General features: G+C 43.4%; 9 protein-coding genes and 1 pseudogene across 13 annotated transcripts; 4 read left to right on the forward strand and 6 right to left on the reverse strand.

The window, feature by feature from the left end:
• Positions 1 to 116,846: 116,846 nt before the first annotated feature.
• On the reverse strand, positions 116,847 to 189,886 carry LOC134566151 (proton channel OTOP3-like). The gene is made up of 7 exons (XM_063425857.1): positions 189,870 to 189,886; positions 168,217 to 168,574; positions 159,685 to 159,818; positions 158,381 to 158,439; positions 127,110 to 127,219; positions 121,162 to 122,324; positions 116,847 to 117,400 (listed from the first exon to the last, which is right to left on the reverse strand). The coding sequence occupies exons 2-7, from the start codon at positions 168,569 to 168,571 to the stop codon at positions 117,230 to 117,232; spliced, it is 1,992 nt and encodes a 663-aa protein (XP_063281927.1). The 5' UTR covers positions 168,572 to 168,574; positions 189,870 to 189,886; the 3' UTR covers positions 116,847 to 117,229.
• Positions 125,713 to 909,978, forward strand: USH1G (USH1 protein network component sans). Of its 4 annotated transcripts, none has more exons than XM_063459055.1 (4): positions 125,713 to 125,747; positions 894,597 to 894,980; positions 903,605 to 904,447; positions 909,668 to 909,978. In XM_063459055.1, exons 2-4 carry the CDS (start codon positions 894,742 to 894,744, stop codon positions 909,669 to 909,671), a joined length of 1,086 nt encoding a protein of 361 aa, XP_063315125.1. In that variant the 5' UTR covers positions 125,713 to 125,747; positions 894,597 to 894,741; the 3' UTR covers positions 909,672 to 909,978. The 4 variants fall into 4 exon arrangements, with proteins under 4 accessions (XP_063315125.1, XP_063315122.1, XP_063315124.1 ...); XM_063459052.1 differs by lacking the exon at positions 125,713 to 125,747 and adding an exon at positions 854,252 to 854,622 and having other exon boundaries at positions 903,605 to 904,464; XM_063459054.1 differs by lacking the exon at positions 125,713 to 125,747 and adding an exon at positions 854,252 to 854,622 and having other exon boundaries at positions 903,605 to 904,459.
• On the reverse strand, positions 214,882 to 232,415 carry LOC134565777 (proton channel OTOP2-like). The gene is made up of 7 exons (XM_063425425.1): positions 232,363 to 232,415; positions 222,548 to 222,920; positions 220,984 to 221,120; positions 219,700 to 219,758; positions 217,495 to 217,622; positions 215,949 to 216,817; positions 214,882 to 215,336 (listed from the first exon to the last, which is right to left on the reverse strand). Exons 1-7 carry the CDS (start codon positions 232,393 to 232,395, stop codon positions 215,166 to 215,168), a joined length of 1,770 nt encoding a protein of 589 aa, XP_063281495.1. The 5' UTR covers positions 232,396 to 232,415; the 3' UTR covers positions 214,882 to 215,165.
• LOC134614835 (proton channel OTOP2-like) lies at positions 265,350 to 303,165 on the reverse strand. The gene is made up of 6 exons (XM_063459056.1): positions 302,775 to 303,165; positions 301,358 to 301,494; positions 297,320 to 297,378; positions 272,872 to 273,011; positions 267,239 to 268,080; positions 265,350 to 265,568 (listed from the first exon to the last, which is right to left on the reverse strand). Exons 1-6 carry the CDS (start codon positions 303,097 to 303,099, stop codon positions 265,398 to 265,400), a joined length of 1,674 nt encoding a protein of 557 aa, XP_063315126.1. The 5' UTR covers positions 303,100 to 303,165; the 3' UTR covers positions 265,350 to 265,397.
• LOC134614833 (proton channel OTOP2-like) lies at positions 411,334 to 474,524 on the reverse strand. Its single transcript, XM_063459050.1, has 6 exons — positions 473,918 to 474,524; positions 472,715 to 472,851; positions 464,669 to 464,727; positions 454,406 to 454,545; positions 424,116 to 424,945; positions 411,334 to 411,765 (listed from the first exon to the last, which is right to left on the reverse strand). Exons 1-6 carry the CDS (start codon positions 474,237 to 474,239, stop codon positions 411,595 to 411,597), a joined length of 1,659 nt encoding a protein of 552 aa, XP_063315120.1. The 5' UTR covers positions 474,240 to 474,524; the 3' UTR covers positions 411,334 to 411,594.
• On the reverse strand, positions 623,928 to 656,807 carry LOC134565778 (proton channel OTOP2-like). Its single transcript, XM_063425426.1, has 6 exons — positions 656,394 to 656,807; positions 643,747 to 643,883; positions 642,674 to 642,732; positions 641,978 to 642,117; positions 641,035 to 641,885; positions 623,928 to 624,633 (listed from the first exon to the last, which is right to left on the reverse strand). Exons 1-6 carry the CDS (start codon positions 656,803 to 656,805, stop codon positions 624,463 to 624,465), a joined length of 1,770 nt encoding a protein of 589 aa, XP_063281496.1. The 5' UTR covers positions 656,806 to 656,807; the 3' UTR covers positions 623,928 to 624,462.
• Positions 800,630 to 804,310, forward strand: LOC134565779 (uncharacterized protein K02A2.6-like; annotated as a pseudogene).
• LOC134566153 (eukaryotic translation initiation factor 4 gamma 3-like) lies at positions 834,820 to 835,473 on the reverse strand. The gene has a single exon (XM_063425858.1). The coding sequence runs from the start codon at positions 835,471 to 835,473 to the stop codon at positions 834,820 to 834,822; it is 654 nt and encodes a 217-aa protein (XP_063281928.1).
• A 97,357-nt stretch (positions 909,979 to 1,007,335) lies between the features above and the next one.
• Positions 1,007,336 to 1,031,863, forward strand: FADS6 (fatty acid desaturase 6). Of its 2 annotated transcripts, none has more exons than XM_063425428.1 (6): positions 1,007,336 to 1,007,752; positions 1,015,324 to 1,015,490; positions 1,018,969 to 1,019,149; positions 1,019,946 to 1,020,130; positions 1,024,483 to 1,024,662; positions 1,031,443 to 1,031,863. In XM_063425428.1, the coding sequence occupies exons 1-6, from the start codon at positions 1,007,377 to 1,007,379 to the stop codon at positions 1,031,590 to 1,031,592; spliced, it is 1,239 nt and encodes a 412-aa protein (XP_063281498.1). In that variant the 5' UTR covers positions 1,007,336 to 1,007,376; the 3' UTR covers positions 1,031,593 to 1,031,863. The 2 variants fall into 2 exon arrangements, with proteins under 2 accessions (XP_063281498.1, XP_063281499.1); XM_063425429.1 differs by having other exon boundaries at positions 1,018,969 to 1,019,089.
• Positions 1,031,864 to 1,057,640: 25,777 nt separating this feature from the next.
• FDXR (ferredoxin reductase) lies at positions 1,057,641 to 1,081,494 on the forward strand. The gene is made up of 12 exons (XM_063425430.1): positions 1,057,641 to 1,057,895; positions 1,064,743 to 1,064,840; positions 1,065,193 to 1,065,288; positions 1,070,810 to 1,070,932; positions 1,071,008 to 1,071,121; positions 1,071,731 to 1,071,832; positions 1,071,913 to 1,072,020; positions 1,077,774 to 1,077,858; positions 1,079,339 to 1,079,538; positions 1,079,643 to 1,079,814; positions 1,079,943 to 1,080,116; positions 1,080,208 to 1,081,494. The coding sequence occupies exons 1-12, from the start codon at positions 1,057,808 to 1,057,810 to the stop codon at positions 1,080,336 to 1,080,338; spliced, it is 1,491 nt and encodes a 496-aa protein (XP_063281500.1). The 5' UTR covers positions 1,057,641 to 1,057,807; the 3' UTR covers positions 1,080,339 to 1,081,494.
• The last annotated feature ends 71,939 nt before the right edge of the window (positions 1,081,495 to 1,153,433 follow it).

Raw genomic sequence — 1,153,433 nt, forward strand, 5'->3', positions numbered from 1 at the left:
TTATTAGTGGTGGTTTCCAGTGAGATCAGTGAACATTCTGATACCTGCGGGCTTCGTGGCTGTAAGTCCGGGAGAGATTCTGTCTCCGCCATTTTGAGAGTCGCGGCCGCGGCCTCCTCCTCGCAGTCCGGATTTTCTTTAAAGTATCTGGCCAGCGAGCTCGATTTAGAGGTGGGTGTTTTCCCGGATTGCCCCTGGGACTTATTTTGTCGTTTAGGGTTGCCCATGGTAGGTAAATACCTCCGATCGCTGTGGATTGTGCCCGGGTCCGGAGGAGCAAGATTAGAAAGCGTCCATTAGGCTCCACGGCTAGCCATGCCCCCCCCCCCCCCCAAATTTAGCACCTAAAGAATTTGAATTTTTAAAACTGCTATGTCACAGCAGTATTTGACGGTTCTATTTGACTCTCAGATATGAAGTGCAGGCCCCAAATTTACTATTTAGTACCTAAAAATTTGAATTTTTAAAACTGCTATGTCACAGCGGTATTTGATGGTTCTATTTGACTCTCAGATATAAAGTGCAGGCCCCACATTTACTACTTAGCACCTAAAGAATTTGAATTTTTAAAACTGCAATGTCACAGCAGTATTTGTCGGTCCTATTTGACTCTCTGATATGAAGTGCAGGCCCCAAATGTACTATTTAGCACCTAAAAAATTTGCATTTTTAAAACTGCGCTTTAAGTACAGTATTTTACAGTTCTATTTGACTCTCAGATATGAAGTGCACATCCCAAATTTACTTTTTAGCACCAAAGAAATGTGAATTTTTGAAAGTGCGATGTAACCACAGTATTTGACGGTTCTATTTGACTCTCAGATATGAAGTGGACCGCAGGCCGCAAATGTACTATTTAGCACAAAAAAGTGATTTTTTTAAACCAACAATGTAACAGTAGTATTCAAAGGTTTTATTGGACTGCAAGAAATGCACCGCAGGCTGCAAATGTTCTATTTAGCACAAAAAAGTTTGATTTTTTTAATCCAACAATGTAACAATAGTATTTAAGGGTTTTATTAGACTGCAAGAAATGCAGTACACAAATGTACTATTTAGCACCAAAAAAATTGCAGTATTTAAAAATGCCTAGATGTTGCCCACTGAGCTACCCAAACAGGATTAAAGTAATGTGCCTGGCACACATGCAGTTGCAAGTGCACTGCACTCTCTGTGGCACTGGGCTCAGGGCAGGGTACAAAAATTTAGTATAGCACCCACAAAAATAATCGCTGTAGTTTGCAGATTCAACACCAGAATTCTTTCCTAATCTGTCCCTCACAGATGCAGCATCCTCTCCCTACACTAATAAGACCTTGTGGCGTAACCCGCCTCGCCACTGGGCATTGGAGAGGCCTGGCTGCCCGCCTCCTACCTGCTGACTATGGCCCCTGGTAAATTTGTACGTTTAAATGCAATATTTGGGCATGTGGTATTTTATATTGCTGCTACTGGCCCTTTAACCCCTTAAGGACACATGGCATGTGTGACATGTCATGATTCCCTTTTATTCCAGAAGTTTGGTCCTTAAGGGGTTAAGGGCCATCTGTGGACATATTATGACTTTTAGGAACAATGCCCCTTTAAGACTGTGTAGCAGATTGCATTCAGGCTGTCTTAAATATTATGTATGTTATTATGTGTTCGGTTAAATTGTATATGTGTATGCAGCATTCATCAGATTGTTCGGTAGAATCACTCCATTCATTATATTGAGTGAAACTACCGAACAACCAGACCACCCAGGGATAAGTGTGCCTCCAAATACCGTTTGCAACAATGTTGCAAACGGGTAATTGGCAATCTATGTAATGTGTTCTTTGTCTTCTGGGTGGCCACCATTCGGGAAACAAACACGTGGCGGCGGCCATCTTAAACTCCCGACCAGCGGTGTTTTGCCATCGAGTGTCTGGAACTAAAATCGGACACTCGACTAGGCAAACACCGCTGAGACCTCCAGACTTCCAGCAATTCGTGCAGAAACTACCGAACGGCACGCCGTTCGGTAGAAAGAACTCCACGAACAAGGGGATTCATTTGAATCCTCCCCAGGCTCCATAACCCAGGCAATTCGTGTGTTTTCATTCCTTTTTCTGTGACCGACTGCAGGGACAAAACACATGGAACTATTTTCGGATACTTTTGCCATGCGGTCGGTCAAAACTTTAACCCTCCATAATTCCCGAACCCCTGGTCTGATCTGGGTGATTTTGAGATATGTGTCTCACCCAGATCAGTGCTACCAGGGGATGTAACATTTAAAGGGGTACACATATCTAAAAATCACCCAGATCGGACCAGGGGTTCGGGAATTATGGAGGGTTAAAGTTTTGACCGACCGCATGGCAAAACTATGTTTAGGGGTTCATCAAGAAACCCAGAGAATTTGTGTCTGGAATAATGGGATTATGTGTCACACTAAGAGGAGGAGATGTGTGGGAGGTATCTGGTACATTATTGGCTGTGGTACTAATTGTTGTGGATCCCTCCCTTGCATGGGAGAATGTCTTAAAAGGAGGTTGTGTGAATAAATCTGCAGTTCCTGCTTAACCCTCAAAGTGAAGTGTCGTCTCATTATTGGGGAAGGATTTATTGTATGCTGTTCCAGTTTGACTGCTAGGAGTCTAAACCTATTCGTATGGTTTTGCCTATTCAGCTGTTTATAGCATTCAATGCTTGAGAGGATTTATATGCTTCTCCGGTTCGGTGATTGTGGTGTCTGCCAGAGTGCTTGGCGTCCTCAGGAAACACTAGGAGCATCCTTTAACGGAGGTACCCAGTCGCGGTGCCCATTGATCCGTTACAGAGCTCATGTGACATGCAGCGCTACGTGACTCCAGCTTATATATTGAGACTGGGTCACATGCTGCACTGGCCAATCACAGCCATGCCATTAGTAGGCATGGCTGTGATGGCTTCTAAGGGCACACGAGTCAAACGCTTGTTGATTGGCTGCCCTGCAGCCTTTCAAAACGCGCCATTAAATCGCCGAACACCGAACTCCAACCCGAACATACAGTGAAATGTCCGTGTTGGGGACCGGGGTCCAAAAACCGTAATGTTCGGTTCGCTCAACTCTAGTATTGAGATTATAGAACCCTGAGCCTCCAATGCACACTTAAATTGTATTCAGTCACGTTTCTAGTTCACAGTTCATTCTCACTAATTTTCTTTAGTTCCTATATTCCAAATGTAAAACATTCAGGTCTTCTGATCCTCAAGCAAGTCACTCACTCATCCTTTGCATCCTCCCTCATTAGCACAGCCGACACATTAATGTAGGCAGCCCAGTAGCGCTAACAGGACAACATGCTAAGTTTGTTTTGGCTATTATCACCCATACCCCGAATATTACACAGCTTGCAGATGCAATCGGCCATAATAGAAAGTCAGGTGTTCCAGCTGCAATGCAAGTACACTTCTCTCGATATCTATTGCCTGATGGATGACATGCTAGGCCACACTGGTGGATATGGGAGGCAGACACAGAGCAGCCAACATGGCACCTTCCCCATCCTCCTTAGGGTCATCAACAGTGGACCCTGACTTGATCCGAGCTACACTTGTTTCCTTATGAAGCTATTGAGGCAGAGCTAAATAGGATCTGTGGCCTGTAGAGTAGCCATTCCCTGGTGGGAATGGAGATGAGGCTTCATGTAGTGGTGATGGAGAGCTAGCAACTGCACCAGCAACAGCACACAACATATACTACAATACACCGTCAAGGTACCTTGCTGTTAGATATGAGATGGCAATTCCCGAGATGGGTGCTCAAGGCCCAGAGCAAAAATCTGCCATCTACTCTGCAAAGCCTGTTCGGTCTCATACTGGGGGAATCAGAACATCATATAATCCACCTCGGGATGTGGTGTGCTGCCTGCACTATTTTACAGACAAGGAGGCCATAATGAACCACGCCAGATTACAGCCCATTTGGATTTTTTGAGAGGTGGAGATCTCTATGTGCCAGGACTTGTCCTCCTTGACTCTATAGGTTTGCAGGGTGTGACAAAAGCAACTTCACCACTGTTTCTTGGAGGGGAATACTTGCCAGCATCCTACCCTGTGACTATGGCCCCTGTGATAAAACTTGGTGTAAATCAGTGTTCATTGTTCATGCCTTTTTGGATTTTTATGGCCACAGTTTGAACTTTCGACTCCCAAACAGTTGAAGTGGCCGACATTCGACATTCGCACACGTGGTGGCGGCCATCTTGTTCGCATGGACCAAAACCGCAAATAAACTTCAGGGGGACTTAGCCGCGAATGCCCTGAAACTATTTTTGTCATGAAAACCTTGTGGTTCCCGGTCGGTCCTCCAGCGGCACTTAGCCGCGATTCTATGGAACTGTTTTGGGCATGGGACCATGCCTGCACCTGGGCAAAACTATGACTTCAATACAATTTCTGAACCCCTGCTCTGATCTGGGCGATTTTTGGAGGTACTTATGACTTTGTAAAAATGTTTGTTTTTCTACCTGGAGATAATTGGGTTAATACAGTTTCTGACTCAATTATCTCACAGGCAGAGGGGAGAGATTGTATGCTTGTTATGGGAGTGTCGTACATTTAATTACTGTTTTTATTGGTTTGTTAACTTGTGTCCCTGTGCCCAACAAAGTCCACGTGGGTGTCACCCTTGTTGGGAATCTTGCATAAAAGGCCAGTGTGGCTCCATTAATATTGAGTTCCTCTTCACCCTCAACTTGAGTCTTGTCTCTTGTGTGGATGGGACAGCTATATCACTACAAGGGAGTTCTATAATCATTATACTCCCTTGGATTCTCTGAGTTCTTGTAAGAGCTGTTCCTGCTATGCTCTCTGGATGAAGAGAGGTTCACCCACTGCAACCTGGAGCCTTGTCGTCAAGCTGTTGTGGTTGTGGGGTCTGGGTGCTTATGGTGTCTGGAGGAGTGTTCAGAACCCTCGGTGAGCACTAGGAGCATCTGTTGCTCAGGCTGAGTATCTCTGCCAAGTAGGACAATTGGGACAGAGTAGCTAAAGGGATTATAGATTGTCCCAAACATCAACTGAGGCTTGGCGAAGGGTAAAACAGGTATTAGTTTATTGTAAAACACACAATCCCAACAGGGATTCTGAAAACAATAGATATTGGGACATAGCTGATATAGGCTAATATAATTAAATTATCTACCAGACACCAAGGCTCCTAACAATAAAAAAAATCATAAAAATGACATGTTCCACTATAGTTATCCACAAGTTTATTACATCCCTGTATAGCTCTAATCAATGTTCCACTATAGTTATCCACAAGTTTATTAGATCCCCGTATAGCTCTAATCAAGGGGTACAAACAGTGTAAGAAGTGCTTGGATCAGAGGTGTCTTTGTCTAGTAATCATGGGTTAAATTTTAACTGGGCTGGCACCATCCACTGTTCCAAATCAGTGTTTAGTAATTTCCGGCTAAGTTCTGGTTGTTGATAAATGCTTCTTGGAGCCACGAGAAAGGGAGCGCCTACAAATTCTCACTGGATGCCTCATCACCTCTCGATCTCGCTTCAAATAGCACCCTGTTTTGTGGTCCTGGGGCTGAGAGCTAACTAATTGAAGTTTGACCACACCGCATCACTCCCTCAATCCGGGTCAGTTGGTTCTATTTTGTAGGCTGGGTATGTTTCTATTATGTTTTTTTAAATTATGTTTTGACTTATCTAACTTTGACAAGCATTGGTTTCTCATGAGGAATGGTTCATGGAACAGGTTGCCCTGCAATTTCCTCACTGGCTAGGATATTTAGGTCAAACTGCATTAATACATTCATATACTGAGGAGTAGTGCTGGAATGAGGGTGAGGGCATGGGGGATGGCATGGGGGTTAGGTCAGTCCAAAGGGGATACCCTGCATGAATGTTGCACTACTTATGTGTACTCCTCTGACTCCTTCACCTCTGCACTTCTCAGTCATCTAGCCTTGATCCACTAGCAGCTGTAAATAATTTGCAGTCTTCTAGCAGGTTTGAAGGACTCTGAACATTTTGGTTTTCATCTCTCTGATCTCTACACCAGTTTTCCCTGGAGCCATTTGACCCCAATGGAAGTGTACCTGGGTAATTACTCACCGTTGGTCACAGACTTTTTTTTTTGTCCGATTGGTTGGGTGGGTATACATCTTTTAGTTTTTACATTTATTGAGACCATTTGTTTGTACAGAAAAGTTGCTGTTTTCTCTTTTTCTTCTACTGCCTCTCAATTTTTACTAAATCTCTTAATTTACACTTGTTCTTCATCTCATTCTCTATCTCTTTACCCTACATCTATTCTTCTTCTTTAGATTGCTTATGTCCTCCCCCTTTTTCCCCATTACCTCCTACATCTCCCTTTTCCCACAACACTCCTGAGATGACATTACTTACTTTCACACCCACCTTGATGTGTGTGTCATATAATATCCAGGGACTTATTAAGGCTGAGAAATTATTCCAACTATTAAGAGATTTATATGAAAGATGCATCTCAGTAGCATTTATACATGAGACTCACTTTAAGGAGGGTGCAGCGCCCTATTTGGTGACCGACACTTTCCTCACTCCTTTGTAGATAATCACCCTGACTCGATTAAAGCTGGAGTAGTCATTATGGTGGCCAGGACTGTGCTGTTCATCCTATAGGAGCAGTAAGCTGATCCTTTTGGCTGCTTTATTTTTGTGAATGGCACTGTCTTGGACCACACCTTTGCAACTATCTATGCACCCAACAAGCTTCAACATATCTTCCTTAAACGTACTATGAGCTCCTTAGAGGTATTCCACTCGAGGTATCTATTGTGGGTGGTGATTTAAATCTCCCATTGGATCAAAATCCTTCCTTATTCTGTCTTTTCAAAGCAAAATTATATGTTTATTAACGAAAAGTGGAGAACTTGGATGTATAGCCTAACGTATTTAAAGATACAGTACAAATCTCACAATGATCCCACATGAAGGAATACGAGTAGGGAGAGAGATTCAACGAAGCATTAAGTAGTTAGAAACAAATACAGAAAGAGAAGTCCTGCGCCCACTCCCATCACTACTGGGCCGTCAGCAATGACTACAGTACACATCAGCCCCAATATAAAGTAAAAAACAAAGAAAAGAAAAAGTTACCTGCGCTCTCTCCTTAATCCCTATGTATATTTAGACAAATGGAGGTCATTTCGTTGCTCCAATGGCCATTGGATGGAATGCCCGCCTGCCAACGTCAAGGCAGAACCCCCTAAGCGGGTCCTAACACTGACCCTTCAGCCTGCTTCCTAGAGCTTCTGGCAAAGATATCTCTAATGAGACAGAGAGGGGTATTTTTATATACACCCCTATATACTTATTAACCCTTAATAGGGAACACATGGGATGGGTGGCAGCATTGTAACCAGGCTGTGTGATACAAAGTAAATACAAATACAAAAAGAGAAGTCCTGCGCTCACTCCCATCACTACTGGGCTGGCAGCAATGACTAAGTAGTTAGCCCCAAAGACAGAAAATAATAAAAACTATATTTACAAAACATTACCACCACTACATGCCCTTATATGTGCCATGGAGGGCACCTAGTCTTAGACTGTACTCGAGGCAGATAGAGCAGCAGGAAATGCTAGCAGAATGCTTGGTTGTATAGGGAGAGGTATTAGCAGTAGAAAGAGGGAAGTGCTCATGCCTTTGTACAGAACACTGGTGAGACCTCACTTGGAGTACTGTACACAGTACTGGAGACCATATCTTCAGAAGGATATTGATACCTTAGAGAGAGTTCAAAGAAGGGCTACTAAACTGGTTCATGAATTGCAGGATAAAACTTACCAGGAAAGGTTAAAGGATCTTAACATGTATAGCTTGGTGGAAAGACGAGACAGGGGGGATATGATAGAAACATTTAAATACATAAAGGGAATCAACACAGTAAAGGAGGAGACTATGGTTAAAAGAAGAAAAACTACCACAACAAGAGGACATAGTCTAAAATTAGAGGGACAAAGGTTTAAAAATAATATCAGGAAATATTACTTTACTGAGAGGGTAGTGGATGCATGGAATAGCCTTCCAGCTGAAGTGGTAGAGGTTAACACAGTAAAGGAGTTTAAGCATGCATGGGATAGGCATAAGGCTATCCTAACTATAAGATAATGCCAGGGACTAATGAAAGTATTTAGAAAACTGGGCAGACTAGATGGGCCGAATGGTTCTTATCTGCCGTCACATTCTATGTTTCTATGTTTCTATGTTTCTAGATATTTGCTCTATGCTAAATGCACTTACCCTAAGCTGTGGAAATGCATTGATGTCAAAGAAAAAAGACAAAGAACAAGAAGGCAAAATTAAGTGTTGGTTAAGAAGCATATGCTTGTTAGCTACCTATAAAAAAAAAAGACAAAATGCCACAGTCAACAATTGTTCAGGCAGGCCTATGTTTGATCATATATTGTAACTAAATCCCCATAATTTTTTGCTAACAGGGATTCTATTGTGTTAGGAATACAGATTAATCATTTAAAAGATTAAAAATCCCTTTAGTCACCCGATTCCAGCCACGATCTCCCTCGGCACGTGGTTGGCGTCCGCCTCCTCTGACGTCATCTGACCGGGGGAGGGGGGACTTATGCACTGCGGACGCCGCAAGCACATTAGGCCCTCCACATAGGAAAGCAATGATTTCCTATGAGAATTTCACTGACACTGGATGTCCTCATGCAGAGCAAGAGGATGTCCAGCGTCATTTTGGCAACTTGGAGTATAATAAAGGGACACTATAGTCACCTGAACAACTTCAGCTTAATGAGGTTGTTCAGGTGAGAACTATAGCTCCCTGCAGCCTTTCTCATGTAAACACTGTATTTTCTGAGAAAATACAGTCTTTACATTGAAAGCTAGGATCACCTCCAGTTGCAGTCACTTAGAGTGAACCAGAGGGACTTCGGAGTTGATGGAGGAATAATATGCCTCCATCCACTCAGATCTGCTGTCAGCAGAGCACAGGGCAGCACTGTGCACAGCAAAAACATATGTGAGGAAGGCAAGTCTCTTTTCAGCTATGTAACTATGCAACTATGTATATCCTGTGATTCAGTATCTCCTCCCTCTGCATGCAGACACTGAACTTTCCTCATAGAGATTCATTGATTCAATTCATGAGGAGATGCTGATTGGCCAGGGCTGTGTTTCAATCATGCTGGCTCTGCCCCTGATCTGCCTCTTTGTCAGTCTCGGCCAATCCCATGGGGAAGCACTGTGATTGGATCAGGCTAGCACATGTCAGCAGACTGCTTGTTTTTCTGAGTCTAACAGCATGCAGATTTACAGCTTCAGGCTTGAATACAGTAAGATATTTACTATATTTATGGAGGCATGAGGGGCCCAGGGGGGCTAGATGGTTGTGTTAACACTACAGGGTCAGGAATACAGGTTTGTGTTCCTGACCCTATAGTGATCCTTTAAGATCAAAGAAGTGCCTCTAGTGGCTGTCTTAGTCCTGCAAGGTAATTATTGTAGTTTCTCTAAAACTGCAATGATTTACATTGCAGGACTAAATGCACCCAGACCACTTCAATTAGCTGAATTAGTCTGAGTGACTATAGTGTCACTGTCAGTCAGGTTTTTTTTTTTTTTTTTTAAACTTAAACTTTCTGAGCTTCGAAGCTGATGTTTAATGAATGAGTGCACAGAATTCTGTATGTTGCATTAATTGTCCTTATAATGTATGCATGTTTAGGTGAGTGTACCCTTAGGCACCTGTCAGCGCCTTACAGTGGAGTCTACAGACTAAAATGTATTACTACGTAATACTGTGTGCTAACAGTCAAATTTTGACTTCCTCTACTGGATATACAAAATGACTACTCAGTATTGGTAATTTCATTTTTTTATGGGGGTATGTTTAAGTTGTATACTGTTATTCATATATATGTGTATAAAAAATAAAAAAGTCTGACGCTTCACTATTCACTTTCAGAGACTTCACCATCACAGATGATACGCATTTACAGGTTTACTACCCACATCTCACAATCATTCTATGGGTATTGGGATTATAGAACCCTGGGCCTCCAATGCACACTTAAATTGTATTCAGTCACACTCTCTGTTGATTCCCGTGCCTTCTTGTTCCCTCACTTAAAGCATCAAGTTACTTCTATCACAGACATTACTAGTTGAATTAGACTCATTTCTTTGGTTCCTATATCACAAATATATAACACATTCATGTCTTCTGCCCATCAAGCAAGTGACTCACTCATCCTTTCCTCCTCCTTCCCTAGCACAGCCCACCCTTAGTTAGCGTTCTGTAGTGTCTCATGCACATGGTTGCGGCCCCATGAGCCAACTCCCTTTCTCAATTCCTGAGGTATTCGCCCCAAATCATAGTTAATGCTATCACGGCCAATCTTTCTTGAACCTCAAAATGTCTCCAGGAGGCAAACTATCTACCACAGCGTCTGGTGGTATACTTCCCTAACAGCTCAACTCAGATGTAGCGCCTCTCATTGCAACTTGGCAACTAGAAGGGCCTCCCCAGTTACCAATCGTACCTAAATTGCTTCACTACCAGGCATATGAAAGGTCAACCATTACTCGGATGAAGTTTATTTGACTCATTAAACCCACAGTGGACACTCAACTAATTTATAAATATAAATGATAACCACTTTGCTATGGAAAAAAAAACCTTATTTTTTAAGGTAGCTAATATCTTTTCTGACTTGTTTGTCAAAACTGCAGAATTATTAATCTCTAACAATAGATGAACTATCCTTATTGAATTATTGTCCAATGTTTTTGATTGGCAATCCAAAATGGTAGATAATCTTGCAGTATCATCAGGTATTTTGTTAAGTAATGTTTGAAAAACATTTTTTTCTCTTTGTATAAACTTTTATTTTGACAAAGTACATTATGCTTTTAAAAAGCTAGACTGTAGGTGGCAGCAAATGCATATCTGCGGTTTTAGTGAGAACAATGAGGAAGTGCAGTTCACAGAACACAAAATGGTTTATTTACTAAGGTGAGAATTAAGGCCAGAGTAGCCAAAGTGAAAGCATAGCCAAATTAGAGAATTTTTCCAGTCATGACATTGCATTTGAAATTCACTTTAAATATTCACTTTTGAAACTAAACCTGGATGAATAACAAACAAGATAGACCATAACTATAGGAACAAAATCAATGTATCTTACTTACACAGACTAATTTAAGGACACTATGGAGGTATGTTATGTAGTAATATAATTTTACCTTAAACGGATACTATAGGCATCAAAACAAATTTAGCTTAATGAGGCAGTTTGGGTGCATATATTATGCCCCTACCGTCTCTCTGCTCAATTCTTTGCATTTTAGGAGTTAAATCCCTTTTGTTTTTGTTTGTTACCTAGCCATACCTCCTGTCACAGCCTGCATGAAAAAAAGCTTTAATTTTCAGATGTTAACTTGCTTTAGCTATTGCTGCCCAGTGGCTAGTGCAATAAGGGGGAACCTGGCACAGGTCCCCCCATTCCGCCATGGTGGGGAACCCAAATATTAAAAATGGGGGGGCATAGTGCCCCCGTGACCTTCAAGGTTTAAACGAGGGGACCTAATGTTCCCCCCAGGTCCCCACCCATGACCGGCGGGTGGGGACCTTAAATAAATAATGGTGGGAACCTAATGTTCCCCCCCAGGTCCCCACCCATAAACGGCAGGTGCGAACCACAAATAATAAAGTGACTAGGGGCCCCCAAACCTCTAGTCACCCCCCTCCAATAAAAATACTCTACCTATCCCCTCACCCTAATAATAGTGAGGGGGGACAATAAACTAATACCCTGTAAAATGAAATTTCATACTTGCCATTAGATGTCTTCTTTCTTCTTTTCTTTCTTCACCCCCCAAAAAGGCTAAATAAAAACCCATAATACCGTCGAACTTATAAAATGTAAAAAAAACAGAGCGCAAAAAAACGAAACAAAAACAAAGCGATGCTAAAAAAATAATCCACATTCACCCAGCGAGGGCACCATGCAGAATGAGCTCCTCAGGGTGGGGAAAGGCTTATAAAGCCTTCCCACACCCTGCAATTTGACTTAAAGCACTCTGATTGGTTGATTCCAAGCCAACCAATCAGAGTGATCTGACAAGTAAAGGAAGAGACTGACGGGTAAGTCTCTACATTTACCTATCACAGCACTCTGATTGGTTGGCTTGGAATCCAATCAATCAGAATGCTCTGAGTGTTTTTACACAGCGTGGGAAAGTTCTTTGGAATATTCTCATGCTGTGTAATTTTACTTATAACACTCTGATTGGTTGCTTTCACTCAACCAGAGTGTCAAATTACACAGCATGGGGAAATTCCAAAGTACTTTCCCACACTGTGTAAAATTCTGATTGGTTGGATTCCAAGCCAACCAATCAGAGTGCTGTGACAAGTAAATGTAGAGACGAATGGTAAGTATGACATTTTATTTTATAGGGTGTTAGTTTATTGCCCCCCTCACTATTATTAGGGTGAGGGGTGTAGGTAGAGTATTTATATTGGGGGGTGACTTGGGGCTCGGTTTGCTGGTCCTGGGGGGGACATTCGGACCTCCTTTTTATTTATTTAATTAGGGTCCCCACCCACCGACATGGGTGGGGACCTGGGGGGGACATTAGGTTCCCCTCATTATTTATTTATTTAGTGTCCCCACCCACCGCTCATGGGTGGGGACCTGGGGGTGACATTAGGTTCCCCCCATTATTTATTTAATTAGGGTCCCCACCTGCCGCTCATGGGTGGGGACCTGGCGGGGACATTAGGTCCCCCCCGTTTTTTATTTAATTAAGGTCCCCATCCAACGGTCATGAGTGAAGACCTGGGGGGGACACTAGGTCCCCTGTTTATATTAATAGGTCACGGCTGGGGGTGTGGGGGGGCACTATGTCCCCCCATTTTTGTTATTTGGGTTCCCCACCATGGGGGAACGGAGGGGGGGGCTGGGCAGCAATCCGGCACCCCCGGTCTCCTGAGACACATGACACCACATGTTTTTCAAAGGCATTTGCATGCTGGCAGATTATGTTTTTGTCTCGACAGGTGGAGAGACATCTCTTCGGACGCATGGATCCTCCAAATGGTCCGAGGTTATGTTATAGATTTCCATTCACCACCTGTTCAGGAGTTCCACCTCGGACTCCAGTATCGTCAAGGGAATCAAAGGCCCTGGTGGATGCTGAGATACAGGCCCTCTTCGACAAAGGGGCAGTGCAGTGGGCACTGGACTAAGGAGGTTTCTTCAGCTCCATTTTTCTAGTCAAGAAAAAGACGGGAGAATTCCGCCCGGTTATAAACCTGAGAGGTCTGAACGCCTTCATTTCTTATCATCACTTCAAGATGGAAGGCATCCATCTCCTACGGGACCTCTTACATCAAGGGGATTGGTTCACTCGAATAGACCTAAAGGACGCATACCTGTCCGTTCCGGTGGCGCCCGACTATTGTCGATTTCTACGCTTCGTTTGGAAAGGGAGGCCATGTCAATTCACCTGCCTTCCCTTCGGCCTCAGCTCGGCTCCGTGGTGTTTCACCAAGCTATTGAAACCGGTGACTGCATGCATGCGCTCCAGAGGCATTCGATGCCTGATATACCTGGACGATTTGCTTCTTTTCTGCGAGGACGCCTCCAGGCTGAAATCTCAGACGGCCTTCACGGTCTCCTTGTTCGAATCCCTGGGATTTGTGGTCAACCAGGAGAAGTCGGCCCTGACGCCAACGCAAGTGGTTCAATTTTTGGATTTCGAAATAGATGCGGTTCAGTGCATCCTACGCCTCCCCCAGACGAAGATCACGGCCATTCGGAAAGAGATTCGGCGGATTCAATGCCAGGATATGATCCCTCTCAGGGTCTTGGCATGGGTAGTGGGCCTCCTGTCCGCTTCTATCCAGGCCATCTATCCGGGTCCCCTTCACTACAGGGCCATGCAGCGCCTGAAAGCACGCTTCCTACACCGGACACCCTCATACGACCAGCGAATTCCTCTCACACAGGAAGTCAAGACCGAACTCCGCTGGTGGCTGTTACACATGTCGGCCTGGAACGTCAAGGCGATTTTCGGGCCGACCCCGGACTTTGTCCTAGAATCGGATGCAAGCCTATGGGGCTGGGGTGCGACTTGCACGATCGCCTCCACGGGAGGCCCCTGGTCGAACATGAAGGCAGGATATCACATCAACTACCTGGAAATTATTGTGGGGTCGTTCGCTATACGCAGCCTTGTGGGTCACCTGTCGGATTGCTGCATCCTGCTAAGGATGGACAATATCTCGGTGGTGTACATCAACCGCCGGGAAGGGGGGGCGTTCTCGAGCACTGACGGAAGTCACAAAGGAGATTTACAACTTTTGCCTTCAGCGCAATATCACTCTCCAGGCGGAGTATCTCCCAGGAGTATTGAACCTGACGGCAGACTGGTTCTCCAGACACTGGAGGGATGCCAGCGATTGGCGACTACATTGACAAGTCTTACTCGAAGTGGCACGACAATGGGCCCATTCATGGTGGACCTGTTCGCGTCCAGAACGAACTTCCAGATCCCGAATTACTTCAGCTGGCTCCCAGACCCGACGTGCACAGCAGTGGATGCTTTCCTTCAGGACTGGCCGTCACAGCCTATGCTTTTCCACTGTTCACTATGACCTCCAGGGTCCTACTCCAGTTACGGCGTCAACAAGTATCGTTGGTGTTGCTGGCGCCTCTTTGGCAGGGCCAGGCCTCGTTTCCAGAATTACTGGAACTGTCTTGTCGGGATCCACTCCTTCTCTCGTCCCTGCCGGCGCATACACACGAGGCAACCATCACCCCCTCGTACTAGAGGGCCATCTCCACTTGGTGGCTTGGACTCTTTCCGGGGTACCTGGAAGGTCGATGAACTATCGGAATCGGCTAGAGACCTCCTATGGGACTTGTGGGCCCCAGGCACGAGAACATGTTATCTATCCGCCTGGAACGTTTGGTGTCGTTGGTGCTTGGAACGGTGTGTCAATCCCTTTACAGCACCTGTATCCAACGTACTGAATTTCCTTTCGCATCTATTTGACCAAGGTAAATCGTATCATTCGGTGAACGTGGCCAGGTCGGCCATTTCGGCGCCTCATGTCGCTCTTCAAGGGACACCGATTGGACAGGATCCCTTGGTTTGTAGATTGTTGAGAGGGATCAGACTGTCGCGTCCTCCGGCTCCTAAATATACGTCGCTCTGGGACGTACACCGGGTATTGGATTTCGTTCAGTCTTGGCCGGAGAATCAGGATCTCTCTCTACATCAACTGTCGGCCAAATTTGCACTTCTTTTGTGCCTGGTGTCGTTTCGTCGGGTCTCCGACGTTAGGGCTTTTGACGTTAACGCCTTCACCTTTTCCCCAGACAGGGTGACTTTTTCGGTATCGAGACGTACCTGTCAGGATCGGGACAGGGATCCAACACGCAAAGTACAAACAGGAGGTAGGTACGTATACCGGACCTTAGAATGGCCGGACTAACGTAAGGAGTAAGCAAAGAATGGTCTAGAGGGGGCGGAGCCAGCACTCAGCCCGATCAGTCGCATCCTTGCAGCTCTCCGAACATCGGACGACAAAACACCCCCAAAACCGACTAAAATAGCGGCATACGACCTGAAACCAAGCCCACTGGAAAGCTGCAGCGTTTGTGCACCCGGCGACACCCAAATTGGGACCCGGCATGCCTGAAAACCGCAGTGGCCGGCTTGGGCCTACCGGAGGAGGTGAGGGGGAAGGACGGCCGCCTTTCCGCCCGACTCAGCGACCCACAAGCGTATGGCAAAGGCTTCCCCCCCCCTGTGGACCGGTGGGGGATATCCCGGTCCCCGCCAGGAGGGAGATCTCGCACGTCACACCAAGCGAGGGCCCCTGCTAGCCCCTCATGTACAGTGGCGGCGACGGCCTCCAAGATGGCGGCGCGGAAAGACCCAGCAGCACGAAAGATGGCCCCCCAGCAAGGGAGAAAGACAAAGAATACAGACAGCTACAAGCCCCACCGCTCCCTGGAAATCGTAGACCGGCTGTGCCTGAGCCTCTGCATGACACTGCGGAGCAAGGGGGTACCCTATCGGCAAGCAGCTCAACTAGTGGGCACATGGCTTCGACCTATAACCCGTCGCCGCCACTACGATCTCCCTTCCCGGGCTTTCCAGGCGGCAACCCGACCACGCAGAAACCGAAAGCCGGCATTGAGAGCAACAAAGCCACATGACCTGGGCCCACACACTCGCTATTATCCTCAGAAGTGCGAGACAGCCGGGCAGGCCCCAAGTACTCCATCCAAACACACAACACTAGAAACGGGCAACCCATCTGACCTGTACACTCGAGCCCTACGCAGCGCGGCACCACGCTCCCTAACAGCAGCGACGAACCAAGAAATCACACGGGAGAAGGTACCGCGACACCCCGCAGGCCTAAACGATATACCCATGGGCCTCAACCCATCACCAAACGGCCGACTCTCACCTCGGCAGGAGGAACCGGGCCAAAGAATGGACTACCTGTTCAAGCACACTAACGGCATCGGGTGAAGGTCTGCAGCAGAAAGGACTCTTAACTGCAGCTGAACTCAGTTTGCATTCATTATATTCATTTTTCGTTTACTGACTTGCTTTTCTCTATTCATGTCTCAACACTGCAGTCTTTTACAGTATATGCAGGGCCAGCCTGTAATGGGTTCACTGATCATTTGTCTTATTATTGCATTGCTCGTTATTTGCTATTGGTATTTTCCCACCTTAGCTTGAGCTAACAGTTATCCTACTCTGATTTTGATTTTTATTTATTTTTTTTTTTCTCTTTTTTATAGCATGGTTATAGCATCGGTCTAACTCACTTATAATTAATTATATATGTCTAAAGCTAAGTGTTTGCTAACTTACTTACATATGTCTAAAGTTAAGCTTATGCTAACTTACTTATAGCTACTTATATATGTCTAAAGCTAAGTGTATGCTAACTCACTTATAATTAATTATATATGTCTATAGCTAAGTGTTTGCTAACTTACTTACATATGTCTAAAGTTAAGCGTATGCTAACTTACTTATAGCTACTTATATATGTCTAAAGCTAAGTGTATGCTAACTTACTTATAACTACTTATATATGTCTAAAGCTAAGTGTATGCTAACTTACTTCTAACTACTTATATATGTCTAAAGCTAAGTGTATGCTAACTTACTTATAACTACTTATATATGTCTAAAGCTAAGTGTATGCTAACTTACTTATAACTACTTATATGTGTCTAAAGCTAAGTGTTTAAGTCTGTTTTAAAAAAAAATTGTGCCTGTCATTCTTGTGCCCCACATGTCAAGCGTAGGAAAGGACAGAGGATTGCTTTTGGGGCACCTCTCGCCACTCTGTACAATTTGCGTGCACAGCAAAAAAAAAAAAAAAAAAAAAAAAAGAATGGTCTAGAGACAAGCCGAGGTCGAGGGAACGAGAGAGCAGATAAGCGAGAGACAAGCCGAGTCAAAGGGTAATAGAGGTAAGCAGGGTAGAACAAACAAGCCGGGTCAAAACCAAAGAGACAAATAGATAACAAGAGCACTGAGTGACTAAACAAGCTAGAACCACGACAGGGCAATGAACAAATGCAGAAAGCCCTACTTTATACCCTGGTTTTAGATAGGTAATCACGCCCCCGACGAGTCCTGATTAGTGCTCGGGACTTGATTGACAGGTCGGAACGGATTGTCGTCATGACGTCGGCTACTGAGCGACGCGTCATAAAAGGAAGCGGGTCCCTCGCGGCCGGCGTGTAAACGACCGAGAGAACTGCGAGAAACGAGTGAGTCAGCCCCTCTGAGAGGATGAACGTCTAAGTGTCTCACCTCCTCTGAGGTAGAGACAACAGGTACCCTGACAGTACCCCCCCTCTCAGAAATGCCCACCGGGCGGAAGGAACCGGGGCGAGATGGAAAACGAGAGTGAAAAGCCCTGCGGAGCATGCACATCCTCCTGAGGTACCCAAGTCCTCTCCTCAGGACCATATCCCTTCCAGTCAACAAGATATTGTAACCTCCCCCGAGAGATTCGAGAATCGAGGATGGAGTTGATCTCATACTCCTCCTGACCCTCAACCTGAACAGCGCAAGGAGAGGATACAGTGGAGGAAAACTTGTTACATACTAGAGGCTTGTCAGGGTACCTGTGGTCTCTACCTCCGAAAGAGGTAGAGACTTAGCTGTTCCTCCATGCAGACGGTCTGATGGCTCCCTTCCCCGCGGTCTATCCGGTCATGCTAGGCCGGCCGCGAGGGAGTGACTGCCTTTTACAGCATCTAGGCAGGAAGTAGTCATCAGGACACTCCCCCGGAACGACCTGTCAGTCAATTGCTGCAGGACCAATCAGGACGCCTCGGAGGCGTGGTTACTGCTCTGAACAGGGTATTTAACAGAGCTTCTTTCATTAGCTCATTGCCCTGTCGTGGTTCTAGCTTGTTCTAGTCACTCAGTGCTTGTGTATTCTATTATCCCTTTTGGTTTTGACCCGGCTTGTTTACCTTACTCTGCTTATCTCTGTTACCCTTGATTCGGCTTGTCTCTCGCTTACCTGTCTTCTGTTACCCTCGACCTCGGCTTGTCTTTGACCATTCTATACTGTACTACTTACGTTAGTCCGGCCATTCTAAGGTCCGGTATACGTATCTGGCTACTGTTTGTACTCTGCGTGTTGGATCCCTGTCCCGATCCTGACATTACGACAGGGCCAATGGATCCTGCAAGTACAAACAGTCAGCTGGCTGCTCCTGATCCTAGGTTTGAAGCCATGGATCACAGAATGGATCAGATGGCGCTTGCGCTACAGGCTCTATTAGCTTGTGCCAATAACCCACCAGAAGAGATACGTAATACCCCTGTTTCTCCTGTCGGTTCAGGTCTAGAGGTAGCCACAGTGGGTGCTTCTTCTCACATTACCCCCCCAGTACGCTATGGTGGGGCTCCTGAGAAGTGTCGTGGTTTTTTAAACCAAATTAGTATCCACTTTGAATTGCAACCTCGCTCTTATCCTACAGATAGGGCAAAAGTAGGATTTATTATCACCCTACTCATTGAGAAAGCTCTGAGATGGGCCAACCCACTATGGGAGAACGATAATCCATTAGTTTATAACTATAACGCATTTGTAGCTGCTTTTAGAAGAACATTTGACCCTCCAGGTAGAAAGGTTAATGCAGCCAGATTACTGTTGCGCCTGAGACAGGAGAACCAAACACTGGTGGATTATGCACTAGAGTTCAGGTCTCTGGCGGCAGAAATCAGGTGGAATGAGCAGGCGTATATGGATGTATTTTTGAATGGCCTATCTGATGTAATCCTTGATGAGGTTGCTACCAGAGAACTCCCTGAGAATTTAGAGGATTTAATTTCGTTCATCTCTCGTATAGATGAACGTCTAAGAGAGAGACAGAACACTCGAGAGAGGAACCAGAGACCTTCTTTTAGGTTAGCTCCCGCTGTTCCAAGTCCTGACTCCACGATATCTTTGCTTACTGAACCTATGCAGATAGGGTATACCCACCTCTCTGAGGAGGAAAGACAGCACAGGAGAAGAGAGGGTTTGTGTATGTATTGTGGAGCCAAGGGTCATTTACTCTCGAACTGTTCTAACCGCCCGGGAAACGCTCGCACCTAAGTCTCTCTAGAGGACAGGCCTTGGGTGTTTCTATTTTGTCCTCTACTCCTGATTATAAAGATCACAGGCTTCTGCTACCAGTTTCCTTAACTTGGGGGAAGGAAGTAGTAAGGGCTATGGCATTGATAGATTCCGGTGCTGCTGAGAATTTTATCAACCAAGCCTTTGCTAGTAAGAACAATTTCCCATCCCAGCTAAGGGAGACACCTTTGGCCGTTGAGGCCATAGATGGTAGACCACTACTAGACCCTGTTATCTTTCGTGAGACCATACCCATTAATTTAAATGTTGGTATCCTACACGTGGAGAATTTATCTCTTCTGCTCATTTCGTCTCCTTCCGTTCCCATAGTTCTGGGGTACCCATGGTTGAAAAAACATAACCCTATTATCGATTGGGAGTTAGGAGAGATACTCTCGTGGGGCCAGGGCTGCCAGGATCGGTGTTTGTGCAAGGTTTCTCCATTAGCTAATATTAACATACAGGAGAATCCTACTCAGTCCACAGAAAGACAAATACCAGACCTTTACCTAGACTTAAGGGCAGTGTTTGACAAGAAGAATGCCGATTCTTTGCCTCCACACAGGTCATTTGACTGTAAGATTAAGCTGCTACCCGGCACTATGCCTCCGAGGGGCCATGTATATCCTTTGTCTGTTCAGGAAAACTCGGTTCTAGAGGAGTATATTCGGGAGAATTTAGAAAAGGGATTCATCAGGAGGTCTTCTTCTCCGGCCGGGGCTGGGTTCTTTTTCATTAAGAAGAAGGATGGCACGCTGAGACCTTGTATCGATTACCGAGGCTTGAATAAAATAACTGTCAGAAATGCCTATCCTATCCCACTGATTACCGAGTTATTTGATCGTCTTAAGGGCTCCAAAATCTTCACCAAGTTAGATCTCAGAGGGGCTTACAATTTGGTGAGAATCCAGCAAGGTCACGAGTGGATGACGGCATTCAATACCCGGTATGGCCATTACGAATACACTGTTATGCCATTTGGACTATGCAATGCTCCTGCAGTATTTCAAGATTTGATTAATGAGGTACTTAGGGAGTTTCAGCATGATTGTGTTATCGTTTACCTGGACGACATACTAATACACTCTAAGGAGATTGAGACTCACCATAGACAGGTCAGAAAGGTATTACACAAGCTGCTGCAACATGGTCTATATTGCAAATTGGAGAAGTGCAGTTTTGATCAGTCTCAGGTAGACTTTCTTGGATACGTGATTTCTGTTTTAAAATGGATCCTGTAAAACTTCAATCTATTTTAGACTGGCCCTTGCCCAAAGGACTCAAGGCTATCCAAAGGTTTATTGGTTTTTCCAACTACTATAGGCGCTTCATTAAAGGATACTCCTCTATCATTGCGCCTATTACCAATATGACCAAACAAGGGGCTGATACTAAGTTCTGGTCTAAGGAGGCTCTGGGTGCTTTCAAGACTCTCAAGGAACTTTTTGCCTCGGCTCCCATTCTAGTCCATCCTGATACGACTCTGCCTTTCTTGCTCGAGGTCGATGCCTCTGAGACAGCAGTTGGGGCTGTTCTGTCTCAAAGGTTAGGGGTGGATAAACCGTTACACCCTTGTGGTTTCTTCTCTAAGAAATTTTCTGGGCCTGAGAGCAGATATGACATCGGGGAAAGGGAACTGTTAGCAGTCATTAAAGCCTTAAAGGAGTGGAGACATTTGTTGGAGGGGACCCTACACCCTATTACGATTTTGACGGACCACAAAAACTTGTCCTATATTGGGGAGGCTAAGCGCTTATCCTCTAGACAAGCTCGTTGGTCCTTATTCCTGACTCACTTCAATTATGTACTGACTTACAGACCTGGTTCTAAAAACTCTAAAGCCGATGCATTATCTCGCCAATATGAACCTTCTACTGTACCTGAACCAGTTCTTTCTTCTATAGTTCCGAAATGCAATATCATTGCTAATACGAATCTCAGGATTCATTCTCCATTATTGGCCGAGATCATTAAGTTGCAACATCTAGCACCTAAACAGACTCCTGCGGGCCGTCATTTCGTTCCTCCTGCTCTTCAACTGGAACTTTTACAGTGTTTACATAATAGCAAGATGGCGGGACATCCTGGTATTCGCAAAACTTACGCGTTGATCTCTAAGGACTTCTGGTGGCCTGCTTTACGGAGGGATATTGAGGAGTTCATCGCTGCATGTGAAGTTTGTACTAAAACCAAACAACCCCATACGCTTCCATGTGGATTCCTGCAACCCTTGGAGATTCCAGAAAGACCATGGTCCTGTTTGGCCATGGACTTTATTGTCGATCTACCTATCTCTAAAAGACAGACTGTTATCCTCACCGTGGTTGACAGGTTTACTAAGATGGCACACTTCATTCCCCTGCCTAAACTCCCGTCTTCTCCCGAATTGGCAGAGATATTCGCTAAGGAGATTTTTCGCCTACATGGGATACCCTCTCAAATTGTATCGGACAGAGGCTCCCAATTTGTTTCCCGCTTTTGGAGGTCCTTCTGCTCTCAACTTGGTATTAAATTAAACTTTTCTTCTGCCTATCATCCTCAGTCTAACGGAGCTGCTGAACGTACCAACCAGAAAATTGAACAATATTTACGATGCTTTGTTTCTGAACACCAGGATGATTGGGTCGGTTTGATTCCTTGGGCGGAGTTTGCACACAACAATCTCGTTTGCGATTCTACTCATTCAAGCCCCTTCTTCATGAATTATGGTTTTCATCCGTCTATTCTTCCTTCGGATTCTCCTTCCCAGGGGGGTACCGTCGGTTGATGTTCATGTTGCCAGTTTGAGGAAGTTGTGGGATCAAACTCGACAAATCCTTGTGCACAACTCTATGTTGGTCAAGAAACACGCTGATAAACGTAGAAGGGCGGCTCCGGTCTTTGTTCCTGGTGATAGGGTATGGCTGAGCACGAGGAACATCCGTTTAAAAGTGCCCTCCATGAAGTTCGCTCCTCGTTATATTGGACCCTACAGGGTGCTGACCCGTATCAATCCAGTTGCGTATCGTTTAGCTCTTCCTAATACCTTACGCACCCCGAACTCGTTTCACGTTTCATTGCTGAAACCACTCATATGTAACAGATTTTCCTCCACAATAGCCCCTCCTCGCTCCGTTCAGGTGGAGGGTCAGGAGGAGTATGAGGTTAACTCTATTATTGATTCTCGAATCTCCCGGGGGAGAGTACAATATCTGGTTGATTGGAAGGGATATGGTCCTGAGGAGAGGAGTTGGGTACCTCAGGAGGATGTTCATGCTCCCCGTCTCCGCAGGGCGTATCACTCTCGCTTCCCATCTCGTCCCGGTTCATTCCGCCCGGTGGGCTTATCTGAGAGGGGGGGTACTGTCAGGGTACCTGTGGTCTCTACCTCCGAAAGAGGTAGAGACTTAGCTGTTCCTCCATGCAGACGGTCTGATGGCTCCCTTCCCCGCGGTCTATCCGGTCATGCTAGGCCGGCCGCGAGGGAGTGACTGCCTTTTACAGCATCTAGGCAGGAAGTAGTCATCAGGACACTCCCCCGGAACGACCTGTCAGTCAATTGCTGCAGGACCAATCAGGACGCCTCGGAGGCGTGGTTACTGCTCTGAACAGGGTATTTAACAGAGCTTCTTTCATTAGCTCATTGCCCTGTCGTGGTTCTAGCTTGTTCTAGTCACTCAGTGCTTGTGTATTCTATTATCCCTTTTGGTTTTGACCCGGCTTGTTTACCTTACTCTGCTTATCTCTGTTACCCTTGATTCGGCTTGTCTCTCGCTTACCTGTCTTCTGTTACCCTCGACCTCGGCTTGTCTTTGACCATTCTATACTGTACTACTTACGTTAGTCCGGCCATTCTAAGGTCCGGTATACGTATCTGGCTACTGTTTGTACTCTGCGTGTTGGATCCCTGTCCCGATCCTGACAAGGCTTCAACAAGGAAACATGAAAGGAGTTAGGAATGCGTAAGGCAGATGGAAGGACCAGACGATACGCAACTGGGTTAATTCGAGTCAGAACCCTGTAAGGACCAATGTAACGAGGGGCAAATTTCATAGAAGGAACCTTCAAGCTAATGTTTCTGGTACTCAGCCATACCCTATCACCTTGAACAAAAACCGGAGCCGCCCTTCTACGCTTATCAGCGTGTTTCTTGAACAACGCGGAATTATGCAGGAGAATTAGTCGAGTTTGATCCCACAACTTCCTCAAATTGGCAACATGAACATCAACCGACGGTACCCCTTGGGAAGGAGAAACCGAGGGAAGAATGGAAGGATGAAAGCCATAATTCATGAAAAAGGGGCTAGAACGAGTAGAATCACAAATGAGATTGTTGTGTGCAAACTCCGCCCAAGGAATCAGACCGACCCAATCGTCCTGGTGTTCGGAAACAAAACAACGCAAATATTGTTCAATCTTTTGGTTGGTGCGTTCAGCAGCTCCGTTAGACTGGGGATGATAGGCAGAAGAGAAATTCAATTTGATGCCCAGTTGAGAACAGAAGGATTTCCAAAAACGGGAAACAAATTGGGAACCTCTATCAGAAACAATTTCGGAGGGTATCCCATGTAAACGAAAAATCTCTCTCGCGAATATCTCAGCCAATTCGGGAGAAGATGGAAGTTTAGGTAAGGGCACGAAATGAGCCATCTTAGTAAACCTGTCAACCACCGTGAGAATAACAGTCTGTTTTTTAGAAACAGGCAAATCGACAATGAAGTCCATAGCCAGACAGGACCACGGTCTCTCGGGAATTTCCAAGGGATGCAAAAACCCACATGGAAGCGTATGAGGTTGTTTAGTCTTCATACAGACCTCACATGCTCCGACGAAATCCCTAATATCCTTACGTAGTGAAGGCCACCAGAAATCTTTAGAAATCAAGGCACACGTCTTGCGAATGCCAGGATGCCCAGCCACCTTACTGTTGTGAAAGCACTGTTCCAGTTGGAGTTCAGGAGGAACGAAATACCGTGCCCCAGGACCCTGTCTAGGAGCCAGATGCTGTAACTTCATGATCTCGGCAAGCAACGGAGAATGAATCCTGAGACTCGTGTTGGCAATAATATTGCACTTGGGAACTATAGAAGACAAAACCGCCTCAGATATAGTAGAAGGTTCATGTTGGCGAGACAAAGCATCGGCTTTAGAGTTCTTAGAACCAGGTCTATAAGTGAGCACGTAATTGAAATGAGTGAGGAACAAGGACCAACGAGCTTGTCTGGCGGACAAGCGCTTGGCCTCCCCAATACAGGACAAGTTCTTGTGATCCGTCAAAATAGTAACAGGATGCAAGGTCCCTTCCAATAAATGTCTCCACTCCTTTAAAGCCATGATAACCGCTAGTAGTTCCCTGTCACCAATGTCATATCTGCTTTCAGGCCCAGATAATTTCTTGGAAAAAAAAACACATGGATGTAACGGTTTATCCACACCTAACCTTTGAGACAAGATAGCGCCTATACCTATCTCTGAGGCGTCTACCTCGAGTAGAAAAGGCAAAGTCGTATCAGGGTGAACTAAAATCGGTGCAGAAGCAAAAAGTTCCTTGAGTGTCTTGAAAGCAACGAGAGCTTCAGTAGACCAAGTCTTAGTGTCAGCCCCCTGTCTGGTCATATTGGTAATAGGAGCAATAATAGAAGAGTATCCTTTAATGAAACGCCTATAATAATTGGAGAATCCAATAAACCTCTGAATGGCCTTGAGACCCCTGGGTAATGGCCAATCTAAAATAGACTGGAGTTTATCCGGATCCATTTTAAACCCGTCCCCAGAAATCACGTAACCAAGAAAGTTTATCTGAGATTGGTCAAAACTACATTTCTCCAATTTGCAGTACAACCCATGTTGTAGAAGTTTGCGCAATACCCTTCTGACTTGTCTGTGGTGGGTCTCAATTTCTCTAGAGTGTATTAGTATATCATCCAAATATACAATAACGCAATCATGTTGAAATTCCCTAAGAACTTCATTGATCAGGTCCTGAAATACTGCCGGTGCATTACAGAGCCCAAAAGGCATTACCGTGTACTCATAGTGCCCATAACGGGTATTGAACGCTGTTTTCCACTCGTATCCCTGCTGAATTCTCACCAAGTTATACGCCCCTCTGAGATCTAACTTGGTGAAAATCTTGGAGCCTTTTAGACGATCAAAGAGCTCAGTAATCAAAGGAATCGGGTAGGCATTTCTAATAGTTATTTTATTCAAGCCTCGATAATCAATGCAAGGCCTTAACGTACCATCCTTCTTATTCACAAAAAAAAAACCGGCCCCGGCAGGAGAGGAGGATCTCCTAATGAATCCTTTGTCTAGGTTCTCACGAATATACTCCTCTAAGACTAAGTTCTCCTTAGTGGATAAAGGGTATACCGTACCCCTCGGAGGCATGGTCCCAGGCAGGAGTCTGATCTTGCAGTCAAAGGGCCTGTGTGAAGGTAAAGTGTCAGCATTCTTTTTGTCAAAGACTGCCTTTAAATCCAGGTACAGAGGCGGTATTTGTACGTCTGTAGACTGGGTAGAATTAGCCGGTGCGTTAACTACGCAAACCGGTGAGACTTTCTGTAAGCACCTGCTCTGGCAACCCTGGCCCCATGAGACTATCTCCCCTAGTTCCCAATCAATAATAGGGTTATGTTTCTTTAACCACGGATACCCCAGGACTATAGGAACAGAAGGAGACGAAATAAGCATAAGAGATATACCTTCCACGTGTAGGATACCAACAGTTAAGTTAACAAGTATGGTCTCACGAAAAATAACAGGTTCAGATAATGGTCTACCATCTATGGCCTCAACGGCCAAAGGTGTATCCCTTAGCTGGGATGGAATAGAGTGTTTAGTAACAAAAACTTGGTCAATAAAGCTCTCAGCAGCTCCGGAATCTACCAACGCCATAGTTTTTAGTACTCCCTTCTCCCAAGCTAAAGAAACAGGTAGCAGAAGCCTGTGATCTTTATAATTGTGTATAGAGGACAAAATAGAAACACCCAAGGCCTGTCCTCTAGAGAAACTTAGGTGCGAGCGTTTCCCGGGCGATTAGGACAATTTAGGCGTAGGTGCCCTCTTACTCCACAATACATACACAACCCCTCCCTTCTCCTGTACTGTCTCTCTTCTTCTGAGAGGCGAGTATTGCCTATCTGCATAGGTTCTGGAAAAGCTGAGGTTGTGGATTCAGGACTTTGAAATGAAGGAGCTAGTTCAAAGGAAGGTCTACGGGTTCTATCTCGAGTGTTCTGCCTCTCTCTTAAACATTCATCAATACGAGAAATAAAATAAATTAAATCCTCCAAATTTTCAGGAAGCTCTCTTGTAGCAACCTCGTCTAGAATTTCATCTGATAATCCGCTTAAAAATACGTCTATATAAGCCTGTTCATTCCACTTAACTTCTGCCGCCAAGGACCTGAACTCTAGTGCATAATCCACAAGGGTTCGGTTATCTTGTCTAAGGCGCAACAGTAATCTAGCTGCATTGACCTTTCTACCTGGAGGGTCAAAAGTTCTTCTAAAAGCAGCGACAAAGGCATTATAATTATAGACTAACGGGTTATCATTCTCCCACAATGGATTGGCCCATCTCAGAGCTTTATCAATGAGTAGTGTGATAATGAATCCAACCTTCGCCCTATCTGTAGGGTAGGAGCGGGGTTGTAATTCGAAATGAATACCTATCTGGTTTAAAAAACCATGACACTTATCCGGAGAGCCACCATAACGTACAGGGGGAGTAATACGGGAAGAAGCACCTACTGTGGCTACCTCTAGACCTGAACTTACAGGGGAGATGGATGTAGTACGCATCTCTTCTGGTTGATTACTAGAACGAGATAATAAAGCCTGCAGCGCTAGAGCCATCTGATCCATTCTATGATCCATGGCCTCAAATCTAGAGTCGGAAGAACCAACCTGAGTTGTACCTGCAGGATCCATTGGCCCTGTCGTAATGTCAGGATCGGGACAGGGATCCAACACGCAAAGTACAAACAGGAGGTAGGTACGTATACCGGACCTTAGAATGGCCGGACTAACGTAAGGAGTAAGCAAAGAATGGTCTAGAGACAAGCCGAGGTCGAGGGAACGAGAGAGCAGATAAGCGAGAGACAAGCCGAGTCAAAGGGTAATAGAGGTAAGCAGGGTAGAACAAACAAGCCGGGTCAAAACCAAAGAGACAAATAGATAACAAGAGCACTGAGTGACTAGACAAGCTAGAACCACGACAGGGCAATGAACAAATGCAGAAAGCCCTACTTTATACCCTGGTTCTAGATAGGTAATCACGCCCCTGACGAGTCCTGATTAGTGCTCGGGACTTGATTGACAGGTCGGAACGGATTGTCGTCATGACGTCGGCTACTGAGCGCTGCGTCATAAAAGGAAGCGGGTCCCTCGCGGCCGGCATGTAAACGACCGAGAGAACTGCGAGAAACGAGTGAGTCAGCCCCTCTGAGAGGATGAACGTCTAAGTGTCTCACCTCCTCTGAGGTAGAGACAACAGGTACCCTGACAGTACCAAATCCAACTCTTCTGCAGTCGTCTACCCTTTTTTTCGAGAGGCCCCTAGACTCTGTTTAGTTTCTACCCTGTCTCTTTATGTGGCAATTACCAAACCGCTTCGACACTCACAATCGGGACAACTGTTGATTTCCTACGTACGCCCACACAAACCGGTTTCGACCGTTACCCTGGCTCGCTGGATCCGATGGCTACTATCGTTGGCTGGCGTGGAGTCCTCATTCGGTGCTCACTCGGTTAGGGGTGCGGCAGCATCAGGTGCACTGATAGCGGGTGCTTCCCTATCTGATATTCTACGTTCAGCAGACTGGTCTCGAGAGGACACCTTCCGGAAATGTTATTTCAGACCGGCGGAACATGCATCGTTGGCTCCACTGAATGAGCGTTGAAACAGCAAATATGAAGCCTCCTGTCATGTTATAAAATTGTAGATTTTGCTAGCTTTAGTGTACCTATAATCTTAATATTATTAATGACAGGAGGCGAATATTTCCCACCCTTTTGTTTCCCGACCCTTGTTTTTCTTTTTGTTCTTGTATGTTGAATTTCAATAAAAATTTATACATCTGGTCAGTTTCTCTAGTGATTATTTATTTCGGTGTTTTCAGTTCCTGGGGCGGGGGCCGATAGACTTGGTGTTTTTTTTCCTACAAAATTATGCTGGGTGGCTACATGACTTTATGCATACATTTCATTGGCTAATCACAATTTTCGACTGTTTCTCTCGTTTCAGTGTAAAGTTCTCAAGATGAGGTCAAGTTCAGGTATTCGATTCGGTTGAAAAATTTCTACGTGAACCGCTATTTCTGTCGAGATGGACCGTTATTGTTATATTGTGTTATGTTTTTTTCCTGACTGTGCTTGTTATCGCAGCTCGAAAGAGGAAATGGAATGTTGGGAAGGGAGTTATATGGTCTCCTTACTATTTTCTGATTGGTTGTTTAACTCTCTGTGTTTTTTGCTGCTGTGGAGTTCTAGTAAAGAGAGACTTAAGCAAATATTCGCCTCCTGTCATTAATAAAATTAAGATTATAGGTACACTAAAGCTAGCATTATCTACAATTATTTAGAGGTTTCTTTAGACATATACACCTCTTTTATATCACATTTATTGTGAGGTTGTTATGTTTAATAACTTCACCTTATTTAGTAGACCTACCCTTCCTATCCTATATTACCTTTATTTAGAGTAATTTAGGTAGGCCCTTTCCACATTTAGTAGATCCTCCTTTTGTGGTCCATCATTTATTATTGTGTGTGCTTTCTCCTATTATTGGGCACTTTTATGCTGTGTTTATACCACTTTTTATACTAGTACTGATTAAAAGCAAAGTTTTATCAAATTTGTGCTCAGTCAGTCTTTGACTAAATTAGGTATCTTTCTACACCTTATACCACTATAGAAACATAGAAACATAGAATGTGACGGCAGATAAGAACCATTCAGCCCATCTAGTCTGGCCAATTTTTTAAATACTTTCATTAGTCCCTGGCCTTATCTTATAGTTAGGATAGCTTTATGCATATGCCACGCATGCTTAAACTTCTTTACTATGTTAACCTCTACCACTTCAGCTGGAAGGCTATTCCATGCATTCTCTACCCTCTCAGTAAAGTAATACTTTCTGATATTAATTTAAACCTTTGCCCCTATGAGAGACTATGTACTCTTGTTGTGGTAGATTTTCTTCTTTTAAATATAGTCTCTTCCTTTACTGTGTTCATTCCCTTTATGTATTTAAATGTTTCTATCATATCCCTCCTGTCTCGTCTTTCCTCCGAGCTATACATGTTAAGTTCCTTTAACCTTTCCTTGTAAGTTTTATCCTGCAATCCATGAACCAGTTTAGTAGCCCTTCTCTGAACTCTCTCTAAAGTATCAATATCCTTCTGGAGATACGGTCTCCAGTACTCCAAGCAGTGGCGTACTAAGGGGGGGCGGAGGGGGCGGTCCGCCCCGGGTGCCACTGGGTGGGGGGTGCCATGACCCTGGTGTGGGGGCTGTGTGAGCTGTGGCCGCACAGTGCCCCATGGTAGTTAGGGTGCCGTGCGGCCAGAACAGCTCTCACACGCAAAGAGCAGCAGAACTGGCCGCACGGAGGTAAAGTGGGGGCTGAGCTAAGCAGAATCGGGTGCGGAGCCAAATCGTCAGCGGGGGCGGGGCTTAATACGGCCCTTACCCGCTGCTGTTACTGCTGCACATGGAGGTGCAGGCTGCAGCAAGAAGGAATCCCTGCCTCTCCACCTAACAGGTTTCAGGAGGACTCCAGTGAATCCACTCCTCCTCCAGCTCCTGTCTGTAAGTAATAGTGTGTGTGTGACTGTACTGTAAAAGTGTCTTCCTGTAACTGTGTTTGTGTGTGTGTGTCTGCATGCCTGTAAATGTGTGTTTGTGTGTTTTTGCATGCCTGTAACTGTATGTGTGTGTCTGTATGCCTGTAACTGTGTGTGGGGTTGTGTCTGCATGCCTGTAACTGTGTGTGTGTGTCTGCATGCATGTAACTGTGTGTGTGTGTGTGTGTGTGTGTGTCTGCATGCCTGTAGCTGTGTTTGTGTGTGTGTGTCTGCATGCCTGTAACTGTATGTGTGTGTCTGTTTGTCTGCCTGTAACTGTGTATGTGTGTGTCTGTGTGTGTGTGACTGCATGCCTGTAACTGTGTATGTGTGTGTGTGACTGTGTCTGTAAAACTGTCTTCCTGTAACTGTGTTTGTGTGTGTGTGTGTGTGTGTGTCTGCATGCCTGTAACTGTGTCTGTGTGTGTGTCTGCATGCCTGTAATTGTGTTTGTGTGTGCATGTCTGCATGCCTGTAACTGTGTGTGTGTGTCTGTCTGCCTTTAACTGTGTATGTGTGTGTTTCTGTGTGTGTGACTGCATGCCTGTAACTGTGTGTGTGTGTGTGTGTGTGTGTGTGTGTGTGTGAGACTGCATGCCTGTAACTGTGTGTGTGTGTCTGTCTGTCTGCCTGTAATGGTGTTTGTGTGTGTGTCTGCCTGTGACTGTGTGATGTTGCCTGTAACTGTGTGTGTGACTGTAACTGTGTATGTGTGTGTGACTCTCTGCCTGTGACTGTGTGTGTGTGTGTGTGACTGTATATGTGACTGTCTGCCAATAACTGTGTGTGTGACTGCCTGGCTATGACTCTGTGTGACTACCTGTAACTGACTGTGTGTAACTGTCTGCCTATAACTGTGTGTGTGTGACTGTGTGACTGTCTGCATGTGACTATGTATGTGTGACTGTCTGCCTGTGACTGTTTGATGTTGCCTGTAACCGTGTGAGACTGTCTGTGACTGTGTGCATGTGACTGTCTGCTGCTGCCTTTTACTGTGTGTGTGTGACTGTCTGCCTGTGAGCATGGGTGTGTGTGTGTGTGTGAATTGTCTGCCTGTAACTGTGTGCATGACTGTCTCTGACTGTATGTGTGACTGTCTGCCTGTAACTGTGTGTGTGTGACTGTCTGCCTGTAAATGTGTGTGTGGGGCTGCAGGGATTTTGTATTGGGACAGGAGTCTTTATAAGGGGATTTGTAGATGGGGGTTGCAGTGGTTTTGTAGACAGTGGGCAGTACAGGATTTATTAGACGGGGCAGGACAGGGGTTTTGTAGGAGGGGGTGGGGCACACAAGGGTTTTGTAAAAGGGGGCTTGTTACGGACCGTTTCAGCAAAAAAAGGGGAAAAATCCGTTTAGGCGATAATCCCCTTTTCACAAAAAGGCACAGCTACTGTAAAAGCACCAAAACTCACAAATTGGCTATAGGTGAATGCATCAAACTCCCGAACTGCATACAAGGGAATAAGGTAGCACTCCAAACTCCCGAACTGGAACCTCACAAATTGCTGCTAGCAGACGAACAGGAAAAGCTACCAAGCGGCTTACACTCCTGGCAGTCAGTCCCTATCAGCATACAATGAATCCCCCCAAGAACGAGACAAGGCTCCGTGTTGAAGGTCAAGCAGTGGTCTGTTTATTCAGGGCTACCTGCCCCTGTATTTATGCAGGTCTCCCACCTGGTGGACACTCCCCTAGGGGACCAGATGGAAGACTGAAACAGCAGACAGACATGTATCATTTTCGTACACACAGCCACAATACTGTCCCATAATGCATCTTGGTTTCCTCCTCTCTGTCCTGGAGATAATTAATGAAGTAATTCAATTATCTCCTAGGACAAAGGCCAGACTCCATTATGCACATGGTGACACAGAAACAGACTATCACTTTAAAATGCATACAGACATATTTTATACATAAAACACAGATATGTAACATATCCCCAGATAGCTCAGGTCTGGGTGCACATTATTAGGTGAATGGCACCCAGACCACACAAATACATTTTAATTGCCATGGAGCCAAAGTCTTTAATTATACGAACAGGCTCCATGGCAGGCTATCTGGGTTACTACAGTTCACATAACACATAAACTACCGAATTTCCGTGCATTCACCAAATCCATACGAATTAGAACCAGGGGCTGGAGGTTCAGCGGTGCCTGCACGGAAAAGTGTCCGATTTTGGTGCATGAAAGCCGGGCAGACAAGCGCTGGCTGCCCGGGGAGCTCCAGAACACCGCCACCTAGCTGCCACAAAGTGTAACAGCAGGCACAAAGTTAACAAGCAATTAAGCTGTGGTTAACCGCAGCTTCAAGGAGGTAAATTGGCAGCACACTCCGGCTTCTGGGTGGCCAATTAACAACGCCGGCCGGCTTCCCACGGCTCTGGGGAGGTTGGTGAACGGCTGTTTGTTCGGTAGATGGAATCTACCGAACTGCTGTGCAGAAAGGGAGAAATAAATGCTTCTGCACAGCAAAATTAACCCTTTAGCTGCCGGTCCATAATCCAAAGGCAGCAGGCGGGCAACCAGGCTCCTCCAATACAATTTGGTGAGATTGGTTTCGTCACAGGGCTGACAGCGGTTTTGCAAAGTTTCCAAATGTGTTCAATACATAAAAAAAAGGAAAACATTTAAAAACTGTTACAGGTTTTTTTTGTGTGGGGGAAGGGGGACAGGGGTTCCAGGCCCAGGATCCGCCCCGGGTGCCAAATGCTGTAGTTACGCCCTTGACTCCAAGTTAGGTCTCACCAGTGTTCTGTACAATGGCATGAACACTTCCCTCTTTCTATTGCTAATACCTCTCCCTATACAACCAAGCATTCTGCTAGCATTTCCTGCTGCTCTATTACATTGTCTGCCTACCTTTAAGTCATCAGAAATAATCACCCCGAAATCCCTTTCCTCAGATGTTGAGGTTAGGACTCTATCAAATATTCTATACTCTGCGGTTGGGTTTTTACATCCAAGATGCATTATCTTGCACTTATCCACATTAAATGTCAGTCGCCACAACTCTGACCATTTTTCTAGTTTACCCAAATCATTTGCCATCTGGCTTATCCCTCCTGGAACATCAACCCTGTTACATGTCTTAGTATAATCAGAAAAAAGACATACCTTACCATCAAGACCTTTTGCAATAGCACTAATAAATATATTAAAGAGAATGGGTCCAAGAACAGATCCCTGAGGTACCCCACTGGTGACGAGCCCATGCTTCGAATATACTCCTTTGACTACAACCCTCTGTTGCCTGTTACTCAGCCACTGCCTTACCCATTCAACAATATTGGAATCCAAACTTAAAGATTGCAGTTTATTGATAAGCCTTCTATGTGCAACAGTGTCAAGAGCCTTACTGAAATCTAGGTAAGCAATGTCTACTGCACCACACTGATCTATTATTTTGTTACCCAATCAAAAAAAATTATATACCATACTTTTATTATTTGTTTCATTCATTTTTTTGATACTCAAAATTCCTCCTATTTTTTCTTTTTGTCCCAGTCACTAATAGTTTTACATGACAGCTAGCAGCGAGCAGCCACTGGCGAGTATGGGCATGCAGGAGGATTTAACCTCCCTTTTGATAGTGACCCCCATAGGTTTTAACGTGGGGGGGGGGTTGGAGTTAATCTTTATTACGCTGCAGGCTCCCTCCTTGTTTGTTTTTCTTTTTGCACATGCACAGCGCTATTTTCGTCCTAATGGACGAATGGTTTACGGATTAAATTTGTAATGGCTGAATTACATTTTTATTTAGTATGAAATCATTCGTACCAAAAGTTAATTTCAATGGTGCACATGTCTAGTGAAAACCCACCAGCTGACCACAGGTAAAGGCTTGGAGTTAGACTATTTTTCTCTGCTTTATCATTGGGGGTTAGGGGACACTAAATCACATCAGTTCATCTTAATTAGAGCCCCCACCTGCTAGCATGGGGGACACAAGGTCTCCTCACATTATAATTTAAATTAGTAAACCCACCCACCCACCCTTTCTAAGTTGAAGCCCCGTCTCCATGCCTGCAGGTGAGAGGATTGGAGGGACCTGTACCAGGTTCTAGTGACTGGGCAGCTAGTCGTTTATTACAGCGCTGTTTAGTGGACATGCCAACCCTCATCAAAATGCCAACCCTCAAGCCTTTCCATTCAGATGGTGCCCAGAGGTACTCAAGTACTTGGGATTATGGATTCATAAGGATTCGGCTCAACTTTATGTTAGACACATTCTCCCACTTCTTCATATGGTTCAAATAGACCAGAGTTCCTGGCACCAACAGCATGTTTCTTGTTTCAACCGCTTAAACGTGGTTAAGATGAACCTATTCCCACGTATCCTGTATCTCATACAGACCATGCCGATTAAATTACCGGTGGCATTTTTTCCTCGCTGGACTTGGCTTTTTGGACATTTATCAGGAGAGATCGTGGCCATAGATTGAAATTACAGTTCCTGTGACTCCCCAAGCACCTGGGTGGTGTCAGACTCCCATCCTTGAGTTATATCACTACACTAGCCATCTACTTCACATAACTGACTGACAAGACCGACTACATAATCCCCACAGGATTGTCCTAGAATTGACAGAGTCAAGGGGGAGGTCCCCTGCCTTAGTATGGCTGGAGCCATACGCCTCCTAATTTACTCAAACACCCTTGCATTGGACACATGATTTTTGAATAGGACACATGAGTTGACTACACTCCCAATCCCATCGTTACCCCTCACATACAATATAGATTTTCCCCGGGTCCTCACTTTTCTTAATTGACATGCCTGGGTAGGAACCAAATTGTGCATTTATCCACAGATAGCTCTCCCACAGTGATACTTCCCATATAAATAATATTTGAAGGCAGGCCCACAACACTGGATTGTATCCTGTACTTCAAGATCACAAATTTCTGTAACTCTATGTCAGACAAAAGAATGCTAAAAAGGCACTTCACTCGCTTTGAAACCTTTTGTACAGATGACTGCCATTTGCTGAGGGGGTTATCCAGCTTCAGCAGCTGTTGCTCTCCCTGACTCTGGTTGCCACACCGAAATGTATGGAAAAATGTGAGGATAAATTGTGAGCAGCATTGCTGGGTTGAGAAATAAATTTGGCCTGGGGAATTTTCTAATCATAGTGAGAAGGTGGTGGGGCCAGAGAGTTTTTTTTTGTCATCAGTAATGACAAGCACGCCCGCTCTCGAAGCATGTTGGTTTAATGCTCTTCCAGGGCAGACATGCACAGAGCCCTGCTGAAGAGCTCTCATATTAGATAAAGGCCCTGTATTTATTCTTGTCAGCACAAGCAAATTTAATGACATGATATAGCAGCAAGTGAGATTTCTGGCGCTTGTTTCTTATGTGTACAGCAGCTAAAGCTTTCCCAAACCAGAGTCTCTTCTTTCTGGTGGTTGATGCAAGTAAAACGGGGGATGTAGGGAAGCAGCGCTTAACAGTTAAAATCCTCTGGTATCGTTTTATTGTTTTATTAATACAGAGAACACTATTCCTGTTCTTTTATATCCCATATACATCACTGGAGCATCATCTGGAATACACCACGTCGATTATTGGCAAATGGATATGATATCAGAAGACTTTAACTGTTAAGCGCTGCTTCCCTACATCCCTCGTTTTAAATTTAATGACTTGCTGGCAATGTGTGTGCTTGTGAGTTGTCTCTGGTGTCTCCATAAGTGAGATACCAAAGGACAAAAGAGCCAGGAAAGCTTATTGCGCGTTTGTTTGGAGGCTGGTTGTGTCATTGTGTGTGTAAAGTGAGTTGATTTGGGTGTGGTGTTTTGTGTAAATAAGTTGGTTTCGTTTGTGTTTTTTGTGTAATATATGTGGCATGGGGCTATAGTGTTTGTGCACAGAGGATCTAGTGTGTGCATAGGTGTGCATGTCAGGAATGTACAGAGTGTGTAAGTGGTGCATTGTGTGTGTAGGGGATCTAGTGTGTGTGTAGAAAATCCAGAGTGTGTGTATGGGATCTAGTGTGGATCTATTGAGTGTTTAGGGGATTGAGAGTGTGTATAAGGTATCTAGTGTGTGAGAGTGCAGTGTGTGTGAAGGATCCAATTTGTGCAAGGGGTGCAGTGTGTGTGAGGTGTATAGTGTGAGGGGTGCAATGTATATGTGAGGGGTGCAGTGTGTGAATATGTTGGGAGGTATAGTCCTATAATGTGTGTGAGTGGGGCAGATGGGGGTAAATTGACTTTATATCCCCTCTCTCTTCTTTTACTAGGAAGAGACATTACAAGCCCTAATGGCCTGGTAGCACTGAGTGAACTCTTGCCTGTAGCTCCTCCAGCTAGATATCACTCTACATACAGAACCCGGAAGAACTGCAGGTCAGAGTCCTTCTTCCCTCTCCTGGATTTATGTGCTTTTGGGCCGGTAAGGAAGATCTTTGATCTCCCCACTGGCCCATCATGGCTCATCGCAAGCACTATTCAAACGCTAGCCCTTCATGGGCCGGTAGGAGGGATACTCTGTGTAACGGATCCACTGGCACCCCGACTTGGTACCTCCGTTAATGGATGCTCCTAGTGCTTCCTGAGGACTCCAAGCACTCTGGCAGACACCACAATCACTGAATCCGAGAAACCTTTAAATTCTCCCAAGCATATGAATGCTGTAGACCATTGAATAGGAACCATACGAATAGGCTTGTACTCCTAGCAGTCAACTGGAACAGCATGCAATAAATCCTTCCCCCAATAATGAGACGACACTTCACTTTGAGGGTAAAACAGGAACTCTGGACTGGCTCCTCCAGCCTGGCTTTTATTTCCAACTCACACATACAGGCCACACCCAGGGGGAGGCATAAAAGAACCAATGACATAGATGTTACCTCCCACACATCCCCTCAATGCACCCTGGTTTCCTCCCTTCTGCCCTGGAGTTAATTGGAGAAGTAATCCAATTACCCAGGACTAAAGGCAGACTCCATTAACCACATGGTTGCAAAACGACATAAAACACTTTAAAATACATAAAGTCACATTTACACATAACACACAGACATTTCACCTATCCCCAGATAGCTGGGATCTGCACGCACAAAACTACCGAATAGCGCGCAGATCCTACTCACACAGTACAATTGCCATGGAGCTAAAGTCTTTCCCATAGTCTTTCATTATATGGATAGGCTCCATGGTATGGCTATCTGGGGTATCACATTCCCATAAAGTCTGGTCCATAGTCCAAAGGCAAGAGGCGGGCAATCAGCCCCCTCCAAGGACACGTGGCGAGGTCGGTTTCGCCACACTTCTCCCCTTTACCCCCCAGACTAACAGGGTACTTGACCTCCTGCCGGTCAGTGCCCTTGTTAGTCCAGCAGCCCACCCACAAGACAGAAACAGCAGAGCAGCCCACCCACAATAAACAAATACTACACCTGGGTGAGGGAGAATCTTGTCCAGGTTCAGGTGCCTCACCACGGCTGTGTGGGGGACTGGTAGGCTGCCTTGGTAGGTTGCTGAGGGGGCAGAGACCAGCGGTACTCTGTCCTGTTGCCAGCACTACCACGGGAGTAGTCTGGTTGGAGCCTGGTTGCTGGAGACCGACTGTCTCCCCTTTAAATACACCGCTCTGCTGCTGGAGACCGACTGTCTCCCCTTGAGTTACACCGCTCTGCTGCTGGAGACCGACTGTCTCCCCTTTAGTTACACAGCTCTGCTGCTGGAGACAGACTGTCTCCCCTTTAAATACACCGCTCTGCTGCTGGAGACCGACTGTCCCCCCTTTAAATACACCGCTCTGCTGCTGGAGACCGACTGTCTCCCCTTTCCAAAAAGACTAAAAGGGCACCTGACCTCCTGCCGGTCAGTGCCCTTGTTAGTCCAGCAACCCACCCACAAAGCAGAAAAATCAGTACAGCCCACCCACAATAAATGGTTACTACACCTGGGTAGAGGAGAAGTTTGTCCATGTCCAGGTGCCTCACCACGGCTGTGTAGGGGACTGGTAGGCTGCCTTGGTGGGTTAGGCTGCCGCTGGAGAGAGGGTGTAACACGCTCCTCTCTCTGAACTGTAACCTGCCGCTGGGGATCTGGGCCGACTGCCCAGCATCCCAGTAGGGCCGGTAGAGAGACCTCGATCCCATCTCCACCTGCCATCTGTGGGTCTCTCCAGGACCAGTCTATGAGGTCCCCTACTTCTGCAACTGGTAGTGAAGCAGGGGGTACCTCTGCCGCGTTTTCCCAGCTATAGGCTAGCAGGTCTGGGTCTGCCACCCAGTTTTCCCGGTCTGCGTCCCTGCTCTGCGGCTGGCAGGAATTTAATAGTTCTACATAGTCCATCTCCAGCTCTCGTTCCATGGCAGCGAAACGGCGGAGGTCTTCTCCCAGTCCAATAGATCTCGGGCCCTGTATCATCTCACCTCGGTAATGAAAGATAGCCCAGTACCGTGACTCTGCTGGACTGCCGAAGTCGACATCCTCCACTAAGGCTTTCCACAACAGGCCAGGGTTTGTGTAGTTCTCCCCCTCTGGCTGGATGCCCTCTGCCCTCCACGTCTCTGGCTGGACAGTGCACCACCACAGTGCCCGGTATGAGGCGTCCAGGCTCAGTTCCCTTTCCACGAGGTACTCGAGTTGTCTTACCCGCTGCCCTCCAGGTTGGTCTCCCAGAAGTGGCATCCGCCAGGCCATTTGTTCCTCCAACTGGTATGCGACACCAGGAAGGCGCTGCTGCCGTTGATACTGGACTTCCTCCAGGGCATCGTACCATAATTCTTTCCGGGCATTATCTCTCCATTCTAATTCACTCTCTTCCTCAGGTGTGTGTGTTGCCCAGGGGTCTACGAACCCCATTTTCCCAAATCTTTGTGTAGACAGGGACGCTGTAGGCACACTAGCGTCGCCCTCAATTTGTAAATCCAAACGTACTGTGTCTCCGAGCTGCTTTACCTCGCACTAGGATGCCATCCCACCGCTGCCACCAATGTAACGGATCCACTGGCACCCCGACTTGGTACCTCCGTTAATGGATGCTCCTAGTGCTTCCTGAGGACTCCAAGCACTCTGGCAGACACCACAATCACTGAATCCGAGAAACCTTTAAATTCTCCCAAGCATATGAATGCCGTAGACCATTGAATAGGAACCATACGAATAGGCTTGTACTCCTAGCAGTCAACTGGAACAGCATGCAATAAATCCTTCCCCCAATAATGAGACGACACTTCACTTTGAGGGTAAAACAGGAACTCTGGACTGGCTCATCCAGCCTGGCTTTTATTTCCAACTCACACATACAGGCCACACCCAGGGGGAGGCATAAAAGAACCAATGACATAGATGTTACCTCCCACACATCCCCTCAATGCACCCTGGTTTCCTCCCTTCTGCCCTGGAGTTAATTGGAGAAGTAATCCAATTACCCAGGACTAAAGGCAGACTCCATTAACCACATGGTTGCAAAACGACATAAAACACTTTAAAATACATAAAGTCACATTTACACATAACACACAGACATTTCACCTATCCCCAGATAGCTGGGATCTGCACGCACAAAACTACCGAATAGCGCGCAGATCCTACTCACACAGTACAATTGCCATGGAGCTAAAGTCTTTCCCATAGTCTTTCATTATATGGATAGGCTCCATGGTATGGCTATCTGGGGTATCACATTCCCATAAAGTCTGGTCCATAGTCCAAAGGCAAGAGGCGGGCAATCAGCCCCCTCCAAGGACACGTGGCGAGGTCGGTTTCGCCACACTCTGCTTTTCCCTGTTGGCCTTGGCACATGGCCGTTGTGGCCACCAGGCATTTGCCTGGTTTGCCCGATGTCCGGGCCTGGTGGGCAGTCTTTTTTGGGAACCAATAGTCCAAGATGCTTATTCTTCTCCACCACTCCTCATCTTGCTCTATAGACAAAAACTGCTTAATTAAGCTAAATATGTCACCAAAAGTCACCTTCACTTACTCATACACAGTCATACACAGTCACTTTTTCTCCTTACCTGGGAGCAAGAGATACGGCTTAAATCCATATGGTCCCTGGTGTCTATAGGTGGGTATATACTCTGCTGAATGTATCAGAGAAGTAGTACCCTCCCTGTGAGACCCAGGTCGAGGAAAATGAAATCGTCAGTTCAGGTCCCGTACGGCCATGCTACAAAGAGTGGCAGGCATGATGAGAGTGCTAAACGTACCACTCTCTACTGTCTTCCTGTTTCATTTTGGATTTGATCCAAACTTATCGTTCTTATCTACAAAGCTCCATAACTGAGCCCATGCCTATATCTTCTCGTTCATTAGCAGATATGTTCCAGGCTGGCAACTTCGCTCTGCCAACAACCTGAAAATCTGCGATTTTTATGTTTCTTCAATAAACTTTGGACTTTTACAAAACCGTGAGTGCAGCCATCTACTTGGATTTTTTGGATACATTAGCTATGTATGGCTGGCACCCGGTCACTAAGGGATGCATTAGCGTGAGTGCAGGAATTATTTTGTTTATATATATATATATATATATATATATATTTTTTTTTTATACACATACACACACACACACATTGGGTGCTGTGTGTGTGTGAGGGCGCTGTGTGTGTGTGTGTAAGGGTGCTGTGTGTGTGTATAAGGGTACTGTGAGGGTGCTGTTAGTGTGTGTAAGGGTGCTGTGTGTGTGTGTGAGGGCACGGTGTGCGTGTGAGGGTGCTGTTAGTGTGTGTGTGTGTATGTGTCATGGTGCTGTGTGTGTAGGGGTGCTGTGTGTGTGTGAGGGTGCTGTTAGTGTGTGCTGTGTGTGTCTATGTGTAAGGGTGCTGTGTGTGTGAGGGTGCTGTTAGTGTCAGTGTGCTGTTAGTGTGTGTGTGTGTAAGGGTGCTGTGTGTGTAAGGGTGATATATGTGTGAGGGTGCTGTTAGTGTGTGCTGTGTGTTAGTGCTGTTTGTGTGTACTGTGTAGGGGTGGGGGGACCGTTTAGGTAATAGCTCCCCCTCACTTCTTACCTTTTATACAGAGGGGGGACCGTGCTACTGCCATCCCTGGTGGTCCAGTGGTGAGTGAACTCTAGCCTGCGGGGCTAGAGTTCACTCTCGTGAGATCTGAGCATTGCCTCGGCAACGCTCCGACCTCTTGAGAGGAACCCGGCGGAGCTGCTGGCTAGAGCTCCTTGGGTCCTCTCCTGCCCCCCTCCCTGCCAGTGGGTCGGTGAGGGAGCTCTTTGATCTCCCTCACAGGCTCATGGAGGCCCATAGCGCGGGCCGGGGGAATTAGGGTGTGCCCAGGCACACCCGGCACACCCCATGCACACGCCTATGTGGGGGTATATCTACTAAGCAGTGATTTTTTCTAGCACTGTGGAGAGTTCCTTTAAAAAGACCCTTCTTTAGAGGTGCATATCAACTTGCCCCTTAGTTCCTCATTCTTCACAACCGTCCTCTGCAATCTTCTTTCTACTGCGCTCCCTCCTCCCAAACACTGAAATTTGTGTATCTGTCCCTCATCCTTTTAGATTGTAAGCTTGTTTGGGCAGGGCCCTCTTCACCTACTGTTCCCGTATTTCAAACATGTTTTGTTAGCTAAAACAAGACAAACCAGTCTATCGCACAGCACTGCAGAATACGTTGGCACTATATAAATACCTGTAATACCTGTACCTGTAATTGTAATTGAAATTATGAGCCAGCTCTACAAGGCTTAGCTCAGGAGAGCTAATAGAAACTCATAAGCAGGAGCCTCTGACTCTCCTGTAGCTGTAGTGGAGACTGGAATGGGGAATCAATGCACTGATACATGGTTTGACTACTGACAAAGTAGTGACAAAACTACTGATGAAATGTAGTGGTTATAGTTATCACCTTCATAATCAGTTTGCTGATTGAAAGCTGCTGGGTCACAAACCTACAATAGTCCAACACATTTTATTAATGAAAGTCAAGGCAAAGGCCTCTTGTTCCTTCACATGGCTTTAAGTTCACTATTGTGTAATATTCTAAACATAGCTGATTTGTTTTCAGAGTTTTAGTTCATGAGAAAAATCTATGAGCTTTATTAGCTCATTATTGCATCATATGTTTATGCAGTCCGTTATGTCCTTGTAGCTGTTTAACTAAATGCACGTACTCATATAACGATATGACATTTTAATATTCTAATGACATAATATATTCATATATAGCTCCAGGTATTGTATTTAATAATTCACAACATGTTACTAGCTTGTCTGCTGAATACATCACTTTTTAACCCCTTAAGGACTGAGCCAAATGTACACGTTGTGATCAAAACAAAACGTAAACAAAAACTTGAATTTGCGCTATATGTCTGTTCAGGCGTAATTCGCCTCTTTCATATTATGTGCACCCACACTTATTATATATCATTTTATTCAGGGGAAACAGGGCTTTCATTTAATATCAAATATTTAGGTATCAAACATAATTTAATATGAATAAAATATTTTTTAAAATGGGAGAAAATAAGAATTTAAAACATTTTTTAGTTCTACGTGACATTCTAACTGTGGATGTCATAATACTGTTTGCTTTTACTGCAATAATATACACATATTTGTATTCAGCGATGTCTCACGTGTAAAACAGTACCCCCTATGTACAGGTTTTATGGTGTTTTGGGAAGTTACAGGGTCAAATAAAGCATGTTACATTTCTCAGTTTTTTTCACATTGAAATTCGCCTGATTGGTTACGTTGCCTTTGAGACCGTATGGTAGCCCAGGAATGAGAATTCCCCCCATGATGGCATACCATTTGCAATAGTAGACAATCCAGGGTATTGCAAATGGGGTATGTCCAGTCTTTTTTAGTAGCCACTTAGTCAGAAACACTGGCCAAAGTTAGCGTTAATATTTGTTTGTGGTGATTCAGCCAATCAACATACTCATGACTGGGTTCGGCAGGATGCGGACGCGGACGTAGGACATAGGCGTGCGTCAAGAGGAGGGGAATGTGATGGCGGTCTGAAGGCTGTGAAACGCCGACATGCTGATACAACGATAGACTGATATGCCGTCAAACGCTTTTCTGACTTATTAAGTCTCTCCTATGCTGAATCCACTGAATCCACTACCTAAACAGGTCTGGGGTAAAATTGGTGCCTCTCTGGTCCGGGCTCCGGAACAGCGCATAATACCCCCTGAGATTAGTACTCCGGTGGTTCTGGCGTTTTATCTGAAAACTCCAAACTCTGCAACGCAGTCTACAAGTCAGCAACAGATAACCACAAGATTATACAAGCCTTGGAATCTTTGAGTAGGTCGATAGACGCATGCTGGAAATTACAACTCCCAACACTGAAGTATGAAATCTCATCTAAAAGATAAGAAAGTTTATTTTTTAAGCTCTTTTCCTTTCTCATCTCTGTTATTACTTGACCTGGTCAATTTCTGACCCATAGAACTGTGGTTACTCTACTAAACATCACACTTGTTAAAAAGAAAAGGATTTTAAAAAAAAAAGAAGAAAAAATATATAAATAAAAAACGAAAAAAAGAAAACTATATATATATATATATATATATATATATATATATTTATATAAAAGGGGAAAAAAGGAAGAAAGAGGGGGCGTCGCTAGCTGAGCAAGTAACCAGACTGATGTGGAGCTCCTGCAGGCCCCATCGATAAAAACAATATTTAGCCAAGAAGATCTATTACAAAAGACCTCACAACGAATACCTGTGCATAGCAGAACCCCCACAGAGAGATATGGGACGGAGAAACCGCAAGCTGACCCACTCACGGAGCTCTAAACAGCCAGACATCCGCACGTCCTTCGACAGGCCGCAACAAGCTCCAGCCGAGACTCCAGCTACTCAGATGAATCCCCGGAGAAAGAGGACAACAGGCCCACAGGGATCCCAAACCGGGTGTACGCGAGTGAAGACTCACACTCCGACACCTCACCCTCCACCAAAGGGGACATTAAAAGACTGTTGGTCGACCTGCGGTCCTAAGTTGATGGCATAGCCGCGCGGATCGGTGCGGTGGAAACAAGGGAGGGGAAGAGAGATCAGGAGCTGGCAGAAGCGAAGACCCAAATGGGGGCCATGTCCCAGCAACTTAACAGGCTCACACGCACGGCCACCTCACTGGAAGCGAGGCCCCGTAGGAAAAACATTCGGATTCGTGGTGTCCCGGAAAGTGTGGGTGTGGAGGCTATACTAAGCTTTGCCAACACAGTCGCAGAAACACTGGGAGTGCGACCCACAGCAGGAGCCTTACCCATTCCAAATTAGAAAGGCCCCGACGGCACCGGCAGACGCCTCAAGAGATGACATAGCAGTAACGCGGGATATATCCACGAAAAGTGCAATCCTGGCCCGCTCCAGAAACACCCCTACCACTATGGTGAAAGGCAACCCCGTCCGGATCTATGATGACCTACCTTTCAATGTGCTCCTGGAGAGACGGAGGTTTATGCCCGTGACAAGGGAACTCCGCGACAATGGGGTAAGATACAGATGGGGCGCATCGGGCACCCTGGTAGTGCAACAGGGAGAATCAGTGCTCACTTTGTCAGCACAAGAAGATCCGACGGGATTCCTAAGGGCACTACATTTACCGATACAAACCTCCTCTGCAGGGAGAGAAAACACAAACCTCACGCCCGAGGGATCCAGCCGGGCACGAAAGCAGACCACTGAGGCAGACCACGCACAGAATAAGACAAGAGTTCTGAACCCACCATAGATCAGGGCAACGGGCGGTAAGCTGGAACTATTACTACCCCAGCGGACCCACAATAACCCCCTGCCCAGGACCTGACCTGAATCAAACACCATGGCTACACCAAGACTCTCCCTATAGCTTTGAACCGTCCACATTATTATACTCTTATATTTTTCTTACACAATTTACCTTTTTATAGTGTAATATATTTTTCTTTTTGATAATCTGGTGCATACCGGACGATACAAACACAGAGGCGGACACACGAGGGTAATGGCAAAATGAGCGATGTAAAGTTTTACTTTGTTGTGGGCTGTGGTGCAAAGCAGATAAGACCTCAAAAGAGACATCTCCCTTACACTGACTTGGAGCACGAAACTAAGTCCCTCCCTGGCTGCCAACCGGGACCCAAACTGTTGTATACTTCAGTATTTAATATATGTTAGAATGTTCACTTAATATTGACCCTGGCCCCGTCTCTCAGGCCCCTAACATTACCTACCCACGTAATGCAGCTTTGAGGTAATGCGGAATACTATTCCTTGTTATCATTGCGGGGCACTGTCCAGAGTCAGCTGTGAGATAGGGACGAAATAGAGATTATGGTAACAGCAACTTTACTAAGTACAGCCTGACTGGCGTGCCACCCTGCAATCTATTGTGTCTCTATGCTTCCTGCAGCTGGACCCAACACGCATTATATATCTGCCAGTCTCCCGGTTAACTCGAGGGGAAGACAACTATTCTAAGTATTCTCGGGCGTAGCGGGTCTCACACTAATAGCAGATATTACGACGAGGGTGGTTGGCACAGTAACATGCGGCTATGTCCTGGTCTGACATATACCCCCACACTGAATACAAATGAGATCCCAACTAGAGAACCAGACTACTGCTAATGCCTCTCCCTGTTTTTATGAAGCCCACGAGGTCACCTTATCCACACATATCTAACGGAGGGTGTTAAACTCACAGCGGGCTGCACTGCTGACTAACAGCCAAAGACACATACTGTCCCAGCCCACTATGAGTGTAAGTTTAAGGGCTCAGCCCTGTTCGGTAGCGCACTAAATGAACAAGCTAACTGTTCTTTAATTGTTTATACCTTGAATCGTTACCTGTCTTTTTTGTTATTATAAAAATATATGCAAACTCAACATGCCACACTACTGATATGTTGCACATATGAAAATCGAGCCTGCTAATGCTATTGTGGCAATACAGGCAATGTTGTACCTACCTGCATATCAAAAATAAAGAATAAAAAAAAAAAAGACACATAGTAATATCAGCCTACCTGTGTATAAATCATCTGTAACAGCCAGGGACAGACAGACGGATGGTCAGGAGACAGCGAGAAAGAATGGAGAAAGGATTAAAGGAGGTGAAACAAGTAAAGGTGTGTTCAACGATAAAAGAGGAGAATGCTAACCGAATTTACACCATATTATCATCTGCCGCTGGGATCATTAAAGGACAACTGTCCTTTATTATAAAAATCCCTTTATCAAGTTTTGAAAATATGTATATCTTTTTTAATGAAGTATATGTGAAAAAAAAACCAAAAGAAACAAAAACAAAACCCTCATCCCTATCTTTGGTTTGTGCCAGGATCCTGCAGCCGTGTGCCATGGGTTGCACAGTGTTCGATGGCCGGCAGTTGGTCTCTGTGATCCTCCCGGTTTCTGTGCAGGGAGTGAAGCCGGGAGGACCGTGGAGCGTAGATGTCGGTTTTCGGGCACTGACCCAGCGTGTGTGTGTGGCTGGGGGATCCTGTCGTGTAATAAATGTAGGGATAAGATTATTTTTTTCTTCATTTTTTACATATACTTCAAATATTCTATTTCCTTTCAAAATTTTATGAAAAGTTTAGAATATTAAAAATAGTTTTGAGGCCGCACACCCTTATCAACACAAATAACTGTTATCCTCTTCCATGCTTTGTTTGTAGGAAAGCTCAGGATTGAGAGACATGTAGTGAACGTAATGTTTAAAGGAGTTAAATGATGCTCTGGTGGAAAACACTATCCTCATCCCTCTGGTAGCCAAGGGAGGCCTCACTGTCTGTTCTATCAACCCACAATTACGTCACTAGCCCACTGCTGCCCTTACATAGCTAATTCACCCTCTTTCTCTCTAATGTTTGATGTAAACTTAAAATCATAATTTTATTTATTTTAATTGATGTATATGTAATCACTACTGCATAAGTATAATTTATGTTGTAATATTGTGTGAAATGTGATCTCCATGCAATCCATTCTCAATAAAAAGCATCAGATAAAAAAAAAGAAGAAGAAAGAAGGAGAAAAGATATATATATATATATTTTTTTTTAACAAGAATAAAAGGAAGAAAGGGGGTAAAGAGAAGGGGTGAAATAGAGAAGGGAACTGATGGCTCCCAAAAATCCAGCCCAAGACCCTAAACTCGTATCCAATCGAGAAAAAGGAGAAACACATCAAGAAAAAAACCTGGACGTATTCTTTTCTCCCCAATTTAAAGATTCTAAAGGAATAAACCCCAACTATCATTAACAAACCAAAAGTTATCTACTATGGATATAAACAAAGACAACACAGACAACAAAGATAAGGAAGAAGTTACCACTAAAGTTTTGAATGAAAGTCTACAATCTATCTTAGAAGAAATAAAGAAAGACATTTAAAAAAATTCCACAGAAATGCGATACGAAATAAAAAGTGAAATAGCTAAACTAACTGAAAAATTCCCAAGTTATGGAAGATCGACTGAGGAATGCAGATTTTCAGATAGTATCATTGAATGAAGAAGTAACTACACTGACATCAAAGATTCATAATCTTGAAAATAAAATAGAAGACCTTGAAGATAGATCTTGCAGGAAAAACCTCAGGTTTCGTAATTTTAAAGATACTAACAAGCAAGAAAATCTGCAACATATGCCATATGACTACTTTAAAGCTTTATGTTTAAAACTGGACGGTCACAATGAGAAAATCGACAGATGTCATAGATTGTATAAACCATCAAACATAGCATCTGAAACTCCAAAAGATATAATTACCTGTTTTCACTCATATGAATTCAAAGAGCAAGTATTAAAAGCTAACAGAGAAAAAGTCGTAAAGGACGGTCCGTATACAAACATCATAGCACTCCCAGATCTATCCTACAATACTAGAAATAAGAGAAGAGTGTTTACGCCTGAAATCAATATTTTGAAGAAACACAGCATCAGATTCAGATGGAGCTTCCCTACGAGGATGATTATTCAGATGGATGGTAAAACAGAGACTTTTGATCAATCAGACAAGCTTAAGACATGGCTGCAGAATAAATCACTAAACTAATCTCCAATAGGGACTTTTAAAGGTTTTAGGTGGTTTATTGTATTATTGTATTTCAACGTTAGTTGAGCACTTTGTCCACATAAAAAACACAATGTATATATTTACATTATTTTTTTATTTTTTTCACAAGATGAATATTCTGAAATAGGCACGCCTTATGGCATAAATGAAATGCTAAAGTATGGTTGTGGGCATTTATTAACATAAATTTAGTATGATGTAAAAGGCGATAATTCCACATGCATAATTCCCCAATTATTATACTTGTTCACTAACCTTTTGTTCACCTATATACCTATTTAAAGGAAATACAAGTTTTGTAAGAATAAGTAAAGAAAATAAAAATGAAAGAATAGGGAGAAAAGGGGATACATTTAGATACCCTTATGTTAATACACTTGATCAATTAAGAAATTTAAACAAACCAAAAAGATACAAACTTTTTGCCAAACACTATATAAGGTGTGTTTTTTGGGGGGGGTTTCAGCACAAGATGAACACTTAGAGGTAGGCACGCCTTATGGCATAAATTAAATTCTAAAATATGGTTGTGGATACTCACTAACCTAAATTTAATATGACGTAAAAGGTGATAACTTCACATGCATAATTTCTCAATTATTATAGTTGCACACAAATCTTTTGCTCACTTTTATATCTATTTAAAGAAAATAATACAAGGTGGGTAAGAATAAGTAAAGGAAAGAAAAAGGAAAAGTAGGGAGAAAAGGGGATAAACTTAGATACCCCTATATCAATATACTTGACTTAAATAAGAAATTTAATTAGATGAATCAAAAAGACATAAACTATTTGTTAAACACCACATAAGGGTGTTATTATTTTTTTCTCCCCCCCCCCCCTCACCTCCCATACACACACAACATATATATATATATAGTCCCACCTAAGCCTTCAGATGCTTGACCTTAATCCCCCCTTTCTGTGATGTATTCACAGATATCCCTTAATCTTCTAAAGTTGGAAGACTTAGGGAACCCATGGCTATTAGCCCTTGGGACTTAAAATGTTAAATGTTGTTGAAACGTTGTTGTTTCATCATATGTTTTTACGTTGTGGTTTGTGTTGTTATCTGTATTTTCATATTAACTGGGTCATGGTCAGCCCGAATAATATTATTTTTGTGTTCCCAACTATCTGGTACTATCGAGCTAGTGCTCACCAAACCCTAAAAAGCTAATGTTGAAAATTATGTCTATAAAGGTACAAGGTCTAAATACAAGGTGGAAAAAGCAAATGGTTTACGATTCCTTGGTGACTAACCAGATACAAATAGCCTTCCTCCAAGAAACGCATTGGTTGCGTTCTGAACCACAAAAAGGGGGGGGGGGGGGATAAATATAAACATATATATCACGCATCCCTCCCCAAATAAAAAAAAACTGGAGTAGCAATCATTTTTGATTCTAACCTAAAACACGAGGTAAAATTAATAGATAATGATCCCTGTGGAAGATTTCTTATAATCATCTGCAAAATCAAAACCATAGTTTACACATTGGTTAACATATATCTGCCGAATATTAATCCAACCGCCTTGTTTTCAAAAATTATGAATAGACTGGAAAATAAAACTACAGGCATCCTGCTGATAGCAGGTGATTTCAATTGTGTTCCCAACCCAAAAATGGACAAAAAAAACAACTACATATTCAGCTAAGTTCTGACAGCCAGTTAAATAAACAATCTAAAATATTGTCTAATTTATGTGACATGCATGGCTTATATGATGCCTAGCGAGTAACACATCCAGATTCACAGGATTTTACGCATTTGTCTAAAGTCCATAACGCATATTCACGAATAGATTTATGCTTAGTTAAAGCCAACACACTGAAAGAAATTGATACAATTCAATTTAAAGACAATACTTGGTCTGACCATAGTTTCGTAATACTAGAAATAGGTAAAGTCTTACATAGATGCGTGAACTCCTGGAGAATGGACGACTCTCTCTTTAAATCTAAAATAAATCAAGATTCCATAATTAAACTCTCAAGGTTTTTTTGGCTCGAAAACTCCACCCCTGATATTTTAGACTCCACTTTATGGGCTACATATAAAGCGGTCATTAGAGGCTACCTTATTAAAATAGAAAAACAAACCAAAGCTATGATAAACAGAGACCGAACTGATTTAAATATCCAATACTTTAATGTGTCTAAATTGTATAAAAAACAACCATCTAATCAACTAAGATCAACACTTTTAGAACTACAAAAACAAATAAATTTAAAAACAGAAGAAAAGATCATAAGAACAATTAATAAATTGAGACTAAATACTTACCATCAAAGTAATAAATCAAATAAGAACTTAACCAAGAGATTAAAAAACATAACTCAAACAATAGGGTTAATAAACTGGTTGAGGATCAAATCACATATTCCTCACCGGAAAAAATTGGACAATTATTCAATGAATTTTATAGCAAATTATATAATCTGGACACCCTTTTAGATAGCCAAGATATAAAAAAATACCTGGATAATACTGACATTCCAAAAATCACTAAACAAGATCTAGACCAACTCAATTATGAGTTTACAGTAAACGAGGTGCAAAGAGAGATTAATAGACTTGAATTAATTAAGACCCCCGGTCTGGATGGATTTAGCAATTTCTTTTATAAAGTAATGAAAAAAGAAATAACTGCTCCTTTAACGGCTCTTTTTAATGAAATGGCCAAAAAAGCTAAAAACGCCAAAGGAGCTGCTACAAGCCAACATACTTCCAATACTAAAACCAAACAAAGAACCAACAGATGTCAAGAACTATAGACCAGTCTCTTTAATCAACACAGATATGAAACTATACGCAGCAATTTTAACATGCAGATTAAAATCATTTGTGGAGAGAGTCGTTCATTCGGATCAGGTCGGTTTCATGCCAGGCAGATCCTCCGAGACCTGCACTAGAAGAATAGTGGATATTTTGGACAGTGCACTCTGTCGGGGGATTCCACTCCTGACCCGGTCATTAGATGCTGAAAAGGCCTTTAGCAGGGTCAGCTGGGGTTTCCGTGGCGAAGTGCTGACTTCCTTTGGATTCACGGGCTGGATTTACGATGCCATTATGGCACTTTACTCTGAACCAATAGCAAGAACTGAAGGTGTAAATATTCAATCTAGCTGGTTTCATCTCCACAATGGCACACAGCAGGGATGTCCCTTATCCCCTCTCCTCTATATCTTAACTTTGGAACCATTAGCAATTAATATTAGGGCTAATTTTAATATCAAGGGTTTATTAACTAACTCAGAGGAAAAAATATCACTCTATGCCGACGATATATTATATTAACATTCACTTCTCCAGAATCCTCCCTCTCCCAAGTCTTATCTGCGATAAAAAGTTACTTTAATGTATCTAGTTACAAACTTAATATATCCAAATCAATCGCTGCAACCACAAAGGTTGACAACCATAGCCTAAAAGATTTACGACATAAGTACGATTTTGTATGGTCTAAAAATGTTTTTAACTATCTGGGCGTCATAATTTCAACCCAAGTTAATGATATTATGGAAATAAATGTATTGAATCTCCTGAAATATACAAATATAAAATTAAAAGAATGGCGCTCGATAGAATCCTCCTGGTCTGGCAGGATCAACATAATTAATGCTTATATTATGCCCAAATGGTTGTATCTATTCAGGATGATTCCTTTACAAATCCCAGACAGCTGGTTAACTATGATACAATCCAGCTTTCAGAACTTCATCTGGAAATCGAAAAGACCTAGAATAAGTTCCAGAGTTCTGTCCAGGAAATTCCAACATGGAGGTTTAAACTATCCACATATCAGAAACTGTTATCATGCTAATATCATTGGTCACATATACAAACTTCAGGTTGAATCTTTAAAACAGATACATGGTATAATATTGAATCTGAGGCGGTTGGAAAAGATAGACTAGAAGTGTATTTATGGCTTAAAAGCAACAAAAAAGTGACAGAGGATTTATGCAGTTAATCACTAATCCTGTCACAAACTATTAGTGCATGGGAGATGTTAAAAAAACAAAATTTCCAACAAAATAATTAGGACATTTCATCTGATTGTCTTGGAGGATAATATTGAGGATATTTGTTTAAAAAATTGGTCCAAACTTCAATGGACGATTGGGGATATCCTCCAAGATGACCAAATTTTACCCTTTGCTGATATTTAAGCCAAATTACATATCCCCAACAAAGAACTCTTCTCCTATATAAGAATCAAAACATTTTTGAACAAGACCTTACTGAAAATTTCGCCAATAATTGTCATCCTTATCCAAGCCATTTTTAGATATACCAACGTTAACAAAATCCTCTCAAAAGCTACTAACCTGTTATCTACCCTTGAACAACAACCCTTAAAGATACTAGATAAATGGAAAAAAGACTTAAATATTGACATAACTGAGAATGAATGGTGTTCGTCTCTTAAAGACACCCGTAAATATATCCATTGCCAGAACTTAGCTGAATGCCAATATAAGATTATGTACAAATGGTATTTGACTCCACATAAATTAAGCAAGATGTACCCAGGTCAAATTCCTCATTGCTGGCGCTGTGGTTATTTAGATGGAACACTTGTTCATATATGGTGGCATTGTAACTCAGTCAAAAGTATTTGGTAGTGGTCCTTTGAAATACTTAAATGCTTATTCAATATTACAGTTAAAAAAGGCCCTGATACAGCATTGTTACATTTAAATTGGAAACTTCTTTCCATTTCATCCAAGTGCCTTGCAAACCACTGCTTTTTGGCGGTTAAGATATTAATAGCAAGGCAATGAAAGTCGAATCTTTCTTTTTAGAGGAGTCAGCTAACCAACCAAATGTTATTCCAACTCCGAATGGGAAAAAAGATTTACCGGTCTCCTCTATACATCTTATAATAAACAAGATCAATACATTAATTGGATTTGAATTTTCGAAGACAAATTAACTATTTTTAGTTTCTGATAGATAATTACATTCTCAACAATGTTTTTATGATATTTCAGACTGACCACTGCCCATTTTTATTCCTACAGCAGTTCTAAATGATAACATTTATCTTTTTATAAAGATATTCTCAGCTGTCTAGTTGGGGAATCAATCTTATACTTTAGACTAGAACTGCTGTAATAAATGCAATATTATATGTTGTTATTGTCACACTTGTTTTTGTCTTGTATGTAAATTTGCACTAGTGCTGTTATATGTACGATAAAATGAGAAAATTCTTCAATAAAGATTATTATAAAAATAAATAAATATTTGTTTGTGTGTGAAAAATACAAAAAACTAATTTGAACGCCAATTTTGGCCAGTGTTTATGACTAAGCTACTAAAAATGACTGAACATACCCCATTTGCAATACCTTGGGTTGTCTATTATTGCAAATGGTATGCCATCATGGGGGTAATTTTCATTTCACGGCTACCATACGGTCTCAAAGGCAATGTAACCAATCTGGCGAATTTCAATGTGAAAAAACTGAAATGCAAGCCTTATATTTGACTCTGTAACTTTTGAAAACACCCTAAAACCTGTACATGAGGGGTACTGTTATACTCAGGAGACTTCGCTGAACATAAATATTTGTGTTTCAAAACAGTAAAAAGTATCACAGCAATAATATTGTCAGTGTAAGTGCCGTTTGTGTGTGAAAAATGCAAAAAAAACATAACTTTCACTAACGATATCATTGTTGTAATACATTTTACTTTATTGAAACACTAATATTTGTGTTCAGTGAAGTCTCCTGAGTAAAACAGTACCCCCCATGTACAGGTTTTATGGTGTCTTGGAAATTTGTAGGGTTAACTATAGTGCTAGCAAATTAAATTCCCTTTACTTTAGGCCTGGGTTGTCAGGCAGGTCCCGCAAATTGTAATTAATAAAATGACGTAATTATGTAAAATGATTACATAAATATATACATAGATTTATATATATATATATATATATATATATATACATATTTTGTAAAATTGTTTTTATTTATGTATAGGTATATACCATATATACTCGAGTATAAGTCGACCCGAATATAAGTCGAGGCCCCTAATTTTACCCCAAAAAACTGGGAAAATTTATTGACTCGAGTATAAGACTAGGGTGGGAAATGCAGCAGATACTGGTAAATTTCTAAATAAAATTAGATCCCCCCAAAATTATATTAATTGAATATTTATTTACAGTGTGTGTATATAATGAATGCAGAGTGTGTGTGTGTTTGTGTAGTGTGTGTATATAATGAATGCAGTGTGTGTATGAATGCAGTGTGTGTATGAATGCAGTGTGTGTGTATGTGATGCAGTGTGTGAATGAATGCAGTGTGTGTGTGTGTATGAATGCAGTGTGTGTGTATGAATGCAGTGTGTGTATGAATGCAGTGTGTGTGTGTATGTGATGCAGAGTGTGTAACCTTGGTGGGGGTGGGCATTTTTATTATTTATTTTTTATTATTATTTTAATATATTTTTTTTAATATCATCACACTTTAATTTTATTTTAATATTATTAATATTTTTATTTTAATAGTATTAACATTTTTATTTATATTTTTTTCATCCCCCCTCCCTCCTTGATACATGGCCAGGGAGGGGGGCTCTCATTCCATGGTGGTCCAGTGGCATGGGCTGTGTAGGAGGGGGGCTGGCAGGAAGCTGTAACTTACCTTTCCTGCAGCTCCTGTCAGCTCCCTTCTCCTCCGTGCCGGTCAGCTCCCCTGTCAGCTCCCACTGTAAGTCTCGCGGTCTGAGTGCCGTGCAGGGCGTTACCACGGTAACCCGTGGCAATGCTCAGACGCCGCGGCTCTCGCGAGACTTACAGTGGAGCTGACAGGGGAGCTGACCGGCACGGAGGAGAAGGGAGCTGACAGGAGCTGCAGGAAAGGTAAGTTACAGCCCCCAACAAGACCGCCGGGCTTGTAATGAGCCCGGCGGTCCTGGTCTGTATTATGGCAATGTAAGTTGCCATAATACAGACATTGACTCGAGTATAAGTCGAGTGGGGGTTTTTCAGCACAAAAAATGTGCCGAAAAACTCGACTTATACTCGAGTATATACGGTATATAGTGATATATACGCATATACTTATGTATATAGATATATATATTATTTTGTTCTACGTGTATTTTGATATCAATATATATATATATATTAATTTTAAAATACAGTTAGAACGAAATTACACATATATATATTTATTTATTTATTTTTAATTTTTTAATTTTATATTTTAACGTATTTACATATATATTTATTTTATATTATATATAAATATATGTATATAATTATATATATATATATATTTAATCAATATCATTCTACGTGTGCTTTGATATTAATATATATATATATATATATATATATTAATATTTAAATACACTTAGACTATGTATGTGTATTTATGTGTGTATTTATGTATATGTGTATATTTATACTTAGATCATATATATAATAAGTATATATATGATCTAAGTATATATATTTGGTTTTGAACTGTGTCTTAACTTTTATTTTATTTATTTCAGGCAGCAGGGGCACTGCTGGCACTGCCTTGGACAGCTATGCCGTCCATGTGATCGTGAGGTCCTCGCAAGGACCTCGCTAACACATGGCCCAGGGGGGCCAGAGTGGAAGGAGGGGGACTCCCTGGACTGCCAGGTGAGTCCCCAGATCGCGATTGCCGGCGTGGGATCGCCGGCGACCGGGTAAGTAGAAAGGAAAGCGGGGACGTGCTAGACGCCCCCTCGGCGTTTAGAGCCGGGTCCCCAAGGACAGCATAGCACGCCCACCGTCCTTAAGGGGTTGAAAAACTAAATTTGGCAATGAGAACACCATCTGTACGTGTAATGCTTACACTAAGCTCATAAATATTGTTTGTTTAAATTTTTTAACCATTCATAATTTGATAACAATGGTCTTGATTTAATTTGTTTGGATAAGCTTTTAAATGATCACAATCTGTTAGAAAACTATTCAAAAGAGTTTCCTCCCAAAGTCCTCATTAAGTGAACACCAAACCGTATCCCTAATGCTTTAGTATCCCTGTTCCTATGTAAATACAGGTGTATCCCGCTGTGGCGGATCGAAAGTATATCGTCACCACGGACTCCCTCTCCCTATGTGAAGTAGCTCTATCAAACAGTGAAAGTGAATTTCGCTGGTATAGCTTTCCCCCCCATACATTGGTTGAGACTGAATGCTGGGAGGAGATCTGTTTATTTCAGGCAAGCACTCTCAATTTATACACACAGTAAACTCCTCCCTATGACTCAGAGATAATTGAGTCAGGAAACGTATAACTCAATGAACATGTTAATGGCTCAAAAAAAAAACCATACTAAGTCTTCATTGAATACTATTCTACCATTATACTTCCCTAATACTTCCCTTACCTTTTGTGTCACTTTACCTCACTCCCTCTAGCATGGAAGTTCATTGAGTAGGGCGCTTAACTTCTCTGTTTCTGTGTGTCAAACTTGTTTGGTTATAATTACATGTTTGTTTGTTTGTTTGTTTATATAGCGCCAATAAATGCCATAGCGCTTTACAATGGGTGGACTACCTATTGTAAAGCGCTATATAAATATAATATTAATAACAACACAATTATCTCCCGGGTACAGAAAACTATTAAAAAAATTACAACACACAGCAAGTACCCCGAAAATACATGAAAACCCCTCGAGAGTCACATTCCCAGATAGCCCTGATCTGAGCACCTAACATATCTAAAAAGCGCTCAGATCGGTTTGGTGGTTTGGAATTCGCCACTGGGGTAAAGTTTTGACCGTCCTGCAACGAGGTAGAATCCCAAAATAATTCCAGAGAAATAGTGGCAATGGCCTCAATGGTTCGTATAGGTGGTCCGGAACTTGAACGAGCAGCAGTTTCATCTTCACCAGTGTTTGCGGGAGGGCCAAGCCAAAATAAGTTCCAGGCACTTGGCTGCCTGCATTCGGGAGACAAAATGGCCGCCATCCATTCTGTCGACCATGTGCATTCGGTTGCACGAAATGGTGGCCTCCCAGGGGAGCATTTTATTAATAGTTTCCTTTGTGGTTTCGCACTTGATACTTGGTATTCCACGTTCTAATGGGGTGCTGGAGTGGTCCTCGTTCAGGAACCGAACTAGGTGAGCTCGAACGAGCAAAAGAACAGGGAACAAGAGAATAGTACCGATCCAAGTGATAGGGCATTCCTTTACACTGCTCCCCCTTTGCCTATGGCTCCGGTAGATATGGTTTGACCCTTTTCGGGTCATATTGGGGATGCCTGGAAAATAGAACCAATCTTTTTAGTTGACTAGCTTGGTCTGGCGAGATAGCCCATCTACATTTCCCTTCTGTTTACAAGGTTTATAGTGTATAGTAAAATTGTATGGCTGCAGGGCTAGACTCCACCTCAGGAGTTGGGCATTGTCTCCAGTGACCTGGTTAAGCCATACTAGTGGGATGTGGTCGGTGATGAGGGTGAAATATCGTCCATAAAGATACAGTGTTAAGTTTTTCAGTGCCAACACTACAGCCAGACACTCTTTTTCAATACCTCTCTTGCTAATAACTTCTGACTCAAGTAGGCCACTGGATGCGCTCCCCTGTCTTCGTTGACCTGGCTTAAAACTGCCCCCAGTCCAAACATGGAAGCGTCTGTATGGACAATAAAACGTCTGTTAGGATCTGGGGCAGCTAGGACAGGGGCATTGACGAGAGCTTGTTTAAAGACATAACATGCTGTCTATAGAAGAACCAAAAATAACTTACCTAGGCAGGTCCAGTGGTCCCCAGAATTATTTTTGGTTAAGTCAGGGGCTTGGCTATAGCACTATAGTCTGGGACAAAACTTCTATAGTAGCCTGCTGTCCCCAGGAAAGCCATGACTTTTGTCTTGGCACTGGGAGTGGGCCAGTTAGCAATGGCCTCAATCTTAGCTGGTTTGGGCCATTGTTTTCCACATCCTACACAGTGGCCCAGATATTGTACCTCTGCCATAGCAATGTGACACTGTCTGGTTTCAAGGTTAGGCCGGCTCCCCTAATCTTGTCTAGTACAGTCTCTATGTGCTCTAGTAGAGCCTCCTAGGTGTCACTGTAAATCGCTATGTCATCCAGGTATGCACACGCATAATCTTGGAGATCATCTAGGTGGCGATCTACCATCCTTTGGAAGGTAGCTGGGCATTTTTCATTCCGAATGGCAAAACCCTGAACTGGCATAATCCGAATTGGGTGAGGAATGCCGACTTGGGGATAGCCTCCTCCGCTAGGGGAATCTGCCAATACCCCTTGCATAGGTCAATGGTGGTAAGGTAGCGTCCCCTAGCCATGCTGTCTAGCAGTTCGTCTACACTGGGCATTGGGTAGGTGTTGGTGACTGTCTTATTATTCAGTTGCCTGTAATCTACACAGAAATGGGTTGTGCCGTCCCTTTTCGGGACTAATACGACAGGTGAGGCCAAGGGGCTCTCTGAGGGTTCGATGACTACTAAGCGCATCATCTAATTAATTTCTCGGGGATCTGGTATGGGGGTTGACGTAATGAGGTCTGGCCCGGGGTGACTACCCTATGGGTAGATAGGGTAGTGAATCAGGGTTCTTGGGAGAATGTGGCCTGTTTGGTTTCCAGCAGGCGGATAGCTTTGGCCCATTCCTGGGTCTCTAGCCGGTCCCCCAGCTTTACCAGCTCTATGGCTCCTTCTCTAGGGTCACCTCATAACAGGTCAGGTAGGGGTAGGGTCTCGAGGTATTCTAAGTCTGCCGCTCAGACTGCAGCTACTTCTTTCTCTTTGCCCTTATATTCTTTGAGTATATTAATGTGAAAAGTGTAAGTAGTGTTGCACACTTGTCAAATCACCTTGTAAGGTCCCTGCCAGGCTGCCAGTAGTTTATCATGCTGGACCGGTTTAAGTACCATAACTTTTTGTCTGACCTGAAAACTACGGTGCCTGGCACTCCGATCGTACCATACTTGCTGGCACTGCTCGGCTGCCTGAAGGCAATATCTGAGTTAATGACTCCATCCGGTCCCTCAGTTCCAGCTCGTATGGTACAATCGAGGTCCCTGCTATCTCAGGTCTCCCCTTCCCAATGCTCCCTAAAAGGTCTAGGGGTCCCCGTACCTGCCTCCCGTATAACAGCTCAATGGGGAAAACCCAGTGGATTCCTGTGGCACCTCCCGGTAAGTGAATAGAAGGTGCGCAGGAACTGTTCCCAGTCTCTGCAAGTGCTAGTAAACGTCTTTAGCAATTGTTTAAGAGTTGCATTAAACCATTCACAGAGACCGTTAGTCTGAGAGTGATAGGGGGAACTCATAAAGGGCTTTATCCCACAGACTTTCCACAGCTGATGTTTCATTTCAGCAGTGAACTAAGTACCCTGGTCAGAAAGAATCTACCCAGCCTCTGCAGTATGTGAGTTGGCGCCCATAGCTAGCGCCTGTGCTCTGGTAGTCACCGCTTGAACTTCAGGGTTTGTCATGGAATCAAAAACAGTTAGCGGTCCAGGTAATTTCCTAACAGGACCTACGTTGGTATATCTTTCATCACCCCGACATCCACCGTACCGGCTCCTGCACCCCAAACCTGGGAAGTAGGTAGTCTGTAAATAGCTCCCCCGGCTACCCGGACCGCAACAGATTTCTTAGGACATTCTGTGCTGCCAACTAAGTATCGCTGGATGAGGGTGATACATACTGCCTGTGGTGCTGTCGGTTGTCGGTGGTGGCTGCCTGTACCAGGTTGGCTTCATGAAGCACCCCTAGTGGTTCTTCTTGGTTGAGCTCGGTAGCTTCCCACGCTCAGGAAATGGTGGTGTCCATACAGTGTGCAGTGGGGTTCTTGGGATTCCTGGCCGATTCCAGTTGGGCTGAGGAGGCTTGAGGGGACAATTGCTGCGAAGGTGACCTACTTGTTGAGGCACATAAACATCAGCATCGATTGGCTGAGGCACATAAACATCAGGTGTGGGTTGTGGGGGAGGGCGATAGTTCCCCCCTTGTGTTGGTAGTGATGGTTCAATCCTGGGAGGTTGGACCCAGGGTTGAGGCCGGTCAAGTGTGCAGGAATCAGTTGTGACGGACCGCCTGGCACGCCGACCGGGTGCCTCCGCCAATCGATGCTCCTAGTGCTTACCAAGGACTCCAAGCACTTCACCAGACACCATAAGCACCGTAGACTCCCAAATACCGCCGCAGCTTGGTTTGGGATCTCGCCGCCCTCCACCCACCCTGGACCCAAATCCAGGATCCAGCTTCCAGTGGGTGAACCTCTCCTACTCCAAAGAGTATAGCAGGAACAGCTCTTATAAGAGCTGTATATATATATATAGTATTGTGATATAGCAATCCTCAGAGTGAATATAGCTGTTTCCTCTACACATGAGACGAGGCTCTTTGTTGAGGGTGAAGAGGAACTGATTTTAATGGTGCCACACTTGGCCTTTCAGGACAATCCCCATGCAAGGGGCACTCCCATATGGACCTTGTGGGGAACTCCATTACAAAGTCACAGACCAATAATAACAGTGTTACAATGCATGACGCTCCCATATACAATACAATAAGCCTTCCCCTTTACTTAGGAGATAATTGAGTCAAGCACTATACTAAATTCAATTATCTCCAAACACAAAAAACTATTTTTTTTACAAAACCCCCAAATACCTTAAAACACATAAACCCCCACAAACGTTACATCCCCTGATAGACCTGATCTGGGTGACCAACATATCCAAAAATCACCCAGATCAGTTCAGTGGTGAATTTCCTGGAAATCATCGTTTTTACCAACCGTACATTCGGTTCTATGGAAAGTGCCGAACCAGGGGAACCAGGGGGAAAAAATATGGGTCTTTACAGTCATTGACTTGGCCCATAGTCTTTTGGCAAGAGGCTGGAAAGCAGGCCCCTCCAAGCACTTGTGATGAGGTTCAGTTCGTCACATCAGTGTTCTCGTCTGCAAACCTGGCTGCTTCGGGAAGAGTAAGGGGTCATTGGCTTCTTACCCGGTCTTTGAGCCTGTACCAAATTAATCTGGGGCCACTACAGAAAGCTATAGTGCCATGAAAAAACTTAGTTTCCCTTTAGGCTACATTATAGCAGATTCAGATGATTATGTTTATGATTCTGTATGCCAGTGATGGTGAATCTTTTTGAGTGCCCAAACCGCAATACATGCCAACTTTTTTTCCTCAAAGTGCAAACACAGCAATTAAACCTGAATACTGAGGTTAAGTTTAGAAAAAAAACAACTCATACCGTTGTCCAAACTAATTATCCTCTTCTCTCCCCCATCATCTTCCTTTCTCTACCCACAGCATATCCACCTCTCCTCTCAGCATCTCTTCCTCCCCCTCTCCCCTTCTCACCCTGCATCTCTTCCTCTGCATTTCTCCACCCAGCATCTCTTCCTCCTCCTCTCCCCTTATCCCCCTAGCATCTCTTCGTCTTCCTCCTCCTCTCCCCGTCTCCCCTGGCATCTCTTCCTCCTCCTCTCCCCTTATCCCCTAGCGTCTCTTCCTCCTCCTCTCCCCTTCACCCCAGCATCTCTTCCTCCTCCTCTCCCCCCCAGCATCTCCTCCTCCTCTCCCCCAGATTCTACTCTTCCTCTCAGCGGCGGCGCCTGATTGACGTAATATTATGTCTCCCAGCGGCATCAGTGGAGGGAGCAGTGCTGGAACAGCAAGTAAGTCAGTGCTCCCTCGCAACCCTCCATCCCACCCACCCACCAGTGCCATCTTAACAACATTATGGGCCCCAGGGCAAAACAGTGCACTGGGGCCCTGCCTACACACAACTCACAGGAATAAAAATTTAAATTAGAGATAACTTTAGGCTTATATTTATTAGTATCTCCAACAAATGCAATACATACATAAAATTCATACACACAGACTGCTGAACAAATTCACACACCAACTGCTGAATAAATACGCACACCGACACACACGCAGACTGCTGAATACACACAGTCCGCTGCATACATGCACACAGTCTGCTGCATACATTCACACAGTCTGCTGAATACACACAAAAACACACAGTCCGCTGAATACACACACACAAACCCACACAGTTCGCTGAATACACACACACACACACATACTGCTGAATACACATACAGACTGCTGAACACACACACACACACAGAATGCTGAGTAAACAGATACTTCTGAATACATACACACAAACACACACACACATACTGCATTAAAGAGTGCAGTGTATATGTTTGTGTTTGTGGAGTGCTATTTGTGTGTGGAGTGCTATGTGTGGGGGGAGTGCTGTGTGTGTGTGAGATGGGTGCAGTGTGTGTGGGGGGGTGCAGTGTGTGTGTGGGGGGTGGTGCTGTGTGTGAGATGGTAAGAGGGGTGCTGTGTGTTTTAGAGGGTGAGAGGGGTGCTGTGTGTGGTGGGTGTGCTGTGTGAGTGTGGGGGGATGCTGTGTGTGTGGGGTGGTGCTGCTGGTAGAAAATGTATTATTAAAATCTTTATCCCCCCTCCTTCTTCTTACCTTTGGTGAAGAAGGGGGGAGGGGGGCAGAGCCAGCCCTGGTGGTCCGGTGGTAAGTACGTAGGACAGATTCTGACTGCAGCTCTCCTGTCCTCCCGTGCGCAGAATTCTGTGTGGAGCATTGCCATGGTAACGCGCGGCAACGCTCCACACAGCCTGCTCGCGGGAGAACAGGAGAGTTTCTTCCCAGATCCATCACTTTGCTTGTGGGTCCTCCCGATACGAAATCAGAGTAGGCACCTGCCGTTTTGGGCAGGCAAGTGCCTACTCTGCATTGCTGTCAACTGGCGCCAGCGGCCCCCTCCCCCTGCCCACAGATATAGGTGCGCCATCACTGCTGTATGCTTTTGTTGAGAACCATAGCTGGTTTTGAATAGAACTGCGATTGTTTTTTGTTTTCTTTTAAATAAAAAGTGTGTTTAGTCAAGTATACTGTGAATCAGTTTTATTTGTAACAGAGAAATGCATACGAATACATTAATAATACATTGCTGAGTAATACATTATACATACCAAAGCTGATATAAAAAAAATGCATAATTTATATATTACAAAAAGAAGTAATCAATACCATTTTGTAAACAATGTATAATATGCAATATACATTAAATTAATATTTATGTAATAAGGTTATGACATGTTTCTATGACAGGCGAATCAATGGATCCTCATTTTATAGTGACTAATGTAAAGCATACTGTTTACTCATCAGATATGGTGACGAGGGGAAATGTAAGAATAGTATTAGTACATAGCTTGTTGAATTAACTTAACAAATGTGGGTGAGGAGTGCTTGGGTGTAATAAAAAGGTATATAAATGAGTTCAATCAAATGTGACAATTACCAAAATACCAAATAGCTCTCTATAACATTGGTTATTAACGAGCGTATCATGGCACACTTAAATGCCTCAAGTCACCTCAAACACATTGATCTCAAGGCTGTAATACATAGTTAGTAAGTTACATAGCTGAAAAGAGACGCATGACCTCTTGTCCAATGTAAAGTCTGATTTGTGAATAGGTTTCCACACAATGGTGTGTATTGGCCCCGAATATATTTCTATAATGTTACCATATCCCCTCTCAGGCGATGTTTTTCTAAACTAAATAGGTTTAAATTTGTTAACCTTTCTTCATAGCTGATATGTTCCATTCCTTTTATTAATTTTGTAGCCCGCCTCCGCACTTTTTCTAGTGCCATAATATCCTTCTTTAGAACAGGTGCCCAAAATTGCACAGCATATTCAATATGTGGTCTTACCAGTGATTTATAAAGAGGCAAATTGATATTCATATCCAGAGAATGAATGCCCTTTTTCATGCATGAAAATACCTTACTGGCCTTAGCCAGTGCTGATTGACAAGGCACATTGTTGCATAGTTTGTTGTCTATAACAATTCCCAAGTCCTTTTCGTGTGTTGTTATCCCTAATTCGCTTCCATTTGTGTATTCTTTACGCCGAAGTGCATAACTTTGCATTTTTCAACATTAAATTTCATCTGCCATTTGAGTGCCCAGTCCCCCAGTCTATCTAAATCCCTCTGCAGCAAAGTAATATCTTGCTCACATTGTATTATTTTACAGAGTTTTGTGTCATCTGCAAACACTGAAACATGACTTTCAATGCTGTCTTCAAGATCATTTATAAACATGTTAAATAGAAGGGGTCCCAGAACAGACCCCTGAGGGACACCACTTGCCACCTCTGTCCAGCTTGAAAATTTACCATTAATGACAACTCTTTGTACTCTGTTTTTAAGCCAATGTTCTACCCAAGAACAAGCATTTTCATCTAGACCGATTTCCTTGAGTTTGAACACTAATCTATTGTGTGGAACTGTATCAAATGCCTTTTTAAAATCCAAATAGATCACATCCACTGCAACGCCATGATCTATACTTCTACTTACTTCTTCGTAGAACGCAATCAAGTTAGTTTGACATGACCTGTGCTTCATAAAACCGTGCTGATTTTTGCTGATAACCATGTTCTTCTCAAGGAATTCTTGAATATTATCCCTTAATAACCTTTAAAAAATGTTCCCAGCCACAGAAGTTAAGCTCACAGGTCTATAATGTTAAGGCAAGGATTTTGAACCCTTTTTGAATATAGGAACCACATCTACCTTCCTCCAATCCTCCGGAAACCCTTCCTGAAAGAAAAGAATCTTATTTCTACACTTAGTTCCTTAAGTACTCATGGATGGATACCGTCAGGCCCTGGAGCTTTGTTTATATTAACTTTCTTTAGTTGCTGCAGCACCTTGTCTTGAGTTAACAATTTCCAATTATTCTGCAAGTTTTTAGTTGCAATCATTTGCACATCTATTGCCATGGGAGGAGAAATAATTATTTACAATTCCTGCCTTTTCCTGGTCTTCATTAACTAACACCCCCATTTCTGTTTTTAGTGTACCTACACTTTTTTTTTTAATGTACCTAAAAAATGCTATGGGGTTGGTTTTGCTTTCTTTAGCTATCATTTTTTTCATTTTGAAGTTTAGCAAATCTAATTGCCTTTTTGCACGCATTATTTGCTTCCTTATATATTTTATAAGAGGCATCTGATTTGTCTCATTTAAATGCTTTAAATGCCCTTTTCCTATTATTAATCTCTTGTTTTACTTCTCTACTAAGCCACATGGATGATCCATTTATCCTCAGTGTTCTTTTCTAGTGATGTCCCGAACGGTTCGCTGGCGAATAGTTCCCGGCTGACATCACTTGTTCGCGTTCGCCACGGATGGTGAACACATGCGCTGTTCGGTCCGCCCCCTATTCGTCATCATTGAGTAAACTTTGACCCTGGCCTGTACCTCACAGTCAGCAGACACATTCCAGCCATTCAGCAGCAGACCCTCCCTCCCAGACCCTCCCACCTCCTGGACAGCATCCATTTTACATTCATTGTGAAGCTGCATTCTTAGTGAGAGTAGGGACAGTGTAGCTGCTGCTGATTTGATAGGGAAATTGATAGCTAGGCTAGTGTATTCAGTGTCCACTACAGTCCTGAAGGACTAATCTGATCTCTGCTGTAAGGACAGCACCCCAAAAAGCCCTTTTTAGGGCTAGAACATCAGTCTGCTTTTTTTTTTCTGTGTAATGTAATTGCAGTTGCCTGCCTGCCAGCCAGCCTGTGTGTCAGGCTCACAGCATATACTGTGCCCACTTGCCCAGTGCCACCACTCACTCACTGGTGTCACAATAGCTTGCATTTAAATAAAAAAAACTAAACTTTTTGGACTGTAATATAATAGCAGTCAGTTTCCTTCACTAGTGTGCGTTTCAGGATCTGCCAGAGCACAGTGTCACACCAGTGCAACTCATATCTGGTGTAACAGTAGTGTACATTTAAAAAAATAAATAAAATTTTGACTGTAATAGATTGAATAGCAGTTAGTTGTCTGCCAGTGTGTGTGTCAGGCTCGCACCGTATACTGTGCCCACTTGCCCAGTGCCACCACTCATATCTGGTGTCACAATAGCTTGCATTTAACAAAAAAAAATATTTGGACTGTAATATAATAGCAGTCAGTTTCCTTCACTAGTGTGCGTTTCAGGGCCTGCCAGGGGACAGTGTCACACCAGTGCAACTCATATCTGGTGTAACAGTAGTGTGCATTTAAAAAAAAAAAAAATTTGACTGTAATAGATTGAATAACAGTTAGTTGTCTGCCAGCGTGTGTGTCAGGCTCACAGCGTATACTGTGCCCACTTGCCCAGTGCCACCACTCACTCACTGGTGTCCCAATAGCTTGCATTTAACAAAAACAAAACTTTTTTGACTGTAATATAATAGCAGTCAGTTTCCTTCACTAGTGTGCGTTTCAGGGCCTGCCCAGTGCCACCACTCACTCACTGGTGTCACAATAGCTTGCATTTAAAAAAATCTAAACTTTTTGAACTGTAATATAATAGCAGTCAGTTTCCTTCCCGAGTGTGTGTTTCAGGGCCTGCCAGGGCACAGTGTCACGCCAGTGCAACTCATATCTGGTGTAACAGTAGTGTACATTTAAAAAAAAAATTAGAATTTTGACTGTAATAGATTGAATAGCAGTTAGTTCTCTGCCAGCGTGTGTGTCAGGTTCACAGCGTATACTGTGCCCACTTGCCCAGTGCCACCACTCACTCACTGGTGTCCCAATAGCTTGCATTTAACAAAAAACACCTTTTTGGACTGTAATATAATAGCAGTCAGTTTCCTTCACGAGTGTGCGTTTCAAGGCCTGCCAGGGCACAGTGTCACACCAGTGCAACTCATATCTGGTGTAACAATAGTGTACATTTAAAAAAAAAAAAATAATAATTTTGACTGTAATAGATTGAATAGCAGTTAGTTGTCTGCCAGCGCGTGTGTCAGGCTCGCAGCGTATACTGTGCCCACTTGCCCAGTGCCACCACTCATATCTGGTGTCACAATAGCTTGCATTTAACAAAAAAAAACTTTTTGGACTGTAATATAATAGCAGTCAGTTTCCTTCACGAGTGTGCGTTTCAGGGCCTGCCAGGGCACAGTGTCACACCAGTGCCACTCATATCTGTTGTCACAGTAGCTTGCACGCATAGTACCACTAATCGAAAAAAAAATGACAGGCAGAGGCAGGCCACCCCGCAGGGGCCGTCGTGGTTCTGTGATTCCCTTTGGCCGTAGAATAATGCCCAGTGTTCAGAGGCCACGTACCCTGAACTTGAAAAGTTCTGAGGACATAGTTGACTGGCTAACACAGGACACCCAATCTTCTCAAGCTTCCGCTTGGAACCTTCCTCCTCCAGCTTAGCTTCGGGCACCTCTCAAGTTACCACTCGCCCGCCTGCCACCACCACCAACACTAGCACCACAGCCGCTTCACTTGGTATGTCAGAGGAGTTATTTACACATCAGTTGGAAGAAATGAGTGATGCGCAACCATTATTGCCAGAGGATGTAGATAACAGGGATATGTCTCAGTCAGGCAGCATTACACACGTACGGTGTTATGATGATGATGTTGTACCCACTGCTGCTTCCTTTGCTGAGTTGTCAGATACAAGTGAAGCGGTTGATGATGATGATGCATCTGTGGATGTCACGTGGGTGCCCGCTAGAAGAGAAGAAGAACAGGGGGAAAGTTCAGATTGGGAGACAGAGAGGAGGAGGAGGAGACAAGTTGGAAGGAGGGGGAGGTTGTCGCAAGGAGCTAGTGGCACAGTCAGACAGCATGCAACGGCACCCGGGGTCAGCCAGACAGCACGCCAATCAATGCATACTGTTGCCACCACCAGAATGCCGTCATTGCAGAGCTCAGCAGTGTGGCATTTTTTTTTGTGTCGTGGGAAGTCCAACACCCACCTAGGTACAACTGCTTTGCGAAGGCACATGATCGCACATCACAAACGCCTATGGGATCAACTCATGAGTACAAGCAGCACACAAACTCAAACCCACCATCCTCCTCCTGGTCCAGCATCTTCAGCCACGTTAACCACTGCTGTCCTCCTTGCCCCCTCTCAACCATCTGCCCCTCTGTCTCTCGCCTTGAGCAGTTCCTGCTCATCTGCCCACAGTCAGGTGTCGGTCAAGGACATGTTTGAGCGTAAGAAACCAATGTCACAAAGTCACCCCCTTGCCCGGCGTCTGACAGCTGGCTTGACTGAACTCTTAGCCCACCAGCTTTTACCATACAAGGCGTTCAAATTTGTAGCTATTGGGACACCGCAGTGGAAGGTACCCGGCCGAAATGTCTTTGCCAAAAGGCAATCCCCAACCTGTACTCGATTGTGCAAAAGGAAGTAATGGCATGTCTGGCACACAGTGTTGGGGCAAGGGTCCATCTGACCACTGATACCTGGTCTGCAAAGCATGGTCAGGGCAGGTATATCACCTACACTGCGCATTGGGTAAACCTGCTGACGGCTGCCAAGCATGGAATGCGTGGCTCTGCAGAGGAGTTGGTGACACCGCCACGACTTGAAGGCAGGCCTGCTGCCACCTCCTCTACTCCTCCTACTCCATCCTCTTCCATAACCTCCTCGGCTGAGTCCTCTTCTGCTGCTTCGTCTTGCTCCATATCAACGGCACCCCCCCAGCTCCCCAGGTACTGTTCCACATCCTGGATACCGCTGTGTCACGCCGTCTTGGGATTGACTTGCCTGAAAGCAGAGAGTCACACCGGACCAGCACTCCTGTCTGCCCTGAACGCACAGGTGGATCAGTGGCTGACTCCGCACCAACTGGAGATCGGCAAAGTGGTTTGTGAAAACGGAAGAAATTTGTTGGCGGCATTGCATTTGGGCAAGTTGACACATCTGCCGTGCATGGCACATGTGTGTAATCTGATCGTACAACGCTTTGTGCATAAGTACCCAGGCTTACAGGACGTCCTTAAGCAGGCCAGGAAGGTGTGTGGCCATTTCAGGCGTTCCTACACCGCAATGGCACACTTTTCCAATATCCAGCGGCGAAACAACATGCCAGTGAGGCGCTTGATTTGCGACAGCCCGACACGCTGGAATTCAACACTCCTAATGTTCGACCGCCTGCTCCAACAAGAAAAAGCCGTTAACGAGTATTTGTATGACCGGGGTGCTAGGACAGCCTCTGCAGAGCTGGGGATTTTTTTGCCACGTTACTGGACACTCATGCGCAATGCCTGTAGGCTCATGCGTCCTTTTGAGGAGGTGACGAACCTAGTCAGTCGCACCGAAGGCACCATCAGCGACATCATACCATTTGCTTTCTTCCTGGAGCGTGCCCTGCAAAGAGTGCTGGATCAGGCCATAGATGAGCGTGAAGAGGAAGAGTTGTGGTCACCATCACCACCAGAAACAGCCTTATCAGCATCGCTTGCTGGACCTGCGGTAACACTGGAAGAGGATTGTGAGGAAGAGGAGTCAGAGGAGGAACGTGGCTTTGAGGAGGAGGAGGAAGACCAACCACAACAGGCATCCCAGGGTGTCGTTGTCACCTATCTGGTACCCGTGGTGTTGAACGTGGCTGGGGGGAAGAACATATCTTCAGAGAGATCACTGAGGACGAGGAACAGGACATAAGTAGCTCGGCATCCAACCTTGTGCAAATGGGGTCTTTCATGCTGTCGTGCCTGTTGAGGGACCCTCGTATAAAAAGGCTGAAGGAGAACGACCTGTACTGGGTGTCCACGCTACTAGACCCTCGGTATAAGCAGAAAGTGCCTGAAATGTTACCGAATTATGGCAAGTCGGAAAGGATGCAGCAGTTCCAAAATCAATTAAAAAGTATGCTTTACACAGCGTATAAGGGTGATGTCACAGCACAACGGGAATCTAACAGGGGAAGAGGTGAAAGTAATCCTCCTCCTCCCACGACCACGCCGGCAAGGACAGGACGCTTTACAGACGTGTTGTTGATGGAGGACATGCAGAGCTTTTTAAGTCCTATGCATTGCCACAGCCCTTCGGGGTCCACCCTTAGAGAATGACTCAACCGACTTGTAGCAGACTACCTCGCCTTAACTGCAGATATCGACACTCTGAGGAGCGATGAACCCCTTGACTACTGGGTGTGCAGGCTTGACCTGTGGCCTGAGCTATCCCAATTTGCGATAGAACTTCTGGCCTGCCCCGCTTCAAGTGTCCTGTCAGAAAGGACCTTCAGTGCAGCAGGAGGTATTGTCACTGAGAAGAGAAGTTGCCTAGGTCAAAAAAGTCTAGATTACCTCAGCTTTTTTAAGATAAATGAGGGATGGATCCCAAAGGGACTGACAGTGGGCGATACATTAGACTAAAAAAGGCCTGATGAGGGGGACTACTTAACACACCACTCCTATCTGGTGGCACATTAGATTGCACACGCAGTGCCCCAAATTTGAAGTAGGAAGACCGACATAAGTAGAAGCAGCACACAAACTCAAAGCCGCCATCCTCCTCCTGGTCCAGCATCTTCAGTCACGTTAACCACTGCTGTCCTCCTTGCCCCCTCTCAACCATCCGCCCCTCCGTATCTCGCCTTGAGCAGTTCCTGCTCATCTGCCCACAGTCAGGTGTCTGTCCTACAGTACTATTCCTATCAGTTTAATCCCTGTTACGTCCCCTATCAGGGGATGTGTATACAAGGCATCGATTTTAGGAAACAGGAAAAGTTGTGCCGAGCAGCAACCTAATCCACAGAAGGGTTAATGCTGAGCAGCAATTATACAAATGAAACCTGGTGTCACGTATTCATCCGCTTATAGAAATATGGTTAATGACATTTTCTGTCCACACATGAAAAGTTGTGCCGAGCAGCAACCTAATCCATAGAAGGGTTAATGCTGAGCAGCAATTATGCAAATGAAACCTGCTAACTGACTTTGGGGTCAAAGGCCAGTTACAGCCTATCAGAACTAAAGGAGGGGTATTTAGGCCCAGTTCTCATCCTGCTCAGCGCCCTGTCGTGGTTTCCCTTGTGGTTGTCCGAGAGCGCGTTCTTGTTATTAGTTTTCAACCTGGTTTTTGACTTTGGCTTTGTTTATTTGACTTCTCTATATTCTGGTATCCTGACTCCTGGCTTTCCTCATCGCTGCGTCCCTTTCTGTGTTCCCTGACCTCGGCTAGTATTTTTGACTATTCTATGTACGTTAAATCCGGCCATTCTAAGGACTGGTAATACGTTACTTATTTGTCATCCGTGCTATACAGTTCTACGTGCTGGATCAAACAGTAATCCTGACACAGCCCAATCGGGGTTAAGTGTGACCCCATCCTTATGCATCACGTTCGAATTATCCCCTTCCAACTCAAAGTGCCGTACAACTATTCTGCCCAGACTACGCACAAAGCGCGAAATAGCCACATTAATCTTTCACCTGCAGCGTTCAAGTGCCTTCCCATAGCCTCCTTCCTTCCACATTGGGCGGGGCACTATCTCTGACCATATCAGTGTCAAGTCACTAAAGAGCGCAAAACAGCATATGTAACTGTGTAGTGTCATTGTGCCAGTGTCTAGAGTGTCTGCGCAATGTTTCTCTGTGCAATGTAGAGTGTCTGTGTAGATTGTTGCAGATTGGTTCAATAAAGTGACATTTTGTGCTGTTCCGATTTTTGTAGCTTGCTGTTTCTTCCCCTACCCACTATTGTACTACTCCCACCATCGAGTTACAGGACAGGCTTAAGGCCAGAGTAGCTGAATGGAAACCATAACTTAGAGAATATTTCGGGTTTGGCTATTTTGGCCCTAGATTAAAATTTACTTTGAATTCTCACCTTAGTGAATAACCTTTTTATTGTAAACCAATATCGAATATATGTTGGCATAATAATAATTACAAACAACTGATACTTATTGACTAGTAGCCACGGTTGCATATTTTATCCCCACAGAGCAGAGATGAAAAAATAGCTGCCTGCCGCTATTATGTTATTAATAGCTTAACCAAATGCTAGATTCGTTATTAATTGGTGACATCTGGCATGACGGTTTTTCCATCCCAGATATAACAAGTCTCCCTTCATTTTCACACACACCTACAGTAACGTCTACTTAGAATGGAGTAACAAAAACATCCAGGGAAAAACACATTTTATTTTATAGTCCGTGTGCAAATACAGATTTGTTCAACATGACAGAAAGACGACAAATACGAAAATAACAGGAATAACAAAATAACTTTACAACAATGGTAAACATCCCTCCTTTTATTCCCGGAGGGGAACGGGACTCCTTAACCTAAATATGACCGTGCTTACATATCGTTGCTTGTTTAATGATATTGATACTGTTTATGCTATTTTACCTTTTTCCTTTAAGTTTACAATTGCACTTAAGATTGCTCCAAAGGCAATCTTGTTCTATGCACTGAATAACTCTTAAATATTATAATGCTCCTGACGCTATTGTTTGAACGACATCAGAGAGTCACCAACATATTTAGATAACGTACACTCTTACTACACTCTTACTACACCACGAAGGGCCTACCTGATTTAGACACGCTTTAATCCCCCTACCCCGCCCCGCTACTCAGGGGACAAGGGTACAATTAATGAACCTGGGACATAGCTCCATGAGCGCGTAATTATAGGATGATCTCCTAATCCTGTTACTTCTGCTAGCCTAGCTATCATGCTACTCTGCGCCATGTTTATCTTGCTCATGTTATATGCATCTACAATCTGAGGGTATCAGAGATATTATTTCCCAGTTACTCTACATCTGATACACCACAGCTTGCTCTTCACTTTTTACCCACACCAGCTATGCTAGCACACTCTTAATTAATCAGCCATGAGTAGTACAGCTGGAACATACTTAGGATCACTCGATAGAAAAGCTCGATATAGATCAGCCACTTTTGTACTCCTGCAATCTCTCATTTATCTTCCCTTTATTACAAAAATGTGCAAATATGCTCTATAGTATGCATAGCAATGTGAACATATGTTAATAGTGGCACTGCACGCTTCTATGTAATCGCTTGCACTTGAAAAATAAAGATTGACAAAAAAAGAAAAGTATACATTGAGGGCTCAGTAGGTAATTTTGACAGATGCAGGAGAGGAGTCATTGGGGACAGGGTATGAAAACCTGCTAACAGTTTAATTGATATGCTTTACTGAAGAAGTTAGTTTTCAATTATTTTTTTGAAGGAGTGGAGACTGGGTTAAAGTCTAACTATAAGGGTGAACAGCGTGCGTTACGTCAAGGTAGGAAGGGGGGAGTAGCGTTTATATAGGAACGGTAACTCCTCCCACAAATACAGACCTCATTAATGATAGATTCCAGAAGTGGCACTTTTAAACTTTTGATCTTAGGTGATACCCCCTAAGATCAAGTCCGCAAATAATTACATAGATATACAGTAATAGAAGTGAATAAACAATGTAACAAATTCTGCCGAAAGGAACCTGTGACTACAGGTCTCATGCGTTCGTGTGTTGGTCGTATGCAAGTGCTGGTGAATTGAAACCTCAAACGGAATAGCCTGAACGCGGCCACTCACGCCGATTACCTGGTGTTCGTCAGTTTAAAATTTGTGTGTCTGTGTGAACAGAGGTGCCGGCTGATGTATAGCTTATCGCCTCTTGTCAGTGGCAGAATGTTTCCCTCGTTTATTAGCATTATAATAGGGCACAGCCAAGCTTGTACACTGTTATCATTCATTATGCACCATGAACATCAGCTGCCCTGATATCTGTAACGCAGTCAAAAATCTGGAAATTCCAAGTTATTCAAAACAGAGTGTAATATAGGGTTGCAGGTTGTATATGCAGATAAATTACAGGGTTATGGAGTGAAGGAGTATGCATAGGAAATTAAATATAAGTGATGTTATGGGAATATGACATGCAGACAAATAGAGGGAGTCATAGGGGACTGTACTGTGGAGGAAGACTTTGATGTGGCAGAATTGGGAAGCAACAGCACTAATCGATATAGTGGTCGATAAAGAATGGACCTGGTATGACAGGTCTGACAGATATTCGTTCCGGATCAACATTGAAACGTAAGTAAATCATATATGTGAATGGCGGTAATAGCCCGAACGTGGCTATTCCCGTTGGTTACCTGGGTGTTCGTGTGGTTTGCGTTCCGTCGCTGGAAGTGTTCGGTTAGGTTTCCCCAAATGGCTCTCTGAACTTGGCGGGACGTGCGGCCGGTGGCCGGAAACCAGAAGTGCGAGTTGAGGAGGCGCGATGACCAGTGTGAACAGCGTGCGTTACGGCAAGGTAGGAAGGGGGGAGTAGCGTTTATATAGGAACGCTAACTCCTCCCACAAATATATATATATATGTGTATATGTGTATTTTATGCCCTATATACACTTGGATGTTATGTCAGTATCCATATAAAAATAATATAAACATTTCTTTTTCCTGTATCAATAAGTCTTTCAAAGCTTGTTTTTTTTGGCAATTAAATATTAGACTCTCTTTCTAATTAATGTAATTAATTAAGTATTGCTGATATACTGTCAGGATCCCGCGGGCGGATGCGAGGGGAGGCTGCACTCCGCTCGCGGTACTCAACCTCCAGCTGTCCGCGGTCCCCTCCTCCTTGTGGGCTCGGCGAGCGGCATCCTTCCAGCCCCGGATGCCACCCGCGTCTTCCTCTACGTCCCCCAGTGACAGCATGCATGACGCTGCATGCTGGGAGACTGCCCAATATATTACACGCCAGGGTCAGCCACCTGACCCGGCGTTAAAGGCACAGTGCCTCAATCACAGTGGGAGGTTTAGATATCTCCCATGTGTGATTGTTAATTCTGATTGGAAATTATCCAATCAGAATTAACCTTATTATTTAAATACTTACCTTTCCTGTCCCTCCCTGCCCTGTTGTGGTCTTTGCTTGCTAGTATTGCTACTGAAACTTGTGCTTCTGGTTACGTACTCTCTGGCTTGTTTATCTGACTTTGTGACTTTCTCCTACCCTTTGACCTCGGCTTGTTTCTCGTTATTCTGTCTTGTGGTTCCCCTTACTCGGTTTGTCTCCTGACTATTCTTTGTGTGCTTAGCCCGGCCACTCTAAGGTCCGGTACAGCGCCTTTTCTGTGTGTGTGTGTTAGCGTGTTTGGTTCCCCGAATCATGACATATACTACTTTCAGCGGTTAAACTATTTGCTTAGGATACTGATTCACAAGTGTATTTCATAATTGTGATTGTTTAAAGTTTGTTATATATATTGTAAAATTGATGTATGTAAGACCTTTTGGGGTCAAAACATTGCTGTTGTGGTTCCTAATAAAGTACCTGTCTTGAACCAAGGAGTGCCTGGACCTCTATTACTTTATTAATTTTTGGAAATCTGGTGTTTGATTCCGGTTCAGCAAGCACTCTGGCTCAGAATTATGGGAGTGAGTGCAGTTCCACACGCACTACTACTGCTCTTAGGTTCAGTGTAGGAACCGCTTAGTTATCCTGCTATGGATAGAAATTATTGTTAGTAAAATGTCTGTAATGGACCGTTTCAGCAGACAAGGGGTTAAAATCCGTTTAGGCGATAATCCCCTTTTCACAGACAGGCACAGCTACTGTAAAATCACCAAAACTCACGAATTGGATATAAGTGAATGCACCAAACTCCTGAACTGCATACAAGGGAATAAGGTAGCACTTCAAACTCACGAACTGGAACCTCACGAATAGCTGCTAGCAGACGAAAAAGACAGGAAAAGCTCCCAAGCGGCTTACACTCCTGGCAGCCAGTCCCTATCAGCATACAGTAAATCCCCCCAAAAACGAGACAAGGCTCCATGTTGAGGGTCAATCAGTGGTCTGTTTATTGAGGGCTACCTGCCCCTGTATTTATGCAGGTCTCCCACCTGGTGGACACTCCCCTAGGGCACCAGATGGAAGACTGTAACAACGGACAGACAAGTACCAATTACAGACATACAGAAGTAAAACATCCCCACAATGCATCAGGCTTCCTCCCCTCTGCCCTGTAGAAGTCATTCAATTATCTCCCAGGACAAAGGCAAAACTCCATTACACACGTGGGGACACAAAGACAGACTATCACTTTAAAATACATAAAGACACATTTTATACATAAAACACAGACATGTAACATATCCCCAGATAGCTCAGGTCTGAGTGCACATTATTAGGTGAATGGCACTCAGACCACACGAATACAGTTTAATTGCCATGGAGCTAAAGTCTTTAATTACACTAATATGCTCCATGGCATGGCTATCTGGGTTAAAACATTCACATAAAATAAACTACCGAATGTCCATGCATTCGTTAAATCCGTACGAATTAGAACCAGGGGCTGGAGGTTCAGCGGTGCCTGCACGTAAAAGTGTCCGGGTTTGGTGCATGAAAGCCGGGCAGAAAAGCGCTGGCTGCCCGGGGAGCTCCAGAACACCGCCATCTAGCGACCGCTAAGTATAACCGCGGCCACCCAGTAACAATCAATTAAGCTGCGGTTAACCGGAGCTACAGGGAGGTAAATGGAAGGCACACTCCAGCTTCTGGGTGTCCAATTAACAGCGCCGGCCGGCTTCCCACGGCTCTGGGGAGGCTGAAAATGGCTGTTTGTTCAGTAGATAGAATCTACCGAATGGCTGTGCAGAAAGGGAGAAATAAATCCTTCTGCACAGTAAAATTAACCCTTTAGCTGCCGGTCCATAATCCAAAGGCAGCAGGCGGGCAACCAGGCTCCTCCAATGCAATGTGGCGAGATTGGTCTCATCACAATGTCTATTTACTGTATGTGTGTGTGTTCATTATTTGCTCAAAATGGCTTCTAGAGCACCCCCTCCCATAGACCAAAGAATGTAAAGAATGTCACGTATTAAGATAGCATTCGGAGGTGCACCCAGGATGATGGTGACATCACACTTTGGAGGAAGTCCATTAGATAAGACACTTAACACTTGACCAATTAAAGATGTATTCTCTCTGTTATCTTGCTTTCTGCATATGATGTATTTCTGCCTTTATAAAGGGCTTGCCGCCCCCCTGATTAAACAATCCAAAGTTTTTCATTAACCTTAAACCTGTGTCTCAGTGTGATTTACTTCAGCATGCATGCATTCTATTTTAAGCTGGACAGGGGCAGATACTCGAGCAAACACTTGGTTTGATCTAAAACAATCCTATGCTTTTGTCTGTAAGCATATTCACATGCAGACACAGACAATCTCACTGACACACACAAGCTCATTGATACACAGCCTCATAGACAAACAAGCTCACTGATATACATAAGCTTTTTGCCATAAAAAACACAAGCTCACATATGCACACACATAGGCTTACTGACAGACAATCTCACTGACACACACAGACAAGCTTATTGGTATACAAAGAAACGTAGTACAGACAAACTTTGACATGCACAAACTTATTACAGACAAGCTCACTTTCACAAACACACACACACACACACACACACACACACACACTACAGAAAATCTCACTGATACACACATGCTTCCAATAGACAAACTCACTGACACACACAAGCTCACTACAGACAAACTCACTGTCCCTAAAATGCTCACTGCAGAAAAGCTTGTTGACACACACATGCTCCCTACAGAAAAAAACTCACTGACACAAACATACTCACTAAAGCTCATTGACACACACATGTTCCCTACAGAAAAGTTTACTGACACACACATGCTCACCATAGTCAAGCTTACAGACACACACATGCTCCCCACAAAAAAGCTCACTGACACACACATGCGCACCACATACAAGCTCACTGACACACACATGATCCTTACAGAAAAGCTCATTGACACACACACATGCTTCCAACAGACAAGCTCACTGAAACACACCCACATAAGCTCACTCACTAGCAGGCACAGACACACAAGCTCACTCACTAGCAGGCACACACACACGATATGGCACCCTCTTATGCAAATCTCTTCATGACAGACTTTTAAGAAAATTTCATATATAAACACGAGCTGTTTCTGAGACATGCTTACGCTTAATAGATGATTGCTTTATGCTATAGCAGGGCTCTAAGTCTGATCTGAAGGGTTTCTGCTGTATCTAAATGAGTGTCATAGAGACATTAAATTTACCACAATTGTAAGTACTGACTCTGTCAATTTTTTTAGATGTGCAGGTCAGTAAAAAAGACGGTACCCTGGACACTGATCTGTACACTAAACCGACTGACTCAAACAGTTTGTTACATGTAAAGAGTTTCCATTAACCTAATCAAATCTCTTCAATTCCATACAGCCAGTTCCTGCAAGTCCACCTCATTGTCAGCAATGACAGCGTAGTTGACACCTGTGGCGAAACCAGCTTTGCCACTGTCCACTGGAGGAGCCTGGTTGCTCGCCTGCTCCCTTTAGACTATGGCCCGGCAGTTAAAACCTTTTATTTTCTCTGCAGAAAAGCGTATTCGTGCCTTTCTGATGACTGTTAAAGCCATGCTACCCCATATAACTATGCCATGGAGCCCAGCCGTATACTGAAAGACTGTATGAAAGACTTTGGCTCCATGGCGATTGAACTCTATGTATGTGATCTGAGCAGCATCCGTTAATAATGTGCGCTCAGATCTAAGCTATCTTGGGATCGGTAGAATGTGTATGTTCTATGTGATAAATGTAACAGTATGTCATTTTATGTATTTTATTGTCCTTTGTCTGCCATGTGGCTAATGGAGTTTGGCCTCTGTCCTTGGAGATAATTGGATTACTTACCAATTATCACCAGGACAGATAGGAGGGATTGTGATGCATTGTGGGAGTGTTTAAAGGTGTGTGTCTGTGATTGGTCAATGTCCAATATGTTTCCCAGTTTCCCATCTGGTCCCCTAGGGGAGTGTCAACCAGGTGGGAGACCTGCATAAAAGCAGGGCAGGTAGCCGCAGTAAATCAGTTCTGCTTGATCCTCAAACAAAGTGTCGTCTCGTTCTTGGGGGGAATTGGATTGTATGCTGTTACAGTGCGACTGCCAGGAGTGTAAACTGTTCGTATGGTTTTTCCTGTTCGGCTGTTTACAGCATTCATGTGTTTCCATTTCGGGAGTTTGGAGCATTCCCCTGGTTCCAGTTTGGGAGATTGGTGAATTCATGTGTTTGCAGTTCGGGAGATTAGTGAATTCATGTGTTTGCAGTTCGGGAGATTGGTGATTGCAGTAGCTGTCTGTGCATCTGAAAAGGGGAATATCGCCTAAACGGTTTTTAACCACTTGTGTGCAAAACGGTCCGTTACAATTGGTGGCAAGCGGCGGGATCATTCCCACAGCCAAGAAGGACAGCTACAAGGTGTGGTGACATTCTGTCATCAAACTAACATGGTGACCAGGGGTCATGTGATCAAGTTCATGTAGATCTTTCTTACAGGGGGATAAGCTTTACCCTTTGATATGGTAAGTAGGTAATTCAATACCTTTACAAGTCAGGAGAGAGAGAGCCACTCCCCCCTATCCTCATTCATCTCTGTTCCTTCTTGGCTCTGCTGCAGAGCAGATGTGCAGACGCCATGTGCTATCTTGGTTGCTTCCTTTTCTTCCTTGGTGGATGTGATGTTGGACTTGCAGCAGTGAGCCATTACTAGATGTGAAGGCCTAACCGTGGGTGAGATCAAACGTGTGGGGAAGGGGATTACTATATAGATAGATAGATTTAAAAATGGTTGTTGCTCCGGGGGTCTGGGCTGTGTGTTTGTGATACATTTATAGTATTGTGTTGTTGCCTTCTAAATAAATACCTTTTAATGTAGACGAACCTTGTGTAATATATATATTAAATTCGTGATACGCCACATTTTGGCGACCACGAAATTTAGACTTCTACAAAGGTTATTTATGAGGTAATAACACATTAATAGATAGTCAGATTTTCAAATATCCAAGATGAGTTTTGTTGTGTTTGACTATCAGAGTACAGGCCTAGCCCTGCATTATAATAGGCTTCCATGCTGCTTCTTTTTGTATTTGAATGCTGAATTGATTACCATAGTTCAGGCCTAGTAGTTTTTTTCAGGCCTTCATTTTTTTAATACACTACCAGCATAGGCCCTTATTTTTGAATATATTAGATTGTACTAGCTTATTTTGCTGCATTAAACAAAGGTATGATACAGGTTGTTTTTGTGTGTTTCAAATATCTGAGTTGAGGTATCAGAGTACAGGCCTAGCCCTGCATTTTAATACACTATAGTAGACTTCCATGCGGCTTCTTTTTGCATTTGAATGCTGATTTGATTCTTTAAACAAGCTTGGGCATCAGGCCTCAATTTTAAATATATTATTAGGTTTTTTTTCAAATATCTGAGTTGAGTTATCAGAGTACAGGCCTAGCCCTGCATTTTAACACACTATAGTAGGCTTCCATGCGGCTTCTTTTTGTATTCGAATGCTGATTTGATTATTTTGTATTCTAGTGCAGACCTCCATTTTAATATACAAGCTTGGGCATCAGGCCTCAATTTTGAATATATTATTTTTTTTTGTGTGTGTTTCAAATACCTGAGTTTGTTGTGTTTTGATTACCATAGTTCAGGCCTAGTAGTTTCTCAGGCCTTCATTTTATTTTATTTTAATACACTACCAGCATAGGCCTCAATTTTGAACATACTATTGTTTTTGTGTGTTTCAAATATTTGAGTTGAGTTTTGTTGTGTTTTGGCTATCATAGTACAGGCCTAGAGAAAAAAAAATGTATAATTTTTTTTTCAGGCCTGCATTTTAATACACTATAGGCTTCCATACTTTATACATTTTTTTGTGTGTCTTGAATATCCTAGTTTAGGTATAACTCCTTCCCTCCAGGCCTTGCTATTATATTTTAATATGCTAATTTAGGCTAATTTACTGGTTTTTAAGTTAATTAGCAAGTATTACCTTCACCATACTAAGGTAAATATAATTTGCATTGTGTTTACATGATAAAGGTATTGGGGCTAATACAGTGTGGTGGCTATTGTTTAGCCAGGTTAACATTTCCATTTTTACACTGGAGTGTGTTTAATAGAAAATGAACAGTTTGTATTTGCGGTAAATATTATGAAGTAAAGGTGCCTATGTTAGATTGTTATATGGTTGGGAATTATCATTGTGCTGAAGTTACAGTCAGGTATTTTCCAGTTCCCATATCTTCCTTTAAATCATTATGTTTATTTGTAACTCCCTCCTACCCCCTACTGCACTTAAACAAAGGCAAAAGGGTGGTTTTGTGTTTTGCTATCTGTGGGCATTTGTTGTATTGAAACTGTGAAGTTTTTTCTTAAAAGACAAGAGTTTTTAAACGGACAACGCTCCTCGTGACCCCCCCTTCCCCCCCTCCCTCTCCCCTCTCTTTCTCTCGACTTTTTCTCCACCTTCTCTATTTATATCTGTATATAGGCAATTGTAGCCTCCTAGAGGGGGCTGTGAGTGGTACACCCCGAACACGACTTAAAGCACGGGAGGGCCTAATGACGCTCCCACACGAAGCAGCCCGAGATATGCGGGCATTGACAGCCCAGCGGCGACCCGGTAGATAGGGAGCACACTGCTACAGGGGGCACGTACTCGTACAAGAGACAGATCACACAGGTTACCATGGATAGAAGGTTCTGCTTTTCTCTTTATCTCTATATATCCTTTCAGTTATTCTCAAAGATAAAAACTGACAGCCTATGGCTCACTATGTCAGGGGACATTTATGCGCTTTAAATATGCTGTACAGGGGACAAGGTGGAGGCACTCCGTTAGGCAGCCACTGCCCATTGATGCTTTGGTAGAATAGATGTACCCTGTTTATTATGTATGCTGCAAATGTCGTGAAGTACATAGTGCTCTTGTGATATGTATGTTATATCTGTCAAAATAAATAAAGAATTAAAAAAAAAAAAAGACAATAGTTTGTTTGAATAGGTTAATGTAATTAAGTTTCCTCAAATGGTCCAATCTCTTTGGAGCCAGTTTCAGCTTTTTTTTTAAAATTAATCCCATTGTTAAAAGCTTGTTGTTGTTTTACTTAGTCTGCTGGTCTATTTCGATTAAAGACTCAGGGAGAGCTCGGTTTTAAAATGTCATTTCTGGGTACTAAGTATTTTCTGCAGAAGTACTAGAGTACTTCAAGAATGACATTGACAAACATGATGGATCATATGAGCTTCCAGAACCAGCAGGCCCCAATTGTGGAAAATATAAAGGTTTTATGGATGTTTTGACACAGATTGTTACTAATAAAAAGTGCAATATTAAGAAAAGGAAAAGCTTGGTGACACAAGCGGTTGTTGCTGCAATAGGGGGTTTGGCAAGCATGGTACTCGAATTGCAGCAAGCTAATTTAGTAACCACTAATAAAATGGAAGATGCTCTTGATGAAAGAGATTGTTTTAAAATAGCTGCCCTAAGAACAAACAAAATGATTGAGGGGTTGGAAAAGGAGTTAAAAGAAATAGAACAACAGAGAGATGCATATAATGCTAAGATCACTGAACTCCAAGACCTAGTCATGGAATATAAAATGAAAATTAAAGAAAACACAAATAAATGGGATAAGGAGATTCCTAGAGTATGCCCAGGCCAGTCTTATTTTAAAGAATCAGTGCTGGGAACAAAGCACAAGGGACATGTGTCAATTCTTAACTGTGTCCCACAAGCCCCTTTAATTATAACTGAACACTTTAATGCAAGAGAAATGCCTACTAGCTTCTCTAGGCAGACAAGGACTATGTCAATCACAGATAAAGATAATTTCCAGAAATGGTGGGGAAGTATGCCAAATAACGACTTTAATACTTTTACACATTGGTTTATGAGGGGAGCAAATAGAGCTAAAAAAGGAGGTCTTAACTTAAAATAATGGACAGGACTTTTAGAATATGCTATGGGGCCTTTGGCTAGTAGACTATTCAAATTTAAAAACAGTGTGTCTGATCAGGCAGGAAGAATTGCTGCAACTAATTTCAATCTACTTAGCATAGAGAAAGAAATCGCTAATATTACGATGAGGCCAGCAGATGGTCCTAGAGAGGTAGCTCAAAGGATATTGTTCTGGTATACGCTACGCCAACCTCAACAGCCTCTGGTCTTGGGCTCACCAGAACACATTGCTAAAGTAATGGAAGCCCTTCCCTGGGAGTGTCAAGAATTTGTGAGGCTTTTTGATCCAACATTAGCAGACTTAGAAATGGTACTAACTAGAGCTGACAATTGGTGGATCAAGCATCCTTCCTCAGAACAGGCCTTCTCTGTTTCAGCCATAAGAACATTCAAGGTTGACTCTGGTAAATATATAGATGGTAAATGGAGAAGCCAGAGGTGGGATGTACCCCAGAACAAGAGGGATAATGAGAACTGGAGACCAAAACAGGACTTTGACAAAAGATGGAGAGATCCACAGAGGGACCGTAGAAATAGGGACAGTGCAAAAGGAAGCAATATAATTGGAGATAGTTGGAGAAATAGATTAGAGGAGCCTCAGGCAATCAACAATAATTTTAACAATAATAAGTGGGATAGGCTAAAAAGAAGAGATAATAACTGGGAAAATCACAGTTGGGGAGAAAAACATAGAAATAACAGGAACAGTTATTGGGAGAATAATTGGAGAAGGAACCATAGATGGGATGAGCATCAGACCAATAGACGGGACTGGGATAATTGGAGGAATAAAGAAGGGAATAGAGACTACTGGGACCTAAAGAGACAGACTGAAAGATTGGAGGCAGATGTGAAAGCACTGAGGGAACAGATGAGAGAGGAGGAAAAGATTGATCAATTGGGGGGTCCCAGCAATCAATAACTCATAATTTTTGTATCTCTCTACATCTGTATGTATGTTTGTTTTTCTTTTGTTTTGATTCTTTCTCTGAGTTTTCCAGTCTCCCATATAGCTATACATTTCTAATGATGAGATCTAGTGTTCCCACAGAGCAAGGCAAAGCTGCATTAGGATGATGATGTATGTCAACAGAAGATTGTGGTGGATCCTTGTTACAGGATGGATAAGTATAAGCTGTATCACAGTAAGGATGGGAGACAGGCAATGCGGGCAGAAGATACTCCAAATAAGGGAGTCAGTTTAAAAAGCTACATTTTAATAATCCTTCTATTCCTCCAAGGTGTCCGGAACAACGGCGGCAGTGGTTTAGACAAAATAGGAAGTCAGGAAAAACTGGACATATTTGCAGCCCTTCTGGGAGGAGTCGGAACTGGATTAAGAATATGAAATTCCGCAAATATCACATCCAGTCCTACACACTCTACAAACTCTGCCACTAGTACTCATTCTCATAATTACACTATACTTTTGTGTGGTAATGATATAGATGAGGAAGAAACTTGAAAAGGGGGATATATTTGAATTTTTTTTTGTTTTGTTTTTGTTTCTCTCTCTCTCATACATTCTTCAAGAAAAGTTTTACATTGCACATACATACATATTTAACACACACACACACACACACACATTCATCTAAATTTCATTTTTTTTTTTGTTTTTTTTTGTTTTGTTTTTGTGACAAATTTGTATAAAATGCGAATTGACAGCCATAGGAAAGTACAGGAGAACTTATGTCGCTGAGGGAACTATTCCAGAGGGACGGTGGGTTGAATTTCTCCTGTATATCAGGTTTTTGCTCCCACTAGGTTCTCTTGTACTAGAGGGATAACTAGATAACGGAGCAACATAGATGAAGAAAAAGTGGGGGAATGTGAGGTGATGCAACCCCTATTTGACTGTTTTATTTTACCTTACTCATCTCACTCACAATAATTCCTGTGCTCCCCTTTCCTACTTCAGATCTCATAGTTTAGATAGATAAGAGGGATATATTATTATTTTTAAATGTGCTCAATAGTGTTGTCGCGAACCCGAAATTTTCGGTTCGCGAACGGCGAACGCGAACTTCCTCAAATGTTCGCGAACCGGCGAACCGCGCGAACCGCCATTGACTTCAATGGGCAGGCGAATTTTAAAACCAACAGGGACTCTTTCTGGCCACAAAAGTGATGGAAAAGTTGTTTCAAGGGGACTATCACCTGGACTGTGGCATGCTGGAGGGGGATCCATGGCAAAACTCCCATAGAAAATGACACAGTTGATGCAGAGTCTGCTTTTAATCCATAAAGGGCAGAAATCACCTAACATTCCTAAATCACAATGGATATGGATTGACACCTGACATATGACATATTGACACCTTGACATATGGATTGACACCTGTCCTCAAAACCCCTGATACACACTGACACAGAGCAGAATAGAGACTGTTCCCCGTCCACAGAGACCATGATACACACTGACACAGAGCAGAATAGAGACTGTTACCCCTACATAGGGTCACTTGTCAGGTATGGATTGACACCTGTCCTCAAAGCCCCTGATACACACTGACACAGAGCAGAATAGGGACTGTTCCTCCTACATAGGGTCACTTGGCAGATATGGATTGACTTCTGTCCTCAAAATCCCTGATACACACTGACACAGAGCAGAATAGAGACTGTTCCCCGTCCACAGAGACCATTATACACACTGACACAGAGCAGAATAGAGACTGTTACCCCTACATAGGGTCACTTGGCAGGTATGGATTGACACCTGTCCTCAAAGCCCATGATACACACTGACACAGAGCAGCATAGAGACTGTTACCCCTACATAGGGTCACTTGGCAGGTATGGATTGACACCTGTCCTCAAAGCCCCTGATACACACTGACACAGAGCAGAATAGGGACTGTTCCTCCTACATAGGGTCACTTGGCAGATATGGATTGACTTCTGTCCTCAAAACCCCTGATACACACTGACACAGAGCAGAATAGAGACTTTTCCCCGTCCACAGAGACCATGATACACACTGACACAGAGCAGAATAGAGACTGTTACCCCTACATAGGGTCACTTGGCAGGTATGGATTGACACCTGTCCTCAAAGCCCATGATACACACTGACACAGAGCAGCATAGAGACTGTTCCCCCTACATAGGGTCACTTGGCAGGTATGGATTGACACCTGTCCTCAAAGCCCCTGATACACACTGACACAGAGCAGAATAGAGACTGTTCCCCGTCCACAGAGACCATGATACACACTGACACAGAGCAGAATAGAGACTGTTCCCCCTACATAGGGTCACTTGGCAGGTATGGATTAACACCTGTCCTCAGGGACCCTGATACACACTGGGGGGAGCTACTGTCCTCCCCAACCCCTGCGCGGTGGGTGGGGGCCATAAATCACAATGGGGGGGACCTACTTTCCTCCCCCCCGGCCCCCATCCCTGCGCGGTGGGTGTGGGGCATAAATCACAATGGGGGGGACCTACTGATAGGAGTGGAGTATTGTTCATATCAGTTTAATACCTTCCGCGTCTCCTATCAGTGGACGTGTATATGGCAGCCATTTTAGGAACCGCACACCTGGGACCCGAGCAAGGTCACCTCGTTCAAGCTGCTCTGGTTCCTTGATGAGCCAGCTGCCCGTGAGTTAACATGTCCCGTGGAGAAGCACTCTGTCCTGTAAAGCCTCACCACAAAAAATTTAAATAATTAACAGCACTCGGAGTGGTGAGTTTAGTAAATGTTCATATCAGTTTAATACCTTCCGCGTCTCCTATCAGTGGACATGTATATGGCAGCCATTTTAGGAACCGCACACCTGGGACCCGAGCAAGGTCACCTCTTTCAACAGGCGACATGATTTGGCCCTGTAAAACTATCCTGGATATTCTCTACAATTTCTATGGATATGGCAGTGATTTCTGTAACAGGGAGATGGAAGAAGATGCTTGGTCGGTCCTCTTACTTGAAATTTGGGGCACTGCGCGGGCAAGCTAATGTGCCACCAGATAGGAGTGGTGAGTTTAGTATTGTTCTGATCAGTTTAATACCTTCCGCGTCTCCTATCAGTGGACGTGTATATGGCAGCGATTTTTAATTGTGGAATCACCTCCCCTTTTTAGGCCAAGGTGGGAAGATGCTTAGACCACTGGTATATTGGTGCCATCTTGGAGGATTTTTTTTTGGTTTGGTTTTTGAAGCCACAGTGCTGCACCAGTGGGCCTAAAAATTAGGCATGTACACATGCCTGAAAAATGTGGTATTGTTGCAGCCGCTGCTGTAGCAGCGGCCAGAAAAATTGATGTTTGTTTCACAGGCAGAAAGTGCCCTAAAACATGGCGGCTTGAACCCTAGTTGGTGGCGGATAAGTCACGCAAGTCAAACGTCATTCAGAGCTAAAATACAGCAGCGTGTGGACCATTTTTAACCCAAGGCAGCTCATCTCATCAGGCCTTTTTTAAGCGAATGTATCGCCCAGTGTCAGTCCCTTCGGGATCCATCCCTCATTCATCTTAATAAAGGTGAGGTAATCTAGACTTTTTTGACCTAGGCGACTTCTCTTCTCAGTGACAATACCTCCTGCTGCACTGAAGGTCCTTTCTGACAGGACACTTGAAGCGGGGCAGGCCAGAAGTTCTATCGCAAATTGGGATAGCTCAGGCCACAGGTCAAGCCTGCACACCCAGTAGTCAAGGGGTTCATCGCTCCTCAGAGTGTCGATATCTGCAGTTAAGGCGAGGTAGTCTGCTACCTGTCGGTCGAGTCGCTCTCTGACGGTGGATCCCGAAGGGCTGTGGCAATGCATAGGACTTAAAAAGGTCTGCATGTCCTCCATCAACAACACGTCTTTAAAGCGTCCTGTCCTTGCCGGTGTGGTCGTGGGAGGAGGAGGAGGAGGATGACTTCCACCTCTCCCCCTGTTAGATTCCCGTTGTGCTGTGACATCACCCTTATACGCTGTGTAAAGCATACTTTTTAATTTATTTAGCAAATGCTGCATCCTTTCCGACTTGTTGTAATTCGGTAACATTTCCGCCACTTTCTGCTTATACCGGGGGTCTAGTAGCGTGGACACCCAGTACAGGTCGTTCTCCTTCAGCCTTTTTATACGAGGGTCCCTCAACAGGCAGGACAGCATGAAAGACCCCATTTGCACAAGGTTGGATGCCGAGCTACTCATTTCCCGTTCCTCCTCCTCACTGATGTCATTGAAGGTATGTTCTTCCCCCCAGCCACGTACAACACCACGGGTACCAGATAGGTGACAACGAGCACCCTGGGATGCCTGTTGTGTTTGGTCTTGCTCCTCCTCCTCCTCCTCCTCAAAGCTACAATCCTCCTCTGACTCCTCTTCCTCACAATCCAATTCCAGCGTTGCCGCAGGTCCAGCAAGCGATGCTGATAAGGCTGTTTCTGGTGGTGATGGTGACCACAACTCTTCCTCTTCCTCTTCACGCTCATCTACAGCCTGATCCAGCACTCTTCGCAGGGCACGCTCCAGGAAGAAAACCAATGGTATGATGTCGCTGATGGTGCCTTCGTTGCGACTGACTAGGTTTGTCACCTCCTCAAAAGGACGCATGAGCCTACAGGCATTGCTCATGAGCGTCCAGTAACGTGGCAAAAAAATTCCCAGCTCCCCAGAGGCTGTCCTAGTCATACAAATATTCATTAACAGCTTTTTCTTGTTGGAGCAGGCGGTCGAACATTAGGAGTGTTGAATTCCAACGTGTAGGGCTGTCGCAAATCAAGCGCCTCACTGGCATGTTGTTTCGCCGCTGGATATCGGCAAAGTGAGCCATGGCCGTGTAGGAACGCCTGAAATGGCCACACAACTTCCTGGCCTGCTTCAGGACGTCCTGTAAGCCTGTGTACTTATGCACAAAGCGTTGTACGATCAGATTACACACATGTGCCATGCACGGCACATGTGTCAACTTGCCCAACTTCAATGCCGCTATCAAATTTTTTCCGTTGTCACACACCACTTTGCCGATATCCAGTTGCTGCGGAGTCAGCCACTTTTCCACCTGTGCGTTCAGGGCGGACAGGAGTGCTTGTCCGGTGTGACTCTCTGCTTTCAAGCAAGTCAAACCCAAGACGGCGTGACACTGCCGTATCCGGGATGTGGAATAGTACCTGGGGAGCTGGGGGGGTGCCGTTGATGTGGAGCAAGAAGCAGCGGCACAAGAGGACTCAGCCGAGGAGGTTATGGAAGAGGATGGAGTAGGAGGAGTAGAGGAGGTGGCAGCAGGACTGCCTGCAATTCGTGGCGGTGTCACCAACTCCTCTGCAATGCCACGCATTCCTTGCTTGTCAGCCGTCAGCAGGTTTACCCAATGCGCAGTGTAGGTGATATACCTGCCCTGACCATGCTTTGCAGACCAGGTATCAGTGGTCAGATGGACCCTTGCCCCAACACTGTGTGCCAGACATGCCATGACTACCTTTTGCACAATCGAGTACAAGTTGGGGATTGCCTTTTGTGAAAAGAAATTCCGGACGGGTACCTTCCACTGCGGTGTCCCAATAGCTACAAATTTTTTGAACGCCTCAGACTCAACCAGATTGTATGGTAAAAGCTAGCGGGCTAATAGTTCGGACAAGTCAGCTGTCAGACGCTGGGCAAGGGGGTGACTTGGTGACATTGGCTTCTTACGCTCAAACATGTCCTTGACAGACACATGACTGTGGGCAGATGAGCGGGAACTGCTCAAGGCGGGAGACGGAGTGGCGGATGGTTGAGAGGGGGCAAGAAGGACAGCAGTGGTTGACGTGGCTGAAGATGCTGGACCAGGAGGAGGATGGCGGCTTTGAGTAGGCGTGCTGCTTGTACTCATGTGTTGATCCCATAGGCGTTTGTGATGTGAGATCATGTGCCTACGCAAAGCAGTTGTACCTAGGTGGGTGTTGGACCTCCCACGACTCAGTTTCCTTTGGCACAGGTTGCAAATGGCATCGCTGTTGTCAGAGGCAGACACACAAAAAAAATGCCACACTGCTGAGCTCTGCAATGACGGCATTCTGGTGGTGGACACAGCATGCGTTGATTGGCGTGCTGTCGGGCTGACCCCGGGTGCCGATGCATGCTGTCTGACTGTGCCACTAGCTCCTTGCGACGACCCCCCCCCTGCTCGTCTCCTCCTCCTCTCTGTCTCCCCATCTGAACTTTCGCCCTGTTCTTCTTCTTGCCGAGCGGGCACCCACGTGACATCCATGGACGCATCGTCATCATCAACCGCTATGCCATGGAGCCTATTCATATAATGAAAGACTATGGGAAAGACTTTGGCTCCATGGCAATTAAACTGTATTTGTGTGGTCTGCGTGCCATTCACCTAATAATGTGCACGCAGACCTGAGCTATCTGGGGATATGTTAAATGTCTGTGTTTAATGTATAAAATGTGACTTTATGTATTTTAAAGAGTTTTATGTTGTTTTGCAACCATGTGGTTAATGGAGTCTGCCTCTAGTCCTGGATAATTAGATTTCTTCTCCAATTATCTCCAGGGCAGAAGGGAGGAAGCCAGGATGCATTGTGGGGATGTTTTACTTTTACTGTTTGAGCCAGGGGGAATAAAAGATAGTTTTACTAACTTTTGAACCCCTGGTCTGATTCATGCCATTTTTTAATATGTTGTTCCCCTGAATGGATTGATTGTGGATATGTATTTTTATGTGAATGTGATGTATGGTTTTAAAGTTATGAAAGTTGTGTAAAATTATATTTTGAACTGTATGCATAATGGGATTAAGTGTCACACTAAGGGGAGGGGATGTGTGGGAGGTAACATCTATGTTATTGGTTATTTTATGCCTCCCCCTGGGTGTGGCCTGTATGTGTACTCATGTAATAAAAACCAGGCTGGGTGCCCAGCACCTCAGACCACTGCTTGACCTTCAACACGGAGCCTTGTCTCGTTCTTGGGGGGATTCACTGTATGCTGTTGGAGATTTGACTGCTAGGAGTGTAAGCCGATGTCTGCTTTTCCTATTCATCTGCTAGCAGCTATTTGTGAGGTTCCAGCTGGAGTGCTACCTTATTCACCTATATCCAGTTCGTGAGTTCTGATGTTCTGCAGTAGCTGTGCCTTTCTGAGAAAAGGGGATTATCGCCTAAACGGATTTTAACCCCTCATATGCTGAAACGGTCCGTTACAATTGGTGGCAAGCGGCGGGATCGTTCCTACAGCCAGAAGGACAGCTACAGAACACCATTTCTTTGGATTTACAATTTGAGGGCAACGCATGTCTGAGTACAGCGACCCTGACAGCACCAGGATGGAACCAGCAGTGGAGTACAATAAGGGTGACATGGATGACCGGGATGCAATAAGGAAAGGCATCTGGTACCAGGCCCTGGATAATGTACAATACCAGCGGGGTGAGAGTCTCCCCAGTGAAGAGCAGCGGTTGCAGAAGCAAGTGGCCCTGCGGATGCCCTTCCTGGGAGAGCAGCCCCTGGAGGAATGGGTGAAGGAACTAGAGCACCGGGTATGGCAGGAGCTATGGCTGGAGGATGCCTACCAGGCGCTCTGGTGGTATATGGCACAGTATATACCCTGGACAGCCGAACATGACAAGCCAGAGGGAGAGGAGTTTGATGGTCCTGGCTTGTTATGGGAGTCCTTTGCAGAGCCTGGCTTCGGGAGGCCTGCGCAAACCAGACTGCAGGACATTTTCTATGAGAGGGAGGCTAGGCATGAGTGGGATGACCCCCATGAGGTAGAGCAAGACCTGGCTCACCTAGCAGCCCTGGAGTGGGAACTGGAGCAAAACTACCAAGATCTCTTCCGCTTCATTGGGAAGGCTCAGCAGGACAGTAAGGTGACAGACCCAGATCCAGACCCCTTCCGCTGGGAAGATATTGTAGAGATTTACTGGGAAGAACCCCAGGTGGCCTGTAGAGATGGGACCGAGGTCTCTCCACCGGTCCTGCAGGGAATTGGGAGCCCAGTCTCCATTCCCCAGCGGCAGGCTGAGTTACAGGGGGCAGAGGTAGTTGGTCCCACCCCCCAGCAGAAGAGTGATATGCCGGGAAGGCAGTGTGAAGTGCAGGGAGAGGAGAGCAGCGTCCTCCCTCCCCAGCGGCAGGCTGAGTTACAGGGGGCAGAGGTAGTTGGTCCCACCCCCCAGCAGAAGAGTGATATGCCGGGAAGGCAGTGTAAAGTGCAGGGAGAGGAGAGCAGTGTCCTCCCTCCCCAGCGGCCGGCTGAGTTACAGGGGGCAGAGGTAGTTGGTCCTACCCCCCAGCAGCAGAGTGATATGCCGGGAAGGCAATGTGAAGTGCAGGGAGAGGAGAGCAGCGTCCTCCCTCCCCAGCGGCAGGCTGAGTTACAGGGGGCAGAGGTAGTTGATCCTACCCCCCAACAGCAGCGTGATGTTTTGGGAATAGAGAGCCCAGTCTCCTTTCCCAAAAGGCAGAATGTCCAGCAGGGAATAGAGAGCCCAGTCTCCTTTCCCCAGCAGCAGGACACTGGATTGGGAGGAGAGACAGTCGGTCTCCCTCCACAGATGATGGAAGTATGTATGGGAGAGGAGCTTGCTACCACCTCTCCCCAGCGGCGGATCATTGATGTGCAGGGAATAGAGAGCCCAGTCTCCTTTCCCCAGCAGCAGGACACTGTATTGGGAGGAGAGACAGTCGGTCTCCCTCCACAAAGGTGGAAAGTATGTATGGGAGAGGAGCTTGCTACCACCTCTCCCCAGCGGCGGATCCGTAATGGGCAGGGAATAGAGAGCCCAGTCTCCTTTCCCCAGCGGCAGAGTGTTCTAGTGGGAGAGGAGCCTGTTACCCCCTCTCCCCAGCGGCAGCTTAATATACCAGGGGGAGACTGTAAACCCCCCACCGGTGCAGATGGGACCGTGGTCTCTGCACTCACCACACAGGGGGTAGGGACGGTCGGTCCTACCCCCCCACGACAGAGCTGTGTATCCAAGGGGGAGACAACCGGTCTCCCCACTCAGCAGCAGAGCTATGCAACTAAGGGGGAGACAGTCCGTCTCCAGCAACCAGGCTCCAACCAGACTACTCCGGTGGTAGTGCTGGCACCAGGACAGAGTACCGCTGGTCTCTGCCCACTCAGCAACCCACCAAGGCAGCCTACCAGTCCCCTACACAGCCGTGGTGAGGCACCTGGACATGGACAAACTTCTCCTCTACCCAGGTGTAGTAACTATTTATTGTGGGTGGGCTGTACTGTTTTTTTTGCTTTATGGGTGGGTTGCTGGACTAACAAGGGCACTGACCGGCAGGAGGTCAGGTACCCTGTTAGTCTTTTTGGAAAGGGGGAGAGATGTGACGAAACCAATCTCGCCACATTGTATTGGAGGAGCCTGGTTGCCCGCCTGCTGCCTTTGGACTATGGCCCTGGGAGATTGGGCCCTTTACAAACAGTATTCGGCCCTAACAGAGTGCATGTCACTCATTCTGGCCCTTTAAATACAGTGGGGCCATTCGGTACTTGCCCTGTGTGAGCAGTGATACCCCCCAGATAGCTATGCCATGGAGCCTATTCATATAATGAAAGACTATGGGAAAGACTTTGGCTCCATGGCAATTAAACTGTATTTGTGTGGTCTGCGTGCCATTCACCTAATAATGTGCACGCAGACCTGAGCTATCTGGGGATATGTTAAATGTCTGTGTTTAATGTATAAAATGTGACTTTATGTATTTTAAAGAGTTTTATGTTGTTTTGCAACCATGTGGTTAATGGAGTCTGCCTCTAGTCCTGGATAATTAGATTTCTTCTCCAATTATCTCCAGGGCAGAAGGGAGGAAGCCAGGATGCATTGTGGGGATGTTTTACTTTTACTGTTTGAGCCAGGGGGAATAAAAGATAGTTTTACTAACTTTTGAACCCCTGGTCTGATTCATGCCATTTTTTAATATGTTGTTCCCCTGAATGGATTGATTGTGGATATGTATTTTTATGTGAATGTGATGTATGGTTTTAAAGTTATGAAAGTTGTGTAAAATTATATTTTGAACTGTATGCATAATGGGATTAAGTGTCACACTAAGGGGAGGGGATGTGTGGGAGGTAACATCTATGTTATTGGTTATTTTATGCCTCCCCCTGGGCAGGGCCGGCGCTACCTGTAAGGCGGACTAGGCAGCCGCCTAGGGCGCCCCTTGGGAAGGGGCGCCGCCAGGAGCGCCGGCCCCCCTAATGCTGCAGCCGCCCGAGCGCTCTGTAGAGAGCCTCAGGCGGCTGCAGCTTTGCCCGGGCTGGTGCGTCCATGAGGGCGCACCGCCCGGGCACAGCATGAGGAGAGGGAGGGGGCTGACAGGAGGGAAGCGCTCAGCGCTCCCTCCTGTCACTCCCTCTCTGTAGCGTGACCGAGCGCAGTATAGTCCGCCGGTACAGGGAGCATCTGTCTCCTGTACTCGGACGGACTAACAGGAAGTGAACACTGGTGTTCACTTCCTGTCAGTCCGCCGGGTACAGGAAACAAAAGCTCCCTGTACCCGCGGACCATGATACAGAGCTCGGCCACGCTACTATAGAGGTAGGGGAGGGTGGGGGGAATAAATAGAGAGGGGGGGGGAGATAAATAAATGGAGAGGGAGGGGAGGAGGAGAAATCAATGAAGAGGGAGGGGGGGAGAAATAAATGGAGAGGGGGGGGAGGAGAAATAAATGGAGAGGGAGGGGAGGAGGAGAAATCAATGAAGAAGGGGGGGGAGAAATAAATGGACAGGGAGGGGAGGAGGAGAAATCAATGAAGAGGGAGGGGGGGGAGAAATAAATGGACAGGGAGGGGGGGAAATAAATGGACAGGGAGGGGGGGAAATAAATGGACAGGGGGGGGGATAAATGGACAGGGAGGGGGGGAGGACAGGGAGGGGGGAATAAATGGACAGGCAGGGTGGGGGGAATAAATGGACAGACAGGGAGGGGGGAATAAATGGACAGACAGGGAAGGGGGAATAAATGGACAGGGGGGGGGGATAAAGGGACAGGGGGGGGAATAAATGGACAGGGAGGGGGGGAAATAAATGGACAGGGAGGGGGTAAATAAATGGACAGGGAGGGGGAGGGAATAAATGGACAGGAGGGGGAGGGAATAAATGGACAGGGAGGGGGGGATAAATGGACAGGGAGGGGGGGGGAATGGACAGGCAGGGTGGGGGAATAAATGGACAGGGAGGGTGGGGGGAATAAATTGAAAGGGGGGGATAAATTGACAGGGAGGGGAATTGACGGGATTAGGAGGGGGAATGAGAGTGGGGAGGGGAGAAGAGAGTGACAACGGGGGAGACGAGAGTGACAAGGGAGGGGGAGAAGAGAGGGACACGCAGGGGAGAAGAGAGTGACAAGGGAGGAGGGGGGAGAAGAGAGGGACAAGAGGGGGGAGAAGAGAGGGACATGGGGGGAGAAGAGAGGGACAAGGGGGGTTGAGAAGAGAGTGACGAGGGAGGGAGAGGGGGAGAAGAGAGTGACAAGGGAGGGGGGAGAGATTGACATCCATCACACACACACAATGCACCCCTTGCACACAGAAAAACACACAATGCCTTACACACAGACACACACACACAAGCAATTCAACCCTTACACACAATGCATCCCTTACACACACAGAAACACACAATGCATTCCTTACACACACTCAATGCACCCCTTACAGACGCACACACTGCATCCCGTACATACACAGAAACACTCATTGCAGCCCTTACACATACAAACACAGATTCACACAATGCATTCCTTACACACATATCAGGACATCCCCTACTCCTGTGAACAAACTAATTGGTGGAACATGAAGGTGGACCCTGGGGCCCAGACCTTGAGCTGTGCAAAGGGCCTTAAAAAAAATGGAGCCTTCTTCCTGTTCTCCCAGGACACAAACAGCCTCCAGAGAGCCTGTTCTACACCAGACCAGTGGAGCCAGACTGCAGGTAGAGCCTATCACCATCCTCATCTGATTGTAAGTAGGCAATCTAGTATATTATTTGTGGAACTAATCTCTAATTTACCTCACATTAAAGGGACACTTTAGTCCACAGAACCACTGCAGCTTAATGTAGTGGTTCTGGTGTCTAAAGCCTGTCCCTGCAGGCCTTTTAATGTAAACACGGTGGCACTGCAGCACTTGCGTTAGTTAACATGGGGCATTGTGATGTCATATCGGGGGGGGGATGGGGGGCGGCAAACTTTACTTTTGCCTAGGGCGGCAAAAATCCTTGCACCGGCCCTGCCCCTGGGTGTGGCCTGTATGTGTACTCATGTAATAAAAACCAGGCTGGGTGCCCAGCACCTCAGACCACTGCTTGACCTTCAACACGGAGCCTTGTCTCGTTCTTGGGGGGATTCACTGTATGCTGTTGGAGATTTGACTGCTAGGAGTGTAAGCTGATGTCTGCTTTTCCTATTCATCTGCTAGCAGCTATTTGTGAGGTTCCAGCTGGAGTGCTACCTTATTCACCTATATCCAGTTCGTGAGTTCTGATGTTCTGCAGTAGCTGTGCCTTTCTGAGAAAAGGGGATTATCGCCTAAACGGATTTTAACCCCTCATATGCTGAAACGGTCCGTTACAATTGGTGGCAAGCGGCGGGATCGTTCCTACAGCCAGAAGGACAGCTACAGAACACCATTTCTTTGGATTTACAATTTGAGGGCAACGCATGTCTGAGTACAGCGACCCTGACAGCACCAGGATGGAACCAGCAGTGGAGTACAATAAGGGTGACATGGATGACCGGGATGCAATAAGGAAAGGCATCTGGTACCAGGCCCTGGATAATGTACAATACCAGCGGGGTGAGAGTCTCCCCAGTGAAGAGCAGCGGTTGCAGAAGCAAGTGGCCCTGCGGATGCCCTTCCTGGGAGAGCAGCCCCTGGAGGAATGGGTGAAGGAACTAGAGCACTGGGTATGGCAGGAGCTATGGCTGGAGGATGCCTACCAGGCGCTCTGGTGGTATATGGCACAGTATATACCCTGGACAGCCGAACATGACAAGCCAGAGGGAGAGGAGTTTGATGGTCCTGGCTTGTTATGGGAGTCCTTTGCAGAGCCTGGCTTCGGGAGCCCTGCGCAAACCAGACTGCAGGACATTTTCTATGAGAGGGAGGCTAGGCATGAGTGGGATGACCCCCATGAGGTAGAGCAAGACCTGGCTCACCTAGCAGCCCTGGAGTGGGAACTGGAGCAAAACTACCAAGATCTCTTCCGCTTCATTGGGAAGGCTCAGCAGGACAGTAAGGTGACAGACCCAGATCCAGACCCCTTCCGCTGGGAAGATATTGTAGAGATTTACTGGGAAGAACCCCAGGTGGCCTGTAGAGATGGGACCGAGGTCTCTCCACCGGTCCTGCAGGGAATTGGGAGCCCAGTCTCCATTCCCCAGCGGCAGGCTGAGTTACAGGGGGCAGAGGTAGTTGGTCCCACCCCCCAGCAGAAGAGTGATATGCCGGGAAGGCAGTGTGAAGTGCAGGGAGAGGAGAGCAGCGTCCTCCCTCCCCAGCGGCAGGCTGAGTTACAGGGGGCAGAGGTAGTTGGTCCTACCCCCCAGCAGCAGCGTGATTTATTGGGAATTGGGAGCCCAGTCTCCATTCCCCAGCGGCAGTGTAAAGTGCAGGGAGAGGAGAGCAGTGTCCTCCCTCCCCAGCGGCCGGCTGAGTTACAGGGGGCAGAGGTAGTTGGTCCTACCCCCCAGCAGCAGAGTGATATGCCGGGAAGGCAATGTGAAGTGCAGGGAGAGGAGAGCAGCGTCCTCCCTCACCAGCGGCAGGCTGAGTTACAGGGGGCAGAGGTAGTTGATCCTACCCCCCAACAGCAGCGTGATGTTTTGGGAATAGAGCGCCCAGTCTCCTTTCCCAAAAGGCAGAATGTCCAGCAGGGAATAGAGAGCCCAGTCTCCTTTCCCCAGCAGCAGGACACTGTATTGGGAGGAGAGACAGTCGGTCTCCCTTCACAGATGATGGAAGTATGTATGGGAGAGGAGCTTGCTACCACCTCTCCCCAGCGGCGGATCATTGATGTGCAGGGAATAGAGAGCCCAGTCTCCTTTCCCCAGCAGCAGGACACTGTATTGGGAGGAGAGACAGTCGGTCTCCCTCTACAAAGGTGGAAAGTATGTATGGGAGAGGAGCTTGCTACCACCTCTCCCCAGCGGCGGATCCGTAATGGGCAGGGAATAGAGAGCCCAGTCTCCTTTCCCCAGCGGCAGAGTGTTCTAGTGGGAGAGGAGCCTGTTACCCCCTCTCCCCAGCGGCAGCTTAATATACCAGGGGGAGACTGTAAACCCCCCACCGGTGCAGATGGGACCGTGGTCTCTGCACTCACCACACAGGGGGTAGGGACGGTCGGTCCTACCCCCCCACGACAGAGCTGTGTATCCAAGGGGGAGACAACCGGTCTCCCCACTCAGCAGCAGAGCTATGCAACTAAGGGGGAGACAGTCCGTCTCCAGCAACCAGGCTCCAACCAGACTACTCCGGTGGTAGTGCTGGCACCAGGACAGAGTACCGCTGGTCTCTGCCCACTCAGCAACCCACCAAGGCAGCCTACCAGTCCCCTACACAGCCGTGGTGAGGCACCTGGACATGGACAAACTTCTCCTCTACCCAGGTGTAGTAACTATTTATTGTGGGTGGGCTGTACTGTTTTTTTTGCTTTATGGGTGGGTTGCTGGACTAACAAGGGCACTGACCGGCAGGAGGTCAGGTACCCTGTTAGTCTTTTTGGAAAGGGGGAGAGATGTGACGAAACCAATCTCGCCACATTGTATTGGAGGAGCCTGGTTGCCCGCCTGCTGCCTTTGGACTATGGCCCTGGGAGATTGGGCCCTTTACAAACAGTATTCGGCCCTAACAGAGTGCATGTCACTCATTCTGGCCCTTTAAATACAGTGGGGCCATTCGGTACTTGCCCTGTGTGAGCAGTGATACCCCCCAGATAGCTATGCCATGGAGCCTATTCATATAATGAAAGACTATGGGAAAGACTTTGGCTCCATGGCAATTAAACTGTATTTGTGTGGTCTGCGTGCCATTCACCTAATAATGTGCACGCAGACCTGAGCTATCTGGGGATATGTTAAATGTCTGTGTTTAATGTATAAAATGTGACTTTATGTATTTTAAAGAGTTTTATGTTGTTTTGCAACCATGTGGTTAATGGAGTCTGCCTCTAGTCCTGGATAATTAGATTTCTTCTCCAATTATCTCCAGGGCAGAAGGGAGGAAGCCAGGATGCATTGTGGGGATGTTTTACTTTTACTGTTTGAGCCAGGGGGAATAAAAGATAGTTTTACTAACTTTTGAACCCCTGGTCTGATTCATGCCATTTTTTAATATGTTGTTCCCCTGAATGGATTGATTGTGGATATGTATTTTTATGTGAATGTGATGTATGGTTTTAAAGTTATGAAAGTTGTGTAAAATTATATTTTGAACTGTATGCATAATGGGATTAAGTGTCACACTAAGGGGAGGGGATGTGTGGGAGGTAACATCTATGTTATTGGTTATTTTATGCCTCCCCCTGGGTGTGGCATGTATGTGTACTCATGTAATAAAAACCAGGCTGGGTGCCCAGCACCTCAGACCACTGCTTGACCTTCAACACAGAGCCTTGTCTCGTTCTTGGGGGGATTCACTGTATGCTGTTGGAGATTTGACTGCTAGGAGTGTAAGCTGATGTCTGCTTTTCCTATTCATCTGCTAGCAGCTATTTGTGAGGTTCCAGCTGGAGTGCTACCTTATTCACCTATATCCAGTTCGTGAGTTCTGATGTTCTGCAGTAGCTGTGCCTTTCTGAGAAAAGGGGATTATCACCTAAACTGGGTTTTATCCTCTTGTAAGTGAAACGGTCCGTTACATATGGTGAAGAATTTTACAAAGGGATTCAAAACATGTGATTTTGGGGTTAAAATGTCTCCTGTACGTTTGGTCACTTTGTGTACTAGAGAGTGGCCTACTTTGGTTGCGGCATGGCCACCACGTGGCAGTTTGGATCCAACTCTGGTACAGCGCGTACACATGGCTGTATCGGGTAGGCCTGAACTTTACGGGCAGTTTCCTTATATTGATTGTTGGAGACAGGCCGTAAATGACTTGCCAAAATGGATTCAGACATGCCACGAGGAGCAATGTCGCCTCATGGTGGCTAGGACTTGTTTGTCCACTAGGACTGGTGTTAGGCCCATTTTGGACACGCCCCCTGAGTCCGAGATCCCTTTGCCGCCCCCTTACTTTCCTTTAAGAGGAAGTGACGCGAATGCAGGAAGTCCTGCACCCCTTCCCCCATTGCCCCCATCCACTTCCGCTTCCTCCTCCAGTACAGAATCCACCCCCTCTCGTACTAAATCTCCCCTTCCGGAACCAGAACCAACCCCCATTAGATCTGAATATCCTGATTTGGCGCCACTTCAGACTTCCGGTCAAGCTTCTTCTAGCTCGGCTCGAAGTGTTCTATTTACTAACTTTTCCCAAAACCAAGCTCCCACATCCTCATGCTTTATTACCCCCCGACCGGAACCTCTAACTGACGCCCCTCTACGTAGCCCCATACTAACCCGACAACTGACCGGTACCCAACAATTAAAACATTATCAGATGCCTCTTCGTCTGAATCCCGGGTCAGCCTATATCGATGCCGCAGGTCAAATGGCACATGCTGGGGCGTGGTCTGGACGCTGACCAAGATGGCCGCGTGAAAGAAGAGCTCCGCTCCAGCAGCCCTCTTAAAATCTAATTACAGCGCTTGCCTGAGCCAAATGGGTCGTACAAAACGCCCGGAACATCCCCAGACCCCGAGGAATACGCAACAAAGGCATCTGGACGATTACCTGCAGCCGCAATCCGGTACGAGCGGGGAACCGGGAAGCCCCAAAATGGCGCCGGTGCCGCCAGGGGAGTCCAGCAACCCGACCCTCGAACGCATAGAGGGTGAGCTACGAAACCTAGCAGCCTCAGTGGTCACAAAAGCCGACCTGCACATACTCATAACCTCCATCCAGGATACGATGAAAGCTGAGTTGGCGGGAATCCGCTCTGAGGTCGCCTCGCACGCAGGCCGCATCACCGCCCTGGAGGAGGCAAATACGGCCCTCACCGCGCGCCTTACATCAGCGGACACCGCGGTGGCACGCCAGGGCGGAATCATACTGGCCATGAGACGGCACCTTGAAGATGTCGACAATAGGGGCAGGAGGTGCAATATCCGCATCCGCGGAATACCGGAGGCGGAGAATGCGGAAAACGTGGAGGAGACTCTGACAGAGCTCTTCCAATCCATACTTCAGTCACCTACCCCAAGGCCCATTTAATTTGAGAGGGCCCACCGAACGCTGCGACCCCGAGCTCTGGAAGACGGACCTAGGGACCTTGTCTGTTGTCTACATTCTTTTCCTGTGAAGGATGCCATAATGAGAAAAGCACGCGACAGGCCGACCTGGCCCTTCAGGGGAGCACAGGTCGCCTTATATAATGACCTATCCCCTATAACGTTGGAAGCTCGTCGAGCACTCCGCCCAGTGACTGCCGCTTTGAGAGACCGAAATATCGCCTACAAATGGGGGTTCCCATTCGCCCTCATGGCTCGACATAACAATAGCTGGCTGCCACTCAGATGGCCCGAAGAAATACCGGGTTTCTTGGCCGCACTGAACCTTCCGCCACTGACGGTGCCCAACTGGGTTTTGGGACCACCAAACATACCTCCGAGATCGCAGAGAGGGGCCAGCCGCAGGGGAGCAGGACCCCCGCCGGCCCAGGAGGCCGGGAGGCGCAGAGACCCGACCTTGCCGGAGGAATAGAGGCCCCTGCATACCCACGACGACGACCAACACCACACAAATAGCGGAGATACCTGATCCACCTGAGGGACCCCTCTGCTCCAACTACTACGCTGGCACTTTTGGTGACTATCCGCCCCTGGTTCCCACCGGGGCACCCTGACCACCCCTGTTCGGGACAATGTATAACAGAAGCACACGGAACTCCGCCAGGTACGATGTCTAAACCCGATAGGGGGATTTGGGTGGGGGGCCCACGGGTCTGGGGGCAAACACCTGGGTTCCTTACACAGGATTATTTCTCCAAATAACACGAGACTCTTCCTTCCCCCCCGCGGTGCACAATCTGTCTTTCCCCGAGGGGGGCCATACCCGTTTTTGTTGGGCGGGGGATGATGGGGGTCTGTGGGGACAGATATCTGGGTTCTCGCTGCCTGACTCCTCCTTGACGTTTGGGCCTTGAACCTGAACGCTGCACTGTGAACCTGTGAAGGCGGCCTCTAACAAATGGCTATTAATATTTAAATGCTCTCAGTTTAAGTATAGACACGAGTCCACAATGGATTTCTCCGCAGTAAAATAAGCCCATGGGAAATAGTGGAGTGGTTCCGGGCATAGAGGTAGAGGGGGACCTGACGATGCAGAGTAGCGCAAGTGTCGGCCGACCCCTGTACTCTTCTCCATAGTATCTAACATGGCCGGACAACCGGCAATCAGCACCAACCGTTCTTGGACATTGTGTTACTTACCCGTAATTCCTATATGACTTAAAAGCAAATAGACATTAAAGTATGGGGGGGACGGGGTGGGAGGGAATGATAAGGGGAGGGGGGGAACGGGGAACTATACTATAATTGATTAATTAATAACAGAGAGAGGAGGGGAATGAGGGGTAAATAATGATACTAATAATTTAATAAAGGAAAACAGAAGGGAGGGGGGAAAAGGGGGGGGGGAAATAAAAATATTAAATAAATAAAAAATAAAATAAAAAAATAAAATAAATAAATAAATAAATAAACACAGAGAAAAGAAAGAAAAACAGCTGGGTATATCCACCGCTGTATAAATATTGGTCATGGAACACTAAGCTCGGGAACACATTTTGTCTGGTCGGCTAACAGCGGGGGCGTAGTTCATACACCACTACACCCGGGGGGTGCTGTGCACCATAGATACGAATGGCCCACGTACAATCACCTAGGAGCCTGGGCCCAATAGAGTACACTGACTTAGACCGGTGACCCACTGTAGGGACTGGCGGAGGGGCCGGGGGGTGGGGGTTGTGCACTATCATAGGGAGATTCTAACTTCCAAGGCCTACTGGGTAGTGGGGAGGAGGTGTATCGGGGTGGGGAGTATGTCTTGATGCAAGCAAAAGATGGTCTGTCGTCTAGGGACTAGGCAGGGACAATAGGGATGATACCGGAGTTAGCAATGTTAAATGGTTTATTTACTGACAATGTTGTAATATTCAAAGTTCAAATATATATGTAAATGCTATAAGAACATGTGTTATGCACACGACCAACCGCACACGAAGCTGCTGCAAGCTTGGTAACTAGAACAGAGGGCCTGGGAAGAGCGGATTATTCTACTCTTCTTATTATACTTCTCATTTACTATCTCTCTTGGGCAGCGCCTGTACCGTGCTACCCACATTTTACACTCGTGCTCGGATTGCACGACCAGGCTGTGGGTCCCCTCGATCTCTGGGCAGGTCCCGGGTTGAATACCTACTGGTGCTGGTTGTGGCACGAGAATCCCCCCCCTCTCAGGACGGGGGGCTTAGATTCTGGACACACCCGATATCTACGAGGATCTCCACCTCTCTGAGGGACTCCTCTTTTTACACAACATAGCCCTCTTTTGACTCCTTCTGATAAGGCCTCCAACCCTGGTGGAACCCCGCTCCGGCACTCCAATCACTACTCCTCCCTCCCTCCCCCTCTCTTTTTTCTTTTCCTTCTCTCTACCTCTTGCTCCACACCCCCACTCTCCCTGTACTGATCTGTGCTGGGGATCCGAGAACCACACGACACAGGGTTAACAGATTTCCACGACTTGGGACGTCTTGTTGTGCCCATAGACGCTATGGCCTATCGCGACACGCCCCTGCGAGTGCTCACCCAAAATTGCAGAGGCCTGAACACCCCTGAACGCAGGACACATCTTCTTAGAGAATTGAAGAAAAAGCACATCACGGTGGCCATGCTCCAGGAAACCCACTTTAGAGAGGGTTCGGCACCGAGGATGCGAAATAAACACTACCCGGACGCATACTTCTCCAACCACCCCTTAGCCCACAAAGCTGGAGTGGCCATTGTCCTGGCTGCCGAGCTATCATTCAGGGAACTAGAACGCAAACAGGACTCACTGGGGCGGTACCTCTTCCTAAAAGGCATCATAGCAGATAAAGTCTATACGTTAGCGACAGTGTATGCTCCCAACAGGAATCAAGCTTCCTTTCTAAGGAACGCACCACATGCCCTAGACGAATTTACAGATGGGATACTCCTGGTAGGGGGTTATTTTAATGCTCCATTGGACCCAACGCTAGACTCATCCACGGGACATAGTTGTCTCTCACAACGCACCATCAGAACTATACGTCGAGCGCTGGAATCTTTGAGGTTAGTCGATTGCTGGAGAACACTTAATCCCTCCACTAAAGACTACACATATTACTCGCCACTCCACGACCGCTATTCTCGCATTGACTACCTCTTTGTTACACAAGAAGGACTCTCTCACCTTCAAAAAGCAGACATCGACCCAGCCACATGGTCAGATCATAGCTCGGTGAGGGTCGAACTGGCGTCTCCCCTATTCCGGCCTTCAATGTGGACCTGGCGTCTCAACGAGACACTCCTGATGGACCTGGATAACAAGACGCAAATAAACAACGAGCTGGAACAGTACTTCCGGGAAAATGACACTCCAGATATATCCCCAGTATCCATTTGGGAAGCCCACAAGAGTGTCATTTGCGGCACAATTATACGCATCGCCACGCAAAAGAGGAAAGCAGCAATACAGGAAATGACTGACCTATATCGCTCTATAGCACTCTTAGAACGCCAACACAAGAGATCCCAACTAGACACAATCTATGGCGAATTAATGGAACAAAGGCTGAAACATCTTCTCCCGGACCTAATCCACGCAGACCAAACGGGCTTCATCCCCGGAAGAGAAGCTAGAGACAGTACCCTCCGACTCTTCTCAATCCAGCACCATGCAAGACGGACGAACACACGCCTGATGTTACTCTCCACGGACGCAGAAAAGGCGTTCGACCGTGTCAACTGGACATTTATGATGGCAACACTGAGACAAATGGGCTGCGGACAGAAACTCCTCACGTGGATCTCCGCACTATACGATAAACCACGCGCCACACTTAGGGTCAACGGAGCCACGACTACTGACTTCATGATCAATAACGGCACCCGACAGGGATGCCCGCTTTCGCCCCTGCTGTTCGCAATATCCCTCGAACCACTCCTGCAGGCGATCCGACTGAACCCGGATATTCAGGGATACAACTGGCGAGGTACGGACCACAAAGTAGCCGCATACGCGGATGATTTACTCTTCTTTATACGCAACCCCAGAATCACTATACCTTGTCTCCTATCAGAATTTGATCAATATGGGAAGATCTCCGGATTTAAACTGAACCTTTCGAAATGCGAAGCCTTGAATATCACACTAACCGCATCAGAATACTCATCCCTGAGCTCGCAATTCGCATTTCATTGGTGTATTGACAAGATGAAGTACCTTGGCATCTGGATGCCCACAGACCCGGCCGATATATATAAATATAACCACCAGCCGTTACTTAAGAAGGCTCTGGACGACCTGACTAAATGGTCATACCCACACGTCACCTGGCACGGGAGGATAGCAGTTCTAAAAATGAATATTCTCCCGAGACTCTTATACCTCATGCAGACCATACCCATCACTCTACCAGCAAGCTTCTTCTCACCTTTAAAGTCGGCAGTTATCAAATATGTCTGGCGTGGCGAACGTTCGAGACTTCGCTTTGACATCTTATGCCGGCCGAGGGGCCATGGGGGCTTGGCGCTGCCAGATTTCAAAAAGTACTACCAAGCTACGGTACTACAGCGCATCCTGGACTGGCACTTGGAGCCTCCACGGAAACAATGTGTGGAGCTCGATAGAGGCCTTATTGGCCCTACACTAGAAGCGAAGATATGGGGCGGTGATGGAACTTGCGTCTCACAATACCAGAAGGAGGGGACGATCCTACAGACGATACACAGTTGGATTTCAATGAGGGATCAGAACCATATATCACCTACGCCGAGTCCAATGATCCCCCTTTCACATAACAAAGCTATGGGTGGCGGAATTCCCACTAACACATGGCCCACCACTGGTCCCGGGACCTTTGTCCCCATGCATAAGGTACTGAGAGATGGTAGGTTGCGTACTCTGGATTCGCTCCTGGAAGGTGAGCCCAGAACTCCCCTCGCCGTCTTGCGTTACCTGCAATTGAAACACTACTATGACTCAATACCCCACAAAGACCGCATGCACAGAAACCTTACGTGGTTTGAGGACCTCTGCGACCGAAACAGCATCCTTGAACATGCAATCTCAATACTCTATCAACACCTCATAACATCTGGCGCAAACACTGCCAATACGTTTAAACGACAATGGGAGGAGCAACTGGGGACGACTTTCACCACCTCGCAATGGGATAAAGCCCTGATCTGGCAACAAAAGAGCTCTATGAGCTCGTACTATCAAGAGATGAATTATAAAGTGCTCTCTTTTTGGTACAGAACGCCGACACTGTTACACAGGATATTCCCATCAGTACCACCCACATGCTGGAGATGCCAAGCAGACAGAGGTACCCTGGTACATATATGGTGGTCGTGCAACGCCATAACCACATTTTGGAACATGATCAGGGACGTGTTGACGATCATCCTAGGGGACATCCCGGACTGGAGCGCTGAATTGGCCCTACTCCACGTTTCACCGCAACCAATCTCACTGTACAAGAAATCGATACTTCGTCATCTCTTAAATGCAGCCAAAGCTACTATACCGGTACACTGGAAGACAACGACAACTCCAACAAAGACGGAATGGATCCGTAGGGTAGAGGATATACAAGAGGCCGAAGCGACATACGCTTCCCTGACAGACCGGAGTAACAAACATGCGGAGATGTGGCTACCATGGTTTTTATACATATCCCAATATCGGCGAAATGGGGATGCCGCTGGGAGTGCTGGGGGAGTGCTGGTGGGGACAGGATCCACATAGCACAGATCGCTACACAAATTTCAACCCTACCCTCCCATACTATCCTGCCCATTCTTGTTGCACATTGTTGGTTGGGGCCCGGAGTGCAGGAGCGGGGGGATGCGGGGAGAGCCCGAGGAGACCACTTCAACACACATAGTACATCGTGATCATACTGAATTTAACGCAAACACCAACGCCATAACCTGACGCCCGCACTCTACCTCCTGTGAGTAGTGATATCAACCGTAGATCACCAGGATTACCGGGAATACACAAATAGAACTGACACGCGATACCCATAAAGCTTCATGATCCCCAACACACTGCCCTTCCACACGAATCACCCTCCATATGGATTCTACGACGCCCGCAGTTAGACATAGGGGAGATGCGAGCCCAACTCATCCCTGACCCTCAGAACCAGGAAACAGATAACATGTAAATTAGTCGTTAGAAAGACACCATCAGTCACTACAATCCCATATACACAACAGCCCACAGATATGCGAAAGAAGACGAGCCGAACCCAAGACACAATACCTTACTGTGACTCTCGGGTCCGACAAGTTTAATTGAAAACGTATCCTCTGACTTACCAAGCTTGCACCCTTATTGGATCACTCCAGTAGCACAGACGACACATACGGACACTTCACACACCACTACTCTGGGCCCGCAAGCCTAGAGGCTCACACTTAAGATCTGACACTGCTCCTCGAACACACTAGTTGAGGACTTGTATAATTTGACCTTGTTATTCTTCGCTCACTCACAGTGTTATATGTGTACTGCTCCTGACTTCCTTAACTTGTTAACTTGATCAAAAACCACACAGAGGACTGGAAGATGTCCCCTACACCAGGTGTTAGTTGGGAACTAAGATATATATCCCTGTGAAGTTTCAAGTTTAAAAGCAATGCCATCGATTCTAAGGCATACTCACCTGCTGGGTAATTTCTTACGTTATACATTTTTCATTATGTCTGAGTATCTGAGCTATGCTATGCTTCATACTGTTACATACTGCGCTAAACTATCATTAAAATGTTTGACATGTTAAATGTAACACACTATTGCAAAAGCTATGCATGGAGGCCTGCGCGCCTTCCGTTATTGTTTTTTCACTTCCACCCTCAATAAAAAGAGATTTACAGAAAAAAAATGGCACATGCTGACCCAGTCTTCGTATATGTCCCATTCACGACTACCGATCTCTTGAATTGGAAGACCCACAATTCCTCGTACACTGAGAAACCACAAGCTATGACCGATCTGTTCACCTCGATAGTTCAGACACATAATCCGACATGGGCTGATTGCCAGAAGTTATTAATGACTTTGTTCAATAATGAGGAAAGGACAAGGATTAATCAAGCGGCCATTAAAGCGCTAGAGGATAGAGCCCGTGCTTTGAATCAAGCCAATCCAGCAGCATGGGCCGCAACACATTATCCTAACACCGATCCCGACTGGAATGTAAATGGTGCAGATATGGTTCAACTCAGAGCCTATAGAGACGCTATAATTGCTGGCATGAAAGCCGGAGGAAAGAAAGCTATTAACATGTCGAAGACAGTTGAGGTGATTCAGAAAAGTGATGAAGCGCCCAGTGTCTTTTATGACCGATTATTGGAGGCATACCGCTTGTATACCCCCTTTAATCCGGAAGACGCAGATAATTCCCGAATGGTGAACTCCGCCTTTGTCAGCCAAGCTTACGGAGATATTAAGCGCAAGCTACAGAAGTTAGAAGGGTTTGCAGGTATGTCTATCACCCAACTAATGGAGGTAGCGAATAAAGTGTATATGAATAGGGAAACAGAAAGTAAGAAAGAGGAAGAGCGCAAGATGCGTAGAAAGGCAGATATGCTAGCGGTAGCGATCGCAGGCGTAGACAGACGGGGCCCAGATAGAGGCGATAGTAAGTGGAATGAGGAACCTCTGAGTAGAAATCAGTGCGCATACTGTAGAGAAGAAGGGCATTGGAGAAATGAGTGTCCACGAAGAGAACAGTATGAGAGAGACAGACCTAGGACAGGTTATGGAAACTTTAGAGGCAGAGCGAGAGGTAGAGGTAGGCCCCGGAGGGAGTAATGGTAATAGAGGGAGCAATGGGAACAGAGGAAGTGTTAGGGAAGATAGGTATTTTCCAGCAGTGCAAAGGTCCCGCGATAGAGAAGGTAGGGACTTTGTAGGATTGGCTGACACGGTCATGGAGGACTATTGATACCGACCGGGCTCCATCCCCCTTGGTCGAGCGGAGCCTATGGTCGATGTATCAATAGGGGGAAAAAGGAGTGCGTTCATGATCGACACTGGTGCTGAACATTCGGTGGTGACTAATCTAGTTGCTCCTCCATCTGGAAGAACTATTACTGTAATAGGAGCAACTGGAAGAAGTGCTGAAAAACCGGTTCTTAAAAGTCGACTCTGTACATTGGGAGGCCACGTAGTAAAACATCAATTCCTTTATATGCCTGAATGTCCAGTCCAATTGCTGGGACGTGATATGCTATCTAAATTACAAGCACAGATTACGTTCCTACCAAATGGAACAACATCCTTAAAGTTTAATGGACCTTCAGGTATTATGACATTATCCGTACCAAAGGAAGAAGAGTGGCGACTTTATACAGCGTTGACTAGCCAAAACCCTAGGAGTGATGAGTCCTTATTCAACATACCAGGAGTTTGGGCAGAGAACAACCCACCAGGACTGGCACGCAATATTCCACCTATTAAAATCGAACTAAAACTTGGGGTTTATCCAGTAAGCCTAAGACAATATCACATCCCGCAGAAGGCTAAGAAGAACATCCAATCTTATCTGGATAAGTTCATACGGTATGGTATCCTAAAATTCTGTACTTCCCCCTGGAACACCCCATTGCTGCTGTTCAAAAGCCCGGTACAGATGAGTATCGACCCGTGCAGGACTTGAGAGCAGTCAATGATGCGGTTGTTAGTATACATCCAGTTGTACCCAATCCATATAACCTGCTTGCTTTAATTCCGGGCGGGGCTACTTACTTTACAGTCTTAGACCTCAAAGATGCCTTCTTTTGCCTCCGAATTGCCGCAGAAAGTCAATGTATCTTCGCTTTCCAATGGGAAAACGCTGTAACGGGCTCAAAACGCCAAATGGCCTGGACAAGACTGCCCCAAGGGTTTAAAAATTCACCTACCCTATTTGGTTCAGCTCTAAGTCAAGATCTACTGGATTTCGAGTCCATCCCAGGAGAGTGTGTATTGTTACAGTATGTAGATGACTTGTTGATAGCAGCAGTTACAAAGGAAATATGTCAGCAAGCAACGCACGATCTACTACACATTCTCTGGAAGGCAGGATACAAGGTGTCTAGAAAGAAGGCTCAGTTGTGTTTGCCAACTGTCAAATATCTGGGATTCCATATCTCTGAAGGTCAAAGAATTATGGGGCCAGAGAGAAAAGAAGCTGTGTGCCAAATACCGATACCCAAGAATAGAAGACAAGTACGAGAATTCTTGGGGGCAGCAGGCTTCTGTAGGATATGGATTCCCAGCTACACGATACTGGCAAAACCTCTGTATGCAGCTATCAAAGGTACAGAGCACGACCCCTTCTTATGGACTCAAGAACAGCAAACGGCATTTGAAGATGTGAAGAGGGCTTTGATGAGTGCCCCAGCATTAGGTCTACCTGATCACACACGACCATTCTACCTGTATGTACACGAGCAAAGAAAAATGGCTGTGGGAGTATTGACACAGTACTTGGGATCATGGCAAAGACCTGTTGCCTACATGTCTAAGCAACTGGATGCAGTGGCCAGCGGACTTCCACCTTGTCTAAGAGCCGTAGCTGCAGCCGCCCTGCTAGTAGCTGAAGCCGATAAACTCACTCTGGGTCAAGAACTTTATGTACGAGTCCCACATGCAGTACAGACGTTGTTGGATTACAAAGGAAATCATTGGTTCAGTAATAGCCGTATGACCAAGTATCAAGCAATGTTGTGTGAAAACCCAAGAGTGCATTTAGAGACTGTAAACACCTTAAATCCAGCTACCCTTTTGCCACAACCTACTGAAAGTCAACATGATTGTTTGGAAGTAATGGATGAAGTATTTTCAAGTAGACCAGATCTTCGTGATTTTCCCATCCAGAACCCCGATGTTCAATATTATACCGACGGCAGTAGTTATGTGAAAGAAGGGATCCGCTATGCAGGATATGCAGTAACAACAATAGACAAGGTGATAGAAGCTCGGCCACTGGCGAAAGGAACATCAGCACAAAAGGCAGAATTGATAGCACTGACACGAGCGTTACAATTGGCTGAAGGTTTAAGAGTGAACATCTACACGGACTCCAAGTATGCGTTTTTAACCACTCATGCCCACGGAGCTTTGTATAAAGAAAGAGGACTATTGAATTCAGAAGGCAAAGAAATTAAGTACGCAGCTGAAATCCTACAACTATTGGAAGCAGTGTGGGAGCCGAAAGAAGTCGGTATCATACATTGTCGAGCGCATCTGAGAGGAGATGGTGATGTAACCAAAGGAAATCGGATGGCAGATAGTGCAGCTAAGCGTGCCGCTGAATCGGGAAGACAGGAGTATGTGGGGCATATAGCTGCTCTTATACCAACTCCACTGTCTCAATGGACTACAGTTTATACAGCTCAAGAAGAGGAGTGGTTAAAGACTGAACCTGGAAAGTATTTGGAGAACAAATGGTATCAGTTAGAAGATGGAAGAATAGTCATTCCAGCATCACTAGCGGTAGAAATTGTCCAAAACTATCACAACGGGACACATTCTGGGAGAGACAGCACAGAAGAATCTCTCAGAAAACATTTCTACATACCAAGATTGTCCAACTTGACTCAGGCCATTGTACGAAGATGTGTAACGTGTGCTAAAAATAATGCAAGGCAAGGACCAGTAAAGCCACCAGGAGTCCAGTTTATGGGGGGACTCCCCATGTCCGATTTACAAATTGACTATACAGTGATGCCTAAATCGGGTGGACATCGTTACCTGCTGGTAATTGTGTGCACCTATTCAGGCTGGGTAGAAGCATGTCCTACTCGTACAGAGAAAGCAGGAGAAGTTGTGAGATTCCTGCTACGAGAAATAATACCCCGATATGGACTACCCTGCTCTATAGGATCGGACAATGGTCCAGCTTTTGTTCATCAGTGCCTACAACAACTGACTCATATGCTTGGTATAAAGTGGAGGCTTCATACGGCATATAGACCCCAGAGTTCTGGTAAGGTAGAGAGAATGAATAGAACTATTAAGAATCAGTTGGCTAAAATGTGTCAGGAAACCCAACTTAAGTGGAACGTTCTCTTGCCCATAGCTCTATTGCGAATCCGCAGTACACCTACCAGAAGGATGGGCCTCTCTCCTTTTGAAATCATGTATGGGCGACCACCTCCCGTACTTGGTAACTTAAGGGGGGATTTGAGTCAGTTGGGAGAAGGAATTACCCGGCAGCAGGTTGTAGAGTTGGGTAAGACTATGGAGGAGGTACAGAAATGGGTACAAGATAGATTACCTGTGAATATTTATCCCCCAGTTCATAGTTACCACCCAGGAGACCAAGTGTGGATTAAAGAGTGGAATAATGTACCGTTAGGGCCCAAGTGGAGAGGTCCTTATGTTGTTCTTTTGTCTACCCCTACAGCGATAAAAGTAGCCGAAGTGACTCCGTGGATACATCACTCCAGGGTTAAACCAGCAGCAGTCGATTCTTGGCAAGTTACAGCAGATCCAGAGAATCCCTGCAAGATCCGGTTAAAACGCACGACTCAGTCGGAGTGACGAGGAACTTTGTGGATTACAAAATTTTATTGTTTCAGAGATTTGGTAAGTGAGTGAGAGGGCCATAATAAAGCCTGTCCGCTCACCGACGTATAGTATATAAGCCAGGAAAAGTCTCGAAGGGACTCCTGTGAAGACGAGCAGAACTCCATTCCCTGCAGCCCTTACATCCTGGAAGCTGAGGTGCCTTCGCACGGACGAAGACTGAGGATGACGACGAAAGATGTGTTTATAATAATGTTTATTTATGTGTATTTTTATATTCAGGAAGGTAGAGGTACCGAAACTCCTAGCTGTGAGGTATGCATTAAGACTACAAGAACAGGTAACCATATTTCCTAAACCCTAATTTGGCATTCACAATACGAGTGTAAAGGAGATGTATCGAGATGTAGATACCTAAATATAGAATATAGTGTGTGCCATTTAGGAGTAGGAGAACCTAAGTGCTTCAGTCCGGAGTATCAACCTCGTACAATTTGGTTGACTCTCAGGAATGGAGATCCTCAGGGGACCCTAATTAATAAGACGGTGTTAGAATCCGTACATTCTTTGGGTGTTCTGCTATTTGATGCGTGTAAGGCGATATCAAGTGGTAGAAAGCCGTGGAATGTATGTGGGGATCTTAGATGGGAGAGGACGTATGGGTCTAACGATAAATATATTTGTCCCAGTAGTAAAAATAAATATGTGAGTCCTAGATGCCCAAATAGAGATTATAACTTTTGCCCATATTGGTCTTGTGTGGGGTGGGCAACTTGGGGACAGACAGTAGACAAGGACATGATTGTGACTAAGTTGCCTACCAGCCCATATTGTAAGTCTATGGAATGCAATCCAGTCCATATACTTATAAATAACCCCGACAAGTTCTTAGATACATATGGTAATTTATTTGGGTTTCAAATATATGGGACGGGTTTAGATCCTGGGACAATATTGTTTATAGGGATAGAGACTGATACGGTATCCTCCCAAACTCATCAAGTATACCATTCCTTTTATGAAGAGATGAGTATAGATAATAAGATCCCCCATAATGCTAAAAACCTGTTTATCGATTTAGCCGAAAGTATTGCCGGTAGTCTTAATGTTACCAACTGCTATGTGTGTGGAGGTACTAACATGGGAGACCAATGGCCTTGGGAAGCAAAGGAGGTAATGTCCGGTTCTGAGGCAGTTGACCAATTAATATCTACACAAGCCGATTATCATATGAGTGTTAGAGGTAAATCTGAGTGGAGATTAAAGACCTCCATCATAGGTTATGTTTGCATAGCAAGGAAAGGAATGATGTATAATACTTCTGTAGGAGAATTAACTTGTCTAGGGCAAAAAGCTTATGATGATGATACAAAGAATACAACTTGGTGGTCGGCTTCAAATGTCTCAGAACCATCTAACCCGTTTGCTAGATACGCCAATTTAAAGGATGTGTGGTTTGACCTATCTATCACATCTAACTGGAGAGCCCCAGCAAATTTGTACTGGATCTGTGGTAAGAAAGCCTATTCGGAGTTGCCACAGGACTGGGAAGGGGCATGTGTGTTGGGTATGCTCAAACCATCCTTCTTCTTGTTACCTATTGAAACAGGTGAGACTTTAGGTGTTAAAGTGTATGATGTGAATCATAGGAAGAAAAGGGGACCCATAGAGATAGGCGCCTGGGAAGATAATGAATGGCCTCCCCAGCGTATTATAGATTATTATGGGCCAGCCACGTGGGCAGAGGATGGTACTTTTGGTTATAGAACCCCTATTTATATGCTCAACCGTATTATACGATTACAGGCGGTGGTTGAGATTATTACTAACGAGACATCACAAGCGCTCAATCTTGTAGCGAAGCATAATACCAGGATGAGGACAGCAGTATACCAAAATAGATTAGCCTTGGATTACCTTTTGGCAGTAGAGGGAGGTGTATGTGGGAAGTTTAACCTGAGCAATTGCTGTCTTCAAATAGATGACGAAGGGCAAGCAATAGCTGAGCTTACTAGCCATATGGTTAAACTAGCGCATGTGCCTACTCAGGTATGGAAAGGGTATAATCCAAGCAGTTGGTTTGGTAGCTGGTATGAGTGGTTTGGAGGGCTTAAGGCAGTGGTAGGTGGAGTCCTACTGATTTTAATGTTGTGTCTACTCCTGCCGTGTCTTATACCCTTAGTAGTTAGGTCAGTGCAAAGCCTGATAGAAAATATAGCAGAGAGGAAGGCTGCTGCACAGATAATGGCAATTTATAAATATAAGGCTCTAGATCAGGGAGAACCAATGCAGGAAGATGAGTGTTGAAGATTCACATCATAAGATAAGTCTGGTCTGGTTCAAGGTAACTTGCGATGTATGCAAACTAAGGTTAAGTGATGCCTCAAGTAATTGTGAAATATCAAGAGGCATCAAAGGGGGGAATGTGGTGGAATCTCGGTAAAAATAAATTTAGTAGGCCGAGATTACCACGTGGCATGTGTACGTGCATATGCTGACGTATCGATCAGTTGGTTGCACGAGGCAAGATACGATCAGTAGTGTACGGAGCATGTGCAAGAATACAGGATGTAGTATTCCCCTCCTCCATTGTGCTGGACAGGCCAGCACTTTCCCTGATGAAGTCCAATATTTCACGGACGAAACGCGTTGGATACTTGTTCTTGTGAACTTTTTATTTGATATTGTTTTATATTGTGTTATATTTTATAACTGCCTTGGACTCCCAGTACTACTACTCTGGAACACTACAAAAGGTCCATATTATCTGGAGACATGCTGTTTTTTACTTCTTAAAGTGTAAGTGCGACCAATAAATGTATTATACCTTTTTTACAACGTACTTTCACTATATTTGATTCCTTTTTTTATACATATCTGGTTGGAAGAAAATTACATCTTGCATCCCATACTCATCATAGTACCCCTGAGTGGGTGAAAGGCTTGATTTCCTCGTCTGTTTGTGAGTGCACTCATATCACATTTATTTATATTTCCTATTTAAACTTTTTTACGCTATGTTAGCCATTTCATTTATTTATACAGAACACATTTTTGGAGGACCCGCTTTTATACAGGTCATTCTATTTTTATATATATTCTGACGTACTCTGGGTGGTTTCCACTTCTTGGCAAATGCTAGTATGTCTGCAAACCTAGGTGTTGAACTTTGAATTCTTCTGTTTGCAATCGCTCCTGTCTGTTGCTTTACATGGCAGGTATTCAGTTTTTACCAAGGCCCTGATTCAACTATTAAATAAAAAATGTTTGGTTGTAGTATGTTTGCTGAAAAAAAATTACCACTAACTTTATTATTGTTTATCCAGACTGATCTTAGAATCATTACATATACTGTATACGGTTATATTAAGCTAGAAAGAAAGATATATGCACAAATGTAGCCTCAAAATAAAGGAGAGTAGGAGAGGAAGGGAAAGAGGAAGGTAGAGGTTAAATTTTAAGGGCTTGTCAAATGCAGAAAAAACAGCGATAAGGCCAAGTTGTTTTTTATGGTGTAAGGGGGATGGTTAAGGGGGATGGTTTTGTGTGCAAGAACTATAAGTATTTACAAACCCCCACCCCTCCAAAAAAAAAAACACACAACTAAAACAGCATATTAATGAGGCCAAATAGTTTCATGTGCATTAAAGTTGTATTAGTGGAGCGTCCCTTTACATTAACGATCTTAAAAAAAATTGCACGAATCTGGTAATAAGTTTATTTAATTAAAAACATTACAAACATAAACACCAATGTACATGTTTAAAGCAAAGGAAATAAGAGTGGGAATAACGGATTTAAGATGAACACATTTTGTGTATGATGATGACAGCCCTGAGTTTACAAATAAGCCTGGTATCTTACTTTTAATTCCTATGTTTGGTGCATATGAGCCTTTCGAGACTGTAAACTTAATTTTACGGTAATAATTTTCCTAATTAACAGTGAATCTATACAAACTGATCATGAGCTTAAAGCACTTAACAGTGTTCTAAATAAGCCATTCTCGTTGCCTTGTAATATTTATATAGGAACCATTGGATGTGGTCTGAAATACATATTTGTGTATAAAGTTTATTCAAAGTGTACATTACAGTATAGCCTGGTTCTCCAGTTATTGAGGAAAAAAGTCTAGGGAAGTGATGGCTCTCAGGTGTTCATGTAGATACCCAGAAATGCCCCAACACTGTGCATCCTGTAGAAAACCGTTAAAGGCAGGCCAAAATTTAGGATTGAAAACCAGGCAGAAAATCCATAGAACTCCCTTTCCAATCCATTGGTATATTGTGGTTGATTTCCAAATGCTGACATAATCCAGAACTGTAAAGGAAAATGACAAAACAAAACAAAAAAAGTATTTATAAAGTCTCCAAAGCATCTATGAAAGGTAAAATGCTACACACAATCATATATTGCAAATGAGTCTCTGTGAACTATGTCCAAAAGTGTGTGCAAGGGGTGTTCAGACGCACTCTAATGTTGGTACAGTTTGCATACCCTCTTCCCTATTTAGGACTCTACCTGCTTTTTGTATAGTTTGAGATAGCTCATTATCTAACCAAAGCTAAAAATAAGGAAACTTAACTATAAGTGTATAAAGCCGATTATCAGTAGAGCAAAACGTTCATTTTATAAGTTTATATTTTTAGGTTAATTTAAAATAAATTTAGTTTTAGCTTGTTTGACTGAAATTATATTTTATATTCATCAGAATTAAAGGGAATCTCCAGTGCCAGGAAAACAATCAGTTTTCCTGGCACTGCAGGTCCCCTCTCCCTCCCACCCCCCAATCCCCAGTTGCTGAAGGGGTGAAAACCCCTTCAGTAACTTACCTGAGGCAGCGACGATGTCCCTCTAGTAGACAGCCACTCAGGGCCGGCGCTAGCTGTTAGGCGGACTAGGCAGCCGCCTAGGGCGCCCCTTGGGAAGGGGCGCCACCAGGAGCGCCGGCCCCCCTCATGCTGCAGCCGCCCGAGCGCTCTGCAGAGAGCCTCAGGCGGCTGCAGCTTTGCCCGGGCTGGTGCGTCCATGAGGGCGCACCACCCGGGCGCAGCCAGAGGAGAGAGGCTGGCAGGAGGGAAGCGCTCAGCGCTCGCTACTGTCACTCCCTCACTGTAGCGTGGCCGAGCCCTGTATGGTCCGCTGGTACAGGGAGCATCTGTCTCCTGTACCCGGCCGGACTAAACGGAAGTGAACACTGAGTGTGCACTTCCTGTTAGTCCGGCCGGGTACAGGAAACAAAAGCTCCCTGTACCCGGCCGGACTATACAGAGCTCGGCCACGCTACAACAGAGGTAGGGGAGGGAGGGAGGGGAAAGAAAGAAACAGGGAGGGAGGAAGGGAGGGGGAAGAAAGAAACAGGGAGGGAGGGTGGGAGGGCGAAGAAAGAAACAGGGAGGGACGGAGGGAGGGCGAAGAAAGAAACAGGGAGGGACGGAGGGAGGGGGAAGAAAGAAACAGGGAGGGAGGGAGGGAGGGGGAAGAAAGAAACAGTGAGGGAGGGAGGGAGGGGAAGAAAGAAACAGTGAGGGAGGGAGGGAGGGAGGGAGGGGAAGAAAGAAACAGTGAGGGAGGGAGGGAGGGGAAGAAAGAAACAGGGAGGGAGGGGAGGGGAGGGAGGGAGGGGGAAGAAAGAAACTGACAGGGGGGGAGAAATAAACTGACAGGGGGAGAAAGAAACTGACAGGGGGAGAAAGAAACTGACGGGGGAGAAAGAAACTGACAGGGGGGAGAAAGAAACTGACAGGGGGGAGAAAGAAACTAACAGGGAGGTGGGAGAAAAAAACTAACAGGGAGGAGGGGAAGAAACTAACGGGGGGAGAAACTGACAGGGAGGTGGGGGGAAAGAAACTATCAGGGAGGGGGGAAAGAAACTAACAGGGAGGTGGGGAAAGAAACTAACAGGGAGGTGGGGGGAAGAAACTAACAGGGGGGGGAACTAACGGGGGGGGAGAAAGAAATTGACAGGGAGGGGGGGAAAGACTTTGACAGGGAGGGGAATTGACGGGGAGAGAGAAATTGACAGGGAGGGGGGAGTGACGAGGGAGGGGGGAGTGACAGGGGAGGGAGGGGGAATGAGAGTAACAAGGGAGGGGGGGGAGAAGAGAGTGACTAGGAAGGGGGGAGAGATTGACATCCATCACATACACACACACACACACAATCACACACAATGCACCCCTTACACACAAAGACAATGAACCCCTTGCACACAGAAAAACACACAATGCATTACACACACAATGCAACCCTTACACACAATGCATCCCTTACACACAGAGAAACACGCAATGCATTACTTACACACACTCAATGCACCCCTTACACACACTCAAAGCACCCCTTACAGACTCACACACTTCATCCCTTACATACACAGAAACACAGCCCTTACACAGACAAACACAGATTCACACAATGCATTCCTTACACACAAATCAGGACATCCCCTACACACTCCACCCCCTGTGAACAAACTCATTGGTGGAACATGAAGGTGGACCCTGGGACCCAGACCTTGAGCTGTGTAAAGGGCCCCCAAAAAATGGAGCTGCTTCCAGTTCTCCCAGAACATTGATTTTTGTGACCACAGTTAGAAACAGCCTCCAGAGATCCTGTTCTACACCAGACCAGTGGAGCCAGACTGCAGCTAGAGCCCATCATCATCCTCATCTGGTTAGTAAGTAAGTAGGCAATCTAGTATATTATTTGTGGCACTAATCTCTAATTTACCTCACATTAAAGAAACACTATAGTCCCCAGAACCACTGCAGCTTAATGTAGTGGTTCTGGTGTCTATAGCCTGTCCCTGCAGGCCTTTTAATGTAAACACGGCGGCACTGCAGCACTGCAGCACTAGCGTTAGTTAACATGGCAGGTCATATGGGTGGGGCATTGTGATGTCACGGGGGGGGGGGGGGGGTGGCAAACTTTATTTTTGCCTAGGGCGGCAAAAATACTTGCACCGGCCCTGCAGCCACTAGAGGTGGAGTTAACCCTGCAAGGTAATTATTGCAGTTTATAAAAAACTGCAATAATTACACTTGCAGGGTTAAGAGTAGTGGGAGTTGGCACCCAGACCACTCTAATGGGCAGAAGTGGTCTGGGTGCCTGGAGTGTCCCTTTAACCCTTTTCCTACATTAGGGCGTGCTCTGCTACCTACAAAATGAGGGCTTTAACGCTGTTAGGGCGGCATAGCATATTCAAACAATTGCCCACCCTCCCAAAGCCAGAATGCTCACCCTCCTCACCAGGTCCAATCGGGGGACTGCCTTACAGCCGAGGCCGTACCCTTGCAGCCAATCCCACCAATTTGAGTCGTGATGAGAATGTGATCACATGACTTGGATCAGTGTGATTGACAGATTGCCTGCAGGGAGACTGCCTGGGTTATAGTCTGAAACATATAACTAGTAAAATAATTAAATTATGTATAAATCATATATAAATAAATCAAGAACAAAATTCAATAATTAAGAGATTAAATATGGTTTTGGTCTTTTTCCACGTTAAACTACCATTTATTTAAATACTTTTCTTTTCTAAACCATTTTCCACATTTACTCATACTGTTTGAATCCTGGAAATCTGCATTCCCCAAAATACCAGCATATTATTTACAAGTACACAGCACTGTGGTATCTGATGATTCATTATCTGTTGTATAGTGTTAAATTGGCATTTGTAATTTGTTGGGCTTTTTTCTGAACCTGTTGGAAATATTGAAGCAAACTATAGAATTGCTGGCTGGGTTGTCAGACAGATCTTATACCCTCCAAATATATATGGAAGTTATTAACAAATACATGAAAACAAATTGCAGACATTTGAATTGTTCAACAATATTCCAGCTTGTTGCTCTTTTTTCCCCCTCTCTTTCCCCAAATACCTCCCTAGTGTAGAACTTACTGTTATAATTTGACAGAATCCTCGATATGTGATAAAAGAAAAAAACACACAAGATTATTTTTCTAAAATTATAACAGAATACATTGTTGACACCATCAGTACTGAATTACATTACAATTTTGTATACGAGATTGTGTCATCAAAGTGATTACTTAGCTAATAGCTGACTCACCACGATATTTCCAAAAACCAAGAAAAGTGAAATCTCTTTAACAGCTCTGCGACTGGTGCTTAAACGCCCAACACTTTCTAGATAGGCCAGAGACACTTTTCGCATTTCCACCAAAGACATTCGTCGTAGGGGATCTATCATTTCTTCTGCGTTTTCATTAACTATGATTATACTGGTAGTTTCTTTATGTTCACTTCTCATGCACTCAATGATGAAAATATTTTGCAATATGTGTTGTAGGATCATAAGGAACGAGTATGCGACGCTGAGACTGTTTACCATATTCCAGGAATTAACTGCCAATGTGGCGACAATGGAATAGTATGAAATGGAGAACCGGCCTAGAGTAGCTCCCAACAGTAAGATAATCTCAATGCTCCGAGTGTAGTTCTTACTTGATCCCGGTCTGATATGGCAGTTTTCCTCTGGCTTTCCATCTCCCACTTTGTGTCTATGTTCTGTTGTCCTCCCTCTATGCCTGGTGTGCTTCTCAGTGTAATTCTCTCTGTGTTCTGTATGCTCTTCGTGATGTTCAATGTGTTCATCTCTTTTTCCCTCTTGCCACTGTAGATCCAGTTCCAGCTCCAGCTGTTCTTTTGTTAGTTCCTTTCTTCCAGCATTATCGAGATTATCTTCCATAACCACCTTCATTTCCCCGTTCTCTTTGTTCTCCGGTTTTCCATTCTCACTGGTCTCCTTTGCTGTGCTTTTCTTTTCATCTTGACGTGTGTATTTTTCTTTTTGACCACCGCTGTCCTTTTTTTTGCACTCTCCTTGGCCAAAACTGTGTGCAAGCATGCCAATAACACAGCAAATTATCATGGCAGTAAGCAAAATTATGTTGTATACATAATAAAGTCGGTAAGATGTCAGTGATGCAGTCTCAACTGAAACCTGGATGCGGTACTGGATGAAGACATATATTCCTATTAACAAAGTCACAAGTCCCAGAAGAGGACCATATACCACTCCGCGCAAACGGAAACTAGATTGTTCTAAACCACTTGTAAGATTCTCTATGCTGCCAACATTTTTCCACATCACGAAGAGCATAGATGCGCAGATTAGACTGTATTCCAAGTTAAAGGGGTAGAGTGTCACATACCCCTGCTGGAAAGTCCAACACAGGGAATAAACTGGGCAAGAGCAAAGGGTGTTCTCCTCTGTAGAAATGGAAGAAAAAAAAAGATAGCAAAAGTGGTATTTAAAAAAAAAATGCATCTAAATATTGTATATAATCAATAGAAGAGATGAAAATAAAGTTGGAGGAGAGAAGACAAAAAAAAGGTGTCTCTGAATAGAGGTGGATGAGAATAGAAAAACAAACAAAAAAACTAGTGGCACTGCAATATAAACAGATGACCACTAGGGGCAGCAGTCCTATATGTCTTAAAACTACTAAATAAACAGATGAGAAAAATACCGCGCTCTAACTAGACACAAATTACTTTACTCTGTGAATAGAAAACGGTTCCTGGTAATCTTATCTTAAAATACCATATATGTTGTGTTGTATTGCCTCTGGCAGACACACTAATTCCAGGTTCCTCTACTGTTCCCCAGATTCAGTACCTCTAGTATTTCTCTCATCTAAATATTGTTTACAGTTAGAGATGGGCGCTATATCTTTGTGATACCAGCAAAGTTTATTGTGTGTGTAGAAGCCCTATAAAGGGTTACATGTTAAAGGGTTTTTAAAATACCCCTTCCTGTCTCACTGGAGATTCTTGGCTGATATCAGCATATCTAATGGCTAGTGTAGGACTCACCTATTGAGGCTTGCCTTGACGTGGCTGGTGAGCTTATATATTCAAATGGCCATTGGAATACAACTAAAGAGCCTCCATTTTGTTTAAACGCACATGGGGATTTAGGCCAGAGCGCAGGTAACGTTCTCTTTGTTTTTACTATGTATTTTAAGCTGTTGGATACTAAGCTACTGCTGCTGTAAGCGCGGTGCTTTATCTTTGTGTTTTGTATATGAATTTTGTATCACTCAGCTATGTTACATTGCTGCCAGCCTCCCCACGTTGTCTTATTAAGACTTTATAAGTATGTAGGGGCAGCACCCCTTCCTGTCTCATCAGAGAAATTTGCCTTTTAGCTGATACCAGCAAGGTGATTTGTATATGTTATAGCCCTATTCAGGGTAAAGTATGTAGGGGTTTATAAAACACCCCTTCATGTCTCATTAGAGACGTTTAAACTTTGTCTGATACCAGCAGAGTTTATTGAATGTGTAGAAGCCCTATAAAGGGTTAAATGTTAATGGGTTTATAAAACACCCCTTTCTGTCTCACTTTGTCTGATACCAGCAAAGTTTATTGTGTGTGTAGAAGCCCTATAAAGGGTTACATGTTAAAGGGTTTTTAAAATACCCCTTCCTGTCTCACTGGAGATTCTTGGCTGATATCAGCATATCTAATGGCTAGTGTAGGACTCACCTATTGAGGCTTGCCTTGACGTGGCTGGTGAGCTTATATATTCAAATGGCCATTGGAATACAACTAAAGAGCCTCCATTTTGTTTAAACGCACATGGGGATTTAGGCCAGAGCGCAGGTAACGTTCTCTTTGTTTTTACTATGTATTTTAAGCTGTTGGATACTAAGCTACTGCTGCTGTAAGCGCGGTGCTTTATCTTTGTGTTTTGTATATGAATTTTGTATCACTCAGCTATGTTACATTGCTGCCAGCCTCCCCACGTTGTCTTATTAAGACTTTATAAGTATGTAGGGGCAGCACCCCTTCCTGTCTCATCAGAGAAATTTGCCTTTTAGCTGATACCAGCAAGGTGATTTGTATATGTTATAGCCCTATTCAGGGTAAAGTATGTAGGGGTTTATAAAACACCCCTTCATGTCTCATTAGAGACGTTTAAACTTTGTCTGATACCAGCAGAGTTTATTGAATGTGTAGAAGCCCTATAAAGGGTTAAATGTTAATGGGTTTATAAAACACCCCTTTCTGTCTCACTTTGTCTGATACCAGCAAAGTTTATTGTGTGTGTAGAAGCCCTATAAAGGGTTACATGTTAAAGGGTTTTTAAAATACCCCTTCCTGTCTCACTGGAGATTCTTGGCTGATATCAGCATATCTAATGGCTAGTGTAGGACTCACCTATTGAGGCTTGCCTTGACGTGGCTGGTGAGCTTATATATTCAAATGGCCATTGGAATACAACTAAAGAGCCTCCATTTTGTTTAAACGCACATGGGGATTTAGGCCAGAGCGCAGGTAACGTTCTCTTTGTTTTTACTATGTATTTTAAGCTGTTGGATACTAAGCTACTGCTGCTGTAAGCGCGGTGCTTTATCTTTGTGTTTTGTATATGAATTTTGTATCACTCAGCTATGTTACATTGCTGCCAGCCTCCCCACGTTGTCTTATTAAGACTTTATAAGTATGTAGGGGCAGCACCCCTTCCTGTCTCATCAGAGAAATTTGCCTTTTAGCTGATACCAGCAAGGTGATTTGTATATGTTATAGCCCTATTCAGGGTAAAGTATGTAGGGGTTTATAAAACACCCCTTCATGTCTCATTAGAGACGTTTAAACTTTGTCTGATACCAGCAGAGTTTATTGAATGTGTAGAAGCCCTATAAAGGGTTAAATGTTAATGGGTTTATAAAACACCCCTTTCTGTCTCACTTTGTCTGATACCAGCAAAGTTTATTGTGTGTGTAGAAGCCCTATAAAGGGTTACATGTTAAAGGGTTTTTAAAATACCCCTTCCTGTCTCACTGGAGATTCTTGGCTGATATCAGCATATCTAATGGCTAGTGTAGGACTCACCTATTGAGGCTTGCCTTGACGTGGCTGGTGAGCTTATATATTCAAATGGCCATTGGAATACAACTAAAGAGCCTCCATTTTGTTTAAACGCACATGGGGATTTAGGCCAGAGCGCAGGTAACGTTCTCTTTGTTTTTACTATGTATTTTAAGCTGTTGGATACTAAGCTACTGCTGCTGTAAGCGCGGTGCTTTATCTTTGTGTTTTGTATATGAATTTTGTATCACTCAGCTATGTTACATTGCTGCCAGCCTCCCCACGTTGTCTTATTAAGACTTTATAAGTATGTAGGGGCAGCACCCCTTCCTGTCTCATCAGAGAAATTTGCCTTTTAGCTGATACCAGCAAGGTGATTTGTATATGTTATAGCCCTATTCAGGGTAAAGTATGTAGGGGTTTATAAAACACCCCTTCATGTCTCATTAGAGACGTTTAAACTTTGTCTGATACCAGCAGAGTTTATTGAATGTGTAGAAGCCCTATAAAGGGTTAAATGTTAATGGGTTTATAAAACACCCCTTTCTGTCTCACTTTGTCTGATACCAGCAAAGTTTATTGTGTGTGTAGAAGCCCTATAAAGGGTTACATGTTAAAGGGTTTTTAAAATACCCCTTCCTGTCTCACTGGAGATTCTTGGCTGATATCAGCATATCTAATGGCTAGTGTAGGACTCACCTATTGAGGCTTGCCTTGACGTGGCTGGTGAGCTTATATATTCAAATGGCCATTGGAATACAACTAAAGAGCCTCCATTTTGTTTAAACGCACATGGGGATTTAGGCCAGAGCGCAGGTAACGTTCTCTTTGTTTTTGCTATATCTTTGTAACATGTTTTAAGTATGTAGCTCTAATAAGGACACTCTAAATCAGGAAATAAGATAGATGGACAGATAGACGGACAGACAGATATGCAAAAAAACAATGAAAAAAATACATAGCTATGTAGTGATCATATTGTCATTATGGTTTTATGGTGGTTAATGAAAGATTGAACAGGTACAAAAGCTATTTTGTTTTCCGTGGTATACTGATGGTATAGTCTCCATATCCTGAGATATTTTGTATTACTGGACTCTACAAGGACGAAGAGATACCCAGTCTTATAGGCTATATATTAAAATATATGGCTCACTTAAAGGGAGCCTATAGTCCCAAAAATAAAAATGTTTTAAGGACTGTATGTTCCCTTCTATTGATCTGACCTGTGTACACTCCTCTCTGCTGCTAAAAAGTTTAGTTAAATAATGTTTACTCATCTTGTTTCCAGTGCAGAGACAACTCTGCTGCAGCCACGTGCTCCACCTACATTTGCATGCCTGCTGACATCTTCCACGATCTCATCCAATCTAATCCTTGCCAAAGAAATGCACTGGGGATAAGATATGCATTAGGGATGTGCATGGGCAAAAAAATGTGATTCGGTTCGGCACTTCCGAAATTCGGGACTTTGGCAATTCGGGACTTCAGCACTTCAGCACTTTGGTTCGGCACTTTGGTTCGGAACTTCCAAAATTCGGGACTTTGGCAATTCGGAACTTCGGCAATTCCCCTACCCTAATCCCTACAACTACCCCTAACCCTATCCCCAACCCTAACCCTAAGCCTAACCCTAACTCTACCCCTAAACCTACCCCCAAACTAAACCCTACCCCTGACTCTACCCCAACCCTAACCCTAACACTACCCCTAACCCTACCCCAACCCCACCCCTACTCCTAACCCCAACCCTCCCCCTAACCCTAACCCTAACCATACACCCAACCCTAATCCTACCCCTAACCCTACCCCCAAGCCCCAAGCATTTTATTGAAGAGCCAAATATGACTTGGTTCTGGAGGTAGAAGAGTCTTTAGTGGTTGTCAGCCACTAGAAGTGTATTTAACCCTTCAGTGTAGACATTTCTACAAAAATTGCAGTGTTTTACATTAAAAGGATTAAAGTACAGGGCCACTGCACTCAGACCCCTTCATTGAGATTAAGTGGTCTGGGTGCCTTTTGTGGTCCTTTAAATAGACTAAGATCAGACCTTACTTTTATGAGCAGTTAATGAAGTTAAACTCATACTATTTGTATGCTCTAATATTTTTTTACTTGAGTACAAAGATTTGAAGTACATAATAATAGGGAGGGTATACAGTTTTTATGCACACTTACCTGTTGTTGTGTTCATTACTGAGCTCTCACGTTCCCGATACACAGACTCATTGATTACGGCTAGAAACCAAAGCAGCAGGTTGGTGGCCAATGTCAGCATTATGCCACATCTAAGAGTATGAAATAGAATATGTGTTACCAAATTAAAGTGATACTTCAGCAGCATGATTATTTTATCAGTTACCACACCCTTTCTATACAACTTCTAGGTTAAATTTTATTTTAGTTATAATAAAATCTTCTTTCTAACCTTACGCCTTAATCTTATCTTATTTATACTTTTTTTTTCTAACATCAGAGCTAGGTATGATTATCTCCATCTTTCACTATTAGCTTTTATTTTCATACCATGTTCATCATTTGTTATTTTCAATCTTTATTTATTTCTACCTTTACTTTACTTTATTATATTAATATTCAATTCTATCTCTAACCCTACTTATCATTCACTCATGCACCCAGAGAAACACAAAAAAAAGGTATTCCTCTCCTTTCTCCTTTTCTTTTGTTGTTCCCCGACCACATTTTCTTTCCCTTTTCTTGTCCTTTTCTTCCTGTTTCATTTCATATCCCTTGTTCCATGCGGTGTGGGATAAAGACTACATATACTCTTTTTCTCTTTGTCTTTTCCATTTTCTGTACCTCTTTACTTCCTCCTTTCTCTATCCCTTTATCCCCCCCTTCTCTTTTCTTTCTGATTTTTCCTCTTGCTCTTTATTGCCCTCTTAGAAATGTTAATACTTATTTAGCCAAGGACACCATAGAGTATTATATTCATCCAAAGTTTGATAATTCAAATAAAAACCCCTTTCCATCTCTCCTTGAGATTTTACCTGGTTTCTAACCATATTCCAGCATATTTTGACTTTTGATTTCCAATTTCGTACTATGGATATTTTCATAGCTAAGAAAATGTGTATGATCATATATCTATCCTTAAATTCCAATTCTCCCAAGTCCATATGTAACAATGCCCTTTTTGCAGTTGGAGCTATCTTTATTTTCAATATCTCAGAGATATTATTAAAGATAGTTTTCCAGACATCAATTATCTGACTACATTCCCACCATATATGCATATAACTACCATTTTTATCCCCACATCTCCAACATAATATATTCTCTGTACTCTTACATTTTGCTATTAAGGTAGGTAAGTACCATCTGTAATTAAATTTTACATGTGTTTCTTGTAATGTTAAACAATGCGTGATTGTCCTAGTAGACATTATACTATTTACCCATTCTTTACTATCGAACGTTGTTTGCAATTTACTTTGCCATGCTAACAATGCTCTTGATATTGCCCCTTCTTTTAGGGTATGCATTAATCTGTGGATCGTCTTAATTATGCCTTGTTGGGGTTTATTATTAAAAATTCTGTTTAGCTGCTCAGGTACTCCATTTCCATCCTCTCTATATAGGTGCACTCTAATATAATTATTAATTCTCATCCAGGAAAAGTGTTGAGGATTCGAGAGGTCCAGTTCTTTACATAATATGTTAATAGTCTTAAGTTTGTCCCCTATTAATAAGTCTCTGATTTTGATTTTAGATTTATCATGTGGAGTCTATACTGCTATAGTTTGAATTTTGTTTTCTACACTTAGAAGAGAGGTATTTTTAATAACTTTATCTTTTATTAGAAGTTTTTTCTTAAACCTCATCCATCCATTCATAATATTGTCAAGGATAATGTAAGTATTGTATCTAACTATTTTTTTTTTTATCTCATTATGATGAGCCCACAAAATAACTTCGAAATTCTTGAGTTTTAGTATTTTAGATTCTATCAAATACCAATCTTCTTGTTTGGAATTGTCTATTTGAAATTTATGAGCTTGAGTAACCATCACTACATTAGCATAGTTTTCCAATTTGGGTAGACTGAACCCTCCTTGATTAATTGTTGTATATAATATGTTTCTACAGATTCTAGTTTTTTTTTCCCTGCCATATAAACTTTTCTGTAATTTTTTGAATATAATCAGAATATTTTATGGGGATTTTAATGGGAATCATACGTAAGCGATATAACCACTTGGGGAATGCGTATGCTTTTATTATATTCATCCTGCCCATCCATGACACAAAAAGATGTTTCCATTATGCCAAATTTTTTCATATTCCTTAAATAAAGCAAGATAATTAATTCTCCAAATGTTTTCAACATTGTCTGTTAAGATTATCCCCAAGTATGTAATCCCTGATTTATTCAGCACAAGCCCATATTGGCTTTGGATTTTATGTATGATTTCTTCTTCTATTGCTATTGACATAATTTCATATTTGTTTTTATTTACTTTATAATTAAATAGGGAAATATATATATATATATATATATATATATATATATATATATATATATATATATATATATATATATATATCTTCAAACAAATAAATAATGATGTTTCTGGGGAACCAACATGTTGTCTGCATACAGGGTTAGTTTACACTCTATTGTGCCTAATTTTATACCCTTAATATTTTTATTATTACGTATAATATCAGCAAGTGGTTCCAGAGACATAATGTAAAGCATTGGAGCTAACGGACATCCTTGCCTCGTACCGTTCTTAATAGTCAATTTGAGCAGAATCCTTGACCTACCACTCTAGCAGATGGTGATGCATACAAGGCCATGACAGAGTCAATTAAGCTGTCCCCCAGATTAAATGCTCTCATAGTTTCTTTGAAGAACAGCCAATTAACCCTGTCAAAAGCCTTTTCTTCCTCAATAGACAACATTAGCATTGGTTGTTGTTTTTGATTTGTATAGTCAATTAAATGCAATATCTTCCTTATATTACTGTTTGAGTGACGAGATCTCACAAATCCGGTTTGATCTGTTACAATTATCAAGGGCAAAATAGTATTAATTCTCTCGGCCAATATAGCCGAGTATATCTTGGTGTCCGAATGTATTAATAATATTGGTCTGTAATTTGTTACCCTTGCGGGGTCCTTATCTTGCTTCGGAATAGGCAGTATGTAGGCTTGAAGCATCTCTTCTGGAAATCTTTTAATCTGTTTTATTTCATTAAAAAGGTTTGTCATATGAGGGGACAATGTTTTGGATAGTTTCTTATATAGTATATTAGACATTCCATCTGGTCCAGGGGATTTAATTGTTTTTGATTTTTTTATAGCCTTTTTGACTTCTGTTATTTGAAAGGGACTTTCTAAAACTTCTCTTTGCTCTTGAGTTATTGTCGGTAACTTAGTTGTAGTTAAATACTCTTTAATTATCTGTCTATTTTGTTCTTGCTGGGGGATATTATATAATCCTTTGTAATAATTCTTAAATGCAACTCCAATTTTACCTGGGGAATTATGGATTTCATTATCTACTATTTAAAAAAATAAATTCTGGGGGCGGAGCCAAGCAACCAAGCAGCCCAGACGTGTTGGGCAAGAGCTCCCACGCCTGGGAACAAAAAACGGGGCATCTCGCCCAGCCATCGAGACCCACGAGCCGCAGACCACGAGAATCGGAACCGGGTTGGGCTACCGCATCAAACGGTGCCTCTCTCGGGCTTCAAATCAGCCTGACGGATAAGCCGAGGTTTGCGGCCTACCAGACTTTGAGCCGCGGAGAGACGGCCGCTCTCCGGGCACGAAAGCAACAAGTGGGACCCCAGTAAATCACCTTCCCCCCAGGACCGGTGGGGGTTATCCCGGTCCGTAAAAAAACAGACTGAGACCAACCAGCTACAAGGTACCCCAGGGAGCACAGCAGGCAAGCGGAGACCACAAGGCCTACTCAAAATGGCCGACGGTGGCTTTACTCACCCAGGCCGGCGGAATCCTAGTGACTGGGAAGCAGACTTCAACGCCAGGTTCGAGGCCGTCTGCAGACAGTTCTGGACACGCCTGGAAAAGAGACACAGTCCCACACTACCAATAAGGGTATGTGTGGAACCCAGGCCGCACAAGGAACGACGCCTTAACGGAGGGGAGGGCTCCAAACAGCGCAAATCCGAAGTGCTGCATACGGGGACCCACTCAGGTACAACTCCCGAAATGGGCCCACCCAATATCAGAGCTGCAAGGGGTGCACCATACCCACGCCGACAGGGACATCAACGACAGCGGAGGTGCCCGCGGAGGGCCGGGAATGCGACCAGACGCAACTACAAGCCAAGATACCAGCCACAGACACGACAAGCCAGGGGCAAGCAGGAGAGCCGGTGTAGCAACAGCCCAGACACGTCACTGGTGAGTCCCATGGGAACGGAGCTCCACTCCAAACGCGCAGTCCCGGCCTCCAGAGTAGGCTGTGTGGCCCTCAGTACTGTGTGGGTTAAAGATCGTAGTAATGCCCGGCGGCGCAGACCGCAACAGCATAACACTGGAGCAGCTGCACAAGGGCCTACGCTGACATATACCGCAGTGAGACCCGAATTTCATGACCAAGAAGCTGAGAGACAGGATGAACATGGACTTCTGCATCGACCTATGGGCCTCATACAAGGCTACACCGCCATGGGGAACAACAACGTGCCAGCTGCAGGCGTGGGCTAAGTGACTTTTGACATCCCTACTAGGCACCCAGCTTGCTGGAATAGTTAAAAGACTAACTGTTGAACGTTTTTGGCTTAACTCAGCGAACACCACACACCCACACATGTCCTGACACCTTGTCACCTGCGAACTCTGTGCCGCCATACATGTTTGCCTAGCATTGTATGTATGTGTATGTATTCCCACATATACCTTACCCTCCCACTCGAGCACCTAGCACACTTGTCTCAAGCTTTTAATCTCATGTAGCTACTCGCATGTCCAAAAAAAAAATAATAATATATATATATATACATACCGACCACATAGTTTACACTACTTCATATAAGGACATGTATGATACACTTAAAACAGGCTTAGGCTCTTACACATGTTTGAGTTTATTGTATGCTAGATTGAACGTACAAGGCATTACAAACAAGCACAAAGTATGTAAAACATACAAATTAGCATGTTACACAACACGACTATAACTACTTCTTTATCTTGCAATTCTTCTTGTTTCATTCATGTTCCTACTCGACAAAAAAAAAGAAAAGTGCAGCACCTCTTGACTATATATACCAATTGTTTGCAATAATATTGTATACTAAACATGTCACCGATTAAGCTTGTATTCATCTCTGCACTCAAAAATAAAGAATTAAAAAAAAAAAAAAAAAAAAATTAAATTCTGTTTCTTAACTTGATTAGTCAGCAGTCTTTTAGGTCTATTACCCATATAATACCAATTTTGTTTCATTCTTAATAAGATTTTATATGCTTTCTCTAATAGCTGTTTTCTAATCTCCTCTTTGATCTGGTCTATTTTAGATTTAACTAAATCAGATAAACTTATTTTGAATTCCCTTTTCAATTTTTCCAATTGAATATACAAGTTCGGTAACAATTTGTAATTATTTTTTCTCTGATATGCATCTATATTTATTATTTGCCCTCTAATTACTGATTTATAAGTACACCATACAGTTGTGAGGGTTGTATCCCCAGTTAAGTTCTCTTTGAAAAAGCCTTCAGTTTCTTTAACTAATGTTTCAATATTTTCTTCCCTTCTTAATAGACATTTCTTAAGCCTCCAGGAGGGTAATATTTTCAAATTTCTTTACTATCTCCATAACTACTAAATCCTGATCCAACCATGTTACTGTTTGAATATTAAAAATTTTACACTCCCGTATATTTATGTCTTTAATAAGTATTTTATCCAGTCTTGGCGGAAGGGTCATGACGTAAGACACCGAGTGGGCGGAGCGTCCTAGAAAACCGGCGGGTGCAGGAGCTCCTTGAGCAGCAGCAGCAGCAAGTGGGTATCCTGAGGCGACTCACCGCCGAACGCTACGAGCAAAGCAGAAAGTCACTGACAGGCATGCAGCAGAGTTTACCCGACAAGGCACACTAATCCAGCAAAACTTTTTTTTTTTCTCTCTCCTCATACGGAGACCGGGTGACCATGAGTACAGCCCAGAAAAGGGCTTAAGGGGGAGGGGCTGCTCGGTGTATAGGGCAGAAGGGAACAACCAAAGGGAAAGAAAAAAAAGTAAACAAAACAAAAAAAAGCAGTGGGTAAATAGATTTATAAAGGGAAAAAGGGAGAAAGTAGAAAAAAGTGAGAGAGGGAAGAAAGAGAAGCCGAAAGAGTTAAACAAAAGTAAAGGGGAAAAGAAACGAATCCCTGAATAAAGGCTAAACAGAGAGTAGCAGAGTTTAGAAACTGCTTTTATTTTGCTATTTTTCCATCATCACTTGTTTTTTCCTCATTATAAACATAGAATATGGTTCCCAATCGAAACTGTGAATAAAAGGCTGCAAAGTATAAATAAAGAAGCAAACTAGTAAGAAGTAAAGACAGAGAAAACATGGCTATAAAAAAAGAAACAAGAGAATAGGCCCTGGGGAGTAAGCACAGCTAAATGGACAAGGGCACATGCATGGCCGGCGCTTTCTATAAGGCGAACTAGACAGCCGCCTAGGGCGCCATATAGGAGGGGGCGCCCATCGCCGGCCCTTTAAATGCCACAGCCGTCTGAGCGCTCTGTAGAGAGTGCTCAGATGGCTGCCGCACTGCCTCACCTCCCCTGTAGCATGGCCGAGCTCCTCTCCGGTCCGCGACCCGGCCGGACTGACAGGAAGTGCACACAGTCAGTGTGCACTTCCTGTCAGTCCGGCCGGGTCGCGGACTAGAGAGGAGCTTGGCCATGCTACAGGGGAGGTGAGGAGAAGATTGGAGGGGAGGAGGGAGAATATTACAGGGAGGGATGGGGAAGAGTATTACATGGAGGGAGGGGGAAGAGTATTACATGGAGGGAGGGGGGAGAGTATTACATGGAGGGAGGGGGGAGAGTATTACATGGAGGGAGGGAAGAGGAAAGAATATTACAGGGAGGGAGGGGGGAGAGTATTACATGGAGGGAGAGAGGGGGAAATAATATTACAGGGAGGGAGGGGGAGAGTATTACATGGAGGGAGGGAGGGGGAAAGAATATTACAGGGAGGGAGGGAGGGGGAGAATATTACAGGGAGGGAGGGGGGGATAGTATTACAGGGAGGGAGGGGGGAAGAATATTACAGGGAGGGAAGGAGGGGGGAGAATATTACAGGGAGGGAGGGGGGAGAAGATTACAGGGAAGGAGGGGGAGTGAAGAAAATTACAGGGAGGGGGGAGAAGATTACAGGGAGGGAGGGGGAGTGGAGAAGATTGGAGGGAGGGGGCAGAGAAGAGAAGATTACAGGGAATGAGGGGGGAGTGGAGAAGATTGGAGGGGGGGGGGAAGAAGAGAAGATTACAGGGAGGGAGGGGGGAGAAGAAGAGAAGATTACAGGGAATGAGGGGGGAGTGGAGAAGATTGGAGGGAGGGGGGAGAAGAAGAGAAGATTACAGGGGGGGGGAAAGAAGAGAAGATTACTGGGAAGGCGGGATAAGAAGAAAAAATTACCGGGAGGGGGGGGGGATAAGAAGAGAAGATTAGGGGGGAGGAGAAGAGATTACAGGGAGGGAAGGGGGGAGAAGAAAAGAAAATTACAGGGGGGAGGGGAGAAGATTACAGGGGGGGGAGAAGAAGAGATTACAGGGACAGGGGGACAAGTAGAGGAGAACACAGGGGGGGAAGAAGGGGAGATCACAGGGAGGGGGAGGAGAACATGGGGGAGAAGAAGAGGAGAACACAGGGGAGATGAGAACACAGGGAGGGGGGTTGAGGAGAACGTGTCGGAGGGAGAGACCACTAAAGGAGGGAGGGGTGGTGGAGAGACCACTAGGGGAGGGGGGGGGGAGAGAAACCGCTAAGGGAGGGGGGTGGATAGACCACTAGGGGAGGGTGGAGGGAGAGGAGAGACCACTAACGGAAAGGGGGGGGGGCAGAGGAGAGCAGAGACCACTAAGGGAGACGAGAGATCACTAATGGAAAGTCGGGGAGAAAAGGAGACCACTAAGGGAGGTGGGGGGGGAGAAGAGAGTCCACTAAGAGGCAGGGGAGATCTCTAAGGGATGGAAGGGAGAGCTCTATAGGACAGGGGGCAGGACAGGGAGCTCTTTCACACTACGCACACACACACACACACACACACACACAATGCATCCCTATACACACAGAAATACAACATGCTTCCCTTACACACAGAGAAACACACAATGCATCCATTACACACAAACACACACACACACAATGCAACCCTTACACATAAAGACAATGCATCCTTTGCACATGTACACAGAAACACACAATGCATCCCTTACACACACATGCAAACACACACTGCTTCTCTTACACAGACACAGAAACACAATGCATCTCTTACACACACTCAACGAACCCCTTACAGACACACACACTGCATCCCTTACATACACAGAAACACACTTTGCATCCCTTATGCATACAAACACAGATTCACACAATGCATCCCTTACACACAACAAGAAACACACAATACATCCCTTATACACAAACACACGCTGCTTTCTATCCCTTACACAAAAACACACTGCTTCCACTACACACAAACACACTGCATCACCTACACAAACTGGTATCCCTATACACTACATTCCATAAGCACACACATTAGATTCTCTACAGTAACACATAACACATCCCTTACACACTCCACTCCCTGTGAGCGAACTCATGGGTGGAACATGTAGGTGGACTTATGGGTGGGCCTTATGGGCATACTCACCGTCAGGCCCTGGGGCCCAGACCTTGAGCTGTGTTAGGGGCCCCAAAAAATGGAGCTGCTTGCCTTTCTCCCAGAACATTGAATTTTGGGACCACAGTTACAAACAGCCTCCAGAGATCCTGTTCTACACCAGACCAGTGGAGCCAGACTGCAGCCAGAGCCCATCACCATCCTCATCTGATTGTAAGTAGGCAATCTAGTATATTATTAGTGACACTAATCTATAATTTACCTCACATTAAAGGGACACTATAGTCCCCAGAACAGTGGCGGATCCAGAGCCTGATCTCGGGAGGGGCACTTGTAGATTATTTAAAAAAAATAATCCTAGCACAATAACCACTACAGCTCAGTGTAGTAGTTATGGTGCCAGTAGTGCCAGGATCCTGTCAGGGTACCTGAGGCCTCTACCTCTAAGGGAGGTAGAGACTTGGTGGTGTATCCGTCCAGGCGAGCTGTTTCCTCCGTTCCTCGCGGTTCATCCAGTCACTTAAACACCGGCCGCGAGGAATCCACGTCCTTTTCTAGCAGGACGCTCAATACGTGACGTCATGATGCTAGCACGAGCAATCTGTCATTCAAGTGTCCGATATCCAATCGGTACTTGTCAGAGGCGTGATTTCCATCCAGAGCCAGGGTATTTAAGCTTACTCCTTACTTCAGCTCATTGCCCTGTCGTGGTTCTAGCTTGTCTAGTCACTCAGTGCTCTGGTATTCTAGTTTGCTCTTTTGGTTTTGACTCGGCTCGTTGTACTACCCTGCTTCTCTGTTATCCCTTGACCCGGCTTGTCTCTCGCTTATCTGTCTTCTCGTTCCCTCGACCTCGGCTTGTCTCTGACTATTCTTTACTCTCGGTACGTTAGTCCGGCCATTCTAAGGCCCGGTATACGTACCTTTCCACTCTTTGTACTCTGCGTGTTGGATCCCTGTCCCGATCCTGACATTACGACAGGGCCAATGGATCCTGCAGGTACAAACAGTCAGCTTGGTTCTTCGGATCCCAGGTTTGACGCCATGGAACATAGGATGGATCAGATGGCTTTGGCACTACAGGCACTTTTGTCTCGTGCTAGTAATCCACCTGAGGAGACACGTACTCCTTCTATCTCTCCTGCAGTCTCAGGTCTAGAGGTAGCCACTGTAGGTGCTTCTTCCCGTATTACCCCACCAGTACGTTATGGCGGGTCACCGGAGAGGTGTCGTGGCTTTCTAAACCAGATTAGCATCCATTTCGAATTACAACCCCGCTCTTATCCTACAGATAGAGCAAAGGTTGGATTTATTATTACTCTGCTCATTGAAAAAGCTTTGAGATGGGCCAATCCTTTATGGGAGAATGATAATCCACTAGTCTATAATTATAATGCCTTTGTAGCTGCGTTTAGAAGAACTTTTGACCCTCCTGGCAGAAAGGTCAATGCAGCTAGATTAATGTTGCGCCTTAAACAGGAGAATCGAACACTTGTGGATTATGCACTAGAGTTCAGATCCTTGGCGGCAGAAGTTAAGTGGAACGAACAGGCTTATATAGATGTGTTTCTGAATGGGTTATCAGATGTAATTCTTGACGAGGTCGCTACTAGAGAACTCCCTGAAAATTTGGAGGATTTAATTTCTTTTATATCTCGTATTGATGAACGCTTAAGAGAGAGGCAGAACACTCGAGATAGGACCCGTAGACCCTCCTTTAAACTAGCGCCTACCTTTCAAATCTCTGAGTTCGAAGACTTACGTATTCCTGAACCTATGCAGATAGGCAGTACTCATCTCACTGAAAGGGAGAGACAGTACAGGAGAAGGGAGGGTTTATGTATGTATTGTGGAGTCAGGGGTCATTTACGCCTAAATTGTCCCAATCGTTCGGGAAACGCTCGCACCTAAGTTCCTCTAGAGGACAGGCCTTGGGTGTTTCTACTTTGTCCTCTATTCACAACTACAAGGAGCTCAGGCTTGTGTTACCCGTTTCTTTAAAGTGGGAGAAGGGAGTAGTTAAGACTATGGCACTAATCGATTCTGGAGCTGCTGAGAGCTTTATAGATCAGGGTTTTGCTGCCAAGCATGCTATTCCATCCCAGTTAAAAGAGACACCTCTGGCTGTCGAGGCCATCGATGGTAGACCGTTACTTGAGCCTGTTATTTTCCATGAGACCATACCGATTAACTTGACTGTTGGCATCCTGCATAAAGAGGATATATCCTTAATGCTCATTTCTTCTCCGTCTATTCCCATAGTTCTGGGGTACTCCTGGCTGAGGAGACACAACCCTATTATTAATTGGGAATCAGGGGAGATAGTTTCGTGGGGAGAGAATTGTCAAGAAAAATGCTTGCGGAAGGTCTTACCTCTTGGATTAACTAATACATCGAATACCTCTGACAATCCTACAGAGACACAAATTCCGCCTCAGTATCTTGATTTAAAGGCAGTATTTGACAAAAAGAAAGCCGATACCTTACCCCCACACAGGTCCTTTGATTGCAAAATTAACCTACTCCCTGGTACCATGCCTCCCAGAGGTCATGTATACCCATTATCTATAAAGGAGAACTCAGTCCTAGAGGAATATATTCACGAGAATTTAGACAAGGGATTCATCAGGAGGTCCTCCTCCCCTGCCGGGGCTGGATTTTTTTTTGTTAAAAAGAAAGATGGTTCTTTGAGACCTTGTATTGATTATCGAGGCTTGAATAAGATAACCATTAAAAATGCCTACCCGATTCCCTTGATCACCGAACTCTTCGATCGTTTGAAGGGCTCTACAATTTTCACCAAGTTAGACCTCAGAGGGGCATATAACTTGGTGAGAATCCAGCAGGGACATGAGTGGATGACGGCATTCAATACTCGATATGGTCATTATGAATATACTGTTATGCCTTTTGGGTTATGCAATGCGCCAGCGGTATTCCAAGATCTGATAAATGAGGTTCTTAGGGAATTTCAGCAAGAGTGCGTCATTGTATACCTAGATGATATACTCATTCATTCTAGTGACATTGAGATTCATCACAAGCAAGTCAGGAGGGTTTTGCACAAGCTTCTCCAGCATGGCTTGTACTGCAAGTTGGAGAAATGTAGCTTTGATCAAACCCAGGTAACCTTTCTCGGCTATGTGATCTCTGGGGAGGGATTTAAGATGGATCCGGATAAGCTCCAATCCATTCTAGAGTGGCCTTTACCCACAGGTCTTAAAGCCATACAGAGATTTATTGGTTTTTCCAATTATTATAGGCGCTTTATTAAGGGCTATTCTTCCATTATTGCACCTATCACTAACATGACCAAACAGGGGGCTGACACTAAGAATTGGACTACTGAAGCTCTCCTTGCGTTCAAGACTCTCAAGGAGCTTTTCGCTTCCGCTCCAATTTTAGTTCACCCTGACACTTCTCTGCCTTTTTTGCTCGAGGTAGACGCATCAGAGACTGGTTTAGGTGCTGTTCTATCTCAAAGGTTGGGTGTTGATAAACCATTACATCCATGTGGATTTTTCTCTAAAAAATTGACCGGTACTGAAAGCAGGTATGACATTGGTGACAGAGAATTACTAGCGGTTATCAAGGCTTTGAAAGAATGGAGACATTTATTGGAAGGTACATTACATCCTGTTACCATCCTGACAGACCACAAAAACTTGTCCTATATCGGAGAGGCCAAGCGTCTGTCCTCCAGGCAGGCTCGTTGGTCGTTGTTTCTTACCCATTTCAATTACGTTCTGACTTACAGACCTGGGTCAAAGAATTCTAAAGCCGATGCGCTATCTCGCCAACATGAACCCTCTGCTTCAGTTGAACCACTTTTGTCTTCCATTGTACCCAAATGCAATATTATTGCTAATACCAGTCTCAAAATTCATTCTCCGCTACTTGACCAGATCTTGAAGTCACAACATCTAGCTCCCGAAAACACTCCTGAGGGAAGAAACTTTGTTCCTCCTGAACTTCAACTGGAGCTCTTACAATGTTTTCATGAAAGTAAAATAGCTGGTCATCCTGGTATTCGCAAGACATACTCTCTGATATCCAAGGATTTCTGGTGGCCTTCACTTCGAAAAGATATTGAGGAGTTCGTCGCAGCTTGTGAAACTTGTGCCAAGACTAAACTACCTCATGCATCCCCATGTGGCCTGTTACACCCCTTGGACATTCCTGAGAAACCTTGGTCCTGTTTGTCCATAGACTTTATCGTTGATTTGCCTGCTTCCAAAAGACAGACTGTTATTCTCACGGTGGTGGATAGATTTACTAAGATGGCCCATTTCGTGCCATTACCTAAACTTCCGACTTCTCCTGAATTGGCGGAGATTTTTGCGAGAGAAATTTTTCGCCTACATGGGATTCCTTCAGAGATTGTTTCTGATAGAGGTTCTCAATTTGTCTCACGTTTCTGGAGATCCTTTTGTTCTCAAATGGGCATCAAATTGAACTTTTCCTCTGCCTATCACCCTCAGTCTAACGGAGCTGCTGAACGTACTAATCAAAAGATCGAACAGTATCTGCGTTGCTTTGTTTCCGAACACCAGGACGATTGGGTCGGTCTGATTCCTTGGGCGGAGTTCGCACACAATAACCTTGTTTGCGATTCAACTCGCTCTAGCCCTTTCTTCATGAACTATGGCTTTCATCCTTCGATTTTTCCTTCGGTTTCCTCTTCTCAGGGGATACCGTCGGTTGATGATCATGTCGCCAACCTGAAGAAATTATGGGATCAGACTCGACAAATTCTATTACATAGTTCCTCGCTGTTCAAGAAACACGCTGACAAACATAGAAGAGCGGCTCCTGTTTTTGTTCCTGGGGATAGGGTATGGTTGAGTACTAAGAATATTCGCCTAAAAGTTCCGTCCATGAAATTTGCTCCTCGCTACATAGGCCCTTACAGGGTTCTCACTCGTATCAATCCGGTTGCGTATCGCCTTGCTCTGCCACCTGCCTTACGCATTCCTAACTCTTTTCATGTCTCCTTGTTGAAACCCCTCATTTGCAACAAATTCTCCTCTAAGGTCCCCTCGCCTCGCCCTGTTCAGGTGGAGGGTCGGGAGGAGTACGAGGTCAGCTCCATCATTGACTCCAGAATTTCAAGGGGAAAATTGCAATATCTGGTCAACTGGAGGGGATATGGTCCTGAGGAGAGGAGTTGGGTACCTCAGGAGGACGTCCATGCTTCTCGCCTTCGCAGAGCATTTCACCTCCGCTTCCCATCTCGCCCCGGTTCATTCCGCCCGGTGGGCGTATCTGAGAGGGGGGGTACTGTCAGGGTACCTGAGGCCTCTACCTCTAAGGGAGGTAGAGACTTGGTGGTGTATCCGTCCAGGCGAGCTGTTTCCTCCGTTCCTCGCGGTTCATCCAGTCACTTAAACACCGGCCGCGAGGAATCCACGTCCTTTTCTAGCAGGACGCTCAATACGTGACGTCATGACGCTAGCACGAGCAATCTGTCATTCAAGTGTCCGATATCCAATCGGTACTTGTCAGAGGCGTGATTTCCATCCAGAGCCAGGGTATTTAAGCTTACTCCTTACTTCAGCTCATTGCCCTGTCGTGGTTCTAGCTTGTCTAGTCACTCAGTGCTCTGGTATTCTAGTTTGCTCTTTTGGTTTTGACTCGGCTCGTTGTACTACCCTGCTTCTCTGTTATCCCTTGACCCGGCTTGTCTCTCGCTTATCTGTCTTCTCGTTCCCTCGACCTCGGCTTGTCTCTGACTATTCTTTACTCTCGGTACGTTAGTCCGGCCATTCTAAGGCCCGGTATACGTACCTTTCCACTCTTTGTACTCTGCGTGTTGGATCCCTGTCCCGATCCTGACAGATCCCACCCCGGAGTAAGTAGTCATACCGTTTAAGAACAGTTTGACAACTTACCTGGGGTCTGCTGGGATATAGGGCATAGGAGAAGTGGTGTGTGTTAGGGGTGAAGTGTGTGTGAAAGGTGCAGTGTGTGTGTGAGCGGTGAAGTGAGTGTGAGTGCGTAAGGGTGGCAGTGTGTGTGTTAGGGGGCAGTGTGTGTATGGGGGCACTGTATGTCTGTGTGGGGCAGTGTGTGTATGGGGGGCACTGTATGTCTGTGTGGGGCAGTGTGTGTATGGGGGGCACTGTGTGTATGGGGGGGTCGTGTGTGTGTGTTTGGGGCAATGTGTGTATGGGGGGGCAGCAGGGTGTGTAGGGCACTGTGTGTGTATAGGTGTGCAGTGTGTGCGGGGCAGTATGTGAATGGGGCAGTGTTTGTGGGGCAGTGTGTATGGGGACAGTGTTTGTGGGACAGTGTTGTATGGGGACAGTGTTTGTGGGGCAGTGTGTTTATGGAGGCAGTGTTTGTGGGGGCAGTGTGTGTATGGGGTCAGTGTGTGTAGTGTTTGTATGTGGGGCAGTGTTTGTGGGTCAGTGTGTGTATGGGGTCAGTGTGTGTAAGGGGGAAGTGTGTGTATGGGGCAGTGTTTGTGGGGCAGTGTTTGTGTGTATGGGGGCAGTGTTTGTGTGTATGGGGGCAGTGTTTGTGTGTATGGGGGCAGTGTTTGTGTGTATGGGGGCAGTGTGTGTGTATGGGGGCAGTGTGTGTGGGGTCAGTGTGTGTAGTGTGTGTATGGGGTCAGTGTGTGTATGGGGTCAGTGTGTGTATGGGGTCAGTGTGTGTAGTGTGTGTATGGGGTCAGTGTGTGTAGTGTGTATGGGGACAGTGTGTATATGGGGACAGTGTGTATATAGGGACAGTGTGTGTATGGGGACAGTGTGTGTATGGGGGCAGTGTTTGTGTGTATGGGGCAGTGTTTGTGTGTATGGGGGCAGTGTGTGTGTGTATGGGGTCAGTGTGTGTATGGGGTCAGTGTGTGTATGGGGGCAGTGTTTGTGTGTATGGGGGCAGTGTGTGTGTGTATGGGGTCAGTGTGTGTATGGGGTCAGTGTGTGTATGGGGTCAGTGTGTGTATGGGGTCAGTGTGTGTAGTGTGTGTATGGTGTGTGTATGGGGTCAGTGTGTGTATGGGGTCACCCAGGTCAGTGTGTGTAGTGTGTGTATGGGGTCAGTGTGTGTAGTGTGTGTATGGGGTCAGTGTGTGTAGTGTGTGTATGGGGTCAGTGTGTGTAGTGTGTGTATGGGGTCAGTGTTTATATGGGGACAGTGTGTGTATGGGGACAGTGTGTATATGGGGACAGTGTGTGTATGGGGACAGTGTGTGTATGGGGACAGTGTGTGTATGGGGACAGTGTGTGTATGGGGACAGTGTGTGTAGTGTGTATGGGGTCAGTGTGTGTATGGGGTCAGTGTGTGTATGGGGTCAGTGTGTGTAGTGTGTGTATGGGGTCAGTGTGTGTATGGGGTCAGTGTGTGTAGTGTGTGTATGGGGTCAGCGTGTGCATGGGGTCAGTGTGTGTATGGGGTCAGTGTGTGTATGGGGTCAGTGTGTGTAGTGTGTGTATGGGGTCAGTGTGTGTATGGGGTCAGTGTGTGTATGGGGTCAGTGTGTGTATGGGGTCAGTGTGTGTATGGGGTCAGTGTGTGTATGGGGTCAGTGTGTGTATGGGGGCAGTGTGTATGGGGGAGGGGAGGAGGGAAGGGAGGCTTTTTAATAAAAAAAAAAAAAAGTATTTAATAAAATATATTATATCCCCCCTCCCTTCTTACCTTTATTGAGGAGGAGGGGGGACATTTCTGGATCCCTGGTGGTCCCAGTGGGGAATCCCTGGTGGTCCAGTGGTTCCAGTGAACTCTAGCCCGCGCTCCAGGGCTAGAGTTCACTCTCGCGAGATTTGGAGCGTTGCCGTGGTAACCGCGGCAACGCTCCAAATCTCGCGAGAGGAGGACCCGGAGGAGCTGCAGGTAACAGCTCCCGGGTCCTCTCTCCCTCCCCTGCCGGCCGGCTGTCAGTAATGTGCCTGCGGACCGGGGAGGGAGATCACTGATCTCCCTCCCGGTCTGCAGGCACAATGCAGGGCTGGCACTTGGGCAATGTCAGCCCTGCACTAGCCGGCAGGGGAGAATCTCGGGGGGGGCAATTGCCCCGTTGCCCCCCCCTGGATCCGCCAATGCCCCAGAACCACTGCAGCTTAATAAAGTGATTCAGGTGTCTATAGTTTGTCCCTGCAGGGTTTTTAATGTAAACACACACTATGTGCAGCACTGGCGTTAGTTCATAGGGATGGGGCATTGCGATGTCACTGGGGGGGTGGGTGCGGGGGGGGGGGGAATCTTTATTTTGTTTAGGGGAGTGGTTATGGGTTTGTAGTGGGGCAGGGATCATCTTACCTCAGAGCCTTTTGGGATTCTGGCAAGCAAACATCTTCCCACCCACCCTAATTTTCTGTATATATATATATATATATATATATATATATATATATATATATATATATATATATATATATATATATATATATATATATTTATGTGTTTATATTTGAATTAAAGAAAAAGAATAACGTTCGGATGAGTCCTACAGTTGTAAGTTTAATAAATGCTGTGGCCTGTTTCATCCAATATTCGTTGCTTGTCATTATTGTCATTATTGGGGTAGTCCCCTTACTCTTAGTCGCACCACATTCCTCGCTACGTACATACATGAAGCTAAACACAAAAAAAAGAGAAAAAAGAAAAAGCAGAACAAAAACTAAAATTTCTATGTTCTCCCCACATACCTCTAAAAAAAGAAATAATGATGAAGAATCTCATGAAGACTCAGTAATTTTAGCAGGAGGAAATGAGGAAATAATGAGAAGAACCTCTCTAAGTACCTCAATACTGGAAACACAATATATTTCTCAAGCTAAATAACAAACTTGCTTAGATAATCATATTGAGCAAATAAAAAAAGAATTGAAATCTCAGTACTCAGATTTTAAGGAAAAAATTATAAAATTGGGTACAAAGATTCATATCAAGGAAGAAAAGATTGAAGGATTAAATTTTGACCTTCAACAAGCTAACACTAAAATAAGCTACAAAAGAAGATAAGTTAAATAGAAGATAAAATACCTGATAATGAAGATCGTAGCCGTAGAAAGAATTTGAGGCTTAGAGGGGTCACAGAAAAAATAGAAAATCAGCAGCTTAATAAATTCCTCCTGGAGCTATTTAAAGAGATGGGGTTTGAAGAAGTTAATATGGACTTAATTATAGAGAGAGCACATAGAATCTCCAAACCGAGGGGCGGAGCCTGACAGGCAAGAGGAGCAGACATGTGGGTCCTGAGCTCCTGCTAAACAAGCAACAAAAGCGGATTTAACCCTGAAAAAAATAGAGATCAAACCCACTGACGGGCTGTGCACAGCCCAGAGGGAACACAGAGATAAACCCCAATATCTTAATCTGCGGGAGACCGGAGAAACGCCACTGCGGCCTACTAAACTGGAGCGGGGGAGAGGCGACCGACCTCCCTGCTTCCTGGTAACAAACGAGACCATGCAAGCTTCTACCCCCCCCCCCTTGGACCGGTGGGGGTTATCCCGTTCCCTACTCGACTGCCCTACGCAAACAACTCTACATGCGGACCTTGCGCGGGGCCCAAACAAGCGAAGAGACCCGACCCAAAATGCCGACTACCACATGGCCAGCAGAGTCGGCAAACGAACAGCGTGAACCAGGCCTGTGCTCTGTGGACTGCATGTTGCAGAGACTAAGCGAGCACTTCCACCAGCTATGGGTCAAACTGGAGACCCGCATAATCTCTATAGCGCCCGATCCCCAAGATGGAGGACGGGGAGGCAAGAAACAGAGGGTGAGGAGGACCCCCCGGGCCTAACGCACCCAGACAAACCTGCACCTCACATTGCTGGCCCACCTGGGCCGAGGGCCACCAAGGGCATGACCCGAAGGCATCACCCACATGGACGGAGGGGCGGCCACCACAGAAGGCGGCAGACCATCAGCTCCCCCCGTTACTCCCACCATGGGATGGACCCAGCCCAAAGAAGTGCCTGGGTCCATGGAGTAAGGATGTTGGCCTTCATCCCGGCCCGGGGCTGGAGAGAGGATGCACCTCGCCCCCGTCAAACAGCCGCCTATGTACCCACCCCTGCAGCAAGAGCGGCCAGTCGGGCACAAGGTCCAGAGCGATCCGAACAGAACAAGCACCCGCCTCCCAACGAACGACGGACAAGTAGCTATGACACAGTCTTCCCGGAGCATAATGGAGAAGGGGGCTATGTGGTATACCACATCAGTACAGACGCAGACCCTCATGGTCCGAGCATATGGAGGTACAATGCCCCTGCACAATCTACCCACAGAGACAAACCAGAGGCATCGGCTGAGATCAGCGGCCATTCCGGCCCCAACATTCAGTCTGTCTTCCATACAGGACTTAATTAGCTGGACACTCAGAGACACAACCGCACCTACCCATGTAACTAGCCCTAACCCACTTTAATACCTATGCAGCCTTAGGTTTAGCGTTATATTCTCTATTTTGCCTGACCTACATAACTTTGTTTTATATTTGCCAATGCTAAAGTCTGGCTAAGCTAGTCTGAATGCAGATTATACAAATGCGCAAATATCAATGTACTCCTGAACGTTGAAAATGAGGCATTCACTTGTTTTTTGCTGCCCTGGCTAAGCTCCTCTCTGCTTCTCAAAACACACCTCTCACAAAACTGCTCCCAGCAGGTTCAGATAGTATCTTTATGTCTTACTTGCATGCACAGTGCTATATATGTCTGCTTAAACCTTGGTAGATGCAGACAACATAACAAAGAGCCAATAGATACTACCATGAAAAACGTATAATGCAGGTTGAGTGTGTTGCAATATCATCCTACAGACATAGCTACACTGACATAATAGTCTGCTAAGCTACTTAAGACCATAACGTTAGATTCATAGCAATAGCCAGTCTACCTAACTAACAATGTATACCTATAGATGTATGCCTGTATTAATCGTAAGAAACTAATCTAACTCATGCTCTGACCAAGCATGTATGTAGTTTAGGTGTCTACGTACAGTCAAAACTACAATGCTGAAACTGCTTATACTCCTAGACCATATTTACAATCTACTATGGTATTCGTGTGCTTAAACCTGTTTTCAACCATGATTTAAAGCCAAATCTTAAGCAAATTGAATGCGATGAGGAAAATGTGGAAGCTTTATGGGTAAATATCTGCTTGGGGGAAAAGAAGGGAAACCAACTATTGGTTGGGATATGTTATAAACCACCTAATGTTAATATTGACGAGGAACAACAGCTGTTTGAGCAAATTGAGAAAGCTGCAAATCTTGGTAACACTTTAATTATTGGAGATTTTAATTACCCAGACATAAATTGGGACATAGGGACTAGTAGCTCAGCAAAGGGAATTAGGTTTTTAAACTTGTTAAATGACAACTTCGTGTCACAACTTGTACAAGCACCAACTAGAATGGACGCTTGTCTGGACCTGGTTTTAACAAACAACGTTGATCTTTTGACCAACATTCAAGTAGGTGAGCACTTGGGAAATAGTGATCACAATATAGTGTCCTTTGAAATAAACTCAAAAAAACAAAAGCACATGGGGTATACTAAAACATATAATTTTAAAAAGGCCAATTTCAATAAGATAAGGGAAGCTTTACAATATATTGACTGGCATAAACTCTTTAGTGAAAAGAACACTGAGGATAAATGGATCATCTTCCAACAAATATTAGAAAGGTACATTTCTCAGTATGTACCATTGGGAAATAAGTATAAAAGAAACAAATTAAAACCAATGTGGCTTAGTAGAGAAGTAAAACAAGAGATTAAAAATAAGAAAAGGGCATTTAAAGCATTTAAATCAGACAAATCAGATGCATCTTATAAAAGATATAAGAAAGCAAATAATGCGTGCAAAAAGGCAATTAAACTTGCTAAACTTCAAAATGAAAAAATGATAGCTAAAGAGAGCAAAACAAACCCCAAAGCATTTTTTAAGTACATAAATTCCAAAAAAAAAAAAAAAATGAAAGTATAGGTACACTTAAAACTGAAACGGGGGTGTTAGTTAATGAAGACCAAGAAAAGGCAGGAATTCTAAATAACTATTTCTCCTCCGTATATATTAAAGAAGAACCCATGGCAATAGATGTGCAAATGATTGCTACTAAAAACTTGCAGAATAATTGTAATTGGTTAACTCAAGACAATGTGCTGCAGCAACTAAAGAAAGTTAATATAAACAAAGCTCCAGGGCCTGACGGTATCCATCCACGTGTACTTAAGGAACTAAGTGTAGAAATAAGTGAACCTCTGTTTTTAATCTTTCAAGATTCTTTTCTTTCAGGAAGTGTTCCGGAGGATTGGAGGAAGGCAGATGTGGTTCCTATATTCAAAAAGGGTTCAAAATCCTTGCCTGGAAATTATAGACCTGTGAGCTTAACTTCTGTGGCTGGTAAAATATTTGAAAGGTTATTAAGGGATAATATTCAAGAATTCCTTGAGAAGAATATGGTTATCAGCAAAAATCAGCATGGTTTTATGAAGCACAGGTCATGTCAAACTAACTTGATTGCGTTCTACGAAGAAGTAAGTAGAAGTATAGATCAGGGTGTTGCAGTGGATGTGATCTATTTGGATTTTGCCAAGGCATTTGATACAGTTCCACACAAAAGATTAGTGTTCAAACTCAGTGTTCAAACTCAAGGAACATTGGCTTAAAAACAGAATACAAAGAATTGTCGTTAATGGTAAATTTTCAAGCTGGACAGAGGTGGCAAGTGGTGTCCCTCAGGGGTCTGTTCTGGGACCCCTTCTATTTAACATTTTTATAAATGATCTTGAAGACAGCATTGAAAGTCATGTTTCAGTGTTTGCAGATGACACAAAACTTTGTAAAATAATACAATGTGAGCAAGATATTACTTTGCTGCAGAAGGATTTAGATAGACTGGAGGACTGGGCACTCAAATGGCAGATGAAATTTAATGTTGAAAAATGCAAAGTTATGCACTTCGGCGTAAAGAATACACAAGCAACGTATACCCTTAATGGAAGTGAATTAGGGATAACAACACACGAAAAGGACTTGGGAATTGTTATAGACAACAAACTATGCAACAATGTGCAATGTCAATCAGCAGTGGCCAAGGCCAGTAAGGTATTGTCATGCATGAAAAAGGGCATTCATTCTCGGGACGAGAATATCATTTTGCCTCTCTATAAATCACTGGTAAGACCACACATTGAATATGCTGTGCAATTTTGGGCACAGAATATTCAAGGATATAATCTTTCAATGTAGGGTAATAACTGCTTGATTCAAGGATAAATCTGACTGCCATTCTGGGGTCAAGAAGGAATTTTTTGTCCTAGCTTGTTGCAAAATTGTGCTTCAAACTGGGTTTTTTTTTGTTTTTTGTTTTTTTTTGCCTTTTGGATCAACAGCAAAAAACAGGTGTGAGGAAGGCTGAACTTGATGGACGCAAGTCTCTTTTCAGCTATCTAACTATGTAAATGTAAAATTGTGCATGTTACTCTTGTGCCCGCATGTTCCGCGTGGGAAAAGCTGGAGTACTGCCATTAAATATGTATGGGGTTTCCCGGTGAAACTGATAATTTGGGATAACAACAAATCTTTCATATGTGATAATGTGGCCAAAGCCAAGGAATGGGTAGACAAACTAGCAGTATGAATATTTATAAGTGAGTAAATCTCAGGGTAGTTTAAGTAAACAACAGGCTCAAGGGAGAATAAGAGAAGGGGATAAATAAAGCTTTAAGAAAGTATTTATATATATATATATATATATATTATTATTATTTTTTGTGGTTTGTGGTTAAGAGTGTTAGGGGGAAGTAAGATAAGTGTAAGATAACACATTCAGATTTAATAATTAAAGAGAAAGTGAAGAAAAGAGAAAGGGAGTAAAGAGAAAAAGGAAAAGGAGCACGATATAAATTAATAAAGTTATCACATAAGAATATAATGAAGAACTTGGTGGAGGATGAAGGAGCAGTTATACATACACAAAATGTTTTTGTTTGTTTGTTTTTTTATCTCCCAGGATAGACAGATTTCCATTAAAGTATGCTGCATCTGCTAAAGTTTCTCTTTGGGTCGATGACTCAATCCATTCTTACAAATTTGTGGACACATATGGGGAATGTGGGCTTCCTCATGTGCATCTTTTTCTGGTTGGAGAGTCAACAATAAAAGTGAGACTCCTAATCAGAAGTTGAGAAGAATTAAGTATTCTAAACTAGGAAATGTAAGTTTGCATGATGGTTTGTGTGTGTGTTTTTTGGTATTTCTTTTTTTTCTTCTTTCTCTAACCTTGTTGTTCCATGCGGTGAGGGAAACGAATGGGCAAACATTCAAAATACAAAGAAAGACAAACGATGAATAATTTAAAGGTGATTACTCTTAACGTAAAAGGCTTAAATGTACCCCAAAAAAGAAGTATGCTATATGATATGTTGAAAAAAGATAAAATGATGTATGCTGTCTTCAAGAGACCCATTTAGAGGTTCAGGATAACAAACGCTTACTTAGCAAGGGATATCCAAATGTAGAATACGCAGCATTACAGAAAGGCAAAAAGAGGGGGTGGCAATAATGATATCAAGTAACATAAAATATGAGCTCATTTTCAAACAGGCATATAAACAGGGCAGCGATACTGTGTATCAGATATTATTCTAGATAAAAGTATTCCAAAGGGGAAAACTATAGATCCCTCCCAAAAAGAGTTGGCTCAAGCATTCCAGGAAACATTGGGAAAATATAAACTGTACAATCTATGGAGAATATTCAATCCAACAGAAAAACAATATACTTTCTACTCATCAAGACATAGTTCATCTTAATTATACTTTTAAGAAATGTTTTTTTAAACTGTTGTTATCTACCAACAGAATATGTTATTCTCAAATGGACAAATTTGTCCCTTTTTCATTTATATTTTTCTCTTTTTTTTCTCTTGCTGTTTATATTCCCCTCCTTGTGGGTGCTGCTACTGAGCTAATTAGGGGAAGTGCCCCATAAGTTCCACCTGTTTGGGATTTGTATTGTCAATATAAACCCACTACTGACTCACAGAGCTTGCTCACTGGAGTTTGCTTGAAAGTAGGCTATTTATAGTGGAGTTAAAACAAAGGGAGTTTAAACCAAGAGGGTAAATATTGTTTTGCTCACTTGTGTTTTTGGTAACTGGGGATGAGTGCTAGCAAGATTGCGAGTTTTACTCAGTGCACATTGTGCTGCATGTCTGTATGCCTGGATGGATCTGTCCAGGGTCCATACATATGTGGCGGATGTGAGCGAGTGGCTTTTCTGGAAGCTCAGATTGGAGATCTGGAGAGGCAAATTGCAACACTGAGGGAGATTGACAATCTTGAGAGGAGTCTGAATTTAATGGGGGCAGGTAGTTGAGTGGAGGAGATGAGCAGTTTATGAGCAGGCACATAGCTGGGTAACAGTGGGGCAATGGAGCAGGGGGAGGGTAGATGAAAGGTTTAGCTAGTCCTGATTTTGTGCAGCCTAACAGATTTGCCCATTTGAGTGAAGATGTTGGGAGCATGAGCTCAGGAGTAGCTGTACTGCAGGAAGCTGTTCCTTCTAACAGCCGTGGGAACAGCCCCTCTAGTACGGTGGGGTTGAGAGTGTAAGGAAGGCTTGACAGGTTGTGTTGGTGGGGACTCTATTATTAAGAGAGTAGATAGGGTAATCTGCCACTCTGATTGTCTCAACCGGACAGTTTGCTGTCTCCCGAGTGCTCGGGTCTGGCATGTTGCCGGCAGAGTGGAAGAATTATTGGGAGGGGCTGGGGATGACCCAGCTGTCATGGTCCATATTGGTACCAATGACAAGATCAGTGGAAAATGGAAGGTCCTAAAGAATGAGTTCAGGGAACTAGGAAGTAAGCTAAAGAAAAAGACCTCCAAGGTAATATTTTCAGAAATATTACCTGTGCCACGCGCTACAGCAGAAAGGCAGCGAGAGATTAGAGAGGTCAATGCGTGGCTCAAGACTTGGTGCAGGAAAGACGGTTTTTAGTTTTTGGAGCACTGGGGCGATTTTGCACTTGGGTACAACCTATATAGCCGTGATGAATTGCACCTAAACCGAAGAGGGTCTGCTGTGCTGGGGGATAGGATGGCTAGAAGGTTGGAGGAGATTTTAAACTAGTAGTAGGGGGGAGGGTCAAAGCAACCTAAAAAATCGAGAAAGGATAGAAAGGAGATGGGCTTAAGCTCAGTATAAGGAGGGTGGAGAAGGCGAGAGGGGAAAGCTCAGAACAGAGAAGGTATGTAATATTGATAAAAAATTCACAAAAAGTGCAAATGATAATATTAAATGTATGCTTACTAATGCAAGCAGCCTATATAACAAAATGAGGGAACTAGAGGCAATGGCATACACTAAACAATATGATATACTATTCATAACAGAAACATGGTGGGATGAGACACATGACTGGGCAGTTAACTTAAATGGGTATAGTTATTTAGGAAGGATAGGAAAAACAAGAAGGGTAATGGGGTATGTTTGTATGTCAACCATGAGTTAAAGTTTAATCTTAGGCATGTGGAGTGTGACACGGACAAAGTGGAAGCTTTATGGGTAGATAACTGCTTGGGGCACACAAAGGGAAATCAATTATTGGTTGGGATATGTTATTATCCACCTAATGTAAATATTAATGAGGAAGAACAGCTGTTAGAGCAAATTGGGAAAGCTGCAAATCGGGGTAAAATGTTAATTATTGGAGATTTTAATTACCCAGACATAAATTGGGATAGAATGACTAGTACTTCAGCAAGGGGAATCAGGTTTCTGAATGTGTTAAATGACACCTTCATGTCACAAGATGCTTGTCTGGATCTCGTTATAACAAACAATGTTGATCTTTTGACCAACATTCAAGTATGTTGGGAAATAAGGAAATAGCATTTGGGAAATAGTGATCACAATATGGTAATTGTTTAAATAAAATCTAAAAAGCAAAAGCACGTGGGGTATACTAAAACGTATAATTTTGAAAAAGCCAATTTCAATAAGATTAGGGCAGCTCTACAACACATCGACTGGCACAAACACTGAGGATAAATGGAAACTATTCAAACAAATATTAGAAAGGTAAATTTCTCAGTATGTACCACTGGGTAATAAATATAAAAGAAGCAAATTGAAACCAATGTGGCTTAGTAGAGAAGTAAAAGAAGAGATTAAAAAAAGGAAAAGGGCATTTAAAGCATTTAAATCGGACAAGTCATGTCAAATGAACCTAATTGCTTTCTACGAAGAAGTAAGTAGAAGTATAGATCAGGTTGTTCCAGTGGATGTGATCTGCTTGGATTTTGCTAAGGTATTTAATACGGTTCCTCACAGTAGGTTAGTCTTCAAACTAAAAGAAATTGATGAAGATGAATATTCTTGTTCTTGGGTAGAACATTGGCTTAAGGATAGAGTACAACGAGTTGTCATTAATGGTAAATTTTGACAAAAGTGGTAAGTGGTGTCCCTCAGAGTACTGTTTTGGGACCACTTCTATTTAACATATTTATAAATGATCTCAAAATAGGCATTGAAAGCCATGTATCAGTGTTTGCAGATGACAAAGCTTTGTAAAGTAATACAATGTGAGCAGGATATTGCTTTGCTGCAGAGGGATTGATTGGAGGACTGGGCACTTAAATGGCAGATGAAATTTAATGTAGAGAAATGCAAAGTTATGCACTTCGGGGTCAAAAATGCTCAAGCAACTTACAGTAGTGAATTAGGGATAACCACACATGAGAAGGATTGGGGAATTGTTATAGACAACAAATTAAGCAGCAATATGCAATGTCAATCTGCAGTTGCTAAGGCCAGTAAGGCTTTGTCATGTATAAATAGGGGCATAAATTCTTGGGATGAGAATATAATTTTGCCTGTTTATAAATCACTGGTGTCTTACACCTTGAATATACTGTGCAATTTTGGGCACCTGTTCTAAAGAAGGATATCATGGCACTAGAAAAAGTGCAGAGACGAGCTACCAAATTGATAAAAGGAATGGACCATTTTAGTTACGAAGAAAGTTAAAAAATGTAAATCTCTTTAGTTTGGAAAAATGGTATCTCAGAGGTCATATGATAATATTATACAAATATATTTGGGGACAGTACAAGCCATTATCTGGAGATCTATTCATAAAGAGGGCTCTACATAGGACACAAGGTCACGCATTTAGGCTGGAAGAAAGGAGATTTCATCTAAGGAGATTTTCATCTAAGAAAATGTATTTTTTACAGTAAGAGCAATAAGGATATGGAATTCCCTGCCTGAAGAGGTGGTTTTATCAGAGTCCATACAGATGTTTAACCCCTTAAGGACCAAACTTCTGGAATAAAAGGGAATCATGACATGTCACACATGTCATGTGTCCTTAAGGGGTTAAACAGCAATTGGATAAGTACTTGCAAAAAATAACATACAAGGATATAATTTCTTATTAGTGGGGTAATAACTGCTTGATCCAAGGAGATATGACTGCTATTTTGGGGTCAGGAAGGAATTTTTTCCCAGTTTGTTGCAAAATTGGAAGCGCTTCAGACTGGGTTTTTTTTGCCTTCTTTTGGATCAACAGCAAGAACATATGTGAGGAAGGCTGAACTTGATGGACGCAAGTCTCTTTTCAACTATGTAATATGTAACTCCATGCATTATAACCACTGTGCGCTGTAGTGGATATGGTGCCCTGAGTACCAGGGCACTATCCACTGGTAATCTGTCAAACCACTAAAATGATGTGGTGTTGGGCACCTGGCCTTGCAGTCTTAGGTGGTCTTATAAAGTGGAATTAATTTGCTGGCATTGCATTACAAGGTTTAGACAGTTTCCTTTGGCTGTTGTAGCTAACAACTCTCACTGCAAGGCATCTAAACACACAAATATGACGTGAATGGGTTACAACTTCAGAAAATCACATTGGGTTCATTTGATGTTACAGTGCTCACTAAACCTGATTTGATTGAACAACATTTGCATTCCTTTATGTGCACAATATATGCATTTTAAATAAATTCTTCTTTTAGGAAAATGTAAAATGTCATTAGGAACTCATAATTTCCCGTTTCTACAATTATAACCATGATTTCATTTTGATTCAGTAGTGCCGTAAAAAAGCAGGCCTGGCCCTACCATAAGACAGCACAGGCGGCCGCATAAAGGTGCACTGGTGGGCGCCTAAAGGTGCACCGGCCCGGGGGGAGCACACAGCGTTCAGTCATTGTAGTGTGATCGAGCCACGGACCACGGTAGAGGAGCGTCTGTATCCTCTAACCAGTCTCACAGAGAGTGCCAAACTACTTCCTGCCAGACCAGGGAGAAGAAAACAGAAGTTCCTCTACCACAGTCCACAGCTCAGCCATGCTACATGAGGAGGGGCTGGGAGGAAGAGACAAGGTACTGGAGGGAGGAGAGAAAGAAATGGGGCTGTGGAGAGGAAGAGGCACACAGAAGGGCTGGGAGAAAGAGACACAGAGTAGCTGGGGAGGGGAAAAATAAACAGACAGGGGTTTGGGGAAGAGGGGCAGGGAAAGATGCAATAAAGACAGGCAGGAGCTTGGGAAGGAGGAAAAGAGACAGACATGGGTTGGGTTGGAGACACCCAGAGGGGCTGGGACACTCACAGAGGGGCTGAGAAATACAGAGAGGGGCTGTGGGGGGAAAGAGATACACAAAGGGAGGCTTTGTAAGAGACAAACAAAGGGAAAAATGTGGGGATAAGATATAGTTAAGAGGAGTGTAAGACAAAAGGGAGATACGATACTTTATTGGGGGTAAGACATTCAACAGGGAGGATAAGAAACACAAAAGGGGTAAGAATTGCAAGAGGAGGATTAAGTGACACACAGATAAAAAATTATTTTTGGGGAGAATGGATGGGGGATGGCAAAATGTATCTTTGTCCATGTAGCCACAAATCCTTGTACTGGCCCTGCTTACATTTTCTATATCTCAACTCAATGGAGTGCACTTGAGAAGACACGGAACTTGAGAATAGTAAGGCAAATGTTTGCTTTAACCCCTTAAGGACCAAGCTTCTGGAATAAAATGGAATCATGACATGTCACACACGTCATGTGTCCTTAAGGGGTTAAAAACTAAAAAAACTGTGTGGCTGAGAATTCCTATAAAATATTTGTTAAATGCATGCTACATAATATTCAACTGTAGGTTATAACAGAATGGCACGATCATAAAATAAACCATGTCAACAAAGAAAAAAATGAAATGACCCATCTTCAAAAGTCTGCATACCCTTAGTTCTTAATACTGTGTATGCCCCTTGAGCATCAATGACAGCGTGAAGTCTTTTGTTATAGTTGCCCATGATGCGCTAATTCTTCCAGGTGGTATAGCTGCCCATTCGTCTTGGCAAAATGCCTCCAGGTCATGCAAAGTCTTTGGTCGTCTTGCATGAAACGCACTTTTGAGATCTCCCCAAAGTGGCTTGATGATATTAAGGTCAGGAGGCTGTGATGGCCACTCCAGAACCTTCACCTTTTTCTGCTGTAACCACTAGAGGGTTGTAATGGAGGTGCAATCCTAAGACACAAAATCTCCACTGAAATCCTCTGGAGCTGGAAGAAAGCACTGGTCAGTGATTATAGCCCATTCCCCCAGTAATTTGACGACACACAGTTCTGGGAGTCATCTGACTTTTATTTGGCCACTCACGGCTTTTTATGCATGGCCACTTAGCATAGGGTCTCCACAACAACATTACAGGTTTTTTTTCCTCAAGAGTCTCAGGGACTGAGAGATAATCTGCATAATTCAATTATCTCTCAGTTACAGGAAATACATACAATATTGTAAATCACCCCAAAAACATAAGAAAATAGTACAGGAACCCCACAAGTCCGATATCCCCGAATTTGCCCTGGTCTGAGCACTCAATATATCCAAAAAGTACTCAGATCGGTTTGGTAAAACGAAATTGCCATTCAGGAGAAGTTTTGACTGGCTGGCCATGTGGTGATGCCCCAAAAGGGTTCCAGAGAATTCAGGACAGCTGCCGGTCTCTGTTCGGGGGTTCCTGCAACAACACTGACGAACGCTCCCTCTGGCTCCTAAGTAGCAAATGCTCCCCTCAGTAGGTAGTTCCTATCTCATGAACGTGGTTCATGTAGATGGTCGGGAAAGTGACATATACGCTCTCCTTGCAGGGGTTCGCGAGCGCGTATAGCCGAAAAGAGTTCCACGCGCTCGACAAACAAGTACCGCTGCCTGTGTTTGGGAGACAAAATGCCCGCCATGCACTGGATTACATGCGTTCGGTTATACGAACGGCAGCCACCCATGTAAAGCACTCGAGTTAATCCTTTAATTGCGGTTAACAGCCAGGGGCGGTCGGTGTTCTGAGCCAATAAAGAAGGGGAACACACAAGTTTTGCTCGGTTAACAAACAGGATGCCAGGTCCGCCACAAGGGTCTACTTGGCCTTGTACTTAGGGTCATTATAATGTTGGAAAGTCCAAGAGTGTGCTATGCTCAGCCTTCATGCAGAAGAATGCAAATTGCCATTATTTTCTGATAATATGCTGCATTCATCTTGCCATTAATTTTAACAAGATTCCCAGTGCCTTTAGAGGCCCCCCCCCCTTCTTCCCCCTTAAAACATCAGTGAGCCACCACCATGCTTCACAGTGGGGATGGTATTTTTTTCACTACAGGCCTTGTTGAACCCTCTCAAAACACAGCACTTATGGTTGTGACCATAAAGCTCTATTTTGGTCTTGTCACTTCAAATTACAGTGTGCCAAAAGCTGTGAGGTGTGTCAAGGTGTTGTTGGGTATATTGTAACCAGGCTTCTTTGTGGCCTTGGTGCAGTAAAGGCTTCTTTCTGGCAACTCGACCATGCAGCTAATTTTTTGCTCAAGTATCATCATATTGTGCTCCTTGAAACAACCACACCATCTTTTTCAAGAGCAGCCTGTATTTTTCCTGAGATTACCTGAGGGTTTTTCTTTATATGCCGAACAATTCTTCTGGCACTCGTGGGTGAAATTTTTCTTCGTCTACTTGACTATGGCTTGGTATGAAGAGATCCTCAAATTTTCCACTTCTTAATAAGTGATTGAACATTACTGACTGGCATTTTCCAGGCTCTGGATATCTTTTTATATCCTTTTTCATCTTCATAGTTCCATTACCGTGTTATGCAGGTCTTTTGATAGTTCTTTTGTTCTTTTGTGCTTACCATGGCTCAATATGTAGCCTGCCCAGTGCATCCATGTGAGAGCTAACAAACTCATTAACTATTTATACACAGACACCAATTGCAATTTAAAAAGCCACAGGTGTGGGAAATTAACCTCTAATTGCCATTTTAACCTGTGTGTGTCACCTTGTGTGTCTGTAACAAGGCCAAACATTCAAGGGTATGTAAACTTTTGATCAGGGCCATATGGGTGATTTCTGTTATCATTATGAATTAAAAGGAGCTAAACAACTATGTGATAATAGATGGCTTCATATGATCACTATCATTCAATAAAATACATTTTTTTGCATGATCAGTCATATTTTCTAAATCAATGCCAAAATGTCACAATTTCTGTGAGGGTATGCAAACTTTTGAGCACAACTCTAATCCCTGTACATCCTTTAAAGTTTCCTCTTACCTGGTTACATTGTGCTGAACTTGAATACAGTCCTTGGAGGATATCCAGAGGAGACAAGTCTGTGGGAGAGTAACAGATGGAAATATATTCTGTCAGTACAAAATCCAGTTGTTGTGTATGCTTTAATAAGCTGCATAACTAAAAAATATTACAGGATCAACATATCAGAAACTTTTTACATTGCAGACAGTTGGTACTAGAGTTCTCCATTTGTCCTGGTGTAAAATATATTTTGGCTTTTCTAAAACCCCCATCCATTGGGGGTCTCAAAGTACCATCCCATGGGTCATTTCCAGGCACCTTCCCAGAATAGAGAAATATGTCTGCATTGCATGGTGGCCAACATGATCATCGTGCTGTGGCTGACTATAATAAAATATGTCTCCATCGTCCCATTCTTGGGAGCTTTGCTCATGGCAGACATGTGAACATTCGGTGACCACAGCTTTAAGCCAGGGAGGCACCAAGGGTGAGCCTGAGAGCCTGAGGCCATGGTGTTACAAGGGAAGGGAAGAACCTTGACAATAGCAAGGGAAATACCTAGGATATGAGAATACACTGGAAGGTGAAAGAAATACTTTGGGGCATTAAGATACAATGAAGTGTGAGGGAGGCACCTAAGGGGAAAAAGGATTCAGCTGGGGTGAGGGATATAGCCAGGGTGAAGTATATGCATTTGGACAAGAGAGATAGTTTTCAACATGGAAGTATGGTAGGGGTGAGGAAATATATCTATGTTAAGGAGTGTGTAGTTGTGTGAGTGTGTGTAGGGGGACTGTGTAGTTGTGTGAGTGCGTATAGCTATTCGTCTGTATTGCTGTGTTTAGTTGTGTCTATTTGTTTATGGGTATGTGCAGTCGTATGTTGTACATGTGTACATATGTATGCATCTGGCAATATGGACCTCCCATGGGATAAGGCAACTTGGCTAGTGCCCCCATGTTATATTTGACTTTGAGACTACTGCACTATCCCCTCCATGTTCCTGGGCTACTTCCTTTTTTTTTTTTTTTTTTTTTAACAAAACTAGTTTCCAATCTCTTTTATACATTTTCTTTTGGATGGCCATCTGAAGATTCTGGCTGTACCCATATGTTTTGATCATATACCCTGTTTGCACTAATTGCATATATCCAAAGTGTCCCTATTTAGGAGGAACAGTCCTTATTTCGGGCCAAAATCACTCTGTCCCTCTTTTATATCCTAATATCCCTTTTTTCTAAGAGCTCCATATTGTTGATGTGTCTGAGTATATAATAGAGCATTGTCATGTTAACATATTATCTGTATCATTTGCATGTTACCTGTATGCAGATGAAGAGTATTTGCGTGCAAGAAAAAAATATTTCCAGTGGTAACGTGCAAGGCAAAACCGCATCATAACCAGTCTTAAAGACGAACAGAAGAACACTGCTTACTCCAAAAAAGACCAATGAGGCTGCATTAAAAGGATAAGAAGTTGTTAGAGTAAGATAAAGAGCTGCTAGATAGAAAGATATTTACATTAGATGATCCGCCTACAGACTAAGAGTATAATGAATTACAAATACATCTTTCAGAGCATGCGCAGTCACTTGATATGGTGATTTGTGATGAGCTCTTTAGAGCTTTGCCTTGAACCACGCTTGCCAACTGCGCTGAATCTAGTAGCATTTACCATTTAGGACCATTGTATACACAATGGTGGCACCAGCGAGGGGAGGAACTAACCATAAGTAAATGCTGTTATGTTTGATCAGGAATTTTGTTTTAATAACTAGGAACAAATCTCTTCACACTAATGACAAAGTGTATCAATCCGGCATTCTATTTAGTGTGGACTGCTCTAACTTACCTCTCTCATAAAAATAGGATGCACTCGCAGGTCTTAGTAAAAACAAAGAGAACGTTACCTGCGCTCTGGCCTAAATCCCTATGTACATTTAAACAAAATGGAGGATCTTTAGTTTTATTCCAGTGGCCATTTGAATATAAGCTCACCTGCCACGTCAAGGCAAGCCCCAAAAGGTGAGTCCTACTCTAGCCATTAGATTTGCTGATATCAGCCAATAATGTCCAATGAGACAGGAAGGGGTATTTTCTAAACTCTTTCACATTTAACCCTTTATAAGGTTTCTACACATACAATAAACTTTGCTGGTATCAGACAAAGTGTAAACATCTCTAATGAGACAGGAAGGGGTATTATATAAACCCTTTCACATTTAACCCTTTATAGGGCTTCTACACACACAATAAACTTTGCTGGTATCAGACAAAGTGTAAACATCTCTAATGAGACAGGAAGGGGTGTTTTATAAACCCCTACATACTTATTAACCCTAAATAGGGCTATAAAACATACAAATCACCTTGCCGGTATCAGCTAAAAGGCAAATTTCTCTGTTGAGACAGGAAGGGGTGCTGCCCCTACATACTTATAAACTCTTAATAAGACAAACATAGGGCTCTTGCAGGTCTTAGGTGACTGGTGTATTTATTGAAAAAAATCAATGAATAATTCATCATTTCTGTGTACAAAATAATCAACGTTTTGGCCCTTTTGGGGTCTTTTTCAAGATCATGGATCTTTTATTTTATATTAAGGGTCAGAGAAGAAACAAATTCCATACACAGATGTAATACTGGCATTTTACAATGTAAAAGTAAAACAAATTTAAGGTAACAAAGTCAAATGCTAAAATGAAAACAATTACAAGTTAGCATTGACAAGTGGTTAAGTTTTAAAAACTCAAAAATGATTACCTTTAGATTAAAAGATTATATGTGTGCATTGGTTAAAAAAACAAAGGGAACTGATCATGTCAGAAGCCTCCTGGTTGATTAACTGAGTTGGATACACAATTATATAGCATTTATTTTAATAATGTGCAGATATCTCACCTTCTGTATGATGTTCATCTGATACTTGCTGTACCATTTATATCTGAGTATGTACTACCGCACTACAAAAAAACTAAAAATAAAGCGAACTGGACAACAGAATTCAAATTGTATATCTTAGTGGCAAAGGTACTGAATATAGGACCTCGTAAAAGAAAAAGTAAAAGATAGATCAAGGACAGTTGGTTAATATGTGTAAAAAAAAAACTTGCGGATAAGTTGTTTAGAGCACAGCGGCCAACATCAATCCAGCTTAATCGATCGCATACAATTTTGTGGTATCATTTAAGACTGGTATTTAGATGGGAGTTTTCTGGATTTGACTCAGCTCTGGATCACTCTGATTTCTGGAATCATAGAACTGGTCTCTTTTTACTCACTTTCACATATTTCTGTATCCCTCGACCTGTACCTATTTACTCTTTGTCTGTTTGTACACTATATTCCATACTTTCTCATGTTAAGTCACTCTAATATACTTTCTTCCTAAATATAGGATATATACTCTTTGCCATTGAGTTTGTGTGTTTGGAAAGGCCTACCTTGACATTTATGCCCTGTAAGACATGGAAAACTAAATAAGGTTTTCTGCATAGCAAACTGTTTATTATTTATTCTAGAGCAGGGTTTCCCAATTAATTTTTCCCTTGGAACCCTTTGACATGGTATAGCAAAACTTTGGAATCCCCACCCTCCCCCCCCCAAAAAAAATGTGTGCTGTAGAGTAGCGCAGGGCAGCGCACACCTTTCAATGAGCAGAGTGTAATGTTCTCTTTTTCTGGCAAATTCCTTTTATATCTGGTTAAATTGTTGACAATTGTATTTGCATGTCTGCAGTTGCATCAAGTCAATTTCAATACTTTGTTTTTGTTGCAGAGTAAAGTGAGAATCCAGTTTCACAAAAGTACGTGCTGACAATTCTGGGTATTCTTTGCGTAAATCATGCCAAAAAGCAATAAGAGAAACTTCTTTAAATTTTTGGCTTAGTTGACTGGCAGAAGTTATATCTATCAGATTCTCAAAACCTACATCAGAAAAATTGGCTGGCTTATCTTTTATGAATGGATTTTGAACCCACTCATTATTGTTTTCATTCAAGAATGGAAAATACTGATTAATAGATGTGATTAAATGGCGAAGATATAATTTTATTGCGAATTTCATGTTCAATTTCTGATTCTTCAAGAAAATCCTTAAGTGAATGGGCAAAAAATTCGGTTCGGCACTTCCAAAATTCGGGACTTCAGCCATTCGGAACTTCGGCAATTCAGCACTTCGGTTCGGCACTTCCAAAATTCTGGACTGCGGCAATTCGGGACTTTGGCAATTCCCTAACCCTAGCCCTACCCCTAACCCTACACCCTACCCAAAACCCTAACCCCTAACCACCACAACCACTTACAAATCTAGGGGTAGAGTTAGGGGTAGGATTAGGGGTAAGGCTAGGGGTAGAGATGGGTTAGGGATAGGGTTAGATTCCTGTCATCATAATTTTCCCTCCCTCTCTTGTTTTGCCACTTTTCAGAATCAGAAGCACTTTGGCACTTTTGAAATTCAGCACTTCAGCAATTCGGTTCGGCACTTCGGTAATTCGGCACTTCGGCAATTCGGACATTTGGATGCATACGAATGTCCGAATTGACGAAATTCGTCCGAATTCACATTCGGAAGGAAACGAATTGCACATGTCTAGCAAAGAGTTAAAATTATTTTGCTCAACAGTGTTTTTTGTGTTTTTTCCTTGGAGTAATAGACATATATAATTTAATTATGTAAATATGTCTGCAAGATATGCTACTGTGGATAACCACAAAGTGTTTGTTAATCGATCAGATAATCCAAATTTATGATCCTGGAAATATGCAAACAACTCTTGATTCATTTCAAACATTCTAACAAGGACTTTACCTCATGATAGCCAATGGACTTCTGAATGCAAAAGCTGAGCAGAGTGATGACTACCCATATCTTCATATATCATTTTATATAGTCGTGACTGTAATGGTCGACTTTTTATAAAATGTATAATCTGGACCGATTCGTCTAGCATAGTTTAAGTGAGATTTAAATATTTTTAGCTACCAGTGCATGTCTGTGAAGAACACAGTGAGAACTGTTTTTTGCTGCAATTCTTATTCGTGTCACAGTGCCTGCCACTTTCCCAACCGTTGCTTTTGCACCATCACTGCACACATCTACACATTTGTCCCAATTTATACTGTGTGTGCTCATAAACATCTGGATACAGTTAAAGATGTTCTCACCAGTGGTATGAGTTTCCAAAGTTTCACACAGAAGCAAGTCTTCTTCAATCTGTTTGTCAAAATTTTATCTAACAAAAACCAACAAAATTGAAAGTCCTGGAACATCTGTGGAATCGTCTAATTGCAGCGAGTACCCATCACATTGATGCAGTCGAGAAATTAGTTCAGTATGGATGTCATCAGCAAGATCATGAATACAGCACAAAACTGTGTTGTTGGGCGGTGGCACAGCTTAAATTTTTTTACTCAACTTCTCACTTAAAATACATGACACTGGGGGCGGGGCCCGACCGCCATGTTGACCGGTCGCGGGCTGGAGAGGCTTCTGCAGGAATCGGCCTAATTTGGGAGAAAATACCAAGCTTAAAGCCTGACTCAGAGCCAAGAGGCCACCTCTCATGTCCGGGTGGTTGCCGGTGCCAATGCAGTCCCCGAGATTGGGAGCTTTGCAGCCCCAGGGGAGATGTGAGGCTTCGGGGTCTGCGGCCTATGCAGGTGGAGAGCGGGGCGGACGGCCGCCGTCCTGCTTTGGAACCTGGCTGCCGTGCAACAGGGGGACTGGGGGGGTTATCCCGGTCCTCACTGGAGGGAACCACCGCCTAATTCTGACCCTCTGAGCCCGCCTGGCAAGCCCGCCTGGGCACCAAAATGGCGGAGACGCGACTGAAGCCGGGAATTGCATCTGCAGCTACCTGCAAGCAGCTCTGCCCACAGGACCACAAGCAGAATACACCATGAGCCTACAGACAAGCACCGGACCCTCTGAAAAGCCCCTGCTTACCCACCTACAGATCAAGCCCGGCTCCCGACTGCCTTCCCAGACGGGATGCCCCCGGGGTGGAAGCCTGCCGGCGGCGTGATAATCGTTATACCACCCGAACAGAAGCAGACACCAAACACCAGGAGGATGAAGGAGCAGACCACAGCCAGCAAACGCCGCAGATCTACCAATAAATACACCCCAGAGGCTGCAAGATCGGACGAAATGGGCGACACACAGCTGCATCGACTAACACTTGGGGCACACACTCAGCCATGAAAAGGCATCGGCTGACTTGGACTTATTACCAGGCATAGTAACCACTGTCACTCAGCCTCCTATGCCCCAAACGAACTCTCATGAACCTCAACCACTGTTAATCTGCCTAACATGCTCTATAATCAGTGAACTAGATAAGTCTGCTCATAGATATGGATGTTAAACTCCTAGCATGTAGTATAACATAGGGACCATGCAGGCTCCTTCCCCGGGCAGTGCACCTCTGAGGGCATACCAGTCTATTTAACTGACACCCTCCCTGCTGCTGCAGATGTATCCCAGCTGAGATGGGCATCACAGTGCAACCATTAGTTTATACCCTGTTAGCCTCTTATGCGCCCACACCGAACATAAGGCCCAGCGGCTACCCTGCCGAACTAGTAATCACAGTTTAGTGTGTCACTTTATTTTGTATCATTTCAGTACACTTAGCACAGTAGGTTTCATCGCTAACCACACTTAGTGGAATCGCCTCCATAACTTATCAGGCATGGGCCACAGGGCTCAAGCCAACCTTTAGTTTGATCCAGCCCGGGTTAAAAATACCTGATTGGATTCATAATAGTTATTTGTTTTAATTGCACCCACGTACTATGTATTACTAAATTGTAGCATCGCTGGTTACACTATCTCATCATGTTAAGCTTCGTTAAACCTCTTGAGAGTCAAGAAGTATTTTCAGTTTCCTTATAAGCAACTACCTAGCAAGATACACTCACCTTTAAAAAAAAAATGTGTGCATGTCATATTAACGCCATATTACTGTTATAAACTGTTTGAATATGCATAGATTCGCTCTGCTATTGTGGCAAGGCAAACCCGTTATATGTATTATCTGCGCATCAAAAATAAAGAATTACAAAAAAATTAAATACATGACACTATTTCTTTTTCACATTTTTTTTTAGTGATTCCCCAATTGTGTGTGCTTCTCCTGCAAGTGCTATGCGGTAACTCACTCTGTAAAAAGCCTCTGTGACTTTTTCATTAGCATTTTGAAATTTTTTGCTAATAAATTGTTTACTCTTCTGATACTTCTTTAGCTTTCGCTTAAAAAAAGTAAACGTCTTTATCTTTGTACTCTGCGTGGTGTTGGTGAAAATAACAACGTCATTTAGCAGGTGCTAATGAACTGTTTGGCAATATTTTATTGCAAAGTATGCATTGTGCTTCAGGACAATCTTCATTTCTGACACTTGAGAGTCCAAATGACAAGTAGCTATCATCATATTTTCTTTTCTTTCTTTGAGAAGAAGATTGGCTAGCATTGTGCGATTTTCTTTGACTTGTCACTTGTCTCTGCTATTTGAGGAACAGTAGGTACAACAATTTTGGGCATGTTTTCTGGATTTTTTTGTTGTTTCTGCGTTCTCAGTTTCTAGTGCCGAACAGGTAGAAGCATTAATATTGTTTCCTGCTTCAACCAGCTTTCCAAATTCATGGTTGTTTATTGGTTAAAAAAAACAACAAAAAAAACTGTTTACAAAAATACAGATCTCACAATCTGACTGAAAAGGATGCTGATTTTGATAACGCTCTTAGAAAGAACTGAAATTAAGCAGGATTTTTGAGTTAGACTTGCAGCAAAAAGATTTGAAAACTTTGAAAAATACAGCTAACCGTTTTTTGCCCCTCACACAGTCTTTTAATGCCTCTGACAGAGTCTTTCAATGCCCATAACAGAGCCTTTTAATGTCCCTTATAAATCATTTTAATGTTCCTAACAGAGAATTTCAATGCCCCTGACAAAGTTTTTCAATGCCCCTGACAGAGCCTTTTAATGTCCCTTATAAATCATTTTAATGTCCCTAACAGAGAATTTCAATGCCCCTAACAGATAATTTCAATGCCCCTGACAAAGTCTTTCAATGCCCCTGACAGAGCCTTTTAATGTCCCCGACAGAGCCTTTTAATGTCCCTAACAGAGAATTTCAATGTCATTGACAGAGTCTTTCAATGCCCCTGACAGAGCCTTTGAATGTCTCTTACAGAGCCTTTAATGTCCCTAACAGAGAATTTCAATGCCCCTGACAGAGCCTTTTAATGTCCCAGACAGAGTCTTTTAATGTCCCTAACAGAGAATTTCAATGTCCCTGACAGAGTCTTTCAATACCCCTGACAGAACCTTTTAATGTCCCTAACAGAGAATGTCAATGCCCCTGACAGAGCCTTTTAATGTCCCTAACAGAGTCTTTCAATGCCACTGACAGAGCCTTTTAATGTCCGTTGCAGAGCCTTTTAATGTCCCTAACAGAGAATTTCAATGCCCCTAACAGAGCCTTTTAATGTCCCTTACAGAGCCGTTTAATGTTCCTAACAGAGAATTTCAATGCCCCTGACAGAGCCTTTCAATGCCCCTGACAAAGCCTTTTAATGTCCCTTACAGAGCATTTTAATGTTTTTAGCAGATAATTTCAATGCCCCTGACATAGCCTTTTAATGTCCCTAGCAGAGAATTTCAATGCCCCTCACAGAGTCTTTCAATGCCCCTGGCAGAGCCTTTTAATGTCCCTTACAGAGCCTTTTAATGTCCCTAACAGAGAATTTCAATGACCCTGACAGAGCCTTTCAATGCCCCTGACATAGCCTTTTAATGTTCCTTTCAGAGCCTTTTAATGTCCCTAGCAGATCATTTCAATGCCCCTGACAGAGTCTTTCAATGCCCCTGACATAGCCTTTTAACCCCTTAAGGACACATGGCGTGTGTGACACGTCATGATTCCATTTTATTCCAGAAGTTTGGTCCTTAAGGGGTTAATGTCCCTAGAAGAGAATTTCAATGCCCCTCACAGAGTCTTTCAATGCCCCTGGCAGAGCCTTTTAATGTCCCCTACAGAGCCTTTTAATGACCCTAACAGAGAATTTCAATGCCCCTGACAGTCTTTCAATGCCCCTCACAGAGTCTTTTAATGCCCTTACAGAGCCTTTTAATGTCCCTAACAGAGTCTTTCAATGCCCCTGACAGTCTTTCAATGCCTCTTGCAGAGTCTTTCAATGCCCCTCACAGATTTATTCAATGCCCCTAACAGAGCCTTTCAATGTTCCTTACAGAGCCTTTTAATGTCCCTAGCAGAGTCTTTCAATGCCCCTCATAGAGTCTTTCAATGACCCTGACAGAGCATAATAGAGAATTTCAATGTCCCTACCTAACAGAGCTTTCTAATTCTCTACCTAACAGAGCTTTCTATGGCAATAACAGAGCTTTAACTATCAGCTCCACTCTCTATCACTGCTCTACCACGAGTGATAGAAAATGGCTGCTGGCAGGGCTGGCTGGCTGACTGCTGGCGGTCTGGCTGACGGCTGGGATGGCTGACTGACGGCTGGGCAGGCTGGCTGATGGCTGGGCGGGTGGCAGGGTGGGCCCTGACGGCACGGCGTGCTGACGACAAGGCGGAACACCAATTGGGAAACGCTGCTCTAGAGATTAAATAATACATAATATAATCTTAATATGCCTATATGGAACTGATCACATATTTTATTGAGCAAAATGGAAAATAGTTTTAAGAACAGCTATAACAAGGAAGAATCTGGGAAGAAACAATTTTGTACTTGTAAGTGTATGTGACAGTACCATAACCACTAAAACCACTAAAATAAGTTGAAGTAATTATAGTGCTATAACCACTATAGTGCTTAAAACCTACCTCGCAGCGCTAGAGCTCCTGCATGGTGGTCCTTAAGTAGAACTGCATGTGTTTTTTTGCGGGTGTACAGCAGGTGGTAGAGCGACCATGCTGAGCTAACAAGCATGAGTACTGACAAGTAGATCTGGTAGCTTTCGGCGGCCATAGAACTTTTACTTAAGATCACACTACTTATTAGAGCAGCTCCTACAAACACCACATTCACAGTTAAGAGCCCAGAGAAGAGTCGCCCAGAGCCTTGTGCTCGCCGATGGTGAGTCTCGGCAGAGGTACAATTGCGGTGAAGCCATGAATACTCATACTGTATTGGTAGACCCTCCGAGGTCAAACAGATGCCTTCCCGATTGATTGTCATTGCCTGTATGTGAAGAAGAAAAAAATCATCATATACCATCATTTGAAGATCTAAACGTTCCTAAAAAAAAGTATTAGGAGAACACTCAATCAATATTTCTTTAGAACATGTCAGGGCTATTTACTAAAGTGAAAATTCAAAGTAAATTAAAATAGAATTTCAATTTTAAAGCCAAAATAGCCAAACTATTAAAATTATCTAAGGTAGCTATGCTTCCATTTCAGCTACTTTGGTTTAAATTTAAAATTCATTTTTAATTCCACTTTGAATTCTCAGTTTAGTGAATAACCCTATGTGGCTTTATAAGATGCGCACAGTACATCTTTATGAAATAATTTAGCACCCTTCTTTTTTTCTTTTCAAATTATTTTTACTACATATTTTTCAAAACAAATTTTGTGGCCATAAAGCTTTATTTTGGTCTCATCACTCCAAATTACAGTGTGCCAGAAACTGTGAAGCATGTGAAGGTGTTGTCAGGCATATTGTAACCAGGCTTTTTTGTGGCATTGTCGCAGTAAAGGCTTCTTTCTGGAAACTCGACTATGCAGGGCATTTTTGTTCAAGTATCGTTGTATTGTGCTCATTGAAACAACCACACCGTCTTTGTGGGAAACTAACCTTTAATTGCCATTTTAACCTGTGTGTGTCACCTTGTGTGTCTATAACAAGGCCAAACATTTAAATCTATATAAACTTTTGATCAAGGCCATTTGGGTAATTTCTGTTATCATTATGATTTAAAAAAAAAAGCAAAACAACTATGTGATAATAAATGGCTTGATCACTATCCTTCAATAAAATATTTTTTTTTGCACAACAGTCATATTTTCAAAATAAATGCTCACATTTCACAATCTAGGGTATGCAAACGTTTGAGCACAACTGTATCTGCTGATGACAGGATTGTACAAAAACAAAAGAACATGTTTTGAGGGTTGAGAAAAAGAGATTTTACCAACAGTAGAAATGTTTCTTTACAAAAAAAACCAAACATATAAAATATATTATACTGCCTAATTGTCTAAATACATTTTGCTGTCAAAATCAACAGATTTTTTTTTTACTTGTACTAAATGCATTTTCAGCAAAACAATATATTTATTGTGATTAAAGGAACACTATAGTCACCTAAACAACTTTAGCTTAATTAAGCTGTTTTAGTGTATAGATCATGCCTCTCAGGTTTTACTGCTCAATTCACTGCCATTTAGGAGTTAAGTCACTTTGTTTCTGTTTATGCAGCCCTGGCCACACCTCCCCTGGCTCTGACTGACACAGCCTGCATGAACAAAAAACTGGTTTCACTTTCAATCACATGTAATTTACCTTAAACAATTTTATATCTTGCTCTGTAAATTGAACTTTAATCACATACAGGAGGATCTTGCAGGGTCTATCAAGCTATTAACATAGCAGGGGATAAGACAATCTAAATTAAACAGAACTTGCAATAAAGGAAGGATAAACTTTAGATGACTCTTTACAAGAAGTGTTTAGGAAGGCTGTGCAAGTCACATGCAGAAAGGTGTTGCTAGGGTTCATAAACAAAGTGATTTAAATCCTAAATGGCAGAGAATTTAACACTGAGACGGCATGGGCATGGTCTATCCACCAAAACTGCTTCATTAAGCTAAAGTTGTTTTGTTGACTATAGTTTCCCTTTAACCCCTTAAGGACGGTGGGCATTCTATGCCGTCCTTGGGGACCCGGATCTAAATGCTGGTGGGCGGCATAGAATGCCCAATCTGTCCTTTGTACCGGGTCGCGGTGTGGGAACTCATCTGGGAGCCCAGGGAGTCCCCCTCCTTCCTCTCCGGCCTCTCTGGGCCATGTGATGGCAAGGTCCTTGTGAGGACCTCATGATCACATGGACGGCATAGCCGTCCATAGCAATGCCAGCAGGGGTAGTGCCTGTAATGACAGGTACTCCCCCTGCTGCCTGAAAAAGATAAAATAAAAGTAAAAGATACAGTTTAAAATAAAATATATACTTAGATCATATATATATATATATATATTTATTACATATATGATCATCTAAGTATATATATAGAAGGCTTGGCCTGTAATTGTGGGAGGCACTTAATTTCCCTATTTAAACCCAGTGAGCCCCTGCTTACCTGTCTTCGACGATCTCGGAAGTGCTTCAGTGTACTTCCGGTTTACAGATCCGTGACGTCAGTTTCCCGCCCGCCGGCAGCCCGGTTCAAACGCCCTGCGGCTGTATTCGTGAGTATAACGCTTTTGCCTTACACGGACGGCATCGAAATCGTAAGTTTAGCCCTGTCGCTCACGGGCTCGGATTCACTCCGCTCCTGCATTTTCTCGGTCAGTGTAACACGTTCAGTTACACTTACACCTCGTAGTCTCGTTTAGCCGCACCGGGTTGCCATACGTTTTTCGTTCAGTTGGTGCAATACCTTCATTCTGTTCCGTTTTCTGGATATTGTTCACATTTTAAGCTTTAATTAGTAGTTACGTTTTACAAAAGGGGTTTAGGCGGTTTGTAGTATTGCCCAGTATTCTAAACTTCTGTATTTAAAGTAGTTTATATGGTCCCCTTAAAGTCATAAATAGCTAAGTAGGATAAATAGGGGGTATGTTGTTCCATTGTTTTAAATGGCTGTTCATGTCCTATTTTTTGTTGTAGTCCTTACTAGTACTGACACTTCTCGCAAGTGGCCCTTCGCGGGTATACGTGTTCGCAGCTTTGTTAAAGAGTTCCGTTGGTTCCCTTCAGGATAATACTCCTTTATTAGGTCAAGTAAAGTTTTCCTTCCTCTGCAGGTATGTTATTGGTGTGTCCTGGGGGGGGGGGGGGGTTCGAGGACTAGTTGTAATTCTCCCGCCAACTTAGGTATATTCCCATAGGCCTCTTTGCCTATAAGTTTAGAGGTCCCGCAAGGCATAGGTCAGCCCTTACGTTCGGAGGTTCAGGCCAATCGTCCCAACGCATAGCTATAGCCTTGCTTCAAAACTTAGTTAGGGCCTCACCAGTCACGGCCAGACGTTTTACTTCTTTTTCATGTCACCGAGAGGCCAACACCCCGCCACCCACCTCAGTGGCACCAAGGCCCCACGAGCCAAATCATAGTTAGTGCCTCTCATAGCCACTTGGCAAGTAGTTAGGGCCTCATCTGCCACCAACGAAAGCTAAGCTAATACAATTTCGCCTATGGGCACTAGCCCCCCTTAGAATGTCCAACGCTTCGCTGTTAGAAGACAATCTGTCGGTTACCAGCACCCCTCTCAGGTCGGGCACGCAGAGAAGGCAACCAACCCCTCCAAGTCCAGCTTCCAGCTATCGCTCCTGGACTATCCCTAAGATTACCGCTGAACTTAAAAAGAGGAATATCCCTTATCCGGCTTCAGCTAGGAAGAACGAACTTTTCGTTTATTAAACTCTACTGAGGATAACGAAAGGCCTGGCCCTAGTTCACAGGTTAATGTACTTAATAGCCTGGCTGAATTACACGCCATGATGGCCTCCCTAGTGTCCTCAGTTGCCACCATCAATAACAGATTGGATAACCTGGAAGCTAATAATGTTCCTACAGTCCCCGAGATTCCCGGGCCGGTTGTCCAACCCACACCCGCCCTAGGAGGTAACAGTAACCCTCCACCGGCTAGGAAAGTTACTAACGTTATTAATCCTATTCACCTAATACCGCAGTCTCTCAGACGTGACATCATAGAGGGAAAGGATGTTAACTTGGCCTCGCTACTGATAGCGGCTCAAGACGTGGTAGAAAACAGGGCGTACACGTTTGAGGATCTATCAGTAGTAATGAGGGCCAGAGACCCTAGGTTGAATAGGAAACTTAACATTCCTGAGTTTGTCTTGGCATTTGGCCTATACAGAGACGTTATCTGTACTGCTTTTCCCCTCCGCAGAGAGGAGCTAGATTTGTACCTACACAAGGTCATAGAGCTAGCTTATAAGTACGGGGGCTTTGCCTTTTACGACTATCACAAGTCATTCTCCTCTAGGTCAGCCGCTTCATTGTCTCAATATAATGCAGTCACGGACTGGGGTCAGCTAGACACAGAGTTGTTTCTTATGCATTTTGCAGGTCTCAAAACCCCTTCCTGTGCCATATGCTCGTCTGCAGCTCACTCCATTAATTTCTGTCCTGAAAATGTAGCTATCCCCTCTACCAGTAACGCCAACTCCGATTTTCAGTCAACTTCCAACCAGAAGGAGATTAGAGACAAATTAGGCAGGCCAATAGTGTTCTTGGGCAAAGCTCAGGTCTGCAATAATTTTAATGCTGGGGGTTGTAGTTACAGTGCTTGTAGACTGCTGCATGTGTGCTCGCTTTGTTTCAGGGCACATGCCAAGACAATGTGCCCTAACAAATTGTACCCTAAAAAGGCATCCACTCCAATAAACATACCGAGTTTGCAACGTTACCTGGCTAATCATCCTTCTTTACATCTGGTGGAATTTCTCACGTCAGGGTTCACTCACGGGTTTCACACAGGCTTTGTCTCTCTCCCCTCAGGCATCTTGGAGTGCCCCAACCTTCAGTCAGCTCTCACAGACCCCGACACCCTACAAGTACTCTTACAGAAAGAAGTAGATAACGGCTTCATGATAGGCCCTTTCACTACTCCTCCTTTCTCCTCATGGAGAACTAACCCTCTAGGTATCGCCACTGGGAAGTTTAACAACAAAAAGAGACTTATTATTGACTTTTCTGCACCACACGCCTCTCCCACACCTAGCCTGAATGCACTAATCCCGTCAGAAGATTTTTCTCTTCAGTACGCTAGAATCGATGATGCCATTCAAGCGATTATTAACTCCGGGAAGGCAGCCTGGTTAAGTAAGTCAGATATTACTAACGCCTTTAAGTTACTTCCCATTCATCAATCACTCTGGCATCTGCACGGAGTTAAGTGGCAAGACAACTACTATTTCGCTACCAGGCTTACTTTCGGCTCCAAAAGTAGCCCCAAGTTATTCGACCTGTTCGCCGAAACCTTAACATGGCTTCTCCTGAACTTCTGCAGATGCCCAGTTGTCATTCATTATTTAGATGACTTCCTCACCATTGAACCTCACCACTGCACTCCACGCAGCCTTAATCACTTGCTCACGCTCTTCAAAGATTTAGGTGTCCCCGTAGCCCAGGACAAAACTGAAGGTCCCAAAACCGAAATTACTTTTCTGGGGATTACACTCAATTCTGTCACCATGCACGCCAGCCTGCCCCAGGAGAAAGTAGACCGAATTCTGTCTTACATTAGCACCTGCATGTCACTAGGCACTTGCACCAGGAAACAGCTACAGTCACTTTTAGGCTCACTTAATTTCGCCATGAGAATAATTCCACAGGGTAGGTCTTTCATTTCCAGGATCCTTTCACTTTTGCACGGTCTCCCTGACGATGACTCCACTACACCCTTAGACGAGTCAGCTACAGCTGACCTGAGAATGTGGCAGCTGTTCCTTTCCTCGTGGAATGGCAGGTCACTGTTTGTTCCCCCAGTTTCCGACGATTCCCCAGTACTCTGGACTGACGCTTCAGGTACCTTAGGCTATGCGGCCATATTTGGAGACGAGTGGCTGTACGACTCCTGGCCGGTTGAAACCACGTCACTCGAGAGTTTCAGTACCACCTCCTCTCTTTTTGAGATCTACCCTATCGTAGCAGCAGCTTACACGTGGGGGGTAGAGTGGAGGGGGCAGTCAGTCAGGTGTTTTTGTGACAACTTAGCTACCTGTAACATCATCAACAAGGGCCGCTCTCAGTCCCTCACGATCATGAACCTAGTCAGGAGACTCACTTGGCTAGCAGCTAATCTCCAGTTCTGCATATCCTGTGTTCACGTCCCAGGTATACAAAATACTGCCGCTGATGCTCTGTCACGCTTCAATTTGCAGGAGTTCTTCAGACTACATCCTACAGCTTCCCAGCAACCCAGGGTACCTCCAAAATTCGAAGACCTGGTAATGCGTTAAGCTCTCTCTTACAACTAAGCGGCACGCTTGCTCAGGCGGGTCTATCCCTTAACACGAGGAAAGCCTATTACAGAGCATATGAACTGTTTATGTGTTTCGTTCGTAATTACTGTGTAATAAATGTTTTTTCTGTCGAAACCATGGTTGCTTTCACAACTTTTTGCCACTTTTCTCTTAATCTAGCTTACAACACAATTAAACTCTACTTAACAGGAATCCAACACTACATGTTAACCTCCTTTCCCAACAAGTCTCCTTTCCTATCTTCCTACCCTCTTAAAAGTGTCCTCAAAGGCATTCATAACTTGTCAGTACACATACCCACTAAACGCCTTCCCATAGATAGTAAGCTGTTTAAGAATTTGTCCGATGTACTCGACACGTCCCCTTTCGAACATATCACAAACCTCGTTATCAAATCAGCGGCTTATCTAGCCTTTTATGGTTTCTTGAGACCCAAAGAGTTCACTGTAGAGAGAGCTTCTGATTTCAGCTCGTGCCTCCAAAAGAAACACTTAATTAAAAATCTAGATCACTACACTTTGTCCGTTACCCGTACCAAAACAAGCCAAACAGGCCCACCAGTGGTAATTAACTTTTATCCCACTTCTACCAAATGGTGTCCCGTCCGTGTATTGGATAAGCTAGTAGCAGCCCAAGCTAATTCCGCTCCTGATAGCCCACTTCTAGCTATACTAGGGAAACCCCTGACCACAAAAATTTTCATGCTTTACATACGCACCCTTTTACTCCGCTTGGGACAAAACCCACGTTCATTCTCGGGCCATTCTTTTCGCATTGGAGCAGCCACAGCTGCCTCAAGTAATCATGTACCGACACACATAATTAAAAACATGGGGAGGTGGAAATCGTCCGCATACAACAGATACATTCCCAATCCAGAGAAAGAGATAAGGCTGGCTTTCTGTGATATGACTAAATGATGTACCGCTTAATAAACGCATTTTGTTTTTAATGGTTATTATTTTTGCCCTCTTTTACAGGCCTAACCTTACGTCAGTTTCGGCACACCTCAACTGACTTGCTATTAAGGAACTACTTTTTTAAACCCTGTTTTCCTTACGTCCTCGGAATGTGCCGTACACAAATAGAAGGCTTGGCCTGTAATTGTGGGAGGCACTTAATTTCCCTATTTAAACCCAGTGAGCCCCTGCTTACCTGTCTTCGACGATCTCGGAAGTGCCCCTCCCACCGCACCCTCAATTTTATCATTTTCCTAGGTGGGCCCTCTTTTACAGGCCTAACCTTACGTCAGTTTCGGCACACCTCAACTGACTTGCTATTAAGGAACTACTTTTTTAAACCCTGTTTTCCTTACGTCCTCGGAATGTGCCGTACACAAATATACACATATACATACATACACATACGCTGTCTAAGTGTATTTTTTTTTTTTTTTTTAAATTCTTTATTTTGGTTGTGCGTGGTATAACAAAAAGCTTGTTCAGCCACAACAGCGGACACAAGCAGTAATACATCAAACAGAGGAAACATAACGTGGCATGTAATTATACCGCACATTTTAGTTTTATGAGAGAGTCTAATAGGGTCCGCCGTTTCAACAGTGTGCTAAAGATTTATAAGACATTCGACAGTGTCACGTCGCCATATAAAAACTCAGGTATATCACATTTTGACACAAATATGGTATGAAGTTAACAGCACGTTATTAAATGCGTGATGATCAGGCTAGGCAGACGTGTCTAGGCGTTGTTCTCAGCAGTTTAAATTGTTAACGAATCAATGCAAAACATAACGACAGGTAAGAGTTAAACATTTTCACCCCCCTACATAACACCGCTTTGCTATCTATACATAAAGGTCTATATCTATACATAAAAGTCTAATGCTGCGTCAAGGGTTAGTGTGTGAATACAGGTTACATTTAAGTGTAAGGAGGAGTTTACAACGTTTATGGGTACACATATGAGTTGTGTTGAACAATTGCGTAAAAGAATTTGTATAGTCAGTTGCATAGTGCTGTTGCTCAATTAAGTTGCAGAAAATGAAGATAATAAAAATACAATCAAAAGAAAAATTGCATTGGCTCCGTTTACATATCTGTGATATAGAGCGATTAGGTGGAAAGCTTGCATGAGCCAGTGGTCTAAAGCAGTTGCCTAGTGTGTCTCATAGAGCGGTAACATTGGCCCACAACTGAGTACTATGGTTTAGGACCAGTCAAGTAGACTTAGGGCAATTAAATACTAGCATTTGTTTTTTTTGTAAATTGAGAGGTAAACAGTCAATACATAAACGTTGAATGGTTATAAACTGAAGTTAAAGAAAAGCATATATACAACTCGTAATGGGTGAGAAAATTAGTAAAATAATAGTAGAATAATAGTAGTAAGGGCAGCTATCACAATGCTCAAATACAGTGTGGGTGGATGGGAACATCTGAACCCGGGTAGTGAGTTGTGCTGTTAACGCTAGTGTTGTTGTGCCCTGTCTGGGAGAGTGAGGAAGAGGGTAGATGGCATGTCAAGCACGTTAGTAAGGCAGGTGTGAGTGTTGCCGGATGGTCTTTGGCAGTGGAGCAATTGCATGAGAAGCTTTGTGTGTTTATATGACATAAGCAAGCTGACGTTAACTAGGCTGTGACGTCCGGGGATCGGTCAGCTACGCTAGTAATGCAGTGAGAGATATTTACAGTAAGCCCGTGAGAGGCGTTAGCATAGGGCGGGCTAAGCAATAGCCAGGTTGTGGCGTGTAAGGATTGGGCCTGCAGTGCTAAGTGCATGCGGTACCTCTAGCTTTCCAAGCAAGGGGGTAGTGTGAGATGTGTGATGGCAGGCTGTTCTACAGCTAGGACTAAGATAAGGGAGCATAGCCATCGCAAGTTATATAGCGTATAAAAAAAAAAAAAACAACAACATATGCACTTAATAAGTCCCGCTCTCTCACCCGGACGGGCGCTGGTATAATAATAAAAATAAGAGTAAAAATAAAAATAAAAGGAGTTGCAAGCCGATTCCTGATGTCATCCGCTCGCTTAGTTAGATAGGTCCATCCGTGGCTCAACGTGATGGGTGTCGTGTTTGGGAGCACCGGGTGCCAATAGCCGACTGTCCTGAGGAGCTAAGTATATGATAGGGCGGTAATTGCCCTGGTAGTGGCCGTCCATAGGCAGTCACTTGAACCATCGGGACCGGGAACATAAGAGTCTCGGAAATGCAGGTAGTCGTTCGGGTTAGAGTTCCCGTGTGTACGGGCCAGAGCCCTGGGTTATGGCACCTTCAGACTTCTTTGAAGTGCAGGTTGTGGCCGCGTCTGCCGGTAGGTCCGATGGCCGCCTGGGGACAAATTCCGGAGCAGTAGCAGTTGCCCAGCGTGAAGGGTGTTGGAGACTCGTCGGAGGCTTAGACAAGTTAGGTATGTCCAGGGGTAAGCCTAGATGTCTCAGGGCCGACTTTGCTTCCTGCAGGGACCTAATGGTGTGCGTGGATTCGCCTTTGTTAACCTGCAGGGTGTGCGCAGGGCCCCAGCGGTACTTCACATGGTGTGTGCGCAAGTGAGCAGTAAATGGTCGTAGGGCTCTCCTCCAAGCCAGGGTGGCCCCAGAGAGATCCGCATAGAACTCAAGGTTCATGTCCTCAAAAAGGTAAGTTGGGTGTTCTCTGGCAGCTGTCTGGACTGCGGTCCTGTCCCTCTGGGTTTGGAATTGAAGGATCACATCTTTAGTAGCTGTGGCCGGGGCTGTTGCAGGCTTTGGGATGCGGAATAGGCCTTCCAGCGTCACTGCCTTAGCAGACTTCGGGGTCAGCAGTGCTGAGAGGAGCCTGCGTGCGAAGTGGGGCAGTTCAGCATCAGGTATATCATCTTTGACGCCTCTGATCTTCAAATGTTTCAGGCGGCGGTTATTTTCCATCATGGCGAGTTTCAACTCAGTTTTTTCGTTTTGCTGTTTAAGCTCTGCAACAGCCTGCTGCAGATCCTTAATTAGGCCTCCGTGGGATTCTAAGGTTGTGTCCACCACCCTTAGCCTGCCGTCTAGGCCCTGCAAGGCCTCCTTGAGCGATGCCACATCGGCCGAGATTTTTTGATGGTGTTCCGCCATCAGGTCTCTGATTGCCTCCATGCTTACCGGTGTAGGTTTTACCGCGGTTGGCTGGGGCTGTCTCCGATCCGGTGTCTGATGTGGCCGGGCCGGAGGGGTCATCTCCTCCGCTTCATCGGAAGTTTCCTCGTAGAAATCCGAGCATCCTCCATGCATGGACGCCATTCTGGAGCTAGTTGCGCCCTGGGCCTTCCGCCAGATTTCGTCGATCTGTAAGTCCAGTCTGGGTTTGTCTGGTTTAAGTTTTTTTGTTTTTCGCCCCATTTAGGTGCCGGTATGCTATGGGGTCCCCACGGGGGTAGGTTAACCCGATAATAAGGGTTAAAAACGCCGTTTTTAGTTGTAGTGGCCTGGAGCTCTTCAGCCATGCGACCAGTCGCTTCAGTAGTCAAGCGCCGCCCCCCCTGTCTAAGTGTATTTTAATATTAATATATATATAGATATATAATTATAAATATAAATTAACATCAAAATATACATACAATGATATTGATTAAATATATATAAATATATAATTTTCATTTTTTATATATATATATATATATATATTTATATATAATATAAAATAAATAAATATGTAAATACGTAAAAAAATAATTTATATATATATATATAAATATATATGTATAAATTCGTTCTAACTGTATTTTAAAATTAATATATATATATATTGATATCAAAATACATGTAGAACGAAATAATATATATATATATATATATATATATATATATATATATATATCGATATACATAAGTATATACTTATGTATGTAACTATGTAACTATGTAATATATCACTATATATATACCTATACATAACTAAAAATAATAAAAAGTATATATTATATTTATGTTATATAAATATATATATATATATATATATACACACGTGTATATATATATATATATATATTTATATATATATATATATATAATTCTACGTATATATTTATGTAATATTTTACATAATTAGGTAATTTTATTAATTACAATTTGCGGGACCTGCCTGACAACCCAGGCCAAAAGTCCAGGGAATTTAATTTGCTAGCACTATATTTAACCCTGTAACTTTCCAAGACACCAGAAAACCTGTACATGGGGGTAATGTTTTAGTTGACAGACTTTGCTGAACACAAATGTGTTTCAAAACAGTAAAATGTATTACAACAAAGGTATTGTCAGTGAAGTGACATTTTTTGCATTTTTCACACACAAATGGCACTTACAAGGATGATATAATTGTTGTTATATGTTTTACTGTTTTAAAAACACTAATATTTGTGTTCAGCGAAGTCTCCTGAGTATAACAGTACCCCTCATGTACAGCTTTTATGGTGTTTTCAAAAGTTACAGAGTCAAATATAAGGCTTGCGTTTCAGTTTTTTGCACATTGAGATTCTCCAGGTTGGTTATGTTGCCTTTGAGACTGTACGGTAGCCCAAGAATGAAAATTAACCCTGTGATGGCATACCATTTGCAATAGTAGACAACCCAAGGTATTGCAAATGGGGTATTTCCAGTCTTTTTTAGTAGCCACTTGGTCGCAAACACTGGCCAAAATTGACGTTCAAATTCGTTTTTTGCATTTTTCACACACAAACAAATATTAACACTAACTTTGGCCAGTGTTTGTGACCAGGTGGCCTGTTTTACACGTGAGACATCGATGAATACAAATATGTGTATTTTATTGTAGTAAAAGCAAACAGTATTATGACATTCACAGTTTGAATGTCATGTAGAACTAAAAAAAAATAAAGCATTCTTATTTTCCCCCCATTTTTTTTTATATTTTATTCATATTTAATTATGTTTCATACCTAAATATTTGAGTCGAATTATGCCTGAACAGACATATAGTCAAATTCAAGTTTTTGTTTACGTTTTGTTTGGTTCACAACGTGTTCATTTGGCTCAGTCCTTAAGGGGTTAACTATATACTAGGGATATTTTATTAATATCATGTTGATCAAGGGGAAAATATCATACATTTTTTGAGTAGTACAAAAAAAGGCTTTCCCCTTTCTGGTGTACAATTGGTGTAAAGATGCATTTGTTCTCCTTTCTGAGGTGCAATTTGAAATCACTTCAAACGGTGTTTTACATGTGTTTTTTGCATTTTGACAACGACAAAAAAGGGAACTAGGAAGGAAAACGTTAACAAAACACAAATAGGTTTGGTAGGTGTTGGGCTTTTAAACAAAAGTCTAAAATACAAAGTAATGATATGCTTAATTCATGAATAATATTTCATATGGAACAAACTGAATGGACCTATCATGTTGTCTTATAATTAATGATAAAATGGTGTATCACAAAAAAACCAAGATAAACATTTCTAAAAAGAGAAATATCACACTACTAATTAGGATCTGATTATCAACACGGCAGATATATGTGGAAATAAAAAAATAAAGTCTACACACAAAAAGATTAAATAAACACAGGTGTGTAACAAAACCTAATACGGATGTATGCCTAACACAAAAAATAAACACATTTTATGTGCTCAGCAAAAAATAAACAGACATAAAAATCTGTGATACAAAAAACACTACCTGTATAGTGCTGCCATCAGAGCTCATAAAACATCATATAAAGTACTAACTGACACACCGATACACACTGTGAGACCTTGATACACAGACACTGCAACGCATACACACATATATACTGCTACATATACACAGATATACATTGTCACAACACAAAGATGCACACTCTCACACATATACTCTGACAGAGGCACACACATACATAAATAGAGACGATTCCACATGCACATTGCCAAATACATATACATCATACGTACATACTCACATACCCACACACAGATACACACTATGAGGCACACACAACTACATGTTGTGAGAAACTCAAAAACACACACTGTGAGACACACACAAATACACACTGACACACACTGATATACTCTGCCAGAGGCACACACATATACATTGACAGACACGATTCAGCATGCACACTTCCAAGTACATATACATCACACACACAGATACTACTCACATACACACACACACAGATATGCACACACACATACATGTTGTGAGAATCTAAAAAAACACATACTGTGAGACACACACAAATACACACTGACACACACAGATGTACATTTCTACCACACATAGATACACATTTTGTCACACACTTAAACTCTGCCAAATGTGCACACACAGATACACACTGCCAGATACATACTCTAACACACATATACACACTGCTACCAGCCAGATGCACATACATAGATCATAGGCATGCGCACGGGGTGTGCCGGGTGTGCCTGGGCACACCCTAATCCCTGCGGCACGCCTATATATTGAGACCGGCAGGGGAGATCTCAGGATCCCCCCTGCCGGCTCATGCAGAGCCGGCGCTATCCGAGCGCCGGCTCTGCTCTCAGCCTCCCCTCCCCGGCTCACATGCAGGGAGGGAGGCAGGAGAGGACCGGCGGAGCTATTGCCAGCAGCTCCGCCGGGTTCCTCTCGCGAGATCTGAGCGTTGCCGCGGCAACGCTCAGATCTCGCGTGAGTGAACTCTAGCCCTGCGGGGCTAGAGTTCACTCTCCTCTGGACCACCAGGGAAGGATGGCGGCAGCAGCAGCAGGATCCCCCCTCCCAGGCATAAGGTAAGAAGGGAGGGGGGATAACTGATCTGCCTCCACCTCCACTGGACCACCAGGGACAAGGAACAAGAATCCCCCCTCCCCACATAAAGTAAGAAGGGAGGGGGGATATTAAATAATGTACCCCCACCTCCACCCCCCACAATCACTCACACACATACACAGCACACACACACACATACACAGCACACACACACACACATACACAGCACACACACACACATACACAGCACCCACAGACATACACAGCACCAACACAGCTACACAGCACCCACAGACATACACAGCACCCACACACAGCACCCACAGACATACACAGCACCCACACACATACACAGCACCCACAGACATACACAGCACACCCACAGACATACACAGCACACCCACACACATACACAGCACACCCACAGACATACACAGCACCCACAGACATACACAGCACCCACAGACATACACAGCACCCACAGACATACAAAGCACCCACGCACATACAGCACCTACACACATACAGCACCCACAGACACACAGCACCGACAGACACACAGCACCCACAGACACACAGCACCCACAGACACACAGCACCCACAGACACACAGCACCCACACACACAGCACCCACACACATACAGCACCCACACACATACAGCACCCACACACACATACAGCACCCACACACACATACAGCACCCACACACACAGCACCCTCACAAACACAAACAGGACCCTAACACACACACACAAAACACTACCAGTACCCTCACACACAAACAGCACCCTGACACACAGTACATTTACAGCACCCTCACAAGTGCACACACTCACACACAAACACCCTCACCCACATAGTACACTACCAGCACACACACATCACACTAACAGCACCCTCACACAGCACACACACAGCTTTGTGTGTGTGTGTATATATGTGTATATATATACATACATATACATATAAATATATATATATATATATATACACGCCGCGTGTGCTTGTGCTTGAGGGTGCACACCCTAATGCAATAGGCTGCGCACGCCTATGACATAGATACACACTGCCATGTACATACTCTTTCACACTTATACTTACTGCTATGGGCCAGACACTTGCATACATATAAAAAAGAACTGACAGATACACACACTCACATACAGACACACACTGCGAGGCAAACCCAGATATAAATTTCCAATTGCACACAGAGAGACCCTCTGCAAGAGACAGACAGATGCACTGCTTGTTGATATACACAAACACACATGGGTACATTGTCAGAAGCACAGACATACACAGATACCCCTACATATAAAACATCAAAACATATGTTTTAGCCACCCTCCTGCTTGCCTGCTTTTTTTTGTAGGAGGGTCATTTCTTGGGGGTCATGCCTCTTAACATATTACCAGCATTACCCTGCATGTAGTTTATAGGTGTTTAAACTGCATTTAATTGTAACAAGGAGGAGTCGTTTTTATACAGCAAATATAAATCTAAACAACTGAATTGTTTTGCATACAGAGTAACATTCAAGAAGATATACAACATCATATCATATGTATACTTCAAAACAGTAAATACTTGATAAATATCATATGTAAGTTTGTTTGAGAAGGCCCACTTCAAGCCCTGTTTCTGTTCACATAAACGCGTTCACTGTAGTCCACAGTAGAAAAGGAAGCCACAGTCAAATAAACAGTAGTAGGGATAAACTGGAACAAGGGCTGGCAAACCTTCAATGCCATCAATTCAAGCAGCTTTATTTGACATTAACAGACTTTGATAAAGGCGCTTTTGCAGTTCATAGTATAAACCTCCTGCCTTGCATATTCTGTCTTCCTTACTGGTTTGAAGTGAGTTATTTTTGTGACAAGTGTACATTACATAGTGTCTGTTCAACATTTTGATACAGAATATGTTATTTGTAACTCTGATACAGTATCTAGTTGACCCGAGGAGACATTATTAAGGGGTTTGTTGTGCATCTCAAATCCTTCTTATGTTTTTTTGAGACCCACCCTCTACTTCATCATATATATATATTTTTTCTCAGCCTATATATTCATTAGGACTATTGAAGCTTATTGAGCTCCCCCCTAGGAAGTTATCCTCTTTTTTCTTTGTGTTTTAGAGTGATTTTTTCCTTTTCTATATTCTGTCAAAATGTTGGAACCTAATAATGTATGTTTTTAATTTAATCTAGACTCTGAGGTATCCACCTTGTGCTCCACGGACACCTGGGTCCACGGGTTACCCCCTGTTAGGATACTCTTAGGACACATGTCATGTCCAATAAAGCGCTTGGATTCATGGAGTGCCTGGACCACCTTTTTCTTCTGACTATATCTAAACTTGTTTGTCACTTATATTCTGTTTTGTATCGCTACTGTAAATTTGTTAGGCATTTCAGAATATGACTTTGTTATATAAATGAAAAATACAAATTGAGTCTAACAAATTTTAGCTAAATAAATTCCAATTGCAAAATGTAGACAAAAATAGCTGCTCTACAAAAAAATCTCAGATTTTGTCTACCTAGGCTATTTTAGCCTTATGTTTGCAATTCAGATAGCGACAGTTTGACTACAGCTGAGTTGTAGTCTTTTTCCAGAACACCTATTTTCTTTTGTCTACATACAGTATTTACCAGTGGGATTTAATTTGCTAAAAGTTGGAGTTCAATGAATAACCCCGTGTGACTCTATTTACACATCCCTGGTGTCTGCAGTTTAAAGGGTCACTCCTGGCATGTGGAAAGTTATGCATATTGAAGTTTAAGATAAACACAGATATATCACAAACATGCCCATGACATCATACACTTGCATGTTTGCAGGTCACAAATTTGCATCTCAATTTCAAGAACGAGTCATGTTAACTGCAAATAGAACATAGCATATCTGTAAACTGCAAAAGATTTACCCAATGTAAGATCCAATGTAAGATCCAGATGTGTAACCTGTGGGTATTCCTGTATAATAAATTAAGCAAAGACTTTGAAAGTGATATTTTTTTTTTTATAAACGTCAACATGAATCGCAATCAAGCACTTCTCTTTAAGATAGTCAACAATCTTTTACTGATGTCATCGCTAACATTTGCTCAATTAAAGCCTTAGAGATCTTAAAGGGTCAATGTAGGCACTATAACAACTTCATGTCATTGAAATCATTATAGTGTCTGGAGTCTCCTGGCACTTTCCCCGCCGTTATTAAACAATTTTCTAGCAGTTTAACACTAAATTAGAGACTATGGCCAACAACAGCCCAGGTCCTATGGGAAGTGTGGCTAAGCCCGAGTTGTGATAGGCTGAAAGAAGGTCAGTTCATACTCTTAGCCAGGTACATTGCCAATCCATTGCTGCCCAGGCTACTACTTCCTCGTGATGGGCTGCTACCAATTAATGTTTATTATTAAAACATTAACCCCTTAACGACGCAGGACGGTTCAGGACCGTCATCGGCATTTTTCCCTTGACGACCGACGACGGCCCTGAACCGTCCTAAATTTAAGAGGTACTTACCCGATCGCCGTCGTTCCCCCGGCGGCGATCGGCGGTGCTCCCGGTGTGGGGAGACTGCCTGCAGCCCAGACAGTCTCCCCATGGCGGATTAGGACCCCTGTGGCTATGTGATCGCCCAACAGGGCGACCACATGGTCACAATAGGTGTCCATGTGTCTGCCTGCAGGGGGACTGTCTGTGCTGACAGGCAGTCTCCCTGCAAGTGTAAAATAAAAAAAAAAAATTAAAGTTATAGTTAATAAAAAAATGATTATTATATATGTGTATATATATATATGATATATAGACATATATTATACCTATATAATATATGTCTATATATCATATATATAATGTCATACTAAGTGTATTTTTATATTAATATGTACATATATTAATATAAAAATACACTTATAATTAAATTACACACGTATATATATAATATATATAATAACTATATATATTGTATATATATATATATATATATATATATATATATTATAAAATACAAATAAAAAGTCATTTAAATTAAATTAAACATGTAAAAATAATAATAAAAATTAAAAAAAATTATATATCTATACGAAATTTTATTCTAACTGTATTTTGATATTAATATATATATATATATTTATATCAAAATACACTTAGAATGAAATTGTATATATATCTATGTATATATAAATAAATAAAAAGAATATGAACTATTCATATGTCCATATACAAAATTACATAAATAATTATATAAATATACACGTAGACTTCAAATATATAAATATGCATATATATTTAAATTCTACGTGCGTATTTATGTAATATTTTTACATAATTAAGTTATTTTATTGATTGCAATTTAAGGGACCTGCCTGCCAACCCAAGCCGAAAGTCCAGAGAATTTAATTTGCTGTCACTGTATTTTACCCTGTAACGTTCTACGACACCCTAAATTCTGTACATGGGGGGTACTGTTTTACTCGGGAGACTTTGCTAAACACAAATATTAGTGATTCAAAACAGTAAAACATAACACAGCGATGATATTGTCAGTGAAAGTGACTTTTTTTGCATTTTTCACACACAAACAGCACTTTTACTGATGATATAATTGTTGTGATACATTTTCCAGTTTTGAAACACTAATATTTGTGTTCAGCAAAGTCTCCTGAGTATAAAAGTACCCCCCATGTACAGGTTTTATAGCGTTTTTGAAAGTTACAGGGTCAAATATATGGGTCAAATATTTTTACATTGAAAATGGCCAGGTTGGTTACGTTGCCTTTGAGAGCGTATGGTAGCCCAGGAATGAGAATTACCCCCATGATGGCATACCATTTGCAAAAGAAGACAACCCAAGGTATTGCAAATACCCCAATATGGGGTATGTCCAGTCTTTTTTAGTAACCACTTAGTCGCAAACACTGGCCAAAATTAGCGTTCAATTTAGTTTTTTACTTTTTTCACACACAAACAAATATGAACGCTAACTTTGGCCAGTGTTTGCGACTAAGTGGCTACTAAAAAAGTCTGGACATACCCCATATTGAATACCCTGGGTTGTCTACTTTTAAAAAAATATGTATATGTGGGGTGTTATTCAGCGATTTATGACAGATAATAGTGTTACAATGTCACTATTGATACATTTTAAAAATGTATGTTTTGAAACCGCAATATCCTACTTGTACTTATAGCCCTATAACATGCAAAAAAGTAGCAAAAAGCATGTAAACACTGGGTATTTTTAAACTCAGGACAACATTTTGAATCTATTTAGCAGTTTTTTTCATTCGCTTTTGTAGATTAGTAAAACATTTTTCACATAAAAGTCAAAAAACATGTATTTTTTTCAATTTTTCATCATATTTTTTCATTTTTTAAAAATTAAATTACATGAGATTATATAAATAATGGTGTGTAAAGAAAGCCCCTTTTGTCCTGAAAAAAACAATATATAATTTGTATGGGAACAGTAAATGATAGAGCGGAAAATTACAGCTAAACACAAACACCACAAAAGTGTAAAAAGATGCCTGGTCGCAAATGTACAACATCGCAAAAACAGTCCGGTCCTTAAGGGGTTAAAATAGATTTTTTTTTCTGATTGAAAAGACAGTGCCAGACGACTCCAGACAACTTCAATAATATGAAGCAGTTAAGTGCCAACAGTGTCCCTTTAAACTCTCCCGTCCAGATGTTATGGCCTCCCAGAATTCTTTGAATGTAAAAGATAACCAGAGAATCATGGGAGTTATAGTTCAGCAACATCTTGTATACAGCAACGTTTCGAACCTATAATGGGTCTTTGTCAAGCTGACACCCAAACTGAAATACATCCTATTTATAGGCAGTGCAATTATAGTGAAGTACCATACATCATAACAAACCAATTATCCAAATCTGAATTATAGAGTTATATACTCACTTTCATATAAGATCCACCATGTGTGCTTTTAAAATGGAAATAGACAACAGTATAGGTTGCTCAACCAACGACTAAGTGGGAACCCAAAATGTAACAGCACCGCAAAATCCTGGTAGACGAGCGCCATAGAAAAATTAAAAAAGTAAATTGCCCGATCACGTAAATGACGTTAGGCGTCCGCATGCTAGACATGGAGGCATCATATCAAATGTAGAAGATAATCACGTATGGATGCAAAAAAAAAAGGATGTTCATGTCAAGTGTGAGAGGCACAATGGCATCATACGTTTGATTATTAAATGAGGAGGTGGGAAGTGGCAGCCCAAATGCCAACCAAACTGAGATGCCAACCAAGGGCCTAAAAAGAGTGCAACCAAGAACACACTAAACAAAAAAATAACACAAATATGAAGCGAAGCACACATGATGTGTTAAAAAAGGGAGCATATGTTACAATATAATTAAATAAGTGTTAAGAATAAAAAACACTAGTATAAGCCAGATAAGTAAAATGGCTAGGTAATAAAATATATAAAATACCTAATTATATAATTCTGGGTCATAGAAAATGAATATAAAACACCATTTGGCTGCACCAAAATAAATTCAAAAATGTATATATTTACACTATATATCTATATACATATAATTTATATACATAGAAATTAACATATATAAAAACTCTAATGTGCAAATATAAAGACACATAAATTATAGCATATATATTTATATATAGGGAGAGAGACACAAACATTTTATTACAAAAAATATATTTTTCACCAGAATTAAAAATTACAAAACTCTAAAGTGCTATGAATGAAGGTGACCATGTCTCATTTGATGTTAAAAAAGTGCATAGTTAAAATACAAAACATAATTCATCATAATACAATGTTATAATTTATTTAAAGTGGCAATGTATTAAATATATCAAAAACGTTTATTAAACTGGTTTCAATACTATGTGGGGATTACGCTTGCCCCTGATTTGTTCTTTTGAATGAGTGCAGTTACTCAAATCTTGTTGGTATATCAGATCAGCAATATGTCTAGCACATGGCTTGATTCAATTCATCCATATTCAGCACACACTTATTATGCTATCACTCTAGTCTTTCCATCTCACAATTTACTATATATTATTTACCTACCTCTAATCCAGGTGATGATATTTCTATATAGGGGGCACAGTTTGCACACAAGACACAAAATGTGGTATTTTTATATGCCATACAATGTCACTACCAGGAATATATTTCAGAGGGATCAGTCACTAAACATAATATTGTAGTGAATTGAAAACCTATTTGTAAAATGTAGGTAAAATAGCCAAGCTGTTACTACTGCAGGATTGGAGATTTCTTTCCCAATCAGCTAATTTTAGCCTACCTTTCACAATATGATTTTTAATTTAGCTCAATGTTTAGTGCTTAAGCCTCCATACACTTTACCTTTAAAACATTAGGACATAGACGTTCACCTCTAACAAAACACAATACGTAAAACTATTTTTTTTTTTTAAATCCATAATGTAAACCTTATTCTACAAACATGTGTATCAAACATATATCCTAACATATTGATCACATGTGATATAAACACTTAAGTTAACATTTAAGTCACTGACTGCCCCCTCTCCCAATAAAGCCTGATCCCCCATAATTTTCCTAAAAGCACTTTCTACTTACAGGATGTATGAGGCTGCTCCTTGTCCTAAGCAATGCGGAGCAGACTCTGACTTTCATTGATATTTATTTTGTTTGCTTTCTGAATTACCCTCCCATTTTATTAATTGCTTTAAAAATTGGCTCATTAATTCTATAGCATGAAAGAGCCGATAGCTGTCAGTTACATGGCATGCTGCCTTTGTTCCAAGAGCAGGAAACAGGGACACTTGTAAACAGTCACTGAAGACGTAACTACAGTCTTTGCAGCCACACTTATCTAGATACTGAATTCGATAATTAAAAGGTTACTGATCATACAGTGGCTACCTTCCCACCTGTGGCCCACATGTTGTATGTGGCTGCGAGTGCAACTTGCACATGCTCAAGTGGAGGTTTTGAATCTTAGCATTATCAGGGCTATTTACGAAAGTGAGAGTTCAAAGTGAATCAAATTTAAGACCAGATTTGCCAAATTGAAAGCATAGCTGACTTAGAGAATTTTTCTTTCCAGTTGGCTTTTTTTTTACCTTACTTTGAATTCACCTTGAATCCTCACTGTGGCAGACCACCGTATTTTCACCGCCAAGTATTTCCCTACCCGTAGTGTAATAGCTCTTTCCAGACAAAGTAGTGATTATAGCTAGTATATCATTCCCCCCCATAAATTAGTTAAGACTTAATGCTGGGAGTAGATCTAGTTTATTCAGGCAAAACACACATAATTTATACAGAGACCCCCAGAATGGGGTCTCCATTCATGGACACATAAACTCTCCCAGGTGTCTCTGTGTCTGGGAAATAATTGAGTTGATAACCAGAAAACTAATTATCTCCCGAATACAGAGGGTTCAACATACAAAAACCCAGAAAAAACACACAATACAATACCGAACTCCCACATGCCCTATACCCCCAGATAGCTTGTTTCCAAGCACCCAATCTGTCCAAACAGCGCCTGGATCCACATTGGTAAAGGGATACTTACACTGGGTAAATATGACTGGGAGCCGCGACAACACATAGCCGATTTGAGTTAAATAGCGGTCTTGGCTAAGTCCCACTAAAGCCTGTTTCCAAGGTCTTACGCGTGAACGACTGCCAGGGAGCGAGTGTTAGGATGAATTTGGGAGAGGGAAGTAACTGAACCAGGGGAATCGTAGATAGGACTCATGGGGCGGCCGGGCAAGTTAACTCTTGAGATGTATCCTTGTCTTTAAATGACATTGGGGAAACAAAGTCTACAACATGGGGACGCTTTGTCAATCACTTTAGTGAATAACCCTGCATATTTATTTATTTATTCACAATACATATGACATAAACCAAGTTATATGTGTATTTGAGCACTATCCGTGGATACAAGTAAAGGTGGAACTGCAGTCTTGCCAGCAATCCCAGCTTCATGGCGCATACAATATACAGTCTTTGTTGAGATTAGGTCACATACATGATGATTCAATTCATGGTTACTTTTAGCCTGTATGTTCATGGCATTTAGCAACTATTCTGTGAAGTGCCTTTAACTTGCAATCATTGTTCCTTTTAAAAAAAAAAAAAACACTTTATTTAAGATACAGTCAGCGGTATTGTATCTTAAATAAATGTCAAGGCATTATCTCAATCAAAGTACAATTATACACATCGCACCCCAACCTGAATAAGAGAAGTAAGGAGACGAAGATGAGAAGGTCACCGGGGAGAGCCCAACAAACGCTCCCTGGTTTTCTTGATAAGATTCCAATGGCCAAGTTTTATGGCCAAGTTGTAGGCAAGTTAATCACAACATGTAATTTTATAATTTGCTTCACTAAATGATTAGCAGAACATCTAAAGTGTACGTGCTGCTCTAAATAACAAGTGTCTCACTCAACCAAAAAAAGGACAAACAAAAAAAAGGACATATAAAGTGCATTCAGTGCAGTAAACACCAACCATACTAGCATAGAGTATAAGATAAAATGTACTAGAGTAGAAAATACTAACAAAAAGTACTAAAAGTAGTAGCAAATATTTTCCCTCTAAATCTTCTTGTGTAAACATAAATCATACAAATATTCCACAATCTTCTGATAAACAGGATGTTTGTTTACACAAGAATATTTAGAGGGGCGGCATTTTCCTTTTTACTATATGTTGTATATGTTTGTTGGGTGTTTATAGCACTGTGCTCACTTTATATGTAAGTTTTATGGAAGGCTGGTAATGTATTGTGCCTTTAGTTTGTCCATTAACTACGTATCCTTAATCTTCGCAAAGACTGATGTTAACAGTGGCTTTAGTTTGTCCATTAGATATGTGTCTTAATTTTCGGGATGACTGTTAACAGTGGCATATCTACCTGCAACGATGTTTAAGCTAATGCTCTCCTTGCTGCTATTGAAATTTTGTTTTGTTGTAGATTCTGTTCTCTAGAGATCAACGACTCCAAGGGCCTAGACAGGAGAAGAGCCCCAGGTTTGAGACTCAGTTGTCTATGAGAAGTTCCAGTGATAAGTTTGCACACCTACCTCCAGAATCTGGTCACCTTAGGGACACTCCATCAAATATGTAAAAAATGTGCCACATTCACTGCACTCAAACAATCGTCTGTGGTGGGTCTGCCTATGCTCTGCACCATGTTGTTATACCATTGAAATAACATTTTATTTGACTGCCCCTGGAGTATTATACAGACTGACACCTTTGAGCAAGCTTCCCAAATATTCTCCCATCCTCCCTCTTTCTGTTCCAGATCAACCTTGCATTAATCAATGTATCTCAAAGTACCCCATTCTTTCAATGCCGAGCAGAGGTGTTGGTATAATATAACAATCAAACCTCAAGGAAAACTAAAATCTTACTCACAGTAAGTTTTCTTTTCCATATGATTAGCGGCAATATAGCTTCCACCCTTCATAATAAATTTTGTACTTTTGCATATATTTTGTGTCTTGCTTTTATTTTGGGCAGTTTAGAGTCTATGTCCGCCTTATAGTAGTTGTAGTTTGTTTTTCAAAAATGGTTAGGGGTTTACCAGCCTCCTGATTCACCTGGGTAAAATTCCTAATTTGAAGATAAGAAAATGGTCAGAGGGAGTTAAGTGGGTCGAATCTGAAGATTGGTAAAGCTAAGCATTGATTGGTTTAGGTAGAGATGCATGTATCGCATGTACCCTCCAAGCCTCTAAAATCCTGGGCCCTTATATCTGGTGAGAATGTTCTATTTCACAAGATGGGGATCAGAGGGAAGGAGAGGAAGCCAGTGAGTACATCTTGTAAGTTGCCTCCCAAATTCTAATGGAGTTTGTTATTGCCAAATAGTTTGTTTATAGCAACGCCTTTGGGACCTAGGCACCCATATTTAGAATTGTGGTAAGTCAGCACCTATCAGGAGGTATTCTAAATCCACATACCTACATCTGTCTGGCGGGAGGGGCACTCCAGGAGATTATCTGACCTAACTAACTGATAATTAAAATAATTCACACCCACTTAGGAAAATATACAGAGTAAAAAGGATATACCACCTATTGCAGATATAGATATGGTGGTTACATCTGTAAAACAAATGAGACATACATAGTGTTTTCCATATAGGTAAAAACAAACAATTGTATCATATGAGGATTGAACTCACAAGGATGGAGCCTCTTACCTATATGGAAAACACTATGTATGTCTCATTTGTTTTACAGATGTAACCACCATATCTATATCTGCAATAGGTGGTATATCCTTTTTACTCTGTATATTTTCCTAAGTGGGTGTGAATTATTTAATTGTTTCACTTTACCGTTAGGTGTTAAGGGATTACACCTTTCTGTCACACTTACTTTTATTGTCTATTTTAAGTTGGAAGCGCCTACACAACTATACACCTTGTGTATATTTTGTTTGCTAACTAACTGATAAGTAGTAAAAGTATAGATTAGGTAGACTAAGACGATGTAGGTCGATACAAAAGGTTTCTTGCCACCCTGTGCATTTATGTTGCCACACAAAATCACCACTCGCTATTTGTAGGCTAGTGAGAGTTCATCTAGAGACCAATGTTGGGTGGGTTGGAAGAGGACACGAATCCTAGGTAATCCTAGATTAATTACTATAGAGTGAATGCATCTGATCCATGAGATCTGCGTATTTTTATTTTATTTTATTTATTACAGGCATTTATAAAGCGCCAACAAATTCCGCAGTGCTGTACAATTGGGAAAAGACAAACACAATAAGAACAGACCAATACAACAGGTAGAGGACCCTGCCTGTGAGCTTTCAATCTAAAGGTGAAACTGGGGTGATGAGACAAGAGGTAGCAGAGGGATTTTTACATGATGGCAGATAGAGTTAATAGTATAACTGCAGCAGCTGATAGCATGTGAAGGGAATAAAGAGGTGATTGGATATGGTTCCAAACAGCTGGAAGAGCATGCTATATAGTTAGAAGGAACCAGGGTGGGCAGGAGGATGGGAGGGTGGTTGGGTAGAGCTGAGTAAAATTAAAAGGCCTTCATGCAGGGATGTATGATGACTTGGGGGCTAGGGAAGAAAGATACAACAGTTACTTAAAAGGCATTTATGGCTGGGAATGGCAAGCAGGGTGAGTGGGGGGGATCAGGGGGAATGGAGCAGGCTAGCCATTTGCTATGAACAAGTAAGTATGGCAACCACATTTCTAACAGACAGATTATTAATAAATACATGTAACGTCAAGAACAAAATATTTCAGTAGTAAACAATGGTAGTAATATTATTATAGTAGAGTAATAATCTAGTAATAAAATGAAAGAAATCTGGTTGAGTATCTTCACCATCTCAGTCCGTAACTTACAGCTGAAGTGATCAAAATTAAAAGGCCTTCAAGCAGGGATGTTTGATGACCACCCATGTGTGTAAAATCTTTTATTAGGTCATGGTTCCTTTTTCAAATTTTGTTTGTGTATGTGCACCACTTGCTGTCATTACGTTGAGGCGTCTTCCTTCACACATTAAATCATTTTGTAGTTTTCTTGACTGATTCCGTTGTTATTCGGACATCAACTACTTGGCCTATTATAAAACTCTTTGTATTGTATTGTATTTTTTGTTTGGGGCTTTATTTAGAAAAGATTGTTAATATTCCAGATCACATGACAATCAAGATAATAGAATTGTATAACTACTATGTTTAGGTGAAACATATTCGTTTGATAAAAAAAACTAAATTTCCACAATGAAGTGCATATAAATAAATCTAAGTGAAGGTTTTATATAGTGGTGAGCAGCAAGGAAAAGGAAAAAAGGAATGAGAGAGTGGTCACCTCCTCGTTATTTTATTAGCACAGCTGGTATTTGAGGCTGTCTGGCCGGTGCTGGTTTTGTTACAAACCGGCATTGCAAAGGCCGGTATTATCATTTGAATGGACACTAAGCTCTGCCCTAGCTATAATACTTGTAGTTTACTTCTGCTTTTTCTACCATTCCAGCTTATTCTATTGGCTGATCACAGACTTCAAGATACATAACCCTTAGCCACTGTACAGATATGACTCCATTTCCTTGCAGAAAACCATGGGATGTATAATTCTAGAGCCTCTTCATTTAGTTTACAAGAAACAATACCTTGTAGACCATACAACTACATTTCCCAACATGGCCCACAGCCCTCTGCTGTTTGAAATATCTGCTGGGCAGGGAGAACTGCCCATAAAAAGAGACAGGACTGGCAAAGCCTGAAAGATGGAGCACCCCAAACCTCCAGCTAGGTAGGAAGACCACCAGCCACCCAAATAATCCTGTTCCCCCAGCTAAGTAGGTAGACCCCAAGCTTACCAAATCATCTCCCCCTCCCCCCACTGATTTGGTAGGAAGACCGCCAGCCTCCAAATTATCCTGTTCCCCCAGCTAAGTAGGTAGACCCCAAGCTTACCAAATCATCTCCCCCCACTGATTTGGTAGGAAGACCGCCAGCCTCCAAATTATCCTGTCCCCAGGTAGGTATGGAGACACCCTGCCCACCAAATTCTCCTGCCCTACACATATACAATCAGGCATAGTACACACACATCGTTTTTTTAGTGATTTAGGGAATTTTAAATGTCACACATAAAATTTGTAATGCAAATTAGCATTGCCAGTAATTATTTTTTTTCAAGAAAGGTGGCAATCCTAGAGAGGGGTAGGCACAGTAATTGGCATTTTAAATGGGCATATCATGGATACACAACAAAACTGTACAGTTTGTACTTGTCGCTGTACTTGTAGCTGTACATAAAGAAAATGTGTTTATTTTTATGCAGGATTAACCTTGTAAATTACAAGACTTCTGTGTATTTTAAGGTGAGGTTAGTAAGTGTGCCAAATGTTTTGACACTTAAGATCCAATCTCCATTTGATTAGTAAATAAATACTATGGTTAAAAGTAAAAAAAGTTGTAAATATTTGTTAATGTCAAAGTTGCATGTCTCATGACGATCGCAATTTTTATTCTCACATTACGCTTTCTACTGCATAGGTCTTATGATTTTCTGATGCTTGCAATGTACCTCTATATTATTGCTTTTCTTTTAGCATCTATGCTTCTGAGAATACACCAGCTCATGAATTATTGGCAAATAATAAGTAGATGAGTTATTATCAGTATATAACTAGTGTATATAATTCCCAAAGGAGTAGCAAACTTATTCTAGGGTTGTATTTGCCTGGGAACCAACTCTTTGCGTTTCTTTCACCTGAATGAAAATAGATACTCTTGACAAATAAATTGCTGTCAGCTACCTCCCATAGACAATGGTAGACACTTTTGAGATAACAGATGTTTTTACAGGCATCAGTATGTTTAAGTTCATATCTTTAGGGCCTAATTGGATAATTACATGCAGATTTATGAACATACTAGATTTACAGCTTTTTATTTTCAGGTTTACTAGTGTTTCCTTCTTCCTTCTTTAGAACATTTCAGAAATATTTACACCCTCAATAAACTGCTACAATTCATTTGTAATCGAGTGTGAGAGTGTGCACTTTGAACCTTATGACAAATAAGGTTTAGCTGTAAATAGATCGGTATAATTTAGGATGGGATTACTTGCCATGTGAAAGTTGTATAATGTTAAATGAATCAAGGCATTTTAGAATTTAGAATGATAAACATATATTTTATTTAAGTTCATTGTCTGCAATATATAATATAAAATGTGCTGTCAGCTCTGCATGTCATACCGTATCATATACCGAACGTTAATTTAGAATTGGTCAGTGGTAAACTGGCATTGTATGTTAAAGCTTTATTCTTCGCACAAAAAAATAAAGAATTAAAAAATATATATATAAATATAGTTTAACACTATTACACTGACAGGGTTATTTACTAAATTGAGAATTCAAAGTAAATTTCAAGTTTAAAGTCAAAATAGCTAAACTAGAAAACATTCTCCATGCAAGCTATACTTCCATTTTGGAGTCTTTGCAGTGTTAATTTTGGCAGCAAATTTCAATGTAGTTTTAGTTATAGTCTTATTTTAGTCATATTAATTGTTTTAGTTTTAGTCGTATTTTAGTCGTCAAATTTCAATGTAGTTTTAGTTATAGTCTTTTGACTAAAATGCCATTTTAGTTTTAGTCGTATTTTAGTCATCTGAATTGTTTTAGCATTAGTCTAGTTTTAGTCGACTAAATCTGCATCAGATTTTAGTCAACACGACAAAAATCTAATGGATTTAGTTAAAGCCTTTTTGACCCTTCCACAGCCCCTCCGTGCAGTGTTCATTTTGGCACCAAATTTCAATTTAGTTTTAGTCAAAGTCTTTTGACTAAAATGCCATTTTAGTTTTAGTCTTATTTTAGTCATATTAATTGTTTTAGTTTTAGTCGTATTTTATTCGTCAAATTTCAATTTAGTTTTAGTCATAGTCTTTTGACTAAAATGCCATTTTAGTTTTAGTCATATTTTAGTCATCTGAATTGTTTTAGTATTAGTCTAGTTTTAGTCAACTAAATCTCAAAAATTTTAGTCGACTAAAATTTGACTGAAATTGTTAGTTGACAAAATTAACACTGCTTCTTTGGCCTTGTATTTGAAATTCACTTTAATTCCCAAGATTTCCCACTTTAGAGAATAACCCTGTCAGTGTAATAGTGATTATTTAGATTATATGTTTATAACCTTCATTTTTCAGCTATCTAGAAAGTATTATTATCAAAGTGTCCCCCCTGAGCTGGTAAAAGCAAAAAAGTCAATAATAGGTACTTACTTTTGGGTTCCAATTCAAACCACTGATTTAGGCTATAGGGTGTAGAATTCCATCAGGACTCCAGATGTTGTAGACTACGTCTACCATAATGCTCATGCAGCCATAATGCTGGCAAAGCATCAAGGGTGATGTAGTCCATAACATCTGGAGTGCTAAGGGTTTACTATCCCTGCATTATTATTTAGAATCTGGTTTTACAATGACTGCCAAATTCAAGAACTGAATGTACTATTCCGAAAAGCCACGCTACATTAGCAATGTTTGAAGTGCAGACCTCTCTCCCTGCCATGTTTGAGGAGAGATTTTGTACATAATGCAGCTTTCGATCCTTATTGATGATCTGTAAATAGAATGCTTGGAGAACACAACAAGCTAGCTTATTTAAGAGGCCTCTTGATATTTATATAATCAGTAATGTTTGCATACAGATTCACGCCCTTCCTTGTACCCCATGTTTGTCTTGTCTGGTGACGGACTAGAGCTTGTTGGTTTTATCGCATTTATGGTAAACTTATTTCCCTCAAAAAGACAGAGTGATTAATCCTTTTAATCATAATTAATCCTTTTTATAATGAGGGAAGAGTACATTAGGACACTAGCACATTTTATGAAGACATTTCTGCATACAACGTATTATGAGTAGTACAGTTCAGAAGTTACACAGAAAAAAATATTTGATTTGATTTGACTTGTTTGATGAATAGTGTAAAATAAATCTATGGTGATATACATTCAACATATTCCGGTTACATTAAAAATAGCTTTTAAAAGTTTTGCATTCTAGGAATAAATCAAATGTAAATAAGGCCTTCATTTGACATGTTTAATCATGGTTTCACAACAAAATATAATTTTTCTCTGTTTTGAGCATCTCGTATCCTCATAATACCCACATCACACAGAGCAGCCATTAGTCAAACCCAGGGTACACAAATGTCCAGTGACAAGTAGGAAGTCCTGCTAAAATGGAAGTCATAATGCTTTTTTTTGCTCCTACTCTAGTGACATCTAGTGGCGTAACTATGATCTGGCTATATTCTCCCGCAATATTCAACTTCCCTCAACCACCTTGAAGTTTGGTTTGGGTTACCCGAATTTACATGCTAACATATTGGGCCTCTTTTGAGGTAACAATGTCCATTTAAGTTGCTGTTAAGCTGGACTTTTGGAATCTACACATCTAATTAGACCTGGAACGTATGGTATCTCTATAAAAAACCTCTAATGTTTTACAGTTTAAAGGGTTACTAGAAGAAACATGACCACTTCAAGGATTTTAAGTGGTTATGGTGTTTGTGCGTTTCACTATGAAACGCTGCACGTACAGATTAAGTGAGCTTTCCTGACGGGGGGTGCAACTCCATCTCCAGCAGCGTCATTAAAGTGTAATAAACTGATCTCTTGTTTTGGGGTAGTTATTGTTAATAATGTACATAGTTGATGTCAGACAGCAAATTGCACCCCCTTCCTCCCCCCCACACACACACACATACACACACTTTGTGACACCTAAGTCCTCCAGAAGAATACCTTTAAAAGAATATGTTACAAATATTATTAATGAAGAGGAAACTGAAAGCACAAACTGAAAAGGCTGCACATCTGGGCAAGTCTTTAATGACTTGAGACTTTAATTCGATTGGGATAGAATGACAAGTAATTCTACTACGGAAAACACATTTTTTAACCTGTTAAATGACATCTTGATATTTCAGTTAGTAGAAGCACCAACTAGAACGTATGCTTTTCTGAATTCTGTAAAAATGAATAATGCAGACATTTTGTAAAACACTGAAATAAGGGATCAGAAATGTAAACAGTATATGATGTCATTTGTAATCAATTAGAAATGAGTCAACTTGTGTGTTTTTCTCTAAAACGTATTCATCTAGTAATAGGAAGCTTATTTTCAATAGGATAAGGGCATCGTTACAACTGTCACTAACCTTGTGGGTTAAATGGAATATCTTTAAACAAATATTAGAAAAGTACATTTCTCAGTATATGCTATTAGGTAATAAATGTAAAAGAAAGAGAGTGTATGCTTTCTCAGTCTATAATGGGCCCCATTAAAAGGAAATAGTACATGCTTGTACATATATTCATGACTAATTATTTGTATTGAATGGGTTAATGATACATGGTAGTGTTGAAAGTGACCCTTCCCCGTTTTAGGGCACTATCTAGATAAAAGGGAAAAATACTTACCTTTAAAGAGACCCAACCCCATTTTACAGCACTATCTACTGTAGATAAAAGAGGAAAATACTTATCTTTAAAGTTACTAAAACTGCATGACTTGATCAGTCAAGTGCAGCAAACAGAACCTTTCTAGACAGAAAGATTTTGCTGCGGGGATAGTGTAGCTAAATGTTACCCACTAAGGAGCAGCATTCACTGAAGTGAGCCAATCAAGGCCACATAAAGTTCCAATTATGGTTTTGTTTTTAATATAGAGATACACATGATTAATTACTGAATTGAGAATCCACCGTGAGTTTCAAATTTAAGGTTATTATAATCAAGCTATGCTGTCAGTTTGGTTACACTGGCCTTGAATTTGAAATTTACTTTAAATTCTGTTTAAATGCTCATCTAAGTGAATAACCATTAGGCATATACCTGCTGATAATACTGTATTCAATCTCAGTTTTCCTGCCCTGTGATCACTCAGTTTATGACACCAATTTACTTAGTTAATTTACTTAAAGGGATACTACTTGATCAATGCGTGTGTCATGATTCCTTGTAGTGATGGTACAATATTGTGCAATAATCTAGCAGTAAATTATGTCACTTTATCATATTTGGCACAGACGATGACACTTGAGCCAATACACAAAGGAATTAACTTGGTAACAATAATAATGAAAGAACATAACAGGTAGATATTTAAAATATGTATACAATAAGCATAACCTCCTTGGTTATTTGGATATTGGAGAGGTAGGATCTCCTTAATAATTCGTATTGACTTGTACAGTTCAGTCATTGCAGTATGTTCAAATTCTTTTCTTTAGATGAATATTGTAAATCTTGGCATAATAAGTCACATATAAGCCCTTAGTAGATGGCTTTTGTTTTCCTACTCATTTCTGTTATCTCAACAATATTTGTAAATCTGGGTTTACATTTTGAGTTTAGTAAATAATCTTCTAGGTTTCGGCAAATTGATATTTTGACTCAATGTTGATACAACCCCGGTACAAATGGATCACTGTGTGTTTGTCAATCCAGAGTTACACTATATTGATTTTTCCATTACTCTAATAATAACCTTTAGACAAAGTGTTAACTGCCAATTGTTTTCAGATCAGTTCTAATACAATGTCTCATACATTATAAGTTTTTGACAATTGTGTATTCTTTACAAATTGTTTGTGTTCAAGTCTCACATTTCACCGCATTACGATAAAAAGGATTAAAGAGGAAATGTCACTTCTCTGGAATTTATACCACTGTATAAAAAAAAAGATGCCACAGGCATTAAGCACTGTAGCATATATGTATGGTGACAATAAAGGATTAAGTTGTCCTGTTGGTTCAGTGAGGGAAAGTTAGTGAAAGTTCATGACTCCATGGTTAGATTGTTGGGCAGAGTAGGACAAGTCGCTGGGCAGATTTGATGACACAGCTGTTGCTGGGGACAAGAGCTGACCGGGGATTGGTTGCTGGCCGTGAGTGAGAAAAAGTGCGGGAAACCAGGTAAGCATAAAAGTGGCAGCGCGAGCGCAATCCCTGTCAGAGGTCTTTAAAGACAGGAGAAGCACGGACGGACCCCCTCCCTGCCTCCCCTACATTCTAACTTTCTTTATAATTATTGTCGTGGTGTTGGAAAGCATTGGGGCAAAGTCATTCTCAGGTTCAAGTTCTGAGGAAGGATATGTGTTAAATGGTTGTATATAAAAGGCGGTCAGGTTAGCAATGACTGATTGACAATTAAGTGATGGTGAAAGTTAAAAGTTTCGGAAGTAAAGTGAAACATTTATGTGAATATGTTACCGTTATCAAGTTATGGTGGTATGCCGCTTTTAAGCTTTAAATAAACACCACGGCCAAGCCCATTGGAACAATAAACTGTGTCTGTGTTTATTGTGTGGTCTAAGTTATTTATGCGACATATTGCCTACCATACACATACCATACATATATAACTAGTGTAAAAAAAAAAAAACATTACCCAGTGGGAAAAAGAGGTACGGATTTCTATATATAATTTTGGTTTTCACACATCACAAATACATATATGTTCAGCGTAGAATGTAGGTAAATAAATTATTAAAACTCCTGGGAAGTGACCATTCCTCTTTACATATATATATATAGTATGAAGAAATGCTACCAAATATTTGGATCTTTCCACTTAATTTTATGTTGTAAATTTCTGACACGCAATAGCTCACACAAATAAAAACCCACTGTGCTATGTATCATGTTTACTTTTTTTTTTTTTATTTAATAATTTTTTATTGTTTTATAGTTTGAAAATAAGCATACATTGTTAAAGCGAATATACAACAAAGTAAAATATAGCTTATACATAGTCAGGATTAAACAAGTTGACAAAAGGTTACATTAAAGGTGAATCTCGTAACAATCACTGTAATTTTCTTTTAGATTAGTGCTAAAATGGTTATAAAGTCTCTGGATATTTAGTTCGATGTTTCTTCGTTTATCTTTGTATTACTTATAGTTAAGTAGTGGTTCCATAGTTACACACACATTGTATATCAATAGAATGCAATATGAGTTGATGAAGAGCAAAATAAGGTAATTAAAAATTTATTTGTAAAAGTATGTAATGTTTAGTAAAGGTAAATTAAGATAAATTAAAGTAGACATAGGTAAGCATAAGTGGGTGAAAATAGAACAACGTAAATTAAAGTAAAGTAAGGTAGGTAAAGGTATAGAAGGGGCTGTAAGACCAAGTTTTTACTTAAGGGGGTAATTGATGAGGGTTGTTAAGGATACAGGATAGTCTATTTGTTTATATGTTTAATTGCCTATGGTGTGCGGTTATTGTATTCATTCCAAGGGTTCCAGATCTCTCTGAATTTGTTTAGTTTTCCTAATTTGGCCGATGTAATCTCTTCCATTAGTTTGATCTCTTCAACCTTCTGGATCCATTCTCGTATCGTTGGAGGTTGGGGTTGTTTCCAGTATTTAGGGATGAGTTGGGTGGCTGCCATAGCTAAGTAGCAGAATAGGGTGTATTCTAACTTTGAGAGTTCTTGTGGTCTGAGAAGAAAGATGTAACATTCCTGTGAGCAGGTAAAGGTGTTTAGGTAAATTAGTTGGACAATTTTGTGAATTCTCTTCCAGAATTTCTGAATAATTGGACATTGCCACCAAATGTGGGCATGGTGTGCATTTGTGTTTTGACATCTCCAACATAAATCTGGTGAATTGGAGTAGAATTTGTGGAGTTTAGCCGGAGTGTTGTGCCAGCGGGTTATTCTCTTGTAGTTACATTCTTGTGCATGAGTGGATATTGATGCCTTATGAATTGAGTTAAAGGCCTTTTTCCATTGGATACTTGTTAGAGTAGTTTGAAATTCATTTGACCATTTCAGGGTGAAGTTGAGAGGTTGTTGTGGAAGAGTTTCTCTGAGTATAGAGTGGATAGTTGATAGGGTTTTAAGTCTTGGTGGGTGTTTAGAGCACAGAAGTTTGAAATCTGTTAGAGGCCTATTTCCATTTGGTAAAAGAGATTTAGTATTAATGAAGTGTTTCATTTGGTCATAGGAAAATAGTTGGATTCCCGAGTGTTTATCTGAACCCGTAAGTTCTCGTAGGGTTTTTAGTTCGTTTTTATTAATTACGTCATGGAGTTGTAGAAATGGGCCCTTGGAATGTAGGCCTAATTGTACCTCTGCGTTGCCTTCTAGTAAGTAAGGGTTGCGAGATATGGGGTATATTGGTGGAGGATACGGTGCTATCTCTGTTTGTTTTCTTAGTTTGAGCCAAGTATGTAGGGTAGGGGAGATTGTTGGGTGTCTATTTAGTTTTCCCATTCTTTGGTTATCTATGAGGATCCAGGGGAGGATATAGAGCGGAATATCTGTGAAGCTATTTTCGAGTTCCACCCATTGTAGAGTGTTGGAGTTGTTTGTCCATTCGTATATCCTTTGTAGGTGGGTGGCTATGTAGTAATTTTCAAGGTCTGGAAGGTTTAGGCCTCCTTGTTCGCGTTTCTTTATTAGAGTTTGGTATGCCAGACGGGGGGAATTGTGAGCCCATATAAATTTCAGGAGTAATGATTTAAGAGTGGAAAAGAATTTATATGGTATGTGTAGTGGAATTGTTTGTAGCAGATATAGGATACGGGGGAGGATATTCATTTTGAAAATGTTAACTCTGGCTAGCAGTCCAAAGCATGGCTTGTGCCATCTAGATAAGTCTTTAGTGATGGAGTCAATTAAAGGCGGGAAATTTAGGGAGTAAGTGGAATCTAATTTTTTAGGTATGAGTACGCCTAGATATTTAATGGAGGTAAGAGACCATTGAAAGGCAAATTTGGATTTGATCTCTTTGCTCAATGTATCTGGTAGAAAGATTGTCATCAGATCGCATTTGTTGAGATTGGCTTGAAAAAATGAAATCTTCCCATAGAGTTGCATCTCATTGATGATGATGGGAATGGTTTTTTGTGGATCGGCCATTGTAAAGAGAAGGTCGTCTGCGAAGGCTGTGACTTTATAGGTGTGATTTTTGATCTGTATTCCCTTTATTAGGTTATTGTCACGGATGCCCTGTAGGAAGGGTTCAAGTACTAAAATAAATAAGAGAGGTGATAGGGGGCATCCTTGTCTCGTGCCATTTGAGATCTTTACTGAATTTGAAAGCTGGCCGTTGATTCTCAGTTTCGCAGTGGGTTTTGAGTAGATAGCGTCTATCCATTCTGACCATCTAGGGCCAAAGTTTAGAGCATTTAGTGTGTGTTTTAGTAACGACCAGTTGACTCTGTCAAAAGCCTTTTCTGCATCAATGGCTAATAGTGCGCTGTTTATGTTATGAGTTTGTGCCCAGTGGATAATATTTATGATTTTCGTGGTATTATTTTTGGCCTCTCTACCAAGTATAAAGCCTGCTTGATCTGGGTGTATTATTGTCGGCATAATTGGTTTGAGTCTTGTGGCCATGATTTTGGTCAGTATCTTCAGGTCTATGTTGATAAGTGAAATAGGTCTGTAGTTTCCACAGAGAGTTTTATCTTTCCCAGGTTTGGGAATAATAGCGATGGTTGCTTCAAGTGTCGAGTTTGGGATAGAAGATGATAGTTGAGACATGTTGTAAGCTTTAGCAAATGGTTGTGCTAATATGGACGATAATTCTTTGTAGTATTTCCCGGTATATCCATCTGGGCCAGGGCTCTTGCCCAATGGTAGGGATTTGACTGTCGTTCTGAATTCTTCTTCAGTTATTGGGCTATCTAGAAAGGCAATTTCGTTTAAGGGAATTGTGCGTGTAATCCTAGTTTTAAGAAATTCTATGATTTCTTCAGAAGATGGCTTGACATTATTGAGATTATAAAGTTGAGTATAGAAATCGTGAAAAGCTGAAAGGATATCTGGCATGTGGCATGTTTTGGTTCCGTCTTTTTTCTTAATTTCAGAAATGAATGTCGATTGTCTTTCTAGTTGGATAGATTTGGATAAAAGTTTGCCTGCTTTGCCACTTTGGGAGTAATAGGTGCTTTTTGTTAAGGATAGTTTCCTTTTCGCTTGAAGCTGTAGGATAGATGCTAGTTCCGATCTTTTGCCTAAGAGCTTTTTATATTCATCTAGGGAAAGGTTGGATTTATGTTTGCTTTCTAGATTAGTGATGTCTCTTGTAAGATTTTCTATCTGTTTCTCCTTGCTTTTCTTGAGTGCAGATGCTGATTTTATAAGTTCTCCCCGAAGAACTGCCTTGTGGGCTTCCCAAGTCATGATAGGAGTGGTGTCGTTTGTGTTATTTTCTGAGAAATAATTTTATGCCGCTTCTCGTAACTTGTTTAGAGTTGTTTTGTCATTAAGGAGTGCATCATTAAGTTTCCATTGGAAGAATGGAGTTGAATTGGTAGGTAGGTTGAGAGTAAGTGTCATGGGAGCATGATCTGACCAAGTAATTGGTCCATATTTGGCTTCTTTAATTAGTGGGAGATATCTATGTTGTACAAAGATAGTGTCAATTCGTGAGTATGTGCCTGCAGGGGTAGAGTAGAAGGAGTAGTCTTTGTCTGTGGGGTGTATGGATCTCCAACTGTCGTATAATTGTGCCTCGTATAAGGATTTTTTAATGAGAGAACGTGGTTGGGATTGGTAATCTCTAGAGCTTGAGGTGGAGTCTAGTGATTCATCTAATACTATATTCATGTCTCCTCCCATAATGAGGATTCCTTCCCTAAAGATTGAGAGTTTATGTAAGATTTTTTGGAGGGTGTAATTTTGTTTTTTATTGGGCAAGTAGATGTTGGCCAATGTGATTTGTGTGATACCTATCTTGCCTTTGACGAATAAAAATCTTCCGGAATCGTCAACTAGTTGTTCTTGAAAGGAGAATTGTACGTGTTGACTTATGAGAATTGCCACTCCTTTAGATTTGGCTTCTGAAAAATGACTATAATATCCTAGAGGGAAATCCTTATTTCGTAGTTTGGGAGCAGAGTCTTTTCTGAAATGGGTTTCTTGTATAAAGACTACTTGTGCCTTATATCTTTTGAAATCAGCAAGAGCGAGAGATCTTTTTTCGGGGGAGTTCAAACCTCTAGCGTTTTGAGTGTGGATTGTGATAGTAGTCATTTTTGCCTTGGATGCTGAGATAATGATAAACCTATTCGGTATTTTGATTGATATGGATAGTTGCGTGAGTGTGTGGGATATGTAAGTAGGTCTGTATGATGTAGTATAATTTGGTTTGATGGGAGATAGAGGGAGTTTAAAATGTAAATGGTTTGTGGAGGTTATGAGAGGGAGGTATTACTTGGCCCTACAGCACCTGTGGAAAGATCTGAAGAGTCAGATATTTACATAAAATTTTTCAATTACAATAATTAACTGGAATGGTTAAGTGGTATAACCAATTATCAATAGCAATGTAAACAACAATATCAAACAATGTATATACACAGTAATAAAACTTTTAACAGTGGTTTGAGATATTGTGACCCTCTGTAGAAACAGAGGTTGGGTATGCCTGTCAAATCCTGGGAGAATTGAAAATACTCGCTAGGTGTGATTGTCCTGAAGCTAAAGGTTCAGGGAGAAAGTGAAACTAGGGGGGAGTTTCTGAGAATAGGAAGAGGGGAGATAAAGATATGTAGTGGTGGGGGGGGAGAGGGGGAGGGTGTATAGTGAGAGGAGAAGCAGGAGGGAGAAGAAAAAGTACGATAGAAAGAGGGTTTAGAATTTTTTTCCCCTGGGGGAAATTCAGTTCTATCTCGACGCTAAAGATAGAACCAGGTTTTTATGGGGTTGTGGACTGGATCTGAGGCTGGGGACTCAGGTTACAATCTCATAGCTTAGTAAGTTGTAATGGAGAAATTTGAGGGAGTCTAAGTTGCCAGCATTATAGAAGTGGGCAAATACGTTGAGGTGTCAGTTTAAGAGTGGCTCTTTTTACGTTCAGTAAATTTTAACGAAATCTCTAGCTGGAGATTGAGGGGTTGGAGGTCGTATGTCTTTACTGGTGTTTAGAGGTATTATTAAATAGGGAGAGTTGTCATGTTATGGTTTGTAAGTAGCTGGTGTAATAGTTTCGGTACCTTCGGGTGATATAGTACATATTTCGAAAAGTTATTTGTAAAATATGCATGTCACTTTTGTTGGCATTGGATTATATTTGTTACACACTATTAATACAAGGTATGCGTGTTTAAACAAGACTAACATTACTATTAAACAGTAAACAAGAGTTAATTATGTAAAGAACGCAAGTTCAACAAAACCGGTATACGACCTGTTTCAATGGAGCTTTATCGGAAGTTCAGCATGGAATAATAGAACAAAGGGTGGATGGATGCTTGATTCCAATGAGATGGTGAATTGTGAAAGCGGCAGGAGAAGGGCAGATTACACCAACTCAAGAGTTCGTAACAGTCTCGTGTGTAGTTATCAACAGATCATCATGGGATGTTGTCTGTGGTGTTTTGCCTCTGCGGTGTGCTTTCGTTGAATTTTTGTTGCCTTTGGTTGGGAGACTGGAATCTTCGGTCTGTGCGTCTTTTCCTCGCTGGAGTGGCCCATCTTTGTCTCTGGGAGAGCGGCATCATGGATTCTTGGTTAGGCGGTGGGTTATTCCAATTTACTACTGGTGTACTCGGTAAATCTAATGCTTGAAGGAATGTAGGTATATCGAAGAATGTTGAAATAGAGTGGATAGTACCTTTGTTAGATACTATCAGGGCAAAAGGGAATCCCCAGCGATATCTTATATTTCTCTTCTGTAATAGCTCTGTGATAGGTTTGAGGGCCCTACGCGCCTGGAGTGTGTACCACGAAAGGTCTGGATATATTTGGATCGTGCATCCGTGAAATAAAAGAGGTTGATTTGTGTCTCTTAGAGCTTTGATAATATTATCTTTGATGTTAAAGTAGTGTAGCCTACATATGATATCTCTCGGGCTGTCTTGTGACAAGCTTCTAGGTCGCAGAGATCTATGGGCTCTATCAAATAGGATCGGATTGTCCGAAGGATTACCCAGTATTAGATTAAAGAGCTCTGTGAGGAGTTCCATAATATTTTCCCCTTGCGTTTCTGGCATACCTCTAATCCGGAGGTTGTTTCTCCGACTTCTATTATCGAGATCATCGATGTGGCGTTGAGTAGAGGTCCAGTTCATTATTTGTGAGTCAAGTGTTGTCGCAATATTTGTAATTTGCGTTTGCATCATGTCCCTTTCTTCTTCCAGGTCCGATACTCTAAGGTTTAGTTGTTGGACGTCGGTGCCTATCGCTTCCATTTTGGTTTGGAAGGACGCCTCCATCTTGTTGAACATGCGTTGAATATCAGCTATCGATGGTAAGTTCTTAACTACTCGTTTTAAATCTATGTTGTCTTGATCGTCGTGGGTGTCTGCTTGTTGAGAGTTCTCAGAGTAACTGGGGCTGCGTGGTGGCATAGAGTCTGAGCTCAGTTCCGTTTCTAGAGTACTCGAGGCCGCGGCTGAGGCCTCCGCTGGACGGTCAGAGTTTTCCTTAAAATATCTGGTTAAGGAGCCCGATTTGGCTATCGGTGTTTTCCCTGATTGACCTTGACCATTCTGATTTTTCCTTTGGTTACCCATCTTCTTCTATTTTCTCCGATTGCGGTAGATTGTAAGTGAGTCCTGAGCAGGAGGATTAATGTGCGTCCATTAGGTTCGGCAGTCGGCCACGCCCCCTCATGTATCATGTTTACATGGCATTGCATGGCTGCTTACCTACATTGTTGGGTTTGCTCCAAGTAATAATGCAATGGCTCATGGTTGCAAATCACGGTTCACAGCTGCCATGATTGACATATGTGAGTAAAGCATCAGTAAGCCACATTGAAATGATGCAAGAACATTTGGCATCTTCCAGTGACACCTGGTTTGCTTCACCTGTGGAATTGCCATGAGTAGCTTTTTGGATTGCAATATAGCCATCAAGCTTGGAATCCCAGATCAGAAGAAGATCCAAAATCTTTAGGTCCTATAGGCCTTCTCCTTACTAACCCTATCCATATGAAGACCTGTATACCCCATTTCTGGCACTGTACACTTTAATATAGTATATTGAGGAGTACTGGACAACATCATTGAAGCCTTCACCTTTGCCACAAGTGACCTCTGTTGGCTTACATTTTAGTACCTGGAGGGGAACAACCAGTAGACTGTATTTAGAGCATGACACAGGCCAATTATGATGCCCTTTATTTTTTGCTTTACAGGAAAAACAAACACCTACTGACAGGTCAGTGTAGGACCCACCTACAGGGTTTGCCTTCACGTGGCACGCGGGCATTCCCTCCAATGGCCATTGGAGTAACTAAATAGCCTCCATTTGTTTAAACATACATAGGGATTTAGTAGAGAGCGCAGGTAACTTTTTTCTTTGGTTTTTACTATATGTATTGAGGCTGATGTGTACTATGGTTGTTGCTGCCGCCCAGGAGTGATGGGAGTTTGAGCACAGGACTTGTTTTTTTGTATTTGTATTCACTTTTATCACACAGCTAAGTTACAATGCTGTCGCCCATCCCATGTGTTCCCTATTAAGGATTAATAAGTATGAAGGGGTGTATATAAAAAAAAATCCCCTCTCTGTCTCATTAGAGATATCTTTGCCAGAAGCTCAAGGAAGCAAGGTTACTAGTCAGTGTAGGACCCACCTACGGGGTTTGCCTTGACGTGGCAGACGTCAAGCACGCACACACATTAACACATTTTTTTTTTAATTTATTTTTAACACATTTTTTTTATTTTTTTTTAACACTTTTGTTTTATTTATTTTTAACACATTTTTTTTTATTTTTTTTTTTACACATTTTTTTTTTAAATTTATTTTTAACACATTTTTTGTATATTTATTTTTAACACGTTTTTTTTTTTTATTAACCCCCCCCCCCCCCCCCAGCCTCCTTACCTTTGGGAATGCTGGGGAGGGGGGGGTGTCTCTTCGTCCCTGGTGGTCCAGTGGCTGCTGGGCGATCGGGCGGCACTGCATGGCGGGCGGCCGGCCGGCGAGGGAGCACTTCCCCTGAGCTGTCTGCTCAGCTCCCTCGCGCGCCTCAGAGTGAGGCTGGGAGCCGGAATATGACGTCATATTCCGGCTCCGCCTCCCAGCCTCACTCTGCGGCTGGCGAGGGAGCTGAGCAGACAGCTCAGGGGAAGTGCTCCCTCGCCGGCCGCCCGCCCGCCCGCCCGCCAGCCAGCCAGCCAGCGCCGCCCGACCGCCGGCATGTCTGTTAGCCGCAAGGCTAACAAGACATTTGCCTTGGGCATTTGGGGGCGGCTTTTTTTGCCGCCCCCTGGAAAATGCCGCCCAAGGCAAATGCCTTGTTTGCCTCGCGGCTAATACGCCCCTGGGTATAGGTTATAGTAGTAGCTTGCGTACAGATAGGCTTTCTAGACAGAGCATTAGTTGCCAGGAGGGTCAGAGGAGTAGTACAACTATAGGCAATGCATCTCAAGAATGAGTAAAATAATAAGTAGCTGACTAATAAGTAAACCAGAAGAAAATTAAAACAAAAAAAAAACTTTTTAGCTGACATCAAACTAGTGTGCTAAAGCTGCACATAATAGGCTTCAGGAAAGTCAATGTCCTTATCTCAGCCAATTCCACAAGCATGCTTCAACTGGGGTCCGGCTCGGCTTCCAGTTACAGATTGCTGCACGGTTCTCTCCGTACCTCCCTACCTCACCCGGTCAGATCGTCATAGGTGATACGGCCATATTCCAACTTCTCCGCTCTCCAAGCCCAAGAAAGCACATGAGCCGATGCCTTTTCACCACATAGCCCCCATCTTCAGAGGACGGCCTGATGTCCTGCGAGCCCTCCCTTCCCCCCCCCCCCCCCCTCCACAAGCAGTCACACAGGGTCCACTACGCTGGCTCAGTCCTATACAGCTTAGGTAGTATCTTTCCTACCAAGGAAAGTGAAGTGTGAATTCACCAATAAGAATCTTCAAAGATAATCAGGAAGGTCCAAATTTGATAAAAAATAGTTTTATTTGAAAACAAAATAATAAAACCAATAGTGTTTCAAACCACTAACGTGTTTCGTTCACAAAGGGACCAACAAAAAAGGATTCCATCGCACAGATTATGAATCACAACATAGTGGCAAGACAGAAATAGGAAGGTGTATTACTGTTGTCTAGTTTTGATGGAAATTATATATATATATATATATATATATATATATATATATATATATAGATATATAAAAAAAAAAACACCAGCCAAGGTTTTATCAGTATGTGAGTGAGTTGTAGGAACACAGAGAGTTGAGGATGAGAAAAACTTGCCACAACCACAAAGAAAAAAATCACATAGAAAATCAGAAAGAAATCACAATAATTGTCAAAAGGAGTTAAAGTGACACTATAGGCACCTGTGGCAAAAGTGACCTCGCCACTGGTTTTTGGAGGGGCCTGTTTGCCCACCTCCTTCCCTGTGACTGTGGCCCTGTGGTTAACTGGGGGTTAAAGATACTATTTCTGCCTCTTGGACTTCTAACTGGAACAGATTCGAACTTTCGAAGTGGCACTTCGACTACAGTTGAAGTAGTTGAAGTGGCCGCCATTCGACATTCAAACACTTTGCGGCGGCCATCTTATTTGGTCGAACGTGTTCAGCGGTGTTTTGTCGTCGAGTTCATGGAACTCAAATATGACACGCGACGGCACAAACACCGCTGAAAAGTTACCTTCCAGGGAACTTCGACAATGGAGCTCATGGAACTCAAATATGACACGCAACGGCACAAACACCGCTGAAAAGTTACAATTCGAACGGGAGTTGAACGACATTCGGTGAGTAAAAGCCCACGTATAAGGGACAGACATTGACTATGCCCATTCACCATTCTGTTTGGTAATTCGAACGGTACTTCGATGGTTTGAAATAGACTGGCCGCACAGCCTAATTCTCTGGAACTGTTTTGGTCATGAAACCATGCGTGCGGTCGGTCAAAAAGAGACTTCCAGGAATTTCCTGAACCCCAGCTCTGATGTGGGTGATTTTTAGATATGTTGTTCACCCAGATCCCAGATCAGGGCTATCAGCGGATATGTTGTATTTCAGGGTACTTATGAGACTTTGTAAAATATGTGTTTTTTATGCTTGGGGATAATTACGTTAATCCATTATCTGCCTTAATTATATCACAGGCAGAGGGGAGGGGAGGGTTTTGTACTGTATGTGGGAGTGTCATTCATTGTCACATTGTTTATTGGCTTGTACACTTTGTGTCCCTGTTCCCAACAAGGTCCACCTGGGCGTCACCTTTGCTGTAAAACCTTCATGAAGGCCAGTGTGCCTCCATTAAAATTGAGTTCCTGTTTTTCCCTCAACATAGAGCCTTGTCTCATGTGTGGGGGTAAAAGGCTACCCTGGGTATTGCAATATACCCTTGGATTATAATCACCAGCTCTTTTAAGAGCTGTTCCTGCTACTCTATCTGGAGTAGGAGAGGTTCACCCACTGGAAGCTAGATCCTGGTCTTGGGTCCAGGGTGGGTGGAGGATGGCAAGTTCACAGCCAAGCTGTAACGCTGGACGTGGGGACTGCAGTGCTGATGGTGTCTGGTGGAGTGCTTGGAGTCCTCAGTGAGCACTAGGAGCATCCGTCGGCGGAGGTACCAAACCGGGGTACAGGAACCTCCTATACATTACAATTCTCAAAAGGTGTTAAAGTGACACTATAGGCACCCAAACCACTTCACCTCATGTCCCTGCCACACATAATTCTGCAATGGAAATCATTGCAGTTTTTGGAAAACTGCATTGATTATCTTGCATAACTAAGATTGCTTTCCTATGAGGAGGGTCTAATAAGATTGCGCCGTTTGTCAGGTAATCGCCACGAGGGAGGGGGTGGTCAGAGGGATCTATATGGTAAGGAATAGAGCTTTGTATCCCTAGCCCTATAGTATCCCTTTAAGATGGTGAGAGTACCAAGGCACTACTGCTGACTGTAGTTTGAGTTACACAACCCCTACCCCTCCTCAATATCTTCTTCAGCTTAGGATGTACCTTTGATGATTGGTTTATTTTTATTATTAAAATTAATTGGGATATTAATGTGTATTGTGTAAAGTAACGAAAACGTATGAAGTCAAGATTTGGTGGATTTACTACTACTGTATAGTTATTAGGTTTGACTTTAAGAAATACTACACAGCACACAGTGCACTGCACAGTGCTTGCATAATTGCAAAGCACTCAATGGAATGAACACACAAAAAATGTACAAAAAAGATGTTAGTGCATCATTCCTTTTTGCAGTAAGCTGACACAAACTGTATTACAATTTACGAAGCACAATTACTGGCACTGAAGCAAACTGCAGATCAAAAAAATAAAAAATAAATTGTAAGTGGCACTAGCAGTGGCGAGGCATAGCAGTAACAGTACCATACCTACCTCAATGACTCAGACTATGTCCCACTATCAACAGCCGGATCTGCTGGTCTATCTCCCTCAACAGTTGAAGGCAAAGTGTCTCGATGAATCCAGCTTTCAAAAACAGATTGATTTTAATGCTTCTCCTTTTTGTTCCTCTATTGGTCACTTCTCACTTGTGAATAAAATGTATATTTAGTCGCTGCCTCAAAGCCATTAAACTTTTCTTTCCACTTCTTGACAGGAGATATAGCCCAAACAATTTGGTCAAATTGCAATCTGGACAAAACTGAATACACAAGTCTACTGTTCAGTACCCTCCTCTCAGGTCCAGAATCCTAGTCTTTCCGAAGCAATCCTGGCTACCACATGCTTTCTGTTGGTCTATTTCCACCCCTGACCTTCTCCAGAAATGGTGGGCTCATTATCCACATCTAGGTTGTTGCAGTACCTGACACTATGCAGCATCTAACAAACAATAATAATAATGATAATAATATATTGGAAAAAAATATCTCCTGAAAATGTTTCCTTATTATGCGTCATAATGCTTGCTGTGTTCATTCCATGCAGTACTATATTGTGGATACATACTGAAATAAAGCGGTTATGCAGTGGCCTAACAAAAATGGCATTAGATGTATGTACTAATATGGAGATTTCTAACTAAAAATTATTTTAGTTTTTCCATCAAAGGATTCCAAACATAAGTAAAATGTATTATATCAATAAGATATCATTTTTATTCAGATTCTCTTATATATTACTACATCATTAAGATTAAATAAAACATCTTGCAAGACAATGCTATATACATGAAGGTATGTACAGAAAGAGCAATGTTCCAATTTACAGGGTATGTATTTGTCTGGAATTAAAGACACTCTTATTTTTTCAAAAAGTTTAGATGAGACAGACTGACAGTTGGTCTTCGAGTTACAATGTCTTTCCAAGCGGAAATGGACACAATTTAGAACATTAATCTTCCATAGCTTGAAACAGTTTAATAGATGGTGATGTTCAAATCTTTTGTATCAACCTTTTTAGGACATGACACAGACTTCTAGAAGGCTAGCAACTGAATGCATCCTATAGAAGATGCCAAAAGGAAGTCCAATGTTGACAATGGCGACCCACATCGGGTAGCCATAAAAATTCAACTCCAGGCCATTATCAAACTGAGGTCGAGCACCGAAGGCTGGCATGATCCAGAACTAGGAGAGGAAGAAGAAAAAACACTGAGAATCTTATAACACTCAAAATCTTATGTTGAGACAAACGGTGATAGAAAGAATCAAATATATACATATGTATTTATATATATATATATATATATATATCTTTGCATTTAAAGTCATTTTATAGATGTCTGTTTCTTACATTGCTTTAGTAAATAACTCTTCTTCCTATCATTGCCACATCTATGAGTAGCTGGACAGGATAAAACCTGACCAGCTGCATCTTTGTTGCCGATAGGACCGGCCAATTCTTTTAGTTCTACCTTTTACATTATGTTTTTGTTTATTTGCATAGCACCTACTAAAACTTACTATGTATAAAGACAAGCTGCTGGTACTGATAAATAGAAAAGGTAATCTATTTTTGTAACAGAAAAGGTCAAATATGTTACAACTAAATTGTGAATAGCAGAATGACCATTGTTGCCAAGAGAGAGCACTAATCTAGCTACACGCTAAAGGAGATAATGCATACCATTCTAAGATCCGTGAAGGTCTAAAACACACACGTACTGAGACCTAAATTAGTAATGACAGAGTGCTAATAGGACAAATGCACCCCTTTCCATATGGATGTTAACAACTCACAATTATGTTAGAAAGAAGCAGGAACAAAGAGATCTCCCTCAGGAATTTACTTTTCCAACCATTATGTACATCTCGTAGAGTGGAGTGGTGGTTCGACTCATGATGATTGGCATCTAGCTCATTCACATGACCAGGCCCAGAATGATTGTCTATGGAATGAATAGCCATCGGGTTACTGTAGACTTCCCTGTGGGGATTCTTGTCGTGGATAGCCTCAGAAGCATGATGCATATGAAAGTTATCATCTATAGGCTTTCTGTGTAAACCCTCTATAATGAAAACATTTTGCAGGGTGAGCTGTACAATCATAAGAAGAGCGTACACCAGATTCATGCTTTCAAGTTCATTCCCAGGAGAAGTGGCAATAATGGCTATTATAGAGTAATATGATATACAAATTTGTCCAAGAGCAGCCCCAATGAGCAAGGTAACGTCCAGGGCTCGAGTGGGGTTTTTGTGGCCATCCATGTCTCTTTTATCAAGCCTGTAGATAATTAAAGCCACAAGGGAACTTGCTGACATTAGGCTGAGTGCTACTATGTTGAATATGTAGAACATAATGAGTGCTTGTGATTTAGTTTCCTCTGAATTTACTTCAATCTCATAGACAATGAAGACACCTAGACCAGTTACAAGCAGCACAATCCCAAAGACAAGTCCCATAATGTGTTTTTTTACGTTAAAGGAATGTTGTGTTTGGTGTGAATGATGATTCATCAAAACACGTCCTACATTCTTCCACATCACATATGCCATGGCTGATGCAAAAAGGCTGTATTCAATATTAAATGGGTATAGATAATAATACCCAGTCTCGAAAGATTTACATATTTCCGTTACGCAGTCACAGCCAGATGATCCTCCACCAGCTGCAACAGAAAAAAAAAGTCAGATGAACATGTAAGCTACTAGTACTGAACTTCTAATAACAGGTCTAAAACATGTCAAAATGGTTTCTCAGTGTTCATAAAATACATATATTTTGGAGCTGCTGATATCTTGCGGTACACAAATACAGCTTGGTACATGGAGACAGCTTATACACATAGTTTGTGGACTAAGACTAATAAATATTTATATACTATAGTATGACTTGCCTGTTATATGCCAGATAGACAGACATACATATAGACAGAAAGATGGGTATATAGACAGAAAGACAGACGGTATATGGACAGACTGATAGATGGACAGACATACATACGTAGGCTCTAATACAATGTTCTTGTTATGAGGAACATATTTTTACTATCGCTATTTTAATATCACTATTGTATTCAGGTAACATTGATAGTTATCAGCGACAACATTATATCTTCTTTGTACACCTCTTCACCCATGATGGATTATTTTGCATTCTTTTTCGAATGACATATCACTCAAGTTTCTACTGTCTTACATTCCATCAACTACTTCTATTTAACTACTTCTATTTAGTTGACAATAATCAATGTTGTTTTCTTCCTGGCCAGTTAGATTTAATTTGATCTCTGGTGTTTGGCTGAAATATTATCTTTTAGCAATAGATGTGCAGAGGTTGTCTTACCTCTGTGACCACCCTGTGTATCATTGACCACTGGGGACTCTTCATGGACTGATTGATGCATGGATTCATCTGTCACAGCGGCCATCCATATAATCAGGTTAGTACTGAGTGTCAACATGAGACCACATCTAGACATAAACATGTTCATAATGAATGTAATTTGTCTGATGATCATACAGAGTGTGGACAATGATATAATTACTAATTGTAAAAGGAAAGTAACTTCTGAGAGTAGTTGTTTATGATGATTATGATTTTCTTTCATCACTATTTTATTTCTGCTTAGAGAACTTTAATCTACATAGCCAGTTAAGACAGATACCAGTGAGGCAGTGGCGTACCGACGGTGGGCCATTTGGGGGTACAACTACTTCACTTGTAAGGGGTCATCTATGGGGCCTGTGAACCCGGGCCCCTTACATGCACACAGACATGCACACAGTCAGGGAGATCTCTGCTGACCGAATCCTGGCTTCCCAGCATTGACGTGGTAACCACGGCAATGCTTGATTCAACGTGATGCCAGGACTAGCGGGAAGAGCCTTCACCCGGCAAAGGTAAAGGCAGAGAGCCTCTGCAGTCCCACTGGACCATCAGAGAATATGTTGGTAGGAAACAGGGAGGGGGAGGGGGACGGATATACTATTTAGAAAAATGACATAAAAAAAATAGATTAAAAATAGTTTCTCTCATCTCAACCTCCATTGCCCCTATTTTACCCAGCAAACATGCTCTCACACACACAATGCATCCCTACACACGCACAGACACACTGCATCCCTACACATACACTACACCCCCAAACCTCCCCACACAAACAATGCATCCTTACACACATACACACACATACAATGCATGCCTACACACACACAATGCATCCCTACACATACACTACACCCCCCAAACCTCCCCACACAAACAATGCATCCTTACACATACACACACACATACAATGCATGCCCACACACACACTGCATCCCTACACACACACACACACACACACACAACATCCCTACAAACACACACACACTGCATCCCTACACGCACAATGCATCCCTACATACACTCACACAATGCATCCCTACACACTCACAATGCACACACTGCGCACACACATACACAATATGCATCCCTTACGCACAATGCATCCCTTACACACACAGAAACACACAATGCGTCCTTTACACACACACAAACAAACAATGCATCCCATGTGCACACACACAGAAACTGACACTAGTTACTTTACAGTAGTGGGGAGAGAATGACACAACTGAAGGGGCTGCGATGGAGGGAATGACACACATGGAGGGGCTGGGACAGAGGGAATGACACATGTGGGGGGCTGGGATGGAGGGAATAAAACACATGGAGGGGCTGGGACAGAGGGAATGACAGACATGGAGGAGTTGGAACGGAGGGGATAACACACATAGGGGGACTGGGATGGAGGCAATGACACATGGAGGGGTTGTGGTGGGGGGAGCCATTTTCACACCAGAACCTTGTGATTTCTAGTTACGCCTCTGCAATTAGGTTTTTAATTGGACTTTTTAAATTTGAATTGGACTTTTTGTTATCTAAGATTCTCATAATGGATTTCGCAAACTCCTTCAACAAAAGATTTCTGGGGGAAAACAATCTGCACTATTCTTCTTGTAGGTGCTCCCTGTCACCATCACCCTATCATTTGTTGTTTAAATCTGTAATTATTTACTATAAATGAGAAATAGTTTAATTAATTAAAAAACACTAATAAAGCTGTGCCTCATTTATTAGTTTGCCAAACAGTTTGTTCATGCCTTTTCATGTGAATACTAAAGTACACATCATATAAACCCTTAATCAGGTGCTTATAATGTAAGCATTTTGTCCCACTGCAAAATTTATAAAATATGGTTTATGTAGGAGAGTTTGATATTCATTATGATGCAGACTTTTTGATTATTTGCTGTACTATAACACTGATTACCCCAATGCTTGCCGGATAGATGGGATTTTAGTCTAATTATATAATGGGGTTACAAGAATGCTATCAGGTTTAGCTTAGGAATGCAAAAGCTTATATAAGTTATCCATTGTGTAGCAGTAATGAAGCTGTTCATTTTTGGTAAAAAAAAAAAAAAAGAAAGATAATGCAAAGCATGCTAGATTAACTTTTACATACATATACACAGTATCACAGTATATTCAGTATATTCCTACCTGGTCAAATTCATGTGAATCTGTATGCAGTCTTGACTCGATACCCACAGAAAGTATGTCTGTGATAAGAACAAGGAATTTTAAACACTTCATTGAGACATAATCCACAGTGGGTGTGAGAGAACTGGTGGAAGGCAGGAGTGAAAAATAGAGATATCAAAAAGAAAAATGGAAAAGGGATGAATGTGTAGAATTCAAATAACAGAGGAAAAGGACAAAAAGATCAGAAGGCAGACTTACAGGGACACTATAATAACCTTAAGAACCTACAGCCATTTTATATGTTATGGTAAAAGGTGGTCCCTGTTACTGTGTCCCTGTACAGAGAGATTGCTTATAATCTCGTTGCTACTTTTAAAAAAAAACAAAAAAACAAAAAAAAAAAAACAGTTGCTGCTTGTTAACCCCTTAACCCCTTAAGGACACATGACATGTGCGACATGTCATGATTCCCTTTTATTCCAGAATTTTGGTCCTTAAGGGGTTAATGTGCCTGTCACCACTACTAGTAAATACTGCCTAGTTTCCAATGGCAAAATGTCACAAGTAGCAACAGAGACTAATGGCTCCAATCATTGTCTATGGGAGACACTAACCACTACTTTGTGACTAGCTTCTGGTTTCTAACCCTACTTGGCTGTCACAAGCTCAAAAAAGTTTCCTTCCAACTGAGTAACATTTTACCAGTCAGCCACTGGAGTACTTCACACAAGGTGAAGTGTGCATGCTCAGATGTCTGTTTCTGTGCTTTACCAGCAAGCTGCTAGTAATACCCAGGACATACTTGAAAACTAGAGAAATCTTATTGTATCCTTCCTGGTAAAATATTTTATAAATAAATAAATAAAAGTTGATGTGTCTAAAATAGCCACCATTATTAAAGGGTTACTTTAAGCTTCAAAACAACCATAGCCCACTGCAGTGGTTACTAAGCCAGCTCTGTTCCCAAGTAATGTGTCATACAGTTAAGCAGTGGTTTTGCCCCCTTGTCTGGGTATTCCCTGGGCAAAGAATTGACAGTCTTTGGCTGATTGGTGACACTCCAATAGGGCTGCCGGATGCAGAGTTACATCTCAGGAAGCAAAGGGGTTAGACTCCGTACGTGCAAAGTTTCATTGCAAAGCACTGCAGTGGACACCATACCAAATCAAATCAAATCACTGAAGTGGTCATGGTGCTTGGAGAAAGGAAAGTAACCTTTTCAATGTAATTTTAAGTTTTTGCCATACCCCTCAAGTGTCCCTATTTTTTTACTTAAATCTCTCTGTATTTGAGTTTACTTACCTGCATCACTACAAAGAGGCCTTGAATAACCGGGTGAACAATTTTGAGTGGAGACTCACAGTGACTCAGTGTAACTGATTTTCCAATCTTCAGGACATCAAGAACCAATGTGCAGACACCAAATAGAACCAAACCCCCTGTTGAAGAACGCAGAAAACATAAGGAAATGATTATGCATGGTAGCACTTAAATTATTATTGAGACAAGAAGAAAAAAAAATCTCTAAGTAAACTAATTAGTTCAGCTAATCAGCCTTGAATTTGAATTTCACTTGGAATGTACTTTAAAGGACCACTATAGTGCCAGGAAAACATACACGCTTTCCTGGCACTATAGTGCCCTGAGGGTGCCCCCACCCTCAGGGTCCCACTCCCGTAGCGCTGAAGGGAGAGGAAGGGGTTAATCCCTTACCTTTTTTCCAGCGCCAGGCTCCCTCGGCCCTGGGGACTCTCCTCCCTCTTCTTCCGTCATCGGCTGAATGCGCATGCGCGGCAATGCATGCACCATAGGTGCACCATAGGTTTCTATGAAACTGCTATGTTTACAGCAAAAAAGGTTAAACCTAGCTGGACCTGGCACCCAGACCACTTCATTAAGCTGCAGTGGTCAGGGTGCCTATAGTGGTCCTTTAATTCTCACCTTAGTAAATAACCCTGTATGACAAAGCAGGGGCAAATGTATGAAGTAATGTGGTGATAAGTATCTTATGGTCTATTAAGCAGCCTGAAACCTTCTAAATCAAACCTTTATCTTGCTCATCATTATTTGCATCGATGTATGTATTTAGATTCTTCATAGTTAATGCAGGGCTGTCTTAATGCATGGGCACGCTGGGCAGTTACCTGGGGGTCCCACAAGCATAGGGTCCCCATAAGCTTGCCAACCTTCAGTATATTATTCCTAGAGATTGATTCAGAACCTTCAAACTCTCTTAAGGTGACTAATCATGTCAGTATCAGCTGTTATCTATACATGCAATCTTACTGTTACAACTATGTATTGTAACCTTGACAAAAACAATGTACACTAATTATACATAAGCAAGACAAAATCAACACACACAATCTTTTGAAGCTGTAAAACTATAGTAAAGTTCTTCTAGTATGTTTAAGAGTCCGTGTCAGTTGCCTCTCCCTGCTACTTACTAAAGGTTTGTGTGGATTAATCTTTGTTGTACTGCATGTTTTTTTAATGTTTCAACACTGATTTTGTTGGAGGTACCAATAAATATAAGCATTATTTTATCGATCATTTTACATTTTCATTCATGTAAGTGGTTGTGTAGGCAGGTCACCAGTGCACTGCTTTGGGTTAATGTAAGATTTGCATCGACCTATGAAAACCTGCTGTTTAAATGGTAATGGAAGTGGGGGGTATATGTCTTGCCTCATTTACAGCTAAAACCTTTTGCATGTGTGCTTCATTAAGACGTTATCTAACTCTTCTGGAACCTCACCCATGACATCTCTTACATTGTGTATTGTTCTAGTCATGCCAGTAGAGGTAATTTTTACTGTGTAATTTTTACTCTACATTGTTTAAACCTTTTTGTTTGTTATCTTACCTCTCAGCCAAATTGGTCCAGCATGTGAGTCTTTTGGAATGATGCCGTTATTGTATCTTGCCGTCCACAAGAGATAAGTGACCATCCAGCAGCCAGTGAGGCACATAAGGACACTGAGATAAGAAAGGACTTCTCGCTCCACCACTGCCACCTCATAAAAAGCACCACTGCTAACTAACGCACATCCAAGCAAAACTATATGTATTCCAATCAGGCCCGACATGAGACGTCCACCTTTCTTCCAGTCTGCTGTTTCACTCGAATTGGTGGACAGAGCATTTAGGCTAGTTTTTTCGAATTTGGAGTCTGGACCTTCTTTGTGGGTTACAGTAGGAATGTGACTCTCAGTTTGCTGATCTCCCATATTCAGCTTCTGGAAAAGAAAAATTAATATTTTAATCTTTGTTTTTTTGTACAATACTTTCTGCTAGTGACTCTCCTCAAACCCTATGGTGATTTTCTTCTGGTTTAAAACATACGGTAGGCAATTATAGTTTGGCAACCATAAATAAATAAATAGCCGACACAATAACGACAGACACATTATTCATCTTTTCTTTTGGGCAAAGGCCGTGACATTTATTTTTTGTAAGTGTGGTATACAAAACATTTTATACTTATCCATAAAATCAAATAAATCACAACAATTGCATATTGGGATATTCTTTTCTTAGCCAGTCAGGCCTATTTCAAAAAATTAAATAACCAACAAGCCTTTATACTTTACCATCAAGGATGGGAAAAGAAGAAATACAACAAAATAACAAATTAACAAAACAGGGTTGGTGTCCAAACACCACAGCTCTCTTCTTTTCTTCAAAACAGCCCAAAAAAGACAGAGGTAAGCCCGATTTATATAATCACTTTCCTTCCATTCCAGATTGCGCCGTGCCATCAGCAAATGTATATGTTATGGCTCTAAGTCCCCAATCACAAGGCAGGGATTCTAAATTGTATTTCTAAATGTTTCTAACATGCCTCACAGACCTCACATAAGGTCGGAACCCTTGACATTAACTCCTGCTAACTCCTGCCAACATGCATGGATTTATCACCTCTGGCGATAAATATATGCATGGTAGGCAATAATAACTAAATAATCAAAAATAAAGAATCCCCCCAATAACAACAGACACATTATTATCCTTTTAGCCTGGGCAAAAACAGTGGTAATTATTCTTGTATAAAAACAATTTATACTTAAAAAAGCAAATACATTCCTAACAAATAGCTGTCATTTCAGACCTCCTAATCCCTTCCATAAGATGACAAATTGAAGCTGAGAGTGGATCCACAAACCCTTTCATCAGCTCGCTGCATGTCTCTCTTCACAAAAGAGTGACCTAAAACCCAAATCGTCCTAATGGAACCTAAGGAAAAAATAATGTTAGAGCATAGACATCACAAGATATTTGGTCTTACACAACGTTTAAAACATTTTTCTCCATTTCCCAATCCGTTAAATGCATTCCTCATCAAAGCCAACTCTAGTCCCTTCTGTAGCAGCATCTGTGTGGAGTATGAGGAGTGAGAAGACAATTTCCATCTGAGGCCCAAGTGCTCCAGACACAGCAGTAAAACCCTTGGAAACAGAAACCTAGTTAATGACAAACTCGACTTATGCACTAAAAAAGAACCTTGAACTGAAGGGCGGACATCTAGATGCGCAGACGTAGCTGTCACAAGACATACCATGCCCCTACTAACATGAAAGAAATGGATCCGATTATCTTTTTCAATCTTATCAGTTTTTTGAAAAACAAAGTAATATAGAAAACACTCTCCCAGTCTACCAAGACATCATTAAACAAAAGAATGAGGAAAAACAAAAACTCTCCCAGTCTACCAACACATCCTTAAACAAAGGAATAGAAGCATTGAACTCGCTAAAAAAAAAACTCACTTTTCCTACAAAAATTCACTTATCCTAAAAGTCACCAAGAAAGCTAAAAAAAAGACTGCAATAATCATAAAAACCCAAACTGTGAGAAATAGCTAATATTTAAAACCTCAACTAAATCACACAGAAGGGGATAGGTATAGGTTAAGGGGATAGGTGGGATAGGTTAATTGCTGCGTTATTACAAAATGATCAGAAACCACAAAAATAGGCAATACCAGATAGTCTACTGGATATTATTATTATTATTATTATTATTATTATTATATAGCGCCAGCAAATTTCGTAACGCTGTACAATGGGTATGGCATTCTTACTTAAGTGTTTCTTAAAGGGATACTATAGGCAGCCAGACCACTTCTTCTCAATGATGTGGTCTGGGTGCCATATACCCCCTTCCCCTTTTAACCCTGCAATGTAAAACATTGTTCTGCAGTAATGTCTACATTACAGGGTTTAAATGCCATTAGTGGCTTTTCTGTCCTAATAGCTGAGTAAAATTTGGCTAGCTCAAGCATATGACCTCATAGATTGGCAAGGCATTTTGCTGTGCATGCTCACTAGCCTTCCAATGGCTTACTGTGGGAAAGCAGTGGATTTGCTGAGATCATCAGTCTTGAGGGAAACACATGTTAATAAAACTACTGTATTATTTTAGAAGCAGTGGGTCATCTAAGTAGTTAGAAGGGCACAATAGTGTTGAGAATACATGTTTGTATTCCTACCTCCATTGTGTTCCTTTAATAAAAACAATAACAAAAGCTTGAATCTACTCTCAATCTCTTGTGAAAAAGATACCACAAAGCTCAAGCAACATAAAATGTTGGTGCTTTCATGAGCAGCTGCCTGGCTTGTCCCTAATTAATTGACATAGGCATTCTGGTAAATCTTGAATGATACTAGGAATATACATAGCTCATAACAAAATGTTGAACTTCAAACAAAGAAAAAAACGAATTAATTCAAAGATTAATAACAAAAATACTCTTAGATTGCATTGAATGAATCACCTGCACCTGACTCATTGTCAGAGTGGAACAAAATTTAGTTCCAAACATTTTGCAGCTCAACACCCCAGATCAATACTGTCAAAATCAATACAGCCCAAATCAATAAAGCGATTACAAGAAAAAGCTCTAACAGTGTCAAATTTTTAGTTAAATCTTGCTCAGACCATTCATCTGGTCATGAGACAAAAGACCATCCTTTGCCTCAGGGAACTAACAGAACCAGCAGCATCAGCAAATAGCTCCAAGCAATTGTTGTTTTGAAAATCTGATTGTGTGCTAAAAAAGCATTTCCAGACCCTGAGACCATTATCCATACCTGCTCTTACAAAGCAAAATTTTCTTTTCTTTCTTCAAATTTGCAAGCTACTGGACCTACTGGTCTTTTATTGCTCCAGTGGGACACTAAACCACTCTACTAGTTTGCAAAACAAGGACAGTAGCCCCAAAGATTAGTCTTCTGAACTTGAACGCGTAAATAAGGAATAATCTAATGTGAGCAACCAGATTCCAAATTTACAGTCCAATCCAAAAATAAAAAAGGAAAGGCTTCAAAAAGATAAGATAAGGGAATTGAAAGCAGTTGGATGTACCGACACTAGTCTACAAACTGACTCAATGTCCACTTTTGATGTAAGCACTCCAACTCTATAGTAACATATCCAAGGCAGCTCATGATCAAGAAACTGAACATTCATCCTTATGAAATTTAAGGAAGCACTAGCAGGATAGGAGAGATGACGTATAAGCCCAAAGGAACCCAGCTCCTTTTTTGGAATCAAACCAAACGAGGACAAATGAAAATTCTTAAAGGGGACAGTCAAAAGAGACTTCAATTCTCCCTAACACAAACTCCTGCAATTTGCACAAGCTTGAGAATTGAGCTTGACTCTTAAAACCAGAGGACACATTCTTAACCATAGCACAACCAGATCCATTAAAACTGGGTATACTAAAACATTTGGAATAAAAAGTAAGCCATCTGTCTGTAGGGATACAGCTGCAGGTAAGGCAGGCATGTTTGCACCTGAACTGGAGTTGACACTTTTAACACCCTGTTTTCACCCTCAGCTAGCAACCGCTGCGAGTCGCTTAAAACAGCGAAAAGCAGAATGTCACCCATGGCAATATGAACATCACGTATAAGTTTATAGGAATTAGGCATTTGCATTGTCCCTCATTATTAAAAGTCCAACACATGTTCTTTTTCATATTTCCAACAGTGGCCAATACTTCCACCATAGTTTGGCTTTTACTAAGAAGCCTTTGAGCAAGCATTACATTTAACCAGTGCCACTGTCTTTCATTCCTCAGTTTAAAGAAGAATGAACAGAACCAAGTAATACCACCAATTGTCTTATAAGCCTCCAGAATTAATTCCAAGTGATGAAATAACTACATCAGGGGTGCCCAAAAGGTAGATCCACAGATGTGGTAGAACTACAACTCCCATGATGCTTTGCATGCCTTTAGAATGACAAAGCATCCTGGAAGCTGTAGTTTTAAAACATCTGGGGATCTACCTTTTGGGCACCCCTGAACTGAATATATTAGGACGTCTCACTTATGACCGCTGAAAATATTCAGAAGGCTATTAGCCAATTATTTCACGATTGAGGAATCACTCTGCATTTTTCATTCTCTTGTTCATTATCAGATCTGTAAAATTATTTAGCTGAGGGGAGAAGTGGTAGAAAATCTACATAAATCTTCCAAATTATTTATTTTACAAGAGGAAAGCACTGTCATGGTAGAGCCTCATTTTTAACTAAACTTGTTGATAAAAAAAGTAAAAAAAATAATAATAATATATATATATATTTTATTATTATTATTTTTTTAGCACTACCACTCCCATTACCCCAAGTCTGAGCTGGCTCATTGTTAATTATAAAAGCTTTTAACATCTCGGATGTAGTGCAAAAATATATATTCTTTTTTTTTTGTTTGCTTACCTTTGTGGCATTATTTTACAACAAACCTTTTCTTAACCTTTCTTACCAGAGTGTAAAAATTGCTGCAACACCAACAGTGTCAATGTCACCAAGGTCAGCATTTTCTCACTTTGCAAATAAACATTTTCGCAGAGTGTAAAAAGTGCTACCATATATCAAAGCATATGTGAACTTGGAGAAAACGATAATTCAGACACTTTAAGCACTTTTTTTTTCTTGAATTGACATGTAAAAAAAAAGTTATATAAATTCAAGTGAAAAGGGCTTATTCTAGAAAATCAGTCCAAACAAGATTAAAAAATATATATATTTACATTATCTGTGATTTATCAGACGATAGTAATAGACTTATAACCCTAGCCTGATGTTTCTTATCAGTATGTAAGGAATTTACATTAGATAAGATTTGAGAGATTAAACCAAGGGTCAACGACCTTTTTCCACATAGGGACGTAAATGGATGGACGTCTGCCTTTATCTAGCTAAAAAACAACAACATGATAATACTTATTTGATATACTTATGTAGAATTTGCATATTTAAGGAAACCAAAGTAGAATAGGTACTAAAGTTAAATGATCAAAATTAGAAAATATATATATTTTGTTATTTTGATCTTTCAGTTGTTTAGTAGATAACCCCCACATTTGTTATTCTTGTGTGGTATTGCCATGTTTAAGAATTCCAATTAAGGGAGCTATCTGCTAAAAAAAAAAAAAAAATCACATAATTTGGTATCCTTAAATATGGCATTCCCATGTAAGGGTTACCAATTAATGGAGTTATCTACCAAACGGTTAAAAGACCAAAAATTTTTTAAAGATACCAAATAAGGAAGCTATGTACTAAACACAAATACACACTTTATATTGATTTTTAAGAGCTGGAGTGATTCATCTAGCTGGGATTCAGTGGGGCTGAACTCTGTTGAACTCCACGTCGCGTCCTGTAGTGGTGCTGGTGCTATGATGACGGTATATCCCAGTTGGCGAAACACTACAGGGAGCACAATGGAGCTGTACAGGAGGAGCACAGAAAGTACATAGCTCCTTCACCACCCGTTCACCCACCATATAATATTTTGGCAGAGTAGACACTTGCCATGTGGGTATGCAGGTGCCTACCGTGGCAAGTGATGCTTCTAAAGTTCAGGGCAGTGGTGGTCATCTTAGGTTCTTATTGGCCCTGCTTTGGGCTAGATGCCCTGATTTTATTATTGGCATTTGTGGGCCTCTAAAATTGCTAAATCAAAGCCATTGGATACGATCCCTGGCTTAGACAATATAGGCTGCATTCTCTTAGCAGACAAAGAGTTTACTATGATTACTGAGTAGCAATTTTCACATACACTTTATTGAAGAAATTGGTATTCAGTAGGGAGAATAAACACAAACAATCCTGGCTAAATTGTCTCTTGATTGATCACTTTGTTATAACGGCAATTGAGTTTATGAAATATATAATTACTTTTGGATTTGTTAAAATAACTAATTTGAAAATTCACCGCATGTTCATCAAATCATCTAAATTTACTTTTACGAAAACAGAATAAATATATATTTTTCAAGGAAAAAAAAGCATGCTGTAGTGGTTATAGTGCTTAAAGTATTCCTTAAATATCAGTTTGGATCAATATATTGAAACAAAACAGGCAGGTGTAGATATAAAAAAAAACTAGTATAAAAAGGCTAAAGCAATAAATAAATAAATGAAAATGTAATAAATGTAAAAAACTGAATAAATATATATAATTTTAAAAACCCATAACAATATTTGAACTCTAAATTAATAACAAATTATATATAATAGATAGCAATTGCACAATACATGTAAAAACAAAACAAAAAAATGATAATAGAGTACTTACAGTCACTCTGCTCTGATGTTTTGAAGAATTCACCCTGAGCGGATTCTTGGTCCCAAATCTTCTTCCAGATGAGGTGCTGTTGGCTGAGGCTGATGTGTGTGTCTCCTGCAGCTTTTTTTTAACCTCTCTCCCTCCGCTGCTGCCCGTGCTGTGCCTCCTCAGGGGGCACTCTATATGTGGGAAAAAGTGATCGTCCCAGCAGGATAATATTACAGGGGCCTGGTCACAGTGTTAAAGTGCCCTGGTACCTGACTTGGCCCCATGTTCAACAGTATGCATTAGGTGGCTCTGTGTGAATGGGCCACCCAATGAGTTCCCAAAGTGGAAGTTCCTCCACTGGCAATGTGGCACCTGGGTTCCCAGGACCACTGGCCCCCTGACAACAATCACATTTGTCACGCTCTGATGGCAACCCCATGGACATAAATTGTCAAGAACCGAGTTTAACTTGGTTCTGGAGGTGGAAGCACAACCTAGTAGCTGTCAGGGTGAGTGAGGGGTGGTTAACCCCACAATGTGAATTTTGCTGTATATCTAAAATGGCAACAATTTAGATTGCAGGAGTGAAGTAGCAGGGTCACAATACCAAGGCCATTTCATTAATATTAAGTGGTCTTGATGCTCAGAACGCTACAGAAATTCTAGATAATTTCCTTTTCATTTTCAACATACTCAGGACCTGCTTTGTAAGCTCTGCCTACAATAGTGGGCGCTCAAGCATCTGCAGCTTACCGTCTATCTCAGAGATGTCCTTTAGCCTCATCATAAAGTCTTCAGTCAAGCTTTCCACTCTACCCAGCCCTTGTCCAGAGTTAGTGGAGGAGCACAGGCTTAGTTGGTTTCCTCTTTGGTCTTTGGAATGTTGCCACTTTTAAACCTGGTAAGAAGCTCCTTCAATGTTTACATTTGCCCTGTTCTTGCCAGTACCACGGATTTCACACTGGCATATAGCACATTTGCTCACTTTCTTCCTTCTCAATTTGCAGCCCTTACTTAATTTGTTGTCTTGATCCCCAGGCAGGAGCAGTGTCGTTGGGCTCTCCCTCTTCCAATTCTTCCGGAGATGAAGCTGCACAATTTTGGAACCAGGTCTCGCCACAGGGGAGCCATAGATGCGATTGTGCAGGAATAGGAATACAAACCTGACAGTACACAGCTCTTTTCTCCAAAATGTCTCACACAGGTCTAAAGTAAGTTTATGAAATTGCTTTCCTGCCATTTTGGTAAGCACCATAGCATCAGCCAATCCCTAGCTAGCCCTAAGTTCCAAGTCACAATTTAGGGATTCTAAATTCTGCCCAGATACATCAAAAATCTGCCCAGAGACTCCTAACTTACCTCATAGCCCTGAGCGACTCCTTAAAAGCTTGACCTTAACCCTTGCCACCTTGCATATGTTGTCACACATACCAATTAATTTTTGGCTTATTTGGGCATATAAAGTAATGGATTCTCTTAGCAGAGGAAGGGATTACTCTACTTCATGATTAGTGATTTTCCCATAAACTTCAATGGAGGAAATGCTATTTATAAATCTGAGTAAACATTTACTTTGGTATGAGACCCAAGATATGAGCAATCACAAAGAAATTAAAAAAGGCACAGGCCTCCACATGCATGCATTGTGTAGTATGTGTAGTGTACATAATGTATCATGTACAGGCAATTAGCAGTTTTATGAAAGGAACACTCTATGTCCTGGCACCCTCCCTCCCCCATGAAAGCATTGAAACTGTTTTAGGACGACTGGCTTAATGCCACAGTCCTGCCAGGTGCCACTCCCTGCCTCCACTACATCCTTTAGAGAACTCCTGCTTAGATACTTCCATTTGTTCCCTTGAGCTGAACCCCTGTAGTGCAAAGTAAGTCCATTGGCTGAGAGAGTGTCAATGGATCTCTCTGAACCAATGACAGACTTTGCTCAAATAGAGAGCTAAGTCGAGTTCTAAGTTGAGCTAAGCTAAGATTACTAAAATGATGTGACTATTTACAATGGGGAAAAGGTGCACAAGAAGTCCTTAAAGAACCACTATAGGCACCGAGACCACTTTAAGGAAGTGACCTGGGTGCCAGGTCCATCTAGGGTTTAACCCTACAGCTGTAAACTTCAGAGAAACTGCTATGTTTACAATAGGGTTAATCCAGCTTCTAGTGGCTGTCTCATTGACAGCCGCTAGAGGCGCTTCCACGCTTCTCACTGTGAAAATCACAATGAGAAAACGCTGGACGTCCATAGGAAAGCATTGAGAAATGCTTTCCTATGGACTGATTGAATATGCGCTCGCGCGGCTCTTGCCGCACATGCGCATTCGGCGGATGACGTCGGAAGAGGGAGGAGAGTCCAACAGCGCCGAGGAAGCCCAGCGCTGGAGAATGGTAAGCTTTTAACCCTTTCCTCCCCCTAGAGGGGGACCCTGAGGGTGGAGGGGGACCCAAAAGACCCTATAGAGCCAGGAAAACAAGTTTGTTTTCCTGGCACTATAGTGGTCCTTTAAGGTGCTTGATATTTTAAAAAAAATCTGTTTGTACATTCAAAGCAATAGGCACATTTCTAAAGGCATTTTTTGCAGTATATACACTAAGCAGAGAATATTAAATAAAGAGTAGCAGTAATTATTCCTGGCTGATACATATAAGAAGCTTGTTGCACACTAATATACTATACTATAACATACTACACTAATACATATACTAATATGTGGCTGGACTATGTGTATGTATGTTGTCAATTACTATTATTCATACACAGATATTCATACAAATATTGATGTGTGTAAAGAACCCATGACGAAATTAGATTATTGTGAAACTACGATTTGTTTTAGAATTTATGTGTGATGTGAGCTGAGCATAGCTGATGTGCTGCCTGTAGACCAATGCCAGAAAACTGTGTTGGATTACCAGATAATATCGTGAGCTGGCTGCAGTCTGCGACCTCTTTTGTAAATTTTCATTTTCAGGTTTTGCAATGCTAGATAGCCTTACTCACATGATCAGGACCACAGAAAAATGTCATGCATTGTCGTCTACTTGTTCCTTCCCCAAAAATCCTAATTCCAGGCGTTTATAATTTTTAGAATACATACCATCACACCAAATTGGATCACTCGCTTCAACATAAAGAGACTATGAGAAAAGACGGGCTCTGAACTCCTAAAACAAATCTGTACCATTTATTCTTTAAATATTAATAACCAGTCTATGTTTGACAAAAAGGGAATATGTTTGCTTTACGAAACCTTAAATGAATGAGTAATACAAAATATGCAATGATGTCATTCGAGAGATAAGATTTCATGTGAAAATGCAGCTGACTCTAAGCTGAATAAAAGGAACATTGACTCTAATTTGTAATAATGATAGCAAATAATAGATACATAAAAAGTGAATACATTTGATAAATTTTAACCATCAGTCTAATCTCAATATTTGCTATTAAACTTTTGTTTTTAAAGCCAAATTTACATGCAGAGCTCCAACACAAAGAAGAAATACTGCAAATACTGGTTGGGACTGTATAAGAGACACAAGATTTATCAAAGTTAAAGCAGGTGTTATTCTGGGGGAAAGTATTAAATAAAGAGCAATCACCATATCAACCATAAGGCTGTCTCTCAACATATTGCTTTTAGCAACTAAATTAGTATATGTTTTGTAATAAATCTCCACCATAGATTATATTAATTGTTTTAATGTAATCTGTCTCTATATATCTGTCTGTCTGTCTGTCCATTCCTCTTTGACTCCCTCCATCCAACCACCCATCCGTCCATCCATCCATCCATCCAACCATTTATCCCTACAGCATAATGCCCTGATTATTAATTTAAGCTTGTATCACATTTGTGTTCCAGGACCAATGTGCCCCTAATTAAGATTTCTAGAATACAGTACCTTTGTTTCAAGGTTCCAGAGTCAGAGCAAGTCTGGAATAGATTCACTGGATTTATGATCTGGTATCCAAATGTCACTTTAGGTTCTTTCCTGTCCTCGTTAAGGAACCTCTGGGAAGGACTTATGATGTCTTGTTCCAAATCTCAACAGTGGCCAGTGAGGACCTCTGGATCAGTTGCTTTTTGACTGTAGACTTTTGCTTGCAGGTTAAAATGTGAAAATGTCTCTATCTTCGTTATTTTCCAGTTTTATTTGAACACAATATATCTTTGGCCCTTTACTGAATTCTGTGGGTCAGGGTATCTACGAGTGGGTCAATCGCTGTAAGATGAGTTTCCTCTTTTCTCATATTTATACTCTGTAGTTATGGCTGATTTATAGTTTGTGATAAAAAAGTCTTATAAACTTTTCACTCTGACTCTATTTGACCTGTGATTTAGGGTCCATAATATACTGCGGAGGGTTCAATAAATCAGAATATGCCATGTGTGTAAGTATTTATCATGTTCCACCAATATTAGCCTTTCACTTTCAATCTCTATACATATCTGCAATTTGTTTGTTTTTTAAAATTCAGACAATTTTAGTGTTGAGAAGAGCCTTAACATTTCTTACACTGCTCCAAAATCTCTCGATAAGCGATAAAGATTGTACATGGAGTGTCTAAACAGCTCTACGTATTTAAACATGCCAAGCTCACTGACAATTATAAACAACAAACATTAATAAAATTACTGCTTTTTTTTAACTCTCAAACTGCCAGGTCAAATGAGTGATTTGAATTATGAACTCAAAAATAAAAGATCATAAAAGTTATAACGTTTTAATATGTGTTCTATCTTGTTGGCACCACAACTATCTGGGCTTTCTCAGTAATTTATTAATCTCGCATTCCTCTGAGACCTTTTGTGAGATTGCATTCGCTATTGCTAATGACGTGGTTTAATGGGCTTGTTCACTAAAATGAGAATTGTAGTGAATTGAAAACATAAATTTTTATTCCATATTGTATCAATTTTTAACTAAGCTTTCTTGGTATACATTTAATTATTTCCAATATACCCCACAATTCATAGTTTGGAGGAAAAACTTTACCAAATTATGCCTCACAAAAATAAATGGGATTGATATGATATCTGTGACGGACTCTTCCCAACCTATCTGGTTTAAAATAGTGGGAATTTTCTATATTGTATAGTTGGAATTAAATTGAATGTAGTTTTGCTAGCAGAGTGTTGTCTTATGGTTCCATGTGATCTACATGTGGTCTCCAGTCCTTATTATTGTCTATGTCCATCCTTCATGGGGAACACAGTGCTCCATTCACACTGGTTAATTGAATTAATTGAATTAAGCTTTGTATTGTGATTGGTGGCTATCCCATACTGCTATTGGTTGACTTCACTGTACAGACAAGGAAATGATTAAAAACCTGGTGTGAGTTTAAATAAAGTGTACATCGCTTTTCCCCACTGTATCAAATGGCTGATATTGTGGAGGAACTTCTGTAGAAGATCTCTGTCTCTGGAAGATCCTTGGCACTACTAGTTGGATATTGCTGGAAGGAAAGGATGGCTCTCTGCTAGAATTTAAAATACAGTGGCTGGCTTATAGCAGCTTGGGAAACAGAGGTTGTTAAGCACCAGAGAAGGATTTAGATCCTGCTGTGCCTTAGGCATGTTAGGGGTTCCAAGTCCCCCTTCATTCTTTTTACAGGGATGTTTAATGAGACCATGCAAATTTATGGTTTAGGGCCCCTTTCTAAGCCCAGGGCCACATGCTGCTGTCTAAGGTGTTGGGCATCAAACATGTAGATAATGGTCATAAGAGGATCTTAACATGTATAGCTTGGAGGAAAGACAAGACAGGGGGGATATGATAGAAACATTTAAATACATAAAGGGAATCAACACAGTAAAGGAGGAGACTATATTTAAACGAAGAAAAACTATCACAACAAGAGGACATAGTCTTGAATTAGAGGGGCAAAGGTTTAAAAATAATGTGAGGAAGTATTACTTTACTGAGAGGGTAGTGGATGCATGGAATAGCCTTCCAGCTGAAGTGGTAGAGGTTAATACAGTGATAGAGTTTAAGCATGCATGGTATAGGCATAAGGCTATCCTAGCTATAAGATAAGGCCATGGACTAATGAAAGGATTTTAAAAATTGGGCAGACTAGATGGCTCTTATCTGCCTTCACATTCAATATCTCTATGTAACAGTACCAAACATGTTAAATGCCGATACCTATCTTTATAAAAATCTTTATGGTACAGCATCATATGATCTCTATTATAAAATTGTACAGTTTTATTTCAATTTTTTTTTTTACTATAAATAAATGAAACAATGAAAGAAGGAAAACTGTGTCATGCGCTTATATGAGTTGTTTTTTTTTTTCATTGTTAAATCATTTTATTTTGCCTTCAAGGACTATAAACTACCTAAGCTTACCTCCTTCATTCAGTTAATTTGAATAATTATTGCTGAAGAATTATATAATAATATTTGCTGCTATTGCTCTCCCCCCGCTTCCCAAGTGACCTGACTGAGTGAGGGGTGCTCAAAGCTGTTGCAGTTGTTTATTTTATTTAGTTTCTGTTTATTATTTTTAAATACACACTAAAGAACAAAGTACAATGTCTACTGGCAAGTTCACAAAAGATGGTGTAGCACTATCCCATTTTCAGATTTGAAAGAGTAACAGATGATGGTCATGTTGCCGTGAGCTAGGTCGGACAAGGCCACGATAAACAGATGTTATTGGACACAGTGACGACCTTACTAATTCCTTATACAATAATAATGCAAAACAGAAGGAGTTAAGAACCTACTGTAACAACAGATTTTGAAGAGTGTGACATATATGAATCAATGTGTTAATCTATAGATAAGAGCTCAGGGCAGAATTTTTATGGCTTGGAGTCCCAAATGGTCCCTAAAGGTGATGTTGAAAATTGCAGTCCTGTTGGTGGACAACATATCTGTGCTGAATGATAGAGGATAATTCCTCCATTTTCAGAATTTTATCCACTTTAAAATACCTCACAATTATAATTAGGGTTGTGTAGATTCCAATTTATTTAGAATGAGTGATATGGCCACCATGAGGAGGATGGCAATACAGGTTTTCATACAATTCTTAATAGAGTAATTGTGGTGAAAAAGAAGGGCTTCTACTGGAGAGATAATTAAAGGTCAACCAGTGATAGTGTGAATTTTATTAAATCCAGCGTTCCAATATGATGTGAGAAGTGGGCAGGGCCACCAAGTGTAATAATGTACCTCTGTTTTTCTGATATCTCCAACAGATATTGGGGAATGTTGCATCTACGGAGTGTAATAAATTCTGGAAAATAGAGTGATTTGCGCACACAGAAAAGACAAGTGTGAGTTTTACCTCTTACACAGGGTATTCTTGTGTGTTCACACTACATACAGTATGCATCACCTATATACAGGTAAATAAAATACACATAGTGTAAACTGTAAAAAACAAATAATGTTTTTAAAATGATGTATATCATCAAACTCACACTTTTCAGAGCCCATTTAAAGTTGGCTCTAGACTTATAGCGCTTTTCATCTCACTCTTGAGATATCCAGTATTGGAAAGGTGTATACATCCACAGGAACTTGGAACTGGTGGCTTGCAGTGATGCTCCAAAAAGTCCAAGGCAGGTGTGTAGTTAAAAGTGTTTTATTCCAAAAGTTATTTTAAAATACAAAATATGTATATATACACAGTAAAATATATATATATATTAGCAGCACAACGCGTTTCAACCTTTCAGTAGGTCTTTCTCAAGTGCATCTCATATATAGGACGCGGCAAGAGATTGGCAGACACCAGGTAAGATGTCATTCTGTTCTTCAATGGTTTGGCTACCACCATAACCACTAGAGCAGGTTAGTGGTTGTGGTGCTTGGAGTGCTTCTTTAAGTATAGCAGACGTAAATTTGATGTGCAGGTTTGTCCATGCATTTTCACTAATTAAATTATTTGTGAATTCTTAAAAACATACTCAAGAAACCTAATCCAGGCAAAAATATACTGCATGTAATGAAATAAACTTAAAGAAAATAAAAATAATAAAGGACCACAACTGCAAAAAGAAATATTAGCTTTTTATCTTCACAATGAATAAAAGAGGAAAGCTCCAACTCCAGCTTGTGATAACTGGTTTATATGCCAGTTCCTATATTTTTCTTCATCTGGACATTATATGTTCATGTTTGGAAGCTGTTTATTCCACCTATGGCTTAGTAAATTTACTAAACTAGGAACTGAATTGTTACTCTTTTTAATCGAATCCATACCTGCCCTGCGTTACATTGAATGGTATAGCATTTTCAGCCCTGATACATCCATTAGCCCAGTATGTAAAGGGTTATTCCAACCACCATGAACACATCAGTGTTTTGAAGTGGTGATGATGCAAGAACAATATGTAGTGTTTTAGTATGATACATTGCACATACTTAGATATTTTATATTGCTGCCAGAAGTGCAATTATACCTTCGGCTGTATCATAAGCTAGCTCGGAACTCAGACAATGATTAACCATAAGCATCTGCATCTATCTTCTGCAGCTCTGTAGATGCTGAATGCGGCCAATCTGACATTAAACAAGTTTTGGGACCCAAAGGGATCCAGTTTTGAGGCAAACCATTGCAAATCGCTTTGCCCTTTTACCGGGCAATGGAATCAGGGGGCTGAAGGGATTATGAACCTTGGAATAACCCTTTAATAAAAATAAAAAAATGTGAGACTTCTCCCCTTCTATATCTGTATGTGTGCTTTACCATACATTTATCTTACATAAAATAGTGTTCATGCCTCTACAATCTACAGTTACTTGTAAGAAAGGTAACATTTTATAGGGACACATTGCGTTTATTGGATTTACTCTGGGCTGTCCCTGCCACTGGCACATAAACACCCAGGTGGTACATTCCTTCAAGGCGTGGTTGAGATGTAATTTAATAACTACTATTTTTATTGGACTCCAGATTCAATTATCTCTTCTAGGGATGCACCGAAATTTTCAGCCAAAAATGGGCCTATCCCGTTTCTGCTGAAAACGGGTCAATTGCCCCCCCCCCCAAAAAAAATAATATATATATATATTTTTTGTAGTGCATAGTTTACCAGACATGTTTGCATTAACAATTCAGATGACTATATATCACAATGAAAGATAGTAATGATAACTTGAAAAGTCAAGAATACTGCTCTTGGGCCAAGGGGGGCGAGGGGGGAGAACACTATGGGAGGACAGTGGGGGGGGGGGAACACTATGGGATGGGGAGGGGGAGAACACTATGGGACAGGGGATTGGGGGACACTATGGGACAGGGGAGGGGGGAGGTAAGAACACTATAGGACAGGGGAGGGGGGAGGAAAGAACACTATGGGACAGGGGAGGAAAGAGTTAAGAACACTATGGGATAGGGAATGAGGGAGGAAAGAACACTAAAAAGGAGGGAGGAAAGAACACTATGGGATGAGGGAGGGGGAGAGAGCACTATGGGACAGGGGAGTGGGGGACATTATGGGACAGGGGAGGAGGTAGGAAAGAACACTATGGGACAGGGGATGGGGGGAGAACACTATGGGACAGGGGAGGGGGGAACATTATGGGACAGGGGAGGTGGGGGGACACTATGGGACAGGGGAGGAGGGAGGAAAGAACACTATGGGACAGGGGAGGAGGGAGTTAAGAACACTATGGGACTGGGGAGGAGGGAGGAAAGAACACTAAAAAGGAGGGAGGAAATAACACTATGGGACAAGGGAGGGGGCGAAGAACACTATGGGACAGGGGAGGTGAGGAAGAACACTATGGGACAGGGGAGGTGGAGAAGAACATTATGGCACAGCAGAGGGGGGGGGAAGAACACTAGGGGACAGGGCAGGGGGGGAGAAAAAAACACTATGGTACATGGGAGGAGGGAGGAAAGAACACTAAAAAAGAGAGAGGGGAGCGGAACACTAAGCAGGGGGGACCACTTAAAGAGAAGGAAGAAGGGAAGTTTTTCATATTAGATTAATTAAATTAATTAAGTCTCATATTAATACAATTTAAGGATAAAAACTTTTTTACATCATTTGAGGAAAAAAGTCATTTTCGGTTTCGGTTTTCGGCCAAGGGCATCATGAATTTTCGGTTTCGGACCAGAATTTTCATTTCAGTGCATCCCTTTTTATATTCCTTTATTGTGTTTCTCATTGAACCCTCAATTTATAAAAAATGATAGCACAATGGTTTATTCTACCTAAATTATTACGTTAATATTTTATTATTCCTCCATAAACCCCAAGACCACACTATAAGTTTCCTATCTCTTTTAAACCTCGAATAACCTCTCCTGCCATACCACACAAATAATAATATTTGCTCTATCCCCCTGTGTAATAATAACCACATATATGCCAAATCCATATTTAATAAATGTTTACATACCCATATCTTATTATACATGATAGCTCACAAGTAATTTTTAACAACTGCCTCCTATCTCAAATCTATTTTGAGTTCTGCTTTGAGTAGTTGAAAATGATTGGGTATTTTTATCTGACACATTCCCTATGTAACACATATTACTTATTTAGACAAGCCCTATGTAATAATGTTTAATTAGAGCTGGAGTAATGCTGCTACTTTGGTAATTACATGTAACCATGTCTTTTCTCTTGTATTATGTTTTATTAATGTATGTATCTGTGTGTATGTGTCACCATTGGCTACTTTATCTGACACCTTCCATATGTAACACAGATTACTTATTTAGACAAGCTCTGTGTAATAAGGTTTAATTCGAGTTGGAATAATGCTGCTATGTGGGCAGAGGTGGATCTAGACTTTGTGAAGCCTTAGGCAATGCTTAAATAAAAGACCTCATAGTCTACTCACAGGACCCTATAGACACAATCTTGCGTCCCCCCAGTCCTATACACCCTGTTCCAAATTATTATGCAAATTATATTTCTCATTTACCTAAATAATTGATGTAAATAACAGTCAGCATAATTCTCATGTTATCAACTATTAAGAGTACAATTCAAATTTTATTGAACAAACCTCATAATGATAACAGTATTTTTTTTAAAACATGCACTGTACCAAATTATTACGCGCAGTACGCACAAAACACTTTATAGGTTGTAAAGAACTGAAAATTGTCATTTGTTGTGTTTGCAGCATATTTACTGAAATCAAAAGCTATTTCAATCAAACTTATAACAACATTTTAACTTTTTAAACATTTTAACAAGTCATGTTCCATTTTAACATAGGATCCCTTATTTGATAGCAGCTTCACAAGTCTTGCATCCATTGAACTTGTGAGTTTTTGGACAGTTTCTGCTTGAATTTGTTTGCAAGATGTCAGAATAGCCTCCCAGAGCTGCTGTTTGGATGTAAACTGCCTCCCACCCGCATAGATCTTTTGCTTGAGGATGCTGTAAGGAAACCAAGTGTATTTATACCTCCTTCGGTAGTTTCCTCCCGAACCGCCAGAGCCTCAGTGAATATAGCTCTCTGTTCGGTAGTTGAAATAGATGAACTCCATACGCATCCAAATAGCTTTATAAGATAATTCCCTTAATAAAGCATACGAATCCCCAAACATCAGCCGAAGTCAAGAAGAAGGGTACAAATAGAACTCCCTTTAATGATCACACACAGGCTTTTATGCAAGTCCCCATGCAAAGGGACATCCCACAAGGAGGGACAGAGGTTAACCAATCGGGCACAGTAATAACATAGAACACACCCAGTACACACCTACAATGCCCTCCCCTAGCCCTGGAGATAATCAAGTCTGATAAAGTAATAACTTGATTATCTCCAGGCAGAAAAATCACAGTTTTTCCCAATATCTGGAACACCCCTTTATACATGAGGTATCCCCACAAGTATGTCCCCTGATAGCCCCGATCTGGGTGACCAACTTATTCAAATTTCACCCAGATCGGTTCAGGGGTTCTCAAAAAACATGGAAGTCTTCTGTGACCGGTTCACCGTGAGTGGGCTGTCCAAAATAGTTCCATAAGTTTGGGTGGTTTTGCTGGTCACTTCAGTGAAAGGGAAAAAACGAATAAAGTACCAAATGGATCCCCCTTGCTCCCAGCAGCGATTGTTCCCCTCATTCGTATGCACAAACGTACCGAATAGTGCTCTTCTAGCTATTCGGTACATATAGATCCAGCGTTCGGGAAGGACACTCGACGACCAAGTCCCGCTGCCTTTGTTCGTCTGAAAAAAGATGGCCGCGGTTTTCTCAGCCACGTGGCATTCGGTAGTACGAACGCTGGCCGCACACATAGAGGGTTCAATTGAAGCAGGCTTTGAAGTTTAATGAGCCAGAGGGTGGTGTTTGTTCGGTAGTTACATCTACCGAATGGATAAGGAAGAAATATTGAATAAAAAGGGTAATTTCTTCACAGATGCTCCAAAGGTTCTCAATAGGATTGAGGTCAGGGGAGGATGGAGGCCACACCATGACTTTCTCTCCTTTTACCCCCATAGCAGCCATTGATGCAGTGGTATTCTTTGCAGCATGAGATGGTGCATTGCCATGCATGAAGATGATTTTATTACGGAAACATAGTTCTTCCTTCTGTACCAGGGAAGAAAGTGGTCAGTCAGAAACTCCACATACTTTGCAGAGGTCATATATACACTTTAGGGGACCCTAAAGGCGCCGACCAGCTCTCTTCCTATGATTCCGGCCCAAAACATGACTCCACCACCGCCTTGCTGACGTTGCAGCCTTGTTGGAACAGGGTGGCCGTCCACCAACCATTCACTACTCCATCCATCTGGACCATCCAGGGTTGCACGGCACTCATCAGTGAACAGGACATTTTGAAAATTAGTCTACATGTATTTTTCTGCCCAATGCAGCCGTTTCTGCTTGTGAGCATTGATCAGTGGTGGCAGGATAGAAGGTTTATGCACAATTGCAAGACGCTGGAGGACTCTACACCTTGATGTCCGTGGGACTCCAGAGGCACCAGCAGCTTCAAATATCTGTTTGCTGCTATGTAATTATATTTTAGCAGCTGCTCTCTTGATCTGATGCATGGATCTGGCAGAAATCTTCCTCAATGTGCGTTTATCTGCACGAACCCATCTGTGCTCTGAATCAGCCACAAATCTCTTAATAGTGCGATGATCACGCTTACGTTTTCGTGAAATATCTAATGTTTTCATACCTCGTCCAAGGCATTGAACTATTTCACTCTTTTCGGCAGCAGAGAGATCCTTTTTCTTCCCCATATTGCATGAAAATGGTGCTCTGCTTAATAATGTGGAACACCCTCCTTTAGTAGTTTTTCCTTAAATTGGGCTCACCTGGCAATCTAATTATCACAGGTGTCCGAGATTGTTTTCAGTGATCAAAAGAGCCCTGAGACACAATGCTATCCATGAGTTAAACTGAAAAACAAAATATTTACTCTTTGTGACACTTAAATAGAATTTGCATAATAATTTGGAACAGGGTGTACATGGGCGCACAATTCACAATTACAATACCTCCATCACCAGTACATTACTTTGATCCTCATAATCCTCTCATATTTATCATCTCTTCATTATCTCCAGTCCCATGACCACCATCTCCTTAATCCCCCTTGTTCCTCGAGCCCAAAACACATTATCTCAGGCCCATAACCACTACCTTCCCATTGTCCCTTTATCCACCCTAGTCCTATAATCCCATTTTCCTAGCTAATCATGGCAGCCTATACTTATATGGGTTCGCGAACGAACGGATTCCGTGGCGGCCATTTTAAGTATGGGCAAAGCCTAGAAATGCTGAAAAACGAAGGATGCTTGATGTTTAAAATATTTAAAGGCACCTGTGTTTGGAGAATGCTCTTTGCGCCACTATCAGTTTTTTTACTGCTTTCTGCTGTATTTCTTGGTGTAAAAGTTCTTAAAGTGCCAGCAAGTTTGGATCAAATTTGCCTCAGGTAGGATCATGTCTGGTTAGACATATATTATTTTTAAATATATTTATTTTATGTATTTTAGTTAATATACTTATTTATATATTTATTTTAGTTAGCCCATTATGAACTCTCCAGCTAAAGTTCAGATGTAGTGTTGTCGCGAACCCGAAATTTTCGGTTCGCGAACGGCGAACGCAAACTTCCTCAAATGTTCGCGAACCGGCGAACCGCGCGAACCGCCATTGACTTCAATGGGCAGGCGAATTTTAAAACCAACAGGGACTCTTTCTGGCCACAAAAGTGATGGAAAAGTTGTTTCAAGGAGACTAACACCTGGACTGTGGTATGCCAGAGGGGGATCCATGGCAAAACTCCCATGGAAAATTACATAGTTGATACAGAAAAAGTGTAGAGTAGGTTAGCGCTAATAATATACAAAGGAGGCAGCAACCTTACAGAGGGTCACCCTCTAAAGTTGATGCAGAGCTTGGTTTTAATCCATAAAGGGCAGAAATCACCTAACATTGACACCTGTCCTCAAAGCCCCTGATACACACTGACACAGAGCAGAATAGAGACTGTTCCCCGTCCTCAGAGACCATGATACACACTGACACAGAGCAGAATAGAGACTGTTACCCCTACATAGGGTCACTTGGCAGATATGGCGGGGTCGTGGGAGGGGGAGGATGACTTTCACCTCTTCCCCTGTTAGATTCCCGTTGTGCTGTGACATCACCCTTATACGCTGTGTAAAGCATACTATTTAATTTGATCAGCATGGCCACTTGAGTTTTTATAGTTTTCACGCTGCTTGTAGTTTATATATGGTTCACAAAAATCAAACAAACGATAAAGTAAACATGTAAGGATTCAGAATATTCTTTCAAACCCTTACACATTGTGTGTACGTACTTTTTGTCTTAAGTTTGTGGCTTTAAAGAGGTTCACGTTGTTTCTATGATGTGCATAACATGTTCTTGTAAATGTTTGTTAAATTTTTCCTAGAATTGTAATTTTTGAATCTGAATAAAGATAGTCAAATCCCTGATACACACTGACACAGAGAGGAATAGAGACTGTTCCCCCTACATAGGGTCACTTGGCAGATATGGATTGACACCTGTCCTCAAAACCCCTGATACACACTGACACAGAGCAGAATAGAGACTGTTCCCCCTACATAGGGTCACTTGGCAGATATGGATTGACACCTGTCCTCAGAGACCATGATACACACTGACACAGAGCAGAATAGAGACTGTTCCCCGTCCACAGAGACCATGATACACACTGACACAGAGCAGAATAGAGACTGTCCCCCCTACATAGGGTCACTTGGCAGGTATGGATTGACACCTGTCCTCAAAGCCCCTGATAGACACTGACACAGAGCAGAATAGAGACTGTTCCCTGTCCACAGAGACCATGATACACACTGACACAGAGCAGAATAGAGACTGTTCACCGTCCACAGAGACCATGATACACACTGACACAGAGCAGAATAGAGACTGTTCCCCGTCCACAGAGACCATGATACACACTGACACAGAGCAGAATAGAGACTGTCCCCCCTACATAGGGTCACTTGGCAGGTATGGATTGACACCTGTCCTCAAAGCCCATGATAGACACTGACACAGAGCAGAATAGAGACTGTTCACCGTCCACAGAGACCATGATACACACTGACACAGAGCAGAATAGAGACTGTTCCCCGTCCACAGAGACCATGATACACACTGACACAGAGCAGAATAGAGACTGTCCCCCCTACATAGGGTCACTTGGCAGGTATGGATTGACACCTGTCCTCAAAGCCCATGATAGACACTGACACAGAGCAGAATAGAGACTGTTCCCTGTCCACAGAGACCATGATACACACTGACACAGAGCAGAATAGAGACTGTTCCCCGTCCACAGAGACCATGATACACACTGACACAGAGCAGAATAGAGACTGTCCCCCCTACATAGGGTCACTTGGCAGGTATGGATTGACACCTGTCCTCAAAGCCCCTGATAGACACTGACACAGAGCAGAATAGAGACTGTTCCCTGTCCACAGAGACCATGATACACACTGACACAGAGCAGAATAGAGACTGTTCACCGTCCACAGAGACCATGATACACACTGACACAGAGCAGAATAGAGACTGTTCCCCGTCCACAGAGACCATGATACACACTGACACAGAGCAGAATAGGGACTGTTCTCCCTACATAGGGTCACTTGGCAGGTATGGATTGACACCTGTCCTCAAAGCCCATGATACACACTGACACAGAGCAGAATAGAGACTGTTCCCTGTCCACAGAGACCATGATACACACTGACACAGAGCAGAATAGAGACTGTTCACCGTCCACAGAGACCATGATACACACTGACACAGAGCAGAATAGAGACTGTTCCCCGTCCACAGAGACCATGATACACACTGACACAGAGCAGAATAGGGACTTTTCTCCCTACATAGGGTCACTTGGCAGGTATGGATTGACACCTGTCCTCAAAGCCCCTGATACACACTGACACAGAGCAGAATAGAGACTGTTCCCTGTCCACAGAGACCATGATACACACTGACACAGAGCAGAATAGAGACTGTTCCCCGTCCACAGAGACCATGATACACACTGACACAGAGCAGAATAGAGACTGTTCCCCGTCCACAGAGACCATGATACACACTGACACAGAGCAGAATAGGGACTGTTCCCCCTACATAGGGTCACTTGGCAGGTATGGATTGACACCTGTCCTCAAAGCCCATGATACACACTGGGTGGAGCTACTGTCCTCCCCAACCACTGCGCGGTGGGTGGGGGCCATAAATCACAATGGGGGGACCTACTGTCCTACCCCCCTCGGCCCCCACCACTGCGCGGTGGGTGGGGGCCATAAATCACAATGGGACGGACCTACAGATAGGAGTGGAGTATTGTTCATATCAGTTTAATACCTTCCACGTCTCCTATCAGTGGACGTGTATATGGCAGCCATTTTAGGAACCGCACACCTGGGACCCGAGCAAGGTCACCTCGTTCAAGCTGCTCTGGTTCCTTGATGAGCCAGCTGCCCGTGAGTTAACATGTCCCGTGGAGAAGCACTCTGTCCTGTAAAGCCTCACCACAAAAAAATTAAATAAATAACAGCACTCGGAGTGGTGAGTTTAGTAAATGTTCATATCAGTTTAATACCTTCCGCGTCTCCTATCAGTGGACGTGTATATGGCAGCCATTTTAGGAACTGCACACCTGGGACCCGAGCAAGGTCACCTCTTTCAACAGGCGACATGATTTGGCCCTGTTAAACTATCCTGGATATTCTCTACAAGTTCTATGGATATGGCATTGATTTATGTAACAGGGAGATGGAAGAAGATGCTTGGTCGGTCCTCTTACTTGAAATTTGTGGCACTGCGCGGGCAAGCTAATGTGCCACCAGATAGGAGTGGTGAGTTTAGTATTGTTCATATCAGTTTAATACCTTCCGCGTCTCCTATCAGAGGACATGTATATGGCAGCCATTTTAGGAACCGCACACCTGGGACCCGAGCAAGGTCACCTCTTTCAACAGGCGACATGATTTGGCCCTGTAAAACTATCCTGGATATTCTCTACAAGTTCTATGGATATGGCATTGATTTATGTAACAGGGAGATGGAAGAAGATGCTTGGTCGGTCCTCTTACTTGAAATTTGTGGCACTGCGCGGGCAAGCTAATGTGCCACCAGATAGGAGTGGTGAGTTTAGTATTGTTCATATCAGTTTAATACCTTCCGCGTCTCCTATCAGTGGATGTGTAAATGGCAGAGATTTTTAATTGTTGAATCACCTCCCCTTTTTAGGCCAAGGTGGGAAGATGCTTAGACCACTGGTATATTGGTGCCATCTTGGAGGATTTTTTTTTGGTTTGGTTTTTGAAGCCACAGTGCTGCACCAGTGGGCCTAAAAATTAGGCATGTACACATGCCTGAAAAATTTGCTATTGTTGCAGCCGCTGCTGATGTTTGTTTCACAGGCAGAAAGTGCCCTAAAACATGGCAGCTTGAACCCTAGTTGGTGGCGGATAAGTCACGCAAGTCAAACGTCATTCAGAGCTAAAATACAGCAGCATGTGGACCATTTTTAGCCCAAGGCAGCTCATCTCATCAGGCCTTTTTTAATCGAATGTATCGCCCAGTGTCAGTCCCTTCGGGATCCATCCCTCATTCATCTTAATAAAGGTGAGGTAATCTAGACTTTTTTGACCTAGGCGACTTCTCTTCTCAGTGACAATACCTCCTGCTGCACTGAAGGTCCTTTCTGACAGGACACTTGAAGCGGGGCAGGCCAGAAGTTCTATCGCAAATTGGGATAGCTCAGGCCACAGGTCAAGCCTGCACACCCAGTAGTCAAGGGGTTCATCGCTCCTCAGAGTGTCGATATCTGCAGTTAAGGCGAGGTAGTCTGCTACCTGTCGGTCGAGTCGCTCTCTGAGGGTGGATCCCGAAGGGCTGTGGCGATGCATAGGACTTAAAAAGGTCCGCATGTCCTCCATCAACAACACGTCTTTAAAGCGTCCTGTCCTTGCCGGCGTGGTCATGGGAGGAGGAGGAGGATGACTTCCACCTCTCCCCCTGTTAGATTCCCGTTGTGCTGTGACATCACCCTTATATGCTGTGTAAAGCATACTTTTTAATTTATTTTGCAAATGCTGCATCCTTTCCGACTTGTTGTAATTCGGTAACATTTCCGCCACTTTCTGCTTATACCGGGGGTCTGGTAGCGTGGACACCCAGTACAGGTCGTTCTCCTTCAGCCTTTTTATACGAGGGTCCCTCAACAGGCAGGACAGCATGAAAGACCCCATTTGCACAAGGTTGGATGCCGAGCTACTCATTTCCCGTTCCTCCTCCTCACTGATGTCATTGAAGGTATATTCTTCCCCCCAGCCACGTACAACACCACGGGTACCAGATAGGTGACAACGAGCACCCTGGGATGCCTGTTGTGTTTGGTCTTGCTCCTCCTCCTCCTCCTCCTCAAAGCAACATTCCTCCTCTGACTCCTCTTCCTCACAATCCTCTTCCAGCGTTGCCGCAGGTCCAGCAAGCGATGCTGATAAGGCTGTTTCTGGTGGTGATGGTGACCACAACTCTTCCGCTTCACGCTCATCTACAGCCTGATCCAGCACTCTTCGCAGGGCACGCTCCAGGAAGAAAACAAATGGTATGATGTCGCTGATGGTGCCTTCGTTGCGACTGACTAGGTTTGTCACCTCCTCAAAAGGACGCATGAGCACTTGAGGCGGGATGTGGACTGGGGCAAGGGAGCACGTGGCGTCGTTTTGAAAGGGCGCCGTCCTCCGCGTGAAATAGGGCCGTGAGTAATGACGTCACGGGTAGCCTGCCCATAGTATCGCATAGGGTGGAAGAGCTGATAGGACATCTGAAACGTATTGGGATGGAGATGCTTAATTGTTCTCCAAAATGCTTGACACCACCCCATAGTGAATCTCTGCAAACTTTAATACCATCAGAGGAGGAAGAATGTGGCAGCCCACTGGGATTAGTCGAAAAATTTCAAATTGATGATTTTCCAGACCCTGGGGTTGACATTAGTCCAGATTTACATCTATTGACCCATGAGGATGTTCCAGGCACTACTTGTGAAATAAAGACAGATAATAAAGTGAATGATCCTTCTCCTTGGGACTTGCACCCTGTCGTTGAAGGTGGAGTAGGCAATGGCAAGAGCATGCTGTGGGTAGTCAGTGCAAACACTCTCTTCCCGGTGAATAATGAGGAGACTAACTATGATGACGTTATTTGCGTTGAAAGTAATGATGCCAGAGATCTTTTGAAACCATATGGAAGGAACGAATTGGTTAAAAGAAAGGCAAGAGACCACCTGCATATAGACAAGAATACGCATAAGAGAAAGAAGAGAACAGGTGAAAAAGAGAAGCTGCAGACTGCCTATCTGCAAATAGTTGAGTTATGTCCTGAAGATGTCCGTGTTACCACAGTGCAGACTCTGTTTGATACACTACTGAGGAGAGTCAGAGAAACCCCAGATCTTCACGTATTGGATGAGTCGGTGCGTGGAGTTGCAGAGAACGTAGAACAAGAAATATTTAAACTTTTCCTGTGTACTGACAGCAGATATAAGAATAAATACCGGAGCCTCCTTTTCAATTTGAAGGACCCTAAAAATCAGATCCTGTTCCGTCGTGTGGTCCTTGGTGAAATCACCCCACAGTGTTTGGTTCTAATGAGTGCAACGGAAATGGCTGCACAGGAGCTGGCCAACTGGAGAATTCAAAAGAGAAAACATGCACTGGAACTAATCGAGAAAGAGGAAAGACAGCCATACCAGATTCAGATGACAAAGCTAACACACAAGGGGTTATTTGAAATTGATACCATGCCCGATCAGAACTTGACCCTAGAGGATCTGTCTGATTCTGTGTGGCAGCCTCAGGATTCTCAGCAGGATTGCATCTCAGAGAAAAGGGACACAACATCCCAACACAAGAGCCACCTTTTAGATCAGGACTGCCTTATATGCAAAGGGCTGATAAACCCCTCAGGTGATGCTGACTTAAGCCAATGGGTAATTACCAAGAAACCAGAGAAAATATGGAAACACCATATAACTAATGGCAATCAACATTCTTCATGCATTGAAAAGAAGAACAAGAAATTGTATGATCCAGATACTAGACTCACAGATCCAGCAGACTCAAGTGTGTGGAAGGGATTCCTTCACATGTTCTCTATAAAGCAGTTTAAAGTTACAGCCACGCCAGAGTCTGGTTATAGCAGTCATCTTTGCCAGGATTTACCAAAAGTGTTAACATCCGAAGGATGCATTTTGCAAGAGTCTGTTTGGGAATATGTGGATCGTATCTGGCCAGAGTGCACCAAGGACATGTGTGTGATCCGACTGAATCCAAGAACGTCAAGTGATGCAGTTTCATATGCTCGGCTGTATTCTTATCTTAATCGGAAGCTGAGATATGCAATCATCAGAAGTCATGGCATGGAGGCGTTCCTAGTGCCTCTACCTGCCGGCCAACCCAGCCCTCAAAGATTGCGTCCTTTGGGAGGTCCAGGTTTGGAAGACAACCATCCTATTCTGCTTCTGATCTTGCTTCTTCCAAGCCATCCTTCCTGGACAGCTTATCCCAAAAAATCTTCCAAGAAACATAAAGAAGGTTTGGATATCCCAGATGATATGTTCTCTGACATATTAGCAGATGTTGAACGAGAGGAGAGACAAATGGCCGAGCAAGGGCTCCCTCCTCCAGGTTTCCCAAATTTTGAGCAGTGGAATCAGAATTCTGAGGATACAGGAGAGGAAGTTGGCATGCCTGAGGTCATGAATATGCTCCAAAATATGAGCAATGGCCTTCAGTTCCCAGGAGAATTCTCTGGAATTATAGGAGAGAGTCAGGGTGCTAATATTATGCCACCTCTCCATGTGCCAAATACTGTTCCAGCAGGTCTCCCATATCCATCTTTTCCATTGTATCCAGAAGCAGCCTACCCTGGCTGGCATGGTATGTTGCCCCCTACTCATGCAGTAAATCCATTGTCCATTGACCCAGCCAATCTCTTCTCTTACCCGCTTTCACAAATAATACCACCTAACTTCTTATCTGATCAACATTTTACTGCAGGACCTCAACCTTTTGCATAAATGTTGTAGTTTTGTTATATTTACGTTTTTTGTTTTTTTTTAACTGTTATGTTTTAGCGAAATATTGAAAAAAATACATGTAATGTGCTGAACATCAAAGCTGAAATTTTAATTTGTCTCAGTAAGTTGAAAGCCATACTTTCTATGGGAGTTTCAAATGTTCAATAATTGTTTTCTGAAGAAAGCATAACTCTCTGTTTTTAGCAAGCAACAACCCCATATTAAGCTGTTTATTCACTGAACATCTATTTGTACTGAATTGAAAACTGAATGACAAAATGTAGGCAAAAAACGAATGATTTGAATATATTCTTCAAATACCAGAATTTTTTAATTTGTTTTTTAGTTCACTACTATTCTGTGTTTAGTAATGTATAAGTGTGCCAGATGTGACAAGTTTACATAGGTTAATTATAGCCACTGTTATATCTGGGCTACAAATACATGCATTTTGGCAAACACCTCAAAGCCCATGTAAGCTTTGTGTTGTTGAATTTCAGTGATTTATTTTCTGTCTGTTGCATGTGTACAGTTGTACTGTAAAATGGGTAAAGCATGGGATATGTTTTTACATTTGTATACTAAACATTTTAATATACCCCGGTCATACAAATATTCATTAACAGCTTTTTCTTGTTGGAGCAGGCGGTCGAACATTAGGAGTGTGGAATTCCAACGTGTAGGGCTGTCGCAAATCAAGCGCCTCACTGGCATATTGTTTCGCCGCTGGATATCGGCAAAGTGAGCCATGGCTGTGTAGGAACGCCTGAAATGGCCACACACCTTCCTGGCCTGCTTCAGGACGTCCTGTAAGCCTGTGTACTTATGCACAAAGCGTTGTACGATCAGATTACACACATGTGCCATGCACGGCACATGTGTCAACTTGCCCAACTTCAATGCCGCTATCAAATTCTTTCCGTTGTCACACACCACTTTGCCAATATCCAGTTGCTGCGGAGTCAGCCACTTTTCCACCTGTGCGTTCAGGGCGGACAGGAGTGCTTGTCCGGTGTGACTCTCTGCTTTCAAGCAAGTCAAACCCAAGACGGCGTGACACTGCCATATCCGGGATGTGGAATAGTACCTGGGGAGCTGGGGGGGTGCCGTTGATGTGGAGCAAGACGCAGCAGCACAAGAGGACTCAGCCGAGGAGGTTATGGAAGAGGATGGAGTAGGAGGAGTAGAGGAGGTGGCAGCAGGACTGCCTGCAATTCGTGGCGGTGTCACCAACTCCTCTGCAATGCCACGCATTCCTTGCTTGTCAGCCGTCAGCAGGTTTACCCAATGCGCAGTGTAGGTGATATACCTGCCCTGACCATGCTTTGCAGACCAGGTATCAGTGGTCAGATGGACCCTTGCCCCAACACTGTGTGCCAGACATGCCATGACTTCCTTTTGCACAATCGAGTACAAGTTGGGGATTGCCTTTTGTGAAAAGAAATTCCGGCCGGGTACCTTCCACTGCGGTGTCCCAATAGCTACAAATTTTTTGAACGCCTCAGACTCAACCAGATTGTATGGTAAAAGCTGGCGTGCTAATAGTTCGGACAAGCCAGCTGTCAGACGCTGGGCAATGGGGTGACTTGGTGACATTGGCTTCTTACGCTCAAACATGTCCTTGACAGACACATGACTGTGGGCAGATGAGCGTGAACTGCTCAAGGCGGGAGACGGAGTGGCGGATGGTTGAGAGGGGGCAAGAAGGACAGCAGTGGTTGACGTGGCTGAAGATGCTAGACCAGGAGGAGGATGGCGGCTTAGAGTAGGCGTGCTGCTTGTACTCATGTGTTGATCCCATAGGCGTTTGTGATGTGAGATCATGTGCCTACGCAAAGCAGTTGTACCTAGGTGGGTGTTGGACCTCCCACGACTCAGTTTCCTTTGGCACAGGTTGCAAATGGCATCGCTGTTGTCCGAGGCAGACACACAAAAAAAATGCCACACTGCTGAGCTCTGCAATGACGGCATTCTGGTGGTGGACACAGCATGCGTTGATTGGCGTGCTGTCGGGCTGACCCCGGGTGCCAATGCATGCTGCCTGACTGTGCCACTAGCTCCTTGCGACGACCCCCCCTGCTTCCAACTCGCCTCCTCCTCCTCTCTGTCTCCCCATCTGAACTTTCGCCCTGTTCTTCTTCTTGCCGAGCGGGCACCCACGTGACATCCATGGACGCATCGTCATCATCAACCGCTTCGCTTGTATCTGACAACTCAGAAAAGGAAGCAGCAGCGGGTACAACATCATCATCATCACACCGTACCTCCATGTGTTTAATGCTGCCTGCCTGAGACATATCCCTGTTATCTACATCCTCTAGCAATAATGGTTGCGCATCACTCATTTCTTCAAACGGGTGTGTGAATAACTCCTCTGACATACCAAGTAAAGCGGCTGTGGTGCTAGTTTTGGTGGTGGCGGATGGCGGGTGAGTGGTATCTTGAGAGGTGCTTGAAGCTTAGCTGGAGGAGGATGGTGCGTCAAGGTTCCGAGCGGAGGCTGTACAAGATTGGGTGTCCTGTGTTAGCCAGTCAACTATGTCCTCAGAACTTTTCAAGTTTAGGGTACGTGGCTTCTGAAAACTGGGCATTATTCTAGGGCAAAAGGGATTCATAGCACCACGACCACGACGGCCCCTGCGGGGTGGCCTGCCTCTGCCTGTCATTTTTTGGGGGATTAGTGGTACTATGCGTGCAAGCTACTGTGAGACCAGATATGATTGGCAATGTGAACTGTAACAGTTCTGCAGAGCACACACTGTAGGCCTGACACACCCGCTTGAAGACAAGTAACTGCTATTCAATCTATAACAGTGAAAAACTAATTTTGGTTTTAAAAGCACGCTATAGAGACACCAGATATGATTGGCAATGTGCACTGGAACAGTTCTTCTGGAGAGCACACACTGAAGGCCTGACACACCCGCTTGAAGACAAGTAACTGCTATTCAATCTATAACAGTGAAAAACAAATTTTGGTTTTAAAAGCACGCTATAGAGACACCAGATATGATTGGCAATGTGCACTGGAACAGTTCTGGAGAGCACACACTGTAGGCCTGACACACCCGCTTGAAGACAAGTAACTGCTATTCAATCTATAACAGTGAAAAACAAATTTTGGTTTTAAAAGCACTCTATAGAGACACCAGATATGATTGGCAATGTGCACTGGAACAGTTCTGGAGAGCACACGCTGAAGGAAGGACTGACAGAGCCGCTTGAAGGACACTGACTGGCTGCTATTAGCTTACACTAGAAACCTCTTTTCTTTGTAAAAGCACGCTATAGAGACACCAGATATGATTGGCAATGTGCACTTGAACAGTTCTGCAGAGCACACACTGTAGGCCTGACACACCCACTTGAAGTCAAGTAACTGCTATTCAATCTATAACAGTGAAAAACAAATTTTGGTTTTAAAAGCACGCTATAGAGACACCAGATATGATTGGCAATGTGCACTGGAACAGTTCTGGAGAGCACACGCTGAAGGAAGGACTGACAGAGCCGCTTGAAGGACACTGACTGGCTGCTATTAGCTTACACTAGAAACCTTTTTTCTTTGCAAAAGCACGCTAAAGAGACACCAAATATGATTGGCAACTGTCAAAGCATGCTGGAACAGGTCTACAGAGCACACGCTGAAGTAGGCCTGACACCCAGACGCTTGCAGACAACTAACTGATCTTCTATTACAGTGCAAAAAAATTATTTCTTTTAAATCTAAAGCTTAAGCTATTGTTAAAACAGATAGGAGTGGTGGCACTGGGCAAGAGGGCACAGTATCCACTGTGAACCTCACACAGAAGCTGGCAGGCAGGCAACTGCTCTTCTATTACCATGGAAACAAAATTTTGGTTGTAAAAGCACGCTATAGAGACACCAGATATGAGTGGCAACTGTCAAAGTACGCTGGCAGGGTTGTGCAGGGCACACGTTGAAGGAAGGCCTGACACGGCCGCTTGAAGGACACTGACTGGCTGCTATTAGCTTACACTGGAAACCTTTTTTCTTTGTAAAAGCACGCTATAGAGACACCAGATATGAGTGGCAACTGTCAAAGTACGCTGGCAGGGTTGTGCAGGGCACACGCTGAGGGAAGGCCTGACAGAGCCGCTTGAAGGACACTGACTGGCTGCTATTAGCTTACACTGGAAACCTTTTTTCTTTGAAAAAGCATGCTATAGAGACACCAGATATGAGTGGCAATTGTCAAAGTACGCTGGCAGGGTTGTGCAGGGCACACGCTGAAGGAAGGCCTGACAGAGCCGCTTGAAGGACACTGACTGGCTGCTATTAGCTTACACTGGAAACCTTTTTTCTTTGTAAAAGCACGCTAAAGAGACACCAGATATGATTGGCAACTGTCAAAGCACGCTGGCACAGGTCTGCAGAGCACACGCTGAAGTAGGCCTGACACCCAGACGCTTCAGACAACTAACTGATCTTCTATTACAGTGAAAAAAAATTATTTCTTTAAAATCTAAAGCTTAAGCTATTGTTAAAACAGATATGAGTGGTGGCACTGACTGTGCAAATGGGCAAGGCATCCAACCTGACACAGAAGCTGGCAGGCAGGCAACTGCTCTTCTATTACAGTGAAAAAAAATGATTTCTTTAAAATCTAAAGCTTAAGCTATTGTTAAAACAGATATGAGTGGTGGCACTGACTGTGCAAATGGGCAAGGCATCCAACCTGACACAGAAGCTGGCAGGCAGGCAACTGCTCTTCTATTACAGTGAAAACAAATTATTTATTTTAAATCTAAAGCTTAACCAATTGTTAAAACAGATATGAGTGGTGGCACTGACTGTGCAAATGGGCAAGGCATCCAACCTGACACGGAAGCTGGCAGGCAGGCAACTGCTCTTCTATTACAGTGAAAACATATTATTTATTTTAAATCTAAAGCTTAACCAATTGTTAAAACAGATATGAGTGGTGGCACTGACTGTGCAAATGGGCAAGGCATCCAACCTGACACAGAAGCTGGCAGGCAGGCAACTGCTCTTTTATTACAGTGAAAAAAAATGATTTCTTTAAAATCTAAAGCTTAAGCTATTGTTAAAACAGATATGAGTGGTGGCACTGACTGTGCAAATGGGCAAGGCATCCAACCTGACACAGAAGCTGGCAGGCAGGCAACTGCTCTTCTATTACAGTGAAAAAAAATGATTTCTTTAAAATCTAAAGCTTAAGCTATTGTTAAAACAGATATGAGTGGTGGCACTGACTGTGCAAATGGACAAGGCATCCAACCTGACACAGAAGCTGGCAGGCAGGCAACTGCTCTTCTATTACAGTGAAAAAAAATGATTTCTTTAAAATCTAAAGCTTAAGCTATTGTTAAACCAGATATGAGTGGTGGCACTGACTGTGCAAATGGGAAAGGCATCCAACCTGACACAGAAGCTGGCAGGCAGGCAACTGCTCTTCTATTACAGTGAAAACCATTTATTTATTTTAAATCTAAAGCTTAACCAATTGTTAAAACAGATATGAGTGGTGGCACTGGGCAAGTAGGCACAGTATCCAATGTGAACCTCACACAGAAGCTGGCAGGCAGGCACCTGCAATTACATTACACAGGGAAAAAAAAGCAGCCTGATGTTATAGCCCTAAAAAGGGCTTTTTGGGGTGCTGTCCTTACAGCAGAGATCAGATGAGTCCTTCAGGATTGTAGTGGACACTGAATACCCTAGCCTAGCTATCAATTTCCCTATCTAATCAGCAGCAGCTAAACTTTCCCTCCTCTCACTAAGCATGCAGCTTCAGAATGAATCGAAAATGGATGCTGGGAGGGAGGTTGGAGGGTGTGGAAGGGAGGGAGTGCTGCTGATTGGCTGGAATGTGTCTGCTGACCGAGAGGCACAGGGTCAAAGTTTGCCCAATGATGACGAATAGGGGGCGGATCGAACCGCCCATGTGTTCGCCCGCGGCGGCGAACACGCTAAGTTCGCCGGGAACTGTTCGCCGGCGGACAGTTCGGTACATCACTATTCAGATGTCTATTTCTGAATCCAGGTAAGTAAAGATTATTCAGTCCTGGTTTAAAGTATATTTTTGGAATAAACTATTGAAACTGTTCTTCTTTCTTACTTTACAGTAATGAAGAATGTACGATGGGTTCCTCTCCTAGGAAAAGGAGGGAAAAGTCCAACCCTTGCGCAGGATGCAATGGCAAGGCAATAGAGGGTAAAAAATTATGCTTGGACTGTCTACAGAAAGTAGCAGTATCGTCATCTACTACCCCAGCTCCTTCAGCATATTTAATATCTTGGATAAGGAAGGAGGTAACCCAGGGCAGCCCTAGAGGTAAGAAAGGGGTCTGAGAAATGATCCAGACAGAGGCAAGACTATTTGCAGTCCTCTGACTCTGAAGGCATTGAGCCTATGGGAGAATTTGAAGTCCTGGCTCATGTAGAATCTAGCGACAGGGAAGGCGAGATGATAGGCGAAGCCGAGATGATGGGTGAAGCCCTAGATGCTAGAACTGTCAAAAAATTGATTCTGATGGTGAGAAAAGCGTTAGAGATTCCAGAAGAAGTCCCTGAAGCTGAAGTCTCAGACAAGCACTTTGCTGATCTGAATAAGCAAAGATTATCCTTCCCTCTACACAAGTCAATTAAGGACTTAATAACAGCTGAGTAGAAAAAAGCCTGAGAAAGTGGCCTTCCAAGTTAAATTGGTCAGATTATACCCTCTGGAACAGAGCACTTATAGGCTGTGGACTACACCTCCCAAGTCAGACGCTCCAGTATCCAGGGTAGCCAAAAGAACCATGCTACCTATGGATAGCTCAGCATCTCTCTGTGAACCTATGGACTGCAAACTTGACGCGGATCTATGTAAGATATACACAACTACAGAAGCAGGATGCTATCCTGCTGTGGCTCTTACCACAATTTCAAGAACAATGAAAAACTGGATCAGAGAACTGGATTCAGAAGTTGAAAGAGGGGTGAAAAGAGCCAACCTGCGTGACTCCATCTGGGACCTAAAGATGGCAACTGAGTTCATTGCTGAGGCATCCCTGGACGTGACAAGAATTTTCTACCATACTATGGCCTTATCGGTGGCAGCCAGACAGGCACTATGGCTTCGGTATTGGGGAGCAGACGTCTTTTCAAAGACCAACCTCTGTAACATCCCCTTTGAAGGAGAACTCTTTGGCAAGACCCTAGAAGATTCTATTAATAAGGTGGCAGAAGGGTATAAGGTTTTCCTACTTCAGGATCAATGAAATAAGAAACCTAATAGATATGAGACCTCCCACTGAGCAATACGTTTGGGAGTCCAAAAATTACAGACCTGGGAGAGAATATACGAGGGGCAGCTCGTGGAGAGGCGGACAGTCCTCTTACCCACGTTCACACTGTCCCAGGAAACAGCCCTTTCGGCCTTTAGGTAAAAACCTCTGACTATCAAAGGGATGGTTTTTCAAGAAGATCTGGGCTCAGAAAATCCAAGATGCCTGGGTTTTAAACATTATACAAGCAGGCTACAGACTAGAGTTTCGCCAGAGGCCAAAGAGAAGCTTCTTAATTTCCACTCGCATTCCTGCCGACAAAGTCAAAGAAAGAGCATTAAGAGAATATGTGGAAAATCTGCTGAGGGAACAGGTAATAAGGCCAGTACCCCCCATTGAAAGAGGCAAAGGATGTTATTCTCCTCTCTTCTTGGTCAAGAAAAGCAAGAACAAATTGAGGTCTATTTTAGATAGCAGGATCAACTCACTTTTGAACATCAGGAGCTTCAGGATGGAATCCATCAAGACGATTGCTCTAGCGGTCCTGGAAGGGAGACTTCTTAGTCTCAACAGATCTAAAAGACGTACATTTTCATATGCCCATTTACCAGATCATCAGCAATTTCTGAGGTTTGCATGGAAGGAACAACACTTTCAATTCCAGGCACTTCCATTCGGTTTAAAATGGTTATCAAAGGTCTTGGTGACTTTTATTGCAAGGTTACGAACTCTGGGATTCAACTTATTCCACTACCTCGACGATCTACTTCTAGTAGCCCCAGATTTAAGGACGGCAGTAACCCAGAGGGATGTAGTACTGGGGGAGCTTTAAAGGTTTGGTTGGTTGATAAACAACGAGAAAAGCAACCACATACCTGCCCAAAAGAGGACATTCTTGGGAGCCGAATTCAATACAATCAACAATTCAGTCTCCCTATCCCAAGACAGGATCAAAAGGATGTTTCTCTTCATTTCACTGTTTCTCCGGAAATGTCTGGTAACTGCAAGGAAGTTTATGCAACTTCTAGGTATTCTAACCTCCACGGTTGGCCTGGTAAGATGGGCACAGTAGTTGGGTACCTCAAAAGGCTTTTCTGTTCTAATTCAACAAAAAGAAGGGAAATTAGAATCAGCTGATGAGGATACCCCCAATGACGAGACTTCATCTCACTTGGTGGCTGAATAGAAAGAATGTGACCTGTGGGTTTTCCTTTGACTGACCCACCCTGGCTAATCTTGACTACAGATGCCAGTGCACAAGGATGGGGAGCACATTGCTAGAATCAGGTAGTTCAAGGTCAATGGTCAAAGGAGTAATCTGTACTCCCAAGCAACATCCTAGAGGTAAGATCCGTATTTGATCCGTGGATCCGTATTCGATCAGACAAGGCGGCAGTGGCTTACATAAATTATCTAAGTGGAACCCACAGTTGCATGTTGATAAAATAGATTTATCCCATCTTTCAGGGAGTCAGAATACAGTGGCAAATTTTCTCAGCCGTGTAACCCTGGACAGGTTGCCCTGGACAGGCATTTATGTCTAGAAGTTTTCCTGTAACTGACATAACAATGAGTACCTCAGATAGACCCTATGGCAACATCCAGGAGCAACCAGGTACAGTATTACTTCTCCAGACACTTCGACCCACGAGCTCGTGGTCAGGATGCCTTGACCCAGTAATGGATGTTCAACCTGACCTACATTTTTCCTCCCATACCTCTAATTTATGCGCTCGTGAGGAAGATTCGGAGAGAGTGTAGGCCATAGCAATTATTCCCTTTTGGCCAAGAAGACCTTGGCAATTCGGATCAGTCTGGAACATTCAAGGAATCTCCCAGTCTGATCAGATCTTCTGGTTTAAGGTCCTCTGTTTCACCCATATCCTCAGGCTCTGGATTTGATGGCATGGAGATTGAGCGGGAGTCGCTTATAGGTAAGGGCATAACAAGTTCTGTTATCAAAACCTTATTGCAATCTCAAAAAGTTTCCACCTCTTCATAATATTATAAAATATTCCTCACGTGCTGTAGCAGCATCATGGGCTACTGTGGCAAATGCTTCTTCAGACTCGATTTACAAAGCTGGCAATTGGTCTTCTCTGAATACATTCTTTAGACATTACAACCTGGATGTTAGATCTGCTAATGAGGCACAGTTCGGACGTAACGCCCTTCAAGCTGTTCATGCCTCTCATTAAACTTGTTTTTTTATTACTTAATAAATATATGTTGATGCTTGGGTATTCCCATATAAGTATAGCCTGCCATGGTTAGCCAGGAATGTGGAAAATGTATTCACTCTTACTGTACTTTTCTTTTCCTGGTTATTATTCATGGCAGACTATACTGCCTACCCATTAATATGTCTCTGTTTTACTGTAGTGCTTGTTACTGACTGAAGATCTTAGGACTGGAGCCTGCATTTAAGTCTTTGGTGTTTTTCCTGTCCTATAGGCTGAAAGGTGCGGAGCTAACCCATATAAGTAAAGGCTGCCATGAAAAATAGCCAGGAAAAGAAAATTATGGTAAGTATGAATAACCTTTCCATGGTATTTCTATAAAGTGTCAGTATGTGAATGTGGGGAGTAGTTCTACAGACTGTAAGCATGTGACTGATGTGTATATTTTTATGAAGTGCCAGTATGTGGATCCGAAGTGTATTTCTACTGACTGCAAGTGTGTGAATGTGGGGTGTATTTCAATGAAGCGTATATGAATGTAGGGCCTATTGCTATGACACTTCAGTATGTGAATGTGGGGTGTGTAACTTTTGAATGTTAGTGCGTGAATGTCAGGTGCATTTTTATGAAACATCACTACATCGATGTGGGCTGTATTTTTACAAAGAGTTGGTATGTGATTTTGATAAGATGGATGGGTATCTAAGAGTCTTGGGACCCAGGCTCACATACATAGTTACATAGCTGAAAAGAGACTTGCGACCATCAAGTTCAGCCTTCCTCACATTTGTTGTGTGCTGTTGATCCAAAAGAAGGCAAAAAAAACAGCTTGAAGCACTTCCAATTTTGTAACAAGCTAGGAAAAAAATTCCTTCTTGACCCCAGAATGGCAGTCAGATTTATCCTTGGATCAAGCAGTTATAACCCTACATTGAAAGATTATATCCTTGAATATTCTGTTTTTGCAAGTATGCATCTAGTAGCTGTTTGAACAGCATTTATGGACTCTGATAAAAGAGTCCATACAGATGGTTTAGTGTAATGGGTCCACCTCTGTATATGGGTGAGAGATGCATAGGTCTACACTGATGCTGAGCATTCACTTCATACAACAGTCAATTATGGATTTGGGTGCAGGGAATACCAGAGATGAGTAAGGATACTGTAAGGGATTTAAATGGATTCACATATCCAAAGTATCTCCTGCAATCTAAAATGTTAAGCTTATTTGAGCAAGGCCTACTCTATATATCCCCATTATATATTTGTAAAGTGCTGCTATAAATGCTATATATGTTGAGCTTATTTGATCAAGGTCTATTCTATATATTTCCATTTTATAATTGTAAAGTGCTGCTATAAATGCTAATAATAATAATAATAATAATAATAATAATAATAATAATAGTGCATTTGCTGTATGAGATATATTTTTGAGGGTATAATTGTTTGTCTGATTATGTCATATATAACTTATATATTATTTAGTTTACTGCTAGACTATGTAGTGACATTCAAATTGATGCATATAGACACAGTTATTCACTATTTTGTATTGTTAGGCAGTCAAAGTGAATTAAAATATAATTTGAAAATGTAGTTTTCATTTTTGTTAAATTGAAACATCTGGAGTGGCAAAGGTTGCCTACCGATGCTTTAGAGAAGAGCCCTGAAAGAGTTTGTTAAGCATCAGAATGTACCGCTCACTGGACTGTAGGTGGTAGTACAACAACAGTATATAGCAGACCCGCATTACTAGGAATAGGCAAACATGTTCTTAAAGTTATTTCCACTTTTTTTTTTTACCTTGGTGTCAAATTATAAAAAAAATTACAATAACATGTAAACACAAATATTATTAAATGGACTTCATCCAAAGACATGAGCAAGTCTGAATTTGTATGGGATTCCTTTCTACAATTCTCAAGTCAACTTTATTTAAAATCATAATTTACAATTTGTAGTTATGTCCTAAAATCTAAAATAAGGTAAAAACAGAAAGAAATGCCAAAAATGTCAAACCCCACTGAAAAATAATCTTCTTTTCATCTCGGTGTCAAGTGCTTACACAATATTTTTCCAGACTTGGTATACAAGATCATAACACTTTCCAAATATAAAAAGGGTGGCAACATTTTTTTTTTTTTTAGTCAATCATTGTTTTATTGAGGCTTAGTGTTGTACAATACAGAGAAAAGAAAAAAGTAGAAGTCATTGCCAAAGGTATACATGTAGTTACGAGATCTAATATAAACTCCTGCAAAAGCCGCCTCATTTTTAATAAGAAACAGGTTAGGCAAACACGTCTAAACATGATCTAAAGCAATATTATCAGCCTGAAAAGATGTGATAGTCACGTGGTTGAGTGGTATAGTTACATACAAATGACTGAAAACATGATAACCAATGTTAGAGACCTGCGTGTCCCGAAGTGACGCCAATTATTTTGAGACCTGTGAGTCTCGCCAATGCTTATCAATATAAGTTTTATGTTGAAAAAATAAAAAAGAAATTTACAAAAAAAATAGAAAACATGATAACTTGAAACTAGATTATATGACAAGATGAGTATAAGTAAATATAGACATGCTAGGAAAATAGCAAGCTGAATGAGCCACTGACAACCCTACGATATTAATGCTGCACTAGTTAGAGATCTTGCATAAATACATAGTACCCAAACAAAGAGAAGGACAAATTAAACACACATATGTATAAACAGGGGATTAATGAACACATCCTAAAAGAGCTGGAAGTGGCAATAAAACTTATAATGACAGCTGTTATAAGAGATTGGGACCCATGTTGTGAGCTGTAATAGCGCCCTGGATGGCAAGCTGAAGGTCAAGCTATTCCCAAGGTCAGTAGGCATACAGCTTGTGAGTGAAGGGTGAGAAAGACAAGGACTCATGATGTGCGGTGTCATTGTGCAGACCTGCATCCTCAATCCTAGTGAGTCCAAGTCCTTACCCTTGCAGGTAAAAAAAATGCCTGAATCGTACAGTATATACAATAGAATATACAGGTGATACTCAAACAATTAGAATATCGTGCAAAAGTTAATTTATTTCAGTAATGCAAGGTAAAAGGGGAAACTAATATATGATAGACGCATTACATGCTAAGCAAGATAGTTAAAGCCGTGATTTGTCATAAGTGCGATGATTATGGCTTACAGCTCATGAAAACCCCAAACCCACAATCTCAGTAAATTAGAATATTGTGAAAAGGTGCAATATCCTAGGCTCACAGTGTCCCACTCTAATCAGCTAAGTAAGCCACAACACCTGCAAAGGGTTTCTGAGCCTTTAAATGGTCTCTCAGTCTGGTTCAGTAGGAATCACAATCATGGGGAAGACTGCTGACCTGACAGTTGTGCAGAAAACCATCATTGACACCCTCCATAAGGAGGGAAAGCATCAAAAGGTAATTGCGAAGGAAGTTGGATGTTCCCAAAGTGCTGTATCAAAGCACATTAATAGAAAGTTATGTGGAAGGGAAAAGTGTGGAAGAAATAGGTGCACAAGCAGCAGGGATGACCAGAGCCTGGAGAGGATTGTCAGGAAAAGGCCATTCAAATGTGTTGGGGACTTTCACAAGGAGTGGACTGAGGCTGGAGTCAGTGCATCAAGAGCCAGCACACACAGATGGATCCTGGACATGGGAGTATTCCTCTTGTCAAGCCGCTCCTGAACAACTAACAATGTCAGAAGCGTCTTACCTGGGCTAATGAAAACAGACCTGGTCTGTTGCTCAGTGGTCCAAAGTCCTCTTTTCTGATGAGAGCAACTTTTGCATCTCATTTGGAAACCAAGGACCCAGAGTCTGGAGGAAGAATGGAGAGGCACACACTGCAAGATGCTTGAAGTCCAGTGTAAAGTTTCCACAGTCTGTGTTGATTTGGGGAGCCATGTCATCTGCTGGTGTTGGTCCACTGTACTTCATTAAGTCTAGGGTCAACACAGCCATCTACCAGGAGATTTTGGAGCACTTCATGCTTCCTTCCGCCAAGAAGCTTTATGGGGATGCTGACTTAATTTTCCAGCAGGACTTGGCACCTGCCCAAAAAGCACCAAAGCCTGGTTCAATGACCGTGGGATTACTGTGCTTGATTGGCTAGCAAACTTGCCTGACCTGAACCCCATAGAGAATCTATTGGGCATTGCCAAGAGAAAGACGAGAGACATCAGACCGAATAATGCAGAAGAGCTGTAGGCCACTATTGAAGCATCCTGGTCTTCCATAACACCTCAGCAGTGCCACAGGCTTATAGCTTCCATGCCACGCCGCATTGAGGCAATAATTGCTGCAAAAGGGGCCCAAACCAAGTACTGAGTCCATATGCATGCTTATACTTTTCAGAGGTCCGATATTGTTCTATGTACACTTCTTGTTTTATTGATTGCATGTAATATTCTAATTTACTGAGATTGTGGATTTGGGGTTTTCATGAGCTGTAAGCCATAATCATCGCACTTATGTCAAATCATGGCTTGAACTATCTTGCTTTGCATGTAATGCATCTATCTCATATATAAGTTTCCCCTTTTACGTTGCATTACTGAAATAAATGAACTTTTGCACGATATTCTAATTTTTCGAGTATCACCTGTACAGTAGATGCTAAAAAGTTGAACAAGACCAAAGCAGCATATAATTTCTCAAGTGAGTTTAATAATCAGTAGGTCATTGGCCTGCTCTTCCATTCACGTAATAAACTGACAGTTTTGTTTTACTTCATAGGGTTATTTACTAAAGTGAGAATTCAAAGTAAATTCAAGGTAAATTATAAATTTAAGGTAAAAAAAAAAAAGTATAACCCTATTAGATTTTTCTATTCCATATGCTATAAAACATAAAAAAGCATTGTGCTTAATTTTACATATTTATGTAAATGTTTCAAAAGATGTTGTTCCATATGAATTCAACATGCAAATATATATATTTTTAAGCTCTAAAGGTTTGGATGTTTCTCCTAATTTCAAAGTTTTTCGACTCTTTTTTCGACTGCTTTTTGACAGTATTTTTGTTTTTCTGTTACAGCATTTACTCTTTTCGTTCACTGATAGGTGTGCTCTGTTGCTTCTTGTTCAGAGATACACAACTGTTGTGTCTCTGAAATAACTTATTGTTTGTTGTAGAGTTCCAGCAAGGTTGCAGCTGAATGCATTCTATAGAAGATCCCGAAGGGTAGGCAGATATTGGTAATAATGGCCCAAATAGTAAACCCATAAAATTCTACTTCCAAGTCGTTGTCAAAACGAATCCTAGCTCCAAATGCAGGCATAATCCAGAACTGAAAAAAATTGCATAAACATTAATGACATATAGTATTGATAGAAGCTATTATAGTTATATATCTATCGATAAAGTCCTTGCACTCAGGCTAAAAAAAAACTGTACATGTGCCAGGTGCCAGTCCTAAAGGCATAGAGAAAATAAATAGTTTGTCTGCACTCACGGTCTTGAATTTGGATAATGTCCTTTATTAAAGGAACACTATAGGACCTGGAACACAAATATGTATTCCTGACACTATAGTGTTAAAAGCACCATCTAGCCCCTCCTGGCTCACCCTTTCCCCCTAAAATATAGTAAAATCTTACTTTTGTTTAAGTCTGCAGCTGCTGGCTCTGCCCCTGATCTGCCCACTTGGCTGTCATCATCAGAAGTGTTGTTGTGAGCCAATCACAAGGCTTTACCATAGGATTAGCTGAGACTGTCAAGGAGGCAGATCAGAGACAGGGCCAGCACAAGTCAAACACAGCATGAACTCACAGAGTGTATTACTTCCAAACATATACGTTTTAATGCACTTCATATATTATACAAATTGTGTGTAATCAGTCACACAATTTGTATAATATATGAAGTGCATTAAAACCTATATGTTTGGAAGTAATACAATATATATTTTATCCTCCATTATTTACCTAACTTATTCCCTGGTTATTTAAACTGCTCTTGGGAGGAACAACATTCCTTAAAAGTTCTGATATAATCTCATGGAATAGTGAATATATTTATGGCAACAATATATTTATGTGAGGAGAATTACTCATGAGCAGGAAGTAATAAACATTACAGAATGTATAATGCCTCAGGCTCTGATTACATAGAACACTATTTTTGATAGCTATTATGCCATATTCATAGCAGGACTCATTATGATGTGAGGGTAGAAAATGCCTCCAGGACAGTTGTGCTTTGAAGATTTGATGTTATCCCCTCATATATTTGTAACCTGCTCTGTCCTACTGTAGCACATCACCCAATATTCCCACCCAAGTCTCGAGTGAGGTGAGACTTGCCTGGCAGAGCAGAGTTTTCAAAGCATGGGAAAGTCTTTAATTTTAATGGGCATGGGAAAGCCCATTATTTAATATATCTATGGGCTGGGGCATGGTCGGGGGCTGAGGCATTGTCGGGAAGGTGGAGGTGGGTGCTGTGCCTAGGCCAGGCCGCTGGGGGGGTCACTGTTTAGCTGCTTAGTGGACATATCTCCACCTGCAACATGATGGGTGGGTACATTAGGGAGATAATATATGTCCCTTAAGCTAATATGTGGGACACAATGATCCCCATAGACTTTTTATTTTTATTTTCTTAAGTAACTAACTATTTATTAAAAAGACTGATACATGTGCTTTCAGTGCAAAGTATTGTCTGTTTTGGGTCCGCCAACCCATTTATAAAGTTGGGCTGCTTTAATTTTGACTTGCATTAAATGCAGGCAAAATTCGATACAAAAATTGGCGAAAAATTATTGATAATTATCGACAGATATAATTAAAGTGAGGCCTATGTCGGGACAAAAAAAGTATCCCTATATTGCCAAATATTAAGAGCAGTTTTTTGCTTTGACTCAATGAATACAACTTACTAACATTGTCCTGGTCATTATTCGTCTAAACTGTTTAAACTATTAGCTTTGATGTAGCCCCACATGTACACTTCAGAACTTACAATTACATTGCTGAGGAAGAGGAACATATAAATATCCTTCATTGTTTTTCTAATCTTGAGGTGTGACTTGAGTTCATCAGTAAATGTGGTTCTTCTTGATGGTTGATGAACTGGAAGATGAGATGCATTTGGAGGGATGTTGGAAACAAAACTTACATCTTTCATTTTTTCGCAGCTAGAAGTGTCTAAACAGTCAAGGTAGTTGATACTGTGATTTGGTGGGAGACGATGCAATCCTTCAATGATTAAAACATTCTGGAGAGAGTGCTGAACAATCATAAGGAGTGAATAAATAAGAGTGAGACAGTTCAGGAGACTATAGGGATTGGTGGCCACCATGGCTACAATAGAGTAGTAAGAAATTGCATATTGACCTGCGGTCGTACCCAGTAGTAGAACCATATCCAATGTGCGAGTCGGGTTCTTCTCATTATCCATATGTCTTTTATCAAGGTGGAAAATAATTATGCCCACCAAGTTTGCCAAACTCATAATCACAAGGCTGATCACATGGAAAAAGTAGAACGAGGTGAGAGATAACAAGTCGTTGAAAGAATTTTCCCTACCTATTTCGTACATGATGAACATCACAAGGCCAGCAGCTAGAACAGACAGACCTGAGATTAGACCCAGAAAAGGGACATGTTTGCGAACAGCTGGTCCTTTCCCATGGCTATGGGAAGCATTGTCATCAATTTTCCGTGCAACATTTTTCCACATGATATAAATCAAGGTGGCTGCAAAGAGGTTGTATTCAATGTTGAAGGGGTATAAATAATAAATTTCACTGGGAACAAAATTACACAATAACGTGCACTCACAGTCAGAGTTTTCAAATCGACCTGTGGAGCAATAAAACAATAATATGTTGGAAATGGTGATACTTAAATACAGTTACCATCTGTCCGATAGGAAGCCAAATAAGATTTACTTATATCTACTTTTTTCTGACTTTTGAGCCACAATTTAATATTGCTGGATAATCTATTCAAATTATTTCATATTTTTGGAGAAACCTTTAAAATGTTTTAGTATTATGAAAAATATTTTAATTTTGTAATATTTTCATAAATTAATATATTTTTATATATGATATCTATTATATTTAGATTTTTTTTTTTTTTTTTTTTAGAAGTTTAGCCATACAAATTAAGCCCTCAATTTAATAAGCTTTCCCAATGATTCAATACTGCTAGAAATGCTTTCCAAATGATTTATCTAAAAAAGTCACCATTACAATCTATTGGAATTTTGTAGATATATAATCTAACAATATTGAATTATTATTATTATTATTATTATTATTATTATTATTAAAAGTTATCTGGTGGAAATTTCCTCCGTATATGACAATGATAATCATATGTACACAATAATTTATTATATGTAATTTCTACAAATCATTTTGCAAGATCAACTGGGTGAAGCATCTACAGCTATAATTAAATTACTTACTTTTTATTTTTATATTTATCTCCTACAACATTTCCTCCCAGAAAGTAAAATTCTATTGTAATGACCCTGTTACAGGATAAAAAAATGTGTACACAAAATTTGGCTAGATAGCTTAAACAAAAATGACTCTGCTTTTTGGCCATATTGTTAATTGCAAAAAAGTGTACAAACATAATATAACTGAGAAAGCATATTAACATAATCCAATCAAATATTAATCCTTGTATGAAAGGGGATGTAGGGAAGCAGTGCCTCCAGAGAATCCTCAAATTTGTGTAGTGTCGAGGTAGTATTAAAAAAAAAGGAAGAAAAAACGAAATATAGTGTAGTATATTTGGAGACTGATGAATAAAATAAACAGAGTAACACAATTTCCTGGAATAATCACTGCCTGTGAATGTGTTGATGGTCCTGGTCCTTACAGGAAGATACTCTAGGCCAGTCAGTTACTCTTGATGCCAAGCATTAAGGTGTCTTCTCCTCTATTGTACAAAGTTGTGGCAATAGGAATTCACCAGTATATAGGATGAAAATAAAAAAGAATATACTACTCTCTCTGTTTAAGTGAGATTAGAATAAATAAAAGGAGGTATACGCATATAACTCAAAAGTAGGTTTTGCGCAATCCCCAACAGAGTAGGTGGTATCTTCCCCATCAAAGAAATGAAAGTGTGAATCCCCCAATAATATCTTCAAGGATAAAATCAGGAAGGTCAAAGTGTAGTAAAAAAAAATGTTTTATTTAAGACAAAAATAATAAAACCAGTATACAGCATAAAGACAGTAATGTATGTTGTCGAATTGGGAAAGCACAGTCTCTAAAGATACTACACTATATTCCATTTTTATTTTCTTTCATACTACCTCAACACTACACAGATTTGAGAACAGTCTGAAGGCGCTGCTTCCCTACATCCCCTTTCATACAGTACCTTTTTACGGTCAGAAAGAAGAACTCTGGTATGGTGTGGTATAAGCTGCCAAACTCCTATCAAACAAGTGCCAGAAATCTCACTGTTTTATCCGTTTGAAATATTAATCCTTGTTTTAAACACGTTTGGGCTTGGTAAATAGAAGAGAAGCAGGAGAACAAACAAAATATACATAAATGAATCAAACATGATAAATGGGAACCATCCAGTAAACTCATACAGGTCACTACAAGTATGTATGATGGAAAATTTGGTTTGCCCAAATAGTTTTGTCATAAAACAAAAAACTACTTAGCTGAACCAAATTGCGGCCATTATTTGGTTCAGTTCGTACAAATTTTGCGTGCATATTTTTGTTGCAAACACAATTTGGACACCTTTTATTTTTAACCTCACTCATTTCCTTCCCCCAATTCCCACAGGGTTAATTAAACAAAGAAAAGTCTATTGAGTCAATATGACAAACTATATTAATATGACAAACTATATTAATAAAACACCAACGACTGGGCAGCATTTGGATAGCTATGGGCTCTAATTATAATAACACTATGGGAACCTAATAAAAAACAAATATTAACCTTTGGGGAACTAATGTTCCCTCTAGCCAAACCCATAGGCAGTGTTGGGGCTAATAATATAATATAAAAGTGGTGTGGACATATTGTTTTTTGAGCACTTACATAATGTCCACCCCAGTGGATTGGGGCTCCAAGCACCTAGCCACCCCCTCCAATAAAAAAATAATGGCTTCCTCACTCTAATAATAGTGAGGATAGCCCAATAAACTAAGTTCCTTAAAAAAAAGAAAAATCATACTTCTTTCTTCTTAAAGCTTATTTTTTTCAGCTTCGAAAAAGGCCAAATTAAAACTCTTAGAGTCCTATCGCAATTATAAAATTATAAAAACGAACTAATTGACATTTAAAAATAGATCAAAGTTGGCCAATTAAGAGCTCTGTGCAGGCGGAGCTTGCATCAGTGGCATACTAAGGTTGGGGGAGGGGTGGTCGTCCGCCCTGGGTGACACTCAGTATAGGGGTGCCAAGCTGCGGGTGACTATCGGGTGGCCAATGCATTTAGGGGCCTCCTGAGGGCATAGCTCCCAAACTTGTTATCCTTAAATATGGCTATTTCACATAGGGATAACAAACAAGGGAGGTATCTACTATAAAATTGAAATATTAAAAAAGAAAAGGGATTTTCTAAATTTTGTTCTTTCAGCTGTTGTACTAACTTCCTAAATTGGTACCTTTATGTGGAATTTCCATATGTAAGTGTACCACATTAGGGCACACTTTAGCTCCCTTGTTTGGTGTCCTCATTACCACATAAGGATTACAAATAAGGGAATCCATTTGGTTTTGTATCAGCGTTTGTATCTGTGTGTCTTTGTACTTGTGTATCCATATGTGTGTCAGTGATTGTGTCTGTGTAGCTGCATATGTGTCAGTGTGTGTATGTGTGTGAGACTGCGTGTCTATGTATCTGCATGTGTGTACCTGTGTGTATATGTATCTGGATGTGTGTCAGTGTGTGTATATGTGCATACATCTCTACATCCCACCAACGTTACACACAAATACACCCATGCATTCCAATGTCAACGCTGCATACACACACCTCAGTATTTAAACACCACCATTATATATAACCACACCACTGCATTCAAAATCCTACACAAAAATGCATGCCTGCATTAAAATGCCAATACTTCATACAAACACACTCGTACATGCACTCTCACATACTCCATACAAAAACATGCTTACATTCAAAAACACAAACACTGCTCAGTGCTAAATACATTTTAAAAAATACATTTAAAAAAAGTGTTTTTTACATTTTAAAATGTGTGCAGGAGGCGGGTAGAGCCAAAAATAAAAATAGGACTCACCCCGGGTACCAAATGCTTTAGTTATGCCCCTGGCTTGCATAACAGGAAAAGCCCTTATAAGGCCTCCACAATTTCAATCAGAGCACTCTGATTGGAAGATTTGTAAACTAACCAGTCAGCGAGCTCTGACAGGCAAGTTAACGCAAGCTACTTGTAATTAGACAAATGTCAAATAAACAAAGTGCGTGGACAAATTTTCTTCCATAATCACTTTGTTTTTCCAGTAAATTTATTCAAATTGTAGTTAATTAGTGCTTCATACAAACATGAATGCCCAAGTCCAATTAATATATGTACATGGTAGCCATACATAACTAGCCTGTCACACACATACATAACCTGCCATGCACGTATACATAACTTGGCACACAGCAATCTAAATAGCAACAGCCTCACGCACATACATAGACACAAACTAGCATACATCCACACACTGACACATATAAAATAGCCTCGCGCAAGCACACATACCTAGCTATACATACAGGATAATTTGGTAAAATGAGAATGCAAAGTGAATTTCAAATTTAAGATCAAAACAGCCAAACTGGAAAAATTGTCCAAGTCATTGATGTTTTCATTGTAGCTATTTTGGTCTTTAATTTGAAATCTCACTTTAGTGGATAACCCCAACAGCCACATATTAGCAGACATTCAGAGACAAACTAAAAGGCATTCATAGATACACAGGCATACAGACACAAACTATCTCTCCTCCACAGACAAATATTCTCACACATAAATATGCACATGTCAGCACACACATTATCAGAATTATTTAATGAAGTGAGTATTACTAGAATTTCAGAGTGAACTCGCAGTAATTTGCAAATGTAAGGACAACGTAGCCAAACTGAATACAGAACTGACTAGGAGAATGCTTCTAAATTGGCAATATTGGCCGAAATTGTGAAATTCACAGGGTTATTCGATAAAGTGAGACTTGAATTCAAGGTGAATTTCAAAGTTAAGGCCAAAGTAGTTAAACCAGAAGCATAGCTGACTAAGACATATGTTCCAGGTTGGCTACTTCTGCCTGGAATTTAAAATTCACCTTGAATTCTCATTTTAGTGAACACCTTCGTAATTTTGAAGTGATTTTGAAATCCCAGAAATCCTCGGTTTAGTGAATAACCTTGCATAACTTTATTATCCCTTACTCTTCTCCCCCTGCTGCTCATATTAGTCAGAAAGGTAGACATAGTTTTGTTTTTTGGACTAGTACCCTGCTCACCCCACCCAAATAGTGAACTTGTTTATAAACATCGTGCCAGTTTTTCTGAAACTTACAGTTCTCTTTCCTGCCGTATGTATATAATATTAGTATATATCGAATAGAGGAGACATACCTTGGCTAATGTTTTCACTCATTTCGGTTCCATTTGGTGATAGATATCTTTCTAATTCAACAGTGTGATGTCTGGCTTCCTCTGTAACAGCAATCACCCACACTGCCAGGTTAATGATCATCAGCAGCATGAGACCACACCTATGAACAGAATCACATAAGGTCACACTTACCCTAGATGTACACAAAGTACTATAGAATTATTTCACATTTAACAAACGGTTCAATACAATCATCAATTGTAGATTATGCTAGCTTTAGTGTACCTATAATCTTAAATTGTATTAATGACAGGAGGCGAGTATTTGCTTAAGTCTCTCTTTACTAGAATTCCACAGCAGCACAGAAAAACAACCAATCAGAAAAAAGTTAGGTACTATAAAGCTCCCCTCCCCATACATCATGTCCTCTTTCAAGCAGCAACAAAAATAGAATAAAAGGCAGAAAACATAATGGGGAAGAAACAAAGTCCTAGATACGATGAATACAACAATGTCCACCATCCGAGAAGAACTGCCAAACCAGATAGTGTTGATGGACTGTAAACTGAAACGAGAGAAAAACAGAATCGAACAGGTTGATTATCCAATGAAATGTACTCTGAATAAACATGTAGGTACCCAATGTAGCAACCAAAAGTACCTGAATATGTAGATATCCCAACCCTACTTATGAAAAAACAGACATAAGAACAGGTGACAGGTAGCAGAGACAACAAGCAGAGTTGCATACGTACCTGATTAATCCAAACTATTAAAATTAAACAAGGGAGGGATAAGAACGGGTGGGAAATACTCGCCTCCTGTCATTAATAAAATTAAGATTATAGGTACACTAAAACTAGCATAATCTACAATTTTATAACATGACAGGAGGCTTCGTATTTGCTGTTTTAACGCTCAGTCAACAAATCCAACGCTGTTTGTTTCGCTGGTACCTATTCCGGGAGCTATCCGAGCAATCCTAAATGGACCTTCCAACTGCGATAAATGACAGTAGACGGATTGATGAAGATGCCAGCTGATGAAGTATCCCAAATATGGAAAAAACACCATCCGCTGATAGATCCATTGTACGTGGGGTTGCGACCTGTTTCCTACCAGCCGGTCCATGAGCTGCCAAGCTGACCTATTAGCCATTTCTCTGTAGTTATAAAATGTCGAAGGTCATTTGCGGACTTAGGGCCATGAGAAGACACTGCCACCATGTCTCAACTCTTGATGTGTAAGGTGGCTCCACCGATCGTGCCAGGGTCACCCGGCGATGTGGCCTTGCAGGTAGATCTCCATAATAATTCCGTAATAGAACCAAGTAGGATCTTTTGTTCCCTCATGGCCTACCAGGTGAGATGTCTCATCCGAGAATAAATCTATTATGCAGGTAAGAGTGTGGTCAAACTAGCCGTATCCTAAGTGATTTCAATATTCCAAATGAACTGTGTAATCCTCGGCTGCGGTAGAGAAAGGACTCCAAAGAAGGACGTCCAATCAGGGTCCCAAACTGAACTTGTGTGGTGGAACGGTGGTCGACTATTCTGGGAATAGTGGGTCCCGGAAATATTCAAAGGGATGGGAAACGTAAACCGTCTAAGAGTGATAGACGTCTAAGAGTGATAAGATGTACGGATCCAATGGTGATTGGGACCTGTATAACAACGAAGAGTCTTCACGTGCTGTAGTGAGAGAGTGAAATAGTCCGATTACCCGTCGTACGATCCTGTTCCATGCCCGACCTGTCAAAATTCGTGAAGGGGTTCCTGGTCTACACTCCACCTACAAGATAGGGTATTATATAGTCCCTGTACCCCTGACTGTCCGGGCACGTATCTCCCAGAGTAGGCCCTAGGTCAAGTGACCCGGGAATGTGAGTTCCATAATCGAAGTCAAAGTCTCCCTATAGAGGGGTACCTCCTTCTTAGCTTGGAGTCCCGCGAACACATAGCGTTCTCCAATACGCAGGCAAGGCGTAAAGTCCCTTCGCTCATGACAGGTGACTCCAGAGAGCAGATACAGCAAAATAAAAGAGAATCAATAGACAGCTTTGTCACAAGGCTGAGAGAAAAATCTGCAAGCTGTGAGTATGGCTCCTTGAGAGATGAACTTATTTGTGACAAAATAGTTCTAGGTATTAATACTGAGAGTATCCGCCGCCGTCTATTGATGGAACATGATCTAAACCTACATGCAGCAATTGAGATATGTTGCACTGCAGAAGTTACTGACAAACATATGAGAGCTATGGAGCAGGATAAACAGACTGACAGCATCAATGCAGCCTTCAAGCAACAGCTAAGCTTGAAGAACCACCAGCACAAGCATCAACACCAAAGCACCTCACCTGTGAGCAAGTCTACATCATGTAAGTACTTTGGTAGTATACATGTTAGAGAGAAAGAACAGAGTCCTGCATATGGAAAAATCTGTAGATCATGTGGTAGGCTTAATAATTTTGCTGGAGTATGTCTGTCAAGAAGAAAGGAAGCAAGGAAGCTAAACACAATTGAACACATGTCTGATTCTGAGGATGCAAACCATGTGATTTATTCAAAGGAATGCATTGGTGCTGTAAAGTCTAAGGGCAACAAATGGTTTGTAAATCTCAGACTGAATAATATATGCCAACCCTGCCAGCTGGATTCTGGTGCAACATGTGGTGTCATGCGTTTAAAAGACAAGATGAAACTGGCACCTAGGGCACCACTTCAGCCCAGCAGCACCAAGATGAAGCTATATTCAGGGGAACTAATGGAATCATTGGGACTTTTCCAAACAGAGTGCAGCATACGTGAAAATATACACAAACTTGAATTTGAGAAACTTGAAATTGTTGAAGCCAATCAGAAACCACTATTGTCTGGTTCAACGTGTGAGCGCCTGGGACTGATGCAATTCACAATTCCTGTGGAGCTGCACAATGTTGATATTCAGCTACAAAGCTCTTGGCTAGAACACTGACAAAACTGCAGCTTCTCAATGTCTATAATGATGTGTTTAATGGCCCAGTAGTATCTGTTCCAGGAGTGGTTCATTCTGAACTGGATCCTACCATTTCACCAGTACAATGTGCCCCACGCAATGTGTCTATTAAGCCACAAAAAAAAAAGCGCAACTGGATAAGTATGAAGCTGACGGACATCTTACATCAGTATCAGAGCCAACTGACTGGATAAGCAACATGGTAGTTATTAGAACGCCTGAAAAGATTAGAATTTGCATTGATTTGCATCCAAAGTTTCTTAACATGACCCTGAGAAGGTCACACTACATAATGCCAACACTTGAGGACTGTGGTGACAATCTGTCATCAAACTAATATGGTGACCAGGGGTCGTGTGACCAAGTTCATGTAGATCTTTCTTACAGGGGGATAAGCTTTACCCTTTGATATGGTAATTGGGTAATTCAATACCTTTACAAGTCAGGAAAGTGATAACCACTTCCCCCTATCCTCATTCCTCTCTGTTCCTTCTTGGCTGTGCTGCAGAGCAGATGTGCAGATGCCATGTGCTATCATGGTGAACCATGTTACACTCTGTTGCTTCCTTTTCTTCCTTGGTGGATGTGATGTTGAACTTGCAGCAGTGAGCCATTACTAGATGTGAAGGCCTAACCATGGATGAGATCAAACGTGTGGGGAAGGGGATTACTATATAGATAGATAGATTTAAAAAGGGTTGTTTCTCCGTGGGTCTGGGCTGTGTGTTTGTGATACATTTATAGTATTGTGTTGTTGCCTTCTAATAAATACCTTTTAATGTAGATGAACCTTGTGTAAAATATATATTAATTTGGTGATACACCACAAGGATGTTTTGCACAAACTGCCTAAAGCACAGGCTTTTACACTTGTTGATGCAAGAGATGCCTTTCTACAGTGCAAACTGGATGAAAAGAGTAGCTACATGACCACTTTCTGGACTCCCTGGGGCCAAAAGAGATGGCTCAAGCTGCCGTTTGGCGTCTCCGTAGCCCCAGAAGTATATCAGCGAAAGCAACATGAACTGTTAAGTGGGCTCCACAGTATTGAACCAATAGCAGATGACATTCTTATAATTGGCTTTGGTAATACAGATGAGGAAGCGGAGCATGACCATGATGAGAAGCTAGTAGCATTATTAGATCGCTTATTGATTATTAGATAGCAGGTAATGCTGAGACTCAGCATAAAGAAATTACAATTCAAGTTACAAGAAGTCCGCTTCCATGGACATTTCTTGTCTCAACAAGGCTTGAAAGCAGACCCAGATAAGATTAGAGCCATTGTGGACATGCCACGGCCTGGTGACACCAAAGCAGTGCAGCGTTTTATTGGCTTTGTCACATACCTAGCAAAATTCATGCCACATTTGTCTGAGGTGTGTGAGCCATTGAGAAGGCATCTAGATAAAGATGCAGTTTGGCATTGGCTTCCCAAGCATGACCAGGCAGTGGAGGAAATAAAACGCTTGATCACAGCTGCCCCAGTGCTAAAATATTATGATGTTAAAAAGCCTGTTACAATACAAAGCGACTCAAGCAAAAATGGCCTAGGATGTTGTCTATTGCAAGAAGGTCAGCTAGTTGCATTTGCATCCAGAGCACTCTCTTCAGCTGAAATTGAAAAGGAATGTTTAAGCATTATTTTTGCCTGTCAGCGTTTCCATCATTATCTCTATGGCCGGGATGCAATCATTGCTGAAACTGATCACAAACCGCTAATAGCCATATTCAAGAAGCCGCTTTTATGTGCTCCAAAGCGTTTGCAGAACATGATGCTTACATTGCAGAATTACAATCTCAATGTTGTGTACAAGCCAGGATTTGAAATGTACATCAGTGACACCCTAAGCAGAGCTATAAAGGAACACGTGGCACCTGGAGGTGAGCATGAGCATCTTGCAGTTTGTTTGCCTCAGCAGGAACAGCATTTTTTTTGCCGAAGTCAATCAAGTAGACTCTTAATGTCACAGATCAGCGGCTACATCAGCTCATACAGCACACAGAAAGTGATGCAACTTTGCAAGGACTGAAGTCTATAGTTCTGATGGGGTGGCCAGATGAAAAGGATGCAGCACCTGCCAATGTGAAGGAATATTGGTCCTTCAGAGATGAGATCAGCATACAAAATGGTATCTTGTACAAGGGTCATATTGCCGAAGTCACTAAGAGGGATGTTATCGCGCATACACTCAAGCCACATCGGAGGTGAGGCTTGCTACAGACAAGCTTGTGATACTCTTACTGGCCCAACATTCAAGGTGAAATCAAATACTTTGTCAGCAATTGTCCCACTTGCAATGAATATGCACACTCGCAACAAAAAGAAACCATGATGTCACATGAGATACCTATACGGCCTTGGCAGATTGTAAGCATGGACTTATTCAACCATGCTGGAAAAGAGTATTTGCTCTTAGTCGATCATTACTCAGACTTCTGGTAAATTTAACTGCTTCCTGACCTGTCCACTGAAACTACAATTAATCGAGGCAAGGCGCAATTTGCACGTCATGGCCAACCTACTAAACTGATTTCAGACAATGGTCCTCAGTTTGCAAGCTTACAGTTCAGGAAATTTGCTACTGAATGGGAGTTTGAGCATGTGACGTCTTCACCACATCATCCACAAGCTAATGGCAAAGCTGAATCTGCTGTGAAAATAGTGAAGAATTTAAGCAAAAAAGCTAAAAGTGATGGTAAAGACCCATGGAAAGCCATCTTACATTGGAGAAACACTCCAACAGAGGGTATGGATAGTAGTCCGGCACAGAGACTGATGTCAAGGAGATTAAAGAGCTCCTTACCAGTATCCAACAAGCTACTTGAACCCTCTGTAATACAAGGTGTACCAGAAAAGTTACGACTTAAGAGGCAAGTGTTTAAGGCTAGATATGACTCATCTGCTAGGGATTTACCTGAACTGAATATTGGGGAACAAATCCGTATGAAACCGCTTCCTGGAGATCGAACAGGTCGCTGGAGAATGGGAACCTGTCTGCAATATCTTGTGGATATCAAAGGAACTCTACCGACGCAATCGTGTGGATCAGCTAGTGGCGAGAAGCCCAATTCTCAATATCCAGTTGACAAGCCAGACACACCTGGTATTCCAAGGACACACTCACATGTCGGCAGTGAAGAAGAAGTAATACCACAGACTAGTACTAATGACAGCCCTGAGCAAGCAGGACCTGACAGCAGTCAAGTTCAAAGCATGCTAGTAAGTGGTGGGAAGAGTCCAGTAACCTCAGAGAGGGCTAAAAGACTATTTGCACAACCTGGACCAGTCGTCACTTGTACTGGAAGACATTCACAACCACCTGAGAGACTTTACCTCTAGAACAGAGTCCTGCATATGGAAAAATCTGTAGATCATGTGGTAGGCTTAATCATTTTGCTGGAGTATGTCTGTCAAGAAGAAAGGAAGCAAGGAAGCTAAACACAATTGAACACATGTCTGATTCTGGGGATGCAAACCATGTGATTTACTCAAAGGAATGCATTGGTGCTGTATAGTCTAAGGGCAACAAATGGTTTGTAAATCTCAGACTGAATAATATATGCCAACCCTGCCAGCTGGATTCTGGTGCAACATGTGATGTCATGCGTTTGAAAGACAAGATGAAACTGGCACCTAGGGCACCACTTCAGCCCAGCAGCACCAAGATGAAGCTATATTCAGGGGAACTAATGGAATCATTGGGACTTTTCCAAACAGAGTGCAGCATACGTGAAAATATACACAAACTTGAATTTGAGAAACTTGAAATTGTTGAAGCCAATCAGAAACCACTATTGTCTGGTTCAACGTGTGAGCGCCTGGGACTGATGCAATTCACAATTCCTGTGGAGCTGCACAATGTTGATATTCAGCTACAAAGCTCTTGGCTAGAACATTGACAAAACTGCAACTCCTCAATGTCTACAATGATGTGTTTAATGGCCCAGTAGTATCTGTTCCAGGAGTGGTTCATTCCGAACTGGATCCTACCATTCCACCAGTACAATGTGCCCCACGCAATGTGTCTATAGCCATTAAGCCACAAGTAAAAGCGCAACTGGATAAGTATGAAGCTGACGGACATCTTACATCAGTATCAGAGCCAACTGACTGGATAAGCAACATGGTAGTTATTAGAAAGCCTGAAAAGATTAGAATTTGCATTGATCCAAAGTTTCTTAACATGACCCTGAGAAGGTCATACTACATAATGCCAACACTTGAGGATGTTTTGCACAAACTGCCTAAAACACAGGCTTTTACACTTGTTGATGCAAGAGATGCCTTTCTACAGTGCAAACTGGATGAAAAGAGTAGCACACACAGATTCATCCATATTCATCCAAACACTGATCTATATACAAATTCACTGCCACACTCATACACACAGTCAATGACAGGCACACTCACTGACCCATATAGAGTGCATATTCCCCAGCAGCCTGGATGTCTCACTGGCCAGTGTTGTGAATGAGTGCTTAATATTCAATGTTTCACTGTTCTCATTCCTCCTATATGCTCATTTCATGTCTCACCAACCTGCATTCCTTATTCACCTTGCCAAGACGCAACCTGATGAGCAAGTACTGTGATCTAGTGTGTGCCTTTATTAGCATCGCCAGTCACTTCCTCCGAGCTTACTCCACGCGGGAGGGAGGAGACATAGCGGAGGTAGTGAGGAGTGGTGAGCCAGCTACCAGACCGAATTCCAACAGCCCCAGCCACCTTCCTGCACCCAAAAGGTAAAAATCGGGAGGATGGCTAAAAAATTATGTGCATGTCTGTATGTATGTCTGTGTGTCAGTATTTCTGTGTGCATCTGTGTGTCAGTACGCCTGTTTGTCTGTGTCCTTTGGTTCAGTGTGTGTCTGTGGGTATATTTGTGTTAGTGTGTGTCTCCATCTTTGTGTGTGTGTGTTTATTATATGTCATTGTGTATCTAGGTGTCTGTGTACATGAGTCTCTGTGCATCTGTGTGGGTTTCAGTGTGGGTATCAGGGCTCGAGTCTTGCAGGAACGCATGGGAACGGCGTTCCTGCACTTTTTCCAAAGCAGGAACGCCGTTCCCGCTAGTGATCCTGCAGGACTGGCCCAGGGGGCGCAATGTCACTGTGCTGCCTCATTTCTCCCAGTCCCCTGCATAGTGCCTCTCACAATACACTGTCTGCTGTCAAGATGCAGGAGATGTGCCTGCTCACACTACTCTCCCCCGCGGTAGTTTACTGAGGAGTGAAGCCTGCAGTGGGCAGGGCATTTAACTTCACTTCCTGTCAGGCCCTGCTAGAGGATTACCGAGCAGGGAGGAGTAAGAAGATCTCTTTTCAGCTACTTACACCACCAACGGTAAGTAGCCATGTTTTATTTATTTTTTCATTAAATAATTATATATCCAGCACAGAGCTCCACATAGCTAAATCTTATAGTTCATGTGGAGCTCTGTGTTTTATTGGTCCAACAGTGCCACCTCACTTCTATTCCTCTTATGCTTCCTCTCCCCTAAACACTAACAGCCATCCCTCTCTCACCCCTATTACTAGCAGCCATCCCCTTCTCCCCATCACTAGCAGCCATCCCTCACTCACCCCTATCACTAGCAGCCATCCCTTTCTCCCCATCACTAGCAGCCATCCCTCACTCACCCCTATCACTAGCAGCCATCCTCCTCTGCCCTATCATTAGCAGCCAATCCCCTTCTCCCCATCACTAGCAGCCATCCCTCACTCACCCCTATCACTAGCAGCCATCCCTTTCTCCCCATCACTAGCAGCCATCCCTCACTCACCCCTATCACTAGCAGCCATCCTCCTCTGCCCTATCATTAGCAGCCAATCCCTTTCTCCCCTTATCACTAGCAGCCATCCCTCACTCACCCCTATCACTAGCAGCCATCCCTCTCCTCCTCTCATCACAAGCAGTATATGTCTGTTTATGTATGTCTCTGTATGCCTTTCGTCTGTTTGTCTCTGTATTACTGTGTGTAAATCTCTGTATGACTGTGTCTGTGCATGACTATTTTATGACTATGTGTCTGTATGGTTGTGCCTTTGTGCATGTATGTATATCTATGGATGTGTGTATACCTGTATATCTATGTCTGTATGGTTTGGGAGGAAAAAGCCAGGCAAAGGGGCTTGTGGTGGGAGAAAGAGACACAGAAAGTGGTGGTGCAAAGAAAGAGACACACAAATGGGCTGGGGGAAGAAAGAGACTCAAAAGGGCTGTGAGGAGAAAAGAGACACACAAAGGGGGCTGATGAGGAAGTAATAGAAACACAAAGGTTGTGGTAGGAAGAAAGAGATATACAAAGGGCCTGGAGAGGGAACACAGAGTGTGCTGGGCCCCCGTGTGCAGCGTTTGGCTCTCTCCACCATACCACTGGACCACCAGGTGATCTCCCCCCTCCCTGGCAAGGTAAGAAGCAGGGAAGGGGGAATACAAAAATATTAACACATAAATTAAAAAAAAGCTTCCCCCCTATCATCCAGCACACACACACGCACACACACACACACACATCATCCAGCACGCACACACACACATCATCCAGCACATACACACACACACATCATTCAGCACACACACATCATTCAGCACACACACATCCACATCTTCCAACACACACACACACACACACGCATCTTCCAGCACACGCACACTGCATTCATTACACACAATCTACACTTACTACAAACACACTACATTCATTATACACACTCTGCACTCACTACAAACACACTACATTCACTATACACACTCTGCATTCATTATGCACACTCTGCACTCACTACAAACACACTACATACACTGCATTCATTCTACACACTCTGCACTCACTTCACACACTGCATTAATTATACACACTCTACACTCATTACAAACACACTACATTCACTACACACTCTGCATTCATTATACACACTTTGCACTAACTACAAACACACTGCATTCACTATACGCTCTGCACTCACTACAAACACACTACATTTATTATACACACTGCACTCACTACAAACACACTACATTCATTATACACACTCTGCACTCACTACAAACACACTACATTCATTATACACACTCTGCACTCACTACAAACACACTACATTCATTATACACACTCTGCACTCACTACAAACACACTACATTCATTATACACACTCTGCACTCACTACAAACACACTACATTCATTATACACACTCTGCACTCACTACATTCACTATACACACTCGGCATTCATTATGCACACTCTGAACTCACTACAAACACACTACATTCACTATACACACTCTGCACTCACTACATTCACTATACACACTCTGCATTCATTATGCACACTCTGCACTCACTACAAACACTACATTCACTACACACACTGCACTCACTACACACACTGCATTAATTACACACACTCTGCACTCATTACAAACACACTACATTCACTACACACACTGCATTCATTATACACACTTTGCACTAACTACAAACACACTACATTGACTATACACACTCTGCACTCACTACAAACACACTACAATTATTATACACACTGCACTCACTACAAACACACTACATTCATTATACACACTGCACTCACTACACATTACATTTATTATACACACTGCACTCACTACAAACACACTACATTCATTATACACACTCTGCACTCACTACAAACACACTACATTCATTATACACACTCTGCACTCACTACAAACACACTACATTCATTATACACACTCTGCACTCACTACAAACACACTACATTCATTATACACACTCTGCACTCACTACATTCACTATACACACTCGGCATTCATTATGCACACTCTGAACTCACTACAAACACACTACATTCACTATACACACTCTGCACTCACTACATTCACTATACACACTCTGCATTCATTATGCACACTCTGCACTCACTACAAACACTACATTCACTACACACACTGCACTCACTACACACACTGCATTAATTACACACACTCTGCACTCATTACAAACACACTACATTCACTACACACACTGCATTCATTATACACACTTTGCACTAACTACAAACACACTACATTGACTATACACACTCTGCACTCACTACAAACACACTACAATTATTATACACACTGCACTCACTACAAACACACTACATTCATTATACACACTGCACTCACTACACATTACATTTATTATACACACTGCACTCACTACAAACACACTACATTCATTATACACAATCTGCACTTACTACAAACACACTACATTCATTATACACACTCTGCACTCACTACAAACACACTACATACATTATTCATACTCTGCATTCACTACAAACACACTACATGCATTATACACACCCTGCACTGCACTATATGCATAGGAGTGTAAATTATTATTATTATTTTTTGGGGGGGGGGGAGGGGTGGTTGGGGGGTGCGGAAATCTTGGGTGAGTTCCCACACTTTTTTCCCCAGGACTTGACCCCTGGTGGGTATATGTGTGTGTAACTATGTGTCATTGTGTGTCTGTGCTTAACATGTGTCAGTGTTTCCGAGTGTCTGTGTTTGTATTGTAGAATGTAGACTGAAAGATAGCATATGCACATGGATGAACCAAACAAAGCACATTAAGAAAATATGTAAAGGTCATTAAAGTGGCTCTGTCATGTATTTGTTTTAGCTTAGCAAATATCGTCATGAAAAAAAAAAAAAAAAGACATTGAAATTCATGCAATCTCTGGCTAGGTACAACCAAGTTAATCTCTAATAAATCAGATGTTAGAACAGGATGATCATTGACCTGAATCTAACAGTACAGCAACAAATTAAGATTGTTTGCTATATGGGATTTGCATCGTTTATTGAATACTCTGTTTAGAAAAGACTTACGGTATCTACAATACTTTTGCATTTTTTCCAATTTTCTTCCTTCTTCGTTCAAAGTTAATATTTCAATTTCAAATGTATTTTTTATTGTTGTTCTCTAATAAACTTACATCGAGAATTCAAGGTTAATTAAAAGTGAATTTTAAATTCAAAGATAAAATAGCTCAGTTGAAAAAAATTGAAAAAAGTCAGCTATGCAGTTCATCTACTCTTCCCTTGAATTTGAATTCACTTTAAATTCTCACTTCCGTAAATAACCATTATAGTGCTGACTGTAAAAAATAATGAACTGTAATATGCACAAGTGTCCTAAGGAATCCTTTCTATGATATGTAGAACAGAATGGGTTAATCTTCATTTACAGGTGGCCTTTGGACCCAGCCCTCTACGATCAACACAGGACAATGCAGAGTGCTACTAAACTACTGGAAAAGATCCCTGGAGAACGTAGAGAATAGTGATAGTGGCAAGGACAAAAGTAAATTTTATAGGCATGAAAAGGGATGGAAATAATTGAGGCAAATTGTGAGAGCACAGAGCACACCCACAAAGTAAATACATGTTTTCTGGAATATTTTAATATCATATAATTATGCTTGTGAATATACAATTATGAATGAAAACATGCTCCTTAAAGGATAATAGCGTTAGGAATACAAACCTTTGTTCCTAAAGCTTTAGTGTCCCTGTCCCTAGTTTTGTAGGTCTCCTCCCTCCCCCGGTGGTCGATTAATGGGTAAAACCCCTTTATAACTTATATCTCTCCAGTGCTGAGGCCCACTTAGGTCTCCCCTTCTCTGCACATGCACACAGGCTCCGCACAAATAATAAATCTTCCCTATATTAACCCCTTAAAGACAGCGAGCGTTCTATGCCGTCCTTAATGAGCCATGCTTAAACGGTGGCAGGCGGCATAGAACGTCCCCGCCGTCCTTATTACTTACCTGATCGCCGCATTTCCCCTGTCGGCGATGGCATTGCTCCCTGTGACGGACCACCTGGCACCCCGACCGGGTACCTCCATCAATCGCTGCTTCCTAGTACTTGCGAGTACTATAAAAACTGCACTGGAACACCATAACTACCGTAGACCCCACGAACCGCCGCAGCTTGGTTGGGGTCTCGCCGTCCTACACCCACCCTGGACCCAAGATCAGGATCTATCTTCCAGTGGGTAGATCTCTCCTAGTCCAGAGAGCATAGCAGGAACAGCTCTTATAAGAGCTAGTGATTATACTCAGGGGAGCATTGTGATATAGTAATCCCCAGAGTGAATGTAGTTCTCCAATCCCCCAAACATGAGCCCGACACTCCCATAACAAACATACAATCCCTCCTTCCTGCTTGGGAGATATTCGGATCAGTAACTATACTAATCCTAATCCAATTATCTCCAAACACAGAAATAAACACACTTTTTAAAACACCCCAAAAGTACCTTAAAGATACATAAAACCCCATTTACATCCCGTGATAGCCCTCATCTGGGTGACCAACATATCCAAAAATCACCCAGATCAGTTCAGGGGTTCCGAAATTTCCTGGATGTCATTTATTTGACCGACCGCAGGCATTGTCCCATGCCCAAAACAGTTCCAAAGAATTAGTGCTAATGGTCGGTCTAGTTCGGTAGTTTGAAAATGAACAAACTACCGAACAGAGTCAATAGTCTTGACCCTGGAGCTTGCTCCATTCATCCAGACGAATGATCCAACCGAACAGTGTCATTCTCAGATGAATAGAACCGAATGCAGGCGATGATGGAAGTCCAGCAGTGTTCGGGAGTTTCTGTATCCGATTTCAGTTCCATGAGATTCATGCCCAAACACCGCTGCCTGCGTTCTTGCGAACAAGATGGCTGCCACCTGGTGGTTGTCCATAGGAATTGTGGCCACCCAGATGAACAATTATAACACTGCGGTGAGAAACGTTCCAAGTTGTTAACAAGCTCCAGGGTGTTCTCTGTTCAATATAGTCCCAATTGCACGAACAGAGCCTGTTTTGAAGTATTTTAACCAGGTCTATTGCAGGGGCCATAGTCACAGGGTAGGAGTCTGGCAAACAGGCCCCTCCAAAAGCCAGTGGCGAAGTTACTTTCATCACACTCCTGGTCTGGGGGGACTGCCTGACAGCCCAGACAGTCCCCACTCTGCAAATTAAGTCCCCGCGGGCCATGTGATCGCTCTAACAGAGCGGTCACATGGCTGCAATATGTCTGTGTATCTGTCTGCACAGGGGCTTCCTGGGCTGTCAGGCAGTCTCCCTGCTGCTGGAAAAAAAAATGAATTAGTAAATCAAAAAAATTATATATATATATATATATATATATATATATATATGAGATATATATACATATATTATAACTATATATAATATGTATATAATATATATATATATATATATAATGTCATACTAAATGTATTTGTGGTCAGGGAAGAAAGCCGTATACATGTGGACTTATACCTATAAACATTAGTATAATATACTAAGTCGGTTGTGGTGTGCCAAAACCGACGTACGGGTAGGCCTGTAAATAAAGAGGGCCCACCAATTGATAGTTTTTTTTTTTTTTTAATTGTGGAGTGGTGGGTGCGGTAACCAAGTGCTGTCAGCAAGGTATGGAGGTAAGTTGAGAGTTTATATAGGCCGGTTGCAACCTGTCAGGGTACCTGAAGTCTCTACCTCTGAGAGAGGTAGAGACTTAGAAGTTTATCCGTCCGGACGGCATGTCTCCTCGGCCTCCCGCGGTTCACTCGGTCTTGCTAACGCCGGCCGCGAGGGAGTCACTTCCTTTTATAACAGGAGGACCGGAGGTAGACGTCATGACGCCAACCCGGAACGTCCTGTCACTCAAATCTCGGGAGACGAATCAGGACTCGCCGGAGGCGTGTCTTCTCTCCCTAGCCAGGATACTTAACAGTGGCTCTCTCATTCACTCATTGCCCTGTCGTGGTTCTAGTCCGCCTAGTCACACAGTGCTTTGTTATTCACTTGTCTTTTGGTTCTGACCCGGCTTTGTTGTTTACTCTCCTGCCTTTCTGTTATCCTTGACCCGGCTTGTCTCTCGCTTACCTGTCCTCTCGTTCCCTCGACCTCGGCTTGTCTCTGACCATTCTATTGTAGTCCGGCCATTCTAAGGACCGGTATACGTATCTGCTACTCTTTGTACTCTGCGTGTTGGATCCCTGACCCGATCCTGACACAACCCCTCCCACAACTCCAGGCTCCGCATTCCCATTCCCATTTGTGGTCAGGGAAGAAAGCAGTATACATGTGGACCTATACCTATAAACATCAGTATAATATACTAAGTCGGTTGTGGTGTGCCAAACCGACGTACGAGTAGGCCTGTAAATAAAGAGGGCAAAAAGAGAAATATCAATTCCACACTTTAATACGTATATTAAATATTTCGCCAGTTGTTAAAATGCTTGTCTTAACTCTTCCTCAGGTTGTAACAGTTGTATGCCGATGACTTCCATCTGCCTAATTTTTTGATAATATGTACCGGTACGTTTTGGCAGGAGACTGATTTAGGAGCTCCGGTACGAAAGGAGTGGCCGGTGAATGCCGCTGGATCGTACCCGATTCTTGTGAACAACAATCTTACATATTTGATGAATTTCGAGGAAGTTAGGGGTTGACCGTGTACGACAAGGAGGGGAGTTTGTTTGGGTTGATCAGCCAAGCCTGACATGAATTTGTCGAATAGTAGTACAGGGTACCAATGGTTACCGGTTGGGTAAAATTGAATGTCGAGGGGCGGACCCATTTAATTGGTTTTGGAATGACAGTGTTTAGTGATCACCTATTTTGTTTAGGTGTGAAATACATAGCATATTTGACTCGTCATTGCTGTTACCTATGGTAAGTTTGTTGGGTCGCATAAACTCAAAATGCCAGGTATATGGCTGCTTTGATCATGTTATGCGTGTGGGTTTCAAATGGTTTGGTATCTATCATGTCAGACAGGGCCCTGAATTTTTCAGCATCGATTGGTTGCCGTTTAGTAGGCTTAGGGTTTTTCAGGCGTTGAATGCCTTTTAGAATGTTTTTAATGGGGTGTGTTGACATGAAACTTTTATTACTGGGATATGTGTTGCTTACGTGATGTTGTATCCTAGTTAAATAGAGTTTGATGGTGTTATGGGCAAGTTTCAGGTTGAGGTGGCAAAAAGAGGTGAATTCCACCATAGTATCTAAACTATATGGGTTCGTGATTTGATATTCTGAAATAAATTTGTTGAATAATTTTAGAGCTCGGTTGTATGAGCGTCTAGTGTTTGCAGATAGTGCGGTGTGTGCTAGTGCTCTCCCGTGCTCCATGAGTAATTTTATTCCAGGGTGAGGTCTCTGAACAGAGGTGTCTTGTTTGGTAGTTCCTCTGTTGTTGGGTGTAGCTGCCTGAAAACCTGCAAATTTGAACGGGACAGTGCGTCAGCTGTGGAATTGTGGTGACCTGGCACATGTTTGCAAGTTAGGAAAAAAATTTGTGGGGCTGCCAGCTATGTGAGTCTCCTGACCAGACTCATGATGATTAGTGAAGACGACCTGCCTTTATTTAGAATTTCACAAGCCACCATGTTGTCTGTGTAGCACTTGACTGCCTTCCCTGCCCATAAGTGGCCCCAAACTCTAGCTGCTGCCACTATGGGGTAGATCTCGAATAGTGCCGAAGTTTTGGTGAATGCAGGTAACCCTAGTGCCTCGCTTGGCTATACGTCCCTAAACCACCTGTCTTCGAAAATTGCTGCGAAGCCTGTGTGACCTGCAGCATCCGAGTGATTGTAGGTTCTTCCGTGATGCCATTCCTTCGTTGAGGAATGACCCGACCTCTGCCCGGAATCTCTGAACTTTGACAGATGGCAGGCTAGCTTGCATGGCTGCTGAGTCAAGTTCGATACTGAAGAAGGTTAATCTAGTGGTGGGGCCTACGGTCTTGTTCTCGGCCACTGGTACTTCTAACGTCTTGAATAATGCTACTGTTTTGTTGATGCTATGGGGTACTGTGCCAGGTTTTTCTACTGTCAGGAAGTCGTCCAGGTAGTGAATGATTACTGGACAACAGCAGATATTTAGTAGTAGCCAGCAAAGTGTTTCTGCTACTTTTGACCCGAATGTCAGATGGTTAGCAAAGTAGTATAGCCCTTTCCACCTTACACCATGCAGATGCCATAGAGAAAGGTGCAAAGGGAGCAGCTTGAAGGCTTTTGAAATGTCGGTTTTCCAGAGCTAAGCCGCTACCCCTGCTTCCAGTATGGCTTGTATGGCACTGTCAACTGTAGCGTATTGTAATGAAAATTCTGCAGATGGTATGAGCGAGTTTAAACATGGTGTGGTGCTAGAATGAGGGGCTGACAGGTCAATGATTAAACATGCTTTATTGTTGTACTCTCCCAGTGTGATTCCTATTGGGTTGCTTCTCCAGCAAGTGAATGGTGGCTGTGTGAATGGCCCTAACATGAAACCATTCCCTACTTTGGCTTGCAACAATTTGTCAGTAGTAGCTATATGTAGGTTTTTGCATTCTACAGTACCTGATGGTAGTGCTACCAGCCCAGTGTGAAACCCCTCTGTGAATCCCGTGATAAGAAATTGCTCTAAGTGTTTGGATGGATGTGAATTATGGTAAAATGCTAGCGGGTCGACTTTTACTTCTGTCAGTCATTTCTTGGGGAACAGGCGGTTAGGGCACATTGTCTTAGCATGAGCTTTGTGGCAGATGGAGTAGACATGTAACAATATGCAGCCGCCGGCATTGAAATTATTACATATCTGCGCCTTCCCCAAGAAGACTATTGGTCTACCTAGTTTGTCTTTAAGTGTCCTCTGGTCAACGTTGCTGGTACTAGGAAATGCATAGCTTGTAGTTGGTAGACTGGGTACGTTTGGGCACAAGTTTGTGGCATGGGAGTTGGACAAGCAAATGGCACAAGACAGTGGTATGAGCCCGGCAAAATGGCGGCAAAAAAGTTTGGTATCTAAGTGTCTCCAGTCTGTTCTGATGTTAAATTGCACTAAAGCTTTCGCTGCTTTGGCTGAAAACGACTTATGATACTCAAAAAATGTATAACCACCGTACTTGTGTACCAGATCCACCAACTTGTGTAAATACAAATCCAGTTCCTCTCTACGTTGGGAAAAACTGGTGCATACCACATCCCTATATATCCCGAAAGCTAGGACAAGTTTGGGTATTGTTAGCTTTTTGCTTAGTCTGGGATATCTAGCTTTCATTACTACCGAGAAGTCCCCATAGTTATAGGTCTTATTTTCCACCACGTCTTGTGACGCTATTAATAGGGAGATTATGTTGACATCTTTCCCCTCTAATATATCCTTCCTAATGTTAGGAGGTACCAAGTGTGCTGGTGTGATGATGTGGGTGACAGGATTTTTTTGCGATTTGTGCTCCTGCTACATTACCCTGTGCTGCTATGTGTTAAATTGCTGGAGTAAGGTTGATATCTGGGGCCACACTAACCAGCTCAGGTGCTTCCAGTCTGTCCATTCTCTGGCTGATATTGCTAATGGATGCCAGGATAGATGTCATAGTGTCTTGCAGCCCTGACAAGGTTTCAGTCACATTGTACTGTGAGCTGGTTTCTGGTTGAGGGTTATCAGAGTTTGTCATCATAATCCTATAAAGCTCTGCTTTCCTTGCTGTGGCTGGATATGGTACCCCCCTGCGTCTTAGTTCGGCAGCTATTTTTGGAATGACCTCAACGAACAGGGGCTGTCTTGATTTTCGCCTGTTGCTGGTACTGTCGTTGGGGTGTGTGGCCTAGCGGGTGTGCTGGGTGGGGAGACGTCTTCTCCTATGTTGGAGGTGTGAGACATGCTATATAGAATGACAAAATGTTTGTTGGGAATTGTTAGCGAATTCTTGTGGATAAACATGGCAGGTGAGTCCCTGCTAATTTTCATTTGACTGATAGAGGCTCTATCTATGCATTGGAAGTATGTCTGAGCCACCGAAGCGTTGTGGCGGGATGGTGGGCCTCTTATTATCATATGGTAAGTATACTGGACATGACTGGTGAGGCCCTCTTTGTACTTTGGGTTGAGTACTGTGAAATTCTAACTATGATTTGGACCAATGGGCGAATACCTCTGCGTTGAGGATGGTTGGTGCTCTCCTGGGAACTATTATACGATTATCTTAAGTAGTGCAGTTCTTATCCCTAACTTTTATTCCAGTGCCTATGTCGTGTCGTGGGGGCTGTTGTACAGGTATATGCTTAGTTTCCTTGGCCTAAGATGAGGCATTTATTATTATTTCCTGCCCTAGAAATACCCCTCCCCTTACATATATATTATTTATTTTAATACCTGTTCAGAGAACTAAGCATTTGGGTCCATTTAATTCCTTCTTGAATAAGAGGTTATGCAGTGCTGTATAATTAACTGTCGATTTGCTATGGCTGATGTAGCTTTGGTGATGAATATTTGACCCACAAGGACATGATGAAACATATGTAATATTCCAGTTTAGGCTATGATTGTCTATTTTGTTTTATTATGTATGTTCTTTACTAGGTCAGATTGTTTGTTTGTGCCACTCGCCTGCGATAGCCTAAGATTAACATACCGTGTTTTTGCTTGTCTGTTGAAATTGAGAGCAAATCCAAAATCCTGCAAGCATATGACGATATTGTTTTAACTTACCTCGTCTAACTAATTTTTAGACGTTCTTATTGCCATTAACATAATTTAAGTAAGACATCTTGCCCGCATACTTCAATACCGCTTTAACCAGAACGAAAAGTTTTTTTTTTCATGTTCTCTTTAAGTTGTTTATCTATTATGAATGATTAAGCCTATACCTCCCTACTTGAGCCCCCATTTTTTTTTAAAATTAATTTATTTAACATTTTCCCATAGAATAAACACTTTATCCGATATACTGCTGGCTATATTACAATAATGCTAATCACATATTATTCATGCATCTGAGTGTCATATTAAAATGCATCCACAGGTGGCGGTATTGGCTTTGCCCGTGTGTTTCTATGAGAAGGAAAAAAAAAATGTTCTCAACAATTTGTGTCATGTTTTATGAAGTGTTTCGTTCATTTGACCTCGTTTGGTTCGTGTGATTTTAAACCCATGTTATGCCATTTGTGTATTATGACCATCATTCGTGAGTTTTAACCGCTTGTGTTCGTATGATTTGTTCGTATATTAATACCGTTCGTCTAATTAGTTTGTTCATGCGTTTAGTCTCTCCCCTTATGTTAGTTTGTGCGTTCCGTTGGTTCGTGAGTTTGGCCGTTCGTATGTATTTTACTCACGATTACCAGCTTGCTGACCCGGAAGTGTGGTCCGCTGCCCCGGAAGCTATAGAGCCATGGGAAACTTGTTGTGCTCGCGGTTACCAACGCTTAACTTGCTACGGCACGATGGTTGGCTGTGAAGGCCTGTTTGCAGTTGGGGACCTTGCTGGCATTGCAATCAGGTAACCTGGCTGGACTTGACTTTGATTAGAATTCCTGTCGTTGAAACCAGAATCGGAAGTAACCAAGCGCTGTCAGCAAGGTATTGAGGTAAGTTGAGAGTTTATATAGGCCGGTTTCAATCCTTCCCACAACTCCATGTATCAAAATACACTTAGAATTAAATTATAAATATATAAAAATACAAAGTATATGTTTATCCATATACATAATTACATAAAAAATGTCATAAATATACCCATAGACTTCAAATTTATAAATATGTATATATATAAATTCGATGTGCATATTTATGTAATATTTTTACATAATTAAGTAATTTTATTGATTGCAAATTGAGGGACCTGCCTGACAACCCAGGCCGAAAGTCCAGAGAATTTAATTTGCTGGCACTATATTTAACCCTATAACTTTCCAAGACACCCTAATACCTGTACATGGGGGTTACTGTTTTACTCAAGAGACTTTGCGGAACACAAATATTAGTGTTTCAAAACAGTAAAACATATCACAACGATGATATTGTCAGTAAAAGTGGCGTTTTTTGCATTTTTCACACACAAATGGCACCTTCCATGAAACACTCATATTTGTGCTCAGCGAAGTCTCCCGAGTATAACAGTACCACCCATGTACTGGTTTTATAATGTTTTAGATGGGTAGTTAGATGGGTAACTTAGATAATCTAAAAGAATAATATTGGTTGGAAACAGACTCAAGTCCATCAAATTCAACATTTTATACAATTGTGATTATCCTGTTTAGACAGTAAAAGATGAAAAACCCAATGTGAAGATATTTCCAAAAATGAAAGTTGAGTATTCCTTATTGTTCAGTCATTGCTGCACCAATCTCCACAATGTTGCTCCCCCTCTTTGGCCGAGATCAATGTTGATGATCTCAGCCAATCCAATGTTTCCCCATAGGGAAACCATCTGATTTAATAGCCAAGTTTAACTCAGCTATTGGGGCACAAGCACCTTTAGTGAGATAGTCACTAGAGGTATGCTAACCCTGCAATGTAAACAGGGCCGGCGCGTCCATAAGGTGGCACAGGCGGCTGCCTTAGAGCGCACCGGCTCTGGGGGCGCAAAATTCCAGTGACCGGCAGGTCACCTTCTGGATCCCCGGCGCGGCATGCGGCTGAATTGGATTGCGGGTTTGCTCTGATCTGCTCCCTCGCAGGTTGTTTACTGATGCCGCAGGAGCTGGAATATGACGTCATCCCGCGGCATCAGAAAACAGCCTGCGAGGGAGCAGATCAGAGAGATCAGAGCTCCCTCGCCATCTCAGAATCCAATTCAACCGCACGCCTCCCAGCAGCCCCACTGGACCACCAATGAGAGACCCACACCAGCTCTCCAGGTAGGGAGGCTGGGTGGGAAATTTTTATTAAATTTATATTATTAATTACTGTGAGTGTGTGTGTATGTGTGTTCATGTGAGTGTGTCTGTCAGTGTGTGTGTGTGTGAGTTTGTGTGTGTGTGTGTGCACGCGTGCATGTGAGTATGTGTGTGTGTGTGTGTGTGTGAGTGTGTTTGTCTGTCAGTTTGTGTGTGTGCATGTGAGTGTGTTTATCTGTCAGTTTGTGTGTGTGCATGTGAGTATGTGTGTCTGTGTGGGCATGTGAGTGTGTGTCTGTCAGTGTGTGTTTGTCAATGAGTGTCAGTGTGTTAGTCAATGAGTCTGTCAGTGTTTGTGTGTCTGTCAGTGTGCATGTGAGTGTCTGTCAATGAATGAGTGTGTCAGATAAGTGAGTCTGGCTGTCAGAGACATCTGTGTGTTTGTCATTGAGTGTGTGTGTGACTGTCAGTGTTTATACACCCTCTGACTGTAGCGTGGCCAAGCGGAGTGTACCGTGGTACAGGAACTTCTGTTTCCTGTACCTGGCAGGACTGACAGGAAAAGCTCACTGTACCAGGATTCGTTCAGCCACGCTACAAGAAAGGTAGGAGGCACACCAGGAAGGGGAGGGGACCACTATGGGGGTGGGTGGCACACCAAGGGACAGGGAGAGGAGGGGAGAGATACCCTAAGGTACAGGAAAAGGAGGGAGGGGGGGAGAGGAACACTAAGTGACAGGTAACAGAGGGGGGAGGAACACTGAGGGACAGGGAAAGGAGGAGAGCGGGGAGAGGAACAGTAAGGGTCAGAGAAGGGAGGGGACCATTAAGGGACGGGGAAAGGGGCTGGATGTGAAAAAAACACATAGCGGGGCTTGAGAAGGAAAGAGACACACAAAGGAGCTGGGAAGAGTAAAAGACACAAAGGGGCTGGGAGAAAAGGAGTCACACAAAGGGGCTGGGAGAAAAGGAGTCACACAAAGGGGCTGGGAGGAGTAAGACACACAAAATGTGGGAGGATGTAAGAGTCATACAAAGAGGAGAGATAGTAGACACACAAAGGCAAAAATAGGAGATAAAATACACTTAAAAGGAGTCAGATATTTAAAAGACTGGATAAGAAACACAAAAGGGAGGTTAAGAGGCACACAGGTGAAGATGTTTTTGGGGGGGGCGGAAAAATGCATCTTCACCTATGTACCCAAAATTCTTTGCACCGGCCCTGAATGTAAACATTGCCACATCTACTAAACAACAATGTTTTCAGGTGCAGGGTATAAATATGAAGTGGTCTGGGTGCCTATAGAGTCCCTTTTAGAGACACTCCAGTCATTCACATATGTTAAGTGCAATGGGTAAGTTAGGTTACAATTTACAGTTCCTTCAGGTCCTTTCTGTTTTACAGTAGTTAATTTTTTTTAACACATTTGCTGATTTCTCTATTTGTCCTGTCACTTAAAAAAATTAAAATAAAAAATTGATTTGCAGTACATGAAAAAGGGGACTGTCATGTCTCTGGAAATTGCACTAATGAACATGATCTCCAAAGTGAGCTAAAACATTTTAACGATTTAGCAAATTACATCACAATGAAATTCAGTCTAGGTACAGCCACAGTACACTCTGCGAATGTAGAGTAAAAATAGAAGCATTGTTGTGTTCTCTTTTTCTCTGTATGCTTTTTCTATACTGACAGGTGCAAAAATAGCAGAGCTCACAACAATGATTGACAGGATGCCAATGTGGAAGCAATGAGTTGTAGGATAAACAGATGTAGATTTCTACTTAAATGTTATTGTTCACATCCACAAACACATATTTGCAAAATATTAGTTTAAGTCAACATAAAATGAAAAATCATTGGAAATTAGAATACTCTTTAAAAAAAAAAAAAAAAAAAGTATATTTAAGTAACTTTAAGTAACAATTTATTCAACATGAACAGACGTGTATCTATGCGTATCTAGGTGGAACCCACAGCAGAATTGTTTGTTGGCAATCCCCAAGAATATTAAATGTAAGTGTTGTTGCAACATACTTTGAGTCCCTCTGCACCCATCTTTTTCCCTTGTGTGTCTTTTAAAGGAACACTCTGTTTAAAATATTATTTTTTAGTAATTTAGTAGGTATACTCCCAAAGAAAACATGCATGTATGTTTTTCTGCATGTTTGCTAAGAGGGTATATAAAAAAAACAGCTTTCAAAAGCTACAGACATGCTGTCTGCAGTCTTTGCAAGCCCTCCCCTCTTTTTCTCAACATAGAATGTCAGTCTGTGCTGGTGATTACACCAATCAGAGGTTTCTAATTGAGATGCCGGTCTGCATGCGCACACATTCATGTCTTTTCTACATTTTTCAATAAAGCTCATTAGTAGTGAGTAAGATTGGGGCACACTAGTTCATCACGTTTGCTGAGTTGTAAACTAGCTGACTGACAGCTGGGAGAGGCATTCAGGCAAAGTTTGATAAAAGTGCTGATCAGTAGCGCAACTAATGAACAAAGGACTCTGGTACAATTTTTTTTTTCGCTCCCTTACTACAAAGACAATTTACCTCTAATTCTCCAAAAATGTCCCAACCTGCCACTGCCATCTCTATAGTCACAAGACCCTGCACCCCTATCCCAGTTTATTCTCTCCCTCCCCAATTTAAACTGCCATATTTCCCTGACAATGTTCCTTCTTTCTGCCCAAATTAACCACATTCCTCCATCATCTCATAAGGAACGAAGCCTGCCTACTGGAGTGATTTCTTGTGAGATTTGTATGAAAACGTCATATCTTTACCTTGTAGAATTTAAGTAGATCTGGACACAATGTTTACAGGAAACCCATAAGAAGTATGTCTGCAAATAAAAAAGTGATAACAGTTTATTCATACAACTTTAAAGTGTGGTGAAATAACCTGGAAATTGCCCATGTTAAACCAAAATAGAAAAATATGAAACAATTTGCAACTATTTACATTTTGGCTACTTTGGCTTTAAATTCCTTTGACCTTTAAAACCCATTTAGTTTCTTCGCATATTCTATCGCATCCCATAGTCTCATGAGCAGAAACTTTGCTGGGGAGGGGCTCTGTGAGCTAAATCTCAGAATATGCGGCGCTTAGCCCTGAATCTATACAGTTGGCGCAGGGAGCAGGAGTTTACTAGTGTTTTTATAATTTTCATTTTACATTAGAAGCTGCTTTGACAAGCAGCCACATTTTATAAAAAGAAAGAATAGCGGTCTGGTTATTTAGGGGGGAGTGGGTGGTGACATCCACGTGAATTAGAAGTACTGGGGAACAGAACTTTGTTGCACATTATGTGGCTGTACAATTGCAGACTTCCCAATGTAGCTCAATGACTGAGTTAAACTACCAGGAAGTAACAGGGCCAGTTATCTGATTGACAGCTAAGAGGGTGTAACAATGGTAATTTATGGAACGGCCAATTTCTTTAAATATCTGCACTTTTTGTGAAATAAAAAAAAGACATACTCTTCACACATACAGCACTTCGTCAAGTTGAAGTGCCTTAGGCGTCTGGAGTGTCACTTTAACCCCTTAAGGACACATGACATGTGTGACATGTTATGATTCCCGTTTATTCCAGAAGTTTGGTCCTTAAGGGGTTAAAGCGGCACTGTCATGCCGAATCCCGTTTTTTTTTTAACCCCCCTCCCACCTCCACTACATCCAATTGACCCCCTAGTCATCCCCAAATGCCCCTAAGCCCCCCACATTACCTATTTTTTATTCTTTATTTTCTGCCCCGATCTTTATTCAGGGCGCCGCCATCTTTGTGTGGGTAGGTGAAGTCCCTGTGGGATACGTCATCTACCCACACTACACAGACTGTGAGATTCCCGCACATGCCCAGTGAAACACCTGGACATGCGAACGGGAATTTCACCTATTCATTCATTCATCAGACAGACAAATGAATGAATAGAAAAAATCAGCCGAACAAACTAACACTGAGTATCAGTGTTCGTTTGTTCGTTCAGTTTATTACAAGGAGGGAGCTACCGGCGCACAGCTCCCTCCTTGTAATATGTAACTATAGAAGCGGCAGGGAGCAGAGCTCCCCAACACTTCATAAGCCCCCCAGGCCCTCCCCTCACTCTATGGGGGTCAATATGACCCCCATAATAGCACAAGGGAGATTAAAATCTCCCCAATGCCCCTACTCGCTATACCGCGAGTAGGGGCATGTCCACTAAACAGTGAGCAGCCTGTGGCTGCTCACTGTAAAAAAAAAATGGTAATAAGGTGTGGGGGCCTACTGTCCTCCCCCCTGGCCCCCACCCCTGAGCGGTGGGTGGGGGCCCTAATAAAACAATAAGGGGGGGGACCTACTGTCCTCCTCTCGGCCCCCACCCCTGCGCGGTGGGTGGGGGCCCTAATAAAACAATAAGGGGGGGACCTACTGTCCTCCCCCCCTGAGCGGTGGGTGAGGGCCCTAATTAAATAATAAGGGGGGGGACCTACTGTGCGGTGGGTGGGGGCCCTAAATTAAGCCCCCCCCCCATCAAGGTGACTAGGGGTCCCAAGCCCCTAGTCACCCCCCTAGGGGCCCTGTGACACAGAGCACTGTGATTGGATGGATTTCAAGCAAGCCATCCAATCACAGTGCTCTGTGTCATTTTACAAGCGTGGGAAAGTTCTTTGGAATTTTCCCACGCTTGTAAAATAACACAGAGCACTGTGATTGGATGGCTTGAAAAACATCCAATCACAGTGATCTGTCATTTTACACAGCGTGGGAAAGTTCTTTTGAATTTTCCCACGCTGTGTAAAATGACACAGAGCACTCTGATTGGCTTAAACCAACCAATCAGTGTGTTCTAAGCCTAATTGCAGGGCGGGGCAAGGCTTTATAAGCCTTGACCCGCCCAGCGGAGCTCAGTACGCGGCGTGCCCTCCATGGGTGAACATGGATTAATTTTTATTTGGCTTTTTTGGGGGCTGAAGAAAGAAGAATTTAGAAAAAAGAAGACGTCAAAAGGTAAGTTTAATTTTTTTTTTTACAGGTTAGTTATTTTATTCCCCCCTCACTATTTTTAGGGTGAGGGGGGTAGGTAGGAGATAGAATGTTTTGGGTGGGGGGGGGGTGACTAGGGGCTTGGGACCCCTAGTCACCTTGATGGGGGGGGGTCATTTAGGGCCCCCACCCACCGCTAAGGGGTGGGGGCCAGGGGGGGAGGACAGTAGGTCCCCCCCTTATTGTTTTATTAGGGCCCCCACCCACCGCACAGGGGTGGGGGCTGGAGGTGAGGACAGTAGGTCCCCCCCCTTATTATTTTATTAGGGCCCCCACCCACCGCGCAGGGGTGGGGGCCGGGGGGAGGAGGACAATAGGTCCCCCCCTTATTGTTTTATTAGGGCCCCCACCCACCGCGCAGGGGTGGGGGCCAGGGGGGAGGACAGTAGGTCCCCCCCTTATTGTTTATTAGGGCCCCCACCCACCGCGCAGGGGTGGGGGCCAGGGGGGAGGACAGTAGGTCCCCCCCTTATTGTTTATTAGGGCCCCCACCCACCGCGCAGGGGTGGAGGCCAGGGGGGAGGACAGTAAGTCCCCCCATCTTTAACCCCCGCGCGGGGGGGGTTTATTAGGTTTTTTTTTTTTTTACAGTGAGCAGCCACAGGCTGCTCACTGCTTACTAGCCATGCCCCTACTCGTGGTATAGCGAGTAGGGGCATATTATTTACTAATACTAAGTAATCTTTACTTAGTATTAGTACATTTGGCTGAAAGACCAATTTAGGTCTTTCAGCCTTTTAGTAGATAGCTCCCTAATACCGTGGGAATTAGGGAGTTATCTACTAAGCGGCTGCAAGATGCAGCCGCGGCAATGAATAGGATCGGAGTTTCATTCATTAGAATGAAATTCCGATACGATCAAAGTACCGAATTGCATCCTAACACCAATGGAGAAACAGTGCTCATTCTGTTAGGATGCAATTCGGCAGTTTTGCCGGTGTTCTGTCTAAGTGACAGGACGTTCGGCAATACTGACAGGAAGCATTGTGGGAACAGGGAGGAAAGCTAGGGATCATGGGAAAATTGCTCTGACCAGCGGAAATGAAGCACACTTTGCTCCTCCGCTGGTCTGAGCTGGTCAAGCGGAGGAATCCTCCATAAGGCAAAGAGTCCCTACTTTGTCTTATGATTTGAAAGAAAACTAAAGAAGACAGGAAGAAAAGAATAACAGATCCTGAGAGAGGGGGAGAAGAGGAAGAGATTGAGGAAAGGTAAGTTCGGCATGACAGTGCCGCTTTAAGTACAAATTTGAACATATGAAACCAAAAAGTACTAGGTGAAGTAAAAATGACATTCCCAATATACACAAAACACTAAAAAAGTCTAATCAGTTTAACGTAAGTTCTAAGCTCAGGGGATATATGCCTAATGGTTAGTTAATTCTACCCTACATCAAAGACTCATTTCAAGCAACAGTTTTTTTCTCCTTGACAAGTTGTCGGGCATTGAATTTAGGACAAAGTATCCCCTATGGGCAGCATCTGGTTGATTTTCAGAAACTCCATTGCTCCAGGCTGCACTTTAGCAGGGGCAGCATTTTGCTGCCCGACCGTTAGGAGCCAGGGCCGCCTCTGGTGCATATTTATGCAGCGTGGTGGCTCTCTAATTGGGTGATTTAGGTAGCCACCTAAATCGCCTTGGGGCAGACTAAATCCATTACTTTTATTTTTCTCTCAGCATTCTTCATCCAATGTATAGAATCAGTGCTGTAACACTGCTCATAATACAAAGAGAATAGTTTTTAATATTTCACTGAAGAGATGAGAATCAAAAGCAATATGGAATATACGCCTACCTGCACAATGACAAATATTGCTTGTATGATTGGTTGGATAATTTTCACAGGAGGTTCACACCCCAGGTATCCCACGGCAGATATAATCTTAAAGCAATCCATAACTAAGGTACCAATACCGAAAAAAACTGTTCCACCTGAAGGAAGGAGACATCATTACTAGATAACATAAGGAGAAAACATCTAATGTTTCAACATAATGAGGTCTAGCACAAGAATATCCAAGTCCATTTATATTTACAAGACAAGAGAAGGAAGGAAATTAATGAATCAAAATGGGTTTATTCTTTAACAAATATAAAAGTTAGACAGACTAAAAGATAAATAACAAACAAACAAAACCAATAGGATATGCCAATTATGACATTCACAGTATTCATGATTGCATCCCATGAGAAAGTTTGTGCAAGACACATAAAACATACAGGTACATTCAACTTATATTGATTTTATTGTATTTATCTTTTTTTTTTTTTTTTTTTATCTATGGAGCTGTATCACCAAGGACCTCAATCTGGTTTTGGAAAGTGAGATCATCTGAAGGTTATTATTTCTTAATGCCTAAAATATATTATTGACTTTTTTTAATTTACTTTTTTATTGACTATTTTTCAGATGTACAATACGAGAGCAGTGAGACTGTACAGGTTTAGTAATGCAGCACTGGTGAAATTAGGTCACAATGCGAACTCCAGTCACTTATAGATAACATACAAGTATATTTGCAGTACGTTGTGACAAATGCATCTGTTTTGCATTGTAGAACCAAGACAATAAGCAGGGTTAACGGAACTGGGCAAACAGAGAAGGGAGGGGAGGGGGGGGAAATAGGGGTTTTTCCAAGTGCTATAGTCCAGTGTAGTGTGTGTACTCTCACACTGTTTTAATCTGTAGCTATCCACTTTGGGTTACTGGGGTCTTTCTTCGTCTAATTAAGGGAGAGGGTATCTCATCCCTTAGTGTGTTAGAAAATGCCTGAAATTTAGATATATTTACCATAGGTACCATATTTCTATATTACATATATATTTGTTTGAAATTCAAATTACCAGTCTACACTATTTGGGCTGTTTTTCTCTATTCATTATATATTTTCCATGAAAAGAGACTGGAGGAGAAGTTGTGTATTAAAGTATAGGAATTGAATTGAAATATTTTACTGTGAACTATTTCCTTTTGTGTATTAATTGAGTTTTTTTTTATAATCTTTTTATCTAGTCAGTCTAAACAAATGTTTGTTTTGGTGTTACTATAGATAGACAGATAAAGAATGCACTCACAGGTCTTTTAAAGATGATCGTGTGGGTCTTTATCAAGATGATCAAGTGTGATCTTGATATAGACTTGGGGTCGAAACCATGATGGTACCATGATGTAATATATACACGCATACAAATACAATTGTTATTACACTGACCTCTCATCCATATGGGTCCTGCATGGCAATCCTTGTACAAAATGGCATGTTTGTACTTCCAGGTGAAGAACATCTGAAAGAGCATCCACAGAATGCAGAGAACCAACATAACAGACATAAATATAAGCAAGTCTGTTTGCCATATGTCTACATGCTGGTTGAACACACAGGTCACCAAGGTGCAGCTGAACAAGAGAACATTAGAACCAACAAGCCAAGAGATCATTCGTCCTCCTTTCTTCCATATGTCTTTAGACGCCACTTTAGGAATTGCCATCTTTTCTTGTTTTTTGATGGATGTGCTTGAGTCCTGTTCACTTTCCATGGTTGTTTGATACAAATTTCAGTTCTCCAAACTCCCCGAGATCAGTAAATGTTGTTTGTTTTCTAATGTCCTTTCACCTGCCTGTCTCTGAGTCTTGTGCCTAAAATAATATCAACTCTTTAAATGTATATCAGGCTGGGACAGGATCACATATTCAAATGAGCTTCATTATGTGTTTTGATCTGGGATAAGTGAGGATTTTAATGCCAGAATCTCAGAGAAGTAATAGTTGGGTGGGTCTGATGTATAGCCAAGAATTCTCGCTTACATAAAAGCAGATACCATAGAAAATAATGATAAGGAGAAAGATTCAAATATAACATCAATAACAGTTGTTGAGACTGTAAATGGATCCATGCCAATGGTGTGGCCTTCAAGAGAAGGTGTGGCACTGGAAGCTAGATAAACAATTGTGCCTGAATTATTTGCTTGACAACATTCCAAATAAAGATTGTCTTTTGGAATAAGCTCTGAGGTATTCATCATACCAGGGAAAAATACTTTTGTGTTTGTTCTTTGGACAGGTTGCTTTGCGCGTTTGACCGTTATTATGTAACATCAGTTTTCAGCTCTGTAATAAATACATAATCGTTTTCAACTTTACATAACTCTACTTTATATTCATAAATGGTTTATAAATGGTATATATCTGTGCACAAATATCTATATAATATCACACACTGTCACAAACTTACCTGTGTCTGGCGCCTTGGGCCACTAGAGCAGATCACACTGTGTGGCCGTATTACTGCAGGTCGTGCAGCCTGAAAACTTCATGTGGCGGCGCGGCCTGAATAGGATTGTACTCACCTTCTGTCCCTCGAATGGCACCCTCTGCTGGTTCGTGGGCTGAACTGCAACCCCTAATAATAACAGCTGGTGCCATGACATCCCGCCCTTTACAGGACGCGTCATCTAGGCGATCCCATGCTGTTTGGGGTCGCAGAGATGATGTGGACCAATGGGAGCTCTTTTTTGATCTATTTAAGGCCTGTTCTAGCCCTTACTCATTGCCCCATCATGTTTTCTCTCCAGATACACGTTAGTGCTATAGTAGTCTCTTGTTATATTCCTGATATTGACCCATGGAGCACTGCTGAAACATTCTATGCATTTTGAAGTTTGCTGGCAGATTTTTAAATGAAGGCAGGTCACCAGGCTTATTTATTCTCACAGTGCCCCAATATGCAGGACTGTCCCAGCAACTTTGGGACTGTTGGCGCCTATGCATTTTATCAGCCCAAAGAACATGTAGCTTAAATTGCTTGTCATTGAATACCATATCATCAAATCATATTCCGAGATTACCATGCATTATCTTTTCATGTTGCTCACTTATGGCTTAGCATGGAATCACCAGCTACTCTGGTAGTGTTTTAGGGTGGATTTAGCAGCAGATAATTAAGCAGAGACAGAGTTGAAATTGTATAAGCTGGATGATGAGTACGCAGGCAAGGGTAAATTAAATTTAGAGGCATTTCATTTACCCTTGCCTTAAATATAAAAAGGCCTATATACAGTGCCTTGCAAAAGTATCACCTCCCCCCCCCCCCTCCCCCCTTGACTTTTTACCTATTTTGTTACATTACAGCCTTCAATGTTTTATTAATCTGAATTTTATGTGATGGATCAGAACACAATGGTCTAAGTTGGTGAAGTGAAATGAGAAAAATATATACATAAAACTATTTTTTAGAAATAGAAAACAGAAAATTGGCATGTGCGTATGTATTCACCCCCTTTGTTATGAAGCCCATAAAAAGCTCTGGTGCAACCAATTACCTTCAGAAGTCACATAATTAGTGAAATGATATCCACCTGTGTGCAATCTAAGTGTTACATGATCTGTCATTACATATACACACCTTTTTTGAAAGGCCCCAGATGCTGCAACACCTAAGCAAGAGGCACCACTAACCAAACACTGCCATGAAGACCAAGGAACTCTCCAAACAAGTAAGGGACAATGTTGTTGAGAAGTACAAGTCAGGGTTAGGTTATGAAAAAATATCCAAATCGTTGATGATCCCCAGGAGCACCATCAAATCTATCATAACCAAATGGAAAGAACATGGCACAACAGCAAACCTGCTAAGAGACGGCCTCCCACCAAAACTCATGGACCGGGCATGGAGGGTCAGGTTACCCTGGAGGAGCTGCAGAGTTCCACAGAAGAGACTGGAGTATCTGTACATAGGACAACAATAATCTGTACGTTCCATAAAGTTGGGCTTTATGGCAGAGTGGCCAGAAGAAAGCAATTACTTTCAGCATAAAACAAAATGGCCTGTTTTGAGGTTGTGAAAAGGCACGTGGGTGCTCTTGTCTGATGAGACTAAAATTGAACTTTTCGTCCATCAAAGAAAACGCTATGTCTGGCGCAAACCCAACACATCACATCACCCAAAGAACACCATCCCCACAGTGAAACATGGTGGTGGCAGCATCATGCTGTGGGGATGTTTTTCAGCAGCCGGGACTTGGAAATTGGTCAGAGTTGTGGGAAAGATGGATGGTGCTAAATACAGGGATATTCTTGAGCAAAACCTGTACCACTCTGTGCGTGATTTGAGGCTAGGACGGAGTTTCACCTTCCAGCAGCACAATGACCCCAAACACACTGCTAAAGCAACACTTGAGTGGTTTAAGGGGAAACATGTAAATGTGTTGGAATGGCCTAGTCAAAGCCCAGACCTCAATCCAATAGAAAATCTGTGGTCAGATTTAAAGATTGCTGTTCACCATCAAACTTGAAGGAGCTGGAGCCATTTTGCAAGGAGGAATGGGCAAAAATCCCAGTGGTAAGATGTGGCAAGCTCATAGAGACTTATCCAAAGCAACTTGGAGCTGTGATTGCCGTAAAAGGTGTCTCTACAAAGTATTGACTTTAGGGGGGTGAATAGTTATGCACATTGACTTTTTCTGTTATTTTGTCCTATTTGTTGTTTGCTTCACAATAAAAAAGAAAAAAAAATCTTCAAAGTTGTGGGCATGTTCTGTAAATTAAATGATGCAAATCCTGAAACAATCCATGTTAATTCCAGGTTGTAAGGCAACACAACACGAAAAATGCCAAGGGGGATGAATACTTTTGCAAGGCACTATAAATACAGGGCTTGAGATGGAACCCATATTGCATAATAATCTAATTTTGGCAACTCAGATAATATTGTAGCTGATTTTGCATAGCAGCACAGTAAATTAGGGCATATTATACAGTACATTACATAATACATCATGGACTACATTTCCAATGACATTTAAATAGAAAGTGAACATTCAGTGATTTGGTGATGATGCTAAGTTGCATATATATATATATATATATAAATATATATATATATATATATATATATATATATATATATATATATATATATATATTGCAAATAAGTGTATATAGGTTGATGTAGACCTGCATGTAGTGTATCATGGCAAACACACTGCATATATACACACACCGTATATACTCGAGTATAAGCATTTTTTGTGCTGAAAAAGCCCCCCCTCGGCTTATATTCGAGTCAGGGTCTGTATTGCCGAGCTACTCATTTTCCGTTCCTCCTCCTCACACAGAGCAGAATAGAGACTGTTCCCCCTACATAGGGTCACTTGGCAGGTATGGATTGACACCTGTACTCAAAGCCCCTGATACACACTGACACAGAGCAGAATAGAGACTGTTCCTCCTACATAGGGTCACTTGGCAGATATGGATTGACTTCTGTCCGCAAAACCCCTGATACACACTGACACAGAGCATAATAGGGACTGTTCCCCCTACATAGAGTCACTTGGCAGATATGGATTGACACCTGTCCTCAAAACCCCTTTTACACACTGACACAGAGCAGAATAGAGACTGTTCCCCGTCCACAGAGACCATGATACACACTGACACAGAGCAGAATAGACACCGGGGGTCTAGTAGCGTGGACACCCAGCACAGGTCATTCTCCTTCAGCCTTTTTATACGAGGGTCCCTCAACAGGCACGACAGCATGAAAGACCCCATTTGCACAAGGTTGGATGCCGAGCTACTCATTTCCCATTCCTCTTTCTCACACAGAGCAGAATAGGGAATGTTCCCTCTACATAGGGTCACTTGGCAGATATGGATTGACACCTGTCCTCAAAGCCCATGATACACACTGACACAGAGCAGAATAGAGACTGTTCCCCCTACATAGGGTCACTTGGCAGGTATGGATTGACACCTGTCCTCAAAGCCCCTGATACACACTGACACAGAGCAGAATAGAGACTGTTCCCCGTCCACAGAGACCATGATACACACTGACACAGAGCAGAATAGAGACTGTTACCCCTACATAGGGTCACTTGGCAGGTATGGATTGACACCTGTCCTCAAAGCCCATGATACACATTGACACAGAGCAGAATAGAGACTGTTCTCCCTACATAGGGTCACTTGGCAGATATGGATTGACACCTGTCCTCAAAACCCCTGATACACACTGACACAGAGCAGAATAGAGACTGTTCCCCGTCCTCAGAGACCATGATACACACTGACACAGAGCAGAATAGAGACCGGGGGTCTAGTAGCGTGGACACCCAGCACAGGTCGTTCTCCTTCAGCCTTTTTATACGAGGGTCCCTCAACAGGCACGTCAGCATGAAAGACCCCATTTGCACAAGGTTGGATGCCGAGCTACTCATTTCCCGTTCCTCTTTCTCACACAGAGCAGAATAGGGACTGTTCCCCCTACATAGGGTCACACAAAAAAAATGCCACACTGCTGAGCTCTGCAATGACGGCATTCTGGTGGTGGACACAGCATGCGTTGATTGGCGTGCTGTCGGGCTGACCCCGGGTGCCGATGCATGCTGTCTGACTGTGCCACTAGCTCCTTGCGACGACCCCCCCCCTGCTTCCAACTCGTCTCCTCCTCCTCTCTGTCTCCCCATCTGAACTTTCGCCCTGTTCTTCTTCTTGCCGAGCGGGCACCCACGTGACATCCATGGACACATCGTCATCATCAACCGCTTCGCTTGTATCTGACAACTCAGAAAAGGAAGCAGCAGCGGGTACAACATCATCATCATCACACCGTACCTCCATGTGTTTAATGCTGCCTGCCTGAGACATATCCTTGTTATCTACATCCTCTAGCAATAATGGTTGCGCATCACTCATTTCTTCAAACGGGTGTGTGAATAACTCCTCTGACATACCAAGTAAAGCGGCTGTGGTGCTAGTTTTGGTGGTGGCGGCAGGCAGGTGAGTGGTATCTTGAGAGGTGCCTGAAGCTAAGCTGGAGGAGGATGGTGCGTCAAGGTTCCGAGCGGAGGCTGTACAAGATTGGGTGTCGTGTGTTAGCCAGTCAACTATGTCCTCAGAACTTTTCAAGTTCAGGGTACGTGGCTTCTGAAAACTGGGCATTATTCTAGGGCAAAAGGGAATCCCAGCACCACGACCACGACGGCCCCTGCGGGGTGGCCTGCCTCTGCCTGTCATTTTTTGGGGGATTAGTGGTACTATGCGTGCAAGCTACTGTGAGACCAGATATGATTGGCAATGTGAACTGTAACAGTTCTGCAGAGCACACACTGTAGGCCTGACAGAGCCGCTTGAAGGCCACTGACTGGCTGCTATTAGCTTACACTGGAAACCTTTTTTCTTTGTAAAAGCACGCTACAGGGGGGCGTGGCCTGACCAGAGACCGAGCTGGACGTGCCTGAGTAGAGCTCCGGCCCCAACGCGCTGATTATAGCATACTTTAGCTTTAAAAACGGCAAATACCAACCGAACCCCGACCATGGAGAAACGGAACCCCAAGAAACAATCCAAGAGGGGGACGGAGGGGGGAACAACGGTCCTGGACCTCATGACGGCCCACAAGATCGGGCCTGCTGAGCCCCAAGATGGCGCCGGACGGGGTCCTTCATCTCGGCCCCCTTCACCACACGAGGCCCAAGACGGAGAGTGCCGTAAGGGGGAGACCACACGCATATTGGAGCGCCTGGCTGAGGTGCAAACTTACCTCGCAGGCGAAATTGACAACTCCACAACGCTCCTCCGGAACGAAATTGCCGCGCTGGGCACGCGGACGGCCCGCCTTGAAGAGCGGCTGGAAACCACAACTGAGGCCCACAACATGGCAGTTACCACTATCAACGGGCTGGCGGCCCGCGTGGCGGAGGCGGAACTCGCCATTGAAGACATGGCCAACAGGTCACGGCGAAACAATCTCCGCATACGTGGCTTACCGGAAGGGGAGAGAGAGGGCACACTGCCGGCCGTGTTAATGGCTATCTTCAAGCCCCTGCTGCCGGACCTCCCTGAGGAAAGATGGCACATGGAAAGGGCGCACAGAGCCCTGCGAGCCAGAAGACCCGAGGCGAACCCCCCCAGAGATGTCATCGTTAGATTTTTATATTATCAAACCAAAGAGGCCTTGATGAGGAAGAGCAGGGAGGCCAGACTGGAGCACGAGGGGAAAGAAATTCAAATTTACCAAGACCTGGCCCCAAGCACACTCCAGCGACGGCGGGAGATGAGGCCTGTCACGGAGGCCCTACGCAAGGCGAATATCCCGTACGCCTGGGGCTTTCCCTTTCGATTGATGGCGTTCCGGGGAGGGAAATCCCACACCCTCACCCTCAGCGGAGAACCGAAGAGCTTCCTGGAGACCCTGGGCATCAACCCTAGCGGCAACCTGCCGGCGACACGGCCGACAACCCACGACCTGGAAACTCTCCCGACCGAGTGGCAGGAGGTGGGAGCACGCCGGCGCTGACCTCGGAGCAGGGTATTGTACGGGGTGTTTGGGGACACAAGCCCTTCCAGGGGGGAACCGGGACAGCTTTGGGTGGTCACCACTGTTATTGTCATAGCGGCTAAGCCTTGCCGAGGGGGGGTCCTCCAGGTCTATTGGGAGGGGGTATCGGGGGCCTCGCCATCGGCATATGGAAGGGACACAGTGGGGACATGGACTGGCTTCCCGGCCATCTTGTTACTTCCTTGGCGGGAAGGCGCACGACGACAGGCCTTCCACTCACAGGGGACAGAAGCGGGAGAGGGACAGTGGCCGGAGGACACCGGGTTATTTGAGAGCCCCGAGCACCCTACCAGTTAATGTTTATATGCCTATTGCATTTTATATGTTCTCTCTATTGTATGCTATTGTATGCTACGTTTCACATGCGACTTGCAGGCCTCTGGCCACACACGTGGACCCCACGGGGAGTGTTGCAGACTTCCCGACTGACTTCCATTTAGACGTCTATTCCTATGAGTGTGGGGTCACGGGCAACACCGGAGCGGGACCCTGGGCGCCCCACAAACGGTGCTCGATGAGCCGGCCATATAGTGTTCCCAGAGAGGGAGCGGGCACTCAGCTAGTGGGGGGCAGGCAGCTTCTACAGCCAGCCTTGTGTTAAGGAGGCGACTGTCACCAGACATTTATTACTCAAAAGGGGGGGTGGGTAAGCTACATACACTACAAATAGGGAACTTAAAAATCAGAGGGAGGGGGGGAAATCACAACAAACAATTTTTTTTTTTTTTTTTTTTTAAACTGCTAACAAACACAACCACCACTCATGACCTCACAGTTATAACGAATTTAATAAAAAAATAATATAAAAAAAGGGGAAAAAACCAAAAAAGAAGAATAATATATCGAAACGTTTTTAAAAAAAGAAAAAAGGACAAAAGAAACAATACTATGGATGGGGACAAGTAAACGCAGAATGCCACCACAAAACGGTCAGCACACACACTACACATCTCCACACCTAACAGAGGCCCATGCGCAACACTGCTCACCAAACCATGAGAGGCCCCTGCCAACACGTACTTTAATGCTCCGTTGACCTGGCGCTCACTAGAGGGGTCGCACCAGGGTTAGGCCTCGCAAGAAGGGACACACAGCTCCATACTTCCCCCCCCCGCTAACGGAACGAAACATAGCACCCCCAGGCGGGTGGAGCGGATAGGGGAGGGCAGCACAGGCTCAGGTTCAGGGGAGGCAGAAGGGAGAGAAGTGCAACAGATGCCCCCGTGCAAAACAAACCCTTACACATGGGCTAGAGGTACCGCAAAGTTGGAATGATGCTATTCTTGTATACTATGTTGTTAAATGATTTCCCAGCATATTTACTGTTGGTCTGAGCATTGATGTTTACTTCTGTTTATGTATGTCGACAGACTCCAGGTTGGAGATGTCTAACAGCCGTCATCTTAAGCGCACCAGCGCGCACAGGGGAGGGCTCATGAACCTGTTTCTCTTCCAAGCGCTGGACGCGGACAAGAGGCGGGGGCTTGACCCCAATGACAGTCTGGCGAAGGGTAAGACCAGACGCTATAGGTGGAGCGCGGGAAGCGCTCCACGTCTTTTCTACTTTCTTTCACTTTTTCTTTTCTTTCTTTCTCTCCCCTCCCTCCCCTACCTTCCATTCTTGCTCATTCCCACATCCCGCGGGGGGGCGCGGAGGAGAGGGGCGCGTCAGACGCGCGAGTGGGCGTGGACTATAGCAGTTAGTGCTGAGAGGACTAATGACTGTTAAACTCACATCATTGAATGTAAAGGGCCTGAACTCCCCGAATAAAAGGCGCTTACTATTTAGAGAACTCAAACGGATTGGAACTGACATAGCCTTTATCCAAGAAACGCACTTACCGAGACAGGCTAAATTTAAACTAAAAGACCACTCCTACAGCTCAACACACGAGGCTAGGACGTTGCGCAAACGCAACGGGGTAGCGATCCTTATAAGGAACAGCTGCCCCGTTAGAGTCCTATCCACCGAATCAGACCCTGAGGGGAGATACGTTATAGTGTCGGGCACCTTACTGTCCCATCACATCCATTTAATCAACCTCTACGCACCAAACCACCCAGACGCAGCTTTCTGGGAGAAGCTGCGGACCAAAATTCAGGCCCTACACCACGGTATGATCATCGTGGGGGGTGATATGAATGCTACGCCCAGCCCGGCGGTAGACAGACGGGCAGGCAGCGGCATACAGCGGTCCCAGGGGAGGGGGAGCCAGGATGCACAGCTACATCGGTTCATAAAGGAGGCGGGGTTGGTGGATATTTGGAGAGCACATCATCCGGGTACAAAGGACTATACATTCTTCTCCGCCCCGCATGGATCTTACTCTAGAATAGACATGTTCCTGGTAAACAGTAGGAGCCTACCAAGGATAACTAATACGGACATTGGGTCCATCTCATGGTCGGATCATGCTGACATCTCAATGACAATGGGGAGATTGAGCGAGGCGACCCCGTGGACGTGGAGACTTAATGCCTCCCTCTTAAAAGACCAGAATATAGCATCCCAGATCAGAACAGAGCTCACCAGCTTCTTTGAGACCAATCTTACCCCAGACGTGACATTAGCGACAGTATGGGCGGCCCACAAGACAGTCATTAGAGGCACCCTTATAAAATTAGCAACGGCCAAAAAGAAACTAAAGTTCAGGGAACTGGAGGTTCTACTGACCGACCTGAAGAGGGCGGAACAGCAACACCAGAGCAGCCCAAATGACCTAAATGAGGGACGACTGAAGGAGCTAAGGCTGGCAATACGCCGGCTATTACTCGACGACACGGCCAAGTCCATCAGGTGGTCCAAAAGGACCTTCTACGAACACGCAAACAAAATGGACACACTCTTAGCGAGAGTTCTCAAACCCAGACAGAGAGGGGGCCACATCACATCCATTAAACACAACGACGGAACGACCAAAACTAGTCCCCGCGACATAGCGGAGGTCTTTACAGACTACTACAAATCCCTTTACAACCACACACCGGGCTCAGAGTTGAGAACGGAAGAGGATGAGGCACTGGCAAAACAGTTCCTGGCAGACTTGGGGCTGCCCAAGCTAGCGCAGGAGGGAGTGGAGGCACTAGGGGCAGAAATCACACCGGAAGAGGTAGCGCAAGCCATAGCGGCCCTGAAGGGGAATAAAGCTCCCGGACCAGATGGCTTCGATGGAAGCTACTATAAAGAATTCAGAGACGAACTAGCGCCCCAACTAGCTACCCTATTTAACGAGTTTAGAGCAGGGGGCACCCCAGAACGGGACATGGCACTAGCAACCATAGTCTTGCTGCCCAAACCGGACAAAGATCTAAGCACCCCTAGCAGTTATAGACCAATCTCACTGATTAATCATGACATGAAAATCCTGGCTAAAATCCAGGCGACCAGACTAAATCCATTTTTAGCCACGCTGGTGGACGCAGACCAGGTGGGGTTCGTGCAGGGCAGACAACTATTCGAGAACACCCGACGAAACATTGACATAATTTGGAAACAGAAAACTACACACGTCCAGACCCTACTGGTATCCTTAGACGCTGAAAAAGCGTTCGATAGGGTCACATGGACGTACCTGTTCACACTCCTGTCCCACATGGGATTCCCCGAGCAGGCCATAACACTGATAAAAGCCATGTACACCAACGTTAGAGCACAGGTTAAAATCTCAGGCGCCCCACCACTGCCGTTCAAACTATTCAATGGCACCAGACAGGGGTGCCCACTGTCCCCACTCCTTTTCGTACTCTCCCTGGAGCCCCTTCTTCAAGCCCTTAGACGTCACCCAGACATCCGGGGGGTGCGTGTGGGAGGCAGGGAATTCCTGGTGTCGGCGTACGCGGATGATGTGCTCCTGGCTCTCACTGACCCCGTCAACTCAATGAGGGCCCTGCAGGGAGTCCTGGAGGCCTATGGAGCTGTCTCGGGATACAGAGTCAACATGACCAAATCCAGTGCCCTCCCCATAGAGATCCCAGACGGGGAGCTGGCAGTGCTCCGAAGGGTGCACCATATAAGTATTGAACGCCAGGCGATCAAATATTTGGGCATTAAACTGACAGCGGCACCTGACCACCTGTACACCCAGAACTACACGCCGCTCCTGAGACAGCTCATCAGGGACCTAGAGACTTGGAGTGACAGGCCCATCTCCTGGATAGGGAGGATCCATGCTGTCAAAATGAATATCCTGCCTAGGATACTGTTTTATTTCCAGTCTCTGCCCGTTCACATCTCCAAGACACATCTAGCACCTTTGCAACAAGCCATAGGCAATTTCGTGTGGCAAAACAAACGCCACAGGATATCAAGACAATTATTACACAGGCCAAAAAACAGAGGCGGGCTGGGCTTGCCCAACCTGTTCGGATACTATATGGCGACACAATTATCGCAGGTAGCCCTATGGCATTCCCCACCCGGAGAGAGGAAATGGGTGGACTTGGAGGCATTGATGGTGGGGGCTGACATACCACAGCTGATCATCTGGGTCCCCAAGGACCACAGACCGATCATTAGATCGACCTGCCCAGCTATCCTGAACTCTATTCATGTTTGGGACAGAGCACAACAGCAATACGGGCTGGCTTCGGCACCGTCACCCCTAATGCCCTACCTACGAAACAGAGCGTTCCCTCCGGGCATGGCAGCGCGCAACTTTAGAAACCTAGAGAGAATAGGCCTACAGCGCATACACCAGCTGGTGCAGGGTGCGGGGGTAGTGACTTTTGACACCTTGCAGCAAAGGGGACACCTTACCCCTGCGGATTTCTTCCGCTACTTACAAATTAAAGATTTTGTAAAGCAGACATGGGTCCGAACAGCGGCCCTAAAGCCCATGACATTCTTCGAACAAATCTGCAGTCAGGACCATATACCTAGGGGACTGATAACACGACTGTACGCCCACCTCTGCTCGGTCACAAGTGACGGAGGAGAGATGACTTACATGAACCAATGGGAAAGGGACCTAGGGGAGCAGCTAGAAGGGATAGAGTGGCAGGAGATATGGGAGGCCAACCACAAATCCTCAGTATGCGTAACGCTCCAAGAGCAAGCAATCAAGACAATGCTCCGCTGGTACACAACCCCGGTTAAATTATACCAAATGAAAAAGAGCACCACTGACGTATGTTGGAGAGGGTGTGGTATAAAAGGGACGTATATCCACATGTGGTGGGAATGCCCCCTGATAGCGAGTTTTTGGCAACAAATTAAAGACCTCCTGACCCAGGTACTGACCAGGGCACCCCCCCTAGACCCATGGGTATACCTACTCAGCAGGACAATAGATGGGTGGACTAGAAACGAACAAAAACTCCTGCATAACATAACTCTAGCAGCCAGGAGGACAGTGGCAGCGGACTGGATTAAACCAACTATTCCACCGATTGCGGGGGTCATCAACAGAATCAGGGAAGTACACCTGATGGACAATCTGACAGCAAGAGTCAGGGGCACCCAAAAAAGGTTCCAGAAAATATGGGCCCCCTGGGAAGATAGCCCCTGGGGTTCAATCATTTAGCAGTTCTGGAGACCATGGTTCAAGGGATTAACCGGACAATACTCCTCGGCGCCCCACCCCCCTCCTTTCCCCCCCCCTCTTTCTTTTTCTCCTGATATCACCGGATCCATCTTTCTTACCCCTTTATGCAACACTGTCATCTTCCTATCTCTAACTGCCTAGCTAAATTCTGACACTATACAGCTACATAGGCCTGAGGGATCAGATAAGACTAAAACACATGGTATAGGGGGAAAGGCAGTGGCCCCACGACAGGCAGCGACCGCACGCTAATGCAAGTTACACCTGTCGCAAATTGCACCCGAGATCTGTAGGCCCCATATGCCAACCAAATGAATGTAGGTCCTTAGGGTACAATGCGACACTTAGGGGACTCTGACGGAAGATCGATGCGATCCTGGATCTAGCAAACTAAGAGACCATATACCTATTCTTCACTTTTCTCTTTCTGATATTCGGTCTTTCTTCCTGTCCTTTCTTCTCGCAAGCGCTCTAGACTTGCACCCCGGCAGGAGGAGGGGACTGGCAGGAATCCAGCCAACACAAACAAATAGATACTGCTAAATGTCCTAAGCTAGTAAACTCCATACAAGAACTGGTGTGATTGTTCTGCAACGAAGGACGCACCGTACTCACTGGTGACGGTGTAAACACCTTTCTTCAAGCCTACGGTTGTCAACCATAACTAGCTAACGCAGACAGATCCCCGAATCGCTGCCACTGTAAATAGTTAATATAGATTAGAAAACCCAGAAAAATCCTGATGACATCGCAAATAATTGTCGCTCATTATATGTATGATTTCTACTGTAATAATGACACAGCTTGTCTTTCTTGCAATTGTATTCATTTTCCATTTTGTTTTCTGAACATGCTGTAATCCACATGTGTCATTTTAATGCATGTCTATCAGTGCAAAAATAAAGAATTTAAAAAAAAAAAAAAAAAAAGCACGCTACAGAGACACCAGATATGAGTGGCAACTGTCAAAGCACGCTGGCACAGGTCTGCAGAGCACACACTGAAGGAGGCCTGACACCCAGACGCTTGCAGACAACTAACTGCTCTTCTATTACAGTGAAAAAAAATGATTTTTTTTAAATCTAAAGCTTAAGCTATCGTAAAAACAGATACGAGTGGTGGCACTGGGCAAGAGGGCACAGTATCCACTGTGAACCTCACACAGAAGCTGGCAGGCAGGCAACTGCTCTTCTATTACAGTGGAAACAAAATGTTGGTTTTAAAAGCACGCTATAGAGACACCAGATATGATTGGCAATGTGCACTTGAACAGTTCTGGAGAGCACACACTGTAGGCCTGACAGAGCCGCTTGAAGGACACTAACTGGCTGCTATTAGCTTACACTGGAAACCTTTTTTCTTTGTAAAAGCACGCTAAAGAGACACCAGATATGATTGGCAACTGTCAAAGCACGCTGGCACAGGTCTGCAGAGCACACGCTGAAGGAGGCCTGACACCCAGACGCTTGCAGACTGCTCTTCTATTACAGTGAAAAAAAATTATTTATTTTAAATCTAAAGCTTAACCTATTGTAAAAACAGATATGAGTGGTGGCACTGGGCAAGAGGGCACAGTATCCACTGTGAACCTCACACAGAAGCTGGCAGGCAGGCAACTGCTCTTCTATTACAGTGGAAAAAAAATTTTTTTTTTAAATCTAAAGCTTAAGCTATTGTAAAAACAGATATGAGTGGTGGCACTGGGCAAGAGGGCACATTATCCACTGTGAACCTCACACAGAAGCTGGCAGGCAGGCAACTGCTCTTCTATTACAGTGAAAAAAATATATTTTTTTTTAAATCTAAAGCTTAAGCTATTGTAAAAACAGATATGAGTGGTGGCACTGACTGTGCAAATGGGCAAGGCATCCAGCCTGACACAGAAGCTGGCAGGCAGGCAACTGCTCTTCTATTACAGTGAAAAAAAATATATTTTTTTTAAATCTAAAGCTTAAGCTATTGTAAAAACAGATATGAGTGGTGGCACTGGGCAAGTGGGCACAGTATCCAATGTGAACCTCACACAGAAGCTGGCAGGCAGGCAGGCACCTGCAATTACATTACACAGAAAAAAAAAAAAAAAGCAGCCTGATGTTCTAGCCCTAAAAAGGGCTTTTTGGGGTGCTGTCCTTACAGCAGAGATCAGATGAGTCCTTCAGGATTGTAGTGGACACTGAATACCCTAGCCTAGCTATCAATTTCCCTATCTAATCAGCAGCAGCTAAACTTTCCCTCCTCTCACTAAGCATGCAGCTTCAGAATGAATCGAAAATGGATGCTGGGAGGGAGGTTGGAGGGTGTGGAAGGGAGTGCTGCTGATTGGCTGAAATGTGTCTGCTGACCGAGAGGCACAGGGTCAAAGTTTGCCCAGTGATGACGAATAGGGGGCGGATCGAACTGCGCATGTGTCCGCCCGCCGCGGCAAACGCGAACACGCTAATTTCGCCGGGAACTGTTCGCCGGCGGACAGTTCGCCGGCGGACAGTTCGGTACATCACTAACCAGAGGTAGTCACATAACATTTCTGTGGATTGCAGATACAGCAACATCTTGAATAACAAATTGAATAACAGCCTACCAACAGGGTCTGATGGCTGGGCAGTGCCACTATGTGTGTTTTATAGTGCCTCTTTCAGTTGTAACCCCTAGTCCCAATATCTTGAATTGACTTACATTACCTTTAAAATTTGATCATGCTATAAAGTTATTTAACTCCTTAATCACATTTTTTAAGAGGTCATGGGGTCAGTTAGAGAAAATAAGAGATCTGCGAATGTCGAGACTTTGGTCTCTCATCCTGGAACCGGAATCCTTTAATGAAGAATTCTGCTTGGTTTCCTGTAATAACGGCTACATAGAACAAAGAGTAATGGGGAGAGTGCACACCCCTGGTGCCATTAGTGATCGGGATGAAGGATGACAGTCTGCCACTCACCTTTATGTTAGCTGATGAGTTAGTGTAGAGTGCACTTATCCAGGACCTCATAACTTCTCCCATCCCCAAACTTTCAAGTGTGGAAAAAAGATATGCCCTTTTCTGCGTTGATAGATAGGAGAGAAGTGGAGATTTTAACAGTTTCAGCCCCATAGAAAATGTTAAGCCCCATATGCAATCAGGCGATTCATCAACTTAATACATCAAATTGAAGAGTCTTGTGTGCCTTCTCTGCTCCTTTCTTTTGGATGCAGAGAAGGTGTCCGATAGGATGCACTGGGGCTATTTGAGAAATGTTATGGAACAATTGAATATCTCTACACTGTTTATTTTGTCTGTGTTTGCTTTGTATGGACATTCCATGGCAAAGGTCTCTGCATCTTGTTTCCTATCTGATAACTTTCCTTTGACAAATGGGACAAGGCAGAGGTGTCCATTATCCCCGTTGTTATTTGTATTGGCCATTGAACCCATAGCAAAATTTATTAGGAAAACACCGGAAATTGAAGGCATTAATATTGGTGATACAACCCATAAAATAGGACTATTTGCAAATTAGATCATACTGTCACTAAAGATCCCAGTTTTTAATGTTATCTTAAAAGAGTTTGGGGGAATTTCATATTACTAACTCAATACTCATAAAACGTAAGCACTCCCATTTAATATCCCATGGTTCGATTTGGATGAACTGAAAGAAGAATATCTTTTTGAATGTAGAAATTCATATATTGAATATTAAGGCATACATTTATGCAAAAAGTTGTTTAAAATACATGACCAAAATATTTCAAGACCTCTCATACCAGACGAAATTTCAAAGGAAATTTTTTGTTACGCAGACAGCGATTCTCAGAAAAAATGAAATTAAATACGCTAGGGGGTTTCCAACAGGTATAAATTTAACATACAACAATCAAAGGTTGACTTGATAAACTGCAGAAATTAGAACAATGGACGCAAGAAGAAAATATAGTATAAACAATAGAGAAGAGCATGGTTTATAGTTTGTGTTTTTTTCTCTTCGGGGTTATTACACGGTTGTGCTTTTTTGACAGAGAGAATACACTAAAGAGGATTATATATAAAACACTGTATAAGACAAATATTTAGGAAAGATTAGATTTGCACTAATAAGCTAATATTTTTTACAAATATAATAGAAAGGGGAAGAAGAATCACTATTAAAATAATACTATATAGCTAATTATGGATCTACTAATAAATATATGCACTAACATTTGTAATTATAAAAATAGAAGGACATTGGTACAATACAAAGTTAAGAACATAGAAGGATATTACTATATAAGCACTAAGTTAAGTAATATTTGTCACAAGAAGTAAAAAGGAAACTATGGGAAAAAGGAGGAAGATTAAAGTAGTAGGGTTATGGTAAAGAAATTACCGTATATACTCGAGTATAAGCCGAGTTTTTTAGCACATTTTTTGTGCTAAAAAAACCCCAACTCGGCTTATACTCGAGTCAATAGTCTGTATTATGGCAATTTGCATTGCCATAATACAGACTGGGGGAGAGGGGGGCTGGCAGAGCTGTACTTACCTCTCCTGCAGCTCCTGTCAGCTCTCTCCTCCTCCGCGCCGTCCGTTCAGCACCTCGGTCAGCTCCCAGTGTAAGTCTCGCGAGAGCCGCGGCTCTCGCGAGACTTACACTGGTTGCTGACAGAGGGAGCTGCACGGACTGCACGGAGGAGGAGAGAGCTGACAGGAGCTGCAGGAGAGGTAAGTACAGCTCTGCCAGCCCCCCTCTCCCCCCCCACTGAACTGCCAATGCTGGACCACCAGGGAAGGAGCCCCCCTCCCTGCTATGTATCAAGCAGGGAGGGGGGACGAAAAAAATAATAATAATAATAATAAAAAAAAAATAATAATAATTCAATAAATAATAATACTAAAATAATAATTAAATTAAATAAAAAATAATAAATAATAATAAAATAATAATAATTAAATTAAATAAAAAAATAATAAATAATAAAAAAAATTAAAATAATAAAAAAAATTAAAAAAGCATTGCCCACCCCCCACCAAGGCTCTGCAACACACACACACACACACTGCACTCATAAGCACACTGCACTCATACACACACACTGCACTCATACACACACACTGCACTCATACACACACTGCACTCATACACACACACTGCACTCATACACACACACTGCACTCATACACACACTGCACTCATACACACAATGCACTCATACACACACAATGCACTCATACACACACACTGCACTCATACACACACACTGCACTCATACACACACACTGCACTCATACACACACACTGCACTCATACACACACACACTGCACTCATACACACACACACTGCATTCATACACACACACACTGCATTCATACACACACACTGCATTCATTATACACACACTGCATTCATTATACACACACTGCATTCATTATACACACACTGTAAATAAATATTCAATTAATATATTTTTTTTAGGATCTAATTTTATTTAGAAATTTACCAGTAGCTGCTGCATTTCTCACCCTAGTCTTATACTCGAGTCAATACGTTTTCCCAGTTTTTTTGGGTAAAATTAGGGGCCTCGGCTTATATTCGGGTCGGCTTATACTCGAGTATATACGGTAAGTACTGAAAATAAAATAAATAAATATAAGTAGGGTTAGCTATTTAGGAATAAATGGATTGGTATAGAATTATTTTTTTTTTCTCTTGCGGACATACTATTATTAATTTCTCTCGGCCAAGGAGAATACTCTAGCTCGCAAATGTTTTTTGGTAATCTTTGCGAGTCTAGAGAAGGTGGTATAAACGACACTCGATAGAGAGCAATTGTCTTTTTTTTCCCTTCCTCTGTTTTGCCACCTCCTGTTGATATGGATATCCAGGGAGGGAGGAAGGTAGGAGAGAGTTTAGATACATAGGTCTATGCCTAGGAAAAGGCAGAATATGTATAGATTTGTTGTGTTTTAAATGTATGTATGTTAAGATGGTGAACCTCCTAGTCCTTCAGTTAGAAGAAATAGGAATAATTAGATAATATGAGATTAGCAACGATAAATGCATAGGGGATTAATTCGCAATTTAAAAGATATACAATCCTCGAATTCTTGAAAAAGGAACAAATTCATATAGCTGCTCATCAAGAAACACTGGAAATTACAAGAAAAATTAATCTTAAGTCTAGGTTGTTTCCCACTATAATCAGTGCCTCTATTAGCCATAAAAAAGAGGAGTAGCCTTTTTGTTTTCAAAGAATATTTCCTTAAATATTACCCATCAGGAATTGGATATAGAAGGCCGATATATAATTTTATATAATTTTGGTGTGTGAAATCAACAATCAAAAATATACGATGGCGACTATATACGCACCAAATCGGTCACAAGTCATATTTATTAGGAAAGTGCTCAACAAAATTGATCACGTTCAAAAATGGGCCGAGTTATTGTTATGGGAGACTTCAATTGTGTGCTAGGTGTGGATCTGGATAGGAGCTCTAAATTAAAAGGTAGTAATCATAAAAAAAGATTAACGCCAGAAAATTTTCAGAACTGGTCAAACAAGCGGAGTTGTTGGACTATTGGAGGCAGTGGCGTACATACCAGGGTCGCAGGGGTCGCGGCTGCGACCGGGCCCGGCCCACCAGGGGGCCCGGCCGCCCCTGCGACCCGGTATGTACGCTCTGGGCCAGCCTCTTCTCCTGGGGGGCCCAGGAGCCGGCCACCTCCGGGCCCCCCGAGGCTGGCCCTGCTTACACCCGGCGGCCGGCTGGTGCGCGAGGGAGCACTCTCCCCTGAGTGCTTCCTCTTCAGCTCCCTCGTGCACCGCACTGATACCGGAGCCGGAAGATGATGTCATCTTCCGGCGCCGGTATCAGTACGCGGCGCTTGAGGGAGCTGAAGAGGAAGCACTCAGGGGAGAGTGCTCCCTCGCGCGCCCGCAGGACCAGCCAGCCCGCCGGGTGACCGCCCCCCCCAGGAGCCCAGCAGCACCACTGGACCCCAGGGAATCCCCTCAGCACTCCAAAAGGTAAGGAGGCTGGGGGGATTAAATTAAAAAAAAACATGTGTAAGTGTAAGTGTGTGTGTGTGTGAGTGTGTTAGTGTGTGTGTGTGTGTGTGTGTTAGTGTGTGAGTGTTAGTGTGTGAGTGTTAGTGTGTGTTAGTGTGTGTGTGTTAGTCTGTGTGTGTGTTAGTGTGTGTGTTAGTGTGTGTGTGTTAGTGTGTGTGTGTTAGTGTGTGTGTGTTAGTGTGTGTGTTAGTGTGTGTGTGTTAGTGTGTGTGTGTGTGAGTGAGTGTTAGTGTGTGTGTGTGTGAGTGAGTGTTAGTGTGTGTGTGTGAGTGAGTGTTAGTGTGTGTGTGTGAGTGAGTGTTAGTGTGTGTGTGTGAGTGAGTGTTAGTGTGTGTGTGAGCGTGTGTGTGTGTTAGTGTGTGTGAGCGTTAGTGTGTGTGTGTTAGTGTGTGTGAGCGTTAGTGTGTGTGTGTTAGTGTGTGTGAGCGTTAGTGTGTGTGTTAGTGTGTGTGAGCGTTAGTGTGTGTGTGTTAGTGTGTGTGAGCGTTAGTGTGTGTGTGTTAGTGTGAGTGTTGGTGTTTGTGTTAGAGTGTGTGTCTGCTAGTGAGTGTCAGTGAGTGTGTTACTGTGTGTCTGTTACTGAGTGTGTTTGTGTGTGTGTGTGTTAGTGAGTCTGTTTGATGTCTGTTAGTGAGTGTGTGTTTGTCAGTGAGAGTGTATGTTTTGTAAGTGAGTGTGTATGTATGTCTGCCGCTGAGTGTGTCTTTGTCAGTAAATGTGTGTGTCTGTTAGCTAGTGTGTATGCATTTGTTCGTGAGAGTGTGTGTGTGTGTCTTCAGCACTTACCTTTCTCCAGCGCCGGACTCCCATGGCGCTGGGGATCCCTACGCCTCTCAGCTCCGAATGCGCATGCACGGCAAGAGCCGCGCACGCATTCAAACCGCCCATAGGAAAGCATTACTCAATGCTTTCCTATGGACGTTCAGTGTCTTAAAATGGCGCAAGCGCCTCTAGCGGCTGTCAGTGAGACAGCCACTAGAGGCTGGATTAACACTCAGTGAAACATAACAGTTTCTCTGAAACTGCTATGCTTTCAGCTGCAGGGTTAAAACTAGAGGGACCTGACACCCAGACCACTTCATTGAGCTGATGTGATCTGGGTGTCTGTAGTGGTCCTTTAAGTGTGTGTGCATCTGCATGCAGTGGCGTACATACCGCGGTCGCAACCCCTGCGACCAGGTGCCCGCCGCCATGTGTTGCTGCCCCGGCCCGCGCAGAGTGGGGGGGGGGCCACGGATCAATTTTTGCACCGGGGCCCCATGGGTCATGTGTACGCCACTGATTGGAGGATATTCCATACGAAAGAAAAAGATTTCTCTTGTTTTTCTAAAACCTTTTGTTCATACTCCAGAATTGATCTAATTTTAGGGGATAGAAATTTAGCGATACAAATCAAAAAGATCTTGATAACAGCTACAACCTGGTCAGATCATAATAAATAGAAATAATGAAGTTTCCCCATCAATGACTTGGTGTGCATATAAATCAGTAATAAGAGGCATTTTTATAAGTTTAACAGCTAAAAAAAACTAAATAAAATAACAAAAAGGCTAATCTAGCAGAGCTGTATATAAAATTGGATAGCTTGCTTTGCCAAAATAAAAATAATCCATTGAATAGTATTACTTATACAATAACAGAAGTAGAAAAACCCATGTTATTAGGTAGGCTATGTCGACCTCCTGATGCGTGACCGTCATGTTGGTATGTTCTAGGTCTGTTCTTAGTGCTCGTGTCTGTCTCTGCCACTGCCATGCGGGCTTCTACGTTCGCCATATCAATGCATAGTTGTGCCACCTCCTCATGGACCATGCGGCCCAGGCAGTCAGATAGTGCTTCAAAATCAGATTTGGTCAGTATGTTGGGCAATATGTCCCTCCACTCAACATCTGGCTGCTGCTGTGATTCTGATGTGTGAGACGGTGCTGGAGAGAATCTGTACGGCGTGGAATTTTGCAACTTAAGATGGGAGGAGGTCTAAATAGAAATCTGAAAAAAATAAAAAATAAAAAAAGACTGTTAATATAGAAAGGTGGCTAAACAAGCTGACTTAGGTAGATTAATGTAGGATGCAAAGGGAGAACTTAAAAGAATAGGAACAACAAAAAGTAAAGCTACCTCATATATCAAATGTAGAAATATTATGGAGGATGAGTAGGGAGGGTATGTCACCATCTTTGTGTTTGTAGTGTATATATATTTTCCAGTTTTATAGAGTAAAATAGGCTATATGAGCAAACGAAAAACATTAATGAGGACTAATGTACCAATGCCTGAAATGCATGAACTGTCTGAAATAATTATTAAAAAAACAAAAAAACAAACAAACACATGACCAAAAGTGTGGCCTGGCTTACAAAAAGAGATAGAAAGGTGGTGCAGTATGGAGATGACTATTAAGATGACTATTCTGCCCAAGATATTATACTACCTTAGAACAATTCATTTGTCCATTCCATTGTCCTTTTTTAACAAGATACACTCAATATTGATCAAATACATTGGAATAATAAACCGAGTAGAAGTAAGTTGATTACTATGCAACATTTAAAGGTAAACGGTGGTCTCGGTGTCCAAGATTTTGGTCTGGAAATGGAAGCATTTAACAGTTTATCACGAGCAATGCCATTATCCACTCAAAATTATTATTTACCCTCTCTAGATCTAACTTTTTGGCATTCCTATTCTATATATAATTTGGATAATTTATTTTCAGAGAATTCATTTTTTACATTTGATCAATTTAAAGAAAAATTTGATTTGGACGCTTCTATATTACCAAAATATACTCTAACAACAAACAAATTGAAAGAACATTTTGAAATATTGGAATTGGGTAATGGAGATAAATCATTAATAATTTAAAATTTAGAAAAAATGTATTTCCTCAATACAAATTGTAAAGGCATAATCTCATTTTGCTATTCCCATATTTCTTCTAGGCCCAGATCTAAATGATCTTTATGGAATCATGGTAAAGAGATTTGGGAGTTCAATATGAACTGGAGGATTGTATAAGTGTTATTCTCGCCTTGAAAGGTTTCACACAGTGAGCTAGTCATCATGAGAATCATTTATAAATTCTCTATCCTTTGGTATCTGGTTTCATCACGCCTTCACAAAATGAATCCTCAAGTTTCAGACAGATGTTTGAAGGAGTGTGATGAGATGGGTACCATGCCCTAAACTCACTAGATTCTAAAGTGATATTCATAAACTTGTTAAAACTGTTGACCTAAATATTACCACCTTTACACCAGAACTCAGGCTCTTTAAAAAAAATCCAGAATATGTTAATAAAATGAACAGAGTAACAGAGTATTAATAGGACATATTCATATATCCACCATATCCAACTTACCTAGATATTGGAACTCCCTTGCTATACCCTCTATAGTTGTACTAAAGTTAGCATTAGAAAACAAATCGTATGAGATGGCGATTAGACAGCCATCTTAATTATGGGATCAGCTTCACTATTTCTAGCTTGAGTGGGAAAACAAGGTTAAAAAATCTTGTTGTTTATAATTCAACATATTCAAAATGTAAATTATTTCTTGTACAAACTTGTTTTTTTTTGCATAGATATATTGTAATTGTTTTATTATCATCGTTAAATATAGACATATCAATATTATACAGAAATATTATAATTTATTATCATATTAAATACCTAATAAAAACTATTTGAAAAGAACATGTTAATAATTTGAGGGAGAAAGGTATGAAAGTAGCAGGTGGTAAGGTCATTTGACCCGGCATTTACCAGCAGAGGTCAATTTTATGGCTGCTGATATCTCATCTTTGGTAAAAAGGACATCTAGCATATCTGCCTTAGTCTGAGTGAGCTTAGCCCCAACATTGGCCCACAGGAACGCTAGTCTGTCTTAATGGGTGCCTGGAGCTTAGGGTAAATTGTAAAAGTATTGATAGAAGGGGCAGAATGCACCCGCTAGAGATTTGGTCATAACATGCCTTTACTTGTCCTAAAGGATGAAATAAGCCTGCTGTCTATGTAAATATAAAAAGTCTATGTAAAATAAAAAAGGCCAAGAGTGATGCGTAGACTTCATAGAAGGAGCCCCCCTTCTGTAAAGTGAGTTTCTTGAAGAAAACAGACATCTGCCCAGACCTAGTGAATTCTTTTGCAAGGATTTTCTGCTTTTTGGGTGTGTTCAGTCCCCTAGTGTTCAGTGACACAGAATGTTTAAGTGGGTAAAGGTGTGTGATTAGCATGGTGGAGGTTGTTACCAGTAGAGAAAAAAAAACAGATGTGAGGAAGGCTGAATTTAATGGACACATGTCTCTCTTGAGCCTATGCAACTATGTAACTATATAACTATATTATGCTAAAAATGTATAAGTGAGTCCAGAGACTACAAGAAACAATAACATTCATGGAAAACGACTAGAGGTCAGAGGATAAACCATAACCATCCAAAGCGATCAGGTCGGGCAAATTCCCATCCTGTACAGTGACAGGTGTTAGAATAGGCCTGAGACATGAGTGGCTCAAGATCCAATGGCTTTTTCCATAGGTAAGGTTGGTGTGTCAGGAGCCAGTGTAGGGTTAGATTTCCTCTTCCTGGACATAGATATCTGTCAAAAGTGGCGTACATAGGGTCGCAGGGGTCGCGGCTGCGACTGGGCCCGGCCCACCAGGGGGCCCGGCCGCCCCTGCGACCCGGTATGTATGCCAGTGTGGCCAGCCTCTTCTCCTGGGGGGGCCCAGGAGCTGGCCATCTCAGGGCCCCCCCCCCCCCGAGGTTGGCCCTGGTGTCACCGGGCGGCCGGCCCTGCTGGCTGCGTGAGGGAGCACTCTCTCCTGAGTGCTCCCTATTCAGCTCCCTTTGATGTCGTCATCTTCCGGTTCCAGCATCAATACGCGACGCGCGATGGAGCTGAATAGGGAGCACTCAGGGGAGAGTGCTTACTAGCATGCCTGCCAGACAGCCAGCCCGTCCGCCCGGTGACCGGCCGCCCGGTGACACCACTGGACCCCAGGGAATCCCCTCAGCTCTCCAAAAGGTAAGGAGGCTGGGGGATTAAATTAAAAACATGAGTGTGTGTGTTAGTGTTAGTGTGTGTTAGTGTTAGTGTATGTGTGTGTGTGTTACTGTGTGTGTGTTAGTGTGTGTGTGTTAGTGTGTGTGTTAGTGTTAGTGTGTGTGAGAGTGTGTGTGTTAGTGTTTGTGTCTGTTATTGAGTGTGTGTGTCAGTGAGTGTGTTACTGTGTGTCTGTTACTGAGTGTGTTTGTGTGTGTCTGTTAGTGAGTCTGTTTGATGTCTGTTAGTGAGTGTGTGTTTGTCAGGGAGTGTGTATGTATGTCTGTTGCTGAGTGTATCTATCAGTAAATGTGTGTGTCTGTTAGCTAGTGTGTATGCGTCTGTTCGTGAGAGTGTGTGTGTCTTCAGCACTTACCTTTCTCCAGCGCCGGATTCCCTTGGCGCTGGGGACCCTCCGCCTCTCAGCTCCGAATGTGCATGCGCGGCAAGAGCCGCGCGTGCATTCAAACCGCCCATAGGAAAGCATTACTCAATGCTTTCCTATGGACGTTCAGTGTCTTCTCACTGTGATTTTCACAGTGAGAATCGCGGAAGCTCCTCTAGCGGCTGTCAATGAGACAGCCACTAGAGGCTGGATTAACCCTCAGTGAAACATAGCAGTTTCTGTGTTTTCAGCTGCAGGGTTAAAACTAGAGGGACCTGGCACCCAGACCACTTCATTGAGCTGATGTGATCTGGGTGTCTGTAGTGGTCCTTTAAGTGTGTGCATCTGCATGCACTGGCGTACATACCACGGTCGCAGGGGGTCGCAGCCCCGGCCCGCACAGAGTAAGCGCGGGGGGGGGGGGGCCACGGATACATTTTCGCACCTGGGCTCCATGGGTCATGTGTACGCCACTGTCTGCCAACAAGCCCCCTGGTACTGTTGCTTGTTGAAGCATTGCGGGTTCTTACTATTCTAGTATGTTGATGGAATGCCAGTCCAAGATTCTCAGGAATGCCAGGACATTAGCATGTGTAGACATTGAGTGCACAGAGTTGTTTTACGTCATGATAAGAAGTGACTAACATGTATCCCCAGTTATATTTTTGTTTTTCCTGCGCAGGGTGTCCTCTATAGGTTTAAGTATTCTTCACCCTTGTAGGGTAGGCCATGAGAGAAAAATTGAGCACTAATGGAGTTGAGAACCTGTGTATCAGATGATCTGGCTGCTCTTATAATAACTTATTTTAGAGCGAAATAGTGGAGGTGACATATGATATGCCTGTAAGCGAGCTCCACTAGGTTGCTACCATACACGAACTCTACATTGCCATGCTCCCTGCCTGAATTTCCTCCCCCAGATTTTATCAGTAACAAAACTGCGACATAAACCAAATTTTGCTGTCTCCAAATGTTTTTTCTTTTTGTTTATTTTTAGACAAAGTGGCCGAAAACAAATGTTTCCACTGTGCACAAGTCTAGTTGTAATTAGCCAATTTATATTGCAATGTCATAATATGTATATTACCTTAATATTGTTTAATGAATACCCTTATTGAAACCTTAAAAACTACCTTTACTTAATGAGTTCAATAACTTATGAGCTTTCAATCTAAAGGTAAAACTTACGAGTAGACACAAAATCACTGCAGTGGGTATTTTAAGTAATGACCAAAATTCATGGGATATATTTGTGGCGGTATACCCATGAGTAGCCAGGTTGTCACCACCAAGTTCCCTTTCCTTTGTTTATAGCCCAGAGTAATTCAAGGACCACTCTAGTGCCAGGAAAACATACTCGTTTTCCTGGCACTAGAGTGCCCTGAGGGTGCCCCCACCCTCAGGGTCCTTCTCCCGCCCGGCTCTGGAAAAGGGGAAAAGGGGTAAAACTTACCTTTTTCCAGCGCTGGACGGGGAGCTCTCCTCCTCCTCTCCGCCCCGTCAGCTGAATGCGCACGCGCGGCAAGAGCTGCGCGCGCATTCAGCCGGTCGCATAGGAAAGCATTTACAATGCTTTCCTATGGACGCTTGCGTGCTCTCACTGTGATTTTCACAGTGAGAATCACGCAAGCGCCTCTAGCGGCTGTCAATGAGACAGCCACTAGAGGATTAGGGGGAAGGCTTAACCAATTTATAAACATAGCAGTTTCTCTGAAACTGCTATGTTTATAAAAAAAATTGGGCTAACCCTAGCTGGACCTGGCACCCAGACCACTTCATTAAGCTGAAGTGGTCTGGGTGCCTAGAGTGGTCCTTTAAAGCTCCCTGCTGCTCTGATATAGCTTTCTCAACCAAACACTAGCTGAGACTTAATGAAGGGTAAAGAATAATTAATGTGCAAATATTGTTAAAGTGCAAAAGTTTTTTGTTTCTCTCATCATTTTTGGTTTAACTGAGCGAAACAGGCGAAACCAAAATGAGAGAAAAGTTTCATGCTACAACAAAATCACAAATTGTCCGGATTGACTATCAAAGGAGCAGATTTGTTGCCAACGCGCCTGCATCTGGTGAGACAGTCCCAGAACTGTTCTTCTATCTTTCTCCATCTCCACCCCCCATGTCACAATTTACCAGAGAAATATCCCTGCAAAGCAATGGAGGGTGTTACAGCCCATGTGAGCAATGCTCCCATCTCTCCCAATTTTAGACATTGCAATGTCCTTAATAATGCAGTCATTTGAAGCTACTCAAGACCAGATTTATATTTGTTTTATATCAGGACATCTTCAGGCAGCGAATCCTCCCTTTATTCTCCTTATTGTAAGTAACCCTTTCCTGTTCCAAGTTCGCTGTTAATCCTATTAACTCAGGTAGCTATCCACCCCATTAAATTACTGTCATTTCTTCTTAGATATCGACAAATAAATAAATAACTGGATTCATGATTGTATTAACTTGATTTTTGCACTTTGACGAGTGCCTAGTAGGTAATGTGCAGATTATCTAGGTAATTTGCAGATTACCTAGGTAATGTGAGAAATATTTGAGAAATGAAACAATTTTCGGCACTTTAACTGATCACACTAGTTAATGTGCACATTACCTAGATAATCTGCAGAATAACAAATTTCTGCACTTTAACGGTAACATATGCACCATAACGAACCATATAGTACCAATTGAATGAACAGAGCCTGTTTAAAGTGTTTTAGCCAGGTCTATTGCAGGGTCCATAGTCACAGGGTAGGAGGCTGGCAAACAGGCCCCTTCAAATACCAATGGCGAGGTTTCGCCACATAAACCTATTGACCTATTTAGATTTCATTTCCTTCCATTTACAGATCATGCTGCACACTGACTTCCCTCGCCTAAAAAGGCCACATTTATGTACATGTACTGCAGGCAATTAAAATTTGCAGTCTGGTATGGGTTCCATTTCATGTACTTGTATTTGGTCTTGCGTTTACTTACCTAAATGTCACTTAAAGTAAAATAATAGATTCACTGAGACATCTCTAACATGTTTGGTTTTCTCCTATTTAACATAAATGAAAAACATGTAATTAAATATATATTATATAAATACAATTAAATAAAATGCAATTTCTCATACCAATGCAAGGAATTGAGCCAGAATGCTTATTGTATGCTCAAACTTGTCTCAAGTAGATAGATTCACATTGACACCTATAATTATAAAAAATAAAGTTTGTATTTGTGAATTTGTGCCAGAGGTGTGCCACTCAAACTGATTTGCTTTGTGCAGGTTTAAACAAATTGAATAATAAAACATTTTTCTTTGTTTTGATAGCCTATTTAAATGGATACCATAGTAACTAAAACAACTTTAGCATAATGAAGCAGTTTTAGTGTACAGATAATCCCTCTGAAGTCTCACTGCTCAATTCTCTGCTATTTACGAGTTAAATCACTTTGTTTATGCAGCGCTAGGCACACTTCCCTGCATGTGACTTACCCAGCCTTCCTAAAACTTCATGAAAAGAGTCATCTAATGTTTACACTTCCTTTTTTTGCAAATGTATTTCTTATCTCCTTCTCTGTTAATAGCTAGCTAGACGTTACAAGAGCCCCCTGTGTGATATTAATGTTCAATTTACAGACCAGGAGATAAAAACATCTAAAGTAAGTTAAAATCTAATATAAATTGAACTATTTTGTTGTGAGTCACAGCCAGGAAATGTGTAACTAGAACTGCATAGCAGAAATAAATGTGATTTAACTCCTAAATAGCAGTGAATTGAGCTATTTAACTTCAGAAGCATGATCTAAACACACAAACTGCTACATTAGGTTGCTTTGGTAGTGTCCCTTTAAGTTTTAACTATAGTGTCCTTTTACATTTTCTTCATAGCCCATTAGGTCAAGAGGTGTGGCTCACAAAGAAATAAGGTTGTGTAAAATGTCAGGGGAGACTAGTGCCCCAGTATCTTTAAAAGTTGCCACAGTGAAAGAATAACTAAACAACGGAAGTATAGAAATATAGGACATATTTCTAGTGTTAGGAATGCATCTTTGTATTCCTAACACTAAAGTGTTCATATGAGAAAATAAAATGTTATTTTATTCTGTGAAAATATTCCGTGAACACATTTAACGCACATAAATAAAGCTCCTTTGAGGAGGAATGTACTACCCAAGGAGTATAGCTCTGTGTAGGGCACATTGTACTCATAAATAATTATCTAGAGCAAAGGTAGGTAGCCAGATGTTGTGGACTACATCTCCCCTGATGCTTTGCTAGCATGATGGCTGTAACAGCATTATGGGAGATGTAGTCTACAACATCCAGAGTACCAAAGGTTGCCTAACCATGTACCAGAGCTGTAATTGTTGATAAAGTTAGGCAGATATTGTGGTGTAGAAGGCCTCCACTCATTTTATTATTATTTTTTTTTTTATTTATTCTTTATTTTATCATGACACAACGAAATGCATACATAGTTTGGTACCATACGACATTAGTTTACATCATTCGACAAGGTATAACATGGTTCAGCATAATCGTTCACCTGACATGCAGTAGGGTTACTACTATCTCATTGTACCCACATTCACTTAAGCGTACTATGCGGCTGTTATAGAGTGGCCTACAGCGCTTGATGCCTGATCCTAGCGACCCTCTTGTTGTCCTGTTGATGTAGTGTATCGTGCTCGTCCTGCCTTTGGTAGGTCCCCTGTGTTGCGACAGCCTGTGCGGCTGTTACTTATTCCTTGTTTTGAATGTTTGCGTGCCTCATATGTCTGCTCCCTTGGATGTGCTACATTGGTCAGCTATTTTGTTATGTCCAAATAGAGTCAAAGAAAAGAAGAAAGCTAGAGGATAGGTTAGAAGATAGGAGGGAGAGGGGGAGGGGATGGGGAGGGGGAGGGGGATGGGGAGGGCGGAGGGGCTTCCGCCACTGGAATCGATGGGTTGCCATCAGGGCCTAGTTATATATCAGTTTACCAGGTTAGAGTTTCCCAGGGTTCCCAGATTTTTTGGAAGGATTTGGAGGTGCCCCTTAATCTAGCTGTCAGGTCGTCCATCAAGTGGACTTCTTTTACTCTGTTAATGACCCCCGCTATGGGTGGTGTGCCTGGTTTGAGCCAGTCTGAGGCTACTGCCCTCCTGGCTGCTAAGGTTATCTTATGGAGTAGCTTTTGCTCTTGCCTAGTCCAGCCGTCGAGAGTCCTGCTTAATAAAAAGAGCCATGGGTCGAGGTCTGGAGGTCTGCCAAAGACCTGCGCCAGTAGTGCCTGTATCTGTTTCCAAAATTTGACCAACTGTGGGCATTTCCACCACATGTGGACGTACGTCCCTCTCTGGCCACATCCCCTCCAGCACTCATCCGTGGGGGTCTTGTGCATTTGATATAGTTTAACTGGTGTACTGTACCAGCGCAGCATTGTTTTGATAGATTGTTCCTGGAGGGTAACGCATACCGATGAGGTAGGGTTCGCCTCCCAGATCTCTTGCCACTCTATGCCTTCCAACGTGTCTCCTTAGTCCCTCTCCCATTGATCCATATAAGCTAATTTGCCCCAGTCCCTTGCTTCTGAACAGAGGTGGGCGTACATGAGCGTTATCATGCCTTTGGGTATTATTTCTTGAAGGCAGATGCGCTCAAAGAACGTCATCTGTTTCCGGGCCGCCGTCTTTATGTGTGCCAGGTTTGCAAAATCCCTGATTTGTATGTATCTAAAAAAATCCACGGGGGTGAGATGGCCCCGCTGTCTAAGTGTGTCAAAGGTGATGACCCCTGTTCCCTCATATAGGTGGCAGATGCGTTTTAGCCTATCCTTTCTAGGTTTTTGAAGTCTCTCGCTGTCATGCCTGGGATGAAGGCTTTGTTGCGTAAGTATGGCATAATCGGGGATGGGTCCAATGCCAACTGGTATTTAAGTTTGAAGGTGTCCCATATCCGAAGAGAGTTAATGATAGTCGGGCATGTGACCCATATCTCGGGTCTGAATTCTTTGGGTACCCACATGAGGAGCTGCGGGAGATCAGCCCCCGTCATGAGGGATTCTATGTCTGCCCATTTGCGGTCCCCTGGCGGAGAGTGCCACATTGCCGCCTGTGATAATTGAGTCGCTATGTAATAGTAGTATATGTTAGGGAGTCCCAGTCCCCCTCTCGTGCGTGGCCTATATAAGATATATCTGGATATTCTATGTCTTTTGTTCTGCCATATAAAGGCTCCGATCGCCCTCTGTAGGGGTTGCAGGGAGGCTTTAGTGACAATGGGAAGCGCCTGAAACACAAATAATATTCTAGGCAGGATGTTCATTTTAACGGCGTGAATTCGCCCTATCCACGAAATCGGCCTATCCACCCACGTCTCCATCTCCCTCACTAATTGTTTTATTAAGGGCGTGTAATTTTGGTCGTAGAGTTTTTCTGGTTTGGCTGTTAGGCGAATACTTCAATATTTGAATACCTGTTGCTCTATGTTTATGTGGTATGTATCCTGTATCATGGCTGTGGTTGCTGCCGTTACCCCTATGGGGAGGGCACTCGATTTTGCCATATTAGCTTTGTAACCGGAAATGGCCCCGAAGGTACCCAGCACTCCTTGTAAGGCCCTCCTGGATTGCACAAGGTCGGTCAGAGCCAAGAGCACATCATCCGCATAGGCCGACACCAGGAATTCCCGGCCCTACCCCCTTGACGCCTGGATGCCTCCGTAGCACCTGTAGCAGGGGTTCTAATGATAGGACAAACAACAGAGGGGAGAGGGGACATGCCTACCTCTTACCGTTGGAAAGTTGGAACGGTCGGAGTGGAGCCCCCGAGATCTTCACCTGTGCCCTAACATTGGTATACATTGCGTTTAATAAGGTCATGAACTGTTCGGGGAATCCTAGGTGGGTCAGCGGAGTAAACAGGTATGGCCACAGCACCCGATCAAACGCCTTTTCCGCGTCGAGTCTATGTTTCTGCGGGTGTTTTCAAATAGCTGTCTGTTTGGTATGAAGCCGACTTGATCTGCGTCTATCAGAGACGCGAGGATTGGGTTAAGGCGCTCATTAATCAAAAAATTTCAATTCTAGAGTATGTACCGTGAGGCGCCGAGTAGAATGTGAAATCCCTCGTGCTCGGATGATGTGCTCTCTATATATCCACCAACCCGGTGTCCATGATAAACTTGTGGAGCTGCCTATCCTGTCCCCCCCTTCCCTGGGTCCCTGGGGCATTACGTTGTGTGCTTCTATCTGTCGTCGGATTTGTCACTGCGTTCAGGTCTCCCCCCAGGATGACAAGTCTGTTGTTTAGTGTTCTGAGTTTGGCTGTTAGGTCGTCCCAGAAACCTTGGTCTGGGTGGTTGGGGGCGTAAACATTTATGAGATGTATCTTGTGTGAAAGTAGTGTGCCTGAAACTATTATGTACCTCCCGTTCGGGTCTGCCGTGGTGGAGTCTATTTGTAAGGGGCAGCTATTACGAATTAGGACCGCAACCCCATTATGCTTTGTGTGTTTTCGGGCTTCGTAGGAAACCCTAAATGTTTGGTCCTTTAACTAAAATGTCGCTTGTTTTGGTATATGCGTTTCCTGGATAAAAGCAATGTCAGACTTCATTCTCTTCAGCTCCCTGAAAAGAAGCCGTCTCTTGGTCGGCGTGTTAAGCCCTTTTACATTTAAGGATGAGATCTTCAGGGCCATGCTATCATTTTAGAAGTGTTGCCTTTCTGCACGCCCACCTCTGTCCACGTCTGGAACCCCTCACCCTGCCACCCAGGCCCCCCTACCCCAGGGTGGAAAGGGAATGGACAACAGGGTTAGGGCAAGGGGAAGGGTAAAGATAAGAAAAAGAAGAAGAATAAGAAATATAGAAAACCACAGCCGCGCACGCACGGCGCTCGGCTGTATTCATCTGGTCTTATCAGTCGCCAGACTGGTGTGGGGTTCACAATTCCCCATCTCGTCTGCGCTCCGTGCTAGAGGGAGATGTGGATGTATGAGCCGCTAACCATTTTGCGCTGTCTTGTAATGAGTTATAACGGTGTTTGTTTGCCGTGTGTTCTACTCCCATGTGTAACATGCCACAAATTACCGGTTCGTACATAGGTTTCAGGTTGGGGGGGTTCTCTTTTTCCCTTTTTTTTTTTCTTCTTTTGTAGGTTTTGTAACACTCATCTCTCCAAAAAAACAACCATCCCAACCAGCCTTAGATCAGGCTCCCTAGCCCCTCGGTGTTCCCCACCTCCTGAAAGGTTCTCATGGTGCCCTCACCCCCTCTCCCTTCGCTGGGATTGCCCGGCTGTGCTGGCCCCCTCCCCACACCCACCGGAGGGCCCCTTGCCTAATTCCCCCTGCCCACTTGTGGCTCCCACTAGGGCTGGTGGGGTGAGGGCCAACCGCCCAGCCATTTACCAGGCTGCCTTGCTGCCCTTGGCTCCCCACCGGCGGATCTATCTGGCTAAGTCCCCAGGGCGGGCCCGTGGATGGTGTGTCGTGTTAGGGAGTGGGAGTGGGACGGGACCAGCGGGATGCTGGCCTGCCAGGGGTGGAAGCTCCTAACCGATCCGCTATCCTACCGGGTATAGGGGCTTAGTGGCAATCCTTAACGGGTATTTTGGTTTTCTTGTGCTCTTTTGGGTAATTTGCGATTTAATAATTGGAAATGTTTTTTTTGGGGGGGGGCGGTTTTGGTTATTACCCCTGCGGATTTCACTCCCCTATGCCCGTTAACTCCTATTGCTGGTTGAGTGGCCCACTACCAGCCCCCCCTGCCGTTTGAGGAAAGCTACCCTGCCTGCTACCCTCTGACTCTTGAGGCTGTGAAGTGGCCGAGAGCCCCCCCCAGGGGAGAGGGTGGCACCGCGCCCACCCCGGTGTGGTAATGCCCTTTTACACCCTCTCGCCTTACTGTACAGACTCAGAGAAGACCAAGCGTGTTGGTCGACCACCCGTGTCTCCGGTCACTCCCCCCACCCCCAGTCCCAGAGTCCCGCTCCGTGCGAGCCCGCCGAACAAAAAAAGAGCGGGAAAAAAACAAAAGTGGCCATTTTCGTGGGCCTCATGGGTCCGAGTGATGGGAGTCCCGGTCACCCCTTCCCCTTCTACCCAAATAAAGTCACTGGGTCACCCCCCACACTGGGTCACCCCTAGTCACTGCGCTGCCCCGCTCAGATTCTCCGACCTTCCACCCATGTACGATACCCGTTCCGGGCGTCCGGGCCTCTGTGCTCCTGCCTCCTGCCACTCCGTTGGTAGGGGAACAAGGTCTTCACCGGCCTCCTCTCTCACCGACAGCTGCGCCGGGGTTGGGACCTGCAGCTCCTGTAGGAATTTATTGGGGTCGCCCCCAGGTGCCAGAACCTGGGCTCTCCCTCCTCGGAAAGCAAACAGCTTAAACGGGTGGCCCCAGGCATAGCGCACACCTGCTTCTCTCAGGGCTTCTGTAATGGGTCTCCATTCTCGTCGATGCTGCAGAGTGCTGGGAGCCAGATCCTGGTACAGCTGCAGGGCCGCCCCTTCGTAGTGCAATCCTTCATCTCTGCATTTTCTCATCAGGGCCTCCTTCGTTGAAACCTGATGATGACATCTCGTGGGGAATTGGGCTCCTGTCTCCTTGCACGGAGGGCCCTGTGAGCTTGTTCGATGCTCCACTGTTCCTCCGGTATGTCAGGCATCAAGGGCTGGAACAGTGTGAGGAGTGTAGGCTCAGGGGGCCTTCGCCCTCTCTTTCCGGCAGGCCCCTCAGACATACGTTGTTTCTCCTGGAGCGGTTTGCCATGTCCTCCATGGCTAGCTCCATGTCAGCTACCTGCGATTCCAGCTTATGCACATGGGACACGACCGTGTTCTGCGCCCTGGTCGTGTCTTTCAGGCGGTCTTCCAGCCTCGAAGTTCTCGCACCCAATGCAGAGATTTCGGCTCGGAGGACAGAGGTGGACCGCTCTATCTCCCCTGCCAAGTAGTTCTGGACTTCTGCCAGCTTGGTAAGGATTTTCACCGCCTCTCCCCCCTTGGGGCTCTCAGTCATTGCCCCGCGCAGTGAGGGAGAGCGTGGTGTCGGGCCTAAGCTGGCGCCATCTTGGCTCTCAGCGGTGCCGGCCTTTTGGACGGTCAGCATGTCCTGAATGGTGGTCCCGGGGTCCGGACCTTTCTTGTGCGGTTTCTTGGCACTGCGTTTGTCCATTAGAGCGTGGAGTAGAATAGCTAAAACTGCTTTTATGTGCTATATTCAGCGCTGTGGGAACGGAGCTCTAGCTAGATGCGTCCAGCTCGTTCCCTGGTCAGGCCGCGCCCCCTCATTTTATTATTTTATTTTTCTTACAGCATCTTATAAACACAAAGCGCATCTTTTTCATCTGTGACATTGAAGGGTTAAGGTACGGATGCCATGTGTGCACAGTCAGACTACAGTATATAACCAGACTGACATTACACAGTTAGTGAAAACCAATGGCTGATTCCATTAAAAATTGTTTGTTTGTTTTTTACTGTTCATGAAACCACAATTCTATTCTAGTGATGTGAGCCAAGTTTGTTAAGTTTGCTTTGATTATGAGACTTTTTTTGCTATTTCTCATGATTCAAATGGTGTTGAGGGGCGCAAACTTCAATTTCCCATCCACAATGCCTCCAGACCAGGACAGACAACTCCCAGCAATAATGAAGAAAATATAACTGGAAACATGTAGGTGGTTTCAGGTAAGTTTATTGGAATAGTCCATGCAATGTTTTGACTCCAAAAGTAGCCTTTCTCAAGATAACACAAACACAAAATGAGCTCCTTTAAATAGGCAATACAGGTACTCACAATTAAAGTATCATGTTCAAAAAAGAGCCGTGTGCAAAATAAATAGTTTTGAAAAGCATGTGCAAAGCATTGGATGCATAATTATAACATCACACAAAATGAAAACAATAAACCGATTATAAAATTGCAATGCAAGGTATACATAAACAAATTCATAAAATAACTATTCTATTTATAAATGAATACAATAACTACAAAAATAACAATATCTCACAGTTGTTGCCATGGTATCAGGTCCTAGTGTCACATCATCTTATTTGATTGGAGCATAAACCTTATTACGCAAATCTACCTGAATATGCAAATTAACTAGGCTTGCAATTCAGGTAGTGCACATAATTGCTGCAGCTAACAGATGGCGCTAGAAAGGCTTGCAAGATCTTTCACAACTAACAGATGGCACTACACAGGTTCAACAGCCAAAATCCATCTAGTTGATATAGAACACAAGCAGGACAGGAGAGTGTAACGGACCGTTTCACTAACAAGAGGATAAAACCCAGTTTAGGCGATATCCCCCTTTTCCATAGACCAGCAGCTACTGCAATCACCAATTCTCCCGAACTCCAAACTGTACGAATCTTCCCACCCCCGAACTGGAAACACACGAACTCTGGAATCAGCTGAACAGGAAAAGCATACCATCCGCTTACACTCCTGGCAGTCAGCATACAATCCAACTCCCCCAAAGAACGAGACGACACATTGCTTTGAGGGTTAAGCAGGAACTCTGGACTGGCACATCCAGCCTGGCTTTTATTACAAGAGTACACATACAGGCCACACCCAGGGGGAGGCATAAAATAACCAATGACATAGATGTTACCTCCCACACACCCCCTCCCCTTAGTGTGACACATAATCACATTATTCATACAGTTTAAAATATACTTTTTACACAATATTTATAACTTCAAAACCATACATCACATTCACACAAAATTACATATCCACAATCAATCCATTCAGGGGAACAACATATTAAAAAATGGCATGGATCAGACCAGGGGTTAAAAAGTTAGTAAAGTATCTTTTAAAACCCCTAGCTTTCCAGCTCAAACCGTTTTTTACAGAGCCTTCTCTGTGCTGGAGAAGTAATCCAATTACCTCCCAGCACAGAGACAGACTCCATTGAGCACATGGGGGCACAAAGACAGTAAAACACTTTAAAATACATAAATTCACCTTTTACACATAACACACAGACATTTCACCTATCCCCAGATAGCTGGGATCTGCGCGCACAAAACTACCGAATAGCGCGCAGATCCTACTCACACAGTTCACTCGCCACGGAGCCGAAGTCTTTAACTACACAAATGGGCTCCATGGCATAGCTATCTGGGTTAACATATTCACATAAGTTCTGGTCCATAGTCCAAAGGCAAGAGGCAGGCAAGCAGCCCCCTCCAAGGACACGTGGCAAGGTCGGTTTCGCCACACTTCTCCCCTTTACCCCCCAGACTAACAGGGTATCTGACCTCCTGCCGGTCAGTGCCCTGGTTAGTCCAGCAACACACCCACGAAGCACAAACAGCAGTACCTCCCACCCACAATAACTGGTTACTAAACCTGGGTAGAGGAGAACTTTGTCCAGGTCCAGGTGCCTCACCACGGCGGTGTGGGGGACTGGTAGTCTGCCTTGGTGGGTTGCTGAGGGGGCAGAGACCAGCGGTACTCTTCCCTGGTGCCAGTACTACCGCGGAAGTAGCCGGGTTGGAGTCTGGTTGTGGGAGGGAGAGACCGACTGTCTCCCCTCTGGTTACACCGCTCTGTGGCTGGGGGACAGGACCGACCGTCCCTACCCCTTGGGCTGTAAGTGCAGAGACTACGGTCCCATCTGCATAGTTGCGGGGCTTAACATCTCCCCTTGGTGGGTGTGGCGAAACCAACCTCGCCACTGGGCCCTGGAGAAGCCTGTTTGCTAGCCTCCTACCTACTGACTATGGCCCCTGGGTTATTTGGGGCATATTGTACTGTACATTGCTGCTACTGGCCCTTTTAACAGCATCTATGGACATATTGGGACTTTTGGGACTACTGTCCCTTTAAGACTGTGATACATATTCTAGTGTACTGCCTGTAATATTATATGTGTATTTGTGTGTTAAGTTTAACCTGGGATATGTATGCAGCACTTAGCTGATTGTTCGGTAGAATCACTCCATTTATTATATTGAGTGAAACTACCGAACAACCAGACCACCCAGGAATAAGTGTGCCTCCAATTACAGTTTGCAACAATGTTGCAAACGGGTAATTGGCAATCAGTGTAATGTATTCTTTGTCCTCTGGGTGGCCGCCATTCGGGAAACAAACACGTGGCGGCGGCCATCTTAAACTACCGAACAGCGGTGTTTTGCCGTCGAGTGTCTGGAACTAAAATCGGACACTTGACTAGGCAAACACCGCTGAGACCTCCATACTTCCAGAAATTCGTATAGAAACTACTGAATGACCCGCCGTTCGGTAGAAAGAACCCCACAAACAAGGGAATTCATTCAAACCCTCTCCAGGCTCTATAACACAGGCAATTCGTCTGTTTTCATTCCCTTGTCTGTGACCGACCGCAGGGCCAAAATGCATGGAACTGTTTTCGGATACTTTACCCATGCGGTCGGTCAAATCTTTGGAACCCCATATCTCCCGAACCATTCATCCGAATGACTTTAAAGGTGTACCCCCGGGTTTTGGGGTACATCCAGAACTTGGCTGAAAAAGTGTACCGGATAATTGGGTTTAATGTTATCTGAGGGGAGGGGATGTGTGGGCTGAACCATGTATGTGATTGGGTATTTTATGCCTCCCCCTGGGTGTGGACTGTATGTGGATTATTGTAATAAAAGCCAGGCTGGATGAGCCAGTCCAGAGTTCCTATTTTACCCTCAAAGTGATGTGTCGTCTCATTATTGGGGGAAGGATTTATTGCATGCTGTTCCAGTTGACTGCTAGGAGTACAAGCCTATTCGTATGGTTCCTATTCAATGGTCTACAGCATTCATATGCTTGGGAGAATTTAACGGTTTCTCGGATTCGGTGATTGTGGTGTCTGCCAGAGTGCTTGGATTCCTCAGGAAGCACTAGGAGCATCCATTAACGGAGGTACTCAGTCGGGGTGCCAGGCGATCCGTTACATTGGTGGCAGCGGTGGGATGGCGTTCTAGTGCGAGGTAAAGCAGCTCAGAGACACTGTTTGGATTTACAAATTGAGGGCAACGCTAGCAGTCGTGCAGCGCCCCTGGGAGCAGACAAGTATGGAAGGTTCTGGCTCTGGAGATGATTGGCTGGCCGAGGTGAGGCAGCGAGTGGCCGAGTATGGGGATGATATACCCATGGAGACACGCCGGGTGATCTGGAACCAGGTCATGGCCGAGCGAAACACAAGGCTGGACCGAGAATTCCGGCTGGCGAAAGAGAGGAAGTATGCTCAGCAGCAGGAGCGTTACAGCAGCCGAGTAGAGGCTGCATCCGAGGAGGTTAGCCGTCTTTCCCTGAGGCGGCGGGAGGAACCCGAAGTGGGGGTCCTCATAGACTGGTCCTGTGAGGAACCACAACAGGCAGGTAGAGATGGGACCAAGGTCTCTCCACCGGGCCCACCGGGATGCTGTGCAGCCGGCCCAGATCCCCAGCAGCAGCCAGAGTTGCCAGGTGGGGAAGCAGGTGGCCCTTACTCACAAATGTTGAGGGGCCTCACGGATTGGTCCTGGGAAGACCCACAGATGGCAGGTGGAGATGGGACTGCGGTCTCTCTACCGGCCCTACAGGGATGCTGGGCAGTCGGCCCAGATCCCCAGCGGCAGTGTGAATTGCAGGGAATTGGGAGCCCAGTCTCCATTCCCCAGCGGCAGGCTGAGTTACAGGGGGCAGAGGTAGTTGGTCCTACCCCCCAGCAGCAGAGTGATATGCCGGGAAGGCAGTGTGAAGTGCAGGGAGAGGAGAGCAGCGTCCTCCCTCCCCAGCGGAAGGCTGAGTTACAGGGGGCAGAGGTAGTTGGTCCTACCCCCCAGCAGCAGCGTGATTTTTTGGGAATAGAGAGCCCAGTCTCTATTCCCCAGCAGCAGGACACTGAATTGGGAGGAGAGACAGTCGGTCTCCCTCCACAAAGACTGAAAGTAGGCATGGGAGAGGAGATTGTTACCTCCTCTCCCCAGCGGCAGAGTGTTCTAATGGGAGAGGAGCTGGTTACCACCTCTCCCCAGCGGCAGCTTAATGTATCAGGGGGAGACTGTAAGCCCCACAACTGTGCAGATGGGACCGTGGTCTCTGCACCTACAGCACAGGGTGTAAGGACAGTCAGTCCTGTCCCCCAGCAACAAGGCTGCTTAGCCAAAGGGGAGACAGTCGGTCTCCCCCTCCAACAGCGGAGCTATGTATCCAAAGGGGAGACAGTCGGTCTCCCCCTCTGGCAGCAGAGCGGTGCATCTAACGGGGAGACAGTCGGTCTCCAGCAGCAGAGCTGTGCATCTAAAGGGGAGACAGTCGGTCTCCAGCAAGGCTCCAACCAGACTACTCCCGTAGTAGTGCTGGCACCAGGGCAGAGTACCGCTGGTCTCTGCCCACTCAGCAACCCACCAAAACAGCCTACCAGTCCCCCACACAGCCGGGGTGAGGCACCTGGACCTGGACAAGTTTTTCCATTACTCAGGTGTAGTAACCATTCATTGTGGGTGGACTGTACTGCTGTTTCTGTTTTGTGGGTGGGCTGCTGGACTAACAAGGGCACTGACCGGCAAGAGGTCAGGTACCCTGTTAGTCTGTTTGGAAAAGGGGAGAAATGTGGCGAAACCAACCTCGCCACTGGGCCCTGGAGAAGCCTGTTTGCTAGCCTCCTACCTACTGACTATGGCCCCTGGGTTATTTGGGGCATATTGTACTGTATATTGCTGCTACTGGCCCTTTTAACAGCATCTATGGACATATTGGGACTTTTGGGACTACTGTCCCTTTAAGACTGTGATACATATTCTAGTGTACTGCCTGTAATATTATATGTGTATTTGTGTGTTAAGTTTAACCTGGGATATGTATGCAGCATTCATCTGATTGTTCGGTAGAATCACTCCATTTATTATATTGAGTGAAACTACCGAACAACCAGACCACCCAGGAATAAGTGTGCCTCCAATTACAGTTTGCAACAATGTTGCAAACGGGTAATTGGCAATCAGTGTAATGTATTCTTTGTCCTCTGGGTGGCCGCCATTCGGGAAACAAACACGTGGCGGCGGCCATCTTAAACTACCGAACAGCGGTGTTTTGCCGTCGAGTGTCTGGAACTAAAATCGGACACTTGACTAGGCAAACACCGCTGAGACCTCCATACTTCCAGAAATTCGTATAGAAACTACTGAATGACCCGCCGTTCGGTAGAAAGAACCCCACAAACAAGGGAATTCATTCAAACCCTCTCCAGGCTCTATAACACAGGCAATTCGTCTGTTTTCATTCCCTTGTCTGTGACCGACCGCAGGGCCAAAATGCATGGAACTGTTTTCGGATACTTTACCCATGCGGTCGGTCAAATCTTTGGAACCCCATATCTCCCGAACCATTCATCCGAATGACTTGAATTTTGGATATGTTGTCCCCCCGAATAAGGGCTATCCAGTTGGTCCTACCCCCCAGCAGCAGCGTGATTTTTTGGGAATAGAGAGCCCAGTCTCTATTCCCCAGCAGCAGGACACTGAATTGGGAGGAGAGACAGTCGGTCTCCCTCCACAAAGACTGAAAGTAGGCATGGGAGAGGAGATTGTTACCTCCTCTCCCCAGCGGCAGAGTGTTCTAATGGGAGAGGAGCTGGTTACCACCTCTCCCCAGCGGCAGCTTAATGTATCAGGGGGAGACTGTAAGCCCCACAACTGTGCAGATGGGACCGTGGTCTCTGCACCTACAGCACAGGGTGTAAGGACAGTCAGTCCTGTCCCCCAGCAACAAGGCTGCTTAGCCAAAGGGGAGACAGTCGGTCTCCCCCTCCAACAGCGGAGCTATGTATCCAAAGGGGAGACAGTCGGTCTCCCCCTCTGGCAGCAGAGCGGTGCATCTAACGGGGAGACAGTCGGTCTCCAGCAGCAGAGCTGTGCATCTAAAGGGGAGACAGTCGGTCTCCAGCAAGGCTCCAACCAGACTACTCCCGTAGTAGTGCTGGCACCAGGGCAGAGTACCGCTGGTCTCTGCCCACTCAGCAACCCACCAAAACAGCCTACCAGTCCCCCACACAGCCGGGGTGAGGCACCTGGACCTGGACAAGTTTTTCCATTACTCAGGTGTAGTAACCATTCATTGTGGGTGGACTGTACTGCTGTTTCTGTTTTGTGGGTGGGCTGCTGGACTAACAAGGGCACTGACCGGCAAGAGGTCAGGTACCCTGTTAGTCTGTTTGGAAAAGGGGAGAAATGTGGCGAAACCAACCTCGCCACTGGGCCCTGGAGAAGCCTGTTTGCTAGCCTCCTACCTACTGACTATGGCCCCTGGGTTATTTGGGGCATATTGTACTGTATATTGCTGCTACTGGCCCTTTTAACAGCATCTATGGACATATTGGGACTTTTGGGACTACTGTCCCTTTAAGACTGTGATACATATTCTAGTGTACTGCCTGTAATATTATATGTGTATTTGTGTGTTAAGTTTAACCTGGGATATGTATGCAGCATTCATCTGATTGTTCGGTAGAATCACTCCATTTATTATATTGAGTGAAACTACCGAACAACCAGACCACCCAGGAATAAGTGTGCCTCCAATTACAGTTTGCAACAATGTTGCAAACGGGTAATTGGCAATCAGTGTAATGTATTCTTTGTCCTCTGGGTGGCCGCCATTCGGGAAACAAACACGTGGCGGCGGCCATCTTAAACTACCGAACAGCGGTGTTTTGCCGTCGAGTGTCTGGAACTAAAATCGGACACTTGACTAGGCAAACACCGCTGAGACCTCCATACTTCCAGAAATTCGTATAGAAACTACTGAATGACCCGCCGTTCGGTAGAAAGAACCCCACAAACAAGGGAATTCATTCAAACCCTCTCCAGGCTCTATAACACAGGCAATTCGTCTGTTTTCATTCCCTTGTCTGTGACCGACCGCAGGGCCAAAATGCATGGAACTGTTTTCGGATACTTTACCCATGCGGTCGGTCAAATCTTTGGAACCCCATATCTCCCGAACCATTCATCCGAATGACTTGAATTTTGGATATGTTGTCCCCCCGAATAAGGGCTATCCAGCGATGCTGGATTTAAAGGTGTACCCCCGGGTTTTGGGGTACATCCAGAACTTGGCTGAAAAAGTGTACCGGATAATTGGGTTTAATGTTATCTGAGGGGAGGGGATGCGTGGGCTGAACCATGTATGTGATTGGGTATTTTATGCCTCCCCCTGGGTGTGGACTGTATGTGGATTATTGTAATAAAAGCCAGGCTGGATGAGCCAGTCCAGAGTTCCTATTTTACCCTCAAAGTGATGTGTCGTCTCATTATTGGGGGAAGGATTTATTGCATGCTGTTCCAGTTGACTGCTAGGAGTACAAGCCTATTCGTATGGTTCCTATTCAATGGTCTACAGCATTCATATGCTTGGGAGAATTTAACGGTTTCTCGGATTCGGTGATTGTGGTGTCTGCCAGAGTGCTTGGATTCCTCAGGAAGCACTAGGAGCATCCATTAACGGAGGTACTCAGTCGGGGTGCCAGGCGATCCGTTACAGTGGGTTAGGCTGCCGCTGGAGAGAGGGTGTAACAAGCTCCTCTCTCTGGACTGTCAACTGCCGCTGGGGAGAGGGGTTAACAGGCTCCTCTCCCTGACACTCTCTCTGCTGGTAGAGAGGGGGACCAGCTGTCTCCCCTTTCATTATTTTGTCCTGCTGCTGGGGTGTGAGACTGACGGTCTCTGCTCCCTGCAGGACACACTGCCGCTGGGGAGGAAGGACAACACCTTCGGCTCCCTGGGTTACACACTGCCGCTGGGGAGGAAGGACGGCACCTTCTGCTCCCTGGGGGACACACTGCCGCTGGGGAGGAAGGATTGCACCTTCGGCTCCCTGGGTTACACACTGCCGCTGGGGAGGAAGGACGGCACCTTCATCTCCCTGGGATACACACTGCCGCTGGGGAGGAAGGACGGCACCTTCATCTCCCTGGGATACACACTGCCGCTGGGGAGGAAGGACGATACCTTCATCTCCCTGGGATACACACTGCTGCTGGGGAGGAAGGACGGCACCTTCTGCTCCCTGGGATACACACTGCTGCTGGGGAGGAAGGATTGCACCTTCAGCTCCCTGGGACTTACTCTGCTGCTGAGGAGGAAGGACTGTACCTTCAGCTCCGTGGGATACACACTGCCACTGGGGATCCTCACAGGACCAGTCTAGGAGATCTGCTACCTCGGGTACCGCTGGTTGCTGTTGGGAAGGCGGACCGGTTGACTCTTCCCGGGCCTGATTGATGAGTCGCAGGTAATCCCACTCCAGGTTGCATTCCTTGGCGACCAAATACTGTAGGTCTGCCTCAAGGTCAATAGCACTAGGGAGACCCAACATGTCTTCTCGGTCGTAACACAGGTCCCAAAAACGAGAGTCGGTAGCTTCCCCAAAGTCCTCATCATCAATATTATCCCAAAATAGGCCGAGGCCAGTGTAATCTCCGTCTTCTGGGAACTCATACTCTGCCATCTCAGGGACACACTGAGCTGCGTACCACTGTAGCGCCTGGTATGAGTCGTCGAGCGTCAGTTCTGCGTATACTAGAATCTCGAGTCTAGTCACCCACTTTTCTGTGGTCTGTTTTCTCAGGAGGGGCATCCGCTCTGCCATTCTAGCCAGGATTTGCTGCCTTCTGCTGCGGCGCCGATCCCCTCGTGAATACTGTACTTCTTCTAGGGATTCGTCCCACAATCTGGCTCTGGCCATATCTCTGTACCTCAACATGTCCTCCTCTGGGACTACTCCAGACCCCAGGCGTACGTAACTGTACACTGTATCTTGAAGCTTCTCCTCCATTTTCCCGAATTCCTTCGTAGATAGGGTCGCTGTACGGGTACTAGCGTTGCCCTCAATTTGTACTCCAGGAATTGATGTTGCCTGTAGCTGTCCCTCTGGTTGTAGGAACGATCCCGCCGCTTGCCACCAATTGTAACGGACCGTTTCACTTACAAGAGGATAAAACCCAGTTTAGGCGATATCCCCCTTTTCCATAGACCAGCAGCTACTGCAATCACCAATTCTCCTGAACTCCAAACTGTACGAATCTTCCAACTCCCGAACTGGAAACACACGAACTCTGGAATCAGCTGAACAGGAAAAGCATACCATCCGCTTACACTCCTGGCAGTCAGCATACAATCCAATTCCCCCAAAGAACGAGACGACACATCGCTTTGAGGGTTAAGCAGGAACTCTGGACTGGCACATCCAGCCTGGCTTTTATTACAAGAGTACACATACAGGCCACACCCAGGGGGAGGCATAAAATAACCAATGACATAGATGTTACCTCCCACACATCCCCTCCCCTTAGTGTGACACATAATCACATTATTCATACAGTTTAAAATATACTTTTTACACAATATTTATAACTTCAAAACCATACATCACATTCACACAAAATTACATATCCACAATCAATCCATTCAGGGGAACAACATATTAAAAATGGCATGGATCAGACCAGGGGTTCAAAAGTTAGTAAAGTATCTTTTAAAACCCCTAGCTTTCCAGCTAAAACCGTTTTTTACAGAGCCTTCTCTGTGCTGGAGAAGTAATCCAATTACCTCCCAGCACAGAGACAGACTCCATTGAGCACGTGGGGGCACAAAGACAGTAAAACACTTTAAAATACATAAATTCACCTTTTACACATAACACACAGACATTTCACCTATCCCCAGATAGCTGGGATCTGCGCGCACAAAACTACCGAATAGCGCGCAGATCCTACTCACACAGTTCACTCGCCACGGAGCCGAAGTCTTTAACTACACGAATGGGCTCCATGGCATAGCTATCTGGGTTAACATATTCACATAAGGTCTGGTCCATAGTCCAAAGGCAAGAGGCGGGCAAGCAGCCCCCTCCAAGGACACGTGGCGAGGTCGGTTTCGCCACAGAGAGCACACAAGACATTTAACAAATGGCATTATAATAATACACACTCTGTGATTATAATGGGTACAGGGTGACTTAAACATAAGAGCCATCAGGGGACCAAACCAGCAATGGTGACTACTGTCATACTCCTCCTTCTAATAAGTGAATAATTGTAACAACAAGATTCTATTCAATAGATAAATGTTATCACAAAATTCAGCAATAAATCTCCTTTTAAGTAGAATAAAAATAAGAAAGCCCTTTTTTAAGGGGAATCACATGTATAAAATAATGATAATAAGTCTTAAACTACAGGTTTGCTATGAACACAGGTTACCAGAGACAAAAGGCAACACCAAAAGTAAACCAGCAATGAAACTATATTATAAGTGAGAAGCAAGAGAAAATATAAGAATAAATATATAAAGTGTAGGTGACATATGTTTATAGTACAATACATTTATTAACCAATGATTGAGGTGCATGTTATTTATTGTTTTATTTATGAAGTGTATAGTGCATACTATAAATGCATTGTTACACTAGTAAAGGACAAGGTGCAACATACAATGATCAGCCATAACATTAGAACCACTAATCATTACATTACAAACCTGTCAAGAGGTGGGATATTTTAGGCAGCAAGTGAACAGTCAGTTCTGCTCAAAAAATGGGCAAGTGAAATCTGAGTGACTTTGGCAAGCACCAAATAGTGATAACTAGATGGCTGGGTCAGAGCATCTCCAAAATGGCAAGTCCTGTAGGGTGTACCTAGTAAGATGTGGTTAGTACCTACCAAAGTAGTGAAAAGACAACAGGTAAACCGGTGTTAGGGTCATGGGCACCCAAGGCTGATTGATGCACATAAGGAACAAATGTAAGGGAAGGAAAAGCGCTAAAGTTTCTGGCTAAGACAGGAAATAGAAGCGGCAACTAACCCCAAAATAGGAATGCCTATGTTAAAATAGATTAAAATATAAAAAGAAGGGGCGGGGCGGGGCCGGGCCGCCGAGCGGAGCGGCAGCCATCCACGCTAGCTCCGATCCTAAACGGCATGAAAGCGGTAAAAACAAGCCTAAAAAGCCGAAAAAAACATAGGAACTACTACCTGTTACGAGCACCGGGAGCCGGGGTAGCATAGGAGAAGAGCCCAATCGAGGTACAAGCAGCCGCTCCACACGCTGCAACCCTGAAGCCTGAATGAACGGCGCAGGGCCTTCACATAGGTGGAGGCAGCGGCGCAAGTGAGGCAAAGGAGGGAGAGAGATGGACGCCGGCCCGGTCCCGCTCCCCCCCTGGCCGGTGGGGGTAATCCCGGCCCATGTGTCAGACCTTCAGAGGCTGGAGGTGAAGACCCGCACGGTGCCCTTCCTCAACAAGGAACCAAGATGGCGGATGCACACACGCGGCTGAGAGCCACGCTGGGCCACCTAGACCCTCAAGATACCGGATCCCATGAAGGGACCACCCGAGGCGGAGACCTGTCTGGTGAGGAGCCGGTCTGGGCCCCAGGATTTGGTGGTGGTCCAGGGGCTGTCGCCCCCAACTCTGCGAGCCCTGCGGCGCTGGGGTGTGCTGACCCCCGGCGGACCGGTGGCTGGGTAGGCGCGCACCGGAGCCGAGCATGTGGCCGGAGAAGGATGAGGCGTCAAAAGACTGGAGCTCCAACAGAGGTTAACAGGAGTTGGGGAGGTGCAGGGGACGGGGGGCCCGAGACCTTTTCAGGGGTGGGGGGCTGCCGGACTGCTCCCGACCCTGAGTGCCCACAACACTGGGAAGCCCTCTGGTGCACAGCGAGGGCAAGCCATGGGTGGAACTGAGGGGATCTGCTATGTGTGAGACACTGGGGGGCCCAAGCTGTGAGCAACCAGTTCAAGCACAAGAGACCACCCGGGAAGCAAGGGATGAGGGATCCCCCCCAAAGCAGAGTTGATTAACCACCTCCAGAGAAGGCACACGTTTCTTTTTCTTTATTACTGATAAACTTGGATCGCGTAACAAATACCTTAACTTGGGGTTATGGCATTATTGCAGGTTTCTACCTGCCAGCCTGTTATTTTAGTTTTATTTAAAGCATACTAAGCTTAACATGCAGCAGCTAGCAACAAGGCAATGACGATGTGTTTTTGAATAAGTATCATGCATTTTGAACGCACGTGCATGTTTTTGAGCAATATTGAGTCAGAAGGGACATATGTGTTAAAATGTTGAATCCATTATGCTAGAGCATAACGGATGTCTCCTTTCGCATATGCCCTTAAACATAAGACTAATTTTTTAATATATGTACATTTATTTCACTGCATGTCTATTGCGCAAATACTGAGACAAGGTCATAATGTTGACAGCTACGATTTACTATAACCTCACGATGTCAGACAAATGCACCGCTTCCGCCCCAAAAGTTCTAAAGTTCTTATTTTCAAGCCCTACGTTTCCAAAGTTAACTGCACTGAGTACAGCATGTTAAAATATGTGGCAGTATATACACCTTTCCACCAGTACAGCATCGCTAGCAACAGCCTACATTAGACCGTGCATTATCAGAGGATTTTTCTGTTATGACAAAACATTTGCCTGTGTACATATGCATTTACATATAATTCATAATTCCCTGTAGAGCACAGTCAAGATGACACTGAGCGATAGGCACTAGATACCGAAACGACAACCAATTTAATTGTATTGCTCGGCTGACAAAAAAGTAGCGGCACAGGCGAACACGCACCCAACAGGATCAACTAATAAGTTGAGAAACTGTAATATCACTTAAACTTAATTAGCCTAACACCGCAACAAAGATGCCCACGTTCACATTGCTTAAATCTGCACGCAATAAAGCACAGTAACAGAACGCCTAATGCCCAACAGGTACTTAATGGCGGCGATAGCTGAAAGGCTACAAGCTGAGGAAAAAGCTAGGTTTAAGGCACGGCTAAGGTAACCCTGAGATTAAGCTTACTCACTTAACTATAATCAAACCTCTACAACCGATTGTGAAGCAATATGTTATGTTACACAGGCTAAACATGATAAACCCGCCTCTGCGTAGGCGATAAAATGCTTGCACCTTCGTACCCTGATGCTTATGCCCCTGCGTGGGCAACTACCTGCTTTACTATAAATCAGTTTGATATATGCATTTTATGTTGTGAAAACAATAAAAATATTTTAAAAAAAAAATGTAAAAAGAAAGAGTAAAATGACACACTCGAGGAGTGTAGTATAAGCCAAATACCTTTATTTTAACAAATAAAAAAACAGGATAAAACAGCATATAATAGCCACAACGTGTTTCGCCTCAGAGGCTTTTTCAAGTGGAGATGGGGAACAAAGGCTAGTCTTTCTGGTCCGATCACACAGAATAAAGCTACTGTAGCTCAAATTGCTTAAAAAAGTAATGCTGGCCATGACAGAAAGGTGTCATAACACACAGTGCTTTGAAGTTTGCTGCAAATTTGATGTGCACCTGTCCAATGCCAAAAGTGTCTTCAGTGGGGATGTGAACGTCAGAACTAGACCATGGAGCAATATAAGAAGGTCGCCTGGTCTAACAAAATCACATTTTATTTTAGATCAGGTGGATAGATGGGTGTGTGTGCCTCTTTTACCTGGGGAAGTGATGGCATCAGGATGCACTTCAGGAAGAAGGTAGACTGACTGAGGCATTGTTATGCTGTGGGCAATGTTCTGCTAGGAAACCTTAAGTCCTTGCATTCATGTGGATTTTACTTTGACATACCTATAGACTGTATGCTCGTTTGAGCAGGGTCCTCTTCAAGCTATTGTTCCTGTAAGTTTTCTTGTAATTGTCCTATTTATAGTTACATCCCCCCCTCTCACAATATTGTAAAGCGCTACAGAATCTGTTGGCGCTATATAAATGGCAATAGTAATAATAATAATGTACCACCTACCTAGAGATTGTTGCAGACCTCGTACACCTCTTTGAAGCATGGGTTTTGCCTAAGGCAGTGGTCTCTTTCAGCAGGATAATGCAACCTGCCACACTGCAACAAATGTTCAGGAATAGTTTGAGAAACACAACAAAGTGTTCAAGGTATTGCCTTGGTCTCCAAATGTCATATATCTCAATCTGATTGAGCATCTGTGGGATGTGCTGGAACAAAAAATCTGATCCGTGGAGGTCCCATCTCACAACTTGCAGGACTTAAAAAATATGTTGTTAATATCTTGGTGCCCGATACCACAGGACACGTTCAGCGGTCTTGTGGAGTCCATGTCTTGATGCATCAGAGCTGTTTTGGCAGCACAAGAGGGACCTACACGATATTATACATGTGATTTTAACATTGTGACTTATACGTTTATATATCCATAAATATCTAATAAAGTGCAAAATCCTACATAACTTTATAAAGTGATAATAATGAATTGTATAAAAAATACAGAATAAAATATAAATTATAAGAAAATAAAATGGAATATGACATCATCACATCCCATAATAAGAAGAATAAAGTGGAGAAGAGTGAAAGGAGATCTCATGTATATGCTGTAAGAAGGCCAAAATCTGTAATAAGACAAAAACAATTAAATCATAAAACAAACATCATATTCAGTATTGAGTCCTTTGGGTTTCAAGGAATATAACTCTTTTATCAATAAAACTTCTCTAATTTTATGTCTCATCCCTAGGTCACACCTCTTACAATATTCCTCAATAAATTCAATAATTTTGAATTTTAATTGTGACAGTTTATATTACACTAGTGAAAATGGTCAGGTACTGACAGCTCCAAAAGATTACTACATATGGTTGAACAGGCTTAGAAAACCATAATCAAATTCTTTGGGTAGTTTCTCCTGTGTATAATAGTCCACATGGAGTCACAAGTAACAGAGGCATACTCTATACTTTTATCCTGTATGTGGGTGATGAAAAAACTCCCTACAAATCATTGAAATGCATGTATTGCAATTGGGTAATTGCCCTTCTTTCTTGGCCCCAAAAATGTTAAATTAGATGAAGCAGTTGAAATTAGACAATCAGCACAAACATCTCTTGTGTGATGACAAAGGAAATTGTTAAAATTCTTCAATTTCAGGGTGTGACTGGCCAGTGAATAGCCAATGTTTTCTTCTTCTTTTTTTTGTATTGTTGACCAAAAATGAGAGACAACCTTAAGCCTATCGGTGCTGTATCTTTGTAACTTCATTGCAGGTTTCACTTATATATTTCTTTAAACTTTTAACACATTGGACCGTTTTTGTTCTAAACGAGCCATGGGATAAACCCTACTTTGGAATCTTTATTTAATGTCAATTAACTGTGCAGTAAGCTCATATGGATGAGATACAATCCTCCTCACTCTCAACATCTGACTCCTAAGAAGATTTTTTACTCTTGATGGAGGATGAAAATCATGATGCAAAATAGTGGTCTTATCATCTGGTTTACGATACAATTTAATATGAATCAGATTTCCATCTCTTTCTACTAGAATATCTAAAAAATAAATTTTCTGAAAACTATATACTTCAGTAAAGCTTATAGGTTTAGAACAGTAATTCAATTAAGAAATTGAAACCAAAATACTCAAGGGACGCCAAGGTGTTATCCCACACCATTAGTATGTCATCAATATATATCCACCAAAGTTTTACATACTATTGGAATAAATGCATTGATAAATCACTTCTTCTTTCAAGTTAGCTACACTCGGTTATGTGGTTGTCACAATGTCCCCTTTAAAGGTTAAAGGTAAAAGTCACTGTGAAAAAGAAAGAAATTCTCGTCTAGGATAATTTGAAAAAAAAAAGTTTTACCTATATAGCCAATTCTTTTTAAGGTTTTTTTTTGTTTTTTTTTTTAAATATTCTTTATTTTTGTTGTGCTCAAATAAACAACAGCCTCAGAACGCCACAACAGCATTACCAAGGTATTCAAGAATGCACATTCATACAAAAGGTGATGTTTGATTTTTTGGCACAATTTTTAAGGTGGTATAAAACAGTGATGAAGCAGGTTAGGCACAAGAGTACAACTACAACTTGTAAAAAACATGCTTAGTGCCTGCTATGAGAGATGTGGTTACACCTTGAGGGGCTCTGTGTAGTATGAGTGAGAGTCCAGATCATTTAGAGTAGTTGGAGACATGCAATACACAGCTTAAGAAATGGTATGCATTATTGAGGGGATGTATCAAGGCTTCCTGTCTCTCAACCTATGACCATCGGCGGTAGGTCACAGCCCATCTAATGGTGCTGGTCAACCAGGCAGGCATTGTGAAAGCAGGTAAGATGGCACTTTGTTAGTAAGTCAGGCAATGCATGTTAATCCGCTGTCCGCTTCACAGCTCAGCCCATTTGGGAGACCCCTGACCAGGCTTGGACATGCCCCTCTGCAGCCTATGTCCGTGTGCGACTTTTGTTCAGCACTGCTGATGCTGTCTACGCCACCTGAGGCAGGCCTCCATAGGGCCAGTAGCGGTGTGACGTTAGTGGGTTTTTCGTTGTGCCTGTGTGGGTAATTTTGAGGGAGGGACATGTGGGACTGGTAGAAAGTACTTGTTTTGCAATTTCAGCCTAAATGCTCAAAAGAGGCTGTCCAGCTGGAGTAGCACTCCAGACCTCTTCTCCTGGTGTAGCTGGGAGCATGCGGCCACCACCATGCTGGGTACGCTGTTCATGACTGTAGCTTGTGTCTCGGCAGTACCACAAGTCTCCCACAGATATGAAAAGCTCTCCAGGTTGGGACTGGGATTACCCCCACCAATCCAAAGGTGGGGGGGACGGGGCGGCATAGAAAGTTCAGATTTGAGGCTGCTCTACATGTAACAGGAGTGCGGCTGCCTCTCCTGTCCAGAGGACCCACTAGGCCTCTCCTGGCTCCTCGGGAAAAACAAGCAGTAGCCACTTCGTAGACCCTTCCCAAGGTACACAATGTGTGGCAGAATTCAGGTAAGTCCCAGAGGGTGCTTGGGGACAGCACCCAAAGACGGTATTTTGCAGGGCATAGCAATTAGCGGAGGAGCACTTGCACGATGCATCCAACCGCCATAATAGCTAGGCCCCCGGCCCTTCAAGGTATTTTTTAAATTTATACATGATGTGAACGTGGACCTAGGTCCTGCTGTAGGTGATAGAGCTCGTCTTGTGTGTTTATAGGTGTAGGTCACCTATTCGGTCTTAGCGCCCCTGTCCAGTGTGCTGGGGGGCTAAATAGAAACTAGTATGTCAGTGGTTACAGCACATGTGAGTTTAAACTTCAAGTTTTTTTTTTAATAGCTGCAATGCTTCCTTTTGCTCAATGAATGCATACAAACTGGAAATCTCAAGAGAGACAAGAATATCATCATCATCATTTAATTTAGCATTTGATAATTTACAAGATGTCAAAGGTATATTCTATGTGCAACCTAATACCATTTAAAGCAGATATAAGTATCTTCTAAAAGGTATTTTGCTAATAGGGAAAATAAAGAGTCAATATATGCAACTATTGTTCGACCTGATGGTTGACCCAATGACTTATGAACCTTGGTAAGGATCTTTCTTTGATTTACTTACTTTTGTTCAGTACCACCAGAGCACCCTCTTATCTCTTGGGTTCATGTGCGTCTTTGTTAAGTAATTATGAAATAGTTTGAAACACAACTTTACCTAAGTTAGGAGGCATCTCGTTGTCCAGAACCAAAGCACATAAAAGTATTTATATCTTTCCGTACTAGATTTATGTATGTTTCAAGAGCATGCTCATTATCATATAATATTCATCATCATATACTTATAGATTTGTTACGGTGTACTTTAAGTTTTAGACTCCAAAATATAATACTCTATATATTTTTTCTATATTTTTTTTTTTATAGAATCCATCACTTTATCCATACAATCATGTCATGTTTTGCAATTTATTGGCTGTTTATGGATATACTTTGCCCTTGATCGGTGTATATCCATAAAGTATGTGCTATGGATTTCATATATAAAACAATAAAATTAGAAAAAATGCGTCTCAATGATTGGTTGATAAATTTATTGCACTTTATTAGTTATCTTTACAATATGCCATAACCATATGTCACCTACATTTTATATTGTTATGCTCATACGTTATCATTCTTCTCACTTATAATATAGTTTCTTTGAACTTTATTTTGGTGTTGTCCTTTATCTCTATGGTAACCAGTCTCCATAGCAAACCTTCTGTAGTATAGGTAACGTGATCAAAATTGTATAAATGTGATTCCCATTAAAATAATGGTTTTCTTCTTAAAAGGATGTTTTGATGCTTTACAATAATTCTGTGTTTGGCCAATGTATTCTCATTTATTGTAGGAACTGTTTTAGCTCTTTGATTAATATGATAATTATTTGACCATTGTGTGACCTTGTGACCTGCTTATTCCACAACTGAATGTTTTGGAAATTTATCAGAGGGGTGTCATGTCAGCTTTTCTCTATATTTATATAAATATTGTGGACAGTTGGGAGATTTATTTAGAATGTTTTATCTATATTCTAATCGATAACATGGTCATGTGACTCGCGATATGAATCCAGACTTGATTTTATTGGTTTAGTTAAATAAAAGGTTCTCCATTATAGTATTCATTCATTCATTCATTCATTCATTCATATCAAATGGGGGGGGGGGGGTATTATCTGGCGCAATTCAGATATGATCATGTCTGTCTGAGAAATGTTTGGGTTTCCTTAACTATTTGGATTATGTTTTTAAATAAATAAAATAGTAATTGTTTGAATTTATACATTTTTATTTTGTTCTTGATTCACTGTTTTAATTTTCAGTAATGTTATAATTATGCGCCCATTGTTTTAATCACGGCTCTTTTTTGCACATGGTACCTTAATTGTAAATACCGTTTTGACTATTTAAAATAGCTAATTTGTGTTTGTGTTATCTTCAAACCAAAACAGTGTGTGGACTATTGTGATAAACCTACCTGAAACCAGCTATTTGAGCTCAGTATTCATTATTTCAATATTCGGTATTGCTCAAGATTCATGCCAACTAATGAATGTTGAATTGGTGTAACTTTTCTGTGGAAAAAAAATTGTATTGAGCTCTAGTAAGTACACCGAGCAAATATATTTGACTACAGTGAATGCAAAGAATGACTTTAAGGTATGATGTGTTCAATGCTTCTATACATTTCTTAAATATACTCACACACCTTCGGTATCTGTTTGAATAGGTAGTTAAACTGACAAATCAACTTTCTTAAATCTTCTGGTGGGGTAAGAGAGGGAATCAACAACAAAGCCAAAATGTAATCTTCAGTAATTCTCATACAGTAGTTTCACATCATCACAAAATTGCGTGCAGTGGTGCAATCCTTCCACCTAGTGGAAGATAACATTACTGCAATTAAACACAATACTGCGCAAAGCTAAAAGCATTTCTGGTTTGTTGTAAAACAATGTCTGGATGAGTTTTTTTTTTTTTTTCAAAAAAACTCATTATTCAATGATAAAATAACCAATATGTCAGTATCAGCATTAGTGTGTGTGAGAAATCTGACTGCCATTTTGAAGATTTATTTTTACCAATTTATGCAAAATTGGAAATCACTATTATTTGTGTTTTGCACCTTCTTTTGGATCAACAGCATTAAAACAGGCTATATGTAGGCAGCCTCTTGAGGCGAAAACTCGATGGCAACCCGTACTCATGGAGAAGAGGGCCCCCTGAGGCCTGCAAACTGCTACCCGGCGGGAGATACGGCCGGTCTTCCGTCCATTACTCGACCAGCAGAAAGCATGGGTCTCGCTCCCCCCCCCCTCTGGGCCGGCGGGGGATATCCCGGTCCCCGCTGGGCCACACGACTGGATCCCCGCAGTAAGCTGTGAGCTACCCTCACGATATACAGAGCACGAAGCAAGGGCACGCAAGATGGCGGAGGGGCATGCAACACAGGAAACTGTGCAGCGCAGAGCCGATCTCCCAGACCCGTTCGATGACTTCAAAGCGTGTCTGGAGGCAGCCTTCAACAACTTTTGGAATAACCTGAGAGAACGAATAAAGCAGGCGCCCCAGACAACAACACCGCAGGTGAGAAAGCGGACACTTGATGGGATGAGACCTGAAAAATTCCCCAGAGCAAACCCAACCGCACGATCAACACGACACACCACTATACGCCTTCCTGGGCCTTGGGCCACCAGGGGCAACCCCCCACAGCACCGACCACACACGCAGAAGGGACCAAACCGACAAAGAGCACCCTTACACAGCAGAGACCCCTGCAATTTAAACGTGGACCCAAGGAGGGGCCAAGCAAGTGGCATCATGGTGCGGTCTCTGGAGCAGGCCCAGGGCATGAGATGTGTCTCGCCACAGACAAACAGCACAACTCACTACAAGGAGTCGCAGAGGCATGGAGGAACCCCCGAGGCATCCAAGCAAGCCACATACCAGGACGCTGCCTGGACCCGAGCGGCTTACACGCAACCCCAGCGGCTCCACAGAGCGGGCGTCGGCTGACTACCCTGAAGACTGAGACCTAAAAACTTTACCCGAGCTCTGGAGAAAGTTTTCTGTGCTGCAACATGAACTCTCAGTCTGTTAAGTTATGCTGATCTGAAGTCTCCTTCTAATTACTCTCACATTGGTTTAATATTATCGGCCAAACAATTAGAAACGTTATTAATGCTGATGTTGTTCCTAGTTTATTCCAACCTATATCAATACAGCCTTAAGAATTACTCATACTGTCATTAACATGTAAAACACACTAGGCTCGGAGTAAATGAGATTCATGAGGGTTTTGCTATGCTATAATTTGCAGCAATGTAAGCTAGAACATGGCCTGTTTAATAACATACTACAGTCGGTTATGATAAATCCCTCTGCCATATGTTTCACTCTCCCCTCTTGCGTATAGAGCACAACATGCCTGATATTTAGCCTTGCTCCAATCGAGTTACTGAGGGCACTAGCATATTACTCATTAGTATATACAACATAGAATATGTGTTAAGCTTCACCATACTGTTTAATCATACAAGCTGGTTTAACCCTTCACATGTTTCATATCCTAAATATAAAAAATGTGCAATGTCTTTCAATGCCACACCTATGTTACTATATGTTTCCATACCTGCTTGCACTAGCTATCATGGCAGTGCAAACATGATTGTTCACGCTATGCACAAATAAAATAAAGAATAAAAAAAAAAGAAAGCATGGACAATACAGAAAGAGGGGATGGTTGTTTATGGAGAGGAGAGGAAAAGTAACAGAGGGGAAATACAAAGAAAGAGGGAAAGTAAAAAGTGGAGGGGGGAGAGGAGTTGCAGATACAAAGTACAGTTTTATTCAAAGGAATGGAATCGATATGAAGCAATAAGAAAATTAATGGAAAAATAGCACTCATAAAGGTGAGAGAGAAATGAGTCAACAGATATAAATTGTACCAGCTGTCATAGAGAGGAAAAATGTATGTATCTTCTCCAGAATAACACAAACGAGGTGTATCATATATATCTCCTGCCTAGTTTCAAGGTGGGAGAGTTCAAGTAGATAGATGAGATAAATAATAAAATAATTAAATAATAATAATTTATAAAAAAAAAAATGTGAGAGTAGACAACCAAGTCTGCCATGTTGTATCATAAACAGTATTATTGACATGTAAATGTATTCTAAACACTAAACTATTAAAATAAAGGATATTCCTCTGCCAAGATGAATGGAGAGGCACTTTTTCAATAAATTGTTATGAGTGTTTTATCATTTACCTGAGCAGTTTAACTATTAATGATAATCAATAGTGGCTTATCAGAAGAAGCTTCACTTCCAGAGTAAAAGGAGGAGGGGTGTCTACAAGAAGAGATATGAAGGCACTGCTTTGTTTCATAGTCATATAGCTGAAAAGAGACTTGCGTCCATCAAGTTCAGCCTTCCTCACATATGTTTTTGTTGTTGATCCAAAAGAAGGCAAAAAACCTAGTCTGAAGCGCTTCCAATTTTGCAGCATACTAGGAAAAAAATTCCTTCTTGACCCCAAAATAGCAGTCAGATGTCTCCTTGGATCAAGCAGCTATTACCCCACTAATTAGAAATGATATCCCTGTATGTTATGTTTTTTATTGTATTTTAACAATTGCAGTTTAAACATCTGTATGGACTCTGATAAAACCCCCTCTTCAGGCAGAGAATTCCATATCCTTATTGCTCTTGTAAAAAAATATTTTCTTTGCATTAGATGAAATCTCCATTCTTTCAGTCTAAATGCGTGACCTCGTGTCCTATGTATAGCCCTGTTTATAAATAGATTTCCAGATAATGGTTTGTACTTGCCCCGAATATATTTCTATAATGTTATCATATCCCCTCTGAGATGCTGTTTTTCCAAACGAAAGAGATTTACATTTTTTAACCTTTCTTTGTAACTAAAATGCTCCATTCCTTTTATCATTTTTGTTTTAAATTCTTTATTTTCGTGTGCATGGAGTACATGAGAAATTGAGTGTCACATCAGCATGAACAGTCAACACATCCTTGTACAGCTTGAGTCAGCCATATGGCATTAGCCGGTTATGCAAATTTTCAATTTATGACATGAGGAAACTGGTGCTTAAACACGTATTGTAAGTAACAATTAAATCTGAGTGTGCTGACTAACATGTCTACAGCCAGAGATATAACAAAACAAAAATGTTAAGTGAGGATATGCGTCTATCCGTAGCTCGGTGATTGCATTGTATATGATGTATATGCTCTAACATGATAAGTTGTTAAGCCTAACCGGAGTTTGCGTAAAAGACTACAAGTATCCATAGCGCTATAAATCTTAATATAGGGCTTTTGTCTGACAGTGGGTAGCCTCATGCTTGCAGGGCCCCTCGTGTAAGTCGTGGGAGTCCGGTTTGCGTTTGCATAGGAATATGAGGGAAACAGGGGAAGTACTGCTTGGTGTTTGGCCTGATGTTGCAAGTTTGGTTGGTCTAGGTGTACTTGGCTATTGCCGTTAAGGGTAGGTCGGGGTCCCTGCGGGTACTTAATATGGGAGGAAAGTCAAAAGGGGGTCTTGTGAGCCCTTTGTTAGGACAAGCCATTGTGCTGCAGTTGTGTGCTCCCAAATTGCCCTCAGGTGGTAAGGAGGTGGTGAGGAAGAGGGGGGCGGAGGCGGGTTGGGAGAGGGGGGAGGGGGATAGTAGGTTGGCTGTCGGGTAGGTCTGGGCCCAGGCCTATGCCTGCAGGACAGTGGCTTGGACTGATGTTAAATAGCTTAACATAAAATAAAATATATAAAAGTGTATCTAAGAGTATAAATAATATTATTGCAAGATAAGTAAAATAAAGGAATAAAATAAAAAAATAAAGTCACAACATTCGATCTGTAGAGGGGCGGGGCCTGACCGCCGAGCCGGATGGGCGTGGGGCACCTTGGCTCCGCTATGAAAATAGCAAAATCATGCAAAAATTTCCTTTTTTCCCCCGAAACAAATGATCAACAGCCACAAGAAGGCAAAGGGGACCCCTCGACGTCAATATCAGCCCCCGTCCTGCCGGTAAAGCTGACTGATGGGCAACTGGGATTGAGGCCTGTCATGAGGCTCTGGCGGGAGAGGCGGCCGATCTCCCGTGCTTAGTCCGGTGGGACCTCTCGCACGCCTACTGAGGGCTCCGTTTCCCCCCCCCCCGTGGGCTGGGGGGGTTATCCCGGACCCCACCGGAGAGGCAGTGACCGCTTCTACCACCCGAGCCGCGACATGATCACACAAGGACGGCGTGGCAAAATCCAAGATGGCCACCGCGCCCATTGCAAGCCGGAGAACAAGCTCCCAACTACATAATTGGAAGCTACAACTCCCTGTGTTACCGGCGGACCTAAGGGGACTTCACCAGGACTCTCACTCTGCCCACTCAAAGAGGAGCAGCGGTCACAGCACGTAGGCTTTATTCTGCACCCAAGGCTGATGCTGGCAGAAGCACAAAAACGAACGCACCCCTGGCTGGCAAGTACCGAAGTGCTCAAGCAACCGGTGGGAAATACAAGGGACTTGATAATGGCCAGGACGACAGCCGACCCAGTGCAGCTACAGGAGTAACTAAGCAGCTGCTAACCTTGTATAATGACAGTCTAGCAGAGCACAGTATATGCTTTAGTTTAGCATTGTTCTTTTCATATAATTTATTATTTTAATACAATTGATTTAATCACTGCATAACTGCAGGGAAAACATTTAAAAATGTCTAAATATATGCTTTGCCCAGCAAGCTCAGTGACTCACGGCCCCTTGGTGGTTAATTTAAAGCAGTGTGGAGAAATCTACACCCAACGTTACCTTTATAGCCTATAACTTACTAATCGTATATTAGCATAATGACTACTCAACTAAGCATGTACAGCTCAGCTATAACAGTTTTATCCTCATGTACCTTGTACATTGTATGACATTGAATAACTTGTACACGCCGTCGTGGCACTGCAGGCATGTTGTAATTACAAGCACAAGAAAAATAAAGAATTGAAAAAAAAAAAACATTTGATCTGTAATTCGAAGGGTAATTGTATATGCCGGGGGGAGCATCCCGATGGATATTCTGTGAAGTATAGTCCCGGTTCAAGTCGTGGCTGTTGCATAAGGATCAGCGGGAGGCCATCGGGAGACTCTGTATCGCTGGCTGCGTCTCTTCCAAAGGAGCGTTTGGGTCCCGTTGATGTTTCTGATGGCTTAAGTGAGTTCAGGGGGAGGTCTAGCTTGCCTAGGGCCCTCATGGCCTCTTGCAAATCGTGGATGACTTCTGAGGTGTCTCCTTTGGTGATGTGTAAGGTGCGGCCTGGTCCCCAGCGGTATTTGAGTTGGTGTAGTCGCAGGAGGGTTGTAAAATGGCATAGGGACCTTCTCCATGCTAGTGTCCCGCTCGAGAGGTCGAAGTAGAATGACAGGGCCATCTCTTCAAAGGATTATGTTGGCTGACCTCTGCTGGCTTCCAAGACTGCTGCTTTGTCTTTCAGGGTTTGAAACTGGATCACTACATCCCCGGGGGCGTTGGGTGGTGCTTTGGCTGGTCGCGGTATACGGAAGATTCCATCTAGCATAATTGCTCTGGCTGCTTTGGGGTTCAGTAACACGGTGAGGAGCCATCTGGTAAAGTGTAGAAGCTCGGCCTCTGGGACAGAGTCAGCAACACCTCTGACTTTCAGGTGATTTTGGCGGCGTTTGTCCTCCAGTGTGGATAGTTGCTGTTCATGGAGCAGATTTTGTTGTCGCAGTTTGTGGACTGCTTTCTAAAGCTCCGTGATCTGGCGGGTATGGTTGCTGGAGGTGTCCTCCACTGCCCCCAGCCAAGCTGCTATGCTTTTCAGATCCTCTCGGATCAAGGCCACGTTGGCTGAGATCCTTCCATGGTGTTCCGCCATGAGTTCTCCAAGGGCCTTTATAGTCACCGGTATAGAAGTTGTCACGGGAGGCCGGGTCTGTGCCCGGGTTGGCGGCGGCAATGTCGGGAACGGTGACGAGTCCCCTTGTGCTTCGTTGGATGTCCCATCAGAGAAATCCAAACAGTCTCCGTGGAGGGACGCCTGCCAACCTGCCGCCAGAGCTCCCTGATATTCATGCCCAGCCGGGGCTTATCTGTCTTCTTTTTTTTTCGTTTTCCGACCCATGGGGCCCTAGTGAGTCTCGGGGTCACCCTGGGGTGGAAGTAGCTCATGTCCGAGCGTAGAGAGTGGTTGCTTATCAAGTTAATGGTCAGGAGCTCTGCGGCCATGCGAACGTCCGCTTCAGTAACTAAACTCCGCCCCCCTTTTAGCAATTTTGCAGCTCGTCTCTGCACTTTTTCTAGTTCCATGATATCCTTCTTTAGAACAGGTGCCCAAAATTGCACAGCATATTCTATGTGGGGTCTTACCAGTGATTTATAAAGAGGCAAAATTATATTTTCATCCTGAGAATTGATGCCCCTATTTATACATGACAAAACCTCACTGGTCTTAGCAACTGCAGTTTGACATTGCATATTGCTGCCTAATTTGTTGTCTATAACAGTTCCAAAAAACCTTCTCGTTTGTGGCTATCCCTAATTCACTACCATTTAGGGTATAAGTTGCTTGTGCATTTTTGACCCCGAAGTGCATAACTTTGCATTTCTCTACATTAAATTTCATCTGCCATTTTAGTGCCCAGTCCCCCAATCTATCCAAATCCCTCTGCAGCAAAGCAATATGCTGCTCACATGTGTCATCTGCAAAAACTGAAACATGGCTTTCAATGCCTATTTCAAGATCATTTATAAATATGTTAAATAGATGCGGTCCCAAAACAGAACCCTGAGGGACACCACTTACCACTTTTGTCCAGCCTGAAAATGTACCATCAGTGACAACACTGATACTTTCCTAATACTGTTTTCCAATACACTTTAGTTCTGTTTTAGAAAATAAGGGTCATGGTATTTTGGACATGGGGCTCAGGGAGCCATGTTTCCTTAGCAGATGATAGACCTGGTGACCATTTCATTAAATCGACATATAACATTCGAGTAGACAATATTGCACATGTAAAGCAAATCCCGGGTAGATGGTGGCTGAAATACACTTTAGCCTAAACAAACTAGCACAGTGTGAGTAAATTCAGCAGGGGAAATTCACAGAAGCTGAGACAACTGGAAAATTTACAGGCACAGCCAGTGGCGTACACATGACCCATGGGGCCCCGGTGCGAAAATTGATCCGTGGGCCCCCCCCGAGTGCTTACTCTGCGCAGTACTCTGGGCTGCAACACATGGCGACGGGCACCTGGTCACAGGGGTTGCAGGGCCAGTGCATGCAGATGCACACACACTTAAATGACCACTACAGACACCCAGATCACATCAGCTCAATGAAATGGTCTGGGTGTCAGGTCCCTCTAGTTTTAACCCTGCAGCTGAAAGCATAGCAGTTTCAGAGAAACTGCTATGTTTCACTGAGGGTTAATCCAGCCGCTAGTGGCTGTCTCAATGACAGCCGCTAGAGGAGTTTCCGCGATTCTAAGACACTGAACGTCCATAGGAAAGCATTGAGTAATGCTTTCCTATGGGCGGTTTGAATGCGTGCACGGCTCTTGCCGTGCATTCGCATTCGGAGCTGAGAGGCGGAGGGATCCCCAGCGCCAAGGGAGTCCGGCGCTGGAGAAAGGTAAGTGCTGAAGACACACACACTCTCACGAACAGACGCATACACACTAGCTAACAGACACACACATTTACTGACATAGACACACTCAGCGACAGACATACATACACACTCACTTACAAAACATACTCTCACTGACAAACATCAAACAGATTCACTAACACACTACCACTCAGTAACAGACACACACAGTAACACACTCACTGACACTCACTAGCAGACACACACTCAACAGACACACTCACTGACACACACTCAACAGACACACTCACTGACACTCACTAGCAGACACACACACTAACACTAACACACACTAACACTCACACATGTTTTTTTTTTTAAATTGAATCCCCCCCAGCCTCCTTACCTTTTGGAGTGCTGAGGGGATTCCCTGGGCTCCAGTGGTGCTGCTGGGCTCCTGGGCGGCCGGTCACTGGGCATGGCACGTGAGGGAGCACTCTCCCCTGAGTGCTTCCTCTTCAGCTCCCTCGCGCGCCGCATAGGGATGCCGGCGCCGGAAGATGACATCATCATCCGTCACCGGTATCATTGTGGTGCGCGAGGGAGCTGAAGAGTAAGCACTCAGGTTAGAGTGCTCCCTCGCACGCCCGCGGGGTGACAGCAGGGTCAGCCTCGGGGGGCCCTGAGGTGGTCAACTCATGGGCCCCCCAGGAGAAGAGGCTGGCCACAGTGCGTACATACCGGTCGCAGCCGCGACCCCTGCGACCCTGGTATGTACGCCACTGGGCACAGCCCTCTCAAGTTATAGCTTTCTCTTTGGCCACAATTTCTCAGTTGACCTGCAGCACAGTGCATTAACTTCCAAATCGGGGCATGGGATACCATCAGTTGTTTATCTCTCACTTGAAAACATAAACAAACAAAAAAATAAATAAGTTAAAAATCCTAGCCAATTTAAGCTTCCCGTTTACATTTCTCAAAGAGACGCAACACTTTAAAAGCAAAGTTCTGTAAAAAGACAATCTGTAGCATATAAAGAGAGAGTTTTAAGGCTAATAGCAATAATAGAATAATTGAAAGAAAAATTGTATTACTGTCGACAAAACCCATTAATATAAAAGAATGGTGGATGAAAAAGTCCCAAGTAAGAGAAGCAATAATACCAGGTATTGTAGACTGGGGGGGTCCAGAGATGTCGATATTACACTCTTGCCGGCCGGATAGAAGTGAATTAGAACCTCCTCATACTGGAATGAAACTGGATTTGGCCACGTGCGTTCCACTTCGGCTCTGGATGCGTTCCAGTATGCTTACTCTCAGGAACCGATGTGAAGATGCTCCCTAACGTGTTTCGTGATCACAGATCACTTGGTATGTTGATGGGCTGACAGTTCAAAACCTTCAGGAAGGCTAGGACATCAGCATGTGTAGACATTGAGTGCACAGAGTTGCTGTACATCACAATGAGAGCAAAGTGTTCTTCACCCTTGTAGGGTAGACCATGAGAAGATTTGAGCACTGATACAGGTGAGGACCTTTATTTTAGATGATCTGGCTGCTCCTATTATACCTTGATGGCATATAATATTGTGTGATGCTGATTTTAGGGCCTTCCTGGACTTCAAAGTCCTATGCACTCTATCAAAAAGTATCTGGTGGTAAGCTGGTTTGCAGAGGATAGTATTGAAAAGTTAGTGATGGGCAAGTTAGTGATGGGTAAGTTTAGATTTCAGTTGGGCCATTTGGGATTGATGGCTCATTTGCTCTGACACTATTTGTCCTCTTATTTTTTCTCTTCTAGGCCTAATAATCTTCCCAAAAGATGGCACAGACCTGCACTCAGCTCTGTGAATTTTGCCTGAACTGAGCCCGTTTGGACAGCATGTCTGCTATATCCTCCTTCATTGGCAGTATCTTAAGTATATTTTGAAGGTCTGTCTTCGATGCCGCAGCAGAACAGTCTGATGTGAGTCTGGTCGACCTCGCATATTAGTTTCAGCCGAGGCTCCGTGGTTCAGAATGAACCTGGTAAGATCCATTGTTTTTTGCCCCTGTGAGATGACCTGGTCTCCCTTTGACTTGGTCTCCCTCTTTTTGGGAAGTTGCCACGCCCCCTGTCTGAATTTCTTTCTCAATATTGTTTTGTAACAAAACTGCAACATGGACCAAATTCTGACATCCCAACATGGTTTTTTTGTTTGTTTATTTTTGCACAAAGTGGCCGAATGTTTCCACTGTGGTCAAGTCTAAGTGTAATTAGCAAATTTATATTGCAATTTCATAATATGTTTATTATTATAATATTGTTTTGTGAATACCCTTATTGAAACCTAAAAAAACTAATTTCACATATTGAGTTCATGTGGTATGAATCTGGAAGAGTGAATAAGTTTACTTACTTATACATTGTTTAAAGTAAAATAGTATTATTATTTTATTAGACATGCGCAATTTGTTTTGTTCCGAATGTAAATTCGGCAGAATTTCTGCAATTTGGACACTCAGATGCTTCCAATTGTCTGGATTGCTGAATGTCTGAATTGCCAAATTTCCGAAGGTCTGAATTTCGGAAATGCCGAACCGAAACAAATTGCCAAAGTGCCGAATTGTCGAATTACCGAATTGCCGAAGTGTAAAATTTCAGAAGTACCGAACCGAACCGATTTGCTAAAGTGTTGAATTTTGGAAGTGCTTTGGATTTCTGAAAAGTGGCAAAACAAGAGAGGGAGGGAAAATTACATGAATGATGACAGGAATCTGGACCAATAAGCTCATTCCTGGCGCTGGGAGACCTATAGATGTGTAAGTGGTTGTGGTGGCAGTCCGGGCACCTTACCCTACCCCTAACCCTATCCTTAACCCTACTGCTACCCCTAACCCAACCCCTTCCCTGAGGCACACAGTGCTACCTGAAACTCAACTGAAGAAGCCATATGCTGCAGGGGAAGGAGAGATCTGGTGCTGGAGAGAAAACCCTTTAAATGGGGGATCTCTAGGCACCATAACAACTTCACTAAAATTCGTATGGTGTCCATACAATTCCTAAAAAGAGCATATGCACGTATCTGAAATATGTACATGAGACAAACTAATAGATGTAAAATATGTTGCAGGATAAAGTGCACAAAACACCAGGGATTTTCAGTTTTGATTGGTGCACCTTAATTGCCTACAGTAAATGCAGAAACTGCTGCTCAACCAAACGTGCCTGTTGCTGTGATTGATTTGTGTGAAACTGTACAGGAGGCAAGTTAGGTTGAGTGGCAGAGAGGTGTAAAGTTTAAACCAACATGCATCATTAAAAATAATACAATTTTAAGTTTCATTAAATATATATATAAAAAAATTTTTTTTAAATATATATATAAAAAAAAAAAATTTAAATAAAAATGTGAAAATGGGATGTTAATTGTCCTTCAACTGCATGCAGAATGGAGATAAATGTGACGGAAGTTAGGGTACTGCATGGTCTGTAGATGGCAGAAAATTTAAGTAAACTAACATTATTAGTTAGTCTTTATTAGGCAATAATGAAGGCTTCAAATCACCCACTAGACACAAAAAGTAAAGAAAAGAATTATACTTATGTGCAGACATGTGTAAGTATGCTAAAAGGTCAATACATTCTTCAAAAGTCCTGACCATATACAAGGGGATAAACATACCGTTATCCCTTCAGGCAGCTACATTTGTATTCCTACACGTTGGGCTGCCAGAGAATCAAGGGTTTATTACCTAAATAAATGGTCAAAGGACCAAAAAAAAAAAAAGTAATAAAAGTTCAAACAATTGACTTACATTCCCTTATTATAACTCACATAATCATATCCTAGAGTTTAAGGCGTGTTTCTGCACAGGTTGTGTCACCAAATTACCTATTGTAAGGAGTAAAAATGCATGAATAATTTATTGGAGGTCATTAGAAAGAATGGAGTTAATTGGGGGGAATACCTCAGCACTCCAGAAGGTAGTTTGCCTACGTATATCTTTAAGGGGATAGTCATGCAAATATAACCAGAATAAAACTCCTAGACACCTCAGCATACTCTAGAGAGTAGTATGCCTACATATACAATTGATGTAGTAACATATAGTAAAAACTACACTGCTAAATAGCGGATTGGAAACCTGTATGTTAGCTGACTGACTCTAAATATAAAGATCCCACCTGGCCTTGTGACAAAACAGGGCTACACCCTACGTTTACCTTGGCACATACTAAGAAAAATTGTGCCTATATATAACCACCCGGAGAGAGCAGACGGCAGATAATTACTAGTTGTCAGGGTACCTGTGGTCTCTACCTCCAAAAGAGGTAGAGACTTAGCTGTTCCACCATTCAGACGGTCTGATGACTCCCTTCCCCGCAGTCTATCCGGTCATGCAAGGCCGGCCGCGAGGGAGTGACTGCCTTTTACACCATCTAGGCAGGAAGTCATCATCAGGACACTCCCCCGGATCGACCTGTCAGTCAATTGCTGCAGGACCAATCAGGACGTCTCGGAGGTGTGGTTACTGCTCTGAACAGGGTATTTAACAGAGCTTCCTTCATTAGCTCATTGCCCTGTCGTGGTTCTAGCTTGTTCTAGTCACTCAGTGCTTGTGTATTCTATTATCCCTTTTGGTTTTGACCCGGCTTGTTTACCTTACTCTGCTTATCTCTGTTACCCTTGATTCGGCTTGTCTCTCGCTTACCTGTCTTCTGTTACCCTCGACCTCGGCTTGTCTTTGACCATTCTATACGGTACTACTTACGTTAGTCCGGCCATTCTAAGGTCCGGTATACGTATCTGGCTACTGTTTGTACTCTGCGTGTTGGATCCCTGTCCCGATCCTGACATTACGACAGGGCCAATGGATCCTGCAAGTACAAACAGTCAGCTGGCTTCTCCTGATCCTAGGTTTGAAGCCATGGATCACAGAATGGATCAGATGGCGCTTGCGCTACAGGCTCTATTATCTCATGCCAATAACCCACCAGAGGAGATACGTAATACCCCTGTTTCTCCTGTCGGTTCAGGTCTAGAGGTAGCCACAGTGGGTGCTTCTTCTCACATTACCCCCCCAGTACGCTATGGTGGGGCTCCTGAGAAGTGTCGTGGTTTTTTAAACCAAATTAGTATCCACTTTGAATTGCAACCCTGCTCTTATCCTACAGATAGGGCAAAGGTAGGATTTATTATCACCCTACTTATTGAGAAAGCTCTGAGATGGGCCAACCCACTATGGGAGAACGATAACCCATTAGTGTATAACTAGAACGCATTTGTAGCTGCTTTTAGAAGAACATTTGATCCTCCAGGTAGAAAGGTTAATGCAGCCAGATTACTGTTGCGCCTGAGACAGGAGAACCGAACACTGGTGGATTATGCACTAGAGTTCAGGTCTCTGGCGTCAGAAGTCAAGTGGAATGAGCAGGCGTATATGGATGTATTTTTGAATGGCCTATCTGAAGTAATCCTTGATGAGGTTGCTACCAGAGAACTCCCTGAGAATTTAGAAGATTTAATTTCGTTCATCTCTCGTATAGATGAACGTTTAAGAGAGAGACAGAACACTCGAGAGAGGAACCGGAGACCTTCTTTTAGGTTAGCCCCCGCTTTTCCAAGTCCTGACTCCACGGTATCTTTGCTTCCTGAACCTATGCAGATAGGTTATACCCGCCTCTCTGAGGAGGAAAGACAGTACAGGAGAAGAGAGGGTTTGTGTATGTATTGTGGAGCCAAGGGTCATTTACTCTCGAACTGTCCTAACCGTCCGGGAAACGCTCGCACCTAAGTCTCTCTAGAGGACAAGCCTTGGGTGTTTCTATTTTGTCCTCTACTCCTAATTATAAAGATCACAGGCTTCTGCTACCAGTTTCCTTAACTTGGGAGAAGGAAGTAGTAAGGGCTATGGCATTGATAGATTCCGGTGCTGCTGAGAATTTTATCGACCAAGCCTTTGCTATTAAGAACAATTTCCCATCCCAGCTAAGGGAGACACCCTTGGCCGTTGAGGCCATAGATGGTAGACCACTACTAGACCCTGTTATCTTTCGTGAAACCATACCCATTAGTTTAAATGTTGGTATCCTACACGTGGAGAATTTATCTCTTTTGCTCATTTCATCCCCTTCCGTTCCCATAGTTCTGGGGTACCCATGGTTGAAGAAACATAACCCTATTATCGATTGGGAGTTAGGGGAGATACTCTCGTGGGGCCAGGGTTGCCAGGATAGGTGTTTATGCAAGGTTTCTCCATTAGCTAATGTTAACATACCTGAGACTCCTATTCAGTCCACAGAAAAACAGATACCAGACCTTTACCTAGACTTAAAGGCAGTATTTGACAAGAAGAATGCAGATTCTTTGCCGCCACACAGGCCATTTGATTGTAAAATTAAGCTCCTACCTGGGACTATGCCTCCGAGGGGCCATGTATATCCTTTGTCTGTTCAGGAGAACTTGGTTCTAGAGGAGTATATTCGGGAGAACTTAGAAAAGGGATTCATTAGGAGGTCTTCTTCCCCGGCCGGGGCTGGGTTCTTTTTCGTTAAGAAAAAGGATGGCTCGCTGAGACCTTGTATCGATTACCGAGGCTTGAATAAAATAACTGTCAGAAATGCCTATCCTATTCCACTTATTACCGAGTTATTTGATCGTCTTAAGGGCTCCAAAATCTTCACCAAGTTAGATCTCAGAGGGGCATATAATTTGGTGAGAGTCCAGCAGGGACACGAGTGGATGACGGCGTTCAATACTCGGTACGGTCACTATGAATACACAGTTATGCCGTTTGGACTTTGCAATGCTCCTGCAGTATTTCAGGATCTGATTAATGAGGTACTTAGGGAGTTTCAACATGATTGTGTCATTGTCTACCTAGACGACATACTGATACACTCTAGGGAGATTGAAACTCACCATAGACAGGTCAGAGCGGTATTACAGAAACTTCTGCAACATGGTCTATACTGTAAATTGGAAAAATGCAGCTTTGATCAGTCTCAGATAGATTTTCTTGGTTACGTGATTTCTGGGGAAGGTTTTAAGATGGACCCTGACAAACTCCAGTCTATTTTAGATTGGCCATTACCTAAGGGACTTAAGGCTATTCAGAGGTTTATTGGTTTCTCCAATTATTATAGGCGCTTCATTAAGGGTTACTCGTCTATTATTGCGCCCATTACCAATATGACCAAACAGGGGGCAGAAACTAAGACGTGGTCTCCTGAAGCTCTTGCTGCTTTCAAGAGGCTCAAAGAACTTTTTGCTTCTGCTCCAATATTAGTCCATCCTGATACGACTTTGCCGTTTCTGCTCGAGGTCGATGCCTCTGAGACAGGAGTAGGTGCGGTTCTGTCACAAAGATTAGCGGTAGATAAACCATTACACCCGTGTGGTTTTTTTTCCAGGAAACTTTCTGGGGCTGAGAGCAGATATGACATCGGAGACAGGGAACTGTTAGCAGTCATTAAAGCCTTAAAGGAGTGGAGACATTTGTTGGAGGGGACCCTACACCCTATTACGATTTTGACAGACCACAAAAACTTGTCATATATTGGGGAGGCTAAGCGCTTATCCTCTAGACAAGCTCGTTGGTCCTTATTCCTGACTCACTTCAATTATGTACTGACTTACAGACCTGGTTCTAAAAACTCTAAAGCCGATGCATTATCTCGCCAATATGAACCTTCTACTGTACCTGAACCAGTTCTTTCTTCTATAGTTCCGAAGTGCAATATCATTGCTAATACGAATCTCAGGATTCATTCTCCATTACTGGCCGAGATCATTAAGTTGCAACATCTCGCACCTAAACAGACCCCTGCGGGTCGTCATTTCGTTCCTCCTGCTTTTCAACTGGAACTTTTACAGTGTTTACATAATAGCAAGATGGCGGGACATCCTGGTATTCGCAAAACTTACGCCTTGATCTCTAAGGACTTCTGGTGGTCTACTTTACGGAGGGATGTTGAGGAGTTCATCGCTGCATGTGAAGTTTGTACTAAAACCAAACAACCCCATACGCTTCCATGTGGACTCCTGCAACCCTTGGAGGTTCCAGAGAAACCATGGTCCTGTTTGGCCATGGACTTTATTGTCGATCTACCTATCTCTAAAAGACAGACTGTTATCCTCACCGTGGTTGACAGGTTTACTAGGATGGCACACTTCATTCCCCTGCCTAAACTTCCGTCTTCTCCCGAATTGGCAGAGATATTCGCCAAGGAGATTTTTCGCCTACATGGGATACCCTCTCAAATTGTATCGGACAGAGGCTCCCAATTTGTTTCCCGCTTTTGGAGGTCCTTCTGCTCTCAACTTGGTATTAAATTAAACTTTTCTTCTGCCTATCATCCTCAGTCTAATGGAGCTGCTGAACGTACCAACCAGAAAATTGAACAATATTTACGATGCTTTGTTTCTGAACACCAGGATGATTGGGTCGGTTTGATTCCTTGGGCGGAGTTTGCACACAACAATCTCGTTTGCGATTCTACTCATTCAAGCCCCTTCTTCATGAATTATGGTTTTCATCCGTCTATTCTTCCTTCGGATTCTCCTTCCCAGGGGGTGCCGTCGGTTGATGTTCATGTTGCCAATTTGAGGAAGTTGTGGGATCAAACTCGACAAATCCTTGTGCACAACTCTATGTTGGTCAAGAAACACGCTGATAAACGTAGAAGGGCGGCTCCGGTCTTTGTTCCAGGTGATAGGGTATGGTTGAGCACGAGGAACATCCGTTTAAAAGTGCCCTCCATGAAGTTCGCTCCTCGGTATATTGGACCCTACAGGGTGCTGACCCGTATCAATCCGGTTGCGTATCGTTTAGCTCTTCCTAATACCTTACGCATTCCGAACTCGTTTCACGTTTCTTTGCTGAAACCACTCATATGTAACAGATTTTCCTCCACAATAGCCCCTCCTCGCTCCGTTCAGGTGGAGGGTCAGGAGGAGTATGAGGTCAACTCTATTATTGATTCTCGAATCTCCCGGGGGAGAGTACAATATCTGGTTGATTGGAAGGGATATGGTCCTGAGGAGAGGAGTTGGGTACCTCAGGAGGATGTTCATGCTCCCCGTCTCCGCAGGGCGTATCACTCTCGCTTCCCATCTCGTCCCGGTTCATTCCGCCCGGTGGGCGTATCTGAGAGGGGGGGTACTGTCAGGGTACCTGTGGTCTCTACCTCCAAAAGAGGTAGAGACTTAGCTGTTCCACCATTCAGACGGTCTGATGACTCCCTTCCCCGCAGTCTATCCGGTCATGCAAGGCCGGCCGCGAGGGAGTGACTGCCTTTTACACCATCTAGGCAGGAAGTCATCATCAGGACACTCCCCCGGATCGACCTGTCAGTCAATTGCTGCAGGACCAATCAGGACGTCTCGGAGGTGTGGTTACTGCTCTGAACAGGGTATTTAACAGAGCTTCCTTCATTAGCTCATTGCCCTGTCGTGGTTCTAGCTTGTTCTAGTCACTCAGTGCTTGTGTATTCTATTATCCCTTTTGGTTTTGACCCGGCTTGTTTACCTTACTCTGCTTATCTCTGTTACCCTTGATTCGGCTTGTCTCTCGCTTACCTGTCTTCTGTTACCCTCGACCTCGGCTTGTCTTTGACCATTCTATACGGTACTACTTACGTTAGTCCGGCCATTCTAAGGTCCGGTATACGTATCTGGCTACTGTTTGTACTCTGCGTGTTGGATCCCTGTCCCGATCCTGACACTAGTAATAAAAAGGGCTACCTGAAGTGCTACCCATTGTGGTCAGGACAGAGGTTTTTGAAGTATTTATTTAATTTCTGGCAGACTTACCCATTTGTGCACTTTAGGAGTAGATTTGTCTGTACTCTTTGTGTATATTGGGTGTATTTAAGGCTTATTTGTTGCCTAATAAAGATTAACTAATAAATATGTAGCTTTATTCTTGTAACCATACAGACTTGTTGTCAGCATGGGTTCTTACATGGACAAATGATCCAATACTTATATTCAGTAGAACCCAAATAATATCAGGCTCCTGCAGAAGCAATTAACACACGACACAGATGGTTGTGAGTCCAGAATTACTTCTGTTCGTCATATTCCGGCTCTGGCATCAGTAGACAGCCCATGAGGGAGCAGAGCAGGGAGGTTAGAGCTCCCTCGCCTCATCTGACAGGAACTCTGATGCCCGCTGCAGTAAAGCCCCACTGGACCCCAGGGACAGATTCACGCCAGCTCTCCAGGTAAGAAGGCTGGGTGGACATTTAATATTAATAATTTGTGTGTGTCTGTAAGTGTATGTGTGAGTGTGTGTGTGTGTATGTGTGAGTGTTAGTGTGTGTGTGTGTGTGTTTGTCTGTGAGTGTGTGTGTGTCTGCAAGTGTATGTGCGAGTGTGTGTATGTGTTTGTCTGTAAGTTTATGTGTGTGTGAGTGTGTGTGTATGTATCTGTAAGTGTATGTGTGAGTATGTGCATGTGTTTGTGTGTGTCTGTAAGTGTATGTGTGTGTGTATGTATTTGTCTGTGAGTGTGTGTATGTGTTTGTCTCTGAGTGTGTGTATCTGTAAGTGTATGTGTGAGTGTGTGTTTGTCAGTGTGTGTGTGTGTGTCAGTGTGTGTCAGTGTGTGTTTGTGTCTGTCAAATCAGTGAATGAGTGTGTGTCAGATCAGCGAGTCTGTGTCTGTCAGTGACATCTATCTGTTTGTTTAAGGGGGTGGAGTGTGCACCAAGGGACAGCAAGGGGAGGGGAGAGGAACACTAAGGGACAGGGAAGGACTAATGGACGGGGAGGGGTGAGGGTATGTTTGTCATTGAGTGTGTGACTATCAGTGTGTCTGTCAATCAGTGTGTGTCTGTCAGTGTGTGTGTGTGTGTGTGTGTCTGTCAATGAATGAGTGTGTGTGAGATCAGTGAGTCTGTGTCTGTCAGTGACATCTATGTGTTTGTCATTGAGTGTGTGTGAGATCAGTGAGTCTGTGTCTGTCAGTGACATCTATGTGTTTGTCATTGAGTGTGTGTGACTGTTAGTGTGTATACACCACTGAGTGTAGCATGGCGGAGCACGGTACAGGAGCTTCTGTTTCCTGTACCCGGCCAGACTGACAAGAGGTGCTCACTGAAAGAGCACTTCCTGTCAGTCCAGCCAGGTACAGAAAACTGAAGATCCTGTAGAGGATCTGCTCCGCTTGACAACGCTACAAGAGAGGTAGGAGGCACACCAGGAAAGGAAGTGTGACCATTAAGAGGGTGGAGTGTGCACCAAGGCACAGAAAGGGGAGGGGAGAGGAACACTAAGGGACAGGGAAGGGAGGGGACCACTAATGGACGGGGAGGGGAGAGTGGCTGGTTAAGAGGCACATAGGTGAAGATGTTATTTTTAGAGGGGGGGAGGTGAGGGGCGGAACGCGGCAAAGATCTTGCCAGAGGAACCCGGCGAAGCTGCTGGCAAGAGCTCCTCGGGTCCTCTCCTGCCTCCCTCACTGCCTGTGGGTCGGTGAGGGGAGGCTTAGAGTAGAGATCTCCCCTGCGTGTCTCACTCCATAGGCAAGCCGGGGGGATTAGGGTGTGCCCAGGCACACCAGGCACACCCCGTGCGCACGCCTATGGGCCTACATGATTTTTTTAAAAACTTTTTTTAAAAATACTCATCATAAATATCACACACAGTCCATACACCCAGAACAAATATCACTCACAGAAGCAGAGGAACAGATCAGTTTCCCAGCACATTGGACTACCAGTGTTATGGGCAAATGCAAATATTACAAGTTTTAGAATGAAATGTTGTATTTCTTAAACTGTGTACTTTGTCTTTAAGAGATATTGCAAATTGACAAGGTGCTAGAAATGGAACATATTGTTTTTCATAGATGTTTCTTTAAGCAATAACCTCAGTGCATAATATGTTTGCGCCATTTTGTCCCAGACGAATTACAATAACAATAACGCATAAACAAATTTCAAGGCTATACTACGACTCTTTCAGTACACAATATACTGTGGTAACCCCAAGTTAATGGAACTTCCCCAAATCCGGGAATCCTCCACGACTGTGCACTTGCGTCTTAGTATAAACAACAGATAAGCTATTCAGACTTTGGGAAGCCATCTTGTCCCAAGTTGGTGGAAGTTCCCCAGGTCCGGGAGTTTCCCATGACGTGTGCACTTGCTTTTAGTTATGGCCTTGTATCTAAAGGGAGGTCCTAAATTGATTTAAAGTAGACAAGTTACTTTTTCATCTATGAACTATGGTGACCCTAAACTGAAGACACCTAAGGTATAAATAGGTGTACTTTTAAATGTTAACACACAGAGGAGAGACTTGGAGACAGACGCTGCTCCATCTTAAAATGACTGAGAGGCTGACATGATGACATGTTCAGAAGGGTATGTTAACCTATTAATGATATTTGCAAGCATTTAATTTCATCTTATAAACTCTGCGATAATGGATTTGATATGTCTATATTTATATTTTTATATAATAAATATATAAAAGACAAAACTATTGCTTCCAAGACAATCCTTATTTTATATTGTATTCTCAATTATTTACATATGTTAAATAGAGGATCTCTTACTAACTATATAACATTATGGCTAAGATATCTGTATGGTTAGCCCTGCTAAGTTCTATGCTTTAAGACATTATAGAGGTAAATAAGGGAACCGCCCACGGGTACAATTGGCGACCACGAAGGGACTTGTACTTGGAAGCTTTAAATAAAAGATAATAAATACCTAGGTAACCTCTTACACGTAAGAGAAGACACAATACTTTGTCATGGCACAAGTCTTGAAATATCAAGAATCTAATGAGCTATTTGTAGCCCAGACTCAGAGAGAGATCTTCATCATGGAGAGATGATTTTAATGTGAACTTGTACAAGGCACTTTAAGTTCAGGTGACAGGTACATTGTAATTAGCATACAATGCTGAAATTGTGGATCTTAATATCATAAGAGAGCAAATATACATATTTGGTAAACTCCCTGATATGCCTAATACACCAGCACAGCATGGCCCATTAGTTCCAGGACAGTGGATTGCAGACAGAGGGATATGGTATCTTTGTAGCTGCTTAGTATGCATGCGCAGGAAAAAGATTAATGCAAAATGTTGTCAAAAGAAAATTGATAAGACAGAGCGATGAATTTGAAGTCTAGTTCCAAGAATGCAAAGAAAATTGCATTATGGCTTAATGAAAACATTCATGCAACAGACAGACAGGATTTTTTAATTATTGCATTACTGCGTTCTGGATTCTTAATAAAAAATTAAGCAATGTTAAAAAAATAAAATAAATAATAATAATAAAAAATATATATATTTTTACCACAATATAAACCGCTTTGTTAAACAGTATAAACCGCTTTGTTAAACAGATTTAAGTACAAGTACTTATGTCAAGAAATATACCGAATCCGTTTACAACAGGCAGGTTTAGCATAAATCAGAAGTGGGGAATTTATTATTGCCCGAGAAATCTCTGAACATATTCAGAATTTTTGAGAGCAACAAGTATAGATAGCAGATTGCAATGGACACCATTACAATATTGCTTTACCAATTGAGGTCAGAGCTTTAAAGAATAAATAAATAAATATTCTATAACTCGCTAGACCACTGGCTTTTAACGAACAGTTTGCACAACACTTATAAAATAGTTTGTTATACTACACATTATAGCTGTGACAAAATAATATACAGAGTAAAAATACTATTTCACTGTTTAATAGACTTACCCAGTATTTAAGGACAACATGTTTCTTGCAAAGTAATCGGGACTTTGAGGGAAGATCTAACTACGTTTAATTAATTAATTAATTAATTAATTAATCTACTAAAGAAAAAAAGGTTTTGTATTTTTTTCCCCTGCAAGTGAGTTTTCAGCGCAAGGTCATTTTGTGTTCACAGACTATTTGTTTTAAAAAAAAAAAAAGCTGTTCTTTATCTCACACTACGAACGGCCTTGTAATTCCTATGCACACTAAAAGCTGGCTTTTAAATGTTATTGTTTTAACTTTAATATTTCATAGTTAATACAGAGGATAAAGTAATTTAAAGAAAGTATATTGAAAGTATATTAATTGATAGGATTTCATTTATCTATTTTGGTCCACTGTAAACTGATCTCGAGTCTCAGTCTGGTGTTCAAACAGTTTTTCTTACGATACGTCGTGTGTTTATATCCACAACTGCATTTTGCTTTGTGGTAACAAATTGAAAGCCTGGCATTGTAATACGTGTATGGACATGCTTATAACAAAGCATGGGCCCTCTCCTCATATAGTTGGCCGTTAACAGGCACTTTGATGCAATGTGTCTGTGGTCACTGGATCACATCGCATACCCGATCTCTCGGTCATGATGCAGAGTTTATGCTTGCAAGGATATCCAGACCTTATCCACCTGGTATCCGTATAAATACTCCTATCATTTAGAGGGGTTAATTACATAATAACCATTGATGGTAATATGTTGGTTGTTCTTCCTATAGAGGAAAGATAGACTTGCCCTAAAAGCTTTTTCATGGCTAGGACAAGCTCTTATAGAGAGAGGTAATGTACTTCTGACTCCTGAAAAGGAATATTGATGGTCCAATATGGGATATACTGTAATTCATGTGTTTAGTAATCATAAGCATTTGCTTATTGCCACATTACTGATGTACTGTTTATTGAAATATTAATATCTAACGTACTTTTTGAATTACTATACATTGGAAGTTATCAACATCTCATGGTTATGAATATGCTTTTGTATGTGTTGATGCATGTACCAGGTTTACTTGGATATATCCTGTGCGAAGTGCAACCTCTGATGCCACGTTTTCTAGTCTCACTTCCTTAGTATGCATTTGATAATCCCAGGACCATCCATTTGGATGGTGGTCCTGCAGTTACTGCAAAGGAAACCTAAAACTGGGCAACCACATTTGGGCTACTTTGGGATTTCAGTGCCCCAACCACCCCCAAAGTAGTGGGGTTGTGGTCTGGGAAAATGCTGAGGTTAAATGATTATTAACCAAGTTACTAGTTGCTTGCCCCACACAGTGGTATCTATTTATTCCTATGGTACATGTGAGCATTCACAACATACCTGATGATACAAATGGTGAGACACCATATGAAATGTTACATGTTTTTCACTGACAAACATATTTCTGCACCAGGGAGAGCTTAGAACCATTGGTTCTATTAGAGAAATTTAGGGACTTTTTTTTTCCAGCCCACCTCACCATGCACCACCAACTATTTCCTACTGTTGGCCAGCTTGTCCTGGAGAGGGTGACTGCGAGAACTTTTACTACAGAGAACAATCAGAGCCAACAGAGAACAGTAAGTTTTGATATTTTAAAACCTGCTAAATACTTCCAGGACGTTCACAGAACCACTGACTGACACAATGGATGCTGTTAAAGATAGCAAGATAAAACAAATAGAGGACGACAGAAATGCCACCAGAACACAGCCACCAGAATCATAGCCACGTAACAGACTGAATCATGATCTGACATCTGAACCTGCAAATGTGAAGGAGAAGGATGAACAGACAGACGTGATACATTCACAGTTAACATGGAATGTATGAAAAATGAATCATCAACATCATTATAAGAAAGACTCTGGAGAAAACAGACTGAACCTGAATTATCTTATACAGTAAGAAAGAAATGCAAAGATGGAAGCAAAAGGATGCTAGAAAATTGGTTATGGTGTCTCCTTCTTACAATCTGCAGCATTATCATAACATGACCCTAGCTGTCGTTTTAAAACTGCATTGGGATTATGTTAACAAGCAGGAAGCACCTGAACTGAATTGGACTGCACACTATACAAGTTCTTTGATCGTGAGGACTACCTCCAAGAACCATCTCAAAAGGAGAGACACAGCTCACAGTGAAATGAATACACTGGTATTTCACAAGGAACCTATTGAGATCATTCCAAAAAACGATTATACATGAGAGAGATGTGATTGGACTATTTCAAATCCTAATAATGGACTCAACGATGATGGCAAAGCTGAAAACAGAAAAAGATGGGACAGATGCTTGTGAAAGACTTTGGATGCACCTATGAAGGTGATGTAAGAAAAGACTATGCAATATAGTTTATCATTGAATGACTACCGCAAACAGCCTTCTTATGCTGAAAAGAAGTGCTATGTTAATTCTGGACATTGCTATTATCCAGACAGAAGATGACCGGAAAAAGAAATAAAGGCTGATAACTGTCAACACCCAGCTGTTCCTAAAGATGGAACATGGTACTGAGAAAACCTGATTGACTATCAAAGCACCTCACAGTACAAGACACAGATTGTTACCTACAACTCAGAAAAAGTGGTTAATAGGAAGAAGAGGAATATAGATTTCCTACTGGAGTGAAAAACCATCCTGGTACAATATTCGGCAACAATGAACTTTACAATGACATTTGGTGGCATATGAATTTGAATTTGGCAGAAACATATCAATTAACGAAAGAAACCTTGATGCAATTAATAAATAATAAGACCGGCCTACTAAGAGCAGATGGCACGCCAAGAGAATGGAATATAAAAGACCAGCAAAATCTTTCAGAAACCTGACATCATGGGACACTTGTACTAAAGCACGATTTGCAGCTTTTCTTAAACTCTACATATTATGTACATACCTGCAAAGCAAGGAACTCCTGTAAACATAAATACAGAGAAACATTGATACAACAAGGAATCTGTAATGGTTGTGTTGCAGATGTGATCTACCGATGTATTCCTTGCTCTTTTGGTATAACTATACCAATCAAAACGTTAAATGGCTCCATAGAAATCAAACGACAAAGGATTTTTGCTATATTCTGGACTTCCAGGAATGTGGTGCATGGACAGAAAAATTATAATTACTAAAGCAATCATGCTATTTTTCCCTGTATCAGAAATGTGTCAGTGACAATGTGTAATATAATACAGATACTATAATTAATGGTTTAAAATAAACACATAATGTGTTAATTACAAAGGTGGATAGACCTTGTGAATATCTGAAACGCAATTGAAGATTATTGCTAAAATGCCATATGCAGCTGCAGTCTGGCCTACAAACAAATATATTAGACATACATGTAAGAGTATAACAGCTAATTACCCAGATGAATAATGGAATCATGATAGTTAAAGATCATATGATTACAATAACAACTGCAATAACGTTTAAACTTTAGAAGAAAATGTGAACTGTTCTTAATAAATCAGAAACTACTCGATATTCGTTTAAGTTTGCAGAATGGTATAATTAATATAAGTGAAGTACTTCAACAGTTAAAATGTAACTGAAAGACAGACAGAAACTTTACTTCAACTATCACAACGTTTATTTATAATGATAAACATATTCAGTCTGCCAGAGCTAAGGCCAGTCAATGGAAAGTAAAAGAGTATTATGGATTAAATACACGTAATCAAATATTTTATCGTTTTTTCAAATACCAAGAAAATGTTATTTGCTTTGTGATGGTTAAAGGTACATAAAGCCACCTATACAAAGGTAGAGTTAAAATATAAATACCTTCAATATTGTATCTAAGTGCTTTCTTAACTCACTTTTAGAAATAATAAAAAATCCAAATCATCTTAAGCTACACCCAACAGCCACTGAAAAATATACTTAAACAATTAAAGTCAGATCGAGGTAAAAAAAAAAAAAAATGTTTTTAGACAATTTGTGGGTGTTTCTGGTATTTTAAGCCACTAATAACTGTAGTTATTATATTTACTAATTGTAACTTAGGGAATAAGTTGTCTTCTACCTAACATGACAAATAAAGATGAATAACGTCATATTTCCAATTAGCAACGATTCTAAATATATTGAGAGATTTTGAATAAAAGAGTATTTTTAACATTTAAAGAGAATGTAATTTTACATATCATTGTGAACAAAGGTGGTAAATACTGCTTCAAATTATCCTTATATCTCTAAATCATATACAATGGTTTTATCTCTAAAACAAAACACTAGAAAGATTAACTATGTTACTATTTCATCTATCATTATTATACAAAGTATAACAAATGTAAAGATTTTTCCACAGATTTTACCTGTTAACATTTTTAGCACAACTGCACCTGATGTCATTGAGATGTCTATCACTGAGATGTTACAAAGATTCCAATACAGCAAAAAGAGGTGTTCTTGAGAATCCACTTCGATTGCTGTATCAACATAACATTTACTATAATGGAATCCATGTCACTTAAGACAATGTCTTGGAAATGCTATCAATTCATTTATTCTGTAAAAGAATATCGGAGAGTATCCAATCTATACACATCATAAACGGTGTAAAAATGTTTCATGGAAAAAAAACAAAATATAAAAAGCAAAGACAAAGACAAATACCAACACCATCACCACGGTGATAACAGATGATGCTGGTTCAATATCTGCAACCAATTTTAGCCAAATAATATTTGGAAAGCTGGACTCTACAACCTATACTCTACAACAAATACCCGGGTATTCTACAAACACAACCTCCAGCAATGTATCTAAGGAATGTAAACTTCTACAGGCCTTTAAAGACTTTGGTTTACAAATACAATTACTACTTTTAACTTTGGATTAAAATTCGTATCCGGATCCATCCGAGAATATCTTACTCTGGAACTTGGTGTTCTTTTCAATTCTTTCCTAGACAAAAGCTTTGCTCATTTTAATCAACCACCTTTACAGGCAAAGATCACACTACAGATGTTTTACTGTTACAACAATAATCAAAGATGCTGGGAGCACAAAAACCCTAAAGACTGTGGAGAACTTTGGTTTACTAACTTAAGGAAGGAATGCGCTACAATGCCCACAGTTTAATGGAGAGGGTGTTATGGGCAAATGCAAATATTACAAGTTTTAGAATGAAATGTTGTATTTCTTAAACTGTGTATTTTGTCTTTAAGAGATATTGCAAATTGACAAGGTGCTAGAAATGGAACATATTGTTTTTCATAGATGTTTCTTTAAGCAATAACCTCAGTGCATAATATGTTTGCGCCATTTTGTCCCAGACGAATTACAATAACAATAACGCATAAACAAATGTCAAGGCTATACTACGACTCTTTCAGTACACAATATACTGTGGTAACCCCAAGTTAATGGAACTTCCCCAAATCCGGGAATCTCCCACGACTGTGCACTTGCGTCTTAGTATAAACAACAGATAAGCTATTCAGACTTTGGGAAGCCATCTTGTCCCAAGTTGGTGGAAGTTCCCCAGGTCCGGGAGTTTCCCATGACGTGTGCACTTGCTTTTAGTTATGGCCTTGTATCTAAAGGGAGGTCCTAAATTGATTTAAAGTAGACAAGTTACTTTTTCATATATGAACTATGGTGACCCTAAACTGAAGACACCTAAGGTATAAATAGGTGTACTTTTAAAGGTTAACACACAGAGGAGAGACTTGGAGACAGACGCTGCTCCATCTTAAAATGACTGAGAGGCTGACATGATGACATGTTCAGAAGGGTATGTTAACCTATTAATGATATTTGCAAGCATTTACCGTATATACTCGAGTATAAGCCGAGTTTTTCAGCACATTTGTTGTGCTGAAAAACCCCTACTCGGCTTATACTCGAGTCAATAGTCTGTATTATGGCAATTTGCATTGCCATAATACAGACAGGGGGCTGTGGGGGCTGCAGAGCTCTTACTTACCTCTCCTGCAGCTCCTGTCAGCTCTCTCCTCCTCCGCGCCGTCCGTTCAGCACCTCGGTCAGCTCCCAGTGTAAATCTCGCGAGAGCCGCGGCTCTCGCGAGACTTACAGTGTGAGCTGATAGAGGAGCTGACCGGACGGCGCGGAGGAGGAGAGAGCTGACAGGAGCTGCAGGAGAGGTAAGTAACATCTCTCACAGCTCCCCTCTCCCCCCCCACTGAACTACCAATCCCACTGGACCACCAGGGAAGGAGCCCCCCTCCCTGGCACACTAGCAAGCAGGAGGGGGGACAAAAAAATGTCTAATTGTAATAAAAATAAATACATTAATAATATACCAAAAAAATTAAAATAATAATAATACAACAATAATAAAAATAGTAATAAAAAAAAATAATATAACAAAATTTTTTTAAATAATAATAATAAAAAATATATTAAAATGCCCACACCCCACCAAGGCTCTGCATCTCACACACACACACACACTGCATTCACACACACACACACACACTGCACTCATATACACACTGCATTCACACACACACAAACTGCACTCATATACACACTGCACTCACACTGCATTGATATACACACTGCATTTATACACACACACTGCACTCATACATACACTGCACACACTGCACTCATACACACACACACTGCATTCACACACACACTGCATTCACACACACACACTGCACTCATATACACACTGCATTCACACACACACTGCACTCACACTGCATTCATATACACACTGCATTCATACACGCACTCATATACACACTGCATTCACACACACACACACTGCACTCATATACACACTGCACTCACACTGCATTCATATACACACTGCATTCATATACACACTGCACTCATACACACACACTGCAAATAAAAATCAAATTAATATAATTTTTGTAGGATCTAATTTTATTTAGAAATTTACCAGTAGCTGCTGCATTTCCCACCCTAGTCTTATACTCGAGTCAATAAGTTTTCCCAGTTTTTGGGGGTAAAATTAGGGGCCTCGGCTTATATTCGGGGCGGCTTATACTCCAATATATACGGTAATTTCATCTTATAAACTCTGCTATAATGGATTTGATATGTCTATATTTATATTTTTATATAATAAATATCTAAAAGACAAAACTATTGCTTCCAAGACAATCCTTATTTTATATTGTATTCTCAATTATTTACATATGTTAAATAGAGGATCTCTTACTAACTATATAACATTATGGCTAAGATATCTGTATGGTTAGCCCTGCTAAGTTCTATGCTTTAAGACATTATAGAGGTAAATAAGGGAACCGCCCACGGTTACACCAGAGATCAGCATTCCCTCATCCCTGGTAGGTAACAACAGGGGATGAATGAATATTTGTGTGTTTTGTGTTTTATTTTTAATAATTATAAATTTAATATAGCCCCTATACCAGGGATAGGCAACCTTCGGCTCCGCAGATGTTTTGGACTACACCTCCCATGATGCTTTGCCAGCATTATGTGTGTAAGAGCATTATGGGGGATGTAGTCCACAACATCTGTAGAGCCGAAGGTTGCCTATCCCTGCCCTATACAAATACTACAGCCCTAAACCCCCATACACACAATATACATGGATGCGTGGCTGTGACCAGGGAGGGGTGCTGTAAAGATTTTTTGCATCAGGCGCCTTGCTTGGGTCCGGCCCTGTCTGTCCCTGCCACTGTAACATAAACATCCAGGTGCATTCCTTCAAGGCGCGGCTGAGATGTAATTTAATCATTACTATGGTTATGCATTTTTTAAATGCAGTTCCCATTATATAAAACTTGAAAAGCAGGCACAGTAGTAATTTCTTATAAACCTATAGAAAGACTGTACATCCATAGAGCAGTTCAGCTCGTAGAAATGCGTTCTGTGTCTGGCATTTGGAAAAAGTGCTGATTTCAATATAAATTGTTTGCTTAAAGGAGCACTAGAGGGCCAGGAACACAAACAGGCATTCCTGACCCTATAGTGCTAAACCCACCATTGAGGTGGCTTCCTCCCCCTCTCCCCCCCCCCCCATAGCTCCCTTAAAAGGAATAAAATTCACCTTATTTCCAGCGCTGCACGGCTCTGCTGGTGCTGGCCCCACCCCTTTGGTGACATCATCAGAATTGCCGATTTTTAGCCAATCCAATGCTTTTCCATAGGAAGGGGGCGGGACAAATGCCATTTTGGCCAATCATCACCTCCTCATAGAGATGCATTGAATCAATGCATCTCTATGAGGAAAATTCAGCGTCCCCATGCAGAGCATAAAGACGCTGAACGGCAGTGCTGCTTACTATGCAGTACTAAGCCAGGAAGCACCTCCAGTGGCCATCTGAGGAGCAGCCACTTGGAGGTGTGTCAAGGGGCAATGCAAACACTGCCTTTTCTCTGAAAATGCCTGCATATATGATCATACTCATCAGAACAACTACATTAAGCTGTAGTTGTTCTGGTGACTATAGTGTCCCTTTAACAATTACTATTTTCATTGAACTCTTCAAGATTCAATTATCTATTCCATCTCTTAATCCCTTTTTATATGCCTTTATTGTGTTACTCATGGCATCCTCAATTTATATTTGATAGGACAATAGCTTATTCTACCTAAATTATCACAGGAATTTTGTATTCTTCCCTATCAATCCCAAGGCCATACTATAAGTCTCCTATCTCTTTTTTTTTTTTTTTATATTTTATTAGAAATATTTCCACATTATACAACTGGTTCGTAGTATGATAACTGGTATGTTTACAACATATATCTTGTAATGGTTCTTATTTTAACATATCAAATACAATATTAGTAAGTTTTGTACATATCAGTCTCTGTGGGGGGGCTGCGGTCGTTGCTTGCTGTCTAGGGCTTGTATTCACATGGTGGCCTTAGTGTGTCAGTTAGATTGTCGTCTCATGTGTCACTAGTGTGTTTGTGTGTCCTAATCTTGCATATGAGTGCTGTTAGGGATTAGGTGCTCGGCACGGTGTTGCCGTCGCCTATGATCCGGTGGGTAGGCTGCTATCTGTCCTGTGTATGTGAGGTCTCTCTTTAGCGTCCGGGAGACCCAGTGTGTACAGGATCTATCTGTCCAGGTCGTCTTTGTCATGGATGTGGAGTAGTTCGTGTCCCTGTGTCCTTTGGCATACGGGTAGGTCCCAACTCTTTTGAATTGGTAGTTCCGAGATTCAGCTTCTGTAAGAAGACTCTTACGGATCATCTGCTGGGGTTAGTATGAAAGTCTCGGGTCCCCGTGGTACTATCAGCGATCCGTCGTCTCCCCAACGGTACCGGATCATGGCGTCTCTCAGTTGCCTTGCAGTGGGGGCTAGGTGTCTTTTTGCTGCCAACACTCCAAATGGTAAGTCTCCATATATGGACACCGCTCCGCCTTCATAGGTGACCGTTCCGAGGGTTCTAGACCTAGACATGATGGTGGTTCTCACCGTGATGTCCCTGGTGGTGGCTATAACATCTCTCGGTGCTTGGGAGGGGGCAGTCGCGGCTTTACGGATCCTGAAGGCCGTTGTTATCAGGTCCTTGGTGTCGTTTCTGGCGAGGAGTGAAGCTACTACCCCCCGTATATATGGGAGCAGGGCCTCCTCCCCAACATCTTCTGGCACCCCTCTCACCCGTATGTTCCTCCTTCTGTGTCTCGTCTCTAAGGTGGTCACTGATCATGAGAGGTCTCTGACTTGCTGTGCCAAGTCCTCCACTTGCCTCTGAGTGGTTGTTATTTGCTTTTCACGGGTGCCGTCTTTCTGTTGTACCTCCACGATTTTGTGCCTGAGTTCCCCTATTTCAGTTTGAGCCTCTTTGAGGTCTGCCTTCCAGACTCTGCGTATCTCTTGAATTAGGTCCTTCATGTCTCCCTTGGTGACTGGAGCAGAATCATCCTCAGACTCCACTTCCGAAGTGCGATCTTCCGACTCTGGGGATGTGAGCTGCTCCCTATCTTCTTGGGATGCCTCCGAGTCATCTTCCGCACAGTTTGCTGTGGGCGCCATCTTGGTTTGGGCCGTGGCCGCTGGCCTCTCGAATGATAGCCTGATATCAGGCTGTTTTTGAGCCTCTGGAGGGCGAAAGCGTTTGTTCTTGCGCCCCATATTTGTCTCTGATGGGGGTTCTGGCCTGCTTGGGCTGTTTGGATTCCGAACCGGGAATTGTTGAATGTTTCTGTCTGTTCGGGCCCGGAGCTCCTGAGACACGCGTCTGCTCTCTCGTGCTGCCGGCCACGCCCCTTCTCCTATCTCTTTTAACTCTTGAATAACCTCCCTTGCCATACCACACAAATAATAACCCTTACTCTAGCCCAGCGTTTCCCAATTGGTGAACCCTAGAGAACAAAATTGGGGTTCTGCTGTGAATTGCCTCATCCAAGATGGCCGCTGCCATCACGGAAGGTAGGAAACAGCAGAGATTGTGCGGCCGCGATCTTATAAAGAGATTGCGAGATTGCTACACACTTATGCATACCTTTCCTGTGTCAGCTCGTCCAATGTCAGCCCGCCCAGCATAATTTAAGGTAAGAATTCCTCCTGCCAAGTATTCCTTCATTCCTCTCCTCTCAGCATTCATTTACTCTTCTCTCCTCCCAGGATTCCTTTACTCCTCTTTTCTCCCTGTATTCTTTTACTCCTCTCTCCTTCAGTATTCCTTCACTCCTTTTTCCTCCCTGTATTCTTTTACTCCTCTCTCCTTCAGTATTCCTTCCCTCCTTTTTCCTCCCTGTATTCTTTTACTCCTCTCTCCTTCAGTATTCCTTCCCTCCTTTTTCCTCCCTGTATTCTTTTACTCCTCTCTCCTTCAGTATTCTCCCATTCCTCGCTCCCCTAGTGTTAAGCTGCCTTACACTGACTTGGCATATTGATCCAAATGCAGTATCTAATTTATTTTGATAAATGCTCCATGTGGTTCCCTATTGTTCTCACAAGAGCAGGGGTTTGACTTTTGGTTGAAATGAGGCTTGCTTGCATAGTGACATATAGTGTTCATGGGAGTATCTGCAATTTCTTCTAACTACCAAATAATTGCAAGAGTGAAATGAGAGTATCCACATGATTTTGACGATGTTAAAATATTTTTTATTTATTTTTACTTATTTACATATACTTTTATTTAAATATAATTTTATACATATATATATGTATTTTACATTTTTTATTTTTTATGCATTGTATCAGTAGAAATCTGTGATATACCAAAACATTTTCATTCTAAGAGCTGTTAACAAAACAGCGTCCTTTGGTGAAATCTTTAGTAAGGTGTTCTCTTTACTCCAAGATTGAGCAAAAATCCTGCTTATGTTCATTTCTTTCTATGAGCTTTATAAAAAAAAAAAAAAAAAAACGGCTTCCTTTGCAGTCAGGTAGTGCGATCTGTTCTAATGTTTTTGCTCCCAGACAGATTCAAAATCCTTCTTACATTAAGTTTTTTCTAAGAGCATTATAAAAAAACAGCATCCATTGCAGTCAGGTAGTGAGATCTGTATTTTTTTCAGGTTAGAGAAGTGTTTTTTTTGTTTTTTACGAACCAACAAACATGAATTTGGACAACTGGTTAAAACAAGGAACTATCAAGAGACAAATGATTACTACTGCTAATTGTTTGACAATTTTATAAACTGACAAATACGATACAACAAGAAATCAAGAAAACAAGTTCAAAATAGTTGAATCTACTGTTCCTTAAATAGCAGAGAAATGTGACAAGTAAAAGAAAGAAAAGCACACAATGCTACCCAATCTTCTTCTAAAACAAAGAAAAGAAAATATGACGACAGCTACTTAAAATTTGGATTCACAAGTGCCAGAAATAAAAATATACCTCAAGCACAATGCTTAGTTTGCAAGAAAATATTGCCAAACAGTTTGTTAGCACCTGCTTAATTATGTTGTAATTTTTTTCCGGGAGTTCCACGATGTTGGTATACTATGTCAAAGGGTGAACCACTGCACTAGCCCCAGGTGTAATAACGACATATATGCCAAATCCATATTGTAATACATGTTTACATTCCCATTATAGCTCACATGTCATTTTTTTACAACCGCCTCATGATTCCTGTCACAAATCTATTTTGAGTTCTAATTGAAATCTTACATATGTAACAGAGCTTACTTATTAAGACAAGCCCTATGTAATAATATGTAATTAGAGTTGTAGTAATGCTGCTACTTGGGAAGAGGTAGACCTAGACTTCAGGAGGCCTTAGGCAAACTTTAAAGGGGCACTATAGTCACCAGAACAACTACAGCTTATTGAATTGCTGTAAACACTGTCTTTTCAGAGAAAATGCAGTGTTTACATTACAGCCTAGTGATAACTTCACTGGCCACTCCTCAGATGACTGTTAGAGATCCTTCCTGGGTCATGGCTGCCTAAAATGCATCCACACATTCAGTGTCTCCTCCCTCTGCATGCAGACACTGAACTTTCCTCATAGAGATTCATTGATTCAATTCATATCTATGAGGAGATACTGATTGGCCAGGGCTGTGTTTGAATCGTGCTGGCTCTGCCCCTGATCTGCCTCCTTGTCAGTCTCAGCCAATCCTATGGGGAAGCATTGTGATTGGATCAGGCCACCACTTCTGATGATGTCAGCAGGCAGCTTGTTTTTCTGAGGCAAACAGTATGCAGATCTACAGTAAGATTTTGCAATATTTGTGGAGGCATGAGGGGCCCAGGGGCGCTAGATGATGGTTCTAACACTAAAGGGTGTTCCTTACCCTATGGTGATCCTTTAAAATGTATTTATTTATTCAACCCCTTAGTGACCGTGGACGTATCAGGTACATCCGACCAAAAAATGGTCGGTAATGACCTCGGACACTGGAAGCTCTCTAACGGTATTGCAGCAATGCCTCGATGTCGACGCATACTGCAATACCTCCCCTGACTGCCGGGCCACCGGGTGATCTCCCGGACCGATCAATTCAGGGATCACGTGGTGCCCAGCAGTGTAGCAGAGCATCGCAAGCAATCAGGCAGGCTTCCGATGCTCTGCCTGTCTCCTGAGTGCCTCGAGGGGTCGAGGTACTCAGTAAAAATAAAATAGTAAAAAATGTTTTTTTTTATAGAAATAATATAAATATATATATATAGGTAATAATCCCCCCTCCCCCAGGATCTCAGACATACCTAGTACATTCCTAATTACTATCCTGATCGCTGCCGTTCCCCCTGCCATTAATCAGTCTTCCTCTCCGTGTGGGGGGACTGTCTGACAGCCTAGACAGTCCCCCCTTGGCAAATTAGGAGCCTATGGGCCATGTGATTGCTCTAAATGAACTGCCAGGCTGTCCCCCTACTGGTTATTAAATAATATATATACATATATCAGCGAAAGTGACGCTTTGTGCATTTTTCACACACAAACGGCACTTTCACTGATGATATCATTGTTGTGATACGTTTTACTGTTTTGAAACACTAATATTTGTGTTCAGCGAAGCCTCCCGAATATAACAGTACCCCCCATGTACAGGTTTTATAGTGTTTTTGAAAGTTACAGGGTCAAGTATACGGCTTGATTTTCTATTTTTTTCACATTGAAATTTGGTTATGTTGCTTATGTTGACTTTGAGGGCGTATGGTAGACCAGGAATGAGAATTACCCCTGTGGCGAAACCGACCTCGCCACGTGTCCTTGGAGAAGCCTGTGTGCCCGCCTCCTACCTGCTGACTATGGCCCCTGGGTTATTTGGGGCATATTGTATTTTATTGTGCGACTGCTGGCCCTTTAAGCACAGTGAATGGTATTTTATTGTACTGCTGCTGGTCCTTTAAGAACTATCTGGAGCCATATTGAGACTTTGGGTAACAATACCCTTTAAGACTATGGCCCCTGGAAGGTATTACCTGTTAAAGACTCTTTTAGCCAATTGGATTTTATAAGACTGTCCCTTTAAATAATTTGGAACAGTGCTGCAGCTTTAAATGGGCACTTCGGATGCAGCCGAAGTGCCGAAGTAGTCGAAGTGGCCGCCATTCGACAAACGAACACATGGCGCGGCCATCTTTGTTCATTCGAACGAGGTCAGCGGTATGTGTAGCCAAATTCATGGAACTGAAATCGGCTACACATTTTACCGAACACCGCTGACCCTTACCTTCTCCTACACTTCGTTTTTCAGCTCCAGAGACTAAGTCCCGTTCGAAATGGGACTTAGTCGTTTTTTTCGCATGAAATTGACCGGCCGTACAGCCCAAATCTATGGAACTGTTTTGGGCAGGAAATTGTGCTTGCGGTCGGTCATAAAGGGACCTCCAGCTAACTTTTGATCCGCTGGAGGGATTTGGCTGATTTTTGGAAGTGTTTATGTTTGAAGTGTTATGGAGATTGAATGTATAGTTTTAAAGTTACAGTGTATGTGTGGAAAGTATATTTTAAACTGTATGCATAATAGGATTATGTGTCACACTAAGGGGAGGGGATGTGTGGGATGTAACATCTATGTCATTGGTTATTTTATGCCTCCCCCTGGGTGTGGCCTGTATGTGTGAGTTGGAAATAAAAGCCAGGCTGGATGAGCCAGTCCAGAGTTCCTGTTTAACCCTCAAAATGAAGTGTTGTCTCGTTCTTGGGGGGAATTGGATTGTAAGCTGACTGCTAGGAGTGTAAGCGGATTGTATGCTTTTCTTGTTCAGCTGTTCCAGTTCGGAGTGTTATCTTGTGTCCAGTTCGGGAGTTTGCTGTTCTGCAGTAGCTGTGCCGGTCTCTCAAAAAGGGGATTATCGCCTAAACGGATTTCATTCCCTTTTATGCTGAAACGGTCCGTTACAACCCCCATGATGGCATACCATTTGCAAAAAAAAACAACCCAAGGTATTGCAAATGGGGTATGTTCAGTCTTTTTTAGTAGCCACTTAGTCACAAACACTGGCCAAAGTTAGCGTTCATAATTGTTTTTGGCATTTTTAACACACAAACAAATATAAATGCTAACTTTGGCCAGTGTTTGTGACTAAGTGGCTACTAAAAAGGACTAGATAGACCCCATATTGAATACTCTGGGTTGTCTACATTAAAAAAATATGTACATGTGAGGTGTGATTCAGAGATGTATGACAGATATCAGTGTTACAATGTCACTACTGATAAATTTAAATATTTGAAGGCTTGGCCTGTAGTTGTGGGAGGGGCTTGGATTCCCTTTAAAAGGGCTGCCAATTCACTCCCACCTTACCGTTACTGGTCTAGCCAGTCTGAAATGTTTACTTCCGGTTCAGACCGCCATTTTGAATTTCTCTTACCTGTTTCCTCGTGGTCTCCCGGTCCGGTGCTCTCCTGGGTGGTCCGGTGCTCCCCTGGCTCGCCTTCCCGCCGCCGGCATCCGCACAGCTCGTCCGTTACTTGCTGCCGCAAAAAACGTAAGTTAGGCCCGCCGTAAAGCAACCGCTGCAAACTTCTCGGCTTTACGTGGCGGTGCCCCGTTCGTTTCAACCCACGTTCGGTACTTTCCCGTTTAAATACAGCACGCCGCTCGGCTAAATTCCCTTATCCACTCGCAAATGTTCATATCACTTAAAACTAACGAACGCTAGCATTCGGTTATACACATAACAATTTCTTTTCGGTTCAAATTACGATAAATGTACCTATTCGTATGTATCTATAATCCATCTAGTTCATGCAACTACTCACAAATTAAGCACGAATATCAACCAGTACTCCAGGGGAATTTCACCCCTACTGGTCACAAACTTTATTACAGTCTCTCATAAATTCTACTATAAATGTATATAATGTTTAAACCTAGATTGGTGTCCTGATTTCCCTGACCTTTTCCCACAGGTTTTTCTTACCAGGGATTCGTACTAGGATTGGTGATTTCAGACATCTGTATCAATTATATTTACTTTCTAGGTTGGTTGGAATTTAATTATGATTCATGTAAAGGCCAGCAATACCTATGAAATTAGTTAAGTGTGTAATTTGCTCTTCTAGGTTATCATTCATTGGACGGTAGCTTTTACAAGCAAGGAAGCCGTCACTTTCTCTCGGTTAAATCCCCTCTGCAGAGTGTCGGGTAGGTTCGGTTTTTAGGGCCCACGATCTGGCCAAACCACTACCTTATATTCAGAAATGTATATATCATCTTATACCCACAGGTCAACTACTCGATACTATCACAGTCACTGTTACCTCTTCATTGACAGCTCGGCCGGACTCACATATCAGGTACTATGCCAGAACCCATTACTTTCTATGCTTTAAGGGGTACTGGTCCTAGGTTATGTGACACAATTAGGTAAATTCTTCTGGTCTTAATCCATAGGCTAGTGGTCCCGCGAGGCCAACATCCCCATCCTCATACTCGGAGGTACTATGCCCCTCGGGCCAAATCATAGCTAGCCGCCTCGCAACAATGCAAAGAGAGGGCCTCACCTGTCACTCCCATTCTTTCTTATGCTTTAATTGACACCGAGAGGCCAACACCCTGCCACAACGTTCGGTGGCCTCAAAACTTCCCCTCGGGCCCACGCATAGATAGTGCCTCTCAAGCCGCTTGGCAACTAGCAGGGACTCATCCGTCACGCTCAAAAGCATAATTGTTTCGCCGCTTTGTATTTAGCTAGCCCACCAGTACCCACCCAAAAAACTCATTACATATGACTGATTATACCATTTTATAATTTCAGTTATGTCACTAACTCCTGATATCCCTGAGGAACTTTCCCTACCTAGCACACCCGCTAGGCCTGCTACCCCTGGTCCTGGTACTGATGTGAATAGCCCTGCATCCCTTAGATCATGGACAATACCACATCTCACAGCAGAACTCAGAAGACGCTGCATCCCTTTCCCAGCTACGGCTAGGAAGGCGGAGTTGTTCAGACTACTGAACACTACCACCGACAACTCCGAGGCAGGGAAAGCCCTAGTGGGACTCAATTACCAGCTTTTCATGCCATGATGACTTCCCTAATGGCATCCATTGGCTCAATAAGTGACAGGCTGGATAAATTGGAGGCCGGTGGTGCTAGCCAGTCCACTACCAATATGACGGTCACCAGTCATCCTCTCACTAATACCATGCCCGGTAATACCCTGGAATCTACGGCAATTATAGATTCTATTGATCCCTCGCATATGGTCCCATCTCACCTTAAAAAGGACATTCTGGAGGGCAAGGACGTTAATCTGGTGTCATTGCTCATTGCCTCCCAGGATGTCCTAGAGAACAGGACCTTTGCATATGGGGATATTTCGGTAGTACTAAGGGCTAGAGACCCCCGGCTGAACAAAAAAATGACCATCCCTGAATTCGTACTTGGGTTTGGGATTTATAGAGATGTATACTGCTCTGTTTACCCCGGGAAAAGAGCAGAGTTGGATGCATACATGCACAAGATGGTGGATCTGGGGCACAAATACGGTGGTACTGCTTTTTACGATTACCACCGTTCCTTCTCTGCAAAGGTGGCTGCGGCTCAGTTCAATTTAAGCATAAATTGAAATAAATTGAACACGGAGCTATTCTGCAGGCACTTTGCAGGCCTCAGACCCCCAACTTGTGCAGTGTGCGCATCAGCAACACATAGCACTCATTTCTGCCCGAATTCGGCTGAGGTAGAACAAAACCAACCAGCAGCTAACCTCCAAAGACCTACTAGAGGCTTAAAAGACAAACTGGGCAGGGATATTGTCTTTTTAGGCAAATCCCAAGTGTGTAATAACTTTAATGCCGGCAATTGTGGTTTTAGCTCTTGCAGATTGATGCATCTATGTTCACACTGTTTTAGGGCCCATTCTAAGACAATGTGCCCAAATAAAGCATTCCCTAAACCATATCTCACGTGTGTGAACCTCAGCTTATTCACCACTTTGCTACATCTACACCCATCACGACATTTCAGTGACTATCTCATAACAGGACTGACTGAGGGATTACACACAGGGCTGATACATTTACCTACAGGCACACTGGAATGTGACAACCTACTATCCACACTAGATGACCCACAGCTGGTACACAAACTCATCATGACCGAGGAGAACCAAGGGTTCTTGCTGGGTCCTTTCCTTTCCCCACCCTTCACTTCTTGGAGAACCAATCCCATTGGGATTGTCACGGGAAAAAAACTCACTTAAACCTAGACTGATTATTGATTTATCTGCACCACATTCCTCCACGGTCCCTAGCCTAAATTCACTCATACCTTCTGAAGAATTTTCACTACATTACGCCACTATCGACCATGCCATAGGTGCTATCATTAAAGCAGGCACAGGGGCATGGTTAAGTAAAACGAATGTAGTAAATGCCTTCAAGTTACTTCCCATGCACCCTTCACTTTGGCACCTTCACGGCATTAAATAGGCAAGGATTATATTATTTCTTCACCCGTCTCACTTTTGGCTCCAAAAGCAGCCCACGTATTTTTGATACATTTGCAGAGGCTTTGTGTTGGTTATTACTTAATGTGTGTAAATGTCCTTCAGTTATTCACTATCTAGATGATTTCCTCACGATTGAGAACAACACACTTCCACTCACTATCCCAGTCTCCCCACACAAGACATTGGGGCCCGACACCCACATGCAATTTTTGGGGATACAATTAGACACTGTACATATGCAGGCTAGCCTCCCTCATGACAAAATTGAGCGTATCCTGGCATGCATTGAACACTACCTACGGCAAGGTTGTTGCACCAGGAAAGAACTGCAATCATTGCTGGGATTGCTCAATTTTGCGATGAGAATCATCCCCCAGGGCAGATCTTTTATTTCACACCTACTATCCCTATTTCCAAAATTCACCTCAGACACTTCAAGTATTGCATTAGACGAACACGCAACCTCTGATTTATGTATGTGGGGAGTTTTTCTCACCTCTTGGAACGGGCTAGCCATGTTTATACCACCCCACTCTGACACTTCACCTACACTATGGACAGATGCTGCAGCAAACACAGGTTTTGCAGCCATCTGGGGAGACCTATGGCTTTGGGGACCATGGCCAACCGAGGTTAAATCACTACCTAAATTCACAGAGACCTCAGCTTTATTTGAACTGTACCCCAACGTGGCGGCGCCCATTGCCTGGGGACCACATTGGTCCGGTCACACGGTTAGGTGCTATTCGGATAATATGGCTACATGCCATATTGTCAATAAAGGCCGGTCAGCATCCTTGGTAATTATGAGACTCTTAAGACGACTCACATGGGTAGCGGCCACCTGTCAATTCTTCATCACATGTATTCACGTTCCAGGGTGCACAAACATCGGTGCTGATCACTTGTCTCAATTTCGTTTTCAGGATTTCTTCACAACACTACCCACCGCCTCCAGACTGGCAACTCCAGCCCCACTTTTCCGAGACATGATAATGGATTAAAAGCTTTGTTAGATCCCGCTCGTCACATTTCTCACCTCGCACTTTCAGTAAACACTAGAAACACATACAATAGGTCATTCCACATATTCAAGAAATTCATTTCTGAATTCCACATCCACGACATTTTCACGTTAGAATCAATATTGGGTTTCACTTCCTTTTGCCACATTAACCTTAAACTATCATTTAACACGATAAAACTGTACCTTACTGGCATTCAACATCACATGCTTATCCAACAACCCAACGCTACAGGTTTCCTGTCCTCATATACAATTAAGACAGTACTTAAATTCATTAAAAAATTGGACGCACATGTCCCCTCACAGAGACTACCCATAGACAATAACATATTCCATTCACTAATTAATTTATTAGATTCTTCTCCTTTCAAGCCCAGTACTAATACCGTAATAAAGACAGCTATATATTTAGCCTTTTATGGGTTCCTCCGACCCAACAAATTCACGACTAAGACCATTACAACCCCCGACTTCCTAAGAACTATGGACTTGCAAAAACATAACGACCATTACCTACTAATTTTAAAACAATCAAAAACCAGCACCGTAGGTCATACTATTACAATCCCCTTGTATCCTACTCATAATAAATGGTGCCCTGTACAAGTTTTTGACGCTTATCTTCCTTCACTCCGGAAACAACCTTTACAACCTTTGCTCGAACCGCATGGTAACATTCTGACTACAACAAAGTTTATGCTTTATGTACGTCTACTATTGACCAGGCTCGGCTTAAACCCCAGTCATTTCTCAGGTCATTCTTTCCGAATCGGGGCAGCATCTACAGCATCTGCTAATTACATACCCCCGCACATTATCAAGACAATGGATCGCTGGAAATCCTGTGCTTACACACTCTACATACCTAATCCCGTTAAAGAATTAAGACAAGCTTTCTGTGACTTATCTAAATAAAGGAAGTTGGTTACCGTATTATGTCTTATGGTATTTTATTTTTGCCCACATTTATTACAGGCCTACTGCTTTGTCGGTTCCAGCACACCACAACCGACTGGTTCCAACTCATTGATGTTATGCTTATTATATGCTAGATTTCTGTATACGGCTATATTGCCCCAACTACAAATTTGAAGGCTTGGCCTGTAGTTGTGGGAGGGGCTTGGATTCCCTTTAAAAGGGCTGCCAATCCACTCCCGCCTTACCGTTACTGGTCTGGCGAGTCACCCCACCCACCACTCCCTCTATTAACAAACACCCTCTAAGGTAGGCCCACTTTTATTACAGGCCTACTGCTTTGTCGGTTCCGGCACACCACAACCGACTGGTTCCAACTCATTGATGTTATGCTTATTATATGCTAGATTTCTGTATACGGCTATATTGCCCCGACTACAAATATATATATAAACATATATTTTGAAACAGCAATGTCCTACTTGTACTTATAGCCATATAACTTGCAAAAAAAAAATCTAAGAATATGTTAACTTTGGGCATTTCTAAACTCAGGACAAAATTTAGAAACTATTTAGCATGGGTGTTTTTTGGCAGTAGTAGATGCATAACAGATTATAGGGGTCAAAGTTAGAAAAAGTGTTTCTTTTTTAAATTTTTTCATCATAGTTTATAAAAAAAATTTATAGTAAATTATATGATATGATGGAAATAATGGAATCTTTAGAAAGACCATTTATTGGCGAGAGGTATATAATATGTGTGGGTACAGTAAATGAGTAAGAGGAAAATTGAAGATTATACTAGCTTTAGTGTACTAATAATCTTAATTTTAGTAATGACAGGAGGCGAATATTTGCATATCTTTCTTTACTGAAAACTCCAGCAGCATAGAAACAGTAACAACCAATCAGAGAAAAGATATGGTGCCCATAAAAGGCCCTGTCTATGACATCACTTCCTCTTTCTTTGAAGCGAAACAATAAATAGCAACAATACACATAATCATAATACGTCAACAGTTCCACAACATATTAGAATAATCAACTCCAGTAGTTCCGTGATGTAGAGGTATGGAAGGTGAGTCTTTGTCTTGATGAGAAAACGTTCACGCTGCAAGAAAAAGAAAAAAGGTGAAAGGACTCTGGTAACTTGTCCGCATACAATAAACATTAAGAATCTGATATACCAATGGATACTAGAATGAGTAACATATCAATATATATTAATTCTAAAGCAATGATATTTAAGAGTCTATAAACACAACATAATTCAAGGTACATGTCTAAATATTCAACCTATACAAGTCTCTCAAGCCACATATCTAAGTAGCAAACATACAACCATAACGTACTTACCTTCCTGAACATAAAGGGCATATTCTGTTCAACACAATAAAACATGGGAGGGATCCTATAGGGTGGGAAATATTCGCCTCCTGTCATTACTAAAATTAAGATTATTAGTACACTAAAGCTAGTATAATCTTCAATTTTACCGCATGACAGGAGGCTTCATATTTGCATTTTTAAAGCTTAGAATTGACCAGTGTGAAGGAAGTATGAGATGTTTGTCGAAATAGAGCGTTCTAAACGTACCCTCTCGCGCTCAAACCGCGCATCGTATAATGTTGGTTAGGGAAGCGTCGGCCGAAAAAGACTTGTGGGGCCACCGCTCCCTTGACCGAGTGGGCTCTGAAACAAGGTTCGACGCCCGCTAGATGCAATAGCCAGCGGCTCCATCTGGCCAGTGTAGCGGTAGGCACCCCTCCATGAGGTTCCACGTAAGAAGTCAGGAGTAGACCCGTCGCATGAATACGAAGGGGAATGTTTTCGGTATACCCCATTAGCGTTCCGACCACACCTAGTTTGGTGTCTGACACAAAGTATGGGTATGACACCGAAGATGAACTGGACTTAGTTCGTCTCGATATGGTAAAGGTAATCCCGTCTGGTGTGATAGAGAAAAACCATCCATGTCGAAAGCCCTAACGTCCGTCACCCGTCTAAATAAGACGAGGCATAACAAGAGGGCTAGTTTGGCTGAAAGTCGTTTCCGTGACAAACAAGGATTGTCCTGCTATTCCCCCAAGGAATCACAGCACCACATCCACCTGCCAGAGGTGTGAATACTTGGGTGCCGGGTCTCGATAATTCGGCACCCTGTAGTAGTCAACAAACCAGTGGGTCTTGACCTACTGGTCCGCCCTGTACCGGAACGTGCGCCACCGATATGGCGGATCCGATCACGTTGAGTGATCGATATGACCACCCCAACGAGACCAGGTGTGACAGATAGTTAAGGATCGGTGGGGCAGGTGCGGTAAAGGGATCGGAATCCCTTTCCACCCAACAAACACTCCAGGCCGGACAGGCAGAAATATAGCATTTCCTGGTGCCGGGGGCCTGAGTCCCATCAGAGGTCTTAGTTGATGCAATAGGTCGTGGACATTTCAGGAGGCCCTGAAATCGTCCATTCCACTAGTGCCAGTCGTCCTTCCATGACAAAGGAGTGGGCTTCCCCTTTAGGTCCCGTCAAACTAGAGGGGAGGTAGGGAGTGGTAGAGGGTCTTCGCGAGACGTCCCCAGGCGATCCGGGAACCACGGTTGGCATTGTCCGAGGGGTGTCATGAGCAGGAGCGATATCCTGTGTGTGCGTGTGTATCGAAGCACCCTTGCCATTGTGGAGAGCGGTTGGGTCCGTTTGTATGGGTTCATCCAACACTACGCATCCGGAGGACGAGTAAAAGATCGATTTGCCGATCCAAGTTTGCAAGTGAAGTAGTCACCATTGAAATTCTGTCCTCACTTCTGCCGACAGTGGGATCCAGTGGTCGCATGAGTGACCGGCGTGTACGTATCTAGCCAGCAGTCGTTGCATGGCCCCGTAGTGTAGTGAGCCAGGGAATATCGATTGTATGGAGGAGAGGAGGAGAGGAATCCCACAATCCGGTGAATGTTCTGAGAGGAATCGTATCCAACCTTAGAGCGTGTCCGACATCCATCCGTATAGGGGTGATCTTGTCGGGGACCGACGCGGAACGTAGTTCTCCAAGCCGATGTCGAAACCGAGGAACTGACCCGACACAGATGGGGGAGCGATTTGTCTGCGTACTACCAAAAACACGTGTAGTCCAGAACGTGAAAGTCAACTTGGACTGCAAACGTAGCCTGGATTCGCAAGGGGTCAGCAAGTCTTCCGGGTACACGAGACATCGCACGTCCAAATTCGCGGATGTGAGCCCTCGCCGGCTTCAGTAGCTTTGTGGGTACCACAGCGTCGTAAACTGCTGTGTTAGTCCTCATCACTGGGATCGGAGGAAAAACTAGGTAGTATAGGGTAGCGGATATTGACAAGTATGTGTCCTCGGGGTCCCGATGTGTAAACCAGCCGCTATCGTTCAGGAGGTCTAGTAGAAGGTTGATTTTCTCTATCCTGAAGCGTTTGCATACCACGTAGGAGTTCCCTTGATGATAGGTTGACTCACTAGTAGATGAAGCGGTTGATGGTTCGGTTCCACTACCGACCAGTCCTCCAACAAACACCTTTCCCCGAAGGGGTGTGGAGGATTTGCTTCAGGGAGGTGTGGGCTAAAGTTAGTGTGGTGGGTAAGTTCCCGCCGTCAAATAGTAGGTCTTGTGCTTCTGGGCCGAATACTAGTCGTTCTTATGTTCCACTTCCTCAGATGGCGAGTTGTCTTCGTGTGAGTGATCTATTATGTCCAACGTGCGTGGTGGACAGGGTCGCGGATTCCCGGTGTTCCGTCTACTTGGTTTGTTCAATGGGCCACTGAGGCCGCTACTGCGTCGTTTATCAATGCCTAGAAGTCCTAGGGGGTTGAGAGTGTTCTCCATGACCCGTTCTCGTCCTGTTGGGAGATAGTGGCAGTCAGTGGGAGTAGTGTTTGAGGGTCAGCCCATAGGGGTGCTAGACTCCTGGTAGCACAGGGGGTCACCCAGGTAAAGCGGCTTGAATTGCCTGCCTCAGATTGTCTGAATGTATGAAATACTCGTGTCAAGTGTAGAGGGGTCATCTCCATTAGTTTAATCCGGCTATTGGGAGCTGTGGCGTAGGCGCGATTGACCGGTAGTGCTGGTCCGGTTAGCCGGGTTCACCATAAATGCACGCCAGAGCTGTATGCACGGATGTAACTATACAGGCTTATTATAGAAGCGCGTGGGACCTGTCTCCATAAGGTCTGCAGCCGCAGGGCCCACGTGTATTCGACTGGGGTCATCCCAGGTGGTGTGCCATGGTAACCCAGAGGACACCCACATTATAGTTGTTGGCACCTTACAAGTATTGCATGGATGTCTGGGGGTCACCCCAGGTGGTGTGCCATGAAAATTCACTCAGAGGACACCCACGTTCAATATGTACGCCAGGTACAGTAAATGTACAGATATGTGTCCCTGTGAAGGGTACTCCGCAATACACTCAGTACACTCATGATCCTGCCTGCAAGTCGTATCCAGCAAGGTGGTACCGTTGCTTTAATGTAAAACTGCCAGGCAGTGTTTGAACATCCATATATGTATGCAGTAATCAGTGATAAAAGTTGAGGCGTAGGACTTCGTGCACTCCATCGGGGTTCGCCCCGGGTGGCGTGCCGTGGAAATCCAGAGGACACCCACATCAACGTAAAGGTCTATGAATGACCTTGCATGCCTATCTGGGGGGTCACCTGAGGTGGTGTGCCATGAAAAATACCCAGAGGACACCCACATCAACGTAATGGTCTATGAATGACCTTGCATGCATATCTGGGGGGTTACCCCAGGTGGTGTGCCATGAAAAAATACCCAGAGGGCACCCACATCAACGTAATGGTCTATGAATGACCTTGCATGCATATCTGGGGGGTCACCCCAGGTGGTGTGCCATGAAACAATACCCAGAGGACACCCACATAAATTTGCACCGTCAGGTACAGTAATATAATATGACCCTTTGTAGGGTACAATAATATAATATGCCCTTTGTAGGGTACAGTAATACAAAATGCCCTTTGTGGGGTACAGTGATATAGTTGATCTTGTTATAGGTACAGTATATGTTTTGTATAACAACTGCGATATTGTATGGCTTCACAATAATACATAGATTGTGTGCGTGCTCAACATATAATCATCCAGTGTAAGGAACCATGAGAGATATATCCATGAGAATAAAAATTATAATTGTATCAATAAATGAATGTGTCCAGGGAGGGGAACCCCTGAAGGGGTTAATCCAGATGCAGGGCGCGGTGATCGGGTGATTCCTGTAGGGAATAGTAATATAGTATAACCCTGTGCAGGGTGTAGTAATATAGAATGACCCTGAGTAAGGTACAAAGACATAAAGATCCTGGGGTATAGGAAAAACATTGTGTCTCCTTTAATGCCTGCATGTAAGTATTTGTTTGGCAGACACTGTTGGCAGGCACTGTGGCAAAAATCGCAACAGGGAAACGTTAAAGAATATCAGCACACGATCCTCTAGCCAGAGTGTAACAACACAGCAGATTGAACTCTTGCTGCACAGGGGAGTTGAACTCATGGAGGGAAAAATCCAAGTGCAGAAGGGTATGGTAGTACCAGATCCCCTGAGGGGTGGTGTAATGTTATATGTCCCTGCAGGGATCCCTTAAATAGTATGTGTACAACAATACACTTCACAGCCTTCATAAATCATAAATAGTGCATGCTTTTTACATCCTTCACATAGATTCCGTATAGAAAAAGGTCCTTAGATGGCTTGAGGATATTTATCACTCAGTGGTATACAACTGCAAGTGAGTGAGAATTAGGGCAGAAAAGAATGCCTTAAGAGCAATCTTTTATGTTCGTTGCGGCGGTCGGGTGATTTCCGAACTGCCGTGTGTGAGGTAGGGCGGCCGTCGCGGATCTCGCGAGCCGCGAGATCCAAGATGGCCGCCGGCCGCGTGTGTAAGAACTGCCCGCTCGCGGCTGCGAGCAGACTGGAAGAAAACGCGGCAAACAGCGAAATTAACCCCGGCTACCCCCCACCCGTCCCCACCCGGCCCCCTGTATGTAAAAGAGAGCAGGTCCGCGCGGCGAGTGCGGCACGGACAGCCGTGACGCCCACAGAGACAAAATACAAATACACTAAAACAATAAATCTGACAAATTTGATGAAAACAGGGGACTGTATATAGGGAAAGGAAAGGGACAGGTTATAGGTAGTCAGGGTGAGAATAAAGTACAATAGTATTATGGAATAATTGATAAGACAGGTATATAGATAGAGAGGTAATGATTACTCTGACCTGTTGATGGCTGGAGCAGCAAAGAAAGAGGAAGTGATGTCATAGACAGGGCCTTTTATGGGCACCATATCTTTTCTCTGATTGGTTGTTACTGTTTCTATGCTGCTGGAGTTTTCAGTAAAGAAAGATATGCAAATATGAAGCCTCCTGTCATGTGGTAAAATTACAGCTAAACACAAACACCGCAGAATTGTAAAATGAGCCCTGGTCCTTAACGGTAAGAAAATTGAAAAACAGTCTGGTCACTAAGGGGTTAAACAAGATGTTTTTTTTTTTTAACATATTCATGACAAGGAATAGATAACTAATTTTATGTCATGACAATCCCGAAGGATTCAGTTCATTTGGTTCAAATAAGCAGTTTACCAGACAGCAGTGTAAATAATTCAAAGTACAGATATATTGGATGATAGAAATCAATATATGTGATTAGACACTCAATGTACAATAACAATCTACATTCCCTACTGTTATTCATGCATAAAAAAATAGTGAATAAACTTAATTCAAAGACATGTGCAACTCTTTGTGGGGGATTCCTTTTCACAGTTTCCAAGTCAACTTTATTTAAATATAATTTAAAATCATAATTTACAGCAATCATGTCCCAAAAAATAAAACAGGGTGAAAACAGAAAGAAATGTCAAAAATGAAAAACTCCACAACCCTCAAACAAAAAATATTGAGGCTGCTGAGCGCCGACACTTATTTTGCATATTACTTATCATATTGTTCTCAACAAAGCACAAAAAGGACGCCAAGAAGGGAGATGTCGTCGGATCTGTGTTCATCATTGTTCTGCTGTCTTAATGGGGTGTGGGAGGCTTACTGCACGTACGGCGGTCTGGCGTGGTGGGAATACGATGAGCAATTCCGGCAGCGACTTGCGGCGGACCCTGGGATGCAGTGGGACCAGATGGACCTGCCTCTATGGATGACTTATGATGGCACAGAAGTCGACACCCTTTCAGTCAGCAGCCGGTACTGGAAGTCAGTCCTCTTCGTCGGCCGCGTTCAAGTGAGGTATTTGTTGGCTCTTCAATGAGGGCCAGTGCAAGTGGGGCACCGGGTGTAGGTTTAAGCATTAATGGTCTGGCTGTGGGGGTACCCATGGCCTCTACAGATGTTTTCAATGGGGTAAGACCAGGGCCTCTTCCGGAGCGGGTTTCGGTGGGGCCGTTCCCGTTGCCATGGGGATCAACACCAGTGAAGCTCAATGTGATGTTACCATGGCTAAGCCGCTACGGTAACAAGTCAGACGCAGCGTTGTTGCGAGTGGGCTTTGGGGAGAGGTTTTATATCCCGTTTCAAGAAAGGGGGGGTCAGGTAGTGTGCGGAACTTGAAATCGGTCTTTGAATTCCCAGATGCGGTGCGGGAGAAGCTGGGAAGTGCGGCTGGATAGGGTGGCAGGCCCGTTCACGTTCCTCCCCTTGCTCAATTTGAGGGTTTCTCCACTAGGGGTCATCCGGGTAAGTTCCGCCTGATTCACCACCTCTCCTATCCTAAGGGGACGTTGGTGAATGACAACATCGACGGAGACCTGTGCTCAGTCTCTTATGCATCATTCGACTAGGCTGTTGAGTTGGTTAGGGAGGCCGGGCCTGGAGCACTTATGGCAAAGGTGGACGTGGAGGTGACGTTTCACCTCCTGCCAGTGCACCAGGACTGCCACCACCTTTTAGGTTGCACCTTTGACAGTCCATATTTCGCCGACTTATGCCTTAAGATGGGTTGCTCGATTTCGCATGTGCACTTTGAGTTTAGCATTTTCTTGGAGTGGATGGTAAAGATGGAGGCGGGGTGTCGGTCGGTTGGGTAACTTCTTGTGTGTGGGGCCTGCTGACTCTCAGCAATGATTTTACCTGCTGCGGACCATTGAGTGGGTGGCGGATAAGTTTGGCGTCCTTCTTGCGGTGTCCAAGACAGGAGGTACGACCGCATGCCTGGCTTTCCTGGGCATTGAGATTGGCTCTCGAAAAGGGGAATGTTGTCTTCCTCAGGATAAGCTGCTGGGGTTGTGGGCTGTGGTGGCCAAGGTGTGTCAGGCACGTAAGGTAACGCTGCGGCAGCTTCAATCGCTCATGGGGAAGTTGAATTTTGATTGCAGGGTGGTGCCTATGGGGAGGGTTCTCAGTAGAAGTCTGGCCAGGACCACGGCTGGGGGACTTGTGAAGGCTTCCTTGTCTCCTAGCACTTTATGATCCGTCAGGTTTTCAAGGTTCCGGAGGGGGCATAGGTTTCCAAATGCTCGGCGGCTGGTGTCTATCAGTGTTTATGGGAGCCTGGTGCGGGTGCTGCCTTAGATTTGCTTCTCTGGCTATGAAGCTGGCTTGTTTTGGCCTTTTTTAGGGCATTTCTTATTGGGGAGCTTGTCAGCGTGAACAGGCGAGGTCTTGGTGGCATTCAGGCATCTGATGTCCTTACAGAGGTGGATAGGGTGGTGATTCACTTATTTAGGTCGAAAACAGATGTGCGGAGAAGGGTGGTGTTGCACGCTCTCAGAGGATCATGGTTGTGCCCGGTTACCATTCTTGCACGGTATCGGGCGTTGCATCCAGCAGGTGAGGCCACCTTTTTCTTGCATGAGGTTGGTTCGGCGCTGTCATTCTTCCAGTTTGCCCAAGTTTTTCGCTTGGGGCTTCAGCAGTTGGGTCTAAGGCCGGACCAATTCGGTAAGCACTCCTTCCGAAACGGGGCAGCTACAGATGCAGCATGTCTGGGGCTCGGTGATGAGCTGGTGAAGAAAATAGGGAGGTGGGAAATGGTTCGATTTCGTTCCCATGTGCGGCTGGGGATGCTGGTGTGAAGGAAAGTAGTGGACTTGGGGGATTCTCCGCTGGTTCCCCTAGGCTGATGGTCTTGTTTTGTTTCCGCAGGTCCAGTTGTTTGGATCATGGGCCATTAATTTGTGTTCTACAGCTGGACTTTCCTATGAACCAGATCTCGATTAAGTGTTTTGGTTATTGGGGAGCTGGTTGGGGTGATGTTATTGGGGCGGTGTTTCGGCTAGTCGATGGTGGGAGGTCTCCTGATTTCCTGTTGTTACATGCAGGGGGCAATAATTTGGGCCTAGTGTCGCAAAGACACTTGGTAAAATGGATGAAGCAGGAAATTAGCCGGCTACGGGACCTGGTCCCTGGGGTATTGGTCATCTGGTCTGAAATGGTCCCCAGACTTCAGTGGCATCACGCCAGGGATACGGCCACTATCAAGCGTTGCCGGGGTAAGGTAAATAGCCTGATGGCCAGTTTCGTTAGGAAGGTCGGGGGGGGGGGGGTGATAAGTCGGCATGTGGAACTCAAGGACAGGTTGCCTGGGTATTATAGGCAGGACGGTGTCCACCTCACGGACGTAGGGTGGGATCTCTTGAATCTGGGGTTCCAAGAAGGGTTGAGTAGGGCCTTGTTCCTTAGGGGTGGCAGAGCTCAGACGGCTTAAGGGATCAAGGTCTGAGCTTGTGGCAGGCTAGAAAGAAAAAAGTTAGGGGACAAACAGGAACTGGGTTAGTTTAAAAAGAATAGGGCAGTTAGGCTGCTGGTTAAGAGTTTGGTTAAATGATTCGTTATGAACCTTTGAAGGTTTCGAGCTCGGTGGTGGCTCAGAACCTGGTGGGTGGTAGTGGTATCCAGATATACCCCTAACGGGGTTATTTTACAACGTTTGGCACTTATATTATGTTTATGATGTTTGTTATTATTGTTATTTATGTTATTTATATTTATGGAAAATATGGGTCATTGCCTTTTGTTTCGGGGACATATGATGTTATGTGGCAGGATGAGGGGCTGGGCAATGACTTTAATTTTATTTTTATCAACATTAATAAATCTGTGGACATATTCCCCTATACCTTAGTGCCATTGTGTTATTGGGTGTAAGTTTGGGGGTAATTCCACCTGCCAATATGGCAACTATGCGCCTGTCAAGTATTGATATTTCTGGAGACCAAGAATCTGTGTGTAAGAAAATTATTTTCAGTGGTGAAGACCCTCGTATACGATAAATCAGAATGCTGTGGCATTCAATTTAGAGATCTCTGCTTTAACCTGAACCCTTTTTGTTTGCAGCTCTGGGGGCGCCCTAAATGAACGACAATCACACCAGTTCATAAAGCACTGCCCAAGAGTTTAATGCATAGCAACATAATAAAGTGTAGAGTAAAGTGTCTAGGGGTGTGATGTAAATTTGTACCGATCCAAAGTTAACACATCTACAAAGCACTAAATTTTAGGGGCCATAAATCCCTAACTGGCATTATTTTATCTCTCTTACAAGCTTGTGATTTCTTAGTTATTTGCTGCGTAGCCAAAAATTAGTTTGCAGGGAAAAACAGAAAGTACGAACATTGTCCTTGAAATGTTAGTAAACCATAAAACAAAGTAAGGGACTATCTCCTAAACATGGTTATATCAAAAGGTTAAATCAATTGCATCACTGTGCTAACATATAAGGAATAATATACAAATATTTATATAGTGCCAACATATTTAGCAGAGCTGTATTATAGGTAAACAAGCCAAGCATTTAATTAAGTCAAATAAAAAAAAAAAAACACGTATGATGTATAGAATCTATAGTAGTGTTTTTGTGTAAACTCCATGTGATCTCAGTTAATGCTACGATAAAAATAAACCGAGGTGTGGTTTAGGACAGGCCAAGCTTGTTATGATCAGCCTCCATTTCATATTTATTTCAAATGTCTTATAGGTAATAATATTCAACACCTGCTGCTGAATCACTTTCACCCTGCACTTTTCATTCTTGTGAACAATTTGAAAATGACACACAGAGCCAGGATTGGAGCTGTAGTTATTATGGTGCTTAGAGTGTTTTTATAATGTTTATAAAATATACAGTATATACAATAGAATATACAGTAGATACTAAAATGTCGAATAAGACCAAAGCAGCATATAATTTTTTAAGTGAGTTTAATAATCAGTAGGTCATTGACCTGCTCTTCCATTCACTCTAAGTAATAAACTGATAGTACTGTTTTACTTTATAGGGTTATTCACTAAAGAGAGAATTCACAGTAAATGTAAAGTGAATTTAAAATTTTAGGTCAATGTTTCAGAACCAGAACATTTTCTCTAATTCAGCTGTGCTTCCACTTAAGCAAATTTGACCTTATATTTGAAATGTCACTTTAGTGACTACCTTACATCATGTGCAATAACATAGAAAAAAAAAATAGAAATAAAGGACAGTACATAATTTTACATATTATGTTAATGTTTTAAAAGGTGCTGTTTCATATGAGATCAACGAGCATTCATTTTTCTTTACGTTTTATAAATTTGAATATTTTGCTCTTAGCTTAGATGTTTCTCCTAATCCCAAAATGTGTCTTTTTTCGACTGCTGTTTTATGTTATTTTTGTTGCATTTTTTATTCTGTTACAGCATTTACTCTTTTCGTTCTCTGATAGGTGTGCTCTGTTGCTTCTTGTTTCGTAGATACCCAGCTGTTGTGTGTCTGAAATAACTTCAGTTAGTGTTTGTTGTAGAGTTCCAGCAAGCTTGCAGCTGCATGCATTCTATAGAAGATCCCAAAGGGTAGGCAGATATTGGTGATAATGGCCCAAATAGTAAAGCCGTAAAATTCTACTTCCAAGTCGTTGTCAAAACGAATCCTAGCTCCAAATGCAGGCATAATCCAGAACTGAAAAAAATTGCATAAACATTAATGACAAATAGTATTGATAAAGGATAATATAGTTGTATATACACAATATTTACTGAAAGGTTAAAAATCCTTTTTTGCTGCAAAGCACCTCAAGGACAATTCTTGTGTCAGCAAGTGTATCCTGCTACAGTGTTCTTACAAGACGTGTTTGTTCATAGTTAAAGCCAGTTCTGACCAGTTGAGTGCTGCGTAAGCTTTGTAGATAGGAAAAGAAAAATGTGCAATTTAATCAAAACAGCAAACCCCCTCACTATGATATTAAATCTTTTTCTGCAATATGATTTTTCAGGCCCTGGGGAGATAGCGCAGCTAAGCAGACAAGGGCACATGTAGGAGTGTGGGGATAGATGCGTGGGAGTGTCTTTGGAAGTTTGTATGTGTGTGGGTGGGGTAAGGGCTATGTGAGCTAGTAGTGGGGAGGTCTTACCTCAGTGCCACTTGGGATTCGGGCCAGCAAACAGCTTCCCGTCCGCCTATCCCGTGTAGGATTAGTTAGTCACAGCGAGCCGGGGGTATGTCCTTGCCAATTAAGTTTGAGGGGTTATGTTTAAGGATGGAGTAAGTTCATTATGTTTGCAGGTCTCAACCTCCCCTGCTTCAAAGGTTTAACATTAGGTTGCCTGAGGTCTCGCGCCCATCGAGTGTGGATAAGGTCGGCTGATGGCGGGCATTGGAAGGATATGTTTTTATGACGAGAGGGGAGGTGAGAGGAAGTGGTGTTTAGGAACCACTGTATGTTCATTGGCAAGGACGGTTGGGTCTCTGTATAGCACTGTATGTTGAGTTATATATGTATATATGTTATTTTATGATTATTTATTTCTAACAATTTTGTTACAGAAAATAAGAGTTTAATATATGAAGTTATGGATGTGTTATACAGTAATTTATTTATGTTATAATAAATGCTGTGGCCTGTTCATCCATACTACGTTGTCTGTCGTTATTGGGGAGTTGACTGGGGTTAGTTATGTCTATGTGGCATCGTAATTCCCCACTACGTACATACAAGAATGTCTCAACCTGTTTGCTTAATTATTACTGAATTATGCACACCCCTGATTGCCTAATTATACACACATCAGAAAATCTAGAAACTTCTATTTGCAATCTTTTATAAACCCTTACGTTGTTCTAATAAGTTGGTACTCTGAACTTTCACCTCACGTTTTAATGTCTGTTAACTGGGTACATTGAGGCCTTGGGTGGAGATCTTTGGTTGGACAGAACAAAAAAGTCCATGGCACAGGAGGGATGTCCCCTCCGGGTATAGTGGTCACTAAGAAATGATCCCCAAAAATTTTTTTACAGGCACTCAAGGTGTTCAAGCGGCAGGCAGTTTTAATAGAACAGAAAAGAGCAGCAACGTTTTGACCTGCTCAGAGGTCTTTGTCTAGCTTGACAAATACCTCTTAGCAGGTTGAAACGCTGCTGCTTTTTTCTGTTTTATAAAAACTGCCTGCCGCTTGAACACCTTGAATGCCTGGAAAATTTCTTTTTTGGAACATTTCTTAGTGACCACTATACCCAGAGGAGACATGCCTCCTGTTCCATGGACTTTTTGGTTCTATCCAGCCGAAGATCTCCACCCAAGGCCTCAATGGCCTCAATTTGCCTTATTGTTGTGGGTTTGCTGGGCCAGCTCCGGAGCAGCGGGTGGCTGCTTGGATTGAGTGCGGCTCCTATCTCCATTGTTGCAACTAAGAAATGTTCCAACATTTCCATTTTTGATTCTATGGCTGAAAAAGCTCCCATTCCCTTTTATCTCTACATTATTTCACTTATAGCTTCAGTGAATTACAAAAATCACTGTAGCCATAAAATAATATTAATGTAGCTATATTGACATCTCAAAATAGCTTTCCCTCTCCATGCAAGCTATTCTGGTGTGTATCTGAACTTTTGCAGCAATTTCAATCATGTCTTTTCATTAATGAAACTACTGTCGAGTTGTGATTCATACATCTCATAAGCCCTGGCTGAGCAGGATCTAATGAATATTCTATTTCATGTATTTATTTATTAATTTATAAAATATTTTACCAGGAAGGATACATTGAGATTTCTCTTGTTTTCAAGTATGTCCTGGGTTCACAAAACATTGCATTGATACAAGAGGGTACAATAAAATACAAAAACAATACTAATACACAATATTTACAAAATTTAACGTAGAACAGGTAGGAAATATATAATGAACCATGGCAGGTGCATTCTGTTTGGAGATATGTAGAGAGGGATCTCTTAAAGGACCACTCTAGTGCCAGGAAAGCATACTCGTTTTCCTGGCACTAGAGTGCCCTGAGGGTGCCCCCACCCTCAGGGACCCCCTCCCGCCCGGCTCTGGAAAGGGGAAAGGGGTTAAATCTTACCTTTTTCCAGCGCTGGGCGGAGAGATCTCCTCCTGCTCTCCTCCTCCGATCCTCCTCTTCTACTCCCCGTCGGCTGAATGCGCACGCGCGGCAAGAGCTGCGCGCGCATTCAGCCGGTCACATAGGAAAGCATTCATAATGCTTTCCTATGGACGCTGGCGTGCTCTCACTGTGAAAATCACAGTGAGAAGCACGCAAGCGCCTCTAGCGGCTGTCAATGAGACAGCCACTAGAGGACATAGGGGGAAGGCTTAACCCATTCATAAACATAGCAGTTTCTCTGAAACTGCTATGTTTATGAAAAAATGGGTTAACCCTAGCTGGACCAGGCACCCAGACCACTTCATTAAGCTGAAGTGGTCTGGGTGCCTAGAGTGGTCCTTTAAAGGATTTTAGGCCTGGGGAAGATTTTAAAGTGTGTGGGAGGTTGTTCCATAATTGCTGTGCTCTGTAGGAAAATGAGCATTGGCCACTTTCTTTTTGTATTGAGGTAGACTAAAGAGGTTATAGGAGGTGGGAACAGCCGGGGAGAGAATTCTGCTTAGGTAGGGAGGGAGCTTCCCAAGAAAGCTCTTAAACACAAGGCTGGAAAGATGAAGGGTGCGTCTGGATTCCAGCGACAGCCAGTTTAGTTCTTTTAGCATGTCACAATGGTGGGTCCTGTAATTACATAGTAGCACAAATCGGCAGAACTAGTTATACAATGTGTTGAGTTTATTAATGTGAGATTGCGATGCAGATGTGTATACTACATCCCCATAATCAATGATTGGCATCAGCATTCGCTGTACAATCTTTTCCTTTACTCTAGGGCTTAGGCAGGATTAATAAAATCAATGATAGACTAGAATTGTCTGAGAAGCAGAGTACAGATATGCACTCAGTCTGGTGTTTCCTTGTACCTTAGCAGCAATAAAAAAAAGTCCTATGTTTTAATGATGAAACCTCTGTTGTTAAAAGGAAATGCTTAACCCACATCTCTTTCAGCTTATTGTAGTGCTTATGGTGTAGAGAGGCTATGCAGCTTCACCATTGAATTTTTTTTTTTTTTTTAATGTTAGCCATTGCATCGTGTGGTAAAATTCCTATGATATGCAATATCAGTAAGAAACACTGTAATCGGTTGGCTAGTAAGCCAACCAATCAGATCACTCTGACAGGCAAGTCTTGAGAAAACAAAGCAAGGAAACCCAGACACTTTATAAAAGTGCACATTTTTCTTGAAATTGGCATTTTTATAAAGTGAGAAAGAGGAGACACTCAGCTAACCCCGAAAGCATTTTAGCTGATTTTTATTCACAATAATTTCCCCTAAGTTATCCCATTGTTATTTGACAGGATGAATGCATTTCCTTAAACGTTCTCATATAAATCTCATAGAATAGTGAATATATATATTGCTACAATATAATTACGGAAGGAGAATTACTCATGAGCAGGAAGTAATAAAAATGCAGAATTTACAATGCCCCAAGCTATCATTACACAAACAAAAACAATCGATCGCTATTATGCTATTATTATTCATAGCAGAGCTCATGACGACATGAGGGTAGAAAATGCCTTTAGGACAGCTGTGCTTTGAAGATTTGATGTTATTGCCTGATTGCCTCATTATATATTTGTAACTTGCCTTGCCCCATAGGACAATTCTATAGTTTTTTTTTTAAAGTTTATAAACTCATTTCATTGGTTGGATGGTCTCCATGTTTCATCAATGGGATTTTTATACTCCTCTTTTAATGAGTACTAAAAAGTTATATTTACTGAGCCATATAGACTATGGCCTCACTGAAATTTGAGCTGATCATCTTTATCATGAATTTATCAGCTCCCCAGAATCCATTTGAATTCAAGAATTCATACCCACTACACACATACAGATACACACACTGACACACAGATACACACATGCAGATACACAGAGACGCACACTGATACAGAGATACACACACTGACAAACATGCAGGTACACAGACACACTTAAGGATTCATACCCTGACACACATACAGATACACACACTGACACACTGATACACATCCTGACACACAGATACACATCCTGACACACAGATACACATCCTGACACACAGATACACATCCTGACACACAGATACACATCCTGACACACAGATACACACATTGACACACAGATACACACATTGACACACAGATACCACATTGACACACAGATACCACATTGACACACAGATACCACATTGACACACAGATACTTACCCTGACACATATGCAGATACACAAAGATACACACACTGACACACAGATACATACCGTGACAAACATGCAGATACACAGACACATAGATACTGTCAGGATTATATTGATCCAGCACGCAGGATAGTATCACACCCTATAACTAAGGGTAAAGTCTTACCGGGCCTTAGAATGGCTGGACTTAACGTACCCGAGAATAGTCAGAAAACTGGCCGAGGTCAGGGACACAGAACGAGACACAGCGATAAGGAAAAGCCAAAAGTCATGGGGTACCATAAATCAGGGAAGTCAAAACAAAGCCAAAGTCAAAAACCAGAAAAACACGATCAGGAAGACACTCTTGGATAACCATCTAAGGGAAACCACATGCCGGAAAAGCCCGACATGCCGGAAAAGCCAGGCATCATGGCAGAAGACCGGCACTCCCCTCAATCTTCGGAACTTAAATATCTCCGTTTTTGCCACATGGAGACCAAGGATACATGACACTACCCCCCACTTGAAGACTACCCACCGCGCATGCAGGACCAGGTTTGAGAGAACGTTTGGTATGGAAAGAACGGGTTTTGCGGCTAGCAAGTATATCAGAAGCAGGAACCCAAGAATGATCGGCAGGCCCATAACCCTTCCAATCAACAAAGTACAGTAAAGAACCACGAGAAAATCTGGAATCAATTATGGAGGAGACTTCGTACTCCTCTCATCCTGTAATAACCAAAGGAGGAGGAGGGACAAAAGGGGCAGGATACCTATTGCAGATAATAGGCTTAAGCAAAGATACATGAAATGAATTAGGTATACACAAGGAGGCAGGAAGTGCAAGAGAATATGAAACAGGATTGATTCTCTGAACAATTCGAAAGGGACCAATAAACCTGGGTGCAAACTTCATGCTAGGAACCTTGAGTCTGATATTTCGCGAGGAAAGCCAAACCTGACACCCACCTGGTAAACATGATTGGCACCACGCCGCTTATCAGCATAAAATTTGAAACAAGCTGCAGCAGTTTCAAGAGCCGTGTGGACCTTAGTCCAAGTCTCACGTATATACATGCAAGATGTTCATCCAGAGAAGGAATAGCAGTGTCGGAGAACACCGCAGGAAGAACAGTAGGGTGACGACTGTTGTTGACAAAAAATGGACTATGTCCAGATGAGTCATGGGTAGCATTATTAATGGCAAATTCGGCCCAAGGTAGCAAGTCAGACCATTTTTTGAGTGCCATTAATAAAACATTGCAAATATAGTTCCAACGACTGGTTGGCCCTCTCAGCCGCACCATTAGTTTGAGGATCGTACGAAGATGAAAATGACAATTCTATACTCAACTGTTAAATGCTCTCCAAAATCGTGACACAAATTGGGAACTCCTGTCTGACACAATATTTGTGGAATACCATGTAATCTGACAATCTTGCGTATAAATATATGAACCAGATCTTGGGAAGAAGGTAACTTTTTGAGCGGAACAAAGTGTGCCATTTTTTAAAAGCGATCAACCACCGTAAGGATTGCGGTATAGCCTTTAGAAATTGGGAGCTCCACAATGAAGTCCATAGACAAGTGAGACCATGGAACACTGGGTATAGGAAGTGGTTGTAATAACCCCCATGGTAGTTTATGGGGAACCTTAGAAACCGCACAAACAGTACAAGCCTCCACATACTCTCTGATGCCTTTTCTAAGAGAAGACCACCAAAATTATCTGGTGCCCCCATGGAACCCCAGGAGTCCCACGAAGAAGCCCGGCCTGCATGAGGTGAACCCCATCCAGGCCGCCACCAACAACCAGAACCACCATAGGCAGCTGGTCCAGCTGATCGGGCGCATGGTACAAAGCTTGAGAGACACCGGAGCCACCCTGACTCTAGTTCAACCCCAGCTTATTGCAGAGGAGGAAAAGACCAGAGGAACAGTCGGCATCCAGGTAGCAGGGAGAACCATCCACCACCTACCTACTGCCCACGTTCACCTCGACTGGGGCGCCGGAGACAAGAGGGTGGAAGTCGGGCTCATGGCGAGGTTACCCACTTAAGTGCTACTCGACAATCACCTGGGCCACCTTACCTCCACCTATGTGCCCTTCCAAACCTCAGAAGAGAACTACCCAGCACGGCTCACACTCTGAGTCTCAGGTAGGCACACGTGCCCATCCTCTTACCCCAGTTGCCCCTATAAGCAGGCACCCCATGCAAGTCTCCGTACCCCGTGGTTCCTCCCAGCCCCCTTGCCTTGGGATACCCCTGCCGAGTTTTGGAGGGAAGTAGTATCTGACCCAACCCTCCAAACGTATAGGGATAGGGCGGCCACTGGTCAGGTCGGGAAGGCTGGGGAGCGGTTTATCTGGGATCGATATACCGCATAGCAGACAGCACAGCAACAGCTCCTACTACCACCAGACAGTGGTGCCCAGAAAATATCGGCATGAGCTGTTGAAGATAGCTCACGATATTCCCCTGGCAGCGCATATGGGAAAGGGTCATACTCAGCATAGACTAACCCAAAGCTTTTTCTGGCCAGGCATCTTGAGAATCTGAGGCAATATTGCCAGAGAGTGGGTAGGCGGGGCGACCGTCGCAAAGCCAAGCTACAGCCCCTACCCATCATTGAAGACACTTTTGGCAGAGTAGCTGTTGACCTTATATGCCCCCTGGCTAAGCCTAGCCCCTCTGGGAAGAAGTATAGTTTGACCATTGTGGATTACGTGACGTGGTACCCCGAGGCAGTCGCCCTGAGCAACATTCAGGTAGGGACTGTGGCCGAAGCCCTGATGCGAGTGTTCTCCCGGATGGGCTTTCCCCGGGAGATCACCTCAGATCAGGGCACCCAGTTTACTGCCGAAATGACCAACCAACTGTGGAGGCTGTGCGGCAATAAACCGATCCTAAGCTCCCCGTATCACGCCCAGAGTAATGGCCTATGCCAGCGATCAATGGCACGTTGCAGCAGATGCTCCATACCTTTGCAGAGACCCACAAGGATTGGGAGAGATTCCTGCCACATCTCCTGTTCGCATACTAGGAGGTGCCCCAGGAATCCACAGGATTCTTCCCCTTTGAACTAATGTTCGGACGGAGGGTTAGAGAGCCCCTAGACCTTGTCCAGGAGCACGGGAAGATGCTGGGGACAGGAAGGGACCCCCATCATCCCATATGTACTGGAGTTTAAGGACCGACTGGAGGAACTCACTCACCTAGTGCGTGGGAACCTTCAGGTAGCCCAGAGGCGCCAGCGCACTTTTTATGATCGGGGAGCCAGGAGCCGTAGCTTTCAAGTCGGTCAAAAGGTTTTAGTTTTGAAAACCATCCAGCATGACAGGCTGCAGGCTGCTTGGCAGGGCCCATACCGGGTAGTGGAACAGAAATGTGACACTACCTATGTGATTGGTCTGTGCTCGGGTCCCGGGGTTAGACACCTGTTACATGTTAACATGCTGAAACCCTACCACGAGTGGACAGAGGATGTAGCCGCCGTAAGTGCTCCAGCCTCCAGGAGCACTGGAAGGGTGCTGGGAAACAGGAAGGGACCCCTATCATTCCATATATACTGGAGTTTAGGGACCGACAGGAGGAACTCACTCACCTAGTGCGTGGGAACCTCCAGGTGGCCCAGTGGCACCAGAACACTTGGTATGATCGGGGAGAAAGGAGCCATAGCTTTCAAGTCGGTCAGAAGGTTTTAGTTTAGAAACCTGTCTGGCATGACAGGCTGCAGGCTGCTTGGCAGGGCCCATAACGGGTAGTGGAACAGAAATGTGACACTACCTATGTGATCGGTCTGTGCTCGGGTCCCGGGGTTAGACACCTGTTACATGTTAACATGCTGAAACCCTACCACGAGTGGACAGAGGATGTAGCCGCCGTATGTGCTCCAGCCTCAGAAGATTTTGATAATCTTCCTCTGCCTGACCTCCTGGAGGAGGGAGCTCAGGCAGGGTCCATAAATGAGGTCCATTTAGGGGACTGACTAACCAAGAAGGAACGTAGACATGCACAGCAGATGCTGTCTGCAAAGAGGGAGTCGATCTCCAATCTGCCCAGGTATACCCCACTGGCCACCCACCGGGTAGAAACCCCCGACCAACAACCTCTGCAGCAAACCCCCTACAGAGTGCCAGAGGCAGTGCGGGAGGGTATGAGGCAGGAGATCCAAGAGATGCTCCGACTAGAGGTCATCAAACCGTCTAAGAGTCCTTGGGTCTCCCCAGTAGTGCCGGTCCCAAAGCGAGACGGAGTCACGAGGTTCTGTGTAGACTACAGGAGGCTCAATGACAAGATGGTATCCGATGCATACCTTATGCCCCGAATAGACAAGCTGCTGGATAGGATGGCTCGTGGCCGGTACCTCACCACGATAGATCTGTGCAAAGGGTACTGGCATATTCCCCTAGGGGCGGATGCTGTTCCCAAGTCATCATTCATCACCCCATTTGGTCTGTACCAATTTAAGGTAATGCCATTTGGGATGAAGAATGCCCCGGCCACCTTCCAGAGGATGGTAGACCGGCTGTTGGAGGGTCTCCAGGACTATGCTTGTGCACACCTGGACGACATCACCATATACAGCATCTAGTACATGTAAGAGCTGTACTAGACAGGATTAGGGAGGCAGAATTGACCTTAAAACTTAGTAAGTGCCACCTAGGGATGGCAGAGGTACAGTACCTAGATCACCGTCAAGAGTGTGGATCCCAGAAGCCCAAGCCAGCCAAGGTTGAGGCAGTTGCTAGTTGGCTCCGTCCCCGTACTAAGACCCAGGAGATGGCCTTCCTAGGGACTGCTGGCTATTACTGGAAGTTTGTCCCCAACTACAGCGCCCTAGCTAAGCCCCTCATCGACTTGACCAAAAGACCTCCGACTGGTAGACTGGACCCCAGAGTGTGAGCAGGTGTTCCAAGCCCTTAAGGACACCCTTTCCTGGCTGCTCCTAATCTGAAAAAACATTTTCTTGTTCACACACGTTTGGATTAGGAGCGGTGCTGAGCCAGGTCGGGGACGATGGCGGAGAAAATCTCGTGGCTTACCTCAGTAGGGAGTTTTTACCCCGGGAGGTGAGCTGCGTCGCCATTGAAAAGGAGTGCCTGGTGGTGGTGTGGGCTCTCAAGCTGCAATTAATGAGTACTCCCCTGGGTGGCCGCCATTCATACAGACAAACGCCAGCCATGGGGAGCATTTGTCGAATGTTGAATGCCCCATTGGAACGTTCATACCAATTAATCAGAACGTTCTCACTCGCAACATAAGTGTGAAACCGCAAGGGAAGTAATTAATGAGTGCTCCCCTGGGTGGCCACCATTTCGCAGGGGGAGCATTCATATCCTGAAAGGAGATGCTTCCCTTGCAGGGTTTCACCCAGGGACCTCATGAGCAGAGCCTGGTCGATAAAGGTACAGTTGTGAGGGTCCCTGGGATTGGTGTGGGCACTGGCGAGTTTGGCAGGGTTTTCGGGGCCTGCATGGGCAAAGAGACAAGCTATTTTCACGCAGGGCGGGCTTTTCTGTGCCTGGGAGACAAAGGGATGGTCCATTCCCGTGCTAGGATCCCAGGGAGGGGGGGATTTTTTTGGGTGTGACCTTGTGTGGCCAATAAAATGTTGTTGTACCTCCAGGACTGTGCGTCATCCAGTTACTGGGGGGAATGGGTCTCTTTATATCCTAAATGGTTCCTGACCGGCTGAAGGAATGGAATTAGCAGAGGTAACCAGTCGGGTTACCCAGGGTCCTCTACACACACATTGACACACAGATAGACACACCGATACATAACCTGACACACATGCAGATACGCAGACACATAGATACATACACTGACACTACATACCCTGACACACATACAGACACATAGATACACACACTGACACATACACACAGATATACAGATACATACATTGACACACAGATACATACCCTGACACACAGATACATACCCTGACACACAGATACATACCCTGACACACAGATACATACCCTGATACACATACTGACACACAGATGCATACACTGATACACAGATACATACCCTGACACACATACTGACACACAGATACATACACTGATACACAGCTACACTGACACACATGCAAATACACCAGGACTTGACAAATTTGCTTGGAATCTAGGAGCAGCTAAAAATGTTAGGAGCCATTATTTTTTTTAACTAACAAAGCTCAATTTTCAGCAACAAAAACAGAATTCTTCAAGGGACACAATAGTCACCACAACCACTGCAGCTTAATATAGTTGTTCTGGTGTCTATAGCTTGTCCTTTCAGGCCTTTCAATGTAAACACTGCCTTTTCAGAGAAAAGACAGTGTTTACATTGCTGCTTAGTAACACCTCTAATGGTCATCACACAAACAAACCACGCTTGGCATGGAGGCGCTGAATGTTCCCCATAGTAATGCTTTGATTCAATGCATCTCTTTGAGGAGATGCACATTAGTGCATGCACAATAGCCTCCCAATGCTTTCCTGTGGTAAAGCATTTCTTGGCTGAAATCATCAAGATTGATTATCTCAGCAATGGAGGCGGATTCAGCCACGCCGAGTCCATCACGGCGTGGGAAAACAGGTAAGTAAAAGCATTTCCCATGTAATCAGAAAGAAACCGGTCACCTAAACAGACACTCACTAAGAGACAGACACACACACAGACTCACAGACAGACATACACAAGCTTGCAGACAGACATACACAAACTCGCAGACAGACACACACACAAAATCTCAGACAGACACACAAACAGAAACAAACAGGAGCCGAAGTTGAATTTTTAAAATTATTTTGATTCAAACCCACCCAACCTCCCTACCTTTTGGAGAGCTGGAGTGGATAGACTTTCCCTGGGGTCCAGTGGGACTGCTGTCATCTCCCTGCTCTGCTCCCTGTCGCGCACTGTTTAGTTCAGTATGCTGGGGGCCGGAATTACGTCATATTCAGGCTCCCGACATCCCCGCAGGGTGTGCGAGGGAGCAGAGCAGGGAGATGACAGCTCTCTCCCTCGCACCCCGGGGCTATTCTACACAGCGGACACCGATCTGTCTCTGCCCTCCCTCAAGACCGGCCTCTGCTCTCGCAGGGCTGGCTGGCTGGCCGCCTCCGCTCTCCCACAGCTGGCTGGATGGCCACCTCTGTTCCCCCACGGCTCGCCACCTGCATTCTCCCTTGCCACTCTGGGCCAACATATTCCAGGCACCAGGACAACATTTCTAGTCACCATGGCGACCTGTCACTATATGTGACACATACAGTGAAACATACAGTGACACACAGACACACACACAGACACACTGACACACAGATACACACAGACAAAAACACGGACATGCAGACACATACACTGATGCACGGACACATACAGATTCACACATTGACACATGCAGATACACAGACATACAGATACACTGACACACTGAAACATACAGATACTCACACACTGACACATACAGTGACATATACAGTGACACACAGACACATACACTAACATACAGATACACACATGCAGATACACTGACACATGCAGACTCACAGACATACAGATACACACAAAAACACATATATCCTAGGTTGGCTGAGTTTGGTGTGAGCTATGGGTCCTGCTGCTCTTCTGGTCCACTCCGCCTACCCTGCCCCCTGTGAGCTGGGAGGAAGTAGTTACAAGCTGTTAATTCCTCCCAGCTCTGGCTATGATTTAGCACCACATGCACACTTCAGAACTTACAATTACATTGCTGAGGAAGAGGAACATATATACATCCTTCATTGTTTTCCTTTTCTTGAGGTGTGCCTTGAGTTGATTAGTAAGTGTTGCTCTTCTTGAAAGTTGATGCACTGGAAGATGAGATGCATTTTGGGGAACGCAGGAAACAGAACGAAGATCTTTCATTTTTTGAGATCTGTCAGAAGAGTTTATAGTGTGATTTGGTGGTAGACGATGCAATCCTTTAATGATGAAAACATTCTGGAGAGAGTGCTGAACAATCATAAGGAGTGAATAAATAAGAGTGAGATAGCTCAGAAGACTAGGGGGATTGGTGGCCACCATGGCTACAATAGAATAATAAGAAATTGCATATTGAGCTAGGGTTGTACCCAGTAGTAGAACCATATCCAATGTGCGAGTGTGGTTCTTTTGATTATCCATACTTCTTTTATCAAGGTGGAAAATAATTATGCCCACCAAGTTTGCCAAACTCATAATCACAAGGCTGACCACATGGAAAATGTAGAATGTGGTGAGTGATAACCAGTCCTTCAGAAGATTGTTCCTCCCTATTTCGTACATGATGAACATCACAAGGCCAATAGCTAGAACAGACAGACCTGAGATCAGACCCAGGAGAGGGACATGTTTGCGAACAGCTGGTCCTATACCATGGTTATGGGAAGCATTTTCATCAATTTTTCGTCCGACATTTTTCCACATGATATAAATCATGGTAGCTGAAAAGAGGTTGTATTCAATGTTGAAGGGGTATAAATAGTAATATTCACTGGCAACAAATGTACACATGAATGTGCACTCACAGTCATGAAGCTTTTCCTGTTGACCTGTGGGACAATAAAGCAATCATGTGTTAGGAATGGTGATACCTATAATAAAATCATGTGTTGGGAATGGTCATACCTATAATAAAATCATGTGTTGGGAATTCATATCTACATATATGTTTTCCAACTTATAAGCCACAATTTTATATTGCTAAATAAGCTATTCAAATTAATTTTTGGGGGAGAAACTTTTAAAATGTTTTAAGATTCTGAAACATGTTTTAGTATATTAATATATTTTTGATATTTTAATATTTAGAAAAAAATATTTTAGAATTTCAGTCAAAAAAAATAATAATTTCAAGATCTTATCCAACAATGTTAAATCCATTCCCTAAGCCCTCAATTTGATAAGCTTTCAAAATGGATTCAATGCTGTTAGAGAAACTGTAGCGGAGAGATGGTCTTTCACAGGTTAACTCCACTAAAGATCCCAGTGAGGTTCAGGAACAAGTAATAAAAATACCATAGAGTAATAATCACAGCAAGCAAGGTAATCCACGAATATCCTGTCAGGGTGGCGGTCCGATGCCCGGGACCCAGACACTGTGCGGGCGGCGGTGCAGGACTGGGACCCAGTATGCCTGATGTTAAGAGTAGGAGTCACTGTGTGGAGGTGGATTAGCAGGGTCTGGTGCAGGGTAACCGCACGCCCCCTGGTGTTGAGCACCAGCGTTTGTGCAGCCACATACCAAGACCCTGAATCAGCTTCAGCGGATACCAGGAACTAGGAGCTTGGAAATTAGCAGACCTCCCAGGAGCTGAATAGGGAGGCTCTGCAGCAAGATTGTATCCAGTACTAGAAACAAGGCAAGACTAGAGATAGGCACCAAACATGAAAACAAGACAGAACTAGTAGAACCCAGAACCAGAGAAGGATAGTAAGCTAAACCCAGAACATATACACAAGACATGAGGAAAACATGAACATAACATGGGCATGACTGGACAGGACTGTACATTGCCTGGGTTGGTATACAAACTAAAACAAGACAAGATAACATAGGCAAAACAAGAGGAGAAATAACTAAGTACTACATAAATCATGGGGATTTCGTCACACTATATGATCATACATTGCATAAGCCTGGCAACAACGCCAATGTACCCCATATCTGGCAGGTCCTACACTGCCTAATGTATGCTAAAACAACCAAAGATACATATATAGCACTTACTTGCAAGAAAGGGCAGAAGCCTTGAGGAGCTGCCTGCAGGAATACTGAAACAGAGTAAATTATGGAAAACAAATGGGTGTGGCAACATAAAACAAACATTTAAATGAAACCTGGAGACTGGGAATCCCAGGGATGGATTACAGGAATGAACCCAGAAATCCCAGCATAAAGAAAACCAGACATAGAATAGAAAACCAAAAACCAAGAAAAACTAAACAAGAATTGTAACAAGAGTACTGGATACTAGAATCCAAGGCCAGACATCTCCACAGAACAGAGCAGGACATGACATATCCCAACACAGATCCCAATGACTGGACGACACACAGCATCAGGAGCAGAACTAACTTTTAATCCACACAACCTCCTTTTAAAGCATTCTCCCATGCAAGGGAGGGATTCACCATAATTAGTCCAGTAGCCAATAATGTAACAGTTACCTCCCACACATCTCCTCCCCTCAGTGTGACACAATCCTATTAAACATACTGTACTTTTCCCTGCATTCTAGATGTACCCCAAAACAAGCAGTTAGAATAATACTTTGGGTGCCCCCTGGTAGCCCTGATCTGGGTGACTAACATATCCAAAATTCACACAGATTGGGCCAGGGGTTCGGGAGTTAGGTGGAGGATGTAATTTAAAAACCAAAGAAAAACTAGTTACCTGCGCTCTCTCCTTTATCCCTATGTATTTTTAAAACAAATGGAGGTCTTTTAGTTACCTTCAATGGCCATGAGAGGATGAGCCCACCTGCCAACATCAAGGCAGACCCCCCTAGGTGGGTCCTAACTCTAACCATTCACCTTGCTTCCTTGAGCCTCTGGCAAAAATCTCTAATGAGGCAGAAAGGGGTATTTTTTATATACACCCCTATACATTATTAACCCTTAATAGGGAACACATGGGATGGGTGGCTGCATTGTAACAAGGCTGAGTAATACAAAAAATGGATACAAATGCAGAAAGAAAAGTCCTGCGCTCAACTCCCATTACTACTGGGCGGCTGCAATGACTACAGTACACATCAGCCCCAAATTATAGTAAAAACCAAAGAAAAACTAGTTACCTGCACTCTCTCCTTTATCCCTATGTATTTTTTAAAACAAATGGAGGTCTTTTAGTTACCTCCAATGGCCATGAGAGGATGAGCCCACCTGCCAACATCAAGGCAGACCCCCTAGGTGGGTCCTAACTCTAACCATTCACCTTGCTTCCTTGAGCCTCTGGCAAAAATCTCTAATGAGACAGAAAGGGGTATTTTTATATACACCCCTATACATTATTAACCCTTAATAGGGAACACATGGGATGGGCGGCTGCATTGTAACAAGGCTGAGTAATACAAAAAATGGATACAAATGCAGAAAGAAAAGTCCTGCGCTCAACTCCCATCACTACTGGGCGGCTGCAATGACTACAGTACACATCAGCCCCAAATTATAGTAAAAACCAAAGAAAAACTAGTTACCTGCGCTCTCTCCTTTATCCCTATGTATTTTTAAAACAAATGGTGGTCTTTTAGTTACCTCCAATGGCCAATTGGATTACATCCAATGGAGGATGTAATTTGACTGACCGCACACGAGGTGGTATCCGAAAAAGGCTTCATGTGTTTTGGCCTTGCGGACGGTCTCTGTTCGGGAGTTAAAACACATAGAAATACCTGCCATCCACAGCTAATCTTCCATTCGTATTAATTCCCTTGTTCGGGACATTGATTTTACCAAAAGAGGGGCTGACTAGTCCCTCTGTTCGTGAGTTATGGAGCTCTGGAGGTCTCAGCGGTGTTCGGTTGTTTGAGTGTCTGATTTGAGTTCCAGACACTCGACGACCAAACACCGCTAAGATTTTCATGCGTAAGATGGCCCCCGTACGTGGTTCATATGCCGAACGGCGACCACACAGGCACATAAAATGGATCAATTAAGCTGCGCTTTGCAGAGTGTGAACGCTTAACGAGGCGCACACTTCTCACTGGGGTGGTCTGATGGTTCGGTAGCTTCATGTCAGGATCGGGTCAGGGATCCAACACGCAGAGTACAAAGAGTAGCAGATACGTATACCGGTCCTTAGAATGGCCGGACTTAACGTATAACTACGATAGAATGGTCAGAGACAAGCCGAGGTCGAGGGAACGAGAAGACAGGTAAGCGAGAGACAAGCCGGGTCAAGGATAACAGAAAGACAGGAGAGTAAATACCAAAGCCGGATCAGAACCAAAAGGCAAGAGAATAACAAAGCACTGTGTGACTAGGCGGACTAGAACCACGACAGGGCAATGAGTAAATGAGAGAGCCACTGTTAAGTATCCTGGCTAGGGAGAGAAGACACGCCTCCGGCGAGTCCTGATTCGTCTCCCGAGATTTGAGTGACAGGACGTTCCGGGTTGGCGTCATGACGTCGACCTCCGGTCCTCCTGCTATAAAAGGAAGTGACTCCCTCGCGGCCGGCGTTAGCAAGACCGAGTGAACCGCGAGGGGCCGAGGAGACATGCCGTCCGGACGGATAAACTTCTAAGTCTCTACCTCTCTCAGAGGTAGAGGCTTCAGGTACCCTGACAGTACCCCCCCTCTCAGATACGCCCACCGGGCGGAAGGAGCCGGGGCGAGATGGAAAGCGGGAGTGAAATGCCCTGCGAAGGCGAGGAGCATGAACATCCTCTTGTGGTACCCAACTCCTCTCCTCAGGACCATAACCCTTCCAGTCAACCAAATATTGTACTCTCCCCCGGGAGACACGAGAATCAATAATGGAGTTAACCTCATACTCCTCCTGACCCTCCACCTGAACAGGGCGCGGAGGGGTGATTGTGGAGGAGAATCTGTTACAGATTAGAGGTTTCAGCAATGACACGTGAAAGGAGTTCGGGATGCGTAAAGTAGCTGGGAGAGCTAGACGATACGCCACTGGGTTAATTCGAGTCAAGATCCTGTAGGGACCAATATAACGAGGAGCGAATTTCATGGAAGGAACTTTAAGGCGAATATTCCTAGTACTCAACCAAACTCTATCGCCTGGAACAAAATTCGGAGCCGCCCTTCTACGTTTGTCAGCATGTTTCTTAACCAGTATAGAATTGTGTAGAAGAATCTGTCGAGTCTGATCCCACAACTTCCTCAAATTGGCCACATGGACATCAACCGACGGCACTCCTTGGGAAGGAGAAACCGAGGGAAGAATAGATGGATGAAAGCCATAGTTCACGAAGAAGGGGCTTGAATGCGTAGAGTCACAAACGAGATTGTTGTGTGCAAACTCCGCCCAAGGAATCAAACCGACCCAATCGTCCTGGTGTTCGGAAACAAAACAACGTAAGTATTGCTCAATCTTCTGGTTGGTTCGTTCGGCAGCTCCGTTAGACTGAGGATGATAGGCGGACGAAAAATTCAATTTGATGCCTAATTGAGAACAGAAGGATCTCCAAAAACGTGAAACAAATTGGGAGCCTCTATCAGAAGTGATCTCCGAAGGAATCCCATGCAAGCGAAAAATCTCTTTAGCAAAGATCTCCGCCAATTCAGGAGAAGTCGGGAGTTTAGGCAAAGGTACGAAATGTGCCATCTTGGTAAACCTATCGACTACGGTGAGGATAACAGTGTGCCTTTTAGAAACAGGCAAATCCACAATAAAGTCCATTGCCACACAGGACCAAGGTTTGTCAGGAATTTCCAGAGGTTGTAGAAGGCCACAAGGAAGCGAATGCGGTAGTTTAGTTTTAGTACAGACCTCACAAACTCCGATAAAATCCTTAATATCCTTCCGTAACGAAGGCCACCAGAAATCCTTGGAGATCAAAGAATACGTCTTGCGAACACCCGGATGACCAGCCACCTTACTCTCGTGAAGACACTGTAAGAGCTCCAATTGGAGTTCAGGAGGAACGAAATGTCTGGAAGCCGGAGTCAGTCTAGGTGCCAGATGCTGCAAGCTCCTTATCTGATCAAGTAGCGGAGAATGGACTTTGAGAGTAGTGTTAGCGATAATGTTACACTTGGGTACTATAGAGGACAAAACCGGCTCAGATACGGCAGCAGGTTCATATTGGCGAGATAAGGCATCGGCTTTAGAATTCTTAGAACCTGGCCTATATGTGAGTACGTAGTTGAAGTGAGTGAGAAATATGGACCAACGAGCCTGTCTAGATGATAGTCGTTTAGCCTCTCCAATATAGGATAAGTTTTTATGATCTGTCAAAATAGTAACAGGATGCAAAGTACCCTCCAATAAATGTCTCCACTCCTTCAAGGCCATTATAACCGCTAGTAGTTCCCTGTCACCAATGTCATATCTGCTTTCAGTACCTGACAATTTTTTGGAAAAGTATCCACAAGGATGTAATGGTTTATCTACACCCAACCTTTGGGACAGAACAGCACCTATACCTGTCTCAGAAGCGTCAACTTCGAGTAGGAAAGGTAGTGTAGTATCAGGGTGAACTAAAATTGGTGCGGAAGCAAACAGCTCCTTGAGTGTCTTAAAAGCCAGAAGTGCTTCAGTAGACCATTTCTTAGTATCAGCCCCTTGTTTGGTCATATTGGTGATGGGAGCAATGATAGAGGAGTATCCCTTAATGAAACGTCTGTAGTAATTGGAGAAACCAATAAATCTCTGGATAGCCTTGAGACCCTTAGGTAAAGGCCAATCTAATATGGATTGGAGCTTCTCCGGATCCATTTCAAACCCCTCCCCAGAAATCACATAACCAAGAAAGGTAGTTTGGGATTGGTCAAAGCTGCATTTCTCTAGTTTGCAGTATAAGCCATGCTGAAGAAGTTTGTGTAAAACCCTTCTGACTTGTCCGTGGTGAGTTTCAATATCCCTGGAATGTATGAGTATATCATCAAGGTATACAATCACACAGTCATCTTGAAACTCCCTAAGAACCTCATTAATAAGGTCCTGAAATACCGCCGGGGCATTGCAGAGACCAAAAGGCATTACAGTATACTCATAGTGCCCATATCGAGTATTGAATGCAGTTTTCCACTCGTCTCCGTCGTGAATTCTCACCAAATTATAAGCACCTCTAAGGTCTAACTTAGTGAAAATCTTAGAACTTTTTAATCGATCAAAAAGCTCGGTGATCAAGGGAATCGGATATACATTTCTAATGGTTATCTTGTTAAGACCTCGGTAGTCAATGCAGGGTCTTAAAGAACCATCCTTCTTTTTAACAAAAAAAAATCCTGCCCCAGCAGGAGAGGAGGATCTTCTAATGAACCCCTTGTCTAGGTTTTCACGAATATACTCCTCTAGAACTAAGTTTTCATTCGTAGACAAAGGGTATACATGACCCCTGGGGGGCATAGTACCAGAAAGTAAATTAATTTTGCAATCAAAAGGCCTATGTGGTGGTAAGGTATCAGCCTTTCCTTTGTCAAATACTGCCTTTAAATCTTGATACAAGGACGGTATCTGTACTTTGGTAGAGTCGGTAGCGTTATTAAGTGAGTTGACACTACAAAGAGGTGACACTTTCTTTAAACAATTCTCTTGACAATCCTGACCCCACGAAACTATTTCCCCTGATCTCCAATCTATAACGGGGTTATGTCTTTTAAGCCAGGAGTATCCCAGGACTATGGGAACAGAAGGAGATGAAATGAGTAGTAGGGATATTTCCTCCTTGTGTAGAATACCAGTAGTTAAGTAAAGAGGTGTGGTCTCCCGGAAAATCACAGGCTCAACTAAAGGTCTACCATCAATGGCCTCAACAGCCAAGGGTGTCTTCCTTAACTGTGATGGGATAGTGTGTTTGGTGAGAAACTTTTGGTCGATAAAACTCTCAGCAGCGCCGGAGTCTATCAATGCCATAGTCTCTAAAGTTCCCTTTTCCCAAGTTAAAGAGACCGGTAATAGGAGTCTATGTTCTTTGTAGTTATGAGTAGAGGACAAAATCGAAACACCCAAGGTCTGTCCTCTAGAGAAACTTAGGTGCGAGCGTTTCCCGGACGACTGGGACAGCTCAAACGTACATGACCTCTGGCCCCACAATACATACACAGTCCCTCCCTTCTCCTGTACTGTCTCTCCTCCTCTGAGAGACGAGTAAGGCCTAACTGCATAGGTTCTGAAACCTGTGGAGTTTTGGTTTCAGAAATTTGAAATGATGGTGCTAGTCTAAAGGAAGATTTACCGGTTCTATCTCGAGTATTCTGCCTCTCCCTTAGACGTTCGTCAATACGAGAGATAAAGGAAATTAAGTCTTCCAGGTTCTCGGGAAGCTCTCTTGTCGCTACCTCATCAAGTATTACATCGGATAATCCATTTAAAAATACGTCTATATAGGCCTGTTCATTCCATTTTACCTCTGCCGCCAAAGACCTGAACTCTAGTGCGTAATCCACAAGTGTTTGGTTGTCTTGTCTAAGGCGCAACAGTAATCTGGCTGCATTGACCCTCCTGCCAGGGGGATCAAAAGTTCTTTTAAAAGCAGCTACAAAGGCATTATAGTTATAGACTAATGGATTATCATTCTCCCACAACGGATTAGCCCATCTCAGAGCTTTCTCAATGAGTAAGGTAATAATAAATCCCACTTTTGCCCTATCAGTAGGGTATGAACGGGGCTGTAGCTCGAAATGGATACTGATCTGGTTCAAAAAGCCACGACACCTCTCAGGAGAACCAGCATAACGTACAGGTGGGGTAACTCGGGAAGAAGCACCTACAGTAGCTACCTCTAGCCCTGAACCCACAGAAGAAGCAGACATATTACGCATCTCCTCAGGTGGATTAATAGGACGAGATAGCAGCGCCTGTAGTGCTAGAGCCATCTGATCCATCCTATGATCCATGGCGTCAAACCTAGGATCAGGAGAACCAAGCTGACAATTTGTACCTGCAGGATCCATGGCCCTGTCGTAATGTCAGGATCGGGTCAGGGATCCAACACGCAGAGTACAAAGAGTAGCAGATACGTATACCGGTCCTTAGAATGGCCGGACTTAACGTATAACTACGATAGAATGGTCAGAGACAAGCCGAGGTCGAGGGAACGAGAAGACAGGTAAGCGAGAGACAAGCCGGGTCAAGGATAACAGAAAGACAGGAGAGTAAATACCAAAGCCGGATCAGAACCAAAAGGCAAGAGAATAACAAAGCACTGTGTGACTAGGCGGACTAGAACCATGACAGGGCAATGAGTAAATGAGACAGCCACTGTTAAGTATCCTGGCTAGGGAGAGAAGACACGCCTCCGGCGAGTCCTGATTCGTCTCCCGAGATTTGAGTGACAGGACGTTCCGGGTTGGCGTCATGACGTCGACCACCGGTCCTCCTGCTATAAAAGGAAGTGACTCCCTCGCGGCCGGCGTTAGCAAGACCGAGTGAACCGCGAGGGGCCGAGGAGACATGCCGTCCGGACGGATAAACTTCTAAGTCTCTACCTCTCTCAGAGGTAGAGGCTTCAGGTACCCTGACACTTCATTTGTATGAACCTACCGAACAATTATTCGAAAACTACATACACTTTACAGATATACAGGGAAACAATTACACGAATACATTTTCTATACAAATTCCTAAGGACAGCCTCAATACAATCCGCTACAGAAACTAACCAAATTATTTATCTGCAGATTCAGTCACAATTAAAATCTATGGGAATTTTGTAGATATATAATTTGGAAAGATTTTTTTACGGTATTGAATTATTTGGAAAACTTAATAAATCGAGGCCTGGTTTTGTTAAAAAAAAACTGTATATATGACAATATTAATCATATGTGCACAATAATTTTATTATATGCTGTTTGTACAAATAATTTAAACCTGGTGAACCATCTCCAACTATAATTAAATAATTTAATTTTTGTTTTATATTTATCTCCTAGAACATTTCCATCCAGACAGGAAATTTTTCATGTAATGACCCTGTTAAAGGATCAAAATTGTTTGTACCGTACACAAAACATAATATAAGTGAGAAAATATATTTACATAATCCAATCAATCACATATGAATTTCTGTTCGAAACATGTTTGGGCTTGGTAAAAAGAAGCAGAAGCATACATACATAAATGAATCATAACAGGGTTATTGGAAACCACCCAGCAAACTCATCCAGGTCACTACAAGTATGTTATGTATTGCTCTATCAATCTCTTGCTCACTAACATGGAAACTCTTATCATCTGTAGAGTTGCGTGAGATCATATTGTGTCGACCCCCTTTCCTATATTAATATTAAACTTGTGCCTGGATGGCAAATTTGGTTTGCCCAAATAGATATGTCAGAAAACCCAAAAAACTATTTGGCCTAACCAAAATGCGTTAATTGTTTGGTTTAGTTCGTACAACTTTTGTGTACATATTTTCGTTGCAAATAAAATTTGGACAACCGATTATATTTTTAACCTATCTAATTTCTGGCTTCCTTCCCAATTCCCAGAGAGTTAAATTAACAAATAAAAGCCAATTGGGTCAATGTGACCCGCTATATTAGTAAAAGGGAGGTTAAAAAAAACACATAAAACATCAACGACTGGGCAGCATTTCAGTAGCTGTGGGTTCTATTTATAATAACACAATGGGAACTTAATGCCACCAGTTCCTTCATGTATGGGATGGGGCTATTAAAAAAAATCCCCACCCATAAGCAGCAAGCAGTAGCTAATGATATAATATAAATTGGGGTGAACATACTATTTTACACACCCCTTAACATTATTGGCACCCCCCAATGGCTAGGGCTTCCAAGCACCTAGCCATCCTCCCCATAAAAAAAATATCTGGAACACCCCCTCATTCTAATAATAGTTAGGGGAGTCCAATAAAAGTTCCTATTTAACCCCTTAAGGACACATGACGTGTGTGACATGTCATGATTCCCTTTTATTCCAGAAGTTTGGTCCTTAAGGGGTTAAAAAACAAAGCATACTTACCTTCTTTCTTCTTAAAATATATTTTCCTCAGCAACAACAAAGACTAAATAAAAAACATTAAAAGTCCTCTGCATCTATTAAATTATAAAAAATGACCAAATTGCCCAAAAAGCCAGAAAATTAAGCTAAAAAAATAGATCCAAGTTGGCCCATCGATGGCCCAGTGCAGTCTGAGCTTGTTTAATAGCAAACGGCTTTCCCACACATTGCAATTTCAGTCAGGGCACTCTGATTGACTGATGGCTTGTAAACCAACCAATCAGAGAGCTCTAACAGGCAAGTCAATGTGAGCTATATGTATTATACGAATCACGAACAAAATTTATGTCCACGATCACGTTGTTTTTCAGGGAGTTTATGCAAATTGCAGTTAGTTAATTGGTGCTTCATACAAGCACGAATGCCCAAGTCTAATTAATATATGTACATGATTAGCCATATATACACAACTAGTCAGTTACACACACATAACTTTCCATGCACATATACATAGCTTGCCACACAGCAACCTAAGTAGCAACAGCCTCACACACATACATAGACACAAACTAGCATATATGCAAAGTGATTTCCAAATATCAAAATAACCAAACTGGAAATATTTTCTAAGTCATCAATGATATTAGTTTGGCTACTTTGGTCTTACATTTGAAATTCACTTTGAATTTACACTTTAGTGGATTACCCCAATAGCCACATATTAGCAGACATTCATAGATACACAAGCATACAGATAGAAACTAGCTCTCCTCCTGTAACGAGAATATACCCCTACACGCAGGATCCAGCCAAACAGAAGACAGCACAGAGGAGAGATACGTCTACCGGACCTTAGAGTGGCCGGACTCGACGTAATAGGAGAAGTACAGAGTCAGGAACGATCCGAGGTCAAGGGCACAAAGAGACAGCGTAAACGAGAACTAGCCGGGGACTGGTACACAGGAATCAGCAAGCCGGCAAACAGACAAGGATAAAGCGAAAAAGAAGTCAGAATACAAAGCCAAGGTCAAAATACGGAGAAACACAACTGAACACAACAAGCACTAAAGGGAACTGTAGCAGAAACCACGATAGGGCAAGGAACTAAGGGAAAAAGGTAAGTATAAGTAGCCTTCAAACTAATGTGATTGGCTCCTGTCACTTCCACACCCCCAAAAGGTAAGTGTATGGGGTGATTGGCATGACAGGAGCCTTTTTGCAGTTTAGGCTCCCACTGTCTCTTTAACCCCTTAAGGACCAAACTTCTGGAATAAAAATGAATCATGACATGTCACACATGTCATGTGTCCTTAAGGGGTTAAGAGCGCGCCCGAGACTCGCGGCGCGCTCTTAGCTGCAGGCGGGACACGTGACCGCATCTCGCGGTCACTGCCCGTCTTCCTGTTCGGAGAGTCGGATGAGCCGCGCGCGGCTCGTGCAGCCGCAGGACCGCGCGCGGCTTGAAGAGAGGACCGCGGCCGGCCCCCGGATAAGGTAAGTAACGCTACAGTACCCCCCCCCGAGGACACGCCCTCCGGGCGGGCAGGACCAGGCCTGGCAGGAAAACGCGAATGGAAAGAATGTACAAGGCGGGGAGCATGAACAGCATCCGCAGAAAGCCAACTGCGCTCCTCAGGCCCATAACCCTTCCAATGTACCAAGTACTGAAGCCGACCCCTAAGGAAACGAAAGTCAAGAACAGCAGACACTTCGAACTCCTCATGACCCTCCACAGAGATAGGAGGGGGAGGGGGAGTATGCCGGGTATAGTGGTTGCGTACGTAAGGCTTCAACAACGAGGTGTGAAAGACATTAGGTATACGCAGATTCTTAGGCAGACCCAAGGCATAAGAAACGGGATTAACCTTATGTATAATGCGATAAGGACCAATGAAGCGGGGAGCCAATTTCATAGAAGGCACCCGGAGGCGAATATTCCGTGTGGAAAGCAAAACCCTATCCCCCACAACATAGGAAGGAGCCGCTCTGCGGTGCTTGTCAGCCTGAACCTTCTGGCGAGCAGCATAGTCCACCGAAGAACGCTGAACCTGCTCCCAAGTATTACGCAAACCAGCCAAATGCTCGTCCAGAACTGGCATGCCCTGTGAGGAGAATTCAGCCGGAAGAACAACGGGATGCAGGCCATAGACAACGTAAAAAGGGCTTTTGCCGGAAGAATCATGAGTGGCGTTATTCCGAGCAAACTCAGCCCAAGGAAGCAGGTCAGACCAATTGTCCTGATGGTGAGACACAAAACAACGGAGGTACTGCTCCAGAGACTGGTTGGCACGTTCAGCAGCTCCATTAGACTGGGCATGGTAAGCGGAAGAAAATGAGAGAGAAATACCCATTTCCGAACAAAAGGCTTTCCAGAACCTGGAAATAAATTGGCTACCCCTATCGGATACAATAGATACGGGAATACCATGTAACCGAAACACTTCTCTAGCGAAGATAAGAGCCAGTTCCTTGGAAGTGGGCAACTTGCGAAGAGGTACAAAGTGGAATTTTGGAAAACCGATCTACTATCATTAGGATGACTGTGTTACCATTCGAAGGGGGTAATTCAACAATAAAATCCATTGATAGATTAGACCAAGGTCTTTCGGGAACGGGTAACGGATGCAACAGCCCACAAGGAACTCTACGAGAGGATTTCATACATGCACAAGTATTACAAGCACTTATATAATCAGTGACATCCTTGCGTAAGGTATCCCACCAAAAATACCGAGAAACAGCTGACACCGTTTTGGATATACCAGGATGTCCAGCAGTCTTAGTATCATGATACAGTGACAGAATATCCCTTCTCTCGGGAACGTCAACGAACAATTTATCATTAGGCCTCTCGCTAGGTGCCATGCTTTGTTTCGCTTGTATGGCCTGCAAGAGGGACGAGGAAATAGACAATATCGTAGTTGCTATTATCCTGTCTGGGGGGATGACAGGGGTAACATCAATCTCCTGTTTGTCAATAGTTTCAAACTGTCTGGACAGAGCGTCCGCTTTAGTGTTCCGATCACCTGGCCTATAGGTGATTATATAATTAAAATGAGACAAGAACAGTGACCACCTAGCCTGCCTGGAAGACAATCTTTTAGCTTCGCTAAGGTAGGATAGGTTCTTATGATCCGTAAATATGAGGATGGGATCCTTAGTGCCTTCTAACAAATGTCTCCATTCTTTGAGTGCCAAAATGATAGCAAGGAGTTCGCGATTACCCACATCATAATTCTTTTCTGCTTTGGACATTTGTTTAGAAAAGAAACCACAAGGATGCAATGGCTTGTCAGGAGACTCTCTTTGGGATAAGACAGCACCTACCCCTATATCGGAAGCATCAACCTCAAGTATATAGGGCAAAGAGGGGACAGGATGCTGTAAAATAGGTGCAGAGGCGAACGTAGTCTTAAGAAAGTCAAAAGCTTGAAGTGCCTCGGTAGACCAGACACGAGTATTGCCATCCTTTTTTGTCATACGGGTAATAGGTGCTACAATAGACGAAAAACCTTTGATAAAACGTCTATAATAATTAGAGAAACCCAGAAAACGCTGGATGGCTTTCAGACCTTGCGGCAGAGGCCATTCTATGACAGCAGCGAGCTTCCGGGGATCCATACGAAAACCCTTAGCGGAAATCAAATACCCCAAAAACTGGACCTCGAATTGGTCGAACAGACATTTTTCTAGTTTACAATAAAGGCCATTAGCAAGAAGGGTCTTTAAAACTATCGTAACATGTCTGTGATGAGTGTGTAGATCTGTAGAATATATTAAAATGTCCAAGTACACAATAACAAATAAGTGAATAAAGTCTCTTAAGACATCATTGATAAATTCTTGGAATACGGCTGGGGCATTGCAAAGCCCAAAAGGCATGACGGTATACTCATAATGACCTGACCTAGTGTTGAATGCTGTCTTCCATCCGTGGTCCTTTTTTATACGTATTAAGTTGTACGCTCCTCTAAGGTCTAGTTTGGTGAATACCGTAGCATGTCTGAGCCTGTCAAATAATTCTGTTATTAAAGGTATAGGGTAAGCATTTTTGATGGTGATCTTATTAAGACCTCTATAATCAATACAAGGTCTTAAATCACCTTCTTTCTTCGATACAAAGAAGAACCCCGCTCCAGCCGGAGAAGAGGGTCTCCTAATAAATCCCTTGTCTAATGATTCTTTAATATATTCCTCCATGACACGGTTTTCTTGAACCGATAAGGGGTACACCTGCCCTTTGGAGGTATATTGCCAGGCAACAAGTCAATAGCACAATCATGAGTAACAACTGGAGATATCAATGGTCTACCATCTATGGCCTCAACGGCCAAGGGTATCTCCTTCTCCCTGATGGGAATATTGTTTTTCTTTACAAAACCAGAGTCTATAAAATTCTCGGCTGCCCCAGAGTCAACCAAGGCGTATATATTTTCAACTATACAACTCTCTCCCATATGTAAAGAAACAGGGAGAAGCAGTCGGTTAGGAGGCAATGTAGGAGACTTAGAAATCACACCTAAGGCCAGTCCCCTATAAGGTCTTAGGTGCGAGAGTTTTCCGGGAGCAAAGGACACTCCTTTACCATATGGTCTCTCTTACCACAATATAGGCAGAGTCCCTCCCTTCTCCTATGTAATTTTTCATTATCAGAGAGTTTGGCAACCCCTAATTGCATGGGTTCCTCTTCAGATACTTTTACACTCTCCGGTGTATTAACTCTGGAGTGAATAGGTGTAACAAAACGTCTATTCCTGTTCTTGGTATAGAGCCTGTCACGAATCATATTATCTATATCAATGAGGTAGTCAATAAGGTCTTCTAAGGCAACAGGAAGCTCCTTAGCTGCTACCTCATCCAATATAGAGTCTAATAAGCCTTCCATGAAGGCAGTAGTTAACCCATTGTTGGTCCAATCTACCTGTGAGGCAAGGGTACGAAACTGAATAGCGTAATCAGCCACAGACCTAGAACCCTGTTTAACCCTCATTAATGTTCTTGCGGCATTCTTAGACCTTTTCATAGTGTCAAACATTCTGCGAAAAGCTGTAAGGAAACTGTGAAAGTCATGCACCATAGGTCCATTAGCCTCCCAAATAGGGTTTGCCCATTCAAGTGCTTTGTCGGTAAGTTGGTGCATAAAGAACCCAACTTTAGACCTCTCTGTGGGAAATGAACGTGGATACATCTCAAAATGAAACTCTATTTGGTTAATGAACCCTCTGCATTTCTTAGAATCCCCTCCATACCTAGGAGGAGGCGTTAAATGGGCCGTAGCATTAGGCACAGTCGATACTTCAGGAAGCAGGGGTGTAGGTGGGCTAGGTGCGGTTGCTGGAATGGTTCTAGCTAAGAGTGTCTGGAGAGCCTGAGCTATCTGATCCATACGGTGATCCTGCTCTACAAATCTAGCCTCATGGGACGCCATCTGCTGAGCTAAATCTGCGGGGTCCATGGCCCTATCGTAATGTAACGAGTATATACCCCTACACGCAGGATCCAGCCAAACAGAAGACAGCACAGAGGAGAGATACGTCTACCGGACCTTAGAGTGGCCGGACTCGACGTAATAGGAGAAGTACAGAGTCAGGAACGATCCGAGGTCAAGGGCACAAAGAGACAGCGTAAACGAGAACTAGCCGGGGTCTGGTACACAGGAATCAGCAAGCCGGCAAACAGTACAGACAAGGATAAAGCGAAAACGAAGTCAGAATACAAAGCCAAGGTCAAAATACGGAGAAACACAACTGAACACAACAAGCACTAAAGGGAACTGTAGCAGAAACCACGATAGGGCAAGGAACTAAGGGAAAAAGGTAAGTATAAGTAGCCTTCAAACTAATGTGATTGGCTCCTGTCACTTCCACACCCCCAAAAGGTAAGTGTATGGGGTGATTGGCATGACAGGAGCCAATGGGAGCCTTTTTGCAATTTAGGCTCCCACTGTCTCTTTAAGAGCGCGCCCGAGACTCGCGGCGCGCTCTTAGCTGCAGGCGGGACACGTGACCGCATCTCGCGGTCACTGCCCGTCTTCCTGTTCGGAGAGTCGGATGAGCCGCGCGCGGCTCGTGCAGCCGCAGGACCGCGCGCGGTTTGAAGAGAGGACCGCGGCCGGCCCCCGGATAAGGTAAGTAACGCTACACCTCTATAGACAAATATTCTCTCTCATTCACTCTCTCACACACACACACACAAACTAGAAAACATACCTAGACATGGATTAGTGTGCTTATATAGACATGCAGTAACACATATCGATACACACATTAGCAAGCATACAAATAAACACATTAGCACAGTGAAGCACATTCTAATATATATATATTTGTGCTCGGAATTTAAATACGTAATGGATAGTAACTGTGAGCAAAGTTGGTTGTGGTGTGCCGAAACCAACGTACGAGTGGGCCTGTAAATAAAAGAGGGCCCACCAAGGAGAATGTAATTATAACAGGGTGTAGGTGGGTGGGAACAATCAGCTGAAAGGCAGAGGTGAGTAGGGGCTGGGAGTTTAAGTAGGGGACTTACTCCTCCCACAAATTCAGGCCTCCACAAGTTCAGGCCTTTTAACTTGTGCTCGGAATTTAAATACGTAATGGATAGTAACTGTGAGCAAAGTTGGTTGTGGTGTGCCGAAACCAACGTACGAGTGGGCCTGTAAATAAAAGAGGGCAAAAAGATAAATTCGAGAAATACACACTTTATTGCATTTTTTACAAAACCAAGTTGCTGAAAGCTTGGCGAAGCTCTTTCTCCGGCTGTGGAATATATGCAGTATATATGGAGGATTTCCACCGCCCCAGTCTCTTGATGATATGGACCGGTGTGTTAGTGCTAGAGGCTGCTCCTATACGGAAGGAGTGCCTAGAGAATGCAATCGGGTTGTGTCCGAGCTTAGATAACAGAATTCTGATATGAACCATCAATTTTGCTGTGGTTAACGGGTGCCCTTGTAGTGTTAAGAGCGGAGAGTCCAGTAGGTGACCGTGCAGAGTTGACCGTAGGTGGTCTAGAACTTTTACCGGACACCAGGCATTATCAGTAGGGAAGAGAGGAATTATAGTAGGGTGTAGTGACCGGTTGGTTTTAGTTGTAGGGATCGAAAGTTGGTAGTGATCTTAGTGAGGTGTGATATTTTAAGTCTTAGCTTCGTATCTCCTTGACAAATTACGGTGAACTCTCTAGGTCTGAGAAAACCGTAGAAAGCGAGATATAAAGCAGATTTGATCACCGTATTTGTGCCGATGTTGAATGGGGCTGTGTCAAGGAGATTGCTAAGTGACCTGAAGATAGGCCCATCTATAGGTAATCTAATGGTAGAGAGTGGAGGTGAAACCTTTGATATTCCTTTCAAAACCTTTTTGACGGGGTATGAAGACAGGAAAGGTGTGTTGTTAGGAAAAAAAGGTGAGGCTGTGGTGCTGGACCCCCGTGAGATATAGTTTAATGGTGTTGTGAGATAGTTTAAGGTGTAGGTGGAAAAAAGAGGCAAAAGCCACCATGGTTTGAATAGAGAAGTCACCTTGTAAACCGAACTCTGCTGTGAATTTATTAAATATATTAAGAGCCCTATTGTAAGTGATAGCCGTGTTTGGTGATAATGCTTGGTGAGTGAGTGCTCTAGCGTGGTTCAAGAGTGTGCTTAATCCAGGATTAGATCGTGGAACCGTGGTGTCCTGGATGGTTGTAGGTGAGCCGTTGGGAGTGCCTGAGAAAATGCCTGAAATTGAGAACGAGAAAGAGCGTCAGCAGCCGTGTTGTGAATACCCGGGATGTGAAAACAAACTAAGTGAAACTGGCCGGATGCTGCCAACCAGGTCAGCTTGCGAATCAGCCGCATGATGGTCAGGGAAGATGATCGCCCTTTGTTCACGATTTTGCAAGCTGCCGAGTTATCAGAGTAGCATTTGACTGCCTTGCCAGACCAGAGATGACCCCAGGTGTGTGCGGCCGCCACAATGGGATAAATTTCAAATAGTGCTGAGGTCTCTCTGAATCCTGGCAAGGCATCCGAATCAGTGGGCCAATGGCCCCTGAACCAGTGGTTCCCAAAAATGGCTGCAAAACCGGTATTGGCTGCTGCGTCTGTGTGGATGATGGGTGAAGAGGTGGAGAGAGGGGGAATAAACATGGAGATTCCATTCCAGTCCTTCAAAAACTTCCCCCACATAGCTAAGTCAGCCTTGGCGTGGGGGTCCAAAGAAACTGTGCCAGAGTCCGGAACTCCGTGCAGCAGGCAAAGGAGTCTGGATATGAAAGACCTTCCCTGCGGAATGATGCGCATTGCAAAGTTCAGGGATCCGAGAAGGGACTTAAGTTATTTTCTAGTGCAAACATCATTCCGCAGGAACAAGTCATCTCCCCTCTCAAACGTGACAGTTTGTCGTGGGGGAGGCTAGCTCTGAGGTTAACCGAGTCCAGTTCTATCCCCAGAAAGGTCAATTTAGTTGTGGGGCCTATAGTTTTGGCTGTGGACAAAGGGACTCCAAGTGTGGAAAATAGTGCAGTAGTGCTTCTGATTGCTGTGGGTGAAGGTGACCCTGGCTCTATTAGTAAAAAGTCGTCGAGGTAGTGGATAACGGAGTGACACCTGGTGACGTTCAGAAGCAGCCAGCATAGTGACTCTGCGAAAATGTCGAACAGTTTGGGGCTGCTTCGAGAACCGAAAGTGAGTCGTGTAGAGAAGTAATATTTCCCTCGCCATTTAACACCGTGTAAGTGCCAGAGTGAGGGGTGCATGGGTAGTAATTTAAACGTTTGTGATGTCCGTTTTGCTAAGCCAGGGTCGATTACCAGATGATATGATGGACTGTATGGCGTCGTCGATGGTTATGTACTGAAGTGAGAATTCGTCTGCTGGAATGAGTGCGTTTATGCTTGGAACAAAAGAGGAGTGCGGTGCCGATAAATCAATAATTAGACGTTTTTTGTTGTTTTTTTTTTGTTTGTTTTTTTGGAATATTTGTGAATAGCAATACCAATGGGGTTAGTGCGCCAGGAGGAGAATGGTGAAGAGGTGAAGGGGCCGATCATGAAACCGTTGGTGATTTCAGAGGCAATGAGAGTGTCTATGGAGACTGGGTCTAAACGTGCTGACTGGAGATTAGGGCATTCTAGTGTACCTGGGGGAATGGCTACAATACCCGTGAGAAACCCTTTAGTGAACCCTGTGGTGAGATAATCCACCAGATGATTAAGCCTGGGACCCCTTGTCTTGAGCACCACAGAGATATCACCGTAATTGAATGCCTTGTTCTCAAGTACATCCTGTGAGGCTATGAGCAAGGACACCAGACACACATCCTTCCCGTCTAGGATATCTTTCCTGATAGAGTCAGGGACGGAGTGTGCTGGTGACTCAAATGGTGTAATGGCTGTGCCCGGTGCTGGAGGGGGGAGTATAGGAGGGCATGTTGGTATAGTAGGTACAGCCTTGAAAGCGACTGGGACTACCGTGGTAGTACCTGGGGAGGAGATGGCGCTTTCCACCTTAGATAGCCTGCTATTGAGGGTCTGTAGATTGGCCAAGATCTCTGCCAGGGTATCCTGGGTGGCCGTGCTGTTGCTTGGTGGTTGTCCTTGAGAGCTAGTCCCTGGCCTGGGCTCGGGGGCTTGGTGAGTAAGTAGCCTATAAAGTTCAGCCTTCCTAGCTGTGGCCGGAAAGGGGATTCCCCTGAGCCTAAGCTCGGCCGTAATTTTGGGAATAGTCCATGCTCTCAAGGACGTGGGGGTTGAAAGAGTGAGTGATTCGCCTGGAGACCCGGGTCTGGTAGGCGTGAATGGAGTTTCTTCTGTCAATTCTTTGGTTGGAATAGGTTCTTGGGACATTCTAAAAGGAATGATTATGTGAAAGATATATTAGAAGGGGCGTAAGGTAAGTAGGCGGGGTATGTGGGGTGGTGTATATGGAAGAACTGGACTGTAATGCTAGATGCCAAAGCGAAAAACTTAACTGTTGAATGTTTGGATAGGTGAGGCCCTGCTAATGCCAAGTGGCGGTGAGAGGCTCTACCTATGATTTGGCTTATGACGTAGTTGCCACAGACGTGGTGGCGGGATGTTGGCCTCTCGGTGACAGTAGAGAGAAATCAAAACGTGTGGCCGTGACAGGTGAGGCCCTGACTAGCGCCCTGTAGTAGGGCATGCGAGGCTTGTAACTATGATTTGGGCGTGGGGCCGTACCTCCGTGTTGAGGTGGGGGGGGATGGAAGGCCTCGCTGGGACGGGATTTCTGATAGGGTGCGCTAAGGCATTAGCCTAGACCCTGTAGCCAGTTCGATTGTATATTTAAGGATAAGGTGAGAGGACTGGAATGTTGTGTAGATACCAACCTTGACTTCTTGCGAATGGTATCTGGAACCTTCTGGTGGTAATAAGTGTGGTAAGTCTCGTCTTATGCTGTCCTTGAGGAAGAGTCCTGAGGCTTTAAGACAGATGTTGACGTATTTATGCGTATCGTGGTGGCGTATGATTTGAATTGGGAGTAGGTTGTTTGTTAGGGGCGCAACGTGAGATCCTGCATTGAGGGATCTGGAAGGTTTAAGTGTGTGACTGTGCTGATATAGATATTTGTGAGAAGGCTGGATGAGGCCTTGGGGTGACGATTGGACGTATTTGGGTATAGACGTAAGTACCTGAAGGTATGGCTGAGTACCGGGTCAGGTTTTGGTGTTTACCGGAGCCTGATGGCTGTATGATCGTATGTCTGAGTAGAAATAATAGTAAAGAATTAACGTACCGTGGGCGTAAGCCTGTGGAAAAGTAGTAATGAACTTGAGACCGTGATAGGTTTTATATGAGGTGTAGTAACAAACGAGTTGTGAACTATACCTTGGTTTGACATAAAGAAATTACGTTATGCGAAACGGTTTAACTGTGTAGAACCGGGGGAAGCCTAGAATAATACTGGAGCTAAGGGTTAACCGAAGAAAAATTCCATAGTTAACGACAGGTGTGGAGGTAAGTAATAAAACCCAATATGTAAACATTTTAGGCCTATGGCTTTATAATGCAAAGTGATAAAATACAATACCTGTTCCTGTAATAAAAGACCTTGAAATAAACAACTTTAGCGCAGAAAAAGCGAGAAACCGATGCAGTCTGTAAAGCCAAAAATATGTGACAGCGTGATTATATGGAAAATGAATAGTACAGACGTTTATGTGCCGGATATTGTGTTTATAAACAGTATTTATTAGTATATGTGACAAAATGAAGTGTTTAATAGGTAAATATGTGTTGTGGCAAGGTCAGAGAGGCTTTCTATGTTAGTAATAGATTGGAAGTCTCTCTATTCCCAGCATGATGGGGTTAATTGGTGGGAGTCACCCCTTGAATGTTATATACCAGGTGAATGTAATTAACCAGCACTAGGGTTTTAAAAGGTTAGCCTCTGAAGACAGAGAGTCTAACAGCTGGGAGAGAGGAGGCAGTTAAGCCTGAGACAAAGGTACTGTGTGAAACCTGCTTAAAGTGCTGTATTTCATTTTGTTTAAAACTGGGAACTAGATTAGCTGGCCAGTTGGATAGTTAGTAATACTGTTTAGTAAGTCTCCAAGTTGGAGTAGGATTTATTTTCTTTTTGTTTTATTTTGTGGGAGAGCACAACCTTGTATATATTGTGTAAAGTGACAATAAACTGCAGTACTATTTTATCCTGACTGTTGCATTTGAAGTTTGTGAAGAGCCTGGCCATCCTGCCACAGTGTATAGAAACTGTACGTTTATGATAGACGTGGATATTTTAAAAAGTAGTAAAACAAATTAACTGGTTAACATAGAAAGAAAATCACAAGGCAGTTTTTTAAACAAGCTAATTATATCCCCAAACTGACAAAAAAAAGGTATCAGTAGCAATATGACCGAACAGGGAATATACGTAAAGAAAAGTAGAATTCGTGAAATAGAACTTAGTGCATACTGTAGCCTATTTGAATAAGAACTAGCCGAATATGGATTTAGAGCAAGGTGTTTGTGTTTTAATCGTACGAAATAGAGTGGTCCTGGGTGACCAAACGGAAATAAGAGAATGCCCGTAATAATATTACTGTGTATATAAATAATAATAGATTAGGTAGTTTCCGTACGAATATGTAAAAGCAGTGATAAAGTGCCGAGCGTTCGTCTGTTTTGGCGTGAACACTGAAATCGGTTAAAAAAGCGTGTATTTGTACGAATATGATAGAGGGAGCCTACCCCTACGTTTTTAGGCCCGAACGGCGGGAAATAGCGGGGTGCTATTTCCTACGCCTAACTTACGTGAACGTGCCGGTCTCGTGACCGGAAACCGGGTACCTTGACCGGGAACCGAGTGGAAGGCCTCAAACGGACAGAGGACTGGTCAGGACGTCTGACTGCTGGAAACAGGAAAAAATTCTGGAGGGAAGCTGGACAGGAAGTGCTTGTTGCTATGGGGACAAAACAATCAGCTGAAAGGCAGAGGTGAGTAGGGGCTGGGAGTTTAAGTAGGGGACTTACTCCTCCCACAAATTCAGGTCTCCACAAGTTCAGGCCTTTTAACATATATATATATATTTTTTTTTTTTTGTGTTAGGTGCTTATGATAGTACAGTGTGAAATACCATAGATAAATGTAGGATAATAAAAAGAGCAAGTCGGTTGTGGTGTGCCGGAACCGAGGATGAGGTAGGCCTGAGAAAGAAGAGGGCCTACCCAGGAAAAGAAATAGAAAGTAAATAAATGTTAAAATGTGGTGTGGTGGGAGGGTCACTCAACTCTGACCTCGAATGGTAAGGAGCAAGGTAAGGGGAGTGCCTTAAGTAGGCTAGAGGTAGCAAACCAGCCCCTCCCACAAATCCAGGCAAATTGCCTTAATACTTGTGTTAGGTGCTTATGATAGTACAGTGTGAAATACCATAGATAAATGTAGGATAATAAAAAGAGCAAGTCGGTTGTGGTGTGCCGGAACCGACGATGAGGTAGGCCTGAGAAAGAAGAGGGCAAAATTGAAATGAACAAATTCATTTACAGACAACCAATACATATACATTTTATCAACCAGACATGTTTTTGAAAGCATCCCTTAATTCTTGTACTGGGTTAGGTATGTACCGTGAGTAAGCGGATGACTTCCAGCGCCCCAGTGTTTTGATAACATGAGTTGGGATGTTTACACTGGAGGCTGTGGACGCGGCTCCTATACGAAAGGAGTGCCCTGAGTAGTTGGCTGCGTTGAGGCCCAGTTGTGTGAGCCTTGCAGCCTGAACCTTGCAGCTGTAGTAATGGTTGTGAGGGTAGTAAGTTATGATGCTGTATGTAGGCATCAAGAACCCTGACTGGACACCATCTGTTGTGCGTGGGATAGTATGGAATGTTTATGGGTATGTGCTGACTGGTTTTGGAGTGAGGTAAAGTCAGGATGTAATGATCCATATGTTTTGTCAAGTGGGAATAGAGGAGGAAAGGAGTAATTTGGGTCGTGGAGGTTGTAGTGAATTCTCTCGGTCTTAGAAATCCATAGAAAGCTATGTATATTGCTGTTTTGATGATAGAGTTTGTATTGGTGTCAAAAGGTTTTAAGTCAAGCAGGTTGGACAATGCTTTAAAGATATGGTTATCTATGGGTAGCCTCTGGGCTGTATGTGTGGGTTCTGATTTTTGAATACCTCTGAGTATGGTCTTAATTTGGTGAGAGGCCATGAAACTGTTGTTATTTGGGTGTAAGATTAGCATGTGGTGTTGAATGCCAGTGAGATAAAGTTTGATGGTGTTATATGACATTTTAAGTTTAAGGTGGCAAAAAGAAGCAAACCCCCAAAAAGATGTCATAACAAATGGTTGCATGTTGTTTTGTTCCAGAAGGAATCTTTTGAATAGTGTGAAAGCTCTGTTGTATGTTTTGTGTGTATTGTTTGGAAGTGCCAATTGAGACAATGTCCTGCTATGCTGCATGATGGTTTCTAGTCCAGTATGAGTTGTTGAAATGTTGGAGTGATGGTGGCTGTGGGCGCCGCTGACGGGAGTGCTTGATGAAACGCCTGAAATTTAAACCGAGACAAATTGTCAGCAGCTGTGTTACATACACCTGGAACATGGAAACAACATAGGAAAAAAATATGACAAGCTGTCAACCAAGTGAGTTTCCTCAGAAATCTCATGATCGTAAGGGATTTGGAACGACCTTTGTTGATGATGTGACAGGTTGCCTGGTTATCTGAGTAGCAACGAACTGGCATGTTTGCCCATAAATGACCCCATGCTACAGCAGCCGCCACGATGGGATGAATCTCAAAAAAAACTTCCAAATCCTGAACTGCTGAAGTTCAGCTGCCCCAAAGCCATTCGTTCCCATAAATTGCTGCAAAACCAGTGGTAGATGCCGCATCTGACCAAATGGTGGGAGATGAGTCAGTCAATTGAGGGAGGAACATACTTTTACCATTCCAAGTGGATAAAAATCTCTTCCACATGTTTAGATCTGCCGTAGCTTGGGTATCTAAGGACAACCTGTGCGTGTCATGTAGGAAAAGTGGAAATAGATGCAATAGTCGTGATATAAAGGAGCGGCCTTGAGGTATGATGCGCATAGCAAAATTTAGTGATCCCAGCAGAGACTGTAGCTCTTTGTGGTTGCCAGTACCGAGCTGAAGGTAGCTGTTTATGTAAGTGAGAATATTCACCTTATATTCATACCTTATATTCAATATTCATCTTATCGTGTGGTAGGCTCGCTTGCATTGTGGCGGAGTCTAATTGGATACCCAGAAAAGTGATAACCGTGTCTGGCCCCTCTATTTTCTTAGGGGAGATAGGTACACCTAGTTGCTCAAATAGCTTAGTGGTAGCTTTGAGACTAGTAGGAGGGGAAGTGTTCTCCTCGACCAGTAGGAAATCGTCCAGGTAATGTAATACCGTAGGGCATCTTGCTATGTTCAATAGTAACCAGCATAATGCTTCGGCAAATGTGTCAAAAATAGCTGGGCTACTTTTGGACCCAAAGGTTAACCGGGAGAAAAATTGTAGTTCCCGGACCACTTGATGCCATGCAGGTGCCACAGTGTGGGGTGGATTGGTAGTAATCTAAAGGCGTTGGTAATGTCGGTCTTACTGTGCCAGGCTCCAACCCCTGCTTGTATGATAACAGTAATGGCGTGAACAATGGTGGTGTATTGCAGGGAGAATTCCTCAAAGGGGATGAGGGAATTAAGACTGGGGTTGGCCGATGAGTGGGGTGCCGATAAGTCAATGATGGGTCTCTATTTTTGGGAGGATTTCCCTGTGACAATACCAATGGGGTTAGTGCGCCATTCTGTGAATGGGGGAGTTTTGAAAGGCCCCAATACGAAGCCTTCAGCCACTTCTTGAGCTATGAGGGTGTCAACCGCTGTGGGGTTGTGTTGGGCGGATTATAGATTAGGGCATTCCAGAGTTCTGACTGGTAAGTGTAGGATACCTGTATGGAAGCCTTCTGTTAAACCAGAGATAAGAAAGTCTATTAGGTGTCTAGATGGGTGGTGAGACATAAATGCAGTGAATACTGGCATATTAATGGACGTTAGGTAAGGCTTGGAATACATTTTATTTGGACACATGGTCTTTGCATGTGCCCTAAAACATTTTGAACAGACATGCAATAGTCTACATCCACTGTAATTACAAGACCCAACATTAAAATTATTACATATCTGGGACTTGCCCAGAAACTTGATTGGGCGTCCCAGTTTGTCTCGTGACAACTTCTCTGGAACCCCAGAGGAACTAGCTCCTTGCGTGGAGGCATGTTCGTCCGCCGTGTTGGGACAAAAGTTTGTAGTATGGGCTGTGGAGGAGCAGTATGCACAAGCCGGTGTCCTTAGACCTGCAAAGTGTCTGCAAAAAATGACGGTATCAATCCTTCCCCAGTTGGATCGTGTTCCGTACTGGTAGAAGGCTCCAGACACTTTTGCAGAAAAAGACCTATGGTAGTCATAGAAGGCTGAACCACCATATTTGTTGCCCAGGTCTACCAGCTTGTGCATATAGAGATCAAACTCCTCTCTTCTGTTGGGATAGACCGCACAGATGACATCCCTGTAAATACCAAAAGCTAGTACAAATTTAGGGATAGTCAGTTTCCTGTTTAGGCGGGCATCCCTAGACCTGACAACAACAGATACATCATCATAAGCATACGTTTTATTCTCAACAATATCCTGGTAGGCAATCAACAGGGAAGCCAGGTTGACGTCTTTACCTTCCAGAATATCCCTTTTTATATACTCAGGTATCATATGAGCCGGGCTAACTTCCTGGTCATCCAGGGTGATGGCTGGAGCAACTAATGGCAAGTCAGCTGGTGCTTGTGAAGCAGCAGCGGGTGGCCCTGCTAGAGTTAGGGCCATGGTGACCAACTCAAGTTTCTCCAGCCTGGAGTTGACCTTGCTCATGGACGCCATGAGTGAGGATAACATGGCATGTATATCTCCTGGGTTGGACTGGCTAGGTCCTTCCCCGGCATCCATGTTATTTGTAGATGTGCGTAGCAGTTTGAAAAGTTCTGCTTTCCTTGCTGTAGCGGGGTAGGGGATTTGTCGTCTCCTCAATTCCGTGGTTATACGTGGGATCGTCCAGGATCTGATCAATGCTGGACTGGCTAGCTCTCCTCCTTGTGTGGGAGTGACAGCTCTAGCCGGGGTGCTAGGCAGCGAGAAATCCTCTACCCCTTCCTGAGACATACTATAAACAAAACAATTAATTAGTATAGGAAACCACTAAATTGTACTGGCAGGCTAGCTAGGCCGGATGGTGAAAACATTATACTTGTTTGGTGACAGATGAGGCCCTGATAATTGCCAAGCGGCTTGAGAGGCTCTATCTATGCGTTGGCGCGAGGGGTTATTGAGGCCACTCGTCGCAGTGGCAGGAGTTTTAGGCCTCTCGGTAAGACAGAAAACAGGGGAAGGGAGTGGCAGGTGAGGCCCTCTCTATGCAACATGCGAGGCGGCTAGCTAATGTGTGGGCCGATGGGTGTTTGCCTCTGAAACGTTTGAGGTGGGGTGTTGGCCTCGCGGGACCACTAACTGATGGCGATTGCCAAGAAGGGGTAAATACCTATCGGGATGCCTGTGACCCTATTGCCAGCACTCTAACCTAGGGGGATGAAATGAAATGTATGGTAGAAATACCATATGAGCAGGTGTACGTACTTGGTAGTATGACAAATTCACAGGAAAAACCCGTGTGGAGCAAATATATATAAGCTTGACAGCCCGAAATGGGTAAAAGAAGTAGTATGATGAGTGTTGGAAAGAAAACAGACTTATAGCCTGTGGCAGCAATGTTTTAAGGTTTGCTTGCGTATGATTGCAAATAAAATGTTGATACTATGCAATAGATATGTGTTACTCAGAAATGTTGGCATGGCTTTAATAAGATATCTGAGGGAGGCCGTGGCCTATGTACCAACAACATATGTGTTATATAATAATGGTGAGTAAGGGGAACATAAAATGTAAGTTATATATATATGTATATTACTGTGCAGGAAACGTATGATTGGTTGGATCAGTAGACTGATTTAATTGTAATGAAATGGATAATTTAAAAAAAAAAAAAAAAACTCCAGTAAGCGTGGGAGTCCAATGGTCTATACAGAAATGTTAGCTGGTTTCATACCCTTGATGTAATAAATGATACCTTAAAAATAGCATGAAAAATGGTCTGTCTATTTAACCAAGCAACTTTTTAACCAAATGTAAATACATGAAATGATGAAATGTAACTCACAAAAAAGATCTATGTGAATACATAGCAGAATGACCGAATCTTAGTATGAAGGGAAACAGAAGTTAGCATGAATAGCTTAACCGTATGCATTTGAATGCGAACAGCAATCGTGCATAAAATATACTATGAATAAGTGCCGACCAGAAAACACAAACCGAAATGACAATCGTTTAAATGAAGCAAGGAAAAACAGTTTGTGCGAATTGATCGCTTCTCTAATACGCATAATTTAGCCAAACAATTTGTAAGAAATGAAGCCGCGAAAAAGGCTTTGAAATGCGACTGTGCAGAGAAAACCGTAAAGCGAGGACCCGTGCTGTACCGTGCGCCGTGGGAACCGATCCTGGTGTGACAGGTAGGTGTGACTTACGGTTTAGGAGTCCCTGGGACGCGATCTACGACAAAGACCCGGGTAAGAAGCTGGACGGACAAGGCCTGCAAGAGGATTCCTGGACACAGCTTGCTGCAGAAAAACTTGTGGGTAAGAAAACCAAGATGGCGTCTGAGAGAACCCGGAAGTGGATCCTCATTCAACTCTGACCTCGAAGGGTAAGGAGCAAGGTAAGGGGAGTGCCTTAAGTAGGCTCGAGGTAGCAAACCAGCCCCTCCCACAAATCCAGGCAAATTGCCTTAATACATACATATATATATATAGATATATATATATAAAATACACAAACCAGTGCACTCGCTTATCAACTAAACAATGATTTCAAATCCCAAATAGTACTATTTAAAAACACCTCACCTAGTTAAAAATAATGGGGGGTTGGTTACATTACATGATCACACATTGCATAAGCCTGTCAACTGCATCAACTAAACAGTGATTTCACATCCCAAATAGTACTACTTAAAAACACCTCACATAGGTAAAAATAATGGGGGGTTGGTTACATTATATGATCATACATTGCATAAGCCTGCCAACTGCATCAAAGTACCCCATTCTTGGCAGGTCCTACACTACCGCCTACACTACCGCCTCCCCCTGCCACCTAACAAAACTTTGTGTGGATTAATCTCTGCTGTACAGCATGTTTTTACTGATTTTTGTTGGAGGTACCAATACATATAAGCTTAATTATATCGATAATTTACACTTTTACTCCTGTGAGCAGTTGTGTAGACATGGCCCCAGCTCACTGCTTTGCGGCCTATAATGGCGGCCTATAATTCTTGCTAAAAATTCCAAGTGAACTAATTTAAACGTAAGGCCAAAGTAGCCAAACTGAATACAGAACTGACTAGGAGAATGCTTTTAAATTGGCAATGTTGGCCTAAAGTGTGAAATTCACAGGGTTATTCAGTAAAGTGAGACTTGAATTCAAGGTGAATTTAAACATTTAAGGCCAAAGTAGTCAAACAAGATACATAGCTGACATTTGTTCCAGGTTGGCTATTTTTGCCTTGAATTTACATTTCACCTTGAATTTACTTTGAATTCTCATTTTAGTGAATAACCTTGCTTAGCTTTATTATTTCTTCCTCTTCTTTCCCTGCTGAAAACATTAGTCAGAACAGTAGACATACTTTATTTTTCTGACTAGAACCCTGCTCACACTCCCCCCTACAGCCCCCCAAAGAGTGAAATTGTGCATAAACATTGTGCCAGCTATACTGAAAATTACAGTTCTTTTTACCGCCGTATGTATATTTCATTAATATAGATTGAATGGAGGAAACATACCATGGCTACTGTTTTCACTTTCTTCTGTTCCATTTTGTGCTAGATATCGTCCTAATTCAACAGTGTGGTGTTTGGATTCCTCTGTAACAGCAATCACCCACACTGCCAGGTTAATGATCATCAGCAGCATGAGACCACACCTATGAACAGAAGCACATACTGTCACACTTACCCTACATGTACACAAAGTACTATAGAATTATCTCACATTTAACAAATGGTTCAATACAATCATCAATTCATACATTTACAAGTACACCTCTTCAAGGTTCCTTGTCTTGATCATATTGCATTTCTTGGGAGAAATAGAAAATCATATTTAATGTAAGTATTACAGTAAAGGAGGAGAGTATTTTTAAAAGAAGAAAAACTACCACAACAAGAGGACATAGACTTAAATTAGAGTGGACAAAGGTTTAAATGTAACATCAGGAAGTATTACTTTACTGAAAGGGTAGTGGAAGCATAGAATACCCTTCGAGCTGCACTGGTAGATGCTAACACAGTGAGAGAGCTTAAGCATGCGTGGGATAGACATAAGGCTTTCGTAGATATAAGATAGGGCCAGGGACTAATGAAAGTATTTGGAAAAATAAATTACCTAATGGAGCACTTTAAGCACTCACAGACATGAGAGCACTGTAATACATTATTTTTTGTGATAACATTACACACAAGAAACTTACGTTCAGATAATTCCACACAGTCACACTAAACCAACCTCACAATCTCAGTCACCAACTTCCCTCTCTATCATACTCAGCTACACACACACTCACTGACATATTCACACAAACACACACAGAGACTGACCCATAAAGACACACATTCACTGACACACCCTGACCCATACAGATACTTATTGGCACATACAGACTGACCCTCATATACAAACAAGCTCACTGAAACACACAAACAAACAATGATCTAATGAGACACATGCTGAACTAGATACTGACCCATACATAAAACACACACTGACCCACATGCACACACACAAAAACCCTGATCCACACATTGACCCATGCGCACACAGTCAATGACACACGCTTACTGACCCATACAGCATGCACATTCACCAGCAGCTGCCTCGATGTCTCACTGGCCAGGATTGCAACTGAGTTTTTTTTTTTTTTTTATTCTTTATTTAGACTTTAGCAGTAGATAATGCAGTGTACAATGACAGTAAAATGGTTATCGACATTGGTGTCATTACGATCCATATTTGTAAAAGAGGGTTAAGTGGTTACAGTGCAGTTACACAGAATACAGGATGAGAAGACATACACTGCATCGAGTTAAATACATGCACGTTCGTTTTATTGCATCCAACCATTTATGTAGTTGTTACGAGTGTATATCATTAGACCGGTCTGCTTAGTGCGTAGTGGATATCTTAGGCACCAGATGGTTGTCTACTATCTATAAGGGATCATGTATCATCTCTATGTTATGCACTCCTCAATCATTTTTCCATTCTGGGGATATTCCCATCAGGAAATTATAAGAGAGAGGGAATCAGAAGAAAAGGGGTTCACCGACAGAGAGGTACCGGGTGGCACCCAGACACCTCCAAAACCGGGGTCTATCAGACCTATGTTAGTAGTTTAGTCTAAGTTGATTCAAGGAAGGACTCCCATGGGCGACTGAGTCCAATGTTTCACTTTTCTCATCCCTCGTATAATCTCTCACCAACCTGCATTCCTTAATCACCTTCCCAAGTCAAACCTGATGATCTTGTGCAGTGAACAGCTGAGCCTTTATCGGCATAATCCTGTCTTTGTTCCTGCACAGACCTGCTGAGAGTTTAAAAGTAGATGGAGCTTTTAAAGGCTTCAAACCTGAACCCTTCAAACACTGGTACTTACACAACTACACACAATATCAGGCTGTTCTGCACAAAGCACTATTGCAAACACTATACAACTTATTTCACAATCATTGGGTCAGTTTCTATATTGGCATTTATGTATGCAATTACACTCAGCCAGTTCTTACACACAATCACATTCAGCCTGCCTCACATTCTATTCAAGTGATGAAAGCCCTGAGGGGGGCCACTCATTCCTAGTTATACTGCTGAGCCCAAGTTTTCGATAAGGGCTCTATACAGATGTTTTCCATTTCCAGTGATTTTTATCATACGATACCTGGAGGACAGTATCAATATTCACTTTTTATACGATTTAATATGTTCAAATTCGTATTTACTTGTTTCATCTGTTTTTCATTTTGCTAATATTCTTAGTTTGATAACTGCATTAGCAAGAGCTGGTACATGGTATGATTTTCGTCTGTTAAATGTGTCTTTGATATATTTTATCTGCATTTATAGGATTGCACTACCTAATAAAAATAAAATTATAAAAAAATTAATTAAATGTAGCATATGCACATGGCTAAACCATACAAAGCAGATTAATACATTTTGGAAAGGTCATTAACGTGGCTCTGTCATGTATTTGTTTTAGCTTAGCAAATCTCGTCACTAAAACTAATGACCTATTGAAATTACGAAAAAAATAAAAAAGATACTGAACTTGAATGCTATCTCTGGCTAGGTTCAACCTGGTTAATCTCTTATAAATTAAATGTTAGATCAGAAAGATCATTGACCTGAATCTAACAGGACAGGAACAGATGTAGATTGTTTGTTATATGGGATTTGAATTATGTTCATTAATTTAATACTCTGTTTAGAAAAGACTTATCTCCGATACTTTTGCTTTTCTTCCTTCAAAGTTCATGTTTTGTCTTCAAATTTATTTGTTGTTGTTGTTGTTTTCTAATAAATACACAGGGTTTTCAGTATTCTCTTGCACACAGTTTTTATGCTCTCCCTAAATTCAAAGGGTAATCCAGAAGTGGACCCCTTGCTCACGGTGCCTAGAGAGATATCGGCTATACCTCACTGATGATGCCTAACAAGGTTGAAACGATCGTGTGGGGTTGCTGTATCTCTTGAGCAGAGAAACCCAGCCTGCATTTCGGATTTGGGCTGCCCTTTTGGGTGGGATCAGTCTAAAATTCAAATGGCCCTGATTCTTTTGTAATGACACAAGATGACCTAAAACCAGCTTAAGATCTGAGCAGAGACCCACCAAGGGGCAGGCTATTTGAGCTGTTGTTCATTCACAGTATTCTCTTGTACCCTGTTTTATTTCTCTCCATAAATATACAGGATTATTCACTAAAGTGAGAATTCAAAGTGAATATCTAATTTAAGGACAAAATAGCTGAAATGGAAAAATTCTCTAAAATCAGCAATGCCTGCAGTTCAGCTGCTTAGGTTTTAAATTTGAATTAATTTAATATTGGGATGTAATATGCACAAGTGTCCTAAGGAAACCTTTCTATGATATGTCTAGTAAAATTAGTTAATATTCATTTGCCAGTGGCCTTTGGACCCAGCCCTCTATGAGCAACACAGGACAGTACAGAATGTTACTAAACTACTGGAAAAGATCCATGGAGAACTTAGAGAATAGAGATAGTGACAAGGACAAAAGCTAATTTTAGAAATAAAAAGGGATGGAAATAATAACAAAGCATTTAACAAGGGACGGTACATTCAGATTACTCTGGTTTTCAAGTACGTCCTAGGGATGGTTTTCAAGTACGTCCTAGGGATGTTACTATTACCCAATTTAGTGGAACCCATTTTATCTACCTTGGAGGGGCTGAGTCAGCCCTGCCGGGATTCAAACCTGTGACCCAAGGATTGAACAGATTCTACTGATGATGCATCTAGTGAGCTACCTCACCAGCCTGGAATCAGAGGCGGCTCTCTAATTAGGCGGTTTAGGCGGCCGCCTAAGGCCTCACGCTGTGTGGGGCCTCGCGGCCGCCTAAACCGCCGTAGGGCAGACTGACATGTCGGGTCCTTAAGGACCCGACACAGGAGGGGGCCCGGCGGCTTCCCCTGTATGCCGCCGGGTGCGAGGCCCCTCCTGTCAGTCTGACCGGGAGAGCCAGCCTTCAGTCTGCAGCTCTGCCGGGTGTGAGCTGCAGACTGAAGTGTCTCGCGATCTCTAGCTAATCAGAGCGTTGCCGCGGGTTACCACGGCAACGCTCTGACTGAAGATCGCGAGACCTTCACCATGTGCAGATCGCAGAGCCCACTGGACCACCAGGGAGTCTGCCACCACTGGACTACCAGGGAAAAAGGTACCTGCCACCCCACCCTGTCACCCCCTCTGCCACCCCCTCACCCTGTCACCCCACCTGTCACCCCCCTCACCCAGTCACCCCATCTGCCACCCCACCTGTCACCCCCTCACCCAGTCACCCCATCTCTCACCCTGCCACCCCATCTGCCACCCCCTCACCCAGTCACCCCATCTGTCACCATGCCACCCCACCTGTCACCCTATCTGTCACCCGCCTCACCCTGTCACCCCATCTGCCACCCCCTCACCCTGCCACCCCACCTGTCACCCCCTCTCCCTGCCACCCCACCTGTCACCCCCTCTCCCTGCCACCCCACCTGTCACCCCATCTGCCACCCCTCACCCTGTCACCACATCTGCCACCCCCTCACCCAGTCACCCCATCTGTCACCCTGCCACCCCATCTGTCACCCTGCCACCCCATATGTCACCCTGTCACCCCATCTGCCACCCCCCTCACCCTGTCACCCCACCCTGCCACCCGCTCACCCAGTCACCCCATCTGTCACCATGCCACCCCACCTGTCACCCCATCTGCCACCCCACCTGTCACCCCCCTCACCCTGTCACCCCATTTGCCACCCTGTCACCCCCTCACCCAGTCACCCCATCTGTCACCCTGCCACCCCATCTGTCACCCCCTCACCCCGTCACCCCATCTGCCACCCCCTCACCCAGTAACCCCATCTGTAACCCGGCCACCCCACCTGTCACCCCACCTATCACCCCCTCACCCTGTCACCCCATCTGCCACCCCCTCACCCTGTCGCCCCATCTGCCACATCCCTCACCCAGTCACCCCATCTGTCACCCAGACACCCCACCTGTCACCCCTCCTCACTCAGCCACCCCACTTGTCACTCTCCCCACCCAGCCACTCCACCTGTCACCCTTCTAAACCAGTCACACCCCCTCACTTTGTCACCCCCTCACCCTGCCACCCCACCTGTTACCCCCTCACTTTGTCACCCTGCCACCCCCATCACCCCCTCTCACCATGCCAACCCCCTGTCACCTCCTCTCACCATGTCACCCCCTCTTACTTTGTCACCCACCCTGTGACCCCCCACTGTCACCCCCTTATGCTGTCCCCTCACCCTACCACCCCACCTGTCACCCCCCTCACCCTGTCACACCACTCACCCTGCAACCACCCCACCTGTCACCCCATCTGCCACCCCCTCACCCAGTCACCCCATCTGTAACCCTGTCACCCCCCTCAATCAGCCACCCCACCTATCACCACCTCACCCTGTCACCCCATCTGCCACCCTGCCACCCCCTCACCCTGTTGCCCGATCTGCCCCCCCTCACCCAGCCACCCCACCTGTCACCCCCCCTCACTCAGCCACCCCACCTGTCACCCCCCTCACTCAGCCACCCCACCTGTCACTCTCCCCACCCAGCCACCCCACCTGTCACCCTCCTAAACCAATCACACCACCTCACACTTTCACCTCCCTCCCCCTGCCACCCACCTGTCACCCCCTCACTTTGTCACCCCCTCACCCTGCCACCCCCCTGTCACCCCCTCTCACCATGCCAACCCACTGTCACCTCCTCTCACCATGTCACCCCCTCTTACTCTGTCACCCACCCTGTGACCCCCCCCACTGTCACCCCCTCTTACTCTGTCACCCACCCTGTGACCCCCCCACTGTCACCCCCCTTACGCTGTCACTCACCCTGTCACCCCCCCTCACCCTACCACCCCACCTGTCACCCCCCTCACCCTGTCACACCCCTCACCCTGCAACCACCCCACCTGTCACCCCCTCACCCTGCCACCCCACATATCACCCAGCAAACCCATCTGTCACCCCACCTGTCACCCCCTCTCACCCTGCCACCCCACCTGTCACCTTCCTCACCCATTCTCACCATGCCACCCCACCTGTCACCCCCTCACCCTGCCACCCCACATATCACCCAGCAAACCCATCTGTCACCCCACCTGTCACCCCCTCTCACCCTGCCACCCCACCTGTCACCTTCCTCACCCATTCTCACCATGCCACCCCACCTGTCACCTCCCTCTCATCCCCTCTCACCATGTCACTCCACCTCAAATTGTCACTCCACCTCACATTGTCACTCCACCTCAAATTGTCACCCCACCTCAAATTGTCACCCCACACCAAATTGTCACCCCACACCAAATTATCACCCCACACCAAATTGTCACCCCACACCAAATTGTCACCCCACACCAAATTGTCACCCCACACCACACTCTGTCAGCCCCCCACCACACTCTGTCAGCCCCCCACCACACTCTGTCAGCCCCCCACCACACTCTGTCAGCCCCCACCACACTCTGTCAGCCCCCCACCACACTCTGTCAGCCCCCCACCACACTCTGTCAGCCCCCCACCACACTCTGTCAGCCCCCCACCACACTCTGTCAGCCCCCCTCTTACTCGGTTACCCACCTTCACTATGTCACACCCCCTCTTACTCGGTTACCCACCTTCACTATGTCACACCCCCTCTTACTCGGTTACCCACCTTCACTATGTCACACCCCCTCTCACGCTGTCACACCCCTTTACTAATGTAACCCTCATACTCTGTCACCATCCCTCACAGTATGTCATTTCCCACACACACTCTGTCACCACTCTCTAGGCACACTGATACCCCTCCATACACACGGTCTCTCCCTCCGCACACACGGGCACCACTCTCCGCACTCGGGCACCTCCCTTCATTCTCACTGTCAACCCTCAACACTCTGGCACCCACCTCCATACACTTTGGCTCCTGCTCTTTTCCACTCACCCTGCCACAGTTACCCCTTTACTCACCCTGTCACCCCCTGAAGGCAATAATTATACACTGTCATAAAATAGCTCCGCCATAAACTCAGTGCCAAAGGCCACAGGCAGTACACAAACATACACATGCTCAGAGAAACATACATACATATACAAGGATACTCACTGACAGACACACATTCTCAGGCACACAGAGGTAGACGATGCAACAATGTATACATAGACTAGCTCTCTATATCCAGTCTTCAATATATCTACAGCTTCTTATACACACAAATCAACTGCTATTTTTTCAATAATGGTGTTAGTGGGGGCCTCATGTATGAGTCTCGCCTAAGGCCTCGCCAAGTCTATAGCCGCCACTGCCTGGAATAATAGAGGCTAATTGTGAGAGCACAGAGCACACCCACTTGTTGCTGGATTATTCTAATGCCATATAATTATGCTTGTGGATATAAAATGGATTCAAACCTGTGACCCAAGGATTGAACCGATTCTACTGATGATGCATCTAGTGAGCTACCTCACCAGCCTGGAATAATAGAGGCTAATTGTGAGAGCACAGAGCACACCCACTTGTTGCTGGATTATTCTAATGCCATATAATTATGCTTGTGGATATAAAATGTGCTCTTTAAAGCAACACTAGAGCGCTAAGAACACAAACCTGTATTCCTAAAATGTTAGTGTCCCTGTACTTAATTTTGTAGGTCTTCCCCCCCAGTGGTCGATTAATGGGTTAAAACACCTTTTTTAGACTTATCTCTTGCCAGTGCTTGGTCTCTCTCATGTACTCCTCCCTGCACATGCTCACAAGCACTGCAGGCATATTAACGCTTACCCAAATCAAAGCATTGAATTAATGCTTCCCTATGTGAAATTTGAAGAACTTTGGCATCCTCATGCAAGGCATGATGACGTCCAACATCGTTTCCCCGAGTAAAATTCAGTTAGGGACTCAAAAGTGCCTCTAGTGAATGTCTGAAAGAATCCTTTTCTTTGTCATAGGCAAACTCTCTTTTCTTTAAGACTCATTTGTTTGTACAGTCATATCAATGAAATGATTACCAGAGAGCTGTTTGTACACTGGTTGTAAACTCAACTTAGACTTCCAAACACTAATCACATGTAACAATGTGGATCTGTTAATATAGGAAGCAATGCATTTCACATTGAAAGTTACTGGGATTAACCTAGCATTAGTACATGCCATTTTCATCAAGTCTTAGTGTGATTTATAGGTCAAGTGAAAGTTACCACCCCTGGCTATGTGTCTTGCCCTAGCTACAAAATGCCCAAGTTGAGGTTTTTACTTTCAGAACCAGAGATGCTTTCATAGTTTGCTTATATCTGTAACCCGTGGCTATAAAATATGGTATATCATTTATGAAGACGTCAGCTTCTGCCAATGTAAAGTGAAGTTCAAGCATGTTTACATATTTTATGAAACTCACATATTTTGATCTTTTCATATTTTATTTTTTTCAGTCTTTTTTTTCGTCCATTCTTTAATTGTTATCTATGCATTGTTTAGTCAGTGACCACGATTTACTGTTTGTATTCTTAACTTTTAATGTATTCTCACTAGCTAAAAAAACACCAAGAAGACAATTAAAATGTGATTTTGTTTTAAATGTATCATTTACCTTCTGTTTTCCACTCTCATATCTTTCATATCTTTATTTCTATTCATTCTTTATTTCAATAAAAATAATTTCAACAAAGCTTCATAACTTTTATAAATAATGAGATGTTTGTTTTTTTTTTCTACCAGAACTCTAATTAACTGAAAGCAAAAACTAAGCCAGTTGAAGTTGTTACATTAAAACTACTAGCTTGGAAAAACCCTTGACATTTCACTCAACCTCCTTTCTTTGTGAGACACACTTTCTGACCTAATGGACTCCTAATAAAATATTAAATAAATAATAACAAAGAATTTAACCTGGGAAGTTACATTATAATTGTTTTGGTTTCCAACATCCAGGGGATGTTACTATTGCCCAATGTATTGGTACTCATTTAATCTACCTCAGAAAGATGAAGGGCTGAGTCAAAACTGCTGGGATTTGAACCCATGACCCACAAGGGTCAAACAGATTCTACTAATGATGCATTAGGTCACTGAGCTCTCTCACTGGCCAAAGTCTTAATTAGTCATTGATTCAATGCTTTCCTATGGGGCAGTCCTGATGCAATGACTCATGTGCCTATGTCTTTGCAGCACCTCCAGTAAATTTGTTAGGTGTCGGGGTATATGTGAGCAAACCTTTGGGGAGTGAGGTACCACCTCATCCACAATTTCTATGCCGCCTCTACGTGGTCTAGGCAGTGCATGGCCCTCTTGACCTGGGTCATTGCTGCAAGCCAATGTTGCAGTGCAGCTCTTTTACCCATTGCCCCATGTAGCCCAGTTTGGCAGGTCTGTCCACTTTGAGTAATCGTCGGTAGCACAGGGAGAGTGGTTTTGAGTCGGAAGACCCAAGCATAGTGTGTCAAATGCACATAATCTGGAGGTACCGCCTCCTAGCAAGCCTGACCGTTCAAGGATTTGTTTTACATGTAAATATGTGAACAGCTCTCTGCCAGGCAGCTGGTAAGCTGGTTGCAATTTAGGGAACTGTTTTATACCTCCGTCATCTAGCAATTCTATCACTTTCGTAATACCGCTCTGTGTCTACTGGTCCAGTGCTAAGTCACTCGTCTGGTATGTTAAGCTATGTAAGGAGGCATACATGATCATGGGTTTGGTCACCATTTCAACCAGGTGCGAAGGGATATTTTAGTTGCTGTAAGCTGGTGTGATTGTTGGGGTTGGGAGTGGGTGGAAACCCACACCAGTTGATGATTCAAGTCTGTGCCATAGAGGGATTTGTGGAGAAGTCATAAGTCTAGCTGTCTGCACCAGAATAATGGCTAAGTAATATTTGGTGATATTTGGTGCTTCCACTCCCCCACCTCCCATACTCAAGCTGATGCTTGCACCAAGAGAGACCCTAGGTGGTTTCCTCTTTCATATGTGAGCATTCAACATACATTGAAACTGCATTAAGATGGTTACGGGGATGTCGATTGGCAAGACCCTGAAAAGAAAGAGAATCTCCGGAACTACGATCATTTTCGCGGCACTTATGCACCCCAACCAAGAAGAGTTTTTCCTCCCCCAGCTCTCTAACAATTTTTTAACTGCTATATTTCCCTGAAAATTAACATAATCCCTACTTAAATTAGACACATTACTCAATTATTCCATGCGGAACACATCCTGCATTCTGGAGTGATTTTGTGAGATTTGTGTGAAAGTGACATATATTTACCTTGTAGCATTTATGTAGATCTGGACACAATGTTTAGAGGACATCCATAAGAAATATGTCTGTAAATAAAAAGGCAATAACAGTTTATTCATGCAATTTTAAATTGTGGAAAAATAACCAGGAAATTGCCTGTTTTAAACCAAAATATACAAATATTTACAATTATTTAAAATTATTTGAAACCAAAAAGTACTAGGTGAACTTAAAATTATGATCCTTCACAATATATTCAAACACTGGAAAAAGACTAATAAGTTCAACGTACGTTCCAAGTTCTGGGGATAAATGCCTCATGGATGGTTAATACCCATTCCCACCAACAATTTTTTCTCCTGGACAATTTATCAGCCATTGACTTTGCTCTTTCAGAAACTATAGTTCTACGAACGATTTTAAGAAAGAGGCAGACCTCTTGCGAGAATTCTTCTTGCAAAAGGGATATCCAAAAAACTTCTGAAAAAGGCAAATAGGTGGGCACAGGAAAGGACAGAATGGACTGCCTAACTTTGAAATGACTAGATGGAGAAGAAGAAAACCATATAAGATGCATAGGAACCAAGGCAGAGGCTTGAATCATGTCCAGTACTTAATATAAATTTTGACCAATATTGCTGGATTACCCAAGTCTCAATGAAGTCATTACGTAAGTCTGCTTGATTATAGAGAGAAGATGTCTAGTCTATCTGATATGCTGATACACAGCCACTTGACACTGCCACCAACACCCTTGTGTCAACCAATTACAAGAAATGTTTAGATGTGGCAAATGCAAGGCATTGTTGTTTTATGTTTCCCTTAAAGACATTATCGAGTACTACGGTCAAACCTGCCACATGACTGCTTTTGTTAATTGTGCCACCATTTACTTGGTATATTTTTTATTAAACGCTAGTGTAGAACACAATATATTGGTGAAACATATCACCAACTAAGATGCTGATTCTTGGTTATTAAAAAAATAGCAAACTGAATCCAGAGAAAGGTAATGATAATATTACCCTTGCCAAACATGAATCACACTATCTCTTCAAAAGCCAAATCCCTAATGGTCTTAATGAAGTGTGTAACTTAAAAATAAAAATGTATTAACACTGTTCTGGTAACAATAAAAATGTAAGGTTGGTCTTGCCAGTTTTGAGGACTTGTTCTTATTTTCATTCTCCTAACATCTGTTTCTTTTATTATCTTTTAAGATAACCACAGGACATTTTCATTATCCTTATGTTCCACATTTTTGCATAAATTGTTACTTCCCTCATTAAACTCGATTAAATGCCACTCACCAACGGGGCAGATATCCTTTATAAGTCTCTTATTACACAATAGGGATAAGGAACATTGTATAAGTAAATCAAATGCATTGGTCCCCAAACGCCACTGAATATATTATGTATTTACCAATATGGATCGCAGGGTGCAACCAGGCCTGAGGTTGGCCAAAGTTCAGGCACTCAAGTTCAATCCAGTGGGCAGATTTATTGGAGCAAAATCGAAACAAAGTTACTGCCCACAACAGGACCTTGACACCTGTTGTGGACGAAAACGTTGTTTCGATTTTGCTCCAATAAATCTGCCCACTGGATTGAACTTGAGTGCCTGGACCATCATTACTTTTTTGCACATCACTGAATATATTATGGTCCACTCAATGATTTCTGTGGAATCTAATTATTAAAGCTGAATAATGATTAATAGAATTGTTATAGTGGTAGTAGCTAGAATACTATATGTAACGTCATACATAGTGTATTTTAATATTAATATAGGCACATATATTAGTATTAAAATACACTTAGAATGACGTTACATATATATAATATGTATATATATTTTATATATAATAGATATATACACATATATTATATTCATATACGTATAATTACAATAATAAATAAAATAATACAATTAATAAATAAAATATTGAAACAAAATTTAAAATAAATTTTATATATTCATATGTAATTTCATTCTAACTGTATTTTGTTATTAATATATATATATTTATCTGGCGATAAAAATATTACCATCAGACCAGCCGATAAAGGCGGAGCGATTGTTCTACAGAATTATGAATCTTATCGCATAGAAATTCTCAGACAACTATCTGACACTATCACGTATAAGAAAATTGCATTTGACCCCACAAAGACCATAACACAGAAACTACAAGTATTGGTTAACAGGGGCGTTACGGCCGGCTGGCTTGATGATCAAACCGCCAATTATCTAATTGATCTACATCCCAAAATCCCTTTACTGTACACCTTACTCAAGGTACATAAAGACCCTTTGAACCCCCCCGGGCGTCCCATCGTTTCCGCCAAACGAGGAATATTGGAACCGCTGGCTAAATGCATCGACTATCACTGCAAAATGCCCTCTCTATCGATACCAACGTGTCTCAAGGACACACAGGATCTCCTCACCCATCTCAAACAAGTTACCCTTCCGGATGGCCCCATCACTCTAGCAACTGTAGATGTGAAGAATTTATACACAATCATACCCCATACAGAAGGAAAAGTTGCTATGAGACAGGTTCTCATCCAGTCTGACCAATACATGGGACCTCCTATCGAGTTTCTCCTTGAATGCCTTGAGTTCACTTTGAGCAACAATTATTTCCGTTTTGAGAAGTTCTTTTATGTTCAACAAACTGGGACGGCGATGGGATCGGCCATAGCCCCGAACTATGCAAATAGTTACATGTACTCATATGAACAGAAGTACATTCTATCAAAATATCAGTCTATATGTGGATGACATTTTCATGCTGTGGTCTGGTCTTCCCTCATCCTTCGAGACCATGATCCAAATACGAGTAAATACGGGAGTAAATACGATTAACTCCCCGGTACGTTTGAGCCACTGCTGCGACATCGAGAAGATCCAATTTTTAGATGTAGAAATCTATTGGTCCCACAAGTCCATTGGATATACTTTATTTTAAAAAGCTCGGACCGCAACACTGTCCTTCATGCCACAAGTTTCCATCCTGGTGCACTTAAGAGATCACTCCCAACTTCACAGTTCCTCAGAGTCCTGCCCAATATGGGACGCATAAAACCCACACCAAATTAGGTTGCTTTAAATGCACCAATTGTGTCACTTGTGGCCATATGCTCACAGGTTCCTCGTTCGCCCATCCACACTCAGGGAAGCGTTATCTCATTAAACACCATATCACTTGCCTTACCAACCACGTAGTTTATTTAATATCTTGTCCGTGTGGACTATACTACGTGGGGAAAACCGACCTTACACTACGGGACAGAATGTGAGGCCATCGATCAGGAATCATGACGGCTTTCAGGGATGCATAAAAATAAAATAAACCCCTCTCTTAAAATGACTTGGAACTGACCTTATTTATACACTCAAATAGAGTAAAAAATACATTTATTGATAAAATGCAGACAAATATATCACAGAAAAGAAACAATAACTTTTGCGGATGAAAAATATGTCTATGAAAAAATAGCTAAAAAAACAGCCACATAAAAAATGATAATATTAAAGTCCAGACCTTATTTGAATGCTCGGCGTCCCGAGTTAGCAAAGATGAATACTGCTGAAAAAAATATCAAATAACGGTCCTCTTTATAATCCAGATGCTGGCTGATATCCGACCTCTCCAAACGCGTTTCTCCGCTTCGGCGGCTTTTTCAATGGACCATTGAAAAAGCCGCCGAAGCGGAGAAACGCGTTTGGAGAGGTCGGATATCAGCCAGCATCTGGATTATAAAGAGGACCGTTATTTGATATTTTTTTCAGCAGTATTCATCTTTGCTAACTCGGGACGCCGAGCATTCAAATAAGGTCTGGACTTTAATATTATCATTTTTTATGTGGCTGTTTTTTTAGCTATTTTTTCATAGACATATTTTTCATCCGCAAAAGTTATTGTTTCTTTTCTGTGATATATTTGTCTGCATTTTATCAATAAATGTATTTTTTACTCTATTTGAGTGTATAAATAAGGTCAGTTCCAAGTCATTTTAAGAGAGGGGTTTATTTTATTTTTATGCATCTGCCGTTTATTATATAGGTTGTTAGGTCTCCTATCTATTTACCCCAATCTCTTTTATCTATATTGAATCAGCGCTCCACTAAAATTATTTTTTACATGGCTTTCAGGGATGGCAAGACAGACAAACCGGTGGCCAAACACTTCTTGGAGGTGAACCACCGCCTGCCCACTCTTAAATTTATAGCCATTGATCACATCCCCCCTCTCTCCAGAGGGGGTGACCAATCTAGGATCCTGCTCCAACGTGAGGCATATTGGATCAAGACACTGGACACTCTACACCCCAGGGGCCTTAACGAATACGTTTCCCTCCATGCTTTTTTGGACACCCGTTAAAAATTTTTTTCAACCCACCTGTACTAATGTTTACCAAAGCCTGGACCCGTCTATTGCCTCTGCCTTTTATCACCATGTTTTGTTTGGCCCATTTGATTCATCCGTTCAATTATCTGCTTGGGCTCTGCATCGTTGTGATATTTACCACGTTTGGCGTTGGTGTACGCCATCTATACACCACTGATGGACATTATACTGTATACTCATATATAGACTTTTTTGGCACTATGTTGCATATATCTAGCCATTGACAGTTTAAACAAACAATGTCTACCTTGCTTCCTGTATTTTAGTAGGGTGGGCAGTACTTTTGTTATAGAGTCTGTAATCCACAGTCTCTACATACCTTGGCCTTTGTATTTTTGTTTTTTTATCTTCTACTTTACGCTTGGGTCCTTGGGTTTGTTGTTAAAACTTACTTTACTTTTCACGATTTCATTTTTATGTCTATCTCTATCTCTATCTTTATCTTTATCTTTATTTTTACATTTATTTTTATCTTTATTTTTATCTTTATCTTTATCTTTATTTATTTGTATATTTATTTTTATATTTATTTTTATTTTTATTTATTTATTTATTTTATTTTATTTTATTTTATATTTATACTTTTTATTTTCATTCTTGTATTTATTTCCATTTTCATTTTCATTATTTATTTTTTATATTGATTTTTATTTGTATTTTTATTTTTATTTCTACTTTTATGTTTATATTTATTTGTATTTTTATTTATTTTTATTTGTATATTTATTTTTATTATTATTATTATTATTATTATTATTATTATTATTTTTATGTTTATTTTCATATTTATTTTTATTTTTATTTTATTATTTTCTTATGGTTATTTTTATTTTTATTTATTTATTTTTATTTATTTTTATTTTTATTCTTATTTTTATTTTTTATTTTATTTTTATTTTTATATTTATTTTTATATTTAATTTTATCTTTACTTATGTATTTTATTCCTATTTTTTTCATTTCTATCCACTATACATTCAGTCACGTATGTATTTTCATCTTCACACATCTCTACTTTTGTGATAGTTTTCCAGTGCATTACCATGCGCATTTGCAGTGTTCTCCATTACCACTTTTCTGCTTTATTTTTCATCCCCCGGTGATTAGGCTCGCTTTGATTTCTCTTTACTTGTATGTACAGCATTATTTATTATTCTACATATGTCTGTTCACTAACATACTTTTCCCTTCTCCTATGTTTTCTCGTCACTTTCTAACTATGATACACCTACTTTGCACTCTGTTCACCACTATCTTTATTCAGGCTCATTGTGGCCAGTAACCCGTTTTTTTCATACATTATGCATTCTTCGAATAGTTTATTAACCCGAGGATTTTCGCTCTATGTAGCAGTACATGCCCACATCAGTATTAAATTCCATCAGTAGTTCTATTTAACATACATATTCCTTTAACACACGTTATTCCACACATATCACGTAAGTCCGTTCACAACTAGTTCCCTTGGTTACCAGACGCAGGTTCACGACCTCTTCCGGTCGCACTATGGTCGACGTCATCACTTACCGACGGGACCTGTACGGCATTTTCTGAAATCACATATTAGCGTTCACACATGGCTTGGGGGTGCACAGCTATTCCAGGGTAAGTGATTACTCCTCAATTACTTAGGGTATAAAATTTCACTGATGCACACTGTTTAATATCTTGATAAAGACCTGAGGGTCGAAACGTCGATTTTTTCACAAACACTGGTCAAATATTAGTTTTTTTGCTTTTTTCACACAAAAAACGCTAACGCTAACTTTGGCCAGTGTTTGTGACTAAGTGGCTACTAAAAAAGACTAAACATACCCCACGTTCAATACCTTGGGTTGTCTACTTTTTCAAATGGTATGCCATTATGGGGGTAATTCTCATTCCTGGTCTTCCACACCGTCTCAAAGGTAACATTACTAATCTAATCTAACTAACAGTATTATGACATTCACAGCTAAAATGTCAGCCGGAAATACAAATTTAAAAAAATCTTATTTTCTCTCATTTTTTAAAATGTTATTCATAATAAATTATGTTCTATATATGAATAGTTAATGATAAATTAAAACCCTGTTTCTACTGAACAAAATGATATATAATAAGTGTGGGTGCACTTAATGTGACAGCGGTGAATTACGGTTGAACAGACATATAGCGCAAATTCCAGTTTTTGTTTACGTTTTGTTTTGATCAGAACGTGCACTATTGACTCCGTCCTGAAGTGGTTAAAGACTTTTTAGAACACTATTGGTAGGTACTCCCAATAACTTAGAGAAAAGGTATAATTGTTTTGTTTAAATCTAAACAAGGAAGTGTCCAAGGTTTAAGAAATAGAGAAGGAAAAGGAGATCAATTAATCAATGTTTAGGCTACAAAATATTTATTAAGTAATTTGTAGATCCTTCTTGATATTGACTTCACCTCAACACTCTAGGAAAGGGAAATGGCCACAGGAAGCCATTATGGTGGAATATTTATAAAAGACAGGTAATAGCTTGAAAACTCATTAAAAGAGTAATGTTTTAGTCTTGGATCTCAGTGGAATAGAGAGGTATCAATTTCAAATAGCTAATTAACCTTGAATAAACCTAGATATAGTTCTATTGATTTGCTGTCCCAAAATCCAATCCAATCTAATCTTCTCTGTTCACAGTCTGCCTGCTGGCTATTATTATTATTATTCACATCTGTGGTTGCAGGCCTTAAATGGCCTGCAGGCCAGATGTTCCCACCCCTGCATTAAAAGAACACAAATGTTTGGAATACAAATGTGTATTCCCAATGCTATAGTGCTCTGTAGCTGTTTAGATAACCTGCCCCACCTTCAGAGCACACGTAAAGGTAGTTTACATTTTTTTTCTCCCAGGCCGCTATGTCCTCTCCACAGCCAGTCCCACCTCCATGGCTATCAAGATTGATGTTCTCAGACAATCTAATGCTTTCCTTTTGGGAGGCTAGTGTGCATGTGCCACAAAACACCACACTGCTCCAATTAGACAGTCTCTATGAGACCATGTGATAAAAATAGCTGAGATTTACTCAGCTCTGTCTGTGGAAGCATCTCTAGTGGCTGTCAGCCAGTAGAGGTAGTTTGGTATTTAAATCCTGCAAGGTAAACATTGCAGTTTCTACAGAAAATTGTGCATACAGATCAGAAAGATGAACAAAAAAAACAACAACAAGATCTATGATAGCACAAACAAGACCACAGGTGTCTGGTGAAGTTTACAGATGGAGGAGGAATAGACTCTACTCTAGAATGTGGCTGTCCTATGACTTGTTGGGCTTGGCTATACAGGTCTGTCTTTTAGAGTGTCCAGTGACAGCAGACTAAGCATGTCTGGGGGATCTGTACCGAGAGAACGTGGATTTTTTTTTTTTTTTTAAATACCCCCATATTTTGACAGGACTAAAAGTGTTTTTTTCTTTATTTCAACATAAACTATGGTGGTGGTGGTGTGCCGCACCTACCTCGGTGGACCAGTCTTTACTGTGCAAAACATTGCTTCCTAAATCCATAACTTATTTTTTTGTTAGCATTCTCCATACGATGTATGGAATCAGTGCTGTAACACTGCTCATAATACAATATCTTTTTTTTATTTTTTCACTAAAGAGATAATAATCACAAACAATATGGAATATAAGCCTACCTGCATAATGACAAATATTGCTTGTAGGACTGGTTGGATAACTTTCACAGGGGGTTCACACCCCAGGTATCCCACAGCATGTATAACTTTAAACGAATCCATAACTAAGGTACCAATACCGAAAATAACTATTCCACCTGAAGGAAGGATACATCATTACTAGATAACGTAAGGAGAAAGCACTTAATGTCTGTTCATAATGAGGTCTAGCACAAGTCCATGGAATATCCAAGACATTTTATACTTCCAAGACAAGGGAAGGAGGGAAGAAAATGGTAGATAAGGAAGAAGGAAATCAAAAAGAGTATATTCTTGAACATGTATAAAAGGTAGACAGACACTGAAAGACAAATAATAAACAAACACATAAGATATGCCAATGATCACATTCACAGTATTCAAGATTGTATCTCATGAGAAAGCTTGCACAAGACAGATAAAATGTACAGGCACATTCAATTTATATTGACTGTATTGTATTTATCTTGTTCTTATTTCATCTGTGGAGTCCTATCACCAAGGTCTTTAATCTGGTCTAGAAAAGTGAGATCATCTGAAGTTTATTATTATTATTTCTTAATGCCTGAAATTTAGATATATTTACCATATTACTATACTACATACACATTTGTTTGAAATTTGAATTATCAGTCTACACTATTTGGGCTGTTTTTTTCTCTATGCATTATATATACATATATTCCATGAAAGGAGACTCGTGGAGAATTTTTGTAATAATAATGTAAAATCCAAGAGTAGTTGTTGTGCTTTAAATTTGTCTTTATCCTATAAGTGCAATAATTACTCAAATGAATTGGAACATTTCCCTACATTTTTTTTTCTTTTGTGTATAAATTGAACTTATTATAATTTGCTTTTATTGCCAGTTTTCACAATTTGTTCGGTTTTACTATAGATAGACAAATAGATATATACAGGGATAAAGGATGTGCTCACAGGTGAAAGACGTATTTCTGTTTAAAGTGCCCTCAGAGTTACATCATGGCCTTCGGTCAACACTTCAACACCTAATGGGTCTTTATCAAGATGATAAAGTGTGATCTTCATAAAGACCCACTTGGGGTCAAAATGTTGACCGGCAGAGACCATGATGCAACTCACGTTAAACTGAAACACTTAAATGACCACTGAGTACAATATATATATATTGCACCCAGGGAAGTTAATTTTAATTACACTGACCTCTCATCCATATGGGTCCTGCATGGCAATCCTTGCACAAAATGGCATGTTTGTACTTCCAGGTGAAGAACATCTGAAAGAGCATCCACAGCATGCAGAGAACCAGCATGACAGACAAAAATATAAGCAAGTCAGTTTCCCATACATCTACATTCTGGTTGAACACACAGGTCACCAATGTGCAGCTAAACAAGAGAACATTAGAACCAACAAGCCAAGAGATCATCCGTCCACCTTTCTTCCATTTGTCTTTAGACGCCACTTTATTAGGAATTGCCTCTGTTTGATTGCTGGATGTGCTTGAGTCCTCCTCACTTTCCATAGTTGTTTGATCTCTGTACACGTTTCTTTCTATATTTATGTCCACACAAACGTTTTGTCAGTTCTCCAAACTCCTCTGGATAAGTCAATGTTGTTTGTTTTTGAATGTCCTTTCACCTGCCTGTCTCTGAGCCTTGTGCCTAAAATAATATTCACTCTGTAAATGTCTCTCAGGCTGGGACATATATTCAAATGAGCTTCATTCTGTGTGTTGCTCTGGGATAAGTGAGGATTTTGATGCAAGCATCTCAGATTAGTGATCGTTGGGAGGATCTGATGTATAGCCAGGAATTCTCGCTGACATAAAAGCAGGTACCACTGAAAATAATGACAAAGAGAAAGATTCCCATACGACACAGAATGTAAATGTTTCCATGCTAATGGTGTGGACTTCAATGTGAGGTGTGGCACTGAAAGTTAGAAAAACATTGTTGCTTGACAACATTCCAATGCAGATTAAAGAACATCTTCTGGTTAAGACAGCAGCTCTGTGATTCTCATTTTACCAGAATAAAATAATATTGTATTTGTTCCTTGGACAGATTGCTATGGGCTTTTGACCATGATTATGTAACATCAGTTTTCAGCACTGTAATGCATATATAATTGGTTTTTGATTTTACGTTACTCTTCTTAAAGGACCACTCTAGGCACCCAGACCACTTCAGCTTAATGGAGTGGTCTGGGTGCCAGGTCCAGCTAGGGTTAACCCATTTTTTTTTATAAACATAGCAGTTTCAGAGAAACTGCTATGTTTATAAATTGGTTAAGCCTTCCCCCTAATCCTCTAGTGGCTGTCTCATTGACAGCCGCTAGAGGCGCTTGAGTGATTCTCACTGTGAAAATCACAGTGAGAGCACGCAAGCGTCCATAGGAGAGCATTGTAAATGCTTTCCTATGCGACCGGCTGAATGCGCGCGCAGCTCTTGCCGCGCGTGCGCATTCAGCCGACGGGGCGGAGAGGAGGCGGAGAGGAGGAGGAGATCTCCCCGCCCAGTGCTGGAAAAAGGTAAGTTTTAACCCTTTTCCCCTTTCCAGAGCCGGGCGGGAGGGGGACCCTGAGGGTGGGGGCACCCTCAGGGCACTCTAGTGCCAGGAAAACGAGTATGTATGTAAAATGAGTATGCATATGTAATACGCTAAAACGTTATACGCTAGTTTTATCATGAAAAGGTTTAAGAAATATGGCTACTTAGTACACACACAATACAATCCTCCTCTACTTTATTGAAACTAAGGTTTGATTTAATTGATTTTGAAAACCCATCAGAAATGATTCCACTCTGTAAGAAAAAAAAGCTTTTTTTTTTTTTTTTTTAAATGATTTTACAACAAAAATTCCCATAGACCTTTATAGTGAATTCTTTACAGGGTCACCACCAGGGTGGAAGTTGGAATCTCCTGGACACTCTCTTCACTATACAAGAAAGCAGGTTGGTACTAGCACAGTTAAGAGACAGGTAGGGGAAATAAACAAAAATAACAACAAAACAAAAAACAAAACAAAACTGCTCAATCTCCACAGCCCCAATCAACCCAACACATTTACACACACACACACAAAAACACACTCATACACAAACACTGCCTTTGCTACACACACGCACACATTGCATCCACTCAACACTCACTGCATCCACTATGTACACACACTGCATCCACTACACACACTACATCCACTACACACACTACATCTACTTTACACACACTTAATGCACTTTACACAAACACTACATCCACTATACACACTGCTTCCAATTTACTCACACACTCTGAATCCACTATACACACACTACATCCACTACACATTACATCCACTATACACACAATCTGCATCCACTATACACACACTGCTTCCACTATACACACACACACACACACACTGCATCCACTTCACACACTGCACCCATTACATACTCTGCATTCACTGTATACAATACAAACTGCATCTACTTTACACATACTTTGCATGCAACTGTATATTATTATTATTATTATTATTATTGCCATTTATATAGCGCCAACAGATTCCGTAGCGCTTTACAATATTATGAGAGGGGGGGTATAACTATAAATAGGACAATAAGAAAACTTACAGGAACAATAGGTTGAAGAGGACCCTGCTCAAACGAGCTTACAGTCTATAGGAGGTGGAGTATAAGACACGTTAGGACAGGAAATATACACACACTTCATCTCCTTTACACACACTGAATTCACTTTTCTCACACACAGTCTGCATACACTACACATACACTGAATCCACTTAACATACACAGACTGCATCCACTATAGACACACTGCATCCACTTTACACATACACTTCATACACTATACACACTGCATCCATTATAGATACACAGCTTCCACTTTAGTCACACACACACACATTGCATTCATTTTGCACACTCACTGCATCCACTATACACAAACTTACACTGCATCTACTGTACACACACATCATCCGCTTCACTCACAAACACTCTGCATCCAGGGCCGGCGCGTCCATAAGGCGGCACAGGCGGCTGCCTTAGGGCGCCACAGAAGGGAGGCGCAAAAATCCAAATCTCTGGCACCTGGCCAGAGACTTGGATTTTTTATATTTCTGACAGTGTAAAGGACCACTATAAGCTACCCTAAGCCCACAGCAGCTGCCCCTCAGAACTCACACACTGCCGGTGTTTTGAAGGGCAGAGCTGCTGCGACAGAGGCACTCTTTGAAAGCCTGGATGCTTTAGGACCTCCCTGAGGCCTTGTAACAGCCCTGCAGAGGTTTAATTGGCTGCTGTCTGCAAAGCTCTGCCCCCTTGCTCTGTATCAGCCCTCCCATAAAATGACATATGTCATCAGACCGCAAGGGAGTGGGAAACAAGCTCCCATTCTGAAGGCTGGCTCCAGCTCCTACAGATAGGAGCTGCCACAACATACATACGGAACTGCCCGTTACAGTGGAATGGTATAGGGCAGAAAGGAATTAGTAGCTCTCAGCAACAGGAGCTCAGTGTGCATGAGGAGCTACAAGGTCTGATGGTGGATCACCTATGTTGTGTCTCCATGAGTGACTGTGAGTGAGTATCTGGTGTGTGAAAGTGAGTGTGTTGTCTGGTGTGTGAAAGTAAGTGGATATCTTGGTCTGTGAATGTGAGTGTGTTGTCTGACTGTGAGTGTGCATGTCCTGCATGCATAATTGTAAGTCTGTGTCTGTGTGATTTTGTGCATCTATGAGTGTGTCTGTAGGTGTATGCTGTGAGTGTGTATCACTGTAAATGTGTATGAGAATATTTATGATTGTGATTTTATTTGACTGTAACTGAATGTGTTTGTATGCAATTGTTATGTATATCTCTGTGAATTTATGTTCCTGTGTGACTAAGGGCAGTGTGTGTATGACTGTGTGCCCCTATCTGTGAGTGAGTGTTGTGTGACTGTTACACTGTAAGTGTGTAGAGCAGAAGTAGCTGGGAAAGCTTATAAAAGGGTGCACACAGGGAACCTGGAAGGGGTTAATCGACCTAATTGCTATGGGAAGCTAGTCATGATGTGAATTGAGGAGAAAGGGGTACATTGCAGAGAAATATGGAATTTTATTTTAGGAGGGTATAATTGCAAAGAAATAAGGACTTCCAATTTTTGGGAGGCATGTAGTAAACTGCAGGCCTATGTGATTATTAATATTGCTTAGGGAGGGGGTTAATTTTCAGGAGGCTGCCACCAGAAACTGCTGTTATTGAACTAAGCCCAGCCATGTAGGATCTCGCTTATTGGTTAAGAGCTTCAGCTAAGCGCTGTTAGCCAATGAGCGAGTTAATGCGTGGCTGCGCGTAGGTCAGTGGCACTAACCAGAGCTTTCTTGTAAGCATTTCCAGCAACAGGGGAGGTGTTGCATGCCTATCAGTACCCAGGGAACCAGTGTGTGTGGGGAAGGGGGGAGGGGGGCGGCAAAATCCATTTTTGCCTGTGCAGCCAAAAATCCTAGCACCGGCCCTGTCTGCATCTACCATACACACACCCTCTGCATTCACTAAAATACACACAGTGCACTCACTTTACACAAACTACATCCACTACACACTGCTTCCACTTTACTCACATTCTAAGCATACACTATACATAGACTGCATCCACTACACTACATCTACTACACACACTTCATCCACTTTACTAACATTAGGCCCCAGGGAGAGTGCGCAGCTTAGCGGACAGGGGCACATGTATGAGTGTGGGATGGATAAAGCATGATTGGCTATATGCTACATGTGGGAGTGTGAGATGTGAGGAAGTGGGTGGTGACAGATTAGACTGACCTCAGTGCCACTTAGGAGCCGGGCCAGCAACAAGTTTCCTGCTTCCTCCTGTTGCTGGGCCTGTAGGATTTTCTGCCTGGGGCCCTGGATGCTGGATCCTGGTTGTTACAGCCATCCTGTCTGCCCTCAGGGCTGGAACTGCTGCTGCAGACGGTGGCCTCCTCCTTCCCCAGCAGCCTGGCGGTGAGGTTCCCCTCCCCAGCGGTCTGGCTCCCCATGGGCACCCTCCATGTGCTCCCTCCCTGGCTCCCTCCCTGTGTCTCCCTCCCTGTGTCTCCCTCCCTGTGTCTCCCTCCCTGTGTCTCCCTCCCTGTGTCTCCCTCCCTGTGTCTCCCTCTGCACCCTGCCTTTGTCTCCCTTCCCTGGGTCTCCCTTCCCTGGGTCTCCCTTCCCTGGACTCCCTGCCTGTGGCTCCCACCCTGGGCTCCATCCCAGTGGCTCCCTCCATGGGCTCTGTGTGCCCCAACTCTCCTCCTCGGGCAGGATCTGCAGCCCGAGTCTTCAACTGGGCCGCGCGCCTGGACCACGTGGCGCGCGGCCTGCTCCGCGCCCGGTCCTTCTGCTGTCTGTCCCCTGCTGTCTGGGCGGCGGCATCTGAAGTGGACCGCGACCCCCTGGAGGTAATGGGGGGGCGGAAGCACGGCAATCGACCCGGGCGGCGTGTGGGATGCCGCCCAGGGTCCTCCCCTCTCGGCCGGCAGTGGTAAGTGGGCCCCCTGTGGGGCACGCGGGGTGGCTCTCAGCCACTGCCGCCGGGTGGGGAGGGGTCCTGGAGTATAGGGGCTATACTTGCTCCCTCCCCCTCCCTCACCTCTATTATTATTGTGTCCCCCTTTATTCAGTCCCCCCCTTTATTACTGTCCCCCCCTTTATTTCTGTATCCCCCCCTTATTACTGTGTTCCCCCCTTTTTTCATTGTTGCCCCCCCCCCCTCCTCCTTGCTGTCCTTCTTTGCCCCCCACCCCTCTCTCCTGCCCCCCACCCCCCCCCCCTCTCCTTACCTGTCTCGGCAGCCTCCTGTCCTGGAGCGTTGGCTTCATCTCTCCACTGCTGCTTCAGGCTTTGGGTGCAGTTGCCGGATCCGTCCAGCAGGTGGCGTCTGAAGCTCCAGTTGCCATGGGAACTGCGCTGCAGGTGATGGACTCCTTTTTTCAAGCTGCTGTCTCTCCTATGGTGCGGCCAGCGGTTCCTGGGGTGCCGTCAGGTGAGTAATGTTTTCCTGCGCTGGCTGGGGCGCCTGCGCTATGCTGGTTCATGTTGGGTTTTTAAAAAAAAAAAATAGATAAATAAAAAAAAGAATCATTTTCTAAAACCTAAACAAACGAAAAAAAAAAAATCAAAGAGTAGCGGTCAGCCGCGCTCAGTGTAGTACTTTACTGGCGCGACGGTGCATCCACCGGTGGGTGGGGGGCAGTGCGCTTGGTCCTCAGCGCAGCATTTGGAGGGGAGTTGGGCCTCTTCCTCATTGGGGGCTGCGCCACCTCTCCCCTGCGCACTCACGCAAGGTATTCCCCTTTGGCCCTTGGTGGTGGGATGCTCTTCCCTTGGGGCACTAGGGGGGGTAGGACTCGGGCGGCAATGATCTATAGTTCCGTTATGGGAAATTCATAATACATTGGGAATTGGGTTTGGGGTTCACCATTTTGGAGAGCGTGGTTGGGGAGCAGGCCGCGCATCGCAGCGTTGTTTTGTTACCAGGACACCACTTGGGCTGCATGTCATACTTATGGTGGCCTGGGTTGGTGGCGCTATGAAAAACATTTCTTCAGCGCCTTTCGGTTTTGCCCTCTGTAGCGTGGGATCAGATGGACTTAGGCCCCTGGCTCTCCATCGTAAGCCGCCCGGCGGCGCATAAAGGGGGTTTGTCCTCCTTTACTGGGGGGCAGCTCCGCCCCAGCGGCCTTGCAGCAACGGCCAGGTTGTTGCAGGGAGTTGAACGTCAGCCGATGTAAGTGGGGTGGGTCATGCTGTCTTAAGCTCAAATGCTCCCATCGTGGTGGGGGCTCACTCTGCCTCCTGCTGTTTCAAGAGGGGTAAGTACGGGGAGAAAGGGGACATGGGGGCGCAGGGCAGCGACGCCAGTGCTCGTAAGCGCGATGTGCCCATGGCTCAACCGCTACTGGAATTGGCAGGCCATGGGGCTCCTGCTGGAGGGGGTCACCCGAGGCTTCGGGATCCCTTTCTCGGAGCGCCCGGCTTCGGGGCGGTGTGGACCTTGAAGGAAAGGTTAAAGATCTTCGTATGTATAGATTGGTGAAAGTCGAGACGGGGATACGATAGACAGTTTAAATACTTATGGGGAATCAATACGGTAGGGAGGAGACTATGTTTAATAGAAGTAAAACTTCCGCAATAAGAATTCATAGTCTTAAATTAGAGGGGCGGAGGTTTCACAATCATACCCGGATGTATTACGTTAACGGAAGGGTAGTGGATGCGTGGACTAGCCTTCCTGCTGAAGTAGTAGAGGAGTCTAAGTTGGTGTGGGATATGCGTAAGGCTGTCGTACCTATAAGATAAGGCCAGGGACTAATGTCAGTGGTTAGGAAATGGGGCTGACTGGATGGGCCGAATGGTCCTTATCTGCCGTCACATTCTATGTTATGTTTTTAAGTCTGTGCTCGACTTCCCGCAGATGGTGCTGGATAAGCTCCTGCGGCAGGTAGCTTTGGGGTGGTTCGCGGGGTCAGTTGAGGCCCTGTCGCTCCCCAAGTTGCAGGTCCCCCTTGGGCCTGGTGCCCAAGTCGGAGGCAGGGGATTTTCGTCTGTTCATCGTTTGCCCTGCCCTCAAGGGGAATTGGTGTAAGATGTCGGGCGTCCTAGGCATCCTTCGATGCTGCGGTACGCATGGTCGGGGCAGTGGGCCCTGGGGCTTTGCTAACGAAGGTCGACGTCGGAGCCACGTTTCGCTTGTTGCCAGTTCATATGGATTGTCCTCAACTGCTGGGTGGTGGGTTTGTGTGCGGTATTTTGGATTCGTGCTTCCCGATGGGTTGTTCGTTACCTGCTTTTACGATGAGTGCGCCGGCGCTTTCCTGGAGTGGGTGGTGCGGCAGGAGGCAAGGATTGGCTTGTTGCTGCGTTACCTTGATGGCTTTTGTGTGTGGGCCTTCGCTGACTTGTTGACTCTTGCTCGACTCGGTGGAGCTTTGGGGTCCTCTTGGAGCACAATAAGACAGTGGGGCCCAGTGACGTGCCTTAGCTCCTTGGGTATCGAAATTGACTCTGTGGCCATGGAGTGCTGGCTGCCGCGGGATGAGGTTGAGAGGGTGTGGCGATGGCCAGGGGTCTGGGGAGGATGCAGCTGTGCAAGCTGCAGTCCCTGTTAGGGAGGTTATCTTCCGCTGCCAGATCAGGCCCATGGGGCAATTGTCCCGCAGGCGCCTGGTGGCCGCTACTACTGGGACCGCTGTATTTTATCCGGCTCTGGGGGTCTGGGTTTTCTTCCTGACCGAGTATATTGGAAGGTCACCTTGCCCCTCTAAACGGACGCGGCTGGCTCTGTCTCGTTGGGGCGATTCTGGGATCGCGCTGGTGTGCTGACATGGTTGGCGGCGTGGTCCGCCTCCGACTTGACCAGGAATTCTTGCCTTCCTGGAGCTTTTCCATTGTGGTGGCATTGGATTTGTGGGGTCAGGAGCTACAGGACCGTCGGGTCGTTATTCACTGTGCCAACCTCGGGGTTGTCCAGGTGATTAGCCAGCTCTCGGCCCCCCCTTTTCTCTTTTGGCACTTCCCCTGCTCCAGCGTCTGGTGCTCCGGTGCCCGTGTCTTCATGTGTCGTGTAGGTCCGTTTCCTCTTGGGCCAAAGTACTCCAGGGTATGGGTGAAATGGCAGGCGCGGGAGTCAGAGGTGGGTGTATTTGCGGGTTTGCCTGTTCGTTACAAGGTCTGTTGGGACTGCTGGCGCGTTTGGGTTTCGGCGGATATGTCGTCCTCCGGGGTGTCCTTACGCGTGTCCAGTTTAGTTTTCTGGTTAAGTCCCAGGGTTGGGTGGCTGTCGCCACGGAGTTTCTGGTATGGCATGCGGTGTAGGTCCCGTGCAGGGGTCGGTTTTTGTGGATCCAAAGAGGCCGGTTTTGGGGGCCCTATTGTCACGTCTAAACATTTGTTATGAAGGAACACAACTGCAGATTTCTTATAGTTGGAATATTTATTATCAAAAGTAAAAGGTATTGACTTTAAGTCCAATTACAGGTACTGTAGCTTTAATTAATAAACGATAACTGAAGTCCACAATTACAGGCACTGTAGCTTTAATTAATAAACGATAACTGAAGTCCACAATTACAGGCACTGTAGCTTTAAGTAGTAAACGATAACTGAAGTCCACAATTATAGGCACTGTAGCTTTAAGTAGTAAACGGTAGTAATTAGCAAACACTGAATCAGAAAGAGTCTCTTAGTAGTATTAATGAATTAGGTGATAAGAAGTTACAATAGCTGTTCCATAGACTTTAACTGAAGCAAGACAGATGCAGCTAATTGAGTTAAAGTATGAGTTGAAGTTAGCTGTAACGGGTTTGTTTTATCGAAGGACTTTGGAGACAGGAAATAACAGCTTTGAGATGCAACACTTATCACAGAGGTTTTACTTAGCTTCCGGCACATAGAACACTGGTTCCCGAGATCTCCTCAGAGGCGGTTATCCTGGAAGGAGAGAGTTCAGCTTTAGTCGTGGATGAGGAGAGGTGAAGGGAACTTGAAGTCTTCCAGTCCGGTCCGGTAACAGAGGGTTTTCACAACGATGTTGTAACCGGTTCGTGAGTACGGAACGTAGTTCAATAATCCAGCGTCGCTCAGCTGGTGCGGTCGGATTAAATAAGGAGACCGTGTCATAAAGGGGTGTGGCTAAGCTCTGTGGAACCAGGAAGTAAGAGGATACCATAGTTAAGGCATGACACCTATGGGCACAATTGTGCCAGGTGCTCCCAGAGGTATGCCTCGTCGTTTCTTCATTTCTTTGGGGCCATGAGGATTGGGGTATTGGTGGGTCCAAACGGGTCCAAACTGGTCAGCAGGTAGGGGAGTATTCTGTTTGCGGATGTCCGGGATGGTCAGGACCTGGTGTCCTTCAAGACTCGTCCATACAAGACCGACATCCTTTGCAAGGGCAGGTGGGTCCCGCTGGCAACGGTCCCAGGATTGGACGCCTGTCTGGTCTGGGCACTCAGGGAGTCCGCGGTATGGCCGTACCTGGCTGGCCCAATCGTGGTATACGAGGAGGGGAACTTCCTCTCCCATTTCAATTTGTTTGGCCGTCATTCTTTCCGCATTGGCACTGCGACGGATGCCTCTCGGCTGTGTATGCTGAATCGGGATGTGCGGTGGATAGGAAGGTGGGACTCTAGGAGATTTGTTCCGGTGTGCGGGACGCTGTTTTGCTCCGTTGATTGTTTTTTCCTTCTCGGGGCGGATGATTGAGCACTCGATGAGGAACTATTGGCGGCAAGCATACATCTGGAGTGCGTTGGAGTGCTGCCGCGAAGGGTTCATCCGTTGGCTTTCACGGTTCGTTATAGGGGTTTTGGGGGATGCCCATTTCATCAGGTTTTGAGAAGGAGGCGGCAGATTGGTTGCAGCCGGATGGGGTTCATTTGTCTGGGGTCGGGCTCGACCGTTTTAATCTGGTCATTCGAGAGACGGTGGAACAGGCCATGGTTGGTTTGTTTGGGGTCCCCCGCTGATTTTAGGCTTAAAACAGCGGGGTTGTGGCGGGGGTGTGTCCTTGCCAAATAAGGGATGCTTTGGTAGATTAGATGGAAAAAGGGGGATAATGGCCGGGTCTCATCCTCCCCCTGTCTCTTATGGTGAACCTGGAGGAGGTACCAGGTTGGACGTGTCCCCACTGGGTTGTAAGTCGACCAGTGGGGAGAATTATGGTTGGGCCCCACCGAGTGGGTGGGGAGCCCTGAAAAGGAAGATGTTTTTATTATGCCGAGGGGGGGAGGTGAGAGCCTTGGGGAAGTTAGATTGGCAAGGACGGTTTCTTTGGTTACTGTATGACTATATGCTAATTGTTTGTTAATTTATGATAATTATTATTTCGTTATATATTAAAAGGAGTTATACAGTATTTGGTTGTGTTAATAAATGCTGTGGCTTGTTTTCTCCAAGAAGTTGTCTGTCGTTATTTGAAGGGGTAAGTTATGTTTTTATGGGGGATGAAGGGAATGCTATCCAATGCCCACTACGTACATACATGCTTTGTGTCCATCATAAACACATGCACACTCTGCATCCACTACACACACGCACATACACTGCATCCACTATTCAAACACACTGCACTCACTATACACACACTGCATCCGCTACACATACACTGCATCCATTACGCACACATTACATCCCCTCTACACATAATGCATCCACTATACATACACACTGCATCCCTTACACACATACACTGTATTCTTGTGGTCGGACTTGGGGGTTTGGCTCTCTGCTGGCTGAGCTATGTAAGGGGCCACAACATTTCTGATGTCAGCACTACGTCTGTAGATAAATCATTTCAAAAGTTTCAGTTAAATAGATTAATTTGATGATTTAAATAAAGTAAATAAAGGCCTCAGTTAATTATTGAATGACGTATTCAATAGTATCCGGTAAGACAATCTTAAAATGCATGCAAACAAGGGTTCCAGGCTGACTAGCAGGCTTTCTACTCAAGCAGACCTCGTTGTGAAGCTCATCTGAAGCAGTCTTTCCTAGTGCCTAGATCACTATTGCATTTTGAAATCTGCTTGCAGATTTTAAAACGTGGGCAGGTCCCCAGGCCTATTTTTGTTTGCACAGTACCCTAAATGCAGAACTATTCCAGCAACATTGGGACAGTTTGCACCTATGCGATTTATGAGCCCATAGAACAAGTAGCTGAAAGTGCTTGTCATTCAAATACCACATCATCAAGTCATATCCCGAGATTACCATGTATTGTCTTTTCTTGTTGCCAATTCACTGCTCGGTTCTTTCATCACCAGGTTTATTACCAGTTAAACTGGTTGTGTTTTAGGATGGATTTTACAGCATATAATTAAACAAAGTCAACACTGTATAAGCTGCAAGAGGAGTAAGCAGGGGAGGATAATTAGGAGAATATGATTTTTTTTAAAGGAATCTTTAAGAAAAAAAAAGGTCCACATAAATACAGTACTTGAAGGAACCCCTATTGTATAATAATCTAATTTTGACAACTCAGAATTGACTTTGCTAAAATGCCTGATATTGCGTAGTTATTAGGCTAGACAATATGTAGCTGATTTAGCATTGCAGCACAGTAATAGGTGCCTTGTATGTACGTAGTGGGGAATTACGATACCACGTAACATAGATAACCCCATAAAAAAAAAAAACCCCAGTAACGACAGACAACTTAGTATGGATGAACAGGCCACAGCCTTTATTAAAACATAAATAAATTACTGCATAACACATCCATAACTTTATTTATTAAACTCTTCTTTCTGTTAGAAATAAATATTCATAAATTAACATATATATACATTTAATAACAAAACGTGCTATGCAGAGACCCAACCGTCCTTGCCAATAAACATCCAGTGGCTCCTAATCACCACTTCCTCTCACCTCCCCCCTCGTCATAAAAAATTCTTCCAATGCCCGCCATCAGCCGACCTTATCCACGCTCGATGGGCACGATACCTCAGGCAACCTAATGTTTAACCTTTTAAGCAGGGGAGGTTGAGACCTGAAAAACATAAAAACTTAGTCCATCCTTAGACATAACCCCTAAAACTTGATTGGCAAGGACATAACCCGCTTATCTGTGACTGACTGAAACTAGCGAAAAGGGGTGGGTGGGCGAGAAGCTGTTTGCTGGCCCGTAACCCAAGTGGCACTGAGGTAAGACCTCCCCTACACTAACTTACATTAAGCCTAACCCCTCCCATGCACACTTCCCAAGTCCATCCCCTGTATCTATCCCCACACTCCTACATGTGCCCCTGTCCGCTTAGCTGCGCTCTCTCCCCAGGGCCTTTTTCTCTGCTTTGTTTAACTGCCTGAATTTCCTACTCAAATATTTTTGCTAACATGGACTAAATTCTGCCGTGCCAAAATCTTTTGGTTTTGTTTATTTTCAGACAATGTGGACGGAACAAATGTATCTCATGTGCCCAAGTCTAATTGTAATTAGAAATATATCTTGCAATGCCATAATATGTAATATGCTCTAGTAATTTCCCGCATGGATTACTGTAACCCTCTCCTGATTGGTCTTCCCAAAAGCCGTACTGCACCCCTACAGTCCGTAATGAACGCTGCTGCTAGACTGATTTTCCTCTCTAGTCGTTTCTCTCACACCTCACCCCTCTGCCAGTCCTTACATTGGCTTCCTGTATGCTATAGGAGTCAATTCAAGGTACTAACTCACACCTATAAAGCACTGAACAACTCTAGTCCCTCTTATATCTCCTCACAGATCCATAGGTATGTCCCTTCTCAGTCTCTCCGCTCTGCCCGTGACCACCTCCTGTCCGTTGTCCGCACTCGTACAGCCAACTCGCGCTTGCAGGACTTCTCGCGGGCGGCTCCCTTCCTATGGAATAGCCTGCCTACCGCCATCAGACTCTCCCCTAGTCTTGCATCTTTTAAGAAGTGCCTTAAAACCTCTTTAGGAAAGCTTATGGCCTCCAAGACTAACCAATACCTCACATACCTGTCTCTTGCCCTCTCCTAAAGGGCAGTCCACCTTATTTGATTGCAAATTCCTGTCCTAATGTGTTTTACACCCCACCTCCTATAGAATGTAAGCTCGATCGAGCAGGGTCCTCTTCAACCTATTGTTCCTGTAAGTTTATTTGTAATTGTCCTATTTATAGTTAAATCCCCTCTTATAGTATTGTAAAGCGCTACGGAATCTGTTGGCGCTATATAAATTGCAATAATAAATAAATAAATATTGTTTTTTAGTACCCTTATTGAAACCTAAACAAATTACTACAAATTTCACTTTTTGAGTTCTTGTGAACATGTAAGAGTGAATAGGTTTACTTACCGTATATACTCGTGTATAAGTCGATCTCATGTATAAGTCGAGTGCAGTATTGTGATCAACAATTGTGAAATATGCTATGCCTCGTTGATAAGTTGAGGGTAAAACTTGGGGCTATGAAATTCTGTGATTTTTATAATTATATACACACACTCTGCATTATATACACACACACTCATACAAACACACACTCTGCATTATATACACACATTTTGTGTGTATATAATGCAGAGTGTGTGTGTATATAATGCAGAGTGTGTGTGTGTGTGTATATATAATGCAGAGTGCGTGTGTGTATATAATGCAGAGTGTGTGTAGTGTGTGTGTGAACTGGGTGGGGGGAGGGCATTTTTATTATTTTTATTTTTTTTTATTTTAATATAGAATTTTTTTATTTTAATATTATTTTTTTATTATTATTTTAATATTTTAATTTTTTTTATTTTATTATTATTTTTTATTATTTAATTATAATTTTTTTTGTCCCCCCTCCCTGCTTGTTGCCTGGCCAGAGAGGGGGGCTGTAACATTCCCTGGTGGTCCAGTGGTGTGTACTGTGCAGGAGAGGGGCTGGCAGCGAGCTGTTACTTACCTGTACAGCAGCTCCTGTCAGCTCCCTTCTCCTCCGCTCCGGTCAGCTCCACTGTAAGTCTCGCGGTCTGCGTGCCGCGCGGAGCATTGCCACGGTAATCCGTGGCAACGCTCTAAGGCTGCGGGTCTCGCGAGACTTACAGTGTAGCTGACAGGGGAGCTGACAGGCACGGAGGAGAAGGGATGATTAGTGGTGCTGTCCATGGGCGTAGGAACCCAAAAAAATCTGGGGGGAATAGCATTTTTACTCGCCGGGTATATTCTTATTCCGTAAACTAGGAGTTGTTTATCCCATTGTACAGCGCTACGGAATTTGCAGTCGCTATATAAATGATTAAATAATAACATTATAGGGTCACTACAGGGAAGGGTGATTTTTTTTTTTATTTTTTTTTTTTTTACATCAGATAATGGTATTTGATTCATAACATTTTTTTTTATAATAATATGCTTTAATATCATATACCCTATCATCATTTGTTAAAATAATTACTTTATAATTTCATTCTTTTTTTTAAATGTATATTTAAACGTGGTGACATAGCTGCAGTCCACCTCAAATAGACTTCCATTCATACTAAATTCATACGTTCTTGAGCGCTATCGGGGGGGAAGGGGATCTGCCTTCTAGGCCGCCTCTGAAACGTCCATAACAGTCTCCCACGGATTCCATATTCTATAATAATCCAGTTTTTTCCCCATATTGACATACACTGCTTTTTCCATCGTTTTTTGAAAATGTATCTGTACTTGTATCTCCGACCATGATGCGATTATGCTAGTTTTCCATCTCCTAGCTAGACAGATTTTTGATGCCATTATTTTTTATGCTGTATCGTCAGTCTATGAGAATAGATATTGCTATCTGGTAAATCTAAATGAAATAGAAATGAGTAGGAGGTTAAACGAATATTCATTACTAATTCCAATTAGTTTTTCACTAATTGAAGCTTTGGGTATTCCCACCATATATGTAAATGTGTACCCGTAAACATATTACATCGCCAACAAATATCGCTTGAACCTGTTTGAAATTTAAAAAGTTTTACTGGTACCATGTACCACCGATGTAGAATCTTAATATAATTCTCATGAATAATAATATTATGTATTGTTTTTTTTGGTAATTTAAATGCCTTTGCCCAATCTTCTTCAGTGAAAACTTTTTTTTATTTCTTGTTCCCAGCTACTGATTTTATTTAATTTATTCCTAGGAGTATAGTCATATAATATTTTATTTATTTTTTAAATTAACTTATCTTTCCCCTTTATCGATACAATTTTATCAAAGAGATCTTCTTCAATACACTTAATTTTCAGGATGTTTCTTATTTTTTGGTAAGCCAGAAACTCAGATTTTAAAGGGATATTTAATTCATATATTTCTTGGAAAGACTTTATGTTATTATCTATATAAAAGTCTCCCATTACTTTATATCCTTCCTGTTTCCATTTACTTAAGTTTATATCATTTATATATCCCTTCAAAACATCTATTGGGGCGGATACTGAGATATTGTTTTCAATTTTATATCTTTTTTTTAGGTAGTTCGTATAATTATATAGTTCTATCAAGATATTATTTTCTACCTTTAATTTCTTAAAGGCTATTTTATCCAACCAGATTAAAACAATTGAATCTATATTTTTCGATAGTCGTTCTATATTTACCCAAGATTTTTGTTCCGAGTCTTTAAACTTTGAATTAATTAAGTGCATAATCATAATTGCATCGTGTCTCATTATTAAATCAGGAAAAGATACCCCTCCTTCATTTTGTCTACGGCTTAACATTTGGTGTGATGTTCTTGGCTTTTTAGATCCCCAGACAAATTTCAGGAAAAAAACTCAAGCAGTATTTTTTTTGGTATCCTCATTGGGATTGATCTCATTAAGTATTCAAGTTTGGGTAATACATAATCTTTAATAACACTTATTCTCCCCATCCATGAAATATATAAAGGTTTCCATATAGATAATGTATTTTTTATATCCTGAAGAAGAGGTAGATAATTTATCTCAATAATTTTATTCCAATTAAAACCCAATCTAACTCCCAAATATTCAATAAATTCACGTGAACACTTAAATTTATACTTCTCTTTTAAAATATTGAGATCCGATTCTAAGATGTTATAATACAGAACAAGAGATTTTGACATATTGATTTTATAGTTTGAAAATAGGCTAAATTGATCAATACACGAAATTACTGCTGGGATAGATGTATTAGGTGAGGATTGTGTGAGAATTACATCATCAGCATATAGAGAGATCTTATATTGTGAAGCTGCAATATTAATTCCCTGTATCTCTTTTGTTTGATCAATGCGGCAAATGGTTCTATGGTGAGAATATACAGCATTGGAGCCAATGGGCATCCTTGTCTCGTCCCATTGTTTATCATAAATCCTTTAGAATTCAATCCCCTGCCACATACTTTTGCCGATGGTGATTTATATAAACTCATTATTCGAGCATAAAAAATATCTTGTATACCAAAAGTTGTTAAGACCTCCGACATGAATTCCCAGCTAACCCTATCGAAGGCCTTTTCGGCATCTAGGATCATTATCTCTATTTATTTTTTGTATCAGATTCAATATTTTACAAATATTGTCACTTCCGCTCCTTTTAGGCACAAAACCTGTTTGATCTAGATGAATTAGGCTGGGTATTATATGTTTCATTCTTTCCGCTAAGATCTTAGAATATAGCTTAATATCAATATTTAGAAGAGAAATTGGGCAATAATTACTAACATAATTCGGGTCTTTACCTGGCTTATGAATTGGAATTATATTAGTTTGCAACATTTCTCTAGGAAATTTCGTCTGATTACCAATTCCATTAAATAGTTTATTTAATATTAAAAGAACCGAGCCCCCAAATCTCTTAAAAAACATTGGAGTAAAACCATCTGGGCCTGGAGCTTTTCCTGTTTTTAGTTCCTTGATATTCCTCTCTATCTCTTAGTTAGTTATGGGAGCATTTAATCCTGCTAGTGCTGTACTATCCACCTTTGGGAGTTTAATCTTCTTCAGAAAATCTCTGATATCGGATGTTGATACCTTAGGAGTATTCAAATTATATAAAGATTTATAGTATTCTTCAAAAGCGTTACTAATTGATTCGGGTGATAAACATACCTTATTTCCTACAACTATTTTCTTAATTAGAGAGAGATTTTTCTTAGATTTTAATTTATTTGGGAATGCTTTCCCGACTATTATCTGCGTGATACCATGTTGGATTTAATTTCAAAATAGCACTTGATGTTTTAATTTCTAATCTCTTTTTTATTTCTGTGGCGAAACCAACCTCGCCACTGTCCACTGGAGGAGCCTGGTTGCTAGCCTCCTGCCCTGCGACTATGGCCCTGGGATAGATTGCCCTTTAAGAAACTGATTTGGGCATGTTGTATTATATTATGATGCTATTGGCCCTTTAAGAACCATCTGGAGACATACTGTGGAGATACTGGGTGGCCACCATTTCATGTATCAGAGGCACATGGTGAGAACAATGGATGGCGGCCATTTTAACTCACAGACATTGTTGTGACTTTTCTACACGGTGCCATCTCGCCGGTATTTGGTACACAAAGACATTGTGCAGTAGTTTCAAACTATACAACAGGGGACACATTATACAGTAATTATTTTTTATATAATCTGTATATGTTCTGCGGAATCTGCATTAAACTGTATCTTCCAAACTACTGAATGGATCTGGGTGAATTTTGGATATGTGGTTCACCCAGATCCCCTGGTTCTGAGGATATACTTTATATGGGGTTATTGCATGTTTTGGGTTCCCTGTGATATGTTTTATAAAACGGTATTCTTCTGCCTGTGATAATGAGATTACCCATTGTGTTCAGTAATCATATTACAGGCAGAGGGGAGGATTTTGTGTGGGAGTGTCTGTGTGTATTGTACAGATTGATTGGTTGTTTTGTCCCTCCCTGTGGGCGGTCCTGTATTCTCAACAACTGTAATAAGAACCAGGCTGGGTGTGCCAGCCTCAGATTCTGCTTGACCCTCAAAACGAAGTGTCGTCTCGTTATTGGGGGAATTGTATTGTATGCTGACAGTAGGAAGGGTCTGCAAGGTAAAAATAGGAATTTCTTCGTGTCCGGACACTTCTTCATCCACTTCCTGCAATTTTCGTGCTGCTTGCTTAGCAGCCTGATCAGCCAAGTGGTTGCCCTTTGCTTCATCTGTATCCAATTTCCCATGTGCCTTTACTTTCAAAATGGCCACTTCTTCCTGGAGTAGGAGGGCATCCATTAGTTCCTTGATTGCAGAACTGTGTTTGACTGGTGTACCGGCAGTGGTAAGAAATCCTCTTGTTTTCCAAATTAGTCCGAAGTCATGTGCCACACCCAGAGCGTATCTTGAACCTGTGTAGATGTTGGCACGTTTTCCTTCGGAGATCTTGCATGCTGAAGTCAGGGCTTGCAATTCAGCTTCTTGTGCAGACATTGTTGGTGGTAAAGATGATGACTTGATAACTTCATCTGTTGTGGTTACGGCATATCCTGTGTGGTATTTTCCTTCTTCATCAGCATACCTTGAACCGTCCACAAACAGAGTGAGGTCAGGATCTGCTAATGGATCCTCATGTACAGTTGGTAGATGTATTGTCTTTCATCTGTTCAAAACAGTCATGAGGTGTCTCTGGGTCATAGTCATTCACTATGACCAGATCTTGAAATTCATTTTCCAGGAAGTGGCGTGGCCATGCTTCAAGATGGTCATTTGCTGGGTATTTGACAATGCCATTTTCCTGTAGCTGTGATTCATTCATGGTGGCCCATAATTTTGCCATGGGCCCAAGATAATTCCATGATCTTGTTTTCAGCTTGGTGACAGGGACATGTGGGACGGCAATGTCCCAATGACGATACAAGTATTTGAGTTCTGAAGGTAGAAGAATCAGGACCATGCTGTTGCCTTCAGAGTGACAGTAGAAGTCTTGTGCAGTGAGTTTCACCTCCACCAGATGATAGAGCTCATCTTCGTAGCAAGGTTCAGGAGTGATGTTTGGCTTGTACCACATGGTACAGAAGGCATATCCTGCTCCCTCGCAGAGAGGTGTTTGTCCATCATGAAAGGTTAAATCAGGATGCATTCTCTTGATGGTACCAGTAAGAAGGTAGATGTAGGTTTCATCCATGATAAACCCATAGTGGATACCTCCCTCAGGTAGTGGGAGAAGAGTGGACGGATTGAGAACTTGACATCTTTGTATGGTAATGTTGTCAGGTAACAGGAGATGACATTGAAGGCGTAGGTGTCTTGCAGGAGACACATGCTTGAGTTGTACTTGGTTGATGATGGCAGAGATGTCATGAGGGGCCAAGACAACTAGAGGGTGGCCAAGGACCAGGTCTGCAGTTCTTTCAATGAGTTCTCTTGCTGCAAAAACGGCCCGAAGGCAAGAAGGGGTCCCTCTTGCCACAATATCCAGCTGGCAGGAGAAAAATCCAATAGGCCTTTGACGGCCTCTTAATTCATTTGTTTGAGTAAGGACTCCTGTAGCGTGGCCTTGTCTTTCAGAGACAAATAACTTGAAGGGTTTGGTATAGTCTGGTAGGCCCAGAGCAGGAGCAGATGCAATAGCACGTTTTAATGTACAAAAGTTATCTTGTGCTTCATTGGTCAGGCAGAATGGGTCTGACTTGAGTGCATCATAGAGTGGTTGCATGAGCAGAGAGGCTTCTGGGATCCATGCTCGGCAGTAGGAAATGAGGCCTAAGAAGGCATGTAGAGATTTTGAAGTCCTTGGAGGTGGAATATCCAGTACTGCTCTAACTCGGTCACGAGTGAGATGTCTAGTACCCTGAGATAGACAATGGCCAAGGAAGATGACAGTAGGTTGACAGAATTGGAGCTTGAGAAGTGAAGCTTTGCATCCTTGGTCTGCTAAGTAGCAAAGGAGACTAATTGAACATTCTTCTGTTGTGGGTATGTCATCTCCACAGAGCAGCAAATCATCCACATATTGGAGTAGGACAACTTTTGGATGGTCTGATTGCCATGGATCAAGGATAGAGCACATGGCCTTTGCAAATTGACTTGGAGAGTTTTGTGCCCCTTGGGGCATGACAGTCCATGTATACTGTTGCTTTTCATGTGTGAAGGCAAACAGGTATTGCCAAATTGGATCCAGGGGTACACTGAAGAAGGCATTGGCCAGATCAATGACTGTGAAGTATTTTGCAGAAGGTGGGACCCCAGAGAGCAGAGTGTGTGGGTTTCGTACAATAGGGGTGTCCAGGACTGTTGCTTCATTCACTGCACAGAGATCCTGGACCATTCTATACTTCTCTGGTTCACCTTTTGGAGTCTTTTTCTTCACAGGAAACAATGGGGTGTTGCATTTTGATTCACATTTCACGAGAGCACCCTTCTCCAAGAGTTTGTTGATTTGAATTGAGATAGCTGCAGCTTGAGCTGGTTTTAAAGGGTATTGTGGTTTCCTTGGTAGCTTTGCTCCTGGAATGAGTTTTACCACCACAGGTGGAACTTTTAGGTGACCTATGTCCTCTGGGCCTGAGGACCACAGTTTTGCAGGTACTTGTGTCTTTAGTGAATCCGGGAAATTGGACCTCAGTTCCTTTGCATCCTCATGGGGATTTTCTAAGTGGAGCATCAGAGGCAGGGAGCACAAGGCTGAGGTGTCTGAAACAGATAGAGGGGTAGATAACTCTACTTGTCCATCTGGGGTGAAGATGATAGATGCCTGCAGGCGTGAGAGGACATCAGCGCCTAACAGGTTAATGGGGCATGTGGAGGATACCACAAAACGAGCAAGCAAGCTAGGGTAGTTGCCAACTCGTAATGGAGTTGTTAAAGGACTGTGTCTTGGTAGGCCATCCACTCCTACACAAGAGACATCAATATTTGACAGAAATGATGGGTCTGGCAGATCTTGTTCTCGTAGAACACTTCGGGCTGCACCTGTGTCAACAAGAAATGTAGTAGGTTGTCCTTCAATGGGTAGAGTCACAGTGGCAAGTGGCCCCCCCTTATCCCCTGCAGACACTGCCATGACAGGGGTTAATGACACAGGCTTGCCAATTTCCTAATCATCTGGTTCCTCAACAATTGGAACTGTTTTAGGGGCCTTTGGGACATGTGGAGCCTTTGTCACTTTCTTGGGTTCTGGACATTCACCTCTGAAATGTCCTTTAGCACCACAATTAAAGCAATGTCCATCCTCGGGTTTGGTGCCTTTTGGAACAGGTCCTGGGCGGGACACCATGAGAGGAGCTGTATTGGGCTTTCTAGGAGTCTGAGCAGATTCCAGACCCCTAGCTACTCCGGAGGGGTAATCAATGTCACTTACAAGCAAATCTGTACTAAGGTGGCGGGCAATGCTGGGCCAGTATGCATCTCCGGCTTTGATAGCACAAATACTCAGTAAATCACGCCATGCGGCGGAATAAGTCTTTTGAATTTGAACTATTCCTCGGTAAAAAGGCATAGGTTGCTTTTCTGGGTCAGGGAGTGATTTCATCAGAGCACTAGCCTGAGTAGGATTAAAAGAAACATATTTAGGAGGGGCCTGATCCCCCCCGGCCCGAATGTCCGAAAGGATCATCGAGGGAACAATGAGGCGGAGGTCCCGTGGCATCCGGTGAGCCCCGGTATCCATGAGAGCCGGTCTCCTCATACTCATTTTCGTCTGTAACCAGGACCCCTCTGGGTAGTGGGGCCGCTTGAGGTGTCAGAACCGGGGGGAATGCGGGAATCCCGGATGCTGGGGTGGCCAGTGGATTATGAGCTTGGGGTGAGTAGTCACCGGGAAGTACCAGCATCAGGGGTGCTGGATAACTGGGGGCCGCCATATTGGAGGCGTGAAAGGAAGCTGCGTTAGGGTTAAGGGAGGTAGTGGCGGCCATGTTGGATGTGGGCACATCCGGGGTAGACTGTGCCGGATTGGGCATGAACGGGGTCTGGGGAGTGGCTTGGTTTGGATAGGGCAGGGCCATGTGGTAAGGGAAGGGGTATGGCCAGGCCATCTGGGCAGGGGCTGAGGTGGAACCTGGGGAGGGCGGGTTAGTTGGGCAGGGATTAGGAAAGGAGGAGGAATATCCGGGGTATGAAAATGAAGCAGAAGGGGTGGGAACTTGGGCTGTGGGAGGAATAGGCAGGAGAGAGGACGGAGAGAGATTAGCAGAGGCGGGTGTAGTAGGAGGAGCCAGAGTGGGTGTAGTGGGATTGACAGTAGCGGGTGAGGAGGGGTTAGGGAACTGGGTGGATGCAAGTGGGAGGGTAGGATTATTGACGGAGAGAGAGCGTAGAGAAGGAATGGCAGATGAAATGTTTGGTTTAGACAGAGAAGGTAGTGTAGGGATGGATGAGGATGATGGGAATGTTAGGGATGATGGGGGGGAGAATAAAGATCCATCAGAATTCAGGACCGGACAAACAGGGGCGATGACGGGATGGGTTATGGGAGGGTTGGGAGTGGGGAGCATGGTCAGCTGGCTGTCACTCATTGCTGACTGAACCTTGGGGATAAACATCCCCTGAGCGCCATTTTGGGGCGCTGGCTGAGGGAATGCCCCAGCAACATAATTATTATGATATACATACAATTTGACACCTTTGTGATCTATTTCTTCCTCAACCCAACCTTCCTGCTGAATAGCTCTTGCTACTCTATACCAGGTTTCTGCAGTACGTAGTAAATCATTATCTGTAAGCTTGCCTTTCTTCTCTGTCAGTAATCTACGCCAGCTTTCTGGCTGTAATCTACCACATGAAGGCACAGCAATCCTACACACTTTAGCAATCTTTTCAACTCCCTTAACCATCTCTTCAACCTCTCTATCTTCAACTAGATCACACGCTAACCAGCCCTTACCGGGCTTTTCTAATCCCTGACCCATTCCCCCTATAAAAGGCGTCCCAGATATAGAGGAAAGAAGGTTTTAAACAGAGTGTCTACAATGCTCGACTGCCACTTGAAAGGGTGGGTCCCCACAAGTGCGTCTTCTCAAAACGTAGACTAGTCACTAATTCCGCCTACCCGAGGTAGCCACGGATTGGAGCGAGGTGAGAAGTGTGTGACCAATCACTTCTCTCACAAGAGAAATAGGAGTGGAAAGTGTAAATAGAGTAAAAAGTAAAGTGAAATTAGAGACAGACACAGGAGTTTGAATGACTCCCAATTAAGACAACAATTCAATTGAAATACAGTGCATGCAGTTCAAATAAATTCAACAGTAATCCCTTTCCTTTACTCATGTGACCGGAGCCACCTCCCTCAACCTCGTAGTGTCCCCGCTCGGAGAATGACTTCCTCAAGTCTCACTACCAGCGGCCACAGGAAACAGCAACCATCTCCGACCCGAATACTGTATAGCCTCCCTTGTTACAGCGGTCCACTAAGTGTGGCCACCACTATCCCTCACTCCCGTAGTGCCCCTACGGACCCACCCGTAAGTCTCACTACCATGTGGTGCTGGAGACAGCAATGCCTGCTTGAATACACCCGCCACAAATAAAATTGGAATGCCACCAGCCTCAGCGCTCGAAGCTGGAGGGTACCACCTCTCTGCAAGCAGAGTTATGTCGACAATGAGGCTAGCTAGGCTATCAAAGTGACACCATGGGGAATCCCCAGGAAGCAATGAGTCTACACCCCTCCACAGATTTCCCCCCTCCTCTTTTTCCTAACTGCTGCAGCTACCCAGCACCTAAAAGAGGTAAACAGGCAACAGAGGACCCCCAGGCAAACACCCACAGGTGCCACTCTACCCGGGCACTTAAGCTAGAGACAGACCAATACAAACACACCCAGGCAACAGATAGACTAAATGCAGGTAAACAGGTGGGTAACAACAATAAGACACCGGGCAAGATATTACCTGTCTTTGATGTCCTCCCGGTAGCAGTCACACACTGGGACGGGTCAATCAAAGGGGCTGGAACATACCGGGATGCTGCAAGCTCAACCGTGTATTCAGAGGTGATCAGTCTCCTTTCCTTCCCCCAGGATTCCTCCGTCCAGCAGCGTCTTCCTTAGGACGGCTTACCGGCCAGAGGCCATAGCCCGGTGCCCCACGTTGGGCGCCAAATTGTTATGGATTATTTTAAGAATAAACAAATATGTTTAAATGTCTATCTGTTCCTGTCCAAATCTGAGATGATTAAATTGCGTATACGCAGAAGTAAATTCACACTGACACACGGAGTTCAGGTTAAAAGCACTTCGAGAAAATTTAATGGCATCTGGTTAAAAAGCGGGCTCGCAGACCCTTATAAGAGCGAAATTACATCATCATTGAATATCAAGATAACAACAAATAAACATCATTAATTGGATTAGGTGTTAAGTGGTTATGTCAATGTCCACCCATCAATATTATTAATTGGCTCAAGTACTAAGTGGCTGGCTAGGTGTCCTCCCACCGGGAGGTGGCGTCATTCTGGACACGGGTGTGGACAGATGGCTCAAGCACCATCTTACCCAGCACGAGGTTTACTCAGTGGGAAGGGGGGCTTGGGCGTCATTTTGGGTAGTTAGTGATGTCAGACTCTGGGTCAGGTTCAGGGTCTTTTTTATGAAAGAACATTTCATTAGAACGGTTTCTCATGGCCTAGCTATAGTATACTTTGTTTCATATTACAGGAACTTGATAATTCAGGTGTTAATCATGTCCTTCTAGAAAATACATTCTCTATTCAATATTCTAAATGCTGTTAGGAAAATCTGTCATGTAATGTAGTTAAAATGGATTTAGTACAAAAATTCAATACAGGATCAATAAAGGTTTTTAATAATTCTACATCAATATTAGTACTCCCCTAACCCCTTCCAATGATTTTTCTACCTCCCCCCTCCTCCCATCCATATTAGTAGCCCCCCTAAACCCTTCCAATTATTTTTCTACCTACCCCTCTCCCCCTATCCTTATTAGTAGCCCCCCTAACCCTTTCCAATTTTTTTCTGCCATGGTAACTAACGCCAGTGCTGGAGTGCTGCCGTGTTTACATTAAAAGGCCTGCAGGGACAGGCTATAGACACCAGAACCACTACATTAAGCTACAGTGGTTCTGGGGACTATAGTGTCCCTTTAATGTGAGGTAAATTAGAGATTAGTGCCACGAATAATATGCTAGATTGCCTACTTGCAACCAGATGAGGATGATGATGGGCTCTAGCGGCAGTTTGGCTCCACTGGTCTGGTGTAGAACAGGCTCTCTGGTCACAAAAATCAATGTTTTGGGAGAACGGGAAGCAGCTCCATTTTTTGGGGGCCCTTTACACGGCTCAAGGTCTGGGTCCCAGGGTCCACCTTCATGTTCCACCAATGAGTTTGTTCACAGGGGGTGGAGTGTGTAGGGCATGTCCTGATATGTGTGTAAGGAATGCATTGTGTGTTTCTGTGTGTGTAAGGGTTGCATGATTGTGTGATTGTGTGTGTGTGTGTGTGATGGATGTCAATCTCTCTCCCTCCCTTGTCACTCTTTCTCCCCCCCTCCCTTGTCACTCTCTTTCTCCCCCTCCCTCCCTCCCTTGTCACTTTCTTTCTCCCCCTCCCTCCCTTGTCACTTTCTTTCTCCCCCTCCCTCCCTCCCTTGTCACTCTTTCTCCCCCTCCCTCCCTCCCTCCCTTGTCACTCTTTCTCCCCCTCCCTCCCTTGTCACTCTTTCTCCCCCTCCCTCCCTTGTCACTCTTTCTCCCCCTCCCTCCCTTGTCACTCTTTCTCCCCCTCCCTCCCTTGTCACTCTTTCTCCCCCTCCCTCCCTTGTCACTCTTTCTCCCCCTCCCTTGTCACTATTTCTCCCCCTCCCTTGTCACTCTTTCCCCCCCTCCCTTGTCACTCTTTCCCCCCCTCCCTTGTCACTCTTTCTCCCCCTCCCTTGTCACTCTTTCTCCCCCTCCCTTGTCACTCTTTCTCCCCCTCCCTTGTCACTCTTGTCACTCTTTCTCCCCCTCGTCCCCCCTTGTCTCTCTCTTTCTCCCCCTCCCTCCCTTGTCACTCTCTTTCTCCCCCTCCCTCCCTTGTCACTCTCTTTCTCCCCCTCCCTCCCTTGTCACTCTTTCTCCCCCTCCCTCCCTTGTCACTCTTTCTCCCCCTCCCTCCCTTGTCACTCTCTTTCTCCCCCTCCCTCCCTTGTCACTCTCTTTCTCCCACTCCCTCCCTCCCTTGTCACTCTTTCTCCCCCTCCCTCCCTTGTCACTCTCTTTCTCCCCCTCCCTCCCTTGTCACTCTCTTTCTCCCTCCCTCCCTTGTCACTCTCTTTCTCCCTCCCTCCCTTGTCACTCTCTTTCTCCCCCTCCCTTGTCACTCTCTTTCTCCCCCACCCTCCCTCCCTTGTCACTCTCTTTTTCTCCCTCCCTTGTCACTCTCTTTTTCCCCCTCCCACCCTTGTCACTCTTTCTCCCCCTCTCTCCCTTGTCACTCTTTCTCCCCCTCCCTCCCTTGTCACTCTCTTTTTTTCTCCCCCTCCCTCCTTCCCTTGTCACTCCTTCTCCCCCCCCCCCTCCCTCCCTCCCTTGTCACTCTCTTTTTTTCTCCCCCTCCCTCCCTTGTCACTCTCTTTTTTTTTTTCTCCCTCCCTCCCTTGTCACTCTCTTTTTTTCCTCCCCCCCTCCCTTGTCACTCTCTCTTTTTTTCTCCCCCCCCCCTCCCTTGTCACTCTCTTTTTTCTCCCTCCCTCCCTCCCTCCCTACTCTCTTCCTCACCCCTCCCCTACCTTGTAGCGTGGCCGAGCCCTGTATGGTCTGCGGGTACAGGGAGCTTTTGTTTCCTGTACCCGGCCGGACTAAAAGGAAGTACACACTCAGTGAGGGAGTGACAGGAGGTAGCGCTTACCTCCTGTCAGCCCCTCTCCTCCTGCTGCGCCCGGGCGGTGCGCCCTCATGGACGCACCAGCCCGGGCAAAGCTGCAGCCGCCTGAGGCTCTCTACAGAGCGCTTGGGCGGCTGCCGCATGAGGGGTCCCGGCTGAGCTGGGGGGGATTTCCCCATAACCTGTCCCCCCCGCATGATTTGCTGGGGGGGATGCATCCCCCCCTCCCCCCCGGTTCCTACGCCCAATAGAAAAGCACAAATAAGGGTTAAATGATGCTACCATTTAAACATCACAGACCTTTAATGAATCTGTCTAATAAACAGTAGCTTACACTAAGGGTTAATTAGTACTATAGCTTGGAAAGTACAGAGCTTATTACATTCTGCGTATCCTGACATGTCTCATAGGAAGTAACTACAGTGTAAGAAACTAGTAGAGATGTGAAGAAACAATGTTGTGAAAATCCCTAGAGTCTCTGAATAAACAGCTGATCCCTAGTTAGTCAGATCAATGCTCCTGAATTAGATAGTACTGCTGCTAAGATAATTTATGGTCCCAATACAACAGTGTATGTTACTGAGAGAGGGAGACAAAGTGGTTAATTGCATGCACGGTATAACGTTTGTGCTGTCCCTTCGTGGGCACCTACAAATCTCTAAAAACTCTGTCTAACTGTCTACATGCAGTGGCAAAAATCCTCTTTGTACACCTGCAGGAAAATAACGTCTGTCCTGAGAGTAACTACTGAATTATCATAGATTTACTAATGCTTAGTTAGGAGGGAGCCAATGAAACCATGTGGATATTTAAACTCCAGCTTTGAAGGTTAACTGTACCCCCTGAAGAGCCGCCAAACCGGCGTAACGCGAGTCGGGGCTCCCTCCTCGCTCCCTCTGGGCTTTGTGCACTTCATATCTGAGAGTCAAATAGAACTGTCAAATACTGTGGTTACAGCGCAGTTTTAAAAATTCTAATTTTTTTGGTGCTAAATAGTACATTTGCTGCCTGCGGTGCACTTCATATCTGAGAGTCAAATAGAACCGTCAAATACTGTGGTTACATCGCACTTTGAAAAATTCACATTTCTTTGGTGCTAAAAAGTAAATTTGGGGCGTGTACTTCATATCTGAGAGTCAAATAGAACCGTCAAATACTATGGTGACATCGCAGTTTGAAAAATTCTAATTTTTTGGTACTAAATAGTAAATTTGAAGCCTGCGGTGCATTTATTGCAGTCCAATAAAACCCTTAACCCCTTAAGGACCAAACTTCTGGAATAAAAGGGAATCATGACATGTCACACATGTCATGTGTCCTTAAGGGGTTAAACAGGGCCGGACTGGGGATACGAAGCAGCTCTGGAAAAAAATATATGCCAGCCCCATAAGTCATTGTGCTATGTAGGGTGTGTGTGTGTATATATATATATATATATATATATATATATATATATATATATATATATATATATATATCTCTATCTATCTATCTATATCGGCAATTGAAATAGTTGGCTGCACTCTCGGATTTCCTTAAAACATAACTTTTAGTGAAATATTTAAGAGAAGATCAACGTTTCAGTCCCTCTTGAGGACTTTCATCAGGATCATGATGAAAGTCCACAAGAGGGACTGAAATGTTGATCTTCTCTTAAATATTTCAATAAAAGTTAAGTTTTAAGGAAATCTGAGAGTGCAGTCAATTGCCTGGATACTGGAGCACTGGTGATGCACCCGGTCACACAACTTTGAAGCCTGAGTGCAAGGTACATAAGCTTTTATATATATATATATATATATATATTTGTTACGGTTACCCCCAGGCTAGCTGGAAGCTGGGCCGCTTGGATTCCAATTGCAGAGAGAGAGAGAGAAGCCGCTTCAGCTAGTCGACCAGAAGGATCGTGTAAATGTAGAACAATCCCACTAGCTATAGCACAGCTAGGATACCCTTTTCCCCACAAAATGAGTCGAGGCTGCGATTTGAAGGTCAAGCAAGAATTGGCTTTAATGGCACACAGGTATCGGTATTTATGCAAAATCTCAGGTCCAGGGACAGCCCCCTCTGGACCTGATGGGATTCAGGGACAATACAAGTAATCAACCAATAAGAACATAATGTATCGTTTGAATTTGTTACCTCCCAGCTTGGACATAATGAATCCAACAGTTGCGACAATCCAATTATCTCCAAGCGCCCAAATTACCACATTTTCTTACCACATAAAAAACAGGTTAAAAATACATAACTTCAACATTTTCAGATACAATTCATGCTTTCCACCATTCATTCTGTATCCCCGGTCTGGGCGAAATAGTTAACCGAAGAGCGCTCAAAACCCACGAACTATACGCTTGGTTTCCTCGTTACAAAGTCCGTTCGTATCTCTGGTCCCGAGCTTGAGATGGCGGCCATGTTTTTGAGTGAGTCAATAGGCAGCGGGACCTCAACATCAAACTCGTGGAACAAGTAACGACCAGAGCTGTGTACGAATCCCCGCTCTATTACTGGATGTTTCAGTTGATCGGGAGCCGAACGTAGACCACCGTGAAGGGGGTACTTAACCTGCGGTTGACCGCAAAACCCAACGTTCTAATTGAGGCTACACACCAGGCTGTAGGTGGTCCTCGTTCGTGTCCCTTTCGGTAGTTTGAGTATCGGGAGATGAGCACGAACGGGAATGCCTTGAGGCCGTCAATTAGGTTCGGTTAACCGCACACCGCAACTCTCTGGGCGATCAATTGGCGACACATTCCCCTCGCTGGGTGGTCGGCCGTTCGGTTGTTAGAAAGGTGACCAAGGTTAAGTGGCGGCACACGCCAGGGACCGGGTGGTCTGTTGTTCGTTTAACGAATAGGTGCAAGTAATCCGTTCGTGAGTTGGGTACAAAATTAGAGTACCGAAGTCAAAACATAGCAAGGAAACAACATATCGCTTGTCTGTAGTGATTTTGTAACAATATTATTGATACATTTCTTCTTTCATGGTAATTAAATTATACAGTGAAGCATACTCACACACAGACACCGACAATCTTACTGATGCACACAAATAGGCTCATTGACAGGCAATCTCAATGACACACACAGACAAGGTTACTGGCACACACACAAATTTAGTACAGACAAAATCTGATACATAGACAAGTTCACTGTCACACACACACGCTCACTACAGACAAGCTCACTGATGCGCACACACTCTCCCTACAGACAAGCCCATTGACACACACATGCTCCCTACAGAACAGCTCACTAACACACAGATTCACTATAGACAAGCTCACTGACACACACATGCTCACTACAGACAAGCTCACTGACACACATGGTCACTACAGACAAGCTCACGATCACACTCATGCTTACTACAGACAAGCTCACTGTACACACATGCTCACCACAGACAGGCTCCGACACACACATGCTCCTTACAGACAAGCTCACTAACACGCATACACACATATGATCCCTACAGACAAGCTCACTGATACACATACAAGCTCACTCACTAGCAGGCACACACATACACAAACTCACTAGCAGGCGCACACACACAGAGGCTCCCTCACTAGCAGATGTGCGCGCATGCGCGCACACACACAGAAGCTCGCTCACTCACTCACTAGCAGATGCACACACATAAAGACACACACAGAGGCAGACAGTCACTGACACCGAGGTAAACATCCACACATACAGAGACAGGCAGACAGCCACACACATACACAGGTAGGCAGTCACACACACACACACACACACACACAGGCAGACAGTCACACACACAGTCACACACACACATACGCAGACAGTCACACACACACACATAGTCACACACACAGGCAGACAGTCACACACAGGCAGACAGTCACACACTCACAGGCAGTCACACTGACCTGTTTCTTACCTCCACATCCCTTGGAGCTCTGGGAGGCTGGGTGTTGGGGAAGCAGGGACTCCTTCCTGCTTCCCATGGTGCAGTTAGCCAGGTCCCCGCCGCACACTAGCTCCACCCCCGTCGCAATTTTTATTTTTTTTTTATGATCCCGGCCGGCCATGTGTGAGCTGTGCCGGCCGCCTGCCTCCCCCTGCTCTCATGGAGCTCTGTGCGGCCGCAGAGCTCACACATAGCTGGCTGGGATTACAGGAGCCTGAGTAATGATAAGGGCTGTCAGCTGTGGGGATATGTATGGGATGATGATATTAAACAGTCGAGAATCGTCCACTATTTCAATTCTCTTAGATCTTAGAGATCGTTATCACGTAAGTGAAATGTATTCCATACCATTAAAATCACAATTTGTTATAAAAATAGATATAATTTATTGTGACAAATAATATAATAATAATAATATTAGGCAGCATGCATGGTAATTATTTGTGAATATTTAGTATAACATAAGTATGCAATACAATGGCAATGTTAAAACACGTTCCAATGGCTAACAGCAACAACTGTCAAGACTTTAGATTTATGAGGGTACAGACAAAAAGTAAAACTTCACACAGCGAAAAGCCATAAAACCTTGGCTAACAGTGTAAATCAACTGAGTAACCCTTTCAATGCTGGCTAGATCCTCCTAGGCATATAATATCCTGTTCCCATGTAATTTTCAATTAAAATAACATTCTATAAGCCGAATTTTAATTTGCCTGAAAAAATATCTTATCGTATTTAGAGCAAATCAATACACCTGGATAAAAACAACGGTATGCTAACACGTGATAATATCACATTAATATATAATTATTCTTAATTCCACCTGCAGAATGGAATGTTTATAACTATATATTCTTTAGTTAACCCCTTCAGGACGGAGTCAATAGTGCACGTTCTGATCAAAACAAAACGTAAACAAAAACTAGAATTTGCGCTAAATGTCTGTTCACCCGTTGTTCCACTCTTTCATATTATATGAACCCACACTTATTATATATCATTTTGTTCAGGAGAAACAGGGCTTTACTTTATCATTAACTATTCATATATGGAACATAATTTATTATGAATAAAATAAAAAAAATGTGAGAAATTTAATTTTTTTTTTTAAACATGTGTAGTTCCGCCTTACATTTTAGCTGTAAATGTCATAATACTGTTAGGTTTTACTGCAACAAAATGCACATATTTGTAATCAGCGATGTCTCACGAGTACAACAGTACCCCCCATTAACAGGTTTTATGGTGTTTTGGAAAGTTACATGGTCAAATATAGAACATACAGAAATTTGCCAGATTAGTAATGTTACCTTTGAGACGGTGTGGTAGCCCAGGAATGAGAATTACCCCCATAATGGCATACCATTTGATAAAGTAGACAAGCCAAGGTATTGAAAGTGGGGTATGTTTAGTCTTTTTTAGTAGCCACTTGGTCACAAACACTGGCCAAAGTTGGCGTTCATATTTGTTTTTGTGTGAAAAAAGTAAAAAACGAATATTTGGCCAGTGTTTGTGACTAAGTGGCTACTAAGAAAGACTGGACATACCCCACTTGCAATACCTCGGGTTGTCTACTTTTGCAAATGGTATGCCATCATGGGGGTAATTCTCATTCCTGGGCTACCATACGCTCTCAAAGGCAACATAACCAATCTAGCAAATTTCCATGTGAAAAAAAATTAAATGCAAGCCTTATATGTGACTCTCTAACTTTCCAAAACACCATAAAACCTGTACATGGGGGGTACTGTTATTCTCGGGAGACTTCACTAAACACAAATATTAGTGTTTTAAAACAGTAAAACATATTACAACAATAATATAGTCCATAAAAGTGCAGTTCGTTTGTAAAAAATGCAAAAAATGTCACTTTTACTTAAAATATCATCGTTGTAATACAATTTACCAGTTTGAAACACTAATATTTGAGTTCAGCGAAGTCTCCCGAGTAAAACAGTACCCCCTATGTACAGGTTTTATGGTGTCTTGGAGAGTTACAGGGTCAAATATAGTGCTTGCGAATTAAATTCTCTGCACTTTCTCCCTGTGTTGTCAGGCATGTCAATCAAATTTTAATTAATCAAATCACATAATTATGTTAAAAGATTACTTAAATATACATGTAGAATTTTAATATATATACATATATATGTATTTAAATTCTACGTGTATACTAATGTAATCTTTTATGTAATTATATGTATTTATCTATATATATATATATATATATATATATATATTTGCGGTTATTTGTATTTTATATATAGATAGATATATATAGAATGTCATTCTAAGTGTATTTTGTTACCAATATATATATGTTAATAACAAAATACAGTTAGAATGAAATTACATATGAATATATAATTTATATTACATTTTGTTTCAATATTTTATTTATTTATTTTATTTATTATTTTAATTATACGTGTATATATATATATATATATATATATATAGATCTATTATATACATAATATATATATACATATTATATAATATGTAACGTCATTCTAAGTGTATTTTAATGCTAATATATAAACTTATATTAGTATTAAAATACACTTTGTATGACGTTACATATATATGTATAATATATATACATAATATATATATATATATATATATATATATATATATATATAAAAATATTTTAAATTTATTTTTTAACATGTTTTATTTTTTTTTTTATACTTTCTTACCAGCAGGGGGACTCTGATATTTCAGACAGTCCCCCTGCTGGCAGATCCACAGCCAGCTATAGGGGGCCATGTGATCGCTCTTTGAGAGCGATCACATGGCCCCCGGGGGCCTCATTTGCCGTGGGAGGGCTGCCTGGGCTGTCAGGCAGCCTCCCAGAAGAGGATCGCGGCGGAGGTAAGTATAACTTACCTCCTGGGGCTCAAAGCCGTTACGGCGTTCCATGCCACCGCAACGGCTTTAAAGCCCATTATAATGGGGACGGCATGGAACGCCGTAACGGCATTAAGGGGTTAAGTAAGATTTCTCAATATAGAAATCTGACCGTGATTTATCCAGTCATATATCATGCTATTAGATTTTTAATTAATTTAGATTAATTAAATAAAACCAGCATAATTACCAGTTAAGTAGATGTTCTCACCAGATGAGTAGGTAGTCCCAGGAACTTGAATGCGTGTATGATTGGTTGTATGGAGGTATGTAAGTAATAGTAAAAAAATAGTGCTGCTTAGAAAGTACGAGTAAAATTCTAAGTGCCTGGGAGTTTCTTGAGTGTTAGTCCAAGAGAGTTTGAATGTTAGTCCCATAGTGAATATCTGTCATGGATCTCTCTGCATGTCCGAATCTGAAAGCCCAAACTACTCCAACTTCACTTCAACTAACCTCTATCTTCCCTTTTTCCTAACTTTTAAAGGGCCAGACTCTCTGTACGTCATTAGTTGATCACGCCAATAGGAAACTGAAGGATCACAATTTAGGTATTTGGTCCATAGAGGGCAGTCTCGCCTCACTAAACCTTCCTATCCAGGAAACAGTTAACTTTTCCTGATGACGATTTTGACGTCATTTGGCTTATCTAAAATTACCGCCATAACTTAAATTTGCTGTCAGATCAAAGCGTTTCTTTGGATTTTCTCCAGAGAGTGCGTCGACAATTCCTGTTGTAATTTCTAAAACTGACAGTTGTAAGCTAAATTTCACCCCTTAGTTACAATGGGACCTCGTCAAATTTAGAAAGTTAAAATTAATTACTAAGTCTTCTTTGTCACTAATGTCTGTGTTTAGAATTATTTCTATTACATTAACATTTAGACAGAGCATTCCATCCCCCTGCTTCATTGCTTATCACTTGGCTTGTTTATATAATGCATTCCTTAGCTCAGGCTCAGAAGGCAATTATGTGTCTTTGTTAACCTAAAATCCAAAATGGAGTCTGCTCTGTTTGTGAGTGACTCAGGCAATATACACTTTTAATTTCTATTTTAGCACAAAATGTCTGCCGATATAAATATCCTGAAACAGCCCAGCCCCAGGTGCCGCGGCCCACCGGGAAATTTCCCGGTATCCCGGTGGGCCAGTCCGGCCCTGCCCTTTAAATACTACTGTTACATTGTTGGTTTAAAAAAAATCACACTTTTGTGTGCTAAATAGAACATTTGCAGTCTGCGGTGCATTTCTTGCAGTCCAATAAAAATAATCACTGGAGAGAAAGAGGAAGTACCCCCTACCCACCCGCAATCCCTGGCCCTGAATGCCAGCATTTCAAAATTCCTGGCCTTTGAAATGCTGTCATTCCATCTGGTGGAGACGGACAGTTTTAAAAACCTGATGGCGGTGACTGTCCCACAGTACGTGGCTCCCAGATGCCACTACTTTTCCAGATGAGCCATCCCTTCCCTGCACAACCAATTGGCGGACAAAATCAGGCATGCACTGCACAACGCCATCTGTGGCAAGGTCCACATAACCACTGATACGTGGACCAGTAAGCACGGGCAGGGACGCTATTTCTCCCTAACTGCACACTGGGCAAATGTAGTGGCGGCTGGGCCTGAGGCGGATAGCAGTTTGGCACATGTCCTTCCGCCACCGAGGATTGCAGGGCATTTCTCTTTGCCTCCTGTTGCCTCCTCCTCCTACTCCGCTTCCTCCTACTCTACCAACTCCTCATCCGGTCAGTGTAAAACCTTCACCACCAACTTCAGCACAGCCAGGGGGAAACGAAAGCAGGCTGTTTTAAAACTCATATGTTTGGGGGAAAAACCCCACACCACGCAGGAGCTGTGGACTGGCATGGAACAACAGATGCTTGGCCTGGTGGTGTGCGATAGTGGGCGAAATCTCGTAGCAGCTCTGGGCCTAGCCAGTTTGATGCACATCCCTTGCCTGGCGCATGTGCTGAATTTGGTGGTGCAGAAATTCCTGAAAAACTACCCAGATATATCAGAGCTGCTGCCGAAAGTGTGGGCCGTCTGTGCACGCTTTCAGCGTTCTCACCCTGCTGCTGCTTGCCTGTCTGCGCTGCAGCGTAACTTCGGCCTTCCCGCTCACCGCCTCATATGCGATGTGCCCACAAGGTGGAACTCCACCTTGCACATGCTGGGGAGACTGGGGAGACTGTGCGAGCAACAGCAGGCGATAGAGGAGTTTCAGCTGCAGCACGCACGGGTCAGTCGCTCTGCACCAGACTTGCCCTCCAATAGATCCTAGTTAAAGGATTTAAAGTGTACTCATTCCAATTACAGGGCCTCGAAAGAGTCCTGTATTGTTATTTATCGTCACTACCTCCCTGCGTCGGGAGTGGGTAATTTGCACGCCTGCTACCTTCCTTGGATGTGGTAGCTGTTTCTCAGGCTCCCTCTCCAGAATTGAACCCTGATTTCCCCATTACCCGTGGTCACCATGGTAGGTGCAGAAAGTTGATAGGGTAGACATCCGAATGTGTCGTCGCCGTCACGTGGACATGCGATTGGCCCGAGGTTATCTAGAGTCACCAAAGTGCCTACGCAATGACTGCCGAGTTGCCCACATTCTAACTTGTGCTGATTACTGGGTGGCCAGCCTGCTGGATCCCCGTTACAAGGACAACGTGCCGTCCTTAATTCCCTCACGGGAGTGTGATCGGAAGATGCGCGACTACAAGCACACGCTGGTAGACGCGCTGCTGAGGGCATTCCCAACTGACACCGGGTGCTCAGTGGAAGCACAAGGCAGAGGAGGAGGAAGAGGTCGCCAATGCAGCTGGGGCACCGCCAGCACCTCAGAAGGCAGGGTTAGCATGGCTGTGATGTGGAAAAGCTTTGTCAGCACGCCACAACAACCAGCACCACCAGCTGATGTGGAACGTCTTAGCAGGAGGCAGCATTTCAGCAACATGGTGCAACAGTACGTGTGCACACGCCTACACGTACTGACTGATGGGTCTGCCCCATTCAACTTCTGGGTCTCCAAATTGGGCACATGGCCTGAGCTTGCCCTTTATGCCTTGGAGGTGCTGGCCTGCCCTGCAGCCAGTGTATTGTCTGAATGTGTGTTTAGCACGGCAAGGGGCGTTTTCACAGACAAGCGCAGCCGCCTGTCCACAGCCAACGTTGACAAGCTCACGTTTATTAAAATGAACCAGGCATGGATCCCACGAGACTTGTCTGTACCTTGTGCAGAATAAACATTTATACCGGCCTCACCCAGCCATTGTTATACTCAAGTGCACTTATTGTTTGTTTTCTTTTTTTATATGTCCCAATTTTTGGGGGGCTACCCCAATTATTTGCAGGGCACTTGTCCTACTCTTACCCCCATTTTACTTCCTTTTGCAGCCCTCTAGCCCTTTCCAGGACTTTTTTAGAGGCATTTTAGTGCCCAAAAGTTTGAGTCCCCATTGACTTCAATGGGGTTCGGGTTAGGGGTCAAGTTCGGGTCAAGTTCGAGTCCGAACTCGAACTTTTTGACGAAGTTCGGCCAAACTCGGTGAACCCGAACATCCAGGTGTCCGTTTATCTCTACTTCTAATCTTTTGTATATACTTTGTTTTGGAGTGTACATTTTACTCCTTTTTCACCTTATTATAATTTTTTGTTATTTTCATTTTGGTTTGGGATTTTTACACTTTCTTATTATTCCATCCTTTTATTGGTTTAGTGAATACTTGTATATATTTTTGGTAGCACCCTAGGAGATATCTTGTCTCTGTCCATTCCCTATGCTTTAGTATCTTCTGAAGTGATTAAGTAAGCAAAGTCTATATTGTATATTAGATTTTATATTTAAATCATAATAAAAGTACATTTTTAATTTCCAACTAGGACTTCAACCCTTTTATTAGTCATTTAAAAAAAGTGCCTTAAAACCCATCTCTTCAGGAAAGCTTATGGCCTCCTATGGTAACCTCTTCCTCACATACTTGTCATTTGCGCTGTCCTAAAAGGCAGCACTTTACTCTCCTCCAGCTCTTCCTCACTCCCACCTTTTTTGATTGCTATCCCCTGTCCTATTGTGTTTTATACCCCATCTCCTCTAGACTTGCTAGAGCTGGGTCATCATCAACCGATTGTACTGTAATATTTTGTAATTGTCTCCTTTATTGTTAAATTGGCCCCTCTTATAATATTTTAAAGCACAACAGAATATGTTGGTGCTATATAAATGCTAATAATAATAATAATAATATTTTTTTTTTATGCATTGTATATAGGTTGCCTCTGGGTATTGAGAAAACTAAAGTATATGTCTTATTCAAAGGACCTGTATCTGTATTTAGGAGATCTCTCCCATCTTTGATTTGGTTACCAATTATACCCTATTGGAGTTAGCTTAAAGTGACACTCCAGACCCCTTAAGCACTTTAGTTTGCTAAGAAGCTTTATGTGTGAAATGTGTCCTTTCTTTTTTCATTTTGCAAAATATGCAGAATATAACAGAAATTGACACTTTTATAAGTTCAAATGGTTACATAGACAGTTAATGTTACTTCCTGATTTATTTAGCTCAGTGGAGCTAAACTCAAGAATTTCAAGAGCTAATTTGTATGCATAATCCCCACCTCTCAATGTTTAACCCCTTAAGGACGGAGGCAGTTGTACAAGTTCAGATCAAAACAAAATGTAAACAAAACCTGGAATTTGTGCTACATGTTGTTCAACCACAATTCACCTCTTTCATATTAAGTGCACCCACACTTATTATATATCATTTTGTTCAGGAGAAAAGGAATTTCATTTCACATCAAATATTTATATATTAAACATAATTTAATATGGAAAAAATATTTTTAAAAATTGAGAAATTAAGAAATAGATTTTATGGTGTTTAAGAAAGTTACAGGTCAAATATAGCACATTACATTTTTCAGTTTAAACACATTGAAATTTGCCAGACTGGTCATGTTGCCTTTGAGACGGTACAGTAACCCAGGAATGAAAATTACTCCCATGATGGCATACCATTTGAAAAAATAGACATTCCAAGGTATTACAAATGGGGTATGCCCAGTCTTTTTTTGTAGCCACTTAGTCACAAACACTGGCCAAAGTTAGCTTAATTTTTGTTTATGTGTGAAAAATGCAGAAAACTAATTTTAACGCTAATTTTGGCCAGTGCTTGTGACTAAGTGGCTACTAAAAAAGACAGGACATACCCAATTTGCAATACATTGGGTTGTCTACTATTGAAAATGGTATGCTATCATGGGGGTTATTCTCATCTCTGGGCTACCATACGGTCTCAAAAGCAACATAACCAACCTGGGAAATTTCAATGTAAAAAAAAAAAAAGAAACGTAAGCCTCATATTTGACTCTGTAACTTTAAAAAAAAAAAAAACTGTACCTGGTGGGTACTGTTATACTTGGGGGACTTTGCTGAACACAAATATTAGTGTTTCAAAATAGTAAAACATATCATCACAATTATATCATAAGTGAAAGTGCCCTTTGTGTGTGAAAAGTTTGCAAAACGGCCCTTTCACTGACGATATCACCGTTGTGATATGTTTTACTGTTTTGAAAAACTAATATTTGTGTTCAGCGAAGTCTGCTGAGTAAAACAGTACCCCCCATGTACAGGTTTTATGGTATCCTGGAAAGTTACAGAGTTTTATATAGGGCTGGCAAGCCAAATTCTCTGGACTTTGTGCCTGGGTTGTCTGGGTTGTGACTTAATTATGTAAAAATATGATATAAATATATTTGTATAATTTAAATATATATATATATATATATATACTTTTGTTTTTTTAATAATTTTTATTGATATATAAGATAGATAGATAGATATAGGAAGCAAAAACCAAAGAGGTTATGGTGGGAAAAAAATTGTGATTGAAAACCCCTTCAACCTGAAGTCTGTGGATAGTTAATACAATGTTAAAGAAAGATCTGCACACCAGTCAAGCCATAAGACTTGCTTTTCCCACATAAATCACAAATCTGCAGTGATGTCACTACCACAAAGGATTCTGGGTGGGCATATGCAAATTAGTTTAACAAAAAATCACATTATTGCCTCATTCCATTTTAAACATGGATTCCTTTGAGTCTGTGTTTGCTGTATACAACAGCTTTGAAACACAACTTAAGAAAAGATGCAAAGCCAGTGAACCACTCATGGACAGCTGTTTCATTGTTAAGTATATATATATATACTTGGGTATGATGTTAGACCCCAATCTATCTTTTGGCCTGCACATAGAAAAGCTTGCATCTAAACTTTATCCAAAACTAGGTGCCCTGTACAGAAACAAATCCTGCCTAAGCCCTTCAGTAAAGGAAAAGATTGTACAGCAAATGCTGATGCCAATCATTATTATGGAGATGTAGTATATGCATCTGCATCGCAATCCCACATTAATAAACTCAACACATTGTATAACTCGCTCTGCCAATTTGTGCTACAATGTAATTACAGGACCCACCATTGTGACATGCTAAAAGAACTAAACTGGCTGTCGCTGGAATCCAGACGCACCCTTCATCCTTCCAGCCTTGTGTTTAAGAGCTTTTCTGGGAAACTCCCACCCTACCTGAACGCAATGCTTTCCACGGCTGTTCCCACTTCCTATAACCTCCGATCTAGTACCAACACTTTACTTAGTCTACCTCAATACAAAATGAAAGCAGCCCGATCCTCCTTCTCCTACAGAGCACCGCATTTGTGGAACGACCTCCCGCACAAATTAAAATCTTCCCTAAGCTTAAAGTCCTTTAACCCTTTCAGGACCGCGGACGGTTCAGGACCGTCAGCGGTAAAACGTGCGTTTGGACCGCTGACGGTCCTGAACCGTCATAGCGAAAAACGGGCTGCAGGAAGCGATCAAAGATCGCTCCTGCCAGTACAATGCTGTAACTATCTGCCAGACATCCCAGGCAGATAGTAACAGCCAATTACGGTGTGTGAGCGATCCGCGATCGCTCACAATTGGCTGCTGTCAAAGTGGGTGTTACAAACACTCACTTTGACAGTGATCTCTGCCCCTCTCTCCTCTGTAGCGTTTTGTGAGGCGAGAGAGACAGAGATCGTGATAGTTTGTTGCAGCAGAAGTGTTCCAGAGTATCTAAAGTGAATTAAAAATCAATTTTAACCCCTTCCCTGCCAGATCTGTTACAGCAGTGCATTTGTACTGTCTGTCTTTTTTTTTTTGCCCTTAAAGGGTTAAATTTGTTTTAAAAATATTTGTCTTGGTCTGTCTTGGTCTGTCTTGGTCTGTCAGTTTCCTCCCCCCAAATCTCCATTAGATTTTTGTGACAGGAGTTAGTTTAGGGATTGCTGTTTAGTCTGTTTTAGTAAAAAAAAAAAAAAAAAGTATTAAAAAAAATGTGTGTGTTTGTAATTTGTTTTAGTCATGTGTAAAACATGCAGCGTATGTATAACTTGCAGGAGGCATATGCCTTCTTGGCGTCATACTCTGACGCCACTGACACTGCATCAGATTTTGACCCAGGTCAGTTTTATGACATGTCTAGTCAAGACGACATGTCATCTGTGTGTGAGCCGGCTGAAGAAAGAAGCTGTGCTTCCTCTGCTATGCCAAATGTGGAGGAGGACTGGGTACCTCCACAGTTAGCCGAGCCCAACGTCCCCCCTTTTAGTGCCAACGCAGGCATTAATGTTAATGTGGATGGCTTCTCCCCAATGCAGTATGTAGAACTATTTTTAGGGGATACCATCTGGGAGGAGATTGCTTCCCAGACTAACTTGTATGCTACCCAATTTATTGACAACAATCCAGGTAGCTATACAGCCAGGGAGCATGACTGGCATCCCACAGATGTCCCAGAGCTTAAAAAATTCTGGGCTCTTACAATGCTCATGGGGATTATAAAAAAGCCATTGATTCGCTCATACTGGAGCACCAACCCAATAATGTCGAGTCCAGTATTCTCCCAAACCATGCCTAGAGCCAGATACGAGTTACTGCTGAGATTTTTACATTTCAGTGACAATACCCTCTGTTACCCTAGAGATCACCCCCAATACGATAGGCTTTATAAAATACGCCCACTGCTAGACCATTTTCAGGACAAATTTTCGGATGTTTATACCCCCCAACAAAATGTATCCATAGATGAATCTCTAATGAAATACAAAGGGAGATTAGGGTTCAGACAATACATCCCCTCAAAGCGCTCTAGGTATGGCATAAAACTGTACAAACTGTGTGAGAGCGAAAGTGGATACACATTTGCCTTTCGTGTATATGAGGGGAAAGATGGTCAACTGGACCCTCCTGACTGTCCTGACTCCCTGGGGACAAGTGGGAAACTTGTATGGGACCTACAAAACCCCTTGTTTAACCCCTTAAGGACCAAACTTCTGGAATAAAATGGAATCATGACGTGTCACACACGTCATGTGTCCTTAAGGGGTTAATAAAGGTTACCACCTTTATGTGGATAATTTTTATAGTAGTGTCCGTCTATTTAAAACACGTTATGCTTTAGACACTGGCCTGCGGCACTGCCAGAAAAAATTCAAAAGACTTTCCACGATCTCTCATAGATGCAAAATTAAAAAAAGGCGACGAACGCATGTCAGACGTCTCTGTCCGGGGCAGAGTAGAGTCCAAACCGGTTTGCATCAGGGCGTATAATAAGTACATGGGTGGTGTTGATTTGGCTGATCAGCTGATGCAGCCATATCTTATTTTACGAAAAACCAAAGCATGGTATAAAAAGGTGGCTATCTATCTGATGCAAATAGCAACCCACAACTCATTTTTACTTTTTAAAAAAAATAATCCAGGGAAAACCACCTTTCTCCAATTTCAGTTGAAAATAATTTCTTTAACAATTTATGGAGATGGACAAGTTCCAACAACGGTGCAAGCTGAGTCCAGACATTTTATTTTTAAGTTACCGCCAACTGCTAGAAAAAAAAAACCCCAGAAACGTTGCCGGGTCTGTTTTAAAAACGGGAAAAGTACAGACACCCCTTTTCACTGTCCTGATTGCCCTTCGAAACCAGGACTCTGTGTAGGAACATGTTTCAAGCTGTACCACACAGAACAGTTGTAAGAAGTGTTCCTGAATTTTTATTTTATTTTCTGTTTCTTTGGAAAGCAGCCATTTTTTTGTTAGTCAGTTTCCTTCCCCCAAATCTCCATTTAGATTCTATTTGCAGGAGTCAGTTTAAAGATTGCTGCTAAATGTACATTTGCTACCTGCACATTTGGCCTAACAAGTTTTCTGGCAGTAACACATAACCAGCTGGCCAAAACCAGATGACGTGTGCATAAAAACCAGAATAAAGAAAATACCACTACACTTTCTTTGGGGGGCAAAATGGTTGGGGGAAAAAAGTCAAAACACCCCATCCTCTATAACCTTTGATGTCTACTTTATAAAAATATATACTATACATATTGTCATGATGGTAACATTAACTGGGGGGTACAAAAATATGTCAAACTGAAGATAGACCAAGCATACCCATATATCAAGTTGAAAAACTGACATGTACAAGTTCTGATTGTTGCCTTTTGGCCCCCAAACAACCCGGCAACCATATACATGGGGGGTATCACTGTACTCGAGAGATGTTGCTGAACATATTGGGCAGTGTTTGGCAGTGACACATAACAGGATCTGTTAATTCATGCCTAAAGTACAAGGTGTGTGAAAAAAACAGAAAAAAATTTACTAACTCAATGTTTGACAACGCCTGGTGGTAGAATTAGTGCATGGAAAGTGTAAAAATTCCACCATGTGAAATACCCTAGGGTGTCTACTTTTCAAAAATATATGGTTTGATGGGGGTAAAATACATTGGCTCAAATGGGACATGGGCGCAGGTTGATTACATGTCAAAATTCCAAGTTGGGAAACTGATAAGCGCACCTGCCAAACGTGGCCTTTTAGCCCCCAAAGAACCCGACAAGCCTATGCATGGGTGGTATCACTATATTCAGGAGATCTTGCTGAACACATATTGGGGTGTTGTTTGGCAGTGACACATAACAGGATCTGATAATTCATGCCTAAAGTACAAGGTGTGTGAAAAAAACAGAAACAAATTTACTAACTCAATGTTTGACAAAGCCTGGTGGTAGAATTAGTGCATGGAAAGTGTAAAAATTCCACCATGTGAAATACCCTAGGGTGTCTACTTTTCAAAAATATATGGTTTGATGGGGGTAAAATACATTGGCCGGCTTCAAAAATGTCCCAAATAGGACATGCATGCAGGTTGACTACATGTCAAAATTCCAAGCTGGGAAACTGATATGCGCACCTGCAAAATGTGGCCTTTTAGCCGCCAAACAACCCAAAACACCTATACAGGGGGGGTATCCCTGTACTCGGGAGATGTTACTGAACACATATTGGGGTGTTGTTTGGCAGTGACACATAACAGGATCTGTTAATTCATGCCTAAAGTACAATGTGTGTGAAAAAAACAGAAAAAAAATTACTAACTCAATGTTTGACAAAGCCTGGTGGTAGAATAAGTGCATGGAAAGTGTAAAAATTCCACCATGTGAAATACCCTAGGGTGTCTACTTTTCAAAAATATATGGTTTGATGGGGTAAAATACATTGGCCGGCTTCAAAAATGTCGAAAATAGGACATGCATGCAGGTTGACTACATGTCAAAATTCGAAGCTGGGATACTGATAAGCGCACCTGCAAAATGTGGCCTTTTAGTCCCCAAACAACCCAATACACCTATACATGGGGGGTATCCCTGTACTCGGGAGATGTTGCTGAACACATATTGGGGTGTTGTTTGGTAGTGACACCCAACAAAATCTGTGAATTTATACCTGAATTGCAATTTATGTGAAAAAAATTAAAAAAATAAACTACCTATGCAAAGTTTGACAAAGGTTTGTGGTAAAATGGCTGCATAGAAAGTATCAAAATATTCTTAGATGAATACCCTGGGTTATCTAGTTTAAGAAAAATATATACATGTGGGGTGTTTTTTGGAGATTTATGACATAACAGTGTTACAATATCACTATTGATACATTTGAAAAATTTACATTTTGAAACCGAACTTTCCTACTTGTACTTATAGCCCTATAACTTGAAAATAAAAGCAAAAAAACACGTACACATTGGGTGTTTTTAAACTAAGGACAAAATGTTTAATATATTTAGCAGTTTGTTTCATTCGATTTTGTAGATCAGTAAAATATTTTTTAAGTAGAAGTCAAAAAACACGTTTTTTTGTTTTTTTTTCACCATATTTTACTATTTTTTTTAAATTAAATTATATGACATGATAAAAATAATAGTATGTAAAGAAAGCCCTTTTTGTCCTGTAAAAAACAATATATAATTTGTATCGTAACAGTAAATGAGAGAGCGTAAAATTACAGCTAAACACAAACACCACAAAAGTGTTAAAATAGCTCTGGTCCTTAACGTACAAACATCGCAAAAACAGTCCGGTCCTGAAGGGGTTAAGAGATCCCTCTCTACATACCTCAAAACAGAATGCACCTGTCATGGTTGATTATATATTTCCTACCTGTTCTATCTTAAATTTTGTACATATTGTGCATTAATATTGTTTTTTTATTTTATTGTACCCTATTGTATCAATGCAATGTTTTGTGAACCCAGGACCTACTTGAAAACGAGAGAAATCCCAATGTGTCTTTCCTGGTAAAATATTTTCTAAATAATAATAATATAGATATAGAAACATATATGTATTTATAACGTCATGCTAAATGTATTTTGATTTAAATATATATGTATATTAATATCAAAATACAGTTAGAATGAATGTAAACAGGTATATACATTAAAAAAAAGTTTACATTTTTTCAATTTATTTATTGATTATTTTTGTGTGTGTGTGTGTATATATATATATATATATATATATATATATATATATATAACTTCATTCTAAATGTATTTTAATATTAATGCACTAATATACTTTTAATAATGATGTATAGTGATGTACCGAACTGTCTGCCGGCGAAACAGTTCCCGGCGAACTTAGCGTGTTCACGTTCGCCACGGCGGGCGGACACATGCGCAGTTCGATCCGCCCCCTATTCGTCATCATTGGGCAAACTTTGACCCTGTGCCTCTCGGTCAGCAGACACATTCCAGCCAATCAGCAGCACTCCCTCCCTTCCACACCCTCCAACCTCCCTCCCAGCATCCATTTTCGATTCATTCTGAAGCTGCATGCTTAGTGAGAGGAGGGAAAGTTTAGCTGCTGCTGATTAGATAGGGAAATTGATAGCTAGGCTAGGGTATTCAGTGTCCACTACAATCCTGAAGGACTCATCTGATCTCTGCTGTAAGGACAGCACCCCAAAAAGCCCTTTTTAGGGCTATAACATCAGGCTGCTTTTTTTTTTTTTTCCTGAGTAATGTAATTGCAGGTGCCTGCCTGCCAGCTTCTGTGTGAGGTTCACATTGGATACTGTGCCTATTTGCCCAGTGCCACCACTCATATCTGTTTTAACAATTGGTTAAGCTTTACATTTAAAATAAATATTTTTTTTTCACTGTAATAGAAGAGCAGTTGCCTGCCTGCCAGCTTCTGTGTGAGGTTGGATGCCTTGCCATTTGCACAGTCAGTGCCACCACTCATATCTGTTTTAACAATTGGTTAAGCTTTAGATTTTAAATAAATCTTTTTTTCACTGTAATAGAAGAGCAGTTGCCTGCCTGCCAGCTTCTGTGTGAGGTTCACATTGGATACTGTGCCCACTATCCCAGTTCCACCACTCATATCTGTTTTAACAATTGGTTAAGCTTTAGATTTAAAATAAATATTTTTTTTCACTGTAATAAAAAAGCAGTTGCCTGCCTGCCAGCTTCTGTGTCAGGTTGGATGCCTTGCCCATTTGCACAGTTAGTGCCACCACTCATATCTGTTTTAACAATAGCTTAAGCTTTAGATTTTAAAGAAATCATTTTTTTTCACTGTAATAGAATATCAGTTAGTTGTCTGCAAGCGTCTGGGTGTCAGGCCTACTTCAGCGTGTGCTCTGCAGACCTGTGCCAGTGTGCTTTGACAGTTGCCAATCATATCTGGTGTCTCTTTAGCGTGCTTTTACAAAGAAAAAAGGTTTCCAGTGTAAGCTAATAGCAGACAGTCAGTGTCCTTCAAGCGGCTCTGTCAGGCCTTCCCTCAGCGTGTGCCCTGCACAACCCTGCCAGCGTGCTTTGACAGTTGCCACTCATATCTTGTGTCTCTATAGCGTGCTTTTACAACCAAAATTTTGTTTCCACTGTAATAGAAGAGCAGTTGCCTGCCTGCCAGCTTCTGTGTGAGGTTCACATTGGATACTGTGCCCACTAGCCCAGTGCCACCACTCATATCTGTTTTAACAATTGGTTAAGCTTTAGATTTAAAATAAATATTTTTTTTTCACTGTAATAGAAGAGCAGTTAGTTGTCTGCAAGCGTCTGTGTTTCAGGCCTACTTCAGCGTGTGCTCTGCAGACCTGTGCCAGCGTGCTTTGACAGTTGCCACTCATATCTTGTGTCTCTATAGCGTGCTTTTACAACCAAAATTTTGTTTCCACTGTAATAGAAGAGCAGTTGCCTGCCTGCCAGCTTCTGTGTTAGGTTTACATTGGATACTGTGCCCACTAGCCCAGTGCCACCAATCATATCTGTTTTAACAATTGGTTAAGCTTTAGATTTAAAATAAATATTTTTTTTCACTGTAATAGAAGAGCAGTTAGTTGTCTGCAAGCGTCTGTGTTTCAGGCCTACTTCAGCGTGTGCTCTGCAGACCTGTGCCAGCGTGCTTTGACAGTTGCCACTCATATCTTGTGTCTCTATAGCGTGCTTTTACAACCAAATTTTTGTTTCCACTGTAATAGAAGAGCAGTTGCCTGCCTGCCAGCTTCTGTGTGAGGTTCACATTGAAATCTGTGCCCACTAGCCCAGTGCCACCACTCATATCTGTTTTAACAATTGGTTAAGCTTTAGATTTAAAATAAATATTTTTTTTCACTGTAATAGAAGAGCAGTTAGTTGTCTGCAAGCGTCTGTGTTTCAGGCCTACTTCAGCGTGTGCTCTGCAGACCTGTGCCAGCGTGCTTTGACAGTTGCCACTCATATCTGGTGTCTCTTTAGCGTGCTTTTACAAAGAAAAAAGGTTTCCAGTGTAAGCTAATAGCAGACAGTCAGTGTCCTTCAAGCGGCTCTGTCAGGCCTTCCTTCAGCGTGTGCCCTGCACAACCCTGCCAGCGTGCTTTGACAGTTGCCACTCATATCTTGTGTCTCTATAGCGTGCTTTTACAACCAAAATTAGTTTTTCACTGTTATAGATTGAATAGCAGTTACTTGTCTTCAAGCGGTTGTCTCAGGCCTACAGTGTGTGCTCTGCAGAACTGTTCCAGTGCACATTGCCAATCATATCTGGTGTCTCTATAGCGTGCTTTTAAAACCAAAATTTGTTTTTCACTGTTATAGATTGAATAGCAGTTACTTGTCTTCAAGCGGCTCTGTCAGTCCTTCCTTCAGCGTGTGCTCTGCAGAACTGTTCCAGTGCACATTGCCAATCATATCTGGTCTCACAGTAGCTTGCACGCATAGTACCACTAATCCCCCAAAAAATGACAGGCAGAGGCAGGCCACCCCGCAGGGGCCGTCGTGGTCGTGGTGCTGTGATTCCCTTTTGCCCTAGAATAATGCCCAGTTTTCAGAAGCCACGTACCCTGAACTTGAAAAGTTCTGAGGACTTAGTTAACTGGCTAACACAGGACACCCAATCTTGTACAGCCTCCGCTCGGAACCTTGACGCACCATCCTCCTCCAGCTTAGCTTCAGGCACCTCTCAAGATAGCACTCACCCGCCTGCCGCCACCACCAAAACTAGCACCACAGCCGCTTTACTTGGTATGTCAGAGGAGTTATTCACACACCCGTTTGAAGAAATGAGTGATGCGCAACCATTATTGCTAGAGGATGTAGATAACAGGGATATGTCTCAGGCAGGCAGCATTAAACACATGGAGGTACGGTGTGATGATGATGATGTTGTACCCGCTGCTGCTTCCTTTTCTGAGTTGTCAGATACAAGCGAAGCGGTTGATGATGACGATGCGTCCATGGATGTCACGTGGGTGCCCGCTCGGCAAGAAGAAAACAGGGCGAAAGTTCAGATGGGGAGACAGAGAGGAGGAGGAGGAGACGAGTTGGAAGCAGGGGGGGGTCGTCGCAAGGAGCTAGTGGCACAGTCAGACAGCATGCATCGGCACCCGGGGTCAGCCCGACAGCACGCCAATCAACGCATGCTGTGTCCACCACCAGAATGCCGTCATTGCAGAGCTCAGCAGTGTGGCATTTTTTTTGTGTGTCTGCCTCTGACAACAGCGATGCCATTTGCAACCTGTGCCAAAGGAAACTGAGTCGTGGGAGGTCCAACACCCACCTAGGTACAACTGCTTTGCATAGGCACATGATCTCACATCACAAACGCCTATGGGATCAACACATGAGTACAAGCAGCAAGCCTACTCTAAGCCGCCATCCTCCTCCTGGTCCAGCATCTTCAGCCACGTCAACCACTGCTGTCCTTCTTGCCCCCTCTCAACCATCCGCCACTCCGTCTCCCGCCTTGAGCAGTTCCCGCTCATCTGCCCACAGTCATGTGTCTGTCAAGGACATGTTTGAGCGTAAGAAGCCAATGTCACCAAGTCACCCCCTTGCCCAGCGTCTGACAGCTGGCTTGTCCGAACTATTAGCCCGCCAGCTTTTACCATACAATCTTGTTGAGTCTGAGGCGTTCAAAAAATTTGTAGCTATTGGGACACCGCAGTGGAAGGTACCCGGCCGGAATTTCTTTTCACAAAAGGCAATCCCCAACTTGTACTCGATTGTGCAAAAGGAAGTCATGGCATGTCTGGCACACAGTGTTGGGGCAAGGGTCCATCTGACCACTGATACCTGGTCTGTAAAGCATGGTCAGGGCAGGTATATCACCTACACTGTGCATTGGGTAAACCTGCTGACGGCTGACAAGCAAGGAATGCGTGGCATTGCAGAGGAGTTGGTGACACCGCCACGAATTGTAGGCAGTCCTGCTGCCACCTCCTCTACTCCTCCTACTCCATCCTCTTCCATAACCTCCTCGGCTGAGTCCTCTTGTGCCGCTGCTTCTTGCTACACATCAACGGCACCCCCCCAGCTCCCCAGGTACTATTCCACATCCCGGATACGGCAGTGTCACGCCGTCTTGGGTTTGACTTGCTTGAAAGCCGAGAGTCACACCGGACAAGCACTCCTGTCCGCCCTGAACGCACAGGTGGAAAAGTGGCTGACTCCGCAGCAACTGGATATCGGCAAAGTGGTGTGTGACAACGGAAAAAATTTGATAGCGGCATTGAAGTTGGGCAAGTTGACACATGTGCCGTGCATGGCACATGTGTGTAATCTGATCGTACAACGCTTTGTGCATAAGTACACAGGCTTACAGGACGTCCTGAAGCAGGCCAGGAAGGTGTGTGGCCATTTCAGGCGTTCCTACACGGCCATGGCTCACTTTGCCGATATCCAGCGGCGAAACAACATGCCAGTGAGGCGCTTGATTTGCGACAGCCCTACACGTTGGAATTCAACACTCCTAATGTTCGACCGCCTGCTCCAACAAGAAAAAGCTGTTAATGAATATTTGTATGACTGGGGTGCTAGGACAGCCTCTGGGGAGCTGGGAATTTTTTTGCCACGTTACTGGACGCTCATGCGCAATGCCTGTAGGCTCATGCGTCCTTTTGAGGAGGTGACAAACCTAGTCAGTCGCAGTTGTGTGTGTGCGTGTGTATGGCTGTCTGCCTGTGTGTGTGTGTGGGACAGGGTGAAGATTTCTTGCACATGGGTGTGACAGGGTGAAGATTTCTTGCACAGGGCGCCCAAAGGCCTAAGGCTGGCCCTGCGCATGGGTCAGTGGCTCTGCACCAGACTTCCCTCCAATTGATCAAAGTTAAAGGATTTCAAGTGGACTGATTACAATTACAGGGCCTCTAAAGAGTCCTGTATTGTTATTTGTCGTCACTACCTCCCCGCGTCGGGAGTGGGTCATTTGCGCCCCTGCTGCCTTCCTTGCATGTGGTAGCTGTTTGTCAGGGATTTGTCAATCCATATCTGCCAAGTGACCCTATGTAGGGGGAACAGTCCCTATTCTGCTCTGTGTCAGTGTGTATCATGGTCTCTGTGGACAGGGAACAGTCCCTATTCTGCTCTGTGTCAGTGTGTATCAGGGGTTTTGAGGACAGGTGTCAATCCATATCTGCCAAGTGACCCTATGTATATCTGCTGTCAGTACACAGGAAAAGTTTAAATATTTCTTGTTCTACGTTCTCTGCAACTCCACGCACCGACTCATCCAATACGTGAAGATCTGGGGTTTCTCTGACTCTCCTCAGTAGTGTATCAAACAGAGTCTGCACTGTGGTAACACGGACATCTTCAGGACATAACTCAACTATTTGCAGATAGGCAGTCTGCAGCTTCTCTTTTTCACCTGTTCTCTTCTTTCTCTTATGCGTATTCTTGTCTATATGCAGGTGGTATCTTGCCTTTCTTTTAACCAATTCGTTCCTTCCATATGGTTTCAAAAGATCTCTGGCATCATTACTTTCAACGCAAATAACGTCATCATAGTTAGTCTCCTCATTATTCACCGGGAAGAGAGTGTTTGCACTGACTACCCACAGCATGCTCTTGCCATTGCCTACTCCACCTTCAACGACAGGGTGCAAGTCCCAAGGAGAAGTATCATTCACTTTATTATCTGTCTTTATTTTACAAGTAGTGCCTGGAACATCCTCATGGGTCACAAGATGTAAATCTGGACTAATGTCAACCCCAGGGTCTGGAAAATCATCAATTTTAAATTTTTCAAATAATCCCAGTGGGCTGCCACATTCTTCCTCCTCTGATGGTATTAAAGTTTGCAGAGATTCACTATGGGGTGGTGTCAAGCATTTTGGAGAACAATTAAGCATCTCCATCCCAATACGTTTCAGATGTCCTATCAGCTCTTCCACCCTATGCGATACTATGGGCAGGCTACCCGTGACGTCATTACTCACGGCCCTATTTCACGCGGACACTCTGTGTCAGTGTGTATCATGGTGTCTGTCGACAGGGAACAGTCTCTATTCTGCTCTGTGTCAGTGTGTATCATGGTCTCTGTGGACGGTGAACAGTCTCTATTCTGCTCTGTGTCAGTGTGTATCATGGTCTCTGTGGACAGGGAACAGTCTCTATTCTGCTCTGTGTCAGTGTGTATCAGGGGTTTTGAGGACAGGTGTCAATCCATATCTGCCAAGTGACCCTATGTAGGGGGAACAGTCCCTATTCTGCTCTGTGTCAGTGAGTATCATGGTCTCTGTGGACAGGGAACAGTCTCTATTCTGCTCTGTGTCAGTGTGTATCAGGGATCATTAGGATAGGTGTCAATCCATATCTGCCAAGTGACCCTATGTAGGAGGAACAGTCCCTATTCTGCTCCGTGTCAGTGTGTATCAGGGGTTTTGAGGACAGGTGTCAATCCATATCTGCCAAGTGACCCTATGTAGGGGGAACAGTCTCTATTCTGCTCTGTGTCAGTGTGTATCAGGGCTGGGCTTTGAGGACAGGTGTCAATGTTAGGTGATTTCTGCCCTTTATGGATTAAAAGCAGACTCTGCATCAACTGTGCAATTTTCCATGGGAGTTTTGCCATGGATCCCCCTCTGGCATGCCACAGTCCAGGTGTTAGTCCCCTTGAAACAACTTTTCCATCACTATTGTGGCCAGAAAGAGTCCCTGTTGTTTTTAAAATTCGCCTGCCCATTGAAGTCAATGGCGGTTCGCCGGTTCGCGAACATTTGCGGAAGTTCGCGTTCGCCGTTCGCGAACCGAAAATTGCGGGTTCGCGACAACACTAATGATGTATGTATGTGTATGTGTATAGAAAAGTACTTAGATTATTTATATATATATATATATATATATATAAATATATATGTATATGAACTAAGTACTTTTTATTTAATTTATAAACTGTATTAAAACTTTATTTGAACTTTTAAATGTTTTTTGCAGGCTCTAGGGGGACAGCCTGAGAGTTATTCCGGCCATGTGATCGCTAGGACCCCGAGATCACATGGCCCGTGAGGGCCGAATCAGGCAGAGGGGGGCTGCCTGAGCTGCCAGGCAGACCCCAGGATTGCGACTGCCAGCGTGGGAACAGCGGGGACCTAGTAAGTGACCTGGACGGCGGGGACGCTCTATGCCGTCCTCCGGCGTTTAAAGCCACTCCAAAAAGGACAGCATAGAACTCCCGCCGTCCTTAAGGGGTTAACCATTGTATTATTAGTTACCTTGTAGCATTGCGTGTCCTAAATCATTACCAGATTTTGGATCTCTTAGTGGGAGACTTTTCTATTAAACTGTAAGCATAAATTGCAGTTTAAGTGATTATTATTATTATTATGTTATTATTTATATAGTGCCAACTAATTCCGCAGCACTTTACAAAACATAAAGAATATAGTGTAGTGGGTATGCAAATTATGCAGCAATTATGCAAATGAAACCTGGTAACTGACTTTGGGGTCAAAGGCCGGTTACAGCCTATCAGATCTAGAGGAGGGGTATTTAGGCCCAGTTCTCATCCTGCTCAGTACCCTGTCGTGGTTTCCCTTGTGGTTGTCCGAGAGCGTGTTCCTGTTATTAGTTTTCGACCTGGTTTTTGACTTTGGCTTTGTTTATTGACTTCTCTATATTCTGGTATCCTGACTCCTGGCTTTCCTCCTCGCTGCGTCCCTTTCTGTGTTCCCTGACCTCGGCTAGTATTTTGACTATTCTATGTACATTAAATCCGGCCATTCTAAGGACCGGTAATACGTTACTTATTTGTCATCCGTGCTATACAGTTCTACGTGCTGGATCAAACAGTAATCTTGACACAGACCAGCAAAGACGCATGGAGCACAGCTCTGCACCAAAAACTAGGAAAAACACCTGAAATTGGCGGAATCTGGGCACCTACCTCTTCCAAACCTCACCCACTGACCAAGGAGAAGACAATGGGCAAGAAGAATAAAAAACTAAAGTCGTTCAAAGCCCCTCTCAGCTGCGACATAGGCGAACTCCTACGGAACTCACAGAGGGCCGCATGGGAGAAAATGGCGCTAGGGGAGGACGGGTACTCTGATTCCTCTGGTGACTTCTACCCAGACAAGGGAGAAGGGGCTCCGATAAATCAGCCCTTGGGTCCCAAGTCCATAGCACCCCCAGCGACAGGAGAACCAGTAACAGCAGCCCTGCTGACCAAATTTATGTGAAGGGGGTAAGGGCTGCTCTAAAAAGCTAGTAACAGACTAAAATAATAGACTAAAGTAATAGAAACCAGACCAAATGGTCTAAATGGATTAAACTAAAACTAAACTAAAAATAAATCTATATACGTGCTCCTATTAATATTACATTACACAGGCTTAGTTTTTAATATATAATTACATTATTTAGCTCATATTTGTTTAATCTATTAAGCTATAAAAGGTATTGTTTGTATTAAACATGTCTTCTGAAAACTAGTTCCCTATTGGCTGATCTAAGTTTTGGCGCCAATTTTAATTTACATATCCTTATATAAACTCTTCATGCCAGGAATGATGCCATATACCATTTTGAAAAAGCCTTAATGGTGAAACGCGTTAATGGTTTTAAATTGTGTATTTTAACAATAAAAGTCTTTTGGTTACCCTTTATATAGGACCAATTTTCATTTTATTGGATTATATATGCACTTTTTATTATTTTTCTTCCAGCACTTTTTATTCTTTTATTGTATCCTGACTCAAGAAATCCTAGGTGGGGATCATTCCACCAACGCTGTATTAATAGAGCAGTACCTTCTGCTCTACATTTGTGAGTATATTGTATATATATTTTATTACTCTATCCTTATATACTGAGAGCACTATTGCTGTTTTTTTATTTTGGAGCACTGACTCTATCAGGCCAGATTGACGGACGCACCTCTCCAGTATATCCTTTAGCGAGGATCATACCGCTACACGCCCTTCACCCCAGAGCTGGTTAAAGCTCTCACAAATGTGAGTGCATTACCTTCCTTTTATCTATTTTACCATTATATTTTACAATATTACGCTATCGGCTGTTTGTCGTATTCTCCCTCTTTTTGTCTCCACATATAAGGATATTTTATCAATCCGGACGGATCAACTCCTGAGGACTGTACCCCTACCTTATCCAACATATTAGTGAGACTTTTATATGACTTTTTAACTTAATAACCATAATATATTTTATTATCTGGACTGATCTACTTTTATTCTGTTGTTTTAAGTGAGATACTCTATCCCTCACTGTTTCCTATCACGTATATAGGTTTATTTTTTGGTGTTTAATCCATTTAGACAATTTGGTCTGGTTTCTATTACTTTAGTCTATTAGTCTATTATTTGAGTCTACTGTTACCAGCTTTTTAGAGCAGCCCTTACCCCCTTCACATCTTTTTAGCTTGTTTTATTAAGGGTCTTGAGGTATTCCCTTTTTTGGGTTGCTGCTTTATATTCTTGTTATCTAGCGCTGACTCTTTCCCCCCCCCCCCCCCCCACCCCTTGTTCTCTGCTGACCAAAATGTTCACAAACTCAGGCAGGACCTTGCAGCAGACCGAGCATACTTCAAAGAGGCCATAGAGGGGGCTACCACGAGGCCATCTGAAGGCCAAAACAAGCTCCCATGACACGCGCTTACACAACTTGGAACTTAAAATTGCAGACCTTTACAAACAACAACAGAGCACAGAGGAGAAAGTGGAGACCCTGGAAGAACAAAGGCGAAGAAACAACATAAAAGTTAGAGGGATACCCAACGAAATAGGGCCTGCTGACCTCCCACACTATGTGAGGTGCCTAACAGAGACCCTCCTGCAGCCCAAACAGGCCAAACTCATAAAAATCGACGGAGTGTTCCATCTGACTAAACCAACAAACGAACCCCCAACCGCCACGGCCGACATTATCACAACATTTCAGACCCATCAAGACAAAGCCGCTGTCCTGGCAGCGAGCTAGCAGAAAACCCCTCTAATATTCGAGGACTCTCAAATTGCGTTATTCCCTGACCTCACAAGAAGCACACTAAGTTGGCGTAAAACACTGCAACCAAGCTTACAACTTATGACAGCCAATAACATCCAGTGCCGCTGGGGTACACCTCGGCTGATTACATTCACTGCCAAGGGGACTGTCTACCGGGTGAGAAGCCCGCAGGACCTGGACACTTACCTGGGTCAATTGGGCCTAAAAACCCTGCACACGGAATCCACGACCACCTCAACCAGGCTCGACCCCACCAATGCCAAGGAATTCATACCCAGGTCATCCCATCAAGCCACACCATCAGGCAACACAACCTGAAGGAACCGCACTGATCAGAGAAATCATCCCGGATGCCACAGAGCCTGCCGCTAAAAACCAGAGCCTACAAAAATAATAACCACATTCAAATGTGTTTTTCTTGTTCACTGGTAAACACTCTAGCGTACAACCTCAGAGACAGGGACCTTAAACCTTAAGAACACTGATGCGCTGGAGAGGACTGAAGTTCCACCTTGACCAGAACTTTTATTTTTTCTTCTCTCTGTTGTGTTTTAGTTGTTGCTCTCCTCTTAACCCTTATTCTTGTAAGGTTACATTATTATTATTATTATTATTATTATTATTATTATTATTATTATTTTTTTTTTTTTTTTTTTTAATTGCAATGCAACCAGAGACACAAACGCCTAAGGGAGTACCAGCCTTAGATCAGAGAAGAGCACACTAGCACCACCGTGACCCTCCCCCCCCCCTTACTTAAAGGAAAACTCCAGTGCCAGGAAAACAATCCGTTTTTCCTGGCACTGCTGCTTCCCTCTTCCTCCCACCCCCCAATCCTCAGTTGCTGAAGGAGTGAAAACCCCTTCAGTAACTTACAGGCAGCTTCGATGTCCCTCGTCGCTGCTTCCTCCTCCGCACCGCTCCTCCTTCTGACTGTCGGCCGGTGGGCGAGACTGATCCCGCCCACCGGCCGAGGAGACCTAATGCGCATGCATTAGCACTCCCCATAGGAAAGCATTGAAAAAGATTTTCAATGCTTTCCTATGGGGAATTGAGCGACGCTGGAGGACGTCCAGCGACGCTCTGGCAAAGAAAATCTTTGCGATGAGTCAGGAAGTGCCCTCTAGTGGCTGTCTAGTAGACAGCCACTAGAGGTGGAGTTAACCCTGCAAGGTAATTATTGCAGTTTATGAAAAACTGCAATAATTACAGTTGCAGGGTTAAGAGTAGTGGGAGTTGGCACCCAGACCACGCTAGTGGGCAGAAGTGGTCTGGGTGCCTGGAGTGTCCCATTAATCCAATAGATAGGTGTATTTGATGCTGTATATCCCCAGATGGGGCTTTTCCTCTCCCTGGAGCACGTAAACCGAAACGAGAGAACCTGGTATTAACATAACCAATTGTTAATCATAAGCCCAGGGGCCATTCTAATATTACTGTGATATTATATTGTTGTATAACATGTATCTTAAAAAAATCAAAACCCACTCAGCATGATCCCATGTAATGGACATCTAATATGCTTCTGTTCTTGTATGTATACCATAAGGGCATGACCCACTCTGTTTATTACACTGCTTTCTGTACATGCTGAGTGACCAAAATAAAGAATAATAAAAAAATAAAAAAAATTCACTTTGTGTTTGGAGCTATGAACTAGCTCCAGCTTTAGTGCATGGGCACTTATTTATTAATATCCTCATCAGTCCTAAAGAGCAGCGTTCTAACTGTTCATACCACTTATACATGAATTCCTCGTCATCTTGGTTTGAGGTGGGCATTTTGAATAATCATAGGCCTCTAGGAGTAATTTTTCATAAGTGTATATTTTGTTAAAGTGGCTGTTTCCCATTTTAATTTTTCTTACTTGCTTATAGCTTTTTTCTAATTTGGTGAATAATAGCCATTGTAATTCTCTATTTGGGATTGTATTTACAAGTTCCATAGTGTTATTGTCATCAAAAACATTAAGATCGATAACAAAATCTTTCTATAATCAGATACACACATATTAAAAAAAAATAACAGTCAGCTTAAAGCAACAAAAAAGAGACAGTTCAGCTCAATAGTATAGAGATAGGTAGGTTTTAAGTACTTGTTTTGTAATGCAGAAGGCAGCTTGAACAACCCAAACCAGAGTCTCTCCTATCTGGTTAGTGATATATGGTTAACAAAATTTCTAGGGAGCAGCCTAGGTTATCCAAGGTGATTTTGAATGACAAAAGAGGGCAAAACAGAGGGAATATAGTGTAGTAGGTTGATGCTTATAATATGGAAGAAAGAAAAAAATACACTTACAGTGTTTGAAGCTATGGATATGAGCATGACGTCTTGGTCCAATGAGGTATAGTTATAGATATATTATAAAAACAGAACTCTGTGTTTCTACCCTTGCCATTACAGCTCTTATGTTGTTCATTTTTACATCCTTTCCTTTCCACACTCACATGGCTCGGATCACAGTGCCATCTTGCTCCACCATTATTTTACGTCCCTCGTTTTTATTAAGTTTCAGAGACCTCATTGTTAACATTTCCACATACTATTTAGGTCTACTCTTTCTTCTATTGCCTCTATATTGTTTTTAATCTACTTTGTACTATGTTTAAGATAATTGAAAACCGGTCACATGACTATGAAGAACCAACTGCACTCCACTTATCTTTCATGTATGTATAGTTTCTATTTTGTGTGAACAGAGAGGTAATCAGGTGTTTAGAGTGTGTTGGTATATATTTGGACTACACACCAGACTCGATTTTCAATTGTCTTACCTATTTGCTTAGTTAAATCCAGGTGGTGACTTTTTTTGTTTGTCCAGGCAGTGTATGTATATATTCAATTATTCTGGACATCTGACATATACAGTATATCACTGTTACTGTTCTGTTTTTATTAAATACCTAAACTATATCTCATTGAACCAAGACTTCAAGCCCCTATCCACAGGCACTACAACTGGAGCTTGTTCATAACTCCAAACACTGTACATTTATTTCTTTCTTTTTCCCCATATTATAAGTATCAACATACCACATTATATTCCCTCTGTTTTGTCCTCTTTTGTCATTCCATATAACCTTGGATCTGAGGACTCCATCAAGGCACAGCTCCCTAGAATTTTCTTGTTTACCCATACATCATTAACCAGACAGGAGAGACTCTGGTTTGGGTTGATCAAGCACATAAAACCTATCTCTACTTTGACATGTAATGGTGTTGTCTGTCAGTGGAAATAACTTGTTTACTTGAATTGCTTTCTCTTGATACATGTGCTGTGCAAGGAATTGGTAGTTTTTCTTTATTGTTTCGTAGAAGCACAGTGCTGTATCAACTAAAGATATATTTATAATTATTAAAGGGATAGAAGTTTGTCCTGTTCTCTAGTTGTGTATCTCATCACTGTGCTAAAAAAAAAAAAAACATTCACATTTTTCAGTTTTTGGCACTGTGCCAATTTAAGACAGGCAACCTCAAAATACTTCATACTTGTCTTGCCTCGCCTATTGTGTCCGTATTTGGGGAGATACTCTGATAGTTTCATCCTAACTTTTGACTGGGTGCCAGGCTCTTCCCAGAATGGACTGGTGTAATTCTGACAAAAGTAAAACATTAGCAATTTTTGGAAATTTTGCCTCTGAAAATTGCTGTGGTATAGTGTTTAAAGCGGCACTGTCATGCCGAACTTACCTTTCCCTAATTGCTTCCTCTTCTCTCCCTCTCTCAGGATCTGATCTTTTTTTCCTATATGCTCTAGTTTTCTTTAAAACATAAGACAAAGTAGGGACTATTTTATCTTCTGTATTTTTCCTATGCTTGACCAGCGCTGACCAACTTCCTGTAGGTCAGATAAATTTTCCCACAATACCCTTTCACCCTTTTCTCCGTGATCTCACAATGCCTCTTTCACTATTCCCGAACGTCCTGTCATTTAGACAGGATGCCGGAGAAACTACAGAATTTCGCCCTAACAGAATGAGAACAGTTTGTTCATGTTAGGACGACATTCGGTACTTTTAGTTCTGCTCGAATTAAATCCTGATCCAATCCGTGCTGCGGCTGCATCTTGCAGCCGCTTAGTAGATAGCTCCCTAATTCCCATGGTATCAGGGAGCTGTTGGTCTTTCAGCCAACTTTAGTAATACTAAGTAAAATTACGTATTATTAGTAATTAATCTGCCCCTACTCTCTGTATCACAAGTAGAAGCATATCGCAACAGTGGCTGCTCACTGTTGTAAAAATAAAAAAGCCCCCCCCTTCTCATGAATGGCCCCATGGTGGAGCATCTATTAACTAGCGGGGGGACATAGTATCCCCCCTGAGCCCCGACCTGTGCCCCACTAGTGGGGGCTTTTTAATTAAACAAGGGGCTCTAAATGACAATGGGGGGGACCTATAGTCCCCCCCAGCCCCTACCCATGAACGGTGGGTGGGGGCCCTAAAAGACAATTGGGAGGACCTATTATTCCCCCCTCCCTGGCCCCCATGCATGGGAGATAAGTGGGGGCTAAATGACAAAATATAAGCCTTTCCCTGCCCCGCGGTGCCCACGCTGGGTGAAGATGGATTTTTTTTTTAGCGTCTGGATTTTTTTTTGGGCGCTCAGGTCTTTTTTACTTTATACATTTGTTGGGCTTAATGGATTTTAATTTGGCCTTTTTGGGGCTGAAAAAATAAGGTTTTAGAAAAAAAAGACATCAAATTGTAAGTTTTTTTTAGTTTTTTATTTACAGGTATTTAGTTTTATTGTTTAGTTGAATAGCCCCCACTCATGGGGCACTGGTGGGAACTCGCGGGTCACTGGTGGGACAGTTTTGTTGAATAGCCCCCACTCATGGGGGACAGCGGTCTGGGCTCACAGGGGGACACTATTCCCCCCCCCCCCCTACTAGTTAATAAATGCCCCACCAGGACTTCATCTGCCCACACAAAGATTAAAATATAGGTAATATGAGGGGCATTTAGGGGTGACTAGGGGTGCAATTAGAGGTAGTGGAGTCAGAAGGGGGGGTTAAAAAAAACAAAAACGGCCATGACAGTGCTGCTTTAAGCATATATAATTTAATTGTGGTTGATTTCTTCTTGTTTTATAATATTTTTACGTTTAGGGAGTCGTAGTTTAAAGATCTGCAATTCTGATAAGCCACGTAACCTGCTATTTTCCTTTACAGTATAATAAGGTAGCAACATTGCCTGGAAGTAGGGAAAATGTTTGTTGTCATCAATAAATCCCTTTTTCCTTTTTTAGCAAAAAATTATGATTTAACATTTATGCTCTGCTTTTCTTTTTTGAAGTCTGTGTTAGGAATCTATATTGTTGTTTTCTGTATAACAGAATCATGTTTTATGAACTTGTACTGCTTGGAATTGAGTAATGAAGTTGTAGGCATTGGTTTATGTAAATATATAGTTCATTGGCAGTATAAGTTAGGTGTGTTTTGCCTCTTCTTTATTTTATGTTTCATAGGATGAGTTTATGAGTCATCCGGAATAGCATATTTAAATACCATATTTATCGGCATATAACACGCACCGGCGTATAACACGCACCTCATTTTTAGAAAGAAATTCCAGGAAATTCCCCCCCTCATCCCATAGTATCCCCCCCCCTCATCCCATAGTATTCCCCCCTCATCCCATAGTATTCCCCCCTCATCCCATAGTGTTCCCCCCCTCATCCCATAGTATTCCCCTCCTTTCCATAGTATCCCCCCCCATAGCATTCTCCCCCCTCCCCTCCCATAGTATTCTCCCCCCCTCCCATAGTATTCTCCTCCCCTCCCATAGTGTACTTCCCCCCCCTCCCCTCCCCTCCCATCCCATAGTGTACTTCCCCCCCTCCCCTCCCATAGTGTACTCCCCCCTCCCCTCCCCTCCCATAGTGTACTCCCCCCCCCCTCCCCTCCCATAGTGTACTCCCCCCCCCCTCCCCTCCCATAGTGTACTTCCCCCCTCCCCCTCCCCTCCCATAGTGTACTTCCCCTCCCATAATTACTTACCTGTCCTGAAGCGTGGGCCGGCTTCACAGCGCGCACCGCGGTACAGGAACTTTAATTTCATGTTCCGGTTTCCGGCGGGACTGAAAGGAAGTGTGCACACTATTGTGCACACTTCCTTTCAGTCCTGCCGGAAACCGAAACATGAAATTAAAGTTCCTGTACCGCGGTGCGCGCTGTGAAGCCGGCCCACGCTTCAGGACAGGTAAGTAATTATGGGATATTGGCGTATAACACGCACCCACGATTTTTCCCCTATTTTCAGGGGAAAAAAGTGTGTGTTATACGCCGATAAATACGGTAAGTGGTGTAGAATGGTTGTTAAATACAAATTATTAGTGATTCAAATTAGTTAAATGGTTTGTTTTTATTGTGTGTGTGTATTGTGGAAAGTATTTATGATTTTATATACCTTGTTTTGTGTCCTTGTATGTGGAAAAACATTCAGGAATTTTCACAGAGATTATATGTTTATAATGTTTGTTAAGGAGTAGAATTATACGTTATTAAAAGAAGCCTATATTTTTTAGCATATATATTTAAATCAGAAAAAATGTAATACAGCAAAGTTGTTGCAGATACCTTATTATTTGCACTGCTCTTATTATTATCCTCAGTCAGCAGGAGTTGTAGAAAGCACTATAGTGACATTTTAAAATGAGGAGAATGTATACTGATAAGCAGAGATGTTTCCTTCACACTCGTTAAGAGGGTTAGTGATGAAAATGGAAGATACTTGTTAATACAATGTTATATAAATAATGAACCTTATAAATTTGTTAATGTGTATGGTCCACATGACAATCAAAATCCTTACACAGGTTTGCGGAACTAATTATTTGGGGGGGGGGCTACTTTTTCCTAAATATTTCATTAGACTCTTTCTCATCAGACACAGTGACCTAGACCACCGCCAGAAAACAGCATATTAAGACTGAAAGATTGTGCTACATAATCTTGCAGCATAGTTTCCTAGATCCCTGGAGGGTTCTTTATACCACAGAGATTGACTACATATACCACTCCATGGTCCATAGCACATACACCAGAATTTATAGATTTTTTAACCCCCTCATCGCTTATGCACAAAGTACAAGTTACTAAAATAGGTTTAATTTCCTGGTCGAATCATGCACCAATTACTTTAACACTACAAGAACGCTTCTCCAATATAGGTCTAAATATATGGAGGCTTAGCAATACCATTTTTAATGAACTAACAGTAGTCTCAAACATAGGAGACAAATAAACCTTTTATTTTAAACGCAATTCTCCATTAGATACCAGTAAACTACTTGGCAGGCACACAAAACAGAAATTCAAGGTCTTTTTATGTAAACTGCTAGTTTCGCTATGAAACAAAGAATGCAAACCTATAATACACTGATTCAGGAATTGATAGATCTGACACATAAAAATAAACATGCTCAGGGCAGGGTCTGGCTGACAAACTGAATGGCCGCATGCAGAGTGAGCTCTGACCGAGAATCGCTGAAATTACGCTAAAATCTGTCTTTTCACAGCTGACAAACGGCAATCCATGAGCTGGAGTTAACCTACAAGCAACTCTGCTCCAGCCCGAAGCTTTACACGTGCCCTACAAGCAGTTTGAGCTCGTACCGCTACTGAGGCCTACCTGGAGGTGAGAGTGTGGGAGAAGCGGCCGTTCTTCCTGCTACCTCTCCGACTAGAATAAGCCGACAAAGCACGGGACCCCGTTCCCCCCCCCACCGCACCACAAGGCCAGACAGAGCTGCTCCTAATGAAACCCTGCTGCACCACTCACCTCCTGAAGCTCAGCGGTCACTGCCGAGGCCTGCAAGGCAGAACAGCAAAACTCCCAGAGCAGAAGACCACCCAACCGACCAGGGGTTAGGTTTGCTCACAGAGCTCCACCGCAGAGTCTCTCTCCCACAGGAGAACTTCCACAGCCCCACAAGGCGGCACACGGCTCCATCTCCAATGTCGATCGGGGGCTTCCGGAAATCACCAGGATCTTACCTAAAAGCAACATGGAGAGAGAGCGGCGAGTGAAGACAGTTGGTAGTGGCGGAACATGAAACCTGAGGAGATTCTTGCTATCTTGTATACCCCATACTTAGTCTGAAAGAGACTGTCTGCAGTGGCCCACATGTGAGATAGACTGAATCATCGATCTCACCTGACTGCTGCTCCCAAACCAAAATCTGAGCAACTGCAGCCGTCGACAACTCTAACTCCTCTCCTGACCGCTCCCCCAGCCTTGCCACACAGAGGACTCGGCTGATCACGACAATGGGAAATAATGTGCACCACAACTGGATTTGCAGCTGGCACCTGCCTTGTGCTTGCTAAATGGGATAGATGCTAAGATAATGGTTCAGCTAGCTGTATTGGTTATGGGCAATGATAAATGTTCTATTATTGTGTTCCCATTCATGTGCAATAACGTATGATACCTATAGGGGGTGTAGTGAGCACTGTGACGTCGAGTGAATAAAGATGGCTGCCGCATAGTCAATGAGACATGTGCTTTAGGAAGGTATTGAGAATTCTTAAGTCACTTCCTTTCACAAATGACCACATGTAGTATCCGCCTCCTAGAGATGACCATTAGGTATTGGTTATGTTACCTCTGTGGGCGGATACTAGATGGGAGGTTATTCAAGGGGTTACCAGAAACATGAGAGCAGTTTCATGACTGGGTCGGAAGAAGCCAGGTGTCTTTACAGGTGCCCATGTAAATACATTTAACATGTGGCAAGGAACTCACCTCATTGTTCTGTGTGTTATGCTGATTCAATTATCCTGTGTAAGCTGCTGAATCTCCATGAATAGAGCTAAGTAGATTTCTTACCTGAATGTATTGTTTATAGCAGTGTGTGTTTTTTAAAAGTATTTGTTTTTTTGTGTGCTTGATAATTGTATTCCCAGTAAAGTTTTGTTTATACTTTCATCAAAACTTTGCCTCTTGTCTGTTCATTCAAGATATTCACTAATATTTATGTGATTGACCAGTATACCTTTTATTATTTTATTTGTGGTATTATTTCATATTTATGAAATTCAGAACTTCATAAATATAAAGAAATTACTTAATTTACCATTACAACTGGCGCTGTGAACAGGATACTGCACAATCACTAAATATAGAATATTTGAATGTGTGTATAGATTGAATAAGCCTATAGCACAGTCACGTTGCACAGTGAAAAGAGATATAGTTAACAAGCATTGTCTTTGATTGGTATATTTGTATTTTTGTGTTCCCCCTGAGAGTAAAGATGCTTACTCTGTTTAAAAAAAGTAATAGAGCAGGAGGGAAGGAGGCGTCTAAGTATGGGACAATTCCATTGTGGGCCAGTTTAGAAAACTGGAAACCCATTGCTGAGGAGCTGATCAAGTATGCAGCTCCTGTCTATCCTGATGCTGGTACTGAACTTGGTGTTCAAGCGTTACGGTTAGACCTGGGAGTATACTCCAAAAAAGTGCGGAAAGCCGCTGCCACCACAGGGTGGATAGTTGTGCAGGCCCTTAGCCGCGAGGTGCAAAGAAATAAAGCGCTCGAGAAAGAGTTGCAGGATGTAAAAGATTTATTAGTTATGACTAAAGAATGTATGCGTAGTAATGCATGCCAGGTGGCTGCCCTAGAAGAAAAGTGTACTACTTTAGTGGTAAGCAAGATTAACCGCAGGAGGTCACAGAAAGGAAAAAAGCCAGTGCCTGTAAGTAAAGTGCGAGCAATGGTTGCAAACCCCATATGGGATCCTGAAGCACCGCTACAGTCATCTGATGATGAGTATGTATCCTTTTCTGATGATGATAATGATGTGGACAGGCGACAAGCCCGTCCTATCATTACACAGCAGCGGAAAAGGAGACTACAAGATAGAGCGCATGGTTTGAGAAATGGTGTACATGAAGAGATGAATGAAGTGGTAAAAAGTTACACACAAACAGAGCTCATGGAGCTGGCAAAGGTGTATAAGCATGAAGTTGGTGAAAATGTGGGAGAATGGTTATTGCGCATGTGGGATGGAGGAGCTGACAGTGTGCAGTTGAATGCAAGGGAAGCATTATGTATGGGGCAGCTGACGCTGCATCCACAGCTCATGCAGGTATTACGGAGGGTGAGGGAGATTGGAGGTAATTTTTCATTATTTGATATGGTGCGGCATGCCATAATTGTGGCCTTCCCATCTAGCAATGACATTGAGCCCATTTTACCCTGGTCAAAACCGAGGGATGCTATTACCCGCATTAGAGTTATGGGTTGTGTGGTGGGATTAAACAAGGATAACTGGGAAGGTCCAGACATGGAGGAATTCACAGCCAGCATGCGGTCTCGGTTTTTAAAAAGTGCACCCCAGGAAATGAAGGCATCTTTATTGTCTTTGCTGGGCAGTTTGGGGAATAATGTAAAGGTACATCAGCTCACCACTTATTTAGCTGAAATTGGGGAATTAGAGTCAGAATCTAACCCTAGGAAAGGTGTTTTTGCCGCTAACAGGACAAGGGAGGAGATGGTGGAACCAATAGAGGGAAAAAATCAGGGAAAGTTTAGGAATAAAACAAGGCTGAGAGTTAATCGTTTTCAAATGTGGAATGATTTGATTGAGGCTGGTGTACCTAGAGAACAAATTAATGGAATTTCAACACCTGCCATGTTTGAAAAATGGTTAGAACTAAAAAAAGAGTCTAATAAAAAGGTACAGGTGCATTTGGCATGCAAGGATCAGGCAGACAATACCATGCCCTCTGCCCCATTTGTCCCAAAGTCTCCTCCCCCTAGTTATTTAAAAAGCACTCCTCTCATGCCTACAGACACACCTCCTCTGTCCATACCTCTATTCCAACATTGTGCTCCTTATGCTGTGCCCCCACCCTCACTTCAAGCCCAAGATAACACCCCCCCACATTCATACCCACATATGTCCTCACTGTTTCCAACAGAATATCGTGCTAGGACTTACTCTCATACTACACCTAGTGAGAAACAAGCACTGCCAGAGAGTGATGGTAAAGTCAGATCCTTGTATCCTGTAAAAGATCTGATGACACATGATTTGATGGATTGGGACAGTGCTGTAGTACAATGACAGAATGGTGGGCCTCCGGCGGTACATGTTTCCCCTTTAACCGCTGGGGACCGACGCCCTTATGTACCTTTGACTGTGTGGTGGGGGACAAGACCAGGACCAACAAAGATTTTAGCTTTAGTTGACACAGGAGCAGAAGTCACAGTACTGCATGGTAATCCATCAAGGCTATCAGGACCCTGTGTGAGAATAGAAGGTTTAGGAGGTAGAATTACCAAAGCAGTACAAACTGTTGTGGCTATGTCAATTAACAAAGGACCAAGATTCAGTGCTAAAGTTTTGATTTCAGAATTGCCAGACAATATCTTGGGAATAGATGTGTTACTAGGGCAGAGTATTGAGACACAGTGGGGGGTGTTCACGTTTGGATTCCCTCATAAGCCATACTATCTCAGACCAGTAAAAGACATTGTGCGAGGGAATGCAAATTGGACACCTGTCATTGTTCCTCCTCCATGCAACCCGGTAAGACTGAAGCAATACCGTTTGCCCGGAGGATGTCAAGAAATTAGTGAGACTATCGACAAGCTTTTACAGTCAGGTGTAATTCGTCCAGCTGTCAGTCCGTTCAATGCTCCAGTATTCCCTGTAAAGAAGATGGATGGTTCATGGCGAATGACGGTGGATTACCGGGGACTCAACAAGGCAGCACCACCATTGAGTGCTGCTGTCCCTGATATTATAACCATTGTGGGAAACATTGCCAAACAGGCCGGGGAGTGGCATGCGGTAATAGATTTAGCTAATGCGTTCTTTTCAATTCCTATTGCACCTGAGTCGCAAGATCAATTTGCTTTCACTTGGGAAGGACGCCAATATACCTTCCAAGTTGTGCCCCAGGGATATATACACTCACCTACGATTTGCCATGGACTAGTTGCACGGGATTTAAGCCACCTCACTCTACATCTTCCAGTATTTCACTACATTGATGACATCATGATCTCTGGATCTAAAGAGGAAGTGAAAGAAGCATTACCTGTTCTAGTGAATTACATGACTGGACGGGGATGGGCAATAAATAAAGACAAAATTCAAGGTCCAACCCAAGAAGTTAAATTCCTAGGAATGATGTGGTCCGGGCCTGTTCGGAAGATACCTCAGCCTGTGCTGGATACAATCCAGAATTCTCCAGAACCTAAGACGTTAACAGAAGCCCAAAAGTTTTTAGGTGCAGTTGGTTACTGGAGAGCATTTATACCGCATCTAGGATTGCTGCTACGCCCCATATACAATGTTACCAGAAAGAAATCAGCATTTGTATGGGGAATTGATCAAGCTACAGCATTCCAAGCAGTAAAGGAAGCAGATTACAGCATCAGGGCTTGGGCCCGATTCAAATTGGAGCTCCGTTCATATTGGATGTGATGGTGAACGACAACGTAGCATCATGGGGACTATGGCAACCGAGCGAAGACAAAGGCAAGCAGGCAGTACCAATTGGGTTTTGGTCCAAGCAATTGACTGGGGCTCAGCAAAGGTACACACCTTTGGAGAAGAATCTTCTGGCAGCATACCTCGCACTGCAGCATGTGGAGACAATGACTGAGAAAAGCATAGTATCAGTGAAAACAGATTTACCAATAGCAGGATGGGTACGAGATGAAGGATTATCTGCAAAGACAACAGTGGCACAAAGTCAGACATTATTAAAATGGAAGTGGTACCTGCAGGAAAGAGGAGGGATCCAAGCAGGTGAAGTGAAGGAACTGACCAAACTCCTTACTGGGTTAGTGACATATGATACACTTTCACATCCCAATGTACAAGAAGTCCCAATTTTACAGCCCTCACCCATCAAGACAGCTCCTTCATTTGGAGAACTGGGTGAAGAACAAAAGAAAAACGCATGGTTCACAGATGGGTCTGCAATCATGACCCACAAAGGACGACATTGGACTGCAGTAGCTTACAACCCTCAGCAACAAATTGTGATTCAAGAGAAGGGAATAGGAGGATCTAGTCAATATGCTGAATTGACTGCCATAGTCATACTGATGGAAGAAACCACAGATCCAGAGCTCTACATCTATACAGATAGCTGGGCTGTGTACAAGGCTTGTGTTACATGGATGCCTACATGGAGAAACAACAGGTGGCAAATACATGGCAAGACAGTATGGGGAGGAGAAGATTTATGGGAAAATATATGGAAAACAGCCCAATCAAGATTAATACACCTCGGACATGTTAATGCCCATGTGAAAGACCGTACTGGAGAAGAGAACGCGAATAAGATAGCCGATGAATTGACCCGAATACGAGAAGCAAAAATAACACCAGAACCTGTTGATCCAGTATTACTTAGAATGGCAGACTGGGCCCATGAGACCGCGGGTCATAGAGGAAAAGCAGCTACGCTAGAGTGGGCGCGAGCCCGAGGACTACCAATAACTCTCCAGATGATTGTCCAAGCTCAAGAAGTATGCGAGACCTGCAACGAGGTGAAGAAATGGCCCCTCACGAAGCAAGCCCGTGGACATTTAAATAAAGGAACAATAGCAGGACAGATCTGGCAGATGGACTACATTGGCCCCATGCCTAAAGGAAGAGGGGGGCTGATGTATTGTTGTACTGCTGTAGACACCTTTTCCGGAATTCTGAAAGTATTACCCTGCAAACATGCAAACCAGGCCTCAACACTTCAGATGCTACAGACTCTTGTGATTGCTTATGGACTGCCATCTGAGATTCAGACAGACAATGGAACCCACTTCACTGGACAGCTCGTACAGCAGTGGGCAAATGACTCAGGGATTAAGTGGATCTTCCACATCCCCTATCATCCTCAAGCTTCGGGGTTGATTGAAAGGTGCAATGGGCTTTTAAAAGAACAGATTCGGAAGCTATCCCCAAGTAGGACATTGAGGGGGTGGGACCGGGTGATCACGCAGGCAGTTATGATACTAAATAGTAGACCAATAGGACAGTTTTCACCATATGAAAGATTGACTGGACAGGTAGGGACACCAACTGTGTCAGTTCGATTAAGGTTCAAGGGATCTTTCCCCCAACAGGTGGGGAAGAACAAATTTAAAGTGGTCAGCCAGAACCTAGTTGAGATTGTACAGGGTGATGAATGGATGACATACATACTTCCCATGGGTGGGATATTACCAGAAGGGACTGAAGTGACCTTCGCCCTAACAGAGGAGCTAAGAGATGATAAATGGTTGACCACAGGGATGGTAAATGTGTTATCAGATTTGTGGGAAATCCCATTGACCAGGGGGTGTCCAGGCCAGATTTTCTCACACACTGTATTAGGCGTGGTATCCATTTGGATCCCACGGAAAGTATTAGTGACATGGGAGGAAAGCAATACCTTACAGACAGGTTCCAAAGTATGGGTGCTTCCACGAGCAGGTGAGCAGGTCAAACAGAAGGGAGAAATACTGTCCAATGGACCTGGTGACACTAAAGTTGTATTACTAAGTGGAGGTACTCACCCTATTTTCTTTCCTTCCAACAGATTGGTGCCTATATAGACAAGTCGGATCCCTGGTCCTCCAACTCATACCTGAATCTATTAGCAAGTTATTCGAGAGTGTCAAACAGCACGGATTGCTGGATTTGTGGGGCCATATCATTCAGCGAGGAGAGCAGTTACCCATATGTTGGTGTTCCATGGACATTGGAGGAGTTAAAACAATATAATAATACAGGATTCGGCTGGTACCGAGAAGAAGGAAAGCCACAATCATTGGACAGATTGCATATTATAAACCGCCCCCAGGAAGGTGCTATTTGTATCAGTTCACATAACAACGGAGGCAATGCCACTAAAATGGGATATTCTAACTGTACATCTGCCTGGGTAAAGGGCTATGGTAATGAACAACATTGGGCAATGACTGTCAAAGATGCCAGCCCAGTGGTGAGAGTAATAAGTATGACCTCTCATGGTGCAATAAAAAGACTGAGCTTTCCCTTTATTTCTATACTCCTGGACACTTGTTTTAGTGGGGCCCCAGATAATAGTTACAGTGTCCTTCCCAGAGGTGTGTATTTTCTGTGTGGTAATTGGGCCTATAGATGGTTACCTAGTCAATGGGAAGGAGAATGTTACATTGGATCAATCATCCCCGCCATAAGGCATAGAAATAGCTTTCCAGAAGGCATGATTAGAAATAAACGGTGGAGTTCATTTATCGGAGAACATGAAGCTAATTCTGGAATTGTATTTCCCGGCTGGGGAGTATATTGGTCATTAACTCGAATAGAAGCTTTAAAAAAGCTAGTGGATGAAGCTTTAGATGCAACCGTGGATGCTATTAACAAACTATCCCAAGAGCAGGTACAAATGAGAGCAGTGGTGTTGCAAAATAGACTGGCATTAGATTATGTCTTGGCCGCCAAAGGAGGCGTTTGTGCGTTGGTAGGGACAGAGTGCTGCTCATATATTGTCAATAACTCTGGCGCAATAACACATGATATTTCAAAGATAAATGATACCAGGAAGAAGCTCCAGAATCCACCGGATAGTGGACCTTTTGGGTGGTTGGGTAATTTAGGGTTTAAAGTAATGCAATGGGTAGTAGTGGGTGTTGTTTTATGTATAATATTGTATTTTTTTGTAAATTTGATTATATGTGTGGGAAAGCAAGCTATGAAGAAAGTAAGACCTATCCGGGAAATATATGAGTTATAGTTATTACTCATGTAATGGGATCAACAGGTGGATTGTATTGGTTATGGGCAATGATAAATGTTCTATTATTGTGTTCCCATTCATGTGCAATAACGTATGATACCTATAGGGGGTGTAGTGAGCACTGTGACGTCGAGTGAATAAAGATGGCTGCCGCATAGTCAATGAGACATGTGCTTTAGGAAGGTATTGAGAATTCTTAAGTCACTTCCTTTCACAAATGACCACATGTAGTATCCGCCTCCTAGAGATGACCATTAGGTATTGGTTATGTTACCTCTGTGGGCGGATACTAGATGGGAGGTTATTCAAGGGGTTACCAGAAACCTGAGAGCAGTTTCATGACTGGGTCGGAAGAAGCCAGGTGTCTTTAGAGGTGCCCATGTAAATCCATTTAACATGTGGCAAGGAACTCACCTCATTGTTCTGTGTGTTATGCTGATTCAATTATCCTGTGTAAGCTGCTGAATCTCCATGAATAGAGCTAAGTAGATTTCTTACCTGAATGTATTGTTTATAGCAGTGTGTGTTTTTTAAAAGTATTTGTTTTTTTGTGTGCTTGATAATTGTATTCCCAGTAAAGTTTTGTTTATACTTTCATCAAAACTTTGCCTCTTGTCTGTTCATTCAAGATATTCACTAATATTTATGTGATTGACCAGTATACCTTTTATTATTTTATTTGTGGTATTATTTCATATTTATGAAATTCAGAACTTCATAAATATAAAGAAATTACTTAATTTACCATTACAACTGGCGCTGTGAACAGGATACTGCACAATCACTAAATATAGAATATTTGAATGTGGGTATAGATTGAATAAGCCTATAGCACAGTCACGTTGCACAGTGAAAAGAGATATAGTTAACAAGCATTGTCTTTGATTGGTATATTTGTATTTTTGTGTTCCCCCTGAGAGTAAAGATGCTTACTCTGTTTAAAAAAAGTAATAGAGCAGGAGGGAAGGAGGCGTCTAAGTATGGGACAATTCCATTGTGGGCCAGTTTAGAAAACTGGAAACCCATTGCTGAGGAGCTGATCAAGTATGCAGCTCCTGTCTATCCTGATGCTGGTACTGAACTTGGTGTTCAAGCGTTACGGTTAGACCTGGGAGTATACTCCAAAAAAGTGCGGAAAGCCGCTGCCACCACAGGGTGGATAGTTGTGCAGGCCCTTAGCCGCGAGGTGCAAAGAAATAAAGCGCTCGAGAAAGAGTTGCAGGATGTAAAAGATTTATTAGTTATGACTAAAGAATGTATGCGTAGTAATGCATGCCAGGTGGCTGCCCTAGAAGAAAAGTGTACTACTTTAGTGGTAAGCAAGATTAACCGCAGGAGGTCACAGAAAGGAAAAAAGCCAGTGCCTGTAAGTAAAGTGCGAGCAATGGTTGCAAACCCCATATGGGATCCTGAAGCACCGCTACAGTCATCTGATGATGAGTATGTATCCTTTTCTGATGATGATAATGATGTGGACAGGCGACAAGCCCGTCCTATCATTACACAGCAGCGGAAAAGGAGACTACAAGATAGAGCGCATGGTTTGAGAAATGGTGTACATGAAGAGATGAATGAAGTGGTAAAAAGTTACACACAAACAGAGCTCATGGAGCTGGCAAAGGTGTATAAGCATGAAGTTGGTGAAAATGTGGGAGAATGGTTATTGCGCATGTGGGATGGAGGAGCTGACAGTGTGCAGTTGAATGCAAGGGAAGCATTATGTATGGGGCAGCTGACGCTGCATCCACAGCTCATGCAGGTATTACGGAGGGTGAGGGAGATTGGAGGTAATTTTTCATTATTTGATATGGTGCGGCATGCCATAATTGTGGCCTTCCCATCTAGCAATGACATTGAGCCCATTTTACCCTGGTCAAAACCGAGGGATGCTATTACCCGCATTAGAGTTATGGGTTGTGTGGTGGGATTAAACAAGGATAACTGGGAAGGTCCAGACATGGAGGAATTCACAGCCAGCATGCGGTCTCGGTTTTTAAAAAGTGCACCCCAGGAAATGAAGGCATCTTTATTGTCTTTGCTGGGCAGTTTGGGGAATAATGTAAAGGTACATCAGCTCACCACTTATTTAGCTGAAATTGGGGAATTAGAGTCAGAATCTAACCCTAGGAAAGGTGTTTTTGCCGCTAACAGGACAAGGGAGGAGATGGTGGAACCAACAGAGGGAAAAAATCAGGGAAAGTTTAGGAATAAAACAAGGCTGAGAGTTAATCGTTTTCAAATGTGGAATGATTTGATTGAGGCTGGTGTACCTAGAGAACAAATTAATGGAATTTCAACACCTGCCATGTTTGAAAAATGGTTAGAACTAAAAAAAGAGTCTAATAAAAAGGTACAGGTGCATTTGGCATGCAAGGATCAGGCAGACAATACCATGCCCTCTGCCCCATTTGTCCCAAAGTCTCCTCCCCCTAGTTATTTAAAAAGCACTCCTCTCATGCCTACAGACACACCTCCTCTGTCCATACCTCTATTCCAACATTGTGCTCCTTATGCTGTGCCCCCACCCTCACTTCAAGCCCAAGATAACACCCCCCCACATTCATACCCACATATGTCCTCACTGTTTCCAACAGAATATCGTGCTAGGACTTACTCTCATACTACACCTAGTGAGAAACAAGCACTGCCAGAGAGTGATGGTAAAGTCAGATCCTTGTATCCTGTAAAAGATCTGATGACACATGATTTGATGGATTGGGACAGTGCTGTAGTACAATGACAGAATGGTGGGCCTCCGGCGGTACATGTTTCCCCTTTAACCGCTGGGGACCGACGCCCTTATGTACCTTTGACTGTGTGGTGGGGGACAAGACCAGGACCAACAAAGATTTTAGCTTTAGTTGACACAGGAGCAGAAGTCACAGTACTGCATGGTAATCCATCAAGGCTATCAGGACCCTGTGTGAGAATAGAAGGTTTAGGAGGTAGAATTACCAAAGCAGTACAAACTGTTGTGGCTATGTCAATTAACAAAGGACCAAGATTCAGTGCTAAAGTTTTGATTTCAGAATTGCCAGACAATATCTTGGGAATAGATGTGTTACTAGGGCAGAGTATTGAGACACAGTGGGGGGTGTTCACGTTTGGATTCCCTCATAAGCCATACTATCTCAGACCAGTAAAAGACATTGTGCGAGGGAATGCAAATTGGACACCTGTCATTGTTCCTCCTCCATGCAACCCGGTAAGACTGAAGCAATACCGTTTGCCCGGAGGATGTCAAGAAATTAGTGAGACTATCGACAAGCTTTTACAGTCAGGTGTAATTTGTCCAGCTGTCAGTCCGTTCAATGCTCCAGTATTCCCTGTAAAGAAGATGGATGGTTCATGGCGAATGACGGTGGATTACCGGGGACTCAACAAGGCAGCACCACCATTGAGTGCTGCTGTCCCTGATATTATAACCATTGTGGGAAACATTGCCAAACAGGCCGGGGAGTGGCATGCGGTAATAGATTTAGCTAATGCGTTCTTTTCAATTCCTATTGCACCTGAGTCGCAAGATCAATTTGCTTTCACTTGGGAAGGACGCCAATATACCTTCCAAGTTGTGCCCCAGGGATATATACACTCACCTACGATTTGCCATGGACTAGTTGCACGGGATTTAAGCCACCTCACTCTACATCTTCCAGTATTTCACTACATTGATGACATCATGATCTCTGGATCTAAAGAGGAAGTGAAAGAAGCATTACCTGTTCTAGTGAATTACATGACTGGACGGGGATGGGCAATAAATAAAGACAAAATTCAAGGTCCAACCCAAGAAGTTAAATTCCTAGGAATGATGTGGTCCGGGCCTGTTCGGAAGATACCTCAGCCTGTGCTGGATACAATCCAGAATTCTCCAGAACCTAAGACGTTAACAGAAGCCCAAAAGTTTTTAGGTGCAGTTGGTTACTGGAGAGCATTTATACCGCATCTAGGATTGCTGCTACGCCCCATATACAATGTTACCAGAAAGAAATCAGCATTTGTATGGGGAATTGATCAAGCTACAGCATTCCAAGCAGCAAAGGAAGCAGATTACAGCATCAGGGCTTGGGCCCGATTCAAATTGGAGCTCCGTTCATATTGGATGTGATGGTGAACGACAACGTAGCATCATGGGGACTATGGCAACCGAGCGAAGACAAAGGCAAGCAGGCAGTACCAATTGGGTTTTGGTCCAAGCAATTGACTGGGGCTCAGCAAAGGTACACACCTTTGGAGAAGAATCTTCTGGCAGCATACCTCGCACTGCAGCATGTGGAGACAATGACTGAGAAAAGCATAGTATCAGTGAAAACAGATTTACCAATAGCAGGATGGGTACGAGATGAAGGATTATCTGCAAAGACAACAGTGGCACAAAGTCAGACATTATTAAAATGGAAGTGGTACCTGCAGGAAAGAGGAGGGATCCAAGCAGGTGAAGTGAAGGAACTGACCAAACTCCTTACTGGGTTAGTGACATATGATACACTTTCACATCCCAATGTACAAGAAGTCCCAATTTTACAGCCCTCACCCATCAAGACAGCTCCTTCATTTGGAGAACTGGGTGAAGAACAAAAGAAAAACGCATGGTTCACAGATGGGTCTGCAATCATGACCCACAAAGGACGACATTGGACTGCAGTAGCTTACAACCCTCAGCAACAAATTGTGATTCAAGAGAAGGGAATAGGAGGATCTAGTCAATATGCTGAATTGACTGCCATAGTCATACTGATGGAAGAAACCACAGATCCAGAGCTCTACATCTATACAGATAGCTGGGCTGTGTACAAGGCTTGTGTTACATGGATGCCTACATGGAGAAACAACAGGTGGCAAATACATGGCAAGACAGTATGGGGAGGAGAAGATTTATGGGAAAATATATGGAAAACAGCCCAATCAAGATTAATACACCTCGGACATGTTAATGCCCATGTGAAAGACAGTACTGGAGAAGAGAACGCGAATAAGATAGCCGATGAATTGACCCGAATACGAGAAGCAAAAATAACACCAGAACCTGTTGATCCAGTATTACTTAGAATGGCAGACTGGGCCCATGAGACCGCGGGTCATAGAGGAAAAGCAGCTACGCTAGAGTGGGCGCGAGCCCGAGGACTACCAATAACTCTCCAGATGATTGTCCAAGCTCAAGAAGTATGCGAGACCTGCAACGAGGTGAAGAAATGGCCCCTCACGAAGCAAGCCCGTGGACATTTAAATAAAGGAACAATAGCAGGACAGATCTGGCAGATGGAATACATTGGCCCCATGCCTAAAGGAAGAGGGGGGCTGATGTATTGTTGTACTGCTGTAGACACCTTTTCCGGAATTCTGAAAGTATTACCCTGCAAACATGCAAACCAGGCCTCAACACTTCAGATGCTACAGACTCTTGTGATTGCTTATGGACTGCCATCTGAGATTCAGACAGACAATGGAACCCACTTCACTGGACAGCTCGTACAGCAGTGGGCAAATGACTTTTGACAAGCCATTATTACTGGTATCATGTCTCTTTATAATAGACTGATGGCACAGGTCTCTAATACCCCGTTCTCTAATATCCTCTCTACCCCGTTCTGATACCGGAGAAACTGACGAAAGCCAAGCACAGAGAGATGGACACAGGTTTCTTCAGGAAGGAAGAGATTCTTTATTCGATTCACCGAACGGGACTCAGAGGGACTAATGTCCCCAAAATACAACAAGTTCTGAGCCCCGGACAATAGTGTAGGCTCCTTATATAGGCATGTAACTCCTCCCATAATAAGCTCCACCCACACATACTCTTACCCAATCAATCGAACAAGAACTTACTTCCTGTTTGACCGCATGGCTTGCCCAGCACAATGGAGGAGGGGAATACTACATCCAGTATTCTCGCACATGCTCCGTACACTACTGATTGTATCTTTGCCACGTGCAACCAACCGACCGATACACCAGTATATGCACGTACACATGCCACGTGGTAATCTCGGCCTACTAAATTTATTTTTACTGAGATTCCACCACATTCCCCCCTTTGATGCTTCTGATATTTTCACAATTCCAGAGGCATCACTTAACCATAGTTTGCATATACCTCAGGTTGCCATGAACCAGACCAGACTTTGCGACTCCCTAAAGATATGAACCCCTCAACATTCCTCTTCTTGTACTGGTTCTCCCTGATTTAGAGCCTCATATCTATATATGGCCATTATCTGTGCAGCAGCCTTTCTTTCTGCTATATTTTCTATAATGCCCTGCACAGACCTAACTACCAAAGGAACAAGACATGGTAGGAGAAGACACAGCATTAAGATTAGCATTACTCCACCTACCAATGCCTTAAGTCCTCCAAACTGCTCATACCAATTACCAAACCAACTACTTGGATTATACCCTTTCCATACCTGAGTAGGCACATGCGCTAGTTTAACCATATGGCTAGTAAGCTCAGCTATTGCTTGCCCTTCATCATCTATTTGAAGACAGCAATTGCTTAGGTTAAACTTCCCACATACACCTCCCTCTACTGCCAATAGGTAATCCAAAGCTAATCTATTTTGGTAAACGGCTGTCCTCATCCTAGTATTATGCTTCGCTAGGAGATTGAGCGCTTGTGATGTCTCATTGGTAATTATCTCAACCACTGCCTGTAACCTTATAATACGGTTGAGCATATATATTGGGGTTCTATAACCAAAAGTACCATCCTCTGCCCATGTAGCTGGCCCATAATAATCTATCTGTTTCAATAGGCAACAAGAAGAAGGATGGTTTGAGCATACCTAACACACATGCCCCTTCCCAGTCCTGTGGTAACTCCGAATAGGCTTTCTTACCACAGATCCAGTACAAATTTGCCGGGGCTTTCCAACTAGATGTGATAGATAGATCAAACCACACGTCCTTTAAATTGGCATAACTTGCAAACGGGTTAGGTGGTTCTGAGACATTTGAAGCCGACCACCAGGTTGTATTCTTTGTATTATCATCATAAGCTTTTTGCCCTAGACAAGTAAATTCTCCCACAGATGTATTAAACATTATTCCTTTCCTTGCTATGCAAACATAACCTATAATGGAGGTCTTTAATCGCCACTCAGATTTACCTCTAACACTCATTTGATAATCGCTTGAGAAGATATTATTTGTTCAATTGTCTCAGAACCAGAATACATTACCTCCTTTGCTTCCCAGGGCCATTGGTCTCCCATGTTAGTACCTCCACACACATAGCAGTTGGTCACATTAAGGCTACCAGCAATACTCTCAGCTAGATCAATAAACAGGTTTTTAGCATTATGGGGGGGTTATTTTCTACACTCATCTCTTCATAAAAAGAATGGAAAACCTGAGTTTGGGATGCTACGGTATCGGTCTCTATCCCTATAAATAATATTGTCCCAGGATCCAAACCCGTCCCATATATCTGAAACCCAAATAAGTTTCCAAACCTATCTATAAATTGTTCAGGATTATTAATAAGTATATGGACTGGGTTACACTCCATAGACTTACAATATGGTTTGGTAGGCAACTTAGTAACAATCATATCCCTATCTACTGTCTGTCCCCAAGTTGCCCACCCCACACAAGACCAATATGGACAATAATTATAATCCCTATCTGGGCATTTTGGATTTACGTACTTGTTTTTACTACTGGGACAAATATACTTATCATTAGACCCATACGTTCTCTCCCACTTAAGATCCCCGCATACATTCCACGGTTTTCTACGACTTGATATCGCCTTACATGCGGTTTCTAATACTGTTTTATTTATTAGGGTCCCCTGTGGGTCTCCATTCCGGAGGGTCAACCAAATTGTACGGGGTTGATACTCTGGATTGAAGCACTTAGGTTCTCCTACTCCTAAATGGCATACACTATACCAGTGGTGTATCTTGGTTTTGTGCTGCCCTAGGCAGGACAAAACTCAGACACCCCCCCGCGCGCGCGCCACCCCCACCCAACCCTTCCCCCCTGCCACGCCTTCTAAATACACACACATTCACTGACAGATACGCATACACTAGCTAACAGACACACACAGTCGGACACACACACACACTAACAAACACACATAGTCGGACACACACACTAACAAACACACACAGTCGGACACACACACACTAACAAACACACACAGTGAGACACACACACTAACAAACACACACAGTCGGACACACACACTAACAAACACACACAGTCGGACACACACACACTAACAAACACACACAGTCGGACACACACACTAACAAACACACACAGTCAGACACACACACACTAACAGACACACACAGTGAGACACACACACTAACAAACACACACAGTCTGACACACACACTAACAAACACACACTAACAGACACACACAGTGAGACACACACACAGTCACAGACACACACACTAACAGACACACACTGTCGGACACACAGTCAGACACACACACACACTAACACACACACTAACAGACACACACACACACAGACACACACACACTAACAGACACACACACATACACACTATCAGACACACACAGTCAGAGACACACACACACACTCACATTAACACATTTTTTTTTTTTTTTTACTCCCCCCCCTTACCTTTGGGAATGCTGGGGGTGGGGGGGTTCTCCCATTCCCTGGTGGTCCAGTGGCTGCAGGACGGCACTGGCAGGCAGGCTGGGCGGCCGGCGTGGGAGCTCTTCCCCTGAGCTCTCTGCTCAGCTCCCTCGCACGCCGCCCGCAGAGTGAGGCTGGGAGGCGGAGCCGGAATATGACGTCATATTCCGGCTCCCAGTCTCACTCTGCGGGCGGCGCGCGAGGGAGCTGAGCAGAGAGCTCAGGGGAAGAGCTCCCTCGCCGGCCGCCCAGCAACCAGCAACCAGCCCAGCATGTCTGTTAGCCGCAAGGCTAACAAGACATTTGCCTTGGGCATTTGGGGGCGGCGTTTTTTGCCGCCCCCTGGAAAATGCCGCCCAAGGCAAATGCCTTGTTTGCCTCGCGGCTAATACGCCCCTGCACTATACTCTATTCCTAAGTATCTACACCTAGATACATATCCTTTACACTCATATTGTGAATGCCAAATTAGGGTCTGGGAAATATGATTACCTGTTATAGTAGTCTTAATGCAAACCTCACAGCTAGGTGTGTCGGTACCTCTACCTTCCTGAATAATTAAAATCACAAAAATATACATTATCAAAAGCACTTCTTTCGACGTTTTCATCCTCAGTCTTCGTCCGTGCGATGGCACCTCAGCTTCCAGGATGTAAGGGCTGCAAGGAATGGAGTTCTGCAGGTCCTCTCTTCCCTTCACAGAGGTCTCTTCAAGACACCCTGGCTATGACATGTGGGTAAGTGGTCAGGCTTTATTATGGCCGTTAAAACACTCACTTGCTGATCTCTTTAAACACACTTGAAATCCCAATATCTCCTCGTCACTCCGACTGAGTCGTGCGCTTTAACCGGATCTGGCAGGGATTCTCTGGATCTGTTGTAGCTTGCCAAGAATCTACTGCTGCTGGTTTAACCCTGGAGTGATGAATCCACGGAGTCACTTCAGCCACCTTTATAGCTGTAGGGGTAGACAAAAGAACAACATAAGGACCCCTCCACTTAGGCCCTAACGGTACACTGTTCCACTCTTTAATCCATACTTGATCTCCTGGATGATAACTATGAACAGGGGGATAAATATTCACAGGTAATCTATCTTGTACCCATTTCTGTACCTCCTCCATAGTTTTACCCAACTCTACAACCTGCTGCCGGGTAATTCCTTCTCCCAACTGACTCAAATCCCCCCTTAAGTTACCAAGTACGGGAGGTGGACGCCCATACATGATTTCAAAAGGTGAGAGACTCATCCTTCTGGTAGGTGTACTACGAATACGCAACACTTAAGCTGAGTCTCTTGACACATCTTTGCCAATTGGTTCTTAATAGTTCTGTTCATCCTTTCTACTTTACCAGAGCTCTGAGGTCTATATGCCGTATGAAGCTTCCACTTAATACCAAGCATATGAGTCAGTTGTTGTAGGCACTGGTGAACAAAGGCTGGACCATTATCCGATCCTATAGAGCATGGTAGTCCATATCGGGGTATTATTTCTCGCAACAGGAATCGTACAACTTCTCCTGCTTTCTCTGTACGAGTAGGACATGCTTCTACCCACCCTGAATAGGTACACACAACTACTAGTAGGTAGCGATGTCCACCGGATTTAGGCATTACAGTATAGTCTATTTGAAGATCGGACATAGGGAGTCCTCCCATATACTGGACTCCCGGTGGTTTCACTGGTCCTTGCCTTGCATTATTCTTGGCACATATCACACATCTTCGTACAATGGCTTGAGTCAAGTTGGACAATCTTGGTATGTAGAAATGTTTCCTGAGAGATTCTTCCATACTATCTCTTCCAGAATGTGTCCCGTTGTGATAGTTATGGACAATTTCTACAGCTAGTGATGCTGGAATAACTATTCTTCCATCTTCTAACTGATACCATTTGTTCTCCAGGTACTTCCCAGTTTCAGTCTTTAACCACTCTTCTTTTTGAGCTGTATAAACTGGAGTCCATTGAGACAGTGGAGTCGGTATAAGAGCAGCTATATGTTCCACATACTCCTGTCTTCCTGATTCAGCGGCCCGCTTAGCTGCATTATCTGCCATCCGATTTCCTTTGGTTACATCACCATCTCCTTTCAGATGCGCCCGACAATGTATGATACCAACTTCTTTCAGTTCCCACACGGCTTCCAGTAGTTGTATATCTCAGCTGCGTACTTGATTTCTTTACCCTCTGAATTCAATAATCCTCTTTCTTTATACAAAGCTCCGTGGGCATGAGTGGTTAAAAACGCATACTTGGAGTCCGTGTAGATGTTCACTCTTAAACCTTCTGCCAATTGTAACGCTCGTGTTAGTGCAATTAGTTCTGCCTTCTGTGCCGATGTTCCTTTTGACAATGGCCGAGCTTCTATCACCTTGTCTATGGTTGTTACTGCATATCCTGCATAGCGAATCCCTTCTTTCACATAACTACTGCCGTCCGTATAGTACTGGACATCAGGGTTCTGGATGGGAAAGTCACGAAGATCTGGTCTACTTGAAAATACTTCATCCATTACCTCCAGGCAATCATGTTGACTCTCAGTAGGTTGTGGCAAAAGGGTAGCTGGATTTAAGGTGTTAACAGTCTCTAAATGCACTCTTGGGTTTTCACACAACATAGCTTGATACTTAGTCATGCGGCTGTTACTAAACCAATGATTGCCTTTATAGTCTAGCAACGTTTGTACTGCGTGCGGGACTCGCACATAGAGTTCTTGACCCAGAGTGAGTTTATCAGCTTCGGCTACCAGCAGGGCAGCGGCAGCTACGGCTCTTAGACAGGGTGGAAGACCACTGGCCACTGCATCCAGCTGTTTGGACATATATGCAACAGGTCGTTGCCATGATCCCAAGTACTGTGTCAATACTCCCACAGCCATTCTTCTTTGCTCGTGTACATATAAGTAGAATGGGCGTGTATGATCAGGTAGACCTAATGCTGGGGCACTCATCAAAGCCTTCTTCACATCTTCAAATGCCTTTTGCTGTTCAGGGGTCCACAGGAAGGGATCGTGTTCTGTACCTTTTATAGCTGCATAAAGAGGTTTCGCCAATATCGCATAACTGGGAATCCATATCCTACAGAAGCCTGCTGCCCCCAAGAATTCCCGCACTTGTCTTCTATTCTTGGGTATTGGTATTTGGCATACAGCTTCTTTTCTCTCTGGCCCCATTATTCTTTGACCTTCAGAGATATGGAATCCCAGATACTTGACAGTTGGCTGACACAACTGAGCTTTCTTCCTGGACACCTTGTATCCTGCCTTCCAGAGAATGTGTAGTAAATCATGTGTTGCTTGCTGACAAATTTCTCTAGTAACTGCCGCTATCAACAAATCATCGACGTATTGCAATAGTACACACTCTCCTGAGATGGACTTGAAATCCAGTAAGTCTTGACTTAAAGCTGATCCAAATAGGGTAGGTGAATTTTTAAACCCTTGGGGCAGTCTTGTCCAAGTCATCTGGCGTTTCGAGCCCATTACAGCATTTTCCCATTGGAATGCGAAGATACACTGGCTTTCCGCAGCAATTCGAAGGCAAAAGAAGGCATCTTTGAGATCTAAGACAGTAAAATAGGTAGCCCCGCCCGGAATTAAAGCAAGCAGGTTATATGGATTGGGCACAACTGGATGTATACTTACTACCGCATCATTGACTGCTCTCAAGTCCTGCACAGGGCGATACTCATCTGTACCGGGCTTTTGAACAGGCAACAATGGGGTGTTCCAGGGGGAAGTACAGAATTTTAGGATACCATACCGTATGAACTTATCCAAATATGATTGTATGTTCTTCTTTGCCTTTTGTGGGATGTGGTATTGTCTAAAGCTCACTGGATAAACCCCAAGTTTCAGTTCAATTCGAATTGGTGGAATATTGCGAGCAAGTCCTGGTGGGTTGTTCTCTGCCCACACTCCTGGTATATTGAACAAGGATTCATCACTCTTAGGGTTTTGGCTAGTCAACACTGTATGAAGTCGCCACTCTTCTTCCTTTGGTACAGATATTGTCATTATACCTGAAGGTCCATTGAACTTTAAAGATGTTGTTCCATTAGGTAGAAACGTTATCTGTGCTTGTAATTTAGACAACAAATCACGTCCTAGCAGTTGGACTGGACATTCAGGCATATAAAGGAATTGATGTTTCACTACGTGGCCTCCCAATGTACAGAGTCGACTTTTAAGAACCGGTTTAGCAGCACTCCTTCCGGTTGCCCCTATTACGGTGATAGTTCTTCCAGATGGAGGAGCAACTAGGTCAGTCACCACCGAATGTTCAGCACCAGTATCGATCATGAACGCACTCCTTTTTCACCCTATTGCTACATCGACCATAGGCTCTGCTCGGCCAAGGGGGATGGAGCCCGGTCGGTATCAATAGTCCTCCATGACTGTGTCAGCCAACCCTACAAAGTTCCTATCTTCTCTATTGCGGGGTCTCTGCGCTGCTGAATAGTACCTATCTCCACTAACACTTCCTCTATTGCTACCACTATTCCCTCCAGGACCTCCTTTACCTCTCGCTCTGCCTCTATAATTACCATATCCTGCCCTAGGCCTGTCTCTCTCATACTGTTCCCTTTGTGGACACTGTGGCGAAACCAACCTCGCCACTGGGCCCTGGAGAAGCCTGTTTGCCCGCCTCCTACCTGCTGACTATGGCCCCTGGGTTATTTGGGGCATATTGTATTTTATTGTGCGACTGCTGGCCCTTTAAGCACAGGGAATGGTATTTTATTGTACTGCTGCTGGCCCTTTAAGAACTGTCTGGGGACATATTGAGACGTTGGGTAACAATACCCTTTAAGACTATGGCCCCTGAAAACGTATGGACTTTTATTGGGTGTGTATGGCCCTTTAAGAACCGTCTGGGGACATCTTGTAACTTTGGTGAACAATGTCCCTTTAAGACTAGGTCCCCAGACCTGTAAAATAACTTGTTCCTGGCTTTCTCCCACTTGGTTCAGTAAATAGGGCTTACTGAACCAAGTACCACACAGGCGGACCACCCAGAAGTTAAAGTGTGCAGGCAATTTACCTCCCAGGCTGTGAGGTTACTGCAGGTTAATTGTACGTGGCGGCGGCCATCTTGGTTCATTCGAATGCGGTCAGTGGTGTATGCTAAAGATTCTGTGGAACTGAAATCGGCTACACATTTTACCGAACACCGCTGACCCTTACCTTCTCCTACACTTCGTTTTTCAGCTCCAGAGACTAAGTCCCGTTCGAAATGGGACTTAGTAGTTTTTCCGCATGAAATTGACCGACCGCACAGCCCAAATCTATGGAACTCTATGGAATCGGTCATAAAGTGACCTCCAGCTAACTTTTGATCCGCTGGAGGGATTTGGCTGATTTTTGGAAGGGTTTATGTTTAAAGTGTGCTGATTCTAAATATGTAGTTTTTAGGAAGATTGGATGTATGGATTTAAAGTTATAGCACATGTATAAAAACTGTAGTTTTCCTGGCTGTATAATTATGTTAACTGGTTATCTGAGGGGAGGGGATGTGTGGGTTGTACCATGTATCTGACTGGTTATTTTATGCCTCCCCCTGGGTGTGGCCTGTATGTGTACAATTGAAATAAAAGCCAGGCTGGATGAGCCAGTCCGGAGTTCCTGTTTTACCCTCAAAGTGAAGTGTCGTCTCATTATTGGGGGATGGATTTATTGCATGCTGTTCCAGTTGACTGCAAGGAGTGTAAGCCTATTCGTATGGTTCCTATTCAACGGTCTACAGCATTCATATGCTAGAGAGGATTCCTATGCTTCTCTGAGTCAGTGGTTGTGGTGTCTGCTGCAGTGCTTGAAGTCCTCAGGAGCGCTAGGAGCATCCTTTAACGGAGGTACTCAGTCGGGGTGCCAGGCGATCCGTTACAGACACTCACTTCTCCAATGCCCTTCTTCCCTACAGTACGCGCATTGATTCCTACTCAGGGGTTCCCTATTCCATTTACTCTCGCCTTTATCCGTTCCCCTATACACTTCCTTTTCCCTTCTATCTACACCTGCGATCGCTACCGCTAGCATATCTGCCTTTCTACGCATCTTGCGCTCTTCCTCCTTCTTTATCTCGGTTTCCCTATTCATATATACCTTGTTTGCTACCTCCATTAGTTGGGTTATGGCCATCCCTACAAACCCTTCTAACTTTTGTAGCTTGCGCTTTATATCTCCAGAGGCTTGGCTGACAAAGGCAGAGTTAACCATCCGGGAATTTTCAGGAGCCTCCGGATTAAAGGGGGTATACAAACGGTATGCCTCCAATAATCGGTCATAAAAGACACTGGGCGATTCATCACATTTCTGTAATACCTCAGCCGTCTTAGACATGTTAATCGCCTTCTTTCCTCCAGCTTTCATGCCAGCAATAATAGCGTCCCTGTAAGCTTTTAAATGGACCATGTCTGCGCCATTGACATTCCAATTTGGATCGTTGTTTGGATAATGGGCTGCGGCCCATGCTGCTGGGTTGGCCTGATTTTGTGTACGGGCCTGTTCTTCCAGCGCTTTAATTGCCGCTTGATTTATCCTAGTCCTTTCCTCGTTATTAAACAATGTCATTAATAATTGCTGGCAATCAGCTCAAGTGGGATTGTGTGTCTGGACTATTGAGGTAAACAAATCCGTCATGGCTTGAGGCTTTTCAGTGTAAGAGGAGTTATGGGTTTTCCAATTAAAGAGATCGGTGGTTGTAAAAGGGACATAGACGAAGACTGGATCAGCATATTGTATCTGGCCGTCATCGTTAATATGTGTCGGGCCAGGAGTCAATCGAAGAGGCATTTGATAATGTCGGGGTTGGAGGGTACCGGTCAGTTGTCGGGTTAGTATGGGGCTTCGTTGAGATGCGTCAGTTAGGGGTTCCGGTCGAGGGGTAGTAAGACAAGGGGATGGGGACGCTTTACTAAGGGGAAGGTTGGTGAGTAAAATATTCCGGGCCAGGCTAGGAAGAGCCTGACCGGAAACTAGATATGGCGCCAAATCTGGGTATGTGGAGTTAACGGAGGTAGGTACCGGAAGGGGAGGGTTTGAAACAAGGGGGCTGGGCTCTGAGCTAGAGGAGGGAGTAGGTGGGGACAACGGGGCAAGGGGAGGAGCGTTTCCAACAGCACCTCCTCTTCCGGTGGAGGAGGAGTAAGGGGGCGGCATGGGGATCTCAGACTCAGGGGGCGTGTCCAAAATGGGCGTGATTACGGCCTTAGTGGACAAGCGAGTCCTGGCCACCATGAGGCGACATAATTCCTCGTGGCATACTCGGATCCATTTTGGCGAGTCATTTACGGCCTGCCTCCAACAATCAATATATGGAAACTGGCCGTAGAGTACAGGCCTACCTGATACAGCCACGTGTACACGCTGTACCAGATTAGGATCCAAACTGCCACGTGGTGGCCTTGCGGCAACCAAAGTAGGCCATTCCCTACTACACAAAGTAGTCAAACGTGCTGGAGACATCTTTACCCCAAAATCACATGCAGTATATCCCTTTTTAAAGTTTTTTATCATACATCCTAAGGGATCCAAAATCGTCGAATCTGACGCGCCCATACTTAACAATGGAGCGTCGTCTCCAACAGAAACTACACAAACACTCTTCCAAAGGTCACACCCGTTCCCTCTGCAACAGCACCACGTGGTACAGTTACTAAGCGAAACGCACACAACAAAACACTCAGGGAATTCCCGTACACACAGCTGTTACACCAGTCACTAAGTAACTAATACTGTGCCCTTTGGCGAAACTATACGGTCACCCACGCTATAATTCCCTATATCTTAATTACCCGTCTATAACATACCCCAGTAACATCGTCTTTACAAACAGTAGTTATAGTACGGTTAGCATTGGTTAGCGTACAATTTAAAGTCACAATTCAATTAGTAGTGGTTATGGTGTTAAACATACACCATAGACAAGAATTATTAGTACTTATTCACAGTGTCAGTAATTATACATGGTTATGGTACCATGCGCTATAATACAATTACACACTATTCACACTCTCGCTAGACGGCAGAGCTCACGCTATCTAGCAAGATATACACGCTACTACAACAATCTTTAGCACATTTACAATTCCCAACTAATCTATTGGCCAGTACCTTGATGGACTACCTAAAACTATCTACATACGTTTTGGTTAGCCACACTGCCCACATATAGCGAACTAGAGGGCGGAATTTACAACAGTACCCTCTTAGTCTATCTACTCTATCGATAGTCTAGTGGGTTCCAAATTTACACGCCTTCCCACTTAGCCAAGATAGGTTGAGATCTAGCGAACCGAATTTACACAGGCGCCGCTTAGTCTCCCGGTCCCTCCGACCTAGCGAACAAAATATACACCCTAGAACGCTAGTCTAGACAAGACACCGGTGTCCGGCTAGGGCTATTTACACCAGAACCCCGCCTGACTCCAAACCAAAATTAAACCGGCTGACTACAGGGCGTTTAATTGAGCGGTGCGCCTTCGCTCCTTCCCTCCACTGGAGGGGGCAGATTCCAAATAACCCCTTATGGGCCTACCGCATAATCGGTATCCAATACCCCTAGTGGGTCCGCCGTCTAAAACAGCGGTCGTCTTACCTCCTCGTTCCTGAACCTGAGTTCACATTCATCGACGGGGACACCCCAGCACTTACTACGTAGAGGCCGATGATCTCCTGGACAACAGACCAGTGGCGCCGAGACGAAGGGAGGTCCACGCAGAAGTTCAGGGGTGCAGCCGTAGAGAACGTGGGCAAAGATAGACCGTCTCACGCCTCTGCTTCTCAGCTACCGTTGAACGATGAGCTTCCCGGCCAATGCACCAAATTATACCAGAGAAACTGACTGAAGCCAAGCACAGAGAGATGGACACAGGTTTCTTCAGGAAGGAAGAGATTCTTTATTCGATTCACCGAACGGGACTCAGAGGGACTAATGTCACCAAAATACAACAAGATCTGAGCCCCGGACAATAGTGTAGGCTCCTTATATAGGCATGTAACTCCTCCCATAATAAGCTCCACCCACACATACTCTTACCCAATCAATCGAACAAGAACTAACTTCCTGTATGACCGCATGGCTTGCCCAGCACAATGGAGGAGGGGGAATACTACATCCGGTATTCTCGCACATGCTCCGTACACTACTGATTGTATCTTTGCCACGTGCAACCAACCGACCGATACACCAGTATATGCACGTACACATGCCACGTGGTAATCTCGGCCTACTAAATTTATTTTTACCGAGATTCCACCGAGATTCCACCACATTACCAATTGTACTAGGCAAGGATGCTCCCTGTCTCCCCTCCTTTTTATCATATCATTGGAACCTCCTGCTTATAAAATCAGAAATCATAGTGGAATCAAGGGTGTTGAGATGGGATGTAGGGAGTTCTGTATGTCCATGTTTGTGGACAATATACTATTGACTTTGAGTGACCCGACCTCTTCATTACCATCTTTGCTAGGACTTTTGAGAGAATATGGAACTATCTCTTATTATAAATTGAACCATGCAAAAACCCAAGCTTTACCCATAGGCTTTTGAGCTCAACTTATACATAAACTTCAGCAATCCCACAATTTTGATTGGGAAAGTACATATATCAGTGTGGCATGACAGGGGCCAATGGGAGCCTTTTGCCAATTTAGGCTCCCACTGTTTCTTTTAGAGCACGCCTGAGACCCACGGCACGCTCTTAGATTCAGACGGAACATGTGACCGCTTCTCGAGGTCACTGCCCGCCTTCCTGTTGCAGCCGTCGGATGAGCCGCGCGCGGCTCGTGCAGCAGCAGGACTGCGCGCGGATCGAAGAGAGGACCGCGGCCAGCCCCTGGATAAGGTAAGTAACGCTACAGTACCCCCCCCAAGGACACGCCCTCTGGGCAGGTAGGGCCAGGTCTGGCAGGAAAACGAGAGTGGAAAGAACACACAAGGCGAGGAGCGTGAACAGCATCAGCTGAAATCCAACTGCGCTACTCAGGCCCATAGCCCTTCCAATGCACCAAGTACTGAAGTCGACCCCTAAGGAAACGAGAGTCAAGAACAGCAGAAACTTCAAATTCCTCATGACCCTCCACAGAGACAGGAGGGGGAGCATGCCGGGTATAGCGGTTGCGTACGTACGGCTTCAACAATGAGGTGTGAAAGACATTAGGAATACACAAATTCTTAGAAAGGCCCAAGGCATATGAAACAGGATTAACCTTATGCAGAATACGATAAGGACCAATGAAGCTGGGAGCCAATTTCATAGAAGGCACCCGGAGGCGAATATTCCGCGTGGAAAGCAAAACCCTGTCCCCCACAACATAAGAAGGAGCTGCCCTGCGATGCTTGTCAGCCTGAGCCTTCTGGCGAGCAGCGGAATCCACCAAAGAACGCTGAACCTGCTCCCAAGTATTACGCAAACCAGCCAAATGCTCATCCAGAACTGGCATGCCCTGTGAGGAGAATGCAGCCGGAAGAACAACGGGATGCTGGCCATAGACAACGTAAAAAGGTCTTTTGCCGGAAGAATCATGAGTGGCGTTATTCCGAGCAAACTCAGCCCAAGGAAGAAGGTCAGACCAATTGTTCTGATGGTGGGACACAAAACAACGAAGGTACTGCTCCAGAGACTGGTTGGCACGTTCAGCAGCTCCATTAGACTGGGGATGGTAAGCTGAAGGAAATGAGAGATAAATACCCATTTCTGAACAAAAGGCTTTCCAGAACCTGGAAATAAATTGGCTACCCCTATCAGACACAATAGATACGGGAATACCATGTAACCGGAATACCTCTCTAGCGAAGATAAGAGCTAGTTCCCTGGATGTGGGCAACTTGCGAAGAGGCACAAAGTGAGCCATTTTGGAAAACCAATCTACTATCATCAGGATAACTGTGTAACCATTCAATGGGGGTAATTCAACAATAAAATCCATGGATAGGTTAGACCAAGGTCTCTCGGGAACGGGTAACGGATGCAGAAGCCCACAAGGAACTCTACGAGAAGATTTCATACAGGCACAAGTAGTACAAGCATATGTACTATATAGTCACTATATATGTACCTATATAGTCAGTGACATCCTTGCGTAAGGAATCACACCAAAAATACCGAGAAACAGCTGACATTGTTTTGGAAATACCAGGATGTCCAGCATCTTAGTATCATGATATAACGACAGAATATCCCATCTCTCGGGAACATCAACGAACAATTTATCAATAGGCCTCTCGCTAGGTGCCATGCTTTGTTTCGCCTGTATGGTCTGCAAGAGGGAATAGTAGTAGCTATTATCCTGTCTGGGGGAATGACAGGAGTAACATCAATCTCCTGTTTGTCAGCAGTTTCGAATTGTCTGGACAGAGCGTCTGCTTTAATGTTACGATCACCTGGTCTATAGGTGATAATATAATTGAAACGGGACAAAAACAGTGACCACCTAGCCTGCCTAGAAGATAATCTTTTAGCTTCACCAAGGTAGGATAGGTTATTGTGATCCGTAAAAATGAGGATAGGATCCTTAGTTCCTTCTAACAAGTGTCTCTATTCTTTAAGAACTAAGATAATAGCAAGGAGTTCGCGATTACCCACATCATAATTCTTTTCAGCTTTGGACATTTGTCTAGAAAAGAAGCCACAAGGATGCAATGGCTTTTCAGGCGACTCTCTTTGGGACAAAGCAGCACCTACCCCGATATCAGAAGCATCAACTTCAAGAATATAAGGCAGTGAGGGGATAGGATGCTGTAAAATAGGTGCAGAGGCGAATGTAGTTTTAAGAAATTCAAAAGCCTGAAGTGCCTCGGGAGACCAGACATGAGTATTACCACCCTTTTTTGTCATACGGGTGATAGGCGCTACAATAGAAGAAAAATCCTTAATAAAGCGTCTATAATAGTTAGAGAAACCAAGAAAACGCTGAATGGCTTTCAAACCTTGTGGTAGAGGCCACTCTATGACAGCAGAAAGCTTCTGGGGATCCATATGAAAACCTTTAGCGGAAATCAAATACCCCAAAAACTGGACTTCGGATTGGTCAAATAAACATTTTTCTAGTTTACAATAAAGACCATTAGCAAGAAGGGTCTTCAGGACTGTTGTAACATGTCTGTGATGAGTGTGTAAATCTGTAGAATATATTAGTTTGTCGTCCAAGTACACGATTACAAATGTGTGAATTAAGTCTCTAAAGACGTCATTAATAAATTCTTGAAATACTGCTGGGGCATTGCAAAGACCAAATGGCATAACAGTATACTCGTAATGACCAGATCTAGTGTTGAATGCCGACTTCCATTCGTGGTCTTTCTTAATACGTATTAAATTGTATGCACCTCTAAGGTCCAATTTAGTGAATACAGTAGTATGTTTCAGCCTGTCAAACAATTCTGTGATTAAAGGTATAGGGTATGCATTTTTTATAGTGATTTTATTTAGACCTCTATAATCGATACACGGTCTTAAATCACCTTCTTTCTTAGATACGAAGAAGAACCCTGCTCCAGCCGGAGAAGAGGATCTCCTAATGAACCCCTTTTCTAGTGATTCCTTAACATACTCCTCCATGATACGGTTTTCTTGAATAGATAAAGGGTACACCCTGCCCTTTGGAGGTATAGTGCCAGGCAATAAATCGATAGCACAATCATAGGGTCTGTGAGGCGGTAATTTATCAGCTTCCCTTTTATCGAATACAGTCTTGAGAAACAAGTACTGAGGAGGTATAACAGTAGACAAAGGAGGAGTAATAGGAACATTAATAGAATTTAAAGGGGTGACTTTAATCATACAAGATTCGTGGCAGGCTTTGCTCCATGATTTTAATTGTCCCGACTCCCAGTCGAAAATGGGATTGTGAGAATGTAACCATGGGTACCCTAACACGATATGAGAAGAGGGAGAGGTGATAACCTGGAACTGAACAGTCTCAAAGTGTAAAACCCCTGTGTACATGAATAATGGTACGGTTTCATGGGTAACGACTGGAGTACTTAAAGGTCTACCATCTATGGCCTCAATGGCCAAGGGTATCTCCATCTCTCTGATAGGAATGTTGTGTTTCGTAACAAAACCAGAGTCTATGAAGTTCTCAGTAGCCCCGGAATCAACCAAGGCTAGTATGCTTTCAGCTATACAACTCTCTCCCATATGAAGAGAAACAGGGAGAAGCAAACGGTTAGGAGGCAATTTAGGAGACTTAAATATCACACCCAAGGCCAGTCCCCTATAAGGTCTTAGGTGCGAGAGTTTTCCGGAAGCACAGGACATTCCTTTATCATATGGTCTCTCCTACCACAATATAGGCAGAGTCCGTCCCTCCTTCTATGCAATTTTTCAGTATCAGAGAGTTTGGCAACCCCTAATTGCATGGGTTACTCCTCAGATACTCTGAAACTCTCAGGTTTATCAACTTTGGGGTTATTAGGTGTAACTAAACGTCTATTCCTGTTCTTGGTATAGAGCCTGTCACGAATTCTGTTATCTATATCAATAAGGTAGTCAATAAGGTCCTCTAATGCAATAGGAAGCTCCCTAGCTGCTACCTCATCCAATATAGTGTCAGATAAACCTTCCATAAATGCAGTAGTTAACCCATTGTTGAAGCAAGGATACGAAACTGAATGGAATAGTCAGCCACAGACCTAGAGCCCTGTTTGATTCTCATTAATGTTCTGGCGGCATTCTTTGACCTTTTAGTGGTGTCAAAAGTTCTACGGAAAGCCGTAAGGAAACTATTGAAATTATGCACCATAGGTCCATTGGCTTCCCAAATAGGATTTGCCCACTCAAGTGCTTTGTCAGTAAGTTGATGCATTAAAAACCCCACTTTAGACCTATCAGTGGGAAAGGAACGTGGATACATCTCAAAGTGGAATTCTATTTGATTAATGAAACCTCTGCATGTCTTAGCCTCCCCTCCATACCTGGGAGGGGGTGTTAAATGGGGCGAAGTATTAGGCATAGTGGATACTTCGGGAAGAAGAGGTGTAGGAGGGTTAGGTGCGGTTGCAGGAATAGTTCTAGACAAGAGCGTCTGGAGAGCCTGAGCTATCTGATCCATACGGTGGTCCTGCTCTACAAACCTAGCCTCATGAGAAGCCATTTGCTGAGCTAAATCTGTGGGGTCCATGGCCCTATCGTAATGTAACGAAAATATACCCCAACTCGCAGGATTCAACTCAACAAAAGACAACACAGAGGAGAGATACGTCTACCGGACCTTAGAATGGCCGGACTCGACGTATATGAGAGGAGACAGAGTCAGGAACGATCCGAGGTCAAGGGCACAAAATGACAGCGTAAACTAGGACTAGCCGGGATCTGGTACACAGTAAACAGCAAGCCGGCAAACAGAACAGATAAGGATAAAGAGATAACGTAGGCAGAAACAAAGCCAAGGTCAATACGAAGGAACATAACTGAACACAACAAGCACTAAAGGGAACTGCAACAGAAACCACGATAGGTCAAGGATTAAGGGAAAAAGGTGAGTATAAGTACCTTCTAAATTAATGTGATTGGCTCCTGTCATATCCACACCCCCAAAAGGTAAGTCTATGGGGAATGTGGCATGACAGGGGCCAATGGGAGCCTTTTGCCAATTTAGGCTCCCACTGTTTCTTTAAGAGCGCACCCGAGACCCGCGGCGCCCTCTTAGATTCAGGCGGGACATGTGACCACTTCTCACGGTCACTGCCCGCCTTCCTGTTGCAGCCGTCGGATGAGCCGCGCGCGGCTCGTGCAGCAGCAGGACCGCGCGTGGCTCGAAGAGAGGACTGCGGCCGGCCCCTAAGATAAGGTAAGTAACGCTACACAACCCGAGTGTATAATGTTATTGAGTTATCTGGTCCACTAGGAATTAATGCTCAAACGATCTATGATAGGTGCTGGTGAAACCCAGGGAAACCTAAAATATTGTTAAGTGTTATAAAACCCTCATGGGTACCATCCCAGAAAAACAGTTCCCCTTCATGACACAATGGAAAACAGAATATGACCAAGCTCCTTCAGATCATGAATGGTTATCATACATAAACGCACTTAAAGGACTAACTCGATGCTATTCAAACTGTAGCGGAGAGGTAGTATAATCCACGATATCTCCGCTGGGTAACAGGAACAGCATAAAATAATCCAGGCAAATAAATAGAGCATACAATAATCCCGGTAGCGTTGTATGAATCCTTCCTTCCCAAGAAGTAGACGACACATAGGCTGGGAGTCAACTGAGCTTTGAATCACAGGTCACGGTATTTATGGGATTCCCCATGCAAGGGGTTTCCCTACTGACATTACAGGGGTTGTACAGTAGGGGACTACATGGGGAACTTAACAACCTGGACATTTCTCCCATCATGCACTGCTGTACGAGAGGGACACTTCCACTGGAATATCCAGTTAAGTGGATTATCCCTCCGTGCAGCAGAACCAACATTTCACACGAAAATGTATAACTTTTGCATTATTCATCTTATTTAAACGAATGGACGTTCGGTAGATAGCTGGGGCCTGAGCGCACAATTCGTGAAAGTACCGCTCAGATCCCAGCATAACTAACCGAACGCCGCACAAAACACACATTATTTTCCAGTTACATTCAAAGTACTGATTGACAATAGGGGAACAAACTACCGAAGGACCGGTGCTCCCGAACGGCCTGGAAGTCCAGCGGTATTCGTGCCGTCGAGTAGCCGATTTTAGTTCCAGGCGCTCGACGACCAAATACCGCTGGGCTAACAAAGGATCCAAGATGGCCGACCACCATGTGGTCGGTAGCCAAACGGCAGCCACCCTGAATCTCGATAATTACCGAGGGAAACAATGTTGCAATATTTAATGGGAGCCACACAACCTCCTGTGTGTGGTCTCCCATTCGGTAGTTTGTTCGTTTCACGAACAGTGTTGAAATTCACTGTTCGTGAAACTACTGTATGAATGCTGGTGGCTTTCATGCCACCAGCATACGAATGCTCTTGTTCGCCTAAAATACAACAATAGGTATACGCTTGGTTCTACATTCTTAAAGCAACAGCAATACATTAATACAAATACAGTTTTAAGTGGCTAGTTTTGACACACACACATAGAAGCACATAAAAAGTTAATTTATATGTGGTAATTGACATCTGACAGGCGTCATAACATTTTCCCTACTTTACCAGCATTTTGTTGGAGATGTAGTGTTGAAAAGGGCATTATGAGACTGCTCTGTAATTAAACCGCTCTGGGACACTGTGAGAGAATTACTAACAGATATGCATATCACAGATTTGCCTACCAACCCATCCCCTTTTTGTTCCTTCTTTTCCCTCCTAACCTACACAAAACATGTAAACAACTAGCAGCACTAATAATGGTAGCAGCCAGAAATCTGATTTCACTTAACTGGAAACAAACAGCTTGCCCCTCTAAGACACAATTGATAGACAGAATAAATCTATATTATACCTATAAAAGCATGTCTATAGGTACAACCTTGCAACACGAGTCCCCTGTGTCTGAGGGGAGAAAGAGACAGAAATTGGGCTGGGGAGAAAGAGACACACAATGGAGCTGGGCAGAGAAAGAAACAGACAAAGGAACTTGAGGGAGTAAGAGACACACAAAGAGGCTTGTGGAGAAGTAAGAGATACACAAAGGGGTTTGGAAGAGAAGGCGATACAAAAAGGGGCTGGAGGAAGTAAGAAACAAAAAAGGGCTGGGGAAGCAAGAGATATACAAGTGGGATTGTAGGAGACTCACAAGTGGGATTGTAAAATACACACAAGGGGGATTGTAAGAGGCACACAAGTGGGTGTAAGACACTGAAAATGGGAGAAAGACACACTAAAGGGGCGAAAGGGAGTAAGACATTCAAAAGACAAGATAAAAAACAGTGACTAAATAAGGTAAGAGATTCAAAGAGAGGGTTATGAGACATATAGGTGAAGATGCATTTTTTGGAGGGAGGCAGCAAAGTGCATCTTCGCTAGTGATGTCGCGAACCCGAAATTGGCGAACGGGAACTTCCGCAAACGTTCGCGAACCGGCGAACCGGGTGAACCACCATTGACTTCAATGGGCAGGCGAATTTTAAAACCCACAGGGACTCTTTCTGGCCACAAAAGTGATGGAAAAGTTGTTTGAAGGGGACTAACACCTTGACTGTGACATATGGTCACTTGGCAGGTATGGCTTGACACCGGTCCTCAAAGCCCCTGATACACACTGACACAGAGCAGAATAGGGACTGTTCCCCCTACATAGGGTCACTTGGCAGATATGGATTGACACCTATCCTAAGGATCCCTGATACACACTGACACAGAGCAGAATGGGTAATATTCACTAAATGCCAAACATTGTTATACAGGGGAATATTCAGTAAATAAGGATAAGGTGGGGAACCTACTGTCCTCCCCCCCGCCCCCACCCGAGAGCGGTGGGTGGGGGCCATAAAAATAATGAGGGGGGGGACCTACTGTATGATGTTGTATCGATCAGGTAGTGTAAGGGTTACGCCCGCTTCACAGTGACAGACCAAACTCCTCTCAGTGGACGTGTATATGGCAGCGATTTTTGGAACAGCGAGATGGAAGAAGATGCTTGGTCGGTCCTCCTACTTCAAATTTGGGGCACTGCGCGTGCAATCTAATGTGCCACCAGATCGGAGTGATATGTTTAGTATTATTCTTAGCAGTTTAATACCTGTTGCGTCTCCTATCAGTGGACGTGGACGTGTATATGGCAGCGATTTTAGGAACCACACACCTGGGAGGCATGGCATAAGGATTTGAGTACAGTCTTCTCAGAAGAACAATGGAACCAAGCCTTCATAGCCCATAAAGGTAGATCCAGATGCGCATCCCACCTAGAGCTAATGCGCAAGATACAATATAGGTGGTACTTGGTACCGACTAGACTAGCGACCATATATCCCAACACCTCGAGACTTTGCTGGAGATGTTTAATAGAGTAGGGCACAATGCTCCACATCTGGTGGGCCTGCTCGGCATCAGAGGATACTGGAAGGCAGTTGAGGGGGTGATACAAGGGGCACTGGTCACGAGAACCAACCTGAGACCAGAAAATGCCCTACTCTTCATCTCGATTGACCCATTCACAAAAGCACATGCCGACCTAACATATCATATTTTGATTGCTGCCAACTTATTAATAGCCAGAGGGTGGAAACAACAACAGCCACCGGAGAGATCTAGCCTTCTCCAACAGATCTCCCTAAACCTAGCATATGAAACAAAAACCTGCCAGCGGCTACACCCCCCACACCACATAGTGGAAGCCAGGAACATATGGGAGGCATATCTGAGGAAGGAGGAGGAGGGGGTCGTGTTAGAACAATAACATATCACATATATATATATATATATATATATACACGAAGGATGAATAGTACCACTACTAAGACCTAACTGCTCTGACGCAGAGAGACAACGACTCCAAACACCATGGTACAACAGCCAACATTGAGGTATACCAAGCTGAGGTTAAACAATCTACAGGGCATAACGGAACAAACACCCACATTGTACATAGTTAAGTAGTTAGATAAGGGAATAGACCCGGTGACCGCACACAGCGTGCTAACTAAGAAGGAGACAAAGGGAGATGAGGGGCTTCCGACGTCTATTTCCCCCGTTCTTGTTCCCCTACCGTAGCCTGTCCCCAGGTTTCCCCCTTCCCATACACCGGACCAAACCCAGGTTTAGGAGAGAAAGACAACCATGACATGGTACTAGACCAAAGGCACAAGGGCAGCGGAAAAACTCCCACGAGAATGAATAACCAGTTTGCTCTTGAATGTAAAAGATGTGAATAAGATCGATGTACCTTAACCGCTTACCCTCCCTTTTTTCCTTTCTGTATCCCGAACAAGTTCTCTGATAAAATAAAAATTGTCAGATTCAAGTTCTTGTGCCCCACAGTTCAAATTAACATTCAAATGACAATTCATGACAGATCACACAAGTGAATAGACCTGCCAACGTTGTCTCAGAATTTTTTTGTTATCTAAGAAGAAATAGAAATGCAAGAGCAGAATAGAGACTGTTACCCGTCCTCATAGACCATGATACACACTGACACAGAGCAGAATAGGGACTGCTCCCCCTACATAGGGTCACTATGTGCCTTTTTTTTGTTTGTTTTTTGAAGCCACAATGCAGCACTAGAGGGCCTAAAAATTAGGCATGTACACATGCCTGAAAAATTTGGTATTGTTGCAGCCGCTGCTGTAGCAGCGGCCAGAAAAATTGATGTTTGTTTCACAGGCAGAAAGTGCCCTAAAACATGGCGGCTTGAACCCTAGTTGGTGGCGGATAAGTCACGCAAGTCAACCGGCATTCAGAGCTAAAATACAGCAGTGTGTGGACCATTTTTAGCCCAAGGCAGCTCATCTCATCAGGCCTTTTTTAATCGAATATATCGCCCAGTGTCAGTCCCTTCGGGATCCATCCCTCATTCATTTTAATAAAGGTGAGGTAATCTAGACTTTTTTGACCTAGGCGACTTCTCTTCTCAGTGACAATACCTCCTGCTGCACTGAAGGTCCTTTCTGACAGGACACTTGAAGCAGGGCAGGCCAGAAGTTCTATCGCAAATTGGGATAGCTCAGGCCACAGGTCAAGCCTGCACACCCAGTAGACAAGGAGTTCATCGCTCCTCAGAGTGTCGATATCTGCAGTTAAGGCGAGGTAGTCTGCTACCTGTCGGTCGAGTCGCTCTCTGAGGGTGGATCCCGAAGGGCTGTGGCGATGTGTAGGACTTAACCCCTTAAGGACCAAACTTCTGGAATAAAATGGAATCATGACGTGTCACACACGTCATGTGTCCTTAAGGGGTTAAAAAGGTCTGCATGTCCTCCATCAACAACATGTCTTTAAAGCGTCCTGTCCTTGCCGGCGTGGTCGTGGGAGGAGGAGGATGACTTCCACCTCTCCCCCTGTTAGATTCCCGTTGTGCTGTGACATCACCCTTATACGCTGTGTAAAGCATACTTTTTAATTTATTTTGCAAATGCTGCATCCTTTCCGACTTGTTGTAATTCGGTAACATTTCCGCCACTTTCTGCTTATACCGGGGGTCTAGTAGCGTGGACACCCAGTACAGGTCGTTCTCCTTCAGCCTTTTTATACGAGGGTCCGTCAACAGGCATGACAGCATGAAAGACCCCATTTGCACAAGGTTGGATGCCGAGCTACTCATTTCCCGTTCCTCCTCCTCACTGATGTCAATGAAGGTATGTTCTTCCCCCCAGCCACGTACAACACCACGGGTACCAGATAGGTGACAATGAGCACCCTGGGATGCCTGTTGTGGTTGGTCTTCCTCCTCCTCCTCCTCAAAGCCACATTCCTCCTCTGACTCCTCTTCCTCACAATCCTCTTCCAGCGTTGCCGCAGGTCCAGCAAGCGATGCTGATAAGGCTGTTTCTGGTGGTGATGGTGACCACAACTCTTCCTCTTCCTCTTCACGCTCATCTACGGCCTGATCCAGCACTCTTCGCAGGGCACGCTCCAGGAAGAAAACAAATGGTATGATGTCGCTGATGGTGCCTTCGGTGCGACTGACTAGGTTTGTCACCTCCTCAAAAGGACGCATGAGTCTACAGGCATTGTGAATGAGTGTCCAGTAACGTGGCAAAAAAATTCCCAGCTCCCCAGAGGCTGTCCTAGCACCCCGGTCATACAAATATTCATTAACAGCTTTTTCTTGTTGGAGCAGGCGGTCGAACATTAGGAGTGTTGAATTCCAACGTGTCGGGCTGTCGCAAATCAAGCGCCTCACTGGCATGTTGTTTCGCCACTGGATATCGGCAAAGTGAGCCATGGCCGTGTAGGAACGCCTGAAATGGCCACACACCTTCCTGGCCTGCTTCAGGACGTCCTGTAAGCCTGTGAACTTATGCACAAAGCGTTGTACGATCGGATTACACACATGTGCCATGCACGGCACATGTGTCAACTTGCCTAACTTCAATGCCGCTAACAAATTTGTTCCGTTGTCACAAACCACTTTGACGATATCCAGTTGCTGCGGAGTCAGACACTTTTCCACCTGTGCGTTCAGGGCTTGTCCGGTGTGACTCTCTGCTTTCAAGCAAGTCAAACCCAAGACGGCGTGACACTGCCATATCCGGGATGTGGAATAGTACCTGGGGAGCTGGGGGGGTGCCGTTGATGTGGAGCAAGACGCAGCAGCAGAAGAGGACTCAGCCGAGGAGGTTATGGAAGAGGATGGAGTAGGAGGAGTAGAGAAGGTGGCAGCAGGACTGCCTGCAAGTCGTGGCGGTGTCACCAACTCCTCTGCAGAGCCATGCATTCCATGCTTGGCAGCAGTCAGCAGGTTTTTCCAATGCGCAGTGCAGGTGATATACCTGCCCTGACCATGCTTTGCAGACCAGGTATCAGTGGTCAGATGGACCCTTGCCCCAACACTGTGTGCCAGACATGCCATTACTTCCTTTTGCACAATCGAGTACAGGTTGGGGATTGCCTTTTGTGAAAAGAAATTTCGTCCGGGTACCTTCCACTGCGGTGTCCCAATAGCTACACATTTTTTGAATGCCTCAGACTCCACCAGCTTGTATGGTAAAAGCTGGCGGGCTAATAGTTTGGACAAGCCAGCTGTCAGACGCTGGGCAAGGGGGTGACTTTCTCACATTGGCTTCTTACGCTCAAACATGTCCTTGACAGACACATGACTGTGGGCAGATGAACGGGAACTGCTCAAGGCGGGAGACGGAGTGGCGGATGGTTGAGAGGGGGCAAGGAGGACAGCAGTGGTTGACGTGGCTATAAATGCTGGACCAGGAGGAGGATGGCTGCTTAGAGTAGGCGTGCTGCTTGTACTCATGTGTTGGTCCCATAGGCGTTTGTGATGTGAGACCATCTGCCTACGCAAAGCAGTTGTACCTAGGTGGGTGTTGGACTTCCCACGACTCAGTTTCTTTTGGCACAGGTTGCAAATGGCATCGCTGTTGTCAGAGGCAGACACACAAAAAAAATTCCACACTGCTGAGCTCTGCAATGACGGCATTCTGGTGGTGGACACAGCATGCGTTGATTGGCGTGCTGTCGGCCTGACCCCGGGTGCCGATGCATGCTGTCTGACTGTGCCACTAGCTCCTTGCGACGACCTCCCCCTGCTTCCAACTAGTCTCCTCCTCCTCCTCTCTGTCTCCCCATCTGAACTTTCACCCTGTTCTTCTTCTTGCCGAGCGGGCACCCACGTGACATCCATGGACGCATCGTCATCATCAACCGCTTCACTTGTATCTGACAACTCAGCAAAGGAAGCAGCAGCGGGTACAACATCATCATCATCACACCATACGTCCATGTGTGTAATGCTGCCTGCCTGAGACATATCCCTGTTATCTACATCCTCTGGCAATAATGGTTGCGCATCACTCATTTCTTCAAACGGATGTGTGAATAACTCCTCTGACATACCAAGTAAAGCGGCTGTGGTGCTAGTTTTGGTGGTGGCGGCAGGCGGGTGAGTGGTATTTTGAGAGGTGCCTAAAGCTAAGTTGGAGGAGGATGTAGAAGATTGGGTGTCCTGTGTTAGCCAGTCAACTATGTCCTCAGAACTTTTCAAGTTCAGGGTACGTGGCCTCTGAAAACTGGGCATTATTCTAGGGCCAAAGGGAATCACAGCACCACGACCACGATGGCCCCTGCGGGGTGGCCTGCCTATGCCTGTCATTTTTTTGGGGATTAGTGGTACTATGCGTGCAAGCTACTGTGAGACCAGATATGAGTGGAAATGTGCAATGGCAGAGGTCTGCAGAGTACACGCTGTAGGCCTGACACACCCGCTTGAAGACAAGTAACTGCTATTCAATCTATAACAGTGAAAAAAGTTTTTTGGTTTTAAATGCACGCTATTGTGACACCAGATATGAGTGGCAATGTGCACTGGCACAGTTCTGCAGAGCACACGCTGTAGGCCTGACACACCGCTTTAAGGACACTGACTGCTATTAGCGTACACTGAAAAACTTTTTTTCTTTGTAAAAGCACACTATAGAGACACCAGATATGAGTGGCAATGTGCACTGGCACAGGTCTGCAGAGCACAGGCTGTAGGCCTGACACACCCGCTTGAAGACAAGTAACTGCTATTCAATCTATAACAGTGAAAAAAGTTTTTTGGTTTTAAATGCACGCTATTGTGACACCAGATATGAGTGGCAATGTGCACTGGCACAGTTCTGCAGAGCACACGCTGTAGGCCTGACACACCCGCTTTAAGGACACTGACTGCTATTAGCGTACACTGAAAAACTTTTTTTCTTTGTAAAAGCACACTATAGAGACACCAGATATGAGTGGCAATGTGCACTGGCACAGGTCTGCAGAGCACAGGCTGTAGGCCTGACACACCCGCTTGAAGACAAGTAACTGCTATTCAATCTATAACAGTGAAAAAAGTTTTTTGGTTTTAAATGCACGCTATTGTGACACCAGATATGAGTGGCAATGTGCCCTGGCACAGTTCTGCAGAGCACACGCTGTAGGCCTGACACACCCGCTTTAAGGACACTGACTGCTATTAGCTTACACTGGAAACCTTTTTTTCTTTGTAAAAGCACGCTATAGAGACACCAGATATGAGTGGCAATGTGCACTGGCACAGGTCTGCAGAGCACAGGCTGTAGGCCTGACACACCCGCTTGAAGACAAGTAACTGCTATTCAATCTATAACAGTGAAAAAAGTTTTTTGCTTTTAAATGCATGCCATAGAGACACCAGATATGAGTGGCAATGTGCACTGGCACAGTTCTGCAGAGCACACGCTGTAGGCCTGACACACCCGCTTTAAGGACACTGACTGCTATTAGCTTACACCGGAAACCTTTTTTTCTTTGTAAAAGCACGCTATAGAGACACCAGATATGTGTGGCAATGTGCACTGCCACAGGTCTGCAGAGCACAGGCAGTAGGCCTGACACACCCGCTTGAAGACAAGTAACTGCTATTCAATCTATAACAGTGAAAAAAGCTTTTTGGTTTTAAATGCACGCTATCGAGACACCAGATATGAGTGGCAATGTGCCCTGGCACAGGTCTGCAGAGCACAGGCTGTAGGCCTGACACACCCGCTTTAAGGACACTGACTGCTATTAGCTTACACTGGAAACCTTTTTTCTTTGTAAAAGCACGCTATAGAGACACCAGATATGAGTGGCAACTGTCAAAGTACACAGGCAGGGGTCTGCAGAGCACACGCTGAAGGAGGCCTGACACCCAGACGCTTGCAGACAACTAACTGCTCTTCAATCTATTACAGTGAAATTTTTTTATTTTTTTTTTAAATGTAAAGCTTAAGCTATTGTGACAACAGATATGAGTGGTGGCACTGACTGGGCAAATGGGCACAGCATCCACTGAGCCTGACACAGAAGCTGGCAGACAACTAACTGCTCTTCAATCTATTACAGTGAAAAAAAAAATTAAATGTAAAGCTTAAGCTATTGTGACAACAGATATGAGTGGTGGCACTGACTGGGCAAATGGCCACAGCATCCACTGAGCCTGACACAGAAGCTGGCAGGCAGGCAACTGCAATTACATTACACAGAAAAAAAAAAAAAAAGCAGACTGATGTTCTAGCCCTAAAAAGGGCTTTTTGGGGTGCTGTCCTTACAGCAGAGATCAGATGAGTCCTTCAGGATTGTAGTGGACACTGAATACCCTAGCCTAGCTATCAATTTCCCTATCTAATGAGCAGCAGCTACCCTTTCCCTCCTCTCACTAAGCATGCCCTTTCCAAATGAATCTAAAATGGATGCTGGGAGGGAGGTGGGAGGGTGTGGAAGGGAGGGTCTGCTGCTGATTTGCTGGAATGTGTCTGCTGACCGTGAGGCACAGGGTCAAAGTTTGCTCAATGATGACGAATAGGGGGCGGATCGAACCGCCCATGTGTTCGCCCGCGGTGGCGAACGCGAACACGCTATGTTCGCCGGGAACTATTCGCCGGCGAACAGTTCAGTACATCACTAATCTTCGCCTGTGTAGCCAACAGACCTTGGACCGGCCCTGAATACATCCACAATCAAACATGGTATACACATAATGATACACTGTCACAAACACACACAGCATACACAATTAGATATTGCATACACAATAATACTACGTCCACACTCTAGCACAATATACACATTTACACTTACTGCTGCACATACACAATGCTACACGCACAGTCAGAAATAGTGCACATTGTAATTAGTATTTTAGCAATTTAGGGAACTTTCCACTTCAAATGTTTTTGTTTTTCTCTTATGTCACTCCTTATGATGTTATGTAACATCCAGTGACATCATGCCCCTTGACATCTCGCATACAAAATTAATTACGCAAATTAGCATAGCCGGTATTTTTTTCCAATAAAGGTGGCAGCCCTAATAACAAGAAGTGCACTTAACCACACCTTCAATCTTGCTATCACCCATTTCCAGAGTTACCAACAGCAACACGTTTAGAAAAGTAAAACAGTAGTTACTTAGTTGGTTTAAACTGCTGTTTTTCAACTCCTACTTAAAAGAGAATACTTTTAAACAACATCAAGTGAGCAAGCTGTGGGGTTATATTGCTATACAAAACCCACACGCAGTGGTGTATCCTGGTTTTGTGCTGCCCTAGGCAGGTCAAAACTCAGACACCCCCCTTCCCCCACCCAACCTTTCCCCCCGCCCCGGCGCCTTCTAAATACACACACACATTCACTGACAGATACGCATACATTAGCTAACAGAAACACACTCACACACACACACTAACAGACACACACTCACTCACTAACAGACACACACTCGCACTCACTAACAGACACACACACACACACACTAACAGACACACTCACTAACAGACACACACACTAACAGACACATACTCACTAACAGACACACTCACACACACTAACAGACACACACTAACAGACACACACTCCCAGACACACACTCACTAACAGATACACTCACACACACTGACACACACTCACTCACTAACAGACACACACATACACTAACATACACACACACACACACACTAACAGACACACACACACACACACTAACAGACACACACTCACTAATAGACACACTCACACACACTAACAGACACACACTCACTAACAGACACACTCAAACACACTAACAGTCACACACTAACAAACACACACTAACAGACACACTCACATTAACACATTTTTTATTTTTTATTTTATTACCCCCCCAGCCTCCTTACCTTTGGGAATGCTGGGGGTGGGGGATTCTCTTTCTCCCTGGTGGTCCAGTGGCTGCTGGGCTGGTTGCAGGGCGGGCGGCGCTGGCGACGGAGCCCTTCCTCTTAGCGGTCTGCTCAGCTCCCTTGCGCACCTCAGAGTGAGGCTGGGAGCCGGAAGATGACGTCATATTCCGGCTCCACCTCCCAGCCTCATTCTGCGGGCGGCGCGAGGAAGGGCTCCCTCGCCAGCACCGCCCGCCCTGCATCCAGCCCAGCATGTCAGTTAGCCACGAGACTAACAAGACATTTGCCTTGGGCATTTGGGGGCGGCTTTTTTTTGCCGCCCCAGGGAAAATGCCGCCCAAGGCAAATGCCTTGTTTGCCTTGCGGCTAAAACGTCCCTGCCCACACGTGTGGAAATTAAGGGACCACTCCCTTTGTTAACTCAACAGCAACAGACAGGAAATTAATTTTAAAAAAAATTCTGCTTTTTACCCCTTTAAATTTAAAAAGCAGGTTCACTGAATAAAAAAATCTTCCCAACCTCTGTCCACAATTTTGTAGTAATCTAAGGGAACTCCTGAGATTGCGCTCGGAGGACCAGCCTGAAAACCCAGCCTGTCCCTCTGTAGCCAACTGCAGTGATCTGAGATCGACAATCACTATTATAGTTGTTATTATTTATAAAGTGCCAACAAATTCTGCAGTGCTGTACAATGGAAGGGCTAACTAACAGACGTATTTGTAACTAGACGAGTTGGATGCACAGGAACAGAGAGGGTAAAGGGCCCTGCTCAAATGAGCTTACATGCTAGAGCTAGTGTAGAATAGTAACACAAAAGGTAAGGGTTGGGTAGAAAAGTATGTCAGTAGAATAATATTCACTGTGGGCTGTGTTTTATATATATATATATATATATATATATATATATATATATATATATATATATAATTTATTTATTTTTTTATGGCTGTTGCAGTAGGGGAACCAGGATGCCGGTAGGGAACGGTATTAGCAGTTTAATTGATTTGCTAAAGAGGTGCATTTTCAATTATTTTTTGAAGGAATGGAGACTGGGTAAGAGTCTAACTTAGAAAGGAAGGGATTTTTTTATGAGTACTGAAGTAGTTTTCTTTTGCGGAGGAAAGAGCTAAGCTGTATGAGCACAGCATACATTTATAGTGGAGGAAGGAAGAATGAAGATGCAGAATGAGCCTTTCTCCAGCAGCTTTCAGAAGTTCTGGAGCATTTTGTGTGGTACAGGGTCAGGTTGGTGTGCCAAGGTTGTAATTGGGGGCACTCACTCCATTTAAATGTAGGAGGTGCTAGTTGAGAGGAGACGCTGGAGTTGTAAAGGGAGGCTGCAGAGTTAGAGCATGTGAGGTTTAAGATAGGTAAAAGGAGAGTTTGAAGGCTGTAGGTCAAGACAGTGGAGGTTTCAACAAGACTGATGTTCCAAGGGTTGTGTAATTTGGGTACAGGGTATGCCGATGTCAAAGACAGCAGAGGTGATAAAGAAAAAGCAACATTGGAGAGATTAGAGGAGGTAGAGAGATTGGTGAAGATAAGATCAAGACTATTACAATGTCTTAGCCAATGATTTGCCATTGTATCTGTCACTCTCTTCTCCTCACTTTGATCTGTGGTAAGAGAGACAGAGATCATTGAAAATTTTGGCAAAAGTTTAAAAAACAAATTAAAAGTGAAAAAAAAAGTTTTAGCGAAAGCTATTTTTTAACCCTTTCACAGCATTAACACTGCGATCAGTTTGACTAGGGTGATTAGTACTATTTGTATTTTTTTTTTTCAGGGTCACATAAAATGTATTACTCATAGATTCACAGAATCACAAAATTGTTTGCCTACAGTGGTGCAATGCTTCCACCTTGTGGAAGATATAATTACTGCAATTAAACATAACGCTGCTGCTGAAAAGCTTTTTTTTTTAAAAGAACAAACAATGTATTGATAATTAAAAACAAACAAAAAAAACTGAATATTCAAGGATAAAATAACTTGATGGACTAAGAAGAAATCTGACTATCATTTTGGAAGATTTGTTTGACCAGTTTGTGTAATCATTTCCATTTGTGCTTTAACTTCTTTTGGATCAACAGCAGTAAAACAGATGTATTAAATCTTAAACTTGATAAACTTGAGACTTTTAAGCGTATATTATTATGTATTTATGTACTGTGTCTATTTGGAAATTAACCCATTAATGACACAGCTTCAAAAGCTTGTCTTGCACTTAAGGACCCAAGACATTTTCAAATTTTTTGCTGCTTGCGTTCAACTGCAATTTGCATTTTACTATTTTATTGCACCGATACATATTATATACCGTTTTTTAAAGGACAAAAAGGGCTTTAAATTGATGTAACATATACATATATAAATGCTTATTTATTATAAAAAAATGCCCCAAAATTTAAAAATATTGTTTTTTTTCTTCAGTTTTTGCAATAATAATGTGTGCACAATTAGTGCAGGTTAAGGAAAGTAATTAAAAATAAATTCATTTAGTTGTTCTGATTTGCAGAATATATAATGTGTCTGAGATTTTCAGTTTTGTTGGGTAGTTACAGGTCACAAAACACAAGGAGTAAAATAAACTTTTAATGTGGAGCGATTTTAGAATTTGGTATGTTTGTCTTCTAAGCTTAATAGCCATAAAAGAAAACAAAATTGCCACACAAAAGTATATATTTATATGAAGCAGACATCACAGGCTATTTAACTAACATTATTTTGACACTTTTAACGTAGCCATTTCACCGCTAATCCCTGCTAAATATTGGACAAAATTTTTTTTTTTGATTTTTGAACACACAAAATTATAACAAACAACTTCTCATGTGTATTTCGTAAAGTTAGTGTGTGCTATTCCTGTACAAAACCTAATTTTGTGTTCAGCTACATTTGCTGAGTACAACGATACCCCTATTGTATGTCTTTGGCACTATTTCGTGAAGCTACAGTGCCATATAGGAGACCTGTCCATTTCGGTATTTACAGTAGAATTCTGAGAGACGGATTTGATGGGCCTATGTTTCAATTTGGGCCACTATAGCAGTTTGACTGTTGGAAAAAACCCACAAAGGCCTACCATTTGTAAAAGTAGACACTCCAGGGTATCTCATATGGTGCATATTGTGCCTTAACATGCCCCCATTTTTTCACCAATGTATGTCAAAGGTTGTGGTAAAAAATTATTTTGGAAATTTTTTACATCCGCATTACATTTTTGCTAGGCATTGTGTATATTTGACATGTGCCACCATGATCAAAGCCCCAATATTATGCTCAGCTAAGTCTTCTGAGTAAAATGACACCCCCATTGTATGTCTTTGGCACTATTTCGTGAAGCTACAGCGCCATATAGGAGACCTGTCTATTTTGGTATTTACAGTAGAATTTTGAGAGACGGATTTGATTGGCCTATGTTTCAATTTGGGCCACTATAGCAGTTTGACTGTTGGAAAACCCCCCACAAAGGCCTACCATTTGTAAAAGTAGACACTCCAGGGTATCTCATATGGTGCATATTGTGCCTTAACATGCCCCCATTTATTCACCAATGTATGTCAAAGTTTGTGGTAAAAAATTATTTTGGGCATTTTTTACATCCGCGTTACATTTTTGCTAGGCATTGTGTATATTTGACATGTGCCACCATGATCAAAGCCCCAATATTATGCTCAGCTAAGTCTTCTGAGTAAAATGACACCCCCATTGTATGTCTTTGGCACTATTTCGTGAAGCTACAGCGCCATATAGGAGAACTGTCTATTTTGGTATTTAGAGTAGAATTTTGAGAGACGGATTTGATGGGCCTATTTTTCAATTTGGGCCACTATAGCAGTTTGACTGTTGGAAAAAACCCCACAAAGGCCTACCATTTGTAAAAGTAGACACTCCAGGGTATCTCATATGGTGCATATTGTGCCTTAACATGCCCCCATTTTTTCACCAATGTATGTCAAAGTTTGTGGTAAAAAATAATTTGGGACATTTTTTACATCCGCATTACATTTTTGCTAGGCATTGTGTATATTTGACATGTGCCACCATGATCAAAGCCCCAATATTATGCTCAGCTAAGTCTTCTGAGTAAAATGACAGCCCCATTGTATGTCTTTGGCACTATTTCGTGAAGCTACAGCGCCATATAGGAGACCTGTCCATTTCGGTATTTACAGTAGAATTTTGAGAGACGGATTTGATGGGCCTATGTTTCAATTTGGGCCACTATAGCAGTTTGATGGTTCGAAACCCCCCCCCCCCCACAAAGGCCTACCATTTGTAAAAGTAGACACTCCAGGGTATTTCAAAGGGCATATTTTAAACCCTAGCGTAGGATCATTTCTTTGCTAGTTTGTACCAAGTCTAATAGCAATTAGCATTTTTTCTGCCTTTTTGACACACACTTGGAGATGTTACTGTATATTTTGCAATCCTTATGTGTGCTACGGCAGTATAACACCTATTATGTTGTTCAGCTATGTCGTCTTAGTACAACAATACCCCCATGTGTACCTTTTTCAGGGATATGGGGATGCTGAAGGGGCACATTGGAGACTAAGCCATATCAGTTTTTTTCAAACTTTGAGTTTTGACGCTGGGTCCATGTGCAATTTTAGAGCCTCTTAGCAGGCTGATACTTCAAACCACCCCACAAAGGCCTACCATTTGTAAAAGTAGACACTCCAGGGTATTTCAAAGGGCATATTTTAAACCCTAGCGTAGGATCATTTTTTTGCTAGTTTGTACCAAGTCTAGTAGTAATTAGCATTTTTTCTGCCTTTTTGACACACACTTGGAGATGTTAATGTATATTTTGCAATCCTTATGTGTGCTATGGCAGTATAACACCTATTATGTTGCTCAGCTATGTCGTCTTAGTACAACAATACCCCCATGTGTACCTTTTTCAGGGATATGGGGATTTTGAAGGGGCACATTGGAGACTAAGCCATATCAGTTTTTTTTCAAACTTTGAATTTTGACGCTGGGTCCATGTGCAATTTTAGAGCCTCTTAGCAGGCTGATACTTCAAGCCACGCCACAAAGGCCTACCATTTGTAAAAGTAGACACGCCAGGGTATTTCAAAGGGCATATTTTAAACCCTAGGGTAGGATCATTTTTTTGCTAGTTTGTACCAAGTCTAGTAGCAATTAGCATTTTTTCTGCCTTTTTGACACACACTGGGAGATGTTACTGCATATTTTGCAATCCTTATGTGTGCTATGGCAGTATAACACCTATTATGTTGCTCAGCTATGTCGTCTTAGTACAACAATACCCCCATGTGTACCTTTTTCAGGGATATGGGGATGTTGAAGGGGCACATTGGAGACTAGACCATATCAGTTTTTTTCAAACTTTGACGCTGGGTCCATGTGCAATTTTAGAGCATCTTAGCAGACTGATAATTCAAACCACCCCACAAAGGCCTACCATTTTTTAAAGAAGATATTAATCACCGTATTAACCTGCATCAAACTCTGGGGCACTGCCTGTCTGCTGATAGAATTCATAACTTCCTAAGCATTTTTTACTTTTTACACAAGAACTTTAACTAAATAATGTTATAAAACATTTTTTTCTATTTTTTTAAAAATCTTTTCACCCCTAGCGTAACAATAAACTCCCCAACTTCCTATGAATTACAACGCACCCTAATTAACTAACTAAAATTAGAAAAATAAAAATAATCAGTCAGAGGTAAGAATTTTAGTAGCCTCCTTGGCTACTAAATTAACTTTAAAATGGAACTTTAAAATGGACTTTAAAATGGAAGAACTAAATAATAAATATATATATATATATATATATATATATATATATATTTATACAATGTGCAACTTATTCTCCCTGGGTGTGAAACTCTTTAAAACAGTTGCCAATGCAAAGGCCGGGCTGAGAGGGGCAATCAGGGCAATACAAGCTGGTTTCCGTCCTTACGCCCCTCTGATAGCACAACCTGCACCTTTTCTGGGGTGTCTTCTTTTTGGGGGTTGGTGGTATCCAGAAACAGAAGTGACCTGTCGCAACCATTCTGCTGCTAGGCCCAGATGATGGTTCCCCACTGTGGCACTCAGTGAGCAGCCCAGAAATAAGCTGAAACTGGAAATCCAGAAACGTGGATTTAAGGTCAGCATTTGCCTTTTTGTACAGAATAAATGCATTGTGAGTCGCCATTTGCATAAGGTAAATGCCAAGCTTTTTGTACCATGCCCTGGTCTTCCTCAGTATTAAATAGGGTTGCAGCAGTTGGTCGGACAGGTACCCGTCTAATTTCTTGTCTGCCACGAACTGCGACTCTTCGAGTGTGCTCCGTATGCATAGATGTTAGCATGAACACCTCCTTCTTATCTTTGAATTTGAGAGCCAGCAGTTCGTCCTGGCAGAGAGCAGCCGTTTCCCCCCTCTTCAGCTTTTTTTGTGCCAGGGTTAATTAAATCCCATACGATTTTTCCACTCGTCCCAATGAAATCCGGGAAACCTGGGGGATCCAAGTGGCTGTCTTTACCTTCGTACACACGGAAGGTGTAAACATACCCACTGGCACTTTCACAAAGTTTATACAACTTTATCCCATTCCGGGATCTTTTGGCCGGGATATATTGTTTAAACCCCAGTCTGCCCTTATATTTCATAAGAGACTCGTCTACACAAATATTTTTTTGTGGGGTGTACAATGAGCCAAACTGTCTGTTGAAGTGGGAAATAAGGGGGCGAAGCTTATAGAGCTGATCGTATTGAGGATTATCTCTTGGGGGCACTTCGTATTGTCGCTGAAGTGTAGAAAGCGAAGCATTGCTTCATATCTGGACCTGTTCATGGTCTGGGAGTAAATAGGGGTGCTGCATACAGGATTTTTGGACCAGTACATCCTGATGCTGTTTTTTTTTAATAATGCCCATTAGCATTGTTAGTGCCCCAAATTTTTTTAATTCTGGCACACTTGTCGGGTACCAACTCCCTTGCCTGGCGATGAGACTCTGATCATTAAGTGTCAGGTACTGCACAGCATAAAGGTTGGTCTGGGTGACTATTTCCCCTAAAATATCATCCCCCAAGAATAGCTGCATGAAATCCAGTGCACTGTAGTTGGTGACATCCAACTGGATTCCAGGACTGCCAGTAAACAGTGGGATTTCAGGCGTGAAATCATTTAGGGGTTCCCAGTCACCAGCGTCATGAGCCAGGTCAGGGGACTCGGCGCTTACAACAGAGGGTCCTGCAGTATCTGGCACAGTCTCACCACCACTCTCAGAGGCAGTGTCTGTGGCGTCAGAGTCGGCTGCTAGTATATCATAAGCCTCCTCAGCAGTGTACCTTCTAGATATTATGAAGGTGTAACTTTAACAAACTTTTTTTTAAACTGTTTTTTTTGTAAACTTTTTTTTTTTACTTTTTTTCTTTTTTTTATCCTTTTTTATCTTTTTTTCATAGTTTTTTTTAAACTTTTAAAAACTTTTCAGAACTTTTCAGAACTTTTAAGAACTTTTCAGAAAGTTTCTAAACTTTTCTAAACTTTTCGTCTCTAACTAGCCTAACACTCACTTTCCCAAATTCCCACTAAAGTCCACCCACTCCAGCTAACTAAGGAATTAACGTTAAATTAATTAAATAACAAAATAAATTAAATTAACCCCTAAGGGTTCAAAAAAAAATCAAAATTAACCCTTGAGGGTAGAAATTTTTTTTAGATCACAGTTAAATACTGTGATCAGTAAACTGATCACTGCAGGCAGTGATCAAAAGGGCAGGGAAAGGGTTAAAACTGTATTAAAAGTTATACAATTACTTTTAAAACACAGATACTCTTTAAACTAAATTGACACACAATGTTTCACAACCGATCCGTCTCTCTCCACTTCTCAAACCACACAGAGGTGGAGGGAGGAGGATCAGGAATCCCAGCAGCACTCTGATCGCTGTGACTGGCTGTCACAGCGATCACATGTGCTGGGACAGCTCTATTGGCGGTTGCTGGTCTGCCTCTGACATCGAGGCACCCAGCAACAGCGTTAACCCCACGATCGCGGCGATCTGGCGTTAACGTTAGTAAATGACGAGATTTTCCGTCATCGGTCCTTAACGCACGGACAAGCTTGACGGAAAATCTCCGTCATCGGTCGCGAAGGGGTTAACAGAAACATAAAATGGACCTAGGCTAACCACAAGAAATATGGGCTACACAAGATACATTAAGATATTAACATAAATCGAGAACACTAAAGGCATAGGGATACCAAGATACATAGCTATACAATTTTTTTTAACTGGAAGTAACCACAAAAAAAGTACTTTAATCACAAGAAAGCATGGACAACACAGCAATGGGTGTAGAATGTTTATGGTGAGAAGAGAGAGGGAAAATGTAGCAGACTCCATTCCCTTGTGTTCAGTTGTCCGTATCTCCTTGTTCGTCTCCCGAATGACTGGTGTGTGGTGCCCCTTGTTATGCTTCAGCAATTGCCGACCTCCCCTGCCTGCTATCCACAAATTAACAACTTGACACATTAGCTTAAGTGCTTTGCCTGGGTAGCCACTATTCGTATAACTGAATGACAGCCATTTTATCTCCCGAACACAGGCAGCAGTACATAGTTGTCAAACGCCTGGATCTAATTTTGGCCAAGCGAGTCCGCGAACCTGGACGGAGTTCATACCGCTGCCTTCAACTTCCCGACCATCTAGGCAAACAACATTTGGGAGATATGATCTACTTACTGGGGGCAGCATTCGCTCCATAACAGCCAGGGGAAGCATTCGACGATGTTCGCACGCATCCTGTCCAATCCTCTGCAACGGTTTTGGGCTATCACTTTGTGGCCGGTCAGTCAAAACTTCATTTGAACATAACTTTCGTTCTAACAAACCATTTTGAGCGCTTTTTGGAAATGTTGTGTGCTCAGATCAGGGCTATTCAGGAATTTTTGTTGGGTTCCTGTATTCTTTTCGTGTATTTTTGGGATATTTTAAAAATGTAGGTAAGCTTTTGTATTTGAGAGATAATTGAGTTATCCTTGAGCTCAATTATCTCTCAAACACAAAGACTCTTGGGAAGAAACCCCTGTGTTCTTGATGTGAAAACCCCATGTTAGGGACCAGTGCATAAAAGCCGTGTGTGGCATAGTAAACTTCGTGCTCCCAGAACTGTGTGTCGTCCAGTTACTGGGGAGGAGGTGGGGTATTTACTTGGCAGTATCTTGTTCATGATTCTACTCTTGGTGATCCAGCGGAGGAAAGTCCCTGTCAGGACTAGAGCTCCACGAAAGAAAGAGGGAAAGATAAAAAGGGAGAAAAGTGAAGTGTCGAACACAAAGTACAGTAATATTCAGAGGAATGGAATCTATACCAAAAAATCCAAATAGTAATTGCACTCAGTCACAAAAAAGGTGCAGGTATCAGGGTCACCTTTAAAGATCCAAAATCAAATAATACAAAAATACCAAAGGATGCTGCACTCTAACTTAGACGGGAATCTATATGATGCAATAAGAAAATTAATGGAAAATGAGCACGCATCATGGTGAGAGAGAAAGAAGTTAACAAATATAAATTGTTCCAGCAAGAAATAAAAAATTATGTTCCTTTTCAAAAATAACACAAATGTGGTGTGTCATATATGCTGCCTCCTGACTAACCTCCAGGTGGGGCAGTTCCAGTAGATACATGAGATGTAAAAGTAGACAACACAGTGTGCAATCTAGAATCATAAGCAGTATTATTGACATGTAAATTGATTATCTCACGCACGCAACTGTTAAAATAAAGAACGTTTCTTTCTGAAGATGAATGAAGAGGTGCTTTTCTAATAGATTGGCATAAGTGTTTTAGCTATGTGAGCATTTATATTGTTAACAATAATCAACAGTGGCTTATCAGCAGAGGTTTGACACAGTGGCATCAAAGTTGGGTAATGGTATTTTGGGCATTGGGCTCAGGGACCCATGTTTCCTTAACAGTTAATAGACATGGTGACCAGGAAACAAATGTATCCTTACCTCTTTTTTAGGCATGTGCATGGGGAAAATTTTCGGTTCGGTTCGGCTCGGCATTCCGAAATTCGGAACTTCGGCACTTCGGAACTTCGGCAGTTCGACACTTCGGAATTTCGGAACTTCGGCATTTCGGAATTTCAGGACTTCCGCACTTCGGGACTTCTCTGGCAGCCGCTTAGTAGATAACTCCCTAATTCCCATGGTATTAGGGAGTTATCTACCAAAACTAATACTAAGTAAAATCTATACGGTAAAACTATACCACGAGTAGGGGTGGGGGCCCTAAATACTAATAAAGGGGGGGACCTAATGTCCTCCCCACTGGCCCCCACCCCTGAGCGGCGGGTGGGGGCCCTACAGTAAAATAAGGGGGGGCCTAATGTCCTCCCCCTGGCCCCCACCGCTAAGCGGTGGGTGGGGGCCCTAAATACTAATAAGGGGGGGACCTAATGTCCTGCCCCCTAGTTCGCACCCCTGAGCAGTGGTTGGGGCCCTAAATTGGAATAAGGAGGGGGACCTAATGTCCTCCACCTCACCCCCATCCCTGAGCGGCAGGTGGTGGCCCTAAATACTAAAAAGGGGGGGGGACCTAATGTCCTCCACTCTGGCCCCCACCCCTGAGTGGTGGGTGGAGGCCCTAAATTGAAATAAGGGGGGGGGGACCAAATGTCCTCCCCCCTGCCCCCACCCCTGAGAGGCAGGTGGCGGTCCTAAATACTAATAAGGGTGGGGGCTCGGGAGGGGGGGACCTTTTTTTTTTTTTTTTAAAGTGAACAGCCATAGGCTGCTAACTGTTTAATAGACATGCCCCTACTCGCAGTATAGCGAGTAGTGGAATAATTTACTAATACTAAGTAATCTTTACTAAGTATTGGTAAATTTGGCTGAAAGACCAATTTAGGTCTTTCAGCCTTTTAGTAGATAGCCCCCCAATACAGTGGGAATTAGGGAGTTATCTACTTATTCATTCCTGTCATTACACTGACTGGCTAAGTAACTTTTATATGAATGTATGTTACTTGATTGTTGTAAGTGTTGCAAATGCTTACAGCTGAATCCTTATCTATGTTTGTATACTTTTTATTTCAAATTGTATACAGTGTAACATTCTTCATTCTTCTACTGGGTAAGTATATTAGTTCTTAGGCAATACTGTGCCTCGGCACTTCAGCACTTGGACACTTCGGCAACTTCGGAACTTCGGCACTTCAGCACTTCAGCAATTCAACACTTCTGATATTCGGTAATTTCTGAATTTCGGGACTTCAACCATTCGGCAATTCGCCAATTTATCTATTCGGATCGGAATTACCTGAATGTCCGAATTGCCCGAAATTCGTCCGAATTCACATTCGGACCGAAATGAATTGCACATGTCTACTCTTTTTGTTTGCAGTCCTGGGACTGACATTCCCTGCGAAAAAGTAAACATCATTTTTTAGAATGGAGAATGAGATAGTTGCTATTGGATAAATCTATGGGGAAAAATTGAGGAATCATCTACTAGCAATGCATTATTTAGAGTATGAAGCTTAGCGCTATTATTGCTAAAAGGACTCTTCAATGATCTAATATTGCACTATTTATAAAGGAGAGAGTACACACCAATGCCAAAGGATATAAGCTTTACCTAGAATTGTACTATTTACAAAGAAGTAGCGTGTCATTTTAGGGTCTAAGAAAGTGAGCAACCATTGGCAATATAAAAAAGGGGAAGTGGAAAATTAACAAGGAAATTGCAAAACACTCTATATTTTGCTTGAGTGATGTGATGTGTATTCCAGCATATTTGTATTTTAATCTGTGTAGAACAAGCTTGTCAAACTCAAAGTCTACCACCCTGTGCCAAATGTTATCCTCCCGATGACACACACACATATTCACTGACAGACAGACACACACATACAGACACACACATACTCACTGACAGACACACACACATACTCACTCACACACACATACTCACAGACAGACACACACATACAGACAGACACACACACTTACAGACAGACACACACATACTTACAGACAGACACACACATACTGACATACAGGCACACACATACACACTGACAAACACACACAGACACACACACTGACAGACACACACATACTTACAGACCGATACACACATACTCACAGACAGACACACACACACTGACAGACACATACAAATACTCACTAACAGACACACATACTTGCTGACAGACACACACTCACTGACAGACAGACACACACAGACAGACACACACACACACACACACATGCTCACTGACAGACAGACACACACAGACAGACACACACACACATACTCACTGAAAGACACACACACACACATACAGGCATACTGGCACACACTCACTACCAGACACACGCACATACTCACTGACAGACAGACACACACACACATACTCACTGACAGACACACAGACATACTCTGTGACAGACACACATACATACTCACTGACAGGCAAACACATGCTTGCTGACAGACACACACATATTTGCTGACAGACACACTCACTGACAGAAACACACATACTCACCGACAGACACACACACACATACTTGCTGACAGACACAGACACACACACATACTCACTGATAGACAGACACTGAAAGACACTCACACACTCACTGTCATGCTCCTGATCAGGTCAGAGAGGAGACGATTGCAAGGGTTATTGGTTAAATCTGTATTTGTCGTATTAGACATAACAAATTTACTGAAATAAAGAATAAAGGGCAGTCTGCCACAAACAGGATACTTTGAGAAAAACAGGGTTTAGGCGATATGCCGCAAACAAGATCTTTAGAAAGTAAATGAATAAAGTCTTTTGTATACAAGCATAAGGCAATACAGGATCATGCAAAGTTGCAGAGGTTGAAACAGGTAGGTATTTTCCAAAATAATAGAATGCAGGTTGCTTACGAGATCATGCAGTGATGCAGCATTTGAAGCAGTTAAGATTCTTCAATGAAGGCAATACGCCAGAAATCAGGATTCTTGGAAGCTGATAAGGAAAGTATTTCGGCAAGATGTAATTCAGGCAAGTTCAGGATGAAGTAATGCAGGTTAGTGCCTTTCAGTATGAGGAAATGCAGATGAGTACAGGATGAGACACTGCAGGTAAATTATCTACAGAATGAAATAATGTAGATAAAATACAGGATATTACCAGCAACAGAGATTCTTTATCAGAGCATAGACTTCAATGTCAAGGCATTGTTGTGTGCCGGGAATAGACTTACCAAGCCTCCTAATTAGTTAATCCAGGTGAGGTTATTAAGGTGAGTGAATAGATTAGTCACTAGGGAGGCCACTAGAGGAGAAAATCATGAAGTTTACTTAGAGGGCCATTAATAAACGAAAAAGTCTTACATGCCAGTTTTGAAACCTGACACTTACACATTCTTGCACACACCTACATTTCTTTATTGCTCCCTACCTTTTGAAACCGATGCGGGTCATCTCCCTGGGGTGCTTCTATCTGCTCCTCACTGCTCCCTTGCGCGGTTTAGTGATGCCAGGTGCTGGAATATGATGTCATATTCCGGCGCCTGACTTCACTACAGACGGCGCACGCAAAGGAGCAGTGAGGAGCAGGAACACTGAGCTCCCTCGCTGGCCCTCCTTCCCGGCCGGGTAAGTTTTAGCAGAGTAGGCACCTGCAATGTGGAGAAAGCAGGTGTCTACTCTGCTATAACACAGTGCATGTACTCGCGGCTTGCCGGGCCGCAAAGATGGTCATTGTGGGCCGTGAGTTTGACATGTTTGGTGTAGAATAAGAGTAAATGCTTGCATATGTGCTTAATATCAATCTGTATTTTTGTGCTTATTTATGTATATAATGTGTGTTTGTGTGTGTGTGTGTGTGTTTGTTTGTTTATGTGTGTGTGTAGTATGTGTGTTTCAGTTGTTAGCATGTGTAATTTGAAGTAGAAATATCGAAAGTGTGAGGGACTGTATTTGTAAATAGTGTTGTGGTTTCTGAGTGCACATGGATTGATGACTTGTGGGGGGAATATGGTTGAGGAAGTTGAAATTGAGGTATGTAAGGGTGTGCAGAACATTAGATTATGCAGAGCAGGGCCTGACTGGCCCACCGGGATACCGGGAAATTTCCCGGTGGGCCGTCGGCACTTGGGGCCGGGCAGGCAGCTGGCTGACCTGCGGCTGCTGGCTGGGGGAGCCGTTCTGGTGGCCGCTGGCTGGGGGAGCTCTTTTGGCGGCCGCAGAGGGAGCCGTTCTGGCGGTCGCTGGCTGGGGGAGCTCTTTTGGCGGCCGCAGGGGGAACAGGCTGTTCTGTCTCTGCTCCCCCGCCTACGCGCGCAGCTTAATGAGACCGCGGCCGGAATATGACGTCATATTCCGGCCGCGGTCTCATTAAGCGGTGCGCTGGGGCGGGGGAGCAGAGACAGAACAGCCTGTCTTCAAATTTTTCCGCTGTATCCACTGGAGGGTCAACTTGGCCTTAGGGTGTTTAGGGTCATTGTCATGCTGGAAAGTCCAAGAGCGTCCCATACGTAAGCTTCATGCAGAAGAATGCAAATTGCCTGCCAGTATTTTCAGATAACATTTTGCTATCAATTTTCACAAGATTCCCCATGTCGGCAGATCTGACACCCCCAAAACATCAGTGAGCCACCACCATGGGCGTAGGAACCGGGGGGGATAGTGGGGACGCATCCCCCCCAGCAAATCATGCGGGGGGACAGGTTATGGGTAGTGATGTACCGAACTGTTCGCTGGCGAATAGTTCCTGGTGAACATAGCGTGTTCGCGTTCGCCACGGTGGGCGAACACATGCGCGGTTCCATCCGCCCCCTATTCGTCACATTGAGTAAACTTTGACCCTGTGCCTCACGGTCAGCAGACACATTCCAGCAAATTAGCAGCAGACCCTCCCTTCCAGACCCTCCCACTTCCTGTACAGCATCCATTTTAGATTCATTCTGAAGCTGCATTCTTAGATAGAGGAGGGAAAGTGTAGCTGCTGCTCATTTGATAGGGAAATTGATAGCTAGGCTAGGGTATTCAGTGTCCACTACAGTCCTGAAGGACTCATTTGATCTCTGCTGTAAGGACAGCACCCCAAAAAGCCATTTTTAGAGCTAGAACATCAGTCTACTTTTTTTTTCTGTGTAATGTAATTGCAGTTGCCTGCCTGCCAGCTTCTGTGTCAGGCTCACAGTGAATACTGTGCCCACTTGCCCAGTGCCACCACTCATATTTGGTTTCACAATAGCTCAAGCTTGCATTTAACCCCTTAAGGACCAAACTTCTGGAATAAAAGGGAATCATGACATGTCACACATGTCATGTGTCCTTAAGGGGTTAAAAACAAATGTTTTCACTGTAATAGATTGAATAGCAGTTAGTTGTCTGCAAGCGTCTGGGTGTCAGGCCTTCAGCGTGTACTTTGCCAACCTCTGCCAGTGTACTTTGCCACTCATATCTGGTGTCTCTATAGCGTGCCTTTAAAAAGAAAAAAAGTTTTTCACTGTAAGCTAATAGCAGTTAGTTGTCTGCAAGCATCTGGGTGTCAGGCCTCCAACGTGTACTCTGCCAACCTCTGCCAGTGTACTTTGCCACTCATATCTGGTGTCTCTATAGCGTGCCTTTAAAAAGAAAAACAGTTTTTCACTGTAAGCTAATAGCAGTTAGTGTCCTTAAAGCGGGTGTAAGGCCTTCAGCGTGTACTCTGCCAACCTCTGCAAGTGCACTTTGCCACTCATATCTGATGTCACAATAGCGTGCTTTTAAAAAGAAAAAAAGTTTTTCACTGTAAGCTAATAGCAGTTAGCTGTCTGCAAGCGTCTAGGTGTCAGGCCTTCAGCGTGTGCTCTGCCAACCTCTGCAAGTGCACTTTGCCACTCATATCTGGTGTCACAATAGCGTTGATTTAAAAACAAACAATTTTTTTTCACTGTTATAGATTGAATAGCAGTTAGTTGTCTTCAAGCGGGTGTGTCAGGCCTACAGCGTGTACTCTGCCAACCTCTGCCACTGCACAGTGCAACTCATATCTGGTCGCACAGTAGCTTGCACGCATAGTACCACTAATCCAAAAAAAAATGACAGGCAGAGGCAGGCTACCCCGCAGGTGTCATCGTGGTCGTGGTGCTGTGATTCCCTTTTGCCCTAGAATAATGCCCAGTTTTCAGAGGCCACGTACCCTAAACTTGAAAAGTTCTGAGGATATAGTTGACTGGCTAACACAGGAAACCCAATCTTCTACAGCTTCCGCTCGGAACCTTGACGCACCATCCTCCTCCAGCTTAGCTTCGGGCACCTCTCAAGATACCACTCACCCGCCTGCCGCCACCACCAACACTAGCACACACAGCCGCTTCACTTGGTATGTCAGAGGAGTTATTTACACATCCGTTTGAAGAAATGAGTGATGCACAACCATTATTGCCAGAGGATGTAGATAACAGGGATATATCTCAGGCAGGCAGCATTACACACATGGACGTACGGTGTGATGATGATGATGTTGTACCCGCTGCTGCTTCCTTTGCCGAGTTGTCAGATACAAGTGAAGCGGTTGATGATGACGATGCGTCCATGGATGTCACGTGGGTGCCCGCTCGGCAAGAAGAAGAACAGGGCGAAAGTTCAGATGGGGAGACAGAGAGGAGGAGGAGGAGACGAGTTGGAAGCAGAGGGAGGTCGTCGCAAGGAGCTAGTGGCACAGTCAGACAGCATGCATCGGCACCCGGGGTCAGCCCGACAGCACGCCAATCAACGAATGCTGTGTCCACCACCAGAATGCCGTCATTGCAGAGCTCAGCAGTGTGGCATTTTTTTTGTGTGTCTGCCTCTGACAACAGCGATGCCATTTGCAACCTGTGCCAAAAGAAACTGAGTTGTGGGAAGTTCAACACCCACCTAGGTACAACTGCTTTGCGTAGGCACATGATCGCACATCACAAACGCCTATGGGATCAACAAATGAGTACAAGCAGCACACAAACTCAAAGCCGCCATCCTCCTCCTGGTCCAGCATCTTCAGCCACGTCAACCACTGCTGTCCTCCTTGCCCCCTCTCAACCATCCGCCACTCCGTCTCTCGCCTTGAGCAGTTCCCGCTCATCTGCCCACAGTCAGGTATCTGTCAAGGACATGTTTGAGCGTAAGAAGCCAATTTCAGAAAGTCACCCCCTTGCCCAGCGTCTGACAGCTGGCTTGTCTGAACTATTAGCCCGCCAGCTTTTTTAAGCTGGTGGAGTCTGAGGCGTTCAAAAAATTTGTAGCTTTTGGGACACCGCAGTGGAAGGTACCCGGACGAAATTTCTTTTCGCAAAAGGCAATCCCCAACCTGTACTCGATTGTGCAAAAGGAAGTAATGGCATGTCTGGCACACAGTGTTGGGGCAAGGGTCCATCTGACCACTGATACCTGGTCTGCAAAGCATGGACAGGGCGGGTATATCACCTACACTGCGCATTGGGTAAACCTGCTGACGGCTGCCAAACATGGAATGCGTGGCTCTGCAGAGGAGTTGGTGACACCGCCAGGACTTGCAGGCAGGCCTGCTGCCACCTCCTCTACTCCTCTTACTCCATCCTCTTCCATAACCTCCTTGGCTGAGTCCTCTTCTGCTGCTGCGTCTTGCTCCACATCAACGACACCCCCCCAGCTCCCCAGGTACTATTCCACATCCCGGATACGGCAGTGTCACGCCGTCTTGGGTTTGACTTGCTTGAAAGCAGAGAGTCACACCGGACAAGCACTCCTGTCCGCCCTGAACGCACAGGTGGAAAAGTGGCTGACTCCGCAGCAACTGGAGATCGGCAAAGTGGTTTGTGACAATGGAACAAATTTGTTGGCGGCATTGAAGTTGGGCAAGTTGACACATGTGCCGTGCATGGCACAAGTGTGTAATCTGATTGTACAAAGCTTTGTACATAAGTACACAGGCTTACAGGACGTCCTGAAGCAAGCCAGGAAGGTGTGTGGCCATTTCAGTCATTCCTACACGGCCATGGCTTACTTTGCAGATATCCAGCTTCGAAACAACATTCCAGTGAGGCGCTTGATTTGCAACAGCCCGACACGTTGGAATTCAACACTCCTAATGTTCGACCGCCTGCTCCAACAAGAAAAAGACGTTAATGAATATTTGTATGACCGGGGTGCTAGGACAGCCTCTGGGGAGCTGGGATTTTTTTTGCCACATTACTGGACGCTCGTGCACAATGCCTGTAGGCTCATGCGTCCTTTTGAGGAGGTGACAAACCTAGTCAGTCGCACCGAAGGCACCATCAGCGACATCATACCATTTGTTTTCTTCCTGGAGCGTGCCCTGCGAAGAGTGCTGGATCAGGCCGTAGATGAGCGTGAAGAGGAAGAGGAAGAGTTGTGGTCACCATCACCACCAGAAACAGCCTTATCAGCATCGCTTGCTGGACCTGCGGCAACGCTGGAAGAGGATTGAGAGGAAGAGGAGTCAGAGGAGGAATGTGGCTTTGAGGAGGAGGAGGAAGACCAACCACAACAGGCATCCCAGGGTGCTCGTTTTCACCTATCTGGTACCCGTGGTGTTGTACGTGGCTGGGGGGAAGAACATACCTTCATTGAGATCACTGAGGAGGAGGAAAGGGAAATGAGTAGCTCGGCATCCAACCTTGTGCAAATGGGGTCTTTCATGCTGTCGTGCCTGTTGAGGGACCCTCGTATAAAAAGGCTGAAGAAGAACGACCTGTACTGGGTGTCCACGCTACTAGACCCCCGGTATAAGCAGAAAGTGGTGGAAATGTTACCAAATTACAACAAGTCGGAAAGGATGCAGCATTTGCAAAATAAATTAAAAAGTATGCTTTACACCGCGTATAAGGGTGATGTCACAGCACAACGGGAATCTAACAGGGGAAGAGGTGAAAGTCATCCTCCTCCTCCCACGACCACGCCGGCAAGGACAGGGCGCTTTAAAGACGTGTTGTTGATGGAGGACATGCGGAGCATCGCCACAGCCCTTCAGGATCCACCCTCAGAGAACGACTCGACCGACAGGTAGCTGTAGCGGTACTTACCCTTTCCAGGGGCCGGCCGGGGTCCTCTGTTCGAGCCGCGCACGGCTCATCCGACGGCTGGAACAGGAAGGCGGGCAGTGACCGCGAGAAGCGGTCACGTGTCCCGCCTGACTCTAAGAGCGCGCCGCGGGTCTCGGGCGTGCTCTTAAAGGGACAGTGGGAGCCTAAATTGGAAAAGGCCTCCCATTGGTCCCTGTCATGTCACACTCCCCAGACACTTACCTTTTGGGGGTGTGGATGTGACAGGGACCAATCAAAATAGATGTTTAGGTATTTATACTCACCTTTTTCCCTTAGTTCCTTGCCCTATCGTGGCTTCTGTTTCAGTTCCCTTTAGCGCTTGTTGTGTTCAGTTGTGTTCCTTCGTATTGACCTTGCCTTTGTTTCTGACTATGTTATCTCTTTATCCTTACCTGTTCTGTTTGTAGGCTTGCTGTTTAATGTGTACCAGACCCCGGCTAGTCCTAGTTTACGCTGTCTCTTTGTGCCCTAGACCTCGGATCGCTCCTGACTCTGTACTCCTCTCATATACGTCGAGTCCGGCCATTCTAGGGTCCGGTAGACGTATCTCCCCTCTGTGTTGTCTTTTGTTGAGTTGAATCCTGCGTGTTGGGGTATATTTTCGTTACAGTAGCAGACTACCTCGCCTTAACTGCAGATATCGACCCTCTGAGGAGCGATGAACCCCTTGACTACTGGGTGTGCAGGCTTGACCTGTGGCCTGAGCTATCCCAATTTGCAATAGAACTTCTGGCCTGCCCCGCTTCAAGTGTCCTGTCAGAAAGGACCTTCAGTGCAGCAGGAGGTATTGTCACTGAGAAGAGAAGTCACCTAGGTCAAAAAAGTCTAGATTACCTCACCTTTATTAAGATGAATGAGGGATGGATCCCGAAGGGACTGACAGTGGGCGATACATTCGACTAAAAAAGGCCTGATGAGATGAGCTGCCTTGGGCTAAAAATAGTCCACACGCTGCTGTATTTTAGCTCTGAATGCCGGTTGACTTGCGTGGCTTATCCGCCACCAACTAGGGTTCAAGCCGCAATGTTTTAGGGCACTTTCTGCCTGGGAAACAAACATCAATTTTTATGGCCGCTGCTACAGCAGCGGCTGCAACAATACCTAATTTTTCAGGCATGTGTACATGCCTAATGTTTCAGCCCTCTGATGCTGCACTGTGGCTTCAAAAACCAAACCAAAAAAAGGCACATAACAGGGATTAAACTGATAGGAATAGTACTACTTAACACACCACTCCTATCTGGTGGCATTTAACTTTATATCACCTTATTGACACTTTATCACTCCGGTCTCCATACTCTCCGCCTATACTCATCTATTTAGAGGGAATTTCCTTGCCATTGCCAATATTATATAATTGGTAATAGTATTACGATTATTACACAATTAGGTCTCTGAGGACAGGTGTCAATCCATATATGCCAAGTGACCCTATGTAGGGGGAAGAGTCTCTATTTTGCTCTGTGTCAGTGTGTATCAGGGATCCTTAGGATAGGTGTCAATCCATACCTGCCAAGTGACCCTATGTAGGGGGAACAGTCCCATTTCTGCTCTGTGTCAGTGTGTATCAGGGGCTCTGAGGACAGGTGTCAATCCATATCAGCCAAGTGACCCTATGTAGGGGGAACAGTCTCTATTCTGCTCTGTGTCAGTGTGTATCATGATCTCTGAGGACAGGTGTCAATCCATATCTAACAAAAAGAGAAAAAGGCTGCGCCAAAATAAAACAGAATAAAATATATAAATAATAAAATTAGTCCCAATATATATAGGAAAATAAAATGTCTGTTCCACAAGTTCCACTGGTAGAGTGTTCCCTCTGTCTTTGATACTTCAGATCCTCTCGTGATATGGAAAACACAAAGGGAAAGGACCAATCGTGCAGAGTGTATAAGATACGTAGCAGTAAAATAATAAGATGTATTACACTCACATTTACATGAGCTATAACCAGCTCGGGGGTAACAGGTGTTCAGCAGAATAATCCCTGCTTGTAGGATATTACGAATGCTTTTCCTCTTGGGATCTGATGGTGTCCAACTCTCAGGAAAAGGGAAGAATAGGAACAACAAATAGTGCTCTGTGATGGTATAATGTGGTATAAATAAAAAGAAGAGGAAATATACTCACAATTGGAGTGCAGATCACACTGCACTTGAAATATAGCGTGGGCGGTAAAATCCCCACCTCAGGATATATAAAATGGCAGGAAAAGAAATAATAAAAAATATTGTATGTGTAAAAATAATAAAATAATAATCATATGAATGGCACAGTAATATAGCTAAACTTAATTTATTATTTAAAATACACAGTAAAATCCATTAACGCGTTTCACCACTGGGGTTTTATCAAAATGGAATAACATGATATCTGCCAAGTGACCCTATGTAGGGGGAACAGTCTCTATTCTGCTCTGTGTCAGTGTGTATCATGGTCTCTGAGGACAGGTGTCAATCCATATCTGCCAAGTGACCCTATGTAGGGGGAACAGTCCCTATTCTGCTCTGTGTCAGTGTGTATGGGGGGCTCTGAGGACAGGTGTCAATCCATAGCTGCCAAGTGACCCTATGTAGGGGGAACAGTCTCTATTCTGCTCTGTGTCAGTGTGTATGGGGGGCTCTGAGGACAGGTGTCAATCCATATCTGCCAATTGACCCTATGTAGGGGGAACAGTCTCTATTCTGCTCTGTGTCAGTGTGTATCATGGTCTCTGAGGACAGGTGTCAATCCATATCTGCCAAGTGACCCTATGTAGGGGGAACAGTCTCTATTCTGCTCTGTGTCAGTGTGTATCATGATCTCTGAGGACAGGTGTCAATCCATATCTAACAAAAAGAGAAAAAGGCTGCGCCAAAATAAAACAGAATAAAATATATAAATAATAAAATTAGTCCCAATATATATAGGAAAATAAAATGTCTGTTCCACAAGTTCCACTGGTAGAGTGTTCCCTCTGTCTTTGATACTTCAGATCCTCTCGTGATATGGAAAACACAAAGGGAAAGGACCAATCGTGCAGAGTGTATAAGATACGTAGCAGTAAAATAATAAGATGTATTACACTCACATTTACATGAGCTATAACCAGCTCGGGGGTAACAGGTGTTCAGCAGAATAATCCCTGCTTGTAGGATATTACGAATGCTTTTCCTCTTGGGATCTGATGGTGTCCAACTCTCAGGAAAAGGGAAGAATAGGAACAACAAATAGTGCTCTGTGATGGTATAATGTGGTATAAATAAAAAGAAGAGGAAATATACTCACAATTGGAGTGCAGATCACACTGCACTTGAAATATAGCGTGGGCGGTAAAATCCCCACCTCAGGATATATAAAATGGCAGGAAAAGAAATAATAAAAAAATATTGTATGTGTAAAAATAATAAAATAATAATCATATGAATGGCACAGTAATATAGCTAAACTTAATTTATTATTTAAAATACACAGTAAAATCCATGAACGCGTTTCACCACTGGGGTTTTATCAAAATGGAATAACATGATATCTGCCAAGTGACCCTATGTAGGGAGAACACTCTCTATTCTGCTCTGTGTCAGTGTGTATCATGATCTCTGAGGACAGGTGTCAATCCATATCTGCCAAGTGACCCTATGTAGGGGGAACAGTCTCTATTCTGCTCTGTGTCAGTGTGTATCATGGTCTCTGAGGACAGGTGTCAATCCATATCTGCCAAGTGACCCTATGTAGGGGGAACAGTCCCTATTCTGCTCTTTGTCAGTGTGTATCAGGGATCCTTAGGATAGGTGTCAATCCATACGTGCCAAGTGACCCTATGTAGGGGGAACAGTCCCTATTCTGCTCTGTGTCAGTGTGTATCAGGGGCTCTGAGGACAGGTGTCAATCCATATCTGCCAAGTGACCCTATGTAGAGGGAACAGCCTCTATTCTGCTCTGTGTCAGTGTGTATCATGGTCTCTGAGGACAGGTGTCAATCCATATCTGCCAAGTGACCCTTTGTAGGGGGAACAGTCTCTATTCTGCTCTGTGTCAGTGTGTATCATGGTCTCTGAGGACAGGTGTCAATCCATATCTGCCAAGTGACCCTACGTAGGGGGAACAGTCTCTATTCTGCCCGGTTCGCCAACGTTTGCGGAAGTTCGCGTCCGCCGTTCGCGAACCGAACATTTTGTGTTCGCAACATCACTAGTTATGGGGAAATCCCCCCAGCTCTGCCGGTCCCCCTCATGCTGCAGCCGCCCGAGTGCTCTGTAGAGAGCCTCAGGCGGCTGCAGCTTTGCCCAGGCTGGTGCGTCCATGAGGGCGCACCGCCCTGGCACAGCATGAGGAGAGGGGCTGACAGGAGGTAAGCGCTCAGCGCTCCCTCCTGTCACTCCCTCACTGTAACGTGGCCGAGCCCTGTATGGTCCGCGGGTACAGGGAGCATCTGTCTCCTGTACACGGCCGGACTAACAGGAAGTGCACACTGAGTGTGCACTTACTTTTAGTCCGGCCGGGTACAGGAAACAAAATCTCCCTGTACCCGCGGACCATACAGGGCTCGGCCACGCTACAACAGAGGTACGGGAGGGGGGAGGAAGAGAGTAGGGAGGGAGGGAGGAAGGGGGAGAAAAAAGAGAGTAACAAGGGAGGGAGGGGGAGAAAAAAAGAGAGTGACAAGGGAGGGAGGGGGAGAAAAAAAGAGAGTGACAAGGGAGGGAGGGAGGGGGAGAAAGAGAGTGACAAGGGAGGGAGGGAGGGGGAGAAAGAGAGTGACAAGGGAGGGAGGGAGGGGGAGAAAGAGAGTGACAAGGAAGGGAGGGAGGGGGAGAAATAGAGTGACAAGGAAGGGAGGGAGGGGGAGGGGGAGAAAGAGAGTGACAAGGGAGGGGGAGAAAGAGAGTGACAAGGGAGGGGGAGAAAGAGAATGACAAGGGAGGGGGAGAAAGAGAATGACAAGGGAGGGGGAGAAAGAGAGTGGGGAGGGAGGGAGGGGGAGAAAGAGTGACAAGGGAGGGAGGGGGAGAAAGAGAGTGACAAGGGAGGGAGGGGGAGAAAGAGAGTGACAAGGGAGGGAGAAAGAGAGTGACAAGGGAGAGAGGGGGAGAAAGAGAGTGACAAGGGGTGGACGGAGGGGGAGAAAGAGAGTGACAAGGGAGGGAGGGGGAGAAAGAAAGTGACAAGGGAGGGGGCGGGAGAAAGAGAGTGACAAGGGAGGGGGAAAGAGAGTGACAAGGGAGGGGGGAGAAAGAGAGTGACAAGGGGGGGACGGAGGGGGAGAAAGAGAGTGACAAGGGAGGGAGAAAGAGAGTGACAAGGGAGGGAGGGGGAGAAAGAGTGACGAGGGAGGGAGGGAGGGAGGGAGGGGGAGAAAGAGTGACAAGGGAGGGGGAGAAAGAGTGACAAGGGAGGGGGAGAAAGAGTGACAAGGGAGGGAGGGGGAGAAAGAGAGTGACAAGGGAGGGAGGGGGAGAAAGAAAGTGACAAGGGAGGGAGGGGGAGAAAGAAAGTGACAAGGGAGGGGGAGAAAGAGAGTGACAAGGGAGGGAGGGGGAGAAAGAAAGTGACAAGGGAGGGAGGGAGGGGGGAAAGAAAGTGACAAGGGAGGGAGGGAGGGAGGGGGAGAAAGAGAGTGGGGCGGGAGGGTGAAAAGAGAGTGGGGAGGGAGGGAGAGAGTGGGGAGGGAGGGGGAGAAAGAGAGTGGGGAGGGAGGGAGTGGGGAGGGAGGGAGGGGGAGAAAGAGAGTGACAAGGGAGGGAGGAGGAGAAAGAGAGTGACAAGGGAGGGATAAAGAGAGTGATAAGGGAGGGGGAGAAAGAGAGTGACAAGGGGGGACGGAGGGGGAGAAAGAGAGTGACAAGGGAGGGAAGGGGAGAAAGAAAGTGACAAGGGAGGGAGGGGGTGAAAGAGTGACAAGGGAGGGAGGGAGGGAGGGGGAGAAAGAGTGACAAGGGAGGGGGAGAAAGAGTGACAAGGGAGGGAGGGAGGGGGAGAAAGAGTGACAAGGGAGGGAGGGAGGGGGAGAAAGAGTGACAAGGGAGGGAGGGAGGGGGAGAAAGAGTGACGAGGGAGGGAGGGGGAGAAAGAGTGACAAGGGAGGGAAGGAGGGGGAGAAAGAGTGACAAGGGAGGGAGGGGGTGAAAGAGTGACAAGGGAGGGAGGGGGAGAAAGAGTGACAAGGGAGGGGGAGAAAGAGTGACAGGGGAGGGGAAGAAAGAGTGACAAGGGAGGGAGGGAGGGGGAGAGAGTGACAGGTGAGGGGAAGAAAGAGTGACAAGGGAGGGAGGGGGAGAGAGTGACAAGGGAGGGAGGGGGAGAGAGTGACGAGGGAGGGAGGGAGGGAGTGGGAGAAAGAGTGACAAGGGAGGGAGGGAGGGGGAGAAAGAGTGACGAGGGAGGGAGGGGAGAAAGAGTGACGAGGGAGGGAGGGGGAGAAAGAGTGACAAGGGAGGGAAGGAGGGGGAGAAAGAGTGACGAGGGAGGGAGGGGGAGAAAGAGTGACAAGGGAGGGAGGGGGAGAAAGAGTGACAAGGGAGGGAGGGGGAGAAAGAGTGACAAGGGAGGGAGGGAGGGGGAGAAAGAGTGACAAGGGAGGGAAGGAGGGGGAGAAAGAGTGACAAGGGAGGGAGGGGGAGAAAGAGTGACAAGGGAGGTAGGGAGGGGGAGAAAGAGTGACAAGGGAGGGAGGGAGGGGGAGAAAGAGTGACAAGGGAGGGAGGGAGGGGGAGAAAGAGTGACAAGGGAGGGAGGGAGGGAGGGAGGGGGAGAAAGAGTGACAAGGGAGGGAGAGAGGGAGGGAGGGAGGGAGGGGGAGAAAGAGTGTGACAAGGGAGGGAGGGAGGGAGAGAGGGGGAGAAAGAGAGTGACAAGGGAGGGAGGAAGTGAGGGGGAGAAAGAGAGTGACAAGGGAGGGAGGGAGGGGGAGAAAGAGAGTGACAAGGGAGGGAGGGAGTGGGAGAAAGATAGTGACAAGGGAGGGAGGGAGGGAGGGGGAGAAAGAGAGTGACAAGGGAGGGGGGAGGGAGGGAGGGAGGGGGAGAAAGAGAGTGACAAGGGAGGGAGGGGGAGAAAGAAAGTGACAAGGGAGGTAGGGAGGGGGAGAAAGAGAGTGTCAAGGGAGGGAGTTAGGGGGAGAAAAAGAGTGACAAGGGAGGGAGAGAGATTGACATCCATCACACACACACACACACACACAATCACACAATCATGCAACCCTTACACACACAGAAACACAGAATGCATTCCTTACACACACTCAATGCACCCCGTGCACACACACAAGGGAGGGATGACAAGGGAGGGATAAAGAGAGTGATAAGGGAGGGGGAGAAAGAGAGTGACAAGGGGGGACGGAGGGGGAGAAAGAGAGTGACAAGGGAGGGAAGGGGAGAAAGAAAGTGACAAGGGAGGGAGGGGGTGAAAGAGTGACAAGGGAGGGAGGGAGGGAGGGGGAGAAAGAGTGACAAGGGAGGGGGAGAAAGAGTGACAAGGGAGGGAGGGAGGGGGAGAAAGAGTGACAAGGGAGGGAGGGAGGGGGAGAAAGAGTGACAAGGGAGGGAGGGAGGGGGAGAAAGAGTGACGAGGGAGGGAGGGGGAGAAAGAGTGACAAGGGAGGGAAGGAGGGGGAGAAAGAGTGACAAGGGAGGGAGGGGGTGAAAGAGTGACAAGGGAGGGAGGGGGAGAAAGAGTGACAAGGGAGGGGGAGAAAGAGTGACAGGGGAGGGGAAGAAAGAGTGACAAGGGAGGGAGGGAGGGGGAGAGAGTGACAGGTGAGGGGAAGAAAGAGTGACAAGGGAGGGAGGGGGAGAGAGTGACAAGGGAGGGAGGGGGAGAGAGTGACGAGGGAGGGAGGGAGGGAGTGGGAGAAAGAGTGACAAGGGAGGGAGGGAGGGGGAGAAAGAGTGACGAGGGAGGGAGGGGAGAAAGAGTGACGAGGGAGGGAGGGGGAGAAAGAGTGACAAGGGAGGGAAGGAGGGGGAGAAAGAGTGACGAGGGAGGGAGGGGGAGAAAGAGTGACAAGGGAGGGAGGGGGAGAAAGAGTGACAAGGGAGGGAGGGGGAGAAAGAGTGACAAGGGAGGGAGGGAGGGGGAGAAAGAGTGACAAGGGAGGGAAGGAGGGGGAGAAAGAGTGACAAGGGAGGGAGGGGGAGAAAGAGTGACAAGGGAGGTAGGGAGGGGGAGAAAGAGTGACAAGGGAGGGAGGGAGGGGGAGAAAGAGTGACAAGGGAGGGAGGGAGGGGGAGAAAGAGTGACAAGGGAGGGAGGGAGGGAGGGAGGGGGAGAAAGAGTGACAAGGGAGGGAGAGAGGGAGGGAGGGAGGGAGGGGGAGAAAGAGTGTGACAAGGGAGGGAGGGAGGGAGAGAGGGGGAGAAAGAGAGTGACAAGGGAGGGAGGAAGTGAGGGGGAGAAAGAGAGTGACAAGGGAGGGAGGGAGGGGGAGAAAGAGAGTGACAAGGGAGGGAGGGAGTGGGAGAAAGATAGTGACAAGGGAGGGAGGGAGGGAGGGGGAGAAAGAGAGTGACAAGGGAGGGGGGAGGGAGGGAGGGAGGGGGAGAAAGAGAGTGACAAGGGAGGGAGGGGGAGAAAGAAAGTGACAAGGGAGGTAGGGAGGGGGAGAAAGAGAGTGTCAAGGGAGGGAGTTAGGGGGAGAAAAAGAGTGACAAGGGAGGGAGAGAGATTGACATCCATCACACACACACACACACACACAATCACACAATCATGCAACCCTTACACACACAGAAACACAGAATGCATTCCTTACACACACTCAATGCACCCCGTGCACACACACACACACACACACACACACAATCACACAATCATGCAACCCTTACACACACAGAAACACACAATGCATTCCTTAAACACACTCAATGCACCCTGTACACACACTCAATGCACCCCTTACAGACGCACACACTGCATCCCATACATACACAGAAACACACCTTGCAGCCCTTACACATACAAACACCAATTCACACAATGTATTCCTTACACACATATCAGGACATCCCCTACACACTCCACCCCCTGTGAACAAACTCATTGGTGGAACATGAAGGTGGACCCTGGGACCCAGACCTTGAGCTGTGTAAAGGGCCCCCAAAAAATGGAGCTGCTTCCCGTTCTCCCAGAACATTGATTTTTGTGACCACAGTTACAAACAGCCTCCAGAGAGCCTGTTCTACACCAGACCAGTGGAGCCAGACTGCAGCTAGAGCCCATCATGATTCTCATCTGGTTGTAAGTAGGCAATCTGGCATATTATTCGTGGCACTAATCTCTAATTTACCTCACATTAAAGAAACACTATAGTCCCCAGAACCACTGCAGCTTAATGTAGTGGTTCTGGTGTCTATAGCCTGTCCCTGCAGGCCTTTTAATGTAAACACGGCGGCACTCCAGCACTGGTTAGTTAGTTAACATGGCAAAAAAATAATTGGAAACGGTTAGGGGGGCTACTAATAAGGATAGGGGGAGAGGGGTAGGTAGAAAAATAATTGGAAGGGTTTAGGGGGGCTACTAATATGGATGGGAGGAGGGGGGAGGTAGAAAAATGATTGGAAGGGGTTAGGGGAGTACTAATATTAATGGAAGGGGTTGGGTGGGTTCTAATATGCATGGAAGGGGTTAGGGGGTACTAATATGCATGGAAGGGATAGGGGGTTAATATGCGTGGAAGGGGTAGGTGGGGTTCTTTTGTGCATGGAAGGGGTAAGGGTGGTTCTAATATTCATGGGAAGGGTAGGGGTGGTTCTAATCAGGAGGATCCCAGCGCTGTATCCGGGTAAGTAAAACCCCTTCCCTGTAGTGACCCTTTAATGTTATTATTTAATCATTTATATAGCGACTGCAAATTCCGTAGCGCTGTACAATGAGATAAACAACTCCTAGTTTACGGAATAAGAATATACCCGGCGAGTAAAAATGCTACCACCCCCAGATTTTTGGGGTTTTGCATCACAGTGACGATGGTATTCTTGTTGACCCCTCTCCAAACATAGCCATAAGCAGAGTCTTGGCCCCAAACAGTCTGGGCCCCAAACAGCATTTCCAAAGCTACTCCCAGGACTCACAGTTACCAAACCCTGCAGGAACAGCCATAAGCAGAGCCTGGGCCCCATGCACAATTCCAAAGCTATTCCCAGGACTCACAGTTGCCAAATCCTGCAGGAACAGCCATAAGCAGAGGTAGCGTTTCTGGAAAATTGGTTCCCACCCACTCTCCCTCACTTCCCAATGTCCCCAGGGTACTCATTTTGTTTATAGATAGTTCAAATTACCTGACCAACCATGTCCATCAATCCCTCCATGCCTGACATATCTTTACTCCCACAATGAATACCTTTAACCCTTCACCCATCTAACCTCATCTACAATTGTAACTGCTCAATTCTTCCTATCTGAAAAACAAAGCACCTATTCTCCTAATAATGTTCTCCTTTCTATTTTTCGCTTTATCCCTTACTTCTCTCATTATTAAATATCTCTTTCCTTCTACTTACCTGTTCCTGCTGACACCATCTTCATTTCTACCTCTCTACTTCCCTCATCTCTGTATTCATCACATGCACTATACTCGTACCTATCCAGCCTTTCTCCAAAAAAACCTCCTAAATCCTCTAAATACAAGCTCTCACCGCAGACATTTAAATATTACTCTCACCTTCTCTTCCTTTCCATCCTCCTGCTTGTGGCAGCTGGTGTTGTCTCTCCAAACTCTGGTCCCTCCTCTACTAACCTACCTTGTGCTAACACCAGAAATAATCTGATATCCATTACATGCAACTCTCACTATAACTCATCCTTTAAAGCTGCCCTCTGGAATGCATGCTCTTTGTGCAGCATCATTAAATCAACTTCCATCCATGACCTATTTATCCCATACTCCCTAAACTTACTTGCACTTACAGAAACATGCCTTTCTCCCTTTGATACTGATACCCCTGCCTCACTAACCTTTGGTGGTCTTCACTTTACCCCCCCCCCCCCCCCCTCCTGGTGCTGGGTCTATTCCTTGACCATTTCTCTGCTTGGATTCCCTACTTTATTTCAAGTAATATTCCTTCCCTAATTCTCCGGGATTTCAACATTCCCATTAACCCACTCTTGACCTCAGTAGCTTCCAAGCTCGTTTCTATTACCTCCCTCCTTCGCGTATCTCAGTGGCCTACACTCCCAAACATGTAGCTGGCAATACCCTTGATCTTATTTTTTCTAATGCATCCACTATCTCTAAGCTCCGTAACACTCCATTACCTTTTTTAGATCACCACCTCACCACCAACCTTATTATTTGTTCTTGAGAGCCCCCTCACCCAACATCCTCAGCCTAACCCCCCTCAACTCAGAAGGAACCTGAATTCTATTGACCTCCAGCAACTCTCAGCTGATGTCCATTCCAAACTCCCATCCACCCCTACCTTATCATGCTAGTCTCTGGCTACCTTCTCATATAATGCTACCCTCACCTACACCCTGGATGCTGCAGCACCACTCCAAATATGCACCTCAAGGAAGGTGTGCCTCCAACCATGGCACACTAAGGCGACCTGCTACCTGCAGAGATGCACCCGTTCAGCTTAACGCTGCCGGAGGAAGTCCTGCACCTTGTCAGACTTCCTCCATTATAAATTCATATCATTCATACAGCACAACCCTCACCCTTGCTAAACAATCCTACTTTTCCTCTCTCGTTAGTTCATGCTCACCGAATCCCAGGCATCTCTGTAATACCTTCAGCTCTCTCCTTCACCAACCTCAAGTCATCCCCCAAACTAACCTTTCAGCCAATAGCCTTGCATGCTACTTTACCAACAAGATTGAACAGTTAAGGAAATAATTCTCCCCCCTTTGCTCCTCTCTCTCTCAACCACACATGGACCGTACCTTCCCTACCCTTCAGGCCTTCTCCCCAGCTACAGAACAGGAAGTGGCTGCGCTTCTCCGCTTGTCCCACCACCTGTCTGCCTGATCCCATACCTCCCCACCTTAGCAGATCTTTCTGCTCTTGTCTTGTACCATGCTTAATACATGTCCTCAACTGCTCTCTTTCATCTGTTGTTGTCCCTGCTCCCCTTAAGCATACTACTGTCGTACCCATCCTAAAAAAGCCATGCCTAGACCTGTTTTCCTCTTCCAACTATCGTCCCATATCCCTGCTTTTTTCTAGAAAGACTTGTCTTTACTCGTATTGTTCACTTTTGAAATTCCAACTCCCTCCTCGATCCTCTTCAATCTGGCTTCCGCCTCCTCCACTCTACTGAGACTGCTCTTATTACACTTACAAATGGCCTAATTATAGCTAAAACCAAAGGCCACTACTCCATACTAATTCTTTTTGACCTCTCTGCCGCTTTTGACACTGTTGATCCTTCTCCAAACTCGTCAATCCCTCAGTCTCTGTGACAATGTCCTCTCATGGTTTTCCTCCTATCTCTCCAAACGTTTGTTCAGTGTCTCCTTTTGCAATGACACCTCCTCCTCTCGTCCTGTTCTCTCTTTATACTGCTTCTTTTGGCAAACTCATTAACTCCTTTGGATAATGCTAACATCTGTATGCCGATGACACCCAGATATATCTCTCCTCCCCTGATCTTTCCCCCACGGTCCTACAATGTGTCACTGCTTGACTTTCTTTAATCTCTGATTGTATGCCCTTCCACTTTCTAAATCTCATCTCTCTAAAATGAAGCTTCTTAGTTTTCCTCCTCATAATGCTGACCCTCCTCTTTTCCCTGCAAGTTGATGGTACTTGCATCAGTCTGCCCTTGCAAGCCCATTGTCTTGGTGTTATTTTCGATCCTGTCCTCACCTTTGCGCCTGATATCCAGTATGTTGCTAAAACCTGTTGATTCCACCTTAAAACATTGCCTGCAATTGCCCCTTTCTCACGCAAGATGCTGCCAAGGAGCTTGCTCATGCTCTGGTAAATTTCCACATGGATTACTGTAATTCTCTTCTAGTTGGTCTCCACGGAAGCATTTTTGCCCCTCAAGGGGAAGCTACGGGCCCTCCCTGGAGCAGGAGTGCAGGCCTGGCTTCACGGATATGCTGGTCTGCAGCCGCAAGACTCGGTTCACCTCCCTTGCGGGCTTCTGTCACTACCAAGGCATCGGGGCCTCCGTGACCTCATTGTGTGCTATGCCAGTATCGCTCCTATTTAAAGTGGCAGCTCCAGCCCAGCCTCCGTTGGTTACGACTCCGCTACTCCAATCGACTCCATGCCCTCCAGTGAGTCCGGTTCTGCATTGGTGGAGGGACAGGCCCAGGCGGTTCTGGGGCCTGGAGTTTGTTTTTTGGGGTGTTTGAGGGACCTTTAATAATTGGGAATGGAATTCAGCGGTCCCTTCTTTGGACGAGCAGGTTAGTGCGAGGTGGGACCCTTCCCCAGTTACTTCAGCGAAGGCTTCATCCCCAGCGGTCCCTGACTCTCCCACGTCTGCAGTTGGTTTGCCAAGTGTGGAGGTCATACCGGATGCTCATGAGGTGGCCTATATGTGCTGGTCGGGCCCTCTGGGTTTGCATTTGCGCCAAGAGGACTTGCCCCCTCCTGAGAAGTAGTCCAAGAACTCCGATAAGGATATAGACAAGTTCAGGTATCGGATGATTCCCATTACATTTGGAAATTAGATTAGGGCCTTCGCGATCCTGGCCAGTGTTATAGGGGAGAAGGCGCCGGACAAATGCTTGGCCCTGTTTTGTTACCAGGATACCATATGGAAGGCATGTCAGGTATATGGGGGATTGAGCTGCGTTACGATGAACAGTTCCGCCAGCGGCTGGCAGTTCGCCCATTCATGGGTTGGGATCAAATGGATATTGGTCTATGACTCGCCCAGTCTCGCATCAGGGTGGTCTGTCGGCCTTTCTCTGGGGCAGGGGTTGGCACGGTGGGGCACCCCACCTCGTTGGCCTTACCCAAGCACTTTGGTTGCTGTTGCCAATGAAAGCCAGTGCAAATGGGGGCCAGTTGTAAGTTTAAGCACAAATGCTCTATGTGTGGGGGCTCTCACTCAACCTCCTGCTGTTTAAAGTGAGGTAAAGCCGGGGAGCGTGGGGATACCGTGGTCTTGAAAGGGGAGGATGCCGGTGGACTTAGGCCCAATGCTCCCATTACTAAGCTGTTATAGGAACCGCAGGGCAACTAAACTGCTCCTTGGGGGGTTTCGTGGTGGGTTTTGGATTACGCACCGGGTGAGGGATTCTCCTGGGATGTGTCAGAATCTCAAGTTGGTCCAGGATCAATAAGCTCAATAAGGAAGTGTCGCTTGTGGGGATGGTGGCCCGTTTATGGCCTTGCCAATCCCTTACTTATGGGTCTCCCCATTGGGTGAAAAGAAGAAAGAGCATCCGTTGTAATATTAGCAACCCCGGGTTGCCAGTGGTTGCAGAAGTCCATTGATTTAGTACCTGCGGATGCGATGGGAGCAGCTGTTGCCCAAAGTGGTCCATTTATCTGGCTGCTCGGTGTTCCTGATGTCATTTTAATACATGCTAGTCCCCTGGAAGAGCCATTATTCGGTGAAATGCGCGTCAGGACAGTTTAGAGCAGTGGGCGGCAGCAGTGGCGTACACACACTCCATGGGGCCCCGGTGCGAAACTGATCCGTGGGCCCCCCTACCCAAACCCACTCCCCCCTGACTGTGCCCCCCCCCACACATACATACAGACACAAACACATACACACACCCCCGACAGACACAGACACATACATACAGAGACACACACGCAGACACATACATACAGAGACACACATACATACACAGACATACATACAGATACACACATACAGAGACACAGACACACAATCATACACACATACACAGACATACATACAGATATACACACACACACACACACACACACAGACAAAGACACAGACATACATACACATACGGATACACACACACACAGAGACACAGACACAAACATACATACACAGACATACATACATATACACACATACATACACACATACAGAGACACAGACATACATACAGATACACAGACGCAGACATACATACACACAGACACAGACATACATACAGAGACACAGACACACACATACATACACACATACACAGACACACACATACATACAGAGACACAGACACAGACATACATACACACAGACAGACACAAAGACATACAGAGACACAGACACACAGACATACATACACACAAATACACAAAATGTTTCCTAACATGTGTGACTTTCCCTGGGGTCCAGTGGTGGCTCAGCCTGATGGGAGTCAGAGTTCCCACTCTGACTCCCTCCTCCTTTCGGTTTCCTCCCGCGCGGGCTCTCAGTATGCTGGGAGGAGTGACGTGCGGTCACTTCCTCCCAGCCGTGATGATGTAATCACAGGGGGCCCGGTCGCGCTCTTAAAGCGCCCAGCGCAGACCGGGCCCCTTTACAATCCATGTCCATCGGGAGGCCCTGACAGCATGGGCCACCCGATGGACCCCTTAACATGTGGCCCCGGCAGTTTGCCGCACAGGCCGGGGCCGCAAAGCGTGGCAGCTGCTACCCGGTCGCGGGGCTCCGCAGGGCGGCCGGGCCCCCTGGAGTGCCGGGCCCGGTCGCAGCTGCGACCCCTGCGACCGCGGTACGTACGCCACTGGGCGGCAGTTAGTTAAGGGATGATGCTGCAGCTATATACTATTCTTTAGACAAGCCACCACTCTGTGATTTTAGTATGCAATAATTTATTCATAAGCTAGCAACGGGTAGCAATCGAGGTGAGGGGAAGGAATCTGGCTCTCTTCTTTATTTTGTTTTGGGTTTTGGACATTGGAGATTTTGGGAGTCTAGATGTTTCTATAGGGGTACCCACGAAGGTACTTCAGTTGATATTGGATGTATATAGGTTTCTCCTATAGTTAGGCAATACTCCCCTTCCTGTTCCCTGCTATTATTTAATTTCAGATTTTTTTAGCCAGTACTCCTCCCCTCGCCTTCCCTTTTTTTCAGCAATAAATAGGTTGCCATCTTACAGTATAGCAGCCATCTTAATTATCAGTTGGGAACAGCTTCCCGCCCTCCCTCCCTTTATTTGTTTCATGTTCGTTTGTCTGTGTGTTTTGTTTGCCACAGCTTGTTTGCCCAGCGGGCATGTGTACACCCAGCGGGCGTGGTGGGAGCCCAGAGGGCTTGGTGGGTATAAAGCTGAAGTTTAAAGATTTATATATTTATATTTGAATAAAGCTTTCGCCTATTTTAAACCAAAGCAAGTCTGGTGTGTTTTCATTGGATGCAAAGGTTGGGGTTTATGAAGGGCTAGGTTTTTACCCTCTACCTACGCACATAAATGCTGCCGCCAAGTTGATCTTTCTTACCCGTTGCTCCTCCCATATCTTGCCCCTCTGTCGACCCTTACACTGGCTTCCTGTATCCTATAGGTGTCAATTCAAAATACTAACCCTTACCTATAAAGGTCTAAACAACTCTAGCCCCTCTTGCATTTCTTCACTGATTCATAGGAACAGCCTGCCTACCTCCATCAGACTTTTCCCCAGTCTTCAATTGTTTAAGAAGTCCCTCAAAACACGTGTTCTGAAATGCTTATGGACTTCCAGAGTAACTTATCTATACTTATCCTTATCTGTATCTTGCTATATACTAAAGAGCCAGTTCTGCTACGATTCCACCTTGTGTGTCTTATTGCTTCTCCGAGTGCTCATTTCAACAATCTGGTTTCCCTTGAACATACTTTAGGTTATTTATCCACAACAATTTGGTACTGAAACCCAGGAGCAGACAATCGGACCCTTCCGGACCAAGTCAGGGGACTACGGAGTTCTAGACGGTGAATCTAACAACTGCAGCAGGTAATAAAAAGTGTTTATTTTCTACCTAAATGATTCACTCTCTAGTGTACTCTCTGGGTTCCAGCATAGCCACCCACCCAAATTGTGGTTAGTTCCAGGTTTTAGTATCTCCGGTTATGGATTCTATCAGAGGGGGGAAGTGTAAGTCATATAGTCGGGTTAGGTTTTGTGGGTGTACTCCCAAGTACTTGGAAGGGATATGAGGATTGTAGCTCTATGTGATTGGAGGGTTCTATCTGGAGAGGGAGTATTTCGCTTTTGGCGAAGTTAACCTTGAAGTTGGATAAACGATTATAGAGAGAGAGCTCTTCAATCAGGTGAGGTAGGGTCTGTTTGGGGTCTGAGAGAGAAAATAGCAGGTCGTCCACGAAAGCGGAGACCTTATATTTCTGCTTCCCCACCTATAGTCCCCTAATGTTTGGATGTTCCTAATGCCCGGTTCTAAGATCAGTATTCATCGGAGTTGGGATAGGGAGCACCATTCGTGATTTGTACCTGACCGGAGAGCTGGCCATTGATTCTGATTCTGGAGAATGGCCTGGAGTATATGGCTGAGATCCACTTTAGCCAGTTGGGGCCAAATCCCAGCCTCCTCAATGTCTCAAGCAGAAGCGTCCAATCCACTCTATTGAACGCTTTTTCCGCGTCGATAGTGAGGATCAGGCTTTGGGTAGTGGATGTGTGTGTCATTTGTATTAAATTAATTACATTGGCTGTGTTGTTTTTGGCTTCTCGCGTTGGGACGAATCCCGCTTGGTCGGGGTGAATCAAGGTTTCCAACAAGAGTCTGAGGCGGGTGGCCAAAATCTTTGTAAAGATTTTAAATCGATGTTGATGAGGGAAATGGGTTTATAGTTCCCACATTCTGAGGGTTTTTTCCCTGGTTTTAGGATGAAGGTGATATGGGCTTCGAGCGCAGCGACTGGTAGTGTCCTGGACTGTGTAAGTGAGTTGAATGCCGACACAAATGGTACGGCCAGGGTGTGCGCAAAAGTTTTAGAATATTTTGTGGAAAAAACGTCTGGACCAGGGCTCTTACCCATTGGCAGGCTTTTCACCACATTCATAAATTCATCCGGAAGGATGGGGGAATCGAAGGATTGCCAAAGGAAGTGTTCTGTCTCTGCACTAGATGGGGGTTCTTGGCGTAGGTTATAGAGTTTAGTATAGTATGCCTGGCAGGCTTTTGAGATGTCATGGTGCAAATGTAATGTTTCTCACGATGTTTGTTTGATTTTGGCTATGAACGTGTTTTGTCTATCTTTTTGCAATGCCCTGGCTAGTAGACAAATATAAAACAGCAAATACAGGGTGCACCAAGAAACAAATAATTAAATAAATTGGAAAGGTAAAATAAAACCAGAAAAACAAGCAAACAAAGTTCACAGGTATTTTCTTCAAAAATTTGCAAGACGTCTTGGGTAAAATCCTCATCAGCATATGTAAAAGAAGAAACACAGAGGGGACCAATGGTGCAGTAACTTTAGGAAATGTGGCCACAGACAACACTAAGGATAAGAAGTGCCAACTAACATATACAGGAGCTATAACCAGCTCAAGTTAAAACAGCATACAGTGGTTTTAAACTCCCCACATATAGGATATTCCTCTGACGATATGTTCAGTGTAGATCATATGAAATAAAAGCACAAGAGAAGGCCCATAGTGCTCTCTATAGATAAAAGAAAGTGCTGAATAAAAGGAAATGCACTTACAATTTACGGAGCAGACAAAGCAATTTGTGTAATGTGCACATCTGCAGCCAAAGGAGCAAATATCCGTCCCAGTCACTAACACCTGGAGGTAACCACGGTAGGCCGTTTGTAGGAGCTCTCGATTTTTTCAAAGTCGTGAACGCCTTCAAAGGACCTCGAGGTGGGTAGGAACTTTGTTGTGGTGGTGCAGGATGGTTTATCCTGTGCTCAAGTTGCAGCCAAATGTTGTGGAAAAGCCTGCCCAGCGTCAGCGTTGGGGGATGGGAGCCATGCGCCTCAGCCATTCCAGGAGCGTGTTGCCGCACGGTTCAGCGGGTCTTGGGTGTGCGCCATGCCAAGGTGCCGGTAAGTCAGCATTGGGGACTGGGATAACCCCCACCGGTCCAGCGGAGGGGCGGAACAGGACTTGCCCCCCAACAGCCTAGTGCAGCACCGCCGATGAGGTTAGCTGCAACTCTCAGTCGGGACCATGCAAGGCCGCTGTGTGATTTTCTAGGAGCCCCACAGCTGCTGACAGCAAGAGTATCCCAGAAAGATTCTTGATACTTGTCGTTTCCAGATGCTATTGGGCAGCCACCAGAGGAATAATGTCCGCCAGGTGTCAAGAATAAAGGCTGAAATACAAGATTTGTGAGGAGCTCCCGTCCCATGCGTCTGATCAGCATGGTGGTCGAGTCCTGCCCCCTGACCTGCCAATATTTACCTTAATCATCATTCCTTCTACAGCATTTGGTAAATTTGCAATGTCTTTGTAATTACAGTTGTGGCGGTACCACTGCCTGTCCGTGAATTGCTTTCTTTATATTGTGTGTGTTTTCCCCATTCTTTCATTTATTGTGCCCGCTCCCCGTTTGGGAGGTCTTCCACGAAGGAAATCCATTCACCTCCCGAACAGGGACCACCACGATACCTCATTTAGAATGTTCACACCTCGCTACATAGGTGTCAAACTGCAAACTGCGAGGGGAAACAGTTAATGAGTGCTTCCCTTGGTGGCCGCCATTCGTACAGACAAAACACCATCAAGGGGAGCATTCATGGATTGTTTCCAGGACCTCCCTGGTGCCCTCATTGGAACATTCACACCAATTAATCAGAATGTTTGCACTCGCAACATTAGTGTGAAACTGCAAGTGAAGTAATTTATGAGTGCTCCCCTGGGTGGCCGCCATATAGTATAGTCGAACACAGTCCAGGGGCAGCATTCGTATTCCAAAAAAGACGCTTCCCTTGCCAGGTTTCAAACAGGGACCTCGCGAGCGGAGCCTGGTCGAGGAAGGCGCCACTGTGAGGTTCCCTGAGGTTTGTAGAGACACAAATGGGACACTGACTAGGTTGGCAGGCTTGTCGGTGCTTGCATGGACAAAGAGACCAGCTGATTTCCCGCGGGTCGGATTTTCTGTGCCTGGGAGACAAAGGGACGGTCCATTTTTCCCACGCCTGGACTCCCAGGTATAGAGGCTCCTGGGAAGAAGACCCCCTGGCGGCAAGTGTGGGAACCCTGTGTTCACAGTGGCGGGCTTTAGGAACAAAGGGAACAAATTCCCTTCCAGTGCTAGGGTCCCAGTGAGAGGGAGGATCTTGGGATGTGACCTTGTCTGTTTGTGTGGGAAACCCCTTGCACGGGGTTATGCATGTGTAGGCAATAAAGTGTTGTTGTACCTCCAGGACTGTGTGTCATCCAGTTAATGAGGGGAAATGGATCTCTTTGGACTTTAAATGTTTCCTGACCAGCTGAAGGAAGGGAAATAGCGGAGGTAACCAGTTGGGTTACCTGTGTTCCTCTACAACAGTGACCTAGAAATTCATGCTAAACTTGAATATCTTAGTTTTAAGTAAAAAATATTTCGAAAGTAAAGTCTATTTTATTCTTGAATTATGAACTTAGTAGAATTCTTACAGAGAATTCTTCAGCCTTGTTTAAAGTTAACTGATGCATCATTGATTGTTTATCGCTTCCTCTACAGAGAAGATGTCTTGAGGCCATGAAGAACTTTCTTTAGGCTTGCTAACACTCAAATTCCTTTACTGTCAACTAGGTGAATCTCTGCATCAGCTGCTTTTTATGTGGGATGTTGCCCCTTTGTTTACTAGGAATGAGCATGGAAAAAATATTCGGTTCGGCATTCTGAAATTCGGGACTTCAGCACTTCGGAACTTCAGTTCGGCACTTCAGGAAAGTGTAGGGTTAGGGTTAGGGTTGGTTTAGGGTTAGAGGTAGGGTTAGGGGTCAGGTTAGGGTAGGATTAGGGGTAGATGTAGGGTTATGGGTAGGGTTAGGGTAGCGTTAGGGGTAGGGTAAGGTTAGGGGTAGGACAAGGGTTGGTTTAGGAGTAGGGTTAGGGTAGGGTTAAGGGTTAGGATAGGGTTAGAGGTAGAGGTAAGGTTAGGGGTAGGGTTAGGGGTAATGTTAGAGTAGGGTAAAAGGGTTCAGGTAGGGTTAGGGTAGGGTTAAGGGTTAGGGGTAGGGTTAGGGGTAGGGTTAGGGTAGGGTTAAGGATGGGGTAGGGTTAGAGGTAGGGTAAAGGGTATGGTTAGGGTTAGGGTAAGGTTAAGGGTTTGGTTAGGGTTAAGGTAGGGTAGGGTTAAGGGTAGGGTTAGGGTTGGTTTAGGGGTAGGGTTGGTTTAAGAGAAGGGTTAGGGTAGGGTTAGGGTCGGGTTAGTGGTAGGGTTAGGGGTTGGGTTAGGAGTAGGGTTAAGGTTACTCTACCCCTACCCTAACCCTGCCCATAACCTTACCCCAACCACTAACCCTACCCCTAAACCTAACCCTAGCCCTTAGCCTACTCCAACCACTAACTCTACCCCAACCCCTAACCCTACCCCAACCCCTAGCCCAACATTTAACGCTACCACTAACCCTACCCCTACCTCAACCCCAACTACTAACCTAACCCTAACCCCTAACCTCAATCTTCTCCAGTTTTGCCACTTTTCAGAAATCCAAAGCACTTCGGCACTTCAGAAATTCAGCACTTCAGCAATTTGGTTCTGTTCGGCATTCCAAAATTTGGCACTTTGGAAATTCGGCACATTGGACATTCGGAAGCATCCAAATGTCAGAATTTCCCAAATTCTGCCAAATTGGCATTCGGAACGAAACAAATTGCACATGTCTAGTGTTTATCATTAGCCCTTTTGATATTAACCCATTGAGTTGGTCCTTTAGATTGTAAGCTCATTTGGGCAGGGACCTCTTTACTTACTGTTTGTACATGTCATACATGTTTTGTTCAAATTAAATGTTTGTCTTGCTTCCTATTTTAAGGCTCTGATAAATATGTTGGTTTTGTATAAATAATTGTCATTTCTCAATAGCATGTGAATTTAATAGCGGAGAAATCCATTGAGTTGAAGCAGTCATATGTTAAAATAATTAAATGACTGCACAATACCACCCTATATAGCCATTCAAGGGCACCTATATTTAGAAGCCATATTATCTAAAAGTCCCTATTAATCTCAAAGCTGTGAGTATAAAAAAGATCTTGTCCCATAGAGAAATATTAGTAACACTAAGAAGACACACTTCAGTGTCAATGGTTCCCTGCAGTCAAATAAAATATCAGCGTTAGAGATCAAACACAAGGAAATCAATTAAGAGCCTCTGACACATGCATTTCGCCAAGTAAGGCTCATCAGAGGGGATTGTCTGTTTTTATGTTATTTTAGGTGTAGGAAGTGACAGAGACACCTCATAGTTAGCAGTTAGCATTGTACATTTCATTATACCACCTCCTATACTGTGAATGTAACTTTGACAATTGGGAAGTACATACACATTCATTTAATATATATATATATATATATATATATATATATTTTTTTTTATTATTATTTTTTTTTAAAGGTGATCATATTATTGGATTTGATTTTATTAGCGATAATAAAAGTTAAGTTCTAATTCACACTGGTATCATGTCAGTTCATACTCCCTTATTTGTCAGAATGTATTAAAAAAAACACCATTTTAATTTTTTTTATTTCTTTGTTTGCTGTTTGGGGTTACCTGCCCTTCCCCCTCTCTGATTGGTGTGTTTGTTATAGAATAGTTAATTGATTTAAATATCAGTTAAAATTATTTTAATGATTTTGAACACATATGAGTGTCTGTTACCATCGTTATCTGCTGTTTGTTTACCATTATCTCTCTTTTGGCATCTGCAATCTGCATTTCCATGTGTCAGGCTACTACAGTAAATATACAACAGTAAATATGACCCTGTGCCTTATTTAGCTGTAATAGCAATAAACAATATTAGTGTTGTCCTTCATTTGGAATCTAGGAGTCTCATTACTCTCTTTCAACACTCTATGTTCATTTGAGCATAGTATTTCTCAGTATCTTTGAAACTTCTCAGTGGTGTTTTGAAATCTACAAAATGTACTTTTTCATCACCCTGCATACTATGGATGTCAAACTGTTTAAATGATTCAGGCAAACATTACAGAATAATCGCAGTTAACACTCCATCACTTAACGTTTCTCCCATATTTCTTAATGGCTTTCTCTGCACGTATAACAGACACCCAGGAGTAGGGTTAGGCTGAACAATTAAGGGGTGTACAATGACATATCCACCACTTCATTTCTATATTTATTTAGAGCCCCCACCTGCTGCTCATGAGCATTATCCTGTTTCATTTGCATTGGGATTAATTCATGTGTTGGCTTGGTGTTCGTTTCTTTTTCAGAATCGCCATTCGGCCTAAATTTGTTTGTTAAATGAGAATGACTTAGACATTTTAGTAGAAAGGAACTAGATAACAATGAACAATGTCAGTCTAAGGATGGAAAGGCCAGTAAAAAAAAAATAATTTATTAATTACTATGCTATAAATACAGCTTTTCCTCTTTATATTTTATCTTGCATTATAGTTTTGGGCACTGTTTTTCCAGAAGACTATTACTGAACTGGAAAAAGTGCAGAGGCTATCTCCAAAATTAATAAGGGGAATAAATGATTTTTTTTTTATGAACGAAGGCTAGAAGAGGTAAGTCTCCTAAAGGGACATGATAATATTACACAAATATATACAGTACTAATACAAACATCTGTCTGGTGGCCTGTTCATTAACAGAAATGTACAGGAATTATCAAATAAAACTTCAGGAAAATTATATTACCAGTAGAAGAGTAAAAGATTCTTTATACCAAAAAACAACAAAATGATGGAATTCTGTCTAGATTCTTTTAAGAAATTCAGGGTGAAGGAAGAGTTTTCTCACTTTACAGCACAATTAAAAATGTGTAGAAAGCTGAACTTTTTTCAAGCTCTATTACATAAATTATATAGTATTAAGATACAACCCAATGTATATTTTAGCAAAACACAGATAGATTGTGCAATTGTTTTTGTTCAGAATTTAAAACAATACCCTTACTTCCTACGCGGATAAATCAGTTATTGTTTATGGATTTGATTCAGATGCCGAGTATGCATAAATTTACCTAAGGTCACCCACATGATGCAACAGACACATTATTAAAAGGCAGACGGCTACACCTTTCAAAAAAAAAGATGACAAGAATTTGTATTGGGTTATCTGTTTTCAAACATAAAAATATCTTCATCAGTCATCAGTTTAAAAAGTATAATCTTGCTGGTTGTAAGCACATCAGTATTTTACACTATTAAGGAACCGGTACTGGTAAGGTAATTTCAGTACTCTTGTACTTGAATATTTTCAAACATACACAACACAGCACTGTCTATATCTTTATATTCACATATATTAAATTATACATACATTCATTTTGCATTTGCACTCTTATATCATATATAATTTATATGTACATTTATAATTGTTTTTCACATTGACGCAACATTTTACAACCTTCATTTTACATCCAGCTTTTATCTTTAGCTCAGTTAATGTCCAGTAAATTTTCAGTATGGATGACGGTGAATGGAGGTAAATGACAGTGAAGGAGAATTTGGCACATGACACTGATTAGAAATATGTTGCTATTAGCTGCTCACATTCCATTGTGTTTTCAGAAGAAAACTTGCAATAAAACTTTGTAGTTATACTATACTCATGAAAATCTTGTTTTTTAAAAATAAATAAATACGAAGAATAATATCTTGTGCTGGTCTTAGAGTTGTAGGAAGATGATAACATGATGGGAAACCCTTTTTTATTTACCAATCTTAGCATTTGTATCCGTAAAGTAATTGCAAGTCCTCATTATTCAAGATTTTTCTGATACCTCCACTCTTTCATCCAATGGTATTTGTCTATATTTTCATTATTTATTGCATTTTTCCTGCGTTCACTCTGCCATCCCCTCACTCTATAACACTGTATATGCCCTTATCCTCATGAGAGCACCATTTAAGACATCCCGAACACTTCTAGCAGACTAGCAGCAGCATGCATCCTATAGAAAATCCCAAAAGGTAGACATATGTTGGTGATTATAGTCCAGACAACAACTCCGTAGAATTTCAACTCCAGGTTGTTCTTCAGCTGTGGGCGAGCTCCAAATGCTGGCATGAGCCAAAGCTACAGAGATATAAAGTATGATAGTGTTAATTAAGTTGTTTGCATTTACAATGTCACGATGAAATGTATTTTTAATTTGGATTAAGTGGAGAAATGCATTAGTATCTTCCTACAGAGATTAGATCACAAATGTTACATATGCACAGATGTTTGTTATAATAAAAATTGAGGGACAGTAATGGAATCCAAGTTTGCACACTCTATGTCTAGTTTTGCTGTAGTAGAAGATATATCATATATTTTGACATTCTTAACAACCAAGGCAATTAATTATTAATTAGCACAGTTGCAATGACTGTTTGATTTTGATTTGGCAATGTCGATTGCCATAAGTTATTTATTTATTTATTTATTTATTTATTATTTATTACATCTGTGATCTCAATTTTACTTTAAGCACAGATACTGACAGAATTAACTAAAAAATTAGACTGCAAATTCTTAATATTGACATTCAAGTGACACATTAGAAAAAGTTACTTTGGATCCTATACTGTATAGAAATATCTATTATCTGTAGTACTTTCAAATCAAAACTATAAATCTTACCATAACATTTTTTTTTATATGGAAGTGAGTTCTCAGGACACACAATGGTAAATAACAGATCATGCTACTACACAACCATCTTGTATGTGAAAATCTGTGTTATCTCAACACAAACATGTTCCAAAATGAGAAAAAGGAAAATTGGTAAGCCTTGGTGGGTGGCATTGCACACTGGGAAATGGTCAGATGAGGCCATATGTTACAGCACAACCTAGTTGTTGACTCTGTATACAAGATATATATCCAGTCACAAAAATGAGGACTTAAGCAAAACTACACTACGACTATGTCTAGTATCCAGTGGCGTACACACAACCCATGGGGCCCCAGTGCGAAACTGATCCATGGGGCCTTCCCAGACAGACACACACACACACATACATACATACATACAGAAACACACACACACAGACAGATAGATACATACAGAAATATACATACACACATGTCATATGCATACAAAGACACATACATACAAACAGACAGGCACACATATATACAGACACACACACATACATACAGACAGACACAGACAGACAGACACACACATGACACATACATACAGACAAGACACACATACATACAGACACATACATACAGACAAGACACACATACATACATACAAACAGACAGGCAGGCACACATACATACAGACAGACAGACGCATACAGACAGATACACACAGACACATACACACATGACACATACGTACATAAAAACAGACAGGCACACATACATACATACAGACAGATAGACACAGACACATACATGCATACATACAGACACACACATACATTCAGACACACACACATACATACAAAGACACATACATACATACAAACAGACAGGTACACATACATACAGATATACACATGCAGACAGACACAAACACACACACACAACATACATACAAACAGACACACAGACAGACACAGACACATACATACATACAAACAAACACACACACACATACATAGTATTTAACTCACCATCCTTTTTCCTACCTTTTAAGTGCAGGGTGACTTTCCCTGAGGTCCAGTGGTGGCTCAGGTTGATGGGAGTCAGGGTTCCCGCACGGGCTCTCAATGATAGCTTAGGAGGAGTGACAGGGAGTCACTTCCTCCCAGCGTTTAAAGATCTCATCACAATGGGCCCGGTCGCGCTGTTAAAGCGCAGCAGCACTAACCGGGCCCCCTGAAAATCTATACCCATCGGGTGGCCCATGCTGTCATGCTGATGGGCACCTTAACATGCAGACCTGGCGGTTTGCCGCGCGGGCCGGGGCTGCAAATGATGATGGTGGGCACCCGGTCGTAGGGGTCTGCAGGGCGGCCGGGCCTCCTGGAGTGACAGGCCCTGTCGCAGTTGCGACCCCTGCGACCGCTATATGTACGCCAATGCTACCTAGATGCTGCCATTTGGTTCACAGTTGAAGAAAAGTAACCAAAAGAGGGAAAAGAAGAGGAATAGTAAAAAAAATAATTTGTATGTAAATAGTTATATATATTTATTAAATACATAAATATAATGTTTTTACTGCTCCTCTTTTTCCCCCAGCTATTGGTCACTTCTCATCTTATCTGTGAAGAAAAGCCATAATTAGCGGCTGTCGCCTAGCTAAATACGATATCTTACCAAGATAACTCCAAATACTGAATCAAAATGAACATGTTTGGCCATCACGGAAGTCATTTGCTCAGTTATGTGTCAATATGGCATTTCAGAGATACAGAATTCCCCGAACAGCCAATCAAACCAAATTCATCCGAATGGCAAGTTGCCTAAATCCACATGCACAAGTCTGCTTATCCTACAATGGTATAGCATAACTGAATCTCTGTGGGACTGTAGCACCTATTGAAGGATTTCTCAGACAATACACAAGCCACTATTAAGTACTATTAAGTACAATAAAGCACAACTCCAAAACAGGTAAGAACGGTGTACAGTTATCTCCGTTGACAATAAAATATCCCTCCCCTGGTCTCAGTCCAATGGTTATCTGCTTGCCCAGTCAATCCAACCTGCCAGGTACCTCACCATTTTGCTTGCACCTTATGCATAGAGAGCCAGACAGAATGCTCTACTAGGTAAATTTACCTGATATATAGTTAGGGCAAACTGCCACCAAATTTCTCTATTTATACTTCTATCACCTTTGCACTTTTAGGTGCAGGAGGGTGACTTTGCCTGGGGTCCAGTGGTGGCTCAAGTTGATGGGAGTCAGAGTTCCCACTCTGACTCCCTCTCCTTCCTCCCGTGCGGGCTCTGTGTATGCTGGGAGGAGTAACCGGGGCAGTCACTTCCTCCCACCATGTGATCTCATCCCAGGGGGCCCGAACGTGCTGTAAAAGAGCCGCAGCGCTGACCGCACCCCCCTGAAAATCCATCTCCATCGGGTGGCCCTAACAGCTGGGCCACCCAATGGACCCCTTGAACGGCGGCCCCATTGGTTTGCTGCTCAGGCCAGGGCCTCAAAACATGGTGGCTGGTACCCGGCGACCCCTACATGTACACCACTGTCTACCACTATTTATGTTTTGCACAGGGTTTATTGCCTCTAAATTTGAGTAATGTAATGGAATCCAAAATTGTACATTCTATGTCAAGTTTTGCTGTGGTAGAATGTGTTCCACGCTAATAATTATTTGTTACCACAGATACCATGGCTGTTTCATTTTAATTTTGCAATGCAACATAAATGCAAGAGGTTTACTTTTAATTAATTACTATTGTAATGTAAAATTTGATCTCAAATGTATTGTAAGCACAGTGACACAGTTAATTAAATAATCAGACAGTAGCATTATATACTTGACAATCAAGATAAATGTCAGGGAAAAGTTTATTTTTTTAACTTAACTTATACATTAGATCATTCTAATGTCTGTAATACTTTCAAAATAAAGTCAAATTTCGAGACCTTACCATGACATTACAATTATTTCTTATTATATAGAAGTACTGTATGTTCTCAAGGCAGACAATAGTAAACAGCAGCCATCTTGTGGTGATGGCAACCTGTGTGGAAACCTGTGATATCCAAGTTCACACAACACAAAGAGTTCCCAAATGAGCGTAAATAACTCTGGGAAGTCTTGGTGTGTGGTTCAGATAAGGAGGTCAGGTATATATTAATGCAAAACTAGTTGTTGGTTCCGACTGCAGCGACACAAATGAGGAGACAAGCCAAAACGACTCTACGTCTTCTTAAATCCAAGCCTTTTTCACATCTGTAGACAGGTATAGCACACGGACTCCAACTGCATTCTGATTATATTATCCCTGGTTTCTTAGACAGAAACAGACATTGTTTTAAGGGACACTATAGGCACCCAGACCACTTCTGCTCATTAAAGTGGTCTGGGTGCAAAGCCCCTGTCAGTTTAATCCTGCAGTGGTAATTATTTCAGTTATTGATAACTTGCAATAATTTCATTACAGGGTTAACTCCACCAAGAGGACATCCAGCTTCATCTTAAAACCCATAGAGGCTGAGCCTGACCCAGCCCCAAGGGTAATCAGTGCTGGATTCAAGACAAGTAAGTGACTGTGCTGCAGGGGGTAACGGGGGAGAGCGAGCAAGTCACTAAAGGGGACTATAGGGTTAGGAATACAATTTTGTATTCCTACCCTATAATTTTCTCTTAATCCTTATGGATAAGAGAATATAGGAAGCCAGAGGGCTTTGTTACCAAAATTTTGGCCCATAGTTTGATATCAGCATTGAGGGCTGATATTAAGTAATACCTAGTGTACATTGTTTGATCCCTGCCTTTTTCAGCAAAGGTGTAACATGCACTGCTTTAGGGTCCCTAATAAATTCAAATAGTAGACTCACATTGTATGGTAACAATATACAGAGTACAGCTGAAAGTTCTCCATGGTCAAAGGGGATTCTAACTGTTTCTGTTTGCCTGGAAAATCTGTATGAGCAGATACTGGTGAACTAATACTGAGATCAGCAGATGGATTTCCTCGTTAGAACAGTAGAGAGCAGTATGTGACAACATTAAAAATATTGAATATACATATTGTGGCACAATATTCTCATTATTGGATTTCACATTTAAATCATTACATGCCATTACATGTCTCTAAGTGACTGACTTAAATGTCCTATTTCATTTCTTTACTGTGCTTAATAAAAAAAATATATATATATTTATTTTCAAATTTGTGAATGCCCTCATATATAAATTGTTGTTTGCATGTAAAAGCATTGTTAGTTAATACACGTTTTAACTTGTTTATTTATGGGATGTAAATAAAATGTGACTTTTTTTCCTCATAAAAGTTTTGACAATTTTTTTCTGTTGATTTATTTTCATTCAACTGGCGTAAAACATTATTAGACATGCGCACGCTGAGCAATGGGAACTAGGACCATGCATGGAGTGCTTCAGGATCACTGGAGGTTGGCCAAGCAATAAGTTATTTGTCGAGCTTGCCCCTTTTTTGGACGGTCCCATTGCTTTTCTGAGCGAACACACACATTGACGGTGACGATAGTGACACCACTTGTGTCACTGGCAATGCCACTTTATGGACTCGCCCCCTGTCCTGAGTTCCTGTGGACCCAAGTTGGAAGGATGAGACCGAGGGGTTCCAGATTAGAGTCATATATGCTGTTAACAAGATGGTTGAGGGACCCCCTGAGAGGGGACCTGCACTGCGATACGACGCCATATACCACGCAGAGGGAATCCCGACCGGGACTACACAAACCCTAGAAAGTCGACTGGGCTCCCTCAATCCGGACGGGAGAACCCTCAATCAAGCGGCAAAACACGTCGGAAGAACGTACACTTACCAGCTCCCACCATGCCGCCAAGGTACGAGCCTACAGAGACTTACCCCACTCCAGCATCCGTTAGAACTGCTTAAACCTCTCTGGACACTCCACAGCTGAACCTAGCGCCTGGAGACAAGCATCTGCACTCCTGAAACGCTTCACCATATGCCAGATTATCCCATCTTGCAATTAAGTTGTTTGCCTTAAATTGTATACTTTATTAGGCCACAGGGCAATATAGTTTTGTCAGGGCAGAGGGGGGGAGAGACTCTAGGAGACTCATGTTAATACTAGCGTGTAGCTAATCGCTTATTGTATTCTTAATCCTGCATGCTCTTACTATTCGTGATAAAGCACCGAATCTACTACGCTTAGAACGCATAGAGCCAAATAGATTGGCTAGAGAGTATTATACAACCCTCAAACGTATGGAAGCAACACTTAGAAATAATCGTCTGTCAAATAGATTGCTAACATATACACAAATCGTCTAGCTAAGCATGTATAACAAAAAACAACAATTTTGTGCAAGTTCCTTATGCCACTGTTTAACGCATCTGTAACCTGATGAAAATGAACGTTGTTGTGGCGTATGACAATACTCTGTAATCACCTGCACTACAAAAATAAAGAATTAAAAAAAAAAAAAACAAGATGGTTGAGAAGGGAAAATGAAAGAATAGAAAGAATTAAGATGTATCACCTGGCATTCCTAAAATATAAACCGAAAAAGATGGAGCCACCACATCAATTTCTGAAAAATTAGAAACTGGTTCATGAAGATATAGCACCACTGAAAGATATCTTAACAAAGTCTTTAAAGTGCCAAGCCCAGTAACCATCATCATAAAAAAATCATCTGACCTACTATGCCCTTGTCACATCTATTTAAATGATCACCTAGAGATCTGCAAAGGTTAGATAAATCAGGTGTAAGAAAAGCATTACTGTCTTCACAGATAATGAATAAAGCAAGTCCACAAAAAAATAGCATCCATGCCTCACATCAAAACAATAGGATGAGTGTACAAAGTGCAAACGTCACATTAGGATGGTAATTGTCGCAGGACAATTGTGGAATTGCTTTATTCATTATCTGTGAAGACACTAATGCTTTTCTTACACCTAATTTATCTAACCTTTGCAGATCTCTAGGTGATCATTTAAATAGATGTGACAAGGGCAAAGGGTGTGGGTGGGATAAGCCCCATAGTAGGTTAGATGATTTTTTTTTTTATGATGATGGTTAACATTTGAGATGCAATTTTCTAAACTATTGCAGTATTAATCCCTAATCTGCATATGATAAGAATCTTGAGCAGTTCTGTTTGAAGGTTCCTATTGAATCCAGGACTGAATCCAGAAAGGGCAGTAAATCCTTTCGATCAGGACAATATATAATTAATGTCATAATAAACCCTTGGGTCTCAGTGATAGAATCTCTCAATTAGCACGCCAAGTGGACAACCAGGAGGGTGACAATTGCCTCCTAACCCTTCTGCTCTGGCAGTCAGAGCCATGATGTCAGTCACTTGGCAGGCTGGGATTCCAATCTGAAGTTCTGTTAACTTGGAATTTGTGTTTCGACTCAAACTCAGATTCGTGTCTGGAAGACCACGGGAAGGGGAAGCTATGTGCAGGGGCTCTTTACTACAAGTACTTTATCTACGTCAGGAGGCTTCTGTTAGAATCAGATACGTGATGTAGAAAGCAATGTTAATGTTACCCTTTCCTTTTTGCTTAAAAGACCTGCGGCTAAAGAATCCAACACTTGGATCTCTAGCCCCTAAAGCTTGCCTCTAGCAACACCTATGATTTTACGCCACTCCCCGCAGGAAGACACCATGCATGGTACTCTCGGTGCCGTATCCTTTACAATGATGCAAAGCTTTTTGTGGTGCTTAGTCACCCTTTAGCTTTAGTGTCCCCCAAAAAATACTTTATACTTTCAGAGTGTTAGTTATACTGTGTAAATCAAAGAGAGTTATTCAGTTTGGTCTTGATGGCCAAAACTAAAATAATATAAAATAATTTCACCTGGATTTGACATTCTCATTCCAACTGAATGGGCACCACATAGGTTAGTACCATATGGTGTCTGGTTTAAAGTAAGTCATATAAATGATTAACACCAAAGGTATATTGGATTTCACACTGATGCAGGCAAACCCGGTCATTAAATTTTTGCAAGTGAATTTACTGTAATTAAATCTAGGCTATATATCTGATGATAGCACGAGCTAATAACTAACAAGGCAAGAGCTTGGGTGTGGATATACCTGTGTCAGCCCTTTTACATTTATTTGCTCCCTCACTATTGATAGTGTTAGTGAGTAGGTAATCAAATATTTAGGGATGAGGGAGCCTATGACTTTGGGACCTCTAGCCACCTGGGGTGGGGACATATAACCCCTTTGTTACAGTAATACCCTCAATCAATGTCCATGAATCTTTTCTTTTAAGGACCAAACCCACTACCTTTGAGTGGGGGTAGGTGGAACAATGCACAGAGGGGTGGACAATGGTATGTAAACCCATCTGTTATTACTTTTTTGTGGATGTTGGCTAGCAAGAGCTTGCCAACCACCACACTATTAATCCGTGTGCTGCTGTGTTTACATAGGACACGAGGTCATGCGTTTAGACTGGAAGAAAGAAGATTTTGTCTAAGGCAAAGGAAAGGTTTTTTTACTGTAAGAACAATAAGGATGTGGAATTTTCTGCCTGAAGAAGTGGTTATATCAGAGTCCATACAGATGTTCAAACAGCTACTAGATGCATACTTGCAAAAACAGAATATTCAAGGATATAATCTTTCAATGTAGGTCAATAACTGCTTGATCCAAGGATAAATCTGACTGCCATTCTGGGGTCAAGAAGGAGTTTTTTTTCCTAGCTTGTTGCAAAATTGTGCTTCAGACTGGGTTTTTTGCCTTCTTTTGGATCAACAGCAAAAAACAAATGTGAGGAAGGCTGAACTTGATGGACACAAGTCTCTTTTCAGCTATGTAACTATGTAACTATGTAACTAAATATTTGCCGACTAGTGCAGGCAGTTCAGAGCTCTCAGGATCAGATTTAAGTTCTATTGGATATGGACAGGCTAAAATCCAAACAGTATTCTGTTCATTCTGTGCCAGTATGGCAAAATTGGTAAATAGTGTGAAAAATATCCAGCTATTGCAATCCAAATGCCTCCAGATGAATTTAACAAATCCAGACCAAGGGCATTTATTGCTTTTACACACTCTTCTAAACCTAAGTCCCCCTGTTTGCTATAATTAAGGGTATCAAATTAGGGACTTGTCTTTTAAGCAATTGAAAGAGCAAAATTAATGGATTACTCCAACCGCCATGATCACTTCAGCGAATTGAAGTGGTCAAGTTCGTAGGAGTAATCTGCACTTGTGCCAGGGGCTAGTTACACCCGAGCACACGTGGCTTTGGCACCCCTGATGCATTGCACATTGGCAACAGCTGTAATCTGCTTCTCTCTTGCAGGCAGACCCTGCAAGGGGAAGCATTTTTCTCTGTCTCCTTACCCTTATATGCCAAAAACAAAAATGAATTTCCCCCCATCTTCCTCCCAATCTCTCTCTCCTCAGAATGTATGCATGCAATCTGAGCTGGGGACACAGTCCAATGACAGGCCTGTTCAGAGAAAAGTACAAAAACCAAATATCACCACTGTGATTACAAATAGTGAAATAAAAAGTATATAAATAATACTTAACTTTAGAGTAAAAAAACAGCCTCCCAAAGTCGCTACCCAAATTTGACCTCAAACAGTATATAGAAAACCAAAGACAAATATTGGGATACGGCTGGATTGATAAGATGATGACGAAACAGCGCTCATAAGTTGCCTCCCCCGATGTAGTTGGGGGGCTAATGATCCCACTCTCCACTCCACAAACAGTAGTTGAAGATATAGGACTCCAAATAGATGAAGGTAAAAGGATTATTTATTATAAAAAAGGTGAACAATCACCATAAGCATAGGGTTAAATATAAACGGAAGGTCGGTCCTATGCGTTACGTTCTTGGGAGAACTTCCTCAGGGACCACAATGACATAAAAAATGTATACAATCACAAACGATAAAAATACATCCTAATCCCCCCTCCCCAATAGTCCCTTTAACCCCTTAAGGACACATGACATGTGTGACATGTCATGATTCCCTTTTTATTACAGAAGTTTGGTCCTTAAGGGGTTAAATAGGGCTAGTCCCAAAGTCTATTGGTGGATCAGTGGGTGTCTTCCATCCTACCAGGAAGTCATTGGTGGAATTAAAACATCTCCATGTGTGGCTGTATTTCGGATGGATCCGACTTGATTGAAGTTGGCTTGCTGTTTCTTGACGAACCCAGAAGTGAGTATCACCGCGCGTTTCCGCGTTCCATACTGCGTTCCAAGTGACGTAAAGTAATCCCGCCCACTTCCTCTGCCACACAGGCATCATCGGGCGGAATAAATTCAAGTACAAAGTATCTACTTAAGAAAAAAGTGTCAATCCCTCTATAGAAATAAAAAAATAATGCATATACAATGTAAGTTATTCACTATAGCGGGAAAAGGTCGTGAACTATACATCACATGAGTGTCATCATGAATACTATTATAGTTAATTGATATTATTGTTAATTAATTTTTTTAGCAAACAACTAAGATATGTAACGACATTTCAAGTGACTGGTGCAATAGTGAACCTCATATACACAAGGTATTCTCTGTTCATAAAGTCAATAATCCACCTAAAAAAATACCCAGGTATGTATATTACAATATAGTAGAATAAAGGGGTAATCTGTGATAAAAGGCGCTTAAAAAAGGTGGATTGCAATACAGTACACAGTAAAGTGGTAGCAGCTCACACAACAGAAATAGGCACTCAACAACCTATTGACAATTAGATATATACAAAAAACACTATTGTGCAGATTAATGCCTAATAGTGCCAAAAAGTGTGGAGCGCTTGAGCAGTAAACAAAACACTTACTCCTGTGTTATTCAGGAGATATGTAGAAATAGTCCAAACATCCTTGTTTATCCACGGTAGATTAAAAACCTCGGAAATGGAAACAAAAGCAGAAAAGGGAAGCAGTGCTAACCCTAGTGTAGAAATCCTTTAGATAATGGTATAATTAAATATTGGTGACAATTAGCTTCTCACCTTGTCTGGAGCCAGTAACCAGGCTCCAAGTATGCAGACGTGGTGTCAAATATAGAGTGACACAGCCCTTCTTTGCAGCAGCTTAAATATCGCACTAGCCCACTTGATTTAGAAATATAACATTTATTGTGTATACAACTTTAAAACAATAAAATCAATACTCAAGTGTCAGTGCTCCGTCCAAGACGCGTTTCGCCTGTGTAATTCGGATCAAAGCCGAATTACACAGGCGAAACGCGTCTTGGACGGAGCACTGACACTTGAGTATTGATTTTATTGTTTTAAAGTTGTATACACAATAAATGTTATATTTCTAAATCAAGTGGGCTAGTGCGATATTTAAGCTGCTGCAAAGAAGGGCTGTGTCACTCTATATTTGACACCACGTCTGCATACTTGGAGCCTGGTTACTGGCTCCAGACAAGGTGAGAAGCTAATTGTCACCAATATTTAATTATACCATTATCTAAAGGATTTCTACACTAGGGTTAGCACTGCTTCCCTTTTCTGCTTTTGTTTCCATTTCCGAGGTTTTTAATCTACCGTGGATAAACAAGGATGTTTGGACTATTTCTACATATCTCCTGAATAACACAGGAGTAAGTGTTTTGTTTACTGCTCAAGCGCTCCACACTTTTTGGCACTATTAGGCATTAATCTGCACAATAGTGTTTTTTGTATATGTATATTACAATAAATACCTTCATATATGAGTAAATTTATGTGTATTCCTCCAACAAGGAACTACAACATTTAAAGTGACAAGTGCCAAAATAATTTTGCAACATCTAATTATATTATATCCCCCCAAAAAATCAAATACAAAACCCTCCTACTTGGATGGAGGTGCACACATACCTATATCTAAAGAACTAATAAAAAAAATAAAAAAATAATAAAATTAAAAAAAAGGCAGCATAAAAAATTATCCTGCAAATATAAACCTATTAAATAAAAAAGTAAATTCAAAAAATGCGACCACATTAATCATAATGTCTGACATATCTATCAGGTTCCCTAATCCAAAAAACAGACCAAATCTATATCAATGTTGAGACCTTTTGGTGACAATGTTTGAAGCTTGTGAATTCAAAAGGTCTCCCTCTGGGCAAGTTTTTTCAATCTGTCCCCTCCACGCCAAAAAGGAAGGACCCTTTCTATACCCATACATAGGAACCTCTTAAAAGAATAAGAAGGGCAGGTGATACAATGGGCTGACACTGAATGGGTGGTTAAACCTATTCTGATGTTCCTCAAATGTTCCAAGAATCTAATCTTGAGGGGCCTCTTTATAGCCAGGAGTCAATTTACACCGCTGAGGCGAAATTGTTCCAGCACCCAGGATTTTAAAGCCCAGTCTCTGCATGTTAAGAAGAAACTCCTTGAAAGGGGGTATAATAGAAACATACTAGAGAAAGAAATTCGTTCTGCAAGCTCAACAGATAGAAATATATTATTGACAGACAAACCTGTTCCACGAAATTCTAATGACAAGTTTAGGTCCGCCTTTATTACACAATACAACACAGACTTTGGGAGGATAAAGAAAAGTTTGAATCATATTTGGCCTATCTCTGCGAGATCCTGTTCTGGGAGCTTGTTTACCAGACAAACCCACAGTGATTTTTTTTTAAAAAAAATAGCAACCTTAAACACATGCTAGCTCCCAGTCATGCCATCAAACCTACTACTAATAACATCTCTATCTACACCGGATTTTTAAGAGGGTGTGGCCTTTGTAAGGCATGTACAATTGTATCAGTTGGGAGGTGTATTTCCTTCTCTAGTTCCATTACCAGAGATACGTATATTATCAAATCAGAGATAGGTTGCCACACGGATTTTGTAGTCAGGGCCGGCCTTAGGGGTGTGCAAGCTGTGCGGCCGCACAGGGCGCCATGGAGCAGGGGGCGCCGTGGATTTAAAAAAAAAAAAAAAATAATAATTTTTTTTTTAATTTGCAGCGGGGGCGGAGCTTACCGTGCGGCGGGGGCGGAGCTAAAAGTGCCGGAAAACTGCTGCAGGGGAAGCAGGAAGGAGTCCCTGCTTCCCCACCAAACAGTCACCAGGAGCTGCACTGCCTCCACAATGAACTCCACAGGTAACTGTGGGATTGTCAGGTGAGTGTGACTCTTTGCCTGTGTTTATTACTGTCTGTGTGTGTATGACTGTCTGCCTGTGTGTGTGTCTGTGTATGACTGTCTGCCTGTGTGTGTGTGTCTGTGTATGACTGTCTGCCTGTGTGTGTGTCTGTGTGTATTACTGTCTGTGTCTGTGTGTATGACTGACTGTCTGCCTGTGTGTGTCTGTGTGTGTGAGACTGTCTGCCTGTGTGTGTGTGTGTGTATCTGACTGTCTGCCACTGTGTGTCTGTGTGTATTACTGTCTGCCTCTGTGTGTGTGCGTCTGTGTGTACGACTGTCTGCCTCTGTGTGTATGACTGTCTACCTCTGTGTGTGTGATTGTGTGTATGACTGCCTCTGTGTGTATGGCTGTCTGCCTCTGTGTGTATGGCTGTCTGCCTCTGTGTGTATGGCTGTCTGCCTATGTGTGTCTGTGTGTATGGCTGTCTGCCTGTGTGTGTCTGTGTGTATGACTGTCTGCGTGTTTGTCTGTGTGTATTACTGTCTGCCTCTGTGTGTGTCTGTGTGTATTACTGTCTGTGTCTGTGTGTATGACTGACTGTCTGCCTGTGTGTGTCTGTGTGTGTGTGTGTGTGTGTGTGACTGTCTGCCTTTGTGTGTCTGTGTGTGTGTGTATGACTGTCTGCCTGTGTGTGTGTGTGGATGTCTTCCTGTATGTGTGTATGGCCGTCTGACTCTGTGTGTGTGTGTGTGTCACATACAACCAATACACGCATATCACACACTGTTAATACACCCATTACAAATATCACACATAGCATACATATCACACACAGTCATCACACCTACTATCACATACACAGACAACACAAACATTACAGCATACATGGATGACGGGAGGGGAGGGGGGGGGCGCTGTGAAGATTTTTCGCACAGGGCGTCAAAATGCCTAAGGCCGGCCCTGTTTGTAGTGTATCCTTTTCAGTGTCCGTGTGGCAAACAATACATGGGGCGTACAAAGAGGCCCCTCAAGATTAGATTCTTGGAACATTTGAGGAACATCAGAATAGGTTTAACCACCCATTCAGTGTCAGCCCATTGTATCACCTGCCCTTCTTTTTCTTTTAAGAGGTTCCAATGTATGGGTATAGAAAGGGTCCTTCCTTTTTGGCGTGGAGGGGACAGATTGAAAAAACTAGCCCAGAGGGAGACCTTTTGGATTCACAAGCTTCAAACATTGTCACCAAAAGGTCTCATATTGATATATATTTGGTCTGTTTTTTGGATTAGGGAACCTGATAGATATGTCAGACATTATGATTAATGTGGTCGCATTTTTTAAATTTAATTTAATTTTTTTAATTTACTTTTTTATTTAATAGGTTTATATCTGCAGGATAATTTTTTATGCTGCCTTTTTTTTATTATTATTTTTTTTGTATTAGTTCTTTAGATATAGGTATGTGTGCACCTCCATCCAAGTTGGAGTGTTTTGTATTTGATTTTTTGGGGATATAATATAATTAGATGTTGCTAAATTATTTTGGCACTTGTCACTTTAAATGTTGTAGTTCCTTGTTGGAGGAATACACATAAATTCACTCATATATGAAGGTATTTATTTTAATATACATACCTGGATATTTTTTTAGGTGGATTATTGACTTTATGAACAGAGAATACCTTGTGTATATGAGGTTCACTATTGTACCAGTCACTTGAAATGTTGTTACATATAAAAAAAAATAATTAACAATAATATCAATTAACTATAATAGTATTCATGATGACACTCATGTGATGTATAGTTCACAACCTTTTCCCACTATAGTGGATAACTCACATTGTTTATACATTATTTTTTTTATTTCTATAGAGGGATTGACACTTGTTTCTTAAGTAGATACTTTGTACTTGAATTCATTCCGCCCGATGATGCCTATGGGCGGGATTACTTTACGTCACTTGGAACGCAGTATGGAACGTGGAAACGCACAATGATATTCACTTCCGGGTTCGGCAAGAAACAGCGCGCCAACTTCAATCAAGTCGAATCCATCCGAAATACAGCCACACATGGAGATGTTTTAATTCCACCAATGACTTCCTGGTAGGATGGAAGACGCCCACTGATCCACCAATAGACTTGGGGACTTGCCCTATTTAAAGGGACTCTTGGGAAGGGGGGATTAGGATGTATTTTTATCATTTGTGATTGTATACATTTTTTATGGCATTGTGGTCCCTGAGGAAGTTCTCCCAAGAATGAAATGCGTAGGACCGACCTTCCTTTTATATTTAACCCTATGCCTATGGTGATTGTTCACCTTTTTATAATAAATAATCCTTTTACCTTCATCTATTTGGAGTCCTGTATCTTCATCTACTGTTTGTGGAGTGGAGAGTGGGATCACTAGCCCCCCAACTACTTCGGGGGAGGCACCTTATAAGCGCTGTATTTGTCATCATCTTATTAATCCAGCCATATGCCAATATTTGTCTTTGTTTTTCTATTCAGAGAAAAGGAGATGTTTACAATGCTGCTTAGTAACCCCTCTAGTAACAATCACTCAAACGGCCACTAGAAGTGCTCTGCTTGGAGGCATTGAACGTTCCCATAGAGTTGCATTGATTCAATGCATCTCTATGAGCATATGCTGATTTGCACAGCGTTGCATTTTTATGTGCATGCGCAATACCTTCTCAATGCTTTCCTATGGGAAAACATTGGCTTGGCTATGAATATTAAGACTGATTATTATTTGTTTTTTATTCAAATGCACCCAGCTTCTCCCCAGGACTTTGAAAGGATCATTTACCCTAGTGCTTCCCCACGGATCCACCACTGAGCCACATATCAAACCCCAGTTTATTAAACCTCTCATATCACATGAATAGAGTGAAGGATAGGGAATAATTGTTGGCGTTGATACCATTGATTATAGCAAATCCCACATAACGATAATAAATTAAGGATGACTAAACTAAAAGCTACAAGGCATTCCAAACAGCAGAGCAAATATGGGGAGCAGAAGTGGAGTGAGAGGGAATGTGTATGATATTGAAAGGATTCATAGGGCAAGGAGGAAGAAAGGGAGCAGGGCAGGGCTGGGGCGTTGTCCTAAACTGATAGGAGCAAGAAAAGAGAATCTAAGAGGAGATGGAAGTTAGATTTGTTTGACTGTGCAGGAGGGGGGCTTAGAAGAGTGTGCAAAAGCAATGAATGCCCTTGGTCTAGATTTGTTAAATTCTTTTGGAGGCATTTGGATTGCCATCTCCAATATTTTGTTTTACTTTATGTCTTGAGAAAATGAAACCCCATAACTGGGTTTTTAAACTTTTTTAGGCACCACACGGGGGTTAATTGTTTTGTAAAAAGAATCATATTTTTACACTGAACACACTGTTCTTGAGTTTGTTGACTGTGGGGAAAAATTGGCTCAACTCAAGTGCAACTAGATGAAAATGAGATATTTAGTGGCATACAACACTGCTTACTAACTAGAATCCCCCTAGTATAAACTGGCCCACCACAAGACTGAGGGGTTTCAGCTCCCACTTGTACAAATTATAAGTGAGTGAACGTGGTTCTAATAATGAGTAAAACATAACTTTTATTAACAGTCCGAGTCTAAAATACTAGGTTGAGTAGTTAAATAATAAGTCTATTACGGTAATTAATATGTAATGTTTAAAAGTCCTTGAGAAAAGTGACATAAGATCACAGTAATTATTTCAAAGTTGGGGAAAAAGTAGGTGATTGGAAAATAATTTTGAGTTGAGATTTTTGTACTTACTATGATGTTACACAGGAGCAGAAAAAGAGAGATCTCCTGAACCATTCTTCTCTTCAGATTCCATGGGGGATCTTCTGTACCTTGTATCTGACCAATGGCCTGCATCAGATCAGAGCTTGGAACAGTTGTTCCGGGTGGTTCTTCTTCTGGTATGGCCGGTGCCACAGCCTCATTTGCATAGATAATACCATTTTCGGGTACTTTCGCTGCATCTCGGAATGGTTGTCTGTGCAGTCCCTCAATAATAAAAGTGTTCTGAAGTGTAAGCTGCACAATCATGAGTATTGAATATACCAGGTTCAAAGCATTGAGGACCTCTCTGGGAGAAGTGGCAACCATGGCTACTATGGAATAGTAAGAGATGCAGTAGTGCCCCAGTGCAGCCCCAAGCAGTAGGGCAACATCCAGTGTTCGAGTAGGATTTTTATGGCCATCCATGTCTCTCTTGTCAAACCTGTAAATGATGGAGCCAGCGAGGGAGCCTACTGACATCAGGCTGAGAGCTACAATGTTGAATGAATAGAACATGACATGAGCCAGGTAGACTGTGTCTGCACTGTTTACTTGTACCTTGTAGGTGACGAGGGCCACAATGCCCCCAAGTAATACCCCTCCTCCAAGCAGCAATCCAACAAATACAGTTTTGAAACAAAAACACTGGCTTAAACGTTTGTGGCACGGCATGTGATCATCCATCTCACGCCCGACATTTTTCCACATTACATATGTCATAGCTGAGGCAAACAGACTGTATTCAATGTTAAATGGATAAAGGTAATAGTATCCTGTTTGAAAGACGTGACACAAGTGGTTACTGCAACGACAGGTGGGGCTGTGAGCTTCATCAGAGTCTGCAAAATCATAAAAATACAAACATTAAAAACTAAAAATAGCCCTGAAATGGATCATCTCCTTCTAAAACCCGATATTTACACCTACATACCATTTTGGTCATGATGTCCAAATGCTGAAGTTAGGTCGTTGATATCATGTTCCATATCATGTGTCTGGTGGACAGACTCATCACTCACAGCAGCCATCCAGATACTGAGGTTAGTGATTAACACCAGCATCAAGCCATACCTGGGGAGCAGAGAAGTTCTAGATATCTCACACAAAAAAAAACAACTAGATAAATTGCAAATGAATTAACATCCATGCAAATAATTTTTCGCAGATTTTTCCTTAGCCAGTCCAGAACTTTTGCTTTGGGCTGGTTAGTGAAGCTGCAGGTGGAGTTGCATCTCCAACAGTTAGACTACATATTCCTAAAAATGTCACTGAAGTGATCATGATACTTGGGAGTAACCCTTTAACCCCTTAAGGACCAAACTTCTGGAATAAAAGGGAATCATGACATGTCACACATGTCATGTGTCCTTAAGGGGTTAAAGTTTGGGTGACCCGTAAAGATGAAAAATATCTAAACCCTTATAACACTACACTACTTACATGTGTAAATAAATTGTTATCAAATTTGAATACATGTTACCATTGAGATTCAAATTATACTGTTTATTTTATATTATTTATATTATAATTTTTAAATAAATCTAACCTATACAATACTATCTATCTATTTATATATATGGTCAGTGATCTGAAGTGTTATGACTCTGAGTTATGATGAAATCCTAACCTGGTAATGTTGGTGTGAATCTGCACACAGTGTTTACTGGACCTCCACAGAAAATAAGTCTGAAAAAAGAGAAATCAGATTTAAAACAGTAGAATATTTTTCACATTCATAAACACTGGGTTGTTTTTCTTAAAGTAATTTAATAAGATTGATTGAATACGCATAATCTATACAGTCTAGAAAAGATTCAGTCTTTACCATCTGCACCCCGGTCTTACATTGAAAGTTAACCTTCCTAAATATATAAGTAAAATTATGCATATGCAACTTGTGGTACGCGTACCCCAGGGTTATGAACCAGTTCCGCTGGGGATATGCGAAACCAATTCTGTAATGGCTGAATTGACCTCTGCAGGGCCGATCCTGGGCAGTTGCACACTGTTCACGTGATTGGTTGTCTATCCAGTCAATCCCTGGGTTTGATTGGTGGCAGAGAACTGTCACTCTCGGCTTGCCTGCTTCTCGTTCCGTGGGCCCACCCACTCCTTGCTTCTTTATTGGAGTGCAGAGCAGTCAGAGGCTGGTACTGAGCAAATCGCACGGCAGGCTGGGATTAAAGAGGACGGCCCGGTACAACATGATACATACTTGATTACCCTAGCTTACCACATATGGTGGTATCTCAGAAAGGTGAGAGATCTTCCAAATATTTTTTTTTTTTATTGTTCTCTCATGTGATTTGTTTTTTGGTATATATTTAATGACTTTAATAGTATTTGAAGGAAGGTCACTGGCCTCCCACCCCTACATTGTCACCTCCCCACACACTCCTCCCCCACCGGGATATGACATCATATACCGGCTCCCGAAGCATCAGTAAACGGCGCGCGAGGGAGCAAAGCAGGGACATCAATGGTCTGCCAAAGGGTACTCAAGTTAAAAAAAGGTTGTGAACCACTAAAGGATAGACTCACTCTATTGTGAAAATTGGTGAATTAAAAGCCAAATTGCAAAATATACAGCTGAATTGGAATAATTCTCAAAATCTTTAAGTTTTATCCTAATTTTTACCCTTCAGTTTTTGACTAAACTCAGTACTGAAGGTTTTCTATGAAGACCATTTAGCAAATTACCTGAAGGATGATGAATGCACTCTGCACCATGGGATGAATGAGCTTGATTGGAGATTCACAATCAATATAACTGATGTAATAACCAATTTTAAACACATCCAGAACCAGACTGCAAATCCCGAAGAACACCAAACCACCTGATTGCAAAGAAGACAAAGTGACAAGGAACCTTTACACATTTATAGAATATAACGTAACTTAATGAACATCTCAATCATCACAGGGGTGCTATTATTAATAAGAATTCTCAATTATCAAGCTGATGTAGAATTATTAAAAAACCTGTATTGAATTTTTGTACTAACTCCATTTTAACTTCACTTCATGACAGATTCTCCATTTTAACTACATTACATGACAGAATTTCCTAACAGCATTTAGTATAATGAATAGAGACTGTATTTTCTAGAAGGACATGACTAACACCGGACTTATTGAGTTCCTGTAACATGTAACAAAGTATAGCCAAGGCCATGAGAGAGCTGTTCTAATGAAATGTTCTTTCATAAAAAAGAACCCTGAACCTAATCACGAGTCTGACATCACTAACTACCCAAAAATGACGCCCAAGCCCCCCTTCCCACCGAGTAAGCCTCGTGCTGGGTAAGATGGCGCTTGAGCCATCTGTCCACACCCGTGTCCAGAATAACGCCACCTCCCGGTGGGAGGACACCTAGCTAACCACTTAGTTCTTGAGCCAATTAATAATATTGATGGGTGGACATTGACATAACCACTTAACACTTAATCCAATTAATGATGTTTATTTACTGCTATCTTGATATTCAATGATGATGTAATTTTGCTCTTATAAGGGTCTGCGAGACCGCTTTTAATCAGATGCCATTAAATTTTCTCGAAGTGCTTTTAACCTGAACTCCGTGTGTCAGTGTGAACCTACTTCTGCGTATACGCAATTTAATCATCTCAGATTTGGACAGGAACAGATAGACATTTAAACATATTTGTTTATTTCTAAATTAATCTACATCAATTTGGCGCCCAACGTGGGGCACCGGGCTATGGCCTCTGGCCGGTAAGCCGTCCTAAGGAAGACGCTGTTGGACGGAGGAATCCTGGGGGAAGGATAAGAGACTGATCACCTCTGAATACACGGTAGAGACTACTGCAGAGCCTATCCGGTATGTTCCAGCCCCTTTGATTGACCCGTCCAAGTGTCTGTGACTGCTACCGGGAGGACATCAAAGACAGGTAATATCTTGCCCGGTGTCTTATTGTTGTTACCCACCTGTTTACCTGCATTTAGTCTATCTGTTGCCTGGGTGTGTTTGTATTGGTCTGTCTTTAGCTTAAGTGCCCGGGTAGAGTGTTTATCTGTGTACCCCCTTTTGGGATAAAGGGGGGGGTGGACCTGTGGTAGTTTGCCTGGGGGTCCTCTGTTTGTCAGTTTACCCCTTTTGGGATAAAGGGGGGGTGGACCTGTGGAAGTTTTCCTGGGGGTCTTCTTTGCCTGTTTACCTCTTTTAGGTGCTGGGTAGCTGCAGCAGTAAGGAAAAAGAGGAGGGGGGAATCTGTGGAGGGGTGTAGACTCATTGCTTCCTGGGGATTCCCCATGGTGTCACTTTGATAGCCTAGCTAGCCTCATTGTGCACATAACTCTGCTTGCAGAGAGGTGGTACCCTCCAGCTTCGAGCGCTGAGGCTGGTGGAATTCCAATTTTATTTGTGGCGGGTGGATTCAAGCAGGCATTGCTGTCTCCAGCACCACGTGGTAGTGAGACTTACGGGTGGGTCCGTAGGGGCGCTACGGGGGTGAGGATAGTGGTGGCCACACTTAGTGGACTTCTGTTACAAGGGAGGCTATACAGGATTCGGGTCGGAGATGGTTGCCGTTTCCTGTGGCCGCTGGTAGTGAGACTTGAGGAAGTCATTCTCCGAGCGGGGACACTACGAGGTTGAGGGAGGTGGCTTTGGTCACATGAGTAAAGGAAAGGGATTACTGTTGAATTTATTTGAACTGTGATGCATGCACTGTATTTCAGTTGAATTGTTGTCTTAATTGGGAGTCATTCAAACTCCTGTGTCTGTCTCTACTTTCACTTTACTTTTACTTTTTACTCTACTTCCTGTGTTATTTACACTATCCACTCCTATTTCTCTTGTGAGAGAAGTGATTGGTCACACACTTCTCACCTCGCTTCTGGGCGGAATTAGTGACTAGTCTACGTTTTGGGAAGACGCACTTGGGGGGACCCACCCTTCCGAGTGGCAGTCGAGCATTGTAGACACTCTGTTTCATCTTCCTTTCCCTATATCTGGGACGCCTTTTATAGGGGGATATGGGACAGGGATTGGGTAAGCCCGGTAAGGGCTGGTTAGCGTGTGATCTAGTTGAAGACAGAGAGGGTGAAGAGATGGTAAAGGGAGTTGAAAAGATTGCTAAAGTGTGTAAAATTGCTGTGCCTTCATGTGGTAGATTGCAGCCAGAAAGCTGGCGTAGATTACTGACAGAGAAGAAAGGCAAGCTTACAGATAATGATTTATTACATACTGCAGAAGCATGGTATAGAGTAGCAAAGGCTATTCAGCAGGAAGGTTGGGTTGAGGAAGAAATAGATCACAAAGGTGTAAAATTGTTTGTGTATCATAATAATTGTGTTGCTGGGGCATTCCCTCAGCCAGCGCCCCAAAATGGCGCCCAGGGGATGTCCATTCCCAAGGTTCAGTCAGCAATAAGTGACAGCCAGCTGACCATGTTCCCCACTCCCAATCCTCCCAACACCCATCCCGTCATTTCCCCTGTTTGTCCGGTCCTGAATTCTGATGGATCATTATTTTCCCCATCATCATCCCTAACATTCCCATCATCCTCATCCATCCCTGCACTACCTTCTCTGCCTAATCCTAACATTTCATCCGCCATTCCTTCCCTGCGCTCTCTCTCCGTCAATAATCCTACCCTCCCACTTGCATCCACCCAGCTCTCTAACCCCGCCTCACCTGCTACTGTCAATCCCACTACACCCACTCCGGTCCCTCCTACTACTCCTGCCTCTGCTAATCTCTCTCTGTTCTCTCTCCTTCCCACTCCTCCCACAACCCAAGTTCCCACCCCTTCAGCTTCATTTCCGTACCCCGGATGTCCCACCTCCTTCCCTAATCCCTGCCCAACTAACCCGCCCTCTCCAGGTTCCACCTCAGCCCCTGCCCAGATGGCCTGGCCATACCCCTTCCCTTATCACATGGCCCTGCCCTATCCAAACCAAGCCTACTTCCTTCCCCAAGCCACTCCCCAGACCCCGGTCACGCCCAATCCGGCACAGTCTACCCCGGATGTGCCCACATCCAACATGGCCGCCACTACTTCCCTTAACCCTAACGTAGCTTCCTTTCACGCCTCCAATATGGCGGCCCCCAGTCATTCAGCACCCCTAATGCCGGTGCTTCCCGGTGACTACTCACCCCAAGCTCATTTCCCCCGGTTCTGACACCTCAAATGGCCCCATTACTAAGGGGGGTCCAGGTCACAGACGAAGATGAGTATGAGGAGGGATCCCAAGGTTCACAGGACGCCACGGGGCCTCTGCCTCGCCGTTCCCTCGATGATCCTTTCGGACATACGGGCCGGGGGGATCGGGCCCCTCCTAAATATGTAGCTTTTAATCCTACCCAGGCTAGTACTCTGATGAAATCACTCCCTGACCCAGAAAAGCAACCTATGCCTTTTTACCGAGGGATAGTTCAAATCCAAAAGACTTATTCCGCTGCATGGCGTGATTTGTTGAGCATTTGTGCTATTAAAGCCGGAGATGCATACTGGCCCAGCATAGCCCGCCACCTCAGCACAGATTTGCTCATAAGTGACATTGATTACCCCTCCGGAGTAGCATTCTGTAACCAGCTAAAGGAATGGGCTAAGGACAAACTTGCAGATCAGGCTGCTGGCCTTACTGATATTGTACAAGACAAAGGAGAATCAGTGGAAAGGTTTCATGCAAGACTGTTTCAACTGTTTACAGATTTGGGATTTGATCTCACAGACAAGATCCATTCTCAAATGCTGTCTGGTGCATTTGTCCAAGGTGTCAAAGACTCCATACGCAAGGGAATCATTGCTGCACGCCCTGAATATAAGGTAGTCCCTCTGGATACCTTACTCTTAGTTGCTAGAGGTCTGGAATCTGCCCAGACTCCTAGAAGGCCAAATTCAGCTCCTCTCATGGTGTCCCGCACCGGACCTGTCCCAAAAGGCACCAAACCCGAGGATGGACATTGCTTTAATTGTGGTGCTAAAGGACATTTCAGAGGTGAATGCCCGGAGCCCAAGAAAGTGACAAAGGCTGCACATGCCCCCAAAGCCCCAAAAACAGTTCCAATTGTTGAGGAACCAGATGATTAGGAAATTGGCAAGCCTGTGTCATTAACCCCTGTCATGGCATTGTCTTCAGGGGATAAGGGGGGGCCACTTGCCACTGTGACTCTACCCATTGAAGGACAACCTACTACATTTCTTGTTGACACAGGTGCAGCCCGAAGTGTTCTGCGAGAACAAGATCTGCCAGACCCATCATTTCTGTCAAATATTGATGTCTCTTGTGTAGGAGTGGATGGCCTACCAAGACACAGTCCTTTAACAACTCCATTACGAGTTGGCAACTACCCTAGTTTGCTTGCTCGTTTTGTGGTATCCTCCACATGCCCCATTAACCTGTTAGGCGCTGATGTCCTCTCACGCCTGCAGGCATCTATCATTTTTACTCCAGATGGACAAGTAGAGTTATCTACCCCTCTATCTGTGTCAGACACCTCAGCCTTGTGCTCCCTGCCTTTGATGCTACATTTAGAAGAACCCCATGGGGAAGCAAAGGAACTGAGGTCCAATTTCCCTGATTCACTGAAGACACAGGTACCTGCAAAACTGTGGTCCTCAGGCCCAGAGGACATAGGTCACCTAAAGGTTCCACCTGTGGTGGTGAAACTCATTCCAGGAGCAAAGCTACCAAGGAAACCACAATATCCTTTAAAACCAGCTCAAGCTGCAGCTATTTCAATTCAAATCAAAGCACTCTTGGAGAAGGGTGCTCTCGTGAAATGTGAATCAAAGTGCAACACCCCATTGTTTCCTGTGAAGAAGAAGTACAGAATGGTCCAGGATCTCTGTGCAGTGAATGAAGCCACAGTCCTGGACACCCTAATTGTGCCAAACCCACACACTCTGCTCTCTGGAGTCCCACCTTCTGCAAAATACTTCACAGTCATTGATCTGGCCAATGCCTTCTTCAGTGTACCCCTGGATCCAATCTGCCAATACCTGTTTGCCTTCACACATGAAATGCAACAGTATACATGGACTGTCATGCCCCAAGGGGCACAAAACTCTCCAAGTCAATTTGCAAAGGCCATGTGCTCAATCCTTGATCCATGGCAAGCAGACCATCCAAAAGTTGTCCTGCTCCAGTATGTGGATGATTTGCTGCTCTGTGGTGATGACATACCCACAACAGAAGAATGTTCAATTAATCTCCTTTGCTATCTAGCAGACCAAGGATGCAAAGCTTCACTTCTCAAGCTTCAATTTTGTCAACCTACTGTCATCTTCCTTGGCCATTGTCTATCCCAAGGTACTAGACATCTCACCCGTGACCGAGTTAGAGCAGTACTGGAAATTCCACCTCCAAGGACTTCAAAATCTCTACATGCCTTCTTAGGCCTCATTTCCTAATGCCGAGCATGGATCCCAGAAGCCTCTCTGCTCATGCAACCACTCTATGATGCACTCAAATCAGACCCATTCTGCCTGACCAATGAGGCACTAGACAACTTCGGTACACTAAAACGTGCCATTGCATCTGCTCCTGCTCTAGGCCTACCAGACTATTCCAAACCCTTCAAGTTATTTGTCTCTGAGAGACAAGGCCATGCTACAGGAGTCCTTACTCAAACAAATGAGCTAAGAGGCCGTCAAAGGCCTATTGGATTTTTCTCCTGCCAGCTGGATATCGTGGCCAGAGGGACCCCTTCTTGTCTTCGGGCCGTTTTTGCAGCAAGAGAACTTATTGAAAGAACTGCAGGCCTGGTCCTTGGCCACCCTTTAGTTGTCTTGGCCCCTCATGACATTTCTGCCATCATCAACCAAGTACAACTCAAGCATGTGTCTCCTGCAAGGCACCTACGTCTTCAATGTCATCTTCTGTTACCTGACAACATTACCATACAAAGATGTCAAGTTCTCAATCCGTCCACTCTTCTCCCACTACCTGAGGGAGGTATCCACTATGGGTTTATCATGGATGAAACCTACATCTACCTTCTTACTGGTACCATTAATAAAATGCATCCTGATTTATCCTTTCATGATGGACAAACACCTCTCTGTGAGGGAGCAGGATATGCCTTCTGTACCATGTGGTACAAGCCAAACATCACTCCTGAACCTTGCTATGAAGATGAACTCTATCATCGGGTGGAGGTGAAACTCACTGCACAAGACTTCTACTGTGACTCTGAAGGCAGCAGCATGGTCTTGATTCAACTGCCTTCAGAACTCAAATACTTGTACCATCATTGGGATACTGCTATTCCACATGTCCCTGTCACCAAGTTGAAAACAAAATCATGGCATGATCTTGGGCCCATGGCAAAATTGTGGGCCACCATGGATGAACCACAGCTACAGGAAAATGGCATTGCCAAATACCCAACAACTGACCATCTTGAAGCATGGCCACGCCACTTCCTGGAAAATGAATTTCAAGATCTAGTCATAGTGAATGAATATGACCCAGAGACACCTCATGACTGTTTTGAACAAATGAAAATGGAGACAATACATCTACCAACTGTACATGAGAATCCATTAACAAATCCTGATCTTACTCTGTTTGTGGACGGTTCAAGGTATGCTGATGAAGAAAGAAAATACCATACAGGATATGCCGTAACCACAACAGATGAAGTTATCAAATCATCATCTTTACCACCAGCAATGTCTGCACAAGAAGCTGAATTGCAAGCCCTGACTTCAGCATGCAAGATCTCTGAAGGAAAACGTGCCAACATCTACACAGATTCAAGATACGCTCTGGGTGTGGCACATGACTTCGGACTAATTTTGAAAACAAGAGGATTTCTTACCACTGCCGGTACACCAGTCAAACACAGCTCTGCAATCAAGGAACTAATGGACGCCCTCCTACTCCCTGAAGAAGTGGCCATCTTGAAAGTGAAGGCACATGGGAAGTTGGATACAGATGAAGCAAAGGGCAACCACTTAGCTGATCAGGCTGCTAAGCAAGCAGCAAGAAAATTGCAGGAAGTGGATGAAGAAGTGTCCGGACACGAAGAAATTCCTATTTTTACCTTGCAGACTCTTCCTACTGACCTAAGAATCTTACGGGAACAGCAAGCTACAACTGCCCCCGAAGAAATACAGAAATGGAAGAAGAAAGGAGCAGTCCTAAAGGATGGAGTATACTACAACAACTTTAGATTCTGCCTTCCTAAGAGTTTATATCCAGCAGTTGTCCAATGGGCACATGGACCTGCACATCTGTCAAAAGACTTAATGGCTGCCCTCATACAGAAGTATTATGAAGCACCTGGAATCACAACATTGATCAACAGCTTCTGTAGGGCCTGTGTCATTTGCGCAAAATGCAACCCAGGAAAACCAACTAAAGTGCCCTTGAAACATCTGGCTAAGCCTATGTACCCATTCCAGAGAATTCAGATTGATCACATACAAATGCCCAAGAGTGGGCCTCATGAATATGCACTAGTAATAGTGGACATGTTTTCGGGCTGGCCTGAAGCTTACCCAGTAACCAATATCACTGCAAAAACAACAGCAAGACGCCTACTTACAGATATTGTATGTAGATTTGGACTTCCAGAAGTTATTGAAAGTGACCAGGGCCCAGCCTTTACAGCGACAGTGACTAAAGAGATTTGGACTGCTCTGGGAGTGACCCTAGCTTTTCACACCCCTTACCACCCACAAAGTAGTGGCAAAGTGGAACGCATGAATGGCACCCTAAAAGCCAGAATGTTAAAAATGTCACAAGAAACAAAGATGCTCTGGCCAGAAAGCTTGTCAATAGCTTTATTCAGCGTTAGGCACACACCTAGAGGGAAGCACTCATTATCCCCATATGAGATTCTATTTGGGACAGCACCCAGACTAGGTTGTTATTACCCGCAACAGTTACAGCTTCAAACTGATGTTTTAGTAGACTATGTAACTGAACTTGCAAGTACCTTGAACAAAATACATGCCCAAGTTTTCTCTTCAATTCCAGATCCCGATTTTGACACAGGTACCCACAACCTGCTTCCCGGAGACTGGGTTCTGGTCAAGAGATTTGTGCGGAAACATACCCTGGAACCAAGATTTGAGGGACCATTCCAAGTTCTCCTGATCACCTCAACCTCCGTCAAATTGGCCGGCAGGCCACATTGGATCCATGCTTCCCATTGCAAGAAGACCTCTGCCCCAGAGGAAGCAGATACCGCACAACCATGTGCCTCTGGTACATCATCTCCTTAATTAGCTTAATTAAGGCCCAACAAGTAGCCATTACTAAAGATGCCAGTGGGTATACCTTCTGGTACAATTCTTCATGTACCCGTGTGGCTACTTACACTTTTGATTACTGTGACATTGTAGACTGCCCATTCCCTACGTCACAAATTCAAAATATCTATAGAGATATCCCACATGTAAAAGACCCCTATGTTTGTGTAGTTGATAAACAATGGGGGCATAACTGTAACCATTGGGGGGCTACAGGGTAGAATGCTGGGCCTGCCTGGGGTTACAAACCCAAAAGTGCCCTATCTAAGGTAGATGACCATGGTAGATCCCTCCTCCAAAGAATGACCCTAAGGAAGCCTGGAGGAGGTACGCCCATGAAATTAATCCTAAATATTGAGCATCCCAGCCCAACAGATGCAGACCAGTACGTAATGGGAATGTATTGGAAGAAAGGTTCCTATAACAAATTAGGGCACTTCTACCTGAAAGATATGTGCCACTCCCCAGAGTGGCAAGGGGCCACCCATATGGTCTCAAATCCATTAAAACCACACATCCAGTCCTTTAAAGACATGATGGCCATTGCTAACCCCACTTTTGAAGATACCATGGCCGCTGAAACAGGTTTTAATGATGTTAATTTATGGTTAGAATGGATGAAATATAATGCCAACAAACATAACAGAACTGCATGCTATGTGTGTGGTGGTGCCCGGCCTCACCTCGGCCCGTACCTTTAACCTTACCAGTAGATATAGAAGAATGTGTTTTTAGTCTTTTTGCCTACCACTACAACTTCAATAGGTCCCTCTGCAAGGCATGGACAGTAGAATACCCTCTTCTAACCAAGGATGTCAAACCCCCAGATGGTGTTACAGTTTATAAAGGTAACTACACCTGTTATGCTAATTATGATGGAATTGGTAAATTCTTGGGTAACTTCTCCAAAGGGTATTGTGCCACCTACAGAACTGTCTCTATGAACCTGTTGCAATTCCATACTAGGTCATTGGGGGATATTTACTGGTTGTGTGGGGATTTACAGCTAAGATCCAGGATGGACAAGGAATGGTGGGGGGAGTGTACTCTGGCTAAAGCCATTATGCCGATACATATCATCTCTGACACACACCCTGACATACATGAGTCCATACACACACCAGCCAAAGTTAAGCGTGAAGCCCCAGTAAGAGGCAGTTTTGACCCCCACATTTACATTGATGCCATTGGGGTGCCTAGGGGGGTGCCTAAGTAATTTAAAGCAAAAGATGAAGTTGCTGCGGGGTTTGAATCACTTTTTACCATAGTTACTGCAAACAAGAATTTAAATTGGATAAATTACATTTACTACAACCAACAACGTTTTGTTAACTACACCAGGGATGCCCTCCAGGGTTTAGCTGAACAGCTGCAGGCTACATCTCAAATGTCCTTCCAGAATAGAATGGCCTTAGACATGATTCTAGCTGAAAAAGGGGGTGTATGTAAAATATTGCCCGACACCATGACCTGTTGTACTTACATCCCAGAAAACACAGGTCCTAATGGTAAAGTGACTTTGGCCATAGAGAAATTAAATGAGCTCTCTGAAGAGTTAAAAAGGAATTCTGGGATAAAAGATCCCTGGGAAAGATGTTTTGGTTGGATGACAGGATGGCAAAAAGCTTTAATGCATATTGGTATGGCAATACTAATTTCTCTTTTTATTTTTGCTCTTCTCGTTTGTTGTGTCCTCCCTTGTCTGAGAAAATTCCTACAGAAGACTGTAGACCAAGCAACACCAACTTTTGCACATCTGACAGTTGATGACCAAGATTTTCAAGATCTCAACCCTGTATACCACTGCAAACTATCCCTTTTACTGATAAAGTGCAAGAGTTCTAGGTAGGGACCAGTTTAGGGACAGCGTCCGTCTTTATGGAACTGACTGTCGTGCGGAGAAGTGGTGGACTAGCCACCATGGGCCACCAGCGGAGTGAAGAAATTTCCTGACCGTATTGACGGATGTGCTGCAGCCTGTTAGGGAAAGGAAGGGACAGAATTGCACTATGCAATAACACCTAGCTAGCGGTCACTGGGTTTCTGTGCCTTTGGGCTAACACGTCTTCTGGTATTAACAAATAAAGTTTATCTTTTTTAGAATCTAACATTTCATAGGGGGGACTGATGTAGAATTATTAAAAAACCTGTATTGAATTTTTGTACTAACTCCATTTTAACTTCACTTCATGACAGATTCTCCATTTTAACTACATTACATGACAGAATTTCCTAACAGCATTTAGTATAATGAATAGAGACTGTCTTTTCTAGAAGGACATGACTAACACCGGACTTATTGAGTTCCTGTAACATGTAACAAAGTATAGCCAAGGCCATGAGAGAGCTGTTCTAATGAAATGTTCTTTCATAAAAAAGAACCCTGAACCTAATCACGAGTCTGACATCACTAACTACCCAAAAATGACGCCCAAGCCCCCCTTCCCACCGAGTAAGCCTCGTGCTGGGTAAGATGGCGCTTGAGCCATCTGTCCACACCCGTGTCCAGAATAACGCCACCTCCCGGTGGGAGGACACCTAGCTAACCACTTAGTTCTTGAGCCAATTAATAATATTGACGGGTGGACATTTACATAACCACTTAAAGGGACACTCCAGGCACCCAGACCACTTCTGCTCATTGGAGTGGTCTGGGTGCCAACTCCCACTACCCTTAACCCTGCAAGTGTAATTATTGCAGTTTTTCATAAACTGCAATATTTATATTGCAGGGTTAACTCCACCTCTAGTGGCTGTCTATTAGACAGCCACTAGAGGTCACTTCCTGGGTTCTAGCACAGGTTTCCTGTGCTAGAGCGTCGCTGGACGTCCTCACGCTGTGTGAGGACCTCCAGCGTCGCTCAAAACCCCATAGGAAAGCATTGAAATGATTTTTCAATGCTTTCCTATGGGGAGACGTAATGCGCATGCGCGGAATTTCCGCGCATGCGCATTAGGTCTCCTCGGCCGGTGAGCGAGATTAGTCTCGCCCACCGGCCGACGTAATCACTAGGAGGAGCGTCGCGGAGGCGGAGACAGCGGCGAGGGACATCGCCGCTGTCCCAGGTAAGTTACTGAAGGGGTTTTCACCCCTTCAGTAACCGGGGATTGGGGGGTGGGAGGGAGAGGGACCCTCCAGTGCCAGAAAAACGGATCGTTTTTCTGGCACTGGAGTTTCCCTTTAACACTTAATCCAATTAATTATGTTTATTTACTGCTATCTTGATATTCAATGATGATGTAATTTTGCTCTTATAAGGGTCTGCGAGCCCGCTTTTAATCAGATGCCATTACATTTTCTCGAAGTGCTTTTAACCTGAACTCCGTGTGTCAGTGTGAACTTACTTCTGCGTATACGCAATTTAATCATCTCAGATTTGGACAGGAACAGATAGACATTTAAACATATTTGTTTATTTCTAAATTAATCTACATCAATTCTATAGTGCTTTAGGTGCTTGAAATGTGTCTCTTTAAATATTGTAGGATCTATGCTGGCTGAGTCCTTTTTTGTGAGTAAAGCCCTGTTGTATTAGACAGCCTTTGTATCTACTGTATGTATTATAAAATGACAGATTGAGAGTTTGCATTCCTTAAAATTGGTGCAAGGAGATGCATTGTATACCCACTTTTTAAAAACACAAGATCTCTATAACTGTGTTTTGAAGTAGTCTTGGTTTTAGGACCTTGTATGTGCACCATCTCATTGTAACAGACAGCACATGCCAAGATATTTCATGTTGCACCCACCAGCTGTCAATATTTAATGTTGCAGTCTCTTTAGACAGCCAGAAATCGGATTTCACTGCTTCCTAGTTTAAATAAGGTTGCTCCCTTAGCAAAGACTAGTGCCAGTATGGTCGGGGTATCATAAACATTACAGCGGGCTGTAATGGTTGTGATACTTGGAATAACCCTTTAAGATGCACTGGTTTTAGTATTTAGTGTGTTCCTTTACGAAATTCCAATCTAGAGTAATTGGCATAAACTAAACCAGATAGGTTGGTTTAAAAAACATATATTTTTGGATAACACCCAAAATGTGCTTTTTTACTATGTAACCCCCTAGCGTTGTCTTTTCTACCCCACATCATCAACACGTGGTGTCCCTTTACCTCTTAGCCAGACCGGCCCTGCATGTGAGTCCTTGTAGAGGACTGCATCTTTTTGACAGGAGAAGTAGAACTGGAAAATCATCCAAACAGTTGAAAGAAGCATGAGGATGACCAGAAACACCAGAACCTCTGTGTCTCGTAGATAGATGTCCTCAAGTGAACCACAGCTCACCAGTACACAGGCTACCAGGCCAATATTAAGAGCTAAAAGGGCAGAAAGCAGTCGGCCTCCTTTCTTCCAAACATCTGAGTGTCCTGGCGTCATATGTACTTCTTTAATTTCAGTAAACCGATCTGAATGGGGCAATACAATACTCGTTGTTACAACCTCTGAAGGTGTTGAGGGCAAATGTTCTTCACAGTTAGTTTGTGGACCATCTTGGTTTTCTTGATCAGCTGCTGCGTTGACCATCTTTTTTTTTGTTTCCAGTTTAATTCCTGGTACAAATAAATACATATACCAATAAGTAAAAAAAAAATCGGTTAGATGATCTGTTACCACTGAAGGTGACTTACAAAGAGGTTTAAGTTATATTTATTTTGTCTTATTAGTGCATTTCTCCTATTTAACCTTTCACAACAATGCAAACAAAGAAAAATCCCTTTATTGGCAGTGACCTGCCTCAATTAGATTAGCAGGGGAGAGAAATGGTTACCTCCACAGGAGCAGCTGTAGCATTTTTAATTAACACGCTGACATAGTTCTCATTTAAATGCAAATATGTTCAATAAATCCCTTGCAAAATTCAGAAAGGTCACCAGACATAGCGCTTAGCTCAACCGGACAACTCTACTACTTATTGATTTAAATGCATAGAATGCCAGCATGTGACAGCTCATTTTCCATATGCTCTCATAAAAGTTGAAATAGTCACATACAAAATGTGTTTTTTGTCCCAAAATCAATTAATATTCCTTTCACCAGTATCCATGACGCATAATAGATTGATCACGGCTTATTTTATATTTTTAAAATCATTGCTTATTTTACTAAAATACTCATATACAGTGTGTTTGTTTTTAGATGTTCACCAGTAATGACTACTGGGAGATCGTCACTGGTAGCAGGCAGATTAGATTTGGAACCTTTATTACTTCAAATAAAGCACTGTTCAATTGTAGCATGTTTGACACATGACCAATATTATCTCACATGTCATGTAATAAAAGATTTAAACCTTAAATCACACTTTTTGTTTACCATAAAACTGTCAGTTATGCTTAACACAGGTTACAGAAAACGCAGCGCAGACTCATCAAACCACTTAAGGTTCTAGAGACTTCGCAATCTGTGTGATTTGTTTGAAGTTGCTGTTTATCTATTTGTTAGGGTCAATATTTTTTAAATGTCCCTTTTTTACCTGCTTCGCCTAATTTCATTTTCAGATATAACCCTTAAAAAAAAATAAAAAAAAAATAGACAATTCTGCATTTATAAAATGTATACATCAGCACCGTTTAAAATACACAACAATGTAAAGACAGAGTAAAAACATACATTCAATGCACATACGGTAACTAACATTTTGGAATTGGATGTTTAAGTCTGGATAAAGCTCTTACATCCAGTAAAACACAGAAATAAAACGTATACAGAGGTCATATGTATGTGCTTACACACATAACAAAAGCTAAATTTGGTCACTTTCACCTTTCAATGCCTTCAATGCCCAGCGGAAAAATCTTGTACGGTACCCACTCTATCACTCCACACTACATAGATAGAATCATTGTATATTCTATTTATGTAGTGTGTGCAGTGATAGTGTGTGTACCATACAAGATTGTTCGGAGCTCCAGAATGTCAATCATACATTTTATATGCCACCTAAAGCAACCTGTTCCACAACACCACAGCAGATCATAGTGGTGGTGGTGGAGGGGAGTGGGGACAGGAAAGGGGTTCAAAAACAAAAACTGGCCTTTAGGCAAACTTCCGGTGTCAGCGGATGGACCAAACACAGATATATACAGGGACATACTCATAAACACAGTACGCAAATAGATATGCACACTGACAAATTGACAAGCACAGAAATAAAGAAAAAAACATAGCATGTAGGGATATAATTTCTAATTAGTGGGGTAATAGCAGCCACTAGAGGGATTTCCCGGCTGTTAGGCAACTTTTGGTTGTCTAACTTACGCTGGACGTCCTCGCGTTCTGCATGTGGACGTCCAGCATCACCCAAACTCCATAGGAAAACATTGAATATTGCTTGGGGAAATCCTAATGCGCATTAGGAGAGAAGGCAGACCGAGCCAGTGTCGAGGGACATCGGCTCTGGATCCAGGTTAGTAACAGAAGGGTGTTTTAACCCTTTCTGCACCACAGAGGGAATTGATGGATGGTGAAGCTATAGTGCCAAGAACAGTTATAGAGGGTGTAAAACTCAGTAATGTCCCTGCTCCTCCTGCATCTGTGTGTGAGACTGGACAGGAAAAGGGATTGATCATTTCCCACCTACAGCCACTGACGCAGGTAATCATTTGCAGGAAGAGCAGTGACAGCATTCAGTGACGCGCCTCTGTTATAAATCATAGGAGGCTGACTGGTCTACAGAAGACATACTAAGTACTTGAGTTAGTGAGTACTTTGCAAACAACCCTTCAAATTCCACATGCCCTAAACACCCCTTTTCCCTTACCCTAAATATAACCCCTCCCAAAACAAACTCTTTCCTTAGTCCCACATTTAAGCATTTAAAGCCTAAACCTGAAAAACCCTTTTACCTTAATCCTAGGTGTATCTCCTCTTAAAACACTAAACAACCAATGTACCCCAATACTAAACTAAACCCCCTCCTCTTAAAACACTAAACAACCAATTTACCCCAATACTAAACGAAACCCCCTAGTTCTAAACACTCCACGTACCCCTTCCATAACACATCTTAAGCTTGTAATCATTTTAACACAATATCCCATGTTATCTAACTCTGAAGTTAACCCCTTTCAAACCTTACTCCCCGCCCCCTCCCCCCCCCCTTTTTAACTCTACCCACTTCTAACATTAACATCACATTATTAGAGGGTTATGCCCTCATCTTAGGAGCTGGCTTCACTATAAGTGGTTACGTGGGTGCAACCCATGAGCCCTTGATTTGCATCCAGGCTCCTGGACTGCACCACTATTTATTTTTTTATCCTTTGATATCCACTCCTAACATTATCTTTAACCCTACAAGCATTGACATAGCTGCATACATGCACTAAACTCACAGATTGAAACATAATACATTACAAACAGAGATATACACACATAAAATATATATGTGTGTGTGTGTATGTGTGTATAGAGAGGGGGGGGGGAGAGATATTTATATACAGTATGCATATATATGATTTTGATATATGATTTTGAGATGGTTTTATGCTTGAGATATTTATTTAATACATTAATTAACCACTGTAGTAACCAGGACAGCTAAATGTAGTTGTTCTAGTGAGTATAGTCAGTTCCTGCAGGCATTTTCATCTAAACACTGCCTTTTCAGAGAATGGCGCATGGGGCCAGCTAGAATAAAGGTGTGTTTTTATCCTAGAGGGGAAAGGGGGATTCGTCAACCTAAATGGTGCTTTTAACACTATAGGGTCTATAGAGTCTATAAAGTCACTGTAATTGCCATTTATTTGTTGGTTTTTTTTGGGGAGGGGGGGCACCTAAACATTCCAGGCATCTGGCATGCAAATCCTGCCCTGCTTCTTGCCCTATTTGTGCATCATTCCTCGTTCTTTATCTGACTGATTTCTTAAAATAGACAATGTAGGGGAAAAAAAGTATTTAATTCATGCATATTTTAAAGTGTATGAATGTAAACACCTTCAGTTCAAAGTGACAGTGTGAATAGTATTCTCTTAATTATTGTCTCATTTTAAATCCAGTGTATGGACAAAACAAAACAATTGTGTTGCTGTCAAAACCATACTTTATATTGTTTACTTCACCCTTATATTGGATTTGCACGTGATACTTTGTATCTAGACAATTGAAGATAGGTGTAACAAAAAGGGAACAAGTAATTCCAGTTTAACTGACTGTTGCAGTGGGTTGATCGGAAGTTTTCATAATTTCCACACTGTCACTCAAGAGCCTTTGTTTATTTTAATAGATCAAGAGTTTACACATCTTAAGGAAATCTTAAGGAAATGAATACCAGATTAATCGGATGTGTCATTTATTGGGCATCAGGTGGATGTCTTCAGATTGTTACAATGGTGTAACTATTACTATTGCAGGCAAACAGCACATCCTTGCAAATCACCAGTGCCGTGGAAGGTATGGAGATGGGGAAGGTTCCCAGGAACCTATGGTACAAGAAGGGCTTTCTTAAAAACAGAACAGAATAGAAAGGAAATTCCAGAAATTAGGAAACAGAATGTTTCATGAACTACGAACTAGGAGCAAGAAGAAGCCAGAGTAAGTCCAAAGCCAAAGCACAGAATGGGCAGCACAGAGTTGAAGATCCAAAAGACATGCTAAATGACAGAAATCCAGAAGTCCAGTACAGCAAGACAGAGGTCAGAAAACTGGGACTGAAATGAAGCAAGGAGAGCAGAAAAAGAAAGCTGAACTTGAATAACTGAATGCTTGGTTAAAAAGTGAAGACCCACAGGCTGCAGAACGTAGAGGGAATACTCAGATTGTGGAATCAAGGACAAAACAGAGATACAACGTCCTTGATTCCACAATAAACCTATCTGAGTAGTCACCCTATGCTGTGCAGCCTGTGGCTTTTCACTTTGGATGCATTTTGGAGGTTAGTGGACCTCTACCACGGAGCTCCAGTGTTACTTATACGGCTGGGCAACACTTCACTACTGGTCTGAACACTGGGTTAGGGGTGCTTTGGGGTGCTTTATAGGCAGTGATTGCACACTGCTACTTGTGTGACACAAGGCACTCCATACCTAAGTGAGGCAGGTCTGAAATTGGCTGAGGGACACATTGGCATCATCTCTACATCCACCTTTGCAGCCTGATCACTCACTAATGTGGCCACCATGACTTCCTGGTCAGATGTCACTATGGATGCTGGGCCATGCATCAAAAGTGAAGCAATTGTAATTGTGGCATTGCCATGCAACATTGAAATATGCACCAAGCATTGACGGAGTCACCCCTGCCCCGTGAATATGATGTAAGATGTGAGAAAGGGGGAACTTGATGGATGGAAGTCTTTTTTTCAGCCTATGTAACTATGTAACATGAGAACACTGAGACTCTGGGGAGAGTAGGCACATTTTTTTGTACACAAACTGTGAGCACTGTAAATATGATCAATATTTGAAAAGTTTTAAGAAATGTGTTAATGTGTGTATGTACTTTACTTGAACTAGTATTCAGTAATGCAAGACATTAATTCTATTGTACATAAAACCTAAATTTGAGCATAGATTCCATGCTGAGAAATGGAGACGGCTTATGGTAGAGAAATGAACATTCAATTCACGGGCAACAGCTCTGGTGGACATTCCTGCAGTCAGCATGGCAATTGCACACTCCCTCAAAACTTGCGACATCTGTGGCATTGTGCTGTGTGATAAAACTGCACATTTTAGAGTGGCCTTTTATTGTGGTCAGCCTAAGGCACACCTTTGCCATAATCATGCTGTTTAATCAGCATCTTGATATGCCACACTTGTGAGGTGGATGGATTATCTCGGCAAAGGCATTTAGACAGATTTGTGAACAATATTAGAGAAAAAAAAAGCCTTTTGTGTACATAGAAAAAGTCTTAGATCTTTGAGTTCAGCTCATAAAAATTGGGGGCAAAAACAGAAGTGTTGCGTTTATAATTTTATAAATAAATAAGCAAAACAAAGATAAAATAAATCAATCTACTCACATAAATACTATAACCAATATCAGTGAGGCTTATTGATCGCTCCTGCGCCATTTAGCTCTGCCCCTGTGCTTATTCTGCTATCAGCAGTGGTGCCATTCATTGGCCGCTCATCGGCTGAGATTCTCACTAACGCTCTAAACCAATCAGTTGCTTCCCACTCAAAAAAACTTGAGAAAAATGCACTTCTCAAGATGTTTTGCAAATGGGAGCTATTGATTGGCCTAGACAAGAGTCAGCTGATTGGCCTAGAGAGTTAGCCAAGCAGTAGCACCACTGTCTGCAGCAGTTCAAGGCTTCCTGTTTGAAGAATCTGAGGATAGCGGAAGGAGAGGAGCCCAGCTAAACAGCGCTGTAGACAAGACATTCGGATTAGACGGTTTGTGAATGATTTAAAAACTTATTTCAATTAAGTTGTTTTGTTGCCTGGAGGTTCCCTTTAAGTCTTGAAAACCAGAGTTCCTAGGTTCAATTTTAGCATAAATTATGTACATCAGTTCAATTACAGTAAAAATGCCTGTTTTATTCTGATGTGGTGAGTAGATGGATAAGGAACGTTTTGGTGCCATTGCTGAGCAGCCATTTTGAAATGACTGCAATTGAAGAGTGTTATTTGGTCTGTCTATGTGACAACCTAAATATGCCATCCTTCGCAATAATGCCTCTAACCCTATCCCTAATGTGTCTAATTGAAAGGCTTGCATTCTGCAAACCCCAGGGCTAGCACAAACCTAGCAATATATCTTGACTTTCAACTCCCATCAATCATAGCCACGACAAAATGGTAGTGCCAAAATAGCAGCCCCATAAAATCTCATTCTGTTGTCTGAGAAGTACTTAGTGCCCCTTTCGTTTAAAAAATAGCCTCATTCTGAATCTCTTCATAGGATAAAATCTGACCTTGACTGACTTTTGATTGGATTTCTCAACAATTTCTGAACCTTTTATCCCTGACAGGGAATAAAGCCTTTCTAACGAGAACAATTATATAGGGAGATGGAAGTAGGAAAATCTCTGACCGAACATAAAGTACATATTTACAAAATGAATTAATGTAGTCAATGACACATCTGTTACATACTCAGCAATATTAGAGAGACTGAAGTCAGACTGAATAAGTATATTCTTATTGTCAGCCTAACCTTGTAATGAAAACAAGAGACAAGTGACTACGTGTCCTCACCCAACGGTGTGATCTCTCCTCCGAGTCACCAATAAATTTCATATCATTTGAGCATCCCTTTTCTGCTTAAATTATGTATGAAACGATCATCAAAATAATCTTGAATAACTACACCAAACCACTCAGGTTCAGATGATCTAGACAGGTAAAATTTAAATCTTATACAATATATGAAAATGAATTGATTGTTCTTAAAGACAGACATGTCATGCACATTTTTAGAATATGCTAAACTACATTATGATGCCTAGACTACAAAATATATTTTACATTCCAAGCACATACTCATTCTATGAAATACAAGCTATCACCAAACTATAAAGATCATCTCAACTATGGGGTCTGGTCCAATGTATCTACCAATGACACCCTGTATTTTGAAATTACTGCATTATTATACTTGTATTAAAGTTGTCAGAATCTTACCTTCTGCAGATGAGTTTTGAACTATCTGGTAGTTACAGCCGATCGGGGCATTTGAATATTCTGTTTCCTACAAAAGTAAACTGGGCTGAGACCTGGAACGTTCAAGCCCAACAGGTTCTTTGTAAATGACACTCCTGGAGGAGTTTTAACAATATCACAATATGTGTGAGCTAAAAACTATGTATATACAGGAGTGTGTCAGCATTGGGATCCACACCCACAGGCAGTGCGATTACAGTAATCTTTAATTCTTGCCTAGCAGGAGATTTTGATCTGCCAAGGAAACACACATTATGAGTTGGGGGAGGAATTTATAGGTAGCACCTTGTTAAAGAACTAATTAACTTTTTCATCACACCACGATATATTCAAATTCTATTTATAAAACTTCCTAGTATGTCAATTTTTATTTTAAACTAACTTCTCCAAATTACATTGTTTACAAAATGGTATCTTATAATTGAAGATTATGCTAGCTTTAGTGTATTTATAATCTTAATTTTAGTAATGACAGGAGGCGAGTATTTTGCATTAAACTCTCTTTACTAACTCACACAGCAGTAAAGAAAAGTGAAACATTAACCAATCAAAATGCAATAGGAAGTATAGTATTCACAGAGATAAGGCTCCTCCCCCTCTTTTGAAAGCGACATCATGAATACAGGTCCAAAGAGTCCAAAGTTCCATAACATGCGCCAACGGGCGACTATCCAATAACGAAAGTTGAACAGGCGAAGTTGAAACGGTGTCCGTCCTGATAATGAGCTGTAAAGCCATGGAATCACGCTGAAAGAGAACGTGAGATAGGTTAGGAACCGGTCTGGAAACTGGTCGAATAAAAGGTAACAGCCCACGATTAGCTACAGGAATAACATATAATTGAATATAACAATAGAATAGAATACTAAATACAAGTAAAACAATCAAGTTTACCGCCTATAAATGTCCAGAGTGAGCATACACAAACGGGGACTGAAGCAATATAGAGACAAACATACTTACGTGAGCCTTATCTCCCAAGGGAGGGATGGGCGGGAAAATACTCGTCTCCTGTCATTACTAAAATTAAGATTATAAGTACACTAATGCTAGCATAATCTTCAATTTTACCACATGACAGGAGGCTTCATATTTTGCATTTTTTAACGCTGATGCGGGAGAGATGAGGCTGCTCCCGAGGTCGGGCGGAAGTAAAATGTCCGAAAGGTAGATTCTCGCGACCAGTTCGCGGAGCATAGGATATCTGTCAGAGAAGCACCCGCCGAGAAGGCCGAAGAAGCTGACGCTCCGCGAACGGAGTGGGCTCCGAAGGCCTTGTCCACCCCCGCCAGTGATAGAATCCATCTTATCCATCTGGCGAGAGTAGTAACCGAGACTGGCACGTGTGGTCTAACGTAAGATACCAAAAGTTGCCCCGAAGAGGAGACCCTGAGTGGGGATGTAACCTCCACATACCGACGTAGGGTAGCAACCACGCAGAGCTATGGGTCAGAAGGGAAAAACGGATAAAAGACCGACGTAGAGTCCGATTTCGTCCGACGTGAAACTCAAAAGGTAACACCCTCTGGTGAGAACAAAAAGGCGTCGACGTCAAATGCACGGACACCCGAGACCCGGCGGAACGATACTAGGCAGAGCAGGAGCGTCTGTTTTGCCGAGAGCTGTCGTAGGGATAGTCTGCCATTGTCCGGCCAGTCCCTCAGGAATTGTAAGACGACTTCGACGTCCCATAAGCGGGAGTATTTGGGTTGAGGGGGTCTCTGTAACCGAATGCCCCTCAGAAGTTTGCAGACCAGGGGGTCTTTGCCTACAGGGATCCCCATGACCGGGACATGGGCCGCCTAAATCGTGGAGCGTACTTTGTTTAGAGAGCGATAAGAACGACCCGCGGAAAAAAGAAAGGAAAGAAAATTCAAAATGGCCTTTACAGGTGCAGTAAAGGGATCAATGTTCCGTTCACTGCACCAAAAGGACCAGGAATTCCAAGCTGATAGGTAACATCGCCTGGTACCTGGAGCCCATGAATCCCATATGAGATCTCTAGCTGCCTGCGATAACTCGCTGGTTTGCCAGGCACCCCTGAAAGAGTCCAAGCCACTAAGGTGAGATGGTCTTCCAGGATGAGAGGATGAGGGTTGTCTCTCGGGTCCACAAGGAGCGTTGGATAGGATGGTATGAGGAGCGGATCCATGAAGGACGATGCCAGGAGGTCCAGGAACCAGGGTTGGCCCTGCCATAGGGGAGCGATGAGGAGCAGAGACCCTCTTGGGGCTTTAGGTACTGAATCGTCCTCGCTATCATGGTGAACGGGGGAAAAGCGTAAGCTCCTCTGTTTGGCCATGGTTGGAGGAATGCGTCCACTGCCTTGCTCTCCGGGTCCGGGAGCCAGCTGAAGTAGTTGGCTGTCTGTTTGTTGGTGCGTGACGCAAACAGGTCCAGGTGAAAGGGACCCCTCCTGCACAAGAGGCGCCGGAAGATCTGTGGGTCCAGTCTCCAGTCGCTGCTGTCTTGCCAGTGGCGTGAGAACCAGTCGGCAGTCAGGTTCGTTTCTCCCGGGAGATATTCTGCTATGAGGGAGATCTTGCGTGGTAGGCAGAAGTCGAAAATCCGTTTCGTTATCTCCGAGAGGAGTCGGGATCGTGCACCTCCCAAGCGGTTGATGTAGCGGACCGCAGAGATGTTGTCCATCCGGAGGAGGATACAACAGTTCTACTTGTTTCCTGCCAGGCTGCGGATCGCGAACGACCCCGCCAGGAGTTCCAGACAATTTATGTGAAGGTTGAGGTCTTGGGAACTCCAGGCACCGCTTGTCGACCTGCCTTTGCTAGTTGCGCCCCAGCCCCAGAGGCTTGCATCCGATTCCAGGACTGTGTCAGGTGAGCTCCCGAAGATAGCCCGGCCGTTCCATGCCTCCATGTTGTCCAACCACCATCTGAGTTCCTGTTTGACTTCCTCCGTTACCGGGATGGTCTGATCGTAGGAAGGGTTCCGGTGAAGGAAGGATGTCTTCAGGCGTTGCATCGCTCTGTAGTGGAGTGGTCCCGGGAAGATTGCCTGGATGGAAGCGGATAGTAGACCTACATTTCGCGCCAAGCTGCGGAGTGGAATGGAGTGGCAGCGGAGGACCCGGCGTAGTTCCTTTTTGATGGCCGAGATTTTTTAAGCTGGCAGTCGCAGAGTGCTGGACGTGGAGTCTATCTCGAAGCCCAAGAATTGTATAGTCTGGGCTGGAGATATCGCCGACTTCTGGTGATTCACCACAAATCCTAGGGACGTCAGGAATCGGATGGTATATCGCGTGTGTTGAGTCAGTCTGGACTTGTCTGAGCAAAACAGAAGCAGGTCGTGCAGGTAGATAATGCAACAAATGCCTTGTGTTCGTAGATGTGCAACTACTGGCTTCAGCAGCTTGGTGAAGCACCATGGGGCTGAGCTGAGGCCGAATGGAAGGCATGTGAACTGCCATGGTAGGCCGTTCCATTGAAACCTGAGAAATTGTCGGCATGAGACATGGACGGGTACTGAAAAGTATGCGTCCTTGAGGTCTAATCTCGTGAACCAGTCCCCGTCTTGAAGGAGGTCTCTTGGAAGGTGGATGCCTTCCATTTTGAAATGCCGGTATATCTCGTACGCGTTTAGCCTCCTTAGATTTATGACTGGTCTGAAATCTCCTGTTTTCTTTTTGACCAGAAAGATATTGCTGAAGAAACCCCCTCCGTTTGGAGCGGATTTGATCGCCCCTTTCATCCGGAGGTCTTGCAGTTCGCCATCGATGAGTCAGCGGTCCTCCGTGGAGCATTGTATAGGGTGTGGGGGGGTAGTCTGGTGCGGGATGTCCACGAAATCAATGATGTAGCCTTGCACCGTCTGGTGGATCCATGCGTCCGTGGAGATGGTGGTCCAGTTCTGAAAATATAGAGCGATACGACCTGCAGTACGTGGGGAAAAAGGTACGGGAGTCAAAGAGCTGCTTACCTGTGGGGAAGCGTGCTCTGCCACGACCACGTGGTCCTCTGCCTCGGTCGGCTCCTCTGGTATAGGAGAAGGGTTGTCTGAAGCCCACCTCCGGGTAGAAGGGCTGAGGTCTGTGGGAACGGGGGCCTGATGGCCAGAAGCGGCTGGCTGCACGGCCCTTATGGCGGCCAGCCCGTCCAAAAACATTGAATACTGAAGACATCGAAGACTGAGCCTTATTAAGGGATGTGAATATATTAACATGTTTGTTTAGTTCTTTCAAGAAAGCTTCACCAAACAACTTGCCCTGTGCCAGCGGTCCTAATTCCTTGGTGCCCAATTCCACCAGCTTACCGTCAAGCAATGCTGCTTTACGCCTCTCAGAGGAGAGGGCTACGTTGGTGTTACCAACAAAACAGAAGCACCTTTGTGCCCATTCCCTTAACCATGCTGGTATCAAACTGGTCAGCCCGCGTAAAAGCGTTGTCCGACAAATACATGATGCGGGCAAGTGGGCCAATGGAGTCCTGCAATTTGTTCTGGACTCCGTGGAATCCTTTTTCCACGCCTCTTCGGGGGTCACGGCCACCCCGAGACATGAAGGTAGTCATGACCTGGTCAAATTCGGGTGTCTGAGCCACATGGTAAGGGAGCGAAGGGCGAGGACATTTGAAGCGCAGGCGGTTACGCACCGTTTTGTCCAGCGGTTTGCAGAGCCACAGGTGCATACATTTGGAGAGGTGTTTGGGGGGGGTCCAGTCAGCCGAGTGTGGATGTCTGATATTACGAGGGTCGAAGAGGTGTTGCCCAGTGGTGTCCAGGATGGCTTCCCCTTCTTCCTGGGCAGACGCAAGGTCATCTGGTAGTTGGATGTCATCCGGGAATGTGCCTCGTAAGAAACCGGCATGGGATCCGGTGTCCGAGCCCCACTCATCATCATGTGAGTTGGCATCCGCAGCCCTCCACCCGTCCAGTATAGCCATGGAGTGTGAGTGATCTTCCCCCTCATCCGAGGATTAGCCATGTTGAGGGGCGGGAGTAGGTTGGGTTGGCTTATGGCGTTTGGTTGGAGCCTTGCCTTTGCCCGGGACAACAGTCCCCTTTTCGCCCTTCCAGTGGCATTTAATAGGTCGTGGGTCGGCTTGCGTCTGCGATTATGAAGCCTCAGAATCATAGTCATGGAGTGGGGCTTTAGTGTAAGACATGGTTAGATCGGCTGATGCCGTCATGACCCTGGAAAGTGCTTTCTCCATAGATGCGGAGATGGCTTCAGTAATCATAGCCTGAAAATCTGCAGGGTTTTGGGAAGTTTCCATAGTGTTTTAGGAGCAGGACCGTATAGGTAGAATCTTGTGGCACAGGGTATACGTTGGGCTAGGGGTCAGTATGTGGTGTGGCTCACAGTAGGTGATGGTACCAGTGGTACCTGTAGAACCCCAGCAGGGTAGAAGTATATAAAATAACACTGTAAGCACCCCAGCAGGGTGGGTATGTACAAGTGTGTGGTATAAGAATACCAGCTTCCCCAGCAGGGTAGATTGGGATTTTTGTACTGGGCTACACCCAGATATGTGTATGTATGAGGATGGCACAAAATCCACCTATTACAGGGCTTAACCTGATAATACACATATATAGGTGGCACAAAATCCACCTGAAAGCAGCAATACTGAAAGGTGCATCACCCAGTTATATATTTAGGAAGGTGGCACAAAATCCACCTAAAACTAGTAAAGTTATAGTGGTCCACCACTGCAAGGGACTGACAGTCCTTATAAAAGGTTAGGTATGCCAGGAAACTAACCTGCTGACCCCTGCCTGGATGGTGTGCGATATATTTGCGGTCGGGAGCCGAAATGACGGAGACCGCGGGTCTCCTAAGATGGCGGCTGTAAATCTCGTGAGAAGCAAGATCCAATATGGCCACCGGAGACACGGAAAGGGGTTTCCCGTCGTGCCAGCTAGTGATTGCGGCTGAGAGGCCGCGAGGAGAACAGTTAGGGAGGAGGGTGAGTGTTACCCTCGAGGATTAAACCAATGATCCGATCTCTTTTTTAAAAAAGAGATTGGAAAACGCCGATAAAACTGAAAATATTATAACATATAATGAATAAAGAAATATGAACACATATAAATGAATATAACAAAATAAATATCAACATATAGGAATAAATAAACTGAATAAATAAATAGAAATAAATAGAAACAAAATATATAGAAGAGGGAAGGATATAATATACCAATACAAGTCCCTGAGGGCAGGGAAGGAAAACAACAGGGAAGGATTCCTGAGAGGAGACAGTACAAAGCAGAAGGGACAGAAAGTCCAAGAGACAAATAGGGAAAAACCCTATTAGATAAACATCAAAAGTTAGTAAAGAGAGTTTAATGCAAAATATGAAGCCTCCTGTCATGTGGTAAAATTACATTTGCCATGAGCACAATAAATATACAAATTGGTATTCCATTTTCACTGATGAAATATTTTAATTTGAAATTAAGTAATAATAGGAGTTGAGTAATGAATGGAGGAGTCACCGCACTGACCTCTGCAACCCAAGTGTATGTACAGACTCTAGAACAACATCAAACCAGAATAGAATAACGAGGGAGAATGAGACCTGAGTCCCACCCATAAGGACAGTCCAGAAACAAAATGCCAGCAAGTTCTCTCTGCACAAGAGATACAGCAACCCCAGACAATCGTTTTGGCCTTCTTTGGGCCTCGTCATTGAGATGCAGCTGATGCCCAGTGAGATGCAGCTGATACCCCTCTAGGCACAGTGAAAAGGTATTTGGGGCATGATATCTTACAAAGCAGTGGGGCACGAAAGGGAGATGGTCGAAGATTCAGATATCCAGCTTTTTACCCTAGATCATATGAGTGATGACAATTAGAATTATTCTCTTTAGACATGAAGAACGGAGATTTCACCTATGGTAGAGGAAAAGGTTATTTACAGTAGTAACAATAAAGATGTGGAATTCCCTAAAAATCTTGTTTAACTATATTCTGTACACATTTTTAAACAATGCCTGGATGCTTTTCCGAAGAAAAAAAAATGACATATTCAAAAGAGCATTCAAAGTTTGTGGCGATTTGCCACAATTCCTCTTTGTAGATATCTATAATGTGGTCCTCAAATAACAGCTGCAGTCTACATTGGTGCCATTATTGTGTGACCTCATCAGAAGGCACCCACTTTAACTCAGTCCAGTTTGTTGATCTCCAAAGATAGGCTACCTTAGTTCTATTTCTCCATGTTAATTGGTTGATATTTGGTCCTCTTCCATCCTAATTGACACTTTGGCTGTTGGCAATACCACCTATAGTCAACTCACCATCTCATTATCTCATTCATTGAGACATAAGTCATGAAAATAACATAAGCAAAATATGAGTAACAGATATAGATAGAAAAAAACGATTTTGAGACCTGAGCTGGGATTTACCGAAGGGCAAGCTACTGAGTTTCTCTAAGCTTTTGTCCATTCTCAGAGTTCTCATATTCTTTGTTTTTGTTGCAATGCATTAGCTTGGTTCTATGGGTTTTCCAGACATGGACCCTGTGCTCACTGTGCCTAGAGGGGTATCAGCTGCATCTCACTGGGCATCAGCTGCATCTCACTGACGAGGCCCAAAGAAGGCCAAAATGATTGTCTGGGGTTGCTGTATCTCTTGTGCAGAGAAAACTTGCTGGCATTTTGTTTCTGGACTGTCCTTATGGGTGGGACCAGTCTGATATGCTTCAGATATGTTCTCTCTGCAATGGTACAAGTGAGCAAAAACTATTTTGAGACTGAGCTGGGATTTACCGAAGGGCAAGCTTCTGAGTTTCTCTAAGCTTTTGTCCATCTGTCAGAATTCTCATATTCTTTGTTTTTGTTGCAAGATATAGATAGATGCATGCACGAGAATTCAGCAATTACATCAGCGCCGAGTTGGACAACGCCGGACCAAGATCACGGCACTCGAGAGGGACAGATTCAGAATAGTAAACTCACCTTTACCTGACCCCCACAACCACCGGCCACTAGCGACTATGTCACCATGCGAAAGTCCTCAAACAGTGACAGTGCCCCTTTAACAGAATATAATTCTTTTTCTTTTTATATAAAAAAATATATATTTAATTTTTGTGGCATTGACTCAATCAACATATTTAGTTCTTTGGATAAAAGCAACACCTTCATTATTTGTTATGCTGGCTCAGGATAATGCTTCACTGAATTGTTAAGGAATGATTAATATAGATTAATGTAAAAATCATGTATCTAACACCAGGAGAACAAATTCTTTATTTGTATGATGTTCTATTTATTAGATATAAGTGGGGTCCAGTTTTGGTGCCTGGGGTTCAATGCATCCAAATAATTTGCTGCTAGTTCTAACACCTATCTTTATTATGAAATACGTAAATATCAGTCATAAATGTCAAATGGTTTACTGCTAATATTCTGCGTAAACTATATATATGTAATACGATGGTGTAGTTATTCTTAATCACTTTGATGCACGTATTGCTAATAAACAGAATCTAAGATTTAGGTGCAGGTATTTAAAAATAAAAAAACAACTTTCACTTCTATAAACTTTAACCAGTGGATTAAATGCTTACCGTGTTCTATATTGTGTGACATCACCTTAATTGTTACTTGAAAGTGGAAGGTGTGCAAGACGCATAATTGCTTCTGTTCATTATTCCATATTGCTTGGGAGGGTCAGAGTAAGTATTTATTTCCATATTAAGGCAGTGTGAAGTAAAGCTCTTTCATTTGTCACGGAAACTAAGTAGAAATATTTTTGGAGTTATTCACTAAACATTGAATTACCAAGAATTTACAGAGGATTTGCAAATTGAAGGTCAAAATAGCTGGACTGGAAACAGAGGTGAATTGAAGAATCATTTCAGTTCTAGTTTTATCTAAAATCCCGTGAAAAATTCTGTGAATAATCCTGTAAATTGAAAAATTGTGAAAATCAACCACAAAATGTATCTCATTCATCATATTTGATACCACAACTGTCATCACAATACATTTGTAACTAGGTACCATAGACCTTATCAGCAGGAGCCCCAGGAAAATCAAAACAAAAAAAACCTGCAGAAGAACCTGCAGTTCATATTTAGAGGGCCATCTTAAAAATTGATTGGACCCTGGGCAAGCATTTTCCTGGGCCCTGCCCATCCCTCCCCCACTCCCTGACATGCAATCACACCCTCCACTCCAACGCAGAGGCGTAACTAAAGTATAGAGGGCCCTGGTGCAAGAATTATTTTTGGACCCACAAATGCAAGGATGGCCAAAAGGTAGATCCCCATCTGCCATGCAACTCCAACAATGCTTTGACAGCTGGGGCTCTACCAGGGTTGTATTTAGCATTCAGCAGTGTTTGTGTGTTTGAATGTAAGCATGTGTTTGTATTGAGTATATTTGTGTGAATGTAGAGGTGTGTAAGCATGTGGTGTTGGCGTTTGAATGCAAGCTTTTATTTATGTGATATGTTGGTTTTTGAATGAAGGTGTGTGTTTAAATATAACTTTTGTGTTTAACACATAGGTGTGTCTGTATGTAGTGTTGACATTTTTAATTCAGGGGTGTATTTGTGTGTGGTGTCGGCGTTTGAATGCTGGGATGTATGCACATTATACACATACAGTGTGATACACATACACACAGAGATACACACACACACACACACTGAAACACATGAAGATATACAGACACATTTACACACACTGACACACATACATATAGAGATACACATACTGACACATGTATAGACACACATATACACAAACTGACACACATGCAGATACACTGACACACATGCAGATACACAGATACAAACACTGATACACATGCATATACACATACACACAATGACAACATACAGATACTCAGGCACACATACTGAGAAGACATACTGACACACACAGGCATACATACTAACACAATGACACACACCAGCATACTGACACACACACAGATACACAGATACACATACTGACAAGACATACTGACACACACAGATATACATACTGACACAATGACACACACAGACATACTGACACACACACACATATTGACACACACACAGACATACTGACCCACACGACTTACTGACACACACACACAGACATACTGACATGCACGCACATGCACAATGAAAGAGAAGAACCTTGTAAAGCCACCCTCTAGTTTCCTACCATTTGCAGGAGGGTGGATTCTCTGGGATGCTGGCTGTGACTGATGGGAGTTAGGCTCAGGCACTCCCGGCCTGGTCCCCTCCTTTCTGCATCCACCTCCGGCTCAGTGTTCTCTGGAAGGAAGTGACCGTCTGTCCCCATTAGTGCGCAAGCCTGCTGCCTGGAACAATTTATTTTAAAATAAACTGTTGGGGGCAGAGGGCAAACAGGGCAGCTGCTTTGGGCCCCATTCCCCCCACCCCAGGAGTAATTGGGGTAGCTGTATATTTACAGATTAAGAGACTGGCGGATAGAAAATTGTGCATTTTTATTGTACACCACTTCAGATCTATATTAATGAACATCAGGCAATAGATTTACAAGCAAAGATGTTTTAACTATTTTTAAGGACAAAAAGTGTTTGGATTTCAACTCGTGCTCCAGATTGGGCTCTTTAAAATAATCACCCAATTCAATCTACAAAACAACTAAATGTATTAACTTCTGAACAATATAGCTGTCAATTAACAACTTAAGATGGTGCCTTCACCAAAGTGTTTGTACCTTCACTTGACGTGGATTATCATATCAACAACATGATGATCTAATATCTAACACCATAAAGAATAAGCTATGCTTCACCCATAAACACAGTTAAAGGGACACTATAGTCATCAAAACAACTTTAGCTAGAGGGGCGTGGCCTGAGGTCCGAGCAGCATGGCCGCCTAAATCCTGAGCTCCTCGCCACCACGCTAATAACAGCCACTTACCGCATGCATACCGACCCTGATGGGGTGCACAAAGCGAGCGGAGCACCCGCAGACCCCCAGGGCTGCACCCCAGGCATCCTCCTCGGGCCCGATGGACGGATTTCTTCAAACCCCGCTGGGGTCTAGCCACGACGCGCACGGATCCAAAATTGCACCTGTCTCTCCTGCCTCCTCCAGCTCAGACCAGGAGCAGCCCATGCTGGCAGATATTGGAGCAGAGATCAGGTGCCTGGCAAGTACCATGGTCACAAAAGCTGACCTGCAATCTCTTACCTCTACCCTCACAGCATCCCTCACCTCAGCAGTGACTGCACTGAGGACTGACATGGATGCACAGGGCAGCCAGATACAGGCTCTGAAAGCACAGGCCCAGACCACGCGACGCCAAACATCAGCTGCTGACACAGCCCTAACAAGACAGGGCAACATGCTACTGGCCCTGCGCCGTCAGGTGGAGGACCTGGACACAGGGAACGCAATATTCCATATAAATGGGGCTTCCCCTTCAGCAGACAGGTGCGCCACCGCAATGAGTAGCCGCACGCTGGCCGGATGAAATCCCACGTTTTCTGCAGTGACTGGATTTACCACCTATAGCTGTACTGGACTGGATCCTGGAACCATTGGATAGGGAACCCAGACCCCAGAGGCCACCCCGGCGAACACGGAGGGACTCCAGGGAGTACCACCCGGGCGTCATACCCCCCACCCGACTAATCCAGAAGAATAGCTGGACAAGTCCACCTGTGACCCGATGGCCCAGTAGTTATGCACAAGAAGGAATTCTAGTGAAAGGCAGCCCATAAGCTACACCTTAGCCATGGCAGGCTGGCCGACCGTCTCGGATAGGCACCTGGCCTACCACTTGTAATTTGTATTCCCTTTTTTTTTATTATTTCAATCTTTTGTCTCTTTGGGTGGGGGACGGGAATAGATTTACCCGTATTGCTACCATAGACCAGGTGGGAGGCTTCCTCGTCTCACTGCGGAGGTCAAGATACTGGTCTATCACCCCCACTATCCTACGGTGACTTGGTCCCCACTTGCCCCCACATTTTTTCCCTTTTCTTCCTCCTAGAACTGGCCGGGCTGTTTTGGGAGGGGGACCTGGGACGGGCATTACTAGCTTGGAGGGGCTCTGTCGCCCGAGGAGGATGGCTGAAACCAGCACGAGACATGGGACGTCTGCCTTCTACGCTACCGCCCCCTACACCTGAACCCTTCAAGCTGTTGGCTACACCTGGACTGCCCATCATTGGCAGTATGCAGGACACTCCACTACAGGTTTATGCGGGGGTGGGGGGGACAGAGGGCGGAGGGAGGGATTGGGAAGCTCAGTGTACAGGGGGATGAGGGGAGGGTGGGAGAGCATACATGAATCACTATTCTATAATATAAAAAAGAGGGGGGGAGGTAGGGGGAAAAGAAAAAAAAAGGAAACAGAGAGAGAAAAAAAGGGAATACAAAGGAAAATAGCAAAAAAGGGAACAATAAACAGATAACGATGCTCCACAGGGGTGTGGGGGAGGGGGAGGAGGAGAAAGAGGGGCAACCCTGGGAACTGTGGAATTTATACAGGCTATTATTTAACCAACTGTCTCAAATCCAGGCTTAAATGCAAAGGGAGGAATGTAATGTATATTATGCATTTTACCATGTACATGTATACAGGCATTTATATACCCGGCTGTCTCAAGTTTAGGCATCAATGCAACGGGTGAAATGTCATGTATGTTATGCATTTTCCCATGTGACATATATGCACCTTCTCCACCTCGGGTAGGCAGATGACATTGGCCTAGCCCACCCCCTAGACCACTGACACCCCGTTGCATGAGCTGCTGCTGGTGGCGGTGGCTTGGTTCCCCTCCCGACACCCCCACACCGCACTGGACCTTATGACGAGCATTGGGTGCTTCCAACTTGACCGGCTGACACCCCTGTTTATGGGCCTTAATCCCCCAGCCCGAAGTTATGTTGTGCTCTCTCCCCGCCCCACCATGCAGCAATACATGACGACCTACACTGACTCATACTGCCCCCACAAAAGACTGTGATATAGACAAGGTTAGCCCCCACCAAGACCACACCGTGTCTTCTAAAAAGACGACATATGACCCCCCATCATTGAGGCCTATTTAGGCTGACTATACAATTCACTGTATACACTAATCCACGTAAGTGACATATGACTAATGACGAGGTGGCGGAGCACCCGTAGGTTGCCCACGACTCTAATATAACTCTTCACATAGAAGAGGAATTACCCAGGGTGGGGATGCTTGCCGGACACATCCACTAACCCCGAACATACTCGTGTGAACAAACCCTTCCCACAGGGAATCGGTAGTTGGACGCTGCTGGACTTGTTCTAGCAGACCTGTCTGTCGCTTGCCGCCGTGGTCACACGAAAACACCCTCCTAGGAGGATTCCTTGACACCTACATATAGGTGTAATTGCCGTCTCTCATCAGAGGCGAGCACTCTAATTCTCATTTACTAACTTCAATTCTAACTGCGGTAACGTCGCTTGGAAGGGGAAGGGGAGTTGAGGGGTGATTGCTGCCCCCTCCATTCTCTCAAGCTATCTCTTAAAACCTCCACCCCCCCTTTTTGTTTTTTTCTTTCATCCCCCCTCTCTCCGCCCTCCCCCCCGTGTGGGACACAATGCCGCAGGGAGTGGCCATGGCCCCTCGCCCCCTCACGACCTGCGAGCCCGACCCATACCGAATCTTATCCTTGAACTGCCACGGTCTCAACATCCCGGGGCGTAGGACGCAACTCCTACGGGACCACTACATCAGACGTATATCTATAGCCTTCTTACAAGAGACGCACTTCAAAAAGTGCAGCCCCAATGCTGAAAAGTAAGCACTATCCCAACGCCGCATGTATTAACCATCCCACGGCCCGCAGGGCGGGGGTAGCTATCCTTCTAGAGGCGAAGCTACAATTCCACGAAGCGGACCGACTATCGGATGCAAATGGCAGGTACCTCTTCCTTAAAGGAGATATTCAAGATAGACGATACACTTTCGCAACAATCTACGTGTCACGTCTAAACATTTGTTATGAAGGAACACAACTGCAGATTTCGTATAGTTTGAATATTTATTATAAAAAATAAAAGGTAATGACTTTAATTCCAATTTACAGGTACTGTTGTTTTAAGTAATAAACGATAACTGAAGTCCACAATTATAAGCACTGTAGCTTTAAGTAGTAAATGATAACTGAAGTCCACAATTACAGGCACTGTAGCTTTAAGTAGTAAATGATAACTGAAGTCCACAATTACAGGCACTGTAGCTTTAAGTAGTAAATGATAACTGAAGTCCACAATTACAGGCACTGTAGCTTTAAGTAGTAAATGATAACTGAAGTCCACAATTACAGGCACTGTAGCTTTAAGGAGTAAACGATAGTAAATTGCAGACACTGAATCAATAAAGAGTCTCTTAGTAGAATCAACGGTTTAGGTGATAAGCAGTCACAATAGCTGTTCCATAGACTTTAACCGAAGCAAGACAGATGCAGCTAACTGAGATAAAGTATGAGTTGAAGTTAGCTGTAACGGTTTTGTATTATCGAAGGATTTTGGAGACAGGAAATAACAGCTTGAGATGCAATGCTTATCACAGAGGTTTTACTTAGCTTCCGGCACATAGAACACTGGTTCCCGAGATCTCCTCAGAGGCGTTTATCCTGGATGGAGAGTGTTAAGCTTTTAGTTGTGGGTGAGGAGAGGTGAAGGGAACTTGCAGAGTCTTTCAGTCCGGTCTGGTAACAGAGGTTTTCACAACGAAGTTGTAGCCGGTTCGTGAGTACGGAACGTAGTTCAATAATCCAGCCTAGATCAGCTGGTGCAGTCAGATTAAATAGGCAGACCGTGTCATAAAGGGGTGTGGCTAGGCTCCGTGGAACCAGGAAGTAAGAGGATACCATAGTTAAGGCATGACACTACGTCCCGAACAACAACCAAGCCCAATACATACGCAAAACCCTCCTCAAGCTCTCCTCCTTTACAGAAGGAACCTTGATCCTAGGCGGAGATTTCCACATACCACTACACCCTCTTACCCACTCGTCTACGGAACACAGCTGCATAACTCACGGTGCTCTCCGAAATATAATGAAATCTTTACGGAACCTTCGACTGGCGCGCAATGCATCCCAATGACACCCACTACTCTACGATCCACAAACGCTACTCGAGAATAGATTATATATTCATGCAAGAACAGTTGACGACAATTCAAACAGCGGAGATAGGAGCTGCACATTGCTCCGACCATGGACCAGTCACTCTGAAGATAGATTCCCCAAGGATGTGCCCAACTTCATGGGCATAGAGGTTCCAAGATTCGCTACTGCTAGACCTAACAGTAAGGGAACAGGTCTCCCAAGAACTCAATTCATATTTTACGCTCAACGCACCGGGAGACCACATCGCAACCACGATCTGGGAGGCGCATAAAAGCGTTATTAGAGGTACACTGATGCACCTAGCTTCCAAAAAGAAAAAAGAATCCCAACGACAAATAACCGACCTTGTGGACCGCATATCTACACTCGAGGCACAGCATAAGAGATCACACCTCGAGTCAACATACGCGGAGCTACTGGAAGCTTCAGACAGCTTCAAACACACATGACGACCCGTCACTATCATTCATTGCAACGCTCGAAGGCCTTCTTTTATCAACATGCTAACAAAGGCGGGAGGCTACTGGCCAGGATGCTTAACCCCTTAAGGACACATGGCATGTGTGACATGTCATGATTCCCTTTTATTCCAGAAGTTTTGTCCTTAAGGGGTTAAAAGTCCACAGGGACTAGCCCAGGTCAACAGACTACGGCAAGCTGATATCACAATTTCTGGATTGCCTCGGAATTTCGGACATTCTTCTCCTCACTATATAATATCCCGCAACCGACACAACCAAATGAGATAGCGGATAGGAACGAAAAAATGCAGAACTATATCGAAACCTATGTGGGGACGAGATTGCAACGAGGGGAATCGGAGGACTTGGAGGTACCTGTAACTGAGGCCGAGGTGGCGGGAGCGATCAAAGCAGCTAAATCAGGTCGAGCGCCAGGCCCAGACGGCTTCACCCTAGAATGTTATAAGAAATTCCAACACATCTTAATCCCAAAACTTACTATCGCATTCAACGCTCTCATCGAGGACGCTCAGTTCCACCAGGAGTCACTGGCGGCTACCATCACGGTTCTCCCGAAGCCAGGGAAAGACCCCGAACTATGCAGCAGCTATAGACCGATCTCCCTACTCAATGTGCATGTAAAACTACTGACCAAGATACTGTCCACCAGGATCGGAGGCCTACTGCCGAAACTGGTCCACCCGGATCAGACGGGATTCATAACCGAACGCGTGGCCAGAGATAGCACTCTCAGGGTCCAATCCATCCAACACCTGGCGAGGCAGTCGAAAGACAACCTCCTATTGCTCTCCACGGATGCTGATAAAGCATTCGACCGGGTAAACTGGTCGTTCCTTATAGCTATGCTGCGGGAGATGGGCTTTGGGGAGAACATAATGAAGTGGATAGGAGCGCTATGTCATTGCCCAAGTGCCAAAGAGAGAGGGAGGGGGGGTTAAAAGAGAGAGGGAGGGGGGGTTAAAAGAGAGAGGGAGGGGGGGGTTAAAAGAGAGAGGGAGGGGGGTTAAAAGAGAGAGGGGGGGTAAAAAGAGAGAGGGAGGGGGTTAAAAGAGAGAGGGGGGGTTAAAAGAGAGAGGGGGGGTTAAAAGAGAGAGGGAGGGGGGGTTAAAAGAGAGAGGGGGGGGTAAAAAGAGAGAGGGAGGGGGGTAAAAAGAGAGAGGGAGGGGGGTTAAAAGAGAGAGGGGGGTTAAAAGAGAGGGGGTTGTTAAAAGAGATGGGTTAAAAGAGAGAGGGAGGGGGGTTTAAAAGAGGGAGGGGGGTTAAAAGAGAGAGGGAGGGGGGGTTAAAAGAGGGAAGGGGGTTAAAAGAGAGAGGAGGGGTTAAAAGAGAGAGGGAGGGGAGGTTAAAAGAGAGAGGGGAGGTTAAAAGAGAGAGGGGGTTAAAAGAGAGAGGGAGGGGGGTAAAAAGAGAGAGGGAGGGGGTAAAAAGAGAGAGGGAGGGGGGTAAAAAGAGAGAGGGAGGGGGGTAAAAAGAGAGAGGGGAGTAGGGGGGGTAAAAAGAGAGAGGGAGGGGGGTAAGAAGAGAGAGGGAGGGGGTAAGAAGAGAGGGGGGTAAGAAGAGGGAGGGGGGGTAAGAAGAGGGAGGGGTAAGAAGAGAGAGAGGGGGTAAGAAGGGAGGGGGAGTAAGAAGAGGGGGAGGGGGAGTAAAAGAGGAAGGGGGGAGTAAGAAGAGGGGGAGGGGAGAGTAAGAAGAGGGGGGAGGGGGTAAGAAGAAGGGAGATTAAGAAGAGAGGGGGGGAGTAAAGGGGGTAAGAAGAGGGGAGGGGGGAGTAAAAAGAGGAAGGGGGAGTAAGAAGAGGGGGGAGGGGGTAAGAAGAGCGGGGAGGGGGTAAGAAGAGGGGGGAGGGGGTAAGAAGAGGGGGAGTAAGAAGAGGGAGGAGTAAGAAGAGGGAGGAGTAAGAAGAGGGGGAGGGGGAGTAAGAAGATGGGGAGAGTAAGAAGGGGGAGTAAGAAGAGGGGAGAGTAAGAAAGGGGGTAAGAAGAGAGTGGGAGTAAGAAGGGGGTAAGAAGAGGGGGAGGGGGGTAAGAAGAGGGGGAGTAAGAGGAGGGCAATTGCCCCCTCCCCTGTCCGCAGGCACCGTGCGGGCAGCCGGCAGGGGAGGGAGGAAGAGAGGACCCGGGAGCTCAGCCTGCAGCTCCTCTGGGTCCTTCTTGCGCGAGCACAGATCGTTGCCGCGGTTACCACGGCAACGTTACGGCTCTTGCAAGAGTAAACTCTAGCCCTGGAGCTACGGGCACACACACTGCCCTCACACACACCATACACACACACTGCCCCCACACACACCATACACATTGCCTCACACACACACACATACACATTTACACACATTGCCTCACACACACACACATACACTGCCCACCCATACACACACAGCCCCCCATACTAACATTGCCACACACATACACAGCCCCCTCGTACACACATTGCCCCACACACCCTACACATTCACACACTACACCCCCTCACACACACTGAACCTTTCACACAGACTGCACCCCTTACACATTGCACCACTGCTCCTATACCCTACTACAGCCTCATATCCCAGCAGACCCCAGGTAAGTTGTCAAACTGTTCTTAAACGGTTTGACTACTTACTCTGGGAGGGGGGCCCGGCCCTCCTGGCACCATAACGACTACACAGAGTAGTAGTGGTTATTGTGCATGGATTATTTCTTTAAATAATCTACGAGTGCCCCAGTAGCCAGCAAGCCAGCCAACCCACAGGCCAGCCAGCCCACAGGCTGGCCAGTAGACAGCCAGCCAGCCTACAGGCCACCAGTTAGGCTTAAAGCCAGCAACCCCACAGCCTGCCAACCACAGCCAGCAAGCCACAGCCTGCCAGCCAGCAAGCCACAGCCTGCCAGCCGCAGCCAGCAAGCCCACAGCCTGCCAGCCGCAGCCAGCAAGCCCACAGCCTGCCGGCAGTAGCCAGTAAGCCCACAGCCTGCCAGCAAGCCCACAGCCTGCCAGCCGCAGCCAGTAAGCCCACAGCCTTCCAGCAAGCCCACAGCCTGCCAGCCGCAGCCAGCAAGCCCACAGCCTGCCGGCAGTAGCCAGCAAGCCCACAGCCTGCCAGCAAGCCCACAGCCTGCCAGCCGCAGCCAGTAAGCTCACAGCCTTCCAGCAAGCCCACAGACTGCCAGCCAGCAACAGTAATTAAGGTAAGAGGAGCCAACTTGGCCTAGGTATCAGCTATGTTGTGTTGCTATATTGTGAATAGGAACCAGAGTGTTGGAGAGACCCCCCTCCAGGCCCCATTAGACTCCATTGTAGTCTCTAATGGGACCTGGAGGAAATTCTTTCTAACACACTCTCTAAAGGACACTGAGATAGCCTCTGCTAGAATGCTCCCCCCCTCCATGGCCCATTAGCCCTCAATTGTAGTCTCTACTGGGGCCTGGAGGCGACTGTTTCCAGCAGGGACACTGAGATGGCCTCTGTTAGAAAGACCCCCTTCCAAGCCTATTAGACTCCATTGTAGTCTCTAATAGGGCCTGGAGGGGATTCTTTCTAACACACTCTCTAAAGGACACTGAGATAGCCTCTGCTAGAAAGACCCCCCTCCATGGCCCATTAGCCCTCAATTGTAGTCTCTACTGGGGCCTTGAAGGGATTATTGCACTTTTGTTCCTTGTGTCTAAAGATTGTGTAGGGTGTGGCTGGAGGCGGTGCATGGAGGCGGGACATGGGTGGCGCTTGCTGCGGAGTATGGGTGGGGCCTGTAAGGGGGCCCTTGATTTATTTTGCCCGGGGGCCCTGAGGGTTCTCAGTCCGCCCCTGGCCTTGACTGCTTCCTTCTGCACTCCCAGTGCTCCAAGCCAGCCTTGACTGCCTCCTTTCTGCACTCCCAGTGCCTAGTCTCCTTGAACAACCTCTCTCCTACCTGCTTCCCCTGAGGAAGCCAGCAATACCCCTGTACCTGACTAGCAGGGAGTGGTTTATTCCCACTGCTACAGCTGATTATCTGGAGACAGTCGCAAAAAACTCTGGCCTGGACCTTATTTCTCCCAGTTGTGTCTAAACTGAGGAGGTGGAGCATTGGCCCACCCTTCTCTCCAAATGCTCCACCCCAGGGGCCCATAACTAAACATAGCTTTGTGTTGTGCAACACACAAACCACATATACTCCCCCGGGGGTTAAATGGCCTCTCTGCCTTCACTTTATCACAATACCCAAATGTAAGGTACTTAACATTTCGACCTCGCCGACACAGGACGACGTACTGAAGCGCCAATTTCCATTAAGATGGTGCCCGACCCACATGCAATACCTGGGCATCGCCCTTAACAGGGATCTGGCAGACATGTATCGGACGAACTTCCTACCCTTACTACAAAAAATACAACAAGATTTACAGACGTAAACCCATATATCTCGTGGTTCGACCGTATAGCTATCCTGAAAATGAACATACTGCCCCGGATCCTATACCTCTACCAAACGATACCTCTAGCCCTACCAACGGCGTACTTTCAATCGCTTCGGACCACTATGATACGATTCGTGTGGAGTGGGGGACAGGTGAGACTAAGACAAGAAATCCTATGTCTGCCACGAGCGTGGGGTGGAACAGCACTCCCGGATCTCCGCAAATACCATCATGCTACAGTGCTACAACGGGTCGTGGAATGGCATACTCACCCAGCACACAAACAATGGATTGAACTAGATAAGAACCACATGGGGTCGTCACTTCTCACTACAGTATGGAAAGTGAAGAGACCTCCGATGACGCCCCTAGACTGCACCTCCACTGTGGCACAGATGCTAAAAACGTGGGACAGCATCAGAAGAATTCCACAGCTGTCTCCAACACCGAGCCCGATGATACAGCTGCCATATAACCCACAAATAGGAGGTGGGCTACCGCCGACATCTTGGAGTATCCTAGGTGGGGGAGAATCCCTCCACATCCATAAGATGCTGAATAACACAGGCATAATACCACTACGGGAATTGATAGACAACAAACAACCGTCCACAATGCAAATCTTCTGCTACACACAAATTAAATATTTCTACCAAACCCTATTGCACAGAGAAGCCCTACATAGGGACCTGACGTGGTTTGAGGCACTCTGTGACCAAAGGACCAACCTAGCCAAGTCCACATCCCTCATTTACCAACACCTCCTTATAGTTCACCTGGAGAACGTGGACACCTTTCGCCGACGCTGGGAATGCATCCTGGGTACATCATTCACCACAACTCAATAGGAAAAGATCCTGGTCCTACATCACAAATGCTCCTCTAGGTCCAACTATCAGGAAACCAATTATAAGCTCCTATCGTTCTGGTACAGAACACCCGACAGCCTGCATAGAATCTTCCCGGCGCTACCCGACACATGCTGGAGATGCGGAGAGGGACGCGGAACGATCCTACATATCTGGTAGGATGCCCACGCATCACGCCGTTTTGGAAAAAGGTCAAACGATGAACGGAGGAAATACTGGGGACGGACGGCAGGTTCGACAGAGAGGCAACTCTCCTACACTCTACAACAGACACCATCGGGGTGTATACTCCGACACCTGTTGAACGCCGCCAAGGCTCTGATTCCACTGCACTGGAAGCAAGATGTAACCCTGACAATTGGACTATGGATGGAACGGGTGGAGGAGATACACAGGGCGGAATCGATACACGCCTCATTGATAGGTATGGAGGAGAAGCATGTTGAGAGGTGGCGCCCGTGGCTGGCCTACATGGCGAAGCGGGGTCCGGGGGGGCGTGGCCCGTGAGGGGTGCCCCTCTACCCCCTCCACCCGTGCCCCTCTCCCCCCCTTTTTTTTTCCTCTCCCCTCTTATCTTTCCTCTCTCTTCCCCATCCCCTCCTGTTTTTGTGTTCTCCTTTCTACACCCCTTGCTCTCTTTCCCTGCCCCCACGCAAGAGTCTGACCTCACTGACCATGCACACTAGTCTCAACAACAGTCAAACGGGAGGGTATGGCAGGCTTGGGCCTCAGGTGTTATACGGATGCTCCGCTAACTCACTACTGCCCACTATTATAGACTAAACCAACAGATTATACCGCCCGCACGACAAAACAGGGCCCGCGCAAGGAGTGTGCGGCCAAAGGCAATAAGACCCAATGGAAACCCACTATTTATCAATATTGTATGGGACGACGAGTCCCCTCTACGAATTAAACCTTCAGGTTAGCTATACCACAGATGCTAGAATGGCCCCTATCCGCCTAGAAGATACTCCTAGTCTATATGCAACCATTATGATGACAGGCGAATCTTGACCATGTACTACAAAGTCACTACCTGGCTCACCCATAGGTGACACACTCACCCCTTAATGTACGACCATAAGATGCAGACGTTTGCATATTTAATACATGTAACATAATGAAGTTACCGATACTGATACTGTACTACCTTCTAATTGTTAATATTGTTTAGGTTTTCATTTCTTTATAATCATATTGCTGTTCCCGATTTTGCGAGACCTGCGTGTCTTCTATTTTGCTATCCTTTCGCACTGTTGTACATTTTCGATGACACAAATAAAAGCCGTTTGAACAAAAAAACAACTTGAGCTTAATGTAGCAGTTTTGGTTTATAGGTCATGCCCCTGCAGTCTCACTGCTCAATTCTCTAAAATTTAGGGGTGAAATAGCTTTTGTATCTGTCAATGCAGACCTAGCCACACCTCCCCAGGCTGTGACTGACACAGCTGGCTTGAAAAAATTGTTTCATTTTCAATCAAATGTTAAATGTGTAAACAAAGTGATTTAACTCCCAAATGGCAGAAAATTAAGCAGTGAGACTGCAGGGGTATGATCTATACAACAAAACTGCTTCACTAAGCTACATTTATTTGAGTGTCCCTTTAACACTTGCATATTAGAAGAGTGAACTAATTGGGTGTTTGCTCTTGGTTCCCATGCATTTTCTTAGGGTCTCCCACAAAAAGGTAATTCATACAGTGAGGGAAAAAAATATTTGATCCCCTGCTGATTTTGAACGTTTGCCCACTGACAAAGAAATGATCTGTCTATAATGTTAATGGTAGGTGTATTTTAACAGTGCGAGACAGAATAACCAAAGAAAAATCCCGAAAAACACATGATTGGTGTTGCTGTGTGGTCGTATGTGGAAGCAGCTGCATTCTCACGAACAGACTTCTGTTCCTGCTGTGTTCGGGAGCCGTCGTCCGTACGAACAGAGTTCTGCCTGCAGTATAGGTGAGTGGCGTTCACACGAGCAGAGGTGCTGTTTGTGCGTACAGAGTTCTGCCTTCTGCGGCTGGTAAATGCTGTTCGCACGAACGTTAGCGGTCGCGTGGGTGGTTGATCCAACCACGCTGTGTGGGAGTGCGAGGTAGGTGAGTGAGGGGGCAACGACCTGATAGTCAACTTCATTGTATATGGACTCTTAAGAGGATAAAGTGAAAATTCAAAGTCCATGTTAAATTTAAAGTCAAAATAGTTGAACAGTAAAATTTCCCTTAGCCCCAATTTGGCTACTCTGACCTTAACATTTTAATTCACTTTAAATTCACTCTGAAATCTCACCTTAGCAAATAGCCCCTGACAGTCTTTGACATGACTGATAAGGCCAAGTAATTTGTACAATATTGCATCATCACCACCAGGGAATGTGACTGGATTATACAACACCAATCTTATAGAAATCATTTCCTGTATGAAAATGATGACAGCAATGGGTGTTACGGTAAATTTTAGTCTGGCATTACATCTAAACCGTTAATTATTACGTTACAATTAGAGAGATAATAACTTTGGGAATTTCTAATAATACACTTCGCGAAGTGTAAAATTGTTAATTGTTAATCATAAATACGACAAAAAAGAGTAGGGTAGGCTGTGTTCTTTTTTGAAGTAGCAGTGTTGCACAAAGTGTTTGAATCCCATTTCTGCTATTAATACTTGAGAGCGATTCTAGTACGCCAAGAAGTGTTGCAATGGTTTTCATATATTTGAATAGTCAGGTTAAGCAACCAACCAGTCTGTTTCAGATATGCAAACTGCATGCTTTCCGCAAATTTAGATTTTCCAATATTACAGAAAAAAAAAAAAGGAAAAAACGTGTGCATATCACCAAAAGTGAATAATAAATAAGTACAACCTGTATATTAAAGATGAAATGCAATATATAGATCTATATTAGATGGATGAGAAATTAGGCATATCGAATAGATGAAAGAACTCTTCAAAAGGTATCTTCATACAAGATAATCTTCTACTATCAGCGTTTAGTCCTGTTTGGATTTCTTCAGGGATGTATAATGCTGATCCGCCGAGTTCTTCTTAAGTATTCGTTTAATTGCGCTAAACTGTCGGCAGCTGGCGGTCGGTTTTCAACCCTAAGATCCCAATTAAAATACCGTCTATTAATCAGCCAGGATTTATTGATCACAAGTCACATATTACACGTGTTCGATCCCTTTGTTCATATACACATTCCTGCTGTAGAATCCACCTAAGATTATCCAATATAACTGACATCTAAAATGGATTAAAGTCCATTATATTCATAACCTATATATTTTTTAATTGCTTCTCGCTCTTGATAGTTGTTTAACATCGCAGAAGAAATGGCTAGCACAGTCCCGATCATGCTCATTTCGATTCGAAATTCTTTAAATGCTTCAAAAGCAGGCATTGAATGGGGTACTAGCAGCCAGCAAACAAATAGTTAAAATACTTGGCAGTGCAAGAGTTAATTATGATTCAGATTCAGATGGTTGGCGCAAGTCAGTCTCCACATTACATTTAAAATAAATAACTAAAAAATCATATGGGGGTCATTAAGACCCTAATAATACTTTAACCCCTTAAGGACACATGACATGTGTGACATGTCATGATTCCCTTTTATTCCAGAAGTTTGGTCCTTAAGGGATTACAGGGGCATTTTAGACCTCCCTATGCTTCCACTTGCCATTGCTGTCCAGCCTATCGGCCATGTGGAATAAAGGGGAGTGGGGGACTTTAAAACAAGTAATGTGGGGTGGACAGATCACTGTTCACCTTCCTGGGCAGTGGGTGATATGCTATTTAATAGAAGAAAAATGAGGACATACTAATGTCCCCCTTGCCTTCACTTGAGGCCAGCGGATACCTAGTGCCCTCCTTTCAGCCCCCCTATTGGCATGGGCCCTAATAAGAATATAAAAGGGAAGAGGGATGAACGTTCTCCCCCTGGCCCCTAACTATGGGTGGTGGGCGTGAGAACAAATAATAATAATAATAATAATAATCAGGGAAGAAAGACCTATTGTCCTCCCTCAGCCCCCTCACATTGGCCACAAGTGAGGGCCCTAATAAGGATATTCAGGGGTGGCAAGTGCGGGGTCTAAATAATTCATCAATGGGATACTTCTTTCTTCTGTTTATCAGCCCCCACAAAGGCATAATTTAAATCCATAATTACTGATGCAACTGATGGGATATTGAGGTTTTAAAACTTCCTTCCTTATAGTAATATCGGGGTCTATTGACCCCCCATAAGGGTTTTTTTTTTTTTTTTACTATGTTAATGTTGTGACTGGCTTGCAAGTGCAATATCCTAGTGCTAATCACTGACACTTTACACTAAACTGGAACCCCTAATTTACAATATTTTTTTTTTGTTTGTTTGTTTAACTGTAGGAAGAGTTGTTTTCTGTTACATTCTGAATCCACAATGCTCACACATGTCACTGCAACTGATTGTGCAAATAGCCTTCCTCAAGTTTAAATTTGGGCTACACTGCTCTTCACTTTGATAACTTTGATATTTGAGGAGTCATCATCTGATTTGTGATATCCAACTGGCCACTCATTCCTCAAAGTTGTTTCAAAATGTATAAAAAAAAAAGCTTTAAAACCTGAAAAAGTGAATAAAAAAATAAATCAGATAAAACTCAGAACTGGCATTTAAAAAATGCCTGACATTGAATAGCTATTAAGGCAGGCAATATTGTAAAAAGTTTAATCCCTGGCCAGCTTAGTGTAGTCCAGGGGAAAAGGTGGGCTTGCAGCCTCTACCTCCAATTGGTGCAGACCAATTGTATTACTTCTGGTAATGTATCAGAGTGGTGCTGTGGGTTATAATAATCAAATGCGCTAATGCTTTCTAGAGTCTAGCCATTACATTGATCATCTAATTTATGATTTGGAAGGGCAATTTACAAGATTTTTAAGATTTTATTTCATATCTTAATAATGACTGGGGAATTAATTTTACTAGCAATATTAGCAAAGAAAGTATTGTATATCTAGATTTACAGAAATATATTAAAAATACGCAAATTAATACAAAGAAACATTATTTTTAAAAATGGACACTGATGGCTATATCCTATACATCATGTTCCTTAGTTGAATAATATCCCAAAGGGACAACTCATGAGACTTAAAAAAAACTGCACAGAGAACAATGGATTTTTAAGTCAGGCAGATTTTTTTATTAGATAGATTTAGGAAGAAAGAATACCCGGAAAATATTCTAACACAAGGCATGGAACAAGTTAATCCGATCCGAAGGGAACAATTACTAGGCGGTAGAGATGTCCCGAATAGTTCGCTGGCGAATAGTTCGCTGGCGAATAGTTCCTGGCGAACATAGCTTGTTCGCGTTCGCCATGGCGGGTGAACATATGCGATGTTCGGTCCGCCCCCTATTCGTCATCATTGAGTAAACTTTGACATTCCAGCCAATCAGCAGCAGACCCTCACTCCCAGACCCTCCCACCTCCTGGACAGCATCCATTTTAGATTCATTCGGAAGCTGCACTCTTAGTGAGAGGAGGGACAGTGTAGCTGCTGCTGATTTAATAGGGAAATCGATAGCTAGGCTAGTGTATTCAGTGTCCACTACAGTCCTGAAGGACTCATCTGATCTCTGCTGTAAGGACAGCACCCCAAAAAGCCCTTTTTAGGGCTAGAACATCAGTCTGCTTTTTTTTTTTCTCTGTAATCTAATTGCAGTTGCCTGCCTGCCAGCGTGTGTATCAGGCTCATAGCGTATACTGTGCCCACTTGCACAGTGCCACCACTCATATCTGGTGTCACAATAGCTTGCATTTAAAAAAAAAAAACTTTGACTGTAATATAATAGCAGTCAATTTCCTTCACACGTGTGCGTTTCAGGGCCTGCCAGGGCACAGTGTCACACCAGTGCAACTCAAATCTGGTGTAACAGTAGTGTACATTTAAAAAAAATAACACTTTTTTGACTGTGAAATAATAGCAGTCAGTTTCCTTCACGCGTGTGCGTTTCAGGGCCTGTCAGGGCACAGTGTCACACCAGTGCAACTCATATCTGGTATAACAGTAGTGTACATTAAAAAAAAAAAAATAGAAATTTGACTGTGAAATAATAGCAGTCAGTTTCCTTCACACGTGTGCGTTTCAGGGCCTGCCAGGGCACAGTGTCACACCAGTGCAACTCATATCTGGTGTAACAGTAGTGTACATTTAAAAAAACAACACTTTTTTGACTGTGAAATAATAGCAGTCAGTTTCCTTCACACGTGTGCGTGTCAGGGCCTGCCAGGGCACAGTGTCACACCAGTGCAACTCATATCTGGTGTAACAGTAGTTTACATTTAAAAAAAACAACACTTTTTTGACTGTGAAATAATAGCAGTCAGTTTCCTTCACACGTGTGCGTTTCAGGGCCTGCCAGGGCACAGTGTCACACCAGTGCAACTCATATCTGGTGTAACAGTAGTGTACATTTAAAAAAAAAAATAGAAATTTGACTGTGAAATAATAGCAGTCAGTTTCCTTCACACGTGTGCGTTTCAGGGCCTGCCAGGGCACAGTGTCACACCAGTGCAACTCATATCTGGTGTAACAGTAGTTTACATTTAAAAAAAACAACACTTTTTTGACTGTGAAATAATAGCAGTCAGTTTCCTTCACACGTGTGCGTGTCAGGGCCTGCCAGGGCACAGTGTCACACCAGTGCAACTCAAATCTGGTGTAACAGTAGTGTACATTTAAAAAAAAAAAAAAACTTTTTTGACTGTGAAATAATAGCAGTCAGTTTCCTTCACACGTGTGCGTTTCAGGGCCTGCCAGGGCACAGTGTCACACCAGTGCAACTCATATCTGGTGTAACAGTAGTGTACATTTAAAAAAATAAAATAGAAATTTGACTGTGAAATAATAGCAGTCAGTTTCCTTCACACGTGTGCGTTTCAGGGCCTGCCAGGGCACAGTGTCACACCAGTGCAACTCATATCTGGTGTAACAGTAGTGTACATTTAAAAAAAAAAAACACTTTTTTGACTGTGAAATAATAGCAGTCAGTTTCCTTCACACGTGTGCGTGTCAGGGCCTGCCAGGGCACAGTGTCACACCAGTGCAACTCAAATCTGGTGTAACAGTAGTGTACATTTAAAAAAACAAAAAAAACCTTTTTTGACTGTGAAATAATAGCAGTCAGTTTCCTTCACACGTGTGCGTTTCAGGGCCTGCCAGGGCACAGTGTCACACCAGTGCAACTCATATCTGGTGTAACAGTAGTGTACATTTAAAAAAAAAAACACTTTTTTGACTGTGAAATAATAGCAGTCAGTTTCCTTCACACGTGTGCGTGTCAGGGCCTGCCAGGGCACAGTGTCACACCAGTGCAACTCAAATCTGGTGTAACAGTAGTGTACATTTAAAAAAAACCAACACTTTTTTGACTGTGAAATAATAGCAGTCAGTTTCCTTCACACGTGTGCGTGTCAGGGCCTGCCAGGGCACAGTGTCACACCAGTGCAACTCAAATCTGGTGTAACAGTAGTGTACATTTAAAAAAAAAAAAAAAACTTTTTTGACTGTGAAATAATAGCAGTCAGTTTCCTTCACACGTGTGCGTTTCAGGGCCTGCCAGGGCACAGTGTCACACCAGTGCAACTCATATCTGGTGTAACAGTAGTGTACATTTAAAAAAAAAAAAAAAAACTTTTTTGACTGTGAAATAATAGCAGTCAGTTTCCTTCACACGTGTGTGTGTCAGGGCCTGCCAGGGCACAGTGTCACACCAGTGCAACTCAAATCTGGTGTAACAGTAGTGTACATTTAAAAAAAAATAAAAAAATTGACTTTTATAGTTTGAATAGCAGTTAGTTGTCTGCAAGCGTGTGTGTCAGGCCTACAGCGTCTACTCTGCCAACTTCTGCCAGTGCACAGTGCCAATCATATCTGTTGTCACAGTATCTTGCACGCATAGTACCACTAATCGAAAAAAAAATTACAGGCAGAATCAGGCCACCCCGCAGGGGCCGTCGTGGTCGTGGTGCTGTGATTCCCTTTGGCCCTAGAATAATGCCACGTACTCTGAACTTGAAAAGTTCTGAGGACATAGTTGACTGGCTAACACAGGACACCCAATCTTCTACAGCTTCCGCTCGGAATCTTGACGCACCATCCTCCTCCAGCTTAGCTTCGGGCACCTCTCAAGTTACCACTCGCCCGCCTGCCGCCACCACCAACACTAGCACCACAGCCGCTTCACTTGATCTGTCAGAGGAGTTATTTACACAACAGTTGGAAGAAATGAGTGATGCACAACCATTATTGCCAGAGGATGTAGATAACAGGGATATGTCTCAGTCAGGAAGCATTACACACATGGACGTACGGTGTGCTGATGATGATGTTGTACCCGCTGCTGCTTCCTTTGCTGAGTTGTCAGATACAAGTGAAGCGGTTGATGATGACGATGCGTCCGTGGATGTCATGTGGGTGCCCGCTAGAAGAGAAGAAAAACAGGGGGAAAGTTCAGATGGGGAGACAGAGGAGGAGGAAACGAGTTGGAAGCAGGAGGAGGTCGTCGCAAGGAGCTAGTGGCACAGTCAGACAGCATGCATCGGCACCCGGGGTCAGCCAGACAGCATGCCAATCAACGCATGCTGTTGCCACCACCAGAATGCCGTCATTGAAGAGCTCAGCAGTGTGGCATTTTTTTTTGTGTGTCTGCCTCTGACAACAGCAATGCCATTTGCAACCTGTGCCAAAAGAAACTGAGTCGTGGGAAGTCCAACACCCACCTAGGTACAACTGCCTTGCGAAGGCACATGATCGCACATCACAAACGCCTATGGGATCAACACATGAGTACAAGCAGCACACAAACTCAAAGCCGCCATCGTCCTCCTGGTCCAGCATCTTCAGCCACGTCAACCACTGCTGTCCTCCTTGCCCACTCTCAACCATCCGCCACTCCGTCTCTCGCCTTGAGCAGTTCCTGCTCATCTGCCCACAGTCAGGTGTCTGTCAAGGACATGTTTTAACGTAAGAAGCCAACGTCACAAAGTCACCCCCTTGCCCGGCATCTGACAGCTGGCTTGTCTGAACTCTTAGCCCGCCAGCTTTTACCATACAAGCTGGTGGAGTCTGAGGCGTTCCAAAAATTTGTAGCTATTGGGACACCGCAGTGGAAGGTACCCGGACAAAATTTCTTTGCACAAAAGGCAATCCCCAACCTGTACTCGATTGTGCAAAAGGAAGTAATGGCATGTCTGGCACACAGTGTTGGGGCAAGGGTCCATCTGACCAATGATACCTGGTCTGCAAAGCATGGTCAGGGCAGGTATATCACCTACACTGCGCATTGGGTAAATCTGCTGCCAAGCATGGAATGCTGCCAAGCATGGAATGCTGCCAAGCATGGAATGCGTGGCTCTGCAGAGGAGTTGGTGACACCGCCACGACTTGCAGGCAGGCCTGCTGCCACCTCCTCTACTCCTCCTACTCCATCCTCTTCCATAACCTCCTTGGCTGAGTCCTCTTCTGCTGCTGCGTCTTGCTCCACATCAACGGCACCCCCCCAGCTCCCCAGGTACTATTCCACATCCTGGATACGGCAGTGTCACGCCGTCTTGGGGTTGACTTGACTGAAAGCAGAGTCAGACCAGACCAGCACTCCTGTCCGCCCTGAACGCACAGGTGGATCAGTGGCTTACTCCGCACCAACTGGAGATCGGCAAAGTGGTTTGTGACAACGGAAGAAATTTGTTGGCGGCATTGAATTTGGGCAAGTTGACACATGTGCCGTGCATGGCACATGTGTGTAATCTGATCGTACAACGCTTTGTGCATAAGTACCCAGGCTTACAGGACGTCCTGAAGCAGGCCAGGAAGGTGTGTGGCCATTTCAGGCGTTCCTATACAGCCATGGTGCACTTTTCAGATATCCAGTGGCGAAACAACATGCCAGTGAGGCGCTTGATTTGCGACAGCCCTACACGTTGGAATTCAACACCGCCTGCTCCAACAAGAAAAAGCTGTTAACGACTATTTGTATGACCGGGGTGCTAGGACAGCCTCTGCAGAGCTGGGATTTTTTTTGCCACATTACTGGACGCTCATGCGCAATGCCTGTAGGCTCATGCGTCCTTTTGAGGAGGTGACAAACCTAGTCAGTCGCACCGAAGGCACCATCAGCGACATCATACCATTTGTTTTCTTTCTGGTGCGTGCCCTGCGAAGAGTGCTGGATCAGGCCGTAGATGAGCGTGAAGAGGAAGAGGAAGAGTTGTGGTCACCATCACCACCAGAAACAGCCTTATCAGCATCGCTTGCTGGACCTGCGGCAACGCTGGAAGAGGATTGTGAGGAAGAGGAGTCAGAGGAGGAATGTGGCTTTGAGGAGGATGAGGAAGACCAACCACAACAGGCATCCCAGGGTGCTCGTTGTCACCTATCTGGTACCCGTGGTGTTGTACATACCTTCAGTGAGATCACTGAGGACGAGGAACGGGACATGAGTAGCTCGGCATCCAACCTTGTGCAAATGGGGTCTTTCATGCTGTGGTGCCTGTTGAGGGACCCTTGTATAAAAAGGCTGAAGGAGAATGACCTGTACTAGGGGGTCCATGCTACTAGACCCCTGGTACAAGCAGAAAGTGCCTGAAATGTTACCAAATTACCGCAAGTCAGAAATAAATTAAAAAGTATGCTTTACACAGCGTATAAGGGTGATGTCACAGCACAACGGGAATCTAACAGGGGAAGAGGTGAAAGGAATCCTCCTCCTCCCACGACCACGCCGCCAAGGACAGGACGCTTTACAGATGTGTTGTTGATGGAGGACATGAGGAGCTTTTTAAGTCCTACGCATTGCCACAGCCCTTCGGGATCCACCCTCAGAGAACGACTCGACCGACAGGTAGCAGACTACCTCGCCTTAACTGCAGATATCGACACTCTGAGGAGCGATGAACCCCTTGACTACTGGGTGTGCAGGCTTGACCTGTGGCCTGAGCTATCCCAATTTGCGATAGAACTTCTGGCCTGCCCCGCTTCAAGTGTCCTGTCAGAAAGGACCTTCAGTGCAGCAGGAGGTATTGTCACTGAGAAGAGAAGTTGCCTAGGTCAAAAAAGTCTAGATTACCTCACCTTTATTAAGATGAATGAAGGATGGATCCCAAAGGGACTGACAGTGGGCGATACATTCGACTAAAAAAGGCCTGATGAGGGGGACGTAACAGGGATTAAACTGATAAGAATAGTACTAGTTAACACACCACTCCTATCTGGTGGCACACTAGATTGAACGCGCAGTGCCCCAAATTTGAAGTAGGAGGACCGACCAAGCCTCTTTTTCAATCTCCCGGTTCCTAAAATCGATGCCATATACACGTCCCCTGATAGGGGACATAACAGGGGTTAAACTGATAGGAATAGTACTACTTAACACACCTTATAATAACGCAGAGAGAACAACGCAGAGAGAGGAGTCTGAAGAAGAGGAGTCAGAGGAGGAAGGTGGCTTTGAGGAGGTGGAAGACCAAACACAGCAGGTGTCCCAGGGGGCTTGTTGCCACCTTTCAGGGACCCTTGGTGTTGTACGTGGCTGGGTGGAGGAAGAGACCTTCAATGACATCAGTGAGGACAAGGAACGGGACATGGCTAGCTTGGTATCCAACCTTGTGCAAATGGACTGTTAGCGGTTGTTTGCGGTGCGTTAAAAGGGGAGTTTGGTCTGTCACTGTGAAGCGGGCGTAACCCTTACACTTCCTGATCGATACAACATCATACCTGATGTTTTAAAGCACGTTATTCCAAACAATTTAGGAATGTTAGGTGATTTATGCCCTTTATGGATTAAAACCAGACTCTGCATCAACTATGTCATTTTCCATGGGAGTTTTGCCATGGATCCCCCTCCGGCATGCCACAGTCCAGGTGTTAGTCCCCTTAAAACAAGTTTTCCATCACTATTGTGGCCAGAAAGAGTCCCTGTGGGTTTTAAAATTCGCCTGCCTATTGAACTCTATGGCGGTTCGCCCGATTCGCCCGTTCGCGAACATTTGCGGAAATTCACGTTCGCCGTTCGCAAATGAAAATTTTTATGTTCGCGACATCTCTACTAGGCGGTTGAAATAGCAGATATGACAAAAATGCAGTTTTTTATTAAAATAAGGGCTATTTAAAATCAAACTAGCTTTTAATAAATCTTGGCCAATGTTATTGCTATATGAAATATAGAAACATAAAATGTTATGGCAGATAAGAACCATTCGGCCCATCTAGTCTGCCCAATTTTCTAAATACTTTCATTAGTCCCTGGCCTTATCTTAAGTCTATGATAGCCTTACGCCTATCCCACACATGCTTAAACTCATTCACAGTGTTAACCTCTACCACTTCAGCTGGAAGTGCATCCACTACCCTCTCTGTAAAGTAATACTTCCTCATATTATTTTTAATCCTTTGCCCCTCTAATGTAAGTCTATGTCCTCTTGTTGTGGCAGTTTTTCTTCTTTTTAATATAGTCTCCTCCTTTACTGTGTTGATTCCCTTTATGTATTTAAATGTTTCTATCATATCCCCCCTGTCTTGTCTTTCCTCCAAGCTATACATGTTCAGTTCCTTTAACCTTTTCTGGTAAGTTTTATCCTGCAATCCATGAACCAGTTTAGTAGCCCTTCTCTGAACTATCTCCAAAGTATCAATATCCTTCTGGAGATATGGTCTTCAGAAGGAAGACAATTTTACCCAGTAAACCAAAAATAGTTTTTAGAGGGGCTCCCTCTTTTAAAACAAAATGTGTATGTAGTTACCGTATATACTCGAGTATAAGCCGACCCAAATATAAGCCGAGGCCCATAATTTTACCCCCCAAAACTGGGAAAACGTATTGACTCAAGTATAAGACTAGGGTGGGAAAAGCAGCAGTTACTGGTAAATTTCTAAATAAAATTAGATCCTAAAAAAATATATTAATTGAATATTTATTAACAGTGTGTGTATAATGAATGCAGTGTGTGTGTATGAATGCAGTGTGTGTGTATGAATGCAGCGTGTGCGTATGAGTGCAGCGTGTGTGTATGAATGCAGTGTGTGTATGAATGCAGTGTGTGTATGAATGCAGTGTGTGTATGAGTGCAGTGTGTGTGTGTATGAGTGCAGTGTGTGTGTGTATGAATGCAGTGTGTGTATGAGTGCAGTGTGTGTGTATGAATGCAGCGTGTGTATGAGTGCAGCGTGTGTATGAATGCAGTGTGTGTGTATGAGTGCAGTGTGTGTGTATGAGTGCAGTGTGTGTGTATGAGTGCAGTGTGTGTATGAGTGCAGTGTGTGTGTATGAGTGCAGTGTGTGTGTATGAGTGCAGTGTGTGTATGAATGCAGCGTGTGTATGAGTGCAGCGTGTGTATGAATGCAGTGTGTGTATGAGTGCAGTGTGTGTGTATGAATGCAGTGTGTGTGTATGAGTGCAGTGTGTGTATGAGTGCAGTGTGTGTGTATGAGTGCAGTGTGTGTGTATGAGTGCAGTGTGTGTATGAATGCAGTGTGTGTATGAGTGCAGTGTGTGTATGTGTATGAGTGCAGTGTGTGTATGAGTGCAGTGTGTGTATGTGTATGAGTGCAGTGTGTGTGTGTGTGTTGCAGAGCCTTGGTGGGGGGTGGGCAATTTTTTTTTGTATTATTTTTTTTTATATTATTATTTCTTATTATTATATTTAATTTAATTTAATTATTATTATTTTATTATTGTTATTATATTTTTTTTCGTCCCCCCTCCCTGCTTGATATATGGCAGGGAGGGGGTCTCTCCTTCCCTGGTGGTCTAGTGGCATTGGCAGTTCAGTGGGGGGGAGAGGGGGGCTGTCAGAGCTGTAACTTACCTCTCCTGCAGCTCCTGTCAGCTCCCTCCTCCTCCGCGCCGTCCGGTCAGCTCTTCTGTCAGCTCCCACTGTAAGTCTCGCAAGAGATTTACACTGGGAGCTGACCGAGGTGCTGAACGGACGGCGCGGAGGAGGAGGGAGCTGACAGGAGCTGCAGGAGAGGTAAGTTACAGCTCTGACAGCCCCCACAGCCCCTGTCTGTATTATGGCAATGCAAATTGCCATAATATAGACTATTGACTCGAATATAAGCCGAAATGTGCTGAAAAACTCGGCTTATACTCGAGTATATACGGTATGTTAGAGATGAAAATTAACTTTTGAATCAGTTGAAGGGTTTTTACAAATGCAACATGTGCCTTGGCTTCAGGAAGGAGGTAAATAAACAGTGTTAAAAAGCTTGCCAGTTTTTAGTGCAATAGCTCTAAGGAGGAGTATGAGGTCAGCGACCTTATTACATGTCACTCGAATAATGTAATACATTTATTGACATGTCCTTGCAACCTACAATATATGGGAAGAACCTGCAGACCACTTTATAAACACATTAGGGAGCACATCTACAATCTAAAACCTGGTTTCAGAGGTCTTATTGTATTGGATCATTTTTCTACACATCATGGACAGAACACAAGGGGACTTAAGGGAAACTCCAGTGCCAGGAAAACAATCCGTTTTCCTGGCACTGCAGGGTCCCTCTCCCTCCCACCCACCAATCCCCAGTTACTGAAGGGGTGAAAACCCCTTCAGTCACTTACCTGAGGCAGTGGCGATGTCCCTCGTCGCTGCCTCCTCCTCCGCGCTGCTCCTCCCTGTGATTCCGTCGGCCAGTGGGTGAGACTGATCCTGCCCACCGGCCGAGGAGACCTAATGCGCATGTGCGGCAATGTTTTCCTCATGTCTTGTGTATATGTTCTGGGTTTAGCTTACTATCCTTCTCTGGTTCTGGGTTCTCCTAGTTTTGTTTCCTTGTTTGGTGCCTATCTCTAGTCTTGCCTTGTTTCTAGTACTGGATACAATCTTGCTGCCGAGCCTCCCTATTCAGCTCCTGGGAGGTCTGCTTAATTTCCAAGCTCCTAGTTCCTGGTTTCCGCTTAAGCTGATTCAGGGTCTTGGTATGTGGCTGCACAAACGATGGTGCTCAACACGAGTGGGCATGCGGTTACCCTGCACCAGACCCTGCTAATCCACCTCCACGCTGAGACTGCTACTTTGAACATCAGGCATACTGGGTCCCGGTCCTGCACCGCTGCCCGGACAGTGTCTGGGTCCCGGGCACCGGACCGCCACCCCCGACAGTATGGCCATAGGCCCTTGGAGTTCGTGGAGTGGACCATGCAGCTTTCCTGATCTGTTCTGTCTGTATCCTGTCCTGCCTGGATTATGCAGCATACAGGAGTGTAACGGATCACCTGGCACCCCGACTGAGTACCTCCGTTAATGGATGCTCCTAGTGCTTCCTGAGGACTCCAAGCACTCTGGCAGACACCACAATCACCGAATCCGAGAAACCTTTAAATCCTCCCAAGCGTATGAATGCTGTAGACCATTGAATAGGAACCATACGAATAGGCTTGTACTCCTAGCAGTCAACTGGAACAGCATACAATAAATCCTTCCCCCAATAATGAGACGACACATCACTTTGAGGGTAAAACAGGAACTCAGGACTGGCTCATCCAGCCTGGCTTTTATTACACTAATCCACATACAGGCCACACCCAGGGGGAGGCATAAAATAACCAATCACATACATGGTTCAGCCCACACATCCCCTCCCCTCAGATAACATTAAACTCAATTATCCGGTACACTTTTTCAGCCAAGTTCTGGATGTACCCCAAAACCCGGGGGTACACCTTTAAATCCAGCATCGCTGGATAGCCCTTATTCAGGGGGACAACATATCCAAAATTCAAGTAATTCGGATGAATGGTTCGTGAGATATGGGGTTCCAAAGATTTGACCGACCGCATGGGTAAAGTATCCGAAAACAGTTCCATGCATTTTGGCCCTGCGGTCGGTCACAAACAAGGGAATGAAAACAGGCAAATTGCCTGTGTTATAGAGCCTGGAGAGGGTTTGAATGAATTCCCTTGTTTATGGGGCTCTTTCTACCGAACGGCGGGTCATTCGGTAGTTTCCATACGAATTTCTGGAAGTATGGAGGTCTCAGCGGTGTTTGCCTAGTCAAGTGTGCGATTTTAGTTCCAGACACTCGACGGCAAAACACCGCTGTTCGGTAGTTTAAGATGGCCGCCGCCACGTGTTTGTTTCCCGAATGGCGGCCACCCAGAGGACAAAGAATACATTACACTGATTGCCAATTACCCATTTGCAACATTGTTGCAAACTGTAATTGGAGGCACACTTATTCCTGGGTGGTCTGGTTGTTCGGTAGTTTCACTCAATATAATAAATGGAGTGATTCTACCGAACAATCAGATGAATGCTGCATACATATCCCAGGTTAAACTTAACACACAAATACACATATAATATTACAGGCAGTACACTAGAATATGTATCACAGTCTTAAAGGGACAGTAGTCCCAAAAGTCCCAATATGTCCATAGATGCTGTTAAAAGGGCCAGTAGCAGCAATATACAGTACAATATGCCCCAAATAACCTAGGGGCCATAGTCAGCAGGTAGGAGGCTAGCAAACAGGCTTCTCCAGGGCCCAGTGGCGAGGTTGGTTTCGCCACATTTCTCCCCTTTTCCAAACAGACTAACAGGGTACCTGACCTCTTGCCGGTCAGTGCCCTTGTTAGTCCAGCAGCCCACCCACAAAACAGAAACAGCAGTACAGCCCACCCACAATAAATGGTTACTACACCTGAGTAAGAGAAAAACTTGTCCAGGTCCAGGTGCCTCACCATGGCTGTGTGGGGGACTGGTAGGCTGTTTTGGTGGGTTGCTGAGTGGGCAGAGCCCAGCGGTACTCTGCCCTGGTGCCAGCACTACCCCGGGAGTAGTCTGGTTGGAGCCTTGCTGGAGACCGACTGCCTCCCCTTTAGCTGCGCAGCTCTGCTGCTGGAGACCGACTGTCTCCCCTTGAGTTACACAGCTCTGCTGCTGGAGACCGACTGTCTCCCCTTTAGTTACACAGCTCTGCTGCTGGAGACAGACTGTCTCCCCTTTGGCTAAACAGCCCTGTTGTGGGGGGGCAGGACCGACCGTCCCTACCCCCTGTGCTGGAAGTGCAGAGACCACGGTCCCATCTGCACAGGTGTGGGGCTTACAGTCTCCCCCTGGTACATTAAGCTGTCGCTGGGGAGAGGTGGTAACCAGCTCCTCTCCCATTAGAACACTCTGCCCATCGATGATCCGTCGCTGGGGAGAGGTGGTAACAATCTCCTCTCCCATGCCTACTTTCAGTCTTTGTGGAGGGAGACCGACTGTCTCTCCTCCCAATTCAGTGTCCTGCTGCTGGGGAATAGAGACTGGGCTCTCTATTCCCAAACAATCATGCTGCTGCTGGGGAGTAGGACCAACTACCTCTGCCCCCTGTAACTCAGCCTTCCGCTGGGGAGGGAGGACGCTGCTCTCCTCTCCCTGCACTTCACACTGCCTTCCCGGCATATCACTCTGCTGCTGGGGGGAAGGACCAACTACCTCTGCCCCCTGTAACTCAGCCTGCCGCTGGGGAATGGAGACTGGGCTCCCAATTCCCTGTGATTCACACTGCCGCTGGGGAATGGAGACTGGGCTCCCAATTCCCAACAAATCACACTGCCGCTGGGGAGGGAGGACGGCCCCTTCAGCTCCCTGTAACTTGGGCGCAGAGAGCACGGTCCCATCTGCGCTGGTGAGGGGTTTTCTGTCTCCCCTTGGTGGGTTAGGTTGTCGGTGGGGAGAGGGGGTATCAGGCGCCTCTCCCTGCACTGTAGACTGCCGCTGGGGATCAGGGCTGACCCTCTGTACTCCCTGTAGGCAGGGCGCAGAGACCACAGTCCCATCTGCGCTGGTGAGGGGCTTACTGTCTCCCCTTGGTGAGCTGTGCTGCCGCTGGGGAGAGGTAATAACAGGCTCCTCTCCCTGAACCGTAGACTGCCGCTGGGGATCTGGGCCAACTGCCCAGCATCCCTGTAGGGCCGGTAGAGAGATCTCGGTCCCATCTTCACCTGCCATCTGTGGGTCTCTCCAGGACCAGTCTATGAGGTCCCCAACTTCTGCAGCTGGTAGTGAAGCAGGGGGTACCTCAGCCACCTTTTCCCAGCTGTAGGCTAGCAGGTCTGGGTCTGCCACCCAGTTTTCCCGGTCTGCGTCCCTGCTCTGCGGCTGGCAGGAATTTAATAGTTCTACATAGTCCATCTCCAGCTCTCGTTCCATGGCAGCGAAACGGCGGAGGTCTTGTCCCAGTCCAATAGATCTCGGGCCCTGTATCATCTCACCTCGGTAATGAAAGATAGCCCAGTACCGTGACTCTGCTGGACTGCCGAAGTCGACATCCTCCACTAAGGCTTTCCACAACAGGCCAGGGCTCGTGTAGTTCTCCCCCTCTGGCTGGATGCCCTCTGCCCTCCACGTCTCTGGCTGGACAGTGCACCACCACAGCGCCCGGTATGAGGTGTCCAAGCTCAGTTCCCTTTCCACGAGGTACTCGAGTTGTCTTACCCGCTGCCCTCCAGGTTGGTCTCCCAGAAGCGGCATCCGCCAGGCCATTTGTTCCTCCAACCGGTATGCGACACCAGGAAGGCGCTGCTGCCGTTGATACTGGACTTCCTCCAGGGCATCGTACCATAATTCTATCCGGGCATTATCTCTCCATTCTAATTCACTCTCTTCCTCAGGTGTGTGTGTTGCCCAGGGGTCTACGAACCCCATTTTCCCAAATCTTTATGTAAACAGGGACGCTGTATGCACACCAGCGTCGCCCTCAATTGTAAATCCAAACGCACTGTGTCTCCGAGCTGCTTTACCTCGCACTAGGACGCCATCCCACCGCTGCCACCAATGTAACGGATCACCTGGCACCCCGACTGAGTACCTCCGTTAATGGATGCTCCTAGTGCTTCCTGAGGACTCCAAGCACTCTGGCAGACACCACAATCACCGAATCCGAGAAACCTTTAAATCCTCCCAAGTGTATGAATGCTGTAGACCATTGAATAGGAACCATACGAATAGGCTTGTACTCCTAGCAGTCAACTGGAACAGCATACAATAAATCCTTCCCCCAATAATGAGACGACACATCACTTTGAGGGTAAAACAGGAACTCAGGACTGGCTCATCCAGCCTGGCTTTTATTACACTAATCCACATACAGGCCACACCCAGGGGGAGGCATAAAATAACCAATCACATACATGGTTCAGCCCACACATCCCCTCCCCTCAGATAACATTAAACTCAATTATCCGGTACACTTTTTCAGCCAAGTTCTGGATGTACCCCAAAACCCGGGGGTACACCTTTAAATCCAGCATCGCTGGATAGCCCTTATTCAGGGGGACAACATATCCAAAATTCAAGTAATTCGGATGAATGGTTCGTGAGATATGGGGTTCCAAAGATTTGACCGACCGCATGGGTAAAGTATCCGAAAACAGTTCCATGCATTTTGGCCCTGCGGTCGGTCACAAACAAGGGAATGAAAACAGGCGAATTGCCTGTGTTATAGAGCCTGGAGAGGGTTTGAATGAATTCCCTTGTTTATGGGGCTCTTTCTACCGAACGGCGGGTCATTCGGTAGTTTCCATACGAATTTCTGGAAGTATGGAGGTCTCAGCGGTGTTTGCCTAGTCAAGTGTCCGATTTTAGTTCCAGACACTCGACGGCAAAACACCGCTGTTCGGTAGTTTAAGATGGCCGCCGCCACGTGTTTGTTTCCCGAATGGCGGCCACCCAGAGGACAAAGAATACATTACACTGATTGCCAATTACCCGTTTGCAACATTGTTGCAAACTGTAATTGGAGGCACACTTATTCCTGGGTGGTCTGGTTGTTCGGTAGTTTCACTCAATATAATAAATGGAGTGATTCTACCGAACAATCAGATGAATGCTGCATACATATCCCAGGTTAAACTTAACACACAAATACACATATAATATTACAGGCAGTACACTAGAATATGTATCACAGTCTTAAAGGGACAGTAGTCCCAAAAGTCCCAATATGTCCATAGATGCTGTTAAAAGGGCCAGTAGCAGCAATATACAGTACAATATGCCCCAAATAACCTAGGGGCCATAGTCAGCAGGTAGGAGGCTAGCAAACAGGCTTCTCCAGGGCCCAGTGGCGAGGTTGGTTTCGCCACATTTCTCCCCTTTTCCAAACAGACTAACAGGGTACCTGACCTCTTGCCGGTCAGTGCCCTTGTTAGTCCAGCAGCCCACCCACAAAACAGAAACAGCAGTACAGCCCACCCACAATAAATGGTTACTACACCTGAGTAAGAGAAAAACTTGTCCAGGTCCAGGTGCCTCACCATGGCTGTGTGGGGAACTGGTAGGCTGTTTTGGTGGGTTGCTGAGTGGGCAGAGCCCAGCGGTACTCTGCCCTGGTGCCAGCACTACCCCGGGAGTAGTCTGGTTGGAGCCTTGCTGGAGACCGACTGCCTCCCCTTTAGCTGCGCAGCTCTGCTGCTGGAGACCGACTGTCTCCCCTTGAGTTACACAGCTCTGCTGCTGGAGACCGACTGTCTCCCCTTTAGTTACACAGCTCTGCTGCTGGAGACAGACTGTCTCCCCTTTGGCTAAACAGCCCTGTTGTGGGGGGGCAGGACCGACCGTCCCTACCCCCTGTGCTGGAAGTGCAGAGACCACGGTCCCATCTGCACAGGTGTGGGGCTTACAGTCTCCCCCTGGTACATTAAGCTGTCGCTGGGGAGAGGTGGTAACCAGCTCCTCTCCCATTAGAACACTCTGCCCATCGATGATCCGTCGCTGGGGAGAGGTGGTAACAATCTCCTCTCCCATGCCTACTTTCAGTCTTTGTGGAGGGAGACCGACTGTCTCTCCTCCCAATTCAGTGTCCTGCTGCTGGGGAATAGAGACTGGGCTCTCTATTCCCAAACAATCATGCTGCTGCTGGGGAGTAGGACCAACTACCTCTGCCCCCTGTAACTCAGCCTTCCGCTGGGGAGGGAGGACGCTGCTCTCCTCTCCCTGCACTTCACACTGCCTTCCCGGCATATCACTCTGCTGCTGGGGGGAAGGACCAACTACCTCTGCCCCCTGTAACTCAGCCTGCCGCTGGGGAATGGAGACTGGGCTCCCAATTCCCTGTGATTCACACTGCCGCTGGGGAATGGAGACTGGGCTCCCAATTCCCAACAAATCACACTGCCGCTGGGGAGGGAGGACGGCCCCTTTAGCTCCCTGTAACTTGGGCGCAGAGAGCACGGTCCCATCTGCGCTGGTGAGGGGTTTTCTGTCTCCCCTTGGTGGGTTAGGTTGTCGGTGGGGAGAGGGGGTATCAGGCGCCTCTCCCTGCACTGTAGACTGCCGCTGGGGATCAGGGCTGACCCTCTGTACTCCCTGTAGGCAGGGCGCAGAGACCACAGTCCCATCTGCGCTGGTGAGGGGCTTACTGTCTCCCCTTGGTGAGCTGTGCTGCCGCTGGGGAGAGGTAATAACAGGCTCCTCTCCCTGAACCGTAGACTGCCGCTGGGGATCTGGGCCAACTGCCCAGCATCCCTGTAGGGCCGGTAGAGAGATCTCGGTCCCATCTTCACCTGCCATCTGTGGGTCTCTCCAGGACCAGTCTATGAGGTCCCCAACTTCTGCAGCTGGTAGTGAAGCAGGGGGTACCTCAGCCACCTTTTCCCAGCTGTAGGCTAGCAGGTCTGGGTCTGCCACCCAGTTTTCCCGGTCTGCGTCCCTGCTCTGCGGCTGGCAGGAATTTAATAGTTCTACATAGTCCATCTCCAGCTCTCGTTCCATGGCAGCGAAACGGCGGAGGTCTTGTCCCAGTCCAATAGATCTCGGGCCCTGTATCATCTCACCTCGGTAATGAAAGATAGCCCAGTACCGTGACTCTGCTGGACTGCCGAAGTCGACATCCTCCACTAAGGCTTTCCACAACAGGCCAGGGCTCGTGTAGTTCTCCCCCTCTGGCTGGATGCCCTCTGCCCTCCACGTCTCTGGCTGGACAGTGCACCACCACAGCGCCCGGTATGAGGTGTCCAAGCTCAGTTCCCTTTCCACGAGGTACTCGAGTTGTCTTACCCGCTGCCCTCCAGGTTGGTCTCCCAGAAGCGGCATCCGCCAGGCCATTTGTTCCTCCAACCGGTATGCGACACCAGGAAGGCGCTGCTGCCGTTGATACTGGACTTCCTCCAGGGCATCGTACCATAATTCTATCCGGGCATTATCTCTCCATTCTAATTCACTCTCTTCCTCAGGTGTGTGTGTTGCCCAGGGGTCTACGAACCCCATTTTCCCAAATCTTTATGTAAACAGGGACGCTGTATGCACACCAGCATCGCCCTCAATTGTAAATCCAAACGCACTGTGTCTCCGAGCTGCTTTACCTCGCACTAGGACGCCATCCCACCGCTGCCACCAATGTAACGGATCACCTGGCACCCCGACTGAGTACCTCCGTTAATGGATGCTCCTAGTGCTTCCTGAGGACTCCAAGCACTCTGGCAGACACCACAATCACCGAATCCGAGAAACCTTTAAATCCTCCCAAGCGTATGAATGCTGTAGACCATTGAATAGGAACCATACGAATAGGCTTGTACTCCTAGCAGTCAACTGGAACAGCATACAATAAATCCTTCCCCCAATAATGAGACGACACATCACTTTGAGGGTAAAACAGGAACTCAGGACTGGCTCATCCAGCCTGGCTTTTATTACACTAATCCACATACAGGCCACACCCAGGGGGAGGCATAAAATAACCAATCACATACATGGTTCAGCCCACACATCCCCTCCCCTCAGATAACATTAAACTCAATTATCCGGTACACTTTTTCAGCCAAGTTCTGGATGTACCCCAAAACCCGGGGGTACACCTTTAAATCCAGCATCGCTGGATAGCCCTTATTCAGGGGGACAACATATCCAAAATTCAAGTAATTCGGATGAATGGTTCGTGAGATATGGGGTTCCAAAGATTTGACCGACCGCATGGGTAAAGTATCCGAAAACAGTTCCATGCATTTTGGCCCTGCGGTCGGTCACAAACAAGGGAATGAAAACAGGCGAATTGCCTGTGTTATAGAGCCTGGAGAGGGTTTGAATGAATTCCCTTGTTTATGGGGCTCTTTCTACCGAACGGCGGGTCATTCGGTAGTTTCCATACGAATTTCTGGAAGTATGGAGGTCTCAGCGGTGTTTGCCTAGTCAAGTGTCCGATTTTAGTTCCAGACACTCGACGGCAAAACACCGCTGTTCGGTAGTTTAAGATGGCCGCCGCCACGTGTTTGTTTCCCGAATGGCGGCCACCCAGAGGACAAAGAATACATTACACTGATTGCCAATTACCCGTTTGCAACATTGTTGCAAACTGTAATTGGAGGCACACTTATTCCTGGGTGGTCTGGTTGTTCGGTAGTTTCACTCAATATAATAAATGGAGTGATTCTACCGAACAATCAGATGAATGCTGCATACATATCCCAGGTTAAACTTAACACACAAATACACATATAATATTACAGGCAGTACACTAGAATATGTATCACAGTCTTAAAGGGACAGTAGTCCCAAAAGTCCCAATATGTCCATAGATGCTGTTAAAAGGGCCAGTAGCAGCAATATACAGTACAATATGCCCCAAATAACCTAGGGGCCATAGTCAGCAGGTAGGAGGCTAGCAAACAGGCTTCTCCAGGGCCCAGTGGCGAGGTTGGTTTCGCCACAAGGAGTACCTGTATCTGGACCAGTCTGCTGAAGATGACTTCCTCATTCCTGTTCAGTCTGTCTGATTTCTGTCTTGGAGGGGGTCGATCTGCTAAGCAGTTCAGTGAGTCTCTGCAGGTGTCATCTTGTTCTGCTTCTTGTTCTTGTTCCTGTTTCGGCATGCAAGAGTTCCTGTATCTGGACCAGTCTGCTGGAGATGGCTTCCTTATTTTTGTCGTGGAGGAGTTCAATCTGCTAAGCTGTACGGTGGTCGCTTCAAGTGTTCTCTTGTGATGCTTGGTTCCTGTTTCGTAGTAGTGCTTCTTTTTCTGGTGGTTCCTATGCAGGAGGCCTTTAGTCCGGTGGGGGATCCTTGCCTTTGTGGAAGTCAAGAGGACTTCGTTGCAGGATCCGCTCGCCATTCCTGGTCTCTGCCTGGGAGCTGTTTGGGGCATCTGGAGTTCGCTCCTTAATAGGGGTGTTAGGTCACAACCTGCTCTGATTCTGTTTCCTGGTAATGCTTCTGTTTTTAAGTGGACCTTTTTTCGTTGCTGGTGGTTCCTATGCAGGAGGTCTTTCCGGTGGGGGACCCTTGCCTCCGTGGAAGTCAAGAGGACTTCGTTGCAGGATCCGCTCACCATTCCTGGTCTCTGCCTGGGAGCTGTTTGGAACGTACGGAGTTCGCTCCTTAAGAGGGGCGTTATGTCACGTCCTGCTCTGTTCTATGGAGATGTCTGGCCTTGGCTTCTAGTATCCAGTACTCTTGTTACAATTCTTGTTTGTTTTTTCTTGTTTTTTTTGGTTTTCTATTCTATGTCTGGTTTTCTTTATGCTGGGATTTCTGAGTTCATTCCTGTAATCCATCCCTGGGATTCCCAGTCTCCAGGTTTCATTTAATGTTTGTTTTATGTTGCCACACCCGTTTGTTTTCCATCATTCACTCTGTTTCAGTGTTCCTGCAGGCAGCTCCTCAAGGCTTCTGCCCTTTCTTGCAGCTAAGTGCTATATATGTCTACTTAGGATGTTTTAGTATACATTAGGCAGTGTAGGACCTGCCAGATATGGGGTACATTGGCGTTGTTGGCAGGCTTATGCAATGTATGATCATATAGTGTGACTAAATCCCCATAATTTCCATATGTAGTACTTAGTTATTTCTCCTCTTATTTTGCCTATGTCATCTTGTCTTGTTTTAGTTTGTATACCCAGTCCATGTACAGTCCTGTCCAGTCATGCCCATGTTATGTTCATGTTTTCCTCATGTCTTGTGTATATGTTCTGGGTTTAGCATACTATCTCTGGTTCTGGGTTCTCCTAGTTTTGTCTTGTTTCCTTGTTTGGTGCCTATCTCTAGTCTTGCCTTGTTTCTAGTACTGGATACAATCTTGCTGCAGAGCCTCCCTATTCAGCTCCTGGGAGGTCTGCCTAATTTCCAAGCTCCTAGTTCCTGGTTTCCGCTTAAGCTGATTCAGGGTCTTGGTATGTGGCTGCACAAATGCTGGTGCTCAACACCAAGGGGCGTGCGGTTACCCTGCACCAGACCCTGCTAATCCACCTCCACGCTGTGACTCCTACTTTGAACATAAGGCATACTGGGTCCCGGTCCTGCACCGCCGCCCGGACAGTGTCTGGGTCCCGGGCACCGGACCGCCACCCCTGACACAGGCACAACCATGGGTACCAGGTTTGCACCCAGCTATGCCAACCTCTATGTGGCAGAGTGGGAGGACCAGTCCATTTGGAGGGGTCATGGCTGGGTGGAAAGCCTGGTATCCTATTCTCGATATATAGATGACCTCCTCTTTGTTTGGAGGGGCTCTATCAGTTCAGCCAAGATTTTATTTCCTTTTTAAATAATAATGAAGAAGGTATATTTTTAACAGCAGATTTTAGCAATACCATGTTGACTTATTTGGATTTGAATATTTATATTAAAGACAATAAAATACAAACAAAAATGAACTTTAAGAATGTAAATGTAAACAATTATATAAGCACTGACAGCTGTCATAACAAAATATGGCTAGACAGCATACCAAAAAGCCAAATAATGCGTCTTAAAAGAAACTGCTCAGATACATCGACATTTTTTAAACAAGCTAACACATTAAAAGAGAGTTCTATACAAAAAGGATATAATGCCAATAATATTGAGTCAACAATTAACCAGACAGCTATAATAAACAGCTTATACACAAAACAAAATCTTTAGTGAACAAAAACAACTCCGATTTCACTCTACCTATTGTATTAGATTATAATAATAAAAATAAACAATTGAAAAAATTTTTTATGAAACACTGGCATTTATTAAAAGAGGATGAGATCCTAAGAAAAATAATCCCTGACAAACCAAAAATATTTTTTAGAGGAGCACCGAACCTTAAGATGCACTTAACAAAAATTTTTACTAAGATGAGTCCAAATAAAACTAATCATTTTATGAATAAAAGAGGTTTTTATAAATGCAATTGCTGTATGGCATGTAAAAAAACGAAAATGATAAAAAGAACTATTACCGATTTTAAGTCAAATAATACCGGCAAAATATATCATATAAAAGAGGTTATTACATGTAACAGTAAAAATGTAATATATCTGCTGTAGTGCCCATGTGGCCTCCAATATGTGGGTAGAACTATTAGACCATTAAAAACGAGAATAGCAGAACATTGCAGGAATGTAGAAAAAGGTTTAAAAAATCATTCAGTACCAGCCCATTTCTGCATGCACAATAACGACCCAAAACATCTTTCATTTATCGGGATTGCAATTGTTAAAAATCACTGGAGAGGAGGAGATGTTGTTAAAAAGATTGGACAAACAGAAATGCAATGGGTATATCAGTTAGATACCCTACACCCAAATGGGTTGAATGTTGATTTCGATGTATACAATTTCTTATAATAATTTTTTATAATAATTTTTATATATATTATATTTAATACGATTTCATAATATATATTTTTTAACTAAATTATATATATATTTTTTTATCTTATGTGTCCTTTTAATTTATTATTACATTTTATATATATATTTACTACCAATCTTTTTACTACAATCCCAGCTCTATATTTAAGGATATACTTCTCTGCCCTAGAGACTATTCTCTATGTATATTATACCAATGAACTTTTATATTAAATATTTCATATATATATATATATATATATATTTGTGCCAAAGCTTATTTATCATGTATTGTAATTATATACATTTGGAAGTAATTCTCTTTTACTGTGTTTTAATTAATCATTTATATATATTTATATTACTATTATGCCTGTTATATACAGATACATATATATTTTTATTGTATTTATATCTTTTTATATGTTCTTATGGGGACTTAATAATTAGCTATGCCTTTTATACTACTTAGTATTAGATTTATTATGATTCAATATGTGATGTCTTTATTTGTCCCTTATGCCCTCGACCAATATGGCCGCCATGCCATCACTACTAGATAAGGAAGCAATATGCTCCCTATACTCTTATTGCATTGAAACTCAGTATTTGCTGTGTAGATGCGCTTGGAACGCAATGCACGCTGTCTCATGAGCGGTGCGTGCGTTGCAGCACAAGATTACTGACAGAGATCGCCGGGATGTCATTTACTGTATGACACGAATGCCGCGTCACTTCCGGTATGACGCGTGTATCACGTCACTTCCGGTGTGACGTATGCGTTCCACCAAAACCGGGAAGAGACACACCAGGAAGCAATACAACAATCTACAAGCAAATATAAACAGATCCTAGAGGAGGCTACACCACACTTCTGAAGAAGCCTTATTAGGCGAAACGCGTTAAGTGGGACTTTATTTCTTAACCTTTTATGTTTTTTTTATATGTTTGTTTATATTAAAGTATACTATTTTAGTTACTTTTTATACTCATTCTTTTCTACCTCCTGGATCCTGTATATCCTTGGTGGGGATTATACCACCTACGCTGATTATACTAGAGCAAGTTATATGCTCTAGCAATTGTAAGTACAATATTATTCACTATCTTATTTGATTATTAGTACTTACTTCACCATTGGCTGCTATTTCCTTTTTTTGCATATACTACGCATACTACACTTTGGAAACATCTGCACTAACCATAACAACATATCCTAAGACGGGGATAGTACCGTCCAAGCGCATCACAGCCGAGCTCTGTTATATCTCATATAAATGTGAGTGGATCGTGTATAGTTACATTCACTACTTTGAAAATGTTACCAACTGTATTGCACTATTATTTTTATTCTGTGTGTTATTCCGAGGTTCTGATTTTCTGGATATACTTGAGAATATATGTATGTATATTTTTGCTTATATAAACTATTAGGCGCGGTATTCACTCCCTCTCTTTTTTTCTTTCCTATGGGGAAATGAGTGACACTGTAGGTCCTCACACAGCGTGAGGACGTCCAGTGACGCTCTAGCAAGGAAAATCCTTGCTACAAATCAGGAAGTGACCTCTAGTGGCTGTCACTGTAGACAGCCACTAGAGGTGGAGTTAACCCTGCAAGGTAATTATTGCAGTTTATAAAAAACTGCAATAATTACACTTGCAGGGTTAGGAGTAGTGGGAGTTGGCACCCAGACCACTCCAACGAGCAGAAGTGGTCTGGGTGCCTGGAGTGTCCCTTTAAATTGATGGCAATTGTCAAGGTCAAGAACAATTAGAGAGTTTTTTTGTTACTTATCGGTCAAGAGGAGATTAGATGGGTTTATAGGCTTAATACCCTTACATGAAAAGGGTTGAATGTTGAATTTGATCTTTTTAATTTTTTGAGAAATAGGATATTTTTTTCTACTCCCTTCTCTTGATCTGTTTTTCATTGTATTGTTTTTTTTATTTTACCTCTGAAATGTTATAATATTTTTTAGTTGGAATTGATCCTTTAAAAAGATTTTTTTTTAGTTTTTTGAGATTTTTTTTAGATGTTTTGACTTTGGAAGTAAGCCCTCTTTCCCATTGTTTTTGACTTTGAGTATTTGAGCATCATGCATTTTCTGTTTAAAGGATTTCCTAGATGTTTATAAGGACATACTTTTTGGTTGGAAACAAACTATTTAGTTTTTTCAGAAGTTGTGAGTTAGACGATAAACCCCTTTTCACATTGTTTTTAAAATTGTGAATTAGAAATATGCATTGTGGCTACATCGGTCTGAGCGGTTTATGATGGAGACATCGAGCTGAACAAATGCTGTATCTTGTAATTACGTGGTTGTGTGAGCTCTCTATCTATTTGTTTTAATTTAATGTTCACTGTGGCGAAACCAACCTCGCCACTGGGCCCTGGAGAAGCCTGTTTGCTAGCCTCCTACCTACTGACTATGGCCCCTGGGTTATTTTGGGCATATTGTACTGTATATTGCTGCTACTGGCCCTTTTAACAGCATCTATGGACATATTGGGACTTTTGGGACTACTGTCCCTTTAAGACTGTGAAGCATATTCGAGTGTACTGCCTGTAATATTATATATGTATTTATAGATGTGTTAAGTATCCTGGGTGATTTGTATGCAGCATTCATCTGATTGTTCGGTAGAATCACTCCATTCAGTATATTGAGTGAAACTACCGAACAACCAGACCACCCAGGAATGAGTGTGCCTCCAATTACCGTTTGCAACAATGTTGCAAACAGGTAATTGGCAATCAGTGCAGTGTGGTCTGTGTCTTCTGGGTGGCCGCCATTCGGGAGCCGAACACGTGGCGGCGGCCATCTTAAACTACCGAACAGCGGTGTTTTGCCGTCGAGCGTCTGGAACTAAAATCGGACACTCGACTAGGCAAACACCGCTGAGACCTCCAGACTTCCAGGATTTCGTATAGAAACTACCGAATGGCCCGCCGTTCGGTAGAAAGAACCCCTCAAACAAGGGAATTCATTCAAACCCTCTCCAGGCTCTATAACACAGGCAATTCGCCTGTTTTCATTCCCTTGTTTGTGACCGACCGCAGGGCCAAAATGCATGGAACTGTTTTCGGATACTTTACCCATGCGGTCGGTCAAAACTTTGCCTGCTCATAACTCCCGAACCCCTGGTCCGATCTGGGTGATTTTTGAGTATGTTGCTCACCCAGATCAGGGCTATCAGGGGATATCTGTTTTAGGGGTGTATCATATGTATTTGGGGTACATCCAGGAATTGGGGAAAAATGTGTACTATATAATTGGATTAAGTGTTAATCTAAGGGGAGGAAAGGTGTGGGAGGTACATCCATGTGATTGGTCAATTTCATCCTCCCCCTGGGAGTGTCCTGTATGTACCTGTTTGTGAATAAAAGCCGGGCTGGATGAGCCAGTCCAGAGTTCCTGTTTTAACCTCAAAGTGATGTGTCGTCTCATTATTGGGGGAAGGATTTATTGTATGCTGTTCCAGTTGACTGCTAGGGGTACAAGCCTATTCGTATGGTTCCTATTCAATGGTCTACAGCATTCATACGCTTGGGAGAATTTAAAGGTTTCTTGGATTCGGTGATTATGGTGTCTGCCAGAGTGCTTGGAGCCCTCAGGAAGCACTAGGAGCATCCATTAACGGAGGTACCAAGTCGGGGTGCCAGGTGATCCGTTACATTCACTAAATATTTACATAAGAAAGAATGGTTCGCATTTGTAGTCCAGTACAATTAATTAAATCCATCATATAGATGAAGCTGATCCTTCCAACACTTTTAAAGTGAAAGTGGCACTCATTCCTCTCTGATACTTTGAGTTTTATACTAAAAGTGTTTGATTTGATGCTGAATCAAAGCATTTGGATGCTCTGCATAGGCGTGCATAGGGTGTGCCCCCTAAAGCACAAACACACGCCGCATGTATATATATATATATATATATATATATATATATATATATATATATATATATATATATATATACACACATACATATACTGCTGTGTGTGTGTGCTGCTGGTGCGCTCAGTGTGTGTGAGGGTGCTGTTAGTGTGATGTGTGTGTCAGGGTGTTCGTAGTGTGCTATGTGGGTGAGGGTGCGGTTTGTGTGTGAGGGTGCTGGTAGTGTGCTGTGTGTGAGGGTATTTGTGTATGTGTGTTAGGGTCCTGTTAGTGTGCTGTGTGTGTGAGGGTGCTGTTTGTGTGATATGTGTGTGTGAGGGTGCTGTTTGTGTCGTGTATTTGTGAGGGTGCTGTTATTGTGCTGTGTGTGAGTGTGCTGTTTGTGTGAGGGTGCTGTGTGTGTTTGTGAGGGTGCTGTTTGTGTGCTGTGTTTGTGGGTGCTGTGTATGTGAGGGTGCCGTGTGTGCAGGCTGTTTGTGTTAGGGTGCTGTATGTGTGTAGGTGCTGTGTGTGTGTGTGTGTGTGTGTGCTGTATGTTTGGAGGGATTGTGAAGGTAAGGGCAGATTAGTAAATAACCCCCCTCCCTTCTTACCTTATGTAGGCAGGGGGGATCCTTGCTGTCCAAGGGAGAGTGAACTCTAGCCTGCGGGGCTAGAGTTCACTCTCGCGATATCTGAGCATTGCCGCGGCAACGCTCAGATCTCGCAAGAGGAACCTAGCGGAGCTTCTGTCTAGAGCTCCCCGGGTCCTCTCCTGCCTCCCTCCATGCTGCTGTGGGCTGGTGAGGTAGATCTTCGATCTCCCCGCCGGCCCATGGAGGCTAAGAGCAGAGCCGGCACTCAGATAGCGTCAACTCTGCATGAGCCGACAGGGGAGATCCGGAGATCTCCCCTGCCGGCAGGGGTCAAGTCCTGGGGACTAAAGTGTGGGATCTCTCCCAAGATTCCCTCCCCCCCAAAAAAAAATATACACTTGTGTGTGTATATATATATATACAAATATATATATATATACACGCGTACACACACATACACTCACACACACATACACACATACATTCACAGACACATACACACACATACATTCACAAACACACACTTACAGATGCACACATATACACACACTTACAGACACATACACATTCACAGACACACATACACACACACTTACAGACACATACACATTCACAGACACACACTTACAGGCACACAGACACACACACACACTTACAGACACATACACTCAGACACACACACACTTACAGACAATCACACATACATACATTCACAGACACTCACACACATTGACAAATTATTTGTTTTTAATTAAAAATTGTCCACCCAGCCTCCCTACCTGGAGAGCTGGCGTGGACTTGTCCCTGGGGTCCAGTGGGTCGGGCGGCTCTCTCCATACAACAAGCGGCGAGGGAGCTGTGTGCTCTCTGCACCCTCTCGCCGCGCGGGCTGTCTGCTGTAGCTGGGAGCCGGAATATGACGTCATATTCCAGCTCCCGTTATCAGCAAACGGCGCGCGGCGAGAGGGAGCAGAGAGCACACAGCTCCCTCGCCGCTTGTTGTATGGAGAGAGCCGCCCGACGGGGGGGGGGTGTCCATCACCTCTTACTCCCCCCCCCCATGACAGGGGGAGGAGGAGGGGGGCATTTGGGGGCGGCAGAGTACCTGCAGGAACAGCGTTCCTGCAGGACTCACAGGCGTGCCGCGGGGATTAGGGTGTGCCCAGGCACACCCGGCACACCCCATGCGCACGCCTATGATGCTCTGCACTAGATTTGTTTTAATGTTCTCTTAAACGTGCAACTCAAGGATATTTAAAGTTAAATACTCCATATATATATAAATATATATATATGTATATATATATATATATATATATGTATATATATATATATAAACAAATAAATGAAAAATCAAAATGCACTCACAGGTCTTTGTGTTAGTAGAAAAATTGTGATACCGGAGAAACTGACGGAAGCCAAGCACAGAGAGATGGACACAGGTTTCTTCAGGAAGGAAGAGATTCTTTATTGGATCACCGATCGGGACTCAGAGGGACTAGCGTCACCAAAATACCACAAGTTCTGAGCCCCGGACAATAGTGCAGGCTCCTTATATAGGCACATAACTCCTCCCATATTAAGCTCCACCCGCACATTCTCTTAACCAATCAACACAAATAAGAATTAACTTCCTGTTTGACCGCATGGCTTGTCCAGCACAATGGAGGAGGGGGAATACTACATCCTGTATTCTTGCACATGCTCCGTACACTACTGATCGTATCTTGCCTCGTGCAACCAACTGATCGATACGTCAGCATATGCACGTACACATGCCACGTGGTAATCTCGGCCTACTAAATTTATTTTTACCGAGATTCCACCACATTCCCCCCTTTGATGCCTCTTGATATTTCACAATTACTTGAGGCATCACTTAACCTTGGTTTGCATACACCGCAAGTTACCTTGAACCAGACCAGACTTATCTTATGATGTGAATCTTTTAACACTCATCTTCCTGCATTGGTTCTCCCTGATCTAGAGCCTTATACTTATAAATCGCCATTATCTGTGCAGCAGCCTTCCTCTCTGCTATATTTTCTATCAGGCTTTGCACAGACCTAACTACTAAGGGTATAAGACAAGGCAGGAGTAGACACAACATTAAAATCAGTAGGACTCCACCTACCACTGCCTTAAGCCCTCCAAACCACTCATACCAGCTACCAAACCAACTACTTGGATTATACCCTTTCCATACCTGAGTAGGCACATGCGCTAGTTTAACCATATGGCTAGTAAGCTCAGCTATTGCTTGCCCTTCGTCATCGATTTGAAGACAGCAATTGCTCAGGTTAAACTTCCCACATACACCTCCCTCTACTGCCAAAAGGTAATCCAAGGCTAATCTATTTTGGTAGACTGCCGTCCTCATCCTGGTGTTATGCTTCGCTAGAAGATTGAGCGCTTGTGATGTTTCGTTAGTGATAATCTCAACCACCGCCTGTAATCTTATAATTCGGTTGAGCATATAAATAGGGGTTCTGTAACCAAAGGTACCATCCTCAGCCCACGTGGCTGGCCCATAATAATCTATGATACGCTGGGGAGGCCATTCATCATCTTCCCAGGCGCCTATCTCTATGGGTCCCCTTTTCTTCCTATGATTCACATCATACACTTTAACACCTAAAGTCTCACCTGTTTCAATTGGTAACAAGAAGAAGGATGGTTTGAGCATACCCAACACACATGCCCCTTCCCAGTCCTGTGGCAACTCCGAATAGGCTTTCTTACCACAGATCCAGTACAAATTTGCTGGGGCTCTCCAGGTAGATGTGATGGATAAATCAAACCACACATCCTTTAAATTGGCGTATCTAGCAAACGGGTTAGATGGTTCTGAGACATTTGAAGCCGACCACCAAGTTGTATTCTTTGTATCATCATCATAAGCTTTTTGCCCTAGACAAGTTAATTCTCCTACAGAAGTGTTATACATTATTCCTTTCCTTGCTATGCAAACATAACCTATGATGGAGGTCTTTAATCTCCACTCAGATTTACCTCTAACACTCATATGATAATCGGCTTGTGTAGATATTAATTGGTCAACTGCCTCAGAACCGGACATTACCTCCTTTGCTTCCCAAGGCCATTGGTCTCCCATGTTAGTACCTCCACACACATAGCAGTTGGTAACATTAAGACTACCGGCAATACTTTCGGCTAAATCAATAAACAGGTTTTTAGCATTATGGGGGATCTTATTATCTATGCTCATCTCTTCATAAAAGGAATGGTATACTTGATGAGTTTGGGAGGATACCGTATCAGTCTCTATCCCTATAAACAATAATGTCCCAGGATCTAAACCCGTCCCGTATATCTGAAACCCAAATAAATTGCCATATTTGTCTAAGAACCTATCGGGGTTATTTATAAGTATATGGATGGGATTACATTCCATAGACTTACAATATGGGCTAGTCGGCAACTTAGTCACTATCATGTCTTTGTCTACTGTCTGTCCCCAAGTCGCCCACCCCACACAAGACCAATATGGGCAAAAGTTATAGTCTTTATTTGGGCATCTAGGACTTACATATTTATTTTTACTACTGGGACAAATATATTTATCATTAGACCCATACGTCCTCTCCCATCTAAGATCCCCACATACATTCCACGGCTTTCTACCACTCGATATCGCTTTACACGCATCAAATAGCAGAACACCCGAAGAATGTATGGATTCTAACACCGTCTTATTAATTAGGGTCCCCTGAGGATCTCCATTCCTGAGAGTCAACCAGATTGTACGAGGTTGATACTCTGGACTGAAGCACTTAGGTTCTCCTACTCCTAAATGGCACACACTATAGTCTATATTTAAGTATCTACATCTCGATACATCTCCTTTACACTCGTATTGTGAATGCCAGATTAGGGTTTGGGAAATATGGTTACCTGTTCTCGTAGTCTTAATGCATACCTCACAGCTAGGAGTGTCGGTACCTCTACCTTCCTGAATATAAAAACACATATAAATAAACACTATCAAAAGCACATCTTTCGCCGTCATCCTCAGTCTTCGTCCGTGCGAAGGCGCCTCAGCTTCCAGGATGTGAGGGCTGCAGGGAATGGAGTCCTGCTCGTCTTCACAGGTGTCCCTTCGAGACTTTCCTGGCTTATATACTATGTGTTGGTAAGCGGACAGGCTTTATTATGGCCTTCTCACTCACGCACCAAATCCCTGTAACAATAAAATTTGTAATCCACACGATTCCTCGTTACTCCGACTGAGTAGTGCGTTTTAACCGGATCTTGCAGGGATTCTCTGGATCTGCTGTAACTTGCCAAGAATCGACTGCTGCTGGTTTAACCCTGGAGTGATGTATCCACGGAGTCACTTCGGCTACTTTTATCGCTGTAGGGGTAGACAAAAGAACAACATAAGGACCTCTCCACTTAGGCCCTAACGGTACATTATTCCACTCTTTAATCCACACTTGATCTCCTGGATGATAACTATGAACAGGGGGATAAATATTCACAGGTAATCTATCTTGTACCCATTTCTGTACCTCCTCCATAGTCTTACCCAACTCTACAACCTGCTGCCGGGTAATTCCTTCTCCCAACTGACTCAAATCCAACAACGTCTGTACTGCATGTGGGACTCGTACATAAAGTTCTTGACCCAGAGTGAGTTTATCGGCTTCAGCTACTAGCAGGGCGGCTGCAGCTACGGCTCTTAGACAAGGTGGAAGTCCGCTGGCCACTGCATCCAATTGCTTAGACATGTAGGCAACAGGTCTTTGCCATGATCCCAAGTACTGTGTCAATACTCCCACAGCCATTCTTCTTTGCTCGTGTACATATAAGTAGAATGGTCGTGTGTGATCAGGTAGACCTAATGCTGGGGCACTCATCAAAGCCTTCTTCACATCTTCAAATGCCGTTTGCTGTTCTTGGGTCCATAAGAAGGGGTCGTGCTCTGTACCTTTGATAGCTGCGTACAGAGGTTTTGCCAGTATCGCATAGCTGGGGATCCATATCCTACAGAAGCCTGCTGCCCCCTAGAATTCTCGCACTTGTCTTCTATTCTTGGGTATTGGTATTTGGCAGACAGCTTCTTTTCTCTCTGGCCCCATAATTCTTTGACCTTCAGAGATATGGAATCCCAGATATTTGACAGTTGGCAAACACAACTGAGCCTTCTTTCTAGACACCTTGTATCCTGCCTTCCAGAGAATGTGTAGTAGATCGTGCGTTGCTTGCTGACAGATCTCTTTTGTAACTGCTGCTATCAACAAGTCATCTACATATTGTAACAATACACACTCTCCTGGGATGGACTCGAAATCCAGTAGATCTTGACTTAGGGCTGAACCAAATAGGGTAGGTGAATTTTTAAACCCTTGGGGCAGTCTTGTCCAAGTCATTTGGCGTTTTGAGCCCGTTACAGCGTTCTCCCATTGGAAAGCGAAAATACATTGACTTTCTGCGGCAATTCGGAGGCAAAAGAAGGCATCTTTGAGATCTAAGACTGTGAAGTAAGTAGCCCCGCCCGGAATTAAAGCAAGCAGGTTATATGGATTGGGTACAACTGGATGTATACTAACAACCGCATCATTGACTGCTCTCAAGTCCTGCACAGGTCGATATTCATCTGTACCGGGCTTTTGAACAGGCAGCAATGGGGTGTTCCAGGGGGAAGTACAGAATTTTAGGATACCATACCGTATGAACTTATCCAGATAGGATTGGATGTTCTTCTTAGCCTTCTGCGGGATGTGGTATTGTCTTAGGCTCACTGGATAAACCCCAAGTTTTAGTTCAATTTTTATAGGTGGAATATTGCGGGCCAGTCCTGGTGGGTTGTTCTCTGCCCAAACTCCTGGTATATTAAATAATGTCTCATCACTCCTAGGGTTTTGGCTAGTCAACGCTGTATAAAGTCGCCACTCTTCTTCCTTTGGTACGGATAATGTCATGATACCTGAAGGTCCATTAAACTTTAAGGATGTTGTTCCATTTGGTAGGAACGTAATCTGCGCTTGTAATTTTGATAGCATATCACGTCCCAGCAATTGGACTGGACATTCAGGCATATAAAGGAATTGATGTTTTACTACGTGGCCTCCCAATGTACAGAGTCGACTTTTAAGAACCGGTTTTTCAGCACTTCTTCCAGTTGCTCCTATCACAGTAATAGTCCTTCCAGATGGAGGAGCAACTAGATTAGTCACCACTGAATGTTCAGCACCAGTGTCGATCATGAACGCACTCCTTTTCCCCCCTATTGATACATCGACCATAGGCTCCGCTCGACCAAGGGGGATGGAGCCCGGTCGGTATCAATAGTCCTCCATGACCGTGTCAGCCAATCCTACGAAGTCCCTGCCTTCTCTATCGCGGGACCTTTGCGCTGCTGGAATATACCTGTCTTCCCTAACACTTCCTCTGTTCCCATTACTCCCTCCATAACCATTACTCCCTCCGGGGCCTCCTCTACCTCTCGCTCTGCCTCTAAAGTTTCCATAACCTATCCTAGGTCTGTCTTTCTCACACTGTTCTCTTCGAGGACACTCATTTCTCCAATGCCCTTCTTCCCTACAGTATGCGCACTGATTTCTACTTAGAGGTTCCTCATTCCATCTACTATCGCCTCTATCTGGGCCCCGTCTATCTACGCCTGCGATCGCTACCGCTAGCATATCAGCCTTTTTACGCATCTTGCGCTCTTCCTCTTTCTTACTTTCTGTTTCCCTATTCATATAAACCTTATTCGCTACCTCCATTAGTTGGGTGATTGACATACCTGCAAACCCTTCTAACTTTTGTAGCTTGCGCTTAATATCTCCGTAAGCTTGGCTGACAAAGGCGGAGTTCACCATTCGGGAATTATCTGCGTCTTCCGGATTAAAGGGGGTATACAAGCGGTATGCCTCCAATAATCGGTCATAAAAGACACTGGGCGCTTCATCGCTTTTCTGAATCACCTCAACTGTCTTTCGACATGTTAATAGCTTTCTTTCCTCCGGCTTTCATGCCAGCAATTATAGCGTCTCTATAGGCTCTGAGTTGGACCATATCAGCACCATTTACGTTCCAATCGGGATCGGTGTTGGGATAATGTGTTGCGGCCCATGCTGCTGGATTAGCTTGGTTCAAAGCACGGGCTCTATCCTCTAGTGCTTTAATGGCTGCTTGGTTAATTCTTGTCCTTTCCTCATTGTTAAACAAAGTCATTAATAACTGCTGGCAATCAGCCCATGTCGGGTTATGTGTCTGTACTATTGAGGTGAACAGATCAGTCATAGCTTGTGGTTTCTCAGTATACGAGGAATTGTGGGTCTTCCAGTTTAAAAGATCGGTTGTCGTGAATGGGACATATACAAAGACTGGGTCAGCATGTGCCATTTGGCCTGCGGCATCGATATAGGCTGACCCAGGATTCAGACGAAGAGGCATCTGATAGTGTCTTAATTGTTGGGCACCGGTCAACTGTCGGGTCTGTATGGGGCTACGTGGAGGGGCGTCAGTCATAGGTTCCAGTCGGGGAGAAATAGGGTATGGGGATGTGGGAGCTTGGTTTTGGGAAAAGGTTGTAAATAAAACACTTCGAGCCGAGCTAGATGAAGCTTGACCGGAAGTCTGAAGTGGCGCCAAATCAGGATATTCGTTTTTAATGGGGGTTGGTTCTGATTCCGGAAGGGGAGATTTAGTACGAGGGGGGGTGGATCCTGTACTGGAGGAGGAAGCGGAAGTGGATGAGGGTAATGAGGGGAGGGTTGCAGGACTTCCTGCGTTTGCGTCCCTTCCTCTTAACGGAAAGTAAGGGGGCGGCAAAGGGATCTCGGACTCAGGGGGCGTGTCCAAAATGGGCCTAACACCAGTCCTAGTGGACGAACAAGTCCTAGCTACCATGAGGCGACATTGCTCCTCGTGGCATGTCCGGAGCCATTTTGGCGAGTCATTTACGGCCTGTCTCCAACAATCAATATAAGGAAACTGGCCGTAAAGTTCAGGCCTACCTGATACAGCCACGTGTAAGCGCTGTACCAGAGTTGGATCCAAACTGCCACGTGGCGGCCATGCCGCAACCAAAGTAGGCCACTCCCTAGTACACAAAGTGACCAAACGTACAGGAGACATTTTAACCGCAAAATCACAAGTTTTGAATCCCTTTTTAAAATTCTTCACCATACAACCTAAGGGATCCGGAATCGTTGACTGCGACGCACCCATACTTAACAATGGAACGTCGTCGACAACGAATACTATACACGCGTACTATTCAACAGTCACACCCGTTTCCTCTGGCAACAGCACCACGTGGTACGGTTACCAAGTGAAACGTACACAATAACAATAAACACTCAGGGAATTCCCGTACACACACAGCTGTTACACCAGTCACTATATAATCAATATTATGCCCTTTGGCGTAACTATACAGTCACCCACGCTATAATTCTCTATATACGAATTACCCGTCTATAACACACCCCAGTAACATCGTCTTTTACAAATAGCGGTTACAGTACGGTTAGCATAGGTCAAAGCACAAGTTAAGGTCACAATACAATTATTAGTGGTTATGGTGTTAAACATGCAATAGACGACAATGATTAGTACTTATATACAGTGTCAGTAAATATACAGGGTTATGGTACCGTGCACTATGATACAGCAACACACTATTAACACTCTCGCTAGACGGCTGAGCTCGCGCTATCTAACAAGATATACACTTTACTAACAATCTTTAACACATTTACAATTCCCAACTAAACTATTGGCCAGTACCTTGAATGGACTACCTAAAAACAATCTACATACGTTTTGGTTAGCCACACTGCCCAATCACCACATATATAGCGAGCTAGAGGACCGAATTTACACAGACGCCTCTTAGTCGCACTATCAAAAGTCTAGTGGGTTCCAAATTTACACGCCTTCCCACTTAGCCCAGATAGGATGAGAGCTAGCGAACCGAATTTACACAGACGCCGCTTAGTCTCCCGGTCCCTCCGACCTAGCGAACAAAATATACACCCTAGAACGCTAGTCTAGACAAGACACCGGTGTCCGGCTAGGGCTATTTACACCAGAGCCCCGCCTGACTAACAAAATCAAACGGTCTGACTAAAGAGCGTTCGATCGAGCGGTGCGCCTTCGCTCCTTCCCTCCGACAGAGGGGGCAGATACACAGATTCAAAACCCCTTTGGGCCTACCGCACAATCGGTATACCCCTAGTGGGTCCTGCCGTTTAAAACAGCAGTTGTCTTACCTCCTCGTTCCTGAACCTGAGTTCACACTCATCGACGGGGACACCCCAGCACTTCTCACGTAGAGGCCGATGATCTCCTGGACAACAGACCAGTGGCGCCGAGACGAAGGGAGGTCCACGCAGAAGTTCAGGGGTGCAGCCGTAGAGAACGTGGGCAAAGATAGACCGTCTCACGCCTCTGCCTCTCAGCTACCGTTGAACGATGAGCTTCCCGGCCAATGCACCAAATGATACCGGAGAAACTGACGGAAGCCAAGCACAGAGAGATGGACACAGGTTTCTTCAGGAAGGAAGAGATTCTTTATTGGATCACCGATCGGGACTCAGAGGGACTAGCGTCACCAAAATACCACAAGTTCTGAGCCCCGGACAATAGTGCAGGCTCCTTATATAGGCACATAACTCCTCCCATATTAAGCTCCACCCGCACATTCTCTTAACCAATCAACACAAATAAGAATTAACTTCCTGTTTGACCGCATGGCTTGTCCAGCACAATGGAGGAGGGGGAATACTACATCCTGTATTCTTGCACATGCTCCGTACACTACTGATCGTATCTTGCCTCGTGCAACCAACTGATCGATACGTCAGCATATGCACGTACACATGCCACGTGGTAATCTCGGCCTACTAAATTTATTTTTACCGAGATTCCACCACAATTGGTGCTTTATTTGTTCATCAATGGTGTACAAAAATCAATCGACGTTTCGACCCTGCCGGGTATTTTTCAAGATCCATCTTGAAAAAGACCCGGCAGGGTCGAAACGTTGATTGATTTTTGTACACCATTGATGAACAAATAAAGCACCAATTTTTCTACTAACACAAAGACCTGTGAGTGCATTTTGATTTTTCATTTATTTGTTTATATATTTGACGCCAGCAATTTGCACCCAGGCATATGAGATACAATTAATTATCTTTGGAGGAGAGTGCCAAGCTTCCACTTGTATGTATATATATATATATATATATATATATATATATATATATATATATATATGAATTTCTTTTATATTGGTTTGCGCACCAGCTTGTGGTTTTTTTTTTTAGTAAAACACATTGTATGTCAGCTGCAATAAACACAGGTGACATGATACATCCACCAGGACTATGCATTCCCCCTCCCTAATCCAGGGAAAGCAAGAGCTTTCCCCCCATGTTTCCTATATATATTTGGGAGCCTAGCCAACTCCTTGGTTCTGCACCCCTCCCTGTTACAGGTGCCTCATCTCAGGTCCCTATTTAGCCTTGTACTGCAGAGAGCCTCAGATGGAATTTTTTCCCAAGTAAGTGGTTAATCTCATAAGAGCAGACATTAGACTGTGAGAGTAGGACCTGCCAAAGATGGGGTACATTGACGTTGTGGCAGGCTTATGCAATGTATGATCATATAATGTAACTAAATCCCCATTTTTTTTTGCCTAGATTAGGTGTTTTTAAAAAAAACTTTTACAAACTAATAAAATCTGTCAACATTGAAGTTGCTGTTTAGTAGATAGGAGAGTGCGCTGGATCTTGTGTATTTATTGTATAATATGGCCCCCAGCAGCACCCCATTTAAGCATGTTTAGGTGAGTGCAACCATCCCCCCATGTTTCCTATATATATTTGGGAGTCTAGCCAACTCCTTGGTTCTGCACCCCTCCCTGTTACAGGTGCCTCATCTCAGGTCCCTATTTAGCCTTGTACTGCAGAGAGCCTCAGATGGAATTTTTTCCCAAGTAAGTGGTTAATCTCATAAGAGCAGACATTAGACTGTGAGAGTAGGACCTGCCAAAGATGGGGTACATTGACGTTGTGGCAGGCTTATGCAATGTATGATCATATAATGTAACTAAATCCCCATTTTTTTTGCCTAGATTAGGTGTTTTTAAAAAAAAACTTTTACAAACTAATAAAATCTGTCAACATTGAAGTTGCTGTTTAGTAGATAGGAGAGTGCGCTGGATCTTGTGTATTTATTGTATAATATGGCCCCCAGCAGCACCCCATTTAAGCATGTTTAGGTGAGTGCAACCATCCCCCCATGTTTCCTATATATATTTGGGAGTCTAGCCAACTCCTTGGTTCTGCACCCCTCCCTGTTACAGGTGCCTCATCTCAGTGTAGCGGCACCCCGGTGTAGTAGGGGTTTATGCCGCTGAGAAGGTGTCCTTTCCCCCAAGCACGAAGTTAGCTACAGCATAACAGGTTCCCCATAATTACGACATCCAAGTAATAGTCATCCCCTCCAAGCACGAGACGAGACTCTGTGTTGAGGGTCAAAGTAGGAATACTGTTTATTCTGTAACTCGGGCTTTTATGCCGTACAACAACTCCTCCCCGTATCCGGAGGAGATAATACATTTACAGTGGGAGTCACTCCCACTGTACCGAGCAGAATATTATACAATTATTACAAGTTTTAATAACACACACAATATGCAACGAAAATACAATGTGCTACGTGTATTAGGGAACGGAGATCTAAGGGAACAACATACGTGAAAATCCCCTAGATCGGTTGAGCCGTTCGCCAGATACACGTTTGCACCAATTACGCAGGAACTATACAATATAAACGAAAACTCTCTTTTGGATCCGGTGTCTTTATTTCGGTACTTTGGATCCGTTGACTAGCATGGGCGTACGTTGTCGGTAAGGTCGGCATTCGTCGTGTGGAAAGTTCGGTCATTAGTCCATGCGGTCAAAATGGCCGCGACCCATTGTTCTCTCCACGTGGCGATGTATACCGTACGGATCCACAAGTACCCGAAATCCACAATAATCCATATGCAACGGCAATTCTCCGAGATGGTATCTGTTACTCCAAAAAGGGGTCTGTCACACGGCTCCCTCCTAGTGGTACACTCCGGCAGACCCTGATTGATCCTTTCGGATTAACTTAGGGATGACCGGAATTCACTTGTCCGGAGAATTGTCCAGTTGTCGAGACAACCCATCGGCGTTGCCATTTAGCTTACCGGGTCGATAGCTGATGGTGAAATTGTACGTTTGCAGGGCCAAGCTCCATCTTAGCAATCGGCCATTGTCTCCTGCGACCCGGTTAAGCCATACCAATGGATTGTGGTCGGTTACCAAAGAAAATTCTTGTCCATACAAATACGGTGTTAGTTTTTTCAATGCCCATACCAGGGCCAGGCACTCTTTCTCTACGGCCGCATAGCTCACTTCCCTCGGTAACAACTTTCGGCTGAGGTATGCGACCGGATGCTCTTTTCCATCTTCCCCGATCTGGCTCAGCACAGCCCCCAGTCCATACATGGAAGCGTCTGTATGTAAAGCGTCTGTAAATTCTTTTTGGTCAGGTCAGTCAAGGGCTTGGCTATCGTACTGTAGTCAGGGACGAAGCGCCTATAATATCCGGCGGTCCCTAAGAAGGCCAATACCTGGGTTTTGGTATTCGGTGTGGGCCAGTTCGCTACTGCTTCAACCTTGGCAGGCTCCGGTCTCTGGTTTCCACACCCTACCCGGTGTCCCAGGTATTGGACCTCGGCCATTCCTAAATGGCACTTCTCGGGTTTTAGTGTCAGGCCCGCGGCCCGAATCTTATCTAGTACTACCCCTACGTGGACTAAATGTTCTTCCCAAGACTCACTGTAGATCGCAATGTCATCCAGGTATGCACACGCAAACTCCTGGAAGCCATCGAGGAGCCGATCCACCATTCGCTGGAACGTAGCCGGGGCATTTTTCATCCCGAATGGCATGACCTTAAATTGGTATAAGCCAAACGGGGTGACAAAGGCCGACTTGGGGACGGCATCCTCGGCCAGGGGAATCTGCCAATAACCCTTGCAGAGGTCTATGGTGGAGAGATAGTTACCCCTGGCTATGCGATCTAGTAATTCGTCTACCCGGGGCATGGGGTAAGCGTCCGTGGTAGTCTTTTCATTTAGTCGCCTGTAGTCGACGCAGAACCGAGTGGTTCCGTCTTTCTTGGGAACTAGGACTACAGGAGAGGCCCAGGGACTGTCTGATGGCTCAATGACCCCCAGCTGGGTCATTTCCCGTATTTCCTTCAGCATCCCGTCCCGGACGGCTTCCGGAATACGGTAAGGGGGTTGTCGGAGGGGGGCCTGCCCTGGGGTTTCTACCTTGTGTATGGCCAGGGTGGTGTATCCTGGCTCCTGGGAGAAGGTACTCTGTTTTTCCCATAGGAGCTGTCTAGCTTGCTCTAGCTCCGTAGGGTTCAGTCATTCTCCCAGCTTCACTAGGCTAACTGGGTCGGGGTGAGTCTCCCTTTCCAGCAGGTCCGGTAGGGGTAAATTTTCGGGGTCATCAGTAGCTGGGGCACAAACAGCGTTAACATCTTCCTGTCGCTCTTGGTATTCCTTCAACATGTTCACATGAAAGGATCGTTGGATCCTTTCATCTGCACAGCTGGCAATAAGGTAGGTGGTATCACAGAGTTGGGCTAAAACCTTGTAAGGACCCTGCCACGCAGCTTGCAGTTTGTTGTCCTTCACCGGTTTTAGCACCAATACCTTCTGCCCTATGTGGAATAGTCGTTGCCGGGCACCCCTATCGTACCATCGTTTCTGTCGCCCCTGGGCCGCCTGGAGATTCTCCCTTACCAACAGGGAGAGCTGCTCCATGCGGTCCCGGAGCTCTAGGACATATGGCACAATAGGTGTCCCTGCCTGTTCGGTTTCCCCTTCCCAGTGGTCCCGAATGAGATCGAGGGGTCCTCGTACCCTCCTCCCATATAACAACTCAAAGGGGGAAAAACCCGTAGATTCTTGGGGGACCTCCCTATACGCAAATAACAGGTGGGGTAAGAATCTTTCCCAGTCTCTGCAACCGTCCGTAAAGGTCCTCAACATTTGTTTGAGCGTCCCATTAAAGCGCTCACAGAGACCGTTAGTTTGGGGATGGTACGGGGAACTGAGCAGGGGTTTAATGTGGCACACTTTCCATAACTGCTGTGTGAGTACGGCAGTGAACTGGGATCCTTGGTCGGATAGGATTTCTTTAGGGAACCCCACCCGAGTGAATATCTTAACCAAGGCATCGGCTACCGTCTCAGCTTCAATATTCGGCAGGGGTACTGCCTCGGGGTACCGGGTCCCATAGTCCACCACGGTAAGAATGTACTTCTTACCGGACGGGCTATGTCGCGCTAGGGGGCCTACAATGTCGACGGCGACCCTATAGAAAGGTTCCCCAATGATCGGCATCGACATTAATTTAGCCTTTGGGCGATCTCCCCTCTTACCCACCCGTTGGCAAGTGTCACAGGTTCTGCAATATTGTCGCACGTCCCGGTTAAACCCTGGCCAGAAGAAATTCTGGGTAATCCTATGGCCCGTGCGACGTACTCCTAAATGGCCAGCTAAGGGTATATCGTGAGCGATCCTCATGATTTCTTGCCTGTATTTTTTCGGTAGCACTAGTTGCTTCTGCGGGACGGGGTTTTTACCTGCTGCGGCCTCCTGGGGGATCCTATACAATCTATCCCCCACCCACTCGTAGCTTTCCCCATCGGTCCCCGGTTCCCCTTTATCTGCCTTATCCCTATACTTTCGTAGCGTGACGTCTTCCCGCATCTCCCTCCCAAAAGTCTCAGGGGTATCCCAGTCTAAGGGAGTCTGTCCTAAGGTCACAGTCGGAGGGTTAGCTCTTACCTGGGTCTCCGCGACTGGCGGGCCGATTCCAATAGCACGAGCCTGAGCCCGGGTGGTGACAGGGCAGGCTCCAGCAGGGCCTTGAGGAGCAAAAGTGGACAACAGCGGGGCTAAGTCATTTCCCAAGAGTACTTCCGCGGGTAGCCCTTTCATCAGGCCCACATTCACTTGGCCAGCTCCCACCCCCCAATCCAAATGCACTCGGGCCGTGGGGAGGCGATGTACTGCACCCCCGGCCACTCTAACGGCCACCGTTTGTCCAGTATGTTCCTTTTCGGGGACCAGGTCGTGTTGGATCAACGTTAGGGTGGCCCCAGTGTCTCGTAATCCACTGACAACTTGTCCATTTACTCGGACGGTTTGTCGGTGATGCTGCCGGTTATCTACGGCAGCCGCATATAGGGATTGGCCTCGTGCAAAATCTCCCATTGCTATTCCCCCAGGGGTTGGGCTTCAATGCAATGGGCCCCGGAGGTAAAGGGCCGGGTGTTCCCTTCAGCGGGCTTCCTCCAAGAAGCTTGTCGAGCTGGATCTAGTGGGCATTTGTCTCTCAGGTGGCCCACCTGTTGGCACCTATGGCACCGCCGGCGGTCCGGGGCACTGGACTGGGCGAAGCGGGAGGGGGTGTTGTAGCTAGGTTGATTAGCGGAGGTGGTTGGAGTAGGGCCGACGGGGCGGCTTTCGACTCGGAGAGCTGCCTTTTGGACCGAGGGGTCGGGTTTGCGGGCGTCCGCATACTCGTCAGCCAGCCGGGCGGCTTCGGGTAGGGTAAGTGGTCGCCTATCCCGAATCCACTCCCTGAGCTCCTTGTCCACCTTTTCAAAAAAATGCTCCAACAAAAACAATTGTAATACCTCCTCCGCGGTGGTAGCTTGGCACCCATCCATCCAGTGGCCAGCCGTGCGTTGCAGTCGGCAGGCCCATTCGGTGTAGGAGTCACCGGTTTGCTTTCGGGATTCCCGGAAGCGTCTCCGATATGCTTCGGGGGTTACTGCATATCGGGACAGGAGGGCTTCCTTGACCAATCGATAATTTCCCACCTCATGGTCCGGGATTGCTCGGAAAGCATCACTGGCTCGTCCGGATAACTTGCCAGACAAAATTTTAACCCACTCCTCGGCGGGTACTTTATGTAGGGCACATTGACGCTCAAAATCCGCCAGGTATTGGTCAATCTCCCCCTCTGTTTCTACGAAATTTTTAAAAGCGGCAAAGTGGACTTTCCTCTTTTCCTCGGGAGTTTGAAGAGTCCCAGCAATTGGACTGGCGCTGGTTGACGTCTGGCGCCGGTTGGCATCGACCGCTGCAATTACTTGGGTCACGATCCTAGGTGAGGGGTTTGGTCCGTAGTGAGCCAACCTTACCCTCACCTCGTGGTCGAATCGTTCATCTTCCGGGGTTCGGACCAAGGCGATCTCTGGTTCTGGGTTTGGTTCGACACCCAGTTCGCCATTCTGTTCCGCTAAGTCCAATGCGACCAATTCTGCCAAAATGTCTCTTTTCTTTTTGTTGCTAGCCGAACGACCACGGCTCTCCAACAAGTCTTTTAGGGTAGATCGTTTCAACCTTCCGTAGTAGGCCTCCATCCTGTTTGCTCTCGGTAGCTGTCCTTCTGGGGTGAAAGAACGATCCCGCCGCTGCCACCAATTGTAGCGGCACCCCGGTGTAGTAGGGGTTTACGCCGCTGAGAAGGTGTCCTTTCCCCCAAGCACGAAGTTAGCTACAGCATAACAGGTTCCCCATAATTACGACATCCAAGTAATAGTCATCCCCTCCAAGCACGAGACGAGACTCTGTGTTGAGGGTCAAAGTAGGAATACTGTTTATTCTGTAACTCGGGCTTTTATGCCGTACAACAACTCCTCCCCGTATCCGGAGGAGATAATACATTTACAGTGGGAGTCACTCCCACTGTACCGAGCAGAATATTATACAATTATTACAAGTTTTAATAACACACACAATATGCAACGAAAATACAATGTGCTACGTGTATTAGGGAACGGAGATCTAAGGGAACAACATACGTGAAAATCCCCTAGATCGGTTGAGCCGTTCGCCAGATACACGTTTGCACCAATTACGCAGGAACTATACAATATAAACGAAAACTCTCTTTTGGATCCGGTGTCTTTATTTCGGTACTTTGGATCCGTTGACTAGCATGGGCGTACGTTGTCGGTAAGGTCGGCATTCGTCGTGTGGAAAGTTCGGTCATTAGTCCATGCGGTCAAAATGGCCGCGACCCATTGTTCTCTCCACGTGGCGATGTATACCGTACGGATCCACAAGTACCCGAAATCCACAATAATCCATATGCAACGGCAATTCTCCGAGATGGTATCTGTTACTCCAAAAAGGGGTCTGTCACACTCAGGTCCCTATTTAGCCTTGTACTGCAGAGAGCCTCAGATGGATTTTTTCCCCAAGTAAGTGGTTAATCTCATAAGAGCAGACATTAGACTGTGAGAGTAGGACCTGCCAAAGATGGGGTACATTGACGTTGTGGCAGGCTTATGCAATGTATGATCATATAATGTAACTAAATCCCCATTTTTTTTGCCTAGATTAGGTGTTTTAAAAAAAAACTTTTACAAACTAATAAAATCTGTCAACATTGAAGTTGCTGTTTAGTAGATAGGAGAGTGCGCTGGATCTTGTGTATTTATTGTATAATATGGCCCCCAGCAGCACCCCATTTAAGCATGTTTAGGTGAGTGCAACCATCCCCCCATGTTTCCTATATATATTTGGGAGTCTAGCCAACTCCTTGGTTCTGCACCCCTCCCTGTTACAGGTGCCTCATCTCAGGTCCCTATTTAGCCTTGTACTGCAGAGAGCCTCAGATGGAATTTTTTCCCAAGTAAGTGGTTAATCTCATAAGAGCAGACATTAGACTGTGAGAGTAGGACCTGCCAAAGATGGGGTACATTGACGTTGTGGCAGGCTTATGCAATGTATGATCATATAATGTAACTAAATCCCCATTTTTTTTGCCTAGATTAGGTGTTTTTAAAAAAAACTTTTACAAACTAATAAAATCTGTCAACATTGAAGTTGCTGTTTAGTAGATAGGAGAGTGCACTGGATCTTGTGTATTTATTATATGTTAAAAGGCCTGAACTTGTGGAGGCCTGAATTTGTGGGAGGAGTAAGTCCCCTACTTAAACTCCCAGCCCCTAATCACCTCTGCCTTTCAGCTGATTGTTTTGTCCCCATAGCAACCAGCACTTCCTGTCCAGCTTCCCTCCAGAATTTTTTCCTGTTTCCAGCAGTCAGACGTCCTGACCAGTCCTCTGTCCGTTTGAGGCCTTCCACTCGGTTCCCGGTCAAGGTACCCGGTTTCCGGTCACGAGACCGGCACGTTCACGTAAGTTAGGCGTAGGAAATAGCGCCCCGCTATTTCCCGCCGTTCGGGCCTAAAAACGTAGGGGTAGGCTCCCTCTATCATATTCGTACAAATACACGCTTTTTTAACCGATTTCAGTGTTCACGCCAAAACAGACGAACGCTCGGCACTTTATCACTGCTTTTACATATTCGTACGGAAACTACCTAATCTATTATTATTTATATACACAGTAATATTATTACGGGCATTCTCTTATTTCCGTTTGGTCACCCAGGACCAATCTATTTCGTACGATTAAAACACAAACACCTTGCTCTAAATCCATATTCGGCTAGTTCTTATTCAAATAGGCTACAGTATGCACTAAGTTCTATTTCACGAATTCTACTTTTCTTTACGTATATTCCCTGTTCGGTCATATTGCTACTGATACCTTTTTTTTGTCAGTTTGGGGATATAATTAGCTTGTTTAAAAATCTGCCTTGTGATTTTCTTTCTATGTTAACCAGTTAATTTGTTTTACTACTTTTTAAAATATCCACGTCTATCATAAACGTACGGTTTCTATACACTGTGGCAGGATGGCCAGGCTCGTCACAAACTTCAAATGCAACAGTCAGGATAAAATAGTACTGCAGTTTGTCACTTTCCACAATATATACAAGGTTGTGCTCTCCCACAAAATAAAACAAAAAGAAAATAAATCCTACTCCAACTTGGAGACTTACTAAACAGTATTACTAACTATCCAACTGGCCAGCTAATCTAGTTCCCAGTTTTAAACAAAATGAAATACAGCACTTTAAGCAGGTTTCACACAGTACCTTTGTCTCAGGCTTAACTGCCTCCTCTCTCCCAGCTGTTAGACTCTCTGATGTCTTCAGAGGCTAACCTTTTAAAACCCTAGTGCTGGTTAATTACATTCACCTGGTATATAACATTCAAGGGGTGACTCCCACCAATTAACCCCATCATGCTGGGAATAGAGAGCACTTATACTAATAAATACTGTTTATAAACACAATATCCGGCACATAAACGTCTGTACTATTCATTTTCCATATAATCACGCTGTCACATATTTTTGGCTTTACAGACTGCATCGGTTTCTCGCTTTTTCTGCGCTAAAGTTGTTTATTTCAAGGTCTTTTATTACAGGAACAGGTATTGTATTTTATCACTTTGCATTATAAAGCCATAAGCCTAAAATGTTTACATATTGGGTTTTATTACTTACCTCCACACCTGTCGTTAACTATGGAATTTTTCTTCGGTTAACCCTTAGCTCCAGTATTATTCTAGGCTTCCCCCGGTTCTACACAGTTAAACCGTTTCGCATAACGTAATTTCTTTATGTCAAACCAAGGTATAGTTCACAACTCGTTTGTTACTACACCTCATATAAAACCTATCACGGTCTCAAGTTCATTACTACTTTTCCACAGGCTTACGCCCACGGTACGTTAATTCTTTACTATTATTTCTACTCAGACATACGGTCATACAGCCATCAGGCTCCGGTAAACACCAAAACCTGACCCGGTACTCAGCCATACCTTCAGGTACTTACGTCTATACCCAAATACGTCCAATCGTCACCCCAAGGCCTCATCCAGCCTTCTCACAAATATCTATTTCAGCCCAGTCACACACTTAACCTTCCAGATCCCTCAATGCAGGATCTCACGTTGCGCTCCTAACAAACAACCTACTCCCAATTCAAATCATACGCCACCACGATACGCATAAATACGTCAATATCTGTCTTAAAGCCTCAGGACTCTTCCTCAAGGACAGCATAAGACGAGACTTACCACACTTATTACCACCAGAAGGTTCCAGATACCATTCGCAAGAAGTCAAGGTTAGTATCTACACAACATTCCAGTCCTCTCACCTTATCCTTAAATATACAATCGAACTGGCTACAGGGTCTAGGCTAATGCCTTAGCGCACCCTATCAGAAAACCCGTCCCAGCGAGGCCTTCCATCCCCCCCCACCTCAACACGGAGGTACGGCCCCACGCCCAAATCATAGTTACAAGCCTCGCATGCCCTACTACAGGGCGCTAGTCAGGGCCTCACCTGTCACGGCCACACGTTTTGATTTCTCTCTACTGTCACCGAGAGGCCAACATCCCGCCACCACGTCTGTGGCAACTACGTCATAAGCCAAATCATAGGTAGAGCCTCTCACCGCCACTTGGCATTAGCAGGGCCTCACCTATCCAAACATTCAACAGTTACGTTTTTCGCTTTGGCATCTAGCATTACAGTCCAGTTCTTCCATATACACCACCCCACATACCCCGCCTACTTACCTTACGCCCCTTCTAATATATCTTTCACATAATCATTCCTTTTAGAATGTCCCAAGAACCTATTCCAACCAAAGAATTGACAGAAGAAACTCCATTCAAGCCTACCAGACCTGGGTCTCCAGGCGAATCACTCACTCTTTCAACCCCCACGTCCTTGAGAGCATGGACTATTCCCATAATTACGGCCGAGCTTAGGCTCAGGGGAATCCCCTTTCCGGCCACAGCTAGGAAGGCTGAACTTTATAGGCTACTTACTCACCAAGCCCCCGAGCCCAGGCCAGGGACTAGCTCTCAAGGACAACCACCAAGCAACAGCACGGCCACCCAGGATACCCTGGCAGAGATCTTGGCCAATCTACAGACCCTCAATAGCAGGCTATCTAAGGTGGAAAGCGCCATCTCCTCCCCAGGTACTACCACGGTAGTCCCAGTCACTTTCAAGGCTGTACCTACTATACCAACATGCCCTCCTATACTCCCCCCTCCAGCACCGGGCACAGCCATTACACCATTTGAGTCACCAGCACACTCCGTCCCTGACTCTATCAGGAAAGATATCCTAGACGGGAAGGATGTGTGTCTGGTGTCCTTGCTCATAGCCTCACAGGATGTACTTGAGAACAAGGCATTCAATTACGGTGATATCTCTGTGGTGCTCAAGACAAGGGATCCCAGGCTTAATCATCTGGTGGATTATCTCACCACAGGGTTCACTAAAGGGTTTCTCACGGGTATTGTAGCCATTCCCCCAGGTACACTAGAATGCCCTAATCTCCAGTCAGCACGTTTAGACCCAGTCTCCATAGACACTCTCATTGCCTCTGAAATCACCAACGGTTTCATGATCGGCCCCTTCACCTCTTCACCATTCTCCTCCTGGCGCACTAACCCCATTGGTATTGCTATTCACAAATATTCCAAAAAAAACAAACAAAAAAAAAAAAGTCTAATTATTGATTTATCGGCACCGCACTCCTCTTTTGTTCCAAGCATAAACGCACTCATTCCAGCAGACAAATTCTCACTTCAGTACGTAACCATCGACGACGCCATACAGTCCATCATATCATCTGGTAATCGACCCTGGCTTAGCAAAACGGACATCACAAACGCGTTTAAATTACTACCCATGCACCCCTCACTCTGGCACTTACACGGTGTTAAATGGCGAGGGAAATATTACTTCTCTACACGACTCACTTTCGGTTCTCGAAGCAGCCCCAAACTGTTCGACATTTTCGCAGAGTCACTATGCTGGCTGCTTCTGAACGTCACCAGGTGTCACTCCGTTATCCACTACCTCGACGACTTTTTACTAATAGAGCCAGGGTCACCTTCACCCACAGCAATCAGAAGCACTACTGCACTATTTTCCACACTTGGAGTCCCTTTGTCCACAGCCAAAACTATAGGCCCCACAACTATATTGACCTTTCTGGGGATAGAACTGGACTCGGTTAACCTCAGAGCTAGCCTCCCCCACGACAAACTGTCACGTTTGAGAGGGGAGATGACTTGTTCCTGCGGAATGATGTTTGCACTAGAAAATAACTTCAGTCCCTTCTCGGATCCCTGAACTTTGCGATGCGCATCATTCCGCAGGGAAGGTCTTTCATATCCAGACTCCTTTGCCTGCTGCACGGAGTTCCGGACTCTGGCACAGTTTCTTTGGACCCCCACGCCAAGGCTGACTTGGCTATGTGGGGGAAGTTTTTGAAGGACTGGAATGGAATCTCCATGTTTATTCCCCCTCTCTCCACCTCTTCACCCATCATCCACACAGACGCAGCAGCCAATACCGGTTTTGCAGCCATTTTTGGGAACCACTGGTTCAGGGGCCATTGGCCCACTGATTCGGATGCCTTGCCAGGATTCAGAGAGACCTCAGCACTATTTGAAATTTATCCCATTGTGGCGGCCGCACACACCTGGGGTCATCTCTGGTCTGGCAAGGCAGTCAAATGCTACTCTGATAACTCGGCAGCTTGCGAAATCGTGAACAAAGGGCGATCATCTTCCCTGACCATCATGCGGCTGATTCGCAAGCTGACCTGGTTGGCAGCATCCGGCCAGTTTCACTTAGTTTGTTTTCACATCCCGGGTATTCACAACACGGCCGCTGACGCTCTTTCTCGTTCTCAATTTCAGGCATTTTCTCAGGCACTCCCAACGGCTCACCTACAACCATCCAGGACACCACGGTTCCACGATCTAATCCTGGATTAAGCACACTCTTGAACCACGCTAGAGCACTCACTCACCAAGCATTATCACCAAACACGGCTATCACTTACAATAGGGCTCTTAATATATTTAATAAATTCACAGCAGAGTTCGGATTACAAGATGACTTCTCTATTCAAACCATGGTGTCTTTTGCCTCTTTTTTCCACCTACACCTTAAACTATCTCACAACACCATTAAACTATATCTCACGGGGGTCCAGCACCACAGCCTCACCTTTTTTTTCCTAACAACACACCTTTCCTGTCTTCATACCCCGTCAAAAAGGTTTTGAAAGGAATATCAAAGGTTTCACATCCACTCTCTACCATTAGATTACCTATAGATGGGCCTATCTTCAGGTCACTTAGCAATCTCCTTGACACAGCCCCATTCGACATCGGCACAAATACGGTGATCAAATCTGCTTTATATCTTGCTTTCTACGGTTTTCTCAGACCTAGAGAGTTCACCGTAATTTGTCAAGGAGATACGAAGCTAAGACTTAAAATATCACACCTCACTAAAATAGATGATCACTACCAACTTTCGATCCCTACAACTAAAACCAACCGGTCACTACACCCTACTATAATTCCTCTCTTCCCTACTGATAATGCCTGGTGTCCGGTAAAAGTACTAGACCACCTACGGTCAACTCTGCACGGTCACCTACTGGACTCTCCGCTCTTAACACTACAAGGGCACCCGTTAACCACAGCAAAATTGATGGTTCATATCAGAATTCTGTTATCTAAGCTCGGACACAACCCGATTGCATTCTCTAGGCACTCCTTCCGTATAGGAGCAGCCTCTAGCACTAACACACCGGTCCATATCATCAAGAGACTGGGGCGGTGGAAATCCTCCATATATACTGCATATATTCCACAGCCGGAGAAAGAGCTTCGCCAAGCTTTCAGCAACTTGGTTTTGTAAAAAATGCAATAAAGTGTGTATTTCTCGAATTTATCTTTTTGCCCTCTTTTATTTACAGGCCCACTCGTACGTTGGTTTCGGCACACCACAACCAACTTTGCTCACAGTTACTATCCATTACGTATTTAAATTCCGAGCACAAGTTAAAAGGCCTGAACTTGTGGAGGCCTGAATTTGTGGGAGGAGTAAGTCCCCTACTTAAACTCCCAGCCCCTAATCACCTCTGCCTTTCAGCTGATTGTTCCCACCCACCTACACCCTGTTATAATTACATTCTCCTTGGTGGGCCCTCTTTTATTTACAGGCCCACTCGTACGTTGGTTTCGGCACACCACAACCAACTTTGCTCACAGTTACTATCCATTACGTATTTAAATTCCGAGCACAAATATATATATATATATATATGAATTTCTTTTATATTGGTTTGTGCACCAGCTTGTGGTTTTTTTTTTAGTAAAACACATTGTATGTCAGCTGCAATAAACACAGGTGACATGATACATCCACCAGGACTATGCATTCCCCCTCCCTAATCCAGGGAAAGCAAGAGCGAGGAGGAAATATATACTTTAGGGCTTTTTCAATAATTTATATTTTTTGTATTGCCTAGCACCTAATGCAGCCTATTCCCATTCTGCAGTCCCTATCCCTCCATACTCCTGCCTCCATCTTTCCACAAACACTGCAGCTCCTATACCCCCACATACACTACAGCTCCCATGCCCAACAAACACACACACATTACATTCTCTATCTGCCTTCCAAAACACACACTACAACCCCAACACGCCCCCCTAAAAAAACACACTACAGTCCCCAAGACTCTTCATTCTCCAGGGCATACATTCTATAGGCTCTACTCCCCAGCACTCATTACATCCCCAATCCACAGACACACTATAGCCCCTATCTACATGCACACATAATAACGGAACTACAGTAAACCGGGTGTCACCTCCTCCTTGTATTGTCAATATCACAGGGACCCGGTCGCTCTATTAAAGGGCCACAGCGCAGGACATGCAGCCATTTCCAAAACATGCAACACTACAAGTAGCCACTTGTACACATGCAACACCACAGACAGCCTCCCTCACATTCAAAACCCATAAAAAAAGCCACCAAACATGTGCAATATCATGTTTGCCTCCTTTCACTCACACACACAAACAAAAACACACCAGTCCTTTTTCCTGTTTTGTCCTTTGGGATTGCACTAAGCAGGAGTGTGATTAAATTACACTTGGGTAAGCAAACACAGCATTTTTTCTTAACAAGAGCTCTTCAGTATGGCTCTGCACATGAGCTGCCCTTGAGTAACGCTGAACATACATGCCCACTCAGGGCCGGTGCAAGGATTTTTAGGTACACAGGCATAGATGTTCGAAATTTTTTTTTTTTTAAATGTGTCTCTACCTGTGTGTCTTATAAACCCCCTTTTGAACTTCTTACCCTCATTAGCGTATTTTATGTGGTGGAGGCAGGTGTTTCAGGAGATATAAATAAAGACACTGCCAGGTATTAGTGTATAGCAGCCATGTTTCAGGAGTTACAGGAAGAAAGTACACACCCCAACAGGAAAAAAAATAGAGCTAGTTGCATGTAAACAAAACATAACGTCCATAACATCTCCCTCTTTTAGTATTAATAAATCAACATTGTGAAACACTGTCCTTGTAATAACATTCTAGAGGTTAAGTCTCTTAGGTGGTTGTCAATGTCTGCCACTACAAGTGAAGACTTGTCCAGGTTGTGCAAATAGTCTTTTAGCCCTCTCTGAGGTTACTGGACTCTTCCCACCACTTACTGGCATGCTTTGAACTTGACTGCTGTCAGGTCCTGCTTGCTCAGGGCTGTCATTAGTACTAGTCTGTGGTATTGTTGTAGAATTATTAAAACCTTTATTAAATGTCCCCATTAACTCCATTAACTTCATTATATGACAGATTTTCCTAACAGCATTTAGAATATTAGAAAGAGAATGTATTTTCTAGAAGGATATGAGTAACACCGGAATTGTCAAGTTCCTGTAATATGTAACAATGTATGCCATAGTTAGATCATGAGAACTGTACTAATGAAATGTCCATTCACTAAAAAGCCTTGAACCTGACCTCGAATCTAACATCACTAACTACTCAAAATGGCGCCTAAAGCCCCCCTCCCATCGAGTAAAGCCTCGTGCTAGCAAGATGGCGCCTGGGCCATCGTGTCAACTCCCGTGTCCAAGATGACGCCACCTCTCGGTGGGAGGTCATGTAGCCGGCCACTTAACACTTAAGCCAATTAATAATATTGATGGGTGGGTATTGACATAGCCACTTAACACCTAACCCAATTAATGATGTTTATTTGTTGTTATCTTTATATTCTATGATGATGTAATATTGCTCTTATAAGGGTCTGCGAGCCCGCTTTTTAACCAGATGCCATTACATTTTCTCGAAGTTCTTTTAACCTGAACTCCGTGTGTCAGTGTGAATTTACTTCTGCGTATACGCAATTTAATCATCTCAGATTTGGACAGGAACAGATAGACATTCAAACTTATTTGTTTGCTTAAAAGAATCTATATCAATTTGGCGCATCCAACGTGGGGCACCGGGTTATGGCCTTTGGCCGGTAAGCCGTCCTAGAAGACGCTGGACGGAGGAATCCTGGGGGAAGGAAAGGAGACTGATCACCTCCCAGTACACGGTAGAGACCTGCTGCAGAGCCTAGCCGGTATGTTCCAGCCCCTTTGATTGACCCGTCCCAGTGTCTGTGACTGCTACCGGGAGGACATCAAAGTCAGGTAATAACTTGCCCGGTGCCTTATTGTTACCCACCTGTTTACCTGCATTTTGCCTATCTGTTGCCTGGGTGTGTTTGTATTGGTCTGTCTTTAGCTTAAGTGCCCGGGTAGAGTGTTTGCCTGTTTACCCCTTTTGTGATAAAGGGGGTGGACCTATGGAAGTTTTCCTGGGGGTCCTCTGTTGCCTGTTTACCCCTTTTAGGAGCCACGTGGCTGTGGCTGTAAGGAAAAAGGGGGGTGGACCTGTGGAAGTTTTCCTGGGGGTCTTCTTTTGCCTGTTTACCTCTTTTAGGTGCTGGGTAGCTGCAGCAGTAAGGAAAAAGAGGAGGGGGAATCTGTGGAGGGGTGTAGACTCACTGCTTCCTGGGGATTCCCCATGGTGTCACTTTGATAGCCTAGCTAGCCTCATTGTGCACATTGCTCTGCTTGCAGAGAGGTGGTACCCTCCAGCCTCGAGCGCTGAGGCTGGTGGCATTCCAATTTTTATTTGTGGCGCGTGGATTCGGGCAGGCATTGCTGTCTCCATCACCACGTGGTAGTGAGACTTACGGGTGGGTCCGTAGGGGCACTACGGGAGTGAGGGAAGTGGTGGTCACGGTTACCGGTCCACTTTAACGGGGGAGGCTTACGGATCTCGGGCCGGTGTTAGCTGTTTTCCGTAGCCACTGGTAGTGAGACTTGAGGAAGTCATTCTCCGAGCGGGGACACTACGAGGTTGAGGGAGGTGGCTTTGGTCACATGAGTAAAGGAAAGGGATTACTGTTGAATTTATTTGAACTGTGATGCATGCACTGTATTTCAATTGAAATGTTGTCTTAATTGGGAGTCATTCAAACTCCTGTGTCTGTCTCTACTTTCCCTTTTTACTTTTACTCTACTTCCTGTGTTATTTACACTTTCCCCTCCTATTTCTCTTTGTGAGAGAAGTGATTGGTCACACACTTCTCACCTCGCTCCAATCCGTGGCTACCTCGGGTAGGCGGAATAAGTGACTAGTCTACGTTTTGGGAAGACGCACGTAGGGACCCACCCTTTACGTGGCAGTCGAGCATTGTAGACACTCTGTTTTCTTCCTCTATATCTGGGACGCCTTTTATAGGGGGGAATGGGACAGGGGTTAGATAAGCCCAGTAAGGGCTGGTTAGCGTGTGATCTAGTTGAAGACAGAGAGGGTGAAGAGATGGTTAAGGGAGTTGAAAAGATTGCTAAAGTGTGTATAATTGCTGTACCTTCATGTGGTAGATTACAGCCAGAGAGCTGGCGCAGATTACTGACAGAGAAGAAAGGCAAGCTTACCGATAATGGTTTGCTTCGTACAGCAGAAGCCTGGTACAGAGTAGCAAGAGCTATTCAGCAGGAAGGTTGGGTTGAGGAAGAAATTGATCACAAAGGTTTAAAACTGTATGTATATCATAATAATTATGTTGCTGGGGGGGTCCCTCAGCCAGCGCCCCAAAATGGCGCCCAGGGGATGTCCATTCCCAAGGTTCAGTCAGCAATGAGTGACTGAGTGACATTCAGCTGACCATGTTCCCCACCCCTAACTCTCCCATCACCCATCCCGTCATCGCCCCCATTTACCCAGTCCTGAATTCTGATGGATCTCTATTCTCCCCCCATCATCCCTACAACTACCATCACCCTCATCCATCCCATGCACTAACTTCCCTGCCTAATCCAGCTATTCCATCCGTCATTCCTTCTCTACGCTCTCTCTCTGTCAATAATCCTACCCTCCCACTTGCATCCACCCAGTCCACTAACCCCTCCTCACTTGCTATTACCCATCCTACTATACCCGCTTCGGTCCCTACTACTACACCTGCCTCTGCTAATCTCTCTCCGTCCTCCCTTCTGCCCACTCCTCCCGCAGCCCAAGTTCCCGCCTCCCCACCTTCACTTCCCTACCCCGGATATCCCACCTCCCTTCCTAATCCTTGCCCAGCTATCCCGCCCTCCCCAGGTTCCGCCTTAGCCCCTGCCCAGATGGCCTGGCCATACCCCTACCCCTACCTCGTGACCCTGTCCTATCCAAACAATCCCTACTTCCTTTCCCAAGCCACACCCCAGGCCCCGTTCACGCCCATCCCGATACAGTCTGCCCCGGATGTGCCCACATCCAACATGGCCGCCACTACCTCTCTTGACCCTAACGCAGCTTCCTTTCACGCCTCCAATATGGCGGCCCCCAGTAATCCAGCACCCCTAATGCCGGTACTTCCTAATGATTTCTCACCCCGAGCTCATAACCCACTGGCCACCAAGGCATCCGGGGTCCCCTCATATCCCCCGGTCCTGACACCTCAAGCGGCTCCACTTCCCAGAGGGGTCCAGGTCACATACGAAGATGAGTATGAAGAGGCTGGCTCTCATGGTTACCAGGGCTCACCAGATGCCATAGAGCCTCAGCCTCGCTGTTCCCTCGATGATCCCATCGGACATATGGGCCGGGGAGAGCAGGCCCCTCCTAAATATGTTTCTTTTAATCCCACTCAGGCTAGTGCTCTGATGAAATCACTCCCTGACCCAGAAAAGCAGCCAATGCCTTTTTACCGAGGGATAGTCCAGATTCAAAATACCTATTCTGCTGCATGGCGTGATTTACTAAGCATTTGTGCCATTAAGGCCGGAGATGCATACCGGCCTAGCATAGCCCGCCACCTCAGCACAAATTTGCTTGAGACTGATATTGATTACTCTTCAGGAATAGCATTCTGCAACCAGCTAAAGGACTGGGCTAAGGATAAACTTGCGGATCAGGCTGCTGGCCTTACTGATATTGTACAAGAAAAAGGAGAATCAGTGGAAAGGTTCCATGCAAGACTGTTTCAAGTGTTCACAGATTTGGGATTTGATCTTACTAATAAGATTCATTCTCAAATGCTGTCCGGTGCCTTTGTCCTAGGCATTAAAGACTCTATACGCAAGGGGATCATTGCTGCACGCCCTGAATTTAGAGTTGTTCCTCAGACTCCAAGAAAGCCCAATTCAGCTCCCCTTATGGTGTCCCGTCCTGGCACTGTTCCCAGAGCAACCAGACCCGAGGATGGATTCTGCTTCAATTGCAAAGCAAAAGGACACTTTAAAAATGAGTGCCCAGAACCCAAGAAAGTGATCAAGTCAGCTCCTGACCCCAAGGCCCCAAAAACCATTCCACTTGTTGAGGAGCCAGAAGATTAGGAAATTGGCAAGCCTGTGTCATTAACCCCTGTCATGGCAGTGTCTTCAGGGGATCAAGGGGGGCCACTTGCCACTGTGACCCTACCCATTGAAGGACAACCTACTACATTTCTTGTTGACACAGGTGCAGCCCAAAGTGTTCTACGAGAACTAGACCTGCCAGACCCATCATTTCTGTCAAAAATTGATGTCTCTTGTGTAGGAGTGGATGGCCTACCAAGACAAAGTCCTTTAACAACTCCATTACGGGTTGGCAACTACCCTAGCCTGCTTGCTCGTTTTGTGGTGTCCTCCACATGCCCCATTAACCTGTTAGGCGCTGATGTTCTTTCACGCCTGCAGGCATCTATCATCTTCACTCCAGATGGACAAGTAGAATTATCTACCCCTCTATCTGTTTCTGACACCTCAGCCTTGTGCTCCCTGCCTCTGATGCTACATCTTGAAGAACCCCATGGGGATGCAAAGGAACTGAGGTCTAATTTCCCTGATTCACTAAAGACAGATGTTCCTGCAAAACTGTGGTCCTCAGGCCCAGAGGACATAGGTCATCTAAAGGTACCACCTGTGATGGTAAAACTCATTCCAGGAGCAACGTTACCAAGGAAATCACAGTACCCTTTGAAACCAGCACAAGCTGCAGCTATCACAATTCAAATCCAAGCACTCCTGGAGAAGGGTGCTCTTGTCAAATGTGAATCACCATGCAACACCCCGTTGTTTCCTGTGAAGAAAAAGACACCCAAAGGAGAACCAGAGAAGTATAGAATGGTCCAGGATCTCCGTGCAGTGAATGAAGCAACAGTCCTGGACACCCCTATTGTGCCAAACCCACACACTCTGCTCTCTGGAGTTCCACCTTCTGCAAAGTACTTCACAGTCATTGATCTGGCCAATGCCTTCTTCAGTGTACCCCTGGATCCAGTCTGTCAATACCTGTTTGCCTTCACACATGAAAAACAACAGTATACATGGACTGTCATGCCCCAAGGGGCACAACATTCTCCAAGTCAATTTGCAAACGCCATGTGTTCTATTCTTGATCCATGGCAATCTGACCATCCAGAGGTTGTCTTGCTTCAGTATGTGGATGATTTGCTGCTCTGTGGAGATGACATACCCACAACAGAAGAATGCTCAATTAATCTCCTTTGCTATTTAGCAGAACAAGGATGTAAAGCTTCACGTCTCAAGCTTCAATTCTGTCAACCTACTGTTATCTTCCTTGGCCATTGCCTATCTCAGGGTACTAGACATATCACCCGTGACCGAGTTAGAGCAGTACTGGATATTCCACCTCCAAGGACTTCAAAGTCTCTACATGCCTTTCTAGGCCTCATTTCTTACTGCCGTGCCTGGATCCCAGAAGCTTCTCTGCTCATGCAACCACTCTATGATACCCTCAAATCAGACCCATTCTGCTTGACCATAGAAGCCCATGACAACTTCTGCACTCTAAAACGTGCTATTGCATCTGCTCCTGCCCTTGGCCTACCAGACTATACCAAACCCTTCAAGTTATTTGTCTCTGAAAGACAGGGCCATGCTACAGGAGTTCTTACCCAAACACATGAATCTAGAGGACGACAAAGGCCTATTGGATTTTTCTCCTGCCAACTGGATCTTGTGGCCAGAGGAACCCCTTCTTGCCTTCGGGCCGTTTTTGCAGCCAGAGAACTAATTGAAAGGACTGCAGACCTGGTCCTTGGCCACCCTCTAGTTGTTTTGGCCCCTCATGACATTTCTGCCATCATCAACCAAGTACAACTCAAGCATGTCTCTCCTGCCAGACACCTCCGTCTTCAATGTCATCTTCTGTTACCTGACAACATCACCCTACAAAGATGTCAGGTTCTCAATCTGTCCACCCTTCTCCCACTACCTGAGGGGGGTATCTACTATGGGTTTATCATGGATGAAATCTATATTTTTCTTCTTACTGGCACCATCAAGAAGATGCATCCCAATTTATCCTTCTATGACGGACAAACACCTCTCTGTGATGGAGCAGGATATGCCTTCTGTACCATGTGGTACAAGCCAAACATCACTCCTGAACCTTGCTATGAAGATGAACTCTATCATCTGGTAGAGGTGAAACTTACTTCACAAGACTTCTACTGTGACTCTGAAGGCAACAGCATGGTCTTGATTCATCTACCTTCAGAACTCAAACATTTTGTATCGTCATTGGGACATTGCCATTCCACATGTCCCTGTCACCAAGTTAAAGACAAGATCATGGAATGATCTTGGGCCCATGGCAAAATTATGGGCCACCATGAATGAATAACAGCTACAGGAAAATGGCGTTGTCAAATACCCAGCAACTGACCATCTAGAAGCATGGCCACGCCACTTCCTGGAAAATGAATTTCAAGATCTGGTCATAGTAAATGACTATGACCCATAGACACCTCTTGACTGTTTTGAACAGATGAAAATGGAGACAACACATTTACCAACTGTGCATGAGGATCCACTAGTAGATCCTGATCTCACTCTGTTTGTGGACGGCTCAAGGTATGCTGATGAAGAAGGAAAATGCCACACAGGATATGCCGTAACCACAACAGATGAAATTATCAAGTCATCATCTTTACCACCAACAATGTCTGCACAAGAAGCCGAATTGCAAGCCCTGACTTCAGCGTGCAAGATCTCTGAAGGAAAGCGCGCCAACATCTACACTGATTCAAGATATGCATTGGGCGTGGCACATGACTTCGGATTAATTTGGAAAACAAGAGGATTTCTTACCACTGCCGGTACGCCAGTCAAACACAGTTCTGCAATCAAGGAACTAATGGATGCCCTCCTACTCCCAGAAGAAGTGGCCATTCTGAAAGTGAAGGCACATGGGAAATTGGATACAGATGAAGCAAAGGGCAACCATTTAGCTGATCAGGCTGCTAAGCAAGCAGCAAGAGAATTGCAGGAAGTGGATGAAGGAGTGTCCGGACACGAAGAAATTCCTATTTTTACCTTGCAGACTCTTCCTACTGACCTAAGAATCCTACGGGAACAGCAAGCTGCAATTGCCCCTGAGGAAATACAGAAATGGAAGAAGAGAGGAGCAGTCCTAAAAGATGGAGTATACTACAACAATCTTAGATTTTGCCTCCCTAAGAATTTATACCCAGCAGTCGTCCAATGGGCACATGGACCTGCACATCTGTCAAAAGACCTAATGGCTGCTCTCATACAGAAGTATTATGAAGCAACTGGAATTACTACACTGGTCAACAACTTTTGTAAGGCCTGTGTTATTTGCGCAAAGTGCAACCCAGGAAAACCAACCAAAGTGCCCTTGAAACACCTGGCTAAGCCTATGTACCCATTCCAGAGAATTCAGATTGACCACATACAAATGCCAAAGAGTGGTCTCCATGAATATGCACTAGTAAGAAGCCTACCCAGTAACCAATATCACTGCCAAAACAACAGCAAGACGTCTGCTCACAGATATTGTATGTAGATTTGGACTACCAGAAGTTATTGAGAGTGACCAGGGCCCAGCTTTTACAGCAACAGTGACTAAAGAAATTTGGACCGCTCTGGGGGTGACCCTAGCTTTCCACACCCCTTACCACCCACAAAGCAGTGGCAAAGTGGAACGCATGAATGGTACCCTAAAAGCTAGAATGTTAAAAATGTCGCAAGAAACAAAGATGCCCTGGCCAGAAAGCTTGTCAATAGCTTTATTCAGCGTTAGACACACACATAGAGGGAAGCACTCACTATCCCCATATGAGATTCTATTTGGGACTGCACCCAGACTAGGTTGTTACTACCCCCAACAGCTTCAGCTTCAAACTGATGTTTTGGTAGATTATGTGACTGAACTTGCAAGTGCTTTGAACAAAATGCATGCCCAAGTTTTCTCTTCAATTCCAGATCCCGATTTTGATACGGGTACCCACAGCCTGCTTCCCGGAGATTGGGTCCTGGTCAAGAAATTTGTGCGGAAACACACCCTGGAACCAAGATTTGACGGACCATTCCAAGTTCTCCTGATCACTTCAACCTCCGTCAAGTTGGCTGGCAGGCCACATTGGATCCATGCTTCCCATTGCAAGAAGACTACTGCCCCAGAGGAAGCAGACACCGCACAACCATGTACTCCTGGTACATTATCACCTTAATTAGCTTAATTAAGGCCCAACAAGTAGCCATTACTAAAGATGCCAGTGGGTATACCTTCTGGTACAATTCCTCATGTACCCGTGTGGCTACATATACTTTTGATTATTGTGACATTGTAGACTGACTGTAGATATCCCTCATGTAAAAGACCCTTATGTTTGTGTAGTTGACAAACAATGGGGGCATAACTGTAACCATTGGGGGGCTGCAGGGTGGAATGCTGGGCCTGCCTGGGGTTACAAACCCAAAAGTGCCTTATCTAAGGTAGATGACCATGGTAGATCCCTCCTCCAAAGAATGACTTTAAGGAAGCCTGGAGGATGTACACCCATGAAATTAATTCTAAACATAGAGCATCCCAGCCCAACGGATGCAGACCAGTATGTAATGGGAATGTATTGGAAGAAAGGTTCCAAATTAGGAACAAATTAGGGCACTTCTACCTAAAAGATATGTGCCACTCTCCAGAGTGGCAAGGGGCTACCCACATGGTCCCAAACCCATTAAAACCACACATCCAGTCCTTTAAAGACATGATTGTAACGGATCGCCTGGCACCCCGACTTGGTACCTCCGTTAATGGATGCTCCTAGTGCTTCCTGAGGACTCCAAGCACTCTGGCAGACACCACAATCACCGAACCGATGCAGCATATGAACCTTCTCAAGCATAGGAATGCTGTAGACCATTGAATAGGAACCATACGAATAGGCTTGTACTCCTAGCAGTCAACTGGAACAGCATGCCATAAATCCTTCCCCCTCAATAATGAGACGACACATCACTTTGAGGGTAAAACAGGAACTCTGGACTGGCTCATCCAGCCTGGCTTTTATTACAATAATCCACATACAGGCCACACCCAGGGGGAGGCATAAAATAACCAATCACATACATGGTTCAGCCCACACATCCCCTCCCCTCAGATAACATTAAACCCAATTATCCGGTACACTTTTCCAGCCAAGTTCTGGATGTACCCCAAAAACAGGGGGTACACCTTTAAATCCAGCATCGCTGGATAGCCCTTATTCAGGGGGACAACATATTCAAAATTCAAGTAATTCGGATGAATGGTTCGTGAGATATGGGGTTCCAAAGATTTGACCGACCGCATGGGTAAAGTATCCGAAAACAGTTCCATGCATTTTGGCCCTGCGGTCGGTCACAAACAAGGGAATGAAAACAGGCGAATTGCCTGTGTTATAGAGCCTGGAGAGGGTTTGAATGAATTCCCTTGTTTATGGGGCTCTTTCTACCGAACGGCGGGTCATTCGGTAGTTTCCATACGAATTTCTGGAAGTATGGAGGTCTCAGCGGTGTTTGCCTAGTCAAGTGTCCGATTTTAGTTCCAGACACTCGACGGCAAAACACCGCTGTTCGGTAGTTTAAGATGGCCGCCGCCACGTGTTTGTTTCCCGAATGGCGGCCACCCAGAGGACAAAGACCACACTGCACTGATTGCCAATTACCTGTTTGCAACATTGTTGCAAACGGTAATTGGAGGCACACTCATTCCTGGGTGGTCTGGTTGTTCGGTAGTTTCACTCAATATACTGAATGGAGTGATTCTACCGAACAATCAGAATGCTGCATACAAATCACCCAGGATAAACTTAACACATCTATAAATACATATATAATATTACAGGCAGTACACTTGAATATGCTTCACAATCTTAAAGGGACAGTAGTCCCAAAAGTCCCAATATGTCCATAGATGCTGTTAAAAGGGCCAGTAGCAGCAATATACAGTACAATATGCCCCAAATAACCCAGGGGCCATAGTCAGTAGGTAGGAGGCTAGCAAACAGGCTTCTCCAGGGCCCAGTGGCGAGGTTCGTTTCGCCACAATGATGGCCATTGCAAATCCCACCTTTGAAGATACCATGGCCGCTGAAACAGGTTTTAATGATGTTAATTTATGGTTGGAATGGATGAAATATAATGCCAACAAACATAACAGAACCGCATGCTATGTGTGTGGTGGTGCCCGGCCTCACCTCGGCACCGTACCCTTGACTCTGCCATTAGAAATAGAAAATTGCATATTAAGTCTTTTTGCCTACCATTACAATTATAACAGGTCCCTCTGTAAAGCATGGACAGTAGAGTATCCCCTCCTAACCAAGGATGTCAAACCCCCAGATGGTATTACGATCTATAAGGGAAATTACACCTGTTATGCCAATTATGACGGAATTGGTAAGTTCATGGGTAACTTTTCCGAAGGATATTGTGCCACCTACAGAACTGTCCCTATGTACCTATTACAATTCCATACTAGGTCATTAGGAGATATTTACTGGTTGTGTGGGGATTTACAGTTAAGATCCAGAATGGACAAGGAATGGTGGGGGGAGTGTACTCTGGCTAAAGCCATCATGCCCATACATATCATCTCTGACACACACTCTGACATACATGAGCCCATACACACACCAGCCAAGGTTAAGCGTGAAGCCCCAGTAAGAGGCAGTTTTGACCCCCACATTTATATTGATGCCATTGGGGTGCCTAGGGGGGTACCTAATGAATTTAAAGCAAGAGATGAAGTTGCTGCGGGGTTTGAATCACTTTTTACCATAGTTACTGCAAACAAGAATTTAAATTGGATTAATTACATTTATTACAACCAACAACGCTTTGTCAACTACACCAGATATGCCCTCCAGGGTTTAGCCGAACAATTGCAGGCCACATCCCAAATGTCCTTCCAGAACAGAATGGCCCTAGATATGATTCTAGCTGAGAAGGGGGGCGTATGTAAAATATTGCCCGACACCATGACCTGTTGTACCTACATCCCAGAAAACACAGGTCCTAATGGTAAAGTCACCATGGCCATAGAGAAATTAAATAAGCTCTCTGAAGAGTTAAAAAGGAATTCTGGGGTGAAAGATCCCTGGGAAAGGTGGTTTGGTTGGATGACAGGGTGGCAAAAAGCTTTAATTCACATTGGTATGGCATTACTAATTTTTCTTTTTATTCTCGCTCTTCTCGTTTGTTGTGTCCTCCCCTGTCTGAGAAAATTCCTACAGAAGACTGCAGACCAAGCGGCACCAACTTTTGCACATCTGACAGTTGATGACCAATATTTCCAAGATTTCAATTCACCCTGTATACCACTGCAAACTATCCCTTTTACTGATAAAGTGCAAGAGTTTTAGGTAGGGAACCAGCTTAGGGACAGCGTCCGTCTCTATGGATAGACTGCCGTGCGGAGATGTGGTGGGCAAGCCACTGCGGGATACCAGCGGAGTGAAGAAAGTTCCTGACCGTATTGACGGATGAGCTGCAGCCTCTTAGGGACAGAATTGCACTTTTGCAAACACCTAGCTAGCCGTCATGGGGTTTCTGTGCCTTTGGGCTAACACGTCTTCTGGTATTAACAAATAAAGTTTATCTTTTTAGTGCCTAACATTTCATAGGGGGGACTGTTGTAGAATTATTAAAACCTTTTATTAAATTTCCCCATTAACTCCATCCTTGGAATACCAGGTGTGTCTGGCTTGTCACCTGGATATTGGGCTTCTTGGCCACTCGCAGATCCACACGATTGCGTCGGTAGAGAGTTCCTTCGATATCCACAAGATAAGAGCGTGGTGCAACCTTTTGCAGACAGGTTCCCATTCTCCAGTGACCTGTTAGATCTCCAGGAAGCGGTTTCATACGGATCTGTTCCCCAATATTCAGTTCAGGTAAATTCCTAGCAGATGAGTCTAGCCTTGAACATTTGCCTCTTAAGTCATAACTTTTATGGTATACCTTGTTGGCTACAGAGGGTTCAAGTAGCTTGTTGGCTACTGGTAAGGAGGTCTTTAATCTCCTTGACATAAGTCTTTGTGCCGGACTACTATCCATACCCTCTGTTGGAGTGTTTCTCCAATGTAAGATGGCTTTTCATGGGTCTTTACCATCACTTTTAGCTTTTTTGCATACATTCTTCACTATTTTCCCAGCAGATTCAGCTTTGCCATTAGCTTGTGGATGACCTGGTGAAGAAGTCACATGCTCAAACTCCCATTCAGTAGCAAATTTCCTGAACTGTAAGCTTGCAAACTGAGGACCATTATCAGAAATCACTTTAGTTGGTTGGCCATGACGTGCAAATTGCGCCTTGCATCGCTTAATTGTAGTTTCAGATGACAGGTCAGAAAGCAGTTCAATTTCCCAGAAGTCTGAGTAATGATCAACTAAGAGCAGGTACTCTTTTACAGTATAGTTGAATAAGTCCATGCTGACAATCTGCCAAGGACGTGTAGGTATCTCATGTGACATCATGGTTTCTTTTTGTTGTGAGTGTGCATATTCATTGCAAGTGGGACAATTGCTGACAAAGTCTTTGATTTCACCTTGTTGGGCCAGTAAAGAGTATCAGGAGCTTGTCTGTAGCAAGCCTCACCTCCGATGTGGCTTCAGTGTATGCGCGATAACATCTCTGCTCTTAGTGACTTTGGCACTATGACCCTTGGACCTTTGTACAAGATACCATTTTGTATGCTGATCTCATCTCTGAAGGACCAATATTCCTTCACAATTGCAGGTACTGCATTCTTTTCATCTGGCCACCCCATCAGAACTATAGACTTCAGTACTTGCAAAGTTGCATCACTTTCTGTGTGCTGTATGAGCTGATGTAGCCGCTGATCTGTGACATTAAGAGTCTACTTGATTGACTTCGGCAAAGAAATTCTGTTCCTGCTGCAACAAACAAACTGCAAGATGCTCATGCTCACCTCCAGGTGCCACGTGTTCCGTTGTAGCTCTGCTTAGGGTGTCACTGATGTGCATTTCAAGTCCTGGCTTGTACACAACACGGAGATTGTAATTCTGCAATGTAAGCATCATGCTCTGCAAACGCTTTGGAGCACATAAAAGCGGCTTCTTGAATATGGCTATTAGCGGTTTGTGATCAGTTTCAGCAATGATTGCATCCCGGCCATAGAGATAATGATGGAAACGCTGACAGGCAAAAACAATGCTTAAACATTCCTTATTAATTTGAGCATAATTTTACTCAGCTGAAGAGAGTGCTCTGGGTGCAAATGCAATTGGCTGACCTTCTTGCAATAGACAACATCCTAGGCCATTTTTGCTTGAGTCGCTTTGTATTGTAACAGGCTTTTTTACATCTGTAGCGGCACCCCGGTGTAGTAGGGGTTTACGCCGCTGAGAAGGTGTCCTTTCCCCCAAGCACGAAGTTAGCTAAAGCATACCAGGTTCCCCATAATTACGACATCCAAGTAATAGTCATCCCCTCCAAGCACGAGACGAGACTCTGTGTTGAGGGTCAAAGTAGGAATCATGTTTATTCTGCAACTCGGGCTTTTATGCCGTACAACAACTCCTCCCCGTATCCGGAGGAGATAATACATTTACAGTGGGAGTCACTCCCACTGTACCGAGCAGAATATTATACAAAAATTACAGGTTTAATAATACACACAATATATAACAAAAATACAATGTGCTACGTGTATTAGGGAACGGAGATCTAGGGGAACAATATACGTGAAAATCCCCTAGATCGGTTGGGCCGTTCGCTAGATACACGTTCGCACCATTTACTCAGGAACCATATAACATAAACAAAAACTCTCTCTTGGATCCGGTGTCTCTATCTCGGTACTTTGGATCTGTCGACCAGTATGGGCGTACGTTGCCGGTAAGGTTGGAATTCATCGTGTGGAAAGTTCGTGATGGTTCGGTCATTAGTCCATGCGGTCAAAATGGCCGCGACCCATTGTTCTTTCCACGTGGCGGCGTGTATCGTACGGATCCACAAGTACCCGAAATCCCCAATAATCCAAATACAACGACAATTCTCCGAGGTGGTATCTGTCACTTCCAAATGGGGTCTGTCACAAGGCTCCCTCCTAGTGGTACACTCCGGCAGACCTGGCTTGATCCTTTCGGATGAACTTAGGGATGACCGGAATTTACTTATCCGGAGAATTGTCCAGTTGTCGAGACAGCCCATCGGCGTTGCCATTTAGCTTACCGGGTCGATAGCTGATGGTGAAATTGTACGTTTGCAGGGCCAAGCTCCATCTTAACAATCGGCCATTGTCTCCTGCGACCCGGTTAAGCCATACCAATGGGTTGTGATCGGTTACCAAGGAAAATTCTTGTCCATACAGATAGGGAGTTAGTTTTTTCAATGCCCATACCAGGGCCAGGCACTCTTTCTCTACGGCCGCATAACTCACTTCCCTCGGTAACAACTTTCGGCTGAGGTATGCGACCGGATGCTCCTTTCCATCTTCCCCGATCTGGCTCAGCACAGCCCCCAGTCCATACATGGAAGCGTCTGTATGTACAAGGAAACGTTTGTTAGGCACTGGGGCAGCCAAGACAGGAGCATTAACAAGAGCATGTTTGAAGGATTGGAATGCGGCTTCGCAAGCGGGAGACCACAGGACCTGTCTGGGTAAATTCTTTTTGGTCAAGTCAGTCAAGGGCTTGGCTACCGTACTATAATCAGGGACAAAGCGCCTATAATACCCGGCGGTCCCTAAGAAGGCCAATACCTGGGTCTTGGTATTCGGTGTGGGCCAGTTCGCTACTGCTTCAACCTTGGCAGGCTCCGGTCTCTGGTTTCCACACCCTACCCGGTGTCCCAGGTATTGGACCTCGGCCATTCCTAAATGGCATTTCTCGGGTTTTAGTGTCAGGCCCGCGGCCCGAATCTTATCTAGTACTACCCCTACGTGGACTAAATGTTCTTCCCAAGACTCACTGTAGATCGCAATGTCATCCAGGTATGCACACGCAAACTCCTGGAAGCCATCGAGGAGCCGATCCACCATTCGCTGGAACGTAGCCGGGGCATTTTTCATCCCGAATGGCATGACCTTAAATTGGTATAAGCCAAACGGGGTGACAAAGGCCGACTTGGGGATGGCATCCTCGGCCAGGGGAATCTGCCAATAACCCTTGTAGAGGTCTATGGTAGAGAGATAGTTACCCCTGGCTATGCGATCTAATAATTCGTCTACCCGGGGCATGGGGTAAGCGTCAGTGGTAGTCTTTTCATTTAGTCGCCTGTAGTCGACGCAGAACCGAGTGGTTACGTCTTTCTTGGGGACTAGGACTACGGGAGAGGCCCAGGGACTGTCTGATGGCTCAATGACCCCCAGCTGGGTCATTTCCCGTATTTCCTTCAGCATCCCGTCCCGGACGGCTTCCGGAATACGGTAAGGGGGTTGTCGGAGGGGGGCCTGCCCTGGGGTTTCTACCTTGTGTATGGCCAGGGTGGTGTATCCTGGCTCCTGGGAGAAGGTACTCTGTTTTTCCCATAGGAGCTGTCTAGCTTGCTCTAGCTCCGTAGGGTTCAGTCGTTCTCCCAGCTTCACTAGGCTAACTGGGTCGGGGTGAGTCTCCCTTTCTAGCAGGTCAGGTAGGGGTAAATTTTCGGGGTCATCAGTAGCTGGGGCACAAACAGCGTTAACATCTTCCTGTCGCTCTTGGTATTCTTTCAACATGTTCACATGAAAGGATCGTTGGATCCTTTCATCTGCACAGCTGGCAATAAGGTAGGTGGTATCACAGAGTTGGGCTAGAACCTTGTAAGGACCCTGCCACGCAGCTTGCAGTTTGTTGTCCTTTACCGGTTTTAGCACCAATACCTTCTGCCCTATGTGGAATAGTCGTTGCCGGGCACCCTTATCGTACCATCGTTTCTGTCGCCCCTGGGCCGCCTGGAGATTCTCCCTTACCAATAGAGAGAGTTGCTCCATGCGGTCCCGGAGTTCCAGGACATATGGCACAATAGGTGTCCCTGCCTGTTCAGTTTCCCCTTCCCAGTGGTCCCGAATGAGATCGAGGGGTCCTCGCACCCTCCTCCCATACAATAACTCAAAGGGGGAAAAACCCGTAGATTCTTGGGGGACCTCCCTATACGCAAATAACAGGTGGGGTAAGAATCTCTCCCAGTCTCTGCAACCGTCCGTAAAGGTCCTCAGCATTTGTTTGAGCGTCCCATTAAAGCGCTCACAGAGACCGTTAGTTTGGGGATGGTACGGGGAACTGAGCAGGGGTTTAATGTGGCACACTTTCCATAACTGCTGTGTGAGTACGGCAGTGAACTGGGTTCCTTGGTCGGATAGGATTTCTTTAGGGAACCCCACCCGAGTGAATATCTTAACCAAGGCATCGGCTACCGTCTCAGCTTCAATATTCGGCAGGGGTACTGCCTCGGGGTACCGGGTCCCATAGTCCACCACGGTAAGAATGTACTTCTTACCGGACGGGCTAGGTCGCGCTAGGGGGCCTACAATGTCGACGGCGACCCTATAGAAAGGTTCCCCAATGATCGGCATCGACATTAATTTAGCCTTTGGGCGATCTCCCCTCTTACCCACCCGTTGGCAAGTGTCACAGGTTCTGCAATATTGTCGCACGTCCCGGTTAAACCCTGGCCAGAAGAAATTCTGGGTAATCCTATGGCCCGTGCGACGTACTCCTAAATGGCCAGCTAAGGGTATATCGTGAGCGATCCTCATGATTTCTTGCCTGTATTTTTTCGGTAGCACTAGTTGCTTCTGCGGGACGGGGTTTTTACTTGCTGCGGACTCCTGGGGGATCCTATACAGTCTATCCCCCACCCACTCGTAGCTTTCCCCATCTGTCCCCGGTTCATAACTGACATCCCTCAACGAAGCCCCATACTAACCCGACAACTGACCGGTACCCTCCAACCCCGACATTATCAAATGCCTCTCCGACTGACACCGGGCCCGACACATATTAACGGTGAAGGCCAGTTACAACACGCTGATCCCGTATTTGTTTACGTTCCCTTTACCACAACTGATTTATTCAACTGGAAGACCCATAATTCCTCCTACAACGATAAACCTCAAGCCATGACAGATTTGATTACCTCCATAATCCAGACACATAATCCCACTTGGGCTGATTGCCAGCAATTGTTCATGACATTGTTCAATAACGAGGAAAGAACACGGATAAATCAGGCAGCAATTAAAGCGCTTGAAGAAGTGGCCCGTACTCAAAATCAGGCCAAACCGCGTTCGGTACATTATGTGTCCCGTACTTATTCGGTACTTTTAAACCCACTTTAATGTTTAACTGTATTATGTGCGGCGTTCGGTTAATTCAGCTGGGATCAGAGCGGTATTCTCCCAAAATGTGCGCTCCGACCCCAGCTATCTACCGAACGTTCGGTTATTCCAAAGTACCGAATATTATGTGAATTATGTATTTTAATGTCAATTGTCGGTTTTGCTGCACGAGGGGATAATCCACTTAATCGTCCATTTTGGTGGGAGTATCCTTCTCGTGCAGCAATGCCTGTTGGGAAAGTCACGATGCATGTTGGGAGAAATCCCCTGGATTATCTGTATGGAAACCCCTTGCATGGGGAACTGCATAAATACGCTGCTTGTGAATAAACCGAGTTAGTTGACTCCCAAACTGTGTTTCGTCCGGTTATTGGGAGGATTGGGAATATTGCCTTGCTTTCTATTCTGACTGTGGATTTCCTGGATATACCAACGGATATCGTATGCTACTATACTGCATTCCGTTACAATTGGTGGCAAGCGACGGGATCCGAACCTTACAGCCGAAAAAGCAGCGTTCGTGTAAACTGGAACTACCGAACAAGGAAAGCAAGGGCAATTCGTTTGGAGATTGATTATACCATACTGAAATGACAGACTTTAAAAGAGCTACTGGAAGCCAGGGGCAAGATAGCCAGCAACAAATCTAAGGCTGTGCTGATCGCTGAACTGATGGAGGGAGACAGAGCCCGCAGCGCTACACCCCCACCAGCCATAGAAGAGACCCCATTCCAAAAAGAGCTACGAACCAGGTTGGCGTTCCTACCGCAACCAGTACCGCTGGAAATATTGACCGTGATGGTATCGGATGTACAGGATTATCTGATGGCAACCAGCACACCAGCGACACCGCCTAGGGCAGAGTCTGTTACTGCCTCCACCTACGGACAGGTAAAGCCCAAAGTCCCACATCACGCATTTAAAGCGTTTTGTGAAGAAAAGGACGAAATTGATGGGTATTTGCAGGACTTTGAGCGGCTGTGCGATTTGCACGATTTGGAACCCGCAACATGGGTGCCGCTGCTGGCAGGCAAATTATCGGGTAGGGCAGCTGAAGCCTACCGTGCTGTACCCCGAGAGGACAGCAAAGATTACCCTAAAGTAAAGAGGGCGATCTTGGAGAGGTATGCGATTACCCCAGAGGCGTACCGGCGGAAATTCCGGGGCTTGCGCAAGCCTGAGAAAGATTCTCATGCAGAATGGGCGCACAAGCTGGACCAAGCATCACTAGGCTGGATACAGGCCAGCAACGCTACTAACATGGAGGAGTTGAGGCAGTTAATGCTGCTGGAACAGTTTTTTAATGGTTTGTCCCCAGAAGCACAAGAATGGGTGAGAGACCGTAAACCACTCACCCTACCCGAAGCCGCTAAATTGGCGGATCAGCATTTTGATGCCAGGAGGCATCACGGTGCCCAAAATACGACTCTCCCTCGGATTACAGGGCCACCCAATAATTTTATCCCTACCGGCCCCACCGTACCCCTGCACAGGCCGGCACTGAATACTCCACCACCCCCCTCCCGATACAACGGCCGGGCTAACATTCAGTGTCACACCTGCAAGCAGTGGGGGCACATTTCTCGAGAGTGCACCCAAAACCGGAGCCGACAAGCTTGGAATCCGGTGCGACAAAATTTGGCACCCAGGGCTGCTGCGCACCATTACCAGGTAGCACCCGCCACCCAAGAATTGCTGAGCGCTCAAATTGAGGAGCCTCTAGGGGTGCTGCACGAAGTAATGTCAGTCCGAGCCACCGACAACCGACAACATCATCGGCAGTTAGTAACCCTGGAGGGGAAGGAGGTACAAGGGCTCCGGGATTCGGGAGCCACTTTAACTTTGGTTGCACCACATTTGGTACCAGGCGCAACCCACACTGGCGGCTCCGTGGCAGTACGGGTGGCCGGGGGAGCAGTATACCGGCTACCTACTGCCAAAGTTCATTTGGATTGGGGTGTGGGAGAGGGGACCGTAGAAGTGGGGCTGATGCAGAATTTACCTGCCGATGTTGTACTGGGAAATGACTTGGGCCAAATGACTTCCGCTTTTATTCCCCAGGCTCCGTACCAGGAGGCCCTCCCCGTAACCACCCGGCAACAGGCTCGCACCACGGCTACACCGATACACTCTGAGGCTCAGGTAAGAGACCATGTTCCCCAACTGACCCCCATGTCCTGGGATACCCCGACTACCTTTGCGACCGAAGTCCAGACCGATCCCACCCTCCAAGTATATAGGGACCGGACACAAACAGACCAAGCAGGGTTAGAGGGGGAGCGGTTCATCTGGGAGAAAGAGTTGCTATACCGTGTCACGGCAAAGGATGTGGGGGGGTCTGTCACCTTAACTAATAAACAGCTAGTGGTACCCCAGAAGTATAGACAGGAGCTGCAGAGAATTGCTCATGACATCCCCTTGTCAGGACACCTAGGGATGACCCGTACCCGATACCGTTTGACACATGCCTTCTTCTGGCCCGGGATCTCTCAGGATGTGCGCCAGTATTGCACCTCCTGCGACGTCTGCCAGCGTGTAGGTAAACGAGGGGATCGCCACAAGGCCAGGCTATGTCCCCTACCCATCATAGCAGAACCCTTCAGCCGAGTAGCGGTGGATATCGTAGGGCCCCTGCCAAAACCCAGTCCCTCTGGCAAAAGATATATCTTAACTATAGTGGACTACGCCACCAGGTACCCCGAAGCTGTGGCCCTCTCTAATATCCACGCTGAGACCGTAGCGGAAGCATTAATGAAGGTATTTTCCCGAGTAGGGTTTCCCCAAGAGATAATCTCAGACCGAGGTACCCAATTTACGGCCGAAGTTACCCAACATATGTGGAAGGTGTGTGGCATTAAGCCAATAGTTAATTCCGCCTACCACCCCCAGTCCAATGGGCTATGTGAGAGGTTCAACGGGACGCTGAAGCAGATGCTTCGGACGTTCGGGGAGACCCACAAAGACTGGGAGAGGTTTCTGCCTCACCTACTCTTTGCCTATAGAGAGGTTCCCCAGGAGTCGACAGGATTCTCCCCGTTTGAACTACTATTTGGGAGGAGGGTGCGGGGACCCTTGAACTTGATTAGGGAACACTGGGAGGGAGAGAGTACCACTAACGAAACCCCTATCATATCATACGTCCTGGAGTTCAGGGACCGTCTGGAGGCGCTAACTCAGGCTGTACACACCAACCTCCAGGCGGCCCAGCAACGCCAGCGACGCTGGTACGATAGAGGAGCCAGGGACCGCAGCTTTCAGGTGGGACAGAAGGTTTTGATCTTAAAGCCCGTCCGCACAGATAAGCTGCAGGCCATCTGGCAAGGCCCATATCAGGTAGTGGAGCAGCGATGCGACACTACCTATGTGATCGGCCCCTGCTCGGGGGTAGGGAAGAGACGCATGCTCCACGTGAACATGCTCAAGCCCTACCATGAGAGGATCGAGGATGTGACGGCAATCTGTGCCTCCTCCCTAGAGGATCAGGAGAACTTACCCTTACCCGACCTACTAGAACCCGAGGAACAGATAGAGCCCTCCCGGGGAGTTCAGCTGGGGGAGCGGCTAAGCCCCCAGGAGCGTGCACAGGTACAGGCGCTGATTGTAGCCAAGGGGACTACCTTCTCCAATTTACCTGGATACACTCCGCTAGCCACCCACCGAGTGGAGACCCCGGGACAGCTACCTATGCGCCAGGCTCCATATAGGGTTCCGGAATCAGTCCGTACCCATATGAAAGCCGAACTAGACGAAATGTTGCAGCTAGGGGTTATCGAACCCTCCGATAGCCCCTGGACATCGCCGGTAGTCCTGGTACCTAAAAAAGATGGCACCACCCGATTCTGTGTTGACTACCGGAGGCTAAATGACAACAGTGTCTGATGCCTACCCGATGCCCCGGATAGACGAGCTGTTAGATAAGATGGCACGGGGCCAGTATCTCACTACCATTGATTTGTGTAAGGGGTACTGGCAGATCCCTCTAGCCGATGACGCCATCCCCAAGTCGGCGTTTGTCACTCCGTTTGGCCTGTACCAGTTCAAGGTCATGCCTTTCGGGATGAAAAACGCTCTGGCTACCTTTCAGCGGATGGTAGATCGGCTACTGGATGGTTTTCAGGAGTATACCTGTGCCTATCTAGATGATATAGCCATCTTTAGCCAGACCTGGGAAGACCACCTACACCACATAGGGGCGATACTAGATCGCATTGGGGAGGCTGGGTTAACGCTAAAACCTAGCAAGTGCCACATAGGTATGGCCGAGGTGCAGTATCTGGGCCACCGTGTAGGGTGTGGGCAGCAGAGGCCCGAGCCAGCCAAGATTGAGGCCGTAGCCAAGTGGCCTACCCCCAGGACTAAGACCCAGGTGCTGGCGTTCTTAGGGACGGCCGGCTATTACAGAAAGTTTGTTCCCGACTATAGCACCCTGGCCAAACCCCTAACAGACCTGACGAAAAAGAACCTTCCCCGACTGGTTGTCTGGGCCCCAGAGTGTGAGCAGGCATTCCAACGACTCAAGACAGCTCTCACTAATGCTCCTGTGTTGACTGCTCCTGATCCAACTAAAAGATTTCTTGTTCACACAGACGCTTCAATGTTTGGATTGGGGGCAGTACTGAGCCAAGTGGGAGCCGATGGCGGAGAACACCCCGTAGCCTATTTAAGCCGCAAGTTGCTACCCCGGGAAGTGAGCTACGCCGCCATCGAGAAAGAATGCCTGGCCGTGGTGTGGGCCCTTAAAAAGTTACAGCCATATTTGTACGGACAACCTTTTTCCCTACTCACAGATCACAACCCGTTAGTGTGGCTAAACCGTGTGTCTGGAGACCATGCCAGGCTGCTGCGCTGGAGCTTGGCGCTGCAGCCCTTTGACTTTACTATCCATTACCGGCCAGGAAAACAAAACGGTAACGCTGACGGGTTATCCAGACAGACTGAACTCGAGAAGTGATCTGTGAGTACTCTCCCGGACATCCCCAAGCCGATCCGTTGGGATCAGACTGTGTATGCCGGCTTGGTTCTGGGGGAGCATTGTGGCAAACCTAGCCACTTCTGAACTACATTCATTACAGGTTGTCCGTAGGCTGAAGATATACTGTGTAACGTTAAATGTATCTGTATTGTCCTATGGCCGTTCGCATGCTGGCAGCCCTATGCTGCCAGCATACAAAGCATTCATACGACGAAACACGGCTATCCTGGCCGTTCGCCGTACGAATGTGGACTCCCCAGGTAGACCACACATTCACAGGTCGTGTGGCACCAATTAACCGATTGCAACATTGTTGCAATCGGTAATTAAGGGCTCTCCTAGGTGGCCGTCGTTCGACTACCGACCATGCGGCGGTCGGCCATCTTGGATCCTTTGTCTCTGCAGCGGTGTTCGGTCGTCGAGAGCCTGGAACTGAAAACGGCTACTCAATGATCCGAACACCGCTGGACTTCCAGAGCGTTCGGGAGTTCCGCGTTCGGTACATTATGTGTCCCGTACTTATTCGGTACTTTTAAACCCACTTTAATGTTTAACTGTATTATGTGCGCCGTTCGGTTAATTCAGCTGGGATCAGAGCGGTATTCTCCCAAAATGTGCGCTCCGACCCCAGCTATCTACCGAACGTTCGGTTATTCCAAAGTACCGAATATTATGTGAATTATGTATTTTAATGTCAATTGTCGGTTTTGCTGCACGAGGGGATAATCCACTTAATCGTCCATTTTGGTGGGAGTATCCTTCTCGTGCAGCAATGCCTGTTGGGAAAGTCACGATGCATGTTGGGAGAAATCCCCTGGATTATCTGTATGGAAACCCCTTGCATGGGGAACTGCATAAATACGCTGCTTGTGAATAAACCGAGTTAGTTGACTCCCAAACTGTGTTTCGTCCGGTTATTGGGAGGATTGGGAATATTGCCTTGCTTTCTATTCTGACTGTGGATTTCCTGGATATACCAACGGATATCGTATGCTACTATACTGCATTCCGTTACAATCGGCACAGAAGGCAGAATTAATCGCACTCACACGAGCGTTACAATTGGCTGAAGGATTGAGGGTGAACATCTATACGGACTCCAAGTATGCGTTTTTAACCACTCATGCCCATGGAGCCTTGTATAAAGAAAGAGGACTACTGAACTCAGAGGGTAAAGAAATCAAGTACGCAGCTGAGATATTACAACTCTTGGAAGCCGTGTGGGAACCGAAAGAAGTTGGTATCATACATTGTCGAGCACATTTGAAAGGTGATGGTGATGTGGTGAAAGGAAATCGGATGGCAGATAATGCAGGCAAGCGTGCCGCTGAATCGGGACAACAGGAATATGTGGAGTGTATAGCTGCTCTCATACCGACCCCTCTGTCTCAATGGACTCCAATTTATACAGCTCAAGAAGAAGAGTGGTTAAAGACTGAAGCTGGAAAATACTTGGAGAATAAGTGGTATCAGTTAGAAGATGGAAGGATAGTTATTCCAGCATCGCTAGCCGTAGAAATTGTCCAGAATTATCACAATGGGACACATTCCGGGAGAGAGAGTATGGAAGAATCTCTTAGGAAGCATTTCTACATACCAAGATTGTCCAACTTGACTCAAGCCATTGTACAAAGATGTGTGTTATGTGCCAAAACAACGCAAGGCAAGGTCCAGTGAAACCACCAGGAGTCCAGTATATGGGAGGACTCCCTATGTCCGATCTCCAAATAGACTACACGGTAATGCCTAAATCCGGTGGACATTGTTACCTACTAGTAGTTGTGTGTACCTACTCAGGATGGGTAGAAGCATGTCCTACTCGTACAGAGAAAGCAGGAGAAGTTGTGCGATTTTTGTTGCGGGAAATAATACCCCGATATGGACTACCATGTTCTATAGGATCGGATAATGGTCCAGCCTTTATTCACCAGTGCCTACAACAACTGACTCATATGCTCGGTATTAAGTGGAAACTTCATACGGCATATAGGCCTCAGAGTTCTGGGAAAGTGGAAAGGATGAACAGAACTATTAAGAACCAATTGGCAAAGATGTGTCAAGAAACCCAACTTAAATGGAATGTTCTTTTGCCAATAGCTCTGTTGCGCATTCATAGTACATGGATGGGTCTCTCACCTTTTGAAATTATGTATGGGCGTCCACCTCCCGTACTTGGTAACTTAAGGGGGGATTTAAGTCAGTTGGGAGAAGGAATTACTCGGCAGCAGGTTGTAGAGTTGAGTAAAACTATGGAGGAGGTACAGAAATGGGTACAAGATAGGTTACCTGTGAATATTTATCCACCTGTCCATTCTTATCATCCAGGAGATCAAGTTTGGATAAAGGAGTGGAACAGTGTACCATTGGGGCCAAAGTGGAGGGGTCCTTATGTTGTTCTTTTGTCTACCCCAACAGCTATAAAGGTGGCCGAAGTGACTCTGTGGATTCATCACTCCAGGGTTAAACCAGCAGCAGTAGATTCTTGGCAAGTTACACCAGATCCTGAGAATCCCTGCAAGATCCGGTTGAAGCGTGCAACTCAGTCGGAGTGACGAGGAATTATTGGGACTTCTAGAGTAATCAAAGAGATCAGCAAGTAGGTGTTTTGACGGCCATAATAAAGCCTGACCACCTGCCTACGTTACATAGTCAGAGTGTCTTGAAGGGACCTCTGTGAAGAAAAGTGAGGATCAGGAGGACTCCATTCCCTGCAGCCCTCACATCTTGGAAGCTGAGGTGCCATCGCACGGTCGAAGAGTCAGGATAAAGATGTCAGGAGTGATGTGTTTGATAATGTATATAAATGTGTTTTTAATTATTCGGGAAGGTAGAGGTACCGACACACCAGGCTGTGAGGTTTGCATTAAGACTACGAAAACAGGCAATCACATTTTCCAGACCCTTATTTGGCATTCACAATATGAGTGTAAAGGACATGTATCTAAGTGTAGATACTTAGGTATAGATTATAGTGTATGCCATTTAGGAGCAGGGGAACCTAAGTGATTTAGTCCAGAGTATCAACCCCGTACAATTTGGTTGACTATTCGGAATGGAGACTCACAGGGGACCCTGATAAATAAGACCATACTAGAAACTGTACATTCTTCAGGTGTTCTGCTATTTAATGCATGTAAGGCGATATCAGGTGGTAGAAAACTGTGGAATGTATGTGGTGATCTTAAATGGGAAAGAACGTATGGGTCTAATGATAAGTATATTTGCCCCAGTAGTGAGTAGAAATATATGGATCCAAAATGCCCAAATAAAGATTATAATTATTGTCCGTATTGGTCCTGTGTAGGGTGGGCAGCCTGGGGATAGACAGTAGATAAGGATATGATTGTCACTAAGTTGCCTACTAGTGATGTACCGAACTGTCCGCCGGCGAACAGTTCCCGGCGAACTTAGCGTGTTCGCGTTCGCCGCCGCCGGCGAACACATGGGCGGTTCGATCCGCCCCCTATTCGTCATCATTGGGCAAACTTTGACCCTGTGCCTCTCGGTCAGCAGACACATTCCAGCCAATCAGCAGCACTCCCTCCCTTCCACACCCTCCAACCTCCCTCCCAGCATCCATTTTCGATTCATTCTGAAGCTGCATACTTAGTGAGAGGAGGGAAAGTTTAGCTGCTGCTGATTAGATAGGGAAATTGATAGCTAGGCTAGGGTATTCAGTGTCCACTACAATCCTGAAGGACTCATCTGATCTCTGCTGTAAGGACAGCACCCCAAAAAGCCCTTTTTAGGGCTATAACATCAGGCTGCTTTTTTTTTTTTTTCCTGTGTAATGTAATTGCAGGTGCCTGCCTGCCAGCTTCTGTGTGAGGTTCACATTGGATACTGTGTCTACTTGCCCAGTGCCACCACTCATATCTGTTTTAACAATCGCTTAAGCTTTAGATTTAAAAGAAATAATTTTTTTTTCACTGTAATAGAAGAGCAGTTGCCTGCCTGCCAGCTTCTGTGTCAGGTTGGATGCCTTGCCCATTTGCACAGTCAGTGCCACCACTCATATCTGTTTTAACAATAGCTTAAGCTTTAGATTTTAAAGAAATCATTTTTTTTCACTGTAATAGAAGAGCAGTTGCCTGCCTGCCAGCTTCTGTGTCAGGTTGGATGCCTTGCCCATTTGCACAGTCAGTGCCACCACTCATATCTGTTTTAACAATAGCTTAAGCCTTAGATTTTAAAGAAATCATTTTTTTTCACTGTAATAGAAGATCAGTTATTTGTCTGCAAGTGTCTGGGTGTCAGGCCTACTTCAGCGTGTGCTCTGCAGACCTGTGCCAGCGTGCTTTGACAGTTGCCAATCATATCTGGTGTCTCTTTAGCGTGCTTTTACAAAGAAAAAAGGTTTCCAGTGTAAGCTAATAGCAGCCAGTCAGTGTCCTTCAAGCGGCTCTGTCAGGCCTTCCTTCAGCGTGTGCCCTGAACAACCCTGCCAGCGTACTTTGACAATTGCCACTCATATCTGGTGTCTCTATAGCGTGCTTTTACAAAGAAAAAAGGTTTCCAGTGTAAGCTAATAGCAGCCAGTCAGTGTCCTTCAAGCGGCTCTGTCAGGCCTTCCTTCAGCGTGTGCCCTGCACAACCCTGCCAGCGTACTTTGACAATTGCCACTCATATCTGGTGTCTCTATAGTGTGCTTTTTCAAAGAAAAAAGGTTTCCAGTGTAAGCTAATAGCAGCCAGTCAGTGTCCTTCAAGCGGCTCTGTCAGGCCTTCCTTCAGCGTGTGCCCTGCACAACCCTGCCAGCGTACTTTGACAGTTGCCAATCATATCTGGTGTCTCTATAGCGTGCTTTTAAAACCCAAATTTTTTTTTTCACTGTTATAGATTGAATAGCAGTTACTTGTCTTCAAGCGGGTGTCTCAGGCCTACAGTGTGTGCTCTGCAGAACTGTTCCAGTGCACATTGCCAATCATATCTGGTGTCTCTATAGCGTGCTTTTAAAACCCAAATTTTTTTTTCACTGTTATAGATTGAATAGCAGTTACTTGTCTTCAAGCGGGTGTCTCAGGCCTACAGTGTGTGCTCTGCAGAACTCTTACAGTTCACATTGCCAATCATATCTGGTCTCACAGTAGCTTGCACTTATAGTACCACTAATCCCCAAAAAAATGACAGGCAGAGGCAGGCCACCCCGCAGGGGCCGTCGTGGTCGTGGTGCTGTGATTCCCTTTTGCCCTAGAATAATGCCCAGTTTTCAGAAGCCACGTACCCTGAACTTGAAAAGTTCTGAGGACATAGTGGACTGGCTAACACAGGACACCCAATCTTGTACAGCCTCCGCTCGGAACCTTGACGCACCATCCTCCTCCAGCTTAGCTTCAGGCACCTCTCAAGATACCACTCACCCGCCTGCCGCCACCACCAAAACTAGCACCACAGCCGCTTTACTTGGTATGTCAGAGGAGTTATTCACACACCCGTTTGAAGAAATGAGTGATGCGCAACCATTATTGCTAGAGGATGTAGATAACAGGGATATGTATCAGGCAGGCAGCATTAAACACATGGAGGTACGGTGTGATGATGATGATGTTGTACCCACTGCTGCTTCCTTTTCTGAGTTGTCAGATACAAGCGAAGCGGTTGATGATGACGATGCGTCCATGGATGTCACGTGGGTGCCCGCTCGGCAAGAAGAAGAACAGGGCGAAAGTTCAGATGGGGAGACAGAGAGGAGGAGGAGACGAGTTGGAAGCAGGGGGGGGTCGTCGCAAGGAGCTAGTGGCACAGTCAGACAGCATGCATTGGCACCCGGGGTCAGCCCGACAGCACGCCAATCAACGCATGCTGTGTCCACCACCAGAATGCTGTCATTGCAGAGCTCAGCAGTGTGGCATTTTTTTTGTGTGTCTGCCTCGGACAACAGCGATGCCATTTGCAACCTGTGCCAAAGGAAACTGAGTCGTGGGAGGTCCAACACCCACCTAGGTACAACTGCTTTGCGTAGGCACATGATCTCACATCACAAACGCCTATGGGATCAACACATGAGTACAAGCAGCACGCCTACTCTAAGCCGCCATCCTCCTACTGGTCTAGCATCTTCAGCCACGTCAACCACTGCTGTCCTTCTTGCCCCCTCTCAACCATCCGCCACTCCGTCTCCCGCCTTGAGCAGTTCCCGCTCATCTGCCCACAGTCATGTGTCTGTCAAGGACATGTTTGAGCGTAAGAAGCCAATGTCACCAAGTCACCCCCTTGCCCAGCGTCTGACAGCTGGCTTGTCCGAACTATTAGCCCGCCAGCTTTTACCATACAATCTGGTTGAGTCTGAGGCGTTCAAAAAATTTGTAGCTATTGGGACACCGCAGTGGAAGGTACCCGGCCGGAATTTCTTTTCACAAAAGGCAATCCCCAACTTGTACTCGATTGTGCAAAAGGAAGTCATGGCATGTCTGGCACACAGTGTTGGGGCAAGGGTCCATCTGACCAATGATACCTGGTCTGCAAAGCATGGTCAGGGCAGGTATATCACCTACACTGCGCATTGGGTAAACCTGCTGACGGCTGACAAGCAAGGAATGCGTGGCATTGCAGAGGAGTTGGTGACACCACCACGAATTGCAGGCAGTCCTGCTGCCACCTCCTCTACTCCTCCTACTCCATCCTCTTCCATAACCTCCTCGGCTGAGTCCTCTTGTGCTGCTGCGTCCTGCTCCACATCAACGGCACCCTCCCAGCTCCCCAGGTACTATTCCACATCCCGGATACGGCAGTGTCACGCCGTCTTGGGTTTGACTTGCTTGAAAGCAGAGAGTCACACCGGACAAGCACTCCTGTCCGCCCTGAACGCACAGGTGGAAAAGTGGCTGACTCCACAGCAACTGGATATCGGCAAAGTGGTGTGTGACAACGGAAAGAATTTGATAGCGGCATTGAAGTTGGGCAAGTTGACACATGTGCCGTGCATGGCACATGTGTGTAATCTGATCGTACAACGCTTTGTGCATAAGTGCACAGGCTTACAGGACGTCCTGAAGCAGGCCAGGAAGGTGTGTGGCCATTTCAGGCGTTCCTACACGGCCATGGCTCACTTTGCCGATATCCAGCGGCGAAACAATATGCCAGTGAGGCGCTTGATTTGCGACAGCCCTACACGTTGGAATTCCACACTCCTAATGTTCGACCGCCTGCTCCAACAAGAAAAAGCTGTTAATGAATATTTGTATGACCGGGGTGCTAGGACAGCCTCTGGGGAGCTGGGAATTTTTTTGCCACGTTACTGGACGCTCATGCGCAATGCCTGTAGGCTCATGCGTCCTTTTGAGGAGGTGACAAACCTAGTCAGTCGCAACGAAGGCACCATCAGCGACATCATTCCATTTGTTTTCTTCCTGGAGCGTGCCCTGCGAAGAGTGCTGGATCAGGCTGTAGATGAGCGTGAAGAGGAAGAGGAAGAGTTGTGGTCACCATCACCACCAGAAACAGCCTTATCAGCATCGCTTGCTGGACCTGCGGCAACGCTGGAAGAGGATTGTGAGGAAGAGGAGTCAGAGGAGGAATGTAGCTTCGAGGAGGAGGAGGAGGAGGAGCAAGACCAAACACAACAGGCATCCCAGGGTGCTCGTTGTCACCTACCTGGTACCCGTGGTGTTGTACGTGGCTGGGGGGAAGAACATACCTTCAATGACATCAGTGAGGAGGAGGAACGGGAAATGAGTAGCTCGGCATCCAACCTTGTGCAAATGGGGTCTTTCATGCTGTCCTGCCTGTTGAGGGACCCTCGTATAAAAAGGCTGAAGGAGAACGACCTGTACTGGGTGTCCACGCTACTAGACCCCCGGTATAAGCAGAAAGTGGCGGAAATGTTACCGAATTACAACAAGTCGGAAAGGATGCAGCATTTGCAAAATAAATTAAAAAGTATGCTTTACACAGCGTATAAGGGTGATGTCACAGCACAACGGGAATCTAACAGGGGGAGAGCTGGAAGTCATCCTCCTCCTCCTCCCACGACCACGCCAGCAAGGACAGGACGCTTTAAAGACGTGTTGTTGATGGAGGACATGCGGACCTTTTTAAGTCCTATGCATCGCCACAGCCCTTCGGGATCCACCCTCAGCGAGCGACTCGACCGACAGGTAGCAGACTACCTCGCCTTAACTGCAGATATCGACACTCTGAGGAGCGATGAACCCCTTGACTACTGGGTGTGCAGGCTTGACCTGTGGCCTGAGCTATCCCAATTTGCGATGGAACTTCTGGCCTGCCCCGCTTCAAGTGTCCTGTCAGAAAGGACCTTCAGTGCAGCAGGAGGTATTGTCACTGAGAAGAGAAGTCGCCTAGGTCAAAAAAGTCTAGATTACCTCACCTTTATTAAGATGAATGAGGGATGGATCCCGAAGGGACTGACACTGGGCGATACATTTGATTAAAAAAAGGCCTGATGAGATGAGCTGCCTTGGGCTAAAAATGGTCCACACGCTGCTGTATTTTAGCTCTGAATGACGTTTGACTTGCGTGACTTATCCGCCACCAACTAGGGTTCAAGCCGCCATGTTTTAGGGCACATTCTGCCTGTGAAACAAACATCAATTTTTCTGGCCGCTGCTACAGCAGCGGCTGCAACAATACCACATTTTTCAGGCATGTGTACATGCCTAATTTTTAGGCCCACTGGTGCAGCACTGTGGCTTCAAAAACCAAACCAAAAAAAAATCCTCCAAGATGGCACCAATATACCAGTGGTCTAAGCATCTTCCCACCTTGGCCTAAAAAGGGGAGGTGATTCAACAATTAAAAATCTCTGCCATTTACACGTCCACTGATAGGAGACGCGGAAGGTATTAAACTGATATGAACAATACTAAACTCACCACTCCTATCTGGTGGCACATTAGCTTGCCCGCGCAGTGCCACAAATTTCAAGTAAGAGGACCGACCAAGCATCTTCTTCCATCTCCCTGTTACATAAATCAATGCCATATCCATAGAACTTGTAGAGAATATCCAGGAGAGTTTTACAGGGCCATATCTTGTCGCCTGTTGAAAGAGGTGACCTTGCTCGGGTCCCAGGTGTGCGGTTCCTAAAAAGGCTGCCATATACATGTCCTCTGATAGGAGACGCGGAAGGTATTAAACTGATATGAACAATACTAAACTCACCACTCCTATCTGGTGGCACATTAGCTTGCCCGCGCAGTGCCACGAATTTCAAGTAAGAGGACCGACCAAGCATCTTCTTCCATCTCCCTGTTACATAAATCAATGCCATATCCATAGAAATTGTAGAGAATATCCAGGATAGTTTTACAGGGCCAAATCATGTCGCCTGTTGAAAGAGGTGACCTTGCTCGGGTCCCAGGTGTGCGGTTCCTAAAATGGCTGCCATATACATGTCCTCTGATAGGAGACGCGGAAGGTATTAAACTGATATGAACAATACTAAACTCACCACTCCTATCTGGTGGCACATTAGCTTGCCCGCGCAGTACCCCAAATTTCAAGTAAGAGGACCGACCAAGCATCTTCTTCCATCTCCCTGTTACATAAATCAATGCCATATCCATAGAAATTGTAGAGAATATCCAGGATAGTTTTACAGGGCCAAATCATGTCGCCTGTTGAAAGCGGTGACCTTGCTCGGGTCCCAGGTGTGCGGTTCCTAAAATGGCTGCCATATACACGTCCACTGATAGGAGACGCGGAAGGTATTAAACTGATATGAACATTTACTAAACTCACCACTCCGAGTGCTGCTATTTATTTAATTTTTTTGTGGTGAGGCGTTACAGGACAGAGTGCTTCTCCACGGGACATGTTAACTCACGGGCAGCTGGCTCATCAAGGAACCAGAGCAGCTTGAACGAGGTGAACTTGCTCGGGTCCCAGGTGTGCGGTTCCTAAAATGGCTGCCATATACACATCCACTGATAGGAGACGCGGAAGGTATTAAACTGATATGAACATTTACTAAACTCACCACTCCGAGTGCTGCTATTTATTTAATTTTTTTGTGGTGAGGCGTTACAGGACAGAGTGCTTCTCCACGGGACATGTTAACTCACGGGCAGCTGGCTCATCAAGGAACCAGAGCAGCTTGAACGAGGTGACCTTGCTCGGGTCCCAGGTGTGCGGTTCCTAAAATGGCTGCCATATACACGTCCACTGATAGGAGACGCGGAAGGTATTAAACTGATATGAACAATACTCCACTCCTATCTGTAGGTCCGTTCCATTGTGATTTATGCCCCCCACCCACCGCGCAGGGATGGGGGCCGGGGGGGAGGAAAGTAGGCCCCCCCATTGTGATTTATGGCCCCCACCCACCGCGCAGGGGTGGGGGCCGAGGGGGGGAGGACAGTAGGTCCCCCCATTGTGATTTATGGCCCCCACCCACCGCGCAGTGGTTGGGGAGGACAGTAGCTCCCCCCAGTGTGCATCATGGGCTTTGAGGAAAGGTGTCAATCCATACCTGCCAAGTGACCCTATGTAGGGGGAACAGTCCCTATTCTGCTCTGTGTCAGTGTGTATCATGGTCTCTGTGGACGGGGAACAGTCTCTATTCTGCTCTGTGTCAGTGTGTACCATGGTCTCTGTGGACAGGGAACAGTCTCTATTCTGCTCTGTGTCAGTGTGTATCAGGGGCTTTGAGGACAGGTGTCAATCCATACCTGCCAAGTGACCCTATGTAGGGGTAACAGTCCCTATTCTGCTCTGTGTCAGTGTGTATCATGGTCTCTGTGGACAGGGAACAGTCTCTATTCTGCTCTCTGTCAGTGTGTTTCATGGTCTCTGTGGACGGGGAACAGTCTCTATTCTGCTCTGTGTCAGTGTGTATCATGGACTCTGTGGACAGGGAACAGTCTCTATTCTGCTCTGTGTCAGTGTGTATCAGGGGCTTTGAGGACAGGTGTCAATCCATACCTGCCAAGTGACCCTATGTAGGGAGAACAGTCCCTATTCTGCTCTGTGTCAGTGTGTATCATGGTCTCTGTGGACAGGGAACAGTCTCTATTCTGCTCTGTGTGTCAGGATCGGGACAGGGATCCAACACGCAGAGTACAAACAGTAGCCAGATACGTATACCGGACCTTAGAATGGCCGGACTAACGTAAGTAGTACAGTATAGAATGGTCAAAGACAAGCCGAGGTCGAGGGTAACAGAAGACAGGTAAGCGAGAGACAAGCCGAATCAAGGGTAACAGAGATAAGCAGAGTAAGGTAAACAAGCCGGGTCAAAACCAAAAGGGATAATAGAATACACAAGCACTGAGTGACTAGAACAAGCTAGAACCATGACAGGGCAATGAGCTAATGAAAGAAGCTCTGTTAAATACCCTGTTCAGAGCAGTAACCACGCCTCCGAGGCGTCCTGATTGGTCCTGCAGCAATTGACTGACAGGTCGTTCCGGGGGAGTGTCCTGATGACTACTTCCTGCCTAGATGCTGTAAAAGGCAGTCACTCCCTCGCGGCCGGCCTAGCATGACCGGATAGACCGCGGGGAAGGGAGCCATCAGACCGTCTGGATGGAGGAACAGCTAAGTCTCTACCTCTTTCGGAGGTAGAGACCACAGGTACCCTGACAGTACCCCCCCTCTCAGATACGCCCACCGGGTGGAATGAACCGGGACGAGATGGGAAGCGAGAGTGATACGCCCTGCGGAGACGAGGAGCATGAACATCCTCCTGAGGTACCCAACTCCTCTCCTCAGGACCATATCCCTTCCAATCAACCAGATATTGTACTCTCCCCCGGGAGATTCGAGAATCAATATTAGAGTTAACCTCATACTCCTCCTGACCCTCCACCTGAACGGAGCGAGGAGGGGCTATTGTGGAGGAAAATCTGTTACATATGAGTGGTTTCAGCAATGAAACGTGAAACGAGTTCGGGATGCGTAAGGTATTAGGAAGAGCTAAACGATACGCAACTGGATTGATACGGGTCAGCACCCTGTAGGGTCCAATATAACGAGGAGCGAACTTCATGGAGGGCACTTTTAAACGGATGTTCCTCGTGCTCAGCCATACCCTATCACCTGGAACAAAGACCGGAGCCGCCCTTCTACGTTTATCAGCGTGTTTCTTGACCAACATAGAGTTGTACACAAGGATTTGTCGAGTTTGATCCCACAACTTCCTCAAATTGGCAACATGAACATCAACCGACGGCACCCCCTGGGAAGGAGAATCCGAAGGAAGAATAGACGGATGAAAACCATAATTCATGAAGAAGGGGCTTGAATGAGTAGAATCGCAAACGAGATTGCTGTGTGCAAACTCCGCCCAAGGAATCAAACCGACCCAATCATCCTGGTGTTCAGAAACAAAGCATCGTAAATATTGTTCAATTTTCTGGTTGGTACGTTCAGCAGCTCCGTTAGACTGAGGATGATAGGCAGAATAAAAGTTTAATTTAATACCAAGTTGAGAGCAGAAGGACCTCCAAAAGTGGGAAACAAATTGGGAGCCTCTGTCCGATACAATTTGAGAGGGTATCCCATGTAGGCGAAAAATCTCCTTAGCGAATATCTCTGCCAATTCGGGAGAAGACGGGAGTTTAGGCAGGGGAATGAAGTGTGCCATCTTAGTAAACCTGTCAACCACGGTGAGGATAACAGTCTGTCTTTTAGAGATAGGTAGATCGACAATAAAGTCCATGGCCAAACAGGACCATGGTTTTTCTGGAACCTCCAAGGGGTGCAGGAATCCACATGGAAGCGTATGGGGTTGTTTGGTTTTAGTACAAACTTCACATGCAGCGATGAACTCCTCAATATCCCTCCGTAAAGCAGGCCACCAGAAGTCCTTAGAGATCAACGCGTAAGTTTTGCGAATACCAGGATGTCCCGCAATCTTGCTATTATGTAAACACTGTAAAAGTTCCAGTTGAAGGGCAGGAGGAACGAAATGACGGCCCGCAGGAGTCTGTTTAGGTGCTAGATGTTGCAACTTAATGATCTCGGCCAGTAATGGAGAATGAATCCTGAGATTCGTATTAGCAATGATATTGCATTTCGGAACTATAGAAGAAAGAACTGGTTCAGGTACAGTAGAAGGTTCATATTGGCGAGATAATGCATCGGCTTTAGAGTTTTTAGAACCAGGTCTGTAAGTCAGTACATAATTGAAGTTAGTCAGGAATAAGGACCAACGAGCTTGTCTAGAGGATAAGCGCTTAGCCTCCCCAATATAGGACAAGTTTTTGTGGTCCGTCAAAATCGTAATAGGGTGTAGGGTCCCCTCAAACAAATGTCTCCACTCCTTTAAGGCTTTAATGACTGCTAACAGTTCCCTTTCCCCGATGTCATATCTGCTCTCAGGCCCAGAAAATTTCTTAGAGAAGAAACCACAAGGGTGTAACGGTTTATCCACCCCTAACCTTTGAGACAGAACAGCCCCAACTGCTGTCTCAGAGGCATCGACCTCAAGCAAGAAAGGCAGAGTCGTATCAGGATGGACTAGAATGGGAGCCGAGGCAAAAAGTTCCTTGAGAGTCTTGAAAGCACCAAGAGCTTCCTTAGACCAGAACTTAGTATCAGCCCCTTGTTTGGTCATGTTGGTAATAGGCGCAATGATAGAGGAGTATCCTTTAATGAAGCGCCTATAGTAGTTGGAAAAACCAATAAACCTTTGGATAGCCTTGAGTCCTTTGGGCAAGGGCCAGTCTAAAATGGATTGGAGTTTTACAGGATCCATTTTAAAACCCTCCCCAGAAATCACGTATCCAAGAAAGTCTACCTGAGACTGATCAAAACTGCACTTCTCCAATTTGCAATATAGACCATGTTGCAGCAGCTTGTGTAATACCTTTCTGACCTGTCTATGGTGAGTCTCAATCTCCTTAGAGTGTATTAGTATGTCGTCCAGGTAAACAATAACACAATCATGCTGAAACTCCCTAAGTACCTCATTAATCAAATCTTGAAATACTGCAGGAGCATTGCATAGTCCAAATGGCATAACAGTGTATTCGTAATGGCCATACCGGGTATTGAATGCCGTCATCCACTCGTGACCTTGCTGGATTCTCACCAAATTGTAAGCCCCTCTGAGATCTTACTTGGTGAAGATTTTGGAGCCCTTAAGACGATCAAATAACTCAGTAATTAGTGGGATAGGATAGGCATTTCTGATGGTTATTTTATTCAAGCCTCGGTAATCAATACAAGGTCTCAGCGTGCCATCCTTCTTCTTAATGAAAAAGAACCCAGCCCCGGCAGGAGAAGAAGACCTCCTGATGAATCCCTTTTCTAAATTCTCCCGAATATACTCCTCTAGAACCGAGTTTTCCTGAACAGACAAAGGATATACATGGCCCCTCGGAGGCATAGTGCCGGGTAGAAGCTTAATCTTACAGTCAAATGACCTGTGTGGAGGTAAAGAATCGGCATTCTTCTTGTCAAACACTGCCCTTAAGTCTAGGTAAAGGTCTGGTATTTGTCTTTCTGTGGACTGAGTAGGATTCTCCGGTATGTTAATATTAGCTAATGGAGAAACCTTACACAAACACCGATCCTGGCAGCCCTGGCCCCACGAGAGTATCTCTCCTAACTCCCAATCGATAATAGGGTTATGTCTTTTCAACCATGGGTACCCCAGAACTATGGGAATGGAAGGAGACGAAATGAGCATAAGAGATAATTTCTCCACGTGTAGGATACCAACATTTAAATCAATGGGTATGGTCTCACGAAAGATAACAGGGTCTAGTAGTGGTCTACCATCTATGGCCTCAACGGCCAAAGGTGTCTCCGTTAGCTGGGATGGGAAATTGTTCTTACTAGCAAAGGCTTGGTCGATAAAATTCTCAGCAGCACCGGAATCTATCAATGCCATAGCCCTTACTACTTCCTTCCCCCAAGTTAAGGAAACTGGTAGCAGAAGCCTGTGATCTTTATAATTAGGAGTAGAGGACAAAATAGAAACACCCAAGGCCTGTCCTCTAGAGAGACTTAGGTGCGAGCGTTTCCCGGGCGGTTAGAACAGTTCGAGAGTAAATGACCCTTGGCTCCACAATACATACACAAACCCTCTCTTCTCCTGTGCTGTCTTTCCTCCTCAGAGAGGCGGGTATACCCTATCTGCATAGGTTCAGTAAACAAAGATATCGTGGAGTCAGGACTTGGAAAAGCGGGAGCTAACCTAAAAGAAGGTCTCTGGTTCCTCTCTCGAGTGTTCTGTCTCTCTCTTAGACGTTCATCTATACGAGAGATGAACGAAATTAAATCCTCTAAATTCTCAGGGAGTTCTCTGGTAGCAACCTCATCAAGGATTACATCAGATAGGCCATTCAAAAATACATCCATATACGCCTGCTCATTTCACTTGATTTCTGCCGCCAGAGACCTGAACTCTAGTGCATAATCCACCAGTGTTCGGTTCTCCTGTCTCAGGCGCAACAGTAATCTGGCTGCATTAACCTTTCTACCTGGAGGGTCAAATGTTCTTCTAAAAGCAGCTACAAATGCGTTATAGTTATAAACTAATGGGTTATCGTTCTCCCATAGTGGGTTGGCCCATCTCAGAGCTTTCTCAATGAGTAGGGTGATAATAAATCCTACTTTTGCCCTATCTGTAGGATAAGAGCGAGGTTGCAATTCAAAGTGGATACTAATTTGGTTTAAAAAACCACGACACTTCTCAGGAGCCCCACCATAGCGTACCGGGGGGGTAATGTGAGAAGAAGCACCCACTGTGGCTACCTCTAGACCTGAAACGACAGGAGAAACAGGGGTATTACGTATCTCCTCTGGTGGGTTATTGGCACAAGCTAATAGAGCCTGTAGCGCAAGCGCCATCTGATCCATTCTGTGATCCATGGCTTCAAACCTAGGATCAGGAGCAGCCAGCTTACTGTTTGTACTTGCAGGATCCATTGGCCCTGTCGTAATGTCAGGATCGGGACAGGGATCCAACACGCAGAGTACAAACAGTAGCCAGATACGTATACCGGACCTTAGAATGGCCGGACTAACGTAAGTAGTACAGTATAGAATGGTCAAAGACAAGCCGAGGTCGAGGGTAACAGAAGACAGGTAAGCGAGAGACAAGCCGAATCAAGGGTAACAGAGATAAGCAGAGTAAGGTAAACAAGCCGGGTCAAAACCAAAAGGGATAAAAGAATACACAAGCACTGAGTGACTAGAACAAGCTAGAACCACGACAGGGCAATGAGCTAATGAAAGAAGCTCTGTTAAATACCCTGTTCAGAGCAGTAACCACGCCTCCGAGGCGTCCTGATTGGTCCTGCAGCAATTGACTGACAGGTCGTTCCGGGGGAGTGTCCTGATGACTACTTCCTGCCTAGATGCTGTAAAAGGCAGTCACTCCCTCGCGGCCGGCCTAGCATGACCGGATAGACCGCGGGGAAGGGAGCCATCAGACCGTCTGGATGGAGGAACAGCTAAGTCTCTACCTCTTTCAGAGGTAGAGACCACAGGTACCCTGACACTGTGTCAGTGTGTATCATGGTCTCTGTGGACGGTGAACAGTCTCTATTCTGCTCTGTGTCAGTGTGTATCATGGTCTCTGTGGACAGGGAACAGTCTCTATTCTGCTCTGTGTCAGTGTGTATCAGGGGCTTTGAGGACAGGTGTCAATCCATACCTGCCAAGTGACCCTATGTAGGGGGGACAGTCTCTATTCTGCTCTGTGTCAGTGTGTATCATGGTCTCTGTTAACGGGGAACAGTCTCTATTCTGCTCTGTGTCAGTGTGTATCAGGGGTTTTGAGGACAGGTGTCAATCCATATCTGCCAAGTGACCCTATGTAGGGGGAACAGTCTCTATTCCGCTCTGTGTCAGTGTGTATCAGGGATTTGGCTATCTTTATTCAGATTCAAAAATTACAATTCCAGGAAAAATTTAACAAACATTTACAAGAACATGTTATGCACATCATAGAAACAACGTGAACCTCTTTAAAGCCACAAACTTAAGACAAAAAGTATGTACACAAAATGTGTAAGGGTTTGAAAGAATATTCTGAATCCTTACATGTTTACTTTATCGTTTGTTTGATTTTTGTGAACCATATATAAACTACAAGCAGCGTGAAAACTATAAAAACTCAAGTGGCCATGCTGATCAAATTAAATAGTATGCTTTACACAGCGTATAAGGGTGATGTCACAGCACAACAGGAATCTAACAGGGGAAGAGGTGAAAGTCATCCTCCCCCTCCCACAACCCCGCCACATCTGCCAAGTGACCCTATGTAGGGGTAACAGTCTCTATTCTGCTCTGTGTCAGTGTGTATCAGGGCAGGGCTTTGAGGACAGGTGTCAATGTTAGGTGATTTCTGCCCTTTATGGATTAAAAGCAGACTCTGCATCAACTGTGTAATTTTCCATGGGAGTTTTGCCATGGATCCCCCTCCGGCATGCCACAGTCCAGGTGTTAGTCCCCTTGAAACAACTTTTCCATCACTTTTGTGGCCAGAAAGAGTCCCTGTTGGTTTTAAAATTCGCCTGCCCATTGAAGTCAATGGCGGTTCGCGCGGTTCGCCAGTTCGCGAACATTTGAGGAAGTTCGCGTTCGCCGTTCGCGAACCGAAAATTTCGGGTTCGCGACAACACTATTGCCTACCAAACCATATTGTAAGTCTATGGAGTGTAACCCAGTCCATATACTTATCAATGACCCAGAACTATTTATAGATAGGTTTGGGAACTTATTTGGGTTCCAGATATATGGAACAGGTTTGGATCCTGAGACAATATTATTTATAGGGATAGAGACCGATACTGTGGCAACCCAGACTCATCAGGTATTCCATTCCTTCTATGAGGAGATGAGTGTGGAAAATAAGATCCCCCATAACACGAAGAACTTATTTATTGACTTAGCCGAGAGTATTGCTGGTAGTCTTAATGTGACTAACTGCTATGTGTGTGGAGGTACTAATATGGGAGACCAATGGCCTTGGGAAGCAAAGGAGGTAATGTATTCCGGTTCTGAGACAGTTAAACAGTTAATATCTTCTCAAACTGATTATCATATGAGTGTTAGAGGTAAATCTGAGTGGCGATTAAAGACCTCCATTATAGGTTATGTTTGCGTAGCAAGGAAAGGAATAATGTTTAATACATATGTAGGAGAATTGACTTGTCTAGGGCAAAAAGCTTATGATGATGATACAAAAGATACAACTTGGTGATCAGCTTCAAATGTCTCAGAACCACCTAATCCGTTTTCAATTTATACCAATTTAAAGGATGTGTGGTTTGACTTATCTGCTACATCTAGTTGGAAAGCCCCAGCAAATTTGTACTGGATCTGTGGTAAGAAAGCCTATTCGGAGTTACCACAGGACTGGGAAGGGGCATGTGTATTAGGTATGCTCAAACCATCCTTCTTCTTGTTGCCAATTGAAACAGGAGAGACTTTGGGAGTTAAAGTATATGATGTAAATCATAGAAAGAAAAGGGGACCCCTAGAGATAGGTACCTGGGAAGATAATGAGTGGCCTCCCCAGCGTATTATAGATTATTATGGGCCAGCAAGGTGGGCAGAAGATGGTACTTTTGGATATAGAACCCCAATATACATGCTCAACTGTATCATAAGGTTACATGCAGTGGTTGAGATAATTACCAATGAAACATTGCAAGCGCTCAATCTCCTAGCAAAGCATAACACTAGGATGAGGACAGCTGTCTACCAAAATAGATTAGCCTTGGATTATCTATTGGCAGTAGAGGGAGGTGTATGTGGGAGGTTTAATCTAAGCAATTGTTGTCTTCAAATAGATGATGAAGGGCAAGCAATAGCTGAGCTTACTTGCCATATGGTTAAACTAGCACATGTGCCTACTCAAGTATGGAAAGGGTATAATCCGAGAAAATATTTTGGTAATTGGTATGAGCAGTTTGGAGGACTCAAGGCATTGGTAGGTGGAGTCATGCTAATCTTGATGTTGTGCCTTCTCCTGCCATGTCTGATTCCTTTGGTAGTTAGGTCTGTGCAGAGCATTATAGAGAATATAGCAGAGAGAAAGGCCGCTGCACAGATAATGGCTGTTTACAGGTATGAGGCTCTTAAATCAAGGAGAACATGTTCAGGAAGAGGAATTCTGAGGAATTTGTAGCTTTAGAGAATCGCAAAGTCTAGTCTGGTTTGTGGCAACTTGAGGTGTAAGCAAACTCTGATTAAGTGATGCATCTGGAATTATGAAATATCAGAAGCATCAAAGGGGGGAATGTGGTGGAATCTCGGTAAAAATAAATTTAGTAGGCCGAGATTGCCACGTGGTATGTGTACGTGCATATATTGATGTATCGGTCGGTTGGTTGCACGTGGCAACGATACAATCAGTAGTGTACGGAGCATGTGCAGAAATACAGGATATAGAGAATTCCCCTCCTCCATTGTGCTGGACAAGCCATGTGGTCAAACAGGAAGTTAGTCTTTATTCTGTTGATTGGGTAAGAGTACGTGTGGGTGGAGCTGATTATGGGAGGAGCTATATACCTATATAAGGGGCCTACACTGTATGATCGGGGCTCAGACTTTGCTGTTTTTTGGTGACATTAGTCCCTCTGAGTCCCGGTCGGTAAATTGAATAAAGATCTCTTCCTTCCTGAAGAAACCTGTGTCCATCTCTCTGTGCTTGGTTTCCGTCAGTTTCTCCGGTATCAACATCAGTGCTAAGCAGGTGTGCATCCTCAGAATCAGACACGTGTTCAATTCTGTTTAGCTTCCTTGCTTCCTTTCTTCTTCACAGACATACTCTAGCAAAATGATTTAGCCTACCACATGATCTACAGGTTTTTCCATATGCAGGACACTGTTCTTTCTCTCTCACATGTATACTGCCACAGTACTCACATGATGTAGACTTGCTCACAGGTGAGGTGCTTTGGTGTTGATGCTTGTGCTGGTGGTTCTTCAAGCTTAGCTGTTGCTTGAAGGCTGCATGGATGCTGTCAGTCTGTTTATCTTGCTCCATAGCTCTCATATGTTTGTCAGTAACTTCTGCAGTGCGACATATCTCAATTGCTGCATGTAGGGTTAAATCATATTCCCTAAATAGACGGCGGTGGATACTCTCAGTATTAATATCTAGAACTATTTTGTCACAAATAAGTTCCTCTCTCAAGGAGCCATACTCCCAGTTTGCAGCTTTATCTCTTAGCCTTGTGACAGTTGTCTATTGATTCACCTTCTTCTTGCTTGCAGCTGCCAAATATATATCTGTGAAGAAATGACTATATTATTCGATATTTTGTTGCATAGTTCTTGTTTTTTTGTGTATTTTTCATTCGGCAGATGGGACTGCCGAACAGAGACCACCCCTGGCTCACTTAACTTCAAAGCCGGCATCACTTTCACCCTCTATGTGTGCGGTCAGCGTTCATACTGCCGAACGCCACGTGGCAGAGAAAACCGCGGCCATCTTTTTTTTCGCCAAACAAAGGCAGCGGGACTTGGTCGTCGAGTGTCTGGAACTAAAATCGGACACTCGACTTCCCAAACACCGGTCTCAATCATACGAACGCTGGAACTAGTGATACCGATTAGCTAGGAGAGCGCTATTCGGTACAAATATGCACACGAATGAGGGGAACAATCGCTGCTAGGAGCCAGGGGAATTCATTCGGTACTTTTATGCATTTTTTCCCTTTTGCTGAAGTGACCGGCAAAACCACACGAACCTCTGGAACTATTTTGGGCAGTCCGCCCACAGTGAACCGGTCACAAAGGACTTCCATACTTTTTGCGAACCCCTGAACCGATCCGGGTGAAATTTGGATATGTTGGTCACCCGGATCGGGGCTATCAGGGGATATAGTATTTGTGGGGATACCCCAGGTATAAAGGGGTGTTCCAGAAATTGGGGAAAATAGTGAATTTTCAGCCTGGAGATAATTAGGTTGTTACTATATCAGACCTGATTATCTCCAGGACTAGGGGAGGGAACTGCCTGTTTGTATTGGGTGTGTTTTATATTTTTACTGTTCGGGATTGGATAAATGTTACTCCTCCCTGTGGGATGTCCCCTTGCATGGGGACCTGCATAAAAAGCCATGTGTGTGAATAAACGTGAGTTCTACTTGTATCCTGAACCTGGACTCTGACTGTTATTTGGAATTCGTATGCTGTAACAAGGGAATTATCTTATGCAGCTGTTTTATTCCGTATGGATTTCGGTTCCTGTAACTATCGAAGCAAGCTCGCACTACCTTAGACTCTGACCTTTCGGGAGGAAACTACCGAACGCGGTTTGTCTAAACTTGGTTTCCTTACAACTGGTGGCAAGCGGAGGGATTCGAATCCCGAATGGACGTTACAGACCAAGCAAGGGAATGAATGGCTCAGCAGTACCAGCTACTTAAAAGAACCACACTAAAGGATTTACTGGAAGCTCGAGGCAGAGTGGCAAGTAACAAGACAAAAGCCACGTTAATTGCGGAATTAATACAGAGCGATAATACCAGTAATACAGAGATGGATCAAGAGGAAGAAACCGTGATGCAAAAGGACATCCGATGGATGGTCAGTCTATTGGGACCCAACCCAACTACAGAGGCGCTTTTGCAGGTCATGGCACAAGCCAGACAAGCGCAAAAAGAGCGAGAGGACCGGGACAGGCCGGCACAAGGAGATTTACTGCACTCCCCGGGAAGTACTGGGGAGATACCAAAGAAGGTAAATTATGCAGCCTTTAAATCGTTTAATGACAATGAGATGGAAATTGACAGTTACTTGCAAGACTTTGAACGTCAATGTGCACTGGAGGGATTAGACTCCACGAAATGGGCTGCAGTCATTAGCAGTAAATTGTCAGGTAGAGCAGCCGAGGCGCTGCGAGCAGTACCTGAGGGGGACATACATAATTATGAAAAAGTAAAAGACATTTTGTTGGCCAGATATGCTGTAACTCCGGAGGCATACCGAAAAAAATTTAGAGAGCTGAGGAAGACTGGGAGAGATTCCCATACGGAATGGGCTTTTCGGCTACGACGGGCGGCCCGCAATTGGATGAAGGGCTGCCAAGCAACCACTCTGGAGGATGCTTTGCAACTAATGTTACTGGAGCAATTTTTTAATCACTCTGCAGAGGACATAAAAGACTGGGTTAAAGATAGAAAACCAAAAACTGTGGAGGAAGCCGCTAGGCTAGCGGATGAGTATCAGGATAATAGGAGGAAGGAGCAAGGGGTGAGCAGACCACCTTTTAAGCCTAACTACCAGGCTCCAACAACCCCTACCCCTCCTAGACCCTCCATGAGTAACCCTTCACCGAACCCAGCAAACACACCACGTCCCCCTGCAGTGTGCCATTATTGCAAGCAACCAGGGCATTATAAGAATCAGTGCCCTCGCTTAAACCGGGGAAGCTGGGAAAGGCAACCCCCACAACAACCCAGGGCAGCTGCTCATTGTGTGCAACAGGAAGGCACAACCGGTGTTCCTAACCAAGAAGAACAGTGGAGTGTGTTACACGAGGTCAACCCAGTTCAAGCTGGGGGTGACAACCGGGACCACCACCGCCAATGGATTACCGTAGATGGCGTGGGGGCCCGGGCTCTGAGAGACTCTGGGGCTACTTTGACTGTAGTGCAACCTCACACGATCAGAGCGCAAGCTCGCACCGGACGCACAGTCGCTGTGAGGGTGGCTGGGGGCGCTATCCACAAACTGCCCACCGCTAATATCATTGTTGATTGGGGTTCCGGGTCCAAACAGCTGGAGGTGGGGATTATGCAAGAACTACCCGCCGAAGTTTTGTTGGGAAATGATGTAGGGTGCTTGACCTCCCAACTGGCCCGAGACCCACCTGCCGAGGCATACCCAGTTACCACCCGAGCTCAAGCCAGACTGGAAGCTCCGCTGCACTCTGAGGAAAACCAGGTAAGAGTCGAAATACCCCCCTTACCCGATCCTCCCTTTCCTTTCTGGGATACCCCCCAGGGGTTTGAACAAGAGCAGCGTACCGACCCCACATTAGAGGGTTATAGGAAGGCCGCGGCCGTTACCCCAGGGAACAACCCGCACGAAAAGTTTGAGTGGTATAAGGGATTGCTGTATAGAGTGACCGAGGGGGTGGGACAGGGGGCCACCCAGGTCATCAAAAGACAGTTAATTGTACCCCGTAAATTCCGGGCTGAGTTGTTAAAACTCAGTCATGACATTCCCCTAGCAGGACATTTAGGGGTCAAAAAGACAAGAGACAGGTTAACGCAAACCTTCTTCTGGCCCAGGGTCACCCAGGACCTCAAGTATTACTGCAGGACGTGCGACGTCTGCCAAAGGGTAGGAAAAAGGGGAGACCTTCGGAAGGCCAAACTTCACCCATTGCCCATTATAGAACAGCCCTTTCACCGAGTAGCGGTAGATTTAATAGGACCCCTCAGCCGACCCAGCCAGTCGGGCAAAAAGTTCATATTAACCGTGGTCGACTACGCCACTAGATACCCAGAGGCAGTCGCCCTCACCAATATAGAGGCAGAGACCGTGGCCGAAGCCCTTATTCAGATATTCACCCGAGTAGGTTTCCCACAAGAGATCCTATCCGATCGGGGAACTCAGTTCACGGCTACCCTGACACAACAATTGTGGCAGAGCTGTGGAGTGAAACCCCTGTTCAGCGCCCCGTACCATCCCCAGACTAACGGGCTCTGTGAACGTTTCAATGGCACTCTAAAACAGATGCTAAAAACCTTTACGGAGTCCCACAAGAACTGGGAAAAATTCCTCCCCCACCTTCTGTTTGCCTACCGTGAGGTGCCCCAGGCCTCCACTGGGTTTTCCCCCTTCGAACTCCTGTACGGGAGAAAAGTTCGGGACCCACTGGAGCTCGTACGGGAGCACTGGGAGGGCAATACAGACGAGGGGGGAGTCCCTATCGTCCAGTATGTCCTGGAGTTCCAGGACCGTCTGCGGGCGCTCACCGCATCGGTTCGGGAGAACCTGCAGACGGCCCAGGAGGACCAGAGGAAATGGTACGATAGGGGAGCCCAAGATAGAGTACTAGACTTAGGGCAGAAGGTGTTAGCTTTGAGGCCAGTTAAAAAGGATAAGCTACAAGCCGCATGGCAGGGACCATTTAAGGTAGTCGAACGGGTTAGCGAGACCACCTACATCGTGAGCAAATGCTCAGATGAAAGGCTGACCAAAGCCTTCCATGTGAATATGCTCAAACCATACTTTGAGAGAACAGAGGATGTGGGCGCCGTGTGTGCGCCCGCCACAGAAGATAGTGAGGGACTACCCCTCCCCGATTTACTAGACACCGCTCCCTGTACTATTGACCAAGTAAGCTTGGGTCAAAATTTAAACCCCCTAGAGAAAGGTGAGGCCACGCAACTGCTGCAGAGATACCAAGAGATGTTTTCAGCCACCCCAGGCTATACCTCCGCTGCGGTACACCGCGTGGAAACCCAGGGAGAGACGCCACTGCGGCAACAACCATATCGGATCCCGGAAGCAGTGCGTGAGAGTATGCTCACCGAGTTAAGGGATATGTTACAGTTAGGGGTAATAGAACCCTCGCAAAGTCCTTGGGCCTCCCCGGTAGTACTAGTACCGAAGCGCGACGGCACCACGCGCTTCTGTGTAGACTATCGGAGGCTTAACGATCGTACCATAACAGACGCCTACCCCATGCCCAGAATAGATGAGCTCTTAGACCGTATGGCGGGGGGGAACTACTTGACTACCCTGGACCTGTGCAAAGGTTATTGGCAGATCCCCTTGGAGCCTGCGGCCATCCCCAAGTCGGCATTCGTCACCCCTTTCAGGCTATACCAATTCAAGGTTATGCCCTTTGGGATGAAGAATGCCCCGGCTACCTTTCAGAGGATGGCCGATAGGCTCCTGGAGGGGTTTCAGGACTTCGCATGCGCGTATCTAGACGATATTGCCGTCTACAGCCGCACATGGGGAGACCATCTGGGCCATGTGTCCAGGGTACTCCAACGAATCCACCTCGCAGGGCTCACGTTAAAACCCGACAAATGTCACGTAGGTCTGGCCGAGGTACAGTATCTCGGCCACAGGGTGGGCTCCGGTAGACAGCGTCCAGAGCCAGCTAAGGTAGAGGCCATAGCGAACTGGCCCCAACCTCGGACCAAAACCCAGGTACTAGCTTTCTTAGGGACGGCCGGTTATTATAGAAAGTTTGTCCCAGAGTACAGCGCCCTGGCCAAACCCCTCACCGACCTTACCAAAAAGGCCCTCCCCAAACAGGTTTCCTGGACCCCAGAGTGCACGGACGCTTTCCAGAAGCTTAAAGCGGCATTGAGTGAGGTTCCTGTGTTGGCAGCACCCGACTACACTAAACAATTTCTTGTACACACAGATGCCTCCATGTTCGGACTGGGAGCCGTGCTAAGCCAAGTGGGCACAGACGGCATGGAACACCCGGTGGCATACCTCAGCCGTAAACTGTTACCCCGAGAAGTCAGCTATGCCACCGTAGAAAAAGAATGCTTGGCCCTCGTGTGGGCACTCAAGAAGCTACAGCCCTATTTGTATGGGCGGGCATTTACCCTTATGACGGACCACAACCCCCTGGTATGGCTTAACCGGGTAGCTGGAGACAATCCCAGGCTATTACGGTGGAGCCTAGCCCTTCAACCTTATAATTTCACTATGCAGTACCGGCCCGGAAAACAAAATGGTAATGCGGATGGCCTGTCACGCCAGACCGAACTGGACTCCTAAACCGCTACTTTTCTCGGACATCCCCAAGCCAACCCGACAGGGTCTAGGCGGGTATGCCGACCTATGGACTTATAGGGGAGCAGTGTGAAGAAATGACTATATTATTCGATATTTTGTTGCATAGTTCTTGTTTTTTTGTGTATTTTTCATTCGGCAGATGGGACTGCCGAACAGAGACCACCCCTGGCTCACTTAACTTCAAAGCCGGCATCACTTTCACCCTCTATGTGTGCGGTCAGCGTTCGTACTTGTCAGGGTACCTGAAGTCTCTACCTCCGAGAGAGGTAGAGACTTAGACGTTCATCCGTCCGGACGCCATGTTTCCTCTGTTCCTCGCGGTCGACCCGGTCACACAAACGCCGGCCGCGAGGGAGTCTCTTCCTTTTGTAGCATGGTGCCCGGAGGCCGACGTCATCACGCCAATCCGGAACGACCTGTCACTCAGTCCGAGACAGACTAATCAGGTTTCGTCGGAGGCGTGTCTATCCTCTCTAGCCAGGGTATTTAAACATACTTCGCCCTGTTGCTCATTGCCCTGTCGTGGTTCTAGCCTGTCTAGTCACACAGTGCTCTGGTGTTTCTCAGTTATCCTTTTGGTTTCGACCCGGCTTGTTTCCTTACTCTGTTTACCTCCGTTATCCTTGACCCGGCTTGTTCCTCGCTTACCTGTCTTCTCGTTCCCTCGACCTCGGCTTGTCTCTGACCATTCTCTATACTCTCTGTACGTTAGCCCGGCCATTCTAAGGACCGGTATACGTACCCTGTACCTGTTTGTACTTTGCGTGTTGGATCCCTGTCCCGATCCTGACATTACGACAGGGCCAATGGATCCTGCAGGTACAAACAGTCAGGTTTGTTCCTCTGATTCCAGGTTTGACGCCATGGAACACAGAATGGACCAAATGGCCTTAGCACTACAGGCATTGTTGTCTCGTGCTAATAATCCTCCAGAGGAGACGCGTCCTACTCCTATTTCCTCTGTAGGTTCAGGCCTAGAGGTAGCTACTGTAGGTGCCTCTTCCCGTGTTACTCCACCTGTACGTTATGGTGGGTCACCTGAGAAGTGTCGTGGTTTTTTAAACCAGATCAGCATTCACTTTGAATTGCAACCTCGCTCCTATCCTACCGATAGGGCAAAGGTTGGGTTTATTATCACCTTACTCATTGAGAAAGCTCTGAGATGGGCTAACCCATTATGGGAGAACGATAACCCGTTGGTATACAATTATACTGCCTTTGTAGCTGCTTTTAGAAGAACTTTTGACCCCCCTGGTAGAAAGGTCAATGCAGCCAGATTACTGTTGCGCCTGAGACAGGAGAACCGAACATTAGTGGATTATGCACTAGAGTTCAGGTCTCTGGCGTCAGAAGTTAAGTGGAATGAACAGGCTTATATGGATGTATTCTTGAACGGGTTATCAGATGTTATCCTTGACGAAATTGCTACTAGGGAGCTACCAGAGAATTTAGAGGACTTAATTTCGTTCATTTCTCGTATTGATGAACGTATAAGAGAAAGACAGAACACTCGAGAGAGGAACCTAAGACCTGCCTTTAAATTAGCACCCGCATTTCTAAGTCCTGAGTCCAATACCTCACTGATTCCTGAACCTATGCAGATAGGCAATACTCATCTCTCAGAAGAGGAGAGACTGTACAGGAGAAGGGAGGGATTGTGTATGTATTGTGGAGTCAGAGGTCATTTACGCCTGAATTGTCCTGTTCGCTCGGGAAACGCCCGCACCTAAGTTTCTCTAGAGGACAGGCCTTGGGTGTTTCTATTTTGTCCTCTACGCATAATTACAAAAATCACAGGCTTTTACTACCAGTTTCTTTAACATGGAAGAAGGAAGTACTTAAGACCGTGGCATTGATAGATTCCGGCGCTGCTGAGAATTTTATCGATCAAGCCTTTGCCACTAAGCACACTATTCCTTCCCAGTTAAGAGAGACCCCCTTGGCCGTTGAGGCCATTGATGGTAGACCACTACTCGAGCCTGTTATTACTCGTGAGACTATATCCATGACCCTGTCTGTTGGTATCTTACACGAGGAGAGTATATCTCTTATGCTTATTTCGTCCCCTTCCGTTCCCATAGTCCTGGGGTATCCATGGTTAAAGAGACATAACCCTACTATCGATTGGGAGTTAGGGGAGATACTCTCGTGGGGTCAGGGTTGTCAGGAGAGGTGTTTACAGAAGGTATCCCCTTTGGCTGTAATTTACACACCTGACACTACTACCCAGCCTAAAGAGAGACAGATACCTCCTTTGTACATGGACTTAAAGGCAGTATTCGATAAAAAGAACGCTGATACTCTACCTCCACACAGGTCCTTTGATTGTAAAATTAACCTATTACCTGGTACCATGCCTCCTAGGGGCAATGTATACCCTCTATCCACTAAAGAGAATGCTGTTTTAGAGGAGTATATTCAGGAGAATCTAGACAAGGGATTTATCAGGAGATCCTCATCTCCTGCCGGGGCTGGGTTCTTTTTTGTTAAGAAGAAGGATGGGTCACTCAGACCTTGTATCGATTATCGAGGGTTGAATAAAATAACCATCAGGAATGCCTATCCTATCCCCTTGATTACAGAACTCTTTGATCGGTTAAAGGGCTCTAAGATTTTCACCAAGTTGGACCTCAGAGGGGCGTACAACTTGGTGAGAATTCAGCAAGGCCATGAGTGGAAGACAGCGTTTAATACCCGCTATGGTCATTATGAGTATACGGTCATGCCTTTTGGTCTCTGTAACGCACCTGCAGTTTTCCAAGATTTGATTAACGAAGTTCTTAGGGAATTTCAACATGATTGTGTTATTGTCTACCTGGATGACATACTCATACACTCTAAAGAGATTGAGACCCACCATCGACAAGTCAGACAGGTATTACACAAACTTTTACAACATGGTTTGTACTGTAAACTTGAGAAATGCAGTTTTGACCAGACCCAGATAGACTTTCTTGGATACGTGATTTCTGGGGAGGGCTTTAAGATGGATCCTGACAAACTCCAGTCTATTTTAGATTGGCCATTGCCTCAGGGACTCAAAGCTATTCAGAGATTTATTGGCTTCTCTAATTATTATAGACGCTTCATTAAGGGCTACTCGTCTATTATTGCGCCCATCACCAATATGACCAAACAAGGGGCGGATACTAAGACATGGTCTACTGATGCTCTAGCTGCTTTCAAGAGTCTCAAAGAACTTTTTGCTTCTGCTCCAATACTAGTCCATCCGGATACGACCTTACCGTTCCTGCTCGAGGTCGATGCCTCTGAGACAGGAGTTGGGGCGGTTCTGTCACAAAGATTGGGGGTAGATAAACCATTGCACCCATGTGGTTTTTTTTCTAGGAAACTTTCGGGCCCTGAGAGCAGATATGACATCGGCGACAGAGAACTCTTAGCAGTCATTAAAGCCTTAAAGGAATGGAGACATTTATTAGAGGGAACCTTACACCCTATTACTATCCTGACGGACCACAAGAACTTGTCCTACATTGGGGAGGCTAAGCGCCTGTCCTCTAGGCAGGCTCGTTGGTCCTTATTCCTGACTCACTTCAACTATGTGCTGACTTATAGACCTGGTTCAAAAAATTCTAAAGCCGATGCCTTATCTCGCCAGTATGAACCTTCTACTGTACCTGAGCCGGTTCTTTCCTCTATAGTTCCGAAATGCAATATTGTTGCTAATACGAATCTCAGGATTCATTCTCCGTTACTGGCCGAGATCGTTAAGCTACAACATTTAGCACCTAGACAGACTCCTGTGGGTCGACATTTTGTTCCTCCTGCTCTTCAACTGGAACTGTTGCAGTGTTTCCATAACAGCAAGATGGCGGGACATCCTGGTATTCGCAAGACTTTTGCGTTGATCTCTAAGGATTTCTGGTGGCCTGCTTTACGTAGGGATACTAAAGATTTCATCGCTGCATGTGAGGTTTGTACTAAGACCAAACAACCTCATACGCTTCCTTGTGGATTCCTGCACCCCTTAGAAGTTCCAGAGAAGCCGTGGTCCTGCTTGGCCATGGACTTTATTGTCGATCTACCTATCTCTAAAAAACAGACTGTTATCCTTACCGTGGTTGACAGATTCACTAAGATGGCACACTTCATTCCTCTGCCTAAACTTCCATCTTCTCCCGAATTGGCCGAGATATTCGCTAGGGAGATTTTTCGCCTACATGGGATACCCTCTCAAATTGTGTCTGACAGAGGTTCCCAATTTATTTCCCGTTTTTGGAGGTCCTTCTGTTCGCAACTTGGTATCAAATTGAACTTTTCTTCTGCCTATCACCCTCAGTCTAATGGAGCTGCTGAACGTACCAACCAGAAAATTGAACAATATTTGCGATGTTTTGTTTCCGAACACCAGGATGATTGGGTCGGTTTGATTCCTTGGGCAGAGTTTGCGCACAACAATCTCGTTTGCGATTCTACTCATTCAAGCCCCTTCTTCATGAATTATGGCTTTCACCCGTCTATTCTTCCTTCGGCTTCTCCTTCCCAGGGGGTGCCGTCGGTTGATGTTCATGTTGCTAATTTGAGGAAGTTGTGGGATCAAACTCGGCAAATCCTTACGCACAATTCTATGCTGGTTAAGAAACATGCTGATAAACGTAGAAGGGCGGCTCCGCTCTTTGTTCCGGGTGATAGGGTATGGTTGAGCACGAAGAACATCCGTTTAAAGGTGCCCTCCATGAAGTTCGCTCCCCGTTATATTGGACCTTACAGGGTGTTGTCTCGTATCAATCCAGTTGCGTATCGTCTAGCTCTTCCTGATACCTTACGCATCCCTAACTCGTTTCATGTGTCGTTGCTGAAACCTCTTATTTGTAACAGGTTCTCCTCCACAACAGCCCCTCCTTGTCCTGTTCAGGTGGAGGGTCAGGAGGAGTATGAGGTTAACTCTATTATTGATTCTCGTATCTCCCGGGGGAAAGTACAATATCTGGTCGATTGGAAGGGATACGGTCCTGAGGAGAGGAGTTGGGTACCTCAGGAGGATGTTCATGCTCCTCGTCTCCGCAGGGCGTATCACTCTCGCTTTCCATCTCGTCCCGGTTCTTTCCGCCCGGTGGGCGTATCTGAGGGGGGGGGTACTGTCAGGGTACCTGAAGTCTCTACCTCCGAGAGAGGTAGAGACTTAGACGTTCATCCGTCCGGACGCCATGTTTCCTCTGTTCCTCGCGGTCGACCCGGTCACACAAACGCCGGCCGCGAGGGAGTCTCTTCCTTTTGTAGCATGGTGCCCGGAGGCCGACGTCATCACGCCAATCCGGAACGACCTGTCACTCAGTCCGAGACAGACTAATCAGGTTTCGTCGGAGGCGTGTCTATCCTCTCTAGCCAGGGTATTTAAACATACTTCGCCCTGTTGCTCATTGCCCTGTCGTGGTTCTAGCCTGTCTAGTCACACAGTGCTCTGGTGTTTCTCAGTTATCCTTTTGGTTTCGACCCGGCTTGTTTCCTTACTCTGTTTACCTCCGTTATCCTTGACCCGGCTTGTTCCTCGCTTACCTGTCTTCTCGTTCCCTCGACCTCGGCTTGTCTCTGACCATTCTCTATACTCTCTGTACGTTAGCCCGGCCATTCTAAGGACCGGTATACGTACCCTGTACCTGTTTGTACTTTGCGTGTTGGATCCCTGTCCCGATCCTGACAGTACTGCCGAACGCCACGTGGCAGAGAAAACCGCGGCCATCTTTTTTTTCGCCAAACAAAGGCAGCGGGACTTGGTCGTCGAGTGTCTGGAACTAAAATCGGACACTCGACTTCCCAAACACCGGTCTCAATCATACGAACGCTGGAACTAGTGATACCGATTAGCTAGGAGAGCGCTATTCGGTACAAATATGCACACGAATGAGGGGAACAATCGCTGCTAGGAGCCAGGGGAATTCATTCGGTACTTTTATGCATTTTTTCCCTTTTGCTGAAGTGACCGGCAAAACCACACGAACCTCTGGAACTATTTTGGGCAGTCCGCCCACAGTGAACCGGTCACAAAGGACTTCCATACTTTTTGCGAACCCCTGAACCGATCCGGGTGAAATTTGGATATGTTGGTCACCCGGATCGGGGCTATCAGGGGATATAGTATTTGTGGGGATACCCCAGGTATAAAGGGGTGTTCCAGAAATTGGGGAAAATAGTGAATTTTCAGCCTGGAGATAATTAGGTTGTTACTATATCAGACCTGATTATCTCCAGGACTAGGGGAGGGAACTGCCTGTTTGTATTGGGTGTGTTTTATATTTTTACTGTTCGGGATTGGATAAATGTTACTCCTCCCTGTGGGATGTCCCCTTGCATGGGGACCTGCATAAAAAGCCATGTGTGTGAATAAACGTGAGTTCTACTTGTATCCTGAACCTGGACTCTGACTGTTATTTGGAATTCGTATGCTGTAACAAGGGAATTATCTTATGCAGCTGTTTTATTCCGTATGGATTTCGGTTCCTGTAACTATCGAAGCAAGCTCGCACTACCTTAGACTCTGACCTTTCGGGAGGAAACTACCGAACGCGGTTTGTCTAAACTTGGTTTCCTTACAATATCTTTCATATAGAACATTTTTTGCAGGTCTAAAGAAAGCTTATAATGCATCAAGGATGGCTTTAGTGTCATTCTTTTGCTCCTTTGTAAAGTTCAAATTATGCTTGTAAACATGGTAGCACTCACTGCCCATCACCCCCCTCAGTGTTGCTGCTTGCACTGCTGCAGGCTTCTCATTCAGCCCTGTAGCTAGGGAGTAATCCTCAAACTCAGTTCTGAAGTTATCCCAGTTACTGCTGCAATTCCCACTCACCCTCATTGCCTCAGGTAGTGGAATGCTATGAGCAGCTGCCATGATGCTGGTTTTCTTAATATAAGAACAGTGACTGAGTCACACCACACAAAAACAAAAGTTTTAGACTTTAGAAAAACAGACTTTTCTAAAATTAGAATATGTGTAAAGGAGTCATTATCAGACTGGAGCAATTTAAATGGAGTCCAAAAGAAATGGGATTATTTAAAAGTTGCACTACTGAAGGCAACAGAAAATTGCATTAGGCTTGTCAGTAAAAGCAAAAAATTCAAGAAACCACTGTGGTACTCCGCAGATGTGTCCAAAATAATAAAAAACAAAAAGTTAGCATTTAGTAATTATAAAAAAAAACAGAGTGAGGAAGACAGAATGACCTATAAGATTAGGCAGAAAGAGGCTAAGCAAGTTATAAGAGCTTCCAAATCACACACAGAAGAGACAATAGCACAGTCAGTAAGAAAGGGGGACAAAACTTTTTTTTTTTAGATACATAAATGAGAAAAGAAAAGTAAAACCAGGATTAGTTAGATTAAAAACAAAAGAAGGAAGGTATGTAGATGAGGATAAAGGTCTAGCTGACTGCCTCAATGAATATTTTTGTTTGGTATTTACAAATGAAAATGAAGGAAAGGGACCTCAGTTAAGAAAAAGGATAAATGAGTCATTTATCACACGTGAATTTACAGAGGAAGAGGTTCTATTTCAACTGTCAAAAGTAAAGACAAATAAGTCAATGGGACCTGATGGAATACACCCAAAGCTATTAAAAGAGCTCAGTGGTGTACTAGCAAAACCATTAACAGATTTACTTAACAAATCATTGTTAACAGGAGTAGTCCCAGAAGATTGGAAGTTAGCGAATGTTGTGCCCATTCACAAGAAAGGTAATAGGGAGAAGTCGGGCAACTATAGGCCAGTAAGCCTTACTTCAGTAGTGGGGAAAGTGATGGAAACCATGTTAAAGGATAGGATTGTTGAACATCTAAAAACACATGGATTTCAAGATCAGCGACAACATGGGTTTACTTCAGGGAGATCATGCCAAACTAATCTTATTGACTTTTTTGATTGGGTAACTAAAATTATAGATCAGGGTGGTGCAGTAGACATTGCTTACCTAGATTTCAGTAAGGCTTTTGACACTGTTGCACATAGAAGGCTTATCAATAAACTACAATCTTTGAGTTTGGATTCCAATATTGTTGAATGGGTAAGGCAGTGGCTGAGTGACAGGCAACAGAGGGTTGTAGTCAATGGAGTATATTCGAAGCTTGGGCTTGTCACCAGTGGGGTACCTCAGGGATCTGTACGTGGACCCATTCTCTTTAATATTTTTATTAGTGATATTGCAGAAGATCTTGATGGTAAGGTGTGTCTTTTTGCGGATGATACTAAGATATGTAACAGGGTTGATGTTCCAGGAGGGATAAGCCAAATGGCAAATGATTTAGGTAAACTAGAAAAATGGTCAGAGTTGTGGCAACTGACATTTAATGTGGATAAGTGCAAGATAATGCATCTTGGACGTAAAAACCCAAGGGCAGAGTACAGAATATTTGATAGACTCCTAACCTCAACATCTGAGGAAAGGGATTTAGGGGTGATTATTTCTGATGACTTAAAGGTAGGCAGACAATGTAATAGAGCAGCAGAAAATGCTAGCAGAATGCTTGGTTGTATAGGGAGAGGTATTAGCAGTAGAAAGAGGGAAGTGCTCATGCCATTGTACAGAACACTGGTGAGACCTCACTTGGAGTACTGTACACAGTACCGGAGACCATATCTTCAGAAGGATATTGATACCTTAGTGAGAGTTCAAAGAAGGGCTACTAAACTGGTTCATGGATTGCAGGATAAAACTTACCAGGAAAGGTTAAAGGATCTTAACATGTATAGCTTGGAGGAAAGACGAGACAGGGGGGATATGATAGAAACATTTAAATACAGAAAGGGAATCAACACAGTAAAGGAGGAGACTATATTTAAAAGAAGAAAAACTACCACAACAAGAGGACATAGTCTTAAATTAGAGGGGCAAAGGTTTAAAAATAATACCAGGAAGTATTACTTTACTGAGAGGGTAGTGGATGCATGGAATAGCCTTCCATCTGAAGTGGTAGAGGTTAACACAGTAAAGGAGTTTAAGCATGCGTGGGATAGGCATAAGGCTGTCCTAGCTATAAGATAAGGCCAGGGACTAATGAAAGTATTTAGAAAATTGGGCAGACTAGATGGGCCGAATGGTTCTTATCTGCCGTCACATTCTATGTTTCTATGTTTCTATTTATTTAACTTTCTATTTTTAACTCAGGAAGGGAGAGAGGTTCAGGTAGGCACTAGTGGTTAGTCCACAGTGCCGAGGTATTATAGGGACCAGTGGCGGATCCAGCGGGGGGCGAGCAATGGGACAATTGCCCCCCCCCGAGATTCTCCCCTGACGGCTAATGCAAGGCTGGCATTGTCCAAGTGCCAGCCCTGCAATGTGCCTGCAGACCGGGGAGGGAGGTCAGAGATCTCCATCCCCGGTCCGCAGGCACATTGCTGACAACCGGCAGTGGAGGGAGTGAGAGAGGACCCGGGAGCTCAGCCTGCAGCAACGGCAACTCTCCAAATCTCGTGAGAATGAACTCTAGCCCTGGAGTTACGGGCTAGAGTTCACCTCACCACTGGAACCACCAGGGATTCCTCACCGGACCACAATAAAGGTAAGAAGGGAGGGGGGACATAAATGAATTTATTAAAAAGCCTCCCTACCCTCCTTCCCCCCCCCAAACACACACTGCCCAACAAACACTGCCCCCCAAACACACACTGCACACCCATACACACATTGCCCCCACAGACACATACAGTGCCCCACACACACTGCCCCACACACATATACAGTGCCCCCCATACACACACTGCCAAACACACACATACAGTGCCCCTATATACACACACATACAGTGCCCCCCATACACACACTGCCAAACACACAAATATGCCCCCCTATACACACACATACAGTGCCCACCCATACACACACTGCCAAACACACACATACAGTGCCCCCCTATACACACACTGCCAAACACACAAATACAGTGCCCCTATACTCACACATACAGTGTCCCCCATACACACACTGCCAAACACACACACACTGCCCCCTTTACACACATACAGTGCCCCCCATACACCCAGTGCCCCCTATACACACATACAGTGCCCCCCAAACACACACTGCCCCACACACACATACAGTGATCCCCATACACACACTGTCCCAAACACACATACAGTGCCCCCCATACACACACTGCCCCTCACACACATACAGTGCCCCCCCATACACACAGTGCCCCCCATACACACACTGCAAGCCTCACACACAAACACTGCAACTCTCACACACACTGCCCCACACATACACTGTCCCTTAACACACACTCTGCAACCCTGACATACACTGCCGTCCTCACGCACTCACACACACACTTCACCGCTCACACACACTTCACCCCTAACACATACCACTGCTCCTATGCCCTATATCCCAGGAGACCCCAGGTAAGTTGTCAAACTTCTTAAACGGTTTGACTACTTACTCTGGGATGGGATCCTGGCACTACTGGCACCATAACTACTATACTGAGCTGTAGTGGTTATTGTGCCTGGATTATTTCTTTAAATAATCTACAAGTGCCTCTCCCGAGATCAGGCTCTGGATCCGCCACTGATAGGGACAGAACTACCTTTTGAGTTCTGGTTTGGGACTGCAATGGGGTTTGGGACTGGTTTGGGGTATTTAACTCCTTTCTCTTAGCCTTTATACCCTTTACTTCTTACTATACCTGATATACTAGTGGTATATACTAGTGGTATACCTGTTTAGTGTCCAATCGCTGGGATAGTGCATAGTATGGGCTTAGTAACTGGCTTAGTAACTACCTTCCCAAATACTTAGCTGGACACTTATAGGTAGTTCTGTGTGTACACTTATACATACACATTAAATATATACCTTGTTGTCCCTCACTCTGTCCTGTTTTATACTTCAGTTTTTTTCCCTAGGACTATTAAAGGTACGGTTCCCTGCTTTCCCATATTTTATGTTAACTCTCCCAATTAGGACACTAAAGTCCACTTCTGATTATCCCTTAGTAACCTGTTTCCAAATCTCATATGTTGAGCTGTCATGTCTGTGTTATGTATTGAGGTTTATGCAGTCCACCTTCCAGTAGATGGCAGCATAGTGAAGTTATGCACTTGTTCTGTTGTGTTTAGTCTCTTTGGTGTTATGTCATTATGTGTGTGTACTGAAGTAAAGAGAAGTTCTATTTTACTACAATGTCTGAGAGCCATTTGTGAATATATAACATGCTAATACACTAAACTGGCGACGAGGATGGGATTATAATAAATGGACACTGCAGAATATATATAAAGGAAATGAAATCAGCCTGAGTGAGGAAGTAAAACTTTTTTTTTGGAATTCTTTTATCTACAAATATTTCCAGCATGGCTTCTCTGGGACACATGGAGGAATTTGATCTGGCTAATCCAGCCTCATGGGACTCATATGCTGACAGGTTAGTGTTTTTCCTGGAAGCTAATAAGGTGGTGGATGCTATTCAGAAGAAAGCTGTGTTACTGAGTGTTATTGGATCCAAAACATTTGATATTGTCCGCTCACTGATATCTCCTGCTAAACCACAAGACTACTCATTTGAAGAAATACTGGCACTGTTAAAACATCATTTAGCACCCACCCCATCTGAAACAGTGAGGCGTTTCCATTTCAATAGAAGAAATCAGAAACCAGGTGAAAGCATTGCAGCATACATTGCAGGACTGCGCAGGCTGTCTGAAAATTGCAATTTTGGTACCAGCTTAGACTCCTTGTTAAGGGACAGGCTTGTGTGTGGGGTGCAAGATGAAGCACTGCAGAGGAGACTGCTTGCAAGACAGAATTTAACTTTTATTATTGCACAAGAGGAAGCGCTCGCAAATGAGGCTGCATATGTCCATTCAAAAGAGATACAATTCTCCAGCAAAGATAACTCACCTGAAGTAAATCTAGTGAAGAAGACTGATGTTAAATCAAAACACTGTTCACCACACACTGATGTCACAGCTCCATTTAAAGGAACTTGTTATAGTTGTGGTGGAAAACACAGGCGTAATACGTTTTCGAAATGCAGTTTGCCACACATGTAAACGTACAGGTCACATACAGACAGTTTGCCAAAGTCAAGCCAGTGGAATTTAGACAAAATATAAGAATGTGAATAAAATACAAACCACAGCGCACTCTTTTAATACTCCACAAACCGTTTCAGATAGTGAAATGACTGCAGGTGTTTACTCAAATGACTATGTGAATAAAGTGGAAAATTCACCATCAGGACTGAAGATTTACACTGAAATTGTGCTTCAAGATGTTCCATGCAAAATGGAAGTAGATTCTGGTTGCGCATATTCTTTGATTTCAGAAGAGACATTTACATTGTTATGGCCTCATAATTCTCCTTCAATAGTACCTTGTGATATTCATCTCGTGGACTACAACAAACAGGCTGTGGATGTTAAAGGGGTTTGTTTTATACCAGTAAAATATGGTAAATTCAGAGGACATTTACGTTTAATAATTACTAAGGGACAAAGAGCAAGTTTGCTAGGTAGAGAGTGGTTTGAAACCTTAGGAATTTCATTAACTGGAGTTAATAATGTATCCACAGATATTCTACAGAATGTGATTGATAAATTTAGTGCAGTCTTTGAAGAAGGTCTTGGCATGTTTAAAGGCCCTCCTGTTTATTTTGTATTAGATTCAAAAGTACCCCCAATTCGTATGAAGCTCTCAGACCAAAAATAGATGCTGAGATTACACGTCTTGTGGAACAAGGCATACTTGAACCCATAACACACCCAAAGTGGTGTACACCCATAGTTCCGGTCATGAAACCAAATGGGGATGTCAGAATCTGTGCTGACTACAAATGTACAATAAATAAAGCGTTGCAAGAGCATCCCTATCAAATTCCAGCTGTTAATCAAATTCTTACTACTTTGGCAAAAGGAAAAGTATTTGCCAAGTTGGATATGGCTCAAGCCTACCAGCAGTCACCTGTGGATGATGAGGCTGCTGATGCACAAACGATAATAACACACAAAGGAGCTTTCCGAGCAAGACGTTTGCAGTTTGGAGTTTCCATTGCTCCTGGCATATTCCAGAATTTAATGGAGGACCTCTTATCTGGACTTCCAGGTGTAGTGCCTTATTTTGATGACGTTCTTATTGGAGCAGATTCTATACAGTCATTGGCTCCACAGCTACAACTTGTTTTACAACGTTTTCTTGATGCTGGTCTAAAACTTAAAAAAGAAAAGTGTGTTTTTGGTGTAAGCAGCGTGGATTTCCTTGGTTACCGAGTTGACGCACAGGGCATTCATCCAACTGATTCTAAGGTTGAAGCTATCCATAGAGCTCCGGTTCCAACAAACAAACAAGAACTGCAAGCTTTCCTTGGGTTGCTTAATTTTTACCATTCTTTTCTGCCTGATAAAGCCACTGTTGCTGAACCTCTGCATCGTCTACTAGATAAAGATGCTCCATGGAAGTGGACTGACGTTCATACTACCGCTTTCAGCGCTGCTAAAAAACTGTTGTCTTCTGACAGTTTGCTTGTACACTATGATTTGGAGAAACCGCTCAACCTCACCTGCGATGCTTCTCCGTATGGCATAGGGGCTGTACTGTATTGAGCCACACTTTGAGAAATGGGGTTGAGGCTCCTATTGCATTTTATTCACGGACTTTATCTACTACAGAGAGGAATTACGCCCAAATTGACAAGGAGGCTTTAGCTATTGTGTCCGGTGTAAAAAAGTTTCATGACTATTTGTATGGGCGGAGGTTTACTATTATAACAGATCATAAACCTTTACTGGGTCTGTTCACCAGCAATACTCCCACTCCTCAAATAATTTCACCACGCATGCTCAGGTGGTCCCTTCTGCTGAATGCCTATGATTGTGAGTTCAAGTATCATCCTGGCAAGGATATCACACATGCCTTCTCCTGACTTCCTTGTTCCTCCTATGTCTGAGGTCCTCATGTTGGAATCCATTCCAAACCCTCCGTTACATGCAAGTGACATTGCTTGTATGTCTGCCAAGGATCCTTTGCTGTCCCGTGTGCTCAACTAGGTTTGGAGGGGGTGGCCAAAATCAAAAGTGGAAGACAAGTTCAAACCATTTGTAGTGCGCCAACATGAACTATCTGCCTATAAAGGGTGCCTATTATGGGGAAACAGAGTGGTAATTCCAAATGCAGGACAAGCTCGAGTATTGCATGCTCTTCATGAAGGACATCCTGGAATAGTTCGCATGAAAGCTTTAGCCAGAAGTTATGTTTGGTGGCCTAAAATGGATGAAGTTATTGAAAAGTGGGTGAAGAACTGTGTACCATGCCAATCTACTCGTCATGCTCCACCTAAAGCCTCAGTACATCCTTGGGAAGTGACTAGGTCACCTTGGTCCCGTTTACATATAGATTTTGCTGGCCCTTTTCACGGACAGATGTTTTTTTTAGTTGTTGACTCCTTTTCAAAATGGTTAGAAGTTGTTCCAGTTACATCTGCTACCTCAGTCACAGTCATAAAGATTCTAAGGAGGTTGTTTGCTACACATGGGTTGCCAGATACAATTGTGTCTGATAATGGAACACAATTTACCTCATCAGAATTCAAAATGTTCATGGCAAGTAATCTTATTCGACATGTTACTATTGCACCATTTCACCCATCATCAAATGGTCAAGCTGAGCGTATGGTTCAGACTACCAAAGACTCATTAAAGAGAATTATTGAAGGAGATTGGAATCGTAGACTTGCAAATTTCCTTCTGCAACAACATGTGACACCTTGCTCAAGCACCGGTAGTAGTCCAGCAGAGCTCCTTATGAAACGGCGTCTTAAAACTTGTTTGGATCGTTTACATCCTGATTTGACAACTGAGTTACAAGAGAAGCAAGAATTGCAATTCAATAAGAACTATAATGCTTCTACTGTCAGAGTATTTGCACCTGACAGTGATGTCTATGTCAGGAACTATGTTTCTGGGCCTAAATGGATACCTGCAAAAGTACTTATGGCCACAGGACCATTGTCATACAAAGTACGAATTCCTGATGGTAGATTACGAAGGCATGTCGATCAGATTCGGGAACGGAGTGATGAGATTGTGCCTGCTGCCGGTCCCAGTCATACTGGGTTTTCTGTGATACCAAATGATGTGGAACCACTGGATGATACAGGTCTCAGTTCTCCAGGAGTTGTTATTGAAGAACCAGTTCTGTGTGGTCCATCTGACAGAGCACAGGAAGAAGGGATGGGCACAACTGAAGGTCCAGGTGAAGCAGTTCCAAACACGGTTTTGGGGCGCCCAAGACGAAATATTAAGCCTCCCAGTTATCTCAAAGACTTTGAGGTCTAGGGGGGAGGAGTGTTATGTATTGAGGTTTATGCAGTCCACCTTCCAGTAGATGGCAGCATAGTGAAGTTATGCACTTGTTCTGTTGTGTTTAGTCTCTTTGGTGTTATGTCATTATGTGTGTGTACTGAAGTAAAGAGAAGTTCTATTTTACTACAATGTCTGAGAGCCATTTGTGAATATATAACATGCTAATACACTAAAGTCTGTAATTTCCAGGATGAGATTTTGATCTTTTTTTAACAAAGACACCACATCAACTACTCTCATTCATTGCAGGTGGACACTTTGCAAAGGGCCATAGGGAGGACTTAAGGCAGCACGAGGGTGGGACTATGCCACCGTTGGCTATTTGTTCCCAGCATGCTATGCGTGCTGATGATGGAACTTTACAGTCCACAGAATTCACAAACTATGTTTCGAGCTGCTAATGAAGCTGGCAGAGGTGGAACCACAGCAAATTTAGATATCTCTAAAAAGACTCCAAGAACAATCACCACTTTAAAGTAGTGAAAGTTTCATGGTGCTTGAAGTAACACTTAATAAGAACAACAACAAAAAAACAGTCTGATCCAAGCGATCGTAATTCAACTAAAAAAGTTCAGCAGGTTCAGTAGGTTTCATGGTAATCTAGGAAGCATAGTCTGAACATGGTTTACTATGACTCACTACTAGCCTACAAGGTGTCAGACAAACCAATTAGCCTGCTTTTACGGCTTACCCTAGCTTTGTAGATGGTTTTCTTGGACCTGGCACCCATCCACCTTAGCTTAATGACTACACCCAACAATTACACATGAATAAAAGAAATAAAGGAAACTTACTGGAAATATTATTGATAAGCAGCATCATAGATAACAGGAACAAATATTACTGAGAAGATTAATAGTCATTTCTCTTCCAATATTGTTACTTCCAACATGCCATGGTTTTTTTTTTATGGTTTCTGAAATGCAGTGTTATTTATAAATATGTAGAGAAATTACAATACGCACCATGATCAGTGTCAAAATGCTTGCCATTCTTGTGATTTGCCATTTGTGGCCAGAGTGCACTCATTTCGAGAGAACAGATGCTGAACACTTTTCTTGCTAGTACACCGTTTTTGACATGTGACAAATTTCTGCTTTGTTTTCTCTTCAATGTTCAAATGCTTAGTTTTCCTATTGGCCAGGTGTGTATCCTCATACTCTAAGCACCATGCCCACTTCAATATTATATTGATATATTTAATGTTACTGCCGTAGATGTTACTCCATCTCTGTCAGCGTCATTAACCAGACTGGAATGAGAGTTCTGTCAATGTCAATTCTGTGTATATTCCATGCACAGACACTCACTCATTGTCTGGAAGTGCAAAGTTGACAATCTCAGCCAATGAATGACCTGCAGGATTAGTATCCAGCTTCTGCAGGTTTGTACAAGCTGGTGGCAACCATGCCGGCACATCATGAGGCTTTGCTTCCAGTGGGACACAAGAAAGAGGCAAAGTGTTGCAAAATGGCTTATCTATTCGCCAAGTGGAACTGGCAGGAGTACTCCTACTACAATGAGCTGTGAAGGTTAGGATGCTTTGGGTTGGGTTACCCATTAAGTCCCTCAAAACATCTGCAGCTGTGTTCTCCATGGCCTTTGCAAACTTTATTAGCTTTATATATTTGCCATCACACTTTGTTGCATGATAGATGTTCATTTTTAACATTAACCTATAAGATGCGTCATATCCTATTACAAAGTTCAGTATTCTGATATGAAATCAATCTTTGTGTAATCAGTTCCTTTTTAGTCTGATCGGAATTCCATTCTTTCCCTGCCCAACTTGCTTTTTTGCATGAGATATTTGCTTGTGTGTGTGTGTGTTTGTATGTGTATATGTGTATCTGTGTGTCTCTATGTGTATCAGTGCTTGTATCTTTATGAGTGTCATTCTGTGTATCGGTGTGCCTGTGTATTTGAATCTGTGTATGCAGCCCTCACCTATAAACAGCAAGTGGAGGCTACTAATTGGAAGGGACAGAGTGAGGGACAACAGCCCTCACCCATAAACAGCAAGTGGGAGGGACCTACTTAATGTCCCCACAAATAGGCAGCTGTATGGGGTTAGTGATTTTATTACAAATTCGGGGGACCTAGTTGTGACAAACGCCCTGCAGTCTGGTCATTTGCCACGAGCTCCTAAAGGAGCCTGCTAGCCAGCTTCCTGCCACAGGATTATGGGCCATACAAAATATCCTGCAAACTACTCTGTTCATGTGATTTAGGATTATGTTGTTCAGGAACCGAACAACCGCATGAACCGGAGACCACCCGGGAGCTTGTTAAGCCTAATTGACACCTTGTTACTAGTTCCACCGCTGTGTTCTAATTGTTTGTCTGGGTGGCCGCATGAACGACCACGAGGTGGCGGCCATCTTGTTGCCGCGAAGCAGGCAGTAGTGTTTGGGTATCAATCTCCTGGAACTAAAATCGGACACGGAAACTTCCGAACATTGCTGTACTTCCATCATCGCATGCATTCGGTTCTATACGACTTAGAAGGACACTTTTCAGTGGAAATGTTCCCACGAACAAGGTGAACAAGCTCCAGGGTAGAACTATGGATTCTGTTTGGTAGTTTGTTCATTTTTAAACTACCGGATTTGACTGACCCTTAGCACTGATTTCATGGACGGGTTTTGGGCATAGGATCATGTGCACAGTCGGTCAAAATTATGATTTCCAGGGAAATTTCGAACCCCTTGAACCGATCTGGGTGGTTTTTGGATATGTTGGTAGCCCAGATCTGGGCTATCAGGGGATGTAACTTTTGTGGGGGTTTTATGTGTTTTAAAGATATATATTTTTTTTTTTTAATATTGTATGTTTTTCTGTGCCTGGAGATAATTGAGTTAGTTTAGTTCCTGACTAAATTCTCCCTCATGCACAGAGGAGGAGTTTGTAACTTGTAACTAGTCCCCTCTCAGTTCCAGGAGAGGGATTATCCTGTGTGTGGGAGTGTCAGGGGTATGCTTAACTGTGTCTGAAATTGTATAAAAGCAAGCCATTTGGCCAGATTAAAAGATTCCAGCTTGTACTCTCAGAACTACTGGTCATCTGGTTACTGGGAGGGGACAGGGCTAATCACTACTCCAGCTTGTTCCAGTGAGGATTCAACAGGTAAAGTCCTTGTAAGGACTAGAGCTCCCAGGACTGAGTGTCGTCCAGTGCCTGGGGGTGGATAGAGCGAGTTCCCCATTCGGCTTCAGGAGGGAGTGGTTCCAGGGCCCCAGTCAAGCCCTGTCAAGTCAAGCGACTGTGAGCAGAGGTGCTGCGGTTTGTCCCCTGTTCCAGCTAGGAAGCGGTCCTTGGTGGAGGTACCCAGCCAGGGGTACAGGGAGCTCCATTACACTAGTGGCCCCGCCCATATTCTTGAGAAGTGGGTGCAGGGGTTGTGGCCATGCCAGTATTTGAGGAGGTGGATAATGGCATTTTCATGTATAATTATTTAGAGACCCTAATTATAATTAACCGTGCTAGCAGGAGGACACTAGGTCTTCCCCCTTTTACTATTATAATTAGGGCCTCCACCCACTGCCAATGGGTGTGGGGACATTAGGATGTCACCCCCATTTATTTTATTAACACAGAAAAGAGGTTTGTGAGAGATACACACAAAAGGTGAGTTGTGAGAGAGACACACAAAAAGGGTGGTTGTGGCAGACAGTGAGACATACACATAAGGCGAATTGTGGAACCATGAGACACACAAAAGTGGGTTGTGGGGGGGCGGGGCCTGACCGCAGAGCTGAGAGGACGTGAGCCTCATCAGCTCCTGCAGCAAGCGACAAATAAAGCTGTTTATCACAGTCAAACCAGCGATCAATCATGTCAGAAAAGCCTCCAAACGTGGGGAGATACCGAGAAGAATAATATGATACCAATCAAGCTACCAGACAAGCAAAATCCACTCGGCAAAGGCCACATGGCAGGCGCGTCTTCCCGACGCCACACAAAGCTGACTCAGCATACAGGGGTCTACGTTCCCCCCCCCCCCCCCCGGACCGGTGGGGGTTATCCCGGTTCACCTTCACGCAGGGAGCACTCACCTCCGAGATGCTCAAGGGTGCAATTCGAACCGGGAGCCACGAGGCCGGGTCAAGATGGCAGCCGCGGAACGACAGAGGGCAAACGACTGGGCAGAGGCCTTCATGGCCTTCATGGCCGTCTGCAGGCGGTTCTGGAGGCGGCTGGAGAACAACTGCCAGACCCCAGTGCTGACACTGACTAATATGAAAGCCGGGACTACGGAATCCTCTCCCGCCCCGCTGGGACACCTGGCTGCCCTCTCTCCTCCGCAGAAGCAGGGGTCACCCAAGATGGTGAAAATACAGAGTCCCGACTCACCCTCTGGAACGCCACGAGCACCCCCTATAAGAGACGTCACCGGCAGGCAAAACAGAGGAGAGCCCCGAGCTGCAAGGCACAGATCATCACCGCTGCTGAAGCGCCGACCCCCTGCAGCAGCTCTGAGGGCACACCCGTGTCTACCACACCGAAATGCTGGGAATCAGCAGAGACCTCTGCGACCGGACGGAGCAAGAAACAGAAGGCACAACAAGGGGCGAAATACATCCACTATCCTTCGATCGTGTGGACTTGGCCCTGCAGGCCCAGGGGAGTGAGGTATGCAAACACCAGCCCCACTCCCCCAACGCCCTGGCAAGCTACATTGGCCCAAACAAGGGTTACAACACCTAAGACTCTCACGTTGCCGGGTCGCTGACCCCCCCCATTCACGGGCATCGGCTGAATGGACTCATGACAAAGTATATAAACTCCCACAGCAGCTACATACCCCTGGGAGATGCTCAGTTTATATACCGAAAGCCTCCTTGGCCATTTCTAACATTAGCCAGAACTGTTTTTTGTCTATCGCTCTATTTGCATAGCCTCACGTTTCCCATTATAATCATAACAATTAAGCATGCCCTCCATAGATACCCTCAGCTGCATGGCGATCTGCAGGGAACATAACTAGCCTAGACACCAAGGATATAATACTCCCTAAATACCTGCTGATCGCCATACCCGGCAGTGTCAATGTAAAGCCTGACATCTAAAAAGGCCCAGCCAGTGCCATTAAAGGTCCGGCAAACTGAGCACCCCTAATTATTAACTACTCCCAAACGAGTATTACCTTTCCTGTAATCTATCATATATCAGTTAAGCAATTCCTATGTGTGTTACCCAATTAAGCCACAAACGCCTACACTACGAGATTGTTGATGCTATGAGTTTTCTTTCTAACTGCTTTAATATAGTTGGTATCATTCTGGTGACACCCATGGGTGATGTGCCTTTAATCAAAAGACCTACACATTCCCAGTGCGTTAGAGCATCCAGATAACCTAACTACAGCTACTACTAGCACTGTGTCGCAGCCTGATATGTCTAATATGTTACTCCTGCTATAATTTAAAAATGTGCTATGTTTCTGATGCTACACTACTGTTACTACATGTTTCCTTTATGTTTGCACCAGCTGTCGTGGCAGTGCAGAACTGCTTGTTAACTCGATGCACAAATAAAATAAAGAATAAAAAAAATAAGAGGGTTGTGGGAAAGACATACACAGAAGGGGAGAGAGAGAATAGAGCAGAATTTGCCAATTACCTTATAAAACAGTAACCTTATCCACACAAATAAATGTATACATAAAAAAAAACACTTGTACTTAACACTGACAATTAGTTACACGCTGCCACTGCAGACACATACGTTCCCATGCTCACACTTATACTGCACACACAGAAACACTGCCACATTTACATTCTGCACAGCACATACACAAGCACAGTACAAAAATGCACTCACATACACTTTGGCACACAGATAGCATATGCCAAAACAGAAACAAAGTCACTTAAAGAGACAATGAACAATAAACTGTCTATGTGAGTGGCTATATATGTGAATGACTATGATAAAATGTCAGTCTGGAAGGGTGTGGCCATGTCCTCCAGTCTGCATGGGTTAAAGAACACGGGCATGTGCTCTCCAGTCTTTGTGTATGTACATAGAGTCCTACCCACACACTCCCATACAGACAATGAACAATAAACTGTCTATGTGAGTGGCTATATATGTGAATGACTATGACAAAATGTCATTCTGGAAGGGTGTGGCCATGTCCTCCAGTCTGCATGGGTTAAAGAACACGGGCATGTGCTCTCCAGTCTTTGTGTATGTACATAGAGTCCTACCCACACACTCCCATACACATAACTCCCAAACAATTTGTAGGGATAAATCAGGGGTGGGCAGGGTCATAATGGAGCAGGTATCACTAGCAATGCCCAGCAAATATGACTATGGACCAGGAAGCACTGCTGGATAGCTCTCTGCACGGTTCTACTGCCTGCTTCACAGGGAAAGAGCATCTAATAATGTGTGACCGATGTGATCCCTGGTCTGATCCCCTTTTGTTACGGTTGCCTCCAGGCTAGCTGAAAGTTGGACCATAGAAATGCTCCTAGCGCTCACCAAAGGACCATCAACACCGTAGACACCATAAGTACTCCAGACTCCACGAACCACCGCTGCTGGGCTGGGATCTCGCCGTCTGCTATCCACCCTGGACCTATGACCAGGCTCCAGGTTCCAGTGGGAGAACCTCTTCCTTCTGTAGAGCGAAGCAGGATCAGGAACAAGAGCTCTTACAAGAGCTCAGTAGCTAAGGGAGTATGAAGAGCATAGCAATCCCTGTAGTGATTATAGCTGTCCCCTCCAAACACGAGTCAAAGCTGCGAGTTGAGGGTCAAGTAGAACTGTTTAATAAGTACCAAAGGACTTTCTTTTATGCAGGTTTTTCCACAAGGTTACCACCCATATGGTCTTGTGGAACAGCCAATCAAACACATTACAATACAATCAGACACTCCCAGTCAAGGCACACAAACCCTCCCCTCTGCCTGTGATATAATTACTGTATACAATGGGTTAACTTAATTTTCACAGGAAGGAAAATATGCAGTTTTATAGAATATCTATAACTTCCAAACTATACATGCAATTCCCATAAAGCTACATATTCTGAATACAAACATACTCAAAAATCATACAATTCCCTCCAGTGGTTTAAAAGTTAGGTGGAAGTCCTATTTGACTATTTTACACAGAAAAATAACGAAGTCCCATTTGGATTCATGAACGGGGCGCCGTTCGTGCAAATAGTCCAATATAACAGTGCGTTCGAATCGTCAAACGTACTTCGATTTTAGCCAAAGTGTCGATGTGGAGGAGGAGGTAAGGGTCAGCGGTATTCGTGCCGTTGTGTAGCCAATTTTAGTTCTATGAATTTGACGTCACACCGCTGACCGCGTTCGACAAAATAAAGATGGCCACCGCCATGTGTTCGACTGTACAAACGGCGGCCACCCAGCGGTCGGCAATTAACCTGCGGTTAACCAGCAGCCTGGGAGGTAAATAGGCTGCACACTTCCACTTGTGTGTGGTCCGCCTGTTCGGTAATTGGTTCGGTAAGCCCCATTTACCGAACCATATAGGAAAATGACATGAACCAAACATTTTTACAGTCTGGGGACACAGTCTTAAAGGGGCATTGTCGCAAAAAGTCTCAATATGCCCATATACAGTTTTTAAAGGGCCATACAGCACAGGGCCATAATAATGAGGAAGGAGGCTGGTAATCTCCACGTGAAAAAACAGTGACAAAAGGCAGTTTGTCACACCTTTTTTAACTACAACATATGGAGAGAAAAAAAAATACACATAGAGATTTACTCAAAATGCCCTTGCATCAACCCTGGTATCAAATATGAAAAAAACTGCATTGAACTGTATAATTCAAGTAAAATAAATATTGCAAAAAAGGGATAAAAAGTAATAAACCGAGAACAAGTGTCAAGTATTTTTTTATCACTGCATGCTTTTTATTACAGTAACTAAGTTGCTTTGTTTATCCTTTCTTGCCACCACAAATCTCTTCCAAATCACTAAGATACTTCTGTATATTAGCTGTTGCGTCATTAATTTGTTGTACTCTCGTTTTCTTTTTGGGTGGGATTTTCAAAGGTTTTCGAAGAATGTACTCTGGTGCATCTTCCAACCGTGCCTCTGGTGGTCTCCTTGTTAAGTCACTGTAGAGCATGTCTAAATAACTAATGTGTTTCTGCATACTGTCAGTTATCGCTACCATCTTCCTCGAATTCACGCCACTTAGTGGGTCTGTTATTGGAATTGCATATTTTTTAAAAGATGGTGCCTTTAGTGGACACTGCAATACCATTTTCTTATTTATGTAAGCCATCTCTGTACTACCTTCAAGAAACGTCTTCTCATATTAAGTGGTTGAACTGTGCTCTTATATAGGCTACTACTGATGACAGCACAGAGTCACATTTCTGATTGGTGGAAAGCTCAGCCAATGAATTGGTTGCTACATGCAGGATGTAAAGGAGTTTTTCCATACACACATTGAACTTGAGAGAGAGGGTGAGACAATTTCCTTTACTGTATAAGGTATTGCTAGTGATGTCACAGAGAGTTGTTTTTGATTGGTGGAAATAATGGAAGCCCTCTTTACCATATAAATACACACATACAGGGTTATTTACAAAAGTCTAATTCCAGAGTAGTTGAACTGAATGCATAGCAGAGTGTGATGTGCAATTCACTTTAAATTCTCACATTTGTGAATAACTTTGATACACTCACTTATTGATCCACATACACAAACACTCAATATCTGACAGACACACACTCACTAATCCCCACACACAGTTACTGATTTACACGCACTGACAAACACTGACACATAACTGATGAAGCTCTTTCATAACTAAACTGGCTGTCGCTGGAATGTACCCTTCATCTTTCCAGCCTTGTGTTTAAGAGCTTTTCTGGGAAGCTCCCTCCCTACCTGAGCATAATGCTCTCCTCGGCTGTTCCCACCTCTTACAACCTCCGATCCAGTACCAACACTTTATTTAGTTTACCTCAATACAAAAAGAAAGCAGCTTGATCCTCCTTTTCCTACAGAGCGCCGCAATTATGGGACGACCTCCTGCACAATTTAAAATCTTTCCCAGGCCTAAAATCCTTTAAGAGATCACTCTCTACACATTTCAGTATATGTTTCTTACCTGTTCTATGTTAAATGTTGTACATATTGTTTATTAATATTGTTTTTGTATTTTAATGCCCCCTATTGTAACGATGCAATGTTTTGTGAACCCAGGACATCCTTGAATCCGAGAGAAATCTCAATGTTTCCTTCCTGGTAAAATATTTATAAATAAATAAAATAAATAAATATCTTATTAGAGAGCTACAACACATGCAGCACTTCAGCAAAACAAACAGGAACTGTCCACCTCTAGTTCACCTCATTTAGTGTCAACAATCTGTGATGTCATAAGTACTTTTCCAGTAACTGCCAACTTCCTCAATGCCGGGCATTTTAACAATGGATTAAGGGCCCTAAAATTTTCCTGGTCATTTGACAAAGGTGAGCAATATTATTGGCACATACTGTGGCAGACAGTGTGGCCTACATACTTGAAGCCGTATGAGCAAGTTAGCAAATATTCAACCTCCACTCTTTATAGTTGAAAAATTGCTTAATTTTAAACTGCTCTTGGCCAAGAGAATCTTTTAGAGTCTTGCATCATATACTTTCAAGCCACCCACATACAGCAGCTTACTGATTTTGTTGGTACATTTAGGGTGCAGAGGGAGATTGCTGCACATTACAGTTCTCTCTTGAGTGCTCTATAGAGTGCTGCATTAACATAGGGGCTGATGGGGCTGCAGCTCCGGGCCTATTATTTAATGCACATTATTTATGTGCTCTAGGCCCATTGATTTAAATTAAAATTAAAATTGTACTACTCTTTACATGCCCTTGCTTAAGGATGGAAACTTAAGAGGGATGTAGGGGAACATAACTTGTGTAGCCTAGATGACAATGAAATTAGTTATGGTAAAGCTGACTTTGCGCACTATGCAAAGGCTCTTGCTGCTTCAGTCTCTCTAACACTGTGGCATGTTTCCTTTCTTCTACACTCACTTCTTACACTTTTTCTCTGTCCCAGAGTATATAACAGGAACTTCTGCCTGCTAGTAAGAAGGTTAGGAGAGGAGTGGACCAGCGAGTACTGGGGAATAGTCCTTAAAAAGTGTAGAGCTAGCGCATCATTAACCGCATTTATGCCAAGCTCAGGGTGCTGTCTGCACAGTATTCCCTTGTTTGGTCGTCCTGCATGATTGGCAGGCAGCCTGATGTGCATTCACACCAGGCTGACCATCTAATTCTTTGTGAAGACACGCCCTCGGTTTGGGCATGTTTGTCCGTTTGGGCGGTTCTGGTTACATGATTCACATCAGTGGCCCACCTATTTACCTCACCCACCAAAATCGTGCTTCACCAGACACTGCTGTTAGGGGCTATGGATTTACTTGAAAGATGAAAGCGAGAGATTAGCATTAGTTATGTGTTTTCTTATAGCTATATCTTGTGAGTTTCCTTCCAGCACAACCTCCACCAGATATTTGACACTTGGGAGGTACAACTGTTTTAGAGTTTTCTGTGGATAAGATTCTGCAATTAAATCCATCATAATTGTCACCACCAGGCCCAATGGGCTCTTAATCCAGCCCTGGCTCTCTATGTCATGTCCTGCCTATCAATGGCTTACACATAAAACCTGGCAACTGACATGTAGCTTCAGAGCTTGGGAGAAAGTGCTCTCGGACACAATCCCACTCTGCCATGCTGTATGGCTGCAGCTAGATAGGCATCTAAAAAGGCAAATGGAAGCATGTCAAGACACAAAAGGGGGTGGGGGCAGTGGCGTACACACAATCCATGGGGACCCGGTGCGAAACCGTCCCCCTCCCCACCCCTCTCCCTTTCCCTCCCCCGATCCGTGGGCCCCCCGACACATACTTAGACACAAACAAGACAGACAACCCCACCGACAGACACATACATACACACATACATACAGACACACGCATACAGACACAGACACATACATACACACAAACACACACATATACAGAGACACATACACACACACACACACAGAGACACACACACAGAGACACACACATACACACATACAGAGACACAGACACACACACACAGAGACACACAGATACATACAGAGACACAGACAGGCACACACAAAACAGAGTCACACACACATACAGAGACACACACATACAGACACACACACACACACACAAACATGTTTCCTACCTTTTGTAACTTTCCCTGGGGTCCAGTGGGGGCTCAGCCTGATGGGAGTCAGAGTTCCCACTCTGACTCCCTCCTCCTTCCTGCTTCCTCCCACGCAGGCTCTGATAGCTGGGAGGAGTGACCAGGGCAGTCACTTCCTCCCAGCAATGATGATCTCCTCACAGGGGGCCCTGTCGCGCTGTTAAAGCACCCAGAACTGACCGGGCCCCCTGACAATCCATATCCATCGGGTGGCCCCGACAGCATGGGCCACCTGATGAACCCTTCAACATGCGGCCCCGGCGGTTTACTGCGCAAGCCGGGGCTGCAAAACGTGGCAGCTGGTACCCGGTCGCGGGGGGCCGCGGGGCGGCTGGGCCCCCTGGAGGGACAGGCCAGGTTGCAGCTGTGACCGCGGTATGTACGCCGCTGGGTGGGGGAGTTGTGGGAGAGATACACCAATGGGGGAGTTTGAGAGAGAAAAAAAGGGTAAGTTGGTGGAAAACACACACACACAGAAGGAGTGTTCACTGTATTCACTGTTTAACTGTCTCTGCAGAATTTCTTGATTCACAATTTCACAGCTTCAACTTGGTAGTTAATTACTGGGATCCAGTGACCAGGATCTCCAGTGACCACAACCTTAGAGCGGAAATCACTTACATTAGTTTATCTTTACAAGTATTCCTTTGCTTTGTGAAATGTTAGCATTAAAGCTATTTATTCTGTTTTCAATCTTTTTTTTTATCTTTATGAGGATTTTAAGAAGTATCAACTGCAACCAAATAAGTAGGCTAAAGCTAGGTGATGCACTTTATTCTGTAAATGTGATCTCTGATGTGATCACTGCTTTTCAAATAGCTGCCAACATCCTCAATGCCGAAGATTCTAAAGAAAGATTCAAAAGATGGTTTATAGAAAAATAAAATTCTTGTCACCACTTACAATGCTTAAAGGAACACTATAGGGTCAGGAGCACAAACATGTATTCCTGACTCTATAGTGTTAAAACCACCATCTAGCCCCCCTGGCCCCAACTTGCCCCTCCAAATATAGCAAAATCTTACCTTTACTTCAGTCTGCTGCTGCTGGCTCTGACCCTGATCTGCCTGCTTGGCTGACATCATCAGAAGTAATTCTCTTAGTCAATCACAATGCTTTCACATAGGATAGCATTGGACTTGCTCAGATGGTCAAGGAGGCAGATCAGGGTCAGAGCCAAACATAGCCCTATCAGCATTTCCTCATAGAGATGTATTTAATCAATTTATCTCTGTATGAGGAGAGTTCAGTGTCTCCAGGCAGAGAGTGGTGACCCTGAATAGCTGTGCTGCACACTGAATAATTCGTAAGTGTATATTATTAAAATTAAATCCAAAAAAGAACAATCATATTAAGCTAGTCAAGAAAACAATTCTATAATAGTGAAATGTTAAAACCTTGAAATGTATATCAATCTTGGGAAATGTGTAAGTGTAAGTATATCCATATGGACCCCAACCTCACACTAATTAGAATATAACAATATCTAATTGCAGATCTCAGGAGACAGCATATAAACTCTTGTTCTGTTGTTATTGCACCTCTGGTACCTCCAAATACTTAATCTCTCACATAAAGGGGTTGGCTGGCATTGTGCACAGGGAGTGAGGACCTTGATTTACCTATGATGGATTGTACACTGATTCAAGCATACTGGCGGGGGATAAATTCGATACTGAGGAAGTTTTCAGTCTCCTCACCTCCCTTTCAGCCGACCCCTATGTTGCTGCATCACACTACAACCCCAGGTAGGCATAAGAAATCCATCACAATCCAAATACTAAATGTTGGTAAACAGATTGTCCCTCACTTTTGGAAGCAGTCTGTTAGCGCGCCGCTACGAGTATGGTTTGCTCAATTGGAAGAGCTATGTTCAATAGAAGAGATATATTTTGGGACCATGGATAAGATGAATGTATACTCAGCAATTAGGCCCCATTGGTTATTCACTACTGCTAAAGAAGATTTACAGATAACGCTAGTTTGAGGTCTATTGGGATATCATTCTGATAAGGCTACCAGTCAGAGTCCTGGACCATCATTCCCCCTCCCCACCTTCTTCCCTTTTTTTGTTTTGTTATTGTTCTTTATCTACCACTGTATACTAAGCTATCAAATGTATTGCTTTTTTTGTTTTGTTTTTTTGAAAGACCAGCTGAATCCCACATGTGTTTTGTATATTTCTATGGCTTGTTAAGACCACCATTTGGGAGGTGATCTGTGGGAAGCTGTTTCTGTTTTATTGATAAGTATATTTTATTATTTTGCATATTGTATTTTTTGGTTTTGAAATGTATTGCTAAGTCTGATACAGACATGAAATACTAAACCATTACTAAGATGTATTTTTTTAAACCGCTGCTACAACTGCTGTTGACGTAATCTATTATTAGAAAATTGGAGACCAGCGAGTCTCAGTTGTCAGGACGAACCAGTGGCCCAAGACGCAGAATTAATAAAAACACGTAACAAAGACAAACCGTAACAATGTATTACCGGGCCTTAGAATGGGCGGATTTAACATAATAGAATAAACAGCCGAGGTCAGGAATACAGAAAGGAACACATACGATAAGAACAAAGCCAAAGAGTCAGGGATACCAGGAATATGGGAAGTCAAGCCAAGCCAAGATCCATAATCAATAAACAGTATCAGGAACGCACTCTCGGATAACCAACAGGATGGAAACCACGACAGGGCACTGAACCATTGCAACGCACTCTCGGATAACCAACAGGATGGAAACCGCGACAGGGCACTGAACCATTGCAGGTTTGGGTTTAAATAACCCAGTAAACCCTGCTAATGGCTGTTTTGTGTCCCACAACCCCAGAACGTGCGTGCACGCTGAAAACGTGATGTTGCACGCACATTCACGTCACTCCAATTTTCCTAACGCTGGACCCGGCCGCTGTATTGAGAACTGGGAGAGACTCTGGATGTAAGGTAATTAACCTCTTCCTCCTTTAATGTGACCGCACCGATCAGTTACGGTCACATTGTGGTGCTGATCGGGCACTGCGATAGTGTGACCGCAACGATCTGGTGCGGTCACACTGAGGTGCCGATTAGGCACCGTGAAATCAGTAGTGATCATGTGAGCAATGAGGGTCCTACGCGACTAACCTTGTATATGCCAATGAAAACAGTTTAATTTTTCTCTTGTACTCTTCTTTCATTGATGCAATTATACTTATGAAAAATCCTTGAATAAAGCATATATGTAAAAAACAGTAACAATATTTAATTGATAAACTTGTTTAAATGGGTCTCTGTAGAACAGAGATACCCAGTGCTTAGTGTCAAAAAGTGACGCAATGCGTAAAATATAAACCCACCAGAAATAGAGAGAGAGAAAGAACATATACCGATCCTTAGAGTGGTCAGACTAATACAATTTAAAAAGGAACATCAGAAAAAGCAAAAGTCATTGGGAGCCAGAAAATCACAAGAACTATAGCCAAAGCCTGGTCAAGTGAGTCAGAAAACAGAATAGTCCACGGGTTTGCCGAGTTAAATACCAAAAGGACAAAATACAGAAAAAGAACACATTCTTAGGACACTAGAAACCTTGGAACCACGACAGGGCACTGTGTACTGTGCTAAGTGAGCTTTTATATGATTGGGGGGTGTTTAGGGTACCCACGCCGCCAAAACGTGAGAGCGTGTTGCTGTTTGGTGGGTTTGGCCACAGTGAAGTCATGAAGTAAGCTCACATGCGCCTCATCATTAATAGGGGCGTGCGCACAGTGGCCAGCGTCCAAGAGACTGTCGGAGTGCCCAGGATGCACAGAGGCGGCGGTCTGCCGAATTGAAGAAACAGCTGTTTGGTGGACTGCCAAGATAAGTATAGGATTCCTTACACTTAGGAGGACAAAGTCTTAACAAAAACAGGGAAACAATTTCATTATGAGTTCCCTTAATGAGCAGGTCTTAGGACAGGAGAAGTATGTGCATAACTCAGGATAAATGTAACACTAATAGGTTACATCAATAGCAAAGGAGTTAGAAATTAATCTGGCACAGTATGGGCAGAAAAATTCAACACAAGTATCTATTGCTTTTAATTTATAACCAAACAAACACTAAAGCACTGTTCCATATTATGTGAGGTATAATCAATGTGTCAAGACTGAAATTACCCTCATGGCAACACAGTTGCAAAACATAAAAAGTCTGGCAGAGACAAGAGGTGAAGAGGGCCTTGCTCAAATGAGCTTGCAATCTATTAAATGATTTATCTACAAACATTTCCAGAGACTTTAATTGTGACTTCTTTAGATGAATCATTTGAACAGTTTTTTATATACTAGTATTATTAAACCAAGTTATATTTCCTATTTACAAATGAATTAATATTTTTGGATAAACTTTTAGAGTCATTATCATAATTATACATTGTTCAACATATAGTAAAACAAAAATACATCATATCAATATATCAAAAATATCAATATATTACAAAATTAAACAATGTATCATGATATTAAAAACTGTAAATGTTTAGCCAGAAATATTAAATAATTTGGAAAGCTAATACAATAATATTAAATCGGGGCATTCATTATTATATACATATATTTAATACATATATATTATAATATAATTTTGACAACTTAGAACTGGTGTTTCAATAATGTCTGATATTGAGACATGCTATAGACAGCACAACAACAATGAAGCTGTAGTGGTTCTGGTGACTATAGTGTCCCTGTAATGTAACCTGAAGAGATTAAATGATATACACAATGAGATATGGACCTTGTTGCGATTAGATAATGTTAGGGTCAGTAAAGGGTCAGAGATTTATGAAAAGATAGCAACAGACATTTGCTCAGGAGAGCATAATTGTCAAAAGAGTGTGAAATCAAATGCTATATAAGGGTGACTGAGTCGAGAATTAAATTCTCATTTTTATAGTCAAGGGAACGCTCATCTCTTGACAATTATTTTGTTAAATCAGCAAACAAACACTTTTAAACAAATATACAAATCAAGAGAGAGAAAAACTTTGCAAAGTGGGTAAAAATCATTTATAAACGTACTAAAAACTTGGATAGATTACATTGTTGGGCATGCCTCTCAGTGAGGAGAGTTATTTTCGCCTCCCTCCTGTAGGGATAATTGCGGGACAAAATATTACAAATAATATTTTGTGAATATTATGAAAAAAAATTATAATTATTATAATTTTTTCTTTTAATTAAAAGTTACTTGCGCACTATTACAAGTCCCTATGCATATTTAAATAACTGGAGGCCTTTACGTGGCAGGTGAGCTTAATGGCCATTGAAGTGATACTGAAAATATCTCCAGGTATTTTAAAGTGCCTAGGGATATGGGATAGTGCACAAGTATTTTTATATTGGGTTTTTATTGTATATCTTGGGGCTGATGTGTACTATAGTTATTGGAGGAGCCAGGAGTAGTGGGAGTTTGAGTGCAGGGTTTAATTGTGTATGTTTGTATTTGCTGTTGTATTGCACAGCCATGTGTCCCCTATTAAGCCCTTAAGGACCAAACTTCTGTAATAAAAGGGAATCATGACATGTCACACATGTCATGTGTCCTTAAGGGGTTAAAAGGACACTATAGTCACCCAGACCACTTCAGCTCAATGAAGTGGTCTGGGTGCCAGGTCCCCCAGGTTTTAACCCTGCAGCTGTAAACATAGCAGTTTCAGAGAAAACTGTTATGTTTACACTAGGGTTAATCCAGCCTCTAGTGGCTGTCTTCCTGACAGCCGCTAGAGGCGCTTCTGCGACGCTGGAATGCGAAAATCGCATTCAGTGTGCAGAACGTCCATAGGAAAGCATTGAGAAATGCTTTCCTGTGGACTGTTTGAATGCGCGCGCGGCTGTTGCCGCGCGTGCGCATTCCGCTTAACTCGGGAGCCGACTTCGGAGTGGGAGGAGAGGTCAGTCGGGCGCTGAATTAAAGTGAGTAACTGAAGGGGTTTTAACCGCTTCAGCACCAAGGGAGAGGGTGCCCGGGAGGGGGGGGCCCTGAGGGTGGGGGTGGGGGGGATACCTAAGGGTTGTAAAGTGTCAGGAAAACAAGTTTGTTTTCCTGACACTATAGTGATCCTTTAAGGGATAATAAGTGTGCAGGGGGTTAGAAATATGCCCCTCTCTGTCTCATTGGAGATTTTTACTTCATAACTGAAAATAACAAGGTGAATTTTTAGTGTAGGACTCACAAGAGGTTTTGCCTTGACGTGGCAGGTGAGCTTACACTTTAATGGCCAATGTGCATAGGGATTTGGGATAGTGCACAAGTAACTTTTATTTTGTTTTTACTGTATGTATTTGGGCTGATGTGTACTATAGTCATTGCTGCCATCCAGAAGTAGTTGGAGTTTGAGGACAGGGCTAAATTTTGTATGTTTAAATCTCTAATAATAACCAACTATTTCCACAAATGTAAATCAAACCCACTCCACTCAGCAACTAAACGCTTGCAATTGCAAACTGACAATATGCAAACATGAAAAAAAAAAAAAGGTATTAAACATGATTATATATTGCTTTATTGGTTTGCAATAATATCACATAGAAACATCTAATAAAAATAATATTAACAATTATTCAAATAAATACTTGGAAATTTTTAAGAAACCTCTGTATCTGCACTAATCAAATTCTGCAAGTATTTACAAGATAATAGATTTTGATTAATATCTGAATTTCAGCAAATGAATGTATCAATAATTACAGGATTTATACCTTAAGAATGATTGCATATTTTCAAAATGACCTACACAGCTTTTAAATAAACAAATATTATGTTCCTTATTTCTTCAATATTAAATCAGATCATTTTCATAGCTATGCAAAATGTATACATATTAACATAATATAATTTATAATTACCACTTAGTCACTGGTTTTGCATCCCTTCATAATGCATAAGGAATAAGGAATTCAGTTTTGATAGAAAAAAACAATAAATGGAAAATAGCTAGATAATTTGCTGTAAAGTCCAGATTGTCCGAATATTGAATGTGAGTAGTAAAGTTCAATAATTATTTGAAATAAATTCAAGAGAATTCATTTTCAGAGTATTAGAGTAGCATAATAAGGAGTAAGACATGAAAGAATGATGGATTTAACCTATGGATTTAACATTCTCCAATCAGATCTGGTGGGTGTAAATTAGGATAATTAGGAATCTATCATTGATTAATTAAATGGCACAAACTTTTACCAAAGTTTCACCACCAGGTGTGGCTCTTGTCCGATGAATGATTTTCATTTATGCCCGTTTCCTAGAATTGTTAACGTGTACATAGGTATTTATACGGTAGTATAGTACTTGGACATACAGATACGTTTAATCCTATGATCCTTATTCTACACAGCATGGCAAATAATTACATTTAGCCTGTTTGTATATATAATCCATGGTAAATTGACCTTGTCTTGGTTCCAAAGTTTCTAAACATAAAGTACTTTAAAACATATAATGTTTCACTCACTCAAGGTTTTAAAACCGATTCAAAAGTGGTTTAAGTAGGAAAGTAAATAGAAAAAGAAAATCATATTTAGCTGTTTTTTCTTTTCAATTTGCAGAGTGACAGCTGTCTTATTTAAAGTTAAAGTTTTTGAATGAGGCAGTTGTTAATGATGTACCGAACTGTTCGCTGGCGAATAGTTCCTGGCGAACATAGCGTGTTCGCGTTCGCCAAGGTGGGAGAACACATGCGCCGTTCGATCCGCCCCCTTTTCGTCATCATTGAGTAAACTTTTACCCTGTGCCTCACGGTCAGCAGACACATTCCAGCAAATTAGCAGCAGACCCTCCCTTCCAGACCCTCCCACCTCCTGGACAGCATCCATTTTAGATTCAGTCTGAAGCTGCATTCTTAGATAGAGGAGGGAAAGTGTAGCTGCTGCTCATTTGATAGGGAGATTGATAGCTAGGCTAGGGTATTCAGTGTCCACTACAGTCCTGAAGGACTCATCTGATCTCTGCTGTAAGGACAGCACCCCAAAAAGCCCTTTTTAGGGCTAGAACATCAGTCTGCTTTTTTTTTCTGTGTAATGTAATTGCAGTTGCCTGCCTGCCAGTTTCTGTGTCAGGCTCACAGTGGATACTGTGCCCACTTGCCCAGTGCCACCACTCATATCTGGTGTCACAATAGCTTAAGCTTGCATTTAAAAACAATATTTTTTTTCACTGTAATAGATTGAATAGCAGTTAGTTGTCTGCCAGCTTCTGTGTCAGGCTTACAGTGGATACTGTGCCCACTTGCCCAGTGCCACCACTCATATCTGGTGTCACAATAGCTTAAGCTTGCATTTAAAAACAAAAAAATTGTTTTCACTGTAATAGATTTAATAGCAGTTAGTTGTCTGCCAGCTTCTGTGTCAGGCTCACAGTGGATACTGTTCCCACTTGCCCAGTGCCACCACTCATATCTGGTGTCACAATAGCTTAAGCTTGCGTTTAAAAACAAAAAATGTTTTTTCACTGTAATAGATTGAATAGCAGTTAGTTGTTTGCCAGCTTCTGTGTCAGGCTCACAGTGGATACTGTGCCCTCTTGACCAGTGCCACCACTCATATCTGGTGTCACAATAGCTTAAGCTTGCATTTAAAAACAAGAACATTTTTTTCACTGTAATAGATTGAATAGCAGTTAGTTGTCTGCCAGCTTCTGTGTCAGGCTCACAGTGGATACTGTGCCCACTTGCCCAGTGCCGCCACTCATATCTGGTGTCACAATAGCTTAAGCTTGCATTTAAAAACAATTTTTTTTTTCACTGTAATAGATTGAATAGTAGTTAGTTGTCTGCCAGCTTCTGTGTCAGGCTCACAGTGGATACTGTTCCCACTTGCCCAGTGCCACCACTCATATCTGGTGTCACTATAGCTTAAGCTTGCATTTAAAAACAATTTTTTTTTTCACTGTAATAGATTGAATAGCAGTTAGTTGTCTGCCAGCTTCTGTGTCAGGCTCACAGTGGATACTGTGCCCACTTGCCCAGTGCCACCACTCATATCTGGTGTCACAATAGCTTAAGCTTTAAAAACAAAAACATTTTTTCACTGTAAGCTAATAGCAGTCAGTGTCCTTCAATCGGGGTCAGGCCTTCAACGTGCACTTTGCCACTCATATCTGGTGTCACAATAGCGTGCCTTTAAAAAGCAAAAAAGTTTTTCACTGTAAGCTAATAGCAGTCAGTGTCCTTCAAGTGGGTGTCAGGCCTTCAGCGTGTACTCTGCCAACCTCTGCAAGTGCACTTTGCCACTCATATCTGGTGTGACTATAGCGTGCCTTTAAAAAGAAAAAAAAGTTTTTTCTCTGTAAGCTAATAGCAGTCAGTGTCCTTAAAGCGGGTGTCAGACCTTCAGCGTGTACTCTGCCAGCCTCTGCCAGTCCACTTTGCCACTCATATCTGGTGTCACAATAGCGTGCATTTAAAAACAAAACTTTTTTCACTGTTATAGATTGAATAGCAGTTAGTTGTCTTCAAGCGGGTGTGTCAGGCCTACAGCGTGTACTCTGCCAACCTCTGCCACTGCACAGTGCCACTCATATCTGGTCTCACAGTAGCTTGCACGCATAGTACCACTAATCCAAAAAAAAATGACAGGCAGAGGCAGGCCACCGCGCAGGGGCCATCGTGGTCGTGGTGCTGGGATTCCCTTTGGCCCTAGAATAATGCCCAGTTTTCAGAGGCCACGTACCCTGAATTTGAAAAGTTCTGAGGACATAGTTGACTGCCTAACACAGACACCCAATCTTCTACAGCTTCCGCTCGGAACCTTGACGCACCATCCTCCTCCAGCTTAGCTTCAGGCACCTCTCAAGATACCACTCACCCGCCTGCCGCCACCACCAACACTAGCAAAACAGCCGCTTCACTTGGTATGTCAGAGGAGTTATTTACACATCCGTTTGAAGAAATGAGTGATGCGCAACCATTATTGCCAGAGGATGTAGATAACAGGGATATGTCTCAGGCAGGCAGCATTACACACATGGACGTACGGTGTGATGATGATGATGTTGTACATTCGACTTAAAAAGGCCTGATGAGATGAGCTGCCTTGGGCTAAAAATGGTCCACACGCTGCTGTATTTTAGCTCTGAATGCCGGTTGACTTGCGTGACTTATCCGCCACCAACTAGGGTTCAAGCCGCAATGTTTTAGGGCATTTTCTGCCTGGGAAACAAACATCAATTTTTATGGCCGCTGCTACAGCAGCGGCTGCAACAATACCTAATTTTTCAGGCTTGTGTACAGGCCTAATTTTTCGGCCCTCTGGTGCTGCACTGTGGCTTCAAAAACCAAACAAAAAAAAGGCACATAACATGGATTAAACTGATAGGAATTGTACTACTTAACACACCACTCCTATCTGGTGGCACATTAGATTGCACGCGCAGTGCCCCAAATTTGAAGTAGGAGGACCGACCAAGCATCTTTTTCCATCTCCCGGTTCCTAAAATCGATGCCATATACACGTCCCCTGATAGGGCGCCAGCTCGTTATTCTCTTGGGCGCCAGCTCGTTATTCTCTTTTTCACTTCACTAGGGACACTTTACTGCACTATGGGCATTTAGACCTACTCTTTGTCTTGCACACTGTTATTCCTAGCCAGCATCTGTGATGGGAAATCAGGCAGTCATCTAAACGTTTAGATTGAGCTTTATCTTAGAACACCCTTGAAGGTGTTTAAGGAGATTAGGGCTAGTTTAGAGGATTCTTCTTAGACCTCTCTGGGTCTTTATAGCCCTTCTACCTATCCAGCATTTCTGGAAACTAGCTAAGAGAAAGGGTGGCTGTGTGTCTGTGATACATTTAACTTTATATCACCTTATTGACACTTTATCACTCCGGTCTCCATACTCTCTGCCTATACCCATCTATTTAGAGGGAATTTCCTTGCCCCTGCCAATTTTATATAATAGGTAATAGTATTACCATTATTACACAATTAGGTCTCTGAGGACAGGTGTCAATCCATATCTGCCAAGTGACCCTATGTAGGGGGAACAGTCTCTATTCTGCTCTGTGTCAGTGTGTATCATGGTCTCTGATGACAGGTGTCAATCCATATCTGCCAAGTGACCCTATGTAGGGGGAACAGTCTCTATTCTGCTCTGTGTCAGTGTGTGTCATGGTCTCTGAGGACAGGTGTAAATCCATATCTGCCAAGTGACCCTATGTAGGGGATACAGTCTCTATTCTGCTCTGTGTCAGTGTGTATCAGGGATCATTAGGATAGGTGTCAATCCATATCTGCCAAGTGACCCTATGTAGGGGGAACAGTCTCTATTCTGCTCTGTGTCAGTGTGTATCAGGGATCATTAGGATAGGTGTCAATCCATATCTGCCAAGTGACCCTATGTAGGGGGAACAGTCTCTATTCTGCTCTGTGTCAGTGTGTATCATGGTCTCTGAGGACAGGTGTCAATCCATATCTGCCAAGTGACCCTATGTAGGGGGAACAGTCTCTATTCTGCTCTGTGTCAGTGTGTATCATGGTCTCTGAGGACAGGTGTCAATCAATATCTGCCAAGTGACCCTATGTAGGGGGAACAGTCTCTATTCTGCTCTGTGTCAGTGTGTATCAGGGATCCTTAGGATAGGTGTCAATCCATATCTGCCAAGTGACCCTATGTAGGGGGAACAGTCCCTATTCTGCTCTGTGTCAGTGTGTATCAGGGTCTCTGAGGACAGGTGTCAATCCATATCTGCCAAGTGACCCTATGTAGGAGGCACAGTCTCTATTCTGCTCTGTGTCAGTGTGTATCAGGAATCCTTAGGATAGGTGTCAATCCATATCTGCCAAGTGACCCTATGTAGGGGGAACAGTCTCTATTCTGCTCTGTGTCAGTGTGTATCATGGTCTCTGAGGACAGGTGTCAATCCATATCTGCCAAGTGACCCTATGTAGGGGGAACAGTCTCTATTCTGCTCTGTGTCAGTGTGTATCATGGTCTCTGAGGACAGGTGTCAATCCATATCTGCCAAGTGACCCTATGTAGGGGGAACAGTCTCTATTCTGCTCTGTGTCAGTGTGTATCAGGGATCCTTAGGATAGATGTCAATCCATATCTGCCAAGTGACCGTATGTAGGGGGAACAGTCCCTATTCTGCTCTGTGTCAGTGTGTATCATGGTCTCTGAGGACAGGTGTCAATCCATATCTGCCAAGTGATCCTATGTAGGGGGAACAGTCTCTATTCTGCTCTGTGTCAGTGTGTATCATGGTCTCTGAGGACAGGTGTCAATCAATATCTGCCAAGTGACCCTATGTAGGGGGAACAGTCTCTATTCTGCTCTGTGTCAGTGTGTATCAGGGATCCTTAGGATAGGTGTCAATCCATATCTGCCAAGTGACCCTATGTAGGAGGAACAGTCCATATTCTGCTCTGTGTCAGTGTGTATCAGGGATCCTTAGGACAGGTGTCAATCCATATCTGCCAAGTGACCCTATGTAGGGGGAACAGTCCCTATTCTGCTCTGTGTCAGTGTGTATCAGGGATCCTTAGGATAGGTGTCAATCCATATCTGCCAAGTGACCCTATGTAGGGGGAACAGTCTCTATTCTGCTCTGTGTCAGTGTGTATCATGGTCTCTGAGGACAGGTGTCAATCCATATCTGCCAAGTGACCCTATGTAGGGGGAACAGTCTCTATTCTGCTCTGTGTCAGTGTGTATCAGGGATCCTTAGGATAGATGTCAATCCATATCTGCCAAGTGACCGTATGTAGGGGGAACAGTCCCTATTCTGCTCTGTGTCAGTGTGTATCATGGTCTCTGAGGACAGGTGTCAATCCATATCTGCCAAGTGATCCTATGTAGGGGGAACAGTCTCTATTCTGCTCTGTGTCAGTGTGTATCATGGTCTCTGAGGACAGGTGTCAATCAATATCTGCCAAGTGACCCTATGTAGGGGGAACAGTCTCTATTCTGCTCTGTGTCAGTGTGTATCAGGGATCCTTAGGATAGGTGTCAATCCATATCTGCCAAGTGACCCTATGTAGGAGGAACAGTCCATATTCTGCTCTGTGTCAGTGTGTATCAGGGATCCTTAGGACAGGTGTCAATCCATATCTGCCAAGTGACCCTATGTAGGGGGAACAGTCCCTATTCTGCTCTGTGTCAGTGTGTATCAGGGATCCTTAGGATAGGTGTCAATCCATATCTGCCAAGTGACCCTATGTAGGGGGAACAGTCCCTATTCTGCTCTGTGTCAGTGTGTATCAGGGATCCTTAGGATAGGTGTCAATCCATATCTGCCAAGTGACCCTATGTAGGGGGAACAGTCTCTATTCTGCTCTGTGTCAGTGTGTATCATGGTCTCTGAGGACAGGTGTCAATCCATATCTGCCAAGTGACCCTATGTAGGGGGAACAGTCTCTATTCTGCTCTGTGTCAGTGTGTATCAGGGATCCTTAGGATAGATGTCAATCCATATCTGCCAAGTGACCGTATGTAGGGGGAACAGTCTCTATTCTGCTCTGTGTCAGTGTGTATCAGGGATCCTTAGGATAGGTGTCAATCCATATCTGCCAAGTGACCCTATGTAGGGGGAACAGTCCCTATTCTGCTCTGTGTCAGTGTGTATCAGGGTCTCTGAGGACAGGTGTCAATCCATATCTGCCAAGTGACCCTATGTAGGAGGCACAGTCTCTATTCTGCTCTGTGTCAGTGTGTATCAGGAATCCTTAGGATAGGTGTCAATCCATATCTGCCAAGTGACCCTATGTAGGGGGAACAGTCTCTATTCTGCTCTGTGTCAGTGTGTATCATGGTCTCTGAGGACAGGTGTCAATCCATATCTGCCAAGTGACCCTATGTAGGGGGAACAGTCTCTATTCTGCTCTGTGTCAGTGTGTATCATGGTCTCTGAGGACAGGTGTCAATCCATATCTGCCAAGTGACCCTATGTAGGGGGAACAGTCTCTATTCTGCTCTGTGTCAGTGTGTATCAGGGATCCTTAGGATAGATGTCAATCCATATCTGCCAAGTGACCGTATGTAGGGGGAACAGTCCCTATTCTGCTCTGTGTCAGTGTGTATCATGGTCTCTGAGGACAGGTGTCAATCCATATCTGCCAAGTGATCCTATGTAGGGGGAACAGTCTCTATTCTGCTCTGTGTCAGTGTGTATCATGGTCTCTGAGGACAGGTGTCAATCAATATCTGCCAAGTGACCCTATGTAGGGGGAACAGTCTCTATTCTGCTCTGTGTCAGTGTGTATCAGGGATCCTTAGGATAGGTGTCAATCCATATCTGCCAAGTGACCCTATGTAGGAGGAACAGTCCATATTCTGCTCTGTGTCAGTGTGTATCAGGGATCCTTAGGACAGGTGTCAATCCATATCTGCCAAGTGACCCTATGTAGGGGGAACAGTCCCTATTCTGCTCTGTGTCAGTGTGTATCAGGGATCCTTAGGATAGGTGTCAATCCATATCTGCCAAGTGACCCTATGTAGGGGGAACAGTCTCTATTCTGCTCTGTGTCAGTGTGTATCATGGTCTCTGAGGACAGGTGTCAATCCATATCTGCCAAGTGACCCTATGTAGGGGGAACAGTCTCTATTCTGCTCTGTGTCAGTGTGTATCAGGGATCCTTAGGATAGATGTCAATCCATATCTGCCAAGTGACCGTATGTAGGGGGAACAGTCCCTATTCTGCTCTGTGTCAGTGTGTATCATGGTCTCTGAGGACAGGTGTCAATCCATATCTGCCAAGTGATCCTATGTAGGGGGAACAGTCTCTATTCTGCTCTGTGTCAGTGTGTATCATGGTCTCTGAGGACAGGTGTCAATCAATATCTGCCAAGTGACCCTATGTAGGGGGAACAGTCTCTATTCTGCTCTGTGTCAGTGTGTATCAGGGATCCTTAGGATAGGTGTCAATCCATATCTGCCAAGTGACCCTATGTAGGAGGAACAGTCCATATTCTGCTCTGTGTCAGTGTGTATCAGGGATCCTTAGGACAGGTGTCAATCCATATCTGCCAAGTGACCCTATGTAGGGGGAACAGTCCCTATTCTGCTCTGTGTCAGTGTGTATCAGGGATCCTTAGGATAGGTGTCAATCCATATCTGCCAAGTGACCCTATGTAGGGGGAACAGTCCCTATTCTGCTCTGTGTCAGTGTGTATCAGGGTCTCTGAGGACAGGTGTCAATCCATATGTCAAGGTGTCAATATGTCATATGTCAGGTGTCAATCCATATCCATTGTGATTTAGGAATGTTGGGTGATTTATGCCCTTTATGGATTAAAACCAGACTCTGCATCAACTGTGTAATTTTCCATGGGAGTTTTGCCATGGATCCCCCTCCGGCATGCCACAGTCCAGGTGTTAGTCTCCTTGAAACAACTTTTCCATCACTTTTGTGGCCATAAAGAGTCCCTGTGGGTTTTAAAATTCACCTGCCCATTGAAGTCAATGGCGGTTCGCCCGGTTCACCGGTTCGCGAACGTTTGCGTAAGTTCCCGTTCGCCGGTCGCGAACCGAAAATGTTGTGTTCGCGACATCACTAGTCCACAGGTGTCATGCTGGAGGAAGCTTCGAAATGCACAAATTATAACATTGGCTTAACCTATTAAAACGCCTAATGTTTGTCCAAATTTTCACCCAATTTCATTAGTAGATAATAACACAAAAATCTATTCAAAGATATTGGCCAATCATTTAGCTGAAATCATGGCCGATCCTAAGGTCAGTGACGCCTGGGTGTAAGAATATTTTTGGTGCTGAGGGATTTAGAACCTAATCTTGGGAGGGGGAACTGGTAGTGGGCTGTGGTGGGGTGATAGGGGCTGTAATTAAGTTAGGAGTTGTAGTATGTAACTAGGGGTTGTAGTGGGGGTTAGGGGCTGTAGTGTAGAGGTAGGAGCTGTAGTGGAGGGTATGGGTTGTAATGGGGGGTTAGAAAATGTAGTAGGGGATGGGTACTGTAGTAGGGGGTTAGGGGCTGAAGTGTGGGGATGGCTGCAATTGGGGTAAGGGGCTGTAGTGTGGGGAGTATGGCCTGAAATTGGGGGAGAGGTGCTGTAGAGGGGAGGGACTGTAGTGGATTTAGGTGTGGTGCTGCATTTGGGGGTTAGGGGCTGTAGTATGGGGTTAGGAGATGCAAATAGGAGTTAGTGGCTGAAGTGGTGGTTAGCAGCAGTAGTAGGACAGCTAGGTGCTGAAGTGGGGTTAGGGCTGTAGTAGGAGGTTAGAGCTGTAGTGATGTATAGGGGCTGCTATTGGGGGATAAGGGCTGTAGTATGGGGTTAGGGGCTGAAATTGGGGGTTAGGGGTTGCAATTGGGGTAAGGCGCTATAGTAGGGGGAACTGCAGTTGGGGGTTAGGGGCTGCAGTTGGGGCTTAGGAACTGTAGTAGGGGGGATTAGGGTCTGCAATTAGGGGTTATGGATTGTAGTAGGGGCTGTAATTGGGGGTTAGGGGCTGAACTCAGGGTTAGGGAAGGCAATTGGGTGGGGCTAAGGTAAAAAAAAAATAAACTGTAGTTTACTCCCCCCTCTCTGAGGCTTACCTTGGACCAGGGAGGGGGGAATCCTGATTCCTGGTGGTCCCTGGCACCGAGTGCAATAGACGGAGCTTAATATTTGGGTGGAGCCTAATCCATGCACTCACCCAGGATCAGCTCTGTCTCTGGTAGTATAGCTCATAATGTGCAGCACTCTGTTTAACACTGACCCTACAGATAGCTTAGTTTACCATGGTGCGAGCTTTCTGACTGGATTGTGGCTATCATTTATATATGCTCTCGATGTCGTCTTGTGAATGTTGATAAATTGTTATCTGTGTTTTTAATTGCTAAACTATATGCATACGTACTGCCATTTGTATTTTAAAATTGCACACCAAAATATTTTTCTTTCTAAATTTACAAAAAAAGAATTGGTGATGAAATAAAATGCCTTGAAAAAGACTCACATGAAATCGACCCAGTTTGTCTTGAAAATGCCACAATGGGGATAAAGTACAGTTTGGGAATGTAATTTTGTCTAAAAATAAAAAACCACGTGAGCCCAATAAAGCAAATCGTCAAAACTGCAACACTGAAAATGACCCAGCCCTAATATAACCCTATAGCTTCACAAAAATAAAAATCTGCAGTATTTACTGTAATGGTACACAGTAGGTCTGTGAAATTCATCTTGAATTGAAATATCTCTGTGGAAAGCACAAAGTGCTAACTGTATAACACGCAGTTCTGCCAGGGATTATTGATACAATGGTTGAATGAAAAGTGTCAAAATGCTCTTAGTTAAATCCCCTGATGGGCGGCTCTAACTTTTACATTTATTCACTTTGTATAGGACTATTGAACTTGGTGATTGCTGTTAGACGCATAGTTCCTCAATCATTTGCTTTGCTCCTCCAAACACACATGGGGCAACTTGCTGTGATAGTAATTTCATAAAACACAGATGGTTCTCAGCCAGCCAGTGAGTATGGATCCTTTCAGAGTTATGCACTAAAATGAGAATTACTGGGAATTCAAAGTGAATTTCACATTTGAGGCCAAAAAGCTGAAATGGAAACATTCTCCAAGTCAGCTATGCTTCCAATTTGGCTATTTTGTCCTTAAATTGAAATTTGCTTTAACCCCTTAACCCCTTAAGGACACATGACATGTGTGACATTTCACGATTCCCTTTTATTCCAGAAGTTTGGTCCTTAAGGGGTTAAGGACACATGACATGTGTGACATGTCATGATTCCCTTTTATTCCAGAAGTTCGGTCCTTAAGGGGTTAAAGTCGTATTGTAGTGAATAACCCTGAAAATGTTCATCAAATATGTGTCTTGGTTTTAAGAACATTAAATTAATAGTTTACCTCCCTAATATTCATTTCCAATGGACTACAACAAAGGAGACATAGTTCAACAGCCGGAACACCTTAACCCTTTCACTCATTGAGATATGCCGTGCATTAGTTTGCTCCAAAACAATTCACTATTTATACCCCAGCCCTGAAAGGGTTTAAAGGAACATTTGCAGCATTTTATACAGTTTGGAGCTTCCATTAACTCCACTTTTCTAAGCTCGCTGGCTGAGGGAGTCAGCTGAGCTCTTTCAACCAATGAGCCTGGACCAATGGTTTAGCTCAATCCAGGAGCTTCTGGGCCACAAGTGGATGTTCACTGTCTCAAAAAGTTTGACTACTTATCATGTGAGGGCAGCAGGGCACTCCGGGCACCATAACCACTAGCGACTGCTGGTGCTTGGAGGATTCCTTTAAGGGAGTGAGTACTATACAGCTACAGAGAAACCAAGGGATGAGGCCTTAGGATGGTGTCTGTGAGATATAGTATGGACTAAATCTATAGGTATATTTTAAACCTAGCAACGGCCACGGAAATAAAACACTACAACGAACAAACCGACATCAGTATAAAAGAGTAAATTAAAAAAAAAAAGACTTTATTGTTTTAATAAAATTAACAATATACAAAATATATGTCTAGTTAAACAATGGTGGTCCTGACAAGTGTAAATCCTGCAGGTTCAGGCCAGTGAACCATGCATGTTGTTAATGTGAGTTTCACTGTGTATTTTATTGGGCAATGATGAAACTACCAAATGCAATTCGAAATCATGTTTTTATGCCACCATTAATGTGTTTGTTTCATAACATGGGCAGTGTATGACTGCATATGTTTGACTTTGCATGATTGTCTGAATTTCTCTTTGAATAAATGTTTGTGCTTGTGCATATGTGTTTCTTTGGGCATAAAAGTTGGTGCCGCTGCTTGAATGATTTTGAATGTATTTATATGAATGAATTTGCAGCCTTGTCCCTGTGCATACATGCATGCATGCATGCATGCTCTTTTCGTCTAGATTCCAGTTCTACCTCTTTATGGATTTGATCTATTGTTTTCGGTCCCTGAGGTTTATGTCGAGGTACCCAGTTATTTCTTCTTAATTCCAGTACATCTTGCACCAAAAATCAAATCCGCAAAGATGTTTTCCGTTTTTTAATAAAGATGTCAATCTTGCTGATATAGTTGTCCAAGCGACACTGTCCATTTTCCAAGGATTTTCCAATTGTAGTGAGCAAAAGGCAGATGCATTCCATGGACTCCTCGCTGTTCATGTTCATTAGTTTCATAAGGCAGTCTTTTATGGTGTCTTCAGAGAGCAATTTTAATTTAAATAGCTCCCCAATAAATTTGATATTCCCTTGGTATCGCATGCGTGCTTTATTAGAGGCTTCACTCAATTCCTCCTTTAGTCGGGTCTTTTCTCTCGGTGACGTGGCTGCATCCAGTTCCTTTTGCAGTTTCTCAGTTTTTTCATTCCCATTTTCACCTCTCTCAAACTCCTTCTGGCAGAATCTTATTAGCAGCCTACGGAACGTGATGCTTTCTTCAGGGTTGTCTTCTGTTGGGACCTCAAGCATCCTTAGCCAGTTGCACATGTTTGCGTATACAACTGCGAAATGTGACTCCACTATTGATTTTTCAAATATGACTTCTACAACACCTTTCAGTTGATACTCTGTCTGTATAGATGGGTCTTTTACCTGCTTGATTAAGTGCTGGAATGTCTGAGGTGTGATTTTATTTAGAATACTGCGAACTTTGCGAACTAATTCTTGCATCTTGGATCTTCAATTGCTCTTTTCATGGGAGGTTTCCAAGCATTTTTACATGTATGCTGTTTTACATTCTTACTTACTTGAAGGATTTTGTGAGAGTCCTTACAAGGAGCTTGCTGAGACCTCATTTGGCCCATTCCAGGTGGCAGTCTGTAATTATCCTTAGCAGGGTGGAAGAACTTTGCAGTTAGAGGTGCACAATTCCTACTGGTCAATTGTGATGGATCCACTGGTCGAAGGTGAGGTCTAATGAGCATACCTTGGTATAGTTTAGCAATTTCAGACAAGTCCCTTGGCTCCTGTGTGATAGATTTTAATTTAAGTAAAGAATCCCTGTCATAGTGTATCCTTTCTACCTTTGTTTTAATATTTGTCTTCTCTTGAAGGACAGGTACTGCAAGATCTTGGCTTTTCTTTCGAACTATATCAGCCTCACCAGGTGGTTATTTTTCTTTGTCTTCTGGCAATGGCTGCTCTTCATGGTCATTGCTCAGACTCACATGTGTTCCTGGCTGATTATTCTTTATCTCAGTTTGTTCCTGCTCAGGGGTGCCCTCTTGATTGATTAGAAGCAACTCCTCTGGCTGAACAGTGGGACAATCCAAAGTAGTATCAGACTGACAAATCACAGTGTCAGAGCTTACTGGTAGCTCCTCTAACATTTCACCAGTGCCTGATGTGGCAGGACAAACTGGGCCCACTAGAAGAATACCTGGATCTTGATCTTTGTCAGCCTCCCAAGATTCTAGATTTGTAGGCTCTGGTTGAAAATCCAAAGTGGACTGTGACTGACCAAGGTTTACTGGCAACTCCTCTGTCAATCCACTTGTATGAGGTTCGATAGCAGAAACAGGATATTCTAGAGAAGTGTTGTCTTCTATATGTGTGATAACCTCTGTAGGCTCTAAAGAGATAGGCTGCAGCAAAATAATTGTGACTGGGTTCTGAGAATCTAGATTTGCCTAAAGTGGACTGTGGCTGACCAAGGTTTACTGGCAATTCCTCTGTCAATCCAATTGTATGAGGTACGATAGTAGAAACAGGGCATTCTAGGCTCCGGGGGCGGTACGCAATGACGTGAGACATCACACGTGCTAGAGGTGGGTGTGTCCGGAACGGAGATGAAGAGAACGGCCGTGGAGACAAGTTAACCACGCTGCCGCGCTAATATTGTCCGGCTGGGTGTTGGGGAATCTTGGAGGATTGGAGAGCTAGTGTGGCAATACAATGGCGCTTGATGCGCATATTGACAAGCGCTGATGGGTGTTGACGGAGTGGAGATCCGCTGAGCGGAGAGCTTTCTTATACTTAAAACAGAAGGGGTTTCCTTTCGGACAAGTGAGGAGAGGAAAAAAAAAAAAAAAGGAGAAAACCCTCAGAAATCTTTAAAGAGCTACAAGAAAAAGTGTGAGTACCACTGAATATACTGCAACATATCAATATATCAATACATCTGCATATAAATATAGGCTTGAGATAAAGTCTGCATATATGGCAAGAGGTGATTGGTAATAATCGAAATTCAAAGTTTTCTATCTGCTTGACTGTTCAATTGCTGAAAAAACCAGTTGGAAAGAATCTTTTTTTTTTTTTTTTTTTTTCAAAGCAACATTTAAGGCATATGATCAAACTAACCAATCTAAACACTCAAAACAAAAGTGATATTGGTTAACAATAAGGTAGATTATTCAATTAGAAGTCCCTATGAAGTAGTTGTTAAGAAACAAAATGGCAACTAGAAAAACCACTTTGGAAAAGAAAAAAGAAACTAAATGAGTTCATCAAACAGAAAAGAGGCTGCCTGGCTTTTTCACAACTCCCATTAAAGATGTGCAGGGACAGAAAATTGAATGCACGACACACCCGGCTAATACCTCTAATATTAACTTGGAAATTCCAATTGTCCAAATGCCATTACAACCGCAAGTAACTGCTTTAATCAGCATACAAGATCAACTTAAAGAATTGTTGGAACTACAACTCAATACATTAAAACAAGATATGCTTGTAAGCTTTAATGACATTAAACAAGACATTAAAAATGTTGCAGTACCAGTGGTAGAAGTAGAAAAAAAACTCGAAATGTTTGGGACTCAAATAAAAACAATCAAGATAAAAATGCAGTCTTTAAGAAACAAAGCTGACAATCTTGGGAAAAAAAATAGCAGCTTTGGAAGATAGATCAAGAAAAATTAATATAAGAATCAGAGGAGTTTCTGAAGAAATTGCTAATGAAAAATTAAAAAGAATACCTAAGTAATTTATTTAAAGAGGTTCTTCCTGAAATGCCTATAGTTGACTACGAAATAGAAAATTTCCATCGAATTCCCAAACCTAATACAATTGCTTCACATCTTCCAAGAGACGTGATAGTGAGCTTTTGCTCACTACCAGTGAGAGACAATTTAATGAAAGCCAGCCACACAAAACCCCGAACAAACCTTATTTACAAAGATATAATTTTTTTGCAAGATCTATCCTATTTTACTAGGACTTGGAGAAAATCCTTCTCGACTGTGACAGACTTTTTAAGGAAAAACGACATCAGATTTCAATGAGGCCTTCCGGCATCTTTAAAGTTCATCTGGAAACAAGAAAATAATTTTTTTTCGGACGTAAATGAAGCAAAAAGCTGGTTAACCAGTATTAAAGAAGAAAGATAAAAAGACTGTTGCGACAGAAGACATTTTTTTTTGTTTTGTTTATTTATGGGTAAAGGGACCTTTTAATTTAGACACAATTAAGTAGTGAGTTTGATTTGAAATCTTCACTTGTAAAACTTCACTTGCATAGCTTATAAGCTTACACCAATATAGAAAACAAACACAAGAGTAATTTGCTGGGAAAATAATTTATTAAAGGTATACAAATAATAAAGGAAGGGAGGTGTGAAAAGGAAAACACACATATAGACATCAATACAAATGCGACCTATAATTAAGAATGATAGTTCAATAAACACTATTTGCACATAGTTAAAATTAAATAAACTCACATTCTAGTAATAGATAATAAGACTGAATACACTTGTAACTGAAATTATGGTAAATATTGATGAAATTTGTCTGCATCTTGGTTGAAATATGTATAACAAATATTTTAAGAAGAAATACGTTTATAAAAGGAAAAAAGTGGGGTATAATGCGTTCAAAAGAATAATTTTTTTTTTTACTTTTTTTAATTTTTTTTACTTTTTTTTCTTCTCGGGGTAAAATCTTAAATAGCATCATTTCATTCCGGACATACCTACTTAGTGTCTGGTTTAAAGACACAGTAAAGACTGATCTTCTAAATGAAAATGTACAGTCTTTGTGCTAAGAAGGGAAGATTTCCTCCAACGATTTTAAATTTATGTTTTTTGTGTTACTATGTGTATGTTTTTGCAGCAATGGGGAAAGATATTAGAGATTATGGGGTGGAGAAGGATGCAAAGATGTTTAGAGAAATAATATGATAAAAATGCTCACACTCAATGTTCAAGGTATGAATACTATAGCAAAAAGAGCTCTACTATATAAATATTTAAGTGAAAAACAATTACATTTAATGTGTCTACAAGAAACCCATTGGAGGCAATCAGATAAACAAAATTGGGGAGGAAAAATATTTCCGCTTATAATCCATGCCTCTAATAAAGATTAAAAAAGATTAAAAAAAAATGTGGAGTAACTATAGTATTTGGAGAAAAAAATCAAAGTTGAAATTATTCATCAAGTACAAGATGTTAAAGGCAGATTTTTGATTATTATATGTAAAATTGATTCCATACATTTTACATTATGTAATATATATCTTCCAAATTACTCACCAGCTTCTTATTTAAAAACCATACTAGAAAAAGTAGACGAAATTAAAGTGGGAAAGTTAATATTAGCAGGTGACTTCAATGCTATATTAGATCCACAGATAGACAAAAAAATTAATGAAAGGAAATAATTTAAATCAAATGGTGATAAAACAAGCCAAAGCTTTAAGGAAGATTAAAGATGAATACAACTTGTTTGACATTTGGAGAATTTATAACCCTAATGAGAGAGACTATACGCATATTTCCAAAGTTCATTTTTCGTATTCAAGATTAGATATGATTTGGGTGGATCCAAGTATTATTGATACGATTAAAAAAACAAAAATTAATGAAATCGTATGGACGGATCATAATGGTGTGCTGTGTGAAATAGGTCTTTGTATAACCAAAAGAGAAACATATACTTGGCGCTTAAGTGATAACTTGCTTTGTTCTGAAATAAATAAAACCTATATAGAAAATAATATAAAAAATTATTTCAAAGAAAATATTTCAGAAAATACTGATCCATCTATTTCGTGGTGCGCCTTTAAGGCTGTAATAAGGGGCCATTTTATCAAATTACAAAGTCAAGTTGATAAAAATATTACTCTATCTTACTTACATACTGAATTAAGAAATATGACTTATATTAATAAACAATCTCCATCCCCTGAAATTTATGAAAAAATATCAGTATTAAAAGAAAACATAAAGCAAAAATTAATAGAAAGAACTGTCAAAAACATGGACAGATTAAAACTTAAATATTACTCTAAAGGCAATAGAGCCGATAAAATGCTGTCCCAAAAACTTAGAAAACAAAAAGGACAAAACAAAGTGGAAAAATTAATACACAATGGAAAAACAGCAATAACTCCTAGAGAAATAGGAAAACACTTCAATGAATTCTATAGTAATTTATACAACATACCTCAAACTACTACAGATGATGATATTGAAAAATACTTGGAAAGTATAAATAAGTTTCAACTAACAATAACTGATAATGAATTATTAAATAAGACCATAACTATAGATGAGATTATGAGAGTTATATATGAGCTAGAAATATCAAAAACACCAGGCCCTGATGGGTTTAGCAATTTATTTTATAAAACATTTAAAGATTTATTATGTCCTCATTTGACTAATGCTTTCAACACAGCTGCAAATAGAGGAGTTTTCCAGCAGAGATGTTGAAAGCTAATATTTTGCCAATCTTAAAAAATTATAAAAACCCTACTGATGTTAAAAATTATCGACCAATATCTTTAATAGACGTAGATACTAAGTTATATGCTTCAGTTTTGGCTGCTAGAATAAAGAAACTTCTTCCATCAATTATTCATAGAGATCAAATAGAATATGTTCCAGGTAGAAATTCTTATACAAGTACGAGAAGAATTATAAACGTCTTAGATGATGCAAACAGAAATGGGATTCCAGTTCTGACTCTGTCGATTGATGCTGAAAAAGCATTTGACAGAGTCAGCTGGAAATACCTAGAAGCTGTTTTATCACACTATGGATTCGAAGGCTGGATTAAGAAAACCATTATGGCTCTCTATGTAAACCCAGTTGCATGTACTATAGGACCTAATATTATTGCCCCATGGTTTCAACTTAAAAATGGGACTCGGCAAGGATGCCCACTTTCACCATTACTTTATTTATTGTCTATTGAACCATTGGCTGAAAATATTAGAAACAACAACAAGATTAAAGGCTATAACATAATGGATGAAGCTCAAAAGATCAGCTTATATGCTGACAATATTCTAATCACTGTGACTAATCCCAAGAGTTCATTGGAACATATTATGCAGGAAATTGATCGGTACAGTCACATATCAAATTACAAATTAAACGTAAATAAATCCTTGATTTTAGATATTAATCTCGATAAAAAAACGCAACAAGAGATTAAAAACAGTTATGACTTTACTTGGGTTAAAGACAGTATGGATTACTTAGGAATTAAAATCACTAGAGAGGTAAATAAGATTATGGAGATAAACTTTTTACAACTATTATTAAAACTCAATAAATGGTTAAAAGATCGTAGAAACTTAGAAATCACTTTTTGGGGACGAATAAATGTGATCAATTCATATGTAATACCAAAATGGAACTATATGTTCCAAATGCTACCTCTCCATATTCCGATTCATTGGCTTGAATTAATACAAAAAAGTTTTACTCAATATATCTGGAAAGGTAAGAAGCCAAGATTAAAGCAGTCAATATTAGCACAAAAACTAAATAAGGGCGGACTCGCTTATCCATTAATAATAAACAACTTTAAAGCAGTCACAATCTTACATATTTATAGAATGCAAGTAGAAGAAAATAAAAATTAAGGATGGTATAAGATGGAAATGAGGGCAGGGGAAGTTTCTAGTTTGGATTGCTTAAAGGACCACTCTAGTGCCAGGAAAACATACTCGTTTTCCTGGCACTAGAGTGCCCTGAGGGTGCCCCCACCCTCAGGGACCCCCTCCCGCCCGGCTCTGGAAAGGGGAAAAGGGTTAAAACTTACCTTTTTCCAGCGGTGGGCGGAGAGCTCTCCTACTCTGATCCTCCTCTTCTCCTCCCCGTCGGCTGAATGCGCACGCGCGGCACGAGCTGCGCGCGCATTCAGCCGGTCACATAGGAAAGCATTCATAATGCTTTCCTATGGACTCTTCCGTGCTCTCACTGTGATTTTCACAGTGAGAATCACGCAAGCGCCTCTAGCGGCTGTCAGTGAGACAGCCACTAGAGGAAATAGGGGAAGGCTTAACCCATTTACAAACATAGCAGTTTCTCTGAAACTGCTATGTTTATGAAAAAATTGGTTAATCCTAGAAGGACCTGGCACCCAGACCACTTCAGTAAGCTGTCCTTTAATTTGGAATATAGACAAAACCTCTAAAAAAGATTATCCTAATGTTATTTTGACTCAGCTATTAAACAATTGGTCTAAAATAAAGAAAGCATTAAATATTGAAAAAAAAGTTCCGAGTTGTTTGGAATTAAATACTGTGGAAAATCAAGTAGAAGATTTAAACCTCAATAACTGGAAAAAATTAGGGATATTACGATTAAAACATTTATTGACAGAAGGAACAATCAAAACTTTTGCTCTAATAACATGTGCATATAACCTTCCATCTAAGGAGTTGTTTAATTTTTTAAGACTTAAAAGCTACATGACTACACATTTAATTACATCAAAATCTAATTTGAGCAATCTGATTGATTTACTATTTACTTCAAAAAAAATTAATAAACCACTTTCTAAAGCCTTAATATTGAGCAAAGCAAGTGTCAAGGATATAAATCCAACAGCTTTATTTGCATGGAAAAAATATTTAAATATCGATATCAATATGAAACAATGGGGTTCTTCAATGATGGACGTCATGAAGAATATACATTCATTAAACTTGCTAGAAACACACTTTAAAGTCCTAAACAGATGGTACTTGGTACTGGATAAATTAAATAAAATATATCCCTCAACTAATCCGGTTTGCTGGAGATGTAGATAGGTAAGAGGTAATTTTAGACATATCTGGTGGGATTGTTATAAATTAAGAAATCTTTGGTTGTCAACACAAAAGTTTATATCTAAAAATCTAAAACTCGAGTTGAAAATTTCCCCAGAGGTCGTTTTGCTACATTTAAATTGGCCACCTATGGCATATGAATTAAAAGCAATTCTCAAACATCTTTTTTTAGCTGTTAAAATAGTTGTGGCGAGATGGTGGAAAAAATATTTAGAGGTCCCTTGGAAGAAAGTAAAAAAACAACTCGAGTTTCAGATAAAAATGGAGTTGATGTTGAGTAAACAAAAATTAAGTAAAAAAGTATCTGTTTGGATGAAATGTTTAGAACTGATTAACACAGAAAATATTAGATAAGTAAATCTCTATTAATTGGAAGTAATACCAACCAACTGTGTATACCTTGAACATTGAAAATATATAAGCCATATCTAAAGCTCCTCCTATCCTACTTAAGGAGAATTTTCAAAATTTCCTATTTTGCTGCAATGTTTTGTCTTGTGTTATATTGAAAATTGGTATAATATATGTACTATTAGTTACGTAATGTTAAATCCTATATTTTAAAGAGGCCTTCATTTTATACGTAAAATTAATATGAATTGAATATTGACTGTAGAAGTACAAATTACTAATAGACGTATTGCAATTCGTTAAATGTCTAAAACAATTGAAAGGGAAAAAAAAATAAAGATTTTAAAAAATAAAAAAAAAGAAACAGGGCATTCTAGAGAAGTGTTGTCTTCTAGATGTGTGATAACCTCTGTAGGCTCTAGTGACGTAGGCTGTAGTAAAATAGCTGTAACTGGGTTCTGAGAATCTAGATTTGCAGGCTCAGTTGGACAATCTAAAGTGGACTGTGGCTGACCAAGGTTTACTGGCAGCTCTTTTGTCAATCCACTTGTATGAGGTTCGATAGTAGAAACAGGGCATTCTAGAGAAGGAACAGAGGGGTTGAGGGCCCTGCTCAATGAGCTTACATGCTAGAGGAAGTGGGGTAAAATGACACAAAAGGTAAGGATAGTATTAGACTAGTGACAGTTGCAGAAGAGGAATCAGTCGTGAGCTATTAACAGTTTAAGTGATATGCTTTTATGAAGAATTGTACAATTTATAGTGACACTATCCGATCATGTATGTTACATACATTACATTCTAGTTACAGTAATTCCAGTAAATAGTTTGTTTTGTACCAGAAAGAGCATTGACATCTTTCTCTATCTGTGGGTCTTCTCTCATTGGTTTCCTGTGTACACAGACAGCCAGTGAGAGAGCCAAGGTATTGGCTTACTGAAGTTGTATTTGGATTACCTTATAGAAGTCAGTCATTATGTGTCTCATTAAACACTTATGTAACGGATCGCCTGGCACCCCGACTTGGTACCTCCGTTAATGGATGCTCCTAGTGCTTCCTGAGGACTCCAAGCACTCTGGCAGACACCACAATCACCGAATCCGAGAAACCTTTTAAATTCTCCCAAGCATATGAATGCTGTAGACCATTGAATAGGAACCATACGAATAGGCTTGTACTCCTAGCAGTCAACTGGAACAGCATGCAATCAATCCTTCCCCCAATAATGAGACGACACATCACTTTGAGGGTAAAACAGGAACTCTGGACTGGCTCATCCAGCCTGGCTTTTATTTCCAACTCACACATACAGGCCACACCCAAGGGGAGGCATAAAAGAACCAATTACATAGATGTTACCTCCCACACATCCCCTCCCCTTAGTGTGACACATAATCCCATTATGCATACAGTGTAAAATATACTTTTACACAACTTTCCTAACTTTAAAACCATACATCACATTCACATAAAAATACATATCCACAATCAATCCATTCAGGGGAACAACATATTAAAAAATGGCATGGATCAGACCAGGGGTTCAAAAGTTACTAAAAGTATCTTTTAAAACCCCTAGCTTTCCAGGTTTACAGGGCCTTCTCTGTGCTGGAGAAGTAATTCAATTATCTCCCATCACAGAGACAGACTCCATTAAGCACATGGGGACACAAAGACAGTAAAACACTTTAAAATACATAAATTCACCTTTTACACATAACACACAGACATTTCACCTATCCCCAGATAGCTGGGATCTGCGCGCACAAAACTACCGAATAGCGCGCAGATCCTACTCACACAGTACAATTGCCATGGAGCTAAAGTCTTTCCCATAGTCTTTCATTATATGAATAGGCTCCATGGTATAGCTATCTGGGGTATCACATTCCCATAAGGTCTGGTCCATAGTCCAAAGGCAAGAGGCGGGCAAGCAGCCCCCTCCAAGGACACGTGGCGAGTTCGGTTTCGCCACACTTCTCCCCTTTACCCCCCAGACTAACAGGGTATCTGACCTCCTGCCGGTCAGTGCCCTGGTTAGTCCAGCAACCCACCCATGAATCACAAACAGCAGTACCTCCCACCCACAATAACTGGTTACTACACCTGGGTAGAGGAGAACTTTGTCCAGGTCCAGGTGCCTCACCACGGCTGTGTGGGGGACTGGTAGTCTGCCTTGGTGGGTTGCTGAGTGGGCAGAGACCAGCGGTACTCTGCCCTGGTGCCAGCGCTACCACTGAAGTAGCCTGATTGGAGCCTGGTTGTGGGAGGGGGAGACCGACCGTCTCCCCTCTGGGTACACAGCTCTGCTGCTGGAGACAGACTGTCTCCCCTTTGGCTAAACAGCCCTGTCGTGGGGGGGCAGGACTGACCATCCCTACCCCCTGTGCTGGAAGTGCAGAGACCACTGTCCCATCTGCACAGGTGTGGGGCTTACAGTCTCCCCCTGGTACATTAAGCTGCCGCTGGGGAGAGGTGGTAACCAGCTCCTCTCCCATTAGAACACTCTGCCGCTGGGGAATGGAGACTGGGCTCTCTATTCCCTGTACATTAATGATCCGCCGCTGGGGAGACATGGTAACAATCTCCTCTCCCATACATACTTCACGTCTCTGCGGAGGGAGACCGACTGTCTCTCCTCCCAGCACAGAGTCCTGCTGAGGGGGAAAGGGGGCTGGGCTCTCCATTCCCTGCTGGATACTCTGCCGCTGGGGAATGGAGACTGGGCTCCCAATTCCCAACAAATCACACTGCCGCTGGGGAGGGAGGACGGCCCCTTCAGCTCCCTGTAACTTGGGCGCAGAGACCACGGTCCCATCTGCGCTGGTGTGGGGCTTACTGTCTCCCCTTGGTGTGCTAAGCTGCCGCTGGGGAGAGGGGGTAACAAACTCCTCTCCCTTACACACTTTCAGCCGCTGGGGAGCAGGGCTGACCCTCTGTACTCCCTGTAGGCAGGGCGCAGAGACCACGGTCCCATCTGCGCTGGTTAAGGGCTTACTGTCTCCCCTTGGTGAGCTGTGCTGCCGCTGGGGAGAGGGAATAACAAACTCCTCTCCCTTACACACCTTCAACCGCTGGGGAGAGGGGATAACAGGCTCCTCTCCCTGCACCGTAGACTGCCGCTGGGGAGCAAGAACGGCACCTTCAGCTCCCTGTAACGCACACTGCCGCTGGGGATCTGGGCCGACTGCCCAGCATCCCTGTAGGGCCGGTAGAGAGACCGCAGTCCCATCTCCACCTGCCATCTGTGGGTCTTCCCAGGACCAATCCGTGAGGCCCCTCAACATTTGTGAGTAAGGGCCACCTGCTTCCCCACCTGGCAACTCTGGCTGCTGCTGGGGATCTGGGCCGGCTGCCCAGCATCCCGGTGGAGAGACCTTGGTCCCATCTCTACCTGCCTGTTGTGGTTCCTCACAGGACCAGTCTATGAGGACCCCCACTTCGGGTTCCTCCCGCCGCCTCAGGGAAAGACGGCTAACCTCCTCGGATGCAGCCTCTACTCGGCTGCTGTAACGCTCGTGCTGCTGAGCATACTTCCTCTCTTTCGCCAACCGGAATTCTCGGTCCAGCCTTCTGTTTCGCTCGGCCATGACCTGGTTCCAGATCACCCGGCGTGTCTCCATGGGTATATCATCCCCATACTCGGCCACTCGCTGCCTCACCTCGGCCAGCCAATCATCTCCAGAGCCAGAACCTTCCATACTAGTCTGCTCGCAGGGGCGCTGCACGAGTGCTAGCGTTGCCCTCAATTTGTAAATCCAAACAGTGTCTCTGAGCTGCTTTACCTCGCACTAGGACGCCATCCCACCGCTTGCCACCAATGTAACGGATCGCCTGGCACCCCGACTTGGTACCTCCGTTAATGGATGCTCCTAGTGCTTCCTGAGGACTCCAAGCACTCTGGCAGACACCACAATCACCGAATCCGAGAAACCTTTTAAATTCTCCCAAGCATATGAATGCTGTAGACCATTGAATAGGAACCATACGAATAGGCTTGTACTCCTAGCAGTCAACTGGAACAGCATGCAATCAATCCTTCCCCCAATAATGAGACGACACATCACTTTGAGGGTAAAACAGGAACTCTGGACTGGCTCATCCAGCCTGGCTTTTATTTCCAACTCACACATACAGGCCACACCCAAGGGGAGGCATAAAAGAACCAATTACATAGATGTTTCCTCCCACACATCCCCTCCCCTTAGTGTGACACATAATCCCATTATGCATACAGTGTAAAATATACTTTTACACAACTTTCCTAACTTTAAAACCATACATCACATTCACATAAAAAGACATATCCACAATCAATCCATTCAGGGGAACAACATATTAAAAAATGGCATGGATCAGACCAGGGGTTCAAAAGTTACTAAAAGTATCTTTTAAAACCCCTAGCTTTCCAGGTTTACAGGGCCTTCTCTGTGCTGGAGAAGTAATTCAATTATCTCCCATCACAGAGACAGACTCCATTAAGCACATGGGGACACAAAGACAGTAAAACACTTTAAAATACATAAATTCACCTTTTACACATAACACACAGACATTTCACCTATCCCCAGATAGCTGGGATCTGCGCGCACAAAACTACCGAATAGCGCGCAGATCCTACTCACACAGTACAATTGCCATGGAGCTAAAGTCTTTCCCATAGTCTTTCATTATATGAATAGGCTCCATGGTATAGCTATCTGGGGTATCACATTCCCATAAGGTCTGGTCCATAGTCCAAAGGCAAGAGGCGGGCAAGCAGCCCCCTCCAAGGACACGTGGCGAGTTCGGTTTCGCCACAACTTACCTAGGTGGCCAAGCATATGTCATTAGTTTGTTGGTTTCCCTTGGAGTCACCCGAATATAGTATGGTACATGGGGAATCTTCTCCTCTTTTCGATATCTGACATAGTTATTATAATGTCTAAAGCTTTTGAAGAAAAACACACAAAAAACAAAAAGTCAAGCTAATTCTTCCAGCACCCAGTGGAGAGGCTTAAATCTCAATTTGTAAAAAAAAACATCAACAATAGAAAAAAAAAAAAAGATCTCTCCCCTTTGATTAATGTGATTACACAGTATTTACCTTTCATCAAGCACAGCAAATTTAGATGTAACAGAAGGGAAAAGGTAAAGTATCTTTGTGCTTTTTTAACAACATTTTAGACTTTCTTCTACAAACCCTTCATTCTGTTCCCGTGGCTCCAATCTCTTCCCTTTCTCAGGATCAGGAGAGATTTCCAGATTAGGTGATATCTGGGGGAGTGTCTGGGGCTCTGCTTTAAGATGTAGCCTGTTTAGGAAAGAAAGAGTGATTATTGGCGTTTCATATTTCACACATTTGATGTTATATTTCTGATATAACTGAGTGTGTTTAGGAAATGATAGAAGAAGCCATTATATATTATAGGTTATTATTTGGGTCATATTGTAATTGTTAAATATTCCAATTTGAGATTTGTGATGTTGGCTCAGAAAGAGCATTGACATCTTTCTCTATCTGTGGTTCTTCTCTCATTGGTTTACTGAGGACACTGAAGGTTTATTTGGATAACATTATAGGATTATGGTCGGCCATTCTGTGTCTCAGAATACACTTACCTAGGTGGCCGAGCATATGTCATTAGTTGGTTAGTTTCTCTTGGAGTCACCCGAATATAGTATGGTACATCGGGAATCTTTTCCTCTTTTCCATATTTGACATAGTTATTATAATGTCTAAAGATTTTGAAGAAAAACACACAAAAAACAAAAAGGTCATTAATAAAATTGATGTTATATTTCTGGAATAACAAAGTGTGTTTAGGAGATGATACAAGAAGCCATTAGATATTATGCATTGCTATTTGGGTTGTATTGTAATAATTAAATAATTCAATTTGATGTGTAAAACCTTTGACACATCTGGACTAATTTCATCCTGCATTTCATCCCAGGATGGTGCTGTCTATTCGCGGTCTCACACAAATATGTATTCCTGACTCTATAGTTCTAATACCACTATTTAGTGCCTCAGCCCCCCTGTCAGGAAAGTAAAAGGGTTAAAACTCACCTTTTTCCAGCGCCAGCTCCTCACGTCTGGCTCCATCCCTAAACTGCCTCCTTGGTTGACAAACAGAATTGATGATCTCAGCCAATCCAATGTTTTACCTTTAGAAAGCATTGGATTGACTGAGTTAGTCAATTTTAATGATCCCAGCCAAGAAGGCATGCTTGGGGCGGAGGCAACGCTGCCCTGGCCAATCATAAATTGATGCATCTTGAAGAGGAATGTTCAGTGTCTTCTTGCAAAGCGTGGAGAGGCTGAGTGTCAGTACTGCACACTCTGCAGCAGTGCCACAGGAAGCAACTATAGTGGCTGTCTGAGTGACTGCAACTGTATGTGTCCCTAGGGAGCAATGTAAACACATTTTTTTACATTAAAAAACATTCAGGGACAGACTATAGACACCAGAACCACTGCATTAAGCTGTAGTTGGTCTGGTGTCTATAGTGTCCCTTTAATTCCAATATATTTTACTTGTTTTTTTACACCTCTGTATATCATGCCTGCTTGTTTTATTTCAAATTTCATCACTACAAATGAGCTAGGATGCACACATTCATGGATTTTTTTTTTTATCTTATCTGTTTAGAAAAATAACTAAAAAGTGTAACTCAAATTCAATTTTAAGCATTTTACCTCTTAGATTACTACCATTCATTTAAAGATAACATTATTAAATCTACAGGAAAGCTCTGTTATAAACAATAAAACATAGAGAAATGAAAACCTCTAGGGGCCAGAAGACTGGGAAGGAAAAAATCGAACCCGACTTCCGTGCCTCAAGAGAGACGGTCACCTAGACTGGGTGATAGGGCATAACCCTGGAATTAAGTAACATGAAAGAGAGAGAAAACCCAGAAGGGTGTCTTACAAGAAGACAGCCAAACGGGTAGGGGCCCAGTCCAATCTTAAGGTGAACGTAGCAAAAAAAACAAAAAAACTTTATTAAAGTCTATTAAAAACTGGGTCAGGATAGTAATGGACAGAGTCCTGTAAGGAGAGAGATAATCGCATGGAGAAACGGCTTACAATAAGCCAATACACCTAAAAAAGCCCCTTACTAATAAGTCGAGGCGGTATACTAAGCCATGCAAAAATCAGGGAACAGAAAAGCAGTAGGGGAGAGACAGGGAAAGGAGGGAGGAAAGAAAGGTATATTCTCCCACACTGATCCCTTACTCACTGTGCTAGCCCTTACTCTCCTAGATAACACCTTCGTGGGTGTTCTAATCTAGACTAAGTCCATACACCTAAAGCCCCAGATTTGAATCACTAGACGAACATAAGTGCAAAGTGCTGAAGTGCTCAGGAAAGTGAAACCAGACTGAACCCGACGCGCGTTTCGGCGTAACCGTACGCCGTCATCAGGGGTATCTGAAGGGAGGCTGTCCCCGCGGTTTATTTTATACCGGTACCTCATTAGGTCCACCTGGGTAGCTACCAATCCGTGTGCTCGGAGCAATTGGCCGTCTCACGAGTGGGGCCAAGGGGGCGTGGCATAACGTGCCGCAAGCCCGGCCCCTATTACCACGTGATAAACGGCCGAGAAAAAACGAGCGCACACAGATCGGGAGAGGGGGATTAACCCTTAGAGTGCCCAATTAACTCCCACTGGTAATGTAAATAAAGGACCTTTAGTTCACTTGGGTATATATTGTGTAAATAAGGAGCCAAATATTAATTCATAGTTGTAGCTCATATGTGCGTATCGGTTTAGCCGATTTGGTAAAAACCTGGCAACATAAAAACAGGTACTGTATTATCACTTATGATGTATCTATGAATTAATGAATAGGTTTCCTCCTAAATTAATTTACATATACAAGTGAGTGGTCTTGAATTTAGGGTCATAGCAGGGGGTATGATAGGGCACTCAATTAAAGGGGGTAAGGTAAACCACAAGCCATCAGTACATGATGGGAATATAAACCAGGGGTAGCCAAAAAATTTGAAAATTAGAAATAATAAAGAATTATATACATATATACAAGCTTATTCTTAAGATATCATTGTTTATCAGAATACGGTAGTACATAAGATAAATGGGGAGTAGGAGAAACCCTCATTCAGCCCCATAGGTGAACGTGTTTTTAAGTGATAGATCCAGAATGCTTCTCTTTGTCTAAGTCTTAAGTCCCAATTTCCTTTCCTAGGGGGTTGTGTTATATGCTCAAGACCCATAAATCGAATACCCGCTGAGGAGTGGTTATGATGTTGGTGTAGGTGTCTCGAGACAGGCGTCTCCAGATGTCGCCTGACGGAGTTCACGTGTTCGCGTATCCTAAGTCTAAAATGACGAAACGTCTTGCCCACATATTTTAGACTACAGGAGCAAGTCAGCAAATAAATTACTCCTTTTGTGTGGCAGTTGTGTGGCATCTGTCCATTACTATCCTGACCCAGTTTTTAATAGACTTTAATAAAGTGTTTTTGTTTTTTTGCTACGTTCACCTTAAGATTGGACTGGGCCCCTACCCATTTGGCTGTCTTCTTGTAAGACACCCTTCTGGGTTTTCTCTCTCTTTCATGTTAAACAATAAAACATGTCTGTTCTGTAAAATGGTGCAAACTTCGTACTGGGGCAAAGTCACCGATACGATGTGCCTGATGGTTAGTGACTGCCCCTCTTTTAGTGCTTTAACCCCTTAGCGACCGAGGACGGTTCAGGACCGTCATTGGCATTTTTGCATTGCCGACCGCTGACGGTCCTGAACCGTCCTAACGGTCTTAGTTACTTACCCGATCGCCGTCGTTCCCCCGGCGGCGATCGCCGTTGCTCCCGGTGTGAGGAGACTGCCTGCAGCCCAGACAATCTCCCCACGGCGGATTAGGAGCCCTCAACAGAGCGATCACATGGTCACAATAGGTGTCCATGTGTCTGCCTGCAGGGGGACTGTCTGTGCTGACAGGCAGTCTCACTGCTAGTGTAAAATCATAAAAAAAAAAAAAAACAAGTTAAAGTTAATAAAAAAAATAATAATTATTATATATATGTATATATGATATATAGACATATATTATATCTATATAATATATGTCTATATATCATATATATAATGTCATGCTAAGTGTGTTTTTATATTAATATGTACATATATTAATATAAAAATACACTTATAATTAAATTACACACGTATACATATAATATATATAATAACTAGTGTAGTGTGTGTAGGTTGTGCAGCGTGTGTGTGAAGGACCCAGAGTGTGTATTGGAGATCTAGTGAGAGTGTGTGTGTGTGTGTGTGTGTGTGTGTGTAGAGGATTCAGAGTGTATATAGAGATCTAGTCTGTGTATACCTGTAGATGATCCAGAGTTGGGTAAGGAATCTAGTATTTGTTTGGCTGCTGTGTGTATGTGTGAGGTGTGCAGTGTGTGTGTGAAGGGTGTGGGGTGTAGTGTGCATTTGTGAGAAGTATAGTGTGCATATGGGGGTGCAGTATGTGTGTGTGAGGGTGCTGTGTGTCTGAGGGATATGTGTTTGTGTGTGTGTGTGTGTGTGTGTGTGAGAGGGTGATGTGTGTGAGGGGTGCTGTGTGTGTGAGGTGTGCTGTTTGTGTGAGGTGTGCAGTGTGTGAGGGTGCTGTGTGTGTGAGTGAGGTTGCTGTGTGTGTTAGGATGCTGTGTGAGGGTGATGTGTGTGTGTTGGGGTGCTGTGTGAGGGTGGTGTGTGTGTGAGGGTGCTATGTGCTTGGTTGTTTGTGAGGAGTATAGTGTGTGTGTGTGGGTGCAGTATGTGTTTGTGAGGGTGCTGTGTGTGTGAGGGATATGTGTTTGTGTGTGAGGGTGCTGTGTGTGACTGTGAGGGGTGCTGTGTGTGAGGCGTGCTGTTTGTGTGAGGTGTGCAGTGTGTGTAAGGTGTGCTGTTTGTGTGAGGTGTGCAATGTGTGTGTGTGTGTGAGGGTGCTGTGTGTGTTAGGATGCTGTGTGACAGTGATGTGTGTGTGTTAGGGTGCTGTGTGAGGGTTCTGTGTGTGTGAGTGAGGGTGCTGTGTGTGTTAGGGTGATGTGTGTGTTTGGGTGCTGTGAGAGGGTGATATGTGTGAGGGTGATGTGTGTGTATGTGTTACGGTGATATGTGTGTGTGTGTGTTAGGGTGCTGTGTGAGGGTGATGTGTGCAGGAGACGGGGGCTGGCCACCTAAACAGTGATTTTAAAACTATAGTGTCAGGAATATGTGTTTGTATTCCTGACACTAATGTGTTCCTTTAATAATGCATTCATATAGCAATAAATATGTTTAGAAATCAGTCTGTGTAAATAAGATACATAAATTATTAGTAGTATGTTACCTAATATTTCTCAGAACAGCCACGGCCCTGGCCTCACCTCACACACTCACACCCTTAACATTAAAGAATTCCTGTTTCAAATGTTGGGAGTTATGTATTACACCTAAATTTAGTAATTGCTCGTTTAGTTTCACCCACTTTGCAATGTTCATATTTAATTGGTTGTTTTTTATAGTTATGAGATATCTGCACACGACTGGTACTCAATCTAATAGATCTTTCCTCACGTGTATACAGCACAATAATTTACCTATTTTTTTGGAATGATTCCCATTTTTATTGTTTTTGGTCAATAGCTGTCTTTGTCTTGGTGATGCAATGCCCGCTTAATTGTTCTTTCTCCTTGTACATTATTATATTATATTCTACTATGTTATGTTGAAGAAAAAAATGAATATTATTTGAAAAAAAATAATTTTAGGATTTTTTTTTTATAACTTTTTTTTTATTACTAAAACAGATAAAAAAAAAAAGGCATTTATATTTTTGGTTGATCCATGTATTTATTGATAGAATTATATGGCATTAATTTATCTTCCAACATTTTTTATTATTTACTAATAAGATAATTTTTTAAACCAATTTTTTTTGGGGGGGGGGGGATGTGGGGGGGAGGGGGAGGAGTATTGTTAATGCTGTGTCTTATTTTGCTTCTGAAATTATGGAGAAGATGGGAGAGGGAGGTTAGAATAAACTGAACTACTACTATACCATTCCAGCAAAGCCAGTGAATGCAAAATGCAATAGTCAATCCCATTTACGTTACGTCCATCCCTGGGATGGAGTGTTTGTTTCACTCTGCAGTATCCAGTTACATTCTAACACAGGATTTACAGAACCCAGGAGAGCCAGAGATCTGACAACATAGTAACAGCGGAGGAAGCAGGTGACAGAGGCGGGGACACGGTGAGGGGCTGCTTCCCTGGGTGGCGAGGCCTTTCTCCCGGACATGCAGGATGGACGGGCGGTATCACCGGGCCGCCCGGGATGGATTCTTGGATCTATTGAAGGAGGCGACCAGACGGGAGTTAAACTCGCCAGACGAAGATGGCATGACCCCTACACTGTGGGCGGCTTATCATGGACATCTCGGGGCACTGAGGGTCATCGTCAGCCGGGGGTGAGTTCTGTCTGCTGGAATACACTGATACATTGGAACACACTTTGACGACCATGGACACAGATATCACCCTTTAATTCTACTTTTATTTTATTTTAGTTTATTTTTTTATAGTGTAACTGTATACTTTAAGGGGGATGGGGGGGGGGGGGGGGGAGGGGGAGATGGAAGGGGTGACTGATTTAAAAAAAAAAAAAATACAACTTTATATCAAAAAGTACATTATTTTATCTATGGTATACATGTTTACACACTAATTAGGGATTGGTATATTTATGGTAGACCTGATACTTCACGAGCTAGATTTTAGTTTGGCAAAATAATACGATTTTTATCTTGTATTGTGTTCTGTTCCCTTGTACATAATTTTATCTTCATTAATTGTTCATTTTTATTATTTGATTTATGTGGTTAAGACTTTTGTTTATGACAGGTAGATTGTTTCAAGGAGAAATGATCATTGCTATCACAGTTTATAAATTCTAATTTGCAGAAGTTGCAGTATATTGACAAGTGAATAGAACTAAGGCAATCTGTCAGGTATATTCACTAAACAAAGCACTGGCATATAGCATTTGAAGCAGGGGCGTGGAAACCTCAGGGTTCTGGTGCAAGAATCTGTTAAGGAACCCCTCATCACTCCCCCCCCCCTTCCAAACATGATTTTTACTTTACATTTTTTTTTTACAAATGACACATTAAATCAACCATATCACAGAATTTGACAGCAATAAAACCCACAGTAATGAGCAGAGTGCATCACAGAGCTCTATAGCAATAATACTCACAATGCTCACAATGCTTTTGTGGTGGTGTTCTGTAATGCATTGATGCACGCTAATTACTGTGAGTTTTACTGTTGGGTCAAATGTGTGGGATTGTGGAAAGTCCGTGGTTGTGTGATTTGTGTGTGGAGGAATGTGATTTACGTATTTACGCACATTGCCACACACTCACAAACACTTATAAACACCCTCAGTCAATTCTCAGTCCAGCCTTCTCTTCTGTGGTCTTGTAATACGCACTTCAACTGTCTCCCCCTGGACCTCGTGTCTTAAAAGGGTTAGAGTTGCAATGGTAGGCAATGGTAGGCAATATATTTAATAAAAAAAATTCCGTGGTTCCAAAGGAGCCTGTTTCCATCACTTGCATGGCAGCACCTGCCTGTATGACCCCAGAGGGGTTCCAACCCTGGTGGCCTGGTGGTGAGTAGCACGCTCTCCATAGTAATCACTGTTTTGTGTTTCCGCCACTCAGTGTTGAATCAGAGCGCAAGCAGGGAACCGAACTCCAGAGACGCAATGGAGAGACAAAAGCTAGTGGTACAGAGTGTGCGATTCACCACTGGAACAACACGGAATATTTTGTATTAAATATATTGCCTACCATTGCAACTCTAACCCTTTTAAGACACATATATTTGAAACATAAAATACACTGGGTAAATAGAGAAGAATTTGATTGAAGAAACCAAAGAAAAAAGTTACCTGCGCACTCTCCTTAATCCCTATGTATATTTAAACAAATGGAGGTCATTTAGTTACTGCTATGGCCACTGGAGGGGATGCCCGCCTGCCAACGTCAAGGCAGACCCCCTAGACAGGTGCTACATAAATGAATGTATTACATGTCATTCAAGACATAGGGATTAAGGAGAGAGCGCAGGTAACTTTTTTCTTTGGTTTTTAATATACGCATTAGCTGATGTGTACTGTAGTCGTTGCTGCTGCCCAGGAATGATGGGAGTGAGCGCAGGATTTTTCTTTTTGTATAAGAATTTGATTGAACTGACTGCGCATATGTGATAGCTCTGAGCTGGCGTGGGGAGAGTAGGAGTGGGAGGGGATTTATGAATTAAAAAAAAAAAAAAAAAGTTACCGGCAATGAAAGAAGATGGTAAGAGGCAGAGGGAGCACATGAAGTGATAAAGGGGAGAGCAAAGCTTTGCGGCTGAAAGGCAGAATCTTGTTACGTTTGTCACCTATGCACTGTGTGGTCTGACGACAGACGTAAATTTTTCACAGAATTCCAGGCTGTCACATGTGCAGGGGGTGTAAAAAAATAAAATAAAAAAACAGCACAAAAGTCCAGATTTCTCTGTATGTGCAGTGTTTCACATAGAATTGCAGCACATATAGATTCTCACCACCATGACCACTTGAAATCACTGGAAGAGAAGGAATAAAAAATCTTATTAATGGCCCCCTCCCAGAAAGTGTTAGCCTTGAGCAGAACCCTTCTCTCCCAAGGGCCGCAGCGTCTTCTTCCTGATAAATGCCTTTCATATGATACTGTTTATCATGGCGATTGAGTTATTATGGAATTATTCTTGTGAAAGCAGAAGAAGGATTGTTTTAATAATTTTAATATGCTTAGCGCTTAAACACTATTTGCTTAGTGCCGTTGACTTAATTCCCACTCATAGTAGTCTGATAATAGCTTTTGTTATACTGCTAGATTCATATTTCAGTAGTTTGATTCACAAACTATCATTTGTAGTAATCATATATATGGGGAGCATACGGGGCTCCACACTCTGGATTATGGGGCACTAATAATTGCCACTACCAAAGCCCTATTAATAAAATAATGTAACATAAACATGCATTGTTTTGTGAGAATTCTTAGCTGCCTGACTACTGACTTGCACTTAGTTTCACATATGTCTGTGCAACAAATCAAATTAGCTTCACATAGACCTTTGCATGGTTTGAGGTGTGCCAATCCGAATTTTATACCGGCATCATTGTGCCCAGATTGTACAGAAACAGGGCAGGTTCAATTTGTGCCAACAATTTTATACAAGCATGAGATTGCATTTCCAAGATTTGTGATCATATTTTCAAGTTATGTATTTACTATGACAATACTAATTTATTGTCCAATTGTGTAATATAAAAATACTAACTAAACACTTTACACTTTATACTTAGATTTCTTAAACACACAAAAGCAGTTCGATACATTTGATGAATTATATGTACTTATTGTTTGAATGCATGTCTACAGTGTGTGAATACATAAAAGAAACATTTTTTTCTTTATAAATAATAATATTGAAATCTGTATCTGTATGTGTCTGTTTTTAAGTATGTGCATGTGGTGTATAGATTGCCGATGTTGTATGCAATGTGTAATAGCTGCATGCTTGTGAATGGTAGGGATAGTGTGTGAATTGTTAGTATTTTGTGTATGGTTTAGACCAAGGGTACCCAATTAATTTTTCCAGTGAAACCCTTTGACATAGTCTACCAACATCATAGAACCTCCGCCCCCCCCCCCCCCCCAAAAAAAAAAATGTTGCGCTGTAGCACAAACCTTTTAATTAGCAGAGTGTAATGTTTTCTTTTTTGGTACATTTAGTTTTTTAGTATAACTAATTTCTAAGGATAGTAAACTGATTGTAGTACTTAGGAGCAGGTGCACTTTTATGTGTAAAGTTGGTGTTTGTATATAATTTTAGTGTTTTAATATCGGGGTGTGTTTGTATGTAATGTTTGCATTTGCGTGCAAGGGTGTGTTTGGATGTAGTGTCAGCTTTTAAATGTGAATGTACATATGGGTGTGTTTGAGTGTTTTATATAATTTTGGAGTTTGAATACAGGGGTGTTTTTGTATGTAATGTTTGTGTATGCAGGGATTTGTTTGCATGTTGTGTTGGTGTTTCATTACTGGGATGTATGCACATACAGTGCCACATACATACATACATACTTACACAGATAAACATATACATTAACAAAGATACAGATATATAAATACACTAACACATGCATACACAGACACACAGATGCACACACTGGCACATATGCACACATTGACACACATATACACACACTGGCACATACACACACTGATACACAGACACACATTGATGCACACACTGGCACATACACACACTGACACACATATTCACAGACTGGCACATACAAACCCAGATACACACACTGGCACATTCACACAAATATGCACACACTGGCACATACAAACTCAGTGTCACACATATACACACACTGGCATACACACTGAGATATACACACTGGCACATACACACACACTCAGATACACACAGTGACACATACACACACCTCGAGATACAGATGCAAACACACAGAGATACACATACTAACACAGATACACATCGGCACATACACACACACTCAGACACACACATTGACACATGCACACACACACAGATACAACACACTGGCACATACACGCACACTCAGATTCAAAGAGGTCATGCTTTTTACATTTGCAGTCACCCTTCTATTAGCATACCTTTTGTCTGCGGGAGGGTGGCTTCCTTGTAGTGCTACTGGCTGAGGCTGGTGTGTGGAGTCTGTACCAGCACACTTCCGCTCTTTCCCTCCAGCACAGTGCTCTCTATATCCGCTATTACAGGGGCCCAGTCGTGCTCGTAAACAGCCGCGGTGCCTGACTAGGCCCCTGTTCAGCAATACCCATCAGTTGGCCCTAAGTGCATGCCCCACCTGATGGGCAAATAGTTTTGTTCACACAGAACCCCAGGTTTGCACGGAACACCAATTGGGAAATGCTGGTATAGACAGTCTGTGAACTCTCAGTAGTGTGTGAATGCTGTGGATAATGTGAGTTTGTTGTTGCTTTGTGTAGATTTTGTGTGCAGCATATATATTCTGTTGGCCAAGAGCCTTTCCGACTTTTGGCCAGAATCATAAGGCCATTTCCAAACAACCAACATCCAAAATTCTTAGACTGTTTTACTGCTGGTATTGCAATAAAATTCTTAATTGATATTGACTTAAAACCAGGTATAACTAATGGGCTAGTGGTTAATATGTTGATGTCTTACTTGATAAGCCTATATTGCAAATTTAGCCACAAAACACTTTTGTGGGCTTTTTGATATATTACAGGTTAAACGAATATCGTAGGCACATATTGAAGTGGTTATGGTGATTGGAGTCTGTGAGCGCCAAGCCCTACATCACTGCTAATTGGTTTACTCAATGTTTAGTAGAGATTATCTGACTCTGGCAGCCTGAAATCCTGATTTCAATGGCAATATGGCAGAGGCGGTGTTATGCTTATACCTTGTGCCATATCAATTCATACCGGGCACTAGGGAAGTGATTGCCCAAGAGAATTGTCAGCTGATTCTCTCAGCCACTACCCCTGGTATTACATGAAGTGGAGCACATCTCTGCTTCTTTCATTTCAGAATTGCAAACAAGGAGGCAGGCTGCAGTGGACCGAATTTCTCTCCTAAATGATAAGTAAACAATGTCGCAGTGGTATAGGGACCTGATACCCATGGACTCAAGGCATAATAACCACATGAATTCATGGTTTTTGTGCCTACAGTGCGTCAGGTTATATACAGCCAAGTGATGATTATGATAATTTCTGACAGGTGTGTTGTAAATCTAATATTGTTCACATGGATATTGCAGTGTCTGTGTATGTGTAACGGGGCAAAGGGGGACTGTTCCCAAGCTTGAGGACCATAACCGAACCTGTTACAGCATTCGTCCCTTCTCCCTGACCTGGCCTCCAATTTCCAAAGATCTCAATCCGATTGAGTATCTGTGGGATGTGCTGGAACAACAAATCCAATCATCTGCACGAGGGGGACCTGCACAATATTAGGTAGGTGTTGTGGATGACAAGAGTAAGAAGCTGTCACAGCAGTAACCAGTGGCTTACACACAACCCATGGGGCCCCGGTGCGAAAACTGATCCGTGGGCCCCCCCGCGCGCGCGCTTACTCTGCACGGGCTGGGGCCGCAACACATGGCGGCGGGCACCGGGTCGCAGGGCTGTGACCTGTGCGACCGCGGTATGTACGCCAGTGCATGCATAAACACATACACTTAAAGGACCACTACAGACACCCAGATCACATCAGCTCAATGAAGTGGTCTGGGTGCCAGGTCTCTAGTTTTAACCCTGCAGCTGAAAACATAGAAGTTTCAGAAAAACTGCTATGTTTCACTGAGGGTTAATCCAGTCTCTAGTGGCTGTCTCATTGACAGCCGCTAGTGGATTTTCTGCGATTCTCATTGTGAAAATCACAGTGAGAAGACGCTGAACGTCCATAGGAAAGCATTGAGTAATGCTTTCCTATGGGCGGTTTGAATGCGCGCGTGGCTCTTGCCACGCATGCGCATTCGGAGCTGAGAGGCGGATCGGGGCGGAGAGATTCCCAGCGCCAAGGGAGTCCGGCGCTGGAGAAAGGTAAGTGCTTAAGATACACACACACACTCTCATGAACAGACGCACACATTTACTGACAGACACACACTCAGTGACAGACATACATACATACTCACTAACAGATGCACACAAACATACTCAGTAACAGACACACACACTAACACACACACACACTAACACACACACACACTAACACACTCACACATTAACATACACTCACACACACACACTCTAAGACTAACACACACACACTAACACACACACTCTAACACACTCACTAACACACACTCACACACACACTAACATACACTCACACTCACAAACACACACTAACATACACTCACACACACTAACACACTCACTAACACTCTAACACACACTAACACTCTAACACACACTCACACATGCTTTCCTATGGACTGTTTGAATGCGTGCGTGGTTCTTGCCGCACATGCGCATTCGGCGCTGATGTCAGCAGGAGGAGGAGAGTTCCCCAGCGATGAGGGAGTCCGGCGCTGGAGAAAGGTAAGTGGCTGAAGGGGTTTTAATCCCTTCAGCCCAGCAGGAGGGGGGCCATGAGAGTGGGGCGGACCTATTAACACTATAGAGCCAGGAAAACAAGTTTATTTTTCCTGGCACAATAGTGGTCCTTTAAGAAATCCCAGTGTGATGAAAACACATAATGTATCTGTATAATAAATGTTAATATATCTGTTTTCCACTTTATGATATACCTGTAACTCTTTATGTTGCTGATATGTTACTATTCAAGCCATTAACAACAATTCAACAGCTATTTAATGAGAAGATACTACTATTGTAAAAAAAAATAAAAAATATTTATATATGTTAATAATTTAAGCTTTTAGCAGATTGTGTCAGTTATTTACAGCATACTATACACAATTCCTGCCTGGTTGTGACTCCATTCCATTTAATATTCATGCTCAGTTGTAATCATTTTCACATTTTATGTTGGTAGAATGCCATACTTATCTATTCAACATGTCATTATGCAATTCTCTATTTCTTTGGCAAAGTTAGGGCCTATTAATGAGTGCTTGCAATTTTGACAAAGGGTTTTCTCTGGGAATTTGGCTTAGCCTGCATGAGTATTGTGACTGTGGCATGGGAACATGGATTTTAGAGAATTACAATGTTACTAATAATATTATCATTAAAGGACTACTAATGGCAGCCAGACCACTAAATATCATTGAAGTTGTTTTGATGCAGTGGACCATTAGTTTTAGCCCTACAATGTAAATATTGCCAAATTACTGGCAGGTCAGCCCAGCATGAATGCAAACCAGGTTGCCTGCCAATCAAGCATGACAGCCCACAGTTGGCAGGACTTGCAGCAAACACTGCTTCAGCACTCTCTGCAGGGTCCTAGTGCCCTGAGTGCAGTGTGAGCAATTTTTTTGGGAGGACAGTTTCCTGGTGACCCCAAAAAAGGGACACCATTAAACAAAATAGGGATGGTGGAACGGGACCTGAAAATCAAGACTGTACTGTACATTGTGTTGTTAACATATCTGGCGCAGCACTTTCTTGTTGTTTTTTGTGTTATACAGCAAAGGAGCCTACAGTCTCAAGGAAGGAGGTTGGTTCCAAACATCTCTGTAAGCCATGCATTCTCATTTAGTTGGTGAGAGATGGTGTGGGAGGTCCGTGCCAGAGGCTCCCATACAAACAAGGTTGAAGCTTCTGTTATAATTCTGTTTCGTAATGATAGTCTAGTAGCGCCCCAGACAAGGCACCATTAGTTAAATTCACTTTAGGCTATTAGGGAGGATGGCAATTGTCTCCGTTGACTTCATTATTCTGGTGGAGATGAATACTGTTACTGTTGCTACCACCCAACACTCTGGAGCCACACACAGCCACTGAAGAGATGTGCCAACCAAGCCATCTCCCCGGATCTCACTCTGCCACTGTTGAGAGGTTCTGTCTCCACAGTCTCTTTGGACCTCATGGAGATAGATGTCGGCTCCCCCAGCCAAAACCCTAAAATTAAGATAGCAAATCCGTGACTGAGGAAAGGTATCATAAATCTCACCCTCTTCCTCTAACCAAAAGCCCATAGCCATCCCAAAACTAAACTCTATCTACCTTTAATTCCCTCACCCAAATAAGTTTTATTTGTAGGAGGTGGCACGTTACTTAGGCAATACAACCTGTAAAATAAAGGTTGCTTGAATACTGTCCAAAAGAAAAATCAAAACGGTACGTAAAAGGATACTAGAGTCACCAGAACAACTCCAGCTTTTTGTAGCTTTTAAATACATACCTGTATGAGATTCTTCTGTGTCTTATGAAGGATCCATAAGAAAATCACATGGTACAAGATATCCCAACCTTCAATTGAATTGAGAAAATCCACACCGAAAAATATTTTGCAGTGACATAGCTTTACGCAATAGCAAAACATACTTTTAAAATGCAGACCATATCTACAACACCACTATAATTATATTATATTTAGAGTCAGGGGCAGATTAAATACTCAGTATTAATACTAGTCAGATAGTGTCAGATCAGTCAGATATTAAAGGGCCTTGGGGTGGTCTCTCCATGGTTCAGCAGCCATAAGCCATGAGAACTTCAGGAGACACCCCAGTCACTAGGACTAAAGGTCCCAGCTGCCCTGTGTGTAAGGTAGTCAAGCAGCAGCAGCCCTTTACTCTCCGCTTAGCCTTACATTCCACTTTGTGGTCACAACTATGTGGAGAGGATGGGGACATGATGGATGTAGTGAAAAATTCAATACAGTCCAATAATACTATAACAAACCACAAACGTACATTATTTTCCGTAACTGTCAAACGGAAAAAGTACCTGGAATTTTACAGCCATCTCTAGTACTCAATCTAATGTAGGCTTCAATTTAATATTGTTGGATAAGCTTTTCAAATTATTTAATATTTTTGGATAAACTTCTAAAAGGATGTATACAATGTATTCAAATATCAAAAATATGTCATATATAAAAAATATAATTAATTCATTTAAAAAAACAACTCAAAGTATTTTTTTTTCATAATATTAAATTATTCTAAAAGTTTATTTAAAATGTTAAATCATTTGAAAAGCTTATACGACAGTTTTAAATCAAAGGCTTTAATAGGTAAAAGAGAAGGTACACTTTTCCCTAAGAGGGGAAAGGGGGAACCTAGGAGATCACTGACCCTATGTTCCATAAAAGGGTATAACCTTAACAGACATACATGAGGACTCAGATGGTGCACAGGCATCAAAAGCAGCATATGCTCACACGGTGGGAAAAGAACTGACTCCAGAAAAAAAAAATCTGTGAGTAAACGATAGCTTGACCTACTTATAGAGGTTAATAGGTGAAAGGATAAACTAGAGTACAGAAATGTGAAGTACTTAGCGCTATATTTGCCTGTAAGTACCTATGCAGATTGATCCGGAGGCACAACACTTATAGCACCTCTGACATGCTCTATATAGTTGTAGATAGGAGATACCCTTACAAAATGTAAAAGTTAGAAGGAGCAGAAGAACAGGGCATTACAGTATGGAATGTATTATAGATCTCTTTCAAAAAATGTGGATACAGACACAGTGAAGCTTGATGGGCTTTAGCCTTTTTTCAACCTAAATTACTATGTAACTATATAACTATACACTAATCAGCCACAACATTAAAACCACCTGTCTAATATCGTGTAGGTCCCCCTCGTGCTTCCGAAACAGCTCTGATGGGTTAAGGCATGGACTCCATAAGACCTCTGAATGTGTGCTGTGGTATCTGGCACCAATACATTAGCAGCAGATCCTTTAAGTCCTGCAAGTTGTGTGGTGGGGCTTTTATGGATTGGATTTGTTGTTCCAGCACATCCCACAGATGCTTAAAGGACCACTATAGAGCTCGTTTTTGTGGCACTATCTAGTCCTTAGGTCCCCCCCACCCTCATGGCCCCCCCTTCCCCTGGGCGGAAGGGGTTAAAACCCCTTCAGCCACTTACCTTTCTCCAGCGCCGGGCTTCCTCGGTGCTGGGGAACTCTCCTCCTCCTGCCGACGTCAGCGCCGAACGTGCATGCGCGGCAAGAGCCGCACGTGCATTCAAACCGCCCATAGGAAAGCATTACTCAATGCTTTCCTATGGACGTCAGCATCTTCTCACTGTGATTCTCATAGTGAGAATCCCGGAAACGGCCTCTGAAACTGCTAGAATCCCTGAAACTGCTATGTTTTCAGCTGCAGGGGACGAAACTAGGGGGACCTGGCACCCAGACCACTTAATTGAGGTGAAGTTGTCTGGGTGCCTATCGTGGTCCTTTAAACGGATTGAGATCTGGGGAATTTGAAGGCTAAGGCAACACCTTGAACTCTTGTCATGTTACTAAAACCACTTCCGAACCATTTTTGCAGAGTGGCAGGGTGCATTATTCTGCTGAAAGAGGTCACGGGCATCAGGAAGCACCATTGCCATGAAGGGTTGTACGTGTGCTAAAACAATCTCTAGGTAAGTGATACGTGTCAAAGTAACATCCACATGAATGCCAGGACCCAAGTTTTCCCAGCAGAACATTGCCCAGAGCATAATTCTGCCTCCACGGCCTGCCTTCTTCCCATAGTGCATCCTGCTGCCATCTCTTCCCAGATAAATGACACACATGATCTAAAAGAAACTGTTTTTATCAGACTAGGCAACCTTCTTCCATTTTCTCCATGGTCCAGTTGTGATGCTCATGTCCCCACTGAAGGCACTTTTGGCAGTGGATAGGGGTCATCATGGAGACTCTGACCAATCTGCTGCTGCATAGCCCCATATGAAGCACACTGCAATGCACTGTGTGTGTTCTGACACCTTTCTAGCATGGCCAGCATTGAGCCTTGGGCGCACATGAACCCGATGCTGGTTCACTGCTAACCATTCCTTGCACTACTTTTGGCAGGTACTAACCACTGCATTCCGGGAAAGCAGTTTAAGATCCAAAGTCACTCAGATCTTTTTGCTTTCCCATTTTACCTGCTTTCAACACATGAAATTAAAGAACATATAATCAATGTTATTAACTTCACCTATCAGTGATTTTTATGTTACGGCTGATCAATGTATGTAATTTGAACTCAAAACAAGTTCCCAACACTTATATCTAGATACATGTGCCTCATCATCTTAAAAAAAAAAAAAAAGTATATGCCTATTTTACCACCAAACTGGAGATAGAAAAAAATATTATTAGCCAACCATCCTCACTGCTTACAGAATACTGCTAGAGCTATAGTAGATATAATTTACACAAAGTCTCCACAAAGGAATCAAAATAAATTCTAAACAATTGAACTTGGAGTCAGTGAAACTAGGAGTAATAGCTCCAAGAAGATACGTCAGCACGTGGCACTAAGCCAGATGCCTAGATTAACCAGAGATATTACTAGATTAACCATTAGATATTACTACTATACAGTGACAAGTATGCCACCCATAGTGAGTGAAAATAAAATAAAAAAAGCTCAGCTCAATGTGTGCTTAGGTGCTCATAATGTACCTTCATCACGGTCCCGAACATCATATTTGTATTTCCAACATCAGTGTGCTCCTTTAACTCTTCTGCGCACTACAAAATAAATGGAATGCGTCAGGGTTGAGCTATGTTTTCCATGTGATGGCACATAAAAGGCTTTTGGACACAACAATAGTTGCAACAAGTTGAGCATGAAGGGAGATAGGAATAGGGGGGCTATTTTACCATATCCTGTCCAAGAAAACTAAATTGGTTTGGTACTTAAAATTGTCCTTTTAATCCCATGTGTTTTTTTAAAGTGGCTCTGTCAACTTTCGTTAGCTTGGCAAAGAAAGTGGAGCTTGCCTTAAACTTCATTCTCTTTCACAATTTTAAAGCATAAGGAAAATACATAAGACAAAGTAGTCCCTTATGTTGTAAAGAAAAATAGATCAGTAATGAAGAACAGATTCTGAAATAGAAAGAGAAGAGGAAACAATAGGAGAGAGGTAAATTTGAGGTGATACGTCACTGTAAGGATTGATGAATTTGAAGACAACACATAAAATTTACCATGTGAAAATATGCAAAAATAGACAACATAATTGATATAAAAAAATATATATAATATACGGAAATCTGGCACTCTACCTTTAAATCTGCTCCTGTAATAACCTTGGTGCTGCACAGCGTAAATAAATATGGAAAACGATGAAGAGAGCACTCCAGAGGATTTTTTCAATCAAACTTTATGTGTAGTAAAGGGGATCAACGTTTCGACCCAGGAGGTCTTTGTCAAGATCAAAGACCTCCTGGGTCGAAACGTTGATCCCCTTTACAACACATAAAGTTTGATTGAAAAAATCCTCTGGAGCGCTCTCTTCATCGTTTCCATACATATATGTATATATGACCTTGAGGAAGACCCGAATGGGTCGAAACGTCGGCCATTTTATTGTATACCTTTCGATGGATTAAATACTTTTCTACTATTTGAAAGACCGGAGAGTGCATCCTTTCTTTATATATATTGTGTGTGTATATATATATATATATATATATATATATATATATATATATATATATATATATATATATAAATACTTGAAAAAAATCAGCTTGCACTCACGGACTTGAAAAAGTGAAAAACAGGAATCTCTTTATTCAATAACATGTCACACCATCGTCACACTAATGTTTCAGCCCTCGTTCGGGGCTTTCCTCAGGATGAACTGACAAATTGAAACAAATGTTTCTAACATTAACATGCTACACAAGCCTATACATGTATATATGATAGTAGCAATAACGATAACATTGCCATCAATTAATAGCAGTTTAGTCAGCTGAGACAACAAGTCAAAATAGTTACTCTATACATCAAATAGGACATACAAATTAGAACATAAAAAAGAACATAAAAATGGTGCCAAATCTTTTTTTTTTTTTTTTAATTCTTTATTTGTGGTGTGCAGACATGTACAGACACAGAAAATTGGCCACGATAGCCGAAATAAACATCTGACAAGCGTACATGGGATACAACTTCACGGCACATGAATCAAGAATATGTGGTGCTCTGCACATTTTACATTTAAAATAAACATTTTAAAACTAGTCATTTATCGTTGTTTAGTTAGAGTGCGCTGATGAATAGCTATACCTATGGAATTTGCTCTACTTTGTCAGGTAAAGCCTTTCTAGGATATGGCACTTAAGGTAGGCCCTGACATAGCTGCTAAATGGGTGATCTGTTAGTTTAAACGCATTCTCCTCCGAACGGGAGGCAACCATTATAACTGTAGTCATACATCTGGTAGCAGAATAGCTATACATATTAAAGTTGCTCTGCTTTATCAGGTAAAGCCTTTCTAGGACATGGCTCTTAAGGTAGGCCCTGACATAGCTGCTAAATGGGTGATCTGTTAGTTTAAACGCATTCTCCTCCGAACGGGAGGCAACCATTATAGCTGTAGTCATACATCTGATTGTAGAATAGCTATATATATGAAATTTGCTCTGCTTTATCAGGTTAAGCCTTTCTAGGATATGGCACTTGAGGTATACCCTTACATAGCTGCGAAATGAGTGTTCTATTAGTTTAAACGCAGTCTCCTCCGAACGGGAGGCATCCATTATAACTAGAGTCATACATCTGGTAGCAGAATAGCTATACATTTGAAATTTGCTCTGCCTTATCAGATAAAGCCTTTCTAGGATATGGCACTTAAGGCAGAACCTGGCACAGCTGCGAAATGGGTGTTCTGTTAGTTTAAACACATTCTCCTCCGGACGGGAGATAACCCTTTTAACTGTAGTCATATATCTGATAGCAGCCATCTTAGTCCAGGGAACATCTTGACATGCAAAATAACATTTACAATCTGCGTGAGAAAACAATCTATAACAATCTAATTCTGCTATGCTGACAGGACCTGGGCCCTCAGATTTAGTGTCGGACACGCTACTTGCTGTCTAAAACATACGAGTGTCAAATATAGTGAAGGCATGATCCACAGCAGTTTACATCCTGTCGTGACCTATGGTATGTGTGCTCAATGCAAGTGGGTTAGTTGGCCTCATAGTAAGCAATCTACAGTGTTTAGTAAAATTTAGGCATTTAAACGTGGGGCCAGACTGTTCGCTTGTTGGGTAAATACACATATACAGGTGAAAAGACCGTCTACAATCGTTTGCAACTGTTTTGCCTTATATTACATGCAGTCTGTCCAGGTTAAGTTGGGTACGTATATACATATACACCTCGGGGGTGGTCAGTCACTGCGGAGAAAACCTGATTCTGTAAGCGTAGAGACAGTCAGGTTACTGGTAGCTCGATGCCTCTTCTGTCTCAAGTGCCGTCAGAGTCTGAGGTGGGGGGGCCTGTGTCCACCGTTCGGCGGTGACTGCGTGGGTTACCTTCTGTGCCCCTTGCCAGTCCGTAAGAAGGTCTGCGGGTGCCGTGTTCCCTAACATGCACTGTCTCTGTACTACTTTCACAGTTCATATTTTCTCGCATGCCGTCTGTGGGTACTTGTTGTTGTAGCTGCAGGGCCTGAAAGAATCCCGCAGGGTCCTCGTCTGCAGACAGTGTCAAGATTGAGTCCTTTAGTGGGACAACTAGGGTACCCGTCACTCCCCAGCGGTACCTGATGCCCTTGTCCCTCAGTTGCCTGGTGATCGGCATGAGTTTCCTTCGTTCCACTAAGGTTAGAAACGGGAGGTCAGCGAAGACTTGCACAGGGCGGTTGTCCACTGTGATGGTGGGATTCTTCCTGGAGTAGCCCATTAGTGTAGCTTTAACTGCCGCATCTCGGGTGACAGCTATTATGTCCCTTGGTGCGTCTGCGGGGGCAGTCGGGGCTTTTCGGATCCGGAATGCTGCCTTTATCGGCCGGGTGTCGCCTTCTTTTTTCGCCCCCATTAACTGCGCCATATTGTTTACATATGTCAGCAGGGCCTCCGTGTCTATTTCTTCTGGGGCTCCACGAATGCGGATATTTCGTTTGCGGTGGCAGGTTTCCAGCGCCGTAACTGAGTGGGTGAGTCTTTGAAGTTGCAGCGTTAACGAATCTATACGTGTTTTGGCTTCAGCCAGCAAGGTGTCTCTTTCACCCCCTCGGGTCTCGACTATGTCCAGCCGTTCTTTTACGCTGGTCACCTCTGTGCATACCCCCGCCAGATCTGCTTTCCACAGCGCCTTTAAGTCCAGGAGGAGTTTTTTAATGTCGCCTTTCGTGGAGGGCGAGTCATCAGGGTCTGATGCTTCGGATTCAGAGATTTCTGCGTCCGGGGTTGTGACCTGGGGGTTCTCCCCTTCTCTGGATGAGTCGGAGTCGCTGGCGTTTCGAGGCCTACCCGGCGCCATTTTAGTCTGTGGAGGCGGTTGCGGCCTTTCGAAGGAGCGCCTGATATCAGGTTTCCAGGTATTAGCCCTGCTTTTTGTGGCGGTTATAGGCTGTTGTAGGTCGGTGAAGCAGGAGCTCCATAAAAACACATCTGCTGTGCAGCCCGGCTAGCCACGCCCCCCCCCCCCCCCCCGAAATTTAAAAAATATATATAATTCATGGGATCAAACCCCTCAAAATATTGAGAAAATAAAAATAAAAATGAAAAAAAAAAAAAAAATAAATAAATGAAAAAAAATGAAAAAATAGAAAAAAATAAATAAAATAACACTTCACTTATGGAGACGATGTTCCTCAAGCAGATGTTCAGATGCAAAATCCTTATATGAAGGGATGATACGATATAAGTTCATTTAGTCCATGTGGGGACATTGTATTTAGTTCAAAAATCCAAAAGGTCTTTTTTCGTAACAACATGTTACTGCGGTCACCCCCCCTATGTGGCTGGGGTATGTGATCAATAGCCGCAAATTTAAGTGTGGCCAGGGAATGACCAAACTCCAAAAAATGTTTCGCCACCGGCTTATCAGAGTGGCCATCACGGTAAGCAGTACGTATGTTGGACCTATGTCCCCTAATGCGCTCGCATAGAGGGGTATCCGTTTTGCCTATATAGGCTAGCCCACATGTGCAAGTGATTTTATAAATAACAAACGGGGTCCAGCATGTTATTGTGTATCGTATATTGTAATGTTTGTTGCTGTGTGGATGATTGAAGGTGCGAGACGGGACCATATGTCCACATGTCACGCAACTGAGACACCTAACGCTTCCCCTGATCTGTATATTTGAATCCTTCCGGTAACTCAAAACTGGATCAGTCCTCACAAGCATATCACGAAGATTCCTATTTCTGCGATAGCAGATCATGGGAGGTTCCTTGAATGTAGCTGGTAGGGAATCATCCGCTGACATCATGTTCCAATTTTTTCTCAAAATATCAGTAACTTGACTGGCCCTATTATGGTAAGTCATAGGGGACACAAGTCTTGATGACACCTTGGGACTTGTCTTAGCGTGTGCATTCTTTGCTTTCTCTAATGCTTTTTCCAAGGTAAATTTGTTAAATCCCCGCTCGAGGAACTTATTGCTTATTGGTCATCTCAATAATCTGCTGTTGCATAACTGAATTGTCGGAGTTATTCCGGATTACATGGCAATATTGTGCAAAAGGAATTGATTGAATCAATGATTTTGGATGAGCACTCTTGTAATGTAAAAGCATGTTACGGTCTGTCAGTTTGTAATATAGTTCTGTATGAAAGCCCTTGATTTGCCACAGCTATTTCCAAATCTAAAAATTGTACTTTTTCTGTGCTGATAAGTGCTGTAAATATCACAGGTAACGGTAGGTGGTTAAGTGAATCAACCATGGCATGAGCCTGGGGTACCGTCCCCTTCCATAAAATCAACACATCGTCGATATACCAAAAATATTGGGCAATGTGATGTTGAAATCCAGAGAAAATATGTTCAATTTCATAAATATACATGAAGGCATTAGCGTACATGGGTGCCATAGCAGCACCCATGGACGTACCAGATATTTGCATAAACCAATCCTTTTCAAACCGAAAATAATTGTGTGTTAGTGTAAATGCCAGAATCTCCAAAACAAATTCTATCGGTGGACCCCAATATACTGAAGACTGTGTGAGGACTTGTCTCATAGCCTCTATACCATCATCATGCGGGATGATGGTATAGCGGCTACTGACATCCATAGTGATGAGAACCGGCAATGGTATGTCAAACGATACATTTTGTAATTCGGATATCAACGTGGGAGTGTCCTTAACCCTGTCGGGTTTGTGAAAATATTATTTTAATCGCATAGTCCTTCCGAAACGGAACAACTCCACATTCCAATAAAAATGATTAGGATTAGAAGTAGGAACACAACCTCTCACAACGCCAATTGCTCCAACAAGAATTAGAAATCCTTAGTTTGGGTCTGTCTTTTGTTCCTACTTCTAATCCTAATCATTTTTATTGGAATGTGGAGTTGTTCCGTTTCGGAAGGACTATGCGATTAAAATAGTTTTTTTACAAACACGACAGGGATGAACAAGAATATGCCGTTAAGTACGATCCATTTAGACCTAAGTCTTTGTTTGATCCACAAACGAATAAGGCCAATCTTAAAACATATCTCTCCACTGTTCAGTATGAGACGTCACAGATTATGCAACACAAATATCAGGGACATTACAACATTACCAAAAGACAACGCCTTTTGATTGATGGTCTAGCTAAAGACCCGAATATCGTTATACGCCCTGCTGACAAAGGGGGCGGGATCGTTGCAATGGATTACCAACAATATGCGCTTGAGATCAGACGACAATTACAGGATTTGAATACATATAAGGAACTACAAAGTGATCCTACAAGTGAAATTCAACAGAAGTTGGAGAAAGTACTCTTGATGGGACTTAGAGCCAATTACATTGATCAAGATGTATATTTATTCCTCATTCAACAACATCCACGGAGTCCGGTAATGTATACTATCCCAAAGATACATAAGAACCCCAAAAATCCCCCTGGACGTCCCATAGTATCTGCTGTGGGCGGGGTATTAGAGCCAGTTGCTAAATGATTGGACTCTTTGTTTAAAGAGTCAGTGGAGAAGCTACATACGTGTGTTAAGGACACTCCCACGTTGATATCCGAATTACAAAATGTATCGTTTGACATACCATTGCCTGTTCTCATCACTATGGATGTCAGTAGCCTCTATACCATCATCCCGCATGATGATGGTATAGAGGCTATGAGACAAGTCCTCACACAGTCTTCAGTATATCGGGGTCCACCGATAGAATTTGTTTTGGAGATTCTGGAATTTATACTAACACACAATTATTTTCGGTTTGAAAAGGATTGGTTTATGCAAATATCTGGTACGTCCATGCGTGCTGCTATGGCACCCATGTACGCTAATGCCTTCATGTATATTTATGAAATCTCTGGATTTCAACATAAGATTGCCCAATATTTTCGGTATATAAGACGATGTGTTGATTTTATGGAAGGGGACGGTACCCCAGGCTCATGCCATGGTTGATTATCTTAACCACCTACCGTTACCTGTGAGATTTACAGCACATAGCAGCACAGAAAAAGTACAATTTTTAGATTTGGAAATAGCTGTGGAAAATCAAGGGCTTTCATACAGCCTATATTCCAAACCGACAGACCGTAACACGCTTTTACATTACAAGAGAGCTCATCCAAAATCATTGATTCAATCAATTCCTTTTGCACAATATTGCCGTGCAATCCGGAATAACTCCGACAATTCAGTTATGCAACAGCAGATTATTGAGATGACCAATAAGTTCCTCGAGCGGGGATATGACAAATTTACCTTGGAAAAAGCATTAGAGAAAGCAAAGAATGCACACGCTAAGACAAGTCCCAAGGTGTCATCATGACTTACCATAATAGGGCCAGTCAAGTAGTGATGTCGCGAACACAAAATTTTCGGTTCGCGTACGCGAACTTCCGCAAACGTCCGCGAACCGGCGAACCGGGTGAACCGCCATAGACTTCAATGGGCAGGCGAATTTTAAAACCCACAGGGACTCTTTCTGGACACAATAGTGATGGAAAAGTTGTTTCAAGGGGACTAACACCTGGACTGTGGCATGCCGGAGAGGGATCCATGGCAAAACTCACATGGAAAATACACAGTTGATGCAGAGTCTTGTTTTAATCCATAAAGGGCATAAATTACCTAACATTCCTAAATCACAATGGATATGGATTGACACCTGACATATGACATATTGACACCTTGACATATGGATTGACACCTGTCCTCAGAGACCCTGATACACACTGACACAGAGCAGAATAGGGACTGTTCCCCCTACATAGGGTCACTTGGCAAATATGGATTGACACCTAACCTAAGGATCCCTGATACACACTGACACAGAGCAGAATAGGGACTGTTCCCCCTACATAGGGTCACTTGGCAGATATGGATTGACACCTGTCCTCAGAGACCCTGATACACACTGACACAGAGCAGAATAGGGACTGTTCCCCCTACATAGAGTCACTTGGCAGATATGGATTGACACCTGTCCTCAGGGACCCTGATACACACCGACACAGAGCAGAATAGGGTCTGTTCCCCCTACATAGGGTCACTTGGCAGATATGGATTGACACCTGTCCTCAGGGACCCTGATACACACTGACACAGAGCAGAATAGGGACTGTTCCCCCTACATAGGGTCACTTGGCAGATATGGATTGACACCTGTCCTCAGGGACCCTGATACACACTGACACAGAGCAGAATATGGACTGTTCCCCCTACATAGGGTCACTTGGCAGATATGGATTGACACCTGTCCTCAGGGACCCTGATACACACTGACACAGAGCAGAATAGGGACTGTTCCCCCTTCATAGGGTCACTTGGCAGATATGGATTGACACCTGTCCTCAGGGACTCTGATACACACTGACACAGAGCAGAATAGGGAATATTCACTAAATGCCAAACATTGTTATACAGGGGAATATTCAGTAAATAAGGATAAGGGGGGGGGGCTACTGTCCTCCCCCCAGCCCCCATCCCTGCGCGGTGGGTGGGGGCAATAAATCACAATGGGGGGGGACCTACTGTCCTCCCGCCCACCACCACCCGTGAGCGGTGGGTGGGGGCCATAAAAATAATGAGGGGGGGACCTACTGTATGATGTTGTATCGATCAGGTAGTGTAAGGGTTACGCCCGCTTCACAGTGACAGACCAAACTCCCTGTTTAACGCACCGCAAACAGTCCATTTGCACAACCGCAAACTCCCCATTTGCACAAGATTGGATACCAAGCTAGCCATGTCCGTTCCTTGTCCTCACTGATGTGATTGAAGGTCTCTTCCTCCACACAGCCATGTACAACACCAAGGGTCCCTGAAAGTATGCTAATAAACTGAAAAAAATCTCCCAAGAAGGAGATCTAAAACTGGCATAGGAAAAGGTTAGACAACTATAATAAAGTTATACCTACAAATCCTAGTGAGCATAGGTGTATAGTAGAGGGAGAAAGGGAAAGCAGAATAACGAGCTGGCGCCCAAGAGAATAACGAGCTGGCGCCCTATCAGGGGACGTGTATATGGCATCGATTTTAGGAACCAGGAGATGGAAAAAGATGCTTGGTCGGTCCTCCTACTTCAAATGTGGGGCACTGCGCGTGCAATCTAATGTGCCACCAGATAGGAGTGGTGTGTTAAGTAGTACTATTCCTATCAGTTTAATCCCTGTTTTTTTGGTTTGGTTTTTGAAGCCACAGTGCAGCACCAGAGGGCCGCAAAATTAGGCATGTACACATGCCTGAAAAATTAGGAATTGTTGCAACCGCTGCTGTAGCAGCGGCCATAAAAATTGATGTTTGTTTCCCAGGCAGAAAGTGCCCTAAAACATTGCGGCTTGAACCCTAGTTGGTGGCGGATAAGTCACGCAAGTCAACCGGCATTCAGAGCTAAAATACAGCAGCGTGTGGACCATTTTTAGCCCAAGGCAGCTCATCTCATCAGGCCTTTTTTAGTCGAATGTATCGCCCACTGTCAGTCCCTTCGGGATCCATCCCTCATTCATCTTAATAAAGGTGAGGTTATCTAGACTTTTTTGACCTAGGCGACTTCTCTTTTCAGTGACAATACCTCCTGCTGCACTGAAGGTCCTTTCTGACTGGACACTTGAAGTGGGGCAAGCCAGAAGTTATATCGCAAATTGGGATAGCTCAGGCCACAGGTCAAGCCTGCACACCCAGTAGTCAAGGGGTTCATCGCTCCTCAGAGTGTCGATATCTGCAGCTAAGGCGAGGTAGTCTGCTACCTGTCGGTCGAGTCGCTCTCTGAGGGTGGATCCCTAAGGGCTGTGGCGATGCGTAGGACTTAAAAAGGTCCGCATGTCCCCCATCAACAACACGTCTTTAAAGCGTCCTGTCCTTGCGGCGTGGTCGTGGGAGGAGGAGGATGACTTTCACCTCTTCCCCTGTTAGATTCCCATTGTGCTGTGACATCACCCTTATACGCTGTGTAAAGCATACTTTTTAATTTATTTTGCAAATGTTGCATCCTTTCCGACTTGTTGTAATTTGGTAACATTTCCGCCACTTTCTGCTTATACCGGGGGTCTAGTAGCGTGGACACCCAATACAGGTTGTTCTCCTTCAGCCTTTTTATACGAGGGTCCCTCAACAGGCACGACAGCATGAAAGACCCCATTTGCACAAGGTTGGATGCCGAGCTACTCATTTCCCGTTCCTCCTCCCCAGTGATCTCAATGAAGGTATGTTCTTCCCTCCAGCCACGTACAACACCACGGGTACCAGATAGGTGACAACGAGCACCCTGGGATGCCTGTTGTGGTTGGTCTTCCTCCTCAAAGCCACATTCCTCCTCTGACTCCTCTTCCTCACAATCCTCTTCCAGCATTGCCGCAGGTCCAGCAAGCGATGCTGATAAGGCTGTTTCTGGTGGTGATGGTGACCACAACTCTTCCTCATCCTCTTCACGCTCATCTACGGCCTGATCCAGCAGTCTTCGCAGGGCACGCTCCAGGAAGAAAACAAATGGTATGATGTCGCTGATGGTGCCTTCGGTTCGACTGACTAGGTTTGTCACCTCCTCAAAAGGACGCATGAGCCTACAGGCATTGTGCATGAGCGTCCAGTAACGTGGCAAAAAAATTCCCAGCTCCCCAGAGACTGTCCTAGCACCCCGGTCCTACAAATATTCATTAACAGCTTTTTCTTGTTGGAGCAGGCGGTCGAACATTAGGAGTGTTGAATTCCAATGTGTCGGGCTGTCGCAAATCAAGCGCCTCACTGGCATGTTGTTTCGCCGCTGGATATCTGCAAAGTGCGCCATGGCCGTGTAGGAATGCCTGAAATGGCCACACACCTTCCTGGCCTGCTTCAGGACGTCCTGTAAGCCTGTGTACTTATGCACAAAGTGTTGTAGGATCAGGTTACACACATGTGCCATGCACGGCACATGTGTCAACTTGCCCAACTTCAATGCCGCCAACAAATTTGTTCCGTTGTCACAAACCACTTTGCCGATATCCAGTTGCTGCGGAGTCAGCCACTTTTCCACCTGTGCGTTCAGGGCGGACAGGAGTGCTTGTCCGGTGTGACTCTCTGCTTTCAAGCAAGTCAAACCCAAGACGGCATGACACTGCCGTATCCGGGATGTGGAATAGTACCTGGGGAGCTGGGGGTGTGCCGTTGATGTGGAGCAAGACGCAGCAGCAGAAGAGGATTCAGCCGAGGAGGTTATGGAAGCGGATGGAGTAGGAGGAGTAGAGGAGATGGCAGCAGGCCTGCCTGCAAGTCGTGGCGTTGTCACCAACTCCTCTGCAGAGCCACTCATTCCATGCTTGGCAGCCGTCAGCAGGTTTACCCAATGCGCAGTGTAGGTGATATACCTGCCCTGACCATGCTTTGCAGACCAGGTATCAGTGGTCAGATGGACCCTTGCCCCAACACTGTGTGCCAGACATACCATTACTTCCTTTTGCACAATCGAGTACAGGTTGGGGATTGCCTTTTGTGAAAAGAAATTTCGTCTGGGTACCTTCCACTGCGGTGTCCCAATAGCTACAAATGTTTTGAACGCCTCAGACTCCACCAGCTTGTATGGTAAAAGCTGCCGGGCTAATAGTTAAGACAAGCCAGCTGTCAGACGCTGGGCAAGGGGGTGACTTTCTGACATTGGCTTCTTACGCTCAAACATGTCCTTGACAGACACCTGACTGTGGGCAGATGAGCGGGAACTGCTCAAGGCAAGAGACGGAGTGGCGGATGGTTGAGAGGGGGCAAGGAAAACAGCAGTGGTTGATGTGGCTGAAGATGCTGGACCAGCAAGAGGATGGCGGCTTTGAGTTTGTGTGCTGCTTGTACTCATGTGTTGATCCCATAGGTGTTTGTGATGTGCGATCATGTGCCTACGCAAAGCAGTTGTACCTAGGTGGGTGTAGGACTTCCTACGACTCAGTTTCTTTTTGGCACAGGTTGCAAATGGCATCGCTGTTGTCAGAGGCAGACACACAAAAAAAATGCCACACTGCTGAGCTCTGCAATGACGGCATTCTGGTTGTGGACACAGCATGCGTTGATTGGCGTGCTGTCGGGCTGACCCCGGGTGCCGATGCATGCTGTCTGACTGTGCCACTAGCTCCTTGCGACGACCTCTCCCTGCTTCCAACTCGTCTCCTCCTTTTCCTCTCTGTCTCCCCATCTGAACTTTCGCCCTGTTCTTCTTCTTGCCGAGCGGGCACCCACGTGACATCCATGGACGCATCGTCATCATCAACCGCTTCACTTGTATCTGACAACTCAGCAAAGGAAGCAGCAGCGGGTACAACATCATCATCATCACACCGTACGTCCATGTGTGTAATGCTGCCTGCCTGAGATATATCCCTGTTATCTTCATCATCTGGCAATAATGGTTGTGCATCACTCATTTCTTCAAACGGATGTGTAAATAACTCCTCTGACATACCAAGTGAAGCGGCTGTGGTGCTAGTGTTGGTGGTGGCGGCAGGCGGGTGAGTGGTATCTTGAGAGGTGCCCGAAGCTAAGCTGGAGGAGGATAGTGCGTCAAGGTTCCGAGCGGAAGCTGTAGAAGATTGGGTGTCCTGTGTTAGCCAGTCAACTATGTCCTCAGAACTTTTCAAGTTCAGGGTACGTGGCCTCTGAAAACTGGGCATTATTCCAGGGCAAAAGGGAATCACAGCACCACGACCACGATGGCCCCTGCGGGGTGGCCTGCCTCTGCCTGTCATTTTTTTTTGGATTAGTGGTACTATGCGTGCAAGCTACTGTGCGACCAGATATGAGTGGCACTGTGCAGTGGCAGAGGTTGTCAGAGTACACGCTGTAGGCCTGACACACCCGCTTGAAGACAACTAACTGCTATTCAATCTATAACAGTGAAAGAAATGTTTTTTGTTTTTAAATCTACGCTATTGTGACACCAGATATGAGTGGCAATGTGCACTTGCAGAGGTTGGCAGAGTACACGCTGAAGGCCTGACACCCGCTTTAAGGACACTGACTGCTATTAGCTTACAGTGAAAACCTTTTTTTCTTTTTAAAGGCACGCTATAATGACACCAGATATGAGTGGCAAAGTGCACTTGCAGAGTTGGCAGAGTACACGCTGAAGGCCTGTCACCCGCTTTAAGGACACTGACTGCTATTAGCTTACAGTGAAAACCTTTTTTTCTTTTTAAAGGCACGCTATAATGACACCAGATATGAGTGGCAAAGTGCACTTGCAGAGTTGGCAGAGCACACGCTGAAGGCCTGACACCCGCTTTAAGGACACTGACTGCTATTAGCTGACAGTGAAAAACTTTTTTTCTTTTTAAAGGCACGTTATAGTGACACCAGATATGAGTGGCAAAGTGCACTTGCAGAGGTTGGCAGAGCACACGCTGAAGGCCTGACACCCGCTTTAAGGACACTGACTGCTATTAGCTTACAGTGAAAAACTTTTTTTTCTTTTTAAAGGCACGCTATAGTGACACCAGATATGAGTGGCAAAGTGCACTTGCAGAGTTGGCAGAGCACACGCTGAAGGCCTGACACCCGCTTTAAGGACACTGACTGCTATTAGCTGACAGTGAAAAACTTTTTTCTTTTTAAAGGCACGTTATAGTGACACCAGATATGAGTGGCAAAGTGCACTTGCAGAGGTTGGCAGAGCACACGCTGAAGGCCTGACACCCGCTTTAAGGACACTGACTGCTATTAGCTTACAGTAAAAAACTTTTTTTCTTTTTAAAGGCACGCTATAGTGACACCAGATATGAGTGGCAAAGTGCACTTGCAGAGGTTTGCAGAGCACACGCTGAAGGCCTGACACACGCTTTAAGGACACTAACTGCTATTAGCTTACAGTGAAAACCTTTTTTTCTTTTTAAAGGAACGCTATAATGACACCAGATATGAGTGGCAAAGTGCACTTGCAGAGTTGGCAGAGCACACGCTGAAGGCCTGACACCCGCTTTAAAGACACTGACTGCTATTAGCTTACAGTGAAAAACTTTATTCTCTTTTTAAAGGCACGCTATAGTGACACCAGATATGAGTGGCAAAGTGCACTTGCAGAGGTTGGCAGAGCACACGCTGAAGGCCTGACACCCGCTTTAAGGACACTGACTGCTATTAGCTTACAGTGAAAAACGTTTTTTCTTTTTAAAGGCACGCTATAGTGACACCAGATATGAGTGGCAAAGTGCACTTGCAGAGGTTTGCAGAGCACACGCTGAAGGCCTGACACCCGCTTTAAGGACACTGACTGCTATTACCTTACAGTGAAAACCTTTTTTCTTTTTAAAGGCACGCTATATTGACACCAGATATGAGTGGCAAAGTACACTGGCAGAGGTTGGCAGAGAACACGCTGAAGGCCTGACACCCAGACGCTTGCAGACAACTAACTGCTATTCAATCTATAACAGTGAAAGAATTTTTTTTTTAAATCTACGCTATTGTGACACCAGATATGAGTGGCAATGTGCAGTGGCAGAGGTTGTCAGAGTACACGCTGTAGGCCTGACACACCCGCTTGAAGACAACTAACTGCTATTCAATCTATAACAGTGAAAGAAATTTTTTGTTTTTAAATCTACGCTATTGTGACACCAGCTATGTGTGGCAATGTGCACTTGCAGAGGTTGGCAGAGTACACGCTGAAGGCCTGACACCCGCTTTAAGGACACTGACTGCTATTAGCTTACAGTGAAAAACGTTTTTCTTTTTAGAGGCACGCTATAGAGACACCAGATATGAGTGGCAAAGTACACTGGTAGAGGTTGGCAGAGTACACGCTGAAGGCCTGACACCCGCTTTAAGGACACTGACTGCTATTAGCTTACAGTGAAAAACTTTTTTTTCTTTTTAAAGGCACGCTATAGTGACACCAGATATGAGTGGCAAAGTGCACTTGCAGAGGTTTGCAGAGCACACGCTGAAGGCCTGACACACGCTTTAAGGACACTAACTGCTATTAGCTTACAGTGAAAACCTTTTTTTCTTTTTAAAGGAACGCTATAATGACACCAGATATGAGTGGCAAAGTGCACTTGCAGAGTTGGCAGAGCACACGCTGAAGGCCTGACACCCGCTTTAAAGACACTGACTGCTATTAGCTTACAGTGAAAAACTTTATTCTCTTTTTAAAGGCACGCTATAGTGACACCAGATATGAGTGGCAAAGTGCACTTGCAGAGGTTGGCAGAGCACACGCTGAAGGCCTGACACCCGCTTTAAGGACACTGACTGCTATTAGCTTACAGTGAAAAACGTTTTTTCTTTTTAAAGGCACGCTATAGTGACACCAGATATGAGTGGCAAAGTGCACTTGCAGAGGTTTGCAGAGCACACGCTGAAGGCCTGACACCCACTTTAAGGACACTGACTGCTATTACCTTACAGTGAAAACCTTTTTTCTTTTTAAAGGCACGCTATATTGACACCAGATATGAGTGGCAAAGTACACTGGCAGAGGTTGGCAGAGAACACGCTGAAGGCCTGACACCCAGACGCTTGCAGACAACTAACTGCTATTCAATCTATAACAGTGAAAGATTTTTTTTTTTAAATCTACGCTATTGTGACACCAGATATGAGTGGCAATGTGCAGTGGCAGAGGTTGTCAGAGTACACGCTGTAGGCCTGACACACCCGCTTGAAGACAACTAACTGCTATTCAATCTATAACAGTGAAAGAAATGTTTTTGTTTTTAAATCTACGCTATTGTGACACCAGCTATGTGTGGCAATGTGCACTTGCAGAGGTTGGCAGAGTACACGCTGAAGGCCTGACACCCGCTTTAAGGACACTGACTGCTATTAGCTTACAGTGAAAAACTTTTTTCTTTTTAGAGGCACGCTATAGAGACACCAGATATGAGTGGCAAAGTACACTGGTAGAGGTTGGCAGAGTACACGCTGAAGGCCTGACACCCGCTTTAAGGACACTGACTGCTATTAGCTTACAGTGAAAAACTTTTTTTTCTTTTTAGAGGCATGCTATAGTGACACCAGATATGAGTGGCAAAGTGCACTTGCAGAGGTTGGCAGAGTACACGCTGAAGGCCTGACACCCGCTTTAAGGACACTGACTGCTATTAGCTTACAGTGAAAAACTTTTTTTTCTTTTTAGAGGCATGCTATAGTGACACCAGATATGAGTGGCAAAGTGCACTTGCAGAGGTTGGCAGAGCACACGCTGAAGGCCTGACACCCGCTTTAAGGACACTGACTGCTATTAGCTTACAGTGAAAAACTTTTTTTCTTTTTAAAGGCACGCTATAGTGACACCAGATATGAGTGGCAAAGTGCACTTGCAGAGGTTTGCAGAGCACACGCTGAAGGTAGACACACGCTTTAAGGACACTGACTGCTATCAGCTTACAGTGAAAACCTTTTTTTCTTTTTAAAGGCACGCTATAATGACACCAGATATGAGTGGCAAAGTGCACTTGCAGAGTTGGCAGAGCACACGCTGAAGGCCTGACACCCGCTTTAAGGACACTGACTGCTATTAGCTTACAGTGAAAAACTTTGTTCTCTTTTTAAAAGCACGCTATAGTGACACCAGATATGAGTGGCAAAGTGCACTTGCAGAGGTTGGCAGAGCACACGCTGAAGGCCTGACACCCGCTTTAAGGACACTGACTGCTATTAGCTTACAGTGAAAAACGTTTTTTCTTTTTAAAGGCACGCTATAGTGACACCAGATAGGAGTGGCAAAGTGCACTTGCAGAGGTTTGCAGAGCACACGCTGAAGGCCTGACACCCGCTTTAAGGACACTGACTGCTATCACCTTACAGTGAAAACCTTTTTTCTTTTTAAAGGCACGCTATAGAGACACCAGATATGAGTGGCAAAGTACACTGGCAGAGGTTGGCAGAGTACACGCTGAAGGCCTGACACCCGCTTTAAGGTCACTGACTGCTATTAGCTTACAGTGAAAAACTTTTTTTTCTTTTTAGAGGCATGCTATAGTGACACCAGATATGAGTGGCAAAGTGCACTTGCAGAGGTTGGCAGAGCACACGCTGAAGGCCTGACACCCGCTTTAAGGACACTGACTGCTATTAGCTTACAGTGAAAAACTTTTTTCTTTTTAAAGGCACGCTATAGTGACACCAGATATGAGTGGCAAAGTGCACTTGCAGAGGTTTGCAGAGCACACGCTGAAGGTAGACACACGCTTTAAGGACACTGACTGCTATCAGCTTACAGTGAAAACCTTTTTTTCTTTTTAAAGGCACGCTATAATGACACCAGATATGAGTGGCAAAGTGCACTTGCAGAGTTGGCAGAGCACACGCTGAAGGCCTGACACCCGCTTTAAGGACACTGACTGCTATTAGCTTACAGTGAAAAACGTTGTTCTCTTTTTAAAGGCACGCTATAGTGACACCAGATATGAGTGGCAAAGTGCACTTGCAGAGGTTGGCAGAGCACACGCTGAAGGCCTGACACCCGCTTTAAGGACACTGACTGCTATTAGCTTACAGTGAAAAACGTTTTTTCTTTTTAAAGGCACGCTATAGTGACACCAGATATGAGTGGCAAAGTGCACTTGCAGAGGTTTGCAGAGCACACGCTGAAGGCCTGACACCCGCTTTAAGGACACTGACTGCTATCACCTTACAGTGAAAACCTTTTTTCTTTTTAAAGGCACGCTATATTGACACCAGATATGAGTGGCAAAGTGCACTTGCAGAGGTTTGCAGAGCACACGCTGAAGGCCTGACACCCGCTTTAAGGACACTGACTGCTATTAGCTTACAGTGAAAAACGTTTTTTCTTTTTAAAGGCACGCTATAGTGACACCAGATATGAGTGGCAAAGTGCACTAGCAGAGGTTTGCAGAGCACACGCTGAAGGTAGACACACGCTTTAAGGACACTGACTGCTATCAGCTTACAGTGAAAACCTTTTTTTCTTTTTAAAGGCACGCTATAATGACACCAGATATGAGTGGCAAAGTGCACTTGCAGAGTTGGCAGAGCACACGCTGAAGGCCTGACACCCGCTTTAAGGACACTGACTGCTATTAGCTTACAGTGAAAAACTTTGTTCTCTTTTTAAAGGCACGCTATAGTGACACCAGATATGAGTGGCAAAGTGCACTTGCAGAGGTTGGCAGAGCACACGCTGAAGGCCTGACACCCGCTTTAAGGACACTGACTGCTATTAGCTTACAGTGAAAAACGTTTTTTCTTTTTAAAGGCACGCTATAGTGACACCAGATATGAGTGGCAAAGTGCACTTGCAGAGGTTTGCAGAGCACACGCTGAAGGCCTGACACCCGCTTTAAGGACACTGACTGCTATCACCTTACAGTGAAAACCTTTTTTCTTTTTAAAGGCACGCTATAGAGACACCAGATATGAGTGGCAAAGTACACTGGCAGAGGTTGGCAGAGTACACGCTGAAGGCCTGACACCCGCTTTAAGGACACTGACTGCTATTAGCTTACAGTGAAAAACTTTTTTTTCTTTTTAGAGGCATGCTATAGTGACACCAGATATGAGTGGCAAAGTGCACTTGCAGAGGTTGGCAGAGCACACGCTGAAGGCCTGACACCCGCTTTAAGGACACTGACTGCTATTAGCTTACAGTGAAAAACGTTGTTCTCTTTTTAAAGGCACGCTATAGTGACACCAGATATGAGTGGCAAAGTGCACTTGCAGAGGTTGGCAGAGCACACGCTGAAGGCCTGACACCCGCTTTAAGGACACTGACTGCTATTAGCTTACAGTGAAAAACGTTTTTTCTTTTTAAAGGCACGCTATAGTGACACCAGATATGAGTGGCAAAGTGCACTTGCAGAGGTTTGCAGAGCACACGCTGAAGGCCTGACACCCGCTTTAAGGACACTGACTGCTATCACCTTACAGTGAAAACCTTTTTTCTTTTTAAAGGCACGCTATATTGACACCAGATATGAGTGGCAAAGTGCACTTGCAGAGGTTTGCAGAGCACACGCTGAAGGTAGACACACGCTTTAAGGACACTGACTGCTATCAGCTTACAGTGAAAACCTTTTTTTCTTTTTAAAGGCACGCTATAATGACACCAGATATGAGTGGCAAAGTGCACTTGCAGAGTTGGCAGAGCACACGCTGAAGGCCTGACACCCGCTTTAAGGACACTGACTGCTATTAGCTTACAGTGAAAAACTTTGTTCTCTTTTTAAAGGCACGCTATAGTGACACCAGATATGAGTGGCAAAGTGCACTTGCAGAGGTTGGCAGAGCACACGCTGAAGGCCTGACACCCGCTTTAAGGACACTGACTGCTATTAGCTTACAGTGAAAAACGTTTTTTCTTTTTAAAGGCACGCTATAGTGACACCAGATATGAGTGGCAAAGTGCACTTGCAGAGGTTTGCAGAGCACACGCTGAAGGCCTGACACCCGCTTTAAGGACACTGACTGCTATCACCTTACAGTGAAAACCTTTTTTCTTTTTAAAGGCACGCTATAGAGACACCAGATATGAGTGGCAAAGTACACTGGCAGAGGTTGGCAGAGTACACGCTGAAGGCCTGACACCCGCTTTAAGGACACTGACTGCTATTAGCTTACAGTGAAAAACTTTTTTTTCTTTTTAGAGGCATGCTATAGTGACACCAGATATGAGTGGCAAAGTGCACTTGCAGAGGTTGGCAGAGCACACGCTGAAGGCCTGACACCCGCTTTAAGGACACTGACTGCTATTAGCTTACAGTGAAAAACTTTTTTTCTTTTTAAAGGCACGCTATAGTGACACCAGATATGAGTGGCAAAGTGCACTTGCAGAGGTTTGCAGAGCACACGCTGAAGGTAGACACACGCTTTAAGGACACTGACTGCTATCAGCTTACAGTGAAAACCTTTTTTTCTTTTTAAAGGCACGCTATAATGACACCAGATATGAGTGGCAAAGTGCACTTGCAGAGTTGGCAGAGCACACGCTGAAGGCCTGACACCCGCTTTAAGGACACTGACTGCTATTAGCTTACATTGAAAAACTTTGTTCTCTTTTTAAAGGCACGCTATAGTGACACCAGATATGAGTGGCAAAGTGCACTTGCAGAGGTTGGCAGAGCACACGCTGAAGGCCTGACACCCGCTTTAAGGACACTGACTGCTATTAGCTTACAGTGAAAAACGTTTTTTCTTTTTAAAGGCACGCTATAGTGACACCAGATATGAGTGGCAAAGTGCACTTGCAGAGGTTTGCAGAGCACACGCTGAAGGCCTGACACCCGCTTTAAGGACACTGACTGCTATCACCTTACAGTGAAAACCTTTTTTCTTTTTAAAGGCACGCTATATTGACACCAGATATGAGTGGCAAAGTACACTGGCAGAGGTTGGCAGAGTACACGCTGAAGGCCTGACACCCAGACGCTTGCAGACAATTAACTGCTATTCAATCTATTACAGTGAAAAAAATTTTTTGTGTTTAAATGCAAGCTTAAGCTATTGTGACACCAGATATCAGTGGTGGCACTGGGCAAGTGTGCACAGTATCCACTGTGAGCCTGACACAGAAGCTGGCAGGCAGGCAACTGCAATTACATTACACAGAAAAAAAAAAAGCAGACTGATGTTCTAGCCCTAAAAAGGGCTTTTTGGGGTGCTGTCCTTACAGCAGAGATCAGATGAGTCCTTCAGGACTGTAGTGGACACTGAATACCCTAGCCTAGCTATCAATTTCCCTATCAAATGAGCAGCAGCTACACTTTCCATCCTCTATCTAAGAATGAATCTAAAATGGATGCTGTACAGGAGGTGGGAGGGTCTGGAACGGAGGGTCTGCTGCTAATTTGCTGGAATGTGTCTGCTGACCGTGAGGCACAGGGTCAAAGTTTACTCAATGATGACGAATAGGGAGCGGATCGAACCGCGCATGTGTTCGCCCGTCGTGCCGAACGAGAACACGCTATGTTCGCCAGGAACTATTCGCCAGCGAACAGTTCGGTACATCACTACAGTCAAGTTACTGATATTTTGAGAAAAAATTGGAACATGATGTCAGCGGATGATTCCCTACCAGCTACATTCAAGGAACCTCCCATGATCTGCTATCGCAGAAATAGGAATCTTCGTGATATGCTTGTGAGGACTAATCCAGTTTTGAGTTACCGGAAGGAATCAAATATACAGATCAGGGGAAGTGTTAGGTGTCTCAGTTGCGTGACATGTGGACATATGGTCCCGTCTCGCACCTTCAATCATCCACACAGCAACAAACGTTACAATATACGATACACAATAACATGCCGGACCCCGTTTGTTATTTATAAAATCACTTGCCCATGTGGGCTAGCCTTTAGAGGCAAAACGGATACCCCTCTATGCGAGCGCATTAGGGGACATAGGTCCAACATACGTACTGCTTACCGTGATGGCCACTCTGATAAGCCGGTGGCGAAACATTTTTTAGAGTTTGGTCATTCCCTGGCCACACTTAAATTTGTGGCTATTGATCACATACCCCAGCCACATAGGGGGGGGGGTGACCGCAGTAACATGTTGTTACGAAAAGAGACCTTTTGGATTTTTGAACTAAATACAATGTCCCCACATGGACTAAATGAACTTATATCGTATCATCCCTTCATATAAGGATTTTGCATCTGAACATCTGCTTGAGGAACATCGTCTCCATAAGTAAAGTGTTATTTTATTTATTTTTTCTATTTTTTCATTTTTTATTTTTTTATTTTTATTTTTATTTTCTCAATATTTTTATTTTTAATTCTTTATTTTTGTTGTGCTTTAAGGTGACACAAACTCTTGCACTGCCCCAACAGCGGTGGCACAAGAATAAGCATACATTGTATAACAATATAGGGCATTAGATAATTAAGCACATTTTGTTTTTGTAATGGTAGGATTTGATAATGCATACAATTGATAACATATATGCTTGATGATAGACATTCTTGGTGATACATGCACTTGATAATGAATATGCTTGGTAACAAATATGCGTGATATTGAATATGCTTGGCAACAAATACGCGTGATAATGAATATGCTTGGTAACAAATACGCGTGATTTTGAATATGCTTGGCAACAATTACGCGTGATAATGAATATGCTTGGTAACAAATCCGCGTGAGAATGAATATGCTTGGTAACAGCTATGCTTGATAATGAGTATGCTTGGTAACAGATACACTTGTTAATGAATATGCCTGGTAACAAATACGTGTGATAACGACTAAGCTTGGTAACAAATACGCGTGATAACGACTAAGCTTGGTAATAAATACGCGTGATAACGACTAAGCTTGGTAACAGCTACTCTTGATAATGAACATGCTTGGCAACCAGTAGGCTTGGTCACGATTATGCTTAAGAACAGATACGCTTGAACTATTACACTTGTTAATAATTGCGTTTGATAAAAACAGAAAAGTAAACATTAAGCAGCAGGCTATGTGTCTCAGCAATAATCATGATAACCCCTGCATCTGTATCCCTGCGGTACTTCAATGAGCAAAGCAGAGATCCAGTTGATGCTTAGGCCCTAAGTGGCAAGAGGCAGTGCTTAACATAAAAAACAAAATATAAACAGGTCTGAGAATACGAGTATCATATGTGTGGTAGAATATACAAGCAGTGAATGTCAACGGCTAGAGATCGGGACACATGCCAGGCTGTGTTGTCAGGTGTGGCAAGGGACAAAAGTGACATCAGCCTGAGTCTCCCTTGTGCAGATCACCCTATTCCCACTCTCACCGCACCAGTCCCATTGAGTAACCAAAGTCCATCGGTTCCTTCCCTGGCCGGTTGTGGATGAGCTCTTTGCTTTTCCAGTTCTCTGGTCAGCAACCCTGCTGTGTCGTGAGCGATGTCACGGTATGATCCATGCGTTCCCCCATGTGAGTTAGTACCTTGCCGTTTAGCAGTTGCTGGGGTTGCCGCGTGATCGGCATGTCGCGTGCAGCAGTGCGTCTTGCTTTGAGGCCCGGGAACAGGAATAGTGCTGCCTGGGGAGCATGGCGCCGTTTCCCTTCTTGTACTTTTACGGTTCCATTTCGTTCGGGATGCTGAGATTTTCCCGCAGACTGCGCCTGGTAGCTGGGCGGATCCATGCCTCCACATCTCTTATTGCCTGTCTAAAGAGTTGTCTCCGTGCACACAGCTTCTTCCAGAGGTAGGTACAGATCTGGTTATAGAATTCCGGGATATGCTTGGGCGGCTTGGTGAGTGTGTGCCTTGTCTTAGTCTGCCGCTGAGCCGCCATCTTGGTTAGGCCCTGATGGTTCTGGGTACTTGAGGTTTTCGTCGCTTGGGTTCTCTGCGATATGGGGGTATTCGCCCCCGGCAAGGACCGGGATATCCCCCGCCGGTCCATGGGGGGGGGGGTGGGGTGGTAGGGCTGCTATGCTTTCTCGCTGGTGAGCGTGTCCCGGGCCGTGGGATCGATTTTCTCAATATTTTGAGGGGTTTGATCCCATGAATTATATTTAAAAAAAAAAAAATCGGCACCATTTTTATGTTCTTTTTTATGTTCTAATTTGTATGTCCTATTTGATGTATCGAGTAACTATTTTGACTTGTTGTCTCAGCTGACTAAACTGCTATTAATTGATGGCAATGTTATCGTTATTGCTACTATCATATATACATGTATAGGCTTGTGTAGCATGTTAATGTTAGAAACATTTGTTTCAATTTGTATGTTCTCATTTCCTTCTAGCATGATATGTCCTTAAAATTTCAGTTTATATTAGGCATTATTGCAGGCTATATGGCACAGGTTGGTACTTTTCGGATCTTTATACCGATAGATTTATTCGTTTTTTTTTTGTTTTTTTTTAAATCTTTCTTTTATTATGGCACATGCGTTATGGGGTGCAGAATAGAGAGAGGAGGCATTGTAGGGTAACACAGGTTAATAGTAACAAGAAGGTACATAGTGCACTCCGCAGAAAGATTGCCATATTTTGTGTTTTAAAGAACATTGGGGTACAAGCTTGATAACAGGATTTATTCGTTTTTTAATGAATAGTCTTTATATCATTGGCCATTTAGGCAATCTATGTAAGACCATTTAACCTGCTTGATTCTCTTTACATGTGGATAAGTGGGACTTAGGACATTTAGTAGTGTGGTGCTTTTGGATTATGCACTTGGTGTTTCCTTTTATATATTATTTGGGATCGGTTCGGTGTCTCTATGGTGTGTTTAGGCACTTTAAGGTAACTATAGCAACCTATCACGTTCGCATTCAATACTTCCAGGTCTTGGACGCCGGCACATGCGCACTTGGTTGTGGGAGACGCCGACCCTCCGGTACACTTCACCTGTGGTGAGTTATCTTTTTTTATGGGGTATATAAGACAGTTTAGAGGTTAGTGTGGTATTGTCAGTTCATCCTGAGGAAAGCCCCGAACGAGGGCTGAAACGTTGGTGTGACAATGGTGTGACATCTTATTGAATAAAGAGATTCCTGTTTTTCACCTTTTCAAGTCCGTGAGTGCAAGCTGATTTTTTTCAAGTATTTACATTTGATGGCTCTGGCTTTTGAGCACCCAGCATTTATATAATTGTTTGGCCTGAGTGCAAGGACACATTGGTATTTTATATATATATATACCGTATATATATATAAAACTGTTTAGCATTACAAATGTGTAAGATATGTTACACAAATTTGTTTACAGTTTGTATAGTTTCCTGCAAGATCTTTCTACTTACTTTGTGTACATCTCATTCACTTAAGTAACATGCAGTATAGCTGTTTCATGTATATGCATAATTCATGTTGATGGGTTAGTAAGACAGAGAATTGTAAATGAACACATGAGAGAACTGTTTGACTAATTCACACACACACATGCAAATAACTGTTCCCTAGGCTGTGACCTTTACACGCTCACCCATCTCTCTCTAACCGATACTGTGACCCCCGGAGCACTTGCTTCAAACACTATCAGTTACAACAGGCACATTTCTAAGAATTACTTGATTACATTCCCTATTCTGCTATCTCAATTTGTAACATACTAGTATACACTTGTATCTTTACTGCAGCAAGACAAAGGGATCATTTACATAATGGCTATAAAAACCCACATGGCTCATAAAATGCTCAGAAATCTGAAACAAACTCTAGGCTAATAATATTTAATTACTTACCTGCTGCTGTGATTGCTCTGTGTAATCTGTGTTATTTTCAGAAGAAGGCAAGTTAGGCCCAAGGGAGATAGTGCAGCGTATCAGACAAGGGTACATGTGTGAGTGTGGTATGGATGTTGATCATTGGTTGGTTGATTGGTTGGTTTGTGTGTGTGGCAGTGTTTTGTATTATAAATGGGTAGTATCTACATAACTGACCTTAGAGTCATTTAGGATTCGGGCCAGCAACAGCTCCCCTCCCTACCTTTTGTCTTGGGTCATGGCTAGCGAGGGAGGTGTCCTTGCCAATCAGATGGGGAGACTGTTTACAGGAAGAGTGATAGCGTGGATAAGGGCCTGGTCTCAATCTCCTCTGTCTTGTATACGGTAAATTGCAAAGTTACCAATTTGGATGTGTTAAAGGGAAATTCGTGGACGAGGGGGAGGTGAGAACACTTTGGGGGTTATGAGCATATGTATTTGGTCAGTTAGAGATTGGCAAGGACGTTTAATTAAAGTTTAATTAAGGTTATACTGTATGACACTATGTGTTATTCATGTGTTATTTTATTGATCTATTTGTTATATTTAATTTATAAAGTTTCTAATAAAAGTTGGATGTGTTATACAGTATTTATATGTTTAATAAATGCTGTGGCCTGTTTTCATCCAAAGTTGGTGTTTGTCTTTATTGGGGGGTTTGGTTGGGGTAATGCTTATCGTCATCCAAGGCCTACTATGTACATACAAGGTAGAATATTAGTTGGTCAAATAACAGTAACATGTGACCCAACATGGCTGCTCAGTAAGATATTTGTTTCCTCAACCAAATCAATACACATCATTAAAAAAAATTGTTACATTTCATTAAATGTAATAAACTATTAAAACCTGAGAAGTGAAAGTTTCATCATTATCATAATTGTTGTGACACGATAGCATACAAATATGTGTATTTTATTGTAGTAACAGCTAGCAGTATTATGGCATTCACAGTTAAAATGTCATGCAGAACTTGGAATATAACAACGTTTCCTAATTCCTCACACTTTTTTAGACTTTATTCATATTAAATTATGTTTCATAAATAAATATTTGATTTATATTTCTCCTAAAAAAATGCTACATAATAGGTGGAGCTGCACTTAAAAAGAGGTGGATTATGGTTTAACAGACATATAGCTCAAATTCTAGGTTTTGTTTGAGCATCCGAACTTATACCTCCGTTTTTAAGGGGTTTAATTAACTTTTTGGTAAATAAAAATGCATATTATGGTGAATAAAAAGGTGGAATAATTTTGGTAAAGACAGGTATTTTTAGGTAACATCATATTTTTATTATATTGCTATTATAATTTCATTGTAACTTTCTAATGTCAGTTCGTTCGTTCTTTTCTTCCTCCTCTTTTTAGTCTTCATTACTTACTTCTTCTGAGTGCTTCTTGACGCTAGATGAAAAACATTTTTGAATTTGGGACAGAGGAGAGATTCAGAGTGTCACTCAAAGCTTGAATTGACCGAAAATATTTAAAGTTATGAAGATAATGCACACAAAATTCAGTTAAAATATAAAGTGAATAAAAGAAAATAACTACCGTATATACTCGAGTATAAGCCGAGTTTTTCAGCACATTTTTTGTGCTGAAAAACCCCAACTCGGCTTATACTCGAGTCAATAGTCTGTATTATGGCAATTTGCATTGCCATAATACAGACAGGGGCTGTGGGGGCTGTCAGAGCTGTAACTTACCTTTCCTGCAGCTCTTGTCAACTCTCTCCTCCTATGCGCCGGTCCGTTCAGCACCTCAGTCAGCTCCCAGTGTAAATCTCGCGAGAGCCGCGGCTCTCGCGAGACTTACAGTGGGAGCTGACAGAAGAGCTGACCGGACGGCGCGGAGGAGGAGGGAGCTGCAGGAAAGGTAAGTTACAGCTCTGACAGCCCCCCTCTTCCCCCACTGAACTGCCAATGCCACTGGACCACCAGGGAGTAAGAGCCCCCCTCCCTGGCCAGCTAGCAAGCAGGGAGGGGGGACGAAAAAAAAATAATAATAATAAAAAAAAAATAATAATAATATTACAAAATAAAATAATAATTAATAAAATAATTAATAATATAACAATCAAAATGCCCACCCCCACCAACACATACACAAACACACACTGCATCACACACACTCACACTTCATTCATATACACACACTGCACTCATACACACTGCATTTATACACACACTGCACTCATACACACACACACTGCACTCATACACACACACACTGCACTCATACACACACACACTGCACTCATACATACACACACTGCACTCACACTCACACTGCACTCATACACACACACTGCACTCATACACACACACGCACTGCACTCATACACACACGCACTGCACACATACACACACGCACTGCACTCATACATACATGCACTGCACTCATACACACACGCACTGCACTCATACATACACGCACTGCACTCATACATACACGCACTGCACTCATACACACTGCACTCATACGCACACACTGCATTCATACGCACACACTGCATTCATTATATACACACACTGTAAATAAATATTCAATTAATATATACACACACACAATGCACTCATACACACACAATGCACTCATACACACACAATGCACTCACACATACCCACACTGCACTCACACACACACACACTGCACTCATACACACACACACTGCACTCATACACACACACTGCACTCACACTGCACTCATACACACTGCACTCATACACACTGCACTCATACGCACACACTGCATTCATACACACACACACTGCATTCATTATATACACACACTGTAAATAAATATTCAATTAATATAATTTTTTTAGGATCTAATTTTATTTAGAAATTTACCAGTAGCTGCTTCATTTCCCACCCTAGTCTTATACTCGAGTCAATAAGTTTTCCCAGTTTTTTGGGGTAAAATTAGGGGCCTCGGCTTATATTCGGGTCGGCTTATACTCAAGTATATACGGTAAGTTGCAGTTTCCATTTATGTATTATTATTATTTTAGTAGTTGTATAATTATAAATATATGAAGTTACAATCCTCTTTGCTTGCACTAGAAATAACCCTGATCTGGTTACATACTTTGTCTTCCTATATGTGACTTTGTTATAACTGTGTATCTGACCTATAATTTGTCCTTCCATTGTAGAGGCGATCCGGATAAATGTGACATTTGGGGGAACACACCTCTACATCTGTCTGCTGCCAATGGGCACTTGAACTGCCTATCGTTTCTGGTGTCCTTCGGAGCCAACATTTGGTGTCTGGATAATGATTATCACACGCCACTCGATATGGCAGCAACCAAGGGTCACATGGAGTGTGTGCGCTACCTGGATTCTATCGCAGCCAAGCAGAGCAGCCTGAACCCTAAACTGGTCAGTAAGTTGAAAGAACGAGCATTTCGCGAGGCCGAGAGAAGGATACGTGACTGTGCAAAGTTGCAACGCAAACATCACGAACGCATGGAGAGGCGGTACAGGAAGGAGATATCTGATCATTCTGACACAATGAGCTTCTCCAGCTTCTCCAGGTAACGAACTATAGGGTTCTAGATTCTCGTATATAAATAATTCAATTGCAGGTCAGCACATTTATCTTCAGGATCCAAAGATGTGGGCTTCATTATAAAATTTTGGGATACATAGATTATTCCTACATTTTCATATTTTATATTCAAATGGTAACAATCTGCTTTCCTGGGAACTTTGCAGATTTGTTCTGGAGGGTCCAGATATAGAATATGCTCAAGAATCAAAATATATGTCAAATGATGCTATACCACTAATTTAAAAAGTGTTAATTGCCTGTTAAATGATCTAGTAAATGTTAGTACTTAAACATTTCAATAAAAAGTAGGTAAAAATAAAATGTACAAGAAGCTCATGTGGTAGCCATATTTGGCAAAAAAAAAAATCAAATGATGTAATAAGCATATATTACATTCATATCTTACCTACGTGAAGGTTGAAAGAAACAATATAAGCACCAAAAACAATGTTAACTTAATAGTGGTTTCTACACTCTCACTACTCAATTCTCTGTCATTTAAGAGTTAATTCACTTTGTTTATGCAGCCCTAGCCACAGCTCCCGTGGCTAAGACTCACTTAGACTCCATACACACTTCCTGTAAAGAGAAATCTCATGTATAAGGGTGTTATGGTACTTTTTAGCAGTAAACCAAAATGTTTAAATGTCTATCTGTTCCTGTCCAAATTAATAAAATAAATTGCGTATATACGCTGAAGTAATTAAGTCTGACACACAAGGTTCAGGTTAAAATAACTTCGAGAAAATTTATTGGCAAGTGATTAAAAAGCGGACACGCAGGTCCTTTTAAGAGACATTTTACGTCATCATTGCTTATTAGAATATCAGTAAATAAACATCATTAATTGGATTAATTGTCAAGTGTCGGGATTAGTGTCCACCTATCAATATTATTAATTGGCTCAAAAGACTAAGTGGTTAATCCCGTGTCCACCCACCAAGAGGTGGGATTGTTCTGGACACGGGTGGGGGACAAGGGGTCTTGAGCGTCATTTTACACGGTCGGTGATCTCAGGCCTCGTGGCCAGGTGCAAGGTCTCTTATGAATAGAACATTTCATTACTACTGTGTTCGCATGGCCTTCAAATTATACTTTGTTGCAAATCTAAGGAAAAGTCAGCAATTCCTGTGTTAATCATATCTTTATAGAAAATACAGTCTTTGTTCTATTGTATTAGATGTGCTGGGAAATTCTGTCATGTAAGGTGATTTTAAAATGAACAAGTTAGGTTATGAGGACAAAATGGAGGATTGAAGAAGTCAGGTTAGGGGGACAAAATGGAGGATTGTCACAGTATAAAGTTAAAATGGAGTTAGTGCAATAATTGAATACAAATACAATAAGGTTTTTTAAATAATCCCACATCAGTGGTATTGCACAGTATGTTTAATTTAGAATTTACTATTTTCTGCTCTGTTAATAAATCCTGCAGAAGCCTCCTATATAATTCAAGTTTTATTCACAGAGCAGAAGATAAAAACTTCTAAAGTAAACACACTGTACTGATTGAACATGAAAAAAAAAATTAATATAAGCTTTGTGATTCACAGCCAGGGGTAGTGTGGCTGAATAAGCATGACCTATACACTAAAACTGGGACACTATAGTCACCAGAACAAGTACAGCTTAATGTAGTTGTTCTGGTGAGTATAATCATTCTCTTCAGGAATTTTAGTGCAAACACTGCCTTTTTGGCCCTGCCGCCATGCCGCCTCCTTGCCGATTTCCGTAAATCGTGATGATGTCACCAATGAGGTGGATTGGGGACAGGGCCGTTTAGCGCTGGAATTAAGGTATGTTTTAACCTCTTTTAAGGAGGTAAGAGGGGGGAAAGCCACCTAAGTGGTGGTTTTAACACTATAGGGTCAGAAACACGTTTGTGTTTCTGACCCTATAGTGTTCCCTTAACCCCTTCAGGACGGAGTCAATAGTGCACGTTCTGATCAAAACAAAACGTAAACAAAAACTAGAATTTACGCTATATGTCTGTTCACCTGTAGTTCCCCTCTTTCAAATTATATGCACCCACACTTATTATATATCATTTTGTTCAGGAGAAGCAGGGCTTTAATTTATTATTAACTATTCATATATGGAACATAATTTATTATGAATAAAATTTAGAAAAAATGTGAGAAAATAAGATTTTTTTTTTAAATTTGCATTTCCGTCTGACATTTTAACTGTGAATGTCATAATACTGTTAGGTTTTACTGCAAAAAAATGCACATATTTGTAATCAGCGATGTCTCACGAGTACAACAGTACCCCCCATTAACAGGTTGTATGTTGTTTTGGAAAGTTACGAAAGGGTCAAATATAGAACGTTCCATTTTCAAATTGAAATTTGCCAGATTGGTAATGTTACCTTTGAGACGGTGTGGTAGCCCAGGAATGAGAATTACCCCCATAATTGCATACCATTTGAAAAAGTAGACATCCAAAGGTATTGAAAGTGGGGTATGTTTAGTCTTTTTTAGTAGCCACTTAGTCACAAACACTGGCCAAAGTTAGCGTTCATATTTGTTTTTGTGTTAAAAAAGCAAAAAACGAATATTTGGCCAGTGTTTGTGACTAAGTGGCTACTAAGAAAGACTGGACATACACCACTTGCAATACCTCGGGTTGTCTACTTTTGCAAATGGTATGCCATCATGGGGGTAATTCTCATTCCTGGGCTACCATACGCTCTCAAAGGCAACATAACCAATCTGGCAAATTTCAATGTAAAAAAAATGAAATGCAAGCCTTATATGTGACTCTCTAACTTTCCAAAACACCATAAAACCTGTACATGGGGGGTACTGTTTTTCTTTGGAGTCTTAACTAAACATAAATATTAGTGTTTTAAAACAGTAAAACATATTACAACAATAATATAGACCATGGTTCGTCAACCTGGTCCCTACCGCCCACTAGTGGGCGTTTCAGGATTCCAGGTGGGCGGTAGGGATTTCCAGGTTGATCGGGCGGGCGGGTGCGAGCCGGCGGTACCCGTGCGACTGGGTACCGCCGTGACCATTTGCGGCTCCGGCCCGCCCGGTAAACCGCCAGGGCCGCCTTCCAAAGTGTCCATCGGGTGGCCCATGCTATCAGGGCCACCCGATGGATGCGGATTGTAAGGGGGCCCGGTCAGCGCTGGGCGCTTTAACAGCGCGACCGGGCCCCCTGTGATGACATCACAGAGCTGGGAGGAAGTGATTCCCCGGTCACTCCTCCCAGCTAAAACTGAGAGCCGCGCGGGAGGATCACCAGGGAGTCAGAGTGGGAACTCTGACTCCCATCCACCTGAGCCACCACTGGACCCCAGGGAAAGTCACCCTCCTGCACCTTAAAGGTAGGAAACAGGAGGGTGACTTAAATATAATGTGTGTGTGTGTCTTTGTAGGTATGTCTTGTGTGTGTCTGTCTGTATGTGTCTTTGTATGTATGTCTTGTGTGTGTATGTGTCTGTCTGTGTATATGTGTGTGTGTGTGTGTCTGTATGTGTCTTTGTATGTATGTCTTGTGTGTGTGTATGTGTCTGTCTGTGTATATATGTGTGTGTGTGTGTGTCTCTGTATGTATGTGTGTCTTGTCTTTGTATGTATGTCTTGTGTGTGTGTGTGTCTGTATGTGTCTTTGTATGTATGTCTTGTGTGTGTGTATGTGTCTGTCTGTGTATATATTTGTGTGTGTGTCTGTATGTATGTGTGTCTTGTCTTTGTATGTATGTGTCATTGTATGTGTGTCTTGTGTCTGCATGTGTGTGTGTCTATGTATGTCTGCATGTGTGTGTGCATGTCTGTGTGTCTGTTTGTATGTATGTGTCTTGTGTGTATGTGTGCCTGTCTGTGTCTTTGTGTGTGTATGTATGTGTGTCTTGTGTGTCTGTATATGTGCCTGTCTGTGTCTGTATGTATGTCTTGTGTGTGTCGTATGTGTGTCTGTATGTGTCGTGTGTGTGTGTATGTGTCTGTCTGTATGTATGTGTGTCTTGTCTTTGTATGTATGTGTCATTGTTTGTGTGTCTGCATGTGTGTGTGTGTCTATGTATGTCTTATGTGTGTGTGCATGTCTGTTTGTATGTGTGCCTGTTAGTTTGTATGTATATGCTGCGAGACTAAATATTTGATATCTGGTTCGATTTTCGTAAGGAACAAACGAAGGTCTCTTTCAGTGATATTCAGACGACTTCTCTGTTTGCGCATAATATGATTTCTCATTTGTGCGTCAGCTCATCTCCTCTCCCTCCTCAATTCCCCTCCCCACCTTTTTTCCCCTTTTTTCTATTTTTTAACCATCCTTATAGCAATGCCCAGTAGGAAGGCTGAGCTAGGTAGCCCACTTACTATAGTCCACTATAACATACAGACACACACAGACACACACACACACAAGACACACACACACAAGACACACACACACAAGACACACACACACACAATACACACACACACACAAGACACACACACACACACAAGACACACACACAAGACACACACACAGGACACACACACACGACACACACACAAGACACACACACAGGACACACACACACAGGACACACACACACAGGACACACATACAAAGACATAGACAGGCACACATACGTGTGTGTGTGTATGTGTGCCTGTCTGTGTCTTTGTATGTGTGCCTGTCTGTGTCTTTGTGTGTGTGTCCTGTGTGTGTGTCTGTATGTTATAGTGGACTATAGTAAGTGGGCTACCTAGCTCAGCCTTCCTACTGGGCATTGCTATAAGGACGGTTAAAAAATAGAAAAAAAGGGGAATAAAAGGTGGGGAGGGGAATTGAGGAGGGAGAGGAGATGAGCTGACGCACAAATGAGAAATCATATTATGCGCAAACAGAGAAGTCGTCTGAATATCACTGAAAGAGACCTTTGTTTGTTCCTTACGAAAATCGAACCAGATATCAAATATTTAGTCTCGCAGCATCAACCTCAAGGATCTCATTAATCACTAGTAAAGGTAATTTCAATTTACTTTATTGTTTTCTCATTAAACGTTATAAAGTTAAAAACCTTATAAACCTGCATTAAGTAGAAATAAAAAGATAAATGTACGTACATTTATTTTTTTTAAAAACACCCCCCTTTCTTAAAAATATTCTGCATTTGCGCGAAAACTGGTGGGCGGTAAGGAAATTTTTTCAACCAAAAAGATGCATTAGTGGGCGGTAGGTAGAAAAAGGTTGACTACCACTGATATAGACCATAAAAGTGCAGTTCGTTTGTAAAAAATGCGAAAAACTTCACTTTTACTTAAAATATCATCGTTGTAATACAATTTACCAGTTTGAAACACTAATATTTGAGTTCAGCGAAGTCTCTCGAGTAAAACAGTACCCCCTATGTACAGGTTTTATGGTGTCTTGGAGAGTTACAGGGTCAAATATAGTGCTTGCGAATTAAATTCTCTGCACTTTCTCCCTGTGTTGTCAGGCATGTCAATCAAATTTTAATTAATCAAATCACATAATTATGTTAAAAGATTATTTAAATATACACATAGAATTTTAATATATATGCATTTGTAGGTATTTAAATTCTACGTGTATACTAATGTAATCTTTTGTGTAATTATATGTATTTATCTATATATATATATTTGTGGTTATTTGTATTTTATATATAGATCGATATATATAGAATGTCATTTTAAGTGTATTTTGTTACCGATATATATATATATATATTAATAATAAAATACAGTTAGAATGAAATTACATATGCATATATAATTTATATTACATTTTGTTTCAATATTTTATTTATTTATTTTATTATTTTATTTATTTATTATTTTAATTATACGTATTTATATATAATATATATATGTACATCTATTATATATATAATATACATACATATTATATATATGTAACATCATTCTAAATGTATTTTAATATTAATATATATACTAATATTAATATTAAAATACACTTTGTATGACGTTACATATATATAATATATATTATATATATAATATATATACATATTATATATATATATAAAAAATATTTTCAATTTATTTTTACACATGTTTAATATTTTCTTTTATTACTTCCCACCACCAGCATTTCAGACAGCCCCCCTGCTGGCAGATCCATAGTCAGCTAGAGGGGGCCATGTGATCGCTCTTTGAGAGCGATCACATGGCCCCCGGGGGCCTCATTTGCCGGAGGGGGGCTGCCTGGGCTGTCAGGCAGCCCCCCAGAAGAGGATCGCGGTGGAGGTAAGTACACCTCTCCTCCAGGAGCTCAAAGCCATTACGGCGTTCCATGCCGTCGCAACGGCTTTAAAGCCCATTTAATGCGGGACGGCATGGAACGCCGTAACGGCGTTAAGGGGTTAAGCTAAAGTTGTTTTGGTGCTTAAAGTATCACTTTAATATTATATAGGTACTCACTAGCATGAAAAATATATGTAACAAAATATAACCACAGTACCAGGCATACCAGAAGACAAATTAAAACTCCACCTCCAATTAATAAAAAAAAAAAGTATAAATAAATACTGAACTCACCCATGCAGTGGATCTTTGCTCAGATCCGCTGATTTGGTTTTTTACTTTATGAAAATTAATCTGGTGAGCCTGAAATGCACCCTTAATCAATTATCAACTGACCCTATATTTTAATAAAATGCTATCTACATAATATTCTGACACGTTTCTTTAAGTCACTCAGCAAAAAGAAGTATCACAGAAATTAGGACACACCTTCTGATTTATTTTAATGATTTATTAACTCAGTAAGGTAATTTAAACATGTTAAATATGAGGCGCGGCTGTACATACTCATGATGAGCGGTTTACAACCATAACGACATGATAAATGGATGTAGTTATTAAGCAACAATATAAGTGGAAGAAGTTGTACAAAAAGAGAGGGAGAAAAGCTGCAGGAGATGTCATTCTGCATCTAGTAAGTGTAACTCAGTTGTGAATCAGACATTATTACACACATACATGCATTACTGTTTCAAAAGATGGGCATTAGATTTGTGCATTTAATTTAGTTTTTAGTATATATATATATCAAGTAGAATGGCTGCTCTCCGGTCTTAAAACTCTAATACTTTATTTAATCAATTAAAAAACGACCAACGTTTCAGTCCTCACTCGGGACTTTCCTCGGGGTCAACAATAAAACAACAGGCTATTTTTGCACCTGGCATTGAAGGAGTTAAGGCGTGATTGCAGGGGATTTCGTCTTTTTACATACACTGAACGAAATTATAAATGCAACACTTTTGTTTTTGCCCCCATTTTTCATGAGCTGAACTCAAAGAGCTAAGACTTTTTCTATGTACACAAAAGGCCTATATCTCTCAACTTGTACACAAATCTGTCTAAATCTGTGTTAGTGAGCACTTCTCCTTTGCCGAGATAATCCATCCACCTCACAGCTGTAACCAACACCTCCAATCTCATCTCATTGACTGGACTCCAGTTGGCTGACATCTCACTCCAATTAGCTCTTGGAGATGTCATTAGTCTAGGGGTTCACATACTTTTTCCACCTGCACTGTGAATGTTTACATGGTGTGTTTAATAAAAACATGGCAACATTTCATTCTTTGTGTGTTATTAGTTTAAGCAGACTGTGATTGTCTATTGTTGTGACTTAGATGATGATCAGATCACATTTTATGACCAATTTGTGCAGAAATCCATATCATTCCAAAGGGTTCACATACTTTTTCTTGCAACTGTATATACTTGTCTATGTGTATGTCTACACATGTAGACATCGTTTTGTGTGTATATTTCTGTGCATTAATACATCTGTCTGTGCATGTGTGTGTCTGCATGTCTTAGTTTATACATGAGTGTATTATCGTGCACACCTCCATTGGTGCATACGTATCCTGCTATGTATATTTCTGTATGTCTGTCTACATGATTCCTTTTGTCTGAATATGTATCCCTGTTTATTAATGGCTGTAACTGTACTTGTTAGTCTATTGCATTACATTATATTACATGAGCTGGTGTGTCTTTGTGTGAGTGTGTCTGTGCCTATATGCAAGTCTGCCTGTATAGAAGAATGTTTGCTTGAGAGTGATGCATGCAAGTTTTTCTTTAGGCTTAAAGGGTGCTTTTTAATTGAATTTGAATCTTGAGTCTTGCAATTATGATTATTAATGATTTTATTATTTATATAGCGCCATCAGATTCCGTAGCACTGTACAATGGGTCAAATTCCAGTTCTAGAAAGAATGGATGTATGGATGTTGAGTTAAAGGACCACTATAGTGCCAGGAAAACATACTCGTTTTCCTGGCACTATAGAGTCTCTGGGCCCCCCTCCCGCCGGGCTCTAGGGGGTGGAAGGGATTAAATCTTACCTGTTTTCACCTGCCGGGCTAGGTCAGCACGGGGAACTCTCCTCCTCCTTTTCGCTGTCATTGGCTGAATGCGCATTTCTCTGAAACTGCTATGTTTACAGTAGATGGACCTGGCACCCAGACCACTTCATTAAGCTGAAGTGGTCTGGGTGCCTATAGTGGTCCTTTAAAGTTTTTATTTTCAGCTTTTATCTAAGATTTATTATGCAATGTTGGTAATTATATCTTATGTTCTTTTGTTATTACAACAGCTCAGTTAGCCAGCGTTTTCCAAGTGCCACTCTACTTGCCACCATGCCATACTCTCATGCTGCAGGCACCACCAAAGGCAAAACTAAGATGCAAAAGAAGCTGGAAAAGAGGAAACAGATGGATGGAACATTCAAAATATATGAGGATGGAAGAAAGAGTGTGCGTTCGCTATCAGGTCTTCAGCTGGGCAATGATGTCATGTTTGTCAAACAAGGTACCTATGCAAGCCCACGTGAGCGAGGTCGGCAACACCTACGTGACATGTTTCTTCATGAAGAAGATTCCTTATCTCGGGCTATTAGTGACCCTGGATTGCATGGGGATTCCACTCATTCTGAGGTTAGCACAGACTCAGGACATGATTCTCTGTTTACTAGACCAGGCTTAGGTACAATGGTTTTTCGGAGGAACTATCTAAGCAGCGGACTGTTTGGGATGGGGAGGGATGAGGCTAATGGTCTTCATGGAGTGGAAAGTGAAGCCGTAAAACTTCGGAGCCGCCTTAAACGTTCTCCAAGCCTGGATGATAGCATTGGAAGTGCCGGAAGCTTGGAGGGGAGACTTGAACAGGAGGTGCCCTGGGAGGAGCAAGATTTGGGGTTGGATGATGATGAAGAACCAGATACAAGCCCACTGGAAACATTTTTGGCTTCACTGCAGATGTCTGAGTTTACTTCCTTATTACAGGATGAAAAGATAGACTTGGCAGCCCTCATGCTCTGTTCTGATCATGACCTCAAAAGTATTCGCATTCCATTGGGGCCTCGGAAGAAGATTCTGGATGGGATTCAAAGGAGGAAACAGGCAGTGGATAGAGCACCGGCCATGGGGGATACTGAATTGTAAGCAACTCAGTGAGGTAGAACAATGATGTTATAATTTTAAGATGCTTACACTAATCTATACTGTTTTAGACCTAGAGGGACAGTCCTCCTGTCTAGGTCTTTTTCTCTTGTCTCTGTTTTTCTGAGTCCAATATTCTGCTCATGCAAGAATCCTGCTGCATTGCTATGCACATGTTCAGCCTTGGATAACAGGCTTCTTAACTTAAGTATCCTAAACTCTCATAAGTTAACACAGTTCAAAAAAGTTTAGGAGAATGATTTACAGGCAGCTAACTGTCAAGGTTAATATATCCCTAACATGCAAACCTAGGCCAAACAGTATAGAATATGTATTACTGGTGCTTTGAATGGCTGAGTTTAATGTTAAAGGATCACTATAGGCACCCAGACAACTTCATCTGATTGAAGTGGTGTGGGCGCAGTACCCCTGTGTGTTTCTAAGAATCTGCAATGTTTACATTGCAGGGTTAAAGGGACACTGTAGGCGCCCAGACCAATTCAGCTAATTGAAGTGGTCTGGGTGCAATGTCCCATGTCCCTTAACCCTACAGTTGTAATTATTGCAGTTTCTTAAAAACTGCAATAATTACCTCTGAGGGTTAACTCCACCTCTAGTGCCTGTCTACCAGACAGCCACTAGAGGGGCTTCCTGAATCAACACAGACCTTTGGTCTGCATGAGAAATTCCAGCTTCAGATTTTTCCCCATAGGAAAGTATTGAATAATGCTTTCCTATGGGGAAATACTAATGCGAGCGCGGCATGAGAATTAGGTTTCCCCCACCGGCTGATGTCGGCAGAGGAGTGTGGGTGGAGCCTGACCCAGCGCTGAGGGACATCAATGCTGCATTCAAGTAAAAGACTGTAGGATTCTATAGTGCCAGGAAAATGGCTTTGTTTTCCTAGCACTATAGAATCCCTTTAAGTCCACTTCTAGTGGCTGTTTTCCAGACAGCTAGTAGAGGTGGCTCCTGCTCCCTAACGGAGTTTTACCAGGAAATTACGTTGTCCTCACACTTGAAAACATCTAACATCTTCAAACGGATTAAATTCTTTCCTAAGGGACAGTTTTAATGCGAGGTCCGAGCAAGCGCATTAGGTCCCACCATCGCCATGATGCCAAGGGAGGGACAGGCACACTATTGCCTTAGAAATACAGGTTTGTATTCCTAATGCTATATAGTGTTTATTTAAGGACAGTGAGACACTCTGAAGACAGACTGAGATTAGTAAAGGAAACAAACAGGCTTAGATCAGACAGCATAGACAAGCACAAACTTACAGAACTAGTCAATGTCAATGAATTCACAATTCTGGTTAAATGTAAATCAAATATAGTACCAAAAACACAAAACACAAAAGTGTGTGTTTAAAATAAGAAATATAAAAACAAACTTAACTTAATGACAGCTTCCCTTGGCAACCTTTCCACATGGATGCCTGGTAGAACAAATGTGTACAAGAAATAGGGGGAAAACGCTGTCTGAACCTATAAAAGAATTAACAATTCATAGTGAAAACCATAATATGCATGCAAAACAGACTCGATATTAGAAGCACACACAGAGTGGAGACTATCAATGCGCATTCAGGGTGCCACCCCTAATCCATTAGGGGGGTAGAGTGTGGATCCACAGGACTCAGGAACCCGGAGACCGACAAAGAGCAGGAATCAGAGTATAAAAATCAAAGTATATTTATTTGTAAAAAAGGCACTGGCCCAACGTGTTTCGTTCTATCTGGTAGAACCTCTTCAGGGACCTCTTTAGTTAAAACATAAATCTAAATATACAATATTTATCAGGATCAAAGATTTGATCCTGATGAAAGTCCTCTATGCAGGACTGAAATGTTGATCGTTTTTTAAAGATGTTCTAATAAATTTTGGACTTTTAACAAGTGAGTGCTCCTGCCTATTTTGGATGGATATATATATATATATATATATATATATATATATATATATATATATATATATATATATATATATACGTGCATGCATATTAATGTGTGTATTAATAATAAATATAATTATACCTGTAATACTTACACATATATTAATTTACATTTATATATGCATAATACACACAGAAATGCCATTAATATATAACATATATGTAATGGGCACGTATTTGCCCAGTCTTGTTTCTGGGTGCACACTTAAAATAAACAAGATAACTTCATTTTTTTTTTACAACTGTGTATCAGCAAACATTCACCATTTCAGTCCCATTACCAAACTTTCCTTAATATATCGAGGCAGCTGGACTGAAACTTTGATTATATGCAAATGCACGTCTGCTTAACCCCTTAAGGACCGAGGACGGTTCTGGACCGTCATCGGCATTTTTGCATTGCCGACCGAGGACGGTCCTGAACCGTCCTAACGGTCCAATGTACTTACCCGATCGCCGTCGTTCCCCCGGCGGCGATCGGTGGTGCTCCCGTTGTGGGGAGACTGCCTGCAGCCCAGACAGTCTCCCCATGGCGGATTAGGACCCCTGTGGCCATGTGATCGCCCAACAGGGCGACCACATGGTCACAATAGGTGTCCTAGTCTCTGCCTGCAGGGGGACTGTCTGTGCTGACAGGCAGTCTCCCTGCTTAGTGTAAAATCATAAAAAAAAATTAAGTTTAAAGTTAATAAATAAAAATAATAATTATATATGTGTATATATATATATATGATATATAGACGTATATTATATATATATATATATAATATACGTCTAAATATCATATATATAATGTCATACTAAGTGTATTTTTATATTAATATGTACATATATTAATATAAAAATACACTTATAATTAAATTACACACGTGTATATATATAATATATATAATAACTATATATATTGTATATATATTATTATAAACTACAAATAATAAGTAATTTAAATTAAACTAAAAAAATTAAAAATAATAATAAAAATTTAAAAAAAAATTATATATCTATACAAAATTTTATTCTAACTGTATTTTGATATTAATATATATATATTTATATCAAAATACACTTAGAATGAAATTGTATAAATAAAAAAATAAATAAATAAAAAGAATACGAACTATTCATATGTCCATATACAAAATTACATAAATAATTATATAAATATACACGTAGACTTCAAATATATAAATATGCATATATATTTAAATTCTACGTGCGTATTTATGTAATATTTTTACATAATTAAGTTATTTTATTGATTGCAATTTAAGGGACCTGCCTGCCAACCCAGGCCGAAAGTCCAGAGAATTTAATTTGCTATCACTGTATTTTACCCTGTAACGTTCTACGACACCCTAAAACCTGTACATGGGGGGGTACTGTTTTACTCGGGAGACTTCGCTGAACACAAATATCAGTGATTCAAAACAGTAAAACATATCACAGCGATGATATTGTCAGTGAAAGTGACTTTTTTTTGCATTTTTCACACACAAACAGCACTTTTACTGATGATATAATTGTTGTGATACATTTTCCAGTTTTGAAACACTAATATTTGTGTTCAGCAAAGTCTCCTGAGTATAACAGTACCCCCCATGTACAGGTTTTATAGCGTTTTTGAAAGTTACAGGGTCAAATATATGGGTCATATTTTTACATTGAAAATGGCCAGGTTGGTTACGTTGCCTTTGAGAGCGTATGGTAGCCCAGGAATGAGAATTACCCCCATGATGGCATACCATTTGCAAAAGTAGACAACCCAAGGTATTGCAAATGGGTTATGTCCAGTCTTTTTTAGTAACCACTTAGTCACAAACACTGGCCAAAATTAGCGTTCAATTTAGTTTTTTACTTTTTTCACACACAAACAAATATGAACGCTAACTTTGGCCAGTGTTTGCGACTAAGTGGCTACTAAAAAAGTCTGGACATACCCCATATTGAATACCCTGGGTTGTCTACTTTAAAAAAAATATTTACATGTGGGGTGTTATTTAGCGATTTATGACAGATAATAGTGTTACAATGTCACTATTGATACATTTTAAAAATATAGGTTTTGAAACCGCAATATCCTACTTGTACCTATAGCCCTATAACATGCAAAAAAATAGCAAAAAGCATGTAAACACTGGGTATTTTTAAACTCAGGACAACATTTTGAATCTATTTAGCAGTTTTTTTTCATTCGCTTTTGTAGATGAGTAAAAGATTTTTTACATAAAAGTCAAAAAACATGTATTTTTTTCAATTTTTCATCATATTTTTTCATTTTTTAAAAATTAAATTAGATGAGATTATATAAATAATGGTATGTAAAGAAAGCCCCTTTTGTCCTGAAAAAAACAATATATAATTTGTATGGGAACAGTAAATGAGAGAGCGGAAAATTACAGCTAAACACAACCACCACAAAAGTGTCAAAAAGATGCCTGGTCGCAAATGTACAACATCGCAAAAAAAGTCCGGTCCTTAAGGGGTTAAAATAAAGCCGATCTGTTGTTTAGTTTGAAGCCCTATGAGTGCTTTCTTTCATTGCAGTAATAGTTTTAAATTTTAAGTTTTCTTTTCCACCTCTATATCAGCACATTATGCTGGCACGACGTATTATTGGGCTGGTATATAATTTTTTTCAGGGCTGCTTTTAGTTCCCAACCTGGCCCTGTTCTCTAAGCACACATTGCAAATCACAGAGTCACAGCTTTGCTATTGTAGCCTAAAGTAAGCAATTATCCAGTACATGTATACACACACACACACACACACACTGATTCTACATACTCAAAAGAAAACAGTATTCACATACTATACATGCTTATAAATGCACAGATACAGGGATTTATTAATTATACTTGAAATTGTGGAAAATTAATAAGAGGATTGCAAATTTAGGCCAAAATAAAAGAATTGGTGAATTTTTCCAATGCACCTACCTATACTGGTGTAAATTTTCAATCATTGCATTAACACTCACATAGCCTTAACACAAACACATCCCTGCATTTATACATCCCGAAATGCCATCCCACAGATACGTGCTTTCATATGTTGTCTAAGTAACGATAAACTAAGATTGTATATATAAAACCATTCATTTTGTATTTAAATTGCTGCCCCTGCCCTCAATTTGGTTTAATACTGCTATGTTTATAATTTTCTGATGTTTACTGTAACTGTGGCCTGTTAACCAGTAATATGACCTTGTGGTCATGACCTCGTTTTTCAACTGATGTAACAAGTTTGCTTGTTTTTTTATACAGATAGCACCATAAAACGAAGAACGGCCAACCAAAGTGCCAGAAAACTCAACGGTCACTGGGCAAGTGACTGATATGCCTTTCCCATGCCAAATGTGTGCCACTGGAAGAGACACAGGGCTCTCCCCAATATTATGATCCATGCGTCTGCCAAGACTATTTAACTCAATGTCTGCTGGAGCATAAGGAAGAAATTCAGGACTTGTGTGATATCACGTTCAACATATCAGAGAGCTTTGTATTACTTAAGCATTTCTCTATATATATTTGTATAGTAATTATGTTCTGTGTTTCCCATATACTGTATGTTTAAAATAAATTAGTAGAGTCTATGTACTTTTCCCTATGCACTTGGCTAATATTTCTTTTTTTTTAGAAAAAAAAACCTTTCAAGAGCAACATTAAGTGATGAACAATATAAATATGTAACTTAAGGAACATCTTCATATTAAAGGAATTGGTAGTGCACTCATATACCCATGGTTTCAGCTTTTACAAAATGTCCAGAACATCAGAAAGAGCTGAAGAGTTGAAGCAGTTTCAAAAGCAGTCAATTTCAGAAGCTAATAAACTCAGAGACAGATTATCCATTGGAAGTCATGAGTGGCCGCCTATGGCCTGGGCTTAGACAGGATCCCAGCTCTATCTGAAAGGGGGCCAGACCCAGACTAACATTCAGGCAAACCAGGAAAATGCTTGGTCGGCGCCATGGCCATGGATCAGTGAGGAGGATCAAAGATATCCCTAAACAACCCAAAGCACTCTACATACAAAACACACTACATAGTGCCAGGGCGCGCAAGAGGCACATACTCAGTCTCCATTTGGAAGTGGTGAAGATTAGATAATAGTGCCACTGGATAACCAAAGTTTTGAATGCCACCCTATCCTCCCCAGCACAAGGTAAGCAGGGAATATGAATCATTTAAAAAAAAAAAAATGAAAATTGATTTCCTCTTATCCCTTACCAACAATATATTAGCCAACACATTTACACACAGAAACTACAGGCGTTGTATACACTCACACACATGAGATGCCCTGTAGACATAAAAAAAGCAAGATACACATATAATACAGCCACTGTACACACACATGCTTTATCCCCTTTACACAAACACACTACATTACCTATACATTCCTACTTCAATTCAGCCCTGTAAACAAGACACACTTGTTGCTATATCCCCTATACAGACATGACAGCCGCTATAGACACACACACAGACACCACACTCCCCTCCACACATAAAATTCAGCCAGCAAACACAAACACACTCAGCCTGCCTACCTCAACAGAGCTCCCGACTCTACAAACCACTACAAACTCTCAAACGAATAACACTCAGTCTCCCCAACCCCACTCCAAGTCTCCAAATCAGTTATATCTGTACCCTAGTAGGTGTTTATACAGGTAAAGAATAGTAATAGAGTCACAAAGAAACATGAAAAATGATCACAGCACAAAGGTGGATCCCAGAGCCCATTGCTTACATGGCCATTATAGTTGGGTAGGGTAGTAGACACAGATGTTCTATCTCCACACACCTCACTGGGAATTTGCAACAGGTATTTACTGTTTTTTCAGTCATGTCATGGCTGACCTGGTCTATGCCACATGGAGTCTGCATGGCAGTTAGATTCACATGCGGAATGAGTCAAAGTGTGGAGCAAGAAGTACTTGCCAGAACTCCAGTAGTGAAATTGGAGGGCAGCCAATCTCAAAAAAGTCTTCAAATACGATCTCTATGGCATATATGAAGCACAGCTATGTATCTTCTCACTTACTTCTCACTGGAGGCAGTAATCAAATGGCAGGGAAGGGGTTCATTTTTATTAGGACAGGGTAAAGGGTTGTGGGATATTTTTTCCTTTTTTAAATGTTAATAAAACTTTTTTTTTTACTTTTTAAAGCTTTTTTAAAAAAAAAAACTTTTTCTAATGTTAACCCCTAGCTAGCCTAAAACTAAATTCCCCAATTCCCTACTAACTTCCACACACCCCCAGCTAGCTAAATATATATATTTAAAATATTTAAATTAATTAATACATTGAATTTAACCCCTGAGGGTTAAAAAAAAATAAAAGTTTACCCTCAGTAGTTAGTGATCAAATGGCAGTGAAGGGGTTAATTTTAATAAAGATGATTGAAAGGGGGTGGGATTTAACTTTAACTTTATTTTATTTTTTTACACAGAGAAGATCAGCACTGATTCATCTCCCTGCACTTCACACTGACCGTGAAAGTGCAGCCTATCAGCACATGTGCTTGCTCTGGCAGCCTGTCAAAGCGATGACAGCGCAATTGGGTGTTCCCGGTCTACCGAGGCAGACTGGAGGAGCGTTAAGCCCACGATTGCTTTAGTAAATGAGGAAAATTTTCTGTCTAGCGTCCAGAAGGGGTTATTGGGGAAATTATGATTGATGGCTAGGGCACAGTCACTGAATGTTAAGGTCAAGTGAGAAGTGACAAATAGATTAAAACAAAGCATAAGCAGTCAAAAAACTATTTGTTTATTAAATATTTAATAAATATAGATTTTTTTTTAATACTCCTCTTATTTTTCCCTCTATTTTGTTACTTTATCTCACTTGACCTGTTAACCAAATGCTGGGAAAATACTCCTCAGTGCACTGCAATTTTGTTATCGGAATTAGTTTTTTGGTGCCGAAATTCTGCCAAGCCAAGCCAACACATGGCCGAAATTCTGTTACCCTGAAAAAAAAAAAAAAACACTTTATTTTTTTTAAATTCTTTATTTTGTTCGTGCAGATATGAAACATGTGACTTGCACTGCCACAATAGCCGGTGCAGATCGATTGTCATTTACATCTGTTTACATGGCATCAAAGACATTGCACCTTTTTTTTTTTGTGAGAGAAAAAACAAACAGGCTTACATTGTAAACTTCCTAGCCATCTAGAGGAAACAGTCGCTTTGCTCACCGATTGATAGCGTGGTTTAGGAAAAGGTAGGGATAAAGGTCACGTTAAAACATCGCTTTACAAAATTGGGTCGAGGATAAACGGCTTAATAGTGGTTATAGTGAGTATCATCGTTTGCCGTTGAACAAGTGCTGCTGGCTATCTGAACACATTGCTTTCTACATTAACACGTTTGGCGTGCGTGGACCTGCACTGGTTTATGAGGTTAGACTAAACAGGCATAAACAAACCAGATCTAAACTAAGCATTTGTGGTATACTTAAGATACAAGTGACAGAAAGGAAAAGCAGCATAGGATTTTCCAGGCAGTGAGATTAGGCAGCATAAAAAAGGCAGTTGATTGGTTATCTGGGAGCATGGCTGGCATGAATTGCAAGACAGTATACGATTTTGCAAGATTTTTATGAAAATGCTAAGCCATCAAACAATTAAAGACTCTTAGACAATTAAAGACAATTAGACAATTCAATACGGTCATGCTCTGAGGATTAATGTAAATCTCTTGTTGTTGTAAAAAACAGGGAACACTTTGTTCTTTCGCCATAGATAGAGTCCTCTGCTGTCTGTGATTAGGCATGTCCACAGTGTAGACATGGTCAATAAGTGTCCCAGTGGAGCACGAGGTAGGTGGTCAGCTAGCCGGTAGTCCGGTTGCAGGGATCCACTGTGCCCCCTGTGGTTGCTTGGTTCGACTTGGCTGGTTGCTGGGTGTTTGGGACATTAGTGGCTCTCCCCGTCCTTGCTCCGATGCAGAGGGAACCATCTCCCGCTCATGCGTTTGTCTGCAGGCGGGAGATGGTTCCCTCTGCATCGCTTTCTCAGTGTTTTCAGTGGTCTGGGGAAGCATGGCAATATTCAGGTACATTAGATGCTCCCATTTGCAGTGTCCATAAGCTTTACTGCCTTGTAATGTGCTGCTGGAATAATAGTGGGTGTTCTTCTCTTTAGCTGCGTTGGATTCCTCATTTTGAGCAGGTGTTTGCTTGTTCTCTCTGGAAGCCAGCACACATGGCAGTGGCAACCTTGTGGACTGGCGCCCGGGTGATGTTCCCCAGCAGGGCGGTTAAATAGGCCCAGGTTGGTGCACTGGTAAGTGCCTCTGCGGACCGGGATGACCCCCCCCCCCCGGTCCAGAGAGGGGGGCGCGAGCCGCCGGTCAGGGACCCAGGAGAGCGGCCGTCCCATCCCGGCTCAAGCCCCAGCGAGGTCCAAGCCCGGCGGGTTACTGTCAGTGCCGGACTGGTTCCCATGTGGTATCCCCGCTCTCCCCAGTAACTGGGGGTCTGTGTGGACGTTGGTGGGGTTTGCCCAGTGGCGTCGCTAGGGGGGGGGGGGGGCAGAGGGGGCCATTGCCCCCCCTACATCATGCTGTGCCCCCCCTTAGGCCCCTCCAAATGCCGTCAACTTGCCCTGCCCCCCCCCCCCCGAAATAGTGCAGCTGCCATCTGTGGACCTACCTCATTAGGGGCTCGGTCGGGTGCTGCAGCCCTTTGGCAGACCGGGCCCCTTTAAAGTTGCAGGGAGTGCTGGGAGGAAGTGACTGTTACTTCCTCCCAGCTTACAGACCGCGCGGGCTGAGAAGACACAGGATGCAGGCAGCTGAGAGAGAAGGAGGAGGCAGCTGGGAGAGAAGGAGGAGGGAGGAGAGAGAGCTCTGCAGCTTCAGACTCCCACCAGGGTCAGCCAGCCCCAGAAAGTCACCTCCCTGCAACCAAAAGGTATGGAAGGGGCAGGGTGGGTGGTTAACATTATGGAAGCTGCAAATTGTGTGTGTGCCAGTGTGTATGTTTAGGTATGTGTACATCTGTGTGTATCTGTGAGTGTCTGTGTGTATCTGTATCTGTGAGTGTCAGTGTCAGTGTGTATGTGTGTGTATCTGTGAGTGTCAGTGTGTATCTGTGAGTGTCAGTGTGTCAGTGTGTATCTGTATCTGTGAGTGTCAGTGTGTATCTGTATCTGTGAGTGTCAGTGTGTATGTGTGAGTGTCAGTGTGTATGTGTGAGTGTCAGTGTGTATGTGTGTATCTGTGAGTGTCAGTGTGTATCTGTATCTGTGAGTGTCAGTGTCAGTGTGTATGTGTGTGTATCTGTGAGTGTCAGTGTGTATCTGTGAGTGTCAGTGTGTCAGTGTGTATCTGTGAGTGTCAGTGTGTATCTGTATCTGTGAGTGTCAGTGTGTATGTGTGAGTGTCAGTGTGTATGTGTGAGTGTCAGTGTGTATCTGTGAGTGTGAGTGTGTATGTGTGTATCTGTGAGTGTCAGTGTGTATCTGTATCTGCGAGTGTCAGTGTGTACGTGTGTGTATGTGTGCGTATCTGTGAGTGTCAGTGTGTATCTGTGAGTGTCAGTGTGTATGTGTGTGTATCTGTGAGTGTCAGTGTGTATCTGTGAGTGTCAGTGTGTATGTGTGTGTATCTGTGAGTGTCAGTGTGTATCTTTGAGTGTCAGTGTGTATGTGTGTGTATCTGTGAGTGTCAGTGTGCATCTGTGAGTGTCGGTGTGCATCTGTGAGTATGTGTGCATCTGGATGTGTCAGTGTGTATCTGTGAGTGTCAGTGTGTATGTGTGAGTGTCAGTGTGTATCTGTGAGTATGTTTGTGTGTTAGTGTGTATCTGTGTGTACCACTGCACTCAGGTTCCGCTTTTCACTCTGACCCACAGCCTCAGAGGTGTTCTGCATTAGAAAGACACTGCTAATCCGTCCAACAATACAAGGTAATAGAATATACAGGCAACACTACGGGTACTGAAGGTGTATTTATTGAAGAGTAGAACACCACATAAAAGTGCAACTTTTCAGCCCTAGATGGACTTAAACATGATTAAGGCCCTCTAGGGCCGAAACGTTGCACGTTTGCACTTTTAAGATGTTCTATATCCAATAAATATCTCTTCAGTACCAGGAGTTTTGTCTTTATATTCTATTGCCTTGTATCTGTGTGTGTGTATGTGAAGGTATGTGTGTCATTTTGTGTATATTTAGGGATGTGTGTGTGTGCATGTGTAGGTATGTGTGTGTATATGTGTGTGTATATGTGTAGGTATGTGTATCTGTGTATGTAGGTATCTGTGTGTGAATGTGTAGGTATAGGTTTGTATCTGTAGGTGTGCCAGTGTATGTGTGTGAAGGTATATGTTTTTCTCTGTGTGTATGTGCCAGTGTGTTATTGTGTTTTCATATCACTGTGTGTGGCCGCATATGTGTACAGCCTCCTATCCCCTAAACAAGAGTCCCCTATTCCTCCGCTGCAGCCCTTTTCACCCCACTCTAGCCCACCACCAGTGCCCCTCCCGAGATTTGGTTCTAGATCTGCCACTGCTCGGCAGTCTGTGTGTGTGTCTGTGTGTGTGTGTATGGACTCAGCAGTCTGTGTGTGTGTATGGACTCAGCAGTCTGTGTGTGTGTATGGACTCAGCAGTCTGTGTGTGTGTGTGTGTGTGTGTGTGTGTGTGTGTATGGACTCAGCAGTGTGTGTGTGTGTGTATGGACTCAGCAGTGTGTGTGTGTGTGTATGGACTCAGCAGTCTGTGTGTGTGTATGGACTCAGCAGTCTGTGTGTGTGTGTGTGTGTGTGTGTATGGACTCAGCAGTCTGTGTGTGTGTGTGTGTATGGACTCAGCAGTGTGTGTGTATGTATGGACTCAGCAGTCTGTATGTGTGTATGGACTCAGCAGTCTGTGTATGTGTGTGTGTGTGTATGGTCAGCAGTCTGTCTCTCTGTGTGTGTAAGGACTCAGCAGTCTGTGTGTGTGTGTATGGACTGTATCAACGGAAATGTGTTTGTTTTTTAATAATCCTTGGTGGAAAATACTGAATTCTCCACCAGGGATTATAAAAAAAAAAAAAAAACACATTGTGTCGGGGCGGGGCTTAACATGCAGCAGGGGTGGGGTCAAACTGCGGTGAGGGCGGGGTTAAATGTGCCCCCCTACTTTTGTCTCTGGCCCACCATGTGCCCCACCTAAAAATTAATCCTAGAGACGCCACTGGGTTTGCCGGTCACGGTATCCTCCAATTTGCTCCGACTTTTGGGCCGTGGAGCAGGAGCTCAGACAGAGCACATCTGATCCCGTCGGCGGTCAGGCCCCACCCCCCCCAAAACACTTTTTTTGCCTTGCACAAGTATAAAAACTGTCTCTTCCTAAATTTTAGCACAGTTTAATAGTTAACTAAAAGTTAGCTATTGGATGTGTAATTTTTTTTATTATTATTATTAGTTAACTCGAAGTACTGTACACATGATTCAATTGTTTGCTAGTTCTGCTGGAGTAATGCCAAGTGTGCATAACATGTATGTAATTTCTCGGTTAGACATGTGTATGTACGCACATCATCTAAGGCATCAAGGGGCATCAACCATGATATCAAGTGTACTGTGGTGTCATTCCTCAGTAATGAGGCAAACTATTTTACATAACCCCTTTATAATCCCCAAAAATATATATATATATTCCTCTTTCTTTGCTGCTGCGCAGACAGTACAGGTCAGAGTACCACTGCCTCCTGCTATTAGTTGGTGGCTTTGGGATTTATTATGATTTATTTAGGATATATATTTATTTAATTTGTCATGATGTTATACTTATATCTATATATTGTATTTTTTATGTATATATTTTATGTTTATAGCATTTAGTTATATCTATATTATTTATATTGTATTGAGTCATATTCATTTTTTTGATACCATATTATATTGATTATATATATTGTTTGTATATTTTTTATGCTATGATTTTTAGTTATAGCCTTTATCCTTTTCTTATGTTTATTTGCAGATTATTTATATTATTTTTCGTTATTTATTTATTATTTCTGCTTCGGGATTTCTGCCCGTTTTTTGCTTGTTTCCCCTGTGTCTTTGGGGACGTTTTTCCTGACATGTGGTGGTTTTCGGGGGGTCCCTTGGGATTCCCTTCTGTTTGCTTACCCCCCCCCCCCCCCCCATACCACTTCCTGACGCCATTTTATTAGTCCCCCCGTGTGGGGCTGCGGGCGCTCTGCTCGGGGTGTCAGGAGACTAGCCACTTGGCTGCCTCCTCTGACTCCCCGATCTCTGGTGTGAGCCTGCCGGCGCCAGGGGTTTCTCGCGGTCAGACGCGAGCACCCTATGACCGGGTCTACTTACGCACGTGGCCGCTTCGCCGCGGCCGGGTTTTTTCAGCCACGTGCATTCGACCAGCTGGAGAAGGGGCACCTGCTCGCGGCTCCTCCTCCTTCCACGGTCGGATCTCGGCGTTTGTTGCCCTGCTGGGATTCCCCGGCGGATCTCAGCAGGATTACCACAATTCTACAGATATGACTATAGTTTTCTGTCAGTGTATATCTCACAGCTTGCTGTGAGCTTTATGGCATTTTATATAACAGATTTCTTTTCATGTCAGATTTCTGGGTTTCTATGACAGTTTTTATTTTGTCTGCTGTGAGTTTGCTGACAGTGTATATCAGTTTGCTGTGAGTTTTACTGACAGTGTATATCAGATTGCTGTGTGTTTTACTGTCAGTCTATATCAGATTGCTGTGTGTTTTACTGACAGTTTATATCACAGATTGCTATGTGTTTTACTGACAGTGTACATCACAGATTGCTATGTGTTTTACTGACAGTGTATATCACAGATTGATGTGAGTTTGCTGACAGTGTATATCACAGATTGCTGTTTGTTTTACTGACAGTGTATATCGCAGATTGCTGTGTTTTACTGACAGTGTATATCACAGATTGCTGTGTGTTTTACTGACAGTGTATATCGCAGATTGCTGTGTGTTTTACTGACAGTGTATATCACAGTTTGCTGTGTGTTTTACTGACAGAGTATATCACAGTTTGCTGTGTGTTTTACTGACAGAGTATATCACAGTTTGCTGTGAGTTTTACTGACAGTGTATATCACAGGATACTGTGAGTTTTACTGTCAGTGTATATCACAGATTGCTGTGAGTTTGGCTGACTGTGTATATCTCAGGATACTGTGAGTTTTACTGACAGTGTATATCATGGATTCCTGTGAGTTACAGGTATTATGAACTCGGATTCATGTGCTCCAGAGTATATATTTTTTCGGGTCCAGCTATGGGGTCTCAGAGGAGACTACTCTGGTATGAATTCACTGTCCATGGCATATATATACGTTAACAGACCTGGATCTGGCTCAAACTGGTATGGGAGACCAGTCTACGCTGATACTATACAATATTTTCAGATATGATGATGGTATCTATATTAATGATTGAAACATCAAACAGATCTGTGTGGGCATGTGCATACCAATTCACAGTTTAAGGAGAGTATCGCTCAATGTATCTTACTTTCATGGACATGGTAATCACTGTAACAACTTCCGATCTTCATGGAGCAAACGGGCACTGCCTTGCTCGAGTAACAAGATTGAGGAAGGCCTATTACCCGGTCTGAAGGTAAACCGTTCACATGGATCACATGGTGAGACCGGTAACCCCGGTTGTATTGAGTTCCCCGGTCATTACGATCTTGGGATGAGATGGCAGGACTGCCCCATCTCCTCGGAACGCATACCTGGTGATCAGGGTTCGGAGATGGGGGTCCTCCGTCTATACTCTATTTATCACTCACGGGAGCCGTTTTGTTCTGGATTCGCGCTAACCTACTTTTCAACTACCGTCATGGAGACCTACAAGACTTTATGGGGTACATGGTGTGCCCCGACTCCTACACAGACATCTTTCACTCTTAGACAAGGACATATCTGGATGGAAATCTGCACTCCGGTTGGCACTTCCCATCACTTTGAATATTCCTGGGATTCGCTACTCCCAGAATAGTCGACCACCGTTCGTCCACACAAGTTCAGTTCGGAACCCTGAATGGACGTCCTTTTGGAGTCTTTCCTCTACTGCGTCCGAGGATTACACAGTTCACTTGGAATATTGGAATCACTTAGGATACGGCTAGTTTGACCACACTCTTGCCTGCATTATAAATTTATTCTCAGAGGAGACATCTCACCGGGTAGGCCAGGAGGGAACGACAGATCCTACTCGGTTCTATTGCGATTTGGTGGTGGACTTAGACGCATTCCTTGAGATTGAAGATCTGCCTGCAAGGCCACATTGCTGGGTGACCCTGGCATGATCGGTGGAGCAACCTTAGACATCAAGAGTTGAGACATGCCCTAAGTCCGCAAATGACCTTCTACATTTTATAACTGCAGGGAACTGGCTAATAGGTCAGTTTGCCAGCTCATGGACCAGCTGGTAGGTAACAGGTCGCGACCGCACGTACATTGGATCTATCAGCGGAGGATGTTTTTTTCCATTTTTGGAATACTTGATCAACTGGCATCTCCATTGGTCACTCTATTGTTATCTATCGCAGTTGTAAAGTACATTTGGGATTGCTCGGGTAGCTCCGAGAATAGGTACCAGCGAAACAAACAGCGTTGGATTTGTTGACTGAGCGTTAAAACAGCAAATACGAAGCCTCCTGTCATGTTATAAAATTGTAGATTATGCTAGCTTTAGTGTACCTATAATCTTAATTTTATTAATGACAGGAGGCGAGTATTTCCCACCCATTCTTATCCCTCCCTTGTTTTATGTTATAGTTTGGTTTAATCAGGTACGTATGCAACTCTGCTTGTTGTCTCTGCTACCTGTCGTCTGTTCTTATGTCTATTTTTTCCATAAGTAGGGTTGGGTTATCTACATTTTAAGGTAATTTTGGTTGCTACATTGGGTGCACACATGTTTATTCAGAGTACATTTCATTGGATAATCAACTTGTTCGATTTTGTTTTTTCTCTCGTTTCAGTTTACAGTCCATCATTACTATCTGGTTTGGCAGTTCTTCTCGGATGGTGGACATCGTTGTATTCATCGTATCTAGGATTTTGTTTCTTCCCCATTATGTTTTCTGCCTTTTATTCTGTTTTGTCACAGCTTGGAAGAGGAAATGATGCATGGGGAGGGGAGTTTTATAGTATCTAACTTTTTTCTGATTGGTTGTTTTTCTGTGCTGCTGTGGAGTTCTAGTAAAGAGAGAGTTAAGCAAATACTTGCCTCCTGTCATTAATAAAATTAAGATTATAGGTACACTAAAGCTAGCATAATCTACAATTATCCTTAATCGACGTTTCGACCCATATAGGGTCTTTTTCAAGACCCTATATGGGTCGAAACGTCGATTAAGGATAATTGTATCTACACATGTAATTTGCACTAAAGAATAAAAAGAAAATTATTTACGAAGACCTGTGAGTGCACCTTGTATACATTTGGATATTCATACTGATGCTTAAGTTTGCACCCAGGCAAGAATATTGGATTGTTTTTTTGTGAAGGGTGAGTGCCAAGTTTATCTTTATATATATATATATATATATACACTGAACACAATCCTAAAATCCTTGCACCGGCCCTGACCAGTTAACTGCTGAGTACAACACAAGAGTTATGGTAGCTGCTAAATTCCTCTTCAGGATCATCAATAAGGTAAAATCAGATACAATCATTAACTGGAGAAAAAATATCTATACACTGAACAAAATTATAAACTCAACACTTTTGCTTTTGCCCCCATTTTTCATTAACTGAACTCAAAGACTTTTTCTATGTACACAAAAGGCCTAAGACTTTTTCTATGTACACAAAAGGCCTATTTCTCTCAAACATTGTTCACAAATCTGTCTAAATCTGTGTTAGTGAATACTTCTCCTTTGCTGAGATAATCCATCCACCTCACAGTTGTGGCATTTCAAGATGCTGATTACACAGCATGATTATTGCACAGGTGTGCCTTAGGTTGGCCTCAATAAAATGCCTCTCTAAAATGTGCTTTTAGTGTATTGGAGGGTCTGAAAACCAGTCAGTATCTGGTGTGACCACTATTTGTCTCACGCAGTGCAGCATATCTCCTTCAGTTTCAAAGAAAAAGGGAGAAAGAAAAAGGGAAATTGGAACCAAAGTTTGCGAATAACCTCCTAGATGGGGGATAACCCTTAAGGATTCATACACATACCAAAAAGAGAGGATTGGAGGATGCAAAAACTAAACGTATAGAAAAAGTGGAATACTCATAAGATGAATTACTATTAAACATTAAAACATCACTTTTTATAAATCATAAATTAAAAAGTCCATGAAGTAGTGGACTTACGAACATGACACAAACTAACAACAATTATATACAATCGGTCATTAGAAGGAACTATATTAATATAGTGGTTTAATGGCTAAAATAGCACAGTTATCAAGAGTAATATGGTATGGTTCCCTAATGACCCACTCGAGCTCATAAGATCAAGACCGAGACATAGCTTTTGTTGGGGATAAGGGGTGCCCTCGAAGGCACAATAGGGAAAGACATTATCAGCCCCACTATCCCCTCCGTTGTTATCCTTATTACAATCAGAGAAGAGATCGCTAATTTCTCTCCTTCCCATACCGATACATCACTCAGCCTCACTTCCTCCACCATTCTACACTCATTCGCACCTGCTACAGCAGAAGAGGTTTCTGCTCTGCTCCAGTCCTCCCGCCCCACCACCTGTTCCCTCAATCCTATTCCCTCGTATCTCATCCGCACTTTGTCTCCCTGTCTTGCTCTTCCTCTCCCTAAAATTTTCAATCTCTCCCTTTCCTCTGGCACATTTCCCTCCCCCTTCAAACATGTAACTGTAACCCCGTTTCTGAAAAAGCTCAGCCTTCACTCCAACTCCCCATCCAACTACTGCCCTATTTCGCTACTGCCATTTGCCTCGAGATCCTCGAGAGAGTTGTGTACACTATATGCATACAAACAAGAGAGGATACAGCTGCAGATCTACAACATAGATAAAAAAAACAAATAATAGTGTAACACTGTTAGATAAGTGTAAATGCGCTATATTGGATAACACTCACAAGAATGATGAGAAATGATCGCCCAAGGGTGCCTCCCCTGATGTAGATGGGGGGTCAAAAACTACTCCTCCAGCTTTTGGAAGTTGATGAAATCGGACTCAGGGTAGTAGAAAAAATACTTTACTTTATTTTAAAAATAAGTATAAAAATAAAAGCATAAGCTCCAAATGTACCAGGTCCTATGCGTTTCGTCCTATAAGGCCTTCCTCAGGGACCTCCTGGTATTAAAAATTACAGCAGCAACAGTAATACAATCTTAATCAACGAAAGCAGAATAATCCCACCCCTCTGAGTCTCTCCTTTTATATGGGTGGCTGATCTCCTCATTGGTGTTCCTTTGGGTATTGTTGGCTTGTTCCAGCTGTGGATACTCAAATTTCCCAGGTTTCGCCGATTTCGTGACATCACTTCTGGTTTTCGGCAACATTGTAACGTCACTTCCGGCATGCCGATTTGAATGGATTCTTTGTGATGACGTGTGTGTTCCGTTGCACGGATCTTATGCGTTCTACTTATGTCTTATACAGTAAATAATTACTAAAATAAGCCCTAAGAGCAGGACCAGATTAAGATCCCAGTGGGCCTGGTGCTGACAATTATGATGGGGCCTAATTACAGAATGTATCGACCAAAAACACTAAAACTGTCATACCTCTCAAGTGTCATGTATCTGATGGTGTTGGTGTTGGAGTGAAACTCAAAGGATGCAGCTATAAGAAAACAAATACTCTATGCTAATCTCTCTCTAATTTATGCTTTCATCTTTCAAGTAAATCCAGTGAAGCAGGAAGTTAATGGGTAGGGTAAAAGGGTGGGCCACTGACTGGAATCACTTGACCAGAACTGTCAAAAGGGGCGAACATGCCCAAAAAGGGGGCATGTCTGTCCAAAGAATTGGAAGGCCAGCCTGACATCAGTGTTCCTATGTATCACAGTGTCAGTGTCCCCATGTCGCCCAGTCCCCTAGTCTCCCAGTGTCTGTATCCCCATTTATCCCAGTGTCCCTGTGTCTCAGTATGTCCCTTGTCACAAGGATACTAGGGGACACTGAGAGACATGGGGACACAGTCAGACATGTGGACACTGAGAGACCCAGGGACAGAGGCAGGGAGATGCTGTAACTTCCTATCCCTGCCTCTCTCCATACACAGTGACCCCTACTGGCCGGTGCTGGTATTGCAGAGTAATCTCTGTTTATACTGATAAAAATATTTGTATTGCCGGTATTACTTCAATACCGTCACGACTAGGCAGCCTCAAATATCGGCTGTGCCTTAAAATACCAGTCCGGTGGACCTAAGAGTAGTGTGTAAAAAATGGGCCTATTCCATGGGCCTGGGCCTGAAGCTGCAGCTCCATCAGCCCCTGTGCTAATCTGGTCCTGCCTAAGGGCTCAAACAAGGTTATTAAAGCAGAAAAAATAAAGGAAATATTTCAATGTATTTGCAATAAGGAAGAATGTGAGAATTCTATTAATATTAGTGGGAGTTAATGGAAGAAGAGTATCTATTATAAGATTTTGTACACATGTTTAAGGTCTCAATTATCAATATGGGCACTACATTGGTATCTGTTTATTCTTTGAAAAGCAAACGATACATGTTGTGTGAAAACTGCTCCCAGATAGAGGAGTTAATAGACCTCTCAACTTGACTCAAAATTCCCTAAGTTATAATAATAAATAAAAGGAATACATAACAAAATACAATAAAATTAAAAATAATTATAAATAAATAATAATAATAAAACAAAAACAAACATAAAAATAAATATGAATATAAACATAAATATAAAATAAAAATGAAAGATGATATACAAATAAATATGAGAATAAAAATATTAATACAAAATAAAAATAATCAAAAGAATAGTAAAAAATAATAAGTGTACACTAGACTGACTGACTTTCTTGAATCCAACTCTCTGCTTGACCCCCTTCAGTCTGGATTCCACTCTGGTCATTCTGTCGAAACGGCTGTGACCAAAGTATCCAACAATTTAATTGCTGCTGAATCTCGCAGCCATTACTCTATCCTAATTCTCCTTGCTTTTTCTGCTGCCTTTGACACTGTTGATCATCAACAGCTTCTTCGCATTCTCCGTAAGTTTGATCTACGGGATACTGCTATCTGCTGGTGCTGCTCCATCCTCTCCCAGTGCTCTTTCAGTGTTTCTTTCTCTGACTCTGCCTCTTCCCCCCAGCCACTCTCTGTCAGCATCCCACAAGGTTCTGTCCTTGGTCCCCTACTGTTCTTTATCTATACTGCGTCCCTTGGTAAACTCATCAGCTCCTTTGGCTTCCGTTATCATTTCTATGCAGATGACACGCAAATCTACCTGTCCTCTCCTGATCTCTTTCTGCCCATCTTGACTCGTGTTTCTGACTGCCTCTCTGTGATTTCCAACTGGATGGCTGCTCACTTCCTTAAACTCAACCTGTCCAAAACAGAACTTCTGGTCTCTCCTCCCTCAAGTGTTACTACTCCCATGTCTGTCTCCATCCAAGTCAACGGCGCTACCATCACCTCTACCTCGCAGGCTCGCTGACTGGGTGTTCTTATTTACTCCAACCTCTCCTTCACCCCTCATGTCCAATTAATTGCCAAATCCTGTTGCTTCAATCTCAAAAACATAGCACGCATCCTGCCTTATTTAACGCCAGATGCGACTAAAGTGCTGGTCCATGCTGTTGTTCTCTCTCGCCTTGACTACAGCAATACCCTTCTTAGCGGTCTTACGTGTTCCCAGATTGCACCGCTGCAATCTATAATGAATGCGGCGGCGAGGCTCATTTTTCTGTCCACTTGCACCCCCCACGCCACCTCGCTCTGTCAGTCCCTGCATTGACTTCCAGTTAGATATTGGAGACAACTTAAGATTCTAGTGCTTGCTTACAAATCTCTACATAATGCTGCTCCAACCTACCTATCCTCCCTAATACACAAGTATGCCCCATTGAGGCCCCCACGCTCTGCTTAAGACCTACGTCTATCCTGTGTCCGTACTCCCACCTTTGATGCTCGCCTCCAAGATTTCTCCAGGGTGGTACCTCTGTGGAACTCCCTTCCCTTCTCCGTAAGACTTTTACCCAGTCTCCACTCCACTCAAGACTTTTACTCCCAGTCTCCTCCAACTGTCAAAAATTACCCACTAAGCCCTAATTGAATACTTTTCTAACAACCTACTTCATACCCCTACTTTTACCCTTTGTGTCACTTGACCCCACTCCATCTAGAATGTAAGCTCATTGAGCAGGGCCCTCCCCCTCTCTGTTCCTGTATGTCCAGGTCCCCCCCCCATTTTTTATTTATGTCCCCCACCGACCGCGCAGGGGTGGGAGCCGGGGGGAGGACAGTAGGTCCCCCCCTTATTGTTATTTAGGGTCCCCACCCGTCGCACAGGGGTGGGGGTAATAGGTTTTTTTGTTTGTTTTTTAATGTCCTCCCCCCGGCCCCCACCCCTTAGCGGTGGGTGGGGGCCATAAATAAAAATCCCCCCCAGGTGACTAGGGGTCCCCAAACCCCTAGTCACCCCCCCTCCAAAAAAAACAGCTAACCCCTACCTACCCCCCTCACTGGCTGCTCACTTTTTACTAGACACGGCCCTACTCGCAGTATAGTGAGTAGGGGCTGAATTTACTAATACTAAGTAATCTTTACTTAGTATTAGTAAATGTGGCTGAAAGATCAATTTAGGTGACCAATTTAGGTCTTTCAGCCTTTTGGTAGATAGCTCCCTAATACCGTGTGAATTAGGGAGTTATCTACTAAGCGGCTACTTTTTTTATGTTATCTTTAAGTAATTTCCCTATCCACATTTGTTTGCAGGGCACTTGTCCTACTCTTACCCCCATTTTACTTCCTTTTGCTGCCCTCTAGCCCTTTCCAGGAGTTTTTTAGAGCCATTTTTGTGGCCAAAAGTTCAGGTCCCTTATTGACTTCAATGGGGTTCAGGTTCGGGGTCAAGTTCAGGGTCAAGTTCGAGCCCGAACCCGGACTTTTTTTTCAAAGTTCGGCCGAACCCACGGACCCGAACATCCAGGTGTCCGCTCAACTCTAATCACGGTATCTCTGTGCATTCAAAATGCCATCAATAAAATGCACCTGTGTTCGTTTTTAGTAACATACACCTGCCCATACCATAACCCCCCCACCACCATGGGCCACTTGATCCACAATGTTGACATCAGCAAACCGCCCACCTGCACAATGCCATACACGCTGTCTCCCATCTGCCCTGTACAGTGAAAACCAGGATTCATCCGTGAATAGAACACCTCTACAAAGTGTCAGATGCCATCGAATGTTAGCATTTGTCCACTCAAGTAAGTTATGATGACGAACTGCAGTCAGGTCGATACCCCGATGAGGATGACTAGCATGCAGATGAGCTTCCCTGAGATAGTTTCTGACAGTTTGCGCAGAAATTCTTTGGTTATGCAAACCGATTGTTCCAGCAGCTGTCCGGGTGGCTGGTCTCAGACGATCTTGGAGGTGAAGATTCTGGATGTGGAGGTCCTGGGCTGGTGTGCTTACACATAGTCTGTGGTTGTAAGGCCGGTCGGATGAACTGCCAAATTCTCTGAAACACCTTGGGAGAAGGCTTATGGTAGAGAAATGAACAATCAATTCATGGGCAACCGCCCTGGTGGACATACCTGCAGTCAGCATGCCAATTGCACGCTCTCTCAAAACTTGCAACATCTGTGGCATTGTGCTATGTGATAAAACTGCACATTTTAGAGTGGCCTTTTATTGTGGCCAGCCTAAGGCACACCTGTGCAATAAACATGCTGTCTAATCAGCATCTTGATATGCCACACCTGTTATGTGGATGGATTATCTCAGCAAAGGAGAAGTGCTCACTAACACAGATTTAGACAGATTTGTGAACAATATTTGAGAGAAATAGGCCTTTTGTGTACATAGAAAAAGTCTTAGATCTTTGAGTTCAGCTTATGAAAAATAGGGGCAAAAACTAAAGTTTATATATATTTTTACAGTTAATGATATCTGATTTTACCTTATTGATGATCCTGAAGAGGAATTTAGCAGTTTCCTGCTGTGTTGTACTCAGCAGTTAACTGTCCAGGGCCGGTGCAAGGATTTTAGTCACCGTAGGCCAGGGGTAGGCAATCTTCGGCACTCCAGATGTTGTGAACTACATCCCCCAGAATGCTCTTACACCCATAATGCTGGCAAAGCATCATGGGAGGTGTAGTCCAAAACATCTGAGGTGCCGAAGGTTGCCTATGCCTGCCCTAGGCAATAAAATTTTTGCAGCCCCACTTGTTCCACCCACTCATGCAGACTGACAAACACTGATCCAACCAGACTGATGCACATGCACTGACCCATGCTGTCTGATGCACACACACTGACCCACGCAGACTGACGCACACTCACTGACACAGGCTGACTGACACACACACTGACCCATGCAGACTGACACACACACTGAAGAATGCAGATTGATGCACACACACACACACTGATGAATGCAGACCGACGTGCACACACACTGACCCATGCAGACATACACACTGTCTCATGCAGACACACATTCTGTCCCACACACTAATACATGCAGACACACACACACTGACACATACAGACACACACTGACCATGTAGACACACACTGACCAATGCCGACACACACTGACCCATGCCAACACACACTGAACCATGCAGACACACACTGACCCATGCAGGCACACACTGACCCATGCAGACACACACTGACCCATGCAGACACATACAGACACACACTGACCCATACAGACAAACACTGACCCATACAGACAAACATTGACCCATGCACACACACACTGACCCATGCACACACACACTGACCCATGCACACACATACAGACACACACTGACCCATACAGACACACACAGACCCATACAGACACACACTGACCCATACAGACACACACTGTCCAATACAGACATACACTGACCAATACAGACATACACTGACCCATACAGATACACACTGACCCATACAGACTGACATGCACAAACACAAATTCTTCACAAATACACATTGTGATGTCCTATTGACCCACTTACCTTTCTTGCATATTTGACTATTTTTCATGTGTTCCTCCTGGCAGCTTCCCTTGTACAGGGAAAGGGGCAGGAGCAAGAAATTGAAGCGCCCTTGCGCTGCTGCGTCAATGGGAGTCCTTGTGTGGGGCCTGGCTGAGCAGGCTAAAGGGGATGCCGCTTGACCAGTGTTACATCGGGGGCTAGTCAGCAGCCATGTAAGTGCTCGCTAGTGCCTGGTAACATGGCCGGCGGCCAAACAAGCAGAATAATTATTCAAAAACAGGGGGGCGGCCCCTGTGTTTGAGCAATGAAAGATCCAGGGCCGGAACCCCCCTTTAAGCAGTGCCCTAGGCGGCCGCCTAGTTGGCCTATAGGAAGCACCGGCACTGTAACTGGCTAAAATTTGCAATTGTATAGGGTTTGTAACAACAAAAGAAGTATGCAAGAAAACCTCCGAACACTTCATAAGACCATCAACAAAACCTATTTTAGAACCATCTTCAAATGATGACAGATCTGAGTTATTAAAATTATTCATGTATAACATTTCTATTGTGATAAAAAAATTGTGAAATAAAATACTGTACTGTGCATTATGTGTTAATAAAGTGTAAAGAACTGTAGAGGCAAACGCGTGAACACTTTTTTTCAATAATGTGTATCATAGGTCAATTAAGTTACAGCATTGTTCATCGCATGCTATTTGGTATAGTTTTTACGCTTAGACACAACACGATAATGTATATTTAGTATCAAGACTTGAGGTCATCCACAGTCAGGTGCAATATGAATACATAAAAAAAAAATGATGCATGCATTATGCATACGAGGTTATGTTTCGTAATGTACATTACTTTTATACCAATAAAGTATGCATCATGTAGCCCTAAGATTAAATAAATGTCAGATGGAATCCCTGACATTTCACAATACAAGGTGTAAAAAAGGCTCCTCTAAATAGCGGGATTTGTGACAATAATATTACAAGTTCATCTACTCTATAATAATCTATGCTTACATCAGAGACTAGGGCTGCATAAACAGAAACAGATTGTCTTATCTCCTCCATCAGGAAGAAAGGATATTTTGATCCATAGGTAAGGATAAATAACCATTATTCAAAAAGAGACATATGATTGGGAAACACGGGGGGGGGGGGGGAGGGGGGAGGAGGGGGATCACAACACTTCATCAGAGACTGGTGATCCACAGAAAACAACCAACATATAAGAAAAAAAAAGTGCAAAAAATTGCGTTAGGGTGGACCTCAGATACCACATTCACACCACTTTGATTAATGACCATGTAAGGGCATAAAACACTGGCATCATAATTCATTCAGTGACAGATTTAATAACTACCCAAATAATTTAGAATGCTGAGACTGAACATTGGTTGCTGATACAAAGAGAAATGTAATTGCCATTATGGAGTCAAGAAGGAATCTTTCCCTTATTGTGGCATAATTGGAAATGGGTACAGTTGGTTTTTTTTTGTTAATTTTTGGGATTTTATTTTTTCGCCTTCTTTTAGAGCAACAGTATAAAAGAATGTGTTTCAAGGTTGAGCTTGATGGACTGTTAGTCTTTTTTTCAATCTAGACAACTATGTAACTATGTAGCATGTTACGGCAATATGAACCCTCTTAAATTAAAAAAGGGAAATCCAGCAGAAATAGTAGTTAGAAAAAGTAATATTGGCATTAAAATGATGCCTTTTACAATCAGAAACCTCTGACATTCCTTAGTAAAAAGATATAACTATAAACTATGTAGCAGATTATAAACTAAATATTATATATAACTCTATATCGCCATCTTATGGTGATCAGAAAAAAAGAAAACCCTTAGTAAATTTAGATGCCTAAACCTGTAAACGATCATGATATAAGATACATCCTAAGCAAAATAAAAAATAAAAAGTGCAAGCCTCTTCTGGAGTGTTCCCTGTATGCAGTGGTTAGTACCTACCAAAAGTAGTACCAAACCAAAAGTAGTCTTGTGCCATTCCCCAGTAAGGGTGCAAACTATTTTACAATGGTTTTTGACTTACCTAGGCATAATCCATTTAAATGTAATAAAATAAGGGGATGTGATATAAGTATGAACTGTGCACAACCATGACCATGTTTACACAAAAATGATTGTAACAAAAACAGCCAATAATATTTACATAGTGACTAGAAAGAAGACCACATAGTTGTAATATCAAGAAAAATAAAGTGTTTAAAAGAAAAGTGTACTCTATCTAGTATGTGTTTTTTAACGTCTTGAGCCCATGTATCCCAGGTATGTCACAATTGAGCATTTATAGATGTTTGCCTAAAAGTTAGTTCATATCCCTTATTTTACAATACCATGGTAATAAGTTCTATCTTAGGCAGGATCATAGTGGTATTCCAATATCTTGGTAAAACAGAGGTGGTGACAATCAAAATATGTAAAATTACAATCTTTTCATGTTTACCAAATCCACAGTCCCACCACATGTGGGTCATAGTGCCCACTCCTCCACAATCTTTCCAACAGTTTTCTGATGCGTCTGAGAATATCCTTTTTAATCTAGCGGGTACTAAATACCATCTATACAATACTTTACAGTGATTATCAAGATGGTTTAAGCATTGGGTAACACGTAAAGGCCCTGTTGTGAGCAGGGTGTAGCCTTATGAAGCCTCTTCATTAGTCCAGGCAGGTGAGGATGATAAGGTAACTGAGGAGATTAGTGGCTAGGGAGGCCACTAGAGGCAAGAAACAAGTATTACATGAAATAATAACAGAAGAAAATGAAACATGTTCCTGGTTGTCAGGATAGGATCCTGACAGCAAGTAGCAAGATAATATTCTTTGAAGTCAGGTACATCTAGGCCACCATGTTTGCTGCATCTTTGTAAAATTCTCAATTTTATCCTGTTTAATTTGCTCTTCCAAAGAAATATAGTGATTTCCTAATTCAATTTGTATTAAAGAATTTGGAAGATTTAAAGGTATTGGTCTGATTAAATGAAGCATATTTTGAAAGATATTAATTTTGAAGCCGCTATTCTGCCTAGCCATGACAAATCCAAAGATCCCCATCTATTTAGTTCAAGTTCAAGCCATTTTTTTTTCTCAAAATTTAAAGAAAATTTATTGTTTACATTTTTGGACAAATGAATCCCTAGAAAAGAGGTATATGATTCTCTTCAATCATAAGGACAAGGTTATTTTAAATTGGCCAGTTCTATTAACAGGAAATGAAAAGAAAGTGCTTGAGTCTTTTTAATATTTAACATTTTAATTACTAAATTCTGCAATGACGTCAATTAAATGGGGTAATGAACCTATAGAATTTTGTAAAGCCAGGAAAATATCATCAACAAATAAGCCAATTCTATGTGTATAGTTGTTAAAATTAACTCCTTCAATATCCGAATCTTCACTAATTTGAATTGCAAGTTGTTCCATGGCCAAAATGAAAAGCAAATGGCAACAGTGGACAACCCTGTCTAGGTTCCATTAGACAAAGCAAAACTATTGGAAACATATCCAAATGCAGAAACTCGCAAAATGAGAGCTATATAATACAAATATAGCATTAATAGATAATAATGGAAACTCCATAGCTAACAAGACTGGCCTTAGGTAAGCCCAATGAATCCCATCAAACGCCTTCTGTGAATTAATATGGTAATTCAGATTAATAAATCACCTGGTACTGTCAGAAGCCTGTCTATTCAGAACAAATCCCACCTGATCACTATAAATTAAAAATGAACTAATTTAATTATTCTACCCAAGGGGGTGGGATTGTGACGAGACCAATCTCGCCACATTGCATTGGATGAGCCTGGTTGCCCGCCTGCTGCCTTTGGATTATGGACCGGAAGCTAAAGGGTTAATTTTACTGTGCAGAAGGATTTATTTCTCCCTTTCTGCACAGCCGTTCGGTAGATGCTATCTACCGAAACAAACAGCCGTTTTTCAGACTTCCCAGAGCCGTGGGAAGACGGCCGGCGCCGTTAATTGGCCACCCAGAAGCTGGAGTGTGCCCTCCATTTACCTCCCTAGAGCTGCGGTAAACCGCAGCTTAATTGATTGTTACTGGGTGGCCGCGGTTACACTTAGCGGCCACTAGATGGCGGTGTTCTGGAGCTCCCCGGGCAGCCAGCGCTTCTCTGCCCGGCTTTCATGCACCAAACCCAGACACTTTTACGTGCAGGCACCGCTGAACCTCCAGCCCCTGGTTCTAATGCGTATATATTTAACCGAATGCATGTAAATTCGGTAGTTTATCTTGCACTTATCCACATTAAATGTCAGTTGACACAACTCTGACCATTTTTTCTAGTTTACCTAAATTATTTGTCATTTGGCTTATCCCTCCTGGAACATCAACCCTGTTACATATTTTAGTATCATCAGCAACAAGACATACCTTACCAAAAAGACCTACTGCAATATCACTAATAAAAAATATTAAAGGGACACTATAGTCACCTGAACAACTTTAGCTTAATGAAGCAGTTTTGGTGTATAGAACATGCCCCTGCAGCCTCACTGCTCAATCCTCTGCCATTTAGGAGTTAAATCCCTTTGTTTATGAACCCTAGTCACACCTCCCTGCATGTGACTTGCACAGCCTTCCACAAACACTTCCTGTAAAGAGAGCCCTATTTAGGCTTTCTTTATTGCAAGTTCTGTTTAATTAAGATTTTCTTATCCCCTGCTTTGTTAATAGCTTGCTAGACCCTGCAAGAGCCTCCTGTATGTGATTAAAGTTCAATTTAGAGATTGAGATACAATTATTTAAGGTAAATTACATCTGTTTGAAAGTGAAACTAGTTTTTTTTTTTCATGCAGGCTCTGTCAATCATAGCCAGGAGAGGTGTGGCTAGGGCTGCATAAACAGAAACAAAGTGATTTAACTCCTAAATGACAGTGAATTGAGCAGTGAAATTGCAGGGGAATGATCTATACACTAAAACTGCTTTATTTAGCTAAAGTAATTTAGGTGACTATAGTGTTCCTTTAAGAATATCAGACTGAACGGCTTAATTAATTAAGGGATTGTGGCTTGAAAGATGTTATAAAACAAACAACAGTTCTAAACAGTATATAACAGTACATGTGAAAGTACTTTGCTGAAAGCGGAACCTAAACCTGTATGTAAAAGTGACTTTATAGAAGAATATAAGCCATAATTCTGAGAATTTAAGTTGTGGGAATTATTTTTCAACTATAATTTGTGAAAACTCACCCCAGTTTTGGCAACTCGAAAAACAGTAGAACAAAAACAGGACCAAAGACCTCCCCCCAAAAAAGATCGGGAAAAGAAAGATAAGCAGGATAAGAGACTTTTAAACTTTTTCATTCCAGCAGTAGATAAAAGTACTTCGGATAATTACCCCAATTAAAGCTGTTACAACTAAAGATATTGGCGTTGGATATGATAACGTGGGAAAAGAAAACTCAGCTGAGCTGCAAATGATTACCCCAGATTATTTAAAAGAATGTTTAGAGGTACAGCTGGAGAAATAAAAAATAAAAAATTGCAGGGGAATTATGCTGCTTTAGAAAAATATATAATGGAGATCGGACAAAAAGTTAAAGCTAATGAACAAAAAATGGAAAATCTTGAATTTCTGGCAGAAAAACAAAGGCAGATAATTGAGAAACATCAAAGGAAAATAACAGATTTAGAAGAGAGAATGACAAATATATAGGATAGAGGCAGAAGAAATAATTTAAGAATAAGGAACATTCTGGAAGCCATTACAATATGGAATCCTACCTTTTTGAATTTTTTTAAAGTTCTTAAAATTAATATTGATGATAAAGTGGATTTTCTAGAAAGATCTTATCGAATATTTAAACCGAAAACACTACCTGAAGAGCTTCCAAGAGATATAACCATTGCCAGTCATTCCTACACATTCAGAGGAAAAAATTGAAAAGCTTCAAGACAAAAGGAATTAGAACAAGGGGAGTTTAAAGATATAAAGGTTTTTCCAGACTTGTCCTTTTAAACTATGAAAGCAAGAAATGGTTGGAAAATAGAGTGAAATAATGTTTAGAGCATGATTATGGAAGGAGATATTAAGCACAGAATCACAATAACAATAGATTTATTAAAAAGGGTTTCTTTATGATTTAAGATTTTGAAAAAATTCCTAGAGTGTGCACAGAGATATTAAGCACAGTATCACATTAATAAGACACTAAAAATAGTGTTTTTTTTTGCTGTTTAAGATTTGGAAAAATGTTTTACATAAATAATTAGGATTGCACAAATAAATTTAGCTGTTAACAGTAAGAGGAGCAAAGGGTTTGGAGATATTGGTAAAGAGAGTGTACAGTATAGTTTGTTTTCACTTTAGAATAGGTATAGGTGTACCACCAGAAGGGAGGGGAAAACATATATAAGATGTTTGGGTTAAGAAATGTGTGAACTGCAAATAGCTGCTTGTATACGAACTGTCTCTATAAATATTGGGGAAATTCCTGATATAGTTTAAACTGATTTAAGGGCTAAGGGGTAAGATAAAGTCATGGGGGTAACATAGCTCAGCTTTTTTTTCTTATTAAGGATATATCCTGTTGAGGATGAGATCCCAATTAGGGGTTCTTCATGTTTGGGATCTGTACTCTGAGACTGAGTCTGAGGGGAAACTGAATGTGTGCTCCTCTTTTATGAGGAGAGAATTTATGAATGGTTTGTTTAGGATGCGAGTGACTGAGGTGGTTGTGGAGACATTGAAGGAATTGGAGAAGAAACGGCAATTAGAATATGGATAAAAGTATATGGAGAAATATCCTAGGATTTAAACTTTTAAATAAGAGAGCCATTTTACTGGATTATAATAATATAGAAAAAGCATAATGGTTAAAATCATATCGTTAAACACACATGGTTTAAATTCTCCATGTAAATAAGACATTTTATTATATTAAGAAGGAAAAAGCTCAAATATTTTTTTTACAAGATACGCATTGGAGAAGAGTAGATAGCTTAAGATTCATCCCACAAATGTTTCCAATAGTGGTATCTGCTTCACTAGAGAAGGAGAGAAAGAGAGAGGGGCTATCTTGATAAGTGAAGATATAGATGCTAAAATTATATATCAAGAGGTTGATGAGGAAGCTAGAGTTATTATATTGATAATCGAAATTCAAGCAGAAATGTATACACTAGTTAACATATATGCCCCTAATAACCCTCCAAATAGATATTTTTTAAATCCTCTAGATAAAGTGGATAAGATAAAACGGGGAAAGTTACTTTTAGAGGGGGATGTCAATTGAAATTCTAGAGGACAGTTTAGATTAAAAAAAACATTAAAAGAAGGAACAATAAACAAAAATCTAATCTCACAAGCGGTACAATTCCAAAGAATAGTTAGGAAATTCGGATTATTGGATATATGGCGTACTTTCCATCCATGCTTCTCCAGAACATATTTTTATATTCTAGAATAGATTTATTTCTGGGAAATGATAGTTTGACTAATAGCACTAATAAAGTGTTGAGAAATGAAGTTACTTGGTCTGATCATAATGCTATAATTCTAGAATTATGTATGGAGAATAAAAATGCAAAAAATAACATCATGGAGATTAAATGGTAATATCCTTCTTAAAAAGGAAAATAGAGAATATATAACAGAGATGACAGAAAAGTAATTTCTGGAGAATGATGGGGGAGAAGTGCCACTTCCTTCTGTATGGAATGCATATAAATGCATTATACGAGGATATTTAATCAAACTGGGTACAATTAAAAAAAAAGGGCAAATCTCTGGCAGATCTGTATATAGATTTTTTTATAAACTATCTAAAGAAAACAAAAGTTTACCAACTAAGTACAAATTGTTCCTAATTCAAAATAGCATAAATGATCTATTGATTGAAGAGAAGAATAGGAATTTACAATATCTAAGGACGAATTGGTATTATAAGAGTAATAGAGCAGATAAGTTACTCACAAATAAACTGAAAAATAAAAAACAAATGAGGAGGATTCATAAAATTAAGAAGGAGAAGGAAGCATATATGTGCCCAGAGAAAATCTGCATAGCCTTTAATGAATATTATAGACAATTATATAACTTAGAACTAGAAGGAAAACATCCTCCCTCAAAGGAATGTTTTAAAAATAAAAAAATGCCAAAAATAACTAGAGAACAACTAAAAGCTATAAATATACCTATAACTTCAGAAGATATAAAAGTAGCAATAAATAAATTGAAGATTAACAAAGCTCCCGGTCCGGATGGATATACAAATACATTTTATAAAATATTTAGAGATATACTATTGGTACGTCTTTCAAGGATATTTAATTAGATTGTAGCCAATCGTACTTTCCCTAAAGAGATGCTTCAGGCCAATATTGTTCCAATTTTGAAACCAGATAAAGATCCAGAGATACTAGTGAATTACCAGCCCATATCTCTTCTTAATGGAGATGTTAAGATTTATGCTATGATTATATCAGACCGTTTAAAAGCTGCATTTCAGATTTGATACAACAGGATCAGGTTGGATTTATTCCAGGAAGAGTAGCAGCAGGAGGCCTTAGACGGGTTTTAGATATCCGGGACACAGCACAAAGGCTGGATGTTCCTCTTCTGACCCTGTCGTTGGATGCTGAGAAAGCCTTCGACAGGGTCAGATGGGAATTTGTGAGCGATACTATGACGGCATATGGCATGGTACGGGTAGTCCATGATGCAATTCAGCTAGGACGGTAGGACCAGGCATAGATGCAGACTGGTTTACTATTTCAAATGGCACCAAACAGGGATGTCCCCTCTCTCCATTATTATACATTTTAACCATTGAACCTTAGAAGAAATAAGGAAAAATAAAAAGATTTTTAAGTTTTAAGATAAAAAAGACAGAACAAAAAGTTAATTTATATGCTGATGATGTCTTACTTACTTTACAAAATCCAAGGTCATCTTTGCCGGAACTGATTAGGGTAATGGGTAATTAAAGTGAATATTCAAATTATAAATTAAATATAAAAAAAACACAATAATGGCAAGTAATATGGATAGTGAAGACACAAAGTTTATTAAAACAATATATAAATTTGCGTGGGCAAAAGAGAATATTACGTTTCTGGGTGTTAAAATCCCAAGAAACATAAATAAAATAATTGAGGTAAATTTTCTCCCACTCATAAAATATACAAATAAAATTTTGAAAGAATGGGTTAGCAAGGAGATTTCGTGGATAGGACGGATAAATACGATTCGATCATACATTTTGCCTAAGTGGAAATATATTTTTAGAATGTTACCGGTACAAGTTCCCATACCTTGGTTAAAAATGATACAGTCAGCTTTTTCTAAATTTATTTGGAAGGGGAAAAAACCCAGAATGAATTTAAATTTGATATAAAAAAAGAAAAAGTATGGGGGGCTTGCAGCCTCAAATATAATAGAATATCATAATGTCCCATCCTGTTCCTAGCTGCGGATCAGTCTGGTGTTGGCTTCTGGTATCCTGTACTCTTTTTACAATTCTTGTTTAGTTTTTCTTGTTTTTTTTTGTTTTTCTATTCCATGTCTGGTTTTCTTTATGCTGGGATTTCTGAGTTCATTCCTGGAATTCCCAGTCTCCAGGATTCATTTAAATATTTGTTTTATGTTGCCACACCCGTTTGTTTTCCATCATTCCTTTTGTTTCAGTGGTCTCTGCAGGCAGCTGCTCATGACTTCTGCCCTTTCTTGCAGGTAAGTACTATATGTGTTTTCTTTGGTTGGTTTAGCTAACATTAGGCAGAGTAGGACCTGACAGATATGGGGTACATTGGCGTTGTTGGCAGGCTTATGCAATGCATGATCATATAATGTGACTAAATCCCCATGATTTTCATATATAGTACTTAGTTATTTCTCCTCTTGTTTTGCCTATCATATCTTGTCTTATTTTAGTTTGTATTCCCAGTCCATGTACAGTCCTGTCCATTCCTGTCCATGTTATGTCAATGTTTCCCTTATGTATTGTGTACATGTTCTGGGTTTAGCTTTCTATCCTTCTCTGGTTCTGGGTTCTCCTAGTTTTGTCTTGTTTTTATGTTTGGTGACTATCCTAGCCTTGCCTTGTTTCTGTACTGGATACATTCCTGCTGCAGAGCCTTCCTATTCAGCTCTGGGAGGTCTGCTTAATTCCTGCTCCTAGTTCCTGGGATCTGCATAAGCTGATTCAGGGTCTTGGTATGTGGCCGCACAAACGCTGGTGCTCAACACCAGGGGGCATGCGGTTACCCTGCACCAGGCCCTGATAAATTCACTTCCACGCTGAAGACTCCCAACTTCTCATCAGGCATACTGGGTCCTGGTCATCGCACCGCCGCCCGGACAGTGTCTGGGTCCCAGGCACCGGACCGCCATCCTGACACATAATGCGTGTTAGCACATGCTACTACCACTCAAAGTAGAGATCAAAAGATCAAGCCTGGCATCAAATAGAATTAGCATTGGTAGGAGCAGTACGTTTCTCAGAACTATTTTGGACAACAAAAAAAGATAAACATAAAAATAGTACAGTGGCCCCAGAAAATTAATTGGTTATTTAAAATATTTAAAAATGTTGGATACATTTAGAAAAATTGTAAAATAGAATACAGACTGTTTCCTTTTTTTTGCCTATGGAGGTGATTTTGATGAATATTGAAGATATTAATATTAGTAAATGGCTGTATTGACATAAGAGAAATTAAGTAATTTAAGTAATTTAATCAGCTACAAATAGAATTTTGACTTAGTAGTAAAGAGATCTTCACATATTTGAGAATCAAATTATTTTGGGGGAAATACCGGTATTTAGAATTCAAAGAGGATGAGAGAATTAATAATTTAAGAACTATTCTTGATAATTATAGACAGAAAGGACACAAAACTAGATGCATTGAATTTTTAAAAGAGTCACAGAAGAATTTTGAGTGGAAAGCTAAGAGCAAGTAGGAAAAAGATGTTAATACAGAAGTCACAAAGGAAGATCTTACTAGGGCTATAGTAAACTTGAATAAAAATGTACATTGCTTAAACATTGTTGAGAATTTTTATAAGTTAATAAAGAGATGGTGTATGGTCCCAGAAAAATTGGCCAAAATATATAAAGATAGGCAAAATAAATGTTGGAGATGTGATACAGGAAAAGGAGACTATCTCCATATATGGTGGCAATGTGAACAGCTCAAAAAGTATGAAAGGAGATTAATGATCAAATGTATACAGTTTGTCACAAAAAAATACCTTTCACTCCACAGAGTTTTTTTATTACACCAGGGTTGGCCCAGTATGTCTACTTGAAAAAGCATGATGATAATACATATATTGATGGCATCAAAGATAGTTTTGGCAAGGCATTGGAAAAGTAAAAAGATACTAGAGTGGAATGAAATAAAAATTCAAACAATATATCAGTGTAAAATGGAAATCGGAATAATTAAAAATAATTCATATGGATTAAAGAAAATTGATAAATGGACAAAAAAATGTGGAAAAGCTCCCAGCTGTCTAAGCAAGTAAGTATAATAAAAGAAGAAGTTCAGAGTAGGGTAGTTATTATTGATTACAGTTACATTTAATGTTTAATGTCTCACAAGTATGAATGTGGTCCAAAGGAAAATAAGATGTATTGTGTTTTGGTATAAATAGAAGATAAAAGGAGTATAGATACATAATGGGACAATAAGTAATAAGGTAACAATGTATCCCCTGGGCTTGTGAATATGTGTTTGAATGTTTTTATTGTATGTATTTTTATTCTGCAATCCATGTAAATGTATATGTATTTCTATGTATGGAATTATATAAAATCTATGATATATTGAATACATGAATTGTAATTTAAAAGGGAATGTATGTAAAGAAATAAGAAAATTGTGTGAAAAATAAGATATATATATAAAAAAAAATATTCTATCAGCTAAAATTGTAGAATACAATTTAGTATTATTATTCATAAGGGACTAAGGTTTAAATAGGTATTTGGTGCTTTCCCAGGCTTCGGTTTTGTAACAATTTGGGCCTTTAGTGCCTCCTGTGACATGTATCTGTTTGTCTTATATAAATTAAACCATTTGACTAATTGTGAAGCCAATATATTACAACATATTTTACAATATAATCTATTAAATCCATCTGGGCCTTGGGATTAACCAGCTGGTGTGTTTTTACTGTCTCTTAAAACATCAGCTAGGATTATATCCTCCTCCAAAGACACGTTTGTCTTCTTACTCCAAAGATACGTTTTCTTGATTAATTTTACCTATAGGGATTTTATCAAGAAATTATTTTAGTTTTTCTTTAATTGGTTGGCGAGTATTAGCTTAGTTTTTAGATTATAAAGAGACTCATAATTTGAGGCAAACATGTTACTCATATGATTTGGAAGAGTTACTTCATTCCCATCCTTATCCAAAAGATATTCTATTCTGTAAATAAAAGTTGACTTTCTTTTACCGAGCACCGGTGGCTGCTGGGATTGAGTGCAGTTCCTATGCTCACTTTTTCTCAATTTATTGGCCAACTTAGAATACAATTTATCTCTTTTTGTGTAAAATGTTTGCTTTAATCTCCTTATCATAATTGCAGTGTGTTCCAACCTTATAATATTTATTTTTAATTTTATTTCTTTAATAAATGCTTCAAATGAAGCTGACGTGCCAAACTTATTAGCCTGCTGTAAATTATTTTCAAAATAAACTAATTTCTATTATCTGTTTTTTTAAGAATGAGGCTCTTTGTATGAAATGACCACGCAAAGTAGCCGTATGGTCATTCTGTATTATTTCTGACAACATATCAGAGATATAATTTTCTTTAAAAGAGTTGGTTAACACTGTTTCTGCTAATTTCTTATTTTCTACACCCATTATTAAATAGTCATTTAACTTCCATGATGTATATGTGTTTGCTGCATGTGATTCTTTTAAACTTAAAGTTATGGTCCGACCAGTCAATTTTTGTTTTCAAGACAGAAGGCAATACTGAGTCATCTACCAGGAACCTACCTATTCTCGAATACATATTATGTACTGTTGAATAGTAGGTGTAATCTCTTTCACCGCTATGTAGTAACCTCCAACAATCATATAGACCACACAAATGAATCAACTTGGAACAGGCCTGTGCTGTTTTGGACGTCCAATACAAAAATATTGTCACCACATACAGTGACGTAGCTAGGGGGGGGCGGAAGTGGCCGTCGGCCCCAGGCAGCACTTGTTGGGGGCAACAGGGGCACCCAAACTGTGGCAGGGCCATCTGGTGGCTCATGTACTTAGGGCCACCATATGGCAATATGTCTTCAGGGGCACAGTCAGCGCTGCAGGGCTTTAATAGCGTGACCTGGCCAGTTTGATGTCAGCGCTGGGGGCAAGTGACAGCCAATCACTTTCTTCCTGCTAACAAAGAGTTGCGTGGGAGCAAGACAGTATGGAGGGGGTGGAGAGGAATGGAGCGCATCCTAGGATATCATTTGACTCCCAACAGCTTCATCCAGCCAACCTTACCCCAGGGAGGACAGCCTCCTGTACCCTAAAAGTAGGAAACAGGAGGGTAGCTAAAAATTAACATTTTGCATGTTTGTGTATCAAAGTGTCTCTGTGTGTATATGTGTGCCTATTTGTGTGTAACTGTGTGTCTAAGTATCTATCTGTGTGTCTATATGTGTATCTGTCTGTATGTGTATCTATCTGTTTGTGTGTGTATCTGTGTGTTTGTGTATCTGTCTGTATGCATATCTGTGTATCTGTACATATCTGTTTGATTCAATGCATCTCTATGAGGAGATGTTGATTGGCCAGGGCCGTGTTTGGCTTGTGCTGGCTCTGCCCCTGTGTGTATATATGTATATGATCTGCCTCCTTAACAATCTGAGCCAATCCAATGCTTTCCTATGGGAAGGCATTGGATTGGCTCAGCTCACCACTTCTGATGATGTCAGTCAAGCAGGCAGGCATAAAGCCAGCAGCAGCAGACTGGAATAAAGGGGAGCAAGGGGTGGGGGAAGGGAGCTAGTTAGTGATTTAAACACTATAGGGTCAGGAATACATGTTTGTGTTCCTGACCATATAGTGTTCCTTTTATATGGTAAAAGTGTACCCGAATCATCGTCTCTCTGAGAACAGCTTGCAAAATGTATTCGGTTATGGAATTCAATGACACCTATCAAGCAGTATATCACCCCGAATATATGCTGCGAATTTGCACATTTAGGCGATATCGATCATCGAGATCATTCACTTTCGCCAATAGCGAATGAATCTTCTCACCCATGGCTTGAACTCTTGCCACTAAATCGTTGTGGGCAGCGACCTGTTTTTCCTGGACCCATTCGACCGCCACCGTCAGTTCGGTTACTTTGGCGAATGGAGGCAAATTCACTACGGAAATCAGATCGCATTGGTTTGTGGAGTGCTTGCAGTATTTCACTCATAATCTGTTAGCTCCGGTTTCTCACGTATCTTAGTGGGATCGACTGCCATCCCTGGGTGGGCTTTGATAATGTCTAAATCCTTGAGGTCTAAACCGCAAGAGAACCGCTATTGTCCGTTTTTTCGCCTCTTTTTGCTTCTTTTGCTTGAATGGTTAAGCAGGTATTCTAATTACAGATTGAGAGTAAATAAAGTATATTTTTGTTGATTTCTATATGTTATATGGCCTGATCCTTCAGGAGCTCTTTCAGAATTCAACAATTTTCCCTGATGGCCAGGCCACGCCAGCAATGATGGCAGATCTGAGTTATTAAAATTATTCATGTCTAACATTTGTATTACAATAATAGTAATACGTCTACTGTACTGTACATTATTTATTAATTAAATGTAATGACCTGTAGAGACAAATGTGTGAACACATTTTTTTTAATAATGTGTGTCATTAGTTAATTACGTAACAGCATTGTTCATCAAATGCTATTTGATATTGTTGTGAAATTCAGACACAACACGATAATGTACATTTAGCATCAAGTCTTGAGGTCATCCAGGGTCTGGTGCGATATAAACACATCAAAAATTATGCATACATAATGCATACGGGGTTATGTTTCACAATGCACATTACTTTTATACCAATAAAGTGTGCATCATGTAGCCCTAAGATTAAATAAATGTCAGATGGAATCCCTGACATGCTGTGTCACACTGCAAGTGGTAAAAAGGCTCCCCTGCACACCGGGATTTGTGATTATAATATTACAAGTTCTTCTAGTCTATAAACTACGCTTACATCAGTGACCTAAAATATATTTACTGAACTTAAATGGATTGTCTTATCTCCTCCATTACGAAGAAAGGGCCCTTTGATCCATAGGTAAGGATAAATAAGAGACATATGGTTCGGATACACAGGGGGAAGTGAAAATCACAGCTGACACGTTTTTGTGCTTTACCGGCACTTCCTCAAAGATCCATAGAAAACAACCAACATATAAAAAATAAAAAAATAAATAAAAAGGTGCAAAGATTCACCTTGCTTCCTTGAGCTTCTGGCAAGGATATCTCTAATGAGGCAGAGAGGGGTATTTTTTTATATACGTCCCCATATACTTCTTAACCCTTAATAGGGAACACATGGGATTGGCGGCAGCATTGTAACAAAGCTGTGTGATACAAATACAAAAAAACAAGTCCTGCGCTCAAACTCCCACTACTCTTGGGCGGCAGCAGCGACCATAGTACACATCAGCCCCAAAACATACAGTAAAAATCAAAGAAAAAAAGTTACCTGCGCTCTTCCCAAATCCCTATGTATATTTAAACAAATTGAGTTATTTAGTTACTCCAATGGCCATTAGAGGGTATTTGTATTCACTTTTGTATCACATAGCTATGTTAAATGTTCCTGCCCATCCTATGTGTCCCCTATTAAGATTTATAAGTATGTAGGTGTGGCGGAACCAACCTCGCCACTGTGAACTGGAGAGGCCTGGTTGCTAGCCTCCTGCCCTGCGACTATGGCCCTGGGGTGTATTAACCCTTCAAGAAGTATATTTGGGCCCAATGGATGTTTGTATGCTGTTCCTGGCCCTTTAAATACTTGGGAGCAGTGTTCCAACTTTTGAACTGGCACTTCGAATGCAGTCGAAGTGCCGAAGCCGTCGAAGTGCCGAAGTCGTCGAAGTGGCCGCCATTACAGTCGAACATGTGGCGGCGCCCATTTTAATCCAGTCGAACGCGGTGAGCTGTACCTTCACCTACCCTTCGACACTGCGGCTGGAGACGAAGTCCCGTTCGAAGATTCGAACACACGTTCGAACGGGACTTTGTCATTTCTAGGTGTAAAACAGACCTCTGGTAGACAATAGAACACCACGGAAACAACCCCGGTTTCACTTCGACACTTCGAAAAAAGTCGAAGTGAGTTCGACGATTTGAACGGCGCCTTTGGATGGGACTTTGTTATTTTCAGAGCAGAAATAGACCGACCGCACAGCCTGAATCTGTGGAACTGTTTTGGGCAGGAAAATGTGCCTGCGGTCGGTCACAAAGGACTTCCGACTAACTTTTGAACTAATGGAAGGATTTGCATGCATTTTTGAGTATGTTCATATTTTAAGTGTGCTGATTATTAATATTGGATGTATAGTTTTAAAGTTATAAAAATGTATAAAAATGTATGATTTTTTAGCTTGGAGATAATTGAGTAGATACAGTAAGAAACTCAATTATCTCCCAAGCAGAGGGGAGGGAATATGTGGGATGTAACCGTTATCTTATTGGTTAATGCCTAATTGCCTGTGGGCGTCTCCCTTGCAGGGGAGCACTGCATAAAAGCAGAGTACCTGCCATTAAACATCAGAGTTCTTCTTCACCCTCAATCTAGAGTCCTGTCTCTTATTGGGGGAATTTCTATATCACTACAAGGGATTGCTATGCTTTGCATGCTCCCTTGGATAATCACTTCTAAGCTCTTGTAAGAGCTTGCTCCTGCTTCACTCTCTTGGAGGAGAGGTTCACCCACTGGAAACTGGAGCCTTGTCGTAGGTCCAGGGTGGGTAGGAGAAGGCGAGACCCCAACCAAGCTGCGGCGGTTCGTGGGGTCTACGGTGGTTGTGGTGTCTGCGGAGCCCTCTGTAAGCGCTAGGAGCATCCTTCAATGGAGGTACCCAGTCGGGGTGCCAGGTGATCCGTTACAGTAGGGTTTTATATTTAAATACCCCTCTCTGTCTCATTAAAGATATCTTTGCCGGGGGGCGTGGCCTGGACGCTGAAGAAGATGGCAGCGTAGACCTAGAGCTCCCTGTAAGGCTCAGCATACTCATCGCCTAAAGTATACTATCACCCCGAAAATGGGCAAGACTCATCGACCTTCTCAACCCCCTAAACAAGCGGACACCCCTAGGAGGTCTCAGAACTCCTCCATGAAGCAATATTTAACCGCACACGCGGACGCCGACTCCCAGGCCTGTGCTAATCTAACGGCCCCGGAGGGCCTGCTCCCACTCACACCACATGGCGATGAGGCCCAGGCGGATGCCCCTGCAGCCACTCCCGCTGTAACACACGCAGACTGGATGGAACTACTGCGCAACCTACCCACAAAAGCCGATCTGAAGGCGGCTAACTCGGAGCTTCGTACCTCCATCTCAACGGAGCTTCAGGCGCTGAGGGAGGACATCCGCAGCCTACACTAGAGGGTCGCCCAAATTGAGGCGGACTGCGACCACATGTCTGTGGCGCAGGCCGCGAACACGGACGCACTGAGGCTCCACACCCTCCAATTACAACAGATGGCTGGCCACATGGAGGACCTGGACAATCGGAGCAGGAGGCTGAACATCAGAGTCCGGGGGGTCCCGGAGGAGATAGATAATTCCGCCCCGGTACAAGCCACCCTGGTCGGCCTATTCAACGGTATACTGGGCCGCCCACAGCAGGACCCCATCGACTTCGTACGAGCCCACAGAGCGTTGCGGCCCAAAGGCCCGGAAGGGAGCCCACCCCGCGACATCATATGTTGTCTGCTGAGCTACCGACACACCCCTCACCCTTGCTACCACTGACACACAACCCAGAGTTCCCACCAGGTCATGACCCGAAAGCGTTCAGGGCTATAATCCCTGACCCCATACCCAGGCTTAGACACATCTCTAAGCCAGAGGGCATCAAAACCCTGAGAGACCTCAGAGGGGAAGCAACCAACACTTTTCTGACACAACTCAGATACAGACAGCTACGCCATTACATCGCCACTCTCCCCCAAGGCGCACCACTCACGAGAGCCCCCACGGCATTCGAGGAGTGGAGAGGGGCATGCACTTACACATTTGGTGGGAATGTAGTGGAATCACTCCGTTCTGGCGGGGGATTCACAAGATGCTACAACTCTTCTCAGACGACCCACCCCCCCTTAGGCCCGCGGAAATGCTACTGCACCACACTAAGGTACCGCGATCTATATACAAAAAATCCCTGTCAATACGCATACTGAACACGGCCAAATCCATCATACCGAAATATTGGAAGCAAACCGTAACCCCACCGCTGACCATATGGTTCTCCCACATGGAGGACCTTCGATCCCTAGAGGAGCTACAACACACGGCAGCCAACACACAACAGACATACCTTAACACGTGGACACACTGGCTACTACAGACCTCCAAACCCGACTTTACAGACCGGCTGAGACTGGTCGACAGAAACGGAACACAAGAGACCGCAGACTTATCCAACCCCTTCCCTTCTCCTTGAACCTAACCCCTTATCCTCAACACATCCCACACACACCGACCAGAGAGGATCAGGTCCATAAATGAGAACCAGTGGACGGGTTCGAACAGAGAAACAGACAGCATTAGAAGTTAGTTCAGACAACAGATGTCACAAACAAACTGACGCTAACTGGCACGTTTCACAAGATGACGTGCTATGGGGCGAACGACGAGGTAGTGACAGACATGGCCAAGTTAATCGGCTACAGACGCTTCTCAACATGAGGACAGCTACCTAAAGGAAATCTACTAGCATGCGATAGGGACCTGCGAGTCTCACGATATTGCAGGCCTGCGCGCCCAAATAACCATGACCTCTCTTGAGCATATACCTATCTCATGTCGGATGCATGTTGCATCTTAGTTAACTGGCTCTAAAATACATGGAGACCTGCGAGTCTCAAAGTAAACTGCATGAAATGAAATAAAAATTATATTTACAAAAAAAAGATATCTTTGCCAGAAGCACAAGGAAGGAAGGCGAATGGTTAGTGTAGGACCCACCTAAGAGGTCTGCCTTGACGTGGCAGGTGGGCATTCCCTCTTATGGCCATTGGAGGTAACTAAAAACCTCCATTTGTTTAAATATACTTAGAGATTTGGGGAAGAGAGCGCAGGTAACTTTTTTTCTTTGATAATTCATAGGTTGCTGATACAGGAGTCAAGAAGTATTTTGTTTTCCCTTTTTGTGACATAACTGAATATAGCTACATTTGTTTGTTTTCTTTTTTTGCCTTCTTTTAGATCAACCGTATAAAAGAATGGGTTTCAAGATTTAACTTGATGGTCTTTTTTCAACCTAAGCAACTATGTAACTATGTAACGTGTTAGGGCAATATGAACCCACTTAAATTAAAAAAAGAAAATCCTGCAGAAATAGTGGTTAGAAAAAGTATTACTGGCATTCAAATTATGCGTTTTACACCCAGAAACCTCTGAAATAATACATTTTATGTATAACTTTGTATCGCCACCTTGTGGTGATCAGAAAAAAGAAAACCCTTAGTAAATTTAGATGCCTAAACCTTTAACCCCTTAAGGACCAAACTTCTGGAATAAAAGGGAATCATGACATGTCACACATGTCATGTGTCCTTAAGGGGTTAAAGGGACACTATGGTAACCCAGACCACTTTAGCTCAATGAAGTGGTCTTGGTGCCAGGTCCCTCAGGTTTTAACCCTTCAGATGCAAACATAACAGTTTCAGAGAAACTGCTATGTTTACATAGCAGGGTTAATCCAGTCTCTAGTGGCTGTCTTCCAGACAGCCACTAGAGGCGCATCTGCGACGCTGGAGGCATATTATGCCTCCATCGCGCAGTGCGTCAATAGGAAAGCATTAAAAAAATGCTTTCCGGGGGCGGGGCCGGACCGCTGAGCTGGCTGGTCGCATGCGAGACCAGCTCCCGCAGCCATTAAATTATAAGCAACATTTCTACCTTTTTTTTTGGCACAAAACCTGCCGGCAACGGTGGCCCTCGCCGGGTGGAGAGCCCTGGACCCAGGGTGAGGCTGGCCACACAGGCTACAGTCCCCTGGAGGGGAATCCCACCTGGCTTTACCGCGGCCTACTCCAGAGGCGAGCGGGGTGGACGGCCGCTGCCCTGCCGCATACCGTTGGGCACTCGGAGTCAGACCAGCGGGGATACCGGCTCTGTACCCCCCCCTGGACCGGGGGGGTGATCCCGGTCCTCCTCATGAGGTTTACTCAGCCCAAACAGAGGCGCGACGGGCGATAGGAGAAAGCAGCACCTTACCTAACATGGCGGACGCCGCGTGGTCTCCACGATCCAGTGCTGACCTCGACCACATCCTCTTCAGGCTAGACCGGCACTTCACTAATTACTGACAGCAACCGCAATGGATGATGCGCTGTCCTGCCTTTCCACCAACGTGTACCCACTGCATGCCGCAACGTTCCCCTCCACCAGCAGGGAAAACCCTAACATGGCGGCGGATCAAGCACCGCTCCTCCACGAAACGCAAAGCGGCACCACGGAAGCCACTTAAAGGGCGCCAAACCCGCTCACAACCGCAGCCCGGGATAAAGAAGGGGACCCCACAAGCGAACACAGAAGCGACCTACCTGCCTGCATTGCCCTGCTGAGTGACTACTCGAAATGGGACTGAATGATACCCCCGGCTTGCATAGCCTAAAAAAGCAAACCCAGGACTGAGCTGTGAGCAAGGCCCTTTGCCGCACGCAGTAACGACCTGCCTACATGGTGGTGCTGGTGCTTATAAATCTATATACCGGTACATTGCTGGTCATTATGACAAAAACTGTGCGATCTAATCATATGCCATGCCATGCTATTATATTCTTGGAAATGTATGCTTAAATGTATGCTTATGTCTAAAGCACTATATAAAAGATGCACTGTATCGTTGCTAGGCAGCATTAATCATATGCCGTACTTTGATATCCCTCATGCCTTAGCATGGCTCACCCTCCTTACGTTTACCCCCCTGCTAGCAATCTTTAATACTTGCAAAGCGCAGGGCTGTTAGGTTTGACCAATTTAGTGCAGTACAAATGATTATTATTTAGAGAACGCAAAGCCATACAGCTTCCGCCTTAAACATAACCCCAAATGCTATATGCACATCTAGCCTAATCTTCACTATTACACACTACTAGGGAATCATAGACTGCTGCTTGATATATATTAGCCTCTCTGACCGCTATGCTGCAGCATACTTCTCCTATTACTTAAACGTACCAATTGTGCAAATACTTAAAGCATGTATCCAGTAAAATGCGAACAGACTATAGTACCTGCTGGTAGCCTTCTCTATGTTCCTATATACTCGTCTGCATAACTATGTGTACATATATTCTGTATGCGATCCTCATATCACTAGCATGTTACCTCTATTATTATAATCAGTGTAAATCTACGTAACCAAGCTTGTCTAAAATATAAAACTGTGCCTGTTACTTCTCTGCCCCGCATGTTAAGCGAGGAATGACCTGAGGACTGCTTTCGGGGCACCTCAGTATTACATGTACCACTCTTATGCACTGAAAAAATAAAGAATTTAAAAAAAAAATGCTTTCCTATGCACACTTTGAATTCACGCGCGGCACTGCCATGCATGTGCATTCGGCTCCGCTAACGTCAAACGGGGGAGCTGATGTCGGCGGGGGAGGAGAGGTCACCAGCGCCGAGGGAACCCGGCGCTGGAGTAAGGTAAGCTGCTGAAGGGGTTTTAACCCACAATAGCTTTGTTTTCCTGACACTATAGTGATCCTTTAAAAGATCATAATACAAGAAACATCATTAGCAAAATTTAAAGAAATACAAAGTACCACAAAAAAAATATATATATAACAACTCCCAAATAAAAGGAGCATTGGAGCAATATGATAAGGGCTAAATGAGTAGGTGTGGCTGTACTGGTCTCCAGAGACATACGGTTTTAGGAGGCGGGCATTCTGCGGGATCTGGAGGGCAGGTATGTATTTTTGAGGGTTTTTCTTATCAAAAGACAATACACAGTTGCATCAATGTACATCGATATAAAAGTCCAAGCCAGATTCATTAGATCCACTATCACCAGAGAGAGGTCCCTGATAGTTTAGGGGGGGTGGGGGGGGAAGAGTTCTTTAACACTCCTTTGAATCCTGGCCTTGATTTCTCCATGCTTAGGAGCTGTATTCCTAGACGGCACATTAGGGCAATCAGAATAACTCTCCATGGGTTTCATGTTGTGGACAATTGCAGAGCAATTCATTATGACAGCAGAGATTACACACAAAATGAGGGAATGGCAAAGATTTAAGAGCTCACCAACTGCATTTCTGATCTGGAATCTGGCCACAAACAATCGTAGGTGAAGGTGTATCAGGAATTATTACAGGTTATACGGGAGTTGTCAATGCTCCTCATGCACAGGTACCACCAGACGCTCGAGCGGACCAGGGGCTTCTTCTACATGCATGCTAATATAAATGGTAAAGCAGAAGCGAAGGGATAAATAACCATGCATGCAGAATTCCACAGAATTCAACATTCCCGGTGATTATTTTCAAGGAATTCCATTGGAATTATTCAAAACTTTATGACTTAGCACAAAGACGTGGTACTGCGTGCTGCACAATCTCTTGAGTAATACCTGGCACAGTATATTCCCCAGACATTAGAGGCACTGGATGCATTTGCAGTGCCAATCACAGAGGCAGAGCTGGCTGGAGCCATTAAGGGCTCTAAAACAGCAAGGGCACCCGGTCCTGTAGTGTTTTCGCTGGGATACTATAAAAAATTCCAGTTCCATTCTGAGTCCCTTATGGTGCATATAGCCAAACTACCCAAGGAAGGAAAGTATCCAGACCAATGTGCCAGCTATAGGCCAATATCATTACTCAATGTATAAAATTATTCTCTCAAATTCTAGCAACGCGCATTCAGCCTCTGATTCCAAATCTGGTCCACACGGATCTAAAAGACTTTTTTCCTGGCAAAAAAGCCAGCGATAACACCATAAGATTGTTCCCTTTCCAACTCTTGGCAAGGCAACATAACAGGCCACTGTTGCTGTTGTCGATAGATGCTGAGAAGGCTTTTAACTAAGTGGACTCAACCTTCATTAAAGTAACCTTGTCTAGGATGGGTTTTGGCACAAAGCTGTGGGTGTGGATTGCATCTCTCTACACTTTCCCAGTATACAGGTGAAAGTGAACAAATCCCTGTACGAAGTGTTACAGATACACAACAGCACTAGCCAGGATTGTCCACTTTCACCCTTGCTATTCACTTTGTTCTGGAGCCATTCTTGGAGGCAATTCAGAGGGATCCCAATGTCATAGGTTCAGAGAGGGGGAGAAGGAGTTCAAAGTGGCTGCATACGCCGATTACTTGCTATTCTTTATTGATCACCCATGGGTTCTCTCTCCAATCTCATAACAGCGTTTAAGGTTTATTTTCACCTGTCCAATCTAAAATAAAACTTAGGTGCAAGGTGCTTAACCTTAACGTACCTGGATGTACACTTACCTCTAAATTCATCTACGAAACAGTGACTTTTATTTATTTTGTATTAGGGTAATAGAGTGTCCCTTTAATATTATTATTCTTTTAATTATAACACTTCCTTCTGATGAATCTTCTTAGGAGAATATTTGATAACTTAAAAACTTAATTAAAAAAAAATTCTAACTTGCATTTTACTGTAAAATAATTTTCAAAAGTAATTATTTTGCGACATCTTGTGCCTAAATTCTGTATTACACTTTTACTTTGAATTTAGACTAAAAATTACTAATTTATTTAACTCTTGGTAGGAAAATGTCTATATTATTTATTACTTATTTATGAGATTATCCACGTATTTTGGAGCCATATAGACAGATTCCTTTTAATGATTAAAATGTTTAGTGGCAGAGTCAAATTAATGTGTCCAGTCTGGCATCCTACCAACTTGAAATATTTCCAGCCACCACTGCTCGATGTTTCTTAATTTTTCTTACTCGATGTATAAGCATGGGTTTTTAACCTGGTAATACTTACTATTAGCTTAGTTGATAATGTTTTAATTCTCTTTTATATTGTGGTTTATGTCATCACCTATCCATTCTGTTAATGTGACTGATATCTGTATATATAAAAAAAAAAAAACACACATTTTCCTGTTTTCCTATATTGTCCTTCATGTTGTTTATGTGTCTGTGTTACTGTTATTGTGACATATCTTTTATGTGATATGGGAATAGAAAGATGAAAAGTAAAAAAATAAAAATAAAAAAAGTTTGCTTGCAACTCTGCATTCTGCCCATGTAAACTGAGACATTTTTAAAAATAAAAGAAAATTAAAGACTAATCATGATTACCTGTAAGGAACAAACCTGTAATATTAGCAGAACTGAATAATAAAACATTGGGAAAAAACCAATTTATTTTACGTTTCGAGGCCAGCATTTTATTTAAATTGTTTGCAAAGAATTTATTGTTGAAATCTTTAAAAAAACAAAAACTCTTTTTCGTTTTTTTTTTTTAATTCAAGGATTATAGTTTTTACATACATCAGTAACGGCAAATATGTGTATCAAGAGTGATATGTGGCTTTACAATTACACGGTATAGCTGTCAGGGTACCTGAGGTCTCTACCTTTGAGAAGGGTAGAGACTTAGTTGTTTATCCGTCTAGACACGCCATATCTCCCGTTCCTCGCGGTCCATCCAGTCATTCTAACGCTGGCCGCAAGGGATCCGCTTCCTTTTCTAACATGACGCTCGATACGTGACGTCTTGACGCTATCCCGAGCGACCTGCCACTCTATTGGCTTTATCCTATCAGCACCCAGCTGAGGCGTGTCTACTCTCCGGACTCAGGGTATTTAAGCTTGCTTCTCTCGTCAGCTCATTGCCCTGTCGTGGTTCTAGCTTGTCTAGTCACTCAGTGCTCTTGTATTCTAGTATTCTCTTTGGTTTTGACCCGGCTTGTTGTACTATTCTGCTTATCTCTGTTATCCCTCTGACCCGGCTTGTCTCTCGCTTACCTGTCTTCTCGTTCCCTCGACCTCGGCTTGTCTCTGACTATTCTCTGTTATACTCTGTACGTTAGTCCGGCCATTCTAAGGCCCGGTATACGTACCTTTCTACTGTTTGTACTCTGCGTGTTGGATCCCTGTCCCGATCCTGACATTACGACAGGGACAATGGATCCTGCAGGTACAAACAGTCAGCTTGGTTCTTCCGACCCCAGGTTTGATGCCATGGAACACAGGATGGATCAGATGGCCCTAGCACTACAGGCGCGATTGTCTCGTGCTAGTAACCCACCAGAGGAGACACGTACTCCTTCGATCTCTCCTGTAAGTTCAGGTCTAGAGGTAGCTACTGTTGGATCTTCTTCTCGTATTACTCCACCAGTACGCTATGGCGGTTCTCCTGAGAAGTGTCGTGGCTTTTTGAACCAGATCAGCATCCATTTCGAATTACAACCCCGCTCCTATCCTACAGATAGAGCGAAGGTTGGATTTATTGTTACGTTACTCATTGAGAAGGCTCTGCGATGGGCTAATCCTTTATGGGAGAATGATAACCCGTTAGTCTATAACTATAATGCCTTTGTAGCTGCTTTTAAAAGAACTTTTGACCCCCCTGGTAGGAAGGTCAATGCAGCTAGATTACTGTTGCGCCTTAGACAGGAAAGTCGAACACTTGTGGATTATGCACTAGAGTTCAGATCCTTGGCGGCAGAGGTTAACTGGAACGAACAGGCTTATATAGATGTATTTTTAAATGGGTTATCAGATGTAATCCTTGACGAAGTCGCTACTAGAGAGCTCCCTGAGAGTTTGGAGGATTTAATTTCTTTTGTCTCTCGCATTGATGAACGCTTAAGAGAGAGGCAGAACACTCGAGATAGGACTCGTAGACCCTCCTTTAAACTAGCTCCTGCATTTCGAAATTCTGAGATCGAAACCTCACGTTTCCCTGAGCCTATGCAGATAGGTAATACTCACCTCACTGAGGAGGAGAGACAGTACATGAGAAGGGAGGGTTTATGTATGTACTGTGGAGACAGCCTAAATTGTCCCAATCGTTCGGGAAACGCTCGCACCTAAGTTTCTCTAGAGGACAGGCCTTGGGTGTATCTATTTTGTCCTCTGTTCACAATTATAAAGATCACAGGCTTCTGCTACCCGTTTCTTTGACTTGGGAGAAGGGAGTAGTAAAAACCATGGCTTTGATTGATTCTGGAGCTGCTGAGAGCTTTATCGATCAAGTTTTTGTTAACAAGCATACTATTCCATCCCAGTTAAGGGAGACACCTCTGGCCGTTGAGGCCATAGATGGTAGACCTTTACTTGAGCCTGTTATTTTCCGTGAGACCATACCTGTTAATTTAACTGTTGGCATCTTGCATGAGGAAGACCTATCCCTGTTGATCATTTCCTCTCCTTCTATTCCCATAGTCCTGGGGTACTCCTGGTTAAAGAGACATAACCCTATCATTAATTGGGAGTTAGGGGAGATAATCTCATGGGGTCAGAATTGTCAAGAGAAATGTTTGCGGAAGGTCTCCCCCCTTTGCCTGGCGAACACGTCGGCTAACTCCTTTAATCCTACAGAGACTCAAATACCACCTCAGTACCTGGATTTAAAGGCAGTATTTGATAAAAAGAGAGCCGATACTTTACCTCCACACAGATCCTTTGATTGCAAGATTAACCTACTCCCTGGTACCATGCCTCCCAGGGGTCATGTATACCCGTTATCTACTAAAGAGAATTCAGTTCTAGAGGAGTACATTCACGAGAATTTAGACAAGGGATTCATTAGGAGATCCTCCTCCCCTGCCGGGGCTGGATTTTTTTTTGTTAAAAAGAAGGATGGTTCACTTAGGCCTTGTATTGATTATCGAGGTTTGAACAAGATAACCATTAGGAATGCTTATCCCATTCCTTTGATTACCGAACTCTTTGATCGTTTAAAGGGTTCTACCATTTTCACCAAGTTAGATCTCAGAGGGGCATATAACTTGGTGAGAGTCCAGCAGGGACACGAGTGGATGACGGCGTTCAATACTCGTTACGGTCATTATGAATATACAGTTATGCCTTTTGGGTTATGTAATGCACCGGCTGTATTCCAGGATCTGATTAATGAGGTTCTTAGGGAATTTCAGCAGGAGTGTGTTATTGTATACCTGGACGATATACTCATACATTCTAGAGAGATTGAGACTCACCACGAACAGGTCAGAAGGGTTTTGCACAAACTTCTTCAACATGGTCTGTACTGCAAATTGGAGAAATGTAGTTTCGATCAATCCCAAGTAAATTTCCTCGGTTATGTGATCTCTGGGGAGGGATTTAAGATGGACCCGGATAAGCTCCAGTCCATTCTGGATTGGCCTCTACCCAAGGGTCTCAAGGCCGTTCAGAGATTTATTGGCTTCTCCAATTACTATAGGCGCTTTATTAAGGGTTATTCTTCTATTATTGCGCCCATCACCAATATGACCAAACAGGGGGTTGATACAAAGAATTGGTCTACGGAAGCTCTCCTTGCTTTTAAAACTCTCAAGGAGCTTTTTGCTTCCGCCCCAATTTTGGTTCACCCTAATACCACTCTTCCTTTCCTACTTGAGGTAGACGCCTCGGAGACTGGCGTAGGTGCTATCCTACCCCAAAGGCTAGGTGTGGATAAACCATTACATCCATGTGGATTTTTTTCTAAAAAATTGTCTGGTGCGGAGAGCAGATATGACATTGGGGACAGAGAACTACTAGCTGTTATCACGGCTTTAAAAGAATGGAGACATTTATTGGAAGGGACATTACATCCTGTTACTATTTTAACGGATCACAAGAACTTGTCCTATATTGGAGAGGCCAAGCGATTGTCTTCCAGGCAAGCTCGTTGGTCGTTATTCCTCACCCATTTCAACTACGTTCTTACTTATAGGCCTGGTTCAAAGAATTCTAAAGCCGATGCTCTATCTCGCCAATATGAACCTTTGGCTTCTTCTGAACCGGTTCTGTCCTCTATTGTACCCCAATGCAACATTATTGCTAACACAAGTCTCAAAATCCATTCTCCGTTGCTTGCCCAGATCTTGAACTTACAGCATCTGGCACCTGGACAGACTCCTGAGGGAAGAAAATTTGTTCCTCCTGAACTCCAACTGGAGCTCTTACAGTGTTTCCACGAAAGCAAGGTGGCTGGTCATCCTGGCATTCGCAAGACTTATTCCCTGATCTCCAAGGATTTCTGGTGGCCTTCCTTACGAAAGGATATTAAGGAGTTCGTCGGGGCTTGCGAGACTTGTACCAGGACTAAACAGCCTCACGCATCTCCCTGTGGTTTGTTGCTCCCCTTGGACATTCCTGAGAAACCATGGTCCTGTTTGGCCATGGACTTTATTGTGGATTTACCTGCCTCCAAGAGACAGACTGTTATTCTCACGGTGGTGGATAGATTCACTAAGATGGCTCATTTTGTACCGTTGCCTAAACTCCCCTCGTCTCCTGAATTGGCGGAGATTTTTGCGAGAGAAGTTTTTCGCTTACATGGGATACCTTCTGAAATCGTTTCTGATAGAGGCTCTCAATTTGTCTCACGATTCTGGAGATCCTTCTGTTCTCAATTAGGTATCAAATTGAACTTTTCCTCTGCATATCACCCTCAGTCTAACGGAGCCGCTGAGCGTACTAATCAAAAGATTGAACAATATCTGCGCTGCTTTGTTTCCGAACACCAGGATGATTGGGTCGGTTTGATTCCTTGGGCAGAGTTCGCACACAATAATCTCGTTTGTGATTCTACTCGTTCCAGCCCCTTCTTCATGAACTATGGCTTTCATCCCTCCATTTTTCCTTCGGTCTCTTCTTCCCAAGGAGTACCGTCGGTTGATGATCATGTCGCCAATCTGAAGAAGTTGTGGGATCAGACTCGTCAGATTCTCCTGCATAATTCTATGTTGTTCAAAAAACACGCTGATAAACACAGAAGAGCGGCTCCAGTTTTTGTCCCTGGGGATAGAGTATGGCTGAGTACTAAGAACATTCGTTTAAAAGTTCCCTCTATGAAATTTGCGCCTCGGTACATAGGTCCTTACAGGGTTTTGTCTCGTATCAACCCGGTTGCGTATCGCCTGGCTCTGCCGTCGGCCTTACGCATTCCCAACTCCTTTCATGTGTCGTTGCTGAAACCACTGATTTGCAACAGATTCTCCTCTACGGTTTCCTCACCTCGTTCGGTTCAGGTGGACGGTCAGGAGGAGTACGAGGTCAACTCCATTATCAATTCCCGATTTTCCCGGGGAAGATTACAGTATCTGGTCAACTGGAAGGGATATGGTCCCGAGGAGAGGAGTTGGGTACCTCAGGAGGACGTCCATGCTCCTCGTCTCCGCAGGGCGTTTCACTCCCGCTTCCCATCTCGTCCCGGTTCCTTCCGCCCGGTGGGCGTATCTGAGAGGGGGGGTACTGTCAGGGTACCTGAGGTCTCTACCTTTGAGAAGGGTAGAGACTTAGTTGTTTATCCGTCTAGACACACCATATCTCCCGTTCCTCGCGGTCCATCCAGTCATTCTAACGCTGGCCGCAAGGGATCCGCTTCCTTTTCTAACATGACGCTCGATACGTGACGTCTTGACGCTATCCCGAGCGACCTGCCACTCTATTGGCTTTATCCTATCAGCACCCAGCTGAGGCGTGTCTACTCTCCGGACTCAGGGTATTTAAGCTTGCTTCTCTCGTCAGCTCATTGCCCTGTCGTGGTTCTAGCTTGTCTAGTCACTCAGTGCTCTTGTATTCTAGTATTCTCTTTGGTTTTGACCCGGCTTGTTGTACTATTCTGCTTATCTCTGTTATCCCTCTGACCCGGCTTGTCTCTCGCTTACCTGTCTTCTCGTTCCCTCGACCTCGGCTTGTCTCTGACTATTCTCTGTTATACTCTGTACGTTAGTCCGGCCATTCTAAGGCCCGGTATACGTACCTTTCTACTGTTTGTACTCTGCGTGTTGGATCCCTGTCCCGATCCTGACAATAGCACATTACTTGATAACATAACAGACAATAATATGAGGCTACAGCACATGGTTTAACCCCTTAAGGACACATGACATGTGTGACATGTCATAATTCCCTTTTATTCCAGAAGGTTGGTCCTTAAGGGGTTAATCTGAGTACGTCTCAGTGTATGTCGGTCTCAATATGTTATTGGAATTTAGGTCCGAATATCACAGCAGTGTCAAATCGTGTCATTGGTTTGATAGCCAGTTATGTCAGGCAGTTCTGGTTTGGTGGGATTATAAGTGATAGGTTCCGTCGCGTTCTGTCACATGAAGTCAGGGATTAATCATGTTTTGTTTGCTGGGTGCTGTTGGCTTATAATGGTAAGACAGTATATTTAGGCGTTTTAACATAGAGCCTATTTCATCTTGAGGTGCCTATCTAGTATATCCAGCCTACTCGGTCTAAGTCAACGTCCTCAAGGGGGAGACATAAAAAGGGAAAAAGGGCCTACGTGAAGTCCCCATTTAAGCACCAGTGGGAGTGTCTCCCAGCGGTCTAAAAAGGCCTTGTGCCGTGCACGCGCGGCCGGGCATAGTAATACACCCTGGAGTAAAGTAATAAAAGGAAAGAAGTAAGGTGATGGCGATACAAGTATGGAGCAGGTCTCCCCACCCACCCCATTCAGGCATGGCAGTCCGTAACAGTCAGGTGTAAACAAGCAATGTATCCTTACATACAATGTGTGTCTTAGCTTGTATCTGTGTGCTGTGTTCAAGCGATAGACCATATATAACAGCAGTAAGCTTACGCCCATGCGGTCACTGTAGCGTTAACAGCGTATTCATTTTTATAACGAGATTATATAGAGCGGTTAAACTATTCAACTGTATTAAACGAATGCTTGCGCAACCGAGCATAACAAGATACCCTAAACTCAAGTAGTAGGAGAACTTAAGAGCAGTTAAAACAAAGTAAGAAAGTCATAGAGTCTTCCCCCATTCATCCCATTCAGATACGGCAGTCTCTGGTGTACAGAAGTTGGCAAACAATGGTAGGCTGTCAGCAGCACGGCAGCCTCTGCCCCCAGAGGCACCAGGACCCCCTTCCAGTTCCCCCTTCAGTCCTAACCCTCCAGCAGAGCATCCCGTGGTGAAGTGGGCACTGGGAGAGTGAGACAGTTCACTGGGCCCCCCCCTTAGGGTCCATGGCGCATCCATCTCCTGCACCTCCCCTGCACCCTCAGAGGCTCAGTGAGGCATCACCCCCTCCAATGTCTCTCCCAGCTCCGGCCACATACTTGGATACGCCGTGTTTCACTCACGGTCACCGGTATACCATCGCTCCACACAGACTGGCTCCACAGGACTCACTGCTTTCGGGACAAGTCCTTTCAGGCCCCCCACAAACCTGGAGGTCGAAGGCAGCATGCCTCCAGTGGGTAGACTTTCCGGGTGGCTCCTTTCCGGGTCATCGGTCCCCCGGGGCCCGAAGCCCCCGCGCTGCAACCCCACACGTGAGTGCTATCCTGCACACCGTCACCTCCTGTCTTTATGAGCATGTGATAGGTAGGTCAGGGAGAGTGCCATCTTTGGCTGTGAGTCAGGTTGCGGCTAAGTTCCTGATCAGCTCCATCCGTCTCGCTTTTGTGCCCCCCATCGTCCGGGAAAAACGGGGGGGAGAGGGGTCGGGCCGGGTCCCCGTCCGCCCTCCGTTACATGCCTTGCAGGGCTGTGTGTATGCTTTAGAGCGGGGCAGCCTCTTCCTCCTCTGTTGCGTGTGGCTTGTCGTCGTAGTGAAGCGTGGAGGTAGGCCTGATGTGCCGGCGGGCCAGATCTTTCGGTATTACAGCTCCGGGGCCGGCATCTCCCGGCTACTGAAGTGTTCCCACAGATGAGTGTAGCGGTATCTAGTTGGAAGCTGGGCTCTTTTGGCCCTATATCTTTGTTTTTACAGAGCGGGGACTGGAGCTGAGGAAGATGGCTGCTGTTCAGCTCGGCGGCCCGGCCCTGCCCCCTTGTTTTTATTTTGAATTACCTAATTTCCTATAATAAGTCTCAGTATTCCTCATACATAGATATAGTTACATATTTTGATGTTAGATTCATCCTGACAAATAAAGAAAAGAGCATGTAAAACACGTAGCCAAAGGAATATACAATTAAAATGATCATTAAACCACATTTTATGTATACATATTTAAATTAGAGACTAACAGGGTTATTACTAAAGTGAGAATTCAAAGAGAATTTCCGTTTTAAAGAACACTGTAGGCACCAAATTAACTTCAGTTTAATTAAGCAGTTTTGTTATACAGATCACACCCCTGCAGTCTCACTGTTCAATTAACTGACATCTAGGAGTTAAATCACTTTTGCTTCTGTTTATGCAGCCTAACCATACCTCCCCTGTTAGTGACTCACGAAGACTGCATTAAAAAAGAAAACTGGTTTCATTTTCAATCAGATGTTAACTTACTTTAGAAGTTTTTTAACTCATGCTCTGTAAATTGAACTTTACTCACACACGAGGCTCATGTAGGGTCTATCAGGCTATAAACAGTGCAGGAGATAAGTAATTCTAATTTAAACAGACTACATGATATAGGAAGTTTAGACACTAGATTGAAGTGTTTAGGAAGGCTGTGCGAGTCACATGCCGGGAGGTAAGGCTAGGGCTGCATAAACAAAGTGATTTAACTCCTAAATGGCAGAGAATCGAGCAGTGAGACTGCTGGGGCATGATTTGTTTAGCTTTCTAAACTCTAGCCGCTAGATGTTGCTGAACTACAACTCTCATGATTCTCTGGCTATCTATTTCATTCAAAGAATCATGGGTGTTGTAGATCAGCAACATCCGAAGGGCCATAGTTTGGAGAATCCTTATCTATACACTAAGACTGCTCCATTAAGCTCAAGTTGTTTTGGTGTCTGTAGTATCCCTTTAAGATCAACATAGCCATACTGTAAAATTCTCTAAATCAGCTATGCTTCTATTTTGGTTAGTTTTGCCTTAAATTTGAAATGAACTTTGAATTCTCACTTCAGTGGATAACCTTGTAAATGACACTTAAATCTTTCACACCAGGACTCATGTATATATGATTCCCAGGGTAATCAACCACCCCCCGGAAATCGTGTGTACACAATTTGGGCAATTGCACACAAAACTCATTTATTGCACACACATTTTATTTGCAAATTGTCCCCTAAAAACTGTCTGACATCTCACAGCATCGGGAGACGCAAGACTTCTATCATCTGAGTGCTGAACACAGATAGACTAGCTCTTTGTACTCGTCAGCGCTGGTGATGCATCAGTCTGTGGAGAGAGAGAGGAAAGGCCTTCAGCAGCCTTCTTTATAGTACACAGTATAGTACGCAGGGCCGCTATCAGGGGGTGACAACCATAATGGTTGTCATGGACTTGGCGGCCCTGGGGGGCCCGGTCGCCCAGGCATCATGTGTGGCGGCGGAACTGCATGTACTTAGGGCCACCCGATGGGCCCTATGTCTTCAGGGGCCCGGTCAGCTCTGTGGCTGTGTATTAGTGCGACCGGGACCCTTTAAAAAAAATTGCAGCCGCACCGCAAGTGCTGCTGGGATGAAGTGACGGCTGTTCACTTCCTCCCAGTTCACTCCACGCGGGAGGAGAGACAGCCCGGCCTTGAAGAGGGAGAGCCACGTTGACTCCCATCAGCCCCTGCCACCCTCCTGCAAGCAAGAGGTAAGTAACAGGAGGGTGGCTGAAAAATGAGATGTATGTATGTCAGTATGCATGTATGTATGTATGTCAGTATCTATGTATGCCAGTATGCATGTATGTATGTATGTTAGTATGTATGCATATATGTCTGCATGTATGTCAGTATGTCTGTCTGTATGTGTTACGACACTCACCGCCTGGAGAGTGAAGCCGCCGTTTAGTCGATATTCCCCTTTCTCCAGAAATGCAATTCCAGCATAACCGATCATAAAACTCCCGACCGGAGCATACGAACACGGTAACTCCCGATCAGCAATCCATTCGAAATCCTTCCACAGCTATAAATAAACGAAAACGCTGTCCCAATGGTCAATCCCTCCACAAACGAGACAAAGCTCCGTTTTGAAGGTCAAGCAGAATGTGTTTAATGGGGGCTACCTGCCCAGTATTTATGCAGGTCTCCACCAGGTAGACACTCCCCTAGGGGACCTGGTGGAAGAGTGTAAAATATATTAAACAGTAGCCAATCGCAGTGGCTATAACACAAGCCCTCCCCATTTTACCCATAATACATCTCTTCCTATCCTGGAGATAATTAGGGAGAAACCTAATTAACTCCGAGGATAGGAACCATCGCCATTTTAAACACAACCACAAAAAATGCAATAAAATACATAAAATCCGAAGTACCGACTCCATAGTGTTCGTGTCACGTATCCCCAGATAGCCTGAATCTGAGGGCATATTCCTACCGAATAGCGCTCAGATCCGAAGTACACAGTCCAATCGCCATGGAGTCAAAGTCTCTCATAAGTCCTTCGGTACACGAATGACTCCATGGGACGGCTATCTGGGTAAGTTCCTACGGATGAAGGAAACCCCCGAACGGAACAGGGTTCGTATGCCTCCAAGGGAATAGGAGGGGAGACGGCCGTCTCCAGCGGTGTTCGGTAGATAAAGAGTCCGTTTTTAGATCCATGGGTTTCGCACCGAACACCGCTGATTCGCCTCGTGTCCAAAATGGCCGCCGCCTCGTGGTCGGCATACGAACGACGACCACCCGTACGATGGAATGGAGAGGTGTTTGCGGTTAACCACAGCGTTCTAATTTGTGGTCAAGGTGTTAATGAGCCGCACACTCCTCTCCTGGGTGGCCGATGTTCGGTAGTTTTACTCGGTACTTTAGAAAACGTAAAAACAACAGCGTACGGACAGGAAATCCACGAATCCAATGAAAACAGATGAACCTGCAATACAAGCCTATGCAGCAGGGTTCGTCACAGTATGTATGTCAGTATGTCTGTCTGTATGTATGTCAGCATGTATGTCTGCATGTCTGTCAGTATGTATGTATGTATCTATGTCTATCAGCATGTCTGTCTGTCAGTATGTCTGTCTGTATGTATGCCTTTATCTATGTCAGTATGCATGTATGTCTGTCTGTATGTCAGTATATATGTCCAAGGGCGTACCGAGAGCATTTGGCACCTAGGGTGAGTCCTACTTTTGGCACCCCCAACTTTAAAATATAAAAAACAACCACAATATTTTGTATGTATTTAGCACTAAGCTGTGTTTATGTTTTTGAATGTAAGCATGTTTTTGTATTGAGTATGTGTAAGTGAATGTTGGGGGTGTGTTTGTATGTGGTGTGGGGTAATGTGCTGACATTGGCTGCCAGTCAACAAATTTGCATAGAATTCACATTAGTCACCCAAATTTCTTGTTGTGGGCTGGCTGACACCTCTTAACTTCGATCTTTGTCTATCAGATAACTCCCCTATTTGCTATCCTTATGTGGGATTGCCATATTTAAGGACACCAAATAAGGGAGCTATCTGCTAAACAGCACCCTAATTTGGTAAGTTTAATTATGGAAATCTCATATATTTAGGGAATTATCTACTAAACAGCTAAAAGATCAAAATGTAAAAAGCCCTTTTCTTAATTTCAGTTGTTTGGTAGATAACTCCCTTATTTGTTATCCTTATGTGGGATTGTAATATTAAAGGACACCAAAAAAGGGAGCTATCTACCAAACACATACAAATTTATATACACACACAATATGTATATCTGTGAGTGTGTATATCGGTGGTTGTGTGAGTATAACATACGACCACGGACACACAATTACATACACACATAATTAGATATACACACACAAACATCACATACATACACACATTTATTAATTAAGAGGTCCACCCAACCTCCCTACCTTGCTCTGGGATGACTGGAGTGGATCTTCAGTCCCTGGTGGTCAGTGGTTGCTGCTGGGATCTCTGTGCTCTTCCTGCACAGGTCCCTTGCGCACCCTGTAATGACTACGACGCGGGGATGATGTTAGATGCCAGCTCACTGCAGGGCGCAGACAGTCAGACACAGTCAAACACACAAAGTTATACACATATACTGTCAAATACAGCCACATGCACACAGTCCCAGACACATAGTCACTCACACACAGTCAAACACACAGTTACAAGCAGACAGTCACACACAAACAGTTGCACACAGACAGTCACACACACAGTTACAGAAAGACAGTCACACGCACACAGCTACAGGGAGTCACACACACACACAGTTACAGGCAGTCACATGCACAATTACACGCAGACTGTAACACAGTTACAGGCAGTATCACACAGTCACACACACTCAGTAACATGCAGACAGTCACACACAGTCCCAGACAGACAGACACAGGGAGTCACACACACAGTTACAGGCAGACAGTCATACACAGTCACAGGTAGACAGTCATACACACAGTCACAGACAGTCACATACAGGCACAGGCAGACAGTCACACACACATACACACACAGGCACAGACAGTCAATCACACACACAGTTACAGGCAGACAGTCACACACACAGTCAGAGACTTACACTCACAAGCAGACAGTCACAGTCACAGGCAGACAGTCACACACAGTCACAGGCAGACAGTCACACACAGTCACAGACAGTAAGAGACAGACCGTCCCAAGCAGACAGTCACAGACTAGTCAAATTCAGATACAGGCAGACAGTCACAGACACAGTCACAGGCAGACACACACACAGTCACAGGTAGACAGACAGACACACACACAGTAACAGACAGACAGTCACAGGCAGACAGGCACATACAGTCACAGACAGACAGACAGACACAGTCCCAGTTACACACAGACACTCTCACGTACTGACAGCATGGGCTGGAGGAGTGAATTCACTGAAGTCCCTGGTGTGTTGTAGTTAGAGAAGCAGGGTCTCCTTCCTGCTTCCCCTTTGTGTGCTGCGGTAAGAGCAGTGAGTGGAGGCTGCATTTAGCTCCTCCCCCACATCTGATTTGGCTCCGCCCACAGCCGATCTGGCTCCGCCCCAACTCTTCGTGCTGTACTCCTGCTGTTTTCCTGTCGGCTAAATCTATGTTAGTGAACACTTCTCCTTTCCCGAGATAATCCATCCACCTCATAGGTGTGGCATATCAAGATGCTGATTAGACAACATGATTATTGCACAGGTGTGCATTAGGCTGGCTGCAATAAACAGCCACTCTAAAATGTGCAGTTTTACTGTATTGGGGAGATTCAGGGGGTTCCGAAAACCAATCAGTATCTGGTGTGACCACCATTTGCCTCACCCAGTGCAACAAATCTCCTTCGCATAGAGTTGATCAGGTTGTTGATTGTGGCTTGTGGAATGTTGGTCCACTCTTCTTCAATGGCTGTGCGAAGTTGCTGGATATTGGCAGGACCTGGAACACGCTGTCGTATACGCCGATCCAGAGCATCCCAAACATGCTCAATAGGTGACATGTCAGGTGAGTATGCTGGCCATGCAAGAACTGGGATGTTTTTAGCTTCCAGGAATTGTGTAAAGATCCTTGCAAAATGGGGCTGTGCATTATCATGCTGCAACATGAGGTGATGGTCATGGATTAATGGCACAACAATGGGCCTCAGGATCTCGTCACGCTATCTCTGTACATTCAAAATGCCATCAATAAAATGCACCTGTGTTCATTGTCCATAACATACGCCTGCCCATACGATAACCCCACCGCCACTTGATCCACAATGCTGACATCAGCAAACCACTCATCCACACAACGCCATACAGTCTGTCATCTGCCCTGTACAGTGAACACCGGGATTGATCCATGAAGAGAACACCTCTCCAAAGTGCCAGACGTCATTGAATGTGAGCATTTGCCTACTCAAGTTGGTTACGACGACGAACTGTAGTCAGGTGGAGACCCCAATGAGGACGACAAGCATGCAGGTGAGCTTCCCTGAGATGGTTTTCTACAGTTTGTGCAGAAATTATGTAAACCGATTGTTGCAGCAGCTATCCATGTGGCTGGTCTTAGACGGTCTTGGAGGTGAAGATGCTGGATGTGGAGATCCTGGGCTTGTGTGGTTACACGTGTTCTGCGGTTGTGAGGCTGGTTGGATGTACTGCCAAATTCTCTGAATCGCCTTTGGATATAGCTTATGGTAGAGAAATGAACATTCAATTCATGGGCAACAGCTCTGGTGGACATTCCTACAGTCAGCATGCCAACTGCATGCTCCCTCAAAACTTGTGACATTTGTGGCATTGTGCTGTGTGATAAAACTGCACATTTTAGAGTAGCCTTTTGTTGATGCGGTGTGTGTGTAGTGAATGCAGCATGTGTGTTTTTTGTTGTGGATACAGTGTTGTGTGCAGTGTATTTGGGGGATTCAGTGTGTGTAGTGGATACTGTGTGTGTCTAGTGAATGCAGCATGTGTGTTTTTGTAGTTGATGCAGTGTGTATGTATTGGATGCAGTGTGTGTGTGGTGAATGTAGCGTGTGTAGTGGATGAAGCATGTGTAGTGGATGCAATGTGTATATATTTATATACATATCAATATTTATCCTTGAATATTCTGCTTATGCAAAGAAACATCCAAGTCTTTTTTTTTTATTAATCTATAGAATCTGATAAGACAACCTCTATCTTTACTGCTCTTACCATAAAGAACCCTTTCCTCTGCTCGAAGCGAAAATGCCTTTTTTCCAATCAGTCTCAATCGGTGAACTCTTGTCTGTTGTATATTCCTACTAATGAACAGGTTATCACATAGCATAACATATATATTTGTATAGTGCTACCATAACCTCTCTGAGGTGCCTTTTTCCAAAGAAAACAATGAATAATAAAATAATTAATGTTTTCCATTCCCCTTACTAATTTTGTCGCATATATATATATATATATAAAAAATAGAATTGCACTCCAACTTACTAGTGTCGTTGCCCGGTGCTTATCTGCAAAAAAATGTAGAAATAGCGTTACGATAGCACTCTCAGGACTCGAAATATTTAAAGTGAAACTTAACTTTTAATGTCCATAGTTAAGAGATCAATGTTTCAGTTTGCAACCCAATCCTGATGAAAGTTTGCAAACTGAAACATCGATCTCTTAACTATGGACATTAAAAGTTAAGTTTTACTTTAAATATTTTGAGTCTTGAGAGTGCTATCGTAACGCTAAATATATATATATATATATATATATAGAGAGAGAGAGAAATGATTCAGAGCACTCCAAAGGACTTGTTTGAAAAGAAGCTTTATCTGTGTGAGTAGATCGACGTTTCGACCCGCAGGTCTTTATCAAGATAACAACAAACTTGAAATGGTGTCTTTATATAACCAAAGTAATTAACAAGAAATCACTTACCCCAGTGTGATCGTGAAGCCCCCTCACCATGTGTGAACGCTTGTGTGGTGATTGACATAGCATGCGTCGCGAAGTGATGACGTCTAACATGTGTATCCAATAAGAATTGGGGATGTGCGTCATGTATCTATGGCAACAGCCGTTGCGTGCGCATGCGTAACAGAAAAAAGAACGGAAATGTTTTAAAAGCAAGGAAGACGATCTGGCAATTTATAAGTAAATAAAAAATGTATATGGGATTATATACCAGCCTGGAAAGGTACCCCAATTAGATGTCTAATATGTTAGCGAGCGCAATGGGTCATAAATAAAAATTGTGGAGGAACGTCTAGTCGTCATGGAAACGTCCACACCATGCGCATGCGTAAAGAGATATTAAATTCTCAGAGGGACCTAAAGGTGTGTGAAGTGTGTAAAAAATGTGAGTGGTGTGTATGCTACGTGAGGCAAGGATGTATGTGAAGCAAGTGATGAGTCTAGTGGGTTGCCAAATATAACGTGGATGTGATAGGCAAGTATACCAAAGGAAGAGATGAAGAGGGGAAGGCGACAAAGAGTTGGAGTGTGGGATCCTAAAGGTGTACAGAGGTAGACGGTCTAAACTGTGAGAAACGAACACCCTAAATGATGTGTGGTGATGACACTATCAAGAAAATCATGCAAAATCGTGTGTGGGTACGGTGGGGGGAGAGAGAGGGTAAGCAAAAAGAAGCATAGGTGGAGGATGATGGGGTGTAGATAAAGTAGAAAGTGAGTGTGGAAAAGTGCAAAGAGTGAAGGTCCCAGGAGGTCAGGTGGGGAACAGATGTGTAAATACAACTAATAACATATAGATGCAGGCAATGGTAAATATATATACATATGTACAAAAATTATATATAAAGGGTCAGCGAAACCAGAGATGAAAATAATGTCCAGAGATAGCCTAAATCATATGAATATAGACATTCAATTAATGTCTGCCTATGTATGTCATAAAGGAGAGCATGAGAATGAAGACCTGATGTATAATTATATTTTTTTATATATTCAAAGACTAAATGAGAGAGACCCAATTTTTAGCGATTGTCCAAGAAGGAGTGGAAGGATATATATTCATTTAGGCCTCTAGGGTGTACTGTATCGAGCGTCTTTATCCAGTACGCTTCCCGTTGGAGCAGACTTTTAGAACGATCACCACCCCTGGATAGTGGGGGGATATGGTCGATGGCGGTGAACTTCAGCGTCGGGAGTCGATGGTTAGCTTCTAAAAAATGTTTAGCCACCGGTTTCTCCGTTTTGCCGTCCCTGAAGGCGGTCATAATGCCTGAGCGGTGTCCCCGCATTCTGTCCCGTAGTGTAAGGTCTGTCTTCCCCACATAGTAGAGACCACAGGGGCATGAGATAAGGTAGACCACGTGATCCGTGAGGCAAGAGATGTGGTGTCTGATGAGATATCGTTTTCCCGAGTGTGGATGGGCGAATGATGGACCCGTAAGCATGTGTCCACATGTAACACAATTAGTGCATTTAAAGCATCCCATTTTCGTGTGTCCTTTTTTAGTCTCATATTGGTTGATGTAGTCACTTTTTACTAAGATGTCCCTCAGGTTGCGGTTCCGTCTGAAGGCAATCCGGGGAGGGTGGGAAAAAGTAGGATGCAGTGTGGAGTCTGCGGCCAATAGGTCCCATCTATTTCGAATCACCTTGGCGATACGATCACTTGCTGTGTGATACAGGAATGGTAATGTGATGGTTGCTGACTTTGGTGGAGGTGTGGAGGTATTGGGCAAAGATTGATGAAAGATCTCGGTGGCTCTCTGTAGTGATCGTTTGAGTGTGTGGGGCGAATATCCCCTCTGTAAAAAGGATTGCTGCATGGTATCCATCTGGTCTTTGATATTGTCTGGATCTGAATTGTTCCGTAGTACCCTAAGGAATTGGGAGATCGGAAGAGATTTTTTAAGGGCCCCTGGATGGAAGCTAGTGGCGTGTAGCACTGTGTTACGATCGGACAATTTTTTATATAAGGTGTATCCGATAGAGTTCTGTGTTCGATATAACTCAACATCGAGAAATTGTATCCTGTTAGTGTCACTGCAGTGGCTCAGACGTACGGGGGAGTCTATATTGTTTAGATGTTGGATCATCCCATCAAACGATACAGGGGAGCCTGACCACAAAATCAAAATGTCGTCCACATATCTAAAATAAGATATGATGTTGGACTGGTAGTTTGATAAAATATGTTCTTGCTCATAAGCATACATATAGCTATTAGCATAGTTGGGCGCTATGGCCGAACCCATGGCTGTGCCTGTTTGTTGAACATAAAAGTGCTTCTCAAAACGAAAATAATTGTTAGTCAAGGTAAATTCTAGACATTCCAATAGATACTCGATGGGGGGTCCCTGGTATTGATCTGAATGGATCAAGATTTGTCTCATAGCCTCTAACCCCTCAGTATGGGGTATTATGGTGTAGAGGTTTTTAACATCTACAGTGGCGAGAGTGATGGGTCCTTCCGGAAGAGAAATTTGTCCAAGGTGGGTGAGAAGGTCTTGTGTGTTCTTAAGGCATGTGGGTATAAGTAAGGAGGGTGTTTTGCAGTGGTGGTCAATGAACTTCGCCAGTGGTTCTAATATGCCACGTCTGGCGGACACAATGGGTCGTCCGGGAGGGTTATTAAGGTCTTTGTGGACCTTAGGCAAGGTGTATAACACTGGAATGTTGGGGTGTGGATCTATGAGAAATGTGGCGGTCTGTTCATCGATCCAACCTGCTTCCACACCTCTGGTAACTAGTGATTGTAGTTTGCCCCTGATGGTGCTGGTGGGGTCGAAAGTGATCCGTTGATAGGTGGTTTGATCAGATAGCTGTCTGAGGATCTCAGTGCGGTATGATGTATAGTTTTGAATAACAATAGAGCCACCCTTGTCGGCCGGTCTAATAGTAATGCTGGTGTCGCCTGCAAGATCTTTGAGAGCTTTAGTTTCCATATGTGTAAGGTTAGGCGAGGTGGATCTAGGCTCCGAGAAGATGTGGTGTATGTCGCTTCTCACCAAATTGGAAAACGCCTTTATAGAAGGATGTAAGGTCTTGGGTTCCCATGTGCTTTTGAGTCGAAAATGGTGTTTAGATGAAGGATGGTTGTCGTGTTTGAATGTTTGTAGGTTGAGGGTTCGTTCCATCTTATATAGATCGACGTCCGTTTTAAATATATCAGGTCTCGGGGTAGGCACAAAGGTAAGTCCTTTGGAAAGGACCTTGATGTGGTCCGGGTTCAACGTTTTGGACGAGAGGTTGAAGATAGGGGTTAAATCTTTCTGTTGGATCGAGTGCCTGTATATCTTGCCCCTCTGTCCCCGTCTCGTATTTTTTGGTCTCTTGGTTCTCTTGATTCTTTTCTCCTTCTTGTATCGAATCCCGGTGGATCGTTGGTGTGTTGGTCCTGAGGAAAAAAAGGAGGCCGAGTAGATTGTCTAGGCTGTGTTCCATATACATCTTGAGATGTGCCTGCCCCCTCGGTTTCTGATGTGGATTCAGCTGAGCTCGTGTCAATCGACAGAAATTGTGGTTTGCGAACCTTCTGTTTGTACCTAGAAAAATTAGGTCTACGTCTCTCCCCACATAACCAATGATACACTTGATGGTGTGTGTAATCAAAGTTTACCTGTTCGACTTTTTGTTTTTTAAATCTAATGAGGTCGTTTCTGTATCTGGTGATTTCATCTTGAAGTTTGACCATATATTGGGTGGAAGTGGCTGCCGTCAGAGTGGATGTGTGTGTCATCTCAAATTTGTTAATGGAATCTTTTGTAAAAATTAGTTCATTCCTAACTTCTTCCACAACAATAAGCATCCAATCTAAGGAGCATTTATTGGCGATCCCCAGCCATTTCTTACAAAATTCCGGATTTTGACGTCCAATGGTGGGTGAATTACGAACCCTGAAGCCACGTGGAATGCGCTTAGCGCGAAAATAATCAGATATAAAAACTCCATGCAGATCTAAATCTGTCTCTCGTCTTTTTAGTTTAGTAAGGTCATTATACAGGTCTCTAATCGAGTCTGTATGCATCAACTCAGTGGTGGTATTTGGCCATAATATTAGGTCAGCATCTTGTTGATTAAATTGTAAGGTTTCTGCTGTTTCAGCAAGGGCTCCCGCCCTTAATAAAAAGTCTTCCATGAGTAGAAAGATAAAGAGGGGGCAGGGTCAATGGTATTATAAATATGGGGAGAGATTTATCTGAAAAAAATAATAATAAATCGAACTGAGAAACAGTTCAAATGGAGGTGCACAGATAGTGTATCGCCATACACTGTAGTATACATACAAATTCGAAGTCTGGCACTCTACCTTAAATAGTTATCCTCAGAAAAATGCCTTGGTGCTGCAGAGCGTAGGTATGTAGAGAGAAATGATTCAGAGCACTCCAAAGGACTTGTTTGAAAAGAAGCTTTATCTGTGTGAGTAGATCGACGTTTCGACCCGCAGGTCTTTATCAAGATAACAACAAACTTGAAATGGTGTCTTTATATAACCAAAGTAATTAACAAGAAATCACTTACCCCAGTGTGATCGTGAAGCCCCCTCACCATGTGTGAACGCTTGTGTGGTGATTGACATAGCATGCGTCGCGAAGTGATGACGTCTAACATGTGTATCCAATAAGAATTGGGGATGTGCGTCATGTATCTATGGCAACAGCCGTTGCGTGCGCATGCGTAACAGAAAAAAGAACGGAAATGTTTTAAAAGCAAGGAAGACGATCTGGCAATTTATAAGTAAATAAAAAATGTATATGGGATTATATACCAGCCTGGAAAGGTACCCCAATTAGATGTCTAATATGTTAGCGAGCGCAATGGGTCATAAATAAAAATTGTGGAGGAACGTCTAGTCGTCATGGAAACGTCCACACCATGCGCATGCGTAAAGAGATATTAAATTCTCAGAGGGACCTAAAGGTGTGTGAAGTGTGTAAAAAATGTGAGTGGTGTGTATGCTACGTGAGGCAAGGATGTATGTGAAGCAAGTGATGAGTCTAGTGGGTTGCCAAATATAACGTGGATGTGATAGGCAAGTATACCAAAGGAAGAGATGAAGAGGGGAAGGCGACAAAGAGTTGGAGTGTGGGATCCTAAAGGTGTACAGAGGTAGACGGTCTAAACTGTGAGAAACGAACACCCTAAATGATGTGTGGTGATGACACTATCAAGAAAATCATGCAAAATCGTGTGTGGGTACGGTGGGGGGAGAGAGAGGGTAAGCAAAAAGAAGCATAGGTGGAGGATGATGGGGTGTAGATAAAGTAGAAAGTGAGTGTGGAAAAGTGCAAAGAGTGAAGGTCCCAGGAGGTCAGGTGGGGAACAGATGTGTAAATACAACTAATAACATATAGATGCAGGCAATGGTAAATATATATACATATGTACAAAAATTATATATAAAGGGTCAGCGAAACCAGAGATGAAAATAATGTCCAGAGATAGCCTAAATCATATGAATATAGACATTCAATTAATGTCTGCCTATGTATGTCATAAAGGAGAGCATGAGAATGAAGACCTGATGTATAATTATATTTTTTTATATATTCAAAGACTAAATGAGAGAGACCCAATTTTTAGCGATTGTCCAAGAAGGAGTGGAAGGATATATATTCATTTAGGCCTCTAGGGTGTACTGTATCGAGCGTCTTTATCCAGTACGCTTCCCGTTGGAGCAGACTTTTAGAACGATCACCACCCCTGGATAGTGGGGGGATATGGTCGATGGCGGTGAACTTCAGCGTCGGGAGTCGATGGTTAGCTTCTAAAAAATGTTTAGCCACCGGTTTCTCCGTTTTGCCGTCCCTGAAGGCGGTCATAATGCCTGAGCGGTGTCCCCGCATTCTGTCCCGTAGTGTAAGGTCTGTCTTCCCCACATAGTAGAGACCACAGGGGCATGAGATAAGGTAGACCACGTGATCCGTGAGGCAAGAGATGTGGTGTCTGATGAGATATCGTTTTCCCGAGTGTGGATGGGCGAATGATGGACCCGTAAGCATGTGTCCACATGTAACACAATTAGTGCATTTAAAGCATCCCATTTTCGTGTGTCCTTTTTTAGTCTCATATTGGTTGATGTAGTCACTTTTTACTAAGATGTCCCTCAGGTTGCGGTTCCGTCTGAAGGCAATCCGGGGAGGGTGGGAAAAAGTAGGATGCAGTGTGGAGTCTGCGGCCAATAGGTCCCATCTATTTCGAATCACCTTGGCGATACGATCACTTGCTGTGTGATACAGGAATGGTAATGTGATGGTTGCTGACTTTGGTGGAGGTGTGGAGGTATTGGGCAAAGATTGATGAAAGATCTCGGTGGCTCTCTGTAGTGATCGTTTGAGTGTGTGGGGCGAATATCCCCTCTGTAAAAAGGATTGCTGCATGGTATCCATCTGGTCTTTGATATTGTCTGGATCTGAATTGTTCCGTAGTACCCTAAGGAATTGGGAGATCGGAAGAGATTTTTTAAGGGCCCCTGGATGGAAGCTAGTGGCGTGTAGCACTGTGTTACGATCGGACAATTTTTTATATAAGGTGTATCCGATAGAGTTCTGTGTTCGATATAACTCAACATCGAGAAATTGTATCCTGTTAGTGTCACTGCAGTGGCTCAGACGTACGGGGGAGTCTATATTGTTTAGATGTTGGATCATCCCATCAAACGATACAGGGGAGCCTGACCACAAAATCAAAATGTCGTCCACATATCTAAAATAAGATATGATGTTGGACTGGTAGTTTGATAAAATATGTTCTTGCTCATAAGCATACATATAGCTATTAGCATAGTTGGGCGCTATGGCCGAACCCATGGCTGTGCCTGTTTGTTGAACATAAAAGTGCTTCTCAAAACGAAAATAATTGTTAGTCAAGGTAAATTCTAGACATTCCAATAGATACTCGATGGGGGGTCCCTGGTATTGATCTGAATGGATCAAGATTTGTCTCATAGCCTCTAACCCCTCAGTATGGGGTATTATGGTGTAGAGGTTTTTAACATCTACAGTGGCGAGAGTGATGGGTCCTTCCGGAAGAGAAATTTGTCCAAGGTGGGTGAGAAGGTCTTGTGTGTTCTTAAGGCATGTGGGTATAAGTAAGGAGGGTGTTTTGCAGTGGTGGTCAATGAACTTCGCCAGTGGTTCTAATATGCCACGTCTGGCGGACACAATGGGTCGTCCGGGAGGGTTATTAAGGTCTTTGTGGACCTTAGGCAAGGTGTATAACACTGGAATGTTGGGGTGTGGATCTATGAGAAATGTGGCGGTCTGTTCATCGATCCAACCTGCTTCCACACCTCTGGTAACTAGTGATTGTAGTTTGCCCCTGATGGTGCTGGTGGGGTCGAAAGTGATCCGTTGATAGGTGGTTTGATCAGATAGCTGTCTGAGGATCTCAGTGCGGTATGATGTATAGTTTTGAATAACAATAGAGCCACCCTTGTCGGCCGGTCTAATAGTAATGCTGGTGTCGCCTGCAAGATCTTTGAGAGCTTTAGTTTCCATATGTGTAAGGTTAGGCGAGGTGGATCTAGGCTCCGAGAAGATGTGGTGTATGTCGCTTCTCACCAAATTGGAAAACGCCTTTATAGAAGGATGTAAGGTCTTGGGTTCCCATGTGCTTTTGAGTCGAAAATGGTGTTTAGATGAAGGATGGTTGTCGTGTTTGAATGTTTGTAGGTTGAGGGTTCGTTCCATCTTATATAGATCGACGTCCGTTTTAAATATATCAGGTCTCGGGGTAGGCACAAAGGTAAGTCCTTTGGAAAGGACCTTGATGTGGTCCGGGTTCAACGTTTTGGACGAGAGGTTGAAGATAGGGGTTAAATCTTTCTGTTGGATCGAGTGCCTGTATATCTTGCCCCTCTGTCCCCGTCTCGTATTTTTTGGTCTCTTGGTTCTCTTGATTCTTTTCTCCTTCTTGTATCGAATCCCGGTGGATCGTTGGTGTGTTGGTCCTGAGGAAAAAAAGGAGGCCGAGTAGATTGTCTAGGCTGTGTTCCATATACATCTTGAGATGTGCCTGCCCCCTCGGTTTCTGATGTGGATTCAGCTGAGCTCGTGTCAATCGACAGAAATTGTGGTTTGCGAACCTTCTGTTTGTACCTAGAAAAATTAGGTCTACGTCTCTCCCCACATAACCAATGATACACTTGATGGTGTGTGTAATCAAAGTTTACCTGTTCGACTTTTTGTTTTTTAAATCTAATGAGGTCGTTTCTGTATCTGGTGATTTCATCTTGAAGTTTGACCATATATTGGGTGGAAGTGGCTGCCGTCAGAGTGGATGTGTGTGTCATCTCAAATTTGTTAATGGAATCTTTTGTAAAAATTAGTTCATTCCTAACTTCTTCCACAACAATAAGCATCCAATCTAAGGAGCATTTATTGGCGATCCCCAGCCATTTCTTACAAAATTCCGGATTTTGACGTCCAATGGTGGGTGAATTACGAACCCTGAAGCCACGTGGAATGCGCTTAGCGCGAAAATAATCAGATATAAAAACTCCATGCAGATCTAAATCTGTCTCTCGTCTTTTTAGTTTAGTAAGGTCATTATACAGGTCTCTAATCGAGTCTGTATGCATCAACTCAGTGGTGGTATTTGGCCATAATATTAGGTCAGCATCTTGTTGATTAAATTGTAAGGTTTCTGCTGTTTCAGCAAGGGCTCCCGCCCTTAATAAAAAGTCTTCCATGAGTAGAAAGATAAAGAGGGGGCAGGGTCAATGGTATTATAAATATGGGGAGAGATTTATCTGAAAAAAATAATAATAAATCGAACTGAGAAACAGTTCAAATGGAGGTGCACAGATAGTGTATCGCCATACACTGTAGTATACATACAAATTCGAAGTCTGGCACTCTACCTTAAATAGTTATCCTCAGAAAAATGCCTTGGTGCTGCAGAGCGTAGGTATGTAGAGAGAAATGATTCAGAGCACTCCAAAGGACTTGTTTGAAAAGAAGCTTTATCTGTGTGAGTAGATCGACGTTTCGACCCGCAGGTCTTTATCAAGATAACAACAAACTTGAAATGGTGTCTTTATATAACCAAAGTAATTAACAAGAAATCACTTACCCCAGTGTGATCGTGAAGCCCCCTCACCATGTGTGAACGCTTGTGTGGTGATTGACATAGCATGCGTCGCGAAGTGATGACGTCTAACATGTGTATCCAATAAGAATTGGGGATGTGCGTCATGTATCTATGGCAACAGCCGTTGCGTGCGCATGCGTAACAGAAAAAAGAACGGAAATGTTTTAAAAGCAAGGAAGACGATCTGGCAATTTATAAGTAAATAAAAAATGTATATGGGATTATATACCAGCCTGGAAAGGTACCCCATATATTGCATAAGCCTGCCACAACGTCAATGTACCCCATTCTTGGCAGGTCCTATCCTAGTAGCAGCCTAATGCTTGCTCTTGTGAGATTAATCCACTTACTTGGGAAATACTTCCTTACTGGGACTCTCTGCAAGTCAAGGCTAAATAGGGTCCTGGAATGAGGCACCTGTGACAGGGAGGGGTTTTGCAAGTAGTTACTTACTTGGGAAGTATTTCCCAAGTAAGTGGATTAATCTCACAAGAGCAAGCATTAGGCTGCTACTAGGATAGGACATGCCAAGAATGGGGTACATTGACGTTGTGGCAGGCTTATGCAATATATGATCATATAATGTAACTAAACCCCCATTATTTTTTGCCTAGGTGAGGTGTTTTTATATAAAACTATTACAATCTCTAAGATTTAAAAATCATTGTTTAGTTAATAAGCGAGTGCTCTGGATTCTGTATTTTGTATATTTTGGCCCCAGCAGCACCCTATAATATATGCATGTTCAGGTGAGTGCAGCCCTCTTGGTTTCTTTTATATATACGTATATATATATATATATATATATATATATATATATATATATATATATATATATACACACAAACTTAGACACGAAGAAGGTTTTGGATAGTGATTTCACTAAGAATAATTTTTGTTTGATATAGATCAGATTTGATATGCATTGTATGTATAAAAAGCACTATCACTTTAATTGTGACACTGTATTTTTTGTAATTTTAATTAGCCTTGTAAAATTTGAAAACTGTATTTTTGTGTGCACTGCTCCCTAATCTGTATTTTGTACATAGTCACATGTACAAAGTAACACACAGTGACATACATACAGTGACTGTTGTCAGTGGCGTACATATGACCCATGGGGCCCCGGTGCAAAAATTGATCCGTGGCCCCCCCCCCTTCGCGCTTACTCTGCGCGGGCCAGGGCAGCAACACATGGCGGCGGGCACCTGGTCGCAGGGGTTGCAGGGCTGCGACCGCGGTATTTACGCCAGTGCATGCAGATGCACACACACTTAAAGGACCACTACAGACACCCAGATCACATCAGCTCAATGAAGTGGTCTGGGTGTCAGGTCCCTCTAGTTTTAACCCTGCAGCTGAAAGCATAGCAGTTTCAGAGAAACTGTTATGTTTCACTGAGGGTTAATCCAGCCTCTAGTGGCTGTCTCACTGACAGCCGCTAGAGGCGCTTCCGCCATTTTAAGACACTGAAGTCCATTGGTAAGCATTGAGTAATGCTTTCCTATGGGCGGTTTGAATGCGTGCGCGGCTCTTGACGTGCATGCGCATTCGGAGCTGAAAGGCAGAGAGATCCCCAGCGCCATGGGAGTCCGGCGCTGGAGAAAGGTAAGTGCTGAAGACACACACTCTCACGAACAAATGCATACACACTAGCTAACAGACACACACATTTACTGACAGAGACACACTCAGCGGCAGACATACATACACACTCACAAAACATACACTCTCACTGACAAACACACACTCACTAACAGACATCAAACAGACTCACTAACACACACACACACAAACACACTCAGTAACAGACACACAGTAACACACTCACTGACACTCACTAGCAGACACACACACTCTAACACAAACACCAACACTCACACTAACACACCAACACTCACACTAACACACACACACTCACACTAACACACACAAACTCACACTAACACACACACTAACACTCACACACACACTAACACTCACACACACACTAACACTCACACACACACACTCACACACACACTCACACTCACACTAACACTCACACACACGCTAACACTCACACACACGCTAACACTCACACACACGCTAACACTCACACACACACTAACACTCACACACACACTACCACTCACACACACACTAACACTCACACACACTAACACTCACACACACACACACTAACACTCACACACACACTAACACTCACACACACACTAACACTCACACACACACTAACACTCACACACACTAACACTCACACACTCACACACACACACACACTAACACTCACACACACACTAACACTCACACACACTAACACTCACACACACTAACACTCACACACACTAACACTCACACACACTAACACTCACACACTAACACTCACACACTAACACTCACACACACTAACACTCACACACACTAACACTCACACACACTAACACACACTAACACACACACACTAACACACACACACTAACACTCACACACACACTAACACTGAGTGTTAGTGTGTGTGAGAGTGTTAGTGTGTGTGAGAGTGTTAGTGTGTGTGAGTGAGTGTTAGTGTGTGTGTGAGAGTGTTAGTGTGTGTGTGTGAGTGTTAGTGTGTGTGTGAGTGTAAGCAGGGCCAGCCTCGGGGGGCCCGGAGGTGGCCGGCTCCTGGGCCCCCCAGGAGAAGAGGCTGGCCCAGTGGCTACATACAGGGTCGCAGGGGCGGCCGGGCCCCCTGGTGGGCCGGGCCCGGTCGCAGCCGCGACCCCTGCGACCCTGGTATGTACGCCACTGACTGTTGTATAGTCAAGTCAGATGCATACTGTCACATGTAACAAAGTCACACACATGCACATTAACATATAGTCACATGCACACAGGCACTTAATCTCAAACACAGTCACATGCACACAGTCACATTATGTCGTATACATACACTGTTACATACAGCCGCATGCACACAGTCCCAGGCCTATAGTCACACACACACACAGTCACATGCTGTTGTATACATACACTGTAACATACAGCCGCATGCACACAGTCCCAGGCCTATAGTCACACACACACAAAGAGTTATACTTGCACAGTCACACAAAGTTACACACACACACACACACACACAATTATAGATACAAAATCACACAAAGTTACAGCACACAGACACAAACAGTCACAGGCACAGAGTCACATACAGACAGTTACAGACACAGAGTCACACACACACTTAAAGGCCCATAGCCAGGGGCGGGCTGGGCCGGGGAGCAGGGAGGCAATTGCCCCCCAGGCCGCCCTAAATCCCATTAAGACCGGCCGCGGTGGGCCGGCCCTTTAAATGCTGCAGCCGCCTGAGCGCTCTGTAAAGAGCGCTCAGGCGGCTGCATAACAGATTCTCCCCTCCCTTGTAGCGTGGCCGAGCCGGTCCGCGGTCCCGGCCGGAGTGATGGGAAGGTGCACGCTCAGTGTGCACCTTCCTTTCAGTCCGGCCGGTTACAGGAAACAGAAACTCCTGTTCCGCGCGGAGTTTCTGTTTCCTGTAACCGGCCGGACTGACAGGAAGTGCACACTGATCGTGCACCTTCCCATCACTCCGGCCGGGACCGGAGAGCAGCTCGGCCACACTACAGGGGAGGGGGTAAGAAGAAGAGGGGAGGGAGGGGGGAAGTAATAAGAGGGGAGGGAGGGGGGAAGTAATAAGAGGGGAGGGAGGGGGGAAGTAAGAAGAGGGGAGGGAGGGGGGAAGTAAGAAGAGGGGAAGGAGGGGGGAAGTAAGAAGAGGGGAAGGAGGGGGGAAGTAAGAAGAGGGGAAGGAGGGGGGAAGTAAGAAGAGGGGAGGGGGGAAGTAAGAAGAGGGGAGGGGGGGAGTAAGAAGAGGGGAGGGGGGGAGTAAGAAGAGGGGAGGGGGGGAGAGTAAGAAGGGGGAGAGTAAGAAGGGGAGGGGAGAGTAAGAAGAGGGGGGGGGAGTAAGAAGAGGAGAGGGGGGGAGTAAGAAGAGGGGAGGGGGGAGTAGGAAGAAGGGAGGGTGGTAAGAAGAGGCGAGGGGAGTAAGAGGGGAGAGGGGAGTAAGAATAGGGGGGAGTAAGAGGGGAGAGGGGAGTAAGAAGAGGGGAGAGGGGAGTAAGAAGGGGGAGTAAGAGGGAAGAGGGGAGTAAGGTGAGGGGGGAGTAAGAAGATGAGAGGGGGGGAGTAAGAAGAGGGGAGGGGGGAGTAAGAAGAGGAGAGGGGGGGAGTAAGACGAGGGGAGGGGGAGTAAGAAGAGGGGGGTAAGAAGAGGGGAGGGGGGAGAGTAAGAAGAGGGGAGGGGGGGAGAGTAAGAAGAGGGGAGGGGGGAGTAAGAGGGGAGAGGGGAGTAAGAAGAGGGGGGAGTAAGAGGGGAGGGGGGAGTAAATGGAGGGGGGAGTAAGAGGGGAGGGGGGAGTAAGTGGAGGGGGGAGTAAGAAGAGGAGAGGAGGGAGAGTAAGAAGAAGGGGGGAGTAAGAAGAGGGGAGGGGGGATAATAAGAGGGGGGGTGTAAGAGGGGAGGGGGGAGTAAGAAGAGGGGAGGGGGGAGTGTAAGAAGGAGGGGAGACAAGAAAAAGAGGGGGGAAGAAGAGGGGAGGGGAGTAAGAAGAGGAGGGAGTAAGAAGGAGGGGAGATAAGAAAAAGAGGGGGGTAAGAAGAAGAAGGGGGAGTAAGAAAAAGAGTGGGGAGTAAGAAGAACAAGAGTGGGAAGTAATTAGAAGAAGGGGGTAAGAAGAAGAAGGGGGGAGTAAGAAGAAGAAGAAGGGGGGAGTAAGAAGAAGGGGGAGTAATAAGAAGAAGGGGGTAAGAAGAACAAGGGGGGAGTAAGAAGAACAAGGGGGGAAGTAAGAAGAACACAGGGAGGAGGGGGGTAAGAATAACACGGGGGGTGAGGAGAACACACAGAGGGAGGAGTGAGAAGAACACAGGGAGGGTGGAGGGGGGATGAGAAGAGCACAGGGAGGGTGGGTGAGTGTGAGAAGAGACCGCTAGGGGATGGTGGGGGAGAGGAGAGACCACTAAGGGGCAGGGGAGAGCTCTAAGGGACAGCTCTATAGGACAGGGAGCTCTTTCACACTACGCGCACACGCGCACACACACACACACACAATGCATCCCTATACATACACAGAAACACACAATGCATCCCTATACATACACAGAAACACAACATGCTTCCCTTACACACAGAGAAACACACAATGCATCCATTACACACACACACACACACAATGCAACCCTTACACACAAAGACAATGCATCATTTGCACACATACACAGAAACATACAATGCAAACCCTTACACACACATGCAAACACACACACTGTTTTTCTTACATGCACACAGAAACACAATGCATCTCTTACACTCAATGCACACACATACAGACACACACCTTGCATCCCTTATGCATACAAACACAGATTTACACAATGCATCCCTTACACACAACCAGAAACACATAATACATCCCTTATACACAAATACACGCTGCATCACCTGCACAAACTGGTATCCCTATACACTACATACCATAAGCACACATATTAGATCCTCTACTATAACACTTAACACATCCCCTACACACTCCACTCCCTGTGAGCGAACTCATGGGTGGGTGGAACATATAAGTGGACTTATGAGTGGGCCTTATGGGCATACTCACCGTCAGGCACTGGGGCCCAGACCTTGAGCTGTGTAAGAGGCCCCCCAAAAATGGAGCTGCTTCCAATTCTCCCAGAACATTGAATTTTGTGACCACAGTTGCAAACAGCCTCCAGAGATCCTGTTCAACACCAGACCAGTGGAGCCAAACTGCAGCCCATCATCATCCTCATCTAATTGTAAGTAGGCAATCTAGTATATTATTAGTGACACTAATCTATAATTTACCTCACATTAAAGGGACACTATAGCTTAATGAAGTGGTTCTGGTGTCTATAGCTGGTCCCTGCAGGCTTTTTAATGTAAACACACACTGTGTGCAGCACTGGCGTTAGTTCATATGGCAGATCATATGGGTGGGGCATTGTGATGTCACATGGGGGGGCGGCAAATTTATATTTTGTCTAGGGCGGCAAAAACCTTGCACCGGCTCTGATCCTGGGCAGGTGCACCAGTGTACTGGTGACCCACAGGAGGGGAGTGCACTGATTGCACTGCACTCTCCTTCTGCCCAGACCCGTCTTGACCGCAGTGCAAGTGCCCTCTGCCCCTAATTTACAGTGGCTCACACTCACAACAAGCAGTGCCTGGAGCCCTTTGCAGAGACGGAAACAAAGAGGTTCTGCGGCAGCTAGCCGTCCTGCAAGCATTACATTAAACAGCTGTTCCCCATGCAGCCACAGGTGGCGTTGTGCTGGGAGACTGTGATTACTCTTCACTTCCTCCCAGCCTACAGAGCAGCGCATGGGGGAGAGAGAGGAGAAGGCATGATTTAATCTTGAATAAATCCTCTAAGCAAACCTTTATAAATTTGGGGGGATCAGCTCTGTTTCCACAGTTTATTGGTGTTTACTCTGATGTCTGTATTAATATTGAGGGATGTCTAAGTAGTAACGTCAGTGTGTGTCAGCAGGGCCAGCCGTTGGGGTGGGCAAGCTGTGCGGTCACGCAGGGTGCCATGACAACAGAGGCACCCGGCGGCCAACACAGCTCACAAGTTGGGTACACCAGCATATTTAATTTAAACGATTCGCTGGTGGTCCACTGGTGCGCACCAGCAGTAGGTGCAGTCAGATCATATCCTCTCCCTCGTGGTTCCGGCGCTCAGTTAGTGAGTCAGAGCACAGGCTCAGAGATTCTCAGCCTGTGCTCTGACAACATTGAAAGTCAGAGCCGTGAAGGAGCGGGTATGGCAAAGAGCTACTGATTAGCAGAACATCAATATCCGTTATAAAACCAGGAAAAGGTGGGCATGGATGGTGAACTGATTTGGTGGCGCAATGGGCCACTTGACTGGTTTTGCCCCCCAGGCCTAAGACTGCCAGCCCTCCCCTGCCCATAGCCACACACACTTAGGCACACAATAACACACACAATTACTGGGAGGTAGAAGAGGAAGCTACAGAGTGCAGTCCCTGGTGTCTAGTGGTCGGGGAAGCAGGGACTCATTCCTGCTTCCCCATCGCTATGCATTGCAACAGCTAATAGACAGCAGGTTCCAGTGGCATTTAACTCCACACCCATTTTAATATAGGTAGGGGCATGTTTTAGGTGGTGACTTGGGTCTTGGAAATGCCTAGAAACCCAGGGGAGTTTTACTTTATAGGCCTAGGAGCCTGAGCATATCCTGAGTGCTATCATAGGGGTTATTAATGGGTGGCAATATTTTATAACACAGCCAAGGTAACTGGACATCTCTCTGGCTCTTGAAGGACCACTGAAGGCACCCAGACCATATCACCTCAGTGAAATGGTCTGGGTGCAGTAGCCCTTTAGTTTTAACCTTGCAATTTTTTAAAGTACATTAATTCTAAAAAAAATAAAAAAATGAAAGTGTAGGTACACTGAAAACAGAGATGGATCTGTTAGTCAATGAAGACCAGGAAAAGGCAGAAATTTTAAATAACTTTTTTTCTTCAGTATATATTAATGAGGATCCTATGGCAACAAACTTGCAGATAACTTGTGATTGGATAACTCGAGACAAGGTGCTACAGCTATTAAAGAAAATTAATATAAATAAAGCTCCGGGGGCCTGACGGTATCCACCCACAAGTACTTAAGGAGCTAAGTGGGGAAATAAGTGAACCTCTGTATTTAATTTTTCAAGATTCTTTTGTTTCAGGTATTGTACCGGAGGATTGGAGGAAGGCAGATGTTGTTCCTATATTTAAAAAGGGTTCAAAATCCTTGCCTGGAAATTATAGACCTGTAAGCTTAACTTCTGTGACTGGGAAATTATTTGAACGGCTATTAAGGATAATATTCAGGAATTCATTGGGAAGAACTGTGTTATTAGCAATAATCAGCATGGTTTTATGAAACATAGGTCATGTCAAACTAACCTAATTGCATTCTACGAAGAAGTACCGTATATACTCGAGTATAAGCCGACCCGAATATAAGCCGAGGCCCCTAATTTTACCCCAAAAAACTGGGAAAACTTATTGACTCGAGTATAAGACTAGGGTGGGAAATGCAGCAGCTACTGGTACATTTCTAAATAAAATTAGATCCTAAAAAAATTATATTAACTGAATATTTATTTACAGTGTGTGTATATGAATGCTGTGTGTGTGTATGCAGTGTGTGTGTGTGTATGCAGTGTGTGTATGAGTGCAGTGTGTATATAATGAATGGAGTGCAGTGTGTGTGTATGAGTGCAGTGTGTGTATAATGAATGCAGTGCAGTGTGTGTATGAGTGCAGTGTGTGTGAGTATGAGTGCAGTGTGTATGCAGTGTGTGTATAATGAATGCAGTGCAGTGTGTGTATATGAGTGCAGTGCAGTGTGTGTATATGAGTGCAGTGTGTATGTATGAGTGCAGTGTGTATGAATGCAGTGTGGTGTATGTTTGAGTGCAGTGTGTGTGTGTGTGAGTGCAGAGCATTGGTGGGGGGTGGGCATTTTATTAATTAATTATTATTTTAATATTTTTTTTAATGTTATTATTTTTTTTAGGTAACTATTTTTTTTTCTTTTATTATTAATTGTATTATTTTTTTTATGTTATTATTTTAATATTTTTTTTATTATTATTATTTGTTTTATTATTAATATTTTTCGTCCCCCCTCCCTGCTTGTTAGCTGGCCAGGGAGGGGGGCTCTCACTCCCTGGTGGTCCAGTGGATGGGCTGTAGGAGGGGGCTGTCAGGAAGCTGTTACTTACCTTCACAGCAGCTCCTGTCAGCTCCCTTCTTTCTTCTCCGGTGCGTGCAGCTCCCAGGTCAGCTCCCTCTGCAACTCTCGCGGCCGCGCGGAGCGTTGCCACGGTAACCCGTGGCAACGCTCTGACCCCGCGGCTCTCGCGAGAGTTGCAGAGGGAGCTGACCTGGGAGCTGCACGCACCGGAGAAGAAAGAAGGGAGCTGACAGGAGCTGCTGTGAAGGTAAGTAACAGCTTCCTGACAGCCCCCGGTCCTTGTCTGTATTATGGCAATGTAAATTGCCATAATACAGACAACTGACTCGAGTATAAGACGAGTGGGGTTTTTTCAGCACAAAAAATGTGCTGAAAAACTCGTCTTATACTCGAGTATATACGGTAAGTAGAAATATAGATCAGGGTGTTGCAGTGGATGTGATCTACTTGGATTTTGCCAAGGCATTTGATACGGTTCCTCACAATAGGTTAGTCTTCAAACTAAAAGAAATTGATCTAGATGAATATTCTTGTTCTTGGGTAGAACATTGGCTTAAAGATAGAGTACAACGAGTTGTCATAAATGGTAAATTTTCAAGCTGGACAAAAGTGGTAAGTGGTGTCCCTCAGGGTTCTGTTTTGGGACCGCTTCTATTAAACATATTTATAAATGATCTTGAAATGGGCATTGAAAGCAATGTTCTAGTGTTTGCAGATGACACAAAACTTTGTAAAGTAATAAAATGTGAGCAGGATATTGCCTTGCTGCAGAGGGATTTGGATAGATTGGGGGACTGGGCACTAAAATGGCAGATTAAATTTAACGTAGAAAAATGCAAAGTTATGCACTTCGGGGTTAAGAATGCACAAGCAATTTACACCCTAAATGGTAGTGAACTAGGGATAACCACACACAAGAAGGATTTGGGAATTGTTATAGACAACAAATTAGGTAGCAATATGCAATGTCAATCTGCCGTTGCTAAGGCCAGTAAGGTTTTGTCATGTATAAATAGGGGCATAAATTCTCGAGATGAAAATATAATTTTGCCTCTTTATAAATCACTGGTAAGACCACACCTTGAATATGCTGTGCAATTTTGGGCACCTGTTCTAAAGAAAGATATCATGGCACTAGAAACAGTGCAGAGACGAGCTACAACATTTATAAAAGGAATGGAGCATTTTAGTTATGAAGAAAGGTTAAAAAATTGAAATCTCTTTAGTTTGGAAAAACGGCGCCTGAGAGGGGATATGATAACATTATACAAATATATCCGGGGCCAGTACAAACCATTATCTGGAAATCTATTCATAAACAGGGCTATACATAGGACACGAGGTCACACATTTAGGCTTGAAGAAAGGAGATTTCATCTAATGCAAATAAAAGTTTTTTTTACAGTAAGAGCAATAAGGATATGGAATTCTTTGCCTGAAGAGGTGGTTTTGTCAGAGTCTATACAGATGTTTAAACTGCAATTGGATAAATACTTGCAAAAACATAACATACAGGGATATCATTTCTAATTAGTGGGGTAATAGCTGCTTGATCCAAGGAGACATCTAACTGCTATTTTGGGGTCAAGAAGGAATTTTTTCCTAGTTTGTTGCAAAATTGGAAGTGCTTCAGACTGGGTTTTTTGCCTTCTTTTGGATCAACAGCAAAAGCATATGTGAGGAAGACTGAACTTGATGGGCACAAGTCTCTTTTCAGCTATGTAACTATGTAACTATGTAACATTGATGTCTAATAGATACACCAATGTTATGATTGCAGGCTTAAACACATCTATTTGGACAGTACACGCTCTTAATTAGTGTTGCAGCAAAGTTATGCCAGTCAGTAACAGCGATTTGGGCGTAACTTTGATGCTAAATGGGGAAAAAAGAAATCCCATCAGGGTTTAGTATATTTAGCAAGTTTTTTTTCCTGGTTCTTTTGCATAGAAATATTAAATTATGCAATAGGTAGGATTATTTACCAACCTGAAAATTATGTGGAATTCACTGGGGAATTGTGAAATTGTTGAGCTGTAAGCACTATTGACTTTTTCTAATATACACATAGAAACATAGAAACATAGAATGTGACGGCAGATAAGAACCATTCGGCCCAATTTTCCAAATACTTTAATTAGCCCATGGCCTTAACTTAAATATCTTATCTCTTAATACATTCAGTTGCAGCCATTCAATTTTTACTTTTGATTTTAGATGTATTTGTTAGTCTAAGAATGTTTTTTTTATTTTAAATACAATAATAGGGCATATGAAAATGGCCCTATTAGATTTGCTAAAAATGGAGAAAACTTTTTTTGATTTTCACCATTACTTTATCTGCTACCCTGCACCTCTTTATTGGTTACAATATTATATTGTATATAAAATATGTACCTGCAGCCACACCTTCCTTCCAGCATGTTTACTCTTGACTCACGTTTCAGTTAAAATAAGACAATGGTATAAATAGAATATTGCACGCCCATGTTTGCACCAAATCCAGTGTGTCTCCATTAGTCAGACTTAACTATGTCCTCAAATGACTTCATATTCATGTAAACAACCTGGCATTTTCACAGCATAACTCAGTCCAAGGCATTGTTACAAAGGTGGAAAATGTGCACATTTTAATACAGGGTTATTCGCAAGAATTCAAAGTGAATTTCAAATTGAAGGCCAGAGGTGTTGAATGGAAAGCGCAGCTGACTTAGAGAATGTTTCCGGTTCGGGTTATTTTGACCTTAAATTTGAAATTCACTCTGTATTCTTACTTTAGTGAATAAGCCTAATCTCCTATCTTCCAGCCTAAATGCGTGATCTTGTGTCCTCCGTGCAGCACATAGGAATATGGAAGACTCACAGATGCCTTATGATGTTTAGGCACTGATCAACGCGGCGGGTCGCTGCATCAGTGGAGAAGGCTTTAGCTAAGGCGTTACTTGTTAATCAGGACACTACTTAAGGGTCATCTAAACACTCTCAACTGAGAGGAGTGTCAGACGACTCAGACTCCTCTTCAAAGAACCAAAGATGCCCGACGAAATACCATTGGAAGGGCGAAGGGTCCAAGTCAAAGCCTTCGAAAGCCTTAAAAAGGGAAATCGGGCACGACCAGTGATCCTAACGACTGAAAACACCTTCTCAGGTGAGGAACACAATGTTCCCTCCTCACTATCAGTTCTTAATGAATGGCAAGCTGTGGACTCCCGTTCAGAGTATGGAACATGGGGCCCTTGGGTGATTGGGCGCGCATTGGGACGTGATCCCACTCAGAATACTATCACGGATAGTGGGCCTACTATCCTCCTCCATCCAGATGATTTTCCAAGGTGCAATGCCTGATAGATTGTTTCCTCAGGAAAAATCCCACTTACGACCAACCCCATGACAGAGGAAGTACGGTTAGAACTTTGATGGTGGCTCAAATGTTTGCAGGATTGGAATGGCAAAGCCATCTTTGGCAAACATACAGATTTTGTCCTGGAATTGGATGCCAGTCGATTGGGCTGGGGTGCCACCGATGGGCTGACAGCCACGGGAGGAGTCTGGACGACAAAATAACTCGCCCTACACATCAATTGCCTGGAATTATTGGCCAGTGCCTTTGCTATTTGAAGCTTAGCGAAAGGGAGGTCCAATTGCTATATCCTACTACGCATGAACAATATCTCCGTAGTTCGATACATCAACCACTTAGGTGGCACTCACTCTCAGACAGTGGCAGAACTCACAAAAGAAATCTGCGACTATTGCGTCCCACGCAATATCACATTGATGGCTGAACATTTGCCAGGAGAAACCAACCTGACGGCAGACTGGTTCTCCCGACACTGGCAAGACAGCAGCAATTGGCATCTAGATCCGCACATATTTGCAATGCTGAATAGGTTGAGGGTTCAGAATTGACCTCTTTGCGTCTCGCACTAACCGTCAACTACCAATTTTCTACAGTTGGTTGTCAGACCCAAAGGGTTCAGCAGTATATGCATTCCTGCAGAACTGGTCAACCAAAGGGGTTTATGCATTCCCACCATTCACAATGATTGCAAGAGTAATTCATCACATCAGATTGCAGGAAGTGGCGACTGGCGATTCTCCTGGTGACCCCCCAGGGGCCAGCTCAACCCTGATTCCCGGATCTCCTAGCACTGCTATTGCCGGACGATCCGATTATGCTCACGGACCCCTTGGGGAACCCTCACCCAATGCTACAAGAAGGACATCTCTCTTTAGTAGCTTGGAGTCTTTCAGGGGTGCTTGGTGTACCGACAACCTATCGTTAACAGCTAGAGATATCCTCTGGGACTCATGGGCTCCAGGAACGAGGAAATGTTATCTCTCGGCTTGGAGTTTATGGACCAATTGGTGTGGGGGACGGAATATTGATCCCTTTACAGCCACTATATCCTACATATTGAACTTTATGGCATTCCTGTTTTCGAAAGGTAAGTCTTACTGGATCATTAACGTGGTGCGTTCTGCGATTTCAGCGGCTCACATCCCAATCCAAGGGAAACTGATAGGTCAGAATCCCTTTGTTTGTAGACTGCTTTGGGGCATTCGGTTACGGAGACCCCCGGCCCTGAAATATTCCTCCCTTTGGGATGTAGCTTAGTTCCTAGTTTCGTAAAGGAGCGGCCGTCCAAATTGTCCTTACGACAATTGATGGCGAAGTTTGCCCTCCTTTTGCGTGTGGTATCTTTCTGTTCGGATTTCAGATGTTCGGGCTTTTGACATGCACGCCTTCTCCTTTTCTCCAAAAGGGGTCACTTTTCGGGTGTCTCAACATACAAAGTTGCATTCCTCAGCAAGTTTTTGTTTGTTTTTTTCTGTCAGAACCCCAACTTTGTGTGGTCCAGACATTACACGCCTACATGACTACAGCTATGCTACGGTCTACTTCATCCCGACAATAGTTGGTGTTTTATGTTAGGCCACATGGCCCGGTATCGGTTACCACATTGTCCTGATAGGTACGATGGCTTTTATCTCTTGCCAGGATTGACTCTTCTTTCGGTGCACACACGGATCAGGGTGCGGTGGTCTCTTCCGTCTTCATGGCGGAGGCCTCCTTATCAGACATATTGTTTGTGGCGGACTGGTCACGGGCCACCTTTTGGACATTTTACTTCCGCCTGTCTTCTCATGCCGCTTTCTCCCTATTGTCTTAGCATTAAAACTGCAAAATATAAAGCCTCCTGTCATGTGATAAAATTGAAGATTATGCTAGCTTTAGTGTACTAATAATCTTAATTTTAATAATGACAGGAGGCGAGTATTTTCCTCCCCCATTTACTTTTCCCTTCCCTGGGGTTGTTCTTTACTATGTACATGGTATATATTTACACAATGCCTTAGGCTAAATAGTATTTTGTGTATGACGCTTATATATCTAGGTCATCATTACTTGTAGTAGTTTAAATTGTCTTTCATGTCAATGGTTTCTAGTATTGTTCACGTTTCATATCACTAAAACCTTCTCGGTCTCTTTGAACTTAATGCATCACAGTAATTCCTTCTGAGTCAAGCATCCACAGTCTACTCGCGGTTCACAGTTCCAATGGATTTTACATTGGTTTCTTCATTGTTTCTTGAAGTTTTGGACTATTTTCCTATTCTTTATGTTTTCTGAATTTACCTTGTGACTTGTGATGTCGCTCTTATCAAGAGGACGTGCCTCAGTGGGAGGAGCATGTTATACTATCCACCTGTATCTGATTGGTTCCTTTCTCTATGTGTTCTTTGCTGCTATGGGGTAGTAAAGGAAGCTAATGCAAAATACTTGCCTCCTGTCATTATTAAAATTAAGAATATTGGGGGCGTGGCTTGGAGGTCCGCGAACATGGCTGCCTAAACCGTGAGCTCCCCGTCGGCCTAGCACTAAACCTCACCGACCGCACAGCCAAACGCTCGTAATGGGGAAGACTCACCGCACATCGAATGCCCAAAGACCCGCGGACACCCTGAAAAGTGCTCCGAACCCCTCCATGAAGCAATACCTCGTGGCACAGGCGGACCCGGACCACCAGGCCTCAACTGACTCCACGGCCTCGGGCTCTCCCCGCCCACGGTCCCCACAAGGAGAGCATGCACCAACAAACTCCCAATCCTTCACCCCTGAACTGATGTCCATACTCCAGCAATTACCCACGAAAGCAGACCTGAAACAGGCTAATGCTGAACTCCACACCTCCATCACTACAGAGCTCCATGCACTGCGAGAGGAGATACAGGGCCTCAGCCAGAGAGTGGCCCAGCTCGAGGCAGACAGTGACCACATGTCTGCATCTCAGGCAGCAAACACTGACATGCTGCAGTCTCATACGAAGGTACTACAGCAAATGGCACTGCATATTGAGGACTTAGATAACAGGGGTAGGAGACAGAACATCCGCATCAGGGGGGTACCTGAGGGGTTGGACAAGAACACCCCTATTCAAGCCACCTTGTCGGATCTATTTAACAGACTGCTGGCCCGTCCGCTACAAACGCCTATAGGCTTTGTACGTGCACACCGCGCACTTAGGCCCCAGGGACCCCCTGAAGGCCCTTCCCGCGACATCATCTGCTGTCTGGAGAGCTTTCCCCTGAAAGAGGAGATCCTTCGCAAAGCCAGAACCGCAGAAAAAATCCTGTTAGAAGGTTCGGAGATCCACCTGTTCCCCGATCTATCTCCAGCAACCCTGGCATACAGAAGAGCAATGAAGCCCCTAACCAGGCAGCTACAAACCGCCCAGCTGCGGTACCGCTGGTGTTTTCCCACAGGACTGCAAGTGGCGACTCCTAACGGCCCCTTCATGGTCCTAGGGGAAGAAGATACCCAGGCTCTCCAGAAGGAGCTACACCTGCCACCGGAGACACTACCCTGGCCGAACCCGCTGAACTTTTACACCTTCACCCCCCGACCACAAGGCCTGGGTCCCCGACCCCAGAGACTGAGGCCACCTCGCACACAGACGACTAGACCAGTGGGGATGCCCAACTGAAAGCTGCCATGCCTGCTCGAAGTCTAGACCTTGGAACTGTTACTCTGATACCATAGGCATGTCACGAACTCTGGACTTTACACTGGGGTACCCCTGTGGCCCCACCACTAAATGGACACTGCCGTGACTTCTCGACACAGCAAGTATTGCTAGAGCTGAGGCTCCAGATAAGGGGGAGGGAGGGCATACAAGGAAACACCTAAGTATATGGGGGGGCTAACCGGGGGGGGGGGGAGGGGGGGTTACTATTAACCATCTTTATTATTGTGGGCGAGAGTCGCATGAGAGGCCTTATGCCCATGTGGAAAATAAATGTGCCCCAACCGCCCGATGGTTAGACCCCACAACACCAACTTCCAGACACACGCCACCGAGACCAGATCACACCCACAGGGGTGAGGGTAAGCGGAGAGAGGGTGGGAATTGCCATTAGGGTGATGAGAGATTGGGAGGGAATGGAGATGTGGGTGGGGGGGAGGGTCCCGTGACAGGCCACTAGGTGACCTACACGGTGAAGGTACAAATGGGACCCATGTTAAATTGTTGAATTGTTTATTCCCTATGGCTGATATCCTTGTTGAAGTTATTACTGTTCTTTTAAGGTGAGGTTGATAACTATGTTTCATTCCTTAATAGATAGTGCCGTAAGCCGGGGAGACGGAAGGTCCTGACTGGGTGGAGCCCCGAGAGGCCATAGTGGTCAGCGACGACCGATTAGCGAGCGCACTTGGTCCCCTGGGCCCGGCCCACTTGGGAATTCCGGGACTCCTTCGACTGCCCTACTGGAGTGAGCGACAAAAATCAGGTGAGCGGTTCCCCTCCGCCCGTTAACGGCCGGAGGGGCCCCAGCCCCCCGACGCTCTTTTCCAACGCCGCTGTTTACAGCGACTGTATATATTCTACCCCTGACCCTTCCCACCCCTACTACCCCACACTTCCCTATACCCCCCTTACCCCGTCCAAGCACTTGACCGCCGGACGGACGAGACTGCATATCTATACCTGACTGACAGGGATCGACCATGTCCACTGCCCCAGCCCCCATAACGGTTCTCTCCCTCAATGCTAGAGGTTTAAACAAACCCGAGAAAAGATCGGGAGCCTTGAGAGATTTCCTCTCCCATAAGGCATCCATAGTGTTTCTACAAGAGACACATTTCAGACTGGGATCACGACCAACACTGACCAACCAGCACTACCCCATCGGGTACTACAGTGACTTCCAAGGTGGGAAATCAAGGGGGACGGCAATACTGCTCCACAAACGCATTCCGTTTAAAGAAAAGGGGGTGCTGACCGACCCAGAGGGACGATACACTTTTATAAAGGGGGAGATAGCAGGCTCCATGTACACTTTTGCCAACATCTACGCCCCAAATTGTAGACAATATCGCTTCTTGGCCCGGACACTCCGCACCCTTAGGAGTTTCACAGAGGGAGTACAGGTGCTGGGGGGAGACCTTAACGTGGCTCTGGATCCCAAATGGGACTCCTCCCTGGGCCGCTCTCACGTCCCCACCCAACATCTCACAGCAATCAGAGCCCTTTTGGCGAGAGAAAGGCTCGTGGACTGCTGGAGAGCCCTGCATCCCGATGAAAGGGATTACACTTTTTACTCACATCCCCATAACTCCTACACCCGAATCGACTACCTCTTCATGCCACAATACTACCTACCGCTGGCACTTCGGGCTGACCAGGGCACTGCTACATGGTCAGACCATGCACCGGTGTCGGTCACCCTGAAGTCCCCGCTATTCAGACCCACGATCTCCAAATGGAGGTTGAATGAGGCCCTACTAGCCAAGCCAGAACTAACGGCCGACATAGAAACCACACTGCAAGAATACTTCACACACAATGGAAATCAAACGTCCCCCACCATACGTTGGGAGGCACACAAAAGCGTTGTTAGGGGACATTTCATACAAAAAGGCACACTTCTCAAGAGACAGAGGGAGGCCCGCATGGCCTCAATACTAGCGGACATACACCACCTGGACACACTCAATAAACGTCTACAACTCCCCACGCACCAGGCAACACTGCTTACTCTACGGAGAGAACTGACAACACTCCTACACTCCCAATACCACAGGGACGCATTGCGCAACAGGGCTTTCTTCCACGTAAATGGCAACAAGAGTGGGAAACTGTTAGCACGCATGCTCAATAAAAAGAGACAAGACACTTACATAGACCGCATCCGGGACAAGGGGGGAACCCTACACAGACACCCCGCTAAGATACAGGAGATCATTAGGGCATACTACCAGGAACTTTACGCGATTCCGCGACCGCACACGGACTCACACTCCCACAGACTCAGGGACTCCATAGACGAATACCTCTCGGCCCATACAATCCCCTCCCTACCAACAGACATAACGGATCAGCTGGACGAACCCATTACCCCTGAGGAACTTGCGCTTGCGATCAAGAGCTCTAAGCCCGGGAGGAGCCCAGGCCCCGATGGATTGCCCCTAAAATACTATAAGAGATTTGCAGACATACTGTACCCCCCGTTAGTGGACATGTTTAATGCAATCAGAGAGGGACACGACCTCCCCGAGCAGGCACTCACCGCACACATCACTATCATCCCTAAGGAGGGAAAGGACCGGGAGCACTGCGGGAGCTACCGGCCTATCTCCCTTATCAACACAGATCTTAAACTTCTCGCAAAGGTCCTGGCGACCAGGCTCCAAACACATGTGCCCAATCTGGTGCACGCGGACCAGGTGGGGTTCGTGCTGGGTCGGGAGGCCCAGGATAACACCATTAGGGCCCTCACGCTTATGCACAGGACATCTGGAACGGACTCGGGCCTTCTCCTGCTCTCTACAGACGCGGAGAAGGCCTTTGACAGGGTCAACTGGGAATATATGTTCCGGACGCTGACACATATGGGCCTGGGACCGCACCTCCGGGGATGGATTGGAGCCCTTTACTCCAAGCCAGCCGCGCACGTGCTGGTCAACGGGGCACTAACAGAGGCCTTTCCGATACACAATGGCACACGCCAGGGCTGCCCCCTCTCCCCGTTACTATTTGTGCTGGCCCTGGAGCCATTCTTAAACACCATCAGATGCCACCCTGACATCACCGGCCTCCATACAGGAGATACACACCACAAAATAGCCGCATATGCGGACGACCTGCTATTCTTTATTACCAACCCTGAGGTTTCCCTACCCAACCTAGTACAGGCATTCCGGGCATATGGGTCCCTCTCGGGCTTGAAAATTAACTTTTCCAAATCGTATGTACTAAATATCAATGTACCCGCGCATAGAGCTGACCACCTGCGTAGGAGTCACAACTTCCAATGGGCTTCAGACAAGATACGTTACCTAGGCACCTGGCTGACAGTACACACGACAAATTTATACGCTGCCAACTTCGCCCCCCTGCTGACCCAGTTTCGGAAGGAGATGAGGGAGTGGGCCTATCCCCATATATCCTGGCTAGGCAGGGTGCAAGTAGTAAAGATGAACTTCTTACCGAGACTGCTGTACCTTATCCAGGCACTACCTATGGTGATCCCCACCTCCTTTTTCACGGCACTCCGAGGGGCACTGGGGACCTACGTTTGGGACGGGAGGAGACCCAGACTTAAATATACCTTACTAACACAACCCAAAGACAAGGGCGGACTTGCTTTACCAGACTTTGCCCTATACTACAGAGCGTGTCACCTGCAACGTGTGGTAGAGTGGTCCAAACCGGGGGTTCACAAACTCTGGAAAATAGCAGAGGAATGCGACGCGGGCATACCAGCCGCCCTCCTTCCGTGGCTCCCCGCAAGGGGGTCAGGGAAGGAAACACGATACTCGGTTTACACTAAAGCGACACTGACGGTGTGGCGAGGCAGTATCGGACGACATGCCCTCTCCACATACCCATCCCCACTACTACCCCTAGTTCATAACCCAGACTTCCAACCGGGCTTAGACCCGAGGGCCTTCAGGGCACTAGTGAACGACCCCATGCCCCGCCTACGACACATTTGCACTAGACGAGGGATGAAAAGCCTGACAGAAATGTGTGGGGAGACTTCCGAACCCTTCCTAACGCGTTTTAAATATGAACAGTTGCGTAATTTCGTAAAGTTACTCCCACAAGGCCAGGCACTCGGCAGAGATCTCACGGTCTTTGAACGACTATGCTCTGACCCGGACCCCTTACCACACGGGGTATCGCACCTGTACTCCCTTCTCCAGTCGCACACACCAACTACACCTCCGAACTTCATGGGCAAATGGGAGGAATCCCTGAAACGCACCTTTAGCGCCCCGGAATGGGAGAAGATGTGCAATATCATACACCACTGCTCCATATTCAGCAAGAGCCAAGAGACTGCCTATAAACTGCTCACACGCTGGTATCGCACTCCGGCCACAGCACACCACATAGACACAAATGCATCTCGCCTCTGCTGGAGGTGCGAAAAGGAAATAGGCACACTTAGACATCTCTGGTGGGACTGCGATCTGATACAACCCTTCTGGCACACAATTCACGCTATCATTGCCCGCTTTTCGGACAATCCCCCACCATATGAACCAGCAGCCATGCTGCTCCACCACACAAATGTCCCCACATCCAAATATAAAAAATCACTTACGATCCGGATCATAAATATAGCTAAGCAGACGATCCCAAGGTACTGGAAGACTAAGGAGACCCCGTCCTTACCCCTCTGGTTTGCCCAAATGGAAGACCTCAGAGCCATAGAGGAACTCACTATGTACGCGGCTGGTCCGCAACAACAAACATACCTAGACATCTGGACGCAGTGGATACTGACGACAGCGAAACCAGAATTCCAGACGATACTGACGACCCTAGCACCTACAGGCCCAAGACCGACTGACACAGAGACGACATACTAACCCTATTCCTCCTTCCTTATCCAACCCACCCCCCCCTTCCCCGACTCCCGTCCCAGTTGATACGCACCGACCAGGAAGGTGCGGAGCCCTAACCATGTACTGAAGGCCCAAGTAGGCCGGTTACCCGACAGGGACAGGGTGAGGATACAAAAGAGTGTGACTATTCTCGTGTGACACTCCTGGACCTTCCGGGGTCCATAAGACCCGAAATGTACGTTACAGGTTAGAACCCGTCCTAATTTCTGACACAGTTGTAATTGGAAGACTTCATCTGAACCCGGTCCCTTAGACAGGACCACTTAATATGGTTAAGGACCTGCGAGTCCGATGCTGTTACGGGCCTGCGCGCCCAACCTCGTAAGTTTGCTGCAACACCTTATACTTTCTTATGCTCAGACACATGTTGTGTCCTAAACGAACGTTTTATATGCAACTGGAGACCTGCGAGTCTCATTTTGACCCGTTTGACAATAAAAATTATATTTACAAAAAATAAAATAAAATTAAGAATATTAGTACAGCTAGTATAATCTTCAATTTGTTGTCTATAACAATTCCCAAATCCTTGTGTGGTTATCCCTAATTCACTACCATTTATGCTGTAAGTTGCTTGTGCATTCTTTACCCTGAAGTTCATAACTTTGTTTTGTTTTCTGCATTAAATTTAATCGGCCATTTTAGTGCCCAGTCCCCCAGTCTATCTAAATCCCTCTGCAGCAAAGTAATATCCTGCTCACATTGTATTACTTTACAGAGTTTTGTGTCATCTGCAAACACCGAAACATGACTTTATTGTGACATATAAATAATTGGCAGGATAAAGCAAAACTTTCAATGTCAACTTAAACCATAGCAATCAAACCAGCTAGTATGGAGCAGAGCCAGCAGACTGTCCAGATGTAAGACAGGGCATTTGAAGGGTTCTCTGTCTATAACAATCGTGCAGGGTTGACAAATGCTTCACCTGTGTGGCAAATATCCATATAGATATGTAACGCTAAAATGCAAAGCAGTGTAATCCAACTGATATATTGGATAAGATTAGTGTCTGGTAATAGAAAGGTTAGACAAACGTATGAGCTCAGTTTACATTGCTTGTATAATTTGTAAGAAACTATCGCTGTTAGTAACAGATTTTCAAGGGCAATAGATGCTACCGCATCCTTTTCTTGCCAGATAAGCGCTAACAAAGGGTATGTGTATTATATTGTGAGAAATGGTAGAAAAGGGAGATAGCTCACATTCCTTTGTTTGTAACTGATAACTAAATATGCAAAGTTTTTAAGCTCTGTGAATCAGAATCAGTTTGGACTGCTTCTCTCTCTATTGCAATAAAGACATAATCCTATACTTCTACAGCTCTGTCCTCTGACTGGTTAATTGGAAAAGGCTTTTTCAGAAGGTGTTGGCTATTTGGCTAGGTGTTTTGCTTTAGCGCAGGACTTCTCTTTTTGTATTTGTATTTACTTTGTATCACACAGCCTGGTTACAATGCTGCTACCCATCCCATGTGTTCCCTATTAAGGGTTAATAAGTAAAGGGGTGTATATAAAAAATGCCCCTTTCTGTCTCATTGGAGATGTCTTTGCCGGAGGCTCAGGGGGGCGGGCTGAGGGGTCAGTGTTGGGACCCGCTTGGGGGGGGTCTGCCTTGGCGTTGGCGGGCGGGCATCCCTCCGGTGGCCATTGGAGCAACTAAATGACCTCCATTTGTCTAAATATACATAGGGATTAAGGAAAAAGCGCAAGTAACATTTTCTTTTCTTTGGTTTTTACTATATATTGGGGCTGATGTGTGTTGTAGTCCTTGCTGCTTTAGCGCAGGACTTCTCTTTTTGTATTTGGCTAACAACTACAATCAAGCATCATGATGTCCCCCCGTCCACCGTCCCCCGTCCCCCCTACCCCCTTCCCTTAATAACTGGCTGCTTGGAATTAGTATTATTTAAAGTTGTACTCCAAGCACCATAAAAGTCCACTATAGTGGTTATGGTGCCAGAAGTGCCCTGGTGCCATTCTAGTGCAATCTATCAAACTCTTTTTTAATACTAATTGACATTTACCTGGGTCCTACCAGGCGCTTACGCCAGCAACATACTGTACACGGTGTTTCCAATGCTGTTGGTAACTTTTACTTGGTACGTTTAATAAAGTGGCTGTTGTTAACATTTGCAAGTTTTCGTACTACAAAAATGGCATTGCCATTAGCAATTTGTAATTCCTGGATGTAAAGAGTGTTAATGGCTTCCACGTATGCGAGACATCTACTTACTAGACCTCTGCTTACGTAAGGATTTTAGTCCTTGCCGCTAAATTGTTTTGTTATCTCTCCTGGAACAACATTTTTCTTGCCTCTGCTTTGTAGAAAAGGGCAAAATCAACAGCACAACTGCTAAATCTCTACATCTTAAGGGAAAAAAAGAAATGTTAGCTATATGTCATCACATTGAAGCCCGATACCTATAACAGTCATCAATAATAAGAAAGAAAAAGCCAGAGACACGAGTTAAAGGGACCCTATAGTCACCAGAACAACTACAGCTTATTGAATTTGTTCTGGTGAGGCTTTTTGCTGTAAACACTGTCTTTTCAGAGAAAATGCAGTGTTTACATTACAGCCTAGTGATAACTTCACTGGCCACTCCTCAGATGACTGTTAGAGATCCTTCCTGGGTCATGGCTGCTTAAAATACATCCAAACATTCAGTGTCTCCTCCCTCTGGATGCAGACACTGAACTTTCCTCATAGAGATTCATTGACTCAATTCATCTCTATGAGGAGATGCTGATTGGCCAGGGCTGTGTTTGAATCATGCTGGCTCTGCCCCTGTTCTGCATCTTTGTCAGTCTCAGCCAAACCTATGGGGAAGCATTGTGATTGGATCAGGCTACCACTTCTGATGATGTCAGCAGGGAGTGGGCAAGTCAAAAGGAAACAGTGACAAAGCAAGCAGCTCCAGACTTGAATACTAGTAAGATTTTACTATATTTAGGGAGGCATGACGGGACCCAGATGGCTAGATGGTGGTTTTAACTCTATAGGGTCAGGAATACATGTTTGTGTTCCTGATCATATAGTGCTCCTTTAAATACTATATTAAAGGAACACTATAGCATTAGTAATACAAATGTATATTTCTAATGCTATAGTACCCTAGTTAGCTTTTCTCCCTTGCAGTGGTAGTCTCTGGCAGCAGTTCCTCCTCTTTGGCTAAGATCACTGAGAATCATTAAGTGAATATCGACGTAGATTGGGACCTTACCACTCACTGTAGTTGTTAATCGGGATGTGCCCGGGCGGCTGGTCATCAATGTGCATTTGGCGGTATCTCTGTTCGTGGGACAGGTTTCCCCTGCTTTTCCAATCCATACCCTTGGCAAAATCTATTTTTTTTTTTCTTGAGAATGTGCACCGAGTTTAGGCTTCTCAATTTGGAATTGGCTAGCTGATATTACTCCCTAAGTGTGTTTGCTAATAAATGTAATTGTAGGCCCTTATTCTTTGTCCTATCTACAAAGGCCCATAAATATCTTCTTTTATTTGTATATACAGAAATGTGTAAGCGCTTAGTAGATAAACTCCCAATATTTTGGAGTATTGTTAAAATTATATTAATTCGTTTTCAGAGTCCATATTTTTTCGTCTATATACTAAGAGATAGGTTGTGTATGGGAATAGAGTCAGATATCAAGTCTCCTATTTACACTGTATCAGATATAAACAATGTTTCCTCTGTATCCAATGTATCTTACAAGATACAAGAAAGAAACTTATAGTGTAATACTGTAAATGTATTATTACAAAGCTCCTTTCCCCTTAGTGGAACTCTTACACAATATATATGTGGTTGTTATCTCAAATCTCCAATAACCACAAAAAAAAAAACATGTATCACATAACAGGACACAGTAGTGTTCTAGGTTGTAGGTTACCACTCTGTCGATCCACTCTGTAATCAGTCTCCTCACGGAAGCCAAAATATGTGGACCAGTGATCGGTAGAATGCTGAAGCCACACACCCCTGCACAAGTGTAGGGAAGCTGGAGGTTAAACAGCCGCTCTCTTAAATCAAAGCGTTTCGCCCTTCCACTTGGGGATTTTTCAAGATCTTGAAAGGGCAAAATGCATTCAATGGTGTGCAGAAGTCACTTCCTTTATTGAAAATTCTGTTTAATATAGTTCAATTTATAATGCAGGAGATAATAACCTTTAATGTAAGCTAACATCTGCTTAAAAACGAAACCATTTTGTTTTCATGCAGGCTGTGTCAGTCACAAACAAGAGGGATTTAACTCCTAATTAAGCAGTAGGACTTCAGAGGCATGATCTATACACCAAAACTGCTTCATTAAGCTAAAGTATCTTAAAGTCTTATGCTTAACCCCTTAAGGACACATGACATGTGTGACATGTCATGATTCCCTTTTATTCCAGACGTTTGGACCTTAAGGGGTTAAAGGAACACTATAGTCACCTAAATTACTTTAGCTAAATAAAGCCGTTTTAGTGTATAGATCATTCTGAAATTTCACTGCTCAATTCACTGTAATTTAGGAGTTAAATCACTTTGCTTCTGTTTATGCAGCCCTAGCCACACCTCCCCTGGCTATGATTGACAGAGCCTGCATGGAAAAAAAAAACTGGTTTCACTTTCAAACAGATGTAATTTACCTTAAATAATTGTATCTCAATCTCTAAATTGAACTTTAATCACATACTGGAGGCTCTTGTAGGGTCTAGCAAGCTATTAACAAAGCAGGGGATAAGAAAATCTTAATTAAACAGAACTTGCAATAAAGAAAGCCTAAATAGGGCTCTCTTTACAGGAAGTGTTTATGGAAGGCTGTGCAAGTCACATGCAGGGAGGTGTGACTAGGGTTCATAAACAAAGGGATTTAACTCCTAAATGGCAGAGGATTGAGCAGTGAGGCTGCAGGGACCTGTTCTGTACACTAAAACTGCTTCATTAAGCTAAAGTTGTTCAGGTGACTATAGTGTCCCTTTAAAATGTGGCTTACTTTGCTGATCTGCTATTGTTTTGTACAATACCACAATTAAAACACAGATTGACAAAAATCACACTGCAATACACTGTTATGTGCAAATGAAGATGATTGGAAAGCAATATACATTTAACTAAATTGTTCATTTATACCTAACCAGGCCTTAACACAATCGATTATTGTAATAAAGCAATATCATTTTATTGGATACAGCGTCGAACCATACTTAGGGATCATATATCAACATAGTTATGGTTACATAATAATTTAGGTTAAAAAGAAAAAAAGTCCACCAATTTGTTATGCTGCTGATCCAAAGGAAAGAGAAAAACCTAATTTGAAGCAATGGCCAATAGTGCCACAAAATGGGAAAACAATCTTCTTGACTCCATAGTGGAACATTGGCTCTTTGTTTGGTCCCAGGAAGAGCAAGAGGCAGCTGATATAAGGTCATTGAAAGTTAGTATGTTACGGCTGTAAACATAACTGCCATATACAGATGTGCTCATAAGTTTGCATACCTTGGCATAAATTGTGAAATTTTCACATTGATTTTGAAAATATGACTGATCATGCAAAAAAATGTATTTTATTGAAGGATAGTGATCCTATGAAGCCATTTATTATCACATAATCAATGCGTTTGTTAGCTCTCACGTGAATGCACTGAGCAGGGTAGATACTGAGCCATGGGGAGCAGAAAAGAACTGTCAAAAGACCTGCATAACAGGTAATGGAACTTTATAAAGATGGAAAATGATATAAAAAGATATCCAAAGCCTTAAAAATGCCAGTCAGTACTGTTCAATCACTTATTAAGAAGTGGAAAATGTGGGGATCTCCTGATACCAAGCCAAGGTCAGGTAGACCAAGAAAGATTTCAGCCACAACTGCCAGAAGAATTGTTCATGTTACAAAGAAAAACACACAGGTAACCTTAGGAAGAATACAGGCTGCTCTGGAAAAAGACGCTGTGGTTGTTTTAAGGATCACAATACGACAATACTTGAACAAATATGAGCTGCATTGTTGAGTGGCTAGAAAAAAAGCCTCTACTGTGCCAATACCACAAAAAGCCCAGTAACAATATGCCAGACAACACCTTGACACAGTGGCGGATCCGGGGGGGGGGGGGGGGGGGGGGGGGGGGGCTGGCACCTCACCACCACTGGGACCACCAGGGAATCCCCATTGGACCACCAGGGATCTAGAAATTTCCCCCCTCCTCCCTCATTAAAGGTAAGAAGGGAGGGGGGACATAAAGTATATTTATTTTAATTAAATAAATAACAAAAAAACATATTATTAAAAAAGCCCCCCCTATCCTTCTTATCACACACACACATTGCTCCTGCCCCCCATACACACACTGCCCCATATACACACACATTGCCCCTGCCCCCCATACACACACATTGCCCCTGGCCCCCATACACACACTGCCCCATATACACACACATTGCCCCTGCCCCCCCATACACACACTGCCCCCATATACACACACATTGCCCCTGCCCCCATATATACACACATTGCCCCCATACACACACTGCCCCCCCCACACACACACTGCCCCACATACACACACTGGCCCCCATACACACATTGCCCCCACACACATAAACTGCCCCCATACACATACTTTGCCCCCCATACACACACACTGCCCCCATACACACACTGCCCCCCATACACACACACTGCCCCCCATACACACACACTGCCCCCCATACACACACTGCCCCCCATAAACACATTGCCCCCATATACACACTGCCCCCATACACATACATTGCCCCACACATAGCCCTACACATACACTGCCCCCCATACACACATACACTGCAATACACACACACACACTGTAACTGTCACACACACATACTGACCCACACACACACTGCACCCCTGACATATACTGCCGCCCTCACTTACACACTGCAACCTTCACACACACACACACACTGCACCCCTCACACATCTCATCACTCACACATACCACTGCTCATCTGCCCTACTACAGCCCCATTTCCCAGCGGACCTCAGGTAAGTTGTCAAACTGTTTTTTGTTTGACTACTTACTCTGGGAGGGGGTCTCAGCACTATTGGCACAATAACCACTACACTGAGCTGTAGTGGTTATTGTGTCTGGATTATTTATTTAAATAATCTACAAGTGCCCCTCCTGAGATCAGGCTCTGGATCCGCCACTGCCTTGACACGCCTCATAGCTTCTGGCACACTGTAATTTTGAGTGACAATACCAAAATAGAGCTTTATGATCCCAACAATAAGCGCTATGTTTGGAGAGGGGTCCACAAGGCCTATAGTGAAAAGAATACCATCCCCACTGTCAAGCATGGTGTTGGCTCACTGATGTTTTGAGGGCATGTGAGTTCTAAAGGCACGGGGAAACGTGTGAAAATTGATGGCAAGATGAATGCAGCATGTTATCAGAGAATACTGGCAGACAATTTGCATTCTTCTGCACGAAGGCTGCGCATGGGATGCTATTGGACTTTCCAGCATAACAATGATTCTAAGCACAAGGCCAAGTTGACCCTCCAGTGGTTACAGCAGAAAAAGGTGAAGGTTCTGGAGTGGTCATCACAGTCTCCTGACCTTAATATCATTGAGACACTCTGGGGAGATCTCGAACGTGCGGTTCATGCAAGACGACCAAAGACTTTGCATGACATGCCTAGGGGCATTTTGCAGTTCGGGCACTTGGAGCCCTATAGATGTGTAAGTGGTTCTGGTGGCAGTCAGGGCACTGGGAGCCCTTTAGATGTGTAAGTGGTTGTGGTGGCAGTTCTGGCACAGGAAGCCCCCTGCCCATTACCAGTCTAAAGGGCTCCCAGTGCCCTGACTGCCACCACAACCACTTACAAATCTAATCTGGAGGATGGAGATGCGGCATGTCATCATTCTAGGGGTATAGATCGCATCCGGATCTCAGATGGAGTCCTACTTCCTATTTATTGTTGGTGAAAGCTGATATTTGATATGCATATTGTATAGGTTCTCTCTGTAATGCTATGAGTGAGTAAAAACATTTCATTTTAAGACTTGAGCATGGACTCACTAAAGGACAAGCTATTGAGTTTTTTTTTGTTTTAGTTTTTTTTTTCCATTCTTAGATTTCTCATAATCTCTGTTTTTTATTTCATGAACCTCCATCAGCTCTTTTGGGTCCAAGCACCACCATTAATGGTCTCCCTGTGTCCTTACACCACCATCACTTGAGATCATTCCTATTCACAGTGGGAATAATGCACAGGAATATCATGACGTCCACCTGATGATATTCCATAGCTTGCTTCTAGGTCCATATTTTGCTTCCCTTCCCCTCCTGATAAAGTAGTACTTTATGCTCAGCCTGAGGTGTCAGAGTTTCCATGGTTTCCTTTGGGGCCGGTTTCCTGTTAGAACCCTTTACTAATTGTCACCAGTTTAGAGTTTAGACAACTGGTGAAATAGCTCGTGTTGACATTTGCAACTTGATGTTTCATTATTATGAGATTAGTTCAATAATTCTGAATAATTTCATGATGTAATTTAACATTGGTGAAAATAAAACGTGTTGTTTCTGAATGAATTTAAATCACAATTATCAATTTGTTACTCACTTCAACACATAAATATCCAAAATTCTATTTGATCCTCAGATTTTACGAGTAATACTTACATATCGTTTGTTTGTGATGGAATTTAGTGGTATGCATTCATGTTTTTCTTAGGTATCTTTGATATAATGTACATGCTTAGTAACGCATGTTAGATGCTCATAATTTGTAAGTATATTTTTATAGGAATATGTAATTGATTACTTTTACTGGCTGAAACTGACCTAATTAACCTTGAATGAATCAGACATTTCTTCATCTTGGCATACTCTTTGATTACACACCCATCTCTTTTTTTTCACTACATTTTTGTGTCATCCAAACATGCATGAGTCTCTTAAATTGTTCCCTCCCTTGTTTTATCTTGCTCTACTTGTCTTCTCGGACGCAAAGTTGAGAGGGAGGATTAAAAGAAACTTCGTGACACAATTTCAGGACTGACAGGACGAGGGCATTTGAAGGTATAAAGATATTTTGTATTGAGAATTAGTTTACATGAAGCTATAATGTAAGAATAATATGAATTTCTCACTTTATTTTATTTTATGAAGGGAAATTCAAGATTGTGGGCTTTTCTTGGTGACAATATTTTCACTGCGGATATTTTTTATTGGGAAAAAAAACCTGCTTTTAATGTCAACTATTTTTCTGATTTTAATTTTAGATCATTTATTTATTTATCATTGATCTCCTAATAACATATAGGTTGTCCAAACATTATTTTTTTTTCCCCTGACAAATCAACAGAGGTGAGTTGACAATCTGGGCCTTTGTTGTCCCTGTCTTCGGAAAATGGAAGGAGATGTGGAGGAGATAAGTCTTAGCACGACCACTGATAAAGTGACATTAGAAAAGAATCTGGAACAGGAAGGTAGAAAAATTGGACATTTCATGGATAGAATAACTGAGCCCTTGTTACGATCAAGAGAACTAAAATACAGAAAAACCCCAACAGACAATAATTCAACTTCAGATGATGATATGGCAGAGAAACTTTCAGACAATAATCACCCAAGGTCATTATCTGAGGAAGAATTGGAGGTTAAAGGAAAGTGGATGAAGGAATTATCTCAAATGGTGCAAAAGGAATGGAAAAACAGCACTTGGTGGGAGAAGTATGGAATCGACTGGAGTATCATTGGATTGGCAATGTGTTCACTACCAGCAGGTAAGGAGCAACACAGAAAGAGAATAGGCTACCAATTATAATAGGAGAATAGATAATGGGTACATCAGAGAAAATTGAAAGGTTTGCAAGTACTGAACGTAGGTTATTTAAACTATTTACTTTAATAATTATATAATGTAAAAGAATAGAACTTCCTTTGAAAGTCTGACTCTGTTGTGTTTTAATCTGAATGACTTAGAACAGAAAGTATATTAAAGAGCAACATTTATATCTAAAGAGTACGTTACTTATGTGCTTTGTAAACTCTGATAAAAATTACTGCTGTGCTGAATATAAAAGAAATCAGACACTATTTAGATGAAGACGGCTTTGTCACCAACAGTTGCCAAACACAATAAGAGCACACTGTGTCAAGCAACAGGTGATAAAGCAACTTAAAAATGTTTATTCAAAAGAAGATCATTAATGAAAAAAAAAAACTGGTTTCACTTTCAATCAGATGTACATTTACCTTAAACAATTGAATCTCTTTCTCTGTAAACTGAACTTTAATCAAATACAGGGGGCTCTTGCAGGGTCTAGCAAGATATTAACATATCAGGGGATAAGCAAATCTAAATTAAACAGAACTTGCAATAAAGGTTAAACCATAGATGACTCTTTACGGGAAGTGTTTAGGGAGGCTGTGCAAGTCACATGCAGGGAGGTGTGACTAGGGTTCATAACCAAAGTGATTTAACTCCTAAATGGCAGAGAATTGAGCAGTGAGACTGCAGGGGCATAATCTATACACCAAAACTGCTTCATTAAGCTAAAGTTGTTCAGGTGACTATAGTGTCCCTTTAACCCCTTAAGGACCGCTGACGGTTCAGGACCGTCAGCGGTAAAACGTGCGTTTGGACCGCTGCCGGTCCTGAACCGTCATAACGGTTTTGGGCAACTTACCTGATCGTCGTCGGTCCCACGGCGGCGATCAGCTCTCCTCCCGGTCCAGGGGGACTGCCTGTCTGCCCGGGCAGTCCCCCCTCGGCAGATCAGGACCCCACGGTCATGTGATCACTCGATCACATGACCGCAATAGGGGTCTGTGTATCTGCCTGCAGGGGGACTGTCTGTGCTGACAGGCAGTCTCCCTGCATCTGTAAAATCATAAAATAAAGTGTAAAAAAAAAAATCAGTGTAAAAAAAAAAATAATATGTGTATATATATATGCTATATATACATGTATTATATCTATATATACCTATATATAATATATGTATATATATCATATATATAATGTCACACTAAGTGTATTTTTATATTTATATATACGTATATTAATATAAAAATACACTTATATTTAAATTACACACGAATATATACAATATATATAATAACTATATATATGGTATATATATATTATTATAAAATACAAATAATATGTTAATAAAAATAAATAACAAAAAATAAAAATAATTTTTAATAATTAAAAAAAATTATATATATATATTCAATTTTATTCTAACAGTATTTTGATATTGATATATATATATTTATATCAAAATACACTTAGAATGTAATGATATATATATCTATGTATAAATAAATAAATAAAAATAATACGAAATATACATATGTCCACATACATAATTACATAAATAATTTCATAAATATACACGTAGACATCAAATATATAAATATGTATATATATTAAAATTCTACGTGCGTATTTATGTAATATTTTTACCTAATTAAGTAATTTTAATGATTGCAATTTGAGGGACCTGCCTGCCAACCCAGGCCAAAAGTCCAGATAATTTAATTTGCTAGCACTGTGTTTAACCCTGTAACTTTCTATGACACCCTAAATCCTGTACATGGGGGTACTGTTTTACTCGGGAGACTTCGCTGAACACAAATATTAGTGTTTCAAAACAGTAAAACATATCACAGCGATGATATTGTCAGTGAAAGTGAAGTTTTTGGCATTTTTCACACACAAACAGCTCTTTCACTGAGGATATTATTGCTGTGATATATTTTACTGTTCTGATACACTAATATTTGTGTTCAGCGAAGTCTCCTGAGTATAACAGTACCCCACATGTAGAGGTTTTATAGTGTTTGTGAAAGTTACAGGGTCAAATATAAGGCTTGATTTTACTTTTTTTTTTTATTGAAATTTGTCAGATTGGTTAGGTTGCCTTTGAGAGCGTATGGTAGCCAAGGAATGAGAATTAGCCCCATGATGGCATACCATTTGCAAAAGAAGACAACCCAAGGTATTGCAAATGGGGTATGTTCAGCCTTTTTTAGTAGCCACTTAGTCACAAACACCGGCCAAAGTTAGCGTTTTTTGCATTTTTAACACACAAACAAATATAAATGCTAACTTTGGCCAGTGTTTGTGACTAGGTGGCTACTAAAAAAGACTGGACATACCCCATTTTGAATACCCTGGGTTGTCTACTTTAAAAAATATGTACATGTTAGGTGTGTTTCGGGGATTTATGACAGATAACGGTGTAACAATGTCACTATTGATACATTTAAAATATATATATATTGAAACAGCAATTTCCTACTTGTATTTATAGGCCTATAACTTGCAAAAAAAAGCAATAAAGCATGTAAACACTGGGTGTTTTTAAACTCGGACAAAATTTTGAATCTATTTAGCAGTTTTTTTCATTAGCTTTTGTAGATAAGTAAAAGATTTTTCAAGTAAAAGTCCAAAAACATGTTTTTTTTTTTATTTTTCACCATATTTTATTATTTTTTTTAAATACAATATATGACATAATATAAATACTGGTATGTAAAGAAAGCCCTTCTTGTCGTGAAAAAAACAATATATAACTTGTATGGGAACCGTAAATGAGAGAGCGGAAAATTACAGCTAAACACAAACACCACAAAAGTGTTAAAACTGCTCTGGTCCTTAACGTACAAACATCGCAAAAACAGGCCGGTCCTTAACCCCTTAACGACGAGTGACGGACGAGGTCCGTCACTCAGGGGAATGCGTCAATGACGAGTGACGGACCTCGTCCGTCACCCGTTAAAATTAACCCCAGATCGCCGCAATCGCGGCGATCGTGGGGTTAATGGTGCTCCGGTCTGCCTCTGCATTAGAGGCAGACCGGGAGCACCGGATCGGGCTGTCAGAGTACATGTGCCCGCTCTGACAGCATGCCAGAGCGGGCACATGTGCTCTCTATACTCACCTCCGCCTCCCTGCACTTCCTGGTTCTGTGTGAAGTGCAGGGGGACGGATCTTCAGTGATCCTGCCCCCTGGTGGAAAAATTTTTTAGTAAAATTAAAATCCCACCCCCCTTTACCCCCCCTTTACCCATTTTAATAAAAAATTAACCCCTTCCCTGCCAATTGATCACTGACTACAGTGATCAATTGGCAGGGATTACATTTTACTAAGATCTGATTTTTTTTTTAACCCCTGAGGGTTAATTCTTTTTTTTTTTAACCCTCAGGGGTTCAATTTATTTTATTAATTAATTTAAATATTTTAAAATTATAAATTTAGCTAGCTGGGGAGGGTGGAAGTTAGTGGGGAATTGGGGGATTTAGTATTACGCTAACTAGGGGTTAACGTTAAAAAAAGTTTAAAAATAAGCTTTAAAAAGTTAAAAAATTAAGTTAAAAAAAAGTTTTAATAACATTTAAGTAAAAAATTTAAAAAAATAAACCCTTTACCCAGTCCAAATAAAAATTAACCCCTTCCCTGCCAGTCGATCACTGCCTACAGTGATCAAAATACAGATCACAGTATTATACTGTTCTAATTTTTTTTTTTAACCCCTGACGATTAACTTTTATTTATTTTTTAACCCTCAGGGGTTAAATGTATTTAATTAACTAATTTAAATATTGTATAATTAAATATTTTGCTAGCTGGGGTGGGTGGGAGTTATGGGAAAATGGGGAATTTACTGTTAGTGCTGCTTACTGCTAGTTAGGGGTTAACGTAAAAAAAAAAGCTTAGAAAAATGTTAAATCTGTAAAAAAAAGTTTTACGAAAGTTTAGGAAACTTTAAAAAAATGAATAATCAAAACAAAAGTTTAAAAAATAGTTTTAAAAAGTAAAAAAAGTTTTAAAAAGTAAAAAAATACATTTAATAACGCTCATTACCACTACACCTGGTACAAGCTAGCGGAAAAATGATCCCACGCTAAGGTTCAAAATATGCCTTTTGAAATACCCTGGGATGTCTTCTTTAAGAAATGGTATGGCTTTATGGGGTATTTGGTTTATATAGCCTGGTAAAATACTCTAAAATGGGACATGGGCACAGCGTAAAAATTTAAAGTTTGAAAAAAAATGGAATGGCTGTGTCCCAAATGTGCCCCTCCGATGTCCACATATACCTGGCAAAGGTACATACGGGGGTATTTTTGTACTCAGCAGACATAGCTGAGCAACATATGAAGTATTATACAGTGGTAGTACACATAAGGTTTGCAAAATATACTGTGCAAACTCACTTTGTGTGCCAAAAAGGCAGAAAAAACGCTTATTACCACTACACCTGGTACAAGCTAGCGGAAAAATTATCCCACGCTAAGGTTCAAAATATGCCTTTTGAAATACCCTGGGATGTCTTCTTTAAGAAATGGTATGGCTTTATGGGGTATTTGGATTATATAGCCTGGTAAAATACTCTAAAATGGGACATGGGCACAGCGTAAAAATTCAAAATTTGAAAAAAAAATGGAATGGCTGTGTCCCAAATGTGCCCCTCCGATGTCCACATATACCTGGCAAAGGTACATACGGGGGTATTTTTGTACTCAGCAGACATAGCTGAGCAAAATATGAAGTATTATACAGTGGTAGTACACATATGGTTTGCAAAATATACTGTGCAAACTCACTTTGTGTGTCAAAAAGGCAGAAAAAAACGCTTATAACCGCTACACCTGGTACACGCTAGCGGAAAAATGATCCCACGCTAAGGTTCAAAATATGCCTTTTGAAATACCCTGGGGTGTCTACTTTAAGAAATGGTAGGCCTTTGTGGGGTAGTTTGAATTTAAAACCTGCAAAGATGCTTGGAAATTGCACATAGGCCCGGCGTCAAAATTCAAAGTTCGGTCAAAACTGATATGGCTTGGTCTCCTATATGGCACTGTAGCTTCACAAAATAGTGCCATAGACATACAATGGGGGTGTCCTTTTACTCAGAAGACTTAGCTGAGCATAATTTGGGGGGTTTGAACTTAGTGGCACACATGAAATATACAAAATGCCCAGCAAAAATGCAATCCGTATGTAAAAAATGCACAAAATTATTTTTTACCACATACTTTGGCATGTAATGGTAAAAAAATGGGGGCATGTTAAGGCACAATATGCACCTTATGAGATACCCTGGAGTGTCTTCTTTTACAAATGGTAGGCCTTTGTGGGGTGTTTTGAACAGTCAAACTGTTATAATACCCCAAATGGAAGCATAGGCTCATTAAATCCGTCTCTCAAAATTCTACTGTGAATACTGAAAAGGACAGGTCTCCTGTATGGCACTGTAGCTTCACGAAATAGTGCCATAGACATACAATGGGGGTGTCCTTTTACTCAGAAGACTTAGCTGAGCATAATTTGGGGGGTTTGAACTTAGTGGCACACATGAAATATACAAAATGCCCAGCAAAAATGCAATCCGTATGTAAAATATGCACAAAATTATTTTTTACCACATACTTTGGCATGTAATGGTAAAAAAATGGGGGCATGTTAAGGCACAATATGCACCTTATGAGATACCCTGGAGTGTCTACTTTTACAAATGGTAGGCCTTTGTGGGGTTTTTTTGAACAGTCAAACTACTATAATACCCCAAATGGAAGCATAGGCTCATTAAATCCATCTCTCAAAATTCTACTGTGAATACTGAAAAGGACAGGTCTCCTATATGGCACTGTAGCTTCACAAAATAGGGCCAAAGACATACAATGGGGGTACCGTTGTACTCAGCAGAAGTAACTGAACACATAATAAAACTTTGTACAGGAATAGCACACACCAACTTTACAAAATACACATGAGAAGTTCTTTGTTATAAGTTTGTGTGCGAAAACCACCAAAAAACACAATTTTACTCCAATATTTAGCAGAGGTTGGCGGTAAAATGGCTACGTAGAAAGTGTCAAAACAACCTTAGGTAAATAGCCTGTGGTGTCTACTTTATATAAATATATACTTTTGTGTGGCAATTTTGTTTTCTTTTATGGCTATTAGGCTTACAAGACAAACATACCAAATTCTAAAATCGCTCCACATAAAAAGTTTATTTTACTCCTTGTGCTTTGTGACCTGTAACTACCAAAAAAAACTTAAAATCCCAGACACATTATATATTCTGTAATTCAGAACAACTAAATGAATTTATTTTTAATTACTTTCCTTAACCTGCACTAATTATGTACACATTATTATTGCAAAAACTGTAAAAAAAAACACACAAAAATTATTATTTTTTGCATATTTCTGTATTTTTTTTATAATAAATAAGCATTTATATATATATGTGTTACATCAAATTAAAGCCCTTTCTGTCCTTTAAAAAACGGTATATAATATGTGTCGGTGCAATAAATTAGTAAAATGCAAATTGCAGTTGAACGCAAATAGCAAAAAATGCAAAAAATGCCGTTGTCATTAAGTGAAAGACAAGCTTCTGAAGCTCTGTCCTTAAGGGGTTAAGGGGTTAAATATGGCAGACTTCATTACAAAAAAAAACTGCAATAAAACAAAAACAGCAAACAAGATAATCGTGTAGATATGCTCCAGTCTACATAGCTCTCCTTATTTATTTATGGATTTTTGAAGTGCTTGAAGGGTTACTCCAATCATATATACTACATACTAAAGCTCGCTGTTTTGGTTATGGAAAAAGGTGACCAAATGAGATCAACATAGATTTATATAGTGGAAACATACACTGACTCACAGTGCAGTAAAAGTTATACAGAATGTATTAAAATTATAGTTAAAAACACTTACTAAAAGATGTGGTGAGTATGCCGTAATAAGGGATCTCACCAATATATATATAATGATACCTGTCAGTATACTCAGAGGTACACACTACCATTGGCAGACAAAGGTCTTTTATTCTGGAGATGATTCATTTTCTCCAAAGTATGTACAACTCAGAACTTGGTGCCCTTGTTGTGCCTACTCTGTTATATCTGCCTATTGTTAGACACACAATGCAATTTCATCTAATCAGCTTTACCAAGGTGCATTCTATTTCCATGAGTCCTTGAAAAATAAATAGTTCCCCTTTAATTTCTTATGTTATGTTACCCTATTGGTTAAGCTGATTTCTTTTATTTGGTTTAATTTACTTTATGTGTGTCATTTGCACAGGGTTAGTCACTTTAAGGGAACTGGCATGAGTGTTTCATTTGTAGCACCGTTTGTGCATTTTTAGATGTTTTCATATTTTTGTGTGTTTATATACATAGACCTCTTTAGTAAAATCTGCAATAGTTTTAAGGCGCTGGGGGAGTTTGCCTATTAGAAAAAAAGGTCTTTGGAAAAGATTACATTGAATGTATGTGTTGAATTTGGATATCATCTAAATGACTGCTTCTCTCGTACAGGTCTCCTGTGTCTTGGGTCACACAGTTCCATCCTTTGGGTGTTGGGGATCATAATATTGGGCCTTGCAAATTCAGTACTTACAATGAAGGGAAGTCACATGGCAAGCCACAGAGCATTGTGTGCATCACCCACGCTTGGCAGATTCTGGGCCACTTTCTTTATGGAGGTACAAGTCCTTTAAGGAGTTTTTATGCATATGAAGATGTTTTAGTGGGTCACCAGTGATTGGAACAGAAACATATTTATCAGGCCTCTAGCAATTGCCGGCAATACTATGTTTACTGTAGCAGTATTGCCTTCTTATATATGCAGGAGAGTTGTTGGCACTGGGAAATGTCTAATGCAGTCTATATTTTGTGATATATCATATAACGTCGAATGAGTCACTGAGCAAATTTTAAAATTAGTCAATGGGTTGTTAATCCAATATCATGTGCATTATATAAGTCACTGTCAACATGGTTAGGAACCACTGTGTTAAAAGCATGCTTGCTAGTGTTTATTCAATGTTAGAGTGAAATGGACAATTGATATGGGAAATGATAATTGCAGGCCAACTCTTCAACTCATCAACTTAGCTATTTTTCTGGCTCCATCATTTTGGACTACATTTTGCAAAATGATCCAGTTCCAAGCTCCATTCTCCAAAATGACATCAAATTTCTGTTTATGGTTTGGAAGTGTAAAAATACGCGTAACGATAAATGGTAAAATGACAGAATTTTAAATGATAAAAGGAAGGATGTGAAAGTCTATGTTGTTAAAATCTCTGATTGAAATTTACGTATTTTGCTGTGCAAACCATCGGCTTTGTACTTAATGGGGGAGGGATTAAGGGGGATAAAACACCCAGGCTGTCATGATATAGAACAGAGGAAAATCCTCTGTAAAACTAAAAACTAAAAACAGCCACTCCAAAACTATAAGGGGGCAGGCACAGTACAAAATGCATACTTATATAATGTTTCTTGTCAGATATAAATTCATCCCGGTGCCTGTCTGATCCCAAACAAAACATATATAGTACACCAATATTTCCATTGTCCGCACACGGTAGTAGCTCCAAAATTATGCCACAGGTAAAAAAGTGCACAATTTATAAAAACAAATAGAGGAAAAAATCTAACCAAAAAATGGCAGCAGCTAGTAGCCCACCTAATAAGATGTTACCTCCAATATTTGCACCAAAAGCAACTGATATGCACCTTTTAAAAAGGTGGAAATGCAACACCCTGCAGCCAAAAGGGAAAAAAAAGAGGGGAGCAGGGAAAGGCAAACGTCAGCTGAAGATTGCAAAATCTACTGGCGGGGGGGGGGGGGGGGAGGTAGGGGGGTGAGGGGAGAGACACTGGAGAGGGTCCCAGCAAATCTTCAAGTCATTCCGTGCCTGTATTGGAACTTTGCTCCTTCCACACAACACCCTGCACAGTAATTTAATTGAAGAGATGAGGCAAAGGGAAATACATGATTCTGTCATGAGTCCAAGTCAGAGAAGTTGGTTGGAGATAGGGTTAGAGACAAACAATTGAAAAGTGGAAGGGGAGGAGGGAAATGGGAAGAAGACATGAGTGGAGGAATGTTAGTTAGTTAGTTAGAATCTCATGGCTAATGCCCCATATGATGTGTTATATCTTTTCAATTATTTCAGGCTTCTGGTATCATTTCCCTTCTTTGTGAAGCATTTGTTCAAATACCTTTCCTTACATGCTCTTCGCTGAAGGGACACTCTACTGCCCAAATACATAAAGTTAAAAGCCCTCCCCTATAAACTCCGCCCACACTTTCTGTGGCTGTCCAATTACAGATTTCCAGTGCAGCCCAATGAAAAGTCTTTGCAAGGCAGGATCTCTGATCTATTTCCTACCTTTTGAGTTTTGCTCCACTGAGCTAACCAAACCAGGAAGTAACAGGACGTGCTGTCTGAATGACAGCCAGGAGGGTGTAACAAGGTTAATTTATAAAAGTGCCAGTTTCTATTGAAATCTGCAGTATTTATAAAATGAAAAAAGGGGACACAGTCTTCACCTATAAAGCATTTCCAGGTTTTTAGCTGAAAAGCAAAAGATCCAGTGTAGAGGCCTTGTTGGGGCGCGTTAATAGTGCTCTATAACCAGTCTCTCACGTAGTTTCCGATACTCAGCTGGAGACAGGATCCTATTGGCCACACTGAGCCTTCCTAACCAATAGGAAACGTTGAAGGCGTGTGTCATGAGGGGGTGAGACGTGGATTGCATGGCTGCATTGTAGCTGACGACACAGATTAATGGCAGCCAATGGCATGTAGGCCCGCAGGCGTTGCTGGGGTTTTAATAGTTTATTTTCATTTGGGTTAATTCACGGAGCAGATTGCAGAGAAGCATGAGAAGATTCCGGGGGTCGGTGAATGCTGTAAACTGGGGGGGGGGGGGCCCTGGTCTCTACCACCCCTATTACCGTCAGATAACAGGTCACGTACAAGGGGGCTCTAGCCAGGGTGACCAGGTGTTCCGTTTTTTTATTTCCAAAATCTGGTCACTCTGACCAAAATAGCAAAATGGGAATAGAAACTTACTTGAGGAATGTTTCCAATTCTGCTATTTTGGCCTAAATTTTGAAATTCACTTTCAATTGACTTCATATTCCCAGCAATTCTCACTTTAGTGAACAACCCTGTGTATTTTGAAGCTACATTTTTTAAGTAAAGGTTAGATGTATGGGAGTAAGAACTGGGTGCTATCCTCTCCTTCCCCCCGTACACCACCCAAGGTTATATGGCAGTTTTTTAAGGGTGCACACCTAATGTAATGTTCCGTGCACATATATGGATTCCTCATTAAAGGGACACTATAGGCAAGAAAACAACTTCAGTTTAATTAAGCAGTTTTGGTGTACAGATAATGCTGAATTCTTTGCCATTTAGGAGTTAACTCACTTTGTTTATGTAGCCCTAGGCACACCTCCCTACCTGTGACTTAGACAGCCTTCATAAACACTTCCTGTAGAAAGTCATCTAATGTTTACACTTCCTTTATTGGAAATGCTGTTTAATTTAGAATTTCTTATCTCCCACTTTGTTAATACCTTGCAAGAAACTGCAGGAGTCTCCTGTATGTAATTAAAGTTCAATTTACAGAGCATGAGATAAAAAGCGTTAACCCCTTAAGGACCAAATTTCTGGAATAAAAGGGAATCATGACATGTCACATGTCATGTGTCCTTAAGGGGTTAAAGTAAGTTACATCTGAAACCATTTTGTTTACATGCAGGTTGTGGGAGTCACAGCCAGGGGAGATGTGGCTAGGGCTGCATAAACTAAAGGAAAAAGTGAATTAACTTATAAATGGCATTGAATTGAGCAGTGAAACTTCAGGTGCATGATCTATACACCAAAACTGCTACATTAAGTTAAACCTGTTTTGGTGACTATAGTGTCCCTTTAAGGACTTCCAGTCAGAAAAACAAATTTTAGATATCCAATGTATGTTATCTGGCACTCCATACAATATCAACTTAAGAAAGTGAATATCAAAAATATAAAAAAAACATTCAGAGGAGCATTATCAAGATGTTATATTTCAATGGTCCCATGTGTTAGTACAGGTTTTACAGGTTTTTGCCCTGTGTACCAAACATGATGTATACATTTAAAGATATGTGTTCTGCAGGTGTGCAGCTTTCTTCCAGTTCCAGTTGGAGACCAAGGTCATGTGAAACTTCACCATGGACACACTAATATCATCGGGTTGGGGGACTCAAGCATATGGAAAGCTCCAAGACTAAGTTGTGGTATCTACATGTTTGTGGCACCTCTTGTACTTCCTATTCTGACTATAGTCGTGGGACTTCGTAAGTAGCTTGTATGTAAAAGTAGAAGATTATTTGTTTTGACATCTGTAATTTCTACTTGATCCATGTACCCTCTTTTTTATTTAGTATTAAGGTAATGTTTTATTTAGAAGTATTTTGGAATGATTGTTCCTGTTGGGTTTTTCACCTTATCATTTTCAGTGTTTTGTAGGTTCTAGTGTTTTATAGTTTGGGTTTTGAAGGCACTGGGGAAAAACTGGGGAATGTAGACATATACGTCTTCAACTTAGGCATCCTGTCTAAGAATTTGTAGTATAGCTAATTCACTGGTATCTAGTGCATGAATTTTCTTTATCTCCTGGACAAATGGTATGTGAGGTACATTGTTTAATTTATTTTGACATGATCTACTTGTGTTAAAGCAGAGATATCCAGGACACAAGTCCTTTCTGTGGCCCTCAAGACCTGACATAGGTTGATATGGAAGACGTATTTTGAAATCACTGATATGGTGTTTCCGTTTATGTCTCCTATATATTTATACTTCATTGATTTTAGTTTCAGAAGCAATCGCTGTCTACATTCCAGTATGACTGAGCTGTCTTCCTTTTAGTAGATGTCTGACTATAGCTATGTAATAAAATATATGGATCATCATAATCTCCTTATCTTTCAACTATTTGTTTTATCTGTATTTTTGTTATATTACTCTGAACTCTCAACATTTGAAAAACCACATTTGATGCACTAGTTCTCCAAGCCTTCTAAAGGTAATATGTATGTAATAATATATGTTTTTGTTTGTTTGTTTGTTTGTTTGTTTTTGTATGTGAAGAATCCCTGAAGGATTTGCCGTATCTCCAAGCTCTACAAAGTCTTTCCTGTATCTCTCTGGGCCTGTTTTGTCATCTTCAGTTATTTATTCAAGTCTCAGGCTTGGGTATCTGGTCAGCACTTGGCTGCATGTTTCTCTCTCGGACGCTGTTGTCCATTCCATTCATACATGTCAATATCTTCCAGGTAATGATTAATGCTAATGTATAAAACAGGCTTCTAAAGGAAAAGTAATGTTTTTAGAATATAGTGTAACCATATTGTGACAATCATTACTTTAATTTCTCAAGTCATAATCAATATCTCCATAACTGTGAACCCACTGGGACATCCTAATCTCTTTATCTTTCACCCATTCAGTTTATCTGTATTTATGTTATTTTACTCAGAACTATCAGCATTTTAAAAACCACATTCGATGCCCCAGTTCTCCAGGTTTTCAAAAGGTGATATGATAGCACAGTGATTTATGCAACATCTATATTATTAATATTATTATTAATATTATTATTATTAACACACGTTCGAACCTCTGTAGGTGTTAATGCCAGCAAAGATAAATGAAGAACTAGAAAACAACCAGTAAAATGATATGTAATTGTCAATACATCTTGAGGGCACAAATTCTATGAGTTAATCTGTTTTTCATTTTTTATCCTTGGGCTAGATTAGAATGCCAACTTCATAATTACGTGAAATATTGTGATCAAAGCTTTCAGCAAAGGTTGCGGTACAGCCAATTCTGCCAGGAAATGTTTCAGAGCTGGCATCTTAAAAATATTTTTAAAAAAGAACTGCAATTAACTCAGAACCAGTATCTCACACAATGCCACAAGTCATGGGCAGGCACCTTCACTCCCATCAATACAAAAAAATACACCAATTCATACATGCAAGTCAATATGGTACTTTCATGGTCACAGGAAGCACATTTTCTCTAGTAGAGATCTCACGCTTAGAAAATTGGTACCTTGTTCTTAAGACTCATCTCACAGAGGTCACACGCTCAATCAAATTCCACATAAGTTAGTTACTGAGCTTCCTCTTTCACAGAGGTTATGGGGTCATTTTAATTGGTATTGGTTATTGAGTCTCCTCTATCACATAGGTCATGCACTCATCAAATGGTAATTTTGGGTTCCTGAGCTTCCTCTAACAGTAGTCACATGCTCATCACGTTTACATTAGATACTGATCTTCCTTATTTCACAGAGGTCACACCCTCATCAAATTGGTACTCTATTTTCTTTCGTAGAAGTCACACACTCATTTAATTAGATTTACTTATTGAGTTTCCTCAAACACGCTCATCAAATTTGGTATTTTATCCTGAGCTTCCTCTTTTACAGACAAGACGACACGCCCTCATCTTATTAATAGTTACTGAACTTCATCTTTCGCAGAGGTCGAGTGCTCACAAAATTGGTATTTTTGTTCCCGAGCTTACTCCATACAGATGTCTCGTGCTCATAAAATATAACATTAGTTATTGAGCTTCCTCTTTCACAGAGGTCATGAACTCATTCTAATTGGTATTGGTTGTTGAGTCACACCTGTGCATAAAACTGCTTTTGAGTCAATTGTCCACTTACTTTTCATCCCTTAAAAGAGGGAGCTACATATAAAGGGTTGCAATTCCTAAACCATTCCACCAAATGGATGTAAATACCTTCAAATTAAAGCTGAAAGATTGCACTTTAAGCCCATATTCATTATTTAACTGTAACTTGAATTTATTTTGGTGAACAGACGAAATTACAAAACTTGTGTCAGTGTCCAAATATTTCCGGACCTAACTGTACATTCCGATATATGCACAGATATACGCATTGATACATGCACACACATAAACACACACAAACGCACTAATGCATAGAGACATGCAGACAATGAAATGGCAGTGTAGGCCTTAGCTCAGGAGAATTAACTGACTCACCAACGTTAGTAGTAGAGGCAGGAACTGATGCCCGACGGACCCCAGGTAAGCATTCACATCTTTCTAAAATGGTTTGACTCCATACACTGGGGGCGTGCCAGAGCAACCACACCTGGCACCATAACCACTACAGTAAGCTAAGAGTGTTCCTTTAAAATCAGGAATGGATCATGGAAGCCTATTGTTTAAATAGAGCCACACACCTGGTTTGTCTTTTGGTGCTTTAGTGGCATATGGTTCGATTAACGAAGCCCAGAAATTAGATTAAAGGGACACTCCAGGCACCCAGACCACTTCTGCTCATTGGAGTGGTCTGGGTGCCAACTCCCACTACCCTTAACCCTGCAAGTGTAATTATTGCAGTTTTTTATAAACTGCAATAATGACTTTGCAGGATTAAGTCCTCCCCTAGTGGCTGTCTACTAGACAGCCACTAGAGGGAACTTCCTGGTCCCTAGCACAGATTATCTGTGCTAGAGCACGCTGGATGTCCTCACACTGTGTGAGGACCTCCAGCGTCGCTCTATTCCCCATAGGGAAGCACTGAAACTCATTTTCAATGCTTTCCTATGGGGTGCGCCAATGGGACCCCTCCTCGGCCGGTGGGCGGGATCAGTCTCGCCCACCGGCCGATGGAATCAGAAGGTGGAGCGTCGGGGGAGGAGCAGGCAATGACGTGGGACATGTCGCTGCCTGAGGTAAGTGACTGAAGGGGTTTTCACCCCTTCAGTAACCGGGGATTGGGGGGTGGGAGGGAGAGGGACCCTCCAGTGCCAGGAAAACGGATTGTTTTCCTGGCACTGGAGTTTCCCTTTAATGAAGACCCATACTGACCAAACTATTTCTTAGGTTCTGTGTGTTTGTGACTAAAGCCTTTTTGGCCATTTTGCTCTGTGTTTGTTCCACTATAAGTTCCCACTTTTCCAGTTTGTGCATCCATGCAAATTATATATAATTTTTGTTAAGTCAGATCAGACTTTCTACTGATACTTTATATGCAATGTGCAATAACACAAAATATTTTTATGTAATAAAATATTCAGAAATTGTGATGAAAATAATAAAATACATATTCACTTATTATTTCTGAGTCTTAACATGGGTGAAATGTCTAGTAATTTTATTAAAGGGAAACTCCAGTGCCAGGAAAACAATCCGTTTTCCTGGCACTGGAGGGTCCCTCTCCCTCCCACCCCCCAATCCCCGGTTACTGAAGGGGTGAAAACCCCTTCAGTCACTTACCTCAGGCAGCGACATGTCCCACGTCGCTGCCTGCTCCTCCCCCGCCGCTCCACCTTCTGATTCCATCGGCCGGTGGGCGAGACTGAACCCACCCACCGGCTGAGGAGTCCCAATGCGCATGCGCGGCAATGCCGCACATGCGCATTGGCGCACCCCATAGGAAAGCATTGAAAATGAATTTCAATGCTTCCCTATGGGGAATAGAGCGACGCTGGAGGTCCTCACACAGCGTGAGGACGTCCAGCGACACTCTAGCACAGATAATCTGTGCTAGGGACCAGGAAGTTCCCTCTAGTGGCTGTCTAGTAGACAGCCACTAGGGGAGGACTTAACCCTGCAAGGTAATTATTGCAGTTTATAAAAAACTGCAATAATTACACTTGCAGGGTTAAGGGTAGTGGGAGTTGGCACCCAGACCACTCCAATGAGCAGAAGTGGTCTGGGTGCCTGGAGTGTCCCTTTAATAATTTGCTGTTATAACATATATATTGTAATGATTGTAATGGTCTTAATTTATATATATTTTTGTGTCTGGGAGAGCTGGAGGGGATCCTTCCTTGGGTCCAGTTGGTCTTCAGGGATCACTGTGCTCTTCTTACATATCTCCTATCCACACTTTAGTGTCATGCTGATGCCAGGTGAAAGATCCCAGCTGTTGGCATCACTGCAGGACTCTCAAAGGGAGCTGTGGAAGAAGAGTAGAGTAAATATACAGCTTCCTCACTGCCACTAGCCCAGTTTATTTGGGCAGAGTAGACACCTGCCATGCAGATAGGCAGGTGCCTTCTCTCCAAAGTGAATACCACAGTGTTTGCACCCTAAAGAGGCCATCTGGCCAGTTTAGGCTTGCACCATCACCGCTCAGAGCCAGATGTCCATGACTTTTTTTCATGGGTATTTGCAGGCCTGAAAATTTCAGGGTGGGCCTTATAAGACACCTGGGCCCTAGATGGTTGACCACTGCCTTAGAATTTCTGCTGCAGTCTTCTGAATACACCTCATGGAGTGCTACCATTATGAGTAAAATTTTAAGTGCTTACCTGACCAAAGAACTATCTGTTTTGCCGTGCTTAGTTCATGCCAACATCGCAATGATGTCAGCAGTCATCTCCATGTACTGTTTGATATCTAGAGGTGAAAAAATATAGGATGGGCCAAAGCTTTACTACTAAGCTGTGTTTGTGTAGTGAGCATGTGGATTGATCATATGACACAGGTAAAATTACCATCAGGACTACTTACTAAAGTGAGAATTGTCAACTATGCTTCTAGTTCATCTACTTTGGCCTTAAAATTTAAATCCACTTTGAATTCACTTTTGAAAGCCTGTGCATGTTACTCTATACTTTCTCTCCTACAGCATATTGGCCTCCCCATGTTCTCTTCTTCTCAACGTCCTCTTCGATTGCAGCTAATGACTCACTGTGTTCTGAACCTGCCTCGAAATTTTCTCCTGGACTGGACATTTGGACACGCAATCATCAGCTGCCACATTGAACATCACCTGTTCCCACATTTATCAGACCATATGTGTCTTAAGGTAAGACAACAATTAAAAATATACTGATATCCAAACAGATATACCCTTATCAGTCAATCAAGAGCTGCAATAAAACAATAAATATAAATGGAAAACATATTTTTTCAGGGATATATAAAAATGTTTATAAAACAGCTGGTAGGTACAATTCAGGCTGGTACAAATAAAAATACATTATTTGAAGATAATAACTGCTTAATACTTCAACATTTTGTTAACATAGATTCAGATTTAAAATAAAAAAATAAACAATAAAATGTACAGTTGTGCTCAAAAGTTTACATACCCTTCGGGAATTGGAAATATACAGTATCTGACAAAAGTGAGTACACGCTTCACATTTTTGTAAATATTTTATTATATCTTTTCATGTGACAACACTGAAGAAATTACACTATGCTACAATGCAAAGTAGTAGTGGTAGTGTACAGTTTGCTGTCCCCTCAAAATAACTCAACACTCAGCCATTACTGTCTAAACTGTTGGCAACAAAAGTGAGTACACTTCACAGGTTGCCACTGGAGTCCTCTTCCACTCCTCCATGATGGCATCACAGAGCTGGTGGATGTTAGAAACCTTGCGCTCCCCCACCTTCCGTTTGAGGATGCCGCTCAGATGCTCAATAGGGTTTAGGTCTGGAGACATGCTTGGCCAGTCCATCACCTTTGCCTTCAGCTTCTTTAGCAAGGCAGTGGTCATCTTGGAGGTGTGTGAAAAGAAATAATAAAATAGTTACAAAAATGTGAGGGGTTTAATCACTTTTGTGAGATACTGTTTGTACCATTTTTAAAGAAAACATGAGTGAGCAGGCAAAACACATTTGTTTTTTTTCTTAGGGGATTCATATTTAACAGTATGTTATAACAGAATGGCAAAATCATAAAACAAAACATGGCAACAAAGAGAAAAATGAAATGACCCCTGTTCAAAAGTCTGCATACTCTTAGTTCTTAACACTGTGTATTGCCCTCTCTAGCATTAATGATAGCGTGCAGTCTTTTGTAATAGATGTATATGATGCCCCTAATTCTTACAAGTGGTATAGCTTCCCATTCATCTTGGCAAAATGCCTCCAGGTCATGCCAAGTCTTTGGTCGTCTTGCATGGACCGCATGCTTGAGATCTTCCCAGAGTGGCTCGATGGTATTAAGGTCAGGAGACTGTGATTGCCACTCCAGAAGACCACTGGAGGGTTAACTTGGCCTTGTGCTTAGGGTCATTGTCATGCTGGAAAGCCCAAGATCGTCCAATGAGCAGCCTTTGTGCAGAAGAATGCACATTTTCTGCCAGTATTTTCTGATAATGTCTTGCCATCAATTTTCACAACATTCCCTGTGCCTTTAGAGCTCACACACACCCAAAACATCGGTGAGCCACCACCATGATTCGCAGTGGGGATGGCATTGTTTTCACTATAGGCCTTGTTGACCCCGCTCCAAAAATATTGCTTACGGTTGTAAACATAAAGCTTTATTTTGGTCTCATCACTCCAAATTACAGTGTGCCAGAAGCTGTGAGGCATGTCAAGGTGTTGTCAAGGTGTTGTCTGGCATATTGTAACCAGGCTTTTTTGTGACAGTGGTGCAGTAAAGGCTTCTTTTTGGCAACTTGACCATGCAGCTCATTTTTGTTCAAGTATCGTCGTATTGTGCTCCATGAAACAACCACACCATCTTTTTCCAGAGCAGCATGTATTTCTCCTGAGGTTACCTGTGGGTTTTTCTTTGTATCCTTAACAATTCTTTTGGTAGTTGTGGCTGAAATCTTTCTTGGTCTACCTGATCTTGGCTTGGTATAAAGAGATCTCTGAATTTTCTACTTTTTAATAAGTGATTGAATAGTACTGACTGTCATTTTTAAGGATTTGGATATCTTTTTATATCCTTTTCCATCTTTATAAAGTTTCAATACCTTGGCTCAATATCTAGCCTGCTCAGTGCATCCATGTGAGAGCTATCAAATTAATTGACTATTTACACACGACGTCACGACGTCAACGCACACGCACGTTTTGGGGTCAGAGGTCGCCCTCTGACCAATCACAGCATAGAGAGGGATATTTAAACCCCTAGCTCGCCCCAGTGCTTTGCCCTGTCGTGGTTTCCGTTTCCTGGTTTCCTGAGAGTGCTATTTTCATGTTTCTGATTTCCTGGTATCCTGATCTTGGCTTTTCCCTGGTTATTCTGATTTCTGGTTTCCCTGACTTGGCTTGTTTAAACGGTATTGAGTATTTTCTGGCTTCCTTGACCTCGGCTTTCCCTTTGACCATTCTCTGTCTTTAGCGTATTAGTCCGGCCATTCTAAGGTCCGGTTTACGCTCTGTCCTTTCATTTCCATTTCCTTATATATGTATATGGTTACATAGTTTCTGCATGCTGGACCACACTAGTAGTCGTGACACAATGCCAACATTTCCCAATTTCTGCCATGGTATGCAAACTTTTGAGCACAACTGTAACATTGAAATTATTTTATATTTAAGTTTTGCTTTTTTATACAACAGTTGCACACTTTGAATGATCAACTCTTACATTCTAAACAAAAACGATCTCATGCACTAGACGATGCGGACAGTATTTGGTTGTCCACATAGACCTGATGCAGTTCTCAATTTTTAGACCTTATCTGTGGAAACCTCTGTATTTCACCCAATTTGGTCATATATTAGGTATCTTAATTTATGATCTCTAGAACTTTCTCTTAGCACAGTCCGTAAGTAAATAACATCAGCAATATGTACTTAGTTCAGTTCAGTACTCCCTCAACACTAAAGACACTCCAATCAAATATCAGATTCTCAAGTTTCCAGCAGACCTTCAGTAGCTCACATAGTTTTTATGTCGGCTTCAGAGGCCACTTGACAGTATCAGGGGAAGCATGTGGCTAGAGCAAGGTGATTGATGCATCAGTACAGTGATAACCCAACTTAACCCAACTTAACGCAATATATATGTATATTCACACTCTCCTTTTGGGATACCTTTATACTTATGCAAATTGCCAAACAACAAATCACCTTGAAACCCAAGCTGGAAGAATGGAGGTTTCAGTATGTAAGACCCATCTGACACTCTGGTATTTTTACATAATATAATCTGTAGAATTCATTGATAATGGTGTGAATCCCCAATGAGTTTGATTTCTGTGGACAAAAACACATCATAAAATCTCTGGACAATTGGTAATTTCAATAACTGCAACTGTTACATAGTTACATAGTTACATAGCTGAAAAGAGACTTGCGTCCATCAAGTTCAGCCTTCCTCACATTTGTTTTTGCTGTTGATCCAAAAGAAGGCAAAAAAACTAGTCTGTAGCACTTCCAATTTTGCAACAAACTAGGAAAAAATTCCTTCCTGATCCCAAAATAGCAGTCAGATGTCTCCTTGGATCAAGCAGCTATTACCCTACTAACTAAAAATTATATCCCTGTATGTTATGTTTTTGCAAGTATTTATCCAATTTCTGTTTAAACATCTGTATGGACTCTGATAAAACTACCTCTTCGGGCAGAGAATTCCATATCCTTATTGCTTTTACTGTAAAAAAAACCTTTTATTTGCATTAGATGAAATCTCCTTTCTTCCAGCCTAAATGTGTGACCTTGTGTCCTATGTATAGCCTTGTTTATGAATAGATTTCCAGATAATGGTTTATACTGGCCCCGAATATATTTGTATAATGTTAGCATATCCCCTCTGAGGCGCCGTTTTTCCAAACTAAAGAGATTAAAAATTTTTTAACCTTTCTTCGTAACTAAAGTGCTCCTCCATTCCATTTATCAATTTTGTAGTTCGTCTCTGCACTTTTTCTAGTGCCATGATATCCTTCTTTAGAACAGGTGCCCAAAATTGCACAGCATATTCAAGGTGTGGTCTTGCCAGTGATTTATAAAGAGGAAAAATTATATTTTCATCCCTAGACTTTATGCCCCTATACATACATGATAAAACCTTACTAGCCTTAGCAACTGCAGATTGACACTGCTGCCTAATTTGTTGTCTATAACAATTCCCCAATCCTTCTCATGTGTGGTTATCCCTAATTCACTACCATTTAGGGTGTAAGTTGCTTGTGCATTCTTGACTCCAAAGTGCATAACTTTGCATTTATCTACATTAAATTGCATCTGCCATTTTAGTGCCCTGTCCCCCAATCTATCTAAATCCCTCAGCAGCAAAGCAATATCCTGCTCACATTTTATTACTTTACAATGTTTTGTGTCATCTGCAAACACTAAAACATTGCTTTCAATGCCTATTGCAAGAACATTTATTAATATGTTAAATAGAAGCGTTCCCAAAACAGAACCTTGACAACACTTACCACTTTTGTCCAGCTTGAAAATGCACCATTAATGACAACTCGTTGTACTCTATCCTTAAGCCAATGTTCTACGCAAGAACAAGAATATTCATCTAGACCAATTTCTTTTAGTTTGAAGACTAACCTATTGTGAGGAACCGTATCAATTGCCTTGGCAAAATCCAAGTGGATTACATCCACTGCAACACCCTGATCTATACTTCTACATACTTCTTCGTAGAATGCAATCAGGTTAGTTTGGCATGACCTATTTTTCATAAAACCATGCTGATTATTGCTAATAACAAAGTTCTTCCCAATGAATTCCTGAATATTATCCCTTAATAGCCCTTCATATATTTTCACAGTCACAGAAGTTAAGCTCACAGGTCTATAATTTCCAGACAAGGATTTTGAACCCTTTTTAAATATAGGAACGAGATCTGCCTTCCTCCAATCCTCCGGTGCAATACCTGGAACAAAAGAATATTGAAAAATTAAATAGAGAGATTCACTTATTTCCCCACTTAGCTCCTTAAGCACTCGTAGGTGAATACTGTCAGGCCCCAGAGCTATATTTGCATTCATTTTCTTTAACTGCTGTAGCACCTTGTCTCGAGTCATCCAATCACAAGTTATCTGCAAGTTTTTTGCAGCAATCATTTGCATATCTCTTGCCATGGAATCCTCATTAATATATACTAAAGAAAAATAGTTATAGAAATTTCTGCCTTTTCCTGGTCTTCATTAACTAACAGATCCATCTCTGTTTCCAGTGTACCTACACTTTCATTTTTTTGTTTTTTTAGAATGGATGTACTTGAAAAATGCTTTGGGGTTGTTTTTGCATTCTTTGGCTATTCATTTCTAATTTTCTAGTTTAGCCACTTTACTTGCCTTTTTGCAAGCATTATATCCTATATAGGATGCCTCTGATTTGTCGGATTTAAATGCTTTAAATGCCCTTTTCTTTTTTTTTAATCTCTTGTTTTACTTCTCTACTAAGCCACATTGGTTTTAATTTGTTTAATTTATATGTATTACCCTATGGTACATACTTAGAAATGTACCTTTCTAATATTTGTTTGAAGAGCTTCCATTTATCCTCAGTGTTTTTTTTACTAAGGAGTTTATGCCAGTCAATCTGTTGTAGAGCTGCCCTAATCTTATTGAAATTGGCTTTTTTTAAATTATACGTTTTAGTATACCCCACGTGCTTTTGCTTTTTAGAATTTATTTCAAAAATTACCATATTGTGATCACTATTTCCCAAATGTTCCCCTACTTGAATGTTGGTCAAAAGATCAACATTGTTTGTTATAACGAGATCCAGACAAGCATCCTTTCTAGTTGGTGCTTGTACCAGTTGTGACATAAAGGTGTCATTTAACACATGAAAAAACTTGATTTCCCCTTGCGGAAGTAATAGTCACTCTATCCCAATTCATGTCCAGGTAATTAAAATCTCCAATAATTAAAGGGCCACTATAGGCACCCAGACCACTTCAGCTCAATGAAGTGGTCTGAGTGCTAGGTCCCTCTAGTGTTAATCCTGCAGCTGAAAACATAGCAGTTTCAGAGAAACTGCTGTTTCCCTGAGGGTTAATCCAGCTTTTAGTGGCTGTCTCATTGTCAGCCGCTAGAGGCGCTTCTGCGCTTCTCACTGTGAAAATCACAGTGAGAAGACACTGGACATCCATAAGAAAGCATTGAGAAATGCTTTCCTATGGGCTGTTTGAATGCGCGCGTGGGTCTTGCCAAGCATTCGCATTCGGATCTGACGTTGGCAGAGGGAGGAGAGTTCCCCAGTGCCGAGGGAGCCCGGTGCTGGAGAAAGGTAAGTGTTTAAACCCCTTCAGCCCCCTTCAGCCTAGTGGGAGTAGAACCCTGAGGGAGGGGGGACCTAAAGACCCTACAGTGCCCGTAAAACTAGTTTGTTTTCCTGGCACTATAGTGGTCTTTTAATGTGTTACCCAGATTTGCAGCTTGCCCAATTTGTTCTAGCAGCTGTTCTTCCTCATTAATATTTACATTAGGTGGTTTATAACATATCCCAAGCAGCAATTGATTTCCCTTCGTTTGCCCCAAGCAGATATCTACACATAAAGCTTCCACCTTTCCCTCGTCACAATCCACATGCCTAAAATTTGATTTTAACTCATGGTTCACATACAAACATACACCACCACCCTTCTTGTTTTTCCTATCCTTCCTAAATAACGTGTACCCATTTAAGTTAACTGCCCAGTCATGTGTCTCATCCCACCATGTTTCTGTTATGCCTATTATATCATATTGTTTAGTGTATGCTATTGCCTCTAGTTCCCCCATGTGATGTTTAACCTAAAAAACATAGTCATGGGTCCATTAGCCATACTCCAGCCATACAACCCACCATTCTATACAGCTGCTCTTTATTATTTGTCCTTTCTTGCAATGTATTGTGAACTTCATCTCATTTTTCTCTTATAACAGGTTAAACCTCTTGTGTCCAAGTTTGTGCAGAGCCGCAATCTGCCTTACCAAGAAGACACCTATGTTTCTCGTCTACAACTTTTTTTGACCAGATATAAAGAGTTCATGGTTCTTGCTCCACCTATTACTCAACTGGCAGAACTTCGCTGAAGAACGTAGACAGGCAACAGCAAGCATCTACATGTCATACTCCATTCACTAAAGGATTAGGAATTGGCTGCAACCAACCTTATAGGAACACTGTAGTGTCTGGAATACAAACATATTTCTGATTCTGTAATCCTGAAGTGTAGGGATGTGCATGGGCAAAAAATTTGTTTCGGTTTGGAAATTCAGGTAAGTAAGAACATTTGTCTGCTTTGGCAATTCGGACCAATGGCATTCGGTTCGGTTCGGAACTGCCGAACGTCGGCACTTCGGAACATCGGCACTTTGGATATTCGGAAGCATCCGAATGTCCGATTGGCATGAAATTCTTATGAATGTACATTTGGAACAAAACAAATTACACATGTCTACATTATATATCCTATACAATATTTGGCTATGGATGTTTCTCCAATGCATTCATGCGCTGTAGAGACACTTCGGCACTTCAGAACTTCGGTGTTTCAGAGCTTCTGGACTTCGGCACTTCGAACATTCATAAGCATCCGAATGTCCGAATGGCATGAAATTCTTACGAATGTACATTCGGAACAAAATGAATCGCCCATGTCTACTGAAGTGTTTGTTTAGGTTTCTAGCCCTCTCTAATGATTTTACTCACCTCTTCCCCCATGCCGTGACAGTCTCACCGCAGCTGGCCCTGCCTCCATGGCTGAACATAGGTCTTAATGACCTCAACCCATTCAATACTTTCCTATGTATGACATGTAGTGCCAATCAGCTTGTCCTAATAGGTATGAATTACATCAATTTACCTCTATGGGGAACATTTAGCGTCTCCATGCAGAGCGTGGACAGGCTGAAAGCCAGTGCTGCACTGTGCAGCACTGGACCCAGAAAACATGCAGTTAGTGGTGCAGGTTATGTAAAAAGAATTCCCATGGACGTTGGCATGCCTGAACTGTTGCGCCTGAACTGTTGCGCCTGAACTGTTGCGCATTTGATAACAGAGACGCCAGGGCCATATTGTCACAGGGCTATAATATTTTAAAAAGAAAAATAATTTTAGTGCCAATGATCTGATTACTGTGCCATGCTAATTTACAAAATCTACTGTATTCTGAGATTCTAAGACATAAAGCATGCATTATCCACTTTTGTCTGTGTGGGTTAATTCTAGCTTCCTGTAAAGTATTTTGTTGGTATTGATCACAAAATATATGTTCTTAGTTCGAGTCAGGGTCCTAATGTTCAAAACTCTTTATACACAGCTCATAAACACACTTATTTTTTCTATTTTATTGTTCATTATGTTTTTGAAGTGTTGTATGTTTAGCCTTTGCTGTGCTATATGCACATTTGAAGAGCTAGTGACATCATCGTGTCTTCTGCTAAATTCCACATTAGTGGTATTTTCCCCATCGTCTGTGCCATAAACTAACTCAGTTGTTGTGAACAACGTATGAAACACTTTTAGCTTACTCACTGTCAGTTTGCAAAAGTGCTCATCTACTGTCCCTGGATTTCCCCTTGTTCTTAATTGTGAATTTATTACCTCTCAATGTCACTTGAGTCTACTGTTAGCCAAACTTTTCACTGACAGAAGGCTCCCATATAGCTTTGGAACATAAAGTGTGGGACAAAATTCAGAGCAGGGTTTGAGGAGTCAATGACTTGTTAATGAACCAATTTAAATTATATTACATACAATGAATGCTTCATGTATGGAGATTTGTTTGACTGGGTACATCTTTTAAATGAGCTCCATTTGCCTCCGCGCAAAGTTGGGCTCTTTCGATTGCATTATTCCTAACATTAGTTAATGTTTGAGGCTTTAGCACTCGAATTTCTGCACGGATAGTCTCCTTGAGCTTCTCAAGTGTACGTAGTTTGTTCATGTACACCCACTCCTTGAGATATCCCCACAGTAGGTAATCAGGAGTTGAAAGGTCGGGCAAACTTGGTGGCCAATTCAACTGGGAATTTCTTGAAATTATCTGCTCATGGAACAGTTGTCGCCATTTTTAAATAAAATTCCATTGTTTTTACTCATTCCTTCGTGAAATTACCCATGATTTATATTCCAAAGAATCAGTTATAATATGTATCTGCAACAACAATAAAAAAAGAACTACTAACAAATAGGTTATTTACCTGTCCAATCCTGCTCTGAATTTTGGCCCACCCTATCTGTATTTAATGAATGTGTTTTTTATTATAAAACATTTTTAAAATGGATTGCACATCTGCCACCTGATAGCAGTTCCGCATTCTAGATGCCATTCCAAATCCATTTTTCTTTATTTTAAATCATGACCCATTGCTCGCTTTCACTGAGACAATTCACTCAGACATTCTGTACTGCAGAATCAGGGGCTGATCAGACTTGCAGACTATAACGAGTATATTCTACCTGGTGTTTAAAAATGACAGAATAGATGAGACAGTGCTCACGGCATTCATAGCACACCCTAGTGTCATTGAAAACAAAACCGTTGTCCTCACAGATCTCTGTGTTTGCTCCAGAACACTGCGCAGGTCATGCTGAAGGAGATTCCATGAATTTATAATGTCACATCCCACTACTGCAGTAGCCTCCATCTGTCAAATCAATACACTGCCAGAGCCATCTTCGCATGAGGACCATCCATAAAGAGTTTTTTAAATTTCCTGCACAAAAAAAGCTAATTGTTTGCATTCGCTTCCCTTGCCCATTAGTGTAGGAATCAAAGAAACTCTGGGGGGCAACAGCCTTTCATTAGCCTTCCCCACACTAATGCTCAAGAAAAGCTAAACATTGACAACGTTGATAATATGAGAGCACACTAGCTTGCAGCTCAAATAACATGAGGACAAATAAATTTGGCATTCACATCTTGAAAACCAAGCTCTTCAAATGACTTTACATAAAACAACAGACCCTGCCATATAAGTCAGAGAATACCACATAGAAAACCCCACAAGGTGGTGCTATTGATTCAACAACTGCGCAAAATTTTATTTTCTTTCGAAAGAAAATACAAGGCGTTAAAACACCTCCTTCGCAGAGATCTTTTGCAGTTAAAAACCATTAAACAGTATCAAACCCATCAAAAACACTTGAGAAAATAACAGAGTTTAAGTAAATTACATACTGGAAAAAATAAAAAAAATACATTAAAGCAAGAGTTTAAAGGGACACTATAGTCACCAGAACAACTACAGCTTATTGAATTTGTTCTAGTGAGTAGAATCATTCCCTCAGGCTTTTTGCTGTGAACACTGTATTTTCAGAGAAAATGTAGTGTTTACATTACAGCCTAGTGATAACTCCACTGACTGGCCAATCCTCAGATGGCTGTTAGAGATCCTTCCTGGGTCATGGCTGCCTAAAATGTATCCAAACATTCAGTGTCTCCTCCCTCAGCATGCAGACACTGACATTTCCTCATAGAGATTCATTGATTAAATCCATTTCTATGAGGAGATGCTGATTGGCCAGGGCTGTGTTTGAATCATGCTGGCTCTGCCTCTTTGTCAGTCTCAGCCAATCCTATGGGGAAGCACTGTGATTGGATCAGGCTACAACTTCTGATGATGTCAGCAGACTGCTTGTTTTTTCTGAGGCAAACAGCATGCAGAGTTACAGCTTCTGGCTTGAATACAGTAAGATGTTGTTATATTTATGGAGGCATGAGGGGCCCAAGGTGGCTATATACTGGTTTTAACACTATAGGGAATACATGTTTGTGTTCCTGACCCTATAGTGATCCTTTAAGGAATATCTCACTCTCACAGATACATACAGACACATACATATACACACAGACAGACACACATACATAGACACACATACATACAGACACAACACACATACATACATAGACACATACATACACATACATAGACACATACAAAAAAAAACGGGCGGATGAGATAATTAGTATTGTTTATTCTATTTATTAGAACTTTAAATTCTTCTTTACTACCAAAGTTTTGTTTTTAAAAATAGCATACTATTTAAATGAAACATTATATCCTATGTACTTTTAACATATAAATATAGGATAAATCTGCAGTTTTAGATAATAGATCATTGTTCATGCTTATCCCTTTAGAAAGGTATCTTGGGATGGCCAAATTTTCGGTGTATGATGCATGGCACGTGTTTGGTTCTGATAGGCTTACAATAGAATATGTAAATGCTGATTGGTGTAAGCCTTGTCACTATTTTTTTAAAAATCTTTTTGTTATTCTGCTATTTTTGTTGTTTTATCTTTTTCTTTGTTCTTTCTTCTGCTGAATAAATAAAAGTGATTTCATTGAAGCAGTAGAGTGATGTGCATCCTTAGATGAAAAAACAAGTAAAACTTTGAATGCACATTTGGCATATAAATATGGGATAACACTTCAATTTTGCATTTAGATCATTTTTCAGGAAAAAAAATAATTATGTAAGTTTACCCAAATGTAATTTTTCAAGGGACAAGTAACTTTAGAAACTCTTTAGCATCACTTACTGTCAGGATCGGGACAGGGATCCAACACGCAGAGTACAAACAGTAGCCAGATACGTATACCGGACCTTAGAATGGCCGGACTAACGTAAGTAGTACAGTATAGAATGGTCAAAGACAAGCCGAGGTCGAGGGTAACAGAAGACAGGTAAGCGAGAGACAAGCCGAATCAAGGGTAACAGAGATAAGCAGAGAAAGGTAAACAAGCCGGGTCAAAACCAAAAGGGATAATAGAATACACAAGCACTGAGTGACTAGAACAAGCTAGAACCACGACAGGGCAATGAGCTAATGAAATAAGCTCTGTTAAATACCCTGTTCAGAGCAGTAACCACGCCTCCGAGGCGTCCTGATTGGTCCTGCAGCAATTGAGTGACAGGTCGTTCCGGAGGAGTGTCCTGATGACAACTTCCTGCCTAGATGCTGTAAAAGGCAGTCACTCCCTCGCGGCCGGCCTTGCATGACCGGATAGACCGTGGAGAAGGGAGCCATCAGGCCGTCTGGATGGAGGAACAGCTAAGTCTCTACCTCTTTCAGAGGTAGAGACCACAGGTACCCTGACACTTACCCAGCAATATTTCACTCCATTACCTGCAATGCGCTACACTACAGTCAAAGAGTTAACATTTCCAATAATTTACCATCTTACTGCCATGGAAAAAAAGGGTTTATTATGTGTGCTTTAACGTTACAACATTGGCCTGTCGAGCTTGACATGACGTGAATAGTAAGTACAAAAAGACTTTACACAATAAAGTGCAAATCACACAAGGTGTAAAAATGGTGTCAAAGGTACGGATGCGACTCCCAGTGTTTAAAAAAACACTTAAAAAACACTAATTAAAATACAAGTGCAAACAGAGATAGAGGAGTGCAATGATAGTGTAAATAAAAATAATATACTTATTCACACTTGGTAATCATTTGAATTTCACACTTTGCAGAGCCACGTATAGTAGGCTCTGACTATTCTGGTTCTTAAAGAAATCCCTTTCTTATTGTCTCCACTCCACCACTCCTCCGGATATGTCCACTGGAGCCCGGATACAGCAGATGAAAATAACGCCAGGAAAGTGGGGATATTTTAAAAGGTTTAATAACATAAGAAATAAAAACATGGATATAAAGTGCATAAGAGTGAAAAAACAAAGGTAGCAGCAAGGTAGTAAGACAATAAGAAAGGGATTTATTTAAGAACCAGAATAGTCAGAGCCTACTATACGTGGCTCTGCAAAGTGTGAAATTCAAATGATGACCAAGTGTGAATAAGTATATTATTGATATTTACACTATCATTGCACTCCTCTATCTCTGTTTGTACGTGAATAGTAAGTAAATCATGTGAGAGGCCTGGTTTTAAGTTGATAAATTTCTCACTCAAAGGCATGACTGATAGTAAAATGGTCCATTGGAGCTTAAGCAGGTTGGTGTGAAGAGATAGGCAATAGATGCCTTGGTTATTGTCTTCTATAGTTTAGTCAGCCTCCTAGGTTTGGTGACAGAACTGCAGGAACTATTGCAGAGGACAGAGCTGGTGCAAGGATTTTTGGCTACAAAGATGCATTTTGTTACCCCACCCTCCCCACACCAACCCACAAAAATGAATTTTCACCTGTGTGTCCCTTAATCCCCCTTTTCAATTTCTTACCCCCTTGTGTTTCTTATCCTCTTTTTGTCAATGTCCTACCTCCTTTAGTGTATATTATCTCCCTTTTGTCTTACAATCCCCTTTAGTATATTTTATCCTCTCATTTTTTAATTCCCCCAGCCCACCATGCGTCTCATTCCATCAGCCCCCCATGTCTCAATTCCTCAGCCCCCCACCATGTGCCTCAATCCCTCAGCCAACCCCACCATGTGTCTCAAACACCCAGCACCCCAACATGAATCTTAATCCCACAGTCACACCCACCATGTGACACAATCCCCCAGCCAGCCCCCAGATGTGTCTAAATTCCCCACCTTGTGTCTCATACCTCCAGTCAACCTCACCATGTGTCTACATCCCCCAACCATCTGACAGGAAGCAGTTCAGCATGCCCAGTACACCCACTTCCTGTCAGAACGGCCCGTGGCTCGGCCATGCTATAATGAATAACTGGCATGTGAGGTGTGCTGTGCAGTGCACTCACCTCCTGCCAGTTACTCAGGCATTGCGCCCTCGGGCCAGTGCACCCTAAGGCGGCCACCTGTGCTGCCTTATTATAGCGCTGGCCCTGGCAGAGGGTGTAAACTAGACATGTGCAAAGACATAACATTTGGTTTGTTTAAATAGTTTAATCAGAAAATAAAAAACAAGTTTTGTCGTTCATATTTCTTTTGCATAGTTTGACTGCTCTTCTCCCAGGACCGCTGAGGAGTCTGGGTGGAAGAAGAGCAGAGGAAGTCACACCCCCTCCTGACATCATCAGGAGAGGCCGACTTCACTGGCTGCTGCCTCCTGCCGGCTGCTGCCCACCCCTCTCTGGCCCAAGGTAATACTCAGGGAGGGGGGAAATACAATTTAGTTTTTTTGTTTTTATGTATCTTCCTTCCTCAGCCCCTGTCCCCCTTGCTCAGCCATGTCCCTCAGACCTTGTCCCCCTTCCTCAAACCTTGCCCCCCTTCCTCAGACCTTGTCCCCCTTCCTCAGACCTTGTCCCCCCTCTCAGTTCCTGACCCATGCCCTCCCACCACAGCCCCCATAACATCACCACTACAGCTCCTCTCCCCCAACCCATATCACCCACACCACAGCCCCTTTCCCAAATTGTAGCCATCAACCTACTTCAGCCCGTGTCCCCCCACTACATTTCCTAACCCCCCAATTACAGCTCATACCCTCCACTACAGCCCCTGTATCCCCACTACAGCCCTGTCCCCTTACTCAGCCCCTGTCTGCTGGCTTTAAAAGTGTGTGTGTGTGTGTGTGTGTGTGTGTGTGTGTGTGTGTGTGTGAGTATGTATGTGTGTGTGCCAGTATGTCTCTGTGTGTATGCCTGTCAGTGATTGTGTGTTTGTTAGTGTGTGTCAAATCAGCAAGTGTGTGTGCGCCTGTCTGTGAGTGTGTCTGTTTAGGTGACTGCTCCGCCCTATCAATCACATAGGAAAGGTGTTTTTACTCTCCTCTTGGTGCAATGGGCCACTTGACTAGATTAACCCCCAGGCCTAAGACTTTTTTTAAATCAGATTTGGAGCAAATCAATGTCTGCAAATTTGCCATGCCAGATTGGAGTTCACTGAAGCTACTCTTACGTATATTCATGCTAAGAGACTAAAATTTCAACCATTCGAGAGTTTTACTGGATACAAATTATATAACAGAAAGAAACATGTGCTTATGATTAAGTACCTGTAAGACATAAGGCTATTTGTTGTACATGCCAGTTTTACATAGTGGACACCAACTAATCTCTTACTGAAAGACAAAGCTAATTGTTTGATGTGAAAGCAAAGCACACGAACCTCAAATAATGTTTGAAAAAAAATGAAAACTACTCACTATTTCAGGAATATCTTTTACTGTTAAAAGGTAACAAACTGTGCCATATATTGTGTCATACATACTCATTTGAGCAATAGTGTGTGTGTGTGTGTAATTTCAAACATAATTTAGAAGATGAATTTGTAAATGTGTCACAAAGGTTTGAAATCGCTCATTTTAGATAACAGGATCTTAATGAGAAGTGGCATGGGTACATTAAGCGACATTAGAAGCTCGGCTACTGAGCTGAATATTTTCATTTCTTAGTGTTTGATGAAGTATGATGTGACATTGGGCAAATAGTAACATTAGAAATGATTGGTGTGTTGGTTTTATAAATATAAACCTGTAAAATCATAGCACTGATACACTAAATATAGGTTAGAATCATGTAATGAGGGTGTGTATCTATCTATCTATCTAAAATGCAAACAGCCCCTGCACTGCAACTAGAACAAAAAAATCAATACCTGGTGTTGTGGTGGCTCAATCATAGATAAAGAAAAGTACCGGCACTCAAGTATTTTCCGAAAGTTACATCTCCATTTATTGTGGAAGGTTAATCGACATTTCAGCTCCTCTAGGGAGCTTTCATCAGGACACAAATAATCATAAAACTTAAATTACATTTATATAGGACATACAATTGTTGGATACTCACTTTCAGGTGGTGTTCATTTCCATCAGCCGCCGGGACCGCTGTGCACGCCCGCTCCTACTGGAACTACTTCCCGGTCAAAGGTCATCTGACCCAGACGGCCAACCTCATTGGCCAAACTCAGCGTTACCGTGGCAACCAAAGACGCACATGTCTAATTGGATAAGCCACCTCTATACGGTATCACATACAGGACAAATTTCACTTATTCACTTACAAAAAGCCGTTCGAGACAGAGCGTTCCCATAGCAACCGGCGTGCGTCCCGGAGGCTAGACAGGAATGAAACACATATCAGCATTAATCATTTAACAGCAAAAAAACAGGAAGAGCTAAATTTAAAGCACACATTTCCCCAGGGGTAATAAGTCTAGAGGCTATTAAATTAGCTTCTGGATATTTAGTTTCTCTAGACCTACCTCTTACTAAAACGTGTTCCTTAAAGGGAAACTCCAGTGCCAGGAAAACAATCTGTTTTCCTGGCACTGGAGGGTCCCTCTCCCTCCCACCCCCCAATACTCAGTTGCTGAAGGGGTAAAAACCCCTTCAGTCACTTACCTCAGGCAGCGACATGTCCCACGTCGCTGCCTGCTCCTCCCCCGCCGCTCCACCTTCTTCCTCAGTCGGCCGGTGGGCGAGACTGATCCCGCCCACCGGCCGAGGAGACCTAATGCGCATGCGCGGCAATGCCGCGCATGCGCATTGGCACACCCCATAGGAAAGCATTGAAAATGAATTTCAATGCTTCCCTATGGGGAATAGAGCGACGCTGGAGGTTCTCACACAGCGTGAGGACGTTCAGCGACGCTCTAGCACAGATAATCTGTGCTAGGGACCAGGAAGTTCCCTCTAGTGGCTGTCTAGTAGACAGCCACTAGGGGAGGACTTAACCCTGCAAGGTAATTATTGCAGTTTATAAAAAACTGCAATAATTACACTTGCAGGGTTAAGGGTAGTGGGAGTTGGCACCCAGACCACTCCAATGAGCAGAAGTGGTCTGGGTGCCTGGAGTGTCCCCTTAACCCCTTAAGGACCAAACTTCTGGAATAAAAGGGAATCATGACATGTCACACATGTCATGTGTCCTTAAGGGGTTAAGGGAGTTAGTTTACATGTAAATTAATAGCTAAAATTGCGAAAAAAAATATATAGTGATACAAAATATAAAAATAAAAAACATGTTACTTGTACTTACACCAACGAGAGTACCTAAAGAACAGTGAAAAGGATCATGGAAGGTGCAGTGTAGCAACCCTATATTGCGATGAGAGGTTATAAGAAACCAAATACTTTAATTTATATAACTATGCCTTATCCAAAGTATTTATTAAGTGCAAATGTGACTAAAATGTAAAACTTATTTAGCTTAGTATTAGTGATAAGCTACCACTGGGTGTATGATGGTGAGGAAATATAAATCTCATCATATCCTATATAAAAAATGTGCCCATATATATAAATTTAGTAGGGTAAGACCAGGGCGATGTGGCTTATTCTAATCAAACTCATTCTGCTTCCAGAGTGAGGTGAACCCAATAATTCACTAATTCTGCAAACAATAACAAAAATGATAAATCTTAAAATTAAAAAGTACCAAAGATCTACAAAAAAACTATGCCTCCAATGTTGACTCAAACATATATTAGGATAGGTGCAGGAAACCTTGGATCTATTAATTTAACCTGAGTTGTTGAATCAAGGGAATAATGATGTGCCTGTTTTTCATCCTATACAAGGGACATTCAACCGTATTTCTGTTTATAAAAATGCTTAAAATTAACACTTTTCATTGAGACCCTTTGGTGACATAGTTCCCAACTGGCAAATCCAGTAGGCTTCCCTTTGTATTAAGAGTCTAGCTCTATCACCACCATGAGCAAGAGTGGGGATATGTTCAATTGCAACACATCTTAGTGAAGACAACTGGTGTTGAAGTTCTAAAAAATGTCTGGCCACTGGCTTATCCGACTTGCCATCACGATAGGCAAGCCGGATACTGGACCTATGGCCTCTTATTCTTTCACAGAGGGCAGTGTCTGTTTTGCCTACGGAATTAAGTCTGCAGGGACATGTCAATTTGTAAATAACATGATCAGTCCGGCAGTGTATCCGTTGATGGATTTTATACACCTTGCCTGTGTAGGGGTGTGTGAAAATTTTGGAAGTGGTGAGGTGACCACACGTCACACACCCCAAACACGTCACACACCCCACATTAGTACTCTCTTTCTTGGCCATGCTATAACAATGACGTAGGTCAGTCTTGACCAGAAGATCCCTTAGATTCTTACTTCGTCAGTAGCAAATCATAGGAGTCTGCTGAAAAATCTCTGGAAGTGAAGGGTCCAGTTCCAGTGTATGCCATTGTTTACAAATTGTAGAATTCAGCTCATAACTTGCGGTATTCAACTGCGTAGAGAACCTACATCTGGTGTTTGCGGAATTTACTTCAGCAGTTGAATGTGATGAAAACATTGATTTTGCTCTAAGGAGAGCTCTTTCCAGGACCATTCGGGGATATCCTTTTGCTTGGAATTGCTCATACATCTGAACAAGTTGTTGTTCACGTTGATGTCTAATTGAGGTTTTCTGTAAAACTCGTAAAAACTGTGAGTAAGGCAACGACTGCTTCAGGTGTTTAGGGTGAAAACTGTCAAAATGTACTATGGTGTTGCGGTCCGTAGGTTTGGTAAACAGTGTATATTCCAATTGCTGATTGATGATCATTATTTCTATATCAAGGAATTGGACACTGGACTCACTGATAGTCGAGGTTAGTCTGACTCAAGTTGGCAAGTTATTAAGGTCCCATACAAATTGTGTAGCTTTTTCTTTGTAACCTCCCCATAGAATTAGAATATCGTCAATGAACCTAAAATAACGGACGATTCCAATTAGACATGTGCGTCTTTGGTTGCCCCTGTAACGCTGAGTTTGGCCAATGAGGTTGGCCGTCTGGGTCAGATGACTTTTGACCGGGAAGTAGTTCCAGTAATAGCGGGCGTGCACAGCGGACCCGGTGGATGATGGAAATAAACACCACCTGAAAGTGAGTACCCAACAATTGTATGTCCTCTATAAATTTAATTTCAGTTTTATGATTGTTTGTGTCCTGATGAAAGCTCCCTAGAGGAGCTGAAACGTCAATTAACCTTCTACAATAAATGGAGATGTAACTTTTGGAAAATCCTTGAGTGACAGTACTTTTCTTTATCTATCTATCTATACAGTTATGAGAGAAAAAAAGTACACCCTCTTTGAATTCTATGGTTCTACATATCAGGACATAATAACAATCATTTGCTTCTTAGCATGTCTTAATAATAGGTAAATACAACCTCAGGTGAACAACAACACGTGACATATTACACTGTGTAAAGATTTATCTAACAAAAATAAAGCCAAAATGTCAAAACCTCTAGCAGCAACAACTTAAAGTAATCGTTTTCTCACATTGTTGTGGAGTAAATTTGTCCCACACTTAAGTAAAATGTTGCTTCAGTCCATTGAGGTTTTCTGGCATTTGTTTATGCACAGCTCTCTTAAGGTCTCGCCAAAATATTTCAATTGGTGTAAGGTCTGGACTTTGGGCCATTGCAACACCTTGATTCTTTTATTTTACAGCCATTCTGTTGTATATTTGCTGGTATACAGAGGAGTTCATGGTCTACTCAATAACTGCAAGGATCCCAGGTACTGGGGCTGCAAAACAAGCCCAAATCATCACCCCTCCGCCCCCATGCTTGACACTTAGTATGAGGTGTTTGTGGTGTTTGGTTTTTGCCAAATGTAGCGTTGTGCATTATGGTCAAACATCTCCACTTTGGTCTCGTCAGTTTAAAGGACATTATCCCAGAAGTCTTGTGGTTTGTTCAGGTACAAGTTTTCAAACCTAAGTCATGAAGCCATCTTCACTTTAGAAAGCAGAGGCTTTCTCCTGGCAACCTTTCCAAACAAACCATAATTGTCCAGTCTTTAATATTTAAGATGCTAACTGAGGCCCATAGAGTCTGAGATGTACGTAACTTTTTATTTTGCAATTTCTCTGAGCATTGCTCAGTCTTACTTTGGGATGAGTTTGCTGGGACGTCCACTCGTTGGAAGATTGGTAACCTTCTGAAATGTTTTCCACTTATCAATAATCTTTCTTGCTCCAGAATGATGGACTTTAAATAGTTTTGAAATTACATTATAACACTTCCCAGTTTGACGGGGAGCAACAACTGCTTCTTTAAGACAGGACCAGACTGGGGATACAAAGCATCCCCATTAGTCATTATGTGTGCATATATATATATATATATATATGTAAGATAGTGTGACACTCTACCTAAATGTAGAAAAAAATCAAATAACCACAGTGCTACGCAGTGCAAGTATATATAACACAAACAAATGAGAGCACTTGATGTTTTCCAAAACAAAATCAAATTGTATTTGGGCAAAAAAAGATCAACTTTTCGACTGATCGGTCTTTATCGGTTGATATGTTTTTTTTCTTATTCAAAACATGGGTCCTTTCAGGGTAAAAAAAAAACGCCAATTCAATGACAGACAATCTTATTGACACACACATAGACAAGCTTACTGGTACACACACACAAGCTTAGTACAGACAAACTCTGACACACACAGAAGCTTACTACAGACAAACTCACTTGTATACACACAGAAGCTTACTACAAACAAGCTTACTGATACACAAACACACCCACATGTTCACTACAGACAAGCTCATTGACACACACAAACATGCTTACTAAATACAGGCTCACTTACACACACACACAAGCTCATTTACAGATAAGCTCACTGACATACCCAGGCTCACTTACAGAAAAGCTCAGTGACACACACATGCTCCCTACAAAAAAGCTTGCTGACACACACGTGCTCACTACAGACTAGCTCACCGTCACACACATGCTCACTAACCAAGCTCACTGGCACACCTGCTCACCACAGACAGCGACACACAAGCTCACTACAGACATGCTCACTGACACACACACAAGCTCACTACAGAAAAGCTCAATGACACACACATATGATCACTACAGACAAGCTCTCTGACACACACGTTCTCTAGAGAAAAACTCACTGACACACACATGTTCACTACAGACAAGCTCACTGACACAACCTCACTGACACACACACACACTCACTAACACACACACACACATGCTCACTACAGGCAAGCTCACTGACACACACTCAAGCTCACTCACTAGCAAGCACATACATACACAAAATCACTGACATGGGCTGCCTGAAGCTTACCTGACACTGAAGCGCTGTGGGAGCCAATTTCTGGCCTCGTCTGGAGGCAAGGTTGGCAGTTTGGATGCGGGGATGGGGCTTGGGTGCGAGGTGGAACTAAGGCATGGGAAGCGGGGTTTAAATATGGGTGGGTCTTGAGAGGCTAAAAAAATGGAAATTGTGAAGCGAGACTCACAGGTCTCCCTTCGACCACCGGCAGCCTAAATGCGGCCACGCAGTCCTCTGCACCCCTTCATTCAAATAATTTGAAGGGTATTAATCAGTTGATTAAGACTGTCTGCACAGCCCCAGTGCCGCAGCCCACTGGGAAATTTCTTAGTATCTTGCGCAGTTAGTTCAGTAACATCAGAAAGCACAGGAGGACTGAGGTAGGTAGCAGACCTGACTATCAGAGAGACACTGGGGGAGGGGGAAGAAAGAGACAGTCGGGGGAGAGAGACACAGGGGGAGAGGGGAGAAATAGAAAGAGGAGGAAGAGAGAGAGACATAGGGGGATGGTGGGAGAAACATGGGAAGGGGGAGAAAGAGACAGAGGGGGAAGAGAGAGACACGGGGGTGGGGGAGAAAGAGACATGGGGAGAGAGTGACACAGGGAAAGGGAGGAGAAAGAAATAGAGGATGAAGAGAGAGAGACACACATGTAGGAGAAGGGGAGAAAAAGACAGAGGGGGAAGAGAGAGACACGGGGAGGAGAGGGGAAGAGAGAGACACAGGGAGAAGAGGGGAAGAAAGAGGCACAGAGGACCAGTGAGGTGGAGAAAGAGACACAGAGGGGCTGGGGAAGAAAGAGGCACACAGAGGGGCTGGGGGAAGAAAGGTACACAGAAGAACTGGGGGGAAGGCAAAGAGACACACAGAAATGTTTGTTGGGGGAACAAAGAAACATACAGAAAGGGAAGGAAGACAAAGTGACACAGAAGGTTTGTGGGTAGCAAATCCGGGCTGGGGGAGAAAGAGACACACAGAGGGTATTCAGAAGGGGAGAAAGAAACAACGGGGCTGAGGCTAAGACAAACACAAAATAGGGCTGAGAGAAAGAGACATACAGAGGGCTGAAGAAGGGTAAAAAGAGACACACAGTGGCTGGGATGAAGTAAAAGATACACAAGGAGAGTTAAAAGAGACACACAAGGGGGTTGTAAGAGATACAAATGAGAAAAATTGGAGACAAGATACACTAAACAAAGTAAAAAAATCGAATGAGGGAATAAGAAACACAAACAAACAGCTGGAAATTCAAAAGGGGGTAAAGATAAACACGAGAAAATATGATTTTATTTTGTGTGTGTTTGGGAGTGGGATGCATTTTTGCTTGTGTCCTCTGCTCTCCCTGTAACTCAGTTCTTCAGCACAGGAGTTTTTGCCGAAGAGCTAATTGACAAGTGAGAGAAAGACCTCTTATTAAATAGATTTTCTGCACACAGAGGGGAAGCAGGAAGGATTCCCTGCTTCCCCAACACCTACAGACCAGGGACTTCAGTGACTCCACCCCTCCTCCAGTAAGTGAGAGAGTGAGAGTGTGTGTGTGTGTGTTACTGTGTTTGTGTGTGTGACTGTCTGTGACTGATAGTTATTCAACTATCTTGGTTTCTGCATGTTAAGACCTGCAGTGGTTATGGTACTGCGGTCTTCTATTCCTTTCCCAATAGCTGAGCATAAGTAATTATAGATGCAGCAGGGAGTAGAGGAATAGTGTAGATGAATGCAGCTTCCAAGACGATTCTCCCCAGCATATAGAATATTCCCCAAACATGAGCCTAGACTTCATGAAGGGTGTAACAGGAATGAAGTTTATTGAAAGCACACTGGCTTTTATGAGAAATCCTCCTGCAAGAGGACCTCCCACAGCAAACAAAGTCATTAACCAATCATCATACAGTTTTACAGTAATACACGCCTTCCCTCTGCCTGGGAGATATTGAGATCAGTTAAGGAATAAATCAATTATCTCCAGGCAGAGGGCACACAATTTTACCAAAAGTTGGAACACCCCTTTCCCCACAAGGTATCCCCACAAATTACATATCCCCCGATAGCCCCGATCTGGGAGGCAAACATATCCAAATTTCACCCAGATCGGTTCAGGGGTTCTTAAAAAGTATGGAAGTCATATGTTACCGACCACACACGAGGCTCCTGCCCAAAACAGTTCCACGAATTCAGCGTGTGCAGTCGGTCAATTCAGAAAACAGTAAAAAATGAACAAAGTACCGAATGGATCCTCCTGGCTCATAGGAGCGATTGCTCCCCTTGTCCGTACGAACAAAACTAACGAATGATGCTCTCCTGGCTGTTCGGTAACTAGAGGAAGCAGGCGTTCGGTAGTTTCAGCGGTGGTTTCGTGAGGCAGAGTGTCCGATTTTAGTTCCAGACACTCGACGACCAAGTCCCGCTGACTCCCCTCGTGCGAACAAGATGGCCGCCGTTTTCTATTCCACGTGGCGTTCGGCTATACGAACAGTGGCCGCCCAGGGAGCACTTAATAGTCAGTTCTTTTGAAGTTAATGAGCCAGGAGGGTGGTCGGTGTTCGGTAGTTTCAAACTACCGAACCAATATTCAATATCCAAGCAGTAAATTGAGGAAAAAGCCTGAATAAAGAAGAAAATATTAAATAAAAGTCTAATTTTCTTCCCAATACTCCCCCTTAGTTCCATGGGTCGGCATACCCGCCTAGACCCTGCCGGGTTGACTAGGGGATGTCCGGGTAGTATAATTAAACATCCAAGTCGGTTTGGCGGGAAAGCCCATCCGCATTGCCGTTCTGCTTGCCCGGGCGATATTGCAGTGTAAAATTGTAGGGCTGCAACGCTAAACTCAAGCGCATCAACCGGGGATTGTCTCCAGAGACTCGGTTGAGCCAAATGAGGGGATTGTGGTCAGTAAGAAGGGTAAAAGCACGGCCATAAAGATACGGTTGGATTTTCTTTAAGTCCTATACTAGCGCCAGGCATTCTTTTTCCACGGTGGCATAGCTGACCTCCCGAGGTAGTAACTTACGGCTGAGATATGCCACCGGGAGTTCCATGCCATCTTCCCCCACTTGGCTCAGCACGGCTCCCAGCCCAAACATGGAGGCATCTGTATGAACGAGAAATGTCTTATTAGGGTCTGGGGCCGCCAATACTGGAGCTTCGCTCTAAGCCGTTTTAAGTCTCTGGAACGCCGTTGCACACTCCGGGGACCACGCTACCTGCTTGGGTAGGGACTTTTTGGTCAGATCGGTGAGGGGTTTTGCTAGGGTGCTATACTCAGGGACGAACTTTCTAGAATACCCTGCTGTGCCTAGGAAGGCCAATACCTGCGTCTTGGTGCGGGGCTGGGGCCAATTGGCTATGGCCTCTACCTTGGCTGGTTCGGGTCGCTGTTTACCAGACCCTACTCTATGACCTAGGTATTGAACCTCTGCCATACCCACATGGCATTTCTCGGGTTTCAGGGTGAGGCCGGCTTCTTGTAACTTCCCAAATACCGAAGCCAAGTGCAACAGGTGTGCCTCCCATGTGCCGCTATAGATGGCAATATCATCTAGATAGGCACATGCAAAGTCCTGCATTCACATGCAAGTCCTGAAGTCGGTCCGCCATCCTTTGAAATGTAGCTGGGGCATTCTTCATCCCAAACGGCATAACCCGAAATTGGTATAACCGGAATGGGGTGACGAATGCCGACTTAGGGATGGCGGCAGGGTCTAGCAGAATTTGCCAATATCCTTTGCACAGGTCCAGGGTAGTTAGGAAGTGCCCGCTGGCCATGCGATCGAACAATTTGTCGATCCGTGGCATGGGGTATGCATCAGTGATAGTCCGGTTGTTCAGTTTCCGGTAATCAATACAGAAGCGAGTCGTACCGTCTCGCTTCGGTACTAAAACCACCGGAGACGCCCGGGGACTTTGGGAAGCCTCAACAACCCCTAATTCTAACATTTCTTGGATTTCCTTCCACATGCTAGTTCGTACTGCTGCCGGGATACGGTAGGGCTGTTGCCGTAAGGGGGTCTCCCCCTGCGTCTCCATACGGTGCACTGCGGCAGAGGTGTACCCGGGTAGAACTGAAAACAGCCCACTGTATTCCTGCAGCAGTTATTTTGTGTCTGCCTGCTGAGTGGGGTCTAGTTTCTCCCCCAGCCCGACCTTTTCTAAGGTACCTTGATTAGCTGCCAGCAGGTCGGGTAAGGGGAATCCTTCACTATCATCCGTGGACGGGGCACATATAGCGGCCACGTCCTCGGAGCGTACGAAGTACGGTTTCAACATGTTCACATGAAAAGCTCGTCTGATCCTTTCATCTGAACATTTGGCTACAATATAGGTGGTGTCACTAATTCCACCACTTTAAATAGCCCCTGCCAAGCTGCCTGGAGCTTGTCCTTTTTGGAAGGTCTGAGGGCTAGTACCTTTTGCCCTACTTCCAGGTTCCTATCTCGTGCTCCCCGGTCATACCATTGTTTCTGACGTTTCTGGGCCGCCTGCAGGTTCTCCCAAACTGATTCGGTCAGGGCCTGCAAGCGGTCTCGGAACTCCAGCACGTATGGCAAAACTGGAATCCCTTCCTCTCCTGTGTTGCCCTCCCAGTGCTCCCGTATGAGGTCATGGGGTCCCCGGACTTTTCTCCCGTATAGGAGTTTGAAGGGGGAGAACCCGGTGGACGCCTGAGGCACTTCCCGGTAGGCAAACAGGAGATGAGGTAGAAATTTCTCCCATTGACCGTAGGACTCTGTGAACGCTGTGAGCATTTGCTTAAGCGTGCCGTTGAATCGTTCACAGAGATCGTTAGTCTGGGTGTGGTAGGGGGAGCTAAATAATGGTTTTACCCCGCAGCTCTGCCACAACTGTTGAGTTACAGTTGCCGTAAACTGTGTTCCCTGGTCTGAAAGTATTTCCCGGGGGAACCCTACTCGGGAAAAGATCCTGACTAGAACCTCTGCTACTGTCTCCGCCACAATGTTGGAGAGCGCCACAGCCTCAGGGTACCTGGTGGCGTAGTCCACCACCGTGAGGATGTAGCGCTTACCGGAGGAGCTGGGTTTGCTGAGAGGCCCTATCAGGTCTACTGCCACTCTGTAGAATGGTTCTTCTATTATAGGTAGGGATCGTAACTTGGCCTTAGCGTGATCCCCCCTTTTCCCTATCCTTTGACATGTGTCACATGTCCTGCAGTAGGTCTGCAAATCTTTTGATATCCCTGGCCAGAAGAACGTCTGGGTAAGGCGGTCCTTAGTTTTCTTGATACCCAGATGCCCTGCTAGCGGGATATCATGGCTGAGCCTTAGAAGCTCGGCCCTGTATTTACGAGGTACTACCAACTGTCTTTTTATAACTTGGGCTGCCCCCTTTCCCACTCCCCCTGTGACCCTATATAGCAGTCCCTTGTCCCAGTGGAAGTTCTCGTGGGCATTACCTTCCTTAGGGGTACCTACTGCCTTCCTGTAACCTGCTAAGGTGGGATCTGACTGCTGGGCTTGGCCAAAGTCTTGGGGAGTGCCCCAGAAGGGGATAGGGTTAGGGCATGCTACAGGGATTTTGGTTCCTACCTGTGGTTCCTCAGAGTGCGTCGATCCAGCTCGGCGGGCTTGCGCCCTGGTAGTCACGGGGCAGGCTCCAGCGGGATTGGAGTGAATCAGCTGCAAAGTTAGGCACCCCAAGTCGTTCCCCAACAAAATGTCCGCAGGTAGTCCAGATATAATGCCCACCTCCATCTGCTTTGCTCCGTTGCCCCAATTTAACTGTACTCGGGCTGTGGGTAACTTGTGGATGGCGCCTCCTGCCACTCTTACTGCAACAGTCTTGTTGGTGCGCGCCTTTGCAGATATGGTGTGAGGCTGCACCAAAGTAAGGGTGGCCCCCAGAGTCTCGTAGTGCCTCCGCCTCTTTTCCATCTATGGTGACCCATTGTCTGTGCTGCACCCGGTTGTCCCCCTCTGCTTGGGCTAGATTTACCTCATGTAGTACGGCCCATTGCTCCGAATCTGGGTTGGGCTCTTTCAGCGGTTCATGTTGATCGTGGTGAGCGGCGGCCCTCAGTGGTTGTGGTGGTCGCTCCCAGTTGCTTCTGCTCCGCTGCGGGCAATGTATCTTGTAGTGCCCTGGTTGATTGCACTCGTGACACACCAATTGTGTTCTCCTATTAAAAGTAGGCTGTGTCATGGGTGGTACCTTGTTTGGTCTGGGGTTGGCCACAGGACCTGGCGTTGGAGCGCTGGACCTTACCAGAGGATGGTTTCCACTAGCCTCTCCTTTTCTTCCCTCGTGATGCTCATCTGCCAGCTTGGCCGCTTCCTCGACTGTGGCCGGCTTCCTGTCTCTGACCCAGTCCCTGGTGTCGGTAGGTGTGTGGTCAAAGAATTGTTTGAGCAAGAGGAGTTGCAGCACCTCCTCTAGCGTTGTGGCCTGGCAGCCTTGTATCCAGTTTTGGGCTGCCCGATACATCCTAAAGGCCCATTCGGTGTAGGAGTCTCAGCCCCCTTTCCGTAATGCCCCGAAACTTTTTCCTGTAAGTCTCTGGGGTCACGGCATACCTGGCTAGCAGAATGTCCTTTACCCTGGCGTAGTCGTGTATGGCTGTGTCAGGAACTGCTGCTCGGCCTGTGATCTTGCTGCTTAAAATCGCGGCCCATTGCTCCGATTCCAGACCCTCCAAAGCGCATTGACGCTCAAAATCTTGTAAATATGCATCAATTTCCATCTCTCCATCCGAAAAACTTTTAAAAGCAGCATAATTAATCTTTCTCCGCTGCCCTCCATTTATAGATCCAGCTAAGGAAGCGGTGTCTCCTTGGTTTAAGCTTGCCTGTTGTGCTCTGCGTTCTGCGCTCACTTGTGCCAGGACTTGCGTCACCATCTCAGGTGTGGGATTTGGCCCAAATAGGTTTAGCCTCCACATCACCTTCTGTTGGAATTCTGCTTCCTCCCGGCTGACGTTCGCCATGCTGCTGGTTTGGTCGCCCTCCATTAGTTCTGCTATGAGGGTAGCTTTCTTTTTGTTGCTTAAGATACCAAAAAACAAGTAAAAATGGCGCTAAAACTAATATACACAATACAATACAAATTTAAAGCAGCACTATATATCGTGAAAAAGCTCCTCTCACATAAGTTACAAAAAACAAAAATAAAGTGCGCTGTGCCTTTAAGACCATCAAACAATACAAGTGAATAATTTTCACATAAATATTAATTAATAGTAATTTTCAAAATTATATAGAGTGCACTGTGCTTAAACACACTACAAATCAATTGTTGAGTGATATAAATACCACATACATGTGCAATCCCATAAATAATTTTTGCCAATACAAAATTGTTAAAGTGCACTAGTGACAAAACACAGAAGTGCAAAGTGCACTTGCACTCTATATAATTTTGAAAATTACTATTAATTAATATTTATGTGAAAATTATTCACTTGTATTGTTTGATGGTCTTAAAGGCACAGCGCACTTTATTTTTGTTTTTTCTTTTTGTTGCTTGCCACCTGACCTCAGGCTTCCAGCAGATCATTTAGCATAGTCCTTTTCAGTTTCTCGTACTGCTCGGCCATTCACCAGTTGTCTTTATGCGTTTCATTCAATCCCGGCGCTTGCCACCAGTTGTTAAGACCTGCAGTGGTTATGGTACTGCGGTCTTCTATTCCTTTCCCAATAGCTGAGCATAAGTGATTATAGCTGCAGCAGGGAGTAGAGGAATAGTGTAGATGAATGCAGCTTCCAATACGATTCTCCCCAGCAAATAGAATATTCCCCAAACATGAGCCTAGACTTCATGAAGGGTGTAACAGGAATGAAGTTTATTGAAAACACACTGGCTTTTATGAGAAATCCTCCTGCAAGAGAACCTCCCACAGCAAACAAAGACATTAACCAATCATCATACAGTTTTACAGTAATACATGCCTTCCCTCTGCCTGGGAGATATTGAGATAAGTTAAGGAATAAATCAATTATCTCCAGGCAGAGGGCACACAATTTTCCCAAAAGTTGGAACACCCCTTTCCCCACAAGGTATCCCCACAAATTACATATCCCTTGATAGCCCCGATCTGGGGGGCAAACATATCCAAATTTCACCCAGATCGGTTCAGGGGGTTCTTAAAAAGTATGGAAGTCATATGTTACCGACCACACACGAGGATCCTGCCCAAAACAGTTCCACGAATTCAGCGTGTGCGGTCGATCAATTCTGAAAACAGTAAAAAATAAACAAAGTACCAAATGGATCCTCCTGGCTCATAGGAGCAATTGCTCCCCTTGTCCGTAAGAACGAATGGCGCTCTCCTGGCTGTTCGGTAACTAGAGGAAGCAGGCGTTCGGTAGTTTCAGCGGTGGTTCATGAGGTCGAGTGTCCGATTTTAGTTCCAGACACTCGACGACCAAGTCCCGCTGACTCCCCTCGTGCGAACAAGATGGCTGCCGTTTTCTATTCTACGTGGCGTTCGGCTATACGAACAGCGGCCGCCCAGGGAGCACTTAATAGTCGGTTCTTTTGAAGTTAATGAGCCAGGAGGGTGGTCGTGGTTTGGTAGTTTCAAACTACCTAACCATTATTCAATATCCAAGCAGTAAATGGAGGAAAAACCCAGTATAAAGAAGAAAATATTAAATAAAAGTCTATTTTCTTCACACTGCACATCGTCAGATGGGGATTATACCACCAAGGCTTTATACCACCAGAGCAAGTTTATTGCTCTCCAAAGTGTAAGTAGGATACTTTGCTTTTTTGCACCTTATATATTTTAACATATTGCACTATTAGACCCTCTCTGCTTTATTTTATATGCTGGAGCGGTACTGGACACATAAAATTGTGGTACATATATCCCAAGACGGGGATTGTACAGTCAAAGCGCTAAACAGCAGAGCTCTCAGTAGCTCATAAAAGTGTGTGAGACACCTATAAACTTAACTGTCTGTAAAACCATTATGACATATTGCACTATTTTTTGTTGTATTTGTTTTATTTTGACGTTCTCCTGGTACCAAAATACAAAATCACTTTACTCCAGAGAGAGTACGTATAAAAAAAATGTATTACACATTATTGGATTATTGTTAAGATTGAGTATACCTGTGTGATTTTTTTCAGTTCTGTTTGGTGCGGTTTATCACCTGTTGTTTTGTCACATTTTTGTATGTGTGACTGTCTGCCTGTGACTGTGTGTGTGTGACTGTCTGTGACTGTATGTGTGTGACTACCTGTGACTGTATATGTGACTGTCTGTGACTGTCTGCTGTATATGTAATTGAATGTGTGACTGTCTGTGACTGTATGTGTGCCTGTGTGTGACTGTCTTCCTGTGACTGTCTGTGTGACTGTGTGTGTGTGTCTGCCTGTGACTGTGTGTGTGACTGTCTGCTTATGACTGTGTGTTTGACTGTCTTCCTGTGACTGTCTGCGTGTGACTGTGTGCGACTGTCTGTCTGTGACTGTGTGTGTCACTGTCTGCCTGTGACTGTGACAGTGTGTTTGATTGTCTGCCTGTGACTGCGTGTACGACTGTCTTCCTGTGACTGTGTGTGACTGCCTTTGACTGTGTGTGTAACTGTCTACCTGTGATTGTGTGTGTAACTGTCTACCTGTGATTGTGTGTGTAACTGTCTGCCTGTAACTGTGTGTGTGTGTGAATGTCTGGCTGTGACTGTGTGTTTGACTGTCTGCAACTGTGTGTGTGTGTGTGTGTGTGTGTGTGTGACTGTCTGCCTATGACTGCGTGTATAACTGCTTGCCTGGGTCAGTCTGTAACTGTCTGCCTGTGACTGTATGTGTGACTGTTTGCCTGCTATTGTGTGTGACTGTCTATGACTTTGTTTGTGACTGTCTACCTGTGACTGTGTGTGTGACTGTCTGCATGTCACTGAGTGTGTTTGTGTGACTGTCTGTCTGTGACTGTGTTACAGTCTGCCTGTAATTGTGAGTGCTACTGCCTGTAACTGTGTGTGACTGTCTACCTGTTGTGTGAATGACTATGTGCCTGGGACTGTGTTCATGTGGCTGTATTTGACAGTATATGTGTATAACTGTGTGCATCTGACTGTGTCTGACTGTGTGTTCGTCCTGCAGTAAGCCGGCAGCTGGCATATGACGTCATCCCGGCATCGGCGTCATTACAGTGCATGTGATTAACCTGTGCAGGAAGAGCACAGAGATCCCAGCAGCAACCACTGACCGCCAGCCCTCCACTCCAGCCCTCCCAGAGCAAGGTAAGAAGGTGTCTATGTATGTGATATTGAGTGTGTAGGTCTGGGATTGCGTGTGTGTGTGTGGCTATGTGGATGTATGTCTCTGATTGTGTATGTGTGTATATATATATATACACATAATATATATATATATATATATATATATATATATATATATATATATATATATATATACACACATACACATATAAATATATACACACACAGACAACCACAGATGTAAACACACATAGACATACATCTATTGTGTTATTGTGTGTGTGTATATAAATGTGTATGTGTTTAGTAGATAGCTCCCTTTGGTGTCCTTAAATATTGCAATCTCACATAAGGATAACAAATAATTTATCTACTCAACAATTAAAAGATTAAAATTAAGAAAAGGGATTTTTTTTTATTTAGATCGTTTAGCTGTTTAGTAGATAATTCCCTAACTTAATGCCCTTATGTGAGATTTCCATATTTAAAGATATTAAATTAGGTGCTGTTTAGCAGTTAGCTCCCTTATTTGGTGTCCTTAAATATGGCAATCCCACATAAAGATGGCAAATAGGGGAGTTATCTGCTAAACAAAGATTGAACTTAAGAGGTGTCAGCCAACCCACAATAAGAAATCTGGGTGGCTAATGTGAATTCTATTAACACTTATTTCCGGATGCCAGCATGCACAGCATGCTGTCACCAGACAGCCAAGGGCAGCATATTACCCCATCCCCTAGTGAAAAGTTTTATTGCCCCCTCCCAGTTTTGACTGTGGTATCTTATGTGCCCCCCCCCCCCCCCCCCCCCCCCCCAATATATTGTTTCTAGAGACACCTCTGTGTATGTGTGTCAGTGCCTGTCTGTGTGTCTATATATGACAAAAAGGGCTTTATCACACACCTGCCCCATCCCTCTTGTGTTACTACCCTCCATGCAGCAAAGTGCTCTAATTACAACCCCTGGGGCCATTAAACATGACCGGGGTAGCCATAACTACACCAGGAGGAGATACGTGTCATTCGTCTGGAACTCGCACTCAGCTACAGACCACAGCGGCTACCCAGTACATTTTCCAACTTACACCACTACTACCCAAGGACACCTAGGACAAAGCTAATTGGAGGAAAGGTAGGTGAGGTGGAGATCTAACAAAAAAATATTAAAAGTTAGGGGTAACCCCCTACCATGGAATTGGAGAATCTTATTCATGGTGATCTGCACCTACCTAGTGACAGTCAGGAACACTGCCTCGGATCGGAGGTCAGCCACGGCCAGCTAAAACTTAACATGAGGATTAATTGGGCTGGATACCAAGCATCTTTTTAAACACTGTTCTAATTGGAGTTAGCCCTGTCCGGGATGTATAATTTGTCATTGGCCCTATTGTTCATTATTAGTTTCACGGTTCCACGATGTTGCTACACTATGTCAAAGGGTTCCATGGGAAATATTTATTGGGAAGCCCTGCTCTATACAAAAGCAACCCTGCATTCAAACACATTACACACAAATATAACCCTGCAAAGATGGGCAAATGGTTGAATCTCAGCTTCCTGATCTATTTTTTGGGGGTCACTCCTGATTTTTAGGGAGACTCAAAAAATGATTGCACCTGGTACCTCTCATTAGTTCTGCTATTGCTGCTACTAAAACTTCTCACCTGCCCAGGTCCTAATTTCTACCTACCGGCCAAATACTCATTCCTAATCACCCTGTCCTAATTTTTTTCTGACCCCTTTCTCAGAAAATGTTGGTATTTATTGCAATGAGAAACCTACCCACCATATGATAACCACCTTATGATTTTTCTACTTTGAGGCTGGTCTGGGTGAAGCTTTTGCACGGGGCTGCAGAATGGCCAGGGCCGGTGCAGAGCAACGTCCCCACTACTTTCCCCATCTATCTACCAGATGGACAAAAAGTAAGAGAGAAACCTAGCTTTTACTCAACAAATACGCATGCGCAGACAGGGCGCCGTCTAAGGACGCCCACACATCGAACAAGTGGGCGGAAACCAACGCGTCGTTTAGTGGGCGCGGTTTCAAGGATGGAAGGGAAGACACTACACTGGATCGGGCTGGAGGTCAGACCGACCCAACGCTCTGGTTTATGCCGACAGAGGAGGAGCCTAGGGGGCGTGGTATTCAATCCAGCCCCTGGTTTTGGAAGGGGCCTAATGATTTGAAATGTCTCCGCGTTGTAACTGGATGTGGGGTCTGTCACGCCGGCTGTTACTGTCAGGTCGCTGTCAGTTGTTTGCCCGGCATAATGTGGGTGAGTTCTGCAGAACAGGTTTATTCTGACATGTTCCTCCTGAGAGCACTCTGTATAAAGGGACACTGCTGGTGATTATAATGTATATTATAAAAGGGCTGCTCTGGGCACTTTAAGGCAATTAAGAGGGGAAAAAAGTAAAATCTATAGATATTTTAAAACTGCAGATCCATTGATTCTTTGCAAACCATGAGTGGAGTTGGAGCCTTGTGTATAAAGAGTAACTCTGGGGCAAAGTTCTAAAGGTGGGAATGTAACCATGGCAACCAATGGGATGTACATGCTGATTCCACAACTTTTTAGAACCTGTCTATCCATAAATCCAATAGTTCTCCAACAGGCAGGGGGTCCAGTTTGTACCTATTTTACCTATGGTTAAGGAAAAGAAATGGCTGCAAGGGTTAACTGAAAATGATAGAAGTCTGGACATCTGTAGGAGACACAAAGCACTACAGAGGGACAATCCTCTTTCTTTTCAAATTTCCTTTATGGTGGAATTATTGCACAGTGTGATTTAGATCCTACATTCCCCGATATCACATGGAACATTACTGTGGAATTGTATAAATGTGTTTATTGTTGCTGTGCAGTTTTAAAAGAATGGTGACTGGTCGCCGTCTTGATATCCAGCCCCTGTCCCTTCTCTCTGCCACTTTGTTTATGAAAATCTGGCAATGATGTATACCTGTGTTTGTGGATATATGAATGCTGTGATGGCCTGTTACAATTTTGTTTATAACGTCTAATAATTTTGTTTGTGTGCGGACCATGGTTTATTTGTTGGAGCTATTTTTATATGGTGTAAAGTTGTCTTTATTAATACTACTTTATATATTTAAAAACATGCTACAAAGTTGCATTTAAGTTTAAACCTTTGAACCTTGATCTTTTACCTGACTTTCTTTATTCATCACAATATGGAATGATCTGTACCATAGATGTATTCATCTCACTTTACATCTGAACTTTACAGGGATTGTATTCACCTCTTCCAGGTTTGCAACGGTTAAGTGTTAAACATTGAGACCAATATGATTAACTAAGAGTTTTTGCATTTTCCCTGTCTGGACGTGCAAGGGTTGGTGCCCCATTAAACAATCTTATTAATGTACGCCTTACATCGTGTCTTTATTCCCAAAGTGGTGTATAACTTCAGCAACACGTAGTACAGAAACAAACTCACTTGTTTGGTGTGGTGACTTTAAAATTACAGCACACAGTCCAGTTGACAAAACTGTGAACCAGACTGTGTATAAGTTTTAAAAGCTACAAAATGTCTGAAAAACTAATGCAAAAATAAAATAAATCTTCAGACAACCCAACATGTAAAAACTAATATCACGGAGGTGGCTACTGTGCCCCCCCTCCACAAACATTGAAGATAGAGGTCGACTGTAAAGCCCGCCTGCCGAGAAATCTAATAGGTTAGTTATCACAAAGTCTTCCTTTTCTCGGTAGGCGGGCTTTACAGACGTAGTAAGAGAGAGAGTCCAATCAGGACGTGCGCTGTGTCACACTCTCACCACATCTGTCACTTGCACTCTCAGTTTCTCCAAAGCCCAGAATCTACCTGGAGTGCCAGATGTGGCAGGGGCGGATCCAGACCCTAATCTTGGGAGGTGGGTTGTAATGGGGTCGTATGGGCTGTAATTGGGGTTTAGGAAATGTGGGGGATAAGGGCTGTAGTAGGGGGGTTGTGGCTAATGTAGATGGATGGCTGTTATTGGGAAAAGGGGCTGTAGTGTGGGGTTATGGGCTGCAATTCGAGGAGACGGGTTGTAATGGGAAGGATTGGAACTGGAGTGGGGTTTAAGAACTGTAGTAAGGGAATGAGGGTTGGGGCATGGGGTGCAAAAGGGGGGTTTAGAGGCTGTAGTAGGCAAGAAGGAGTGCAAGTGGGGGAATAGGGACCCCAATGCCTCCCACCTTCCCCATTCAATCCATATCTCCCACCAATGAAGGGTATATTGCTCCTGCCATTTTTTTTTTATTTATAAACTGCAATGATTAAATTTTGAATAGGAAAAATTTGCAAGGGGTGTATGGCGCTCCAAATAAATAATAATCCAAGTGCAGCCTAAGAAAACACTTCAAGTGTATTGTCACCAAGTACACTTAACATAGACCAGATGTAATACCACAAAAAAAGTGTTAAAGCGCACACAGTGATTACTATTAGTTAACTTTTTTAAAAAAAGTATATGTAGTGGGTCCTTTTCATAGCAGGGCCCTATATAACATAAAGAAAGCAGAGGAACCATGGTATAACCTGTTTACATAAACATAACAGTGATACAATAAAAATGGAACACTCACACTTTACAGAGCAAAGCACCACCCTGGTCAATCAGCATCTCCTCATAGAGATGCATTTAAGCAAAGCATCTTTATGAGGAAAGTTCAGTGTCATCGTGCAGAGGGTGGAGACACTGAATGTTAGTGCTACACAGTGTGCAACACAGTACCAGGAAGCACCTCTAGCAGCCATCTTAGGAGTGGCCACTGGAGGTGTCCCTATGCTGTAACGTAAACACTTCCTTTTCTCTAAGCTGTAGTTGTTCTGGTGAATATAGTGTCCCTTTAAAGTCTCAAAAAGCTATAGTCACTTTCGGGACTATAGGTTCCCTTTAAGTGGCTTGACACAATGGCCTAACTCTAGAACCTAATATAGCCCAGGCATCCTGCACCATGGCTATGTGCTCCTGGCCTTTTAATTGATTCTCTATCCTTTTGTGTGCTATTTACTAAACTCAACTCCAAAATTCATGTGTGTCTATAAGTGAGTTGACTGAATTTTTCCAGATAAAAAATCTGTTATCCTCAGTTCTGCCATTGGGATTTTAAAATTATACAACTGAAGTTGGCAAGTAACAATGTGTGTGTTCATAAAATACCATTGTACTTTGTAACGTCTTCATTCTCCCACCTTTCAAAGTCTGCAGGTACTTTAACAAGCTATGGGCAGTGAACAATGCAAAAGAGCTAACTGTTAATACTTTGTAACTTGTACCTAGTGGTAGAAGGAAGGGACATACACTGTAAAGGGACATGGGCTGGATACCAAGTCGGAAACTAGTCACCATTCTTTTAAATGTAATTCTTCAGAGGTACTGTCCAAATATACGTGTGGCGAACCAGTGTGTCACCTACTATGGATGTAAACCTATAGCTTGTTTCCTCCTCTTAACTCGCGATAGAATAGCATACTGGTACTTCCTGTGGACATGGCTGGCTTCCATTTAAATATACACTCCAAGTACCATAATCACTACTGCATGTTGTGCTTATGGTGTTAGCAGACTAATGGCATTGTCCCTTAGTTTAGGGTCAAATGGGGACAATAGGGCTCAATATACACATTGTGATTTGTTGGACTGGTAGATCTGTGAATGGGTTTTTGATCAATGGACAAATTGCTATTTAGGTTTGTGCATAAAGTTACCAGAAGTGTCACTGTGCAGCCAATACTGTACTCCTAGAACCACAAACAGAAATGGGATACGGCTGTACAGTCTATAGAGAGAACATATAAAGAAAAAGCACAATAGTGTGATACAGTATATACAATGAATTGTGCGCTTTAAATGGATGCACTCACAAGATGATGGAAATAGAAGAGCATTCAATAAGGTGCCTCCCCAGATGATATGGGGGAATGGTGGTTTCCCTTATCAGTGTCGAGCAGCCAATGGAACATGGGACTCCAGGTGAGTAGTAGTGAAAAGAATCAATAATTTTATTTTCTTAAAAAGGTGAAAAAACACCATAAGAATAAAATGTAAAAGTGCAGCAATAGGTCCAACGCGTTTCGTTCAGACAAGAACTTCATCAGGGACCGCACAGTAAAAGAAATCACAAACAATATAGATTGTAAAAAATAATACATCCTACTCTCCCCTTAACAAAATCTCTATAAATAGGGCTAATCCCAGTGTCCCATTGGTCCATGATGTGGGGGTGTCCAGTGGCCAGCTCTTCATTGGTCCAGGGATGATATCCTCCAGCTGATGATATTTTCGGCATTTAGATGATTCAAATTGGGCGCGTTCACTAAAGAAGCCGAAACCGGAAGTGGACGTCGTCCTTCACTTCCGCGTTCCATTTGCGTTCCACGTGCGTTCCAAATGCGTTCCACATACGTTCAATGATTCTATCTTAGCCACATCAACAAGGAGCCATCAATACAAGTAAAAAAAAAAACGACTGAGTCAAAGAATGATTAATAAACCAAATATAATTCATCTCTAAATGAAGAAAGAAAAATAAATTAGTATATAAAATATACAGCAACCTTATTAAACTAGTTCCTGTAAAACTTAAACTTATATTTCAAAAATATGTGTAACAATGTCATACAGCATTATATAATTCATTCAAATCTGTTTAAAGTGACAGACACCTCCTTATTAACTAGGAAAGAAAGTATAACCAATTCATTCCTAAAAATGTTCCCTCAATACAAGTGATTATAATTTATAATATATAACCTAATTAGTACACGTAACTGTATTATATAAAGTAAACTTTTAAATTTTTTTGTTTATTTTTTATTATTTATTTTTTTGCTTTTATTTTATCCATTAAAAATACCTCTTTTCTCCCCATATATTTACACTGTTAATACTACTCATGTTTCTAGAGGTACACATGGGGAGAAAAAAAGAGGAAAACTGAAATATAAATAAAATGTGAAAGGAGGGCAGGAAGGTCCCAAGATCATGATGTCTGGGCTACCCATGTTCTTCATAACACTGCCACCTTTAGATCCAAATTTGCTTGAAATGCTTCACATGTTAAAATGTTATACCTGTATTTAACTTACCGTATACCCTTTATCCCCTCATTAAAAGAAATAAAATCAGCTACTATGCTTGCATTACTAATGTCTCTTGTATTGTCTGCACAACGTGGCTGTTTGAGGTCCCACTTCAAGGGTTTTTTTTACCTTTTTTTTCCTGCATTCTTTTAGACATCCTACTTTTTTTTTCTTTCTTTATAATCCTCCTTTATTATGTATTATTGAGTCCTTTTGCTTATGTGTATTTCTTATTCTATTTTTTTTTTTTTTTTATATATATATTTTTGCTGTGCATACAGATAGTACATACAGACATGTAGAGTACCCCAACGGCAGTCCACAGGTTTGACAGTTTGCAAACAATTGAGGTACACGAGTATATAAGCACAATTTTATAGTTTTAGACTAGCTAGACATTTGTAGGAACATGCACACTTTAAAGGTTTTGGGGGTGTCTTGCAGGTTATATCGCTTAAAGAAACATAAACACTTCTATTGATTAAACAAGGCTTGTCTTGCTTCAGGCTTGGTCTAGGCAGGCTACATTTACTCTGAGAAGCTACTGTAGTCTGGAGCTACGGTGTGTTAGCGTTGTAATATCAAAATTAACGAAGCGTTTCTTAAGCATATAAGTCGCTTGCTTAGCTCTGTCAGGTGAGAGGCTTGCGTTGCCCTATCTAGTAAATGCAAATCTAAATAATAATAAGCATAACATCATATAGGACTGTGGTGATACCAGAAAATAACAGTGCAAGCAAATTGGACTGGCTCAAAATTAACTGGGTACGGCCATGCTTTTGCGTAGCTGCTAGTCCTGGGTGGGATGAGGCATTGTTACCTTGCTCTGGACAACTTGGCACTGTTCGCCAGTGTCTCAGCTCGGTACGGCCTGAAAGTCTCTGTGAGTCTCTGGTTGTATGGGTCAGCCGATGCCCTGTCTGGGCGTTGTTGCGTGTCTGGGGTGGTCATCAGATATGGCCGTGGGGGTCTTGGGTGCCACTGGCACCATAGCTTCCCCTTCTGTCAAGGCACACCCCTGTGGTGCAGAAGGGGTTAATAACCCTTTCTGTCACTTACCTAGGTCCAGCACTTGCTCAGCTCCGCCCACACTCCTTCCCGGCCGCCGGCGGGCAGACCTAATGGCCATGCTCGCATACAGATTTCCCCATAGGAAAGCAATATTAAATACTTCCCTATGGGGATTCCTGCGACACTGGAAGTCATTGTGCATAGCGGGAGAACGTCCAGCATCGTCTAAGCACCTGGAAGTCCCAGGTTAATCCTAGCAGGGAAGTCCACAATATTTATTTTTCAAAAAAATGCAATAATTACATGCTCGGGGTTAAAGGGACACTCCAGGCACCCAGACCACTTCGGCTCATTGGAGTGGTCTGGGTGCCAACTCCCACTACCCTTAACCCTGCAAGTGTAATTATTGCAGTTTTTTTTAAAACTGCAATAATTACCTTGCAGGGTTAAGTCCTCCCCTAGTGGCTGTCCATTAGACAGCCACTAGAGGACACTTCCTGCTTCATAGCACAGGTTTTCTGTGCTAGAGCGTCGCTGGACGTCCTCATGCTGTGTGAGGACCTCCAGCATCGCTCTATTCCCCATAGGGAAGCATTGAAATTCATTTTCAATGCTTTCCTATGGGGTGCGCTAATGCTCAGTCAGATCAGTCTCGCCCACCGGCCGACGTATGCAGAAGGAGGAGCGGCGGGGGAGGAGGAAGCAGCGACGTGGGACCTGTCGCTGCCCCTGGTAAGTCACTGAAGGGGTTTTCACCCCTTCAGCAACTGGGGATTGGGGGGTGGGAGGGAGAGGGACCCTCCAGTGCCAGGAAAACGGATTGTTTTCCTGGCACTGGAGTTTCCCTTTAAGGGTGATGGGAGTTGGCACCCAGTTCACTTAAATGGGCTGAAGTGGTCTGAGTGCCTATAGTGTCCCTTTAATTTATCGATTTTATGTTCTTTTAAAACGAAAATAAACAAAAAAAACATTGTAGAATTTCCTTTCTAATATTAGTTGTCCTTGCTGTTATTTTTCTAGATGTGCACAGACCCTTTTCCTCAGTCCCTCACCCACCACGGGTCTGTGTAGTGGGCAGTGGGCCAGCTGGATTCTATACTGCACAACATCTACTAAAGGTATCATATGTATTTATCTGCGGGGCTATAGGGGGCCAGCTCTTTCCCTGCTTTCTTTTTAATCTTCTCCTCTGCAGATGTTTTTCATGTCTTTGTTGAATTGGAATAGCTGTAATTGTTACTTTTGTTAACCTCTGGGGTAAAAGTATATTTCATTAATAAAGTACAGGGTTTTTTTTTTTTTTTGGGGGGGGGGGGGGGGTGGAGGGGGGTTGGGGGGTTGGGGCCCTGTAATAGCTTGTTACCAGAATTAAATCAATAACTAATTTATTTGATATTGTTTCTTCATCTTCTGCTCCCAAGTGCATTTTATTTATATTCTTATATGTGCTTTTTTTTTCTGCCCTGTCAGCATCATACAGAAGTTCTGGTGGATATCTATGAAAAATTGCCAGTGCCTTTTGGTTTAGTCCGTTTTGGTGTTGCACCCGATCATCCTGAAGTAAAAGTGAGTTAATTTTTTTTCCTTTTCTTTTTCTATTTATGTCATAGTCCAAGCTGTCCTGGTGTGACTGCAGGAATACAATATAAATGTTATTTTTTGTTTATTTTTTTTATTACCTGTGGTCCTGTGCATGTGGACTCTAGTAGTACTGTGCCAAAAAATGATCTTGAAGTCCCTTGGCTCTGATGTGTTGCCATATTCTGATTGTGTATTTTGTTAGGTGTTGCGCAGTTGCTTTGTAGCGTTGTATTTGAGTATATGTTCATGAGTAGTTTGTGGTTTTGTGTAGGATACCTTTGAATGTGGTCTGTGTATGGGGGATGCTTATTGAATTGTGTGTGTGTGTGTGGATATGTCAGATTGTGTGTTTGGTGATTTGTATATGTGTGGTGCTGCTTGTGGTATTGCCTATGAGGTGCTGTGCATGTATGCGGATTGTCAGTGGTGTTGTGTTTGTTACTCCTTCTGAAGCTCTGTTAATCTAGCAGTGTGGGTAGCTGCCCTTTTGTCCAGTGGAGCACAGGTTAAGGGCAGGTTGTGAGATTGTCCAGTGCCGATTTCCAAGTAATTCTGTAATGCCTCGTTTCCACTGAGTGGTATGATTCAGAAGGGTTAGAATGGTCCAGCCTATTCAGGTGAGCGTTTTCACTGCAAGTCGGACCGCCAGGGGGCATGTGGGGTTTAGACCAAATGCCTAGGGTGTCATTTGTCGTGAGCGTTGACGTTTTCTTGTCCGCCAATCAATGGATTGTATAGTGTGATGCCAGTAGCTTCGCCCTAACCGTGCCGTACCATTTCCTATGGACCTACATCTGAAGGGGGCCCAGGAATGATGCGGTTTGGTTTGGTTGTATGGGCCACTTTCATAATGGAAACACTCAAAATAGCATACCAGACCATACGGACCCCAGCCGTACCGCTCAGTGGAAACAGGGCATATTTATGTGCGACAATGCAGATTGTTCTCCTGATAGTCTAGAGCCTGTTTTGCTCTGGCACATTGTGCTATGCATGTCACATGTGCCATAAGTTGCTGACTTATGGCAATTTGCAACTTCAATGGCCTTTAACACATATGCATGCCCAGAGCTTCATATTGGGATAATCTCACCAACACCTGAAGATACTTCGAAGGTAAGTGGAAATATTCACAAAACACCAAATTGTCATAAATTGCAAACCAAATTAAACATGCTTTTGTCTTAAATAGCAAAACTGTAACTACAGTCGAGTTGGAGCATTTTTCCAAATAAGCATTTTGTTAATTTTATTTAAGTCCTAATTTTGTTATTCAGTTTTCAATTAATTGCTTACTTCAATGCACTACTTAACCCAGCTACCATTGTAGAGAAATGGCTATTCCTCTTTGCTTCTATATCTCCATTATTGATTTTACTTTACAGATTACCAAGTTGGGATCGACCATAGATACTGCACACACAAGACCATATATCGTAGGCATCCTTCGCGTATCGTTTAGAAAGGCACTTTTTAACAGATGACAATAACAATGTTGAACACGGAGTTATTTTTACATATGCAAGAGGTGGAAGCTTGCATAAGTGTTCAGCATGATGAAGTTAATTTACAAAATGATCAGTGAAGGTTATTAATAGTTAATTCAAATTTGTAAAATTAAGAAAAGCTAAACTAAACACTTGTGTTATGGTAAATGTTAAAGCATTCAAGATGATGGAGGGGTTGGATAACAAGTGTCATCAGTACATTTATTGGCCTATTACATTATGGTAATGAGGATATTAATCTAAAGTTAAGGGGGAGATGTATCAAAGCAGAACAGGTGCTATTCTGGGAGGAAAGTGCTACACATGGAGACATTCTAGTGGTAACCATGTCGACTGCTCCTTATTTACTACTCGAGTCAAGCCCCAGAATTTTTACCTTCATAAATCTTCATTTAAGTGCTTTCTGTGTGTTTTAAAAAAGGAAAAAAAAATACATTAATTCTGTGCATCTCCTTGAAGACATGATGAGTCCTGATGCGAATCATTTCTAGCTTAGTACTGGGATCAGATTGGAAAGGCTGCCTATGTGAGATAAGAGAATGAAGTCCTTGAACAGCATGCTTTGCTAGAATGGCCTCGCTGATAAGAAAGTGACAGATATCCTAGGATCTCATGTGTAACTCATCAGAAGGGTTAACAGCCAAAGGTCAGGCAGCTGTTCTTTCACTGTCATCTGATGGGAATGTGTGTGTGTCTCTATCTAGGTATGTATGTGTGCGTGTGACATATAAAGACAAACCATGTGTTATAGGAAAATCATGCTATGAGGGTTCTGGATACATCATAATAAACCACGATACCAAACAGTGGCTTATACAGGACGTACCTTCATTTGGTTGATTAGTGGAAATTAAGCCCCTGCAAGTTAATTTTTGCAGCGTATTTTGCAATGAGGTTCTAAAGCTGTATTTAATATGTCAAGCTTTCCTTGACGTACAAACCTGTCTCTGTTTCCTCACTCTTTGGGGATTAACAGAGCAGGAGCCGTGTGTGCTGTCATACCCTCTGAATCCACTTGCACCTCGTTGTGGGCATTGAGAATGATCCATAATGGTTTTCACTTGGCATTACACAGTGCTGCAAGGGAGACAGGTGTGTTCAGCTGGGAATCCATACCACTACTGTGCTTTTAGTGACTCCTAGGAAGGAGCAAGGATGTAAGTGTGCTGGGAATATTAGGCTTGGAAATTCATATTTATCTGCAGAATGCCGAACGCCTGAATGCAAAACACAACAACAGTAATGACAACTGCATTGCTTCTTGGACAAATTGTCATTCATGCAATTTAGTCGTTCGTTTCATGACAAGGAGAGAGTTTCTAGAAAAAAATCGAAGTTGAGACTCAAGGGCGATCCAAGGTGATACAAGAGAAAAAGGGTCCAATGGCATAGTATAGTCACACTTAAAATTTCCAGGACTGAAAATCAGCTCTGCTATATGGCCTGGGTGGTACAATCCTTGCTTGCTTTTGGGTGTAGTAGTGCTTGAGAAGTATTCAGGATATGTAATAAAAATGCAGAGGTGGTGTAGTTAAATATACAGGCATACCCCACTTTACATACACTCACTTTAAGTACACTCGCGAGTACAGACATACCTGAGAGTGTATGTGCCTCGCGAGTACAGACATTCCCGCGCCTTTCCTGTCTGCGAGTGAACAGGAAATGGAAGGTTCTATTCTCGCCCGTAGCAGCTCAGTTCTGCCTCTACATTGTCCATATTCTGCAATCCGTGCCATCCAGTGCCAACACCCACTACCCTTAACCCTGCAACTGTAAATATTGCAGTTTTCATAAACTGCAATATTTACTTTGCAGGCTTAACTCCTCCTCTAGTGGCTGATTACTAGACAGCCACTAGAGGGCTCTTCCGGGTTTCTAGCACAGATTTTGCGTTGCTAAAATCCCCATAGGGAAGCATTGAAAGCATTTTTCAATGCTTTTCTATGGGAAGGTCTAATGCGCGTGCACGGCATTGCCGCCCATGCGCATTAGGTCTCACCCCGCTGGCGGCCACGCATGCGCAATAGATCTCCCCCGCCAGATGACGTCGGCGGGGGAGGAGTTTGGGCGAACCGTGAATTAAAGCCCACTGGAAATCAAATCACTGGAAATCTGCAGTTGCAGTATCCGATTTGCCTGTAAATTACTATTGCAATGCAGTACATGCATTGGGAAGTGAAAAAAGGTATTGCTTCACTTTAAGTACATTTTCGTTTTACATACATGCTCTGGTCCCATTGTGTACTTAAAAGTGGGGTATGCCTGTACATCACAATCTTAATATTAAGTATTCCCCTACTTTGTCTCTGTATATCTCTTGACTGTGTTAGAATTTCACTGAAATTCTAAGTATTTCATAAAGATTCTGTTTTCATGAAAAACTCATTTTGCAGTGTGGTGACAGTGCCACTTTAACATTTATTTATCAAATGCTGAAATCTTCCCAAATTCGCTCTGATCGGTTTTATTACAAGGCACACTTGCAAAAGTAAACTTTGCGGCTTCTTGCTAGCAAAATGAAAGGCATTTGCAATATTTGGCTGCTGGTCATTCAAACAGCCTTGGGTCAGATAGTTTAACCCCTTAAGGGCACATGACATGTGTGACATGTCATGATTCCCTTTTATTCCAGAAGTTTGGTCCTTAAGGGGTTAAATAAATCTGTTGACACCAATGGGTGACCAGGATCCCCTATTAACCAAGAAGGAACCAGTAATGGGGTTCCTTCTATTCTTCAATGCCATAGGTGCCAATGGTCAGCTGCTCTACCTGTATCCCTTAAACCGCAGTTTTCATGTATTAAAGTATTCTCCAGCTGACCTGCAACCAAGTATTAATTTGGAAAAAATGGCTCATGACATATTCATTCTAAAGGGGATTATTTAACGATTTCATGAAAAGTTCACCTCATTTTCTGTCCGAGAAATAAAGCTGTCCCTCCCACACATATGGATGTTAACAAGGGTGGAGTCACATGAAATTTGGGGGCAAAGTCTTGGTGGATGATGTGAAGTGTGAGAATACAGCTGGTGGAGATGAGGTTTTGGTTAGGTCTTCCTCCAGAGATCTGTTGTACCTGCTGCATCCTGATACATTACTGTGTCTTTTTGATTTTAAAGCATATAAAATAATGAATTTTCTGCTCCTCTTTAATGCACTGTACTAAATTTGTCTTATTTTGTTTTACGTGTAATATTTTCTTCATCCTCCATAAACCTGCCTTAAAACTAATGTAAGAAATGTATATGTTATGGGTGATTTGAAATTCGTCTTTATGTATACACTTTGTTCTTTAAATGGCTCGCCATAATATCTTTCTATATCACCCAAAAATATTAATACGCAGTCTTATGTTCTTTATAAAATAACCAGCATCTTAAGATGGAATAGTTTAACTGATGTAACAGAGAGAGATCTTCAATGGAGGGTAAGCACATGTTTGTCCTGAAAGTCAGGGGAACACAATATGTTACTTTGTCTACTGTTCTTTTATAGACCTGACTATAATGATGTCAGAATTTTTATCAAAAACTCTGGCCATGAAAGGACATATATGAAGACAGTCACTACTCTTACTATACTATAAACCAAGGGTTCCACATTACCCTGTTGTGTCTAAAGTGTTTGTCTTTTTCCTCCTCCTTCTTCTTCTAAAAACACATTTGACATAACTGGGTAATCCCTAAATCCTGGATTGTTAGGGGGTACTTGAGGGCTGGGTTGGGAACCACTTCTATAAACCCACATTCCAGACTTCTCATCGAACGGAATGGCAAATTACCATCTGTTATTTTTAACCTATTTGATATTCTTGCCTACTATGATTAGGAACATAAGACTATGTAATATTGTACAATTAACTTGCTTACGAGTATTTCTGTTCCATTTCAATGCTTCACCGCTTATCTTTCTGTACTTCTCAATTTATTTTTCTCTCTCTCATCGCTCATTTTCTACCCAGTTCCTATTACAATATTTCAATCTTTTCTCACTAGAACGTCATTAACACCTTTACACAAACTGCCCAGTCTGAACGATGTGGGTTCTTTGGTAACGTGACTATTGGGAAAGATGTAACCATGGAAGAATTGCAGGCAGCCTATCATGCTGTTGTTCTGGTAAGCAGCCAGAGGGGAGGTGGGAATTAGAAGTACTTTCCGTACTTCTCCCCTACTAAACTATTCTATCCGTAGAGCTATGGGGCTGAAGACAAGCGTGAGCTGGGAATTCCGGGAGAAGACTTGCCTGGAGTTTACGCTGCCAGAGATTTTGTGGGTTGGTACAATGGACTTCCCTATAACAGACATGTGAGTTTCCCTCCTGCAAAGCTAAATAGTTAATGTCTCTTCTGTTGCTGTTATATTAAAACTGGATTCTTAAGCTGTACCAATTATGTTTAGTGCATATTCCTGGTTACTTTGTGGCTAATAAAATATTTATAGTTGCGCATAGGCAATCAGATTAGTTTGCCTAATTGGTTTGTCCTTGATATCATTGATGCTTTAGTTTGGTCAATGAAATTTAGCTAAATAGAAAAAAATAAAGAAGGTTCCTTAGAATACCGTATAGATGAGGGAATATTGATTCATAGTTGCATAATAATTTAGGTAAATTGCACTTATTTGACGCTGGACGTCCTCACGGAGTCCAGTGTCAAAAAAGCTCCCCATAGGAAAGCATTGAGTAACTTGAGTGAATAACTTTGATTATATTGTTACAGTGGCACCTGTGAAAGAGTGGGATATATTAGGCAGCAAGTGTACAGTCAGTTTTTGGATTTTATGTGTTGGAAGCAGTAAAAATGGGCAAGTGCAAAAATCTGACTGGGTTAGAGCATTTCCACTGTTAGAATATAATTAAAAATTGGTTCTAGAATGTAGATGTTGAAGAAGAACTGACTCTTCTCTCTTTTACAGCTTAATCCAGACCTGAGCAGTGAAACGGCTATCGTTTTAGGACAGGGAAATGTGGCTCTTGATATTGCCCGCATTCTTCTGTCTCCAATTGAACTACTGAAGGTAAGCGTCTTCTCATTTTCCTGTCTGCAGTGTTCTACCTTCCACCACTACTCAACTTATGTTCTTTATTTGCATAATAGAAGACCGATATCACACAGTGCGCCTTGGATGCTCTGATTCAAAGCCGTGTTAGAAGGGTTTTGCTGATTGGGCGACGTGGTCCCCTGCAAGTGGCATTCACAATAAAGGTACATTTCAAAATGACATCCATGTTTTGACATGATAACTTTGCATTAGATGTTGTTTAAGTCCTATATAAAGTGGCTGTGTCACCTCAAAATGTCCTTTCTCCTATTGTTTCCTCTAAAGGATATGTTGGTATTTTCTCATTTTCTTTAAAATATCAGACAAAGTAGGGACTTCTTTTGTATTTTTCCTACGCTTGACAAATGAATTTAAACATAGGAAAATACATAAGACAAAATAGTCTCTTCTGTTTTAAAGAGAAATAGACCAGACATTTAAAAACAGAAGAGCAGATTCTGAAAGAGGAAGAGAAACCGTGGAAGGTAAGTATGAGGTGACAGAGCTACTTTAAGTCTTGATATCCTGTGTATATTATGCTCTGTCGACAAGCATCTTTTGCAATCATTTAATATAAGCATATTTTCCTATTAATGCCATGCGATTCTTTAAAATGGATCTTTCGGGGGGGGGCGGGGGTGGGCACGGGGTGATCCCGGCCCTCACTCTGTGGCCCTGACCGTGACGCTGCAACTGAGGCTGGGGAGCCCGACCGCCACACCTAAAATGGCGGGCGCCATGTGCGTAGACGGTAAAGGGAATACCTGCTCCCATCTCACGCTCACAGCCAACAAGGCGTCTCAGACATCCCGGACATGCCGCGTGGAGAGATGGCGAAACCGTCGCCAAACTTCGCAGCATGTGACTCGAGAACAGGATACAAAGGCATGGAGGTGGCCTCTACTGTGTGTCCCACGCGTGCTACCGCGGAGGTGCAGACACAGATAGACGGCACAACATCCACACCAACTGCCTCTCACCTGTATCCCGAGTTGCCCGGGAGGGGGGGGGGGGGGGGGTTGGGGTGACCTACCTATATCACCTCCTTCCAAAAACCACATATTGTGTTGCATTGCCACCACACATGTAGCATTGTACCTTTCTTTATTGCACCTCCAACAGATCGGGAAGGTTGTTTTGTATAGGCTATGTGGTTTGTCCCGTACCATGTACCATCTGTATAGTAGTTTCCGGTGTCGTTCTAAGTGGGTAGAGAACTTAACTAGACCCTTTGTTGTTTTCACTATACATTTCCACTGGTAGGGGGTTATCAAGCATGCCAGCTCTCGCTCCAATTGTTTCGCCGGTGATGAATCTGCGTATGAGAGATGTTCTGACAGCATTTTGTAGCATAGAGAAAGGTTGTGAGGGAGGTTGTTGAGAGGTCAGGAGCGTCCTCCCCTCTGTGTTGTCTACTCTCAGTTGTAAATAAGAAAATTTTGAGTTTTGGGGTATATTGTATTTTTCTTTCAGGTGGTCAAACTGTAGTATCTTGTCCTCCTGAAAGAAGTGATATAGGTAGGTCACCCCTTTTTTATGCCAAGGTGCAGCATGGCATGTGGGGATAAGATAAGGGAGAGCCAGTATCGGTGTCGCAATAGCCAAATTTGTTGTTTGGGTTAAGCTTGCTTTGTGTCTGTCCCACACTGAGAGTAATAGGTTGAGTGTAGAGGTGAACGGGGTAATTCTTGGTCTATTTGATTTAGGTATCCAAAGGAGATTTGTAATGGTGTGGGGATAAAGCATTTCATTTTCTAGTTCAACCTATTGTGGAGGGGGTTGGTCAATGAAGTGTGGAATAGAGGTAGCCAACACCATGGCACGATAGCATGTTTGCAAGTTGGGAACAGCTAGTCCTCCCTCTTTAATCGGTGCACTAAATGGCATATTTCTAGATGTTTGGTCTAGCCCCTATATCACAAAAGCCCCATTTAGTGGCTTCACCTTTATTTGTGTTTTGCACACACATGAACTCCATTTTTAAAGGATGTTTTTTAAAATCCTGATATAATTTCGGGCACCAGTTTTCCAAGTTTTTAGGGAAGTAACAGGGCCAAATCAATGTTCATTTCAGAGATTAATTTGAAGTGATTTTCTGGGCCTATGTTCCCTTTGAGAGAGTTTGGAAGCCTGGGTAATAACATTTCCACCATAATGGCATACCATTTTCAAAAGTAGGGAACCCAGAGTATACTAACTGGTCTGTTTTGAGATGTTTGGTCTAGCCACGTTAGCACAAATGCAAGCCCCATTTAGTGTTTTATACTTTAATGTTTTTTTCATACACAAATTCCATTTTCACAGGGTGTATTAGAATCCTGATGTTCATTATAATAAATAATAAAGCCTGAATATTTTTACTTGGCATCGTTACTCCCTTATACCCGTATTCCAGTTTTTTTTTTTTTTTGTGAAGTCACAGGACCAAGTATATTAGATGCCCCTTCCAACGTGAAAATTTGAAAATGCTTTTCTGTGCCTATGTCTCCTTTGAGATAATATGGCAGCACAGGAAAGCAAATTACCTCCATGATTGCAGATCATTTTTAAAAGTAGGCAACCTAGGATATTTGAAATGGCGTCATTTGAGTTGTTTGGTCTAGCCACCACAAATGCTGGCCCCATTTGTTGGTCATATTTTCTTTTGTTTTTTTTCACACACATGAATTCCATTTTCACAGGATATTTCTATAAATCCGATATGGGTTAGTGCAATAAATTTTCAATAGTTGTATTTAACATCAACACAAATAAAATTGCTGTGTTGCTTTTGAGAGAACATGGCACCCAATGAATGAAAATTGCCCACATGATGGTATACCATTTTAACAAGTATCCTAAATGTAGTATTTTGAATTGTTTAGTGTAGCCACTTTATAATGGCTGATCTTAACGTAAACTGAGACCAGCCAAGGACAGGGGAATGCAAAATTCAGAGTAGTCGGTAAAACATGCCAATAAGTCTGTGCCAGCAGCTGACAAAGGGTAATGAGGGCAAGACAAGTTCAGAAATCCAGAATAATCAAACTGACAATCACGTAAAGAGTGATTCAGTAGCTCAGATCTGTATCGTAGACTTTGAAACAGTCTGTTATGTAGGGGGAAGGTAGGTAGGGGCAGTAGTTACTGGAGTCCTGTCTGACTCTTTTCTTAAAGCCCCAGAGCAGCACAACACTTTCTCTGGGGGAACCTTTTACAGGGTGGGGGTGGGGTGGACGTGATTCTGGAAGAAAAGTGCTTGCCACAAACTCTTTGGGCATCCTCTGATTCCAAAGAGGGCGGATCAGGGGACTGGGTAAATACAATCTACAAATGTTGCAACATAAAGTCAAGAAATGGGTAAGGCTTCAATAGGACTGCTTTTTTTATGCAACCCGTAGGAATTGAAAATTGAAAGCTGGAATAAATAGACAGCGACTTTCTTGTACCGGGTCCTACTTTTTCTGTTCACTACATAAGGCTGTATACACTGACTAGCCATGTATACTCCCCCGTATACTTACTGTAGTCTACAATACACTATGGTTTTTCCAACTGCTCAGTTCTTCCTGTGTCAGACACTGGCACTGCACTTTTTTCGTGCATTGTAGGCCGCATGTAAACCTCTTTCTTATCTGTGAACCGAAGGGCCAGAACCTCATCCTGGCTTAGAGCTGAAGAATTAACTGATTCTGCCACTTGTCAAGGAAAACTCTGCATGTTTTACACACTCTGACACAAAATGCATTTTAAATAAATGAATACTGGTATAACAGTTATCAACCAATAGACAACCCTTATTTAACAAGGCAAGGATCAAATCCCACACCATTGTGCCATATGTGCCCAAAGAATCAGAGCATTCTGGGGCTCAAGACTACTATCCATCCCTTGATAAATCTGAAATGCCCATGTATAGCCAGTAGTGGATTCACATAATTTATAGAATTGGATGCTATATCCATCATTGCTTCGATGGGATATAGTGTTTTTAAAAGCAGTTTACCTTTAGATTTCATAAGGGATTCGTCAGTTCAAATGTTTTGGTCCTGGTTTTTAATTTTGGTAAGATTTGTCAGACAGGAGTTGGATAAGGGGCCGAATTTTATATTGCCTGTCAAACAATGGGTAATCTAGGGCATTCTGGTTTAAATTGAGGAATTGCAGCATTTTCTCATAGCGATCCCTCTTCATAACTCCTAGGAAAAGAGAGTAGTCAGGAAGGGGTGCTCATGCCAGTAGGACCTGATATTGGTCTTTTTCACAATACCCATTACTAGGGTTAGTTGCTAAAATGTTTTTATTTCTGCAACATCAGGGGGTGCCAGATGTTTTTTCTGCTGTAATAAGACCCCGGATTTGCGAACACATATTGGCTGGCAAACTAGTTGTTTGCTCAACCATCAGCTCAGATATGTCGTCCGACAGACTCTAAAATAGTTTACTGTCTCGCAAACATCTACTGTTGTGATGCCAGATGTAGCTATGAATGGGGTTATTTCTGGGGCAGTCAAGTTTGGGGGGTACCCAGCTTTTCGCTGGCACTACAGGGCATCCTGAGCACTTTGTAGATGGTGGTGGGGTACCATCACTGAAGAACTCACTTAGGGGCTCAATGTGAGATGCTGTCATAGTGTCACTGTTTGTGAGATTGTCATGGCCATTTTAGGGGCATTCATTTAAGCTATATCACTAATGGATTAATTTGCCTGCCTGCATAAAACACACTACCATCCATTCCCCAATTACACGCACAGAAAACCCAACACCCAACCCAAGCATTTAAATAATGTTACTGATAGCAGATCTAACAGCTATGACCAGCATTAAAAGAGGTATTTTTTTTTTAATAGAAATAAGCATTACAAAGCCCTCTGATCATACTAATACAGTAATGTACAGTGACCAGGCAGCAGGAAATTGGTTAAAAAAAAATATTAACTGCTGCAGCTGTCAAAAAGGAACAAAAAAAAAGAAAACATGTTTTACCCTAGAATAGTACCAAGACACTAATCACCCTAATTAGACTGATCACCTGGTTAGTGCTATGATCAGTTGTGGGGTTTTTACTTTTTTTTTTTTTTTTTTTCTACTTTTTAGCACAGTTTAGGCAATGATTTCTCTGCCTCTCTCTCGCCTCAGATCAAAGTGAGGAGAATAGAGAGACAGAGACAATGCCATGGCCAGTGTTACAAATTGTTGACATTGTAACAGTGATCATGGTGACAAGGTGTTACTGCGATCATGTGCTGCTGATCGCCGACGTTGGATAGAGGGGGATTGCCTGGGTTGTCAGACAGGTCACCGACCGGAGGGAGGGCTAAATCATTAGGGCGTGCAGTGCTGCTGTAGCATGCTCTAATGGCTTAAATGGGTTACATTATTTAAAATATTCATAAGCAAGTGTCTCTAGTGGCTGTATAACAACCACTACCGACACTCTTGCTGGCAAAATGTAAACCTTGCCATTTCTCAGAAACAACCATGTTTGTACTCAACAGACTGCATAGATAAGTCTATGCCGCCAAACCACTACATTGTTTTAAAAAAAAAAATTATATAAATGTGTAAATTATTGGTCAGAGAAGATGGTAACAATATATCCAATGAGAGTGAAAGACTTGGCATTTACTGTAATAAGATCAGAAATAGTCCATGATTTGGTCCAAACTATCTCATTGTGTGGTATATTCTATACTGCCCCTATTTTAGAAATGTCTGTATATTTGTTTATTTTTTTTGGAATAAGCCTAGCACAATGTGTAGATAAAATGCTATTTCCTTAAAGGTACTCTGATGCCTTATTTGTATGTCAGGAGCATTTTAAACCTGTTTTAGCTTCTTAGGTTTGCTCTGCATATACTAGTTATACTGTGATAGACTCCAAAACCAATACAAAATGCCCAGCACATCATTATTATCGCACTTCCTTTTTCAGGAACTGCGAGAGATGCTTCATCTTCCTGGGACTCGTCCAAGACTTGACCCAAATGACTACCAGGGCTTGGGGGATATCACTAAAGGTGAGTGGAACAGTGTACACACACAACAAAGAAAAATATAGCTTTAAATGTTACAAGGCTTCTTAAAATCACGTCTCCCGGAAAACAAATCTGATTCAGTTCCCCCAAATGGCCATATTGTGTTAATCTCAGCATTACGTCACAGTACGCGAATATCAGTGGGTCCTACACTAATTTTAACCTGCTAACTGCAATACTGACAGCCTAAACTGCTTTTAGAGACTCTCCTCAATTTCTGTTCTTCTGTTGTCACCTGCAGAGGGGCACCTATAGTGGGTAGGTCAGGTGCTTAGCCAATAGGAATCTGGTCGGGATTCCAAATCTTCCCAGAAAAAAGGGAATTGTGTGTACAACCGGAACATATAGTGTGTGTGTGTATATATATATATATATATATATATATATATATATATATATATATATATATATATATATGTGTATGTGTGTATATGTGTGTATGTGTGTATATGTGTGTATGTATGTGTGTGTATGTATGTGTGTGTATGTATGTGTGTGTGTGTATGTATGTGTGTGTATGTATGTGTGTGTATGTATGTATGTGTGTGTATGTATGTGTGTGTGTGTATGTATGTGTGTGTATGTATGTGTGTGTATGTATGTATATGTATGTATATGTATGTGTATGTATGTATATGTATGTGTATGTATGTATGTATATGTATGTATGTATGTATGTATGTATATGTATGTATGTATGTATATGTATGTATGTATGTATATGTATGTATATGTAATTTTATTCATTACAATTTGAGGGACCTGCCTGACAACCCAGGCAGAAAGTCCAGAGAATTTGGTTCGCAAGCCCTTTATTTAAACCTGTAACTTTCCTGTTCGGTGGAGTATCGAGAGTAAAACATTACCCCCCATGTACAGGTTTCATGGTGTTTTCAAAAGTTAGTCAAATATAAGGCTTGAGTTTACTTTTTTCACATAAAAATTTGCTTCATTGGTTACGTTGCCTATGAGAGCGTATGGTAGCCCAGGAATGATATTTACCCCCATGATGGCATACCATTTGCAAAAGTAGACAACCCAAGGTATTGCAAATGGGGTATATCCAGTCTTTTTTTAGTAGCCGCTTAGTCACAAACACTAGCCAAAATTAGCATTCACATTAGTTTTTTGCATTTTTCACTTTTTTTTTTTTCTTTGCATTATTCATATTAATATTTTATGTGACATGAGAGCCCTGTTTCTCCTGAACAAAATTATATATGATTAGGGTGGGTGCACGTAATAGGAAAGACGTGAATTACGCTTGACCAGACATATAGCGCAAATTCAAGGTTTTGTTTACGTTTTGTTTTTATCATAACTTGTACATCATGCCTCAGTCCTTAAGGGGTTAACATTGTATTATGGTTTATCATGTATAGTGGTTTTTTTTTTTTTTTTTTTTATATAACTTTTCTTCTTTTCGTGACTATTTCTCCTCTCTGTTACTTTGCTCTCCTAGACTTGCCTCGGCCTAGGAAACGCCTCACTGAACTGTTGGTAAAGTCTGCTTTGGAAGAGCCTACTAAAAAGGATGCTACCCGTTGGAGTGTAGCTGAGAGAGAGTGGGGCTTACGGTTTTTTAGGAGCCCCATTGAGATTCTACCCAGTAAAGATGGGAATAAAGCAGCTGGGGTCCGTCTTTCTGTCACACGGATAGAAGTAAGTGTCTCTTTGAGACTGTTCTAATTATGTCATAGACTCCTAGCAAAACGAGTTGTATGCTCTGATCTCCAGTCAATCTTTTCATATGTTGTGTTGCACAGGGTACTGGGGATAATTCTATAGCAGTCCCTACGGGACAGGTAGAGGATGTATCTGGTGGATTAGTCCTTAGCAGCATTGGTTACAAAAGCATCCCCATCTCCCAAGCTGTACCTTTCCTCCCCAAGCAAGGAGTGATACCGAACTCTATGGGCAGAGTAAAGGAATCTCCAGGTGAGTGTTGTGTTTTTACAGGTATCATTGTTATTTTTTTCCTGTGTGTATAATAAATTATTTTTATATATATATATATATATATATATATATATATATATCTATTTTTTTTTTAACACATTCTGCAGGTTTGTACTGCAGTGGTTGGGTGAAGAGAGGCCCTGTTGGTGTTATCACAACTACCATGTCTGATGGTTTTGAAACCGCTCAGGCCATTTTGGAGGATATGAAATCAGGAAACCTAAACTGTTCAGAGTCCCGACCAGGAGCTGCAGCCATACAGAAATTACTTTCACTCAAACGTAAGTGTGATCTCTCGAACACTCAAACATCACTCAATATTTCTTAAGCCTGCTGACTAGAACACTGCTTTGTACGTTTTGTCTTCCACAGAAATCCAACCTATCTCTTTTTCTGATTGGGAAAAGATTGATGCAGTAGAATCAGCAAGGGGTCAGGAAATTGGGAAACCTCGGGAAAAGATCCTGGATCCCCAAGAGATGTTGTCAATTGTTTCAAATTGACTTTTCACAATGACAATGTAATGTTAGTTGCTGATCCAATCAGAATACTTTATTCTAACATCTACGTTCCAACACGTGCACTGCCTGGAATGGCTAAAGCAAACCATGAACTCTACTGGTCACCGACAAGAATTATGTCCTACCAAAAAGATAAAAGATGTGAGAATTAAAATACATGTGTTTCATATGTTTCTCAACACTTGATTGTTTGCCTCTGTCTTGTATCTAAATGTACAAATCTGAAACCAAATAATTGGTTTCTTTTCATTACTGTATGTGGCTAAGTTTACAATTCTTCATGTCATAGTCCGTTACAGTACATTGTTTAAGTATTGCAAAACACATGCAATGCTTGCTGTCTGGCATTACTTATATGGTTCTGCTATAAATGTATTAGTGCATTGATCTTTTTTTATCCAAAATTACTAGCACAGTCAACGGAGCGAAGGATGTCTTCCTGCAATAAATACACCTGAGTGGAAAAACTGTGGAATAAATTAAAGAACTGAAAAATAAATCTTTATACATATTGATTTCCAAATTGATGAAAATGTCTTTGTAAAGAAGTGATCAAGCACGTACCGGCTTAAAAGGGACACTATAGTCACCTAAATAACTTAATGAAGCAGCTTTGGTGTATAGATCATGCCTCTGAAGTCCCACTGCTCAATTCTCCATTTAGGAGTTAAATCACTTTGTTTCTGTTTATGAAGCCCTAGCCTCACCTCCACTGACTGTGACTGACACAACTTGCATGAAAACAAAATGGTTTTACATGGTTTTATATCCTGCTCTGTAAATTAAACTTTAATTGCATAAAGGAGGCTCCTACAGGATCTAGCAAGCAAATAACAAAGAAGTAATTCTCAATTAAACAGAATTTGCAATCAAGAAAGGTGTACAAATTAGATGACTCTTTACTGGAACTGTTTATGAAGGCTGTGTAAGTCACATGCAGGGAGGTGTGCCTAGGGCTGCATAAACAAAGTGATTTATCTCCTAAATGGCAGAGAATTGAGCAGTGAGACTGCAGGGGCATGGTATATGCACCGATACTGCTTCATTAAGCTAAAGTTATTTTGGTGACCACACTGTCCCTTTAACTGCAAGCAAATTGTGCCAACCTACATTTAAAGGAGGAAAAAATATAATATATAAAAATATACATTTTTTTTTTATTGTTTTGTTTTTTAATTGTTATACTTTTAGTTACCTCAAATGTGTGTAACAAATGTTATGATTTTGTTTTTTTAGTTGTGATATTTTAATTGTTATTACAATAAAATAATTTGATACATTTGAATTCTGTTATTCTTGTCATAATTCTCTTGTTTCAAATATCCTGTAGACGTGAAACCACCTCGTTATAGAGAACAAAACGGAGAAATAAATTGAGACAAACTGCAGGATTTGTTGTCTGTCTGTTATGCGTTTTCCCCATAAAAAAAATACTAGCAATATATCCTAGTAATAATTTGCTGTAGTAATGATGCATTTGTATCCCATAAACCATAATTGTGACACAAGAAACATCTGGACATTATCATAATTTCACATTAACATAATTGACACTATCTTAATAATCCTCTCTTAGTGCTAATGTAATATAAAACATTCCGATGAATATTTTATGTCGGAGCTTTTATTTATCACAACTCTTGCCAAGTGTAAATTAGGAACCGTCTAGATGACAAAAAAATTGAGAATTTATAGAACTTCACAGTAGTGAGAACTTGATAATATTCAGTACTGCATTACAATTTTCTAAAACAGACTTATTTTCTGAAATCCTGTAAAAAAAAAAAAAAAATAGTATATTCATGTATTGTAATAAGGACATTAGGTGTATATATTAGAAAATATTCAAGTAAGATTACAGTACTGTTGAGTAGCACTTATCAAATTAATGTGTACATTTTGTTTAATTGTACAATTTTGTTTAAATCTTTCATATTTTAAATGAGAATGAAGAGGAGACATGGTGGAAAAAATTATTGTAAAATACTTAAAGGATCACTAGTGCCAGAAAAACAAACTCGTTTTCCCCTCCCACTGGGCTGAAGGAGTTAAAACCCCAGCTACTTACTTTAATCCAGCGCCGGGCGCTGGTGACCTCTCCTCCCACTCCGACGTCAGCTCCCGAGTGAAGTGGAATGCGCATTAGCGTCCAGAGCCGCGCGCGCATTAAAAACGCCCATAGGAAAGCATTTCTCAATGCTTTCCTATGGACTTTCTGCACGCTGAATGCGATATTCGCATGCAGTGTCGCAGAAGCGCCTCTAGCAGCTGTCAGGAAGACATCCACTAGAGGTTGGATTAACCCAGCAATGTAAACATAGCAGTTTCTCTAAAACTGCTATGTTTACATCTGAAGGGTTAAAACCTGGGGCACCTGGCACCCAGACCACTTCATTGAGCTGAAGTGGTCTGGGTGACTATAGTGGTCCTTTAATTAGTTTCCTTTAATTAATAAAAATGTATCACATGAGAGTTTTAGATACGCTTCCAGGTCTAAGAAACCAGTGTATTAGGCATCTTGGCGTCATACCATCATATGACTCTTAGTATGCTTCTTTGGACCATTCAGGGGTTGTCCAGACCCTTTTGAAGTCAGGATCCTGGTGTTCTCCTTTTTATTCTCCTATTTGGTATTCCAAAATAAGGCGTGTGGGAGATCCAGATGGTGCTTTAAAAGTAAATTTATTGTAATAAAAGTAAAAGCAAATATATAAATATATACCAGAAACAACTGGTTTATAATTCAGGAACTAAAGACTAATTAAAATAAATAGTCTCTAAAATGTTCTTGGTTAGGATTATATCCAAATGACAACTTAGAAAAATGTTGTCTACTATAAATCTGCTTAGTTTAGTCGACTGTCCGTGCACTACAGAACATTCTATGACCTCCTGGCAAGGGGAGATGGGCAAGTCCTATAGAATGTAAGCTCGACTGAGCAGGGTCCTCTTCAACCTATTGTTCCTGTAAGTTTATTTGTAATTGTCCTATTTATAGTTAAATCCCCTCTCATAATATTGTAAAGCGCTATGGAATCTGTTGGCGCTATATAAATGGCAATAAATAAATAAAGTCATTTTCTGATATGTGGGAGAAACCCTTTCAAGCACACACAGGCAATAGGTGCTGTGCGTCCCATCTTGAACTTTCAAGGAATCTGCAATACCATTGCCACACAATGTAGCTCACGTATACCTCAATTCATCCAACAAATGTTGGAGATGCAATAATAAGGTTGGGACAATGTACCACATTTGGTGGAAGTGTCCACTTATACGAGACTATTGGGTTATAGTAGCTCACGTCCTACACATACGACACACTCTGACCTCTAAAAGATGCCTCCTGTTTATGTGGCAAGAGACTTTGCCTAAAGTGGAATAAAAACTGCACTTCCACATTCTTATAGCCGCCAATACACCAATTGCTAGGGCATTCATATCCTTGACAGCACCCTTACGGGAAGCACTAATTAACCAGATTAACACTAACTGGGACTACAAGCTCATGGCACACAAACAAATTAAACCTGGGAAATACACTGAAGAAGTAGGTCATATTTGGAGAAATTATTGGAACTCAATAAAGACACATTCATGACCCCCACGTGTGCAATCTGAAAACTATCAATCCCATATGATTAGCCAGCCTTTCTCAAGACCTTGAGAGCATGAATATCATATCAAGCCAACTGCATTGAGCTAATCTACTCTAAGGCTTAGTAGAGAGTGGGATGTACTTAACTATTTGCCTATTCATAAAATATCTACATTCTGCTGGCAGGGGAGACATTGCTAGCAGAAACCGGTCTCCGGACCAACCACTCTAGCAATTGCCATTTATTCTCTAATTTACTCCATACATACCCCAATGGTTGTAGTCAACAGTCTACTAGGGGGGAAAGGAGGCACTTGTATACAAGTTCTTACTATATACAATATTACTTTATTTTGTCTACATCCTTATTTTATTGTCTTTATTTTCTGTACTGTTCATGAATTAGTACTCGGCACCGACTGCTCTACTGCCACTTTTACGGATTGGGATAGATGTGATAGAGAACTCGAGGAGAATCCCTCCACCCAATTTATTGAGACACAATGTAACCACTTGGTTTAATGGAGACCCGATAACTTAATACATTGTTTGTTATTTGGTCTATACTACCTCCGTTGTAGTTCTCAATGTACTCAATGTGATTGTTGTAACTGTGCTATCATATAGAAAAGACAACCAGATGTTTAATGTATCACCAAGCAAAACTTAATAAAAATTGTCAAATTGCAAAAAAATTATATTTATTAGCTTACATAGAAAACTGAAGGTTCAGCTTGTCTTTAAATGGTTCATGCAGGATCTCATTTCCACATTTCAATTCCACTGATGAGATGCTCCATATCTCCCAACATTGGGAAGTATGAGATTGAAACGGGTGGCCAGATCCAAAGAGGTGAGTGAAGGTGTTTGTCTGGCTGGTCCCTAGTTTACAGCACTTTGCAGAGAGCGCTGCTGAAGAACGTTTTGCTGGGTCCTTGGTCACCATCTACAGGATGCGTCTAATGATTCACACACAATGTGCTTCCCTAGAACAGTTCCCTGGTGTTTCAGATACAAAACTCTAGGGAACAAAATCGGGACTGTTGTGGAGGCTGGATGCTCACTCATAGAGTTTAGGCATTCGGTTGTTAAAGTAAGGCTTGTAACAATGGTATACATTGGCATTATGGCAGGCTTATTCAGTGTATGATCAGGCATACCTCCCAAGGGTCCCTATTTGGCAGGGCAGTTAATGTTTGGGCCTAATTTTCCTCTGTCCCTCCTTTCTATCCTAATGTGACTCTTTTTCTAGCAGCTTCGTAATGTTGATGTGTCTATATAACAGAACTCCACAGCAATAATACAGTAATGTGTATTTAAACTACAATAAATGTGTTGAGAAATCAGTCTGTGTAAGTAAGATAGATTGTTTGTGTACACTTTAGTTGCATAAGTTATTAGTAAGCACAATTCAATTTCGCAGAACAGCACTGCCAATGGACAGACTCCCACCCACACCCTTAAACTTAGTGTCCCTCTTTGTTCATTTAAAAAAATGTGGTGGGAACACCATTGCCCTTAATGGGTGTACATGGTCTGCAACAATCTTGTGGGGGAGGGGGGGGGGAGGACATCTGTGTTTATATTTGTCAGTCTGTGTGGAAGGGCAGTCTGTGTGTGGGGGAACAGTCTGTGTATGGATCAGTCTGTGTGAAGGGTCAGTGTGTGTATGGGTCAGTCTGTGTAAATGACTGAGCTCCAAGAGAGATACCTCTCATCCCTTGACCTCCCCTGTACCTGATGGATAGGCAGGTTTCTCAAGTTTCTCAACCACCACTGAGCTGATTGTGCCACCACCTCACTGCAAGGTAAGATCAGGGAAAGGGGTATATTCTTTTTTTAACTCTTTTTAAAGTACACAGTACACCCTCACAGACAGCAAACCCCCCACATACAGTACACTCCCACCCACACAGAGTACACCTTTGCATACACACACAGTGCACCTCTCACACACTTCATCCCACACATCATCTCTTCACCCACATACACACTTCATCCCCATGTACATTTACCACCACACACACACATACATAAATACTTCACCCCATTACACACCTTTACATACACACATACAAACTACAGCTCCTTGATAAGCACACAATGCAACCCCAATACACATACACTCACACTGCATCCCCTAGATGCAAACACACACGCTTTACAGGCCCTCTCAGCACACACACACAATCTCAAAAGCCCCTATACGTGAGCATGTGCTTGCACTACAGCCTCTAGTTAAACAGACCCCTATACACACACACACTTCACCGCAGCCCCTTCTAAACACTATGGAAATCTATCTGCATCTCCTGAAAAGGTTTTCAAGTTTCTGTGAAAAGGTGTCTTGCCTGTAATAAGGAAGTTGCAGTGGTGGAACTACAGGCAGTGCTAATGTTTCGGTTACACGGGGGCCCATCAAGTGGCCCACGCAATTAGGGCCACCTCACGGGTGTCTTCAGGGGCCCAAAACTATTTTTACACCTCTCTGCGTTAGTTCCGCCACTGTGCAGCAGCTTTCCTGGCACACAAGCTCTGCCCCTGCATGGAAGATCGCCTCCCCGTATGCAAGCTCTGCCCCCACATCAATCTCCGCCCGCACTCTCTAGAAGTGGACCTTGCTGCAGAAAGAGGCCTGAAATGGCATCCCAGTTCTCCCACAGCCACAGCCTCCAGTACCAGATAGAAATATAATACTTTGCATGACAGAGTGATCTTGTATGTGTATGTGCCTGCTACTGAGTGAGCTTCTGTGTGTGTCAGTAAGCTTGTCTGTAGTGAGCTTGTGTGTGTTTCAGAGATCTTGTCTGTAGTGAGCTTGTGTGTCAGTGAGCTTGTCTGTCGTGAGCATGTGTGTTAGCAAGCTTGTCTCTAGTGAGCTTGTCTGTAGTAAGTATGTGTGTGTCAGTGAGCTTATCTGTAGTGAGCTTGTGTCAGTGAGCTTGTCTGTAGTGAGCATGTGTGTTAGTGAGCTTGTCTGTAGTGAGCTTGTGTGTTTATCAGTGAGCTTGTCTGTAGTGAGCTTGTGTGTGTATCAATGAGCTTGTCTGTAGTAAGCGTGTGTGTCTCAGTGAACTTGTTCACTCCCTGCGGAGGCTGGCCTTAATGTTTCCTGTGCAGGGTAGCAAAGGGCTGACAAATCCCAGGTACCAGGGCAAAATATTTAGTCGCCATATATATAGTGTTGAAGTAGAGGTTGTAGCTGTATTAGTCAATAAAAAAAAAAAGGTATTACAAGATACAAATTCTATCTGTTTTTTACATACATACATATGTATTAAGGCCTTTTGGCCTGTAATTGTGGGAGGAGCGTATGACTCACCTTTTCCCTACTGGCTCCATACCGTTCGAGGTCTGCGCTGCACGAGAATCAACTTCCGGTTCACGTACGACGCCATCTTGATTTTCACAAACCCGCGGTTTTCGTCTGGTGTAGCTGTGTCCAGGATTCCTTACAGGTTTTTCCGCCCGTCCAGCTACTCACTAACCCGGTCTTTGTCGCAGACTAAGTCCACAGGACTTCAAAATTGTAAGTCCGATGCCTGGATCATTCCCACGGCGTCGCGCTTTTAACCGGCCTTACTTTACGGCCCCACACTTTACGGCCAGCTCACAGGCATATTAACCCCTTTGTTTCCGGCATCTGGTCGCGGTATACTCATTATGCTGACTGGCGTTCGGTTCTTACATTCAGCTACACGTATCTTTCATATTTGTCAGTATCTGTTTATTCATGCTAAAATATGCTGTTGGTAGTTTTTGCTCATTCAATCACGGAATTTCTTTCATATATATTTGTCATGCAGCAAACTCCATTCTGTTAAATATTTAAAATAAATTTGGTACATTTATTTTTCATGTTCAGTCTATAGAGATAATAAATTAGCTATATTGGATTCTAGCTCGTGATTTTCCTATGTTTATTTGGCTTAGATAATAGGCTAAATTACATTATTTATAGATATCTCATATACTACTTATATGTTAAAATTTATCTTTAAAGCTTTTTGAAGATTACGATCTATCACAACCATGTACACACTTTTTACATGGCACGAACAATTTCTGACCTTTCTTTGTGTACTCAAACGACATACCAAGTACACAAGAACACGGTCTCAATCTCACAAACTTTCGGGTTGAATCACACGTTTTGATTCAACCACTCATACGTCACGTTTTTTCGGCTTTTGGGTAATTTTCAAGTTTTTCTACCTCATCCACATTTTCTTGTAGCTTACATCACGGCTTAGATAGCCTATACTGTATAATTCATTCAAACTACCTGCACCATACAATACTACAAACACTAGCATTACCAGATCATATACACATAAATCTTGTCACCATATAGACAAATTATACACACCCAAAAACCCTGCTACCAGGAAATTCTCAGCCTTGCGGCTATACCGCATAACAAGACCAGTCAGGTCACTACCGGGCGCATAAATTTCCCCCCGCCAACATATGCTGGTAGAAACTCACCACAGCAGATCTAGTCTACATTGGTATCATAGGATCCCATTCTCACACTATCATATCTTGTTTTTACCCCTTTAGGTTTACCCAGGTTTTTCTACACCTGTCGCATCTCAAAACTCATACATACTACCAGGTACGTTAAGCCTGCTCACGCCATATATCACATACGGTTCCATCTCTACCTAGGACATAGAGTACTGGCAATTTTAGGGGTTACAGGCCCAAATAGGTATCTCCCCTCTTGGCATTCTGCCTATCGTTTAGTGGTCCGCGAGGCCAACACCCGCCTCAACGTTTCGGAGGCAAATGCCCCCCGGGTCACACGTGAGTTAGCCGCCTCGCAATTTATAGAGAGGGCGCCACCTGTCACTCCCTTCCCCTGTTTTTCTTTTATTGTCACCGAGAGGCCTACGAATTCATGCCACTACGTCGGGTGGCCTCTATATCCCCTCGCGCCAACGCATAGATAGAGCCTCTCATAGCCACTTGGCAACTAGCAGGGCCTCACCTGTCACCAAAGAACAAGATTAATTTTTCGCCTTTTCCGGCATAATTAGCCTGCCAGTACATTCCCTGGGGTGTCCACGCTAACCATATATTTTGTCATCTAGTATGTCTCAAGAAGGGGTAGAGGATTTCACCATCCTGAGCACTCCAGCTAGAACAAACACCCCATCACAGGAAGAAGATATGGCTATTCCGGCATCTTTCAGGTCATGGACAATCCCTCGCATAACTAACGAACTCAGGAGACGGCAAATCCCATTTCCTGCAACAGCAAGGAAAGCGGAACTTTACAAGTTACTGCACACCTCAACCGATAACATGGCCGCTGGGGAAGGGACTAGCCAGTCTAACCCAGGAGACATACATGGCATGCTCTCATCCCTCATGGCATCCATGAGCAAGGTCAATTCTAGGCTGGAGAAACTTGAATCGGTCACTACAGCCCTTACTATGGCTGGACCGGCCACGGCAATCCCTCCAGCACTGGTTGAGTTGCAATCAGTTTCTCCAGCCATCACCTCGGATGACCAAGAGGTTTACCCTGCCCATATGATACCTGAGCACCTCAAAAAAGATATCCTGGAAGGTAGCGATGTAAACTTGGCTTCACTGCCAATTGCCTCCCAGGACATCGTGGAACATAAGACATACGCTTATGACGATATTTCTGTGGTGGTCAAATCTAGGGATGCACGATTAAATAGGAAACTAACTATTCCAGAATTTGTATTAGCGTTTGGCATTTATCGTGATGTTATCTGTACTGTATATCCCCACAGACGTGAGGAGTTTGACTTATATATGCACAGGCTGGTGGACCTGGGCAACAAATATGGTAGGTCAGCTTTCTATGACTACCATAGATCCTTTTCTGCCAAAGTGTCTGGTGCCTTCTCACAGTACGGGACAAGGTCCAACTGGAGCAAGATCGATACGGTCATTTGTGGCAAAACCTGTGGTAGACGCCGCGTCTGACCAAATGGTAGGCGAGGAGTCAGACAATTTAGGGAGGAACATGCTTTTCCCATTCCAGGTGGTTAAAAAGTTTCTCCACATAAGTAGGTCTGCCGTGGCTTGGGTATCCAGGGGTAACCTGTGTGCATCATGTCTAAAAAGTGGGAACATGTACAGGAGCCGTGAGATGAAAGCCCGGCCTTGAGGTATGATGCGCATGGCAAAATTCAGTGACCCAAATAGAGACTGTAATTCTTTGCGGTTGCAAGTACCGAGGTGTATGTAGAGGTTAATGTTGGTAAGAATGTTCTCTATCTTGGTGCGTGGCAGGCTGGCTTGCATGGTGGCTGAGTCTAGTATGACCCCCAGAAAGGTGATGACTGTATCTGATCCTTCAGTCTTGGTGGGGGAGACTGGAACGCCCACCTGTTTAAAAAGGCTGATGGTTTCTTTAAGGGAGGGGGTATTCAGAGAACGAACCCCCACGTACGGCCCAAAGGCTACCTATAGACTTCCACATTTTTAAAGATTTATCCAGGCTACTAGATTTAAAACCCTTTGCCAACAACACAAATCTCATCATAAAAACCGCTATATACGTAGCTCTTTATGGGTTTTTAAGACCAAGAGAATTTACCGCCATCAACACAACACAGTCCACTCACATCCTGCCTCATTCACACTTAACAAAACACATGGGTTATTATATCTTGACTCTGCATCACTCCAAAACCAATCAACACGCACCTCCAGTATAGGTTAGATACTATCCTACCCATAACAGGTGGTGCCCCGTCACACTACTGGACTCATATACCCAGCGTATTAACACATCACCATCTCAACCACTTTTCCGTCTACAAGGTTCGGTACTCACTACCACCACCTTTATGACCCACGTCAGGTCTTTACTTACACAAATGGGCCTAAAATCAGCTAACTATTCGGGCCACTCCTTCCGCATAGGAGCGGCCTCCACAGCATCCAGTGCAAACATTCCAGTACATGTTATTAAGTCACTAGGGCGCTGGAAATCATCTGCGTACTCTAGATACATACCTAACCCGGTACAAGAAGTAAGAAATGCCTTTCAAGACATGTCTGGTTAAAGTATGTATATTGCTGGTTTCGTAATAAATTAGATTTTCTACTTTTGCCCTCTTTATTTACAGGCCTACCTCATCGTCGGTTCCGGCACACCACAACCGACTTGCTCTTTTAATACCATCCCACACTTATCAGTGTTTGTATCTTCTGTACTATCATGAGCCCTTAACACAAATATATATATATATATATATATATATATATATATAGAAAAAATGTGTACAGTACCTTGCACTCAGGCTGCCAGTAATATCCAAAATATCCAAAAAAACGGGTGCAATGCCAGGGCTATTGATCCATATATGCAAAGAGATATGGCTGCACTCACGGATGTTTCTTTAAAACGTAACTTTTATTTGGTTCCATAAAACAGATCGACATTTCAGTCCAACATGTGGACTTTCATCAGGATCATATGAACATTATGACAGATATCACATATATATGAATGCAATAATTATAATAAGAAGTGATTAACTCACCCCAGGTGCTGTGGATGTGAACAACCGGCGTCCTTCCCGGCGGTGTGCGCATGTGCCGCGGTCTCCCCGCCCCTTGGTGTGACGTAGTAGTGCACTTTTGCCGTCGTTGCCATGGGAACGCGGTTACACTAAAGCGTAACCATGGCACTACTGAACGCACAGCAACCACCCGTGTGAATAGAAATTACTGAACTAGCTGCTGCTGATTCAGTAGCTGTGATTATCATCTAGACTAGATCGAAAGTGGAAAAATTAATATAGTGTAAGTGTCAATGATATATGTTATCATTAAAGTGACTAGTGCCATAAGTGTCACATAGTAATATAGTGAATATGGTAAGGCAACACATTATAGTTGCTATTAAAGGGACAAGTGCATATTTCATAGAGTGTCCACTACAAATCACTGTGTCTTAAAGTGCCAAAGTGATGAAATAAGATTAAAGTGCAAAAGTGCCAAAAGTGCAAACTACTCAACATTCTATATATGCATATTAGTTACTACACATTAAAAATAATAAACATATTGCGAGCTGTAGAGAATCTGAAATGTTCTATATATTTTTTACTTACGTAATCCAACTGTAAAGTCCAATTCAATGTCCATAATGGTGGATACTGTTGATGGGTATGTCATACCCCTATATATCTTATTCCATTTCATTGTGATTCATACTCTATACTAGCTTGCAACTGTATACTGATAAAATATTCTATATACATAAATAACTCTTACACTATGTACACTAAAACAAATACCAATAAAGTATAATGCAAGCAGGGCTTTAAAGGTTCACAGAAAAGAATGCAGGGATAGTGATTCATTGAGACCTCTTGGGGAGACAGTGTCTAATTCGTATATCCAAAATGCTTCTTTATTTAGAAGCATCTTCCCCCGGTTCGCACACATATTTACACATTTTATAACTGCCCTCCTACTTTTGTCCCTGGCCCCTCATGAGCCTCCCCTAAATATGAATCCTGGGGACGCCACTGTTTTGCACCAGTCACAATTGCCTCATCCCAGGGCCTAAGAGTCCCAGGAGAAAAGATTTCACAAGTAAGTGGATTAATCTCATGACGGCAGGCGGTAGGTTGCTAGAATAGGCATTGGCATTGTGGCAGAATTTTGCAATGTATGATCATATACTGTAAATAAATCCTCAGGGGTTTTTAACACATGCTTTTTTTACAAATATATAATTTAGAGTAATAACCGAACGATTCTAGACTCGAGGGTGGGGGTGAGAGGAATTTATGACACCACACCACTACTCCAATAAAAGGGAAAATATCTTATGCGCATAACACATTAATTCGACTCACACTAAATTGTGTTATTCTCCACCTTATTATTTATTAAAACGTTGAGTGCAATCCTAATGTGATTTTTAAGAAACACCTATACAATTGTATTATCTACACAGGCTGCAATCACATACCGTATATAATATAACACTGTGTTATAGTTATCGCTGCTATAGATGAAAAGGAACTGAAATGGATAAGGTTTGACATTTAAGATCTTCGTCTATTTTAAATTCAATGTTACGTGGAAGCCAGTGTAGTTTTATGATTAATAGATCCTGTCACGCTAATTTACTTGTTTTCTATGAAAATTTTTAAAGTGTTTGATAATATGCCATGCACAAGGAAATGATATAAATTAAACAATATTAGATCTGAAACTATTATTTATTTATTTCAGGGTTAAATAGCAGAATGCCAAGGAGAAAAAAAACGTATTTTCCACTTGCTTCGAAGTTGCCGATCTGTCCTTGGCCCAATTCTTTATTTCTTTAATTTCTATTATTTTTTTTAAATAATGAATTTAAAGATGATTCTTGAAGTTATATAAAGTGTAATAAAAAAAAAAGAGGAAAGAAAGTTATGACCTACCTTTATTGCAAAGAATAATAATAATTAGAATAATATATTATTTACGTGCCATCAAATTTGTCCAGTACGATACAAGAAATGAAGGATTTTCCAGTGGGATTATACCATAGAATTTTAGAAGAGAGTAACAAACCAAATCAGTAGGGTTTTCAGCCTGACAATGTAAAAGGTAAAGTGGGATGGGAAATACAAGGTTCAGATAAGATTGTATAAAAGGTAAACATCATAGGTTAAGCCAGGAGCAAAGCTTTGGTTAGGTTATTTAATTATGAAGAGCTTGAGTTAGTGGAATAATTTTTAAGAATATTTAAGTAGGCTAGAAAAAAAGTAATGCTTATCTTGCAACAGTCTCATATCTGGTGGGATCGTCCTTATTTCAGGGTCACGTCCCGCCATCTTGGGTTGCTTCCTTGGTATCCTATATCTGGGAATGCCAGGGAACTGCCCCAGCGAGTGCAGCCAGGGCCGTCTTTAATATTGACTAGACCCTAGACAACCATTTTCTTGGGCCCCTTGGACTCCACCCCCTCCCACTTCCAGGCATGCAATCACACCATTCACCCCAATGCAGTTGAAGAACTAAAGTAGGAAGGGCCCTAATGCGAGAATTGTTTTGGGTCCCCCTGCCGCAAAAGTGGGCAAAAGGTAGATGCCTATCTGTCAATGCTTTGACAGCTGGAGTCTACAATTTCCCCATGCTTGCAGGGTTGTGTTTAGCACTAAGAAGTGTTTGTGTGTTTAAATGTTAGCATGTTTTTGTATGGAGTATGTTTGTGTGAATGTAGGGGTGTGTTTGTATGTGTTGCTGGCGTTTTGAATGTAAGTATGCATTTATGTGAAGTGTTGGTTTTCGAATGCAGGTGTGTATTGATATTTAATACACAGGATCCAGTGCACTCACTTATCCACTAAACAGCAACTTGGCAGGCTTATGCAATGTATGATCATATAATGTAACTAAACCCCCATTATTTTTGCGTAGATTAGGTCTTTTAAAAAAAAAAACTCATACAATCTGTCAACATTGAAGTTGCTGTTTAGTGGATACGTGATTGCGCTGGATCTTGTGTATTGTATAAATTGGCCCCCAGCAGCACCCCATTTATGCATGTTCAGGTGAGTGATGGCGTCCTGGTTTCATATATGTGTCTTGATATTTAATTTTGTTGTAAAATACAGTGTGTTTGTATGTAGTGTTGACTTTTCAATGCAGAATAGATACTAACACAGAAAGACACATACACTGACAGACAAACTGACACACACACTGACAGACATACTGACACACACAGACATACACTGACAGACATACTGGCATACACAGACAGACATACTAACACAGACAGACACATACACTGGCAGACATAGTAGCACACACAGACACTTACACTGACAGACATACTGATACAGAGAGACACATACACTGGCAGACATAGTGACACAGACACATACACTGACAGACATACTAAAAAACACATTGACAGACATCCTGACACATACAGACATACACTGACGGGCATACTGGCATACACATACAGTGACAAACATACTAACACAGACAGACACACTGGAGGACAAAGTGACACACACAGACACAGCACATACACTGACAGTTTAGGTGAGTGATGGCGTACTGGTTTAATATATGTGTCTTGATGTTTAATTTTGGTGCAAAATACAGTGTGTTTGTATGTAGTGTTGACTTTTCAATTCAGAATAGATACTAACACAGAAAGACACATGCACTGACAGACAAACTGACACACACACTGACAGACATACTGACACACACAGACATACACTGACAGACATACTGGCATACACAGACAGACATACTAACACAGACAGACACATACACTGGCAGACATAGTTACACACACAGACACTTACACTGACAGACATACTGATACAGAGAGACACATACACTGGCAGACATAGTGACACAGACACATACACTGACAGACATACTAAAAACACACTGACAGACATCCTGACACATACAGACATACACTGACGGGCATGCTGGCATACACATACAGTGACAAACATACTAACACAGACAGACACACTCGAGGACAAAGTGACACAGACAGGCACAGCACATACACTGACAGACATACACATACACTGGCAGACATAGTGACATACACACACACACAGTCACATACACAGACAGACATACTAACACAGACAGACACTTACCTAGACATACTGACACAAACGTACACTTTTAAACTCACCCTCCAGTTTCCTACCTTGGAGGGTCAATACCCAGTGTCCACACTGGTTGCTGAGGCTGTTGGGAGTTGGGGTCTGGCTCTCTCAGCCTAGCCCTCCTTTTTCCTGCCTCCTCCATTTCACTTGCGCGGCTCCTCTTCTCCTTTTTGGGAGGAAGGGACTCCCGGCCGTCACTCCCTCCTAGGATGTCGAAAAGCAAGGGGCCCCTGCGCGCAACCGGGCTCCTGCTTACAAATGCCCACCGGGTGGCCCTCAGTGCATGGGCCACCTGATGGGCCTCCTTAATGTGCGGTAGCAGCTGCGGGCCATGGTGAGGATAAATTAAAAGTGGAGGGCAGCAGGGGCCCCTAAATCTAAATATTTATTGACATTTTTACAAAGTGAACATAAAAATAATAATTATGAAAAGAAAAGAAAAAAACAAAACAAGAACAAAGCATGACCAAAAATAAGTCACATGACATTGTGGTACAGGCTAGCAAAGTAACAGCTGCTTTTTTAATGCCTTTTAAACATGCTGGTGGCTCTGGATTTCTCATATTGACTGCCCATACTGGTACATCAAGTAAATCACGGCAGTTTCACCTGTATGAATGCCTGAAAGAAGAGTGTGAATATTATATGATTCAGTTGGAACACTGTTATTGATACTACACCGCAATCAGTATCATATACAGTAAAGGGTATGATGGTAGTATACTGTCAAAAAATCTATTTTTTGTTTGTGTAGCATGATCATCCCATGTTTTGCATATTTTGGCAGTACTTACCCTGACACCTTTACCCACTGGTGATAATGTTCTCCTATCATTCAAGATGCTAGAATAGGGAATGGTCTGCATGGCTGTACTGGAAATGAAAAACTGCTGTGAACAAAAATTCTATACCAGCCTAAAAATGTGTCGGCACCAGCATAGTGTGCAGATATAGAGGTAGAAAAGATAACTTAAGACCGCAGCCAAATGTACAAGTTGTGAACAGAACAAAACGTAAACAAAACATGGGCATAGGCATTTGCGCTATATGTCTGTTCAACCGTAATTCACCTCTTTCATATTAAATGCATCCCCCCTTATTATATATAATTTTATTCAGGGGAAACAGGGCTTTCATTTAACATCAAATATTTAGGTATGGAACATAATTTAATATAAAAAAATGGGAGGAAAAAAAGAATTTTTAAATTTTTTTTAGTTCTACGTGACATTTTAACTGTGGATGTCATAATACTGTTTGCTTTTACTGCAATACAATACACATATTTGTATTCAGCGATGTCTCACGTGTAAAACAGTACCCCCTATGTACAGGTTTTATGGTGTTTTGGGAAGTTACAGGGTCAAATATAGCATGTTACGTTTGAAATTGAAATTCGCCAGATTGGTTACATTGCCTTTGAGACTGTATAGTAGCCCAGGAATTAAATTTACACCCATAATGGCATACCATTTGCAATAGTAGACAACCCAAGGTATTGCAAATGGGGTATATCCAGTCTTTTTTAGTAGCCATTTGGTCACAAACACTGGCCAAAGTTAGCGTTAGTATTTGTTTGTGTGTGAAAAATGCAAAAAACGCCAATTTTGGCCAGTGTTTGTGACTAAGTGGCTACTAAAAAGACTGGACATACCCCATTTGCAATACCTTGGGTTGTCTACTATTGCAAATGGTATGCCATCATACGGGTTGTAACGGATCGCCTGGCACCCCGACCGGGTACCTCCGTTAATGGATGCTCCTAGCGCTTCCTGAGGACTCCAGTTGAATAGGAACCATACGAATAGGTTTTCAATCCTAGCAGTCAAACTGGAACAGCATACAATAAATCCTCCCCCAATAATGAGACGACACTTCACTTTGAGGGTTAAGCAGGAACTCTGGACTGGCTCATCCAGCCTGGCTTTTATTACACTTGTACACTTACAGGCCACACCCAGGGGGGAGGCATAAAATAACCAATCACATACATGGTTCCACCCACACATCCCCTCCCCTCAGATAACAGTAAACCCAATTATACGGTACACATTTTTAGCCAGGTTCTGGATGTACCCCAAAAACAGGGGGTACACCTTTACACCTTTTAGCCCTTATTCAGGGGGACAACATATCCAAAAATCAGTTCATTCGGATAAACGGTTCGGGAGATATAGGGTTCCAAAGATTTGACCGACCGCATGGGTAAAGTATCCGAAAACAGTTCCATGCATTTTGGCCGTGCGGTCGGTCACAGACAAGGGAATGAAAACAGACGAATTACCTGTGTTATAGAGCCTGGAGAGGGTTTGAATGAATTCCCTTGTTTGTGGGGTTCTTTCTACCGAACGGCGGGTCATTCGGTAGTTTCTATACGAATTTCTGGAAGTATGGAGGTCTCAGCGGTGTTTGCCTAGTCGAGTGTCGGATTTTAGTTCCAGACACTCGACGGCAAAACACCGCTGTTCGGGAGTTTAAGATGGCCGCCGCCACGTGTTCGTTTCCCGAATGGCGGCCACCCAGAGGACAAAGAATACATTACACTGATTGCCAGTTACCCGTTTGCAACATTGTTGCAAACGGTAATTGGAGGCACACTTATTCCTGGGTGGTCTGGTTGTTCGGTAGTTTCACTCAGTATAATGAATGGAGTGATTCTACCGAACAATCAGATGAATGCTGCATACATATAACGCAGGTTAACTGAACACATAAATACATACATGATATTAAAGGCAGTATTACTGTAATATGCTCCACAGTCTTAAAGGTACAGTATCCCAAAAGTCCCAATATGTCCACAGATGATTTTAAAAGGGCCAGCAGCAGCAATATAAAGTACAACATGCCCAAATATAGTGCTTTAAATGTACCAATATTCCAGGGGCCATAGTCAGCAGGTAAGAGGCAGGCAGCCAGGCCCCTCCAATACCCAGTGGCGAGGCGGGTTCCGCCACACGGGTAATTTTCATTCTTGGGCTACCATAGGGTCACAAAGGCAACGTAAGCAATCTGGCGAATTTTAATGGGAAAAAAATGAAACACAAGCCTTATATTTGACGCTGTAACTTTTGAAAACACCATAAAACCTGTACATGTGGGGTACTGTTGTACTCAGGAGACTTCGCTCAACACAAATATTTGTGTTTCAAAACAGTAAAAAGTATTGCAGCAATAATATCGTCCGTGTAAGTGCTGTTTGTGCGTGAAAAATGCAAAAAACTTCACTTTTACTGGCGATATCATCGTTGTAATACATTTTACTGTTTTGAAACACTAATATTTGTGTTCAGCGAAGTCTCCCGAGTAAAACAGTAACCCCCATGTACAGGTTTTATGGTGTCTTGGAAAGTTATAGGGTTAAATATAGTGCTAGCAAATTAAATTCCCTATACTTTCGGCATGGGTTGTCAGGCAGGTCCCGCTAATTGTAATTAATTAGGATACCTAATTATGTAAAATTATTACATAAATATATGTGTAGAATTAATATATGTGTATATATATATATATATAATTTTTTTAAATATTTTTATTTATATATAGGTATATATATAGTGATATATACGTATATATTTATGTATATAGATATATATATTATTTCGTTCTACGTGTATTTTGATATAAATATATATTATCACAATACAGTTAGAACAAAATAACACACATCTATATATTTTTTAATTATTTATTTTTAAATATTTTTTTAATTTTATTTTTTTACGTATTTACATTTTTTTTATATTATATATAAATATATATATAACAATAATTATATATATATTTAATCAGTATCAGTCTACGTGTAATTTGATATTAATATATATATTGTGTGTGTGTGTGTGTGTGTGTACATATATACACTTAGATCATATATATATGTGTATAATATATATGATCTAAGTATATTTTATTTGTAACTGTAATTTTTTTATTTATTTTTTAAATAATATTTTTTAGTAGAGACAATGTCAGCCAGTGATTTCACATCACTGGCTGACACACAGGATCAGTGATCACAGTGACTGCCTGTCACTGTGATCACCTCCTGCAGATTGGGTAATTGACCACAGGGGGGAGTGCCTGGGTGGTACAAGCACTCCCCCCTTCCAATCTGCAGGGGGATCATTGTGGGCTGACACATGTAACACTGATCGCAGTGATAGGCTGTCACTGCGATCAGAGCACTCTGAGATCGCAGTGACAGCTTGTCACTGCGATCTCAGACTTAGCAGATCGCGGTCACTAACCCCAGGGGGACTGCCGCGATCTGCAGAAGGGGAAAGCCGCCGGCCACGTGTGTCAGCCGATTTGAAATCGGCTGAAACACTGTAAATACTGATCGCAGTCTGCCTGTCACTGCGATCAGAGACTGCAGACCGCGGCCACCATCCACGGGGGGGTTGCCTGGGGGGCCAGGCATCCCCCCCGACCGCGATCTGCAGCGGGCGATTAGCGATTAGCCACGTGGGCGGCCATTATAGCAAGGACGTACAATTACGCCCGCCGGCGTTTAGAGCCGGCTCCTGCAGGGCGTAATAGTACCTCCTCCGGATTTAAGGGGTTAAAATTGAAAATGTGAAAGGAATAACTCATATGGCTTCAAAATAAACAAAAGAGCAGATTTATTTTAGGCAAACGTGCATTTGCATATAATTAATGTTTCAGTCCTATGATGTTGACATATTAAGGAAAGTTTGGTAATGTGACAGAAATATATGCTGTTGCACAACTGTAAATTTTTTTTATTTTGTTTGAATATATTATTGTGCTGGAGTGTGTTATATATTAATGACATTTATTTGTGTATTATGCATATTTAAATGTATATTAATATATGTGGAAATATTATATGCATAATTATATATATTACTAATAGAGATGTCCCGAATAGTTCGCTGGCGAATAGTTCCTGGCGAACATAGCTTGTTCGCGTTCGCCACAGACGGCGAACATATGCGATGTTCAGTCTGCCCCCTATTCGTCATCATTGAGTAAACTTTGACCCTGTACCTCACAGTCAGCAGACACATTCCAGCAAATTAGCAGCAGACCCTCCCTCCCAGACCCTCCCACCTCCTGGACAGCATCTATTTTAGATTCAGTCGGAAGCTGCATTCTTTTTTTTTTTTTTAAGACAGAAGTGTGTTATATTTGAGCATGCTAGGCTGAACGTATATCATGGCTAGTTGCACTGAGGGTATGAGTATATAGCAGTACATTGTTGTGAAAGATGGCTGTCATGTTTAGGGTGTAGCTTGCACGTTATCAACTGTGTATTTATATCAGCAGCTCCACCACTAGTTATAAATCAAGTGTGAGTCGCCCCATGAGATGAGACTAGTGAATAACATAATACATGAACGGTTAAGGTAAAGGCATGTAAGGAACTACGACAATAAACTCTTTAGGAGGTGAAATAATGACATGTTTAAACGCTTGCTACTTTACGATTAGTTAATGTGCAGAGAGCAGTTCATGTGATCAAAGGCATGGTGTGGAGGATCGGCTATAGTGGGAGATGCTTGGCAGGCTGCTGTTTACTGCTTGTGCTCATCCGATCCCTTCTGGGCGCCAGGTGCAGACCCTGGGAGTCCCTGATACCTGGAACAACAAAGGCAAGTCTCTGGCTGAGTGCCGGGTTCGCGGCTTGAGGTGGTGGAAGCTTGTTTTGTCGGGTGGTCGGATCTGTCCCGGTGGTGCTTCACGTCCGGTGCGGGATTGTGGTGGCTTAAGGTGGAGGCGAGTGCTTGACGTGGGGCAGGCTCTGCATTTCTGTTTGTGCCTCTGGTGCCGTCTTTGATGCCTTTTGCAGTGGTGGATTTTAATGGGGACTGCTTCGCTTAGCTGTGGTGGAGCTTGTTGGGGCTGTGGTGGAGCTTGTTGGGACTTCCTGCTTGTTATTTGCTTCCAAAATTGATTAAAGAGTTTGTCCAGCTTAGACTCAATATCCTGCCATGCTTTGCTGGTACCAGGAGGACACGCGGCTGCCGCCATAATGGGAGAGTCGCAGATGAGTATGTCAGCCTGGGTGGCTGTGCTCTGTGCGTCCATTAGCTCCAGACAGCCTCTCAGGGATGGACCGGGATAACCTCCACCGGTCCGAGAGGGGGGGGTAACGGAGCTCCTACCGGGAAGTAGCTGCTCCTGGGCATCCCAGGATCGGGAGATCGGCCGCCTCTCCCGCCCGGTGAGCACCAGGCCACACTTGCCACGCGGAGGTAAGTAAGACTCTGTCGAGTTGCTGACCGCTATTAAGCATGTCGGGTCGGTCGGGTAGGAGCAACATTGCTGGGTCATCTCCTTCTGGGGTGAAATTCGCTTGTTGATAGCTGCTTAAAGTGACATATTGAGGTAGCTCACACGAAGTGCGTCTTTCCTCCATGATAGCTAGGCCCCACCCCCCGGAAGCTGCATTCTTAGTGAGAGGAGGGACAGTGTAGCTGCTGCTGATTTAATAGGGAAATCGATAGCTAGGCTAGTGTATTCAGTGTCCACAACAGTCCTGAAGGACTCATCTGATCTCTGCTGTAAGGACAACACCCCAAAAAGCTCTTTTTAGGGCTTGAACATCAGTCTGCTTTATTTTTTTCTTTTCTGTTTAATCTAATTGCAGTTGCCTGCCTGCCAGCGTGTGTGTCAGGCTCACAGCGTATACTGTGCCCACTTGCCCAGTGCCACCACTCATATCTGGTGTCACAATAGCTTGCATTTAAAAAAAAACAAACTTTTTTGACTGTAATATAATAGCAGTCAGTTTCCCTCACACATGTGCGTTTCAGGGCCTGCCAGGGCACAGTGTCACACCAGTGCAACACATATCTGGTGTAACAGTAGTGTACATTAAAAAAAACCTAGAAATTTGACTGTGAAATAATAGCAGTCAGTTTCCTTCAGACGTGTGCGTTTCAGGGCCTGCCAGGGCACAGTGTCACACCAGTGCAACTCATATCTGGTGTAACAGTAGTGTACATTTAAAAAAAAAAAAATACAATTTTGACTGTAATAGATTGAATAGCAGTTAGTTGTCTGCAAGCGTGTGTGTCAGGCCTACAGCATCTACTCTGCCAACTTCTGCCAGTGCACAGTGCCACTCATATCTGTTGTCACAGTAGCTTGCACGCATAGTACCACTAATAAAAAAAAAATGACAGGCAGAGGCAGGCCACCCCGCAGGGGCCGTCGTGGTCGTGGTGCTGTGATTCCCTTTGGCTCTAGAATAATGCCCAGTGTTCAGAGGCCACGTACCCTGAACTTGAAAAGTTCTGAGGACATAGTTGACTGGCTAACACAGGACACACAATCTTCTACAGCTTCCGCTCGGAACCTTGACACACCATCCTCCTCCAGCTTAGCTTCGGGCACCTCTCAAGTTACCACTCGCCCACCTGCCGCCACCACCAACACTAGCACCACAGCCACTTCACTTGATCTGTCAGAGGAGATATTTACATATCGGTTGGAAGAAATGAGTGATGCGCAACCATTATTGCCAGAGGATGTAGATAACAGGGATATGTCTCAGTCAGGCAGCATTACACAGATGGACGTACGGTGTGATGATGATGATGTTGTCATCAGTGAGGACAAGGAACGGGACATGGCTAGCTTGGTATCCAACCTTGTGCAAATGGGGAGTTTGCGGTTGTGCAAATGGACTGTTTGCGGTTGTTTGCAGTGCGTTAAAAGGAGAGTTTGGTCTGTCACTGTGAAACGGGCGTAACCCTTACACTACCTGATTGATACAACATCATACCTGATGTTTTAAAGCACGTTATTCCAAACAATTTAAGAATGTTAGGTGATTTATGCCCTTTATGGATTAAAATCAGACTCTGCATCATCTATGTAATTTTCCATGGGTAATTTTTGCCATGGATTCCCCTCCGGCATGCCACAGTCCAGGTGTTAGTCCCCTTGAAACAACTTTTCCATCACTATTGTGGCCAGAAAGAGTCCCTGTGGGTTTTAAAATCGCCTGCCCATTGAAGTCTATGGCGGTTCGCCCGGTTCGCCCGTTCGCGAACATTTGCGGAAATTTGCATTCGCCATTTGCAAAGGAAATTTTTATGTTCGCGACATCTCTAATTACTAATGCACACATTGATACACATGCATACCGTAAAACAGGGGTCCTCAAATTTTTCAAACAGGGGGCCAGTTCACGGTCCCTCAGACACAGCTGGGGGCCGGACTATAAAAAAATATTAACAAATTCCTATGCACACTGCACACATACGCATAAGGACATAAATACACACACACATACTGACATACATACATAAACAGACATACACATACATACATATATAAGGACATACATACACATACACACATATATACATAGAGGGCCGGTGCTTGGATTTTTAGGTACATAGGCGAAGATGCATTTTTCCGCCCCCCCCCAAAAAAACATCTTCACCTATGTGCCTCTTAACCAGCCCCGCTCCCCTCCCCGACCAATAGTGGTCCCTTCCTGCCCCTTAGTGTTCTTCTCCCCTCCCCCCTCTTTTCCCTGTCTCTTGGTGTTTCTCTCCCATTCCCTCCCTGTCCCTTGGTGCACCCCACACCCCATTAGTGGTTACACTCCCCTTCCTGGTGTGCCTTCTACCTCTATTGTTGCATTGCCTAGAGGAGCAGATCCCCTAAAGGAGCTTCAGTTTTCTGTACCCGGCCGAACTGACAGGGAGTGCTCTCTCTGTGAGCACCTCCTGTCAGTCTGGCCAGGTACAGGAAACAGAAGCTCCTGTACTGTGCTCTGCTCCGCTACACTCTGTACACACTGACAGTCACACGCTCAATGACAAACACACAGACGTCACTCATTGACACTCATTGACAGACACACGGATAGTCACACACATACTCAATGACAAACATACTCTCACTGACTTGACAGACACACACTCATACACTGACAAACACACTCATCATACACTGACAGACACACTCCTAAACTCACATGCACACACACAGACGCACTCACTCACACACGCTGTCACTCACAGACGCACACGCTGTCACTCACAGACGCACACGCTGTCACTCACAGACGCACACGCTGTCACTCACTCACTCACTAAAGCTTTTACGGCAGGGGTCCTCAAACTACAGCCCACGGGGCGAGTCCGCACGCCAGGATCCTGAACCCGGCCCAAGCACTCAGGGCCACCCGATGGGCCCTATATCTCCAGGGGCCCGGTCAGCGCTGCGGCTGTGCAATAGCGTGACCGGGCCCCTTTAAAAAACATCGCAGCCGCAAAGTAGTGCTGGATAAAGCCTTTGGATAAAGCCTCTGGAGAGGCGAAACGCGTCAAGTGGGACACCCCTCCTCTTGGACATTTGTATTTATACTTTTATATGCTATATTTTTATAATAAATAGTCTATTTTATTACATTTAGACATTTAGCGTTTATTATTTTATTTGCATTTGATGTCCTGCTGACTACCTGGTGCCATCATATGCTGTGATTACTAGAGCAGGTCTTGCTCTACAAATTGTAAGTACATTACTTTATCCTACTACCCTGGTTTTATAGTACTTACTACACTATCAGAGTGTTTCTCTCTTTTTATCCCCATTTTGCATCTGGAGGATCAATACCACCTTTACCATCCTGTATCCTTAGACGGGGATTATAGCGTCCACGCTGAACAAAGTAGAGCTCTTATATAGCTCTACCGTATGTGAGTGTTTTTCCTAAAGTTACTCAACACAAATATTTGCACTGTTATATACAGTATTGCACAATTATTTTTTCTCTGTTTTATTACTCCGAGGTATTTACCAATTTCTCCCTCGCAGAAGTGTATGTACGTATTACCCTTGGGCGCAGTATGCGCCATATTTTATATTCTCTAATTACCAGTTAAGTAGATATTTTCATCAGATTAGTAGGTAGTCTCAGGAACTGAATGTCATGGGTCTCTTTCTCTGTCTCCTGACTTAGCCTGCTTCCAACTGCTTCCTCTGCATTCTCTCTCTTCCCTTTGTCTTAACTTTTAAAGGAAAAATTGACTAGGTGATAGACCAATAGGGACACTGGGGGTGTGGTTACCTTCCTTTTAACAATTTAAGTATTTGGTCTATAGAGGGCAGTCTCGTCCCACTATACATACCTATCCAGGAAAGAGTTAACTTTTCCTGGTGGCTATTTTGATGTCATTTACCTTATCTTTATAGTTGTCTATAACTTAAGTTTTCTGTCAGGTCAAATAGTTTCTTTAAGTTTTGTCCAGACTAATTTCTAATATGACAGTTATAACTAAGTATGACCCCTAAACTTACAATGGGACGTTATACAATATCGAAAGTAAAATTAAATTATTTAATCTTCTCTGTCACAAATGTCTGGGTTTAGAATTGATTATATTCCATTAGCATTTAGACAGTCTGTCCCTCCCCCATTCTCATTTCTTATCAATTTGGTTTGTATATTCTAAGCATTCCTTTAGCTCTGGCAAAGTGGTCAGTTTTACAGAAGGGATAGAAATCTTGTCTCTTTTGTTAACTTGAAAATAACAAAATGGAGTCTGGTCTGTTCAGATTGACTCTGACAATATACATGTTAATTTCTATCATAGCACAAAATGTCTGCCGATATAAATACCCTGACAGTATGTCAGTATGTCAGTATGTATGTCAGTATGTCAGTATGTAAGTTTGTATGCATGTCAGTATGTAAGTTTGTATGTATGTCAGTATGTGTGTGTGCATGTATGTATGTCAGTATGTATGTCTATCAGTATGTATGTCAGTATGTGTGTGTATGTATGTATGTCAGTATTTATGTATGTCATTATGTATTTATGTCAGTATGTATGTATGTCTGTATGTTAGTATGTGTGAATGTATGTATGTCAGTATGTATGTATGTGTGTGTATGTATGTATGTATGTCAGTATGAGTGTGTGGCAGTGTGTGTGTGTGTGTGTATGTATGTATGTGTGTATGTATGTATCTGCATGTATGTGTATGTATTTCAGTCTGTATGCATGTCTGTGTGTGTGTGTGTGTGTATGTATCTGTATGTATGTGTATGTATTTTAGTATGTATGTGTATGTATGTATGTATGTCAGTATGTCAGTATTAATGTATAAATGTATGTGTGTGTGTGTATGTATGTCAGTATGAATGTATGTATATGTATGTCTGTATGTCTGTCTGTGTGTGTATGTATACAGGGCCGGCGCGTCCATAAGGCGGCACAGGCCGCCTTAGGGCGCACGGGCTCTGGGGGCGCAAAATTTCAGTGACCGGCAGGAGGGAAGCTCTCCCTCCTGCCAGCCACCATCTCGGCCCCCGGCGCGGCTGTGCTGTGCGGAGATCAGACGCGGCGAGGGAGCTCTAATCTCACCGCTCTGCTCCCTTGCGCGCTTTCTGCTGATTACCGCGGGAGCCGAAATATGACGTCATATTCCGGCTCCCGCGGTATCAGCAGACAGCGTGCAAGGGAGCAGAGCGGTGAGATTAGAGCTCCCTCGCCGCGTCTGATCTCCGCACAGCACAGCCGCACGCCGCTCAGCAGGACCCCAGGGAAGGATGCATCATCCACACCAGCTCTCCAGGTAAGGAGGCTGGGTGGAAAATGTATATTTATTAAAATAATTAGTGAATGTATGTGATGTGTGTCTGTGAGTGTCTGTGAGTGTCTGTGTGTGTGTCTGTGATTGACAGTGTGTGTGTCTGTGATTGACAGTGTGTGTGTCTGTGAGTGTCTGTGTGTGTGTCTGTGAGTGACAGTGTGTGTGTCTGTGAGTGCCTGTGTGTGTGTCTGTGAGTGACAGTGTGAGTGTCTATATATATATGTGTCTATATATATATATCTCAAGAAGGGAGCCTGTAGTAGTGGCAGTGGTTATCCGGCCTATATCACCTGGATACGTTATTGCAGGTGCCCTTGCTTCCTGTTACGACCTGAAAGGAATGCTCACACATCAATCTCTTTTACCGGAGGTAGGCTCACAGCTTGCGAATGCTCACAGAGAATTCAAAGCTTTAGCAAAACAACTGTGAGTAAGCTTTCGGCCCTTGTTTGGCCAAATTAAGGATGTTATTCAGCTTTGTTTGGCCCCTCATAGGGGTTAAGCATTCGTGATTCCTAGTTTTACAATACCCCGCATTCGGTCACTCCAATTCCATTGTTTGACCTTGTTTGGCTGCCCATATTGTGTTAAGTGATTGTTCAGTCTCAGGAAGCCTACCTTTCAGGAGTTTAGCCCTAATTCGGCCACTCTAATTCCTTTGTTCGGCCACACCACAAAATCATAGGTACAGTACATAAACAGTCAATTATATTTCATTATATTTAGTTTAATATGACTTTTCAGTATGGGGAATACAGAAGAATATGTTTGAAGGGGTATACACAGACATTGTGGGCCCTCTAGTGGTTTTTATGTTATTGCATATCATGGATTTATATAGTATGACATTTCAGCTTGAGTTTTGTGTTGTTTTTTTTCCCCTCCCTTCTCTCCTTTGTCTTTTAATCTAATATAAACATCTTTAAGTTATGGTTCTGTGGGTTTAGAGTCTGTCATGCATTATTAAAAAAATCGATAAATGGTTAAATCACAATTACTTCTGTTGATTATATGTCACGTCAGGTTAGTTATTTTACACTAAATCAAAGTCAAGTTACAAATTGAAAGGGGAAATTTTGCTGGCCTCGTTTCACTACCTTTACAAGATTATGGTACGTTTTTCCATCATATGTCAAAGTATCACACTACTTATGTCTCTATCATACATTCTGATCTTACATAAGTACATATGGGCAATTAATCGAATCCTATTTTGATTTTATTAAAATCATGGCTGTTTCACCTAGGTCAAAACAAATTGCTCCCACCATCAATAAGAATTTGGGTCCAGCGCGCATAGAACTCCAGTAATTAGGCTCCTGGTATCCGGTTCGAGTAATCAGGTCTAGGTAGGTATCTTCATTCTCCTACGTTTTGCTAATAAATGTATGTTATCCATACCTTTAGGATAAATTAAAAACCCTTAATAACTATACAATTGCGCAACAATAGCATAGGTTCCCTTCCCATACTCGGACAAAAGTTCCCCATCAATAAATATGACTAACTCAGAAAGGTAGGTATAGGTACCGTAAATGATATTAGAACACTCTTGGGTAAGGTAGAGTTCCCATGTAGTTAAATTATTATTGTGTTTATTTAGGTACTCCCTAATCCGGTCGAATCTTCCAAAATCCCTGCAGGTTACACTTTTCTTTAAGGTGTGTGCTCACTAACTATCACTGCCATATAAGCTAATGAGTGGGTCCAAGATCATTAGGCCCCTGAGACTACCAAATTGCTTAATTTTGACAATTCCTCTGCCATGTTTGAAAATTTCCCCATTGTAGTGGCGGCAAATAAATGTAAGTCATGGAAAGGTCAAGAAGTTAGGCGTTTACTGGATAATCAAGCAGCCAGCCACATAATAAACAAAGGTCGTTCACAATCTTTAACAATCAAGAAATGACTCAGGAAATTAGCTTGGCTAGCAGTTGCCTAAATTTTATATAGAGTGTACACACATGTAACGCAGTAATATTAGAGGTATTCACGCAGCTGATGCTTGGTCACGTTTAAAATTTAAGGATTTCTTTCAAAGTTCATTCCATGGAGAACCTATGTGATTCAGAAACTTGGGGTAATTTCTGGGGTTTAATCACGGACTGAATGTACTACTGTCTCACAGTAAAACTTTGGCATAAGCAGGACTGTCTGAAAATAAAATTAAAAAAATCGGACAATAAAGCATTTAGGATTTGTAACTAATTTTATTAAGACACGGAGGCTCCTATTATGCTGCACTCTTTCTTTATTTCCCTCAGCAGCAAAGAAAAAACTTTATAAATATAACAGTAGTAACATTAACAGTCTTAGGTGTATTCTTCCTAGTAACAGGAACAGCCAATCAGGAACAGCCAATCAGGTTCCACTTCTCCAGCATAATAGGCTCTGTCAGCCAATCCTGTTCCTCTTTCTTTGCTGCTCCCTCAGTTAAGTATACCTGATCCCTCAGCTCCTTAACTGTGGGATTATTATATCATTATTATTATCATATTACTATTATTATTATTATTACTACTATTAGTATTATACCGTTATTGTATTTTACTGTTATTTGAATTCATTTATTGATTCATTCTATTTTCGCTATATTTTCTTGCCTTTAATCCTTTCCGCGGTCCAGCCCGTTCCCAGAGCCTAATTTAACGAGCGGCTCGGGGACGCCGGCTGGAACCGCATTCGGCGCTTCGCGCCCCTCCCTTCAAAGAGTAATATGCCTGATCGGCAATGCCAACTGTGCGATAGCCACAGAGCGTCGCAAGGCGATCTTATTAAAGATCGAGCCAAAATTGGTAAATATGGCTATTACCGAGCCGGGCACCCAGGCCCGTGGTCTCCTGTTCGGAGACAATTTTGTCAAGGAGCTTGGCTCCTTTGTACATACTTTTACTGCCCTAGACAAGGCGCAATCAAACATGCGCAGAGTTTTCCACCCTAAGGTTTTTGGTGGGGCCGGAAGAGCCAGGAGCCGTCTGTCCGGCCGTGTTAACAGGGGTTCATTCCGACAGAACCGAGGCTCCTACACTGGACAAACCTCCTTCACGGAGCACCGCAACACCCCAGCCTTCTTCCCACAACGTGGGCGGCCATGGGTTGCTCGTGGATCACGTGGCACCAGACCAAGCAGACGACCTTATGGTAAGTCATCTCCTACTTCCTTCTTCCCTAGGGGCAGTGGGGGGCAGACTCCGACATTTTTCCCATGTATGGTCACACATTTCTTCAGATGCCTGGGTATTGAACACAGTAAGAGGGTATTCCTTAGAGTTCCTGTCACTCCCAGTACAAATCTCCCCGCCACGGGGAATGTTATTCTCCCAACAAGACGCCTCTCTTGTTTCCAAGGAGGTCTCAGAATTGGCACACAAACAAGCCATCTTAGAGATCCCTATGACTACCCCAGGCTATGTGAGCAACCTATTCTTAGTTGCCAAGAAAGGCGGCGGCGTCCGCCCAGTGATAAACTTGAAACAGCTCAACACTTTTATTGCCTACAACCATTTCAAAATGGAAGGCATACACTGCCTCCGAGATCTCCTCCAACCATCAGACTGGATGGTCAAGTTAGACCTACAGGACGCCTACCTCACTATACCAATCGCACGTCCACACCAAAACTTCCTCCAATTCATATGGCAAGGAAGAAAATGGAGATTCGCCTGCCTCCCATTCGGTCTATCCTCAGCCCCATGGTGTTTCACAAAGCTCCTGAAACCCGTGGTGGCTCTACTTCGAAGTCGAGGGGTTCGTCTAATAATCTACTTAGACGACATCCTCATCATGGGTCAATCCAACCACATTATCAAGACCCATCTGACGTGGACTCAGAATCTCTTGCAGAACCTGGGTTTCCTTATCAATGGGAAAAAGTCCATCCTGACCCCTACACAACGCATAGAGTTCTTGGGCCTCGTAGTGGACTCTACTCTACAGACACTACACTTGCTGACTGCGAAATTGGCCACCATAAAGAAGGAAATCAGACGCACTCTGAAGATTCCCCTGATCTCCCTAAAACAATTGGCGAGAGTGATTGGTCTCTTGGCGGCCTCCATCCAGGCCATCTTCCCGGGCCCTCTACACTATCGAGCGCTACAGCGCCTACAAGCCTCTCATCTGAGAGACGGGTCCTCATACGCGGACATGATCTCTCTGGACACAGAGGCAAAAACAGAACTCAGATGGTGGCTCTCCCATATGGAAGCATGGAATGGCCGGGCCATTTTCGGCACCACACCAGACATAGTAATAGAATCCGATGCGAGCTTGCACGGTTGGGGTGCGCGCTGTGGCAATATCTCTACAGGTGGCAGATGGTCCGAAATGGAATCTACGCTTCACATCAATTGCCTAGAACTCCTGGCCGGTTCTTTTGCAATCCGCAGTTTCTCAACGACTCAAGCCCGATGTGCCATCTTATTGAAAATGGACAACATATCGGCAGTCCGTTATATAAATCCCTTGGGCGGGACGAAATCCAAGGTCCTGGCGAATCTGGCACGAGACTTTTGGCAGTTCTGCCTGGCACAGGGCATCTCGGTCACAGAGGAGTACATCCCGGGCCTCTGCAATACAACGGCGGATTGGTACTCAAGACACCTCAGGGATTCCAGCGATTGGCAATTGGATCCCAGGGTCTTTCAAGACATCCAATCCCTATGGGGCCCTCTGGACAAGGACTTGTTCGCCTCCCATTTGAACAAACAACTCCCCAGATTTTTCAGTTGGAAACCAGACCCAGAAGCACTGGCAACAGATGCATTTACCCAAGACTGGTCCTACACAAGGAACTACGCGTTTCCTCCCTTTGCGTTGATCCCCCGATGCCTAATACACCTACGGCAACAGATGGGAACGACAGTGCTCGTGGCACCATTATGGCCGTCTCAACCATGGTTTCCTTCTCTGTTGGAAATGGCGGTAGACATACCCCGCACGCTCCCACACTTCAACTATCTTCTCCAAGACCCGGACGGGTCCCCTCACCCCCTGATTCAACAGGAATTACTGCATCTCACGGCATGGCTGGTTTCCGGGAACCCTACTCAATCGAAGGGGTTTCGGAATCAACTCTCCAACTTCTCGAGAGCGCATGGGCACCCGGCACGAGACAAGCTTATAAATCTGCTTGGAGCAAATGGCACAATTGGAGCATGGAACGGAACCTGGATCCCATATCGGCTCCTCTTAATTCGATCCTGCAGTTCTTAACTGCATTATTTGAAAACGGCAAAGCATACCGTACGGTGAACCTCTACAGATCGGCCATTTCGGCCGCACACCAAGGCATCAATGGCGCACCGATAGGACGCCACCCATTGGTATGCCGTCTCATACGCGGCATCAGATTTGCACGACCCCCGCTACCACGCTATTCAGTGCTATGGGACGTCTCCACTATCCTCCTTTTCCTCGAATCTTGGCCGGATAATGCATCACTATCGTTGAAACAACTGTCGGCAAAACTGGTCATGCTCCTATGCCTCATATCCTGCAAAAGGGTCTCAGATGTTAGAGCGTTAGACATCACCGCACGGTCCTACACGCCAGAAGGGGTCACTTTTGATATATCACGGAGAACAAAAAGCTCGACAAAGAGAGTGACATACCCAGCCTTTCCTGACAAGCCTCTCTTATGCCCGGTTAAATGCCTACAACTCTACGAAATGCGCACCATGACGTTGCGGGACCCAAATAAACATGAACTCTTCATCTCTTTCCAAAGACCACACCTACCGGTGTCTACCACAACCCTGGCCCGCTGGGTCAAATGGATCATGACTACGGCAGGAATTGACACCTCCATATCTTCTCCTCACTCCATAAGAGAAGCAATGGCTTCCAAGGCCTCTTCCATGGGTTGTCGCCTGGAAGACATTTTGAAAGCGGCCGACTGGTCCTCAGAAACCACCTTCCGTGATTTCTACTTCAAACCAATACAACACTTCGCAGGAACGGTAGTTTCTCAGCTTTAAACCAGCATAATAGGAGCCTCCGTGTCTTAATAAAATTCAAGGATTTTACTATTACCATGACGTAAAGTCATGATTTTATTAATGACACGGAGGCGAGTATTATCCCTCCCTCCCACCCAGCGACGGTGGAAAGGTAGACGGGAGTTGGGTAAGTTGACCTACGGTAAGTCATTTTAACAGACTATTAAATTACAGTTATACTTGCAACCAGATGAATCTTCACTATGATAGTCTTTGTCTATACGTTCACCAGTAGGTACAGATTAAATAATATCCCCTTGGACTAACATTGACCAAACACTAGCTCAAATACCTATGATTATGCATACACCCAGTTTGATGCTAAGGTATTACCATATTTCTCCTCTTTTACAGCCTAATCTAACCTACATCGAAAGCTAAAACTCCTTCCTGTACAGTTTCATGTTCGGTTGGACACTTTACTACTTCGGGACTGCAAATAAAGAGGAACAGGATTGGCTGACAGAGCCTATTATGCTGGAGAAGTGGAACCTGATTGGCTGTTCCTGATTGGCTGTTCCTGTTACTAGGAAGAATACACCTAAGACTGTTAATGTTACTACTGTTATATTTATAAAGTTTTTTCTTTGCTGCTGAGGGAAATAAAGAAAGAGTGCAGCATAATAGGAGCCTCCGTGTCATTAATAAAATCATGACTTTACGTCATGGTAATAGTAAAATCCTTGAATTTTGGTTACATTTACCATTTTTGTCACCTTTTGCTCAAATTGGCTCATAACACTATTAAACTCTATCTTACCTGCATAAAACATCACATGCATACATTGTTTCCCAACGCAAAACATTTCCTTTCTTTTTATTCAATACAGAGTGTGTTGAAAGAAATCCAAAAACTCAACACTACGCACAGACCAAAATGACTGCCAATAGATAGCATGGAATTCCATGCTATCTCGTATCTACTGGACATCGCACCTTTTGAACAAATTACCAATCAAGTCAATTGCATTAAGCAAAGATTTTTATATTTATCACTAAAACAAACCGAGACCAATCATATAGAACCGCGGTAGAAATACCTTTTTTGCACTTTAGACACCAATTGGTGTCCAGTAAAGGTACTCCATGCTTTGTCAAGACATTTGCTTATAAACTCCCATATTTTTCATTGATATTGTTGCATGGAAATGCTCTCACTACACAAAAATGTATGCTATACATTAGGATTTTCTTAGTCAGATTAGGTTTCAAACCCTGCTTCTTTCTCTGGACACTCTTTTTCCATAGGAGCTTCCTCCGCATCAAGTTACAATATTCCTACACATATTATAAAGAGAATGCAAAAAGATGAAGTAGGGTTGCGCCAATACGAATTTGGAGCTTTGGATTACCAGACGGTGCTGGCGGATACATCTTCCCACATCCCATAAGCGGGGATTATATTGCTGTATGCTCTTCACACCAGCACTGGCCTTAGCTCTTTTAAATGTGAGTTCTTTTGTTACTTACTGCACTTTTGGTTGCTTTCTGCCTCTTCTCTGTTTCATATATACGAACTAACACTCTGAGACATATCCACTCCCATTGAAGAGAATACGTCTTATCAAGTTTCGCTGATTATCTACTGCTACTTTAGTGAGACCTCCTACCCTCTCTAAGACTATTTTATTCGTATTGGCGCAGCCCTACTCCATCTTGTTGTGTTGTATTTGATCTATTGAAGGGTTTCCTTCGCTTGGGTTGCTGCCCATTCTGCATATATTGTGTGTTGATTAGCGCTGAATTCCTGCTGTAGTCTGTGTCATAATGAGAATGGGCCATTGGAAGTCACCCATCTATTGTATATCCATACCACACCCTGAACTGGAAATCAGACATACATTCAATACCATTGTTATGTATTTGTCAATATGTGAATTCAATAAAGTATTGCATCATATTTCCTCCCTCTTTTTTACGGTCCAAACCACTCGTCGGTTTACAAGTACGCATAGTTCTCATAGTACTATCGGCCTATGTTTCCTGACCACAAAACAAAAAGGCGGGAGCCTGCCAGCTTATTTCACCTGGACCCCCTGGACAAAGGCCCCTTTGTGGGTCAAAACGCTGCGGTGTACCTCTGGTTCCAATAAATGTGCCTATAGAGAATCAAAGTGTTTGGACCTTCTTTCTTCAATTGGTATCATCAATAGAGCATGGCTGATATCCCTCTAGAAGCAATTAACAAGGAGTCCATGTTTAAATTGCCATACATTTCGGAATCTAAGAAGATACAAATATATCCATTTTTTCCGAGACACTTTTCCATAAGTATTTTTCAGTCTCTCACCAATATATCCAAACATGGGGCAGTTGTTAAAAAGACCACAATAGTGACTATCCGTATAGTGGTAAAGCTATCAGCTGGTAAAATCACTGCTCCAAAATAAATGGGAGGAAAAATATATCTGGAGGGAGGAGAGCAGAAAGGGTTAAGGTTTATATAGTCAGAGAATATTTATGTCATTTCTAAAGACAGGTCGATAAAACACAGAAAGGGACCTGACACAAGATTCGCCTGAGCAGGAAGTATTGGGTCAGGGAAGCAGAGCTGTCTGTCTCACAAAACTGATAACGAAAAAGCAATTTATCAGACAAAGGATGAACTGCTTCAGCCAACACCCACATTGTGCTCTGTCGGCTCATCCAATTCTTATGCCCCAAACTATCATGATATTAGACAAGGTGTATCTAGTTCATCATATGGAACTTGTGAAGTCGCGCACAATGTCAATGTTTTTTCTCTTCAATGTTGTCAAAACCTAAAAACAGATTGCCTGCACACAATCCCAAATCTGTAAGAACATTTAAATAACAGGAGGTTTTTTTTTTAGTATCACTCCAATGGCGGTTAAAGTGTAAGCTCAGCTGCCCAGTCAAGGCAAAACCTCTTAGGTGAGTCCTACGCTAACGATTCCACTTGCTGCTTTCAGCTACAATGCTAAATTTTGGATGAGACAGAAAGGGGAATTTTTATAAACCTCTCCACAAATATTAATGACCCATTACAGGGTACACATAGGGTGGTCAGCAGCTCTGTAATATGACTTTGTACACAGAAGAACATACAAACACAAAAATGAAGCCATGTTTCTGTATATTTATGCATGCTTTCATGCCATGGATTTATATTAATGCATCCGAGAATACAAATATATATGAAGACAGAACTATAATAAACCTGCAGGTACTTTAAGGCTGATGCCTTTTGAAAGATTGCTGGTGATTTTCATAACTCAGATTTTATCCTTTAAGGGAAAACCGTCAGAACCGGTTAGGGAAAGACTGTTTAGGGAGGGATTTTCCTGTTCTTGTCGAGGACCTGAGAGATATGCTGCAAGCAAAACTCGGATGAAGGGTGTACAGCAAAGAGAGGACTCATTAATCTTAACGACAGGCTAGAGGTGAGAGTGTTTCCAAGTTAACTGAGAGACATGCTGGGGACGAGATGCTGATATCCACTTTATTAAAAGGCCATCCATAAGAGTGCTGTGCCACAAGTGACAGGTTAAAAATGAAAATGACTGTATGTAGCCTCGAAGACAGATTCATAGTGACAAAGGTCACTGTTTATTGAATATGCCAGGAGTGAAGGAAGTCTTTACCATGGGATAAGCCGAGATTTTATAACAACAGCGTTTAGCTAAAATAAAAGGATTACATGACAGACGATAAGCATGGTCAAAACTAGAGAGGTTAATTAGATCAGGCTGTAAAGGCTGAGCAGCAAGTTACCAATTATTTGGAGTTGATAGTGTCTACTGTACGCTCTCTGTTAAGGGATTTGCTAGCTCCCAAGTCTACTTAGAGCTTTAGCCCAAATCAAAACACAATGACCCCTGTCTTACGGCAGCACCAAAGGCCAAATGTCATTCTTTAAGCTTTGCACTTTCCCAATCCTACCTCTTTTGCACTTGCAGGTGCATTGCAGGTGTTAACTCTAACATACACAAACATATCACCATTTCATGAATATACATAATAAAAAATACAGAGTGAAATAATAACAACACACACAGACTCAGATATGTGGTGGAAAAGGCTGTGGTCTTTTATTTAGTTTACAAAACATAACAACCGTAACATCTTCGGTCTTTAATTACCAGAGTTCCGCCCTATTAGCCAGAACTTAAACAAATAAATCACCAAACTCGGCTATTAAGCTCCCCTCCTTCCCCCCTTTAAAATAGGCAGGTGACCTTAGCCCCTATAAAAAACCACAACATGGATTTAATAAAATTATAGGGTGGGAGGGTGGGGAACAGCTATAATCCAAATCTTCCAGAGCTATTTTGGCATACAGATTTTCTTCTGCTCTTTTGGCGCCAGCTGTTACCTCACGGTGCCTTATATAGTGTGGTTCCCCGCTTTACAGTTACCTCGCAGACAAGCACTGCAATCAGGGCCCTGTCCATGCGAACCTCTGCACTATATATCCACAAAGGCATCGCATAGACCGTTGCCGATGCCTTCGCGACCCGCTAACAGTGCACGCGCATTAACCCTCCCACTGTCAACCCTGCAGTGCACATGTGTACACAGTCAATTGGCCATGTATTGTCTAATCATCCTTACCCATTTTTGTGTCTCTCTGTACCTCTCTATTTCCCCTCACCAATACTGTGTCTCTCTATCCATATGTATTTCCTCATTCTCTTGTGTATCTCTCCCCATTTCAACTAACCAGTCTCTCTACCTACCCCTCAACCCCCCCAACTTGAATTCTACCACCTGACGGGATGCAGGTCTAAAGAGAATCATACAGAGAGCTTTAGCCTTTAAAGCCACCACATAGCAACTCATATGCTCACTGTCCTTTTCTTCTTTGCCCTATCAATAGATGCTGAGTAGAACAATTTTTCACCTTTACACTTTATATTCAATAGTTGTGCAACGCATCCTAGATTTCTGATATCACAACCGACGTTGACTGTCCAAGGGGCAAATAGCTATCTTGCATGGAAGTAAGGATATGTGTAGAGCTGTAAATGTAAACCAGTCCTGGTGAGAACACAGCAATATTAATTTGCAATGCAGAAGAGTTAATGTGACAGCCAAGCAGCATCAGTGAGTATTACACATATGTACATATTCTCGTGAAACACCTTCATGGTTACATGTTAACATTGCATCTAATGGCAGCTTTATTGTGTTTTATTAAGTGTTTTAATGTTCCGTGTTGAACAGTGAAAATGTGTGGAATTCATTTTTTTCTTATTATACAATTATATTTGCACTTGCTTGAGGGACTGTGTAGCAAAAAAAAATACAACGGCTTTAAATGGACACTATAGTCACTCAGACTACTTCAGCTCATTGAAGTGATCTGCGTGCACTGTCCCAGTTACCTTAACCCTGCAAAGGTAATTATTATAGTTTTTAATAAACTGCAATAATTACCTTGCAGGGTTAACTCCACCTCTAGTGGCTGTCTATCGGACAGCCACTAGAGGGACTTCCAGAGCATTAGGAGACTTTTGGTAGCCAAACTGACACTGGACGTCTTCACGCTATGCAAGAGGACAACCAGCGTCACCCAAAACCTCATAGGGAAGTCCTAATACAAGCACGGCAATTGCCGCGCATTCGCATTAGGTCCACACCGCTGGCTGATGTCAGCAGGGGAAAAGTGGAGGCGGAGGCGGAGCCTGAACCAGCACCAAGCGGCATCGGCGCTAGAATCAGGTAAGTGAAAAAGTTGGTTTTTTTAACCCCTTCTGCACCATGAGGGGAGGGATGGGTGCGAGGGAGGGGGTACTATAGGGAGCAACTTTATTTTCCTGGTCCTACTGTTTCCCTTTAAAATCCAGCTGTCTTGTCATTGCTTCAAGGTGCTTGTCCAGCCTGATTAACTAGATATTGAAAGAAGACTGAGTGTATTTTGGACACACACTAAATATCTGATGAATAATGTTGTGCAGATCAAGACGTAAAGGTTTAGGTTTCTGGAATTGATTAATTGAATATCCTGAAATATTCTGGTGGATAAAGGCATAGTCTAATCAAACAGTAACTGCAATGTCAAAGGGAAACGCATTGAGTACTATACTTCAAATCGGAAACGCCATCATTGGGACAAGAAGCTAATAAGCAGTTTAATTTTAACTATATTACCTAAAAAGGCAAAAGTCCCTAACTGGTGCACTATTAGGCTTTAATTGGGATATACAAGGAATACACGGAGATAGTGATCCATGATAAGTTTTGTATGGTTAATCAAATTATTCGAATTTAAAGGTCTATGTGAAATAATTGGTTGACGTGTCGGGGAAATACCTATTTTTAAACCTATTTTTCTCCCAATCTATAAAATTGCTTGTAATTCTGCAAGCACAAAGGATCGATGAATTTGCATGTTCTTTAAAATGAGCATAAACTGTGTGTACCATGACGCGTGCACTTTAATTATACAAATCTTTTGTAATGCATCTTCATAATTCTAATCTTAATTTTGTGTCTTCAAGTATGCAGCCAACCACTGTACTTTTTCTAGTTCCATAATATCCGTGTTTTAAGCCAGCACACTGCATGTAGAGATAGGAAGGGGTTGCTTGCCCCAATTATTTATAAAGAGACTAAATTACATTTTCACGAGTAAATTAATACCCTTTTCTTATTCATAACAATATCTTATTAAGTGTTGATGCTGCTGACTGTCATTGCATACTGTTGCTCTCTCATTTGTATGTAATCATTCTCACGTATTTGTCTCTTAGCAATGGTCCATCTGCCAACACTGACACACAACTTACTATTCGTTTTGAAAAACATCAGTACCTGATGAGAAGTAGATCCTGGACAGGATTCTGAGATACTACAACTACAACTTTTTTTTATCCATTTGTTATCAATCTAACAAATACTGTGTTCAGAATGTATGCAAAACAGCAGTAGAAACTAAGCTATGACAGAGGACTGGAGATAGTTATGGTAGCAAAGATAAAACCAACTCTATATTAAAGACCGTGATTTTGGAATGAGGTGATGAGCAAATGTCCACATGCTTTTGACCATATTGTATATCAGTAGATAAAAAAAAAAAGAAATTAAAGCTCCGGGTTAAAAAACAAAATATGTCAAGAAATAAATATTAAGTGCCATTTAAATATATACGTCACATAAATCAAAAATATTGTTTTAGCTATTGAATATCAAATAAAATGAAATCAGGCAAAACTAGGAGAATTATTTTTATAGCCATAGAGAGACAAACTGCTGAAATTCAGAGAAAATGTTCATTAAAATGTAAAAGAATGCCAAGCCGTGTAAAGGTTTATAAAAATAATCCCAATAACATCCCCAGTTGTGTTGCAATAATTTACGTTAGTTCAACCTATTGCCCATTCACGCTACTTCAGCCAATTTTTTTTTTATTAGCAGTTAGATAAAAAGACACATTTTCAAGCAAAACATTTGCTTCTTCTAAATGTTCTCTTTTTTACCATAATGAAAATTTGATTTAAAAAAAATAATAATTTTCAAATGCCATGGCACTCTCGTTAGCCATTGGTGAGACACATAGCAGCACTACACTCCTCAATAACAGTGAATATACTCTGATAAGATGTGGAGGAGGTAGATGTCAGGATGACGGAGAAGCATTTAATGTGTCTTGTGTGCCTCCGGCAAGATATGTCCGCATGAGTGGAAATGAAACAAGAGAGATGGGAATGGCTGCACAGTCACTGCATACTATGTGCACATAGCTAGCGTACACTGCCTTTTACTGTTTATATCTAAAACAATGTACGCTCAATACACTGGGAGATGTGTAGCTAAAAGCATCTACTATTGAGAAACCTCGGTGACCTCTCTTTGATCATTAATTAGGTTCAGATTCCGAGTCAACTTTATTATCACTGTACAGTGTACATACAAAAACAATGAAACACAGTTGGCCTACAGTAGTGATTGATAAAATATACTATAGATAAAAATCTACTCTTAGTTGAACCTTTAGCAGGCCTTACCTAATGCAATAAAATATGTCATAACCCCTCCTTTATTAATAAAAAAATAAAAATAAAAACTTTAACAGCTTAATAATGTATATAGACGTTACACAATAGTGCCACCAATATTAGCAATATCAACAATATAGCATACAAGCCTACAACAATAGAGCATACAGCCCAGAGTCGAAGTAAAAAATATCTATACTGTAAAAACCATCATACCTCATGCAAATGAAGTGTACGAAACTACATGTACGATTAATAAAGAACTTAATCTCAACAATATTCCTTTATCATGTGAGAGTTAGCACATGTCACAATCAGTGGCGTACACATGACCTATGGGGCCCCGGTGCGAAAATTGAGTTTACTCTGACTGGGCGTCCATCGGAAAGCATTGAATAATGCTTTCCGATGGGCGGTTTGAATGCGCGCGTGGCTCTTGACGCGCATGCGCATTCGGAGCTGAGAGGCGGATCAGGGCGGAGGGATCCCCAGCGCCAAGGGAGTCCAGCACTGGAGAAAGGTAAGTGCTGAAGGGGTTTTAAACACACACACTCTCACAAACAGTTGCATACACACTAGCTAACAGACACACACATTTACTGACAGAGATACACTCAGTGACAGACATACATACACACTCACTTACAAAACATACACTCTCCCTGACAAACACACGCTCACTAACAGACACCAAACAGACTCACTAACAAACACGCACAAACTAACACTCAGTAACAGACACACACAGTAGCACACTCACTGACACACACACTCTAATACTAACACACACACACACGTTTTTTTTTTATTTAATCCCCCAGTCTCCCTACTTTTGGGAGTGCTGAGGGGATTCCCTGGGGTCCAGTGGTGCCTCCCGGTGGCCGGTCCTGCGGGCGCGCGAGGGAGCACTCTTCCCTGAGCGCTCTCTGCCCATCTCCCTTGCACGCGCCACTTACTGATGCTGGAACCGGAATATGACATCATATTCCAGCTCCGGCATCAGTGCGGTGTGCGCGAGGGAGCTGGGCAGAGAGTGCTCAGGGGAGAGTGCTCCCTTGCGCGCCCGCAGGACCGGCCGCCTGGTGACACCAGGGCCAGCCTCGGGGGGCCCTGAGGTGGCCAGCTCCTGAGCCCCCCAGGAGAAGAGGCTGGCCACACTGGCGTACATATCGGGTCGCAGGGTGGCCGGGCCCCCTGGTGGGCCGGGCCCGGTCGCAGCCGCGACCCCTGCGACTGTGGTATGTACACCGCTGATCACAATTCAACTAAATCATATCCATCATACACACGGAACACAAGCTGCAAACACATTGGCCAATAACATTAAGTGAGCATAGAGGTCAGGGATGCCCAAAAGGTAGATCCCAAGATGTTTTAAAACTACAGCTTCCATGATTTTTTTGTAATTCTAAAGGTATGCAAAGCATCATGGGAGTTGTAGTTTTACGACATCTATGAATCTACCTTTTGGGCACCCCTGATATAGGCCATGTGCATAACAGTGCAAAATAGGAGCACATATCTGTAAAGTATAAAATGTGGGCACATGGACCATACAAAGTGCAAAATGTGAGCACATAATCATGTGCATAAGATGCAAGATGTGATCATAAAAGTGCAAATGTGCACACATTGGTCATATACATAAAGTGTATGTTGTATATTCGTCATGAGCATGAGGTGCAAATATGAGTACATCAACTATTATGGCCATATACATAAAGTGAAAACTTATAAACACATCCACCATATGCGTATGTGCAATGTATAAAGAGATCATCTTTCTTCTACACCTAAATTGGCAATAAAACCACTAAGCGCAAATTATAAATCAATGTACAAAGAAGACTTGCGCAAAACCCAATGTATCCTTCTAGGCAAAAAGAGCACACTGACAAATATAACTAAATCTTAGTAGAAATATATTCTTATGAACTGTTGCCTAAGCATACAATTCAAAGACATCACCGCAGAGAGAACAAAACTATTCCCAAATCTACAGGTCCGACAATGCAGACTCTTATAATGTTTCCCTGAGAGAAGATTGAATAATCCATGATTAGGTTAGAATGTATCCTTAATGATTCCTCTTCCTCTCCAGGCACAGCGTTTGTTGTGAATTTCTTGAATTGATGGAAGCTGAACACTAATAATATATTGAGCAGTCTTTACTACTCGTTGAAGAGCCTTCCTAACAACAGTTGAACAGTTACCGGAGATAAAATACAATTTGTCAGAATACTTTCAATTGTACCGTGTTAAAGGTTAATCGTTATCTGTAGTGATAAACAGGCTTCAGCATCCTTAAAAAGAAGATAGTGGAGATTGTAGGATATTGTTAAATCTTTCGCTGTTTGAGGTCCTTTGTAGGGAAGCACAGTTATAAGGTATTTGTCAATGGAACACACAAGAAAACATACATTGCAGAGCTATCCACATACCAAGGCATTAATTTTTCTATTACGGATGTGGAGTGGGGCAGTCAGCAAAATCTTAACTGACGCATCAAACTTGGTGACCACTTAATGGTGAAAAACGTGTAAAAGTGTGGACAGAAAAACATATGTAAGTGTAGACAGAATAAAAAATAAACAACAACATTATTTCGAGTCAGAGATGGAGTATTTATTTGGTGGGTGCTTCGGTGCCACTGCTTGGAAACTACCCGCTTCTTCCTTTGGTAAAGTGAATAGCTTAAGGTTACTGCACAAATGAACACTGCCTACATCTGTTTTTTTAACTGTTTTAACATTTTTTAGTAGAAAGAAAAGTATGGTGTAAAGTAGAAAAGTATGGTGTTGGCGGTGCTGATGGTCACCCACCTAAAAAAAAATAATTAAAAAATACAAATTCAATTACTTCTCCTTCTGCTGCTGTTCCTCTTTTACTCAAATGACTTTTATTGTAATGGTTTCATCCTGCCTGGTCAAGTTTTGCAGTGGGGTTGCGCCTTCTACCTCTGCAGTGGCAGTTGGGAGAAGCTGAGAGGGCACTGACTATTTCCACACTCAAGGATGGTCACTTTTGGTTCTTAAGAAAAAGTGAGTGGGCATGGTCAGTTTGTGATCCATCCCCCCCTTTCAACATGAGAAGAGCAAAGCTTGCCCACACATCCTGTCTGTAGAACGATTGCCTATTTGTTAGTGTGGTCAAACAAAAACACTGCCCTATTATCAGCTTCTACCAGCTGCATTTGTGGAGGTAGCAGGCATGTTAAGACTCAACCAGAGTGGGCCAAACCACTACAATGAAAGGCATTTGAAAAAAGGGGTGGCACCAGCAGTAGTAATTTAATTTGAAAAATGGGGGATTTTTTTCTTTTTTAAAATTGAAAGAAAAAAGACAGTGGGGAAAATGATTCACTCACTGGTTCCACCCTCTCCCCTTTTTCAAATTAAATAAATGCAGACGCAGCTAGGGCGGCATTTTTTTTATTATTATTATTTTTTTAAACCGAAGGGTGGTCACTGAGGCTACAGCCTGGATGTGTGGGAAATCCTTGTTCTTGTCAGTGTGAAAGGGGTGAGCGGGTGGTCAATTGTCCACTGAGCACTCAGACAAAGAACAGTCTGACAATTTACCTGACACCCCTTGGGCTTAGATCCCTCTTGGCTCCTGAGGCTGATTTCTGAGATAAATAGGGCTATGTAGGTCTGATATTATCGGCAGAGGGTGTCAGCGGAACACTCAGGGAATGAGTGAGATGCTGTATCGGGTCACATTTGGCTCAGCGAAAACAGATGGCGTTTTGTGCATGAAAAGGGACCCGTGTAAATTGTCAAACTGTTTTTAAATGTTTTGCTTACTTACTCTTTGAGGGTCCCAGAACACTTCTGTCACCATAACCACTACAGCAAGCTATCATGGTTGTTGTGCTTGCACTAATTCATTTAACATTCCACTTTGCGATCTAATTATATTCATAAAATGAAACGTGACCTGGTAATATTTTAGTATGTTCTTACTAAAGTACTTTGTCTACTTTGAAAAGTCTTCATCAGGAACGTATTATATATTATATATTGACATATATGTATCTTGCTTCTGGAGTAACTGGGAGGTGTTGTATTTTTTTTTTTTGTAGCTTTGACAACTGCCCAAGAACAGGATTTAAATTGTATATGGAACTTTCCTTTAAAAAAAAATAATTTTTGAAAGGATAATATTCAGGAATTCCCTTTAAACAATAGCATTAGTAGTAATTGCCATCATAGCTTTATGAAATACAGATCACGTCAAACTAACTTAATTGCATTTTAGGAAGGTGGGTTGAAATATAGATCAGGGTGTTGCAGTAGATGTGATTACATGTATCTTGCTAAGGCATTTAATATGGTTCCACACAAAAGGTTACAGTACAAATTGAAAGAAATTGCTTTAAATGAAAATACATGTTCTTGGATTGAAGAGAGAGTGCGGAGAGACAGTAGTTATTGGAAATTGTTCAGTTTGAACATTAAAGGTTATTGCTCGAGGGTTCTGTCCTAGTTCCTAGTCTACTTAATCTGTTCATTAAAAGAACACTTCAAGAACTATAATCTCTACAGCAGTGCTACTCTGCAGTGTTTATTAGTGCCACGAGTGGCCTGGTGCCCCCATCATAAGTAGTCAAACCATTTTAGCATGGACACCACTCCACGCTGGACACCACATCCTACCACAACTACAGCCTTGTAGAATATTACTATGTTACTATTTATATTCATAGTAAGCATGGATGTCTAATGGGTTAAAAAGAACAGATGGTACTTCGCTATGCTGTACCATGAGAACTCTTAATGTGGTAATTGGGGGTCTTGTCCATATATGGCTAGGGTTATATTTAAAAGGTATGACGTCATAATGGTCATAGCTATATAGAATAGGGGACAAAGGACCACGAGGTCTTGCTGTTGCTTGTTGCTTGCTGCACGTGGTTGTTTTTGTCCGTCTGTCTAACTATGTAGAGACAAGCCTTCCCTTCGGGAGTCCAGCAATTACCATCTGCTGTTGAACATCCATTATCCTGTAACATCCTTTGTTGTTTTATTATGTATCAGTAACTGTTAGAATAAACCCGAAGAAACCGTAAGTCAGATTGCGTATTAGTATTTTTGGTTAACATAGACGTATATCAACCTGGCGAGCCTTTTACCCAAGAAGAAATATACATAAAAGACTTATTTCAATCAACCTGGAAAAACACACAGAAGAAGCAAAATGTATTACATTGGCCAGCCAGCCAGCCAGTCTTCCATTCAAGTTTTGTTCCCACTTCCAGGGGGGAGAGAGAGAAAAAGCAAGTACAAAGCTGAGGTTTGGAACTGGGAAAACAAAGAAAAAAAAAGAATGAACAGAAAAAAAAAGAATCTAGACCGTGTCACAGAGACTAAGAATATTTGCACAGAAAAAGAACTGTGTGGAGAACTTTTTGTTTGTAAGAAAAACTAAATTTTCAAACCGGAAAGACGGTACAAGATTATTTTCAACAACTGAAAAAAAAAGCACAAGTTACGACGTGAATTCTGCAAGCAAGCACGTGGCAGAGATTGGCAAGTTTCCAGATTTAAGTCCAGAACTGCGCAGCTGTGTGGATGAAGCAACGAAATAGACAGAAATAACTGATCTGGTGAGTAACATGGAATTCATAAATGATATTGCAGAGGAATGTAAATTGCACTTTGCATTTAATAGCTATTCAGATGCTGTTTTGTGGCAATCTTTATACACACAATGTGAAATGGCCAATAGGGAAATTGCCAAGAAATTGTTTGTTAATAAAAAATAACTAAAGATCAGTAATGTTATGAATCTAGTTTGTACTTACAATGCATTGATTTGTAAACGAGAAGCAGGTCAAGACAATTTAGAATCAGCAGATAGAAAAATAGACTTGAATATGCTAACAGATGACAAATCAGATGAAAATGAAATGTGTAACAATGTAAAACAGAGTACATGCTGTAACTGTGAGAGATTGTCAGAAACAGTCTGTGAATTAGATGATAGAGTTGAACTAAGAAATTATCTTATTTGCCAGTTTAGAAATGAAGTAAAGCAAGTGTGTGTCAATATAAGAAATGTGCAGGCACAGAATTTAATCCCAGAACCAATTGATACTGAAAACGTATCCTCACAGAGTGATTTGCAGAAATGTAAATTTCAAGACAGAGCTGCAAAACTTTATTTGAAAATCCATGAACAATTACTGAAAATTGTGAAATGTATTCCAGTTCATTACGCGTCAGTGGATGCATTTGCTAATGCTGAGATGTTTGAGTCAAATTTGGACAAATATAGCCTAAATGACTAACAAAGGAATAGACTATTTCAAATATGGATGCCGACTCAAATGGCATGTAGGCTGACCGCGCCTGTAAGATTTGAGGACAGATTCCAGCATTCTACTCAAAGTTCCAGCTTTCATTTACTGTGATCCGGATTACGGCACCTCGACTGACTCCCTGCTGAAAACCGACCAAGTTCATCATACATCAGGTGGGTGTGGACCGGCGTGCTCCTCTACCTGGCTTCTGGCGCGGCGAACAGGGTAAGTCATACTGGGATACTCCCAGAGCCTTTTTAGGCTTCAATACCCCATATTGTAAGTATTTAGGTGTCATACTGTATACTTTAACCATACAGTCTATTTGATACAATTGCTTTTTTGTATACAGATTTATTATTAGATGATAATAATAGACACTGTGAATTGATACTGTTATAAGTGAGTTATTGTTGAGATTTTCGATCTCTTTTCTGCTGGAACTAAACTTGAGTTTATTGGAGTGCTCACAAATACACATGTTTTATCTATTTTAATAACTATTAATCGCTCATCTTGTTTTGTGAAGCAGCCCATTTAAAGTCATAGCACCTATTTATTTTTACTACTTTTTGCTATTCATATAGATTCAGTTACCTACGATTTTACCATTTAATTGTTTCAATGATGAAATAATATATGGGAATGAGCAAGACAGATTAACACAATTAATAAAATTAACATCAGGGAATGATTTTGCATACATTGAAATGTTGGAAAAACTGAAACCAAACACAAATGAGGATATTTTTTGTTTTCTTGTAAAATTTGAAAGTGCATATAGACTGCTAATTTTGCTAATTTTCCTGAAGATCAGTTAATTAATTATTTTGTGAAAAATGTGAAGGTCTAGATCCAACTGCAATTGTAATTTCAAAAGAAAAAAGACATTTGAGAGAAATTGCTTTGTTTTTAGATAAATTAAGGAGGGAGCCTATAAATGAAGGAGTTAAAATGACTCGTAAAATTAGGCAGAGAAAGAAGCCCAGATTTGACACCCCTCGTCCTCCTTGTTGGACACAGTGTAGAAGAGTGATACAGACAGCTGAATCCAACCCAGTTTTCTCTACTAGAAACTGCAGAGTTAACAATCAAATGCAGAATATAAATCCTGAAGTTATTTGGTTTTGGTGCAAAAAAACATTATTTGAGGTCTTGCAGATATTTTATCAGAGATAGTAAATCAAAAGCAAATGAGAAATTTAATGTGTTGATTGAAAAAGTTGACAGAGAAAATACATGTAGTGATAATTTAATAAAGACTTTTCCTTGTAAATCGATAATCAGACAAATAAGGACAATTTTAGCTAAATTAAAATTAGGATAGAAACAAGCAATGCAGTGAAAGTTATAAGAATCAGATAACTTCACAAGACATGATCAGTTTAGAGAATGATCATGGATATGTGTGCCAATAGATGTGCACAGGCTGATTTCAGAGTTAAAAAAAAAGCACAAGAATAGAGATCTATGTTAGTTTGTTGTTTTACTGAATTGTTAGTCTGTACTGTTCTTCATTGTTTTTATGTGTGTTATAGGAAAGTATTATGTTAATTAATTAAAAGAAATATGTACATCAAGGTTGCAAGTATGGCATGATGAAATACACTAATGTAGCAGTTGTTAGGAACATGCAACGTATGTTATATTGGGTGTGAGAGAATATAGAGTAATACCAATCATTTTACAGAAGGGAAAACGGATGTATTCCTTGTTACTTCTGGGGTTGATTTAAAATCTTTGATTTAATTCACAAGAATGAGATTTTATTATCATGACTGATAATGGATTAGCATAGTTTGCAAAGCCTGGACATATGTTTTGACTATATAGAAGACAAAAGTTTTGATAGATTTGCAAATATACACCCTGTTCCAAATTATTATGCAAATTCTATTTAAGTGTCACAAAGATTAAATATTTTGTTTTTCAGGTTAACTCATGGATGGCATTGTTTCTCAGGGCTCTTTTGATCACTGAAAACAATCTCGGACACCTGTGATAATTAGATTGCCAGGTGAGCCCAATTTAAGGAAAAACTACTAAAGCAGGGTGTTCCACATTATTAAGCATAGCACCATTTTCATGCAATATGGGGAAGAAAAAGGATCTCGCTGCTGCCGAAAAGAGTGAAATAGTTCCATACCTTGGATGAGGTATGAAAAATTAGATATTTCACGAAAACTTAAGCGTGATCATCACACTATTAAGAGATTTGTGACTGATTCAGAGCACAGACGGGTTCGTGCAGATAAAGGCACATTGAGGAAGATTTCTGCCAGATCCATGCATCGGATCAAGAGAGCAGCTGCTAAAATACCATTACATAGCAGCAAACAGATATTTGAAGCTGCTGGTGCCTCTGGAGTCCCACGGACATCAAGGTGTAGTGTCCTCCAGAGTCTTGCAACTGTGCATAAACCTTCTATTCGGCCACCACTAGCCAATGCTCACAAGCAGAAACGGCTGCATTGGGCAGAAAAATACATGAAGACTAATTTTCAAACAGTCCTGTTCCCTGATGAGTGCAGTGCAACCCTGGATGGTCCAGATGAATGGAGTAATGGATGGTTGGTGGACGCCACCCTGTTCCAACAAGGCTGCGACGTCAGCAAGGCGGTGGTGGAGTCATGTTTTGGGCCGGAATCATGGGAAGAGAGTTGGCCCCTTTAGGGTCCCCGAAGGTGTAAAGATGACCTCTGCAAAGTATGTGGAGTTTCTGACTGACCACTTTCTTCCCTGGTACAGAAGGAAGAACTATGCTTTCTGTAATAAAATCATCTTCATGCATGACAATGCACCATCTCATGCGGCAAAGAATACCTCTGCATCAATGGCTGCTATGGGGATAAAAGGAGAGAAAGTCATGGTGTGGCCTCCATCCTCCCCTGACCTCATTCCTATTGAGAACCTTTGGAGCATCCTCAAGCAAAAGATCTATGAGGGTGGGAGGCAGTTTACATCCAAACAGCAGCTCTGGGAGGCTATTCTGACATCTTGCAAACAAATTCAAGCAGAAACTGTCCAAAAACTCACAGGTTCAATGGATGCAAGACTTGTGAAGCTGCTATCAAATAAGGGGTCCTATGTTAAAATGTAATGTGACCTGTTAAAATTTTTAAAACGTTAAAATGTTGTTATAAGTTTGATTGAAGTTTGATTGAAATAGCTTTTGATTTCAGTAAATATGCTGCAAACACAACAAATGTCAATTTTCAGTTCTTTACAACCTATAAAGTGTTTTGAAACTTACTGTGTGTAATAATTTGGAACAGTGCATTGTAAGTTTTTTATGTTTAAAAAAATACTGTTATCATTAGGAGGTTTGTTCAATAAAATTTGAATTGTACTCTTAATAGTTGATAACATGAGAATTATGCTGACTGTTATTTACATCAATTATTTAGGTAAATGAGAAAAATATCATTTGCATAATAATTTGAAAAAGGGTGTATTTAATGTAGGAAACTATAGATTTATTTTTTAGTTTGTTTCATGTGACAAAATGGTGTTAGTGACCAAGACAAGATGGCTACTATTGCTAAAGTGTAGTGTGAAATAATGTAGTTTGTAACATCTGACATATGACAAGGTTTACCTCCAGATTATCAAACAGATTATCAAACAGTTTAAAAAGGGGGTATGGTTAGTAAAAAGTTTTAAAAATTAAAATGTTCAGAACGAGATTGTAGATCTCCTGAGAAGAAATGAGAATGTTTTGGAGTTCACGTATTTCAATGTAAAACTGTATATTCATAATGATAATAATAATAAGATTGAGTTGTAAAGGAGGTAAGCCATTATATTGATGTTGCACATGTTTTTTTGTTTTTTGTTTTAATGTAGGTAAAGTGTGACAGATCCTTGTGACAATAAAGTAGGAAAGCATTCCTTCAGACAACTGTTCATCGGCTGTTGGAAAGAGACTTTTCATCTGCAAACTGTGATGGAAGATTCTACAGAGTTAATATGATACAGAAGATTAACAGACTTAAAAAAAAAAATAAAAAAAATTGGCAGTTACACACATATATATATTTCTAAATATTAACAAAGAAGAAAACAGACAATGAAAAGTTATTTAACAGTAATGAGGGTATTAATACCAAAAGAGAGTACTCATAAATGTGTAACGCATGGAGTAAATTTACAAAAGATAGTATTATGAAGAGAACTATTACATTATGACATAACATATGAGAAGTATCAGAGGTAGATAAAACATGAAGTTGGTAAAATAAGGATCATGTATACATAATACCATAACGAGGGAGTTCAATAGTATTTCATAGATTTACAAGATCTATGAATCTGATATCGAGGTGAAGTAAAACAAACTATGGTAACACAAGAAAAAAAACTAAGGAAGGATAATTTATATTGATTAATTTTAAGTAATGCTATACATTAAGAATACCTTGGATATAACAGTTCAGAGATCCAAGAGGAATTGAATTGAAGTTTAGTTAAGATTCTGGTACACAATTATATTTGACCTAAGTCTATAAAGGTATGGACTAGGGAAAATAGGTTTCTGGATATGACGGTATCCAATGAATAGGTTGTTATTTGTTATGATTACCCTGAATTTGCTAGACACAGACTACGAATAAGACTTTCTGGGCAGTGTGACCCAATGCTTATTTAAGTTGGTTTACTAGGGAATAAGGAATACGAACTGGTCAGAACAAATGTTTGAATAACATTTGGACAATCCTACTTTTATGTTTTGATGTATTACATTAATACGTCATTACAATTAAGGTCTAATGAAGAGAGTGATGATAATGAATTTAAATTATTCTTTCATTTTAAAGTAAAGCATTCTCCGATTGAATGAAACATTTGTTACTATAAGGTGGAATTTTAGTGAGAATGATAATCATGTAAACAAAACAAATAGATGTGATAGCAAGATTTTTGGGTGGAGAATTACTAGAACAATAAGTATTGTCAACAACATGAACATTATTTGAAGATTTATTTGAGAACTTCATGGTTGACAATAACACAACCTTTGAATGTTTACAAACTATTTTGAGTCTTATAAGTGTTGGTATATTTCAGGTAGTGAGAATTTAGTGAATATACAAATTGAATACTATGATTAAAAGTACTGATACAACCATCACTAGGCGGAATTAATGGTATAGGAATGTCATTCATGAATACAAATGACAAAGAGTTTAAGTTTACTAGAAACTATATAATTGATGGAAATATAGGTGGACGGGATATAAAAGTAATACATGTATTAGTACTTAAGTAATATCAGTTCTTGAGAATGAAAATACTTTGTTATATGTGTCTGTATTAGGAATATGATAGTGATGCACAGTTATTATTTAGAAAGTTACGATCTTGATTTTGTTGTCCACAAAGACATGACTGTACCAGAGCAGGTAAATCTTTATCATTGCTTTTCATTGTTTATTGGATCAACATTTGCAAATATTTTATTTTGATTTTATTCATTTATTAGTGTTATATGTATGTATATGAACACATCTCTTCTCATACCCAATGAATGTGATACGAATGATGTACGAATGGACAGCTAAATGACATTGTGGTATGGTTTTTAGTCAAACCATAAACAGAGGGAATGTAGAATATTACTATGTTCCTATTTATATTCATAGTAGGCATGGATGTCTAATGGATTAAAAAGAACAGATGGTACTTTGCTATCCTTACCAAGAGAAGCCTGGAATGTGGTAATTGGGGGTCGTGTCCTTATATGGCGTTATATAAAAGGTCTGACGTCATAATGGTCATAGCTATATGGAATAGGGGACAAAGGACCATGAGGTCTTTCTGTTGCTTGTTGCTTGCTGCACGAGGTTGTTGGTTGTTCATATCTGGCTGTCCAACTATGTAGAGACAAACTCTCCCCTCAGGAGTCCAGCAATTACCATCTGCTGTTGAACATCCATTATCCTGTAACATCCTTAGTTGTTTTATTATGTATCAGTAACTGTAAGAATAAACCTGAAGAAACCGTAATTCAGATTGTGCATTAGTATTTTTGGTTAATATAGACGTATATCAACCTCGCGAGCCTTTTACCCAAGAAGAAATATACATAAAAGACTTATTTCAATCAACCTGGAAAAACACACAGAAGAAACTAAATTTATTACAAGCCTCATGAAGGTCAAGAAGCCTTCCGTCTGAGCTAAGCCAGGCAGTGCAGGACTTAAGAAGGCGCTTTGGCTGTCCCGACTTCTGAGAGGAGGTGGAGAGTGGTTATGGTGTTTGGAGTGTTAATTTAATGACTATGCATAGGCATCAAAAGGCAGTATTTTATAAAAACTTGGTAACATAATCAAGTTTGCGCAATACTTCAGAGGTTTGGATAAATTAGGAGACTGATAAGCATAAACCCTTTCTCCCCCTTTTCTTCTGGTTTTTTTTTTATTCTCTCTCCATCCTTCCTCTTTCCTCCGCAATGGTAGACTCCAGGGCTTTCATATCCTTGTAATTGCTGGTCTGAGTTTTGCTAAGCCCAGTGTTAGCTCGGATTGATAATCTTGATCATCATTAGTCTTTAGAATAAGTGCAATTGTGATAAATGTTTACCATTATTTGTTTTAAGACCAGTAGGTCTTATACCGATCTTCCGAAAGCTTTGACGAGTGATTCTACAATTATTTTTTCCTACAACCCTTCATTATGCTTGTATCTGCTGAGCTAGAGGCCTGCTCGTCTCTTTAATGTACATGTATGGAGACCTGCGAGTTTCCTTCTGAGAACTTGTTCAACCGTTTTTACTTGGGACCTGGGTGTCCCATCCGATGTTATATTTATATTTACTTTATTTAGCTTACACTTTTACAAAAAAACTACGCTTAATAAAAAAAAAACTAATTAGGAAACTGATTGTATATACAGTACAGATTTGAATGTGGATCAAATATGAAATGTATACTCTACATGTGGTTGAGTTAGGTATATCACTAAAGCAGGAAGGGTTGGGAATAATTATAGATCATGCTAATATTAACTGCTAACGCAGAGTAATAACAGATTGTTAATCCCAGGAGAAATCTGACTGCTACTTTGCATTCGAGCTGGAATTATTTTCCTTTGAATGGAGATTGCTTTCATTCTTAGTGTCACTGATAGAATCAGAAATATGACCAGACTAAAACCAAATCATCTCAGTGTCATCTTTCTTAGATTTCTAATAATAATTATAATATGTTGGTGCGTGAAACAATTATACTTATGTAACTATTCTAGGCATTTTCTTCCTTCATAAAACCTATTATAAAAAAAGCAATGTTCATAGTGTAATACTATAACACAATTTAGTATATTTCCACTGACGCTAATTCGCACTGTGCTACTTGTTATTGGTGGATCCAAATGCAAAAAGGCACCAACGGCATGACATTTTAGATCCAAGATTCTTTATTGTTGCTTGCATATAATAATAAAAATGTTAACTTTAGTGAGAGGACTACTCCTTTGGATGTTGTCCAACGAACATTTACTTGTTCCTGTACATCAGGGTGTACACCTGAAAAAGCTTACAGTTCCGCCTTATATCCTTTAATGAAGATTTGCACTGTGGCCCATACGCTCTAAGGGACAATCTCCTGTCATAGAGCTACTGGGCATTGCAGCACCATTTCCGCACCTTCTGGAGCAGCAGGGGTTATCCTGGTCCACACCAAGGAAAAGCTACTTAGACTCCAAACACAAAATGGCCACTACTCACCCTGAAACGGCCAGATCTCGTAGCACACTTAAGATGGCCGCCACACATACGGAGCACTTAAGCTTACACTGGGAATCTAAGTTCCAAGCAGCCTTTGATGCTCTTTGTATAACCTTTTGGAACCAGATTGAGCCCTGTCAGAAGGCTCAACTACTCACCTCGTCTGTGGATGCAGAGACCTCCAGCGGCATTCCGGCACTGTTTGCTACCTCCGAGAGCCAAGATGGACGCTATGCCCATCAGCCATTCACAATCCTGCAGGAGTCTTGAAGGGCAATCACCCTACAGCTGGAGCTGGAGGGTATAGTGGAGATCAAGCATCGGAGATCAAGCATATTCAACTGAAGTTATAACAAAACGGCACAATCATAAAAACAAAACATGGCAACAACAAAAAAAGACCCTTTAGTTCTTAATACTGTGTATTGCCCCCTTTAGCATCAATGACAGCCTAAGTCTTTCATAAACCGCACGTTTGAGATCTCCCAGAGTGGCTCGATGATATTAAGGTCAGGAGACTGTGATGGCAACTCCAGAACCTTCACCTTTTACAACTTGGCATTGTGCTTATGGTCATTGTCATGCTGTAAAATCCAAGAGAGTCCCATACGCAGCCTTCGTGCTGAAGAATGCAATTGTCTGCCAGTATTTTCTGATAACATGCTGCATTCATCCTGCTATCAATTTTCACAAGATCCCCTGTGCCTTTAGAGGTCACACAGCCCCAAAACATTAGTGAGCCACCACCATACTTTACAGTGAGGATGGTATTCTTTCCACTGTAGGCCTTGTTGACCCCTCTCCAAACATAGCGCTTGTGGTTGGGATCATAAATCTCTATTTGGGTCTTGTCACTCCAAATTACAGTGTCCCAGAAGCTGTGAGACATGTCAAGGTTTTGTCGGGCATATTGTAACCGGGCTTTTTTATGGCATTGACACAGTAAAGGCTTCTTTCTGGCAACTCGACCATGAAGCCTATTTTTGTTTTAGTACCGTCGTATTGTGCTCCTTGAAACAACCACACCGTCTTTTTCCAGAGCAGTCTTTATTTCTCCTGAGGTTACCTGTGAGTTTTTCTTTGTACCCCAACAATTCTTCTGGCAGTTGTGGCTGAAATCTTGGTCTACCTGACCAGGGCCGGCCTTAGGCATTTGGGCGCCCTGTGCAAAAAATCTTCACAGCGCCCCCCCTTCCCGTCCCCCCCTCCCCCACTCCTTACCCCTTCCCACACACCCTGTCACACACACACATGCAGACAGTACCACACACACACGCGCAGACAGTCACACACACGCGCAGTCAGACACACACACTCACTAACAGACAAACACACTAACAGACACACACTAACAGACACAGACACACACTAACATACATACACACACACACTAACAGACACAGACACACACTAACATACACAGACACACACTAACATACACACACACACACACACACACTAACAGACACAGGCACACACTAACATACACAGACACACACTAACACACACACACACACACGCTAACAGACACAGACACACACTAACAGACACAGACACACACTAACATACACACACACTAACAGACACAGACACACACTAACATACACACTAACAGACACACACACTCACCCACATTAACACATTTTTTAAAATTGATTTAGACACCCCTCCCAGCCTCCTTACCTTTGGGAATGCTGGGGGGGGGGGGTCATCTTTTTTCCCTGGTGGTCCAGTGGCTGCTGGGCGGTCGGGCGGCGCTGCTAGGCTGTCTGCTGGGCGGCTGGCGAGGGAGCACTCCCCCTGAGCTGTCTGCTCAGCTCCCTCGCGCGCCGCACAGTGAGGCGGAGCCGGAATATGACGTCATATTCCGGCTCCCAGTCTCACTCTGCGGCGCGCGAGGGAGCTGAGCATACAGCTCAGGGGGAGTGCTCCCTCGCCAGCCGCCCGCCAGCGCCGCCCGACCGCCCAGCAGCCCGGCATGTCTGTTAGCCGCAAGGCTAACAAGACATTTGCCTTGGGCATTTGGGGGCGGCTTTTTTTGCCGCCCCCTGGAAAATGCCGCCCAAGGCAAATGTCTTGTTAGCCTTGCGGCTAACAGACATGCCGTGTGAGCTATGCGGCCGCAGGGCGCCCCCTGCACCATGGCGCCCTGTGCGGCCGCACAGCTCGCACACCCCTAAGGCCGGCCCTGTACCTGACCTTGGCTTGATATCAAGAGATCCCCGAATTTTCCACTTCTTAATAAGCATTTTCAAGGCTTTGGATATCTTTTTATATCCTTTTCCATCTTTATAAAGTTCCATTACCTTGTTACGCAGGCCTTTTGACAGTTCTTAACTGCTCCCCATGGCTCAGTGCATCCATGTGAGAACTAACAAACTCATTGACTAGTTAAACATATTTAAGACACTAATTGCAATTTAAAAAGCCACAGGTGTGGAAAATTAACCTTTAATTGACATTTTAACCTGTGTGTGTCACCTTGTGTGTCTGTAAATAGGCCAAACATTCAAGGGTATGTAAACTTTTGATCAGGGTCATTTGGGGGATTTCTGTTATCATTATGATTTAAAATGATGATTAAAAATGTGATAATAATGGCTTCATATAATCATTAACCTTCAATAAAACACTTTTTTTGCAAGTTCAGTTATATTTGAAAAATTTCCCAATTTCTGCCACTGATTGCAAACTTTTGAGCACAACTGTAGGTCTATTTGAAGGGTGTCTATAGATACACTTGGCGTGACACAAAGACAAAATTTTTTAGTGATTTGGTTGACACCAGGTGTACATTCAGCAAACACTGGTACATTCATGTCTATTGTAGATATCGCAGAGCATTAGACAATTAATTTATTGACATAATTTAGTTTATATCAACTTCTACACTACTTATGTCCTTTACCAGCTCATCACATTCCTTGGCAAACCACCCCACAGTGATCCCTGGACAGCAGGAGATCACTTATAGAATCTTTACATACTGGGATCAATTACCAGAGTTATTTGATAAATAAGTAAGACAAAAGTCTGTGAAAATTATTTTCATTCTTACATATACTAATGAACATTTGGTCAGCATTCAGTGCCATTCTGAGTCTTTAAAACATTTTATTTGCCAAATAGAATAAAGCAAAGGAAACATGTTACTTCTTATAGTTAAGTAGAAAACAGGGATTATTCTGACACACAGGTCCAGTTGTTACCATACAAGAACCCACATGAAGCAAATTCACAAGAAACCACGAAAAGTACAAATGTACCAAGGTAATTAAATCTGGAGCTGATATTTAGGATGGCAAAAGTAAATAAAGCATATCCGATTACACATAAACAATAAAATAAATAAAAGAAACAAATGAAAAAAGTCCAAAAACTGGATGTGTTACAGTAATTAACCTGAAGCTAATAAATCAAAACATATTTACAAATGATAATACAGTAATTCCAAGGGACAATATATGATACAAGCAATATATACAGATCAAACACAGAATGAGTTCCAGATTTCTACCTGATCTTGCCCATAAATTGGTCGATCCAATAAATACCTTTTTGAAAGGGTATTTACTGAAATTTGGATGATTTGACCAATGGCAGTGCTTGCAGCCAGCAAGCAAAAAGTTAAAGACGCAACAACATTCAGGGCTTAAATTGTTTTGGCAGACCAGGTCTTGCTAGCCAGCTGCCACAAAAAAAGTAAAAATTAAAAAATTAAAGCCTATGGGGCTTAAGAAAATTAGCTCCTGGGGAGCTGTTGCCATGGGCTTGGACCTATAAATTAATATGGGAGGGGACTGCAAATGGAGGCTAAATAGTAATAAAGGGGAAGCAACATGCATAGGTGTGCGCAGCCTATTGCATTAGGGTGTGCACCCTAAAGCACAAGCACACGCCGCATGTATATATATACACACACATATGTATATATATAGATATATCTATATATATATCTATATATATATATATATATAGATATATATATATACACACACACACATACATACACTGCTGTGTGTGCTGTGTGAGGGTGGTGTGAGGGTGCTGGTAGTGTGTTATGTGTGAGGGTGCTGTTTGTGTGTGAGGGTGCTGTTTGTGTGCTGTGTGTGAGGGTACTGGTAGTGTGCTGTGTGTGTGTTTTTCTTAGGGTCCTGTAAGTGTGCTGTGTGTGTCATGTGCTGTGTGAGGGTGCTGTTTGTGTGCTGCATGTGGGTGTTGTGTGTTTGTGTGGGTACTGTTAGTGTGCTGTGTGTGGGTGTTTTGTGTTTGTGAGGGTACTGTTAGTGTGCTGTGTGTGAGGGTGCTGTTTGTGTGTGAGTGTGCTGTTTGTGTACTGTGTGTGTGAGGGTGCTGTTAGTGTACTGTGTGTGTGTGTGTGGGTGCTGTTAGTGTACTGTGTGTGTGTGTGGGTGCTGTGTGTGTGCTGTATGTGTGTGGGTGCTATGTGTGTTTGGGTGCTGTGTGTGTGATGTGTGTGAGGGTACTGGTAGTGTGCTGTGTGTGTGTGTTTGTTAGGGTCCTGTTAGTGTTCTGTGCATGGGTGTCATGTGCTGTGTGAGGGTGCTGTTTTGTGTGCTGTGTGTGGGTGTTGTGTGTTTGTGAGGGTACTGTTAGTGTGCTGTGTGTGAGGGTGCTGTTTGTGTGTGAGTGTGCTGTTTGTGTGCTGTGTGTGAGGGTGCTGTTAGTGTACTGTGTGTGTGTGTGGGTGCTGTGTGTGTGTCAGGATCGGGACAGGGATCCAACACGCAAAGTACAAACAGGACAGGGTACGTATACCGGACCTTAGAATGGCCGGACTAACGTACGGAGAGTAAAGAGAATGGTCAGAAACAAGCCGAGGTCGAGGGAACGAGAGGACAGGTGAGCGAGGAACAAGCCGGGTCAAGGATACCAGAGGGAAACAGAGTAAGTCAAACTAGCCGGGTCGGAACCAAAGGAATAACTGAAATCGCCAGAGCACTGTGTGACTAGACAGGCTAGAACCACGACAGGGCAATGAGCAACAGGGCGAAGTATGTTTAAATACCCTGGCTAGAGAGGATAGACACGCCTCCGACGAGTCCTGATTAGTCTCCAATGGATTGAGTGACAGGTCGTTCCGGATTGGCGTCATGACGTCGGTCTCCGGGCGCCATGCTACATAAGGAAGTGACTCCCTCGCGGCCGGCGTTTATGTGACCGGGTCGACCGCGAGGAACAGGAGAAACCTGGCGTCCGGACGGATAAACGTTTAAGTCTCTACCTCTCTCGGAGGCAGAGACTTCAGGTACCCTGACAGTACCCCCCCTCTCAGATACGCCCACCGGGCGGAAGGAACCGGGACGAGATGGGAAGCGGGCGTGATACGCCCTGCGGAGACGAGGAGCATGAACATCCTCTTGAGGTACCCAACTCCTCTCCTCAGGACCATATCCCTTCCAATCGACCAGGTATTGTACCTTCCCCCGGGATATTCGAGAATCAATAATAGAGTTAACCTCATACTCCTCCTGACCCTCCACCTGAACAGAGCGAGGAGGGGCTGTTGTGGAGGAAAATCTGTTGCATATAAGTGGTTTCAGCAATGAAACATGAAATGAGTTAGGGATGCGTAAGGTAGTAGGCAGAGCTAGACGATACGCAACTGGATTGATACGAGTCAGCACCCTGTAAGGTCCAATATAACGGGGAGCGAACTTCATGGAAGGCACTTTTAAACGGATGTTCCTTGTGCTCAACCATACCCTATCACCTGGAACAAAGACCGGAGCCGCCCTTCTACGTTTATCAGCGTGTTTCTTAACCAGCATAGAGTTGTGCATAAGGATTTGTCGAGTTTGATCCCACAACTTCCTCAAATTGGCAACATGAACATCAACCGACGGCACCCCCTGGGAAGGGGAAGCCGACGGAAGAATAGACGGATGAAAGCCATAATTCATGAAGAAGGGGCTTGAATGAGTAGAATCGCAAACGAGATTATTGTGTGCAAACTCCGCCCAAGGAATCAAACCGACCCAATCATCCTGGTGTTCGGAAACAAAACATCGTAAATATTGTTCAATTTTCTGTTTGGTACGTTCAGCAGCTCCGTTAGACTGAGGATGATAGGCAGAAGAAAAGTTCAATTTGATACCAAGTTGCGAACAGAAGGACCTCCAAAAACGGGAAATAAATTGGGAGCCTCTGTCAGATACAATTTGAGAGGGTATCCCATGTAGGCGAAAAATCTCCCTAGCGAATATCTCTGCCAATTCGGGAGAAGACGGGAGTTTAGGCAGAGGAATGAAGTGAGCCATCTTAGTGAATCTGTCAACCACGGTGAGGATAACAGTCTGTTTTTTAGAGATAGGTAGATCGACAATAAAGTCCATTGCCAAACAGGACCATGGTTTCTCTGGAACCTCTAAGGGGTGCAGGAATCCACATGGGAGCGTATGGGGTTGTTTGGTTTTAGTACAAACCTCACATGCAGCGATGAAATCTTTAGTATCCCTACGTAAAGCAGGCCACCAGAAGTCTTTAGAGATCAAAGCATACGTCTTGCGAATACCAGGATGTCCCGCCACTTTGCTGTCATGGAAACACTGCAAGAGTTCCAGTTGAAGAGCAGGAGGAACGAAATGTCGACCCGCAGGTGTCTGTTTAGGTGCTAGATGTTGCAGCTTAATGATCTCGGCCAGTAACGGGGAATGAATCCTGAGATTCGTATTAGCAACAATATTGCATTTCGGAACTATAGAAGAAAGAACCGGTTCAGGTACAGTAGAAGGTTCATATTGGCGAGATAAAGCATCGGCTTTAGAGTTCTTAGAACCAGGTCTGTAAGTCAGCACATAATTGAAGTGAGTCAGGAATAAGGACCAACGAGCTTGCCTAGAGGACAAACGCTTAGCCTCCCCAATATAGGACAAGTTCTTGTGGTCCGTCAAAATAGTAATAGGGTGTAAGGTCCCCTCCAATAAATGTCTCCACTCCTTTAGGGCTTTAATGACCGCTAACAGTTCCCTGTCTCCGATGTCATATCTGCTCTCAGGCCCAGAAAGTTTCTTGGAAAAAAAACCACAAGGGTGCAATGGTTTGTCCACCCCTAATCTTTGTGACAAAACCGCACCTACTCCTGTCTCAGAGGCATCGACCTCGAGTAGAAACGGCAAAGTCGTATCAGGATGGACTAATATCGGAGCAGAAGCAAAAAGTTCTTTGAGATTCTTGAAAGCAGCGAGAGCCTCAGTAGACCACGTCTTAGTATCCGCGCCCTGTTTGGTCATATTGGTAATGGGCGCAATAATAGAAGAATAACCCTTAATGAAGCGCCTATAATAATTGGAAAACCCAATAAACCTCTGAATAGCCTTGAGTCCCTTAGGCAATGGCCAATCTAAAATAGACTGGAGTTTGTCAGGATCCATTTTAAAACCTTCCCCAGAAATCACGTATCCAAGAAAGTCTATCTGGGTCTGGTCAAAACTGCATTTTTCCAACTTACAGTATAAACCGTGTTGCAGAAGTTTGTGTAATACCTTTCTGACTTGTCTATGGTGGGTTTCAATCTCTCTAGAGTGTATGAGTATGTCATCCAGGTAGACAATAACACAATCATGTTGAAACTCCCTAAGAACTTCGTTAATCAAATCTTGAAAAACTGCAGGTGCATTACAAAGACCAAAAGGCATGACCGTGTACTCATAATGACCATAGCGGGTATTAAACGCTGTCTTACACTCGTGACCTTGCTGGATTCTCACCAAGTTGTATGCCCCTCTGAGGTCCAACTTGGTGAAAATTTTAGAGCCCTTTAGCCGATCAAAGAGCTCGGTAATCAAGGGGATAGGATAGGCATTTCTGATGGTTATTTTATTCAGGCCTCGGTAATCGATACAAGGTCTGAGTGAACCATCCTTCTTTTTAACAAAAAAAAATCCAGCCCCGGCAGGAGAGGAAGATCTCCTAATGAACCCCTTGTCTAAATTCTCCTGAATATACTCCTCTAAAACAGAATTCTCTTTAGTGGATAGAGGGTATACATTGCCCCTGGGAGGCATGGTACCAGGTAATAGATTAATTTTACAATCAAATGTCCTGTGTGGAGGTAGTGTATCAGCGTTCTTCTTGTCGAACACTGCTTTTAAGTCCAGGTACAGAGGAGGTATCTGTATCCCCGTAGACTGGTTAGAACTGTCTGGTGTGTTAATTACAGCCAAAGGAGATACCCTGCGTAAACACCTCTCCTGACAACCCTGACCCCATGAGAGTATCTCCCCTCTCTCCCAATCGATATTAGGGTTATGTCTCTTTAACCATGGGTACCCCAGGACTATGGGAACAGAAGGAGACGAAATGAACATAAGTGATAAGTTCACCTCGTGTAAGATACCAACCGTTAGGTTAATGGGTATAGTCTCACGAGAGATAACAGGCTCGAGTAGCGGTCTACCATCTATGGCCTCAACGGCCAAGGGTGTATCTCTTAACTGGGATGGGATAGTGTTTTTAGTAGCAAAGGTTTGGTCGATAAAATTCTCAGCAGCTCCGGAATCTATCAAGGCCATAGTCTTTAGTACTCCCTTCTCCCACGTTAAAGAAACTGGTAGCAGAAGCCTGTGATCTTTATAATTATGCGTAGAGGACAAAATAGAAACACCCAAGGCCTGTCCTCTAGAGGAACTTAGGTGCGGGCGTTTCCCGAGCGAATAGGACAATTCAGGCGCAAGTGACCTCTGACTCCACAATACATACATAATCTCTCCCTTCTCCTGTACTGTCTCTCCTCTTCTGAGAGGCGAGTATTGCCTATCTGCATAGGTTCAGGAAACAGTGGGGTATTGGAATCAGGACTTAGAAATGCGGGTGCTAATTTAAAGGCAGGTCTCAGGTTCCTCTCTCGAGTGTTCTGTCTCTCTCTTAAACGCTCATCAATACGAGAAATGAACGAAATTAAATCCTCTAAATTCTCAGGGAGTTCCCTAGTAGCAACCTCGTCAAGGATAACATCTGATATCCCGTTCAAGAATACATCCATATAAGCCTGCTCATTCCACTTGACTTCTGCCGCCAGAGACCTGAACTCTAGTGCATAATCCACTAGTGTTCGGTTCTCCTGTCTCAGGCGCAACAGTAATCTGGCTGCATTGACCTTTCTACCAGGCGGGTCAAAAGTTCTTCTAAAGGCAGCTACAAAGGCATTATAATTATATACCAACGGGTTATCGTTCTCCCATAATGGGTTGGCCCATCTCAGAGCTTTCTCAATGAGTAAGGTGATAATAAATCCAACCTTTGCCCTATCGGTAGGATAGGAGCGAGGTTGCAATTCAAAGTGAATACTGATCTGGTTTAAAAAACCACGACACTTCTCAGGTGAACCACCATAGCGTACTGGTGGGGTAATACGGGAAGAGGCACCTACAGTGGCTACCTCTAAGCCTGAACTTACAGAGGAAATTGGAGTAGGACGCGTCTCCTCTGGTGGGTTATTAGCACGAGATAATAACGCCTGTAGTGCTAAGGCCATTTGGTCCATTCTGTGTTCCATGGCGTCAAACCTGGAATCAGAGGAACCAACCTGACTGTTTGTACCTGCAGGATCCATTGGCCCTGTCGTAATGTCAGGATCGGGACAGGGATCCAACACGCAAAGTACAAACAGGACAGGGTACGTATACCGGACCTTAGAATGGCCGGACTAACGTACGGAGAGTAAAGAGAATGGTCAGAAACAAGCCGAGGTCGAGGGAACGAGAGGACAGGTGAGCGAGGAACAAGCCGGGTCAAGGATACCAGAGGGAAACAGAGTAAGTCAAACTAGCCGGGTCGGAACCAAAGGAATAACTGAAATCGCCAGAGCACTGTGTGACTAGACAGGCTAGAACCACGACAGGGCAATGAGCAACAGGGCGAAGTATGTTTAAATACCCTGGCTAGAGAGGATAGACACGCCTCCGACGAGTCCTGATTAGTCTCCAATGGATTGAGTGACAGGTCGTTCCGGATTGGCGTCATGACGTCGGTCTCCGGGCGCCATGCTACATAAGGAAGTGACTCCCTCGCGGCCGGCGTTTATGTGACCGGGTCGACCGCGAGGAACAGGAGAAACCTGGCGTCCGGACGGATAAACGTTTAAGTCTCTACCTCTCTCGGAGGCAGAGACTTCAGCTACCCTGACAGTGTGTGAGGGTGCTGTATGTGTGTGGGTGCTGTATGTGTGTGGGTGCTGTGTGTGTGTTCTGTTTGTGTGCTGTATGTGTGTGTGGGGGTGCTGTGTGTGTGAGGGTGCTGTGTGTGTGTGCTGTTTGTGTGATGTATGTGTGTGGAGTGCTGTGTGTGTGCTGTATGTTTGGGTGATTTGTGGGGATGGAGGTGGGGGCAGATTAGTTAATAAATATCCCCCCTCCCTTCTTACCTTATGTAGGGAGGGGGGACCGTGCTGCTGCCTTCCCTGGTGGTCCAGTGGAGGTGGGGCAGATTACTTAATCCCCTCCCTTATTACCTTATGTAGGGGGGGGGGGGGGGTGTTCCTTGCTGCCATGTGTCATCCCTGGTGGTCCAGTGGAGAGTGAACTCTAGCCTGCGGGGCTAGAGCTCACTCTCGTGAGATCTGAGCGTTACCGTTGCAACGCTCCGACTTCGTGAGAGGAACCCGGCGAAACTGCTGGCGGGAGCTCCCCGGGTCCTCTCCTGCCTCCCTCACTGCCTGTGGGCTGGTGAGGGGAGGCTTAGAGCAGAGCCGGCGCTCAGATAGCGCCGGCTCTGCATGAGCCGACAGGGGGGATCCTGAGATAGCCACTGCCGGTCTCACTCCAGAGGCACACCCGGCACACCTAGGCACACCCGGCACACCCCGTGCGCACGCCTATGGCAACATGCCAGCTATAGATATACTGTATTGCTACCCACATTATAAGGCCAGTCTTGTGAGAGAAAAAAACATGTCAGGGTGCTCTGATTGGTTGGATTCTAAACCCAACCAAAATATAGCATTCAAACTGGCATTCAGAGTGCAGTGTAGGGCTTACATCCATTCCTTCCTCATTCAAGTCCTAGCAACAATGCTGTACGTTTCTTCCCCCTTACAATTCCAAGCAACAATAATTGTAGATTATGCTAACGTAGTGTACAGATAATCTTAATTTTAATAATGACAGGAGGCGAGTATTTTGCATAAACTTTCTTTACTTTATGCCTCCAGCAGCACAAGTCAATCAATCAAAAGAAAATTTGTTCAACCAATCAGAGTCCAGCCCATCTTGTATATAAGTCTCTGACAGGCGTTCCATTTCCTCTTTCTTTGGTGTAACTGTGTCTGGAGAAACTTCCATGAACATAACGAAAAACTTGAACTGTAGAAACCCTGACAACTTGGGTTGTAGAACTGGAAAGGAGTCCTGATAATCCGACTTTGTGTAATGACGTGATGTTATGCTGAAAAAGATAGAGACAAGTGAAAGGTGTGGGAAATCGACTGATGTCCACATATTAGAAAAGACACAACATCCAGTGGAAGACAGAATCTTATACTGGAGTTGGTGAGGTTGCAGGGTATGTGGGCATGACCCAACGAGTATAATATGAAAGCGAAGAGACTGAGAGAGGGATTACACAGAATGCCCGAACGTCCGAAACACGACGGAAGGAGACTAGACATAATAGCAATGTAAGTTTGGCTGCTAATTGTCGGAGTGAAAGGGCCGCGTTGTCCGGCCAGTCCCGGATGAAACGGATAACTACATCCACATCCCATAATCGGTTATATTTTGGAGCCGGTGGTCTGGCTAATTTCATGCCTCATAATAGTCGACACACTAAGGCTTCCTGGCCCACTGGGGTACCGTTAATGGGAACATGAGCCGCAGAGATAGCGGAGCGTGTAACATTAATAGATCTGTATGATTTCCCAGTGGAGAACAGGTTGGACAAGAAATTTTGTATGGTCGGAATAGGTGCAGTAAAGGAATCGAGGCCCCTTTCCATACACCAGCGGTCCCATATATTCCATGCTGCCATGTAGCTACATCTTGTACCTGGTGCCCATGAGTCCCATAGTAGGTCTTTAGTCATTTGCGATAGGCCTGAGATTGCCCAAGATCCCCTGAAAGAGTTCAAACTACTAATTCTAGACGTTCTTGTGGATGAGGTTCCCCTCTCGGGTTCGTGAGGAGCATGGGAAACGTTGGTATGACAAGTGGGTGTTCCTGTGACAATGCCAGCACTTCTGGGAACCATGCTTGACTTCTCCATAATGGTGTTACTAGTATCAACGATGTCTTGAACGTGCGTAGTTTGTGAAGTACCCTTGCCAGCATCGAAAACGGTGGAAATGCATATGCTCCGACCGGGGGCCATTGTTGTAGAAATGCATCTACTGCTTCGCTCTGTGGGTCTGGTAGCCAGCTGTAGTATCTTGGTAGTTGTGCATTCGTGCGTGAGGCAAAGAGGTCTATGTGTAGTGGTCCTCTGAATGTTCTCACCATGTTGAAGGTTGTTGTGTCCAGGTGCCAATCGCTTTTGTCCCGCCAATGACGGGAGAACCAATCCGCTGTGAGGTTGTCGAGACCCGGTAGGTATTCCGCTTTGATAGTTATGTTGCGGGGAAGACAAAAACGGTATATGTCCTTCGTCGCTTCTGTTAAAGCTCGTGACCTGGCTCCCCCCAGGCGATTTACGTATTGGACTGCAGATATATTGTTCATGTGTAAAAGTATGCAGCAATTGGACATTGCACAAGATCCGGCGCACTCTCCTATCTACTAAACAGCAACTTCAATGTTGACAGATTTTATTAGTTTTTAAAAAAAAATTTAAAAACACCTAAACTAGGCAAAAATAATATAATGGGGATTTAGTTACATTATATGATCATACATTGCATAAGCCTGCCACAACGATTGGACATATTTTTGGCCAAACTGCGGATAGCGAAGGAGCCTGCTATCAGCTCTAGGCAATTGATATGCAATAGCTTCTCTTCTTCTGACCAAGGACCTCCCGTGGATGCCTGTGCGCAGTGGGCTCCCCAGCCCCACAGGCTGGCATCCGATTCTAGAATGAAGTCCGGGTTTGAACCGAATATGGCTCTGCCGTTCCAGGCCTCCATGTGGAGGAGCCACCAACGGAGTTCTGACCGAACTTCTGCCGATATCTTGATTCTGTGATCGTAGGAGTGACCTCGTCTTAGGTGGTGTGCTTTTAGCCTTTGCATGGCCCGGTAGTGAAGGGTTCCTGGGAAAATTGCTTGTATCGAGGATGACAGCAGCCCGACTATCCTGGCCAGGAGTCGTAGAGGGACCGTGTCTTTCCACAGAAATCGTCGTATTTCCTTTCGAATATTTGCAATCTTCGATTTGGGAAGGCGTAGTGTGCATGTCACCGAGTCTATCTCGAATCTGAGGAACTGGATGGTTCTTGATGGAGAGAGTGATGACTTCTCTCTGTTTACAATGAAGCCTAATGATTCCAGAAAGTGTATTATAAATTTCGTGTGAGTCTGGAGGCGTTTTCGCAGAAAATCAGTAAGTCGTCCAGGTATATTAGGCAGCAGATACCCATTGTCCTTAGGTGTGCCATGGCCGGCTTCAGTAGTTTCGTGAAGCACCACGGGGCTGAACTGAGGCCGAACGGAAGGCATGTGAATTGGCATGTGCGTTCCCTCCAGTGGAATCGAAGGAAAGGTCGGCTGGTAAGGGCTATCGGGACCGATAGGTAAGCATCTTTTAAGTCCATTCGAGTGAACCAGTCGTGTTCCAGGAGCAAGTCTCTGAGAAGGTGTATGCCCTCCATTTTGAAATGTCTGTAGGTTACGAATGTGTTTAGTTGTCGCAAGTTGATGACGGGACGATAATCTCCCGTCTTCTTTTGGACTACGAATATGTTGCTGATAAAACCTGTATCGTCTGGGGCGAGTTCGACTGCTCCCTTGAGGAATAGGTTTTGGATTTCGTTGTCTATGAGTTTCGCATGTTTCGCCGACGTCCGTATCGGTGTTGGGCGACGTGTTTGGATGGGTGTATCCGTAAAATCGATCTCGTAACCCATAATCGTTTGTAGGATCCAGGCGTCTGAGGATATCTTTTCCCAATTCTGTGAAAAAAGAGACAGTCTGCCTGCAGTTACATGTGACTGGGAATACATTAGCTGTGGGGTGCTCACCTGTACTGAAGCGCCCGCGGCCGCGGGTACGAGCTCCTCTGGGGCGGAAGGACCCTCTAGAAAACGTTGGTCTTGATGATGGAAAGAAAGCTTGAGTTGTTTGGTTCCTGGGGCCTGTAGGCCAGAAACGGCTGGTGGCTCGGCCCCGTTGGCGACCAGCCCTGCCGAAAACCATTCTATGTGGTGCGGGGTTGCGGAAAACTTGCTTAATCAAAGTTTGTGCTTTACTCAACGTAGTGAACAGATTCACATGTTTCTTTAATTCACCGATGAACGAATCCTCAAAAAGTTGTCCATTCGCCAGTGGTCCCAATTCTTTTTTGCCGAGTTCTAGGAGTTTGGGAACCATCTTCAGTAACGCAGCCTTGCGTCTCTCTGCACACATAGCGGCATTTGTGTTGCCCAACATGCAAATAGCGCGTTGTGCCCATTCCCGGATGTCGTGGGCGTCTAGTACATTGCCTCTAGTGAGGGCTCCATCCGCGAGATATAAGATTCTGGCCAATGGACCAAGCATGGGAGGATTTGAGGCCCTTTTTAATGCCTTTGCGTGGGTCACGGCCTGTTCGGGACATGAATAAAACCACGGTGGTATTGAATTCTGGGGTGTGTGCTATCTTGTCCGGCAGTATGGGTCTCGAGCATTCGTCCCGTAGTCTTGCACGCAGCTCTCTCTCCATTGGCTGTCTCAGCCAAAAATGGATGAATTGGGCCAGGTGGTCTGGCAGCCCCCACTCTGACAACCTTGGGTGGCGGATTGTACGGGGGTCGAACATAGGCTTGCCTTGGGGGTCTAAGAAAGAACCCTCCTCTGGGTTATCTGCCTGCATGTGAGACTTCCTTTGTCCGTCATGGGTGTCTCGTTCCTCGACCAAGTCAGACCCTGGGTCTTCCCGGGGCATGTCCTGCCAATCATCTTCCTCGGAGAGCGAGTCATCTGCTCTCCACTCATCCATAACCTCCATTGAGGGTGGAGGAGTATGTTCCTCATCGTCGGAGGAAATCATTGGAGGGGTTGAAGGGTCTTGGCGTTCCATCTGGCGGCTTTTCTTCAGTGGAGCCTTGCCCTTCGCTTTCCTGGGGGCTGGCCTACTGCCTTTCCAGTGCAGCTTAGAAGTGGCAATCTCCCCTGTAGACCTATCTGGGTCTTTAATATCAGGGTCCCCATTTGGGTTTTGGACCAATAATTTGGCTATAGCATTCTCCATCGAGGCTGCCACTGCTGAGCTAATCATCGACTGGAAGTCGGGTGGGGTTGGCTGTGAAGATTCGCTCATTTTTTATGTTCGTAGGTCTCTCTGTCTGTGGAAGACAGAATAGGTTCAGGTACCGAAGTACGTGAGGGGCAATAGCAGTAATAGCAATACTGTGGCTTTCCACTTACGACTAGGGTTCACCCAGTGTATTTAATAGACCCAATCGGTTGATTGATAATTCTTTTTTAGTATAGCACCGATGCCTTTATCAATGGGCTAAAGAGGATGAGCGGTCATAAATATGGACTGAGTCCATTCAGGCTGTATCGCCTTATAGTGATATGGGGTTCACCCCAAATTATTAGCCCAGTGGAAAACTATTGCAGTAGGTTCCGCCTCCTTTGAGTTGGAGGAATTTACGGGTCACCCCAGTCGTAGTGTGGAGGGTGCCTGTAATTATACGTGTAATATATTCTAGGGGGGTCACCCCGAATTGTTTATGGCACTGGTGCGAGTATAGCACAGATCTGGGGGTCACCCAGCGTAGGGGGGTCACCCCTTCAATAATAGTAATCAGTGTGCTTATGGGGGGTCACCCCATTAGAGGGGTCACCTCTGAAATAATACACTCTGGAGTGATGTCACTGCCAAATTGATAAAGAGTGTAAATCTTATTGCTTATATTGAATGAGGGTATTTCACCCTATGTTGCCAGTATTGGCAGATCCTGTGTAAGAGTAGGCTGTAATTCCAATGTTTATTTAGTGTCCTCTGTATTTTTTGCTTTGGCTGAGGGTAATGTGATGGGAGGAAGCAAAGATACATGAAAAAGGACCGTTTGAATCACGGTCCCTTAGTATGCAAAATGGCCGACTTGGATCTCACGGTGCGCGAGATCCAAGATGGCCGCCATTCGCGCCTAAACTGAAGTGCGGTTCGCGATCGTTTTAAGCCGCGATCGCGGGCTGCCAACGCGAATCTGAGTGCCCCTAGCTCCCACCGCCCGCTCAGACCCCCCAGAACGAAAAACTATACCCCTGAGTCTGATCGCGATCGCGGTAAGTTGCCGATCGCGGAGGCAAGAAGGGGCTGACAGGAAGGAAAACTACATGAGCAAAAGAGGGGTGAGCAGACAGGGAGAGCAGAGTAGTATATGAAAAAATAGTGTAGGAAAAAACACACTAATAAAAGTTTAAGCATGCACTGAAAATATAATGGCAAATAAATTGTAGTAGAAAAAATTACTCTGACCTGTGTCTTGGCTGGAGCAGCAAAGAAAGAGGAAATGGAACGCCTGTCAGAGACTTATATACAAGATGGGCTGGACTCTGATTGGTGGAAAAAAATTTTTTGATTGATTGACTTGTGCTGCTGGAGGCATAAAGTAAAGAAAGTTAATGCAAAATAGGAAGCCTCCTGTCATGTAATAAAATTACCACATGGTGCATGCTATGGCTGGGTAGAAGGGAAGGAGGAACTGAGTTAGTTTGTTGGCATGATCAGGAAGTGAGGTAATAGGTAGGAGTGTTCAGTAAGTGATGATGCAAATTGCATCACACTTCCCTAAACCTATAAATGTTAAGTCAAAGCAGCGACTTGCGCTGTCTTACTTGCCGTCCAAGTTGGTGAACATGGTACTCATTCCTAGGGGAGACCAGTTAAAAAATAGAATGGTTGATAATTACTAAGGGTTGTGCTCTCTCTATATATGTTGTTGGGATTGTGCATATATATATATATATATATATATATATATATATATATATATATATAGTGATATTACCTCTGAATAAATGCTCTAATTGATTATGAACCCTAATGCTTTATTTCATAAGTGTACAGTAGGTAGGATTACCACATTTTGGAGACTATGAAGGGACCTTTTCATTGTTCCGTTTTACCCCTGCCTTCTTTACTGGCCAGCAAGAAGAGTTGCATTTATAGCCATTTCCATATTTAACAATTCCAAATGTGTCTAGTGTTTCTATCATTTTTGTGTTATATGCCACTGATTTCCTTGGAACTGGGTACTGTTTTGGCCATTGTGGATCATCTCCTTCAAGTAAAACAGTTACTGTGGCGGAACCAACCTCGCCACTGAGAACTGGAGAAGCCTGGTTGCTAGCCTCCTGCCCAGTGATTATGGTCCCTGGGAGATATTGCCCTTTAAGGGACTGAATAGGGGCTTATGGACTGCTACCATAATGTACTGACCCTTTAAGAACTACTTGTGGGCATGTGGATTGTATAATACTGTCCCTAGCCCTTTAAATACGTTGGGGACAGATTGGTACTTTTGTATATGGCACTTCAGACACAGTCGAAGCTGTCGAAGCTGTCGAAGCGGTCGAAGCTGTCGAAGCTGTCGAAGCTGTCGAAGTTGTCGAAGTCGTCGAAGTGGGCGGTATCGGACAAAGGACCACGTGGCGGCGGCCATTTTAACTTCGAACACCGCCGACCCTTAACATCAACTCCACTTCGACACTTCGACTAAAGTCGAAGTACAGGCACACTTCGAATGGGACTTAGCCGTTTTTATGCCAGGAATTGACCGACCGCACAGCCCAAATCTATGGAACTGTTTTGGGCAAGAAAATGTGCTTGCGGTCGGTCATAAAAGGACTTCCGTGTAACTTTTGATCCACTGGAGGGATTTGCCTGAATTTTGGAGTGTTTATGTTTAAAGTATGCTGAGTCTGAATATGTGATTTGTATGTGAATGTGATGTATGGTTTTGAAGTTACAGATATTGTGTAAAAGTTATGTTTTAAACTGTATAATAAGTGGATTATCTCTCTAAGGGGAGGGGATGTGTGGGTTGTACCATATCTCGGATTGGTTATTTTATGCCTCCCCCTGGGTGTGGCCTGTATGTGTGAGATGGAAATAAAAGCCAGGCTGGATGAGCCAGTCGAGAGTTCCTGTTTTA

Source organism: Pelobates fuscus, chromosome 6 (assembly GCF_036172605.1).
Source record: "Pelobates fuscus isolate aPelFus1 chromosome 6, aPelFus1.pri, whole genome shotgun sequence".
Classification (NCBI taxonomy): Eukaryota; Metazoa; Chordata; class Amphibia; order Anura; family Pelobatidae; genus Pelobates; species Pelobates fuscus.

Excerpts from the sequence above, each read along its gene's own strand:
- LOC134566151 (XM_063425857.1), bottom strand. The coding sequence starts at position 168,571 with ATGACAATCAATCGGGAAGGCATCTGTTTGACCTCGGAGGGTCTACCA. Across the intron at positions 159,819-168,216 it reads AGGAGCTCTAGCGCTGCGAG|CCTCATTGGTCTTTTTTGGA; the intron begins GTAGGTTTTAAG and ends CTTTTAATGCAG. Across the intron at positions 158,440-159,684 it reads TACTCTTCATCTGCATACAG|ACTTGTCTCCTCTGGATATC; the intron begins GTAACATGCAAA and ends ACTCTCCCACAG.
- LOC134565777 (XM_063425425.1), bottom strand. The coding sequence starts at position 232,395 with ATGTTGAAGCGAGTGATCCAATTTGGTGTGATG. Across the intron at positions 221,121-222,547 it reads TGGACCAATTTGGCTGAGAG|GGGGTTTGGTTCTATTTGGT; the intron begins GTAAGATAACAA and ends GTTCTTCAACAG. Across the intron at positions 216,818-217,494 it reads TACACAGGGTGGTCACAGAG|CTGGTGGAGGATCATCTGGC; the intron begins GTAAGACAACCT and ends TTTCTGTTGCAG.
- LOC134614835 (XM_063459056.1), bottom strand. The coding sequence starts at position 303,099 with ATGGAAAGTGAACAGGACTCAAGCACATCCATCAAAAAACAAGAAAAG. Across the intron at positions 297,379-301,357 it reads CAATATTTGTCATTGTGCAG|ACATACTTCTTATGGGTTTC; the intron begins GTAGGCGTATAT and ends TTTTATTTGCAG. Across the intron at positions 265,569-267,238 it reads TCTTCCTCAGCAATGTAATT|TTCTGGATTATGCCTGCATT; the intron begins GTAAGTTCTGAA and ends AATTTTTTTCAG.
- LOC134614833 (XM_063459050.1), bottom strand. The coding sequence starts at position 474,239 with ATGGAAAGTGAGGAGGACTCAAGCACATCCAGCAATCAAACAGAGGCA. Across the intron at positions 472,852-473,917 it reads AGGACCCATATGGATGAGAG|GTGGAATAGTTATTTTCGGT; the intron begins GTCAGTGTAATT and ends TCCTTCCTTCAG. Across the intron at positions 454,546-464,668 it reads ATCTACATAAATGCTACAAG|GTGTGGTCTCATGCTGCTGA; the intron begins GTAAATATATGT and ends TTCTGTTCATAG.
- LOC134565778 (XM_063425426.1), bottom strand. The coding sequence starts at position 656,805 with ATGGTCAACGCAGCAGCTGATCAAGAAAACCAAGATGGTCCACAAACT. Across the intron at positions 643,884-656,393 it reads AGGGCCGGTCTGGCTAAGAG|GTGGTTTGGTGTTCTTCGGG; the intron begins GTAAAGGGACAC and ends CTTTGCAATCAG. Across the intron at positions 642,118-642,673 it reads ATTCACACCAACATTACCAG|GTATGGCTTGATGCTGGTGT; the intron begins GTTAGGATTTCA and ends TCTGCTCCCCAG.
- LOC134566153 (XM_063425858.1), bottom strand. The coding sequence starts at position 835,473 with ATGCAAGAATTAGTTCGCAAAGTTCGCAGTATTCTAAATAAAATCACA.
- USH1G (XM_063459052.1), top strand. The coding sequence starts at position 854,459 with ATGGACGGGCGGTATCACCGGGCCGCCCGGGATGGATTCTTGGATCTA. Across the intron at positions 854,623-894,596 it reads AGGGTCATCGTCAGCCGGGG|AGGCGATCCGGATAAATGTG; the intron begins GTGAGTTCTGTC and ends CTTCCATTGTAG. Across the intron at positions 894,981-903,604 it reads AGCTTCTCCAGCTTCTCCAG|CTCAGTTAGCCAGCGTTTTC; the intron begins GTAACGAACTAT and ends TTATTACAACAG.
- FADS6 (XM_063425428.1), top strand. The coding sequence starts at position 1,007,377 with ATGGAAGGAGATGTGGAGGAGATAAGTCTTAGCACGACCACTGATAAA. Across the intron at positions 1,019,150-1,019,945 it reads GACTATAGTCGTGGGACTTC|AATCCCTGAAGGATTTGCCG; the intron begins GTAAGTAGCTTG and ends TTGTATGTGAAG. Across the intron at positions 1,024,663-1,031,442 it reads CAGACCATATGTGTCTTAAG|GTTAAACCTCTTGTGTCCAA; the intron begins GTAAGACAACAA and ends CTCTTATAACAG.
- FDXR (XM_063425430.1), top strand. The coding sequence starts at position 1,057,808 with ATGTCTCCGCGTTGTAACTGGATGTGGGGTCTGTCACGCCGGCTGTTA. Across the intron at positions 1,065,289-1,070,809 it reads CCGATCATCCTGAAGTAAAA|AACGTCATTAACACCTTTAC; the intron begins GTGAGTTAATTT and ends TTTTCTCACTAG. Across the intron at positions 1,080,117-1,080,207 it reads GAAATTACTTTCACTCAAAC|AAATCCAACCTATCTCTTTT; the intron begins GTAAGTGTGATC and ends TGTCTTCCACAG.